Source organism: Coloeus monedula (assembly GCF_965178545.1).
Source record: "Coloeus monedula genome assembly, chromosome: 25".
Lineage (NCBI taxonomy): Eukaryota > Metazoa > Chordata > Aves > Passeriformes > Corvidae > Coloeus > Coloeus monedula.
Window position 1 is genome coordinate 926,397 of NC_138805.1, and position 1,128,021 is coordinate 2,054,417.

General features: G+C 51.1%; 33 protein-coding genes across 59 annotated transcripts; 17 read left to right on the forward strand and 16 right to left on the reverse strand.

Annotated features, from left to right (window-relative positions):
- Positions 1–198,692: 198,692 nt before the first annotated feature.
- KIRREL3 (kirre like nephrin family adhesion molecule 3) lies at positions 198,693–543,024 on the forward strand (the record flags this gene model as incomplete). Its single annotated transcript, XM_082296886.1, has 17 exons — positions 198,693–198,753; positions 421,653–421,730; positions 448,479–448,628; positions 450,493–450,642; positions 487,824–487,981; positions 491,453–491,603; positions 496,743–496,848; positions 519,015–519,163; positions 519,490–519,617; positions 521,890–522,016; positions 527,341–527,441; positions 527,520–527,718; positions 528,793–528,828; positions 531,588–531,695; positions 535,307–535,416; positions 541,539–541,625; positions 542,581–543,024. 17 exons carry the CDS (start codon positions 198,693–198,695, stop codon positions 543,022–543,024), a joined length of 2,343 nt encoding a protein of 780 aa, XP_082153012.1.
- Positions 543,025–544,748: 1,724 nt separating this feature from the next.
- Positions 544,749–548,672, reverse strand: ST3GAL4 (ST3 beta-galactoside alpha-2,3-sialyltransferase 4; the record flags this gene model as incomplete). Its single annotated transcript, XM_082296996.1, has 11 exons — positions 544,749–544,835; positions 545,231–545,374; positions 545,470–545,613; positions 545,711–545,900; positions 545,979–546,074; positions 546,303–546,363; positions 546,723–546,820; positions 546,928–547,011; positions 547,530–547,611; positions 548,117–548,186; positions 548,640–548,672. 11 exons carry the CDS (start codon positions 548,670–548,672, stop codon positions 544,749–544,751), a joined length of 1,089 nt encoding a protein of 362 aa, XP_082153122.1.
- A 17,550-nt stretch (positions 548,673–566,222) lies between these two features.
- On the reverse strand, positions 566,223–582,917 carry DCPS (decapping enzyme, scavenger; the record flags this gene model as incomplete). Its single annotated transcript, XM_082296899.1, has 6 exons — positions 566,223–566,628; positions 567,429–567,539; positions 570,708–570,821; positions 573,366–573,511; positions 581,490–581,658; positions 582,750–582,917. 6 exons carry the CDS (start codon positions 582,915–582,917, stop codon positions 566,362–566,364), a joined length of 975 nt encoding a protein of 324 aa, XP_082153025.1. The 3' UTR covers positions 566,223–566,361.
- A 210-nt stretch (positions 582,918–583,127) lies between these two features.
- Positions 583,128–587,552, reverse strand: TIRAP (TIR domain containing adaptor protein). Of its 5 annotated transcripts, none has more exons than XM_082296903.1 (7): positions 587,415–587,524; positions 585,570–585,634; positions 585,340–585,423; positions 584,796–584,896; positions 584,552–584,606; positions 583,689–584,297; positions 583,128–583,539 (listed from the first exon to the last, which is right to left on the reverse strand). In XM_082296903.1, exons 5-7 carry the CDS (start codon positions 584,556–584,558, stop codon positions 583,496–583,498), a joined length of 660 nt encoding a protein of 219 aa, XP_082153029.1. In that variant the 5' UTR covers positions 584,559–584,606; positions 584,796–584,896; positions 585,340–585,423; positions 585,570–585,634; positions 587,415–587,524; the 3' UTR covers positions 583,128–583,495. The 5 variants fall into 5 exon arrangements, with proteins under 5 accessions (XP_082153029.1, XP_082153028.1, XP_082153030.1 ...); XM_082296902.1 differs by having other exon boundaries at positions 585,570–585,806; positions 587,415–587,448; XM_082296904.1 differs by lacking the exon at positions 585,570–585,634 and having other exon boundaries at positions 584,829–584,896; positions 587,415–587,552.
- Positions 587,553–587,716: 164 nt separating this feature from the next.
- Positions 587,717–598,142, forward strand: FAM118B (family with sequence similarity 118 member B). The gene is made up of 9 exons (XM_082296897.1): positions 587,717–587,786; positions 588,162–588,193; positions 591,923–592,000; positions 593,970–594,222; positions 595,020–595,247; positions 596,402–596,530; positions 596,812–597,097; positions 597,567–597,626; positions 597,715–598,142. The coding sequence occupies exons 3-9, from the start codon at positions 591,930–591,932 to the stop codon at positions 597,726–597,728; spliced, it is 1,041 nt and encodes a 346-aa protein (XP_082153023.1). The 5' UTR covers positions 587,717–587,786; positions 588,162–588,193; positions 591,923–591,929; the 3' UTR covers positions 597,729–598,142.
- Positions 598,143–598,256: 114 nt separating this feature from the next.
- Positions 598,257–604,546, reverse strand: SRPRA (SRP receptor subunit alpha). Its single transcript, XM_082296887.1, has 14 exons — positions 604,385–604,546; positions 603,547–603,630; positions 602,578–602,741; positions 602,322–602,482; positions 602,047–602,200; positions 601,444–601,594; positions 601,177–601,283; positions 600,872–600,990; positions 600,506–600,592; positions 600,245–600,417; positions 599,941–600,154; positions 599,701–599,864; positions 599,480–599,578; positions 598,257–599,260 (listed from the first exon to the last, which is right to left on the reverse strand). The coding sequence occupies exons 1-14, from the start codon at positions 604,502–604,504 to the stop codon at positions 599,132–599,134; spliced, it is 1,926 nt and encodes a 641-aa protein (XP_082153013.1). The 5' UTR covers positions 604,505–604,546; the 3' UTR covers positions 598,257–599,131.
- A 209-nt stretch (positions 604,547–604,755) lies between these two features.
- Positions 604,756–608,803, forward strand: FOXRED1 (FAD dependent oxidoreductase domain containing 1). Of its 2 annotated transcripts, XM_082296888.1 has the most exons (10): positions 604,756–604,873; positions 605,568–605,812; positions 605,896–606,006; positions 606,088–606,206; positions 606,298–606,392; positions 606,546–606,647; positions 606,725–606,792; positions 606,875–607,023; positions 607,762–607,891; positions 608,348–608,803. In XM_082296888.1, the coding sequence occupies exons 2-10, from the start codon at positions 605,591–605,593 to the stop codon at positions 608,705–608,707; spliced, it is 1,356 nt and encodes a 451-aa protein (XP_082153014.1). In that variant the 5' UTR covers positions 604,756–604,873; positions 605,568–605,590; the 3' UTR covers positions 608,708–608,803. The 2 variants fall into 2 exon arrangements, with proteins under 2 accessions (XP_082153014.1, XP_082153015.1); XM_082296889.1 differs by lacking the exon at positions 605,896–606,006.
- Positions 608,804–611,916: 3,113 nt separating this feature from the next.
- EI24 (EI24 autophagy associated transmembrane protein) lies at positions 611,917–619,652 on the forward strand. Its single transcript, XM_082296898.1, has 11 exons — positions 611,917–612,043; positions 612,943–613,090; positions 614,560–614,705; positions 615,940–616,000; positions 616,631–616,697; positions 617,127–617,251; positions 617,473–617,592; positions 617,676–617,787; positions 618,539–618,650; positions 618,748–618,822; positions 618,946–619,652. The coding sequence occupies exons 2-11, from the start codon at positions 613,049–613,051 to the stop codon at positions 619,106–619,108; spliced, it is 1,023 nt and encodes a 340-aa protein (XP_082153024.1). The 5' UTR covers positions 611,917–612,043; positions 612,943–613,048; the 3' UTR covers positions 619,109–619,652.
- Positions 619,653–620,007: 355 nt separating this feature from the next.
- STT3A (STT3 oligosaccharyltransferase complex catalytic subunit A) lies at positions 620,008–628,259 on the forward strand. 6 transcript variants are annotated; one of them, XM_082296881.1, is made up of 19 exons: positions 620,008–620,080; positions 621,043–621,223; positions 621,343–621,468; positions 621,566–621,626; positions 622,082–622,203; positions 622,383–622,528; positions 622,754–622,844; positions 623,471–623,577; positions 623,962–624,126; positions 624,654–624,834; positions 625,292–625,447; positions 625,599–625,690; positions 626,285–626,440; positions 626,546–626,734; positions 626,809–626,925; positions 627,007–627,109; positions 627,438–627,626; positions 627,740–627,855; positions 627,937–628,259. In XM_082296881.1, the coding sequence occupies exons 3-19, from the start codon at positions 621,381–621,383 to the stop codon at positions 627,973–627,975; spliced, it is 2,118 nt and encodes a 705-aa protein (XP_082153007.1). In that variant the 5' UTR covers positions 620,008–620,080; positions 621,043–621,223; positions 621,343–621,380; the 3' UTR covers positions 627,976–628,259. The 6 variants fall into 6 exon arrangements, with proteins under 6 accessions (XP_082153007.1, XP_082153006.1, XP_082153011.1 ...); XM_082296880.1 differs by having other exon boundaries at positions 621,043–621,210; XM_082296885.1 differs by having other exon boundaries at positions 620,027–620,080; positions 621,126–621,210.
- A 246-nt stretch (positions 628,260–628,505) lies between these two features.
- CHEK1 (checkpoint kinase 1) lies at positions 628,506–634,244 on the forward strand (the record flags this gene model as incomplete). Of its 2 annotated transcripts, XM_082297082.1 has the most annotated exons (12): positions 628,506–628,570; positions 629,179–629,402; positions 629,508–629,572; positions 629,696–629,765; positions 630,287–630,475; positions 631,236–631,340; positions 631,424–631,519; positions 631,591–631,699; positions 631,903–632,080; positions 633,624–633,755; positions 633,840–633,941; positions 634,111–634,244. In XM_082297082.1, the coding sequence occupies 12 exons, from the start codon at positions 628,506–628,508 to the stop codon at positions 634,204–634,206; spliced, it is 1,431 nt and encodes a 476-aa protein (XP_082153208.1). The 2 variants fall into 2 exon arrangements, with proteins under 2 accessions (XP_082153208.1, XP_082153209.1); XM_082297083.1 differs by lacking the exon at positions 633,840–633,941 and having other exon boundaries at positions 634,111–634,206.
- Positions 634,245–648,760: 14,516 nt separating this feature from the next.
- Positions 648,761–701,225, forward strand: CDON (cell adhesion associated, oncogene regulated). Of its 2 annotated transcripts, none has more exons than XM_082296840.1 (20): positions 648,761–648,897; positions 667,788–667,924; positions 669,953–670,225; positions 671,719–671,865; positions 672,158–672,301; positions 673,050–673,337; positions 674,162–674,431; positions 675,349–675,687; positions 679,290–679,582; positions 681,267–681,441; positions 683,225–683,353; positions 684,654–684,860; positions 685,497–685,678; positions 686,867–686,972; positions 690,199–690,321; positions 691,754–691,981; positions 692,993–693,267; positions 695,575–695,654; positions 700,079–700,335; positions 700,877–701,225. In XM_082296840.1, exons 2-20 carry the CDS (start codon positions 667,849–667,851, stop codon positions 701,041–701,043), a joined length of 3,759 nt encoding a protein of 1,252 aa, XP_082152966.1. In that variant the 5' UTR covers positions 648,761–648,897; positions 667,788–667,848; the 3' UTR covers positions 701,044–701,225. The 2 variants fall into 2 exon arrangements, with proteins under 2 accessions (XP_082152966.1, XP_082152967.1); XM_082296841.1 differs by lacking the exon at positions 648,761–648,897 and adding an exon at positions 657,042–657,152.
- A 1,859-nt stretch (positions 701,226–703,084) lies between these two features.
- Positions 703,085–708,135, reverse strand: VSIG10L2 (V-set and immunoglobulin domain containing 10 like 2; the record flags this gene model as incomplete). The annotated part of the gene is given in 12 exon segments (XM_082296997.1): positions 703,085–703,161; positions 703,255–703,427; positions 703,500–703,524; positions 703,608–703,730; positions 703,932–704,234; positions 704,326–704,695; positions 704,698–704,963; positions 705,240–705,515; positions 705,666–705,941; positions 706,427–706,711; positions 707,478–707,831; positions 708,060–708,135. Coding segments are annotated over 12 exon segments (2,604 nt in total).
- A 927-nt stretch (positions 708,136–709,062) lies between these two features.
- Positions 709,063–714,145, reverse strand: DDX25 (DEAD-box helicase 25). 2 transcript variants are annotated; one of them, XM_082296950.1, is made up of 11 exons: positions 714,056–714,145; positions 713,483–713,618; positions 713,304–713,396; positions 713,107–713,209; positions 712,379–712,493; positions 711,860–712,037; positions 711,361–711,598; positions 710,978–711,140; positions 710,661–710,849; positions 709,900–710,386; positions 709,063–709,553 (listed from the first exon to the last, which is right to left on the reverse strand). In XM_082296950.1, the coding sequence occupies exons 2-10, from the start codon at positions 713,593–713,595 to the stop codon at positions 710,265–710,267; spliced, it is 1,314 nt and encodes a 437-aa protein (XP_082153076.1). In that variant the 5' UTR covers positions 713,596–713,618; positions 714,056–714,145; the 3' UTR covers positions 709,063–709,553; positions 709,900–710,264. The 2 variants fall into 2 exon arrangements, with proteins under 2 accessions (XP_082153076.1, XP_082153075.1); XM_082296949.1 differs by having other exon boundaries at positions 709,848–710,386.
- Positions 714,146–714,335: 190 nt separating this feature from the next.
- PUS3 (pseudouridine synthase 3) lies at positions 714,336–720,423 on the forward strand (the record flags this gene model as incomplete). 2 transcript variants are annotated; one of them, XM_082296923.1, is made up of 5 exons in its annotated part: positions 714,336–714,392; positions 717,065–717,498; positions 718,555–719,105; positions 719,432–719,622; positions 720,143–720,423. In XM_082296923.1, exons 2-5 carry the CDS (start codon positions 717,112–717,114, stop codon positions 720,421–720,423), a joined length of 1,410 nt encoding a protein of 469 aa, XP_082153049.1. In that variant the 5' UTR covers positions 714,336–714,392; positions 717,065–717,111. The 2 variants fall into 2 exon arrangements, with proteins under 2 accessions (XP_082153049.1, XP_082153050.1); XM_082296924.1 differs by lacking the exon at positions 714,336–714,392 and adding an exon at positions 715,811–715,920.
- HYLS1 (HYLS1 centriolar and ciliogenesis associated) lies at positions 715,117–720,712 on the reverse strand. Of its 2 annotated transcripts, none has more exons than XM_082296925.1 (2): positions 720,672–720,712; positions 715,117–716,149 (listed from the first exon to the last, which is right to left on the reverse strand). In XM_082296925.1, exon 2 carries the CDS (start codon positions 716,123–716,125, stop codon positions 715,358–715,360), a length of 768 nt encoding a protein of 255 aa, XP_082153051.1. In that variant the 5' UTR covers positions 716,126–716,149; positions 720,672–720,712; the 3' UTR covers positions 715,117–715,357. The 2 variants fall into 2 exon arrangements, with proteins under 2 accessions (XP_082153051.1, XP_082153052.1); XM_082296926.1 differs by lacking the exon at positions 720,672–720,712 and adding an exon at positions 717,334–717,413.
- Positions 720,713–720,864: 152 nt separating this feature from the next.
- RPUSD4 (RNA pseudouridine synthase D4) lies at positions 720,865–724,103 on the forward strand. The gene is made up of 7 exons (XM_082296981.1): positions 720,865–721,035; positions 722,043–722,208; positions 722,417–722,618; positions 722,835–722,928; positions 723,020–723,170; positions 723,444–723,541; positions 723,681–724,103. Exons 1-7 carry the CDS (start codon positions 720,877–720,879, stop codon positions 723,864–723,866), a joined length of 1,056 nt encoding a protein of 351 aa, XP_082153107.1. The 5' UTR covers positions 720,865–720,876; the 3' UTR covers positions 723,867–724,103.
- Positions 724,104–725,190: 1,087 nt separating this feature from the next.
- Positions 725,191–728,176, forward strand: PANX3 (pannexin 3; the record flags this gene model as incomplete). The annotated part of the gene is made up of 5 exons (XM_082296933.1): positions 725,191–725,371; positions 726,039–726,181; positions 726,282–726,496; positions 726,630–727,294; positions 728,115–728,176. The coding sequence occupies 5 exons, from the start codon at positions 725,191–725,193 to the stop codon at positions 728,174–728,176; spliced, it is 1,266 nt and encodes a 421-aa protein (XP_082153059.1).
- Positions 728,177–728,498: 322 nt separating this feature from the next.
- SIAE (sialic acid acetylesterase) lies at positions 728,499–734,020 on the reverse strand. Of its 2 annotated transcripts, none has more exons than XM_082297105.1 (10): positions 733,899–734,020; positions 732,293–732,457; positions 731,087–731,250; positions 730,865–731,003; positions 730,596–730,779; positions 730,199–730,308; positions 729,981–730,114; positions 729,615–729,769; positions 729,341–729,536; positions 728,499–729,264 (listed from the first exon to the last, which is right to left on the reverse strand). In XM_082297105.1, the coding sequence occupies exons 1-10, from the start codon at positions 733,948–733,950 to the stop codon at positions 728,983–728,985; spliced, it is 1,581 nt and encodes a 526-aa protein (XP_082153231.1). In that variant the 5' UTR covers positions 733,951–734,020; the 3' UTR covers positions 728,499–728,982. The 2 variants fall into 2 exon arrangements, with proteins under 2 accessions (XP_082153231.1, XP_082153232.1); XM_082297106.1 differs by lacking the exon at positions 733,899–734,020 and adding an exon at positions 733,297–733,769.
- A 115-nt stretch (positions 734,021–734,135) lies between these two features.
- Positions 734,136–735,334, forward strand: SPA17 (sperm autoantigenic protein 17; the record flags this gene model as incomplete). The annotated part of the gene is made up of 4 exons (XM_082297058.1): positions 734,136–734,172; positions 734,517–734,690; positions 735,053–735,123; positions 735,260–735,334. Exons 2-4 carry the CDS (start codon positions 734,537–734,539, stop codon positions 735,332–735,334), a joined length of 300 nt encoding a protein of 99 aa, XP_082153184.1. The 5' UTR covers positions 734,136–734,172; positions 734,517–734,536.
- Positions 735,335–738,666: 3,332 nt separating this feature from the next.
- On the forward strand, positions 738,667–743,123 carry NRGN (neurogranin). Its single transcript, XM_082296993.1, has 3 exons — positions 738,667–738,739; positions 741,092–741,298; positions 743,101–743,123. Exons 1-2 carry the CDS (start codon positions 738,725–738,727, stop codon positions 741,296–741,298), a joined length of 222 nt encoding a protein of 73 aa, XP_082153119.1. The 5' UTR covers positions 738,667–738,724; the 3' UTR covers positions 743,101–743,123.
- An 879-nt stretch (positions 743,124–744,002) lies between these two features.
- Positions 744,003–752,975, reverse strand: ESAM (endothelial cell adhesion molecule). Its single transcript, XM_082296939.1, has 7 exons — positions 752,902–752,975; positions 747,372–747,526; positions 745,905–746,118; positions 745,651–745,806; positions 745,351–745,473; positions 745,115–745,253; positions 744,003–744,735 (listed from the first exon to the last, which is right to left on the reverse strand). The coding sequence occupies exons 1-7, from the start codon at positions 752,945–752,947 to the stop codon at positions 744,387–744,389; spliced, it is 1,182 nt and encodes a 393-aa protein (XP_082153065.1). The 5' UTR covers positions 752,948–752,975; the 3' UTR covers positions 744,003–744,386.
- Positions 752,976–754,607: 1,632 nt separating this feature from the next.
- On the reverse strand, positions 754,608–776,087 carry MSANTD2 (Myb/SANT DNA binding domain containing 2; the record flags this gene model as incomplete). The annotated part of the gene is given in 6 exon segments (XM_082297098.1): positions 754,608–756,176; positions 762,783–762,843; positions 764,515–764,773; positions 765,371–765,376; positions 765,379–765,417; positions 775,608–776,087. Coding segments are annotated over 6 exon segments (1,698 nt in total). The 3' UTR covers positions 754,608–755,323.
- Positions 776,088–783,971: 7,884 nt separating this feature from the next.
- Positions 783,972–795,038, forward strand: ROBO3 (roundabout guidance receptor 3; the record flags this gene model as incomplete). The annotated part of the gene is made up of 26 exons (XM_082296998.1): positions 783,972–784,119; positions 785,807–786,133; positions 786,849–787,006; positions 787,517–787,637; positions 787,712–787,850; positions 788,397–788,524; positions 788,605–788,729; positions 789,130–789,301; positions 789,392–789,603; positions 789,793–789,874; positions 789,959–790,127; positions 790,214–790,380; positions 790,610–790,734; positions 790,815–791,034; positions 791,115–791,227; positions 791,330–791,501; positions 791,625–791,810; positions 791,890–791,913; positions 791,983–792,016; positions 792,097–792,200; positions 792,281–792,490; positions 792,580–792,730; positions 792,798–792,965; positions 794,298–794,404; positions 794,485–794,562; positions 794,824–795,038. 26 exons carry the CDS (start codon positions 783,972–783,974, stop codon positions 795,036–795,038), a joined length of 3,855 nt encoding a protein of 1,284 aa, XP_082153124.1.
- Positions 795,039–795,124: 86 nt separating this feature from the next.
- Positions 795,125–803,139, reverse strand: ROBO4 (roundabout guidance receptor 4). The gene is given in 20 exon segments (XM_082297061.1): positions 795,125–796,479; positions 796,574–796,711; positions 796,829–797,149; positions 797,152–797,366; positions 797,457–797,609; positions 797,697–797,849; positions 797,937–798,521; positions 798,606–798,897; positions 798,980–799,156; positions 799,515–799,702; positions 799,785–799,935; positions 800,015–800,186; positions 800,773–800,894; positions 800,970–801,189; positions 801,284–801,396; positions 802,114–802,241; positions 802,316–802,454; positions 802,532–802,810; positions 802,900–802,944; positions 803,066–803,139. Coding segments are annotated over 20 exon segments (3,801 nt in total). The 5' UTR covers positions 803,130–803,139; the 3' UTR covers positions 795,125–796,333.
- A 1,936-nt stretch (positions 803,140–805,075) lies between these two features.
- HEPACAM (hepatic and glial cell adhesion molecule) lies at positions 805,076–809,673 on the reverse strand (the record flags this gene model as incomplete). Its single annotated transcript, XM_082296954.1, has 7 exons — positions 805,076–805,363; positions 805,456–805,526; positions 805,613–805,686; positions 806,329–806,422; positions 806,530–806,811; positions 807,031–807,372; positions 809,589–809,673. The coding sequence occupies 7 exons, from the start codon at positions 809,671–809,673 to the stop codon at positions 805,076–805,078; spliced, it is 1,236 nt and encodes a 411-aa protein (XP_082153080.1).
- Positions 809,674–810,986: 1,313 nt separating this feature from the next.
- On the forward strand, positions 810,987–824,886 carry CCDC15 (coiled-coil domain containing 15). Its single transcript, XM_082297049.1, has 11 exons — positions 810,987–811,008; positions 811,532–811,729; positions 813,359–813,508; positions 814,321–814,464; positions 815,183–815,266; positions 818,519–818,680; positions 819,726–819,845; positions 821,513–821,616; positions 823,500–823,670; positions 823,742–823,890; positions 824,575–824,886. Exons 2-11 carry the CDS (start codon positions 811,559–811,561, stop codon positions 824,679–824,681), a joined length of 1,362 nt encoding a protein of 453 aa, XP_082153175.1. The 5' UTR covers positions 810,987–811,008; positions 811,532–811,558; the 3' UTR covers positions 824,682–824,886.
- A 1,358-nt stretch (positions 824,887–826,244) lies between these two features.
- On the forward strand, positions 826,245–835,849 carry SLC37A2 (solute carrier family 37 member 2). 3 transcript variants are annotated; one of them, XM_082296828.1, is made up of 18 exons: positions 826,245–826,370; positions 828,334–828,415; positions 828,524–828,611; positions 828,998–829,076; positions 829,268–829,403; positions 829,810–829,886; positions 829,980–830,146; positions 830,523–830,560; positions 830,785–830,964; positions 831,095–831,185; positions 831,268–831,330; positions 831,815–831,900; positions 832,698–832,746; positions 833,025–833,098; positions 833,594–833,672; positions 833,765–833,862; positions 834,186–834,250; positions 835,614–835,849. In XM_082296828.1, exons 1-18 carry the CDS (start codon positions 826,312–826,314, stop codon positions 835,627–835,629), a joined length of 1,527 nt encoding a protein of 508 aa, XP_082152954.1. In that variant the 5' UTR covers positions 826,245–826,311; the 3' UTR covers positions 835,630–835,849. The 3 variants fall into 3 exon arrangements, with proteins under 3 accessions (XP_082152954.1, XP_082152953.1, XP_082152952.1); XM_082296827.1 differs by lacking the exon at positions 835,614–835,849 and adding an exon at positions 834,527–834,612; XM_082296826.1 differs by lacking the exon at positions 835,614–835,849 and having other exon boundaries at positions 834,186–834,625.
- Positions 835,850–841,204: 5,355 nt separating this feature from the next.
- On the reverse strand, positions 841,205–843,990 carry TMEM218 (transmembrane protein 218). The gene is made up of 3 exons (XM_082296929.1): positions 843,884–843,990; positions 843,393–843,495; positions 841,205–841,689 (listed from the first exon to the last, which is right to left on the reverse strand). Exons 1-3 carry the CDS (start codon positions 843,985–843,987, stop codon positions 841,555–841,557), a joined length of 342 nt encoding a protein of 113 aa, XP_082153055.1. The 5' UTR covers positions 843,988–843,990; the 3' UTR covers positions 841,205–841,554.
- Positions 843,991–855,388: 11,398 nt separating this feature from the next.
- Positions 855,389–941,147, forward strand: PKNOX2 (PBX/knotted 1 homeobox 2). Of its 8 annotated transcripts, none has more exons than XR_014227088.1 (15): positions 855,389–855,461; positions 894,693–894,754; positions 903,290–903,441; positions 903,764–903,839; positions 912,529–912,637; positions 918,953–919,092; positions 923,613–923,784; positions 927,008–927,196; positions 933,745–933,877; positions 933,955–934,052; positions 936,187–936,306; positions 938,032–938,108; positions 938,614–938,792; positions 938,876–939,299; positions 939,562–939,699. XR_014227088.1 is itself a non-coding variant. In XM_082297072.1 (15 exons), exons 6-15 carry the CDS (start codon positions 912,554–912,556, stop codon positions 939,807–939,809), a joined length of 1,440 nt encoding a protein of 479 aa, XP_082153198.1. In that variant the 5' UTR covers positions 855,407–855,461; positions 894,693–894,754; positions 899,017–899,133; positions 903,290–903,441; positions 903,764–903,839; positions 912,529–912,553; the 3' UTR covers positions 939,810–941,147. The 8 variants fall into 8 exon arrangements, 7 of the variants coding, with proteins under 7 accessions (XP_082153194.1, XP_082153196.1, XP_082153195.1 ...); XM_082297072.1 differs by lacking the exon at positions 938,876–939,299 and adding an exon at positions 899,017–899,133 and having other exon boundaries at positions 855,407–855,461; positions 939,562–941,147; XM_082297074.1 differs by lacking the exons at positions 855,389–855,461; positions 938,876–939,299 and adding exons at positions 896,140–896,224; positions 899,017–899,133 and having other exon boundaries at positions 939,562–941,147.
- Positions 941,148–942,341: 1,194 nt separating this feature from the next.
- Positions 942,342–952,188, reverse strand: FEZ1 (fasciculation and elongation protein zeta 1; the record flags this gene model as incomplete). The annotated part of the gene is made up of 9 exons (XM_082296956.1): positions 942,342–942,407; positions 944,018–944,083; positions 944,572–944,647; positions 945,043–945,123; positions 945,532–945,803; positions 947,022–947,238; positions 948,023–948,118; positions 949,258–949,354; positions 951,914–952,188. 9 exons carry the CDS (start codon positions 952,186–952,188, stop codon positions 942,391–942,393), a joined length of 1,197 nt encoding a protein of 398 aa, XP_082153082.1. The 3' UTR covers positions 942,342–942,390.
- Positions 952,189–995,734: 43,546 nt separating this feature from the next.
- Positions 995,735–1,032,507, reverse strand: ZBTB44 (zinc finger and BTB domain containing 44). Of its 2 annotated transcripts, none has more exons than XM_082297040.1 (6): positions 1,032,382–1,032,507; positions 1,013,573–1,014,642; positions 1,009,877–1,009,961; positions 1,007,034–1,007,197; positions 1,002,939–1,003,239; positions 995,735–1,001,597 (listed from the first exon to the last, which is right to left on the reverse strand). In XM_082297040.1, exons 2-6 carry the CDS (start codon positions 1,014,588–1,014,590, stop codon positions 1,001,315–1,001,317), a joined length of 1,851 nt encoding a protein of 616 aa, XP_082153166.1. In that variant the 5' UTR covers positions 1,014,591–1,014,642; positions 1,032,382–1,032,507; the 3' UTR covers positions 995,735–1,001,314. The 2 variants fall into 2 exon arrangements, with proteins under 2 accessions (XP_082153166.1, XP_082153167.1); XM_082297041.1 differs by having other exon boundaries at positions 1,001,454–1,001,597; positions 1,003,156–1,003,239.
- An 8,611-nt stretch (positions 1,032,508–1,041,118) lies between these two features.
- On the reverse strand, positions 1,041,119–1,054,363 carry ADAMTS8 (ADAM metallopeptidase with thrombospondin type 1 motif 8; the record flags this gene model as incomplete). The annotated part of the gene is made up of 9 exons (XM_082296937.1): positions 1,041,119–1,041,851; positions 1,043,270–1,043,445; positions 1,043,563–1,043,735; positions 1,044,049–1,044,232; positions 1,044,335–1,044,633; positions 1,044,832–1,044,999; positions 1,045,860–1,045,992; positions 1,046,239–1,046,478; positions 1,053,770–1,054,363. 9 exons carry the CDS (start codon positions 1,054,361–1,054,363, stop codon positions 1,041,119–1,041,121), a joined length of 2,700 nt encoding a protein of 899 aa, XP_082153063.1.
- An 8,801-nt stretch (positions 1,054,364–1,063,164) lies between these two features.
- Positions 1,063,165–1,072,948, forward strand: ADAMTS15 (ADAM metallopeptidase with thrombospondin type 1 motif 15; the record flags this gene model as incomplete). The annotated part of the gene is made up of 8 exons (XM_082297078.1): positions 1,063,165–1,064,079; positions 1,068,284–1,068,416; positions 1,068,955–1,069,122; positions 1,069,518–1,069,801; positions 1,070,397–1,070,574; positions 1,070,671–1,070,852; positions 1,071,449–1,071,624; positions 1,072,054–1,072,948. The coding sequence occupies 8 exons, from the start codon at positions 1,063,165–1,063,167 to the stop codon at positions 1,072,832–1,072,834; spliced, it is 2,817 nt and encodes a 938-aa protein (XP_082153204.1). The 3' UTR covers positions 1,072,835–1,072,948.
- Between the last annotated feature and the right edge of the window lie 55,073 nt (positions 1,072,949–1,128,021).

Consider the following 1,128,021-nt stretch of genomic DNA (forward strand, 5'->3'; position numbering starts at 1 on the left):
AGCTGAAGATGTCCCAGCTCAGCATTTCATGTTCGTTTCCAGCCCAGACAATCCCATTTTTCCAGGATTCCGTGGCCATGCAGGGGGGTGGGTGATGGTGCTGCATTTCCAGGTGAATTCCCAGGATAATTCCCAGGATGGCAGGAACTGGGGGATGCAGCAGAAGACACCCAGATGTTTATGGATTTTCCCATTTCTGGAGGACACGGCAGGAGGTGGGGAGGGGAGGCTGAGCAAAATGGAAGAGGGGATACAGGAGCTGGGATCCTGGGAAGCAGGAGCTGGAGCAGGAGGGGGATTGCCAACAGCCCCACTTTTTGGGATAAAGCATTCCTGCTTCCTGCTGGCTGGAACTGGGGGCTGAGTCAGAATTCCAGCGCTGAGTGTGAGGATGGAGCTGCTGTCCTGCACCTCCTCCCTGGGTGTGGGAATGTGGGAGGCTCCCAGCTGGGACCTGCTCCCTGCAGGGCCCTGGGATTCCTGCTGGGATCTGCGGCACAGCGAGAAGCTCAGAAGTTGGATAAAAATGGGAAAAAATGTATGGATTTCTCCATTTTCAGGAGAATTCTCCCCATCTGCCCCCACAGCTGGACGCAGCCCGGGCTCTGGGGTGGGGCACAGGCTGACATGAAAACAAACGAGTTTTTTCCTTTTCCCCCCTATTTTTCCAAGGAAACGCTGCCCGGCTCAGCTGTGCCTCTGGCTCAGCATCTCCACAGGAGCAGAGACTTTTTGGGAAAAGAGCCCAAATCCAGAGGTTGCCAGGATCTCTGTGGTGCTCCCAGTCTCACCTGCTCAAATTTTGAAACGATCCAAGGGTTTCTTTAAGGAGGTGATCCTCAGGAATGGGGTCTGTAGATAAGATTATTTGTTCTTTATTTATTATTTATTAATATTTCTTTAATATATATTCATTCAATATATATTTTATACATACATAAATATTCCTATTAAAGAAAATTTATAATTATTGAATATATATTTATTCAATATATATCCAATACTTATTCAATATCTAAAACCACTTTTGAATAAATATTGAATAAATTTTTACATATAAAAATCCATTTTTATATTTATAGAAAAAGATACATATATATTGTATCCATAGTATATAATTTACATTATATAACTAATTATTATTTATTATTAATCTTATTTATTATTTATTCTATACATTAATTATTATATATTTTATATATATATAATATATATACTCTATTATTATATAGTATAAATATATAATATATATTTGTACTATATCATCTATATTTACATTTATGTTTATATTTATATTTATTTTTATGTATATGTATATGTATATGTATATTTATATGTATATTTATATGTATATTTATATTTCTTTTTCTATTTCTATTTCTATTCCTATTTATATTTATATTTATATTTATATTTATATTTATATTTATATTTATATTTATGTTTCTATCTATATCTATATCTCTATCTATATCTATAATAATATTTATATCATATATATTTATATATTAAAATATTCCCATTAAGGAAAATTTGTAATTATTACATATTCTATTATATTCCTATTATTTATATATGATATGATATTTATAATTCTATATGATATACAATACATATAACGCACATTATACCCAATATACAGAATATGTATAATATATTTATGTAAATGAGGAACTGGGGCAGGGTTTTCCCCGTCTCTCCGTCATTCCAGAGGGATGGTGGTGGTCCCTTCCCGGGGCTCCGGGGGCACAGGGAGGGAGCAGCCGTGCTGTTATTTTTGGATTGCATTACACAGCTCCCAGATGGAAAACCTCCCTCCCGGGGGGCAATAAAATGGATTAAAAAAGGGAAAAAAAAACCGAAAAAAGAAAGGTCCTGACCCCATCAGAGAAGCAGGAACAGCATTTCTTGGGGAGCAAATCCTTTTATGAGGTGGGCAAGAGGAAATTTGGAGCGGGGGGGGGAGGAGTGAGAGGGAAAATGGGGATCAAACGCACCAAAATTCCATTCATTTGGAGCCTGGGGAATTTTACAGGAGCCTGTGGAGGGGATATAATTCCACCAGGCTTCGTTAATAAACCACTTTTCCATGTGAAAACGGGCAAAGAGGGGATCCAGGCAAAGTGCCCAGGATGCTCCAGCCCTTCCCTGCCTGGAAAACAGGAGAGAAAAGTGAGGGCTCTTTGCATTTTTGTTGGTATTAAGTGGAATTGGGCCCAAAAATCTCCTTCTGAGATCTTTAAAACATTTCCTTATGGAGGGGAAGGACTCGTGGCGGATCACAATAAAAATGAACGGATCCGTGGAAAATCGGGATTTTACAAAATGCAAATTGTCCGTGGGAGCGGATGCTTCCTTCCCAGCCTTCCCATAAAAGGAAAGCTGGAAAATTGGAATATTTCTGATCCTGGAGGTTCCTAAAGAAGCCCCTGGGTTGGGAGGGAAAGGGAATGGTGAGGAAGGGGAGAATTTATTTTCCTCTGAAATTCCTGCTGCTGCTGGGCATCCTCTGAATTCCGCCAAGGGGCAGAAGGGACCTGCTGGGGATGCCTAAAAATATCGTTTATTAAACAGATCCTTCAGGATTTATTTATCCAGAATTTATTGGGATATTTGAACAGGCAGGGCAGCTTCTCCTCTTAATGGGCAAAACACGCCTTTCCATGGGAAAATCTCCTCTGCCTCCAGAAAAGGGGGAGTCTCTCCAAACAAGGGGTTGGAGCTGGACTTGACCTTTCCAGCACGATTCCCTCCGCTGACTCCGGCAGTCCAGGTTTCCCTGGACACAGGATTATTTTCTTACTGGTTTATCACCAGCCCCTGGTTTATTCTGCCAAGAAACGAGCTCCAGAAATCCTCCAATAAATGTGGAATATTGGAGCTGGCCAGGGTTTCCCAAGTCCTGTGCTGTGCCTCAGTTTCCCTATTTTTCCAAACAGGGGTTTTCTTTGCTGCCCTCCTCTGAAGAAATGATGTCATTCTGCAAAGAGATAAAATCCTCCAAAATAAACTTTATTCCAGCCTCTGGGCCAGGAGCTTTGGAGTTTTCACTTCCAACCTCCTCTTCCAGTGGATTTCCAGTGATCTCTGAGTTTTTATGGGATGATCACGGAATCACAGCATCATTTAGGCTGGAAAAGGCCTTGAAGATCATCAAGTCCAACCATTAGGATTCGCTAAGGAGCAAATCTGGAGGACTTGGAGCTCATAAATCACTTTCCCCTCCAGCTGCATCATCCCAGAGGTTTCTCCACCCTCGGGAGCTGGAGCAGCAACACCAACCCAGGTTCTCCACTTTCAACAGGAGTCGGAGCCCCAGTCCAACCCCTCCCTCTGTACTGACCCCTGTGGTTCCACCTCCTGTGCTTCCTCCTCCTGGAATGAGAGAAAAAGAGGAAAAGAGGGGAAGGGAAAGGCTCAGCTGCATGAACTGCTCAGGCCAAGGAGCATCTGGAGCTGGTTTTAGGTCCAGATTGGAGCGAACTCTGAGCAGACAAAGTCTGCTTAAACCCAGACTTCCATCACTGCAAACTGAAACTTTGCTGCATCTTCAGGAGTCAATAAAGGACCATGTTTCAGATCGTATTTGTGTCATATTTTATATCTTCAGGAGCCAACAAACCCCCCACGTTTCAGACCGTGTTTGTATCATATTTCACCCATCACAGGGTGCTCGGTTGCTACGCAACCTTTATCTTGATCTCGAGAGTTTCACTCCACTCCTGGGCAAAGCAGCTGCAAACCAAACCCCGAAAAACTCAAAAAAACCCACATTTGTGCCTTTAAACCAGGAGCTGCTACCGAGCTGACCCGTGGCAGAAGTGAGAGGGCAGTTCTGCCACATCCACCCAAAGCCGGTGTCACCTGGGGCTCTGAGTCACCGCTGTTTGCTCGGGGTTTTGGGTGCCCTTGGCAACACTCAGAGCTCAGCACGGCAGGACCCGCAGAAATCTCTCCTCTGCATCTGCAGCGTTTGCTTTTTGGAGAGGTGCAGCAGAGAGAGAGGTTTGGAACCGCTCACGTGGCCGGGTGCATCTCACCCTAAAACCTCCTGGGCCTCTCTGACAACGCGGCCAAATATGGCCCGAAATGTGGGGCCTTTATTGGCTCCTGAAGATGCAAAAAGTGATACAAATATGATATAAAATGTGGGGCTTTTATTGGCTCCTGATGATGCAAAAAGTGATACAAATATGATATAAAATGTGGGGCTTTTATTGGCTCCTGAAGATACAAAAAATGATACAAATATGATATAAAATGTTGGGCCTTTATTGACTCCTGACAATGCAAAAAGTGATACAAATATGATATAAAATGTGGGGATTTTATTGGCTCCTGATGATGCAAAAAATGATACAAATAGGATATAAAATGTGGGGCATTTATTGACTCCTGACAATGCAAAAAGTGATACAAATAGGATATAAAATGTGGGGCTTTTACTGACTCCTGACAATGCAAACTCTGAGATAAATATGATATGAAATTTGTGTCCTTTATTGGCTCCTGAAGATGTGAAATACGATATGAACGTGACACCAAATGTAGGTTCTTTGTTCACTCCTGAAGGCGCAGCAAAGTTTCGGTTTGCAGTGATGAAAGTCTGGGTTTAAGCAGACTTTGTTCAAAGTTTGCTCCAATCTGAACCTAAAACCAGCTCCAGATGCTCCTTGGCCTGAGCAGCTTCATGCAGCTGAGCCCTTCCCTTCCCCTCTTTTCCTCTTTTTCTCTCCTGCTCTCATTTTCCCCCGTCACCAGCCCCTGCCAGCTGCTTTTGGGGTGGCAGGTCCCAGGCGTGGCCAGTCCCTATTTCAGTCCCAGGGCACCCAACGGCTCTTTGGGCGTGGGGGTTTCAGGGGCACCACCCAAAATCTCCTGGGCCTGGGCCCTGAACTCTCCTGTGGTGGCATCTGTGATGGGACCCGCACTGGAGTGAGGGTGATGCTCTGAAATCACCTGGAATCATGGAATTATGGCATCCCAGAATGCTTAGGGCTGGGAGAGACTTTAAATATCATCCCTGACAATGGCAGGGACAAATTCCACCCTCCCAGGTTGCTCCAAGCCCCGTCCAGCCTGGCCTGGGACACTTCCAGGCATCCATCCAACCTCACCCCCCTCATCCCACGGAAACCCCAATGCTTTGAACCCCACTGTCTTTCCAATATCTGGGTTTTATTGCTTTATTATCATTTCATTTCTGTCCTCATGGTGAACAAATTCCTTTTTTTTGTTGTTGTATTTTAAATTCTCCCCCATTCTGCAAATATTTACCCAGAGCCCTCATCCCAAACCGTGGAAGGGCAGAAGGGGCTGGAGGGAGCTGTGGGAAAGGGACATGGAATCAGGAGAGCTCGAGGTTCGGTGCCCTCTGGGGGGATTTTTGCTTCCCTGGCCTTTTCCCACCCTGCACAGCAAAACAAATCCACGCACTCCCAGGAGATCTCCTTAATTAGGGAGGGAAATCCTCGGGAGGCTCATGCAGGCCTGGGGAAGGTGGGGACAAGAGGAGTTTGAAGGTGACACCACTCCTGATGTTGCCCTCATGGGCTCCTGTGACTCCAACGGGATGGGATGGGATGGGATCGTCTCCTGTGGGAATATCCATGTTAACCCTTTCCCTGCCACTGCTCGAGAGCCCTGGCTGCCACTGGGATGCTCCCAACATTCCCTTTGCCTCAGCAGATGCCAAAAACCCTTTGCAAATCCACTGTGGGGAGTGCCAGGAACAGATCCACAGCTCCAGCCTTGAGTTTCCTTCCAGGCTTTACTCTGATTGAAGGAATTTTTGCCCTCCTGAGCGTGGACGAATATTCACCAAGGAATATTCCCTGGAAAATGAAGGATGCTGGCCGAAGACATTATTTATGGGGAAAATCCAACAATTCTTGTCTCTGCAAGATGATCAGTTATAGATCGACCTGCAGGGGGTTGTGGCTGCTTTTCCAAGGGGATTTGCGTGTCCTGGCGGGATGGGGATGGACAATGACCCCCTCAGAGCCGGGATCTGCAGGACCAGGCCGGCAAATCCCGTCAGCTGCGCTCCAGCCGCTGCTGGAGGCCCCGCCAGGGCTGGGCTCCTGTTTATTGGCAGGGTCCTGACCCTGCCCCGTTTATTTTCCCACCGGGATCTGGGCATGGAAAGGGGATTTGTAATGTGACACTCACAATAGCACAGCCAGGACAGGCGGGACAGGGCTCCCACACGGCTCCCACACGGCCCAGCTGCTCCCCAGCATGGAGACTGTGGCCACGGGAGATGCTCTGATCAGGAAAAGAGGGGGATTCCCCCTCACTTTTGCTTCCAATCCCGTTTTTTATTGGATTTTAGAAGAGAGGAAGCTCCTGGACACCAGGGATGGAAGGTTAAAGAAGGGTGGCTGCTCCGTGCTGAGGCACATCCAAAAATCAGTGACAAAAAGGAGTTTCCCGGAGGGTTTCCCTCAGCTTGGTGGGAGAGTTCGGGAGGGTTTTAATCTCCAAACACGTTGCTCTTCCCTCCCCATGGATTGCAGGATAAAGGAGGGAAAAAATGAGAAGAAACTACCAAATTGTGGGTTTGCATCCCCATTCCAGACCCGAGGACTCAGAGTGAAGAAAGCAAATCCTGGGAATGTCAGAGGGAAAGGAGAGGGATGGGAAGGGCGGGGAACATGCCCCCATGTCATGGGTCCAGCTCTGTTTATGTCCCAGCAAGTCCTGGGACATCCCATACCCCCGGCAGCACTTCCTCACCTGTCAGGATGGGAACCTGGGTCAAAGGTTCTCAACCCCATTCCAGATTCCCCGTCCAGCCAAACCCTCTCACCCTCAGTTTCCCCGGGAAAGCCCCGTGTGTGGCTGTGTGGATCCCATCATCTCCATGACACAATTCCCTCACCTTCCATACTGCCCAGGAGATGCTGGACCATGCAAAACTCAATGCCCTGGATGCTTTTTCTGCCCTTTTCCTGCCCCAGTTTAAAACTGAAGCCTTTCTGTGTGCACTGAGTTCGCCTCATCCCACCCCGCTTTTCCCTGCTCCGGTTTGGAGAGGATCTCAAAGTTCCTGGGTTTTTTGTGCACCCCCTGGGGATGGGCAGGGATTTTCCAAGCCCCCAAGATGTCCCAGGTCAGGTTTTTGGGATGGAATGAGGTCTGGAAACCTCCTCAATTAAAAGGAAAAGAAGTTGAGATTCATCTGTAATGATGGGATTTGGGGCTTTTGGGAGAAATGTGAGGAGTGGGAGCCTCAGGAACAGCTCAGGGGACCTGGCACTGGTGGGAACATCCAGCAGGGTGACAGATTTGGAGAGAATTCCCTCAGCTTTTACAGCTCAAACCAGCTTCCAGCACTCACTGGAACGAAGCCAGAGGGGCTTTGCTTAGATTTGAATCCCAGCTAAGAGGTGCTTCTCAAATCCAGCCCTTCCCCATCCCAGATTTGCAGGGGGCCGTACGATCTGCGGCGATGCCCCGCAGCCCCATCCCGCGGCTTTGGGGCCCTGGATGCCCCCAGATTCCCACCCTGTTCCTCCTTCTCTCGGCGCCATCCCGTGGCAATTGGGACAGAGCTGCTTCGTCCTTTGGGATTGGGGTCAGGGCCCCTCCTCCCGCTGCTCCTGCCTCCTTTGGGAAGCTTTGGGATGCTGAAAGTGGGAAAGCCAAACCCCAAATGATGAAGAGCCTTGGGGAAAAGGGAAACTCCAGCTCTCCTGGCCCACGGGATCCCAGGAAGATGTTTCCAGGTGACCCACGAGGTTAAACTGCGGTGCACCTGGAATCTGGGGTGGAAACACTGATTTTTGGGAAGCACCTCTTTTGTTCTCGCCCACCTCCACCCACCTGTAGACAAATTCTGGAGAAAACTAAATTCCCACTTGGATAACTCCTTAAAATCCTGGGGTGGCTGAGTTTTCCCTGCAGTTTCATGTCCAGATCAGGGCATTCCCTCTTCACCACCTGCCCAGCCCTCACTGCTTTTAGGGCATCCTAAACAGCAAAAAAGGGGCAGTTTCCACCACCCTGTGCTGGATTTTTTTCCTTCCAGGGTTGTTTTCCATTAAATTAAAACAACCCAACCCCCTTCCTGTAAAGATGCATCCCTTAAATCCAGAGTTTGCCAATGATCCTGATTTAGGAGCGCCAGGAATCAGGAATAAGGCTGCAGCTCTTAGAAGAGCTCGTGGAAGAGCAAAAATGCTTTTTACTTTTTTTTTTTTTTTTAATGAAACCTTTAAAATCTTCAGGAAAAAAGCCCCAAAAAATTGTTTTCCTTAAAAATTCAGAACTGAAGAGATCAGCGATGATTTTTCAGACCTCAGTGATGGATTTCTGCGCTCCTCTCAGGAAATCCCAAATGAAGGAACATAATTCATCCAGGGCAGAAAGGGCAACTGGGAAAGGTGAAAACTGCTGGAAAATTTCCATTTCCAGGCCTTTGGACCTCCCCCATGCCTGTATTTCTTATAAATCCTAGGAAAGGACTTCCATTTATCCCCAAAAAAGGTCTAGGGATGCACTTCCTTGTGCTGGGACATGCTCCAGGCACGGAGCCTCTGCTGTCCAGCGAAAGCAGCAGCTCCGTAGCACCCAAAATTCCCCGGTGAAGACAGAGCTGGGTGGTGGCAATGCTTGTAAGGGAAGGAGGTTTTCACACGGAAAATGGGATTTCTGTTGGATCCGAGGGAGAGCGGGGCTGGCTGAGGGGTTGGAGGGGAGGAAGGGGATTTGCTGTGGGTCTGCAAGGCATCAGGGGGATGCAGAGAGGGCTCCTGGGGGTGATGGATTGTTCGGGGCTGGATGCAGGGTGATGGATGGAGGCGGCCCAGGAGGCTGGGAATGTTTTGGGAGTGTTTTCATCCCAACCCCTGCACTCTCCATAACCCAGGAATGAGCTCCTGTTCCCCTGTGGACAGGGAGATCCAGGGAAGCACCAGGAGAGGGGAGGTGGGAGCTGCCATCCCTCTGCAATAACAAGTGGGGAAGACCCTCCATTAATTCCCAAAAAAAGGTAAATTAGTGGATCCCACCGTCTATTCCCTTCCCAGACTTTCCTCCCACCTCCTCCAGGATAATTTTATTGGTTGCAAAATGAAGCAGAAAAAGCCCAATTCCGTCATTTCCTATTATTCCCAAATAAAAACCAAATGTTGGGCCCAGAGTTCAGATCAGGGGAAAATCCACAAATCTCTTGGCCGTCTGGGATCTTTTGTTTATCGCTGCTCTTAATCCCATTTTTTTGGTCTCCCGGGCTGAGGGAAGATAAATGAGGTGCGTCAGGAGCTCACCTGATTAACTTGGCCCATTCCATGGGGTTATTCTTCTCCAAGGCCGGGCTGGAAAGGGAACAGCAGGAATTCGGGAGTGCAGAGTCCCAGTCCCATGAAGGCAGAAGAAAAGGGCTTTGGGTTGGTCTTTTTTCTGCCCAGGACACTCTGCAGGGAGGATGTCAGCAAAAAACCTCTGGATAAAGTCTTTTTTCCCTGGATTTTCACTGCAGGTCAGATTTGGCCTTGTGCTGCCGCCCCCTCATTCCCCCCAAAAAACAGCAGCTTTTCCCACAAATGTCCATGAAATCTGTGCTGGAGGCAGAGATCACCCATTGCAATGCCACATCCACCCTGTTTCCTCTGCTTTTTCTGAGCTCAGATGGAAAAACAGGGAATTTTGCCATGCTTCATGGGATGGGAAGGGGGTTCTGTGGGAGACAGAGAGATGGAGACCTGGCATTCCTGGAAAAGTCCTAAAACCCATCCCAAAATCCTTTCCTGATCCAAACAGAGCTGTGGGGATCACACAGTAACTGCCTCCCATCCCAGCTAAAGAAATCCCCAAATTTTCCCCAGAGCTGAGGCAGCCAGGACTTCTCCTTATATTTTTTCCATGTAGAACCCAAGGCTTAATCCCAAATTTTATCCCCCCTCCCTGGGGCAGCTCTGCTCTCTTTGTTTTAATCACTTTATCTCGCCAGGTCCCTGGAAAAAGCCTCCCTCCCTTCCCATCTGCTTTGGGTTGGGATCCCGTCTGCCAGGAGGGCTCCGGGATGGCCCCGGGAGTGCCGGGAGCCCGGAGCTGCTGGCCGGGATCAGCCCCTCGGCTGCCCCCTCCCACATCTGCTTCCCTGGGAAAAGCCGGGATTTGGGACAAAACCCACCCTGCGCCTGCTCTGGGGCAGCCGGGTTAAAAATTCCCACTCCAGCAGGATTTCCCCTTTATTTAACAGCAATCCAGGTCTTTTTAGTCCAGCTAAGAAAGGGTTGAGATTCCCCAAAAATTCAGCTTTTCTCCAGAGCTGGTCCTTGGGCTGTGTGGTGGATGAGCGATGCTCGTGTCCGTGCAGGATTTGTGCCTTTGGAATTCCTTAGGGACAATCAATCCCACACCTTTGGGCTGCCTTTAGTTCCTGCCCCATGTCCCAACAACCCTTCAAGCTCAGCGGGGAGCTGAGACCTGACGTGCCAAAGGCACCCTCCCACCTCCTCCCTGGAAATCTTTTCCAGGCCTGGCACAAGAGGGAGACAAAAAGCCAAGAGCAGCCACAGATTTGGGTTGGAGACCTGTTTTTTTTTTGGGGGGGGGGGGGGGGGGGGAAGGGAAAATGTTGCATTTCTGTGATGAGAAGCACAGGGTTTAGCCCTTCTTGTGTTGGGGGTTGAGCAGGGAAATGGACCCAAACAGGCCCTGGAATTCAATGCTCATTTTCCACTGATAGATTGAAGTGGAATTTTGTCTCTTGGTGAATTAAATCCCTTTCCTGAGCGGCCCAGGAATCTGATCCAACAGGCAGAGCTGCAAAAGGCAGGCGGCTGTGCCACGGTTGCATTCCTTGATCCTGTCCTGCATCCCGGGATTTCAGGAGCCCAAACCCAGCCTGGATCCCGCCTCATTCCAGCAGCAGCGCATCCAAAAGCACCGAGATCCCGTGTCCCTCCCTGATCCCGTCTCCCTCAAGCGCTGAGAGCTGGAGAGAGCACAAAAGAGCCTTTAAAGCTCTCAAGACGACTCAAAGTGTGGCTGCAACGAGCTGTGAAATCTCTGGGCAGAGCCAGGGCTGGGAAAAAGCAGGGGAAAATCTCTTCCAGAGGTTCCAAAGGGCCAAAACCTGAATTTCATGGCAAGAAAAGAGCAGAGAGTAATTCCACTGCAGGAAAACTCTTCCTTTCCCCCTCCACAAGTGGGATTAAGCCCCGGAGAAAACTTCTGGAGGGGCTGATTGCTAAAATTAGCCCGGACAAAGTTTGGGAGGTGGAGGAAGGAGAAGCGTCCATGCTGCTGGAAGAGGCTGAGGTGCCCTTGGGCTTCGTGTGCGGGGTCCAAGCAGGGCTTGAGCCACTTGGGTTGGCAAATTCAGCTTTTTTTTGCCCCAAAATTGGAATGCTGGCAGACACCCAGTCCTACCGTGCCTGTGATCTAGCTGGGAAAATTACTGTGGATATGAAACGCTGCCCTTGGTTTCAACTTGCTGACACCGTGAAGATGGTTTTAATTAAAACTCGTTAACAGCAACCTGTTCCTGCAAATGAGTGTGGCTAACCCAATTATGGAGCCGGTTCCTTGGAGATGCTGCTCTCCCCAGAAGCCCAGCCTGGACACGGGTGTAAATCCTCACTCTGCTCCTATTGCCAGCGCTGCAGAGGGTGAAAATCCTGAAAGGAAAGTGTAAAATTTGGGGCGTTGCATGACTTTGGAGTGCAGGAGCACAGGCAAGGAGGATGCTGTCACATCCCAAGAACAATCGTCTCCATGGGACCACTTCTCCTGGGAGCTCTGTGCTCTGTGCACAGCAGCAGTTTGAGCTCTGCCGCAGTTTGAGGGGTGAAATGGATATTTTGGGACAAAACATCAGCTTGTCTCTTGGGTATGAGCTGGAGCCTTGAGCTCAGCTCTGGGGTATAGACGGAATTCCCTCTGTACAAAGGTTTCCTCTGAGACAGGGGGGATGCAGGCAGGAACATCACACCTGCCCTGGGGAAAGGGAAACCCCGCCGAGCTGGAGAAAGAGCCCAGCACAGCGTCGGCTACACCCACCGGGGAGCAGGTCCCGAGAGCTGGCTCTGGGGCCCGAGCATCCTCAGCATCCTCAGCATCCTCAGCATCCCCACTGCCAGGTTTTTCGGGTGCCTCGCGCCGGAGCTTTGGGCAAGGAGCAGGAATTATGAGCGGTCCCTTCCCCCGCTCCCCTCGCCCCCGCGGCTCCATCCCCCACAGGCAGCTGGTTCCCATTACCAGGAGGCTGACAAGGTGCAGGGCTGGCGCGGAGCCTCCTTGGCAGGGAGCTGTGACGAGAGGCAGAGGCCGGCCGGGTGTCTCTGATGGGTTTCCGGGGCTGTTATCGGCCCGGCGCGACCCCTCCCGTCTGCGCCCGTGCCGGGGGGACCGCGGGGCTGCAGCGGCTCTGGCCTCGCTCGCGAACGGGGACGGGACATCCCCAAACGCCGTCTCCTCTCGGTTCACTCCCGTGCTGAGCGTTTCACCTGTCTGCAGGAAACATATCCCTGCTGCACCCGGTCTGGATAAACTTCCAGCCTTTTATCTGGCGGCAGCAGAAATACCCCAGCTGTGTGCTGGGAGGAATAATCTCCGCAGGCCTTCCTCCATCCCGGCGTTTCTTGTTGTGCCAAGATCCCGGTGCCCTGCCCTTCCCCTTGGCACAGCTTTCCCACCCGCTGCCCTGCTTTGGGCGGGATGGTTTTTCCCAACAGGGCACCCATTCATGCAGGAGGTCAGCCAAGGCTTGAGGGTTAAATGTATTTATTCAATAAAGCAAATAAATAGCTGCCCCAACTCCTGCGTGTCCACAGCTTCTCCTGCACCTCCCTGGATGAAAGCAGCCCCAGGGCCTCAAACACGACCAGCACTTCCATGCCCCCAGACAAATTAATCACCTCCTTCCCAGGCAGACACATTAAACATAATTTTCCAGCTCTGCCCAGGCACTGCGAGGCGCGCTGGAAGCCGCGGCGGCTGGAGAACGCCCCGTGCCGCGGGGGAGAAGGAATCACCGGGGGGTCTGGGGCAGCAAATGCGATTCGTCTTCCCTCTGTTGTCCTTTTTTTTTGTCTTTCCCTCTGTTGCTTTGCTTTAGCTGCGTTTGTGGGATGAGCTCATCCTGTGGGATGGCTCCGGGATGGGTCAGATTTGGGGATCGTGAGACAGAATGGGATCGTCCTCCCCGACCTGGCTCGGCAGGGACCTGCAGCCTCCCTTTCCCCCTCCAGCTGAGATCACGGCGGTTTGGTCTCCCTAGAAACTCCTTTGATTTTTCCAAGCACAGCTTATCCATTTCAATTGTCCTTCATTAGGCAGTAATCAGGTAATTTCCTCCCCTTTAACTCCGGCCCCAGCAGCTCCCGATGCTGTGCGTTCCCGTCGCCAGCCGCAGTAGGGGGAGATGCCATCCTTCTCCAAATGCTCTCCTTCCCCATCATTCCATCCTTCCCCATCATTCCATCCTTCTCCAAATGCTCTCCTTCCCCATCATTCCATCCTTCTCCATCATTCCATCCTTCCCCATCATTCCATCCTTCCTCATCATTCCATCCTTCCCCATCATTCCATCCTTCCTCATCATTCCATCCTTCCCCATCATTCCATCCTTCTCCATCATTCCATCCTTCCCCATCATTCCATCCTTCCTCATCATTCCATCCTTCCCCATCATTCCATCCTTCTCCATCATTCCATCCTTCCCCATCATTCCATCCTTCTCCAAATGCTATCCTTCCCCATCATTCCATCCTTCCCCATCATTCCATCCTTCCCCATCATTCCATCCTTCTCCAAGTGCCCTCCTTCTCCAGCTGCCATCCTTCCCTGATTGCCATCCATCCTTCTCCAGCATCTTTTAATCTCTGACCACCCTGCCAAGACCCTGCTCTCTCTTCCAGCACTCGACCTGGTGAGGCAGGGGCAGATTTTGGGGAGCAGAGGGGTTGCTGGGCTCAGCAATGGATGAATTAATGCCATAGAATCCCAGAATCCCAGACTGGCTTGGCTTGGAAGGCTCCTTAGAGCCCATCTCATTCCATGTCCCTGCCATGGGCAGGGACACCTTCCACTGTCCCATTTGCTCCAAGCCCTCTCCAGCCTGGCCTTGAACATTTCCAGGGATGAGGCAGCCACAGCTTCTCTGGGTACCCCGTGCCAGGGCCTCGCCACCCTGTCCTGCTCCCCCCAGCCTCCCACACTCATCTCCATTTCAATCCCATTTGCATTTTTCCAATCAAGGCCGCCGCTCCTGTCCTGTGTCACACCAGCCACACCCCACTGCCACACTGCTGGCATCCTCCAGGGCCAGGCAACACCTGCGTGTGTGGGAGAGGGAGGAGAGCTCCTGCAACAAGCTCCAGGCTAATTTTTTCCAAATTTGTCTCCATTTTTACATGGATCCTGCCTCAAATTTACATGGATGCTCCTCTGGAGCCTTCCTGGAAACTGACCTCCAGAGCCTCCTCCATCAGCAGCACAAACTCCTGGGCTGCTGGAGCCAAAAGCATCTTCTCCCACCTCTCACCCCAAAAACATTCCTGGAGTCCAGCACCAAGGAGAACAAGAATTTGGGGGCCAATCACCTCTTTGTGAGAATGGTTACTTTTGGACATTTTTTGCCAAATTTGTCCAAAATTTTAGGTTCAATATGAGCTGGTGAACAGTTCCCTTCTTGCACCTCCTCCAAATCTGCTGTATTTTAGCAAATTTTAGGGAAGACAGCGCATTAAATTCCTGCCTGGAAGGATAAAGTCCAAGGGCAGCATCTGAATGGGGCCTTTGGCGCTGAACCCTCTTTGTGTGGCTGCTGTGACCCAGCAATGTCCTGGGGGTGGTTTCACACCAGGGTTTGTCCAGTGCTGGGTTTAGCTGGGGGGTCAGGGGTGGATTTTATCCCAGGTGTTTGTTATCAGCTTATCAATAAAAGGGAGAGTTAACCCTGTTAGAATGGGCTGAGCGTCTCCATCTTCCCCACAGCAAGGCAGAAAGATCGGTTTAAGTGTTTGGGGTCTGGCCGAGGGCAGACAGATGGAAAATCCCAGTCCAGGGTAAATTTGTCCCCTGCAGGAGGTGAGTGAGATGCTGTGCTGCCCTCAGCCTGTCCCTGCATGCTGTGCTGGGGCGCACTGCGAGGTGGGAGCTCCTTCACCCTTAAAACTGTTCCCAAGGCCTGGAAAGCGTCGCTCTGTCTGGATCCAGAGTGGTCCTGAAGGTAGGGATGTGTAGGAATTCCCTCTGGAAGGTGCTTGTCCTGCTTTGGGTGTTACCAACAGCAGCCGATGCTCCAGCAGGTGCTCGGGGCCAATTCAGTGTCCTCTGTGTTCTGTACCTGTATTTTTAATGTATTTTTTTCCCCAAGACACCACTTCTTCCCAAAGCAGCACCACTTCCCAGTGCTCCCTTTGCAGTAGCATCATCCCAATAATCCCCTCACGGATGCGCAGTGTGCTGAGCCCTCACTGATTGCAGGGGAGTGGAGGATGCGCTGGGCTCCCAGGATGACATAGGATTTGGTTTTTAGGGAAAACCCCCACTATTCTGTGAGCAGTTTGACTGCAGCTGTGGTCTCAGGTTGGCAAAGCACTTGAGGATGAAAGGAGTGATGGAAGTGTCAAATATTATCCTAAAGAGCTCCGTGAAAACTCCTGGATGTTTTAGGAGCGCTGCCAGGTGAGGAGCTGAACAAAGCCAAGCTCTTCCAGAGGATTTATTTTTGGAGGCTTAGCATTGTTTAAAGAGGTCAGAGCAGATAACGGGGCTGGGAGCGCACAGCCCTGATTCCCATCCCCTCACGGCAGGAGCGGGGCAAAGCTGGGACCCCCAGAAGGCAACAGGAGCAAATCTGGGATCTCTCTAGGACGTTCCTGTGCACAAGCACAGCAGGTCTGGCACTGCCCAGAACCTGCAGCTCCAAGGCTCTGAGATGCTCTGGAGTGGCTCAGGAGCCCCCAGCCTGCTCGTGGTGGTCCCTTGGACCGCCTCATAAAGAGATGGGGACAGGACAGGGAAGGGCTCCCCATGGACAGAGGGCAGGGATAGATGGGATATTGGGAAGAAATTCTTCCCTGGGAGGGTGGGGAGGGTCTGGGATGGAATTTCCAGAGCAGCTGTGGCTGCCTCTGCATCCCTGGCAGTGCCCAAGGCCAGGCTGGACAGGGCTTGGAGAAACCTGGGATAGTGGGAGGTGTCCCTGCCCATGGCAGGGGTGGCACTGGTTGAGCTTTAGGGTCCCTTCCAAACCAAACCATCCTGGGATTCTGGGATTCCCTGATCTCCTGACACTGAGGTGCAGAGATGGACTTTGGGGGACTCAGAGGACGTGAAGCCCCTGAGCCAGGCTGGGGTCGAAGCTCCCTCCTGTCACCAACTGATCCCAGTCAGGACACCACAAACCTGGGATTGAACATCTCGCCAGTGGGATCACAGGGAGAACAGGAAATGAGCCAAATTAGATGGAAGACGAGTCTGCAAATCCCATCTGGGGAATGATTTTATTGGTGCTTTGCACTCCTGTGGGACACTTCTGACGGGCAGTGCTGGGACACTGCTCCATCCCGGCACTGCCATGCGGGCACCGCACGGTCCGAGGGAAGGGGATGCAGGAGAACCTCATTTCCAGCACCACAGTGCTGTTGATCTGGGCTGCACGAGAAAAAATCAAGACATTTCTCACTGCAGTGCTGAAATTCTGATACAGCTGCTCTTCTCTTCCTTGCAGATCAAGCAGGAGATTTTGGTCTCTCCTGTCAGAGCCCTTGTCCTGCTATTGCTCTTTGCTTGTATCAGCACAATGATGAGAAGCCAAATCCCTGCTCTCCCTGCCCTGGGTGACAGAAACACAAATGGAACGAGCAGGACACAACTTCCTGCCCTGATCTCACATTTGGTTCATTCCTCCTGCCTTTCTCTGGGTTTCCTTGACAGAGGGAATGAATATTTCCTTACATTCCTTCTGCTGTTCACTTCTCCTGCAAGTCCCCACAGAAGCCTGGCCAAAACAGAGAGGAGGAATGCAAAGAACTGTGGATGGATCCCGTTAATCCCAGAACTTCCAGACCACCCAACAATATAGAAACCAGATGGGGCTCGATGGTGAGTTCACCTTTCCCACCCTGTTTGAGGTCCTGCTGTCCCCACCAGGCCCTTTGGTGCTCTCTGAGCTTTGGCAGAGCTGGGATCCCATGGAGACATCCCAGAGCTTTGCCATGCAATGCCCAGGGCATGTTTAGAAGCCTCTGGAGGAGCCATCTCAACCCAGCACCCGTTCTTCTGACATTTGGAGCGCAGGGTGATCCTCCTGCCGAGAACCAGATGAGACCCAGCCAAGGAGGTGATGGTGTGAAGCCAGGCTGGGATGAGCTGGTCCCACAAGGAGGTGATGGTGTGAAGCCAGGCTGGGATGAGTTGATCCCATCTCTAAGAAAATAAAAGACAAAGTCTTGGCATATCCGTGCCTGAGTGGAAACCAGACTGTTTTTCCCATTCCTGTGTTGGAGGGAGTCAAAGCCAGGCTAAGAGAGGGCGAGAGCTCTGGGAATGGCTTCGTTGGTGTATTCAGGTTCACGTGGTGAGATCCAGGGATCCAGAGCCTCAGATAGCGGTTATAGGGCTTGGATTTCCTCCTGCTGCAACCCCATCCAGAGCTCAGGTTGAACACCTGGGAAGGGCAGGACTCAAGGAACAGCTCGGAAGTTCTCTGCAGGACGCAGACACTGACAGGCAGTGGAGAACACCCAGGATTTTCCAAAGCATTTCCCACCATCCAGACCCCAGCAGCTCCTCCCCTGTCACCCACCATGAGCTCCCCACCCCCTTTGCAGCCCCCTGGAGCTGCTGGAGCCCCGTTTCCCTCTGGGTGCAAAGAGGGGGAGAGAATTTGACTTGCAAATCTCGTTTCGGTTCCTTGTTGAGAACTGAGCATCTCAGCAGCGCCGTTTCACTGGTGCTCCTCCAGCATCCTCCATCCCCTTGTGCCCAAAGAGGTGCCACCAGGATTTGGGGATGCAGCAGAGACACCTGGATTGCAATGCCATGAATGGATCCACTTCAGTGGCCTCAGTCTCCAAATATCCACGACAAACATTCTTATTCCCACCTGCTCCACAGCTCAATCTCAACATATTCCCCTTTAATGAGCTTTTTTAGGAGAAAAATCCACACCCACCTTTGGGACTGAGCAACCTGGATGGGTTTTTCAAAAATTTTTACATGTGGCATCTTTTTATGTAAAAAAATACCCCAAGCGCTGTCAGAGAGTGGCAGTTTTGTCACAACTGAAACCATTTGCAGGAAAGGGCTCTCAGATGAGTTTCCTGTTTCAAAAAGAAAACAAAAAAACACTCTTTGAATGTCCTGAGATTGTCGAAAACATCCTGTTTTGACATTCAAAGAAAATTTGTGTTTTGGCTGGCAACAAGTTTGTTAAAGAATAAGGATTTTCAGAAAGAATGGGGGAAAACACTGCCACCACCCCAGAGTGTGCTTCAGGGATCTGGGTGAGGCCAGTTCCAATTCCAAGCCTGGGGGATTTGGATTTCTGGGTGTTGAAATGGAGCTGCTGGCTTTGGGAAGCAACCAGGTGTATGGTGGATCAAAATACAGGAAAAACTTCCAGCCTGGCTGGGTCACGTGTGTGGTTGACCATTGATACTCCAGGGATCCAGGTTTATGCGGGAAAAACCCAATAATAACATCATCTACTCCCTGCAGGTCCTGGTGAGCAGAGGGAGCCGGCTTTATCCTTGGAAAGCGATGGAATATTGATTTTAAGGAAATAGGAAGGAGCAGGTTTGGAGGGATTGAACACCGGGCTGCCCAAGCTGCCAGTGCTTTTCCTCCTGGGAGCAGCTCTGGGATGCTCCAGCCCCAGGTGCCTTTGGATCGCTGGGAACACGCCAGGATTTTCCACCCACCTCAAATCTGGGTGCTCCCGGCTGCCATTCCAAACCTGGATGTCAGCGATGTGATCCCAAGGCAGCTGAGCCCGAGGTGTTTGCAGCCATCCCTGGATTTTGGGCCAAGGCACAAGAGTGAAAGCAGCCGCAAGGAGCCAAGGGAAGTTCAGGCCAGGTCAAAGCAAAGGGATTTGGTGCCAAATTAATTTATTTTCGGAAGAAGCAAATGGTTCTTTTGACATTCAAGTGGAGTTTTTTGGGTGAGGAGTAAACCCTGCTGTGCTGGCTGCTTTTAAAACTAAAATATCCATAAAAATTTTATAAAAACCCTACACCAAACATTCTTCTGGGCAATGACAAGGAGGAGAATGGTTTGTCTGGACATTTTTGCCAAATTTGTTCAAAATTTTAGGTTCAATCTGAGCTGGTGAGCAGTTTCCTTCTTGCACCTCCTCCAAATCTGCCACGTTTTAGCAAATTTGAGCACAGCAAACCTTCAGATGGGAGATTATCCCCATAGCACTGACCCTGAGAGGTTTTAAAAGCCTTTGTGGCTCTTAGGGATTCTTGGTAGAAATGGGATGCGAAGAGTTGCTGGATCCAATGATTTATAAACCCTGACACTCTAAATTCATTAGGCACCAGTGGACAAAATGCAAATCCAGGAGCAGGGAAGGAGAACACGGCACTAAGCGGATTCCAGATGATGGATATCCGAGTTCCCACGTGATGAAAGAGCCAAGCTATGCAAGGTGTCTGCAGTCACAAACCAAAGTCTATTAAAGCTCCTTGTTCTGGGGAGTATCGAGCAAAGCTCGGGAGAAAAATTGGATAAAATAAATGTTTTTGATTTCCTAATGTGTTTTGAGCTCAGGCCAAGGGCTCAGCTGGTTTTCCTGGGAATTACACTTGGCTGTGTGCAGGGAAACAGCTCTTTAGCCTGGAACAATCTCTGGAGCTGCTGAAATGCATCCCAGCTGGGGGATGTCACCCCCGCCTCAGCAAAACCACCCCTCTCTGCAGATGGAAACGGGACCGGGCTGGGAGCGCTCCACATTCAGCACCAGCCCTAAAAGTGTGGGGTTGGTGCTGCTTAAAGCCAAAAGTCCCCTCAGTGGGAGAGGTGCTGCTACAGCTTGTAAGGGCTGAGCAGCCTGGGAGCACCTTCCTGTGCCCTGGAAGTGACAGGATGGGACCAGGAGATGCTGTGGGACAAACCTGCAGGGGTTGCTGGAAAATGGGCCCAAACCAGCTGGGTTTGGGCACCCTGGGGTGAATGTTGGTATCTGTGCCCCTTGGGGTGCCAGCTTTCTGCAATATTGCACCTCATGTCTCACCTCTTCCACGTTTTCCTCCGGAAGCTTTGTTCTTCCCTCTCATTTCTTTTATTTTCCTCACTTTTCCCCTTTTTCCAACATTTCCTGCTTGTAAATGAGAGCAAGAAGGAGTTTTTGGGGAGAGCAGGGATCATATGGACATTTTTGGGCTCTGATAGAGCATGGAGGTGCTGGCAGCTCTGTCAAAGCCCGGCTGATGGCTTTGTGATGTGGGCTCTGGAATGTCCCATCTGGGAGAGAGCCGGGGCCAAGCTCACCCACTCACATATTTTTCCAGGGATGTGTTCCTGCACATATGTTCAGGGACAGGAGAAACCTGTTAAAGAGATAACCCCAGCACATCCCAGCTCCATCCTGCTCCCAGGCCTGCTCCGGATCCTTCTGCTGCTCCCAGCTCCGGCCGCGGACACCGACCGAGAAGGAAAAGCTCTCCCTGGAGCCCGGCCTGGGATAACACCACACCAGAGTCCTGGAGGGGCAGGAGGGCTCCACGCTGGGAGCAGCAGGTTGGTGAGGGCTGGGAATGCCATCTCAGAGCTGTCTCTGTGCCCAGTTCTTGGCAGTACAGGCTGGATCCTGCCCTCTTGGATGGAATTTGCAGGATTTGTCCCCCTGTCCTTGAGGAAATGCCCTCTGAGATAGAGGAGAGGCAGGGAAGGGCTCACAGCAGTGCCACACTCTGCTTTTCAGGGGGAAAAATGGTCCTTTGGTGGGCTCAGGGACATGAGATGAGCTTGAATAACAAAGAGGATATTAACTATCTATTAATTATCTATTAATTATCTATTAATTATCTCTCAGCCCAGCATCTCCCAGGTCTGGACTAAAAGCTTCCCACCAGAAATCCTGGGCAAACAGGAATGAGAAGCAACACAATTCCCCCAAAGCCTTGGGAAGCCCTCCGTTTCCTTGAGCTCCTCAGCTGAGATGGATAAATCCCAATTCCCAGCAGCCTTTTGCCCCTCCATCCCTCAGTTTGTCGGTGTAGGGAATACCTGAGGACGTGGTAACAGCCTGGAATATTTAACCAAGAGGAGGGGAAGAATCAGGGTCTTCTGAGAGCATCTGCTGCGGCATTGGAGGAACAGCCCAGGCAGGGCTGACACCTCTGATTTTTGAGGCAAAGACCTGCCATGGGTATTTCCCTCCTTGCACATGGATATTTTCCCATGGATATTTTCCCATTTGCACACCTTTTGTGCTCATCTGCCACCCCTGGGTGACCCAGGTGGTGTTTTCTGACAGATTTCATGAGTTTAGGAGTTTTAGGTTCAGAGTTAAAGTCTTCAGGAGACCCAAAACTTTGAGTTGAGTTGAGTTGAGCTGAGCTGAGTTCCCAGCGAGGCAGGAAAGATGCCAGGAATTCTTCAGCACATGGATCACATTGGGGGCTTCATCCTCCTCCCAGCCCCAGCAGTTGAGGTGGTGGCACCTGCCTTGGTCCTATCCCAGAGGAATTGTCCTCAATGCAGGACATGGGAATGGCCTGGAAATGGCCCTTAGATGGCTTTGAGGGGATGCAAGTTCTCCCTGCTGGATAGTCCAGGTGGAGCTGGGAACAAGGGCTTGGCGAGGAGTTTTATCAGCTCTCCTCATCCCAGCTGCCAGACTGCTCTGAGGTCAGGGAATTAGAGATGGATGTTCAAGGAGGATCTTTGCTTCCCTCACTCTGCTATGATGGAAAAATGTTCCTGTTCATCCGTTTCATTTTCCACCAGGGATAGCCCGGCTGGCCTGGAGCTGGCAGCGACCTCCCCTCGGAGTGCCAAGACTCTTTTGCACACAGGCAATAAAATAAATCACTGGAGGTACTCGCAGTGCAACTCGTTCTCCCTCACACCTCAGCACCAGGAGCCTGCAGCCAAAATCCCGAGGCCGTGGGAGGCTCAGCCATGGGCTGGGTGGGGGATTTGTGCCTCCAAGGGGAGGGGCTTTATAACTCCTTTGCTACAAACCCCCTGTGCTCCTCCCCTGCTCTTGACTGATGTTAAATCACCCTGAGCTGAGCGTGCTGAGGGGCTGGGGAAGGTGAAGGTGATGTTACAAGCGGGAGGTTGCTTGGGAAAGATGCTTGGATAACGTCCTCAGGACTAAATTCCAAGCCAGCTTTAGGGATGCATTTGAACTCCAGACTGAGCCTAAAGAGGATAATACCAGGCACATACCCAGGCCTGGCTTCTCCCTCCCTCCATGGGCAGCCCTCAGGGAGCCATCTCAAGGTGCTTGGCCAAAATTTGCTGGTGGGAATCCAAACCAGCGCCTTTCCAGAGTTACAAACCCTGGGCTTGTCAGGGATGATAAGGGCAGAGGTTTCCAAGTGCTTCCAAGTGCTCCTGATGCTCGGGGGCCCCCCCTTCATCCAGGAACACCCAGGAAGGTCAGGGCAGAGACACTGAGGGAGCAGAGCTGGTCCCTTCCCAAAGTTAGTTCGGATCCCATTTATTGGCTCCCATTTGTTGGCAGTTGGGTTGGAAAGCAGCAGGCAGGGCAGGTTTGCTGTTTGCTTGCTCTGAGACCTCCCACCCTGCAGCCTGGCCCGCTGTCCCCAAGGGATGCTCCAGGCCCCTCGGGGAAGGAGCACAAACCCAGCATTGTGAGTATTGGGGCTCACAAACCCAGCTCAGGAGCTGAACTGAGGGCCAGCACTGACAGGTCACCTCAGGGCACGTCCTCACGCACTTCCATCAATGAGCAGAGGAGCAAATTCCCCGTGGGGCCTGGCAGTGCTGCCAGGGCTCCCAGGACTTGATGCCCTGGCATTATGTGGCTGCAGTGGAAAATGACTCCCAGTTTTCCCGAAATCATTTCTTTGGTCCTGATGGCTCAGAGGATACAAGCAGCCAGGAGCTGTGGTGGGGTGCTGAGTGCCGCCCTTGCTGCCGTGGGCAAACCCAACGTGCAATAAACTGATCCTGGTCCACACACCAGTTCTGAGAGCTCCTGATTTCCCACATCAGCACCAGATACTCTCCCATTTTCCCACCACATCACATTTGAACTTCTTCCCTTCACACAGCGGGAGGTCCCTGCGCCCCTGCACTAAGCCAGCTCGCCGGGGCTCAGCACAGCCCATCCACCTTTGCACCCCAGATATCTCCTTGGCTTGTTTTGCAAATCCATCAATCCTGACGTCCCAGAGCACTGCTGCAAACTGCACTCCTCTGGAAGAGGAGCAAGAGCATCCATTAATGAAATGTTCTCCAGGCTTTTCTGGCAGCATGCAGAGGAGTCAGCCGGACATTCCCACACCTTGTGCTGCGCAGGGCAGGCTTTCCTTGGAGCCAGGCGGTGTCCTTGGATATGCAGATGTTCTGGAGCTAATTAACTGTGCTAATTAATGTGCAGGGAGCAACTGCAGCTCTGGCATTTGTTCCCTTCTCCACCTTTCCGTGCTGGGCTCCCCGGGTTGGGTGCTGGCACCCGGCGTTCCCTGGGTGCACGTGGAAGACGTGCAGGGATGTGCTTTGATGTCTGCAGCATTCACCATCATCTGCTTTCTGCTCAGCTTGTCCTCCACGCTCAGGGGGGCTGGATTCAGGGATACTCCTGCCTGATACCAATTTCTGCCGGCTTTGTGCCACATCTGGGAATTCCCCACGTGCACAGGAGGGCAGGACACTGTTAATTGGACAGTGCACGTTGTATTAATTACTGGTGGTTAATAACAACCTCCTGCCCCCGGTATTTATAGAATAATAAAAGCTGTCCAGGACACTGCCCTCACATCTGCTGCAACTGGCGAACACATTTTCCTTTTCCTCCCTTTCCTGAGCGTGCTGATGGCTTTCAGATTTCCAGGGGGACAACGGGAGATCTCTGGCTCATGGACACATTGCTGGTGGCTCCAGAGTGAAGGGGGCGCTGGCATTTGCACTTCAAACAGGCCTGAACTCCTCTATCCCTCCCTTTGCCCATGGTGGCATCACGGCTCTGGGATGAAAAGCTGGGATTTTGGTGTGTTTTGCTGACTCAGCTGTTTACAGACAGTGCAACCCCAGTTTGGAAACTTTCCCCTGTGGAGTTGCAAAGAATAAAAGCATCCCTGAATCCCTGGATCCCAGTATCCATCAGTACTTCCAATGCCCATGAGAGGCATGCTGAGACCATCTCTGCAGGGGATGGAGATGGGTGGGTGGGGTCTACACAGAATCATGGATTAGTTTGGGTTGGAAGGGACCTTAAAGCTCATCCAGTGCCACCCCTGCCATGGGCAGGGACACCTCCCACTGTCCCAGGCTGCTCCAAGCTCCATCCAACTTGGCCTTGGGCACTGCCAGGGATCCAGGGGCAGCCCCAGCTGCTCTGGGCACCCTGTGCCAGGGCCTGCTCACCCTCCCAGGGAACAATTCCTTCCCAATATCCCATCCAGCCCTGCCCTCTGGCACTGGGAAGCCATTCCCTGTGTCCTGTCCCTCCATGCCTTGTCCCCAGTCCCTCTCCAGCTCTCCTGGAGCCCCTTTAGGCCCTGCAAGGGGCTCTGAGCTCTCCCTGGAGCCTTCTCCTCTCCAGGTGAGCACCCCCAGCTCTCCCAGCCTGGCTCCAGAGCAGAGGGGCTCCAATACAAGGCAGAAAATGCCCTTTCCCTCTGTAAGGAAGACTTGGGAGGAGAAGTGCTTCCAGGAGGGGCCAAAAGGGAGTGTTCCATTATTTAGGAGAGAGTTTCTTGCTTGTCAGGGACTCTGCTCTAACTTCCAAGGGTTGGGAAGTAGAATTCGGGGTGCTGCAGGTAACTCAACTCAACTCAACTCAACTCAACTCAACTCAACTCAACTCAAAGTTTTGGGTCTCCTGAAGGCTTTAACTCTGAACCTAAAACTCCCCAAGCTCCTAAACTCATGAAATCTGTCAGAAAACACCACCTGGGTCACCCAGGGGTGGCAGACAAGCTGATGCTGCTCTGAGATCTCCGAGGGAGGTTCTCAGGTAGGACCTGAAGGATCCTGCCCTGCCAGAGGATGGGAACAGAGCCAGGACAGGCTGCTGAGCTCGGACATCTCTCCTGCTCCAAAAGAGGGGCTGGAGAAGGACCTGTCATGGGAGAACTCCAATGCCCCCTGCCATTCTGGAAACCAGCTGTTGCAGAGCCAGGTGGGCTCCTGGAGTGGATTCCTGGCTGGAACAACTTGAAACCTCCCTTTAAATCAACAACGAGGTGCTTCTCGTGTGCCCAACACACTGCTCCCCTCCTGGGCTGGGCTCTCAAGCTCTTGGCAAACCCCAAATGAGTCGGCATTTCTGTGCCAACAGCAGGCTGGGGAAAGATGCTCCAGGGATGCTGAGGTGGCGTCCTTACCCTAAATGAGTAGGGACCACTTATGGGAATGTCAGCGCAGGGAATAGGATGACATCAGGTGTAATATTGCAGAAACTCTGGGCCAGTTTTGGCCTGAGGTTGACGTGATCCTGCAGAAATCCCAAGGAAATGGCAGTTCCTGGGGCAGTGCCTTCCTCCAGTCTTGATGGATCAGAGAGCCTGAGCTGCCGAGCTCCAGGCCCAGGCTCCCAAAGAACCTGAAAGAAGCGGAGTTGGAGGACAATGGTGCAAATACAAGATCACAGAAACACTGTGCATCCTGAGCACAGGGATCATCCAGTGCAGCCCCTGGCCCTGCACAGCCACCCCAACAACCCCACCCCGGGCATCCCTGGCAGCGCTGTCCAAACGCTCCTGGAGCTCTGGCAGCCTCGGGGCCGTGCCCATTCCCTGGGGAACCTGGGCAGTGCCCAGCACTCTCTGGGGGAAGAACCTTTTCCCTAAATCCAACCTTTTACTTGACTGTACCTCTGAAGGACTTAGTTGTCCAAAGGGCTGCTCTTCTCTAAAGCTTTGGGGAAAACCCTGCCGTGGGATTTGGTTTCGTACTTGTAGGGGCAGCACAGAATAAGTTAAGGATGGAGAATCCATAAAGAGGCAGCAAAACTCCTCATTTCCCAGGAAACTGTCCACGCTGCTCCACACACATCGCTGGGGGATGATCCTGCTGCTCTTCCCCTCTCCCTTTCCTCACACAAGCGCTGCTCTCCGGGATGGAGCCCCAGGCTGTGTCCGTGTCAGCCTGGAGGAAGTGATATCATCCCGCAGGAATTACAGGGCGACGGTGGCGCTGAGGGTGCCCCTCACCATCATCCTGGGCACTGGGCCAGGTCCCCTCCATGCCATCAAAGCCTCTCTGTCCTGCTGCCAGCAGGGAGGGGGTGAGGTCACTCTGCCACCAAAGCAGGAGCCACGGAAAAGTTGCGTGTTTCCATGATCCTCTTGTCTCCCTGTGGAATTCCATCTGTTCCCTGCAAAACACTTCCCATGGCCATTCAGAGGGTCTCACTGCTGGAGAAGTGGCCAGGAGCAGCCTCCCTCTTGGTGCCTGGAAGCACAAATGTTCCCTACATTTCCATTGCAAAGGGAAGTGTCCAGATGGAGCAAAAAGGCCTCTGGAAATGTAACACAGCCCAGTGGTGCCAGAGGCTGTGTGAGGACCCTCCTGTGCCTTGTCCTGGCAAGATCTCCATGGCAGGAATCTCTTGGGCTTGAAGCCCACGATGTGTTGAAGTGTTGAAGGAGGTGCTCAGATCCTTGACCACATTTCCCAGAGAAGCTGTGGCTACCCCATCCCTGGGAGTGTCTAAGGCCGGGTTGGACACGGCTTGGAGCAACCTGCAACAGTGAAAGTTGTCCCTGCCCCTGGAATGAGGAGGTCTTTAAGGTCCTTTCCATGGCAAACCGTTCCAGGATTCAGTGATGATCTCCCACATTCGTGTCCCACGCCCTGGTGAGCAGCAGGGTGAGGCTTGTGTGGGGCATCCCGGAGCACTCTCCTCCAACCGTGGACCTTCAGGGCTTTTCCTGTCTGAATTCCCCTTTCATCTGCTCCCCTCCCCGGTGCCTTTCCCCCACACACACTTGTCACCACCCCTTCTCCCAGCTCGGAGACATCTGCTCTGCCCGTGTCCTCTGGAAATGCCGAGGGGAGGGAGAGCTCCTCGGGAGCAATGTCACAGTCCTCGCTGCCTTGAAACAATAACTTCTGGAAACATCTGAAACGCACATAATTCTCCTTTTCAAGGGCCCTATCGGAGCAGCTCCCAAATGCTTGGCTCAGGCTTCAAAGTTGGCGTTTAGCTATAAATAAATAGCATTTCATTAAAAAAAATAAAGGGGAGAAATTAGCCAAAAAAACTTCGACAAGCAGAAGCTTAACCAATGCCAGATAATGGGGCAATATGGACTTTTATTTTTATCCACATGGGTCCATGTGCTCTTTATCTCCCACTGTAATTTATCCTTATAAATGAGGCTCATGATATTAAAATAACATTACAGCCTTTACCTACCACAGTGAGAGGCAGCCGAGCCTCATCAAGGGCTGCGAGATCCTCAGATGAAAGGGACAAGGACCTTGACCTATTGCTGATCGTTAAATGCGTGCCAGGGCTTTGCTGAGCAGGGAGAACGGATTTAAAGATGAACCTTAATTGCTCCTTAATTGGCAGATTTGTCCCTAATTGGCAGATTTGTACCCATTAGGCTGGTGCTGGGGAAGGAGAGTCCACAGTTCCCGCTAATGTCTGTCCTGAAGCCGAGTTTATCATTCCAGGACAACCTTTTAGTCCCTTTTTCTCCTCAAAGAGTGGCCCCTTTGCTTCTCCCCACCCCAAAGGCTTCCCAGGATTCCTCCACCTTCTCCTGTATCCTTTAATGATGCTGATCCAGGATCCTGAATCACCACAGGGTGATGGAAAAATTTATCAAGTACCTGCTGTCCCTAAATGATGATCCAAACTCTCCGGCTGGGAATTACCCTCCCCACCCATCCCAGGGTCCAGGACAACCCTCCTGGGTCTTCCAGCAGAAACTTTGGGGGCTTTTAGCAGAAATCTCTCAGAGTTGGGTCTCTGTTCACAGAAGCCGATGCTGCTGGGTCAGAAAAATAGTGCAAGGGGTGCAAATCAACCCCCAGAGCTATAACCTGACTCTGCCACCAGAATTTTCCTTCCTGTATCTTTCTGGATGTTGGGGGCTGTGCTCTCCTCATGACCAAGGGGTTTCTTGACTCGTTATCTGCTTCTCCGTGTGTGGCACCAGCAGCATTTGGGTTTTCTGCTCTGTACACCCGCTGAATGTGCTGCTGCTTTCTCCAAATTTCCTGCAGCTTGAACATTCCCCAAGGTCTTTGAAGCACAGGAGCACTCATTTCCAACTATTTCCAACACACATGTGTTGATTCACAATTTTGCCCTCTCAACCATCTTTCTGATGCCTTTGTTCAAAATGCATCTCTGATACTTTAACTCTTATCCATCAACAGTGAGAATTCAGAATCAAATCTAGAATGGATTTTTCATGGATGGATTTAAACTGGACCCAGTTGGTCACAGCAGAGGAGATGCTCCTTTTGCTGGAAATGCACCTTCTCAAGGAGCCGTGTTTTTCCACGGCATGTCCAGCCCCAGGAGACACCACACTTATCTCCCTTTCCATGTGGTTATTGCTGCACAGTGCCCTGTGAGCCTCCTGTTTCCAGCTCAGCTTCTGATCTCTTCCAAACTTTTGGGAACCACAGGGATTTTAACCCTTTCCAGATGCCCATGTGAAACGCATCCACCACTTTCTCCCAAGCTGGCTCCTGAGGAAAGGTATCAGCAACTCCTAACTGCAAACACAGCCTGGGATATTCGTATCCAAACAACGAAGGTGTAAAGGGCGTTTGTTGGAAGATGGGCTCTCTGCAAACCTGCCCTGCCTAAAATAGGTGCCCTCTTTACCTTTCTTCCTCTTATCCCCCAAAGTTTCCAGCATTCTGGTGCAGGAAAAGCTAAGCAGGGACTCTGTGGTGTGACTCTCAAAGTGGCATCAAATGGTGCTTGAGAGAAGAGCCCCGGAGGAAGAGCAAGAGTGTCACCAGACAGGGGATTTCCAGTGACTCATCTGTGTCAGAAACGCTGAGGATGTTGAGGAAAGGGGAGCCTGAGTGTGCAGGGCTGGGTTTTACCTGCAGCCACCTGCTTATCACACAGGCCTGGCAGCCAGGGTAGAGGTTTTTGGTTTTTCTCTGAAAAAAAGTGGCTTTTCGTCAAGCGCACCACGGACGTGGCTGTGAAAGCCCCGGCTGCTGTGCAACACACCCAGCCAAAAGTGACTCCTGATGTCCCAGAACTCTGAGCTTTGCCTCTCCGTAAACCTCTGCATCCTGCACACCCCGAAGGAGAAAAAAACTGGGTCAAGACGGGCCAGGAAATAATCTGCATTTCCTGCTGGGCACAGCCAGCACTTTTCACCTTCTCTTTGCCCCTCGAGCCTCCTGTTCCACAAAGCAATCGCTTTTCTTTACCAGGAAAATTCAGTTCTCTCATTTAATTCAATTAGAGCTGCCTTTGACCGTGGCCTTCAGACCTGCAAGATGAGGGCCACATGCCGGGGGAGCTCCCAAGCCTGGCGGCTCCCCTGGCTCCTCAGGGGCTTGGGACAGACACAGGATTAGCAGCTGAGAAAGCGTCACCCACCCGGAGCGCACCGAGATAAGAGATAAAAACGCGCCTGCCTTGGGTCTGTGCTCTGCTGGCGGAGCTGATAAACGCGCGTGTGTGCACGGCAGTCTGCCAGCGCCACCTCTCGGTCCGGGAGCGGGGGATGTGCTCACCCCACTGCCCCGGGCATCTCCATCCCACAGCCTCGGGCATCTCCATCCCACAGCCTCGGGCATCTCCATCCCACTGCCTCGGGCATCTCCATCCCACTGCAATGGGTGTCTCCATCCCACCACCATGGACATCTCCATCCCAACACCATGAGCATTCCAATCTCACCACCACGGGCATTTCCATCCCACTGCCCTGGCATCTGCATCCCACCACAATGGTCATCTCTATCCCACCACCTTGGCAATCTCCCTCCCACTGTCTTGAGCATCCCAAGACTGCCATCCTGGGTGTCTCCCTCCCTCCACCACGATCATCCCAATCCCTCCACCACGATCATCCCAATCCCACCACCCTGGGTATCCCAATCCCTCCACCATGATCATCCCAATCCCTCCACCACGATCATCCCAATCCCTCCACCATGAGCATTCCAATCCCACCACCACAGACATCCCAGCCCCACCATCACATGGGTGCTCCCCACCTCCCTCCTCCGGGTGGTTTTCTCGGTGGGTTCAGGCTCAGGGTAGGATAACAATACCCGAGGTCTGCAAAGCATTAACGGAGGATCCTGTCAGCTCCATGAGCTCATCGGGGGAGCAGCCAGACGCATTTGTTACTGGGAGAAATTCCCGCTGCCCTGACCTGCTCCGAACCTGCTCCGTCTTTATTGGTATCTCTCAGCACCTTCCGGATCCGTTTGGAATCGCTGCCTAATTCCTCTCCTTGACCACCTTCTCCCCGCATCCTCAGCAGCTGCTGCAGGACCTGGCATGTCAGGGAGGAAGGGTATTTTTTCCCTAAACAATCTGTTCTCTCTTGAATCCACAACATTATGAAATAACAGTAGTTTCCAAGAATATTTGTTCTCCTTGTCATCTCCATCACACCACCACGTGGAGATTTTGGCAAAAAATGAAGATTTATGGGGTTTTGCTTGTTTCTTTGGAGGAGAATACCCAGTGAAAGCTGAGGCCGGGCTGCTGTAGGAAACCAGGAATGTCTGGGCACTGCGAGGCTCTGCCTGGCAGCACTGGGATATGGGCAGAGCTGTTTTCTTGGGAAAAATGAGCAAAATCCCTCTGGTGCAGAGACCCAAAAAGACACCCAAGCTGGATCTCTTGCTGCCGTTGAATCCGTGAGCTTGTGAACTTCTCCTGCCCACCATGGGGATGCTCCCTCTGGAAGCTCTCAGGACTCCCTTTAGGCTTTGGGAGAGGAAGACTCTTGACTCCCTATAGACACCAGGAAAGGAATAAAAACTGGGATCCCTCCAAATTTTAGAAGATAAAGGAGGTGCTTGAAGCTCTTGGAGTGCAGCGATGGCAGATATGGAAGAAGGATGCAAAACTCACTGAGTGATGTGAAACTACGGGGGAAATAACAGGAAAGCAAAACCATAGAATAAACTTGTCAAGCTGTGCTGAAACAGGGAAACGTCTCACTTTACCCCCAGGTGTTATCCCTAAGAAACCTGCCCAGGTCTGTGATAGGGAAAAGTGCCTTTTCCATCCACGGAATCCGGGAAGAACAGTCCTACAACCACAGACACCATCAAGAACTGAGAGATCCACTAAATCCTGAAGATGGTTTTAGGAATGGATTAATTCCTCAGATTTTGAGTCACCCTTGTCTTTTTAGAGATTTCTTTTCTTCCTTACCCTTTCTCCTTCCTTCATTCCTGCCTTCTGCATTTTTCTTCCCCATTTTTAACAAGGACTGGGCAAAAGGAGGGAAGGGGTAGGGGCTGGTGGGGGTGCAGAGGTGAATTTTCTAATGGATTTGGCTGATGAGAAGGACACCTTGGAGGATCCCTGGGTGGCAATTTAATGGCAATTCCAAAAGTCAATTAAAGCATATTCCAGCTCTTTCACCCATGACTCTTTGAAATGCTTTATGAACTCAGGGTGCTCCAGTTTGGCTTTCATGGCAGGAAAATAACCAAATCCAGGGAGAGCCTCTGGAAATCCAGGCTGTGCTCACTGATGTCCATTTTGGGATCAGTTCTTCCAGCTGCTCAGCCCCACCTGGGGCCTTGGAAAACAACCAAATTAATAAAATTCACAGAAAATAACAATAAAGAACAAAGGAGAAACTCTCTTTTGCCACATTCCCTCCCCTCGTGGGACCTAAAGGATGGGATTCGTTTCAGCAGGACTGGAGGTGTTGGCATTTCCTTGAGGATGCACAAGGAGGGGAAGGAGAAGGCAGCTGGCTCGTGGCTCTCCAGCTTCTCCAATCTGCCACTAAATGAACTTCCAACCAGACTTTGGGATCTCTCGGAGTTTGTAGAGGGATGAGGGGAAAAGGCTTTGGGATCAGGAGCTGAGCCTTCGGCAGTTTCACCTTCCCAAGGGAAGTTGTGACTCCCTCAGTCTGTGCAAAGCTCCAGCTGCTCCCTGGCCTGGTTGGAAAAGTTATGGAACTCTCAAAACTGGGACTGGGATGAGTCAATTCCCCAAAATACCTGGTGGGTTTGGAGTTTTGAGGGCTTAGGGTTTCCTCTTTGGGCTGGGAAATGAGCCATAAACACCCCCACGTGTGTGCACACCAGGAATTCATTAATATACATATATATATATATAAATATGTGTCTATATATATCTATACCACATCTGTGTGTGTAATTCCTGGTTCTTGGAACTGCACCTGAAGAGAGATCCTACTCATCACCATCCTTAAAAATAGTTCATCTCTTCCCAGATCAGGAAAAGGAGACACAGGAGCCATCTGGGATGGTGCAGCAGGAAAGCAATGGCAGATCCCGATGAACTTGGACATCCAAGCTGCCTCCTGGGATCCTAAATGGCTCCACTGGTGTGGAAAATCCACCTGCATAGGGCAATTCCTGCCTCGCTCCACGGAGCAGCCTCACGGAGCACCCCGAGCATGGCTCTGCCTGTCCTGGTGTTCTCCAGGTGCCTCTGGATTTCAAAGGGAGGTTATGACTTTACATGCATTACTTTAATCCACATCTGACCTCCAGAGAGGAATCAGCCGACTCTGGGATACAAAGAATTACAGCTCTCCTGGGATTTTAGCTCTTTTTTTATGAAAAACCCTTGCCAAAATGATTCTCTGGCAGAGAGCGAACTCCTGTGCAAAACACATGTTTGGTGTGAAAGGATTTTTGGCAACTCAGGGTGGATTTGGAAGCCTGTGCTCTCCTTCATTCTTTCCTCTTGGAAAGGGGAACAGGTCCAAGGCTGAGCTCTTGAGCAGCTGCCTTCAGAGTTACAACAGGGAATGTTTTTGACAGGGAGAAGCCATCTGGGTTAAGGAATCCAGAGGGCTGCAGACAGGAATGAAGAGAAAAGGGTTTGGAGCAGGGACCTGGGCTGGGGTAAAATAACACCTGAGGTCAGCGTGAGATCCTGCAGCTCCCAGGAGACCTCAAAGTTATCCATGAGGAACAGAAGATGATTAACAGGTTGGAGAAAGCTGGGAAGCGGAGAGAGCATCCCACCAGGAAAGAAGCCCAGGTTAAAAGCAAAAAGCGAGGGTTCATTTGAGGATGCTCCTGAAGCAATATGCTGTATTTTGGATTGCCAGACCTGCAGAATTTTGCAAGATGGGATTGGGTAACACCACGTTTTTTGAGGATTTTGTGCTACCTTGTCCTGGAGCTCAAGGCCTGAGCCCAGGAATGTTCTCTGGCCAGCAGCTCGTGGCTTGCTGAGATCAGGGTTGCTGGGATCCTCAGGATCTCAGCCGTGCAGCTCCCAAGAATCCTCCTGAATACAGCATATAGCAAAAAAATTGAATTAATTGGAAGATAAATGACTGAGCTGCCTGGAACCAGCTGCAGACACAGCCCTGGGTTCCAAAGTCAGCACTTTCCCCCAGCCTTTATTTCAGGATATTTTTATTTTGTGATGGCACAAATCAACCCTTTTGTTTTTTCCTGGTCACAAAGACAGCATGGATGGATGGGGTGAGATCCAAAAAGTGAGAGAAAGAAATTGTGGAAGGAAAAACCCTCTTGAAGAGCAGAGGAGTTGCAGGAGCTGAGCTCAGCACTGACCTGGAGCACGTAGCTCACCCTTCCTTTGCCTAATTTAGACCCAGCGTGGGTGGATTTGGGGGCATATTTGGATCCCTAATTAAGAGTAATGATGTGAAAGGAAGTGCAAGCATGGTGAAAATGGATCAGAAAAGAATTAATTCATTAATAGGGGTGTTCACAGCACCGGCTTGATGCTATTTTAGTTCCTCCTTGGGCTGGAGTGAAGCCAGGATAACTCAACGGGATGTGCTGGGCAGGGAGCAGACGGTCCCAGTGCTCCTCCAGTGCTGATGTCACTGCACTGGTCGCATTCCCAGGTCATTTTTCCATGCGGATTCAGTTCAACCTCCCGTCCTCAGACCTTCCAGTGAGCACTGGTAGCACAAAAATCAACTTCCTATAGGAAATCCTGGCTCAAAACGGGGGGAAAGCCCAGTCTTGGGACAATTCATCAGCCACAAGTTGGGGCGCATTGGCAGGGTGCTGGGGGATCCGTGCAGGACTAAATCCCGGAGAATCACCGCTCCTAAAGTAATTCTTGATTTGCTGGCTGCTCCTCGCTGGCTGACCTCAGAGCGCAGATAATCTTGCAGGACTCCGGGCGTTTGCAGCCCGTGCATTCCCGTGTAATCGGCTTTGGCATCTCTGATGGGTTTTTTCCCTTTTGGCTTCTCCTTTGGACTCAGACAGAACAGGGTCAGACCAGTCTTGGAGCAGAGGGATGCAGACACCCCTCACTTTAACGCACAGAATTATATCAGCAGTGGCCAGAGGTCACATCCTGCTGTCTTCTGGAGGATAACTCCGTTTCCCTGGATCCGCACAAACCTGGCTCGCCCCGTTCCCCGCAGCAGCGAGGCCGCATGGAGCAACATCTTGGATTAGTTACGAGCTCTTCAGATGAGCTCCAACTCATATTTCATCTGCTTCCCCCCAGCCCGGAGAGCCGAGCCTGTCACCCTCACTGGAGGCTGCAGCCCCCACATGTTTTATTCATTATCTGTTCTCTGCTCCTCACCAAGCACCTGCAACACATTTCAGCTGGGCCCGGATCAGCGGGGCTTCATTAGGCCTGACACTTTCTCCCTGCCTTGGATGATGGAGCTGTGTTTTATCCCTGTGCTTCCAGCCTGGAGCACTGCCTGCAGATCAGCACCTTGGAAGAAGGCAGGCTCCCAAAAGCTCCGGAGTGAGGTGGGGAGAAGGGGATTGAGGAGATTACACAGCCCACATCCCTGCGAGCTGAGGGACATGGAGTTGTTTTAGCCTCGGAGGATCCAGAGGAAAGCTGAGTCCTGCTTTATCCGCATGGGAATGGAGCTTTCCCACAGCCTCCAACAGGGATTCTCCAAGCTGTAGAGAGCAGACAGCCTCTCTGTTATCTTTGATTTGACCAGGAGTTGATACTGGAGCAGAGGTTTTCCAGTTCGATCCCAGGGCTGGGAGGGACTTTTTTCCTTTAGGTTTTTTTTTTTCTTTCTTTCTTTTTGTCTTTCTATTTATTTTATTCTATCTTTTTTCTTTTTTGCTTCCCATCTTTTCCCAAGTTTCTTTCTATTTTTTTCTGGTTTTCCTTTCTTTTTTTTTCTAATTTTTTGATTTTTCTATTTTTGCCTGCTGCAGCCCCAGCCTTCCCCTCTTCCCGACTCTCCTCTCCTGTCCAATGAATATTCATTGGATGCAGAACAGAAAAGCTTCACCAGGAGAGGCAGGGAAGTTGTTTTCCCTGCAAAGCTCAGCAGCTCAGCCTTGGAAATAAGGGAGGAGTAAGTCCCTCCTTGCTCTGAATCAGGCACAGCTGAGGTTGAAGTGTTACTTGCCAAGCTTAAATAACTGAGAAAATTATTTGGGGACGATGTCCAGTGCCAGGACGTCTTGGGAAGACCGGGATTGTTGGACCACAAGTGCCTAAAGTGGCCCATGACCATCGCATTGGTTTTTGGCCATTTTTGCCCTCCCCCCAGCAGCTCACTTAGACCCCACATCTGTCCCACCAGCCTTCCCTGGGGCCTGAACTGCTGCCAGCAATTCCCAAATTCTCCAAGTCTCGGGGTTTTATTCCTCTCCATGATCACATTTAACACTGTGCTGCTCCTTCCTCGCTGCCCCTGCGCCCCAGGAGCCTTCCTGAGGTTGTTTTCCTCTTCATTATCCACACACGGCTGTTTCCCCAAGTCTTTCATCACTTGTCTTCCATTTCTTCCCGAGATTCCTGACACGTGCCATAAAAATGCCGGTTAAATATTCATGAGGAAAGGCTGCTCCGGGATCACGGCAATGCCGCTGATGAGATGTCCTGCAATGTAATTAAAAGATAGCGCCAGGAATGTTGTGAGGAACTCTTTAAAAGGGGTCTGGGAGATGCAAACTCCGATTTCCAAAGCTCTCCCTGTTTAAGGTGACAGCAGTTCCTTGTTAAACAGTGGGAAAAGGTGGCCCTGAGAGAGAAGAGTCGGTGGCAAAGCAGAGCCGGGGATTTACTCAGTGCTAACACAGAAGTGAGCTCAGAAATATTAAAGAGTCACTTTTCTTTTTGAATTAATCCAAAGAATTACAATATCCCACAGGCAAAGGGCTTTGTCTGGGCAAAAGGACTGAGGGATGCAGGAGGTTGTGTCCCCAGCCCAGGAGCTTCCATGGGTTTTTCATGCAGGACCATTTCCTTCTCCATTTTCAGCCCTCTGTGGTGACTTTTACAAGTGGTTCCTGCTCCTTGCTGGGGGAAGTTATGGATGGAAGGGGAAAAAGCTCTGGAATAATCTCTTTGGATATCAGTGTCACCAATTATTCAGTATTCTGGACACAAACAGCTCTGGAGAGAAGCTGTTGCTGACACAAAATCCCCTTTCCTGTGCCTTTTCCAGCCAGGAAAGGGACATTCCAGGGAAAAAAGCTCCACTTTGGCATTGCCAACAGTGCCTTAATGTCTTTCCTGAGGCTGCCAGGAAAAATCGATGGTGATCTGTTGGCTGAGGAAATCAGGGCAAGGATTTATCCATGGCAAGGATTTATCCACGGCGAGGATTTATCCATGGCGAGGATTTATCCATGGTGAGGATTTATCCATGGCAGGGGTGTATCCATGGCAGGGGTTTATCCTTGGCAGGGGTTTGTCCATGGCACACATTTGTCCATGGGAAGGATTCATCCATTCTCCGGCACAGAGGGACTATGAAAGGCCAAAACTTTCTCCTCTCCACCTCGGCCAACCACCACCCCAAATTCCAAATGAATGGGAGAAGAAGGGCACGGCAGGAGCCGATCCCATCCCTCTTCCAGCTGGGCTGGCGCAGCGCAGGTTTTGGTGGGAATCGGTGGATTTTCGAGGCGGAGAGGAACGGGAAGAGCCTTCCTTTCATCGCTGCCCTGCCTCGCTGCTCAGGAACACGCCCTGCACACGCGGCGCTCCCATGGTGCGGCTCCGGCGCTGTTTTCCAGGCACTGCTTCCCTGCCCTTTCCTGCCATTGTCCTGCTGGCCCCGAGCAGATGAAATCCGTGCCCCAAAAAGGCCTTTTCCTCCCCCTGTCCCCTCATTGTTCTCCAAAGCCATGGGCAGGACGGGATCTCGGGCTTGGGTAAAGAATTCCTGCCGGTCCCTGCAGCATCTTCAGCACCCGACCCGGGACTGGAGACGCTGCGGGATTTGGTTTTCCAGTTCGATCCCAGGGCTGGGAGGGACTTTTTTTTCTTTAGGATTTTTTTTTTCTTTCTTTTTGTCTTTCTATTTATTTTATTCTATCTTTTTTCTTTTTTGCTTCCCATCTTTTCCCAAGTTTCTTTCTATTTTTTTCTGGTTTTCCTTTTTTTTCTAATTGTTTGATTTTTCTATTTTTTCTTTTCCTCTATATTTTCCTACTTTTTTCTATTTTTATTTCTTTTTCTCTTATTTTCATTTTTTCTTTCCATTTTCTTTCCACTTGTCTTTTTTTCCAATTTTTTTCCATTCTTTTTCTCATTTTTTTTTCTTTCCATTTTGATCCCTATTTTCTTTCTATTTTTCCTTTCCATTTTTCTCCTTCCCTTTCATCTTCTTTTTTCTCCCTTTCCTTTTTCTTTAATGTGTTCTTTCTTTTCTGTTTTTTCCTTCTATTTTCCCTTCCAATATTTTTATTTCCATCTAATTTTTCTATTTGTTTTCTTTTGCCTTTCTTTTTTCCTTGTTATCTTTTTTTTTTAACCCCCCGTTTGGTTTTTTTTTTTCCTCTCCTACTTTCCCCCCCTATTTTTCCCCTGTAAAAAGTGATCCCACCCTTCACATACCCCCTGGGAACCCTTTGTCCCGCAGAGCCCTTTGATGGGGACGATGCCGAGGGTTTATGGTGACTTGGAGAGGGGATTTTACATCCATTAGGGTTTTCCTCTGGAAAACACCCCCCTAAAGGTCTGAGAGCTCACTGTGGGTTAATATCAGTGCCATGGGGAAACAGAGTTTTGTTTTCCAAGGCTTTGGGATCACACAGGCAGAGGGATGAAGAGTTTATTTATAGGGCTGTTTCCCACTGGCGTTGGATGGGATGATGGAATGGCATTTCCAGAGATACATAGATTTCAAAAAATCACTTTTCACCCTAAAAAACAGGAGGCAGGTGAAGGTTTGGGTCTGGAATGTTGTTCTCCCTGTTCCTCCTGGTCTGGATCTCCTGTGCCCCACCACAATCCAGCAAGCTGGAATTTCCTTCAAGAGATGATGGAAAACAAACCCCAAATTCAAAACTGCCCCATCCCAGGACCCCCAGAACCCATTTTACAACTGTTTCTTCCACCCTCTGTGCAGGCAGGGAGTGGTGCTGGAAAGTTTTCATTCCCAAAGCCTGGAGTTGGGATGTGGAACAGAAAAATGTCGCAGCACCAAGGGTCTGTCCCTGGTGTCACCCGGCCCCGTGACCATCAGCAGGGAGGAGCCCTTGGGTGTCTTGGACCAAAGGGATTGGGGCTGGCCCTGCTGTTCCTCCCCAAATCACTCTCCAAAATCCCTGGATCTCCCCGCAGAGGGCCATGGGAGGAGTTTCAGCTTGGGTAAATTAAATTAGGATGGGAAAATGGATCTCTGAGTTAAAAATCTCCTTCTCTTCCCTATTTCATGCCTCACCAGCCTCTCACCCTCCTGAGGGAAGCCTCTCCAGCCTCATCCTTCCCCTCCATTTGAGCAGCATCCCACATTCCTCAGCTGAGGCCTGAGAGCCCTCTGAAGGTCCTGCTGTTCTCCACAGAGGACTTGGAGCCTCCCCACCTCGGGGAATAATTTATCCCCCCCAAAAAAGCCTCACAGAAAAACCTGGATGCATCACTCTTCCAAGGGGCCCTGTGGTACAAACCCAGTTGGGAACTACAATTCCAGCCCCATGGGAAAGCTCAGAATTTGTTGCAGCCTTGCCCTGGAGAAGGGGAAGAAGATCCAAACAGCTTTTTGTGGAGCCAAGGGTCCTTCTTTCCCTCTGGAATCACCGAGCTGCCTCCAGCGGAGTTGATCTTCAGGGCTGCTCTTGCCGTGGGCAGAGCGCGGCGAGCAGGGCACAGAGAGCATCTTCCTCAAGAAACTCCAAATCCTCCTTGCCCTTCTTTCCCAGAAAGTTTTGCCTTCTCCGGTACCTGTCCAAATCCCTGGGAATTCTACAACCAGGGGAATTTCCTTTCTCCCAAGACAAAGCGTCCAACCTCCCCCTCCGGCTGCCGCGTTAACCCCAGTGCCCAATGAACCCCTCTCTTCCCCAGGCCGTGGGTAAATCCCCACATCCAACACTCCCTGGAGCACTTCCAGGGCTGGACAGCCCTCCCCAGGTTCATTTTTCCAAGGGGTAAGCTGATATTCCCGCATAAAACGCACAGCTGCAGGGAAAATGCCAGCAGTGTGGGTGAGTTATGGTCCCGCAGCAGCGATCACTTGAGCCCTAATGCTACAAGCACCTCCAGGTTTTCCTGACTGAAGTTCCTCCAAATTGCTTCCATATGATTCCTTTCCCTTTATTTCTTTATTTATCCCTATCCCTCTGTTGTTCGTCCTGCCACGTTCGATGCTTCAAAAACAAAAAGTAAGCAGGGAAATGAGTTTATCTCCTAAAAATTGCTGATATTATTGAAGAATTATTTTATTTGAGCCAGAGTTGATGCCCGTTCACGGGTGGGTTTTTGCATGGAGTTGTTCCCACATGGAAAGGGGATTGGTCTCAACGCTAAGCCAAGGGAAATATAGAATATTCCATAGAATTCTTGAATGGTTTGAGTTGGAAGGAACCTCAGAAACTGTCTTGTTCCAACCTAACTTCAGGGACACCTTCCACTGTCCCAGGCTGCTCCAAGCCCTGTCCAGCCTGGCCTTGGGCACTGCCAGGGATCCAGGGGCAGCCACAGCTGCTCTGGGCACCCTGTGCCAGGGCCTGCCCACCCTCCCAGGGAACAATTCCTGCCCAATATCCCATCCAGCCCTGCCCTCTGGCACTGGGAAGCCATTCCCTGGGTCCTGTCCCTCCAGCCCTTGTCCCCAGTCCCTCTGCAGCTCTCCTGGAGCCCCTTTAGGCCCTGCAAGGGGCTCTGAGCTCTCCCTGGAGCCTTCTCCTCTCCAGGTGAGCACCCCCAGCTCTCCCGGCCTGGCTCCAGAGGAGAGGGGCTCCAGCCCTGGAGCATCCCTGTGGACTCTCTGGATTTGCTCCAGCAGCTCCACGTCCTTCTGATGTTGCGTTCCCCTGAGCTGGAGGCAGCTCTGCAGGTGGAGTCTCACCTGAGCAGAGTCAAGGGGGATAAATTCAGGAGTTTTCCCCCACAAATCCATGGGCTGCAGTTGCCCCCTCCTGCCCAGCCCCATCCCTTCAGCAGAACCTCTCTTTATCCCCTTTCGGTGCCTTCCAGCTCAGTTTTCCCTCAAAGTTGTCCCTTTTCCCCCCAAGGTAATTCCATGCTCTTCATCTGCCCCTGCAGCTCCAGCTGGGCTGTTCCTGCCTCCAGCAGCCCTGCACGTACCCAGGCTACTGGAAACAGGGGAAAAAACACCCCAGTGAGAGGGGGAAAAAGGACTTTGGGGGAGGAAAGCTTGTGCATCATGTGGGGAAAGAGGGCTACAGATCCCTGGAGGATTTGTAGCCATTTCTAATCCACAAAGGTATCTCCAAACCCACAATGGAATAGAGAATCCCGTGAGTACAGCCAGGAACAGGGTGCCAGGCACTGGTATTTCCCCTCTCAACATCCAAATCTGATTCATAGAGGCATCAGCTCTGAGTAAAATCCCTGGGACATCAAACTTGGACATCTCAGCCCGAACCTTGGCGCCCAAAAGCCATCTGAACACCAACGCAAGCCCCACCAAAGATACAATTTTGCATCCAGGCTTTCCCACACCCAGCCATGTGTCTCCCAGCAGAGTCTTGATTCCGATTTTCTGTCTTTTCAAACAGCAGGGTATGAATGAAATTTCAAAAAAAACCCATTTTTGAAGGGTTTTTTCTTTCCTGGGAATGCAGGAGAGTGAAGCTGTGCTGGTCCTTGCAGCTCTGAGCTGGGGGTCGCTCTCGGGAAGCCCGTGCACTACCCAGCTGTAAAATGGGGATATCACGTTGCAAATGAGAAAAAAATAAAAGGTTTTTTTAGGCAAACAGGGCCTCGTTAAGGTTCCTGGAGAGGTCTGAGTTCAACCCCCAGCACAGCCCCGGGGAGAGGCAGGAGGGCAGAGCAGAGCCTTGAAATAAAGCAGGAGGTGCTGGGTGAGGGATCTCGGATTTCCAGCCGGGGTTTTTTACAGCCAGGGCTCAGGGCTTTCCAGTAGAGCCCCAAAGCAGCCAAATTAATCAGGCTAATGAAGAACCCTGGGCTGCTGGAGGCTTTGGCTGTGCATCACCCCTTAATTAGGGCTAAATCCCTGATTCTGGTCATGCAGAGGTGCAGCTCCTGCGGAACGTGATTAACCTCAGCAGCAGTGGGGGAGAGAGCACAGCACAGCCAGAGCTGAGCGAGTTTTGGCTCTGGCTGGAGTTCAGCTCAGGTCAGGCTGCGCTGGGGACTGGACTGGGGCTGATATTCACCCCCTCCAAGCAGAGCTAGGACAGGTAAAAGCATTTGGCTGCTGGGAGGAGATTCCAGCATTCCCAGGGGTGTTGGAATCACGGCCATCTGCATTTGAGGACTGGAAATAGACTGGGTGTTAGCAGCAAAATGGGGTTGATTGTTCCTAAACCACACAAAATTTAGATGAATGAATGAATTCCAAGCCTGTGTCAAAGCGCTTTCCCCTGGGTGAGAGGGTGGCTGTGCATGCCATGGAAATGCTGATTTTTGGAGGGCAAGGTTGGGGTGGGAACTGCAAAAGGCATTTGGGAACCGAGGCAGGCAGTTTGTCATGGTTCAGTATTAACCAAAGCCATCCCATCACCAAATGGATTTGGCCACCAGGGCCGGTTTTTCACCACCTGTGCCTGTGTCACTTTGAGCTGTAATCCTGTCCCCAAAGGTGGCTCCGTGGAGGTGTCCTGTAGGGTGTACTAGTTTGAAAACAAACCAGTGGGAGGCACCAAGTCAGAATAACAATTAAATGGGAAAATTAAAGAAAATGAAAAAAAAAAAAAAAAACCAAACCACTGGTTCAAACTGACAAAGTCAAGATACAACCTGACACCCTGTTGTAGCAGTCTGGTAGAATGGTGGCTGCAGTCCTCTGAAGCGGTGATCCTGTAGTAAAGGGGTCTGCTCTTCCTCAGAAAGTCCAGTGTGGCTGTGTAGCTCCTGTCCTCTGGAAATCCAGTGGGAAGGGTTGTCTCTGGTGTTCAGAGTCCCAGACTATATCCACGATGGGATGCTTGGTTCTTCCTTCTGGGTGGAGCATCTCACAATGGGGTAATGAGTCATGAGGCCAAGTGTTGATTAGGCTCATTAACAGAAGATGGTCCGGAGGGAGTTATCTGGGAGTCAGCGGCAGGACAATGATGGGCCATTAACAGAAAGATAGTCTGGGGGGAGGAGGCAAGGAAACACTGCCCCACCTGATTTCAACAGCTCCTGAGGATGGTGATAGAATACACTGCAACCCAGGACACAGGGAAATGTGCCTGAGGTTATCAATCCGTGTGACTGGATTTGGATATATTCATGTCCTCATCACTGTGCAAAATACTCCCATTTTAACAGAGGAGAACACACAGAACAGTGAATTCTTTTCTCTAGAGGGAACTTGATTTGACCCAAGGGAAGGAGTTACCTGAGCCCAGAACTGCTCTTCCCAATGTTCCCTGTCTGATCCAAGACTGGATTGGGATCAGCTGCACCACCGAGCTCCTCCTCTCCTTCAATGCAGGCTGAGGAGAGCTGCCCTTGGTTTAGACCAGGCTTATCTGCTGGCCTAACCATCGAAGGCTGCATTGGAGAAATTAATTGGACTTTATAATTAGCCAGGAGGAAGTTTACCCCGACCAGTGAACCTCAGCAGAGAGGGAATTCATTAAACGTCTCTGGTTTGCCAAGCACAAGGCTGATTTTGCAAGTCAAAGACGATTTTTGTTTTTAATTGCATTTTCTTTAGTGGTTTTGCCAGGAAAAAATCAGTGCGTGTCCTTTCCAGCAGAGACAGGCACTTGGCCTGCCCAGATTTTGCTTCTTGGCTCTAAATCCAAGAGTTTTACTGATTCCCATGTGACACGATGACATCCAGAGCGAGGAACAGGGAAGCTGGGGTTGATCCTGAGCACTGCTGCCCGCGGGGGTTTGCAGGGAAAGGCAGAACCCTCTGCTTGCAAAGCAGGCAACAGAAAGTGGGATGGTTTTGGCTTTCTCCTGGTCTTTCCCAGGGGTTCCAGATCCCTTTCCAAGGAAGGCTTGGCCCAGGTGATTGGGACCAGGGGCTGCAAGGCCTGAGCTTCCATTTCCCAGCACAAGTCAGCGGTGTCCTGTTCTGGGTGCTGCTTGCTCACCTGCCTCATCCTAAACCTTCCCCCAGGAGCTGCCTCATCCCAAACCAACTCCCAAGAGCTGCCTCATTCCAAACCATCTCCCAGGAGCTGCTTTATCCCAAACCTTCCCCCAGGAGCTGCCTCATCCCAAACCTTCCCCCAGGAGCTGCCTCATTCCAAACCATCTCCCAGGAGCTGCCTCATTCCAAACCTTCCCCCAGGAGCTGCTCTATCCCAAATCATCTCCCAGGAGCTGCTCTATCCCAAATCATCTCCCAGGAGCTGCCTCATCCCAAACCATCTCCCAGGAGCTGCCTCATCCCAAATCATCTCCCAGGAGCTGCTTTATTCCAAACCTTCCCCCAGGAGCTGCTTTATCATCTCATGGAATGGTTTGGGTTGGGAGGAACATTAAAGCCCATCCCATTCCACCCTCTTCCACCTTCCACTAGACCAAGTTGCTCCAAATCCCATCCAACCCAGCCTTCAACATTTCCATGGAGCTTCTTTCCATGTCCCAGGTGCTGGAGCTGGGTCTCTTCTCCTGCTTCTGCATCCTGGTTATTCCCGGCCAGCTCTGCCTAAATCTCCACAGCAGCTGAATCAAGCAAACCCTGCCATCATCATCCTCCCAGAGCTAAGGGCTGCAGATCCACCAGGACATTCCTCTGGCTCCGGGGATGACCTGTGCCAGCCTCCGGGCTGCCTCCTCCTTTGCAGGGATCTTCTCCATCCAGGAGCCGCTGGAAATCCAGTTCCTTGGAGAGGCAGACGGCAACCAGCTGGTCCAAAAGCCTTCTTGAGTGATGGCTTGGACTTACCTGACCCTGTGGGTTCACCAGGTGGGTCTGTGGGGCTTTCCAAGCCAGCAGGATTCCTCCTTTTCCTCCCGGATGCTCCACTTGCTGCTGCTTTGTGCTTCCAGTTCCAGCTCCAGGAATAAACCCAACCAGAGATTGAGAAAAAATTAATTTCATGTTCAATTTCATGTTCCTTTACTCCATTCTGCTGCATTTCTTCTCCAGATCAGTTTTCTAGGTCGGGTCTAAAGCTGGTGGTGGCTTCCTCGGGGGTGCTTTTTCAACAGGGAGCAAAGTTACCTTAAAAATTCCAAACATCTCAGGCTCTCAGGGACACACTGGGGCAGAGGAGCCAGAAATTGAGGGGATCTGAAGGCTTGGCCTCAGGACTGCCATTAAATCTTGTCCTTGGGGGGCTGACCTCGCTGCAGGGACCATTTTCCAGCCCCTCCATCCCTTTTGGGAAGCACCATGGGGGATAAATAATGCACTGCTGGACAGGAGGTCGGGTCAGGTCATCCTGCAGGACCTTCAGGGATGTGTTCCCTGGGCAGCTCCAGCTGGAGCTGAGCCAGAATCAACAAGAGGAGCCCATCCCACCCTCGGTGTGGGATTTCCCCACGCACGGGGGACTTTGGAACACACCCAAGGAGCTTGAGGAGACCTCGATATCCAGGGGCCAAAACAAGCCAAGGGGACAAAGGGTGAAGAGCTTCATCTTTGGGGTCATCACTCCTTCAGCTGTTTGTCGAGGGAATCCCTTTGCAAATCCCATTTTCTCTCCATTCCTGGAGAGAAAAGTGGCTGAATATTCCCATTTTGTTGTATTTTCCCATGAGGAAGGACAAGTGTCAGAGCTGCAGACAGAGCACCAGGACTGGCTTTCTCACAGCATAAAGAGCTCCCAAACCTCTCAGCTGAGCCCAGCAGGGAAAACCCCAACTTCTCATATTTCCTTAAGCCTCTTCCCTTTTGCTGTTTTCCTTGGAAAAATAAAAGAGATGCATCAGTACCCAGGGCCCCGCAGCAGTGAGAGCTCAGCCCTGTCCAAATCAGCCCCAAATGGGATTTTTTTTCTCATGGATTTCTGATGCCAGCTGTTACCCGGGCAGGCTGAGGAGCCAGCGTGCCCCTGCATTCTTTCATCCCATTACTGCCACTCCCAAGCCTTATTTTCCAGATGGAGAAACTGAGGCACCGAGCTCGAGCTGTTTCCAGGTCGATACAGAGGTCTGGCCTCTGATGGGGCTTGTTGGGTTTTCCTGATGAGGATGTGCATTAATTTAGGAATTTAATATTTGGGTTGGATGGAAAGTGGTCCCATTCCCTCATCCCAGCTGTCCTGGGAGAGCCAGCACAGGTCTCAGCATCAGCATCCCATGGGCTGCACGATCCTGAGGCTTTAGGAATGCTCTCCTGGAAGAAAAATGCTCCCACCTGTTCACGGGGATGCTGGAAAATCTCCATTTTCCAAATCAGAAATCAAATAAAACCAGCAAATTCTGTCCTGGAAAATACCCATGCTGACCCATGTTGCTCTGGGATAAGGGTGAGATGGAATGCCTGCCTTGGAATGCCTGCTTGGAATACCTTCTTTGGAATAACTGCCTTTATGTGATGGGATTGAAATAAGTCTGTTTAGACAGCGATGCACAAACATGACCTGGGAATGAGGGAAATTCTTGGATGGTTTGATTCCCTGCACTTCAGGGTTTGTCCAAGGAGGATGTGCCTTTAAAACCTGGGAACCCAGAAACTCCCCTGTGCCCCAGGGCAATGAAAAAGAGCTGGAATCCGTTTAAAATCTCCAAACAAACAAACAAAAACTTGGCCAAATCAGTGCCCAGGATTAAAAAAAAAAAAAAATGATGGTATGAAATTATTTGCTGAGTGTGGCTGTGTTGTACCAGATCCCAAATGTGGGGTTTGACTTTAAGGGGTTTCCCACGGGAATTTGGATGGACGTTTTATTCCCTTTGCAGTGAAACACTCGGCTGGGATGGCTTCATTTGACTTATTGTGGGTGTTGGCGGCCAGAAGTTTTAGGATCTTGGAGCAGCTCACCCCCCCCTGGATTCAGCTCACCCCCCCTGGATTCAGCTCATCCCCAAACCTCACAACCCAATTTCCATTTCCAGAGTCACGGGGGATGCGAAAAAGAGGAGGAAATCAAGGATTTGGCTCCTGGGGCTCGCTCCTGGCATCTCCAAGGAGAGGGATCTGGGATGGAGGAGAGGGCTTTGGGATGAGCTTCTCCATCCGAAAGGCTGCACTGCCATCTCCAGGTCTGCCTGCACATCCCGGGAGCCTCGGCTGCAGCTCCAACCCCATCCCCGTCGCTATGGAATTACCCAGCTGGGCTGGCTGGATTGTAGTGCAAGGAAAAGCAGTTAAAGATTTTTGCTGAACAGTATTTTAACAATAATTTAATTTAAAATCCCGCTCTCCTTCTTTTCCCTCTAAGGATTTATCCCTGGGAAAATCTCCAGCCTGGGCATTTTGCTCCAGGACAGATGTGGGTGCTCACAGCGGTGGTGGGATGCAGGGATGCTCCATCAGGCTGCTTCCAGCCCTTTCTGAATCCCCCACATCTTAGGGAAAAGCATCCATTTCTAGGAAAATTGCGCTTTTTTTCTGATTTTCCTTTTTTTCTGCGGGCACAGAGCCCTGGGGGTGGCTGTGTGTTCCTTCTCTGGTGTCACCACCCTCAAATCCAGGTATCCCCCAGTGTCACCTTCCCTGGTCTGCTCCAGACGGCCACCTCTGCTCCAAAAGGGGTCTGGATGTGGCCCCAAAAGCTTTGGATCATCCAGGCACCTCCAGGGCTGCAGCATCCCGGGATACCCATGAGGTGGCACTGGAGCCACAGCCTTGGTGTCGGGAAAAATCGCTTTGGGGATCAGGTCCCAAAAATTTCCTATACTCGAATATCTCACACAGGGCTGGGGTTTCTCGTCTTCTTGGGAACCCGCGTGGAGCAGCTCCTAGAGGGGGAGGATGTTGGAAAGCCCAGGAGCGGAGGCGTGGGGAGTGCCGCAGGTCAGAGCTGCCGGGGAGCTCTTTGGCACTTGGTTTATTCCCCACCTCCGGCCACAGAGCCGATGCAGGAACTGCCAGGCTGAGCCAGAAAACCCCAAACTGCCCCAAAAAGGGGCTTGAGTGCACGGGGCAGGGGCTGGTGGGGGGGGTTGGGCTGGACTTAAGTGCGAATTCGTGCCCATATTAGTGCCTCCCATCCCGTTCCAGAGCCTCTCTCTTCCCAGCAGGTGTCCAAGCGTTTATTCCTCGCTGGTTCCACTCCCCAGCCTCCTGCAGGGCTTTCCCTGCTGTGGACACAGCTGGGATCCCATGGATGTCCCAAAATGATGCCCAGCCCTGCTGGCACCTTGGAATCTCCTGAACTTTTCCACTTGGTCACTGGGGCAGGGTCTGAGGTGGTGATGTGACCCCACGGGTTGTGGTGTGAACATCTCGTCCCTCGGGGTGACTTTGGGGTTCACCTGCAACATTCAGGCCCTGCTCTGAGGCAAATCCTTGGAGATGGAGAGGTTGGATCATCTCACCTGATGGCAGGTGAGCACAGGTTTTGGAGGGATGGGCAGGTCAGCACGGACACCTGGGAATGGCTCTTTGTAGATTCTTAAAAATACCCCATAACCTTCCCCAAAGTTCATTTAATGTCCCCCTGTCCTTCCAAAGGGGCTGGGGCCAAGGCCCTGGAGGGTGACACGGGTGTCCCACTGTCACAGCGGGGTCCCTTTGGCTGTGCTCCACAGGTGCTTTTGTGCTTCCCACAGCATCAAATCCCAGAACTGAGTTGGAAGGACCTTAAAGCTCTTCCTTCCCCACCCCATAACAGGGACACCTTCCACTAGCCCAGGTTGCTCCAAGCCCCATCCAGTCTGGCCTCAGACACTTCCAGGGACTGGGCAGCCCCAGCTTCTCTGGATTAGTGGTGCCAGAGCCTCCCCACCCTGCATCCACGGGGTTGTTTCCCCCAAAATGCACCACAGGAACTTTTGGGAAGAGATTTGGCACCTGGGGGTGTGGATACAAATATGCTGCTAGCAAGAATTTCTCTTGCTTCTTTCCAGTCCCGTGGGATACTTTTCTCTCTCACTGAAGATATCAGCAGAGTTCTATAAGCTATGAACACCTGCGACCTTGCAGAGCTTTGTTTATGGTACAGTAGGAAAATATTTTGACAGTGGATGTTTTAGGATTTTAGCCAATCACCCCAAGGGGTGGCTGATCCTTTGTCCAATTAGACTATGGAGAAAAAAGTCTGGAAAAGAGTTTGTAAAATCATTAAATAAAGGAATCTTGCTGCACAATTCCTACCTGTGGGATCTCTCCTCTCCTCCCCACCACTGTGGGACACCGTGATACGGGGCTATTAAATTTACCAAGCCCTGAGTCCCACCCCAGCTCACATTCCCACGTTCCATCAGCTCCCCATCTCTAATCCAAAGCTCGTTGCTCATGGATCCTGGGAATCTGGCTGTTGGGGCCAAGGAGAGCCTTTCCCAGGTGGTCAGGAGCACCTGGCACATGGATCTCCATGGAGAAGCCTCCCCCAGAGCCAGCAATCCCTGCGTCCTCCCCTCCCCTGCTCTGCATCCCTGCCGACGCTCAGCCACTGGAGCAGTAATGGGATTAACGGACATTTTCCCACCGGAAAGAAACAAATAATGGAAAAAACCCCAATATTGGCACCGAAACACACACATGGATATCAAATTCCCTGGAAAACCCCAGCAGGGAATACCCCCAGCAGGAACTCGCCCCCAGGGACAGAGCCTACGAGATGCTGCCTGTGTGGAGCTCTGCTCTCCACTCACCAGCTCCAAGCGTTCCCACTCCCTGCCTCATTCCCGAGGGAAAACTAATGGAATTCTGTCCGGGCCCCTCCTCCGTGCCCTGTCTGCATCTCAATGCGAGGAACCTGAAATAAAGACATGAAATGCAAACAATAGGGAGGGATTCTTTTTCTTCCCCAAATCCTCCTTGCATCCCTGCATTTGACTCCTGGAATTTTCCTGGGCTGCCTGTTCCATCTGGGGCATAAATACATGGAATAAATACAGAGAATAAATGCATGCAATAAATAGATTTAATAAATACATATAATGCATATAAATGCATGTAATAAATACATAATTATATATAATGAATGCATATAAAATATAACAACACACAATAAATACATAGAATACATATAAAATACATATAACAAATATATAATAATGTGCAATAAATGCATATAGTGGATTAATACAATAAATACAACAATTATAATAAATACTCATAATGAATACATAAAAGAATGCTTATAATAAATACAAAATAATCGATATAATAAATATATCAAGGAGATATTTGGGGCATAAATGCATCACAGTTTTCACTATATATACACACATTATATATTTTCATAAATATACATGTATTATAGAGAGAAAGATACATCCAGGCTGCTCCACAAACGGAAACTCATCAAGCTCTATCTTGAAGATAATGATTTCTATTCTTATTTTTCTTTATCAAGCTCAAGGAAAACAATTAAAACTTCTCCCAAATAATAATGATAAAGAAAAAAACCCCAGACAACAAACCCTGCAAGAAATCCGAGCCCACATTTAATCTGCAGTCTTCAAAAGTTTCTTGGAAAGCTTAATTAAATGGGAATTCATCTGTGCATTGGCTCTGCCTTGTAAAGCCTGATAATGCCGGAGTCTTAATTAAAAAAACGAATGCAGCTTTTGGTTTTTATTCTGCCACTTCAAGGGGAAAAAGCGCCAGGCAGGGCTGTCGATAGAGCTGAGCGACGCCTCGGCCCCACATTGATTTTGTTGCGCTTAAACTCCCAGTGTCAGTTCCGGGGATCATATTAATATTATTTCCAGTTTATTTATTTATTTCGTGGCTCTAAAGGGGCGGGGGGGGAGGAAGCAGGGCCGGAGTTTTGGTGCCTGGAAAGGTTTCATCCCAAATGTTTCATCCTACAGCTGCGGCCCTGGGCTCAGCAGGTCCTGTGGTGAAGGATATTGGCTCCTGCAGCTCCTGCCTGCATTTGGAGTTTCCCAATAACTCTTAAAAGCCATTCCAGGACCAGGATGGGCTCCTTCCCCTGCAAATCAGGGTTATTTTGATGGAAAATTGGAGATTAACGTTCTCCTGACCCACTGGAGGTGTTCCTATCGGGTTGGGAGGGGCTTTTCCCTCTCCCTCCCATCAGCAGCATTTCCCACCACTTATCCCCACATTTCACCAGAGCTGATGGAGCCTGGAAATCACCCCAGGACCTCCTGCCCTGTTCTCTCCAGCCCCTCCAGCTTAGCCCTTTTCCCGACCCATTCTGGGGACAACCTGCCAGGAACCCGAGAATAAAATCCCACCCCAAGCCAAAGAAGTTCCTTCCAGAGCATCTCCTGGGAAAGAACAATGTCCTGCTGCCCAAAAATGCCAGAAAAAGGCCACTCTTCCTAAAGATGCGCCTGTGCTCCAGCCCCTGAGGAAGTTCTGGAGAGTCTTAAGTGGATTTGGTGGGTTTAGATAACATCGAGATAACAACATCAGGGCTCTGGCGGCTTTAGAGCTTCCGGGGAAGGAAAATGTTGACAGGGAGAAAATCAACCTTCTCCTGGAGACATTTTCCCACCTCAATGCCAGCTGGGATGCTGCATTGCTGCACTGCTGCTGGGAGATGGGGTTTTTTGGGAAAAGCTTCATCCGGATGTTTTCCTTTCTCCTTTGTGCCGCATTCCAATGGGGAATATGGAAAAGTTGCACTGACTTTGCTGCTGGATTCGGTCTCCTTCCAGCTCCAGACAGTGATATAAGGATCTCTTTAATGCTAATTAATGCGACGACACAAGGAATTAATTCTGTATTAGGCAAAGCTGTTAATTATCCCCAAATAAAACAAAGGAAAAAAGGGAATCAATGTGGGGAGAAATGACAACCGATCCTTGGCTTCCCTCTCCGCATCCTTCCCAACACCCTGTTCTGGAAAAAGTGGCCTCAGGAACATCTTCTGGGCAGCCCTGAGGGCTCCAGGTTTAACTTGGAAAGAGAAAGAATTCTTCCCTGTCCTTGGAGGGAGCTCCAGGTGCTTGGCCAAGGATGAATGGCATCATCCTCCTTTTATCCACAGGGAAAACGGCAGCAGGGCTTTCCCAGGGAGATTTTCCTTCTCCCAAGGAGGAGGTGGGATTCAGGCTTGGATCAACAACAGACATTGACAAATACAACCCCAAAGCCACGATGGGGAGTTATGGGCCTGAAATTCCCAGTGCTTTGAGATTCCCAGTGCTCTGAGATTCCCATTGCAAAGGGAGCCCGCCAAGGGGGTTACAGGAGCAGAGTCTCCCTTCCCTGTGCCTCAGTTTCCCGTGGCATGCAGTGCCATCACATTCCTGAGACACCTCTTTAGCTTCCCAAAATATTGATTTAAATAACACCAAAGGAATGGTTGTGTCTGGAATGCCCCTGACAGGAGGGTGGTCCACAGGACACAGAATTTGCTTCAGAAAGGAGAAGCAATTCCTTTTTTTTTAGACTCTGCTCCCCCTTTATCCCCTGATATGGATTCGGGAACAATGAGACAACGGAGATTTAAAGGTGGATTTTCCTCCTTTTTGTTGCTAAACTGAACAGGGGTAAAACATATCCATTTGTCCAGGTGTTTGGGAGTCGGTGGCTGCTGGGATTTGTGGATGTGCACACCCTCATGGCTTGTCCAGCCACATTATCCCAAAATTTGGCACAGGGTAGGGTATCAGTAACAAAGCCCTTGATGCTCCGCCCAGGGCTTCTCTCCAATGGGGCATTTTACACTTTGCAGCTCTTCCTCTTTATGGATTCACCTCGTCCAGGCTTTTTCACCGATCTCATGCCCTGGGAAAAGAGCAAAGTGAGCATTTTCCTCCTGGAACACAGGCTTGGATGGATGGCTGCACTCCAGCAACCTTGGAATGACTCCTTGCAAGGAGAGAAGAGAGGAGAGGAGAGGAGAGGAGAGGAGAGGAGAGGAGAGGAGAGGAGAGGAGAGGAGAGGAGAGGAGAGGAGAGGAGAGGAGAGGAGAGGAGAGGAGAGGAGAGGAGAGGAGAGGAGAGGAGAGGAGAGGAGAGGAGAGGAGAGGAGAGGAGAGGAGAGGAGAGGAGAGGAGAGGAGAGGAGAGGAGAGGAGAGGAGAGGAGAGGAGAGGAGAGGAGAGGAGAGGAGAGGAGAGGAGAGGAGAGGAGAGGAGAGGAGAGGAGAGGAGAGGAGAGGAGAGTTCCTGTGATCACTCTGAAACATTCAGGCTTGCAAAGAACAGCAAAAATTCGGGGCTGTGGCTCCCCCTTGGACATTTTTCCTGCTTTTCCTGATGCCAAAGGGTGGGAAAGCAACCTTCAGTTGCTCCATCAGGGTGGGTTTTAAGCAAAACTGGGTTCTAACTCTACCTGGATCTACCTGGAAGGTGCAGAGCAGCTCTGGGCTTATTCTGCTGCCCTGCAGCCCAAATTAATGTGTCCAGAAGGAGCTTTTGATGGACAAGGAGCAGATGGATCCACTTTCCATCCCCATCCAGGATCCTAGCAGGAGACAGGGAGCACCACCAGCCAAAAACAAAGCAGTGGGAATGGGCTGGTTAATGCTGTCCTTAACCACTCCATCCCACCCAAAAACCCAGTAAAACAGGGATGCAGCCAGCCTGTAGGAGGTCAGCTCAACTCCTAAGCTTCTCCAGGCTGCTTTTCCTTCGTCTCCCCTTTTCCTAGCGTGTCTCTCCTGGGATTAGAGCCCTTTAATAGTGTCCTTGCCCGTCTATTTGCTGCAGAGCCGGATGAGTCTCGCTCTCCCTTCTCCCCTTTCAATGCCATTAAGAACATCCCTTGCCAGCTTTTCTCCCACAAAAGGGGCTTTGGAAAAACCATCTCGTGGCTTATTTCGCTGAACTTGTTTTTGCTTCCCCTCTGGCCATGAGGGTGGCTGGGGAATGAAATCCTGCTCTACTTCCAGGGAGGAAAATCTGGAGGGTTTGGGTGCTTCAAGCAGGAGTTGGTGGCTCTGAGGTCAGGAGGATTTGGGGGTGGAGCAGGAAGGGGCTCGGGGCTCTCAGTTAGGATAAGCAGCTTTGGGGAGCCTTAGAGCAGGGAAAATGAAATAGGCCCAAGCTCTCAGACTCGGAATTAGAGAGGGGATAGCAAGGGATGGAGGCAAGGGGGGAATAATGCTCCTCATCCTGGCTGGGTGGGGATAAGGGCATTAATAATGCTCCTTTTGGTCAAAATATGCAGTGAAATTACGGGTAATCCATAAACAAGGAGCTGGGCAGGACAAGCATCCCCCTCTTGTTCTTACAGCTCTTCAACCCCCCTAAAACCAAGCAGCCTTGAAAGGGTTAAAGAGCACCACTGCCAAATTGGCATTAAACTGTGCTAATGGGGGCTAAGTGACTGTTCAGGGGAACAGAGAGGAGAAAAATGATGTGCCGTGTATTTATAAATAATAAAGGCTAATTTATTAATAATTTGGAATTGAACAAAGAGTCTGTGAAGCTCAATTAATTATTACTTGTAAAGTGCTTCAGAGATTACTGGATAAAAGCTGCCACAAAAGTGAAAGGTGTTGGAAGGGAAACAGATCAACATCCAGCAGGAAAAACCCCAGCACCACATGCCAGGGACCTGGTGGGATATCTGCCAGCCCAGGGGGTGTTTAGATCCCCACGGATGGAGGGTTTGGATGTAGGACTGGAATCGTTTCTTCCCAGCCTCACGCACAGGAGGACGGGGAAGCTGTGGGATCCCTCGGGAAGGGCAACTGGTGGGGAGGGATGGACCTTCTGGCATGGGAATGGTGTGGGATCCAGGGGCTGATCCTGCTGGGAACAGGCAGCAGGATGAGGGCTGGGTTCATGCTTCAGCACTGGAGCTCAGGTGAAGTTGAAACCATTACTAAAATTAATGATTTTTTTAGTGAAATGAGGCAAAACTGGAAAATGAGCCGTTCCCAGCCTCCTGCTCCCCATTTCTGCTCCTAAAGAGAAAAAGAGGGAGAGAAAACATTCTGGAATGTTCAAAGCCTACAGAGGGAAGGAACAAATAATTCCCACCTTTTTCTCCCAAGAGCACACTCAGCACTGTCTGGAGCTGATTTCTGGGGAAAACCATTTCTGAGAGCCCAAATCTACTGCCCTGCCCCAATTAGTTCCCTCTTAAGGCTCTAATTTGATTTCTACCCAGAAGAAAGCACAACCCCTGACAGTTAGCAAGACGTTAAATCCATTTCATCCAGCCTTGAGTGAGTTCATCTCATGAAACAGCCCTCACAAAGAACCCCGTGGATGACACTGAGCTGACCTCCCCCTCCCACAGGAGCTTGTGGGGTCCTTCATCGCCCACCAACAGCTTCTGGATGTGCCATCCTGGGATGCAGAGGGGCTGCCAAGGTCTTCCAGGGACACCTCGTCCCCTCTGCCTCTAACCCCTATAATTGCAACTTGCAGTCAGGTTTGAAAATGTGCCTCGAGTTTTATTTAAGCCTGTGCACTTTAAGCCCGGCCTAGTTGCTGGCTGGGACATGGCTTATTAGCCCCTGTGTTGGGGTTTTAGTTTAGTCCTAGTTTTTTTTCCTGTTAAAGGAATTTTTTCCCATATGCATGTTGCTAGGGGACAAATGGCCGTACTTAAGAGAAGACAAAAGACCTGGCTACTCTTTTGTTTTCACCTGGGTGTGGGGTCAGTTCGCTCTTGTCGTTCTCGGAGAGGAGCCTGGTTCTTTTCGGCCGTTTTTCTTTCTGCGGAGAAAGATCCCAGGACCCCCGGCCCACCTTCCCTGCCCTGCCCCGCCTCTGATTGGAGCCTTCGCTGCCTTGTAGACGTGCTCATCGTGCCTGCGTGGACCTCCGGGGGTTCCTCACTTGGATACATCACGTCTGCCACCTGGGATTTGTGCTCATCCCTGCCGGTTCAGCTTGCCGCTCCAGCCTGCCATTCCAGCCTGCTGTTTCCCGAGGCTCCAGCTGGACACCTGGGCCAGCTCTCCGGGGTTTGTGAAGCCTTTGTTCCATCCCTTCCCGGGATCCCGGGATCGGCTGCCCAGGGGTTTGTGAAGCCTTTGTCCCACCCCTTCCCGGGATCCCGGGATCGGCTGCCCAGGGGTTTGTGAAGCCTTTGTTCCATCCCTTCCCGGGATCCCGGGATCGGCTGCCCAGGGGTTTGTGAAGCCTTTGTTCCATCCCTTCCGGGATCCCGGGATCGGCTGCCCAGGGGTTTGTGAAGCCTTTGTTCCATCCCTTCCCGGGATCCCGGGATCGGCTGCCCAGGGGTTTGTGAAGCCTTTGTTCCATCCCTCCCCGGGATCCCGGGATCGGCTGCCCAGGGGTTTGTGAAGCCTTTGTTCCATCCCTCCCCGGGATCCCGGGATCGGCTGCCCAGGGGTTTGTGAAGCCTTTGTCCCATCCTTCCCCGGGATCCCGGGATCGGCTGCCCAGGGGTTTGTGAAGCCTTTGTTCCATCCCTCCCCGGGATCCCGGGATCGGCTGCCCAGGGGTTTGTGAAGCCTTTGTTCCTTCCCTTCCCGGGATCCCAGGCCGCCAGTGCCGCGTGCTCCCCGAGCTCGCTCCGGAGCGCCCCCTGCAGCCGCGGGGGAACCATCGCACCTGCCCTGCTCACCGGGAGCCGCCAGCGCCCCTGCCGGCTGCGAGCGGAACTGCACCCGAGGGGAAAGGGCCCGACAGCCGAGAAGGCTGGGACGGGGTTTGGGATTGTTTGCTGTTACTGCCAGAGTTGTTGTTGTTTTGTTTGAGTGGTTATGCACATATATATACAGTAAAGAACTGTTATTCCTATTTCCCACATCTTTGCCTAAAGGCCCTTGATTTCAAGATATAATAACTCGGAGGAAAAGGGGTTATATCTGCCATTTCAAGGGGGGCTTCTGCCTTCCTTAGCAGACACCTGTCTTTCAAAACCAAGACATCCTGCCTGAAAATTTGTGGGAAAACTGAGCGAGGGAGTTAAAAACTCCAGAGTTATCCCAAAGCGACCCTGCAGATCATCCCTAGGTGTGGGGGAGCAGAAACGAGGTGACCCAGCAGTTTAGGGGCTGCAGGTGGGTTCTGTCCCAAACAGGGTCAGCCCTGAGCTGTCCGTTCCTTCCCAGAAAGGATTGCAGAGGTTTGCAGCCCACCGTCTGGCTCTGCGCTCATTCTCCATCCTCACCGTGCTCTACAGGACCCTTATTTTGCACCTTCTCATTTCTGTTTCAATTAAAACTTTAAAGCACTGCCCATTTCCCTCTGTCCAGCAGCCTCCTCCGGGAATATCCTCTGGAGAAATGAGAATAGCCATGGTTGGATGGAGCACAAGCAACAGCTGTTATGTGTGTTCCTATTACAGCTGGTGATGGGGTCAGTGGCTCTGACCCAGGAAGAGGTGACCAGTCTGGGGAGATGGTCCCAAAAGGAATCGCCTTCCTGAGGCCCGGTGTCTTCCCTCAGCTGCTGGCCAGGAGGGCCTGTGAAGAAGCTGTCAGCTCATGATTCCAGCTCAGCTCTGCAGGGCAGCCTCCAGGCCAGACCAGACCAGAGAGAGACGGGAGGCTCGAGTAGCTGGTTCGGCACGAGGTAGCTTTATTGTCCGTACTCCAGCGAAGGGAAGCTACGGGCGAGCATCTCCGTCTCACAGGGACAGAGGGCTTAGCTTTTATCGGGATACAGGGGATGGGTGAAGGCCAATGGGCTACAAAGGATCTGCATAGGGTCTCCTAAAGGATTGTGGGTCTGTCTTTTCTCGCTGTGACCAAAGAAGTGGTTGCCTTTCCAGGGAGTCCTGCTGGGCGATTACGCAATCTCCTTATCTCAGCAGAGATCCCTCCAGGGAAGGGGCTGGGCATACCCCAAGTGTTACAACTTTGAAATTATCCAGAGCTTAACAGGGAAGGCTTGGAGGAGCTGGGAGGAGCAGAAAGATCTCTGCTCTCTGGGAGAAGCTTTGATTTATGCCAGGGAAAGTTTCTTCAAGCTCCAAGGAACAGGAGAGAGGTGATGCTCTGAAACCTCTCAAAACACCAGGCCCTTTGCCTATGGAAGCTCCCAGTTCATAATCATTGACCAAAACCTTGGGGTTTTACACCAAAAACCCCCAGTGGAAGCTGCCTTGGCCAAAGAAGGGTTGGTTGGCCATCACATCTCTGATTTTTGCTATTCTTGTGCTTTTGCTGCTTGCTGGAGTGGAAGCTGGGGATGGGCTCTGTCTTCTCCCTAACCTTGATTTCTGGACGAAAATAAGTCTGGGCTTTACAACAATCAGAGTTTGAAATGCAGGAAAATCTGTGGAAGTTGATGAAGGCCTTGCAATCCACTGTTGGCAGAAATCCCATTTTTTGTGATAAATGACACCCAAAAGTGTTGAGGGGAGGAAAACAAACACGGTGACCACCCCCCCCCCCCCAACTCCTGGGAGAAAAGCCCAATTTGGCAAAGGCGTCACATTTCCATCTCCTACCCTTCCCATTATCCCAGATTCAAACAAAAAAACACTGCTGGAAAAGAGGATTTTGCAAGAGATTTGATGCCAGCATCCATTTGAATGTGAAATATCCAGGTTGGAATTTGGCTGTTGTTTAAACTCCTGGATTTTCTCCACGTTTCCTCATTTCCCCCGTGCACATTGATGGCTCTGTGACTTCTCCTTCAAGCCTGAACCATCCTGGAGCACTGAGAACCACCCTGGTCTTCAGCTCCTTTGATTTTTTTTCCCTTTTAAATGTTTTTTTAAGTGCCACTGTGTTCTTTTGGAGTCAGATTAACCATGCAATAAATTTGCATAATGTGGATCCATAATGTTTAATCAAAGCCTCGCTGGAAAGCTGTTATTGTCCAGGAGCTCCCATAAATCCTCATGATCACCTCCATGTTAAAGACTAAAGCTGCCCAGGGTGTATTGGGCACTAATCACCTGCAACACTGAATTGAAAGGAAATTTTCCTTTTCCTTTCCCTTCCCATTCTGTGTGGAAACCTAAACCCCTTCAAGCCCCACTGGAAGCGTTTTTAGCACTGGAGGGGAGCGAGTCACACCCAAATTTTTAAATCTTTTTTTGGGGTGTCAGAATTAAGTCTGGACTCATTGAGTTGAAAAGAACTGATCCTTTCGTTTCCCTTCCCATTCTGTGTGGAAACCTAAACCCCTTCAAGCCCCACTGGAGGTGTTTTTAGCACTGGAGGGGAGTGGGTCACCCCCAGCTTTCCAAACCTTTTTGGGGGTGTCAGGATTGAGTTTGGACTGCTCCAAATTTCTTCTCCAGCATCCCAAGGTTCATCCCCACCAGGATGAGCAAGCAGAGGAGGAGCATTCCAGTGTGCCAGGAAGAGATGGAGAGCCGTGTGTCAAAATCGTTTGCACTTGGAAAATTGTAAGACTCAATTAAGTCTTGAGTTTCTTTTTCTTCCCGAGCTTTTAATTTCCTTTAAATGAGTCAGGCAATAAGGCGTGACGGGGAGGCTGGAGAGTCAGGGTGAGCCTGGAGAGCTGATCCAAATCCTTCCCAAAAGGACGTGGCCAGGAAAATCCCTCCCTGGGGCTGCAGGATTGAGGAAACACAGGGATTCCCTTTTAGGGAAATACAGGGATGAGCAGAGAGGGGAATTGCCCCACTGATTCCATCTGCCTGATGTCCTTGTCCTGACAGTCCTGATGGTCATGGAAGGTCTTTCCTAACTGGAATACTCTTGTCCATTGTCACCACTGCTTATCTGCAAGTGCTGTTATCAGCCAGCTGTCCACCAGCCCCACACTGGGGTCTCCCTGAAGATCCCATGGTGAACATCCTCAGGCTGGAATAAAATCCAGAGCGTCCCTTGGCTGCCAACACAGTGGGGAAAGGACTCCAAGTGACGGAGAGGAAAGCAGATTAAATTGGGAAATTGCCTTTGGATGCCTCCAAGAGTGGAATGGGAGTGCAATGGAGATGAAAGGCACACAAGGTTCTGGAGCAGAAGAATTTCCTGCCTTTCAAAGATTCAAATAAAAGGAGTTCAAGAAAATCCAACCCTGGGGTTTCCTAATTCCTGTAGGATACCTGATGATGGGATGAGCTGAGCTGGTCCTTGTGAGCACATTCACCATTCCAAGAGGGCTACAAATAATGGCAACTTCCAGGAGGTGACATCTCCAAGCCTCTTAGGAACCTAATTCCATAACAACATTAATTCAACGTAAAGCCTTCATGAATAGGGATCGGGCTAATGCTGGGTTTGGGAGTTAGGCAGCTTAGTCTTGCCCATCTTCATTTAACTGAGTGCCTGGTTCTGAAAGGCAGCACAGTTCCAGCTTATTTCAGGAATTTCCATGGAAAAAGCCCCTTTTTTGGGGCTTTCTCCCCTCTTGCTGCTGGGGTTAATTGCCCAGCTTAAACCAGCCTAAATTTTTATTTTATTTGGCTTTAGGCTCAAGCCCAGATTGATCATTCAATAAAATGTGGAGAAGAAAATATTCCTTGTTGCCCCCAGCTGTAATCCAAGAAGGATTTGAGCTGGAAGAGCAGTAGATCAACAGTAAATTCAGGGGTTTGGGGGTGGCTTCTGTTCCAGAGATCAAATCCACCTCATTTGGGATCATGACTTGGCAAAAACAGCTTTGTGCCCTTTTATTTGAGGGGATGGAGATTCTCCCATCCTTCTCCTCTGGTGCCAACAAGGCATAGAAGAAACCCTGGAGCACATGAACATCTTCCTGTATCAGGATTTCATCGGCCATCAGCATCCCTTTGGGACAGTCCCAGGCCTCACTGACCAAGCCCTGCTCTCCACAGGAGCACATTTCCATTCCCCATTCCCAGCAAGCAGTAGATGGATCTCTCTGCTTGGGAACCCTCAGGAAACCATCTCAGCTGAAGAGCCACCACCAGGCAGGAAAGGGTCCAAATACCTCAAAAATTGAGCTAATTAACAAGCCCAATCTAAGAGTGTTGTCCCCCATTATTCCCTTCAGTATTTAGGTCGATTTTGAAAAAAGATCCAGATCAATTCTATAGACCAAGGATGACAATCCCCAAAATATTCCTGTGCCTGTTTTGCTTTCACTTTTTAGAGACTGGCAGCTTTTCCTCTTTCACTGCCCTCCCATCGGAGGCACATCTGGACTGAGCATTCCTCAGGCTGCTGCAGTAGCACAAACCTGGGAGGGCAAAGAAAGGAATGGAAAGCACCTGCCCCTGGTTGGAAATACTTTTCCTGCCTCTCTCAGATCCAAAAGGTTTGTTTTGTTCAGCCCCTTCCCTTTCTTTTGCTTTTCAATTATTTGGGCTTGAATTCCCGTGGGATATGGGGGGTCTCAATCCCTGCCTTTGGAAAACGCAAGTGCAACACTCAGGGATGTTCACCTTTTTTTTTCACTTCCTTATCAGAGGTTTGCCACGTCCCAGCCCAGCTGGGGGTAATTCCAGCCAACCTGAGGTGGGGATGAGCATCCATCGATTGCAAGATGCTGCTCATCCCACCTGGGGAATCTTCAAAGGTGTTTTCCCTCACTAAAGGAAAGAGCTGCCTCTTCTCATCTTTGGTTTTCTCCCTTTTACCTCAAAATTGGGGTAACACTGAAAACTGGGGTTTTGTCTCCTGCAATAAACTTCAAGAAGTTCTCCTTAAGCATAGAATTCCACCAGGATATAGAATCCTAGAAGAGTTTGGGTTGGAAGGGACCTTAAACCCATCCAGTGCCACCCCCTGCCATGGACAGGGACACCTTCCACTGTCCCAAATTGCTCCAAGCCCCAATGTCCAGCCTGGCCTTGGACACTGCCAGGGATCCAGGGGCAGCCCCAGCTGCTCTGGGCACCCCGTGCCGGGGCCTGCCCACCCTCCCAGGGAGGAACTTCTTCCCAGGATGCCTCTTAATCCTGCCCTCTGGCAGTGGGAAGCCATTCCCTGGGTCCTGTCCCTCCATGCCTTGTCCCCAGTCCCTCTCCAGCTCTCCTGGAGCCCCTTTAGGTCCTGCAAGGGGCTCTGAGCTCTCCCTGGAGCCTTCTCCTCTCCAGGTGAGCACCCCCAGCTCTCCCAGCCTGGCTCCAGAGGATCATTTCTACCCCAAAGTCAATCCAATCTCCCGGCTGCCGCATGAAAACCAGCATGGACAAACTCCTTGGATCAGATTCCGGTGCCGCTGGTGCCGTGGGCAGCAGCTGGAGGCATTTCAAGGTCACCTCAATGTAAGCAGGAGCATATTTTAGCGCAGAGTTTCCAAGAGACCTCTGATGCTGCCTTAATTACAGAAGCAGGGAAATAATTCCGAGTCAGGAGGCAGGAGCAGGAGAAGATGAACAAGCAGTGATAAGGTTCCACCTCAAACACAGATAACTGCAAAGATTATCCCGGCAGCCCAGCCCGGTCTCAGCGCTGAACTGAAGTCAAACAGACGGCTTAATGCTGGCCCCGAATTAAAAAAATGGTATTTAAGGATTTAAATCTTGAAAGACCTCATTTCCCAGCCGGCCTCCTAATGGAATTCCTGTTAGTTTGGGGAGCAGATCCTGCGCTCAGCACAGCACATCCATCACTGGAGCATTAATGTAAAGCTCTGGAATGCATCCAGAGCCTTTGGATAATGGGCCTGCAATGGAATAATCAGCAATGGGGCCAATTTCTTTCTATAAACAGAAGCTTTTTAGAAGATGGAAAGCAAAGGTCTCCTCTGCCTCACTCTGGACCCTCGGGACTTTTCTGCTTGTCCCTCACCAGCCAGGATTGCTGCTCCAGATCCCGTGTCCATCTCTCTGGAAGGCAGCGTGTTCCCTTTTCTTTAAAACACCATTTTTGGGTAGTTTTTGGTGACTCTTCTCCCTAAGTCTTGGGATGTGTCTTCCCTCCTCCCACGTGACTATTCCAGGTGAGAGTCAGGAGGGTTTGGAGCACCAGGGAATCCCTGGAAAACTTAATCTTGTGAAAGAAAAATGCCTTTTTTTTCTAGGCTGGCTTTAGAATTGAAGAGTTCCTGGAAGCCTGATTTGCAAACCCATCCAAAATTCACCATCTGACCATCCACGGTGCCTCTGGCCTCTGTCTGATTAGGAGGCAAAGATTCAATGTAATAATATCTAATTCCTAGTGCAATATCAATAAGGGAAAGTGCCAGTCAGCGGAGCAATTCCGAGCGTGTGAGCGCGTTCCCCGCTCGGAGCGGGAGCAGCCCTCATGCCCGGCGATGGGGAAGCAGTCAGGTGCTGACGGCATCAGCTCTGACATCATGGGAGAGCAGAGCCCTCAGCCAGGGGCGGGGGGCTCAGCTGGGAACATCCAAAATGTTTCTGGGATGTAATTTAGGGTTATTTAAGCAAATTACATCCCAAAATGCCCCAACCTGAGAGTGAATCTCAACCCATGCTCCTGAGATGCCGCCCAAAATGGGCAGATTTCCTAAACCCGTCCCTTTTCCTGCAAAGACCTGATATCCTGTCCTGCTTTTTGCTGGATCCTCCTCAGCATTGCCCTCTAAACCTGAGCTGGGGAGTTTGGCCAAGGTCAGGGAAGAGGATTTGGGGCACATTTTTGGGAGGCTCCACCTTTCTTTTATCAACATTTCTCTTACTCCTCTTGACTTGCAACAAGAGAGGGATGGAGCTCTATGAGCTCGAACTTAATAAGGTTTCCTCCACGCCTTATCCAGCATCCCAAGACATTTAAAGGATTTAAAGGTACCTGAGTTATGACAGATGAATGGACTTGGGTAAAGAGACCCTCTTCATCTCAAGCAGAAGAAATCCAATATTCTCAGAGGCAAAAGGCTCGCTGAGTTTGATGGATCTAGTTGGATCTGGTGGAGCAAATCCCAGGAGCCTAAAGGTTTAAATGCCTTACAAGTTTAAATATTAAAAAGCATAGATTTATTACACAGAGTGACCTTTAAAACTTGTCTCATTAAACTACATCTCCTGGCCCTTCTGGGCCTCAGTGCCTGCAAAGACAAGGCTGGGAAGTTCAAAGCAATGAGCAAAAATGGTTAAAAATGTCACCATTCTGTGGACTATTCTGTAAAACTTAACTTGAAAAGGGGAAAAAAAAGCCCAGAGTGTCTTAATGTCCCCATGGGCTTCTCCAGCAGCTGGAATATTTTCTGTCTCTGTTATTGTATTTCTCTTTGTGAAACACCCACAATAAAACCATGCAGAAAACATGGACAATTTTGTACTGTCCCTGTTCCTGCAGAATCCCACCCCAGGGATATTTTGGGGCATGGAGCATCCCTCCAAAGCCAGTCTAAATCCCAGGCTGCCATTGTGTCCGTCAGAAAAAACCCTAAACACATTAAAATGCTCAAATTTCTTCTCTCAGACTGTGAAACATGGACACGATGGAGGACGGATCCCTCTCTGGGCGCTCCGTGTGCATCCCTAACGCGAAGCGAAGGGCGCCATCCAATTAGGAACACGCCGGGAGACGGGATGGAATCAGCCACATGGAGGGATGGGATTGCTCCTGCCCCTTCCCATCCTTCCCTCCCCAAATCCCACTGAATTATGCATGCTGTCGGCTTGGATTAGCCCGACATCCCGGACCCTCCATGGAGGAGACGCGCCCGAGGACAGTGGCCGAGTGATGCGCTGTGGCAGGAGTGAGCTGCGGGAAAACCCTCGGGACACCAAAACCTTTGGAAGGGTTTTTTAGGAGGAGTTTCATGGCACATTTCGCTTCCCCTGATGACCTCCCAAACTCCTCAACTTCACAAAAGGCTTTCAGAATGTGGAAGGTTTAGCCAAGATCCCAAACAGGGGGTGTTCCAAGTGCGTCAGGGAGGCTCGGGCAATCCAACAGCCAGAATGGGCTGCCCCAACTTATTTCAACTTCTTTTCCCAACTTGTTATGGGATATTTTCCCTAGGACCAAGGTCTCTCTCCTGACCACAGGGCTGGAACCCACACTTGCATTGGGGTTGTGCCAAGCGGACTCAAGTGCTCAAAAAGGAGAATTTTGCTTCTTTAAGAGGAGTTTGACACAAATTTGTGTGATGGGCGAATTGGGCATTTTACGAGTGAAAAATTGCTTCCAATATCTTCTTCTGCTCTGATAACGTCAAAAAAAAGAGGGAAGTTTAGCACCCTTCAGATATTCCATTAAGTGTGGGATTGAGTTACGCCGTTTGATATTAACACACATTTTTAACACCTGGTGTCTTGTAAGTGCCTGTTTCTAAATTGGAGCTTTTCGGAGTTTCACAAATCTCTGATTTCCCTCTTTCTCACCCTGATTTGGAGCAAAAGCACAGATTTGAGAGGTTGGAATTTCAGACACTCTTGTTTACGGCTGATTTTAAGGAATAGTTTGCAATGCAGATGGAGCAGGCATTGGAAGGGGGAGGATGTTTACTTGCTCTTCTCCTCAGGCCCAGGTAAGTCTGTCACTCTCACTAATTAATCTACAATTAGAAAAAGAGTTCGCACCAAATTTGCCGACTGCATCTTCATTTTTATTTCCTCACCTGCACCCCCAAAAAAAAAAAAAAGATAATCAGGAGCGTAATAAAATAATGTGATAACTTCCTCCAATGCAATTTGCTGCTCTTCCCTGGAAAATCAATCTAATTATAGAGCCAGGATTAAATGAATGTCACAATCACTGCCGAGGCACCTGAGACTCAATGATTTTGAGCATGGAGGGATCATTTTTGCAGCAGGAAAGGGGCCAGTCTCAGCCTGCTTTTGGGACTTGTAATTTGTGTTCCCAAAGTCCTGAAAAAACAGGATTTAAGCCCCGACTGAGGGGGTTGTATCCAGAATACATCAAGGGGAATTTGCATTGGGAATTTTGAGCAAGAACTTGATGGTTTGGAAGTTTCAGTCCTTTTCATGGCCGGGCTTGCAACCGAGAAGCAGAATTTGATGAGTCCATACAATCATGGAATATCCTGAGTGGGAAGGGACCCACCAGGATCATCCAATCCAACTCCTGGACACCCCAACAACCCCACCCTGGGCATCCCTGAGAGCATTGTCCAAACGCTCCTGCAGCTCTGGCAGCCTCGGGGCCGTGCCCATTCCCTGGGGAGCCTGGGCAGTGCCCAGCACCCTCTGGGGGAAGAACCTTTTCCTAATGTCCACCAAATCTCCTGTGGCACAGCTCCAGCTGTTCCCTGGGGTCAAACTCCTTCAAGTCTGGAAGAAAAGATGGAGAAGGGGGAAGAAACCCAAGCCCAAACCCCCCAGCCAAGGAAGCCAGTAATTGTCAAATTATTAATGAAAGGAAATCCTGTTCCCCAAACCCTATTTATCCGAAGAGCCACAGAATTCCCTTTGGCATCTCCATGGGTGAGCAGGTACTGGAAAACCTCCATGAGGATCACACCACTTAAAAACCTGTATTCCAAATGACTTCCACTGACAGCGTGGCTCATATGGACAGCGAAATTCCATTTCCCCCAGGCCCATGGCATCCCTATTAATCAAAGCTGAGTGAGTGCCAACCCTGGGATGTTCCCAGGAAAATGGTACCCACAGGGATGCTTGGCAGGTACCAATGGAAATTCCAGGTGATTCCCACCCCTGGAGCAAAGACAGAGCGTAAACAGCTCCATGCTCACCTTTCCCTGCACCTGGTTTTTCCTGAAGACAGGGGAAGGGAAAGTTTTGGTATTTTTCTCCCCTGGTATCTGTGGGGGGGGGGGGGTTGGGCAGTTATTCCTGCAAAGGGAGGTTTTTGGGACAGGGGAGGGGACAGAGGACAGCGTAGGGCAGGTGGGGGATGTAACCAGGTATGGGGAAAAAAGCCATAAATCCTTTTGCAGCCCGACACTGACATTTTTAGGCACGTGGAGAATTTCAGCTCCAGGATGTTGTTGGAGACTGGAGGGAGGAGTTGGGATTGATGCAGCTGTCCCCAGAATCATTACCAGATCCCAAAATCATCACCAGACCCCAAAATCTGAATTATTCCCCAGGTGTCCCTTGTGTTGGGATCTTGTGGTGTCACATTACAGGTGAGTGTGGATTCTCCAGTGTCTGGTAAGGGTTGAGCTCACATTAAAGACAGATTACATCACATTTTTCCCTGAAATAAGTAGGACCTTTTGGCCAAACCTGGAGAAAAGTGTGTTCAGCACTGAGGCTGCACAAAAAACCCTCTGGAAATGTGGTTTTCCAGGAAACACCCACTCTCCACACATCAGCAGTTGCTGAAAATCTCTGCCTTTCACTGAAACTGAAGCAGGCGTTTTGCTCAAACTGAAATTTTTTCCTATTTCCTTGAGGTCAGGAACCTGGATTTGGGGGGCCTGGAGGGATATGTGCAGCCTGGTGCTGATGTTTGGGAGAGATTCATTCCATCACCTGCACTGAGTATTTCACCAGGTTTCTCAGGAGGGAGCAGCGAGAGCCTCCAGACACCTGTAGGAATTATTTGGGGTCTCAGCCAGCTCTCTGCTGAGGCAGGGAGGCAAGAGCAGCCTGGCTGAATGCCACACCAACATTTTGGGGTGGAGTTCTTGAGTTTTTCTCACTCCACACTGATTTGTCAAACCCTTCTTAAAGCTATTTAACCTTTGTCAGGGCATTTCCTGCAGAACATCTCACTCTGCTGCAGGCACAGCCTGTGGGGTTTAAGCTCTTAAATTAATTCACTTCTTTTTGTGGCCCTGTTTGTGGGAAGGGCTGCCCACCCTGGATTTTATCCGAGCTCCCTCTCAGGCTTTGCTGAGCAATGGATTGCAGCAGCACAAAAAGAGGAGAGGGAAGTTAATTGGGCAGCAAGGACACGAGGCCCTGTTCTGAGGAAGACCTTGACACCTGAAACGGGATTTGTGACCCCTCCAAAACCCTCCCTGTGTGTCATAAACCCCACACAGCCCCAGCTTGGACTGATTTGTATTTCAGCCCCTTGAGCAGTGTAGAGCATCCAATTCCCTGGGAAGGAATTGCAGGAGCTGGTCCTTCAAGTTTCCCCTTTTTCTAGGTAGGGTAAGTCAGTCAGGACTTATTTTTCCAGGTTGCTCCTAAAAATTTGGTTTGTAGAGGTTGTGTGCCAAGAGCTGCAACCTAAATTTTATCCACCCCTCTTAGAGCACCTTACACCCAACTGCTGGCGGATTCCTGGGAGCTGATGAGTTGTTCCAGTCCTTATGGAGACATCCAACAGGTTAAAAAGATCAGGAATAAGGCAAAAAACTTGCCTGGATGTTCTGAATGCATCCCTCTGCCCTTCTGTGCCCGTCTGCTCCCCCAGCTCCGTGTGCCCTTGGCCATGGTGGACACAGGTGATGATTTTCCCCCTTTTCCCCCCTTTTATTCCCTAAGCCAGCGTGTGATGGATTCACTGCTTTCCATTTGTAGCTATGGAAACCATTGATTGCTGCTAATGAAGCCTCCCCAACCTCCCAGCTTGGTTCGCAATCCGTGTTGGATGCACTGGGATATTTTCCAGCAGGATCCCACCCTGTGTTTGCAGTGGGGGCTCTTGTGCAGACTCAGCCCCTCTGGTCCACACACATCCCCCAGTTCTGGATGCCCAGGGCTCTCCAGCATCTTTCCAGGTCCCAAGGTGTTTGCTGAGATGATGGAAATTGGGATGATTTCCACCAAACTCCTCCAGCTTTTGGCAGCAGATTACTTCCTGCAAGGATTGGGGCAAATCCTGCCTGGTTTGGGGACTCTCCTGGCCTGGAAAAATTGATGCACCTCAACAAATACCCACTAAGAGACCAATTAATCCCCAGGAAGAGCCTGCTCTGCTTGGATGGGAATTCTGGGCATGGATTCTGGGCACCTCCATCTCAGCTCCTTCAGGATATTTCTGCCTCTGTGGTTTTCCGCAAAAGCTCCTTCCAAGCCTCAGCTCCCACCTCCCATCTCTCCCCAGCCTTGCCTCCACCAGCCACTCCAATCTGCAGCTGCTCGCTGGATTTTTAGAGATTCTTCTTTATATTTAAAGCAATTTTGAAAAAAAAAAAATTTAAAAAAAGAAGAAGCAAAAACTTTATGGCAATTTGTGCTGCTTTGTAATTAGAGCCAATGATTAGAAAATCTTTCGCTTCGTGATGGAGTTTTCCTTTAAAGAGAAAAAAAAAAAAGAAAAAAACCCCAAAAAGGGAATAGAAAAAGGCCGCCAAAAGAGCTCAAAGACTGGAATTAACCAGATTATATCTCATTACTTCCAAATGGGAAGGAAAGTTACAGCCTATTAGAGCAGTTGCATCTGCAGCTGGGCAGGAAGGGAAGCAAATTCCCTCCACGGAACCAGGCTCGGGCACAGCACTGGGTTGCAATTGGCTTTGGGGGCTGATATTTTTCCAGATTTTCCACTCTTGGAAGGGAATCAAAGACTTTTTACCAATTTATCTCTCTTTTGTTCTCCTGGGCAAAGGCCAGCCCGGTTCCAGGCCCTTTAAAGGCCAGAGCTAATTAAACACCACATCCTCAGCCTGAGCATCTCCCCTCCACAGGGTCGTTCCTGGGTGCTATTCCTGCATCCTGAGGAGGAAAAGGAAGAATTTGGGCAGCTAAATGGGGGTGGTTGAACTGCCCTAAGCTGTTTTGGTGCCAGCTGAATTCCAGAGAAGTTCAGGAAAAGGGGCTCCTGTGCACCCCTGTGGATCCAGGGCCGCTTGGATCCTGCCCTCGCTGCCATTCCTCCTGTGCCAGCAGGAGCCCATCCCAGCCTTAGCAGCAGCTCATCCCAGTGCCAGGGGAGGGCTCCAGTGTTTACTTTTTCCCGGGAGAAGTTGTGAAAGCCTAAAAAAACGGGCTCAGCAAAACGGGGAGGGTTTTGTTCCCTGCTCTGGCGCTGCTCGAGCAGCACTTCAGCACACAAAGGCTTTGGGGGCTTTCATTTCCCAACTGCATCTCAGGGAAGGCTTCTCATTACATGGAAGGCTCCCAGGAGATTTATCCTGATGGAAAAGGGTTTTGGTTGAGGGAAGGAGCAGCAGAGCTCCTTGGAGAGGGGGCTGTGCAGCAGAGACCCACCACAACCATGGCATGCAGGGGAGGTTGGATGAGGCTTGGAACAACCTGGGATAGGGAAAGTGTCCCTGGTGGTGGAACGGGATAAGATTTAAGGTCCCTTCCAATCCACACTATTCTGGGATTCTAGGATTCTGTGGAATCAAATCGTGGCATTCCAGCTGCGAAATCACACACGGTGTGCCACCACTTCCTCATCTCCAGGTTTTGGGGAGTTTTCAGCAGGAAATTTTCTTTTGGGGTGAAACCTGAGCTCTTCTATTTGCTTTTATCCCAAAAGCATCAGGAGGGAGCAGGCTTGGCACGCGTGGAGCTCTCTCCTCCCCAAAGCAAGGCTTGGTACCTCAGCATCCTCTGGGTCTCTGCAGTCCTTGGAGAGAGGACAATGCTGAACTCTGGGAATGATGCACAGCTCCCACCCCACTCTGACCTTGCCAGAGCAATTCGGAGCTGGAGACAAATTCAGGCAGACAGGGAAACTCATTTAATTGGAGCTCAGTGTCTTTATTGGCACCGTCTTCTCCTCCTTTTTCCTCCTCCTAAGGAATTCTTTCATTAGCAAACAACAAAAATAATTTGGGTGCCTGACATCTCCCGAGTGGTGCTGGATTTGCAGCCAGCATTAGCTGGGAGGTTTATCCCAGCCCTTAATAAGCTGGAAGAGGGATGGGTGCATTTTGCCTAAACCAGGGGAGCTGATTGGGACCTAAAAATCTGATTCATCTTCAGAGCAGACACCCATCAGGGACTGGGAAAGAGGAGTTGCAGCCAAGGTCGTGCTGATGAGCTGTGCAGGAAAGCTGTGGGCTGGGAAACTGGGAGAGAAAACAGCTCAGGATGTGCAGGGCTGCCTGGAGCTGGAGAGCTGGGCTGAGCGGGGTTCTGGCTCCTCCGCGTAGGAGGATGCGGCCGATCTCCTGTTAGGGATGCTCCAGGTCAATCCATGACTCCGCTGTGACCCATTCAGCTATTTTTAGTGTTGGGGGGTCTGGAGGGCTGGAATGTTGTTTGGGAAGTGAAGGAGTTACTTGGGGCTGCCTTGGAAACCCTGGGATGAGAGAAGATGGAAAAGCTCCACTTTTCAAGGTGTGACAGATGGGCGAGCAAATGGAACTGCTGAGGATCTCAATGGGTCATGGCAGAAAGGGCAGGTGTTTTCTTTTTGGGGTGATTCCGAGCTGGCTGAGTCTCCCTGGAGATGAATCTCTGTGTTTTAAAGGGTAAAGCTCTCAATAGAGAGAGTGGGATTTGGGGTTATGGTGCTCCTGTCCAGATGAGGGTCATTACAGTCATTTTTAATAAAGATTTATTCTAAGAGAAATAGCACTTATAAAACTTAAATGAGTCCACAGAGCTGCTGGGGAAAGGGACAGGTTCTTTGCCAATTATTTTTCTTCAAAAACACTTCAAAGATTAAAAGGAAAAAAAAAAGAAGAAGAAGTAGAAGGATCAACCCATCCATTCATTTATTTATGAATTAATAACAGCAAGAGAGAAAGGAGCAGTTAACATGCATAGATTTGGAAATCCAGGGGGATTTGGGGATAATGGAACCTGACCTTCTGCCTCCCCGTCCTGGGTTCCAGAGGGGAACTTCTCCACCAGAGCTGAGGAGCTCTGGGGCCGCAGCCCAGCTGTTCTCCAAAGGGCTTCTCTACACACATGGGCCTGGAAACCCTCATGTGGACACTTCTCAGCCCAAAACTCCTTTGGGGTTTTTTTATCCCTTTATTCCTTTTTTTTTTTTTTTTTTTTTTTAACCCAAATCAGAACGAGAAGAATGGCAAACTTTGGTTTTCCTCTACAAAACTCTTCTGCAGTTTGGTCTAGAAAAGCTTTTGTGCTTTAAATTCTCTAATGTTCATTAAACCTCCATGTTCCGACAACAAAAAATCCTGGCATGCAGAGTTCCAAAGCAGCACGGGGAGGTTTTCCCTGTGCCTGGAGCATCTCCTGCAGCAGGTGCTTCCTTTTCTCAGCAGGATTCTCCAAGGAATTCGGTCTTATCCATGCTGGGAGAGGACATGAGGGCTTTGCCGCTCACTAAGGTCTTGTTCCCGGGTTTGTTCCTTACAGCTGGACTTTGCAGCTCAAAGGTAATTCCTAACCCCCTTTTAAGATTATTTTACAGTGTCGAGGATCACCCTGAAACATGAGAAAATGCCACAAAAAAGCAGAGTTTGCACTTAGTTTATCTCATAAATTAAATCAGGTCTGAACTTTGCTGAGACAAATCAGTCTGTGGAACTCGCAAGAAAATAATTAGGAATATTCAATTTATTTTAAACAATAAAAAAAAATTAAAAATCAGAGAGTTTTAAGGGATAAAACCCAAATTGTGCAGGTTTTAATGCTGGAGACTGGGATTTTTGCCATATCACATTTCCATGCCATCAGCTGAAGGAGCTGTTTGTGCTTGAGCTGAGACACGGGTGGATGCTCCTTGCATGGGATGCAAAGGATCATCTGGATCTTTGATGTGCATCCTGACTTCCACAAAGATGCTGAGGAGACCTGCGATCTCACCAAATGAGGGCCAGAAAATCTCACAGGACGTCCTTAGAATGCAGCCAGCTTGGAGCCCACAGCTGCAAACCCTCTCCACGACCCAGGGTTAATTCAGGACAAACTCCTCTAGGACGTCAGGACCCACATGCCTTGAAAGGGAGCTCAGCACCTTGGGCCACTCATTTGCTTTTAATTTTAAGGTAGAGGAAGAAGTTTGAGTGCAAAGGGAAGAGGGGAGGCAGCATTTGATACCTGAGCCTGAATCTCTTGTGTCTCCAACAGGAGATTTCAATACCACTAAATTCCCACTCCCTCTTCTCAATGGCTTTCTCCTCTTCCACGCTGCCATGGATAACTGATTCCCACCGAACCCCTCTTTATTCTCCAAGCAGGACTCATTTCCCACTGCTTTTCCTAGGCCAGAAGGGCAAGGGGAAATAATAAGCACTCAGTGCGCTGTGCTCAAGTTAAGGACCGTGATTATGCTTTTGGAGAGCCGGAGTCAGTATTTTCACGACACTGGAGGTTTATTTTAAGTGCATCTCTTTTGAGGGCACAAATAGGTGTTTGCACTTGGAGGAGGTGGAGAAAAGCAACCAGGGCTGCTTAATCTCCCTGGAAAAATGCTGGGCTGTGGCCTTGTGAGGGCATCCAATTTAAAGCCATGGAGTCCTTGCCGTGGGAGCGTCACTCAAAGCTGAGATTAAAGAATGGCTCAAGATTAGTCAAATAATGGTCAAAATTATTCAAGCTGCTTTTGTAATAACTGTTTATTTCATAAGGCCTGATTTAGTTTGTTAAAATTGGGCTGGGCAGATCTACTCTGGCTTCAGCACCAGCTTGTGTCTGCAAAACCGTGTGAAAAAAAGCGCTAGCAAGAAGGATGTTTCTAAATAAGTAACTTGGCTTCTCAAAGTGACTTTGGAAAGATGGACGGAGCTCACAGGATTCTTGCTCTACATCAGATTTGGGTCTGGCCATCAAGCAGGGCACCAGAAATGGGTGCTGAGGGGCAGATACAGCTCGTTCAGGGCTCAAAAACAAGTTGCTCACGTTCACAGGTCACTTATGGATCTCACCTCCTCAAGGACCTTTTCCTTCATCTTCATCCATCGCCTCTCCCCGGGGCAGAGAGCAGAACCACTTGAGCTGTGCAGCGGCTCATTCCCTCCTGCTTGCCATTAAAATGTCAATATTTGCAGCCCTGCTTGATGACACTCCGAGGTCCCCATGCCACCCAAGCTGGATCAACACGTGCCAATCCCACCCCGCCAGGGTGGGAAGAGGGCGGCAACCTGGCCAGGCTGCACAAAGGCGCCGCAATGAGAATAAATTGCCTTGTCAAAGAGGAGGGCAGCTCTGCTCTTAATGGAAATAATGGTAGATTACACGGGCTTTTGTCACACAATATAATCAAAGACAGGATCAAAGGGAGGGAATATAGCAAATGGTTAGCAGGCAAGACATGCTAATGAGATAAAAATGCTCGCCTTGCCACCTCTCCAAGCTTCAGTCGAAGGATAATTGATACTAAATAATGTAATTTTAAGCTGTGGTGAAATGCACTTAAAACCAGCAGACAAGGCTGTGAAAACGTTTCAGTTTTTCTGTTACTCTGCTGTCATTTCTAGCACTTTTTTCCAACAGCCGTGTGGCTGTTGATTGTGTGTGTGGGAGCTGTAAAAAGGGAGAATAAGTGGAAAAAAGCCAATTTTGGTGAAATATCGGCGCTTTTACACCACTTTTAACTCAGCCCCTGGGCCTGGGGCTTGAGCAGGTCACCTCTGTTGGGCAGGGTTTGGGTTTGGATTTGGGGACAGCCCCTGGTGGCAGCGGCCCTGCTCCCTGCAGAGAGCCCAGGGATGGCAGTGCCACCTCTGCTGGCATCAGGAGCTCTCAGGCAGGAGCAAATTTCGGCTGCTGCTCCCACCTGCCACGGAAAAGCAATTGGAAACTGCCGTGATTTAAATGGGAACCGATGCAGTTTAAAGGATTCTCCAGCAGTAACGCAGTGAAGTGCAAAGGCTTGGAGGGGGTGTCCAAGGCATGGGATTTTGTCCCCTGGAGCCACATTGGCTGAAGCTCCACTGCATCTCAGGCTGCTCCATGTAGCCCCAGGAATTCCTGATCATCTGAAACACTTCTTCCCCTGCAAAACTTCTGTGCTGCCGGCTTTGCGGGAAACTAAAAATGCCACATTAGACAGAGCTTCAACATTTCTAAATGCTTTCCTGTGGCCCTTCCCAGGTGTTTTAGGGCAAACCTAACCCCTGGCACTCTTGGATTTCAGACCTTGTCATCCATGCTGGATTTAGCAGGTCTGTGAAGACACACAATTCCCTTCCTCCTCTGCAGGACTCCTCCACTTTGTGTTTCCCAGCCCACTGTGGGGCATGAAAGATTCATGGAGATCATTGAAGCACCAGCTCCGAGGGCCCTTCAATCACCACCCAACGCACCCAGCTGGCAGCACCGGCTCTCCTGAGAGCATCTGGAGGCTGGAGCAGATGGGAAGATGTTGTAAAGTAATTCCCCAAGATCCAAAGGCAACGAGCAGTGCAGGAAGCAGGATTCTGCCCAGGGACAGCATGACAAGAAACCCAGCTTGGGGCAGAGCTGATCCAAGGAGCCGTTTAAATCCAGCCCGGAAGATCCCATGTGTGGAAAAACTCACTCAGGAATCTCGGGCTTCAAGCAATGACTTCATGTCCCAAAATATGAGCATTACAAGAGGGAAAAGCTGCCAATTAAAAAATAGGGAGCTGTCATCCTGTGAGGAACATCTCTGGAACTGGAAGGGAAATTTCATTCCCTGCCCCCAGCTGACAACCACCAGTCCCCATCCGGCTTTCCTGGGGTGCATCCATATTTTTAACATGTTCCAATTGCAGCAAGGGTCTGAGAGGAGGAAGATCCACGAGTTCTTTGCTGAGTGTGGGTGGAGGAGAGATTTTCTGGGGTCCAATAACAGCTGATCCATGCAAGAGCATTCTTTGCTCTTCCCAAGGTAGGAAGAGCTCAGTGAAAAATGCAAAGAATGCCAACTTAAAAATGAAAATTACTTTGGTCGTTGAGATTTGATTTTTTTTCCCTACTTAAAAGTTCCTTGTGGCAAAATTAATCAAATCAGGACGTTCCCCAGAAACTTTTGGTGTTGTTTATTTATTGCTCGAGTTCGGCTGAGCAGCTTCCCTGCAGAAAGAGAACTGCTCTGTGTCAAGGAAAATAAATAATGAAAAATAAAGGATCTCTCCTCCTGCATTTCCAACCCGCTCTTTGCTGACGGATGCCGCAGGCAATTACTGAGGATAAATTAAGACTAATTATGCCAGATCTCTTCTGAAGGTTCTGAAGAACCTTGGAAGCACTTTTTCACATCAGGATGCCCTGCAGGGTTCAACAGCACAGGAGAGCACATGAGATCCAGGTTCATGAAAGGCATGGCCATGGATTGGGGAGATGAGGGAGGAATAATCCATGGATCCTGCTCAATGGGACCCCCAGAAACACCAGCAAAGCCTGAATCTCAGTGCAGTCTCTCATACAGCCACCAACCCTTTGTCACTTGAAGCTTTCTGACCCCAATGTGCTGAATTCCTCTCCTGACAAGTATTAAAATCCCCCTTTTTCCTCTTTCCCAGCTCCTTGGTGACCATTGCCACATCCTCCTCTCCTTGCCTCCCTCTCCCCTGGTTCTATGTAAACCGTCATTGCTTTTCATGGCCTCTTTTCCTTCTGGTCCAAGGTTTAGGCTACAGCTTGTGTCCCATGAGCTGGAAGACCTTCGGCTCATCCACTTGGATGCAGTCAGTGGCAGAGACTGGCGCAGGTTGTGAAGCCAACCGCTGCTGATGGGGCAGAGCTGATCCAAGAAGTTGTTCATATCCAGTCCAGAAGATCCCACATGTGGAAAAACTCAGGAATCTCAGAAATGGGCCCTAAACAACCTGTCTCCTGCAGGTCCTTGACATCTCCTCTGGAGTTTTGGGGGGAAGGTCAATGAGCAGAGCCGCTGAAAGAATGGAATGGAATGGAACGGAATGGAATGGAATGGAATGGAATGGAATAGAATGGAATGGAATGGCATAGATTGGAATGGAATGGAATGGGCACCTTCTTAAAATGTGGTCTGGTTTTAAGAATTCAAGAGTCAGGTGAGAACGTTTTCCTGTTGGAGCTGCATTTCATAAAATCATGGAATTGGAGAAAGGCTTGGGTTGGAAGGGGCCTTAAAGCCCATCCAATCCCACCTTCCATCACCTTCCACTATCCCAGGCTACTCCAAGCCCCATTCAGCCTGGCCTTGGACACTGCCAGGGATACAGGGGCAACCACAGCTGCTCTGGGCACCCTGTGCCAGGGCCTGCCCACCCTCCCAGGGGAGAATTTCTTCCTAACACCCAACAGCATTCCAATGGTTCATATACCTCCAAAGCCCACTGGGGCATAAAGGAAACAGAGAAAAGTGGGATTTAAGATGGGATGAGCTCTTGTTCTTGACCTGAGCACTGTCAGCTTTAAGCAAGTCAGCGTTAGAATTCCTCATTTCCGGATAACACTTTCTATAGCTGCCTTTGTCCTCTCCAGGAAAAAATGAGGACAAAACACACAGAGGCAAATCCAGTGAGGTTCTTATACTCTGCTTGGATGATCAGTTTGAAGTGTTGGTGCAAATCTGCCCAGGGACAGGACTGTGTCCCTTGAGATGCTTTGGCCAAGGTCTTGCAGCCCCTGAAGTGTCTGTACCTCCCAGCACAGAAGGATTCATTCCCCGGACGTTGATTGTATGGCTGTGGTTGTTATGGGGATGCTGAAGTGATTTCTGACAGTGTCAGAAAGGATCCAAGTGGTTTATTCCATTTATAACCTCGTGCACGTGGATGGTGGGAGCAGTTAAGAAAGCTCAAGTGGGATCCACCAGCAGCCACGTGCTGAGGGTCTCAGCTGTTCTGCTGAGAGCACCGGACCACTTCCAACAGCCTTTTCCCACTCTTACTGAGGGCGAGAGGGTCACAGAGCCTTGGATTCCTCTTCTGGAGGGAAAAAAACATGGAAAAATGGTTCAGCTCAGGCCAGGACAAAGACAAATTGTCACTTCCTGAATTCCCAGTAAATCTGGGGTGAAAGGGATGAACCTTTAAAAAAATTTTTCCTCTGCTTCCATTTCCATGTATCCTGAAGGGAGGTGATAAAGCTGCAAACCAAACAGGCAGAAGCCGCATTTTAATGGTGTAAAAATGTGTCCCTCTGAGGGGGTTGATGTCTTCCTTACACTGCTTTTGTCTGTGAGGCTGTGGTGGAATTCAGGGTGAGTCAGGGTTTGAGATACCCAAGAGGGCATTTCTGAGTAAATCTACTCCTGTCTGGAAGGTAAAAACATCCAGATCTCATTCTCAATGTTTTTATTGGCTTTTATGAGCTGAGCTGGGAGCTGGAGGACAACAGAGGCTGCCCGGGCTCTGCTGAGCTGAGGAAGAGAAGCCGAGGTGACAATTTTATATAACTTGCCTGTGGTCAGGAGCTGAGCCACTGCCAGACGCTGGCTGGGCAAGGTATATTTAGAAATGAGTTAAATAGAGCATTCAGCCACCTGGGATGGGAGCAGCGGCTCCAAGTGCTGCTGGAATCACACACATGGGCTTTCCACAGCCATCATCCCCCGTGGCTCCCTGGGTGGAAAAGGGATGGAGGCACTCGGGGTGTCCTTGCTCCTTGTCTGCTCTCCAGACTCTTCCCAACGCCTCATCCGACTTTATCCTCACATGAAGCAACGCCTCCAGTTTTGACATTGAGGAACTTTCTTTGCAGCATGAGGAGTCCTGGAGGAAATGTTTTCAACCCGTGGGAGTGGAAAAAGGTGATTAAACATAAAAGAAAGATAAAGTGCTGCATCTCAGAGCAGCGATACCTGCACTCGGCCAATGCCTAATGAAGGAATTCGTGCGGAGCCTCCCCGGAGAGGGGCTGAACATCGCTGCTCTTCCAGCCCAACCTTGGAGCCAGCAGCTTTGAATAGCAGCTTTATTCCCTGGAAAGAAGGAATCAAGAGGTTGATGCTGTGAAGTAGGGATGGTTGGGAAAGATCCCGGAGTTGGGGATGACTCAACACTGCTGAAAATTTCCCCTTTCCTTCCCTTGGCTGAATGGGATGGTCCCTAAGCTACACTCGTGTGTTGTTCTCCAGGGCATTTTTTTCCTGCTTTTTGCCCTTTTTGCCTACATTTGGAGGCTTCTGGATGAGCCTGTGTTTATTGACCCAGCTGCTCCCAGCTCCTTTCTCCAGCGCTCCATTAAAGCTGGGTTCACACTTTCTGAAGGTCTCCCTCAAGATTTCTTACTTGTGGAAGCCAAATGATCACAACTGAGACTGTTGAACTTGAGACCACCCTTGATATTTCCTGTTTTATTTAGTGCAGAGCAGCTCTATTTACCAGAGACTTTCCTTTCACACTTGTTTTCCTCTGGCCTGTAGAGTGGGGAGGAAAAACAAGGCTCCTGAATATCCTTCCTTGATCAGTGTATTTCAGGGTTTATTTCATTTCTTTACAAACAAATGTAAGAGAGATGGAATTTTCTGGGGTTTCCCCTTAAAGCAAAAAAGGTCATGTTAATTAACCAGCCTCGTTCTGACAAGCAGTGCTAAGGACTGAGTGAAGAATTTCTCCTGTTCCCGCCTGCAAGTGGGAGTTTGGATGATAAGGCTACTCCAAAGCACATAATTCCATCATTGTAATGTCTTTGGACTGTCATGTAAACTCAATAACGTGTCACTCTCTTCCTTTTTCTGCTGTTAAATTAAATGAACTGGAGTTTGAAAGGGGAAGGTGGGAATTAACTCCTTAAATCCCGAATTCCAATAAGAGACATTCAGAAAAAGCTCCATGGAAATTTTCCCTGCCCTCTAAAACAAAGTGCTGGAAAAGCCACAGCTTCCTTTGTGTTTTTAAACCCTTTTTGTTCTGCTCATTTGAGGAAAGTGTTTCATTTGAAAAACACCTGCCCTCATTCAGAAAGGAATAAATTGGGATAATAAATTCCACTCCCTTGTCATTCATTGAGCTTGGAGCTCTCTGAGATTTTTTTTCTCCTTCCAACTGATATAAAATAGACCAAAAGGGGGCTATTTTAGATCAATAATCTTTTTTTCCCCCTCTCCCTTGATATTCCAGGTCAGCTGGCAAATGGAGAATTGCTCTTTACACAGTTCTAAAGCGCTCCCGTTATCACCCATCGGAGACGGCCACTTGCCCCAGATAAGGGAGCCCTGTCTGAGCCAACGGGCAATAAAGGGAATTGCCTTTGGAATGAGCAGCTGTCAGCTCTGCCCTTGACGGTACCTTCTTCCCTGCTGCATCCCAGTCCTGCCTTTGGAAGCCTTGGCACAGGGATGAGCAGCCCTCTGTCCCTCCCGATTCCCTTCATTCCTGTTTCTTCTGCTCGCTTCCAGCTTGAGCCGTTCCCGCCGCGCTGCTCCGTGTCAGAAATCCATTAAGGAACTTTGCATCTTGATGGGAGATGTGGAAATGCCATCTGCTACCCAACGGCTGCGCTTCCTGCGCTGCCCAAATCCTGCCGAATCCCGCCAATGGCACCGGGAGCGCTCGCGCCGCCGCTCGCATTCCCGTTATTAGCAAATTAAGAGACACTTCCTGCTGTTGATTTCCTCGTCTAAAGGCTGTGCTGGGACAAAAATCCCCCTGTTCCTGGGCCAGGATGTAATTTAGCCGTAGCACTGATCTTTGCTGGGCTGAGACGGGTGTTATTCCACAGCTGCTGTTGTTCTCCACAGCCGTATTCCTAATGCTGGGAAAGGCATTTCCTTATCAAACCGCTTCATTTAAGTCTAATTAGAGAGAGGCCCACGGGTGACTCCGGAATATCCTCCCCTCCAGCGGCGCTCCCTGGAGCACTCCGGGATATGTGCTTGAGGAAATCTGACTGGGGGAAAGCGCTCGGCTCCAGCAGGGAAAGAGCCGCTTTATTTGGGCATTAAATGCAGCCAGGCAGCGATTTCCATGCTGATGGAGAGCATTGGGTGCTGTAAGGAATAGCACTGGAGTCATGATGGGCTTCCCGTGGAGCAGGATATGGCTCGGGGTAATGGCACCAGCATCTGCCTGCTCGGAAAGATCTGAGATCCCGATCAGTGCCAGAATGTGGGAGAGGAGGAGGTGAGCAATTCAGAGCAGGGGTTTGATGGTGTGGGCAGGGATTTGAAGGGCTCCTGCTGCTTTCTCAAGGTGCAAGAAGTTGGAACGGTGCAAGGGGGGAATTTTCAGAGGAGTGGGATTTCAAAGACTTCAAGCACTGGCACAGGTTTCCCAAGGAAGTGTGGGAGTCCCCTTCCCTGGAAGGATCTAAAAGATGTGCAGATGTGGAATTTCGGGACATGGTTTAGTGGTGGCCTTGACAGTGCTGGGTTAAACGTTGGATTTGATGATCTCTGAGGGCTTTTCCAACCCAAATGATTCCATGATTCCAGGATTCCATGATCCTTTTTGTTTGCCGTGCTGATGTTCACCTGGGTAACAGGGAGACAAAGTGACTTTTAGGTAGGGAAAACAATGCCCCCAAAAGTGCTCATGTTTGGCTCTGGAAAAAAATTTAAATCAGTGCATTAAAATCATGGAATCACGGAATTTCCTGAGTTGGGAAGGAACCACAAGGACCATCAAAGTCCAGCTCCTGTCTCTGTCCAGGATAACCCCAAAAATCCCACCCTGCGCCTGACAGCGTTGTCCCAACCTTAGGGACGTTAGAGAACCTTCTTTTGGATCTCCAGGGATAGCAAAGACAGAGGAAGGGCTCCGTGGAATTGGGCACCAACTCGCACCCCAATCTCCCTTCCCTGCTTTTCTGGAGCATCTTTCCCACCTCGATCCCTGTCCATCACTCCTGGGCTCTCCTGCACCGGGGTATTGCTGCAGACAGGTCGCAGAGGGTTTGGAAGGTAAGGGGAGTTGCAGTTACTTATCTGTACCCCCTTCCTCCCCAAAATGGACTGGAAAATGACTTCCACGAGTGCCATGACCAGTGGGAGCAGCTCTCTGGTGCCAGCTGGGAATGCCACTCACATTGGTGGCTTTAGAACAAGAGAAGGGTTTATCTCCCTCAAATCCCATCTGAAATAACCAGGATTTCAGTCGTCTGGCTCCTTGGAAGCTCTGATTTCATCCGGCGGAGGTTTCTGGGATGTGTCCCTGCCAGATCCCAGCACATCCTGGGGACGGAGGGATGCGATTCTCCATCCCCATCCATGCGTGGATCTTGGCAGGGGCTGTCATTGTCCCATCAATGTGATTGGAGAAGGCAGAAAGAAGAAGGGGTTGTTATGAAAAATGACCAGGAACAAGAGTCAGGTTTCCTGAAAACCTGTGACTCCTGTTTCCAATCCTGTCACAAAGCCAGGACTCGGAGGCTCTGCACAAACCATTCACAGCTTCATTTGAGTGTCTCGTTTTCTTGTATTGATCCAGAAGGGTTTGGGAGCTTGGTGAAATCAGTGCTTTTCTGTCAATTGATTCAGCCTCAAAGAAGCTGCCACTTCCAGCATTCCCCAGCACACACAGGAATCCTAAATATTGCTGCTTCAAGGGTTTAGGGGTCTGAAATCCATTTGGATTATTTAGCAGAAGCAAAAGGCTGCCCTGAGTGTGAAGGGACCAGGCAGAGATCACACAGCCCAGCCCAGACAGACACAGGATTTGTCCCTGGACTCACAGCTGAGGTCAAGGGAACCTTGGCCCCCTCCAGAACTGAATTAGCAAAACCAAGAGTGAAATAAAAGGCAGGAGAATAAACCCTGACCCTACTGCCAGCATCGGGCTGTGGGTTACCAGAGGCACGGCTGGGCACAGGACCATCCCAGTACATCCCAGTGTGTGTCTGTGGGAATCCAGACCACTCTGCCTCTGAGGACTCCAGTCCCCTTGGTTATTGCTGGGCTTTTAGCCCAGGCAACGCTCACAAAACCTCCCTCAGGGGCCTCACTGTGCTGGGAATCCATCGGACCCTCACAGCTATTCCCAGTGCTGGTGCCCTGCAGCAGCGTGGAGGGAATTCGGCTCCAAAACATCCTGGGCAGGGAGCCAGGGAGTTCAATCCAAATCCCCCCATCCCTGGCACCCATCTGCCGGGCAAATGCCATGAGGTAAGCACAGCTGGAGGACCCCAATCCCTGCTGATCCCTGCCGGGCTCCCACGGGATGCCTGATGTTGATTGCTCACATGGGCTTCAAATCTTTGAGCTCTCCAGAGGAAAATCTCTCTCCGAGGCTCTTTAAAATCCCAAACATTGCCTCACCCTTGTTGCTGCAGGCAGAGCCCTCCTTTGGCAGGGCTGTCTCCCATCCGCGCTCCCGCTGCCTCCCTGCTGCTCCTGGCTACCGATCCCCGGCCCCTCCAGTGATAATTTCCCGAGGTCGTCAGATCAAGCGAAGCAATTTGGAATAAATTGTGGTCACTTCAGACTTTTGCATTAAACTCTGATCTTTGGGAGCTTCTCTGCACTGGAACTGTCAGCGATGGGCATCCCGAGGGGGTTTGTATTTATTTATATCCAAAGTGCTTCCTTGCGGAGCAACCTGCAGGGGCTGAGGAGATCAGTGGGAAGGAGGGAGAGAGGGGGAAGCAAGGAATGCGTCTTTGGCCTTTCTTTCCTCTCTTAAAACCCAAAGGCAGCTCCAAGCTTAATGACCTCAGTTCGTGCAAGAGGCCAGGAGAAGGTCAGTGCAGGGTCAAATTCAGCAAAAACGACCCTTAAAGGGGATTTTCTGCCTCTAAAACCTGAGGTTCGGACTGTGTGTTACAGCAGGAGGGAGTGGGGATTACTGTAACGAGGGCATGGTCTTTGCTCATCTTGCAGTGTAGAAAACATGGGGAGAACCTCCAAGGACCCCCCAAACCAGGAGATAAAGGAGAAAACACAATCAGACTGCAAAGATGATCTGCTTTCAGCAGCTTTTGTTATTGGCAGTGGAGGGGAGGAGGCTGAAAGTTGTTATTTAGAGATAATTCATTTTAGCATCCTCTGAAATACATTTTTAACTCTGCGTTAAAACTCACATTTTTTGATCAAAAAGCTGAAAAAATCATGGAATCATGGAAAGGTTGGTCTTAAAGATCTTCTAGATCCAACCCCCTACCATGGGCAGGGATAAAAATCACACTTTAGTCCCCCTTTTTTTCCCTGATTTGCAGTACCTTGGATCAGCCCGCAGTGAATCTCCCTCAAAGTTCTGGGAAACTTTAAATATTAATGGAGGAAGGAGTTTGACAGCTCTTGCCCCGGTGGCTGCTGGAGCTGCAGCGTCCCCTCTGTCCCAGGGTGTGTCTGGATGGAAGGGATGATGGAATTAGAGTCCAGCTCCATGACAAGCCCATCTGCTGGCACTGGGCTGACCTACATGAGGTGAAATGAGATGTGCTGGGCTCCATCCAACTCCTGGAGCGGGCACAGTGCCCCACTGCCAGCAGAAAGGAGCACTGTCCAGCCAGAGGGATGGAAAATCCCATCAGGACAGGCATGACAGGCACCTTTTGGGTCCCTATATCCTAATTCAACCCTATTTTGCACACGTGAGTCTGAAAACTCAGGGAAAAAGGAAATAAAAAATAGTCAGGAGATTTATTCCCATTCACCTGAATCCAGGTGCTGTTTATTTTTGCAAAACTCCAAATAGTCTGAATTTGGTGGTGCCTGATCCACGGCTTACACCCCTACAAAAATTTGAAGACCTACAGATGCACTTTTCCTTCCTCACATTCCCAACCCATGCCTATTAGAGCAGATGGAAAGTTTACCCTTCTCAATCTCGTGCTATCTCTGCATGTAAATGAAGAAAATTGAGCTTAAAAACTGTCGAGCCAACACCTTCCCCCAGGATTCAATTGACTTTGAAATTGTTCGCTTCAAAAAACACCCAAACAAACGGGGAAAGATCCCAAAAGGAAGAGAATTAATAAGGGCAGTGTTTTCTAATATGCACACTAAACAAATCCTTCAATCTAAATGAAATCTATATTGCAGGCATTTGCTGGTTTTGAGCTGAGGCTGGGCTGCTCTGGCTCCACATCCATCCGAATTTCATGCTTCCCTTTGAACCTGGCTTATCAGAAACGGTGCCTTTCTTTTTGCCCTGCCTTCCAGAAGGTTTTCGGAATTCAAGTCAAAGCGAGAGCCTACATGGAAAGGAAGAAATTCATTGTCCTGTGTCCTTGTCCCTCCCATGTGTGTTCTGGTCAGGATGGCCCGGATTTGGGTATCACCCTCAGTGGGGACCCACCCTGCCAAAATCTTGCTCTTTTCCATCATCCAGGGGAAGAAATCCTGGTTTGGGGTGTTTTGAAGATCATTATCAGACAAATCTAGTCCCACACTCCCATGGCTGCCAGGGATTTATTCCTGTACCTGTGAAATTCGCATCTGTGACAACAGGTTTCCATCCATTTGGGGCATTTCATCTCTCTCCACAAGGAACTTGATCTTGCATTCGGTAGGGACAAGGTGCCCAGAACACTCATTTTCTAATGGATGTGTGTTTTTACCTCTTCCAGTGCAAAAAATCAAGGTGGTTCCTACTCAAAATGGCTTTTGTTACCTCTGTAGACAATGCAGGAGATCCACACATCCCAACCATCCTCTACATCATCCCTGGTCTGCCAGAGAGGGAATTAGGAAGACAATTCCTGACCTGTTCAGTTCTTTCTGGGACACCTTTTCCACCAGCCGCTGCTCTGCTCAGCAAACCAAGCCTGAGATATTTTCCCGGGGGGTTTTTTTCTCTTCAGTTTTCTGCCATGAAATGCAGCACTTTGGATCAGGGATTTGTAGATGTGGCTCCAGTGAGCACCAAAATTTCACTGTTTTCTGATCCCTGGTGGTGTTTGGAGCAGGCTGCTCTGAGATGGTGCGGATGTCCCATCCCTGGAAGAGTTCAAGGCCAGGCGTGATGTGGTTTGGAGACATCTGGGATAGTGGAAGGTTTCCATGGCAAGGGGTGGAACGAGATGAGCTTTAAGGTCTCTTCCCATCCAGACCATTCCACGACTCTGTGGTTGATGTGTGTGGGATCCCCATGGCAGCATCACAGGCAGGGAAACTGCCAAAATCCATGAAGGACCTTCCAGCCCATCCCCAGATTTGGTCTGAAATTGCCCAAACCTGTTCCCAAATCTGGTGGGAAGCCAGCAGAGCTGGACACTGTGCTAACCACCATGAACAGGAATGAGGGGGGGAAACCCTGCAAAATCCCTGCTGGAGCAGAGCAGGAAACCACAGAGAGGACAATTTTTATTTCCGTTCTCCACGGCTGGCAGGTTCTGAGCATCGCCCGTGTCCTGCAGCCGCGCCCAGGAATTCCAGCCGGAGCAGAGGAGCAGATGGCAGCAGTTGTTCCGCTGGCTGCCTGCACCTGCCAAACGAGCTCCTTTCCCTTCCCTTCCTGAGCCGCAGACACTTCCAAGCGCTCTTGAAAGGTGAAGGAGTTGGAAGTTGGCTGCTCCCTCCCTGTGCCGTGATGGATGTGGATTTAGGGAGAGGCCCTGGAGAAGATCATTGGGGGGGGGAAAGGGTTGGAGGGGTGGAAGAAGAGGTGCCTTGGAGACCTGGACATAAACGCCTCTCCCGTAACAATGTAGAGGAGGGAGGGAAATTCCCACAGCAGTTTTCAAGCCTCCTCTCCTTTGCACCAGAGAGAATTTGGTGGATCTGAGACTGTTTATTCTCCCATAGGCTGAGTTTGCTCGTCCCAGAGGTTGTGGCTTCCCCATGTTATAAAAAATCAAGATCCCAAACCATCACTGGTTATTCCTGCAGATATTTCCATGTACACCCTGGCCCTGCTGAAGCAGGGTTTGTTATCAGCTTAATAGGGCCAAGACTTCAATTCATCCTGGCAATAAACTGCAGAAATATTGGTGCTCCTGCCTTTTCTAATCTAATAATTTTTTTTCCTTCCAGAGGAGGCCATTCCCCAGCCCTGAGATAGTCTCCCGGCCCAGCATGTGGAATTACAGATACTGCCAGTGCCTATTAACTGTACAAATCTTTGCATTGATAAGTGAGGGAGAGATTTATGTCTTGAAATGAGAAATTCTATCCCCAACAACAAAATTGAGCCAGTGGATCAATCCAGATCGAGGAAGTGACTGCTGCAATTGACATTAATTGTTGTCTCTGGCATTTCAGCAGCCTGCCAGGAATGCTGGGTCAGAGGGATGGAGCTTCTCCCTGGCCCTTGGGGGACTTCTGGCCACGGCCAAGCCACTCTGGCAAATTATTGGGGAATATTTACAGAGTTTCCTCGGTGGCACATTCTGGCACCTTGAAGGAGATGAATCAAAAATCTCCTCCCAGGGCTAAATGTGCTTTAAGAGCAGCCTCTCCTTGCATACCAATTGCCTAATAAGCCCCAAACTGGATTTGCTCAGATTAATTCCCATACACTTCATTTACTTGCAGCTTCTTATCCAGCAGCCTTCCATCCGCAGGCAGGATTCCTGTAGATGTGGCCGCTCCTGGGGGCACCATCCTGCCACATCCTTCCCAAGACCCCCAAATTAAAACCCTGAGGCCTTGAACCCCAACATCATTCTCAACCTAAATGTCCACCGGGTGTTTTTAAAGGAGCTTTGCTGCTTTTATTTGCATTTTTTATCCCACAGCCCAGTTCTCGGGATGCCCCTGGGTAACCTGTACAAGCTGGTGGGGGCTGGGGACGTCTTGTAGTCTGAGCTGTTGTCCCCAAGCCATCAAATCCACCTCAACTACTCCTGACAGCTGCTTGTCCAAACCCTTGGATGGAGCCAGCGGCCTCCCCAGGTAACTGTTCCCACATCAAAGCCGAGCTCTGCAGGTCCTCTCTTCCTAATGTGCCCTGGGGGAAATTCTGAGACACCACTAGAAGTTTGTAGCTGTTTAATCTTCATTATGGAGCAGTCCCGAACTGCTGGCTGGGTAAAGGATGAGTCTCCAGAACCAGCTCTGCTGGTCCTGGGAGGTTTGGGAAGTTCTGCAAAGCCCCATCGCCCCCAGGCACTGTTTAGGGCAAAACCTCAGGTTTTGTTAAGGAGGAAATCCATTTTTAAGTCTAAAAGTTGCAGAAAAAAAAGGCCTGGAAAGCTCTATCTCATTCCTAAGAACTCGGAATGAAAATTAACCCAACCCTGCAATTCTCTGCTCAGTGTTTGTGTCACCCAGCACTGGGGCATTTCCCAGGGAGAAACAAGGAGCCTGACCGAGCATCCCTTGGCCATTCAGAAAGGAAACCCACACAAATCAGAAATTCCTTGAATTTCCCTGGGTATTTTTCAGTGACCCAGCAGGATGCAGAGAATCTTCTGGAGCAAACAAGAGGGATTCGCCCTCTCCTTCAGCTCTCCCTGGACAGGTTTGCTCCATTTTGCAAAACCAAATGTTCTTTGCCACAAAATGAAAGGGAATTGTCCCTCTGGAGGCTGGAAGGACTCCAGAGAAGAGCTGTACCACGAGGAAAGCTTTGTGAGCTGCCTCATGAGGGATGAGGTTAAGGGAAGGGGGCAGGGACAGCCCCAAGCTGGAGATCGCTCATTCCTGCTCCAGGCTCTGGCTATAAATAAAGATCAGGAACTAAGACAAATAAAAAAGGAAGAATGAATGGGTTTGCTTCATCAGTGACAGGACAGCTTTACAGAGACACAAGAACAATACAGAAAACAACAAGCCTGGTTTCCTAGAAATGAAGGCTGAGCTAAAGATAAAACAGGTTTGTCCAAATTGTCTCTTTCCTGGCCATTTCCAAGGAGAATTTCTGGGCTTAGGTAAGAAATACAAAGAAAGAAGAGGCTTCAAGGAGGGAATCAGTGGTGTCAGAGGTGTAATGGCCTCTCTGGGGCCTTGCCAGGATTTCCCCTCCCGGGCAGTCTGTTCCAGAGGGCAGCAGGGGTGGGTATGGCCAGGCCAGGATGGGCTCCAGCAGCTGGAATGAATCCAGGCCAGAGCACCCTGCTGCTGTCTGACCATTGATCATATGGAATGGGAAGATATCGAATAAAACAGGTGGGTTTTGTGCCACATTTTGTTCGATCTCAGGAGCCGACTGCTGCCACGGAGCTTCCACTCCCTCCCAGAACGGCCTGGGAAAGGCCTAAAGGCTGTCAGCGGGAAGACATCTGTTATTAGACCCCACATGCTCTGAAAGGGCTTCTGAGGAGAGGTCTGAGGGTTTCATTTTAAAGGGATTTCCAAGGGAAGGCCTCGGTGCAGCCTCAGAGATGGGGTGACTGTGGGACGTTGATAAGGGACATTCACCCTTCCTGTCCCCAGGCCTTTGTCCCCGTTGGCTCTCAGCTTTTCCCTTCCCTCGCACCCATAGACGGTCCCCATTCCTTCCTCCTGCCACAGCCCCAGATCATGGAATCAGGTTGGAAAAAGCCTTTAAGGTCATCCAATCCAACTGTTCCGCCAGAGCTGCCAAGGCACCACTGACCCACATCCCCAGGTGCCACATCCACACTTTTAAGTCCGTGCAGAGACTCCACCCCTGCCTTGTGATGCTGCTGCACATTTGGCATCTTCCAAAGATGTTGTCCTTGTGCTGCAGGTCCCACCCAGCCTGGCAGGGATTGCTGCCACCCTTCAGCAGCCTTGAAACCCCTTTGGTGGCTGCAGCATCCATCACTGCAGATGCCAGCAGGGAGGTTCCCAGCACAGCGCTGGGGACCCGCACGGTGGGATGAGCACTGAAGGAGGCAGGAGGCTCCATCTGCATCCAGGACCATCCCTGAAAGTCAGACACAGAGAGGGGACCTGGAGGTGCCACCTGGCTCTGGTCACCCAGGAAGGCACAGCAAACAGACATCTCATCACCACTTTCTGAATGAGAAAAGCGAATGGAGACAAAATTCTCTTTTCTTTATCCAAAGGGGCTGATGTTTGAGCATTTCCATCCACAACAAAAGCCCAGCAACTGCTGCTCTCCTCATTCAGGGAGATGCTGCTGTGGTTTGGGGGATCTTTGGATGTGTTACTTGTAAATTCTTGTACCTTTCTGGGAAAAAGTGCCTCATCGTTTCTTATCACAAGGTGAAGAGGTCTTTCTCCTAGAACAGAAGCTGAAGGATTCTCAAATTTTGTTGCATTAACTGGACTATAGGCAGAGAAAGGACATTTGATGTTCCAGGTAGATGTCCAAGAAAAATCAAAAGACTCCAATAAAAGAAAATTCAACCAGCTCAGCTTGTCTCTCCCTGCTGTAAAGAGAAGAAGTTCAGCAAAGGTGAACCAACTTTTTTTGCTCCTGGTTTTAAAAATAACCATCTCAACCCAAGCAAATCAGCCATGAGAATCCTTAATTGTTTGGTGCTGTCAGTAATGAACTCAGCCCCTCTTCATGGGGCTTCACTGCCTGTGGGGATGAAACAAAAATATGGGGGCTTGCACCCTCAGCCCGTTGCTGGCATAATTTTGCCTGGTTTGGTTAAAATTTTGGGAGTGATGTGTTCATTTAGAGCTGCTGCTGAATCAGTGCTGGCTTTGCGAGGGGTGTGAGCACAACCAGCCTGTGCTGAGCCTTGTCACCAGCCAAAAATAGGGACACAAGTCGGGAATAAGAGAGCTGGAGCTTCAGTGATCGGGTTGTAGGCAGGAGGTGGGATGTGGAGCGACGTGTCAGCCCAGCCTGAGGAGACTCCTCTGGAATACCCAGAGTGGGACATACGGGTTCTACCCATGGCCCCGGGCCCGGCTGGCACCTTCTCACCTCACCTTACAGAGGAGGCTGTCGGCCCTGCCTGCTGCCTGGAGGTGGCACTGCCTGCTTTCTTCCAGCAGGGAATCCTCCCCCAGCTTCTTTCTCACCTCTCTGTGTGTGGTTGGAATTTTTCCCCCATTCCCCTGGGGACCTCAGAGATAACAAGCGGATGTGAGCGGGAAATCGGTGCCTTCCTTCAGGATGCATTTCCAGGCATGGCTCTCGAGGCTCAGGCACCTGCCCGAGGTCCCTTCACCCTCAGCATTAAGAAGTCAGACTTTGCCCACAGCTGTCTCTAAGTCAAGGGTCCCATAACTTGTGGTGGATGTGGCTCTGACCTACTTCGAGGTCCTTCCACCCCAAACTTTTCCCAAATTCTACAGTAACCTTCAGGGCCAAGTTCTGCACCGTGGTTTGCACGTGGCTCAAGTTCACAGCTTCATGCTAATGAGGGATACTGGAGCCAGAAGATTTCAGTCTTGCTGAATTCCTCACTTTGAAATGACATAAAGTACTCTGGATGTGATAAATGTCACTCCAGCAGTGGTGGATGGACAGACACCGTCCTGCCTCCACAGGCATCTCCTCATCTTCCCAGAGGCCCCCTCCTCCTGTACTCATTTACAAAGAGAGATGAAAACAGTTTTAATGTATCAGACCCTATGAATAATGTACTGGAAAAGCCTCGGTGCAGCTGAGCGTGTTCCATCCCATCAATATGATAAATGCAGGTGCAGTTGTTTTAATTGTCGGGATCATGGTGGAGTGCAAACACATCTGTGCTTCGCCTGGGGGGACATTAATGTTGTCCTGATCCTGACAGACCCTTTCTTTCACACATCACCATCCCACTGCCTGGAGCTGGAGAGCTGGGAATAACCAGGATGTGTTGGGAAGAGTCGGGATGGGTTAGGAACAGCCAGGATGGGTTGGGTCCAGCAAAGGGTGAAGGGACGGACAGCTCTGTTCCCTGTTCTTCCAGGGAAACTGGGAGCTGGGCACTGCCTCATGCCCCAACCCATTTATTGGTGATCCCAAAGCCCAGGAGAGGCTCAGAGCTGGTGTGAGTTGTAGCACAGAGTGTAGGGTTTGCCCAGAAATCTGGTTTGAAGGGTGGCTGTTGTATCCTTCATGTCACCTCAAAGATCTTGGCTTGGCCCTTCCCATTCCTTCTGGAGTGGCACAGGGAAGCTCATCTCCATCTTTGCTCCCATCCTGACTGAGGTGGGAAGGGACTTGGAGGAACCTGGGATGGTAGAAGTTGTCCCTGGCCAAGGTAAGGAAAAGAGATTTGCTTTAAGGTCCCTTTCAACCCGAACCATTTTGCGGTTCTGGGATGCTGGGATATGGTGACATCAGCCCTGTGGTTTGGACCAACAGCGGCCCTGCAGAGAAAAGGGCCACACTGGACATGTCAGATCTGTTCCCACTCTGGACACAGCAGCTCCGTTCCCACTCTGGAATACAACAGCTCCGTTCCCACTCTGGACACAGCAGCTCCGTTCCCACTCTGGAATACGGCAGCTCTGTTCCCACTCTGGAATACGGCAGCTCTGTTCCCACTCTGGACACAACAGCTCCATTCCCACTCTGGAATACGGCAGCTCTGTTCCCACTCTGGAATACAGCAGCTCTGTTCCCACTCTGGAATACAACAGCTCCATTCCCACTCTGGAATACAACAGCTCCATTCCCACTCTGGAATACAACAGCTCCGTTCCCACTCTGGAATACGGCAGCTCTGTTCCCACTCTGGACACAACAGCTCTGTTCCCACTCTGGAATACGGCAGCTCCATTCCCACTCTGGAATACAATAGCTCCATTCCCACTCTGGAATACAACAGCTCTGTTCCCACTCTGGAATACGGCAGCTCCATTCCCACGCCGCTGTGTTTTGCCATTCCGTGGCCGCCGCGGGGCTCAGGCCAGAGGCAGCAGTAAAATATCTCTGTAATAAACGGAACCATTTGGCTCTTGGAGCTGGTGCCAGCTTTTATAACAATTTCCATCTTAAGCTGGCTCAATCCATATTTAATGAAATCTTCTATAAACCCTTTAACAGCCCTCAATTCATTTCGAGTGGTAAATGAGTCAGCACTTCGAAATGATGAGCAGGATTCAGACTCCGCTGCCGTTACTTAAGGAGAAGAAGTGATTCCTTTTTAATGCTTTTTCTCCTAAATAACGCTTCCTTTTCTTTTTTTCCCTCTCTTTTTTTTTTTTTTGGTTGCTGCTGTGATGCTGCTCAATCGAGCTGAGGGCAGGCACAGGGGCACAAATACCCCAGGTCTGGCACCATCCCTCTGACAGACCTGGGCAGCCCAGACTGATCTATCCAACTGTCCCTCATCCAATCTCTTGGCTGGGTCAGCTCCAAACAGGATTCATCTCTCCCTGCCTCAGTTTCCCATTTACTTCGCGCTACCAACCTCCTGTCAGACATTCTGGAAAGCTCTGGAGGGCCATCCCAGCTCTCTGTGCAGCCTGAATTCCTCTAGCACAGAATTTGGAAGCATTCAGGAGGGAGATATCACATCCACCAAGCACAGCCCACCTGAGGAGCAATCATCTGCCCTGCTATTCCCTTTTTCCCTCGGAATCAGACAGCAAAATCCCCCAAAGAGCTGGAGTCTCAGGGAAAGGCAGATACCAGCTGTGTAATCACCACTCCACGGTACCTGCTCATTTGAATAATGAAATGGCATCTTTGTTAAAGGCAAGGAGACTTCCCAGCTGTCTTGTTCTGCAGCTCACCTATAAAAGCCAAGCAAGCTTTGCAAAACATTTCAATTCTCCTGATCACTGTAATTACTGGCCAGGATCCAGCTCTGCTCTCTGCTCGGCTTTGCCAGCAGGTTACACACGAGGGCTGTGGGCACAGGCTCTGAAATAAAGTGAATCATGGCTCGGTTTATTTTTGAAAATGCCTCTATTTTGCGTGATATTGATTTTTTTTTCTCTTATTCCGCACCGCACAAAGCAAGCCCAGCCTGCGTGGGGATGTGTCGGTGCATTTCTGGTTGGGGTGAGCTGAGGCTGAGGATGTGTGTCACTGGCTGTAGCATCAAATAGAGTCAGGAATCTCCACAGTGCCTTTAAATATTGCCTTTAAGTGGCACTGCGTGGGTGATGGTGGCACTAACGCTGTCCTAAGACTGCAGTGGCTCTGCCGTGGGGCACGAGGCTGGGTCGGGTCACCTCAAACATTTCCGTGGCAGGTTTTCCAGCACCCCCCTGGCTCCAGTCATTGAGCATTTCCAATTAACTCTGCATTTCAATGGCCTGAATCCTGCTGAACTCAGAGCAGATGCACGGCAGTCCCTTCTTTATTCTGGCACCGCTGGGAGCCAGCAGCCCCGGGAGCAGCTTTCTGGGCAGGTTTGGGTTAGGGTCTGTGCTTGGGGAGGCTGTGTAAGGGGGTGAAGTGGGCACATTAGGCCTGGCTCAGAGAAGCTGGAATGAAGGGACAGTTTGGGCCCTGATATGTGCTCATCCCAAGTGCCAGGTGAGGTGTGGAGCTGTCTGGGAAGTCAGCACCCCGTGGGACATCTGAAATCATGGAATCATTGAATCATTTGGCTGGAAAAGCTCTCTGAGATCATTGAGTCCAAGGGCTGGCCTGAAATTGTCAAGTCCACCATTAACCCGTGTCCCCAGGTGCCACATCCACACGGTGTTTAAATCCCTCCAGGGACAGGGAATCCACCACAGCCCCGGGCAGCTGTGCCAGGGCTGGACAGCCCTTTTCATGAAGAAATTTTCCTTAGTATCCCACTAAACCTTCCCTGGCCCAGCCTGAGGCCGTTCCCTCTCCTCCTGTCCCTGTTCCCTGGGAGCAGAGCCCGACCCCCCCGGCTGCCCCCTCCTGTCAGGGACTTGTGCAGAGCCACAAGGTCCCCCCTGAGCCTCCTTTGCTCCAGCCTGAGCCCCTTTCCCAGCTCCCTCAGCCTCTCCTGGGGCTCCAGCCCCTTCCCAGCTCCATTCCCTTCTCTGGACATGCTCCAGCCCCTCAATGTCCTTCTTGCAGTGTGGTATGGCTGGAAAAGAAAAGAAAATCCACTTGCTGCCCTCACTGCTTGAAGCATTTTCCTCCAGGAACATCTGGAAGGAGCGATTTCCAGTCAGGATTACAATGGATTCCTGCTGGTGGGCCAGCCCCAGGTGACGTTGTTTCTGACACCCACAGGACACTTTTAATATCCACTGTTGGAAAAGGCTGAAGTGGCCCTGGAGCAGCTGCTACAAAGAGCAACCTCGTTGTCCTTGAAAAGGGAGAGCAATCCTGGGAGAGGGAAGGATCAGAGCCGGGCTCCTCCAGCCCTCCCAGGCAAAGAGCGAGAGGGGACCCGGCTGCTCTCTATAAATATGTCAGGGAAGAGAAACAAAGGAAGGAATAATGGCTGAAGTTAAAGGCCACAATTGAACAGCAGCTAAATTTAGACTGGGAGATAAAGGAAAGGGCCTAAAAGACAAAGCAGTTTGGTTCAGAACCAGCTGAACTCCTTGGAAGACTAAACCTGATCAGCTGGAGGATGGGATGAGGCCGGCCTCATCCCAGTGGTTCCTCCCACAGCTCTTGGTCAAGGCCGAGCCCTGGGAGGTGCCCAGGAGCCATTGGAGCCCCAGCACATTGCAAAGCACCCCAAGGAGCAAAACAGAGCACCCCAAATCCAGCAGGAAATCTTCCAATCCAGATTGCCGCGTTATTCCAAGGTAATTTTTCTGCGTCTGTGTGCCCCTGTTAATGAGAGTGGGAGATGTTAACGCAAGGGCTGGGTTTAAATTGTTAATCCCACCCGAAATCCATCAGTGAGGAGCACGGCTGCCAAAACCAGTTGACTCCCAGATGATCCCATGTATCTTTCATGTGATTCCAGTGACGGCCACCGTGCTGGGATGGGACCTGCCACTCGTTCGGAGCCCGCGGGAGCGTCGGGGAGGGCTTTGTTAAACAAAAGCCATCGCAAGCTGTTTCCTTCTACACACATCACCCAGCCTAAATGGCACTTAATGGAATAATGAACCACGGGAAGACGCAGACAAGGAAACGTCATTAAATCTGCTTAAAAATGGATCAAATGCTGAATCAATTCCCATTAGTGAACGCACGGATATTTCACATATCCTTAGGAGTTTTATTAGGCATTCATGCAGAATCTGAGGTAATGATGGTGATTTCCCCCCAAACTCCTTTCTTTCTAATAAAAACGAGCAGGACCAAGGAGCCAGGACTTTATTCTTTCATGCCTCTTTTTTTTTAAGCATTTTATGAAATATTTAAGCAATGTCTTTTTGCTTCTCATGGTCATGCCCTTATTGTGTCAAGTCAAATTAGTTAAGTATACAAATGAGAGTAAACAAAGGTGACAGATAAATGAAACACGTGGTTCCCAAAGTGTCAGAGGTCCCCTCTGTGTGGTCAGTCCAGAGGTTCCTCGACAGGCTCTTCATGCACAACACTGTGAGAAGTTGAGAGGAAGAAGCTCCAAGCTTCAAACCAAGTTCCTCAAAGCACCAGATGTGTCCCTTCCCTCCCTCCCTCCCTCCCTCCCTCCCTCCCTCCCTCCCTCCCTCCCTCCCTCCCTCCCTCCCTCCCTCCCTTCCCCTTCATTTCCTCTCTCCCTCTCATCCACACTCTCCAATGTCATTTGAACACTGAGTATGCACTGAGCAGAGCCATGAAAACAGTGGAAAACAAATTTCTTTGAATATTCATATTTAATAATATTTGGACAACAGCGGCGTGTAGAAGTTCCTGCAGGATCCGCGCCTCCTGGGAAGAGCTGGAAGAGCACGGCACAGGCAGGATCCGAGCTTGGAGCATGGGCAGTGTCTCCCAGAAAAGTGCAAAGGCTGGAAGAGATAAGGCAGCAGGAACACAGGAGAGTTTGGGCTGGAAATCCATGGCTGTAAGGACCAGATATCCCAGTTTGTGCCGTGCCCAGCACTTCTCCCCCATGAGCTTAGCAAATATCTTTAATTCCTTAAACCCAAACTCTACGTGAAGTTTAATGCATTTTTCCCCTGATTCGTGACCCCAGCGTGGGACATGCCAATCTCCTGTGAGAGACTGAACAAGCTCATAACAAAGGGTGCCTGAGACAGCAAAAACCAAAAAGTGGGGATGTGCAGACAGATGGAAGAGCAGAGAGTCACACGGAGGCAATATTGGCCAACATGTTCACCAGGAGTCAAGGATGGCAGCCAGGGAGCCTCCAGCTGCTGGGCTGCTGTCAGGAGTTTAATAATAACACCAGGCTTGTTTTGCATAACCTGGCTGTGTGCATAATTCATGGATGTAATGAGCTGATCATTAGGAGCAGTCTCAGCTCACCTCCGAGCTGCGTGTGGTCGGAGCGGGATCCAGCAGAGCAGAGCCATTAAAGAGGCATCTGAAACAGGATAATTTATTCTAATTCCAACGACAGCTGCAGCTTGACCGTTTTGTGCTCACTCACCTTGAACAGAGCCAGCCGAGCTCTGCTGCCGTGAATTCTCCCAGAAAACAAACTTTTCCTTCAGATCTTCCCTGCCAGGGATGTTTCAAAACCTCTTCCTGATCACAAAATTCCCGGTTTGTAGTGGGCCAGTTGCGTTTTAGCGGAGGTGGTCCCTTGCTTTGAACCCAAGCTTGGTTTGCTTTGGAACCCAAAATTGCAAATGAAGGATCCCGGCTTTGGAAAATCCAAGTGCAGCATTTGGAATGGAGGATAATGGTTGGTCCATCGGGAGAAGCTCCTGAGGGCCAAGTGATCTTCAGCAGAAGCGTGACAAGAGCTGAACATGAATTAGAAATGTTCAGGTACAAATTAAACAGGAGGGGAATCAAACCTCAGCTCAGCCAACTGCGGAAGGCAGTGAAGACGTCACCACTTCAAGGTGCTGAATCCAGGCACAGACTTTTCCTAAAACTGCTTTTTTTGGGGGAAGTTTGAGCAATCAACAGAGCTTCTGGAAGTCCAGCTGGATGATTTTGTTTCCTTCCAGCTTTAAAATTGACTTTCAGACTCCTTTCTTGTGTATTTTGGGTGCAGAAACATCAAAAGGCCACAGCTCGGTCAGCGGGAGTTGTGCGACTGGCAATTGTAGGTTCCGTAATCACATTTCGGACTCCAATTGATCCTCAGACCGTGAAGAAATTTGCAAAAATTTTCAAACAAGGAATATGGTGGAGACTTCTCCAATCTGTTTGCAGGCATTTTGCAAACAGAAACCCTTGGCAGCACTGGCTGGATATGGAATTCATGCTGGGCTTTATGTGCCAAGCTCTAATTTCTCTCAGCTTCCCTACTCCATGTTCAACAATTTGGGAAAGGCACGGCTGGTTTGCCTCATGTTTCACATGCACTGGAAGAGGCTGCCCAGAGCAGCTGTGGCTGCTCCATCCCTGGCAGTGTCCAAGGCCAGGCTGGACAAGGTTTGGAGCCACCTGGGATAGTAGAAGGTGTCCCTGCACACTTACACCCCAAAGTCCCCAAATTCCTTTCCTCCTTATCTTTTGGATTCATATCAGTGATTTAGTGATGCTCAGGATGTGTGGGAAGGGGGCACATTGAGGAAATCAGGACAAATCTGTCCCCATCCCAAAACATTTGGAGGAAAAAAATCATGCCTGAAGATGTGATTTGCTTTCCATCAAGCCAAAGCTGCTTGCAACATCTCGGGATTATTCTTACACAGGAGGGTTTGGAGCCTGGTGCCTGCAATTCTGGCCCATTTATTCTTCCTTGGGAATGTCCTGGAAAAAATCAGGACCAATCTCACAAAGTCTGGCTGAAGCTGCTTGAAGAAAAGTGGACTTTCCTCATTTTTCAGTGGAAAAACACATTCCTGAAGAAAGGGAAGGAGGAAGAAAGGCAAAGAGCCTTTTTCTAACCCAGCCACTTCTTCTTCCTGGCAGAGGCAGAGTATGATTGATATAAAGAGATCCAGGGCTGATTTTAAGGCATCAGGTAATGGAGAGCTCCCCCAGCTCCTGATAAGACTTTACTCAGCCCCTCATTTGATTCGTGTGTATCTATTTTTCTTCCTCCTGCAAATGGGGACAATTACAGCCCCTATTTCTTGCTGAGCTGTTGCGAGCCCGCAGTTATTAAGGTCTGTAAAACATCTCCAAGCCATTAGAGGATTCTGCTTTTCTACCACTCTGCTCTTACAGCAAATGGTGTTGGCTCCAAAATCTCCTTTGTGTTTAGGGGAAAACAGGGATGTCCAGGCACAGAGGAGCAGCCTGGCAGGTCAGGGGTTTATGTACTGTTCCATAAATCCTTCATTTTGCACAGGCTATTTCATGAGACAATCCCTAGTTTGGGGGTTTTCAGGGGGAAAACGGGCTTTTGCAGCTGCAGATATGGTGGGGTCCCCTTCTCTGAAGTCAGAGAATCATGGAATATCCTGAGTTGGAAGAGATCTACAAGGATCTCCTGGCCCTGCACAGACACCCCAACAATCTCATCCCTGGCAGCGCTGTCCAAACGCTCCTGCAGCTCTGGCAGCCTCGGGGCCGTGCCCATCCCCTGGGGAGCCTGGGCAGTGCCCGGCACCCTCTGGGGAAGAACCTTTTCCCAGAATCCATCCTAAACCTCCCCTGGCACAGCTCCAGGATCCTCAGGTCCTGTCACTGTCCCAGAGAGCAGAGATCAGAGCCGCCCCTCCAGTTCCCTCAGGAGGAGGTTGTAGGTATCGATGGCATTGGATTTCAAAGGACCATCTGAGGTGGAAAGTCTTCTCCACCTTCATTTTTACCTGGAAAACCGCAGTCAGGAGACCCCTGCCCTCCCATCCCAGCTCCATCCCCATCACATTCCCATCTCTGTTGAACCTGTAACTAAAATCAGTCAATCCAGGCAAAGTAAATCCCCGCGATGAATCTCAGCCTGTTCACAAAACCCATCAGGTTGACCCAAAATTCCACGTCGCCCTCCAAAAGAAGACGGTTTGATAGTGAAATAAATCCCTCAGGGCAAGTTGGCTGCTCCAAAGTTTGCCGAGGAAATCCTGGGATGATGCGATTTGTCTGTCAAACGAGAGCAAAAAGGAATAAATATCCTGGGAGCAGAAACATTTATCCTTTCAAAAAGTGACGCCGGATCTGTGATTTATCCGTGCGTGGGTGCAGCTGGGATGGAGGTGAGATAATCCTGAGAAATACCTTTCAAAGAAAAAAAAAATCTGAATAAAGCATCCCATTTTCCCTTCGGAGCTCTCTCTCCATAATTGTGGGATGCTGGGAATCTTCCATGACAACGTTTGCAGCTCCCTATCAGGAGATATTGGTAAACAAAGGGAAAAGAAGGTGAATCATCCTAAAATATCCTCCAGGCTGCTTCCTCCTGATGCTGGGGATTGTTCTTCTGGAGTTTTTGGTCAACCCAGCTTGGGCAACTCCTTGGAAAAGTTTGGAAGCCCTGGAAAATCAAAGGAAAATGTTTTTTCTCATGATGCATTTCAACCCTAAGCACAACAGCGAAGCTTCCCTGCCTTCCTTCACCTCCAGGGGTTTCCAGGGGTCTGAAGGACATCAGTGATCCTGGAACGGCTGTGCTTCAGCTCCTTCTAGGAAAATGCAGATTTTAGGGCTTTTTAAAGAAACCTTTTCAAAGTTGCTCATTTTTAGGACAGGTGAATGGGGGGTGTGGCAGGGGTGGGGAACGGCCTCGGGCGTGGCTGGGACAGAAGCCCTTCCTCCTCTTCCCTGGGGTTTGCTGTGGATTCTCCGTGTGTTTAATTGTGCATCGTCCCCTGTTCTCATCAGACCTTCAAACAGCCTCGAAAATCTCCTCATTCAGGGCTTATTTTGTCCTCGGTAAATTTTGATCTCAGCCAAAGGAGGAAGAGAATGACAGGAAACCCTACACAGGAGCACAGGGATGGACGGGTGGGAGGGCGGGAGGATGGAAAGACGGAAGAATGGAAGGATGGAGGGGAGAAAAGATGGATGGGTGGAAGGATGGGTGGGAGGAAGGATGGATGGGTGGAAGGATGGGTGGGAGGAAGGATGGAGGGGAGGAAGGATGGAGGGGAGGAAGGATGGAAGCATCTCCAGAGCTGTTGTCCAGCAGCCCCCCTGGCTGTGCAGATCCCCTCCTTTGGCTTCATGGCAAACCCATGATATTTGGGAAGCCAAGACCCATGAAAACAGCGTTTCCAAGCCACAGGCCAGCACCTCTGGGAACGAAACTCTTGGGCTGGACCTTGAAGGAGAAAGGGATTTTTTGGTTATTTAGGTTTTTTATTACCCTGTCGCCCTTTGAGCCTTTCCCACCTGCAGGATGCTCATTTTTCCTTGTCATTTCTGCACTTTTGGGGCTTGGCTGAGCGAATTAGGGCCCGTTTGGAGACTTTTTGCTCACAAGCTGCCCTTCCCCTCTCTCCCCAAATCCTCTCCACAGTGAGAGGCAAGGCAAGGGGAACCACAGCTTTGTGACTGATTCTCCTAAGACGCAAGGGAAAACACTGAAAATGCCATTTCAGGATGTATTTCAACCCCAAATACATCAAGAAATTTCCCCCCCATCCTCGCCCAGCTCAGTGCCTTCTCCTTGCACTCCTCTTCACCTTTTCTCCTTAAATAGAAGATTGAGGCTCCCTATCACTAAATTCATAACTGTTTGCCTGGAATTTCCCCCTAGGGAATGTTATTAACAGCAACTTAGTGGCTGATGGATGGCGGCGTTGCCCAGGCTCTGTTTTGCATCCAGGCAGCCGAAGATCCATCACCGAAATTCACGTGGGCAGGCGTGGATTAAATAAACACCCCGAGAAATATTTATTGCAGAGGGGAAATTGGACTGGAGCCTTGTACAGATGTGTATTTATAGTGATTTAATAATCAATTATCGCCCTGGCACTCAATACCCGCCTGATTAAATCTTCGCAGGGAGGCGTCTCGAGAACTTTCGCTTAAAAAGGTGATTTTAATTCTGTTCTGTAATTGTTTTCTGGGCTCTTTGCTGGCTGCCCAGGAGCTGTAGGTACAGGGATGAACTGTGGTGAGGAGCTTTGTGGTTGGGTGTTAATGGAGCCATGAATTGATTTTATTTTCTGCCCTTTATTCCCTTCTCTCCCCGCTCCCCCAAATTTAGACTTTTTTCCCCTCGTAAGGGATAATTCATTCCATGATTGCAAATAGATCACAGTAAACTCGGTGTAATGGAGCAGTAATTACCTAAAAAGTGATGGATTTGGGGGGATTTTGGAGGCTAAACGATCCGAGAGGTACTGTACAAAGCAGGAGCAACTATTTTGATGCTGGTCAGTGCAGTGCTGTGAATTTTCCACCGATTCCTCTTAGAACCAGCTGCCAGTTTAACCTTTCAGAGGCACTCGAGGCTCCCCAGGTCTCCCTCATAGTGTATTTCGTGTATTTTATTAACGCCTCTGGAAACAGACCCTGCTGTGAGAGTAACTCAGCAAACATTGGGTTGATGTTCCAGAGGATCTGCAAACCCAGAATGCCCAGGACATCCTTTAAAAGCTTAGTGGGCAGGCCCCTCTTTCCCAGGGGAATCTCTTCAAGACGAGGGTCAGATCTTGTCCTGGAAGGTTTGGGCATCTCTTGGGTTGGAAATTGGCACAAAAGGGCCTTTTTGGGGAGCAGTTTGCAAAGTTAAGGTGTGGTGGAATGGGATTCCTGTGTTCCTGCTCTGTGCAGCATCCCAGTGCACCCGGGGCAGAGGAAAGCAGGCCTGTGGCCCCCCAAATTCCAGGGTGCAGAATCCCAGGTATCAGGCAGGCGAGTGCGTTTGGGAGAAGCCACTAGTGGGAGCCGTGATCCCACAGAAACCCCACAGACCCCGGGCAGGAACCGTCCCCGGGCTCCGCCTGGGCTTGCTCCTCCCTTACTGCTCTGGGAGTCAGGGAATCAGGGGATCCCGGAGCACCAGAAAGGTTTGGGGTCTCACAAAAGGGATCTTAAATCCATCCAGTCTCACCCCCTGCCATGGGCAGGGACACCTCCCACTGTCCCAGGCTGCTCCCAGTGTCCAACCTGGCCTTGGGCACTGCCAGGGATCCAGGGGCAGCCACAGCTGCTCTGGGCACCCTGTGCCAGGGCCTGCCCACCCTCCCAGGGAACAATTCCTGCCCAATCTCCCATCCAGCCCTGCCCTCTGGCACTGGGAAGCCATTCCCTGTGTCCTGGCCCTCCAGCCCTTGTCCCCAGTCCCTCTCCAGCTCTCCTGGAGCCCCTTTAGGCCCTGCAAGGGGCTCTGAGCTCTCTCTGGAGCCTTCTCCTCTCTGGGTGAGCACCCCCAGCTCTCCCAGCCCAGCTCCATGGGAAAGGGGCTCCAGCCCTTGCAGGATCTTCACCTTTCCTATTGCTCCTGGCTGGCCTCTGCCTGCACTCAAAGTTGGGCTTCCTGCCAGGGGAAAGGGAGGAGGAGGAGGGTGCTGGAGGGATGGAGAGGTCCCCTCTGCCCTTCCCACCCTGATGGAGACCCCAGGGCACCAACTGGGAGCACTTTCCGTCTGTCCCTGGAATAAGGACAAAGTTTGCTGCTCCGCTGGGTTGTTTGGCAGACGGAGGAGGACGCAGGACACAGCCAAGCCTGGGAATTTCATTCACTTCTGGGATGAAGGGAACTTTCAGGAGCATCTCTGGAAGGCTTCATCCGACCGTCTCCTTTATGGCTTTGCTTGAGCTTCCCCCATTCTCCTCCTCTCCTCCTCCAGCCCCAATGCCTTTTCCTACTGCTGCTCCTCTTGGGAGCCAGCTCCTAGCCTGGCAAAGCTGCTTTCCACGGTGTGTTTTGGAGGTTCCTGGCTCAGTGGCTGCCCAAACACCCGGCAGCTGCCCCATCCCAGGGCTGCAGCACAACAAACCTGGGATGAGGAGCTGGGAAATCTGGGATGCCTCCACTTCCAGCCCAGGACGTCCAAAGCATGGCTGAAGAAGCAGCTCCACGTTGTTTGTTCAGACTTTACCGAGTGGCCTTGAGGAGGAAATGAGATCTTATTAGGGACTCTAATAATGCTCCAGATCATCCTCCGTGCGGAGCAGATCCGAAGGATTAGCAAAACAAATGCAGTAATGACTTCTCTGTGAAATTAAAATTTTGTAAGATAATCCAAAGAGGAAATAGAAATTTTATTTCAATTATGCATTAAACTTCCTCAGCTCATTTTGGGTCAGGGTTTGAACGCCAGGGAAAATTTACAGCAGTGCTGGGCCAGAAGGAGCTGAAATCCTCGCGTCTGCTCCGGGATGGAGCCGTCACGGTGCCGGACCCCTGAGCACCCTGCCGTGCTCCCAGACATGCCCGACAGCCCCAAAACTGGCTTTTCCCAATTAAAATCCAGGCTGTGGAGCACGGACATGCTGCATGGCTGAGCTGGTTTGTCCTTAGCAAGAACCGCAGGAATAATTGAAATTCCTGGCGTTGCTCTGAGCTCAGGATTCCCGGACAGAGAAGCTCTTAACAGATGGGCCATCCCTTTTCCTCACTGAGCACAGACCAGAGCACCGTCAGGAGAGTCTGGGGCTGAAATTGGGACTGAGCATCGTTTCTGACTTGATTTTAAAGGCTGAGCTCATGGCAGTGATTTCAGCCCCGCTGGGGTGCCTGGGGACAAAACCGCCTGGACAGGTGCAGTTTGTGTTTTACACAAGATGTTTTCATTAAAACAGAATTCAATCGACAGCTTGGAGTGTCCCAAGAGGGAGGACAAGGATGTGTCACTCCATGGTGGCCCTGAGCAGCTGAGCCAGGCGAGTCTCCGTCACCAAATCCACAAGAAATTGCATCCCAGAGCTCCATCCCAATGGGATGCTGCTCTAAAATGGGGGGAAGCGAGGAGTTGGAGGGGAGACTTGTGACAAGCCACACTTGCTGTCACCAAACAATGCCATGAAAGCCCTGCTGAGGGAGAAGCCTCCAGCAGAGATTTCATCCCACATCCTCACAGCTCCCAGGGATCCCATGAGCTCCTACTCATGCCCAGGAAGGGAAACTGGGTAAATAAATGAAAAAATAAAGCTGGTAATTCATTAGGAGCCACAATCCAGGGAGTGTCACAGCTGGTGAGACACCACAGCTCTGATCAGGAGCCTCCGAAGCGAGGAAATGAGAGGTTAAAGCATTTCCTTGGTTTTGTGAGCTGCCTCAGACAGGGCTCTTATCTTAATTGATACAGCCCCAGCCTTTCTCTGCACGCCTCCGACAACAAGCACGGCTCTTTGTCCTCTCCAGTTATTAAAGACTCCGCTCTGGATCACAGGGATAACCGACAGGCTCGCTGAGGATGCAGCTCTCCAAGCAAAGCCAAAAATCTCCTCTTTTGCAGCTTCTGAGGGCACAGCAGACATTCCAGAATCACAGAATATCCTGAGCTGGGTGGGACCCACCAGGATCGAGTCCAGCTCGCAGCCCCGCACAGAGCACCCCAAGAGTCACCACAGCCCCAAGAGCATTGTCCGGATCTCTGGAATTCCATCAGGCCCAGGGCTCTGATTCCCACTTCCCTGGGATTAAACCCTTCTGTCAGTACTCGAACGCTTTGCTTTTGCCCTCTGGAGCAGAGGCTGGGATCCAACGCCATCCGCAGCCTGGGTGTCGAGGAGGAAATCGGGAAGCCAGGTAGTCTCCCATCCCAGATGGGAATGTGTCCCGGCCATCTGGAAGCAGGTGGCTACGAGCAGGGAGCATATGATGCTCACAAAAGCTTTCTGGGAAATATCTTGGTTTCAGCGTTTTTTTTCTCACGCTGGGGAGATGAAAGCTCCACACAAGCAGTGTTGTACTGGGAGATACTGGGAGCCGGTGACACAGCCCTGCAGAGAGGATGGAGAAGGGATGGTGCCCTTTGTCAGGGTGTGATGGGGATGGATCAGCCTTTCCATCGGGGCTGGAGATGGGAGTTGGACTCCTTAATTTAGCCACTCATTCTTAAAATGCCACGTAGTGTGTCCATGTGTGCCAGGAGTGTGTCCATCTCCTCCAGGAGGTACAGACAAGTCCCTCTGGACAGATCATTCCCCCACCAAATAATTGAATTCCCAGCACTTTCTCCACCATCATCTACTTTTTCCCAAAGTTTTCCACGCTTCCAAGAATAAAATAAATTCCTTCTTTATTTATGTTTATTCTTTATATATTTCCAGGGCGGTGCTGGCAATTTGGGACCCCAAATCTGCTAATTAAGGTGGTGTTTCCCCACCGAAGGGCATTTTCCAGCAGCTTTGGAAGGACATGTGTATCCCTGTATGTGGGACAATGGAAAGGGAATTTCTTCCCAAGGTTTGGTGACACCCAGGAGCTGCTGTGGCTCAAACAGCACAAGGTGAAGATGCTGAGTCAGGGAGGACGATGGTGGGGCTTTGCTTCTGCAGCATCCACATCCCACAGGATCCCTGACAAGCAGCCAACGGGCCCAGGGAGATCAGGATATACCCAGGAATAATAAAAAAATCCATGTGGGATTAAAATAAAATAAAATAAAGAATTTAAAAAATATAAAATAAAATAAAATAAAATAAAATAAAATAAAATAAAATTAAGTAAAATAAAGTAAAAAATAAAAAAATTAAAAATTAAATAAAATATAAAATAAAATAAAATATAAAATAAAATAAAATAAAATAGAAGTAAAATATAAAATAAAATAAAATAAAATATAAAATATAAAATATAAAATATAAAATATAAAATAAAATAAAATATAAAATAAAATATAAAATATAAAATGAAATATTTTAAATTAAAAAGAAAATAATAAAATAATATAAAAATAAAATAAAATACAAAATAAAATTATTTTTAATTTTTAAAATATTTTATTTCAAATAATAAAATATTATAAAAATAAAATAAAAATAAAATAAAATAGAATAGAATAAAATAAAATTAAATAAAATAAAATATTTTTTAAATTAACAAATAAAATAGTAAAATAATATAAAAATAAAATAAAATATAAACTAGAATGCAAAGATTTCCATCAGCCGGGATCTGAGCATGGGATACCCAGCGGAGAAGCCTGTCTGGGACGGGGAACGGCACCGGCAGCCCTTACCAGAGCTACATCCCGAAATGTTCCCGTGACTCCCCAGTGCGCCCCGTCAGCACCCGGCGTGGCACAGAGCCCCTGCTGGTTCCTCCGGGCTGCAGCAGATCCATGATGGAAGCAGCTCCCAGGACGATGACGGCAATGGGCACTCGCAGGCCTCGGGCAGGAGCTGCAGGAATCCCGGCAGAGTCAATTCTCCGGGAGCGCTCCCTGGCAGCCGGACGAGACTGACAGCTGTCAGTGGAGCTGACGTCCCTGCGGTGAGCATGGAGGAGGGCAGCCCATGGATGTCGCGTGTCCAAGGGAGCAAAAATCACTGCAAGGAGCAGACACCACTGGAGCAGCCTGGGGAAGGAAGCAATTCCCTACGGATCTTTATATTCTCGGAGCTCTGCGAGTCTTCTACGTTCTGCCAGGAGGAGAAAATAACCCACTAAACCTAAAAACCCGGTGCAAATGGGGCATGTCAGAGTTATTCCAAGAGCAGTCTGGCTCTTCCCTACACATTTCTATTTTTGATGGCACAAACAGTGGCTCAGGTTGTCTGGGAGGTGTCAGGAGTGATCCAGGATTTTCAGAAGTCCTTACATATCTCCTTTGGTGGGTGGTTGTCATTCCCCACCTCCTCCCTGACCCCTCTGCAGTACTTCTTTCCAAACTTATTCCTGCCAAAGCCACCAACTCTGCTTTTTAATAGAGGCTGGGACTCCTGGGTGACTCCCGGATCAAGGGATTTAAGGCAAACCCCACCAATTTGCACATTGCTTTGACCCTGAGAACTCAGCTCAGGGCTTTTCCCACCTGAAGTTAATTAAAGGGAAAACCGGAGAGCTGGAAATGAGCTGTGAGAAAGGCTGGGCTGAGCTTTCCACGGGAGTGAAAGGGAAAGTGGCCCCGGATTGTTATGATGCACATCCTGGAGTGCCAGAAAGTGCTGCTGGGTGGGGCTGAGCATCCACAGGGAGACAGCAGGGACCCATTCTTGCATCCACAGAGGAATGTATGGACCATGGAATGTTCCCAGCTGGGAAAGCGTTACTTCAGCTTTATCTCCAGGAATCCCTGGCATTGCTGCAGGTTTTGGGGTGGCTCCGTCTCCTTCATTCCTCTTGCTTCCATGGGATGGTACTCTCTGCTCCTGTCTCCTTGACCATCATCACCTTTTCAGGGACTCAGGGATTTGGGATCATCCTGCAGTGAGGCTTTTAATGTTTATACACCAACATTTTCAGCTCCAGCTCTCTCCAAAAAATATCCATAGCACCAAATCCAGATTTCCTCCTCCTTCCCCTGAGTGCTGTGGCTCTGGGCAGGTTTCAGCCTCACATTTTCTTCGGGAGAGGAGGATTTTTTGGGAGTTTCTGGATGTTGTGAACAAGATTATGCCTCATTTTGGATAAAACCCCTGTTTCGGCCGTGGCAGCCCCTCTCCCTGCAGAGCAATGGGAATATTTGGGAATATTTGCACTGATCACAGTGCAACCATTTGAATTCACGTGGAGGCCAAGGTTTTCCAGAGGAGAAGTTTAATTTTAATTAGTGGCCAAGATTGCTCTTTCTCATCTGCCGCCGCTAATCCTCCCCTCCAATTAAAATGGAGTTTTTGCAATGGGAAATTAGAAAAATTACCAACAGTTCCATGGAATGGCAGACTGTGCTTGAGCCCAAGTTGCTGCACATCCCTTTGGGAAGAAAACTGGGATATGGCTGGGTTCACTCATCCCCTTTTCCTTCCGGCTCCAGGTCTGGAGGCTTCCCCACAGTTTGGGTCCAAACACACAAAGCTTAATTGGGTTATCCCAGCTCTTCTCCCCTTTCCAGTGGGGTGGGCCTCTCCCAAGGTTCTGAACCAGAACAAATTTCCTCTTTTCCGAGCGTGATGTCCCTGGGGCGAAGCTCTGCAGCAAATTAGGAATTAACATCTGTTGAGCCGCGTTATCCACCACGCCAATCACGGCTCCGGAACTGCCCGCGACGGCTGCCCTGAAGGATCCCTGTTGTGTGTTTAATAAAACAACCAAACCGGGGCTCAAATTTCCTTGCTCCTATGAAAAATTCATTGCTGCAGTTCCTGGGAAGTGTTGATCCGTCAGATTGCTGCGAGGGAAAAGCCTGAGCCCACGGAGATGCCGGCAGCTCCGTGGTGTTTAGTGGCTCCTGTCCCAGCGCATCCCTAAAAATGGATATTGGGGATGCAAGGGGGAAACTGAGGCAGGGAGGTAGATGCAGACAGAGGATTTGGGGTGGGAAACTCAGGGAAAAGAGCTTCCCTCTTTGCAGCATCACACTGGTGCTCACTGACTTTAAATATTCCCCAATTCCAGAGGCTGCAGCACCAACTCTCCCAAAGTCCTGGGCAACTCCAGCAGGCGATTTCCAGCTCAGCTGCTCAAACGTGCCCCCCCAAAGGCAGCGGCAATTGTGAATTTGATTGTAGCAATTGCAGCTCCTGCTGTGTCTCTTGGTGACATAAATCAGCCGGAGCTGGGGCAGAATCCCAACGCTCCTCTCCGGCACGGAGCCGGCACGGAGCAGCCGAGGGAAGGATTTATCTCCCGACCCAACGCTGTTCCCAGGAGAGCAGCACGAGCAATCCTGCATAACAAACATTCCTGGGCTGTGGGATACAGGGGAAAACACATCTCCTTGCTCCTTCCTGACAAACTCTCTGGGAGAGGCTGATGAGGAGCAAGTTTTCCACCTGAGTTTGTGGTGCTGATGGAGAAATCAAAGTGCTCAGATCCAAAGGTTGGTGCGGCATCAGGACCAGCAAGGATCTGAAATGGAGGGAAGAGCCATAGGAAAGTTTTGTTTCAATTTGTTTTTCTTATGGAGCTTTTTTTCCCAGGTGGGGTTTGCAGGTTCAGCATCACGATCTCCAAATTTTGGCAGGGCAGACTGAGGCACGGGAAGGAAACATTCCATTGCAAGCTCAGGGTGAAATATCCTGAGCTGGACCCACCAGGATCACCCAGTGCAGCTCCTGGCCCTGCACAGACACCCCCAAATCCCACCCTGGGCATCCCTGGCAGCGCTGTCCAAATGCTCCTGCAGCTCTGGCAGCCTTGGGGCTGTGCCCATTGCCTGGGGAGCCTGGGCAGTGCCCAGCAGCCTCTGGGGGAAGAACCTTTTCCCAAAATCCAGCCTAACCCTCCCCTGGATGTGGATGAGCCTCAAGGAGGTGCTGCACAGAGCTCATCCCTCCCAGTCTGGGGGTTTTATCATCCCTTTCACCTTTTTAAATCACTTCTTATGAGAGCACCTGCCTTTGGATGGGCTGGAGCTGTCCTGAGCCCCATCCCTGGAGCTGGCAGCTCCCAAAGAACACAGAAATCCCTGGATGCTCCACAAAAAGACACTGGGCTCTTTGAAACCCCCCTCTCCCATCTGAAATGAAGGGGAATCACAACTGAAGGGGAATCTGAAATGAAGGAGAAGATTCTCAGGGAAGCTTTGCTTCCGTTTGTTCCCATTACAGGGTTTTATTTCAGTTCTGGGTTTGCAGGTGGAGCAACGAGCTCCACTTTTTGTAGGGAAAACTGAGGCACGGGAAGGGAATGGCCCACAGCAAACTCAGGGTGCCTTTGGATGTGGATGAGCATCCAGGAGCTGATTCCAGGAGCTGCATCCCTCCCCTTTTGCCCACCTGGTAATTGCCCATCTGTCTTTGTCATCTTTTTCAGCTCTTTAAACTCTTCTCATCCCACTCTTTAAAGCACTTTATCCCTGGATGGGATGAAGCCACCCTGAGATCCATCCTGGGGTCTGGCAGCTCCTGAAGGACACAGAAATCCCTGGGTGCCCCACAAAAAACCACTGGGCTCTTTGAAATCCCCCTCTGCCATCCTGGCAGCCGAGCAGCCAGCTGGCGTGTTGGGAGGAGAGCTGTGGTTAATAGTAATTAGTGATGTTAATAATTGAACAGGTGATGAACCAGGGTGTGGGGAGACTAAAGCGGAGATTTGCTGAGGGGGTTTAGATGTTTGAGCCCAATTAAGAAGAACAAGAGGAATTAGACAAAATCGAGGCTGAGTTCCCAAATCCTTTAAGCCTTGGCAGGAGACGGGGATGGAATGAGCTTTGTCCGTGCTCTGCTCCATCCTGGTGCTGGATTGAGCAGCTCCCGTTGTGGCCATCGTGGTGCTGATCCAAGGGCCGAAGGACTGGGCAGAGTTCAGCAGCGCCACAGATCAGCAGGATGGGCCACGATTCCCGATGTTCCCATGGATTTGGGGGACATTCCCAGCTCCAGGGGTGTTCATTGTCTCAGCACGTGCAGCCGGAGGGGTCCCCTGCTGCTCCTGCCAAGAGCAGCTCCATAAAACCTCCCTGGGCTCGGCATCTCCACGGCCCCTCCTTCCCAAGCAGCCCTTATCTTCCCGGAGCTGCTTCCTTGGGCGTTGCAAACACCGCCATCCCTTTCTTCCCAAACGCTCCCCAAGGAAGGCTGGCCATTTAATTTCCAAACAAACCCCTTGGATTTTATTTTTTCCTTTTTTCCCCTGCTGCTCCTCAAGTGGTTGTAATAATAATAATAATAATTAATCATAAGCAGAGCTTATTCAGACTCCTCTGAATGGGACAATGGTGACATTGGTTGGCAGCTCTATCGTCCTTCCCAGACAGTGACTCATTAATCCTGGAACAGCAGGAATTGTTTTTAACACCCCAGTTATTATGAACAGGGCAACATCCTTGGGATAAATCCTGTCCTTCTGACCCAAAAAGTGATGGTCTGGGCTTGGGGGTGGTGGGAGGTGCTTGGAGCACCCCATGGGACCAGCATGGATTGGATGTATTTAAAATAAAATAAATTAAACACAACCCCCAGCTTGGAAAACAGAGGGGAGCAGGAGTCTTGGAGCACAACACCCTGGATTTTCAGGGAGGCCCTTCCCACCATGGAGCTTCTCCTTTAAAAATTAATAGTTTATTCCACTTTTTCCCTCTTCCCTCTAATTGACTGGTTGAGTTTTCACTTTTCCTCTCTCAAGTAGAACAATGGGAGGGTTTTGAAGCTGGCAATGCAATAACGCCGGAATCTTCACGTTCCCCATTATGATTCCTCATTAGAAAGTTATTTCCCCATGATTTGAAATATAAATGATGCCTTTGATGTCTGCCTCCTTAAAATGGCTCTTTCTAATTTCCTCCTTATAATTTTTTTTTTGCCCAAAAAGATGCTCTCCCCCCCCTCCCTTTCCCCTCCCCAATCCCCAGCACCGCTTAACTCACCCCCTGTGCTCCGATGCGCCGCTGTAAACACGGCTTGGGCAGAATAAATAAACTGCCTCGAATGGCAAGATTTTGCTTTGAACAAATGGGATAATTGGGGCAGCTGGAAAAAAAAAAGGGAAAAAAGAAAAAAGAAACAGCCTTGGATGCGATTTCTTTTATTATATTTTTTAAAGGAGGGGGAAATAAAGGCTGAGCCTTCCTGCTTTGGAGCGTGGAGCACTGAGCGGTGCGAGCCCAGCTGGGCGGGCACGGCTGCCACCGGTTGTGTCCCCACCACCATCTCCAGCTCCTTCTGCCCTTCCCTTTCCCAATTTTCCTGGCGGGGCGGGACAGGGGCTGCAATGTGCTGGTGGAGGCTCCAGATAAGGCCCTGCCAATTTTGCTGGGAGTTAATTAAAGCCGGTGCTCCTCACGCTGGGGCAGTGCCAGCTCCTGCTGTCGCTCCCTGGGCTTCAAATATTCCCCTTTCCTTGAGCATTGTCCGTAAGGCAGCAGGGACAGAGGGAAGGAGGGATGGGGATATACAGGGAGAGCCTTCTCCCACTGTCATCCCTGGGTGGACGAGCATCCGATATCCCATCAAGATTTCCTTGGCAAAGCCGGTGTCTGCCCACGAGTGCCAGGCTGTGCCTGCCTGATGCCGGCGATAAAACCCTGATGTGGGAATTTAATTAAAAACCATTGTTTCCTTGGCATGGCAGGATCCCACCCTCTGCTTCCAGATGGATCCATGGGAGTGGGTTCAGCGGGGTGTGGGATATCCAGAACGGCGATTCAGGGAGTGCGGGACAGAGTGGGGCAACTGTGGGAGCACATCAGGAAGAGGGGAGAGGAAAAGTGATGCCAGCCCAGGCTGGCAGCATCCCTCAGGATTCTGGGAGACGGGAGATGCTTCCTGAGCAGCAGGAGCAGCCTCATGCCAAGGCAGAGAAGTCAAGGGAAAAGCTGCTCTATCATTTTTAATTTCCTTGGTTTAACCTTTCCCTCTCCAGATCCTCCGGCTGAACTTCCAGAGGTGAAGTGTCCCATTGGTGCTGAGCATCCCAGGAAAGCAGGGAGAGCTTGGGGCCATCCCAGCTGCACAGTCCCACCCCAGATTTATCCAAGGGATGCTGGAAGAAAGTATCTCCCTGAAAAATTAACATCAAGCTGGTGTATTCGTCTACTCTGTAGTATCCTAAAAATCATGGCTGGCTGGGATTCAAACTGTGTCTACCATGGAAAGGGAGCAAGCCCTGGAAAAACCATCTGGCAAAAAGGAGCTTGGAAGCAGAGAACAACTCTGGAAACACCTAAAAACTCATGGGAACCCCCAAATAAACTCATGGGAACCCCCAAATAAACTCATGGGAACCCCCAAGAGAACTCATGGGAACCCCCAAGAGAACTCATGGAAACCCTCAAAAGAACTCATGGAAACCCTCAAATCCAGAATAATTTTGTCCCATCTCATGCAAATCTGGCACCACCACCAAGGACTGAGCACCCCACCAAGTCACTGGATGGTGATGGACATCCAGGAGAGCTTCCCTGCCTTTGTGGCCCATGGATACCTGGAACAAGCTGCAAATTAAGATGGGAATAGACAAGAGTGCATTTCACGTCTACATCAGGCTTGTTTTTACCAGCCCTGCGAGCTGGACGATGATTATTTTATAAAACTAGGATATTAAAGAGAGAATCAGGCTCAGATGAAAAATTCAAGAGCGACTCCGATTTAAGTTTTCATCTCCCAGCGATGTCCAGAGGATGGATGTCTGCAGGAAAAGGACAAACCACGCATTAAAGCGAGAGCCAGATGATAAAAACCTTCACTTAAAATATACATTTCTGCCCCACGCTGTTAATAACATGCGAGATTAATATTTTAAATGGGATGAATTTTAAAAAATGTCATTTCCAAGCCACACTGGAAGTTTTTTGCTGAGATTATGGAATGAGGGGAGGACCCCTCCCCGTATTCACTGCAAGAGCGTGATGTGTATTTTATAGATGTTAAATATAAATATCATATTCCATCCCCTCCTCATCCTCTCCGTGCTTTCCTGTGTCTGTTTGCACTTGGGAGCCAACACTGACATGGCTACTTTCCAATGAGGCTGAGGGATTTGGGCTGGGAAAGTCAAAAGGGCCCTTTCTGCCAGGAAAAATTCCAGCCTCAATGGATGTTCCGCTTCCAAAGGGCATGGGAGCAGCTCGGAGCCAGTGCTGGAGCAGGAGGGAGAAGTCCATAACTCACTGCCGGGCCTGGGATGCATAATTTATGCCCAGCAATTCCCATCAATTGGTTATTAAAAGTGCCCTCCCTGGATTAAGCAGGAACGAGGGAAGAGATAAATCTCGTTCCCAAGGAAACTCACTCCCAATTATGCTCCACAGGGAAAACTTTGCTTAGTTTGCCCATTTTGCAGTCAGAAAGGAGTGTTTTGGTGCAAAGCAGGGCAGCATTCCCATCTGTAACCTCCATGAAGGTCCCTGATCCTCCTGGGCTCTCCAATGACCATGGGAGTGTGGAAATAATCATATCTTTAAAAATAAAGTGGAGCTGGATCCTCCGGCATCCAGGGCATCGTTTTTGTGGAGCTCAAAGAGTCATTTCCCTGGACGGCATCTGGATGAGGCACAAAGAGCATCCTGGCATCACTGAGCCAAACAAAAAGGAAATAATTAGGGAGAAAAGATAATTTCCTGGAGCAAAGCACCCTCAGAGCAGCCATTCTCTCCCTCCTAAATGCCGAGGATTGGAGCTCGAGGTCTCATTGAGATAACGACCATGAGCTGCTGGGGAAACTCTCCGGGGCAGGAGGGAAGATTTGGGAGAATAAAACTGGGAAATAGTCACTTCTGGAAGCTGCAATGCTGGGAGGTGGCTTTGTCAAGGAGAAAGTGCCCTGAATGCCTGGGATGGAAATGGGGGAGTTCAATTGCCTTGCTCCCATCTCTGGGTGATTTTGTGCCAAAACTTTGGGCTTTTTTACCTTCCTGATGTGGCTGTTTGGACAAGATCCACCTTCTCTTGCCCAGGAATGCTCTTTATCCTGCAAGGTCCAGGTGTGCTGGTGCCCTTGGCTGGGTTTTTGGAGGGTGAAGTGGAGGGAAGAGGTCGAATCAACTCCCCTGTATTTACAGCAATGAATAAAAAGCCATAAATGCCCATGATAAATAATAAATACAATTAAAAAGCCCACAGCAGCTGATCTTGCTGCATCCCAGCTCCACTGTTTCCTCATGGAAAGCCACACCCAACAGCCCGAGGTGTAAAAGCTTTGGGTTTCCTAATCCTGGCCTCATGTGGAGTTTATTTCCTTGTGAGATTATGGAATGTTCTTCCTATTTTCAGGCATTCCTTTCTGTTTTCAGGCATTCCATCTTATTTTCAATCATCAATAGATGGCACTCAAGAACTGCTCCTTCCTCCTGTCACCAATCTGGGGATGGTGGAGAGGTGATGGATCAACCAGGGAGCAACTTTGGAAGCCCAAAGGGCCTCCCAGCCCTCCTCACCTGGCTTGAGAAGGCAAAGCCACGAGCTTGGGATATTCCAGGTCTCCAGGCATGACGAGGACTGTTTAAAACAGAATAAAAGCTGCTCAAGGCTTCCCAAGGACACACGTCCGTGCTGGTATTGGGAGAGTCCCACATTCCCATCTCCCCTGCTCCCACTGCAAGGGCAGAAAAATCAGGGAGAGAGGGAGGGCAAAACCCCTCCAACCTCCTCCACCAAATTGCTTTTACTTAACGGCCTCGGTCAGCCTCAAGTAGGTCACAAGGCTGTGTGTGTATCTTCAGAATAAAGTCTTTAATCGGCTGATGGATATGAAAAAATAAATTACAGTGGCAAAATGTAATAAACGTTAAAGGGAAAATGATGAGAGTAATATAAGTACATTGATTTAACTAGGATGATATAGAGGAATTGTCTGCTTTATAGGTCTTTAGATGTCTATTAGCAGCTCTGTATTAAGGAATAGGGCTGTTCTCTTGATATACTTAAGAGCTGTCAGTAATTCCTATTTCACACTCCACTGCTTCAATTCAGAGAGCTCCGTGCAGCCCCAGCGACCCCATCCCGGGCTCGCTGGAGGGTGACCGCCTGCCGAAGGTTTCCTTTGCAGCCTCTGGGCTGTTCAAAGCCCGAGGAGGAGCTCTGTCTGAATGACGCCTTCCCTGAGCCCGGCTCTTCCTCCCCTGCAGGGAACCAGGGCTTGGTTTGGGGGAAAACACCCCCAAAGCTGCACTCTGCAGGATTCAAGGTGTGTTTCTCCTGTGTTTAGGATCATACCCGCATTTAATTTTAATTTTTTATATCTACCTCCATGTGCTTATTTTCACCCAAGGGGTGGGAAATCCATCCTGCTTTTCCTGTTGTCCATTTCTTCCTGCTAACGAGGGTTTCAGCCCAGCTGCCAGGCCAGCCTTAACGAAAATACAGAAATATTTTCCCAAAGCAGGGATGGAGACAGGGAGCCGGGAGCAAATTCACCCTCTGGGTGTGCCTGTCCCATTGGGTTTGTCCTCAACCAGCTCCAGCAGAGACTCTGGCTCTCCATCACCTGAAAGGACACTTTTAATATGGAAAAGATATTTTTATTTAAGAAAAATAGAACCTGGCTGAATTTTCTGGATGGAAGAGAACTCCTGACCATGGCAGCACAGGACCACCCAGATATTTGATGTTCTTCCTTTTCCCTTTACCCCTTAGAGCCCCCAGAGTGGGGAGCAGAGCAGCCCAGCCCAGCAGCCTCCATCACAGAGACACCAGAAAATTCGGCCATGCCACATGGGAATGTCCAGCATCGCACTTTAATGTGGAAAAAAGGTGGATTAGCACAGTATTTTTCCCTTTCCCACCACAGAGCAATAAAAGCCCTCCTTAATCAGAGCTGCAGGGTCCGTGTCCCTGCTCAGGAGAGGGTGGGATGCAGCTGGTGGCAGTGGCTTGGAAAGGATGAGCATTCCAGTGCCACCAGCCACTTTTCCCTCTGTTTGCTGCCCTCCCCCAAAGAAGAGAATCTTTATGGGAATGGAGATTTTCAAAGGGCAAAAAGCAAAAGGGTGGGAGCACAGCGAGGTTTCCAGACACCCAACACAGCCATGGGAGGAAAAAGCGGGGTTTTGGGGAATGTTGCATCTTCATCCCAGCTGAAAGAAGAAGAAAAAACATTTTTTTTTTTAATAATAGCAAAAAATGTGCAATAAATGTATTTTTCTCCAGGGCTTGTAGCTGTAGATGCCATGTGACTCTGACCAGCCTTGGGATGTTCCTGCCGTCCTGCTGGTGGGATGCGCTTCCATGATGTCCAGGAGAGAAAGCCCCGAGTTGTGACAGAGCCCATTCCAGCTGGAAACAAAAGGGTTCAGCCCGCTGAGGGTGGAGCAGGAGGGGTAGGACAGAGTCCAACTCCAAAATCCAAATAAAACACTGAATAAAAGAGAGATAGGATGGCTTTGATCCCAAACTGCCTTTCCTGCTTCTTAGCAAGACAGAAACATTTTGGAAAGTATCAGAAACATGATAGAAAGTTGTTTTCCTTGATATTTCATAACATTTTCCCCTGCAGCGTTTTGGCCGCTTTCTCTTTCTTTTTTTTTATGGCTTACAAGTAAAAGAGGTTTTTATCGAAAATCTGTTTTTCAGGAACAAGAAAATCAATAAAAATGTATCAGTTCATGCTTTTGTTAAAGAACCAGGAAAGGTCCCCCTGTGCAAAAAAGACATCCAAAATGTCTCGTTTGGGTTGGAAAGGGAACTTTTAATGTCTCATTACGAGAGACAGATCCCGCACTTAACACCGAAGATTTTGAATAAGGGTTTGTAAAAATCCCGGTGCCATCGCGAGCGGTTCCTAAACCAAATAAAAGAGGGCAGAGATCATCGAAGAACTGGTTTGCAGTGATTGATTTGGCCAATTCCAGCCCTAACCGAATTCCTGAGGCTTCAATAATCTCTTTAGCATCGTCAGGTCGGGCTGTGCACGCGGCCGAGCCGATGCCGTTCCCTTCCTTCTCTTTATTACCAACCCAAAGCCAGCGATGCAGTGGAATTGATCTGGCGCTTCCCTCTGAATCTCCTGCCCTCCACGTGTGGGTGTTTCACCTTTGGGAAGGACTCCAGAGAGCCGGCAGAGCTCTGCATCCCAGCTGGATCCTTGGGAGCCGTTACAGGGATGCAGAGCTGCACTTTGGCTCTGTAAATCAGCAGCTTTTAACCCCCCTGAGCACAAACAGAGGGAATTTTCCCCATCCCTCAGTCCAAGCCAGGACGCTGAAGGACAAAGGTGACTTCTGTATTTTTAATTTATTAATCTCAGCTGCTCTTTGCTTTTCCTTCACAGGGATTTTCACCTCTACTTTCTTTTTTTATTTTTTCCTTTTTTTTCCTGGCCATGTTCCAGCCCATCCAGGATGTGTTTGATATTGCTGTTCTCATACCAAAGCATGCAACGTGCCCAGATTTCAGTGAATTGTGAAGGAAAGCAGGAGATGCTTTTATCTCTGTGCCTCTTCCCAGGACCGCCCGGAGCCCAGACTTCCCTCTGTCTCAGCCCCGTGATCCAGCCGTGGCCCCAAAGCCTCTCTGCGAGCCCAGGGAGGGGGTGCTGGGATGGGGAAAGCATCACCTCACACCTCTGGAGCTGGGAACAAGCCTTTGCTCCAGCACGGATTTCTGGACAGCCTTCCAAAGGGCAGCAGGCTCGAGCTGTGATCCGGCTCCAAGGGGGGGATGGATAACTCCTGGTGCTCCCATCTCATTCCTGACACTTCCATCTCACCCCTGGGACTTCCAGCTTTACACCTCCTGCCAGCTGCTGGCATCTCCCTCTGGAACTTCCATCTTCTCCCTGGTGCTCCTCTCATCTCACCTCTGCTGTTTGCCTCTCTCTCGGTGTTTCCATCTCCCTCCTGGTGTTTCCATCTCCTCCCTGGAGCTTGGACCTCAGCATTCCTGCTTCCATTTCATCTCCCCATTCCTGTTTCCCTCTCCCCATTCCTGTTTCCCTTTCCCCATTCCTGTTTCCATCTCCCCATTCCTGTTTCCATCTCCCCATTCCTGTTTCCATCTCCCCATTCCCATTTGCATCTCCCCATTCCTGTTTCCCTCTCCCCATTCCTGTTTGCATCTCCCCATTCCTGTTTCCCTCTCCCCATTCCTTTTTGTACTTCACCATTCCTGTTTCCACCCCTGCCAATGCCCCCAGCCCCAAAATACCTCTGGGAGCAGCCAGCCATGAGCTGCTGCCATTGCTCAGCACAGAGTCCCCAGATTTTGGGATTTATGGTTGTTTAAGGAGGTTTGAGCCCCTCCAGGAGCTCCCCTGAGCTCGCCCCTCCTTCTGGAAGCATTCCCATCCAGGAGGAGCTCCATGGGCTCGTCAGGCAGCAGCCAGGAGCCACCTGCCCTACAGCAGCTGGAAAATGGAGCGAGCCGGAGCGAGAGCAGCGCGTGCAGAGGAACATCTCAGCCCTGGAACTGCCAAGCTGCTCACAGAACAGATGGCTCCAGGTTAAATGTGAATTGCAAACCTAAAAAATAAAAATTGTGTTTGTGCCCTTCCCGGCACCTTTATGATATATAAAGATACAGCAAGTGGTTTTATTTCCTTCAGAGGAAACGTGGTTGGGGTTTTTTATTCTTTTATTGGGTTGGGGATTTTTTTTGTCTTGCATTAGGGAAAACAAGGCAGGGGTTTCCTGCCGGGAGCTGGGGGAGCTGAGCTGGATTTGGGGGGTATTTCAGCTCTGGGAAGGGGCAAATCTTACAAAAATGCTAAAGCTGTAATGCAATAAATTGCATGAAACATGGAAATAATACAAGTTGTCCCTACAGATGACCAAGGGAGAGGTGGGACAAGCTCAGACTGGGACTGGAGCAGGGAAAAGCCGTTGGGATCTCCAAGAGAGCTCCCGAAGTCAGTTTGTGCCAGACAAAGGGTAAAAGTGCCCTCTCCTCCTTCAGCTGGGCATCACGGTGGAGTTAAGGTGGCATGTCACAAAAATTATCCCTCCCAGCCACAGAGCTTGTCCCTGGCTCCAATTTATTCTCCTGGAGTGGAATTATCCAGGAAGTCCTTTGGAAGCACTGTGGTTTAATTTGGGCTGGCTTGGAATGAGGCAGCAGAGAGGTAAAACCACCCCTTCAGCCCCACTTTCCCCTTCCCCAGGGCAGATTTATTCCCTGTGACAATCCCTCAATGCTTTATCCCAACAACAGCTTTAAACACAGGTGGGACAATTAAATGGAGAAATAAGATTGTGGTTATTCCATAATTGTTCATTAATGCAACACTCGCTATTCAGACAGAGACAAAAGAGGCTGTGCGTCTTTTTGGAAAATAAATCTCCCACTGCTTATTTTTTCCCCCATGTAGTGAGAAAAAATATATTATTCATATGGAGACAAGGACCAGCTGAAGGACTTGCAGCTGAGGCTGTGGCTGGAGCAGCAGGAGTTGTGCCTGGCAGGTTTGGAGCTGGGAACAGTGCGAGGGAAAATCAGCATTGGGGTAAGCAGGGAGACCAAACCATTGCTGCTCACCCACGTGGCAATTTCCTCCTGCAGCCGGGGAAACGGAGCCTTTCGGCTTGGCTTTGTCAATTAATTCAACTTCTGGTTTACCTTTTGGAGAGAAAGAAAAGGGGGGGAAAAAGCTTTTCAGAGCATTCAAAAATAGCGCAGCAAAATGTTTTGGCATTTGTGAAACAAAGCCTCTCACTTCAGAGGTACCGGCATGAGCAGCTCAGCGTTTTTCAAAGGTTTGCTGCTCTTTAAGTCTTTTTTAACTTCAAATTTTTCATCTCATTAACATAATCCTGAATTCACACTGCTCTGGTCCTCCTCAAACATCATTTCCAGCAGATGCACAAATTGATCACAAAACTCCCTCCAAAGTGTATTGACTTGAGGCCATGGTTTTTCCCTGATTCACACCTTATTCCCGATCTCCCTGCACAGATTCACACCTTATTCCCAATTTTTCCATCAGGAAATCCATCCATGATCTACTGGTGAGCAATGCAGCTCCATGACAAACCCACCTGGGGTTCCCCACATGCCCAAGAGGGTTTGCAGCAGCTCTGAGCAGCTTCCAGCTGTGGGAAGGATGGGACTGAGGTGGGAATACACCCTCCATCACTGACCTCTGCATAGAACTGTGGGTGAGGGGGCTTGGTTTGCTGGGAAAAATTCAGAGGAAGTTCAGCTGGAGTTATGTAACACAGAGACAACGTGTGGTTGCCTCTGTCACAGGTACCAGTATGTACAGGTAGGATCCATCTCCGTCTGGTGGCATCCTCATCGCTTTGTGCTCCTCCCCATTAACTCTGCATCCCCCAAATGCCTCCATGGCCCAGATGAACATCGATGGCCACAGCTGGGTGCTCTCCTTCAAACAACACATTCCCACCCCTTTGCAGCTGGATATAGCTGTGAGACAATGAGCCTGGGTTTAGAAACTTGGAGGTGTCCATAAATCTTCGTTTTGGGTGCGTGGGAATGTGGCTTTGGACATGCACACCCTCAAATCTGGGACTTCAACAAAATGCTTCAGGCAGGGAGGATCTGGGGGATTTCTTCCCTCTCCACTTGGTCAAAGCCAGTTTGTTGTCAGCATAATTCCCTGGATTTCATCTGAAATGTGTTGAACAGACTTCCCCAAGTGGTGGAGACCCTGATTGTGGAGGGATTTAAATGACGTGTAGATGTGGCACTTGGGGACATGGGTTAGAGGTGGCCTTGGCAGCACGGGGTTAATTGCTGGACTTGATCCTGGAGATCTTTCCCAGCCTAATCAATTCTATGATTCTACAAAAAGCCCTCCCAGTGTGGGCAGTGCCAAAGGACTGACTTGAACTGGCTGCCACCAGAGTTGGAATTGGCACAGGGTGATGCTCATCCCTGCCTGGAGCTGTGGGATTTTGCAGTGGGATAGGCAGCTCCCCAGGAGGGTCTTTTGAGGTGTGGGTTCTTCCATAAAAAGCATAGTGGGTCCCACCTGGGTCCTTTGGGATGCCCTGCCCTGGCTGCTGGCATCTGGAGTGTTGTGGAGAAGGGATGCCCCAACTCCATGCCCGTTATGGAAGGTGCTGAGCATCTCATTAGCTCAAGGGCTGGATCCTCATTTCCTCTCCAGCCTCTCCAGGCTGCAGACGCAGCTCCCAGAGCCCTTTTATGTTCAGAGCAGCTCAAGTGCAAATGAGAATCAGGCCCTCCAGTGCCATCTCTTTTCTTCCAAAGAGGAAAAATCTCCTTGACTACAGGGAGTGAAGTGGGTCAGGATGGTTTGGGGTTGACTCAAACCTCCTTGATGCCATGTTGGGTGATGGCTGCCCTTCAGTTGAGAGCCAAAGTGTTTAAGCTGCTTTTGGAGGCAAGGAGAGTTTGCAAACCCAGGCTCAGCATCCGTGCAGGAGAGAACTCGCTCTCCCCATTGCACCAGCATAGGCAGAAGCATTTTCCCAGTTCCCCTGGGAGCAGAGGTCTCCGAGGAGGAGCAGACGAGCAGGCAATGGTCAAGGTCAAGGAGCTCTTGTGGCCTTCACTGCCAGAGGAGTGACACAGCCCAGGCTGCACTGGGTTCTGCTGCACTGATCTCCTGCGTTCCGTGCTCCAGTGCTCCACGAGAGGCCGCAGCGTTTGGAGCGGGGTGACATCGATCTGGGCACGTGGCTGGGGCTCCTGCTGGCAGGGACAGGCAGGTTCTGCAGCGGAAAGGGAGATGGATCCGTCCACAGAGTAAATACCTGGGGATGGTGTTAATTAGTGCAAAAGGAAGGGGAGGGAGGTGATTTGGCTGGGATATACACAAAGATGTTCATCTGCCAGGGAGTGGGTAATGAGGCTGGACCAAGTTAATATCTGGGGCTGGAACGTGTTCAGATGAGGACGTGTCAATGCCTGGAAATGAGGATTTTGGAGACGGGGCTGTCAAAGCTGTCCAGGATCTTCAGAAATCTTTGGTAAGGTCACTCCGACCCCACTGATAACAGTATCGAGGACACCTCCTTCCACAGAGGGTGCCAGTGATGTCCCTGCCCCATGTCCCAGCACTGCCACAGCCCCTCGGTGACTCCAGCCCCCTGACCTGGAGCTGGGATACCAAGGCAGCCTGGATCCCTCATCCCTGCTCCCAAGGCACCCTGGATCCTCCATCCCTGCTCCCAAGGCACCCTGGATCCTCCATCCCTGCTCCCAAGGTAGCCTGGATCCTCCATCCCTGCTCCCAAAGTAGCCTGGATCCTCCATCCCCGCTCCTGACGGAGCCATGGGATGGGATGGGATGGGTTGGGATGGGATGGGATGGGATGGGTTGCATTTGCTGATTCACTGCCTCTCCAGTGACATCAAAGAACCCTCTGAGGAGCTTTTCTTGGCACTTCACCAGAGAAGAGCTCGGCTGTGGCACCTTAAGGACTTCTCAGGTGAGGCGCATCCTCCCCGGAATAAAATCCCGGTTAATGCACAGGTGTGGAAAGAACAAGATTCCTCTTGGCACCACAACTCTCAGCAGCTGATTGCAGCCCGTTCCCAGGAGGAATGCACGGACAGGGAATGCCCGTGCTGTGATACACAACCTATTTACTGACTCCTCCCCATTGCCATGTCACTGGAGCCTCCAGGAGGATCCCTGCAGGGTGAGACGGGGCCCTCCCCACCACAGGCACCGTGCAGGGATCAGTTAAGGGACTTGGCAGGGGTTGCCGTGGATCTCACTCTGATTTCCCAACAGAAATCACCCTAACAACTAACTTCAATCATCACAGGAGAGATCTGGCACCCTCATCCTCCAAGGAGAATGCGCCAGGGGAATCTGAAATTCGGCTTCCTCCCGTTGGAATGGTATCACTTGTGGAACGGCAGCTTCCAGAGCCTGTGGAAGTGGCTCCCCGTGTGCTGCATGCTGCCCACATCCAGCCCTCCCGTTAGCATCATTGCCATTGTAATGGAATAAATCATTCCTTAAGCTTCTCTCTTTCACTGCAAATTGTCCATGAAACACCGGCAATGTCTGCAGAGAGACACCCGGCTTGACAGCCAAAATCAGATCAGTAATCAAATCCCGATCCCAGCCCCTGCTACCTGCTCTGAGTTATTGGGACTATGAGGTGTTGGAAAAAAATCAACAAACTCTGCAGGAAAAAATAAAAAAGGATGTGTAGGAAAGGTTTCTTCCACTTAGAGCTGAGCTGGAAAGATCTGGATGTCTCTCATATTTGTTATTTACTCTTTATTTATAGATATTTGGGCACACCTCACACTCGTCACCTGCACCAGCCAGGCCTTGGATCAAGGAATCCCAGTGGTGACCAGCACAAAACAGATACGGAGCTCAGGGAGCAGGGCCAGCAGGGAGGGAGCACGATGGCAGCTCTTTAGCTTACTCCTAATCCTGGAAAAAACTATATTGTGCAAAAACCCCCCATGTTTTAATGGCTTGCAAAACCTGTCCTGAATAAATTCCTACAATTCCCCAACCTGGATGCCCCATTTGGTGCCTTCTCAGGGCATCAAGGAGTCAAAATCTGTCCTCAGTGACATATTGTCAATGATTTTGGGGTTTTTTTGAGATTTAGCACCTCTTGCCCAGATATCATCATAAAAACTTTGCTCCCCTCTTCCCAGCCCAGCCAGGATGTCGCGGATGAGGGACCCCAGGGATCAGAGCAGCCCCAACTGGATCTGTACCGAGCCTCTGTCTCTGCAGTTGGACTCCTCACAGAGACAGACAAAGCTGAAGGCTCCAAACTGCACTCTCACCTCCTTCTAGGACTTTTTGGCTCAAAATATCCCTGCCTGGAGGAATCAGATGTTGTTCCACAGGCTGAGGATGGGGAGAGGCCAGTGGTCCCTTCCAACCCAAACTTTGTGGCACCCTTGATAGCCCCATTTAATTATTCAGTGGCACCAGAAAATGAGTTTTTCTTCACTTTCAAGTGAGGCTTCCAGGCTTTGTTTGTAAGATGGGCTTTTCCTGCTGTGTTTGTCCCATTCCCCCAGTGCTTTGCTTGGCAGAGCAGCCAGAGCTGCCTGGGCTTGCAGCCTCCACCTTCTCACCGCTCCAAAAAAGCAGCCCCAGCTCCAGAGAAAGCAAATGGGAGGCTGGAATTTATTTTATACCCATTTAATGAAGCGCCAGGGAAGGAGTTGGATGTGCTGGCCCCCGATTCCACATTTGTTTCTCTGCCTGACTGAGCGCCAAAGCCTCGGCAAAGGCTTAGAGAAGTCCTTTCACCACAAAAATTGTGGTTCAGAAGTGGTGGAGGGAGATCAAGCACACACAATTTCTTCTTGCTGGAGAACCAGAGTCACTCGTGGAGAGGTTTGATCCCTGCTCTGGAAGAGATATTTCCACCAGCTGGATCCCTGCTGCCTCCCACCACCTTCCCCACTCTGGCACTTCCCCGAGGATTGTGGCTAAATGGGATTTCAACTCCCCCATCCTTAGCACAGCCTGGTGACAGCTGACCGAGCCTCGGGCTGATTCTTTCTGACTCTTGAAAAACCCTGCTCACATTTACGGATCTCCTTTTTCCAGCCACTGTGGCACTGCCTTGATCCTCTCCCGTTTGCACTTCCTCATTCATCCCGGCTTTCTGCCTTGCTTGGCCAGGACCAGGAGTGTTTTACACACTGCAGTGGACTTGCAGCCCCTTTAACAGGAATAACCCTCGCAGGTATCGCCTGCATCTCGCCCCAGGCTGGCAGGAGGAGGATTTGGCAGCCCCAGGGTCAGCTCACGGCCACTCTGAAGTTGTAGGAGAGTATTTACAGGGACACAGGGAAGAGATTATATCCCAACAGTGGGATAAGGTCTATAAAAGGAGGAACTCTTGACTTGCCCCGTGCAGCACTTACCCAGCTGTAAAAAAATCCTCTTTTCTTCTCTCTGTTGGTAATTAAATCACCATCTTCATGTTCCAAATCCTGGGCTCAGGAAGGCTCAAGCTGTGTCCTGTGAGGAGTTGGGGTGCCAGGGGATTTTGGGATGCTCAGACATCGGAGGGATGCTCTGTGTGCTGATCCTGCAGCTTCATCCCTCCTCCAGCCTCTTCCCTTCGCAACACTCATGGAGCATTTAAATGCCCTTAATGGGACAAAACTGGGGTGCAGGACAGGAATTGGGGTCCCAGTGTTGTCCAGTTGGAGCTCCAGGCTTATATTCCAAGAGCCTGGAGTAACAGGACAAGGGGGAATGGCTTCCAACAGGTTTAGATGGGCTACTGGGAAAGAATTCTTCCCTGCAAGGGTGGAGAGGCCCTGGCACAGGTTGCCCAGGGGAGCTGTGGCTGCCCCATCCCTGGGAGGGATCCAGGTCCTTCCGTGGGTGGTGGCTTCATCCTTCCATGGGAATCCCTTCTCTCCTCTGCCCCCTCCAGCTCCTTCTCAGCTTGGGTAAGCACAGATAGAGACAGAGATGCTACGGATACGGTGGACATGGATATAGACATGGATCAGGACATGGATATGGACATGGATCAGGACATGGATATGGACATGGGTATGGACATGGATATGGACATGGGTATGGACATGGATCAGGACATGGATATGGACATGGGTATGGACATGGATCAGGACATGGATATGGACATGGATATGGACATGGATATGGACATGGATCAGGACATGGATATGGACATGGATATGGACATGGATCAGGACATGGATCAGGACATGGATCAGGACATGGGTATGGACATGGATATGGACATGGATCAGGACATGGATCAGGACATGGATCAGGACATGGGTATGGACATGGATATGACATGGATCAGGACATGGGTATGGACATGGATCAGGACATGGATATGGACATGGATATGGACATGGATCAGGACATGGGTATGGACATGGGTATGGACATGGATCAGGACATGGATATGGACATGGATCAGGACATGGATCAGGACATGGGTATGGACATGGATCAGGACATGGATCAGGACATGGGTATGGACATGGATCAGGACATGGATATGGACATGGATCAGGACATGGATATGGACATGGGTATGGACATGGATCAGGACATGGATCAGGACATGGATAGACATGCTAAGGATATAGATACAGACATCGATTTTAGGGATATGTGTGATGTGGATATGGGTATACAGACAGATACAGGTATAGGTACAGCTCTAGATATGGATTACATGGATATAGGTACAGATTATATGGATATTGATTATATGGACATGGTTATCAATTATATGGATATGGATGGGAATGACATGGATGGAGCAACAGATGCAGATACAGATACAAATAGAGTTGGTATGGATACAGATGATAACAAAATTGATATTGATATTGATATTGATATTAATAATGATATTGGTATTGATAATGATATTGATATTGATAGAGTTGCAATGGTCACAGACACGGACATGGACATGGATGCGCATGCTAAGGATATGGATATAGACAGAGATTTCATGGATATGGATATATAGACAGATATAGGTGTAGCTGGAGGTGCAGATCCTACGGGTATAGATACAGGTCGGATGGATACAGACATAAATTATACGGATATGGATACAAATTTTATGGATATGGATATGAATGGCATGAAATAGCTACAGAAGCAGATGAAGACACAAACACAGATGATACGGAAACAAGTATAGATAAAGATAGAGATAAAAATAAAGATGATAAAGATAATTATAATGATAAAGATAAAGACAAAGATAAAGATAAAAATAAAGATAAAAAAAGAGACAGATACAGACCTAGACCAAGGTATAGATGTATGGATATAGATATGGATATAGGTATGGATATAGATACGGATCCAGGCGTGATGCCATGAGAAAAGGATGTTATTTTGGGCCACTCAGCCCCTGCTCAAGGGGAGAAAACCTCACCCCAAGCCGAGAGTTGAAGGGGAGGGAGGAGGAGGGAAGTGGATCTGTCCCATTGGAAGCTCCTGCAAAAGCCCCTGCTGGGACAAAAGGCATTCGTTACATTAATTGGTGCTGGAGATAGCGCCGAACAAATGAAAGTTATTAAAGGAAGGGAGATGGATGGAGCTCAAGGCATCCGTTTGTTTTGCCAGCGCCAAATTCATTTCCAGAAAAAGCCCTTATCAATTCCCAGGGAATAGTTTGCCCTGTCAGTGCCGAGCGGGTGTTAATGTTCTTTACGGCCCCGTTCGAGCTGCTGCAGTGACACCAATCTAAATAAGGGAGGAAGGAAGGCTTAATCAGCCTGTCACTGACCAGTTATTAACATTTGAGAACAAGGGCATTAAAGGAGAAAATTCTGAGAGGTCAATTTGTACTTGAGGAGAGAAGCCAAAAAGATAAGGAGGAGAGCAGCCACATCCTCCAGGCAGCGGCGACGGGGCTGGCCGTGAGAGCGGGATGGATCCGCCTGCCACAGGGACACCCAGGAGGCACAAAGGACACAGGGATGGCCCAGCCCAGGAGCCTCACAAAGGTGTCCCCCCGGTGAGGGGCTCCAGCTGCAGCCCAGCTCCCCCCATGCCCTTGGCAGAGGTGTCCCCCCTCCCTCCCTCCCTCCCTCCCTCTCTCCGGTGCCTGCACCCCAGAGCGGCTGCGATTGCTCTGACAGCCCCGTGGGATGAAAGCTGTGTGCTTAGATATGGTTTATCCCTTCCAACCCCTGATGATAATCCGGGATTAGTCCTCCCCGGATATGATTACGTTTTGCCCACTCTCTTTGAAATGACTCCATTCTGGCCCTTTTTGCTGCTGCTTGTCCCACCAACCCTCAGGATAACGGCTTGCCAGGCTCTGATTAAGCCCTGCTTGCAGCAAAGTCCCCCCAGGATCCCAAATGACCTGACATGCGTGTCCCTCACGGGCTGCACGGGATCTCATCCCTGCTCCAGAGCTCGGCATCCTCCTCCTCCAAACACCCATCACCCTCCTGTCCCCACGGGGACCACGCAGGGCCCTGGTGTGTAATCCATATATTCACCTTCCATAATAGGAAAGCTGCAATGGTGCCTCTGGCCCTCGCTTCCCCCGGCAGCTGGATCTGTGGAGAAACATCACCCAGGCTCTGCTGGGGAGCACGGAGCCGTCTGGGAAACTGGAGCGGCTGCTCCACATTGGGTTTAGTCTCTCTCTGCATTGCTGGGCCATCAAAGGAGCTGTGTGGCAACTCTCTGGCTGTTTGCAGGAGCAGCAGCAGAGCCAGCAGCCGTCCCTCAAATTATTTCTCCAGGGGGAAGGAAAAGGGAGAGAAATAAAAAATTCAAAATAAAAAAAAAAGGAAAATCAAATTTGCGGCAGTGGAGTGAGGAGGGGCAGCATTTCTAGTGGGATCTTTTTATTTTAAGAGAGGAGATTGGAATGGAATGGAATGGAATGGAATGGAATGGAATGGAATGGAATGGAATGGAATATATTGGATGAGCTGGACTGGGTTGGAAGGGACCTCCAAAGATCATCCACTCCACACCCTCTGCAATCAGCAGGGACGTCCCTTTTGTTTTGTGTCCAAGCTCAGTGCTCCCAGGGAAGCTGATTTGCAGGTGTCTGGACTCTGAAATGCCTCGGGATGCTCCTTAGGATGGCAGTGCCTCTGGATAATGTCAGCCGTACCATAACAACCACTGGAAGGGACTCTTGGTGGGGCAGAGATTCGGGATGCAGCATTTCCATCGTGGAGCTGCCTTCAGCCCCTGGCTGTGTGACACTGACCAGTTCTTGCCACGTACAGACCTGAATCCATGTGATTTGGGGGTTCCAAAGGGAGGAGGGATGAACCCAGGATCAGGCAGTGGATGAGACACAGCCAGCATATTCCAGCCTTTGGGATAGTGGCTTGTCCTCCTCGTTTATCCCACTTTTCCTTCCTCCCAATGGGGTCCACACAGCCAGGACCCACTCCAAGTCCTGCTGGAAGGCTTTACTGTGTTTCACACCATTTTGCCAGGATATCCCTCTTTCCCCCTTCTCCCATTATCCCAGAGGCCCAGCCCATAATAACTGACTCAGCACCACTAACAAAGGAAAAATCATTAAATCCGGGGAGGTACAAAGGACACCTGTTAATTTTGATGGAATTTTTTGCTGGGGACGTGGCTGCAGCCTCCAACCCCTCTGATCCCAGCCTTGGCACAGCCCTGACATCCCTGGATGGGGTTTGGGGACCAAATGAGGCTATTTAGTCGTTAGCGTCTCACAGGAGGGGGAAAACATAACACCGAGCCTCCAGTCCTGGTCCTCGTTTCTCTGATGGCCCCTCTTGGAAGATTTGAATCCATGAAAGATGGTTTTAATACCCACTGTGCCGCAGGGAGATTTGTTTGGTGACAGCTCGTGTTAAAGTCAACCAACCCCAATCCACCCGCTAAATAAACGATGCCGAAAGTTGGGCTCCCCTCGCCGCGCTGGGGAGGGTGGCGGGGGAGATGGATGGGTTTTATTATTGCCATTATGTCAATTATTATTATTATTATTATTATTTATTGGGCAAATGCAAGGCGAAGCAATTCCTTGTGTCGGTCCCAAGGCCCAACTGGCAAGGCTGGCTGGGGATGATGGAGGAGCAGCACAATAACAGCAAATTATAAATCATCGCCTTTTGTTTGCGGCTGAGCGCCGCGAGTCAGGGATGCACCCTCCACCCACTTCCCAAAAAACGGGGGCTGGAGGAAAAGTGGCACAGCACTGATCCCAAATCCAGCAGGGATGGTGTGGCCATCCCACCCCAGCTGCCCCCAGCACACGTGGGGTGGAGGAGCTGGGCTTGCCTGCGATAAGCCGGCCCAAACAGCCACTCAAAGTGTGGAATTTGGCTTCCCTTTCCTCATTAGAGCTGATTACACTAATTGACATGTTTGTTTACAGTGGGATATATTTTGTTGTCCTTTTTCTTCCCCAACTTTGTTATTTTTTGGAGCTAGAATGATGTGGCTGCTGCCAAAGAGTTGGAAAAGGAGCAGATCTCCAGTGAACGGCCACCTCCTCCTGCAAGGCAGGGCTGAGACGAGCGGAGACTTTCATAATAAAGGCCCTCGAACCCAAACCCTTTTATACCAAACACACTTGAACCTTTCAGCTCAGGACCTCTTTTATAAAGTGCCCTGAGCCTGCTTAAAAGGATTAATGACCTCCTGGTCACTCAGCCATGGCTTTCCATGAGGAAGTTTCCCTGTATTCCCTCTTTTCCCCCATGGAATTGCACGTCTTGCTCTCACCCCACCATTAGGTGTGGTTACCCTCTATAAAGCAGAGATGTGGGGCTGCTGGAAGCTGGAGGAATATGGGATATGGTACCTGAACGTGGGATATGGTACCCAAATTTGGGATATGGTACCTGAATTTGGGATATGGTACCCGAATATAGGATATGGTACCCAAATTTGGGATATGGTATCCGAATTTGGGATATGGTACCTGAATGTGGGATATGGTACCTGAATTTGGGATATGGTACCTGAATATAGGATATGGTACCCAAATTTGGGATATGGTACCCGAATTTGGGATATGCTACCCGAATTTGGGATATGCTACCCGAATATAGGATATGGTACCCGAATTTGGGATATGCTACCCGAATTTGGGATATGGTACCCGAATATAGGATATGGTACCCGAATTTGGGATATGGTACCCGAATTTGGGATATGCTACCCGAATTTGGGATATGCTACCCGAATATAGGATATGGTACCCGAATTTGGGATATGCTACCCGAATTTGGGATATGGTACCCGAATATAGGATATGGTACCCGAATTTGGGATATGCTACCCGAGTATAGGATATGGTACCCAGTTTGGGATACGGTACCCAGAGCAGCCCAGAGATGCTTTTCCCATCCCTTGGATTCGGGCTCCTCTGGGCTGGAGCCCCTCAGCCAAAGCAGAGCTGCTGAACAGCTCAGGTTTTCAGCCTCTGCAGCAGTGAGACACCGGCGTTCACACACTTTGATCCTTGAAACTGAAATAAATGATCCCCTTGGATTGAACAGAGACGTGGCAGTGGAGTCCATTTGGAAGCTCTGCCAGCAGGAGCGTGGAAGTGCCCCCAGCCCGCCGGGGCGCGTCGGGAACAGCCACATTACCTCCTCAATCAGCATTAAACTCCTGTTCAGCCTGGCTGGGTTTTGAACATCTCCCATCTAAAGGTCGGGCGAATCATCTGCTGTGGAGGCGCGGAGAGGGAGCAGCGGGGAGGCGGCACGGAGGGAACGAGGGACGCTGTGCCGGCTGTGGAGCATCCTCGGCTCTGTTTCGGGGGCTGGCTCCTGGTGCTCTCTGAGCCCAGGGATTGAAAGGAGCAAGCAAACCCCTGAGGCAGTCCCAAATCCAGCACATTCAGAGTTTTCTCAAAAAAAAAAAGAAATCTTAGAGAAGAGGGCGGTGCAACAGGAACATCACACTGTCTGGGGCAAAAAGTATGATTGAAGTGGAATCTCTTATCTGTACATCTTATAGGTGAAATTTTAAGGCAAAATGGAGCTTATTTTGAGTCAAAAGCTGAAACCTGAAACCTGAAACCACCCAGCAGAAAAGGAGCAGGAGCACAGCCCTGCATCAGCCAGACTCACCCTTCCCTCCGCCTTCCTCCTCCTCCTCCTTCCCTGGGAGCATCCTAAATCCAGCCCCACACCCCCTCTTCCTGCATCAGATACCCCAAAGCCAACCAGACCCCCAAACCCGGCAGCAAACCCGGCAGCAGCCCGCCGCCCTCGCCCCTCATCCCCCCCTCATCACTGCAAAAACTCCAGCGGCTCATTGCAGCCGCATCCCTGCTCCTGCCGGGCGGGTGTGATAACGTGCGGCCCGTTCCCAGATTACCGGGGAAACCATGAGCGAGGCACTTACGGAATTAGGAGCCGGCATTTAATCGCTTTCCTGGTGGCTGAGAGTTATTAAATTCCCCTGAGTTCAGCAACTTCATAGTCCAGCTCTTTTTTTTTTTTTTCCCTGTAAAACTCAGAGCAAAGCTCGGAGCTTTGGTTGGGGTGGTTGGATCCAGCACTGCCTCATCCGTACTCCATCCCTGTGCTCCAAAGAAAGGCCAAGGCCGGGCAGCTTCATTTAGAAACCAGAGGAGGAAAAGCAGAGCAGGAGCCCAGACTAGAAGAACATTAATATTTAATCACAGCAGGGCAGAGGTCACCCAGGCAATCGCTGTTAAATGTTATTGAAACAAAACATTCATATTCCCACTGTAGGGAGAGTTCAGGAGAGCTGCCTTTCCCCAGTCTGCTCTCAGGACTGGCGCCAGGAGTAAATCCAGGAGTGAATCCTCCTGGGAGAACTCATCCCCGTGGAGGGGTGGGATCCCTGAATAAAAGCAGAGGTTCAAAGCTGCCTTTTGCAGGATCCAGTTCTGCATCAGGCATGGCTTTGAGGACTCCTGGATTTCCGGCAGGAAGCTACAAAGGTGCAGAGGAAAAAGGGACAGCCCCAGAGAATCTCAGAATCTCAGGCTGGTTTGGGTTGGAAGGGACCCTAAAGCTCATCCAGTCCCACCCCCTGCCATGGCAGGGACACCTTGCACTGTCCCAGGTGGCCCTGAGTCCCATCCAGCCTGGCCATGGACACTCCCTGGGACTCAGAGTCCCACGGGCTGGACATTTCTATGCCGGGTTCTCGCAGGGGGTTGTTGCACACTGGGGATGTACAGAGGCACAGCGTTCATCCCTCCTCCCGCCCTCTTCCATGCCCTGATGTCCATCTCTTCTTCTGGCTCTCCACAACTCCCTGGCAGAAGGGTGCAGCTGGGGCAGGTCAGGCTCTGCTCCCAAGGAACAAGGGACAGGACAAGAGCAAAGAGCCTCAAGTTGCACCAGGGGAGGTTTAGATTAGATATGAAGGAAAATTGCTTCATGGAAAGGATTGAAACAGGGTTGGAGTCACCATCTGTGGAGGGATTTCAAAGCCATGTGGACATGGCACTTGGGGACACAGGTTAGTGGTGACCTTGGCAGTGATGGGGAATGGTTGGACTTGATCTTTGAGGGCTTTTTCAACCTGAATTACAACATTTTTCTGTTCTATGACTGATGAACCAGGAAGGGCTTTCGTTGCGGTGGTTTAGTTTCCTGCGTTGGTTCAGCAAACCACAACCATCCCAGAGAGCACAGTGGGGCTGCCTGGGGGGAGCGGCTGTCCCGCTCTCCCATAGCCCTTTGGGGTGGCCCTGTGCTCCTGCTCTGGCTAGCTGGGCTCACAACACGGCGACGGTGAAGGAGGAGGCAGAAGGGTCCCTGCACAGCGACCTCAGAGGAACTTCTATTTTACACGATGACCAGCCGGTTCCCCGAGGCAGAGACCACACGGTCAGGGAGCCGGGGATCTTCTCAGGGCGCAGGGCGGTACATGGGCGGGGTTGGGGTACTGGAAGCGATAGGGAGAACCCGAGGGAGTGGCCAGGACTAGGGGCAGGGAAGGGGGGACAATGTGGAAAAGGCAGGCAATTTAATAAGAAAAGGAGTGGGGGAATACAGCGCTACGGGCTTTCTCCACCCAGCTCTGCTGCAAATACCCTCCACCTTCTCTCTTCACTGTCTCCCTATTCAATATAATATTATCATAAAAAAAAAAAAATAATGAAGCCATCCATGACCCTGCTGGGGTTTCACTCCCTCACTGATTTTCGGTGGCAACCTGCCCGCTCTTCCTGAACCTTGGGAAGCCTTGGGAAGCCCCATGGAGATGTTTTGGAAGGAGTTTCCAGGGGTGGCATCCCAACCCACGGTTTGGCACTGTGTCTCCAAACCACTCCGCTCAGAATCCTTCGAGGGGTCAAGCCTGGGGCAGCAGCTCGCCAGCACCTGCTTTGGCAGGTCATTAGCACGTTTGGTGTCTCACTTTCCTCAAAGCGGGATTTCTTCCTGGAGAATTAGCTCCCTTTTCTTGCCCGAACACAGATCATTAGCCGGGCTCTCCAAACGAAGTGCTAACGCTTCCTGTCACCTTCTGCTGCTCGCTCCCCATTCCTCCGAGCTGCTGCAATCAAACCCATGAAAAGCCAATCAATTAAGCCCCAAAGTATCAAGAGCTCATGAGCCGGAGTGAAGAACCCAACACATCATTACAGAGTCTGTGAAATTCCTGCCTGGAGAGCAGACGTGTGGCAAGCAAAGGCACGCTGCAGCCCGAGGTGCTTTTCCTTCCCCACTGCCTCCATCCCGGAGCTCCCACCTGTGTCAAGTCATGCGTGTTTTCTCCAGTGCTTCAGGACCAGGGCAGGACACATCTTCTCCCTGCTGGCATCAGGTGGAGGTTGGATCTTCCATTATGGACACCTTGAGGGTCTGGATGTGCCTCAGATGATTCCACCATTCCCATTTTTTGTGGTTTTTTTTTCCTTTGTAAAGGACTGAAGAGGGTTTTCTTCCTCGTTTTCAGTGGAATCCCCCAAATCCTACAAAACACCCCCCACACCAAAAAACAGCCCCTCCAAACACCTCCAGTCTGAGCCAACCTCTTCCCCTAAAGTTAAACCCAAGCATCTGCATCAAAACACCAAACCCAGAGCTTGCCTGCCCTGAGATTTTAGAACAGAACTCTTGTCTCCATGGAAACCCACACTTTTGAAATTTTTACTCTTTTTTTTCCTTTTTTTTTTTTTTTTTTTTTGCAGTTCAGGAAAGAGCATCAAGGCACGGAGCGATCCAAGGGCTGAGGGGAAAGTGTCTGGCTTAGTCCCGGCATTGCAGGAGGGATGCACCTCATTTTTCTGGAGAAGAGCTCTTCCCATCAGATACATCTCCAAGCTTTTTCCAAGCTGAAGGTTTGGTTAAAGTAAAATTTGTTTTTCCCTAATATATTGGGTGTGGGCTCCCAGAGAACAGGAATCACAGCCGGGCAGTCCCGTGTCAGCACGGGGTAAGCCTGGATTACAGCTCTGGGCCTCCAGACTGACTCCATTCAGGATTTTTGCTCCAATTCCCTCAGGGAGAGGCCAGATTCCCTCCTGAGGGTGGACATCAGGACCCTGGCGAACGTTCTTTTGTGCCCTCAGAGCTGCTCTTAAGGCAAATCTCCCTGGGACTTGGGCAGGGCTGAAAACATCAGGAATGAAGCCAACAGGGATGAAGACAATATTCCTCCTTTCCAAATATTTTTAGTTTCCAGAGCCAGATATCTTTCCAAAGGGCAAAATCCAAATTTTACTTCCAAAGGACATCAGATGCTGGAGCAAGGAGGTGACAGATGAGCTGTGGCTGGTCTCACTCAGCACCCTCCAGTGCACTTCCTCAAGGTCATCCAACTCATCCAGTGTCTCACATCTCCCTCCAAGCATTTGGCACTCGGGAAAAGACTCCCGGATTTTCATCTGGTGATGGAAAGTAACGTTTTTTTAGTAGTAACTTTGCTCATGGGGCTGCACTTCTTCAGGTGAAACCTGGAGTTACAGCTTCTGTGCCTCCTCCAGGGCTCCGTTATGAAGGATGATCCAGTGCCTGGCATCTTTTGGGGCTCTGTCTGGTGCTCTCAGCCAGAAATTTCAATCCATAACACATCCAAGATGATTTGTCCCCTCAGAACCTGTTTTTGAGGCATTATCATTTAAATTATCCCCATCTCTGAGGAGGATTCACTGGTAGAGATTGTGACCTTTGTGATACCATAGGAGAAATTCCGGCAACATCTGTCCCAGCATCTGGAACATCTGGAGCTCTCGAGCATGCTCAGCCTCCTGATGCTTGTGCTCAGTTTGGAGCAGATGTCTTTAATAGACACTCACAAACATCTGGTCCCCAAAGCTCCTGATGTTTTGGAGTCTGAAAGCTGCTCTATATTAATAGCATTATCAATAAGTCTGGAATATTGCTGATTACTGGAATATTCCTAATTACTCCTGATGACCTCCCAAATGACAGCAGTGAAGCTTAAGGTCAGCCACAGAAAAGAAAATGAACAGCAGCTTTTGCCTCTTGAGGGGACAGATGGAAACCACAAAATGCTCTCAGACTTTCCCCAGCAGCCCCAGCACCCTGTGCCCAGCCAGGCTCTGCTCCACCTGCACAAAATGTTCTGGAGAGTCTCCTCCTCCCACTGATTTAAGGAGTTTGCCATGGCCCTTTCCTGGCAAGGGATATTTACAGGTGAAAATGCAGGGGGCTGTTTAGGTAAGTGGTATTTATAAGTACATCTGCAGGGAAATGTTTACAGGCAAGGTACTCACGGGTAATTATAGATCAATACTTCAAAGCAGAGTAAATAGAGAGGTAAAGGACCTCTGCTGGGGTGCCACAAATAAATATTTAGATATAACAGATGCACAGAAGTATGTGCAGGCTATGTGGATGAGATAAAGATTGGAATTTAGCTGGAGCCCTTTTCCCAGGAGGCGAGGCTGTGCCATTAGCGGCGCATCCATAACTCAGCACCAGCAGCGCATCCGAGCAGCGCTATCGGATCAGCCCCATGCTCCATCAAACCTGGCGCCCAACACAGCTCCAGCAAAGATGTGAGCACAGAGCTGAAGGTCAAAGAAGTCTCTTTTTCCTGTTTAAGGAGGCCTGATGCCTCCCCATCCCACACCCCAGCACACGACCTGGGACTGGAGCCAGGTTATGCCTTTCCAGCTCCCTCTGACTTGCAGGATCCAAATCTCCCTTGACAATCACGCATCGGTTTGTGTTTGACAAAGTTCAGCCAAGCAACGAGCAGCCTGGAAGGCCCTGAGATCCCGCCGAAATCCCCATCCAATTTATCAAGTCAAAAATTCAGCCGGGTGGGAGCTAAGTGGGATGAAGCTCTGATCAAGGCGAGAGATTAGGGCAGAGCCGGTTACACAAATCACAGCTCTGACTGGGAGGGGGAACAGCAGGGCCAAGGGGAGCTTCTCCAGAGCTGGGCAGAGCTGCAGATAAGGGCCTGGTGTTGGTAAATAAAACTGCTGGGGAATCGCATGTCTGATCAGTGTCCGCTGCCGTCAGGCTGGCGGGAGCTGGCAGCTTTGTTTCCAGGCTTTTCCCCCGGAATACTAAGGGCATTTGGAAAGGCAAGAACAAAGCGACAACTTTATTTGAGAGCAAAACAAAAGCAAACAAATGCATACCCAGAAGACCGAGCGTTGAAAGGGAGAGAGAGAGGGCTTGGGCACCACCTGAGGCAGCCCTTGGACACCTCATGACTGTTAAAAAGTTTCCTGAGGAGCAAAGGCTTTTTGTTGGTTGGTTTGTTTGTTTGTTTGCAGGGAGAAAACAAAGTGAAAGGATTGCTGATGCCTTTGGTGGTAAATGAAGACAAATATCTCTCCATCGTGGAGATTGCCAGCATGGAAAAAGCTCTGCTTGCATCATTTTGGGAAGAGGCTGAGCAATGCTTTCGGGGTCCTCAGGCTGATTTTTCAAAGACGAGCTCCTGCACCCCAAAGCCCAGGGGGATCTACACCCTGCAGCTCTCGGGAAGCTGGGTGCTGGCACGTGTCCCCTCAGGAGAGACGTCCCTTCTTGTTCCACAGATGTCAAGAGCCTCGGAGAACCCTCCTCCCCTTCTGCTTTCACAGCCTCAATATTTTGGAAAAAATTGCAGCTTCTCACTTAACTTTGCTCTGTGGCTGCCTTCAAACTATTTGTTCCCATTCTGCCTTTCTCTGAGGGCTTAAAGAGCCTTTTAGTACCTGGTATTTTCTCCCTGTGAAGCTACTTAGACATGATAATCAAGTCACCTCTCTGTCTCCTTTTTAATAAAGCAATTTTTTTTGCCAGCCCTTGAATTATTTTCCGTGGCTCTTTCTCAGCCTCGCCTTTACTGGCAGAGCTCAATGAGGGCACAGCCAGCGCCTCTCCTCATCCCCACCCCGCTCCCCACACATCCAGGTCGGGAGGCTGTTGCTCAGCCTCTGGGAGGTTTTATAGTTTCAAACCTCTTGCGAGTCAGATCCCTCAGACAATCCAGCCCATTAAATGGAAAGAAAGACTTTAAATTTACAGCCTCCATCAATGCAGAAAGCCCTCGGCTTCCTGACGGCCACTGCCTGGCCGGCATTAGAACGTAATAGCCTTTTTCTTTATTTTAAAAGCAAGAGATAGTAATTAAAGATTGGATTATGAGCTAGCCAAGCATCACAAAAAAGACACAACTTTATCGTATTACACAGCATCAAAATTAATTAGAAGTGTGTTAATCTCTAATCTAGGAAAATATTGCAGGATCTCTGGCCTCAATATCACATCCCCCATCCAGGGCCTGACAGCCTGGCCCCTTTGAAAGCCTCCCTGCATCATCCCTGCAAAGAAACCTTTGCAAAACTCGTGTAATCAATGTTGCTTTGATTAGTCAGAGCTTGCAGACGCTCTGGCAGCCGCTGCCTTTGTGCTCGGCGCTCCCAGGGACTGGGAGTGAGTCAGGTCCCACTCCTGCCCCGCTGGCAAATCAGCACTGAACAGAGGAAGGGGCCTAAACCAGCACTGATCACTGATCCTTGGGGATCGGGATGGAGAGAGCTCAGCGGGGTGGGGGATCCAGGCAGGGTGCAGCTCTTTCCCAGTGCTTTGCTCCTTTCTGCTTCTGCAGGGCCAAAGTGGCTTTGGCACAGCACTGATGGCGCTGCCAACTTCACCCCATGTTGGCCACAATCTGGGGACTCTCCTGAAGCCAGACCTCGGGTTTATTTGATCTTCCAGCCCCATGTCTTGGTTATCACCACTCCCCAGGAGATGTTACTGTGAGGGTGGGCAGGCCCTGGCACAGGGTGCCCAGAGCAGCTGTGGCTGCCCCTGGATCCCTGGCAGTGCCCAAGGCCAGGTTGGATGGGGCTTGGAGCAGCCTGGGACAGTGGGAGGTGTCCCTGTCCATGGCAGGAGTGGAATGGGATGAGCTTTAAGGTCCCTTCCAGCCCAAACCCTTCTGGGGCTCCATGACTCTCTGCTGAGCAGGGACCTCACCCATGAGTGAGAGCTGCATCCCCCAGATCCCAGGTGTGGGTCCACGTCCCTCCTCTCCAGGTGTGCTGAGCATGGATGCATTACTTGATGCCACTGTGGGTCATTGGACCTGATGATCCCTGTGGGTCCCTTCCAGCTCCAGGTAGTCTCCAATTCCATGACTGAGGGATGCCTGAGGACCACAGGGCTGTATTTCATTCCACGGGGAGCTCTCAGAGCTGCAGAGACATCAGAGCTGAGGCTGAAGTGTCACACAGAGCAGCAAATCAAGGACAGCAGCAACACCACGATTTTAGCAACAGTTATTTCTAAAGAAACCCTTGATTTGAGCAGCCTGGAAAACTTACAGTGGGCACAGGAGGGCTTGGGGTTTGTGGGACTTCAGTTGTTAGGGAAGACTCACTGGGAAAAGGACTGGAAAAGGACTTGTGACAGGGGCTGGAGGGCCAGGAGACAGGGAATGGCTTCCCAGTGCCAGAGGGCAGGGCTGGATGGGATATTGGGCAGGAATTGTTCCCTGGGAGGGTGGGCAGGCCCTGGCACAGGGTGCCCAGAGCAGCTGTGGCTGCCCCTGGATCCCTGGAAATGCTCCAGGCCAGGCTGGATGGAGCCCTGGGATGTCGAAAGTGTCCCTGCCCATGGCAGGGGGTTGGACTTGCTGATCTTTGAGGTTCCTTCCCACCCAAACCTTCTGTGATGGAATGATCCTGGGAAGGGCATGGGCCTCAGTTGCTCTGAGTGAAGCTGTCCAGCAGTGCCCCAAAGCCCCCATTTCAGGCCTCAAACTTCCCTAACAAAGCTGAATTCCCTTTGAGCTTGTCTTAGGTTACAATGTAAGGTGTACCCAAAAGTGTGTATTCTATCACCAGCTGTTAAAACCAGGTGGGGCAGGGTTCTTTGTCTCTTCCATGACACATCCCTGATAACTCCCTCTGGAGGGATACCTTCTGTTGATGAGCCACCCAGCCTCATAAAATTACATCGTCCCACTGTGAGATGCTCCGCCCAGGGGGAGGAACCAAACATTCCTACCTGGATATAATCTGAGGTTTGGAACACCACAGGCAGCTCTTACTTACTGGGTTCCCAGAGGACAGGAGCTACATAACCACCACTGGACCTTCAGAGGAGAGCCAGACCCTTCTACAGGATCACTGCTTCAACAGAACCACATCCACCACCTCAAGAAAACTGCAGCCACCTTTTAATCAGGCTGCTGCCACCACCGTGCCCGCAGGGTGTCCGGTCACATCCTGACTGTCAGGTTAATCCAGTGTTTCTGTAGTATTGCCTTGTTATACTCACTAGTAATGAACTGTTATTCCTATTTCTCGTAACTTTGCCTGAAAGCCCCTTAATTTCAAAATTATAATAATTCAGAGGGAAGGGGGTTACATTTTCCATTCCAAGGGAGGCTCCTGCCTTCCTTAGCAGGAAACCAAGTCAGGGATCACAACCTATATGATGCCTTAAGAGGCCTCCTAGACACAGTGACTGGACAGGAGTAGGGGAATAAAGGCAGGGATTTACTTGAAAGGCTTTCAAAGGTACCCCTGGGGAGCCAGAGGCCACTGCCCAGATGGACCCCAAGGTGGACCCCAGGTCATGAGTTCTTCACACTTTTATAGGTTTGGTTCATTTGCATACCAGGGTTAATTCTCCAATTAAAGCTTCAGTTAATGATGTCGTTTCCCCAAGCTTGCCCCCCCCCCCCCCCCCCTTTAGAGGCTTTGGTTTACACATTTTGGCCTAGGACAGTCTGGGTGTCCCTGGAGAGCAGGCCTGGAGAGGCTTTGTTATGTCTGCCTGGCACGAGAGAGCAGAAGTGAACAGGCTCCAAGAAACTCCAGAGTTACGCACTGGGCAGTGCAGGATCTGAAAAATATGAAAGTTCAAACCTAAGGCATCAATAGAATCCTATATGGTCATCAGCCTTTGGACCCACCCACCAACACTTGTATTCCTCACAAAACCCTGGAAGAAGCAGGGAAATGGTGGTTGCTCAACGCCTTCCATGCAAGAAGGAAAAGAAGCTTTGTGACAGCATTTTCTGCCCTGATCTAAATATTTACATTCTTGAAGTGGAAAGGGGCTGGAGGGGAACCAGTCTGGGAAGGGAGGATCCCTGGGAGATGGGCTGGGAGCCATTATTCAGCAAGGGAAGTGCAAGGTAACGCGATGTGGGGAGACCACTTAAACTGTTCCTGCACTCCAGTGGTTTGTGAATTAATTGCAGCCTGGCAGGAAAACACCCAGGCATCCTGCAGAATAACCTGATGGAAGGAGCTGCTGGTAGCCAGGCAGCAATTAGGAGGGGAAACAAGTCATTAAGCTGCATTAAGCCAGGACTGGGAGGTTTTAATGCAAGGCTAATGCCCAGCTGGGTGAATTTGCGAAGGATTGACTCTTTCCCTGTTCATCTCCCGAAGAGCCTGTCCCAGGCCACCCAGAGCACCGTGCTCCCCATTGTGCTGAGGCAGGATTGCCTCTTGTTTGATGCACAAAGCTTCAGTGCCTGCCAAAAAAATGGGAATAAATCCGATGTCCTGCAGGCTCATTGCTGCCATCGAGACTGATGAGGGCACATCAGCTCCTGGAACTTTATGGAGTCAGGGAGACTCCCTGCACCTCCCCGAGCTGAGGGACAGGGATGGGAGATTGAAAAGACTTAAATTTGTGTCTGCAATTTGGGTATCGCATTCCCTAAACCACAGGGATCAATTTGTTCTATCTCAGGGAGATCACAGGGAATGGCCACACATAAATACAGATGAGAACCTGCACATGGCTCCGCATCCCTCCCTGCTTTCAACTCCCTGCCAGCCTCCTCCTGATCCCAATTCCCGCTCCACGTTGGGTTTAGAGCATAAATATCTCTTTATAAAGTGCAGGACACCCTCCTGCCAGGTGTGGAGATCCCCTGTGGGTGTCACCTGCTGCCACCTGACCTTTACAGAGGAAGAAAATGCAGCTTCACCCTGCTCATCCTCCAACCTGAGCCTGTGGCAGGTTCAGGCCCCATTTTCCATCCTTCAGGGTGCCAGAGACTGGGCTGGGAGCCACTGAGGGGGGCTGAGTGCTGAGGAGCTGGACAATCCTTCCGAAGGGTGGGAGAAAGTCGTGGAGAGCGATGGCGATACCTCTGCACAGCGTCCTGAGAGCTCCCTCAAAGGCGATTCCCAGCTCCATCCCAACTCCATCCCTGCTCCATCCCAGCTCCATCCCAGCTCCATCCCAGCTCCGTCCCTGCTCCATCCCTGCTCCATCCCAGCTCCATCCCAGCTCCATCCCTGCTCCATCCCTGCTCCATCCCTGCTCCATCCCAACTCCATCCCAGCTCCATCCCTGCTCCATCCCAGCTCCATCCCAACTCCATCCCAACTCCATCCCAGCTCCATCCCAGCTCCATCCCTGCTCCATCCCAACTCCATCCCAGCTCCATCCCTGCTCCATCCCAGCTCCATCCCAGCTCCGTCCCTGCTCCATCCCTGCTCCATCCCAGCTCCATCCCTGCTCCATCCCTGCTCCATCCCTGCTCCATCCCAACTCCATCCCAGCTCCATCCCTGCTCCATCCCTGCTCCATCCCAGCTCCATCCCTGCTCCATCCCTGCTCCATCCCAGCTCCATCCCTGCTCCATCCCAACTCCATCCCAGCTCCATCCCTGCTCCATCCCTGCTCCATCCCAGCTCCATCCCTGCTCCATCCCAGCTCCATCCCTGCTCCATCCCAACTCCATCCCTGCTCCATCCCTGCTCCATCCCTGCTCCATCCCAGCTCCATCCCTGCTCCATCCCAACTCCATCCCAGCTCCATCCCTGCTCCATCCCAACTCCATCCCAACTCCATCCCAACTCCATCCCAGCTCCATCCCTGCTCCATCCCTGCTCCATCCCAGCTCCATCCTTGCTCCAATCCCAGTTCCCATCCCAACTCCATCCCAGCTCCATCCCTGCTGTATTTTCTTGCCAACACCGACAACAAACCACACCTGGTGTGAGTGAGGGTTTGCTCCCTGCACAGCTTCGCCAGCTTCTGCCAGCTGGAAGTTGGGTCTCTGTTGGATTTAATAATGTGTTATATCCAATGGATTTTATGATTAATTACCAACAGAACTCCCCCCGAAAGTTACCCATTTCAGACAAAGGAGACTGATTTGATTTGTGATTTTTTTGATAGGTGTTTAGTAAAGTTTTTTCTTTAAAAGACAATTAAAACCCCAGAGGAAAGGGAAAAGTGTTTAAAATCCAAATAAACAGGCTTTCTGTCAAAAATTGCAGCTTCCAAAGGGGGCCAAGGGCTCAGGATCCATCTGCTGAGGGGCCTTGTCAGCAGCCCCCCCAGTAAGGGATCTCTGAGAAAAGCTGAGCTTAATTAGAGCCCTAATTGTTGCTTTCCCCCTTGCACAGATGTTTTCTCTGTAAGTTACTCCTTGTTTCATCCCTGAGCCCAGTGGAAAGAGATGTAAAGCTCCTCTCTGCCTCGGGTGAGTGCAATGGGTGCTGCAGACTTTTGGGAACTCACCAGGGCAAAGCTGCCAAAGGCAGGAGATGATGCTTTGGCTGCTCCAGCAATTTTCTCACCACCCTCCTGAAGTCCATTTTGGGTTTTACAACCTCCAAACTGCACCTTTTGGAGTAAGGCTTGAGCCTCCATGACAGCACCAGGGGGTGGGGAGGGCAGAGGGTGGAATGCAGGAGGCTGGGAATGAAGAGCGATTTACAGAGGTGATCCCATGGAGGAAAGGCTCCTGTTGGGTTCTGCTGACTTCTTACACTGCAGGCAGGTTTGGAGAGGGACTTTTCATAAGAACCTGGAGCGATGGGATGAGGGGGAATGGCCTTAAGCTGAAGGACGTCAGGGTTAGGTGGGATATTGGGAAGAAATTGTTCCCTGGGAGGGTGGGCAGGCCCTGGCACAGGGTGCCCAGAGCAGCTGTGGCTGCCCCTGGATCCCTGGCAGTGTCCAAGGCCAGGCTGGACATTGGGGCTTGGAGCAGCCTGGGACAGTGGAAGGTGTCCCTGCCCATGGCAAGGAGTTGGAATTAGATGAGCTTTAAATTCCCTTCCAAGCGAAACCATTCTGGGATTCCAATTAAAAAAAGCAAGGAATGAAAAACGTTTGCAGTTTGGATGTGCTTGGGAGAGACGAGTTTGTCTTTATTGGCTGCACTCATTAAAGATCCTGGTGAGAGGAGAAATCCTGACATGAGTGATTGGAAACGCGGGTGATGGAAGACCAAAAGGAAAAGGGCTTTTTTTCCCTCCTCTCCCCTGCTGAAGACAGCAGGAATTGGGGAAGGATTGACTTAGCTCTATCCATCAGGAAAAGACTTTCCATCAAAAACTGAGCAAGAAAAATTGCACCTGGGAAGAAACAAGAAGCCTGCAAGGAGAGCAGCAAACTCTCCTCGGAGGTCAACAGAGTCCTTTTGGGAAGGACTCAGCGGGGCAGGAGACCCGGGCAAGGCCTCGAGGAAGGCAAAAAGAACTTAAGAGTTCTAAAAGGACATGAAACAGGTGCAGGAAGATGGGAGGAAAGAGGCCCCCCGGAGCATTTCGGGAAGAGAGATGCTCTCATGCAGGATGAAAGGAGAGGATGCCAGAGCGGTGCCGGAGGCGAGGCCGGGCTCGGAAGCGGGAGAGATGTCTGGCTCAGAGGCTCTTTGAAGATTTTCTGGTCGCTTCGAGCTTGGGAAATGTTGCTGTTGGCTCGATGGGTCTGCCTTTGCCCTGGGAATAACCGCCTTGGGAGATTGCAATGGAAATCTCCTCACTTTAGCTCCAGGCTGGGGTCCCACCACCTGGTTCTGATCAGTCCTGCCTCAGGTGCCCCACAAAGGGTGCAGCTGGATGGGTTTGGGGCCAGGGGAGCTGTGCCACGGCAGAAACCAGTGCAAAGAGCTGACACAGCCCAGCGGGGATGGAAAGGCAGAGCTTTCCCAGGATCCCAGAGGAGACCTGGCAGAATTTGTTGCCAGCCAGGAAAGCGGAGCAAAGCTGGTGGAGTGAGGCTGAATTTGAAGGCAAGGACATGCCCTGCAAGGACAGTGAGATTTGTTACCAGCCCTTTCCATCACTCTCCTGTTCTGTTCTGTCTTTTCTCTGGATTAATCAATTCCTGGGATTAATTGGCTTTGCTCCCACCCAGCTGCACAGTGGGGAAGACACTCGGAGGCTGGAAGGACAAAACCCAACCACATCCAGCCCCAACAGTTCACCCGGCTCAGGTCCCGCTACAGTTCCCACAGAACATTTGCATTATGCAAATTTGGCATATGCAGATCAGCCCTTCCGAAAATAATGTGCAATCAGGCAATTAACAAGTGCCTTGTCTTTAGCTCACAGGTAGGCTCAGTTCCTGAGACTCTTCATCCTGGATTGGCTCTGCAACCTTAATAATGGCATTTTTTAATTCCCCAGCAGCCTTTTTTGGGACAGATTCTCATTTCTTTTCCTGCCCCGAGCCCTCTCTGCCACCCACTGGCTGGTGGAAGGGAGGGTGGCAGAGGGATGCTTTTCTCACAGCGGAGACTGCAGCCATAGATTCCACTTCTATCCAGTAAAATACAGGCATCCAATTAAACCCATAATCCTATAAACCTGCCAGCAATCAAGCACACTTTAAAAAATCAAGCCCGACGGATGCTTTAAATCAATATATCCAAGTAACAACTCGCAGCCTGTAGGATCATCCAACACTGCGTCTTCACTGAAAGAATAAATTTTCCAGCGTTGTTTTTATGGCTTTTTCTCCCTTTTAGCTTCTCCAGAGGAGATTCCTGAGTGATGAGTGACGGTCAAGGACCGAGGGGAATCAGGAGGAGTTCAGGCCATTGCATCCCCTATGACACCACCCCTCCTCAGCTCCTTTTCCCCAGAGATGTCGGGGGGACCGATGGTTTGCCACAGATTGTTATTATCCAGGGTTTTTTCCAGAGAGGGGAAAAAAAACGAGGGTTTAATTTATGAGCAGCTTTCCGATAACAGCCGAGGGCTCTGCCAAATTCCAAAATCTTTTCCAGCAGGTGAGGTACAAAGCAGTTGGCACCGGGAAGGGACAGGGCAGGTGATGGATGCTGAGGAGCATCATCACCACTCATCATCCCAAAGAGAGGAGTCACCGGGTTTGTGGCCGTCCATCAGGCCCCTGTGGATAAATTGTTGTGTTTCTTCTCTTTTTAGGGAGTTTTCACCCCAAAGGCATCCAGCTTGCTGCCCCCTGATTGGTGACACTTCCCTGGGGCTCTGCAGACCTTGTGAGGGGTGTGGGAAAATCATGGAATTATGGAATCAGAGAAACACAGAATCACAGAACCTGGCAATGGGAAAGGTTTTAGTGTCAAATCTGGGTCTTTGGGCTGCCACCACCAAGTTAATGTGGTTCAACAAACCCGGAGGCAGCTCCAGGGTTCACTCCCAGCCCATCCACAGGCTCCAGCTTTTTGGAAAGAAGATACAATTGTGGCTGGGACAATTTTCCAAGAGCCTCTTTGGCTCTGTCTTGATATGATGCACTTTGAACTTGCCCAGAATAACTTGGAAATGATGGTTTCACCTTCACTCCCGAGGTCGCTTGGGCGAGGCTGGCAGGCAGCGATGGGAATCAGGGAGGGCAGGAAGATGGGAGTCAGATGGATTTTCACACCTTCCATTCTCCTGGGAGCTCCACCTGATCCAGCTCACACCCACCAACAGCTTTCCAGTAGGAACAGCCTCTTAGCTGGGAGCTAAACCCCCGTGTGCAGCAGCAGGGAAGTGTCTGAAGCACATCCCAGAGTGCTTTAAACAGTTTTATAGGGGCTGTTTTCTCTGTATCCCCTCACCTGTAAAACCAGGTACTTCCAGCCTCGCACTTGGAATGCAATAAACACACGGAGCCATAAAAAAATCCCTGGAATAGCTTTTCCAGACCTCACAAAGTGGCTGGTGAGGCTCAGAGCCTGCCAGGAAAGCGCTGCTTACCCAGTCGAGGGAGCAGCACGTGCCCAGCCCAGTGGATGGCACAGTCCTTCTTTCTTTTTAAGTCCTTTACGGCAATAAACCGTAAACTTGAAATTAACGATCACTTCATGGAGAGAAAATGCAGCCATTGACCTGGGGCTGAACCTCAGCCGTTCCAGGCGCAGCGTTTGCTGCTGTTCAAACGCTCATTTCCAGGAGTCGCGGAACAGAACCTCGATCTCCTGAATACAAAATGTTCCTGATGCCACCGAGCTGTTTCCTCGCGTTCCCAAAAGTTCATTTTGTGCGGAGCGTCCAAAAAGTTTTCACTCATTGAAGACCAAAAGGCAGCCAAAAAAAAATCTCAGGTGCAGATATCCCTTGTGGCTACAGCTCCAAAATATGTTGAAGCTGGTGAAATAATGATCCGAGTGGGGATCCCGGGATCTGCATCCCAAGACCCACGACCCCAGCATCTCTCTGGTTATAGAAAAAACCATTTTCTCTTCTCACAGGTTATTTGCACCTGGTCAAAGCATCAGCCCAGTGCAGAATCCATGGGAAGTTATTCCCATATTTACCCCAGATCCCAGGTTAGAGAGGCTGAATCCCACCTCCCACCTTCCCCTGTAAAGCACTGTATTCCCAGTAGGCACCATGACCATGATCCCCCTCATCTGCTGTTTAATTGACTGCAGGCCTGGAGTGAACAGGGAAAAAAACCCACGAAACTGTCATTTTTGGAGCCCTGTCTCCTCTCTTGGCTAATAGGATTAGACAAAAATGTTTTAAATCAAAATCCCAAAGCTTGGTGCTGGTTTTCAAATGAGGCTGAGGCTTTCTGGTGGGGCTTTTTTTTGATCTTTCTGCTGAATGTTGACTCCAAGTCGGAGTCCCAAAACTCTTTGGGGGTTTTCAGCAGCTTGAAGTCAGATTGTTTGGAAAAAGCAGGGTCTTGGGGTCAGAAAAATCCATGGTTTTCAATCTCAGCAGCCAGGAAAAGCTTCCCAGGAGCTGGAGAGGCAGTTTGAGCACAGCAGGGTTTGGGGACAACACTGAGCTGCTCCTGTCAGTCCCAGGGGATGCACCTGGCAAAAGGAAAAGATGCTAAAATATTGACCAGAGTGCAGAGAAAGGCCCAGAAATAACCTGAGGGCCAGGAAAAATGCCTTACAGTGGGAGACTTAAAGAGCTTCACCTCTTTATCTTATCAGGAAGAAGAATGAGAGTGATTTGATTACAGCACAGGAGCACCTTCTAGGGGAGAAAACACCGGGCACGGCCAAACCTCTTTAATCCATCAGCCAAAGGCAGGACGAGAAGTAAAAGCTGGAAGCAGAAGCCAAATCCATTCGAACTCAAAATTAGACAGTGGATTTTTATTTCGTTTTAATTTCCCCCCCCCCTCAGCAAGATGGATTCAGATTGTTGTAAAACAAATCACCTGTGGAACGGCGCATCCCGCTCGGAGCAGGCTCGGAGGGGCTCAGCACAGGCACAACATTGGGGTTTAGCCCAGGGCATCTGGGGGCTCAAATTCTCGGCAGGGCAGGGAAAGGCTGCAGATATTCCCAAGCCCTTCCCATCTCCTCCACCCTTGGATCTCTGGGCTAGACAGCAAAGTTTGCCACTTCCCAGCCCCTCGCTCTCCTCGCAACCCACAGATGCATTTGATCCATGCTGCAAGATAATGATAGAAAATTACAGTGTAATAAGATAATGGGATTTATTTATAGAATTTTCTTTCCAATCACACCCACGTGATCTATGTATCCCCACACACTCACACACGCACACAGGCACTTTCCATGTGTGTGTATTTGCATAAGTGCTTGGCTTTGTGGAAGCAAAATGCCACCTGGGGGATGTCGAGATGCTCCCAAATGGTTCGATCCCAGCGAGAAGGGTGCTGGCACATCACAAATAGTCCCCTCATCATCATAACAATGACACCATATTTCCATCACACTTTTCTCTCAAAGCACTTGACAAAAAAAAAAAAAAAAGAAAGAAAGAAAGAAAAGAAAAAAGAGGGAGCAAAAATATAAAATAAATGTAAACTGCTACCCAAATCCCGGTGTGCAGAGAGGAGAACTGAAATGCAGTGACAGCCTCAACCGGAGACAAATCCTGTCTCCAATAGAAACAAGCCAAGGGAAATTTAAGGAGGCAGCTCATAATTAGCCGGGGATGGTCAGCAGAGCAGGGCTCTTAATGAGCTTTCTCCCCACGAGGCTGTGTCAGGTTGGAGCACACGGAGGTGCAGCAGGTCAGGGGGCTCCAAATCGCAGCAAAGGCAGGCTGAGAGGGATGAAGCAGCACAGTAACTGAGCCGACGATGTGGTGGCTCTGCCACCTCTGCCTGGAGCTTCCCAACCCACAACAACCTGGTTTTACCACTCAGACAAAGCTATGGAGCTCTTAAGCCTTTGGGATTCACGTCCTGGGAGGTTTCATCCTCCTGCCATGGGGTCACTGGGATTTGTTATTGCATTTGTAAATCCCACTGCAATCTGCATCCCTAAATCCAGCTACAGGGAGAGGAAGCTGTTAAAAAAGGTGAATGGGCCAATTACTCCCTGCAAAATAATCCTGTGCCCTAAGAAAGCCTCAGCCATGCACACAGAGGTGTCTGCAGGGAAAGTGATGGCAGAGCTGATCAATCCCACAAAATTATGGAATGGTTTGGGTTGGAAGGGACCTTAAAGCCCATCCAGTGTCACCCCCTGCCATGGGCAGGGACACCTCCCACTAGCCCAGGGTGCTCCCAGCCCTGTCCAACCTGGCCTTGGACACTTCCAGGGATGAGGAGTCCACAACCTCTCTGGACAACTCCACTTCTCCAGCCTGCTCCTACTCTGATCATCCCCATCACGTGCTCACCATGCCAGGGCCACCGACAGCCAGGGCACACTCAGTACCAGCTTTTGGGGTGAAATGTCAACTTTTTTTTAAAGAAAAGACAATTTCAGCACCTCCAGACTCGGCAGCAAACACCTTTTTCCCAAATACTTCACTAAGAGCACCCCAGGATTGTAGCTGCCCATCCACAGGGTGTGATTAACCAGGGGCAGGTGATGGGGGGAGGCAGTGGGTGAGGATCCCTGTCCAGGATCCCTGTTCAGATTCCCTGTTCAGATTCCCTGTCCAGGATCCCTGCTCAGATTCCCTGTTCAGGATCCCTGTCCAGGATCCCTGCTCAGATTCCCTGTTCAGATTCCCTGTTCAGGATCCCTGTTCAGATTCCCTGTCCAGGATCCCTGTTCAGGATCCCTGTTCAGATTCCCTGTTCAGGATCCCTGTCCAGGATCCCTGCTCAGATTCCCTGTCCAGGATCCCTGCTCAGACTCCCTGTCCAGGATCCCTGTCCAGGATCCCATCCTGGCACCCCGGCCCCCACGGTGCCCACGGGCAGGAGGCCGTGGCACACACGTGTCTCTCTCTCCTCGGCTGCAGAGAGGTGCAATTATTTTCCAAGGGCTGCTGAGCATCTCCACCGAGTGGCTTCTCTGGGGAAGATCAAAGCCAAGCTCTGATCAGGAGAGCTGAGCAAGATCCCTGCACGGGGCGGGAGAACAGGGAGCAGAGGAAAAACATAAAGAACAGGGGGATGGCTGGCAGCAAGGGAAAGTTTTCCATTAGTGGGGTTGGATAAACCCTAAACAAACCCCGCTGGAGTTAATGCCTCACCCCTAATGACTCGGTCCAGGTGTGGCTGGGCTGTCACAGCCCCCAGTGGCTTTGGGTGGGACATGTAGGGCTGGCCACCCCCTTGTCCTGCAGCACCCACAGCCCACCCCAGCTTGCCTCTGCCAGTGGGAGGGGGCAACCAAGCCTTCGAGGGATTTTTTTGGAAATGCAAAGGACCAAGAGGACCCAGATCATCTTTTATAGATGCTGTTGCCTCTGGCAGAAAAGCCGAAGCAAATTCCAGCACTTCACTCCTCCTTTGATTTCGGCACTTTCAACCAGGAAGGAGGGAAAGCCCCACACACACCAGACCCCAACCCATCCATCTCACATGGATGCCCCAGGATGTCCCCAGCCCCTCAGTCCGTCCTGCCAACCCCTCAGCAGCAGCAGCCTCATCAACAACACCAAGCTGGGGGCTCTTTCCAGGCTGCGGGGAAGGGAGGGGAGAAGGTGCAGGACTGGTTCCCTCTCCTTCAAACGTAGTTGTGCTCTATATTCAAATGGCAGTTTAATGAGCCTTTCCCTATTTCGAGCAACTTTATCACATCATTAAAGCTCAGAAATGAATAATACATCTAGCGGGGGGTTCTGCTGAACTCCAGACCTGCTGCAGCTTCAAACAGAGATGGAGGAGAGGCAGCTGGAGAGGCCGCAGTGATTCCGGCTTGGATGTGCCAAACCACACCCAGGGGTACCTGAGCTCCTTCCCGGAGTGCCAAACTCCTGCCATTTTACCTCAGTGATGGGCAGGAGCTGCTTGTACCCAAATCATCCCTCCTCCTTCCCCCTCTGGCCCGAAGAAAAAAAGGAATAATGTTTTCAAATCGTTTTAACATGATTTTTAATTATTGCTTCCAGCAAAGTGCTCGGGGGCAAAGAGCTGATCCCAGACCAAGCTCCATGTGTGCCCACATCCCCAGCCTGTCTCACTCTCTTCCCATCCTTTAAAGTGAGGCAAAATGGATGAAAAGGCCTGATCCAGGTCACATCAGACCTCACTGAGCACTGGGCGAGGTCTTGGCCAAACAGTCCCCTTGCCAAAGTGGAATGTTCATTACATCCCCACGGATGGATGGGCAGGGGAAGCTTTGCTGCTCCTGGAGGCAGGATCTGTGCCCAAGCACCCAGGGGTGTCCTGCACCCCAAGGTGGCCTCAACACAGGCTCAGCACCCCAAGGAAAGAAGAAAATCTCATTTATTAAACTGAAAGCTCATTTAAAACAAAAAGAAGTGAAAAAAAAAACAAAACCCAAGAGGCCAAAAGAAACCATCTTCAGCTGAGGATGGGAAGTATATTCTCCCCAGGGGAAAACCAAGCAATTAATGCTGGAAAGATTTGAAGATTTTATGGTTTGGGGCTTTTTTTATAAATTGTCCTAATCAAAACTAGTCCTTATGCATTTTTTGGCCCATTGGTTGTGGGCATTGATTTGTTTTTCTCTTATTCTTTCTGATTGTTGTATTTTGGATGGTGCTTGCTGATGTGAAAAAAAGCCATCTTGTGTTGCCGATAAGGCTGGAGATAACTGCAGAGGTCAGGGAACAGCTGGGGAAAGAGAAAAAAGGAGGGGAAAAAGTTTCAGCATCTCCAGCTCCATCCTCACTCCCCCCACCAAAACCGGCAGAAAAATCACATCCAGTGGCCCAGAATGGTAAATGAGACGGATTTTCCCCAGGGCCAGCCCAGAGGAAGAAAGGAAGGAAACAATTTAACTGTATTTCCTCGTTATCTGATCTCAGTCATCTTAATTTGTGCTCTCTTTGAGGCCTCTCCTTTTTTCCTTTGTTCGTGTGTTCATCTCCTCCTGTCGGGAGTGTTGAGCTGAGTAATGGATGACATTGCAAGAAAATGGGAGGGTTTTGTCCGGCCCAATAACCACTTCCAAGGTCGCACGTGACAGAGGCAGACGCTGCTTTCAAGGTGAGGCAGAAAGGAGGAGAAAAACCCTTCTCGTATCAGATCTTAAGGAAATAAATTTGCCACTGTATTCCCACCATGAGCCAAGAACAGCCTCATCCTTTCCCCTTTCTTCCCCGTTCGAGGATGGCAAAGCCGGTCCTGAGCGACCACCCAAGGGCAAAGAAAAGTAATTGCTGGGTAAGAGAGATCAGACTTTAGGGGAGAATCACAGAATAATGGAAAGGTTTGGGTTGGAAGGGAACTTAAAGTTCATCTCATGCCATGGGATAGCACCTTCTGCTGTCCTAGGCTGCTCCAAGCCCCAATGTCCAACCTGGCCTTGGGCACTGCCAGGGATCCAGGGGCAGCCCCAGCTGCTCTGGGCACCCTGTGCCAGGGCCTGCCCACCCTCCCAGGGAACAATTCCTTCCCCATATCCCATCTAAATCTCTCCTCTTTCAGTTTAAAACCCTTCCCCTTGTCCTTTCCAGGGGAGAGGTTGATGGGAATTGTGTCTGCGCCCTGGCAATGCAGAGGGCACATGGGCTGAAAACAGAAGCAGTGACTCTGGAGAGCTGGAGGAAGGCTCCTTACTTGGTTCGAGGGTTATTTTTTTTCATAGCGTTTCAAAGAAGCAATTTGATAAAATAGCTATTAATTATGCCTGTCTTTGTTTGAGCAATTAAGGGGCTGTTTCACTTCTGGGAGAGCTCAAACGGAGCCTAAATGAGGTCAAAGCAAAGCAAAGCCACCTCAAGCTTAATTACAAAAGCGGTTTGACGCTCTGAGTTTGGCCTCTGGAGCTGGATTTAGTTCCAAGACCAAGGGAGAAGAGGCCTCTGCCTCCCAAACCACTCGGGGAAGCAGCGATGAGGATGCTAACAAACCTTTCAGTGGCAGAAACAACGGGATGGCAGCAGCTGCCCAGGAGGAATCTCAGCCCGACGAAGCCTCAATGCCGGCGCGGGGACAACCTTACGGTGCCAATCCAGAGGGAAACGGAGCCCTGCAGCTCTAATTAAAAGGGCTGCTGTAGCTAATGATCTGCCCAGTGCTAATTAACTTCCAAACGTGGCGGCTCCATCCACTTTGTGCTCTGCTGCTGCGTTTGCTGTTGTTCTCCAGGCTCCTCCTTGGGTTGGCATTTTCTCTGAGCCATTCCCGGGAAGATCTCCCAAGAATGGGTAACTAAATCTTTGCAAACCTCTGAGGTCTCTCCTCCTCCTTCTCCACTCTTCTTACATTTCATTTCATTTTTTCTACTCAAATTTGCCCAATTCTGCTTCCAATCCCCGGAAATTGGTGACTTATAATAGAAGTGTCTTCTCAGCCATATTTATAGCACGGCGCCAGCGTGAGACTCCCAGAAGGTTCAGGTAGCTGGGAAATTCAAATTTAGCTCCGGGAGGCTGCGAGGATGCAGCCATGCCCTTTGGGAGAGCATTTTCCCCACTTTCCCCCCAATCTGAACCTCCCACATGCTGCTTTGATGGGGTGATTTGGATGTGGGATGGGATATGGGCTTTGTGTTGAAAATCAGGTTCCACATCAGAGTCAGGTGTGGAACCATCAGCTTTAAGTGTCAGATTTGGGGTTGTTTTTAATGTGACTGATGTCACAGGCGAGGGGCTTTTGCACGAGGGAGAAAATGGTTTCCCAACCCAAAACCTTGACTGGTGGGGTCCTTTCCTCAACCAATCCCATCATCCAATCCCGCTCTGTGCTCCTGAGAGAAATAGAGTGTTGCGGAAGCGTGACTGGCAGCCAGCCTTTGCCATCTGCTCTGGCCCCTCATTACAGATTCACAACAAACATATGCGACAATTAGATCCACACAAACATCTCGTGGATCATATGCGGTGGGAACACGGGCATATGCTCCCTGCCCAATAAATCCCACATCAGAGCTGGGTCTGCTCCCGGAGAAGACGCTGGGGAAGAGGGATGAGGTGTTCTCCTCACCTCCACTTGTGAGCAGAGGGAAGGTGTGGAAGAGGAATCCAGCCCTGCCACAGGAGGAGGGAAGTAAAGGATGCTGAGGGAGGATGCTTGGAGGTACTTTGGGCTTTACAAGGGGCTGAACCCTTCTGTTGAGTAGTTCCCTGAGGCCAAAGGTCCTGGACTGGGCTCGATGAACCAGAACTGGCACAGAGGTTCAGAGGAGCATCCCAAGGTGGGCACAAGGTCTCTGCATCTCCCCTGTTAGAGAAGCCCCTCTGTGCAAAACCCTCTGGTTGCACGAGTGACTGATGTGATGAAAGCTGCTCTCAGGAGCTGGAATTGAATTGCTGCTTGGACAGAAGCAGCTCCGAGAGACGACGGACGGAAGAACAGTCCCTGACTCCGCAGCTGCTCCTCAGGCAGACGGTGCTGGCACCAATGGTGCCGCTGCTCCACTGTGGGAACGTGCTTGAGGGACAGAACATCTGTGTGGGGCTGGACATCCCTATCCCTTCAAACCCCTTGAAATCCAGCAAAAAGCTGTCATGGATGAGGCAAAAATCGTCCTTGGAGCCTGGAAAGGCACCTGGCAAAGCTCCAACCTCCAGCCTTTGGAAGAAGCCACTTCCCGTTGTTTCACGATGCTCAGTAAATTTTCAAGACATGGAGAAATCCACTTTTGTCCCCATATTTTCCCCTGCAGACCCACTCCTGCTGTCTGCAAAATTGAAGCTCTCCCTGCCTCCTCCTTCCCCTTCCCTCTGATATTCAGGAAGGGGACACACCCCCACAGCACAGGCAGCAGCGTGTCCATAAATATCCCCTTCTCTTTCCCCAAATTTCCATTTCATTTCTCCCATGGCTTTGTTGTAGCAATAAATTGGGAGTGCAACATCTGCACATCAGCTGCTTCCAAGTTTTTGATAAAGCAGGCATCTGATACCTTGTTATTTCAGTTCCCTTCTCCCCCCAAAAAGGGATGAGCCACGAGGTTGCCAGGCCAAAGGGAAGCAATGGAAGGCTCTGAGTTGTTAATTTTCATTACAAGTTTAAATCATCCCATCCCTGGAAGATGTTCCTGGGGTGAATCCAAACCAAAGGCTTTGCTGGGGGTTTTGTTTAGTCAGCAGCTCAATGGAAGGAGAAACAGCTGCTCCAGCCAGGCTGGAAAGATGCTGGATATCCCAAGCCAACAGATAAAAACATCGGTTTTTCAGGAAGAGATTTCCTTCTTTCCTGAAGATGAAAGCATGGAAAAATGAATACGGTTGGTCATGCCCAATCTCAATCTCTATGGAAATCGGGAGAAGGTGAGTTTTAAACTAATGAAGGCACAAAGCTTAAGGATCAAAATAAAAGGGAAGCCTTGGAAAAGGTCCCTCAAGGGTTGGGAGACATTAACAGGGAGCTGGAATTGTTGGAGAGGGCTGTAAGGGAAGCATTAGGGTCTTCCCAGTTGTGAGGGCTTTGCAATTCCAGGCTGGGAAGAGCTTCCATAAGGAAGATGCCTTCATTCACGTGCCCCCCATTACCTCTGCCCCAGACCAAGCCCATCCAAGTGAAGCACATCCACCATCTGCAAGGGATATTTAGGAACGTTTGGAAAATGCCAGCAGACGGGGGGAGGATGCATTTTGTGCCGAGGGGACGGGGAGTCCATCCAGATGTACCCAGAGCGGGCGTTGGGAATTGCATTCGCATTGCACCACCTGGGAATCAGGAGATGCTGACGGGAAAGAAGCGGATGAAGCAGTGCCCTCCCCAGGGCACAAGACTTGGCTGCATGGGAAGCGCAGTGAGGATTTCCTTCTCATTCCCAGCCCTTCTGGTGCTTGCCAGGGAGGGGGGAAAGGCATTTTTTTGGGAATTACACCACACCTCATGTCACAGTGACCAGGCAATGACCAGGGGAAGGGATGGACTTGGCGTGACTGGTTGGGCAACAGAGGTTGGGCAGCAAGAGCAGTGCTGTGGATGCTGCTCCCCAGCTCCCCCAGTTAATAAATTAGCCCAAAATGCTGGAATCAGGTGACCCCAAAGAGCTTTTCCCACACACGTTTTTCCCCTGGGGTTTCATCCTCCTTCGGTGCCAGTGATTGAAACTTTGGGCCCCAACCCAAAGCTGGAAGATCCCTCACTGGAGATCCCTCAGGGCCACACAGGGAGGAGGAAAATTTGCTTTTCAGCCAGAATTTGTTGAAACAACATGATTATTTTTTTTCTTTACACTATCCCAAACTGGGAAAAAACCCAAAATATTTTGTAAAAAATGAAAATAATTTTCTATTCAGTTTTCCTTGTGAAATTTTTCTTTTTTTTCCTAGAAAAAGTTCTTGTTTTTCCACTGTTAAATTCTCTTCCGGAAAAGGTTTTGGTTCCCTGTGAAATGTGGGCATGAACACCATTATTTTTCCGTACAAAAGTGGAAACTGAGGCAAGGGGATGTTTCTCCACCAACCTTTGCAGAGGCTGAGGAGCCTGTGCTGCACCAAGAGCCAGCAGAGCAACAAGCCCGTGATGCTCAAGAGGTTTCAAAGTAATGCAAAATTCTCCTTTTTTGGGATATAACCTCTGTGTGGCACCAAGGGGAAAGCCATGGATATATGGATTAAACACTGGAAAATATTGTGCCCAACCAGCTGCTGATCCCTGGAGACCAGTGCCAAAGCAGGGACAAGAATCCCACTCCCTCCCCACCCTCTTTTCCTCTCCCTTTCCACAGCCCTCAGCCCTCAGCAAACACCATGGTTAAACTTTGCCCAAGGAAACAGCTGAAGAAAGAAAAACAAAGTCACTGGACTCCGAGACAGATCATGGAAAGAGAAGAGATAAACCCTGAGAGTGCAGCTGGCACAGGGAGGAGAAGACAAATACTGAAATAAATATGAAAAGAAGACAAGTTTGGGCTACAGGGAGCGTGTGAGCCAGCGAGAGAGAGAGGAAATGGCACTAAAATAGACGAGCTTTCCTGGAGACAAAGGTAAAATTGGGAAAAATGAGATCTAAACTGAAGGGGGATAAATCATGAGGGCAGCAATGTCTGAAAATTATTGGGAATGAAGCCTTCCCAGCAAGTGAGACATCCCCTGCAAGACACATCTGCTGTGAGCAGCAAACCCAGTTCCAGTGACAAAGCCAAAGCCAGAGGGGAGCGGACAAATTGGGGGGGTGACCCTGACTTGGCTGCATTTCCTGAGGGATTTCTACAGTCATGTTCCCCAGTTTGGGCTTCAGGAAGCTCCTCCTGAGCAGCTTTAGCAGTGCCTCCCTCAAAAAGAAAAATTTGGAAGGAAAACAATACAGGGAACAGGTGTTTTTGTGTAGGGAGATGTGTATCCAAAATACCAGAGGCTCTTCAAAAATAAAGGGCAGAAAGTGGGAAAAGTCTGCTCAGGCTGCAGCTCCCTCCCCTAGAGTAGGGTTCAACCATGAGAGCACAGAACCATATTATCTATGATACATTAAATATTATCATATATATGTCGATGATTATCTAGGTGGGAAAAGACCCTTAACCATTCCCCCAGCACTGCCAAGGTCACCACTACACCACATCCCTAAATGCCACATCCACATGGGATTTTTACATCCCGGGCTGGGAGATGGATCCAACCCTTTTTGCTGAAGGCTTTTAGCAGCAACACTGCATTCTACAGCTTCTTTCCCCACCACCCCCCACCCCAAAAAAAAAAAACCCCAGTTGCTAAACATCCCCTGAAGCGATTAAATCCACCACAGAGACACCAGGGCTGCGAGGAAGAGCTGGGGGGGAGCTCTTCAGCCTCATGACTTCTGAAGACCAGCAGCTTTTTTCCCCTCAGGCTCCTCTTCTGCTCCTTGTCTGGATGACACCTCACAGATAAACAACAGCAGTGATCCTAAATCGAGATCGCAACATGCTTTACACTTCTGCCTTGCACTTGGAGCAGGGAAAGCTCTCTCCAGGCTGCAGGAAGACAGCATGGGAATTTTTTTCCCTCCGTGCCAGGCAAAGCTGTGACATAAAGCCTACAGCTTGTTACAGGCTGGGTTGGTTTTTTTTTTTCCACATCTCCCCCACTTCGCTTTGGCAGACCAAAGGAGTTTTCAGCTGGGAACAGCATGCGGCACGCCAAACACACCCCCAAATTTCAGAAAAGCAGAAATCTGCACACCAACACAAGGAAGCTTGGCAGCTCCCTTTTATCGGGGGGGGGGAGGGGAGGAGGAGTATTAAAAATATTAAAAATCCATAGTTTGCACAGATAAAATGCTCTTTTCCCACAAAAAACAACAACTTTGTGCTTGTTCATAAACCTATTGCAACATCTTGACTCATTTGGCAGCAGTTTGTGGCCAGCATGAGGCTCTTGGTGTGGTTTGTGGTGGAATTATGGAAATGAGTGGGATTTTGAAGTGGATTTGAAGCTGTTCTAGAAGGGGGCAACAGGATTCCCTCAGGGAGAGGTTGTTGTACCCAGAGACTTGGGGACAAGCTCATGGTTGGTGTTCCCTCACCAGGCAGCATCAAGGCTGCTCAGCACCGTGGTTTCCACAACCTCCACAAATTTTCCTGGGGGGTTTTCTCCCCAGCCAGGCACAGAGAGGAAGATACCCAAACCAAAAGAAAGAGGAGCCACAAAAGCTGGTGTCAAAGCTCAGCTCAATCTCCATCCAGCATCTCCCACTGATGTGTCCTCGTGTTTGTGCATCCCACACCTTCTTCCAGCTTTTTACGGCCACATTCCCCCTGCGCTCGCTGCTCTCCCGGCCTTTCCCCTCTCCTCCTCTCTCTGATTTATGTAATTTGAAGTCCTGCTTGGGAGCTGATATTATGACACGTCCAGACTTCAAAATAAACCTCCCTCTTGATACCAGGTTATTTTATTGGGTGCATCAAGGCTGAAAACAACCTCATTCATCTTAAGAAATGTATTTTCCCATTTGCTGTATAAATACATACATGTTTCCCTGCATTATTCACCTGGGCACAGCAGATAGATGAGCAGCAACAAAGGCACCACATTTTTATTTCTCATTCTGTAACAGAAAAGGCACCAGGGAGCTTTGTGGCAGGAGCTCGGCGGTGCGGAGAAATCAGCTGGGGCAAAGGGTGGCGAGAAAATTGAATGCAGAGGAGATATCCCAAAATAGTCCAGGGATGGGGACAAGGTCTGATCTTCAGGGTCCTTGTCCAGGTCAGAGAGATGTCTGGAAACACAGGAATTAGAGGTGGAGAAAAAGCCAAAGAGCAGATGAAAAATAAGACAAGGAGACCACAACAAATCAGCAACGAAGAAGAGGGAGGGATAACAAGAAAGGGGAAAAAATGAATAATTGAAAGTCTGTAATAAACACAGCGTAGAGACAGAAAAAATTCCCGGGTGAAAATGTAATTACTGCCTGTATCAAGAACATCAGCAGTGCAGCCGCTGCACCGGGGCCAGGACCAAAACAAGCCATAAGTCTTGGGAACGCTTGGTTCAGATGTGCCATAGAAATCATCCGTGTCCAGCTCTGGGCACCTTCATTCCCCCACAGCTCCCTGGGGATTCCAGGAAATAAAAAAGAGGAAATTTAACCTTTCTTCAAACCACTTTCAAAGGACTCCAAACCCTGAGGGGTCTTAGCAGCAGTTCCACGGGTCCTGTAGAGCCCAGGTTAGGGGACATGGCTGTACCAACAACCCCAGTGGCCAACAGAGCCAGTGGCCAACAGAGCCAACGGCCAACAGCCGAAACAGCCAACAGCCCTTGACGGCCAACAGATCTGATGGCCAACAGACTCAATGGCCAACAGCCGTAATGGCCTCTTGGCCCTGGTGGTCTGTTGACATGATGACCAAGAGGCCCAATGGCCAACAGCCCAAATGGCCATGAAACCTGAGGGCAAACAGACTCAATGAATAACGGACTCAATGGCAAATAGTCCCGATGACCAACAGTCCCCATGGCCAAAAGACTCAATGATCAACAGCCTCAGCGATCAACAGCCCCAATGGCCAATACCTGGGTACCCCCTCCTAAAATTGTGAATGGTGCAGGATTTCTCCCAGAGCAAAGCTGCCAGCAGCCAGGACTCTGGCTGCCCTTGGAGTGCCAAATGCCGCCTCCAAACTGACGTCAAGCAACTGGGGGGCTGAGTTTGGTTTCCCATGGAAAAGGGCCAGCGTTCACCTGTGGATGCCAGTGGCCAGTCCAGGCAAATGTGGCTGGGAACGGGTTAGTGCTAGGGTTAGGGTTAGGGATAGGATTAGGATAGGGTTAGGGTTAGGGTTAGGGTTAGGGTCAGGGTTAGGGTTAGGGTTAGGTTAGGGTTAGGTTAGGGTTAGAGTTAGGGATAGGATTAGGATTCGGTTAGGGTTAGGGTAAGGGTTAGTGTTAGTGTTAGGATTCGTGTGGCAGCCCCCAACCTAACCCTCACCCATCCCTGATGGCCAAAAACACCAATGGCCAGCAGAGCCCTCCTGGCCAACAGCCCCATTGGCCTAAAGCTCCAATGGCCAATGGCCCCAATGGCCATCAGCCCATTTGGCCAATTGCCAACAGTCCCCAACGCCAATAACCCCAGTTGCCCACAGCTCCAGTAGCTAAAAAGGCCCATGAGCAGCAGAGCAGTGGCCAACAATTCGGGGTTTGCCGAGCTGGCCTGGGGATGCTCTTGGTCAGAACTCATGGATTTCTACTCCTGCCTTGTCATCATGAAGCTGAGAGCACAGGAGAGGAGTTAAACCCCCACTTCCCTTCCTTTGGAGCCCAGGATGACTCGGAGCCTACAGCTGCTATTTTTAAATCACTGCTGGGGATACGCTGTGGATTTCTCTTAATTGGACATCACTGCTGACTGTAATGAGTCCAAAATAAGACTCTCTTTCTCTTCATTAACTTTCTGGATGAGTTTGGAGGTTGATTTCTTTGCACCAACAATTTTCATTCCCCAGTGGCCGCAGTGCTACGATGGGACACCGGATTCTTAAACTCATCCCGAGTAATGGGATATAAAATGGGAAATAAAATCCAGAGAAACTGTGACCTGCGCTGCCTCAGCCTTGTGCAGCCTGAGCACCTCCCTGACTCTGCAAATTCATCATCTTCTGGGAAACTCAACCCATCCCGCAGCTGTCCTGGGCTGGTCCTGCTTTGCCCTCACCCAGACAAGACTCAACTGGGCTCAAACCAGAGCAGGAGGTGTCCGTGCTGCTCTGCCCTCTCCTCACACACCACAATGTGTGCCAATGCTGCTCCTTCCCCACACGCCAGCCCCTCCTGTCCCCAGAAGAACCGAGAACCCCACCCGAGATGCAGATTTAATGTTATCAGGAGATGCAGGGCATGTTTAGCAGGAACTTGAAGGATCATAGCAAGAGGCCTGGATGTAATCCAGGCTGCAGCAGATAAGGAACTGAAAAGCCGCTTCTGCTCCTGCCTCTTTTCCTTTTTCTCTTTTTTTTTTTTCTTTTCTTTCCTTTTTTTTCCTTCAGTGGTTCAAGATTGCAAAGAGGCTGAGAAAGAAGAAAGGGAGACACGGGGCCCGAGCGATAACGGGTGATGGACATGACGCCATCTCCTGCCCGAGAGTACCAGAGATTGCAAAGCATTGAGAAATCAAACTGACAAGTGGGAACACAGGCTCAGCATAAGAAACGGCGGCTTGTTCCGAGCTCCTGCAGGCCTGGAGAGCTTTTCGTTTCTCCTGACGATGGATTAAGTGGATGTTGGCGATAGATAATTTTGAGCTCCTTGTGCAATGTGTTCTGGCTTGTCATATCCTGAGGGAGGCCTGGAGCCACAGAGACAGCACCCAGCGTGAGGCTCGCAGCCACGGAACTCCTCAAACCTGGCAGAGGGATTGGGAAAAGCCAGACCTTGCAAGGCTGGTGACACCAGGGAGCCTTTTTATACCTGGCCAGCCTCAGCCGTGGCTTCTCCATGCTGGGGATGGGTGAGGAACCAGGCCAGGATTCCAGCCGGTTTGGCTGCAGACTTTGACCTTGGCTAAAAAGTGGCTCAGATTCAGTAGAGTCTCCAAGAATTCAGGAGATGGGAACTTTGTCACCCTTGGAGTAGCAATTTCTGGCAGGTTTGGGAAAAGAAGTAGCCCTGAACCCCAAGTTGCTCAGCCATGGGTAGCACTGGAGGTTACAACACAGCCAAAAATGCTCCCTCCCTGCTGCATCCCTTTTGGCTCACCTTTGCCTTAGTTTCCCTCCCACCTCAAGGAAAAATCATTCCTACACCCTGCAGGAATGGTGTGGGGAAAGCTGAATTTCAGGAGGAGAAAAGAGAGGTAAATCCCAATATCAGCACACAAAAAAAACCAGAAAAGCAACCTCCCAGCATGAGGCAGGTGTAATGCTGCCCTGGGGGAAAAACATCCTAATGACAAAAAAATACAGAAATGCAATCCTCCTTCCTAATTATTTTGCAGTCCCATGTGTGCAGCACCAGCTCGGATCCAATGTTGCTCCCAGGAATTTTTTTTTAAGCCTTTCCTACCTCCCCCTTTCCCCCCATCGCTCTGCTCCCCGCGGGCTGAGCTCCGTCCTGTTGCTGAGCGCGGCAGAAGGAGCTGCTCCAAAGGGCAGGGGATGCTCGATGTGCAGATCAGAGCTGGAGGCTCCTTTGAAATTCCCCAGGGCAAAGGAGCGGGGCTGGAACAAGATGCCCCAGCTGAGCCCCTTCCGCTTAAAATTGGCCGAGAAATCCGGCGGCTTTGATGAAAAATGCCTTCCCTTGCCTTTGATGCTCCTGTCCAAACAGCGTGAGGAACCAGGCTGATAGCACGGCTCTCACCTGAGGGAGAGGCAGGGAAAAACATGCCCGGATGGATATTCTGTCCTCTGCTGAACTGGGAGTGAGGAGAGGGAACGTGGAAGTTTTAATTTATAGGTTCTGAGGCAGCCAGTGCTGGGAAGTTCCTATAACCCAAATGAGAAAGAAAGATTGAAGTGGGAGAGCCCCATCAGTGTAAGTAGCAATTGCTCATCCAGGCTCAAAGTTAATATTCCTGGGCCAGAAAACCAGGATTGACGAGAAAATAAAAACATATACAGAGTGATCCCTACACACATCCATAAATGCATCATTTCTCTCAAACCCTTGAGATTTCAGAGCACCAACGTGTTTTGGGGGTTTGTGCTGAGCGTGAGTTTTGGGTTTAGCTGTTTTCTGCCCATTTTCATGGAATAATAGAACACTTTAGATTGGAAAGGACCTTAAATCTCATTTCGTTCCACACTCCTGCTGTGGGCAGGGACACCTTCCACTAGACCGGTCCAAACTGGCTATGAACACTTTTCTCCACTTGTAAGAAAATGGATCAAACCCCACCAGGGCAGAGTTGAAACATCTTCAAATTTTGATTAATCATGAGATCTCCATCTGGGATGCAGAATCATCCCATCCCTGCCTGTGCCACCCAGTCAGACACAGGTCTGCCTGCGATACTGATCTCCAATAAACCCTTGAGCACTGGGAGAGATCCAGAAAGCCGAAAGAAAACGAGTGTTGTGCCAATATGTGGGAAGGATAAACAAGATGACCTGTGTAATTACAGCCCTGTCAGCCTGACATTGATTTTGGGTGAAATAATGGGATGCCTGCTACAGGACTTGTTTAATAAGGAATTAAAGGGAATAACATAAAAGATGACAATCAACAAGGATTTATGGAAAATAAATCTTGTCCAGCTAAGTTGATATCTTTTTTTGATGAGGTTATAAATTTGGGCTGATAAAGGTGACGTTGTCAGCACAACGTACTCGAGCTCCGGCAAGGTTGGGTCCTGCGTGACATCTTGATTAAGAAACTGGGAGGGCAGGAAATCACCGTGGCAGAAATTAGATGGATTAAAAACTGCCTGGTTGACGACTTCCAAAAGGCACCTCTTGGAGTGGGAATCAACGGAGACTTGTGCTCCTGCTGCGTGCCAGGGCCGGCTGGCTCCAGCTGACATTTCTATCGATGACCTGGAAGAAAACATCCCATCACCCCTGACAGAGTCTGCAGCTGACACCGAGATCAGGGCGATGGCAGGGGAGGGAGAGGAAAGGGAAGCGATATCAGAGGCATCTTAATAAAGGGATTCAGCAGCGCCAGAGAAGGGAGAGTCTTCCCTTGGCAGCAGGGATGGGAGAGGGGCTGATGGGCAGCGGGCAAGGATGGGAGGATGAGCACAGGACGGAATCATACCCCACCTGACCCTGCCCTGTGGCAGTGGAAGCCATTCCCCCTTATCCTGTCCCTCCATCCCTTGTCTCCAGTCCCTCTCCAGCTCTCCTGGAGCCCCTTTAGGCCCTGCAAGGGGCTCTGAGCTCTCCCTGGAGCCTTCTCCTCTGCAGGTGAGCACCCCCAGCTCTCCCAGCCTGGCTCCAGAGCAGAGGGGCTCCAGCCCTCGGAGTGTCTCCATGCTTTTCAGGAAGAAAACCCTCTTTTCAGACAGAAACCCCTCTTTTCAATCTTTTTGGTACGAAAAGGTAGAAACTCCGGGGTATTTTGGAGCACATCTGCTTTGGTTCTCCCCTGGGAAAGCCATAAAATACCCTACTCCACTTCCACACTGCTCTTCTCCCTCAACTTCCGCTCATTCCTCGCGCATTTTGCAGGATTTCAAGGAATTGCAGCACTTAGATGCTATTGCAAATCCCACGAGGCACCTGGCTGAACCTTTAGGCTTCCAACTATATTAAAAACGTGTCCTGAAGTGACTTCCCTGAGCCAAGCGCCGCGGGACTGGCTCTGCATCGCGAGGGCTCCAGGCAGCACACATCCAACTCCATGCACCCTCCCTGCTCTCCAGCCCCCACCCTTTTCTCCAGGATTGTGTCTTTCCTTGGGGAAAACAACCCTCTTGCAAGCCCCAGGTACCAGAGCTGCTGAGGCTTTGAAGCTGCCTCGTGTGATTTCTCCCAACACTCACCACACGACACTTCAGGGCTCTCCACAGTGAGCACTTTATTGCTTCCTGAGTGGATGTTTTTTGGCTCCTGCAATCCAATGCCCGAGAATAATGGACAGACTTCAACCAAAGGAATTTAATTCTGCTCCTACTCCTTTCAGATCAGAGCCTGTGTCAGCGGGGTGCTCTTACAACAAGAGACTATTACAGCTTATCCAACACTTGGCAAGTTCTCAATCTGGAGAACTGGTTTGGACTCCAGCGATTGCTGCTCCACAGCGCATCTTAATGGAGAGCCACAGCTGTGCCTGGCACCTGGAGGAGAAGGTCTGAAAGCCTTCGGTACCACAAAAACATGCTGGAAAAACTTTGTGGAGGTCTGGGGTCAGTTTGAATTGGAAAACACACGTCAGGTCCGGCGGTTTGGAGCTACGGAGCTGAGGGAGTCCTTTTCATCCAGCTGTTCCCATCCACAAGAAAAAGCCAGAGGCACCAGAGGTGACTGAAGTTCCCAGGTCAATTGAGCATCATCAGACACTGCACCAGACCCATACTCAGACAAAAACCTCTCCCTTTTTTTTTTCCCCTTATTTTTTTCATTTCAGGAAAGCCCTGGGAACAAACTGACCTGCAGACCAAAGTCCCACCAGCTCACAGCAGCCCTCAAATCCAACGCCCCCACACCTTTTTCCCTCTAATTATTGTTTATATTTCCCTGCTGTGGGCAAGCAGAAGGGAGTGAAGGCCAGAAATGGCTTTCCTGGGCTCCTGCCTTGCCAACACTGCACATCTTCCCTTCGTCTGCCCTGAGCAAGCATCCAGCTCCCTTTAACTGCAGCAAAAGCTCCCCAGGCCCGGCCAGAGAGGTAACCTGAGGATGCTCGGAGTGTCACTGTGGATGACACATGCCTCTCTCTCAGGATGTGGGATAATGAGCTTCTCCGTGGTCTCCCAGGGCAGGAATGTATTTATGGCACAAGGGGAGATTTATAGAGTTTTTCTTTAAAATCTGTCAGCTAATAATAGCTGTGGCTGGGCCGGGTGAGCTGGGCTGGCACACAGGTATAAATCAGGGGTGCTCCCGAGCCCTGCCAGCACTTCCTCCCGTTTGGGCACCAAGGAGATCATATCCTGAGCAAACGTGTGCACCAACGAGAGGAGAATAAGAAATATCCCAGCCAGGTGACCAAAACACTCCCTCATATATCTCAGTGCTCCCCTCGTGCTTCCCTGCCACAGCATCCAGCCCCAAATCAATGTGATCTTGACCTGATGCTGCTTCCCAGGGCAGGGATAGCCTGGGAAGAAGAGGTTATCCATTCTTGGAATCACTCAGTTTTCACCCCCCCAAGCGACCCGTACATCTTGTCCTCCACCAGCGAGAGAAGTTGATGAAATTCTTCCCATTGTCCCCCAGAATCCCTCAGCCTTGAACAGCACCAATGCCCTAAAGAGAATCTTTTCCCAAACAAAATAAATGCACAGTATTTATTTTTTGTCAGTAGGGGTCTGAATAGAATAGCTAACAGGTTCCAGGGGGATGTATCCTGTTAATTCCACTCATGATAAAGGTCTTGTAAAATGCCACTGGTGCCTGGAGCGCTGATGACTTTCCAGGTTTGCTGATTTGTGGACTGTGGGCCAGGCTCCCAGTGGAGCCCATTAGGTGGCCCAGAGACAGGCCCTGGATGCAGAGCCTATATCCACACCAGGCAGAGCTCAAAAGCATTCCTGAGCAATGCCAGGCACCTCCCAGCTCCTACAGCATGGCTGAGGATGGGGGTCGGCTTTGTGAGCAGCTCCTGCCTTTTCTTCTCTTCATGCCACCCTGGGGAAGAGAAGGGGCAGACACTGATCTGTTCCCTCTGGTGCCCAGTGACATGACCTGAGGGAATGGCCTGGGCTTGTGCTTGGGGGGAGGTTATTTTGGATATCAGGAAAAGGTTCTTCCCCCAGAGGGTGCTGGGCACTGCCCAGGCTCCCCAGGGAATGGGCACAGCCCCGAGGCTGCCAGAGCTGCAGGACAACACTCCCAGGAACAGGGTGGGATTGCTGGAGTGTCCTGGGCAGGGCCAGGAGCTGGACTGGATGGTCCTCGTGGGTCCCTTCCAGCTCAGGATATTCCATAATTCTGTGATTCCGTGATTATTTTAGTGGACCTCAAGGTGTGATGCTTTCCTCTGGAGCCAGGCTGGGAGAGCTGGGGGTGCTCACCCAGAGAGGAGAAGGCTCCAGGGAGAGCTCAGAACCCCTTGCAGGGCCTAAAGGGGCTCCAGGAGAGCTGCAGAGGGACTGGGGACAAGGCATGGAGGGCCAGGACACAGGGAATGGCTTCCCAGTGCCAGAGGGCAGGAATGGATGGGAGATTGGGAAGGAATTGTTCCCTGGGAGGGTGGGCAGGCCCTGGCACAGGGTGCCCAGAGCAGCTGTGGCTGCTCCTGGATCCCTGGCAGTGCCCAAGGCCAGGCTGGACAGGGCTTGGAGCCCCCAGGGACAGTGGAAGGTGTCTCTGCCCATGGCAGGGCACTGGAATTGAATGATCTCTAAGGTCCTTTACAACCCAAATTCATCTGGGATTCTGTGACTTACAAATACAAACACAGATTTGCAAATGAGCCTTTTACCCCAAACTCTTGGGCAGCAAAACCTCCCACATGGCACCAGGCAGATGCAATGGGTCACAGGTTCCATCCTCTTCCATTTCCCCTCACTAATTCCATCCACTGGAAGCAAAACCCCAGCAAATGTGGGGAATCTGTTCAGCCACCCAACACCTGGGAGAGGAGAACATCAGCTCCTTTCCAGTCCAAATCAATCCATGATTCTGCTATTTGATGCTGGGGAGGAGGAACCTGGGGATGAGCAGGCTCTGTGTCTTTCCTCAAGTCACCCTCTTGCCATGGGGCATCTCACCCCCTCCTCCTGCCCTTCACCCATTGCCCCCCCAAAACTCCTGCAGCCCTCAGGGCTCTGGTTTCTATTTCCTGCCCAGGTCACGCATTTTGTGCAAGTCCATCTCGAGAGGTCCCCAATGGAATGTCTTCATGTCCATCATGTCCACTCATTTCTGCTCCGGGCAGTTTTATCTCTTCCTGCAGGGCCAGCCCGGGCTCGATGGTGGACTGAGTAATTCAATAGGTTTGCAGATCTGTCTCGAGTCAATTTTAATTCTATTTAAAGGACAGTCGATAGGAGCCTCTCTGGGGGGTTCTGAGCAGGAATTTCATATTGCGCTGAATATGCGCTGAATGCCCCGGCTGGCGGGGAAGGAATTTCAGCTTCAATGAGACAGAAAGGATGGCATGGGAAGCACTCTGAAACCTTCCTCTTTGCTATTTTAGGCTTGGCCTGAGAGCCTCAGAGCAGGCTCAGGAAGGGGCCAGGCAGGAGATGGCTACCAATGTGATTTTTGTGCAATGCTCTGCTCACCTGATGCTCAGGAGGCAAAAATCGTCCCCTTCTTAAACATCAGCAGCCAAAAGTCCCCCCAATGCCAGATTTCCACCACTGTCAACCTGTCCCTGAGGTTTGGGGGAGGTGACATCCAGCAAAAAGGAGATACCCCAAAAAGAGGAGATCTGAGCAGCACTATGTGGCCATTCCAACCTGCTCTACCTCCCCGTTTGCCATAAAACACAGGGCAAAGTCCCAGCTTAATAAAGAAGGAAAGCTTTCAATGCTTCTGCTCCTCTAAAACGTTCCCTTAAGTGCAGGATGAGATGTTCGAGCACTAAGATGCCATTTTTATGCAACTTAATAAAAGGGAAAAATGATATCACCGCTGGAAAAAACAGAATGCATGCGGGGGAATTGGATTGCATCACTTTACCCTCGGATCAATCCCGAGATCACACGGCACAGGCACAGGGGGAGTTCTCAGCACTGCAGGAAAGCTCCAGGAAAGCTTTGCTCAGGCATTTTTAGGGGGGACAAATCCCAAGGACCTAGAGGGAACTATTTCCCCACTGCTCAAAGCAGGAAGAAGTTCCAGTCGAATAAACCAGCGGCTCTAGGAAAATGCTCGTCCAGATGAGGAATGTGGGACAAACCCACTCACCTCACCCCAAGATGATGGCAAACCAGGGGTTAAACCCATCTGGATTTTCCAGGGGGATGGGGGAGGACCCCGTTAATGCTTCCACTGTTTTATGGCACGTCAAGGGATTGGCTCCCATTGTGGGGAGCATCCAGCCCACTGCTCCAAATGAAATTGTCCGTTCCCTGCTGGAGATAATTAACGTATATCAAAGAGGAATTTAGCTGGAGTGGCTATTTCAGTCCCATGCTGTGTTCTCCCTCACTTTGGGTTTGTTTTCAAAATTGCACATAAAGTGCAACTGCGGCACATTTACTTTTCTATTATGCCTCCGAAATTAAGTTAGATGGCCCTAATAATAGCATTGTCTTTAAAATAACGTTGTGTTTAAAGAACAAACTCTCCAATGTCGCCGGCGCAGCAGATTTGTCTTGTGCTTAATTTCCACTTGCTGTTGTATTATTAGACATTAACATGATAGTTTTGTTTAATCTCTGGCTCCGTCGCCCATGGCTGACTCCGAACCGATCGCTCGCCCCTGTTGATGAAAGTCCTAATTCATCCTTGTTAGTGCAATTAGGAGGAAATTGGATCACGGTGCCTCTTCCCACAAAAGGTCTGGGAGAGGGCGAGGCTCTCCCCCAAGAGGTGATGCCGGCAGCAGGCTCTGGGCTGCAGGAGGATTAGGCGGCCCCTGGGAAGGTGATGGCGATAAATGAATTGAAACTCTGGGAAGCTTTGAAGTGGGTTCTGATGGATTTCGTTGCTCTTTTCCCAGCATGGGGTGGGTAGGAATCCATCCCTAACACCCAGCGAAGGTCAGCAGCATTTTGGGGTTGTTTTGAGCACACCTACGCAAAGGCTGGAAGAAATGGGAAAATAACGAGATTTTTCTTTTTCCAAAATCCAGGTCCTCCAAAGCTCTCAGGAAAGTGGCTCTGGTTTCTTTCCAGCATTTTCTCTCCATGGCGAATTTTCTCCCAACCATGAACATGAGCACAGAAGGGAGAAGAAACTCTTCAACCGTACCAAAAACAAGGTGGGTGTTTGCAGAGTGGTTCCCTGGCCTCCACACTTCCACTTTCTCTCCTTTCAAACTTTCCTGGGTTCAGTTAAAATCCCCACACCCAGGACCACATGGACACCTTGGGATTGCTTTGGGTGTTGCTTCCCATGCTGCTCAACCTGCTGCAAAGCCCACTGAAAAAACTAACAGAATCATCAAATCTTGGGAAATTTTGCAAAACCTGAACCCATAATCCTTCATGTTGAGGATATTAACTTTATATCCCAGACTTTTGGTGGGGAAAGAGGGAATTCAAGGTAACCAAGCAGGAATTCCTGTGGCTCTCACCCCACCTGGGCGAGCGCCTTGCTGCGTCTCAGAAAGCGAATTAAGCGAAACCAGACGAACGAACTTTTATTGCTTAATGAAATCAGTTCCTCCTGGGGTACAACCAGCAAAGGCACAAAAGGCTTCATTCCAAAGGAGATTAAATAACTTGGGTTCCTTCCTCGGAAAAGAGGAGGCCGAAGGAGGGTTTGATGAGGTTTACAAACCGGGGATGGGGTAGAGAGGACAAAACGATAATCCTCATTCCTGCAAGTTTCCATTTAAAATGGAATTGGCACTGGATAAAATTAGCAACGGATAGGGTTACAAAAAATAGCTGTTGAATTGTGGAACTCATTTCCAAAAGATTTTTTGGAAATCCAAATTATAGATGGACTGAAAATGAAGGATTGGGCAAACTCAGGGGAAATTATTCATTCCAGTATTCAATGCATGATTTTTTATTCACAGAATAAGCTATTATTTTTAATATTAATTATTATTAGTGTTGTTGTTGTTACCGTATTATTATTTATGTGTAACTTGCAGATGCAATCATGGCATGGGGAGCATTTATTTAGGACTATTTATAGGAGTAATTTATTCAGAACAGTTTTGTATGTACATTAATCAATTTTCTCACCATTGCTTGCAATCACCAAGACCAGATCTGGTCCCTCTGATAAACCCCAGGGGAACATGGAACCAGCACACCTGGACATGCAGGTACAAGGATTCAAAAAAAAAGAATATATTTGGATGATTAAGCCAAGAAATGCTCAGGGCAGGAGACATCTCCATGGAGCAATCACGATGGGGAGGCAAAGCTTGGAGAGCACTTGGATGGTCGTCTCCAAGAAATTGTGTGGCAAAATTGCCCGGAAATAAAACCCTGCTTGGCTTGGGGCAGGAGGGTGAAATTCCCAGCCTGGTTCGTTCGGGACACACCGTGCTCCTGGTGTCCTGCGAGCCACCACCCAGAAAGGGGAGGCTGCTGCACATCCACACGTGCTGCACCTCAAAATGATGATTTTCCTGTTCTTCTCCAAGTCTTTTGGACAGGAAGGGCAGAAGGGGATGCAAACTGAAAAGCAAAGAAGTGGGTTTTGAGGGAGCAGAAACCCTGATTTCCCAGCATGTCACCAACTGGCACATGGCAGGGTTGGGGCATCACGAGGGGCTGTTGGGTCCAGATACCCCTTTTTGGGGTGGTTTTTTAATTTTCCAGCCAGGTTTTCCTTGCGGAGCTCACAGTGTGCCTGGTGAAGCATTAACTGGATTTGATGGGCTGGGGAAAATAGACTTGGACAGTGAAGGGTGGAAGGGAAAGCCCTGTGAACAAATGTCCTGTTGTCACAGTCCTATTAACCTCCCCTCAGTCTAATCCTGTTCTTAATTGACTTTATTCTGATTATAGTCTTGATAGGCCTGTATCAGCCTGGGAAGGCGGGGTGGGAAGTGGCGCTGAGGGATGTAAAAAACACTGAGTGTCTGCAAAACAGAGGAGCAGCAAAATGCATCCCCTGGTGTGCCTGCATGGCTGCCTCCCAGAATGGCACGTGCCACCAAAAGGAAACAGAAACTTCCCAGAAAGGCTAAAAAAGAAACCTCCACCCCAGCAAACCGCAAGCTGCTGTTGTAATAATTAAGAGGCTTTAAACTTTTTGTTTAATACAGACAAAAATCCCATCTGCAGGTAACGGGGAGACAGAGCTCGATGCCTAATCAGCCAAACCCTTGGAAAAGGAACATCCCCCGTCTGTCTGCAATCAGAGCTGGAGCAGAGGCTGCCATTGCTTGAAGTGGCTCTCGGCGAGGGTTCCGTAATTGTCTCGGCGGAAAGCAAGAGTTCCCCCTAGTGCAGAGCAATAAATCAGGGATAATAATAACTCTTTCCAATATAATCCTCAGGCAGCAACAAAATCCAGCGGAGAAGGTGGTACGGAGTCAAAACGTGGCACCTGGATCCCAGGGTTTGTTAGGTCTATAAATACCCCGAGCCCTTCCATGCCCCTGCTCCTGCCATAATATACTGTTATTAGTAGCACTCAGTTAAAGCTTTCCGATTTTTGTAAATCTATTTATTTCCTGACTCCTTCTCGTGCTGTGATGCTTTTCCCACCATCACCCCAAGTATTGGGCCTTGCACAGCTGCTGCTGAACCCCCAGGGCCTCAATGTGTGAGGGAGGGGATGCTGGGGACACCCCAGGGCTGCCCTGGGGGCTGGGAGCCACTTTGGCAAAGCAGAGGCTCATCTCAGCCACTCCAACAGGTCCTTGAGCTGCAGCAGCTTTTCCAGCAAGGCTGGGCTTAGAGCCAAACCCCCTGGGATGGGTTTGAGGATTTGTGTCATCGTGGCAGCCCAGGGGTGACATGGGCTGAGCTGACAGATGCTGTGAGGTCTGAGAGTGCAGCCAGAGAGACAAACCCGGGCTGGGATCATCCCTCAGTGTGGGGAGGAGGAACCCTGCCCCTCTGCCCCACTCAGGTGAGACCCCACCTGAATCCAAATCCAGAGCCCCCAACAGCAGAAGGATGTGAAGCTGCTGGAGAGAGTCCAGAGAGGCTCAGAGCCCCTTGCAGGGCCTAAAGGGGCTCCAGGAGAGCTGCAGAGGGACTGGGGACAAGGCATGGAGGGACAGGACACAGGGAATGGCTTCCCAGTGCCAGAGGGCAGGGCTGGATGGGAGATTGGGCAGGAATTGTTCCCTGGGAGGGTGGGCAGGCCCTGGCACAGGGTGCCCAGAGCAGCTGTGGCTGCCCCTGGATCCCTGGCAGTGCCCAAGGCCAGGCTGGGCATTGGGGCTTGGAGCAGCCTGGGACAGTGGGAGGTGTCCCTGCCCATGGCAGGGGGTGGCACTGGATGAGCTTTAAGATCCCTTCCACCCAAATCATTCCAGGTTTTTGTGATCCTCAGGTCATCTTCTGGACAATTCCTCAAACCAAGACCACCTCCCCAGACATGGCCCACAAATCCCTTCTGAGCAGTGGGATGCTCTGCAGCTCTGGGCTGGAACCCTCTGCCTCCCCACGCTCTGCTCTGCACCCCACAACTCCCAGGTCCCCTTGGCAGGGCTGTGGCCACGCCAGGGGCTGTGTGACATCCCCAGGGCAGCACTTGTGGTTTGATTCCCTTCTTGCCCCTTTACCTCAGCCAGCAGAAAACGCCCAGAGCTGCCATCAATTTCCTTTTCCTTATTTACTGCTCCAAGCCCGCCGGCTCCATTCCCAACCAGCGAACGTGGCCCAGCTGACTCCGGTTCCATGAAGCTGCTCATGAATCACCCGGCACTGAAACGCTGGAGTTTTGTACTTCTGAGCCAAAAAATCCCAGCCTCCTGAGGGTTCACAAATTGCTCATTTGCTCCAGCATTCCCAGCTTGGTGTGTGTTCTCCCCAAACCTCCTGTGATTCCTGCTTGGACAATCGTATCCTGATGCCCTTGTGCAGCTGGATCACAGAGGGGACGCCACGGCGTGAGTGATATCCCTGCCACAGCCCTTTAACCCACGCTCCCCAACAGGAAAGCAATGCTTTCTCCACAGGAGAATGAAAAATAGGGGAATAAAGGCATGGAGAATGAAGGTTGAAGTTTTTCATTTGGAATATTGCAGCTGTGTAAGGATTGATGCAGAATTTGGGAAAAACTGGGGGAGTTGTGAGGTCTTGGGGATCTAAATCAGCCTCTGCAGGAAATAACAGCACTGCGAGAGGAGTGGCAAAGCCACTGGTTCCTGGTGTCTCTTTGCCTTGCTCCTGACAGCAGATCTGGCCTTTTCCTTTGCTCTCCTAAAGGTCACAAAGCATCAGGTCAGGTTTTCAGGAAGACAAGAGTTCAGGCTGGAAAGAATTTCCAAATGGGAGCGGTCCAAGGACAGCGTGTAGGATTCGGGGGAGGTTTCCCGTTGGAGAGATGCTGATGAGGGGAGTCTTGTCTATATACTGAGAGAACAAACATGAGAGCTCAGGAAGGGAAGCTTGAGCTCAGGAGACCCCAAAAGAAGCTTCTCAAGTGTATGTTGTTCCCATAAAATTCCCTCTATATTTTCTGGAAAGCGAACAACTAACCCAAAAAAAAGGCAGTTTTGGCTTGTTTGCAAATTTCCACCATATTAAATGAACAACTTATGAACAGAATGTTTGGGTTTCCTTCTGATTCATAATTCTTTGCAAATAAAAGCTTGGGTTTTTGATGTTTTCTTCCCCTACTCCATCACTTCTAAAAGAAATGGCATAAAAAATAACGATATAAGAGAAAAAATCCCCCTACCACTTACAGAAAATCCATAAGCGACTAAAACTTGATTATTTTTCCCCAAGACATTGTTGCAAAAACTCTTTTGGGCAGCGAGGTGCTCTTTTTTACCTCATTCCTTATCCTAATTTCAGCAAAACAATTCCCAGCCCTTCCTTTTCAGCTGGCCACAGATTGAAGTTGCTCCTGGCATTAGAATTCACAGCAAAGCAGCCCTGAAATCAAACCGTGCTGCTCTGCTCCGGGGTCTCCTTCACCCTCTCAGCATTGCCCACATTGTGTAAATCAATCCTCTCAGCTCCCAGTAAATAGAATTTCAAAACACCAGAATAACTCCCCAAGTTCCTTCTTTTCTTTTGAAAAAAGAAGAAAAATCAGAACCAATAAGAGAATGAATAAGGAAATACAAACTAATCTGGACTTTTCTTTGGAGCTTGCTAGTTTTCTCCTTACCCAGGTGTTGGGTGATTCCCCACATTTGCTGGGGTTTTGCTTCCAGTGGATGGAATTAGTGAGGGGAAATGGAAGAGGATGGAACCTGTGACCCATTGCATCTGCCTGGTGCCATGTGGGAGGTTTTGCTGCCCAAGAGTTTGGGGTAAAAGGCTCATTTGCAAATCTGTGTTTGTATTTGTAAGTCACAGAATCCCAGATGAATTTGGGTTGTAAAGGACCTTAGAGATCATTCAATTCCAGTGCCCTGCCATGGGCAGGGACACCTCCCACTGTCCCAGGGAGCTCCAAGCCCTGTCCAGCCTGGCCTTGGGCACTGCCAGGGATCCAGGGGCAGCCCCAGCTGCTCTGGGCACCCTGTGCCAGGGCCTGCCCACCTTCACAGGGAACAATTCCTGCCCAATATCCCATCCAGCCCTGCCCTCTGGCACTGGGAAGCCATTCCCTGTGTCCTGTCCCTCCATGCCTTGTCCCCAGTCCCTCTGCAGCTCTCCTGGAGCCCCTTTAGGCCCTGCAAGGGGCTCTGAGCTCTCCCTGGAGCCTTCTCCTCTCCAGGTGAGCACCCCCAGCTCTCCCAGCCTGGCTCCAGAGCAGAGGGGCTCCAGCCCTGGAGCATCTCCGTGGCCTCTCTGGACTCTCTCCAGCAGCTCCACGTCCTTCCTGTGCTGGTGGCCCCAGAGCTGGGGTACCGCAGCTATTTGGGGTGACTATTCCCAGCCCGACCTGATGGAGGTGCCCCACCCCAATGGACGAACCCAGACGGATTTGCGGTGTCGGGGTGAGCACATCCCGGCCTCCGCCCCCTCAGCCTTCCCCTTTGTATTTTGGAGGAGGATTTTTGGATTTTGCGAGAGGCTCTTCTTGGCAAGGGAGGGGCTGTCAGAGACAAAGGAGGAAATGATCAAACCCAGAGGCTCCTGCCTCTTGTCTCCTGCACTCGGCCGCTTTCGCAGCGCTGCGGCGGAGCCCGGCTTTAAACAAAAGCTAAACACTGTCAGTGGGGGAGCAGAGCAGGAGCTCTCTGAAATGCAAATGCCTGCTCGAGAGCAGCCAGCTTTGAACGCAGGGATCCTGCTGACTCACGCTTAGGAACTGGGGAGAGATCCTGCTCCCCCACCCCATCCAGCCTCCTCTCCTCCTCTGCGCTGCCCCAGCGCGGGGATGCGGCCGCAGCCCCCGGGTAGGGCAAGTGGACACCACGGACGGAGCGGTGTCCGTGGGGCCAGGATCCACAGCCCAGGGAGGATTCTCCCTGCAGAGCCGCCAGCTGCTCTCCCAGCAAGGCAGGGTCAGCACAATCCGGCAGGGCAGAGGATTTAGCCACGGAGCAGCAGGAATTTAAGCCTTGATACCCCAGGAAGATCTTCAAATCCCTTTCCTCACCTGCAACTCCTTCATTTTCCCTTCCCGTCTCCTGATGCCTTTTCCTGGTCTTAAAATCAAGAGTCAGACACGGTTAGAAGGGGAAAAGGGATTTTACCTTGGTATTTATTTTAAGGATCCTTAGGTGCACACGTCCAGGTCATATGCATCGAGATGCACCCCACCGAGCATATCCCCAAAGATCGGGTATATCATTCTAGGTGTTACTAATTAGCAGGTCTATCAAAGATTCCTCAGTGAGAGGCTCGAGTGAGCTCCCCCCCCCCCCCCTCCCCAAGGAACCTTCCCCTGGATGGTTCTGTCTTGGTTTACAGGATGTGTTCTGGAGAGGACCTTGGGCTCTGGGGCACACTGATCCCTGGCTACGAAGCTTCTAAACTGTTGAGTCTCTCAGCTTGACAAACAAGTCCAAGAATGTAGGCAAAAAGCACTGGGAATACAGAAGTTGTAAAAAGGTATAACAGGGGTATAAAAGAAAAGGCAAAAATTCTTCATGGCATCACTCCCGGTTGTTTCCAAGCTCAGCATCCTTCCAGCTCTTTTGGGATGCATCAGGATCGAGACTACACCAGTTATTTCCATTTGCCAGCAGATCCTGCAGGTTTCCAGGACTGAGGGAACAGGACTTTGGCCTCTGTTTGTACAGCAAGGTGAAGGCTGAGGACAGGGAGGGGAGAGCACATGGAGGAGGGACATGGATCCCTTTCCATAAGGACCCTCATCTTCTCCATCGTGCAGTCCCAAGGATGAGCATGTGAAGCTGGCACCAGAGAGCCACCGAGATCACAGAGGGCAGAACCCAAATCACCGCCTTTTCCTGCCTCGCCTTTTGCTTTTAAATCTCCCTCATTATTTGCAAGAGCAGACCAACAACTTCAGCTGCTTAGACCTGATTCCTGAAGGCATTTCCAGCCCCGTGTCCATGCTTTGAGGGGGCAGGAGGGTCCTTAAGGAGCTGCAGCACCGTGACCCAACACATCTGCAGATGTCTGCAAATGTACCCCTCACTCTGCCTGTGCACATGAGCCCGAGAGGCTGAACACAGGGGTCTGTATTCACCTCCCAACCTTTGTATATTGTTTCATCTATTATATTTATTAATATAAAACCATTAAGACCTGCAGGGTGGCTCAAATCCAATGCAAAAATCTTTTCCTGAGTGATGGGGAGAGCTGTCCAAAGCCCCCAGCTCCTGACACCTGCCCACAGACCCCACTCAGACCTACATGGGGTGAGACACCCCCAAGCCCTCAATTAATGGAGTGAGTGATGCCCATCTCTGCCCACCCCCAGATTAACACCCCGGGATCTGAGCTGCTCCTGGGTGGGGTATCCAAAATCCAAACATGAAATAACAAGCAGATCCCTGATGGAAATACCACGGCTCGCAGCGATGTCGAGCTCCAGGGGCGGAATGGAAAGTCAGATTTTATTTCTAATGCGCTTCTGCTCTAATAACCACTTTTTTTTCCCCTCATTGCTTTTCATCTGAAAACACTGGTGTGCTGCACCAGCAGCAGCTGATCAAGACTTCACACGTCCTGCTCATTATCCCCTGCTTCACACGAGGGGAAACAAGGAGGATTTATAACACCCAATTTTGCAGAAGTGTTGCCCAAAGTGCAATACCCGGCGTGTCTGCCCTGGGGAAGCCGCAGCTGTGCCGGGGCTGAGGCTGCCAGAGGAGACACTTTATAGGGACAGATAAAATCTTTTATTAGACCAGCTGATCCAGCGAGGAGAGCAGACAGGTTTTAGGTGCACAGACCAGGTTGTCTGTACAACACCATGCCCAGCCTGGCTCCACCTCCCCAAACCCCGCAGGGGCAGGAGGTGAACTAAACCAGCCCCCTTGCAAAGGAGTCTGAGCTCCAGCACTGTCAGAGTCCAAAATCCCGCCTAAAGCCTTCTTTGGCACCTCTGGCTCACCAAAATAACCTCTACCACGTGACTTTTGTCATTTTTGCCTGTACCCCAATATTTTTTTGTCCCTGCTGCATCCCTTGTTGGAGAACCCGCGATGGGCAGAGAACAGAGGGACAATTCAGTGTGGGTCCTGCAGCCGCGGGCAATGAAGGCACTGAGGAAATGGTGAGGGTAGGAATTAGGAGTGGGATGGGATTCCTGGAGTGCCACCCACGGGCACATGGTCTGGTGTCCCTGTGGGAGTTTGGGCGGCTGCGGATGGTGCAGAGTGAGATGCACAAGGCTGAAATCATGTTCTTGTGCTTTCGTGCATTTTTCCACTTCCATCACTTCCACCCCTGCCAATTCCCACCCAAAACACCCACAGCCCTGTCCCAGACATACCCCAGACCCACGGTCTCAGAAATAAAGTATGAGCTGCCATGTGGGCTTTAACTCCTCTCCTCTCCTCTCCTCTCCTCTCCTCTCCTCTCCTCTCCTCTCCTCTCCTCTCCTCTCCTCTCCTCTCCTCTCCTCTCCTCTCCTCTCCTCTCCTCTCCTCTCCTCTCCTCTCCTCTCCTCTCCTCTCCTCTCCCCTCCCCTCCCCTCCCCTCCCCTCTCCTCTCCCCTCTCCCCTCTCCTCTCCCCTCCCCTCCCCTCCCCTCCCCTCCCCTCCCCTCCCCTCCCCTCCCCTCTCCTCCCCTCCCCTCCCCTCTCCTCTCCTCTCCTCTCCTCTCCTCTCCTCTCCTCTCCTCTCCTCTCCTCTCCTCTCCTCTCCTCTCCTCATTCCCCCGAGGAACAACCCTTTGCCCTCCCAATTATTTTTAACCACATCACTAAGATTTCTCTTTTACTTTGCGAAAAATCACAAGGGTCGATCCTGCCGGGAATTTGTAGTAATTGTAGTAACCTGATAACAATTTCTAGCAATTAGCACAATACTAATTCACTCATTTACTGAGTAATGTCTCCTCTGTGTTTATGGGGGCTGTGCCGAGTGTAAATATCTTACTCACTGTGGTGGCTAATGAAAATTTAGTAAGATGCTTTTTTTTTTTTTTTTCAAATGTTTATTCATTTTAAGCTATTCTTGGTAATCACGTGTGAATAAGGAGTAATTGCTTGACTTTAGGATGGTAATTAGGAAGCACTAAGTCATTGTTTTCTTCTTGAGAGCGGATGGTTTGTTTAAATGTGCATCTGCTCTCCCAGCACTAATTCAACCTGCCAGCCCCTCATCCTGCTCCTCAGCGCCTGCGGCTGCATCCTGCTCTCTCCGAACAGGAGTTTCCCGGGATTGATGAGCCGGATCAGCCGGGGGTCGCGCAGAGCACAGGCCGAGGTGTCCAAGTGGGAGCAGAACTGCTCGATTCGTGTTGTTGTGACCCTCCCTCGCGTGCCGGTGGCTCCGGGGGCAGGGTGGATCCATCAGCATGCAGGGCAGGATTTGCATCTGCTAATCAGAGCCAGATCCCGGGAAACAACTTCCAATAAAAGAATCCCATTACAAAGCAACCAGCTGTGAAATGCTGTACCTGTGTCGAACCCTCCAAACCTGCAGCCTCCGAGCTCCCCGCCAAGGAGGTGGGAGCGTCTCCTGAGCGTGGAGATAGGGAAGGAAGGGGCAGGGAATGAAATAAAACCGGGATTGATACACACGTGCTCGTCTGGGGAGCCCGCACCGCTCCGTCCTCCCGGGACGGGAGGGATACTCAGGGAAAACTGAAGGAAAACGTAATTTTTTTTCCCCAAAGACCCCCAAATCAGTCAGAAAATATTTGTCCAGCCAGAAAATACTCATCCAGCCAGTAAATACATGTCCCTCCTCAGCACTAGCCACAGGACTGGCACATTCCAGCCTTGCCAAGCCGAGTCACGCCTCAACCAACACCTGGAAGCATCTGGAGGCAGCCCTGCCCTGGAGCTGTACATCCAACCACAGCCCAACCCGGAGGGAAGCGAGGCCAACTGATGGGAATTCAGGGCTGATCCACAGCGTGCCTCGGTTTCCCCGTTTGCACACCAGCCTTAATTGTTCGGTTCTCCTTTGGGAAGACCATCGAGGTCTCCAGGGGAGGGACCAGGCTCCTACATCAGGTGGCTGTGGGGGATGTTGGGCACGGCAGCCGTTTCGAGGCGGTTCAGACACGAGCACTGGACACGATCTTTAAAACACCGAGTGATTTTTAAGTGCTTCTCTGAGAGCATTTACAGGGCCCTGATTTACTGAGTGCTCAGAGCAGCCTTTTCTCGTTGGAAAACACGGCTCGGGATGCAGCCAAGCATCCAGAACACAAGCTTTGCACTGTTTTAATCTCTGCCTTTCTCAGCTCTCCTCTCTTTGAGAAGGGGAATAACCCAGCTCCCCTGGACACATTCCCAAATATTCCCACAGCCACTGCTGTGCAATCCGCACCCACCGCAAAAACGGGCAGGAGCCCATAAAACTCCCATAAAAAGGGAAGGAGGGTCCCGATAGGGAAGATGCGTGCCGATGTCTCCACAAACAATTCCATGGGTGAGGGGATGGGTGTGGACGCCTTTGAAACGGCTCTGAATGTCTCTGCCAAAGGTTTGTTACAGACCCCAGACAGCCTGGCGCCTGACACAAAAATGGGTCTGCACGAGCCTGGACTTCCGACCTTTGGGGTGAAATGCCAGGTTCAAGGGGGGATATGGGGTAGGCGGTTTGGGAAGGCTGCACCTTCCTGGTACCTCAGCAATGGGGAAAGGAAGAGGGCGACGTGAGGCCGGGAGTTTGGGATAAGAGGAGGCTGCGTCTTCCGAAACCTCCAGAGAGAAAACCCCGCGGGCCTGTGCCCCGGTGGACTCTCTCCCTTCATTCGAATAAAGTCGCAGGACTCCTCTGTCTCCTCCATGGACGCTGGCTTTTCCCAGCGGGATCTGCCGCACAGTCCCTCCCTCTCTGTTCCGTCCCAACGTGACAGCAAAGATGGGGAGCAGCCCTGAAGCTGCTGGGAACACCAAACATCAGGAGAAAGCCAAGGGCGTCATCAGAAAGGGTCCCATGGAAGAGGATAAGGAACTGGCCGATGAAGATGATCTGCAGGTGCATCCATGGGGTACGGAGGTTGCTGTGTGGGATTGGAATATGCTCCATACCCTACTGTACCTGCATCACGCATCCCTGGAGGCCGCGGAGGCAAAGGAAGCGTTCAAACACCCTGAGAGCACTCAGGGCCCTGAACCATCTCCTTATCGCCGCTCCCAGCCCCGCCGCCTCGTGTCCCATCCCCCAGCCCCGCTCCTCAAGGTGACCATTGGCATTTTCGCACTCCCACCCCTTTCCAAGCATCCCATTCCTCCTGCAGTGCTCCCGGTGTCTTCGCTTTGCTCGGAGCCGCGTTGCGGCCACGAGCAGCCTCCGACATCACCATGGTGCGACCTGGAAAGGCCAGAGAGTTTCTGCGTCTGTAAAAACCAAAGCATCACCCAGGAATTCCAAACCGGGCAAAGGCGATGACTCCAAAGGTGCCGTTTCCAAGATATTTCAGCGCAAAATTTCCATGGGATTGCCATTGGCAAAACAAAAATGCCCTTTACACCCCTCCATACACTCCTCCTGTTGCGGCCGGTGCTCCGCGGGTGCAAAGGAGCTGCTGCAGGAGGAAGATGCAGATCCAGGGCACCTCGATAAATCCCTGCAGGGCTCACGTCCAGCACGCCTGCTTCCCAGAGATAAAAGGGAAGCGGCGCTTCTCCGAGGCACGGACACCGGGCTAATCTCCTCCTGCGCCGGGGCCGTCACCGTGTCACGGCAAGCAAAGACGGCCGAGGGGACAAGGGAGGGAGGGAGGCGGCAGCCATGGGGCTGTCAGCATCCCAAAATGTTCCAGGGAAATCAGCCCCGAGCAGCTGCTTGAGGAAGGAGCAGCGCCTCGTGTTTATTTTACACAGAAAACTGGAAAGCATTTTTCTATCTTGAAGTGGAAAATTAATCCTGCAGAAGGGCCCTGGGGGGTGGGGATATTATTTAGGTGCTTTGAGATCTATCCTAAGGTGTGATGAGGCTCTGACAGGTCCCACGATGGGAATCCAGGAGGGCAGAGAAGAGCCTGGCAAAATTGCAGATGCTGGAAGAAAATCACTTGAGGGGCCAGAAAAAAAGGGAGCTGTAATGACATCCAAGAGCTTCAGAGGGAGAAGAGGCTGGGCAGGGAAAGAAAGTGAGCAGTCGCCGCAGGACGTTGGTGCCAGACACATTCAGATCAAAATTAGGCTGAATTTTTATCAGGGAGGATGATTAACCCTGGGAATAAATTATCAAGCAAAATGGGAAATGCTCCACCTCTTGATGCGTGTGGATAAAACCCAGGTGCCTTTCGGGAGGATGAGCTTTAATCGAGCCCAAAGAGGCTCCCTCTGCACAGGAGCCGCGAGAGCCAGGCTGGTTCCCGTCGGATCTCAGCAGCACCGCGAGGAGTTCAGACCCTGCCAGTCCATGTAAAACGATCGCTCCCCTCTGCCCCGGGAAAGGACTGACCCATCTGCCTTTGGAGACGGCTGTGAGACACTAAGGAATTGCCAGGTGCCAAATGGGGTTTTTTTTTTCAGTAATAAAAGGGAATTGTCAAGGCCAAATGAGAGACCCCGCCAAGGCCACTGTCGGTCCAGCAGCACAATAAAATCATGGCTCTTATTAAACAACAAATGCAGGAAACTTGCACTTTTATTTTGATTTTTGATTTGTCTTCCCTTCCAAACCTGGGAGTGCTTTCTTTAATCTCATTCCCAGTTTCTAGGCTCTGTTACATTAATATCCCTCAGCTCTGCTGGTGTTTGATGGTAACCTTGGGATGCTCAGATGCCCTTTCAGGGCACCTTGGGAGAACAATGGCAGGGGTGGCAGGTGGGTTGCTATTTCTGCTTGATGACTTCCAGTTTAAATTCCCTACAGAGTGCCCGGATTATTATCCAGGTGCCATTTCAATCCTCAGGAGGACAGGGCACGTGGGCAGCTGTAGGTTGGCTTTGCTGATGTGGCTGGAGCGGGTGGAAACCAGCAAGAGCCCAAAGAAGGGTGGAGAAAAGGGTTGGAAATCGCTGTGCAGAGCTGGATTATGCTCTTCCCAGTACCCTTTCATCCTCAAACGGCAGCACAGCAGCAGGAATGAGCGGAGAGCCTGCCCAACATCCCAGCTCCATCCCGCACCCAGATGAGTCAATGCTGGTGAGCCCAAGAGATGCTCCCACATTGTCATGATCCCTTTGAATTAGGGGCTTGACCTGTTGCCACACCAAATAAATTCCTATCATTTATCTACCTGGCCAGTATTTGAATGTCATTTAGGAAATTTGGGATTTATCAGTCCCCTTCCCACTCCCGTGCTCACAATCCGTTGGGAGTACGTGAAGCAGGTGGGTCCTAACCCAGAAAATCAGTTCCCCACCTAAAAACGGATTTGCTACTTAACCCAAACGAGTCAGGAAGGAGAAAATAAACCCAATAAAACTGAGACAAGGTGGGGCTTTGCCTCTTCAGGCTCCATCTCAGGAAGAATTTGGAGCGTTTCTGATCAAAGGCAGCCCCGCAGGGACCACTCCAGGGGCGCAGTGGGAGCCGTTTCCCGGCTCAGCGCAGGGACGGCTCCCTGGGGACCCCGAGGCAGAGCTTTGAGCAGAGCTTAGAGCCTCTTCCCCTCGCAAAAAGCCTTTCCCAGCGTGAGCTTTGGTCTGCGGCGCAGGAAACACGAGGGATATTTTGGGAGCGGTCTTGTTCTTCTGCCGCCTTTCTTCTCTTGCCTCCTGCTGCTGCCTCACTTGTTTTGATCTCTCTGCTCTCCCTCTGCCTTCATGTCTCTCCTTTGGAGGTGAGATGCAGATCCCTTTTCCCCTGCTGTGGCCACGTCCCAGTCTCCAGATCCAGGAGACGTGTGGCAGTTTGGACCATCCTCCCTAGGGCTTTGCAAGCCATAAAATCTCTGGGATGAGTGACGCAGGAAGGTCAAATATCCAGCACATGCCACCCCCCTCAGCACCCTCTGAATCCATCCGCCCATCCCCAAAATCTTCTGGCATCATTATTTACACAGTTGCTTCCAAGCACTTTGCAAAGGGGTCACAGAGCCCAAAGTGAAGACATAAGAGACAGAGGGCAGGGTTAGATGGGATTTTGGGAAGGAATCCTTCCCTGGGAGGGTGGGCAGGCCCTGGCACAGGGTGCCCAGAGCAGCTGTGGCTGCCCCTGGATCCCTGGCAGTGTCCAAGGCCAGGCTGGACATTGGGGCTTGGAGCAGCCTGGGATAGGGGAGGTGTCCCTGCCCACGGCAGGGGTGGAATGGGATGGGATGGGATGGGATGGGATGGGATGGGATGGGATGGGATGGGATGGGATTTAAAGTCCCTTCCCCCCCAAGCCATTCTGGGGTTCCATAAATACTGGGTTGCAATAATTCTGGGGTGTGAGAATGAGCACTGACTGATAAATACACTCCAGAAAGGGACATCAGTGCCATTCCCTTTGCCTCCCCAGCACAGCTCAGGACAGAGGCAGAAGGTGTGGGGCCCATCCCGGTGCTGGGAGCATCCTCCTGGAGCCCCAGGATCTCATCAGCCACCAGCACAGCTCAAGTGTCACCGGGAGTGGAGCCGTGGGCCCCTCAAGGAGCTGAGCTGTTTACTGGAGCAGTAATGAGATAATCAAGGAATCATTTAGGCTCCTCTGGAGGTGGATAAGTGCCTCTGGCAGATTTTCCCTGCAGCCATTCCACACAGACCCAGTTCAAGGGGTGTCCCAAGCAACGAGGGAGAGGAGGTGTGGAGCCAGTGTTGGGTTTGAGGCACATTTCCCATCCCCAGAGTGAAAAAGGAAACTCGTGGTGTCCTATCCACGTTCCTAACCCCAAACGTGCCATTTTATCCTGCTCATTTCCCTACATGGGATTTGCAGAGCAATGCCCGGCACTGGGGAAACTGAGGCACGGAGGGGGAGGGAATTACACCCAAGAGCCGAGCTGGAATAAACTCCCAGATCTCTTGGGTCTTGTTCACAAGCCGTGACCCCCTCACCATCCCACTCACCCTCTTCCACCTTGTCTTTCCCAAGAGCCGGCCAAATCCCTGCTCCCGGGTAACGCCCACAGCCCCTGCCAGGATTCCCCGCTCAGGATGGAGGAACATCTCCAGGCACATATGGCAGCCTGACTCCTCTGAGCACATTTTTAGGGCAAACTCCTCATCCACCGCTCGCTCGCCTGAAAATAGAAAGCTGAATTTGGGATGAAACGCGTTGCTGTTGGCTGGGGAAGCGGCAGGCGGTTACAGAGGAGGGGCTGCCAGGAATATTTTACACCAAAAAAAAAAAAAAAAAAAGGCAGAAAAGCAAGAAAAAAGGGCTTTTTTTAACAAAGAAAGAGGAGAAAATGTTGTTTATGATTGGGGTTTGGGAGGATCATTTTGGAAAAGCTGTTCCTTTGCATGGAAATGCAGGGAAAAGGGGGGATTTGGGACAGCGGTGGGTGACGTAAAGAGGTGGCACATCCATATGGAAGAAGCAGAGGCAGCTCCATGGTTTTACCTTTCCAGATCATTCCATGTTCAGCCCATCTCCTCTCCAAATCACATCTTCTACCTTTGGGCATTCCCAAAGTCCTGGCCTTGGTGGCAGGTGACCTCAGAGGGTGGCACATCCCCCTTTGCGGATGCCTTTGCCCAACTGGGGCCACGCAGGAGCGGGCTCTGCGTGAGTCACTACAGCAGCTGAGGACTGAGAGAGTATATTTAATACAAAATATGGAAGTTCCCATTTGCATGGAGGATTTCGTGATATTTGTCAACGTTTCAATGAAATTCGTGGCAAAAGCCGGGATTTTTCCGACGCCGCGCAAGGAACGTCTGCCAAGAAAATTCATTTATGCTTGAGCAAAACTTTGCATTTCCTCCCAACCTGGCCCTTCTCACTCATTGTAAATGTGGTGGCAAAGCCTTTTCAGGGTAAAAACAAGGAAAACAGCAAGCTAGACCTTGCCAAAGAGCCATGGGAAGCCATCCGGCTCAGTGTGCTCCGGCCCTGGGCAGCGATACCCCAGGAAGTGAAGGTGATCCACCCTGCAGGTCTGATGTCCCAATGTTTTCCCAAGTCTTGGAGCTCCTGGCACCTTTCTGCATAATTTGCCCCACCCTGAGCACATGGCTGGGCACAAGGGTGATCTAAAAAATGCCCACAAATGTGTCACGACTGCAGAGCTGAGCCAGGCTTTCTTCAGGCAGTGAAAAAAGAGCCAAGGAAAGGGGAAAGAAAGGCTCTGCAAAAAGCCATTTGTCCCCTCGGCTTTATTCCGGCTGCAGAGCCAGAGCAGCTTGTAGCTCCAGAGAACTTTTAATAGAAATCTTCAGAATGAAATGGGCTACAGCTGTTTGCCTTGATAAATATATTTTATGCTACATGCCTCAGCCGCCATCTGTTTGCTGATACGAGCATTTCTGCTCGGCGGCAGCTGAAGGGAAGGCATCAAAGGAATAGCAGGAGCTGGGATTCCTCGCAGGTACAGGGGAAGAGGTGAAGTGGCCCATGCAATGGACTTATTCCGGCAGCTTAATGTGCCAGAGAAGGCACAGGAACAACAGCGAGGGCTGGGCTGGGTGGGGGGAGCTGGGGTTTCCAGGGAATGTGGGCATTCTGCTGGTGTTATCCAAGTGGAAATGCTCTGTCTAACATCACGGGCCGAGGTGTCCAAGGAATTTAGATGAAAAAGATATAGGGAAGGAATTGTTCCCTGTGGGCGTGGGGAGGCCCTGGCACAGGGTGCCCGGAGCAGCTCTGGCTGCCCCTGGATCCCTGGCAATGCCCAAGGCCAGGCTGGATGGAGCTTGGAGAACCCTGGAACAGTGGGAGGTGCCCCTGCCATGGCAGGGGTGGGATGGGATGATCTTCAAGGTCCACCTCCAGCCCAAATCATTCTGCCCTTCTATCACAAAGGTAGTTAAGGCTGGTAGTTAAACCCTTGCCTTGCTGCTCTTGTAAAAATCTCCCTATGTGAGAGCTGGGCTTTGTTTTCCTGCTTCCCGCACTCCCCTCCTCACACCCAGCCCTGGCACCACTCCACTCATGGCAGGTATGTAATAGCCGGTTGTCACTGCCACTCCGTGCCCAGGTGACAGGTGCCCTGGCCAGCAGCAGGGTTATTATGATGATTATCACTATCAGTGCTGTGATTATCAGATTATTTCAAGGTCTGCATGGCTCAGCCGAGGTCAGGGCATAGGAGTGCATAAAAAAAGGGAACCCCACGTCCAGGGGGTTGTGATGAGGGAGCTGGGCAGACAGGCAGGCAGGGGTGAGGTGGCCTGGCTGGTCAGGAGAAGGGGAGCAGGAGGTTGGATTTAATTGGGTTGTGCCCAATTCTGTCAGAGGCTGACATTGCCCATGGAGTGAGGTTGGCAGGAGAATGTGGGTGTGAGCACTGTCTGCTGTGGGTGACTCGGGGACAGGGGCCTGGAGCACTCCAGGGGTCGCATTCCATGGCTATTATGGTCCCTTTATTATATTTATTGCTGGAAAAGTGTCCTTCTCCTCAGCACTGTCTTGTCTGTGCTGTTTGCCAGCACAGCCCGGCTGCAGGAGCAGGAGGAGCCTCTCTGCCCCCAGGAGGGAAAACGCTGCCAGCCCAGATCTCCAGAAAAGATCTCCTGGAGAAAATCCCCCTTTCCCAATGGGCTCTGAAGGGTGGGATGCTGTTCCTTCTCTCCCTGTGGAGTTTGGGCCAAAATCCCCACAACTTGCCTCTGATGCCTCCAGCAGTCGTGGGCACGGAGAAAGCCCTGGGGCAGAGTGGGGCTGGGCTGGGGGAGCCACACTGGGACATGGTCCCTCCTCCGTGTTCCCGGGGCTGGTGCCCACTGGGACATGGGGAGCAGAGCGATGGACAGCTGGTCCATCTGTCCATATCTGTGTCCTCAGCATTCCCACACCATTCCCCCATCCTGCCACTGCCCTGTCCTGCAGCCACCCTGGAACCACGCTGGTCCCTCGCTTTGAGAAGACCACAGACTGGGATTACCATGGGCTGGTAGAAGGGGAGAGGACCTCAGAGCCAGCCCGGGACTGGCTGTCCTCAGCAGGGCTCTGCCCAAAGCCTGTGGGAAAAGTCCCCCAGCACCATCTGGATCAGGGCCTGCCCAGGGCCAGAGCAATTCGTGCCCGTCCTTTGCCGTGTCTGGGAAATGCTGCTTTTGTCCTGTCTTTTCTCCCTCTCCCCACTTCTATTCTTCCACCCAGAAAGCTTCAAGCGTGAAGCACTTTAAAATTCAAGGGAATTCAATACAATGCAGGAGGTTTTATGGTTTTTTGTCTGTTCCTCCTCCTCCCTCATCTCCAGCATGTTTCATTCAGCGTCTCCAGGCCTTTGCTGGGGCAGATAAAGGCTGAGCAAAGGCCTTTTGCAGAGCTGGGCATCCTGATGGTTTAAGAAAATGCCGTGGAGCAGAGAGGAGGAAAGGAAGGCATCTGCTCCAGAGTTTGGGCTCTACATAGCTCCCAAATCAGGGCTGGAAAAACCTGGGGGAACTGCAGGAAAGGACCCCCTTCCTTCCCTTTAGGATCATCCAGCACTGTGTCTGCTCTCCCTGGATCTCAAATCACCCATTTGCCTGGATTTCCTTGACCTCCTCCCTGTCTCAATCCATCAGTTCACACCAAACTAGGGCTGGAGGGGATGATTTGATCATTCAGCATCCCCCACGTGGGTCCCCAAGCCATGGCCCACCCCAGCACCTCCGTGTGAGCCCTCCCCGCCCTGCTCTGACCCGGGAGCTCCTGGCTGGGCTGAGGCGCTTTCATGTCAGCTCCCACTTAGGGCTGTGAGTGATTCCTTTCAGCAACGCCAGGCTCTGAATCACTGGTCTGTGATCCTGTAAAATTAACATGGCCTGCTATAAATAACCGCTCCCTAATGGCCTGTCAGCCCAGGCCTTTTGGACAGGCTCAGCTCATGTGAGCGAAAGCTTTAATGACTGTAATTGAAATTAGATGAAACCCATCAATGTTGGGCTTTCTCTGACCCGTGCTAGAACAAAATCTCTCATGCAGCAGGGAAAAATTCCCCCCTCCAGGACATGCCATGCCTGTCTGTGTCCGGGAACACGCTCTGGAAGAGCAGCACAGAGTGCACTCAGGCTTCTCCCCTTCCATGCAATCCCCGCGGTGATTGCAGCAGAGGGGGATATGGCAGAGGAGCCGGTGGGTCTGGGATGTGCTGATATCCAGGGATGTGCTGTGGGATGCTCAGGACCAAACTTCCAGCCCTGACAGCCGGATATTTAAGAGGAAACACAAGTTATTGCGGCTGATGATGAAACAGAAGCTTCATTTTGCATTTGGCAAAATGCAAAACCGCACAGCAGCACCTGCCACAAGGTGTTTTGACCTCATCCAAATTCCAAGGGAGTTTCAGGTGTTGTCATTCCAGGGTCAGGGCTCGGATGGGATTCCCTTGGCACAAATCTCAGTGTTTTGTTGTCTTGTTTCTTCTCCTCCCATACAGACCCTGAAGGTCCCCAGGCTCCCTGGGGCTGCAAATCCCACACATCCACCCCCAGCTCTCATTGTACCCCCAGGAACGGGATAACAAATCCCCCCGGGCGCCTCATGTGCTGCTTGCACATAACAAAACATCTCCTCTCCGGGGACAAAGGGGTGGCACAGGGCAAATTAGGAGATGCCAAAGTGTCCCCGAAGTGCTGCTTTGCCCACGCCCCCAGTGAGCCTTGGGATGCACAAGGATGTTGGTAATGAGGTAGCTGGGAAGGGAGGATTGCTGTGGGCTTTGGGTTTGCTCCTAAAGGCCAGAAAAGAGGATAAGACAAGAAAATTGACTTTTTTTCAGTCCTAATGGGCCCCAGGAATTTACAGGCACAAAGAGACACCCAGAGAGATGCTGAAGGCTCGGCAGGGAGGCAAACAGGGGGGTTGGAGTCATTGCTGCAGGAGTTCTGCAGCAAAAAGGCCTGGAAAACATTCCCTAACTCCCCCATCCAGGCACCTGTTGTGTTCTCAGGGAAACCAAGGCACGGGAAGTTTGGGCTTCCAGTCCTGCAGCCCAAAAGCACAGGCAGAGAGAGGGGAGGTTTTGGGGAAGCGGAGCTTGGCAGCCTGGCCCCAGATGGTTGATATCTAAGAGGAAATCCAAGCTCTCATGGCTGCAGGTGAAATAAAGGATTGGTTTGGGGTGTGGTCCCAGAAAAAAGAGCAACAGCATCCTCTGGGAGGTGTTGGGTTAGCAAACAGCATCCAAAGAGCCATTTCATCCGGGGCATGGAGATGGGTCAGCTCAGCCCCCAGCCTCGATCCAGACATTTGCTGCTCTCCCCACATTCCCCTTTACTTCAATCCCTGCTTACGAACCTTTCCAGCCTGTGGGAATGAAATTCAGACTTTTGTGTATTTACTAATTGAGGAGATGGATGGCTCAGGGTGGGTTTTTTCCTATTAAACTTTTCCTGCCAAGCAATTTTCTCTGTATGACAAAGATTTTTACTCCACTTGGGCAGTTTTATCTGCTTTTAAACTTGCTACTAATACTTTTCACTGAAAAGATTAAATGGTAAAGAGAGGGCAAGTGTTTCCAAAAGTCACAAAGAAACTCAAACCAGGAAAAATAAAAGTAGCTTAGAGCTGTCAGGGTGAACTGTCTGGTTGGTCTGCAACAAAGCATCATTTGAATTTAGCAGTTGCAGAAGAATTTGAAAGGGATTGGTTTTACATTCGCCATCAGAGACAATGTTTTTATTTCCAAATTGCCAGCAAACCCAAAAAATTTCATTTTCTTCTCTGCCTATTTGTGAGGGAATATTCACTGGGGTATTTGATAGCTGTAATTTACTTTCCAAGCTGTGTAATTAGCCACCTCAATCAAACGGCATCATTTCTATCTGTGCTCGAAGAATAAACTATTCCAGTGCACAACAAACGCCTTTGCCTTGATTTGAGCAAGGGACAGGCTGGAATTTTGCAGCCACTTTTTGCTTTCAGAGATGCTCACACTCGTCACGGGCTCTCAAAGCTTCCTGGGGAAAAAGAGAGGGAAAAATGGGGCTGGATATTGACTCGGAGCTCCTGCTCATCGCCCTGTAGCACAAGCAGCTCGGAGAGGTGGGAGGAAGGATGTGGACACGTGTTGGGGAATGTTTATTCCCTGGACTGCAGATTTGGGGATTCAGGACTGGGAGATGGGGAAGGAGCTTCAGGGTTACCCAGAGCTTTTCCTTTTTACACCCGAAAGCACCAAAAGTAGTGCAGGACAATCTCTTTGTTTTTCTGGTTTTCAGTGGATAAAGTGACCCTTCTTTCCCACAAAGGTGAGGAACTGGAAATCTCCAGCGCCCCATTTCCCCCCACCTCGATGGGCTCGGAGCTGTCTTTCATCTGGGTGTAAAACCCTGCTCGGCCTCACTCCCGAGTCTCAGCTCACCTCATTTGGAATTTTAGGCCGGGCTCAGGTAGGAGCGGGGTAATCTGAATTTACCAGCGGGACTTATCTGGAGAAATCCCTGGAGACTCCCGGGCACCGGGAGCTGCGAGCCGCAGTTACAACCTCCCCCCGTAAAACAGAGAGAGGGAAAAGAGGGAAATCGCCTTGTAAAACCCTCAAGGACTTTTGGCTTTCTTTTTTTTCGCTGGAGCTCTTAAATTCAAGGCTGGCTCTGCAGCCTGTGCAGTCCCGGCCTCGTTTCTGGCAGACTTGAGAGACAGAACTTTTCTTCCCTCTTCTCCTTAGCATAACAATCCCTTGTTAACATAATAAGATTAATTCTTGCGCTGCAATCAGGAAGGCACACTTTCACCGAGCCCTAAATAATATCGTTCCCTCTCCACGTTTATAAAGTAGCAGGGTTTTGTTTTTTCCTTTTCTTTTTTTTCTTTTTTTTTTTCCCCTTGCATTGAAAAAAAAAATGGAAATCTTGTAATCTTGAGATAAATACAACGGTGTGGAAGCTTCCCATTCTCCTCCAATCTGATTGCAGTGGCAGCAAAAGGACATGGGCCTAATTAAAGTGCCAATCAAGCAAAAATGGGATTCATTGTTTTTATACAAATTCTCCCTTTAACCCTTTGCAGCTCGTTCATCCTTTTCTAATGCACTGGTTTTTATCTCCTTAGCAAAAAAAGTCCAAGCCAGGTTTCAGAGCGAGTCTGGGGGATGAAAAATCGCCAAAAATTATATTAAAAGCATAACTGGTGATGAGGACAGTGTCCAGCAGCCTCAGCACATCCTTCCCATCACATTTTCCTGCTGCCATCTCCTCTCCTGCAGCCACAAGAGGAGCTGCGGAGCTCTCGCCTTCCATCCAACATCCCTGTCGAGCTGGGAAAGTTCCGTGGGACCTGGAAAATGTCAGGATCAAATGGTAATTCTTAGCAAGCACTAATGCAGTGCAGTGTTTATCATGCTCAGGCATGCAAACAACACCCCAACCCAGAGTTTCAGTAGGGGATCGGGACAATCTGCCCAGCTCTGAGTATCACCAACCACCTCGGGGCAGGTGGGGGAGGATGAAATCTGGCCCCAGTTCTCCTGTACCACCAGCAAGACAGGGAGACAATCCCCAAACACATCTGGGCACATCTGGGCCGTGGAACAGGAGCTGGGGGTTTTTTAGGCTGGCTGGCGCTGCCTGTGTCTGTTCACAGCACGGAGGCCTCGCGTGGTGCCAATTCCCTCTTGATCCCAGGAAAGACCTCGTGGAGCTTCACCCTGGGGTTCGGGAGCCATCCCTCTTCCACCACCAACTTCTCAGTGGTGCCCCATGGATCCCAGCCTCCAGAGGCAGGCGGAGCACATCCAGCCCATCCATGCACAACATTCCAGCAGGTCCAACTCGGCTGCTTTAACCTTGTGTGGCAGCGGCCGCTGACAGCGGAGCAGGGAAGCAGCAGAATGCAAAGCACGGCATTAAAATAACTTTGCATTAAAAGACCTGCATGAAAGGCAGCAAAAAAGCCTCCAGGGAACAGCCTGGGGACTGATCTGGGGAAGTTAGGAAGGGCCCAACAAGAACCATGTCAGTGATGGGGTTTGGCCACCACTGCACCTTTGATCCATCGAGGGTCCCCAGCGCTGGCTGGGATGGCCCGAGGCTGTGAGCGGAGCAGGGTGGGTGTGGGAAGCATGGCAGGAATTCAGAGATCTTGGAATATCCTGAGTTGGAAAGGGACCCACCAGGATCACCCAGGCCAGCCCCTGGCCCTGCACAGACACCCCAACAACCCCACCCTGGGCATCCCTGGCAGCGCTGTCCAAACGCTCCTGCAGCTCTGGCAGCTTCGGGGCCGTGCCCATTCCCTGGGGAGCCTGGGCAGTGCCCGGCACCCTCTGGGGGAAGAACCTTTCCCTGAGCTCCAGCCGTTCCCTGGGTGCTGTCCCTGTCCCAGGGAGCAGAGGCCGGAGCTGCCCTCAGGAGGAGCTGCAGCCCCGCTGAGCTCTGCCCTCATCCCCTCTGCCCCAGCTGAACAAACCAAGGGCCCTCAGCTGCTCCTCGTGTGGCCCCTCCAGGCCCTTCCCCATCCCCGTGTCCCTCCTTTGGATGCCTTTTTAACAGCTTTAGATCTTTCTCACACTGTGGTGCCCAAAGTGCCCCCAGCGCTGGAGGTGAGGCTGCCCCAGCCCAGAGCAGAGCAGGACAATCCCCCCCTGGCCCGGCCAGGCCTGATGTCCCCAGGACACGGTGGCCCTTTGGGCTGCCAGGGCACTGCTGACTCGTGGCCACCTTGTCCTCATCAGAACTGCCCGGTCCCTTCCCGTGGCGCTGCTCTCCAGCCCCTCACTCCCCAGTCTGTCCCTACATCCAGGTTTGCTCCAGGGGGATTTGACAAGGCCCTGTGTGTTTGCAGGATGCTGCTCCAGCCTCCAGGGCATCCCTTGCAGCAGTGATGCAGCTGGAGAGGCCCTGATTCCATCCCTGCTCCTGACACCCAGCTCCAGCCTTCCCAGCAGCCGCTCCCCCTGGCTCCCCCCAGACAAAGGGAGCTATCCCCACCTGAACCCAAAATGCCATCAACGCTCTTTTCTTTTTTGTTTTAACCCTCAAAGCTTCTCTTTCCCCTCCCCGTGGCTGTTCCCAGGCCCTGCCTCTCGCTGCCCATATTGCTCCCAGACCTGCTGTACAAGAGCTTTATCGAGTGGCACAAGCTGAGGGGCTTTGGCAGCTCTCCACACAGCCGGGAGCAACAGGAGACAAGGAGGGAAAAGAGCCCAGGCTCTCCCCACTGATCCGCTTCCCTGGGTTGTTTCCAAAGAGGATCTGGTGGGAGATGTGGAAAGGGACTGGCACTTTTTGGCTGGGGCTGCTCTGGAAAGCGAGGCAGCCCCAGAGCTGGAACACTCGAATTCCTCTCATGTCCTGGGCAGAGGGGCCGGCGGAATTGGGGAATTTTGGGAGGCAGCTGCCTTCACTCTTGCAGGGAAAAGCAGCTGTGTCTACCTGGGCCAAGTGAAACAGTCTCCCTGTTTTCTGCCCTCTCCAAGAGCACCTCAGGACAGTAGTGACCTCCTGGCAGATCAGCCTCCTGCCCAGATGTCCCCGGATTGCTGGTAGGAAAACCACAGCCCCAAATATCCCCCCAAAACTTCAACCTGGCTTCGCTGCACCCTGCCATCTCCAAGGACATCCTTGGCATCTCCATGACCTCTCAGCCCCAAAAGTGCAGCGAGGTCCTGCAGCGTGGGACAAGGGCTGTGCCTCGCTCCTATTATTGGGAGAGGCAGCTGCTCCTTCCTCCATTCCTTTATTCAATTGTTTTGCTTTCTATTCAGGAGCCAGCCCACGCTTGGAAGCGTTTGTGTTGCAAACAGGTGACAAAGGGGAGCAGTGCTCTGCAGAGGGGAAACTGAGGCACGAGGGAGGCGTTTCCTTAAGGCCACGAAGGGGAAGCTCTGCAGCGGGAGCAGGGAAAACCTCCCAGTCCCAGCTCCGTGTTTTTCCAGCAGGACTCTGCACAGCTTTCACTTGTCATGTGTATTTTTAAATGACAAGAAAAAGATTTTCTAAACCAGGGAAATGTGATTATTTTTCTCTCTCTCTCTCTTCCAGGTGCTTGGCTTAGCGTTGTAATACCACAAGAATGAAATCCATCTGAGTTGCTGTTGTCCTGCTGCTTAAAATCCCATTTTCTGTCAATATTGCTTCATTTTGATCAAGCTGCTTACATGTTTTATATTATTCTCTTTTTTTTTCCCCCTCCATTTTGCTGCAGCATTTCAGAACATTTTGTTTCTTGCACTTCCCAGTAAATACTTCTCGGTAAATAGCCTGGAAGTAAGAGAGGCAAAGGCATGAGAAAGTCTGGGTTTTCACTGCTGTGGTGTTTCACATCTACTGCACTTGTCAATGTAGAATACAAAAAAAAGGGAGGAAAAAACCAGGAACACAGGGATATACCTGGTTTATCCCCCCTGACGTTCCGAAGGAAGGGAGAGGTTGAGCACCTGCTCTTTCCAGCTTCTGGAATTACTCTTTGCCATTAGATACCGCCCAGGGCAGGTGTGTGACCCCAAATTCCATGGGGAGACGTGGCAGTGGCCCCACCCACGCCCCGGTCTGGGAGCAGGGGGTGCAAAGGGACCCCATGTGGGGTTTCCAGCCGCAAACACAACCCAGTCCCACCGCCGGGGCAGAGCCGCCCAACACCAGCTTAATATTCCTCCCCAAAGGCTGTTCCCCCCCAGCTCCGTGATTTTCCCAGCTCTTTAATTGGAATGATTCATTTCCTTCCACAACGCAGAGCAGATTTAAATGAGATATCCGAGAGGAGCAGCTAATAATCAGTGTGCACTCGGTTTGCTCTCCTGAATCAGGTGGAGGGGAGCTGATCTTGCAGGACACCGCTCAGGCTGCAGCAAGCCAAAATTATGTCGGAAAGCTGATTTTTTTTTTCCATGCCCGGTCCTCTAAATCAAATTTGACTACCAATGTAGTCGAAACCACAGAGGTAATCAGTTAATAAAACTTCGCACTTACCTGCTACTTCCACTCAAGGATTTAAAGCCCTTTGCAAAGGTCAGTATTGCAATGATGAGAATTTTCCAGCTGAAATGTTTTCACTGGGAAGGAGAAAGAAGTAGGGGAAAAAAAAAAAAAGGAAGAGAAAAATATTCATGATTCCTGGAAGTTAAAAATTCTGCTGTTTTGGATGCAGGCAAGGAATAATATTTTTTGTGAAAGGAAAAGAAGAAATTGCCATGCAAATGTTAATGGTGTTTTGAAGCTTCACAGGAAAGTCTGACTTGTGTAGCAGCCTTAATATACATTAGTACCTCTCGTCTGCAAGCAAACAACATTTTACAGAATAAACTGAAACACAACAGGGAGAGCCTTGGAATTATTTAGAAATCTAATTCCCGCTGAAATCAGGCACCGAGCAATTTATTCCACGCACATTTAAATCAGTGCTGCTGCCAGAAAAAATACACCCAAAAATGCACCACCTGTAACCTGCCAGGCACGGGGACACCACTGAGGCTGAGGCCACGGCCAGAATCCCTGCCAGGGCTGGAGGTGATGCACCGGTGGAAAATGCACTCCGGGAGTGCCACTGTCCCTTGGAGTGGGCAAATGCAGGGATAGGACAGTTCCAAGCAGCCAGCCCCACTTTTGCCAGGGACACGAGCAGGCAGGGATGGGCAAACCAGCACATGTGGACAAACCCAAATAAGCTTGATTTCCTTAGGGATGCAGGCTAAAAATAATAATAAAAGCTCTTTATTTGCAGGGCGACTCCCCTGCACTGAGAGCGGAGCCTGCGTGCGGTGCTTGTGTTTCAATCAATGAAGCTCAGCTCAGCGCTGCTCCTAAGCCAGGTTTAACCACCTGGCACCAGTTTAGCTTGTTAGCACAAGTGGATTTTGGAAAGTTATCCTTTTTTTAGCCAAACCAGGGCTGGTAGCCATGCTGTAGCCATGGTTTAGCCGTGGTCCTACCAAGGTAAGCAAGAAGCCCCGGAACAGCAGGGAGAGCTGTGCAGCCTTTCTTTCAAACTCACCTTGCAGTAATTAAGAGTCCACAGCTGTAATTACTTTCTCATTTTGGATTAGTAATTGCCTCAGCATCCCCACATGCCCCTCAGACTGGTGATGAGGGAGGCTTTGACAACAGTAGCCACACCAAGTGTGGTGGGAAGCAATGATTTTATTGCTTGCATTTGATTTTCGGGCACCTCTGCTCCGCTCCCAAACTCTAGCTGGATGAAAATGAAATTACAGAAGGGGAAAAAAAACCCACCCTAAAAGGATAAAAAGGGTGATTAAAGGAGAGAAAAGGCCCTTTTGCACCTTGCCCCAACCCTGCAAAATGACAGCGGGAAGTGCTTGCACAAGGACCCCGTTACAAGCAAAACTTTATTTGGGGGGTGGGGGGTGGTTATTTTTATTTTTTACTCCCAGCTCCCATGTGTGCTTTTATGGATGAGTGAAGAGCTCCCCTCCTGGAGAAAATGAGGGTGCAGCTCTGGGGTCTTCCAGAGTCCCCCCTCCCCCATTTCCAGCTCCCTCTGGACTTGTGGGAGGTTGTTGGATGTAATTTATCTCCGGGGGGGGGAACCACATACACACGCTATTCCCCCTCTCTTTTCCCGGGATTTTGGGAATATTCCCCTGTATTTCAGGATGAGGCTCTGGCTGTCCCCCTCTCCTTTCAGGGGAAGGCATGGGCTGCCCCGCAGGGAGGTGAGGAGGGGTTCAGAGCTGCCGTGACCGATGAGCAACCCCCTCCCCCCCCTTAAATTTAGGCGCAAAAGCCGCGCAGGTGTTTGCGCTCCTGCTTCAGCTGCCCCGTTGGGGCGGCGGCAGCGCCGCGAGGGGGGCGAGCATCCCTTCCTCCCGCACAGCTGAGGCGGGAGCTGGAACCCCCCCACCCCACCTTAACCCCCCACCCCTCGGCGCGGAGAGCTTTGGGGAGGGGGGGGGGGTGATGCACAAATGTTCCGCCCCGCGCTGAGCTATCGCCGTCCCCCGGCTGCGCGCAAGTTACTCCCCCTTTCCCCGGCACTTTGCCTCCCTCCCCTTCCCCCCCCGCTCCAAAAGCCGGGCTGCGCCGCCGAGGCTCCGCCAGTGAAGGCAGCGCTGCCGGGGGAGGAGCTGGGGGGGCGGCGATGGAGCCGCGCGAGCGGAGCCGGCGGGCGGCGGCCTGAAGCCCCCGCCGGCAGCGGCAGCGGAGCCCCGACCCCGGCGCCGAGTCCACCCTGAGGAATGAGCGCTTTCCAGGCAGACCTCCTCCTCCTCCTGCTCGGGTGCTTCCTGCTCAGCCACGGTAGGACCCCGGACTTTGCGAGAGGGGCGGACGGGAGGAGCCGGGGGTGGGGGGGGGGGGGTGTCCTCGGCTTGGGGTGGGTGGGTTGCGAGGGGAGAAGGGTGCGGGGCGGAGAGGGAGGATTGCGGAGTTTTCGCCGCCGAGGCAGCTTACCTTTCTTTCCTTAAAAAAAAAAAAGGGAAAATCTTTAGCATGCAAATGAGTGTTTTCTGTTCCAGCCCGGTTAATTGGATCGTGTTTGTGTGCAAACACGGCTTGGCTGAGCAACAGCCCCCCCCCCCTCGCCCCCATCGCCGCCCGGTGCTTCCCCCGGTGCAGGAGGGCGATGGATGCTCAGTTTCGGTGGCAGCGGAGGAGCCGCTCGGGCTGGCGGCAGCGGCTCCAGCTCGGGGACAGGAGCCTGCGGCCGTGGAGCCGGGGTAGGGAGCGATTTGCGCCTGGAGGGGTGCAGGGAAGGAGAGTTGCTTCCCATGCAGCCAGCCGGAGGGAGGTGGGCACCCCGCGGGGGTGTCACCGCCCCATCCCACCTCCCCACAGCACGGGAGCGAAGGCAGGAGCGTGGGAATCCGCAGGAATTCACCCCGCAACTTTACAACCTGCTTGATTCCCATCCAAAAAATCAAAAAAATAAAGAAGGATTTGGGAAGGGGGTGCGTTTTGGGAAGCTGTGTCTGACGTGCTGCTGTGTGCCTGCTCCCTGGACTGTCTGTCACCTGTGGAGGACGCTGAGCTGCAGCCAGACCCCGGCTTCGCCTCTGTGCTGCTCATCCCCTCCCAACGCCGGTGTCAAATCCCATCTGTGTCACGCCGCCGTGGTCCCCACGCCAGCTTTTGTGAGGGTACGGCTTGGGGATGCTTGGGGAAAAAAAGAAAAAAGGGATAAAAAAACCCCAAACCCACGCAGCCCGTCCATCTGTTGATTAAATGAAGGATAAAACTTTTGGAGAGAGTAGTGCTTCTCCACGGGCAGCTGGTTTTTTGCTCAGCCAGACATTATTGCTGAACATCCCCCACCATACGCTGGGTTTCACCCTATTCCCCGAGCAGGGACGCCGTGTTTGTGGTGTCTGTGCTCCTGCTTGTCCTTCCCTCTTCTTTTCCTGGGCTCGGATGCGATGTTGGACTCCTATACTGTCCTCCCTTCCCCTTTTCTCTTCCCCTCGCCCTCTGCTTGTACTAATATTCCTTCGGGGGGAAAGCTGTGTTTGCATTTGCCTTTGCTGCTGCACAAAAGAAACCCACTGTGTCCTCCGTGTGGGTTTCTGGCTGAACAAATCTGAACTCTCGCTGGTACAGCAGGGCAGCGGTGGGGCCGGGCAGAGCAGCGATCTGGGAGCTGCTCCCGGCCTTCCCACATCCCTCCCCGCTCCCACGGATCCGGTCCCTCCCTGCAGGTCAAATGCCAGTTTGCTAGCGGGGCTAGAAGTTTGTGTGCGGGATCCAGCCGGGATTTGTTGGGTTCTCCCCGCTCTCCTTCCTTTTTTTGCAGCCATGATTTCAGTGTGGGTTAATGGACTTTTTAATAGCGCTCGTGTTGGGAAGCCACGGCGGCTCCTCGGCTCTGCTGCCTGAGCTCGGCTGATTTGTCTGCTGCCTGTTCCAGCAGGATCGTGCATCTGGTACCTGCTTATTCATGCCGGCTTCGGAGGCACAGTGAGTGCCTTGCAGAGCATTTTTTCCGCTGTTTTCTCCCACAGGATGAGCCAAGAGCGTTTCTGTGGAGTTGCCGCTCTCCGTACGCGACGAAGGCGCTGTCGGCAGCACCGTGGCTCTTCCCGTTGGGGTGAAACCGTGCAAAGGATCCCTACAGGGACTTAATGCACAGGGTTCCTTCAGCCACATGGCGCTGTGGGGGAGGAAAGGCCTGGCTGGAGGTGCTGAAGCTGATTTTTGCAGCACATGTTGTGTTTGCCTCCCCTTGAGCAGCCGCTGTGGCGTGTCCAGATGTGGTGGCACTCGCTGGCCATGGCAAAGGTGTCCCTAAGCTGTGGGGATGGGCAGGCACAGGGCAGCCCTGCCTCGCTCAGGAGGAGCTGGTGGGCCAAAAGTCGTTTCAAGGGACTTCAGGAGTTTCAGGAGCTCCTTTTTGTGGGCAAGGGGCAGGCAGGGCTGTGTTTCCTTGCCAAAGTGGCTTGAAGGGATTTGCCATAATTAAATTCCCCTGAGCCAAGGACAGCAGGGCTGGAATGATCACCTCTGGTGAAAGCCCCACTTGGGATCCGTGGTCTGGACATTACTTTAAAAAAAAAAAAGTCTCCTAATCCTAAACCTCCCCAAAGGGACGTTTTCCATCACGGGATTTGTACACCTGTGCCCTTGGGTTTGTACTTCATGGGCATCCCGGTGATATCCTGGCATCCTGCTGTTCCTGCAGCCCGTGCAGGCTGGAGCTTGGGCTCCCGATGGAGCTTGCAGGAGGAGGAAGCTGCTTTTTGCTCCTGTCTGGGGCCGTGCTGCACCTGGACAGCCCAGGCATGGCTCAGCCTGCGAGGGAGGAGGATCTGTCCCACAGCTCACTGCTCCAGGGGACCTGGGCACAACAAATTGCCTTCCCTGGAGCATCCTCTGCCTTTTCCCCTTGCAAATGGTCTGAAGCAGCCTGTGCTGGCTCTTTCTGAGAGGGCATAGGTCGCTGCTCCAGGTTTTTCCCTGGTACCACTCACTTTCCACCCCCTCAAAGCTGTCAGGGCCACGCCTTTGGTGGAAGGGAGAGAAAGTCCCAGCACAGTTTGCCTCCTGCGGAGATGGGGATGCGTGGTGCCCCTTGGTGGGAAGGAATTGCTGCTGCCATGGAACTGCTTCTGCCTTGGGAAGAACTCACCCTTCCCTTCCCTGCTCCAGTGCCAACCAAACTGGGGGAGGCTGGAAGCAACTGGGGGAGGCTGGAAGCAACTGGGGAAGGTGTCTTGGCTGTGGGAGGTGGGGTTGTGGGGAGGAGCACCACTGAAGATGCACCCACAGCCACCTCCTCCTCTCACTGGCCTGTACCAGCTGGATTTGGCAGCATCTTAAATTTACCTTGGATGGGAAGATTTCTGCCTGTCTGGGGCTCTCTTTCTAAAGGCATGTTTGCTTTCCCTCAGGGTGATGAATACCGAGTTCTCTGGGTGTTGCAGGGTATGTTTTTCTCCTTCACAGTTCACTTGGTTCCTCCCTGGAAGCAAATGCTTTACAATCTTCTGTCAGAGGGGCCCCTTATCAGCAGCAGTGGCTCAACTTCCCACTGGCTCGGCTGCAGCCCCCAGGTGGAGAAGGGTGAAATTATGCTGATGAGAGAAACCAGGCCAATTCCACCCACCAGCACTGGTTAGGCTCGAGAGATGAGGATTTTCACATCTTGGGGGTGGTTAGTGGGTGATGGGGAGAAAAAATGCAAGGTTTGGGGTGCTGGGATTGTGTGTGCAAGAGCTGGGGCATTTGGGGGGTTTCGATGTCTGACTACCACCAGTCTGTTAGTGAAAAGCCTGGAAATCTGTGGCTGTGATCCCTCTTCCACATTTGCTCCTCCTGCCATGTGGAGAGCAGGGCAGCTTTGCAAGGGAAGTGTATTGGGCTGTTCCCTAAACCTGCAGGTGAGTGTCAGCACCGGGAGCTGCTTGGGAAGCACAAGGAGTGGAAGCACCGGTGAGCTTTAGAAATGATGGCGAGGAAGAGCTCCTGCAGCCCAAGGATGTTCTGCAACCTCAGGATGTTCTGTGAACTGAAAATGGTTGAGTAGAAGACAGAGATGGTTTGGAAAGGTGCTCTGTGAGGTGCTGCTGGTGGAGAGGTGCAGGTTTGGCAGGGGCAGTGCGTTCACAGCTGGGCTGCATGGGAAGGAAAGTGAAATAAGCCTCACGTTAGAGCTGGTGGTGTCCAGTCTGTGCTGTCCCAGAGGAGGAGTGGTGCAGGATTGCCTCCTCCAGCGCGTGTTTTAACACAGTGTAGGTTTCCTGTCTCCCATCTGCACCTCCTGCAGTGAGAGCTTCGTGAGGACCACCGATGACTTTGCTCAAATCAGCTTTTCTTGCAAGGTTTCAGCTCTCAGAAAAGCACTGGAGGGAGGAGCTGGGGTTTTGCTCAGGTGCCCTGTGCCAGAGGGAGGGGAGCAGGGCAGATGTTTCTCCTTGGAGCCAGCGCTGCATCCCCACCAGCCTCCCCCTTCCAAGGTTACGCGGAGGTGCCCGGGCACTTTATGCACAGCACATCTTGGGCTGATGTCGATTATTTCTGTGCTTTCCTGTTGGTTTAGGGGACACCAACTGGAGTCAGAACGTGCCCAGAAATCCCTGACAGGTTCCCAGCACTGCGTGTCACCAGCTCCCAGCCGCTCTGTAGTCGGACTGCAAATGTTGGGATAAAAAAGCTCCGTGCTCTTCTTTCTTTTGTAGCTGTAAATAAAGGGGGGAGAGGCCAATGTGCCCCTTAGGTTGTGAGTTGGCTGAGGATCAAGGGCTTTGAATAAACTGTTTTCTTCCTGTGAGCAGCCTGTGATGGAGAGTGTGGCTGCTCCAAACCTCTGATTTAATGATTGGCTTTGCAAGTTTGTACAGTGCTCTCAGCTCCTCAGTACGCTGGGTGCAGGGGAAATGCTGCTGGAGAACTGGCTTTACATCACTTCAGAATCCTTCCAGTAGGATTAAACAGCTTCTATTTATTTATTTATTTATTTAAAAGCAAATTTATACCAACAATTGCTGAAGGCCCTAATTTATCTTCTGTTCAGGAGCAATACAAGTCTTTCCTTTGGCTTCATTGAGAGCTACCTCTGGACAGAGAGAGCGACACAGCCACAGTCACCGTGTACAACCTTATTTTATAAATCAATAGGTAGTGAAACAAATTGGTTGTAAATCAGTCTCTTATTTGCTGAGATTTAAGGCTTTTGCTGGAGCTGTGAGTTTTTGAGGCGGCCTGCCCTGCCGTCAGGGCTGGCACATGGCCCGGTTCTTGTGAGGATGTGGGAACCCAGTATTAATTTCAAACATGCCAGGAGATGTGCAGGATTTCTTGGCTGGGGAGAAATAAAGTTTAAAACCTGTGCTCGTCTTTCCAGGCAAAGGTTGAGCAGCAGGATCCTGATGCTGCTCAGAACTCGTGGGTTTCCATTCCACCACTTCACTGCACCTCAGGGCACGTCTGTACTCCAGAGCGCTGGAAGGGGGAAGAGCAAAGTATCCATTTCTGAGCTGTGCCTTGTGGTAGGACGGAGAAAATGCTGGGATTTGGTCTTGGAAAAGGTGGCCTAACAGATGTCCTGGTTCAATATGCCCTTTGAGTGTCGCCGAGCCTGTTTATTCGTTGCCTTGCTGGCAAGACCCACACTCAAGTGCTTGCCTTTCCCTGGTGGCAGCAGCAGCCTCCAAAGTGGAGCAGAAGGAGCTGGGGGTCACTTGGCTGTTACACGGCTCTTCCTTTTACTGGGTTGCGTTAAACAGCTTAAAATCTAAATGTGCTTTTAGTGCCTGTGAGCGATGGGCTCTGGGCGTCCTGCCTCGGGTAGTGTCACATGCTGGAGAAGTGGGAGGTGGAACGCTCGCATTGTTAAATTCAGATGCTAACTTGGGGATAAGATCTTGTCTTAATGTGTTCATTCAACGCCCCCACTCGCAACGAAAGCTACAGCAGCTTTTGGTCTGCTGCATTTGGGGTGGAGCAGGATGTAATTGGTTTTTGAGGGCTTTGCCATAACTGCTGCTCATTAACCATTGATGCAGGCAGGTCAGACTTTCAGCTCGGATAATAGATGCTGTCTTTTGTTTCCAATTACTTTGCATTGGGTGGGATTGCCGCGCAGGTTTCGCGTGTGTGTGGTCATGTGGTGGCTGATTCACCTCCTAAGGGCTGCTGGATTTACGGTCTGGGCTCTGGGGTTGTCATTCTCAATATGACACGAGGCAAAGGCAGTGGTGAACCCCCTGCCTGGCTGGGCCGGGTCTGGGCGGATGCGGCAGCACCTAAAGCTGAACATTTCAGGAGCCTTCTGGGTGAGCAACCCCAGCGTTGTGGGAGGGGAAATAGAAACGGAGACAGCGTTCGATAATGTGGCTTTTCTGAGGAGCTCTGCCCAGCAGGACACACACTGCAGGCGAGAAGAGCCCTGCTAATTAAGGGTGAAATATGCACCGATGGTGGGAGGAATGAACTTCCTCAAACTTCCTCATGGATGAGGGGTCAGTCTTTGTGCTGTGGGTCCAGTATGAGCTGGGAGCGAATGGGAGAAGCCACAGGGTTTGGAGTCGCACCCGCATTTTGGGCAGGTTATCGTTAACCTAGTATCACCTAACTTGTTACGAGATCAGGAAGGAAGGGCCTGAATCCCTGTCAGGTGCTTGTCGTCCCGTCCCCCTCCCACCCCGGCATAAATGAGTATTCAAGCAGTCTGCTGCCAGTCAGTGAATGTCAATATTGGATAAGTGTTTCCTTTATATCACTGCAATTTAGCATAAGCTGCTTGGAAACAAATGTCTTCCATAAGCATGAGGTGTTTCAGTAAGTACACAGTCAACATTACTATGAGGATTAAATAAATGTCAGCCCCACTTGTATGCTCAGCAGCGAGTTAAGACAGCCGAACTTGCATAATGGCCAGCACGGCAGGAACAACAGCAGGGATTTTGAGAGTCTCTGGAAAAAGTGGGATGGAAGGAACTGCTGTGGATGGATCCAAAGCCCCTGGATCAGAAGGGGATGTGGAGACAGGTGCAGAATCTCCTCAGGAGGGGCAGCTGATGATGGGAAGAAATCGTTCCCTGTGAGGGTGGTGAGGCCCCGGCACAGAGGAGCTGTGGCTGCCCCATCCCTGCAAGTGTCCAAGGCCAGGTTGGATGGGACCCTGAGCAAGCCAGGATAGTGAATGTCATCCCTGCCTGTGGCAGGGGGGTGGAATGAGATGCATTTTAAGGTCCCTTCCAACCCAAACCATTCTGATTCTATGGGATGGAGTGCAAAGAGATCTGTGGAGCTTCCTTCCGGACTACCAGGGCTGCTCTTTCCTTGGCACTGGCTGCAAACCAAAGATGAAAACATGGTTTGGCCAATATTGGCTGGGTCTGGTGAGGCTGCTGGCTCAGGAGGAGCAGCCCCCTCCTGCAGATCTGCCCAGGCGACCAGTGCTTGGCTGCATCTGCCTCTGCCTTTTCCAGTGCAAACTGGGAGTTGTTTGGCTGCAGCTGGGGAGGCCAAGGATGAGGCTCAGCTGTCACTGCTTTGTGAGGAACCGTAAGCCCTGATTCACCTCCAGCTCAAGGCTTCCCAAAGGCACAGAGATGCAGCCCATGAGGAAAGGGTGACATGGGTCCATGCTGGCAATGCTCTGGGGCCTGCAGGTGCTGGAGGGAGATCATCACCTCTGGCTGCTCTGCCTTCAGGTGTTGGGGGAGAGTTTCTCTCTGCCCAAGGGGAAAAGGCCTCTGGCTTCTGTAAAGGGATTTAAACCCAGCCAGCACAAGGAGATGTTGTTGAGGGAGACAAGGCTTGAATCTTTCCCTCAAGCTGTGTCTGCAGGAGAACCCTGCTCTTTACCACTCCTCACTTTGCATCTTCACCTGTCACCCTGAGATGTCACTTGGTGCTGTCTCGGTCAGCCCATGACAAGTTCTGCCAGCGAGGAGAAGAAACCAGGGAGCGTGGTGGGGGGCTGAGCTGGCTGTGTTTCCATTCCCGACGATGCAGAACTGCTGCTCTCTCCCCAGCTGGCAAGGCGCTGACTGTAGCCACTTGTTCCCAGCTGCACAAAAATAACTGGAGACAAAATCGTTATCACTCAGATGAGCTTTATCAGCTCCTCTGATGTCTGCGGCTGCCTCGGCGCTGCGAGCACTCGTTACCTGCAGAGCGGGTGTTTAATGACCGGCCCTGGCTGCTCCAGGTGACCTGAGCCGAGCATCCCAGCCGTGTCCCAGCAGCCGCAGGTTTCCCGAGGATCTCGCCTCGCTAGGCTGCGCAATTCCAGCGCCGGAGGAACAGCCTGAGGGCACGGGGTCTGTCTCCATAGCCCAGACCGAGGAGGAGAGCGCCGGGGGTGCACAGAGGAAGGAATGCCCGAGTTTCTGGCTGCAAACCGGGTCACCTGGCGGAGTTGCCGCAGGTTTTATCCTCACTGTTCCCGTTCAGCCTGGCGGTGGCAGCAGCCGCGCTCGCATGGAGCCGAGCGCTCCGCTCCACCTGCCAGTGCCACGCTCCTTCGGAAAGGTCCAAGGTGACCCGCTGGGCTCCAGCTCTGCGGGGAGGCTGCGAGCACCGGCGCCTGGGGTTTGGGGATCGGCAGCTGAGGCCTTTCCCTCGGAATGGAGAGGCTGTTTGAGTGCTGGGGTGGGGGAGAAGAGTTGGGGGCCCTCTGAAGTTCCCACCCCTCTCCTGAGGAGCCAGCCCAGTGCGTGGTTGGCCACATGTCCAGGAGGAGCTTGAGGTGACCCTGCCTGGGAGCACATCGTGTGTGAGTGCCACGGGCTGGCTCAACAAGCAGGAAGGCTCAGGGTGTGGGAGGGGGATGTGGGGCTGTGTCTGACCCAACTTTGTGCCCCCCCGGGGTAAATGTTCCCAAGGGGTTCATCACCTCCATGGACAGCTGCACCCCTCCCTGTGGATCCGTGTGCGATAACCTGTGGCAGGGCACGGCTGCCATTCCTGGTCAGCGGTGCTGAGCTGCTCCTCGCTCTCTCCCATGAGCTAATCCCCGGAGTGTGATTCAACACTCGTCTCCTTTCCTTCTGGCTGGGTCTGTAATAAGCCAGGAGTGACAGGGCCACCCCCCACCCTCCACAAGTGCTGGAGAAACAGAACCAACAGATGCTAAAATTAGGCACAGCTGTTTGCAGTGTTTTGTCCTCCCGATCACAGAGTCTGACACTGTCTGTGCTTATTCCTCATCTTGTCCAGACACTGAAAAGGTTTAAGATATCAAAGCTTGGAGTGGCTGTAAATTAACTCCTTCTGTCTAAGCTGAAGCTTGACTTACTGATGGTAGATTTCTTGTGATTGCCTTTATTTGCCCCTCTAATAATGGGACTTGCCAGGTAACAAGACAGGGATCTTCTCTCTGTACCTGGGACACAACACTGCTGGTTTGGCCTGCTCAGGAGCTTCCCCACCAGGGACCAGGGGAACATCTTCAGCCCTGCTGTCCCTCAGCTTTTCTCTGCCTAAACCTTGTTCTGAGTGCAGCTTGGCCAACCTCTGCAGTCCAGCTCAGTCTCTGCATGCCTAAAGTTGTCCCGGTCCAGCCCCACGTCCCAGCCACGGTGATTCCAACCCCACGTCCTGGCTATCGCCATCTGCTCTTGCTTTGGTGAGGGGGAAGATTTTCTGGGTGTTTTTGGTGCGTGCGGGCTTTGTGCTCATGGTTTGGGTGTTGGGGTGGGTGTCACCCCACGGCTGCTGCTCTTTCCCTCCCTGCCGGGTGTGTTTGGCCTGGCAGTGGCTGTAGGGAGCATTTTGGGAGGTGGTGGCTGTCTCTGTCACCTGCCACCCCTTGGAAAACACCCGTTCCCTTCCACTGGGGTGGCAGAGCAGGGGCTCAGTGGCACCAAAGGGGAGCTGTAACACTCTGGAAAGGGCAGCAGGAGGAATTTCATGGCAGAGCAGAAATGTCTTTTCTGTCAAGCCTGGAGCAGTGTAAATGTCCCTCCTGACAGATCTGCGCTGATGGCAGCAGCACAGCTCTTGGGCTGGCTGTGTCGGGGTCTGCATGGGGTTGTGAGTCTGAGGGGTCTTTCCTGTCTCTGTGTCTCTCTCCCGTGGCAGGAGCGCCTGCTGAAGATTCCTCTTGCTCCAGTCATGGTTAAAATGATAATGTTGGTTTAAGATAGACATTTGTGATAAACTGGGGAACACGGCGCCCTTTGAAATCCTCAAAGCTCTCTCTCATCAAGTGGGCTGGCTGGAAAGGCAGCAGCCAGAGCACTCCAGGGTGTTCAGATCGCCACGATTCTGTGCTGACCTGCTCATAAGGCTGCTGTGCTTTGACAGGGCTGCCACCTCTCACCCTGCTCCCCTTCCGACTGCAGCAAGGTGGTGTCTGCTGCACTTGGGTGGCATCTCTGTGCAGCCTCCTTTGACCCCCCAGATTGCCTCTTTGCACTCCTTGTGTGGTGGAAGCAAACCAGGAGGGAAAGTGGTAACCAGGGAAGGCAGGGAGGAGGGGGGGGAAGAGTGAAACCTCTCAAGGAAAAGGACCACGTGCAAATGCCAAGGGGTTGATGTCCCTTGACGATGATGTCTTTGCAAGGGTGGTTGTAGCAAACCTTTCATCCAGCACAGTGATTTTTTTCCTGCAGCAGGGAGGTTCCTCCCCGTGGCTTGGCTTTCTCCCAAGGATAGACAGAAATCTGTGTAGTGCTCTTAACCCCTGCAAGTTTCTGCTGACTCGAGCAGATCAGAGTTGTTGTCCCAGGGGGAGCATCTTGTTCAAAACCAGGAGGAAAAGTTGAACTTTTGAAACTTTTAGGAAAACAGGAAACGGGAAGGAAACTTGTAGGAAGCAGGAAACATCCAAGAGTTAGGGATTGGAGACGTGGAAGTAGACTTGGCAAAATACCGCATTTTGATACCTGAAATTTTAACATGGAGTTTAGGAAAGGGTTTTTGCACAAAGGATGGTGAGTACCCCTGTGGTGGATGAAGGGGAAGCTGTTGTAAAAAAACATTTGTCTGCTGATTGCTGGTCCTTCTCTGGGGCTTGGAAATGGGTCTCAGGTCTCTTCTTGCCTTCGGCCTGGCCAGTGAGCCACTGTGGTGGCTCTCTGAACGTGCCAATTTGTCACAGTATATTGAATTCTAAACCAGTGTTAATCTGATCTGTGTGTCTGTAAAACATCTTGTGTTGGGTTTGATAAAATTAGGTTTTATTGTCTAACACAGTTTGTTTCTCTTGGTCTGGTTGCATGCTTTTATTGCCTGTTCTGCTCTGCACCACGAGGCCATCGTGTGCCAGCATCTGCCTCACTTGCTCGGCTCTGAAAGCACCTTAAAATCAGCCCCTAATTATTGGAAGTATGGAACAACTCTGAGGGTGCCAATGATATCAGTCTGGCACTGGTGCATTGAGCAGGTAAAGAAAGGACCTAAGAGGCAATTGAAGAGACTGATGGGCAGTAATGGGGATAATTGTAATTTTTGTCCTGTGTTTTTAATAAAGTGATTGACGACAGGCACAGCTGGAGCCCCCGTGCGGAGACCAAGAGATGCAGTTAAATTACAGAGGCTTCTTAACTTAATGAGGCCAGGTAATAAAAACGAGGCGTAATGAGCAAGGTATAATAGACCTGTTATGCTTAGAGTGCTCTCGCCGAGGGCTGAGCAGGCAGTGCCTGGGAGTGCTTGGGATGATCTCACTGCAGGAAGGGCTTTCCTCCCTGGGGCAAGATGAGGAGTGGCAGACTCGGGAAGGATATTGGGTGGCCAAGTGCTGACCCGGGACTGAATGAGCAGGTGGAACACCAGACGTGGTTGATTCCCCCCCATGCTTTTGGTTGTGTTTGTGGAGTTTGAGGCAGCTTTGCTCCAGGTTTTATTCACTTCATGTAACCTTGGGGGAGTCCACGTGGCCCTCGTTGCTACACAGATGACGTGGCAAGAGGGCCAGATTTTGTGATGGGAAGGAAAAGTAATGGAAATTTAACAGCCTGGAGGGAGGATGTGCAGGGAAGTGGTGGATGGGCTTGGGGACGTTGGCCAGGGCTGCACCAGGCTCATGTCACACCTTGATCTGGAGCCTTGGCAGGGAGGCTGCAGCAGCTGGATTGGGACCTCTGTGGGGGTGGAGGTGGGGAGAGGATTAGTGTCTGCAGAGCAGTTGGGTGTCTGCTGCTGCTAAATGTGGCTAAACTTGAGCGACTTCTAATCTAATAATGAAAGGAAGAGAAATAAGTGTTCTCAGTGATGCATGCCCCTCACGGTAAGTACTAATTGAAAACAGATATTTACTTTAAAATGAAAATGTAATACGATAATGGTGGGTTGAGAATTTCGCACACGTAGGAGGGAGAGATGAACATGCACAGCCTCCTGTCTGCTCTGCCTGGGCTCGGTGTGTCCCTGGGAGCAGGATCCCCCTGCGGGGAGATCCTGCTGGGCCTGGGAGCCTGGACAAGGGGCCTGGGGCTTGTGGTGGAGCACAACTCAGCCTTCGTCAGCTAAAATCAGGTGCATTGGGGGTCTCTTGAGCTGACCTTGGTCTGCAGAGGACCTTCCAAGCTGGGCTTCGGTCTTTCCTCCCTCACCTCACAGAGCTTTCCCGGCCACATCTCCATGGGAAGGGGCGGTGGGTAGACTGGGGAAGCATCACCTCTCTTGTCACTGGGATGGAGGCAGTGGTGGTGACCCTCTTCTTGATGGTCTCTGCTGCCTGAGACCCCCCTTGCTGCCCTGAGCTGCCTGTCCTGACCCATCTCCCTGGCTTGGTGGGGGGACCTGGCTAACGCTGCCTTTTGGGGGCTGCTGGAGGAGCACTGGGGACACCTTTGCTCCCTTAGGCCGATGTGAACAGGTGCTGATCCCTTGGCCGTGAGTGCTGAGACTATAGCACCTCTCGGTGCCTGTTTGTCCACCCTCCCCTTCTGTCCCCTGAGCCAGTTCCAAACCAGCCGTTGCTCCAGAGCCAGGATGCTTTTCCAATTGTTTGTAGCAAAGCTCAGTGCAGCGTGACCGGTGGCCATTAAAGGATCCTCCCCAACAAGAGCCCCCCCAGCTCTGGAATCTTCTGAGGGAAGTAGCCTGGCCCTAATCCCTTTGTGCAGAGTTCCTGCTTGTTTCTTCCTATGGGTGCGTTTGAGTAATTTGCATTTTGCACTCTGATCGTATGCATAGAATTCAAATTGAAATGGGGCTTGAATACATTTGCATGCTAATGAGGCAGTGGCTTTATTTATTTATTTGGAGCCCTCTCGAGCAGGCAGCCGTGTGCCAGGGAGCAGCTCGTGCAGCTCTTCTGGTGACAGAGCTCCATGGCAGCACGGGGAGCCTCAGTTTTTGTCCCAAGACCCACTTGCCCCCTGTGCGTAAGCAGGTGAGGCTGGTGGGCCCTGCTCCTTGGCTCAACCCTTCTCAACCCGTGTGGCAATCAGCAGTTTCAGCCCCCTTAACCAGCCAGAGATGCCTCTTTAGGTCATCCCAGTGTTAACTGGGTGTGGGTGAAACATTTCTGTGTTAGAGCCGGGTACAGCCAGCACGAGCCACTTGATGGGGACTGCAGAGGTCCATGGGCAGAATAAGCAGAGCGTGTCCCCCTTCTCTCCTTGACTTTGGGGTGCTGCTCAGGGTGCTGCCCACAGCTCCCTGTGTTCCTTCTCTCTGTTACGGGGTGTCCTTATTTCTGGTGTCCTTTGGCACCTGCCTTTGGGATGCTGCACATAAATCCCCAGCTGCCGAGCCCAGCTTCCCCTTGGTGCTGCCCTGCCCCACCCACACTCTGCTCCCTCAGCAGGAGCCTCTCAGCCTCTTGCAGAGCTATAGCGAAGAAAGTTGGGAAATGTTGAGAAGAAGAAGCCAAGGGCTGGGAGAAAACCAGTTCCCAAAACTCCACAGCATTACTGGGGAGGAGAAAGATCCCAAAGCCCAGGGGCTTCACTGAATTGCAGCACCGAGTCCCTTCGTGCTGTCACTCGGTGCCCCAGCAGACACACCCGGAGCACAGCTCGGTGCTCAGCCTTTCCGTGCCAGCTCTCCCTCCCGGATGACTCCTGCTGCAGCTGAGTTCCTTGCTGGCACAGGGAACACCGGCCCAGCCAGGGCTCCTGAAATGGCAGCCGGAATTGGGTCACATCGCACTGCCCCAGGAGAGAGAGTTTCTCTCAGAGCAGTCTGGCTTCCAGTTATTATTTTACAGAGGACATTAGAGGTTGATAAGGGAGCTGTTGTGACTGCCAGTGGGGCTTATTTGGGGCTTACTATGTGCTCCAGTTTGTATTTCAATATAGTCAAAGGTGACTTACAACTTTAATATTAATTTTAAAACTGATTGCTTGAGTTGTTTTTTTATCTACATTAAACCAGATTAATCTCAGCCTTCCTTGATCCTGTTGGTAGCTTTCCTCTCCCTGGCTGGAGCCACACGTGGTCTGTGTTGCACCAACAAAAGCTGAGGAGGAAGATGTTTTTGTGGCGATAAATAATTGTCGCGGGGCTGCTTTTCTTCCAGAGAAATCTCGGCTCTACGAGCTCGACAATGGCATCAGTAGGAGCTCTTGCTTTTGTCCAAGGCTCTCTGCCTGAGCGTGCGGAGCTGAACAACACCTGGCTTTGTGCTTCCCTTAGAAACCTCCTCCTTGCTGTTGTGTCTCTCCCCGGTTTTCCAGGCGCTCCAGAATCCATCTCCCCTGTGCTGCTTTGTGCCGCTGGCATTGCAATTCCTCGCACGCTCGCTGTGCTGCTCGCGGGATGTTTCGTGCCCGAGGTGACAATATTCTGTGGGTTGGGAAGGTGGCCTCAGGTCAGTGGGGGTGTGTGGAGCTGGAGTTAGATCCTTATCCTGCATCTGGCTCCTTGAGAACCCTTTGGGCAAGGCTGGAGGAGCCAACAGCAGCCAGAGGCTGGTGATGTTCTGCCTCTGGGTGCCTAATTCATGGTGGTTTGGGCATTTGCTTGGTACGTTGAGTAAATGTCACATCTTTCAAGGTGACCACTTGGGTATCCAAAACTGAGCTGCTCTTGGCAAAATTCAGCATTAAGCTGGGCTGCCCAAAGTGGAGGCTGGTGCTCTCCAGCAGTTTTCTAGGGAATCCCGGAATGGTTTGATTTGGAAGAGACCTTAAAGCCCATCCAGTTCCACCCTCTGCCACAGGCAGGGACACCTTCCACTAGCCCAGGTTGCTCTGAGCTCCATCCAACCTGGCCCTGACCACTTCCAGGGATGGGGCATCCCAAATGATGTGGCTTAAGTGAATCCCCTTGACTTGACTGTTGAACTTGATGACCTTAAAGGTCTTTCCAACCTTAATGATTCCATGATGCTATGACATCTCCAGGACACTCAGTGACCAGTTGTGCTGCTGTAGATGCATCTCTGAGATGCTGAGATGGATCTCAGACCATCCTTGTTGGTGCTGCCAGTCTGTGGAGCGTTGGTGGGTGGTTGATCTTTGTAGTTGGAAGAAAAGGATTAGAGTCGTGGCCCTGGACACCTGTGGTCATAACCCTTCATGTCCTGAGCATTGTCCAGGCCAGCCTGGTACCAGTGGCACCAGTGAAATCACCCCCAATACTGAGTTTACAGTATTCCCTGTACCTCTGGGAATGATTGCTGCAATCAAATGCTCTGTAAGCAGCCTTTAGTTTTTGCCTGGTTTGTGTGTGGGAAAGCACTTCACTGATGGTCCATGTTCTCCAAAATACCTCCCAAATGCTGCCTGTAGCTTTTCTCCTGCCAGCCTGACAAAGAACTGCTTTTCAGAGCTTGTTACTCCATGCACAGTGCTGTAAATAAACATGCTGGATTGGTGGGCTGGAATTTGAATGAGCTGTGTGGATCTGACAGTGGCGGGTGAGAGGAACTGAGGCACGGAAGGCTCGTGTGACACCCAGGAGAGTTGGTATCACAACCTGGGGGAAAACAGGAGGATTTGTTTGGTAGAGCGGCCCCTGGTTTGTCTGTTCTCAGTAGAGCTGCCCCTGGTTTGTCTGTTCTCCACGCGCTGTTTCAGCCGGAGGGGGGGAACCACCAGGTACTGTGTTGGCTCCGGAGCCAAACGAGATAAGACAGTGATAAGACTGAAGAGCCACTAAAGGCAAGACTTTACTCCCTGCGAGTGAATGCCGAGCAGCAGCCACATAAATCCCATTTGTTTTACATTTCAGAGCTTAATGAGACAGAAATCGCATGGCAATTGTCACATGTGAAGGCAGAGATTGCCGGTTTGCATTTAACTAAAGCAAGCACCGTATGCGGCACCGGCGGCTCCGCGGAGCCGGGATCCTCACTCCTGCTTCCATGGGGAATGCCCTGGAGCTCAGCACCAATCCTGGCTGGAAATAACCCCCCTGGTAGCCACATCATCCTGTTATCCTGGAGGTCCCCAGCCTTCTCCAAAGTACTCGAACATCACGTTTTTTGTGTAGAGAATGGTTTGGGTTGAAAGGGTAATCAAGTCCAGGAACCCAATTCTTCGTGATTTCACCAGGATGTGGGTATTGAAAACCTTCTTTTGGAATGATCTGCAAGAAGTTTAATAAGACTGAGGGGGGTGCTGCAACCCCTGGGGTCAGTCCAGGCTGGGGATGGAGCGATGGAGAGCTGCTCTGGCAGAAGCACCTGGGACATGAGCCAGCCCAGAACCGCCCCTGTGCTGGGCTGAGCCCCCAGCGTGGGCAGCAGGGAGGGGGGGATTCTGCCCCTCTGCCCCGCTCAGCTGAGACCCCACCTGCAGAGCTGCCTCCAGCTCGAGGGTCCCAGCACAGGAAGGACCTGGAGCTGCTGGAGCCAGGCCAGAGGAGGCACCAGGATGATCAGAGGGATGGAGCAGCTCTGCTGGGAGGAAAGGCTGGGAGAGCTGGGGGTGTTCAGCCTGGAGAGGAGAAGCTCTGGGGTGACCTCAGTGTGGCCTTGCAGGGCCTGAAGAGAGTTGACAAGAAAGATGGGGAGAGACTGAGGACGAGGGCCTGAAGTGACAGGACAGGGGAAAATGGCCTTGAGCTGAAGGAGGGTAAATTTAGGTAAAAACTGTTCCCTGTGAGGGTGGGGAGGCCCTGGACTGGATTTCCCAGAGGAGCTGTGGCTGCCCCTGGATCCCTGGCAGTGTCCAAGGCCAGGTTGGACAGGGCATGGAGCAACCTGGGCTAGTGGAAGGTGTCGCTGCCCATGGCAGGGGTGGAATGGGATGATCTCTAAGGTCTCTTCCAACCCAAACCATCCCAGCATTCTGTCCCTTGTCCTCCAAGGGGTGGAAACCCTTCTGGGAATCATCTCCAAGCTGTGTTAACCATCAAGCTTTCCCTGGTTTGTCAGTGCAGGCCTGTAGCTCTTTCAGATGAGTTGAACAATAGAAGGATATTAGTGCCAAAAATGCATTAACTCTGGTACCTTCCTTCATCTCTGATAATTTGTGCCTTCGCTTTCCGGATAATGTTCATAAATTGCTAAAGCAGTACTTTAATATTAACATAAGCTGCAGTCTCTGTGACAACAGTTAGAATGGGCTGTTTGGAGCTCTGAAATTGATTTTTCTGAAAAAAATTTTTCTTTTTGCCCTTGTCTGTCTAAACTGAAAAACTGAAGAGGAAATGCTATACTGGGTTAACAAAAAAAAGACCAAAAATAGTTTTTTTCAGGTCAAATAAAACATTTCATTTGATACGATGTGTGCTTTGTTCAGACTTTAAAAACCTTTTTTTAAAGTAAATTAACTTCAGCGATGTCGTGGGGAAAAAAAAGTCTAAATGTTTCATGCAAAGGAGAAAATGTCTAAACACACCACTTTCAGGTTTGACACCCACTCCTCCCCTTTCAGGCCAAACAGGTCTGATGGGAGTTCGTGAACAGCTTTGCTTGACCCACATCTGTGATGGAATTATTGTGCCAAAGATGCAGGGGGAAGAGTTGATGAGTCATTTTTTTAATGGGTATCTGGGTAGGTGAGAGAAGGACTGAAATTATCCATTTGAAGGAATAATAGGACCCTGGTTAGGTGACTAAATCCTGCTCTTAATCATCCTGGGGGCGGTGAAGAGGGGAAATTGGGGATTGGATCATCCTCATTAGATAAGTTGGGGATGAACAGTATCTTGCAGCTGGCCCAGAGCTCTGCAGGGGGTCAGGCTGGATATCGGGAAAAGGTTCTTCCCCCAGAGGGTGTCAGGCACCAAACAGGGAATGGGCACAGCCCCAAGGCTGCCAGAGCTCCAGGAGCCTTGGGACAACGCTCTCAGGCACAGGGTGGGGTTGTTGGGGTGTCTGGTCAGGGCCAGGAGCTGGACTGGATGACTCTGGTGGTCCCTTCCAAGAGAGGGAACCAAACCCAGCTGACCCAAATCCCTGGGTGTTGAACCCAAGACTTGTGTGATCCTTCCTCATCCCAAGGGGACATGCCAAGTTCCCAAATCCCTGCTGTCGACTGTGTTTCACCATCAGTTCCTTCAAAGTGTTGAGTGTTTCCTGGTGAATCCTTATCAGGGTAACTGGGACCTTCTCAGTGCCAAGGGAAGCTCCCCCTCTCAACCTCCCAACTCCTTTGTTGTAAAGCACTTGGAGAAAATCCTGCTGGGATCTGCTGCCTGTTGCTGGGGTGTCTAAGATGTGAAGTGAGCAAAGGCTAGGTTGGGAAATCATTCAGGTGGGACCTTTGTAGTGGTCCAGGTCTTCTGCTGAACGAGTGCCTTTTTTCTGGGCACGTCCATTTGGATGCAGCTCCTCCAAGTTCGCACGTGGCGCGCTGGGAAGGCTGCGATCTGTTTTAGTGCGGTAATTGAGCAATCGCATTGTTCTGGACATAGCAACTAATGATTTTTTTCTGTATGATAATGCATCTTCATTACTCTGGGGAAATCATTTGCTCCTGTGAAGACAGGCCTCTCATTCCTGGGTTAAGGGGGAAGAGACTAATGGCTTAATTAAAAGGTTGGAGAGAAAAATCTGTCTTAACCCTTTTTTTGTGTGTTTGAAGCGTGCTGTGGGTAGAGAGATGCACATGCAGGCATGGCACAGAGAGTGTTTGGGACCAGTGCATCAAACCAGGGACACAAATTCCAGGAGTTCCATCCATCACCTGCATCTCCCACAAGCCATCTGCCCCCTGGAATAGGCCAGCGAGGGCCTGAGCTGTGTTCAGTTGTGGCCAACGCTGAGGTTTATTCCATGTGAAAGGGGAGCGTTATTTAAAAGTGCACATTTTGCAGGATGTGAACGCAGCTCCCCGTAATCTACAGCCCTCGTGTCCGCTGGGAACGCTCCATTAGCATCTTTCATTCCTGGAGTTGGATGCTTTGCAGCTCCTTTTAGCGGTGATAATCCAGCGAAGGCCCTGTGTTGTTCACACTGCAATATTTATGGAGCCAGCCTACCTTTGAATTTCCATGCTGGCTTTGGCCAAAGGCAGAGATAGAACACAAACATGGCTTTAGTAGCACAGTAGTCCAGGTTTTTCCCCTGCTGGGATGTAGGGCTTTCCAGAGGCCTGTTGGAGCTGATTTGGTATCCTTTTGGGGAAGGAATAGGAAGGGTTGGGTGTGTCTGACAGCGATTGTGCTCTGCCAGCCCCCATCCCAAGGGAAATTGTGGTGCAGAGCCCTTTCCTGAGGACGGGTGAACAGCCATAAGCAGAGGCAACAGGACCAGTGGGTGAACTGCTGGGATTTTCGTGGTGCAGGGGACCTGTATCCTTCCCTCCAAGCCTTTGAACAGAGGAGTGGCAGTGCAGGGCATCTCTTTGTGTATCCCAGAATCATCAAGGCTGGAAAAGATCTTCACGATCACCTAATCCAGCCACCACCCCAGCACCACCATAATCACCCCTAAACCACAACCCCAAGTGCCACATGCAGGCACCTTCTGAACGCTTCCAGAGATGGTGACTTCACCTCCCTGGGCAGCTTCTTCCAACACCTAATGAGAAAAGCCATCCTGCAAACGAGCAGTGCTGTCCCTGGGGTTGTTTTGCTCTCCCTTGCCAGGTGGCTCACACCTCTGAGTGATTTCATGGTGGGATGTGGATGCCAGTAGTTTCCTTACCCATGAGGCTGGATGGAGCCTATGGTCCGGTCCCACAGAGATGGATTTCCCATGTTTGTTTTCATGGCTGCTGCTTGTGGTGCCTTTCCATTTCCCTTTCCATTTCCCTTTCCCTTTCCATTTCCCTTTCCCTTCCCTTCCCCTTTCCCTTTCCCTGCTCTGCCTGCAGTGCTCCCTCCATGCCGTGTTCTCCCGAACTGGAGCGCTCCCTCCTGTACCAGGGAGAGGGCAGGGGGAGCACCATGGGCACATCCAAATGGGGCTCCTGGGGTCGGTGCTTTGGCTCGTTTGGGTGCCCGACTTGGCACGGAAGGACGGGAGCCCCCGCCTCGCGCGTGCCTCTCTCTGCAGCTCTGACTCCCCAGCTCCTCTCTCTTCATTTGACACAATTAAATATTAAAGCCAGTAAACACTTTAGTTCGTCTGCACAGCACTGTCTGCCCAATTATCCTCCTGCAGGGCTGTCAGACTCTGCCAGTTGCTTCCCTGGGTGCTGGCAGCCTTCAGCCTCTCTGCCAGCATCGCTCTGAGGAAAACCCTGCTCTGCAGACCTCCCTTCCCACCTCTCTCTGCAGCTCCTCAGGCCTTGGGGTAACCTCAGATATCCCAAGGCAGTATTGGCCTGCCTGAGTCTTTTCAAAGGGCCAGAAGGAGCTGTTTGTTCTTCTAAAGTTGTTTTGCAGGTATTGACTGGGGAATAAAGGGGGAGTTTAGTGATGGCTGCTTAGAAACCTGTGAACAGAGGTCAGAGCTGTTGTTGTCTGTGAAGTGCGGCGCGGGTTTTTCATCCCCTGAAGCTGCAGAACGGTGCTCCTGCAGTTTGTGTGGGTCTGCAGCACCCCAGAAATACTTCCCTGAGGGTGGGATTTTGCTGCTTCCAAAATACTGGAGTTAAGGTGTTAGCTTCTTCCCTTTAGAACAGTGGCGTGGGGTCTCTCCTCAGCCGCTGCCCCAATACTGAGGATGCCCTTTGGGTGACTTGAACCCTTTTGGTATTTCTTATTTCTGTACAGCCGATGAGATTTTGCTGACAAGTGGAGGGAAATTGCTGCAGCTCTCTCAGCCTCATTCAAGCAGAGCTGGTTTGGGGAGGTTTTTTTGTTGCTGTTGTGTTCTTGCCTTTCAGGGCCTTGACATTCAGTGGAGTCCATTTCCAAGAGGGATAGGACAGCAGGATTTTACCGTGGTTTCAAAAGACATTTTAAGTGGTTGAACTGCTGCCATCACTGAGTTACATGCTTGAATCTGGCCTTGACTGTGCAGGTTGAATTTCTTGCTCTGATTTTCAAGGCAGCTGGCGTTAGCAGCTCGTCCTCTGCCAGACAGATCGCTGGGAGCACCTAATGCGGTTTCTCTTTTCATTTTCTCCACAGCGATGTGCGTTCCCAGACCTTGGCACCTGAGCTGGTCACTGGGAGTATCAGCAGATATCAGGAGGGGTCCCTGACTTGCTCTCGGGCTGAGATAATCAGCGTATGCAGAGTTTCGCCCCAGCACAAAATTCAGATTGGAATTTTTCCTGCTCTCCATTAAAACTTATTACCCACTGGGATTGCTATTGACCAGGCTTCCTCGCCAGTCTGTATTTCCTTCCTGGATCAATAATCTCGGTATTGATTTCAAAATAAGTTGGTATCTTGGAGGTGCAGCGATGCTGGCTCCAGGCAGCTCGGGCTCTGCTGCTCTGGGACATCCCCACTGCAGCTCTCCAGGTTTTATCTGTGGGCTGCCACTTCCACAGTCAGCAGCAGGATTTGGTGTCTGTGTCTCAAACCCCTCCAGAGATGGGACTTCAGCTGATGGGAACAGTCTGGATTTGTTGTCTCAGAAGTGAAACTCTCCTGTCCCATGGTGTGATCCCAGCTCTGCAGGGCCCCAGCTCCTGGGGCTCTGGATCTCCCTTGTGTCCTTTGGGAGGGCTCCAAGCCCTTCACTGTCAGAGGGTGCTGGGTGCAAACTGCAGGGACAGGGAAGGAAAACTTCTCCTTCAGCCTTCCATAAATCTTTCATGGCATCTTCCAGCTCCCCAGGGGGAGGCTTCTGGAAACCTGAGACCTCAGTGCCACCTTCTCCTCCTGAGTCTTTCTGCAATACCCCTCTGCCTGGAGCCATCCTTGGGTAGTTCTTTTTCCCCCAATGGCTCACAGGGCAGAAGCTGCTCCTCTCCATGGAATTGTTCTCAGCTGCCTCTGGTTCTCAGAGCTGTTGAATCTACCAGCAGCCCCTTTGCACACTTTGTCCCCAAGCCCAAGGAGACCTCCTGGAACTCCCTTAATAAAGCACAGATCTCTCCAGGCTTGATGAGCCCATCGTGATGGCTTTTGTCCTGCGTGAGGTGTTTCATAAGAAGCTTTGCTATTCTGTACCACACCAGATCCTGCAGGCTTAGCTGGCTTAGGAGCAGCTGAGGCACCAGGCAGGATCCCTTATGAAATCTGTTGGGAGTAATGAACCACAGATGACTCTGTTTCCTGAATCGATGCGGAGCTGCTGTTTCTAGAAAGCTGCCAACCACACAAGTGTGAGGTTAGCGATGGAAAAGCGCTTCCGTGGGGAAGCTGGGAAAGCTGTTGGTACTGTCAGACGTCTCTGCTTTCCACCCCAGAGGCTTCTGTCTTTCTGTTTTGGACAAAGTGTCTGTTCCTGTTCTCTCCCTTGTTCCTTCCCGATCCTGGGAGGTTTAGTGCAGTTCATGCTTGCAGAGCACTTGGGTAAAGCGTTCTTGAAAAGTGCAAAATATTTATTAGTATTTGCATAGCAGCCCCTGACCTGCTGTGAAGAAGCAGCCCTTCAGCTCTTCTGAGTAAATATACCTTCATTAAATAAAACTCTGCCTGCACTGCCCTGCACCGCTCTGTCTCACCTTCATCTGCTTTTTCATGTGTAAAAAGTCGTAGGAGTATTTGACTTTAATGAATTTTGAGCATGCAAAGTGCCTGCCTGGCCCAACAGTGCAGCTCTTGACCCTGGTGACAGGAATGAACAGCATCCAGGAGGCTGCTGAGGAATCATTTCCTTAAGGAGTCACCAAGCACCCAGTTTGGATGTTGCCTCACGGCTGGAAACCTGCAGAAGTGCAGGTTTAGAGGGGTACAGGGCTGGTTTCCAGCTTGGTTTGCTGGGAAAGTGCATGGATTGAGGCTGGGCAGGGCTCCTTGTGCTGCTCCTGGGGCATCACACCCACCCTTCAAACCTCCTTTAGTGCTGCTGCTGCAGAGCTGCTGGGATTGCAAATGGGATGCTCAGGCTTTAGATGCTCTCGGTGGCCCATAAAATCTTCTTGAGCTTTACATGACGTTAAAGCTTGAAGAGGCACTATTTAAAGCAGAGTGTTTTCACAAGTGCTTGAGGTTGGCTTAATGCTGCTCTTGTTGCAGTTAAGCTCAGTTCAAACAAACTTTGTTCAGCACTGAGCACACTCTGAAATATTCCCCTCTCCCCTCACCCCCCAGAGGAAGGCAGGCAGGCAGATATTTGTATTAGAAGAGTCTCTGGACAGCTCAGAGGCTTCAGCCATTTCCAGGCTGACTGGAAATGGGGAGGACAGAGGGCACTGGCCATGATCCGCCAGCTTTCCAGCCTTGGCGGAAATGGTAAATTAGCTGCTAGGTAGTACTGGGGGCTAAGGGGCTATTTCTGCTTTATAATTCATTGAGCAGCTTGCAGGTTCAGGTGGGCAGCTGCTTTCTCTTCAGCATCTTTCTCAAAAAAAAAGTTGCACAGCTCAACAGATTCCCTCGATAAATTCCTGAAGTGTATCCTCATCCTTCCCTCGTGTCAGCTGACAAATGACTGTTTTGTCTGGCATTCCTTATGGACCTATTTGTTTTTAATACAATGCAGAGAGCAAAGGACCCAGGCAGCACGAACCTCTTGCTTGCAGCTTTGGGGGCTCGTTTTTCATTTGGGAACGGAGGTGCTTTTTTTTTGTGGTTCCTAGTTTTCCTTTGAGGCTTCGCTGCAGATTATAAAATCCAATGTTCAGAAGAGAAGTCCACTGGTTTCCCTCCCCAGTCTCCTCTTGGTCCCCAGTGCCACACTTTCGGGCACTGACTGTGCACCTGTTGGTCTTTGCTTCCCTCTGCTCCGGTGTTTTTATGTGAGAGCCAGACTGGGAGTGTGCTCATAGCTGTTGTACTTGGAGAGTCTTGTGAAGCTTCCCCAAACCCCAGGAGTATGTGAGGGATAGAGAGTAAACACCAGATGCTGCAGTGCCACTGAATAAAGCTGAAAAAGCATAATCCACCCATATGTGCCAGATTCATCCCGTCTATGCTTTGTTCCCTGTGCAGCCTGCTGCTCTTAGAGAATCCTAAAATCCCAGACTGGTTTGGATTGGAAAGGGTCTCAAAGCTCATCTCATTCCTGCCATGGGCAGGGGCACCTTCCAGTAGCCCAGGTTGTTCCAAGTCTCGAGGGCTCTGCGGCAACTTCTTGGTGCCGTGAGGGATTTGTGCTCCTGCTGGATTTCCCATTAATCTGCCAGAGATGGGATTTGCCAAAATACTTGAGCTGAAGCTCAGCTGGCTTGCAATGGGATTAGAGCTCCTGAAGAGGCGAGGAGTTTCTAATGTGGGTGTTGCTGTCACCTCTGTCCTGGAGCTGCCAGGCTGGGGGGCTGCTGGAGTAGTTTGGATCTGGGTCCGTTGTCTTTTTTTGTCCTTGGTGTGTCTTTGTAGTGAACCCCCTTTTAGACAAGATCACTTTGTTTTCTTGCCTGGAGCAGAAGCCACTGTCCTCATCTGCCACATCTCCCACCAGGTTACGACAGCTGAAGAAGAATTAAACACCAGGAGGATTATAAGAAGAAAAAATGTAATTACCTAGGGAGAAATCCACTAGGATTCTGCCGAATATCCCATCTTATAAGGACTTTTGGGGCTTCTTAGCTGTCTGGAAGTTTTGGGATCTGCTAAGACTGTGCTTTGAGAAAAGTAGCCTTAAGCCTGCAGTACTGGGGGGAAAAGGTTGCTGGGCTGGAGGTGATGTCGGGGTCGTTCTGGATTTGGGGATGAAGTTCAGACCCCCACATTTGGGGCAGTGGGAGTGGCTGTGGTGCAGCCTTGGGTGGGTTCCTACAGCAGGGAAATGCTGCCAAGCTGAGGGGTGTGTGTGGCCTAACCCAGTCTGGGGGTGGGAGTCAAATCCAATGGACAATAAAACACCTCCTGGGCTAAGGAAGAGTCAGGCTGTGCCTTTGTGTGTGGCTGGTGGCCCCACAGGCTCTGGTGGCCACAATGGAGGGGTCCAGAATAGAGGTGCAAATCAGGCTCAGCCGTTCCTGACAGAGAAGCCCTCAAGAAGTGCCTTGGGGTAACCAACTGTGGGACAGGTGAGAGAAGAACTGAACACTGTGGTGGACCAACTTTCTCCAAGGTCATCCTCCTCAGGTGCCTCCTTCACCACACAGTTGCCTTCCAGGACCTTGCCATGTGTTCTGCCTGGCTGTGGATGGTGTTGGGTTTCCGTCTCCCTCCCGCTGCTCCCTCCCCCCCGTCCCAGCACCATATGTCATTAAAATGCTCAGACATGTGGAAAGGGCCTTGACAGAGATGCAAGGAGACAGGGGAGACGTGGCCGAGAAGAGACTTTGTCAGATGGAATGATTCTGACATTAGCGACGGTAACCCGGGGAGAAAGATCCAGCCATGGGAGGGGGGAGCGGGCCGGGGACCTGGAGTGACAGGACACGAGGAGAGGCAGGGAAAACCGGAGCAATTTCCAGCTGCAAATGGAGTGGAAAGCAGAGGTGGGCTTGGAGGACTCGAGCATTGTCTTCACAGCAGCACAGGGCAGGCAGTGACCCTGCCTTGCCATCGGTTTGGGCACGTTTAGGTCTGAGACCAGCAGCAGGAGTTTTTTTCCCCTTCCTCCACCCTTTGCCATGCCAGGAGTTTGTTTAGGAACCTTGTCTCACTGAGTGTCCTCCCACAAGCCTGTGGGAAAGATGTTCGCCAGTTCCAGCCTCCACCTGTGCCAGGTGAATGTGGAAAAAGTACTCTGGGAGCATCTGGGGGATGGAGAAAGGTGAGTCTGGTGTGTGCCCACTGCAGTGGGAAGGCTCAGGACTCCCTCTGCTTCCTGCTGTTTGCATGGAACCTCCCGAAGAACCCAAGGCAGCGCTGTTTTGCTGGTTGTTTATCGTGTTTTGAAGGTATTTTTTCCCTGCAGAGAGCACCTCTGAAATTGCTTTGTGATCCTGTAACAAAAACAAACGAAAGGAAGCCTTCCCTGCTCTCATTGATGGGAGGAATCCAAGCATCCATGTAGGTGGCAAGCGTGGGTGCACGGCCCTGAGTATTTGATATTCAGGGCAGGAAGCTGGTGGGGAAAACCCAGCGAAGAATTCCTCATATCGTTAGTGCAAGTGTGGCTGTGGTTCAGCAAAGTCAGACAAATGAAACACTTGGAGCTGGGAGGCGAGAAAAAAGCAATCCCCAAACTCCGTGCAACCTGCAACAAAACCACAACTCCAGTTGTTTGAAGAGGGAGTGCCGGGAGGAATCCCATCTGAGCAGGCAGGGAGCAAAGGAGCCGGCCCCAGGTGACACAGTTCTGTTGGAGGGAACGCTCCTGCACAGCCCTCCTCGCCATCCCCATGCTGTGAGCTTGGGAGAAGGCTGGTTTTATTGATTTATCACCAGCTGGAGGCCACGAGTCCCCAGCCAGGAAGGGTGAGTTCCAGCCGTGCCTCTGTGCCCGGCGTGGAGGGACTGGGAGGCTGCTCATCCTGGCCCTCTCTGGGAAGCTTCTTTTTAAAATTACCCACTCTGATGTCCTCTCAGGTGACTGAATTACAGCGTGTCTGGACATGGGGCATTCCCACTGCTTCCCAAATGGTGTGGTAGCCTCCTGCCTTTATTTTCCCAAGTTTTTACTGTGTTCCTTGAGGGATGTGGTGATCTGCCTTTGGGTGTGAGGACAGGTGCTTGCTCCTGGGCAGCTGCTGCTTTCAGGGAGGCTGAGCAAAGATGCTTCGTATGGTTTTCTCTGGGACCTGGACACAGAATCACGGAATATCCTGAGTGGGAAGGGCCCCACAAGGTTCACCCAGTCCAACCCCTGGCCCTGCAGACACCCCAGCAATCCCACCCTGTCCCTGAGAGCGGTATCTGAATGCTCCTGGAGCTCTGGCAGCCTTGGGGTCGTGCCCATTCCCTGGGGAGCCTGTACCAATTTATGTTTACCAGAACTTCATATTCTTCCTAATTTCTGGCTTGGTGGCTGATTTCTGGGTGCATTTCTCCTCTCCCCAGCCTTCCAGCACCGAGGGCTTTCCTGCCATGAGTCACTCCCCAGACAGGCTGTTACTTCTCTCCAAGTGGCCCATCTAGCACAAACTTTGTACTCTTAAGTGCCAAAGGAAGCGTTCTTGGGGGAGACAAGCTCAATTTGTTTAACACTCTAATTCACTGTTAGAAATCTCTCTCTTTTGTCACAGACAGAGTCACTGGATGCGTCAGCCTTTGATCTCAGCGGCTGATCTCCTTCATGGAAGAAATTTCAGTAGCACTTTAAATTATGTGTCTGAGATACCCATTACCAACGTGTTGCACTCAGATTTAGGGAGACTGTTGAGTAGTAGATAAATAGTACATGAGGCGCCTTTTAAAATACTTTTATCATACCAGTATTTTTCTCCACGAGGTGCTCTTAAGAACTGGGAAACTGCATTTCCTCTCCTGCCATTTTAAAAAATGCTCCACAAGCCTGAGTTTATGGTACTCTGCCTAATTTGATAGATGTTGATAAATGGCATGTCTTATAACAAGTGGCTTTGGGGCTAAGTGTGCTTCGTGGTTGGATTTGAGTTTGCTTCTTGCTCTGCAATTAATTCCTTAGGTGACCTTGAGCATATTGCTTCAAAGCTGTCTCATTTTACTGTCTTATCTCCAAATGAAGTCCCTCCGTTTGGAGAGGGAAGCCTAAATGAAATCTCTCCTGGCAGCTGGGAGCTCACCTGGTTGTGTGCAGCGGGTTGCAGACCGGGGTTGCATTTCACCCTCCGGTGACACGCTGCGCTCTGTTGTGTTACATTGGAGTTAAATCCAGCATTTTGCTCTCATCTGTCAGGCTTCTGCGCTAAGGAGATTCACCTTGTTGCTTTTACACAGCTTCAGGTCCCTCTGCTTCACTTAATGGGATTGTCTGTCCAGGAGACAGCTTGGGGAAATTTAAAGATGTGCTTTCCGCCTCCTGTGTTCTCGCTGTTGCCTGCCTAGGAAAATCTGCCGGAGCAAATCTCACAGGATGCACAGGGAGCGCTCAGGAACACACACCGAGACTTTGAAATTTCCTCTGCAAGTGTCCACCCAAGTGCCAACTGCATTTTAGGCTCAAGCTTTAGGCTGAGAGGTTGGAACTGCTCTGCTTTGTGTGCATAAGCTGGAGGAGAGGTGGGCACCAAGATTACGGAATCAGGGAATCACTCAGCGTTACGAAGCAGTAAAGCTGTGTGAGGTATTAAATGAGGAGCCCTAGAGCTGGGAGAGGCTGTGGCCAATTTGGCAAAGGCTCAGCATTCTGGCTGAGGAAGGGAAAGTTTCGATTAGATGGAAGGAAGGAATCTTTTACTCTGTAGGAGTGGTGAGGCCCTGGCAGATGTTGCCCAGAGAGGTTATGGATTCCTGATCCCTGGAAGTGTCCAAGGCCGGGCTGGACGGTGCTGGGAGCACGCTGGGCTGGTGGAAGCTGTCCCTGCCCATGGCAGGGGGATTGAACTGGATGGGCTTTAATGTCCCTTCCAGGCCAAACCACCTGGGGATTCCGTGAGTCTGTGCACTTGGAGCTGTTTGAGGACTTGCTTTGGGTTTGGGAGCAGCTCCCTCTCCCCGGTGCCCCAGACTTGGAGCTTTAGGGTCTGGTTCCCACTCATGACCTGAGAGAGCAAAGAGCAGCAGCCAATGCTGTGGAACAGCTGCTGCTCCCCTTCCTGCTGTGTCCACACCTCCGCATGGTGCCTGCAGCCATTTAATAACCCACAGCAAAAGGGACTGGGCTCTGCTCCTTGACAAATCCAATGGTGACAACAGAAGGGCAGCACTTTCCAGAGCTAAGAGCCAGGAGCTGTTGTTAATAGCGTAATTTCCAAGCTGGTGTTCTCTTTTGAAATCCTGTGAATGGGATAGGAAGTGTCAAATTTGGAGCTTTTAGCTGCTTGACCTCCAGCTTTGATTTTTGAACAGGCTGTGCTTGTGTTTTGTTAGTGGCCAGCTGCAAAAGAGAGGGATTTGAGGGAGCATTGCCCTACCACAGATCCCTCCCAAAGGGATTTTGGGTCCCAGTGACACTGGCTGCTGTTGTTCCACAGGTGACAAAAGCGTCTCTGAGCAGATGGACTTCAGTGCAATGAGGTAAATTCCAAAGGCAGGCTGTTCTGTTAAACACAAACGTGTGCTCTGAGATGCTGTATTTCTGATCAGAGGAAGGGCCTGTGCTTCTGGAGGCACAGACATGGAGAAAGGGATAAAAAGATTTTCCTTAGGTGGGCATTAAGAGCAAAGACACATCGATTGCTGGAGGCAGCGAGGGCTGGTTCCCACCCACCGGCCTGGGGCCTCTGCTTTTCCATCTTTGCCTCGTGGATGGAGCTTTCCCCTTTTGCAGCACGAGCACAGCAGAGCTTGTTTCCCTTTGAAGTGCTCCGAGAGCTTCAGCAGGAGAAAAAAAACCCCACAGAGGTGCAAGAATCTCTTCCAGTGGATCATTATTTGGTGTGTCTGGAAATACTTCAAGGGGGAATGCAAGGCAGAGCTGGTTGCGGGGCACGCTGGGCGTGCATGTGGGCAGAACACCTGTGAGCAGGGCTGCTCTTCAAAGTTCATTATGGACTTACTGCTGTTCCAGGCAGCTGCCTCAGGGAATGGTTGCTGGAGCTGGGGATGGCTCCAAGACACTGAGCTCTTTTTCAGGGCAGCTGCTGTGCTGTGACAAGAAGTGCTGCACGGTGCAGGTTAGCAGAGGGCCCTGCGAGGCTGCGTAATGAAACACAGAACCTTTCACCCTCAGCCAAAGCTTCTGTAAATTGCAAACGGGGATTAAACTGGGAGCAGGAGTTCAGGGCCCAGCTCCTCGTGGTGTGAGACTCACGGGGAATTTTGCTCCAGCTGAATTGAAAAATCCGTGGCTAAGAAAGCAAGTGTAATGGGCCAAGGGGGCAAGTGTAATGAAACCAAGTGTGACCGTGTTCCCCAGATTAGATCCAGAGCATCTGGTTTGCAGAGAACTCCCCAGCCACGGGTACTCCTTTATTCTTATTAAATAAAGCAGTCATGCTGTATCTGGGAGAACTGCAGAGATGGAGTCCCTGGGAGGGGGGAGCACGGGGGGAGGAGGTCAGAACGGGTTTGTCAGTGCAAACCTCACACCGAGCACGGCAAAGAGACAGGGGGAAGCAGATCACACAGGGAGAATGAGACTGAGCCACAGCCAAGGTGTCAGAGCAGGTTTGTCGCTGCCAGAGCCAACTGGAAGTGAAAGCGTCGCGGGGAACCAGAGGCAGATCGAGCCTGTCAGGGAGGTTTAACTCGTCTGAGGGCTGAGAACACTCCCAGCCCCACTGGACTGGACAGGAGAGCAGGGACAGGCAGGTGCCTCTGGATGCTGGAGGTGCCCGGCTGGGGAAGAGCTGCTGCAGCACATCCAGCCCCTGGCTGGTGTCCGAGGGGACAGGGAATGGTTGTGCCACCCAGAGAGCCTGAGGTCTGCTGGGGAGTTCCTCATGAACATTCAGATCTTGTCTTGAGCTCAGGAGGAGTTGAGGGAAGATTGGTGGCACACGAGGGGCTGGTGGCCCTCTCCAGGTGGAGTTTGGGTGGTGGAGGGGCAGAGCTGTGCCCCACCACGGGGTTTGCCTTCTTCCCCACATCCACTTGCCAGCAAATTCCCTTTTAACATTCCTCGCAGCTCCCTTCCCCGTGACAGCCGGGGGATGCTGCTGTGCTTTATTGCCACCACATTAATGAAAAGGCCATTGTGGCTGAGGCTCCTTTGGTGACTTGGAGATGGATTTCCTCTTAAGGCAAGTAAAATGAGCCATCCTCAGCCCGTGTGGAGATAAGGAATGGTGAAGGATGGTTGGGACTGGAGCATATTTTGCCAGGTGGAGGCCATCCTTCTGCCTGACGAGTTGTTTAAAATCCTGCAGACGGTCCCTTCTTGTCAGGCAGAGCTATGGATGGGGCAGGTGGGGCTTTTTGAGAGTCACTGAATCACTGGAAGGGACCTTAAAGCCCATCCCACCCCTGCCCTCGGCAGGGACACCTCCCACTATCCCAGGCTGCTCCAAGCCCCAATGTCCAGCCTGGCCTTGGGCACTGCCAGGGATCCAGGGGCAGCCACAGCTGCTCTGGGCACCCTGTGCCAGGGCCTCCCCACCCTCCCAGGGAACAATTCCTTCCCAATCTCCCATCCAGCCCTGCCCTCTGGCACTGGGAAGCCATTCCCTGTGTCCTGGCCCTCCATCCCTTGTCCCCAGTCCCTCTCCAGCTCTCCTGGAGGCCTTTAGGCCCTGCAAGAGGCTCTGAGGTCTTAGGGAGCCTTCTCCAGAGCACTGAGGACCACACTAAAGATTGGGAGGAGAAACCCCCTCAGCTGTTGGGGGTCCAGAAGGTCTCCTTGGGATGCCCCAGCTCCTGGAACCTGTGCCCAGGGCTGCATGGTGTCCCCTGTGCAGGCAGAGCTGCTCAGCTGCTCCCAGTGGGAGAGCTCTGGGAGCAGCGGGAGGGAGAACAGGCTGCTGCTCCCCTTCCCAGGGCACTGCCAGGGGTGCAGGGGAGATGCCAGCACGGTGCTGGGAGCACTGGGCTGCTGCCACCCACACCTGCTCCAGAGCCACGGCAGTGACCACACATCCTGATTAAAGCTCTTGTGCCTCTTCCCACCTGGATTTTGGTGCTGCAGCAGCTCTCTGAGCAGAGTTCATGGCAGGTTTTCCTCTCTGACTTTTCCAATCTTCATTTCTTGTCTGCTGGCTCTCCCAACATGTGCCTGAAGCATCACGGACCACTGAGCACAAAATGCTCCTTGGGGATCTCCAGGTGAGGCTTTGCAGGGAAGCAAGAAAGAGACGGGTGGTTTCTGTGAGCAGCACCTCACTCCTTCCTGTAATCCCATGGAGAGCAGCTCCCAGTGATGCCTTAGGTTTGAACTTCTGTATTTTTCAGATCCTGCACTGCCCAGTGTGTAACTCAGGAGTTTCTTGGAGCCTGTTCACTTCTGCTTTCTCGTGCCAGGCAGACATAACAAAGCCTCTCTGGGCCTGCTCTCCAGGGACACCCAGGAGGCCCAAAATGTGTAAACCAAAGCCTCTAAAGGGGGGCAAGCTTGGGGAAACGACATCATTAACTGAAGCTTTAATTGGAGAATTAACCCTGGTATGCAAATGAACCAAACCTATAAAAGTGTGAAGAACTCACGACCTGGGGTCCACCTTGGGGTCCATCTGGGCAGTGGCCTCTGGCTCCCCAGGGGTACCTTTGAAAGCCTTATTCCCTTACTCCTGTCCAGTCTCTGTTTTTAGGTGGCCTCTCAAGGCATCACCAGAACTGCAGGGCAGTGATGCTGAGGCACGGGAGGGGGCAGTCAAGGGAGACTCCGTAAAATTCTGCATTTCCCAGGTTTCAGTGTAAGGTGGCAGATTGCCCAAAGCAGCTGTGGCTGCCTCTGGATCCCTGGAAGTGTCCAAGGCCAGGCTGGACAGGGCTTGGAGCAGCCTGGGATAGTGGAAGGTGTCCCTGGATGAGCTTTAAGGTCCCCCCCAATCCAAACCATTCCCTGATTCTCTGATAGTTTGGCATCCCAGAGCACTCGGATACAGGGCGGAGACTCCGGAAGGACTCAGAGCGGTGCTGAGTCCACCAGAGTTTGGCCTTCCTACTGCATTTGATGCATGTTGTTCATTTTTGCACATTCCTACTGCAGAAGAGCTCAGTTTAAAAAATAAGGAGGGGAAAAGTTTCCTATCTGCTTTAAATTAAAATAAATCCAGAGCAGAGGAGGCCTTTTGTAAGGTCTGCTGAGTTAATGGATTCATAATGACTTTTAAAGCTTCACTTGGGTAAGAAATACTGTTCATTTCATAATTGCATATAAATATACTTTCTCATAATCCAGGACAGCATAGCAAAAGGAAATCTACTAGCTTAATTATAAATCTTTTTATTAGCTGGAACCCTGCTGGAATAAGAAAAAGCACCACATATTGTTTTCATCTAGGAGGAAAAGCATGGGGAAAGGAGGGAGGGGGATGTCTTGGGAATGAGTTATGAGGAATTAAACAGGAAAGAAAACAACTGTGAGTGCTGGGGAGTGGGGGGCAGCAGTGCAGGTACCCAGGGCTTCTGTGAGCACTTTTCCAGTCGATCCCCACCCCAGCTTCCCCAGGAGCCTGGAGCCAGCACAGCAGATCAATTCTATATCCAGTCAGTGGCTTTTCCAACATGTATTTTTTTATCTCTTTGACCTCCCATGACCCGAGCTGAAGCGGATTTGTCTCTCCTTAGCTCCTGTCCACCTTGCTGGCACAGGCAGATTTCTCTTTTGGAGCTGGATGCCGAGGGCTGGAGCAGGAAGCTGAGGTGGAGGGAGGGATCGGGGGCCTGTGGGGTGCTTTGTGCACCCGGGGATGCGCAGAGGCCTCCAGGGACGGGCTTTGGCTGGGAGGTGCCACGAGTGCTGTGCGTGGATGGACCGGGAGCGGAGGGATGCTGGGGATGGCTGGGCCCGCTCCTTTCTCTGGGAAGCAGGAGGGCTGAGTCCAGTTCTCTGGGCGTTTACTGGAGCAGAGCTTCGGGATTGGACCCAGCTCTTCACTCCAGCGGTTCCTGGGCGCTGGGGTGGGAGGTACTGAGGGATTGGGCTGCTGTGCCCAGCCCAGCCCATCCATCACTCCCTGCTCCCCTTCAGGGGAACGCGGCACCCAAGTGTTGCTTTTAAGAACAAAAAAGGAAACTAATTAAGCGCTTAAAGGTTGAGCAGCCCATTTGCACCTGATGGAGACAAATGAGCCTGCGTGCCCGGGAAAGCTGGCACTGCTCTCCTGCTCCCAGGTGGCTGTTTCTGCAATTCTGGGCTGCTGCAAGCCCTGGCAGTGCCAGGCACCTGCTGCCTCCTCTGTCTGCAGAGCTGGGGTGGCTGTGCCGGCCCTGGCATCCACCTGCTCAGGGAATGTGGTGGGAGAGGTCCCTGAGCATCACAAGTCTGCTGAGGGAGCTGGGGGGGCTCAGCCTGGAGAAAAGGAGGCTCAGGGGGGACCTTGTCCCTCTGCACAACTCCCTGACAGGAGAGGCAGCCAGGTGGGGGTCGGGCTCTGCTCTGAACTAATGACAGGATGAGAGGACATCCTTTTAAAGTGCACCAGGGTAGGTCTAGGTTGGACACCAAGACGAATTTCTTTGGAGAAAGGGTGATCAGACACTGAACAGGCTGCCCAGAGAGGTGGTGAAGTGACTGTTCCTGGAGGTGTTTAAGCAAAGAAGGGATGTGACAGTGCCATGGTCTGGCTGACGTGGTGGTGGTGGGTGGTGGTGGGTCACAGGTTGGACTCGCTGATCTCAAAGGTCTTTTCCAACCTCAGTGATTCTGTGCTCTCTGTAAATATTCCCCACTGTGCCCTGACACCCTGCTGTGACAACTTTAATCTTCGTAGCCAAAGCCAAGCCCAAGAGCCTCCTGCTGCTACTCCTTGTCTTGCTCCCCTCCTGAATTTGGGTGCTGGTGTCCTCTGAGTTGTGTCTAAGATTAAATACAACTGCAAAGTGGGAAATCTGAGGGGCTACAAGCAATTTCAGCTGAAAGAATATGTCATATTCTCTATCTCTCTGGATACAACCCAGTTCCTTGAGAGAATTTAAAGTATCAGCAGGGCTGGGCAAATAATTTCCCTGTTGATTTTGCCTTGTGTGTTGAGAAACCAGATGTTAATTTGTTCCTTTTTAGAGGAACCCAGGAATGTTTTATTCAAGCTAAATTGTCAGCAGTTTTGGCCAGATCTTCCCTGGGTCTCATGTGTACTGATGGAGGTGGGAGGGAAAGAGAAAGCCAGAGCCAAACCAGAGAACTGAAGCAAAGCAGAGCAGGACAGTAATATGCTTTAGGATTTCTTTTTCATGTCCTGAAAAGGAAATAGGGAGGGGGGAAAAAAAATAATCTCTTCTCCCACCCTTCCCTCTAGACCATGGAACTAAATCTATAACCATTAGAGAAGCATTTTGACCCAGACATCTTTTTTCTCTCCGCTCCTTCTCTGCATTCAAAAGCCTCCAAAGTGTCAGCATGTTTCCATGCAGGCAAGATGTGCATTGCATCTAAACAACATCATGTCAGTGTGGTGGAGAAAATTCCCACTGAGGGCCCTGCAGGTCAAAGCAAGCTAATGTATGATGCCCTCCCTTGCACTTCTGAGCGTGAGTTGTGCTGATAAGACTCCGTTCTCTCTGTCTATTAAATCTTCTCTCCTGTATAAGCAGTGCAGGCACAGAGTTATTTACTTATTTTTCTGGCCTTCCTCCCCCTGTAAGTTGTCATCCTTGAGCAGGGAGGACCTGCTCAGCCACGGGATGTGGTGGTAGCCATCCTAGTTGGTTTTATTTTATTTTTATTCCATTTTTCCCCGCTCTGTGACACCGGTAACTTGTGTCTGGTTGCTTTATGTGCTGCTGTGACTTAGCTCGGGGGCCTGTCCTCACGGAGCGCTGAGCGGCTCCTCCCATCCCCTCTGTCTCAGGTGTGAGGAGAGCGCTTGGATCCCCCTCGGCTCCTTGGGAAAGTGGCTGTGGGAAGCAGCTGATATTTCACCGCTGTCTGAAGCGCAGGATTTTTTGGGAAGGGTTGGGAATTGTTCCCCTTTACCTCCTCCCTCTCCATTTTGCTCTTGTCCTGTGCTGCCAGGGCACCGAGTCGCTGTTCCTCGTGTTGCTGCTGCTCAGCGCAGGGATTTTGGTGCCCTTTCCTTATTTTCTGAGGCTTTTTTTGTCCCAGCCATGGGGGTACCTGGGCTAATGATGAATGCCCCCTCCATGGATGGCAGTGGAATGCTGCCAGCTCAGCCAAGCCCATTGCACAGGGCTGGCTCACTGACCACGGCTGTGCCAGCTCACTCAGCAAGGAGGGACAGAGGTCAGACTGTGAGAGCTGCTCAGCTGGGTTTTTTTTAGGCAACTGCTGGAGCCTCTTAGAGGAGAGGCCTTGGGGACTCATTATGTGCTGCCAGTGTTGCAGGGAGTGAGTTGGCCGTGGATCTGCTGTTCCGTGTAAACAGGTACACAGGCTGGGCACAGAGGGTCTCCTGTGTCTGTGCAGGAGCAGAAGGATTGGTGGTCACAGGGAGCTTGCAGGGCTTTGGATGGGAAAGGTTAAAAGCAGGAAAAGAAGAGACTCTTCTGTATTGAGGACCTGCTGTTCCCTGGGCAAAGAAGGCGATGACAGTGCAGGTGAGGGGCTTTGAGTGCTCGCACTGTGGGGATAAGGACGTGTCTTTAGGAGTGATGGAGGGAGCTTGTGCCGTGGAGAAAGAGCAAAAGAAACAAGGGAAGACAGCCAGATAGACACCTTTAATCTTTTATATTAACTGAGTCTTTTTGACTGTGGATTTGGGGAAGGCAGCTGGCTCCCTTAGAGCCAGGCTGGCAAATGAAAAAAGGGATGATGGGAGATCTCTGATGCTGAGAGTGGATAGTGCTCGGAGGGGACAGCGCTGGGGAGGGGATGAGCAGTGGGGGGGGGGGGGAAATCACCAACATCTGCTCTCACACTCAGCCTTCACACTGATCCCTCCTCAAATCTGACAATCCGCTCCCCCTAATCCCTAAATCCCACCGATCTGTGCGGCTGCCCGCCTGGACACTTCATCCCTGCAATCTGCCCGCCCCGGCTCCCGTGCTGAGGGAGCAGCTGCTGGGCAGGATGGAACCCAAATGAGACACTGCCCTTGTTGTCAGACACTGATGACTTTCCCCACCTGGCTGAGAGAGGCAGAGACAGGAATTAATCAAACAAGCACCAGCTGCTGTGAGGAACAACTCCCAGCGGGTCCTGAGGCAGTGGGGTTCAGCTGGGTTTGGGGTAGGGAGTAGTGATCCCACAAATCCAGCCTGCTGACTGTGTTCCCGTGGTCTCCCTCTGGGAACCACAAAACCTATCAGTCAAAATACAGGGAAAACCTGGGAGTGCTGCTGTGACTCCCCCCTGCCCTCTGAGTACCTTAAATGTGTGTTCAGGCCCAGAAGTACAAAGACATCTTGGCAGGAGGCTCAGCTGAGAGCAGCCAAGTCTGGGGAGATCTGAGTCAGATTCGAGGACAGGAGTTGTGTGGGATTATCACATCTCTGCCAGTGTTTCATACAGTTGGAAAGGGAAGAAAATGAGGAACAACTCCCTGAGACAGTGGGGTTCAGCTGGTTTTAGGATAGGGAGCAGTCAGCCCAGAGCCTGCTGGCTGTGTTCCTCTGGGATGCACAAAATTTATCAGTAAAAATATAGGGAAACCTTTTTCCTGTGGGGCTGAGGGTCCAAACACTCTGCTGGGGCTTCACCTGTGCAGCTGCTCAGGTCTAGAGCCAGAATTGCATCACTCCATCTTTGCCTTCTCAGTAATGATGTGGTTACTGCTGCTGTGCCTCTTTCAGTGGGCAGTGCTGTTCCTCCCCTGGGAAATGTCACTCTCTGCAAATCCAAACTTTGTGTGGATGCCCAGGGTTTGCAGGCAGCCTTTGCCCTTCTGCACGGGCACATCCCGGGGTGGTGCTGGGGGCTTGGATTCACATCCTGCAGTAGGCTGAGCAGGGCAGTAGTGCAGGTGTCTGGGTAAGAGAGGGACATTCCCTGGAGGAAAGAGGCTTATCCATGTTTGCTGCAGGGCTGGTTCCATCCCAAGCATTATTCCAAGTTCCATCCATTGTGTTATTTTAAGGTTTTAAGCGTTTTTGTTTTCCAAAGCTCACGTGCCAGGCTGTGGCTTCTTTAGGGTCCTTCAGACAGCCCCTAAATAAACCACAGGCTGGTGCAGCAGAGCTCAGGCATGGGCTGATCCCACATAAATATCCCAGTCCCTCTTCTTAAGGAAACAAGAGGTCCTTTGGGAGGAGGGAAGAAGCTCAGCTGTCTCTGCATTGAAACCTGTTGGCATGGAAGAAGTGCCGAGATGCCACCCGTCATCTCTTTAGCACCTTGTCAGTGGCTGAAGCCTCGTGCCCAGCCACAGGGGCTATTAGAGAATAGCTCAGCAGCTATTTTTACACTCCAGCCAGCTCTCTTGGGTGTGATATTTTTCCCTAAGATTTTTCTCCCCCTCTGTCCTCCCAAAATTAGCTGAATTTGTAGTGCTTGACACAAGAGAAGTGATTGGAAAAATACAGCGCAGAGAGGCCTCTTAAACCTTTCCTGACTCCTGGAATCGTGGCCCTGTGCTGAAGAAGAACGTCTGTGCTGTCTCTGGGAGGGAAACTGATGTTTGTTCCCATGGCTTGTGGGCATGTTTATGGTGTTTAGGGCTGGCAGAGGCTCTGCTCTCGGGGAAGCAGGTGGATGTAGCCTGTCTTGTCTCCTCTAAAGGTGTGATCTGGCTCCAGGGAAAGCTTGGTGCGTTCTGGGAGTTCTGTTGAGCCTGTCCAGTGTGACAAGTGCTCCGGAATTGCCTTGGCTCACCAGATGGAGCAGAGCAGGGTTTGCTTGTTGGGGCCACGTCCTCACTGGCTGCTGGGTTTTTTTCTGCATGCACAGTGGGATTTATGTGATTTATGCTGTGGGAGGAGCTGGGAAAAGCCTCCCCCTGAGCTGATGGTCAGTACAGAACATCCTGCACCACAGGTGTCCCGTGGATCCCCGGCTAACAGGGATGTGCCACTAATTACTGTGATTAGTGCTGCCCCACTGCCAAGGTCAGCTCTCAGTTGTAGTTCCAGGCACAGCCCTGCCACTTTAGTGGGAATGATTTAAATGACACTCAAAGGCTGCAGGCAGTTGAATGGAATGGGGAGGGAGAGAAAAAATACGGTGCATGTGTTGCAGACCAGTGCAGAGGCACAAATTGACACCGGAGTGATGATGCTCCTTTGGTCCCTTCCCTTTCTTGGGAAGGAACAGAGGAACAAAAGAGCCTTTAGAGCTGAGGCTGGCCATGCTCAGCTGGCTCTTGGGGTCCTGTGCCGTGCCCCCAGCCCATGGAGAGCCAGGCAGTGAGAGCAGAAACCACCCAGGAATACCAAAAGCCCTGGCTGGATTCCAAAGGAAATACCTCCTGAGGTGGGCGGCAGGAGCTCGGCAGCAAAGCTCACATACAGATGGGTGTTTGCCTCTGGAACCTGGTACCTCACGGGCCCAAAACGTTGGTCAGGACTGAGGTGGCAGCGTCAGAGCCTGGGCTGTGGGTGGCAAAGTGGTGAGTGATCAGCTCTGCCCAGGGCGAGCTGGCTGGGAACGCTCCCATGGCACTCTGCCTGCTGCTCGGAGCTGCCTGTGGAACAGATGAGCACTGTCATTCTTGAGGGCAAGGCAAAACCCTCATGGACCCCAGAATCTTCCCTGAATTCGGCTGCCTGGTTTAAACAAACCTGCTCTGCAGACATTCCTCATCTCTCCTTCCCTGCTCTGGCTCCGCAGCAGCGAGGCCGCAGGTTCTGCCAAGCCTGGGGAAATCTGAGTCGATTTTGGGTGCAGGAGTTGTGTGGAGTGGGATTATCACACCCCTGCCAGTGTCTCTCAGTTGAAAAGGGTACAAGAGGTATATTTTTCTCTCCTCCTTGCCAACAAATTTAAGGCTCCTTCTCGCTCTCTCATGGCTAAATCAGCTGAAGCTTCCTTTTTGTTTAGGTAACCTTCTCTTATATTAAACATATACCCAGCAAGCCAGATTCATTACTTATTAATTTACAAAGTGGTAAATTTCAAAGCTGTCATAATGCTGAAGTCATGTTCGCTTTAGTTATTCTGCATAATTAATTACAAAGTAATAATTTGTACATCATGATATTTTCATTCCAACATGAAAGCGAAAGACTCGGAGCCGTAACAGCCTCAGGCACCAGAGAGGGGCGAAGGAGGTTTCCAGACGTGCCTGGCTGAGGAGAATACCAACTCAGCCTCGCTGGCCACAGCATTTTGGGGAGGTTCTTCTTCTTTCTCGTTGGGGTGACCTCGCCCCTGTGCCTGGAGGAGCTCCCTGAGGACACCGGGCTTGTTCAGCTGGAGGAGATGAGGGCAGAGCCCGAGAGGCAGCTCTGATCTCTGCTCCCTGGGACCAGGGACAGGACCCAGGGAACAGCTGGAGCTGTGTCAGGGAGGTTTAGGTTGGATTTCAGGAAAATATTCTTCCCCCAGAGGGTGCTGGGCACGGCCCAGGCTCCCCAGGGAATGGGCACGGCCCCGAGGCTGCCAGAGCTCCAGGAGGGTTTGGACAGCGCTGCCAGGGATGCCCAGGGTGGGATTTTGGGGTGTCTGTGTCAGGAGTTGGATTGGGTGATCCTGGTGGGTCCCTCCAGCTCAGGAGATTCTGTGATTCTCTGGAAAGGTCACTGGGCAGGAGGGAAGGTTCCTGTTTCCCAAACCTTGTCTTGCACAGTTGGTCTGCACAACCTGGTGCTGAGTCAATGTCACAAAGAGCTTTCTGGTCCTCTCCTCATGGTGATGATGAGCTGAACCTGCTCAGGGGTGCCCGAGCCCCTGCAGTGATGCTGCACCTCTGGGATGTTCTAGAGATGGCAAAGGAGAGCAGAGTGAGGGCTGGAGGGGGTGAACATAGTGCAGAGCACCATCACTCTACGCAGGGTGTTGAAAAATAAATGTTGGCTTGGGAGGGAAGAAAGGCCACTGTTGGAGGAGCTCCACAGGAAACAATCCGCAAGATTGCATTGATTTGTTCTTTTTGATGGCTGTTTTTATAAACAAAAGGAGCGAGGGATTGTGTTTGGAACTCCTAAAGAGCCGAGACAACGGACATGGGCTACAAACACATCTGCAGGGAAGGAGCAGCAGCTTCTCCCCTCTGTACAAAACCCCTCTGAAGTGAGGTTTTCGCTCAGTGTTTCCGTCCGCCCCCGCTGAGGGTGCTCTGAGCCTTCCTTGCTGCCCTTGTGGCTTTCGAGGGGGTTGATCTCATTTCCCAACTTCTCAGCCATGGAATTAAAAACTTCTCATTGAGAGCTGAGAGGACTGGACTCACCCGACCTGTGGAGCTCAGCTTTGGGTAAAACTTCAAGAGATTCCAGCAAAACTCCCCATGAGCTCAGTGGCATTGATTTCCCTCCAGACATAACGAGCCTTAGCAGCTCTGTCAGCTGCACATCTTTGATCTCTGTTTTACTATGAGATTCCTTCTCTCTCCAAAAAGCTCTGGTTTTTGGTTCCCTGTGAATTGATTCCTCTTGTTTTCATGTTTCCCTGGGAAAAGAATGCTGGTTCCTGGCCCAGGTGTTTGTGCCTGGCCCTTGAGAAGAGTCCTGTTGTTGGTCCCTGATCCAGCTCCCCCTCGGAGACCTGGATGTTCTCAAACCTTCCCCTCTTGGTGCTGTTGGTTGGGGATGTCCCCAAGGTGATGCCACCTGAACAGATTTGCCCAGGAGGCTCTGGAGGCCCTTCAGGCCATGGTGAAGGGAGGAGGTGCAAAGGATGACTTGTACCACGAGTGCAGTGAGAATCCCCTGACCCCAGGCGTGGCTGCGGGGGAAGCTGAACGTGCAAGTGGAGAAAACCTTGTGAGTGCTCAAGGACAGCCTGTGCTTGCTTTTAATTGCCTGGCCAAGGGCGATGGATGGATCCCTTTGGACCTGTGGCCTTCACAGAGCTGGCAGGGCCCAGTCTGATGTCACAGTGGACCGTGGGTCACTCACGTTTTATTGCCCGTGTCCACCCTGGCCCCGGTGGGAGCCTCCTGTGCAGCGCTGGAAAGGGTAAGAGCATCAATCTCCCCAGCTGGAACTGGCTCCGCCAGGAGTGTCACTTACCAATCCTACTGCAGGAAAATACCTCCTGTGACAAGTCTAATTCATTAATTGTGGTTGATGATGTCACATGCAATTGGAACAGCGAGGGGCGAAGGGGACGTGAGCAGGGAGCGCTGGGAGGATTTCCCGACTTCCCTGCGCTTCACGTCCTTCAGCACAGCCCGTCCTGACATCCCAGTAGCAGGGAAATGCACCCCAACTCATCCAGCAAAGCCTTTGTAATCCTCTGGAGTCAGGGCTGCGATTTTGATGGAGTCTGCCCACGTTGATTTCCTGGGAAAACAAAAAACAAGATATTGAAAGCAAACAGCTTTCAAAAATTGAGAGGTGTAGCGGTAAACTTGTAATTTGGGAATGGTTGTTACATTCACCACTGCAAAGATCAATCTACAGCCTTTGTGAGCTGGTGATTTTGCCCAGTCTTGAGAACTTATTTTAATCACTTGACGCTAATCTCATTTCCAAGACTGAAAATGGTCCCAAACATTGAAATTATATGTTAATATAGCGAGATTGACAAAAGGAAGCTGCTTGTATCGACTTGGAATTAATGAAGCAATTCAGCGATGAACAATATCGCTGGCAGGAGGTGTTAAGGGGAATTGTTGCAGTTGTTAAATTTTGGCACTGAAAGGTCTCATTGCTCGGAGGAGACGGTCGGATCACAGCGAAATGAAAATTACCTGGGAACTTCAGAGGGTTTTAGTTATTCTGAGTCATTTCACAGTGAGTGCAGCAGAAAACAGGGGAGCGCTGGTGGGGGGCTCCTGGTTATCCACGAGTGCTTTCGTGCACTGGTGAAGGAAGAGTCCTCTCTGCACTTCTGTGGTGGAAATAACACATTCCTCATCTGGGCTGGGCTGGGCCCCACTCCAGGCTCCGAGGATGAGCCCAGTCTTACTCCGTGCTACAACAAAGAGAGCTCTGGGGCAGAAGGGTCCTGACCCTTTGGAGCTGTGAATTTGCAGGTCCTGAGACACAATCACAGAACCTCCTGAGCTGGAAGGGACCCACCAGGATCTGCCAGTCCAACTCCAGGCCCTGCCCGGACACCCCCAAATCCCACCCTGGGCATCCCCGTGAGCCCTGTGCAAACGCTCCTGGAGCTCTGGCAGCCTCAGGGCTGTGCCCATTCCCTGGGGAGCCTGGGCAGTGCCCCACCAGCCTCTGATACCCAACCTAAACCACCCCTGACACAGCTCCAGCCATTCTGGGTCCTGTTGCTGTCCCGGGGAGCAGGGGTCAGAGCTGCCCCTCGGGAAGAGCTGCAGCCCCCACTGAGCTCTGCCCTCATCTCCTCCAGCTGAACAAACCAAGTGCCCTCAGCTGCTCCTCCTACAGCTCTGTTCCCTTCCAGACCCTTCCCCATCCCCATGTCCCTCCTTCGAATGCTCTGTAACAGTTCGACACATCTTGTGTTGAGGTGCCCAAAACTGCCCCAGGACTGGAGCTGAGGCTGCCCCAGCCCAGAGCAGAGCAGGACCATCATCCCCTCCTGACCAGGCCGTGGCTGCTGGGCCTGATGCCCCCAGGACCTCCTGGCAAGTGCCAGCTGTGTGTTCCCAGCACAGGCAGCAGTGACTCCCTGCGTGGTTCTGCAGGATTGTGGAAAGCTTTGCTTTGCTGTGGGTTCCCCTTTTGTGGGACCCCTTTTAACCCCAGTTTGTTTGAGGCTCCTTGCAGCAGCCTGGCTTCCAGCTTTGGCTTTCTGCAAAGTGCTCGTGGTTTGTGTTTCACCTTCCCCAGAGCTCAATTTATGCTGCTTGGTGGTGTCAGCAGAGTGAGAGCGTGGAGGAGCCTGAACCAGCCTTTGATTCCTTGACCGGTGATCCAGCCCAGCCAGGAGACACAGAGCATAAAGCTCCACATCAGGAGAAAAGGAAAACTTGTTAAGAAATAGAGTTTCTGTTCTTTGGAATAAAATTCTCCAGTAAGACTACAGAAAGATGCCAGGATGTGTTGCTGCTGTTAACATCCCGACGCTTTGAACTCGTACATGCAATACTTGAGAGACCAATTTGAAGCAACTGAATTCAAGGCACAGCAAAAACACTTTAGAAGCTGCTCACTGACAGTGATAAACATGTGAAACGGGGAGGGAGGTGCCCAGTGGATTTTGAAGTAGCTGCTGGTGAATCCGTTCCTCCAAGGGAGCCGGAGTTGAAAGTTGGAGCATGTTTACCAATTATTGACTCGCTGATTGATGGCTTAGGAAGATGAACAAGACATGAAAACATCAAGTTTCCCTCCAGATGAGGGAGATTCTGCCAGGGCGGGGAAGGACCATCACAGGCAGCCGTGGTCCTCCCTTTCCTCAGCACCACACCTCGAAATCACATCTGGTTTGGGAGTGTGCCTTCCCTCAGCACAGGGATTGATGTCTGTGGACATCATCATGATTTTTGCTCATCAGTCTTCAACTTCAAATGGATTCCGTGTTCCCTGGTGTTAATCTGTGCTCGGAGGCTTTCCTGGGCTGCAGCAAAGTGCCTGTGCTGCTTCCAGGTGTGCCTACACTTGCAGCCTGTGGTTTTAAGGATAGAAGAGATTATCAAAATGCTCTTTTTTTCTTTATCCCTGCTTTCCTTTGCAGGAGGAGGGGCCAGGGCTGCCTCTCTATCCCACTGGTAGTTTTTCCTGGAGCTCTCTTAGTGACAAACCTTTGTTGAGGTAAAATACAGAGCACTTTGAAATGACAGCCTTTTCTGGTTTGGTACCATGCTGAGGGTCCCAGAGGGCCAGGGGGTCTCTTCTGGTTGGAAATCAAATTCAGGTGGTTTATGTTCACCAAAGTGAAGTTTCCTGTTGGTCTGTCAGGAGTATACTGCAAACAAAGTGTTTATTTTTAAATCTCAAAGTGACTAAAAAATGTAGATAACTTTCTCTTCCTTGCAATAAAGAGTGCTGGGTGTTGAAAATACTTTCATTTCACGAGCTGAAGGTGTTCTCTGAATGTAGCTCAGATTTGCACAACTACTTCAATCCCCTCTCTGCCTTCTTTTTACTTGTCAACCCCCCTCAAAAACCTGAACTCTGAAAATGTCAATTTAGGGAAGCACTGCTTTGAATTTTAGGCTGGAGAAAATTCCAGATCTCCCTGTGGAAGTGTCTGTCAGGATCTTGGTACCCCCCTTCTATCACCGTGCTCTGCCTGTGGCTCTCAAATGTCTCCTCAGTCCCTTGGTTCAAAGCAGCACGACCACATTTTAACGATGGAAGGGAATTTGTCTGAGGTCGTGGAGTGAATCCATGGCTCAGGTGGGACCTCAGTCCAGAGCAGCTGTGTCCAAGCCTTGCCTTTTAACCCTAACCCCATCCCTCTGCCCTGAGAATTAAACTAATTTGGGATCAGAGCTGTAATGTGGGATTAAGGCAGAGTGTAAGGAGTGATTTTTGGTGGAAGGTTTGAGATGGAATCAAAGCCTTCACCTGGGACTTATTACCAGGTGCTGCTGTGCTTCCCGAGTGCCGCAGGGTCTGTGGCCAGGGGCAGCACCTCTGCTCCTGGAAAAATGGATGTTCTGTGCTTTGGCATCCCAGAACTCGTCAGGAGGAGGTCTGGGTGTCCCCAGGATGAAGTGGCCCATGAAATGCAGCTCCACGCCATGGCAGAGGCTCTCCAGGAGGCATTTGGGAGACGAATGGCTTGTGCAGTGTGATTCAAGTGATCCTGGCTGTCCATTCCCAGGCTCCCACAGTGCCCTGGGAAAAGCACATGGGTAATTAATTCCAGCCACCTCCATGTGTCAGAGCCTGCAAAGAGAGGGAAAATATCCTTAAAGCCAGTCCTGGGTGCATAAAAACAGCCTCAGCTTGCTGGGATCAGGCACAGCCATGCAGAAACTGCTTACCCTGTGTGCCAGGGAAATCTGGTGTCTCCTGGATGGATCTGCTCTGGCAGATTTCTGCCAAATCGCTGGCAAAGGGTCTCTCTGGCTGCCTGGAGTTCAGTCCTGGCCCTCTTAGTTCCTGGATTGGTTCAGTGTTCTCTTAACTGAGACCCTCGCAGCTGGCAGGGCTGCCATGGGATGCAGGAGTGCCCTGGCAGAGCTCCCAAGGGCCAGCATCTCCTGGGAGCCATCGGCTGGCCTGTGCTTGAATCCCACTGGCATTTCTGGTGGCACTTCATAGACTTGGCATGCCTGTGAGAGTGCAAAATGATGGGATTGACGAGGGTTAGATTGGATGTGATGGAAAATATCCTCACTGAAGGGGCGGTCAAGCTCTGGAAAAGGCTGCCCAGGGAAGTGGTGGAAAACATTCAGAAATGTGCAGGTGTGGCCCTTGGGGACATGGTTTAGTGGTGGCCTTGGCAGTGCTGGGGGAACGGTTGGATTTGGTGATCTTAGAGGGCTTTTCCAACCTTTTTGTTGGATCTGTTGTAGTCCCGGGGCTGGGTGCTAGCAGACACTGCTGTGGCGGTCCTGTTGCTCCTTGTCAGGGCTGGCTGTGGGCTGGGGAGCTGCTGAGGAGTCATTTTTGAGGAAAGATGTTCTATCTCACATCCACCAGCACATGTGAAATGGCCTTAAATTTATTTCCATAGAACCAAAGAACGATTTGGGTTAGAAGAGACCATAAAAACATCTCGTTCCACCCCCTGCCATGGACACTTTCCGCTACAGGAAGTTTTTCTATTTGGGTTTTTTTGTGCTAAAAAATCAGGGCTGTTAGGGAAAAGCAGGAAAAGCCTTGGCAGAGCGCCAGGGCTGACAGTGAGGATTGGAAATGGACACGGGTGAGCAGTGAGAGTCCAAGGTAAGGACAGGCAGGGGAAAAAGATGTTTCTATTTCCAGGGCCTGCTTGAAACTAATGGAACAGGGAGGGGAGAAACACATTATTTTTCTGCCCTGCAGGAGTTTGAGTGTTTAATAACAACGAGGCACTGAAATCCTCCTGCCAAAGCCCTGAGTGTTGGTGTTCTCAGGCACCTCTGGGTGTGTTTGGAGTACAGAGCATGGAATCACGGGCTGCTTTGGGTTGGGAGGGACCTTGAGGCTCATCTCATCCCACCTCCTGCACCATCCCCTAGCCCAGGCTGCTCCAAGCCCCATCCCACATGGACCATTTCCAGAGCAGTCTCTGTTTTGTGCTGGCCTCCTTTCCTTGCTCAGAAGTCAGTCCTGAGCGATGCTCTGTCCCCCCAGGCAGCCCCAGCACAGACAGCCAGTCTGAGCCCCTGTGGTGCTTTTTTTCCCTCTTACTGCAGTACTCAGCGCCCCAATTCTCTGAGCCCTTTTTGTTGCCTTCATTTTCACTGCAGACACAATAGTGGGCCAAAGGTAAGAGGTAGTGGATGGGAGGTGGAGCTTTTTAGGAGTCCTGGGGATAGAACAGAGCAGTTTATCCTCCCTGGCTTAATAGTTCAGGATTTTGCTGCCTCTGACAAAAGAAAGTCCAGCTTGTCACTGGTTTCCCTCTGATGATTCTGGGGTTTGGTGGGAAAAGCCAATCTTTTCTTTAGTGAAACGCCAACTTTTCAGTCAAAGCCAGGTTTTCAGTAGAAAATGGATGGAAATTGAACATCCCAGTGGAAAACCTGCCTCTGCAGCTCCCTGTCACCACGGCTCGAGCACAGGAGAAGCAGCAGCTGCCCTTCCATGCTCCCTCAGCAGCTCCAGCAGGATCTGTGAGCTCCAGGCAGGCACATCCACATCCAGCATGATCCATGTCTTCGGACAAAGGATGACAAATGCCCCGTGTCCAGCTGTAATAACCTGGGTGCTGCTCAGGGGATTGGGTTTGGGCTGGGTGAGGTGCGAAGCTCTAATTATTTGTCAGATAAGAATCCAAACTTCTCTGCTCGCTGCTTAATTAGGCTGTCCACAAGCTGGGATTAAAGGCTTTGCATTATTGGCTGAAGAAAAATAAAGATGGTTTAACATGATTTCAGCAAGGAACTTCGACAGCATCTGTTACCCTGCCCCAAATGCTGTGTGTGAGTTGAACCCCTGACCCCAAGGCAGTAAGTTAGTGCTTGGAGATGGCTCCTGGACATTTATTCTGAGTGCTCAAGATGATGGCCCTGAACCTGACTGCTGGGGCTGCTTTCTCAGTGTCTGGCTTAATCGGTTTGATAGACTGACTGTCATTTATTTTTATTTATTTGCGTTTAGGAGAGGGGGGATTTGCTGCTTGGGCTCTGTCAGAGAGCTGTGGGCAGTGGCAGAGAACAGCATCTGGACCTCGCAGGCTTAGGGCAGCCTAAAATAGACCAGGGGGTGTTTGGTAGACAGGAGGAGATGAGGAAAAGCAATAAGGGAGGGAGCTTTCCTGTCCCAGCCCAAGCACTGCTGGGTGTTAATGGGGATCATGCAAAGCAGGGAGTTTCATCTGCTTTTGGTGGGGTTTCTGGAGACAGATTCTGCAGAGACAAAGCCTGAGCGATCATCCCCCGAGAGCTGCGGCTTGGAGAACTCCCCTCACCTGAGGTGTAGATGTAGTTGTGTCATCTGGAGTGAAACCAAGCCTCCTGCTGCAGGCAGAGACCCCTCAGCTGTGATAACTGATGGTCCTGCCGTGGGATGGTGGCCTGGGATGGGCACCTGAGGGATTTATGCTGCTGTTCCCAAAAGGCTGCTGTTCATAGAAAGACTGGAGTAGGCTGCGGTTGGATCCTGGAAAGAAATTGTTCCCTGGGAGGGTGGGCAGGCCCTGGCACAGGGTGCCCAGAGCAGCTGGGGCTGCCCCTGGATCCCTGGCAGTGCCCAAGGCCAGGCTGGGCATTGGGGCTTGGAGCAGCCTGGGACAGTGGAAGGTGTCCCTGCCCATGGCCAGAGATGGAACGTGATGAGCTTTAAGGTCCCTTCCAGCACAAGTCTTTATATGATCCTTTACTGGATTTCTAGAACAGGATACTCATGAATGGTTAAGCTGAACTGGACTGAAGTTGTGTTTTTCTTTTTCTCGGTGATTTGCAGGCCACAGTCAGGGCAAGAGGAGAAAAGCCTCGTCTGTAGCACAGCAATAACAACTGGGAAGCAAGTGTCTGGTGATGTTCATCGTGTTACTGGGCTCCTTAAAATACATATGCCTTGAAGTCTGCCAGGCGTTTTGTTCCACAAAGCATATGGTTTAACAGATAAAATGATTTCTGACCTGGAGACCTGAACTGACAACTTTGGAGACAAACAAAAACCAGGATGGCTCCATCTGTCAGGGCTGGTTCACGTCCGTGCTGCCTACTGACATTTATGTGTGTGCATCGGGAAACTGCTTCAGTGCCCCTTCCCCTCCCCTCCCCAGGAGCTGCTCAGTGTCCACCCTCGTGTTCCTGGCTTGCTGCACGAGTTCTCCCCCAGGCCCTGGCCACAACCCCTGCTTGGAAGGGCTTTGCCATCCCTGGGCCTTTGTTTCTTTAGCAGTTCCCTGCTCTGGCAGTGGGTTGGTTGCTGGGTTCAGTCTGACGCTTTGAGCAGGGATTTTCCTCGGCCTTCCCGGGCTCAGGAGCTTGTCACAGGTCAGGTTAGCTCCATCCCCATCCTGATGCCAGGGAGTAATTCCGGGATGTCATTCTAATGGCAAATTCTTCTGGATGACAAAGCTTTGGGTGCCGGCCCTTGTGCTCTGCTTCCATTTCACTTTGTCATGTGTGTGTTTCTAAATCCAAGATCCCCTCTCAGCTTCCTGGCAGAGCTTTTGATAGGACTCTGGGGCCATGTACTTGTAGAGTGAATATCCTAAAAATTTCCCATAATACCCCCTGCAAGTGTCTCAGCCCTTGCAGAGGTGCTTGCTGTGATGTCACTCTTGAGTGCAGGGGCTCAGTGATGGTTTGGAAAGCCACCCCCTGCAGACAACAGTCACCATCAGCCTTGGCACGGTCCCTGCAGCCAGACCAGGGCTGTGGAAGGGAGTGGTAGTGTCCCAAATTGGTGTCCTGTCCCTCCAAGCCCTTGAAAACAGTCTCTCCCCATCTTTCTTTTCAGCCCCTTTAGGCCCTGCAAGGCCACACTGAGGTCACCCCAGAGCTTCTCCTCTCCAGGCTGAACACCCCCAGCTCTCCCAGCCTTTCCTCCCAGCAGAGCTGCTCCAGCCCTCTGATCATCCTGGTGCCTCCTCTGGCCTGGCTCCAGCAGCTCCAGGTCCTTCCTGTGCTGGGACCCTCGAGCTGGAGGCAGCTCTGCAGGTGGGGTCTCAGCTGAGCGGGGCAGAGGGGCAGAATCCCCCCCTCCCTGCTGCCCACGCTGGGGGCTCAGCCCAGCACAGGGGCGGTTCTGGGCCAGGGCCTGTCCAGCTCTCACCCACCAGCACCCCAAGTGCTTCTGCCAGAGCTGCTCCCCATCCCTCCATCCCCAGCCTGGATGGAATTGTAGCTGGGGTGGTGAGGGGTGGGTGCCACCAGCTCTGTGAGGCTTTGGGTGATGAACTTTTCCTCTGTTGCCTTCTAGAATAAACTTTCTTTCTCCTTTCCTCATTATCCTCTCCACATCCCCATTGCCGTGTGCACATCCAGGGGTAGAACAGCTGAGGGGGATTATTTCTGCTCTCACCAGCAAATCCACCCCATCCATCCCTGTGTAGTTATTTAAAGCTGAAACTAAAAAGCCAGCAGTGTCTGAGAACAGAAGCTCTGCTAAGAAGTTTTAAGCAAACATTATTAGATATGACCTCTTATTTATGAGTGACTTTGCAAAGGGAAGTCTGTTACCCTCTCACTGCCTCAGCAAAAGACCTATTTTCCCAGCCATAATATCCCCGCCAGCAATCAGTCTGATTGGAGTTTAGGATGATGCAGTAAATACACCAAAGCTGAATTTAACCAGCAGAGAAGCAAATAATAATAACTCGAGGCCTTTGGCCATAAAAATGCAGACGTTTACCTTGAATGTTGACTCAAGCCATTTCAATTTTGTGCCAAATGAGGCTTGAAATGTATCACCCCGTGTTCAGTGTCCAACCAATAAAAATTGCCTGAAATATTGCACCTTCCTGCTGGCAGTACTGCACAAGTGAAACAACTCTCTCTTGGTCGGGGTCCCCTGGAAGCAAGGCAATAATGAGGGGGTTTGTTTGTTTATTTAGGGATCTCAGAGCAAACTGTGAACATTCACCAACGTTGGGGAGGCTCTTTGCCATCACCTGGGCTGCACTGCACAGTAAAGCTTTGTCTTTCTGCTCCAACATCTCCAAACCTGCAGTTTTAGGTGGAAGGAGCGGGAGATGGTGAAGGAGGAGCACAAATAGGTAAAGGAAAGCAGCCAAAATCTTTATCTCTGCACTTTACTGAGCTTCCTGATTCATTAGCAGGCCTGATTACCCAGTTCCGTGGCTGTAATCCCTAATTAAACAGCACTGCTGACAATGTGTTTGTGCCAAGCTGAACATAAGTGGCCTCTTCTTAATAAATGTGTAAGTCTGATCTCTGTACTGTTAACAGCAAAATGAGAGCCCGAAGTTCTCGGCAAGTGGTAATTGCCAGAGGGACTTGCTCTTATTTTACCCCCTTAAATGCACAGTTGATGACCATTGATGTTCAATATCCTTTAAATTGCAATTCCTTGAATCAAAAGCTTGTTTTTAAAGTGGAGGGGAGGCCTCTGTGTGTGCCCATCAGGCAGCGAGGTGGGAATGAATCCATCTGGAGGAGAGGCCAGGAGCTGGAGGTGCTGTCATTTGTTTTCAGCTCCCGGATTCCCCGCAGCCTTTCCGTGGGGACTGAAGGACGCTCGAGCAGGTGCTGATTCCTGACTGCACTGGAATGTTCTGCTGTCTGGAGAGTGGGTTAAAGATGTTTGAATTTCTGCTCCATTTTTGGGTCTGTGTTTGGTAGCAAAACTATTTAGGGGAAGAAATGAGGATATGTGGTATGGGTGGGTAATTTTTGTGCATTGTTCTACTGCTTTGGCAGCAAATGGCTTTGAAATGGGTGAGACAGGATCTCACCAGCACTGGGAGGGCTCAGACCTGGCTGCAGGAGCCCAGTGTCCATACAGGAATTTTTCTAACCTCTCCTACCACACTGCCTAAAACAAGAACAGCTTCATTAGAGAGAGCTCAAGAGCTTTGCAGCTGCTGTGGGGATGTTTATGGGTGACACAGGACTAAAGCAATGCTGCCTTTTGGTTTCCAAAAGGTGGGATTAGCCTGAAAGCTTTTGGCCATAACTTTTGAGCCTGTGGCTTAGAGAGGCTGAAGGATGAGGGTGCACGTGTGGGTCAAAGCTGCATCCATGTGGAGTGGTGCTTGGGAAACATGCAGGGAGTGCAGCTATCCCTGCCTGGCCACATCTGCTGCTTCCCTCATGCTTTCCAGCTCTTGTCTCTTCAGTGTAAGCTGCCTTTCCCTTGTGAAGCTGTGCTCACGCAGGGCAGGAGCAGAGCCCCTGCGCCGCTGCTCAGGGGCTGGGTGGAGAAGGGGTTTTGCAGAGCAAACAGAGGGCGTTCCTCCCCCTTTGCTGTGACCCTGCTCCTCCAAAGTCACAGGGCTCTTCTTCCTGCCCAGCCCGGGGCAGTGGTTCAGCTGCAGAGGCTGCAGCAGATGGAGAGGCTGCCCCGGCGCTGGAGGCACTGCTATAAATTCCCTGTGCCCTCGGAGCTCGGTGCCACACAGGGAACGTCTCCTTCTGGCCTTTTGCTGTCTCCATGGAAAAACCTGGCCTTTGAGGCCGGGGTGATGCTCTGGGTTTTGCAGCCTGGCTTGGAGAAGGGCCAATACCTGCAGCACAAGGGGCCACCTGAGCCTGTGCCCCCCAAATGCAGACAGGTGCTGTGAGGTGAGATCCCCCTGCCCAGTTGTTGGGCACTGGTTTTCCTAAGGGGTGCAATTCTTTTAAGGAGCCACATGAGCAATCTCAAGCCTCCCCCCATCACCACCTTATCTTTTATATTTTATTTTCCCTGAGCAGATGTGAAGATTGTGCTTTTGTCAGCTTTCCTCATGCTCAAAAAAAGGGAAGAAGTATTTGAAAAGAATATTAAATCCAGGAAGGGTGCACAGAAGGGATGGGAGCAAGTTTTCCTATCGCACATCAGAGCCGAATGTGTCCCACATTCCCCTCCTCGAGGCGGATCCTTTGCCTTGATTTCTTTACCTTTTTCTTTTCTTCTGTCATGACTCCTGGAATAATTAGTTACTAGCAACCGTGTGTGTGTAGTTTTAAAGGCAACTTTTATATCAGCTGCATGGGTTCCTTTGCCACAGCTCTGCAGTGCCTCGTTCCCTTGAAGATATGCAATCAGCACTTCTCCTGAGCCCACTGATATACTTGGCCATCACTTAAATATCATTACAGGAAAGATTTCGACGAGATCACTGCACGTTAGACTTTAAAGTTTGACTTTAAAAGAATGTCTGGGCTTTGCTAAAAGGCATTAGTAATGGGATTCTCTATCTTTGAGCTTAATTTATTCTGAAGAGAAAAAGGCCATTATCTTAAATCTTTTTTTCCCCTTTTCCTCCTCGTACAAAAAAAGAAGAAAGGGAAAAGCAGCCTCTGAAGTCCAGCACTTATGGCAAACCCATTGTTTAATTACTTGCTCTTTTCATCCTTTGGAGGGAGGTGGCAGCCAGCGGTGTTTTGGCGTCATGGCTGCCGTTGCTCCACAAACAATGCCAGGCTCGGGGTATTTTTCAACCCCCAATCCTGGTATTTCTCAGGTTGTTGGTCAACAGCCTACCAACAACCTGCCTCTGAGTTTGTGACAGCCAGACCCTCCTCTGCAGAGCTCTCGTTAGCTGTGCCAAAGAATAGACCAGGAGTGAGTCCATGGATGTGTTTTATGTGCGGACACTGCTGGGAGCGTCTCTTGGCTTCTGGAGGATTTGATTTCCATCAATACCATCAGAGCAGAGAGTCTACAACAACCTCCTGTTATTAGTGCTCAGCCAACCTTGAAAGTTTTGGTGCATCCCAAGCCTGCATTGTGCTCATGCATCAAAATTGAGCAAGAAGCCTTGCCTTGGGTTTAATTCCACCTGAGGATAGGTCTAGCCTTGGGTTACAGCATACAGAACCCATGGATTAGGCCAGAAACAGAACCCAAACAAACCAAAACCCAAATAGCTTTCAGCAGCAGAAGTGTGTTTTTAGCAAAACTGAGGAGCAAAACCCTGGGAAGGGTTCGATTCCAGTTTTTCCAATTCAGAGCCAAATGCAGCTTCCTGGAGCATGGGGCTGGGAGCCTCCATTGCATCAGCGCTCCGAACTTGGAATGCTCTGAACTTGGAATGCGTGTGGGACTGGAGCCGGGAAGAGCAGAGGCTTTGCCCCGGGGCTGTGGGAGGTGTGTTGATTCCAGCTGTCCTGCACTTGGGCTGTGACTTTCCCCTTTCACTGGAATTGGTTTGTGCTCTCTGGGGCCCTCCTGGGTGCAGGCAGGACTCCAACTTGAAGTTGCAGCTGCCGCAGCCGGAGTTATCCCACGAGCTGAGGATCAATTATACATTAGAGACCTGCTAATGATGAGAATTAAATGAGCTTTTGCTGAAGTGTGCCGTGCTTCTGTTCACCTTCATGTGGAGGCTGCTCTGAAGAGCACCAACATCTGCACAAATAATCCATCTTCTGGCAAGCACGTCGATCCCCTGTTTACAGATGGGAGGGCTCTCCTGCTGCCTCTCCTGGGACGGGGAGCTCTGCATGCAGGAGGGAGGGATGTGGTGGTTTTCCATGCCTGGGATATGCACGTCATCACTGGGTCGCCGTTCCAGGGGCATGGAGGCAGCAAGGTTGTTAAACTTCTTTACACTCTTCCCTCCCTCCTGCTTTGAGGGAGTTTCCCATCATGGAAATGCTGGGAGAGCTGGGAGAGCCTGGAGAAGTGAAGGCTCTGGGGAGAGTTTAGAGCCCCTTCCAGGGTTCAGGGCTCAGGCTCAGTCCAGGAGGTCAGGACTTTGCCATGAAGTAGTGGGCTCCCATAGGTACAGGTGTGTCTGGAAGGAGTTGCCAGCTTTTGGCAAAAGTGCAAAATGGTGTTTCTGCTGCACCACTGCCTGCTGAGCCCAGGAACCAGCCTGGATGGTTTGAGCACCTTTTGTGCTGGTATTTGTCTGTTGTTCCTTCAGAGAATCCCAAAATCACTGAGGTTGGAAAAGCCTTCCCAGACCATCGAGTCCAGCCTGTGCCCGATGCCCACCTTGTCCCCAGCCCAGAGCACTCAGTGCCATGTCCAGGCCTTCCTTGGACGCCTCCAGGGATGGGGACTCCAAACCTCCCTGGGCAGCCCCTGCCAAGGCCTGACCACTCCTTGAGTGAAGAAATCCCTCCTGATCTCAAACCTGAACCTTCCCTGGTGCAGCTTGGGGCTGTTCCCTCCTGTCCTGTCCCTGTTCCCTGGGAGCAGAGCCCGACCCCCCCCCGGCTGCCCCCTCCTGTCAGGGAGTTGTGGAGAGCCAGAAGATCCCTCCTGAGCCTCCTTTGCTCCAGCCTGAGCCCCTTTCCCAGCTCCCTCAGCCGCTCCTTCTCATAGGACTGACTCTCCAGACCCTTCCCCAACTTCACTGCCCTTTTTTCTCCAACTTTAGGCTTGGAGCCAAGCCACCTTTGACATTTTCCTTGTCCCAGGCCTGGATGGTTTTTAACGAGGCCCTGACTTTGGCCATGACCCAAGGATGCAGTGAGTCATCCAAGGGTTCCAGTGCTTTGGGTATTTTCTCGTGGGTTTGGTCTTAAGCAAGACTTAAACCTTGGTCTCCTGACTCCAACCTTGGTCTCCTGACTCTAGCAAGTGTCACCAGGCATCTGTAGCATAATCTTTAATTTGTGCAACTTGCAGAGATCGATGCAGGGTCCCCAGGACAGCCCAGGCCGGTGGTTAAAACAGCATCAGTTCAAACTTTCCTTGTCTGAATCCCTGCAATTCCTCTCCTCCCCACAGCACAGCTGTGTGTGACACTTTCCTATTGCAGTGCAGTTCTGCAGGTTAATTTATTTTTTCCAAGGCACTTTGCAAACATTAAATGTTACATAAATCTCGGGTATTATTATCCACGAGATGCATTGATTTGCAGAGTGTGGTCGTATTGTCTGGATTTCTTTTTTCCTTTAAAAATTTCAATCCATTAGAAAGAAGGGGAAGAAGCGGCGGGAGCCCCATAGGTCTTATACGAGACCAAACAGTTCCATAAACACAGAGCTGAAAGTGACTGATCAATGAGGAGGCAAACGGGGCCAATTGTGCATCAGCTGCTGCCTCCAGTTACGGTTTGCACTGGGGACTCTGGGCGTGCTGGGTTCAATGCAGGAGTGTGGGGAGCAGCTCCCACAGCAGGGGGACATTTTCCCCCTTTTCCCTTAATTCCATGCCCCCTGTGTGACTCTGCTGTGCCCGGCTGCCTTCGGTCCAATCCTCCCAGCAGTGGTATTTATGCTCCTGGGGCACTGTTATCTCTCTGGGGACAGGGAAATACACACCAGCATTTTGGGGGTTCTGAAGGCGACCACAGGGAATAAATCACAAGGGAGCAGCGGTGGAGAGCAGGGCTGAGCCTACAGCTCCTCGATGATGCTGTAATTTACTTTATCAGGAACAGCAGGACAGGAGAGATAACTGATGCTTTCTGTTAGGGTAGGGGCTGGCAAACGTGGGGGGTTATTTTTTGGCTGAGTGACACAGTAATGGCAAGCATTGTGTTCTTCTCCATTTTGATTTGGAAAGCTGAGATGGAGTAAACACAGACTATCTGTCTTTTAGGCATGGCAAGGTGTCCCCTCCCCAGCTCTAATCAATCATAACTCACCAAGAGTCATTGATTTACAGACAGCACCAAACCACCTGCTCGCTGCAACCCCAGGTTATTCTCTTTTTTGTGAGAAACTCTGAATTCTGCATTAGTGGGAGGCAGAAAGAGGCAGGACAGTTGTAAACAGGGAGTTGTACCTCCCTTGATCTGCTGTCCTGGCTTGCAGAGCCCAGCTTTGGTATTTCCAACTCACTGCTCACATCTGGGCTGAGACCAAGCAAACTTCTCTCAGTCTGTAAAATCCTGAGTTTTTGAGTGAATGAGCTGGGAATTGCTGATCCTGAGGGAATCTGCTCTTGCCAGTGGTTCCTAGTTTGCTGTTGATGGTTCAAGTGCTGAGTCTTTCTTGGAGCAGAGTCATCTCCATCCTCCTGACCTGTGGATTTTCACTGGAAAAGGGGATGTGTGGTGATTGCACCAGGCTCTCATGTGTGTCTGCCCTGGATTCTCCCATGTGTGGGCAGCACTTGAACTCTGCCGTGGTGTACCAGTTTCCCAGACGTGGAGAAGTGCAGAAGCAATTGCTTTCCAGCAAGCCAAGAAGCTGTGCAGGGTTAGATTTTGTTAACTGGATGGGAATCGTGTTTGCAGAAGTGTTTTTGAGTTTCTGGGCAGATGGACCCGACAGAAGTGCGAAGCGCTGTTGTTTCTCCTCCAGTGACAAGATGTGAATGCTGAAGTTGCACTTGTAAGAAACTTCCCCAAATCTGAAGCGTGCCAAGGTTTCCGAGCTGATCCGCCTCTGCTCTGGAGAAGAGTGGCCCTTGTGAGGCAGTAGATTACAGCAGTGAGTTGTGCTGGGAGCGGGATCTCTCTGCTGCAGAACACACTCCCATTGTCCCAACCACAGTTCGGTATTTGCCATAAGCCACACGCTCTTATGAAAAACCATTTGCAAGATAAGTAAAGGAAAATGTAATCCCTGAGTGGAATGAAAGGTGCTTTGAAATGAATGGGGGATAATCCTTTTGTTGTCTGTTACAAATGCACTTTATTTCTGCATTATCTGAGCATGAGAATAGACTCTCAACCAGCAAATCCACTGCAGCACCCTCTCCTCGGCGCTCAGACCCCAGTGCAGCGACGGAGCCGCCTCTGAACTCCCTCAGCTCGGCGGGTTGCAGAAAGGGCTCTTTTGAATTTCAAAATCCTGCTGGCGTGATTATTTTGGCGTTTGCAGTGTGCAGAGGCTTGGCTTAAGTCACGCTAAAGACGCGGGTTGGGATGCAGGACGTGGTCTGAGGGATTTAGCTGCCTACCTGCCCCTGCCTTCCTGTCCAAACGGGGAGGGAAATCTGCCTAAATTGCTTTTAAAATCATAAAGCCTCTGCTCCAGGGACATGTAGTCAGGGTCAAAGGATTTCTTCCATCTGCTTTCAGTGTGTTTTTCTTTGTTGGCAGATTTCTCTCGGCAGGTCCAAGCCCGTTGATTTATGCAAGGAGATGCTTCCAGATTCTGCTGGACTTGTGACCCCTGTGGGAACAGCCAGGCTGGATCCATCCGGCCACTCCAGCAGAAAGGAACGCTCAGAGCTTAAAGACTGGACACTGCAGAGCCTGGAATGGCAGCAGCTCTTTCCAGCTAATGTTAAAGTGCTTTAGTTACTGCAGGCATTGATTCTGGGGGCCTGGAAAATGCATCCCAGCATGGCTTCTCCTTGGATTTTTAGTGAGTGACCAAAGTTCAGGAGACAAGTCATGATTCATTTATTCACTCTGGTTTTATTGTCTGCCATACCCAGCCTCCAGCCAGCGGTTCAACACTTCTTTATGCTCTTCCCTCCCTCCTGGTTTGATGCACTTTCCCATCATAGAAAAGCTGGGAGAGCCGGGCACTTCAGCCTGGAGAGGAGAAGGCTCCAGGGAGAGCTCAGAGCCCCTTGCAGGGCCTAAAGGGGCTCCAGGAGAGCTGCAGAGGGACTGGGGACAAGGCATGGAGGGACAGGACCCAGGGAATGGCTTCCCAGTGCCAGAGGGCAGGGATGGATGGGATATTGGGAAGGAATTGTTCCCTGGGAGGGTGGGCAGGCCCTGGCACAGGGTGCCCAGAGCAGCTGTGGCTGCCCCTGGATCCCTGGCAGTGCCCAAGGCCAGGCTGGACATTGGGGCTTGGAGCAGCCTGGGACAGTGGGAGGTGTCCCTGCCGAGGGCAGGGCACTGGAATTGAATGAGCTTTAAGGTCCCTTCCCACCCAAACCATTCCAGGATTCTGTTTCCATTCTGTACTGAAGACAGGATGCAGATTTTCTTTTTGGTTTTGCTTCAGGAAGGTCCTTGGAGGTGAGGTCTGTCCTGGACCGAGTTGTTGCACATCTTGCAGGCTGGGCAGTGCCTTTTCCTGGGTGAATTCCCAGCAGCAAAGTGCTCCAAACCATGAGATCCCATCAGGATCCCATCAGAGCCCAGCTGTGCAGGGACATGGTGGCTTTCCCCTGATCAGCAGGCCCCAGGGCTCCCATTATTCCCACCACCTATGGCAGGCATGGTTTTGGTCTTGGAATAACCCAGTTGCTTTTATTAAAACAGTTATAGCTCTCATAATTTTTCTTTGCAAGCAGAGCAGTTAGAAGAGAATAGGAAATTAATTAAAAAGCTAATTATAAAGCCCATGAATGTTGTTTTGAAATTTTTAAATGAATTTACTTCTGCTAAATGCTGTCATTTCCATTTTTTTTTCAGCTCTGGTGGTGGCTGTAGGTTGGGAAACTGAGGGAATCAAAGTGTGGGTTCCTGACGTGGCGTGGTGCTGTGCTGGTTCCTCAGGAGATTAGGACATAGATGATGGAATAGACACAGGAACAGCACTAAGCTGGCTGTAAGCCTGTTGTCTTCCAGCTTTACCCATTACGAGGCACAAAGGAAATTCAGGTTTTCTGCCTCCTGGAGCCTCATGCCATCGTAATCTCAAACTAATCCCTTCAAACAAGCATTCCCCTGCCCTTGGAGCAGGTTTGCCATGGGGTCTTGCTTTCTTGGGAGCCACGAAACGCTGCAATTAATCGGGGTGCTTAGGTGGCTTCTTCAAGACCACATTAGGCTCAGCAGCAATTTAAAGGAAGTGTCCACTGGTAAATGGTGAAAACCACCCAGGGAAAAGCCAGGATGTTCCCATGCATAGCAAACGATTCATTAGCATCCAAGCGATTACGCGGAATACCAAAATGACCTTGCAGTCATTAGGAGCGAGGTATGTTATGACTTAAGTTTAGGGGGACTTGCATTACAATGTAACATCTAATTAGTGTTACCTCTGCTAATTGCTACATATTGCTGAGGTATATAAAAATAAATGCCTGAGCATACCGGGGCCAGCAATGCCGAGGCTGCGCCCGTGTTGGAACAGGGGGAGAAGTTTCCTGCCATAATGAGCAGCAGCAGCTTGGTTCCTCCGCTGGCAGCTTGTTAATGTGGCTCCTGTTGTCTGCTGAATGTAAAGAGGGGTTTTGTGTGGGGATTGTGACTGCTGGGTTCTCCAGTGCCCTTTGTGAGGCGGGTTCCGCTGCTGGAGTCTGGGTGAAACCGCGGGAGAGCTGTGGGGAATTGCAGGGGAATTGCTCCAGCAGCAGTTGGTGGTGGTGGTGGCTCTGCCAGAAGGGTGGTCCTTGCATGGGGCTGCGGTCATGGATTTGGGGTCACAGCCTTCACCCGTGCTGCCAACAATAGATCACGGAATCTTAGAATTGTTCAGGTTGGAAAATATTCCAAGATCAAGTCCAACCATCAATCCAGTGGCACCATCATGGGAGAGACCTCTGCTCCCAGGGGACAAGCACAGGATGAGAGGAAACAGCCTCAGGCTGCACCAAGGGAGGTTCAGGTTGGACATGAGGAGGAATTTCTCCATGGAAGGGGTGGCCAGGCATTGGAAAGAACTGCCCAGGGAGGTTTGGAGTCCCCATCCCTGGAGGTGTCCAAGGAAGGCCTGGAGGTGGCACTCGGTGCTCTGGGCTGGGGACAAGGTGGGGATCAGTCACAGGCTGGACTCGATGATCCTGGAGGCCTTTTCCAACCTTAATAATTCTGTAATTCTCTGTGCACTGAACCATGGCCTCAAGTGCCACCTCCAGCTGTTCTTTGAACACTTCCAGGTTTGGTGACTCCACCACTGCCCTGGGCAGTCTGTGCCGCTGCTTGACAACTCTTTGCATGGAGAAATGTTCCCTAATACCTGATATAAACCTTCCCTGGTGCAACTCATAGAAAGAACATAAAGGGAAGAAATAAAGGGCAAATAAAGAGAAATGCTGAGGCTTTTGTCCCCAGGCACCTGTGAGTCCTCTCGCCAAAGCTAAAACTTTGGAAGATCAGTCTCTGTGGGTAAGAATAACAGATGGGTTGACCAAGGAATAATCTCTGCAGGGGGCTGTGCTCTGGGTATTTCCATGTGTACAGGTGAGCAGTTACTCTCTTTAAAAAAGAGAATAATTTTGTCTTCATCCTGCCTTGCCGATGAGTGGCACACGTACAGGAAGGCAGGCTTGGAGTTCGGGGAGCCGACCAAGGGTGACGGTGTCAGGAGCAGCTTTGCTGTGACCGGGACAGTTTTCTTTCTGCTGTAACTACAAGTAAAGGGGTGGAAAGCCACTGGGAATGTTAAAAACAAAACTGTGCCTGTCTGAATTCCTGGCTTCTGAACACTTTCACTTCTCAGCTTCACAACACCTCCGTTTCCCAGCTGCCTGCGTGAAGTTTTGAGAGGTGTTTTTTTTTTATTGTTTGTTTGTGATTTGTTTTGGTTTTGTTTTACTTTCAACAACCAGATTAGGAGAAATGGATCTGTTGATAATTAAAGCGAAATCTTTGTTCCGTGTGGTCTTTAGTCCTAAGATCATCATCAGAGCCAGACAGTGATATTTTGATATTCTAGACAAATTTTTTTTTGATATCGGGAGGGAAGTTACAAAGCAGGGAAGGGACGGGAGGCCTGGCAGTTTTATAATCGCTCTGTCTAATGTGCAGTATCATGGGACACCTCTCAGATGTCTCCACAGTGGCTTCTGTGTGCTTCAAACACGTGTGCTCTTAACTGCAGAAACCAGCTCCTGAATTAATGACTGCGGCTTCAAAGGACCCTCCCCCTCCCCAAGCTGGAGATCTGAGGGCCATCTCCAAGTGGGTGACATGCCTTTGAAAATTATGCAGCGCAAACAATAAACCTCATTAAAGAAAGTCAGCAAAAGCAGCTCAGCAACCCCAGCGTGGGGAATGGACACAGTGGGGACACGATGCAGGGTCTCTGTCCAGGGCCAGGCAGTAGCCAGAGCTCTGTGTGTGAGGACCAAGGGCATGGGAATCAGGAGTGAAGTGCCAAATCCTGCCCTTGGTCACACCAACCCTCTGCAGAGCTCCAGGCTGGGAAGTGCCCAGTGGGAAAGGACCTGGGAGTGCTGGTCAGCAGTGGCTGGACATGAGCCACGTGTTCCCAGGTGGGCAAGAGGCCAATGGCCCTGGGCTGTGCCAGCCCCAGTGTGGGCACTGGACCAAGGCAGTGATTGTCCCTCAACACTGGGCACTGCTGAGGGACCTCCAATCCTGTGTCCAGTTCTGGGCCCTCACAACAAGAAGGACATTGAGGGGCTGGACCATGTCCAGGGAAGGGTCTGGAGCCCCAGGAGCAGCTGAGGGAGCTGGGAAAGGGGCTCAGGCTGGAGCAAAGGAGGCTCAGGGGGGACCTTGTGGCTCTGCACAAGCCCCTGACAGGAGGGGGCAGCCGGGGGGGTCGGGCTCTGCTGCCAGGGAACAAATGATGAGAGGGAACAGCCTCAGGCTGCACCAGGGGAGGTTTAGATTGGCTGTTGGGGAAAGTCTCTTCGCCCTAAGGGTTGTCAAGCACGCAGACAGGTTGCCCAGTGTCTTGGGACGACTTGATGATGTGTATCCCCTATTGCTGCCCCATGCCCAGAAATTAATTTTGTGCCTTTCTGTGCTTTTAAACTGAGCCTGAGAGGGGGGAGGAAAACCTGAGCAAAACTTCTTCAAAGCAGTTTGCAGCTTGTTCAAGGTCACACAGAGACTGAGACTTTTTTTCCAGCTGTGGCAGCAGAGGGAGAGTGGGGAAAGCACCCTGCTTGCTTTTGGCCAGTTTTTCAGCTCCTTTTTCTTTTCCAGAGAGAGAAGGAGAGTTGAACTTTTGTTTTCCTGGGACTTCATGTTTTTCCCTTTTTTTTTCTCTGCTGGACTGTTTCAACATCAGAATACATTGGGAGGATTTTCCACTGAGTCCTTGGCCCTGGAGGTGGGCCCACCACCCCGTCCCAGCTCCATGGAGGGGGAGAGAGAGATCTACGGAAGGACTCTGAGGTTTTCCCAGGTTTCTCTCAGCAGAATGAGAGGTTTTATTATTTAGCATCATTATCCTTTTCCTGTGTGTTTGGTAAATAAATAGTTTTTATCTCCTTCACTTTCCTTCGAGGAAAATTTATTTTTTCCCGAACCTGGTAGGGGAGGGGTGGTTGTAGCCTGCCTTCTCTCGGAGGATGTATTTCTAAATTTGGCCAAACCAGCACACCCAGGCAGAATCCCCATCCCTGGCAGCGTTCAGAAAACACGTGGCTGTGGCACATGAGGGCACAGTCTGGGGGTGAGCATGGTGCTGGTGTTGAGCTGATGGTTGCTTTTGATGACCTGAAAGCTCTTTTTGAGCCTTAACAATTCAGTGATTCTGTGAGTGCCCATCTCCATGAGGTTGTAGCATTCCCTCCAAGGAGCTGTTGCCACGCAGGAGCCTGGTGGGATGTGGTTCATGGGCAGCTGAAGAGCTTGGATGAGTTTCTTGTCTCCTGAGAAGAGTTGGGCAGGGTGAGGGAAGAGAAGTGCAGGGTGGAGCTGTTCACCTGCGCCTTCTTCATCGTGGGGTTGTGGGGAAGGTTTTTCTAAGCAAAATGAAATCAGTGCCTCGACAGGCAGCAGTTCCACATCGAGCAGAACCTCTGCTGAAGTCTGGTCTGCCTCACAGAGCTCCATCACCATCTCCAAAGAGAACCCACCCTCCCCATCAGGCTTGGGGCCAGCTTGGCTGCCCCAGCACTCTGCCCATTTTGAAATGAGGATTAATGAGTTCTTCCATCTGATACTTGTTTGAGATTTGCCATTTGGGTTCATTTTAAACTAATTTTATTCTCCATGTCACTGGCAATTTATGCAGCAAACGCAATTATTGGAGATGAACGCCTGCCACAGCTGAAGGCTACAAGTGCCACTTCCTTGGATGCGCGAGGAGCAGAGAGCTGGGGATTTGGGGCAGGGGGGGAGGGAGAAGGAATATTAGAAAAATAATCTTTCCCTACAATACTCTCAGAGCTGATACACACACCTTCATAAAAAAGTAATTTAATTTTCCCAGTGCAGCACGAAAAGGAGATCTAATTATCCACTTCTAAATTGCTTCCTTAATTTTTCAAAACATGGCTTTTTGTTTATGCCTCTCCCCGAGCCCTGCTCGGAGCCTGCCGTGGAGCTCACCTCCATCTGGAGGTCAGCGATAAAGCCACCTGGAAAGGAATTTGCTCCTGATAGCAGGTGTTGGAGCTCCCAATGTGCCACGTGGGCCTTTCGTCCCTGCTAACGGGGCTGCTCCCTCTGGGCGACGCTGGGAATTCGGGAGGCAGCCCCGGAGCTTGGCTGGGGACGTGCATCAAACGTGGGTTCTTTTCTCAAGGTTTGCAGGAGTTTTGCTGCCTCAAAGCTCTGCGTTCTGCTGCTTCCTGCGTTTCTGGGTCTCGCTCAGCAGCGTTGCTACGGCCCCACGTCTGTTCTGCATCCATATCAAGGCGTAATCCTCCGGAATGAAATTTCTGGAGTCTCCAAGAGATTCCTGTGGGCGCTGCCCTTTAGGGTGTTTATTTACCTTGTACCTGGACAATACATTCTGCCGGGTCCCCGAAGACCGGTGCTTCTGCAGGAAGCTCTTGTAAAAATCATCAGCTGTGTTTGAGACAAGCGTTTGAAAAACCTCCCGGTTTTGATCATGTTGAATCGTGCACCTCTCCGTGCCTCATGTGTTCTTCCTGTGGATTTCCCTAAAGTTCAGCTCACAGGCTTGCCTTTGGAATGTGAAATGATGTACACACACACCTCGTCTAATATTTATAGGATAAATGCTAAGCTGTACTTCAGTGATTATCAGGAGCTTCTCAAAAACAGGTTTCAGATGTTGGAGCTGACATGACACCTTCAATTATTTACTGGGAACTGGGTTTCAAACTGCTGGCTGTGGTTTGTTCAGGTATTCAGAGGCTCAAAAACTGGAGCTGTTCAGCCTGGAGAAGAGAAGGCTCCAGGGACACCTCGGAGCCCCTTGCAGGGCCTAAAGGGGCTCCAGGAGAGCTGCAGAGGGACTGGGGACAAGGCATGGAGGGACAGGACACAGGGAATGGCTTCCCAGTGCCAGAGGGCAGGGATGGATGGGAGATTGGGCAGGAATTGTTCCCTGGGAGGGTGGGCAGGCCCTGGCACAGGGTGCCCAGAGCAGCTGTGGCTGCCCCTGGATCCCTGGCAGTGCCCAAGGCCAGGTTGGACGGGGCTGGGAGCAGCCTGGGACAGTGGGAGGTGTCCCTGCCCATGGCAGAGCACTGGAATGGGATGAGCTTTAAGATCCCTTCCAAACCCTTCTGGCATTTCATGATTCTATGAAAACAGTTCCAATGTGTGCTGTCCATATTGTAAACTTCCTTTTTGTGTTGCAGCCCACTGTTAAGCTCCCCCTCTCTGTGCTCCCTGCCTTGTTGGATCTGAGTTCTGCACTGAAGGCTCTAGGGATGGGGTTTTTTCCCTGTTGGTCTCACTGGTCCTGGATTAATTTTATTTTTAACCCGATTTTCCCCCACATATTAATGGCAGCATGCAGAGCTTTTCAGGGTATCTTAGAGAATCCCGGAGTGGTTTGGGCTGGAAGTGACCTGAAGGATGATCTAGCTCCAAGCCCCCAATGTGGCTGGTTGTGGCAGGGGATGCACACAGCAGTGTGGGTCAGAATTCCCACTCCTCCAGCCGGACACGAGGGGGTCAGGACAGTGTGGGCCGGAGCTGGCAGCTGCTGGCAGAGCTCTCCCGTGGAGCCTGGCTGTTCAATAATGCTCTAATTAACTACTGCAAACTTCAGAGGACCCAGCTAACTCTAATTGAGAGATCAACAGAGGCTGCAATGAAGTTAGATGTGCATACTAATTACTGAATTATCTAACACCTGCTTTGGAGAGCAGCACCAAAATATAAATACATTTTGCATTGTAAGGGCCTTGCTTTGAGGAAGGCGAGATCTTGCCTTGTCAGAAACATCTCAGATTCCTCACGCTGGCTGCAGCTTCCCAGAGGCTGCAAAAGCTCTCTCCTTTATTTTTAGGCAGGGTAGTGAGGCTGTCATGTTGCAGGCTCAACTTGCAAGGAGCCAATTAAGCAGGACTCCAAACATTAACTCGGATGCTCCCAAGGTGGCAGTGAAGATGATGATGATGCTGATGCTGATGATGATGATGATGATGTCGTCCTTCGCAAGGCCCCAGTGAATTCGTGCAGCACTCCAAGTTTCATGTCAGTGTCCAAATGACACTCAATCTGCTGGCAGCTCCCAAAGCTACTCTCAAAAAAGAGTGAAAAGAAAGAGGATTCATTTTTCAGCTGCTCAGTGGCAAATACAAAGGTTAAGTGTCCTGGGCATTAGCCCAGGGATCCGCCAAAGGGCTGTGGCCAAGTGCTCTTGGAATGGGGAGGAGAAATAAGAGAAGGGAGAGGAAAAGCTGGTTTGGGGTTTTTATTATTATTATTATTATTCTGTTCTGTTGGGTTTTTTTGAATACTCATCTGAGGTGCGATTTCCACATCATCAGCTCAGTCAGCCATCACCAGCAGCCCTCCGAAAGCAATAATTTTCTGCTAAGCAATTTTGTCAGCGTGCTGGAAGGATAAATGAAACCAATGTTTCAGTGCTTTGTCCAGCCTGGAATCAGCACGTGGCACATCTTCCCTCAACAAGTGGTTATTCCCTATTTTCTTTTGTTGAGGATTAAGCTGCTTACCATGGAAAATGTGTGAGCTTTGCTATTTCCTCCCCCTTTTTTCAGTATATTTGCTCAAGTGAGACTCGTTGGCTGTTTTGACGGTTTCAGTAGTGCTGTCTCTGCTTGTTATGGAGCTGGTTGGATGCTTTCCTGCTGACAACTGACTGTTCCATCCCTCCTGAAAGGCAGGAGCTGTCGTGGAGCCCCCTGCTCTCAAAACACTGCTTTTGCTCATGGTTGCTTTGATGTACAAAGCCTTGAAATCCAAGATTATTGACTGTACTGAGCCAGAGCCAGGTAGGGGAGGGGGTCTGCAGAGCAAAGAACCTCCTCTTTGGAGTCCCATCTTGACTCCAGGTTCTCTTGTCGCCCTCTTGGAAAGACACACACAACTTGTCCATCACTGCCTTGTCCCAACACCCCTCTCCCCTTGCTCCTGATCAAACAGCCTCACGTGCACCCCCATGAGGTGTCCGTGCTGTTTTGGGGAAGGGGTTGTTCAAAATTCCCCTCTCGCTCCTCTTGCCCACCACAAACTGGGATTATTGACTGCCTGTGATGCTAAACTTCCCTCAGCCTGCTGCTTACTTGGAAAGTCTTTCTGTAACCGCAGTTGCCAAGCAACTGTCAGCTGTATTTCCAAGATGCTCAGGCCGCCTTCGAGATGTTTGGACCCAAATGCTGCCACTCTGCTCTCCGAGATTTCTGTTTTCCCTGGGCAGGGAGCTTTGGGAAGGCCAGGTAGCGTTCTTCCCATCCTGGCATTATCTTCCCAAATGTTTTCCCAAAGCTCTCTGCCCACTCATCCCAGTGATTATCCTGCCGGTTGCGCTCTGAGGCAGTGCCTGGCTCTCCCTCCAGCATGTGTTTGGACACCTGGCATGGTATTGAGTGTGAGAGAGGGTTGGAAATCCAGGTGTGGCACCTCATGACTAGTAAAAGTATTCCAGTCTTGGTTTTTTCCTTATTATGGAAATAAAAGTGAATTTTTTGTAGGAGCTAAGACAATTAAAAGACAGAAAAGCTGGAGGTGTAGGTTTAGATGAGATATTAGGCAGATGTTTGTTACTATAAGGGTGGTGAGAAACAGTGCCCAGAGTGGTTGTGCACTGCTCATCCCTGGAAGTGTTCAAGGCCAGGTTGAGCAGCCTGGTCTGGTGGAAGGTGCCCATGGCAGGGGGATGGAACGGGGTGGGCTCGAAGGTCCCTTCCCAGCCAGGCATTCCATGATTCTGTGATGGTACCATGGAGCCGGTGCCTGCAGTGCCCTGTGGACGCTGTGGCAGGTGCTCTTGGTGCTGTTGGCTCTCATGGTGCTGTGGGCTCATCTGCCAGGCTCCAATCCTCCATCATCCCCTGGGAATGCAGCTGCTCCAGGTTGTTTTTCCGCAGCAGGAGCCCAGTCACGTCCGTGCCGGTCTGTGCAGAACGAGAGGGACGACGGAAATGAGGAACCCGTCAAACTTTGCCTCCAGAAGTGCTCGTTGGCAGCCTCCCTCTGTCCATGGCCGTGCATGGCTTCGGTCACTTTGGAGCCAGCCTGGTCCGTGTGGGTTAACAGGAGGAACCTCTGTTCCATTAGGTGCATTACAGCCACAAAGCGCCGAGGGAGAGGGAGCTGGTGCCTGTGAGCCGCCCGAGGACCGGGCTGTCACTTGTGCCATCAAGCCTTCCTACTTATTTGCAATTTTATTTTCAGATGTGATTGACATCTGGAGGCTCTGACATTCTCGGCACAAACATACAGCCTGTTATTATGCTTGCATTAACATTTTGATAAACACACAGTGCCGCATTGAAAAAGTAATTACATGTCATCACATCTCTGCCTCATCAAAGAAAACTTTGCTGTGTAATTGCTCCAAGATTTACCCAGGTACAATGTGCTGCTTCCAGTAAAGGCTCCTTTCTCTTGAAGAGCTTACATTTACCTTTTAAGATGCACAATATCTTTTCCCCACGGGGCTTTCTAGGGCTAAAATAAACTCGGCGATATAATTTAGCTTTCCATAAATACATTTGGATATTAGAGCGCGGTACTCTTTGCATAATATTTATTTAATGCTGGATGTAAATATGCTGTGTATTATATGGGCAAAGCTATCAAGGGAAGTTTTTTGCAGACAGGTAGAAATAGCACATTGTTACCCTGGCTCCTGCATTAGCACAAGGGCCCTTTGCACTTGTATTTATATGGGTACTTCTCACAGTGACATCTAATTTTACAATAAAGCGAGCTTAGCTGAAGCGCCTCGCTGCAGATTCTAAAATATTGGCTATTTCCTCGCCTGTAAAGGACTTTTCTGATGGGTCTCTGAAAGAGGTATTATATGGAAGAATACAAATAATTTCAAGAGGGTTTTTTTTTTCCCCTCCTTCCTTCAGAGCCGAGTAAGGAAGAGAAAAACCTCATTGATGTTCCATCAATAAATCTTGTGAGATAGGGGCTGAAAGACCTGAATAAAGGTAGAAGGGAAATGCAGTGTATGACGATAAACCAGGTGAAGTGGTCAATGGGACAATTGCTGGCCATGGAGTGTTTCAGATTCTTTTCTTTAAGGTGCTCCGTGCTGGCCAAGGCACATCCCTCCTGCCTGGGAAACCAGGATAATGCTATCACTGTAATAATAATCAGCCCTTTTCCACTGCTGGCTGATGGGATTTTACCCTTTTTGCTAAAGCAGTGCTCCTTTGCGCTCTGGAATTACAAGTTTTGTTTCATGCCCCACTTTTGCTGGGGCTGAACCCCGATATTTCCTACCAGCAGGTGAAGTGTTGAGTATTTCATCTGAGTGGTTCAGTTCTCATACTACAAGGTTTCTTTGTGGTCTGTGGTTACTGGAGAGATGTGGAGGCTCGTGCATTGCGAAATTGGCCTGGTGCTGCTTCTGGAGTGTGAGAGGAGCCTTTGGGAAGCCTCTTCTCCGTTACTGTAGCAATGAGGAAAATGAGTGAGGAATGGCCTGAGCAGTCACTGCCTCCCATCTTCTGTCCTCTGCCTTCACCAGGGACTCTGTTTCCAAAGGAAAATATTCCCCTCTCTTCTGCAGGAACATGTTTTCTCCACTTTCTCCTACAGATGTGAGAGAAATGATGTCAAGGTGGTCAGGAATCACAGAACTGATAAGATTGGAAAAGACCTTTGAGATCATCAAGTCCAACCATCAGCTGAGCTCCACCATCACGTTCACCACTAACCCACACCCCCAAGTGCCACACCCATGTGTTTTCTGATGGTGACTCCACCACATCCCTGTGCAGTCTCTTCCAGTGCTTGACAATCCTTTCTGTGAAGAAATTTTTCCTAACATCTGATACACACCTCCCCTGGCACAACCTGAGGCCGTTGCCTCTCATCCTCTCAGTCTGAGCCTGTCGCTGCCAGGTGGGACAGGAATTGTGCCAGCCTCAGAGCTGCCACCACCTGAGCACATTGGCTTTTCTGAAAAAACAATCCCCTTTCCTCCCTGGGCCTGCTGCTGGCTCTGGCAGAGGTGCCTGGCATTACAGAAGCAAGGCAGCACCTCGTGGGGCTGGGATCTCCCAAATCCCTGCCCTCTGGGGGATATCCTTTCTCCAGGAGATGCCAGCATGGATGGAGTGTGGATTCCTGCTCAGGAGCAGCTCTTTGGCTGCTGTGTGCCAGCCGGGGAGCTCAGCATCCCTGACCTTGCTGGGAAGGACGGGTGCCACGGGAAGCATTAGGGCCGGCCGGCGCACGATCCCAAGTGTGTTTACTGGTTGGATAATGCCCTGTTAATGTCTATTAATCCTCTCAGGAGCTTGGTATTAGCTCAGTGTTAGCACTAGACTGAGTCACTGCTCTAACAGGATGCGCCCGGGCTGGTGCTGGGAACATCTGTATCTCACATCTGTATTACTGTGATTATAGGCTCGTGGCCTATATACAGTGTCTGTGAAATGAGATCTGGTATTAGACCTCCTGAGCAGCTGGGGGGGTTAATTCCCTCTCCTTCCTGCTAATGAGGGCGGCAAGGGCTGGAGGAGTGGCCCTGGGAGATGCTCAGGGATCGTGTGTTGCCAGGGCTGGGGATGCACTGGACTGGTCCTGGGGGTGGGGGGAGATGCCAGGCTCTGACCTGCTCTGTTGAAGAACAAAAACTGGCTGGGCAAGTGAAATTAAGCCAGAAGTGTTTGGAACACTCTCAGGCACAGGGTGGGATTTTGGGGATTGTCCTGTGCAGGGCCAAGAATTGGACCCAGTGATCCGTGCAGGTCCCTTTCCAGCTCAGGGAGATCTGTGGAAATCTCTGAATTGCAGCACAGGGTGGTCTTTTTGTTGCTGTTTGACCTTCTGCTTTCTTGCCTGTTGTGAGGAACGGCTCCCTGGATTTTATTCTTTTCAATCCCGATGAGCTGGGAGATTCTGCTTTGCCCAAAAGTTTCAAAGTGTGGAGCCCCAAACCCGCAGCTTTGTAGCCATGAGGAGCTGAGAGATTTGATTCTCTCAGGTGAGACCCCACCTGCAGAGCTGCCTCCAGCTCTGGGTCCCTGTACAGGAAGGACGTGGAGCTGCTGGAGAGAGTCCAGAGAAGCCATGGAGATGCTCCAGGGCTGGAGCCCCTCTGCTCTGGAGCCAGGCTGGGAGAGCTGGGGGTGCTCACCCAGAGAGGAGAAGGCTCCAGGGAGAGCTCAGAGCCCCTTGCAGGGCCTAAAGGGGCTCCAGGAGAGCTGCAGAGGGACTGGGGACAAGGCATGGAGGGACAGGACACAGGGAATGGCTTCCCAGTGCCAGAGGGCAGGGTTGGATGGGAGATTGGGAAGGAATTGTTCCCTGGGAGGGTGGGCAGGCCCTGGCACAGGGTGCCCAGAGCAGCTGGGGCTGCCCCTGGATCCCTGGCAGTGCCCAAGGCCAGGCTGGACATTGGGGCTGGGAGCAGCCTGGCACAGTGGGAGCTGTCCCTGAGATGGCAGGGGTGGGACTGGGTGATCTTTAAGGTCCCTTCCCAACCCAAGCCAGTGTCTGATTCTGGGATTCTGGGATTTGGGCAGCAGCAGAGCCTGGCTGTTGTCTTCCAGCAGGAACACATCCACACTGACGTAGGAAGAGCCAGGGAAGTCCCATGTGCCATCCTGGCCTGTCACTGTTTATTGCATTACTTATCCCAAGGAGCTGTTGCAAGTGGCTCACGATTCCTCTTCATCTCTTCCGTCCTTACCTATTTACTTTCAGAACATTTACATTTAAATGTGTGTTTCTGCAGAGGCTTTACAGGAAAGCAATGTTGGACCAAAAAAAAAAAAAAAAAAAAGAGAGACTCTAAAATGCATTTTTCATGCTCCTTCATACTCTATTGATTTTGTTTTTCTCATTTTTTCTTATAAAGAGAAGGTTTTCTAATACATTTTTCAGAAATAAAGGAGTCAGCAGTTCTACCCTCCTAAAGCAATAGTTATTCACCGAGATTACAAACAGAGTTTGGGAGGGAGGGCTATTTATATAAATTTCCCTTTTCAGGAAAACGAGTATGGTGAAAAGCAGGCAGCTCCAGAGCCGTGTGCCCAGGCAGAGAGTTCTGATCCTGAGTTTCTCCCTTGCCTGGACTGTTGGTGTTGGGCAACACTTCACTTCCATGAAATCACAGAATATCCTGAGCTGGGAGGGACCCACCAGGATGATCCACAAGGATCAACTCCTGTCCTGCACAGACACCCCCAAATCCCACCCTGGGCATCCCTGGCAGCACTGTCCAAATGCTCCTGGAGCTCTGGCAGCCTCGGAGCCGTGCCCATTCCCTGGGTATTACTGTAGTAAATATCACCATATCCCACAGCCTTAGGGAGGAGGAGGAGAGAGGATCCAGCAGGCAGGAGTTGAGCAGCAAGATTTCTTTATTCAATTATTTTACAAACTCTTTTCTAGACTTTTTTCTCCATAGTCTATTTGGACAAAGGATCAGCCACCCCTTGGGGTGATTGGCTAAAATCCTAAAACATCCCTTGTCAAAATATTTTCCTACTGTACCATAAACAAAGCTCTGCAAGGTCGCAGGTGTTCATAGCTTATAGAACTCTGCTGATATCTTCTGTGAGAGGGAAAAGTATCCCATGGTTTAGAAGAAGCAGGAAAATTCCTTGCTAACAGCATTTTTGTATCCACACCTGGGGAGCCTGGGCAGTGCCCAGCACCCACTGGGGGAAGAACCTTTCCTGATACCTGAAGGATGTCCCCTGATATCCCAAGCTGTGCCCACATGTAGAGCTGGTGAGGAGGGAGCCGCAGCCGCTCAGCGCTTCCCTCAACAAGCAAAAAATCAGTTTTCTCTTGTCACGAGGCGAGAACTTACTTGTAAGCACTGGATTGCTGCAGTTTGACATCACTGATGTCCAAAATTCCAGCTCCTGGTTGGAAACGGCTGTTTTCAAATGCTGTTTGTGTTGGTTTGTTTGAAGCAGGAAAGGGAGAAAAAACAGGATGACAACAGCATGTCAAAGTTACTGAGAAGAATTGCTGTCACTGCCTTGCCTGCCTAATCTCCCTGGGTTTTTTCCCAGTTAGGGACTGTTTCTGAAATCTTGATAGTATTGGGTGGGGTTTTTGCATTTGTGAGCATCATTATTTTTGCTGCCTCAGAAAAGAAAGTGCCGGGCCCTCTGTGTAGCTGCGTTTTGCTGCAGCCTGCCATTCATCTTGGTTAAACTCCTGGAGCTGGCCAGCAGCTGCCAATGATGGTCAATAATGTGCCCTTTTATACAGAATCTGCCTTCTCACTTTGGTGGAGAACAAATGGGAGTACATCTCCTAAATGACAGAGCTGGGCTCAGAGGCTCAGCTCCCTTCTTTGTGTGTTTGGCTCTGGGAATATTGAGCCGGGGTCAGACGAGGGAGTGCTCTTGTGCTCCCACCTCGGGCACTTGGAAATGAAGAGGTTTAGGCAAATAACACCAATTTTGAATTAAACCTCATGTTCCACCTTCCCCCCACCCCCCCATCTTTATCCTGCTAGTATTATTTTTATTTATGGTGACTTTTGCTTGCTCAGTGCCTCTGGAATGTCCTCCCCCTTGCTCTGAGTCTCTGCAGTCTGTCCCCACTTGCTGCAGATGAGCTCTGCCTTCCTGCTCAGGGTTATTTCCTCCTCCCGCACTCTTGTGGACCGAAATGTCTTTGCCGACTGTGGGAACCTCCCCCTTCTATTTATCCTTGTTCTTTGTAATCTCGTACAATGCAGCTTAATCAACCCACTGGTGCTCAGCTGAATCCTGTCTGGGAGACACAAAGGAATTCTAGAGGTTGAGTGTTGAAAAGCTTTTTCCAGTGTCTGAGTTGCCTCCAGGAGAGCCGATCCTTGTTCAGGGCACTGCTGGGGATCAGCACCCACGTGGGCACAGGGGCTGTGCCAGCCCCTGCTCCTCTGTTTCAGACTTACACCCCTAAAATGTGCCCATCAGGAGGCTGACTGTGACCCAGAGCTCCTGCAGAGCACCAAGGGGGCTTTTTGGGGGAGCAGGAAGGGACCTGTGGGTCCTGGTTGAGGGCAAGGTGGCCACGAGTCAGCAGTGCCCTGGCAGCCCAAAGGGCCACCGTGTCCTGGGGACATCAGGCCTGGCCGGGCCAGGGGGGGATTGTCCTGCTCTGCTCTGGGCTGGGGCAGCCTCACCTCCAGCGCTGGGGGCACTTTGGGCACCACAGTGTGAGAAAGATCTAAAGCTGTTAAAAAAGCGTCCAAAGGAGGGACACAGGGATGGGGAAGGGCCTGGAGGGGCCACACGAGGAGCAGCTGAGGGCCCTTGGTTTGTTCAGCTGGGGCAGAGGGGATGAGGGCAGAGCTCAGCGGGGCTGCAGCTCCTCCTGAGGGCAGCTCCGGCCTCTGCTCCCTGGGACAGGGACAGCACCCAGGGAACAGCTGGAGCTCAGGGAAAGGTTCTGTCCCAGAGGGTGCCGGGCACTGCCCAGGCTCCCCAGGCAATGGGCACGGCCCCGAGGCTGCCAGAGCTCCAGGAGCATTTGGACAGCGCTGCCAGGGATGCCCAGGGTGGGGTTGTTGGGGTGTCTGTGCAGGGCCAGGGGCTGCCCTGGGTGATCCTGTGGGTCCCTTTCCAACTCAAGACATTCTGTGATCTGTGACTCTGTGCCAAAGCTGGTGCCCAGGACTGGCAGAGGAGGCTGGGGCTGGACTCACACCCCGCAGGTGCTGGAGCCATCGCCCTGCTAACGCAGCCCTCGGAGCTGCCTTCCCTCTGTCACTGGGGAAGGGTCCTTTAATTGCACTCCCATCTGCCCTCCCTCCCCTCTCAGTGCTGATCCCAGACCCAGCCACACTCCACAGTAGCTCTCATGGCATGGAGGTGTCCCATGGGAATATCGCCTTCCTACGTCCCATTGGATTCATTAATAACAACATTATGCTACGATGTTTTCCCCTTGTATTATTCTATAGATCATTTTTATTATGTAGATACAAACCCTTTGATATTGTAATTGTGAAGTACACGTTATGAAGACAAATGTGTTTGGCTTAATGAAAATGGATTGCCAATAAAAGCTGAAATAGAGGAAAGCGTTTTATTATTTTTTTTTAGCATTAGCCCTCGTAGAAAGTGTTGTCAGCCTGAGCATGCAGCAGCAAAGAGCCTCGATGCAAAGAGTCTTTTCAGTCTGTTGATAGAGCATTGGCTTCCAGAGTGTTGTGGTTATTTGATTAAAAATAAACCACCTCAGGTGGCTGCACAACTGAGAAAATCAGCGAAAGGATGAAGTGAAGTGTGATGTGTGCACTGCAGAGGTGGAGCTGGATCACTCCCAGAAACCTGGAAATTCTTTTGGAGAAACTCCTGAGTGTGCAGGTCTGTCTGGTGAGGGCAGAGGATAAACTCTGTGGGGCTGGTGAGGTGCTGGATGCCACAAGCTTGGAAGGACTGGTGGTCCTGCAGTCCCAGGAGAATGATGTTCTAGAGGAAGGATGCAATAAATAATTTGCCTGAAATAGAGAGGTCAGGGCATTGTCCAAGACATGAGGAGATCTTTGCTGTGGGCAAACTACAGAGAAAGTGTGGAGTGAAGCCATAAAAGACAAAAACCATTGGTTTTTAGGAGCATGGACCTCTCCAAAACCCTTTATCATCCTTCCAGTGCCTGAAGGAGCTGGCAAGAAAGACAGAGAGAGACTCTTAACAAGGGCTGGAGGGCCAGGACACAGGGAATGGCTTCCCACTGCCAGAGGGCAGGAATGGATGGGATATTGGGCAGGAATTGTTCCCTGGGAGGGTGGGCAGGCCCTGGCACAGGGTGCCCAGAGCAGCTGGGGCTGCCCCTGGATCCCTGGCAGTGCCCAAGGTCTGGTTGGACATTGGGGCTTGGAGCAGCCTGGGACAGTGGAAGGTGTCCCTGCCCATGGCAGGGGGTGGAATGAGGTTGGCTTTAATGTCCTTCCCAGCCCAAAGCATTCCAGGATTTTATCACTGCAGTGCCCAGCAGACCTGTACTGAACTATCCTGCAGTGGGGTGGGGTGGGGCAGGAGCATCCCTGTTCCTCCTGCTTTGCAGACGGAAATGGGAACTCCTGCTGCATTCAGGGAAGGACCCAGGATTTCTGGATGTGAGAGGCCACCTCCCAGCCAGGAGCAGCTGGCACAGGGCAGGAAGGGCTGCACATGGACAGGCAGCTCCAGGCCGGGCTCCGCTCACCTGTGGCTGCCAGGGTGAGCTCACTTGGAGCTGCCAGCCCCGGGAATCGCTGGCGAGCAAGCAGATGGAAGGAGCCCTCTCCCCATCTGACGCCAGCACAGATTTAATCAGCTCACACTTCCCTTTTCCACCTGGCACAGACACCGGGAAATGGATCTTGATTTGCGTCCTGTGAGCTCTCCCCGTAGACTCTTGACATCTTTGTTTTCTTGCGACTTAACAGCAGCAATTGCAGCCCAGCACTTTGCCACCTGTCACAGGGACGAGCCCGGTCCCTCCCTGGCTGTCACTGCTTTGCTTTTTGGTTTTTTGACTCTGCATTTTTTTGGGGGGAGCAAGAGGAGGCAGGATGGAGACACAACAGGATGAGGAAGAGAGCTGGTCCAGTGTTGGGACTGTTGGCTTTTTATGCTGGGTGCCTGGTTCATTTCCACGCTCCCTGTCTTTCTTCCCAGTTTAAAAAAACTATTTAGGCTCAGCTTTGTCCCAAATATTGCTAAAAGTGGGGCTGTTCCAGCCTTGTAGGTGTTGCTGTTGCTTGCAAACTTCTTAATATTTCATGTCTTGCGTTCTTGAAACCCACCTCTTGGAACTGGTTACTGACGTTAAACTGTTTTCAGGAGGCAACAGAAGGGGAAAAAAAATCCCAAATGCCCAGAGGCACTGTATTAAAGCTTAAAAAGATGGGATTTTTTCCTTAGAGATGGGAAAATGAATGAAAGCCCCAGCAAAGGAGTTTTGTTGCGTGGGAAGGATGACCCCAAAGGGGTCCTGCTTTGCTAAGGGTCTTCAAGGAGAGCAGCCTCTGTTATTTGGATGGGGAAACTGAGGCACAAACCCAGGCTGATGGAGGAGGAGAGAAGCCAAGTCTCACCTGCTGCACACAGTGGCCTTTGAACGCAGTGTCTTCCTGTTAGAAAGGAGATTAATTCATATTGCCCAAAAAAATCCACATGTGAAGTGAAGGAGGGGAAAAGTCCCTCCGTGCCTGTGCTGTCAGAGGGATTTGTGTGTCTCAGCAGAGCTGTCAGAGTTAAATCCAAACACAACCATTGGAGCCAAGGAAATTGAGAAGTGAAAAGTATTTTATTAACATTCTGCTATTGATTTCTTAATGGCTTTTCTTCCTGGAAACAGGCAAATATTTACTCTGCTTGGAAAGGTGCTTGGGGCAGGGACTGGCGGTGGGGCGGGGAGTGTGGGGTGCCCCAGAGGTGTCCAAGGCCAAATCCCAACCTGTCACTGCAGAGGAAATGCCCAATGAAGAAAGTACAGCAACTTTGGCAAGGCTGGATTCAGTTTCCACCCTCGTGCACTCCTTCCCCCTGGAACATTTCTGTTATTTTAAGCTTTCAGCGCAGCAAGGGAAGAGAAAGAAAAAAAAGAAGAAAATCACTTCCCACTTGCAAATGATTCTATAAAGCACATCAGTGCTGCAGCATGAGGTGAGGAATCTGAGATAATAACACAAACCTGGAAGGAAACTCATCCGTTCGCTTCGCCTCCACCCCGCTGGTGGCAAAGGGATGCATCAAACTCGGCTCTGCTGGCTCCTGCTTGTTCCACTGAGCAACCCAGTTGCCTGGAAAGCTCAGTACCTTGTTTGCTCTGCTCCTGACTTCTGATTCTTCTCTCTCTCCACCTCATTTTTTTTCAGGACTCTGTTATATGAATATCCTTGGCTTAATTTGCATTGCATTAGAGTAAAACATTTTAAATTTCTTCACAGCAGAAGTAAATCTGACAGACTTTATGAAGCCATTATACCTGCAGGTATTTTATACTTTTAAAATACATTCTTGTCAAGCTATCTTAATTATATTATTATATGTACTTTTGAACTCGGATCCACTCTCGGGTGATACATTATGCTTCTGACAGTGCAGTCCTAAAAAGCTACAATTTATATCAAAGCTTTGTGGCTGAACAAAGATGTATCTATTATGGATTCGGGGGAATTTATTAATTTACTGTTTTGGAACATTTATTCATTGACAAAGCTTGCTGGCTTTAAATTGCCAGCGGGTGATTATTGTGTGCAGCGTTTCCGTGGCTTTGGAGGTGTTGGGATTGCAGCTGAGAATGCAGGAGAGCAGCTGGAGGTACAGAGTGCTGGAGCCTTTGCCTGGCTTTTAGCCGGGGTCAAAGTTTCCAGCATTGCCCATTCCTGTGCCAGTGTCCACTGTATGATCCCCTGTGGGACATCCCCAGTGCTCTGAAGGACCTGCCCTGGCAAACAAGTCTTCAGTGGGTCCTTCAAGAAAACTGTTCGGTGCTGGAAACCGACGGGAGTTCAGAGCATGCAAGTGAAGTTCTTGGCTGCAGCACAAACCCTGTTTGCAGGAGGGATTTTGCTCATAGAAATGAGAGAATTCCAGAATGGTCTGGATTGGAAAGGAGCTTAAAGATCATCTTGTTCCACTCTCTGCCATGGGCCAGGACACCTCCCACTGTCCCAGGCTGCTCCAAGCCCCCTCCAACCTGGCCTTGGACACTGCCAGGGATCCAGGGGCAGCCCCAGCTGCTCTGGGCACCCTGTGCCAGGGCCTGCCCACCCTCCCAGGGAACAATTCCTGCCCAATATCCCATCCAGCCCTGCCCTTGTCCTGTCATTCCAAGCCCTGATAAAGTCCCTCTCCATCTTTCTTGTCAGCCCCTTTAGGCCCTGCAAGGGGCTCTGAGCTCTCCCTGGAGCCTTCTCTTCTCCAGGTGAGCATCCCCAGCTCCCCCAGCCTGGCTCCAGAGCAGAGGGGCTCCAGCCCTTGGCTTTCTCCATGTCATCTCCACAGCTTTCTCTGGACTTTCTCCAACAGAAGAGCAGAGCTGAGGGGGAATCTGTCCCGTTGGCTGGAGTTGTGTTTGGGTGTCCTAAGGTCTGGGCATCAGGAGGGGACACAGGACTGCCCATGGAGTTGCTCATTCCCATGACCACAGGCAGAGACTGTGCCCCTCCCAGGCCTTGGGGTTATCACCCAAAAAAAGGGGTTGGTGGTAAATCTTGATCAGTTTGGGATTTCCTAGTGGAGGGGGTTGAACATTACTCCAAACTCTTGGTGAATGGTTTTGCTGCAAAAGGAAGCCACGTGCTCATCCTGAATTCCATTTTCCAGTAAATCGGCCCATGGATGTGGGAGAGCTTTGCTTGTCCCCGGCAGTGGGGTTGGAATGACATGATCTTTAAAGTCCTTTCCAACCCAAACCACTCTATGACTCTGTTGTTCTATCAAAAAGATGTGAAAAGACCTCCAAGATCATCAAGACCAACATGTGACCAAACACCACCTTGTCACCCAGACCATGGCCCTAACTGGACACCTGCAGGGATGGTGACTCCACCCTGGGCAGCTGTTACAGCAGCCCTAGGGTTCATCACCGTGTCCTGCAGCTGTAGGGAGGAGAAGATGCAGCAGGCAGGAATTGTGCAGCAAGATTCCTTTATTTAATGATTTTACAAACTCTTTTCCAGACTTTTTTCTTCACAGTCTAATTGGACAAAGGATCAGCCACCCCTTGGGGTGATTGGCTAAAATCCTAAAACATCCCTTGTCAAAATACTTTTCTACTGTACCATAACCAAGACTTTTCAAGGCTGCAGGTGGCTTGGTTGTTTACAGAACTCTGGTATCTCTTCTGTGAGAGAGAAAAGTCTCTCGTGGGCTTAGAAAATAGCAAGAAAATCCTCACTAGCAGCATTTTTGCATCTACAGGTAGCCCCTTCCAATGCTGACAACCCTTTCCATGAAAAAGTTCTTCCTGATGCCCAACCTGTGGTCTGCAAAGAGCTGGGCCAGTGACATGGAGAGATGAAAGCCCTCTCCATCCTTCCTCTACAAACCCTTCCCCAAATCCATGCTGGATCCAAGGCCCAGGGCTGGCAGCGCAGCTCTTTGGACTCCCCTGGTCATTCTTCCTCCTGTGTAACAGCGAGAAACAAATGGACCAACAACAGTTCCAAAACTCGTGAAACTGCATCAGCTTTTCCCCTGAGGAGCTCCCATGGATGGGAGGTCTCAGCTGAAGTGGCACCAAGGTGTGGGGAACATCCCCCATCCCCGTTGGGTGCCGGCAGCTCCGGGAGAGCTGGGGCTGGAGACGCAGTGAGCCAGGAGCGTTTATTCCATGAACCTCCTTCTCCAGGGGCTGTTCTCCTCCCGCCGCTCCTCGGATTAAGGAGGCGAGGAGAACTGGAGGAGCAGCATTAGACTTTCTATTCTGACCAATCGCCAAAATCCACTCAGGAAGTTTAATTGCTTCCAGTAAAACTCGTAAATACCGACAGGGCACAGAGCACTTGAGCTGGCAATTTTCTTCACTCTGTCTTAGGATTCAGATAATATTTTTCATTCCCTATTGTTTTTCTAAAGGTTTTGGAAGAGCACTGATTTTTTTTTTTTTTTTTTTTTTGGTAATTTTTTTTCCTCTTCCCTCCCAAAACACGTTCCAGTCAAGTTCGTTGAAATTGTCTTGGTATTATCAGAAAAATCAGTTTGACTGCTTCATCTTGTAAAACTTTCAAAGCTAAAAATTAACTGACATTTCCAAGTGAAATGTCAGTTTGCTCCAAATAAATAAATAAATAAATCCAATGTTTTGACATTTTTAAAGCACTCTTCCTTTGTAAAAGGGAAAGAAGTTCTTTAAATGAAAGTCGTGTCAAAACTGACTTTTTTTCCCCTCCTTTTTTTGCTCAGAGAAGTTTTGACTTTAATGGATTTCTTTGTGTGAGAAGAAATTGAGTGGCTCACCTGTGGGGCCAGGCTGGCCCCAAGAGTGACTGGGGGGGATCCTGTGGGGATCCAGCCAGTGTGGAGAGGCACTGGAGGAAGTCTTGGCTGGGCAACTGGATGGTTCTGCATCCCTGGCTGCATATAAATACACATTTCCCATCCCTGGAAGTGTCCAAGGCCAGGTTGGACAGGGCTTGGAGCAACCTGGGCTAGTGGGAGGTGTCCCTGCCCGTGGCAGGGCATGGAACTGGATGGGCTTTAAGGTCCTTTCCAACTCAAACCATTCTGGGATTCCATGATTTTATATAAATATATATAAATCTTTATTCTGTGCTGTCTTTGCTGCTTGTTTAGAAGTCTTGGGGAAAATTTCCAAAGCAGCTGAGGAGCCCAAGCACTTCCTGTGGTGGCCTGGGACACAGAACCCCAGGAATGTCTCTTCTCTTCCACTGGACTCTGGAAAAGTGGAGATGTCTGATCACAGAATCATTAAGCTTGGAAAAGGCCTCGAAGATCATCAAGTCTGTCCTTTGATGGGACACCCCCATGCCCACTAAGCCGTGTCGTGCAGGGCCACATCTGCTTGTTTTTGTGCACCTCCGGGGATGGGGACTCCGTCACTGCCCTGGACAGCCCCTTCCAATGCCTGACCACTCTTTCAGGGAAGAAATTTTCCCTGATATCCAGCCTGAACCTCCTGTGGTGCAACTTGAGGCTGTTTCCCCTTGTCCTGTCGCTGTTACCTGGAAGAAGAGCCCAACCTGCACCTGGCCACAATTTCCAGGGACTCCCAGGGAGCCAGAAGCTCCCCCAACTTGCTGTTGTTTGGGTCAGCCTTGGAGACAGCAGCAGCTCCCCTCATTTTGTTTTACCTCACCATGTGGCTGTTAACAGGAAGATAAAGAACGGCATCTGAGCCAACAGTTGGTCTCAACTGCAGCTTCCCTGATTTTCACCCCAAGAGCAGCACTGGGACGTGCCTGAGTGTGGGTTTAGTGTTCACCCACCCAGTCCCACTGAACGTGTGGCTGGGAGCTGTACAGGGCTGGGTTTTGTATTCTTTCTACCCTGATTGATGTGCTCCCTGCCTTCAGTGGAAGTGACGTGCCTTGCTGAGGGAAGCAGATCCCGGCGTGTTAATTCGGACACATTCCATGGCTCAGGGGGCTCTGAAAGTGCTGCAGCAGAGCTCAGGTTTAAGGAGGGTGGGCAGAGCTCTCCGACAAACCCAAGGTGGGATCCTCAGCCTGGGGGCTGAGCCAGGGGAGCTGCTCCCTGTGCCCCCAGCGAGGCAGGGAAGTTGGAACAGCTCGGGGCAGGTTGGGAGATGCCTCGTGGAAGAATGGAAACCAAACACTTCTGTAGCTGTTTCTCTTGCTTTCGTGCCAGGGAGTGCCGTTGATGGTGGTAAATCACTGCAGAATGTTGTAAATGATGTGTGGAAGGGAAAAAGGCCAAAAGAATCCCTTCTTCGTGCAGGGAAGTCTTCTGTGTTGGGGACAATTTATGGCAGAGGTTTCCTGTAATGACGGGGCAGGAAAACTTTCTGCTCTAAAGGGGTGAAAAAATGTCCCCTTTGTTTTTATTTCCATCTTATGGGGATTTTTTAATATCTTATTTCCCTGCAAACTACCCTCCCAAAATACTCCTGGGCCTCCCCAGCCAGTACTTGGGTCAGCCACACTTTTCATGCACTATCATAGTTTCACCCCCCCATTTTCCCTGCTGCTGAGGTTTTAGAGAAGTGTCAAAGCCAATTCCATTTTCCCTCTGGTGTTTTGGGAATTTTCTTTGTTTGTTTTGGGTTGATTGAGGTGTTTGGGTGTTTTTGTGTTGGGTTGTTTTATTTGGCAAGGCCATGCAGTTCCCATGCCTGTAACTCCTTCCCTTGTGCCTTTCTGGGGTGGTCTGGAAGCAGCTGAGCAGAGAGAGTGAGAGAAGAGCACCAAGAGCCTTGGACATGCCAAAAACTGCTGCAAAGCAGAGGGGAATCATGTCTGAGCACGGTGGGGAAGGGTCACAGTCCCGTATTTAAATTACAATGGGGATATTTATCTTGAGCATCTGGAAAATCCTTTTCTGTGTGAGGAGAGAGAGCCCTGGAGGGGTTTGGGGCAGCTCAGACACACAGGAGCTGTTTTTATTGGGGGCTCAGCTCCTCCTGGTACTGGAGAAATGCAGTGTAGATACAAAAATGCTGCTAGCGAGGATTTTCTTGCTATTTTCTAAGTCCGTGAGAGACTTTTCTCTCTCACAGAAGATGCAGCAGAGTTCTGTAAACAACCAAGCCACCTGCAACCTTGAAAAGTCTTGTTTATAGTACAGTAGAAAAATATTTGGACAATGGATGTTTTAGGATTTTAGCCAATCACCCCAAGGGGTGGCTGGTCCTTTGTCCAATTAGGCTATGAAGAAAAAAGTCTATAAAAGAGTTTGTAAAATAATTAAATAAATCAATCTTGCTGCACAATTCCTGCCTGCTGGATCTTCTCTCTCCTCCTCCCTACGGCTGCGGGACACCGTGATACACCCTAGGGCCCAGGCCTGTGGTAATAATGCAGAATAAGAAGAGTGGCTTGAGAGGACCTGGAGGGATCACAGAACTGATCCATTTTCCTCCAAGTCCAGAGATTAGGGACCATCTCACTGGAAGGAGGATTGGTTGTGGCAGGTGGAGATGCCCATTTGGGAGGCTGGTGACTGGGTGCTCTTCCACTGTCCCAGGGTGCTCCAAGCCCTGTCCAACCTGGCCTTGGACACTTCCAGGGATCCAGGGGCAGCCACAGCTTCCCTGGACAACCTGTGCCAGTGCCTAATACACACCTGGTGTCTTCATCTCCCACCCTCCCTTGTCTGTCTCCCTCCTTCCAGCAGCCCTTTCCAGCGCTGGCTGGTGCCAGGCAGCATCACCAACCCTTTAGCAGTTGCCTCAGAAGAAAGGAAAGGACTCTGACTATTCCTTGGCATGGGTTCAGACCATCTGAGACCGGCCCAAGTGGGAGCTGAAGCCCAGACATGGCCCCAGGCCCGCGGAGCAGAGCTGCTATTCCGGAAGGCGAGGGAAGGCGAGGCTCTACTGGAGATCTGTCAGGGCAGGCGAGCCAGGAGATGAGAGGTAGTCAATGACATAAGAGATGTCAGGGTTTATTTCCAGTAAGAGCCGGTGAAGCTGGGAAAATTGCTCATTAATGCTTTATTGATATTCATGTTCCTATTGTAGAAGTCTGGGGTGGGAGGTGGAGCGGAGGGGCCGTGCCCCTGTTAATGGGGCCAGGCTGAAAATAGGTTCTTTTATGCCTGGGCAAAGGGGATGCACTGACCACGGGAGGTTTGCCTGTGTCAGTCTCTCCAAATAGAGTCTGGATCAGTGCTGTGGCTGAGCCAAAAGCTTTGGAGGAAAAAACTAATAACTCAGGTCAAACCATGCCAGGAGCGCTGGAGTTCTTGCTTGCTTTTTTTTCACAAAGGAAAATTTAAAGCAGATTCTTGTAAAACTATGCAAAATGTTCATCTGTGGGGCTTGGGACTATTTAACCCTCATGTTTGCTTTAGTGTTCTGTTTTTAGAGTAATTTGAATTTAAAATGCTCTATCAAAAGGAATTTATTTCCAAAATGTCAAATTACTTTATTTCAGAAGTGCTGACAGTAAAATGTTTGGCTTTTAAAAACAAAGCAAACTCCATTAGCAGTTTGGCATTGGTGACACTCACAAATATTTTCTGTTTCTCTGAAAGTCTTTCTTCCATACATTTCCTACATCCTGCCCGGTTTTGTACCCAGGAACCAGGCTGAGCACTGCAGCTCCACAGGGAATGTCCCTTAAACCAGGCAATTCCCAGCATGGTCGCACCTTTTGGGGCTCACTGGAAATGGGATTTCACAGAATCACAGAATTCTAGAATGATTTGGGTTGGAAGGGACCTTAAAACTCTTGTTCCACCCCCTGCCATGGGCAGGGACACTCCCACTATCCCAGGCTGCTCCAAGCCCCATCCAGCCTGGCCTTGGGCACTGCCAGGGATCCAGGGGCAGCCTCAGCTGCTCTGGGCACCCTGTTCTGTGGTTTTCCTGTGTCTGGTGCTCATCCCCTCCACATTTGTCCTCTCAGCCTGCTCAGGCTCCACCTGGAGTGGCCAAATCGCTTCCCCAGCCCTTCCCAGATTGCTCTGGCTTTGCTGGAAGCCTCGTGCCTCACCTGAGCAGGGAATGGAGCAGGAGCCTCCCTGGGGAAAGGCAGTGCAGGAGCAGACCTGCCATAGCCAGTAACTGGGGCAGTCTAGGAGGTGAAACATCTCCTGGCATCCTGTTTGATAAAGCTCTGCCTCTCACCTGCCTGGTGCAGCCTCATTTCCTGGGCTGTGGATCAGCAGGGAGCCCTGTTGGCACATCTCACAGGTCTGCCATGCATAACCCCCATTTTTTTGAGTTTTGGCTTTTTTTTTTTTGTTCTTTTTGCTGTTCCCATGCCTGTTCACGTGTTTGATCACCGCAGGGTTTGTGGAAGGGCAGGATGTAACATCCCAAATGCTGAGCCAGATCCCAGTCTCCTTGCTCTCCTTGCTGAACCACGAACTGCTCCTTTTGGATGTTATTTTAAGCTCAGTACATTCCCTGCTCTCCTGCATCCAGTCTGATCCTTTCTGTCTGCTGGGACGTTGTTTTAATGGAGCACTGGGCATTCCACAGGTGGTAAGAAGCTTATCCGTGTTGTTCCTGGCATATAAAAGCGGAATCACTCTTCTCATTTTATAGGTAGAGAACATTTTCCCTGGTGATATCTCTCTGCTTTCCCGAGGCAGGACGACTTCCCACTGCAGCTCTGCTTCCTGGAGCAATGGCTGGGGAAGGGCTGGGTATTCCCTGCTTGGGAGACACCTGGTGAGGCACCCAGAAGATGGAAAGCTGCTTGCAAATCCCTTCCCCCGTGTGAGAGAAGGGAGTGATGAATGTTTATGGGTGCTGAGATGATGGAAGACGCTCCCGTCAGGGTTATGGCACTGCTGCTCCCAGACCTAAGGCCATGGAAGCAATAACACGCAGGATATCGCTCTCCGTGGTTTTATGGTCCTTTTCATCACCAGAAAGGTGCTTGGTTCAGTTGGAAGTTGATTAAACTTGCAGGGAAGGATCGTGATTTATGCCTGACCAGTCCTCCCAACCACTTTGTAGCCACAGTGTGAATTAAGGCTGATTAAAATCGAGGGAAGGTTCCCTTCTGCCTCATGCCAGGTTTTTGGATTGGGCTGTCAGGAGCATCCGTCCCTGCCTGTGCTCCACCAGGTCCCTGTCTGCCAGGCACTGCTGGGAGAGGAGGGCACGGGCCAAAACACAAGAGCAGGGCACTTATTATTCCAAATGAAAAGCTGCTCTTCTCATCAAAGCTGAAAATTACGGTCTGCAGATAAGTCTGGTGGTGGTTCATGGAATCAATAAACCCCCAGTTTGTTTTGAAAGCCAAGTCGCCGAAATGCCAAAATACATATTTTGCAAATTGCTTAATTTCCATTTGAAAAGATCGAACCTTATTTCTTCTGAAAGCCGAGAGGTGGGGTGGGAGAGACAACACAAACACACAGCAGTTTCAGTCTTCTTTTTCCTGAAAGATCATCATTTGATGGAACCTGAGAGCAGTGGAGAAACTGCCTCCTTTTGTTTTATTTTGCTTTTTAAACAGCCACCATGCAGGGAAGCTGATGGTCTGAGTTATCAGGGAGCCTGGGCTAATTCCAAAGCAGCCATAGCTAATTTTTGGAAGCAACATTTCTGGCGTCTTCCCTTGGCAGCTTCTGCCTTTTGGAGGCGTGATGGTCACCAGGGCTCTCGTGGATGTTCCTTGCTTCCTAAAACCCTTGTTTACACTGGGAATGTAGGACATCAAAGCTCCTGTCGGGGATGCAAGCTCACAGGAACGCTGTGGAATCACTGAGCAGGGGCTGCAGGGGAGCTGCGGGATGGATGAGGACCCAGAATGCTGAGCCTGGAGATTTCCAAGGAGTTTTATCCCGAGCTGAGCACACGGGCAGGCGTCAGGCGCGCACTTGGCGTGGGGGGCCTGTCTCAGCCCAGCTGTGGGAGCCGTGGAGCTGAGCATCCTTCAGCCCCTCCAACGTGTCGATAACATTTACAGCAATTGGCTGCTGACTGCTCAGCAAGGGAGGGAAGGGAGGGAAGGGAGAAGCAGTGCAGGGGGGCAGAGAAGCAGCTGGAAGGATAACTCACCTCAGAGGTGCCCGTGGCATGCACCGCCCTGCTCTGTGCCTCCACACCCAGGGACTTCTCTTTCTTTCCCGTAACCACTTGAAAAATAAAGATGTATGATGCCTACTTGAGCAGAATAGATTGTTTTCGATTGCTATTCATCTATTATTTTAGAAAGTAAAATGAATAAAACTTATGCAGGTCACAGACATTAAAGAGCATTTTTATATCAGTTTGGGAGCGCTTGTCAGCTTTGATTTATTAAGTAACGTTCCCCGACTGGCTACTGGTGTGTGTTGTCAGTCTCTTGATAATGGATAGACCTCACAGCTGAATGCTCTGTGATTAGACTTCTCAACTATATATTTTTAAATAAAGGCATTGCTTTTTTGGGTTTGCTCATTTCCCCCTCTTAGGCAATTTCATTCATCTTCCCTCGCCCTCCCTCTCTCCGCTGTAAATTTGTTGTTGTTGGAAGTTATGAGGATGCTAAATGGGACACATCTTAGAGGGTTTGGGTTGGGATTTTTTTTCTGTTTCCCCCCTCCCAAGCTTGCTTCCAACTTAGCTTGATGGATTAAATGTCATGGGGGAACAAAAGTGGGTAAGAGAAGCTGTAGAGTTTTCCAGAGAGAACACGGCACGTGCTGCTCTCTTACTACAGCTGCCTCAGCATTTTTACTGCCACACTGCTCTTCCTTGGGGCTCAGGGGTGGAATTACCAGGGCTGCACGGAGAGGCGGCTGTGGGAGCCACCACAAAGGGAGAAGGGGCTGAGCAAACCCAACACTGCCAGCTCTGCTCCCTCCTCCATGAGGTTGCTGGGAGTTAATACAGATGTGAAGCCGTGCCCAGCTGACGAGGAGTGACACACAGGGAAGTTCAGAGGCACTCCTGTACCTCCTCTCACCACAACAGTTTGTTTTCCCTTTAGAGGATGGCTCTGTGCTGCCTGGCTGAGCTCAAATCCCACTGCTGGGAGCCTCTCCAAGGGTGGCTCGGGAGCCCCTCGGTCGCCGAGGGCAGGGATTTGCAGTGCTGGCTCTGAGCTGCTGTTACCAGGCACGTGCTGGGATCTTCTCCTGGGAGCAGCAGCAAATGGGACTGAAGATGAGTATCCTGGGCTGAAATCCTCAGCTAGAACTGTAATTACGCTTTCATAAAGAGCTGAGCTGGAACGAGGATGAGATTGTTTCCCCAGGGGCTGTAGGAGCACTGGGACTGACTCATTAGCGTGGAATTGCAACAGCGCAGGTGGGAGGCCACCAAGTGCCTTTGTAAATGAGTCTTGCAGATCCTTCAGGAAGGGCAAAACTCAACAACTTCCCCGGGATGCTGGGATGAGGCAGCAACCTCTGCTTTTGTTATCCAAGGCTTTGGTCTCATACCAAAACTGATCTGTCTAACTCGGGAAAATGCAGAATGCGCAGATAAGAAAAAACATGTTGCACTGATTTCATAAGCCTTTTTACTCTTGTATGACTCTGAAAATTGCTTTTGATTTAAAGGTTAAGATCTGACAAGCCAACAGACCTTGAAGATCTTTTCTTTCCCCTCCTCTTTTCCTGCCCGACTCTTTCAAAACTGGAAAGATGAGAAAATCTGTGTAGGAACATCTGTATGGGGAGGGGGGACAGCAATCCATTTGGGGAGGTGCTTCCTGCTGCCCCTCCACTGCCAGCTGGGGACATGTTGGTCACACAAGGACTTGGTTTCCCCAGGCTGCATCAGCCTCTGGTCCCTCTCACAGCAAGATCCAGGCCCAGTGATGAGGGGGTGAGTGACACCATGGAGGAAGGGTAGGGCGGGTGAGGAAGAGGAGCGCCAGGAAAGGACAGAGCAGGGTTTGGAGCCGCGGTTTTGGAAGGACGGTGACGCGTCCATGGTGATTTGATGTGATGCTTGGCTGCAGGAGGCGCCTCTCGGGAGCCGGGGTGTGCTCCCAGCAGTGTCTTTGCAGTTCATTAAGTGTCTCCTGCTGCTGTTTCTCAGCCTGAAATGGCCTTGGTGGCTTTGCATGTTCCAGTGACAGCGCCATTATCTCCTGATGACACACGCATTCATTATGAGGCCAGATTGTTCATTTACACCTTAAAATGATAATGCCACTGCTCACGTAACAAATCCAACCCCAGTGTGCTCTGGAAAGGCTCATTGGGGGCATTTCTTGGTTTGTCCCTCCTGAGTGTTGTTTTTTAAGCTGTCCTGGGAATGTCATGGACAAATACGTCCCAGTGGGCTCCCTGCTCTCGGGGAGGTGGATTTGCCGTCAGGGAGAGGGATCGGCTGCCCAGGTGTGAAGGGAAGGGTCTGCACTGAGATGGGGCAGCAGGTCGGGGCCAAACTCCCTCTGGGTCAGTGGAGTTGGTGGGGAAGCACCCAGGGAATTCCCCTGATGTGTCCCAACCTTGGCATTGGAGGATGGAGCTCTTGTTGTGGCTCCTGGCACCAGCAGCTGGGTTGGTTGTGCCATCTTTGGCTCCATGAGGAGCTCCCTGCCAGGCTCATCCTGTGGAGAGGGGGTGTCGTGTTTCAGCTGGGAGCAGGGCTGAAATCTCGCAGAGTATTTCCATGACCTGAGGGCCAACAGCTGCAGCCCTTCATTGCTTTAGACACAACATGAATGCAGGAAAACCTCTGTATCCTACAGCAGAATCCACCTAACCAGGTTCTTTATTCCTCTTTTTCTCTTTTTCTTCCTCCAAATAAGAATGTCCACACCTTCTCCAATTTACCCGGTAAAAACCCGGAGCATTTCTCCCTGAGGATGTGTAAAACAATATTCTCCCGTTTCTCTGTGCCAGTGGTGCTTCTCCTCCCAGCTGAACGTCCTCTGCGTGCCCTTCTCCGTCCTGGGAGCCCTGCGGGGAATTCATGGATTATCAGAGGAGTTAGGACTTCCAGGTTAAGGACAGTGAGGGAATAGGACGTGCCAGAGGATGCTACTAAAGGGAAGCTGCTGTCTGGCCCTCCAGCCCTCCTGATTCCCGCACAGCTCCTGCTGGAGCTCCAGATGGGGTTTAATCGGGACCGCCGCGGCGCCGCAGGGTTATTATTAAGAGACATCTAGTTCTGGATGAGAGAAGATTATCCAGGGTTTATTTCCAGCTGATAACACTCTGCCCTTCCATAACACCTTTTATCTGAGGATCTCAGAGCTCTTCACAGACTCGGTTAATTAAACCTCACGTTGCCCCCTGGAGCCGCGGGTGAGACCCGGGCGAGGAGCGCTGGAGCTGCAATTAGGAGGGATGGGCTCTGGCAGGCAGATAAGCCACATGATCTCCTGCCTCGTCTTTGCCGTCTTATTTGCATGTTTATCTCCCCTGTGCAGTTGAGAGCAGCGAACCTGGAGGTTGCACCGCCAGTCCGAAGTTCTCATAAGGTGTCACACCAGGCTGAAAACTTGTGGATCCCCTTTTCCAGCCCCAGAACGTGCTGGATACAGAGGATATGCCAGTGATGCACGATGCTGGCTTTGTCCTCTAAGTCTCCCTTTTCTGCGTTCCCAGTGCTGGTTTTCCGTGGGCTCCACGCCTTGGCTCTGTACGAGTTTCCTTTCTGCCAACCCAACCCAACCTCCAAGTCTTCCTTTGCTAGAAAATAACAACAAAACCCCTCGCAGGCCTCCACAAAAAAGAGAGCTTTTGCTGCCTCTCCCCACAGGGCCAGGTTCCTCAATAGTGATTTCTCTGGAGAATAGCTGGGCCCGAGGTTTCCTTCCCCTCCTCTTTTCTTTTCTTTACTTTCCCCTAACTAAAAATCAGGAAGCTCTGAAATCCTCTTTGAAGTAATGCTGTATGAAGAGGATTTATCCTTGTCCACTTAAATATTCATGACAGCTCGCATTTCTGTTCAAAAAGACACTTGTTTATTTAGATAAGATTTAATTTATTCATAATTTACCTAAATTTGCAGGAGCGTGCATGTACATTTTAGCTTATAAGTAGCGTAATACATAAAACATTATTGAGGCATGCAAATTACACAAATACAGCATTGGAAAGTGCCTGCTTGTTTTAGGCAGATAACTAATTTCTTACCCTGAGTAGAGACACAAACACAATTGCCTGGGCTTGTTGCCTGGGATTTGGCGACTCTGAATTATGCTTCCCTTAATGCAAGAGGCACAGCTTTTGAGCAGGGCCATGCCAAAGCCCACTTTCCTTGGGCTGTGAACCGTAGTAATGCCAAAGCCCTTTGCTGGAATTTTTTTTTTCCAGTCCTCTCCCTGGGGACTCAATTTGGGTTTGTCTCAAATCTCTCAGTTCCTTTTTTTCGCTTGGGATGGAGTTAGAATTTGTAGCAGGGTGTTGTCTCACCAGTACCTGGGGAGGGTGATGGAAGGAGGAGATGTCCCTGTTCCACACCACCCTCTGGCAGTGTGGGATCTGCTTTTCCTGGGATGGACCTCCTTTGAGCGAACAATCAGCCACTTGCCCCTAATTCCTGCACCTCCAGGTGATGCGGCCACTTGTTGCTTTCCTTAGGGCAGAGAAACAAATGGCCCAAAATGTCCTCATAGCCCCCAAATATCCCACTTTTCTACGTGTTTCCAGTTAATAATTCCACAAGTTAGCAACCACACAATGTGTTAGGCCGGGAAAAGCAGGCTGGGCTTCCTCCCAAATCTCCAACCCCCCTGTGCCACAAGACAGCAGCCCAAGGGCTGAGGCTGGAGGCGCAGCAGGAATTTTTGGGCTCTGGATTTGGCAGCTGGGCAACAGGCACTGACTTAGCACCATCAGCACTCTCAGCACTGGTAGAAGTTGTTCCTAACAGGAACAATTCCGGTCAGGAATTAGAGGTTTGCAGTTGTGTATGTGGAATATGGGGTTTGTGTCTGTGAAACCTGTGGGAGACCTCTCAAGGATGTGAGCGCTGGGCAGATCCCGCTGCATGGGGCTGTTACCCACAGCCTGTAATTAAGGCTCGGGGACACCTCCCCTGAGATTCTGCTTGGCCTTGCCTCTGACCGTGCCAGGCTGCAACTGTTGGGGCTGGAATTCCCAGTGCCAGATGTCCTCCCGGGCTCACAGGCTTTGTTTGTTTGTTTGTTCTGAGGGGATGGACGAGGAGGGATGGGGACAGCAGGGCTGGTTGGTGCTTTTGCATTTTCCCAGCTGAAATCAGAGCCAACATTTTCCATCGTTTCCAAGACTGCGTTTAATGGGGAAAATACATTTTTCCCTGGGTTTGCCTGCTGCAAAAATCACTAATGAGTATCTCCAGAGCCTGAGCACTTCAGGGAAGGGACTGGTGCTTTTGGTGGGATCATGAAAATGCCTTATTTTAATCATGGAAAAGCCCTTGCACCTTGGGAAAAAAACCTCTTCCTGGCATTGGGAACAGCCTTGAGTGTGCAGGTGGATAGGGAGGGTAGAAACTGCTGGGGAAATCCCCCCAGGGAGCAGTTCATGCTGGCACTGTCCCGTTGTTCCTCATCCCACAGCCCCGAGGCTGCCAGGTAAACCAGAGCAGGCCCAGCCTTATTTCCATGGTCCTGCTGGGTCATGCAGCGAGGAGAAGGAGGTGGCTCTGCTGCATTTGCTTTATAAGAGAATTTAATTACAGAGGCTTAATTACATAGTCACAGCAAATTTGGTTTTGCAGCAGGTCGTGCCCTCCCCAGGTGGATGGGGCTCACCCAAGGAGCTGAGCTGGTTGTGATGAGCTCCAGGAAAAAACCCTGTCTCAGAGTAATGGGAAGCAAAATAAGACCTAAGGAGAGGTGCTGGTATTAAACACCTGCTGTGAAAGGAGCTCTGCCTCCTGTGTGGGCTGGAGATCCTGGAATGAAGCACAGGGAAGGCTTTAGTGGCCTTAACTTGGCAATGCTTAATTTAGTCAGAGATGGTGTTATCTGACCACAATCTTCCAATTTCTGGATCCGTGTCTGCAGAGAGGTTTCACAGGAGGATCAGAAGTGTTTTTATAGAGCCACAATCCCCATTTTGTCCTTTTTTTGCCTGGCCTTGGCTGGAATTCCTGCATAGGCTGTGCTTTTAAGTGAGAATTTGATGATGGAGTGGGCAGACTCCAAATTCTGACTTTTGTTGGGGCCTGTTGGAGCTGTAGAAATGCAGCGGAATTCTACATGTGGGAGCTAGGCTGGTGGGAATCATGGAATGCCAGAAGGGATTGGGTGGGAAGGCACCCTAAAGCCCATCCTGTTCCACCCCCTGCCATGGGCAGGGACACCTTCCACTGTCCCAGGCTGCTCCAAGCCCTGCCCAACCTGGCCTTGGGCACTGCCAGGGATCCAGGGGCAGCCCCAGCTGCCCTGGGCACCCTGTGCCAGGGCCTGGCACCCTCCCAGGGAACAATTCCTTCCCAAGATTTGGATCTCTCCTGTTTTAGTTTATTTCAGCTTATAGTAATTCTCATATTTATTAATGTCATACAGGTGAGGAAAAACACTCCTCAAAAACCCGTGCTCGAGAAGATGTTGGCCTTCCCCATGATTTTGGAGGGAGCTGAGATGAGGGAGTTTGTGTTTAGGAGTGGGATGTGTGAAAAGTGCCTGAGCAAAAACTTCAGGTTTCAAATCCTTTCACTAAAATAGCTCATAATTGTGTGAGTTTGACCACCTTGATGCCTGCCCTGTGCAGAAAGGGGAGATGCAGTGTTTGGCTATTCCTGAGCACACATTAATTAAGGGAAGAGATGAATATTTACTGACCAGCGCCGAGCAGGGTGTATCGGAGAAGAACGCGGCATCGATCAGAGTGAAAAATAAATAAATAACAGAAATGTCCCCCCCAACACCACCTGTAGATGTATTAGGGAGAAAATATTGAACTGGGCTCTCCTGGCTCCCATGCAATTGATGCAATTTATTTTCAATTTGTCAAACGTGGCACTGGAGCAGCAATTGGTTTTGGTGATTTATTAGGAATTTTCTAACCAGGGCACTCTGTCATTGGAGTTACTTCACTTGTGTTCAAGTAGATTTTTGTCTTTCTGCAAGCTCAAGCTGTGAAGCCAAGAAGGAGAGTTCTTCTGTATTTTCCCCTTTTTTTTTTTTTTTTTTTTTAAAAACCAAAAAGAGAAAACTGAAAGAAACTCAGCCAAAAAGGGAAATGGGGAAAAAGTAGCAGAATTGACATATTTTAAACATCATGACAGGATGGGCTGTTTAAATTGCCTCTGTGAATTGATTTAAAAAGCTGTTGGTAGGCATCTCTATTTCATTAACTGCCTTTCTCCTTCATTTCAGTCACTGGAGTCATTGCTTCTTATTACCTTCCAGGTTCGTGATATCCATCCACATGGTTATTTTAGTTATTACTATCTGTATACAGAAAATATAAGTGGCAATTTTGGGACAGAAGCAGTTTGGGAGGGATGTGGGGATAGGGAAATAAATAATTTGATTTCGGTGTGACACCTGTGATTTAAAGCCATCAGGAGGATTACGGGAGTGTTTGTGCTGGGTGTGCATTTTGGTCAGAACCTGGGGAAAAGCATGGGGGTTTGTGGTGTCAAATCTGGATCTGGGTATGAATAACCAGTAATGACCCCACAGCACATTTTCTCCTGGGAATTAGGTGCCCCAGCATGCTCATGGTGTTTTTCAGCCCTTCTGACAGGAGTTTGGTGAGTCTGAAGTGTATTTTCACTTACCTCCCACTCTGAGGTGGAGCTAGGGGAGCAGGAGAACCCTTTCCTCACCCTTGAGGCCACTGCTGATCCTGTCCCTCAGGGAACATCAATGGTCCCTTTATTTAACAGGTGAAAAGGTGGATGTGGTGCCTGCAGAGGCTGCTGGCGGTCACCAAGGTCTGTGCCAGGAATAGCTGTGGGCGGCGGGGTAAAAAGAGGAAAGCTTTTGGGATGTCCTTCCCAAAGCTTTTCTTCTCAGACCTAAACAACACAGCGAGCTCCAGATTATTTTCACGTTCTCAAAAACGCTGGAGCTTCCAGTCTGTTTTCCCAGAGCTCTGCGGAGTCATTAGCTGCTTACAGCACTTAAAAGAAAATGTGGTGCTTCGGAGACTCCGCTTCTGTTTGCTGTCTTTACCACCAACTAATTGGTTGGATAACGAGCAAATATTTTTCCTCTGTTCCTCAATTTCCAAGCTTTTTGACTTGCAAGCAGGAAGAGCAAAAGCTGCTCGTGGTTGGCAGGCAGTGAGAGGGGAACGAGTTGTGGGGAGGCTGCGGGAGCCACGCTCGGGATGGGATTGCAGGGCCTGGTTCCAGCTGCCCCTGCAGTTTGTGCCTCTTCTCCTGTGCTTGTGCATCCACAGGTCTGGTCTTACTCATCCTTCAAAGCAGGTGGGGAAGGGAAAGGAGGGGAAGGGGGGAAGCTCTGCAGGGCAGGATGACCAATAGTTCCCATTTGGTGGGAACAAAGCATCCAGGAGCCTGGATAGGAGGACTTGAATGATCCTATTATCAGGGTGACTGTGGTGAGGAGGCAGCTGCTGGCTGCATGAACCAGTATTACCTTGATTTAAAGGCCCTGTTTGTGGCTTTAAATGGAATCCTCTGTCCTGGCTGGGTTTGATTCAGCCCCGAACAAAGCAGCGAGCTCCGTGTGCTGCCAGAGGAGGCCGTGCCCATCGCTCACGATGAGGCTCCCCAGAGCTCTGAGGACAGCGAGGGGGAAAGGCAGCAGCCATGGAGAGCGGGGACATGCTGGGTGCCCGAGGATGCTCCAGCAGTAAACAACAAAGCTGCTCATGCGGGTGGCCGTGGGCATGGCTTGCCAAGTGTTCCCAGACTGGAACCTACACCCAGATTTTGGGACTTGGGAGAGGCGACTTTGCCCTGGGGATGAATCACCCAGGAGCATCAGGTGCCAGGGTTTTACCCCCATCCTCTGCTGCTGCTGAAGTGAAGCCACCCCAAAGCACAGCTGAGTCTGAGATGGTGAAGGATCTCAAGGGGCTACCTGAGTGAGGAAACTTGGTTTGTTCAGCTGGAGGAGACTCAGGGCTAGAGGAGACATCACCAGGGGCTGCTGAGGGGCAGCTCCGGCCTCTGCTCTCTGTGACCAGGGACAGGACCTGAGGGAATGGCTGGAGCTGGGCCAGGGCGGGCTCAGGCTGGAGATCAGGGAAAGGTTCTTCCCCCCGAGGGTGCTGGGCACTGCCCAGGCTCCCCAGGGAATGGGCACGGCCCCGAGGCTGCCAGAGCTCCAGGAGCGTTTGGACAGCGCTGCCAGGGATGCCCAGGGTGGGATTTGGGGGTGTCTGTGTCAGGAATTGGACTGGATGATCCTGGTGTGTCCCTTCCAACTCAGGATATTTAGTGAACCCTCCTGGCTGCCTGGAAGTGTTGCTTTGACTCCCTCCTGCCCTTTCAGTACCTTGAATGTGTGTTCCCAGCAGTACAAAGACACCTTGGCAGGAGGCTCAGGCTGAGAGCAGCAGCCTGGTTCCATCTCAGCTGCCCCTCACACCCAGTTTTGGGAATGGGAGAGGAAGAATGATCTGTGCTGGTTTAGCTTTTTCCCACTATCTCCATCTGATCTGTTTGGGATAACCTTGTTTATCCTCTAGTCCGGGCTTTGTGTCTCCATATGAGGGCAATACCAAACTTTGGGAATTGGCAGGACCAGTCTGACACTCTGGGACCACAGAGCTCCCAGCTTGGGGACAGCCAGGTGCTGCCTCTGGCACCTCTCAGATTCACCCCTCAGCCCCAGTTACCTCCACACCGGCCCTTGGGCAGCAGATGTGACCCCATTGTCCCACCACCAGTGGAAGGACCCCACTAACTGTGAGCACATCCCTTGCAGCATCCAATTTCCAAGGCCCATCACTGGGAAACGTTAATGCTGTTTCCTGGGGCACGTGCTGGATAATGGCATTCCCCAACATCTGTTTCCATTTAAAATTCCCAGGCCTTTAATTTTGCACACAACTTTTGGTGCCGGTGCCACCTCGCGCTTCCAGGGTGGCGGAGTGGGAAGTGGCAGTCTCCAGCCCAGACAAAGCACATCCTGAAATTTTATTGATGAAGATTTTCAGCTGCTCCTGGGACTTGGGAACTGCCAGCAAAGGCTGGTGACAGGATTCATTTGGCAAAACATCCCAGTGATAAATATCAAGTGAGAGTAATGAGCAAGCCGTGGTCAGTTCATGAGTGGGTTTTTTCCTGTTGGCTGGGGAATAATTTGGTTTCCAGTGGCAGCAGAATGTGTTATTTCTCCTCTCTCTCCCCCCCAACCTCCTAAAGATGTTGCAGGACTGAGCTCGTAAACCAGCAACTGTTGCAGCCACTCACCTCGTTTGCAAGCCAAGGTTGATCAGCCTTGAAAGGAGAAAGAGCTCGTGGAGCCTGAAAGCTGGGACGTGCTTTGGGCAGAGAGGGAGGGGCTGTGAAGCCAGGCCGGGTTTCTTGTGGGTGAAGGCAGCAGTGAGAGTTATGGTTGATAATCATCCTGCTCCATCTGGGCTGAAAATTTGCTAATTGAGGCAGGACTGTTTCCCAGGGGAGAAATAACCTCCCTGTTCTCAGGGCTTTACTGGGAGGGTCAGGGGTCCCTTAGGGGATGCTCCCTGCCTCATCCTGGGGCTGGTTTAGCTGAAATACTATCAGCTGTTTTCCTTCTATTTTCATCTGTCCCTGGCACTTCCCATCTCCAGCTCGTTACAGGCTTGGCAGGGGGAAGAGAATGGGAAAGAAATCTTTCATTTCCATTTCCAAAGCCGAGGAGCAGGCGCAGAACTGATGATGCTCACAGAGCTGTCTCTGACAGCTCCATGCCAGAGGGAAACCTGGGCTTCCATTTCCAGCCCTGTCCCCCCTGGGCAGAGCTGAGGAGTTCGTGGGGATCAGCAGGGAGAAGGAAAACAATTTGATCAAGGGGCCCTGGAGTCAGGCACATGGAGAAACTGGTCTGGTGGGGTTTTTCAGCTTTCATCAGTGTCAAGTTGGTTTTATTTTTAGAGCAGTGATGATATTAAAAATAAAAGAGGGGGGGGGTGAGTGAAGCACCTACAGGTACATGGGGCAGAGCCCCCATCAGCGTCTCAGCTGGTCCTCCCTGACCAACTCGAAGCTTTTTAGAGCTGATTATTGGGGATTTTACAAGGCAGGTGGGGTCGCAGCTGCAGTACTTTGCTGTGTGCAGCCACTCTTATCTATTGCCTCACCAGCACCCTTGAGTTTTGCAGTCTTTGGGAGTGGAGGAACATTTTGTGTCATGGCCTGTGTGCTGTAGGGGGAAGGGGAATCCCTGGGAGAGCTGCTTCACTCTGCTGGTGCGTGGGGATTGGGCTTGGTGACAGGACAACAATTCCAGTGAGCCCTGGAACTCCCGAGGAGCTGCCTCTGTGTCCTGTCACTGCCTGGGGCCAGCCTTAGGGATTTCTAAGGAAGATTGGAGAAAACCCTGCAGCAGGCAGAGGTGAGGGTCCCCTGCCTGCAGACAGGTGCTGCCCTAACCCCTAATTGCCAAAAACTGCTTCAAGGCCTGAAGCCTGAGGTGTTTATTCTGTCCCAAACTGCTCCTCTCTGTTCAGCACCAACTGCCCTCACTCACCCTCAGCACCCAAACCAACCTTTGGTTCCTTCCAGACCCACCCAGGGTCAGGTCCCTGCTGCCACACACACCAAGAGAAGTGAGCTGGTGTTTGGGGGAGACACATCCCCTTTTGCAGGCAGTGAGTGGGGACTGTCTCCAAACGTGTCCCTCGAGTTTTTGAAACATTTTTCATCTGTGAGAGAAAGGAAGGCAAACCTGTGGGTGGCAGAGCATTGCCTGGAGAAATTCTGCTCTCTTTGGTGTTCACTCAGCCCCAGATTCTTCCCTGCAAATGATGGTCATATGCACATATATGAGACTATTATATATTTATGGTTTTTACCAGCATCATTATTATTGTGTTCTGAACTGCCCTGGCAATGCTACCCTAAATCAGTGCTGAGGGAAGATGAAAGTTCACTGCTTTCTGTGCCAATGAATATGAAAATAGGAGGGGTTCAGACTTCTCTGACATTTTCCTTGTCTTCTGAGCAAAAAAAGTAGCAGGAAAGCAATAAAGTAAGGCTTCCAGCCAGGACTCCAGCTGCCAGGAGAATTATTAGTCTTTTGCAGGCTAGGCTGAGGAAGGGCTTTTTTACATCCCAAGCCAGGCAGGTGAGATGAGACACTGGTGCTTAGTGGTGCAGAGCAGGGCTGCCTTTCACAGGGCAGCAAAGAGGGCAAGTCCTCAGTGATGCCAGCCCCTCCCTGAGCCTCATGTCAGGAAAAACAGTGCACTTCCATGATTTTCCTCTCCCTTGTTGCAGAGCCTGCACTGCAATGAGGCTGTGCAGCGCAGTTGTGACCCTGGGCCGGCAGAAATGCCGGGGTGGTTTAATGAAGACTCCTGAGCAGGGCTTAACAACCCCCACATTAATGCTGGCTCGGAGCCCACAGAGGTGAGTTGGTCCCCTCGAGAGAATGCTGGGTAAAAATTGGCCTGGCCAGCTCTTAGCCAGCCTCAATTAATGGAGATAATGCTCCACTTGCAGTGAGCCACTTCTGCTTTGCTACTTGGAGTGACCTCGCTGAGTTTCATGGCACTGGTTGTGATGGAAACATGCAAGTCCTATGCCAGGAAAGCCCAGGGCTTGGCTGGGAAACAGGAAAGAAGGAGCAGAGCCGTGGCTTTGTGGTCATCCCAGCCAGTCGACAGCGGCAGTGGGCAAGTAGAGGCTCTTCAGTGGAGCCACAGGTGACTTGGGCTGAGCGTAGCAATCAAGAGCTTATTTATCCCAGCTTGGAGTGTCACGCTCTGGTAACCAGGCACTTCTTGTTGCTCATCTCGAAATCCCAATCGAACGCCTTCATTATCACCCAGCAGTGTTTCCTTTGTGGATAACAAGTCATACTGCGAGCATTAATGGAGCGTCGGATGGATTTGTGTTGTGGGATTGTTGTAAGCGCTGATTGAAGTTCTGCCCGTGATTAGGGGGCTTAGTCAGGTGTGAGAGAGGGAGTCTCTGCTGGCTCGTAAGATCTGGGTTTGCAGTGCCTCTCCAGGGGGTGTAATCGGGGTGTTCCTTACAAAGTCAACTTAATGAGTGCCATGCATGAGATCCCAAGTTCCCTTTATCCCGTGTGGCACTCGTCACTGGCGTTGTGTCACCACCCACACAGGAAACTGCTCCAGACACCGCCTGGGATTTTAGCAGCTGTCTGGAGGGGTTGTGGCGGAGCATCGTCCTCCCTGTGGGGTGTGGACCTCGTTCTGCAGAGATGGACACAGAGGAGGGGGAAAGGTCTGAGCTCAGCTTTTCACCCGCTCAAGAACAAGGAAACATTCCAGGGACATGAGAAACGTTCTTTTCTTGTCATGTGGAAGAAACAGGACGTCAGGTGGGGCAGGAGCTTCTTGTCCAGCAGCTGTGGGTGTTGGGAGGCAAAGTTGCTCTGCCCCAGCTGAACACTGTGACATGTTCGTTCCTCGAGGAGATCAGTCATGATTCCTTAATTGGGATGAATGTGGGACTGGGGGAGAGGCTGGTGGCACAATCTATCAATTTTACCAATGAAAAATGATAGGAAGTGGCATCCCCCCATCTGGCAGGCTCCCAGCCTCCTCCACTGCACACCTCATTATCCCGTTCCACTGCTTCATCTCCATAACATTCATCCCTAATGATGGCGGAGGGATATTCATTTTCCGGAGTGTTCTTTGATGATTACCAGCCCAGCCCCGGTTCCCTCTGCAATGGCAACGGGGAATGTTTCCAGTATCACGGCTTGCTCGATCTGGACTGATGGGTACAAAGCTGAGGGTGAAGGATGTCCAGACTTAGGGCCCTGCTTGGTGTTCGTAATATTTCAAATTCAGCCTTTCCATCGGTGTTTCTGGCCAGATTCCCGTTTCCTTAGCTCCAGGAGAAGCTTTAGTAGGAAAAAGATGCTCAGACCTGCCAGGGAGTCGTAGAGCTGAGCTGTGGGTTAGGCAGAGAGCTGGGAGGTGCAATACAGTGGGCAAAGCTGTGGGCAGAGTGCGCTGTAAAACTGCTCCTCACCTCCCCGGGGAGCCTCACGCAGCATCTCAGGGCAGCCCCTGACACTGTGGGGTGTCCTTGTGGATCTCCTTCTCTCCCCAGACTTTCCCATTTGTTCCCCAGGCCCTTCCCATTAGTATGAGCCCCACGGGCTGGACACTGTCCGTGAGTCCCCGGCCAGCGAGAGGTGCCAATCACAGCTCCCGTGTCCACCAACTCAAGTAATCTCTTCGAAGGCTTCTAACAAGTTAATAAGGATTGATCTGCTTCTCATCAGATCATCTTGGCTGTTCTTAATGAACCTGGGCATTTTCAAGCCTTTCTTCCTCCTTATAAATGAGCTTCCAAATAAATACTCTTCTCCCAGTCGATGGGCAGCTGATTCCCTCCACATTCCCCCAGCATTAGGGTTTGGATTGAAGGCGGCACCGCTCCGGCTTTGTGGTGGTCACGTGTGTTGGTTCTGGAGGGAAGCTTAAGTTAAAGCAAATCTTATCTCTGGTTTTAAATAAAGATGGATTTAATTACAATTAACTGTCTCACTGAGTGGTGGTTGGAGAAAGCCGGCTCAGCCCTGATTTTTCTATCTTAGATTCAGTTGTAAGCCCTCAGAAAACACCCAAATTTTAATTCTCTCCTGGACAGGCTAAGCCTTGAATAGTAAAAATAAAGGTGGGAAGAGCAGTTCAAGAGGAGGCCTCAGAGCAATGAAAACTAGTGACTTTTCTGTCCAAAAAAATACTGCCTTAGGCAGCTGGGATAATCCACCCTGCTGTCTGTAGCATCGACAGGAGAGAGTTGTCAGAGTAATGGGGTCTTTGAGAGATCACTGATGGTTCTGGTGTAAATGTCCACCTGCTGCTGGAGCTCTGTGTTCCCTGTCTTACCCGTTTTCAGGGAATCCATGGGACTGAAGTCCTGCCCTGTCATTGCTTCCCCTGTTTGGTAAATCCCTCGTGCACATGTTGCCATCTGGTCCCTAATGCTTTGTGTCAGTTTAAGTTCCCCTAAGCTCTTATTGACCATTTCTTGTGTTATCTGCACATTCCCTAATTCCTCTTCTCCTCTCCCCGGGGATCTGATCCCTGACTTAGGCAAATCCTCATCCTCTTCATTTGTGAACACAGATGCAAAAGTAAATATTGTAAGTGTCAGTGTCAGCTTCTTATCCTCTCCTGCCTCCAATTTCCCTCTGTCAGTCTTATCTGTGCTGGATCCACTTATCTCCTGTGTCTGTATAATGGTCTTTTCCTTCTGTGTTTTTGTAAAAGCCGGGAGATTCTCATTGTTAACTGTCGTTTCTCCTTTAATTATATCCCTGTGTGTTTACCTTCCCCAACCCATGCCCCTGCTTCTAACACATCCCCACTTCTAAGCAGGCGAGTTTTCTTTGTACCTGACTTTGATTAAAGATCGGAACGTCACAAAATCCCATGTTCTGGAAACTCAGAACCCGGGGCTGTTTGAAGCTGAGCCTGAATTCTGTGTGGAGCCAGCGCTGCTGGCTCTGCTCTGGGTGCTGCTGTGACTCCTGGCGTGGGGCACGAGGGAGGTGTGGGACATCACAGAGCCCTCGAGTGATGAACTGGGAGAAATCAAGAGGGGATTTATATCTGTGTGTCTGGGTTTTCCTGTCTGCGAGGTGGGGAGAGTGCTTCCTGCAAAGAGGAGTCGTGTGGGTGAAAGCAGGGCAGAGGCAGGGCTGAGCTGCCCTTTCCCCGGTGATTTTTTATGGATGCAGGAGCATTTTGGGACAGAGCACAGCCAAAGGGCACATGTAGTTTAAGCCAAAGCACAAACATCAAACTCCCCAAGCACTTTGGAGTGTGTTTCACCCACCCTGGTGGGTGCTCCCTGCTTTGTGCTGCCATCAGATCCACCCCAGTCGGGATCTGTGGTGTGATCATGGCTGATGTTATAACCTGGATAAATCGATTTATTTTACCTGTGAGTGCCCCACAATAGTGTTTATTACATAACAATTCCTATCAGGAAAGTGTCTCGGTGTATGATGTACAGCAACACTAAACGCCAGGGTAGCAGGAGGGCCCTGCTTTTTGCAAGCTGCAGCAGTTTGTAATTTCAAGATCAATATGATGATGTGTTTTTTGAATTTTAATGAATAAACCACGCTGGTGTTTGTTGTTTACCTGCTTTCTGATTTTTTAACAAGTGGCTCTAGTGATAATTACCAAAATTCTGTAGTCACAGAAGGAGGGAGGAGGGCGGGGGGGGAACCTGGATCCTTCATAACTCTCCAACTGGGCAATTATCTCCATACTGTATGTGCTGCTTTTCTATAAATGTTGAAATTCAGTAATTACCACTAGAGCCAGCCGTGACATTTCGAAAGCAGATACATAACAAATAGGGATGCCATGGAGTCATTAAAATTCAGATATCAAAACAGCTCTCCCTATTCTTCTTTGCATGAATCCATCTCTTTGTTTCATGAGGAATTCAGTTGCCAATTAAATACCTTTTCTTTCCTTTTTCTTCTTTGTTTTTTTTTGGGGTTTTTTTTCTCCCCATTTTCTTTTTCCTTTTGCAAATGGATTCTAATCTCCATGAAAGGAGCTGAATTGACAGTCGTGACAGTTGGTGCATTAGGAAAAAACATGGACGAGTTTAGTCCTTCCTGAGGAACCCAGCCAGCACCTCCCCGGCTTTGGAAATGGTGAGGTTGTATCAAAAAATCTAGGGAGAGAGGGATGTTTTTCCAAGCAATTCTCCTTTTCTCCTTCTGGCAACATTTTTTCCTGCTCATCCTAAAAGGAAAAGCATCTTTCAAGGTGGCCAATAACTTCGGGAAACCTCCTTTTGCCTGTCCCGCCAGAGCTGTGGTTTCACTGAGGAATAGTTCAGTTATCTCCCAAATTGTTATTCCTGCTGCAGTCTCATAGCACTCCCTGGCATCTGGCAGTCGGAGGGTTTTATTTAGTTGTTTTTTCAGTGGTTTGGGTTTTTTTTTTTTTTTTTTTTTTAACAATGTTGTCTTGTTTACGGCTTTGACTCTTGGAAGACAGGATGTGATGCCTCCCAATCAGTCGCTAATGAAACAGAGGGATTGACAGGCTGGAATTGATCCCTCCTTTGTAATCTGGGAGCAGGCAGGCAGGTCTGTCTGTGAGCCTGTCAGGGGTTGTGTGTAAGACAGGTGTGATGAGGAGCCCGGGCATGGAAAACAAGGAGAACAGCGTCTTCCGAAACCTCACAAGCAGGAAAACCTGTAGGGTTTCAACTCCTCCTCCCTCCCCACATCTGAGTGCTGCTCGTGTGCTTTGCCAGGAATGTCTTTGGAGGCAGCAGGATGGATTTGTTTGGAGAGGGGCTGGCATGTGGAGGGACTCCTGGTCCTTAAGTGTGGGAAAGCGCCACGAGCCTAAACAGTCCCAGGGCCAGAGTCGTGGAATGCTTTGGGTTGGAAGGCACCTTAAAGCTCATCCAGTTCCACCCCCTGCCATGGGCAGGGACACCTTGCACTGTCCCAGGCTGCTCCAAGCACCTGGCACATTTCCAGGGATCCAGGGGCAGCCCCAGCTGCTCTGGGCACCCTGTGCCAGGGCCTGCCCACCCTCCCAGGGAACAATTCCTTCCCAATCTCCCATCCATTCCTGCCCTCTGGCACTGGGAAGCCATTCCCTGTGTCCTGGCTCTTCAGCCCTTGTTAAGAGTCTCTCTCTGTCTTTCTTGTCAGCTCCTTCAGGCACTGGAAGGATGATAAAGGGTTTTGGAGAGGTCCATGCTCCTAAAAACCGGTGGCTTTTGTCTTTTATGGCTTCACTCCACACTTTCTCTGTAGTTTGCCCACAGCAAAGATCTCCTCACGTCTTGGACAATGCCCTGACCTCTCTATTTCAGGCAAATTATTTATTGCATCCTTCCTCTAGAACATCATTCTCCGGGACTGAAAGATCTCCTTTAGCATGGCACTAAAGGAGGAGCTGCAGTAGCCTATACAATTTAAGGAGGCCTCAAGTCCATCCTTTGGTTTTCCAGCAGTGGCCAGCTTTGCTTCTCCTCCACCAGCTCCTCTCTGGGAGCAAAGCCTCGGATGAGCCCACTCAGGGGGAGCTTGGCTGAGGTTTATTCCCGAGCTTGGTGCTTATACATTAAGGTGAATAGGAATAATATTCACTTCAAGAAGAGATGAGGCCCTTGTGTTGACTACATTATCATTTATACGAACAAAAAGAGCTTAAAATGTTAGCATATCCTTTTGAAAACGGAGCTTTGCATCCTATTAAGAGGAAGGAAACAACCTGCGGCGCATTATATTTCCAAGCTCCTGTCAAGAAACACTTACGGCTGTCGCCTGCTTCGGAGCATCCAGCTTGAGGAATAAACTGGGAATAGCTCCCCGAGAGCTGATCCCCCAGCAAAGGGGTGGGAGACGCCGCTCAGTTAAAATCCAGCCAAACGCAAGGCTTGGATCTGCGTCGGACAGAAGCTCAGGGAACGCGGGGGATTGAGAGCTGCAAATGTTTCCTGGTGTGGAGGTGTGGGTAGGAGCACATCTCCCAGCATGGCTGGGAGGGTGGGGGGATTTGGGTGAGGTGCCCCCACTTTGTGGATTTCGGCAGGGTGGTTTTTAGCCTGGCTGGAATAGAGAGGAAAAACAAACTTAATTCCACCCCTGTGATTCGGAAAAAACATTTCAACAACAAGATTGCTTCCTGCTGGTATCAGGTGGCTGGGGGATTTCAAGGGAATGAGCTGGAAGTCTTCATTTCCAGCTGGAGAGAGGTGTGCAATATGTAGCTTGTGGCTCATGCAGGTGTGTCACACCTGAACTTCCCATTGGGATTGTGCCTCCCAGTCCCTAAATCTGCTCCTCCATCCCCTGCACAAGGCAGTCAGTTCTGAGTCTTTGTTTTAAGGAAAAACTGGGAGAAACCCTAAATCCCAAACAGAAAACCTCCAAAAGCCCTTCCCCAAGCAGGGCTTGGCAATTTGCTAATGTGAACCTGTAGCCCCACTGGAGTCTTTGTGGAGCCAAAATCCACCTGGAGGGGAAGAACCAGGATACTGAGGTGCAGAATTGCTTTGTCAGGCTGCTGTCTGGTGCTTGGAGCCTTCTGTAGTTTCATCTTCTGTTGTGGAAGGAAATCCCTCACGTGCCCTTCCCACTCTGCCCTCTCTGCCGAGCTGCACAGGGAGGGTGGATGCTCTTCCTGTGCCCACTCAGGTGCATTTTAGGGCTGGGAGGGGATGTGTTTGGTCTGCTGAGCTGGAGTTCATTTCCCACAGGAGCCCTCCCAGTGCTGTGCTCCCCCAGGAGCTGGAAGGGTGTTTATGACACCCCCATGCCCTGGTTTGGGCACAGGTGGCACAGTCTCTCTCAACATTCCCCACATCCAGCAGCTGGGGTGGGCAAGATCCCAGGAGGGGACTCAGCCAGGCCAGCTGACCCCAACTGACCAGAGGGGTATTCCAGACCCCCAGCTCAGATCAAAAAGCTACGGAAGGGAGGAGGAACGGGGGGCACTCTGTATTTGTCTCGCTGAGCAGCCGCTCCGTGCACTGGTGCGTTAGGAAAAGACATGGATGAGTTTAGTCCTTCCTGAAGAACCCAACCAGCACCTCCACGGCTTTGGAAGTGGTGAGGTTGTATTGAAAATGAAGCCCAGTTTCCCTGGAAGTGGCTGAGCATCCCTCACTGGTGGGAAGAAGAGAATAAACCTTTTTTTTCCTATTTGCTTGTGCACTCAGACTTTGGCTTTTGCTTTAGTAAACTGCCTTATCTCAACCTGTGAGTTGTTTTCCATCTTATTTTATCTCCCCTGTCCAGCTGGGAAGATGGAGCAGTTCTGTGTGCACCTGGTGTCCAGCCAAGGTCAGCCCACCACAGTGGATTGTGAAATCATGGAATCCAGGAATGCTTTGGGTTGGAAGGGACCTTAAAGATCATCTCATGCCATGGGCAGGGACACCTCCCACTGTCCCAGGCTGCTCCAAGGCCCATCCAACCTGGCCTTGGGCACTGCCAGGGATCCAGGGGCAGCCACAGCTGCTCTGGGCACCCTGTGCCAGGGCCTGCCCACCCTCCCAGGGAACAATTCCTGCCCAGTATCCCACCTGACCCTGCCCTCTGGCACTGGGAAGCCATTCCCTGTGTCCTGTCCCTCCATGCCTTGTCCCCAGTCCCTCTCCAGCTCTGCTGGAGCCCCTTTAGGCCCTGCAAGGGGCTCTGAGGTGTCCCTGGAGCTTTCTCCTCTGCAGGTGAACACCGTGAGCTCTCCCAGCCTGTCCCAGCCCCAGCTGTCTCATCCTGAATGGATGTTTCCATTCAAGCCAGGGCTCATCCCAAACATCCTTGCAGAGCAACTTTTCTGAGCTGCAAATCCAGACAAAGCTTTTCGAAAAGACCATTTTTATTTCAGTGAAGGCCCTGTGTGTCCCTGCCTGCTGCTGAGCAGGGCCTGGGCATCTCCGGTTGCTGTAGCACTGCAGGGTGTGTTGGCCAGCAGATCCTGCGTGCAGCAGTGGGCATGGACAGGTCCTTGCAGAGCTCCAGCGTGCACAGGGTGCTGGAGATGAGGCAAGGAATTGGTGACAGACTGGGAGCATCTCTGTGGGGATCCATGTCCCCCGGTCCTGGCCGTGGGCACACATCCCTGCTGGCTCCACGAGGGATCTGGTGAAATGAAGATGTCTCACTGTCCTTTCTCATCAACACTGGTGCATCCAAGATCCCACTGATAGGCAGAGCACTGTTCCCTCACCTGTCCACTTTGATTAATTCGATGCCTCATTCCTGGGCTCTGCGAATTTGTCTTGGTTCTGCTTTTCCCTTGAGGCAGAAGTTTCTCCCCCTCCTTTTAACCATGTTCTGCTACAAAGCCCTACCCAGGCTACATAGAGAGACCTACAGGGGATGATGTGCAAAGCCCCTGTGCATTCCAGAGCACAAAATCCAGCTGTGAATCCTCTTTACAAGCCTCTAGAAAGTGCTGCTAACACCAACGCTCTGGTCAGAGAAGCGGCAAGAGCGCTGCAGCTTCCAGGCACTTCAAACCCGGCGTTGTCAGGAGGGCTCTGGGCTCACACAAAGTACTCCCAGCTTTAACACAGAGCAGGGAATAAAGCTCAGCAACAGTGGAGTCCGCTGGAAAGGTTTCTTGTGTGTGCAGGAAGATAATTTATGGTAATGAGGACAGCACCGAGTTGCTGTAAGTTACAAGAACTTATCACTGCTCTCTGCTGTTGCGGCACATTCCCGGGATTTGGTCTCGCCAAAGCAGTGTGAATAGATTTATTTTGCATTGTTAGACTGTCAAGTCACTGCAGAGCAACAACTTCCAAATGATAACTTCTGCAGCGTGCAGGAGTTGGGAGTTACACGCCTTTAGTCCCCGCAAAGAGCCGGGGTGGGCTGACAGCTGCTCAGCAGGAGCCTCTTCCCAATCCTGCTTCCCGCTCCCTCTCCGTGCTCGGTGCATGTGGTCAGCAGCAACCCCATGAGGCTGCTTTTAAGGATTATATCCATTTATTTCTAGTGGCAGAGCATGCCAGAGCAGCTGAGATGTAACCACGGAGAAGAGGGGAGCACCTTTTGCTGATCCTGCATGCTGATCCCTGGGCTGGGCTGGGGCTGGTTGGGTTTGGAGCAGGGGAGGAGGCCGAGGCAAGAGCCTCCCATGTGGTGGGACACAAGTCCCAGGAGAAGCAGCTGAGGGGACTGGGGTTCTTTATCCTGGAGAAAAGGAGGCTCAGGGGGGACCTTCTGATTCTGCACAGCTCCCTGACAGGAGGGGGCAGCCGGGAGGATGGGACGGGCTCTGCTCCGAGGGAATAAACGACAGGACAAGAGGAAATGGCCTCAGTTGCACCAAGGGACGTTCAGGTTATTAGGAAAAATTTCTTCACAGGAAGAGTGGTTAAGCATTGGAGCAGGGAAGTGGAGGAGTCATCACCCCTAGAAGCGTTCAGGAAAATGAGTGGATGCATCGTTTCAAGATATGGTTTAGTGGGCCTGGAAGTCAGCTTGGTCAAAGGTTGGACTTGATGATCTTGGAGGTCTTTTATGACCTTAATGATTCAATAATTCTGTGATCTCCTTTCCTTGCCTGATGCATCAATGTCTCACTTCCTGGGCTTTGGCTCCTGTTGCTGTCCCTGGTACTGGAGATTGGAGTTTAATGGTGGTGGGGGTGACTTCAGCGTGGAAACCACCAAACTCTGACCCCACAGCCACGGGAGCTGGGGGCTGTGGATGTGGGTGGTGTTCAGTGGTGGCACTGGCCACAGCTGTGGCTGGCACCCTGGAAATGTCCCCATCACAGGATGTCCTGCAGGAGGGTGCGTGGTGCAGCCTTTACGCAAACCCCAAGGGCATGGAGAGCATTCCTGTAGGAGCAGGGGCTCCTCTCGGATGTGGAATAAAAGGGAAAGAGTGACACGAGTCATGGGGGTGAAACACGTAAGGAGACTGGGAGGAGAGCTCAGACTATCACATAATTGCTCTTGAGCTTTCATTTGGTCCTGAAAAGGTAAAAATAACGTCTGGTCCTGCTTGGTTATGACTGAGTTGCCATTTTTTTCCCTTTGCTTTGGCACTTCTGAATATCTACACAAGTTTATTTCTTCTCGTGGTGGGTGTTGCACGCCAGGTCTGGTCTGAACCTTTTTTTTGGATTTCTGCAACTCTTGGGTAATTGGTGTTGCAGTGCCGCCTGCCTCGTGCTAGGGAGGTACAAGCACCAGCTCGGGAATGCAGAGCACCCTGCAATAGCCTTCAGGCTGGAATATTTTGCCATTATTTTTTTAATATTCCACTGGAGTTTGAGACTGTATCAAGAAACTTCTTTTGAAAAAGAAATAAACCCATAAATTATAGCATAGTCTTTGCAGAAAGGCAAAAGGAATACAAGATTGTTTAAACGTATGATTTGCTGACCTTGACAGTTTACTTGTAATGTTATTTAAACATTTGGGTTTGCAGGGCGGGGGTTCTTATTTATTTATTTAATAAGCTGCCAGCTTACAAATTGCAAAACTTTCGCGGCTCCTCTTATCTTCTACAGAACCACTGAGATGGCAAAATATATTCTGTGTCTCAACAATTCCGCCTGCATTTGCATGAGGAAATTGGAAAGCGAGCTGTTTTCCCTCGTCTGCATCACAATACCCCGAGCACAGTGCAATTCACCCTTTAATTTGGGATAGTTAGCGTGGGAGAAGGATGGGCCCAGCAGTTTGACTCCATTCTGTTGCTGATGTTGTCGTCGTAATTAAAATTGATTTATAAGTAAAGGCAACAAAATCTGTGCTTACCTGTTTATTCAGCACCTTGTCAACCTGTGGAGCACAATAGTCGGGGTCACTGAGATCAAATCTACTGCAGAGCTGGAGGAATTTTGCCAAATTGAGTTTGCAGGGTGAGCCTTTAATTAGTGAAACATTTCCAGATGGTTGATGGTGAAAATATCGGACTCAAATTGGGACCAGGACCTCCACTGGCTCTGCAGGAGCATGACCTGGACTCCATCAGGACATCCTTACCTGGATGCACGCACAGGTTTTGTAGGATAAAACATTCCAGGAGTGACTTAATCCTCCTTGCGTTAATTTGGCAGCAGCAGCACATCTCTGCTGATGAGAGCTCAGGGCAGTTAATAAGCCCTTGATTGGATTGAGGAATCTCTGGAATGCAGGGAAAACAGCTGAAATGAGGCTGGGATGGGAGGCAGCCCCTGTGGTTTGTTAGGATTTTGTGTCAGCCTGGTGTTTCTGAGGATGGTTTAATGTTCCAGGTGGAGTCTCCAAGCATGAGCTGCGAGCTGTGTGCTCCCAGATTAGGGGGATTTTAGTCAATGGAAAGAGGTGACCTCAGGGATGATTTGTCTCAACTGAAAATGGGCATTTGAGGAGACCTGCCTGCTAAAAGTGCTCATGCCTCTTCTGTGGCTGTGAAAGAAATCTCAGGTGACGGATTCATCCCTCAGTGTCTGCCTCGAGCTACCTGGCCTGCTTGCTCCAAACAGCATCGAAGCTTTTTGGTGCTTTCTGAGTGTTTTAAGAGGAATTGAATTCCCTGATTTTGGCTGTACGTCACTGGATTTATAATCCTGGAGCTGGAAACAACCTGTTTGGAGTGAGACAGTGCCATTGGAATTATGAAGCTGTTGAGACAACGAGGAGTGTGTTGGACAACTGCTTTGGTCACAAAGGGACTTTGAAAGGCAGATTTAGGCCGATGCCAAATAGGCTTTCAAAATCCCCGTATTTACTCTTCAAAATATGCAGGAGCAGAGATTTTAGGAGTAATCCTTGTACTTCTTCAACACAAAGAAATATTAATATTAGATAGGGACCCTCTGACTTTGTAAAGGGATAAATAAGGGCAGAAGGATTGAATGGTTGGAGAGAACTGTGCAGCAAATGAAAATCCATTTCACTTGCCCTCAACAAGCACAGGCCAAGGTTGGAAAAAGGCTGGAGTTTTGGAATGCTTTAAATAAGGGTCACTGAGGAGGAGCTGGAGGAGATAAGTGTTCACATCCTTAATGGCCGCAGTTACCTCGAGTGTGGGGGGTTTTTTGTGTTCAAGTACTAGGGGTGGCATAGATTGAAAGTTATATTTTGAGGGGTTGAAGTTTATGATGTGAAAGAGAAAAGATACAGCAGTAAAAAATAAAACACTCCTGCAGTGCTGCTGCAGGACTGAGGCTCATAAAAAATACTGATAATCCTTGATAAGAATTCCCTTAAAAAAAGGGCTTTCTCCAACCATAGAGCGGCATCCCTGCCCACGGTGGGGGACTGGAACTGGACCATCTTTAAGGTTCTTTCTGACCCAAAGCACTCTATGATTCTGTGATGCTGCCAGCAGAATGACTGCAAGACATCCATTTTCTGCTTCCATGAAAAAACAACCTTCGGGGATGTCAGGAATGTCGGGAAGTGGTGGGCACCTCCTCCCCTCCATCCCATGGAGCTGGGAGATGCTGCCCACCAGACCCAGCCTGGAAAGGGGAGCTCCCAGTGGAGCTCAGGTGCTGGAAATATCGAGTATTTTTTGCATATCTCGATGTAGTGAGCAATGTTTGCCATTTATGGTATTTCAGGGGAGACCTGACTTTATAAAGAATTCATGAGCTTGGCCTCCTGGAACGCTTTTTTTTTTTTTTTTCCCCTGGTTATTAGGAAATATTCAAATACTGCAAACAAATGTCAGTCTGTAGAATATTCATGAAGTCTCCTGTTCAAGTGGGTCCCCCAAGTCGCTGCTGGCTGGAATACATCAACCTAATGCTGATTGCGTACATTTAGGGTTGAATAAAGATATTCCACTAAATAAGTGTGGAATGGCTTTTTCAAGTTCTGAGACTCTGGGAATTGAAAAGGCTCACACAGGTCCCGGTGCCAGGGAGCTGCTAATGGAGGTTGTTTTTCTGTGTGCTTGGCCATCGCTTGGAATCAAGGGTGGAGTTTATCCCCTCCGGCCCTCTGAAATTCCTGCCCTGAGGTTTTAGCTGGGCTCCTCCCCTCTTTAGTCGAGAGTGGCAATTTCAGCCTGAAATGGGACAAAATGACAACATTTTGAAACCTTGTGAAAACATGATTTAAAACCAAATAAAAAACGCCAAACCCCACCCAGACAAGCCCCTTCCTTCAAATGGTTCTTTCTTTCATTCAGCATATGCAAACTGTGCTCTGATGGTTCTTGCTTACTTTTGAAATAGCATTTAATTCCAAATGAAGTACTTGGGAATTCTTTTACTTACTTTGGTAATACTTTTACAATACCATTTCATTTCGAAAGAACACAGGCCTGATATGAAATTGCCAGAATAGGATATACCACCTTTTTGAAAATGACTTTGTAAATGCTTTTTGGCTTGGTCAAGCTGAAAACAGTTTTGAAAATTAAAAAAAAGATGTTTCAGAAAAAATAATGTTATGAGGTGGTAAAATGCTTAGGGGAAAAAAGGAGAAGTTTAGGGCTTGCTCTACCCAGAATTTTTCTCTCTCTCCTGGGTTTGGATGATGTACAGAGAGGTGAGAGACAGGGACAGCCTGATCCCAGGAGAGCATTAGGAAGGTGGTTTGGTCTGGCCATCAGAGAGGGACTAAAACGCAGTAGCTGGAAGATGAAGCCTCCAAACCAATTCAGGCTAGAGAATAAGCAACACCTTTAACACGAGCCTGATTAGCTCTGGCACAGGGTGCCAGGGGTTACAGCAGATCTTTTGTTACTGGCAGAGTTTCAGTGCAAACCAGATGTTCTGCTCACATCCAGGTGTTGTAGTTCAGCCAGGTGTTGGCAGGGGAAGCCCTCCGGGTTTGGTGTTTTCTCAGGTCCCTTCCACCCCAAACCATTCCTGTTGAGCCCAGAGGTGGAAATCACTCATCCCAGTGGTCCTGCACTCCTCCAGAACCTTTGGGTCCGGTCTCAGGTCGTCCATGGATGCTGCTGCAAAGCCCATGGATTGTAAAAGAGTTTTGTGCTGCCTTCCTGCAGCATCCACTTGCTTCTCAGTGCCCATCTTTAGCATGCAAGCCGCAGGGAGAAATAATTACATTTAATAGAAACGGTGGGCTCCCAATGAAGATGTACAGTGCTGTACACAGCGTGCTCCTAATGAACAGAAATGTCAGGCCAAAATAAGAGATGAGAAGGATTAAATTCTCCAAGGTGGGTTGTGTGATTACCCTGCCTTTGTGAGAGGCTGTCTGGAGCCGCCGTGCTGCAGCTGGAGGCAGGTCTTGGATGGGAAAGACCAACGAGTTGATCAAAAAGAAGGGAAAATGCCACAATGCTTCTGAGAGCTGCTAATTAAAGGGTTTAATCTCAGGTTGTTTGCTGGGAGGCACGAGGAGGGGCTGGGAGGGGAAATGCCTTTGTTTGGCCACCACAGTCCTGAGTGGAGATGGGCAGGACAAGCTCTCCAGGGGCTCAGGTGAGACCTGTGGGTGGTGGGAAGGCAGGGCAGGTCTCCCTTGCTGTACACCCCACCTCCCCTTTTACCACTGCGGCCTCCCTCAGCCGTGGGAGCTCCCTGGAGCCTGCAGTGGGATGGGGGGAAGCTCTTTGCAGTCCCTGTGTTTCCTCCTCCTGCTGGTACTGAAATTCTTCACATAACCACAGCTTATGACCCCGTCCTGCTGAATTTTCATGAGGTGCTTGGCAAGCTGCAGTTCTTCAGCCAGTGTGCCCACTCGGAATAAAATCCAAGAGACCTTAAACCTTGCTCTTAATTTTTCACTCCCTGTTAAAATTGCTACATAAGGATATTTGAAGAAGTCATTGCCCCCTGCGGATATTATCACTTAATCTTTTTTTCCTTCTTAATAAAAGCCTGGCACAAAAGTCACTCGCTGAAAACAACCGCGTCCTGTGCTGCTGGTGCCTCGCTACAGTACTTTTTAAGATCATAGCTCATAACCAGAGGGAGAGGTCTCTGCGGAGGGAGTGAAGAGTAACTTTCTGTTTATAGCCATTTACCTTCAACTGTAATGTATTTAAGAAGGAAAATTGCCACTTAGACTTGCAAAGCAAATTGGCTTGTGCTCAGTAATGGCTTTCTAGTGTCTGTCTAGGAAAGGTCATCCTGGAGACTTCTGCACTGCTCAGTTCGGAGCTGGTGGCTGGAGGGACGTGTGGCATGGCCCCGAGCTGGCGTTTTCTCCAGCTATAAAGACCTCAGCACCACCCCTCTCAAGTCTGCCAGGTTTCTCCATGCTCTCCATCCTGGCTGGGATGCAAAGCTCTCCTTGGTGTCTCCTTATGGGCACAGGAGCCTCCCAGCATGGAACCCCCAGCGCGTGTGAGCTCTGTGTCCCCTCTTCTGCCCCATTTTGCAGAGGGATCAGCCTGCGTGTCCCACTGCAGAAAAGGCCCGTGTTCCATCTTAATGCTATTAACCATCGCCTTGGCAACAAATACAGATGTTGTGTTTGCAGTAGCACCGTTTCACAGGTCCCCGAGGAGTCTTTACCCTTGAGTGCGTTTAGTGATAGCGAAACCTAAGCACACGTAAAACAAGCAGGTTGGAAAAGAGGCACTGGCCTTTCTCACTCCAGTCGGGCTCCGAGTGCAAATTACCAGGTGTGGGAATGCAGCTCAGTGTCAGCCCAGGTGTAAATCTCCCCCACTTATCCATCCCCACAAGTGTAAAGCAGGCAGCGTTACCAGCTCATCCCAGCCGCTGTTGTGGCAAGGCTGGCGCAGCAATTATCTTAATAACTTCAATAGCAACAGCAGTAATGGGAAATGCAGCTCAGTGTGCGTCTGAGGTATTCTCACCTTTATCAGGGATCAGGCTGGGGCAGCAGCAGGAGACGGGAGAGAGGTTTTGTTATCACTGTGTGAAGCAAAACCATCTCGGGTAGTTGTGGTTTGGACTGTGGGCGTCGGCCTCGAAATGCAATCCAGAAATCCCTGCTTGGTGCCACGTGTCTGGTGTTGGACACCTTGGAGAAGAGGCTAAAAGCTCCCTGAGGGCTGGAAGGCAAGGACAGGAGGGTGATGAGGGTGCTCAAACTCAGGCTGTGACAGACCTAATCCTGGGAACAGGGACCGAGTCACGAGGGCAGTGGCAAGAGCTCGGATTTAACAGGAGCCCTTGTGTCAGCACATTATTTGGACAGGAGAAACTTCCAGTGGTCCAGCAATCCACCTGTGCCTCGGGACACAGCAGCCTGCCTCTATTTCTCCCTCATCTTTAAGCTGCTTTGCATCCCCCCAGTCCTTCCCTGAGTTTTCTTCTCATCCCACGCCAGCTACTTAAACCTGATGAAGCAAAAACTGGCATTACCTCACATTTCCATAATTTTCCTTGCAGTGATGCCCTGATTCCACCTGTCCATCTCAGCCCAAACGGCAGCCAAAGTACATTTCCTGCAGCGTGCACTGGCAAACTGTGGGATGGCCCCTTCCTTCTTCCATCAATCCATCCTTCACAGCTCCATAAAATGATCTCCCTGGTCTCTGGAGCCCGTGGCATCATTAAACTTGAGCACAGGCAGACCTGTGCAGCTGAATTTGGGTTGGAAAGGGGAGATTTGTGAATGATCCCTGAAAAACATGGAGGAAATGTCCTTGTCATCGGCCAGAGGAAGGAGTGTCACAGCAGGGGCTGCTCATGGGTCCTGCTAAAGGGATGCCTGGGGCTCGTTACTGTGGATACAAAAATGCTGTTAGCGAGGATTTTCTTGCTATTTTCTAAGTCCGTGAGAGACTTTTCTCTCTCACAGAAGATGCAGCAGAGTTCTGTAAACAACCCAGCCACCTGCAACCTTGAAAAGTCTTGGTTATGGTACAGTAGAAAAATATTTGGACAATGGATGTTTTAGGATTTTAGCCAATCACCCCAAGGGGTGGCTGATCCTTTGTCCAATTAGACTGTGAAGAAAAAAGTCTATAAAAGAGTTCATAAAATAATTAAATAAATCAATCTTGCTGCACAATTCCTTCCTGCTGGATCTTCTCTCCTCCTCCCTATGGCTGCGGGACACGGTGATGTACCCTAGGGCTTAGGGCGTGGTAATACGTTATATAGGGAGTGAATCTGGGAGGTCAAAGTGCGATGGGGGTGTTCGGGGCTTAAGGGAGAAAAGAAGGAATAAAACTTACTGGAATTGTCTTTTGTCTCTGGAGATTCCAGGCACGGCAGGCTCAGAGGGCAAACTTCTCATGGGAGGCATTCCCTGATCCTCCAGCGCAGCGGAGTCTCGGTGTTTGTTCCCCCGGCACATCTCTGTCTGTGACACCGACTGCAAACCAACATCCTGATCTGACTTCTCCGTTTACTGCAGTTAAAGTTTCCTGGGCTCTGTCTCATGACCTGCGCTGGGGTTTTTTGGGAGAGCCTTGCCTTCCCCTTTCCTGGGGCACAGGAACGAGGAACTTGTGCTGAGGGGAGAAGAAGTTTTGTATTTTATGTTTTATATTCTCTACCTCCAGCGAGAGGAGGCATTTCCCTTTACCCAGCCTCTTTTTACATCTTGCTTTTTTGTTGCTGTTATTTTGGGTTTTTTCATGTTCCTTTTTGCCTTTAACAGTGAAGTCTCATCATCCCTTGTCAAGTTTTGTTGAGATTCACCAAGAAATTCAAAAGTACTTAGGAGACACTTGATTGATGGACCAACAAGGCTGTCAAAACAGCTTAAGGAAATGAGGGTGAAACTAAAGATAATAATTAATGAAACGGATAAGAAGGAGAGAGGCTGGAAGGTTTTCCAGCTGCTAGATCCAGTGGGGATCATAAAGGATCCAGCACCTGGAGTAGAGACTGTAGAAAATGAGCTGAGAGGTCTTCTGCTGAGAGCTGGGAGGCAGACAAAGTCTGACATTGTTTTCATCAGCTGCCAAATACATTTTTTAGGGAAAAAAGGCAGAATATTCCCCTAGAAGACACTTTGATTGATGTACCTGGAGAGCTGTTACACCTTGGTTCCCTCTGCAAATGGGTCTTGGCTGCTGGCACCTCTTTTCTGTGATGCAGAGGCTGTCAGAGCTCTTAGGAAGGTGACACAGAGGCTGAGGGAGCCCCAAATCCCCCAGGGATTCATGGAGTAGTGTGGGAGACTGACAGGTACAACCCTGAGGATGGTTAAAAGCAAAGGTGGTTTGATGTCAGATTTTTTCCCCGCCAACTGATTATCTTCTGATCAAGGATGAAGGGCTCTGAGATAGCCAAAGGCAATGCAGGTTGTTCTGGCCCCTGCAAGCCGATGGATCTGAGGTCTGGGGAGACCCCGGGGGGCTGCAGTGGGTCTGAGCAATGCCCCTTCCAGCCAATCCCTTCCTTGACTGGCTGAGCCTCTCCTGCTCCGTGAGGGCTGGGTCTGCCTTGTACAGCTTAAAAGAAACCAGAATATTTTCTCAGCACATGGAAAGATGTGGAGCTGCTGGAGTGAGGCCAGAGAGGCCACAGAGATGCTCCAGGGCTGGAGCCCCTCTGCTCTGGAGCCAGGCTGGGAGAGCTGGGGGTGCTCACCTGGAGAGGAGAAGGCTCCAGGGAGAGCTCAGAGCCCCTTGCAGGGCCTAAAGGGGCTCCAGGAGAGCTGCAGAGGGACTGGGGACAAGGCATGGAGGGACAGGACCCAGGGAATGGCTTCCCAGTGCCAGAGGGCAGGGCTGGATGGGATATTGGGAAGGAATTCTTGGTTGGGAGGGTGGGCAGGCCCTGGCACAGGGTGCCCAGAGCAGCTGTGGCTGCCCCTGGATCCCTGGCAGTGCCCAAGGCCAGGCTGGACATTGGGGCTTGGAGCAGCCTGGGACAGTGGAAGGTGTCCCTGAGATGGAACAGGATGATCTTTAAGGTCCCTTCCCACCCAAACCATTCCAGGATTCTGTGATTTGTGCATGTCCCAAAGGCTGGGAAGTGAGGGGCTCTCATGAGCAAGGACAGAGGTGAAGCAGCAGAGCTCAGGTAAACACGTGAAGGAGTGAGATGGGCTGGCTGGGGATGGCACAGGAAGGTGCCAGAACCAGGACTGTCCTGGTTTGGGGCTCGGATGCACACGTGGGGGTGTTCTGCTCTAGCTGCTTTGGCTTTGCTTTTCCCTGAAACATTGATGAATTCTTTTGGTTTCTGGGAGACCAGATGGGAATCCCAAAGCCTTGGCCAAGTTTTACAGGAGGAGCCTCCTGCCCTGGCTGTGCTGCACAGCCCTGCCTGGTGCTGCCTGACGAGCGTGACAGGGCCTTTACACCCAGCACCTGTGTTTATAAATATGGAGGAATTGTCTCAAGCTGGTCAAAACACAATTATTTCATTTTCTTGCCCATTCAGGATTGTTGTTGTTTAGGAATAAATTGCCGCTGCTGATTTACAGGAGCAACAAGGACAGCATGAAATGGGCTCAGTGAAGTGATTTTGAATTTCCACTACAATTACTCTTCTCTTCAACCATATGATTCCCTTTTGCTCACATGCACCAGCCAGGGCTGGGTTTGTTGTCTCGCTGCTGCCCTGGGAGCTCTGCCTGCCCTCGCTGTGCAGCAGCCCCGGGCTGAGCCTGCACAAACCAACCTGACGTGCTAAATTGCACTTTGCTCGAGGAAGCTGGCACAGAAGGTGCATCCCAAAATCCTCCTGGGCTGGCGCCAGGGGATGGTGATTCTCTGGCTTCAGCAATGAAGTCAAGAGTGAAGACCCTGGATTTGTTATACCGGTGTTGTATCTACTGAGTAAATTCCTCCTCTTCTTATCCCTCAGTATCTCTCCCAGTGTGCCCTGGGTGAGGTCTTCTGGCTCCACACAGAGCTCCTCACCAAGCCCACGTGCTTCTCCTGATGATCCACGGCTTTGCAAGCTCACACAGATGGGTGATGTTTGCGTGTCGTCATTAAAACTCTTTGTGGCCCAAAGGGCCCCAGGGAAGGGGCTGCAGAGTTGGCAGAAATTCATCTCCCAGGGCCTTGTGTGGCCTCCTCCAGCTTGTTCAGTGATCCCAGGGTCACACCTCGACATGGGCTAAAAATTCCGTGTTCAGGTTGGTGAGTGAGGAATCCTCTCAGGGGTCTCAGAGGAAAGGGGCAACTTACGTGAGCAGAGGAATAATTTGTAGGAATTCAGCTTTCCCTGCTGTTTCTTGGATTAGTTTGGTGTTGGAGAAGGGAGCAAGTGTTTGTTCCTTTGCATCTCTTAAGTCTCTCCTTCACCTGTACCAATGAGCTCTGCAGAATCCCAGAATGGTTTGGGTTGGAAGGAAACTTACAGCTCATCCAGTCCCACCCCCTGCCACAGGCAGGGACACCTTCCACTATCCCAGGGTGCTCCAAGCCCCATCCAGCCTGGCCCTGAAGCCCAAAGGTGCTCTCCTGACCCTCCCATGGCACCAGGATGTTTGGATGGCATTGCTAATTCAGGACTATTTTCCCCTCTTGCATTGTTTAATGAAAGGTGTGTGCTGGGGACCTGAAGTTATTAACAAACCCTGAGCTCAGGTAACAGCACGAGCACAAACCCACGCCAACGACGCTGAGCTCTAAATAGTCTAATAAATGTGAACATCTTGGGTAATGTGATTTATTATTGACAGCATGAATAGGAAAATAATAAAACAATATAATGACTCTGCAAGAAAAGTGAGGGGGTTTTATTATTGTTCACCCTTGGAAGGGTATTTACAAGGCAGGAATGAGGTCAGACTTCTAAAGAGAGCCCACGGATGCCAGATCTCAACCTCGTGCATGTGAGGAGATGTAATCCCCTCTTCCCACAAGTTCATTTGCGTGGGGAATTGGGCTCCCCAGTTTCATTAGCACTAATAGACCCTGCCTGTCGCTGAGTGGCTCCGTGAATATTGGACTGCCAGCTGCGATGGGGAGCTGGAGCTGCACACTTTGACAGGGAAGTTGTTTTTCCATGCCTGGCAAAGGGAGCGATGGGGGTTGGGAGTGGGATTTGTTGGTTTAACTCAGGCTAAGAGATGGGACTTGGTGGGGCTGGGGCTGGAAAAGAGGGGTATCCAAAATGCTGCGGTGGTTTTGGTGAGAGGGAAACTGAGGCACAAAGGGTGATGCAGCCAATCTGGGATGGGGCTGTCAGTGGGAACTCGGGCTCCATCCAGGGATGGTCCCTCAGGATACAGCCTGGCATGGGTGTTAGCAGGGCACTGCTGTTGACACTGGCACCCCAACACCCCCTTTTCCTTCCCTGCCAGTTATCCCTGTGAGTTTCCAAGATCCTGCTGTTTTCCCAGGGATAACTGAACCCATCATCTTCCTTTTGTAGTGCCTGGTGCATCCAGAAACTGAGGGAACGGCTGGAGCTGTGGCAGGGGAGGGTTAGGTGGGATATCAGGGAAAGGTTCTTCCCCCAGAGGGTGCCGGGCACTGCCCAGGCTCCCCAGGGAATGGGCACAGCCCCGAGGCTGCCAGAGCTGCAGGAGCATTTGGACAGCGCTGCCAGGGATGCCCAGGGTGGGATTTGGGGGTGTCTGTGCAGGGCCAGGAGCTGCACTGGCAGATCCTGTGGGTCCCTTTCCAACTCAGGATACTCCATGATTCTGTGCTTCCCAACAAATATCCCATCTGTGGTTTTATTTAGCATTCTGTTTCTTGCCCCACACAGCAGCACTTCCCGCAGGCAGGACTAAACATCCCTCATTTTCCTCTTTATTTTATATCAGCTCATCTCCCCTCCAAGCCCAATTGGATTTTTCATTACTGTGGCAGGTTACGATCCTTTGGTTACTTTTCCTGTAATTTTCATGTTTTCCTTTTAATATTTCTCATGAGATTGAAAGCTTGGGATAAGAGGTGGGAAGCTTTCGCTCAGCACGTTAGAGAGGAACCTCTGGAATTTGAATGAGGTGAGAGATGCCGGGGCTGGTGGCTGTGGAGATGAGGGGAGGTGATGGAGCTGAGCTGGGGAAGCTGCAGCACACGAGGAGCATCCACAAAAACACCATTTCTTAAGGGCCAGCAGTGCTAAATCTCTGCACCTCTCCCACAGCTTCTATTGCCATCAGCATCTCCCGTGTTTTTCAGCGGAGTAATTCTTTTAGATTCTTCAAATATAGATAGATTTTTGTGTATAGAGGGGGGTTTTTTTTATTTATATAAATATATATATCTACTGTCAGCTGGCATTACAAAGAGCATAAAGCACTTCTCCAGCTTCTGCATGTTCAGCTGGGCTGGGATCACGTCGCGGGAATGAGAGGAAAAAGGAGCCAAACCCCGGCGTTTCCCCTCAGCGGGGGACACCTGGGGGGTCCTGCTGTTGGAATGGCTGTGGGATGCTGCTGGTAGCTGTGGGATTTCAAGGAATCCCGGATGCTTTGGTAGGGAATGTGTGTACCTGAGCATTTACGGCCCCTTACTTCCCTCTGTATGAGCAAGAAAGCACTCTGGGCTTTTTTCTCGAATTACTTTGCCTGGAGACTGCCAGCTTCTCTGCCTGCATCCCTCTGGGAAGCAGGGGCTTGTGGAACTCCTTTTTATCAGCAAATTAGATAATGGCAATTGTCTTGATGATCTTTAAGGTCCCAGCCCAGCCCATTCCATGGTTCTACGATCTTACTTTGGTGTCATTAAGTGCTGGCAATGACTCTCAGCTCCCTCCCTCTCCCGTGGCAGAGAACATCATTTCACTTGGCTGCAGAGCCCGAGCCACAGAGGGATACGGTGTCGGTCCACAGGAAATCTCAGCCATGGGACCCAGATATTGCATTTAGATGTAGTTGCTTTCATTAACTCCCTATTTTATAGCACTCATCAGTCTTTCTCCCCTGCCAGAAAGTCTCAAATGTACTGAGGAATATTCAGGCCTCTTTTGGCAAGCGTCAGAGATAAGTGGATAATAAAACACACCTTGAAAATATTCTCCATCCTATTATTAGCCACTTTCTTATTATACTTGCAAAGAAAAATTTCCAGTTATAAAGCAGCACACTCCTCTGTATTGTCAGTCCATCGTGCTCAGACACTCGCAGAGAAAGTCTTTCAATAATATTCTCACTATTGTTTGTTGATTGGCTCCATTAATCACTTTTCACAGCCTCAGCTACACATTTCCATGAGCATGCACAGTTTAAACCCTCCTCCCTCCCCGCAGCCTCCTTTTATGCTCCCATGGAACTTTGAGGATGCCTAAACCCCTGCTTCAGCAGGAATGAGAGGAGACAGATCTGCAAAGCTGCCTGCTCTCCTTTTAGTGAGAACAAAAGCTCCCTGGAATAGCAACTGTTATTTACTCATCTCTCATCAGCAGATTTGACCTAATTTTGCTCTTCCCATGCCTTTGTTTCAAACACCTGGTTGCGGCATCGCCGGCGGATCCGGCTCTTTTACCGCGGCTGGATTTACTCGGTGGGGGAGGCCGGCACCTCCTGGAAAAGCTGAGCCTGGTGGCCTGGATGAGCCTTGCAGAACAGCCCCCAGCATTTTGCTTTCAGGAGCCCACGAGAGCCTTTCCTTAGCATCCCGAGGTGCCCACGGTGGGTGCTGTACCTGGTGAGTGCTGGGCAGCAGTGGCTGCTCAGCCTCTGGCACAACTCTTCAAGCTCAGTTTGTCTCAGGTGAGGGCACCTGGCTGCCCATCCGCTCCTAAAAATACACCCAGGCCACGATTGGGAGTGATCCCAGCTCAGGTAAGGGCTGCTGGTGGGCACCCACCACGTCGCGTTTGCAGCAGCCCCCAGGGCAGGAGCTCTGACCTCACCTTGGAAGCTGCCCGGAGGAGCTCAGCCACAGATTTGTCCTGGCTTTCCATTTAAAATAGCCTCCAGCCCTCCTGTGCCAGCGAGGAGGCAGCGGGAAGGGAGATGCACTGATGAGAAATGCAGGGGCCCGAAATTCATTTTTCAAAGATGGCAGCAAAGCCAGTGATTTATCTGCTGTCACCGCGGTCCGAGCAAACCTTCCCCACCAGGTGAGCGATGCAGGAAAGGTAACTCAGCAAACACAAAATACAACAAAGCCCTGTCAGGCTTTTAGATGACTTTTATTTTGAGCCCTGAATGTAATTAACAGCACTGACTTGAGAAAAGTAATGAACTCTCTCCCACGTGCTCTCTGGGATCTCTTAGCCAACTTCCCGTGCTCTTTGCCTCGTGCATTCCCCGTCAGTTTTCCCTCTGTCATCTCTGATTTATTACCTTCAGAGCAGGATCTTCATCCCCAGGGCTCAGCAGCTTGGAGCTGGCTAAGAGAGACCTTCGGTGTCATTGGGACGGAGCCTCTAGCTCAGACAGGGTTACAATTTTTGGAAGTTTTGGGTCCCTTGAGGCACTCGTCCATCCTTTAGGCAGCCTTCTCCAGGGCTGGCTGGCCACAAATGTTTCCAGCAGATGTTTTGGCTCTCTTAGAAAAGTTCTGTGCCATGGAACTCCACCTCTCCCTCCCTTCATCCATTTGGGACCCATGGGACATTCCAGCCAGCACCGCCAGCAATAACCCTGCTTCACCTCCCGTTTGCACGGGGCAGCCAGAGCCCTGCCTGCCCACAGCCAGGGAGCTGGAAAAAGCTTCCCAGGAATCTGGGAAAGCAGCACATCCAGGGTGCAGAGAGGAGACACTGTCCTTCCAAACCACAGGGCTTTAGGTGGTTGTGAAGTGGAGGCTTATAGAGGAGCTGTGCAGATGGGAAGCGGGATGCTCGTGGAGGCTGGGGAGGGACCCGGCTCCACAGTTGGAGTGTGCACCTCAATCTTGTGGTGCAGCCTTTGGGGAGGCTTAATTCTGCCTCACTGGTTTTGGATCTGCAGGGTTTGTGCTAATGGCAAGCTCGGCACAGGCTTTGTCCTCTCTCCCCATGGTCCTTCCAGCAGCATGAAGCTTTCTGCAAGGCATGCCCGGGAATGGCGTGTGCAGGAGGTGAGGGAGGTGAGCCCGGCTGGGAGGAGGTTGGCACATCTAATGCACAGCCCTGGCCAGAAGGGAAGTCCAGGGTGTGACTGTGCTCTTGTCAAGCTGTAGGAAGTGGGGAGAGATCCAGGGTGTTTGGAGGTCATGGCCAGTATAAAATGTTTAAGTATTAAAGGTCTTTTCCAGTTGGTCCCTGCTGCTGAAATTAGGGTCTGACACTCAGAAATCCAGGTTAGTGTCTCCTTTTGGCTGCATCTTCTGTGCCCAGGGAGGTTGTGGAGTCTCTGTCTCTGGAGATACTTAAAACCCCCTTGGGTGTGTTCCTGTGCTACCTGCTCTCTGTGACTCTGCCTTAGCAGGGACGTCGGGCTGGGTGATATCCAGAGATCCTTTCCAACCCCAACTGTTCTGGGATTCTGTGATTCCCAGCGCAATGCAGATAGACCAGCTGAAAGTCTCGCTGGAAAATAAATTATTTAGTGCACCCTCAAATAAAACCAGGGGTCTTTGCTCTCATATCGTTACTGTTTTCTAATAAAGGTGCCAAGAAACAGTTCTGCCTCCGGGGTCACTGCTGGTGCACAGAGATCACTCACTCTCCAGGCAGACTGGGAGGGAGCTGCACGAGCCAGGGCTGCCATCCTCGCTGGGTCATCCCTGGTCAACAGCTTAGCTGGGAAATCAATCAGAAAGCTCAAGATGCTGTCAAATAAGGCTGGTAATTCTCTCCGTTGTACCCAGCAAATAATGGGAGTTTTTATACATCCACGCTGGGCTTTTTCAACCAAAATTGAGAAAGTAATCAACTGCCTGTGTGTGGCTTGAAGGAAACTTCCAGAAGCTGGCTGTGGTCCCTGCTCAAATTTTAGATTATTTTAACCACAGCGCTTTTCCCTCAATCCCTTTTTTTTGACAGGGGGGTGGGAGGGAGGGGGGCACGGTTTTTGGGTGGCTGAGTCGTTCTTGACCTCCTGCCTCGAATTCTCATGGTTTGTTACTGCTTGTCGTTAAAGAGCTGCTGTGCTCTACACCAGAATCGATGCAGTTCAGGCCCAGGGAAATGAATCCTGTAGCCAGTCAATTCTAATCACTTTGGGAGCCTTCTGAGTGCAGAGAAGTTCTATAAATGCAAGCAGGACAGTGAGATGCACGGGCTCTTTCCAAGTGCCCAACAGGCGTGGATGGTGATTGCTATTGAAAACCTTCCACCTGAGGCTTGGCTTCATTACCAAAATTATTTCAGAGGTTCCCCAAGACCTCCTTTCTTCCACCTCAGTGGCAGCACAAGCTGGGGTTGGGCTGGGCTCTTCTAATGCCACAAATTTGGTTATTCCATTTAATTACATCTACTGAGAGGTGCCTGTGAGAGGAACAGGTCCCTGTACACCCTATTTGCCTGGATTTAATGGAAACTATAGTTCTGAGGCCTGATGCTCTCTGATTTCCTCTTTTCTTGCTGTGTTGGGTGCAAAGCCTGTGCTGAAGTTTGGGTTTCTAAAGCAGATTTTGGGCCTTTATTGCCCTACTCAGTCAAAAATCTGGAACAACCCTGCAGTGCCCCATTACCTTTGACATAAAGGGTCTGGAGTGATAGGACAAGAGGGAATGGCTTTAAGATGAAAGAAGGATAGATGGGATTTTGGGAAGAAATTCTTCCTTGTCAGCATGGTGAGGCCCTGGCACAGGGTGCCCAGAGCAGCTGTGGCTGCCCCTGGTTCCCTGGCAATGCCCAAGGCCAGGTTGGAGGGGGTTGGAGCAGCCTGGGGCAGTGGAAGGTGTCCCTGCCCATGGCAGGGGCTTGGAACGAGATGTCCTTTAAGGTCCCTTTCACCCCAAACCATTCCAGGATTCTGTGCTGAAGTTTGGGAGGTACCTGCTAATTTATTAACACTCCACTCACTTTTATTAATGCTCCTAATGTGCCACTGACAGAGCCAGGACTTTGGGAGAGGGGATTGTTTTTATCTAAAGGAAAGGTGATATTTTACTCTGAAAAGCAACACAAACCAGCGCGAGACTCGTGATAAATCATGTGCTCAACATCACCCGGCTGCGACGGAAATTAATGGGAGTTGCAAGGCGAAATTCCCCATCATCTCTTGCAAATCTCGACTGGAGTTTGTGTTCTCAGCCTCGTTGCTGTGTGCAGCCCATGCTCCCACGCTCGTTCTTCATGGAAAAAGGGCCCTCCAGCAGCCTGTAAAGTTTATGACATGACGGAACCAACCGGAGCTAAACTGTGAGCTTTTTGTCACCGCCAAACGCGGCCACTCCGGGGCTCAGCGGGGACCACGGGCTGCGAGGGGGAAGCAGAGAAAAAGCAGCAGAGTCTTCAGTCACTCACAAAATATGCAGAGCTGGTTCAGAGCGAGGCAATAACCCTGGAGTTGCTCTCCCGACTCTAATAACCCAAATGTTCGAGGCACTGGGTTGTAGCTCATCAGGAAGGGAGCTCCTCCAGCTCAGCGTGCTCAGCACCGCGCCGGAGCACCGGCGTTGGGAAAGGTCCTTAATGAAGCATTAATTCATCCAGCAGCGCCTGCCGGGCCTGCTGCTCACAGAGGAGGCCACACGGCGTGTCTCTGCTGGAGGAACTTCTGCTTTTCCTTTGCCTTCTCTTTCTTCCCTTTCAGGAAGGTACCATCTTTGCAGGTAACGAATCAAGCACAGGTGGCAAATCACCAGATCCTGCCATGCCCATGGCTGCTGTAAAAGATTTAAGATGTCAAGTTCTGTGAAACTGCCTGTAATGAACCATCTCCTCATTACCTGCAAGGAACGCGACATGGGAGGCTTCTCCCCCTGGCACACGTGCACACTCCCTCTTCTGGAGTCATCCCACAGTGGCATTGGGGCTTTTAAAACCTCTTTGATTTCTTCTCTCAGAACGCAGCTTCTGCTCAGATTTCTTAAAACTTGAGGAGGACATAGGGGCTCTTAGCCCCAGAAGCACCACATCTCAAAGGCCATGGAGTATTTTCCTGTCTATCGTATTTTCCTGTGGGCTTCTTGAACCCTGGTGGTACAGCAGAGAAAGAAAAGGCCAAGCAAAAATGCCTAGAAGTACAGTGAGGAGAAGTCACAGAATCATTGAATCCTGGAATGATTTGGGTTAGAATGGAACTTAAATATCATCCAGTCCCACCCCCTGTCATGGGTAGGGACACCTTCCACTGTCCCAGCCTGCTCCAAATCCTGTCCAGCCTGGCCTTGGACACTTCCAGGGATCCAGGGGCAGCCACAGCTTCTCTGGGCACCCTGTGCCAGGGCCTGCCCACCCTCCCAACCAAGAATTCCTTCCCAATATCCCACCTGACCCTGCCCTCTGGCAGTGGGAAGCCATTCCCTGTGTCCTGTCCCTCCATTCCTTGTCCACAGTTTCTCTCCATCTTTGTCGGCTCCTTCAGGCCCTGCAAGGCCACAATTCTGTCACCCTGAAGCTTCTCTTCTCCAGGTGAACACCCCCAGCTCTCCCAGCCTTTCCTTCCAGCAGAGTCGCTCCATCCCTCTGATCATCCCGGAGCTTCCTCTGGACTTCCCAGTTTTCTCTTCCCGGGGTTTCTTTTCTCATCTCTCCTCTGTAAGGACACTGTGTACATGTGGTGGAGATCGTTCAGTAAACGGCAGCATATGGGATTAGGATTTCTCCCTTTAATAATGGTTGAGCTGATAGCAGATTGTGTTCTCTTTTTTCTCTCTCCCACAGAAAGTAAGCTGGGGGTTTTTTTAGCATGGGCTTTTCAGCAGGAGCTGTCTGCTTTCCATCAAACATTTGAGCATAGCAAAGAAAGAACATATTGCTAATTTTGGCCAAAATTTGATGGCTTTTAGACCAAGCGTTCCTTGCTCTTCAGACCCACCAGCTTGGAGCATAAAAAGGGGATGTGGTGAAATCCTCAGTGCCTCCATTGTGTTCAGCTGCACTTTCTCATGGAAGTGAATTTCCCAGTTAGCTGTAAACCTCTGTTCCTGCTCCCCTCCATGAATTATCCAGTGCTATTCCAGCGCCTCGTGGCAGAGCACAGCCAGTGAATAGGCACTGTCATGAAACACTCCAGAGCTGTAATTAATAGCTCAACCTGCAGAAAGAGCTTAAATTTAGAGCTGCAAACTCTTGTGATGCTCTGCCTGGAGCAGGGACTTCTCCCCGTGTCTGCTGGGTGACCTGTGCCGTGCAGCTTGGCTTTTCTTCAGGACACGCATTTGTGCCAGCTCACAGCCAGAAAATGGCAAGGAATTCCATTCAGATTCAAGGAATATGGGGACTTTAAAAGGAGCAGCCAGGGAATGTGTTGATGTGATTCCAGGGTAGAAATTAGGAGGATGAGGGGACACAGGGATACAGGACAGTTTTTGCTTTCTTCTGTTGGGAAAATGAGCTGGTTTTCCTCAGAGCTGGGGAGGGGCCGCACTGGGAAGGGCCTGTAGACTCATCAAACACAGCTCTGCTGGGTCAGAGATGTGATGTCTCACCTGTACCAGCCTCATCCTCAGTCCCAGCCCAGGTTCCCACAGAGTGAGGAGATGTCCCTGCTTCTGGCTCTGGCTTTTGCACCATGAGAGCAGCAAGGAGATAAAAAAGCCCACAGTATTTTTGGGAGGTGGCGTGTGGAGCCCAGAGACCCATTCCACCGAAGGAAACAATAAATCCCAGCTCTGGGAGCTTGCTGGAGCATGCCTGGTTTGCTGTCCCCTCCCCACGCTTTGCACTGGCCCCATCCCAGTTATCTGCTCATCCTGAATTGCACAGGAAACATTCATGTGGGAAAATAATCCTTTCACCAGGCCAGCTGAGAAAAACAGCTGTAATTAAAAACAATGATGCACTGGGTTTCAAGCAGTGGTCTTTATTTCCCATCAGGCTGCCAAAGACCAGGCCAATTAATCTGTTACAGGTGGGAGTTTATTTTAATATCGTGTTGAAAGTCAACCAGGCTGTTTGGCTTTGTTTTCCACCATCTGACTTGGTCTTCCTGCCCTCTTGCCTTCATTAGTGGGAGACAGTAAAGAAAATTACAGTCTATCCCACTCAAGGCAGCTGTGCAGGGAGGGTTTTTAAAAGACAGAAGTAAATACCAGTGACCTGGCAATTACTGGAGCATTGTTTATTCCAGTGCTAAATGCAGAAGCCACAAACCTGTTAAACTGTAGGAACATGGAAACCCATTATAAGGAAGATTAAAGCAGCTAGCCTTTGAAATAAGAGTTTGTTTTGCTTCAAGGTGATGCACACAGGATTGTTTCTTCCTTCCTGATGCTTTTAACTCTCCCCTCTGTAGTATCACACACAATTCACACGGAGGGATGCGGATGCGTGATCTGTGGAGGGACATTCCCAGACAATTAGCTTAAAATAACCTTCTCTGGCTGCACCCTCAGCTTGGAATACACTGAACTGAATAATATTACCTGGTTTTACAGAGCAATTCATTAGGTGATGGTGGATCTGGTGGCCAGGAGAGATGGACCAAGGAGCAGGTTGTGTTTTTTCCTCTTGAATTTCCTTCAGCTATGGGAGTAGGAGGTGAATCTTGGAAAACAATGAAGCGGAATTTATTTTGACTTAAGTACCTTTTTAATGCTTAAATGCATGAATTATCTTCCCCGTTAACTGGGGGATTTGAAATATCAGTGAGCATATGCACAGCCTTACCTCGGCTCTTCCCTGGGAAAGGGTAAAGGCAGAAAGGGCCTCGCAGGGAGATGGGGGATGCAGGGATGGCTGCAGCCAGGGGTGCCACGGTGGGAGGCTGGGCAAGGCTGTGGCGTGGTGCCACCGCAATGGGCAGCAGTGCTCGTGCTCTCGGCCTCCCCAGCATCTCTCCACCAGGCTGGGAACCTCTGAGGCTGGGGACATGCCTGGGAAAAGTCACCCCTTCCTCCAGGGCTGCGGACGAGGTGAGGCGGGCGAGCAGCAGCCTTGCTGTCTCCTGCAAGCTCCAGCGGCGTAACTGCAAGGCAAGCTCAGCTGCAGGTTCGAGGGGGCTCGTTTCTGAGAGAGAAAAGCAGCGTTTGGCTCACCCTTACCTTACCTTTGTGCAGAAAGCCTTTCATTCCAGCTCCTGCTAAGGCTTTGTTGCTTTGTCTGCTGGGAGGAAAGGGAGACCTGGGTCCCTCCCTGTGCATCCTCCTTAAAAAGCCCTGCTCCTCCTCCCTGCGAAAGGAGCTGGTTCCCGTGGCCAGAGCTGATCATTTCCCTCTGTTCCCTTTGCTGTGGATGTGCAGCACTCCCGCCTTTCCCTGATCTGGAGACAGCCCAGGAGCATTTCCCCATCCACTCCGCTTTCATTACTCGATTTATCTGTTCGGTGGCTGCAGTGAGAATTAGTTATTAGCAGTGCCCTAATCTTGAGTAGCTCACTTGATTTGACTGGAGTCAGGGCCAGATTTTAATCTTGGTTGTAGTGGTGTAAATCCTCAGTCAGCTTCAGTGGAGTCGACCCAGGCTTTATAACAGTGGGAGCAAGATAAGAGTCCTCTGTGTCCCTTCCTCCACCCGAGCCTTGCAGAGACTAAGTCAATATCTACCCCCACCCTCATAAATCTGTATGAACTTGGCCGGTATTCCCCTAGGGAATGCAAATCAAGATGGGATTTTTTCCCCCTTTCTATCTCAGGAAAATATAAATCTAAGTATTAACTTGAGCTGCCAGCCCAGAGGGTCATAAAACCAGGGAGAATAGTCCTGACATGCCCTGTTAACCGGGAGTACTCCCCAAAAGATAGGAGAAGCTGAGGTTGGAGGGGGAAACAGCTGGCGGTGGTGATAAGGCTCTGCTGGAGCCGGGGGTGTGCAGATGCACCTACTGCTGCTGAGGCTGGCTTTAACCAGCAGGAGGGATGCTTAGATGGGCTCCTCATGCAGGAATCTGCCCATGGGACATGGATGGGCCTCACAGGAGAGGTGTGGGGTAGGATGACACCTCTGGGTGTGGTGGCTTCCAAAGGGAAGTGCTCCAAGGTCTGCTGGAGCCTGGAATAGGATGGGGACAGAGCACCTCGGCCCTCCTGGGAGAGAGGCACCCATCAGCTGGGCAGATCTTTGCCTTGGCTTTCCTCAGGAGTAATTTTCCATCCTGGCTCAGCTGGAAGTCCCAGAGAAGAGCAGGATGCCTTAGGAGGAGAGCTGGAGCAGGGAGGGGGAGAGACCATCCACACCCAAGACTTCCACGGATGGTCCTTCCAGTGAACCACTGCTGTCCTAAAACCCACAACAGCCCTGATCAGCTCCGTTATCCGGTGCTGCCATCCACATTTGGATTTAATAATACAGCAGGAATTTGCATGTCCAGGAAGAGCACTGAGAAGTTCCTTGGTTTGTTTATTAAAGGCCACATTTCTGCCTGGGTCACCAGCTGACAGAGCCCTTGGAAGGTTAAGCTCTTGCATCCCAGTTCATATTTCCTTGCTCCTTATAAAAAAATTACCAATTCATTCAAGTCATGGATTTTTCTGCAGCTAAAGCAGTTTCCCGGAGGAAGTTGTCATGCAGGCTCACAGTTATGGAAATGCCAGAGTTATTTCTGACACCAGTAAATAATAGTTCTCTATGCACTGACACTGTTTTCTTACCTTACCAGGCTGGGGTTCGAGCCGTGATTTAGATGTTTGCAGCTGATTAGCATTTTTGGGACTGTGGTAAGCAATTTGTGCAGTGTGTTTCAATCTTATTTTATGCACAGGAAGGAGGAAAAAAGTGATTAGTGCTCTTTGGAAAGAAATGCCTTCTAAATTGTTCTGATCAAGGTAAATCAGGACATCCCGTGGAATGATCTGGGAGCCAGTCCTCCCCCAAAGCTACTCCCTGCTCACAGGAGGATTAAGACCTTGTGGTTTTGTTTGTTGGGGTTTTTGTGCCATTTCTGCCAGGGAAAGATCTTTCTCCTGCAAAATGTCTTTTCCCGAACCAGGGAAAATAGGATCTCCTGCATCGGGAGATTTCAGTGCATGTAGAGGGCTGAGAAAAGGCTTGGGGAAAGCACTCGTGTCTCTGCCGTGTTCAGATTAAACTGAATCCTGGGCAGAGGAGCTTTGCCCAGGAACACCTGACACAGGTGAGCAGCAGGAGCTGGGGAGCCTGCGCTGTTTGTTTGGTTTCTTTGCCAGTGGATGCCCTTTTATGCCAAGTTTCCCATGGCTGTGCATGGGGATGGTTTGAGTGAGCAGCAAGTGCATCGCCAAGCCTGTCCAACAGGACTTTGACACTTTTGCCACATCTGGACTAGGTTTGTCTAAGCCCTGCTTAAGAACCTGCAGCAGCTGAGACTGTGCAAAGCTATATTTTTATTTTATTTCTTTTTTCAGGAAGCTGTTTCTGATGTCTTTCTTAACTTTTTCTTGCTGCAATTTAAGCTTATTATTTTTCATGTGATCTTCTGTGGACACAGAGAGGAGCTTTCCTCCCTCCTGCCACTGGTTGTTTCTGTGTTGGAAGATTACTCCTGTGGCTCTCCTCAGTCGCCTCTTGTGCAGACAAAACAGCCCCAGTGGCTCACACCTTTTTGGGGTGTTTTCCTGTCCCTGCTGCCACCTGGACCCTCATCCCAGTCCCTTCCATGGGTGGTGCTGCTGTGTTGGAACTGAGCAGAGTGCAGGGATCTTCTGAGTCTCCTACAGATCCTGCTGGGCTTTGGGCAAAGGAAAAGCCAAGGGTTCATGGCAGGGGGAGATACACTGAATCTCTTTCCAGCTGGAGCTGGGAAGCATCCCACGCCCAGGAGATGGCTGTGAGATTCCCCAGGCGCAGTCCCGGGGTGCCCCAAGAGGGACTCTTTATACAGGAGGGTAGTGACAGGACAAGGGGAAGGGTTTCCCACTGACAGGGGCAAGGTTAGGTTGGATAATGCGAAGAAATTCCTCTCTGTGAGGGTGGGCAGGCCCTGGCACAGGGTGCCCAGAGCAGCTGTGGCTGCCCCTGGATCCCTGAGAGTGTTGAAAGCCAGGCTGGACGGGGCTTGGAGCAGCCTGGGACAGTGGGAGGTGTCCCTGCCCATGGCAGGGGTGGCACTGGATGAGCTTTAAGGTCCCTTCCAACCCAAACCATTCCATGATTCCACGGCGCATCCAGCCCTCTCTGAGCTCTCACAGGCATCCCCATGTCAGGGCTGAGTTTGCAGAGGTACCAGAGTTTGGGCTACAGCTGATTCCATTCTTTGCTGGCATCATCAGTGCTCTCAAGATGCTCTTCCAGCACTTCACCCTTGTCACAGTTCAAACACTCCCACGTTTCCCAGCTGAAATTCATTCCCAAGGCAGGCTCACTCCAGCCAGGGGTAACTCACAAACGCCACTGCCATGCTGAAATTAAAGGACAGCGTGGTAATTAATGGCAGGACTCTGCATCCTGGGGCTGTTTGACCCTGCTGAAAGATGGGGATGTAAAATGAACTCAGAGCTCTGGCTAGGGCTCCTCTCTGGCTCTGGGAAGCTCCTCTCCAGCTGGAAAGGAGGAGCTTGGTGGTGATGTTTGAGATGAGAGCTATTCCTGCAGCCTGGCTGTGCTGTGAAGCTCAGCTCCATCCTCTGCCTCCCTCAAAGCACCCCCACTAGCTTTGCTTTTCGTTTTTGAGGCCCCCTGCTCCTTCCCTGAGGCAGTGAAGCTGTGGCTGCTGTGGCTCCCTTGGTGCCGCGGGGGCTCCGTGCCCGGCACCCCTTTGCAATTATCTCCAACCCGACTGCTCACTTCCAGCAGAACTTTAAACATTGTTCCCTTTTATGTAGCACAGCTTTTTAATTTCCCTCCCTAACAGAAGCGATTGTTTATGTTGTAAATGCCACATTAGGCCCTGCGAAATGGAGATGGAATTGATTTTCATTTCGGAGATTTCACAGCTTGCCCCAGAACTTTTCTGCTTGGTTGCCGGTGCTCGGGGAGGCGCGGGGCTCCGGGAGCCGGGAATGGAGTGCGCGGTGTGGGATGTACAAACACGAGAGTCTTCCTCCAAATGTAGGTCATGGAATCATGGAATGGTTTGGGTTGGAAGGGACCTTGAAGCTCATCCCATTCCACCCCCTGCCATGGGCAGGGACACCTTCCACTGTCCCAGGGTGCTCCAAGCCCCGTCCAGCCTGGCCTTGGGCAGTCCCAGGGATCCAGGGGCAGCCACAGCTGCTCTGGGCACCTCACTCTCACAGAGAAGAATTCCTTCCCAATATCCCATCTAAATCCTCTCTTTTTCAGTGGGAAGCCATTCCCCCTTGTCCTGTCCCTGCAGATCTTGATGAGATCCCCCTACTCACCCGGTTCAATCCAGACTGTCACAGCTCCCACGACTCAGTCCAGGAGCTGCCTGGTGATTTCTTTTTTCTTCAGAGGGATGCTTGGATCAAACTCTCCCTTCCCAGCTTTGAGAATTGGATGAGGTGAGCCCAAGTCAGCCCACCCACGTGACATCCAGCTCTTGGCATGTACCAAGGCCTTGCTCCTGGTTGTTCCATGTTCTAATGGGGGAAGGGGGATACTTCTTTTTTAGGTAGGGATGCGATGGAAACTCTGTTTTCCTCTCCCATGCTTGCAGGATCAGGACAAGCTCTGAGGAAAAGGAAGCTGCATGTGTCACCTTCCTGCCAAGAACAGGTGGGATCATCAGTCCCCACTGTCACCGAGGCCATGAACGTACCTCGGAGGATCCTTGGGGATGTAAAAATCCCCCATGTAGGGAGCAGAAGGAGCTCTGCCCAATTTACAGGGCTGCAAGGACATGGTTCCCTGCCCTGTCTTAGCCCAAGCAGTGGGAGTTGTGGAGGTCAGGGGTGTTTTTTGGGAAGTTGGTCCCTACACTGGATGGAAGCTGCTCTCAGCTGCCACAGCTCCTTCTCCTAACGAAGTGCTCGTGTTTGATCACCCTGACCCCGATGGATCCGAGGCAGGAGGGAGCGTGGGGGTCCTCAGTGATATCACAGTGAATCATCCCAGCAACCCAAAGGCTGAAATGTGTTTGCATCGCCCATTTCTCCAGGAATGCTACAGAAATAATCAGCTCATAAATAACGAGGCTTGAGCACGGGAAGTTCATGAACATCAAGGTCTGTTGAACCATTTGATGCCAATAATTCATTATTTTATAGAAGGCAAAGGGAAAAAATGCACAATTTTCCTCCCTATCTCCTTATAAATGAATTTTTAAAAGCTGCAGAATAATCTGTCCTCTTCCCAAAATGCATTTTTGGAGCAGACTTCCTCAATTCCCATGTAAACACAAACTCCCCTCTGGCACTGGAGCAGGATCCGCCGACGTGAGCGCAGAAGGGAGGCAGGAGGATCCGAGTAAGTGGCATGAAGACAATTTGCTTGGACCAGGGAGGAAGATGCACTCTGACAAGGATAGATGGAATGAGGTTGTTGCCAGAGAAAATCTTAAGGAATTGTGAGCCAAGTTGGGGGGAGCCTTGGATGCAGCCAGCATGCAAATCTCCTTGTGTTTTTTGGTTTTGAAGTAGTAGCAGAGCAGGGGAGGGGAGGGAGGGGGGTTAGAAAAATCCAAAGAAGCTTTGTCAAGTCTGACATTCCTTCTGCATCCAAAAGTGGGTATTGATTTTCCACCCGTGACTGCTCTAAATGAGAATTTCTGTGTCGCAGCTCAGGCCCGCGCTCCTTGTGTTCCTTATCTCTTTAAGTATGATTACCTGCACTTCACGGCTTCGCGGGCAACATCGTAATGAACTTTGCCAGCCCAGGCAGCCCCGCGTCGCCGGCGCCTCCGTGTGCGTGAGCAAATGAGTTCCGCCAGTTCCTCCTGCTCTGTCTCTGGGCTACAGGTTTATTGACTTTCCGCTAATTTTCTTGTCAGGATAATTCTCCCAATCAAGATTTAAAACAAACTGGGAGGTTACTAAAGTGCTGGTGGTTCCAGTCCTAAAGCTTTTTGTTTTGGTTGAGAGACCTCTGAGCGTTCGTGTTGTAGGGGGCAGGCGAGGGAAGGGGATGGGGTGAGGGGGTTGTGCTTGATTTTGGTCTGGTACAAAGCTTTTTGCAGAGGGAGTGGGTTGTTTGTTTAGAGCAAATCCCTTCTTCCATGCCAACATCTGCTGCTCTGTATTTGCTCGCAGGGGAAACTATAAAAAAATAGAAAAAGAAAGAAAGAAATAGATTATTCCCACTGCATCAACCTACAGGCATCTGCTGGCTGCAATTTTCTTCAATTTCTCACCGTGAAAAGCAAGAGCGTTCATTTTGTAAGTGCTGCTTTTGTGTGTGACCTATATTTTGAAAACTGATGGGGTCACCACCTCCCTCCTCCCAACCTGTTGAACCAGAGTCTCTGAGATCTGTCCTAGATTGTGTTTATCTCGGGGATTATTTAAAAAGCAAGGTAGCTATTACTAATAAGACAGTGTTGTTCTGGTGAGGTTTGATTTTTGCTTTTTTTTTCCCCCTTCTCCTTTACTCTCCTTTGGAAATGAAAATCCCAGCCTGGCTCCACCTGACCAGGAAAGCATTTCCCTTCCTGTCTCCATCCTTTAGAGCTGATTTAAAAGCACATAATCTTCCTCCACTCATCGTCTCCTGACCCTCTTTGATTCCCCGCCGTGGGTTGCTATTACTCTGGCTGGCAAGAGCAGGGAGATGTCGGGGGCTGTCAGGTACCTTTGAAGACATCCCATTTGTGCATATGGATACACACATTCCAGTGCTCCAGTTGCTTCATGACACCTCTCGTTCCCGTTGGATTGGAGCTTGGAACCGGCGCAGGCAGAGCCAGGTGAGCTGCAGCAGCCCAGATCCGTCTGTGTTCAGCACTTCTTTCACTCTTTATCGACTTTGGGGTCTTTTTTTCCCCCGTCAGAAGTTCCTTTTTTTTTTCCTTCCCCTTTAATCTCACTTTCTATTAAAAGTCTTCCCAGAGCTAATGTAATAAATTTAGATCCAAAGCCAGATGCATAGCAAAACTTTTGGCAGAGAATACTCTATCAGAAGACATTGCAAATGAAATATGCTTCCCCTTGGGGATTATTCTACAGTTTAATTTAATTTGATATTTCAAATTAAATTAATTCAAATGGTTATGCAGTTTCCAGGGAAAACAGACTTCATTTATGATGTTCTGCCACCAAATTGTTTTGCTCCTATCATATATCTTATATTGTTAAGTGGGAATGATAAGTAGTGACAACGTGGATTTTTCATGCCCTTTGTTTTGCAATTCCCATCCTAAAGGGAACAGAAACATCTCCTTGTGCAGGAGTTTCTCTGTGGGGTTATTCCAGCATTTCCACTGAAACCTTACTGTGGCTGAAAATTTGGTTTTCATCAAAAGGTGGTGTAAAAATAAAGAATGTGTTTGCTTTGAGAAGGTTTTGGGTTTGTGGGACTCCTACTTCTTGCCTGGTTTCTATTTACAGGAGAAAAAATAATGGCTTTTTGTTTGGGATTGGGGTTTGATCCACCAGGCTTTATGACACGGGCAGGAAAAAAGTTTGGGCTGCTTTTCTGGCTTATTGGTTTGGGGTTGGTTTGGACACTCTTTGGGATTCAAAAGCACCGTGGGCAGGAAGTTGAGGGAGCTGATTCTGCCCCGCTCAAGTGAGACCCCACCTGCAGAGCTGCCTCCAGCTCGGGGGTCCCAGCACAGGATGGACCTGGAGCTGCTGGAGAGAGTCCAGAGGATGGAGAAATGATTACAGGGATGAAGCACCTCTGCTGCGAGGAAAAGGGGGGAAATCTGGGATTGTTCAGCCTGAGGAAGAGAAGGCTCCAGGGAGACCTAATTGTGGCCTTCCTGGACCTGAAGACAGCCTGAAAGAGAGCTGGAGAGGGACTGGGGACAAGGCATGGAAGGACAGGACCCAGGGAATGGCTTCCCACTGACAGAGGGCAGGGCTGGATGAGAGATTGGGAAGGAATTGTTCCCTGGGAGGGTGGGCAGGCCCTGGCACAGGGTGCCCAGAGCAGCTGGGGCTGCCCCTGGATCCCTGGCAGTGCCCAAGGCCAGGCTGGATGGGCCTTGGGGCACCCTGGGATAGTGGGAGGTGTCCCTGCCCATGGCAGGGGGTGGAATAAGAAAAACTTTAGGATCCCTTCTAACCCAGACCATTCTCTGACTCTCGGGTTTCCAGCAAGAAGTAATTTTCTTTTATCAGGGCAAGTTGGGGAAATTTCTGTACTTCCCAACCAGATCCAGCTTCACCATGGGCAGAATCGAGGGGGTTGTGTGGCACTCGAGGGGGTCCATTCCCTTTCAACCTTCATCAGCAGGGGGGATCTTCCTAAAAACAACCCAAACCCCAAACCTGGATCATTCTGCCTTTAGTGTGCCCCGCATGGAGTGAGATTACTGATGTTGCACCAGCCCTAAACCAGCTTCCCAAGACCTGTGTGGACTCCCACGGGATTCCTTTATCATCATCTTATCCCACTTTTGCCATGAGCGATTGATTTAACATGGCTTTTCTCCACAGGCTCTGATTATCCAGAGTCATCAAGGAACTTGCTCCAAACTCTGAAGTACATTAAGACAAGGTAATTCAGGGAAGTCTTTGCATCTGGAAATCTCTGTGAGCGCTTTCCTATCTGCTGGCCTGTAGAAAAGCCATTATTCTCGACAGGGGAAAAAAATATTGGTAATATCACAAGAGGCTTTGGAAGAGAACATAAAGCTGGTTTCATTTTCCAGTCAGCTGAGATCTAATATTTCCTGTACAAGATGTTGAGATGTTTTAGAAAAAGGAGCAATGTTTATTTGTCTAAAGCACCACACACACACACACACGTTCTATATTGTGCTCGTGGCTTTTTTTCCATTGTGAATGGTTTTGCAGGGAGAAATCTCTTTCCCATCCATCACAGCCAGTAGATTAGAAAAATATAAATATCATCTAAAGAGAATGGAGCTGAGGCTCCTATGGAGTGCACAGGAGAGAAATGACAAATGCAGCATCCCTGGTGGTGGGAAGGCTGGGGGCTGGGTCAGAGATAGCCTTGTTGTCTCCCTGGCTCCTGGGGATTTATTTGCTTACACTCTCCCGGGACAAGGCTCCCCGTGTGATATTTCTTATCAGATACATTTCCTGGGCTGGCCCAAAACCATTTCATTGAGCAATCTGCCATCAGCAAAGGAAGGCTGGTCAAAACATTATTTTTTTTCCCTTAGAAATGCATCCACTGGGGGCTTTTTCTCATTATTTTTCAATTCCTGCAAGGATTTGTTCCAGAGTAGCCCCAAAGCACTCCAGGAAGTGTTGGATTTCGATGCCCCCGTGGTGCTGTTCCCAGCCAGGAGCCTGATGCTCCAAGCTTTTGTCTTTCGAGCCGTGACCATTCCCATACCAGTCTTAGGCAGTGATGGGAGGCAAGTCTGTGCCCTGGAGAGCTCATGGATGGCTGGGTGTGTGTGATGAGGATAAAGCTGCAGTTACAGGGCCAGGGCTTGGTGTTAGAGAGGACCCTCCCTTATCCCTTTGGCCAGCTGGGAGCACTGGAATGTCTGACTGGGCTTTGAAGGTTTCAAGTATTGGGATTTTCATCATTTTCCCTTTTTAAACTCCTCATCCTCCTATTATTATTATTATTATTATTATTATTATTATTATTATTATTTGACAGTGTTTCCTTCCTTGATGCTTCCTTGACAGACAGGAGTTCTTAACCTTGAAGCTCCCAGTGCTCTGGTCTGGTGGTGTGCTTGTGGAAACCCCACTAGAGCTGAAGTGGCTCTTTGGACACAATCAGGGTGATCAGGGAAGGCCCCCCCAGCTGAATTAGCCCAGATTTAACTGGGTGTGGAGAACCCTCCAGCACTGGGTGCTCCATTGTGTCTCGGTGCTTCCTCTCCTCATGCAGAAGCCAAATCCCTCCCAGCACAGATTTTGCTCTTCTCATCTCGGTGATTCACTTTGCAATCCATCTTCCCTTCCCCAAAACCTCTCCATCCCCCAAAACCCACCTGGGGGGTGAGCACGTTCTCCCATGAGCACGAGCAGAGAAATGGGCAGCATGGAACACCCAGGCCGTGGCTGCCTCTTTTGGCTTGGCTTCCTCTCCTTGGAAGCCTTTTCTTTGGAGTGCTGCTGCCAGGACCTGTGGTCCCACGGGCTGTGTTCACAGGGTCAGGCCCTGGGAGGTGATTTCTGTGAGGGCTCCGTGTTGCACAGAGCTCAGGCTGGGAGCAGCTGTGCCCAGCGCCTGCTCAGCCACAGCAGACAGGCACTGGAGATGAAAAGTGCAGACAACTGCAGGCAGATGCTCTGCTGCAGCCAAGCCTCATCCTGTAATCCACTCAGGTGCCTCTCTTCAGAAAGTTTCTCAGAGCACCGTGTGCTCTGTGACAACCCTGCTTTTATTATTTCATTCTTCTCTGCTGCAGCCTTTTGTCTCTCAGCACAGCCACCGTGTCAGAAAGAGAGACTGCCGGAGCCTGATTCTGCTTTGGGCAGCTTTGTGTCCCCCATGTCCCTGAGTGGCATCTGCAAGCAGCCCACAGCGAGCAGCCTCCAGGCCACCATGGACAGAGCAGGGATTTTGGGAGAGCTGATCGTGGAATCATGGAATGGTTTGTGGGGGACCTTAAAGCCCATCCTGTTCCACCCCGGCCATGGGCAGGGACACCTCCCACTATCCCAGGCTGCTCCAAGCCCCAATGTCCAACCCGGCCTTGGGCACTGCCAGGGATCCAGGGGCAGCCCCAGCTGCTCTGGGCACCCTGTGCCAGGGCCTGCCCACCCTCCCAGGGAACAATTCCTGCCCAATCTCCCATCCAGCCCTGCCCTCTGGCACTGGGAAGCCATTCCCTGTGTCCTGGCCCTCCATGCCTTGTCCCCAGTCCCTCTCCAGCTCTGCTGGAGCCCCTTTAGGCCCTGCAAGGGGCTCTGAGCTCTCCCTGGAGCCTTCTCCTCTCTGGGTGAGCACCCCCAGCTCTCCCAGCCTGGCTCCACAGGAGCATTCTCCTGACGGGGCTCTGTCTGGGCATCTGTAGATGGGAAATTTAATCACAAGCTGCAGGATGAGTTTCTCCAGGCCACAGAGATGTGCTGGCTGCACTCAGAGCAAGGAGAGGTTGCCATTGTCTGTAAATCCCCACAGAAAACCTCTGTTAAGGGCTGGGTTTCCCAGGGAAGGCCTCTCTGCTCCTGGGGGTGCCTGGTGTACCTGGGGAAAGGCAGGTGAGGATATTGCCCCCAGATCCCACAGCAGCCCACGGTGCCCTTCTTCCCGTGCCAGTTGTGGTACAGACTGTCCCTGTGGCCCTTGGGGTGAATTTGGGGTGTCACTGGGGTGTCTGCTTTGCTCCAGAGTGAGCTGTGTGCCACGGAGGTTAATGGCCACTGAGGGAAAAGCCTCCAGGAATGCAGAGTGTTTGTCCTGAGTTGAGACCAAGCCAAGGAGAGGCTCTTGTGGACACCCCAGTGCTCCGAGGTGGCTGAGCTGCTCGTGGGGGGCTGTGGGGGCCGGTGTCCCACACACAGCCCTGCCTGGACTGTGACACCTCTCCCTGGCCTGAGGAGCACCATCTCTTTGTGTTAAATACATCAGTGCAGCTAAAACCTGTGATCTAGGAGGCCCTGGCTTCAAAACCTGCTGGGGGTGAGTCTGCTGCCCTTAAGGTGGTTTAGGAGTTATTGATGGAATAACCTTTGGGGACCAAGTCTCGGCTCTCACAGAGGCGAAGGAGAAATCATCGTTTAAACAATCCCCAGGGACTGGAACTGGTGGTGACCCAGAAACAGTTTATTTTTTTTATTGCTTTCCATAGCTTCCCCAGGCTAAAACTGTCTCCAGTAAAGGAAAACCAGGTTGTTACTGGGGGAGTAAGCAAATTAGCAGACGAGGGCAAAAGCTGAGCAGAGTCGAGGACCCGGGAGCTGTGACAGCTGAACAGCACTTGTGCCTTTCTCTCTCCTCTTGCTTTCTGTGCCCCACTGATCTGAAGCCCCTTCACCAAGTAATGCATTTTTTGTTTCATTTTTATACCCTCGTTTCAGTATTTCAGGGTAAAAGCAGGTGATGACTCTTCACTGAATGGCAATTCCACTTTCAGCCTATGGGATGCTTGGTGAAAACCAAACTGATTTCTTAATCAGTTTGTTAATCAGGATGTTTTCAGGAGCTTTATTATTCTTTACCACTTCAGCCACTCTGTGGGTGCTCGCTGGCCAGGCAGATCTCCCAGCCTGCTCCCTGCTGTTTCAGGGAATGTTGGGGGTAGGAGCAGGAGGGGATAAATATATTCTCATTCACTCCTCACTTGACCTGAATAGAGACCACCACCATCTCTGTTATTGCAGGGTTGAATTTGGGGTTGCATTGGCTCAGTCTGTCCCTCAGCCTCCATGCCAAGCCCTTCATGCCTGTTCTGTGGGAGCTGTTCATTCCCCGTGGGATGTTCCAGCTCCCAATCCCACCCCGCCGGTGCCTTGGCCGGCACCAAGGGGTTTGTTCACTTGTTTGCTAATTGGATTTTGCACTGAAGGGAGCTCCAGAGAGTCGCACCTCTGGCCAAAATCAGCGTGGCATTGACCCCGGGCCATCAGTACTAAAAGCACAAGCCGTGCTTGGCGGGCTCCAGGAGATCTCTTGTCATCTCAGATCAGCCCGAGCCCTCACACGCTCCTGAGCACCCGCCACGAGCAGGGAGCAGGACAAAGGCAGTGGTGGCACAGAAGGAGAGAATAAACAAGTCTTTGCCCGTGTTATTGGGTTGCTAATGAGGAGAGACCGCATCAGCCTCCCAGCCATCTAATTTCTCTTGGCTACCATTTCAGCTGGTCAGGAACCACACCAGGAGCAGCATTTGCTGGCATGGATCAGCTCTGTGAGGGGAATATTTCCAACAGGAAAAGGAGCAATTCTCCCTTTTCCCTCTGTCTCTGGTATCAGAAATCTCCTTCAGACTACACATCTTTTGAGAAAGACTAAAGTCCAATCCCGACTGCCCGTCTCAGTCGAGCTCCCTCATTTCCCCCTGTGTGCCTCCAGCAGCATCCCAAGCCTCTGTAGGATGGGAGGCTTTCCATCCTCACCCTGCAGTTCTCATTTCAGGTGCTGCTGCTCAAGCCCAGAGCATTTGGGGGTTACTTTTTTAACCATGACCTCACCTCCATGTAAGCAGAGTTGTCTTGGAATTCAGCCACGGCCCCTTTGGAATTCACCAGTGCCCCTTTCGAAGCTCAGACAGCTCCATCCCTCTGGCAGGAGTTTTCCTCCTCCCTGTGCCACCTGGAAGCACTGGAGTTGTCCCTCTCTCCAAACTGGATGCAGCCCCCACAGCTCCACACGAGCTCCCAGCACTGGTCATGTTGCACTGATATCTCTCGCTCACCCAGCAGTGTCTCGACTCACAAACTAATTAAAGTTCATGTCACACTGGGAAGATGCAAAATGCTCTCTGAGCACTAGATGTTATTATTTTAAGCTTCTCTTCTTTTTCCTGAGGCACAGCAACTCCCTGAATCCCAGCTGGCACACCACATCCAGCCACAAAACACCACTAATTGGGTGTTTCTCCTGTTGACCTCATTTCTCCAGCATACTTTGGCTGGGTTTATTTCCATGGATTTCAGGGGATTTTTTTTTTTTTCCAAGAGGGCCTGGAAACCAGATGAACTTGCTGAGTGTCCTGGACAATCCTGGACAATCCTGGTCATTCCTGTCCTCCAGAGCTTGCCCTGTTTCAAGGTGTGATAGTGCTGCTCTTCCCCCATCATCATCTGTTTTACACATCCAAGGAAATAAGAGGTAGAGAGAGATGGGAAGAAAGAGATCAAGGGCAGGGTGATGACTTTGGAAGAGGTTTCATTTGGAAGAGGTCCCAGACCTTTAGTCTAGGCAGGACCTCCTCTGTTGCTCCTTCCCATCACAAGGCGTTGGCAGGTCTGTCATCCTTAAGAAGTTTTCCTGGGACAGGATTTGGATACTGAAGGGTGGCTTTTGGGCTGAGTGCCCTTGAAAGGAGAAGGTGACTTGTGCTATAAACATCGTGTAGCTCAGCCAGGCTCTGGGACAACTCCTGCCTGATGAATGCTCCAAGTTCATTAACGACCACTTTGTTCAAGTGTCCCCGACCCGGTTCAGCTCCCAAAGAATCGAGGAGCCTCCCATGAATTCCTTAATGGTGTTATTGGGAAGGTGCCTCCTCAGTGTCACCTTGCAGAGGTGGCAGGTGGGAACCTCTCCCTGATGTTCTCCAGGTGGCTTCTTTCCTTCTTTTGGTGTTTGTAAAAAATGATTTGACTCCGTGTGTGGGATTCTGCCCCATCCACCTTCCCTGGCATGAATCCATTGTGCTGTTTCCCCCACACCATTCATTACCTCCTTAAAAACGAATGCAGAGAGAAAACACAATTAGATGTTGCTTTGGTTAAATAATACCTTGGAAAAAACCAGAACAATGGCTTGAAAAATAAGGAAAGAATGAAGATCACACAGTTTGAACTAATGATGGAAATTACCTCTAGTTAAGTTGGATTTTAAATCAGGGGTTTGGGGGATTGTATTTTTTTCTTTTCTTTCCAGTGAATTATGACAAATACAGAGGCCTGCTGGATGGATGATTAGATTTCTTTTTTTTCTCTCTCTCTCTCGCCCATCCACACTGAAAAATGAAATATTTCTGTAATATTAAATCCGTCCGATTGATCAAAGTGTGGTGTCAAAAAATGTTGTAAGGGCTTCTTCTCATCCAACCCCCTCAGCAACTGCAAACCAGGGACCTTTTCAATCCCTTTCTGGAGGCGGCTGGAGGTTACCTCTGCTGAAGGAGTCTGTGCAAGGAATGAGTCTGCATTTCTCCAGCAAATTCCCACAGTAGGGACTTAAAAAGGGCTGCAGATTTGGCGCATGGAACGACAGCACATGTCCTCAGCTTTGGAGGTTTGTCTCCTCAGAGGGCCATAATCTGCCCTAATACAGCCTTCCCCAGTGGGGTGGCCAGAAAAGGGGTGAGAAAGGGAATTTTTTTTCCCCGGTTCAGCTTGACAAGTAACCACTGGGAGATTTATGGGTGTTTCCCCTCCCCTTATGTTTTTCTTTCCCTGCTTACTTTCACTGGAGGACAAGAAAACCAAACAAACCAGAAACCTCAAATATTTGGTCACTGTTTGAGGAAGCAAACACGGAGTGTATCCAAACATTTGGAGAGGTGGGAAGCTGGGGTATTGCACAGCGGGATAAATGCAAAGTGTGTCCAGAAAAGAAAGATTTTTTGGAAAGCTGTCAATGAGGAAAAGCTGAGAGGGTTGGGGGTTGCTTTGTGTAGAAAATAAGGGATGGTTTTCTTAAGTGGATACTGTGGATAAGACTGAACAGTCTTGCAGTGAACAGAGGAGGAGAAATCAGCTTGGTTTCAGCAAGAAAGCTGAAAGAGGAATAAAACCCCCAGTTCTGCTGGGGTGGTGGGGTATGGGACAGGGAACGTGGGGTGTTACGGGCTCACCTTCATTTGGTTGACCTATTCCTGCACTAGGAATAGGTAACAAAATACCTGTGGTTGTTTCCGTGCTCTCATGCAGCCCCTGGAGCTGCATGGAGAGTGACCCAATATTCCCTTTAATTCTCAAAAGCCAATTCTCCACCTTTGGTTCTGCTGTTTTGACGTGAAGCTCTGGTTGTCTTCAAAGAAAACCACGAGGGAGGAAAAGGACCCGTCTGTTGCATCTGTTTGCATATCAGGGAGGGCGTTTGCTCGCTCCAGGAGGACTCATTTATTCCTGTGGCTGCGTGGGGACGTGCCCAGAACTTCCATAAAATGTGTGAGGAGCAGTAAGTGTTGCTTCATCTCCTGGTGAATGAGCAGCAATTTCAGAGAGCAAAGCAAGGATTGAAAGGCTCCTGTTCTCTCACTTCGTGCCTCAGTGTCCCCCAGCTCCTGGATGCGCATGGGAGATCGAAAGGTGGAAATCTCCACTCTCCCACACATCGATCCCTTTGCTTTAGGAGCTCTTTGTGCTATCGACTCACACTCCTGAGGGAAAATAAGCATTTTCCTTAGTTACACAAATGGACACACAGGTGTAAAAGAGATGAAGTCATTTTTCAGAAAGTCACCAGCAGAAATGAGGGAAAGTCAGAGCCCTCCTTCCCTCCACAGCCCCTGGTGAACCTCTGGATAACCCAGAGGAAGGTCTCAAACAGCCCCACGAAATGCAGCAAAGAGATGGATTGCTGCAACTCTGCTGCCTACCAAATTAGAAACAATTTAAGGATTTAAGGATTAAGTACCATTAATTACTGCCCAACAAATGCTGATCTACAATGGAGCACTTGTGGAAATGGAGAGAGAAGTTTCTGCGTGAATACTAAATGGCTTCATTAATGCTCAGTGCAATTTCATTGAGTGATAAATTAATTATCTGATGCTCCAAGAATTACTGAGCAGGACCGTGGGCACGTGTGATGAAGGGACAGCAGGAGCCCAGTGTCCCCTTGCCTGGGCAGAGCAGATCACACAGGTGTGGGACACGCCAGGGCAAGGTAAGGGGAGTAAAGAAAGAAGTAATTGGAGTTCTGAGAGAGGAAAAAACCGAAATGCTGCTCTGCATTTCCTCATCTGGGTTGTCTGATCTGGAAAACGCTGGAGGTTCCGGAGGTCAGGGTGAGTGAGAGCAGGGGGATCAAGGTCATCATTTTCCTGTTGCATCTGGAGATGATGCTTTACCCTCCTGCTGTTGTGCTGCCAGTGGTGGGTTGGTTGGACATCATCCCTGCTCCTTGCATTTCTGTTCCCTCCATCCTTTCTGTTCAGCCATAACCACAGGGCTGACCAGACCTTCCCAGCCACTGATCTCCTTCAGCTCCAGGGCTCGTGCTGGGTGCTCTTCCCATCACGTACCAGGATGAAGGAGGTTGGAGTTTGCATCCTCTTTATCCAACACTTGTGAGGAACTCTTGGAGCATCCCAGCTTCCTTGGCATTGCTCCAGGGCATGTTTACCTGGGCCACTTGGTGCTTCCAAAATCTGGGAGAGCCCCGTCTGGCACGGCAGCCCAGCAAAGCAGTGACAGCTTGAACTGGAGTCTGCTCCCCGGCAGCAGTTTTCCCCCGAAGCAGTGGAGGAGGAGGAGGAGGAGGGAGCAGCATCCAGCCAGGATGTCTGGCAGTGAGTAATTTCAGTTTCTCCTCGGGCTGTCATGCCATGACAGCTGCCTGGGCAGAGCCTCGCCGCCCCCCTTCAGCACATGTTACCTGGAGTTCAGCATCGGGTTTCTGTCCCTCAAGACTTTTTAGCCGCCCGTGCCGTCGCAGCGTTATTGATTGCTCACCCAGCCATGGCTGGAGCTGGATTAGGTGTGAACACAGCACTGCCCCAGCAGGCCCAGAACAGGCCAGGATGCTCAGAGCCTCCTTTTGCAATCGGTCTTTTTTTAGCTCTTTTCTGCGTTGCTCTTTGGCTGCCTCGCTCTGTGCCTCGCTCTTCCCCAGCACTTTTGCAGTGGCTGTAAAAGTTGTGTGATTTCATAGCTCTGAGCAAGTCCCTCCTTGCCTCGAGGTTTGGGTTCCCTCAGCTCATTTGGTTCCCACTCCTGAAGGCAGAGGATGGGAAATTGCAGAGGCAGACTTTGTTCCTCCCTGCCAAGAGGAGGTTGAACAGTGAGGATGTGTTTGTGCCCCTCCATCCCTCTCCATCATTCCTCTCCCAACCCCTGCAAGAAAACTCATATTAGGGTCACCAGCTCTCGACATCATGAGACATTAGGAGTCTTGTCTTGGTGCAGCCTTCAAGACTTAGCACAAATATTCCAGGTCTGCTTTGGCCAAGAGGGATTGCTGTGCAGGGTGCAGGTGGATGTGGAGACTCCCCTCTGCTCTGAAGGGCCCTCCTGGCTCCTGGTCCAGGCCTGGCTCACATTTGGGAGCTCACAAATGAGATGAGCCAAGTTTCTCACGTCCCCTGCCCTGCCCATGGGGACGTGTCCTGGATTGGCCATTACGGACCAGAGCAGGAATATCAAATTACAGCCCTCATGCTCACAGCACACAGGACTCAACCAAAGTTTTCCTAACGTAATGAGCTGGTATAAAAGCAGCCAGAGGGAGACATCCTCGGCTTTATTGGGCTGGCAAAGCCAGGCACAGAGCTGTGCATTCTGGAGTGCCATCTTCTGGCACCTGGAAAGTGAACTCCTCGCATTCCTGTGTGGCTGGAGCAATCTGGTCACGCAGAGCTGTGCCAGGAACAAGGAAAGAAGCAGATTTCCAGGATTTTCCAGTGTATCCTTGAAAGATGCATGGAGTGCAGATGCTTTTTTTTAGCATCCTCCCATCCCTTTGGCTGCCGGGTACCTGCCTGTGCCAGCGCGAGGAGCTGCGCATCTGCACGGAGCCGACACCGGCTCCCCGTGCCAGCTTGGGAAGCATCTGTTTCCTGGTTTATTTATCCCCTCTGCAGTCACCACGGGAGGATAATCTCAGTGACATGCCACATCTTGTTTACAGCCGGCCCCTGAAAAGTTAGAAGTGCAAGTTGTGGGGTGGGGAGGAGGCAGGGGAGGACGCGGAGTCGCACACGCTGGGGACTGAAAGGGGACGTGGGGAGATGTATAAAATATTAAATGACATCGTGGCAAGACACAGACAGGGGAGAACAATAATTAAAGTAAACAGCGCATCAAAACCCTGGCTAAAACTCACATTTGAATTTCAAGGCAACGCAGAAACAGCTCGTGTAGCCGTGTGTAAATGTGTTTCCAGGAGCCTTTTAAGAATATTAACAATGATGGGAGCAGAACAGCAATGATTCAGACTTTATGTTATGTGACAATACAGGAGGCCACCAGACTCCTGCCTGGCTGCTGGCATAAGGAAGCTGATGAGAGCCTGGATCTTGCCAGAAGAGCAGGTTTCTTTCCAGGGAATGAGAGATCCTGAAGTGAGCAAGGATGAAGCCTCTTCTCTTGCCAGGGACGTGCAGGGTTTCCTTCAGCCCCATGGGAGGACTGCACCCCTAAAAATTACGGGACAGGGGCTTCCATGGGTTTGTTCCCTACATTCAGTCCCTTGTTGTGTCCTGCTGTCTGCTTCCCGAGCTTTGTCCTAATTAGTTTTAAACGTTCCTGGTCAGGTTCCTGTGTGTTCTTGCTCGGGATCCTCCAATATGTTGCTGTTTTCTTGACTTTCCATTTGCTTGCAGCCACCAGTTGCTCCTGGTGTTGCCTCCTCCTCCATTCCAGCCTGGAGCACATGGAATCACCACACCTGAGCTCTGAATATAGCAGAGAACGTAACTGGAAAACTCAGGTCAGGCCTGAAGCCGTGCAAGACAAGCTGAGCAGCCCCTTCCCTCCCCGGCTCCGCTCTCCAGCAGCACGTTTGAATTAAGGGCCAGAAATCAGTGTCAGATTTGTCTGGACTGCAGCAATGAGCACCTTTGGGCTATAGAGCAAATCTCTTAATTATTCCCCGTGCCTTTTGCCCTCGTCTGTACAAGGACTACAAAAGCTCTGTCCTTGGGGAGCCAGAATTCTCCTTAGCCCTGATAATACCGTGATTTACGGAGGATTTCCCAACGAGCCTTCAGGGCACAGTGTTACCTAATGGAAGTAATTAAAAAGCATTGGGAAGTGACCCCCTGAAAGCGCAGGCAGCTGCAGATGGAATAAGGGAATTATGAGGCTGCAGAGCAGCAGGAGTCTGTGCCTTCCTCCTGAGCCACAGCGGGATCGTGGGCTCGGAATGGGGCTCGGGGAGGGGATGCCGTGAGGGCCTGAAAAGGAAAGTTTCAGGTGGTTTATTTTTTCCACTTGGCTCTGTATTTTCATGAGGCCTTTTGGATATTTCAAGCATGGGAGGTTCTTCCTGGGGGACTCCATGGAGGTTTAACTTCCCACAAGGTTCAATTTCCCACGAGCTGAAGTTTCCAGACTTTTCTGTTGTCTTGGAGCAGTAGCAAACTCTTCACATCCTTCTGTGCTGCAGCTCCCAAGCTGCTGTTCAAAGGAGAGCATTCACTGTGGAGCTGTGTCAGGAGAGGTTTAGGTGGGCTATCAGGGAAAGGTTCTTCCCCCCGAGGGTGCTGGGCACTGCCCAGGCTCCCCAGGGAATGGGCACGGCCCCGAGGCTGCCAGAGCTCCAGGAGCATTTGGACAGCGCTGCCAGGGATGCCCAGGGTGGGATTTGGGGGTGTCTGTGCAGGGCCAGGGGCTGGCATGGATGATCCTGGTGGGTCCTTTCTAGCTGAGGATATTCTGTGATTCTCTGATTCCATGATTTATATACTTGGGGAAACTGAGGCATGGCATGGGGGGACAAGTCTGAGGGGGACAGTGCCCATTCCCCGGGTCTCCAGACTGAGAAGGGAATCCTGCTGCTCTCTAAGCAGGCAGGAAACAGTGCTGGCAGCTGGGATGAGCCTCAGGACAGCTTTACCCATGAAATATCTGTGTTGCTTCTCCTTCCCAGGGCACTCCATCTCCAGCCCCAGATGGACACCCGTAACAATTTCCAAGCATGATTGTCTTCACAATATTCCAGTCGCTCCTGGGCAATTTGCATCCCAAGTTCACAGGAGGTTGGTCCCACGTCCCAAGGACAAGCACTGCACGGACCAAACACTTCCTTCGCCAAACTCTTTGGCCCTCAGTACAGGAAAGCATAACTTGGTTTTGGCAAAGAGCAGCTCAAAACGTGTTTGGGGGTTTTTTGGTGCCTGGTGAAAATCCAAAACCACTTGAAGCCCTTTCCCAAAGCCATTGTAGGTTTAGGCAGGACAGGATTTCCCTTTTTTCCCCTTGCACCGAGAGTGGCTGAATCTCCTGTCAGGATTTTCCCAGCATGCAGCTGTTGTTGTGACCTAGATGCTTAAGCATTCATTTACTGCTGAAGTTTTGCATTTAGAGGTCTTAAGAGTTCGGATCGTGGGCTGTCTGGAAAGCTCTGAAAGGGAAAAATACCCAGGGCAGCTCACGAGTTGCGAGGGAAAAGCGATTTGACGTTCTTATGCCTCCATTTATTGGCAGCCCACAATGAGATGTAAAGAAATGTCAGAAAATCCCATGTGCACGTTGGTTTGGATGGGGGAAGAATTGCTGTTTGCCTCTGCCCGGAGGCTACGAGTCGCTCTGCTAATGCAGAAGGCACTAAAATGACCCCTTTGTTTTTCCTATGATCACTTCTGATAGCGCGCTCTGCCAGAGATATCATATCTTTGATCTCTCTGTGCTGATGTTAAGTCTCTCTTGAGTTCAGTAGCATCTCCTTGAGATTAATACTTCATGGCATTCTCAGCACCAAGCTGTCCTAACCCATACATCACAGGATGTCACGCTTCGCACTCGCCTCTGCCTCAATGACTTCACGCTGGCACCATAAATAACCCTTGGCCGGCTCCGCTCCCGCCGTCCGCGTGTGCAGAGTTCCACGAGGAATGCGGGAGCTCTCCGGAGGTGAGGAGGGAAGGGATGCTCCTGTGGCCACAGCAGGCACGAGGATGGCCCTGCCTCCCTCCCCGCAGGGAGGAGGGTGCTGGGATCTTGCGAGGGTTGATCCTGATCCGTCTCCGGGCGCAGGGAGGGATCGTGCTCGGCGGTTCCTCTGCGACGCCTTATAGGGAGTGACAAAGCGACGAACCCCAAGGGGACCCATCTGCCAGCCAGCTCCTTCCGCATCTCCTCCGTTAGGCGAGTTAGGAAAATCACTGTCTGCTTCGGATTTTACTTTGGCTCCGGCTTCTTTGCTTCCTGCTTTCTTTTCCAAGGGCTGGGCAAGCAGTGCAGGCTCCTTTAGCAGGACAGGCTGGGTGTAAAAACACCTGCCCCCTGCTTTGGGAGATGTGTGAAATGCTGCCAAAGCCCGGCGCTGTGGCCCTGTGAAAGGCACCAAAATTCAGCCGCAGCTGACTCAGAGCCCTCTGAAAGCCTCTGATCACCCTGATCCCATGGGAGGCTGCGGCTGCAAATCCCCTGCCTTGCCCAGAGCAAAAAAGGAGTTTTAAAGGAATTTAGAACATTACATCCAGCAGATGTTGGGGGTCTTTGAAATGCCCAGTGTTGAGCAGGATCTGGCAATGTGGAGCAGGCTCCAGGCTGCTGAGGCCTTGACGCTCTTGGGATTGAAACAAGGTCATGGCCATGATCCAGACAGGGAGCAGGGGAAGTCCTGGTCTAGGGCATGCTTGAGTATGAGGTTGGGAGATGCCCCCAGGGCATGGAATCTGCTGTGGTCTGAGTGGTTTGGAGTGAAGAGGACTTTGCAAGGTCTTTTTTTTTAATCCAGGGTCCATCACTTCCATCTTGAGTATTGCTCTCAGGCACAGGGTGGGATTCTTGGGGTGTCCTGTGCAGGGTCAGGAGCTGGACTCGATGACCCTGGTGGGTCCCTTCCAACCCAGAATATCCTGTGATTCTATGGTTCCCATGGTTTTGCTGGTGCTGTTGATGTACAAGGTGCTGCTCAGTGACTCTGTTCCAGGGACTGGGGATGTGAGTCTTGTCCAGTGCTGAAAACACCTCGGGCTTCACCTCTTCAGCCTCAGAGACTTTGTGAACTCACAGGTCCACGAGGTCCTCGTTACCTCACACCCCACAGGCTCCCTCCTGGTCTGTGGTGCATGGGGTGAGGAGGGGATGAGCTGCTGCCCTTCCATCCCCAGCCCAGAACAGCGTCTGTGTCATTTCTGCACAGCGTGGGGTTAGTGAGGAAAAACCCTTCCACTCCCTCGGACTGGATTTACAGAAAAAATCAAAAGGAAGAAGGGAGGTCTCCGGGGGAGGAGTGAAAACACCAGCACTCGGCAGGGCTGAGATGAGATGCAGTCCATGACCCTCCTCTTTGTGCCAGACGGGCTCTGCGTCCCCTCAGGGTCTCTCCACAGTGCCAGTTGCAGCTCCCTATGGACAAAGGGGCTCTTCCCTCTCATTTCTGTTATAATCTCCTCTTTTAAAGCACATTTAATCCACCCCAGGAAGTGGTCAAGGCCAGCTTGGATGGGGAAACAACTTGATCTAGTGGGTGACATCTCTGCCCATGGCAGGGGCTTGAGAAGAGATGATCTTCAAGGTCCCTTCCAACCCAAACCATTCTGATTTAAGGCTGGAAGCACCACTTGAGCAGAGCTGAAGGGTGCCTGGCCCAAAGAGCACCCACCAAACAGACAGCAGAAGGGATGCTCACCCAAAAGAGGCACTGAGGGCACACCACGAGGCTTCTTCTCCCCCCAAAGAAGGGATACACGGGGTGGGTTCAGTTTAATCCTGGCTGGATCGGCCATGTCTGTGTTGAAGTCGAGATGTGAAGCAGACTGTGCCGCACCTCTGCTGCTCCCTCTAACAGCAGCCCAAATAATTAGCACTGATAAGCCTGGCCCTAATGACAGCCTGTTGCTAATGGGGTGCAGCAGGCTGGGAGTGCAGGTACTGCATGTGCCTCGCGGGCTGGGTGGCTGCTAATGAGGAGGGACGATGCAATTAGAGAAACCCCCTTTTTTTCTAATTCTCCACCAGTCTCTGGGAAAAAGGGTTTCATTTTTTAAAGTTCTGTCACACCAGGTTAGAGTATTAACAATCACACTTCGCTGCTATCTGTATTTGTTCCATTTGTGGCATTTATGATGGTTATCCACATTAATTATTTCTCTGCTTAAGTCCCTTCTAATTTCAGAGCACTGTTATTTCCAAGAAAGATGGATATTAAATATGCCACACATCAGCGCGGGGTGGCATTACACCGTGCTATTAAGTTCTGATGCGAGGACTTGGCAAAAAATAACTTTGCTATTTGTAATCACCGTGAAGTGTTTTAGTGTTGCAGCTTGGAATAAGAAATAAAGATGATGACAGGAACTGATTTCTTATTAGGACGCGGTGCAGGAGTTTACATAAATCAGGAAGGAAATAACAAGGTAACCCTTGGCTGGCCAGATCCATGTGGGTGCCTGTTGGATGGGCACTGATGGGGAATAGGAGGGTGCAAAGTCTTTGAGGGGACCTCACTGAGGGCTGGAGCACCTCTGCTCTGGAGCCAGGCTGGGAGAACTGGGCGTGCTCACCTGGAGAAGAGAAGGCTCCAGGGAGAGCTCAGAGCCCCATCCAAGAGAGCTGGAGAGGGACTTGGGACAAGGGCTGGAGGGACAGGACACAGGGAATGGCTTCCCAGTGCCAGAGGGCAGGGCTGGATGGGATATTGGGAAGGAATTGTTCCCTGGGAGGGTGGGCAGGCCCTGGCACAGGGTGCCCAGAGCAGCTGTGGCTGCCCCTGGATCCCTGGCAGTGCCCAAGGCCAGGCTGGACAGGGCTTGGAGCAGCCTGGGACAGTGGGAGGTGTCCCTGCCCATGGCAGGGGTGGGACTGGATGAGCTTTAAGGTCCCTTCCCACCCAAACCACTCAAGGATTTTTCAATCTCCAGCCAGCACCAAGGTTCTTTATCCACCCTGGAGAGAAGGTGAGACCCTGGCTGAGTGGAATGAACCTTCACCTCAGAAACGGTGGAGAGACCCATCAGTCCCAGGGAAAGAGCTGATAGCCCCCGGGGGTTTGGAGCTGGTGTGTGATGATGCAAAGATTTAGCAGCATTTTTGCTTGGACAGAAGGGGCCTTTCGCTGGCTCACGGGGCTGTGTTTTGCACACAGAGCCCTCCTGCCCTCCCCGGTGTTATTTCTGGGAATGTTTGGCTCTTTGGAAGCTGCTGCATTCCCATGGCTTGGAGGTGCTCCCCCCTTTCTAACACACGGGGGAAGCCCCAGGACTCGCTGTGGACCATCCTGCGAGGGCCATGCATTCCTGGGAAAGCAAAGCAGAGGGGATTTTACCCATGAGGGCCAAACGGATTCCCCCATCACCCCTGTGTCTCTTAAGGATGTGGTTCCTGTGCCCAACCAGCACGGGGGCACAGCCAGAGCACCGGGGCGGATGCGACTTTTGGTTGGCATTGGACATCCAGGTGCTGCAGCAGCTCTTGCTGGATCATCCCTGTGAATGTGGCTTGATCCACAAGGAGACCCCCTGACACCCTGCCAGGGAGGCAGGAGGGAGGCAAAGCTCCCACATTTTGGGCAGTGGTGATGAGCCCCTGGCTCCAGAGGTGAAGAGCTGAAGCCGATCATCAAAGGGAGGAGGGAACAGGAAGTGTGTGAGGAACTGCTTTGGAGGCTGCCAGAGGTTGGAGCAACAGCTGGGGGTGGGGTTAGGGTTTGCCTTGGGTTGAGCCTAAGGAAGATTCTTTGTGTTTTTCAGCAAACCAGTGATAAAAAAAGAAACAAAGAAAGGTTGAGATCAAATGCAGAGCTTTGCTCAACTCCCAGGTGCAATGTTCCCTCTTAGCAACGAGTGTTTGTGTACAGGTTTCGCTAAGAGAGAGGAATAATTTGAAATTAAAAGTAAACTAAAGGGGGAAAAAGTGTCCCTCTTATTTTTTCTGCAAGTGTCAAAACAAATCTCTCAAATTCCTTGGGGGAGTTGTTTGTTTATTTTTTGACTGCTGTGGTTTTAGCTCCTCAAGCCCCAGAAACTTTGCCAAGGCTTTGGTGAGGCATTCCAGCATCTCCAGAGCTGTCTGTGTGTCAGCTGCATCCACTTGAGAGTCTCAGGTCCAGGGCATGATACCAAGGGATCAAATCCGGGCAGAGGAGCAGCAGCAGTGGGTGCTCAGCAAAGAGCAAACCAGGAGTGTTGGGTGAAGGTCCAGCATCATCCAAGACTGGATGCAGACAAGTCCTTGTGTCCCTCTTTGCTTTGTGTCTCAGCTCCTGCTCAATACGGAAGGATACACCAACCTTTCTCAACTGTTATTGTCTATTAATTAAATGCTAATTAATTATTAAAAGGGTATTTATTGAGATTTAACAAGTCTGCAGCCAGAAAACAAGGAAAAAACCCATTGGTGGCAGGTGTTCCACTGCAGTAATGAGGTTCTTAATAACCAATTGGCATTTGTTTGACTTAGAATAACATTCTTATTAAACCTAAATCAACTCTTTACTTGAGACACTTAATTACATGGGGGTTATTTTTTTTCCTTGCCACCTTTCCTTGGCGTGGTGGGAGTTCCCAGCCCGCATCTCCCGGCACCGACGGGGGAGTCTGTGCCTTAATAAATGTGAAGGGTGGTGGTTATTCATGGAGAGTGGCACTGCTGCAATGATTTCCCTGAGCTCCCATCCCCAGTCGTGCTCACGGGAGCTTCCAGGGCTCATTCTCCTTTCATTAGGAAAGCTGGCATGTGGGAGAGCTGTTTGGGTGGTGCCAGCTCCGTGGCCATCCCAGGGCATCCCAAGAATTCTCCTGCCCTGATTTAGGGATGGAATTACCAGCCTCACCTTTCTCTTGGTTATTTGTTAGAAATCCCATTTAGCACTGGGAAAAGTTGCTGGAAACCCACAGGAGAGGAAATGAAACTCCTTCCAAGCATCTGGGTGACCGTGGTGCCCTGGGGGGAAGAATAGGCTGCACAAAAAGCCACGGGAATCGCTCTGGCTGGAGCTCTGTGTTGCTGATGTGAAGGGGAAAGGCTCCCCACTCCATTATCCAGACATCTTGGTTCCTTCAGGGTCAGCAGTGACTTTTAAAATGTCGTCGTTGGGAACATTTTCGCCTTGGAAGGAGATGGGAAGGCGGGCAGGGGAGCGACTGCTGCCTTTAATCGGGATTTAATTACTTCCCCTTTTAATGTGGCTTTTAAAAAGGAAACAAGGATCCCAACTGGGTGCCCTTGTAGCACAAATAACAACGGGGGGGGAAAAAAGGAGAAGTACCCGACAACAACAAACAATCTGTGCTATTACAGGATCATTATTCTGATATTATTTATTTCAGACTTTTTGATACTCTCCAATGCTTGACTTCACAGGCTCATTTAGTTCCTTTCAAAAGCAAAGCAGTGCTGCAATTTGCCAGGAGAAAATGTGATAAACACTGAGAAGGGGGGAAGGAAATAACTGGGCAACTATAGGGATAAATGTATTTATATTTACAGGCTGGGGAGACGCGTGGGCGTGAGGAGAGCATCATTTGTGGCTTCAGAGCCACAGGACAGGGAGTACCTGAGGGCCTGAGGTTCAAGTGATGGTCGTTCAGTCACCTCCCAAATTTTAAATTGCCTGGGAAGATGGTGGCAGGCAGGAACACTTTCCTCCACTCCCAGACATTTGGAATTGTGTCGCAGTTGGGAGGGACGTGACATTCACAAATAACACACACCAACTCCGTCAGAAGGCAAAAGGACAGAAAAGGCATTTTACTCTACCAAGTCTCCATTTTTACAGTCTCTTGGCACTCGTGCTGTGTCCTCATAGCTTCTACATTAACACCTCTTAACACTTATTTGTAGGTTGCAACCACCACCCCTAAGAAAACAAATCGAAGCTAAAAACAACATCCCTCAGACAGCTGCGTCTTCTCTTCTCTTCTCTTCTCTTCTCTTCTCTTCTCTTCTCTTCTCTTCTCTTCTCTCTTTTTTCGGTTTCTTGCTTCTGTTGATGTTAAGGTTTTCATGGGTGCAAGCTGAATTCTCAAGGGTAAAGAGCAATTGTACTCAAATCAATGTCTGTGAAGGTTTCTGACCAGCTATCAGTTTCCACAGAGTTGTGATACTCCAGCGTTGTCAGGACATGATCTGAGGCACCCTTTGAGAAGTGGCCAAGTCCTGGAAGAGGCTGTCCAGGGCAGTGCTGGAATCACCGTCCCTGGAAGTGTTCAGAAAACACATGGATGTGGTGCTTAGGGACATGGATTTGCAGTGGCCTTGGCAGTGCTGGGTTCAGGGTTGGACTTGACAATCTTGGAGGTCTTTTCCAAGATTAATGACTCTGGGATTGCCAGAAGAGCTGGGCACAGAGCGAGTGGGGCAGGGAATGCTGCAATCCAAATCCCTCCAGCCCCGGGAGAAATATCTCCTGCTTCCCTGGTGTAAAACACACTTGACTTCCCCGTGCCCAGCTCTCTGTGCCAAGGCAATGTGTGGGGCTCTTTCCACAAGGGCCTCTCCAGGAGGCTGGGAACACTCAGGTCCTTTAACCTCCAAGGCTCTTTTGCCTTTCTTAGGCAGCACCCAGAGCCACACACAGGGATCTCTCTGTGAGCTTATCCAAAAACCAAGAGATCCAGGCCTAACCCACCTTCAAACCAAGGAGAGGAATGAGCTGTTTGTTCTCCCTGAATAGTCTTGAGCGTTCCTGAAACTTGGGGAGCTCCTGGGAGTTTGTGTCAGCAGGAGTTAGATCACGGTATCATTAGATCACGAGGCTGTGCCTGGATTATCATCGATAGGCAGTGAGAGCTGCTGCATCCAATTAGTTGTGTGGATTAAGGGAATCCCTTCTGAAGTCTGCTGTCCCAGGGAAAAAAAAAAAAAAAAAGGCAGAAAAAAAGCGTGATTTGGATAAAAAAACCCCAGCTGGAATGTGATGATCTTTAAGGTCCCTTCCAGCCTGAACCATTCTGGGATTCTGTGATAAAAAGTTCTTTACTCAGAGATTGGTGAATAGTTGGTTGCCCAGAGAAGCTGTGGCTGCCCCTGGATCCCTGGAAATGTCCAAGGCCAGGATGGACAGGGCTTGGAGCAACCTGGGACAGTGGGAGGTGTCCCTGCCCATGGCAGGGAGTGGAACTGGATGAGCTTTAAGGTCCGTTTCAACCCAAACCATTCTGGGATTCCATGATCCTGGTGTTTGGGGTAGCGGATGGATAGCTTTGGACATGCCTTATCCCAAAATTCCTCTTGAAAAGGAGTCTGAAAAACCACCCCCACACAAATCCTGCAGCTCATTTGTCATCTAAGTGACCTTGATATTGAAAAATGAGCCTTGATGCTGGGAAATGATGGAAGTGCGTGGACATCATTTAGCTGGAGCTGCCTTGTTCAAACAGGGCAGTGAGGGTTTATTTATAGCTCTATTTTTGATATATTTATTTTTTTTGCAAAGACACATGCTGCCACACCATTTCAAAGGCTCTGTTGGGATGAACATGGCCTTTGTTGGTTTCTCTCTAACTGTGGTGCACCTCAACCCTCCCTGCTGGATTCATTTGAAGTTTCTGGGTTGCAAAGCTGTGTCAAGCCCCTGATTTCCCACCTCACCTGGGTTTCCCATGAGAAGGGGCTGGAGGCAACTCCACAATGCCAAACCTCCCTGGAGAGAGCATCCTCACCTTCTTGTTGTTGGGAAGGGGTGGGAGAAGAAGGTAAAATCAGCCAAGCCATTGCAAAATCACCTTCCTGGCTCTCTCTCACACCTAGAAAGCACCAGCACTCCCAGCTGGGTTTTTATCTTGGCTCACTGAAGAGCCAGTGGTGCCGAGCTGCTGTAGAGTGGCCAAACTTACTGAGAATGAATTAAAAAAGGAGGGTTTCCTAAAGAAAAAAAAATGAAACCCAGCCCTAAAGCAACAGCAAACTGCTGCAAACAAACCAGCCCCTTGAGCCCCTCCCGCTCTGGCAGCAGAACACAGCTCGTAGCCATCATCCGCGTTCTTTACCAGCCTGTGAGAGGGATTTGCTGTCCCCAGAGCCTTGTCTTTGGGACTTGTGTCAGAAACGTCCCTAAATCTTCAAAAAAACCCACCCAGCCCTCGTCTGGCTGCGGGGCTGAGCGCCGGGCTGCTGTCAGGAGCTGTAAAAACCTGCTGATAGACAGATGGAGCGGTGTAATTACACACGGGGAGGGGGACGAGCACGCTGAAATTATTGGTGTGGGCAGACAATTAGAGGCTTTTCCAGAAGATTACCCTCTCCCTCCCATCTGTGCTCCGGGGAGGAGTTTGACGCTGGCGATGCCATTTCTGTCCTCAGCCGTTTGCTGCTTTGCCCGAATCACAGCTCCGCGTTCCTTCGGACATCGCGGCAGCATCCCCTGCTTTTTGGGAGGAGGGAGAGGGGCTGATGGGGCTTTGCTGGGAGTTCAGAGCCCCCCGTCATGGGTGAGGATGCCATGGGATGCATGGCAGGGTTTCCTTGGGAAATCAACCCTCAGGAGGCTGATTTGGGGTAGGTTTGGTGATTTCCGGGTTTCTCCAGCTCACCAGGGACATTTTCAAGCATGTTTAGACTACACCACCTTTAAAAGGTCCCTTCCCACTGCAGCTATTCGATGATTCCATGTGTGCAAGCAGCAGGGAGGGCAGGCAGCTCCAAGGCCAGCAGCAAAGGGAACAGCTAATTACAGCCCCATTTCAACCCAAATCACTATTTTTGTGTTAATTGTGTATTTATTTTCAGTATTTGATGTGCTGAGGAGTCAAACAGGAATTATTTTGGATGCCTCACCACTGGTTTTTTGCTTTATTTTTTTCCTAAGCCCAAGTCAGGACATTTAATTTCAGCACTGAAGGGTTATTTCTCAACAGTTTATTTTTCACATTATGGTCACTTCGGTTTGAAAACATTGCCACTGGCCATTTGTTGAGTTTTCTGAATCAGGAAAATAATAATAGTAATAAAACACAATACTTGGATGATTCACGATGTCAGCTTTTCATTCTCTTGGAAAGAAGATGGTAAATTGGGTGCAAACTTTCTCCCAGCTCCTGTGATAACACTGGGGGTGGTGTTCGTGGTGAACCTGTAACTATTTCCTGATGTCCCACATTGTCCCTGGCTCTTACCAAACTCGTATCAAGGAGTGACAGCAGCTCCTTTGGAATGGAAACCACTCTGACACACAAACCTGGGTATTTATATGTGTGTAATATATTTATTTTCCCTCTTGCCGTGTCTTAAAAGCCCTGTCAGAACCCTTTGCTTCGAAGTCCTCCAGCCAGACTTTGAGGCGATGCGAAGCCTGAGGACTCCTTTGTGTCCTGTAAATCCATATAGATGGGGAAATACAGAAATAAAATAAGGATTCAATAAACAGAATAAGTTGGCATCAAAATAAATGGGCTGCAAGCAAAATATGGGAAGCGAGAGATGGGAAGGGAATGGATTGTTTATGACGAGGTTGGTGTTTGCAGGGTCGGGGCAGCCTTTTGCCCGTCACCCTGAGCTGCTGCTGCAAGGGACCCTCATGTCTCTTTTGCTCCTTCTTTATGGAGCCATGAACCAAAAATGCTACTTTTGGGTGGTTTAGCTGTTTGGAGGTGTTTGAGCTCCTGGAGGTCTGAGTGGCTCTGCCTGGGTGTGTACAGGTACCAAAAATTGATGTCTGTCCATTGCATTCTCCATTTTGTTCTCCAGCTTCCCACAACCTCTCCCATAGGCCCTGCCCTTCTTCAACAGCTCCCCAAAATCTCTTCCGTGGCCCCTGCCCTGCTTCCACGAAGCTCAGCCCCCCCAAACTTCTCCCATCCTCCTTGCCCTGCTTCAAGAGGGCTCAGGCCCCCAAAACCTCGCCATGGTCCCTGCCCTGCTTTGTCAGAGCAATTTAATTTTGTGATTAGATGCAGGGGTGGTGCTGCTCCGTGAGGCTGGAGAGGCAGGCAGGGATGTGTTCACCACTCATTTCCACCACAGCTTATTTCCATATTTTTGTTTCTCTCCTCTTGCCTTCTGTTTTTTTCCCACCCTCCCTGGTTTGCTGATTGTCATTCCCCCCAACTCCCCAAGCAGGAAAAAGATCCCCACAACGTTGCTACTTCCAGTCAGATAAATCTGTGAGATTCCTTGTTTTCTCTTTTCTGAGTATTTTTTCCCTTCCCTCGACCGTGGTTCTGCTCCATCCTCTTCTCTCCCTATTTTTTTCATTCCACCTGAGTGGTGCCAATGTTTAGCAGTCGATACCCTTCACATCATGTCCCATTAGAAGTAGGAAAACGAGAATTTAGGGATAGTCCTGAAATGGGAGGAGGGATTTTCTCTGAGAAAGTTCAACTCACAGCCCAAATTTGAAAGAAGTTTGCCAAACACCTCCCAAGGCAGAGAGATGGATAGGGAACGATCTCTCCCTGCTCCCTAATTTACAGCCCTGACAATACGATGCCGTTAGTGAGCATCCATCTTCGTGTATAAAGGGGGGGAGGAAAAATGAAAATAATAAAAAAAAAAAAATCATTATGTGCCTTTCAGCATTGACCAGCCCGAGGAGACACGAGTTATTCTTAAGAAAGTCATGTATCTTCTTTACTTTGGCATCAACATAAATAAAATTACTTATCTCTCGGCTTTAAATGCTCTGCACCTTTAGCAGGAAATAAATTCTTCTCTCCTGTTCCTTTATGTATTTGTTTCTCGCTCCATCCTTCACCTCTGAATATGAAACTGCAGCTTCCCTCCCTGCTCTGAGCAGGGGGAGGACCCCAGAGTTTCCTCCATCCTTCCCACTCGTGTTTTCTCGGGAAGGACGCACAGTGCCGGAGCGATGTGTGGTCCTTCCCAAATCCAGCCTCACCTTTCCCACCACCGTGAGCCCCACTGGGGCTGGCGGGGCTGTTCACTTCCCCAGATGATGGGTCAGCCCTGAATTCCCGTCATTTGGGTGTTAATTCCTGCCTGGGATGGCAGCTGGTGATGCAGGATTGGGCTGGGGGGACCCTGCTGATGCTGTGGGTGCTCCTGGGCTGCCATCACCACTTTAATCCCAAGGTTTGTGCCATGCCAGGGGTGGCAGTGGAGTGGCACGGGGAGCTGGGAACACACACAAATAGACAGAGCTCATAAACATTTCATCCCTTCTTCCCTCCCTCCTTGGTGCTTGATCTGACACGACCAACTCTGCTTCGCTTTGCTTTCCCTCCTGGATTTAAAATGGAGATAGGACGGTAAAAATAATCATTGTCTTGGAAACTCACGTGAATCCTTGTCATGGTGAAACCATAAAGTCCAAACTGCTGCTTTCGGGTGGGACTAGGTGAAACTGGTTCATGGAATCATAGAATAGTTTGGCTTGGAAGGGACCTGAAAGATCATTTCATTCCAGTCCCTCTTGTTCCCACAAGGAATGGCTCAGCCCTGAACCAAGAGTGGGAAGTGCATCCCCATATCCCATTGGCATCATCCCGTTTAGCAGGCAAAGTAAATCCTACTGGAAACCCCACGTTTTTCTCAGAACAAAGTTCAAGCAGAAAACCCTGAATCCCAGGATGTCTTTTGTCAGGAAGATTTTGCTCTTGCCCTTGGAAATCCAGAGGGGTTTGGGATGAGCAGTTTGTCTCACTTGGAGAACTGCAACAGGAAACAGGCCCCTTACTGGCACTGATTGGTTTGTTTTAAATTTAGAGGCCATCTTTTCCAAAGCCTTCTCTTTCTTTCTCAACCCAAAATAACCTGGCAGCAATGACATTTTAACAGGAAATTAAATGAAAACATTTATTTTGAATTGACATTTTGACTTGAAATGCTGATTTGTTCTGGATTTTTAAGCCAGAGAGCAGCAACACACGGTTGTTGTAAGTGACAAAAAAAGGAAGAATATATCAAAAATAACCACAAACTCTCAGGACACGTCAGGGACAGAGAGGGGACATTTGGCTCCTGGGGAGTTCTGCAGGGAGGGACACAGGAGCCAGACTCAGCTTCTGCACCAAGCCACCTTTGCATCGAATTTGAAACAAGCAAAAAAAGGGCAGTTTTCTGTTTTCATGAGAAAGCCAGAAATTTCCGTGAGGCGCAGAGAGTGGGAATCGATTTTTTCCCATCTGCCGTTCCCCACTGCCGTTGGAGGATGATACTGTTGATGTGTTGAGGTTTTGCCTTCTTTAAATATCACTGGTATTTATTTTCATTACTCGCTCTTAATTCTAACGAAGCTGAAGTCTCCTCTGTGCCCTGGTGGGGAATTTATCCCAAAAAAGCATCTAGAAACGTTCGGTTTCTTGGTCTGCAAACATCCTTTCATCTCTCCAGCATCCCATCTGTCTGTCTAGCTGCTCCTCCACCGCTTCCTTCCTCTTCCCTGTGATCGCAGCCACCACGACCTGTGAAATGAACATTTTCATAAAATCTTCGTTTGCATTTCAAACGAGGCAGAGGCACGGAAACCCACAGGAAAGGAGAAAAAAGCACAAAAACCAACTTTGCTTTCTCGGTTCTTCCTCATTTCTCACATCTGAAGAGATTGTTAAACATGTCTAATGGTAAAATCTCAACTCCTCCCTACGTGCCTCCAAAGGAAATAGTTTTCCTTGGATGTTCTCTTCCCCTCAGCCTCTTCTGGTACACTTTGGGTGGGCTTTTGTGCTATTATGATGAATTTGTGTGATGTTGCCCTCTAATGGTCGATCAACAGGAATTTTAGGAGCCCTGCCCAAGAAATCCTCCTTTATTTTCTTGGGAGAAATGGTGGGAGTTTGGAGATCAAAGCTCTGGGGAGTTTCTCTTTACCCAACAGAGGAGTGGGAAATGCACGTGAAACTCTCGTTGCGTGGCCTCTCCAACTCCCTTGTCACTCATCCCTCTACCCCAGAATGGAAAGAACCAAAATTAGCTATTTAGGAAGGCATTTTTTTCCCCCACAAGCCCCTTCTTGGCTGCCTCCACCCTGCAGGAGATCCTTGAGGACCTCAGCAGATGGCTCCCAGCGCCGCAGCCTTCCGACAGGAGCTCCTCCACTCAGTTCTTCTTTGAACGAGGGAAAACATTTTGACTTGAACTTTCATACATAACGATGAGGGTTGGTTACCCAAATCCACACATTTTCTTTAGTCATTTTCATTTACTACTCTTTTAAATGATTTCACAGCCTTGCAAATCTCCTCGTGACAGCCAGAGCCCAGGCAGGGAAAGGGAGAGAGAGCAGAAAAACCCCCACTAAGCGTTCGTTTCTCACATAATATATTCCAATCCTGTTAGGTCGTGCTGGTGGAGGTAATATTTCTGGCATTCATTTAATGAAATTGACAGTGATGAATGGTTAATTATACAAATTACATTCTTATTAAATCCCCTGGAATCACTGCCATAGAAAGTCTTAGCTATGGACTTCTCGTGCTAGATACTTTTTTTTTTTTAGGAGCATCTTTACTGCCGGCTGCTGCAAAACCGTCTTCCAAAAAACCTTGAAAAGCATTGAAAATCCCCTAGTTAAGTCAATTACTGCAGATAAGTTAATCTTAATGGGATGCTTAAACCCCTGTCCTTGCATGAGTTTAGTTTTCATCCCTCGCTCTCAGCTCTGGAGGCGCTGGAGAGAAAAGTTTTCCGACGATTGTTGTGACAAATGGATTAAGAGTAGATAAACAGGGCTGGATGCAAATTTGCATTCAGACTGGGTTTTTGGCAGAATTTTCTCCCTGAGCTGGCAGTGAAATTTCCCATTTTGGGGTGCAGAGCAGCAGGATGCCTGTGTGTGTCCCACTCACTCGGTCACTGGATGGGGAGGCGATGCCCTGGGAGCTGTGTGCTGGTGATAAAGGATCGTAGAACCACGGGATCATTTCGGTTGGAAGAGCCCTCTGAGATCATCGAGTCCCACCATTAACCCAGCACTGCCGTGTCCACCACTAAACCTTGTCCCCAAGTGCCACATCCACACGGCTTTTGAACATTTCCAGGGAAGTAGCACCAAACTCCTCTTGGCAGCTTGATCCCTCTGTGAGGCGGACAAAACCAGCCACGGACAAACCTGATTTTCCAGGAAGCATTTTTAGGAAGGGAAGGCACCAACCTTTAACCCCTGCTTATTCCCAGGGTGTTAAATCCCACTCCCAAGCCTTCCAAACACATGGAGTGGTTTTAATTGCAGAGCACGGGATGAGCTGGCGTTATTAACCAGGAGTAAATGTAATAAATAGACTGTTCAGTTAAGCAAGTTTTCAGCTTCAGCAGTGAGTGGCCATCTATCTTGCGTGGCTTTCTGCATGCTTCATTACCACATGTAACCACACTGGAAAAATCAGCTTTATCCTTTCTAATTAGATGGTAAGTTCCCTAAGATGTGTGTCAGTGCTGCCAGGCACCTGACTCTCCGCCGCGGCGCCCACTTCCCGCAGCTCCCGGGGAAATTTATTACCCAGCCTCATATTAGACTTAAGTTAACATCACTTAATCTTCTTACTCGACAGAGTTATGTATGAGGCACTCAGGATATATTGGCCAGGATTTAGAGACTCTGAACGGGGGGAGCAGTGCCAGGGGGGTAGAGGTGCATGCGAGGGGGGTGGAGTTCTCTGGAGGTGATCAGGATGCACTTATTTCCCCATGCCCTTATTTCTGCTGATATCCCAAAGGGACAGAGCATCTTCTGCAGCTTCTCCTTATTCTTTAACTACACTTCAGGCTGGTTTTGCCTGGCTCAATCCAGAGAACAGCAGCAATCAGTAACTAAGAAAGAAGCCGTGACCTCTTTGAGGAGGGAGGAGGACGTGTAGTGTTGTTGGGCACAAGCAGAGTGTCGCCAAAAATCAAAAGTCCTCTAATGATGTAGGCTGCAGAACAGTGTTCATCAGGTCCAGAAACTACCACTGCATCACCACCCTCTCACAGCAGCTCTCTGGTCCTGGGCTGGCCCCAAGTGCTTTCAGCCCAGAGAAAAATGGACGTTGTTTCCTTCCTTATTTTCCACCTAATTTTCCAGGGAGGCTGGAGAGGCACAGAGGTTGCAGGGAATTGTCACAACTGAGCAACTTGTTTTGATTTGGATTTGGGGTTTCATCCATCTCCCTCCTCTCTTCTCCCCAGGATCTGTGTCTCCACAGCAAAATGCTGAACCCCTGGTGCCTGCTGGGGCCTGGAATAAGCCAAAGGCAGGAGAAATGATGGAGCTGCCATCACGTCTCCCTCTTTTGACTCAATAAGCTTCATAATCTCTGTATAACCACCTATATCACACCAAGACAGGAGGAGCAGGGGGAACTTTATGAGCTGGTTAGAGCAGGCAACTCCATCACCAGCCATGACTATTATTATAAAATATTCTGGAAGTTAACTCAATAAAAAAACTAATAATGAGAGGAACCATCTCTGCCTTTGTTTATGGCTTCTTTAAGTGTATAAATGAGCACGAGGTGATTAATGAGGGTGATCTGCGAGAGAAAGATTTGCATGCACAGTGCTTGAATTATTTCCTTATTGCATGTGCTTCCCAGCCCCTCTGTTTATTGTGCTGCTCTACGCTGTTTAATACAGAATGACTAAAGTTATGAGATCCTATTTATTCCACCTGACACTGTCCCCTCTGCCAGCTCAGCCCCTGGGACAGATAGCGCATGCACAATGAATTCAGAAAATATATTAAAAAGCAATTATAAACTCCCTGCCTTCGGTGTCCTGGCCTTATTCTTCACAGCGCTCCCTGAGCATTTGCATAATGTCTACAGGCTCTTGTGGAGTTATCAAAACACGAGGAGTCTCTCTCTTATTTTCAAGAACTGATGGATTTAGGAGTTAAAGGTTGCCAAAGGTGCCTTGATACCCTCCTCCTCTGTGCCCTGGTAAATGTTACTGGTGCCAGTAGCTCATTCCCTGCCCCACCAGCCACCTCAGGAGATGGTGGCAGCCGGAATTTTGCCGGCTCAGCGCATGTTTCTTGCATTAAGCAACGTCCTTTGCTCTTCCCATCACGATGGCTCTGATATTAGAATTTCATTATTTTCCTGGGCTGCTTTCCTCACTGCTTTCTGCTTTATAGACTTCTCAAAACCTCTCCAAGGGACAGGGAGAACATCAGACCGAGCCTTTCCTATGTGATGGGTAATTTTTCTTGCCTCTCAGACATTGCAGGGTAAGATCCTGTTGACTGTGAGCTGGATTTCATCATTTCACCCCTCGCTCTTTCTCCAGAGCTCTTCAGACAGGGAGTTCCTAAGCCACGCTGGACGTGCTCTCAGTGCTGGTGTGGCACTGGGAGCACCCTGCACATCCATGGCCCATGGGCTGCCGTGCTGAGGCACGAACCCACCAGTCAAACACCATTCATCCCAGTCAGCCCTGCAAGGGGGACAGGCACCAAAGAGCTGGAAACACAGCTTAGGGGCTTTTTGAAGTTGTAACAGCAGATGTTGTAGTTTCAATGGGATTTCGGGGTTAAAGTGGTGGTGAAACTGGGGGGTTTCACCATTCATAACTGGGGAAAACTGCAGCAAAATCAATGCTACTTGGCCAAGTTGCTCTGGAGAAACTTCTCACCTGGATATCCCACTGGTTTATTATTGATGTCTTCTCTTATGCATAATAAACCACGGGTATGTTGCAAATCCGAAGTGCTGTTGAACCAGCTGGCACCGTGTGTCTCCATCTAATTATACACAGTCCTTTGGGTTTCATTCCAGCTCCGCCATAATTCTCTTCCGCAGGATTTTAACTCACTCCCGGCACAAAACGCTTCATCTCCGTTAAAAGTGAGGGTGCGAGCAAATAAATTAGCATTTCAGGAAGTACTTGAAGGCTTTCACAGCCTGTCTTTCCCCAGAAACTGTTTATCAAGCATCTTAATACCGACCAATTTGTACACCTCAAAAATACATTTATTCTGTAAATTGTTTATAGAAAACCAACAGAAGGAAATGGGCTTTGCTGCTATTGAATTCATTAGTAGCAGACTGGCTGATTGCCTTTATTCCTCCTAACCTATTGTGTATTTGATTTGCTTGGAATATTTTATATACCTCAATGCTGAATGGATTCTGTTGCCGGGGGTTTCAGGGAGTTAAATCAGCTCCAAATTGAGGAATCAGATGGCGCCGCTGCTTTTTGCCCCACACAGTTTTGTTGGAACAGCTAAGGGAAGATGCAGGGTTCCCAGAGCAGCTGCGTCTGCCCCATCCTGAAAGTGTCCAAGGCCAGGCTGGACAGAGCTTGAAGCAACCTGGGGTAGTAGGAGGTGTCCCTGCCCATGGCAGGGGCTGGGATGAGAGGAGCTTTAATGTTCCCTCCAACCCAAACCATTCTGGGATTCTATGACAAGTTGAATTATCTTGTTTATCACCACTGTTCTCTTGCAGTTTTCCCTTTCTGCAAAGCTCCTCTGCATCCCTGTCCCACCCAGAGTCACTGCACGAACACTTGTGGGTGATGCTGCCGTGGGGACAACTCGGGGAGAGGTGGCAGGACCCATTTTTGGTGATGTTTTTTGTCACTGCAGGTTTGACATTCTTCATACCCCTTAGTCCTTCCTGGCTGCTCAGGTTTTTATTTCTCCTTCAGAAGAGGGGAAGGCCCTGAGAAAACACTCCCAAACTGGTGTCTCCTCGTGTCAGGCACATGGGGCTGCTGGGGGAGCAGGCACAGTGGGAAGTTCCAGGTGCTTGGGAGGAGCAGCTCTGTGAGGAGCAGCTTCCCAGGGCTGCATGAGCTGGTCGGAGTCACCCCAAAAAACTGGGTCTGGCATGGAAAACTCACTGAGGAAATGAGGCCGCCCTTGGATTTCGCTGCAGGCTGGCCTGGGGCTCTGCTGAGTGTCCCCAGCCCCTGCCCTGGCTCACACACCTGCGCCCAAAGTGCCACCTGCAGAATGTCTTGGAGCACAGATCCTGGAGGTTTACCCATGTGGTGGGTGCTGCCACAGGATGCTTTGCCCTTCTCTGCCCGAAGTCACCAAATCATCACCTGAAATTCCGTAGTCCCCTTCTCTCCAGAGCTCTCTCCCTGCAAACTGCCTGTTCTGGAGAGCAGATCAAGGTCTGAACGCTGCTCTTGCTGACAGTGCCTGATATTTATAGGACCCAGGCTGTTGATCTGTGCTTGTATTTGCACGTTTCACTGTGTTTAACTCAGTTTTTAACAGGGTTCACCTGCTGGTTTGGGTGCTGTGACCTCCAGGGTATGAGAAGGCTCCCCAAAACTTTCTTGCTGTCTCTGGAGTCTTGCTCTGCTGTCCCTTATTGGGGGATCTAAGGAAGAGGTGAGAGTAACTGAGTTCCTGGGCTGGAAATAAGCCCCAAACCCCACTTTTTTGTGATTCAGTTGGTATTCTGGTCCCTCAAAAGAGTAAGTACAAGATCCACTTTGACCCAGGAGCAGCTACATCCCTCCTGCATGTGGAGCATCTCTGTCCTCACTGCCCTCTCCATGCCATGCGGGACAGGGTTCTATGGGAAACTTTCACCCCTGATCCCACAGCACTGGGCTCGTGTTTGGTCACAGTACTGGGCATCTTCCATCAACCCCTACCTGTTCTGTGTGTGCAGAGGAAGAGGTTTAAGAGGAGATCAGTGGTGCTGAATCTGAGAGGCAAAGGGAGACTTGCACCTCCAGGGCCCCAGAACAAACCCCTGGAAAGTCAATCCATCAATTATTTGCATTTCCCCACTCCCCAGTATCCTTCTCTTCCATTTTCTTGTCCTCCAATGCACTGGGCTTGAATTTGAGTGTGCGAGTGAATAAAAATACGCACGTTTGGCTGCAAAATATGCAATACCACAGGGAATAATGTTGAAGGGAAGCAGGACAGGGGCCCACGTGTTCCTTGGCAGGTACCTCGCAGTTTCCCAAAGCAAAGGGACGAGGTCACCCCCAAAGGTCAGAGATACCATAAAAATAGTTCTTCTCCCCAAAACACTGAGTGGGCCCTCAGTAGAGACTCGTCTTTTGCTGGTGTGGCTTTGGGTTTGGTGGAAGAGAGATGGCCCAGGGAGAGGATGTGCTTTCACTGGGGGGAGGGGGTTGGCTACTGGTCGATGTCGGTGATGCAGTTTGAATGTAAAGGAGCTTCCGTGTTTTCCCAGTCACACAAAATTCCCTATGGACATTTACACAGACTCCCAAATATCGCATCAGCTGAGTGCACACAGCAGTGTGTACCCCTGCCAGCGTCCTTCCTGAGGGTGATCCGGAGCTCCAGGCTCAGATACGATCCTTTGCAACACCTTTTGTGCCCTTTGCATCCAGCAGCGCTAATGGTTGCACTCAATGATCTCAAAGGCTTTTTCCAGCCTAAAAAATTCCATGATCTTCAGCTCCTTGCTAAAGGCCAAGTGGAGAAAGCAGCAGGGAGAGGAGGAAGGAAGCGGCCGGGTCTGGCTGGCTTCAGAAAGAAGAGGAGGGGATGCAGGGGAGCAGGTCAGTGTTGAGAAGGGTGGGAAGCCAGTCTCAGCCAGTCAAAGTTTGCAGGAAAACAAACAAAGCCTTTTGCAGACCCTGAGCTCACAGTGAAGGGAGGCATTTAGCTCCTTGGCAGGGCTCCTTTGGAAGCCTTGGCATGACCCACTTGGGAGAGCAGGAGCCAGCAGGAGGCTTGTCCCCCTCTTGGAATAGAAGTAAATGGCAGAAGGAAAATAAAAACAGAAGAAAGAGGCAACAGTGCTTGGGAGAGAATTTTGACACTGGGAAAGAATATTGGCTTCAAAGGGACTAATCCTGTCTTTCTTCCCCCTCTTCTATCCAAAAAAATCCCCTCATCCCTGCACTGCTCCAGAGGGGGATGTTTGCACCTGCCTGCGGCATTGTTCTGTCTCCATTCCTCCTGCACCTGGGCAAGCAAAAATGCAGGTGTTCTTCTTCACTCAAATCCTGGTCAGTTCTGGGGCTCTGGGGCATTTTCTGGGGGGAGCAGGGAAGTCTGCAAGCAAACCCCTGATCTCCGGCATTGCTCTGAGGTGGGCAGGGCATACCTGGAATGCCACAATCCTGCCCAGCAGGGAGCAGCTGAATGGTGTGGGCATGGGGGCTTTAATTCCACATCCCTTTCTCTTCCCTCTTTGCACACGGGGGAAGGAAGGGAGGCTCAGCAAAGGAAAAGGGTGGATCCACCCCAAAGCTGTGGTCTTGTTTTCCGTCAGAGAGAGACAAAACTTTCTGCTGAGCTCGACTTCAAAGGCAAGCGCCGAGCCTGGAGATATTCATTTCAGAAATTCATGTACAGCTGCATTAGTTCGGGGCTTCACATGTTTTATCCACTTGTCACGATTAGACATTATTATTATTGCTGCAAACAGAGATGGCTGAGAGATAATGATTCTTTATGAGCTTCCCGTCACAATTAATGTGAGCTCCATACTTGTCCATTTACTGAGTTTTAAGCTAATCATTCCTTATATGTGTTTCAAGCCTTTAGTGAAGTACAAATAATTTGAACTAATTAGCTTATTAAAAGAAGGGAATGAAAACAAATGGCACATGAATGAATTGTGGGATTTCGTATGGAATTAATATCTCACTAATACATGTGGATTTGGTAAATTCATTATGCATTCATAATCAGACCTGATGAATCACCTAGCTAATTCAGGAGTAATTAGGCATGAACCACTGACACTTATTTTAAAGTGCGACCAAACTACTTGGCTCCATCCTAAGGACGCAATTACTGTCTCCAAGGCACAGGGAAGCACTGCTGTGTTCCCTGTGAAACCTGACGGGGTGACACAGTGGGACCCTCTGGGATTTGTGGTGGTGCTCTGGGAGGTCAGGTGTGAAGGTGTCCGCACTTCCAGCCTGGCAGCTCACACTGGGAGGTATCCACATCCCCTTTCCTGGAATTAACAGTGCCATTGCTACCCTTGGAACCAGCTCAGTTTTCTCTCCTTGGCAGTTGATGCATCAGCAATCCTTGTAATTATTTATTTTTTGTATTACCCTTATGGCTCATGCAGTACAGCACTTTCCTTGTCCAGCATCCCACGGAAAGCGGGGCTGATCCAGCCCCCTGGCCCAACCAGCCTCAAAGAGGGGATCAGGCACTCAGGGAAGCAGGGATCCACAGAGGTGACGTGGGGACACAGTTCCAGCCAGCCAGCCAGAGGGTTTTGGAGATGTTGAGGCAAAAGGAAGAGCTGGAGGAGCCCCAGCAGAGAGTCACAGTGCGTGGGAGGGGTGGAAGAAAGCACCAAGGGTGTGAGAGGAGTGTGGTGGGAAGCGTGGAATCAGCTGGCATAAGGGATGGGAGGAGTGGCCGTGTCACCAGGAGGGCAGAGCACGATGACCTTTGAGCTGGGATTCAGGCAGAACACGAGCAGGGAGAGTTTGCATTGCAAAGGTCAGAGGAGAGGACTGTGGTGCCCAGGGAGGAAGGCTCAGGGGAGGGTGATGGAGGGGGAGGATGATGCAGGAAGGCTTTGTGGGGAGAGGAGCAGGATCCTGAGGCTGAGGTAACTCTGCATGTGGATTAGGAAACCGTCTGAAAAGCTCTGCAGCAGCTGGGTTGGGTTTGACCTGATGGTGAGGCATCCCCGAGGAGAGGCAGGGTGGCAGCTGGGGCCAGGTGGGAAGCACCCAGCGCTCCCTCTGTGCCAGATATCTTCCCGTCGCGGAACGGAACCTCCGCTGCAGATCCGTGACTCATCTGCCTCCAGGTACCAAATTTGTGTTTGCAGATAAGATTACCCAGGGATTAATTGTAGAGGGAGAAGAGAAATGTAGATTAGTCATCCCTTGAGAACAGACATAGATCAACAGCATTTAGAATTACCTTTAGGTGTTTAACAGCCACGGATCACCAGAGTACCTGAACACCTACCATGTAAAATCAACACTCTCGTTAATTATGAAAAATAATTCATGTCACACCAATCTAAACTCACTAAAATTTCTCCTGCCTTTATCCCAGACGCAGCTGTATCACTGCTGCACTCGCCCCAGGGCCGGCAGAATGTCTCAAATACCGTTTCCTCCTACTCCTTCTCCAGAAAGCCGGGGTGGGAAGGCCTGGCAGCAGCGCATTTCCAGGGCTTAATCCTCCCTTTTGCAGGAGCTGCTGCTGCTGAGAGCCCTGGTGGCTTTCAGATGTCCCCACCCCTGCGTCTCCCTGCAGTCACTTTCTCTCTGTGCCCCCAAGCTGCCCTGGTCCTGCAGCAGTGGGAGGGGCTGGATTTGCCCTGCACTGGGAGTGTGTCCGTAGGTGCTCGATGATTCCCAGCCCCTAGAGATGGACAGAGCTCTGCACCTCCAACATTCCTCCCCTAACAAAATCCAGGGAGAGGGCTGCATGGGTTGAGAGCTTTGGTTCTGCTTCTCAGAGCACGTGCGTGACAATAGGATCTTTCCTTACCTACGAGAAGGAAAACCAAGTGGGAAATCACATTCCAAACCAAGTGGGAAATCACATTCCAGACCAATTGGGAAATCACATTCCATGCACGCCAAGGGCAGGAGCTGCCTGGATCCACCAAGAGGGCTGGACCCCGCTCAGTTCCCGCCGGGTACTTGGCGATGCCGCGCGCGGATCCGAGCGTGGTGCAATCACAAAGAATAAACAGTAGCAATTACTTAATACTTGTGGAGATGGAGTATTGAAAATTAGTGCCAGAGTTAAGCGCTAATAAGACACGTAACACACCGTAAGCCTGCGAATTTTATAGAGTAGGATCAAGAGTAAATAAAATTACAATTTAAACAAAGGCAGATAATTTCATTATCTCGTAGGCACAGCACTAAAATTTGGAGCGATTGGCTAATCAATACGTTATTACACAATGCAACAGTGCGACCTGCCTGGGAGCTGGGAGGAAAGGGATACTCAGGAATCGGAGCAAGTCTCTGGTTGGGGTGGTGGGAGCCGGCACGGCCAGACCCTGGCAGGTCCCTGGGGCTGGGATGTCTGGGAAGCATCGTTAGCATTCCAAGGGTACCAGTGGGAGCAGCGGTAGAAACACAGAATCACTGAGGTTGGAAAACCTCTCTGAGATCATCGAGTCCAACTGTTCCCCAGGCACTGCCAAGGCCACCGCTGTCCCCAAGTGCCACATCTGCAGTTTTTGAACACCTCAAGGGATTGCAATTCCACCATTGCCATGGGCAGCCAGTGCCAGTGCCTGACCAAATTCCAGAGGGCTGGAGTTGCAGAAGGAAGCAGCATTAGGTGCTTTCTCTGCTCCCTTCACGTGGTTTTTTGATTTACAAGTTTTCAGCACTTTGACATTTAAATTTGACATTTAAATTGGACTTTCTGGAAATGAGCAAAATGAGGGAGATAGGCACAGCTCTGAGAGCAGTGAGGAGCTGCCACCTGCAAATCCGTGTGTAAAACCCTTCCCCAGAGCAGCAGCGCAGCCATGGCGTATCCATGCGAAACTGCCCCGGACAGTGCAATGCCAGCCTTCACCATCAGAATGCTCACAGGATTTTTGGAGCTCTCTGGTCTGTCCCCTGTCTCAGATGACCTTCCAGACAAGGGAACAAGTCTTGTTTTCCCTTGCTGTCTCTTTGTATATTAAGCCTTGAGGTCTGTTCTCCATCCCTGCTGTCCTCCAGGCACGACAAGGAAGCGCCACTTCTCAAGGCCATCTGAGCTCACAACCCTTTTGCACCCAGACATTCCAACCCCTGAAGCTCCTGAATATCCCTCTCCACGTGAGACACGCAGACCAGCAGGACGGTGCTGTCCCCTCACGTGCGTCCCCTCGGAGCTGTGCATGATGAGTGTTCCTCCAGCTGGATCCTCAGCTGGCAGGATCTGGCGTTGCCAGGCTGGCGTTGGGGGGCTCGTGCCAAATTCCACCACCTGAGGATTTGGCTGCTGCACGCAGTCAGCTGAGATTTGTGAGGAGCAGTAGCTGCATCCCAGAGGGAAATGCTGGGCTTTGGTTCCACGCCGATGCCAATCTTCTAAGGGAAAGCAGCTCTTCTTTCCAGCCCATTGTATTTCGCTAATTTAATTCCATTCTGTATGTCAAATCACATTATATATTCACACCGACGGAGGATCTGGTTTTTTCTTTATTAAAATTAAGACATTTATTTGTCATTTTTTAACAAAATTGAAAAGGAATCAAAACCTCATTTTCTGGAAAAGCGGCGTTGTTGGCGGGCGTGCGCCGCTGTAGCTGTCTCGCTGTGTGTGGCTTGCCTCTCTCTGCAATTTTTTTCTCCCTTTTCCAAAATCCAGCTCTGGCACACGACTCCCCCACCCCCCACCAGGTCCCACGGGATTTCATACAGCCAAACCCCCCTCCTCTTGGGAGCACATCCCAGTTTGGAAGGACCAGCAGGGAGGGCACTGGGCAGCTGGGGTGCAAATGTTGCCCTCTGGTGCAGGTGGGATGAGATCTCTGATCCTGTGCCCCAGAGGACTCTCACAATGAGGAATCATAGAGTCATGGAACCATGGAGTGGTTTGGGTTGAAAGGGATCCTAAAGCCCATCCAGTTCCAATCCTCCTGCCATGGGCAGGGACACCTCCCACTATCCCAGGCTGCTCCAAGCCCCATCCAACCTGGCCTTGGACACTGCCAGGGATCCAGGGGCAGCCACAGCTGCTCTGGGCACCCTGTGCCAGGGCCTGCCCACCCTCACAGCCAAGAATTTCTTCCAAATATCCAGTCTAAACCTATTCATTCTTGTCCTGTCCCTCCATGCCTTGTCCCCAGTCCTTCTCCAGCTCTCCTGGAGCCCCTTTAGTTCCTGCAAGGGGCTCTGAGCTCTCTCTGGAGCCTTCTCCTCTCCAGGTGAGCACCCCCAGCTCTCCCAGCCCCTGGAGCATCTCTGTGGCCTCCTCTGAAGGCAGGGACAGTGAGCAGAGTGATTAGGAGAGGGGATCCCATGAAAATCCTCCTGCAGCTCTGCCACGGCTGATTCCAGTACCTTGTGCTGGTGCAGTGACAAGATGAACATCCCATTTCTCATGAGGACATGAGACCATCCCATTTAGTTTGCAGTTTGCCCTCCTAGACTTTGCACTTCTGTCTGCACAGAGAATGTTCAAAGCAAGCAATGCGAGCCAGGGAGCCCTTCCAGCCTCTGAGGCACTGAGCTCCTGTATCCCATGGTTGGGAATTGTCCAGGGATTCATTGGACAGGGGCAGGAGATGGGCTGGGTGTGCAAGGAGGTGGTGGTGGGCTCTGAGTTTGGAAAGCCCCTGACTGAAAGGTTCTGGAGTTCAGCCAGACTGAACCATGCTCCTCTCACTCATTCCACCACAGAAGCCTGAGACAGAATGGAAAATGTCCCTCTGTGACCTTGGTGGGGAGGAGATGACCCCTCCAGCTGCTGTAAAATAATTTTAGCAATGTTTCAGGGAGAGGATTATTACTTGACTGAGAAACTCTGGTATTTTGTGGAAAACTCCATTTTCGTGTAAAAGCTGAAGATCGACAGCTGGGGAAATGGAGTGAGAAGTGGCAGTGGCCATCTGAAGTGCACAGGAGTGTTTTCCCTCCGTCTGCCTGCCTGGTGCTTTGTCCCCTTTTTCCCAAGCAGAATGGTCCTCAACAGTGCTGACTTTTTCCCTTTTCTTAAAAACATCATCACTTTACGGTTTTTTTTGAAGGGTGTTAATTCCGCGCCATGGCTGGGGGAGCCCATCCTGTTCTACAAGGTGCTGAGCTCCTCTCTCCACTCTGCCAGCTGAGAGCTGGGTGGTTTGGGTTGTTTCTTGCCTGTTTTGAAGATCTTTGGGGGCAGGTTCTTGGGAACAGCTTGGAAAAACTTTGTTCAGCTCCAGCTGTTGTGGATCTGAGCTGTGGCTTTGTCACTTATCCTCCAGCACAAGGACACAAAACAGAGCAAAGGCGGGAGTGAAGAGCCGTTCCTGCCCTGTCCGTGCACATCCCCACAGCACGGCGGCCGGGAAAGGGCTGGGTGACTTTATGGCATTTTTGGCTAATGAAGCAGAGATCTGCATTGCAGTAATTGCAGGGAGGGGTGAGATCCCAGCAGGGGCTTTGCAGGGAGTGCTGAAGCAGAGGTGGGAGCAGCTCGGGGATGTTTGCTGAGCTGTGCAGGTCACTGTGTGGCACCTGGGCTGGTCCAGTGCCAGCACCGGCAGTTCTGCAGCGGCCGGCGTCACACGGGGCGGGTTTGGGCAGGGCTGGCACTCACAGGTCCCCATGTGGCCTCGTGCCAGCAGATGGGGCCAGTTGTGAGCTCCTCCATCCCACACTGACTCAAAGATGCTCAGCTCAACCTGGCATGACTCCACAGAGCTGGCGCTTGGCTCCCCAAGTCTCTCAGCTGACAAATCTTGATGGCCCCCCAAGGTTTCTTTCCCCCTTGTGTGATGGACAGTGCCAGCAAGGTTGCAACCATTCCCTGGCATTGCCCAGAGGAGCTGTGGCTGCCCCTGGATCCCTGGAAGTGTCCAAGGCCAGGTTGGACGGGGCTTGGAGCCACCTGGGATGGTGGAAGGTGTCCCTGCCCATGGCACTGGATGATCTTTAGGATTGCTTCCAACCCAAACCGCTCTGGATTCACCAGATTTTTCTCCAGCCTTACTGGTGGGTTGGGGACCAGCCCGTTGGCTGTCCCTGCTGGTAAGATGCCACAACCTCTTACAAGATGCTCCAACTTCTTCCAATAAACCACTCATCTTGTTCCCAAAGCTCAGAGCTGGCAGCTGGCACCCCAAGAGAATGGCGAGAAGCTGTGTCAGGTTTGGGTTGGATATTACGGAAAGGTTCTTCCCCCAGAGGGTGTCAGGCACTGAGCAGGGATGTGCCCCAGGGAATGGGCACAGCCCCAGGGCTGCCAGAGCTCCAGGAATGTTTGAACAACGCTCTCAGGGACAGGGATTGTTGGGATGTCTGTGCAGGGCTAGGAGTTGAACTCAATGATCCTTGTGGATCCCTTCCAACTCAGAATTCTTCACGATTCTGTGATTCTACAATTTCTCTTTCTGTAGGAGACTCCAACACAGCACAGTTCACCTGAACACAATAAAAGATGGAATTTCTTGTAAAATCAAATGTTTTCTAGAAGAATATAAAAAAAACCCCAACCCCCCCATTCTTTTCCTGCTGTATCAACATAACCCGATAGCAACCCATTGCTTTGATGAGGTCTGCGTGTTTCCCTTCTGGTTTATGGTATCGTATGATTGTAAAGCTGAAACAATAAAAGCAAATCAAAGCCCTTTGATAGCATGAAAACAAAACGTTTGGGGTTTGGCTAAAATGAATTACATTGCTGGAACTGCACTGAAGTGCTTGGATTTTTAGGACTGTCTTGTGGTGCTTCTGAAAAAAAAGCTTTACATTAAATTTAGGTAAATTTTAAAACAAACCATCATTTCAAAGAAGAAAAAATCATAACGTCGTGCTTTGAGGAGGCAGAGATAAAAACTTCCCAATTTTCCCATAGAAAGAAGAGTATTTCCAATTAGAAGTGTTTCAAGCTGGTTGTCAACGATTTTGGGACATTATCTGACTCTTCAGTTTTCAGCAAATGAGGTTTCTGATTGGAAGGAGCTCACCCATCTGTAGGAGAGTGTCCTATATACAGGACTAATAATGTTGGCATGAATAATTCATCGATCTTTATTACATCGAAAGGTAAGTGTGGAGCGTGATGCACACACAGTCTCATCAAAGAAAGGCATATTCAGTTAAAAATAATCAGTTTGACTGTAGATTTTTAGAGTGTTTGATGGATTAACTCCAGCAAATCAACCTCCAAACTTGACTTTTGTTTGTCTCTCCCCGATCTGTAGGGAGATTATTAATATCATGTAACATTCAGTTAATAGGTCAGATGTGAGACCTTTATTACAGACCGGGGATAAATTGCCTCTCCGGTAGCACATCCCTGACCTTCACAGACTTCGGAGTTCAATATTCAGCCTTCATCCATCCAGCCTTAATTACTGTGTGCACGAGCATTAGCACCACCACGAAAGGGCCAAGTTCATGCAGCCAGGACCCTGCTTTGCATCGTCTCTCTGCCTGGGAAGGACACGGAAATGTCTTTGACAGGGTTAGATGGGCCTCTTCTTCATGTCTAGATTGCCTTTTAGTTGTTTTTCACCCAAAAGTTTGCTCTGGGTTCTGTGGGATTGAGGGACTATGGTACCTTCTGCCTCATTAATAACTGTGAGAGCTTTCTGAATATTAATGATGTTGTTGCACACAGATTTTGCGGGTGCCTTTGCAGGGTGTTCTTACCCGGGACAGGTCCTCGGTGATTGCACAAAACAACTGCAGAAGCAGAGCTGGTTCTCCCAAAATCCCACAGAACAGTGAGGATTTGGTTTGTTCAGGGGAGACATCACCATCTGCAGCTTTCTCCCAAGGGGCAGTGGAGGGGCAAGTGCCAATCCTTTCTCTCTGTGACCAGGGTTAGGGCCCGAGGGAATGGCTGGAGCTCTGCCAGGGCAGGGTCAGGCTGGAGATCAGGGAAAGGTTCTGTCCCAGAGGGTGCTGGGCACTGCCCAGGCTCCCCAGGGAATGGGCACGGCCCCGAGGCTGCCAGAGCTGCAGGAGCGTTTGGACAGCGCTGCCAGGGATGCCCAGGGTGGGATTTGGGGGTGTCTGTGCAGGGCCAGGGGCTGCACTGGGTGATGATCCTGGTGGGTCCCTTCTAGCTGAGGAGATTCTCTGATGCTGTGATTTGCACGGGAGGGCTGTTGGGCTTTTTCTCCTCTTAGGAGCAGCCAAAATGATTTGTGGTGTTGTCTCTAATTGAGGATGGATGAGACCAGGGGTGGTTGTAAGGCACAAAATGTGGGTTTGGAGATGGATTTGATGATCCAACCTGTCCCATCCCTGGTCCAGCTGTGCTAACAAAGGGTGGTGGCAGGTGGCCCCCAAGGAAAAGCTCTGGAAGGTCCTCAAAGAGAACTTCCCTGGAAATGTATTTTTTCAGTTTTACTCAATTCTACTCATTTCGCCGGGGGAAAGTCGATGGCCTTCATTACAAGTCAGAGCAGGTGACATAATTCTCCTTCTGTGCTTTCAAATCTATGAACACACGAACTTAATATTAGCAACACAGATACAAATAGCATTTTAACGCAGTATTTATCACCGTGCTTTCTCAGGAGAAAATCTATCAAAGCTTTAAATCTAAAACTCTCCCATTCTTCTCAAGCAACAAGATCAATTCATTAATATTTGGAAAGCTCTCAGGGTTATTAATCATCTGTTATTATTTTATTTATGTACCTCTTAGTAGGAAAAAGCGGACAAACCAAGGCCAGTCTCACTGATTGCAACTTTTAACTTGGAGGAATGCGATGGAAGAAGGATGGGAACAATTTTATTGGGGAAAAAAAAGTCCTTTGTGCTTGCAATTTGCGTGGCAGAGGTAATAAAAGATGCTGCAAGTCATCTAAAGGCTGAGAAAGGTAGCAGGTTAATTGTCTTATCATTATGAATTCGCTTTGTATCCGTGGCCTTAGCAGAGATCATAATGAATTCATTTAGCATTCACGGGGCCATCGTGGCACCTTCCTTCCATCGGTGTGGGCAAGACAATAAACACCTGTATTGCCCCAGGGTGGCTGTCTGGGAGCTGGTCCGAGCCCAGGCTGGAGTGGATGGAGCAGAGGAGTTATTAAACCGTGCCACAGATCAGCCAGGCAGAGAGGTCAACCCCCTAAATGAGTTTAGCGCCTTCCCTGGGTCTATCGCAGATGAGTACCCACAGCTTGAAAATAAGTTTGTAATTGACTGATCCAGACAGATGAGTTTGGGAAGAGGTGATTGATGTCAGCAATATATCTGAACGCAATCAGCCTGGCCCAGAATACTAATCTGACAGCCTTCAGCAGCTCAGAGCTGCTGCTCAAACACACTTTGGGTAAGTAGATCGTGCCACTCGTGTCCAACCCCAACCATCGCCTTGGGCTTCTGCTTTTCCCTGCCTCGGAAGCAGTGTGGGATCAGGAGTTGCCAAGTCTGTGGTGTTTTATTTGCCTTGAGCTGCCGTTTAGCTCTTCAGGTTCTTGACACCTCCAAGTATTTCAGCACACGTTTACATTTAAGCTCACGTGTACTTGGGCTGATCTTAGTGTAATCTGCCCCAAAATGCCAGGAACAGGGGAGGACTGTGCTAAATCAGTCAAGTTAAGCTCATGCTGGAAAGCTGGAAGCAGTGGGGCCTGCAGCTCAAGAGGTTTACACAGACTTGTGCAGAAGAGCAGCTTCCCACACGCTTGGTCTTGGGAGGCCTTTTGCTGAGCCATGTGCTTAAATGGCAGAGAGACAAATGCCAGGGTTATCACTGAGGTCCTTATCAGTAGCAGGACATGGAACTGTGTCTTGGTACCTGGAGCTGCATCCAACCTGTGGTGGCCAAGCCTCTGGTGCCCAGGTCTTCAGGAGCTGCCACCCTGGCCAGGTCACCAGGTTTGGGAAAAGAAAGCTCTAGGAAATCAAGGTGGGGCAACGAAAGCAAAGCTTCCTGCTCCCTGCGGGCTGGAAGGGGGCAAATGGCCATGGTCGGGTGGATAAGCAGGAAAATCCGCGTTTCACCACTCTTGGTGCAGAGACACCTCAGACAAAATCATGGTTTAGTTGCTTCGCTGGAAGACCAAAATTAACTGCTGGTGATTCTTCACCTTGAGGAGCGGTGTAAGGAGCCTTTTCCCTGGATATTTTCTGGCTCATTAGATTACTGGTGCACTCTGGGGGAGTGTTAATGTTTGAAGGCTGTGCGAGACCCCTGCCGTTCCTTTCTCTGCCAGCTGATGAGCTCGGAGTGGGGGTTGCAGGTGGGGAAGATCAGGGCTCCAGTCTGGCTCCCTTGGATAAAGCACCAAAGGGCTCTCCACAACCACCATGAGGAGATGTGGAGATGCCACAGACGATGTGACATTTCCCTGGACTTGATGTTGTTTGGAAAGCCCTCGTTTGCCTGTGCTGTCCTGCCAAAGACCCGCTGGAGCGGCAGAAAGCAGGGAGGGCCGGGCAGGGATCACTGCAGAGGATCCAGGAACGGGGGTTGGAGCTTCCTCTTCCCCAGCCTGTTGCATCTCTCCTCTCCCTGGCTGGCATTCCTGAGCCATGAGCACTGTCCCTCTGAGCTGCCTCTGTCTGTCCTCACCCTCAAACGCCGCGGTTGTGGCCCTGTTGCCCGCAGTGAGGGCCTCACTGAGCGGCAGCATCGGCGTGGCGGCTGCCAGCGGGGAGGAACAGTTGAATTCCTTCGCCGGCTCCTTCATCGCCAGCCTTCAGCTGGCACAGGCCTCTGATTCGTGTGTGTGGTGATGTCTGTGTTGCTGTTGTCCCATTTCTCCTCCCTCCGGGCCGGGATTGGGGTGGCCCTGGGACAACAGGGACGAGCTGTCAGGTGTTGTTAGATCTGTCCCAGACTTGCACTTTTCCAACTGTGATGTGTTCCATCACCGAGCTGCCTTTCCAGGGAATAATTACCCATCCAGCTGCCAGCAGTATTTTCCTTCCCCTACCCTCCTGCTCCTCCCCAGCTCAGCAGGGACCCCAGGACAGGTCCCTCCTGCCTGTCCTGCCGTCTCCCAGCTCTCTCACGCTCCACAGTGTTTGCCATCAGTCCAAGCCTGTCCTCACCTAAAGGGGCTGGTGCTCCTTTCATCTCTGCATCTCTTTAACTCTTCGTTCTTTTGCCTTGTCTTCCTTGCTGGCAGGATATGAAAAAGCCACAGAAATCGAATTCCATTTAAAGGCATGCACCAAGAGAGGATTTTTTTTAATCCTCCTTCCCCTTCTCTCCTCCTTGAAATGAAGTTTCTTGCACTGCTCATTAGATGATAAGTGAATACAGAAAAACCTTTGAGCGAAGGTAATTCCTGGCGTGTGGAAGAGGGCTCTGGTGCTGGCTCCACATTTATGAATGCAAACGAGTCTGGGCATCCTGTGGGGATGCTTTGTCAGTCCTTTTATCTCTAAAACCAAAGTTCAAACGGACTTCCTGAGTCAAGAACCATAAAATTATTCTCTTGAAAGAATTCTCAAATGCCATCAGTGGAGGGGGGAGACCTTCATTTCCCAGCCTCTGAACTGGTCCGTGCATGTGCGGGGGAAATGAAAGAGCCCTTCATTATCAGGGTGCTATTCAGGCCCGTGCTGCTCTCCTATAATTGATGGAAAATATTCTGCTCCAACAGGGAAGGTCCAAATGGGAATCCCTAATAATAATAATAATAATAATAATAATAATAATAACAACTCAGTGTACTTCAGTCACCCATTTAATCTCCAGACCTCAAAGTGCTTTTGAGACAATTAACCAAGACCCACAGAAATCCTTGTCAAGCCGGGATGTCGTTATCACAACATTTGCCTTCATCACAAATCAAAGGAGTTGTGATTTGAGAGGTGTCCCTCAAGTTGGTGCTTGAAGATGGGGCTTTACCTGAGCACCATCAGCACCACAAATCCATGGAGTGTGGGAACATGGATAACTCTTAATAGATCGATCTGTTGGTGCAAATAGGTTGGAATTCAAGTGAGGGGATGTTTGAGGTGCCGACACAACCCTGGGCAGGGGCTAAAGCTGCCCTGGCCCTGCTGGCCTGGGGTATTTTGAGGAGTGTTTCCAGGATCTGCCAGTAAAGAGCTGCAGATCTGTAGGACTGGGGTACTTGCAGGTGATTTTGGAGCAATTAATCTCTGGAATACCATTCCTGTGCATAGAGATGAGGTTCTTTGGGGCTCAGGCACCCCAAAATCAGTCAGAACTCCTGAATCAGAGGTAAACCCTTTACACAGGCTGCACATTTCAGCTGGGATGGTGTAAGAACATCTGCACAAACATGCTGGAGGCTGGATAGATAAAACAGAGGAGCACAGGGCAGGGAAACGACAGCAGAGAAGGAGAAATACAACTGGTGTGACTGCCAGCACATCTGTCCCAGTTACCTCCCACCAAGGAGACACAACAAGGCCCCAGTGCCAGCACCACCCCTGTCACAAGCCCCTCAGCAAACACTGTCAGCACTCCAGAGGTCTGGATTTCACTGTGGCACAATTAACAGTCCAGTTTACAGGCAGCTTGCTGGATATTCTTTTTTTTGGTGGATTTTAAATTGCATGTCTTTTTTGGTAGCTTTTTCTGCAGAGATAAATTGCTGCAGTGGGCTGGGGAGCAGAACAGCTTCTGATGCCTCTTTAGCTGAGCGTCAGAGTGGCAAAAACATCTTTGCCCACCCAGTTGTGATCTAAATCCCACTGGGGTCAGTACAATTCTCAAGCAGCTCCTGAACAAAGATCACCTGGAGCAGGTGGAAACCTTCCAGAGGCTGAAAGGAGAGCTCAGGCTCTGTTCCCTTTTAGTCTGTGGATATTTTATTGCAGCCAGGGAAGGAGCTTTGGCCATCCAAGACAATGCCAAGGTCTGTGTTGCCTTCACAGCCAGTGTGGAGCAGTACTGGAGGATTCTCCTGTTCCTGTCCAACCCTCCCTCCAGCTGGTTCCTTCCACTACCTCCCAGCACTGCCTAAAGGTGCAGGACCCTATTTAATTAAGTAATGAGAATCGAATGTGATAGCTACAAGCAACAGCTAATTAAAAGGAGGGGAATTGCAAATGAGAAGTGCCATGAATTCACTGAAAATCAATCAAATTAGAGCGTCTCATCATTCCCTCAAACGGGCCTGATCTTCTCCCTCTTTCTTGCCGCTGAGCCCTTTGTACCAGCAGATTTTGGTCGGTGTTAGGGGAAGGTGCTGCAGAAGCACGTGGTGGGAAAAGGCAGCATTTGGGGCTCCAAAGGCACGTGGCCACCCCGGTGCTTCGATCCCCTCTGGAGCACAGCTGGATCTGTGTCTCCTTCCCTCTGCAGGTACTGCCTGACTCCTGGCAGGGCCCTTCTTCCTTTAAATCCTCACCAAGGAGCACAACAGGCAGCACCCACCAGAAGAGGAGGAAGAAAAAATCTCATTTAATCAAAGAGAATATTAAAGCTGAGCTTTTTGTACAGCAACAGGCCTCAGATGGAGAAATCCCGTTCGTTGGCAGGGGGAAGAGCGAGGGAGAGGGAAGGAGATAAAAAAGCATCAGAGTTTTAATTAAAAAGCTGCATCCTGCCTTCGTTTGCAGCTTGTTTCTGGATCCCTTCATTAGGTTTTACCCTTTAAATGCTCGTTATCAAAGCTGTACGAATTCCACTGACTTGGGGCGCGTGTTTGCTTGGAAAAGCCCTTTTTGTCTGCAGGTTGGATTCCTGGTGGGGTAGGGATGGGCCAGCAGCAGGGGGAAGGAGCAGAAATTGTTGTCTCAGGGGGAAGCATCCCACCTCCAGGGATTTTCTTCCACTGGTCTCCAGCCAGGCCATCTCCGTGTGGGGCTGCTCGTGACCTTGCATGAGGCAGAAAGGAGAAGGCAGGTGGGTGATCCTTAAATCCATGTGTGTTGGGAAGAGCTAATTTGGCTGCTGGAGGCTCAGGAGAGCCTGTCAGGGCCTGCAGCTCCCACCACACCTTGTCTGACCCAGCAGGAATATTTCCAGTGGAACTTCAGGTGTGCAGAGTTTTTGCCATGAATATCCCTATCCGTGCTCCTGGAACTGAAGGGTGTTCCATGCCTGATCCCTGCAAGGGGTTTGGCCAGTGCCATGGTCTCCAAACCCTCTTCTTGTCCAAAGTGCCACAGGACCTTTTGAGGCCACTGGTCTGTGCCTTAGTTTCAATTAAAGCACTAATGATCCCTTCCAAACTGGGCTGCTGACCCCCTGCTGTCCTCACCCCAAGGAGACCAGATGCACTTTAGGATGCAGAATTAAAAGAGAGCCTATAATGTGGGTAAAGAATCCCTTAAAAAATCCCTCATTTCCTGCATTTTGCCCTTGTTGGTGCTTTTTCAGGGCTCTGGCTGTGGTGCTGGGCTGGAAAGGAGGACGTGGCAGCTTGAGCTGGGGTCACAGCCGGGCTGTGTCCAAGTCTGGTCTGCAGGAGTGTTAAATGTTTAATCCTAGGAAGAGCCAAGAGGCTGGGACACCTGGGCCTGGCACGCCCGCGTGCCAAGCTGTCTCCCCTAATCATTAGCAGAGCAGCAGCAGTCAGGGTGCACAAGTTCAGTCCCTGCATGTGTCAAGCCCATTTCCCTTTCATGCCTGGTGCTGGGCTCCAAAAACTCGGAGCATCCAATGTGGCAGGTGAGCTTGTGCAAGATTGTCCCTCCTGGAGATGCTTTCTCCATCCCTCGTGCAGGGTCACTGGGGAACCTGAACTCATTTCTGTTTGCAAGGCGTGAATGAATGCTGGGTGCTGCTTTTGTCCTGTTACAACATGAGGATGAGATGGGAAAATTTGCTTCCCTCCTTCCATCCAGCCTTTAGATGAAAATCCCAGCTTGCCACCAGGGTCAAAACCACCATCACCTTACAATCCTGAATTTAGGACCTTTTCTCCTTAAATCAAGCCATCACTACAATGAATTGCCACCTAGCCAGGTGGCCCCGGTCCCTCAGCTGGGTCCCAGTGACAGCTGCTGGGAGCGTGTTCCGCAGCCAACTGCCGGACCTGACAAGATGCGTTAATTGGGATGTGATGTTCCTCGATGTGACACTGCTAAAGCACAGCAGAACTGGCGGCGTCACTCACCACGGGCAGCGGGGGCCGCAACGCCGCCTTTAATTAAAGGCAAGCAGCGCTGACAGCGAGGTGGCCACGCCAGCACAGGGACCCCGCTCGCTCCAGAGAGGGCCTGGCGTGTTCAGGGGTTTTGGCTGTTGTCCTGCTGTCCTCAGGCCGGTCCTGAGGGACCGTCCAGAGGGACCGTCACTGCCTGCAAGCAAACTCAGCCAGCAGTTTCTGCTTTCTGTCTTTCCTGAAGGAAGGGCAAAGCCAGGGCACCAGCTGATAAGGGGCTGTGCTGCTACCCAGATGTGGGGAACTCGTTTAGGTCCAGAGTCTGCTGGGGTGGGTGGGTTTGACTTAAAGCCACTCAGATCCTCTGCTTTCATACAGGCAGTGATTCTGGCTGACCTTGGATCCTCTCCCTTGTGCTGAGGTAGAGCCTGACTGACCTGGAAGTGCCCAGGGAGAAAACCTGAGTTGTAGCCCCAGCAAGGCATCTACTCACAGCTCCTGCCCTCTGCCCTATCCCTCTCTGGCTGTGCAGGATGACCCCAATGTCCTGTTGGGATGGTGGGGTCATGTCCCCCATGGCAGAGAGGATGCCAGGAACCCAAGCCATGAGTGTCCTACAGGGCAGGGGCGTGAGACCTGCAAGGGCCACTGTGCTATGTGGGTTTGGGCTGGGTCACCTCGTTACTCACAACCTCATCAAGATTAATGGGACCAGCAAGGCTCCAAGGGTGACTGAAGCAGCTGATCTTTGGGGAAAGGCGTTGCCTTAGCCGTGGACTGGGGGCACTTTTTACAGATTTCAAGCCAGGTTGGTTCTGACTTTACACCAGAAGTGTCTTTTTTTTTTTTTTTTTCCATAACCACACCCACGTAAACCAGGGAAGGATGTGGCTCCTCCTTGATGCAGCTGTGATACCCTGGGTCTGGTCCTGATGCACTCGTTGTCTCCATGGCTCCTGGTAGCGCGGCGCTGCTGGATCGATGGCAGCTATTTCCCAGAACGCTCTGGACTATGCACACGGGCCCCGTTAGGCAGGTGAATGGTGCAGCTCGCACGTCGTTGTTGCTCTGTAATTGTCACTGCTCTACAAGGAGCTCTGGATGTATCTCGAGTGGAAATAATAACCCCAGTTTTATGGGAATGTGGAAATATATACCCAGCCTGACTCCATACAAGGGCAGAGCCACCTCCCCCATGTACCAGTTGTGATTGCTCTCCCCAGCTCCAAGGGAGCTTTTCTTGAGCACTTGGCATGTTTTCCCATCTCCGTACAACAGGCCTCAGGGAAAAGGCAAAATGTTTTCAGAGTTGTCAGTGCAGCCTCTGCAGGAGGACTCTCTCCACAGTGCACCCTTGCCTTGTCTTCCTGTGTCTGCTGTTGGCTCTCCAGAGCTGTGAGGGCCTGGAATGTGTACTCAGTTCCCAGATGATAATCCATATCTTTAGGGAAGTAAAGACCCCAGAAGAGACCAGTGCCGTGATTGGGTCAGGATCTGTGCACATCCCCAGGGAAACACAGGCTCAATCTTACGGAGTTAATGGTCCTAGTGGAAAACACGGTCGCAGGCGGTGTGGAGATGCTTTCCCAGGGAGATCCGTGGTTAAACCGAGCGTTGGAGCCACGTTTGGAAGCTCCAAGGGGGAGGTTTTTGCCCCATCCTTTGCACTGAACCCTCAGCTCAATCTGTCTTGGCTCAGTGCCCTGCCCTGGGTCCTGTGGGCATCTCTGGGCTCCACTTTCCCTCTGTTAGCCTTGGATTTCCCTGATTACTTGGACTCCTTCCAAAAATACGAGGGGATATTTGGTGCTTTGGACCTCACGTGTCCTTGCTGTATTCCCCCCTGAGCTGCTTCCACCTCGTGGTGTTCCCATCAGCCACTGGAGCATTTTCCCTGGCTCCGTGTCACCTCTCTCCTCCATCCTCCTTCTCACCTTGTCTCATGCCCCCCATGGTGTCATTCTTCCAAACATCACCATTCCCCTCCTCTCTGCTCCAGGATTCATGGGCGAATTTCCATCAGCCAAGAACAGGGGATGGCGGTTGCTTGGATTTCCTTCTTCCATTGCCAATGGATTGAAAATTAAAAAATAAAGGACCCTTGTGTTTTGGGATGGGAAATAAAGTGTTGGGGGGGAGAGAGAAAAAGTATTTCTCAACATAATGAAAACACAAATGGACAAGATAATTATCTTCATAAGGGCTTGGATCCATGACAATACATCTCATTTTATAAAGCCCATTGGAGTTGGAATTTTATGCAAAACGCTAAAAGAAATCTAAAAATATAAGGCAATAGAGGCAAAGCAATGGGGATTATTAAAGGGGGAGGAGTGTTATATTGGAAGCAATAAACCCTGGAAGAACCAGGAAAACAATGTTCTAGTAAAACTGTAATAAATGACTGGGGTTTAATCACTTGGTAAATAACTAAGATATTTCTGCAGGTTTTACACTGTCACTAAAAAAAAGTAATCCCAACCCCTTGTACATTAAGGATTCAGCCAAGATGGTTTTTCTGGAGACAGAATCAAGGAAGAGTGTCATTTCAGCAATTTACTTTTTTAAATAATAGTGTATTATTTTCTGCATGGATCCACTTTTCCAACCTCCCCCTTGCTTTTAAGAGACCATTTACCATTAGTTGGGTTTTTTTCCCATTCCCCACTCAGCGTACTCTTGAGTCTTTGAACACACAAAATTATATTATTCCGAGCAATCTTCCCCACCACAGCAAAAAGCAAACACTTTGGGAAACTCCTGGAGGGTCTCATTTTTAATAATGATCTTTCCTGTGCTTGGACCCTAATTGAGGATATTATATGGGTGGTTTAGGAAATACAAGCACATTTTGTATGGCTTTTTCTTTACCTATTAAATAGCTGGGATCTAAAGAGTTGCTGTTCTTCCACCCCCCGAGTTATGGTGCATTATGTTAAAATGAAAATAGTTTAATTTAATATCCTCTCCTCTTTTCTCAATCACCCCCATGCAGCTGAATGGAACCCAGCTCTCGGTTTAATTTTAAAGGAGGTAGGGGAGGAGGTGCCCAAATCCTGAGCCTGCTCATCATCAGTACCAGCCCAGCTGGTGCCAATCCTGAGCAAAAGCTGCCTGTCCAGGGCAGCAAACAGCACTGGCAGAGGCTGCACAGGGAGCTGATGGAGTCACCATCCAAAACAGGCCAACGTGGCACTTGGTGATGGGGCTCAGTGGCCGTGGTGGTGTTTGGTCAAAGGCTGGACTTGACCTTGGAGGTCTTTTGCAGCTTTGTTGATTCTGTGATTCCAAACACCTCACTCACGGTCTCAGGAGTTCGTGGGGCCCCGATGTGAACCCCTCCCTGGCAGAGGGGACATCACCCCTGAGGCACCAGGGATACATGGGCTGGGGCTGGGGCTTTTGCCTTTGAACATCTCCCATCCCTTCTGGCAGGACCAGTGCCTTTAGGGGCTAAACCTTCATGCTGGAGTCTTTAAATCCCCTGTAATATTCCCTCAGCACTTGAGGCTTTTCCAGGAGAGCTGGGATCAAAGCCCCACCACCACATTTCCTGAGCAATGTATTAGTGCAGGAAAACTGTGATGGAGTGTCATGGTGAGAAACTCGGAGTGCTGGAAAACCAGCCCCTGGCTCACCCCTCTGACTCGTTTGATGTCTCTCAGAGAGCTGATCCCTGTGCTGTGCATGGATTCAATCCTCCTGGATCCGTCAGTGCTCCCAGGACACACACACCAGCTCTACCAGCGTGAATGGGAGTTGCAGTGGGAGAACCCATACAGTGGAGGTTGGTCAATCAGCCAGGAGGTCACCCCAAGTCCTGATGCAAAGCATACGGGGGGGCTCCTTCATAGAATCCTGGGATCTCCTGAGCTGGAAGGGCTCCACAAGCATCATGGAGTCCAATTTCTGGCCTGGCACAGGACAACCCCAAAAATCACATTTGGTGTAAAGCCAAGCAGCTTTTTGCCCCAAACATCCCTTTTGATTTATTATGAAGCGTGGAGCTGCACGCGCCCAACTGTGCCGGGGCTTTGCGGAGGTCGCGGCGGGGGGAGGCTGAATTTAAGACCCAGCATATGTGTGCAGCAGACCCAGCTCCGATGTGGCCCCAGGGAAATTAGTGTCAGGCTAAAGTGGGATTGCAAAATCTTTGAGCGTCTCCACACCTCGATTCCTCTCTGTGCTCAGCCGAGCTGGAGCAGCCCTTGCTGCGTGGCCAGTCTGGGGACAGGCACCCCTCTGTCCTGCCCCAGAGCTGCTCCAGCAGGGAATGTCCACTCTCCAAAGAGGGTTGGAACACCTTTGGTGTGGAGATTGTGTTGAAAGAGAGCTTGTTTGGCTGGAAGTGGCATCATAAAGGGAGATTTATGAATGCCAGGCCTTGTGGTTTTGGCATCATCCTTAAACATTAACCCTGCTGCAGGAAGCTGTTAATCTTGCTGGGTGCTGGGACCTGGGGTGACCTTGGAGGTGGGAGCAGGGACACTTTGGACTTCTCCCTGCTTGTGCCACATCTGTAAAACGAGGCTCCCTTCTGTGCCCATCTGTCCCCAAGGGTCACACCTGCAGGACATAGACGGGGTCCAGCTGCATCTTCCCATGGGTGGATCCCCGTTTCCCCATCAGGAAAAGCCCCATCACCCTGTTTGTACCGATGTCTGAAAATCCCTGGAGCTGTGTAAATAAGAGGGATAAGCAGCATCTTTAAAAGTTCTGGTCTCATGCAGTTGCAGAGTGAAGGCTTTGAAATACAACCCCTTTAAAGCTCGAGGCTCAGAAGGGAAATAGAAAGAAACCACTAAAATTTACTTGTTTTATAAATGCCTGTGATTTCCCTTTTTTTTTTTTTTTTTTTTTAAGCTGGTCCCATGAGGTGAGGACATAAATCATGGCTTTATTTGAACGCTTGGGCTGGGAAATGCAGCTCTTTCTCCTTGGAGCCAGAGAGCGATGGATGCTCTGAGCTTGTAAAGCTCCTTCAAATGGACTTCTCATCTAAGCCAGAGCTGCTCCCAGAGCCCAGCTCCCAGCAGGAGTCTGCCCATTGCCTCAGTTCCCAGTTTCCTTACTTCTCCAGGCAGCTCAACCCTCTCAGTGCCAGCCCCTCCATCTCCAGCAGCAGGACACGCTGTTTCCTGCCTGGATCTTAGTCTGCAAAAAAAGGATCTCTGCCCTAAGTCAAAAACAATTCTTAAAAATAAAATTTAAAGCCCTGAACACAGTTCTATAAAAAATGTTGAATATCAAACCTTCTAGGTTTACTCCCCAGCTGGTTGGCAAGGGAAATAAATATATAAAGGTCTAAATTAAAATTCCAGGGAAGCCATCCAAAATAAATATGCAATATTTTCCTGCAAAGGACTATAATATTATTTTTATTTTTCACTCCCAATATGATCAGACTACTTTACATTTTAATAAATGCATAGTTTTGAAGAGAAAATAGTATTGCTTTGATATGGCAATGATTATTTGATCAAATAAGCTATTAGAAGTTTTTTGGGGCTGCATTATGGGGGGAAATGTTGGCTTCTTTGCAGGATCTGTCTACCTAATAGGCAATGATTGCAAACAAATAGTTATATGCTGGAACAAATGGGGGAAAATTAAGGTTATCTGGCATGGAACAGCACAAAAAATCCAGTAAGATAACAATAAGGGAGTAATGTGTAGCTGAGTGTTTGGGAGATAATTGCATTTCAATTGGCTGATGGCAGAGCAGGTTGAAATATTAAGACAGTGTGGCAGAGGAGGGCTCTGTCCTCTCACTCATGCCACAAAAACATCCTCACCACGTCCTGCTGGGTGCTTCTCCTCCTCCAAAGCTGCTGGAATTCTGGGTGAGTTCTCCTGATGGCAGTGGTTTCATCTTCATCCCAGACTGTCCCGTGTGGTCCCACTCTCTGCTGAGGAGTCGGGGTGGTTTGTGTGGTTTGTGTCATCCCTGAGCCGTGCAGTTCCCAGGGATGCTGAGCCAGGGAGCACCTTGATGTCCCTTGTCAGGCAGGTGATGTGAGACAGGAGCCAAACCCCTGGAGAGCATCCCTTGGAGAGGCCTTGGCCTTGCCGAGGGGCCTGGGCAGGTGCAGGCTGCGGGTTCTGGAGGAATATTGGGTGTGATGGATCTCTGCTGCTTTGGTGAGGAGTGAAAGAATGAGAACAATTGTGGCAATTGCTCCTGGTCTGCTTTGCCAAAGTGTCCCCAGCTCTTGTAAGCAGCTGAGGAAACTGCTGCTCCTCGAGGAAGCCAGGGAAGGGGGAATGGCTGGGATGGAGCCCCAAAACCATTAATACCACATGCACTGACATGCAGAGAGGCAGCCACAGATCATGGAATATCCTGAGCTGGGAGGGACCCACCAGGATCACCCAGTCCCACCCCTGGCCCTGCACAGCCACCCCAACAACCCCACCCTGGGCATCCCTGGCAGCGCTGTCCAAACGCTCCTGCAGCTCTGGCAGCCTCCGGGCTGTGCCCATTCCCTGGGGAGCCTGGGCAGTGCCCAGGTCTGGGAAGATCCAACTTGTCATGGTGTCCCGCAGTAGTGGGGAGGAGAAGAGAGATCCAGCAGGCAGGAATTGTGCAGCAAGATTCCTTTATTTAATGATTTTGCAACTCTTTTATAGAGTTTTTTCTTCATAGTCTAATTGGACAAAGGATCAGCCACCCCTTGGGGTGATTGGCTAAAACTCTAAAACATCCATTGCCAAAATATTTTCCTACTGTACCATAAACAAAGCTCTGCAAGGTCGCAGGTGTTCATAGCTTATAGAACTCTGCTGATATCTTCTGTGAGAGGGAAAAGTATCCCACGGGACTGGAAAGAAGCAAGAGAAATTCTTGCTAGCAGCATATTTGTATCCACACACCTGGCATCTGAGAGCCCAGCACGTGGGGGGGTCACCCCAGGTGGGCTGTAGGGCTGTTCCCCTGCTTTTTGCTGGTCCTGGATGAAAATACCTCACAGAGCACTGTGGGTTTGACAACACTGATTTTTGACTCTCCCCAGCAAACCTGGTGCATCCTCATGCACTTCACTACCAGGCTGAGATTTATCCCACCTAAATTTTGCTGCCCATCTGTCACAGGCAGGATGTGTCACCTGGCAGAGGTACTGATCTGCCTGTGCTGAGGAGAAAGAGCCTGGTCAAGCCCATGAGACAAAAACCTATTCAGCACCTGGAATTACAGGGAGCAAAGCACATCCCCAGAATATTTATTCTGCCACTGGTGCTCATCTTCCCCCCCATCCATCCCCCTCTCACACGCCGTGTGTGAACAGCCTTTTCCGGCACGGCGCAGAGCAATTCTCGCTTTCCCTTTGCAGTCTGCCTTCCATAATCCACTTAGAATTTGCAGCTTTTTTCCCCCTTTGTAAGCCTGCCTTTAAACTCTTGATGTAGCGCTTTTCCCATCTGTTTCTGCCTGTGCATCTTTCCTGTGCGCTGCCTAATGACTTGCTCTCGCTAGGAAGAGGCTGTATATTAATATTATCATTATAATTCTCCTTTCCACCACTTCAGATCTTGTGAGGAATGTAATTGCTAAAGCAGATTTTAAGTTACATCATGATAACCGAGCGAGTTACGGGGGAGGTTAGACTATCACTTTGCTCAGTAGTTTCAATTTCCCTTCAGTGCTGCTTTCTGAAGGACCCCGATGGCACAGTGCAGGCAAATCCCGCACGAGTGGATTCATTATTAATATTGTTGTTAACTGGCATTATTAAGTTGGAGCCTGGCAGTCCCAATTATGGGCTGAGAGCCTTTTGTGCTGGGGGGCCCGTTTCCCATAGAACTCCTCTTCCATCAGCTGCAATTTCTCTATCATCGGCTAATTCTGCATCCCAGAATTTTCTCTTGCTTCAGCCCACGTGTTCCCAGGAGGAGTATTTTCCTCTACCTCATGCCCTGTCCCCAGAGGACCAGAGGATGACGTTCCCATGCCAATAATGCACATTGAGATGTTTATTCCTCTCCACTGAACGGAGTTAACACTCTCTGTGGGTTTAACACCTGCCTAAAATTAATCTTCATTTTGCGTAGGGTGAGGTAACCAAGGGAAGTGGTGAAAGCTTTGCTTTCACCCCCAGAGCAGGTTGGAAGTTAATGGGACATGAACAAGGCAGCACACCCAGAGCAGGGCTTTCCACATCCCAGCCTTCAGTGCCTCTCCGGTGCCGACTGTGTCCTACTGCCTTAGCAGGGCTCCCGTCTTCCCAGCAGGAAAACACATCAGTGACACACGTAACCACGCTGCTGGTGGGCTTGGCCATGACTCTGTAGAGGCTGGGATTAATCTGGAAATGGATGAGGGAAGGGTGCTCTCCTCTGCCCATCTCCTGGTTTAGCCCCAGGCTGCAGTGGCACTAACGAGCTTCCCATGCTGGAAAACCCCGCGTTTTGTGGATTAATGGCTCGAGCCTGCACTGTACTTATTAAGTGGCACAGACTATTTTCATTAGAGATGCTGACACTCTTAAGGCCAGCTGAATGTCTCCTGGAGGTGGTGTGTCCAGCATGAGCTCGGTACAGCATGTCCTCCGGTTTGCCTGAGACATCCAAAATCCATCCATCAGCCCTCGACTCATTTCTGTCCCTTATCCCTCAGCTGCTGAGTTTCATTTGGCCAGTCCTCCTCTCTCCCTCCTCTAATCCAGTTCCAGGGACTCAGGTGGATTGAGAGCTGGGGACTCAGAGACTTTCATTATTCACATTGTGTGCACCTGAAAATTGCGCTGCCTGCTGGCTTCCAAATTGAGTACATTAAATACAATGCATTAAACTGCCGAAATATGGAAATATCCAGGGAGGGCCGATTTAAGACACTCCTGGCCGAGTCCCAGTTTCCGAGAGTCACGAGTTCCATTAGTAGAGGTTGGTGCAGAGCCAGGGAGGAGGGAGGGACGTGGCTGCAGTGGGGTGGAAGAATGGGAGCCAGATGGGGTCCTGGGCAAAGAGGAGATGCTGTTGGGATCCTGGCAAAGAGGAGGAGTCGGGCTGGATTAGAATGCAGCAAAACCCGGGCTTCATCCCCTGCCTGGCCCTGTGTTCTGTCCGCTTCTGTGTAGGGCCTCACCTGTGATGTTGGAGGTGGCTGAGGGGGTCTGAAGGGTGCAAAGTCCCTGTGCAGCAGAGCTGGTGGTGAGGCTGGGCTGGACGTGCAAAAGACCCACTTTTGCCCCCTATTCTGCTTTGGCACCACATTCATTTCATACGTGAGAGGTGGAGCTCCTTGCTCTGTGCTCAGCAAGGGTTGCCCAGCTGAGCAGAGCTCAGGGAGTGCCGAGCTGCCCTTTTGGCCGCTCTCACCCCTGTGAAGGGGTTTCACCATCACAAGCAATTGAATGTTGATAATGTGAGGTTGTTCCTGTTTTTAAGTTGGGGAAAGTGAGGCAATGCAAGGAAAACAGCTCTTTGTCAAAGGTCAAGAGCCTCTGTAGCAGAGCGTGGAGCAAAACCTGGGTGCCTTGCGTTCCCCACATGGAAATCAGGTTGGGCTTTACACCCACCCCAGTTATCTCAGCACTGGTCCCTCTGTTACTTTTATTGGTAAGCCCCTGTCTCTCTGAAACACATACTTCTCCCTTCAAGGTGGCAAAACCAAAACAGGAGCACTGCGATTCAGGTAGGGTGCTCAACCTGCCTTTGGATTTATGTATCCCATCCCACACCTGTTTGTGATGGATCTCTCAGTGCTTTGGGAGCTTCACAGATGGATTTCACAGCCACCACGCACACAGACCCACACCTCTGGAAAGGTTTCCCACACGTTTCCCACAGGATCATGTGGTACAACAGTGCAGCCGAGCAGGCCAGGACACGAGCGTGGTGAAAATATCGAGTTTCAACTGGGCATCTAATTAATCAGGATTGGATTTAGATAGTGTATTTCATCTTCTGTGATTAGAAAAGCCATGCGGGATCTTGGATGACCAATAGTGATCAAGACTTTGATTAAGGTTTCATCTTGAGAGGAGAACCGTTGATAATTCATCTGCCCTGGGCAAGGGGCACAGGCGACTCAGAGGTTTCCAGCAGCACCGACAGATGCTCCTGCTTAAAAAATCATGGCAAACCTCTGTGTGTCGGCCAAACCTCCCTTCTCCTTGTTGGCCTCCACCACAGAGCCCCTAAACAAAGCCAAAAGACCCTTCTGCTTCTAAACTGAGCCTTTTCCCAAGGAAAATAAAACCCTCCCACCCCCAGCACTTCTGGTTTAGGGAGAGGCTGAATCCAAATCCAGATTTTCTCCTCATCACCACATTGTTCCAGTCTTGGGGTTTGTTTTTGAGCCATCTCTGGCTGAGCTGCCAAGTTTCACCTCAGTTAAAGCCAGTCCTGGTCAGCTGTTTCCCATTTCCTGGCTGGAAGTGCATCCCACAGCTCCGCTCCCACTGCCCCCGCTGCCCTGGGCTCCCACCGTAATTGAACACGATATTTGAATGCCAGGCCTGGAAGCTTGGCCTAAGTGATTGTAAACAGGGAGTTTGACATAAAACGAGAGACGGCAAACATAAAATTTTATGGCTTAATCCCAGCAATTAGAGGGGAGCACGGGTACGCTTTGGAGCAAAGGTTCCTGCTCCGTCTCTGCAGAGAGGCTTCTGTGTTTGCAGGCATTCCTGGATGCTCCGCTCCCTGCAGAGCTGTCCCTGCCTCGGGCACGCCTGGCCGGGCCCGAGGGATGCGGGAGCAACGCAGGTGGGCACACCTGGCTGCGTGGGAGGCTGAGCCCGGCTGCCGGGAGCTCGGCAGGAGGAGGGCGGCAGCAGATGCCGCCTGCCAGCCCGAGCAGATGCCTCATTAGCCCAGCTGTGCCGAGGGGCCTGGCGGCCTCTGGCTCCAGATGAAGTTGTTGAGCTCGCCTTGCTCGCCTCCCTTCTCCTCACATCCTTCTCCTCTCTTCCCCACTCCGCTGGTCGTGGCTTGTGCAGCACCTCCTTGCATCCTTCCTCCCCAGTGCCACTGTGTCCCTGGGGCAGCCATCCCGATTTTCCCCCAAGCATCATCCTTTGATGCTCGATGCAAGGAGAAAAGGGCTCGGAGCCAGATCAGTTCGTCCCAGTGCCCAGCACAGAGGGTCCCCAGGGACGCGAGCAGCTTTTGGGCGCGGTGCTGGGGGCCAGGGGCTTTGGCACTGAGGATGTCTCTGTCCTCATTTCACCGGGAGCTGGATGCTCGAGTGAGAGCCATCACTCATCGGCTTAAACAAAGTGTAGAACAAGAGAATTCAATTAACTGCAGCGGGAGTCAACAGCGCGGGGCCGGGAGCGCGGCGCTTCCCGAGCCAGGGGAAATCATCCCACTGCCTGGCGCCAGCCACGGGCTGCCATCCTGGGGGGACAGCGCTGCTGCAGAGAAAAGCGTCCCCCAGAGCATCCCCCGCGGGGAGGAGGCAGCCTTGTCTGTGAGAAGAGCCTGGTTTCTCCACAGCCATCTGTACTCCAGGGACAAAGCACAGGAATGGGCAAGTGTGGCCAGTAGCTTGAGGGTGCAGATTCCATCCCTCTACTCCACTCTCATGAGACCTCACCTGGAATGCTGTATCCAGCTCAGGGGGTCCCAGCACGGCAAGGACACAGATCTGTTCAAATAAGGCCAGAGAGGCCACAGAGATGCTCCAGGTCTGGAGCCCCTGTGCTCTGGAGCCAGGCTGGGAGAGCTGGGGGTGCTCACCTGCAGAGGAGAAGGCTCCAGGGAGAGCTCAGAGCCCCTTGCAGGGCCTAAAGGGGCTCCAGGAGAGCTGGAGAAGGACTGGGGACAGGGGCTGGAGTGACAGGACAAGGGGGAATGGCTTCCCGCTGACAGAAGGCAGGGCTGGATGTTTTTGTTCCCCTTGCTTTGATCACTCTCTGCATCTCTTTACAGACCCCCTCTCTTATCAGAGCCCAGAAATACACAAAGATCCTCCGATTCACATCTCCATCCTCTGCCCATCCTTGTATGGATCCTGCGTTCCCCTGAGCTTCCCTAACAATGCCCCCTCCAATGTACTTGTAATGCTATTCCCGTGTTTCCTGGGGTTTGCTTGTGTCTGACGAGAAGACCTCATCATTCCAGATTTGTCTTGCGTGAACTATCACAGGATTAGCGAACTGGAAATCTTTCCGAGTTTTCTTTCAGAAGCTCGTCCCTCGGGAGCATCGCTTTAGTAAGTGATTTTTCTGTTCTAGCCCAAGGATTGGATCCGCATCCGGTAGCCAAATTGAATTCATTCGGGCAAGGTTAAGAGCCATTTGATACAGTTTTAGATTAGGTGAAGGCAGCCATATATATTTCATATTCTGCACTAACTGCTGCACGGTTTCCAGGGATGGACCAGTGTAGCACTTATTGACTGCTCCCCAGCGATCCCGCTGTTACAAATGGATGTTGCTAAACAGGGAGATGGATCCTAAATCTTTCCCTGCTGAAAGGTAATGGAAATAAAACAGAGCGACAGGCAAAGGGAATGGCTCGACACTTAATAAAAGGTTGGGGTGGCTGTCGGGGTGGCTGTGGGCAGCGGGCAGAGCTTCCCCCTCGGCTGAGGGGGGTCTGTTTGCATTCCTCCCCTTGGCTTGAGCTCCTTCCCAGGCAGAATTGAGTGGGACCATTAGAGAAAAGTATTGCTGCAGTCACCAGCGTGGCACCGAGCACGGCTGCTGTGTTACCGTAGTAACAGGGAGGTGCTCGGATCCTTCCTGCTCCCCTTCCCCGGCTGGCAGGGAGCTGAATTCAGCGACGTGGCCGCGTGCACCGATGCAGCTGAGTTGTGTCAGCCAAGGATAGAGACAAGGTTTGAATAGCAGGACAAATGGGTTTCTCTGTTTCCTTAAGGTGAGCCCATCCACAGCGGTAGCAATGCCTGAAATGCTCATGTGCCATCGCCATCTGCTCCTGCTGGAATGATCTCAAGAGCGGGATCCCCTGGGGCCAGAGCCCTCCTTCCGTGTGCTTGGCCTGTGGCAGGAAAAAAGGGAAAAGAAATTGCTCTGAGGCCTCAGAGAGGCTGCTCAGGCTGTGAGGTACACACGGAGGCCCAGGGAGCTGGGGCAGCATCCCATGGGTCCAGGCACAGCCGTGGAAAGCAGGAAGGGAAATCGCTGCTGTCAGTGCGGAAGAGCTCAAACGCCGTGCACAGCTTTTAGCACAAGCCAGCTGAGAAAGGACTTGGGAAAAGAAGCAAGTTATATTTAGGATAACCAAAAGTCCCTCCTGAAGGATCCTAAGGACAGTCAAGGCCCATAAAATTCTGTTCTTACTCACAAATCTCACCAATACTCCAGAGCATCAGGCCCAGGATGTTTATTGCTTTTCTGAAGGGCCCAGCTCCTGAAGTCATGACATGAAATGAGGGGCTCAGCCTTCCTTGCCTTTTGACTGTTTGATCTTTACAGCAGCAGGGAAAATTTGGAAAACATAACCTTTACATTGTGCAGAGCCAGGGAGCAAATAAAAAGGACATGGAAGTCGTTTGCTATTTATTTCTATTTCTGAAAAATTTCATAGTTTCTTTTTCTTGCTTGTTTATTTTGAAAGCACCTCGGTCTCACACACTTTTTTAAGTGCTTGAAGTGGTTTGGGGGAGTGAAGACGTGTAAATAATGACAGGGTTTGGGCCTTTTTGTGCATCATCTGAGCTGTTCCTTAACCTGCTAGAAACGAGGCAAATGAGAGCCAGGGAATGAAAAGCTGCCTAAGGATGTGACAGGGAAGAGCACAGATCCTCTTCTCCTAGAAGTGTGTTTCCCAGGAGTGGATGGAGCTGGTGGAAGTGAGAATGCTTGACCTGAACCCTTGTGTCACACCGAGAGCACTTCAAAGCAGGAGATAGCACAGAAGAGCTCTTCAGCTTCATGGCACAAGTGGCTCTAGAAATGGTGCTCGGTGTCAATTCTCAGGCTGTGTTGTCCAGAGGACATTTGCCAAGGCTGTTCCGGGTGGTTTCATTAGACACAGTCCCGGGAGTCGTAGACCTGTGACTGTGTGACATCAGCATCGAGACGTCTCCACTTCCCCTCCAGACAAAGCCAGGGATGAGAGGGGCAGGAGGTCACAGCAGGAGGACACAGGGCACTGCCATGAGCGGATGTGACATTTAAGCTCCACTTTATCTGTCTTTTGTCAGTAGAAGCCTCCTCCTCCTCCTCCTCCTCCTCCTCCTCCCCTCCTCCTCCTCCTCCTTCTTCTTTTCCTTCTCCTCCGCCCATGTTCATCACTCAAACTGCCCCTGTGAAATTCAGGGTCTCCTTGATGAGTCTCTGGGGCTGGCATCTCCTTCCCTGTGCTAATCCATGAGGTCTCCTCCCTTGAGGTTTTCCCATCTCATCTGCCCAGCTATAAACGTGGTTCTCCCCATTGTCCCCATTTTTTGACCCTCCTGTTTAAAATGGCTGCAGGACTGGTGGGGAAAATGAGCATTTTTGTTCTTGTTTGAAGCAGAAAAAGCAACCCCTCCTCAAAAAATTGCTCTGCATCATCGCTTGGTTTGTTTTCTTCATAAACCAATTCAAAACTACCAGTTGTTTTCTTTGTTTGTTTGTTTGGGTTAGAAATGAGTGCAAGCCAGGTAAAAATGTTTTAGCTTGAGGGATTTGCCATCCTGAAAAGAAAAAAAAAGCAGAGAAGGAAGTGTGGAGGAAACAAAGCCCAAATAGTGCTGTGAATCCCACCGACCTGGGAATTAAACATCGCTCCTTTTCCAGCGTTTCCTCGGAGAAGCCCAGGCACGGTGAACAGTTTTGACAAATGTGTTTATTTTGTGTGATAGGAATCTCCTAGTCAGTATTAAAAGACAACATTGTGGGGCAGGATGGGGAGGGCAGGTGCACATTCATCCGTCCGGAGAGCAAACGGCGCACGTTAGCATTGACATGGATACAGGCAGAGCCGGGACGTGCTGGGCAGTAGCCGGCGGCCTTTGGCTGAGGGTATTTGATGGCTGTGTATCCAGCAGTGTACATGCAAGGGAGAGCATTTCCCTGTTGGCATCTGCATGGAGAACAGAGATAAATTTGGGATGAAAGATCGCACTCATCACTGCAAGACCCTGAAGGGATGGCCAGGCACGGAGATGGAGAGTGATGGCTCACCAGGCACAGGAGCTGAGCTGGCAGGAGCCTTTCTTCCTCCCGGAGCCGACCTTGGTTCAGGAAAAAGAAAACCACAACGTTTTTGCTGTTCTTCAGAATTCATCCTTTTTTCCAGGGTCCCAATTTCACATCCTTTGGAGGAGGAGGCAGGCTTTGGTGCTGACTCTGGATGTCTCCCTAGGCCAGCTTCAGAGGAGGCTGTGTCATCTCCAACCTTTCAAAGAAGCCACAAGGGCTTAATTAAAACCTAAACTCGCGCACCGCTATTCAGATGAGACCGTCGGCTCCTCTGCTGACGGCAGCTCAAACTTGTCACTTTGCTCGCGCTGCACATCCGTGCTGGAAGGGAGGAAATTTCAGCTGAGAGACAGACCCGGGGCTGGCGTGGGCTGAGCCCCTCTGCCGGAATCCTCCAGCTGGCAGGAGGGGGTCGGGGTGCCGGCAGCATCCCTGTAAGGACAGGGAGCAATCAATCACTGGGACTTCATTAAAAGATGCATGGAAGGCAGCTGCTTGGCAGAGCCGGTGTGCAGAGGTGACACAGACCTGACTCCAGTCACCAGCGCTTGAGGGAGAGGCAAAATCTGCATTTCCTAATCACATCGCTCTGGTCAGAAGTCACTTGTTTTCAGCTCCACTCTGGGCATTTCCATGCTTGGAAGGAAAAGATGTGGTATCAACTATTGCCTCCCATCCCTAAGGAGTCAGCTGGGACATGAAAAGGGGCAGATACAGAGAGAGATGGTTTGGGGGAGTGGGAAACCCACAAGAGTGTGGATTCAGGGAGCGGCTTAAAAGCGGGGTGGAAAATCCAGCCCATCCGTGCAATATCAGTTTGTGGTTCCCAGTAAAAGCAGAAACCAGGTACTGAAAAGGGGCATATGTGTGAGATGTGCTCGTTGCTGCGTGTGGCTGTAGCATTCGTGCCTGTGTGTGCGCTGATAGGGGTGTGCATGGAGGGACCACACCTGTAGGACACACCTGTGTGACACAGGACAGGTGTGCACACCAGGAACACGTGTAGTTGTGTATCTGCATCTAGACAGACCAGGAGAGACCTTAGTGAGGCTCAAGGGACCATGGAGAGTTTGTAGAAATTTTGGTGAGGCTGAAGACACCATGGTGCTGTTGTAGAGACCAGTGAGGTGGTGGAGATGTTGATTAGGCTGTAGAGACTGGTGAGGTTGTAGAGACTGTGGTGAGGTTGTAGAGACTGTGGTGAGGTTGTAGAGGCCATGGAGAGGTTGAAGACACCATGGTGAGGTTGGAGACACCATGGTGAGGTTGCTCCTTAAGGAGCTGCTCCTTGGAGCTTAAGGCCGTTTCCTCTTGTCCTGTCACTTCTTCCCCCAGCACAGAGCCCGACCCCCATCTGGCTGCCCTGTCCTGTCAGGGGGTTGTGGAGACCCAGAAGATCCCCTCTGAGCCTCCCTTTCTCCAGGCTGAGCCCTCCCCACCCCCCCCCCCCCAACCCCCCAGCTCCCTCAGCTGCTCCTGGTGCTCTGGCCCCTTCCCCAGCTCCGTTCCCTGCTCTGTTCGTGGTGTCCTGCTTCTGCCTGGGGTCCTCAGGAGGTGCTGCAGGAGGTGGTTCCACCAAGAGGCCACCAGGCATTTCCACATCCCTCTGATTTCCAGCACTCAGGGCCCCTGTGCCAAGCCAGTCCCACAACCACATGCACAGTAGCTGTAGGAAAGTAATTTCTACCTTACTTGATGCTTGAATGTTGGAAACCAGGTTGGGCCTTGCTCAGGTGCTTCCTGAACAAGCCCAAGGAGGGAGATTGGATATGGGGAAGGAATTGTTCCCTGGGAGGGTGGGCAGGCCCTGGCACAGGGTGCCCAGAGCAGCTGTGGCTGCCCCTGGATCCCTGGCAGTGCCCAAGGCCAGGCTGGACATTGGGGCTTGGAGCAGCCTGGGACAGTGGGAGGTGTCCCTGCCCATGGCAGGGGGTGGGACTGGATGGGCTTTAAGGTCCCTTCCCACCCAAACCATTCTGGGATTCCAGGATATCCAGTGCCACTTCCAGGTGAATGAAATGCTGTGAGGGCACCACACACATCCCAGCCCATCCTGCTGTCACTGATCTCTCTCCGAGGAGATCCCAGCTCTCTCTGCGCTCCATCTGCAGCCTCCAAACAGCCGTTGCAGGGGAGAAAATAAAACACTGAGTTCAAGGGGGAAGGGAAAAATTATTTTTTTTTAAAAATCGGCTCTTCTGGTATCCCATAAATCTCAATTTATTTGTCCTTTTCTTTTTATACAAGCGTGAAGGGAAGCAAAGCCATGAGTGCAGAGCCTCCCCAGGGACCCTGTCAGTGTGGGGGGTGATGTTCAAGGTAAGAAGCCTTCAGCCCTCAGCCACCTGTAGCAAGGGGAAGGGGCTTTGTGGAGTTTAATTCAATTTTTCCCCTCAGGTGTTTCTCTGGTGGGATCATTCACAGGTGATTTTTGCCCCAGGGAACAGGAAGATGCTGGAAGGGGAAGGAGGGGCTGGAGAGCAGAACTGTGGGAAGTGACCTGAGGGTTCTGGTCAAGGGCAAGTTGGACATGAGCCACCGGCGTGTCCTGGCAGCCCAAAGGCCACTGTGTCCTGGGGGTAGGAGGCCAGGGAGGGATTGTCCTGCTCTGCACTGGGGCAGCCTCACCTCTGGTGGTGGGGTCTCATGGCTGCCCTCCCTCAGGGCTGTTGGGCACAGGGGGTGTCTCAGCCCACGTAAAAACACCTCTTCGACCAAACATCTATTTCCTGGTTTGTTGCTGAAGCTGTAATTTTGGCGTTTCAGGTGGGTTGGGATTTTATTTTGCTTCTTGGAGTCGCTGCTCTGTTTTTCCTGAGCTCCCAGCAGGATTTGCTCAGGAGCTTGCCATCGACAGCACCTGGATTTGATGTGCCCGTAGCTGCAGAGAGGTGGGATTGGGGTGCTCCCAGCATCAGGAGGCCTTGGAGGATCCTGACTGTTTAGCAGCCCTTTTCTGCCTGTTTAACATCCTTCCTGCCCCCTCTTCGCACAGAACTTGTATCCACATCTTCATTTTCCCGGACTAGGACGTTCACAACTGGCATGAGGTAGTACAGCAGTAATTACACTCTCCATCGCTTTCCCATCAAGAAATAAATGGAAGAAAACCACATCCCGAGGTAGCAGCACTGACCTTCATTTGGGAAGGTCAGTCACAGTCAGCTGGGCTATAATCCAGCCCTACATTTACCCAAGACCTTGCTGTTCCCTCGAGCTGGCCACGTGCTGAGACGGGGGCAGCTGCCAGTGCTGGGGAGGCTGAAGCACAGGTGCTCTGGGAGGTGTTTTCCGTAGGAAAAGGTGTCTGTGAGGAGGGGCTGGGGGTGGATTTTTGGGGACACTAACGTGTGCTTCGCTCTGTTGGTGGCTTTGAGAGCAGGAAGGTGTTGGGGTCCCGCTGAGGTCAGACACTCAAAGTTCATTAATCCCGTTCTCCTCCATGGCCTGGCAGGGCTGGGACGCTGCCTGGATCTCCCTGAAATGCCACCTTTGCCTACTGATGGTGGATGAACTTCTTTCCAAAGACCTTCCCTGAGGTGTGGTGCCTGATGAGGCTTTAGGAGAACATGGGCTTCCTTCACTCTGTCCTGCGTAGCTCCCAGCGGTGAAACTCTCGTGCCAGGGTTGGCAGCACTGGGATAAAGCTTGGGAAAGGTCAGCATGTCTGTCCCAATCCCTCCAGCCTCTTGGGTGCTGCACCATGTCCTCACCAGTCTCACCAGCCTGCTGCTGGCTGCAGATACGGGAATATTCCAGTTCCTCAGCCCATGGAATGCCAGGGAATGTGGTCACCAGTTTATTCCCCACCCTGTCACCCAGACCATTTAAAGCTTGCTGAGGGAATATCTGTTTCAAGGCCTTCAGGATGCCACAGTGTTGTGTCCTGTAGTCCAGGGAAAACCTTCCCTGCTCTGCTGTGATGCTGTGATGGAGGGAGGTCCGGCATTTCTCGATGTTCCTTAGGGAAGTTACCCTCCCTCCTGTTACAAAGGAACTCTGTCTCCTCTTTCCAACATTATTCCTGTGTTGTGCTGCCCAAGAAGGGGGGGTTGGGGTCTGTGTGGAGTGGACAGCTGCCCTCTGAGCCCAATCCCTTCCTTTGGCTGTGGAAGGGAGGGAGATGTTTCTGCCATTCCCTGGGAGGATGATTATGGAGCGTTGAGATGAAAGACACTGTCTTGATCTGCTGTGAATCCAGCTGCATTCCTGGACCTCAGCTGCCCTCACACAAGGTGCAGGGCAAGAACTGGATCCTGGTGTCTTTATTATCCCTCTAGACTTGCTCTGCACCTCTCACTTGCTGTCTTTGAAAGAGGAGGAGGGGGAAATAGATGGCCATGAGAATTGTGTTCAGCTATTTCATTTAAGTCATAATCATTTCTAATCTCAGCGTGCAGGGACTGCATCACATGGCCCAATCAGTCACTGAGATTGTCCTGCAGCTGCAGTTTAGCCAGGAAAAAAGAAGCTATCCAGAGACACAAATACAGGAAACGAGGGTCTCTGGGGCTGTGCAACTTTGTAATGATGGGACAGCCCTGGTGTCTGAGCACTGGTGGGTTATCCAAACCAGTCCTGTGGGTCAGAGATGCAGCCCTGGGATGGGAATGGAAGAAGGAACACATGGTCTGTGGAGTAATGACTTGCTCCAAGTGTAGATGGAGGAGGTGGGCAGCCTTCTGTCCTCGCTGCAGGCAGGGCTGGCAGTGCAATTCCCTGTGGGATACCTGCAGAACCGTAGAATCCCAGGATGGTTTGGGTTGGAAGAGAACTTAGAGACCATCCCCTTCCACCCCCTGCCATGGCCAGGGCCACCTTCCACCAGACCAGGTTGCTCCAAGACCTGTTCAACCTGGCCTTGGACACTTCCAGGGTTGAGGAGCAGTTTCCTCAGACAGCAAGTGAGTCCCAAACAAGGGTATTTCATCTGGGCAGGTGGCAGGGGGTGACCAGAACTCTGCTCATCTCTTCCCAAGGGAGCCCTGTGGCAGCATCGCTGGGATCCATCCCTCAGCATTCAGGGCTGGGGATATGGGGCCAGCAGGTTTTCCACTTGTGCCATTGAGTCTCTGCGTGTCTGTCAGGTTTTAATACGGATTGTTGTCTGTTTTCCCATGCCAGGAGGGCCGAGTGCCCTTGGTGATGGGATCTGCCTGCCCAAGGAGCGTTCTGGCAGTGGTGTGAGTGCCCTCACATCCTGCAGGACTCTCCTCTGGGAAGTCCCTGAGCAGGCAAAAGGGAAGGACACTATTAGGGAAGTTGGAATCCCTCCAGCATCTGTGATCCTCTCATGTTTGCTCCCTGTGTGTTTGCCAAAAGCACCCTTATTTATTTCATCAGCTAAATGCTGCAAACCAGATGCCTGAGTTCCATCAAGGCATTTAATGATGATGATCACTGCTTCCCCTAATGCAGTGTCTTCTAGCGAGGACGATGCCACAGCAGTGCACAGCTGTTGACCAATGGGGGCCTGTCTGTTTTCTCCAGTATTTTATGGTACTTTTCTATTTTTTCTGCTAGGCCTTCTTTTTTTTCCTGTTTTTCTTTTTTTTCTGCTGACTTGCAGGAGGTTCTGAGGTGGAACGTGGCAGCTGTTTAATGGTGCAGGAGCCTGGCGAGGCAGATGAGCTCAGGGAGCGAGGAGAGCCTCCCGCTCCTCTGTAGTGCTGCAGAAAGCCTCCTGCGTGACAGAAACACGGTCCCTGTGTCCTCCCAGAAGCAGGAAAAGGCTGTGGCTGCTCTTTCCCAGCTAAGCTGGGAGTAAATAACCCAAATGAGTAAATAACACAGCCCAGGCTGCATGAGGAGGCTCTGGCACAGCCAGAAGGGAAGATTGAGCCCAAGGGGTTTGTTTCTGGTGCAGAGTCGTGTTTTTCCTTGGCTGGATGCACCAAGATGAGCTCGAGAGGACACGAGATAGGGCACAGATGTTGGGAAAGGCACACGTTGGGAGTGCTGGGATAACTTGGCACAGGAAAGCTGCTCAGGCCTGTATTTCCCAGGCGTGTGCTTGACTGTTCTGCTGAGCTGCTCCGTTGGTCAGGAATAGGGATGGAGAACCTGCCGGGGACAGGTCAGGCTGCTCCGTTTGATCTTTCACCAGGAACGTGGGAGCAGAATGGTGTCCTTGCATCCCAAGGTGTTCCAGGATGGACGTGCCACAGCTGCTGCGGAGACAGGCAGGGACACTTCCCAAAAGGTGTAAGGAGACCTTTAGGCTGCTGCCATCCTACAGGAACCGTACGTGGCTGTTCAATCCAGCCACGGCATCGCTTTCCTGCTGGGAAGTGCTGTGTAACTTCTGGAGGTGTGTTCTCTTAAGAGACAATTAAGAATTTCAGTGTCGCTTTGATATTTCTTGAACAAAACGTTGACACAACACACCAGGCTATTCGGGTTCGTTTTAACTTGCAGTTTAGGCTTCCAAACAAAAAAAAAAAAAAAAAAGAGGGTATGAAATGAATTAGCAAATTATTTTGATTGCTTTGTTCATTTTTCCAGCGAGAAAGTTACCCACCTGTAAAATACTGACTGGCTGCAGGCAGGAGCAGAATTTATTACCTGAGATAAATGGATCTGGGATAAAAGTCCTCTTTATTTTTTCATTTTAGCTGCAAAGGATGATACGCTTCTGTTCTGCTCTTTGTGCCCGAGATCAAATAAGAAGGAACTTTGCATAGGTATGCCAATGCCTTTCAAGGGGAAGTTTCTCCCCCACCCCAACCTTCCTTTTCCTCCTGGAAGCAGCACCTTGGACTTGAGATGAGAGCAGCGTTTGACGTCCTTTTCACAGTGATGCCGGCGTGACTCTGAATCCCAGAACTGGCGCTCATCCTGCGTTCCATCCTATGTGCACAGGCTCTGATCTCTCTACCTTGGCCTTGTTTTATTCCCTTTTTTCTTCCTTTCTTTGCCCATTTCTTTGGCAAAGAAGGCTTTGTGGGAGAAGCCTCGTTTCATTTCCCCGCAGGTCCCGAGGGGCGGCTGGCGGATCTCATATGCAGGGTGTCAGCTGCGCTAAATGAGCGCGCTCAGATCACTGTAAATCCCTATTTACACATAATAAACACGAGGATATAAAACACAGAGGAAATAATACATTATTGATTACAGCAGTGGCATGTAATGTCCTTTGAAAGGCGGGCGGTGCGTGCCCATCCATCAGCGCTCCGAACACGGATCCTCCCACTCCTTGGGAATTCAGGGCAGGTCAGCTGTGTGTGCCTGGCTCCCTGTGCAGAGAGGATGGGCAGGAATGGGGAAAGGTGGCTTAGAGATGTTTGCAGATAGAACAGCAAAGGGCCTACAAGGAAGAAGTTTTGACAGTGAGGATGGGAGGCCCTGGCACAGGGTGCCCAGAGAAGCTGTGGATCCATCCTGGATCCCTGGAAGTGCCCAAGGCCAGGCTGGAAGGGGCTTGGAGCAACTTGGGATAGTGGGAGGTGTCCCTGCCCATGGCAGGGGTGGTACTGGATGGCTTTAAGGTTTCTTCCAACCCAAACCATGCCATGATATTTCTCTGGCCTGCAGCCCTGTCTGTTGGGCATGATGGAATTTCCCTTTCGGCAAGAAGAAAAAAAACTTCCGACAAGTGCAGCCAGAGCATTCAAATCTCTGTGTCCTTCCCTCTTGGAGCAGACAATATCTCCTGCAAGGAGTGGTTTATGTGCAGGATGCCCTGGTCACATCTATCTGTGAGCAAAATGAAAGCTTGGTACAACACCTGGGGGGTGCAGGGTCAGTTATATTTTGGGATTCGGAAGGATGGCTCACAAGCCCTGACACCACTCTTACGGCTATGGGTAGGATGCACTCTGAAACAAAAAGTGTGGTGGTTTTTTCTCTGTGTGTGACTTTTGGTTAGGTTTTTGTGTTTGTTTTTTTTTTAAAAAATGGTGATGCGACGTGCTCACCACCTGAGGTGCCCTATCAGCATCACTGCCCCGGCACTCGTGTTGCAGTGATGAAGAGCGATGTTTTGATGGCTGCTGAAATTGTAGGTGATGATTCCTTCTTTCTCAACAGCAGGCACCATCCCTCATCTCCCATGCGATTCATGAAATTCATTCCCTTGTTTTATCTCTGGCTGAGGTTGCAGGCGAGTGAGGTCGGTGAGGCTTGACAGGCGTTTGGAATAGGTTTTGTTGGGTTTAAATGAGTTGAGAGTTCAAAGCCGGGCAGGTAATGGAGCGGTTCTGCTCCCCTTGTTCGCTCTGAGGGGATGGCAGACCTTGCTGCTCCTCACAGCACTGGTTCAGAGGCCAAGTGCTCCAGTCAGGAGAATCCTGAGGCACAGCTGTGTTAGAGGGTAGTGCAGGACAAGGGAGAACGGCTTCACACTGATGGGGGGCAGGGTTAGGGTGGATATTGGGAAGAAATCCTTTCCTGGGAGGGTGGGCAGGCCCTGGCACAGAGTGCCCAGAGCAGCTGTGGCTGCCCCTGGATCCCTGGCAGTGTCCAAGGCCAGGTTGGATGGGGCTTGGAGCAGCCTGGGACAGTGGAAAATGTCCTTGAGGATGGAATGCGATGATCTTTAAGGTCCTTTCCAACCCAAACCATTCCATGGCTCTAACAGAAAGAGCACCTTCATGAAACGTGGATAACTTGACTCAGCACATGGGCAAAGCTCCCTGCCCCACAAGCGACCCCGACCTCAGATCCGAGCTGTTCGCTCACTTGTGGGAGCTCGGCAGTGGAAATACATTAAAGTTCCCTTTTCCTGCAGCTTTTTTCCTCCAGGTATTTAATCTTAGTTTACAGATGAAATGTGCAGTGGAGAAAAAGATGCTAATCACACAGTTGCTGCACTCCGCTCCAGCCACTGGAAAATTTATTGCCACGCGTCCTGGATTGGACAGGGCTGGAGCATCACCCCATTAACAGCTTTGGAGCGGCAGCAGAGAGACCCAGCATCACAACAGGGCATGACCCTGAGCCTTTGGGGCCACCAGAGACCTCGCAGGGGTTGGTGGAGAAGAGCTGTACTTCCTAATCTGCTCTTGGCTCAGCTCACAGGCAAGAAAAGTCCAGGCTGGGCTGGAAGCTTCCAGCACTTGGCTGTGAGTGCCACCAGCAGCTTCCCAGTGTTTTATGGCTTTTTGTCAGAGGAGTTTTTATCAACCATTTGTCAACACTTTCAGGCACTGGGTGGGATTCTGGGGGTGTCCTGTGTAGAGCCAGGAGTTCAACTCAATCCTTGTGGGTCCATTCCAACTCAGGATATTCTATAATTTAACTACTCAGCTCTTCCCACTTTTTTTAGCCAGCTGTTGAGATGCCATTATTTCAGTCTTCCGGATACATCGTTATGTACATCCCTAATAGGTCCCTTCCCTGGCTGTAACAGGGCACGTGGCTGTATATGATCAAGTTCTGCCAGGCTTTTATAAACCCAGAGCAGAAGGAGAGGTCAGGAATCAGACCAGAAATGGGATTTCTGCGTCTCCCAAAGAAAGGTGTTTGGCTGCACAGCTTTCTGAGCATCTTGTAATATCAAACTGTCTTGGAAGCGAAGTGGTTTGATTTTTGGCCTGTCTCAGCCCTCAGTGGATTATTGGGCTTGCAGTTCAGAAAGACTCAAACTGCAGCATCAAACTGTGATGCATCTTAAATATATGATTTTCACTTGGCTTTTTGCAAGACCCATGTTTCTTCCTGGCAGGTCCTCCTGCAGCTGCATTTCCCCTCCAGCACCGGCAAGCCCAGCAGAATCTTGGAGCACACAACCATTCCAAAAAGTCCCTCTCCTGTGGCTGTGTTTGCTTATGTCTCTCTTTTTTTTTTTTTAACTAACTTGGACTATTTTCATAAAACCTCCCACCTTGAAGAACCCAAAATTGCTGAGCAAGGAAATAATTGTCAGTGGTGCAAGGAGTGCTCGTGTCTCTCCTGCAGCAATTAGCAAACCTTAACACAGGCTTGGCTCTCTTTCCAATTAAACCCTGGTAAGCTGGAATGCACGATGTGCTAATGAAGCGGGGAGTTTTGGAGCTCCTCTGCTGGCTGTTTGGAGGATATGGGAGCTTCAGGCTGTCTGGCTGAAACGAAGCCATTGAAAGTAATGGGCTGGACAATCTCACCCCATTACTTTTAATGGGATTGAGAGAGTGCACGCGGGAGCAGCGCTGGGGGAAGCAGGGGAGCTGTTTCCACAGATCATCCACGTTATGGCCAATGCTGGGAAAATGCCCCCCTGGCAGCAGGAGCTGTGTGCCGTGATAGGGTTTGGTGGGGGGCAGCAGGGAAGGTGCAGAAAGGCACCAGTGCCACGAGTCAGCCCTGAGCGGGGGCTGATTTTGGTCAGGGCACATCACAAGGAGGGGAACTGCTGGGTGAGGAGATCCCTGCTGCTGCATGGGGAGATCCCTGCTGCTGCATGGGAGAAATCCCTGCTGCTGGATGGGGACATCCCTGCTGCTGGATGGGGACATCCCTGCTGCTGCATGGGAGAAATCCCTGCTGCTGGATGGGGAGATCCCTGCTGCTGGATGTGGGAGATCCCTGCTGCTGCATGGGAGAAATCCCTGCTGCTGGATGGGGAGATCCCTGCAGTGTGTGTGTGCTTTGGTCCCTCCCTCATACCCATCTTCCCTGGTTTACCTTCCTCCCCTGTACCTGTGCTGATTGCACCTGTAGAGGTGGAGGGAAGGTTTAACATGGTGTGAAATACAAGGATTTTAGCTGAGGCTGCTGAGCGTCGCTAGTGAAGCATTTGCAGTGGGAAGATCCAGCTAGTGGGACTGGCTGCAGAAATTGTGAGTTTTCAGGTCAATCAGGAAACTGCAAATGCTCGAAAAGGGGAGAGGGATGGTCATGAGACACGAATATCGCAGGAGGAAAGATTTAGGCCAAATGCTGCAGCCTGAAGTTGTCGTGGATGCTCAGTGCCTGTGGTGTCCCCTCTGGAGCCAGGCAGGAGCTGAAGCAGCCCAGCCTGAGGCCGCTGCTGGGGATGCCTGCATGGCCTGGGTGATGGATTTGCTCCTCGTGGTGGGACTGAGTCTGCTCCCACTGGGACATGGAAGGAACATGGTTGGGACAGGGCAGCAATCAGCCTCCCACAGCCTGAGATTTGCCCACTCACTTTCCTTTCTCCTCCTGCTGAGCGTGGCCAAAGCCCTCCCTGCCGGGGCACTTAAACCTCAATACCTCAATCAAAGCAGAAAGGGACGGAAATGTGGTGATGAGATAATCCCTTAAATCTTATGCCTTTCCCCCCTCCCTGTAACTGGGGCCTTGTTCCTTGGTGGAGGGTTGGGGCCTGTTCTCACGCTGCCCTTTCCATTTAGCACCACAGCTCTTCCAGAAAGTTTGAACGGAAGGGGAGGAGCAGGGACTGCAGCAAGTGCATCTCCAACTGGGATTAACCTGGAATTGCTGCTCCTTGGCCAGCTGCTCATCTGGGATAGTTTGGCGACACCACCACGAGGTTCCCCAAGCTGTTTAGGTACCTCAGCTCCCATTCAAATTCCTGGGAGGCAATTCAAGTTTGGATATCTGAGGAGGAGATGGGGATTAACCTGTGCTGTGGGTCTGCCCTGAGATAACACATTCACGTCACCAATCTCCTTCATCTTGGAGAGGAGACAGCACAGCATGAACTGGTCACAGCAGGTCTCCTGCCCCTTCCCACCTCACAGGCAGGAAGGCAGCTAAAAGAGACAGCTGAGAGTTGCCAAGGAGAGGAAAAATGAAATAGAAGCTGAAGATCAGAAATATTTTTAAAACGCCTCAGATGCGGAAGAATTGCAGCCATGCTGTGAGGTAACCAGCAAATAGAATTTAATTATACGATACACAGGAGTAATGGAGCTTGTGAGGCTGGAGTGTGATTCCCCAGTAATAGGAGGACAGCAGGGATCCCTGCTTGGGCTGTCGTCTGTGCTCATGGGACAGTGCTGCAGGGCTTTCCCTGCCTCCAGAGGGGAGGGAAGGACCACAGCTCCTCTACCTTGGAGGATCTGGGCTCTTCTCGGGGTGTCCAGCACATGGAGCCTTTGGAGCAGCTGGGAACTGGGATTCTCTGGATCGGGGGCACATGGGCTTGAAGGCAGTGACGGAGGTCAGGCAGAGGAAAGCTGTGATCCCAGCACATCTCCGAGGGCAGAAGTGGTTTGTGCTTCCCTGTGCTGCTGCCCATCTTCCCAGACTTGTGAAAAGGGTGGCTTAGGCAGCACCACGTCCAAGGTGGGAGGTGGGAGGAGCCATTGTTGATCCAGAGCGTGGCTATAGATGTGACCTTTACGGTGCTGTGGGTTTATTTTTATTATTTTTCTCTCCGGCTTATCCACAATCTGTCAGAGCAGCGTGGGGACTTCCAGGGTTTATTGCAAAGTGTTTCCATTGCCATGTTCACCTCCCAGCTGAACTTGTTTGGTTTTATTTTGTTGGTTTTTCACCTTTAGGGGGTTTTGTTTGTTTCTTTGTTTTTTACAAGGTGCTCTGTGTAGGGTGTGAGGCAGGGACACTCCCACTTTGTGTGCAGCTCTAGACCTGCATGTAAGTGTGGCTCCCTGAGTGCCAGGGGAGCACAAGAAGTGTTATTTATTCCACGCTGAGATGTTCCCACCAGGCTACAGGATAGTGTCGTGCTGTGTGTGTGGCTGGTGTCGCTCAGATTGGGGTGGGACATGCAGGGGTCCCTCAGCAGGAGCGAGGAACAGCTCTCAGTAAAATGAGAAGCCCCAGCGAAATCAGGCCTTTAGAGAAAACACTGCATTCTTAAGGAATCAAAATACATGGGCTTTGTGTCTTTCTCCCTGTCAGTTTTGTTCTGAGCTGGTTTTAGACCATCTCAGAGTCTCACAATTCCTGCTGGGAAGCCCTCCCAGTTTGTAGGAGCACAGGCACTGGAGATGGAGCAGGACCAGCTCAATCGATCTTCCAAACACCCCTTCTCTTGCAGCCCACCCTGATTCACGCAGACCCCGTGTGCTGCACACCCTGGAGCTTCTCCAGGCTCTGGGCCGTGTCCCCATCAAGGTGTTTTATTTCCCTGGAGAGCTTTGTTCAGTGGACGAGGTGCGGTGGCAAGGTGGGATGGGTTCCATACATGTCCTCCACCCTTTCCTCTCCATGGAGGGTGGGGTCAGGTTTCTGCTGTCTGGAGCTGAATGCGCGGCCCCTGGGTTTGGTGGGGTGGGAGAAGGTGGGTGAAGGAAGTAATGTGGCATCGGTGGCAGGCAGGTCCCTGAGTGGCTGCGAGTCCAGGGCTCAGCTGCCAAGCAGAGAGTGGAGGACAGACGGCCCAGGGCCCAGGGCCCTTGGCTGGAGCACAGGAATTCCTGGAGGAGGTGGAGCAGTCAGACAGGGCAAGAGATGCTGCCTGTTCCCCTCTCCTATCCTCACCATTCATGTCCCGAGGGGGCACGAGGAGCTCCATGGAGCACGTGGATCTATGATGAGGCCAAGACAGATGTGCCCAACACCTGGCTGTCCTGCCGTGTCCCTGGCTGCCCTGCCGTGCCCCTGGCTGCCCTGCCACCTCCCTGGAATCAGCAAATCAGTTCAGATCTCCTCCTGGTGGGATGACGTGGATGGTGATGCATCCTGGTTTCAGGGGCTGACCTGGGGAAACCCCGGGAGAGCCTGGGGAATGCATGGGCAGGTGCCTGCCTGTTGCTTAAATTTCCCTGGAAGGTTTGTTCCAGACCTTCCTGCAGCGGCTCGCTGCATTGGAACTGAACATTGGAAGATTTGGCTGGAGCAGCAGGTACAATGGGCTGGAGTGAAGCTCATTAGTTCCCTGGGAAGCCCTCGAAGTGCAGGTCAGAGCCACCAGCCGGGGAAATTGGTTGAACAATACAGGAATCTCACAAACTGCAGCAAAGCCAGGAGCATCAGAGGGGCTGAGCCAGGCCAGGCTCTCAAAAAATACTCCAAACTTGTGTGAACTGGGGGGAAATGCTGGAGCTACACCTGCATCCCATGAGACTGTGAAAGGAAACAGCAACCCTACAGGAGTGGGGCCTTCAGAAGGGGGGTATGGAGGGAGCAGGTGCCAGCCAAAGGCGCACGGGACTGTTTCTTGGAGTTGGGATCATGGGCAGCCCCACCAGCCTTTTCCGATGCCTGGGGGTGTTTTTTGCCAGATCATGTGGAATTCTCTGTCTCTGTGGGGTACCTGACCCAGGTCTCAGCGGTGCAAACAGGAGTGGGTTTGATATTCAGTAGTAAGGAAAACAGATTGTTTCTACATAACCTTTTATTTGGTTTTCTTTCAAATAAAACCCTGTGTGGAAGTTACGACTTTTACAGTAGGAAATACAGAGAAAATACTTTTTCCTGCACGAGAGATGTAGTTAAGCTGTGGAACTTGCTGCCCCAAGGCCTTAGCAAAGCATTTTGGACCAGTGTTAACACATACCTGAGCACACGAAGCTGGGAAAGCTGTTTGTGTGGGAAGGTTCAGGTACCAACAGCCACCTTATTCTGAGGTGAATTGTTTTTCCCTATTGCAGCTCCATCAGATTCCTTAACTTCAGGAAATAAATAGTCCAAAGAATGACTGGATTGGAGGTTTGTGAAGATTTTTTCTTCTCTTGTCGGATGCTCCCCAAATTGGACATGTTTGTGAGAGGTTCAGAAAAAGTGCATCAGCCATGAAGGGCTGGGGAGGAGAGCAGGGAATACAGAGGGATTCAGTTCTGAACTTTAGGGACCAAAGGCTCTGTGCTGCCACTAGAGAAAAAAAACTCTTCAAAACACTCCAGTGCCGAGTTACAACTTGGAGGTGCCTCTTTTCCCTTCATTAGCCAGGCAACACAGGGATATCATTCTCTTTGCTCAGCAGCACAAACCCCTCTTCTTTCTTTCCCCTTCTGCCAGTTGTGTTTCCTGCTAAGAAGCAACTTTTAATTGTCTGGTACCGGGGCAGAGCTTGTTCCTGGGAAGAGCTGCCTCCTGCGTGTTTCTCTGCTCTTCCTCTTGAAGCTTCCAGTGCTGATGCCTTTCAAGGCACTTGGAGAGCTGGATTCCAGTGTACTCCAGGCATGTGCCTGTCCGAAGTTGTTTGTCCCAGAGAATCTCCTCCTGGGTTATGGAGACTCCGGTTTTCTACGGGGTTGAAAGAGGCACAGCAAAAATTAGCACACCCAAGCTTTCCTGTCTTTTTCCATTATGGTTTTTAACCCAGAAAAATGTTTGAGAGAAGTTTCAAGGATCCTCCAGACCTTCACCCTCCAGCACCAGAAATTCCCAGTAGGGACAACAGCTCTGGCACTGCTTTGTGCTGCTGCTGTTCCCAAATGCAGGTAGGTGCCTCTCCAGTGGTGTTTAAGGCAATTTAGGTCTTAGCAGACATTTTATATGATTTTGGGGAGTTTTCCCTTGCCATGCAAAGTTGATCTGTCCTCTCCGAGGTGGTCTTCACCCTGTACAGCAATAGGAGAGGCGACTGGAATGACAAATTCCAGGCAGGACTGGCTCCTGAGTGGGGACAGTTCTCCACAAGCCCTGCCGGATATCCTTCTCTCTTTCCAGGTCTGTGGGCTGTGGGAGAATAGCCAGTTGTGTTTTCCATCTCGGAGCAATGAGCTGGCAAACATCTTTGCTCCATCTGTTTTCTTTCACTGATGGATTCTTTAAAGTTAGACTGTGGTCCCACAGGGACACACTCAACTAATCCTCCGCTTTTAAGATTTTATTTGGGCAATAAATGGATGACAAGGTGGTTTGCGAGTACATAATACAATAAATGGGTTTATAAATGCAACTTTTTTGCAGAGCACTGTAAAATAAAATACAATACCACTCCGCCATTTAACACTGATCTCTGCTTCATTCATATTTCAAACAGTAATGTGCCCATTTTCTCATCTGGGAAGCCTCTTAGGTTTTTTAATACATTTTTATAAATTAACCAGGCACAGATTTAATAATAATGTGCATTTGTATGGCTTTTTTAATCTCTGAGGATCTTGGATTGCTCTGCACACTTACCAGTGCAATATAGAAATTCCGTGCCGAAGGATCCGTTTGCTCTCTGCCGAACTGCAGCGGGAGTTTGGGTGGCTCAGGAATGCTCGTGGATGCATCGAGGGAGGAGGCTTGATCCCAGCACTCATGGCAGGAGAACGTGGAGGGAAAGGTGCTCCCTGGGTGCCCAGGGCAGAGTCCTCTGAAAAGAGGTCACAGGGATGTTTGGGATGGTTCTGAGCCTGGAAATCAGGATGCAGAAAAACGAAGAAAATGCTCCTTCATGTGTTTCTTCAAACTTTTGGGATGCAGCATCCCTAGACACAGTGAAGCCAGGAGCATGGAAAACCTTGGGATCTTCTGTCTGTGTTGCTGCTTTCTCAAGGCATCCATACACAGCAGGCAACTGGACCCACCAGAACAGGAAACTTCTAAGCAGGAGGATGAGGTTTCTCCATCAAAGTGTGTAATAACCAAAATCTCTTCGATTTGGTGACGTAGGATCTTCTCCTGTCACCTTGCTGGCCAACTTAGGGAGATGTTGAGCTGCTTTCCTTGGAGAATTTCGTGCTCTTTGAAGAGCTCCCAGCTGAGTTCTTTGCTTCTGGGATCCCCAGGTGAGATGAGGCTTTTCCAGCGCTCTGCCTTTCCCAGTTCCCACGTTTCGGTGTCACTGACAGTAGGATATCTGCCACTGAGGTTGCCCATTCCCCATCCCAGAAAGAAAAACTTTCTTGAGGAGTTAAAGAGTTGTAGAGTAGAGTGAAACTCATGGATATAACATGCAATTGGAAGAATTATTTACAGGTAGCAAATTGCCATCACTGTGGAAGGAAAACATGAGAAAATGGAAATGTGTTATTTATGTTAATACAAAGTTTTAAAAATTTAATTTAAGAGACCAGCTGTTTCTGCTTCTCTTATAAGAGTTTAATTGGTATATAATAGCATAGTTAATTAAATACAAATCAATAGCTTAAACCAGCTAATTGATATTTAATATGTATGGGAAAATATAACTTAGTTGTAATATCATTAGCTCGATATTAAATAAGCAATGGAATTGCAATTATGCCTTTACAACGATTATAAAGTTTATCGTTCTTTAATAAACTTGCAATTAGACAGGGTGAGCTGAAAAATTATTAAACAGGTATTATTGGGCTATTAAACATTTATTATCATTCCTGGTGGGATACAGCTACACAATAGTACACATTATGATTATGTTAATAAACCCTTATTACAGCTTTGCAGCTTCAGCCTTTAGTGCACCGGTGATCGGATATTTTGTTCCCTTCCTCAGTGGTGAGCGAAGGAGTTGCCTTCAAATTGAGTGAGGAAATACCATACAATGAAAGAACTGAGGAAAAAGCAGAAGGAATCCGTAGTTTGGGCCAGCACTGAGAGATCTTTCTTCCTAAACGTCTTTCCCCTCCATTTCCCAGGCTGAGGATCCCTTTCTCGAAGACTCCGAGGTTGTGTTTCTTTTGAAGCTTTTGCTTCGTTGTCAGTGTCAATTCATGGTTTGAATTTGCTCCTGCTTTGCCCAGGGAGTGGCTCCACTGCCAGTTTGGGGGTGAATTAATGCAGGTACTTCTGAGAGAGTCAAAACCATGGTTCTGCTGTGTGTTTTCCAACCAGGGTACTTTAGCTCCCACTTTGTCACAGTGCGTGGGATGATCAACTTCAGCTGTAACTACTTTTGCCCTGCTGAGAAATTCAATTGTCAGCACAAGGAATTGGATGGGATTGATTTGGGGGAGATGGGGGCACGCAAGGGTTAAAACATTCTGGTTTCAGTGTGTCTCAGCAGCCCCCTAAAGCCAAGATATTTAAAATGCTGGGTGTCTGCTTAACTATTTTAGCTTTAGGTAGCCACTAAAAGCCAAAATGGTGAGACATCCTTAGGCAGCAGAGTCATCTTGACTTATTTTACCTTTTAAAGGCACTCTCAAGTATTTAAAGGTGCCTTTAGCTATAAAGATTTTTGCGTGTTCTCACAAATTTATGGTATGAATTATTATAATGCAGTGCTTTTGTACAGCTCCTTTCATCATGGGATATCAAAGTGGTTTATAAGTGTTAATTATAGCACCCCTTAGGGAGGCAGACGGGAGACAGGCACCCACACCAGCCTGCTGAGCCAGGCTCCAGAGGGGCAGGAGCCCACATTTCATTGGGATCCTGCTCAGCCTGAGCCCCCCTCCCTCTCTGAGGGCTCAGCTGGGCCTGGGGCCTGTTGGGCAGCACAGCCCTTGCATGGGGCTGGAGCCCCTGCCCATGACCTCTTTTTTGGGAGCTTTTTGCTCACTGCAGTGGGAAGGTGACAGCTGGACGCCTGAGTGGTGGGATTGTTGTCCCAGGACACTGCAGCTCCTGCTGCCCCAAGCTCGGGGGCCACCATCATCAGAAGGACGTGGAGCTGCTGGAGAGAGTCCAGAGAGGCCACAGAGATGCTCCAAGAGCTGGAGCCCCTCTGCTCTGGAGCCAGGCTGGGAGAGCTGGGGGTGCTCACCTGGAGAGGAGAAGGCTCCAGGGAGAGCTCAGAGCCCCTTGCAGGGCCTAAGGGGGCTCCAGCAGAGCTGGAGAGGGACTGGGGACAAGGCATGGAGGGACAGGACACAGGGAATGGCTTCCCAGTGCCAGAGGGCAGGGCTGGATGGGATATTGGGAAGGAATTGTTCCCTGGCAGGGTGGGCAGGCCCTGGCACAGGGTGCCCAGAGCAGCTGTGGCTGCCCCTGGATCCCTGGCAGTGCCCAAGGCCAGGTTGGATGGGGCTTGGAGCAGCCTGGGACAGTGGGAGGTGTCCCTGCCCATGGAAGGGTCCTTAAGGTCTGTTCCCACCCAAACCATTCCATGATCTTGGTGATGTTTGTGCTCGTGGCCTGTGCAGGGTGTGGCACCCCCCTCATTCCAGGTCTGTGTCCAGGAAAACCGAGCCAACATCCACACAGGGGCCCTGCATGCACGTCTGAGTCAGAGCCATGCTGGCTTGCTCAGCTCCGCTGTGGGCTCTGCTGCCTTGTCTGACGCTAATCTAATTGTGTTGTTTTAATTACTTTGATACCTTGGTGCTCGTCAGAGGCTCAATAGCAATCGATGGCGTTTTGTTTTCCTATCAATAAAGACATGAAGGCTCTCACCTGCTTTGCTGGCTCTGCGCAGTCGGGCCCGGAGGCTCCGGGCGGGCTCTGCCAGGCACACGGAGTGTGTGTCCCCACAGGATCCTGCATGGAAACCCCCCCAAGGTCAGCAAGGTCTTCTCGATTCTCGTTATCGGGCAGGGCTGAGGGAGGCAGCCTGAGCTGGGTGTCCCTGCAGTCAGAGGCATCCCACACCCTGCAGGCCGACACCTTCCTGTTTGCGCAGACCATGGTGGAGCACGTTACCTCTGTCCTGCAGAGCAGGAGAACGGGTTCCCACCATCACAGGTTGCTCATTACCCCTTCCTGCTAATTCTTCTGGTGGTTGATTCATCTGCCCTGATCTTTAGACATCTCCACCTGAGTTAGTCACCACCTTTTTTGGCCGATGAGAGAGTTACAAGCAGCCCCAAAGACATCATGAAAGGTGAAGTGAGTCACATTCTGGAGATGCCTGCTTCTCTCCAGGGCATTTCCTCCAGGGCGAGGCAGATTTAGGGGAGCAATTAAATTTCAGCTTACTCTGAGTATCTCAAGAGACTTTCTTTTGTCTGAGCATCACCCTCAGTGGGTTTACATGTGTGATTTGTTTTGGTTAGATGCTGGATCCTCCCTAGTGGGAGCCTTAGGACCAGGAGCCTCCTGCAAGGTGGAGCTCTGTATGATGTTAGAGGAAGTGCTTTAGCTGGGCTGGTGCATACCCTGAGTGCCCTGGAACCAAAAGAAGTCTGGTTTTTTCTAGGTTTAGGCTCAAATTCTGCCTCATACTGTGCACAAGAGGAGGATATAACCACTCTGCTGGGATGCCATGGCAGCGAGCACCGTCAGGGAGGGATTCTCTGTATGTGTGTCTATACCCACGTGGATCTGGGGATCTTCCCCACACATCACATCACATCACATCACATCACATCACACTTCCCTCTTCCTCTGGACACGATCCAGACCCGCAATTCAACCCCGAGTTTGCCTCGTGGCACTGAAAGCCAAGTTTGCCAGGCAACTCCTGCTCCTCTCTCCAGCCACCGCTGCGCTCTCCACCCTCCTGCTCCGCCGCCTTCCCCTCCTGTGCGCGGCACAACTTCCCAGCGCTCCTTCCTCGGCAGAGGGGGCTCTGCAGAGTCCACAGCCACATTAAGTAAACATCAAAGGGGCTTTGATCAGCGGGGCTCTGCAGAGCGCAGAAGCCCCCGAGGAGCTCTGCAGGTCCGCAGGCAGCGCTGGGGACATGGTACCTTAATTTTCTGCACTGTGACACGGGAGAATTTGTTTGAAGAATGAGAGCTCTCTGCCGCTCTGAGATGCGCACGGGGACAGCGCCTGTGCTCGCAGCCTACTTCTGGAAAAAGCCACGCTCAGATCTCTCTGTTTGTTACCAAGAGTCAAAAAGCCCCATTAACAAATCAAGGAATCAAAGGCCTGTGCCTCCTCAGACTCTGGCATTCTCCTGCTCATAGGGTCACTGGCTTGCTTCTAAAGAGCAAGGTTCCTCAGGCCAGAGTTATCTTCCCTCCTGAGGGCCATTTCCCATTTCACTTTGCTGCCCACTAAGGGAGAAAGGGATAAAAGAGTCCTGTTGTTGCAACACGCTGCTGTGGAGGAAGATGCAGCTCATTCCCTCACTTGGAATAGAGGAGTGCTTAAGGACAGGACAGGGAGGGGACAGCCACCCTCCTGTCTCCAGACACACTGGCTTGGGGCCCAGCCAAGCTTAGCTTTGTGAGGCTGACCAAAGACTTCAGCTACATGCCCACCTCACTGGTGCTTTTCCTGAAGGGTGTCTCCAGCAGGATTTGCTCCCTGCAGCATCCCCAGGTTCCTGCTCCTGTCCCCAGCCCAGTCTAACACCGCGCTCTCTTCTCTTGCAGAACTGGGGCTCCCGGGAAGAGGATGCTGCCTAGTACTGGGGTTCATGTACAAGGAGAAGTACCGCAGGATGACTGAAGGTGAGCAGTTCCCTCACCTTCTCTTCTTCTTCCTCTTTAGCAATCTCATTGTGAGGGGCCTCACCTCTAGGGATGTGCTGGGTTCTTGTTCCCACCCAGGAGAAAATTCTACTTCCCCTTTGATCTCTGGAACATCTTAGAGGGTGTGGATGTGGGGAGCCCCCTGTGTGAAGCTGCAAGAGAAGAGCAGGAGCTTCATATTTCCATACATCCAAAATCCACTGTCTTTTCCTACAGAAGGGATTTGTCACATGGGAAGCTCTTGCAGCAATTGCTGCATGTACTCTTTTTATCCTAGTTGGGAGGTAGTGGTTAACCTGACACTTCCAAAATCCCAGTTTCCAGTGCCTTTGAACCTCGCAGAGTCGCCGTTATATTGCTCTTCAAACTTCTTCTAAAATTTCCCTATTTTATATTCCACTCATTCCCCAAGTACTTTATGAGCATTGATTAATCCATAGAAATATCATAAATAATTATGAAGCATAATAACTAAACAAAAACCATTTATGCTCAGAAGAAGTGGCATCCTTGCTTCTGGTAGTTTCTCTTCCGGGAGCCAACCCTGGTGCAGCACCTTCTGATTAATGTTGGATGAGAGAAGGAAGCCCAGAGCCCTGTGAGATGGGAGGGTCTCCAGGATGTGTCACGGAGAGTTTGGCTTCTGTGAGGTCACTCTGGGAATTGGAAACTTGACCCAAGCGTGGATTTAACCGTTTTTAGGGGTTCTGATTGGAAATAGTTGGGACAAAGGGTGTGATCTCTTACCCTACTGCGTTTCCTTTTCTGGGAACATCCAAGGTCAGGCTGGATGGGGCTCTGAGTAACCTGGTCTAGAGGAAGGTGTCCCTGCTCACTGCAGGGGAGTCAGGCTGGGTGACCTTGAAAGGTCCCTTCTGACCCAAATGATTGCATGAGTCTTTTTCCCTGCATGGGATGGGGTTTTGCCAGCAGTTAGCCATGGGGGCATCTGCTCCTGCAGGAAGCCTTTTTCCATGAGAGTAAAAGGCGAGTTTGTTTCCATGGAGTAAAACTCTCGCAGAGGAAGTTTATGGCTCAAATATCTGTTAGAAGATCAAAGGTTCCTTCACGCTCCCAGGAGCCCTGATACTGAGCTGATAACATGGGGAAAGTACTTCACAAGACTTCACCTCATGCTTGTTAATTACCACACGCTCTTTAAACATTGATTAGAGGATGTTTTTAATGGGAAGGGGTCGCCCCATGGGACACGAGTGCTGTGAGAAGGTGCAGCCTCCCTCTCGGTACCTTCCTGTCCCTCAAGCCTCTTGGACAGGCTGCTGGTGGCTGTGCCCAGACCCTGGGGATGCTCACAGGGTGTTGGAGAGCTGGCAGGACCCTGGGCACCCTGCCAATCCTTTGGGATTGCTCTGGTCCCCTGATGGCTTCAGAGCCTGCGTCAGCCTACGAAGTGAGGCCCCTTTTCAGGCTGAGCACGGCTTTGTGTGGAGAGAACAAAGACCCATGAAAGGCCAAAAGTAAAGCTTTTGTGAGGGAAAGGGAACAAAGTGTTCTTGCCTGACGTGCAGCCAGTTTCTGGCCCCTGCAGGCTGCAGGGCCATTATGTTTAAAGGTACAATCTGCCAAAAACAAAAGTCAGGGGGATTTCCATGGCTACAAAGACCACCTAGGACTTGTGTTTTCAGTAGAAGCAGTTCCAGATAGTTGCAGACATCCAGCTTCCCAGGGTTTTGGTGGACTGCCATGCAGATCCACACTGTATGGTGTGTAAGCTGGGGTGGGGTCAGACTTCTGGTCATCTACAGGAATTTCCTGCCCAGGGTGCCTGAGCCGGACTCTTTGGGCCAGTTCCCTTGCCAGGGTGAGGAGAGAGAGCAGCTCCCCTTTTCTATTTGTGCCAAGTGAGAGCTTTTTCTCCTTTCAAAAAGAGTCTAGAGAACAGCCCTGTCAGTAATTACAGGGGAGCTGAAGGAACTGAAAGCACAGGAAGGCAGTGGGGCGGTGGGATAATACGAGGTGTGGGAGGTTTCTTCCATCCTGGAGGAAACAGGTAATTGCAGGGACCATTAGAACCTTCCTGTCATTTACTGGAGACATCTACAATGGCTTGGAGGTAGATAAGCGCAAGAGGAGTTGGAGGCCTTGACAGTGTGGAAGAATCATTTACTGATGGGAAATCATTTCTTAGGTTGGATTTTGGGAGAAGGTTCTTCCCCCAGAGGGTGCTGGGCACTGCCCAGGCTCCCCAGGGAATGGGCACAGCCCCGAGGCTGCCAGAGCTCCAGGAGCATTTGGACAGCGCTGCCAGGGATGCCCAGGGTGGGATTTGGGGTGTCTGTGCAGGGCCAGGAGCTGGGCTGGATGATCCTGGTGGGTTGCTCACACCTCAGGATATTCTGTGATTCTGTGAACATGGCTCTTCTGGCTGTCTCCACAGAGAACATCCAGGCTGGATGCTCACAGACCAGTTTGGGAACCTCTCCCAGCGGGGTGAAAGAGATGTGGGTTAGAGATGCCCAGCAAGGGTCTGTGGTGGCATTATGCTGTTTGTTGACCAGCTGGCAAGGGGTGATGTCCATTAGCACAGCTGGTTGCAGATGTGGCTCTTCCAGCTGAGGTGGGCCCCAGGATGAGGAGCCAAGACCTGTGTCCATGGACGTGCCTCTGCCCATGTCAGTTCCATCAGCTCCTCATCCCAGTCTCTGTGTAGGGATCAGACAGGTCCAGGTGAGGTGTTGGAGCCTCTCCCAGATGTCAAGCACCACGTGATGGGCACAGCAAACCCGATATGGGCACTGTCCTTGCGCTGCTGTGCTGTGTCAGGTGCGACCACTTCTCACTTTGTAAGGGCCTCAGCAGGAAAAGCCTGGATTTGGGGGTGGAATTTGGCTGGGGAGCACAAAGGCACAGCTCCAGCGTGGCTGCTCTGCGCTCATCCCGGCTCTGTGATTGATGATGGGCTCGTCTCGTGCTGGGCCCTTGCTCTGGTGTGCACTGGGAGCTGTGGGGTGGAATGAAGCTGGTGACAGTCATGGACAGAGGGAGAGGAAGAGCTGTCTGCAGTGACGGCCGTGCAATGAAGACACTTTGGAGTTAATCCTCCACCATCTGTCTTCATTCTGCTAATAACCCACTCAATCAGCTGCTGCCTACTGTTTGTTAACATTCAGAAACAGATACATAATCAGGAGGAGCGTGCTGTTAGCTCAGGAGGGGCTGGATTGCTCCTTGGGCATGGCTCTCCCATGGCCACAAGGGTGGAGCAGTGGGAGCCACGGCAGGCTGGATGTCCCCAGGCACCTGCAGTGCAGGACAGGTGGTGCTGGGGCTGGAGGTGGTGCTGGGGCTGGAGGTGGTGCTGGGGCTGGAGGTGGGCTGAGTTACCCTGCTTCTCCCAGGTGATTCGAGGTGATTTTGGAGTAGAAAGATGTTCTCTAGGAGGTGGGTCACCATATTCCCCGAAGAAAAAGGGTTTTGAGCTACGATGAAAATTTGGGCTTGTTTGTCTATTCCCACTTCTCCTTTCTCATGCAGTTCTCTTCCCAAGGGCAGGCAAGGGGTGTGCTGGAATAGCTCTCTCTGCTCACCCATCATGCTTGGTCCTTCCCTGTCCGTGCCTGCCGGTCCCAAGCTGGGCTCGCTCTGCTCTCCCCTGCAGTGGTCCAAGGCAGGAATTCAGATGCTGCTCCTGCAATTTTGCTTCTTCTCTCCTGCCTTTGACTACTTGCCAGATCTAACTCGAGTCATTAGCAAGCGTCACTGCAGCAATTATGGCACTTTTTGGCTGCCATTCATAAAGCTACTAACGGGAACGATTAAGCGCTGAGAGGTGTCAGCCTTCACCTCCACCACCTGTTCCTGCCAGCCACCAGCTGCTGGAAGCTGCCTACAACAACGTCCCCCCACACAGGGCAGCGGGGCAGGGCAGGTCTGACCTCCCCTTCCAGACACTTTGCTGGCTCTCGTGTCCTCACATGTGGAGGGCAGGTGGCATCTCCATGGGATGGACACAGCTCTTGGAGTGTGAAGGCTGGGCTTCATCCTCGTGCCCAGCACGGAGTGGTGAAAGCACGGCTGGGGAAAGGGACAGAAGGATTTGGTGCAGCATCTTCCTGCTGGAGCAGTGAGTGGTTAATGATCTGTGCCCAGGGAAGGACAAACCCCCCTCTTCAGAGGGATGTAAACACTGCCTGCTGTGCCAGGAGAAGGCTGTGCCGCAGTTATCTCCGGCAGCAGCCGCTCTCCGTTTGTGTCGGGGCTGGACTGTGCGTTCAAGGTGCCTCCATTCGCCACACAAAGCACAGCAGAACCAGCAGCCTGTGCTGCAGAGCTGCAGCTCCACATAGCAACGAGTGCTCTCCCTTCTGTGCGAGAGGGAGGGCCTGGCAGATCATCTCTGCTGGGTAAGGGCTGCAGGAATCAGCTCAGGGAAGGGCTGCCCACACCCAAGGTGCCACGACTTTTCTTTAAAAGCCATGTGGGGCTGCTGGGCAGCATCATACTGTAGCGGGGGGGTCGTGGGAGCAGGGGAATCCAGCCAGAGTCACGATACGAACACCGATACGATTTGAGCATCGTGCTCCCCTTTATTATTCCATTACACCAAGTTATACTTTTTCCAAAGTTCACACCCCTTTCCCATGAGAAAGCCTCTAAGCAGCGGGGGAGCTGACCAGTGTGTACCTTTTCCCAAGGCTGTTCAAGGCTGCTGGCTAGCAGGTGCCTTGCAAGCCTGTTTTCAGCCTGAGGCCCCATCAGGGGTACTTCTGCAGCAGCCCTGGGATGCCCAAGCCCTCCTGGGGTATCCTATATACCACAAGGAATCCCTCTACACATACAAACGTTCAGTTTTGGGAGGGTGAAGGGTGAGGCCTTGGAAGTTTTGCAGTCTGAGCTGCAAACTCACCTTGACTCTTCTGTTGTGACAGTTTGGGATCTTATTTAAAGGCACTGGGACTAATGCAAAGCTCTGCTGTCTCTTGTTCACAGAATCCCAAAATGTTAAGGGTTGGAAGGGACCTTAAAAATCATCTGGTCCCAACTTCCCCCTGCCATGGACAGGGACACCACCCACTAGACTCAGGTGCTCAAGGCCTTGTCCAGCCTGGCCTTGGACACCTTGAGGGATGGGGCATCCACAACCTCCCTGGGCAACCCGTGTCAGTATCTCTCCACCCTCACAGTGAAGAATTTCTTCCTGATATCTGGTCGAAATTTCCATTTGTACCCATTCCCCCTTGTCCTGTCACTACAGGTCCTGACAGAGCCCCTCTCCAGCTTCCCTGTGGCTCCTTCAGATACTGGAAGGTGCTGTGATCTTCTCCAGGAAGGTGCTCCCGTCCTCTTATCAACTTCATGGCCTCCTCTGGACTTGCTCCAACAGCAAGTTGCTGGGGGAAGGGGGTGGTCCTGAGCTTCAGGGTGCCTCCAGTCTGCAGCGAGGTTTCGGTGCTGCCAGACGTGGGGAGAGAATTGTGTGTGCATACAAAAGCTGGGTTTATGGCTTGTAATTATCTCATACCCATCCTTAGAATAATTATAGCTCCTCCATTATTAATAACTGGAATTCCAGTCCTTGTCATCGATCACAAAGTGGAGAGGAAGCTCAACCGAGGGTTTGCATAATGTACCTTGGCCTAAATTGAATAATTGGTAAAATGGTGAAAATTGTTCGTTTTCCCCCCATTCCTTGGTGCTGGAATTAGTGAGATATTAGTGCAATTAGCCACTGCTTCCATTTGAGGCTGCAATCATTTGGTTTGTAATTTAGAACAAATGTAAAAGCCCACTTTATGCTTCCGAACGGATTATTTGTCCTGTTTAAAAGTATCTAATGGGGTGGCTGTCATCTAAGCAAGATGCATTTGACCCATTTCAATTTGTTTCCCTTTTAATCTGCTATCTGTTTTCCTGGATCTTTTTTTAATAAAAACATAAAGAAGAAGTGGGCGAGAGAGACCGAAGAGGGAGAGAATAGAGGCGTTATAGATCCGGAGTTTATCATAAGCCAAAGTACCTTGAAATCAAGGTTGTTAAACTGCGGAAAGCAATAAAAAGAAAACACTATTTGGAATCATTTAAAGGGCCGAGTGCCTTGTCAATGAAAGGTTGCTCTATTTGACTGCTTCTTAATAGCTTCTCTGAGGCAATCTGCAGCTCCTGCAGGAACGAGGGCTGCAGCTCCTTCTGCAGCAGCGCTGCTGAGGGGCAGAGTTGGGGTCCCTGGGGAGCTGGGCAGCAGTGCTGAGGTGGGGAAATACAACACCAAGGAGGACAAAGAGGCAAGGAGATGGATTTAAACACCAAACTGGGTTAGAGATTTAAAGCATGTCCTAAATATTGCAATCCTGGATGATGTGGTCGGCACAGAGCGTGGATGCAGCGCTGCATGTGGGGCTGTGGGCAGATCTGTGCCCAGTTCAGTCACAGAATCGTGGAACGGTTTAGCTTGAAGGAACCTTAAAGCTCATCCCGTTCCACTATCCTGGACTATTCCAAAATCCATCCCCTGCCCTGGCAGGGACACTTTTCACTGTCCCAGGCTGCTCCAAGTCCCCTCCAACCTGGCCTTGGGCACTGCCAGGGATCCAGGGGCAGCCACAGCTGCTCTGGGCACCCTGTGCCAGGGCCTCCCCACCCTGCCAGGGAAGGATTCCTTCCCAATATCCCATCCAGCCCTGCCCTCTGGCACTGGGAAGCCATTCCCTGTGTCCTGTCCCTCCATGCCTTGTCCCCAGTCCCTCTGCAGCTCTCCTGGAGCCCCTTTAGGCCCTACAAGGGGCTCTGAGCTCTCCCTGGAGCCTTCTCCTCTCCAGGTGAGCACCCCCAGCTCTCCCAGCCTGGCTCCAGAGCAGAGGGGCTCCAGCTCTTGGAGCATCTCCATGGCCTCTCTGGACTCACTCCAGCAGCTCCATGTGCTTCTGATATCCCACCCCTCTTCATCCATCCCACCATGCCCTCCCATTTCTCCAGTGAAGAACAGAGGGACTCACAGTATTTTTTCCTCACAGAGCCTACGTACCCTTTCTACAGCAGCAGATTTGCAGCCCCTCTCTCTGTCAGGCCCTGTGTTACTGTCTGGAGAGAAACCAGCTGGGGCTCTGGGATGGAGTCCCTGCTCTTTTGGGAAAAAATGGCTTGCTCAGAGAAGCTGGCTGTGCCTCTGTTCCAAATGTCTAAATGTGTCTCTGCTTGACCACCTCTGCTCCCTGCCATAGTTCAGACTGGGTTCAGTGAACCCTTCCTGCCAGGAAAACCTCTGATTAGAGCGTGACACTGAGGCGCAGTGGCATATTTGTGCCACCTATTAACAGCCCAGCAAGGCAGTTGCTGCCTCAGAATTACTTGGATTTATAGGAACACTTAATCTGGATCTTGCAAGTGACTTTTACATCTGCAGCAGCACAGGCTGAGCATGAATCTTCCTCAGCCTCAAGGATAAATAGGACCTGGTCCCTCTTATCCCTGTAAAACGTGACCTTTCTCCTCTACCAGATGCCAACAAGCTCAGTGCTGCTGTAGAAGGTCAAACTTCTCTTGGTTCTCTGGCCTGACAGTGGAAAGGGTCTGTCCTTTGGGGCAGACCTGTGACGTATCCCTTCGTTTAGCTCACACAGTGCTGGCTCTTCTCAGCCTCCTCGTGCACACAGCGGAGCTCAGCAGCCCAGAAACAACTCCAGCACCACCCCAGCATCTTCCCACAGCTTTGCCCTCTGGGCTTTGCACTGGCTGCACCCTGGAAATGGGATTTCTGCCAAGCTCTGCTCCAAGCTACAGGATCCCTGTCACAAACAGCCCCGGGAGCCGCAGCGGTGGCTGATAACTCCGGTATCCGCTCATCTCCAAACTCCCCGCGGGATGTGGTGGGAACTCTGCATTGCTGACTCTGCTGTCACTCCAGTGAAGGTGCCACCCCGTCCGGGGCTCGGCAGCTCTGTGGAGGGGGAGCTGCCCTCACCCAGCGTTGTCTGTGGAGGGGGAGCTGCCCTCACCCAGCGCTGTCTGTGGAGGGGGAGCTGCCCTCACCCAGTGTTGTCACCCGTGTCCCCGCGCAGACACCGTCACAATTGATTAGGGCCAGCAATCTGCATTGAGCCTTTTGTTCTTTATCTGACAAAGGCGTTGGGAAGGAAGAGGAGAGTGGATAGAGCCCCTCCAGAGGAGTTGTTAAGGATGCGTTGTTATCTCAGAGGTCTCGTTGATATTTCTGCGATGCTTTGTGTGTCTTGGAGATGAACAAGGCAGGGATGTAAGGGAAACCTGAGGAAAACCAGTGTAGGAGCTGCCTCTGTCTGGTGTCAGGGGGAAACTGTGCCTGGGTTGGGTCAGCTGGAAAACTGGCTAAGGCAGGACCTCTCTGGCTGTGGGCCGAGTCCTGGCTGGCGCAGCACGCACAATCCCAAGGATGCTGCTGAGGGGAGGATCCCGTGTTATCTGCTGTTCGTTCTCCCCGACTTCCGAAGGACTCTCTGCTCCTTTGGAGAGGGGGAGCAGAGTTCTCTCTGTGATGTTCCAGTTGTCTACAGCGGCTGTAGAGCGGCTGAACAACTCTGCTGGTCATAAATCCGACCCAAAGCTCGGGAGCTTTACGGTAACGATGTTGTTGTAGCAGTTAATGGTCGAAGGGTATCATTTTATCTATTGATTTGAGCAGCAGTCCCCTGTGGAAAGCTATTGCGTGGTCTTAAATAAATGAATACAATCCTTCCTCACTCCCTGCGTACAGGCATCAGACATTTCAGGAGCTGCTTCTCTGGCTGTTCAGCCTGCACGTGTGTACAGGAGAACCTGGATCATGTGGAATCTGTGCCCCATTCCTTTGGAGGGCCCACTAAGAACATTTCAGGAATCTTAGGCTGAAGAGGGACTCTTCACAAGGGCAGGTAGTGGTGGGACAAGGGGGAATGGCCTAAAGGCGAAGGAGGGCAGGGTTAGATGGGATACTGGGAGGAAATTCTTTCCTGTGAGGGTGAGGAGGCCCTGGCACAGATTTCCCAGAGAAGCTGTGGCTGTGCCATCCCTGGCAGTGTCCAAGGCCAGGTTGGATGGGGCTTGGAGCACCTTGGAATAGTGGAAGGTGTCCCTGCCCATGGCAGGGGTGGAACAGGACAGGGTTTAAGGTCCCTCCCAACCCATACCATTCTGGGATTCCATGATTTATATCCATGGATCAACATCTAGGGTGGGATGTATGTGGGATTTATTTCAGCCACTTGAATTCCATCGCCCTTGCCATGCTCCTCAGCTCCTTTCTGGCACTGACATGAGATGTGCACCCAAGGAACATGGCAAGTTGTTGGTAAAAGCTTGTCCTGTGAACTGCCCCTGGAAGCAGGCAGAGAATGAGGCTGTGGACCTCACCTTGCCACAGCTGCCACCTTTTGGTGCTGTGGGCTTTGGGCCAGTTTATTTTTAACAGGAGTTGGGGGGACATGAATGACAGGAGGCCCAAGGCTTCTCTCTGGAGATGGCAGATCCGGCTTTCCCATGTCCACACTGCTCCAGGCTGAGTTCCCCTTGGAGCTGTATCTGCTGATGGTTTCCCCCTCTCTGCAGAGCTGCTGCTGCAGCCTGGGGTCTGTTGTTTAGCTTTCCTCCCTCATGTCCATGGGACCCTGCCAGGGAGGCTGCTGGCAGCAGTGTGATCAGTGATCCCAGTCACACTGCTGACACAGAGTCATGGAATAGTTTAGGTTGGAAAAGACCTCAGAGATCACTGAGTCCAGTCGTTAACCCAGCACTGCCAGGCCACTGCTAAAGGACATGATGGCCACCAGAGCAGAGCCTGGAAGGGCAGGTCTGGCTCTGCCATCAAGCCAGGTGCTGGGGATGCTGTAAATCCCCCTGGCATGGACACGATAGCCTGGCTGTGTGGAAGTCTCCAGCTCTCAAGGTGTCTGGAAGCCATTCAATCCAGATTTTGGTCAGGAAGGGGGCAGGACATCTCTACCCAAGGCTGGAGAAAGGGAGAGCATCATTTCTGACATTTTGGGAGGCACTTGTGGGGCACAGGCACTGCAGTGCACCCATGGCTGCAAGGAGACACCGGGATTGCTCCTGCCTGGTCTGAATCTCCAACCTCCCTCTCCTGGAGGCAGCCACATGCTTTCTGCAGGCAGAGATGGTTTGGAGCTGCCCAGACTGGAGCAATGAAGCAGTACCAAGCTGCTGTCACTTAGAATATCAATTAAAACCACTGCAGCCTTGTAAGTCCCACCCTGAGACACACTCGGGATCGACAAACAGCCGGGCCTGCCACTGAAATGGCTCTCGAGCCAGCAGGAGGAAATTGGCTGTGCAATTGTGAGCAGGAACTGGAGTGCTGGAGCACTTGCAGCCCAACAGGCTGTGGGGTGGGAGCTAAGACAGGTGTGAAGATGGAACGCTCTGGTGTTCCGAGCACTGGGGAGCCTTTGGTGTGCTTGGAAAAGGCTTAAATAACTCATTTTGAAGCTCTATTCCCAGGGTTTCCCTGAGTGTCACATAACACCATCCCTGCAGTCCCAACCTGCAGGATGGAGCTCCTCTCCTACAGGAGCAGAGTGAGGCAGCTCTGTTTCACTGCTGTAATGACAAAATGGGATGAAATTGTGAGTTTCAGGCCAGCAAAAGATCCTGCTTCCATTCCCCAGTGAAGTGGGAATGTGTTGGATTCAAATGAAAGACAATGCCAAGCACCCAGCAACACCATGGCTGTGTTTGAGCTGACTCGGTTTTAAACCCTTCTAAAAGTCCTTTCTTTTCGTAAGGAAATGAGGAAATATGGTTGTGAAGTATCCAGCTGAATGCTGCCAGTCCTGCTTTTCTTGTTTCCCCCCCGAGTTATTCGCGGTATCTGGCCAAACCCTCCCACCTGTGTTCACTCAGAGTGATTGAAGCCCATCAGCAGCCTTCAGGCTGAGGGTGATGAAGATGGAAAGAGTGGGAATGGTCAAAAACCTGCAGGATAGGCAGGGATCATGTGTGAGGGGCAGTGTGAGTGGAATCCCCCCAGCCAGGCTGCCAATTCAAGGATTATTTAATACCCAAGGCTGCCACAAGGAACCTGCAGAGAGCAAAGAACATCAGCCACAAACCTTCCCAGTTCCCTCCAGTGCAGCACCAGTCTCGGGGCCGGTATCTCCGTGTCCTTTTACACCCCGTGTTTGCTCCTGTGGGTATTTACTCCTCTCTAAACGTATTAATGGAGCTAATCTTAAAGCATATCCAGAGATATCACTTGAGATGGATTTTTTTTTTTTTCCCTTTAACGAAGACGAAGCTTTTATATAGACGGGAAAAAGAAGGGAAGTGAAATGTTCAGTGACTAATGATCCTCATCAATATTCATGAGAGTCAGTAGCATTCCGAGATTTAAAATAAAGGGAGAAAGAGAGAAAGGCATTGACTCCTTTAGAAGCCAAATGAAATATTTAGGTTGACCTGGAGATAAGTATGCTGGGTCGTTGTTGCCGTCAGCTCAGACCAGTGTTCAATCCTGGAGCTTTCAAAAGGGGGAGCCGAGCTGCCGGTGGATTTTTAAGGAGATAGGAAAGGGCTGGGTGGGCTCACAGAGCAGCAGAAGCCTTCAGCTGAGGGTCAGCTCCATGCTGGGCCGGGTGCTGTGGCACCTCCCACACGGGGAGGGAACAATCCCTGCCCCAGGAACCTGCCAGGGTATGGAATTGTATCCAGGGAGGTGCCCACAGCCAGGCTGGGATCAGGCGTGGCCTGTCCCAGGTGAGTCCCAGCTCACACCATCCCCCAAAGGGCTCCTGTCCCGGCCATGCCCTGCAGAGAGGCTGCTCTTTGGGATGGGGGATAGCCTCAAGTGCTGGCTTGGAGGGTGTAGTGGACATTGGATCTGAAGGAGCTGCAGGACCAAACTGCCTGGTGAGAGCATCCTTCCTCCAGCTGCAAACAGCTGTGGCTATTGGGGAGCTGATTTGCTGTTGTGGGAGGTGTCTCCTTATCTGTTGTGCTGTCCCTACATGTTTTCCTTCCTTCTCTTCCATCCCTGCCCCCAGAAAATCACCCCAAGTGGACCTAACTTGAAGGCGAAGTTTTAAACCCCTCAAGATACTTGTAAATAGATGGGGGAACCTTAATCCTTCCCCATCTCAGTCTTTTGTCAGCTGGGTGGGAGGAGAAGGAAAAATTCTGCAGAGAAAAAGCTGAAATACAGGTTTGTGAGGATGTAGCTCTGGATGTGCAGCAGCAATGGTGAAGACGGAGAGAATACCAGGATCTTAACAAACAGATTTAACTGCAGACAGCACTCCAGGCCGGGAAGAAAGGCTTCCCCCACCTTCTGCATGTCTCCTCTTCTAAATGTTTTTCCTTTCTGCTTCTGCAAGTTGCCCTTGTCTCCCTCTGCTTCTGAGCCTGCTCCTTTTCACTTCCAAGCCATCCCTCCCCTCCTCCGAGTGACAGCTGTCCCACCCCTGCCGAGGTCGTCTGCCCTTGAGACCATCTTTGGTCTGTGCCCTGATAGAAGGGCCGAGTATTGACTTTGGCTGCGGCTTCATTAAGAGGCAGCCTCATTTGTCAACTTGTTTGTTTCCAGAGCTGCCCGGGAGATGGCAGAGCTCGCATCCCCTCCGAGCCGAGTGTGGCGAGAGTCCGGAATTAACTCCCTTTTCAAGGGTTTCCATCAAGGTCGTTGCAGGTGGCCCTGCACAGTTCTCTCCTCCTCATTAATCGATGTCACTGAGGTTTTAAGCAATGTTAGATCCCGTGGGAGTGTGGATGGGAGACCTGTCCAGGCTCTGGGGGCTGCCAGAACCCGGGGACAGGTGCGTTAGTTCATCCAAGGCACTCCCAGCTGGAAAAGAGCTCTGCTCGTAGGGAAATCAGAGCTGGGGCCTTGGACGAGCTGTCAGTGTGAGATCCTTGCAGGGGGTTCTCTAGGTCTGGCTGAGTAATGACTGCGAGTGATGAAGAAGAATTTCTCTTGTCAGTTGTCACCAGGTCTGCCTGTGATGGCCTCTGGTTCCAGTCCAGAACCCGGTGGTCAGTGAATAAAGCAGTGGTCAGTGTTTGCTTGTAGGGTTTGCCCTCTGCAGGGGTCACGTCCCTGACCTCAGCCGGTGCTGCGTACAGAGATGGCTGGTGATGGACGTGCCCCATGTGAGGGGGACTTGAGGGGAAACAGTTTTTCCCTACAATCACATGAAATGACTGAAACTCCAAACATAGGCACTCTCGGGGTTGTTCAGGGATTTGGAATCGGCTCACACAGTAGCCCTGGGAAGAAGAGAGGATCATGGCAGTGCAGGAAGGGTATCACAGGACCAAAGAGTGATGGAATGGTTTGGGTTGGAAGGGACCTTAAAGCCCATCCAGTTCCAATGCCCTGCCATGGGCAGGGACACCTCCCACTGTCCCAGGCTGCTCCAAGCCCCAATGTCCAGCCTGGCCTTGGGCACTGCCAGGGATCCAGGGGCAGCCCCAGCTGCTCTGGGCACCCTGTGCCAGGGCCTGCCCACCCTCCCAGGGAACAATTCCTGCCCAATATCCCATCCAGCCCTGCCCTCTGGCACTGGGAAGCCATTCCCTGTGTCCTGTCCCTCCATGCCTTGTCCCCAGTCCCTCTGCAGCTCTCCTGGAGCCCCTTTAGGCCCTGCAAGGGGCTCTAAGTTCTCTCCAGAGCCTTCTCTTCTCCAGGCTGGACACCCCCAGCTCTCCCAGCCTGGTGCCAGAGCAGAGGGGCTCCAGCCCTCAGAGCTTTTCCGTGGCCTCCTCTGGACTTGCTCCAGTTGGTTCACGTCCTTCCAGTGATGAAGACCCCACAGCTGGAGGCAGCACTGCCAGTGGGGTCTCGTCTGAGCAGGGCAGAACCCCCTCCCTCCCTCCCTCCCTCCCTCTCTGGCCACACTGTCCCATTGCTCAGAGGCTGGAGCTTTGCTGCTGGGGGCAGATGCTGCAGCACAGGGCATTTCCAGACCTGTCTGACCCCATGCAGAAGGAGGTGATGACAAAAAGCCAAACTTCACTGGGGTCCAGTTCCCTGCAGACCCTTAAGTGTCACTGCCCTCGTGAGGGGGGGATCTCGTGAGGCTGTTTCTGTATTCCTGAGAGGTGCAGCAGCCTGAGCAGGCGGTGTGGGAGCACCAGCCCAGCCCATGTGAAGGAAAGCAGCTCAAAAACCAGCGGTGCCAGAGCTCGGCTGTGCTGCAGGGGTTAAAGCTCTTTAAGCGCTGGGTACTTCCACACTCCTGACAGCATGGAGGGAGCTGAGGGAAAGATGTTCCTGGCTGTTGCCACGGGCATTTTGCTTCAGCAGGTCCCGAGGTGATCAGGCAGCAGTAATTGTGCAGCTCCACGTGGGCTGTGATGGGACTGGCACCGCAGCAGCGCCGGCCCCTGCAGCGGGGGAGCGCGGAGCAAAGCCGGGGAGAACGCTGGCTGTGGTGGCAGGAATGGCCCAGGGATTAGAGAGCAGGTTGTAAGAGAAGAGACTGGAGGAGGTAAATTTATATAGTCTGGAGGAGGCTCAAGGGGAGACACGACCAGAGTCTATAAATACACGCAGAAATAGAAACCAAGGGAGGAAATTATTCAGGAGGAGGGAGGACAAGGAGCAGTGCCTGAAGCAAAGCAAGAAAAGTTTATTCTGGGTCTTGCACGGAGGGAGAACAGCCTTCAGCACCCAGCACCTGGCTGGGATAGGGTCCCAGCACCGCTCCAGCTCTGCCCCCCACCCCTCTGATGCCTCACAAACCCGGATTCTCCCCCTCCTAGCCCAGCTCCACTGCGCTTTACAGCAGCCCCACCTCATTTCTTCCCTGCCAGCCGTCTCACACGGGCGTCTGGCACCCAGCCGCCCCAGCATGCCTTCGAAGGTTTAATGAAACAGATTGAGATGCACTTGGGCTTGTGGCTTGACAACTGGTTCCCCTTGGACAGGAACATTTGCCTTCGCTGGGTGACAATGCTTTGAGTCCGTCGCCTTAGGCACTGTGGCTCATTGCTAGTCATCTCCCCAATGAATAATACACAGGCCTGAATATCTGTCTGCATATATCTTCCTTTTCTCTAGGATAATTTAATGTTATCTTTGGGCCTCCTGCTTCAAAGATGAAGAGATTACTTCAAACCTGCAGCCGGCAACCACAGCCATTGGTTTCAAACGTCATTAAGTTTCATTATAACAAATAAACACTGCAATGACATTTATAAGTTACCAGAGAGCACAGAAACACAAATATGAAGCAGATAAACTGCATTTGATCCAAATAATTACTGCAGGCAATATCGAGCTTAGGCTGAGCTGGCAGGCGGGTGCTGGGTAATTTATAGGAGTCCGTAAGGCACTGTGGTGCACATTGCTCCTTGGAAATGATGAGGATGGTGATGTGTCTCTCTCCAAAGCCTCAAACAGGTTATGTTCCTGCCTCCTTGAAGGCAGGGAGCTTTTCCTCAAGTCAGAAACGGACGTGGCACAGGCAGCTGTTGCTGTTTGGGGACTTTCCTCTCACCATTCCTCAGGATTTCAGCCTGAGAAGGGACCAGCATTTGAAATTTGCTCTGCTTTAAGCTGCAAAAGGGCCTTATTTATTTATTTATTTATGTGTTTATTTTTCCTTAGGGGTGTCTATCCCCACTGTGGATAAGTTCTCAAGAGTGGGGAATCCTTGGGGAGAGATTTTCACTGATTTACTCCAAGAGAGTATAATTCTATACTTAGAGAATAATGGAATATTAGAATACACTGACTTGGAAGGGACCTGCAAGGATCACCGAGTGCAACTCCTGATTACTAATTATGAAGTTCCTTTCATTTTGACTCCTGGCTTACTCTACCAGCGCTTAACCCTGAGCAAGGACTCCTCTACCAGCAAACCAGATGGAAAAGCGTTTCCTCCAGCTGTCCCCCAAAAACCTGAGTGAAACGGGGTTTGTTGCTGTGCTGGTTGTGTGAACTCTCCCAAAGCTTTGCCTCTGCTCTGGGGTGAGAGCACATCATCTCCTAAGTGACCCCAGTGGGGCTTGTCATTCCCGAGTCCTGCAGGCAGCCCTGCTCAGCCCAGGAGGGGGGTCAGACACAGCCGAGCGTATTGATGAGCATCTCTCATTACCTGCTAATTATCACAGCAGGCTGGAATGTGCTAATCTGCTCTTGCACCGGGGTTTTGCGCCAGGCAGCCATTGACTCTGCAGTGGGGACCATTGAGAAGGAGTTGGTGAGAAAACAAACAGCAAAGCCTGTGTTAAATCATCCGAGCCCCCTCCGAGCGATCCCTTCTCCTCCAGCAGGGAAGGGGAGAAGCCACGCGGTCTGTTGGCTTCTCCCAGGGCTGCACCTGGGCTGATAAAGCAGTTGCAGGGCTGTAAATTTTGACTGGGCTCACACTGCCTCTCGTTTTTCATGGGTTTTGGCTTTACTGGGTAAAACCCAGGTAAAAAGCACCAGCAGGTTGTTGTAGGCAGTGGTGCAGGTCACTGGCCTCCTCCATCACGGATAAATGCACTTCTGAGGCGTTTCCCTGGCTCTGTGGAGAGTGTAGCCAAGATTTTCATGGAGGGGAGCTTTTATTAAGCTTCCATGTATAGATTGAGAAGTACGTGAATTTTTAAGCACCTTCCTGGGGTAATGAGATGGGCACGTGCGTGAAACATCTCCTGCTCAGAGATGAGCTGCTCCTGTCTGTTCATCTCAGCATCTCCAACCCCTCCTGCCTTCCCCCGCCACTATTTTTTGTGTGTGTATCGCATATACTTCACTTTAGGCTGTTTTTCAGAATAATTTGTTTTAATTTTAAATATGAATCTTGCATGTGTAAAAAAAAAAAAATGCACATATTTGCAATCACTTCCACTTGTAAAAACCCAAACAAACAATAATTATAGCAGAAACCTGCTAATTCTCACTCCATCTTCAGAGCTGATAATTCACGCGGCAGAACCCCGAGCAATCCCGCCCTGCTCGGGTAAACAGCGGGAGCTGGAGCGAGTCCGCAGCCTGCTCTGCAATATCCCCCAGCTCATCTGGCCAGGGGCTCCCCCAAAAGCCACCCAGGTGATGTTTCATGCACACAGCAGCTTCCCGGCCTTCCAGGGCAATAATAAGATTTATTCTTGCCTTTTCTTCCCTCCATCTGTGAGCTTTGGTGCCACCAAGACGGTTCTTGTTCAGGGAAATGTCTGGTAGGGGAATCTTCTGTGGTGGCACTTCCAACACCTGCAGAGATGGAAACACCCTGTAGAGAGGCTCATTTAACCACTCTTTGGCGAATTCTCCAATCTATACAGTGTCTCACCAATCTGTAGCAAGACTCGTTAGAATTATTTTGAGAAGGAGCAGAATTTTCCGCTCATTTTAATATTACAGAATCCCAGAGCAGTTTGGGTTGGAGGGGATCTTAAAGATCATGCAACCCCCCTGCCATGTGCAGAGAACATAACATTAAATATCTGCATTTTCAGTTCTGAACTGCATCTTCATTCTGATTTCTCTCCGTGCCTCAAAGCATGTGATAACAGATTTTGAAAAACGAGGATGGAAGTGAAACGTGGTGCGACCCAAGGCGAGCTCTTTGCTCTAATTTTCCACCCCGTGAACTGCACAACTTCCAGTTGCTGCTCTTCCTGGGAGCAGAGCCAAACTTTGAAATCTCCCAATCGTTTGTGAAATGGATTATTCATCCTTCTCGTTTTCCTACGGACGAGTGTCCTCTGTGCCCTCTAACTCGAAGATGAGCTGAGATTTAAAGGACTCTTGTTTCAAAAGAGCAGCCCTGATCTGGGAATGAAGGGTGGGCAAAGGGGATGCACTTGGCTTGAATGTAATCCAGGAAAGGGAGGATCACCGGAGAGGTTTCAGAAGGTCACAGGGAATAAAATCCTGAAGAATTTTATCTGGGAGACTTGGAGCAGGCAGGCTGCTGCCCTCTGGTTTGCACATCCACTGTTATTTTTAGAAAGAAAAGTTCCTTTTTCTTCTCTGTGGATTCAAGTGGGAGGTTTTAGGTCCCAGAAGTGTCTGTGCAAGACTCCTGCGGCTGAGGACCTGCCACCCCCTGTCTGGGCTACAAAAAGCAGCTGGGGTTGTCGCAGAGAGAGCTGCTCAGCTGGAATTACTGGAGCAGGAGCATCCCCTGCTCTGCTCTCACCCCTGAGCCCATCAGCCTGGCCCTGGGGGAGCTGTGCCAGGACACTGCACCTTGACAGGAGAAAAAATGGGAATTTCTTATTCTGCCATGGCTTCATGGGCAGCGCCTGTAACAAAATAATTCTTGGAGTCACTGGCAGTGTTCAGTGGAGCCAGGCCTGCAGGTGGATCAATGGGAGGAAATCTATTCCCCTCTGCTCTTGTCTCCACAAGGGAAAATGCTCAGCGCCTGCCCAGGGTTTCCAGTGCCTCTGGAACAGCTGCTGGTGCCACTGCCCTTGTTCCCAGCAAGACGCATCACCCTGTGCCCCGAGCAGCCCTGGCAGAGGCTCAGAGCTTACAGCTGCCCTTGCAGAGGGAGCCAGGGCAGCCCAGGCGTTGTGGTGAGGTGCTGGCCCCAGCCCAGGGTGGGGGGAAGCTCTCCCACCTCTCCCCTCTGCCACAGCTTTACTGACACCACCAGCTTTGCCTCTTGCTGACCCTTCATCTCCTCTGCCACCCCACTGCCACACCTCGCCTGCCTTCCCCCCTCCTCCTGTGCTGACCCCTGGGTAAAACACTGTTTGCCGCCTCTTCTCCAACCCTGCAAAAGTCCTGTGTGCCCCAAAGCCCACGTTCCAGCTCTGGCAGCTTGGCTAATTGGAGGTAATGCTGCGTGCTCAGAGCTCGGGGTTATCTGGGCAGCAGGTACCCGTGAGGCTGTGAGAGAGGAGCGGCCACAGGAGCCATCCACGGAGCCTGGAGCCATCCCTGGAGCCTGAATATTCAGTGTGATCCAGTCCATAAGGTCACTTGAATGCTGCTTTTTGGTGCCTGGATGCAGTACATTAGTTTGTTTCCTATCAGCTCCCAGGAACAGGCATTTAATCTCACAAGAGGTAATTCTCCAGGCTGGCACTGGGAAGAGTTTGCTAATAAATATCCCACAGTAAGGATACTCTTACACCTTTCCCAATTGGCAGCTAATAGCAGAGCAGCTGATGACATTTCAGCCCTTTCTGCATGGCTGATCAAACTCCTGACGGTGACTTTGAAAGCAGTGCTGGGATTTTGTGTGGGTATCAAAGCCAGCAGAACACTCGATAGCTCAGATCTCTTGCCTGTGTGACTAATAGACAAAAAGATCCCTGAAAGGTTTCATATCTTACTCAAAATTTCCCTGTTTCCTGTTTGAAGCTACTTAGTGGACACAGTGGGACGTTGATGGTTCCTCGCAGAGCAGTGCTAGGAAAACATCTGACATCGCTGTGGGATGAGCTCAGCTCACCACGTGGGCTGGCTCAGAGCTGCTCATGGCCAGTAGACAACGCATTCCCAGAGGCCAGGCAGGAGAGCAGGGCACTGGCTTTGCACCTGAAACTCCACTCTGGCAGCTGGCATTAGGACCATTTGGTTTTAAAAAGACTTAAGATCATCGAGTCCAACCCTGAACCCAGCACCCCCAGCATGTTGACCACTAAGCCATGTCCCCAAGTGCCACATCCGCACATCTGTGAACACTCCAGGGATGGGGATCCCACCACTGCCCTGGGCAGCCCCTTGCAATGCTTTGCAACCCTTTCGGTGAAGAATGTTTTCCTAAATTATCCAGCCTAATAGGAGATAATGCAGCAACTTGAGGCTATTTCCTCGTGTCCAGTCCCACATTCCCTGGGAGCAGAGTCTGACCCCCACCTGGCTGCACCCTCCCTCAGGGAGCTGTGAAGAGGCAGAAGGTCCGCCCTGAGCCTCCTTTCCTCCAGGCTCCCTCAGCCTCTCCTGGTGCTCCAGCCCCTTCCCCAGATCATTTCCCTACTTTTCATTGCTTTTCCTGGGGATCACTTTGGCTTTGGTTTCTCCTCAGTGCATCCCACACCTTCCCCTCTGAGCTGGAATCACTGGGGACCCCCAGGCTGTGCTTCCAGGGAAAGTCCTGTCTCCCTGGATGTTTGTGGGTGAGCAAGGCACGAGCTCAGCTCCCTGCTTCCCTCTTGGAGCGGGGACACATCTGCCAGGTCACAGGGCTGGTCGGTGAGAAGCAGCATTCCATACACCTGAGTCATCCCTTCACTGAAGGTGTTGTGCTTTGGTTCCTTTCAAGTCGAATAATTCAGCACTGAGGCCGCGTGAGCCGGACTGACGCAGTCACACTAACAAAGGCCAAACTGACATTTTTGCTCAAAAGGATTTTATTTTCTTTTCTCCCCAAGGAAGCTGAATTTAAAAAATGGAAAGCTTATGTAAGGGCTGAACTCGAGCTACCTCTCTCATTTTTGCCATGAAGCCAGAGGAAGTACCTGACATGGCTGTGGCCACCAGCAGCAAGGGACATCTCCTCACTGAGGACAGCATTGCTGCTGCGATCCCTCTGCTCCTGTCCGGGTAGCCACAGCTCTTCTGCTTCTCCAGTGGTGCAAGAAAAGCTCATCTCTGTCCTTGTCTGGGGAAATCCTTGCCTCTGGGAACATGTTCCATGTGCTCTGTGCTCAGCCAGGCCTTGGGCTCCACCTCAGAGCAGGTCCAGGCATTGTCTCCCACCAGGGAGGGAATTGGGATGCAGGGAATAATGAGCAGCTCTGCCGCCCGCACGGCTCTTCCCCGTGCTTGCCCATGACTGACAATTCCACAGAGCTTTGTAAATAATGTAAAGCTTTTGTCTGCTTGCTTTTCCTACTCATCTGAAAATCAATGCGGGCACGTGTTCTGGAGCACAATGGGCCCTGTGCGGGGGGCTCGGTGTCCTTGGCTCCGGGGAGGGGACCCAAAGGAGCACTGGGAACCAGCCTGTTTGTCACGGGGTGGTGCAGAGCCAGGCCCTGGTCTGCTGGGAAAGTGTGGGCACGGAGCCATCTCTTCTCCATGGCCAAGAGATGGCTGCATCTCCGGGCATCGTGCCATGAGAAACCAGCCCTGAGCTGGGCCGAAATGCCCTGATTTCCATCTGGTGGGAGCTGCTTGGTCTGAAGAGGGACCCTCCTGGGATGCTGGGTAAGATTAGGGTGTCACACAGCAGCCCCTTGATCATCCTCCAAGCTCCAAGCTGAGGGAAGGATCAGCTCTTCCCGCTGAGGGACAAGGAGAAAGTCCCACCGCTCCTGCTCACCAGGCCTTTCATTTTGGAACAGCAATATTTTGACAAGGAGCTCACAGTCCTCCTTCTCCACTTCTGTGCTCTCCTCAACAAAAAGGACTAATTCTTTTCAGAGCACAATGGACATTCAAAGCTTCACTTACATAAAAGCAGCCACGACGTCTCCATTTCTAATGAGTCATTGTTCCCTCGGTGAGTCTCTCGCTTCCTACTACAATACTCACTCCTCTTGGGTAATGAAAATTTAACTTTCTGCTGCTCCCGGTTGCTGGTTTGGGCGCGAGAGGCTGCAAGCTGAAATAATTCAGCCAGGAACTCATGCAAACAGATTTCGGTCTTCAGAGAGCTTAAAAAGCCTGTAGCCAACACTGGCTTCAGTGATGGAAGGGGCTTCAAGGTTCTGCTGCAGCACAGACTGTGGCAGTGTCATTGTGTAGGTGTCTTCCTCTGTTTTCTGGGTTGTAAAACAGGATTTTTGGGCCTTCTCACCATTCGTGGGTGTTGGGACATCTGAAAAGCAATGCCCTGGCACTGGAAGTGTCATTTCCCTTGGAAGTCACAAACAGAAGATTGTCAGCCTTTGTTTGAAAGAACAAGGCAACAAGAGAACCACTGAAAAACAGGAGCCACAGGTGCAAAATCCATTAAGGAAATCTAAAGAGTTCTAAAGTGGTTCTCTCTTTTTTCCTCTTTTTTTCTTCCTTTAGCTTTTACAACACGCTTGTGGCTTCACAAGCATCCTGCCTGGGCTTTTTGAGAGCAGGGTTAATGTTCTTGCCTGCTCGCTCTTCACTGTGGCGCCTTTATTGTCCCCTTTTGTCCCTGCTCTTCGGGATTTCAGTGGCTGCGGACGTGCCCCCCATGAGAGAGACTCCTTGAGGAAAGCAGGAGCTCGGGCACCAGCAAGGGGATCCCACTGGTGCCTGGCAGTTCCTCAGGGAGCGGGGCAAAGCAGGAGGAGATGGGAAGGTTCCAGGATCAAGGGCTCCTCTGACACCAAGCCCTCACCCAGGACAGCAGGCGACCTGCGGTGACAGGGCCCTTCCAGCTGCAGGGCTGCTCCAGCGTGCAGGTGGGACACTGGGGTTGTGCTGGACTGTGGCCAAGTGGCATCATTAGCATCTCGTTTCCATATCTGTTTTTGCTTTTAAAACCAAACCAAAAAAATCAACAATGCATTCAGAGCCCTAATTTTTGCTTCTGCTCAAGGCACTGCTGTGCTGGATGAACAGATCCTCTCCCAGGGGCAGAGTCAGTGCCCAGTGAAATTCCCAGGAAGCCAGGCATCAACTGGGTTGTTTCTTCAAAAATATTCCAAGTCTTTACACTTGAGGGAAGATGGGGTGTGGAAGTAAAACAGGGCTACACTTGGGTTGGGGGCACATGGACACGTTGCTGCATCTCCCTGCTTCGCTGTGCAGCACTTCCCAAACCCAGATGTGGGGATTCTTCGTCCAGCAGGAGGTGACAAGGAGATGGGGGATGAGGGTGCCATGCCTGGACTCTTGGTTGCGCTTGTGTGGTCAGCTGGGTCCAGCTGTGGGGTTCTCAGCACAGGAAGGATGTGGAGCTGCTGGAATGAGGCCAGAGGAGACCATGGAGATGCTCCAGGGCTGGAGCCCCTCTGCTCTGGAGCCAGGCTGGGAGAGCTGGGGGTGCTCACCTGGAGAGGAGAAGGCTCCAGGGAGAGCTCAGAGCCCCTTGCAGGGCCTAAAGGGGCTCCAGCAGAGCTGCAGAGGGACTGGGGACAAGGCATGGAGGGACAGGACACAGGGAATGTCTTCCCAGTGCCAGAGGGCAGGGCTGGATGGGAGATTGGGAAGGAATTGTTCCCTGGGAGGGTGGGGAGGCCCTGGCACAGGGTACCCAGAGCAGCTGGGGCTGCCCCTGGATCCCTGGCAGTTCCCAAGGCCAGGTTGGACATTGGGGCTTGGAGCAGCCTGGGACAGTGGGAGGTGTCCCTGGCCATGGCAGGGGGTGGAATGAGATGAGCTTTTAAGTTCCCACCCAAACCATTCCACAATTCTGTGATGAACTCCTATCTCTGCAGAGATTTGCATCAGCCAGCATTTTTTGTTGAAAACCTATTTAGTGGAAGGGGAGAAATTGGGAAACTCCTGCTTGCCCAACAGGTTGGAGTCAGACCTCCTGCTTTGAAACCAAAGCATCATTTTGTAACAGCATTTTAAACATTCCTGGAAAAATACCCACCTGGCATCTTTCAGCCCATTTTCTTGTAGCTGAAAATGCTCAACCTTTGTAAATCACCCTCTCCCAATCTCCCCATTTTCAGTTATTTTCTGTCAAGTATCTTATCTGCCTTAAAACTTTTCTGCAAATTACTTGTTCCTTTGACATTAAGACATAAGCTGTAACGTGGACGGGCCTCTGATCTTCCAAACCCAGTTAAACCCAGTAATCAGACTTTAAGCTGATTTGAAAGCGGGTTGAGCTCTGCCTTCAGTACTTTTTTCTTCTTTTTTTATCTGTGATTTAGGGAGAGATGATCCTGCTGTGGAGCAGAGACTGGGCCAGGTAATGCTCTTAAGGTCCTTACACCCATCTCTCCTCTCCTGTGACTGAGTGTGAGCTGTTTGAAGCTGAAATGGAGCCTCGGATGAATAAAAAATGGGTTTAAGTGACAATTCTTCACACTGAACAAACACAGGGAAGGGAAAGACAGGAGACATATGCCATGTTTCTGCTCTGATTTTCCGTGGCCATCAGCTCGTCTTCAAAACGAATCAAGAAGTAAGAGAAAAAGGAAAAATAAAATGTAAAAAGAGCTTCATTTCCAGCAGCAATTACCAAACGAAGCCCGTGCTTAATGGGCATTTGCAGAGGGCACAGACACCACTTTGTGCCTCCGCGTTCTCATTAGGGCTCGTGCAGCTCCCAGCTGACAAGCTGATAATTCTCACTGATAAAACAAATCTTTTTGGGTTATTGCTGCCTTCCTGCACTGTCCCTGCTTGCCCAGCTCTGCCTTGAGAATTGTCAGGATTACAGAGTGAGCTGTGAAAACCCAGTTAGCGGGTGGGAAGTATATATTAAAATAAAACAACAAAACAACAAAGCAACAAAACACTCATTTTTTCTGCTTTCTGAGTTTTCTCTCTCATCCCACTTTTCCCTGCTGTCTGAGGACTGCTTGTCCTTTTTGAGTCCAAAAAAAAAAAAAAATACAGAGCTGATTCATATTCCCTTTGAAATCAAATATTTAAATCTTAACTCAGCACGAGGGTTTGTGCTGGAGTGAGGCCACTATGACTTCCAACAAGTGTGTCCCAGCAGGAAAAGCTGGAATGTCCTTGGGAATTAACCTGCCTGGTTGTGCAGGCAGCACCACGCTGAGAGCCACCACTGTGGTCTTTTGGAGGGTCTGTGGTGAAAATCAGAGCTCCTTGGAGATGTGGGGGTGCTGGGAGACCCGGGATCTGTGCAACACCCAGGAATGAGGTGCCCAAGGTGCTCCTGGAGATCTGCAAAAACTTCAGCTGGCCTTTTTACCTTCCTGCATGTAAACCAGCTTGGAATTTAGAAAGGACAGCTCTGCTTTTCCCTGTGCTCCTTTAGGTGGCTAAGAGCAAGCTAAAGCTGTAATAAATTAAATTGAAATATAAGCCCTCATGTGGGGGCACACGTTGGTTCAGCGGCAGGAGTTGGAAAATGATGGAGCTTTGGAGCTTTGCCCTGCAGGAAAGGCCCAGCAGCTCATCTGGAAACAAGTTGGGATGCAAGACCTTGTGTCACACTTAACCTTGGTTCCGGATTAATCATCAGTCAATGATTAAATGGAGTCGGTGTAAATTAGGATTGAATTGATTTGGGGTGGATCACATGGACACTGTCCTGCTTTGACAAATTGGTTTTAAAGAGCAATTTTTCCTCCAGCCCAGTCCCCTTCCATGGACTGAACAGACTCTCAGTGGAGGGGCACGGACTCTGAATTCCTGCCTGGTGCAGGGCCATAATTCCCACCCAGACAGGCTCCTGGTCTTACAAATCCCACAGATAACACAGTGAGGGGCATTTGGTGGTTCTGCCTTTTCCCCAACACCTCTCTTTGCCAGATCTTCTCCTGAATCCAGAGTCAGAGCAAGACCAAGTGGTGGCAGAGCATTTGCGATGCTCTACAACCAACTCACCTGAAGGACTGTACTCACAGGAGCCCAGACACCAGCAGATCTGCCTGAAATGGCCCCACATTTAGGATCTTCCAGCATTAGACTGCGTCTCTGAAAGGGGATTTTTGGGTTGTCCCATGCACTCATTATGGAAAGAAAAAAAACCATCAGGATTTAATACTTTGAATCCCTGGATGTGTCCAAGGCCAGGTTGGATGGGGCTTGGAGCAACCTGGGATAGTGGGAGGTATCCCTGCCCATGGCAGGCAGTGGGATGAGATGGGCTTTAAGATTCTCTGATTTTGTGAATGATTTCCAATCATGGCAAAGCCAAGGGAGAGTGAAAATAAAACGTAGTGCTGAGTAAACTCTGCTGTGGAAGAGGCCACAGTGACTGGAGTACACCCCACGGCAAATGAGAAGCGCCATGTCACTCCTGAGGTGTGAGACATCCCACCACGGCAGGAGATGACGGGGGCTGGGATTTGTTACTGCAGCATTGCGGGTAGGGAGGGGTGAGGAGAGGGATCTGCGAGTTTCACGATGCAGTTTGGGCGAAAGGCAGTGCTGAAGCAGGTCCTTCCTTTCCCCTGCAGATGTGTGGGAAGCTCCCAGCAAATGCCAGGAGGTTACACGGGGGGAGGGAGGGGAACAGCAGCAGCTGGTTGTTTCCCTGCGTGTTTTATAGCAGGTTGTTATCTGTGCATCCTGATTTCGGGGAGCACATGAGGTGGGAGCAAGGCTCACAAGCAGAGGACCAACATCCTTCTTTATTATGTGTAATATAAAATATTGCTGCTGCTGGACATCCTGCTGCTTCTCTGTCTGTGATCATTGTGGCTGAAACGCTACCGCCACAATTTGGAATAAAACAGTTACAGGAAATACCGGTGCCTCTTGGCTGGAGCTTTTTCCTCCCCCAGGGAGCAAAAATATTGTAAATGTTTGTCACTAAGTGCTGTGTCCAGCGCTGGGTCCTCAGCACAGAAAAGATGTGGAACTTCTGGAGTGAGTCCAGAGGAGACCATGGAGATGCTCCAGGGCTGGAGCCCCTCTGCTCTGGAGCCAGGCTGGGAGAGCTGGGGGTGCTCACCTGGAGAGGAGAAGGCTCCAGGGAGAGCTCAGAGCCCCTTGCAGGGCCTAAAGGGGCTCCAGGAGAGCTGCAGAGGGACTGGGGACAAGGCATGGAGGGCCAGGACACAGGGAATGGCTTCCCAGTGCCAGAGGGCAGGGCTGGATGGGATATTGGGCAGGAATTGTTCTCTGTGAACTGGATGAGCTTTATGTCCTTTCCAACCCAAACCATTCCATCATTTTATGGAGCAATCACATAATTAAGCAATCACATAATTAAAAGCTTCAGAGCTCATTTGTGCTGTGCCAGGAGCATCCTGGACTGCTGCATCCCGAGGAACTGCATCGTGCTGAAAACCACTGGAGAACTGACAGCGTCCTGTTCTCTCTTGTTCCCTGTGCAGGCCAGGCGTCCTCGTTCACCCAGCAGCCCCAGGACCAGGTGGTGATCGCGGGGCAGCCGGTGACGCTGCTCTGTGCCATCCCCGAGTACAATGGCATCGTGCTCTGGATCAAGGACGGGCTGGCCCTCGGAGTTGGACGGGATCTCTCGAGTAAGTCAGGACACCACCCTTCATAAATGAGGAGAGCAGGAGCTCTCCTTGCCACAACATTTATTTGGGGAATAATGTTTTCATTTCAACTCCACCTTCCAGCCCACCCAAACATAGGCACTGATGCTTGGAATAAACCAAAACTTGTTTCACTCTGACCTGAAACAAAACTGTTGGCTCCCACAGGTAGCGCCTGACCCTTTGGAAAACCCTGTTTTGATTTCCTTGGAAACAAATGCCGCCTTTCCAAAATGTGGGATGAAATGTTTTGTAAATGTTGAAAGTGCCTGTTTTGATATTCTCAAAAATAAAAGAACCATAGAATATCCTGAGTTTGAAGGGACCCACAAGCCTCTGTTTGCTTTGAACAAGTGCTTGTGGCTTCCTCAAGCTTTAGTTTTGGCAAATTATAGTTTGGTGACCAAATTCGTCAGAACCCACATTCCTTAATCCCACACCCACATCGTGATTGAGGGTTAATTGCAGCTGGTGAAGACAGGTGCAACGCTGGGGAAGTTTAGAGTTTTTTCTGTATATTGCACTGGAAAACGCTAATTTGGAACTGAAATATTTCAAATGATTAAGGAGAGCTGGAAATAGCCTGAGAGGACATGGAGCCCTTCAGGAGCTGTGGTGTCCCCCCAGGCTCTGCAGAGTTTGTACACGTGTGACACTGCTCGCTCCTGGTGACATGAGAGAGTTTTCCCCAAGGCAAGAAGCAGCATTCAGAAACCAGGGGAGGCTCCTTGCTTCCTGGTCTCCAGGGACCCTGCTCTCCCTAAAGTGCAATGCCTGCTTCTTCTTTCCCTCCGTTTTTTATTAATACATATAATTGCTCATTTGCAGCCGTGCCCGAGTGAGCAGCCCCATCTTCGCCTGTTTTTCAAAGCTCTGAGCCACAACTTTTGCATCTATTAGAGAGCTGAGCTTTCCATGCAAGACCTTGCAACACGACTGGGTAACAAGAGCTGCAGTGAAGGAGGGAGCTGATGTGAATGACTTCCACAATTAACCCAGCCGGGGCTGCTGGAAGCCGCAGGAGCTGCCAGCTCGCGTGATACCAGCTCAGCCAGTGTCTAATTAGCACAATGCAAACAAACCCATCATTTGTATTTCTCGCAGTTCAGGAGAGCAAATCCTGCTGTTGGTGACTCGAGAAACAACAAAAGCACAGGGATGTGCCAGTGCTGTGTTACACAGGGCAGTGGGCACCAGTGGGACAGGGGGATGGCACCTTTCCTCCTGTGTGTCCATCCTGTGTGTCCAGCCAGGCTGACCAGGGCTACCCCCAGACCTCTGCCCAAGCTTTACACAGACCTGACCGTGCTTGGATTCCCGGGTGTCACCACAGCTGATTTCGGGAACTGAGGATATTCCATGACAGGCTGCAGAGGAGCAGGAGGTGCTGGGTCTCCAGCTGGAAGGGCTCATTCCTTTTTCTTGCCCAGAGAGGCTGTGAATGCCCCAACCCTGGAAGGGTTCCAAGCCAGGCTGGAGAAGGCCTTGAGCAACCTGATCTAGTGGGAGATGTTCTTGCCCATGGCAGGGGGGGAATGGGTCCAGATGATCTTTAAGGTCAAAACCAAACCTTCCAACACTTAACATTCTATGATCCCATGATTCCTTGGGACTTCAGTTAATGCTCCTTCATCAGCACTTCTTGTTTTGAACCTGTAGAGCAAAACATGCAGTATCTTTCCTGAATTTGGCAGGTTCTTTCTCTCTCTCTCTCCGGGCTGGCTGCCAAGGAGGGGAGGAAGCTCCCTGGACCCTGGGAATTGCTGTGGGGTGCTGGGGCTCTGCTCTCCTCACCCCTGGGCTCGTGACTCCAGCTGCCTCCTGACCCGTGCTTTGCCTTCGGCAGGTTATCCGCGCTATCTGGTCGTAGGAGACCATCTGTCAGGACAGCACCACTTGAAAATCCTGCGAGCTGACCTGCAGGATGACGCCGTGTACGAGTGCCAGGCCATCCAAGCCGCCATTCGATCCAGACCTGCCCGGCTGACTGTCCTCGGTGAGTCCCAGCTCCTCACACACCGCAGGGTATTTCTGGGGGGTTTCACTGCCTTCATGGTCACACTGAGTGGCTTTTGACAAAATGTTTTGCTGCTGGATCGAGAGGAGTGGGAATGAATCTGTGTGAGAGCAGTGGATCTCACTCAATCCTGAGAACAGGAGCAAAGGAAGCTGCCCGGGGAAGCTGCAGTTCTGGGGTGGAGTATGGCAGTTCTAGGAGGAGTAACACAGGCACCGAGGATTTGGCACTTCAGCTCTATGGATTTATGCCTCAGTTCAAGAGATTCTCCATAAATTTAAGGATATAATGAGTGTCAGTGTCATCACTTACACGTTACCCTGCCTACAGGACCGGGACGACTCCACCCCTTGAGGAAAGGCTGGTTTCACACTATTGCAGTATTTAAATTACCTACATACTAATATTTTATCACCCTGAGTTTCTCAGTAATTAATCTTTCCCACGAGCAGCACAGGAGGATATTGCCTGGGATTGCAAACTGGAAGTGGCTCCCAAAATCATGTGAAGGACCTTTTTGTGTGGGAGATGCTGGGGAGCACTGGCAGGGAGGGAGGGCTCTCCCTTCAGGAGTGCTGGGAAAAGGCAGGCATGTCAGCAAGGCTTCCCGGCATGGACGTGGCTTCCGAAAACTTAATGAAAATGGTATTTTTCTTGAAAAGCTTGGACAAAACCCAGTCTGTATTGCTGCTCCCAGATCCATCCTGATTATTCAACCCTCAGAGTGAAACCATTTGCATATTTAAGCTTGTTTAAATTGAAGATTGGATTTCTTTTTTCCTTGTTGTTTTTATTCCTGGTTAGTTTCTAGGGAGAAAAAAAAAAAAAACTTTTAAAAAGATCCAAATCAAGAATTTCAGTACTTTTAGTCAGATCAACATTGATTAGTTTTAAGCAGCCAAAAGAAGTGAATTAAGGTACCAGCTCTGGTTGAAGGTGCACCTCACCGGAGTCTGCACTGTGAAAATGAGTTTAAATTCCTGGTTTGCAATTTCCCCTGCATTTGTTTTCCTCCCTCCACAACCCTACAGCATTCCCCACTCCCAAACTTTCCCAGCTGCCACCCCTTCCTTCCCTGACCCCGACCATAATGACGATTTTCCTTTGATTCCTCCTTCTGCTCAATCAACCCTTGGCAGCAGCTCAGAGCTCTGACATGTGCCCATACGTGAAATAATCCTGGAAATGAATAGGAAAGAGGAACTTTGTCTTGCTCACCGACTACCCCTCCTTTGCCTGGGCTCCCTCCTTCTGTTGTGAAAGCAGAATAAGTTGCTGGAGCCAGACAAAAGAAATAATGCTATTTAATTAGAGCTAAAGATTTCAAAACTAATTTAGTCCCAGGGCGTACGTCAGAGCTGCTGCGAAGCGTTGATTGAGCAGAGAGATGTTTTTATGGATCAAAAGGAAATCGTTATTATCTTAGGGGTTATGGAATGTGTTGAATAGATGGTAGTTAATGTTTATGTGGATATACATGGCAGTTGCTAATTGGTACATTTACCTAAGATGTTCAGCAACTTCTATTTGCAGAGTGTTTTCCTTTTAAGAAAATTAAAGTTACAGTGTGTTCAATTTAGGCCAAATCAATGAGAAAACGTGGGTTTGGAGCCCACTGGCAGCTCATCTTTCACTTTAGGGTTATTTATGCAGATGTTCTGAGGGGGAAATGGGGTCACAGCCCCAAGGCTGCCAGAGCTCCAGGAGCATTTGGGCAACGCTCTCAGGCGCAGGGTGGGATTGTTGGAGTGTCCGTGGACTCAGTGATGCTTGTGGGTCCCTTCCAGCTCAGGAAATTGTGTGATTCTATGACATTTCAGGCTGGTTGGGGAGGTAAGAGTGATGATCCCACCTTTGGAGGTGGTTGGTGATGAGCAGCTCACGCTGTTCCTTTGGGATGGGGTGTCCTGTGAGGCAGAGCTGAGAGGTTCTGGTGGCTGGGGGGCTCTGGTGGCTGGGAGCCCCACATCTGCTGCTGGTTTCCCAGTGAATCAAGGGCTCTTCAGCCAGCTGGGTGTTAGAGGCAGTTCTGGGGAACTCTATCCTGCTCTATCAGTCCCAGCCTCGTCTCTGGAAAAATAACCCTTCTTGGCTTTTTGTATGGGTTGGTGGTGCCTTGTCTGTCCTTGCCAGCTTTTCCACTTCCTTGGTATCAAGAAATCCCCTAATGCCTCCCGATTCAGGCTCCAGCTGCTGTCATTCATGTCTGACAACAGCTTCATGGGGCTGATGCCTCCTACTTCCCTGCTCAGATGCAGAGCTACACCATATTTTAATTAAATATTTAAGGTTTTGTCACATTGTTTTCAAATCTACATGGTTAAATGTAGTGGAACAGATCATTCCATAGCCTTGGAAGTCCAAACACTCAAACAGACGAGCCTATTAATGTCATCAGCATCAGGGAAAATCTTTTCTTCATGAAGTTCCAGGGACAAATATTGCTGGGAAATGTGGTTAATGCATCCCAAAGCTGTAGGGTTCCCCTTCTCCAGGTCTCCCTCACCTTCCCTCCTATCATTGCCCAAACTGTTTGGGGAAGGAGTCACTTCCCAATCTCAGGATATGTGCCCCAAGCAGGGAAGGTTGATAAATCTGATGGGATGGGATTTGGAACATATGGAGGCATCCAGATTTTCTGCAAGCAAAGGATGTCAAGGCAGTTTGGCAGGGGAGCCCAAGCCAGGCAGGATCTGGGAAGCCACTGGAGGGCTATTTGCTACCTGGTACATCTCTAATGGCAGGGCTGCTTAATTTATGATCTATTTAACTAAGCCAGGGTATTAATTAAATAAAGTAAGAGCCTGATTAGGACTTGGAGAAATTTAAAAATAAAATCAGGCAGCAATCGAGCGAAATTGCAAAGCAAACACTTTGGCTGTAACCACTGGAGAGTTCCCTCCGGTCTTCCATCAAAGCTCGGAGCAGGGAGGGCAAATACAAGAGATTATATTGCCAACAGATGTGTGTTGTTAAAATATGCATCTGCCAGCCGTGTAGCTTCAGGAGCCAGAGGGCTCGCTCGTGGATCCTTCTGCACTCGCGGGACCGTGAAGGAATTTGAGGCCCCAGCAGCCGAGCTGGGATTTGCAGACACGTTAATTAGTGTTGAGTTCCCAGATCTCAGAGGCAGCCGAGCGAGGAGAAACTTTGAAGAGAGCTTTGGCTTCCCTGGGAGGGAGTGGGGAGGGAGATGGGAACCCCAGTTCGTGATGCCGACATGGCCACGGTGCAGTGACACCATGGCCTGCAGTGACACCATGGCCTGGGGTGACACCATGGCCTGGGGTGACACCATGGCCTGCAGTGACACCATGGCCTGGGGTGACACCATGGCCTGGGGTGACACCTCTGCCTGCAGTGACACCATGGCCTGCAGTGACACCTCTGCCTGCAGTGACACCATGGCCTGGGGTGACACCTCTGCCTGCAGTGACACCATGGCCTGCAGTGACACCTCTGCCTGCAGTGACACCATGGCCTGGGGTGACACCTCTGCCTGCAGTGACACCATGGCCTGCAGTGACACCTCTGCCTGCAGTGACACCATGGCCTGGGGTGACACCTCTGCCTGCAGTGACACCTCGGCCTGCAGTGGCCAGGACCCGCCGTGCCTGGAGGAAGGAGGAACCAGGACACGGAGACAGATCGAGGATGAGATGTTGGGAAGCTGGATGGCTCCTCTCCTTCATGGCACCTTGGCAGGAGCATCCCGAGCCTGTCCTGGTCCGTCGTCCCCAGTGGGAGATGTGGCACCTCCAGCCCAGCTGTCCCAGGAAGCTCCCAGGTGCCACTTGCCTGGCACAGGGAAAAGGTTGGTCCCAGAGGTGCCAGTGGGAATTTGGCCACAGCCAGGAAAGGGGAATATGAGGGTGTGAAGAAGGAGGCAGGGGAGCTACTTCCAGAGGCTTAAGGTGAATAATTGATAGGCAATTAACTTGTACCTTCACCTTTTATAGTCTAATTCCCTCTCTCCTCCCCACCACAGCCTCTTCTAATATTAACTCTGTCTTCACATGTGTCCCATTAGGAATAAAGCTTTCTTAAATCAACATGAATTATTTAACTCAACAGATTAAGTTAATTTGAAGTGAGAGCTCCTGTCTCTCTTACAATGGCACAAGGCAGGGACAGGAGGAGGGTCACAGGGGTGTCAAGTGCATCCACGTTCAATCACAGCCATTTTCCTCTTTTTATTTCATTTTTTATTTTATTCCAATCCCCTTTCTTGCCAAGTCTTTCCAGTCCTCCCCTGCAGAGCAGAGTAAGCATTTCCATTACCAAAACGATGGTTGGCAGCTTGAGACATCTGCATTTCCCAGCTTTCCAGCTCTTTGGTGGAGTTTGATCAGGAAATAAAGAGGTTATGTCCTGGCTAAGGCCCTTTCTCAACATTTGTTTGTAATGCGGAGCTGCAAGGAGAAAACGTGATGAGGTGATGTTTCAAATCCAGAAACAGTTCAGCTTGGAACCCTTTTTCCACACTTCTTAAGGGAATTCAATTCTCTGAGTGCAAAATTCAGAGCATGTAGTGCTGGGATGTCAATTCAGAACAAAACAAAAAAAAAAAAGAAGTGATGAAAATGTGATCATTTTCTTCCAGACAGTCTCTTCTCCTTGAACAACTTTGGGTCTTCACAAGGCTGCATTTTCTGCTGGGAATATTTTCGGTGGCAAAACAGCAACTGGCTCTACTGGGAATGAAACAGAAACATCAAACAATCGAGCACAAATCCCAAATAACCTAAATATTTGATGTCATGTCTGAGCAGCTTAAGTTTACAGCTCTCTGAGCCTGCTCCTTTCGATAGCAGAGGGTGGCCGGGTTTCCTCCCTCACATTCCTGTGTGGCTCTGGGGTGGGAAGGCTTCTCCGTGGGATTGACCATTCCTGCCAGGCAAACCCGGGGGCTCAGAGGTGAAAGGCAGCCTCTGCCTCGAGCAGTGTAGAGCTGGAAAACGGACCACAGAGAGGGACTGTGTGCTAAAAGCCTGTGTCTTGAGATGGCTGCTCCCAAGGTGGGCTTCACCAGGGTGTTGGGAAGTGCTGCTTTCCCATTCTGGAGGGGTTTGCACTTGTCTGTGAAGAGGAGGAGGAAGAGGTGAAGGAGAAGAGAAGGCAGCATCTGCATCAGCCTTACTTTGAAGCAGACAAGCAAAATGACATCCTTACATCCCCCAGAAGCACATTTGGGCTGGTGGTGGGTGCCAGGATGAAACTCTCCGTGGGACTCACCCACCCACCTCGGGCTCTGCCAGGGTCACAGCAATGGAATAACGACTTTGCAGTCATACAGATATGGGGAGAAGAAAGCTGAGGAAGGGGTTTGTTTCACCTTACAGACATTAAAAATGATACATATCATAGAACCATGGAATGCTTTGGCTTGGAAGGGATATTAAAGATCCTTTAGCTCTGTTTCTCTGCTCCAGGAACAACCTTCCCCTATCCCAGCTTGCTCCAAGCCCCGTCCAACCTGACCTTGGACACTTCCAGGAATCCGGGGGCAACCACAGCTGCTCTGGGCACCCTGTGCCAGGGCCTGCCCACCCTCCCAGGAAAGGATTTCTTCCCAATATCCCATCCAGCCCTACCCTCTGGCAGTGGGAAGCCATCCCCCTTATCCTGTCCCTCCATCCCTTCTCCAAAATCCCTCTCCAGCTCTTCTGGAGCCCCTTTAGGCCCTGCAAGGGGCTCTGAGCTCTCCCTGGAGCCTTCTCCTCTCCAGGTGAGCACCCTCAGCTCTCCCAGCCTGGCTCCAGAGCAGAGGGGCTCCAGCCCTCAGAGCATCTCCATGGCCTCCTCTGGGCCCACCCTGACAGGTCCATGTCCCTCCCCACAGGCCAGGGCTGTATCTGAGCAGGGGCTGGTTTTCAATCACATCGGGGGAAGTTCAGCAGGGCCAGGCCAGCACTAAGCAGGTGCTTCCTCTGCTCCCTCAAACCCTGCTCCAGAGTTATGGGCTCACACAGTTCTTACAGGCTTTGTGTTTTCTTAAAGCCCTGGGCCCTGGGGTTGGCTGATGCTGCCTCTCCCATCAAAGCTTCCCTTCCCCAAGCCCTCAGAGCCACAGCAGCATTCCTGCCTGCACACTGAAGTACCACAGAGCAAATAGGAAGAGACACGGATAGAAATGATTAATGTTGGTGTTCCTGCACCAATCTGTGATTCCTTGTCTCGATGTGGGGAGGGCATCGTGGTTCTGACCCGTGGCTTTATCGAACATGAAGCATTTGGCTTCTCTCTGGAGAGTCTGCTGGGCTGGGCTGACCTGATGGATGCAAAGAACAGAGGGCTGATAAAAACCCTTCCTGATTCTTAGTCATCCCCTCCTCTCTTCCCAGCCCCTCCTCCTGGCTCTGCCACGGCCCTGGCCCCCAGTTACTCCAGGCTGTGATGGCCATGAGGGTGCTGTGAAATGATGTGGGGGTGCTGCGTGTCAGGACCCCTCTGTCCTGCTGTGCTCATCACTCGTGCCTGTGTCTGCAGCCGCTCCTGCTCTGGGCATGACCCCACTGCAATTCCCCCGGTCTGCACAAGCCATCTGGGAGCCAGCAGCTCCCTCCACATCACACCAGCCTTCCCCTCTGCTGCACCCAGCGGCTCCAGCTCCCTGGGATGCCTGTGGACCGCGCACATTATTTTGCTTCACACGCTTTTGAATCGCTGACACCTCTCGTTCTGCACCAGCCAGAACACCCCGCACGTGCAAACCTCGCTTTGCTTTCACTCCCACTCACGATTCTCCCTCTTGCCAATCAAGACCCAACTCCCCCATCTGCATCCTGCCCGCGCTCCTCTGCATCTGCATCTGTGCTCGCAGCAGCCCCTTTTGTGCCTCTCCCAGCTGCGCACAGGGATGCGATGCCGTTCGCAGCGCCGGGAGCTCGGTGGGTTGTTAGTGACCTGACACAAGTATCGACTCCCTCTCCCCTTGTCAGCTGGCAGAGAAGAACGAGGCTCTCGGAGCGTGACATCACCTGAGCGACAGCCCCCGCTCTGCCATCGATCGCCCGGGTGACAAATGAACCGGCGGCTCGGCAGGGCAGGACCAGCCGCGACAGCGGAGGAGCCGCTTTGGGAGAGGCTGCCTGAAGGGATCCCAGCTCTCTGCCCGTGCCCAGCCTGCAGGAATGTGGTTTCCTGGTTCCAAGAGCTTGGCCAGCCCTTTTCGCTTGTCTTGCATTCCCTGCTCTGTGAAGCGTTGCCCAGCCTTGCCCCCACTGTGCCTGAGCGTCTCTGCCATCCATTGGATGGTTCAGGCCTCCCAGCACAGCTCCCAGCATCTCCCAGTTCCCAGCTCAGGCAGCATCTCCCAGCGTGTGGTGGAGGAAGGGTTGGGAACCCAGTGATGGATCTCTCTGTGACACATCCATCACGGTGTGCCCCGCCTGCCGCTTGCTTTGGAGGCCCCTGTCAGGGTGATGGATGCCAGCTTCCCATCCAGCAGGAGGACTGGGATGGGTTTGGAGCTGTGGCATTCATTCCTTTGGGCTCCAACTGGGTTGTAAAACTGGGTAGTTACGTGTCTTAATGACTGACCTGTGGGCGTCCTTGGTAATTAGCAGGACAATAACCTCTCCAGCCTCGGGATATTTCTCACATGCCAGGATGGACAAATGACCCTCTGGAAGGGGCTATTACTCTTTTTTTGACATTAAAGGTGCCTGGTGTGCTCAAATTTACCCCTTCAGGTGACAAAGAGAGGTGGAAAGCATGGGCATGGCATTGGATGACCCACCCAGGACTCTCCAGCCTCCTCCTGCTCCGGGGAATTAGGCTGGTGCTCTCCCCCAGGGGCAGCCACAAAGCCACAATATCGGGTTCCTTTAAACTCAACTCTGACCTCCACAGAGAGAGACAAGGGATTCATGGCAAATTATGGATTTAACACATATGATGAATCCCCATTACAGCATGAAATGAGAAAGGAAAATGTAGCTAAATGGAAGATTTCCCCTGGGCAGCAGGAGGCTGCAGCTCATGAGCAACTGGGGAAAACAGAATGAAAAAAATGGGGAAAAAAATTAGAGAACTAGGATAAAACCTTGTTCTATTAACTAAATATTGCAAAACCTTTGCAAGCCACTGCTTGCAGGTTAGTGGGCTTTAAAGGCCAGGGCTCAGACCCGTGACACATCCAAGATTTCCAACTCCATCCCTTCGGTTGTCATGACAAGGGGAAATGAAGTACTGTTGATGATGGTCCCTTGGGGGCTCAGAACAACTGATCCCTGGTCTCTGGGGCCAGGAGCTGCCCTTCGCTACACTCTCAGTGTAGCCTGACCCTGCATCAGTCACCTCCCTTTGGGAAATGCCAATGTAGCAGGATAAAAAATTTGCACTGCAAAGTGCACTTTTTATCTTTTGCTCCCAAACATGGGGTTTAAGGCCAGGTTGGATGGGGCTTGGAGCAACCTGGTCTGGTGGAAGGTCTCCCTGTCCATGGCAGGGGGTGGAATGAGATGATCTCTAAGGTCCTTTCCAACCCAAACCATTCCGGGATTTTGTGACTCTAGAATAATGCAGCTGGAGACAAATTCCCACAGGGAGAAGCTGTCAGTAGCTGCCATTGGGTGGCTTTGCTGGAAGACAGGCTTTAGCAACAAAATAGGGGAGGAAAATCGGGGAAGGAGCTCCCAGGGTGCTGCCTGCTTGGCTTGTCCTGTGGGCAGAAAGGAATCTGGTCATCTGTGGCCTCAATGGAAACACACCTGGCCTGGGGTCATTTCTGTGGTGCCAAAGCCTCCATGTGAAATCCTCCAGATCCCTCAGGCTCAAATCCCTCCCCTGAAGAACAGGAAAAAAGAGCAGGGTGAGGCAGGAACAGGGGCCTTGGGGTCACAGATATGGTCCCTGCAACAGAGGAGCATCCAGGAGCTTGGTGCAGTCACTTATTGCCGGGGTTGGGCAGCGGCCAAGCAGCAACGCTGCAGAGTTGTGGAGACAAGTGTCTGTAATCCCCACTGAGCCACAACTCATGGAGGAGCTGAACTCTCCTCCCCGTGAGCCCGTGGATCCTCTCCTCGTCCTTAATGGCGATGAGCGCCAGACAGCCCGCGGTGGGTTCAGATAATCCCGGGAGCATCCTCACACCCGAGGTGGCTGTTTCGTATTCAGGTTGTTGCTAGGGAATTCTGCAGAGATTTCTCCTAGTGGGTGAGAAGTGACTTTCAAATCAGTGGCAGCATGAAAAAATCGCGACGGAAAAATAAGAGTCTTTCACGAGATCCCATTTAATTGCTAACGAAGACAAAAATCACAGCTCTCACATTTGGTTCCCCAACAAAACCCAGAGAGCAGCTGCCCCGTATGGATCTGATTCCAACTGGTAAGTTTAAAAGATACAGAAGGTATTTAATGATAATGATAATGATTTACATTTATATAGTGCCTTGTATCCACCGGGATCACAGAGTGCTTTATATATGTATGGATAAAAATATACTGGATAACAAGCACTCCATCCATCACCAAATCACAGCCCCTTCCCTGGCAAAGCTGCAAGCTGTTCAGGAAAGAGTTGCTGCATTTCCAGAGCCGCTCTCCCTCCTCGCTCCTACGGCACTTGGGGTGCTGTAGGGTAATTTTGTAATAAAACCAGGTGATAAAAACACTTTAAAAACAACAATGTCATAAAAAAGGAGAACCCTCAGTGTCATAAAATGGCACGCCGAGGAACAGGAGGGGAAACTAGAGAGGGAAAAGGTTATAATGGCTTTAAAATAAAACAGTAAGTTTGGGTTGGATATTGGTAAGGACTTTTTCCCTGTGAGGGTGCTGAGGCCCTGGCACAGGGTGCCCAGAGAAGCTGTGGCTGCCCCTGGATCCCTGGAAGAGTCCAAGACCAGGCTGGATGGGGCCTGGAGCAGCCTGGGACAGTGGGAGGTGTCCCTGCCCATGGCATGGGAGTGGAACAAGTTGAGCTTTAAGATCCTTTCCAACCCAAACCATTCCATGATTCCACAATAAATAGGGACAGTCGCCAAAAGGAAGATCAGCTGTGGAGGAGAAATGTCCTCCAGCTGCTCTGGGCTAGAAGGTGAAGAGCTTGGCCAGCAGCAACAGCTCCAAAGTGTGAGTGCCATCAGAGCTGGGTAGTCAGGGACCTCCCAAAATTACTTTGGAGGTAGCAACACAAGGAAAACTCCTGATACCTGATGCTCAAATGATGCTGCTTCTCCCATGCTCTGCTTTGTCCTGCTGTGGAGCAGATCTGTTCCCATGGGTTGGGTGCAACCCAGCCAGCTCTGCCCATGGCACTGTGCTTTGGTGCCTGTCCTAGAAGGCATGAAGCCTTCCCAGCCCAAAATCCTCCATCTGAAAGGAGCCACTCAGTCTTGCCCCTTTGGTGGCAACCTCTGGCTCAGCTGGGCCTGGGAGGCAGGCAAGGGGAGGGGAGGACGGAAGGCAGAGAGAAATCAAGGCTCTCAGAGACATTCATTCAAAATTCATAGGCGCAAAATTGCAGTCTGCATGGATTTGTTTCCTTTGGAAAATTACAGGAAGCTACAGGCACCAACAACTGTTATTCAAATAGCCACTTTGGATGATTAGGATGGCAGGAGGCTGTACTTACACATGCAGACCCAATATAATCAGGCACGAGGCAGGGTGGGAAGGCAAGGCCGGGGAAGGGGAGCTGGAGGAGCTCAGAAGCAAAAACAGCAGCAGGGTGGCTCTGTGGGAAGAGCCATGGGGCCAAATCCAGCCCCGCTGCTGGATGCAGCAGGAGCAGCCACTTCACTTCCAGGTTTGGGGTGATAAGGAGGGCACAGAGATGGCAGGTGATTCCTGGGGGAAGTTGCTCAGCCCTCGTGAGTCAGCAGCTGAGGACAGGCAGTGCACAGGGGCAAGCACCCTTCCTGCAGCGAGGGCTTTGCTCTGCCCTGCACATCCATCACAGCCCAGGGATCACCACAGAGTCACAGAACCCCACAATGGTTTGGGTTGGAGATGCACCTTAAAGGCCACCTCCTTCCAACCTTCTGCCATGGGCAGGGACACTTCCCACTATCCCAGGTTGCTCAGGTTCACTCTCCTCATCCCCTGCTCTTCCAGCACAAAAATGCATCATCCCTCCCCTGCCTGTTACAAATCAAGAAAAGTTGTTTTGCCCACCCTGAATTTATTTTAAGAAAAAAAAGAACTTTAAAGCCACACAGACATGAAACCCTGAGCAAGTACTGCTTTGAGGATTGGCCTGTGGGTCAGCAATGAAACGCAGGCAAAACATCTGAACCACGAAGGGTGAAAACTGTATAATAAAAGTAAACAAGCAAAGGAAAAACTCCTGGCTTTGTACCGGGGAGCTGCTTCTTTCCCTTTTAAAATGCTTCTGTGCAGTACCAGAGGTGTCGTGCAGTGCGGAGCAGCCAAGAGCTTCTCATCCTCTGCCAGCAGCGGCTCCCGCTCAGCGCAGCCCTCCCCGCGGATGGACGGGTTCCAGCCGCCTGCCGCGGCTTCGCGGGAGCCTCGAGGTGTGGGGGAATGTTTGCACACAGGCCCTCGAGGCCCATCTGCGGCGGCGGCAGCAGCGGAACACGTGGCTTGGCAGGGTTTGGCTGGAAGCGCCGGCGGGAGCAGCGGGCACAGCATCCAGAGCCTGGATCCCAACCTGCCGGGGCCCTCGGCCTGCTGGACCCGCAGCCCTGCAGGAGCCCTGTCCCCACCTCCTCTCCCTGGCTCCAAGGGGGAATGGCTTCAAACTGAGAGAGATCGGGGCTGGATATTGGGAAGAGATTCTTCCTTGCGAGGATTGCCCAGAGAAGCTGTGCCTGCCTCATCCCTGGAAGTGTCCAAGGCCAGGTTGGATGGGGCTTGGAGCAAGTTGGTCTGGTGGAAGGTGTCCCTGGCCATGCCCAGGATGGGTTTTAAGGTTCCTCTCAACCCACACCAGTCTGGGATTCTGAGATTCTGTGGTCTCTGTGATGTCAGTAATGAGAGAGAACCAAATGGACGATCAAAGCTGTGTTTGTGGTGAAGGTGGATAGGAGGGACAGTGGCAGTGGGATTTTCTGGAGCTTGAGGCTTGGAGCAACCTGGTCTGGTGGAAGGTGTCCCTGCCCATGGCAGGGGGTTGGAACAGGGTGATCTTTAAGGTCCCTTCCAAGCCAAACCATTCTGGGGTTCTCTGATTCTATGGGTTCATGTTCCATCAAGCTCTTTTCCTGGCAAGTCAGCGCTGTTCTAAAGCCCCTGGGGGATGGACAAAGGTGGATGTGGATGTCTTAGAAACGAGGGAGACCTAAAAGGACAGAGCAGGAAGGTCTGGAAGGAGTTGACTTTCAAGCACAGCTCAGAAGGCAGCTTGGACATCCTGCATGCACAAGGAGACCTTCACAGAACCTCTGGACTCTCCTTGAACACAGATTTCCCCCTCCCTGGGGCTTTTTGGGGTGACCTTGAGCGTGTGTTGGCTGGACGAGCTCCTTTGCACATCCAGTCTCTTTCTTGTCTTTACAAGTGCTTCTCTTTTATCTGGTAGTATTTTCCAAAACTTCACAAGCTTTTAGAGGCAAGACTGCTGCTAAGAGGCTGTTGATAAATCTGGAGTAGGCAGCGGGAAGGCTTTAGTGACGTATTCTCCTCCTTTTGACTGGAAAAAGCAGCTTATCTGCTTCGGAGAATACAGGTTCTTACTCTTTATCCACGCTGAAATCTTATCTAAACTGGTTCAGGTAGCAGAGCTGAGAGAAGGAAACAATTAAGCAAGAGACAGGTGATATGCTGACATTATTATTACTTAAATGGCCCAAACCTTTTACCTCGTGTATTTTTTATTATTATTTTACCCTTTTTTTTACTACTGGTGACACATAACAAGGGAGAAATCGGTTTTTCCGGGTTATCTCACCCATCCACACACATGCCACTTCACCCCCCTCCTCCCCACCCAAATATAAATCTCGTTTAACTGGTTCTGTTGGCAAGACAGAGAAATAATTAAGGCGAAGGTGGCTGCAGTGTTGATGTTATTACTGTAATGCAGCAGCCTGTTTAGTTTCTTTGCCAATGAAATGCAACCAGGGGAAAATCAGTTTTAAAGATTACCTCCCAGAGATGCAAATAAAGGAGCGGAAACCATGTAGTCAGGAAGAAATGGTCTCAAACTAGGAAACATTTCAAAGTCGGTGACAGTCTCTTAGGGGCTTTTAAGACCACAATTTACCTTTTGACTGCATTCTATTTTCTCTGAAATCCTTTATTTCCCTCTTATTTATTGACTGGAGAGACAGCACAGAAACGAGAAAGTGATTCTCCAGCCGCTGGTCTTAAAAATCCATAGAAGGAAATTGTTCTCAGGAGTGCGGATTTTTGTTGTTGTCGGGCACTTCTTTTTCCCTCCCTCCTTGTTTTTAGCCCTCTCTGTGAACCAGGGCTTAATTGAATCACTTTGCCGTGGAGGGGCCTCGAACTGGAAGGGATCAAGGTCAGCGGCTCTGTCTGGGAGCGAGAAGCCCTGATTAGAGGCAGGAGCCATGGTGATAATGCAGAGGATGCAGCACATCCCGCTCGCGGCCAGCTCGGGAGGGAGCTGGAGCTGGTGGTCTCTCCATCCACACACAGCAAGAGCAGCTGAAGCACAGCCAGGTGCTCCAGGGGGATTTCCTCTGTTTCAGGGATGGCACTGCGGGTTGGGAAATGGGCACCTCTGTGCTTGGATTAGCATCCCAGTCTTGGATTAACATCCTGCTCTCGGATTGGCATCCTGCTCTCAGTGGAACATCCCACTCTCAGATTGGTATCCCACTCTAAAATCCGCATCCTGCTCTCAGACCGGCATCCTCTCTTGGATTATCATCCCTGGTCTTGGACTAGTGTCCCACTCTAAAATTAACTCTCAGATTAGCATCCTGCTCCTGGTTTAGTATCCCAGATTTAGATTTGCATGCGATTCCCAGAGTAGCATCCCACTCTTGGATTAGCATCCTGCTCTCCAATTACCATCCTGCTCCAGGTTTAGCATCCTGCTCTCAGCCCAGCATCCCTCTGGACACAGTGGCACTGTGAGCCCCGTGCCTCACCTGCTGCCTCCTGCTCCTCTCCTGTGGTTCCCCCCACCACACACACGTGTGGTGCTCACAGGTTCCTGTCTGCGGGTGTTCCCTGCTGGAATGAGACTGAGACGTGCAGAAAAAAACAATCCCCGAGAATTCCCGCAGTGCTGGCCTAGTTAGCCCGTTCCCGGCTGCGAGCTAACGCTGCTGCCCAGGCGTTTCCTCCCTCCTTGGAGGAAATAACTCGATTAAAAAATAGCGCATCAGTTCAGGGTTAGAATTGGTGCAGCCCCATAATTAGAGCCCGGATTTCAGAGATTAAATCCTTTAAGGCCAGCTCTCAGTAGCTGTGTTAATTACTCCTCGCGTCTCGCAGCCCTGTCTTTGCAGAAACGACCACGTCAGGACAGCTCCTGCTCCAGCACTGAGGTTTTCTGCTCGTTGATGCTTTTCTGCTCAGTTCCTGAGGTTGCAGTAAGAAAGATCTGGGCAGGTTGGCAACAAAGTCCTGCCTGTCCGTGCTGCAGAGGCCAAGCTGAGCAACTCCTCCGAAGTACTTTGGGTAGTCCCAGGGCATCAGTCCTCGACAGGCAGCACAAGGATCCACAGCAGGATGGTGTTGGGGTCTGGGTGGTGCCTCTGGAAGAGCTGAAAAAGGGGTTCAGGTCCAAGAAAAGTCCTGGAGCAAGGATTTCTATGTACAGGCTCCTCAGGTCGGGCTGCTCCATTTCCTGGCCCTGTTGGTTTCTGTCTCAGCTCCCCAGACAGCACTTGCAGGCATTTTGCTGTTCAGAGGTACCTTTGACTGGTGCAGAGGCAGCAAGAAGTGTGGGAGAGGAAAATTGCAGAGATTTAAAAAGTTTCCCTGTTGGAATGAAGGATTCTGCTACAACTGAACAGAAAAACAATTGATTTGGTCAGACCTCCACTGGGACAAAACCAGTTCGTTCAATCCCACCCGCCTGGAGAGCTGCCACACCCTGGCTGTGCCTGTGCCCCTTTGCCTCCCTGGACCCGGACGTCTCCCGCGATGTGCTGTGCTGTGTCTCGGTGGCCGAGAGCCCCGGGCTGTCTGCGAGGGTCGGAGCTGTGTCACAGGAAGGTTTGGGGGGGGATTGTGTCCATTAACACAACTGAAAAAACTAAACGGGAGCCATTCCCAGCCGGCTCCCAGCTTTCTGTGTAGCCTCTCCCTTCTTCCCATCTCCCCTAAATCCTTTCTGATTTCTGCTGCTGTCGCAAGACTCCGGGAGGAGCAGCATTTCTGGGATGTGGGTCGAGGCAGCAGGAGCCCTCCCCCAGCGAGCCCCCCGGCACCAGGACACCCCATGGCCCTCCACTTCTCCATTGCTGCGGCGAGAGCACCCTCTCCCGTCTCAGCTCTGCCTCTCTGCCTGTCTCCCTGCTCCCTCCCCTGGCCGACGCCGGGGCCGAGGCTCCATCACATCCCGGGGTGAGGCCATGGGGACAGGGACAGCAGCCCCGTGCCCGCACCCTGTCCCGGCACCAGTGTCACCCGGGGTCCTCCCGACAGCAGCACAGACGGCTGCTGAGGAGGACCGGGGGAATACTGAAGCAAAAAACAATTTCTAGGAGAGGTCTGTTATAATTACTAATTAGATCTGGTTATAATTATCTCTCTTTGCAATCCCATACCTGCCTCAGAATAGCTCCAGTTCCTCCTAACAATTAACGGAGAAAGTCTTTTACGACACACCGGGTGATTACATCGCAATCGCAGCCTCTGTGGCCAACGCTGCCTTATTAAAGAAGGGCTGATATTTACAGAAGAACATTGTGATCAAATTAGACTAAAATTAACTGGAGTAAATGAAGAATAAGAAGGTTTCTTTCATCTGCTTCCCTTTATTTTCTGCCGCAGAGTTGCCTCTGGGTTGGTTTGAATGCTCTGTGTGTTGATTGTGGTGTTTGACTGGGCAAAAAGACACAGAAACTGGCAGCAACTCATTTCTCTGGTTTGCCTCGGAGTGAAATCTGCATTCGCATCTCCTCCCTCATCCACCTCCTCCTGCTCCACAAAAGCTCAGGCTTGAAGCCTGCCAGAGCTCGAGGAGCATTTGGACAAAGCTCCAGGCACAGGGTGGGGCTGTTGGGTGTCTGTGCAGGGCCAGGATCTGGGCTCGATGATCCTTGTGGATCCCTTCCGACTCAGGATATTCTATGAAATTACAGGGCCAGACCCAAACCTGTGGCATTTCAGCCCCCCCCAGCTTTAATGAGCTCTGCCTGTGAGTCTCTGCCATGCCGAGAGCATCCCAAAGTGCTCATCCCACACTTCCTGCTCAGGGCACGGCTTTGCTCAGAGCAATAGCAGAAATGGGGTGGATTTCCCCCAGCGATCCTAAACCCAGCGCTCGCTCACATTTAACACACAGCTTAATGGCTCCAAAACCAAGGCTGGTGCTCAGCATTAGGAACAATCATCCAACAAGGAATTGGGAGATTTTTTTTAGTAGCAATGGGCCAAACAAAATAATCATCAGGTGGTTTGAGGGTTTTTCCTTTATTTTTCAGCACAAAGGGAATTATTGGTGAGCAGAATGTGGTTTCTGGGCGGGTTGGCTCTGTCCGGAGGTCTCCAGAAAATGGTTGATCAAACTTTTGGCAGTGGCAGTGTGGGGTGAGTTCATGGACTGTTGCTTTGCTGCTCCCGAGTAGGAGGCTGAATCATCCTAAAGAACAGTGTAGCAGAGGCTGCTGGAGGCAATGAATAACACAGTCTCTGACCCAAGCCTTTGGATAAATCATCCTTCCAGTTCAAATCCGGGAATCTGACAGGCTTTGCAAATTCCATATTACAGTTGCACCAACTTCTCCACCTTTCCCTGATGGCTTCATCCCCAATCCTCTGATCAAAGCCCCACTGGACATGGGGGCTCTTATTGCATCTTCAGCCACTCCTGGTTTTTCCCTTAATCCAAGAGCTCCACCCAAGTTCTGGTTTAGCCCTCCACCAGCAGTTCCAGCAGACTGAGCCTCCATCCTGGCAGCTCCACTTTGAGCTGGAATTCCCAGCTGGCCTCTAGATGGGCAAACCCAGGCCCTGAGCAGGGACTGGTGGCACTTCTGCAGTGCTAAGGACGCTGTTAATACAGACAGTGCCATCGGCGTGGGAGGGAGATGGACACAGGGCACGCTTCCCGTGGGCTTTGGGGAGATGTTTTGGGAAGATCCAGAGGTTTGGGATGCAAAGTTTATCAGTGAACAGGCCGAGGTGCTCTTTTTCCTCCTTGGTTTCAGTGGAAAACACTCACATGAAGTCGTTGATAAGGTTTTAAGCTTTATCCTCTTTTTTCTTCCATTTCTTTCCTCCAGAAAGAAAAGAAATGACTGAGTTAGAATTAGGTGAATAACCTTCATTTTTCAGGTTTTTTGTCATTGGAAAACTGAAAAATTCCGTCTTGTGTGTGCAGAATGAAATGTTGGAGTTTATTGTTCGTTCTGTGCAGTCGTGGTGATTTCTGATGGGGTTTTGCCTGCTTTTCTCAGTGCCTGCAGAGCTGGCAGCCTGCCCTGCTCGTGGGGTGACAGGGCCACGGGGCTGGTGCTGGCAGTGTCCCATGGGGGCACGTGTGATACCTCGGTGGGTGCCAGGGTGGAGGGACAGGTACCAAGAGACAGGTGGGACAGGCAGAACCCTCTGAGGGTGTTTGTGCTGCTCCCATTCCTGCACCCTACTCATTTCCCCTGTGGGGCTGGCGATGGCTGTGTTAGAGGATTTTCCCCTGCAGGTCCTGCCCTGGGGAATCAGAGAAGGAAAGGGGGTGTTCTTTATTCACATCATACCTGAATATTCACGAGAGCTGTGAATTATCCAGCCACGCCACACGGGCAGGGCTGGGACATCTGCCTGGAGCCCCACCCCGTTCCTCCAGCAGCCTTGCTGCAGTGAAGGGGAAAATTAACAGCACTTCTTGCTTTGGGGACAATTCCTTCATCCAAATCACTTTTGAAATCTGGTGAGTGTTGGGGGTTTTATTTGCAGAGAGCACTCAGGGTTTGTCAGGAGCAGGCAGCCACCTCAAGCGGGTTTCTAAACCCGTTCCACCCATTCGAGGATCCAACGAAGGAGAAAGCAGCCCTGCTCAGGCAGGGCAGAGCCCAACCCCCGTGTCAGGTGTTCCCCCCGCCCTGCTCCTCATCCTGCCTTCGCCTTAGTACAGCACAGCGAAGGGGGAATTGAACTGGTACAAAATGAGCCCAGGGCAGGAGAGGAAGCATCGTTTTCTCCACTGGAATGAGTCATTTTTTCTGAAGTATTCCTGCTCTCCTGACCTCGCAGTGTTGCTGATCCCCAGTCAGGATCTCCAGACGATCTTTGCAGCTCATTGCCAGCTCTAATTGCGCTCTGCTCGGGCCCCAAACATGCACAAGAGCAGAGCAAGGACAGAGGAATTGGTGTGTTAATCCCTGGCTTTGCTAGGGCAACTTGGACACTGCTCTTGGGCAAATGGGAACAGTCATCCCTTTCTCTTCAGGGATGTTGGAGAACAAAATCACCAGAGAAATGACAAACCAATGACTGCCTTGGGTGGCAAATCCCAACGTCGCCCACAGTCCTAACGAGCTCGTGTGAGCCCCCCGAGAGGGGCAGGCAGGACTCAGCACGGCCAGGATGAGCCACAGCCTGGGAAATCGTGGAATGATGCTGGTGGGTGGCACAGTGTGAGGGAGGGACCTGCAGGGACAATTCTGTGTGTGGAGCAAAGCCAGAGGCTCTGAGGATGCTCCTGGTTTTGCGCTGTGAGCTGGCACGGTGCTGGTTCCAGCCCTGGTGTGCAGTGACCAGGGCTCAGGGGGCCACAGGCACTTGCTGGTGTCTCTCCAGCAGGTAAAAGTGGCACCTGTGTCCTCAGCGGGGTCCCAGTATGTTGGTACGTGGGACTGGGACAGAGTCCATCACTTCTGTGCTCTCAGGGGACCCATCTGAACCTGCAGCATGGTCCTGCCCACGGCTCCCCCAGTGTCGTGTTCCTCAAAAACCAGTGCCAGTCCATAATTTCCCACACAGATGAGGCTTTTCCTCCCTTCCATGGCTGCAGATGGTGTGGATGTGCTGGCAGGACCACAGCCAGGACTGTGGCATGTGCCGTGGGTGCTCTCCCAGCAGAGAATGCAGCGGGAGCAGCGACCGCGGAGGCAGCCCCGTGTTGGTGATTACAGTGCACAGCCCAACAAATGCTCCTCAGTGTGCTTTTTCCTCCACCAGCAATCCTCCAAACAAGCTCTGGCACAAGGACGGCCATTTGCAGACATGTATAACCCTTTTTATTTGAGCTGGGTCTGTTTGGGAGCCTGCTGCCGCCAGGCCCTGGGATGAAAGCTGTGGCTGGGAGGCTTAGAAACAGCTGCGCTGCACAAGTGGCACTCCAGAATCAGATGTCAGGTCCCCAAAGCCTTGAGACTGCGGGAAGAAGTGAGGGAATTGCTAGTGAAAATAAAGCTGCTTTGCCTCTGTTATTGGTGGAGCATCCCAGGGTCATGTTCTGAAGCTTTGCAGCGCTGAGGATGAGCAACGTGTTGGTTTTCCCATGATGAAAAGCTCCAGTCCTCCTCGCCTCCGATGGGTTCAGAATCTGGGCTGGAAGAAGAGTGAGAGATGATGTGACAAGCAGGGTACAGCTGCTGTGGATTTGGTGATGCTCACTTTGCTGGCAGATGTTCGCCCCCATCCCTTCTGCTCTGCAGAAGCCGGGCAAGGCTCTCTCAAAACCAACCTGGGAGCTCTCTTGGCAGTGCCATAGGCCCCATTTCTGGGAAGGGGATGACTCCCTAGGTGGACAGCTGTGCCCTGCACCCCCTGACCCCTCTCTGGGGCAGGAAGCAGAGCTCAAGGTGGAAGGACCTTCTTGCTTGAGGTCATTTTGCCCAAACTGCAATGCCCAGCCTGGGAGCAGCCCAGGGCTCCTGCCCAGGGGCGACAAGAGCCTGTGCTGATCAATCCAGCTTTCCCCCTCCTTCCCATCTGTCTTTCCAAGGTCCCCATCCTCTGGTGTCAACACCAGCTTAATGAAAAAGCAGCAGATGTTGCTGTGATTTCAATTTACTCAAGATTTTTACCTAATGCAAATGGTCGTTTGCATCCAGCTGTGGTGAGGCAGCCTGTGCTGAGGCCCCACATCCCTGCCTGCAGATCTCCTACCTGTCCCATCGCTGCCATGGCAGTGACTGACTTCCAAAAATCTTCTCCAGGAGGTCTCCTCCAGGTCCTGGGACCTGGTCTGACCCAGAAGGTGCAACAGGACTTGCAGCAGCTCCTGCTGAGGCAGAGGTGGGATCTGCAGGAGAGCATCGAGCATCGCCATGGCCTGGGTGGAAACATTTCTGGGTGTTTTGGAGGTTTCTCATGAAATGGAGGAATAATTGAGAAGAAGAGTGGTCAATAACGAGTGATTCATCTGCCAGATTGAGCTTTGCTCTCCCCCTCAGGACTGCGGAAGCCAACTGTGATTTCCTGACCTTATCTCCTCTCTGAGTGGGTAAACAACAAACGAGCTCCTCTGTTGCTGCCTGGAGTAGCTGGAAGATAATCACAAGCAGATCTGGTTGGTTTGTTTGTCTGTTTGATGGGAAACAAACATCTTCTCCTCTGCCTTGTATTTTCACCACCCCAGCTCCTGTGTGTGGGCACAGCTCCCACATCGCTGTGGTACCACCAGGTCTGGGACCTCCATCCTCACCCAGAACATGCAATGCCATGGTCACAACACGCCTTGGAGGCTCTCTGTGTGTGGAGAGCACCTGCAGCTCCTCACCCCCACCTGCCCCCCATTCCTGAAGAACTCTGTGCCGTTCCCAGCCCTCAGGGCCAAAGGTCTTCAGCACAGGAGGCACGAGCCCAGGGAAAGCACAAATTCACCTCCCGGTATTCACCTCCTTCCACTTCTCCAAAAAAGCCAGGAAGAGGAGACAGCCATGTGCTTGCAGAGCCAAAGCAGTCATTTGCCTCCTTGTGAGACAGTTTCCAGTTGGTTTTGGTGGTCTGCAGACCGAAAATGGAATGGCATTCCAGTCCAGACATCCCTTCATGGAGACTCCTCCCTCCCTCCTGCCAGAGGAGCTGAGATGGGCACAAGGGGAAGACAAATCTTCTGTCACTGGAAAAAACATCCTGCATTTCCCCCTGGAGCAAAACAGGGGAGGAAGAAGCGTGGTGGGCGTGAAGCCCATCAGAAATCTCAGCCTGATTAGGAACAATGATCCCTGACACGGAGCAGCAATTTGCAGGCACCATTAGCCCACTCCAGAGAGAGGGAGAGGGATGCCAAGAATGTCCTATTTTCCGCACCTCCAGAATGCCACATGACTCGTGGGGGATAAAAATAATTAGCTGGAGCGTCTCAGGGATGATTGACAAGTACCCAGGGGCTGGGAGTTCCCCCGGTGTGCCGTCCTCATCTCCAGCACTGTGAAAAGGGAGAGCTTTGCCAAGAGCCAGCTCTGGATGCTGCAGGATCCGTGGGAGTGGGATGGGCCAAGGGGAACTTGGGGAGTCACTCCAGCCTGCACACAGGACCCTGCTGCATCTTCATCCTGGGGTGCTGCCCCTAAATCTGCTGCTGCCAGGGGGGTTTGGTCACACGTGGACGAGCCAGGCTTTGGCTGTCCCCTCCTGACGCAGGTGGGACTTGGACCCCGCCGTCTCTTCCTCCTTCATCAACCTCTGAGCAGCCTCTCGGCATTTGAATCTTTTGTGGTATTTTTAAATTATTAATTATTATTAATTAAAATTATTATTTATAATTACTCTTGTTAAATGAGTTAAATGTCATGAATAACAGAGGAGGTTCAGGGACAGGGCTGGGAAGTGGCTCCACAGGCTACAGGGATGAGTGAGGAATTCAGGAAGAACCTTTCCATCACTCCCCCACCTCCCAAGCCCACATGCCCAGACAGGACCTCGTCCTTTCCAGCCAGTTTCCCACCAGCCACTGCTTGGATCCTCCTTCTCCCAGCTCTTGGCCTCTTCTTCCTCATTCTGTACTGTTTAACCCACCACTGCCAGGCCTGCATGCCCTGTCTCTCTGGTCAGGCCCAGCTGGGTCACTGGTTTTGCATTGCTCATAGATTCACTGGGAGCTGTCTGTTGTGTGAGTCAAAGCTGGGACAGGGCAGCAAAGGGGTTTATGTTCCTGAAAGCAGCCACAAATTTCACAGGAGCCTTTCCAGAATGAAAGGCTGGGCAGGGGAAAACACAAAACTTGTGTTTTGACATCTTCCAAGCATCTCCTTTTGTGCTAACTCAGCACTTCTTGGTTAAAAAAAAAAAAAAAGCCCCAACTATTCGTGCTGTCTGTGTTGGGAGGAGATCCAAAACAGCTCAGAGCTGGGGGCTGGAGCATCCCACAGGCATCACCTCAGGGCTCCGGAGCAGGGGTCCAGTGCTGGTGTTTATTTGTCTGTTACCTTTTATGGGTTTCTGGTATATAAACTTTGGGATCAGTTTGTGAGTCAAACTGAGCAAGAGCTCCTTGTACACTTGGATAGTGGGAATATTGGGAAAAGGTCCCTCAAAATGGGCTTCCCCATGGGATGGAAAGCTGATACTCCATTAACAACAGCAGCAGCACCTGCCAGCTTGTTCTGTGTCCTCGGAGGCTCCTTTGCTGTGACTGAGCTGGGTCATTTCTGCTTTAGCCTGATAGAGCCAAGCACACCTGGTGAGCAGGAGCCGGGTGTGGTGGGATTGGTGAGCAGGAACCAGGAGCTGGGATGTCATTAGTTCTGTCCTAATTGCTTTGTGCATGTCTCAGTCTAAAGAGGGGAGCAGCCCTGGGGGAGTTGCTGCTTCTCAGCCCATAACACTTCAGAGGTGTTGGATGGAGAGCAATAATGAGAACTGCCAGAAAAGAGAAAAAAAATTTTAAAATCGAGCAAAAAAGTCAGAAGGAAACTCAACTATTTCTGCTGCAGAAGCTCCTGGGAGCCGTCACTCAGACACCTGGTGCTCCCTCCCCTGCTCTTTCCTCACCTCGTCAGGCCAAACCAGCTCAGATTCACCATCACCCTCCAAGAAGAACGAGACCAAAACATTTCATCTATTGACGTGTTGCTGCCTTTTCTTGCTATTGATTCCTTAATTAAAAAAGAATAAAATTCCACCAAAGCAGACATTTCTCCAAAACACTCCATCAGTCAAAATAAAAAAAAAAAAAAAAAAAAGAAGAGGAAACAAAATCAATGTCCTATTAAAAAAAATGAAACACGTTTGGGAGCAGATTTTGGAGCAGCCCCAGCAGTCCCTTTTCTAATGAGTTCTGTTTTCTCTGCCTTCCCATGCTCTCCAGTCCCTTTTCTCTTCACTGTCGTCCTTTCCTCTGGAACTTTTCCCACAAATCCCACCATTTCTGGTAGGGTTGTCACCATCTCTAGAGGGTGAAGCCAAGGGAACCTGCCTGTTTCCCTGCAGGGCCCTGTGCACTGGCACCGTGTCCCTAAGGATGGGTGACACCTCTAGCTTTGCGCTCCTCTCAGAGAAAAACCTTTGGCAAATCATGGAGGCACAGCAAACCCAAAGCCAGTATTCCCAGGATGTCACGGCTTTAAGCAGGATTCCTGCTTTTCCAGCCCCATTTTCCTACCACTGTGCAATTTGCAGGCTCTCTGGGAGTGCTGCATTAATGGCTCTGGCTCCATAGGGATGCCTTCACAGAGGGACTTGACTGTGAACAGCCACCCCAGGGGATTCCCTCCGAGCAGAGGTTTAAAGATTTGGGTAATTTATGTTAAAATGGGGGTGTGTTAATGGTTGAATCAGGATGAATGATCCCAGGAAAGGCTGTGGGACTGGAGGGCAGACAAGGGCGCTTAAAGTGTCTGTGAGGCTGAACCTTTTCCACACGGAGCTGTGCCACTGCCTGATAAGGGATTCAGCCCAAACGCAGACGTGTCAATGCTGGAACATTGGGATTGATCGTGCTCCATCCTGGACGGGCTGGATTTGGTTTCCTTTGAAACATGTGGCCCAGCCACGCTGGAGATAAGGAATTGCCCTGCATTGATCAGACTCGGCTGATGGATGCTGGATTCATCCACAGGGATTTGCTCAGCCCTCACTGCAGAGCGGCTGAAGGTCTGCAGAGCCCGTGACCTCAGCAGCTCAGGGACACATCCCTGGCATCCAGCAAGCTCCCGTGGCATCTGCCACAACATCATCATGGGGTTGTTTAGCCTGGAAGAAAGGAGGCTCAGGGGAGACCTTATCATTCTCAGGTGGATCAGGTGGCGGTCAGGCTTTTCTCCCAGGCAACCACTGACAGAACGAGAGGACGCGGCCTTAACTGCTCCGGGGGAAGTTTAGGTTAGATGTCAGGAAAAAATTCTTCACTGAAAGAGTGATTGGGCACTGGAATCATCTGCCCGGAGAGGTGGTGGAGTCACCATCCCTGGACATGTTTTAAAAAAGCCTGGACATGGCACTCGGTGCCATGGTTTAGTTGATGAGGAGGTTAGGTTAGGGCATAGGTTGGAGTTGATGATCTAAAAGGTTTTTTCCAACCTCGTTCATTCTGTGATTCTGTGATCAGTGGCTTGGTCTGTTTGATCTTTAAATGCTCTGCATGGTGCTTAAAGCAGAGCTGGGGGTTGTTCCTTGTTTGCCAGAGCTGGATGTCCAGTTCCAGTTACACTTTTCCCTGAGGAGACAGTCAGCATGGCATCCCTGGGATTCCCGTGTCCTGAATGAGGGAGAGGGTTTAGGACCCTGTCCGGCACAGCAACGGGAGGATGTTGTGGGGTGGGAGAGGCTGTGGAAGAGGCTCAGGCCAGGTGTGTTGGACAGGGAGTGTTTTTGTCAGGCTGGAGCTGCTGGGCCGGGTGCCACGGGGGGGTTGAGTCCAGCTGTTTGCACGGCCGCGGTGCTGGGGAGAGGGGAGGGAAGCAAGGCACTGACAGATCTGGGACATGGGATTAGGCTCTTTCTAAGGCCTTCCTTTATTATTTCTGATGGTGTCTTACACCTGGGAGGGCTCGGCTGGTGCCCAGATCAAAGGTCCCAGCTCCCAGCCCTTCCCACCTCGGCCATCCCAGTGCCACCACAAAGCAAGAGCAAAGCACTGAATGTCCACGTCCCTGCAGGGCTCCCTGGTGTGAGCTGCCCTTGGTTCCTCTGCAGCAGCGCAGCTGGGGATCTGAGTGGGAATGTCTCCTGGTGGAGGCTGTTGAGAGCATCACTCAACACGCTGCCAAGGAAGGAGGGATGCAAGGACTTCCAGTTGGTGACCTGCAAATGGGAATATTCACAGAATCCAACAATGGTTTGAGTTGGAAGGAACCTTAAAGCTCATCTCAGTCCATCCCTGGACTTCCCTTCCACTGTCCCAGGCTGCTCCCAGCCCTGTCCAACCTGGCCTGGAATGCTCCCAGGGATGGGGCAGCCACAGCTTCTCTGGGCACCCTGTGCCAGGGCCTCCCCACCCTCACAGGGAAGGATTTTTTCCTGTGTTTTCTCCATCCCTGGTTGTCCAGGTTGGACGGGGCTTGGAGCAACCTGGGATAGTGGAAGGTGTCCCTCCCCATAGCAGGGGGTGGAATGGGATGGGATTTACGGTCCCTTCCAACCCAAACCAATCCTGAGATTTTACAAAAGCAAAGGCGTCCTTCTTCCATGAAATGGGAGTGATGCTTCAAGTCGTAGCTCCAAGAAGTGCCAGGGAGATTTTTCCCAGCCTGGCCTAAGGTCTTGTCTTTTCTCACCCTGGAAAAGGGTCAGCACCAGGGCCACGATGGTGAAAATGAGCTCCTGAGCTGGAAACTCACATCTCATTCTGCCTTCTTGTTCCTGAGCACCAGGCAGGAGCCCGGGATCGAGGCTGGAGATGCAGCAAGGCTCAAAATACAAACCTGCCCTCGCTCTCCTCAGCCTGCAGGGAGTTGTGAAGGGCTGTGCCCATCCCTGGCATCTCCCACGCACCGTCTGCCCTGGCTGTAGGCTGAGACAGGGAGTTCTCCTGGTGCTGAACACTGGGAGGTGGTGCCTGCCTTGCTCTCGTGCCCTTCCAGCTCCTTACCTTACACATGGGTTGGTGTGCCAGGCTCCCAGCCAGGCCCATCCCAAGGGAAATGCAGGATTCAGCTCTGCTGAGGCTCCCAGGCCCATAAGGTGCTGTTAGGATAGTAAATACCACAGCTAATTAACAGAAGAGGTGTTGGCTAATGAGCTCAAGGCACGTGCAGCCTCAAAGCAGATCCAGATAATCAAGCCCCAAACCTTAACGACCAGGTCCCAGTCTCCCATGTCATCCCACTGCTCTGCATCCCTGAATTTCCATGGCACCTCCTGGGAGGAGACAGGCAGGATTTCTCCCACCCCATCCTGCAGGAGAGAGGATCTAAGAGCAGCTCTCACCAGAAGGAGGAGGCCAGCTCAGGGGGTTTGCTCCTCTTTTCCTTTTTTTCCTATATTTTAATGAACAGTAATAATGTCCCTGGGTTGTTTTTTTTTTTCTCTCCCTCTCTCTCTCTTTCTTTCTGTTTTTTTAAACAATTTGAAACTATCTGACATACGGGAAAAATAATGAATTCGGGTTTTTGCCTGCACTCTCTGATCTGTCAGTCTGCACCCGGGAGCCGCGCTCAGGAGGAGGAGGAGGCAGGGGTGCTGGCCTACATAGGGGAGATAATGATGTTCCTGCTGATCCCCCTTCCAGGAGAAGGTTCAGGCATGTCCCGCAGCTGAGGCGAGCCAGGGTTTGCCACAGCCTTTTCCTTCAGCTTTGTATTTCTCTTTGTGGGAGGGTGTTCATAGCTACAGGAAAGCGAGATGTGCTTGGAGCATCTCTGCAATCTCATGGGCTCTTCCCTGATTCCCAGGGGCTCAGGGACTGGATCCACCAGGTCCCTGCTGCCTCCAAAGGAGATTAACCCAGGCCTGTGCTCTTTAGTTTAGGCATCAGCCCCAAAAGCATCTCTAACCATCAGCCAGGGTAGGATTAGTGAGGGTGCTGCAGCCTCTGTGGAGTCACTGAATCCCAGAACCATTTTGGCTGGAAAAGAACTCCCAGACCATCGAGTGCAACCTGTGACCAATCTCTCCTTGTCACCCGGCCCAGAGCACTGAGTGCCACATCCAGTTGTTCCTTGGACACCACCAGGGATGGGGACTCCAATACCACCCTGGGCAGCCCCTTCCAGTGCCTGACCCCCTTTCCATGTAGAAATTCCTGCTGATGTCCAACCTGACCCTCCCCTCATGCAGTCTGAGGCTGATTCCTCTTCTCCTGTCCCTTGTTCCCTGGGAGCAGAGCCAGATCTTCACCTGGTTCCCCTCTCCTGGCGGGGAGTTGTCCCCCCCGAGCCTCCTTTTGTCACAGAAAGCTCCATGTGGGACACCCAAACCACAGCCCCCTGCCACCCCTCCAAAGCGGGTGGGGGTTTTGCCGTGCTCCCAGCATGGGACTGGCACAGGTCTCGGTGCAGGGCAGCTGGGCAGAGCTGGGGGCTGGCACAAAAGCAGGGATGGAGGGATAATCCAGCTGGGAGAGCCTGGGATTCAGAACACCTGGTCTATCTGTGCCTCAGTTTCCTCTGTGCCCAGAGGCTGCCCCTGGATCCCTGGCAGTGCCCAAGGCCAGGTCGGATGGCACTTGGAGCAGCCTGGGACAGTGGAAGGTGTCCCTGCCCATGGCAGGGGGTGGCACTGGATGAGCTTTAAGGTCCCTTCCAGCTCAAAGCATTCCACAATTCCATGATTTTATACTGGGAGGGGGATCCCCAGCACAGGGGGGATCCTGTGTGTGACGGGGCTCTTATCAGTAAATTTGATTACATCAGTGGTAACGAGGCCAGGTGGGCCTCATTTTTCCTCCATTCCTCTCCCATCCCTGCTGACACATCTGGGAAGCTTCACCCTGCCTTTCCTCTGTGCTGACAGGCAGAATTGGAACCATTAATCACGGCTGTCCTGGATCACGGACCCACCTCTCTCAGTCGTGGGCAATACTCTTCAGTTTAACAGGCAGCAAAACAGCTCCCTCCGAAATCCTGAGTTAGGGCTTGGCCGTAGCTGTTGACAGGATCCATCCAAAACCACCACCTTGCTGGGGAGAATTGAACGAGGACCTGGCAAATGCAATCTATTCTTTGGCATTGTGTTGCTCCTTCAATTGGGAGAGAAAATTTGAAGTTTTTTACTCTTTGCAGAGTGAGCATTCTGAGTAAACAATCCATACCTGGCCAGCTACCTGCCTGCACAGCAGCTGGCTCTTTGTTAGAGTGGGGAAGGGGGCTGCCAAAACTTCTTTCTCCTCGTACAGAAGGCTTTTCAGTAGAATACAAATGCTCGCTTATCCTATGTCACATCTGCTTGTGTGCTCTCCAAAATGGATGCTGCCCAGAGCCAGCTCTCACAAAGGATTTCAGAACTTTGATGTTTGGTTTAATTCCAATCCGTTGTGAAAAGTGAATATTTAAAACACTCTGTAGCCAAGAATCTGGGAGCAAACCCCTCTTCAGCATGAAAAAGCAAAGAGTATTCCAGTGATATTCCCCAATCTGACCTGGAGAGGGCTTAGATGGAGGAAAATCAGTCCCTCCAGGGCACTGAGTGGGAAAGCAGAGCTGAGCTTTGCTGCAGTGAGATGAAACCATCTCTAGGAATCATTTCTGAATTTAAGAGATCTGCATTCTCCAGCAAGACACTGTTCCACTGGAGAAATCCATCCTGCTGACCCTAGAAATGTGGAGCATGCGAGACTTTCAGCGGCCACATGAAAAAAAGGACAAATCATTAGGAGAAAATAGAATGAAAATGAGTGAATTTTAGGAAATATTGGTGGTTTGTTTTTCATGAGCTCCTTAATGTGAGGAGGGTCCATGAAAGGCTCAGCTGCAGAGACAGGAGGGAAACAGGGATACAGGTGTCTGCTTGGGATGGAGAGGAGGCAGCACTGCTGGCAGCCCCGCGGGCCCCTCCCGCTCACACACACACTGAAGTGCCACAAGACAAATAGGACCAGGAGAGAGATGCACTATTTAAACTTTCATCACTATTTTTCTCCCTGGCTCCCCTTGTTTCTTTTGATTTATTTTTCAGTGTGTTTTCCCCAGGCTGTGCTGTTCGCCTGCATCTCTTTCCTCTCCTTCTTCTCCCGGCAGCAGCCGCGCCGTTCTGGGGCACTGGCAGCTGCCCAGCATTTTTCAGGCTGTCCAGGCTCAGCTCCCGTGGGTCAGCAGGAGGAACAAGGCAGCAGAGCAGCACCAGGCTGGGGAAGATGTGGCCAGGACACGGCAGGGACAACAGGGAACAATGCCATGCCAGTCTCAGCAGGGCCAGAGGCTGGCAGCACACAGGAGGGGGCTGGATGCTTGGAAACAATGCCAGAGCTCACCCCAGAGCCAGCATGGCCTCTGTAAATTGACTGTGGACAACATGGACTGGGTTGTTTTCAGCCTGTCTTGTGGAGGGAAGGTGCAGACAGCTCCAGGGATTGTTTTGCACAATCACAGAATCATGGAATGGTTTGGTTTGAAGGGACCTTAAAGCTCATCTTGTTCCACCCCCACCACGGGCAGGGACACCTTCCACTGTCCCAGGGTGCTCCAAGCCCCATCTGACCTGGCCTTGGGCACTGCCAGGGATCCAGGGGCAGCCACAGCTGCTCTGGGCACCCTGTGCCAGGGCCTGCCCACCCTCCCAGGGAACAATTTCTGCCCAATCTCCCATCCAGCCCTGCCCTCTGGCACTGGGAAGCCATTCCCTGGGTCCTGTCCCTCCATGCCTTGTCCCCAGTCCCTCTGCAGCTCTCCTGGAGCCCCTTTAGGCCCTGCAAGGGGTTCTGAGTTGTCCCTGGAGCTTGTCTTCTCCAGGTGAGCACCAGCAGCTCTGTGTTCTTCCTGTGCTGAGGACCCCAGAGCTGGACTCGGCTCCGTGGATGGGGTCTCACAAGGGCAGAGCAGAAAGGCAGAATCTCCTCCCTCATCTTGCTGCCCACACTGCTGGGGATGAGCCCAGGATACAAAGAAAAGGATAAAAAGAGTGTTCAGCATCCCGCTGAGCAGCTGCAGACAGGAATGGTCTCCAGGTTTCAGATGCAGGATGCAAAGGAAGATCTGATCAGTCATACTTGAAGGGGGAAGAGCACACGCTGGAGTCTGGAGCCCTGTGCTGACCCCGTCTAAACTCAGACCACTCGCTCTGTATTGTTCATTTTTCCTCACCTGCCAAAGCAAAAGGATTGAAATCCTAATTGCATCGGGACGGGGAGAGGTAGAATGGATGCACGTCAAGACAGTGGAGGGGAGGATGCAATTGGCATCCAGGGCTGGGTTCCCTCCAGAGCCCAGGTCACCGAGCCCCACAGTCCTGCCCCAAGTCCCCAGTTGGTGCTGCCCTGAGAAGCTCAGCCCGTGCCAATGCTCAGACAGCAAAATCCCTGCCTTTTAAGTGTTGGACAAAACCTAAGAGTCTGTTTATATCCTTCCTAGCTCTGAAGAACTGTTGGAAATTGGAATCCTAAATGTGTAAAGGCCTGATAAATGGAAAGCTCAACACTCCTGGAGCTGTAAGCTGCTCTACAGTGGTTTAGGCCCTCACGATTTGCAGCCTTCAGGGTTGATAATACAGCGAGACCCTGAGCAGTCTGCTGGAAAACTCTGCCAGAAACACAATCCCTGTAAGGGCATTCTCTTATCCAGTGTAGCAAGCTTCATCCTAAAAGCAGTTTCATGTTCTAGCCCCTTTTCCTCCCCTTGGAAAGCTTTCCTAGACACTTGATGAAACAGAGAACCTTCTTTCTCCCCCAGCACCCAAATATTCCTGCTTTTTCCTTTGTCTTCTCCCAACATTCTCCTGGTTCTTTCACTGTTACTCATCACAGTGAAGCCTCCCAGCCTTCGCTTTGCCAATTAAACAAGCCAACCTCTGCCGATCTTGCCCGGTAGGAGAGCTGCTCTTTTCCTTTGATCAGCTCCACAGAATTCTGCATCCATGAGTGTGGCCAAAACCCCCCAGAATCTCAAAAGCATCGTGCAGAGCAACACCACTAAAGCTCCAAAACGCCCCCAAGGCTGGTGGGGAAAGCAGCCACTGGCTGGGAAGAGGAGGCAGCTCCCTGCAGTTCTCAAGCAGCGAAGAGGATGTTCCGATCCCAAATGAGGCACAGAAATGATGCCACAGCCAATTAACTCTTCATTCTGCTGAATATCATTAGCAAAGAGCTTACTGCCAGAGTCACACCCCCCCCAAAGTCTTGATACATTGACCAGCTTTTGGACCAGGACAGGATAATAGATGCACAGAATATTTGGGGCTGGAAGGGACCTTTAAAGGCTGTCTAGTCCAACCCCCTGCCATTTTTTCTGAGAAGGAGATTTTTCTGAGAACTTTTATGAATTTTTTCTGAGAAGGAAGTTCCAGCAGAGCAGGTAGACTTATAGGAGAACAGAGGATTTGTTTAAGAATCCCCATAAGTTTTTGGTGTGGCAAAAAAATTCATGCCACCCTATAAGTTATTTGCTATAGAATCTGATCAGTTATGGCTGGCAGGGGAGTTAGATTTAAAAATTTAAAATTATGACACTGATGAAGAACATTCCAGCAAACACACAAACCCAGCAGCCAGATTTGAAGGTGAAAAGCAGTGGCTGCTCAGCCCAATTCTTCACACCTTCCACTAGATCAGAGGATCAGGATCTTCCAGGAAGGGTAAGGAGCCCAGAGGGTGCAGTTTGGATGCTGCTTCTTTCACAAGTGCCTTGCCAGCCAGCAAACCTGGACTCTGAATGCCCTGGTGTGGAGCAGAGATGGGATTTGCAAAGGGTTTGTGTTCCAAAACCTCCCCAAGGACAAGCGGCCTGCGCGGGCCAGGGCAGTGCTGGATGCGGTCAGGCCCAGCAGCTGCTGTGTGATGCCTCCTAAGCCTGACTTGTCCACAAGAGCTGAACGTGCCTCCCTGACAAAGCTGCAGCGCCGGGTCTGAATGCACAAACGCTTCAGGCAAAGCTCCCACATCTGCCCTCGCTGCATGGGAGGCTGAGCTGAGCCAGCTGAATCCCTCTGGGCTGGCTCCCCGGGGCTTCCCCTGCTTCCCTGTCTGCAGAGACAAAACACAGGAGCAAAGGCACCCTTGTTCAGCTCGGCTTTGTCATCTCCTCAGGGCCTCGTGTTCCTGCCGAGGGCTCACTGGGAGGCAGCTGTCCCCACTGGGGATGCTCTTGATTCATCACAGAGTCACAGAATGGGGTTGGAAGGGACCCTAAAGCTCATCCAGTGCCACCCACTGCCATGGCAGGGACACCTTCCACTGTCCCAGGTTGCTCCAAGTCCTGTCCAGCCTGGCCTTGGGCACTCCCAGGGATCCAGGGGCAGCCACAGCCCTCCCAGGGAACAATTCCTTCCCAATATCCCATCCAGCCCTGCCCTCTGGCACTGGGAAGCCATTCCCTGTGTCCTGTCCCTCCATGCCTTGTCCCCAGTCCCTCTCCAGCTCTCCTGGAGCCCCTTTAGGCCCTGCAAAGGGCTCTGAGCTCTCCCTGGAGCCTTTTCCTCTCCAGGTTGAACACCCCCAAATGATTTACACTTGTTCTCTCAGCTTTGGGGCCGGGAAGCACCTTCCAGTGTTTTGTGGCACATTGTGATCACCAGGAGCATCCTTTGGTCACTGTTATTTAACTCCCACACGAGCTGGGCCCAGATCCCCAAGTGCCACAGACCCCATGGGGAAGGAGAGCCATGAAGATGAGCAAGGCCTTATCCAAGGGATCTCATTCCACAGGGGGCTCTTGTGCTGAGTCTAACACCAGCTGAACATTCCTTGCAGGTATTTGGCTCAGGGCAACCCTCAGGGGCTGCTCAGTGCCTGCCTCTCCAGCCCAGCAGCTGGGTGGCCCTTGCCCACCAGCAGGTGCTGGGGTTGAATCACTTAACACTGAAGGAGAGGTTGGCCCCAAGAAGAGGAGGTTGGTTACACAAACCCAGCAGCAGTGAGGTACCAGCCACAATAACACAGGAAAACAGCCTTAATTAGGGAAAACGTACTGGTGGCTGCAGGGCTTTTTGCTTCCTCCACTTCCAGGACCTGGCTGCTGGAGGATCCTGTTAGCTCAGTAAATATTGCTAATGACTGAGGCTCTGTTTGCTTGCCACATCCTTGTCCAGCTGCTGGGAGCATTGAGAGACACCCACATCATTCCTGACTCAAAGGCAGTGCTAGCCTGGGGTCTCAGCCCAGCGCTGAAGAATCCTGTGGGGGCTCACTAATTAGTCACGGGGAAGTTGTGCAGTGTGGGACAGTGTGCAGGAAAGCCTCTAACAACTAATTTAAAAAGCTGATGAATGCACCAAGAGCACCATCATGTAATGGTGTTTCTTTATGCTGATGTGCTGTAAGATGCACTTTCCCAGAGGGCAGGGAGCAGAAACCCCAAGCTGTCCTCTCTCATCCAGGCAACCCACATGGAGAATGTATTGAGCCTGTCCAAGGCTGGTTTAAAAATATTCAGTAATCCCTTTACTTTGACAGAAAATGAGGGGTTTGGCAGGGAGAAGTTTGTCAGCATTTCTGTGGAAAGTTTTGTCTGCGGTGAAGAGGGGGACAAGTGTCCAGCTGAGGTCTTGAGGGCAATGTGAGGAACAAGAGATTTTCTGCTGGGGTGATTCACCTCCACCCCGGGAGGTCTCACTCTCATGTCCATTTGGGGATATATATGGAGGCTCCCACCCCATAAAGAGCCACATGTCATGGACTCATGGAATCATTCAGGTTGGAAAAGCCCTCTAAGCCCATCGAGTTCCCCCAGCACTGCCAGCGTGTTCACCACTAACCACGTCCCCAAGTGCCACATCTGGTGATCCCCATCCACCACTCCTTGGGACTCCACCACTGCCTTGGGCAGCCTGTCCCCACCTGACCACCCTTTCAGTGAAGAACTTTTCCCTGATATCCCAACTACACCTCCCCTGGTGCACCTTGAAGCCCTTTCCATCCAGCTCTCTGCTCCTACTCCTGTGGGCTGGAGCCATCCTGGATCCCTTCTCCATCATTTTCATCTTCCCAGGCACATGCGGGTTAACTGCTTTTGCTTTGCTGTCATGAAAAACCCCCCCTGCAGCCCCAAACAACGCTTCCTAATTATATCCCTGGTTTAATCAGGAAGGCTAGCGCTTCCATAGCTACGTGATTAAAAATTAGGAGACCAGATTCTGTAGTGGTGCCTCATAATAACAACCAATCCTGGGAACTCAGTGGATGAATAATGGATCATGGCTCCATGCTACCGGCTTCTTGCTTTCCCTGCTTTCTTCTTCTCCACTTTTTATCTGTCATTCTCCTCCTCCTCCTCCTCCGCGTCCTCTCCCGGGCTGGAGTTGGCGTGGGGAAGGAATACATCCATCCTTCATTTTACAGAAGTTAGTGAGACATCACAGATTCCTCTTCATCAGCCCCTCCACCCCAACCAAATTCCCTCTTAGGGAGCCTGGAGACATCAATAATTCACGGCTACCTGGAGGACTGGGCGATGAAAACCAGTTACTTGGGAAGAGGTAGGGCCCATCCTCTCCTCATCGCCATAAGCAGCTCCTCAAGGCTGGCTGCTGATCCCACGGGGAGCGAAACTGTGAAAAACAAGGATTTCTGGCACAGGGCAGACAAGTGATTCCATGTTTGTTTGCTTTATGTTGTCCTCTATCCCATAATATCCCCTAGTGGGCAGCTAAGGGACACCCTGGATTGCTTTGCTGGGGAGATGTTGCTGCAGGAATACCAGGAAAAAAAGTCAGGAATGCCAAACATCACACCACAAAAGTGCCTTCATTAAATTCCAAGATGGTCTTCAGAGAAAGATTTGTGGGCTGGTTTTTTCCCCACTCTACAAGATGAATTTTCAATATTTTTTACAAGCAGAGGTCAAATTCAATTAATGGATTCAGCGAAGGGAAAAAAAACTATTGAAAAATGCCAGATTTGGTTTTAAACAGCATAAACTCGTCCAATGAAATAAAATAAATAAATATTTTAAATTAAAATTCACACTTCCTTAATAGTTAAATAACATCAGAATGGAGCAGAATTGTTCCCATTTCCACATCTCAGTGACAGGCATTCCAACTAACCCAAACCACAGATTTTTCACTTTCTTTTTCCACTCTTTTAGCCTGGAAGAAGAAGAAAAAAAAAAGAAGTACATTTTGGATCCGTGTAGAAAAGCTTTTTTCCCCCAGTCCTTGAGTTCCACCCACTGAGCTGAAAAATCCCATTACTCCGAGCGCCTGGCAGCCGCGTGTGCGCGCAGCGGGGTGTGCCCGCAGCACATCTGCAAATCCCGGCCTGGGGCAGGCAGCCACCTCTGCCTTGTCAGGGAACAGAATCCCTTCCCAGTCCCCGATCCCAGCCTGGCACTGGAGGAGTTTTTAAATATTCCTCAGCCAATGACAATGTGAGGGCGGCTCAGGAGCAGAGATGGACTTGGGGGTTTCAGAGGGGGCTTAGGCCAATGTTGGCTCTGAGGGGGAGCAAAACCAGCTCCACTTTGGCAGAAAACTGGTGGATTTCACCCAACTGCATCCCCTCTGAAGGATGCTGAGGGTAGGAGGGTTCTGCCACCCGCTTCTGAGCAGGGTGTGAAGGAGCAATTTCCTGTTTCTTGTGATGCCTTTTCCTGGTCTTAAAATCAAGAGTCAGACACAGTTAGAAGGGGAAAAGGGATTTTACCTTGGGATTTATTTTAAGGAACCTTAGGTGCACCATGTCCAGGTGGAATGCACCTCCATGCCCACTGCAATGCCCACCCATAATAGATCAGGTATATCCTTCTAGGTGTTACTAATTAGCAGGTCTATCAAAGATTCCCCAATGAGAGGCTCGAGTGAGCCCCCCTCCCCAAGGAGCCTTCCCCTGGATGGTTCTATCTTGGTTTACAGAATGTGTTCTGGAGAGGACCTTGGGCTCTGGGGCACACTGATCCCTGGCTACGAAGCTTCTAAACTGTTGAGTCTCTCAGCTTGACAAATAAGGCCAAGAATGTAGGCAAAAAATACAGTAAGAATACAGAAGTTATAAAAAGGTATTACAGGGGTGTAAAAGAAAAGGCAAAAAATCATCACAGCATCACTTGGGAACGCCTTCCAATGTGTCCTTCACATTCCGGCTGGCCTCCCACCCCCACATGGGCCCCAGGAGCTCCCAGACAGGCCATGGACGGATGAGCAACACATCTGTCTGTAGCAAGAAGAGCATTTGGCTTCCCAAGGGCCATGGTTGGGAAGAGCTAAGAGCCTTTGGGCAGCAGTTTGGGCTGGAAGGGCTCTCAACGAGGGGGTTGCCAGCAGCTTTCAGTGACAAGGAGGTTCCCTGCTGTTTCCCTGGAATAATGTGAGGCATCCATGGGATTGGCAGTGCTGTTAAAGAGCCGGGGAAAGGGAGGGCTGAGCTTGGTTCTCTCACAGAACAGAAATAAGTGCATTTGTCTTACCTACTCAGGAACTTTTTGTATCTTGATGAAACACCCACTGATGGTCAGTAAGACCAAACTTCTCATGGTTCACCTCTGGAACAGGCTGGAGTCCTCATCCCTGGGGGGATTTAAGAGCTGTGTGGATGTGGCACCTGGGGACATGATATAGTGGTGGGCTTGGCAGTGATGGGGGAATGGCTGGACTTGATCTTAAAGGTCTTTTCCAACCTAGATAATGCCCTGATTCCATGAGGAGCTGGACAGAGCTCCATCTCCAGCACAGGTCCTGGCTGGAGCAGACCCATCAGGGTAGCAGAAATGAAAGCTCCTCCCTGCAGGATTAGAGAGCAGCAGGGATATTTATTTCAAGCAGGGATACTGCTTTCAAATACTCCCAGAGTTTGCAGCTCAGGAACATGCAGGGCTTTGAGGATTTAGTAGCCCTTGATGGATTGATCTACCACAGACCTGATCCCTCATATTCCTGCAAAGCTTGCAGCCACCTGGCCCAAATCCCCTCAGAAACTTCTCCAGTTGCTGCTGCTGGAGTTGAAATCTGGGGCCCAGCTTTCATGGGAGCAGCAAGAGGCAGGTGGCTGTACCCTGGGGACAGTGGCTAGCACTGCCATGGCCATCCCAAAGCGTATGCAAAGCCTGAGAGGTCACAGTCCAGTGACCCCACAGGTGACTCCAGAAATGTGGGTTTCATGCTTCAAATGGCGTTGTCTCCTCTGTGCTCTTTGCTTGCAGTTCCTCCAGATGACCCTGTCATTATGGGGGGGCCCATCATCAGCCTGAGGGCAGGAGACCCCCTGAACCTGACCTGCCATGCTGACAATGCCAAGCCAGCAGCCTCCATCATCTGGATGAGGAGGGGAGAAGTCATCAACGGAGCCACGTATTCCAAGGTGAGGCAGGATGGGGCTGGGACAAGGCCTGTGCTCTTCCCTGACCTCACAAAGGGGTGCCAGGCCTGACACTGCTCTTCACACAACCCCAAAACATCTGGGGCAGCACCCTCAGCTCTGCAGAGCTGGGACTCTCACCCTGCATCCCTCCATAAAGCCTTCCCAGCGGGGAGGCTGGGGGGAAAACAGTCAGGAGGATGCAAGTGAGAAACCACAAACTGTCACCAAAATGGGCTCTGCTCTGAATTTGGCTTTTTGTACCTTCTCACAGCTTGTAATCACCTGGCATGGCCACTTGTCCCCCCTAAATCCCAGCTGGGTGTGGTGTTAATGTTATGTACAGCAAAACTGACCCAGCCTTGGCTGCAGCAGAACCTCTGGATCAAAAGGTGCTTGCAGTGACGTGTGTCCCCTCCTCCAACTGCAATTTTCCATGAAAAAGTGTCAGGATTGTTGGCATTTTTTAATTTAGACAGAAAGCGTTTATTGGGTCATAAAGGAAACCATCAAAGAGCAATCAGCGGCACACTGGGGATGGGCCCCCACATGTTCTCCCCCACATGCTTATGGGCTCCTGATGGCTGGTGAGTGTGGAAGATTTGCTAACACTTGACGTTTTTAATGAAAAATTTCAAAACAGCAAAATTCCAGACCGAAAATGGGTCAGTCTGCAGCCAAAACTTCAAAGGGGGCAGTCAGAGCCATTCCTCGAGCTCCTGAAGATCTTTAATAAACACTTCACCCTCTGCTGCCACTGTGAAGCCGCCATCCAGCCTCATTCCAGCAATATTCTGATTTGCTGGGGAGAGCAGAGGAGGCAGAACACCCTCCCTGCCTCCTCTTCCTCCTCCTCCTCCTTCACCTCCTGGCTGAAGCTGAGCTGCTTCTCTGCAGCCAGGGGTGAGCAGAGGGGAACCTGCCCCATCTCCCTGCGTGCGATGTGAGAGGCAGCACTAATTAGAGCCAGAGAGAGCTGACCTCTCCCTCTCTCAAATCGAGTGGAATTAGTTAAAATCCAGGCCGTTGATGTGCAGTTGTTCATGGCTTATCCCGCTCACCCCCAGCCTTCCCCTCCAGGGCTGCCAGGCCTGGACCTGGGGAGACAACTTTTGAGCCCTGTCCCTTTCAGACACACAGAAGATCCCTTTCCCTGTCCCCCAGAGAAGGGGGAATGCCCTTCCGAAGCAGTTTTGCAGGCTGCAGATCCATGTCCCACAGCACAGAGATTTCCATGGCATTTTAAGCAGCTGGCAGGGGTGGGCTGGGAGGGGAGCCCTGTTCTGTGTGGGGGAAGCATCCTTCCCTCCTCCTGGAGTCAGGAAAACCTCTGTTTCTGAGGCTGAACTTCAGTTTCTCCTGACTTCCTGGAGGTTTCCATGAGGCCCTTTCATATTAAAAAAGAAAATCAGCATTTAGAAAAACTAACAGACGATTTTAGACATTTTTTGAGTGGGAAGTTTGGATTTTTGGTGTCTTAGAAACGTTTCCCTTTTGAGGCTCCCTTTAAAATAGTGCCTCAGTTTGCCTCTTTCTGCTCTTTCAAGAAAACTGAAATCCAACCCAGCTTTCATTTGATCCAGATATTCCAGCCAGCCAAAAGGAAGCCCTCTTTGGGTTACTGACTGTCTGAAACCATTCACTCTGAGTGATAATTTCTTTGTTACTCTGAATTTCCAGTCCACCAACTGATCCATATGCAGCCCCCTGGCAATCCCAGCCAGGCAGTGCAGAACGGCCACGGCTGACTGAAATCCCCCCGATCCCTACTGAAGGGGACAGGGAACATTACAAGATCCTGCAGGATTTGGAGGTTCACCTCAAATAGGGGGGAAATTCTGCACAGACTTAGGGTTCAGCACAAGGCCAGCACCAAAAATGGGGCCGTTCCCCAAGGGAAGGGCACACGGGGTGACAATAAAGGCAGGACAGGGCAGCATCCTGCGTTTGTGTCCAGAGGTGGGAGCAGAGCTGAGAAGGGGCTGGGAGCACCAGGAATGTCTGAGGGAGCTGGGTGGGCTCAGCCTGCAGAAGAAGAGGCTCAGGGGAACCTTCTTGCTGTCCACAACTCCCTGACAGGAGGGGACAGCCAGGTGGGAGTCGGGCTCTGCTCCCAGCGAACAAGAGACAGGATGAAAGGAAATGGCCTCAAACCGTGCCAGGGGATGTTTAGATTGGATATTGGGAAAATTTCTTTACTGAAAAGGTATTCAGCCATTGGAATGGGCTCTCAGCGTGGTGGTGGATTCCCCATCCCTGAAGTGTTCCAAAAACCCGTGGATGTGGTGGAGAGGGACGTGGTTTGATGGGTCAGTGCTGGGTAAATGGATGGACTCGATCTCGGAGGGCTTTTCCAGCCTTAATGGCTCTGGGATTCTGGGCTGATTGTGGTGACAGTTTCTCAGCACCATTCCTTGTCTCGTGTGCTTGAGAGGCACAAACCTGTGTGCATGAATGCTGTGCCACAATGAGCCCAGGGAAAGCATTAGTCTTGGCATCAAAGAATCATTTAGGTTGGAAAAGCTCTCCAAAATCAAGTCCAGCCATTCCCCCAGCACTAGCAGGGCCACCACTAAATTGTGTCCCCAAGTGCCATATGCACACATCTTGCTGACATCTGTTTATCTCCCCATAAAGCCACTCTGAGGAACAAACTTGAAGGATACCAACTTAGAAGGAAAAACTGCCTGGCAGGGTCCAAAATCCAGACTGTTGATAAACCAGAGAGAGAGGTCAGAGGTTGGAGAATGATTGAAAGACTGAAAACCACACAACATCCTGAAAGATCCGAGGGCTCAGTTTATCAAAGTCGGGGTTACAGGGTGACGTGACCTCCTGTAAGAGCTTGCAGAAGGATTAGGGGGTGGTAAGGAAGCGCTCCCAGGCTCCTGTGCTCCCAAAAGAGGCATGGCAGGGCACCAGGGCTGAAGTCAGATAAATCCAGGGAAGAAGCACATTGCCAAGGCTGAGCAGGTAGAGCTGGTTACCACCAGGGTTTGGATCTCTGGCCCCCATCAGTGAAGACCTGAGAGCTGATGATTTACCATGGGCTGGTCCAGAGCCAAGGATCCATGGCCAGGGTCAGTCCATGCTGCTGGCAGCCGGCATCACCCCTCATCCCTATGAGGAGTGCCCAGCAGCTTCATGCACTCACCTGGCAGAGGATGCCAGCGGGGTCACAAAGCCATTTGCCTCTGGCTCCCTCTTACCTGGGATGGTGGGTGACGTATCCCACCGGAGCTTTCCTCCCCAGCCTAGGCACAGCAGGGCTGCAGGGAAGCAGATGGGAGTTAAGAGCCCAATTCCCAGGGAAGTGCAGTGAAATTTGTCTTTGTTATTCTCCTAAGGCTTTTGGCCGACTCCAGCCAGAGGAATTGTTATTTCAGGAAGCTGCTTGGCTGAGAAGCTCCTATTGAGCCTGGGGATGGGGCAAGGGCCCCTCTCCAGCTCCTCATCCCTGTTTCCCCCTCACAGACGCTCCTCCGTGATGGCAAGAGGGAGAGCATCATGAGCACCCTGTTCATTGCCCCCTCGGACATCGAGAACGGGGAGAGCATCGTGTGCCGTGCCACCAACAAAGCCATTCCCAGCGGGAAGGAGACTTCTGTCACCATCGACATCCAGCGTGAGTACACGGCCACCTCTGGCTGCTGGGAGATCCCGGCCTCTCTGCCCTCCAGTCAGGAGCAGCATGCTGGGGCTGGGGTTTTCTCTTTACTGGGATTTACTGGTGTGTCAACGGGGTGAAGTCCCAGCTGGATCTCCCATGTTCCCTGAGCACCCTGGGGCACCGAGGAACGCCACACAACAGGGATATCCTGCTTCCCATGTGTCCATGGATTTGAGCAAAAGCAGCACCAGCTGCCATGCTCTGGGTGGCCCAGCTGTGCCCTGATCCAGGCCCTCGGGGGTCTTTGGAGCAGGGATGGATCCCAGAGGGTTTTGGGTGAGCAAGCAACATCTCTGGGCATGGCCAATAGCAGAGATAAGTCCCATCAGGATTTCTGGTGCTGAATCACGTGTTTCCAGACTTACAGGCAGTTCAGTGGTATGTTTGTTGTGACACCTGATGGGGACAGTGTCCCTCCCATGACACAAAGCCAGAGCCAGTCACCACCTCAGGAGACAGGGCTGTGTTCAGAGCTGTACCATTCACCCTTTACTGTAAATCCACAGAGAAAAATTTGCCATCCTCCAAAATTCACATTTCACAGGCCTCTTCCCTCCTCCTCTGCAGTAGCTGTCGCTCTTGGGCTCCTCCTGACCCCTTCCAGCCAGGCTCCATTCACGCACGCAGTTCCTGCAGCTGTATTTACCCACGACTTGCAAAAGCAGGGTGTTCGATATTAGCATGCCAGCTGCTTTCCAGAGACCAATTAAAACTGGCAAACTCAACTGAACAAACTCGAGCGCAGCAGAAAATTCACCATTTAAGACTTGCAGCTTTTGCTGCCGGAAGATTACCAGGCTCTTGGGTCGCTGGCTGCATGTCCTGACAGAACTGGGTAGATAAAATGAGATAATAGCTTGGGTTATTTCACAGCCAGCAAACAGCTACAATAGCGGGAGACACACTCACACAAACAGCGCAGAGCGGAGCCGTCATTACACTGGGCAGTACAGTGTGGGCTGGAGACGTGAGCTGAATCCCCACAGCCACATGGAATCTGTTTGGGAAAGAGAAAAACCCAGTAAAGAGCACCAATTTCCACTCCGAGCTATTAAATACTCCACGCTGTGAATGTAATAACAATAATATTCTACCCAGCTACTAAAAGTATGTTGTTCTTAATGGGGGCTAATGAGGATATCAATTTCCCGAAGCTGGATGGGTGATGGGGTAGAAAAATACTAAGATGGATTAACCAAGCTGAGGTGGGATGGATTTTGACCCAGATGCACAAGCCTGCCCTAGCTGCACCTAGTCACAGAATCATGGAATTGTGAAGGTTGGAAAAGACCTCTAAGATCATCAGGTTCAACTATGAACCCAGCTTTAGTTCATGAGGTTTCACTCCCAGCCTTGCAGACAACCAGCTGCATTCACTTTGCAAAGAGCTAAAGGTGCTTTTCCTAAGCAAAAAGTATCTGGGCCGCTCGTTTTTCCCTAGGGAATTGTTCTGGGAAGTCCTGCTCGTGGGTCTTATTCCAATATCTAGCACAGAAGCAGCACCTTGGGGAGAGAAAGGAGTGGTTTCTGCAAGAATAAGGAAAATCAGGCAGCAGTTGTTGGCTGTGGAGCTCTTCCCAGCCTGGCACGAGCTGCTGCATCCTCCCGGGCCCTGCACTCTCCACCTCCAGCAGTGGAGGTTGAATTCACACCACAGCAAACACCACCCAGCTGTGTGGTTTGAGAGAAGGCCTTGCAAACTTATCCCAGGGAACCAAAAATAATCCTTCCCAGGAAGCAGCAGCCTGGTAAATCACTCCTACTGCTGTCTTACATTTTCTTTTGCCACTCAAAAGAACATCAGCAATGCTCCCAGGCAGCAGAGAAACGCCGGGATGGGGGTTATTCCCAGGAAGGGTGTGTGCAAGGTGGGAGAGATTATCCTCAGTTGATTTGGGCTCCCATCAATCTCATGCCTGACCATCATAGCAGCAATGAAAGAGCTGAGTCATAAAACCCTCCCCCTTACAAATATATATATAAAAAAGGGGGGGGGGGAATTGGCAGAAAGAGCTGGAAAAAACCCCAGTGCAGGGTCTGTAATGGAAATACTAAGCGGCTCCAGCTGGAACATCTGTTCAATGTGATTTCCGTTCCACCAGCCACATCAAAGTCAGCCTCCTGTGAGTTATGCGTCGAACATCACAAGTGGGATTAAAATCATGTTTAATAGTTTGATATGGCATAAACTATTTATACTGCAGGAGCCCAGTGGCTCCATGGAAATGCACACCCGGCGTGCCGGGATGGGGAGGAGCGGGGTTATTGCTTATCCAAAGCCATTTGCTCCAAGCCTCTGCACACACATGTGCAGTTGCTCATTTTTACACCTTTTTTTTGTCGTGGCAAGAAGGGATTTGGATGTTTTTGCAGGAGGTGGGAGGAGGAGAAGCAAAGTGGAGGGTGATGAGGGGCACATCGCTTCTCTGGAGGGTCTCCTGCTGCGTTTATCCTTGGAGCTTTGCAGTGTTTGATTCCCTTTTGTGCTTCCCCCTGGGGAGTGGAAAGCCCAGGGCTGAAGTGGCATCTTAGCCTGAGCAAAGAGGTTCAGAAGGGTTTGTCCACAGGGGAGAGGAGCACGGAGAGGGATCCGCACCTGGCAGGGCAAGCGCCAGCACAGTGCCCGCAGCCCACAGAGCTCAGCCTGTGGCCATTCCCGAGGTGCTGAGTGGGAACAGTGGGAGCTGAGGGGTTTGCCAAGGTGCCTCCCAGGCTGAGGGGCTGGCAAGGAGTGGTGCTGGTCCTGGTGCCGGTCCCGGTGCTGGTCCCGCTGTGGCGCGGTTCCCGCACGAGCACTCGCACCCTCTCCTCCCGCCGCCTGTGGGCTGGCTCTATCGCATTCCATCATTCAAATTCATTACAAGAAGCCAGGCAGGAATTATAATTGTAACCGAGTGGAATTACATCCTGATGAGTTACAATTTGTGTCTTTTTTCCCTTTAAAATGCCCCGAAACACACTGGCACACACAAGCCCACGCTATCCACAACACCCGCAATACTCGAAAGCCCAATCCCATTTCTGACAGGCGAGATCAAAGACTTTAATTCACTTCCTTTGCTCTTTCTTTTTTTTTTTTTTTTCCTGTCTTTTTAATTTTTTTTATTATTATTATTTTGAGTGCAGGAGGGAGCCGGGCTCATTTTAATACAAAGAGACTCCTCTGTAAATCGTAGGCACAGCTCCTAACCCATCAAACAATGGGGAAGCTCCTAAAGAGAAGTGTGATTCATACTTAACAAAGGAAGGTGATTAGCTGTTGTTGTCTAACAATAGGGAAGTGTCAGGATGCCTGGGAATGAATTAGGAGCCCGCCATACATCTCTGGGCTGCTGTGTCAGGGAAGCTCATTTATATTCCCAAGTGCGCCCATCTTTATTGTCATTTGAATTGCACATTTTAAAATGAAATTAGGGTAAATTGAAAATACCTATAATTTCCCCGTCATAATTTCCCATCAGGAAGGCAGGTGGCTTTGCTCACAACAAAGCCAGGCTCCGGCTGGGTAAATACCGCGGGGCGGAGGAGAAGGAGGCACTGGAGAGCTGCCGGGACTTGGCTTCTCCCCTCCCGCCCAGCCAAGGTCACTGCCGAGGCCACCTCTGAGACCCCGCTTGCGTCCCCAAGCTGCTGACCTTGCCCCTCACAGGGCTGGGATAACACGGGGTTGCTCTGGATGCAGTTCCCACACCAGTACGCCCAGTTGGAGGCCACACCCTCCCGCAAAGGTGCTGAGAGCTGCCAGAGCCAGGTGGCTCCAGCAGGACCCTGACTTGTGTATGGTGGAGGGAGAGGCTGGCAGGGAAACTTCCATCCCTCTTAATCACCAGGACGCTCCTTGGGCTTGGCTGGAGCCACAGCTCCACGGCATCCTCACAGGAACTCGAGCGCTGGGCCGTGTCCAGCCCTGCAGCGCTGACCCCACACCCCAGCCCAGGCCTCCGGGATGCCCCAGCACACGTGAGGCCAAGGGAGGTGCCCTGGACCAGGGTGTGCCAACAGCTTCTCTGCCCACCCGCCCTGTCAGCTGCAGCCTTTCCCCATTTTCCAGCTGGGAAGGACATTGCTGAGGCCCTTGGAAGAGGAGAGAGGCAGCAGGGAAAGTTGAACACGTAACATGTCCTATTTTGGGATGTGTTTGTGCATATGTGCAGCAGACTCCCCCCTCAAGGGCAGGAGAGCCCCTCAGCTGGGTTGATGAGCCCCAACACCCTCTGCCATGGGACAGCTGGTTCTTCAGGCACCGCAAAGACCCTCCACAAGGCCATTTCTTTCTGCTTTTTCCCCTCAAATGAGGTCCCATGCTTAAAACCTAAAGCTGAAGGCCTGACATCAGTCATCGTGAAAAATTAGAGCAACTCTGGATATTCTTCATCTAAACATTTCACCCATTTCCCGCTTGCTTTCATTGGTTCTTTCCTAAATTTTATTTGCAGCTGAAGCATTTAGATGCTTCTCATGTGAAAAGAAGGAGAGAAACTGAGGAGCAGTTGGACGACTGGAGCAGCCTGTGGCACCAGTAAGGCCCTGGCAGAGATGATTAGGCTGATGAAAGAGCAGAAATGCCACTTTAAAGTCAGAGGATAGACAAAAGATCATTGTTACACAGCGAGATATTAAACTGGAGTGTCTCAGAGCAGGCGAGTTTATGTCCTTAAATGAGAATCAGAGCCAGCAGTCACATTTTCCAAGTGAAATGTTACATCAAACGACGTCTGTGGCTCCTCTTCCTGTCTTATGCACTGAAGCCCTTCAAGAGAAGAGCAGCGTTCATGGCATCAGCCTGTCTGACAATCGTTATATGGCTTTAAACTGAAAAATGGCTTTAAACTGGAAAATGGCTTCCCACTGCCAGAGGCAGGGATAGATGAGATTTCAGGAAGAAATTCTTCCCTGTGAGGGTGGTGAGGCCCTGGCACAGGTCGTCTGGAGAAGCTGGAAGTGTCCAAGGCTGGGTGGGACGGGGCTTGGAGCAACCTGGGCTAGTGGAAGGTGTCCCTGACCATGGAAAGGAGTGGAACTGGACAATCTTTAATGTCCCTTCCAACCCAAACCGTGCCTTTGAGTTTCTCATGGGCCTGTCTCTCTTTGCAGACCCCCCACTGGTGAACCTGTCCGTGGAGCCGCAGCCAGTGCTGGAGGACAACACTGTGAAGTTCCACTGCTCTGCCAAGGCCAACCCTGCTGTCACCCAGTACAGGTAAGGTGGCACTCCTGGCACCCCTGACACCTCAGTCCAGCCCTCTGCTGAGACCCTCTCGCCTTCCCTGCAGGTGACCCAAAAGAGCTCAGCCCCTCTGGCTGTGGTTTCTGGTGGCCATTCCACCTCCTCCCGTGTTTCTCACTGCTTGGTGCTCGCTGTGGCTCATCCCCATGGCCTCTGCTGGCCCGCAGCCGAGGGGTGCCATGGCTGGAGCCAGCCCCTTATCCCTGCTGCGGCAGGGTCATCCCAGCACCCCACTCCGGCGGCTCCCTGGTGCCACTCTGGCCTTGATGCCGTTGTTGCACATCGAGAGGCTCCGCTTGCGCCGCTCGCCGGGCGTCTGCCATGTTCTGTGTGCAGCAACTCCTCGGGCAGGGATTCATCTTGGAGCGCATTGAGAGGCCTGGCACGAGCCATCTGTTTGGGGACATCGTGAGCAATGCACACCGAGTGAAAAGTCTATTATGGGAAAATTCCTCTCCTTTTTTTGCACACTCTTTCATGATTTGAACACAGCGGCTTTATCGCCATCTCCATGTAACCCTTAAGCCACCACCATAAAGCCTCTCCATGCCCAGCATGGTGGAGCTGAGCTCAGGAGGGGCCAGAGCAGAGGTGCAGGCGCTGGAGATGTGAGGGGACACAGGGGATGGGATCTCTCTGAGTGGGACATTCTCCCTGAGCGGGTGGGGTCATCACTGCCGGCCATGGTCTGCAGGGCCCCTGCACGGCCACAGTGAGCTCGGAGCAGGGCACGGGTGGTTGAGGAGATTCGGAGCAGGAGGAAATGCGGCGCTCGCTGCTGAGACAGGTCTGGGGTGCAGGTGGTGCATGGGGTCCCTGCCAGCCCCGAGCCTCCCTGGTCCTCTCTTCTCTCTGGTGACCAGGGACAGGACCTGAGAGAACGGCTGGAGCTGTGCCAGGGGAAGTTTAGGTTCTTCCCCCAGAGGGTGCTGGGTACTGCCCAGGCTCCCCAGGGAATGGTCCTGGCCCCAAGGCTGCCAGAGCTGCAGGAGCATTTGGACAGCACTGCCAGGGATGCCCAGGGTGGGGTTGTTGGGGTGCAGGGCCAGGGGTTGAACTCAATGATCCTTGTGGTACCTCCCAGCTCAGGAGATTCTGTGAGTGCTCATCCAGGGATTGACGAGCGGGATTCGGAGCACAGCCAGACCCTGCTCACCGTGTCACCTCCAGCTGGTCACTGCAGGAGGGCAGATGCTCTGCTCTGAGCAGAGTTGCTGCCACGGGCCCTTGGCTGTGAGTGTGAGGGTTCCTGCAGCAGAAAACACCCCTCCTCTCACAGGATATTTTTGTCTAAGCAGACAAAATATGGGTGTGGAAAGCAGGGCAGGCTGTCAGCACACTTTGGGAAAAAAGAGCTTCATGTAACCAGGTACATCCCTGTCCCACCTCATCCGTCAGCCACTCATCCCTCCTGCCTGGAAGGCCTGAATATGCACACACGGGCTCACCTTCCATTCTGGCTCTGCAGAACCATCCATGGATAATAACAGAGGAGGTACCTCCGGGGACAGGTTACCGTGACCCGCCTCCTGTTAGGCTCGTACAGCTTAATTAGTACAATCGAGTTTCCTGATAGGAATGATCCCTTCCAGCTGGATATCAGCACAACAGAGCAGTAATTGTGTTCCTGGTTACACAGAAGAGTTATTAATTCGAGAAGTCAATTAATGTCAAGGATACAAATAGCCCTGGTTTCATATTTACAGCTGGTAGGAAAACAAAGTGCGTGGCAGGCTGGGTGTGAAGGAGCCACGTGGTTCTTACCCCAGGCCTGATTCTGGTACAGTCCAAGGCAAAACAACCATCTCTGCTCAGGGAACCAGACAGTAGCAAGACCCTGTCAAACTTCTACTCCCTCAGCCTGATTCTCAACAAAGAGACCTTCCACATCATCCCTGAACCCGGCTGGGCTGATCCCTTGTGCACTGGAGCAGCCTGGAAAGCTCCAGTCTTGGTTTTCCACTTCCTTGGACGGCAACTTTGGACAAGGGGGAATGGCTTCCCTTGGACAAGGAGGGCAGGGATGGATGGGAGATTGGGAAGGAATTGTTCCCTGGGAGGGTGGGCAGGCCCTGGCACAGGGTGCCCAGAGCAGCTGTGGCTGCCCCTGGATCCCTGGCAGTGTCCAAGGCCAGATGGGACAGGGCTTGGAGCACCCTGGGACAGTGGGAGGTGTCCCTGCCCGTGGCAGGGGTTGGAACTGGATGACCTTTAAGCCCAAACCATTTTGGCATTCTGTGATTCCTCTTGGCTGTTTCCAGCCTTTGGATCCCTGCCCAAGCCAAGCTGGGTTGCTTTTCTCCACCAAGCAGAGGTGGGCCCAACACTCTTCTCCCATCTTTGCTGCCATCTCGGCGCAGGTTTTTGCTGTCCCCACCAGCTGCAAGTGCCACCCTCTGCCCTCTTCCTTCCTTCTCACCCATCCCAAGGCCATGGGTCTTGTCACCCTTCCTGTTCCCTGAGCCTCCATGTTTCTCCTGCAAATGGCTTTGGGATTCATTTCATGATGGATTTTACTCTTAAAACTAACTGCATGTTTTTTCAGGCAATGCTTTCCCATAAAAAGGGTTTTGGAGGGGGTGGGGGGGAAGAGGCGTGACAAATTCAAGAACTTTGGGTTTTTCATGTCTTGAGTTCCCTTAACACATAAACTTCACACGAGGCTTTTTCCCTACCACTGTGACAAGCAAACAGGACTCAGCAGCGCTCGCTGGGGCTTCCTTCTGCTTAATGGCTCTGATTGATGGAGGGGGGATTTGTTTCCCTTCCATAAGATCCCAAAGCTCTTCACTGTGTAGAGGTGGCAGATGTTTCAGCACTGACACTCAGAGTCCTCTGGAGTGGGACATCCGAGCAAGGAGCCTCCCTGCACCTTGGCAGTGGCAAGGAGAGAAGGATGGGATGTGTAAAGTCCCAGGACTGAGATATCTGGAGGTTTGAGAAGGCAGAACATGAGCTTGGTGCCATCCCCAGGGTCACTCAGGACCCCACCACTGGTGAAAATGAACTTATTCTGCCTTCCAAAAAACCCAACAGAAAATGTGATTTTTTTTTTTCTCTTTGGGTGAGGACCCCTCTGTTATATCTCCTGTGTCTTCCCTCACGCTCAAACAGAGATCCCAGATCTTCAGCTGATATTTATTCTTAATCCCCCCCGCAATATGTTTGTCAGCAAATAACTCTGAACACAAAGGAAAAATGTTTAAACAACCTAAACCCCCTTTTGTGGACATAAATCCACAGCCAGCTCTGCAGGGCCATCCCTGCTACCGATCCACCAGCAAGCTGTCACCTTGCTGGAATTTTTGAGGAGCCGTAGCTTTTGCATTGGGTTTGCATCCCGGGTTTTCTGCCTGGGAAAAGCACATGAGGTTGAATATCTCACCACAGATGTTCCCTTGGGAAGCATCCATGAACTGGGATCTTTGTTAGGATGAAGCCACTAAACCACCCCCGTGGTCCTGCCGACCCAAGATTTTAAGCCCAGACCTCTTGTTCTCCAAGTTAGGAGGGCAAGGGAAAAGAAACAAAATTCAACACAATTCCCCAGGAGACAAAAATCCCCCTCTGCCCCTATAGAGAACACAGTTTGGATGAAATTGAGTCAGCTGCTTTTCCCTTAGGAAGTTTTCTTTGTGCTCTCTTATATAATCGCACACAGGTGGATTTTCATGCAAGGAAAATCTGGTTGGAAAAGAAACCTTGGAGCGATTCACTCCCAGAGCCAGGGTGGAAAGTTCCAGCCTGCACCGTGTCTTCTCTTCCGAAGGCAGAGGGTTAATGGCTTTTTCTCAAAACTGACAGATTTTCACTAAATCTTTGGCCTCTGTGGCATTTTCTAAGTCAGAATCCCTCTTCCTTAAAATCTGCTGGCATCTCCTGACATTGGGAAGCAGGCAGGGCTGGGGTAGGTTGTCCTATGCTGGAGGCACAGCTCCTCTGCCCCTTTCCTTAGCTGAGGAGGCTGGAGCTGAAATCCCAGCCCTCCTCCCTCGCTGGCAGCAGCCGTTTCTTGACAAGGAGCAGCTTTTTCCCCAGGGAGGTTTGTTTGCCCACGATGTCACCTGGGCTGTCACTCACTTTTAGGCATGGGACAGACTGGTGGCACCAAAAGCAAGTGGAGGGAGTCAGGCAGAGGCTGGCAAGGTGTCACAGCAATCCTGAGCAGGCGGTCCTGGCACAGGGATGAATTAACCCTCTGGCAGCAGGGGTTTGCTCATTTGGATGTTTTCCCTCCTTCCATATAGAGCAAGCTTTGCACAGACACATCTGACAGCTTCTGTAGGGCCCCATACCCCACCTGGCCTGGCTTTACCCCACCTCTGGCTGGGAGCACGTTCCCTTTGGAGCTGAAGAGCAGCTCAGCCCACCAGAAACCTCCTTGGCATTGCCAGTGCAGCATCCTCCACTTGAAAAAGGGTCAGGGGGACCTGGGCTCCTCAGCAGCACTTCCATGGGTGCGTCCCCATCTGCTTTAGCACCATGGACATGGGGCTGGAAGCCCAAAGAGGCTCCCTGGTGTCCCAAGGGTGGTAGGGGACCATGCTAACCTTTCCTCTCTCCCTGCCTCCAGCCTCTGCCAGCCTCTGCCAGCCCATTTGCTGGTGGAGCATCCCAGTGCCAGGCTGGAGCAGCAAATGGCTCCGGCGGGCAGCTGGCACATGTGGGCACATCCCACCTCAACAACCCGCCTCCCGTGCGCCTCTGCGGCTTCCTGGGCAGCTCTGGGATGGCGAGGAGGGAGTCTGGGAATTTACTGGCTTTCTTTTGCTGCAAGCAAATGGGCAGGAAAGGGAGAGGGAGAGTAATTAGCTGTCGCCATTGTTCTGCCACCTGCGATGGTGGGTAAAATTAATGGAAAGCAACAGAAGTCGGGGCTACGTGAACCGACTCCCAACCAGGCCTCCTCTTTGCTCCCATCAGATCTCTCTATTTGCCAATCTTTCCGTGGCTTTTGATGCCTGTTGTGTGTCTGTGGGGTGTTTTTTTGCTGTTATTATTTATCACTCACAGTAAGAAAGAGAATCTTTAAAGTGGCAGAAGGAAATGGGAAGGTTTAATATTGCAGGAGGCAGAGTCCCTGAGCCTTTCGGGCTCCTCGGCTGATGATTATTTTTGTGGAGCGATGGGGAGTTGGCGCAGGCAGGGCAGTGATACAAATCTCATTCTGTGCATCCACACAGAGCTCTGGCCCCCAGGGCTGGCGGAGACCTTTGCTAATAATGTTATCTTTGGAGGCAGAGGGGGACATGTGGAGCCACCCTCCAGCACCAGCTGCAGTTCTGGGGACCACTGCACTTCCAGAGAAAGGTGTGGGAGTGACAGACAGACACACAGACATAGCTGGGAAGAGGGAGACATCCCTCCCAGCTGCTGCAAGGTGTTAAGTATGGCAGCTGTGAGCAACACACCGCTCTTCAGAGCTGTGGGATGTGGCAGAAGGTGCAGCAAGTGCTGCAGCAGGAGCAGAGGTCAGGAGGAGCTGGGGGGCATTTATTTATTTATTTATTTATTTATTTATTTATTTCTTATGGTGCTGCCCCACTTCTTCCCATCCCACAGCCAGAGGGATCACATCAGGTGCGATCCAAGCAAGTTCCTTGCTGGGATGAAATCCAAGGTGCTGCCTGCCCAAATCCTCCTGCATCAACCGGCCTTGTGAGTGGCAGGTGCAGCCCAGGGTTTGAACCCCACCATCCCCCTGGTGATGCTGTGCCGAGCTCAGAGCCGTCCCACAGCATCCTGCTGTCCTCACCTCCACGTGGTTCCCCCCGAGCACTGTTTGTTTGTTGGCTCAGTGGGCTCCGGCCAGCAGGAAAGCCCTTGCTCAGTAAATACTGTTTTATCTCTGAACAGCAGCTCATCAAATATTAATCCAAACTCAACTGCTTCTTAACGAGGTTTTCTTTAAAGGCATTGGGGCTTGAACACACCTGGTGGGAGGCAGTGTCCTGGCTTGCCCCTGGCTCTGCCCAGGGAAAACGAAGGGACAACAACAGGGAAAAGGTCCCTGGTCCCATTCCTCCAGCCTTCTCCACAGGGTAGGCATTTCCCACGCAGCTTTAGGAAAACAAGTGGGTGAAGAGCCCCAAGTGTCCTCAGTAGATCTGGTGTCTCCAAGGATCGTATGTGCCCAGCTACAGGTTTGGGGTGTTTTGGCTGCTGGCCTTGGGGAAAAAAGTGGCAGATTTTTGTGGGTTCAGGTAGATACAGAAAAATCTCACCTGACATCAAGGAGCTGTGAGAGAGAAAGAGAAAATCACGATGTGCATCAGCTGTGCTCTGGCCTGCCTGCCTTACACTGTGCATCTTGGAGGTGTTCCTCCCACGGAGACACATTCCCACAGTTTGTTTGAACAAACCTAGTGGAGAAGTTTAAACTCCACAGAGCTTTGCTGCTCTTTACCCTTCAAGCCTTGTCTGCACCATTTGGGGACCTGCTGGCATCTCACCAGATTTATTCATGTGATGCCTCATCTCCCGTGGGGAAGTCAAGGTCTCCAAGAGCACGTGCCCCATGTCCTGCTGGAAACGGCTTGGAAGTTTGCTCAGACACTTGAACCAGTTCCCTCATGGCTTGGCATTGCTTTGGTGCCTGGCAAAGAGCCAGCGACTGACTGGGTGGAAAAGCAGCAGAAAGCTGGGAGAGCCTTATGAAAGGGATGCGGAATGGAGGGAAGGAGCAGCTGGGCAGCCCTTGCTTGGCAGAATCGTTGCACTTTCACTGCCCCCAAGAGCGTGGCTGGATGGACCAACTCATTGCCAGGAGCACATCCATCATCAGTCAGTTGTGGGCTCAACACAGACCCAGCTTCTCCAAAACAAATCCCAAGGAAAGAGCCAAGAGACATTCCCTGCCGTCCCTGAGTGGTTGGTTATTGAAGGTCAGCAAGTCATGGAATCACAGAATCAATCAGGTTGGAAAAACGCTTTAAAATCATGGAGTCCAACTGTTACCCCTGCACTTCCAAGGCCACCACTAACCCATGGCCCCAAGTGTTACATCCCACGTCTTTTAAATCCCTCTGGGATGGGAACTCCAACACTGTCCTGGGCAGTCTGTTCCAATGTCTGAACCACATTTTAGTGAAGAAATGTCTCCTAATATCCAATCTAAACTTCTCTTGATGAAATTTGAGGCTGTTTCCACTTGTCCCACACTGCTGATTCACATGGAGAACCCCGGGATTCCCATCCCTGATTCCTCATGCTCACTTCCCAGGGATCAGACCTGTTCAGATGGAGACCCCCATGCCATAGGTCTGCCCCCAGGGATACATCCTTAGCAGGATAGACGGGAAAGTGAAATAAATCTGCCTCCCACATCCAGGCAGTGAGGAGAGCTGGGCTCATAGATGGGTGCACCCTGTTTCATCTGAGCATGAGGAAGCCACATCTGTAACAGAGTCAAGGAATTCAGGTCTCAGCGAAGGAAGAGCCACGGGAATTGTTTGCTGCTGCCAGGTCGGATGAGCAGAAGGAGAAATGGTCTCAGTGGGAGCAAGATGTTTCTGTTCAGTTAGATCTCTGTTGCTCCTTTGCCTGGTCAGTCAAGCTTCTGGATGTGCACAGATCCCTGTTCCTGGGTGAAAGGCCAGGGAAAGGCATACTTGGAGTTTAACGCCCTTTCATGACACCAGAGTTGTCCCTGCCTCTTCCATTCAGCTGAATATAATCACAGATCCGTAGGCTGCAAAGGCCAGAAGGGATTATTGGATCATGGGAAGCCGATACAGAGATTCAGGGCAATGATTTCATTGGCAACTTTAGAGAGAGAAGTGGCAAACGATCCATTTAATGGGCACGCCTGGCACTGCCTCCAGCCAAGCCACAGCAGGAGTTGTTTTCCCTCTTCTGGCACTATAAAACCTGGATATATTTTCATATGCAATTCCGATGGCTTTGAAAAGTGCCTCCCGGGAGCTGGAGCGTTTTTGTGTTCCTTGCTTTCCTCTGCCCGTTCATGGAAGGCTCAGAATAAAAGTGACCAACCCCTCATGCCCTGCATTCCCAGAGCTTCTGACCACCGGGACCACAACCAGACTGGCCCAGTCTCTGCCAAGGAAGGGGGATCTGCTGTATTAACTCTTATTAAATCACAATCACATCTCTGTTAATATTTAAAAGGGACTGTCAAGGGTTTGGAGTGCTGCAGGGCCCCAGTGACTGCAGACGAGGTGTGAAGTCTGTGGGTGCACGGGCACGTTCCTCCACATCCGTTGCACTCCATGTCCCACTCACAGGGAAATTGCCCAGACTGCTCCCCTGGGGACTGCACAGGGACCCTTTCAAGGCTGGGTTGGATGGGGCTTGGAGCAGCTTGGTCTAGTGGAAGGCGTTGGAGTGAGATGAGCTTTAAGGCCCTTTCCCACCCAAACTGTTCTGGGGTTCTGTGATCTGGGGCAGCCCCACAAGAGCTTCTGCACAGTCTCGGGTGTCCCAGCTGCCCAGAAGGCTGCAGGGAGATGAGGTGGGAGGCAGCTCAACAAATGTCTGGTCCAGACCAGAGGCATCTCAGCATCTTCAAATGGAATGGTCACTTTGCTTTGGCTGCCATTTCTTGGCACGCTTTGGACCTTCTCTCCCTGCAACCATCTCCCTCCCCCAGTCCAGCTTGGGAAAGTTCTCATTTATGCCAGTGTGCAGTTTTTGTTGCCTTCCTCCCCCCGCTCCCATCTGCTCCCTCCCTCTCCAATGGCCGGGGCTGCCGTCTGTCCAGCGGCAGGACGCTGTGTGTCCATATGTTGTCCCTCGGCAGGGCTGTCACCTCTCCTGCTGCCTCCCACAGCCAAACTCGGCAGGGTAGGGAAGAGAAGCTGGAGTGGGGAAGGGGCCTGCAGGCATTTCACAGCAGTAACAGAATAAATCTAATTTATAGACATAGCAAAATGCAGCTAAAGCGGGAGTTGAAATAAATGCAAAGCACACCGAGGTCTCAAGTTATCGGCACTGTAACATTTTTCCTGACTATCTCTGTTTTCCTGCCTGGGTTTGTCTTTGTAGCTTCCTCCCAGACAACTGGACCTTTGCTCTGAAGTGAAAATGAAAGCTGGGGGAAGAAAAAAAATAACGGGAAATGAATTCTTCAGATCTCCTTCGTGATGCATCAGCCCCATCTGCCAGCTCCCTGTGACAGGGAGCAGAGCGTGGCTGGGTGGCAGGTGGAGAGACAGGCTTTAAAAAAGGGAAATAAAGCAAACTAAAAGGCACAACTATCCCTGCAGCTGGGAAGTGAGACTGGGCTGCTGGGGGGGCTCTGCCAAGGCACAGAGCTCCAGGTGAGACTGGGAAGAGAGGGTTGGAAGGGCCTTCTTCGCTCACAGAGGTGTGTGGACAGGGAGATTTGTCTTCCCGTTCCCTGGCTTGTCAAGGTAATGGGAACAAGCGGGTGGGAGATGTTTGGAGGCAGCTTGAACTAATTAGGAGAGAGCGTAGAGGAGAGAGAGTCTGATGGAGGGGGGGAGAGGCAGGGGGAAGGAAAACGCTTTGTACTGGTGAGCAGCATCCCCGATGTAGAGATGATGAAAGGTACCCAAGCAAAGAGCGATGGAGCAGCCAGCCCCAACCCGGGCTGGATGGAGCCTCTCCGATGGAGGGGGCTGCCAGAGGGGGTTGGGTGTTCCAGGAGGGCTCACAGAAACGCAGGGTGCCCTGTGGGGGTGCTCATCACCATCCCAGCCAAGCATGAGTTTTCCAAACTCTGCTCCAGCCCTTTCCCAGCGTTAGAGTGAACCTGTCTCCAAAGCAGCATCTCATTTCCAGCAGACCTTGGGGTTGTGGTTGTGTTTTCCCAGCCTTGACAGTCAACCCTCCTTCAAGACTTGCTCCTGGAGCTGGGAACGTGATCTGGAAGGCGGCATCATTGCCTCCTCTGGCCAGACCTCCTCTCTCTTTGCAAGAAGTGGCAGCTTTTTGAGCCTAATTTAGCAGTCTTTAATCTGAGTTATTCCAAACCACACTTGCCACTTCCTTCATGCGTTCCCGCAGGATGATGGGCTGATTTCACAGAACGAAAAGCCTTAAGCAAATCTTGTCACACAAGAAAATTGATTTTTCAAAACTGACTTTTACAAGATTACTGGTGGTTTTTTCCCCCTCATCTTTCTTCTGTATCATTCCTTTCCAGTCTCACGAGGTGGCTTCAGATCTAAGGAAATTAGAGATGCTGTGACTAAATTGAAAATGTAAAAATGGGGAGAAAGAAGGGGAAAAAAGACACCCAGCACCTCCTCTGCTGCTGCCTCTGAAGGATACAGCTGCCTGTGCCTGTGAAGGAGCAGAGCTGCTTCCTTGACCACTGAGCCACTTGACCCCTGCCATAACATTGATGCCACGTCACAACAGAGTCTGTCCAAGGATTATGCCAACACCTCACAGGGACCATCCCCTGATGGGCATTCCTTGGTGATCCCAAGCCAGATCACGAGGTTTTTCTCGTTCTCTCCCTCAATCTATACATACTATTTTGTCTTTTGGAATTAAAAAACCCGTTTCCCCCTGCCGCTCGGTTCAGAGGCATCTCAATGTGTTTTGTTAAAAAAAGAAGACAGTGGAAGAGTTGCCTTGAAGTTGTTTCAGACAGTTTAAAATATGCTAAGCTTTTGTGTTTCTGCCACATAAATAATGAATCCTCTTACAGCTTCTGAGTCAGGGAAGACGTTGATTTAAGAGGCCTTCAGCTCTGTTTGAGGCTTTTCTGCTTTCATGCCAGAAAGGGGAGAATGTGACTGAGGACGAGCAAGGTGTGAAGGATGAAGCAGAGTGTGCAGGGAGGATGTGGGATAGGGACAGAGGTGGCACCCACCACAGCCCTGCAGGAGCTTTTCTAAGGAATTTCACTCCTTGATTCCCTCTTTGCTCCTATATTGCAGGTTTTGGGGGCTAGAGGTGGGTTTAAATGGAGGACAAATCTGCTTCTCTCACTGTCTCTGGGGCAGGGGAGCCTTTCCCCCCCACCTGGCAGTGGGACCTGGCATGGAGTTATCTTGGCACAACTGTTTGGGGTGTACAGCACCTACCCTTGTACAACCCATCCCAGAGAGACCCTAAAGGAATCCTGATCTCACCCAGCATGAGATCGGGGAGTAGCCCTGTTCACTTCAGGTCTCAAAGATACCCTTGGCTTTCTGTGCCACTCCAGAAGCTGCTGGCAAATGCTAAAGCAAAGAGAAAAGGCAGGATATTGTCTCTGGATTGGGAGGTTGTTTGTAAAGCATCAACCAACATTTGTTGCTCGGCTCCACTTTGTTACTGAAGTGGGTAGTGAAGAACTTCATGGTTGTTACTTTTGGATATGTCTTTATTTTGTTTTTGAATGCTGTTCCATGCTGTTTCATACAGCAGTCGATAGATAATCCCAGAGCCCTTTGGGTCAGTCTGCTGTACCAGGACACAGCCACGCTGGGTTGTTTTTCTGTGACAGGGCTGAGAAGGGCAGAGTTGCACCAGGGGTCAAACGGCATTCCAGAGGTTTGGGAGAGAAGAGGGACTTGACCATAATTTTGGGCGTGGATGGATGACTGGATGGATGGATGATGGATGGATGGATGGATGGGGATGGATGGATGGATGGGTGGAGGGATGGATGGGTGGAGGGATGGATGGATGGATGGATGGATGGATGGATGGATGGATGGATGGATGGATGGAGGGATGGATGGATGGATGGATGGATGGATGGATGGATGGATGGATGGATGGATGGGGATGGATGGATGGATGGGTGGAGGGATGGATGGGTGGAGGGATGGATGGATGGATGGATGGATGGATGGATGGGGATGGATGGATGGATGGATGGAGGGATGGATGGATGGATGGATGGATGGATGGATGGATGGATGGAGGGATGGATGGATGGATGGATGGATGGATGGATGGATGGATGGATGGATGGATAAGGATGGATGGATGGATGGGGATGGAGGGATGGATAGATGGATGGATGGATGGATGGATGGATGGATGGATGGATGGATGGACGGACTGATAGATGGCCGAGGGAGCTGGAGTTGTTTCAGCTGGCAAAAAGGAGGCTCAGGAGAGACCTTATTGCTCTCTACAGCTGCCCGAAAGGAGGTTGTAGTGAGGTGGAGGTTGGTTTCTTGTGTCAAGTAACAACTAATGGGATAAGAACAAACAGCCTCATGTTGCACCAGAGGAGGTTTATATTGGATGTTTGGAACGATTTCTTCCCCAGAAAGGCTGAACAGCCCTGGCACAGTCTGGAGTCCCCATCCCTGGAGGAACTGAGAAGGTGTGTAGCTGTAGCACCTGGGGTTAGTGGTGGCCTTGGCAGTGCCAGGTAATGCCTGGACTTGATGATCTCAGAGGTCTTTTCCAAACTGAGAAATTCTGTGGATCCATGGATGAATTTCCTACTGAAAAGATGAACAGATCTTCTGATGAACTCATGACTTTATTCTGCTCCCCTGTGAGCTGCCTGTGTGTTTGCATTAGCACAGAGGGAACACACTTTGTATATTTATTATTCCTCCTCATGACTTGCCAGATCCCCAAGCTGCTCACACTTCAGCCAGTGGAAGCCCAAGTTCCTTATAGAGAAATCCCTGCCTTTGGCATCTTCTGTGAGGAGATTCTCACAAAATGAGGGCTCAGCCCATCTCACCCAGGGTGCCACCTCCAGACTCAGCTGCCTCTGTTGATAATCCTAACATGAACCTGATATCCTGTTGCTAATCCTAATGTGAACCATCTGATCTAGACACAGCTGAGCCCTGAATAATTAACTGTTCTGGCAGGGCAGGCCAGGGAACCTGCCAGGGAAGGAGCTGTGCCTCACACCAACCTGAGGACGTGCCAGGAGTCAGGCAGAGCACAAGGAGCAAGGAACAAGCCCGAGTGATGGAATGGGAACAGTGGCTGTCAGAGGGAAGGAGGGGCTTTAGGGGCACTTCTGGGGCTGGAAAGTCAGACAGAGCCAGCTCAGGCTGGTGAGCATCATTTTTGGTGGCCCAAAGCATTGCCTGGGCTGTTTGACAGGTCCAAGGTTGGCCACCACCCTTGAAGAGTTAATATAAAGTTAACATAGCCCGAGGTCTGTCCCTTCTTGCCATGCCAGAGAGAGGTCAGACCCTCTCATGCTACAGAAATCAAACCACAAAGCCCTTAAAAACATCCCAAACTCAGGACCAGGTCAAAGCCTTGGAGGAGCATTAGGGAGCCAGCCAAAGAAAAGAAGACTCAGACACCCAGCAACTCTCTGTTGCATGAGTTCCATGTGCAGAAAGGCACGAGCCATTCCTGCCTGCTGTGCCCATCATTTCTGCCCTGAAACGTGCGGATTTGGCAGCTCCAGTGATCTGGAACATGAGGTCCCAGCCCAGCACCACTTTGAAGATCCCCAAGCAGCAGATTTCTTATGCTGATGAAGACCTGTGAGTTTCTGTCTCCATTCACCGTTGTCTTTTTCCTGCCAACCCCAAAGGAATTGCACATCGAGGTGTAAAGCTGCAAAGACCTCGAGCACAGGTGGAAAATAAGAACTGGAGTAGAGGGGAAGGCAACTTTGAGCAGCTTCACAGCACTAAGATTCACTTTGCACTGAGGAGGAGGATAAACACGGCAGAGAATTAGCTCTTCAACATGCCAGCATCCATAAATCTGGCTAAAGACATTCTGCTACGGGGGTGGAGTGGGGTGGGAAGACCCCAGAAAGGACTAATCCTGTTAAACGATTTGAGAAAATACAAACCACGTGACGAAATTGGATTACCCAAAATAATAGTTAAGCTATTAGTCATGTCTATTGTGCAGCAGGGTAAGTCAAGATGATGTAGGCAGGAAAAATGAAATGCAGCATCACTGCTGAAGGGGTAAAAACTCCCTGAGGGGAGGTGACACCTCCAAGCTCACCCAGGACTGGGGGGTGACTCACATCCCCAGTATTTCCCCAGGATAAGCAGTTTTGGCAGCTGGCTGTCATAGTCTGAATGGTTTTAAACTTTCTCCACATACATTAAAATCGGGAATTGAATGTTCATAATTTAACTTAGGGGGGGAAAAGTATGAATTTCATATGATTCCATGACTCTGGGGCCAAAGATTCTTCAATCTGAAGTCCTCTCCTTAGAGGGAAAAGGAGTTATTTCGAAAGAGGGTGAATTTGTGAAAAGGGAGGAGCAGAAAAACATCCATAGTGGCAAGAGAAGTGCCAAACAGGGATTAATGGGGACAGGTTTGGTGCCCAGCCCTGTCATGTGATGGTGTGGAGGAGGGGGGATTTTAAACAGCAGGATTAAACCAGCACATCATCTAAAGCGTCTGCATTTTGTTTTGATCTGCCACAAAACCAGCTCGATTTGCAGAAGGAATCACCCAGTCCATGATGTTTGATGCTTTCCCTTTGAAACAGTAACAGGGCCTCTCTGGTTTCCTTCCAGGGGAGGGACGAGGGTCCTCACCAGCCCCTGGTGCAGGGAAGGAGCCGGGGGGTGCGGTGGGATGGGCTTTGGCCAACCCCTCCCTGCTGCTAAATCCAGTGCCCGTAACCCTTCCTGGTCTCCACACGTGGTCCAGCATGGGGTGCACGAGCACCGGGCAGGTTTTATTCCCCACCATCCCTGGCCAAGCCCAGCCCATGGGCTCCGAGGCCTCTCCATGGCTCCGGAGCTCCGTGCAGCACCAGCTGCAGCCCCCGCGGTGCCGGGTCCATTGATTACCTGCACGGCTCATCAGCCCTCTCCAGCTATTCCCCACGGTTGATCAGTCAAGTCATTGACAAGTTAACAGCTTTGTTTACTTCTCCCTCTCGCTTCTGCAGCCAATTTGTTCCGATTGCTGTGCTAAGGAAAAGACTGTTTTGATTGGTTTCTCCCCAAAAATGAACCACGGCGGGTGCGTGGGCTGGTGACATGGCTTTAATTGTGTCATCTGCGAGAGAGAAGCCTCACCCCACTTCTTTCAGGTTCCTTGGGCAGCACGGACCTGACCCCAGGGTGTCCCTGATCATCTCTCCTCCAGGACCCCAGTGGTCTCCTCAGAGCTGAACTCTCATTGAACATGTTCAGGTGTGATCTGGGGAGCTCTAAGCAGCCCCTCATGGATTTTTCCCACCCATGGGACCTGCTGATGGCAAGGAGGAGATGCAAAACCCAGGCACTGCCCTTGAAGAGCACAGCTGATGAGCAATCAGGCTCATCCCATCCTCCTGGCTTGGCAGGAGTGGGAACACCGGTGCCAAGATGAGATGGAAAATCAAGCCAGAATTTTCCTCTGCAGTGAGATGTTATTATTATCATCAAAATTCCAGAGTGTTTAAAAACAATCCAACCCCAGTAGCAGCAACTGGTGCATCATGGTGAGCGCAATCAGACACCAGACATGTCCTTGTCAGGGGTAAAAGTCTGAAAACTGGGAAAAGGTTGCAATCTTTCTCCTTGTTTATTTGTTTGGAGAAAAAAAACTTATGGAGAAAAGGAGGCTCAGGGGGGACCTTCTCCCTCCCCACAAGGCCCTGACAGGAGGGGGCAGCCAGGTGAGGGTCGGGCTCTGCTCCCAGGAAACAGGGACAGAACAAGAGGAAATGGCTTCAAGTTGCCCTAGGGGAAGTTTAGGTTGGATATTAGGGAAAATTTCTTCATGGAAAGAGTTGTCAGGCACTGGCATAGCTGCCCAGGGCAGTGGTGGTGTCACCATCCCTGGAGGTGTTAAAAAAACATGTGGTTGTGGTGTTTAGGGAGAGGGGTCAGCGTGGCCTTGGCAGTGCTGGGTTAGCAGCTGGATCAATGATCTCAGACGTCCTTTCCAACCCAAACAATTCCATGGCTCTATGATCGCACACCCTACTCCCCTTGCTCAAGGGCCGGCCTGACCTCAGCCAGAATCCTCAGAGCTCTTTTCCTCCTTGATGAAACCCAAGCTGGAAGGCCCAGCCTTGTAATTCAGATGGTGGAGAGGTTACCCAGGGCCTGCCCGCTCGTAAATGACCCCACACGCAGAGGGGGAGGCGGAGGCGCCGCGGAGGAACCGCGCGAGGCCCACACGTCTTCATTAGGGAAGGGAGCAGGCGGGAGAAGAGGAGTGACCCCATCCATCACCATTATGAAAATTTACCCGTAATAAAGAAATAATTTGCTCGATGCATCACGCCGGAGCCGTGGGGGGGGTACCGTGACACCGCTCGGGCTGGGAACCTCACTCCATCATTTCTCCCAAGGCTGTCACTAGCAGGAGACACCAGCACCAGCCATGCATTGTCCCTGTCCCCTTTGGACCTCTAAAGGATGCCAGAATGTCATCCTCAAAACACCATCTCCTCCCCGTGGACGATGCCAGGGCTCTGGGCCCTAGGGGCATTTGGGGTGGGGCTCATGGCATCCCACCAGGGACAACTCTCCTGTGAGGGTGAGAGGAGAGGTTTGTCACATCACACACTAGGCAATAAAGCAACAAAACCCATTCTCTGAGCAATTTGTAGCAATTAATAGCCATTCCCAGGAATGAAATGTTAATTAATTCATTCCCTGAGCCATGCATTTATTTAAGGTATTTGTGGGTGTTCTTGGTGCTTTTATTAAGCAATTAAAATGCGTCCAAGAAAATATTTATCCATTTTAAGTAATTCTTAGTAAACACGATTTATATGGCAAGCAACCACTTTATTTTGCATTGTTAATTAAAACCGACGACACACTCCACTTCCCCGGGTTATTCGCCACCAGAGCAGCCACTCTGCCAGGAGCTCTGGTTCAGGGCTGCTGGCAGCTCCAAAATCCTCCCAGGGTGCATTTAAGCAGTGCTTGATGGGGCATTTCAGAGTCCAGAGAGCCCCAGCACCCCCATGTTGTCCCCCAGGAGTTCCAGTGCTGCTGGAAGGAGCCGTGGCCTGATGAAGACCTTTCTAAAGAAGACCTTGTAGAGTCCTACAGCTTTCCCAGGGCTCAGAAATCAATAGTTCATTCCCACACGCTGGGTGGGGAAGGGTTCCAAGCCCTTGTAGGGCAGGCAGGGGGAGGCGGTTGTTCAGGCAAGCGTGGGCAGCGCTCGGGTGGATGAAGTGCGTGTTAGCAACGCTCCTCCAGGACTGACAGCCTGGGGCGTTTGCTGTGCTCTCCCCATGAGCGTGGGGAACTCTTCGGGGCCTCCACCAGCCTGGAAGCGCAGCCAGAAGCAGGATTCATGGGAAAAAGGGGTGGAACTGCCAGGTAAAACCCGTTGTGCAGAAGGAGACACAGCTGAGCCTCCCACTGAGAGCCTGGGAAGGAGCACAGGTGTGTCATCCCAGATTTTGGCAGGTTCCCTTCGGAAACCAGAGCAGAAGAGGAAAAAACACAGAGCCATGAAAACCAAAACAAAGCCCCAGCATTGTTTAGGAGCTGACAAATCCCAAAATGTCCTTTCTTATTTCCTTGTGTGTACTCTTTGCTGGGAAGCAATCGATGGAGTCAGAAAAATGGTGTTTCCCTGAAGAATGTCTCCTTAGAAAAGTCCCTCCCTCCCTCTTCAGTGTTAAAAGGACTCAGTGCAGGTGTTCTATTTTTTGTTCATTCTTTAATCACCGGCTTTTCAGTGCTGACTGTAATAACCCCTTTGAAACTTGGATCAAAATATCTCTTTCCTGGTTGAAATTTGTTTTCTTCCATCACCCGAGCAAATTCAATTTGCAGAAGATACTGAATTGGGAGGCACCTGGAACTCCCTCCAGAGAGGCCAGAGGAAAACAAAAGCACATTAGAAATATGGGAAAAGAAACAACAGAATGAAACCCAGCCCGCAGGGGAAGAAATGCCCACCTGGAGACACAGACTGAGATGGTGCTTGCTGAAGAGAAAGGAAGAAAATGTGCACATCTCTGCCATGGAGCTGGGCTGGGAGAGCTGGGGGTGCTCACCTGGAGAGGAGAAGGATCCAGGGAGAGCTCAGAGCCCCTTGCAGGGCCTAAAGGGGCTCCAGGAGAGCTGCAGAGGGACTGGGGACAAGGCATGGAGGGACAGGACACAGGGAATGGCTTCCCAGTGCCAGAGAGCAGGGCTGGATGGGATATTGGGCAGGAATTGTTCCCTGAGAGGGTGGGCAGGCCCTGGCACAGGGTGCCCAGAGCAGCTGGGGCTGCCCCTGGATCCCTGGCAGTGCCCAAGGCCAGGCTGGACAGGGCTTGGAGCAGCCTGGGACAGTGGGAGGTGTCCCTGCCAATGGGACAAGATGAACTTTGAGGTCCCTTCCAACCCAAACCCTTCTGGGATTATGATTCTGTGATCTGCATTGGTCATACAACATGGCATAGTGGGAGAAGGGATGAATTTGGACCTGGGTACTCCAAAGGTGCCCATCAGTGGTAGAGGGCAGGAACTGAAGACACCTGAGAGGCAGAGGGGCACTGGGATGGATCCCTCAGCATCCCCTCTGCCGTGCTGCCCTTCAGCCTGGAGAGCCCAAGGGAGTCACAGGAACAGTTCCTATGGGCAGGATCCCCACAGGCAGACCCTCACCCCTGTCCCAGCGCAGGAGGAGCCCCCCCTGCCCAGCCCTGTCCCTGCAGCTCCTGCAGATGAGGGTGAAAATGAGCACAGACGGTGACAGGAGAGTTAATGGCCAAGTCATCCGGGGAGACACTAAAGCAGGTAAATTTATGTAGTCTGGAAAAGACCCTGGGTGGCACATTTGCAATCCATAAATACCTTCAAAGGAACAACATAAATGAAAGGAGCTCCTGCTCTCCAGGCTGGCAGGACCAGGAGCACTGGCTGGGAGCCAGGCTTGGTGCAGCACAGCCACGGAGACAGGAGGAAGAAATCACGGAGAGCCACAGCAGTGGAGGTGGTGGATGGGGCTACGGGAGCATCCTCCCGTGTTCTCTGCTCTGCTTTATTCAGATTCTGATTATAAATAATAACCGAATGGTTAACAGGTGAGCAAGGCACATTATGGGCTCGTTAAAGCCCTGAGTAAGTTGCCTTCTGGCTGTCCACGAGCCCATCACAGGAAGCTTTACAAGAGGGTTATCAGCTGCCATTATTAAAAACCAATTTGACATTATAAAAGATCCATACTGCTCGTTCAGTCACATTGATTTAGCCATGTTAAGCCTTGGAAAACTGGAGCAAGATCCTTGATCTCTGCTGAAGCACAAAAAATTGCTGTTTGTGACACATCTCCGCACTCGGGAAATCCAGTTTTGCAGAAGCGATGGGTTTTGAACAAATCCATAAAGCACCGTGCCACGCTTGTTGGGGAGTGTTTTCCAAACAGCTGCGATGTCAAACTGCTCTCGGAAACCTTGTCCTCTGTCTCACAACACCCAGAAGGATCTCACCTGTAGTCTCCCCAGCTCAAACCCACCTCCAGACACTTCTCCGTCTGGTTCCAATTCCCTCCGGGAATGTTGGGGGGATGAGCTGCAGGCAGGTGCAAGGACATGACCCAGGGAGCCCACAGGTCACTTTTATCCTCGTGTTGAAGCCTCCTTCTTGCCCTTTGCACAGCAGAGAAGGTGGATTTGTGCAAAATAACCAGGGAAGTGCCTGGCACAAGAGAAGCTCTGGATTGTCCCAAAGGTTTGGTGCCACACCCTGCCCCACTGACTGCTGAAAGAAATGGCTTCATGTACCTGGTGCCTCCCTTGAGTACCTGAGGAGCAGAACAAGACCCTCCAGAGCTGGGAATCAGCTCATGGCTGGGAATCCCTACAGGGACAAAGTTGTAAAAGGAGCTTAATGGAGCAGAAATATTCCTGACAAAGAGCCTGGGGCATTTCCACGTTCACCAGCTGGAGTTTCCCTGTCCCTGTAGTTTCCTTCCTTCCTTCCTTCCTTCCTTCCTTCCGAATTCCTTCCGAATTCCTTCCGAATTCCTTCCTTCCTTCCTTCCTTCCTTCCTTCCTTCCTTCCTTCCTTCCTTCCTTCCTTCCTTCCTTCCTTCCTTCCTTCCTTCCTTCCTTCCTTCCTTCCTTTCTTCCTTCCTTTCTTCCTTCCTTCCTTCCGAATTCCTTCCGAATTCCTTCCGAATTCCTTCCTTCCTTCCGAATTCCTTCCTTCCGAATTCCTTCCTTCCTTCCTTCCGAATTCCTTCCTTCCTTCCGAATTCCTTCCTTCCTTCCTTCCTTCCTTCCGAATTCCTTCCTTCCTTCCGAATTCCTTCCTTCCTTCCGAATTCCTTCCTTCCTTCCTTCCGAATTCCTTCCTTCCTTCCTTCCGAATTCCTTCCTTCCTTCCTCCTTGCTTTCATTCATCTGCAGTTCCTGAGATGTGAATTCAGGCCTTTTGGGCCAGCAAACCAAAGAGGATACAACAGGAACTTGTCTCCTCTCCATCCCACAAGCTGTGCACAGCTTTGAGGATGAGGTACCAGACCTCTGGCAGATCCTTCCGTCCCTCTCCTGCCCCATCCCCAAGGACCCAGCTGCTGCCCCAGCACTGGCAGATGCTCTCCACGCCGGGCAGCAGCGTTCCTGCGGCAGGGAGGCAGCAGGGCAAGGCAGATCCATCGGGAGGCAGGGAAGCGGGATGCTGAGGTCAGCCTTGCAGGCTGACCCCGAACGAGCCGCTTGGCTTGGGCTGCAATTCCCGCTGGGAGGAGGAAGGCGTCACCAAAGCATCACTGACCGTTCAGCCCCTCAAAGCAGCACCTGGAAGGCTCTGCTTGTGCAGGTTTTCCCATACAGAACCTCCCTCATTAACACACGAAGCGCAGCCCTAGAAATAAAACCGGCATGTCCTGATTAATTATTGGAGGGGGAGGCCAGGGAGGAGGCAGGCAGGGGAGGGAAGCCGAAGTGGCCAGTCAGCATCTGTTGGAAGTGCGAAGATAAATGGAAGGCGAGGGCAGGTCAGTGCATACAAATCACTTCCACCCCCCCGGGAGCACCTCTCAGAGCGCTGTGTCATCTCGGGGCAGCCTGAGCGGGTCACTGGCAGGAGGCCCTGAGGTTCACAGTAGCAGGTGCTCGGGGAATTGGCTCTGGCAGCACTCAGGGTGTTCTCCAGCCTGCCATGGACCAGCATTCCACTCTCTCTCCAGCCCCACTGAGGCTCATCAGTGCCAATGGACCTCCAGCAGGAGCTCCCTGCAGCTCCACTTGTCCTCGGCTGCCTTTGGGGCAGCACTGAAGCAGTGGGGAGCCATGGCAGAGTGACAGGAACGAGCAGAGGGAAGCAGGAGAGCCCTGGGGGACCAGGAGGAGATGCTGCTTGCCTTGACGGGGACAGCTTTCCCAAAACCACCCCCCCCCCCCCCCCCCCACCCGACCCAGTGTGGGAAGCAGCCTCCGCAGCTCCTTCCTCTCTCCGGAGCCCAGCTCCCAATGCCTGCATCTTTCCCAGCCCATCCAGCACAACCAGAGAAGCAGCCCCAAAACAACAAGGCAGAGACTCCTCAGGGAAACCCTCATCCCTCCAATTTACCTGCCAGTTGTTTGGGGAGGATTATTATATGTTTTTTCCCAGGGTTTTTTTCCCTTCCCCAAAGAGCGGCTGGAGTTTCACACCGCCTGACAGCATCTCCCGCCTTTCCCAGCCGCTCCCGAGTGGCAGGTTGCCAGACGGTGCCCCATTAGGTCACATTTGCTCATTGTTTGGCAAACAGGGCTTAATTCAAGTGCTGAGTTGACAGCTTGTTCTCCAAGACAATTTGCAAGTTGCGGTGTTGCAAATGCCAGCTTGGCTTTTCAGGGAACGTTATTTCAGCTGCCTTAAAGGGGTAAAGTTCTCTTTGACTGGGGAAAAAAAAAAAGGAAGAAAAGGGGCAAAGGGGAGGCAGCAGAAAATGGTTTTGGTGGTTTTGATGTGGAAAGACCAGCAGTGTTGTTGGCAAGCATTCAGGACAGGGCTGTCATTCCCCATCAAGTAGAGACCCTCCATGTCCCATTCCTCCCATCACTGAGGTCCTTCACAATCCTAAGGACTGAGGTGTATTCCCAGTGAAACAGGGAAATAGAATTTTGGTTTCATTTGGAAAGGTGTCAGTAGGGGTACATGTACACATCTCTTTGATGGCTCCTCTCCAAAACCTGTGGCTGTAGTCCCTACATCCCCGGGGAAGGGGGTGATGCTGAGAACAACTTCATGTCCCTTCTGAAGTCAAAGGCACCCTGGGCATGCTGCCCCCAGCACTGTGCCAGCCACCCGTGGAGATGGCAAGAGACACAAAGCAGCACCACCACGATGCTCTGTTTTCTTCAACAGGTGGGCGAAAAAAGGCCAGGTTATAAAGGAAGCCTCCGGTGACTTCTACGAAACCATCGTGGACCACACGTTCTTCTTCGAGCCCGTCTCCTGTGAGGTCACCAACGCGCTGGGCAGCACAAACATCAGCAGGACCGTGGATGTCTACTGTGAGTACCCTGTTGGCTCGAGTCTGGCTTCCAGGCTCAGCAGAGCTGCTGAAAATCAGCGGGAAGGAGACACAGCTCAGCCTGACTTGCCCAGGGTGGCAGGACTTGCTGGGCTCTCCTGCAGTGCTCCCGCGGTCGCACCCATGATTTCCTTGCAAGCTCTGGGGTGGTCCCTGGGGAGCTGGTCCCTCTGGAGTTGCAGCAGGCACCTCCCTGAGGCTTTTCTTTATTTGGGGCCCATCGAGATCTACCACTGCTCCCTCTGACCTGTTTGCTTCGAGGCTTTCTGGCTGTCACTGGCAGTAACTCCAGTTTCCTCTGTGCAGTTGGGCCCAGGATGGCGACAGAACCGCAGTCCCTCCTGGTTGACCTGGGCTCGGACGCGGTGTTCAACTGTGCCTGGACTGGGAACCCCTCTCTCACCATCGTCTGGATGAAGAGAGGCTCGGGTGTGGTAAGAGCCGCTGTGGGGCAGGGGGCGGGTCCAGGGCATGGGGTGCTGCAGGACGCTTCCCATGGAGCAGAACCTGTGGGGTCTGGGAGCTCCTGCCTGGATGAATGCTGGCCCCTCGGAATGCAAAGGGATCCTGAGAGTGGGGGGATTTATTTCCATGACAATGGACAGAAGAGTTGAACCAGAGCATCACTTAACACCTCACTGATGGGGAGCAGTTCTGCAATTCACCTGCATGTGGTTCCTTCTGGGATGGTCCTGTGTGGGTGGTCCTTTCTGGGATGGTCCTCCCTGGGATGGACCTTCCTGGGATGGACCTTCATGGGACGAATCTTCCTGGCCCCCAGGTCTGGGATCTCACATGTTCACCCCAGCACTCCCTGCTGTCGACTGCAGCCTGCTCTGGGGAGGAGCTTGGATCTGTCCCAGCAGACTTCTCCACATCTCTTTTGTCCTGAAAATCATAAGGAGCTTTGCCAATCGTAATCGTGGCTCAGTGAGCCCCGGGAGGCAGGAGATTCTCTGATCCCTCTTTACAGACAGGAGGGCTGAGCAAAGCCACAGGAAGAAGCTAAAGGAGGGCTGAGACATGAAACTCATTCGGAAGCATGCACAGTTGAAAAGCATCTCCCAGCTTCACCTGGGCAGATCTGTGGATGAGGAAATGCTGCCATTCCAGCTCAAGGCTGTAATTGGAGAGCTGGACCCCCACAGAGGGGCTGAGTCCTCTCCTCTGCTCCCCGGGGACACTGAGGCATTAACTGCTGGGGTGTTCTTTCGAAACCCCAATGACCTTGGTGAAGGCCATCTCCTGGGAAGAAGTTACAGACTGGGGAGAGCTGATGGCTTGAATCAGCAGAGGAGTCCCAGTGGGTCAGTAACTCCTGGGTGGTTTCCTGTCCCACAGCTGCCATGGCTGTTTCTCCGGGTTTCACACACAGGCGGTTGTTCCGCTGTCTCGAGGTGGCTGCAGGAGCTGGGAACAAGGTCTGCCTCACCCTCCTGCTCCAGCCCCAGCACCCCATCAGGGCTTGCCTTTGCTATCCAGCAATGCCCAGGCACAGCCACCTTCTCCCTTTTTATCTGCCTCCCTCCAGCTGAGTTCTGTCACATTGGAACTTCTTGGAGCAGAGTGAGGGAGATGATTCTGCTCTTCCACTCTGCCCTCATGAGACCCCACCCACAGTGCTGTGTCCAGCTCTGGGGCAGAAGGACGTGAAGCTGCTGGAGCAAGTCCTGAGGAGGTCACAGAGATGCTCCAGGGCTGGAGCCCCTCCACTCCAGGCTGGGAGAGCTGGGGGTGCTCACCTGCAGAGGAGAAGGCTCCAGGGAGAGCTCAGAGCCCCTTGCAGGGCCTAAAGGGGCTCCAGGAGAGCTGGAGAGGGACTGGGGACAAGGCCTGGAGGGACAGGACCCAGGGAATGGCTTCCCAGTGCCAGAGGGCAGGGCTGGATGGGATATTGGGAAGGAATTGTTCCCTGGGAGGGTGGGGATGCCCTGGCACAGGGTGCCCAGAGCAGCTGTGGCTGCCCCTGGATCCCTGGCAGTGTCCAAGGCCAGGTTGGGCAGGGCTTGGAGCACCCTGGGATAGTGGGAGGTGTCCCTATCCCATGGCAGGGGGTGGAATGGGATGGGATTTAAGATCCCTTCCAAACCAAACAATTCCATGATTCTGTGATCTCAGGACAGATCCTCCAGCTGCTGTAACCCAGCAGAGATGGTTATGCAGGTCACCAGAGCCACCTCCACCTTCCCAGAGGGATGCTGGCAGGGGATGCTGCTTTGTACAGCCATCAGCACTCAGCCATCCCAGTGGGATGTGGGATCACAGCTGCTTCTTCCTCAGCCACCTCTCCCACCACTTCTGGGCTTAAAATCCCTGAGTCAATCCCAGCGGCCTCCGCTGTGCCTGCAAATGTGGAGGTGCAAGTGTGGAGTGTGGTTCTCTCTGAGGTTTTTCTGCCTGTGTCACTGCAGCCACCGAAATTTTTTCCTTGTATCTTGAACTTCTTGCAAAACTAGAGTTCATAAAAATTCAAATGAATACCAACAGGATTTCTTATTCCCTCCCAAAAAATGTGGGGCATTTCTTTACTCTTTGGTCAACAGCAGTAAGCAATGTTTCCATGCCATGCCGGACTTTGGGCTCATCCACTTGGCCTTCCCAAGGATCCTCAGGAGCTGGTGACACAGCTCTTGTAACTCAGGTCATTTGGTTTTGCTTGTAATTTCTCATGGCCCACCTGAAAGCCTCCCCCCTCCTCCCTTTCAGGTCCTGAGCAATGAGAACAAGCTGATCCTGAAGTCGGTCCGCCAGGAAGATGCCGGGAAATACGTGTGCCGAGCCGTGGTGCCGCGGGTGGGCGCGGGGGAGCGGGAGGTGACGCTCACCGTCAACGGTACCTCCTGATTCCCTTCCTCCATTCCTTCCAACTTCCCTTCCTCCATTCCTTCCAACTTCCCTTCCTCCATTCCCTCCTGCTTCCCTTCCGCCATTCATTCCCTCCTGCTTCCCTTCCTCCATTCCTTCCAACTTCCCTTCCTCCACTCCCTCCAACTTCCCTTCCACCCTTCATTCCCTCCTGCTTCCCTGCCGCCAGTCCTTCCAACTTCCCTTCCTCCATCCCCTCCTGCTTCCCTTCCACCCTTCATTCCCTCCTGCTTCCCTTCCTCCATTCCTTCCAACTTCCCTTCCACCATTCCCTCCTGCTTCCGTTCCACCATTCCCTCCTTCCTGCCTTGATCCTATTGCTCTGACAGCTCCAGTTCCCAAATTATCACCTCGGATACTTCCTTTTGGAGCAAATCCCACCCCCAGCTGGATCAGGGATCCAGGCAATGGGAGTAAAGTGGATTTTGCATTTTTTTGCCTGGAAATGCACAAGTTAAAGCAAAAAAAAAAAAAAAAGAACATTTGCTCAGCCCCACACAGTTCCTTATTATCAACAGGGGTTTATTGAGTAGTTGGGAGCTGGCAGCTTTAAATCTTTAATAGATTAATCTTGCAAAACCCTCACAAGGTCGGAGAGTGCTGTTGTCTCTGTGGTACAGCTGGAGAGCCGGGAATTGAGTCTGGATCCAAGACCAGCAGCCTAATCACTCTCTCCAACCCACGTGAGGATACCTGTGAGGATTCCTGTGAGGATACTTGTGAGGATTCCTGCCAGGATTCCTGTCAGGATACCTCCATGGCTGCTTAGGGCTCACCCAGCACTGTGTAAGGATGTGCCCTGGACTCACACCCAGAGCTCTGGAGTTTAATGATGCCCTGGCCAGGACCTTGCAGCAGCTGGTAACAAATTTCAGCATAACTATGGCAGGGAAAGAGCCAGGCAGGCTGCAGATGGCATAAACAGAGGATGAATTTTGCATTGTCTCTCACCTGCATGACAAGCTGGCAGGTTTCACTCCCCACTCGCTGTCACAAGAGAAGAACATAAGCAGGAGGCAGCTCAGGCAGCAACAAGCGTTCATTTCAAACACAGATGATGCAGATGGTAGATGCCTCAATTCCCTGGAAACATTCAAGGCCAGGCTGGGCAGGGCTGTGAGCAACCTGATCTAGCTGAAGATGTCCCTGTCGTGGCAAGGGGGTTGGACTGGATGACCTTTAAAGGTCACTTCCCACCCAAACCGTTCCAAGATTCTATAATCCTAGAAAAGGAAGCCAAGGACGACGCAGCAGGGACTGAAAACCAACCACTCCGTCAACTTGGACTCAGCTCCTCAGCGCCTTCATCCTCCTTCCCCAGCAGCTGCTGGGTTTTAATTATAATTAAATGAGCTCATGGAAAACAAAGCAACAAATTAGCACAAAGAACATGCTCCTTCCCTGACACCCACCAGGCACAGGCATGCCCTGAGTGCAGAGCAGATCTCATGCAGGCTCGGGGCGTTCGGAGTGTGCAGCACGGAAAAGCTGCTCTCCAGAGCTTTGCAGCTCATGCCTGGGGAAACTGATGGGGAGCAAATGAAATCCGTGCATGGGGTTCACTGCTCAGCCTTGAGCATCTCCCAGGATCTGACTGCCTGCATATCCCATCCCATGGGATGTGCTGCCAGGGGCTTGGTGCACCCCAAAGGTGACAACACTGAGACAGGTCACCACAGGTGTTGGAGCAAGGGAGAACCCCACACCTCTGGGTCAGGATGGTCTTTTGACCCTCTGAGTGAGGAGAACCGAGCCCCTGAGCAGCATCCCCACATCCAACATGCACCAAGCACCCGGGCTTGGCAGCCTGTCCTGCAGCGGGAGCAGCGTTCCAGCTCCGGAGCACGGCGCAGTGTGTCTAATCCAGCTAATGAATTCTGCTGGAAGCCTGTTCTGATGTAATTCGAGAGAGAAGTTGAATGCCTCATATTTGGAAGTTATTTTCAATCCAGAGGGTGATACAATTGTCTTGGTGTTACCAGATGCCTCCCTCTGCGGGCTGGGATTCGTCACAGAAAAATCAGGCATTGGGAAGTTGTGTTCTGGGCTGGCTGCACAGCCCCTGACCAGGGCACGTGGGCTTTGGGGGGCTGATCCATCCCACTGAGCACAGAGACCCCAACTGAGGGATCAGACCCACTCTGACTCTGTGGTCCCACCAACCCATCCACTCCCATAATTGTCCAAAATCATGGCAGGACAATGTTGGGGTGGGAGAGTATCCTCCTGCCCGCCCCACCCGGCCACACCAGACAGGGCTGGGTTTGCAGAGCAGCCCAATCCCATGCCAGAGCCAAGGCCACCAGCCTGCAAGGAAGCAGATAGGATTCAGAGTCTGGGAAGGAGGATTATGTAAAGCAGCAGCGTTTGGCAGGGCCGGAGCAGCAGAGGCTCGAGGGAAGGGAGGAACTTGGTGCCATCATAAATCAGCAGCAGCTGGATTTACAGCCAAAGCCTCTCGATGCTCCTGACTGCACCCAGCCTGGTCGCAGCTCCCACCCCAGCAGGAGGAGCCCCCCAAGGTCACCTTCACAGGTGGATCACCAGCAGTCCCATCTGTCACTCAATCATCAGGGGCTGCTGAGCAGGGACCACCACCCCTGCCCACCTCGCTCTGCAAGAGAAGGTTTGTTGGAAGTCTGAACGACTGGACGACTCCAGGTGACTAATTCAGGATGTAATTTGCCTGGGATTCACCCCAGCAAGGAAGCCAGGCATGCCCGAGAGCTGGGAGCAGGGCAGGGGCTGACCTGCCACCCCGCTTGGTCAGGAGCACATCACGGTGTCAGGAAGTGCTCAAGGCCAGGCTGGAACAACCTGGTCTGGTGGGAGGTGTCTCTGCCCATGGCAGGGGATCTGGAATGAGATGGGTTTTAAAGTCTTTTCCAACTCAAATCATTCTGTGCTGGTCCTTTGCCATACCAGGCAGAACCAGCCAGCCCAGGACTTCTGCAGGAAGCAAGGAGTTAAACAAAACTCTCTTGCCAAACCACTTTGAATGCTTGGGAGAAAGGTTCAGATGGACTCGAGCAGACTGGAGAAGCCAAGGCCATCCTTTCATTCCTGAAGGCTCCCACCTCAGACTTGTCTTTTGTGTGAGCCACCAGGACCGCACAAATAAATTGGCACTGAGGTGCTAAAAATAACCTCCACCAATAGCTCCATCATTTATATCCATGGCAACATTGCTCAGAGCCTTTTCCCTGCTTGTGGGCTGTCTCACACTCGGTGCTGAATGCCAAGCTGGAGATTGGCAGCTTTCATAAGGAACCAGAGCCTGGTGGAGAATCAAACGCCGGCCCTGAATGCGAAGAGGCTGCAACTTTGTGCTATTATTTCTGGGCATGTTCATCTCACAAATAGTCTTTAGTCATCCACTATTATCATGATGATAAGCCTTCGACTCTGAGCTCCTGAAGCAATAATAAAAGCCAAAGCCGTTGGCATTTGTGCCATTTAAAATCCACTCGCCTTGGGGAAAATGATCCTTTTAATGATTATTAAGCCATTTTTCTCTAGCATCACCCAGTCTTGGAGCACTTCCAGAATTTATAAGTAACACACAGCCATCAAAATGGAAAGGAGATGGTTCTTTCTATTACTGTTTAGGCCTGGCCTGCAGATCCCATCACTGCTCTTGCCTCTGCTGGCCTTGGGATCATCAGGTGAGCAGCAGCATCACTGACCACAGGAGGCTGTGGACCTCCATCAGGCAAAGCAAGGGCTCACCTTCAGAAAGCTGGGCTTTCAGCGATGGATAAATGAGAACTCACACCTTGGGATCGTGCCTAGAACAACATCTTGAGCATTTAGAGAGAAAAACACAACAAAGTGTCTTGTTTTTTTTGCGGCCTTCTTCGATCAAGAAGGGCACAACGGTTTCCACTGCCGTACTGCTACGCCCATTACAGCAAAACAAGTCCTGACCTTCACGCCCAGCTCCTGCTATTCCTGATGTTGATGGCAGCTCCCTTCCAGCAGTAATTTCCTGAGCTGCCAGCACCGTGGTCACTGGGCAGTGAATTGTGCTTCAATGAGCTTGTTTTCCATCCGTCTCCCCTTGGAACAGTGTAAGGAAGCAGGGGCAGGGCTGTGCCTCAGTGGGAAGTGTGTGGGGAGTGCGTGAGTTTGGCGCAGGAAGGGGTCACTGGGATAGTTCCAGAAGGCAGCTGTGTGTCCAAATGCACGAGAGTGAAGGATTTAGCATTTTAGTACATGTTTGTGCTCTCTGGAAATTTATAAATGGCTGATTTGGATGAGAATCAGGCAGGAATACCCAGGCAAATCTTTCTCCCCACTTCACCCCAAATCCATGAGACTTATTTTGAAGGAACACGCCAGGTGCAGGGCAGGGAGGTGGGGGAAATGGGAAAAAATCCACAAGGCTGTATTTACTGATAAACCCAGTGACATACTCCAAACCAGGCGCGACAACCCCGAGTGAACACCCGAAATTCTGGAGCTGGAGCAGGGGGAGTTCTGCCAGCCCCTGCTTCCCCTCTCTCCCTGCCCTGCAGCCCATTTGTTGCTGTTTTCTTTCCTGCCAGCAGCAAGCCACTCATGGAAATGCAAATCTGCTTTAATTAAGGAGGTTAATAAATAGCTATTAGGACCCCAGCTCTTCTGCTGCTCCCCTGGGGTGATCAGGGCTGTTAGAAGAGTGAGGGACACGCTGATCCCACCAAGCCAGGCTGTCCTCTCCCACCCCTTTTCTCCCAGTCACAGGACGTTCACCAAGGCAGGAGAAGGACTTTTGCCATCCCTAGCTGGCTCAGCTGGTGTTTGGCTCAGAGCCTTTCCCACCCCTTCTCACCCAGGCTGGGCTCCTTTCATGACCCAAATGCTGCAGGAGAGCCCAGCTGATGGGTGTCAGGGTTTTTCAGCAGAAACTTCTCCACCACATCTTCCTTAATGCCCTGGAGAGCAATTAGTTTAATGGTTGCTTAATGAATCTGGGAGAGAAGAGGAACATCAGGTAGGATGGGATCCTGCTTTGCTCCTGCAGCAAACAGCCCTTCTCAGAGGCCAGGCTCACCGAGGAGATGGGGGCAGGACCATTTACACCAGGGATGGGGCTACAGAGATGGGGGGACCCTGGTGCTTTGTGGGGGCTTTGCAGAAACCCAGCAGAGCCCAAAGCCTCCATTCAATGTTCTCCATCGCAGGAGGTGATGGGGCTGTTGCTCCATCCCTGCCCCTCAGAGATGGACCCCAATGTCCATCCGGGGCTCCACTAACACCCCCATCCCCACCAGTCCCACGGGGTGCCAGCAGCCTCTCCTGTCTCCACAGGGCCCCCCATTATCTCCAGCACCCAGACCCAGCACGCCCTGCACGGCCAGAAGGGGCAGATCAAGTGCTTCATCCGCAGCACTCCGCCGCCAGACCGAATTGTGAGTAGCACCCCGGGGCACAGCGGGTGCCTGAAACACCTCGGGGTGCCCCGGGCTCACCCCTCTCTCGCTTGGCAGGCTTGGTCCTGGAAGGAGAACGTCCTGGAATCTGGGACCTCCGGGCGCTACACGGTGGAGACGGTGAGCACAGACGAGGGGGTCATCTCCACACTGACCATCAGCAACATTGTCCGGGCTGATTTCCAAACCATCTACAACTGCACCGCCTGGAACAGCTTCGGCTCCGACACGGAGATCATCCGGCTCAAGGAGCAAGGTGGGCACTGCTGGGGAGCTGCTGGGGGCTGGTGGGCAGCGGGAATTAGTGCCTGGCCGGGCTGTGAGAGTGGGGAGATGCTGTGAGAGGCAGGAGGTGCTCAGGAGAGCTCTTGGGATGCCAAAGAGGAAATTAGGAAGGATGGTGACGAGGCTCCAGCTGTGGTAGCTGGAGGATTGCATCCCTAGGGCACATGGTCTTGGCAAAGGGGCAGGAGCAGGGACAAGCCCTGTAAAGTCTCTGCTTGATAAAGTATTCCTGATTTTACCTGTCCTGCTAAAGCTGGAGGGCACGGGCTGGTCCTGCAGCCCTTAGTCCCTGTCCCACAGTACAAGGTGATGTCACTGCCCCAGGCTAAAGGATCATTTATAGTCTTGGAGAAACCAGAGTGGCTGCTCCCAGCAGACCCCGCTGCTCCACGGTGATGGGAGTGAGCAGGAGGAAGGTGTTTGGGCTGGTGGCAACCCTCCATCCTGGCCACCAGCCACAGTGCCATCGTCTCACAGGGCTGGGCTCGAACACCCAGCAATTCCCAGAGGATGGCCAGGGAAATTCCACTCTCAGGGCTCTCCATAGCAAGGGAGGGAGACAGCTTGTGTGAGGAATGCTTAGCTCCTGGAGGAACTCCAGTTCTCCTCTATTTTATTAAATGCCAGGGCAGGCAGGTGGATTGTTCTCATTAAGCCGTGATTTATAGGCAAGGCTGGCGTCCAGATTAAATCAGAGCTAAATGAACCCCTTAAAATTAGCCTTGGGCTTCTTCCAACGCAAACAGAGCCAGTGGTTTCTCCAGGTCGTCTGCCAGTCAGCGGGAGCGCTCGGCGGCGAGCCCGGGTCCCGGCGGAGGGTGGCCGGGCAGCCGAGCCGGCTCCGAGCTCGGATCCAGACATCCCTGCTGGGCCACGCGAGGGGACAGCCCTGCCCGGGCCGGGGGGACAGCGCAGGGTGGCAGAGGCATCCCCTTCACGGGGCCAGCCCCGGAGCAGAGCGGAGCAGAGGGCTGAGCGCTCAGGAAGGCTGCGGTGGGCGCGTGGGCTGTGCAAGGCTGTGGACACTTGCTTTATTTTCAAACAGGTACGGAAATGAAATCAGGAGCTGGTATTCAAGCAGGTACGGAAATCATGAGCTGACGGTGAATGTGGATTGTCCCCAGCCATTACCACACCTGAGGGCCCAGCGTCCTCCTCCCAGCCCGGCAGCTTTCCATAGGGCAGGCAGGGCAGGAAGGGGCGTAGGGAAGCTGCAGGGCGGTGACTGGGGCAGGACTGGGAAGCTGGAGTGGTCCAGCCTCCCCTGTGCCACTGAGCCACTCTGGAAACCAGCACTTCTGTGCCCCAGCTCCCCAGTCGCTGGGGGGGGGATGCTGTTACTCAGCCATGTTTAAAAAGTTGCAGAAGTCCCATGAAGTGCTACTTTGGGACAAAAACAAAGAGGGGAAAGTACACGTTTCCAGGGTCCTTTGCAGACATCAGCTTGGTTCAACATCGTGGGAGAATGCTGGCCAGCATCCATTGGCACCAGAGCAGGTTTGGATGGATCTTGGGGCAGATGCTGCAGGATGTGCTGCCCTTGTGGTTCCTCCTCCTGTGCCCCAGAGAAGGATTCCCGGGAGAGCCAGCAATCTGCCCCTCCTCCGCTCACCCATCCCTACAGGACAGTTTACCATCCCCACCATTCCTGTCCCTGCCCCTCTGCAGTTGCCTTTATCCCAGCCCAGGATAAATTTCCCCACCCCATTCCCTGCCTGATTCTCCATCATCTTCATCCCCATCGCCACCTGCTTCTCCCTGAGCTCTGCACTGCAGACCCCACTCCGCCAAAGCTGAGAGCCAGCCAGCCCTCCCAGGGCCTCCAGGCTCCTTTCTTTCCACCCCCTTGTTCCATATTTCCCTTGGAAGGCCAAAAAATCCCATGAGGAACTGCCACTGTTGGCAGGGGCGCTGCCTAGCAGGCGGCCTCAGAAAATCCCGGTTTCTTCTTGCCATGGCTCAGCTGCTGTGTTGGAGGATGCTGATTTTAGGGTGATTTTAGGATTTTAGGTCCCTGGGGCAGCTGCAGCACCTGTCCCCTGTGCTCCAGCTCGAGGCAGCAGAGCACTGAGGGGATTTGCCTTTTCACCACCTGGGCACTCTCAGAGGTTTGGTGATGGATTGATTCAGTGCCATGTGAGTCATGCCACCAGTGGCCCAGCTTGAGTGACACATGACACATCAAGGGACCAGCAGGAAATCCATGAGCAAGCCACAAATTGGGAAACATCAGTTCTTTTTTGATCAAGAGTGAGCAGAGCCTAAACTCAATCAGCAGCACATTTTTATCACCCTGCAGTTCCCAAATTAGGGCTCAGGACCCAGGAGCTCCACAGCCATGGCTTAAGGGTACCATGAAGTGGATTTAGTGGATGCTGGTGGAATGACAACTGCCCCCAGTCCCACCAGTAAGGGTGTGTGGCCCTTGGGAAGGATGAAAGGCACAGGTGGCATCTGTGGTCTCAGGTCCAGGATGAAATTTGTGCCCAACCCCAGCTCCACACCAGTGGGCAATGGGAGATGGTTCCTGTATCACCCAGTCAGGTGATAATCCCTGGTCTTTGCTTCTCAGCTGGGTCACCCCCTGTGTCCCCAGGCTCCAGCAGCATTCGTGTCCCCCATCTGCACAGATCTCTGAGGAGAACCACCTGTCTGCATCCATGTTCCCATAAATCCATCCCATCCATTTCCAAGGCAAGGGCTCCAAGGAGAAAACACCTTCCAAGAGGTGTCCAGGAAAATTGTGAGGACACACTCACCCAGCTCATCAGGTCATCCTGGACAGGGTTATCCCTCTTCTGGTTCACAAGATCCTACAGGGTGCTTAGAAAGAGAAGGAACGGGGACCTAGAGATGCCTGCAGCTTTAGGTGAGAGGATCTTTGGGATGTAGTTCATCATCCCAGCCAAGGAAGGCGATTTGTGGTAGCCACCGCTGTGGTGTCCTGCAGTGGGAGTGCTGCCCATCACTGCCCCTCCTTAATCCAACCCAAATCTCACTGTAAAGTCAGAGCTGTGCCTGGAGGAACTGGAGAGCCAGAGCAGGGAGATAACGAGGTATTGGGGCTCCAAATCTGACCCTCTCACCATAAATGTGATTTCCCATTCCGCCCTCCCCACACCTCACCAGCTGCTGCCAGGGTCTGCGTAGACAAATCAGCTTTGCTGGCTGAGCCACTGCCCAAAATTCCCACCAGGAACTCGGTGACAGAGCTCTTGTAGGCAGAAGGATGCGAGGATGCACCCCCTGCTCTGCCTCCCACAGACTCTGCCTCCCACAGACTCTGCCCACACATCCCACCCCGCAGTGCTCAGCCCCAGCATGGACCATCCCTCCTGTCCCAGTCTTTGTAGCACCCTCAGGAATTCGGGAAGGAGGACAGTCGATAAGCCACGGGAGAAGGCAGGAAACTGGGATATAAAATAGGCAGGGGCTGTGAATGATGACTTGGGCTAAGTCATCCATCAGCCTGCTCGAATGCCATTTCTCTTAATATTAACACACGGTCTTCTTTCGCACTTCATCCTTTAGAGAAGCTCATTCATTAACCCGCAGGGCACTAACGAGAGCCATTGCTAATCTGCTCCTCTGGCTCCCCCCTCCTCTCCTCCCAGGGTAAACTGAGGCACGGAACGAGCAGGGTTGTACAAATTGCAGTGTCCCACGGGCAGCCTGTGCCGACATCACCATGCAGGGATGGGGGAGCAGGGAAGGAGGCCCCAAAACCCTCCCCAGGCTCATCACTGAGCCTCTTGCCAGTAGCCAGGGGTGGGTCCCTATGGGAAAAGCCTCCTCTGTGACCTTCATCCTGCTTCATGCTTCCTCTCCTTCCTCTTGCAGAGTCGGTGCCCATGGCGGTGATCATCGGAGTGGCCGTGGGGGCTGGTGTGGCGTTCCTGGTGCTGATGGCCACCATCGTTGCCTTCTGCTGTGCCCGCTCCCAGAGGAGTAAGTGTCACCCTGGGCCACTCTGCGTCCCTTTGGAAGGGCTGGGGGGAGAACTCTGGGGAGAGGGTGAATCGAGTGGAGCGGGGAGAAAATAGAGCCTGAATTTACTGACGCCACTTAATTTATTAAATTTACTTGTCATCACAAGCTGCTTCTCATGTTGGCCTACCAACAACAGGCAGGCCTGTGGGAAAAGGAAAGGGTTTATGGAAAACATGCCAGGGTAACTGCTGATCCCTGTTAGCAGCACAGGAGGTGTGCAGGGGACCTCTTAATCCCTCCCTTGGAGAAATCCTGATGTCCAAGAGGGAGAAGCATCCTCGCTGTGCCACATCAGTGCTTAAAAGCCCTCCAGAGTTCTGCTTCTGTTTTAATTCCAGTTTTCCTGACGTGCATATTCCTAGCAGGAATGACAGCCAGCAGAGTGGTTTTTCATGGGACCCATGCATTTTGGAGTCTGGCTGCAGTGGGAATACAAGTCAAAGTGACATCAGAGACGCAGGTAGAGGAGGAGGAGGGGGAAACAGCGTGGGATTGTCTGGCCTCATTAAAAAGACACCAGGAAATTAAAGGAGGATCATTGGCTCCATGAAAAGGCACCAAACCAGGAGGGAGAAGAGTGTGATTGTCTAGAGCATTCCAAGCCTCTGGGGAGAGGAGGAGATCCTTGGCGCTGCTCCCGGCTCGCGAGACGCGTGGTGCGGATTCCGGGATGCCAAACTCTCCACGTGTGTGCCAGAAAACCCAGTTGTTGTTCTTTTATTTTTTTCGCCCCCCCCCTTGATGGTTTACAAAGCCATCAAAGACACCAGGCTGCACCTGGATTCAGTACAGACACACATGGCCCCCCACTGCAGAAATGTGTTTAATTTTCAGCATGATAATGAGGCCTCTCCCTGTTATATCCCATTTTATTTGAACTCTCACAGCCTCCATTAGCAAGAATTAACGAATCAAATGGGGAAAGTCATTTATCTTGCTTTTTGGGGAAGGATTGCTGATGGACAGGACCCAATACCAGGCCAGTTTGATGTCGTGGAGGTCATTTGGCAGCAAGGGACAATGCAAGCACCTGAAGGAAGCAGGACCACACCGTGTTCCCGAGTCCATGGGCTGTTTTTTCCCCATGCCACATCCTTCAGAGAAACAGAGAGCGTGTGGTTCATTATTTCCCTCTCGTTTGATGGAACCAGATGGCGCAGGGCTCTTCACAGGACCCATGATTTCACAGCAATGCCATGACAACAGATCCCAGACGTGGTGAAAACACCGGGATTTAGACCCTCACAAGCTGGAGGTGTGCAAGGATGGGCTGCTCTTCAAGGGGAAAGCCAGGAGGGGACAAGGCCATCCCAGCCAAATGCCTTGTGTGATTTATCCCATTGGTAAATCAGGAAGAAGAGGCATTTTCCTCACCAGGGCTGGGAAGATAGGTTCTGGAGAGAGGGCACTGGGCAGGGTTTGAAGTCCCTTTCTTCCACTGTGCTTCCAGTGCTGTCCTGCTTAGAAAAGGTTTTTGGGACTCAGGCACAGCACAGGCTGCTGGGTCTGGGCATCTTCCCTGCTCTGCTGCTCCCTGGCACTGTGATTCCCTGGGGACAGGTCAGCAGCACGCCCAGGCCAGGGCAGGGGTCCCTGTGCTCCCTACAAGGCTTCTTTGCCATTCCCTTCGGGATCAGAGTAAGCAGATCACCCAAGAGATCAGCAAAGATCCCTGCCCTGATCTCCCTTCCCTCCCCAAAACCTTATGGGAAGGGAAGATCCAGACCCAGCTGGGGACAGCAGCAAATCTGGGGTGCAGGTGGGATTCCCCAGCCTGAGATCCGTGCAGGGGGTGCTGGTGGCACTGAGGCCCCTCATTTCCCCTTCACCTGGCTCCAAAAACCACTGGAAGCTCCCAAAACAGAGTCTCTCCTTGGGTTTGGGGGAACTGGGAGCAGCTGAACCAGACCCCAGGCACACTCAGGGTGCAGAACCCTGCAGGGAAGGACTTGGATGTGCCAGGTGGATGGGCTTCTACCCCAGTTTGGAGGTGCTGATGCCAACCGGATGCTGTGGCCACTGTGTCTGGTGGCAGGAGGGCAGAAGCGTGTGTGATGTGCAGAGTTATTACAGAGATCAGCTCAGGAATGATGGCATCAACAGAGCACTTGGATATCAGGAGAAGGAGCCATTTCCTGCCAGGATGACTGCAGATTCCTCTCCCAAGACAAATACTGGAGCCTTGTGCCATCATTTACAACAGCATCCTGGTGCAGGCTGTTGTGTGGAGGGGACAGAGTGACCCAGTGCAGTCACTCTGGAGAAGGAATCTCCTGACCCAGCCACTGACCACAGCTAACAGCACTGGGGGAGGCAATTCCTGACCATGCTCTGGGAAAATGCAGCAAAAGAGAAAAGGACCAGGTGCAGGCACACCGAGCCTGGAGGCTCTGGAAAAGAAAAAAAATTTACTTTACTGCACATCTGTTGTTGTATCTTCAGTGACTTAACGGCCCAGAGTTATTTAAGGGGGAACACTCCTGGGAGAGGAGCTGCAAGACACTGATTAGCTTCTCCTTGTGATTAAAGACGGAGGCTCCAGCACCAGGAACGTGGTCCCAGCAGGAAAACATTAAAAAAAAAAAGCTGTAGTAACTTCCCAGTGAAAGCCTTTGCTTTGTACCCTGGGACTTGGAGAGGTCTGGGGGCTGCAGGTATCGAGGACAGGGGATGCTGGGAGAGATGAATTCGAGGATGGAGCTTCAAGCTGGTGTCGGTTACATCATTCGGTTTGGTTTAGAGATAAAACTCCCGGGGGCTCCAGTCCTTTCTGGACTGATCCCTGCAATCCTGGCTTGGCTGCATCCGTCAGCTGGAGGTAGATCTGACAAACCGGCGGTTCAAGGCAGGTTTTGGGTCTGGGAGGGCTGGCACAGCCATCCTGGGAGGTGAGAGCCAGATCCGTGGCTGGGGACCGGCTTCAAAGCTGTTGAGGTCTCGCTGCTCAGATTTGCCTCCATCTCTGCTTTTCATCTCAGCTTTGCACCGCCGTTCTGCTCCCGCTGCTCCACGTCTGTGGTTTAATTCTGCTAAAATGACTTGTTCAAAGCACGCCTGACACCTTCAGGGAAGGCAGGGAGTCTCTCCAGGAATGTTTCTCTCTTCTCTCATTGTTGTCTCCAAGCTGCTTGGAGATGGTAAAACCATCCCTGGCTACGTCTGTGCTCATTGCTTGGCCTTTTCCATGTGTTGTCTGCACCCCAGACTGGGGGAAGCTTTTCTCAGGGGTTCCCAGTCCCTGGGCAGAACTGGTCCATCCCTCAGGAGCAGCATTTCCTACGGGTCAGCAGGCTGGACAGTGACCCCACTCCCTGTGGGGAGTCCCTGGGACCAGCTCTGGTCACAGCCCCGTGAGTGTGGCAGAGGCCAACCGAGCTCCCAAAGGAATTCCTGTAGGAGTCTGAGCTGTCCCTACCTCATGGCAATGCAAATATCGCTCCTCCAGCTCTCCAGCGGGCTTGCTAAGCCGGGTTTATTTTCCCTGGCGCTGGCAGGCATCTTGCAGGTCCCTGCAGAAGCTCCACTGCTGCTTCGGACTAACCCCCTTCTCCATCTCCCTCTTTTCCCAGATCTCAAGGGTGTGGTTTCTGCCAAGAACGATATCCGTGTGGAGATCGTGCACAAGGAGCCGGCCTCGGGCAGGGAGGCCGAGGAGCACCCGACCATCAAGCAGCTGATGGTAAGGAATTCCTTCCCCGCCCTAAGCGATTGCTCCGGGCCAAAGTCTGATGGTAACGAGCACGGGCGCTGTCGCTCAGCCCCGTAATAACCACCCAAGGCAAAGATGCCCTTCCAAAGATCCTGTTCTGGAGATCCACATCCTCCTGCCCTAAAAACTCCTCGAGTGAAACTTGGCTGGTGAGGCGGAAGAGTTGGGAGGGGTTGATTGCGGTGGCCCAGCTGCCCGCCGGGCTAATCGCAAAGCAAATTTGCTACCTCACATCTGGAAAGCTGCGGAGGGCAGGGAGACACACAAGGGATGAGCACGAGGTGATAAGGAGCTCACTAACCAGCCAGGTGTGTGCGCAGGGCCAGTCTGCAGCTGGGTCTGTCACAGCCGGGGAGGGGTCACCTGCCCAAGGCCACCTGAGGGGACGGACAGACACGGCCAGGGCAAGAGGTGGATGGCTGAGATCCCAGGAAACTCAGCGTGGACTGTGCATGCTCACCAGCAGCCCGCTGTGGTCACTGTTCTCTCTGTCTCAGCCCCAGTTTGCCTTCGCTTTCACTTGCTGTTGACAAACAGAAGCTGAAAAATGGCAAACGAAGGTGAGCGGCTGTAAAAAAGGAGAGAAATGAGTGGATGGGAAAGGGAGAAGGGGTTGAAGAAGCCAGTGGCTGCTTTCTAGACTGCTGGGTGGCTTTTTCCCCCCTCTAACTCTCCAGTTTTTGGACAGCACTTGTGTGTCCTGCCTGCAAAAGCCATTCCGTGAATCCCTGGTGGGAAGGCAAGACTGAGCATCGTAGGGTGGATGGAATTGCTTGCTGGAATTGTCAGGATTGTCAGAGCATTTAGACAGCCAGGGAGCCTCCAAACAACGAGGAGGAGGAGGTGGAGATCTGGCGACTCATCCCAGGCACCGCAACCCATCCCAAGACCTTTGTTCCCAGTAGGGCTTTGCCCTGAGAAATCTGCAAGTCCACGGTGGGATTTGCAAGGCTGGAAGGGCAGAGGAGGCTGGGATTGGGTTTGGAGCAATCTGCTGGGATGAAGGGGAATGAGAAGCTTCCTCTCCATGGGACCCTGTACATCACCTGTGTGATCAGCAGTTCCGAGCCCAGATCTGGCTCCCACGAGGGCATCTGGGATCATCCCAAATCCCACTCCAGACTGTAGCCACCAGGCTGGAAGCACACCTGAAGCCTCAGCAGAACATTTACCACTGTCAGTGAACAAGGAAGAGAGTGGTCATGGGACAGGGTCTTGGAAGCCATCCTGGGGCCTTTCTTAGATTATATTTGCAGGATTTCACATCAGTGTGTGCCTTGGTGTGGCTGGGAGCAGAGCTGTGCCAGACACGTTGCAATGAGGATCCTGGCAGGGTGGAAATGGTGCAGAAAAAATGACAATATTTGTTTGAGAGCTGGGGAAAAATGCCTTCCAGGGAGAGAGGTCGTGGAGCTCCTGGAGTTATCAGCCAGACTGGTGAGAGGTGGTTTGGTCATGGCACAGAGGAACTGTTTAAGTGCAAACAGGGAAGGCAAAGCTGAGCGCTTTTGGATGTGGCACAACAGAGCCTGGCTGGACTGGAAGAGGGTGATTCTTCCCCTCTCCTGGCCAAATCCAGGCATTTTCCCTGAAAATACAGCAGTTGGAAATGACATCGTTGGATCAGCACCGCTCAGGAGCTGGAAGAGATGGTCTGTGATCTCTGACGCTGATGCTGGGAGGGTTTGGCACCAGCTGGGACATCCTACCTGCAGGGAGAAGGCATCAAAGTCCCCTCCCCTGCCTGGATTGGAGCCTCCCCACCCTCATCTGCCCTCTGCTAGCATGTTCCCAGGAAATACTCCCTGATTCTTTCTCTCCTCAGAGTCCACAGGGACCCCATCTCTTCCTCATCCACCTCCTTGCTGTGTCCAACAGCCGGTGTGGGCATCCTCCTCCGGCCATCAGACACCCAGCCTTGGACACCAAACAGATTCCTGATAAAATGTTCCGACTTTGTCAATGAAGTGAAGGACCAAGTTAAAAACTTCCTCTTGCTGATGAGCAGCAATGAGACCTCTCTGGCAGGAGGAGGAGGGCAGCGCCCAGCACCTCCCTATCCTCACCCCGGGATTTTCCAGCTCTCCCTCCGCCCAGCGCCAGTATTATCCCTCTGCTTCCCCATTTGCCTCCTGTGAGATCTCCGTCCCTTGAGGTGATCTCCTCGCCCTCAGCGGTGTTCAGCACACCCCGCACTTCAGCAGCAGCTGTGGCTGTCGTTGCCATGCCGGGGCCTCGGGATCATTACTGTGGATGTTAGCGAGGAGCAGCCACGCTGGCAAACAGCTCCTCGCTGCTCTCCATCCTAACCCCATCCCGGCCTCTCGGCCGCGCTCCTGAGTGCAGCACAGCCTGACCTGCTCCTGCTGAATTTCAGGATCCTCAGCACCGTGGATGTGCCTTCGCTGCTCGCTTTCCCACCGTGTCCCGCTCTGCCGGAGCATTCCTGGCCGCAGAGCGCCAGCGTGACTCCCGTCCCCCCAAACGCTCTTTTGTCATTCTCCAGCCATCTGTGACCTCGGCGGCTCACCGTGCTTTTCACAAGTCATTATTCATGCATCTATAAATTCATTAACACCTTAGGATACGCGTCACGCTGGCTGATTTGCATATGTTCACATTGCCTCAGCGCCGTGCCCACCCCCTGCTCCGAGAGCTGTTCTGCCAGGCAGTGCCCGCGGGCAGGGAAAAGGCTGCCAGCTCTAGGGCTGGAGGCAAAAGAGCCTGGTGAAGGGTCTGATCCTGGGGAAATAAACCACAACAGCCGCGTTCTCTCTCCTGCGGGATGACGGCAGCTCCGTCGAGCCCGGGCTTAAGGATGGAGATGAAGAGCATCATCAGCTCCGGTCCTCACCATGGCTGGGTTTATTCCTGGCTGATGCCTCCCCACCCGTGAAATGGGGCTGATAATCCCAAAGGAGCCATCCCCACCGCCATGAGCAGCCAGAGAAGATCCCAAAGTGACAGGCAGGCAGGGGCATCCCAGAGATCTCCATCTCTGGATCATCCCTTCCATCGGAGGGGATCCAGTGTGGCCACACAGATCCAGGTATCACCTTTGGTTCATATTTGGAGTGGAACAGCCAAAATAATCCATTCAGTGACAGGTTTATCTTTTCCTGTCTCCTTAAACCCATCCCTCTGCTCCAAGGGCTGTTCCCAGTTTCTTCACGGCCTTCACAGGTGATCAGCACCAGACACCTTTTCCACACAGGGGCTCAGCTCAGATCCCTGTGGAAGAAGCAGAATTTCCATTCTGGGCGAGGCTCATTCCTACCTGCAGCCCAGTGGACACAGCATCCCTCTCGCTGCCTTCCTCCCGTGCCCGCGGGCTGGGACATGATCCCCGTGCCCAGCGGCCACTGCCACCACCACCCTGGGAAGCACCAGCAACCCCGAGCTGGCAGAGCCGGGCCTGGACTGGAGCCAGGCTGCGTCTCCACAACATCCAGCCTCGCCCGGGAGGCGCGGGGAACATCGCTCCCACACAGCCGACCCGTTCCAGCAGCACCAGCCCAGCCAAAAGCAACGTTTTGGGGAGAGGTGGGACAAGAAAGGAGAAGCTGCAGCTTCTCCTGTGGTGGGCAGCCACACCCGCCCCCGTGGGAGCTCACATCACTGGGCGACCGAGATCAGAGCCGGTGTTTGAAGGTGATAAAGCTTCATCCAGCTGGGAATTCCCAGAGGGGTTCTTTATTCATGGCCTTGTTCCCTCCCTGGGAGCAGAGGAAGTCGCTGTTCGAGAATCGGCGTCAGCATCCCTCACCCTGGTAACGTCTGGCCCGCACAAGTGCTGCCGGGTGTCATCCAATTACCCAACCAGCCGGAAATACTGTAATTAAACCTGGAGCGAGGTGGGGGGAGGCACTCGGAGCCCGCCAGGTCTGGAGGATACTCAGGGACCTGAAGCAGCGTTTTAGAAAACATATTGTGTCCACTAATGAAAGCCAAGAATTTAATATCCTGTCGGATTCTCCACCTCAGAGGCCTCATCTGGGGGCGTGAAATGAGGGAGAGCTCCGCGTTTCCAGAGCGGAGCGGGAGGCACGGCGCTGCCTGCTGCTTCCATCCGGTGTTTCCCTGCGCTGAGTGACCCCGAGAAGTCACCGTGCTCTGCAGGGACGCGCTCCCTGCGCGCTGGGAGCCAGCACGGCGGAGCCGAGATGATGCTTCAGCATCTCTCGGGGGTCCCTGCCTTTTGCAGCGGGGGAAACTGAGGCGGCGGCAGGCAGGGGTGCAGGGGTGCAGTTTGTCACATCCCTCGGCCACGCTGATCCAGGAGGGACCGGCGGGGTTTGGGATGGGCAGGACTTTACACCCCACCGTTCTGCGGATGGCGAAGGCTGCTGGCGCCTGGCAGTGCCAAGCAGGATAAAGTCCTGGCGTGAGATTCCCAGGGGTGGGAACGGCGCTGGCAGGAGGGGAGTGGTGGGCACGAGGCTCTAACAGACAGGTGCAAGGTCCGGAGCATGTTGGTGCTGTCACCTGGCTGGAGAAAGCCACTGCTCTGGAAAAAACTCCAGGAATGGCACTGGCATCCATGCCAGGGCACTCAGATATCTCCGGTCTTTTTTTCCATGTATTTCCCTCTCGCCCTTCGTAATCCCCATTAATATTGGTGACGGACTGAACTTGAGTTAATTTCCCTCCCTTTCCGGTGATGACGAAGTGGAAATCACACTAACGAGGATCCCACCGCCCACTAATTAACGGTGTAAGACTTTAATAAAGGTGACGTTAATGACTGGCTCTAATGGGGGAGTTGGAGGTTCAGTGATGTGATGGCGCTTTATGGACCCCAGTGGGGACTCCCTGCAGTCCCCAAATCCGCGGGGCGCAGCCGAATTCAAAGCGTCCTGCCAGCCCCAGGGACAGGCAGGGTACCCACGGGGCTCGAGGAGCATCCCAGTGCCTGGATCATTCGCACCATCCCTTCAAGAGGCAACATGAAACGGCCTAAAACACCCCGTCAAACCCGACATTCATTCCAGGGAGGTTTGGTTCCCACCTCCCTTCTACCCTCTCCATGTCTGCTTTTGTCCTGTCCCCCTGGGTCATCCACGCCAACAACAAAAGCGCCAAATCCAAGAAGAAATGGTTTTTCTTTTTCTTTCCGAGCTCGGACCTGTTAAACCCTTTCGATAGGGTGAACACCCCCAGTCTCTGCCTTCCAGAGAGGCTTTAGAGCATCGAGGGGGTCGCTGGGGCTGGCAGAGCAAAAACAACCCCCTCCACATCCCATTTTAGCTGCACTCGTTTAATCCGCGGCGACATTTGTATTTATCCCGGCAAATCAATGGCTGATCCAGGCTTTCTTTTCCCTAGGAAAACTCAGGTATTTTAATTTATTGCCTTTAACAGCCACATCAAAGGCTTTCGGGAGATGAACAGCAAGTGCCGCGAGGTGAATTTCCACAGCCACTTACCATCTTAAAGAGGAGAGAATTTGGGCAATAAAAGGGGATTTTGGGACTGATGTGAGGCTGTGATGCCAGAGAAGCCGGGCTGGAGGCGTCCGGTGAATACGGGAGAAGCTAAAAAAAGGCGACTGAGAAATTGGTTGATAATTATTCTGCTTCCTGCACAGCCCCGCGTGCTGAAGGAAGGGTAATTAAAGCTGTGGAGTAATTAATGTGCACCTTGCCCCGCCTCTCCCCCCCCCCCGATCACAGCCGGCCTTCAAAGGAAAACTAATGAGGCGGCCAAGTTCAGCTGAGGAGGAAAGGATGAAAAGAAGGGGGGAAAAAAGGAGAATTTGGGGGTGTTGCTTTGGGAAGGTGGGTGCAGCCCCAACCCTCACCACGGTAAATAATTCGTTTTCTGCATCAGCCCGGCCTTTTCTGTCCTAAACAGGGAAAAACAATCTGTAACCTAGGGAATCATGTGGCTTTTGAGCATCTGCCCGGCTCCGCCGCCCTCGGACACCGCTGGGGCACCCCTGGGGAGGCCCTTGAATCCGGCTGGTGGCAACTTCCTCGTGCCGTGGGGCTGATGAGGGATGTGGGGCTCGCCCCACATGGCCTGGGGGTGATGGGACAGCCAGGGGACAGGAGGTGCCTGGGATGCTGACCCCTGTCTGCATCCTTTCTTAGATGGACCGGGGGGAGTTCCAGCAGGATTCGGTGCTGAAGCAGCTCGAGGTGCTCAAGGAGGAGGAGAAGGAGTTCCAAAACCTGAAGGTGAGATGGATCCTGGAGCCTGCCTCTGTCCCCAAACCCACGAAGAGATGGGGTCAGAGCCCCCCAGGTCACTCCTGGCAGAGGGGCTGCACGCCGGGGGTGCTGGGAACCCCTCTCCGTGCCAACCACCGGGCAGAACCAGCTCATGCCTCACCCAGCATTGCTGCTGCCAGGCTGTCTGTCCTCGGGCCATGTCCCCAGTGGTGGTGGCCTGTCCCAGAGGGCTGTCCTAGTGCAAGGACAGAGGCTCTGGTCTGCAGGCACTGTTTGCTGGCCCCAGAAGCTTTTGGGGGTGACACGAAGGTGTAGTGCCAGAACAGTGGGGTGCAAGGGGCACTTGTGTCCCGACCTGGAGGGGGCTGAACAGTGGAAATGAGGACACAAGAGGACATTGCTGGACAGTTCTGCGGTTAAGGGTTAAGGGTGTCCTCCAAAGGGGGGCTGTGAAAATGGGGAAGGGTCTGGAGGGGCCATATGAGGAGCAGCTGAGGTGACTTGGCTTGTTCAGCCTGGAGGAGGCTGAAGGGAGACTCATCAGGGTCTGCAGCTCCTCCTGAGGGGCAGCTCCGATCTCTGCTCTGTGACCAGGGACAAAACCCAGGGAATGGCTGGAGCTGTGTCAGGGGGGTTGGGATGGATCTCAGGGAAAGGTTCTGTCCCAGAGGGTGCTGGGCACTGCCCAGGCTCCCCAGGCAATGGGCACGGCCCCGAGGCTGCCAGAGCTGCAGGAGCATTTGGACAGCACTGCCAGGGATGCCCAGGGTGGGGTTGCTGGGGTGTCTGTGCAGGGCCAGGGGCTGCACTGGGTGATCCTGGTGGGTCCCTTCCCAGCTCAGGATATTGATGATCCTGATAAGTCTCGCATGTCCCGGGTGGATGGGCAGGGTGGGCACCCCAAATGCCACGGTACCCAGGGAGGCCACCACCAACCTGCCCCGCTTCTGCCACTCCCCAGGACCCCACCAACGGCTACTACAGCGTGAACACCTTCAAGGAGCACCACTCCACCCCCACCATCTCGCTGTCGGGCTGCCCGGCTGACCTGCGGCCGGCCGGCAAGCAGCGGGTGCCCACGGGCATGTCCTTCACCAACATCTACAGCACCCTGAGCGGGCAGAGCCGCCTCTACGACTACAGCCAGCGCTTCGTGCTGGGCATGGGCAGCAGCTCCATCGAGCTGTGCGAGCGCGAGTTCCAGCGCGGCTCCATGAGCGACAGCAGCTCCTTCCTCGACACCCAGTGCGACAGCAGCATCAGCAGCAGCGGCAAGCAGGACGGCTACGTGCAGTTCGACAAGGCCAGCAAGGCCTCCGCCTCCTCCTCCCACCACTCCCAGTCGTCTTCCCAAAACTCAGACCCCAGCCGGCCCCTGCAGAGGCGGATGCAGACGCACGTTTGAGCCCCGCCGGGGACGCTCGGGACCCTCCGCGTGGGCGCCGTGGCTCCGTGCTCGGACAGTCGCGCCCGCCGGCGGCGGCGGTGGGAAGAGGCCGGATCCAGCCCCCCCAGAGTGGGGCTGCGGGGCGGGGGACCGGCCGAGCATCCCCCCCCTCCCTGGTACATGCTAAGCACAACCCCGCCGAGGACGCGCTGAGCCCCGGGGAGCCGTCACGCACCCCCGCGCCCCCCCAGCCGCTCGCCTCCGCTTCCCGCTGCCCTCTCCCACCCGGCTCCTTCCCTTCCTTCGTGGTGTTCGGTGTCCATACTTATAGAGTCCGTTTCGGGGGGGGGTCAGGGGGGTCCCGCCATGTGGGACAGGATGGGGGGGACATCGGTGGGACAGGGACCCCCCGGGAAGGGCCTCTCCACGCTGTATCGCGGCACCGCGGTCAATACAAGAGGTGTTTCTCGTGGCACGCCTGGGCTGATGGCCACCCCGCGGGGACATCGGCTTCCCTGCCGCCCTGCCCCGGCACAGGCCTGGCCTGGAGCCTGGGTGTGCCACGGCCGCCTGGGGAAGGCCCTATGGGGGCAGAAATGGCCGGTGGTGGAGGGAAACTGAGACACGGGGCAGCTGGGACCCCACAACCCCAGCGTGGGAGCCAGGAGATGGGGCGTCACAACAGGTAAGGGGATGTGGGGACACGAAGGCATGGGGAGAGGCCACCCTCCCTGCATCTCACAGCCCCGAAACTCCCTCACACCCACCCCCCATCATGCCCCAGGAGCACCCAGCCCATCCCAGCCTCACCAGGACTTTATTGGGTACCAGCATCAGCCCCAACACCCCCATCCATGGATCCCCCCAACACCTGCAGCCCCACGGGGGCAGAGGGGACCCTACACCAGCAGGGAGAAGGCACCAGTCAACCCCTCCGTGGTGGGGGGACATCCCAAATGCCCACCCCCTGGAGCCAAGCACACGCCAGCCCACCCAAGGCCCCTTGTCCCTGACGCCAGTGGCACATGGGCCCTGGGTGAAGGCTCCACCATAAATAAGCATTTAAATTAATTAAATTAATCTGCACCACCAAAGGGCCCTGGCATACCCCAAAACCAAGCACCCCAGGGTGCCCCCGCCCAGGGGGGCTGCGGGGACGAGTCCCTACACCAGCACTAAGGCACAGGACAGGGCCGCCAAGTAAAAAGGAAATTAAAAAAAAAAAGGGGGGGAATTAAATATTTGGGGGGAGGTCCAGGGCAGGCAGGAGGCAATATCAGCCTCCAAAGGCTCCCATTCCCTGGTGGGAGGGGGTCCAGGACCCCCAAAATCAGCCCCTCAGCAGGGCCCTCGTCAGTGTATGAGGGAATTAAGGGAAAGAGAATGTCCAGGGCAAGGGCTCCTGCCCTGACTCACCCCCTCAGGCCCGCTGGGAGGGAGGATCCCCCTACCCTAAAAATCCCCTCCAAGTCCTTGGTAGCTTCAGTGTGTCAGTAGAAAAGGCGCTGGGGCACGGCCCTGCCAGGCTCCCTGCGCCCCACAAGAGCTGCCCCCCCCGGGGACCCGCGGTCCAGCGCGGCCCCAGCCCCGGCCCTGCTCCGACAGTCCCAGGGCACGGTGGCGGCGGCGACAAGGATGCTCTGCCCTCGGTCACTCTGGCCACGCCAGCGCAGTGTCCCCTCACTGCAGGGGACGCTGTCTCCTCATCCCGGGGCCGGTGTCCCTGCGCAGCCCCGCCGCCCTCAGAAGTAGGTGAGGTTCTTGACGAGTCCCAGCTCCAGCATCCGCTTGATGGCCACGGCCTCGTGGGACACGTTGTGCTCCGACATCTGCGGGACAGGGAGCAGGGGGTGAGGCCAGGGTCCGTCGAGGAGGGGCCACACGCTTTGCTTCCACTCCTCCCACCTTGCCCACCCCACCAGCGGGGACTTCAGCCCCCCGAAAGCAGGGACAGAGCCCTCCCCACCCTGTCCATGCGCCCCTCTCCTCACACATAAACTGGGGATGGATCCAACTCTCTGTGCCTCCAAAGACATTTGGCTGCTGAGAGAAGTTGGATGATGACCACCCAAAGGTGGACTTCAACATCCATCATGGGAGTGGAGCGAGAGGGAAGAGCCTCCCACACCATTCAGCATCCTGGCACTGCTCTCCTGGGCTGCCATTCCCCATCCTGGGAGAAAAATGGGGGGAACATGGACAAAATTGTGGGGCAGACACTTACGGCCATGGACTTGAGCGTGATCTGTTCGTAGTAGTGGATGGTTTGCTTCTTGTTGGCCGAATCGGGGTAGCCAAAGCCCGCGATGTGCACCAGGTCACAGAGGTGCAGCGCCAAGGTGATGGCCAGCAGCCCCGTGGTGGGCTTCTGGGGGACAGAGAGCCACAGCCTTCAGGGAACTCCACGGGGACAGGCTGTCCCTCTCAGGGGGTGCAGGGGGATCGGCCATCCCCACCCCTTACCTGCTTGACCTTCCGTGGCTGCTTCATGGGGAGGTTGAGCAGTTTAGCAGCAGTTACTTCCATGTAGTAGGGGTTGAGGACGCGCACTTGCTCCAGGTTGGCGTCCCATATCAACGGGGGCTGTTTCCAAAACCCTTTCCGAACCTGCAAGAGGTCAGATGTCCCCAGGCGTGGGGTGGCAGGACAGTTGGAATCTGGAGCAGCCAGGGAGGGGTTGGACCCGGTTCCCCACCACGCTCACCCTCTTCTTGTCATTGAGGATGGCCTCCATCCACTGGAAGTCCATGGGCTTGAAGGCCACGAGCACCAGCAGCGTGTCGGGGTTGTTATCGGTCCGGGGGTCAAAGTGGGCCGACTCCGGGTAGAAGAGGCGCATGGTGGTCTTGGAGCCCACGTCCTGCTCATAACCATGGACCGGGGCGTTGTTCAGCCTTTGGGACATCACAGGGGTCAGCCCCAGCTGCGGGTGGCACTGGGGAGGGAGCGGTGGGCCAGGCCCAGGGCTGTACCTGATCACGACATCGTAGGTGTTGATGGTGTCCCCCATGGAGCTGTTGCGGAGCCGGTGGCCGTTGCCCACCACCGCACACCTCCGGCACTTGAGGCTGCGAGAGAAAGCCCCGTCTCAACCAGGCCCCTTCCGAAACCGGGGTGATTTTAACCCTCATGTTGTCCAGTCTCCAAACCTCCCCGTGCTCCATCCACCACCCCTGGGGTTGCAGAGGTTCATTTTGCCAAATCCTGGGCCCACAACAGACAAATTCCAACCACGCCCCAAGAGAGCAACGATGAAGAAAAAGAAAGAAAAGCCCCTAAACCCACCCCGGTGTTACCTCCGGATGCTCTCAGGCAGGGAGTAGTGGGTGATGGACAGCAGGCGCAGGAGGACGTCTTCTGCAAAGCAAGGGCAAGGACAAGGTGAGGAAGGCGAGGAAGGCAGCTCCTGCCTGGCACAACACCCTGGGTGCTGCCCAGTCCCTGCCGAATTTGCTCCTGCTGTTAATCCCCAGTTTCAGGCAGATAATCCGTCTCTGGGGCTTAGTAAAATCTGGCCCACCCTAAACTCTTTCAGAGGCATCGTGTGCACCCAGGGTGAGGAGACAGGCACTGCAGAGTCTAAAAACCAAGAAAATAGCTTGGGAATAGTCGCCAGCAAAATCAACCTGCTGCTGTCTTTAGGAAAAGGGAAGTTGAAACCCCAGGAGCAGCAGCGGGACGGACAGACAGAGCCCATGGAGCGCTGCCAGCCTTACCGCTTCCCTTGGTGCCGTAGGGCAGCTCGTAGAGCGATGGCGTCTTCACCCAAAAATAGTCCTTCAGCTGCAAGAAGAGCGGGTGGTCCCTCGTGTAGCTGCCAAGGAGCAAAGGGCCAGTGAGACTGGGATCGGGGATGGCAAAAGGAGCAGGGTTCTGGCTCTGCATCCCCCCCCACTCCCTGCTTCCAGCCCCAAAACTCACTTCCCAATGAGCTGCGCCGCTTTCTTTTCCACCTCCCCCAGGGGACACGTTGTCTTGTTGTTTTCTTGCACAGGGAAATAAAAGCTGTGAAGGAAGAGGTTAATTAAATCAAATGATGCCTGTTCCTCTGCACACCCCTCCTGGCAAAAGGGGCTCCAGCACCCCCAGGCAGCCCCACTGTGGGATTCAAGCTGTGAAAGACTTCCAGCTGGGTTTAAGGCCAGCACTGCCTGGGTATTTATCTGCTGGGTTTGCAGCCTTGTATCAGAAGAGGTCTCTCTTGCTCTGCTCATGAACCTCACCCTCTGCTTTCCCCATCTCCACCAGCATCGCTGGCACTGGGAAGAGAGTGGGGTTTTCCCATCCTCCCAGGCTCAGATAAGCCCCAGCATTTGCAAAAAGCCCCACACGCACTGAGGGGGAGCCTCGTTTGTGTCCCCCATTCTCCAGCAGCAGCCGAGGATGCTGCCACCTCCCCAGCCCTCTGGGATCCAGCCAGACACTGCTTTGGCATTCCCATGTGGGATGGGGAGCAAGGAGCAGCCTCCCAGGAATGAGGGAAAGGGCAGGAGATCCTTTAAACTTGAGTAAGAAGCACTCACAGCTGTGTGTACCTGTCTTCCCGGTAGATCGAGTACCAAACCATCACCAGAAACAGCGCCAGCACCCCGAGGATCTTCCCTCCTGCATGCCCAGAGGGGAGGGGGAGAGAAGAACCACTGTCAGCTGTGGGGTTTGGATAGTTGGATGTGGGGTCCCACAGCATCCCTGGCTAGATCCAGGGTGGCAGACCCTTCTCCTCAGGGAGCAGGGTTGGCTGGCACCACGCCCCAGAGTGGAACAGCTCCAAGATGAGCCAGTTGGTTTTGTCCCAGGTTTAAAAGCACCGTGGCGTTTCTGTTTCCTCCTGCCTGCATCAAAGCTCAGGCAAATATCTCTTTTTTCCATGCGCCTCCACCCCATTTTTATGCCACAAAGTCCAAGGTGTTCCAGGTGCCCAAGCCCAGAGATCAAGGTCCTCAAAACCACCCTCCCTGGCACAACTTTCTCTGGTGATACCCCAATACTCCCTCACTCAACTGGAACCACAGAGAAGCAGCATCCAACCCCCAGATTTCCAAATGCAAATTCCCCAGGCTCCCCATCCCTGCTTGGACAGAGGCAGATGGGACCCCGCCATGGGACTCACGAGACTTGTTGATCATTTTTATCAGCAGGAAAGGGATCAGGCGAGGGCCGGAGCTCTCATCGCTGGTCACCTGCAGCAGGAAAACGGGGAATGGCATCGGATCAGGGCAAAACCCATCGGAGCTGACCCCAAAACCCCATCCAAGAGGCCCCACCCCCTGCTTGCCCATCTGCATTTGCGGGCGAGCAGGTGCAAGGGCTCCCCAAGGGATTTATTTATTTAAATTCACATTTCTTTGCTGCCAAAAGGTTGGTTTACAGAGCTTATCAAAGCCAGGCAAGCGGCCACCTTCCCAAGAAGCTTCAGCCCTACAGGTTAAAGGCCAAAGGGAAAAAAAAGGAATTAGAGAGGAAAAACAAGTCCCCAGTGGGGTTTCAACCACAAAATCCCATGGGGGGAGACTTTAAGCCCATCTTAAGCATCCACTTGGCACCAGCAGGTACGAAGCCCAACGTGCCACCACAAAGCCAGTCAGAAAGGACAGGAGCAGCCGAGCAGGATCAAACCGAAGAGCACCACGTACTTGGGGAACATTCAGCACCTTGGATGTACCCATCCCGGCCCAGGGAAAGGAGGTGCCACAAGCTCAGTGCCCACGCAAACGCTGCCCAGGGAAGCGGGGCCACTTTTTTCCTTCTTCGAAACCTCTCGCTCCTGGAATAAGGAGCAAAGAGCCCTGGTTGGACCCATCCCGGGATCGGCTCATCCCATCCCACCAGGACACGGCAAGGACAGAAAATGAACTTACCAGGTGGGAGAAGCTTTGGGGTAGAGGGGAGGCTTTGCTCCCGGGGTGAATCCTGCTCTAAGCCAGGCTCAGGTTAGGGTTTGGCTTTGCCACGCGGTAGCGGAGCTCATCCGGGATCTGACTGGCCGCTTCTCGGTGTGCTAAATGCTAGCCAAGGGGCTGGGCCATCCAGTCTTTCCATCAGAGCCAGCCCATCACAGTCTCCAGGGATTAGTCACCACCTCATCCCTTCCCTGCCCAAGGAAGTGCCGCTAACAGTCCCAGCACCTGCCAACCCCACAGCCTCACCCAGCCAAGGGACGGCCAAGAACACCAGGTTTGGGGGCAAAAATGTGTCAAGAATGAGGAAGAATGGGACGAAAGATGGTCCCACAAGAGCCAGGCTCTTCCCTTCCCTGTCACCAGCATCTGAAGTTAAAACGGCAGGAGAGCAATTAATTAAAAAGGGAAGGAAGGGCAATTAAAAGGCAATTAAGGACAATTAAACCACACTCAAAGCAACTGGACAGGACACTAGAAAAAGAAAATTGTGTCCATTTGACAGCAGAGGGATGGGGACAGGTGAGGTGGTCCCCTAGGAAAGCACCTCTCTCCCTCTGACCCGCTTCTCCTTCATAAAACATGGATAATTGTGCCTCACCATCACCTGGAGCATCCAAGAAGGGGAAGCAACCCCCCATCCCACTTCACACCCTGGCTCTCATCCTGCATCCATATTTCTGGCTCAACAAGCCCCTCCTGTTTGGGAAGATGAAACCCATAGCTGGATCTTCAAGGGTGGGAGCATCCAGGGAGGAGGCAATGGGAGGGTCTCACCCTTTTACATGTTACAATTGCTTGGAAAAAGTAAAATTAGGGGAAGGTAAAAAGCAGCTTGTTCTTCCTGGGGGGTTTTGTTCTTAGCAAAACTGACCACAAAAGCCCCGAGGGGAAATCCACCGCCACAGCTGGAGGCTGGGGGTGCTCCTGGGGGGCCTGAGTACCCCTGTTCACCCAGGGCTGGGAAACTGCTGGGCATCAGGACCTGGTTTTAGCACCAAATTGACCGCCCAGCTTCATCCTTGGGTGCCAAAACACCCAACCGAGCGCACTGTGCCCCTTCCACCGCTGAAGACACTGGGAAAATCCACTCTGCCCACAATGTTTGCCTTTACATACCAGCTTTTTTAAAATAATATTTTTTGACAGCTTTATGATCTTTTCCCAGGCTTGTACACACAAGCTGGGCCTGATGCAAAACTTATCTCAGGCAAACACAGCAAATAATCCCTGAGGAGATGGAACCTTGTTTAGTGAAGCGTTCAGGGAATGCAGAGCAAAACAGAGCACACCCGGCTGCCCCCGCGCCCGTGGTGCCTCTGGAATGAGTTCAAGCTCCCCACAGCCCTCCCAGATCCACAGCCCAAACCACAGCAGCTGCTGAAAGCAAGAAGGTCTGAACACCCCGAGCCAGGCCCTGTGTCCTCCTCATAGGGCTGCTGGAGGGAGCGATGCCAAAGGGTCCTGCTGGTCCCCACAGCATTCCCGGTCCTGCAGCATCCCTGTCCCATCACAGCATCCTCAGAGCCCCCTCTGAGTGTCCCTGTGCCATCACAGCACCCTCTGAGCCTGCAGCATCCCTGTCCCATCACAGCATCCTCAGAGCCCCCACGACATCCTCAGAGCCCTCCCACAGCATCCCCAGTCCCGCAATATCGTTGTTCCTGCAGCATCCCTGGTCCGTCACAACGTCCTCAGAGTCCCCTCCCACTGGCATCCCCGTCCCACCACAGCATCCTCAGAGCCCCCACAACATCCCCATCCCACCACAGCATCCTCAGAGCTCCCACTAGCATCCCCATCCCACCACAGCATCCTCAGAGCTCCCACTAGCATCCCCATCCCACCACAGCATCCTCAGAGCTCCCACTGGCATCCCCATCCCACCACAGCATCCTCAGAGCCCCCACAACATCCCTGTCCCACCACAGCATCCTCAGAGCCTGTGCAGCATCCCCCAGACCCCCCAACACGGACCCCTCCCCAAACCATGCCCCCTGCATCCCACGGGAGGGGGAGACTCAGCACTCGTTGGGATGAGCCTCCACTCCCCCGGGGTCGGTCCAGGGCATCGCCTGCCCCGCCAAGCCCTGAAGCTGGGGGGAAAGTCCCAGCTGGATTCAGCTCCCCACATCTGGAAGAAGTGTCTGGAAAAGCCCCTCTTTGATGTCGGAGGATGCACCCCCACAGCACCCCCGGCTGCGATTATCGCTGCGCAAAGGATTCAGAAGCCCCACAGCCCATTCCCCCTCTCCCACTCCCTTCCCCACCCTGTGTTCTGGGAAAGCCCCATCCCAGGATGCTGCAGAGGCAGCTCAGCTCCAAGCTTCATGGAGTTTCCTTGTCTACCTCTGACCTGGAGCAGGGTTTTGCCTCCCAGTTTCACCACATCCCCCAGGAGATGCCAGCAGCATCCATCGGGACCAACCCTCCTGCCAGGGGGGGAACTCAGGGAAGTTCATCCCTGTACCTCTATCCATCCATTCCCATCTCCCCCCAGGGCCTCAACAGCTCCAGCATTTCCAGATTTAAGTCATGTCAATCCACAAAGTGGCAGCAAGCATCTGCCAAGCTGCTCCCAGCCAAAAAAGAGGAAAGGAAAAAAAGGAATTTAAAGGCATGGAACAAGCACGGAGGGGGGGAGTGGTTATAAGTTCCCCCACACCATCCCAGCATGGATGGATGGTGATCCCAGGCCATCCTGGCAAAGCATCAAGGACCAGCAGGCCATGCAGCAAAAACTCTTGGTACTTTTGTGTTTCCATGGTAACCTATGGATTGGGAAAAGCATGACACGAGATGAGGACACCTCTCCTATGCTCCCATCGTCCCATCCCACATGCCCACGGGACACAGAGCCACCCACTGCCTGGTCCAGCTTCCCTGGGGAAGAAGGATGCTCACTGAAAAACAAGCATCTCCAACAGTTTATCCAAAAATAAACGCGCCTTTATTTTTAACTGGAGGAGAGTTGGACAGCACCCGAGGAAGGGATGCAGTGGCAGTGGGAACCAAAGGGAGACAGACAGACAGACAGACAGCCAGGACAGCACAGACCCCTCCAGTCCCAGCCAGACCATCTCTCCCGAGCTTTCCAGGCACACGGAGCTCTCGGGGACCAGCAGGGCAGATCCTGCGCTCCCTGGAGGACAACAACCAGGATCGGCCCCCACAGGAGCAGTTTGCAGCCCTGGCATCTTCCAAGCCCCCATCTCATGGGTGTTCCAGGCTGGGATTGCCGGAGGAGCCCAGCAGATGCCGGCCCGGCCGCGCCTGCCCCGGCACAACCATCGCGTGCCGGAGCCTGAGCACAACCTGGGAGGCGGCCGGGGGCGATCCTGCAGGGAAAGGATCCAACTGCAGGCACTGCCTGGGCTTGGCAGAGCATCAAAGCCACCCAAATCCCCAGCCTGGCATCCCAAACCTTCCTCGCCCCGGCTGCTGCGAGCTCCCGGTCCTCAGGGAATTTTTTTCCAAGCTGGGAAGAGAATCCTTGTGGGATCGCAACAACCAAAAGGCAGCAGGGTCTGGATCTGAGGCCCCTCCAAGAGGTGTTGCATGGGATGGGGATGCTGGCAGGGAAACAGGGACACCACAAAGGGACCAGGGATGCTAAAAACCACCGAGCAGAGCAATGTCAAGAGCAGGAGCTGCAGTGCCGTGGGCTGGGGGGATGAAGAGAGTCATGAGGACACAGCACTGCAAAAATCAGCTCCACTGGACATTGGGCACGGCCCCACAGAGGGCGTGGAGCCGGCCCAGCCCATGCAGTGGTAGCCACATTTATCCTATTTTAAGAGCCCTTCGAGTCACTTTAAAGGAATCTTTAAAGGAATCTTAATTGCCTCTTAACTCGGAGAGGCAGTGCTGTTTCCTTAGCCGTGGTATCCCAGGCACACAGTAACCCAGCCAAAGATTTAAGATAGGGGAAAACAACCCCTCGTTGGCATGTGAGTCTTAACAAAACATTTACCCATGACCAGGCTGCAATTTTCAAGGTGGCAACAGCACATGAGCTCAGGTACAACAAGTATTTCCACAGTCACAGGTCCTTGGGACAAATCCAGGCTGCTTCCGCCTTCCCATGGCACTGTTGGTTTTAATGTGCTCCAGAGCGATTCAGACCAGCACTGCCTCCACCCTCTCCTCTCCCCCTATACTTTTTTTAATCCTTGCAGCAGAAAAAACACAGGGATGGGGACACAAATCCCTTCCTACAGCCCCAAAACACCGGCGGTGTGGGTACACCTGATGAGCTCTGGGGTGACCCCGGGCCATCGTGGAGCTACAGTTAAGCTACAATATTAGAGATTATATATTATTATTTTTATTATATAGGTTTAATCACTCTTTTGATATTTAAAACACTAAAATAAAGACCCTTTCTTGCACCTTGCTACACCCTGGAGGTTATGGCCGAGCTGCTGAAGAGAGCAGAGCCACCCACGGGGTGACAAGCCCCTGCTGAGGAGACGAGGGCAGTGCTAATGTGACCTGGGGGATTTCGTCCCCCATCCCCTGACATCGATCCAGCCTCACCCTTCTGCTACCTGCCCCATCCAGCCCCCGTTTGGTGCCACTGTCACCTTGGTGCCGTGTTTACTCTCCGGTATCTCCATCCCCAGGGATCATCCAGGGATGCAGGCAGCAACGGCAAAAGCGGCTATGGCAACACAGCTTTGAACCCGTGTTTTGGGCTAAATCCCCCCAAAAAGCAGCAGAAAAGGGGAAGCAGCGAGCTGGGGGTGCAGGCAGGGTGCTGGCAGCCTCTTCCCGCTCTCCTGGGAGCAGCAGGCGGAACATCCCCAGGGAGCACCACTCTCTTACAGTTCTGGAAGGTAAAAACTAAACCGTGGAGATGCTGTGGCCCATCCCCAGCCCAAACTCAAGCAATGCCCCAGCTCTTTGGGGAAAAGGGGTGGGAAATTAAGGGATATCAAGGAACTCAAGGGCTGAGTTATCCTGCAGGCAGCTCCTGCTCCCAGTGGCTTTTGACTCCAGGGGTCCCCTTTCAGGGGCTCAGAAGCCGCTTGCAGTCACTGCCCCCCTCCCAAGGCTCAGGTGCAACCTTAACTCGTTGGCCCCGTGGTTTCCCTTCCGTTTCCTGTTTTGCACCGGATTCAGAGGAGTGGAACCCCCAGAGCAACGCCACATCCGATCTGGTCAGTCCCAAATCCCGTGCCTTCTTCTCTGCTCTTTTCTCCCATGCACAGAGAGAGATTCCCAGGAAACAACCCAGCCCATCACTCTGCAGCCTCAGCATCACCTCAGTGCTCCGTTAACGCACGCAGGGAGGAGGATTCCCATCTCAGGGAGACCTTTTCCTGCATCCCCAGCAGCGGGAGAGGCTGAAGCCGGTCCTAGCGGGGCGGGGATAAGCTGGCAGCAAGTCACGGCTACTTACGGCCCGTCCTCTTGGTCCAGGCGGAGCAGGCAGGAGCTCGGCGGGATCTACGGGGCCGTCCTCTCTTCCCCTAGGAGAGGGAGAAGGGAGAACATCCTTAGGGCTCCAGCCACCCACATCGGCAGGGCAGCCATCCCCTTCGGAGGATCCGCGGACCCCGATGGATCTCCGCCGAGAGGAGCCAGCCCCGGGGGAGCGGGAGCAGCGCCCCGACGAGCCGGCACACGGCGCACAGATGTCTGAGCTCTCCGAAAAGCCACCCACCTCCGAAAAGCCACCCACCTCCCACCCACCTCGGCCGGCACCGGCAGCCCCAGGGCCGGGCTCGCAGCCGCCCTTAAGGAGGAGGTGGGGCCGATCGGAGCTCAGACCTCGCCGCAGCCTTCCCCACCACCTCTCGGCCTTTCACACCGAAATCCCCTTCCGTGAGTCACTCGGACTTTTAGGAAGACCCCACGAGACGGAGCGGTGCCCTTCCCCAAGGGGAATGGGAACGCAGCTTTCCTGCCCTCCTGCCTAGAGAACACTCTTTATTCCCGCGTCTCTGGCATCTTTTCCCCCCAAACTTTCCAAACTGCACATCCTAGCCCAGCACTGTAATATGCTGATGATTCGGGGGAAGGAAAAGCCCTGCCGAGAAACCACGGCACGCACAGAAACCCTCCTGCCACGCTGCCACTCAGAGAAAGCCTCCCTGCTCTGCATGCCAAGTAATGTTCCCAGATAGGGGAAAACGAGCCAGCCAAGTGGAGCAAGTGGGAGAATGAGGCAGGCAGGTGGAGCGAGCCCGCTGCTACCCCAGTGAGCCCCTGGGCCCCAGCTTTGCTCTTCCCCTGTGCCAGCGGGATGGACGGGGTGTGGTGGGAGTCGCGGCTCTCCCCAGAAAAGCACAGGGGAAGGAATGTCAGCTCATCTCAGTGCAAGAAACGGTGATGCAGGTGAGGAAGACAAGCCTCTCTCAGCTGCTCCTCAAGCCCTGGCAGGGAAGGTGCTTCCAAGGGGAAGCTGTGAAGGGCCGGAGGTTTCCTCACCTCTCTCCATCTCCTCCAGCCAGGAAAAGCAGAGATGAGAGAGGTGTGAGCCTTCCCCACAGCATGCTCCACTCTTAATATCCCATTAATTTAACAGAGGGTTACATCCTTGTCCGAGGGGTGAGGAAGGAAACCACCCAGCAGCCTGAGATGGTTTCTCATGGATACTTTTCGCCAGGGATCACACTTTCTGGACATGCCCTGGGATGACAGGGATGGCTCCACCCCAGTGTCACACCTTCCCCCTCCACCCAAAGAACCTTTGCTTCCTCCTTCCATCACCGTTTGCCTTGGGGAGTGAATAATCCCTACGTCTCAGGGCAATCAGCAGCCAAACCAGATGCATTTGGGGACACAAAATCCACCTTTGGCACCAGGGTCTTTCCAGAAGCCCTGAATCCACCAGAGCATCCGACATTGCTGCCTCTGACAAGGAGCCTTTTCATTTAGAACTGTGAATTATAGGATCCACTAACAAGGTTAAACTCTCCCTGGGGAGCTCCTGCTAAAGTGCTCCATGGCTCGGCATCAGCCCCTGCCCGTGGAAATGAGGATGAGGATGCTCGGAGCTGCCTGGGGGTTCCAGGAGGATCCTGCCGCCCTGGATGAGCAGGAGACCACAATGCCTTAAAGCACATCGGCCAGGCGGGATCCTGGTGGATGCAAGGTCTTGCCCTAAGCTGGTCTTTCCAGATCGACTGGAAGAGCCAGGAGCTGGATTGCTGCCGCTCTTCCCGGGGTTGTTTTCCAGCTGCCTGAGCGGTTTCCCTGCCGTGAGCCGATGCAATCGGTCGTTCCCAGCCCAAGGTCCAGAAAAGTCCCATCACAGCTCCAGCATCCACCAGGTCAGGAGCTGCTGTCTCCAGCACTCGCCGCAGGCAGCTCAACCCATCCGGCAGCCGCTCCCAGCAGGAAATGAACGTCGCGTATCCCAGAGCCCTCAAGAAACCCTAAACAAGCTGGATTTTGCTCCTTTCCTTCTCCAGCTGTGCTGCTGGCCTCAGTTTCCTCTCCTGCCTATCAGTTTAATCACTTAAATAACAATTTCCAAATTTGAGGGGGGAAAAGGCACCTTCTGGCCACTCCCCAGCATCTCCATCCAGGATGCTCATGGCTTTGGGCAAAAGAAAACAAAACCCCAATGGGCACATCCCTTCTGTGTTAAAGACTAAAGCCAGCCAGAATTGGCCTTCCAAGGGGCTCAGCCCCAGTGCAGGAGCATCCCGGCAGGAACGGATATTCCAGAGGCAGGAGGGGACACACACAGGGCAGGGATGAGCCTCTAAATTCCTCCTGTCATCATCCTCCCCATCGAGGACCAAATCCCCCCAGGGCTGTTAAAATAGAGGAGGGGGAGATGGAGACTGAGAGACCTGCAGCGAGGCAGCCGTCCGTCCGTCCGTCCCTCGGTGCTCCATCGCCAGCGCCAGCCTCCCTCGGTTAAAATTACTTCCCGAGGGGGGAGAGAGCAAAAGCCAGGCTGGGAGGGGAATAAAATCCAGGTGAGCTCATCCTCCTCCAGAGAAAACATCTCCAGTTGGCACCAGCGAGGTGTTTCCAAGCCCGGCACATCCCTCACGTCACCCCAGCCGCTACAGCCCCGGGACCAGCAGCTTATTCATTCAGCAAGTATTTAGTGGGAGATAATCCAGCCGCTTCCCAACCTTCCTTTGGCCGGGCCAAAGGTGTAATTCCAGTGTGGGAATTACTCTTTGGGAAGAGGTTTCGCAAATGGTCATCCCAGTGGATGCTCCCTGTCCGAGACAGCACGAAAGAGCCACCACCGGCAGAACCTCCCATCCTCCACCCTGTGTTTCTTTAATTCTATTAATCGTTTATTGAATGTATGAAACTATTTTATTAAAAATGAAATAATTCAATAAATCTATTTCTATCAAACCCCTGAGAATGGGAAGAAAAGCAAAGCTGCCCAGCCAAGCCGGATTATCCAAAGCAGCGACTGACCTAAAAATAAACCACGGCTATTTAAAGATGAGCCTCCTACAATAACCACCCCCCACCCCAAAAAAAATAAAAGGAAAAAATAGACATTTTTCCAAGCTGGGGTGTTGAGCATCACCCACCACACCAAAAAAAAAGCCTATTTTGGGTTCATTTCCTAGCACAAGTCTGCACTTCCAAGAGAACAGCGTCCCCAGACTCAATGCTGCTGATTTCCAGACACCCCATGCAAATAAATAATTAAGATTTAAAGCTGTGTTTGCATAATACAGATAATCTGTCGATTTAACTTGTAAATGCAGCGGGAATTAAGCGGCAATGTTGTTAATTAGGCAGCAAAGGGGCCTGGGAAGCCCCAGCTCCAGGGCAGATGCCCATGGACCACGAGGATGCTGAAGAAGCAGGGGGATGCAGGGCTTTGGCAGCGGGACCAGGTGCTGGGGCGGGTGCCATGGTGCTGGAGCTCCAAAACATTGTGTTCATCCATATTTTAACTGAAAATCCCCCCCAGCCCTTCCCCAGGAGCTGCCCAGCCCTTCCCACCCTGCCTGCACCACCCAAGCCCTCGAGGCCTGCCGTCACCCCACGAGAAAAAATGCAGTGGAAAAGGAGCCCGGGGTGAGATTTCTGAGGACAAATCTCATCTTTTTGTTGCATAAAGAGCCTGCTCTGACAGCCGGGCTCTTGGCAGCCCTCGGCTCCCCCACCCAAAACACCAGACCCCGCCCAGGAGCGAAACCTGTTGAGCCCGAATATGCCCAAACAGACAGTTCTTTGTGATTCTTTTTTTTTTTCCCCTTCTATTTTTTGGTTTGGAAGCAGCACTGGTGATCGCACAGGGATGGGCCCGAGGATTTCCCAGCCCTTGGCACTGCTCCTGACGCCTTGTTCGAAGGCAGCACCACGTTTAACCCCTAATGCCCCTCACTGCCCTTCACTTCTGACACCATCCCACCTCCCACACCCTGGTCCTGTTCTGTCCTGCATCCCCAAAGTCCACTTGCATCCCCCCTCTCTGCATTTTTCTCCCTCATTTCTCTCTTTCCACCTCATTTTTCCCCTCAAGGCTTCGGTGCTTTCCACCATTCCCAACACAGACAGGTCTGATCCATCCTCATGCCACAAAATCCCACCCACACACCACAACCCAGGGTGGTCAGATGAGCCCCACAGCCACAGAGCTTCTGTGCTGGGGGTTTAGTCCTCATCCAGGGGTGTTTTATGATCCACGGCGGGCATGCTGGGCTGGCTGGGTGCACAGAACATCAGCAAAGCCCCAGAGCAGCGTTTAAGACTCCTCAACTCTTGCTCAGCACTCTCCTGCCTCGGTTTCCTGCCATTTCGGGGCTCAGGAAAGCTCTGCCCCATTGGCAACGCGGGCAGGGGGTGCAGCAAGGGAGCCCAAACCCCAAACTCCATCCCAGCTCATTTATCTACATTTTAAAAGAAATTTTAAAACCACCCGATGTCGCAAGCAGCTCAAACCCCGGCGGAGGATCCACCCCGGGGCTCCGGCTTGTGCAACACCGCGGGGTGAGTTCCAACCTCCCGCCGCTGGTATCAAGCTCTGGTTAAAAAATTAAGGCTCGGCTTACTCAGCCTGGCCGGATATCGGGATGTCGAATCCGGCCGGGAAAACTTCGGCGGGCTGGGGGAGACATTTTGCAAGGGGAAGAGCCGGAACAGGAATGGCATCTGGAAGCGATTGAAGGCAAGGAGCCTCTCCCTGGCGCAGCAGGGAATTCCAACGGCGTGAGCTCAGGTTAAAGCCTCCTTCACAGACCCGGGATTAAAGAGAAGAACCAAACTTCAGCACAGATCTGTGTTTTTAAACCTGCAAAACACAATGGAAAGGGAGCCAGCTTCCTGCTTGGTGCTATCCGGACGCGGTTTGGTGATTTAGGGTCGTTCTGGCTTGTAATAAAAAGAAACCAAAACTCCAAAAAGGAGCAGAAATCTCTCCGTGGATTTGTGGATCTAACTTCTGGCGGGGTGTCAGGAGTCCTCCTTCAGCACTACACCATCCATCCCTTGGGATCACTGCATCCCACCTCCGAGCATCCCTTGCCAGCACGGGCTGCATCCCATGATGGTGCCACATCCTGGAGAGCAGCCGCAGCCTGCGCCAGCCCGAAACCGCTCCGTGCTTCTGCCAGCCCGAAGGAAAACCAGGATGGAGAGTGGCTCCTCTGGTTTTTCCGTTCCCTGACAGCCAAATGCCTTTCGCCTTCCTCCAAGGAAACTTTCCAGCCCAACCCCGGTCACATGCAACGGGTCAGCAGCTGGAAAAGCAAGAGATTAGCAAGTACTGGGGTTTTTAGCTCTTCCCTCCCAAGAAGACACAGGGTTTTCCTAGAAAAAGCTCAATGAACACGAGGATCACAGCTGGAGGATGGAGGAGTGTGAAACAAAAGCGAGGGGAACTTAAGAAACACCAAAAAAAAGAGAACCAGAAATTGCAACAAGCAGCATGAAAGCATCAAATCATTTCCTTTCCTCACTCCAAAACCAAAACCACTCATGCAAGTGTCCCTGGTGGCAGCATATAGGGGGGTCCCAGCCTGGAATGGGATCCCAGAGGGATCCCAGTGAATCCAGGATGCCAGCCTCTGCAGGAACAGGACCACATCCCTGCTCCTTACACAGCCATCATGCTACATCTGGAGAAAAAAATGAAAGGGGGAAAGTAACATAAAATAATTTTTTTTTTTTTTTTTTTTTAAAAAGCACAATAGGGAAAGCTGTGGAGAAGCAGATTCCATGCTGCCAGCCTGCATCAGCTCTGGAATATTCGAAGCTAAAGCAATGGGACCATCACTTCATCAAAGAGAACAAGCAGCAGAATACATGGGATTTAGAGATATTGCCAAATAATTAATTAGCAGAATTCAACCTGAGAATTGCTGCCAGCTGAAAACCCCTGAGCACAGGCATGGGGAGGGCACTGGTCTCAGCATTCCCACATCCCGCAGCCTGGCATCCCGCTCTGATGCTGGTTGCAAGAATGGGGATGACACCAGCTATGAAAATACAGGCCTGTAGACATCAGTGCAGCTGCTCCAGAGTCCCAAATGGATGCTTTCCCTCCCGGGTGGATCCTCCAGGAGGATGTTGCAATCCCAGCTGTGGAAGACACCCTACTTGCAGGTCTCCATAGTGGACATCCCTTAAAATCAGTGTCCACAGACAGTTCCTCCTTTCCTATTTACATTTGCAGAGGCATTACTCCTCGGAATTCAGTGCCTGGCTGGAGCAGCTGCTATTAACTCCCTGCCTGAAGCTGGATGAGCAAGCAGCCGTCTAATGATGCAGATAATTATGGACAGGGGTTAGGGAGAGTCCAGCAAAGCATGCTGATCCCATCCTACGGCTCATAGCAACGTGAGGAGTTCATTTAACGTTGGACACATCGTTAGGAGCCAGGGTAGGAAGAGAACATTTAAACCATCAGTTCTATCCCTGATCCAAGGTTCTGGCCTGCCTGGGGTGTCTGTCCCACAGACAAGCCTGCGCAATCCATCACCTGCCTCCAGCAGCATCCAGAGGGAGAGCTCGGCAGAAAAGATGGGGAAGTTCAGCAGAGCTTCTTGAAAAGCTCCACCACAAGACTTTATTCAGTTTATTCATTTCCTGCCGTTTAGGGGCTCAGGGAAGCTGTGCCCCATTGGCAACGCGGGCAGAGGGTGTAGCAAGGGAGCCCAAACCCCAAACTCCATCCCAGCTCATTTATCTACATTTTAAAAGAAAATTAAAATTCTTTTAAGAGATGGACATTGGACTTGCCGAGCAGCCAGCATCAACCCACCAGGCATCACCCTACTGATCCGATGGGAGAGACAGTGTCTGAGCTGAGGAACACAAAAAACACACCCAGAGGAAGAATTTTCTTTTGTTCTCCGCTCCCCAGAACAATAAAACACCACCGGTTCACCCTGCAAAGACCTGACATGAAAAGATCAATGGGAGAAGGTCCAGCTGGTCCTTTTCCTGCTTGTCTCGGGGCAAGCATCCTCTCCTCTCCCTGGAAACAATCCTGTCCCGTGGGAGAAGAGGGCTCCAGGCACACGGAGTGGGACGGGATGGGGTTTATCCTGCACAGACGTGCCCAGATCCCGCTCCCAGCAGCTCTGTCCGCACCAGCATTGGGTGGGGGACGGGCAGGGACCCCTCCTACCCCTTTGGGATTACCAGGCTACCGGAGCACATCCATCAACCGGTCAGAGGATGCTCAAGGACGGGGAAAAAAAAGCTCAGACGACTTTAAAAATCCTCCTCAGCCCGTCGTTCCGCACGGGAGCGATGCCGTCCTGAACCGCACACGGGGCACGTCCTCCCCTCCCAGGGCCTCCGGGAGGATTTTCCCTTCCTTACCCTGGCTCCCGGGCATTCCAATCACCCAGACCCATCGCAACGAGCCCACCCCGAGCCGCGAGGAGATGCCAGACCCTCTCTTCCCGGGGCTCTCGGTTGGGATCTCCTTCCCCGGGAGTGGCACCGGGCAGGAGCGATGCCAAAGGCCGTTTTTTCCCGGCGAGATCAGGGGGTTTGTTTTGCCGGGAATGGGGAGACAGCAGATGGAAGGGCACCGGGAGAGCGAGGGCTTTCCTCTCGCCGCTGCCCACACTCACACTTCAGGCACCGATTAATTGCGTTAATTAGAAAAATAATCATAATAATCATTTTTTTAAACGCACCGAACGTAGAAATAAAGCCACTTTTCTCCCTTCCCGATGTGCCGCGCTCGCCAGGACATCGATGCCAAAGGCGTGGGATGCACCGGTGGGGGTCCGAGCTGGGGTTATCGGGGAGTATCCCCACACCCCCAGTTTGCACCCCCCATGCCAACCCTGCCCGGGAGCTGCCAGGCGGGCAACGCTCCTGCCCTGCCCTGCGCCCCCCCAACCCCTCCAGCCCCCAAAAAACACCGGGGCTTTGCTTCCCACCCCTCTTCTTTCTGCTCAGCACCCCCCGACCCGCAAACCCGCTTTGCACACGCGGGCCCGGGGGACGCGAGGGGGCCGGGGGGACACGGGGGGACCCCCGGGTGCAGACTCACCATGGGGCGGCGCGGGGGGGCCGGGGCGGCCGGAGGATGCGGGGGGTGGGTGCGGGATGCGGGGCCGGCCCGGAGGGGCGGGCGGGGGGCGGACACGCTTGCGCACAGCGCGGGATGGGCGGCGGAGGGAGGAGGAGGAGGAGGAAGAAGGAGGGAGGGGAAGAGCATCCCGGGAGCTGAAGGCACCCGATCCCTCATCCCCGGCACAGGAGGACAACAACGCCCTCCCCGTGCCTTTCGGAGCCCCCAAAATCGTGGCGCTGGGGGTAACCCCCTCCCAAGGCGACCCCGCCAAAATTGGCTCACGGCAAATTGGGGGGGGGGGGGGGGGGTGGGCAAAGCTTGTGCTACTGGAGGTTTACACTGAGCCAGGGGGTTCGCACGGTTCCCCCCTTGAACCCCCATGAGATGATGCTGGAAGCCCCATGACATTATGCTCAAAGCATCGTGAGATGACAAAGGCCCCGGGAATGGCTTTGCTTAAAATCATCAACTAACATTAAGCGTTTTTTCTTTTTCCCGAAAAGAAATTAATCCTCACTACAGGAATGCCCCGTGTCAGGCCACCTCGCTCTCCCACGGGATTCCATTTCCATCCCACCCCACAATACACAAAATCACCAGACAATCTTTTGAAGTTGTTTTTTTTTTTTTATTCCCCTCAGAACTTTTTTTTAATTTCTGCAGTCTCAAACTCATCCCTCCTGCCCGGGGTGAGTTTTGCCAATCCCTGAGACAACATGTCCAGTGCCGATAGTAATCGATAAAATACCTGTGGAGCTGACACATCTGATTTTGCCAAGGGAACTACATCAATATTTGCAGAGAATCCTTCCCTTGTTCCTCATCCTCCTTAGGCTGGGCTTTCCTTGCCATTAAGGAGTGGGGCAGAGTTTTACTCCTGGTGACAGGCGAACTCGTGGTAATTAGGCTTTAATTGCCACGGGCTTGTAGACAATCTGGGATAATTAGTGGGGCCACAGCTCGGCAGGGATTTGCTTGAAGGATATTTTGACCCTTCAGTCTCATGGGTTCCCCTGCTTGGTTTACTGCATCTGAAAATCATAAACGGCATTCAGTGAAGCTCCAGCAATAATAATGCATCCCAAATGTCTATTTCTGCCATGCCCCCCAGACAGAATATTAAAAGAAGCTGCAAAGCTCCACTTCCCAGGATCTTCTCAGTCCCCAGCAGCTGCGTCCTGCTGCTGATGGTGGATGGGCTTGTTTTGGGGTGATGGTCTCCATCCCCAGCATCCCCCCACGGCACAGGGCAACATCAACAGGACTGAGAGCAGAATAAAAGCCCTTGCAGAGACGCAAACCAGGATCAGGGTTCTGCCTTGCCCAGACCTCTGTGCCGAGAGGTCACGGTGCCGTGACTCGAGCATCACCAAGGTTTGCAGAATAAATGGTGATCCTATACCAAGTGTTGGACACCGGCTGTGTCCATTCCACAGGAATCTCAGGACACCTGCTTGCATCCATGGAGCAGCCAGAAGGTACCTGTGTTGCCTTGGGTGGACCCAAAAACCAGCCACGAGCTTCCTGTGGCCACCGCAGCCTCAGCAGACACCAGGGCTTTAAATCCCACCAGAAAATGGGAATATATTTGCTGCTGTAGCAGAGTGCCAGGAGCCTTCTCTGGGTGGTTAGTCACTGCTAATGACTACACCCCGCCCTAATATTTAATTTGCAAAGGATAAATTGCCAGTTGGATTAATTCAGCATGATGAGCGCCGAGTAATTTGGAGAAGAAAAGAGGGGGAAGAAATGCTGGCTGTTTGGGAAGTGAATTTGTAACGAGCTCTGCCATCACCCTTTGGAACTCACACTGATAGAAGGGTTTGGGAAACCTCAGTGCAGGACAGGACCGGTGTCCTGCCCCACTGGGCATGGGCAGAGGCCGTGCCATCCACCACACCACAGCCAAAATGCTCCCAGAAGGGTGACGAGGCCAAAGCAGGAGCCAGGCGAGCAGGATCTATTCAGAAAGGAGGAAGGGGATGTTCTCAGCCGGGCCTGCAGCATCTGCTCCAGAGGGACAAGAATGTGGCCATTCATGCCCAGCACAAGCCGGGTTTGTCCTGGATCACCTCGGGCTCACCCTTCCTCAAGCCACAGCCTGGGAATGCCATCTGGCTTTGCAGGACCTCAGTTAATCCTTTGAAGGCTCCAGATCCATCAGAATGCTTCCCTCTGACCCCTTCTTTTGGGACAGGCAGAGACAGCCTCCATCCCAGGCTCCATGGACCCCCCTGCTCTCCAGTGCAGTCTCCCAGGAAAACGACTCCTCCAGCAGGAGCCAGGCAGATGGTCTGTGGAAGATGTGCTGCTTGCTCGTCTGTCACAGCCTTCAGAGAGTCTATTTTCAAGACTGAGGGTGTTTTTTCAATACCTGAGGACCAGGGAGCCTTCCTGGGAGACAGGATGGGCCTGTCTGTCGTTTAACCATCTCCGTTCCTGGGCTGGCCTGGGTGGAGACATTAAACTGGGATGTTCCCTCACCAAAGGAGACCAAGCTCCCTCTTGGCAGAGAAAATGCTTTGGTGTGGAAAAAAATTCATCCCTGTCTTTTAGCAATTTAAAACCTAGGGAAGGGGAGAGCCCTGGGACAAGCAACCCCCCTGCCCGTGTCAAGATCCTAAAGCTCCCCAAATCAACAGGCCTGAGCTGCTCTGCTCAGGAGGTGGGTGGAGCTGAAGCAAGAGGGAAAGGCTCCCACCGCAGATCATTGCAGCTTTCTTGCTATGGATTGCACTTCTAGACTCCAAGAATAATTTGGAAAATACCTCTTAAGATCATCAAACCCAACTGCTAACCCAGGAAATGGGAATTTCTGCAGAGAAATAAGGGAAGGTGGCTGCACCCAGCTGCTCTGCCTCTCCCTGCTGCTAAAAGGCATCAGGGAGCTGCCTGACCTGAATATTTGTAAATGGGATGAGCTGAGCAGAGCCCCGGGGCAGCTCCAGTGATGCCACTTTGCTCCAGCCAGATCCAGCAGCCTGGAAAAAAAAAAATCAATCACATCTGGGTTTTCCCCCATCAGCAAAAACACCCCTCTTAGAGCTCAGGGTGTGGAAAGGAGCAAAGAACTGGGGTACCAGAGAGATGATTCCTGCAATTACATCCCTGGTTACCAACCAGAAACCAGAGCCCTTTTTGGCACCAAGAACTCATGAAGTTTTCAGAGGCTGGTGCTCAGTGAAGAAGCTGTCAGGGAACCAGTGGCTGGGTGGCCAAGCAAGTTCCCTGCATCCAGAGAAATTGGGTTTTCCACCACAACGGATCACTGAATCCAAGTCCTGGCACTTTTTCGGTCCTGCCACCACCTTGGCAGAAGGAAAAGCACTATTATTTTTTGGGGGGGGGAGGGGGGGGGCTTTAACCCATAATCCTTGCAAAACCTTAAGCAGCCTCTGTCAGAAAGGGGCTGTTTCAGACACAGATGATTAAGGAGCAGCAGAGGGGTGATGGGGGATCGGGCAGCACACAGTGCTTGTCTGCACACAGCCAGACAGGAAGGGCGAGGACTCGGGTTAGTCATTGGAGTTCTTTGGAGACAGGCACCCCTCCCTGCTCAAGAAAGCTGCAATCCCACTCCCAGGGGTAAATCTGGAGGAAATACATGAAGCTTTCTGAAATCAGCAGGGTTTTTTTGGACCTCTCCATCTACCTGCTACCCTGGTTGGGCTGACATGTGGGGACAGGTGGAAAAGATGGATACACACAGCCACTCCTGCCCAAACCCCTCTGCTCACTGCATCCCAAAGGTGCCCAGTCAGAGGTAAAATCCAGCACACTCAAAGGGGTTTATTCAATCCATGTTGTTTTTAATGGACTTGAACAGACAACACGGTTTCCATAGCAAAGGATCATCAGCCCCATCTTGTACAAAAACAGAGTTAAAAAAACATAAAAGGAACACAACCTTAAAAAAAAGCCCGAAAATGGGTATTTATTAGAAAAAAAAAAAAAATTATACAAAAGCACCTCTGTGCCTCCTCACACTTTCCCTGCCTCCTGGAATTTCTTAAACAGGGGTTCGTCAGCCCGCAGGGGGAAGGTCAGAGCCCGTTTCTGGTAGTACGTGGAGTCCATGGCCAGGTTGTCGATGACATCAGCCAGCAGATGGGCTCTCTCCACGGAGCTGCCCGGCGCGTCGTAGCCCAGGGCAGTGAAATGCACGTGCAGGTGGTGGTAGGAGGGCTGGTAGTGCAGGTAGATCCGCAGCTGGGAGCCGGGCACGCCGAAGCGCTTCGCTATGGCCTCCTGTGGAGGGGAAACGGAGAGCTAAGGACTGGCAAAATCTCGGAAGGGATGGAAAAGAACATCCCTGCACGGCAGGAAAGGCACAGGGAAAGGTAAAAGGGATTTCTGCTTCCTCACAGCAAGGGAGAGGGGGAAGTTTGGAAGGCCAGAGCTCTTCCCCACCCTCCATTTCAGCCTCTGCAGGGACAGAGCGAGTCCCCCCAGCTGCCCCACTTTTATCTCTCCACGATGGGATGTCCTATCTACCCATATCATTTTCCCTTTCACCCTTATCACTCCAACTCATTGGAAAAGTATCAGGGATCTGTTACCAGCCAGCGTAATTAAAGCTATAAACAGCAACGGCGAACTCCGGCACGCTGGCTCCGCTCGCTGCAATCCCCCAGCTAATCTCTTAATTAATCTCCCACTTTCCCCAGTGCAATTACTTTCCAAATTCTAACGCAGTGAAGGAAGGAGAAGCTACTGCACATCCATCTCCCAAACACACCCTGTGGAAAAATCACATCAGCCGGTGAGAACAGGCAAGGGGTTGGGATGGGGTTGTTAATACAAGGAGCTCAGTGCTCACGGGAAGTACAGAGCATCCCTAAAGCACCTGGATGTGGCATGATGTGGGGAAGGTGCTGATGGAGAGCAGGAACCAGAGAGGGAAACACAGCCCTCTTTCTTGATTTAGTATCTCCTGATGAGCGGTCCCCCAGGCAGATGCTGTGCCAGAAAACCCAGGGAGTGCCTTTGCAGAGGCAGCCGAGCTCTCCCTGGCCAGGACAGCAGCGTGGGACCGGCCTCACACTCACCTTCCCTTCCTGCAGGATGTTCCTCAGCAGCGGGAGGTGCTCGGCCGTGAGATCCCTCAGAGACTTGATCTCCCGGCGATGCACAAGGGCGATCAGGTACAGGTCATCGAGCTGCAGAGACACAGCATGGGGATGAAAGGGCACAGAAAGAGCACGTGGAGGCAGCAGCACTTTGGACCTGACACACCATTCACAGCTTCCCAGGCTGTTATATAGGGATTCTTGTGCCATACAGGGATGCTTGTCCTCAACACCCACACTGGGCTGAATTTCCCACTGTGGGATGTGCTCACCCACAATATCCCACTGCACCTCAAAGCATCATTGCTGGAGAAACTGGGTTTTGTCCAGAAATGACCAGAACAGCCTCATCCCAATCCATTAACAGTGGGATCACAAATAACTTCTCAGCTTTAGAGGCAGATGGAGTCACCAGCCCTCTCGTACTGTGAGCACCGTGCTCAGTGCTGTCCTTCCACCTTCACACGCCCCTGAGCACCTCAAACATGCCTTCTCTGTGTGACTGAGGCTGGAGACCATGTGCAGGCACCCACTCAGATATGTGGGGTCACCAAAGCCCCAGCCAGGAGCCTGGGGTCTGCCAGCACCCCCCATGCACACCCCACAGGCTTCTCAATGATGGTTGACCTGCAGCATGCTCAGACGAGGATTTACAGTGAACCACAGCTGCCAAAACTGAAAATTTTTCCCATTGATAAGCTCTTTACTTTTCCACTGTGCAAACAGCTGGCCACTTTTGAGTCACATCAGTTCTGTTAATAACAATTTTCAAGACCTAACTGGTCACTGTACAAATCCAGGGCAGTGAAAGTGTGTCCCTTGAGCAGCTCTGAGACAAACCTTTGGCCTCCCCCGAAGCGCTCAGCACGTTCAATGTTTAACAGTATTAAATAATGTTTAACACAAAGTTAAACAAAAAGTTGTGGGTCATCACACTTTAAAAAAATAAAAATAAAAATCCCAGTCTCCTTCAGCTCAGTTAATGACTTTCTAACATAAACATAGGAAAGCAAAGGGTTTGGATATACTGAGACCCAGCTGATCTCTTCAGGGCTGTGAGAAACCCAATGCAGCTCTGTGGAAAGTGATACCTGTGTCAAAGGATGCTCTCAGGACCCTTCACAGGTCTCTTGAAGCACAGAGCTGTTCCTGCACCCAGCCAGCTCATGGTTCCAATTTGATTCCCATGCACAGCTCCAGAAAAAGACGGTGTATCAGCTTGTGCTCTTTGGCTCCGGGCTGGCTGGTGGGAGGAAAAGCAAACAGCTCTTCTCCTTAGAACAACATCTGCATGTTGCTGTTTGAAACAAATAAGCCTGTTGCTAAAATGGCCTGGAATGATGTCATGCCAGGCATTGCTTCAGGCAATGCCTCAGGGCTCCTGCAGATTTGAAACCAACTCAAAAGTTGTGGAAGACAAAAAAACACACAAAAAAATTTAAAAAAAAAAATTAAAAACACCCCAAGAAACCAACTCACACCACTGTCAAGGTTGGGCAGCAGCATGCAGAAGGATGGCAGATTTCACAGTGCTAAAGAGAAAATCTCCCCCTATCCATTAGCCTGAAATAACTGCAGGTGAATTCACAGGATTTGTGGGCCAGGGACTAAAGGAGTGCAAGGCCACACTGCTGAAAGGACTGCTGAGGGAGGGCTCTGAGAGTCCTGCTGGGAGCTGCATCTCACTTCCCTGATTCCATCAGCAGCCTTTCCTGCCAGGTGGGATGTGGCAAAAGGAACTGGTGCTCCTGGGCAGCCCTGGGGCTGTCAGGATCAGCTCTGGCTCAGTGCCACCCACAGCCAAGAAATTCCCTGGCTCAAAGGCAGAGCTAACAACCATTCCTGGGATGCTGTCTCGCCTGCCTGCGAAGGAGATCAGCAGTGCAAAGGGCCCAGATAGCTCCAGGGATGACTGGGGTCCAGACAGCAGCCCAGCAGCTGTGGAGAAGTCCAGAAGATCCTGTTCAGCATTCTAAGAGCCAATGGGAACATGGGGAAACCTCCCCAAAGAACAAATCCTGCTACTGAGGCACCCCCTGACCATGCCAGCTGGGAGATGTGGATGCAGCAGGTCTCTGGAGAAAGCCAAGCACAAATTTTAGCCCATCTACGATTTTAGCCCGATCCCGATGTGAGCTGCAAAGTTTGGTTGCAGCACTCAAGGATTTCCACTGAGGCTTTGCTCACAGCCAGGAAAGGGACAACATACAGCATGTTTTAGGATCCCTAAGTACTGCCCCACTGGGAGAGCAGTGAAGAGGGCACATCCTGCAAGCTGGACACATATCCCCACGCAAAATCTCATCAGGAAGAAGGCTGTGCCTCTGGTGACCAAGTGGAAATTCGAGCTTAGTTACCCCATCACCATTTGACAGGGGATTTCTGGAGTAGCTGACGTGCAAGAAATTCACGGGGAGCAGACACTACCCTGCAGTGACTCCCCGAGGCAACTCAGCTCTGCACCACAAACTGCTGCTCCCTGCACAGACACCCAGGATGGTGCTGCCCACCAGCAGGCTTGTGTTCCCGTTTTCTCAAGTTTTAGTTTCCATTTCTAAGTCTTAATCATGCAGCAACTCTCCCCACATGCCCCCTGCAGAAGCATATGAGGATCAGAAACACAATGGGGACTTTTTTTGACGCCAGCAGCTTCAAGAGAGGGGTGTGTTTATGGAGTTTCACCTCCCCAAATTTACAGCATGAAAGGGAGGCGGAGCCCAAGGAATAATTCTCAATTTAGGAATACAGCCTGGTCTTAAAAATCACTTTCACCAAGTGGCCACTCCCACAAGGGGTAAAGCAGCTGCTCGTGAGCCAACAACCATCTGTTTAACACTGTGGAGGAGAGTTAATTGCAGCAACCAAAGGACAACACAGCTGCCTGGTTTGCACCTCGAGTCAAGGCTTGCAAAAAAAAAAAAAAAAAAAAAAACCAAACCAAACCAAAAAAACAACCCAGACAAGTTCAGCAGAACAAATACGCAGGATTTCAGTTCAAACACTTCCTGACAACATTTGGGCTGATACAGAAAAGTGAAAGTGAACCTAATAAATGCATCTCCGAGAGAACAGCCCGGGTCTGCAGCATCCCCAGTCACCTCATGGTGGCCAAAGGGCCCTGGCAAGTCATCACTAACAGCAGCGAGCACAGAAGGACACAGGCACCTACTCAGACTCTCAAGGTGCTCTTAGGAGTCTGGAAGTGGACATTTCCTCTGGGTTACCTTCAGACAGGCAGCATTAGAGGAGCAAACCAACCTGGTTCTGATTCCACTTTAAATCTGGAACCAGAACAAAGCCATTGGAAGGATCTGGGTTTTCATGGACGATCCGATCAGCCTCAGCTTTTTTCTCCAGGATATTATACACCCACTGAAAGAGAAACACGTGATTTATAAATCAGCAGAGAATAAAAAACCAACATCTCAGATGCATTTAGCCCAAGCTCATGGATTACTGCACATTCTCTGCAACTAGAATATATAAAAAACCCCAATTTTATTTTAAGATGATCAAATAATTTGTAATTAATTAGCCATAAAACACTTCAACAACTAACAAACTCCAGAATATTATGAGCACTTCAGTAAAAAGCAGTGGAACCCAGCTCTTGTGGGGCTCAGCACACTCCTCTTGCAACACCATGGGGCTGTTTACACCTTTTTTACCTCCCAAGCTGCAGCAAAATCTTTACAACCAAGTCTGGGAAGGGAAATTGGCTGATTTTGTTCCTTATTCAAAGAGGAAGGAGCAAAGTTGGATGTGGCTCTGGCTGCTGGCAGCTCACTGCAGGAATACGAAAGGCCTGTGTTTATTTGGGCAATGCATGTCTCTTGGCTCCCTGACTGATTAGAAAACAGCTCACCACTCTTCTTCTTCCATACTTAAGGTTCCAGCCTCCAGCCTGCCTGTAATCCCTGCTCTGGTTATCCCCCCGCGCTCCTCCTGCAAGGCAAAGCACCATTCAGAGAAGAGTTATGGAAATGGAAGACACCAGGGATAAGTGACAGAGTAAGACCAGAGAAAAGCATCTTTGCTCTCCCCTGGCTCCCAGCCTCAGCTCCAGCATCCTTTTTTGCACCTCCAAAATGTGTGTTATGCTCTGGGTTAAGCCCAGCTTAAGTACTGGACTGGCAAGGGAGTCTTCAGCCAGGTTCCTGGAAGGTAACACAAGGCAGCAGGAAATTGCTAAAGCTTGGAAGCTGAAAATGTTTGGAAACATCATTTTCCCCACCAAATATAGGTCTGAAATATTCTGGTTGCCCCAGGTGGGTAGGGAAGGTGCAGCCAATTTCACAAATACACCGAATGAGCTGGGCTGGCAGTGCTGTGCACACCAGAAGCTTCTGGGGAAGTCCATCAAGAGTTTAATTAATCTAATCAACACTTAGGATCAATGTCAACTGACCTGAATATATCTGGAGGGAAAAAACAACTTCTCTTCCCTTGGTCTGGGATTTTTTGCTTAAACTGCTCTTTTCTTCTTAGCATCATCTTAGAGACTGGATTCTTCAAGTGATTCTGGGAAGCACAGCACAACCTCACTCTGCTCTGTAACCCTGTGTGCTGGTTTGGGGGAAACTTCAGCAGGAAGCTCAGCAAAAAATAGACATTTGCCTTTTGCTGGGGTTTTTATGCCTGCTCTGATCACAAGTGCCAAGCCAGCAGTGCCCTAAGTAAGTTCGCTAATCAGATGAGCTGAACTTTAAACCCAAGGCTGCCTCATGATGGGCAGGTCCTTGGCTGACTGCTCCTGCTGCTCCCAGCACAAGCCCAGCAAGCAGAACACATGTCCAGGGACTGGCACCACAATAAAACCATTGTCCTGAAAGCATCCACACTTTGTATCCTCCAGCAGGAAACACAGACGCCTCTGTAGTCCCCCGGTATTTCTGTCACCCTTCACATTTCCCCTTCCACTCAGCAAAACCAGTTGGATAAAGACAAGGAACAGCATTATCTAATCCCAGAGGTCAAGGACTGACCATGCTGACCATGATTCCTCAGCAGACGCTCCTGATGGTCACCAGGAATGTTTCCATGTACTGAAATCAGCTCACAAGCATTTGGGGGAAGAGGCAGAGTGAGAGCTCCTGCAATTCCTGAAGGCAGCTGCTACACCAGGAAACTCAAGAGATTTGGGAGCAAAAGCACAGAGAAAATATTCCATGCAGGCTGTGGCCTGGTGGAAACATGCACATGCCCTTCTCCAGCTAATAAATGCTGCAGTTTAAGGCAGCAGGAAAGATGGGGGAAGAGGGGGGCATCCAAGGCTCCTGGTTAGTTTTGGGAAATTATTCTTAATGGAGAGCCTCAGCAGCCCCAGGATTTGGTTTATTCTCCCTTCTGCAAAGGCTGGCATGAATCAATCCCTACAGACTTGTATTCCTTTGGTCTCTAAAGGAGAAAAGGAGGGGAACAGTCAAAAAAGGATAAAACCAAGGAAAAAGCTGGGGCTGCCTGGGGCAAGTAGGACACAAAGCAACAGTTTCACCACATGGAATATGGACTGAGGAGCTGAACTGCAGGAGGCATGGCAGGAGGAGTTGTGATGCAGGAATCAGTGCTTTTCCATTTCCACAGCAACCCAGAGACTCCTAAGAAGCCCAGTGAACAGCACCAACACCCAGGAAGCCACCCTTGGACAGAAGAAAAAAAGTCAAGAGTTCCTCCAGAAACTTTGGGAAAGGCATCTTGGAGTACAGCTCCAAGGCAAATGTTTTTCTACAAAGATGGAAAAGGATGTCCCAGCCAACCAAGTAGACCATGGAGCTAACAACACAACCAGCAGGGAGATGGGGCAGAACACTCCCAACTCTCCAGCCGGGGCTTCAGAGGAGACTTCTGACAGCACAGTGTTTTGACAGAGGAGACCAAAGACGTCCGTGTCTGCAGGAGAGGGGCTGGTACCCGTACCTGGATGCTGAAGCTCTGGGACTGGATGAAGGGCAGGGTTATGTTCTTGTAATCCTCCCAGGTTTCACGGATAAGGTGCACTTCCTGCCGGAGGTATTTCTGGATGTGTTTCTCCGTGGCAGGGTACACCACCGTGGCTTTGATCTCTAGGAACAAACACATCATCTGAGTTACCACCCACATTGCTTCTTTCAGTCCCCAACAAATCTGTCTGCCCTTCCAAAAAATGCCACACTAAGACATTTCAAAGAGAGGGTGAGGGAGAATGGACATGGAAAGCAAACAAGTGCTTTAACCTCCCGTGCTGCTGCTGCTTTTCTGGAGGAAGAAAAAGCCAACAGCACAGCCATGGCCTGTCTTTCCAGCTCAGGTGGAGGAGTTTGCTGTCTGAGTTTTTCCACACTCGCTCTTTCAGGCCTATTAGCAACATCAGGGCAGAGGTGGGGCTCCCAGGGCAGTGTTCATGTGCAGTCAACAACCAGGACAGAAACACGACCCCAGGGACAGGGACACATCTTCCTCACACTTAAATCCAAAGCTCACAGGACGCACCCAGCTACATCATCCAGCCACAAACCCAGATGAACTCCAAGGAGCAGCTCCTTCCCAGAGCTCAGTCAGAGTGCTTGGCCTCAAGCCCCAAGTGCAGGAGGCAAAGAAGCCAAGGGCACAGGGACAGATCCAGAGCAAACAATGTGAGCTGGTAGGTCAACACAGCTCAGGATGAGCTGAGAGAAGAGGGCTGAGTGACCCCATGCCCACAAAAAGCATTTCACCATTTACCCTGGCAAAAAAAACATTTTCTGTTTGCCTCGAGATCAGAACATTGCCGTGCAATTTCTGTGGCATTAAACAGGATGCAAGTGCTCACCTTGTCAACCTGGCAGCTCTGATGTCAGCAGCAGTAAATCCTACCCACAGGGCTAAAACACTCAGGAAACATCCCTCTTTGGCCAAGACTGGATGTGCAATACAGAGCCTGCCACAACTCCAAGGTGCTCCAAGGGCACAGGAGTGTCTCTGCCTTCCCAGCTGACACAGAGCTGCTATGAACATCAGTGCAGGAAGGAGAAAGTCCCACAAGCCTGGGCAAACCCCAGGCAGACCAGACTGAGGCGAGTGGCCGGGGCACTGCGAACACTGCAGGCTGTGCCCAGGGTCTGTCACAGAAAACCATGGGCTGCACAAGTACCAGGGCACCAAAGTTGTGCTTCAGGTCTTAAGCTTGTATACAGGCTAGCCAGACTCTGAATACAAACACCTATTTGTTCCCAGAGCCAGGATTTAGGATGGTCTCAGTCTTTTTTAGTTTTCTGCTTTCTGTTTTTTTAAGGTCAGCGCTGCACAATCTGAGAGACTCTGCCTTTTCATTCCATGCCAAACCCAGCTTAATGAAATCCACAGGAAAATGCTGGTAACATGAAATATGAAAATGCAAACCGCAAGGGCAGTCTGGTCTGATTCCCACCATACACATGTTCAAACAAGATTGTTTTCCAGGACTCAATTAGCACTTCTATCAGGATGATGTAATACCAAAGAAAAAAAGACAAGGCTGTAGCTCTCCTCACTTAAAAAGATCAGCAAAGCACTGGGGAGAAAACAAAAAAGGCAAAAGATAAAATACCACAGCCAGCCTCAGGCTGAAGCTTCCACAATTTGATTTTATACCCCAAAAATAGAGCAAGGTCTGCAGCAGAAGCCCCTCAGTGCTGGGTGGTGATAACCACAGTGCGTGGGGGTGCAGGGGACCCATAATGGCTTTCCTGGTACCTCCCCAATTTGGGGGTGGCTCCTCATGGTGGGGAGAGAACTCAGGGTGCTTTAAATGAGAGATCATAGAACTCCTTCATGTGCAGCTGCAGCTGAGCAGATGTTTGGAAGAGGAGGCAGGGGAGAGGCTGTGGTTCACTTACGATTATTTCCCTTCTGAAGGTCTCATCAACCCCAAAATGTCCCAGCGATGCTAATTAGCATCAATCACTGCAGCCAGAGAGGCTGTTTGATACCTGCTCAGAGCCTGACAGTCCTTAGGAGCTGCACACAGGATGCAAAGTCACAGCTGAGCCTGGCCTCGGCTGCAGGAAACATCCACAGCGAGACCAGGCTCGCCCTGAAATCTTTCCAGCACTGGCACATGGCCACACTCTGGTTTCCAAGTCTGCTCCTGACAGGCTCTGTGTGCACCAGAGCAGCACGTAGGCCGTGGGGCACCCAAAACCTGCCCTGGCCTGGAAACTGGGGTAAGGAACCGCTGGACACGTGATGTGGGTTTCTAAGCTGGCAGAAGCATCAGGGATTGTCTCTGCTCACATGTGAGTCACAGCAGCCAGGCTGTTCCTGAACGCCAGCCCGAGGCCACCACGGAGCATCTGCGGTTTGTTCTGGAAGACAGGACTGACCATCAACTAACTGGAGGTTATAAAAAGCCAGGAGGTTTAACTAAAGGAAGCTGGATGAGCAGGAGGCAGAGAACATCTGTCCAGGCTGGTCACTCTACGAGGGGCATTTGAGGGGAAGCACCACAGTACTGGGAAAGTGCCCAGGAGAAAAGGAGGCTCAGATTGACCAGACACACACACTTCTCCCCTCTCCTGCTAAAAACAAGAGAGGAAAACACAATCAAAGACACAAGAAAAATCAAACCACCATTTGAGGAACTTAAGGGAAAAAGGGCTGTAAGCTGCTGTTACCAGGAGGCGAGGACAAAACATGAGCAGAGAGAGCTCGTGCATGTAGGAAAGGACACTCTGAGCTCACTAATGATGCCTCATCTCCTTCTGTGCCGCACTGTCCCCAGGCTCTGCCAAAATCCCCCTCCAGCTCAGCACATCAGTGAGGAGAGGCCTCACACTCTCTTCTCCCACCCCACTGCAGCATTAACACCTACTGCCAGACTGTTTTAGACAGATTTAGCCCTGCCAGGGAGCCAGGAGAAGCACACAGGGCAGGCACAACCTATTTCTCCTTTTGGGCAGAGGGGCTTTTTCCTCTTTGCTAGCAGGAAGGTGAACTTTGGTTTACAACCTCCCTAGTCAACCTGACCATCAGGTGCAGGAAAGTGTCAAGGCTGAGGAACAACAGATATGTCAATATTTGCGCTCTTGCAGGTTTCCTTTCCCTCTCCAAGCCTTTTTTGTGCTGGATCCAGCTCTGGGCTGTCTTCCCATCATTAGGTGGGAAGACAGTGCCTTGGACGCAGCCCTAACTAAATATATAATTAAATATACTAACACACAACTCCCCTGCTGCATGAATAGTTCATTTGGTTTTAGACTCACAACTGCACAAGGGTCACATGGGAACAATGGATTCCAACCCAACCCCAGCCAGGTATGCCCATGGCTTTGTCCCAGACAGTTGGGGCTCTCTTTAGTGAATGAATTAAAGCTGCAAAGGATAAAGCCTGCAAGAGCTCACAGTCTCCAAGGGCAGCACATGCCAGGGCAAGCCAAGCATGCTGCCAGGGACTCAGCCAAGGCTGCCTGGCCCCTGGGGCTCATCCCAGAAGGACTTGGGGGGCTCAGTGGACTTTAGCTGCAACAGGAACTGCAAAGAGGAAAGTTGCAGTTTACCACCCCTGCAGAACACAGAGTAAAGCACGACGACACCCCCCACCATCCTCCAAACCACCCCACACGCTCCCACAGCTTCAGGCTCAAGCTTTTTATTTAAGTGCAAATGCAAGAAGTTCTCTTGGCTGGGCAAACCCCAGAGGCAGCCAGAGCACAGAAACACAAGGAGAAGAACCAGCCTTCCCACTGCAGCTCCTGCATGTTTCTCCAGCTCCTCGCTGCCTGAAACCAGACTCTTTTTGAGACATGGATTGCTTCCTGCATGACTGAAAACTTTCCTTCCACACTCTCCCATTTTTCCCACAATTTCTCCACCCCATGTTGGAGCCATGGAGCCAGAGCTTCTCCCATTGTGCTTGTTTTAAGATGTTTCTAATAAGCTTCAGCCTGCAGCCAAGGAGCAAAGACTCCTTAGAGGACTGATAAGAGCCCTTAAATCACACCAGCACAGCTTTGGAGAAGCACAGTCCCACAGCAGCCAGGCATGAAGAGGCTGCTTTTTGCCATAAACATCAAGCTCTCCTTGGCAAATGGGTGTGAGGAACTGGATGTTATCAGGGAACATGGATATTGAACCATCTGCCTTTTGCAATCCAACCTTTGGCAGAAGGAAGATGTTTCCCTTTCTGTAAAATCAGCCTTTGCCCTCCCTGCAGGGGAAAGCCAAGGCTGGAGATTCCTCTCACATCTAGGCTGAAGCTGCCTCTTAAATCAAGACAACATCCAGAAAGTGGCCTTAAAATAAGTTACACATGCTTGCCTCTGCTAGCAGCACAGTCACATCAGCTCTGACACACTACTCCCCACAAATTCACAAAGTCCCCACTCCTTACTCCAGGGGTTTGGGTTGCCCTTCAGAGAAACTCTGATCATTACTGGCTTGTTTGCAAAAGTTATTTCCCATTTTAGCCTTGACAGGTGCATTAAAATCAATGAGATGAGTAAGACTCATCTGGTGCTGCCTTCACTCCGGTGTGCTCCCAAATCTAAAAATCTCGTAACAGTGAAATGTCTTTTCCGAGGTCAAAGCAGAGTCATTTGCTCAAGTAACATGCTTTGGCCTCCCTTTCCCTGTGTCACCACACAAACAAGTCATCATCACACGGGGCCTGTGCCGGTTTGACTGCGCAGAGGGAGCAGCACCCGACTCTCTTCAATGCAGAGGTGGGGAAAGAGCGCAGGAAGTGTCCACTTCCAGCTGTAAGATGGACAATGTAAGATACTCCAGCTGAATGAAGAGCCCCACGGGCTTGGGAGCACAGAGGCAGCATTGAGAAACACGCTCTGGAGGCAGCTCCTCACGGCATCAGCACGAGTCACCCACAGTCACCGCTTCCTCTGTCTCAATGTCTGTCTTACCTCAGGAAGCAAGAGGCTAAGCGTGGCAGGGCTCGACTGCCCACGGTGCTGTGAAATCTCCCAGATGATTTCCTTCACCACTGTCATGGGTTAGCAAGCATAGTCCTGGAAGGGATGTCCTTGCTAAGGGGTGCTTACAGTTTCCTCTGGGAACTGATAGAACCTATCAGCTGGCCAGTTTGAATATGGACAATTCTCTAAGCCACTTAAAGTTGTGAACACCTCTGTGATCCACATTTAAGAATAGGCAAACTCCCCCTCCAAGCTCTCTCTCGTTTCTGGTGCTGGGACAGGTGGCTGCAGGCCCCGTGTGGGGGCCAGCGGGCCCAGCCAGGCCCTGCTTGGGCCAGGCCAGGCCGGGCCACGGCCATCCTGGAGCCATGGACCTGTTCCAGCCATGGAACCCCCCCCACTGCCTTGCCGTGGGCAGCTGGAGCGGCTCGGCTCTCCCTCCTCTCCACTGCGATAAGAAAAATTCAACATTCCAGCTGCAAAGCTGCAAGGCCAAGGTGAGATTAACCCTTTTACTGCTGTGAAGAGCTGAAAACCTCAGGGAAGAGAGAGAGGAGATGCTTAAAGCTGAAATTCTGTTGTGAAGCTATGATATATCAGAGTATCCATTGTAATTTCATGAAGATATGGGGGGTGGAGTGTTCAGCTCATAAGCAAAAGCACCTGCGCTGAGATAGGCAGATGCTGACACAGCTGTAATTCCATGAGAAGTTTGGACAGGGAGAGATGAACCAGATGAGGACTTTTGCTCCAAACGGGAAAGGAGAAAACCTCAGTCCCTAGAGATGAACCAGATGAGGACTTTTGCTCCAAACGGGAAAGGAGAAAACCTCAGTACTTAGAGATGCTTCCAGAGATAGTCTTAACGATAAAGATGATGAAGACCCTTTGCTCCCAGGGAAGGAGAAGGGCCTCTGTTTTTTGTTTCTGAACGGCTCAACCTTAAAATTGTACCCCAAAAAACTTCAAGAGTGGACCCTCGAAAGCAGTTGCGGGAAAAGCTGCAAGTCGGGGGGGGAGGGGAAAGGACTCACACGCAGGCAGAGAGACTCCTCTTCCCAAATGGACTGAACAATATTTGGAAGTGGGCGGCTGGCTCGTTGTGATAATGTTTTCATAGCATGAGCAAGAAGAGACTTCTCTTTCTAAATGGACTAAACAAGGTTATTATGGAAGTGGTAAACAGACTGAACATCTCAAGGGTTGCCTTTTTACATTGTCAGTGGGAGAAGGGAAGAAGGTGGGGGGAGGAGGAGAGTTCTGAAGGTGGTATAATTTTTTTTTTCTCCCCTCTTTTAGGTCTGTTAATAAACTTTATATTCTTTCAAGTTTGGTGCCTGCTTTGCATTTCTCCTAATTCTTATCTCACAGCAGATAAACAGTAATGAGTATTTTGGACCAAACCACTACACTAAATTGGTGTTTCTGCCCGGTTACAAACCGAACCCGCGACAACCACATACCACAGGACTGTTCCATGAACTGCTTAACACCAAAGTCTGGCCTTTTCTACAAGATATTTTACTGTATCTTATACCCAAGAGTAAACTTGCAAGGACCAGGAGATAAAACCCTGTAAGTCCAACCCTGCAACCAAGGGGCCAACAAGACCCTGTGCAAGGGCTCCCTGAGTCTCCACATTATCACTCAACATCCCAGATCAGTCAAACCCTGACTGCAGCTTTACATGCAATTCCTCCTGTTTAGGTTTTTAAGCTACATTCCTCATATCAATTATGTCCTTGGGCCGTGACTCAGCTCCAAAGGGTAATTTCCTTCCTCTCCTGACACACACGGCTGTTTCCCCGGTGCCAGCCCAGCTGCCCACCAGCAGCTCATGCAATGTGCCCGCTGAACAGCTATTTGCTGCTAAGTGCTTCAAAAGAAGAAGCCTCCTTGCTCTCCACTCCAACTTGGGAAGCCTGGACAGCAGCTCCAGGGTCTACAGCCCCCTCCTGATCTCCTGCTTGGGGCTGCTCAGCATCCAGAGCGAGATGAGGGGTGCCAAGGAGAGGGGTGGGAAACAAAGATGCACCACTGGGTAATATCACAGCAAAAAACTTACCTTTTAAAGACGGATTTAAAAGTCATGAAAAAGATAAAGCTTGGCAGGAGAAAGCCAGAGGCTTCTTCCCCATTCAAACACGCAGGAGGGGTTTTGCACCTTGCATAAACCTTAAATAAAATAAGGAATTCTGTTCTCAGAGTAATGTGGAGTCACACAGCGCTGCAGCAAAGTGCTGCAAGGAAGGCAAAGGCTGGCACAGCTGAGCTGGGCACAGCCCAGAGGATTTCAGTCTTGCAATGCCACCTCGTGGGAATCACTGCAACTCCCGCTGGGCTGAAATACAGCAGGTGCCCAAGCAGGAGCTTTCCCAGCTAAGAAAGAGGAGCTTTAATGTCTTCCAACAATGCCCGTGCCCAGTGTTTTCCTCAGACTGAAACTCACTGTAACAACAAAACCTTTAATTTTAAGTCCTTCACAGGAGAAAAGGAATTTTGCACAACTCAAGCTGACAAATCCAGACAGTACTTCCTCCTGCACCCTGGGAACAGAGCTAAAACAAGAGCATTTTTGGGAGGGCACATCAAATATCCTGCAAATTTAACTTGAGACTGCAACAACATCTTACTTAAGGCACTCAGATTAATTTTGACTCTATTAAACCTGTTTGGCTGCTATTGTGTTTATGGAAGCGTTGACATGGAACTTATCACTGCATTTCCACAATTTAAACATATACCAGCATTCATGCGGAATTAATTGTGGAAGGTGGTTCTGCTCCACTCAGGTGAGCCCCCACCTGCAGAGCTGCCTCCAGCTCTGAGGTTCTCAGCACAGGCCTTTCTGCACCTTCACACCAAGGTCATCAAGCCATGGCCATTCAGTGCCTCATCAGCTGAGCCACGTGTCCATGGCATGGGAAAAGGGCATAAACCAGGGCAGCATTGAGAGCCTTGGGATAAAACATTGCCTTCAGTGCAGCAACAACCCACTGACCTCCCCACCTGGGCCAGGTGTGCTGCTGTCACCAAACCACAACCGGGCTGGTGCAGCCAGGTCCAGCAGTGGCACTTGCCCATCTCACTGCATCCTCCCCTCTGGAGTGGGCAGGAACCATATCCTGGCATCCCAGCTGCCCTCCCAGGATCCCTGAGCGGGGCTGAGGGCACTCACCACTCAGCTCTGGGGGAGGGCTCAGGTAGAACGTGCAGTAAATGTCATTGTGCATCTGCAGCTCTGCGTTCATGGGCTTCTTCAGCAGGTCTGGGATCTTCTCCTCCTGGAAAGGAGTCTTTTCTAGGATGACTACAGCATCTGTGCCCTCTCCGGAGAGGCCAATCTTCTGGAAAAGGAATGGATAAAGTCATCAGCAAACACAGATGGGTGCTAGAGGTCAGGGATCATGGCAGACACCTTGTAGCACCCTGGTCCTCATGCCCAAACCCCCTTGCAGGCCAGACACCCTTCCAAAAATAAACTGCACATTTGCCCGGAAGTACAGCAGGAATTTGCTCCCCACCAAGGAACAAAGGTGGTTTTTGGGGGAGCAGGGGATGTGAGCAATGACTCAGCCCACGTGCACCTCCCCGGATGCTCCAGGTTTCCTGCTGACCCACAGCACCAATTTCATCTCTGACACTTCCCAGAAAGAGGGCAGAGGAAGGCATAGGGATTTGCATCATAGTCAAGGAGCAAGTTCTGGGGCAGGAGGCACTTACGGCTGCCCTGCTCCAAGGAACCACAGCCCCTGATCCCGTGGCCTCAGCATGCTGGTTTTGGGCAGTGCTGGGTGTGGAACATCCCCCAACATCACTCCTGTCTGTACAAGACCGAGGTGAGGCCTCACCACACCACTTGCAGAGAGCAACAGGGCTCACCTGGGGCTCCCAACCCTGTCAGGCTCACAGAACAGAGCAGGAGGTCTATACCCAATTCAGCTACTGCAGCAACCCACTGCCTCGAGACCAAAGAAGCAGCCTGGGACTTCCCAATCCTCATCTCCTGCTAGGATGCACATCTTCAGGAGACAGGAGCAGAGGCAGCTGCATGCTTCCCACGCCATGCACAGACAATCCCAAAAGCTATTACAAATATTCCTGTAATGGCTGTTTTACAGTCTCAAAGTCGGAGTGCTGCTGGCAATCCAGTGCCACTCTACCTACCAAGCACGAACAGCTTGCTTGAATTCAAAACCACCAAATTATACGAACAAGAAAGAGGGTTGCAATAAGGTCTCCAGCCGCCTCCTTGGCCTGGTTTGGGCAGCGCCAGGCTGGAAAAGCCGGTCGGGACCCGGCCGGGATGGGATGACCGGAGGGTGACCGGGACCCGCGGCGCCGGGGGGCGTGGCTTGCCCGGAGAGCGGCGCCGGGGGCGGGGCCAAGCCCTCAGCGGCGGAAAATGGCGGCGGGCGCGACCGCCCCCCCCCGGTACCTCCGCGTGCAGGAACACGACTTTGTCCCTCGCCGACTCCCGCAGGACGCGCCGCACCCGCAGGTCCGACAGCGTGAAGGCGGCGGCGGCCCCGCCTGGAGCGGCGGCCCCGCCATTTTTCTCCTCCTCCTCCTCCCGCTTCCTCTTCGGCTGCGGGCCCTCCGCCATGGTTCGCGCCCGCCCCTGCACTGCGCACGCGCGGCGCCTCGGGGAGCGCTGGGGAACCGCGCCCCCTGGCGGCTCGGAGGTCGCGCAGCTCCGCGGCTCCTTCTCCCACAAACCGCCCGAACCGGGATTGAGAACAAACATACGGAAAACCACCAAAATTTAAAACTTCTGCATTTTCGTAGTCGCAACGATTCCATGAAAAGTCATTGCCTGCCTCGTCTTGTCCTGCCCACAGCCCAGCAGGCACCTTGTCAGCTTAGTGGGGATCCCAGAGCCCTCAGGACAGAGAACGCCAGCACAGTAAGGAGCTCTGGTGACCCCGAGACCCACCCGATGTCAGACCTTAGTGTTTGTGTGATGGATGTCCCTATCCCTGCTGAGGAGATTTTGGCCACTGGGACATGGTGGGCTCTGGTCCGCTGTCCCTCATGGAAGTGGGGAACTCCCCATCCTTGGCTCCCAGGTCTGGTCTGAGCAGCTCAGATTTGACCTCGAGGTCCAATGGGACGTGCCAACACCCAGATCCAAAGGCGACAGCTGCATGATGCCCACGGGGATGCATCTGCCTGCTCCCAGCACTACTCCATCCTTTTTGTGGAGCTCCGGCACAGATCCTGGAGGTCTGCAGAGACAGCAGATGAGCTCCATTAGCAACCAATTTAATCAACCAATTTAAATCAACTGTTGAAGTAAATGTATGGAATCTGGTGCCTTCCCATGGTCCTCACCCCAAGAGAGTGACAGTTCACCAGCATCCCACAGGATACTCACAGCGCATGACAGTGTCTCTGATCTGCCTGAAGCTTTTCTCCTTCAGCGCCATGTAGATGTAGTAGATGTTCCGCAGTTCCCTCGGATAATCCTTGCGATCCACGTCCTTCAGCACTGGGATGGTGCGTCCGTTGGCCATCGGAGCCTCAGCCAAGGCCTGGTGCATCTGGTACCTGCACCAGGGGTCCTGCAGGAAGCCGGGGGTTATGAGCATGACCCAGCAGTGGCTGTTCTGCACGGCGTCACACAGCTCTGTCACCATCGCGCTGCCCGCCACCGCATCGCGCAGCTGCAGGAAGCAACGGAAGCTCTCAGGTTGGCCCTCCAGGTAGGACACCAGCTCCTCCACCAGCTCCACGTCCCCCTCACTGTGGCAGATGCAGACGTCATAGCTCTTGTCCCACCGGGGGCTGTCCGAGGCACTGATGTCTGGTGCTGACACAGGCGACAGGGAGATGGAGCTGGTGGGCAAGCTCATGCTGGAAGAGCTGGAGCTCTTGGCAGAGGATGAGGAGGAGGAGGAGGAAGGTGAGGATGAAGCAGAGTGGCTGGACTTGAGGCTTTCCACTGAGCTGGGCTTGGGCTTGTGCAGGAGCCGCCTAAACCAACCTGCAGAGTGAGGCCACAGTGAGTTTTGGGGGGTTCAGCACCCCCTGGACTTCCCAAGCACAGCATCATTCAATCAGCAGGATGCCCCCAGATGGAAAGGAGTGGGTGGGATGTCACCTTGACCCCCAAAACCACCCTGGGTCCCTAAAACCTGAGGTGCCACCAAAAGCCGAATGCTGTGGCATCGTGAGGAGCAGCTCATGGGCACCCTCATGTTCTGTTGGGGAGGGGATGCCATGAGGGAGAGGACTCACCAGCCATAGTGGGCAGCACACTGCTCAGCCACCGACTGCCCCCGGGACACCTCTCCTGAGAGCAGAAAAGAGGGATAAAAAAAACTGAAAGCAAGAACTTCATGGCAGGTCTCAGCCCCAGGAGCTCAGCGTGGTCTATTCCACAGATCTGCACCTCTGGGGTGCTCTCTTACAGCCCCAAAATCACCCCCAGCAGAGTTTTCCGCATCTGCCTTCCCAAAATGTGGTGGGAAGAGACATTTACCTGTTACTGGCTCTCTCCACTGGAGATACACACCTGCAGCAAGCAAGGCCGAGAGATAATGGGGAGGAGAAACCCTCATTCCCATCAGTGGGGAAAGGATCCTGCGGAGAGGAGAAGTGGGAATCAGCTGGGATCACCAGGGATGGACTGGGTGCTGGCAAACCAAAGGCAGCACAGGTGATGAGCTGTGAATCCTTGGTGCTGCATGCCCTGGCATTCCTGTCTGTTCCCTGCCAGCTCACACAATCCCATGCCTCAGCACTGTGCTCCCAGCATGGTTTAGGGCACCCAGACACTTCCTGCAGACACCCAGGAGCAGCAGCATGGGAAACAGCTGCTGTTTTCCACTGCTAGCATCACCCCTTCCGAAATGAAGCCACCCAAGTCATGCTGAAGCCTTTCCCCTACTTCAAAAACAGCACAGGACTGCAGGAAATGCCAGCAAAACCCCGGCACGCCCACGGAAACCATAGTGCCCGACGTCGGCCAAAAGCTCAAGTGTGACTGGAACAATGAGTGTGGACAAAGTTTGGGAGATGCTTACCTGGAATGCAGGAGTCTGGCTCCGGAGCAGGGAATGGGATGCATCAGCCCCTGGGTTTGGCAAAGAAAGATCTTCTGGGATTACCTAGGTGGGAAAGGACAGTGTGTTCACTCTGGAGTCTAATGGGATCTGCAGTGAATGGTGAGGCTGATCCATCCGGGCAGCTTCCACATCCAGGAGTGATTCCCAGTGAAGCTGCCCTGGCGTGGAAATGAGGACGGGGCACCCACCTGCTTCCCCAGGTACAGCTCCCTGAACACACCCAGGTGCCCCCAGCTGCCAGCAGCTCCAGCCTCTGCCAGGAAATGTGAAAGCACAGGCAGGGTAAAGGGGCCAGGACTGCAGGGAGGGGAAGCCAAGTCCTCCCAAGGGCCTCCCTCCCACATCCGCCACACGCCGTCACTGCCCGGGTGTCAGTGCCCAGCCCTCACCAGCACCCGGATCTGTTTCCTTCCCTGGTTTCCTAACTAATACAGACAGGTCCACGTTTGCCACTCACGCTTATTTTATGAGTTACATTTACCAAGCACATCATATTTTCACCCCCAAATCCCTCCTGTATTTCTCCTTTCCCAGGTCTCATTCCTCTGGTGCTGCTGGCAGTGGCCAGCAACTGGCACTGCCTTCATCTCCTCATCATCCTCAACCCTTCCGATGCCTAATTTCCATCAGGGAAAAGTCCCATGTCCTCTGACCCCCAAAAATGTCCCCCCACCCCATTTAACCTCAACACCCCATGCCAGGGCCACTCAAGACACTCCTTCATCAATGCCACCATGACCCAGCTGTGCCCCAGGGCTGACTCCACCTCCTTGCTCAGCACACTGCTGTTTGTTTCCTCACCCCCAAGGACCTTCAAGTCTCCTGGGAAGGAGGGCTGAAGGTCAGGAGATCCCCCAACACCCACCAGCACCTGTCAGGCTTTTGGGGACCCCAACCCACACCACCACTGTGTCCCACAGGTCTTTGAAGAGCTCTGGCTGGACACTGAGTGTTCCCTCCATGCCAGCACCTGGCTGTGGCTTCCACAAGGTATTTCCATGTCTACTCACCTACCACCTTCAGCAAAACAACAGACCAGGGCACAGCAGCACAAAACCACGTGAAATGGGGGAGGCTCGCTGATGGCTTTGACCCCTTGCCATAAACACCTCCCCATCCTCAAGCACTTCCTCAGCCAGTCCATCTATCAGCCCTGGAAGGCACCTTGGGGGTGCAGGAGCAACCAGCCCATCCTCAAACACAGCGCTGAGAACCAGAGGAACCTGGGCAGCCTGTGCCCAAAAATGCAATGAATTCGCTGAGAGACACTGTGCTCCTCCCCACCGCCTGTCACCACCTCGGCTGCCTTTCTCTCCACCAAGCAGGGGACACCAGTTGGCCCCTTGGTGGCCAAATCCCAAAGGAAAAAGCCCAAGGCCGAGTGGTGCTGAGCCCCACAAGGACCCACAGGCTACCACTAGTCATGGGGCCCAGCACCGCTCATCCCACTGGGACCCATTTCGCATTATTCCCCGCCCCGGCACTGCTGCCACCACCCCAAAAACCAACTCCCCGCCCTCGGGCGGGACCCAGAGGAGGGTGAGTCACCCCAGAGCTGCCCCAGAGTGGGGAGCTGAGCAAGGGTGAACTCACAAATCCTAGACACCAAGAAGCAGCACCCTCTAGATCGCCCTCCACCCTACCTCAGCAGTAACAGAATCATTATTAAAGAAGTAATTAAGCAGGTACAGCTCTATTCACAGCGTGCCTTGGCCCACCAGCAGCAGCAGTTTCAGGCTGGTCATCACCAGGAGCCTGTGCTTTATAGGATTGCCTGTGGAATTCAGGAATGGTGAAGACTGGGTGCTGCAAGGCAGGGTCAAACAAAGGTGGCTCGTGTGAGAAAATAAGGCTAATTTTGTCCCTAAAAACACCACGAATGTTTCATGACGGTGTCAGTACAAACAACGCGCAGCTACCCAGAAAACACAGAATAATTTTTCTCCTGGAAAGCTCTAAGTACACCCAAATTCCGCCACACAGGATGCTTGAAGGCATCAGAGCGGCCGTCCAGGCACAGGCACGGTTTGTACCTCACAGGGCTGGAGACACGGTCGCACATACACGAACCCAGGCAGCGGCAGCTGGCGGCAGAGAGGCCCCTGAGGGGTAGAGGGGCACAGGGACACCGCCAGGCCCAGAGCAGCCGCAGCCCGGGCACAAAAGCCCCCTCAGCGCCGCCCCCCAGCCCGCCACTACGCCACGCATGCGCCCGCGCCTTTTATAGCCTCGCAAAGCCCCGCGAGACCACCGCTGCGTTCCCACGCCCGGCCCCGCCTCTTCCGCTGCGAGCCAATGGAAGGGCGGGGCGGGGCCGGGCCAACTCGTCACGTGGCCGGGCGCGAGGCGGCTGCGCGCGGCGCGGCGGCGGCGTCTCCTCAATGGGGCCGCGCGCGCGGCGCCAGGTGCGTGCGGGGCGCGCGGGGGCGGGGGGCGGGCAGGGCGCGGTTGCCATGGAGACGGCGGGGGGGGGAAGCTGTTGCCATAACGACGGCGGCCGCCATAATGGGGGGGGGGATCCTATGGCCTCCGCCCTGAGGGGACGGAGCGGCCTGAGGGGAGCGAAGGAGACCGGCGGGGCCGGGGATGAGGCGGCGGGGCCGGGGGTGACGGGAGAGGGGCCGGGAAGCCTCTGAGAGCAGCGGGCGGCCCGGCTGTGGTTCGCCCCCGCCGCGCCGTCGCCCTCTATAAAAGCTCGTTTTTATGGATGTTTCCCCCTGGGAAGGAGCCTCGGTGTCCTCCCCGCCTGCTGAATCCTCGTGGTGTTGCTTTTCCCGCAGGTTTAGCGAGGAGGGCACAACGGAGAGGACAGGTAAGGGCTCGAGAAATCCCGAAGGTGTGACCCCCCCCTCCCTGCTTCCCTTTCCAGGGTCAGTCCTGGAAAACCAGCGTGGTTCCGTGGGAGTCTGTGGGATACAGAGCTCAGCCGGGCTTTGCTGTGTCACTCTTTCTCCTTTTTCATGGAGCCATTGGGAAGCACGTGGAGAATCACAGCGTTGAATAAAAACCTCTGGTGTGTTTTGACTCACATCCAGGGAGGTCGGATCCCGTGGTTTTGTGTCTTGGATAGGAGTAGGGCTTGTCCTCTGTCCCATTGTCCCTGGAGCCTGTGTGTTTCTAGGATGGGTTTGATTCAGCTCCCAACTGCAGCTCCCACATGGAGGGATAGGCTTGGGAATTGGCCAGGGACAGCTCAACTTTTAGCTGAAACACGATGGCTTTTAAACGATCTTATCCCAGCACCTTAGAGCCGCTGAATTGAAAAAGAAGCTGCGAATTACACCCCTTGGCTGGTGGCAGTCTCAGCACTCAAAGAAGCTAAAAATAATGGATGAGCAGTAGGTTCGTACTTGTTTCTTTTGGGAATTCGTGGAGGCTCTGCTGGAGGAATGCAGTGTGGAGCTGGATCACTTGGCTTTGATTTTAAACATCCAGGTGTAGCTTTAGTTGTGTGTTGGGTGCTGAGCATGGAGATGGTGTCAGCAGCGACTTCTCCATGAGGTGGTGGAGGAGCTGTTCCATTAATGCCCCGTTTTGGCTCTGCAGGTTGGGCTCTGGTGTTGACTGTGTGGCGTGCTTGTGTTTTGCAGAGCCATGGGGAGGTTTTTGTAAATACACACCCTGTGTGAACCTCGGCCCTCATATGACACACGTGGTGTTCAGGTGTTTGCTTTTGCCTGGGATACAGCTTCATATTTCCAACATTTCTGCAGCTGGATATGTCTGTGTCACACAGGAAGTTGCTGTGGTTGGGTTTATCCAGTGCTGGTGACTTGGGCCCGGTTTAAAGCTGAAGTCTGGAAGGCTTTAGGATAAATTAAGGGATTTCTGTGGTGGGGAGGGAAAAGGATAATGCAGCAAACCCACACAGGGACTCTCTTAGTATCCCTGATAAAAGTGATGGGGACAAGGCTGGGACAGGGGAACGAGGCAGCTGAGGCAGGAATCCGTGGAGTGTTGTGTTTACAGTCTTCAACTCCCTGTAGTCCAAATAGCTGGCAAGTTCCCAGTGTCTGAAGAAGGCTGGAGAGACACTTCTTACCTTGTAAGTGCCTGTGGCTGCCTCTCCTCCATGGCACCTGTGTTGCCAGGGGGAACCTGCAGTACCTGGTGTGGTTTTTTCCCTGTGGCAGTGTCATGCTCTGAGGTAATTGCATTTAATTTTGGCTACCTCAGCTGTGCCAGCACGATCCATCCCTCTGGGGAGCAGAACTTCTCTCCAGGACTAAAAACTGGAGGTTTCTATTTCTTGGCTGAATCCCCATGAATTCTTTTTAAGACCAGTAATAACTTCTTTGGATCTAGGCTGTATTTATAATGGGGTTTTTGTTCCTTTATGGCTCTCTGCACTAAATAATAGACCTGAAGGTTGAAAGTCATTATATCAGACAATCTTACCAGGTGATTATAATTCTGAAAGGTGTTTCTTCCTAGGTTTAAATTACTTTTGAAACGTTGTTTAGAGGCACTTAAAATTGATTTGATGGCTCCATTCCTGCTGTTAATAGTGTGGGAATGTGCAGGGTGAGCGAGATGGGGCAGTGGAAGCAAACAGGGGAAGGCCTAGGTGGGAGTTTCAAACAGCCTCAATATTTGAGGCTCAGCTGATGATTCACAACCCAAAGATAATATAAACTTAAATTATATCCAGTTTGGAAATGAGGAAGGATTTACCTTTGGCTGTAGCTCTGGTGCTGCCAAGGGCAGACTCAAACTTCCCTCTGAAACGCTCCAGTTACCCATTGTTAGTGCCTGGCTCATCTAAAGCATCTTTGCACCATTAAATGAAATCTGGCTGGCTTTGTGGAAGCAGCCTGTCCTTCCAGGAAAATCAGCTAATCCAAAAGGAGAAGGATTTCCTTCCTGGGAAGGAAAAGGAGGGGCTTTTCCCCTCTTTATCCTGACCGTGCTTGGCTGCATTCACTCAGCGGGGATTTGATGGTACCACCTGACAGATCCTGTGTCCAGCAGGTCCTCCTGTCTTCCTGAGGGTCACTACTTTGGTCTTTGGAGATTTAACCCCCCGAAATAGTTCACCATGAGGCCTGACAGATTGCAGGTGCTCAGGGGTGATGAGGCTGCAGAGGTTCATTGTCAGAACAGCGTTGAAGTGCTCCCAGGCTCAGTGTGGGTTGGAAAAACACAGGGTAGGTACAATGTGCACAAGGGTGTGTGATGGAGGAGCCCTGCCTGACATGCACAGAGGGGGAAAACTGGGAGATTCCTCACATGCTAAGGGCCTTTCACACTTTTATCCAAAATCTGGGCCCTGCAGTAAGGCCCAGTAAGATAAAAAGGGGATTATTTGAAGTGATGAGCACTGTGTTCAGTGATGTTTCAGGAGGCAGGTGTTGAAAACCAGCTCTCTGAGGTGTTTTACTGTTGTTACAATGATTTATTATTGAGCAGCCTGGTGTGGTGGAAAGTGTCCCTGCCCATGGCAGGGGGTTGGAACGACACAAGCTTTAAGGTCGAGTCCAAGCCAAACCATTCCATAATGCCATTGTATAAAGTTTTCTGAAGGGGTCAGAAAGAAAAGGCTGCACACACGGTGTATCTGAGCATCTGACAGTGTCACTTTGCCCTGTTCTCATCATCCAGCATTGCAAGGTGGTGGTTTCCTAGAATATTGGCTGATTTCTCACACAATCCATGCCAACACTTGCAGCACAGCCTAGGTGTCCTAACTGGAAAGCGCTGCCCTGTGTGACCTGCTTTGCTGCCAGGGAGCAATAGCAGCATCTCCCTCAGATCTCCCTGAGATGGCAAAGCCTGCAAAAACTCTGATTTTGGGTCAGCAGCTCTTCCCCAGCATTTCCTCTGGCCAAAATCCCTGTATCTAACAGAGTTTTTGCTGGACTCTTCATTACAATTGACAAGAAAAAAGCAGAGGAGGGTGAACAGTTCTGTTCATTTTCATTCCCTTTTCTTAGACTTATTTGGGAGAAGCAGAGTGGGAGAGGACTGCGTGCTGGCAGACCTTTTGTGTTTTATGTCACGGGCTGTTGAAAGAGTTCTCAGACTGCACTTCCTTTTCGTGGGCTTTAAGGTCGTTTCCCAGTGCTTGCAGACGCATGGCGGGCTGAAAAACCCTTCTCTCGTCACCAGGGAATGAAATGCTCTCCGTGGATTTTTGGAGCCAACAAAAATCTTTTTGTCTTCCCTCCCACTGTTTCTCAAGCAGCAAGTTTGCTGACAGGCCTTGTCAGGAAGGGGGGAGTGCTGCTCCAAGATCCAGGCTCTCTGGGAAAATGAACGGCTGAGGTGAAACAAAGGGTCTGGCAAAGTGTGTTTTGCTGAGGCAATCACACCTGGGCAAAACAGCCCAGGATTTTACGGTAAAGGAGGTTAAGGAAGTGGATGAGACTGTGGGGCAAAGTTCAGAGACAAAAACATGCAATTCTCAGCCCAAAGGTGATCTTGGAATAATAACAAACCTGGGATTTATCCACCTGTGCAAAGCTGGTTCTGCAAAACCCCGTTGTCCAGGTGGTGTTGTCCATGTGCAGTGACTTTGCTTGCGGTGATTTGTCTGCTATAGAAACTGGATGGCTTCTACGGTGAGCCTGGACAAGGAAACGTTATTGGAAGATGGAATGCCACCTGCAAAAAAGCCCAGGTAAATTTCGTTATACTCCAGTGAATTGCTTCTAACAAGAGCCTTTTCCTTTGCCTTGCATTGTTCTCTAAGGATTGTGACCCTTGGTGACTGCAGCTCTTTCGCTTCCTGATCCGAGAGCCGCGCGCTGGCTTCTGGCCGTGCCCTGGGCTTTGCTGCTGTTAGTGGAACAAAGGCCTTCACGCCCAGAGTGTACTTTTTTGGAGTTTTAACCCTCAGCCAGGGGATGGGGTTGCACTCAAAGCTGTATTTTACTGTCCTGTCTCCATGGTCCTGTCCACTTGCAGCGTCAGGTCGAACATGTTGGTTGTGCTTCTTCGCTTGAGTTGGATGGTGGTTTCCAGGAGGACAGGGAGTTACTCAAATTAATATGATTGAGCTGCATGTGAAGGCTAAATAATTTACTCTGAGGCTCCCTGTGCTTAGAAACAGGTGGTCTTACAGCTCTGGGAGTGGGGACCTGACTGGTGGATAATTCTGTCCATCCGAGACTGGTACCGTGGCTGCTGTGGACTCAAAAGTTCTTGTGAACAAGCAGCTAATTCATCTGGGGAGTTGTCTCCCACTAATTTGACTTTTCTGGAGGGCTGCAGGATAGTTCTGTGTGGTCTCAAGGTTGATCAGTGACCCTGGAATGTGCAGAAAAGAGGCTGGGAGATGATTTTTTCCTTGCTCAGGATATCAGGGCAAAAACAAGTGTGTTTATCAGCAGGGAACAGAATGCCTCTTTCAGAGATGTCACACAGGACATTAAGACTTGGGTATTAGTTGTCATTTTGGATTTCAGTCCCTGGATTTGCAATAGTGTTTTTACACTAGCTCATTAGCACGAGCACTTAATTTATTCCTTACGTGAAGCTTGCAATCCTCAAATTAAACCCTGTTTATCAGCACTAACAGTGCAGCCCTCCTCGAGGAAAGGGTTAACAAGTCTGTTTTCATAGGCAGGAGCTGAGGGAAGGCACAGCTCCATCTGTGTGGTGTTGGTTTCCTCTCCCCTTCTCACTAAATATCACGTGTTTGCTGATAAAGCCCATTTCTTCCATACAAGCTGCTTCCCCAGGCTGCTGCTCCAGTCCTGGGGAGCTGCAGTGGGTCCCTGCTGCAGAAAGCAGCTGGACACCAGGCAAGGCAAGGCAAGGAGCAGCATATGTGTTTGATAAGTGATAAAGGTCATGTTTAAAAGCACTGTGCAGGTATAAAGTCAGGAAAACGTGGAAGAGGGGAGGAGGAATAAGGAGAATCCAGCCCTGCAGCCCTTTCATGTGACTCTGTGTCATCTGGGATCTTCCAAAAGATTGGCCTGGAGCTGACATTGCAGGCATCACAGGGAAGGGATTGCTGGTACAGCTGAGGGGCTTCCTCAGCAAACTGGGGCTGGACCCCTCCAGGGCAGAGCTAGGAGGAAACCTTCCCTTGCTTTCCTCTGTGCTGGGATAAATGGAGCTGTTGTCTCCAGGCCCCTGTTCTGCACCTTGTTTAAACCAGGTTGTATTTCTGACCTGCATGGGATCCAACACACGTTTTGTCTCAGGACATAGAGCATGTGTGTGTCTCATTCTCTAGTGCTCACCACACTTTTCCCATGCCCTCCAGCCTTCCAGGTAACTTTTATTAATAGACTTCCCTTACTCCAGAATTTTAGTGGATTAGCTTTGCTTCAGAAGCACCCCAGGGTATCACTGACTTCCCCAGTAACCATCATGGTAACAGATTCGATTCCCAAAAATGTTGTAATTATGGACCTTGTGTTGGGAGCATTTGTGCTGCTGATCTGTGCAGCTCCCTGCTGTCTTTTAAGGATACCAAGCTGCTTCTCTCATGCTCCATTTATCAGAGAGCCCCAGTGGATATTTGATGCAAAATTTAGGCACGGGGTACCTCCCTCTCCCTCGGTCTGCATGTCCCACCACCCCAGACACCCTTCCACTCATGGTGGTACCAGCTGTGCTCCTTTCTCCTCTTGCAGGAAGCTGTTGCCAAGCCTCAAAACCAAGAAGCCTCGGGAACTTGTTTTGGTGATTGGAACAGGAATTAGTGCTGCAGTTGCTCCCCAGGTCCCAGCACTGAAGTCTTGGAAGGGGCTGATTCAGGCCCTCCTGGATGCTGCTATTGACTTTGATCTCCTGGAAGATGAAGAGAGCAAACGGTTCCAGAAGTGTCTTCATGAAGACAAGAACCTGGTTCATGTTGCCCACGACCTTATCCAGAAGCTGTCTCCGGTCAGTGTGCTTGTACCTGCCCTGAGTGCAGGATTTGGCTTTTGGAAAGAGCCAGATTTGGTTCTCCAGCAACAGTGCCCCCATCCCAACAATTCCTCTATGTACGAGGAACCACAAGTACAGTTACTGTGCCAAGTGCCTGAGACATAACCCTGCTGTGGACATGGGTTTTGGGTGTTTCACTTGGACCAAGATGATCAGAGGGATGGGACACCTTCCTATGAGGAAAGGCTGAGAGAATTGGGATTGTTAAACCTGGAGAAAAGAGCTTCAGGGGTGACCTAGTTGTGGCCTTCCAGTACCTGAAGGGAGCTGACAAGAAGGATGGAGAGAGACTATGGGGAAGGGCCTGGAGTGACAGGACAAGGGGGAATGGCTTCACACTGACAGGGGGCAGGGCTAGATGAGATATTGGGAAGGAATTGTTCCCTGTGAAGGTGGTGAGATTGCCCAGAGAAGCTGTGGATGCCTCATCCCTGGGAGTGTTCCAGGCCAGGCTGGAGGGGTTTGGAGCAACCTGGGATAGTGAAAGGTGTCCCTGCCCATGGCACAGAGTGGGATGAGATGGCACAGAGTGGGCTTTAAGGTTCTTCCCAACCCAAACCAGTCTGGGATTCTGCGATCCTATGACTATGCTGAGGGAGAGCACCCAGCTTGGTGGAGCTCTGTGTTTGCCCTGCAAGGACCCAGAGCTTTGCAGGGTGTTGGGGAAACATGGGTAGTTTTTCATGGAGTCATTTGGCATGGGGCAGCGTTAAGGGGCCGGGCTCTGATCTCGATCTGTCTCCCCTTCTCAGCGCACAAGCAACGTTCGCTCAACCTTTTTCAAGGACTGTTTATACGAGGTGTTTGATGACCTGGAATCCAAAATGGAAGATTCTGGGAAGCAGCTGCTTCAGTCTGTGCTTCACTTGATGGAAAACGGGGCCCTTGTGTTAACCACAAACTTCGATAACCTGCTGGAGCTGTACGCAGCACACCAGGGGAAGCACCTTGAGTCTCTTGACCTGACTGATGAAAAGAAGGTAAAGGATGATTATTTCTTTTGTCAGGAACTGTGGTGGTGCAGGATGTGCTCTCGTGCTGCCTGAGGGCACTGGACTGATTGTCGTGGTTTAACTGGTGGCAGACAAGCTCCAAGCAGAGGCTCTGACTGTTCAGGGCAGCTAGCAGAGGAATGAGGAGGAATGCTCCTTTCTGGAACGCTGGTTTGCTGGCTGCCATCCAGTGCTCAGGAGGAGTCCTTAAGCCTGCTATTCCTTTGATCTCTGTCCTTGAAACTTCTGGCTTGGCCTTGCTTCCCCATAAGGCTCAGGCTGATGTTTCTAACCAATATGGGAAAGTTCATGCAAAATGCAAAGCTGAACTTTCTATTTTTATAGGGTGCTGCAAAATGCTTTTTGTGATGGGTGTTCAGGCCTGCAGCCTTTGAGGCTCCCCTCTTGCCTCGTGTCCTCTTCGTGCAATGGCTGGAGTGGCTCCTGCTGCTGCACTCTCGGAGTTACTCTCTTCATGCAAACATCCCTCCTCCTGCCCCAGTCAGGCTGTGAAACCCTGAGCTCTTTGCACCTGCCCATCTGATCTCTCCATCGTGGGTTTTACTGGTGGGGAGCATTTCATCCTTCTGTTTGCATGTTAAACACAATGTGTGTGTCCTGTGCAGTCCTTGGTCTCTTTTCATTCTCATTTCTGTGCTTCATGTTTCCTGCGTGACCTCTTAATCTACATGGCTGGAAGTACTTACAGTGTTACAAATAAGCATTCTAATTATTGCAAGCTTAAACGAGCTGAGGTCTGCAGGAGTAAACCGAGAGCCTTGGAAGCAGCTGTCTGAAATGGAGGTCAGCTCAGCTGGTGACTCCCTCAGAGCTAATAGGCATGACAAAATAAAACTTGGTAGGCTTGAGAAACATGCTGATGTAGGATTTGTAGTTTTTTCCCCTTCTTCTGGTAAATCTGGCATATTGATTCATTCTCATCACATTCAGCAGTCAGCTGAAGCGTTGACCCAAACGAGCAGCACAGGCTGTGGCTGCAGGCCGTGGTGTAGAGGCTGATGGAGAGAATATGAGGAAGAAGCAGCCTCTTTGGAGTTCTTCCCCAAAACATTACCTTTAGCAGTGCTGTGATAGCCATTGTGATGCACTGACCGACGCTGCTGCGGGTTTGTGTTGTGTAGGTGCTGGAGTGGGCACAAGAGAAGAGGAAGCTCAGTGTCCTGCACATCCACGGCGTCTACACCAACCCCAGCGGCATCGTGCTGCACCCGGCCGGCTACCAGAACGTGCTGCGCAACACCGAGGTCATGGTGAGCCACGCTGGGGGCCCAGGCCTGGGGTAGCTACAGCTCCCACTTGGGTCAGCTGGGCATACATTGAGTTTAGACTGAGCTTCACAGAGGGTGGGGGAGAATAAATTGGTTATGGGAAATAGGAGGGGTGAGTTCCTTAGCCTGCTACGGTGCCAGAACACCTCCCACACTTGCTGAAGGATGGCATTGCTGCAGAGCCTCGGAAGGGATAGGGCAAGCGCTGTCTCCTGTGAGGATGAAGATCACCTTGACCAAGAACATCTTTCCCTTTCTTAAAGCGAGAGATTCAGAAGCTGTATGAAAATAAGTCCTTCCTCTTCTTGGGCTGTGGTTGGACAGTTGATGACACCACGTTTCAGGCCCTGTTTTTAGAGGCTGTCAAGCACAAGTCAGACCTGGAGCACTTCATGCTGGTGCGGAGGGGAGATGTGGATGAGTTCAAGAAGCTCCGTGAGAACATGCTGGACAAAGGGATCAAAGTGATTTCCTACGGAGACGAATACGCCGACTTGCCCGAGTACTTCGAGCGGCTGACGAGCGAGATTGCCATGCGGGGCCGCACAGGTACGGGGCCGGGGGCTGGGGGACACTTGGCTGCCACCACGGAGAGTAGACAGGGTTAGTAGCCCCTGTTCTCCACACTCTATAAAAATTCCTCAAACCTTTTTTTTTTAAGAAAAGCTGGATTTGAGGGTTGCTTCTCTGAAATCGCTGTGTGCTCCAGCAGTTTAAGCAGCTGGGCTGTTTCCCACGCCTGCAAGCTTTTTTTTTTTTATGTGCAGCTGCAGCTGTTTGTTCCCTTTCTAGTGAAGGGGCATTTTAGTCTCGCTGACCTTCATGCTGGTCAGCCTGAGCCAATGCTTTTATACAAGAGGTATCACTAATAAATCATAAAAATGGGGGAAAATTGGGTTCACTGTCCAGAGCCTTGCTGGCAGGTATTCTGAGGCTTAGTCCAGCTGGGAAAGCCTGTGTGAAACCATCACATGGGCAGCTGGCTCTCCACCTGACACTGGTCTCTGCTCTGCCCCAGGTATGCCCAAGGAGGGGCAGCAGCTGAACGGCTCTGCTGCTGCCCATGCTGAGGTAAAAGGTAAGGAAGGCTCTCTGGAGCCGAGAGGCTTCACCCTGTGCAGCTCCTTGGAGTCCCAGGCAGGTTTTCAGCCTTTGCTTCCACGCAGGATGCAGCCCCTGAGCCTCAGCCCTGCCCAGGCCCTGAGCCATGGCAGGGGCAGGCCCAAGCCAGGCCAGCAGCCCTCAGGGAGGCCGGAGCCCATCACTGTCCCACTGCTGTCCAGCACCGAGCCAGGACCCTTTCGGCAGGGAAGAGGCCAGGACAGAGCCTCCACGGATGAACACCTGGTCTAACATTGCATTGTGGTTTTACTGGGGCTGCATGTGCCTGCGGAGCGCAGTGTCCCCACGGGAGCTGCAGCCTCCTCTAACTTCAGACCTAGTGCTTTTATATTCTGTATTTCAATTAAAAAATGAAACTTGAGCTTTTTTTTTTTTTTTTTTTACTGGAAGCTCTAGTTTTCTAGTCCTGTCTTTTTACTGTACAGTATTTTGTATGTTGAAGTTGTATTAAAGGCCTGCTCACTGAACTTCTGGCTGCTGTTATCATTTACAGGCCCTCTCACACCCCACACTGGCAGGAGTTCATCTCTCCCAAACCCAGTAGGAAACAGGTCCTGACTGGAGGCAAGTTATTTATACACAGAGAACAAATTATGAAGTTTATTTTATATAAATTATGTCTCTTAGCAGACAGCATTCAATTTATTGCACTATAGCACATCTGCGATACAGAGCTACAAGACATCGTCAGAGAGGTTTGTATTATTCAGTGTAGCACTTCTGACCGGGATCAAGAGGCACTCGGAGGGGGGAGAAAGGGTGCAGGAAAGCAGCAAGCAGCCACCATTCTCTTCCAGTATTAATGTGGTTTGGTTTTTTTTTTTTCCTTTTTACTAGCAAATAATGCCAAGACCAGCAGGCAGGAGCCAGGTAGGCATGCTGCCTTCCTCCTCTGGACCCGGCTGCCACAGCTCTCCAGCTCCTGCCCAAATATGTGGTGTCTGGGGACCCTGCTCCAGAGTCCGAGTGAGGACAGATATGGGGGACTTTAAGGCAATTCAGCATGTCCCCTCCAGCCCAGCACAGGCCGTCACCTTTTTTTGGTTTATCAGCTTCAGTGGAGCTGCCAGGAGCAGCACCATTAACAGCCAGATCTAACACTGCCCCTAAGCCCAAGTCCCTCCTGCCTCCTCTCTAAGCTGGTCTAAAAATCAAAAGCAGCTCAAAAAAAAGCCTTCAAACCCACCAAAAAGCACAGCAGATCCTGGCACCGCCCACCCCCCGTGCAGCACGAACAATACAAAGCTCTGGATTCGGCCTCCCCGCAAGGGAGCCTGCGTCACTGGACACAGACTGGAGGAATCCAGGGAAGGGCTTTTTGTGGATAAAAGGGGGTTTATCCAAAAAAAGTACTCCTCATACTGCTATTCCTCCATTCTGTTCTGCACTACACGGGAAAGACTAGTCGGTGACAGGGTAAAGCATGTTCTTCTGGGACATCTGCACACAGCGATTTGGTGTTTAGGCCTTCATGAGCGCTGCGACCACGGCCTTGGCGTTAAGGCTTCGCAGATCACAGTAGGTTTGTCCAGTACCAACGAAAACGATGGGCTTGCTCGTGATGTAGGTCATAGAGATGGCGGCTCCCACCTGCCGGGAACAAGCAGCACTGTTACATCCAGTGCTCCCCCTCAGGGAGCTCATCGTTCATTCATCCCCCACGTGTGGAAACCAGACTGCTAAATTTGGGCTCAATGGTTTAACCACAAGAGGAAAGTGCAGGAGTGCCCTGTGTTTGACAATTCCCGTCTCTCCCCTCCAGTCACCATCAGGAAGCTCCGTGCAGAGTCACCTCAGCAGCCTCCTTACCTTGTCATCGATGGTATCGAACTTGGTGAGGACGATGCCATCAATGAGCCGCGGTGTCTGGGCCATGGAGTGATCAGCCAGGGCCTTGTTGAACTTGACCTGAGGGAGAAAAAAGATCCAAGAAATGCACTGGTGGTGCTGCCACCATCCAATTCTCTGGTGAAACCTACAAACGGGTTCTTTCCCGCTCCATCTCTCAGGAACGAAGCCTCCACACTCACCAGCTGATCCACAGCCTCATTTCCCACCAGTGCTTCCCCAACGAACAGGACCAGGTCGGGAGCGTTGACAGCGATGAGTTTGGCCAGAGCGGTCATCAGGGGCGCGTTGTCCTGCATGCGGCCCGCCGTGTCCACCAGCACCACGTCAAAGCCCTGGTTCCGAGCTGGGGCGGCAGGGAGGCAGCGTGAAGGACGGCACTCGCCCAGGACAGCCACGCCCGCCCCCGGCTCTGCACATACCGTAGGAGATGGCCTCCATGGCGATGCCCGCAGCGTCCTTGCCGTAGCCCTTCTCGTAGAGCTGCACCATGGTGCGCCCGCCGTGGCTCTCCGGAGGGTGCAGCGCGTTGAGGCGGCGGGTGTGGGTGCGCAGCTGCTCCACCGCTCCCGCACGGAACGTGTCACACGCGGCGATGAGGACGCTGAAGCCGTTCTCGATGAGCCAGAACGAGATCTGCAGGGGGTAACAGATCAAAAAAGCCCCTTAGGAGCTGCACAGCCTGACCCCACCACCCTGATCCTGTGATCCAGGATCCTGTCCTACCTTGGCCAGGTTGGTGGACTTCCCGACACCGTTGACGCCACAAAAGGTTACAACGTAGGGCCGGCGATGGCGCTGGGCATCCATGACATCGCGGAGGACGTCCACACGGCGCTGGGGCTGCAGGATCTGCACCAGGGCCTCCTGCAGCGCCTGCTTCACCGTCGAGGTTACCGCTGGGAGGAAGGGGATGGAAAGAGGACATGTTACACGTGGGGAATACTCCCGAGCTCCAAACACACAGGATGCCACGTGGACACTTACTGGTGAACGTTCCCATCACCTTCCCTTCCAGTTTCTTGGCCACAGATTCACAGAGCTGCACTGCAATCTCAGCTGCCACGTTTTTAGCTTGGAGAAAGAGCAAGGAGTCAGTGCTGCTGAGAAGGTTACGCACGTCCCCCATCGGCGTCAAGGGAAGGATGGAGTCAGTGTGCAAGATCCCCACCGGACCCGACTGCTACATCCCTTTTGCTGCACCGTCCAGGGATCCCCAGGGGCTAGACAGAAACCCACCACAGTTCCTGTGGGCAGGAACATCCCAAACCACAGGCACTACCCACACTGGGGCCCACCCAGCAGAGCACAGGGAACCGCCACTAATCCCTCACACCACAGATCCAGACGTACCAATCAAGTGATCCTTCATCTTCTCCAGCACGGGGTCCATGTCCTCTCTTGTCAAGCTCTTGGAACCCACCAGGCCCTTCAGCATGCCAAACATGCCCCCCAGGCCACCCTTCTTCACACTGTGGAGAAGCAGAAGAGTTACACTGAGGCTTGAGAGTGAATTGCAAAGGTCGGATGCAGAAGGGCCTGCCCTGAGTGGACAAACACACCAGTTTGTCCATCCTGCATTACTGGTTAGACTGGAACAGGAGTTAAGGAGAGAAATCAAGAACCATGTGACAAGCAGGGGCTGTGGGAGCCTCTACCTGGGTTTCGAAGGGTTCTGGACAACTTTCTCCTCTTCAGCTTCATCATCGCTCTCATACTCCAGGTCATAAAGGCGGCCGGGCTCCCGATTTTTGTCCCCCAGGGCCTGCGAGGGGAAGAAGCAGCTTTATGGGCTGGGTGCTACGATGCCTGTTTCATGTTTCTTCACGATCCATTCTCATCCAGGCACGGAGACTGGGTTCATAATGCCCAGCTGATCCCAGAGAATGCAAGACAGCAAACGGGGCCACCTGAATTTTCCTTACCATGTCGGGGTCAAACTCCTCCACGGGACAAGCCTCCGCGCTGCCGTTGGTAGCAGAATTACTGTAATCGAGTACTTTGGCATTAGAGTTCCCCAGATCCCACACCCGGGGCTTCTTCCCCTTCTCCTTCTGTGCGTCGGGCTTTGGAGATCTGGTGGAACAAAGACCAGAAACGTGTTCAGTGCAGGGAAGCAGCAGCCATCGCCTCCTTAGGAGATGGGAAAAATAAAAGCCTGGATTACCCAAAAAGGCAGAAATTGACTGATCTGATCTCCAGAGTTTATTCATCTGAACTTTAGCCCTGTATGGCACCACCTCCCCTCAAGCCAGGCATGGATGGGCAGCTGCTGTCTGCTCACTAATGACAGGTCTGGACCTCTCCCAGGGTTTCTGGATCTCCCAGCAAAGGGAATCAGGTTCTATTACCCCTCCAGGACCCCCAGGTATCTTCTCCCAGTCTTTTTAGCAAGCAGGGAAATAAAGAAAAGGGAAATAAGGTCCAGGAGCGTAAGGTCTAGCTTCCAGGGGTCACCAAAAGGAGGAGAGATTCTGCCATGGCCTAGCTGGAACCACAGGCAGATTGACTGTGATTTCATCACCCACCTGGACTTCTCCCCAGCTTTCATGTGTCTCCTGAAGAATTCCTCCCGGTTCTTCTGCAGGATTTCATCCTTGGTCAGTTCCTCCTTGTCCCCTGCTGCCGAGAGCTGCTTGTCACCCGCAGATGCTTTACTGGGCGCTGCCACAGCTTCAGTTCCTGACAGGAAGAACCCCAACATAAGCTCAGACCAGCTCCAAGCGGATTGGGAAAGCACAGGCTGCAACACATTGCTCTGGAATATTTATTTCCCTCCCACTTATCTTCCCCATCAACTCACCATCCTTTTTGGAACCTTTGTTCTTCTTGTTTTTGACCTTCTCCTTTGGTTTCTCCCCTCGGGTTTCAATCATACACTTGACAGTCTTCTGGGATTTCAGAGACTGCTCAAACGTCTTCATTACCGTGGGAGCTCGGACTTTGCTGCTTTCCTCTGCATCCCTGCGGGGAGGTGACCCATTAGCCTGGATTTCAGCTCTTCCCCCCTCCCACCTCTGCTCAAAACAGAAATTTAAGACAAAACCCAAGCTCTCTACCGGAGGAGGCGCATGAAGTCATCTTTAAAATCAAAGGTGCCATTTAGGAGGCCCAGGGCGCCCTTCTGCTGGAACTCGTTGCGGTATTTGTCTCGGAACTCCTTATGGACGTCGTCTATCAACTTGTCCACGTAGGTTAGAGTCAGGATCTTCTGGAAGCCCACCTGCCAAGGAGCACGGCCAACAGACACTGCACTTCCAGCTCCTTCCACAGCAGCAAGGAAGCAAAAAAACCTCTTTATTTAATTCAGAGTTCTTTAATGTGGGTGAGCTTCAGCCTGCACTTTCTGCTCCAACTTCCCAGGTTTTTAAAATGCCCCCAAAAAGTTAAAACAGCCCAGAGCTTTGCTTCCACAGGTGACCCCAACGCACACAGGCTGTCTCATGGCAACAAGGACACGTAGGGCAAGGGCAGAAAACCTTTAGCTTATCTGTGGGTCAACAGGGAAGGTTGTAATGGATTTATGGAGATAAGGTGCCAGCAGACTGAAAAGGAGAGCGGTAAATGCTCCTTAAAGTGAAGGGAATGACACATTTCTGGCTTTTTTTCAATAGATCTGGCCAAACTGAAGTTTTACAAGGCTGCAGTTTCTATTTGAGGTTTGATTAGTTTTAATCCTGTTGCAGATGATTAAAATAAGCTGCTACTGCAGCAGCATTCAGCTGATAGACACCCATGTCCCCCTCCTGGGGGAAGCCTGGCTACACTGGGGTCACTGCTCAGCATGCCCCTGAAACCCTCATCACACCCCCTCACCCCCCCAAAATCCCAAGACTGGGGAGCCAAACCAGTCTGGGAGCTGAGGTCCAGCCCTACGCAGTGCAAACAGCTGTTTGCTCAAACCTCAGCACACCGGGAACCATTCCCCCTCTTTTCTGGGACAATCCCCTTCCTTCGGGTTTGGGGGCACATGGGGGGCTAGAGGGACCCTCCTGCCATACCAGGGGTGCCTAGAGGGGGTCACTTACCACAAACACCAGCTCAAACTGGTTATCCAGTTTGTACTTAAGCGTGAGGGCTTCATGGGTGAAGGAGTTGTTGCCACCTCTCTCCTGGGGGAGAGGAGCCGTCAGAATGGGGGTGCCAGCACCACCCATCACCTCCTCATCCCTGTCACCCCCCTTTCCCAAAGTGGTCCGGCATCCCTTACACATGACCCCACACCCTCTGGGCAGGTGCTCCCACCCGTCCTCCCCCAGCTGGGTGATCCCCCCCACCCCCGAGCTGGTCATGCCCCCCCGTCCCCCGTCCCAGGTAGGTAGTGCCACCTTTCTTCCTCCCCCCCCCCCCATCCCAGGCAGGTGGTCCCACCCAAGTCTCTCTGCTCCCCAGGGTGACGGTCCCATCCATAGCCCCAAACGGGTGACCCCACACCCGTCCCCACCCCCAGAGCTGCTCCTGCCTCTGTGTACCCCCAGCAGGTGCTCGCACCTCTGTGCACCCTCCGCCCCCGGTCCCCAGGTAATGGTCCCACTCACGTGTGCCCCCTCCTCACGCAGGGCCTCCCATCCACCTCCCCCCTCACCGGGGCGATACCATTCCCCCAGAGGGGTGCTCGTGCCCTGTTTCCCCCCTCCCCAGGCAGGCGGTCCCAGTCCCCGTTCCCCCGCCAGCTACGTGGGCCCGCCTGATCTCCCATCCCAAGTAGGTGCTCCCATCCCCACCTCCCCCGCCATGCCCCTAGTCTCACCGATTCTCCCTCCCCAGGCAGATGGTTCCCCCCCTCACGGCAGGTGGGCTCGCCCGCTCCCCCCTCACCAGGTATGTGACCCCTACCCAACCCTCCGCCCCCCGGTCCCACCCGACCTGCAGGAGGACGGAGCGGATGAGGGCGTTGACGGGGGCGGTGGCGGCGGGCCCGCGCACGCCCTGGAAGCACCAGAGGACGAGGCCGCCCTTGCTGAAGATGGTGAAGAAGTCGAGCATGGCGGCGGCGCCGGGCCCGGCGGGGCGCACACGTCGCTCTGCCCCGCGCTTCCGCCGGAAGTTCCGCCCCCCCCGCGCCGTTGGCGGGATGGCGGCGGGCGGGCGGGGGGCGGGGCGGAGGCCCGGGCGGGGGGGGCGGAGCTACGGGAGGGGGCGGGGCCATGCTGCGGTGCGGGCGCGCGCTGCGCGTGCCGGGCCGGGGGGCGCTGGGAGCGGGGACCCCGGGGAGGACCCTGGGATGGGGGGGGACCCCGGAACCGGGGGGGATCCCGGGATGGAGGGGGACCCCGGAACCGGGGGGGATCCCGGGAGGGGTCTCGGGCCGCCCCCTCCGCACCGCGGCCCCGCTCAGCTCCGACTTCTTCCGCGGTGAGATCCGGAGGGGTCCCGGGCACCGCAGCGGGGATTTGGGGGACACGGGGAGGGGCACGGGAGGAATGGGGGGCGGGGGGTGTCGGGGTGTGGATCGCTGAGGATCGGGGGGAGATCAAGTAAATTGAGGGGTCCCAGGGAACGGAGGCGTTGCTGGGGTGTAGGAGGATGTACGGCGGGGTCCGGAGTGCTGGGAATGGGGACGGGGTCGAAGGAATGGGGTGTCCCGGGAATGGGGGGCGCTGGGGTGGTTATGGGGTATATGGGAGGGTGCCAGAGGGGCTTGGGGTGATCGCTGGGGACTGCGGGAGATCACAGTGCGCATTGGAGGGGTTGGGGGGAGAATTGGGCGGCTGGTGGTCTCAGAGGAGACTGGGGGATTCCAGACGGCCCAGGGGAGACTGAAGGAAGGGTCCCAGTGGGAACTGGGGGTCCCAAGAGGGCACTGGTGGCGAGACTGGGGGCCCGCGAGGGACTGGTGGGGATCCCAGGGACGTTTTCCCCGTGCCCCAGGAGGAGCCGGGGGGTTCGCAGAGAGGCCGGGGGGGAGTCTGAGGAAGCGGGGCTACCTGGGGAGTGTCCTAGAGTGTCCTAGAGGGGTCCCAAGGGGTGCAGAGGGCACTGGGGTAGGTGGTCCATGGGGGCTGCCAGCTGTGCCCCCCAGGCTCCATTGCCCCCATTGGCCCGGCAGAGCTGGGGCAGACCCTGCAGCGCATGGGACAGACCCTGAGGGATCAGCTGCCGGCCGCGGCGAGCGGAGGACGGGGCTGGATCCCCCCGGGAACCCACCCGGACCCCCGGCCCCCCGACGAGGCCGATGTGGTGGTGGTGGGGGGCGGCGTGGTGGGCTGGTCCGTGGCCTACTGGCTGAAGGTGCTGGAGGGCCGGCGGCGGCGGCACGGAATGAGGGTGCTCGTGGTGGAGCGGGACCCCATGGTGAGACATCCCCTTCCCAGGGCAGGGTACGGCCATGGGAAACCCCCTGAACCATTTTTATTTTTTGGGGTCCTCTCCTTCAGTATTCCAGAGCCTCCACGGTGCTGTCGGTGGGGGGGATCCGGCAGCAGTTTTCCCTCCGGGAAAATATCCAAATGTCCCGTTTCTCTGCCAGCTTCCTCCGCGACATCAATGTATGTGGGGTTGGTTATATGGGCAGGGGGGAATTTGGGGAATCCAGCCCCACTCACCGTGGTCCCCCTATCTCCTTACAGGAGCATCTTGGGGTGCCGAATGAGCCCCCCATCGACATCCAGTTCCAGCCCTCGGGATATCTGTTCCTGGCATCCCCCCAGAGCGCTGCCGCGCTGGAGGCCACCGTCCAGCTCCAGAGGTGGGGGACACACACAGGACCCTCCCGGGGGGGACAGGTTTCAGGGGGTGAGGGTCATCTTGAGCCTCCTCCACATGCTGGCCATCCCCAGGGACGAAGGGGCACAGGTGACCCTGCTGTCCCCCACCCAGCTGAAGGCGAAATTCCCCTGGATAAACACGGAGGATGTGGCTGTGGCATCCTATGGTACGTGGGAGGATGGGGGAGGGCAACACCCTTCCTCATCCCCATGCTTCTGATGCATGCTGGCTTTATTTATGGAAAGGGAGGTCCAGCCCCCCCCAAAGTGCATGTATTCGTGTGTCACGCTGTAGTCCCCCCGCATGTTTCCCTGCCCAGGTCTGGAGGATGAAGGCTGGTTCGACCCCTGGACCCTCCTCAATGCTTTCCGGCGCAAAGCCACATCCCTGGGGGTCCAGAGCTGCTCCGGGGAGGTGCGAGGTGAGGGATGGGGGTGCACAGTGAGGATTCCCTCCTGCCACCCCCAGGACCCCCCACCTGACCCCAAAACCCTCCAGCTTTTGTCACCTCGGCCAACCACATGATGCCACCAGCACTGCCGTCGGCGCGCATCAAATACGTCCACGTGAGTGTCTGTGCCACCCCCCAGCTTCCCAGGAGCGCCCGTGACCCCCTGGCACCTGTGACCCCCGTCTGTGCCCTCCCAGATCTACATGCCAGACAGCCTGGAATACCAGCCGGTCGCCTGTGCCATCGTGGTCAATGCTGCAGGTGCCTGGGCTGGGAAGCTGCTGGAGGCGGACGGGCTGCCCAGGGCGCTGTGCCGGCCCCCCCTGCCCATCCAGCCCAGGAAGAGGTACCGGGGGCTCCCAGCAGGGACAGCCGGGCAGCACCCCTCTGTTGTGGGTCAGCTCCTGGGGTCAGAGTGGGGGCACATCCCAGCAAGTCCTTTTTCAGGGGGGTGATCCCCTTGGTGCTGTTTTGGGGAGCACCCCCCACCCCTGTGTCATCGTGGGTACTTTTATTTTGGGGGGGTGTCATCCTGGCACCCCTCTGTCTAAGAGGGGGTGACGTGAACCCCTGGGTGCTATCTTGGGGGGGATCACAGAATGGGACACACGTCCCAGCACCCACCACCCTCCAGCTTCTGGGGGGGATGGTGAGCTTCCTCAGTCTGTTGTTTGGAAGTGGGGTCTTGCATCCTGGAGCTCCCATTATTCCTCAAGTGCCCCCAGCCCCAGTGTCCCCATTACATCCCCATACTCCCAATCCCAGTGTCCCCATTATCTCCTCAGTGTCACCTATTTCCCCTCAGTGCCCCCAGCCCCAGTATCCACAGTATTCCCCCAGTATTCCCAGTGCCCCCATTATTCCCCCAGTGCCTCCATGACCTTGCCTCCAGCCCAATTATCCCCATTACCCCTCACAGTATTTCAATTATCCCCACACTCCCAGCCCCTCCAGTGTGTCTAGGAGTGACATGACCCCTCCATGTTATTTTTGGGGGGGGTCAAACATCTCCCCATCCCAGCCCCACTGCACCATATTGGGGGACAGGGGGAGCACCCCTCACACTTTTTTGGGGGTTCCCCAGGTATGTGTTCTCCTGGCACTGCCGCAATGGCCCTGGCCTCTCCTGCCCGTTCCTCATCGACACCTCCGGTGCTTATTTCCGTCGGGACGGCTTCGCTGGGAACTACCTGGGCGGGATGAGCCCCTCTGAGGTGAGCCCGCAGGGTCCCCTAATATTACCACAGGCCTGGGCCCTAGGGTGTATCACCGTGTCCCACAGCCATAGGGAGGAGGAGAGAGAAGATCCAGCAGGCAGGAATTGTGCAGCAAGATTGATTTATTTATTTATTTTACAAACTCTTTTATAGACTTTTTTCTTCATAATCTAATTGGACAAAGGACCAGCCACCCCTTGGGGGTGATTGGCCAAAATCCTAAAACATCCATTGGCAAAATATTTTTCTACTGTACTATAAACAAGACTTTTCAAGGTTGCAGGTGGCTGGGTTGTTTACAGAACTGTGCTGCATCTTCTGTGAGAGAGAAAAGTCTCTCACGGACTTAGAAAATAGCAAGAAAATCCTCGCTAACAGCATTTTTGTATCCACACCCTAAGATCATTCACCCCCCTGTTCTTCATCAGACTCCCCGAGTTTATCCTTTCCCAGGAGGAAGAGCCAGATCCCAGCGATCTCTCGGTGGATCATGAGTATTTCCAGGAGCAGGTCTGGCCCCGGCTGGCTCGGCGGGTCCCAGCTTTCGAATCCCTGCGGGTCCAGGGCTCTTGGGCGGGATACTACGACTACAACACCTTTGACCAGAATGCGGTGCTGGGCCCGCACCCCCGGCTGGAAAACCTGTTTCTGGCTGCGGGTTTTAGTGGCCACGGGCTCCAACATTCGCCAGCTGCCGGCAGGGCCGTGGCTGAGCTGGTGATCAAGGGCCGCTACGAGACCCTGGATCTGCGGAGGCTGGGGTGGGACAGGCTGGTGGATGGGGAGCCGCTGGAGGAGCACGGCGTGGTTTGATGGGGGTCGGGAGGGGGGAAACTGAGGCACAGCCATGGACCCCTCCTCCCCAGGCCAGAGGTTGTGCCCTGTAGGAATAAAATGGTTGAATGATGAGTGTGCTGGGGAATTAATGGGGTCCACACCTGCCATGCTCCCTCCAGCAGTGCTACCAGTATCCCCCCCAGTACCCTCAGTTCTAATGTCCCCATTAAGACTCTCCACAGCTTCAGTGTCCTCACTACGCCCTGTTCCATCCCAGTATCCCCATTATGTTCCCATACCCCCAGTCCCGGTGTCCCCAGTATCCCACAATGTTACCTATTGCTTCCCCAGTTCCCCCCAGTCCCAGTGTCCTCACTGTTGCCCGTTCCTCCAGTGCTCCCATTATCCCTCCAATGCCCTCCATTCCCAGTACCCCCATTATGTTCCTGTGCCCCAGGCCCAGTGTCCTTGTTACTCCCCCAGTGTCCCCACTAGCCCCCATTTCCCCCCACACTTCCATTATGATCCAGTGCCCTCAATAGTCCCCCAGTGCCTCCAGCCCCAATATACCCCCAGGGATCCCATTATCCCCACAGTGCCTCCAGCCCCAGTATCCTCAGTATCCCACCACTGTCCTGCAGTGTCCCCATTTCCAGTGCCCCCAGTATCCCCCCAGTGCTCCCATTATCCGCCCCAGTGTCCCCAGTTGCAGTATGCCCATTACCTCATCCAGTGCTCCCATTATCTCCCCAGTGCCCCCAGCCCCAATATACCCCCAGGGATCCCATTATCCCTGCAGTGCCCCCAGCCCCAGTGTTCCCAGTATCCCCCATATCCCCCCAGTATCCCCCAGTGTCCCCAGTATCCCCCCAGTGTCCCCAGTATTCCCAGTATCCCCCAGTATCCCCAGTATTCCCAGTATCCCCCCAGTGTCCCCCAGTATTCCCAGTATTCCCAGTACCCCCCAGTACCCCTCTGTTGGGGTTTTAGTTTAGTCCTAGTTTTTTCCCAAACATATGCATGTTGCTAGGGGACAAATGGCTGTACTTAAGAAAGACGAAAGAGCTGCCCATTGGGGGTGGGGTGGGCCTGGTTACTCCTTTGTTTCACCTGGGTGTGGGGTCAGTTCGCTCTCGGCGTTTGGGGAGAGAAGCTGCAGAGAAAGGAGCTGCTGGTTCTTTTTTCGGCCGTTTTTCTTTTCTGCTGGAAACAGCGCCGGGATCCCAAAGCCGCTTTCCCTGCCCTGCTGGAGGCTGGGCTGTGACCGCCCTGCCCCGCTGCTGCTTCGAGCCTTCGTTATGCTGTAGCCGTGCTCGACCTGCCTGGACCTCCGGGGGGTTCCCCGTTTGGATACATCTCATCTGTCCTCTGGGATCTGTGCTCATCCCTGCTGTTCCAGCCTGCTGTTCCTGAAAGTCCGGGATCAGCTGCCCAGGGGTTTGTGAAGCCTTTGTTCCATCCCTTCCGGGATCCCGGGATCAGCTGCCCAGGGGTTTGTGAAGCCTTTGTTCCATCCCTTCCGGGATCCCGGGATCGGCTGCCCAGGGGTTTGTGAAGCCTTTGTTCCATCCCTTCCCGGGATCGGCTGCCCAGGGGTTTGTGAAGCCTTTGTTCCATCCTTCCCCGGGATCCCGGGATCAGCTGCCCAGGGGTTTGTGAAGCCTTTGTTCCATCCCTTCCCGGGATCCCGGGATCAGCTGCCCAGGGGTTTGTGAAGCCTTTGTTCCTTCCCTTCCCGGGATCCCAGGCCGCCAGTGCCGCGTGCTCCCCGAGCTCGCTCCGTAGCGCCCCCTGCAGCCGCGGGGGAACCATCGCACCTGCCCTGCTCACCGGGAGCCGCCAGCGCCCCTGCCGGCTGCGAGCGGAACTGCACCCGAGGGGAAAGGGCCCGACAGCCGAGAAGGCTGGGACGGGGTTTGGGATTGTTTGCTGTTACTGCCAGAGTTATTGCTGTTTGTTTGACTGGTTATACACATATCGATATATGTATATACAGTAAAGAACTGCTATTCCTATTTCCCACATCTTTGCCTAAAGGCCCTTGATTGGTTATATCTGCCACTTCAAGGGAGGCCTCTGCCTTCCTTAGCAGACACCTGTCTTTCGAAACCAGGACACCCCCAGTATCCCCCAGCATCCCCCAGTATCCCCAGTACCCCCCAGTATCCCCCAGTATCCCCAGTATTCCCAGTATCCCCAGTATCCCCCAGCGTCCCCCAGTATTCCCAGTATCCCCAGTATCCCCCAGTATTCCCAGTATCCCCCAGTATTCCCAGTATCCCCAGTATTCCCAGTATTCCCAGTATCCCCCACTACCCCCCAGTATCCCCAGTATCCTCCAGTATCCCCCAGTATTCCCAGTATCCCCCACTACCCCCCAGTATCCCCAGTATCCCCAGTATTCCCAGTATCCCCAGTATCCCCCAGTATTCCCAGTATTCCCCCAGTGTCCCCAGTATCCCCCAGTATCCTCAGTATTCCCAGTATCCCCAGTATCCCCCAGTATACCCAGTATTCCCCAGTATCCCCCAGTATCCCCAGTATCTCCCGTATCCCCCAGTATCCCCCAGTATCCCCCAGTATCCCCAGTATCCCCCAGCGTCCCCCAGTATTCCCAGTATCCCCCAGTATTCCCCAGTATCCCCAGTATCCCCCAGTATCCCCCCAGTATCCCCCACTACCCCCCAGTATCCCCAGTATTCCCAGTATCCCCCAGTATTCCCAGTATTCCCCCAGTATCCCCCACTACCCCCCAGTATCCCCAGTATTCCCAGTATCCCCAGTATCCCCCAGTATCCCCAGTATCTCCCGTATCTCCCGTATCCTCCAGTATCCCCAGTATTCCCCAGTATCCTCCAGTATCCCCCCGTATTCCCAGTATTCCCCAGTATCCCCCCGTATCCCCAGTATTCCCCAGTATCCTCCAGTAGCCCCCCGTATTCCCAGTATTCCCAGTATTCCCCAGTATTCCCCAGTATCCTCCAGTAGCCCCCAGTATTCCCAGTATCCCCCGTATCCGCCCCGTTCCCTATTCCCTTCCCCGGGTACGCGGCGCCCCCTGGCGGCGGGCGGCAGCAGCGCGCACGCGCAGCAGCGGTGGGGGCGGGGCGGGTTGCGCTGGCGTTTGGCGCATGCGCAGTGGGCGGGGTCCGGTAGTGGGCGGGGTTCGGTGGTGGGCGGGGCTAGGAAGTGGGCGGGGTCCGGCGGGGCGGGGGCGGGGCAGTGGGCGGGGCGAACGCGGTGGGCGGGGCGAGCGGCAGCGGGCGGGGCCGCAGCAGTGCGTGTGCGCGGCGGGCGCGGCGCATGCGCGGTGGGCGCGGCCGGGCCGTGTGAGCCGGGCCCGTCCCGCCGTGCGCCCCCGGCCCGGCCCCGGTGAGTGCGGGGGGACCGGGGGGCGGCACACGGAGAGACCCTCGGGGGGCACTCCCGGGAACCGCGGGCCTCGGGGTAGCCGTGGCGAAACAAACGCCGAGGGGATTCTGGGCACTGCGGGGGCGGCCCTGAGGGAATTTGGGAACGGTCGCCCCTCAAACGCACTGTGTGGGGAGACTGTGGGGACAGCCCTGAGGTAAAGTACGGGCGCCCCTGGATTATGGGGGGTCGCACAGACCCCCGGCAGCCACGAGGGGGTTCCGCCCCTCGCCGTGTGGCTGAGGGTCACCCCCTCAGCTGTCGGGGGGTGCAGACCCCCAGGTCACCCCTCAGCGGTGGGCGGTTCCTGTGGGTGCCTTCCCCCTCAGGGTATTCCGTGACTCGGGTTTTTAGGATGAAGCTGCCTTTGACTAACTCGGTAATAAATCTGGAGCCCATTTCTTGTTCTGCAGCTTAGATCCCGGCAGGGTTTGACTCGGAATAACCAAAACAAACCCATTTTTAAAATGATTTTTGTTTGTGTCCTGCGGCCGCAGCAGCACCACTGCCCTGCCGGGGTTTGTGACTCCAGCCTGCTCCAGGGCTTCTGGGAGCTCTGCCTGGGAGGAATGAGAGGTTTGCATCCTGGTGGGAGCACACGGGTTTTGTTAGCTGGTGATTTTTTTTCTTCCTTGATTTAGATGCTGGGTTTAGTTCTCTGGTGCTTTCCAAGAGCTGTTCCTCTAACCTTGAGCTCTAACCCTGAGCTCGTTAACACTGTGATATGAGCAGGGTGGGTCCATTCCCAGTGTGGGCCGGGACTCCTGTTGGAAATCACCGGAGTGTGATTGAATTTGTCATTCCCCGGTCAGCCCAGTGTCACCAGCTCTGCCATGGCCCTGTGTGTTCTCTCTCCGCAGGCTCCATCCGTTTCCCATCTCTCCAGGATGAGAGAGGCTTGGGCCTGGCTCTCCCCCTCTCCCTGTAGTTGATAGTTTGGGAAGCAGAGGTGATGCTGGAGTCGAGATGGCTGACAGCGTGAGAATCTTCCTTCATGACCTCGTCAGGGTGAGGCTCTGCGTCCTGGGGCTGCTCCTGTTCGCTTTGGGAGCACCCTCCTTCCCATGGCATCAGGGAATTTGAAGGAAAAGGGTCTCCAGGTGTACTTTAACACTGCTGTGTGGTGTGTCTATGTGCAAAGGGCTCGGTGTTTGCTGCTGAACTTCTGATGGATTTCCTTTGGGCACAAATTAATGAAAAATCTCAATAATATTAATAATAATATTAATTATAAAATAACAGTATAGAACAACACACAAAATGTATAATATATTTTAATAGAGAATGCATAATGTGTATAATTTAATAATACTTCTAACAACAATAATAAATGAATGTCTGTGACCACAGCAGCTCTGTCCCAGCAATAAGGTCCCACCCTGTCTTCCTCCATCCAGGGGTAAACACAGGCTAAAAGCCACTCATGCAGTAATTTGTGCTCAGAAATAACTTGGTTTGGAAAAGAAGCAAAGATTTGGTGAAAGCCCTGTGGCTACAACCTAAAAGCAGGAGTTTTGTCATTTCCCAGTGCTCCTACACCATCAGTTGGAAGAGCTGCCTGGGTCAGGGCCCAGCTCTGCTGTTTCAGACATTAATTTGGCATTGACATTTGTCCTCTTTGATCAAGAACTCCATGTGCCCAACTGCCACCAGGGTGGTAACACCGTCCTGGCTCATCCTTATGACCTCTATTTTAAAGGGAAATTGTGATGACACACAATTGATGTTACAGTTATGGGATCATCTGGAGCTGGAAATAATTGAATAGGATCCCAGAATGGGTTGGGTTGGAAGGCACCTTTTAAGTCTTTCTCATTCCATGTCCCTGCCATGGCCAGGGACACCTCCCACTGTCCCAGGTTGCTCCAAGCCCCATCCAGCCTGGCCTTGGGCACTGCCAGGGATGGGGCAGCCACAGCTGCTCTGGGCAAGCCGAGTCCGAGGAGATGGCGCTGCAAATCTTCCAAACGTGGAGTAAGGGAAAACTTCTGGGCACTCCCCTACTAACAGATTTGCAGGGATGTGGCTGGTGGGAGGAAGTTTCTGGGATGAAGACAGATGCTTTTATTTGTGAAGGAATAAGCATCAAACTCATAAAGTGAGACTTTGCACATCCCAAATACTGGTGTAATTCCATTTTATTGGCCTCAGAGAGCTGGCAGGGGATGAGGGGCTTCCTGCCAGACAAGGCTGGGAGAGATCTGACTCTTGATTTCTGCCAGGGTTATAAATAGTGCAGATTGGAAGAGAAATCACACCTTTACAGAAAAAATTAATGCTGGTCCTGGAGACGCTGGAATGTGCAGTGATTTAGGTCACTGGGCCATGGAAGAGAGGTGGTGCTGCTGCTCCTCCAGGCCTTGGCTCCAGCTGAGCCCAAGCAGCCAGGGAGCGAGGCCAGCCATGGCACCAGGAGAGTTTGGATGGCCTGGGTCAGCCACATCCCATTGATTGCTCCTCTCTCCTCATGTCCACAGGGAATTAAGGACTCCATCTGGGGCATCTGCACCATCTCCAAGCTGGACGCCCGGATCCAGCAGAAAAGGGAAGAGCAGAGGCGGAGGAGAGCCAACAGCGCACTCGCCCAGCGGAGGTTTCACATGGAAGAGAAGAAGCAAGAGAAGTGAGTATGGGGCGTGGCCGGTCAGAAATGGGGTAAATGGGGTAATTCTCTTCTCCTCTGATAGTCAGAGCCAATAAATGGGAAACACGTGGCATGGAACTCCCTTTTTCTGCTGCGTAATGGAGCTGGAGCTGTTACCGTGAGATAAGAAGTCAGACCTTTTATGTTGTTTGATAATCAGCTTGAATTACCCCTGAAAGAACCTGGATTTATGGGTTTCTTTTCTTCCTGAATCCTTGTGCTATCTCAGATCCATTGCTGTTGCTGGTAATCGTGGGATCAGGGAAGAAAGAGCAGCTTGGATCCGATGTCCATGTCAGGGCAGATCCAGTGTCTCTTCCCCAGCCCTGCTGTGTTTTGGGGAGTCTGGAACTGCAGAACCTCAGTGGTTCTGGAAATGCCAGAATTATCCCCACGTGGCAGCAAACAGCATCTGTTCCCATATCTGACTCCCAGACCATGCCAGGATGTCTCTGCTGCGCTGATGGCACTGGGCTGGCACCTCACGCAGTGGTTTTGGGCAGTAATGCACATTCGGAGACATATTTACCAATTATTGTGGCTGGCTGGGTGGGAGGCTGGCTGAAAGGTGCAAGAAAAGTCTCCCATGATCCCGATACTCCTCAGGGGTCTCTGCAGCTCCACATCTGGGCTGCCTCTGAAGAAAGGTACAACTTTTTTGGTTTGTTTATATAAATAAACAGCTGGATTTTGCTGGTTTTCTTTATAGCAAAATCCCTCTGGTGTCAAGAGCTGACTGGGGAAGTGCTGCAGAGTCCCACAGAGCTGCTCTTGCATGTCCAGATGGAGACACCAAAACCACCCCAAGCTGAAACAGTCTCTTCCAAGACCAAAAAATGCCCCAAATTTCCAAATTTTATTATGGCAAGAGTTTGGAGAGAATCTCGGAGTCTGAGATCTCCAATACATGCTTAAAAATCTGGAAGAGAGCTTTTCTTTTCTTCTGTTTCAGTGCAGATTTTGGGACTTACTAAAGGTTGAACGAGTCTCCCTGATGTAAGTCTTGTAGAGACTGAACTGGCTGAGACATGGTGTGAATCTGTGCAGGGATTCCTTCCAGGATTTCTGTGTTTGGATAAAATCAGGTGCACCACTGGTGTTGAGCTGGTTCTTGGTGACTTTTCCAAAGCATTCAGAATGTGGGGCAGAAGTTGGCACTCGTGAGGGGACATTTGTCCAGGTGCTGGGACATTAACACGCCTCTCTCCCGCAGTGAACCCCGGATAGTGAGCCGGATATTTCAGTGTTGTGCCTGGAATGGAGGCGTCTTCTGGGTATGTGGGAATTTTTATTATTTATTATGGGTTTTATTTTAAAACCCCGGTGAAAACCCATGTCCTGCTCCAGCCCTCATATGCTGTGAGTGGTGAGCCATCAGCATGGCAGCAGGAATTGCTCAGAGCCACCACATTGCCATCCCAAAGCTGTATTTTGACGGATTCATCTTGGGATACAGGACCATAGACTTACTCAAGAGACCCACACACGAAACCCAAGCTGCTTTTCCAAGTCTTAGAGACTGCTCTCCACCTGAATATTCAATTCCTGCTTTGCTGCAGCCTGGGATACTGCTTTGCCAATTGGATATTGATGTCTTAAAGACACTTCCTCAGCTCTGACTTCCCATGCCTGGTTCATGAGGCTGATCCTTAATGGAGCCAACACTTCATAAATCAAATAACCAAATAAATGGCTTCATTTTCTCCTTACACTGGTGCAGAGTATGAGGGATTGGCATGGATTAAAGTGTTCAGCTGTAAATTGTGGCTGTATTTAAACAAATCTTTGCTCCTCTGTGTTTATGGATCACTGGGGGAGGAGAGGCACATGTGCCTTTGGATCTGTAGCCAGAGGAGTGCAAAATGCCTCACTGAGAACCCTTGTTTGTTTGTTTTTCCCTGCAGCTTAGTCTCTTCTTGTTCTACCGAGTGTTCATCCCCGTCCTTCAGTCGGTCACAGCGCAGATCATCGGTGGGTGCCTTTCCCCTCGGGGTGTTCCAGGATGCTCAGTAGTCCATGGGATGTGTTCAGAGGGTCCCAACACCCTCACGAGCTGAGTCTGTCCCACTGAGCTGTTCCTCACACCTCTGTCTCCTTGTGTTGCTTTCCTCTTCCTCCCAGTCCCAACCAATCCCATCATTAATCGCCCAGTAGAAAACCAGGGGTGGATCACTGCTGACAGCCTGTGCATGTCAGGGATCCAGCCCGGGGGTCTTGCCATTTCAAACACATTTGTCTGTGTGTGTTTGCATTTAAATAAAAATCAAGTGGGTGGAAATGTACTTTTAAAGACACTTAGAGCACTAGAGCCAGGAGGAATTCCCTGACAGCTGTGCCAGGAAGCATTTGGAGGTTCCTACACCAGTTTCTCATGTGTGTCTGTCTGTCTGTCTTCCGAAGGTGACCCTTCCTTACACGGCGACGTCTGGTCCTGGCTGGAGTTCATCCTCACCTCCATTTTCAGCGCTCTCTGGGTCCTGCCCCTCTTTGTGCTCAGTAAGGTGGTCAATGCCATCTGGTTTCAGGTAGGTGACAGGAACCTGGGCCCTGCCTTGAGCAAACGGGGAGTTTCCTCACTGGGTGGGGCTCGATCGGGTGGTGTGGGGGCACAGGAGGAAATCCCACCCCAAAACGGGCTGTGGGCATATTCCTGGAGGGAATAGAAGCATCATCCTAGGTTTAATTTCCCTGAAGCCCCCACTGCTCTGGAGTTCCATTTGCCTCAAGCCCCTGTCTCTGCTTGCAGGACATCGCGGATCTGGCGTTCGAAGTGTCGGGCAGGAAGCCTCACCCCTTCCCCAGCGTCAGCAAAATCATCGCTGACATGCTGTTCAACCTCCTGTTGCAGGCGCTCTTCCTCATCCAGGTGAGATGAGAAACCAAGCCAGGGTGGTTCCCTCCCCCAAATCATGAGCATCCCTCCCTCAATCTGCTCCTTTTCTGTCCCAGGGAATGATCGTGAGCCTGTTCCCCATCGACCTCATTGGGCAGCTGATCAGCCTCCTCCACATGTCGCTGCTCTACTCGCTCTACTGCTTCGAGTACCGCTGGTTTAACAAAGGTGAGGGAGGGCTCCCTGCGTGGAAAGGGGGAATTTACCTGGGTTGCGGGTTTCTCTACTGAAGGAGCATCCAATGGGGTGTCACAGACTCATCTTCCAGCAGTTTTTATATGGAATGAAGGGTAAATGTGAGCCAGCAGTGTGCTCAGGTGGTAAGAAGGCCAGTGGTACCTGGCCTGTACCAGCCCCAGTGTGGCCACAGCTCCAGGGCATTGGTGAGGCACTGGTGAGGCCTCAAGTGCTGTGCCCAGTTCTGGGCCCCTCATGACAAGAAGGACATTGAGGAGCTGAAGCGTGTCCAGAGATGGGCACAGAGCTGGGGAAGGGTCTGGAGCAGCTTGGGGAGCTCATCCTGGAGAAAAGGAGGCTCAGAGGGACCTGGGTCTCCACAACGCCCTGACAGGAGTGGGCAGCCAGGTGGGAGTCAGCTCTGCTCCCATGTAAAAAGTGACAGGATGAGAGGACATGGCCTCAAGTTGTGCCAGGGGAGGGTCAGGTTGGACATCAGGATGAATTTCTTCTCTGAAAGGGTGGTCAGGCATTGGAAGGGGCTGCTCAGGGAGATGGCGTAGTCCCCATCCTTGGAGTTGCTCAGGGGATGACTGGGCGCGGCACTCAGTGCTCTGGTCTATTGATAAGGTGGGGATTGGTCAAAGGAGGTGATCGATCCCAGCCTAAATGGTTCTGTGACTCTCTGGTGAGGGTGTCTCCTCACCACGGGTTCATTCCCATGGGATTTTCCTCTTGGCAGGAATCGAAATGCACCAACGGTTGTCCAACATCGAGAGGAACTGGCCCTACTACTTCGGCTTCGGCTTGCCGCTGGCATTTCTGACAGCCATGCAGTCCTCCTACATCATCAGGTGGGAAAGCCACTCGGGCCCCTCCTCCTCCTGACACCCACCAGACCCCCTGAGTGCCCCTTATTTTATTTTATTTTATTGTATTTTTCCCTTGCAGCGGTTGCCTCTTTTCCATCCTTTTCCCTCTCTTCATCATCAGCGCCAATGAAGCCAGGACCCCCGGCAAAACCTAGTGAGTATCCCTCATTCCCACCTTGGATCCTTGTCCAACATCCCCAGCCTCCCCCAGCGCTCCCCAAAACCCTGCCAGGGGCGTTCCCGGCATCGGGAGCTGATGGATTCTCTTCCCTTTCAGCCACTTCCAGCTCCGTCTCTTCTCCTTGGTGGTTTTCCTCAGCAACAGACTCTTTCACAAGACCGTCTACCTTCAGTCCGCCCTGAGCGGTGCTTCCTCCTCCCCCTCCTCCTCCTCCTCCTCACCCTCTCCTGCCAAACACGCGGCTGCTCCGGGGCACTGAGCTGCCCCCGGGCCCCGGGCAGGGGGGACACCCACGGGCTTCTCTGCGCCCCCGATCTGCAGCGACGGGCAGCACCCAGCCTGACGAGGTGTCACTGTCAGCTCCACGTCTCCCCCTGGAAATTTTTTTGGGGGAAAAAAATCTGGGTTTTTAACACCTTTGTGAGTTTCCAGGAGCCGGGTTGTGCCCTGCGCTTGTTTTATAGTGGACTCTTTTGTACGCCTTTCCCGTGCCATCTCCCTGCCTTGGGCCAGTGGGTCGGAAGCCCCTCCCCCGTTCTGCCGTTGTGTCCCTGCCGTGTCTGCCCCGTGTCCCCCGTCCCGTCCCGCTCCCTCCATCTCCCCTAACTCAGGTCGTGGGAGGGGGCCGGGATTCCCGGGAGCTCCGCCGCCCCCGGGCGCAGCGGCCCCCTCCCCGTGCATGTTCCTGTCGGGTCGGGGAAGGAACCGGTGACGTTCAAAATAACCCTTTGGATATTTTGGGGCTGGTTTATCAACTTTTCTCTAGTATTTTCACACTGAAACATTAAACGGAGAAACCACGATTCTCAGCCGTTCTGCGCCTGCCGCTCTCGTTAGTCCGGGCGGGGGTTCCCCGGGACGGGCTTCCCCCCCCGGCTCCCCGCAGTGGTTCCGCCGCCCACGTGGCCAGCCCGGCCCGCTTCCGCCTCCGCCCACGTGACCCACGCGGCCCCCGCCCCGCCCCTCGGGCGCCGCGAACCCGGACGGACACGTCACGGCTCGTTCGCCCGCGGCTCCGCCCACTTCCCGCTCCGCCAATCGGGAGGCGCCGTGCGCCGCAGGCACCGCCCCGCAGCCGACGAAGAGTTCAGCGCTCCGGCCAATGGGCGCGGGCGCGGCTGGAGTGGCGTGGGGGAGAGCCAATGGGAAGCGGGCGGGGGCGGGGCGCGGGCTGGCGGCGGCCGCGGCAGGGCGGCTGCGCGGGGCGGATGGACGGGGCGGCGGGGCCGCGGTGAGGGACGGCACCGGCACCGGGACCCGACCGGGGCTGAGGGGGCTGGGGGCGGCGCGGTGCCCGGGTTGGGGACTGCCCGGGTATGTGGGGTGCGGGGTCTGCGGAGTGAGGGAGCTGAGGGGTCACGGGGTGCCCGGGCCTCGGAGGGTGCCCAGGCGTGTGGGGAGAGGGAGCCCGGCGGGTTGAGGCGTCCCAAGGGCTGGAGGCTGGGGGTGTTCGCGGGGCGTGGCGGGCAGCACGGGGTGTCGGGAGCGCTCAGTGTCACTGAGAGCTCCTGGGGGGTGGTGGAGGATCCCCCCCGAGGGCGCTGGGGCCCCGGAGCAGCGCCCGGCAGAGCCACTCGTGCCCAGAGGCATCTGCGCTGTGCTCCATTATCGCAGGGGATCCAGGAAACAGCCACCTCGCGGTATTTCTGTAGCAGGCAGTGCCCAGTGTGTGCCAGTCGGAATCACTTTTGGGTACAGGAAGGCTTTTTTAGGCCCGGATTGTTTGGGTTTTAAGTCTCAGCCTGTCCCAAGGCATCCTCCCTGATGTAGCTCAGAGATCAGAGCTGCACATTTACCCACCCGTGCTGGGACTGAACCCGCCCAGAGCAGCGGGAGGGGTTGTCTTGATGGATTGGGCAAGAAATGATTTGAAGAAATCTGAATGTTTTCAAGGTGGAAAGATACTAAAGCTGTGATTCTCCAGTAAGAGTTTCACTTCCTTGGTGTGCAACCCCAGGATTTCTGTGGCTTTTCCTCCCCCTGGTGAGGTTGAATTATACGGCCACGTTGTCTGATGTGGGGAAAACTGATTTACTGTCCTGGCCTGCAGTAACAAACTACTGGGATATATATATTTGACATAAGTAATTCAAAGTGGGAGTAACCAGGAGCTGTTCAGACCTCCTATGTGTGAGAAAAAGCATCCATTTCTTGCATTGTCCATGGGTTATATTTTTTGTGCATTGCTTGCAGGTGATGGTTAAACTCCAGAGAGCATCCAGAGGGAAGGCAGAGGTTTTGCTCAAGTTTACACTGAGGTTTTGTTCTGTGCACAGAGAAACAGGAGTGTCCTCTGCCCCAGAGAAGTTCTGGGCTCTGTAAAGGAAGGAAAACCAGCCAGGATTTGGAGTGACAGCTCAGGTCAGGACAGGAGGTGAGGGGTTTGGGGGGAAGGCTGGGCCAGAGTGGGGGATTCAAAGTCTAAAGGCTCATGAAGCCTTTAAAGATGACGTGGTCTGAGTCGCTCTTTGATACCTTCCTGATTGTGTCCAGGTGTTCAAGGATCCTCAGGCCCTGCATTTGATGTGAAAATGACCAAGCTGGGGTTTCTCCGGCTCTCCTATGAGAAGCAGGACACGCTGCTCAAGCTCCTCATCCTGTCGATGGCAGCTGTCCTGTGTAAGTCTGTGTCCTCAGGGATGGCTCCTGGTGCAGGAAAACCCAGGGTGACTCATGAGCTCTGTGTGTTCACTCTGCCCCTTCTCTGTGTTTGCAGCTTTCTCCACGAGACTTTTTTCTGTCTTAAGATTTGAAAGTGTCATCCATGAGTTTGACCCGTAAGTGTCGTCTTCTCCTTTCCTGGGGGCCCGCTGGGCTTTTCCTCTTCTGGAGCACACAGAATTCAGGCTCAAGTTAATCCCCATTGAGGATGTGGGATTTGGAGGGCACCTTTTAGTACAGCTTGGTTTTCACTTGGTACCCAGAGCTCTTCCTGCAACCCAGATCCAAGAATTACCTGCCATTGCTTTTCTGATGGGAGGTTATTCCTGACCTGGGCACAGCAGGAGAGAGAGCTCCTGGCACAATTTGTGATGTCCCAAGTTTGTTGCTGATTAAATCAGTCCCAAGGGAGACTGTCACCTCTGTAAACGCACTATTAACCCCATTGGGAGGAGGAATGAACCTTTGCAGCTGAGGTTTGGGGCAGTTGAGGGAAACTGGGCCAGTTCCCTGTGCGTGGAACTCATGGGATCAGCCCTCACGGTGCTGTCACACCCTGTCACCCTTGCAGGTATTTCAACTACCGCACCACCCGCTTCCTGGCTGAGGAGGGGTTCTACAAATTCCACAACTGGTTTGACGACCGAGCATGGTACCCCCTGGGCAGGATCATCGGGGGGACCATTTACCCAGGTGAAGCTTTTGCCAAGCTGAAAGGCACATGGTGCAGGGGAGAATTGGGAGAGGGGGTGGAGAGTGCATCCAAGAGTGCCAGCTGGAACAGAGGGCAGCTTGGGGATGCATCCTGGGCAGCAGCTCCTTCCTGGTGAGTCTTCGGAGCACCCTGGTAGCGGTGTCACTTCCATCCCCAGGCCTGATGATCACATCAGCAGCGATTTACCACGTGCTGCACTTCTTCCACATCACCATCGACATCCGTAACGTCTGCGTGTTCCTGGCTCCCCTCTTCTCCTCCTTCACCACCATCGTGACTTACCACCTCACCAAAGAGCTCAAGGTACGGGCGCCATCGGGCTGTGCCCCACAGGCTTTGGCTTTCCAGAGGAGCAGGAGCTCTTTGCCGTTTGGGAGAGCAGCTGGGTCAGAGCTTTGGAGGTGACCGCCACACTCCTCAAAACCCCAACCTTCTGGGAAGTGGGAGATCTGTTTGAAAACTTTGTTTCCATGCTCAGTTTTTATTCCTTTGAGTAATAAAACTCCTAAATCCCAATGTTTTTCCCAGGATGCAGGGGCAGGGCTCCTTGCTGCCGCCATGATCGCTGTTGTGCCTGGATACATCTCTCGATCCGTTGCCGGCTCCTACGATAATGAAGGTGAGTTTGTGACCCTCAGGGAAACCTTTAAGGACTGTTGGGTGCTGGAAGATGCTGCAGGGCACAACAGAGGCCCTGTCCTTTCCTGGTGATCCCTGCTGGGTTTGTGCAGTATAAACCTGACTGATCAGAGATCAGAGGTGGTTCTTGGCCATGCCGTGGAGTAGAGGGAGTGTTTCCCAACTCTGGCAGCGAGTTCATCCCAGTATCCTTGTTTGCCAATCAAAAAGGGTTTTGTTACCTCCCCAAACTCTGCCAGGAACTGGAGCTACTGTGTGGTTCCTCTGTGCTTTTATCCCTGTTCCAGCCATGACGTTGGGACTGGCAAAGGCAGTCCTCTCACTGTCAGTGCCTGGGGCAGAGGAGGATCCAGGTTCCTTTGCTGTAGCTGGGATTTTGGGGGCTGTGTAGGAGTTCTTCCAGCCGGTGTGGCTGGAAGAAGCCACGTGAGCTGTTAGACACAAACCCCGCAGAGTTTCAGTCTAGAAACCAGATATCAAACACTTCTCCCAGGCCTGGCTCTTAGTGTGATGGAGCAGCACAAGCATTTACAAATCTATCTCTAATGGCTTGAGTGCTCTGCCGTGCCCCAGGGGTGACATTAACAGCTCCGGGTCCTTCCGCAGGTATTGCCATATTCTGCATGCTCCTGACCTACTACATGTGGATCAAGGCCGTCAAAACTGGCTCCATCTATTGGGCAGCCATGTGTGCCCTCGCCTATTTCTACATGGTGAGTGTCCCTTCTCCCAGCTCTGGGCTAAACTTGACTCTGAGATCCCTCTGGATACGCTCACCAGGAATCCGTGGCGTGCTGTTGCTGCGTCCATGTGTCCAGAGAGCTAGAACCTCTGTGGAGGTGGATTTGGAATGGGTCCTTTCTTCCCAAAACTAGTGGGTTTTATGTGAAGTTTTCTTAATAGTGTTGAAAAATCCGTATTTCTGGCAGCTGGGATGTACAGGATGCCCTAGGATAGAGCAGATCCCAGCTGGTATTGCTGCCAGGTGAAAATCCTGCCTGCCATCCCAGGAAAGCCAGACTTCTGTGTTTCACCTCAGCTGTACAGCTGTTCAGTCCTGGAACTCGTGGGTGTGTGTCTGCTTTGTGTCCTGGCAGGTCTCCTCGTGGGGCGGCTACGTCTTCCTGATCAACCTCATCCCCTTGCACGTCCTGGTGCTGATGCTCACCGGGCGCTTCTCCCACAGGATCTACGTAGCCTATTGCACAGTCTACTGCTTGGGAACCATCCTCTCCATGCAGATCTCCTTTGTTGGCTTCCAGGTGGGCACCAGGAGGGTTTGCAGACTTGGGGATGGGTTGTAACAGAACAGCAGCGTGCTGGCACCTGGTTTTCCTTCTTGCCTTCATCATTGAGGTTGTAAGTGGGTGCTGACTCCTTGTTCCAGCTCCTGTTATGCTGATTCCTTGCCACCTTTGGCGAAATGAGCCTTTGGAGGTGCTGGATGACTTTCAAAGCTCCTAATGACCTTCCCAGCACTGGTTGTCTTTCATAAAAATATCTTTGGTTTTGGTGAAGGAAACTCTCGTGCCATGTGCATCTTGGTATGGCAGGAAACAGGCTTGCCTGGTTCGTGTTTGCAAGAGAATCCAGTTAATTTTCCACATGGATTCTTATCAGAATCAAAGCGGATGTAGGAAAAGGACTCGTGCCAGCTGTGCCAATCACAGGGAGGGAACATTGGAACATTTCCCTGTGACTGAGATTGTGCCAAGAAGTGATTTGGAAACAAAGCTGGTAACGGCTCTTGTTCGGTTCCATATCTGACCGTGCTCTGCTGCACTCCCAGCCTGTCCTCTCCTCGGAGCACATGGCTGCCCTTGGAGTCTTCGGCTTGTGCCAGATCCACGCCTTCGTGGACTACCTCCGGAGCAAGCTGAACCCCCAGCAGTTCGAAATCCTCTTCAGGAGCGTCATTTCTCTGGTGGGCTTCGTCCTCCTCACCGTCGGCGCCGTGCTGATGCTCACAGGTAGCCCAAGGCTGTGGCCATTACAAGGGTGTTTCACCCTCTTTCCTCACTCCCAAAGGCACGGAATTTGTCCATCCTAACTCTGTGTTACTGTGCGGTGCTTGTGAGTCCCCTCGAAGGGGGAGGTTGGGACTGGCCCGAATTTGTGCATTAGCAAGGAGTATTTAAGCAGCAGCTGTAAGATAGGAGGGGCAGAGACTCTGGGGACACCAGGCTGATGCTGCAGATACTGATTGTTGCTCTGTAGTAGCGAAGAGATGCTAAAAATAGAGGTTGAGCAGGGAGGAGTTTTTTAGGGTGAAAGTGCATTGTATTTCCTTCCCAAAACGGCAGGTTTGAGTAACAGAGATTCTAAATGAGGTCTTATTCAGCCTCACACGTGCTTCCTTGGCAGAGTGCATGGCAGCATTGCCTATTACTCTGCTGGATCAAAGAGGATTTTTCTCCCCTTTCCTAGGGAAAATCTCCCCATGGACGGGGCGTTTCTATTCCCTGCTGGACCCTTCCTACGCCAAGAACAACATCCCCATCATCGCCTCCGTCTCTGAGCACCAGCCCACCACTTGGTCCTCCTACTACTTTGACCTGCAGCTCCTTGTTTTCATGTTCCCAGGTGAGTTGCCAGACCCTGAGTTTGTCACCAGAGGGTTTTCCTGCCTCTTCTGGCTGTGCTGAGCCTGCCAGGGAGTGCTGTGTCCCTCTGTGTCCCTCTGTGCCTGGTTTTATTTCATCTCTGAGCTGAACCTGACCCCTTTTTCTCTCAGTTGGTCTCTACTACTGCTTCAGCAACCTCTCAGACGCTCGTATCTTCATCATCATGTACGGAGTGACCAGCATGTACTTCTCGGCTGTCATGGTGAGGGCTGCACTGCTGCCAAGTGCTCATAACAATTTAATTTGTTTTTCTGAACTTAGTGGTGATTCTTTCACCCTGAGGGCTTTTCTCCCTTCTGTCAGTGTGGGTTTTTTCACCCCTCTCTGCAGTGAGGGAAGGTGAAATTGTGAAACTCACTGGTTTGGGTGTTACTCATGTCCCTGTGGTCAGTCACATCTCCCAGAGCCGAGCTCCCAGTGCAATCCCAAACAAATGCTCTGGGTTTTCAAGCAGGGACTGGTGACAAACAGCTGCTGATGAGCCCATTCCCACTCCTCCTGTGGCACCCTGAACACTAAACATGGTTGAGTTCTGGTGTGGAGGCAGCTGCTAATCCTTGTCTCCACCGAAGGTTGCTGAAGTGACCTCAATTTCCCACATGGGCCACTTTTGAGCACCTCAGGGAATTTCCCTCAGGGGTGTCTGAGATGGTGGCAGCTCCCCACTAAAAAAATCAGCCCTGGGTTTATCACAAGGCTCACATATCCACTGATTTTGAGGTGCTGGATTAGGAATGGCATGAAACTCCCTCTTCTCTGCTGGATTCCTTCTCCAACAGTTCTGCTGTTGCCATAGGTGCGTCTCATGCTGGTGCTGGCTCCGGTGATGTGCATCCTGTCCGGCATCGGGGTCTCTCAGGTGTTGTCCACCTACATGAAGAACCTGGATATCAGCCGGCCAGACAAGAAGAGCAAAAAACAGCAGGACTCCACCTACCCCATCAAAAATGAGGTGAGCACCAAGCTGGCTCGGGAAGATGCCTGGTCCTGGTGGGCTGAGTGCGGTAGGCTGGCGGCCCCATCCCTGCAGTGCTCAGACCCTGGGTTGTCCCCACAGGTTGCCAGCGGCATGATCCTGGTCATGGCGTTCTTCCTGATCACCTACACCTTCCACTCCACCTGGGTGACCAGTGAGGCCTATTCCTCCCCCTCCATCGTTCTGTCCGCCCGTGGCGGGGATGGCAGCAGGATCATCTTCGATGACTTCCGAGAAGCTTACTACTGGCTGCGGCACAACACGCCGGAGGTACGGGGGGTTGGGGCCTTGGGCACCCAGCCTTGCCCACTGAGGCGCTGATGCACGGCCGGTGTTTGGGGCAGGATGCCAAGGTGATGTCCTGGTGGGACTACGGGTACCAGATCACTGCCATGGCCAACCGCACCATCCTGGTGGACAACAACACCTGGAACAACACGCACATCTCCCGCGTCGGCCAGGTGGGTCCTTCCCTCCCCCGCTGCCTTGGCCAGCCTTTCTGGGCACCATGTCAGCACTGCCTAACACCATGTCTGCCCCAGGCCATGGCATCGACCGAGGAGAAAGCCTACGAGATCATGAGGGAGCTGGACGTCAGCTACGTGCTGGTCATCTTTGGCGGCCTCACCGGGTACTCATCCGATGGTAAGATCCCACTGGGAGCCGGGTCACACCCAGCCAGGGGCACTGCTGGCAGAGTCCCACCTCCAGCTGGGGCTGCGGAGTGAAAACGGTGCCAGAGTGCTCCTGTCTGGAGCTGCGTGTGCCTTTGTAGCTCTCCCTCAACTCACCCTTGCTTTTGGCCCCCCACATCACCTCAACTCTCCCTCCTGGCCCCCCAGCTCAACTTGACTCCTCATTCTTTTGCCTCATCCCAACTTCTTGTTCTTTCAGCCCAATTCAACCCTTTGCTCTTGGCCCCCCAGATCAACTCAAGCCCTCTTTCTTTGCCCCCCAACTCTCTGCCTTGCAGACATCAACAAGTTCCTGTGGATGGTGCGGATCGGGGGCAGCACGGACACGGGACGCCACATCAAGGAGCACGACTACTACACCCCCACCGGGGAGTTCCGAGTCGACCGCGAGGGCTCCCCGGTGCTGCTCAACTGCCTCATGTACAAGATGTGCTACTACCGCTTCGGCCAGGTCTACACCGAGGCCAGTGAGTCCCTGAGTCACCCCCGGGGCGTGGCACCGCTTTTGGGGGGCTCCACCACGCCCTGGCATCTCTGGGGCGCGATGCAGCAGCGCTGCCTGTCCTTTGCCCTCTCCTAGAGCGACCGCCAGGCTACGACCGGGTGAGGAACGCCGAAATCGGCAACAAGGACTTTGAGCTGGATGTGCTGGAGGAGGCGTACACCACAGAGCACTGGCTGGTCCGAATATACAAGGTATGGCACCAGAACGAGCCCACACCCCCCAGTTTGGGAAAAAAACATGGAATTCTGCCTAATTCTTCTTTTACTGCCTAGGTGAAAGATTTGGACAACCGTGGGTTGTCAAGGACGTAGAGGAGCCGGCGCCAGCCACGCCGGACACCGCACTGACCCAGCCTTGGCCTGTGCAGCAGAGATTTGGGGGTTTGGTAGGGTTTCGAGGGGGGCTGTTTCGGGTTTGTTTTATACCGTTTGTAAGCGCAGGCAGCGGTGGGAGGACCCTGCCCGCCCCATCCTGCCGGGAGTGATTTTTGTATACACACAGAGCCGTCGCCAAATCAGGAGCTGCGGCTCTCACCGGGGCTGATTGACCAGGAATTGTGAAGAATACAAATAAATACAAATAAATTTGGTGGGGTTTTTCCTCCGAATTCTCTCAGAGGGACGTTGGGGCCGTTTGGCTGCTTTTAATCGCTTGGAATGGGAATGGGGGCGTGGCCCGGTGGGCGTGGCCTGGGCGCGGGCGCGGGAACGCGGGTGGGGGCGTGGCCCGGGCAGTGCGCGCGCAGGGCGGGGCGGGGCTCGCGGCTCTGGCGGGAAAGGGCGGCGTGGCCGGACCGGGACCGGGGGCGAGATCACGGCCCGGAGCGGGCCTGGGGCCGGGGATGGCGGTGCCCTTCGTGGAGGACTGGGACCTGGTGCAGACGCTGGGCGAAGGAGCCTACGGGGAGTGAGTGCGGCGGGGCCGGGGAGGCGGGTCGGGCGGGGTTGCTGCCGGCCGGGTCCGCCCCTTGCACGCCCCTGCCCTGCCCCTTGTGCGGCCCAGGCCCCTGCCCTGCCCCTTGCGCGGCCGCTGTCCCCCCTGGCCCCCGCGTGTGCCACTTGCACACCCGCTGCTTGTCCCTATGTGTGCCCACAGCTTGCCCAATACGCCCTGCTTGCCCATCACACGCCCAGTGTTTGCCCACTCTACGGTCTTTGCATGCCCCGTGTGTGCCCGCTGCTTGCCCATCACGTGCCCCGTGTGTGCCGCTGATGCACGGCCATTGCTTGCCCGTATGCGCCGCCTGTTCGCCCGTCGCATCCCCTTGCACGCCGGTGTGCCCCCGCTCTGTGCCCATCGTGCCCCTGCCTTTGCCAGCCCTCCCTGCCCGCTCCCTGTCTCCAGGGGCGGCATTTCTGCCCATTCCCTGTCCATTCCCTGCCCGTTCCTTGCCTCCAGAGACAGCATTTTCTGCCCCTCCCCTGCCTGCTGCCTGTCTCTGGGGGAAGCATTCCCTGCCCCTTCCCCGCCTGTTCCGTGCCCACGGTGCCCCCGCTGAGCCCTGCCCACCGCAGGGTGCAGCTGGCCGTGAACCGCCGCACTGAGGAGGCCGTGGCCGTGAAAATCGTGGACATGAAGCGCGCGGCCGAGTGTCCGGAGAACATCAAGAAGGAAATCTGCATCAACAAGATGCTGAGCCACGAGAACGTCGTCCGGTTCTACGGACACCGGCGGGAGGGGGCCACGCAGTACCTGTTCCTGGAGTACTGCCGCGGCGGAGAGCTCTTCGACCGCATCGGTGCAGCACGGGGGTACCGGGGCGTTTCGGGGCAATGAGGCACCTTAAATTGTCATCCCCACACGGCTGAAGGTTGCTCTTCCCCTTCTTCTTCGCCACGTGCAGAGCCGGATGTCGGGATGCCAGAGCCGGAGGCGCAGCGGTTCTTCCAGCAGCTGATTGCCGGCGTGGTGAGTGATGGATCACCGGCAGCGCTGGAGGTGGCGATGCCGCTGGTGCCGGTGGCGATTCCTGCATGGCACTGACCCTTCCCGTGGTTGCCGCACGGCGCTGACCCTTCCCCTCATCCCCAGGTGTACCTGCACAGCATTGGCATCACCCACCGCGACCTGAAGCCCGAGAACCTGCTGCTGGACGAGCGAGGTGGGGCGGGCGTGTCCCTCTCCGACCCTCATTAAGTTATCGTTTTTTCGTTTGTATTTTTTTATTTGAGTGTTTAGTTTGAAGTTTTAATTTGGATGCTTTTATTTTGCGTTTGGATTTTTAATTTAGGGGTTTAATTTTATTCTGAATTTAAATTTTACCATGCATTTTTAAAGTTTTAAAAATATTTTCGCTTCATTTCTTAATTTAAGCTTTTATTTGAATTTGAATTTTGCACTTTAATTTGATTTTTTCTTTTAATTTTATTTGTATTTTAATTCGAATTTTAAGTTCGACTATTAAACTTAGGACTTTAAAATCCTAACTTGAATTTTTATCTTAAACTTATTTTCAATTCAAATTTTTATTTAGAAATTTTAAGTTTGAATTTACAATTAAAATTTTTACGCTTTCTACTTAAATTTTAATTTGCGTTTTACATTCATTTAGCTGGGTGCGGGGTAATTTCAACTTCTTGATTTACATTTTTAATTTTGCTTTTGGCTTTCGCTTGGGCCCAGACAACCTGAAGATCTCGGATTTCGGCCTGGCCACGGTGTTCCGGCACAACGGGCGGGAGCGGCTGCTGAACAAAATGTGCGGGACCCTGCCCTACGTGGCCCCGGAGCTGCTGCGGCGCCCGGAATTCCGCGCCGAGCCCGTCGACGTCTGGGCCTGTGGTGTGGTGCTGACAGCCATGCTGGCCGGAGGTGGGGATTTTGGGATGTATGGAATTCACGGGGGGGGGGTGACACGCGGCCAGCGGAATAAGGGAATGCCTCTAGGAGTTGATGGAATGCGTGTGACGTGGGGGAAACGCGGGAGGGGTGCAAAGGATGTGGGGGAGTGCTTATGGAATGTATAGGGGTGTATGGATGGAGTCCATACGGGGCGTCCGTGTGGAATGCAGAGGGTGTAGTATGGAATGTGAAGGGGAAGTGTTTGGGATGAGGAGGGGGGTACACATGGGATGCAGGAGGGGTGCAGGGATGAAATGTATGAGGGGAAGCGCGTGGAGTGCACCGAGGGATGTATGGGATGGGGAAGGAGCACATGTGAGGTGGGAGGGATGTATGGAGTGCAGAGGGGGAGGGATGTGTGAAGCCCAGAGGTGGAAGGTGTGGGATCCATAAGGGACACATGAAGTGCACGGAGGGGGGTGTTCGGAATATCTATAGGGATGTACGGAAGGCACAGAGGGCTGCAGAAGGGGAACGTATGTGATGCTTAAGGGGGATGTGTGAGATGCACGGGGAGGGTATGGGATGCACAGGAGAAGTTTGGGATGCATAGAGAGGTATGGAATGTGTGCGAGAAAACACGGGATGCACAGGGAGGTGTGGGATGCATAGGGAGCACACAGGATCCGTGGCAGGGCAGGGACACCTGGCACACCTCGTCCCTGCAGTGCCACGTGTGTGCCCGGGGGTCGTGGCACCGCGGGGTGACAGCAGCGGGGTGTCCCTGCAGAGCTGCCCTGGGACCAGCCCAGCGACAGCTGCCAGGAGTACAGCGACTGGAAGGAGAGGAAAACCTACCTCCCACCTTGGAAGAAGATCGATTCGGCTCCCTTGGGTAAGCACCCCGCAGCTCCCTAAATATTTATAAACACACAAATACACACACCATATTGTATTCCACCCCCTCGTCTCCCCCAGCGCTGCTGCACAAGATCCTCACGGAGAGCCCCACGGCGAGGATCACCATTCCCGACATCCAGAAGGACCGGTGGTACAGCAGACCCCTCAAAAAGGGTAAGGGGCCGCAGGGGGACGCACTGGTGCCCCCGGATTTGGGGGTTATTGGGTGTCCTGTCCCTTTGCAGAGGCCAAGCGGGCTCGGCTCTCCTCAGGGGGGGTCGCCGACTCCCCTGGAGGCTTCTCCAAGCACATCCGATCCGATACAGACTTCTCACCGGTGAAGGGAGCACTGGGGTGAGCCTTTGCTTCCCTCCACACGGGCTTGCAATTCCTTGCACGCCTCGGGGCTTTCCCGGCATTTCCTCCAGGAGGTGGTTGGGTGGAAACCCTGCACAACCCCTGCGATCGTCTCAAATCCTGCAAAATCCCATGCAGTTCCCACGTGGATTTGGCTCTCTCCAGCACTCCTAACCCTTGTGTCCCCCCTTGCCTTGCAGTGAGGACAAGGCAAGCTATTCCACGTCACAGCCGGAGCCCGGCACGGGCGGGATGCCTTGGGAAAGTGGCGCTGGAAGCATCGACCAGCTGGTGCAGGGCTTCAGCTTCTCGCAGCCCGCCTGCCCCGAGCACATGCTGGTCAACAGCCAACTCCTGGGCACCCCAGGCTCCTCCCAGGTCAGGGGCTGCAGGGGGCACCTGGCACCGCTTGGGATATCGGGATGCTGCCTGGCAGTGTTCGGGATGCGGCCGGGCGAGGTTTATCCTCTTGGGATTCCACCTCGCAGTGTTTGGGGTGCAGCTCGGCATCGTCCATGGTGTCAGGGTGCACCTTGCAGTGGTCGGGGGCTGTCTGTGGTGTTTGGGGTGCAGCTTTGCCTGATGGGGAATGTCAGGGAGCAGCTTGGCAATCTCAGAGGTGTAACTTTTTGTTATTTATCGCCTCGGGTGCAAGCTTGCAGGATTTGGGGCACAGCTTTTCAGTAATTTTAATATCGGGGTGATACTTTGCCGTGGCCTCGGGGTGTTTGGGGGCAGCTTCACATCCCATTTCCAACCCTGGGGCCCAGCGTTGCATTGTATAAACTGGGCTGCAACTTTGCATCATAGATACGACAGTGAGGAGCAACTTTGCCATATTTGAACATCAGGGGGCAACTTGGCAATGTCTGGGGTGTGGCTGGGTGAGGTTTATCATCTTGTGGTGCAACTCTGCAGCATTTGGGGGGCAGCTGCTCATCCTATTTACAACATCAGGATCCAGCATTGCACCTTTTATACTGCTGGGGTGCAACCTTGCCTTAGATAGGTGAGATTAAGAAGCAACTTCTGTCATATTTACAATATCAGGGAGCAACTGTTGGGGCCGTGGCTCTTGAATATTTACCACCTGAGGGTGTGAGGTGCAGGACTGGGGGTGCAGATCTGCAATCCTTGTCGTGCCTGTCACTTTGCCAGGGACTTAAGGGGCAGCTTCACTCCAATTTACAGCATTGGGGTGCAGCTGTGTCAGATATTGGGGTGCAACTTTGCATACCACATTAAAGAGCAGCTTTGCTGTGTGTGGAATATCAGGGGGCAACTTGACAAGGCTGGGATGCAGCTGTGAGTTTTATCATCTCAGGGTGCTGCCTACCAAGATTTGGGGTGCAAACGTGCATCATTTATGGCCTCAGAGTGCACTTTGTGCCGTGCTCTGTGGTGCTTGGGGAGCAACTTTGCGTCTGATTTACACTCTCAGGAAGCAGCTTGGCAGCACTGGGGTGCAGCTGGGCGAGGTTTGTCATCTCGGGGTGCAGCCTTGTGGTATTTGGGGTGCAATTTTGCAGGTTTTTTTGAGTACTAAAATGCAACTTTCCAGTTCCAGGGTACAGCTCTGCAGCATTTGGGGGAAAGTCTGCATCCAATTTACGATACCAGGATCCATGGTTGCACTGTTTATACTCTTGGGGTGCAACTTTGCATCATATACGTGTCATTAAGGAGCATTTTTGCCATATTTATGATACCAGGGGCCAACCTTGCTCTGTTTGGGACGTGGCTGTGCAGCATTCCTGGTGTTTGGGATGCGGTTGTTGGCTTGTGCCATCAGGGGGTGCAGCTTTCCAACATTTCCTCCCCGAAAGCCGGGATTTGTCAGAGCCGGGGCTGGAACTTGGTGGGATTTACGACCTTTTTGGTGGGATTTATGACCTTTGGGACCATTTTTTTGGGGCGGCAGAGCCCGTGGCAGCGGCTGGTGAAGCGGATGACGCGGTTCTTCACCAAGCTGGACGCCGACGGCTCTTACCGCGCGCTGAAGGAGGTGTGTGAGAAGATGGGCTACGGCTGGAAGATGAGCTGCACCAACCAGGTGGGGACTGGGCTGTGAAATCGGGGCTGGGACCCCCTGTGCTGTTCCATCAGCGAATAATTCGAGCTCCCCCTCCCTCTGCAGGTCACCATCTCAACCACGGACAGGAGGAACAACAAACTCATCTTCAAGGTGAACCTGGTGGAGATGGAGAGCAAGATTTTGGTGGATTTTCGCCTCTCCAAGGTGCGCAGGGGGTCAGGGTGGGTGGTGGGGGCTGCATGGCAGGTGCAGGGGGAGGAAGGACAACGTGAAGTGGGTGCAGGACCGTGCAGGGTGGGGGTGACCCTGGGAGGTGGGTGCAGGGGATAGAGGGGTGCAGGGAGATGTAACCCCCCCATCTCTCCCCGCACAGGGCGATGGCCTGGAGTTCAAGAGGCATTTCCTGAAGATCAAGGCCAAGCTCAGCGACATCATCAGCACCCACAAAGTCTGGCTGCCCGGCACCTGAGCCCCTGCACCCCTCCTCCGCCTCTTCCTTCTCCTTCTCCTCTTCCTCCTCCTCCTCCTCCTCTTCCTCCTGGCTGGGCTCTGGCAGCAGCACCCAAGTGCTGTGAACGTGTCCAGCTGCCTGTTTTAGATTTTGAAGGTTCAATAAAGCCCTGGGGGACACAGAGCGAGGCTGGGTGCTGCACAGGGCAGGTTGCAATGGGGTGTTCACTCTGAAACCTACTGATGGCTTTGCTCAGCCAGCGTGAATCCCACTGTGGGATCTCTGCTGAGCCACGCAGCCCTAAACCAGCCCCAGGGTTTAGGAGCTGACCCCCCCGCCCCCCATTCCTGCCCTGTCTCAGGGCAGCGGCTGCCCTCATTTTCCAACCTCTCTAATTGCTTTTCGGAAGGACTAACGAGCCCGAGAGCTGCCAGGGGTTGTTAGCGCTGGAGCGAGAGAGGAGAGCCAGGGATTAACCCCATCCCCCCAAAAAAAGAGCATCCCCCCAAAAAAACCCACCCCAGGGTGCAAACCCTGAGATATCTCCACAATTTCTCCCTAAAGCTGCATCAGTGTTTGATTATAGGGCCAAAAAAATGCACTTTTTACTTGTTTACCCCTTCTTAATTTTTTTACTTTTTTTTTTCCCCAGCTTTTTTGTTTCCCTGGTGGGAACCCCCCTCGGGTGAAGCAATTAGCGGCGATTTTTTAATTGCATATTTATATTGCAGCTGGGGAGCGGGACCCCGGCAGCGGGCGAGGGGAAGGCAGGAAGACGCCGCGCTCCGACCTTGTTTGCTTTTCAGCCGGGATTAAGCGCTTTTAATTGTCCCAGAGATCACAGATTGCGGCCAGGGGGGATAATTAGGCTGAATACAGCGTTTTCTGGTTCATTCCCCCCAGGAATTTATATTTCTAAGGGCATAAAAAAGAAAATCTTTGGGAATGCCTCGGGAATGGAGGGGCATGAGGCTGGACACAACTCGTTGCATGAGTGGGTCTCGCTGTCAAGACAAATGAATTTTTCACCCGTTCCCTGCCATAAACGGGATATTTTGGGGGGTCACGGGCACATCCTCTCCTCTCTAGGATGCTTCAGGGGAGGTTGGGCACCGCTTGCGCTCTGCCGCTCCATTCCCATGGGAATTATTTTCAGCCCTAATTTTTAGGGTTCTTTTGGGTTTTTTGAACTCTGTAGAGAGGGGATTATTTTCCGCTTTCGGGGTCCGTGGGGGAAACTCGGGGGGGATAAAAGGTTTGTGTTCTGATGCGGCCGGGTGAGGAGGGGCTGCGCCGAGCGGGGCCCTGAAAGCGCCCTTTGTGCGGCCCCGCCGGGGACCCGGCGCGCTCGGAGGCACCGGAGCGTGGCAAATCCTAAAACCAACAGCACGGCCAGGGCGGGCAGCCGGGGGCTTCTGCCCCCCCCCCCCCCATCCCAAATTCACAGCGCTCCAGCGGGCACAGGGGGTTCTGTGAGCCCTCGGCCTCCTCACAGCATCCCGGGAGAGGAGTTTGGGGTGTGGTGCTGGATGCAGGATGGAGGATTCAGGGTGCAGGGGTGGGATGTAGGATTTAGGACACAGGTGGAGGATCTAGATGGGGATGGAGGGTTTACGATGTAGATGTTGGTTGTGGGACATAAGATTTGGGATGCAAACGTGGGACATAAGATTTGGGGTATAGACACAGGGTGGAGGATTTAGGATGTAGATGCAGGATGTGAAACAGAATTTAGGATGCAGAAATGGGACTTGGGATTAAGGCTTTTAGGATGAAGATTCAGGATGCAGATGGAGTCGTAGGATTTAGGACACAAGTGCATGTTGCGGGATGCAGATATGGAACACAAGATTTAGGATGTAGATGTGGGACATAGGATTTGGGACATAGGCCCAGGATCTGGGACAGAGAACTTGGGAGGCAGATGTGGGACATAGGGTGTAGATGCAGGATGGAGCATTTAGGATGCAGATGGGGATGTCGGATTTAGGATGAAGAGGCAAGACACAGGATGGAGGATCCAGGATGCAACTGTGGGATAGCAGATTTAGGATGTAGATGTGGGATAGAGGACTTAGGAGGTACATGGAGACCTCCATGTAGGATTTCAGATGTAGATACAGGATGGAGGGTTTAGGATGCAGATATGGAACATAGGATTTAGGACATAGATGCAGGATGGGGGATGGAGGATTTAGATGAGGACACAGGATTTAGTATGTCAGTGCAGGACGCAGGACAGAGAACGTGGGATGCAAATGTGGGACGTAGGATTTGGGATGTAGATGTAGGATTTAGGATGCAGGACTTAGAAAGGAGGTGTGGAATATAGGATTTAGGATGGTGGATACAGAATGCAGGATGGAGAACTTAGAATGCAGATGTGGGACATAGGACTGGGGATGTAAATGGAGGATGGAGGATTTAGGATGCAGGTGGGGGACGTAGGATGTTGGTGCAGGACATGGAATGGAGAAGCCAGGACACAGATCTAGGATGGAGTATTTGGAATGGAAATGGGAACATGGGATTTAGGATATAAACACGGGATGAAGGATTTAGGATGGAGGTGTAAGGCATAAGATTTAGGATGAGGGGATTGAGGATTTAGGATGTAGATGTGGAACACAGGATGGAGGATTCAGGATGCAGATGTGAGACACAGGATTTGGGATGCAGACACAGGGTGCCAGATGTAAGGCACAGAAGAGGGACTGTGGGAGCATTTAGGATGTGAGATGCAGGATTCAGGATGCAGACACAGGATTTAGGAAAAAAAATAGGAATTTAGGAATCAGGTAGAGAATTTAGGATGCAGACACAGGCTCCCAGATGAAGGATGGAGGATTTAGGAGGCAGATGCAGGTTTCCAGGCACAGAACGTGTGACACGGATGCAGGACAGAGGAGAGGGGCTGCAGATGTGGGGTGCAGGACCCAGGACATGGGATGAAAGGGCAGGCACAGAATATGGGATGCAGATACAGAATGTGGGGTACAGAAGCAGAATTTAGGATGCAGAGGCAGGATATAGGACAGGCGATGGGGGAAATGGAATATGAGACACAGATGAAGGACGTGCAGGCCATGGGTTGCAGAAGAGGGATTTGTGGTGCAGAGGAGGGATGCAGGACACAGGAGATGGGATGTGGATGCAGGACACGGAATGCAGAAGTGGGATTTAGGGTGCAGATATGGGATGGAGGTGCAGGACAGGGGATGCTTCAGCACCAGAGCACCACAGCACAGCCCCAGCTCTGTGCAGGGATTTTACAGCACCCCTGGAGATGGGGAGTGCGTGCAAGGAGCCGGGAAACGCAGACTTCCAAGGAAAAAATGACTGCTGTCCAATCCCATACAGACATTCTGCAGCTCGTCCCCCATCTGGGAGGCAGATCCCGGCCCTTTGGCCACATCTGCCCGCCAGATGTGCCGAGGAGGGGAACAGAGCCCCTGTGGATGGGAAACCTCCCCACTCCCCTCTGTGCAGGCCAGGTTGGGAATGCCGCTCTCCCATATCACACCTGCTCCGCAGAAACGCCTGGATGGGACCAGGGAGCAGCGGGAAGGAAGGGTGGGATGGGACCGATCCAGCCTCACAAAGGATTTTCGTTGCAATTCAGATTTTGTTCTGTGGCTGGGGGAGGTGGCAATGAGACACAGCAGCTATAGAGGGCACAGCTCAGTATGGCCCAGTATGGCCCAGTAAGGACCCTGGGCTGAACTTACCCAGGGCCCTGGGTGGGGTGGGGATCCCTGGTGAGGCCAACTGGACTCTCAGGGGTTATTGATGCCCTCGGGATCCTGGCAGCGGGACGGGGATGTGGATGTGGGAGATGGGATGGAGATGAGGGATGGAGATGTGGGATGCAGGAGGTGGGAGGATGTGGAATGCAAAGGCAGAGTTTGGGGTGCAGGAGCAGAACAAGGGATGGTGCAGGGTGCAGGTGGGGGAGGGCAGGATGCAGGTGCAGATGGAGGATGTGGGATGAAGGCTGCACATGCAGGATATGGTGCAGATGCAGGATTTGGGATGTAGATGTGGGATGCAAGAATCAGGATGCAGAAGGAGGATTTGGGATGTAGATGTGGGATGCAAGAATCAGGATGCAGAAGGAGGATTTGGGATGTAGATGTGGGATGCAAGAATCAGGATGCAGAAGGAGGATTTGGGATGTAGATGTGGGATGCAAGAATCAGGATGAAGAAGGAGGATTTGGGATGTAGATGTGGGATGCAAGAATCAGGATGCAGAAGGAGGATTTGGGATGTAGATGTGGGATGCAAGAATCAGGATGCAGAAGGAGGATTTGGGATGTAGATGTGGGATGCAAGAATCAGGATGCAGAAGGAGGATTTGGGATGTAGATGTGGGATGCAAGAATCAGGATGCAGAAGGAGGATTTGGGATGTAGATGTGGGATGCAAGAATCAGGATGCAGAAGCAGGATTTGGGATGTAGATGTGGGATGCAAGAATCAGGATGCAGAAGCAGGATTCGGGATGTAGATGTGGGATACAGGATGCAAGAAGCAGGATTTGGGATGTAGATGTGGGATGCAAGAATCAGGATGCAGAAGCAGGATTTGGGATGTAGCTGTGGGATGCAGGACGCAAGAAGCGGGATGAACAGGGCAGGATGTGGAATGAGAGGTTCAGGTGCAGGGCACGGAATGCAGGGTACAGGGTACAGATCCAGAACTTGGGATGCAGATGTGGGATGCCTGGCGCAGGACCTGGAATGAAGGGTGCAGATGAAGGATTTGGGATGCAGGAGACAGCCAAGGGATGGATGGGGGATGCAAAAGTTGGAGGGTGCAGCTCTGGGATAGAAGAAATGGCATGCAGCACCCAGGCTGCAGGAGTGGGATGCAGGGTGTAGGTGCTGGATTCAGGACGGAGATGTGGGATACCACTGAAGCTCCAGGATGGGGATGCACCACTTCAAGCAGGGAAGAATGGTGGAAGCATTTCCCATCTGATTTTTAGGGACAAATGAGAAAATTTCCCAATAACATCAGCTTTTTGGGGACTGGGAATCCAATAGGATTCCAGAAGCATTTTTATTTACTTAACTGTCCCCATCAGCTCAGTGTCTCCAGGACAGAAATATCCATTTAGAGAAAAAAACCCTAAAGCTGGAGCAATTCCATCCGAAGACTCTCAAATCCAGCCTTTCCCTCCTCTCTCCTTAGCATTTCCCACTGTGGAGGTGCCTGAGGGGCTGGATTTGTTGGATTTTTAACTCAGGAGATGTTTTAGCTCTTGCAAAAGCATCGCAGCAGCCTCGGGAATGCCGCCACATTAATAAAAGCAAAAATGCAGAGGAGTCTGTTAAGGAAACTCCTGCAAAAATCCCTTCCAGAAACATCGTGGGCATCATTAGCTCTTGGTCTGGGCTTTTTCCCCGTTTTATTTCATTGGGAAAATGAGTTTTGGAGGTCATCACATGCCCAGAGGATGGTGTAAGGTGGGTTTTTGCAGCAGGTTTGGCCCCTGGATCCTCCTGTCAGTGTCAGGGAGGGGTTTTGTGGGGAAAAACCTAGAAATTACGGCTTAAAATTGGAATCTGCAGGTTAAAAAACCTACAACAATCACCCTGAACTGGAGGATCGGCACCGTGGATGTAGCCTGGCAGTGGTGCCAGGGACACGGGTGAGGCCCCAGCAGTGCCTCTTGCCTGGCAGGCAGGAGAGGGAGAAAAATGCTTTAAAAAGGTAAAAAAAAAAGCTCCAGAGCAGGAGGCTGAGGTCATTTTCTTGGCGAGGAAGTCGGCTCCTTCCAAATGCCTCCGGGTCGGGTTTAATATCAGCAGAAACATTCTTGGGCAGGGTGGGGAGAAAGCGCTGCTCTCACCATCGAGAGCAGAACCCTCAAACCCCCAAATGCCCTAAAAAAAACCCGCCCAAACACCCTAAAACCTCCAAAAATCAGCTCCCCAACCCCCAGACTCCTCCTTTGGAACCTCTGGGCGTGGAGAAAATGAGCATTGGGGTGGGAGAGGTGTAAAAACAGCTCATGGAGGAGGGGAAAATCCCCCCTGGGAGCAGAGAACTGAATCTTTAAAGCGGCTTTTGAGCATCATTTGGCCACTGCTGGGATTTTTGGGACGTGGAGGGGAGGCAAGTGAGGGGGTCAGGCAGGGAAAATATCATTTTTCCCATCGTCCTGGAGAGTTTTATCATCACTTCAATCCCTCCTTGATTTAGCATCATCTCGCCGGGCTCAGCACCCAGCAACAACCCCCTGGGGCAAAGGGACCTGCGTGCAAGGAATATCCTGCTGGAAAATACATCAAAAAGGAGGAGGAAAATTAAATAGAATTCATCTGCTGTGCTCTGCTCGTGGGGCTGGCTGAGCAGCTCAGGGGCCTGCCAGCACCTTGCGCGAGCCCTCGGCCGCCCTGCAGAGCTGTTGTGGCTTTTCCAGGGATTTTACACATTAGGAGGGGGTGGTTTGACCGTGTTTGTTTTGTTAAACCTCACCAAAACCCAAACCAGAGCTCGGAGGGAGGAGGAGGAGGAGGCGGGAGATGCAGGGAAAGGTTATTAAAAAATAGGGGGAAAACAAAAAAACAGGAGCTGAAGTGGGAAAATTAGCTTGGGATTGCAGCAGTGCAGGGGTGTGACAGTGGCAGGGATGTGGCAGTGGCAGAGATGTGGCAGTGGCAGGGGTGTGGCAGTGGCAGAGATGTGGCAGTGGCAGGGGTGTGGCAGTGGCAGGGGTGAGACAGTGGCAGGGGTGAGACAGTGGCAGGGATGTGGCAGTGGCAGGGGTGTGGCAGTGGCAGGGGTGTGGCAGTGGCAGGGGTGTGGCAGTGGCAGGGGTGTGGCAGGGGTGTGGCAGTGGCAGGGATGCTGTGGGAAGCAGGGATGCTGCACCTTGCTAGGGATGTGCATGCCCCCAAAATCAAGATGGAAAAAGATTTCCCAGGAGAACTGGCAGGACAAGAATCATCAGGAGGGCTCTGATCCCACTGTGAGGGAGGCTGTGAGGCGATGCTCTGGCGTGGAAGGGGATTTTCCTCTGTGCTTGCACATTCCTCCCGTCAGCAATATTTACAAGATGGCACCAGGAGAAATCCCAGGTTGGCTGGAGCAGCTCCCGCTGGGTATCGCCCCGGAGCTGCTGCCCCACAGCCCCTCGCTCCTTCACCCTGGGGCTTTCTCCCCGATCCCTTGGGTTTGTGCTAGCTGCACCCCACAGCTGCAATCCCTCCTCTGCTGAAGTCCTGCTGATGACATTCCAGAGCAGCCCCTCCCAAAATTTTCCCCATCCCAGCACCCAGAGCTTCCCCTTTAGCCTTTCATAGGGACAGGGCTGCTGCAAGGCTGCTCTGGGGTGCAGGGTTTGGGATGGACTCCATGGGGCTGCTCCATCTCCAGGCAGTGCTGGGAAGACTCAGCAGCGATGTCCTCTCCTGGAAAAAGGCCCTGGGAAGTGTTGCAGAGTGCAGAGATGTCTGTGGGATGTGGGGATGCAGCACTCAGGGATGTTTATGGGATGCAGCACTCAGGGATGCTGGCAATGCCCAGGGATGTTTATGGGATGCAGGGATGCAGCACTCGGGGATGCTGGCAATGCCCAGGGATGTTTATGGGATGCAGGGATGCAGCACTCGGGGATGCTGGCAATGCCCAAGGATGTTTATGGGATGCAGGGATGCAGCACTCAGGGATGCTGGCAGCACTCGGGAATGTTTAGGATAAGTGGGATGTCCTCAGCACACAGGGATATTTGTGGCACACAGGGATACTTGCAGCACAGGGGAATGCACGAAGCCACTTTACAGGAACCAGCAACACCTGCAGCAGCTTTTCAGGCCTTCTGTGCCTCAGTTTCCCCTTCCTGAGAGCCAGGCCCGTCGGTTTCTCCAGGCTCAGCCTCACGGGACGCTGCGGCGGGGGAAACCTGGCCGTGCTGCGGCTGCCTGGCTGTCGGCTCCGCGCTTGGCCGGCAGCCAGGGCAGCACTGGGGGCCCGCTGCTCGCCAGATGCGATAAGGAAAGGTTTGGCCGAGGCTGGAAAAAGAGAGAAAAAGAAGAGTAGAGGGGGAAAAAAAAAAAGGGAAAATAAAAAAGCAAAAGCAAAGCAAATTCCTTGGCAAATCAAAGCAAAATGCTTGCACATGGCCTTGCATGCAGCCATCCCTCTTGATAAGGGGCTCTGGGGAGGAGGAGGAGGAGAAGGAGGCAAGCTGACACTGGGAACATGACAGCAATCCTGCTTCCTTGCAAAAAACCTCGGAGATTTCCCACTGCCGGGCAACGAGGAGCCCAGGCCTGGTGTGCCTCAGTTTCCCCACTGCATGCATGCACTGAGGTGTGGCAGAGGGGTTAAAACCGCCTTGGAGGGGTTAAACGGGGCGATTTTCTGCCGGGTTTTATCCAAAACATATGTTTTCGCCACTATTCGAGTTATCTGGGATATTTCCTGCGTGTTTGCTCCTATGGCAACCAGCCCAGCATGAAAGACCTTTTTACTGGGCCCGGGGATAAGGAGCAGCCATATGGTGTCAATTTTGAAGGCGCTCCATCCCCTCCACCCGTCTCCAGTTCTCCCTCCACCACGGTTTTGGCCCCTCCAGAGGTGTCCACCATGAGCCGGGTCCAGCTGGGGTCAGGAATGGGCCCTGTCAGCAAGGTGAGGTTGTGGGTTGGGTTTGGGGAGCTCAGGTAAGGTGGGGATTGGCTGCAGGAGGGTCCTGAGGTCCTGTGGATCCTTCAGGAGACAGGGATGGAGAGAAGGTACCCACAGCACTGATCTGGGATCCAGCAGGAAGATAAGGATGGAGATAAGGTACCCACAATGCTGATCTGGGATCCAGCAGAAAGATAAGGATGGAGATAAGGTACCCACAATGCTGATCTGGGATCCAGGAGGAAGATAAGGATGGAGACAAGGTACCCACAGCACTGATCTGGGATCCAGGAGGAAGATAAGGATGGAGATAATGTACCCACAGCACTGATCTGGGATCCAGGAGGAAGATAAGGATGGAGATAAGGTACCCACAATGCTGATCTGGGATCCAGGAGGAAGACAAGGATGGAGATAAGGTACCCACAGCATTGATTTGGGATCCAGCAGGAAGATAAGGATGGAGATAAGGTACCCACAATGCTGATCTGGGATCCAGGAGGAAAAGATAAGGATGGAGATAAGGTACCCACAGCATTGATCTAGGATTCAGCAGGAAGATAAGGATGGAGATAAGGTACCCACAATGCTGATCTGGGATCCAGCAGGAAGATAAGGATGGAGATAAGGTACCCACAGCATTGATTTGGGATCCAGCAGGAAGATAAGGATGGAGATAAGGTACCCACAGCGCTGATCTGGGATCCAGGAGGAAAAGATAAGGATGGAGACAAGGTACCCACAATGCTGATCTGGGATCCAGGAGGAAGATAAGGATGGAGATAAGGTACCCACAGCACTGATCTGGGATTCAGCAGGAAGATAAGGATGGAGATAAGGTACCCACAGCGCTGATCTGGGATCCAGCAGGAAGATAAGGATGGAGATAAGATACCCACAATGCTGATCTGGGATCCAGGAGGAAGATAAGGATGGAGATAAGATACCCACAATGCTGATCTGGGATCCAGGAGGAAGATAAGGATGGAGACAAGGTACCCACAGCACTGATCTGGGATCCAGGAGGAAGATAAGGATGGAGATAAGGTACCCACAGCGCTGATAGGTACCCACAGCGCTGATCTGGGATCCAGCAGGAAGATAAGGATGGAGATAAGGTACCTGCAACACCGAGGTCCATCCAGAGAGAAGGTTGAGGAGAAGCTGCCTGAACTGTGGGCCCAAGGTCCATCCAGGAGACCGGGTTGGAGACAGCCTCCAGCAAGGCTCATTCCAGCTTGGCCTGGGGCAGGCAGGTGCTGGGGAGGCCACGGAACCTCTTAGCACCCTCAGAACCCTCTGCAGGGGTGCAGGGAGGTCTGTCCCACCCAGCAGTCTGGGTTCTTCTCGGAGATAACCCCAATGCCCTGGGAAATCCAACAATCACTGCACAGGGAGGTTCTTTGCTCCTTCCTAAAGACTGAGGCAATTTTTGAACCAGATGCCAAAGCGGCTCCACGGAGTTAAATGACCAAAATACAGGAAAATGAGGCAAAACCACCCTCTAGTCTGCTGAAAAAAAAAAAAAAAAAAGAAAGATTAAAGTAAAAAAGTATTTCCTAATAATTCTAATTTTCTTTTGTTGCCCCTGGGTGTTTGCTGCAGGGGAGATGATAAAGCTGGGCAGGACCAGGCACGGCGTGGGACAGGGGATTTTGGGAATGATTCACTCCCAAAGCCTCCTGCAGAGGTATTTCTGATGGGAAAAAAAAAAAAAAAAAAAAAAAAAAAAGATGAGCTGGGGCTTTTTGTAAGAAAAAAAGAGATTTTACAGAAGTGACCCTTCCCACCAACCTCACCAATTTTCTTTTTAATAAGGAAAAAGAAGCCTTTCGGCTAAAAAACTCTTTGCTGTGAAAATGTGTGTTTGGGTCAAAAAGCCACTTTCCACTGGGGGTAAAACAAACCAACAAAACCCCCCTGTCCAATGCACAGGTCGGCAACGCTCACAGGGAGTTAGGGCTTCTTTAGAGGCAACATTTCTCCTCCTCTTCCTCCTCTTTTCTACTTCTCCTCCTCTTCCTTTCCTTCTCTTCATTTTCCATTCCTCCTCATCCTTTAGTCCTCCTCCTCTTCCTCCTCTTTTTCCCCTCCTCCTCCTCTTTCCCTCTCCTGTTGTCTCATCTTGTCCCCTCTATCCTCATCATTTTCATCTTGTCTCTTCTCATCTCTTTGTCTTCATCTTCTCTTCCCAGGTGATGTTTCCACGTGTGCTCCACCCCAACACCCCTCCAGCCTTTGTGCCCTGTTCCTGATCCGCTCCCCTGGAGTGGAAATCCTTGAGATTCCCCACTCACACATTGCCTGCCATGCTGCACAGCACATTCAGTAGCTGATGCCACCCAATGCCACCTGAACTGCCAAGGGTGCGGGGCACCAGGCTGGCACCTGCTGTCCCCTTCCCAAAAAGGACCCACAAACCTTCCCTCGATGGAGGTCATTGGATGCTGAAGGGCATTGGGGTGTTGGGCTGGCCCCGTGGAGAGAAATGGGGACTGGGACAAGGGACATAGGACTGGGACAAGGCACCTGCTGGGGTCTGGGCTGGGGTGATGGGACCAGGACAAAGTGACGGGGACTGGGATGTGATGACGGGGACAGGGACAGATGATGGGGACAGGGATGGGATGATAGGACCTGGACAAGGCTCTTGCTGGGGGCAGGAGAATGGGAACGGGAAGGAGGTGCCTGCCAGGGACGGGATGATGAGAACCTGGACAAGGAACCTGCTGAGGAAGTGGAGATGGGATCTGGGATGAGGTACAGGGACAGAAGCAAGGGGACCACGACAAGGAACCCGGTGGAGCCCAGCACGGCGTGACAGCGACCAGACCACGGCGATGGGGAGCATCTCCCAGCCTCAGCCCCTCCACCCTGGCCCTGAGCTCTGCACCCAAACCCGCAGCAGTGGAGGCGAGTACAGGCGTCCCCACCTCGCTCACCCCAAAACCGCTGCGGCGGAGCCGATCGGCTCCCGCGGGGACGGGAGCGCCGAGGGCCGGAGCGCGGGGAGCTGCCGGCTCAATGCCGGGGCCTCACTCCCACGAGCGGATGAAAGGCTCCCTGTCCAAACGGCATTAGACGCGCTGCGAAGGCTCATTCCCGATCGGTCACGCTCCGAGGCGCAGCTGCAAAACCCCCTCCGGGAGCCCGGGATGCTCCGGGGGCTTTGTTCGGAGCAGCCCCGCTTCCCGGGGAACCGTGACAAGACGATGGGATTACGGGGCAGGAGAAATAAAATAAAATAAAACCCAACCTCGCTGGGACCGCGCTGGCTGGGCAGAAAAACAAAGGGGACCCTCAAGTTCCCTCGTGCTTCTGCCTGGAACGATGGCCCCACCTGGGGGGGTGGGTGGGAAGAAGGGGCACGGAGAGGGCTGGAGGGTCCCCAAGAAGGGAGGGTGACTTTTTGGGGGTGCCTTCCCCATTTCTGCTCCCAAATCCTGAGCAGGCAAGGAAAAGGAGGAAAAACTTGCAAGGAAGCAAACCTTATGAGGAGGGGAAACCTTGCATGAAGGAAAACCTTGTGAGGAAGGAAACTTCACAAGGAGGAAAACTTGCGAGGAGATAAAGCCTTGAAAGGAAGGAAACCTCCAAGGGAGAAAACCTTGCAAGGAGGAAAACTCTACATGGAGGATAAAGTTTGGTCGGGGGAAAATACCGCAAAGAAGGAAAATCTTGCAAGGAAATAAAACCTTGCAATGAGGAAAGCCTTAGGCAAGGAATGAGATCTTGCAAAGAAGAAAATACTTGAAGGTGGAAATCATTTCAAGGAAGGAAAAACTTTTGATGTAGGAAAAACCTCGTAGGGAGGAAAATTTTACAAGAAGGAAAAGCTTTGACAAGGAAGGAAATCTTGGAAGAAGGAAAACCTTGAAGGAGAAAAACCTTCCAAGGAAGGAAACCTCACAGGTTTGGGTGAAGCGAGCAGGTTGAAGGCAGCAGTTCCGCACCATCCTTCTGGGAGCAGCCCGATCCTTCCTGGCACAGGGCCCGGCACGGTTTGGCTGAAGTTAATTGGGTTAGTGAGCGGCTAAAGGGCGTAGCTTGTCCGGGCGCCTGCTCCCTAATGAGCATCTCATTTGAATCTATGCAAAATAGCAGGGAGCATGGAGACATGCTAATTAAAGCGATTGCTGTTCGCTAATTAAGCAGCAATTCTCCTGCCCAAGAGGGTATTCTCATGCAAATGCGCTCAAGGAGGGGAAAACATTGCCCCAAAAATTGTACAGGGAGAAATCGCAATTTGGCACCACCCCTGGTCTGCAAAATACCTTCATTATGATCCCCATTTTGAGTATTTTTATCCCAAAAAACCAGACTTGGCCGTCCCTTCTTGTGCTGAGAACAATCCTGAAGTCCTCATCTTTTCCAGTGGCTGCCACAAATCAAGTCATTTAACTCCTCAGCCGTGTCAACCCCGATTTTGTTTTATTTTGGGGTGTTTTCTTCAGATTATGGGATTTTTAATCTTCTGAGGATTTTTCTACTCTTCATTTTGTTTCTTTTTTTTTCCCTTTCACACTTGTGGAAATAATGACGTCCTACAGGAAACCTCCTGAGGGATAAAATTAGGGCTGGTAAACACAGGGTAGTGCAGCATTTTGGTCTCACAGGTTTGTCTGAAAACCAAGAAATTTTATTTCAAGTCTAGTTTTTTGGGGGGGTTTAAAGCTTATTTTTCCTTTATTTTTAAACACAGCAACTGTGTTTCTTTTCAGTCTGCTCCACGTGGTGCTGAAGCCTTTCCAGGTGAAACTTTCCTTGGGATAAATCCCTTTCCAACTACCACGTGTGAATGCGACCAAAATGTAGTAAATTCCCCCCCCCCCCCCCCCCAAAGGCACATTGGGCATATTTTGGGTGTATTTAGGTTATTTTGAAAGGGGTCAATTGTTTGGGCACAGGATGAGCCCTTGATAAAGCCCCTTTTTGCTATTTTTAGCCTGAGTAGGGGCTTCTTAGTGGCGCCATCTGAGGAAAGATGATGCACGGAGCATGTGTGGCGTGTGGGGGCATTTCCCAGCCCTCTGGAAAAAGCGAGAGCCACTCCCTCACTTGAGCGACACTCTGAACATACAACTGCTTGCAGGAGAGTCGGAGTGGGAACCGTGGGCTCTCCGCCGTGGAAATGAGCGGGCCGGGCACGGAATGACCCCTGCACTAGCAGAGGGGGAGGCTCCCGGGAGGCTCCCCAGGTGGCCCGCGGTGCGGGGCTCAGGTGCGCTCGGATGGGTGCACAGCTGTGTGGGTGACTGTCGCACAGGTGTGGTAGGTGGCAAGGTCGTGTGTGTGCAGGAGCGCACGGGTGCGCAGGTGTGCGGCTCTGCGGGTGCCGGCCCATGGCTGCGCGGCTCCACGAGCGCCTGGTGCCGTGGGAGCACAGGGGAGTGGGTGCGCGGCTGCCCGGTCACACGTGGGCACCCCGGCTGGTGGGGTGCCCGGTCCCCAGTCCCCCGTCCCGTGGGTGCGCGGGTGCACCTGCTGCTCGGGTGCGCGGTCCCGGCGTTTCGGGGGTGTGGTCCCGCGGGTCCCGGCTCACACGGATGCCCGGTCCCGGCGTTTCGGGGGTGTGGTCCCGCGGGTCCCGGCGGTTCGGGGGTGCGGTCCCGTGGGTCCCGGCGGCTCGGGAGCGCGGTCTCTCGGCAGCGCAAGGATCCCGCGGCGCCCCGCGCGCACGTGCATCCCCTCCACCCCTGCCCTTCCCCTTAAAGGGCCCGCAGCTCCCTGCTCGCCGCACCCTCGGGCCGCGCTCACCGCCGTCCGCTCCCTCCCCTCCTCGGGCGGTGGGTCCGCCCGCGGGGCACTCGTTCTTCCCCCCCCCAGGCCGCCGTTGGTTCGCTCCGCGGGGCGGGGCGGGGCTGCGGCACCTCCCCCGACACGGGGCGCCGGTGGGAGCGGGGCGGGGAGCGGAGCGCAGGGGGGAGATAAGCGGCGCCGAGCGGCCGGGCGGCGCTGGATGGAGGCTCCCGCCCGCCGGGACGCCTGCCCCAGCCTGGAATGTCCTGGCGAGCCGCCGCCGAGCGGCACCGGCACCAGGACCGGGACCAGGGAGGGGGTGCGGCGGAGAGGTAACGCGCGCGCTTCCCGCCGCCGGCGCGCGCTGAGGGGGGCGCGGGCGGGCGCGCGCCGGGAGGGGCGAGCGCGGCTCCTCCGTGAGGGGCGAGCGCGGCCCGGGGCGGCCGCAGGTGGCGGCTCCTGTCAGCCCCGGGGCTCGCCCCCGCCGTCGGGCTCCGCGCCCCGTGCCCTCGGTTCGCGGGGCTGAGCCGGTGCACAGCGCTCCGGGGAGCGGGACGAGCCCTCCCGAGCTGCCCGGCGCTGATTTATGGTCTAATTTCGCAGGGAACGCTCCTCCGCTCCTCTCTATTTGTCATTTAAACGCTGCTCTGCTTGAAGGAGGTGCCGTAGGGGGATAGGTTTGGGGTCGCGTCCAGCCTCTTAACCGCCTTAAAATGGTTAATCTGAATGCTTTTAACCTGTAAGGTCACTTTTCTCTGCAATTAGAGCGGTGGAAAGTCAGTCCCTAAGGCAGGAGGTGGTGTGTGATGCCTGAGGACTCTGGCTGTAAAGCATCCTGACATCTTATCTCTGTTATTATTGTTTTTATTGCATTAAGCTGCCTACCTTCTTAAAGCCACGCGATTCTTGAATTTTAAATTACTTTCCCTTGCTTTGTCTGTCTCTTTGCCAAAAACAAATATAAATTATACAGTTCCTGACTTCTAATGGAAGAACTTTCCAGTCGTCTATCCCATGCTCCCAATACTGATGTTTTTTAAACCAAGAGGGACGTGTTTTTCAGCTGTGACACAGTGTCGGGCAGAAAACAGGCAATGTTTATTTTGCTCCTGCCTCGTAACTGTGTAAAGGCTTGGTGAAAGAGTAAATGTGATGGCTTTATGTAGCTTTTTCTTTTTAATTATTATTTTACTGCTTTTCCCCAACTGCTTTGCTGCCTCTGGGAAGGAGTAGTCGCACCGAGCCTGAGGCTGTAAAGCTGTCAGCTCTGAAGGGCTGTTTACTCAGTGAGTTGTATCTTTCACACATGCACCAGAAATACAATTTACCAACCCAAACACCAACCACGGTCACCGAGGTTGCCGGGAGCGTGGAAGCTTTGGTTCTCCGGGGTTTTATCCTTTGTGGCCCAGCGTTTTCCTAGAACAAAGCAGGTAATTCTGGGGTGCTGGCGCTCCCAGCTGAGCTGTGTGGAGCCCCTTTGCTTTTTTCCTCATCTCCCATGACTTGGGTGTTTTGACAGTTGCAATTTATGGGATGTACAGCCTGCCCGTAGCTGCTTTAAGGAGAAAAAGTGCTTTTGTGGTAGCGGTTGCTGAGGGCGATGGCCAGCTCCTTCTATATTCCAAAAATTCGCAGTGGATGTTTACCGGCACAATCTCTTAACGCTTTTCTGTTGAACTCGATATTATTTGCCTTAATTAGAGCCAGAACGCTTTTGTTCCACCAAATTAAAATAGGTGTTGAGAGTGAGAGTCAAACGCATTGAAACCAAACCCTGCTTTTTCAAAGCAGCTGCAAGCCTGTCTTGTGGGGAGGACTTGGTAATGCAGTGATTAAAAAGAAATAAATATTTTTCACCTGTATTCCCCTTTCCATAAGAAGAGGGAAGCCTCTGACTGGCTTGGTCTGCATCCCAGAAAATCCACAGGCTTGTGGGGAGACCCATGAGTGTTGCTCAAAGCTATTGGAAGCTGGCTCAGATAGAAGGTGGGATCCACTGAGTCACCTACCATGTTAAAAGGTATTTTTTTTCCCTCCTCAAGGGGTAGGAAGTGAGATGGGAACTGCTGTGGTGTGGAGGGATTAGTAACTCACCCGAGGATGAGCGCCGTGGCTTTGTCGCCTGGATTAATGTGATTTACACCCTTAAGCTGCTCCGGGTGCTCGTAAACAGCAGTGCCCGTGTGTGCAAGGTGAAGTGTGGGCGGGCAAGCTCGGCTACACCACGGGAAGTAGCTTGAGGGGTTGTTTTTTGCCATCCTTCATGCAGTCTTGGTGATTTTTAATCTGTTTTCTCTGGTGGGACAGCAGCTCTGCTGCCTTTGCCACCAAACCCCCGGGATGGTGGCACTGGGGTTTTGGCCAGCCCCCCTGTGTGCCCCCTCTGCTGGATCACTGGGCTGCTCTGGGGCTAGAGTTTTTGGGTTTTACCCCAAAACTGAGGAGTGAGGGGAAAAAAAGCCGTGCAAGGAAAGGTCTGACCGTGCTGGGCAAATCCCACCAGTGCTTTCATTATCTCAAGGTGTGCTGTAAGCCCATAAACGAGGCTCCTGCTTACTTTGGCTTGCTGGTGTGCCAGAGGAATAAGGCAGCTGTGCTCCGACTTCAGGTGATGTCACTTGAGGATTTTAACTGTCAGAGCTTAAAAATACCCTGGCTTGTTTAAAGACTGCTTCTGCAGATGTGGAATTGGGGAAGCAAAGCAATGGATTGTGAGTGCACAGCCACACCAGGGTTCAGCATCTCATAAATCCCTCTCTGCCTGTCCCATAGCAGAGCTGCTCTGCCCAATGAGGCCTCGGGCGTACCATGAGCAGGGCATTAATTGGTGGGTGCTCAAGATAAGGCACTACCATGAAGTGCAAGACCAACAAAGTCTCAGTGCCAGAAACTAACTGGGAAGCGTGTGATGATTAAATTATTTTGGGAATAAAGCTGTTTTCTGATGTGATGGTACAGTCAGCAGCACCTTCTCCCATGTGGTTGTTGGTGTGACTGGGTGTGTACAGGACCAACTGCTGTGATTTCAGGTTGTTTGCTGGGCTGGGTGTGAGGAGCTGTGGGTCAGGGGCTGATCTCTGAGCGTTTGTATGTGCACACAGAATGAGCTGTATTGAAAAGGTTCCCTGCAGGTCATGTGAGCTGTTTCCTAGTTCTGTGTGTAAAAAGGCATTGAACTTCACCTGGATTTCCCGTATCACCCACCAAACCTGCTCTTCACACCTTCTCCGAGAGCTCCTTTACCTCCTCTTTCTGGCAGGCCTTTTAACCTGTGATGGAAAACCTCCTGCTCTGCATCTTCCTTGTTCCCATGTCCACAGTTGTGACTCTTGAGGGGTTTCATTGCAGTGCTGTGGTCTTGGCACACAGTCCCATGCAAAACAACATGGAAATGTGGTGAACCTGTTGGTGAGCTTCCACGAGGCTTTGAAGCCTGTGGTTTAGTACCAGAAGCCCTGAGACTGAGTGGGTCTTCACCCACAAACCTGCTGGGGTTGGGTATCTCGGGTAATGTTTTCTATGGAATCACTTTAATGGGAAAGCTGCTGGACGTCTTTTGTTAGGCAACATCTCATTTGTAGAAATTGATACTGTAAACTTGTCCTTTGTATGTAGAGTCAGGTTTTTGTCTCCTGCTTTGCTTATGAGCTGCTGACTAGTGAGTGGCTCCCTTGAGCTGAGTCCTGCCCCTTCCTCCTCACTGCAGTGGTTTGCTGTCAGTTCTCTGGTTTTCAGTGTTTCAGTGGGCTGGGGAGCTTCAGAACCAGTTGCTATCTGCAGCTAGGGTGAGACTGAGCTAAAAACCTTGTTTCAAGTGGAAGTGGTCAAATTTCCTCCTTAAATGGGAATTTACAGCTTGCCTTGCAATCCTGACTCTTAAAGCCAGTACATGGGCACCAAACTGTGTTCTCTGTCCACTGTTTTTGCCATTTTGACCTATTTTGTTAGCAGGTGGGCCTTTCCTACTTACTTTCTGCTCTCCTGGAGGCCGCCCTGAGCAAACCCTGCTATTGTGTGTCCCCTTATCCTGCATCATTTGCTCTGGGATGGTGTTTGTCTTTGGCAAAGTCAGCAAAAACCTCTTTGCTGTATTACTTCGGCTGGTGGGAGGTCTCCAGCTATGCTGGCCCCAGAATTTCTAGACTAGATAGTTTCCTCTGTGCGTGTGTATGTATGTTCACTTTTTTCAGTTGTGTGTTCTTCCAGTAATTTCCTTGGTAGATGGCTCAGTACAACTTCCAGGGCTGACCGTGTCAGAGTTTTCCACTTACATTCCCCAGCTCCCTTCTCCCTTTCTGGTGGGGATGATGATTCTCCAGTGACAGTGATCACTTCAGGGGAAATGCTTGTTCAGCCTGGTGAGGGATTGAGCCTTTTACATTCAGACCACCTGCCATTTCCATTAAGCCCCTACTCGTTCTTTCTGTGTGAGAAATATCTGCTGTCTTTCAGCAGGAGGGAAAACAATCATGTAAGGTGGGTTGTTTTTCCGTTTTCCATACCTCCGAGATGTCTCGGAGCTCTTCTAGCCAGGTGGGACTCTATTTTTTTTTTTTTTTCTTTTTCCCCCCTTTTTTCCCCCCTCCCCAGCTCCTTGGGCGCAGTTTCACGTTACAGCTCCATCCGAGGACTCGCTGCTGCAGGAGGTGGCAGGTACATTCCTGCCTCTTCCCCGCTGCGGGAATCCAGCAGTGGAGCAGCCGCAGGGGAGTGACTCCAGCTAACCCTTCAGAAAAAAAAAGTACCCAAGCCCCAAACTTTCCTGGATCTTGCTCCGCAGTTAGAGTTGCTAAATCTTCCACTTGGATGACTGGGAAGGCCCTGGGGGGCTGGTGGGGGGATGGCCCCTTTTGGCAGCAGTGGCTTCTAAATTGGCTTTGCTGTCTCCTGATCCTGTGCGCTCGCTCTGCTGCTGAGCCGGGGTGGGTGCCTTGCAGAGAGGGAGGGGTTCTGGCCAGCCCCCTCCATCTCCTGCCTCTGGAAATGCCCGGTTGAACCAGTCCAGCTCACAGAAACAGCACAGGTAAGGGATAAAATCATTCCCTGAAGCCTGGAGTGAGCAAGACTAGCTTAGCTGGGATATTGCCATCAGCTTGGCAGCAGGGGCGAGCTGGGGAAGGAGGAGGCCATCCCCAGCTCCATGTGGCTGAGCTGAGAGGTGAGACCACACCCTCGGCCTCACCTGTCTCTCTGATCACGCCTTTGATTTATACCCTGGGTTCTGCTGTTTAGCTTTCCCTACAGACTCCAACCATTGAATCTGATAATGAACCAAGTGGTTGAGTCTTATTTGTTTAATTCAAAGAGAAGTTTAATGTTTCCTACCTTGCAGTGTGCAGAGACTTTGCCTCGCAGCCCGTGGTTTTCCTTGCAGTGAACCTATAAAATGCCAAGACAAGGACTAAAAGGCTTGAGGCCGTCATTGAAACAGTCTTGGCAAAAAGGCTGGGCACCACAGTTTTACATTTTTGGAGGGGTTTTGAGAGTGTTTTGTCTCTGCAAACGTGTTTGAGGGTTGCATTGCATGTGAAGTATTCCCTGCCAGCTCGCCTTCTGTGTGCTGGTGAGCCCCTGGTATCGTGGGCTGCCAGCTCCAGCCAGAGGGGAGCTTCTCAGCCCACCTTAATCTTAGGTGAAGAGCAGACAGATCCTGAATGTCTCTGTAATTGCTCCCTGGCATCTGCTGAAGCACCGAAGTACAGACAAGCTGGAGATGTCCAACCTCCTGGAATTGCTGTTGTATTTTCTGTAGGCACCTTGTGCCCAAGTGCAGCCTGCTCTAGCTGGAGATGCTCCTGCCGGGGGATGGCATTAGGGGGTTTTGTTTCCAAAGAAACCATTTATCTGGGTAAAAGGCCTCACTCTAAAGAATCTTGCAAGAAATTAATCTTTTTTCCATGCAAGTTTGGAAGGTAACGACCCAGGTGACTGTTCTTCTGGGGAGCAACAACAGTGGAAGGGGACAGTTCATGTGGCCCCTTCTGAAACAAACAGTGATTGTTTGGAGTTGAAATTCCCTGCTTGCTTCCAGATCAATCCACTTGAAGTTACTGTAGTCAGGTGGTATGTTTTCAGTTTTTAATTTCTTCTTTCTTTTTTTTCTTCTTCCTGCTTGTTGTTAGTTGAGAGCTGATAGATCGGCCCAAATAAGGCCATGAGAAAGGCTGACCATTTCCAGGAGGATCCACAGACAGTCAGTGCATGACTTGTTGCCTTTATCTCTGAGATCAGGAGATTCCTTTGCAGTGATGGATTAATCCACCCTTGAGTGAATAATATAACTGAGAACAAGTAGGAGCCAGCGCTCCAAGCAGATGATTTGTTCAGTACGTGTGTGCCTCCCCTCCCCCTCTGAAAAGTGTCTTTCTTCACCGTTTCATTCAGCCTGTTGAAACCTCACAGCAACCTGTGTCTGCGCCAGCCCCCGGCCCAGCGGAGGGCGAGGATGGGGCTGTGCCAAAGGCCTCTGCTCCCAGGTGCAGGAGAAGATAAACCACAGTCCCACTGAGTGTAGGATGGAGAGAAGGTGCCTGTGGGCTGCTGGGGCTGTGATGTCACCTGTCTGCTCTGGCCATGACATCACCTGTCTGTGCATTCTCCTCACCGCAGGTGAGAGTGTTGATGCTGGCACCTGCCCGGGGTGAGCTTGCCCAGCTCCGGTCCCTCAGCAGCAGTGACTGTACCCCAACACGAGGCAGCGGGCTCTGTGTCCAGGAGAAGTTGTGCAAAGGAGCTGGAATATTTGGGTTGGCGGAGTGAACTCACTGGGCACGAGGGGATGGCAGCGGGTGGCTTTGAACAGAAATTTGGTATTTGGGAAGATGGTTCTTCTGTTGTGCCAGGGCACATCTGCAGGTGGTAACTCATCAGCAGAGCCACGGCTTCTGGAGCTACTCGGGGGTATCCTGGAGCTGGACACTGAAGGCCTCCGGTGACACATGGGCAGTCCTTGTTAGCACACCTCCTGCAGCATACAAGGCTGGAAGGGAGTTGTGCAGCTACAGCAATGGAATTCACGTAGTGAGATCTGTTATCATCCCTATGGATATCCTGGAATAACTCTTTGGCAGCTCATAAGCTGGGTCTTGTTGCTTTAACATCTTGGAATCCATCATAGTCTGCTCCTGTTGATAGGCTCAAGGAGGGTGTGAGATGCCTGGGGCATCCTCCTCCTGCTCAGCAACCTCCCCAGGCAGTCAGTGTCTTACTGAGAAAAGCTGCAATAGCTCAAAGTCAAGTTGGTGGAAGTCCCCAGCTTTGGCTTTCCTTGTGCCATGAGTGCCAGTACCCTTGCCTTGATCCCATGGTCTTGGGGTGTAGGATTGGAAGCACTGGTGGCAGCTTTCAGCTGCGTTTCAGAGAGTTTCTGTGCTGTGTGGGGTGAAGATAACACACTTAAAATGTCATTCTCCCTTTAGAGAACGGGCTTTGCTGCTGTTGGCTGTACATAATTTCTGGGAGCTGAGGAGTTTTGCTGTGTAATGTTCCAACTCCATGTAGATTAAATATATTGTGGAGTCAAAATAAACAATAGCATGTGGTTTTCCTTTGTTCACCCCCCCCTTCCCCACAATGAGAGTTCACAAAAGTTCTTGAATTAGGGCTCTGCGTGCCATACGCTTGAGCGTAGGCTCAGATTTTCATAAAGCTTCCTGAGGGCTGTTACTGCTGGGGAGCGTTTTCACCTTTGGGATAGCCTTGGAAAGCTCTTTGTTTCTCAGAAGCTTGTTCCGAAGGTGTGTTTTAGTGTAGCACTCAAATACTTGTTGCCTTAAATGCTTTTCAGTGACAGTGTATCACAGCTTGATGGAGATTTGAGACTCCTCTAATAAGATGCAAGAGAAGGAGGAAAACCCCGAGGGTTTTTTGGAACAGAAGATGTTTTCTGTTCCTGCCACTAATCTCTGTTGCAGAATGAAATAGGAATGTGTACTTTAAATCTCTGTCAGGGTGTAGAAGGAAGCTGGCAACGGATGTAATCAAAAATGTTATTATCAAAACTCTCTAAGTATGTTGAAATTTCAAACTTAATGATATCATTTTAAATTCAGCTATTCAGACTGAGGCATGGTTTTGGGGTGCAGATTGCACTTCCAAATTGTGCATTGGGATGGACCAGAGAGGAGTTTGGCGCAGACTGTAGATGGGTACTGCAGTGGTGTGGCTGGAGTCTTCAGCGCTGTGATCTCCAGTGACTGGGGTGGCAGCATTAAATTGAGGTGTGGTTTTCTAGATTACGGACTTGGTGGCTGAGCACTTAAAAAAAGGTCCAGTTTCCAAGTTAGCATTTTTCCTAGTCAGTGTGTTTGTTGTGGCTTGTACGTAACCAGCACACATAGAAAGTGTACATGTTTGGAGTTTGTCTAGAACAGCTCTGGGCACAGAGAACACAAGGAACCAACACCAGGTCTGATGTGCAGCAGCAAAGACTCTACCCAGTGTGAGAGGAGACAGAAAGCTTCCAGCCTTATACTTGGAGTAAGGGAACTGCGAGTAACCTTCACCCTTCTGACCCTTCGTCCTCAAGTGGAGAGGCTGCAGGTTGAGGATGTAGAAGAAGCTCAAGTCCTTCTCTGAGCCAAAGGTGTGAAGCTGTTTATTTTCACTGGGGCAATGTATATATTGCAGGGGGCAGATGCTCGCCTGCTTAACCCAAGCACTCGCTGCTTATCTGGGCTCTGGCAAGTGTACAAGTGTTGTCCCTTCTAATCCCCCAACATTAAACAGTCCAGGCACCTTTCCCTGGCTGAGCCTGGGACTGCTTTAAAAACACACAGAGAAGCCAACAAAAAAGAAACGTTTGCTTTCTTTGCCAAGTTTAAATGAAGACTAATGCCGTAGTGCTGCTTAATCTTGTTTTTCTTGCTATCTGATGGATGCTAACGTGGGATGGAATCAATCCCGGCAGCCGGTTATCTTTGCAGGGCCCCCATGTTGCTGAGCTCGGCATTAAAGTCTCGTGGGGGAGTTGATGTGCTATGAAGAGTCTGGAACTTTCTTGCTATGTGGTGAAGCTGTGGCATCCATCTTCCTTTGGGAAGGTGTCTCCAGGAATTGCCAGTCTGCTGTTGGACGTCCGAACAGAAATCCCGTTGGGCAAAGCAGGATGTGTCTGTGCAAGTGAGAACAGGGCACAGTCAGGTGAACCTGGCGGAAATTTCTCCCTGGTCCCAGTGATGAAACTTAACTCCTTTCCTATCAGTTGCTCATGTTTGAACTGGTTCTGCTGGGAACAGCTGCCATGGCCCTGATTTGCAGGAGGGGGTTTGGGCTCTGACTCACCACCCAACGCTGTGACGGTGCTGCCCTGAGTGTCCCCAGTCCTGGGCAGGGGTCCCTGCTGCTGGCAGGGCTGATCTTGGCTGCAGGGAGTGAAGCAGGAGGGCTGGAGGAGCCAAACCCTCAGGCTAGAGCTTCATGATGACTGCTGCCTCCCTCGCTTGGATCAACGCTCTCCTTCGGCTCTGCTGGCGTGAGGAAGGAGGCGGGAAGCTTCGCCCGGTGCTCTGTTGCGCAACACCACTGAGCAAAGCCAACCCAAAGCCTCCCTCTCTTTCCCCCATGTTCCACTACCCCTCTCCTTGCCTGGGAGCCAGGTTGGTTTGTTGTAGCAAACTTGGCCTGACCAAGACAATTTTTTCATTTACTTTTCTGCCTAGCTGCTGCTTTTATCTGGGCCTGAGGCAAAGGGGCTCGTTTTGCTAAGCAATATTGTCAGTTTTGTCAGGATTCCTTCCCTCGAGGTGAAGAAGTGCAGAAGTGTGTGTTTGCTGGAGAGCTCGGACTTCAATTTTGAAACCAGGTTTGGTCTTTTGAGCATGGGGGAAGGGAGGGGAGGAGTGCAGTAAAACTGAATTACTGTAAGGCTGGAGGATGGATTGTGTGAAGGCTTGTTTTAATCGGGGGAGGAAAGGCCAGGGTCTTTCCTGCTCTCTCCCTCAGCTGTCCCTGGTTAGCTGGTTTGCTTTTTAATAAGCATTGTTCTGCCTGGAGCCTGGGTCCAGCAGCAGGGAGTGTTGGCATTACCTGTGACAGTGTGTGGACAGCTGTAACAGGAGGGGAAGCAGTGCCTTGGAGTGCAGGGCAGCACTTTTGTTTAGAGAACAGAGTCCAAATGGGTCTGTTGCTCCAATCTGTGTACAATTCCAGCCATCCGCAGGCACGGTGAATTCTAAGGTGACTAACAACTGTGCTGTAACACAGGCTTGGCTCTCCTGTTCCAGTGCACCTCCCATATCCTGCAGCCATGAGTTCACAGGCTCCTAATTGCCTATGATGTAAGACAGCAGTAGATGAGGTTGCTATAAATTCTGGCTGCAGGTGTGGATTTAATGGCTGTGCTTCCCTTTAAGGGCTCATGGATAGCATGGATCCCTGCAAGTTACAACAGACCAAGTTGGACTCAGGCTAGCACAGCTAAAAGAACCCATTTGTCTGTGCTTTTCAGAGCTGTTGCTTGCCAGAGGCTACCAAAGGACGAGGTGTCAGTGTTCATCTGGAATTGCCTCAGGAATGAGCTTGCTGTCCTCTAATAGAGCTCAGCCATGGTTCCAATTCTTTCCATCAACATTCTCTTATGGCTGAACTGCCCAGGTGTGAGAGTGCCGCTGGAAGTGGACCTTTAGGCAGCCTGCGTGGACACAAGCACCTTTGTCTGAGAGTCTGACAGGTTTTTCTGATGATGAGAACAAGCCTGTGGTTCTAGTCCTTTTTATTTTTTTTATTCATGCTGGATTCTGGTTTTAGAAACCATAGACAAATTATAATTATGGGTGATGGTCCTTGGCATGCAAAATGCAAACTTTTTGGAGGGAAAAAAACATCCCTTGAGGCAGTACTCCAGCTTGCTGTGGTGTGTGCACCTGTAGCTCATATAATTAGGATGGTGAGTTCCCTAGCTCCCTTGAGAAAATGGGCATGGCTCATTTGGAGTTTGGTTTTGTATATTTTTTCTTCATTTTTGCACACATTCTTGCAGTCCAGGGCTTATTAAACATACCAGGGTGGTGCTTCATGAATTGATCTGAGGCCTCATGCTGTTGAAGTGCTAAGTTCCTGTTCTTGGATGTCCATTCCCAGCCCCTCCTTTGGGCTGGTGCTCCAGGACTGCATGGGGAGCTGAAACTGCTCCCTCACCCAGGTGAAAACTGAACCTCATTTTTCCTCTGGCTGAGTTTTCAGCTGGATCTGCCAGCAGATCTGACTCACTTGCTGGCCGCAGGATCCCTGGTGCAGATAGGAGAATGCAAGCCAGGTCCTGAAGGAAGGTGTTGCTGCCCTCCTCGGCAGCAGCCCGTCTTTAAATTGGCTGAAAAACTGGTTGCGAAATCTCACTGTTGCTAAAAACCAGAGCTGAAGAAGTAAAGCAGGCGCCTCCTTCCGAGGCTGAGGCCAGCCCTGAGGAAGGAGCAGGGAGGGGGTGTTGGCCGAAGGACCCTTGGAGACGTGGCTGAAGGCAGCAGAGCTCTCTCGGGTGTCCCTTCAGTGGTACGGCACAGGTGTTGAGCTAAATGTGGGGAAGAAAATGGAAATATGAGGCAAAGTAGTGCCTAAGCAGGAAAGATCAAGGCAGGGGACGTCTGGGGGGCCTCGAAGAGCAAAGGGTGAGAATTTTGTATGTATTTGGCCTACTGTGATGGAACTGTTAAACTAATGATACCCTTAGCTCCCTTGGGGGCTGAAAGCCCTGATTTAGGCATTTAAGCGTAATTGCAGCCCAGCAGAACTGTGTATCAGGCTAATGCTCTGTTCTCTCGCTTCCCCCGGGGCCAGAGGAGGCAGGAGCCATTCCCACTTCATTAGTGTGGCAGCAGGGGGACTGTCTCAGCTCTTTTGCTGAAGTTAATAATAAAATCAAACTAATTGTTATGCCTGTTTGTGGAGAAGAAAGTGTGGCTTCTGGGATGATTTATTTATTTTTCTCCTGGTGCCTGTCTCGCTGTGACCGGTGTTGGAATGGCAGGATGGGAACCCCAGCTCTCCCCCCTCGGAGCACAGATGTGTCTCGGGAGCAGAGTCGTGACTCGGGAGTGTTTTCATCTGTGTGTGCCGAGGCCCAGTACACAAACTGTTAAATTTCCTCCCCTCAGCTCCCAAATCCATTCCTCCTGTCCATGCCAAAGCATGCGTTCTTCTATCAAGACCATATGTACGCCAAGACCAAGGTTCTAAAGTCAAGGTGTTTTTGAAATATTGGAGTGCAAATTAAGTATCTGAGTAATCTTAACTGTCTTCTAAAAAAAAAAAAAAAACTTCTCTATCAGCCTCATATATAACTCAAAAGATTAATGGAAGGCTAAACTTTGATCCAAGTCCAACAGCTGATACCAACCATGAGACTTTCCAGGCCTGAAAGCAAAATAGAAAAATCCAATAAAAAAGACCTCCTTCTCCATCTTTGACGCACACAGCCTCTTGGCCATGGTTTGAGCTAATACTGCTATTTTTTCTTCAGTTGCTTAACCTCTTCTTGTGTCACCTTTGTCCTATGTCACTGGACCTTACCTAGAGCAGTTTGAGTAAATTAGTGACATTATTTAGGGTGTTTTGTAGCTTTGTAGGAAACACATCTACCTGGTTATTGAGGAAGGCCATCAGGATGTGGGATCCCCTGTCCTCTCTGGGTCTCAGTCACTGTCTCATTTGCTCAGCATTGTTTGTTTTTCCTGCCATCTGCCACCCGAGCAAATACTTGCTCTGTATTTTGACAAAAATATCAACTTTGGGGTCTTTAAGGTCCCTTCTAATCCAAGCCATTCTATGAAAAGTGACATGCCATTAGAAATTGCTGCACAATTCATAAGGGACTTTAGTCCGCCAAAATTGCTCTTTGGATTCATCACTGATTCATGGGGGGGTTTAAATGGTGTGAAGCAAGAAAAAAGGTCCATGTGAGGCTGCCTATAAAAATATACGTTACCTAAAAAGAAGTAAAAATACCAATTGAATCCTTAGGTGGGAATCTGCATAGGAAGCACTTGGATGTGGGTGCCAGGCATGGGTATGGGCAGAAATGTTGGAGGTATTACTGAAATCCAAGCTGGGGATTGCAAAGTTTGAGCAACTGTAATTTCTCTCCTTTATTCAGGAGATCCTTATCCTTCTGATAAGGATCTGGAGGGTGCACCTTCATTTGTTTAAAATGTAGTAAATAAATATGAACAGAACATCAAAGGATGCTTTTTCTTGTAATTTTTAACTGCCTTTCCACTCAGTGTTTTCTGTGGATCCCTTGGCATCCGTTTCATTGTTTTCTGACCTGTTTGTGTCTCTCACGCTTGGTTTATAGGGTTACTGTCAGCAAACTGACTTTTCTGGGTTTTCCCTTTCACGTGTTTTTTTGGGGGGATTGAGAAAATCCCAGGCGTATGGGACTGTGCGGCAGAGTTCCGTGTGTTTCCTAAAAGCACATGCAAAATCCCTTTGAAGAACGTAATTTTATTGCTTACACTCACGAAATCCTCTCTTTGGTGATGCCATAATTCCAACACAAATGCTTAATTACGGCATTTTTTACAAAATCCCCAACCCTTCTGTAGCTGCCTGGCTCCTTATCTCCAGCCCTCGGCTTCCTGTGATTTAGTAACACAAAAACTGCAGCTCCAGTGCTCGAGGTGGAGAAGAGTAAAACGGGAGCACTTGAATGTTTTTTGCCCAAGCTGTGATTACAGCCCGGCGTTTCCCGGTGCTCGAGCCTTCTCTTCGGAGTGTAATTAGGAACACATTGATTCTTATTGCAGCTGGCAGCTGCTCGCTATTGCCTTTTTCAGCTTCTGACCCCCATAGTCCCGCTGACCTTTCCTGGGGTTAGTCGTAGGCCCTTTTCATTGTGATGGGCTCGAAGTGGCTCATGTGGAGTTGATTATTTCCTTGCTTGTCTGGCCTTTTTGGTGCCATAACTCCAAGTCACTTCCATTTTTTTCCCCTGCTTTTGGCTGACCACAGTGAAAGGAAATGCTTTTGCTGGCGACAGGATCGGTTTGCACGCTTGACTGACTCGATTGAGACCCTGAAAGGGGGGGAAGGGGGAGGGTAATGAACACTGTAGGTGCTGCATTTGCTTTTTAAAGGTTGATGTTAATGATTGAGTGGTCATTAAGCATTCATAAAAATGAGGCTTCGGCCGGCTCCGTTGCCTTTTGGCACTCTGAGCCCCGCGGGTTGGCATTGGGAATGCGTCTGCCGCATCCCGCCTGGCAGCGGTGGCTTTAGGGTGGCTTTAGGAGCAGCGCGGTGAGCGTTCACCGCTGGCAACTGCGCGGCACTGCCGAGATGTCCCGGCCCCGAAACACCGGCAATAAACCGGGGAGGTCAGTCCGAGAAGCCGCGGGCAAGCTGCCGTGGCTCCCGGGCTGGACCCCGCTCCTCCCAGCCCAGAAAGCTAATGAAGTCTATGTGCCAGCTGTTACACTCATTTTGCCAGACCCCAGGAGGACAGCATGAAGACAGTCAGTGATCAAAGGCTTTGGAGATCACTGAGGAGCCGAGCGGCAGGAATGTCTGATTGCTTTCTCTTGGAATGCCACAGGCTTCAATACCTCCTTTTTTTCTTTTTTTCTTTTTTTTCTTTTTTTTTTTTTTTTTTTTTAAGGTGTCTTGGTGTGAGATTTAATGATCTAACTCAGCTTGCTCACACTGAAGCCAGAGTATTTTAGCTAATTCAAGGGGGTTCATTTGCTCTAGATTTAGGTGGTTTGAAAATTTGTGGGTTTTGTTGTACAGATGGCAAGTTAAAATGAAATTTTCTTGGTAATTCTAATAAATGACCTAGGGAAAAAACCAATTTGCTGTGCTTCGGGTGTTAAATCACATATGACATTATGAAGTGAGGTGGGATGAATCAATTTTGAGTTGCTGCTGTTTAGGAAAAATGGGAAATCTGTATATCCAAAGCTGGTATACTCCAGAGGGCTGTCACGATGCAGCTGGTGGGCAGTGCTGCCTCTGAGGCAGCGGTGCTCAGTCACTTTTTCCTTGGGCTTCTCAGCAAAGGCTGTCAGCTCCTGGAGGTGGAGTGGGCAACCTGAATAACTCCCTCTGTTCCTGAGCATGCTGTTTCCTTCCTCCTCCTTTTGCTCTACCCAGCGTTTATGGGACCTGGAGCGTTTGGGTAGTGCAGAAACCCTTCCTCGTTTAGCTGTTCCTCGTGGAACAGCTCGCTGAAGGTTGGGAGAGTGTTGGAGCAGGGAGAGATGGAGTGGGAGTGCAGAAACAGACTGAGGTGTGGGGTGGTGGCTGTTGGGAAGGCAGGTCCTGGTATTGTCCTGCCAGCTGGTCTGAGATGGCAGGAAGATGATTCAGGGAGCTAAACCAAAATGGGGATGAGATAATGCTCTTTTCATAGTGGCTCTGCCCTCAGCTGCAAGGGTGGAGAGGAGAAGTTCACGGTCCAGTAAATAAGTGGGGCAGGATCTCAGCTGTGTTTGGAAGGACACTGGAGCTTGACACCATGGGAATGCATGGAAAACAGCATTTTGTCATCTTTTAGAGTGTGAAACCTTATTTGGGGGTAAACATGGGTAGGAGTGAGTTAATTTGGTGAGGGTTAAGTTACAGTGCCAGGACCAGACTTGTGGAGCTGTACATTGAAAACCACTGGTTTCTGGAGAAACAGTGACAAGCATGAAGCTTTGGGAAGAGACAAGAGGGTCACTGCCAGGGCTGCAGAAATCCCAGCTGGTCTGGTGCCTGTGTCTTCCCATCTTGGCTCAGTAGGGTGCTTCAGTAAGCCCACAGGCTCCCTGGTCCGGGATGGCCTGTGTCCATCCTGGTCAGGTCTCCAGGCCGTGACAGCCATGTGACCGTGTGCCAGCTGCCCTGCAGCACCCTGTGTGCCAGGCTGGTGTGCCAGTCTGGCACTGGGGACAGCCCTCCTCCTGTGCTGGGAAACCTCTGGTGCTCTTAAGGAAAGTTAAACCATCCCTTCCCCTCTGTTTGGAGTTAGTGTAGATGGTTTATTTTCTTGCCTGCGCATGGCATTCCAGAGGTTGCAGGGCTGAAACTGGGAGCTGCTGGACGCCTGTCCCCACAGCTCTGTGCTGAGGGGTTCCTTTCATAAAGGGTCAGTGACAAATGAGGCACACAGCTAGAATTATATCGTGTGCAGAAATACTTCATCTTGCTAATTACATCCAGAAGTGCCAGGCACACGTTTGTGGGCGCCCCTGTGTGTGCAGCATGCTTCCGAGGGGCAGGCATCCATTGCAATGGTCGGGATGACCCCTCCTCCTGACACCATTCCGTTATCTTCCTTGTTTCCCTTGATCCAGGAGCAATAACCTACTTTAGAGCTGACAAGGAGGTCAAGTGCTGCACGAAGATAACTAGAGGATGACTTTAGGTGAAGAGGTCTGGGTGGAAGTGGGAGAAATGTGGCCTTTGCCATGCTGTGCCTTTCTGCCGGGCTGGAGAAATGGCCGGTGAAAGTGAAAAGTGCATTTTCCTGATCCACAAAAACCACGTCTATCTCTATTCAACCTTGTATATTATTTATATTAATAACTCCTCTTTTAGTTTAAAATGCTCAGACAGTGACACCTCTTACTCCAAAATAACTTTGACTATTTGATCCACAAGTGGTGGAGATTCATCCTCCCAGTCGAGGAACAGTGGGCAGAGTTGTTCTGGGCAGAGCTCATCTTGGAGTCTAGGACACTAAAATGGAGCCACATCTAAACAAGGTGCACCTCTTTCAGATCCCAGCCGGTCCCCAGTGACTGGTACTTGCTGTCAAAATGGGAGCTCAGGGTTATTGAAAAGATGGCAAAGGGGAAGGGTCGTGTTTTTCCATCCCTAGGGCTTTTTTAAGACAATATTAAAGAGGCAAAGTTTCTCCACAGGATTTCTAAAGACCAAAAAACTACAAGCTGTGGTCTCGCCCTCTTCTCTGTATTTAGTAAGGGGCTTCTGGAGTGTCACCATCTGCAGGAGAAAAAGAAAGAAGCATTTTTGGGTTATGTTGTGTTGCTGGGTCTTATCTTCCCCTGTGTTCCGAAATCTACCAGTGAGCAAGATGTCTCTGCCATCCCTTCAGAAGCAGGTGTTGGAGAAACTTCATTCAGATGCCCGAGTGTTGATGGCTGAACAATCCTACTCCAGTTAAAGCCAATGTTTTTCCTTTTTTCCCCCCCAGTCAAAGAACTTTGGTCTTTGTGGCTCGCTGTGTGTACTCACTGCTTTGCAGTTGATCTTACCACTCCACAAGCCTGCAAAAGCCAAACTGGTAGGTCAAAAGAGGAGTAGCTGTTGACACTGGCAGCGAGGAACATGTAAGGAGAAAGATAAACAGAGGGAAATCAGAGCCTGGATAAAGTAGATCTCCAAAGATAAAGTTTAGTTAAAGATAATGAGCTGGCCTTGTTTAAAAAGACAGCTGCAAAATAACCCAGTAGCTCCATGTGCTGGGGTTAAAGTTGACCCAGAATATACGTTTCATTGCTTTTGATAAATAAATAGTGGAGGGAAGATTTGGCAAAAAGCAACATTGCCCCCAGCCCTCTTCAGCAAAGTGTTTGATGTTAACAAGTTCTCTGGGTGTTTACTTTGTCCTCTGCGCGCGCTGGTGGAGCAGCGCTCCTGCCCTTGAACCGAGGGAGAATTCAAATAAACCAACCCCTTCGGCACAGCTGGGCTCTTCTGCCATCTGTGGCTTCCCAAAACAGCCCTGGCTCGCCTTGGGAACCAGCCTGGGCCACAGGATTGCTGGGTCTTCTTAACAGCTGAAATAAATTTGCTGGATCAGATAAAACTGCCCAAAAACGGGAGCAGAACTTGACAGCGTTTCTTGCTGCCCTCTCAAGCTGTCAGTGTAACCCAGAGTGCAGTTTGCAGGCAGAAGTGGCAGTGAACAAACAGCTCCATAAATCCAGAGTGATTCTTTAATTACAACTGGAGGCTTTTCCTGATGCTTAATTTGCATATATATTTTACCATGATGCTGCGATGATAAAGTAAGGTTATTTTTAAATAAACCACAGGAATAATTTTGCCGTTGATGTCCGGATCCAGCTTCTTGGAAAGCAAGTGGCTCTGTGAACACTCAATAAACTGAGACTTTCTCCTACCAACCATGTGTATTGCTGCACTTGCTTCTGTGCTCAAGTAAAACTCCCAGTTATTGTGTGTGTGTTGGATACGTGTTTATATACACAGCTGATAGATGAGATGTTTAAACTGTATGTTGAGTGTTATCAGCAGTGGAATGGTATGGCTGGGCTGATAAATGAAGTAACTGTGCTAAATGAGCTCAGATCTTATCCATCATAGCATTACACAAGGCCAATAGGACATTTACATGAACGGCAGCTGTAGATTTATTGTTTTCTTGGAGAAACCAGTGTTTGATTGAGACTCAGAGTGTCAGAAATACCATTCCTGAGACTCACCTCGTGCAAGTCTGGTTGCTGGTTCCATGATTTAGTTTGTATTTTGCTGGTTTAACAATTTATTGTAGAGTCGTTTAGGTTGGAAAAGACCTCTGGGATCATAGTTAGTGTTTTGCTGGTTTAATGATGTAGTTTTTATTTTTGATGATGAAAGTGAGATCTTACGTAGCTGAATGGTCATGTGTGATATGGCCAAGGAAAGGCCTGCCCTCTCTAGAAGCAGCCATGGAGATAAAAGTGGATCTAATGGGTGCCCCAACAGGATAGAGGAGAAAGCACCATTTGTTTGGGAATATAAATTGAGAACAAGACTAATACTGGTGGTTTTTTCATTGCTATGGTTTGCCTGTAAAGCCCAGCAGAAGGAGCCAGCAGATGACAGGTCTCAGTGAGCAGGTTTGGAGCAATTGTGAGCGGTAGCGGCATAGCAGCAGTAGATTCATAGAAACTTGTAAAACAAGTGCGGCCTGATGATAGATGGTCAAATGATTATTGTTTGCAAACAGTATTATCTCCAATAGATAAGCTGTTTACTTTGGACTCCAGCTCCTCTGGGTGGAACAGAGTCTAATTTATCAAGGCAGAGTGGTTCAATGCGGATGCCTCATGCCCCAGCTGTGGAAAAACTCTTACATTAAGATTAGTACTTGGAACCACAGTGAAGTTCAGCTCTAACTCACTTTTACAGATGGTTTCTATATTGCAAAGAATATTGGCTGTTTCCTGGTTGTGCCTTTTTTTTTTATTTTTTTAAAAACCCCAAACACTTTGTTGTAAGAGAGTTAAAAGATGAACTCCTGAAACTCACAGTAGACATGTGCCTGTTTGTTTTGTAGCTGTTTCCGTGCCTCGTCTTAGTCTGGAGCTTTGGGCTTTCAATTTGGATAATCTGGCGCTATGCATCCAGCCCCCGGGCGCTTCCAGGCACTGCTCCTCATCGCTGCCACCGGCCTTGTCACTGCCACCAGCACAGGTAAGGCCTCACCCAAGCTGGGGGACTTGGAGGTTTTGGGGTTGAACCCAGACTTTGGAACAAACAACACTTGGGAGTGCATTTCAAAGTGGCCAACTTTATTGGATATTGTCAATAATCTGCTTTTAAGGAAGCATGGAGCACTGAAACCCAGCCTTACACTCGATACATGACTTTGCTTGTGTCTGGCTCAAAACAAGTGCCAGAACATGGAAAACTCTGGGCTACGTGGGTTTGTTCCTTGGGATCTCCATGGATTCAGCTGGATGCTGATTCTGCTGCATACAGTGCATCTTGTGTTCCCAGGGGTCGGGAGGGGTTTGGATTTGTAGGGGGAGAGGGGAATCAGCCCTTTGAAATGCGAAAGCTGATGCGTGGCTGCAGTTGGAAGAACTCTGGTGTTAAAAAAAGAAGAGGGATGGTTTTAATTGACACATCTGCTCTGTGTAGTCAGCTTGTCTTAACGTAACCACACAAAAAAGAAGCTTTTACTACTTTTAGCACTTCATAGCCAATCGTTATAAGCAAATGGGATAAATTTTATTTTTCAAGCAGTCATAGGAGATAAATTCCAGCTGCAGGGTCACTGCTACCAATTTTGCCTTTTACGCGAAGCACAGTGTTGGTGTCAGAAGTGAGGGCAGGGGCGAAGATGAAAGTAGCAGTATGATTTCATAGCAATTGGTGGCGAGCAAACTGAAAGGTCAGTGCTTCCCTCTATCCCTGGAAATTCAAACTGAAGTAATGGGAAAAACAGTTTTCTAACTAAAAGCTAAAAATGGACATCTGGAGTCCTGCAAAATGCTTGGATACCATTTTTATGGATTTCATCTTTTTTTGTTAAGTGAAGCCACACTTTAATTTCCAGTTTTATTTTATGTTTATGCAGATAGTTTATGGTTCAGTTAAAAATGTGCAGTTTCTCATCTGAAACTCATAACCAGAGCTGGGATGGACTGACTTGAGAAGAAAAGCATGAACCCAGGGCCCCACCTATAAGAAAACTGTCTCTGACTTGGATGTCATTTAATATCATCTTGACCCGTACTATCTGGAATTCCTTAGATCCTTTACAAACTAGAAGTTGTTTTTCCCTGCCAATGTGTCTATTTTTAATTGAGTTTTTTCTCCTAATTTGTATTACTAACCAATTAAGTGTTACTGGTGTTAATTGCCTTTTGCTTGCTCCCTTCATGCAAAATCTTTAGTGGAGAATTCAACAGAAAACAAATGGAAATACTTCCCAGTGTTTCATTGGCCAGAATAGGAAAAAATCTCGTCCAACAAGCAGGAATTTTCTTCTGGCAAATAAATGGATTCTCATAACCAAGTTCTGTGGGATTGAACCTTTTATTTATTAGCAGCTCTTCCTGTTTCTGTTCATCTTTACTCAGTAAAGATAATGGATGCCCAATTCATCATCCTTGTCCTGATGAAGTCCATGTATTTGGAATTAGCAAGAGCCTTTGCTGTTCATCCAGCTTTTTTTATCCGGCTATTTTTAATTAGTTCTGCAGACTCGGAGACGGTTCTGTGTAAATACCTGGCAGGCTCCTGCCATTTCTAGCATTTTACAAGTCACGTCCGGGCCTGCTTCATATGGGACAGATCAGCTACAGCTGTGTGTTCCTGTGCTCCGTCTCTTCAGGTGACGGGTGCTGTTTTCCTCCGCATAAATCCAGTGGGATTGCAGTTTTTGCCAGCCTGGCAAGTGTGACACCTCTGCCTTGTGCACACTTGGGGATGTGCCTCCCCCTTACTGCACCTACATCTGGTTAATTGCTGTTACCCCCTTTTGTGGGCTTTGAATCTTGACGTTTTCCCAGTGTTTGAGAGCGAGCAGGAATCTCTCCTGAGTTCTTCTTGCCAAGGAAAAGGCAACACTTGCTTGAATATCACTTGCAACTTGGAGTTTAGAGACCCTTTACGTGGTGAGCCTGTCATACCAGTCAGCACATTGTTAACCTTATCACCTGTGTCCATGCAAAATTCTGGTCTCTAACTCAATATATATTTTTTTCCTTTTAGATTTAACTCCCCGTTTTATTTCTGAGCCCTCATCTACTGTCCAGAAGTCTGGTGAGCCCGTCCAGCTCCGCTGCTCTACCGAGCCCTCCACAGCTCACCTTTCTTGGCTGTTTAATGGGGAGCCTCTGGACAGCAGGATGGGAGAAGTGGAAATCCAGTCAGGATCTTTGACAATCATGTCCCTGAGCCCGGCGACGTGCGGGCGCTATCAGTGCGTGGCCAGCAGCAGCGTGGGCGCCGTGCTGAGCCGGCCTGCCACGGTGTCCATGGGCAGTAAGTTCATTTGCACTTCTGTTCTTTGCTCCTTGCCAATTCCTTCTTGGAGTTTTAGAAAACACCTAGACCAAAATGTTTTGGGGTGGTTTTTTTCCTCAGCCAGTACGTAGAATATGATGGATTATACACTTCTTGCCTTTTTTATAATGCTATCATCTGAGACCTGTCAGGTGATGCAGCCCTGGAACACATTCCCCAGAAAGCTTGTGGATCCCCATCCCTGGAGGCTTTTAAAGCCTCATCTAGACCAAACCATACCTGATGGATTTAGTGTTGGTGTCAGCCTCATTTTGAGTTGAAGGACCTCAAGGGTCTCTTTAAGCAGACATAAATATTATTCAATGAAATAACATTAATTTCAATGAATGGGCCTGAAAATACAAGATTCCCAAATGCTTCCCTTCACAAAGGATGTTGAAAGAGCAGCTGAGCTGCCATGCCATTGCAGAAGCATGCTTGAGAGTTGAGGAGAAATCCGTGGGAATTGTTGCCTGGGGAATAAGTGGGAGCTGCAGATTTTAATTTTCATGTGATTTGATCAAACCAGTGTTGATGTTCTTCAGGTGAGGACAAGTCTTCTCTCCTCTTAGGGACAGTTTCCCTTCTCTTAGTTGTACTGGTTCTTCTGATCAATCTTTGCCTTGATGCTTGATCTGTAAGTTATTTGACCTCAAGGGACTTTGGAAGAGGAAGGACAATGTTTTCCACATGGAAAGGATGATGTGATACTGAGAATGGGAGTACAATATTCCTGCAGGAGCATGATTTGTCTGTTTGGGATCTCTGGGCTGTCTGAATCGGGTCTTTGTCAAGCAGGGTTTGAGTGATTTCTCTGGAAGGGTACCTCATCTATGGAGCATGTCCAAAATCCCCTTGAGAGGAAAGTCTCTTAAAAGTGTTTTGGTAAAGTACTGACCCATGGCCAGCCCCTCTCAAGAGAGCTCCAAGGGTGGCCAACATAGGAAAACTTCACAACCTCAAAGAAGTTTGAACATGGAGGGAGTAGAAGAGCAGCTTTCACACTTCCCTCCTCCCTTGGAGGTTTGGGAAGCACACGGGAAGGTGCTGGGAGCTCTCTGCCTGCCTCAGGGCACTGCTGTGTTCATTATCAGCCCAGAAAGACAATTCCACGTTTTTATGGGCAGTGTGAATTGTCTTCTGTAGTGCCTGCAGAACCCGTGAGGAGTCCTGCAGCCTTTCCAGTGTCTCTGCTGGCTTTTCTGGGAGCAGTTGGGAGGGGATGTAGGAATTATTTTTTCTCCTCACTGTTCCCGTGTAAAAGCTTTTTGTAGTAAGGAAGTGTATAAGGAAGGTTTATGCTATTATGGGCTGCAGGATAGACCAGGCCTGTTGATATGAATATCCAAAAGCTGCTCCAGAGAAGACAATCAGCATGAAACCAACTGTATTGTGAACACGAATACTGAGCTTACTGCCCTCCCCCTCTCCCAAGCCGTGGCTGCTCTTACCCTGTTCCCAACTCTCTGCAGGTTTAGCTGACTTCGATGCTTTGGTGACGGCTGCTGTTGCAGCAGAGGAGGGAGGCACAGCTCTCATCAGGTGCAAGGTGCCAGAAAGTCACCCCAAAGCACAGGTTCGCTTCCAAGTGCGGGGGAAGTGGCTGGAACAATCAACAGGTGAGGTGTTTTGTGCAATATAAGTATCCAACAGCAGCTTGCCTGGAGTTGTTTTTTTTTTTAAACCTAAAGGAAAAAAATCCTCTGGAAACTTGCAGAACTTTCTGTGCAATTCACTTTATCTAAACCTACCCTTGGAAATGAATCTCCTTTGCATGGTGATTTCTTTGTGATCCTATATTTAGAATAAACAGGTATAGCTGACAAATTAATTAAAAAAATACAGAAAAGGAAGGCATCTTTTGAAACTAAATTAAATTTAATCTTCTTTTCACCTTCCCCACTTGTTTAGACAACTACCTAATTCTTCCATCTGGAAACCTGCAAATTTTGAATGTATCTTCAGAAGACAAAGGATCCTACAAGTGTGCAGCATACAACCCAGTTACTCACGATCTCAGAGTAGAACTCACTGGACAGAAGCTTACAGTCACACGTGAGTACTCAGTTCAGCTTTCCAGAATTAACACAGCTCAAACAGAGTAAATAACGTCCCTAAGGTTTTTAGCAATGGCATATCAGTGCCTCCAACACCATGTTATGTAAGATCTCGCCTGCATTCTTTGCCCATTCAATTCTTATTTCCCTCACTGTGGAGGAGCAGCGTGACTGCTTTTCAAATCCCAGAAAGTCACCCTTGGGAAGGGAATACTACTTCTGTCCTCAAATCTGTTTTGGAGCAGGACTTCTGGAAGACAGTGTTATAACATCGTGCTCAGTCCTGAGTGCACTGTTTGACACTGCAAGACATGGAGGAGGACAGAGAATGGGATGGGAGGGTGTGGGTTAAAAGCTTGGTTGGTTCCTCCTGCAAGGAAAGGCTGAGAGAATTAAGATTGTTAGAAGACAGATAGAAGATAGAAGGTTTAGGGGTGACCTCACTGTGACCTTCCAGTACCTGAAGGGAGCCTACAAGAAAAACAGAGAGTGAGGGCCTGGAGTGACAGGACAAGGGAGCATGGCACTGAGAGTAGGCTTAGAGTAGATACTGGGAAGAAATTCTTTCCTGTGAGGGTGGTGAGGCCCTGTGATGCTCTCTGCCCGGAGAAGCTGTGGCTGTCCCGTCCCTGGAAGTGTTCAAGGCCAGGTTGGACAGGGTTTGGAACAACCCAGTCTAGTGGAAGGTGACCAGAAGCCCAAACCATTCTGTGATGCTATTCTACGGTTCATCTCCTTTCCTCCAGGCCCTTCTTCAGGTGGCTCCCACATCCTTCACCCGCTGGTTCCCCAGAGCCTGGCAGTGCCCCGGCACAGCGCCCTGACCCTGGAGTGTGTGGTCAGTGGGTCGGCTCCAGCCCCCATCCGCTGGGTGAAAGACGGCCGGGACGCGCTGAGGCGAGGCAGGTGGAAGCTGCTGCACTCTCACCTGGTGACGGAGCGGCTCGAGGCGTCGGATGCTGGGAATTACTCCTGCGTGGTGGGAAGTGACTCTGGAGCAGTGAAATACGTTAACTATTCGCTTACTGTACTTGGTAAGAAGTAAAGACATTTTCACATCCAGGCAACAAACGTTGCCTTCATCTACCTGCTAGTTTTGGCATCTGCTTCCAAACAGCCTCACATTCTTTCTCAGCCATAAGCATATTAAAATAAAGAATACAGATCTGCTTATAATGACCATAACCCATCATTTCTCCCATGTTAAAATCCATAATTATTTATCTCTTCTAACCATTTGCAGTCTGAAATAATGAAACAGTGAAGAATAACAAACTCCAAGGGAAGAACTGATTCATTTATTTTCATACAGAGTGCCAGTGTCAGTAATGTGCCAGGGACCAGATTTGCTTCTTTTGAGGTTGCATGTGAACAAAAAGCTGATGAGGGGTGGTGATATGTTTGGATGAGAACATAAACAAAAGCAAAAGAAACATAATCATATATTTGGCCTCTTTTGTTTGGCTCCTGGTTGTTCCTCATCTCCCCTTTCTGTTGTAGCAGATTTTCCTCATATTTGTGGTTTTTTGCATTCGTGACAGATTTTGTTTGGGTTTTAAAATGTGTATGTTGGAGTTACTCAGAAAACAGGGTGTCGATGCACAACACACCTTTTTTGGGGGAATGTCACTGATGAATTGTTTTGAAAATAGGAGTGTTTTATTTACAAGATGAATGCAAACATGTGGCTGTTGGAATAAAAGGGAGAAACCATTCAAATAAGCCCATGTGTGGGAAAAGCAGCTTCAGGCTGTGCAGTTTGTGGTACTTGCTCAGCCTTTGGATGTGATAAGCCTGTGTAATGTTTCACAGCAGTTTTTTCAGGACTTAGTCTAAGTAAAATCCTTTCCCTTTCCAGAACCTCCCTCACTCTCCAGGGGACTGCAGGACGAAACCGTGGCCGCCGGAGCCACCGTCCATTTCTGGTGTGACATTCATGGCAATCCTGCTCCAACCCTCACCTGGCTCCACAATGCAGCTCCTCTCCATCCCTCCCCACGACATTTGCCCACAGGAAACCATCTGCAGATCTGCGGGGTCACCCTGGAGGACTCTGGCTTGTACCAGTGTGTGGCAAACAATGGAATTGGGTTTGTGCAGTCCACGGGGAGACTCCGTGTCCAGCCAGGTGGGAGCACTTGCAGCTCTCAAGAACTCATATTAAGCATTTATACTTTAAGCTTTATTCTGTTGTGGGTTTTTTTCCCCCTAGATTATGAATTAATTTGTTTCTGACCACTAATCTTACAAAGAAGGTGCTTTCAGCTGGATTTCAAGAGATGTAGGGATTTCTGGGCTGGTGTGGCTACTTGATACTTAAAACCTGGATTATCAGCCACAATCAAATCAGCTTATGATTGGATTTGATGCAGTTTATGCTTAAATAGAATCAGGATCCTGTTGTGTTGGATGAGCTGGTTCTCCAAGCAGTATTGGCTGCTGAGTAGTTAAGCCTGTTCCATAATCAAGTTCACACAACAATCATCAGGTTTGGGGTTAATGCACACTTCCCCTCTATCAGATTGGCAGGATCAGGTACCAGTAGTCTTTTTTGATCTCTTTTCAGTCTAAGATACCTTCTAATACCCAGAGAAGTTGATTTCTGCTAGCATAAGGATGTTGGCAAGACTGTTGCTGTCCCTTTTCTCTTCCTGTCATGCGTAGCTGAAGCTTTGAACGTCTCTGGACCAGTTATGGTTGGTGTGAGCTGTGCAGTGCCTCGCTGAGCAGAGATTTTGTGGCCAGCTTGTGTGTAGAGTGGACTAAGCCAGTCTTGCCTGCGCTGTGTTCCTCTCTGACAGTCAAGTCTGTGTCATTTAGGGAATTTAAAGTGTGGTTTGAGTGTAGGTTTTTATCAGCCTTCTCTAAGGAGGAGTCTGTGCTGATCTCTTCAGTCTGGAAGGGAAGTCTGGAGATGCTGTGTAGAGAAGAAATAATTGTTAAAATGGTTGAAAAGAACCACGTGTGATTTTTAAAATCATATTGACTGGCATTAAGTGCCATTTCCCTTAGCTGAATTCGTTCTTTGGTTGTATTTCCCCCCAGGCAAAGACTCTGTCCCCATCATCATCTCTTCCCCAGTGAACACCACCGTGGTGGCTGGCAGGGACGTGACCCTGTCCTGCAATGCCACCGGCCTGCCCGCACCTCTGATCCGCTGGTACGACAGCAGAGGCCTTGTGCTCAGCCACCCCACTCAGGTGCTTCACCCCAAACCTCAGAGGCCTCCCCCAGCAGGGGCTGAGCCCTCCTGCCTGTCGGTGCCCCGGGTGGGCTGGGGCTCCCTGCGCCTGAGGAACGTGACCCCTGAGCGTGCCGGGGAGTTCCGCTGCGAAGCCATCAACGAGCACGGCTCTGCCCTCTCCACTGCCTTCCTGACAGTCGGTAAGCTGAAGCCCCAAACTGCCCTCTTGGCTCCCTGATTTAGGTGAGAAATGCCTCAAAATAAGAAATGAGTGGCAGGTGGGTGGGGTGGAGTCTCAGGGAAAGGAAGCAGAGAAGTCTTAGTTGTCTTCATGGACCAGTTCCTCCCTCCCACCTTGGGCAAAGGAGAAATGCTGTGTGCATGGCATGGAATTAGCATCCTATATGTGATAAAAACTATCTGAGGGTGGTATTTTTTATTTATTTCTTGAAATTGCTACTAGGAAAAGACAGTACTTACACTAAAGCAAGATGGGAAAGAGCCTTTCCTCACATTGCAATATTATGTGACATTAATAACAGGTTTGAGCTCCCCCAAGTTCCCTTCACAAGAATTGAGATACAGATTTTTAGTTACATGAAGTTACTTAAGTTTCTCAGCTCTTTCAGCACCTTGCCTTAGTTAATTTAGCTGAATGCCAGGGAGATTTCTGGTCAGTGGGATTTAATATGTGGCCCCATATTTAAAGTTCTTTGGTTAGAGTTTAAAACTCCTGTAAATAACATGAAAAGATGCTTAAAGGTTCACTTAGGGGATAAAAAGAAAGAAGAAACCTCAAGAAAGTGATCCCATCATGTAGTTTTATAAATCAGTTATTTTTGGACCTTGCTGAGTGGAAACACGAAACTAAATATCATCCCAGAATTCAGCCTGTGTTAAAGAGAAAAATCCCACTGCTTTGCCTCAGAATTTTATGGCAGCGAGTTCAATTTTAATGCTTTGTTTATTAACTTTTATCGGTTTCTAATACGTTGTACTGGCTGCTGATTATGGTGCAGAGGGTGGTTAAGGCATTTGGTTTTGATATAAAAGTCCCTGAGGAATTTCTGGGAGCTGTTAGGGGTTTAGAACAGCTCCCAGCCATGCCAAAGACATGCTCAGACACTCAGCTGTTTAACGAAGAATTCCTGCCAGGTAACACTTCCAAAGCACCTGAATGACTTCAGCTGGGATTCCAGTGCATTTCTTTGGTAGAAGGATCAGGTTAAACACCTCTCAGCCTCAGTACCTGGTCCTGTAATTTGCCTTGTCCCAGCACACAGTAAGAGAGCCCACTTGGCTGAAAAATGTATCTTTTTTTTTTCCTTCTGCTGGACCTGTTCCAGGCTGTGATTCATTGCATGGTCTTAGAGCAGGCAGGACAACTTCAGCTGCCATCATAGTGAGAAACCACCAAAATGTAAAATGATGCCTTGGGATCCTGTACCCATGGCTCTCCCTTTTTTGAGTCTTTTTTAGACAGTTGTGGGGCTAGCCTCTATGGCAGGAGCTTCCCAGAGCTACTGAACACAAGGTTAAATCTCCAAAATAATGCATCTAATGGAAATGACAGAGAAAAATACAATGCAGGCAGTCTGAGTAGCAGGAGAGGGAGTGAAAAACACAAGAAGGAACGTTTAGTCTGCGCAGGTGGGTGTTCCAGGGGCTAACGGGCTGAAGTTGCTCCTGCAGGAACCTTAGAGAAGCTTTGAGAAGTCCTAAGGTGATTTGAAACACTTCCCAGGTGTGGGTGACCTCACTGATGTGCTGCCTTCAGGTTTCCAGAGGGCTTTCCCAGCCTGTGCTGAGGTATTTGGAGAGCTGGCGAGCAGGGAGGATCGTCTGGCCTGGTGGAAGGTGTCCGTGCCCATGGCACTGGAGTGGAACTGGATGGCCTTTAAGGTCCCTTCCAACCCAAATCATTCTAAGATTCTATGAATACATTCTTTTAATGCCCAGATTTGGGACATTCAGTCCTTCTCTGGTTGCTGGTGGGGTCAGGATTTTGGGCGCATGCAGCCTTTGGCCTGACCCAGCTCAGTGCTACTGGTGTTCCCAGTGGGATTGGGAAGCCGAGGAAGAAAAATCTCCATGGCTAAGGGGAAAGGGATGGCACTGAGAGCAGCAGCCAAAAAAAGTTGCATAATGACACGGCAGCAGAGAGAAGGCTGATGTGCTGGGTTATATGGGTAGTAATTATAGCAGAAACTTTGCAAAAAGAGCTTAGATCTGAATTACTTAATGGGAATTGTTACCCAGGGGTTGTTTTCCAAAGCAAAAATACAACAACCCGGCAGTTGTTGACGACTCCCCTCCCGCAGCAATAAACACAGCGCTGGCTGTGGGTCTGCTGTCACCAGCTGAAACCACAACTCATTCTCCACTCCAAGAGTCCATGTCCCCAGTGCCAGCAGGCGTCAAACCAAACCGTGCCCACCCACACCCTCGGGGTCCACCACGGTGCTGAGGGCCTTCCACCTCCTCCCATTTGTTTCCAATATCAGGCCCTTCCTGCTGCTCCTCTGACAGCAGAGATACCCTTTAGTTCGGGGATTGTTCTGGGAGTGTCTGGCATTTTAAGACCATCTGGCTTTGGGGACATCCTCCCCGTGTTTTTCCCTTCTTCCTGTCACTGAATTTTGTGGCATTGCTAAATAAATGAGAAGAAACAAACAAGGAATGCTCGCCGGGAGCGTGTCTTCAATTTGAAAAGAGAACTTTCCTTCCCAGCTTTTTAAAAAGTGGCCAAAAATAGCAGCCACACTTGCTGCTGGTATTTTAATGGAGGTTTGAAGGAATCTGAGTCAGCCAGGCTAACACTGCCTAGGCTTTACATTACCAAGGAATTTGTTTGTTTTGTAAACCAAGTTCCCTTCATTCCCTTCCCCTTCCAGACCCCGGCACGTAACATAAACCTACACAAATCTGAAAGGACGGACAGGGCTCCGAACATCTGGCTGTCCCGCTGCTGCCGTGTGCAGCCTTGAGGAGCTGAGCTGCTTCCCAAACCTTCTTTGCTTTAAGTACTGACGTTTTCTTGTCCTGGATAATCTCAGATGTCCAACCTGCCATCCTTTTCCTGCCTGGAATTCTGATGAGCCCTGCATCAGCCAAACAGGGCTTTTTTTAAATCTTGTGGCCTCTTTTAGACTACTGATACAGTATAGATTTTTTTTTTCGTACCAGCAAAAGTAAATAGGATGGAGGAGGCTGGAAAAGGATTTCTAGAAATGCGCTGGTATTAAATTGCATGTAGATCTTCCTGTAAACTGAGTTTATTCTCAGCATAAATTTTCAAATGAAGTAGTTGAGTTGTGCAGCTTTCAAAGCTTCTCCAAATTACAGCTAAAACCTCAGAAACTGGTGTAGGAGAATGTCCTCTTGTGTGCACGCCAGTGCAGGCCATGAAAAGTTCCTTGTACAACAGCGTACAAATTACTCTGTTTGTCTCACAGATTTAGCTATATACTTATATATTTCTTTTAACATGCATTGCCATGACTTAATTTAGTGGAGATACAGTCAAACTGTGCCTGTAGACCTTGAGTTTCAGGTTTTCACTCTTTGCTACTGTGAAAAAAAAACCAAACCAAATAAAAACAAACCAAACCCCACTGCTGTGCCCTGAAAAAACACCCAGGCCACAGCTTGGCACCAGGCTCAGATCTGTGTGGGCACCTCTGGACCTGGCGTTTTGCAGCAGGGCTTGTTTGGAAATGTCACTCTGAAGTGATTTAGCGTCCCCTCGGCACGGGGTGAACGTACGTCATCGTGGGGATGTAACCAGACCCTCCCTTTGCAGTTCCTCCAGCAACTGGCACGAGAGCAGGAGAAACAGCTCCTCTGGAGCTTGCCCAGAGCGACGAGAGCGGCGGTGATTTTGGTGCAGAAATGGCGTTTTCAAGCTCACCTCCAACAAAATCGCCTCTGGATGCAGCCACGATGGAAAAAGCATCGAGCGCGGCTGCCCCGCCCGAGGCCCCCATCATCCTGAGCCCCCCGCAGACGCCGAAGCCGGACACCTACAGCCTGGTGTGGCGGCCGGGCCGCGCCGGGGGCCTGCCCATCAACGCCTACTTTGTCAAATACCGCAAGGTACCGTCCCCAGTGCCCCGGGCGGGGACACGGCGCAGTTCCTCTGGGTTTCTCAAGGAACCAGCAGTGCTGGTGTTAACCGGGACGTGGGCTCAGGCCAGAGAGAGCAAATGTGTCGTTGAAGCACAATGTTCCTGTGCCCACACAGCTTGTTTGAGGGCTGGCTGAGGTTGTCGCAAATACACTGGTCTGTCTAGTTTTAAGTGAGATTTATCCAGGATTTTCTGTCCTTTACGGTGTCATTATGGGGGATGGGGCTCCAGGGCATGTTGTGTGCAACGTCAGCGGGGTTAGAAATGCATTTATGTGAGCAAGCTTGAATCTGTGTGTGAGAGCAGAAGGGAAGCTGGGTTTTACCTTAGTACGTCACTGAGTTTGCTGCTCTGCATCCCAAAGGGACTCAATTAAACTGAATTTATCAAATATGAAAGTGAACTAGAATTTGCGGGGCAGTACCTACTATGGCATTAAAAATGGTGTGTCAACACCGAGCTCTTTTGCTAACATCCCATGCTGGGATTGCTGGGGCCTCTTGTGCAGAGCCAGGATTTGGACTCCATGATCCTTGTAGACCACTTTCAGCTCAGGAGATTCTGTGAGTCTAAAATCAGAACCAAGCAATGCCTGCATCTGTTCTTCCAAGCAAACCAGTTTTCTGCCTGGCAAAGCTGTTTGATTTCTTTTTCATAAGCTTTTTAATCCTCTACATCCTGATCTTGTCTTAGCCTGGAGGGAATGCTTAGATTTTTGACCTGTTGGTTCCTGAAAACCAGGTGCCAGAGTTTGTTGGTGATAATTTTTCATCCAAAGGCAGTTGGTTCACATAAGCCCTGGAAGCTCTGAATGCTTTTTTGACCTTTTTGATGCTCTCCCTTCTCTCACACCAATCCTTTCCACATTAAATGTGCTCACTCATGCGTTTCTCGGCAGTGAATTTATCCTGGTTTTTAGGGTGGTGCTCTCTTTGTGTCATTAAATTATTTTATTGATTTCCCTCTTTTAATAGAGGAAAAAAAAAGATGGGGGAATAAAAGCCTTGGAGTGGTTTTGCTGTAGAAGAAAATAGTTGAACAAAGACCTCTGGCATAACCTTTGATAATCCACAGCGTTTAGATCTGCCTCCAATGTTTTATTAAAGTCTTATATTGTTTAGTAGTTTATTTTTGGTGGAATCTTTGTCTTTTCCTTTGGGATTTGGGGTAATGTTTTCCTGCAAAGGTCAAGCATTAAGAGACTACCCAGAATGTCTTTCTTTTCTTTAACAGAGCTGGTGGTTTCACTGCTAAGTTAAAAAGTGATTTTGTTTTTAAAAAAAGGAAACATGCATTGATAAACCCAAATCTTTGGTCTCCCTGACTTTTTTTCCCAGCCTTAAGGAATAACTAAGACATACTTTTTGCCAATAAATATTTTTAAATGCTGAAGTACAGGGAAAGCTGGGCTAGTACAGGCAAAATCTCCTTCTCATTAGGGTCCAGCCCTTTAGTAGCACACAGCTGAAGGCTGGCTGAAAATCATTCGGCCTCTTGAGTGAAAATGAAAAAAAAAAGTCAAAACCAAGTGCGTGTGTGGAGAGAGAGAGAGAAGAGTTTATCCAAGGAGTGCTGTGAAAGTGGGTGCAAAGCGTGAGCAGTCCCTGGCTCCCGGTGCTCCCGCGCTGACCGGTTTCTCCCTGTGTGCGCAGCTGGAGGACGGCGTGAGCGCGGCGGGCGGCTGGCACACGGTGCGGGTGCCCGGCAGCGAGAACGAGCTGCGCCTCACCGAGCTGGAGCCCTCCAGCCTCTACGAAGTGCTGATGGTGGCCAGGAGCGCCGCCGGCGAGGGCCAGCCGGCCATGCTGACGTTCCGCACCAGCAAGGGTAGGTGCAGCACAATGTGCCCTGTGTCCTGGCCTTCCAGAGACATTTATTTAATGACATCAGTCGTTTAATGGCATCTGCTAAGCCATATGTGAAATATTCCGCAGTTTATTTGCTAAGGAACAGCCTCTAATAGCTAAAATTGCTGTAGGGCAAACTTCCCTGAGCGTGAGGCTGTTGGTAAGTAGAAGCTATTAAAAGCTTAATAATATTATTTTTGGGGTGATTGTTAAGATTTGTACTGGGAGGTTCCTCTTGCTTTAAGGAGCAAAGTCAGGGGCAGCCTGTCCCTGTTGAGGTTTTTCAGAGAATCACAGAAGAAACTCTGCACCATCGAATTTTCATGTATCAACAAAGCTGCTCCTGGTTTGCTTTGCAGACGCCTCAGTGACAATCTCTGCTCACCACGAGCCAGATGTTCTGATAGTTGTGTGCAGACAGCAACAAGCACTACATTTCTAATTAGAGCATTTTTTCTTTCAAGCTTGGACGCTGGTGCCTGTGCTCTTTAGCACACAAACAAGTAGATATTTTTCATACTACTGTCCAAGAATGGCTTTTATGTGACAGAGGGCAGGGTTAGATGGGATATTTGGAATAAATTCTTCCCGGTGAGAGTGGTGAGGCCCTGGCACAGGGTGCCCAGAGAAGTTGCAGCTGCCCCATCACTGGAAACGTCCAAGGCCAGGTTGGATGGGGCTTGGAGCAACCTGGGATCGTGGAAGGTGTCCCTGCCCATGGGGGTGGAACAACATGAGCTTAAAGGTCTCTTCCAGCTCAAACCCTTCTGGAATTCTGTGAAGGACAGGATAGCTTAAAATTTTATTAAGACTTACACAAAGAAACCTCTAACACAGGAGTTCTTCTCCTGCTCCCCTTTCATAGGCTGTGTCCTACCATGAGGCCAAACACCATTCTGAGGGGCCACAGTCATCCCCAGCCTGTTCTGAGCTGTCCTCTTCCTTGCACAGACCCTTGGAGAAGGAGCCTGAGGAGTTGTCTCCATAGAAAACCCCACACTTACTTGATTTTTTGCCCTACACCTACTCCCTTTATCATCACAGGCTGCACATTCTTCCACCCCACCTTTCTCCATGAGTCAGGTTACCCCACGGTATTGTATCAAACTGTGGCAAAATCCCATTCCACCCATACTTTTCCATAAAAGACATCCTGGTGTTCATGCTCATGTTCCTCCTACTACCAATCCTCCCAGCTCACTGGGGGACTGAGGAAACTTCACACCAGCAAAGCCACTTGTCACAGCCCATCATATTAAACCCAGATGATGCTTCTTGTTCACTGTCCTGTGCTCAATCCCTGGCAAACTTGGAGGAGTCAGTACTGCTACCCCTACTGCCACAGGTCAAAAGCCCTCTCAGCCTGGTGTGCAGGCTCCAGCTGCTTCCACAGCACTTTTACTCCTTCTCTAGACAGGGATTTCAGGTGATGTTGGAGGATTTCAGGGATTTCATCACCTGGTGGTGTTGTGATGAGTGGGCTTGGCAGCACAGGCAGGAGCTGGTGGCATCTCCACTAAGCGCTGTGGATGTCAGTACTGCAAATGGACAGTCACTCACCCACAGCAGAGGCCCTGGGCTGGTGTGGAAAATCTCACTTGCTCTCTGAGAGAACCTCCCTGATTGCTATCCTGACTGTTCAGCTTGGGATGTGGAGCCAGGGCAGCACTGTAGCGAGTAGAGTGAGCATATAGTGAGCATTGACAAACAGCATTTCCTTATACAGGCCCTACACTGATGTACTGTCTGTCAAATCTTCTTAGAAAGAACATCATCCTCGAAGAACACACAGGCTCCATCTCCACCTGCAGGAATCCCTAAACATCCCATTGTTCCTGAAGGCACAAATAATTTCGGTGTCATCCTTCCGGACCTGTCTCGCCACAGTGGAGGTAGGAGCATGGATGGTTTGTGATTCGGGTGCTAAAAGTTGTATTGCAAAGAGCTGCATCTGAGTTAACCTGTGTTCATGACAGCTCCAGGTGCTTGTATTGCCTCCTCTATTTCCTGTTTATTCTGAGGCTGCTCTGTTACACAGGATATTTCCAAGGATGCTGCTGCCTGCATGGGTGGCTCTCAAAAAAACAAGAGAATTTTCACTTACAACCCATGTTCTTGCTGCATGTTTTTAAACCTGCGGTTTCTTTTTGCTAAATACCCTGTTTTTCCTTCCACTGAGAAAGAGCCAGGGGAAGAGGGGGAAATGGGAAATGGCTGTGTCAGAGCTTTAAGTTCTCAAAAGCGCATGGTGTCTGTTCTGAATGTCCTCCCGTGGCTTCCCAGGGATAGGCTTATTTCTGATGGTGAGGAGATACAAGCGCTTCCCAGTAGGTGTGACATTTGGCCTGGTTTCTAGTGAAAAGAGCACGTTTATAGTCCTTTTTCTCACCCCCCCCCGCCCCCCAGCCTTTGAACTCCTTGGTCTGGTTCAGGCAGATTTACTCAGGGGCTGAGATCTCAAAGGTATCTGAAATTTGGGGTAAAGCCAAAGGTGAGTGGAGAGGTTTAATAACACAGGCGAGGAGCCGAGCGTTGCGTGCTTGTGGCAGCACTGAGTGTCAGAGGAGCCTTACTCGTGCCTGGCTGCAAATGCTCAGCTGCTTCATGCCCCAGAGCTGCCAACCTGCTGCTCCTTGCTCCACTCCTCAGCGCCAGCTCCATGTTCATGAATCCAGGCTGGTTTAGTAAAGCCTCACAGCTCTTACAACCAGATTTACTAACGCCCCTCTTTCCCTTCTCTCTGTCCCGCTGCTGCCTGTAACTTCAGTGAGTTCCGTAAGTATATCCTGGTGCATGCTTTGTTCACTCTTCCTTCTCATTTCTCCAGCACTGGTTAATGTGGATGGGTTGAAGTTTCATTGGGTCTGGGGGAGTTTTGAGGGCTTGAAAATAATAGCCATGTTTTTCCTGTTCACTTAGTGTATGTGTCTGTTTCCATGTAGAAGTGGTTGGAACAGTGCAATGCCATATAATTTTTTAATATTGTATCGATAAGATAATCAATTCCTCTGTTGTCTGCTCATCATCCATCCTTTCCAGCAGAGTAAGGGCAGTGGTGATTTCAGGAGGATTTAAGATTCTCCTTGCTAATACGGGAAATCCAACGTAATCAGCAACGAGTCTAATCTGTTGTTCCCGGAAATTAAGTTTCGGCTGACTCTAATCCTCTTGTAACCAAATTTCCCATTTCAGTTCCAGAAGCTCCCGACCGACCCACGATATCCACGGCATCGGAATCATCCGTCTACGTCACGTGGATCCCCCGTGCCAACGGGGGCTCCCCCATCACTGCCTTCAAAGTGGAGTACAAACGCCTGGGCCGCAACAGCGACTGGCTCGTCGCAGCTGGCAACATCTCTCCTTCCAAGCTGTCTGTGGAAGTTCGGAACTTGGAGCCAGGTATTAGAAATGGTCTTTCATTACTGCAGCTCCTCGTTTTTTTCATTTTAACTTCTGCTTGGATTACCCCATTTCTGCTCGATTAGGTTTGGGTTTTGTGTATGGCCTAGGAGCTTGTTACATGAATTCAAGTTGATTTCTGGCTTTCCAAGTGGAAAAAACCCCACCATAATTTAATACTTGTTCATGTGGAGAGGAGGGTTGTGTATCACTGCTATTTTTAACTTAATTGTCCTTCTAGTGAACACTCAGAATGTGGAGAAAAATGCATTAATGGAAAAACATCTGTCCTGACTTCTTCCAGTGTCCAACCCTGAAAACTCAGGCAGAAAGCACAAGAGAAAAGGGAGTGGATAGGGATCCTTTGAAGCATCTTCTCAGTGCCCACCAGTTTAGGGACTTCCTGACTGATGGAGGCATCTCTATCTGTGTGTACAATACCCTTTGGATTTTCCTTGAGTGACTTCTAGAAGCTGTTTACATCTCCACATCAATCTGTGGCAAGGCCTCCTCTGCTTTTTCTAACTGGATGTTGTGCAAAAAGTACTTCCTAATCCGTTTAGTCTCTCCTTGAATCCTCTTTCTAGCACTTGTTTTGCTACGAGGGCTTCTTTCTTCCACTCTTTCCCTTAAAAGGAGAAATGTATAGGTTCCGAGTGATCGCAGTGAACAACTACGGGGAGAGCCCCCGGAGCGCCGCGTCGCGCCCGTACCAAGTGGCCGGATTCACCAGCCGCTTCTCCAGCCGGCCCATCGCCGGGCCGCACATCGCCTACACCGAAGCCATCAGCGACACCCAGATCATGCTGAAGTGGACGGTGGGTATAACAGTCTCCCGTTCTTCTCTTCCCTGTACAATTTGTACTGCTGGGGCTGCTCAAAGTGGAGCATTAGGAGCTGTTTGCAGAGTGGTGAGTGGTGGTTTTCCTTCCCCTGAGTCCTGGATGTGATCGTGTTCCTAGGATGGGGCTGAGACACTTCATGTCCATATGGTAGAACTGGGGGACTTAGTGGGGCATGTGCCTCTCGAGCCCTTTGCCCACATTTTCAGACCCTTTTTCCCACTCGGAGGCAGCCCTGTCAGTTGTCTGTTGCCTTTTGCACCATCTCCCAGCTTCCCTCCACCCCACTCCCCTTCTGGTTCCCTGGGGACCCCACACACCTCTCCTCGGGTTACGCCAGATGTGCCCAACCGGCAGCTCCAGTGAGGGGCTGCAGCCGCCCCAGTCCACCTGCTCTGGCACAGACATATCAGAGGCACCAGTGGGCTTAACTCTGTCCCAAGCCCCGTTCATGCCATGAGTTGTGAGTTGGCTCCGTTTCCTGCAATTCCTGCTGCTTTTGTCAATCCAGGCTGGGGTGGCTGCGAGTGTGTTTCAAACCCGCCGTCTTCCCTCACATCCAGTGGAGGTTTCATGTTAGAGAAACATTTTCCTTTCCCCTGTTACCTCGTCTATTGTAAACAAGTACTTTAAAGTCCTTATTGAAACCCACAGAAATTCTTTGCTCTTGTTTTGAAATCTAACCCCCTGGTATACTTTGGAGGATTTAATGTGTAGAGTTCCCAGTGTTAGTTTGCTCTGCTAGCTCAGCCTTAAGAGATGTTAAGGATAATAAACTTAAAATAACCTCTAGTTCCTCAGGAGGCTGCATAACTTAAAGTAAAAGATTCTGAGCTGATTTTTAGAGTGACCTTAACTCTTTCTGAAGAGTTTTATGGTTTTAACTTTTCCATTTCCATTAATCATGCAGATTTTCAGGCTGTGCATGGTCAAACCCTAACTGAGGGTTTGGGAAGTGATGTGGGAGGAAAGTGTCAGCCCAAGCTCAGTCTCTTGTCCCCATCCCACTCTCTGGCTACTCCAAGGAGTTCAGTCACCTTTGCTTGCACAACCTTATTAAAAATATTCATATCTCCAGAGCATGACATACTCGGTGATGACAACTCAGCAGGACTCAGTTAAATTTTTTCTCCTCTCATGCAGTCTTTTAAAATTCTTTTGCAGTACATCACATCGAGCAACAACAACACGCCCATCCAAGGATTTTACATCTATTACCGGCCTACGGACAGTGACAACGACAGCGACTACAAGCGGGATATTGTGGACGGTACGGTGCCGGGCACGCGTGCTTGGAGCGCTGCTCCATGGGGAAGGACACCCTGTAGCCATGTTGGCTGTGTTTATATGAAATCTAAACTGCTTTTCCCAAGCAAAGTCTTGACAATATATCTCACGGGAGGAGCTATCTCAACCACCTAACGTCGGGTTTGGCCCACACGTGAGCTGGTTTCTTCCTGCTGAAGCCTCTTTGACGTGGAAGCTTGAGAACTAAATGCTAGGTTTAGGTCTGGCTTGTTAGACAGCTGCAAATCCTTAATGAAGGTCTATTTAAACTGGTGTAGCTTCAAGTTGTATAAAGAGAAAGCAGTGTAAATGAGGTTTAACCCAGGATAAAAACATCTGGGTTACAGACTGTATTAACAACTAGCTGGCTTTTAAAATCATTTACCCCAGCATGGACTTTCTAAGCTGGTCGTACCTCGTGTGTAATTGCCCTTCTCTCCTCTTACTTTGCCTAATCACTTCTCCTGCTATAAGGAAGTTGCTTTTAGCCTCAAGTGCTGTAGCACTCTGCAAATGCAGGTATGTTTGTGCTTCATTCTACCTTTTAATCAAGTTATTTTTTTCCCCTGTGCACATTAGATCATCTTTTTCCTGGAAGAAGTTATTAGATAATGTCTATATTAGTCCAGAAGTGGAAAACCCTTTTAAAAATATATTATTTAATGTCCTTATTGCTCGGGCTGAGCAAATGCAGTGATCTCATTCTGGCTCGATGACGTTAATTATTTTTTTCCCCCTCATTTATTCAGTTACAAGAGGAATGGGCCTTTATTTTGAAAATTTTCCCCTGCCAGACAATACTGCACATAGTACTTTGATGCATGACATAAGCTTTTGCACACTATAAAGCTATTAAAGATCCAGAGTTTGAGCTCAGAGGCTTTAAAGAACCTTGTGCAGGCTGCACCTTCATCTGCAAATGTATTTTAGCCTTTGCTAGACAGAACTTGTGTGTTTATAAATCTTATACACTGAGCAGTTAGTTGTTTAAGTGGGCTCCACTGTGCTGTGAAATTAGCTTGTTTCGGGTTTTTTTTCCGAGCGTGTGTGTATTGAACTCTTTGTGGCAGTCTGAAACCATTAGCAGCTGCTCCGCTCTGCCAGAGCCTGCAACAGAAATCAGTTGGTGGAAAGATTTAAACTTCAACTTCTCTTTACTGTGCTCCCCTAAATTAGCTTTTCAGGAGGGGGAAAAAAAAGGAGAGAGAACTATTTTCAATTAAGTTGTGATTGGAAGCACTTGATGTGAAATATGTAGAGGAACATGTGACTTAAGGTATTTTTGCCATAAATCACTTGTTCTTCCCTTTTTCCCCCCTCTGTTACCTTTGAATTAATCTGGTTTTTGACAGGGAATTTTATCTTGAAATGACTGCATGAGTTGTGGAAAAAGTGTTGTGATGCCTGTGCTAGCTAAGTGCTTGCCGCAGGCTTTCCTCACCGCTTCCTGTTAAGTCTTGTCTTTCGAGACATTCAAAACTCTGCAGAAACCTTTTTTTTTTCCCCTTATAAATGCCGCTACAGGCAAAATCAGATTTTATTTGAAGGAAAAAACAAGCAAAAAGCTTGACTCTGATGGCTCCTCCGTATCTCTCAGCCGCTTTAAGCAAAAGCAAAAAAATCACCCCTGTCCTGCATTTGTCTGTTTCTGGTCTGAATTTCTCTGTTTCGAGGATCGTGGAGATTGAATTTTAAATGTAAATGCAGTCTGATGTCAGTTGTTTAAATGTTTTCCCTTGCTAATGGTGCACGAAGAGGACAGTTAAAGTGCCTGTACTGATTCCAGTTCCACTAATGGTTTGAAGCGGAAACCTAAAACCTGGTGTAGTAATTACCGAAAGGAATGCTTGGGGGTGGGGGCGCCGGGAAAAGCGAGTCTGAATCTTGGGAAAACGTGCGATTTAGGGAAAGGCGGTTCCAGCTTCAGCCAGGGCTTGTCCACCCTCACTGGGACGTGCAGCAGGCCAGAGCTGGACACGAACTGTGCGGGGCAGCCCCTTGTCCGGAGGGGCCCTCCTGGGTATCCCCCACCCTACTGGGGCCGGGCAGAGGGTCTGGAGCTGGGCTGGGTCCCGGAGGAGTTTGAGCAGCGTCACGGTGACAGCCCCTGCCGGCCGAGCACGCCCGAGTCTTTTTATTAATGCTTAAATCAGTAGGTGGTAGACAGTTCCTTAGAAACAGTGGAAACAGTTCAAGGTGGTATTTTCCAAGAGGGATTAAGAGCACTCAAACAGTTAATTAAACTCCTTAAAAAAAAAAAAAAGAAAAAAAAAGGTCGCTGTTTAGTAAAATTTGTCACAAGCCCGTGAAAGTAAAAACTGGGAATGATTTATCCTGAAGTGCTCAGTACTTCAGGAGGGTGTCTAAATGAAATGCTGGCCAGAGGCCAGAGATGACAAAACCGTCCTATTAGAGAAGATTGCTTGGCTCGGGCTCGAGCTCCACAGGGGCAGTGGCACCGGGACAGCCTTCGTTCCCAGGATGGTTCATAAAATGCACGTTCAATTATTTGCGGTTTCGGCCAAAGTGAGCAACCCAGACGTGTCCTTCCTGCAGGACACCGATGGCTGCAGTGGTACCTCGCACCTCGAGGGCAGCAGAGAAGGTCTGCTCACAGCCAAGTTCTTCCCTTGGCCCAAGCTTCCTGTGCCACTTTTCCTTGTTATTTGCCCAGTGTACTGTAAACAGTCAGCATAATCCACCCTAAACCCATCCCTTTGGCAGTTCCATGTTTAGGGTGCACAGAAAGCCCCCTAACCAACAGGGCTGTTGTTGAGTTTAAAGGCCCTTGTGTGGGCACTCAGATGTCTGGGTTTTGAGTTTAGTGAGTTCTGGCTTTTGTAGAGAAAGACTTTCTTAAAAAAGTTAGTTGAAAGTACTGAAAAAAACCTCCGTTTAATTCATCAAAATGTCCTTCTAATAATCAATTTCACAAGATAACACAAGTCTTAGAGAGTCATGGAATAATCTGGGTTGGAAGGGACCTTAAAGATCATCTAGTTCCAACCCTCTGCCATGAGCAGGGGTGCCACTCGTGGACCATGGTTTCAGCTAAGTCCATAAACTGTTACTAAAGATTTTTGTGCTAGCAAGACAAGCTGCAGTGCCCCTGCATTTGGTAGGGAAGGACCCTGCGATGCACTCATCCATAATTCTGGCTCCTGTGAGTAAATGAACCGCAGTCGATTTACTTTTTCTCCCCACAACAGGTACAAAGCAGTGGCACCTGATAAATCACCTGCAGCCTGAAACTTCTTATGACATTAAGATGCAGTGCTATAACGAGGGAGGGGAGAGCGAGTACAGCAACGTGATGATCTGCGAGACCAAAGGTGAGGCTGCGGGGCCGAGCCGAGGTGGCGTTTGGGATGTGAAAGATCCACGGGGGGGGAACTTTTTGTGCAGCACAAAAGTCAGCTGCAAGGATGACCATAATTTTCTGGAATGTTTCGGAGGATTGTTTTGTCTTCCGAAGCTGGGATTGTTTTGAACATATGGAAAGTGATCCGTTGCACTCCCGAGGCTCTCAGCAGAGCTCTGCAGCTTTGCCTGCCCTCAGAGATAGTGCTGCTGCCTCTGCGGTGCTGATGGCCTCTGCTTGGGAGACAACCCTGTGCCTGAAGATGACAGAATTGATTTGTATGTCTGTTTTATGTCTTCAGGGCTCTGTGACACGTTGTATAAGTGCAGACCACAGCAATTGATGGCTGTGTTGGCTGCCTCCATCCCTAATCCTGCATGCCTCTGGCACAAAGTTTGTACTGTTCTCGGGAAGTGTCAGATATGGCAGTCACATTTATTTTGCGAAGAATTCCTGTCTCCTTTAATCTCTAAAACCAAGTAAGGCTGTAAAGGGAAAATGCAGACAGTAAACTTCAAATGCAGTGCTATGAAAAAATGTTTGAAAAAAAAAAAAAGAAAAAAGCCCTCTGGGAACGGAAGCATCAAAATTCAGCGAAGTGAGTAGTGAAACCTTTGAAGGAAGGAGTAGGAGCTGCAGGGCTTCAAGGCTGCACACACAGTTGGTCTCCCTCCTGCAAGGAATATAACTTTCTTCTCTAATTTTAAAATGGGCGAGATGTAATCTGTCATTCACACTGCCTCTTCCGTAAAATTTATCTCCCCCAGGCTTGTAAGGGTGATCCAGCTTATCCAACATACCTACATGGAGGTGCTTGTGTCTCTCTGATCAGCTTCACTCCTAAGCCAGGCACCTCTTTTAGGTCTTTAGTGTCAAATGGAATAAATCTGAACTGGGGTGTACTGGAAACTAATGTAAATGCAATTCCTGGGTTAAGCTAGCATCTCATTTTCAGTGATTTTCTGTTCGTCTCTTGGTTGATCTTCAACTGTGTGGTTTGGAAAGTGGGTTAGCAGGGTTCACATCAGATAAGAGTAGGTCACCTGGCAGCGCCTGGGCGAGAGAAATGTGTGTTGTGGTTTTCCCTGACCTCAGAAGTGGAAAGATTTACGCTCTTTCAAGTTGAGAGTTTGAGCAGTTGCAGCCATGGGTACCTCGAGCGGCTCGTTAAAGTTCCAGTGACCTCAAAGAGCGGGTGAGGATAATCACCATTTTCCAAGGCAAATAGTTATTACCCAATAGGAGTTGGCATTCTCATTGTAGGCTTTAATATTGACTTGGAAGCTTTCTTTGTGAGGCATTGGGACTCAGACTCAGCAGTAATTATTTTCATTTCATAGTGAAAAAACACCTTTAAAAAATGCATTTAGAGGATATACACGTACTTGTCTCTGCCCATCCAGTGAAACGCACGCCGGGAGCATCTGAATATCCAGTGAAGGACCTGAGCACGCCACCGAACCCCCCCGAGCGGGCCGGGGGCAGCGGGGCCGTGCCCGCCAGCGGCCCCGTGCGCAGCAGCGACATGCTGTACCTGATCGTGGGCTGCGTCCTGGGGGTCATGGTCCTCATCCTCATCGTCTTCATTGCCATGTGCCTGTGGAAGAACCGCCAGCAGAACGCCCTGCAGAGTGAGTGGGGGCTGGTTCCCTTTCCAGAGTAAAACTAGGAACGTCTATGCTGCGTTTTATGGATGGAAAGCAGTTTCCTGTTAGGAGCCAGCTGGCGTTTCTGTAGAGACTTGTACTTCCAGGTGTGCCTTAGGTGCAAACTTAGGTTTTTAAGAGCAACAATGTCTCCATTTCTTCACACTGATGCTCCCTGTCCTGATGTGTCCCTGGAGGATTGTGCTGCAATTTCACCCAGAGGGTGGTGTGGGAAAGGCCTGGACAAAGTTTCTGCGGTTTGTGTCTAAGCTCCTGCATAGGTCTCTGATGATCGCAGAGGCAGAATAATCGTAAGCACTTGTTGAAATGTGGAGAATTAAACCCTGGATCTCTCTCTTTCTTGAGTGCATCTGGAAAGAAAGAGAACTTGCAGCTCTAGGACAAGTCCCTTGTTACCTCTTAGTCCCTGCACAATGAGATGGTATTGAATGGCCAAGTCTTCCAGAGGTGTTGATAAGGAAAACCCCTTCATTAGAGAGCTGGAGCCTGGAGCAGGAGCTTTGCAAGGTGCTCGGTACCCTCCAGCAACCTGGAGCCAGCAGAATCTCTGCACTGGCCTTCTCTGCTCCTTGTACATAAATCAGCCTTGCTCTTGCCACAGACTGTGGTGATTTTTAAATGCCCTTAATCTCCTACAGAGAGAAATGAAACAAAACTTCTTGCAAGATCAGATAGTGTCTTCAGCTGCAGCCCAGAGAGATCTTCTGGAAGCAGCTTATAGCAGATATGGCAGAGGGGCTGTTGGTTTTAGGATGCTCTTGTAGTGATTGACATCAGCCAAGCCCTTCCAGACCAACATTTCTGGTCTGCTCTCCAGGCTGTGACTGTTTTCCATGTCTACATTTGTGTGCTAAGCACTTGGATATCAGAGTTCACAAAAGCTGGAGAAAGAAAAAAGAAGTTTACTTTTTAGGGATGCTCGTTTAGCTTCTCATTTAGCAATAAAAGTGCTCTCAGCAGTAATGTCTTTTGCAGAATACGACCCTCCTGGCTATCTCTACCAAGGGGCAGATCTCAACGGGCAAATGATTGAGTACACGACCTTACCGGGGACGAGCCGGGTCAATGGCAGCATCCACGGAAACTTCCTCAGCAATGGCCTCAGCAATGGCTGTCCCCACGTCCATCATAAAGTTGCCAATGGTGTCAATGGGATCCTGAGCGGAGGAGGAGCAGGACGGTACCCAGGGCACACCAATTCCCTGTCCAGAACACACGTGGACTACGAACATCCCCATCACCTCGTGAATGTAAGGTCCTACACCGGGTGGGAGGCTCAGCCCAGACCCTGGGGTTTATTCAGGGGCTGTGGAAGCAGACTTAATTTGGGTGGGGGAATACTCATCCATTGATACCAGCCAGTTCCACTGAATTCCTTATCCCAGAGGAAGCAACTGGGCTGATATTTGTGATACAAACATCATGGTTTTCATTTGAGAATATCAGATGACGGCAAGAATTCCACTTACTCTGGGAAATCTGCCTCTACCCTCCTCCTAACAGCATGTAAGCTCTGAGAATGCCTCAGTGCTGGGCTGAGATACTTTACTTGTACATATGGTATTTCTCAATCTCCAAGTTAAATACATTTAATTATAGCTGCTTATTCTGCAGCTTTATGGATCACCCGTTTTTCCCCCACCTGTTTCAGATCTGTAACTCTGAGCAATGCTATTAATTATGGCAAAGCACGAATGGCGCAGGAGGTTCCGTGGAATGAAGTGCCCCATACATCTTGAGCTGCAGCAGTGCAATAACGCTGCTTTTTTTTTCAGTCTCCTGTTTGTGACTGTTGAGACAGGCTCGGTTTTTGTTTTGAAATTGAAAATAAAATTAAAAACTAATTTCAGTCTGCGATCCAGCCTTTGTATGCTGTGGAAAAATACTTCATTTGCTGAAACGTGTCCTGTTTCCAAGAGAGAATAATGATTTCATTATTGTCTATGGAAACAGATGGCTTGCATTCAAACTTACTAAACTTACTCAAAACTGTGAACATTGCCCAGGAAAACTGAAAGAAAAAGTTCAAAAGTCTGAATAACCCATGCTGTTTCTGGAGAAAAAAAACGGGTCTATTGTTTGTGTTGGTAATTGAGCACAAGCACTTCATTTTATTGAACAACAAATTAGCACTTGCACAGTAGTTGCCACTTCAGTTCCCTCCAGTCTGAGCCCAGACCAGTCAGTTCTTCACCCCATTCTGTCCTTGGCCTATCCATGTAGCAAGAAGTGCCCACTTTTGGTTGTTTTCAAGAGCAACCAAGACCCAAACTGGAGTTTTTTGACCTGACCAACCTCCCAGTGGGTGAAACTCTCCAGAAGTCTCCAAGCCCTCAGGAAGGGAACATCTGCAGTGCTCAAAAGCTTGCCTGGGAGAAAGCCTGGGAGTTTGCATTGATGTTTTGTCCCTCCTATTTTTATTTTTTGTGGGGGAAAGAAGGAAATACATGTGTGATGACACAGGTCTTGGAGCTCCTCTGTGCCATGAGGTGTCCACCCAACGCCGTTGTCTTGCTGGGAACAGGTGACAGGGTTGAGTTTTTCTTTCCCCACTCCCTGTTGCAGAAAGTTTGAGTCACACGATGTCACACGATCTCTGCCCGTGGAGCAGGGCTGGGACTGGCACGTGGGCGAGGCTACGCAGGGGAACAGGATGTTCTGATCCTCGTTAGGTCGCTCTTTATTGTTTCAATGATTGGGCTAAATGAGGAAGGGAGCAACTGGCCAGGATGGCAATCAAGACTAATCAGGCATTTCCTCAGTGCTCCCTATCCCTCAAAAACTTCAGGATAAGCTCCGTTTTTGCAAAAATAGGGATTGCTAGAAGTTCCCTACCACTTGAACTGCCAAAAGCCAGGTGAGCATTCCCAGCCTGGCTCCCTCCTGGAGGCCGGCGCGGAAGCCTGGCTCTGCAATTGGAGTGGCTCCCGCATCACTGTCTGCCTGGTCCCTAACAATGAGGTATGTGTTAATCTGGGCATTTCAACTGGCTTGTAATGGCCCCGTTAGCCAAAACCAACAACACAAAATCCCTCTCACCCGGAGTCATTGCTGGCTGAGGAATTACCCCATCTGTACAAATATGAAACGGTTCAAAAATCAGTGTAGTGAAGTAAACTGATCTAATCGGAGTAATTACAGGAAAGTGGGATGGGTTTGTGTGTGACATCAGCCCTCCAAATTTAATCTTCTGTCTCCCTAAACAAGCCTTGTGTGCTAATGAACAGCAATTCACTTTCGTGTCTGTCATCAACGTTAAAAATAAATATATTTACAGTGTGTTTATTAAATTAAGCCTCAGCGTATTAAGCTGAAAACAGACCAGGGAAATGACCACATACTTGTCTAAGCTGCAGTTATTTACTTTTCCCTGACACACACACTGGCAAAGCCCTCCCCTGGCCTTTGGACAATCGCTCAGTGTTGCCATGCCACGTACAGCCCGGAGCAGGGCATCGATAACGTGATCGGAGTGGGGAAACTGAGTCAAAGAGCTCCTGGGTGTTCACATAGTGATTTGATTTCTGATTATTTGTTATTAATCCTTCCTGCTGCAGGGTGGTGGGATGTACACGACAGTGCCGCAGGCTGACCCCTCGGAGTGCATCAGCTGCCGGAATTGTCGGAACAATAACAGGTGAGGAATAACCTGCACGAAGGCAGAACCTGCCTGGAGAGCAGCCCTCACTCTCTGTGCTGGGGTGGAGCTGGGGCTGGCAAAAGCTGAGAGCTGGAGTCCTGGCTGACATGAGGAGCTCTGTGGATGACCTGGAGAGCAGTTGAGGATTGTCCATCAGATAGAATAAAACAAGTTGTTAAACCCCCAGAGCTCGCTTTGCTCCTCTGATGCTCTCTAGGCAGGTTGGGCACTGGATTTTAAAAGAGTCCTTATTTCCTGTGTTTTCTTTAGTTTTGAGATAACAGAATCATTCCATATGGAGCTTGTCAAATCGGATTTAATTGTTCTTCCATATTTTACACTTCCTGACATTCCCTTAAGAACGCTGACCAACTCACCCCTTTGCCTTCACATTGCTGTCCTTTGTAAAACATGGGATTTGAAGTTCTTGAGGCCTTCAGGAGGAATTTGACCAGCCATTGTCAGAGTGGGATACATTTTCTTCATGGGAAAAAGGATTCTTGTGTAGAATAAGGGAAAATCTGTCTTCTGCGTTGCAGCTGGGAGTCGAAAACCTAATAAAAATTATTACATTTTTCACTTTTGGAGTTACTATCCTCCTAGGCTTCTGACTAAATCTCTGGTTATTTTAATGATTATAAATAGGACTGAAAGTCAGACAAGCTGGGCTGCTCAGGCTGGTAGGTTGTGGGCTTTTTTTTCAATCATACTTTGATTATTCTGTATTGTTAAAATCTTCAGCTGCCTTTAGGCGTGCATCTGGGTAAGATGAGTTGAAATTAATCATTGAATCGTTGAATATTCTGAGTTGGGCCCACAAGCATCATCGAGTCCAACCCCTGTTGAACAATAAAGCTGTTGTTGAAGGCAGAAAACACATTCACTTTATTTTCATGGGTTTACTTTTTAAAATACCATTTATAATAGGCTTTGAATCCATCTTCCTTCTGTAAATATGTGCATGACAGTGTAATGCTGACAAGCTGCTGCTTGCAGGTGGAGCTGGGCACGCCTTGCCTGGACCAGTGTCCCTGGCAGGTCTCAGGAAAGCCCAGTACGTTCCCTCACAGATCCATGCTGTGCTTTTGAGCAGGCTGTGCAGCAGCTCTCACCAGGATGTCTAAGACTGGTGGTAGTTTGGAGCCTGCCATATGTGTTACACTGTAATTAAGAGCTTGCTTCCAGTTTTAAACACATTTAAATTTTTATTTGCTCTTTTTTTTCCCCTAAGAAAGCAAGGGAAAGAATTCCATCCTTTGCAACTGCACTGCTCCTCCCAGACGGGTCATCAGCAGGGCCTGAACTTTGAGTTTTCACAGCCCCATTCTATATTTGACTGCTTGATAGAGAAACAAGTTGTCCCTTACAGCTGCCTTACCCCGGAGGGGATCATTAACCTCGGTTTGGCAGGAGAGCTGCACAGCCGGGACCGCTCCGTTCCTGTCCTGGCGCTGGGGGAATGGAAAGAGGACATGGGAGAGGGGAGTGGAGAGGACCAGAACGTGCCTCAGCATTACACCAGGGAGCTGGGTGTATGGCCAGGGTGAGGAGGAAGGCCTAGTGGGTTAGTGCAGTCAGCTCAGTAGGTTTTGGCAAGTGGGAATTTGGGGCTGGAGTATTTTCTCTGTGTTGTTCAACCTCATTGCACAGGTGAGGGCTGTCCCCCCAACCCGGTCTCTGTTGGTGGAAAGAGAACCTGTTCCTTGTCCCAGGCTGGGATCATTGTGTGCTGAAATCAGGCAGTTCCCTCTGCACACCCCCTGTGGCAGCAGGGGAAGGGAGGTTCAGGTGGACAAACCTCTGGCAGGGTGAGGTCTCCAGATCAGGAGTGTGGCCTTGGTGCCACAAATTCCTCACTGACCCATTCCCACCAAATGCCTGGAGCTGTTGCTGATTTGGGGTGAGTTTAGCAGTTACGTGAATTGTGACCACGTGCAAATGAATCCTAAAGGTTCAGCATTATTTCGTAGCTGTTTTCAGCAATAGCCATCTCAGAGCAGGTTTTATTATTCCAGTGCTGAAATCCCTGGGTCTTCTGTTTAAATTAGCACTTTATCCCTCATAACTGCTCATGGAGCCTTGCCAGAGGGAGAAGCTGCTGAAAACTGGAGACCTGCTTTGCTATTGTGGACAAAGCCTGTGGTTGACAGGATTGAGAATTGATCTTTTTCCTTCTCTTGTGCCTTTGTGCTAAAGCTCTCAAGATACCTGATGTTTGCAGAGGAATTTACACTTTTGCAGGTCTCTCTCCTTTGCCAACTCACTGTGTTTTGATCAGAAATCTGAAATGCACAATTCAAATGTAGGAGCATCAGTTTGTTTTTCCAGCTTTTTCATCTAAATTATTGGTTTTTTAGATTATAGTTTGGTAGGGTTTCAGTATTGAGAATTGATAGAAAATGTGTTTTCTGCAGCAGGGATTTTACATCGCTCTTCCTGCACACTCTGCTCTGGATATCCCCATGGCTAGTTTCCATCAAAATGTGGTTATTGAAGCTTAAAAGGCTGAACTGCTGTGTTGAAACATCCTTCAAGCCCTTACAATAATACAGAGAACTCCACTGACCTCTGTATCTTTAAGAAGAAACCCCCAGAAACATGCAAACCCGAACATTTAGATGGGTTTCTCTGAGCCCTTTTTTTCTAAATAATAAGTGAGTGCAGTCAAAACCTCTGCGGAGAGAAAGGCAAACTAATAAATGGATTTGTTTGAGGACCAGATGTGTTTCATGTGGATTCTCCAGTGGCTTCAGTGGTATTTTGGTACTTGGAATAATGATTTTGGAGGCAGTTACAGCAGGAGAAGGACAAAATAGGAGAGTGAAGGTTGAAGCTTGGTGCTGCTCCATCCTCATAGCTTTTGTGGGGGGAGCAGGCTCCAGAGGGAACCCATTTGTCCTGTTCTGCCTTTGCAGGTGAAGCATCTGCCGGAGGGGAAACTCACTACAGCTCCTCCTCTGACAAGTTTATTTGTGTTGTTGTTGGACGTTGTTGCTCTTTCAGTTCTGACAATACTGATCCCAGGTTTTGATCAGGTTTCAGGTATGAGGCTCTAGGCAGGGCTGTACGACAGGTCCCTCCAGTGTGATGGTTTCCATTATTGCCATAACTTTTTAAATGGCATAAAAGTGGTTTCTGGGACTTGGGCAGGACTTAACCGAGACTGCCAAGCTTAACATGTCCTGGTTTTAAATCCTTCTGAGCTCAGTGCTGGGCTGCTGTTGAGGTCAGCTCTGCTGGCTGCTGCCCTGGCACTGCTGGTGTCCCCCCAGTCCATCTTTCCTCCGTTTCCAGCAATTTTTCATCCACTCTGCTCAGTTTTGGGCCAGAACCAGTCTGGAGCAGCACACGGCACTACTTGCTGAGCCAGCAGCCGAGCAGGCAGGTCCCAGGGATCAATTTTTGTATTTCCAAATGCCAGCCTTAAGCAGTCCCAGGGATAATGCACAGCAAGTGCTCTGGGCTGATCCCTGTGAGCAAAGCAGGTGAGGGATGGATTTACATCTGGTAGGAAAAAAAGAGAAGGAGGATGCTCAGAGTTGTAGCTGCACCAGCATGTAAAGACCTGAAGCCTGGTTCAGCTTTCATGGGAACATTTTGGGGTGTCACTGGAGGGTGTGAACGCTGTCCATCCTTATTTCCGTGTGTTTATCTGCAGATCCATCTCTGTCCTGCTCCTCATAACAAGGAGCATTTTGGTGCGTAGTTTCTCAAAGTTTGTGCCAGCTGTACAAGTGAACTTTTTACTTTTGGGGTAGTTATGGCTTTCTTATGTAGGAATTGTTTATATAAATGTTCCCTGAGGCCACATTGTTCATGAGGCTGCAAACACTGAGGTGTTTTCCCTCATGCCACAATGTGTCAAAGTCCTGCTCCTTTTTGTTTAAAGCTTAAATACCTCAGCTGTAACAATTGCTTCAGCACTTTAGCTTCAATTCCACAGCTTTGCACAGATATTACAGGGCCACAGTCTGACTTACACAGCAGAAGAGGGGGGTTAAATTTGTTATATTGCATCTATTTTTCTAATTTGCATTCACTCCAATAACACATAGTATTTATTTTCCAACGGACTTAAGTTTGCTTCTTGGGTTTCAAATTTGAGCTCTTTATCTTGGCAGTGAAAACATGTTTTATAGAGTTGCTTTGATGGAGAAATGGACTCACAAGTCAGGTCACTGGGTCTCAATTGATGGGGGAAGGAACTGCGCGTGTTTTGAATGTTTTCAGCTGTCTGCTGGGAGAAAAAAACCCACTCAGTCCTTTTCTTAACGTCAGAATCACTCCACAAATATATTTAAAACTGATTTGACAAATGCTCTGATTGTTGACGTGGTAAAGCACTTAAAAGTTGCATTTTCTCAAGAAAAAGAGAGCGAAGAAGCCACTCTGAGTAACTTTGGCCTCTGTCCCTCCCGCAGGTGTTTCACCAAAACCAACGGCACTTTCGGCAGCAGTGCGCTCCCTGTGGTGCCCCTCAGAGCCCCTTTCCAGCAGGACGGTGTGGAGATGAAGCCCCTGAGCCCCCACGTCATGGTGGCCATGTGCCTGGCCTCGGCCACCCCCGAGTGCAGCGCCCGGCTGGAGGAGGACGGCGGGGAGAGCGCGGAGCAGCCCCCGGCCCAGCACCCCTGCTGTCGGGAAGGCATGAGCCAGCTCTCCGTGGATTGCATGGACGGTGAGGCATCCCTCACCTGGCTGAGAAGCTGGGAATATTCTGTAGGATGCCTGTAGGGAGCTTAATTAATTGTGGAGAAGGTAGTAATTAAACCCTTGTAAGAGCGGGCTTTGAGGAAGGTGAAGCGTCCCGCCTTTCCCATCGTGGAAGGCGGGAGCAGTGCTGCTCCAGTGCCTGGTCCTGTCATGCCCTTGTGATTGATGGCTCTAAAAAGGGCTCATGGAGCACATAAGGAGGCTGTGACTGATGGATGCTGCACTCAGGGCCCGCCCATTGACACACAGGCATTCCAGAGCCATCCTGGAGGCAGGAACAGGCTCAGGGAGGGAGCTGGGCTGAGCTCCTCGGTGTGAGCTGTTCGATACGGGGGCTGTGCTGGGATAGAGCCCTGTGCTTGTGCCTGGCATGGTGGGAATGAGCCTGAGCCCAAAGAGCATCACCCACTGGAATTAAGAGTTTTTGGGGTATGTGGGTCTGTTAAGCTGACAGAAAATCTCCTGAAAAACCCGACACAAGCACCCGTCCTGCTCTTGCTTTGCAGGCGGCAGCTGCGTGCACTCAGAAACATCGAACCACATTTTGAGTTGGAGTCCCCTCATTCTTCAGCCTGTTTCCAAGGACTGTAAGGAAAAACCAGGATGGAGTTCATCCGGAGTCACCCTAAATGGTTCTGGGGACCTTTGTCAGCTCCAGCTGCGGGAAACCTGAGGAAGTGACCGTTGTCCCCACTTAACGCCAGGAACTGCACCGCAGCATCGCTGAAAGGGAGTCATGGGGGGATGTTAATTATAACAGAGAGAGTCACTATTTATTTTTTGTAGTAGTGTCATATGAATGTATCTTGGTTTCAAAATGGTTGCCTTTTTATATTATTTATGCCTTGAAATCCCGTTTTTGTTGGGTTTTTTTTTTTTCTTCCCCCACACACCACGAAACTAGCCTGGTTATGTGTATAAAAAAAGAATTGTAATAATATAAAGAATAAGGATGGGAAATGTGGAGTGTGTTTCCGTGGCAATTTACCAGTGGGACAGGCACTTCCAAGGAGCCCAAGAGAGGGATTTAAGCAGGTCTGAAATGACCAACAGCTGCCACCTTCCTGGCAGCTCAGTGACATGGTACTTCAACCCTCCTTTCCATGAACACCTCCTGGCCTCTTTTGGTTTCCCTGGGAAGATCCCAATGAGGAAATAAGAAGATCAATAAGAAAAACGAGCCTCAGTTGAGTCTCTCCTGTGCAGCTTGAAGCAGAACTTGAGTCAGTGACTGTGTCTTTAGGTGCTCAATAACCCTTAGATCTGCAGAAGTACAGGTGGAAATCCAGCCTGTCTCTCTTTCCCACTCACAGAAGACAAAATCCAGTTCAGCTCTTGGTTTGAGGGATTACTAACAGCTTGGATAGCTCTGAAATGAAACCAGTCATGGCGAAGCAGCTCCCACCAGCCCTGGGCACAGCTGTCAGGAACCCGCCTGTCCCAGACACAGCATGATGGAGGTGCTGCAACCTTAACTGCAGGGCTTGGGTGGGTGTTTCAATTTTTCCTTTCCAAATTTAATCCCAGTAACTAAACCAAACCAGTGCTTACAATGAGCTCTCCCCAAAGCCTTCTCTTCTGTCACATTATTTGTGGTTATATTTATTGTTTTGCCTTTTTTTTCTTTAGGGTTGTGCATCCTCCCAGCTAGAGCTGCCTTATTCCAAAGTTCTCTACACACCATGGACTTCACACCCATGGGCTTTGGCTGCCATGTACCCTGGAACCACCACAGATCTCCCTCCTCCCTTTTTGCTTATCTCGTCCTCACAGCCTGGATTTTCCCTTCACAGGACCTGCTGCAAGGCTTTCCCCTTTTCCAACAGAGATTGGCAGGCGAGTGGTTGCAATTTACCTCTGGCTGTTTCATTTTCCCCAAGCACTGAAATTTAACCATGGTTTTAAACAACCTTGCTTAAATCTCCCCTGTACTGTGGGTGTGTCAGATAAAGATGCTCTGTTTTCCAGAGAAGCTGTAATATCCCTTTGGAATGTTATGTGTTTGGAAATGATGGTTTTGCAGGGGCTTTGGGTAGGGTTTGTATTTCTGGAGGTGGTTCGATAAAGGGATCGATGCTGCTTTGTGGCTGGTGTGGGGATTCATACTCTGGGCACTGATCAAGATTGGCTCATGTCACTTGATTCTTCCCAATGGGTTATTATTAACCAAATACAGGAGGAAATGGCTCAAGGTGCCCTTGTTTCCACACACACCAGAAGATGAGGACTCAGGAAAGCTGGGAGCTGCATGACACTTTCCTTGGACCCTGCTTCCCTTCGTGTTTGCACCAACGCAGGGAAAAACCATCTCCAATCACTATTTGTAACCACCTGCGGTTTGGCCTGAAAGTGGGGAGTTTGGGGTCAAGATGAGGCCCCTTCCCACAAAAAGCTTTGTGGCTGTTTTTGCACTACAGAAAACACAGCACAGTCCCAAAGCAGCATCCCCAGTTGATGCCAGCCCTGGGGCTGAGAGCGGTGCTTTGGCCCTCGGGCTTTTTTTCTGCCATCGGTGAGAAACTATTTATTGTAGCCTAAATATTTATTTTAGCTCCAGCAGTAACTGCAGGCCTGAAGCTGAGCTGGAGGGGCTTTCTCCGGGTGCCACATTTGGAGCCAGCTGCCTCCCAGCCTGCCGCGGCACAGGTGGGTGCTGCCGTCCCGTGGTGTGGAGGAGAGGAGGAAAGGGAAATAAAGAGGAAAAGCCGGAGCGGTCACGGTGTCGCTGTCACGGTGATGGTGACATTAACTGGTGGGTCATCAGTGGTGCTCGGTGCTGCCGAGAGCGGCTCTGCAAGGGATGGGGGAGCCCAGGTGCCACCAGGTCGGTGTTGGCTCAGCAGGGCAGGTGGCTCAGCCCTCAGCTCGCCCCAGGGTGCGGTACCTGCTGCCGTGCTGCGGGCAGAGGGCTCTCCCTGTGCTGGTGCTGCTTCGGTCCCTGCTGCCGTGCTGGGGGCAGACGAGTCTCCCTGTGCTGGCACTGCTTCCTCCTCCCCGGCTGCGGCTGCTTCAGCATCCTCCGCCGTGCCCACAGGCTCCTGGGCGCCAGGACCAGCCCTGGGGACACGCGCGGGGTCTCGCTGGTGCCCGGGCACGGGAGCAGCAGGGCAGAGGGATTTGGGCACTCACGTGCGGAAGAGCAGGTCGTGAAGCCCTGGGGAAACAGATGGGTGTGAGGTGTGGATGTCAGGGGACGAGCTGTGGCCCCCGATGAGCCCCCCCGGCCCCGGCACTCACGTGGGAGGGTTTCCCGGTGGCGGGCGATGCAGTGCACGGCCAGGAGTGATGCTGCGGTGGCCACCAGCATCCCTGCCACCGCCGCCCCCGTCACCGCCGGGTAGGCCTCGAAGGGAGGCTCGGCTGGAAGAGAGCAGAGGGAATATGGCAGGCAGCAGGGACGGGCAGAGCCCAGAAAGGCCAGGGAAGGTGCGAGCCTGTGCCTGAAACCTGCTGACGGCTGCTCACACTCGGGCTCCTCAGCTCCACCAGGACGGAAACGCTGCCCTTCTCCACTCAACCCTTGCTCTGCCCCCACGGAGCAGCAGCCCCTGCCCACTTCACCTGGCGTCTGCACCTCGGAGGGGTGCCCGGCCGTGCGGTGGTTGACGGCCAGGACGCGGAAAGCATAGAGCACCGCGGGGTCCAGCCCCCCCAGGCGCCGGTCGCGGGAGTGCGGCTCGATGTCGCCGGCGGCTGTTTCCCAGGGGTTCGCTGTCTCCCGGAGGGGCTTCTTGGTCTGGCGCCGCTGCACCACGAAGCCGGTGAGGTTGCCGGCGCCCTGCGTCCGCCACTCCAGCCGCACCTCGGTGCGCGCCCGCGTGTAGCGCAGCTTACTGATGGTGACGTTGGGAGGGGCCGGGTACCCTGCGGCGAGATGGCACCCGGCAGGAGGGGCTTGATGCCCCCAGCCCACCCTTGATGTTCCCAGCCCAGCCTTGCCCCTCCCAGGACTCACGGTCCACGCGGAGGCGGACGGGGAGGCTGGCAGTGCCCACGGCATTGGTGGCGGTGCAGCGGTAGATCCCACTGTCCCCCGGCCACTCAGCATCCCGGACGGTGAGGTTGAGCCACGCTTCTCCCTGCTCCAGCCGGTACTTGGCCAGCCCCGGTGTCACCTCCCGCTCCTTGGGGTCGTACCAAGCCACCGTGGCACCGAGATTGGCATTGCTGCCACGCTGCCGGCACGAGAGCTGTGCCTCGCCGCCCTCCAGCACCGCCACCTCGCTCTCCGCCTCCAGCTCGGGGACCTCTACTCGGCGACAAGGGGGGACAGTACCTGTAGGGACGTGCCACCCCACCGCGGCGGGGGCTCTGGGGACGGGTCCAGCTTACCCAGCCGCAGGCGGCACTCGGCGGCAGCGGCCCGCAGCGGGTGGGCGGCCACGCAGACGAACTCCCGGCCCCCCAGGCTGCCGTCGGTGCTCAGCACCAGCACGGCGGTGGAGGGTGCGGGGTCGCCCAAGGCCCGGCCCCCAGTGTCCCGCCAGCGCAGGGTGACGAGCGGCGTGCCCCCCTCCCAGCGGCACCGCAGCATCACGTACTCGTCACCCTTGGTGGCCGCTGCCGCGCAGGTGGGGCTGCCAGACGGGACCCCTGCGGGATGGAGCGGCGTCAGGGTGGGGGGCACTGCCACGCTGCGTCAAAGCACCCCCGGAAAGGAGACACCCCCCTCCCAGGGCGTGGAGGGTTTGGCAATCCTGGCTGTGCCACGGCGTCCCCCGTTTTAGAGCGAGCTGGAGATGCTGCAGGTCCCAGGAAAGGGAGCAGCCCATCCCGTGGTGTGGCCATGGCACCGGGTCATTGCAGCTCTGCTGTGGCACCAGGGGGTCAGAAAGGGGCTGGGGGACAGATGGGCCCATTGTCACTCACACAGGGTGGTCCCACACGCAGCCCCCTGTGGCAGTGCGGGGTGGGAGGCCAGGCAGGAGAAGGAGCTGCCGTTCCTGGTGGCTGCCCCTGACTGGATCCTGGTGGCCATGGAAAAACTGGTCCCCATCAACCCCTCTTCCTCCTCCTCTTCCTCCTGAGGGCCCACCCAGCGCAGCCGGGCCAGGGGGAAGCCCCCCAGCCAGCGGCACCGCAGGGCCACATCCTGCTGGTCACCGGAGGCCAGGGCAGAGCAGCTGGGGCTCCCAGCTGGTGGATCTGCAGGAGACCATCGGCACTGGGGGAGAGTGTGGGTTTCCTGCCAGCCCCACCTCAAACTGCCCCTCACACCCACATCCTCACCAGGGAGCTGCGCTGGTCCATCTCACCCCGTGGGGACCTACCGGCCCCGCCCGGGGGGTTACTTACAGTAGACAGTGAGGACGATGGTGGCCTGGGTGCGGGTCTGGAGGTGGCTGTTCTCGGCCAGGCAGGTGTACGTGCCCGCCTGGGCGCGGGCGATGGCAGTGATGACGTAGGTCTGGCCGATGTGCACCTGGGAACCGTTGTGCAGCCAGACGTAGCGGCTGGGGGGGTTGGAGGAGGCCAGGCAGCTCAGCACCACGTCCTCCCGCTCGCCCGCTGAGAAGCCCCCCTGTTCAGGGGAGAAGGGCTCCACACGGATGGCCGGCTCATCGGGGCCATCTGTGGGGACATGGGGCCCTTCAGACAGGGACATCCCCACAAAGGGGACACAGCCCTCCCTGGGGCTTCCTCCCACTGATGGGAAGCAGGGCAGCAAAGCCCCCTTAGAAAGGGTGCACCATGGGGGCTGCGAGCACACCATGCTGCGCAGTGGCCACAGATGCATCGTGGTGACAGCACACACAGTGGCCATGGTGGCCAGAGAGGCATTATGCTGGTGGGGTGTATGATGGCCATGAACACATCAAAGCAACAACAAGCCATACCATGGTGGCCATAGAGACATAGTGGTGGCCATGGAGGCATCACGGTGGCAGGATACATGATGTCCATGGATGTTCCATGATAGCTATGGACATACCATGGTGGCAGGGTGCTTAGTGGCCATGGACAAACCATGGAGACATTGTGGCGGCCACAGACATGCCATGGATATCACCAGCCCCGAAGATGCCCCGCTAGCTGGTGGCACCCTGGGCACTCACAGACGATGTCCAGGTAGACGGGGTCGCTGGTGTGGTTGTTGACCTCGTTGCTCACGGTGCAGACGTACCAGCCCGTGTGGCTGCGGTTGGCAGGTGTCAGCTGCAGTTCTGCCCTGGAGCCCCCCAGCCCCGCAGGGGTCACTGAGGGACCCCCCCGGGGCTCCTGGTGCTGCCAGGAGAAGCTCAGCGGCTCCGTCCCCTCCCGCACAGTGCACGTCAGGGCCACCGCTGCCCCCTCCGCTGCCGCCGCCGCCGTCGGCCGCACGAAGGGCTTGGAGACGGGCACTGGGGGCACCGAGTGTGAGCGGCCCCCACAGACATCAGAACGCCCCAGGGCCCGCCCATCTCCCACAGATGGATTGTTTGGCTAGTGAGGTGCTATAGCAGCCGGTAGAATGGTTAGTGAGGACACCTACAGGCTGTGGGCAGTACCCATGCTGGGGTAGCTACTGGGACCAGTTTGGCGTGGTGGGATGCTCGGGTGGCCAGGGCAAGGAAATGAGGGTGGCTGGTGGGTTGGTGGCTGGTGGGTTGCTATGTTGGCTAGTAAGGGGCTACACTAGTTGGAGGCAAGGGAGGTTTGCTGGCTAATGGCATGCTGTGCTGGCTAGTGGGGCTCTGGGTTGGCTGATGAGTGCTATGTTGGCTGGTGTTGAGCTGCCTTGTCTGGTAGGATGCCATATTGGCTAGCAGTGTGCTATGCTGGCTAGTAGGATGCTTTCCTGGCTAGTGGCAGACTACATTGGCAAGTAGGGTACTCTGCTAACTAGTGGGGTGCTCTGCTGGTGAATGGGGTGCTGCAGTTGCTAGTGAATCACCATGTTGGCTAGTGGGACTCTGCATTGGCTAGTGGGGCACTACGCTGGCTCGTGCTACGCTTTATTGACTTGTGGAGCCCTTTGTTGGCTAGGGGGGTGTTTTGTTGGCCAGTGGACGACTCTGCTGGCTCCTGGGCAAGGGGCTGGGCCTGACCGCGATCTAGGGCAGTGTGATGCTGGCTGCGGCTGGCCAGCAGGGCCCCCCCTCAGGTTGGCCACAGCCAGGGACTTACCCAGGACCCGCAGGAGGACGGCGGCATAGCCCACACGGAGCCGGCCCCGCTCCGGGAAGAGCCCCTGGCAGAGGAAGCGGCCCTGGGCGGCCACGCGCAGCTCCCGCAGCTCCAGCGTCCCGTTGCGCAGCGTCACCCGGCCCAGCATCCCCGTGCCGGGGGCCACGGCCACCTCCCTGCCCGAGCCCACGGCCACAGCCCGTGGGAGCCCCTCTCCCCGCGGCGTGAAGCTCCAGAAGACCACGGCCGGCGGGGCTGCGGCCACCGGCCCACAGCTCAGCTCCACCGCCCGGCCTCGCACGCCCGTCGCCCGCCACTCCTCGTAGGCCGCCTCGCCGGCCGCCAGCGGCTGCCCTGCCCCGGGCAGCGCGGGTCAGGCCTCGGCTCTCCCCCACCCGGGACACGCGGGGAAGGGTCGGTGCTCGCCTCCCACCCGGGACACGCGGGGAAGGGTCGGTGCTCACACCCCGCACCCGGGACACGCGGGGAAGGGTCGGTGCTCGCCCCGCACCCGGGACACGCGGGGAAGGGTCGGTGCTCACACCCCGCACCCGGGACACGCGGGGAAGGGTCGGTGCTCACCCCCCGCCAGCGCCGGCAGCAGGCACAGGATCCAGGGCCCCCTCCAAGGCGGCGGCGCTGCTCGGCCACGCTCCATGGCGCCATGGCCAGCGCCAGCACACTGAAGCAGGGCTGCGCTCTCTGGCACGACCTCCTCTCCGGTTACCCACAGGTAATTAAGCCTGGCCCTGATTAACTGTTAATTTTTTATCAACCTGACAGCACAGGGGGAACCCGATGCTGCTGCCACTGGGCCCCTGCAATCTCAGGGCTGAGGAGGGGTGCACTTGCTGTGGGAATGGCAGCATCCTCGCATTCCCCCCACGTGGGAATTTAATTCCTGAGTGTTCTCTCCTCCACGCACAATTATTTTGGCTAAAGGAGGGGAAAATAACACTGGCACTCCCCTGTGATCAAAGCTAGGGGGTTTGGAGCTGGGAAAGCCAGGCAAGGAGTGAGGTTTGATATTTCATCTCCCACTGTCTGCCACGCCCCAGACCATCAAACATTCATAGGGGCGGCTGTGCCGTAACGCAATGCCAGGGGGCTGGAGCGAGCCAGGGGGGATTTGGGGGTGCACGTGGTGAGGGGGATCAGAGAACACTCAGCAAAGGCTGGAAAACTACCTGCCATCTCCCATCTCCCTCACTGATCCTTTAATTAGAATTCATTGCTTGTTACCAAAATCACAGTGTTAATACCAAATGTGAGATCCCCACAAAGAGGTTTTGGGGCTTGAAATGCCCCAAAGGGTTAAAGCTGGCAGCAAGGAGCTGCAGAGCCAGGACCAGGCCCCCTCCTGCTACCACCAGGTCCTGCTCCCACTGCCACCTCTGGCTGTGCTCTCATCACGTTTTGGTCACTTTTTGTGCCTGTTCAGGTCAGGTTTGGGAAGAAATTTGGATGAGGAGAGCAGGGGGCAGTAGCCAAGCCGGCAAATGACACCACTGTCAACACTGACCTAATCAAAGCCCTCCTGCAATGTTGATACACTTCAGATGATTTCGTAAAGAAGGAGACACCCTTGTGATTACAAACAATTCCATTTATTAAAGATTAACAAAGGCACAAACACAGCCCTGTCCCTGGAGTCCAACTTCTGTCCTCACACTGCGGGACCCTGAACACTTGGATTTCAGGCCCCTGGGGTCCAACCTCTCTCCCCCACCGATGGGACCCCAAACACTTGGATTTCAGACCCCCGGGGGTCCAACCTCTCTCCTGGACTGCCGGGACTCTGAACACTTGGGTTTCGCCCTGGGATTTGGGATGGCAGCAGTGGATTCCTGCTGCCATCTAGCGAGACGAGGTTCGCTCCAGCCTCTCCTCAGGCAACACAACAAAACTCAACAGCTTCAGGAGGATACAAGAGAACCGGGAAGTCTTCCCCTGTAACTTTTCCTCCTGTTTAGAACTAGAACTTGGATTTGGAAGAACGAATCCCTGCTCCTCATGCAGCTGCAAGCTTCTCCAGCTCGTCCATGTCGTATGGATCCAGCTGCTTGATCGTGGTCTCTGTAGGAAGGAAAGAGCAGTTGTTGGCAGGTGAGCGCAGAGCTCATTCCCTGTGCCACCTGAGTGCCCCATGCCAGCTGGGAAGCTCCCGGAGTGCTCGCTGCAGCATTTCCCTCTGCAGGGAAATCAACTGGGAGGAAGTGCAGGGGGAACTGGATCAGTGGGGAAATCAGCTGGGAGAAAGCGGGAGGGGAACTGTATCAGGGCAGAGCCAAGGCACGGCAGCAAGCGCAAGCAGCAGCCCCACAGCAGCAGCGTGCAGAGCTCAGCCTCTGGATGTGCTCCCGCTCCCACCTCCAGAGCCATGCAGGACAGGGAAGGTTCGTATCCTCAAGTTCATCCTCACACTGGCTCCTTCTGGCCATGGCTGTGGTTGGACTCATCCACATGCCAGTTGTTCCAGGTGCTCATTTCTTCTACTGCAGGGCAACAATCTTTGCCGGACTTTGTGGCCTGTGTCTTCTCTGCCTGGTGTTTGCCTCAGGCTCACCCCACGTTCCAATGACAGGTGGACATTTAAAAGAACCAAGAGGGCTGAGTGGCTCTAAGACTGGAGCTGAGGAAGGGCTTCCTGCCCATCAGAAGGTTTCTATAACCTTCTTTCCTCTAAAAATCACAGGGAAAACAGGCACTGGGATTCAAAATGCCATTGGTGCAGCCACAGCAGCTGGCAAATCCCATGAAAATCCTCTTGATGTTGACAAGTGACAATCAATTTCCACTCAGGAAAGATTTCCACAGCTGCCATCTCCTCTCCGACAGCCAGGGCTCAGCTGAGCCGGGGCACCAGGTGCCCTGGGACAAGGGCTTGAAAGGAAAGGCAGAAAAAATGCCTGAAGGAGGGAAAAAAGAAGGTGCTGAGACATCCTGGGTACTGGTAATGTCCCTTGCAAGCTGCACACAACCTCTAGGGCTGTTTCTTGGGAAATTTGCCTGCTGGGGAGCAAAAATCACCCTAAAAGCTGCATCTGTCGTCTGTTCCCAGTGAGATGAGCCCTGGGGAGAGGAGCAGCCTGACGAGGTCCATTTGTGAATAGAAGAAGAGCTGGAGGGGGATCACAGTCCCAACCCTGCCTCCCAGAGCGGTGGGTCCATGTGGATACTCACGGAAATACTCCTCTATCTTGTGCACGAGCTCCACGGTCTCTCTCTCCACCACACTGAAGGCGATGCCGCGGTGCCCGAAGCGTCCGGCCCTCCCGATGCGGTGCAGGTAGGTCTCGAAATCCGGCTCGCCGTCCTGATCCACGGGGAGGCCGAAGTTCACCACGGTGGTGACCTGCTGTACATCAATCCCTGGAAGGGAGGGAAGGATCCTCTTGGGACACCTTGTCCCACAGGATCCGCTGCTCAAGCCCACAGGGAAGAGCAGCAGGCCTGGCGCATTTTGGGCCATCGGAGGGGTGCTGGGTTTCCCGGGATACCTCTGGCACAGACGTTGGTGGCAATGAGGACCTTCTCCTTGCCCTCACGGAAGCGCTGGATGACGCTGGCCCGCTGGACCACTGTCAGCTCGGCCGTCAGGATGGCCACTTGGTGCCCATCCCGGCTCATCTTCCCCGACAGCCAGTCTGCAAGCCTCCGGGTCTGGACACATGGGGAGAGGCTGAGGCCAACAGTTCCCCCTCCAGAGTCCCCTGCCCCTTTGGAGGGAGCTCATGGCAGTTTTCAACACTCCTCTGGGGTCTGCTCCTTTGTTTTGGGGGTCTTGGGAGGAGCCCACTGTGCCCACACTGTAAAATGACCCATTCCTGCAATTCCCAACAGGAGAGGGGCAGTGCAGGGCTCTCCCAGACAGGGGCCTTACCTGGCAGAAGATCATGACCTGACCAATGGTGAAGCTGCCGTAGAGGTTGCAGAGGGCCCTGTACTGCTCATCTGAGCTCTGGCACACCATGAAGTACTGCCTGATGTTGCTCAGGGTGAGCTCCTCCTCACGGAGCTTGATCACGATGGGGTCGGGGATGATCCGCTCCGCAAAGGCCCGCACAGGTTCCTTGTAAGTGGCTGAGAACAGCAGCACTTGGCAGCTCTTGGGAAGAGCCCTGGGGCAGGGAAAAAGCTCTGTCAGCCCCAGAGAGCAGCTGCTGCCCATTAACCCTAATTTAAGCTGATTTTGTGTTGCCTTCAATGGAAAGGGAAGCCAAGACCACTGACAAGAAAGATGGAGAGGGACTTTTTACAAGACTCTGGAGTGACAGGAAAAGGGCGGAATGGCTTCACACTGAAAGAAAACAGGTTTAGATTATTAGGAAGAAGAGAGGAGAAAGCAGGGAAGCAGGACACCAGCCCTCAGGATTCCTCACCTGTGGATGCGGATGCTCTGACAGGAGAGGCCCTGCGTGTCGATCATGATGTCAGCCTCATCAAGCACGAACAAGGAGATCTTGGTCAGGTCCAGGATGCGTTGTTTGAAGCACCAGTCCAGTGTGGTGCCCGGCGTTCCGATGATGATCTGCTCTTCCAGCACTGTGCCCTTCAGAACTGCAAGGGGGGAAAAGGCATTTGGCTGCCCCCAGGCATGGAGCTCTCTGGTGCTCTGAGTTTTCCCTTGGCTTGCTCAGACTCTGGCTGCTCAGTGATGCCTTCGAGGGCTCATCATGACACTTCCCTACAGCCTTGGGGTGTGGGAACCAGTCCCACATGGGAAAAGGGAGTCTGCAAGCAGCCAGTGATGGTGGAAAAGCCTCCTCAGCAGGAGAGGGGGACAGACATTACTTTATTGCCCTTCATGGAGGTCTGGGTGGTCGCTGGTAGCTCCAGGCTCTAAGAGGGGATCCCTGCGCTCCCTCCCCGTTTCTGGAGCTGTGCTGGGCTGGACTCACCTCGGTTTCCCCGGACAGCGTAGTTCACCTTGATGTCTGTGCAGAATTTCCCAATGGTCCGGACCACCTGCCCGATCTGCAGAGCCAGCTCATAGGTGGGAGCCAGGCAGAGGCACTGGCAGGAGAGCAGAAAGGAGCTGTCAGGTCAGGGATGGGGCACGCTGGGCAGGGACAGCAAGAGCAGCACAACAGCATCCCACAGCACTGAGGCGCAGGGGACAGGGCAGCTGGAGGTTCAAGAGCTGGGCTGTGTTCCCAGCTCCAGCCAAAGCGGCAGAAAGAAGCTGCTGCCTCTATTTTTGAGGAGGAAATTCCTCTCTCAGAAGCGTGGTGCAGCTCGTTCCCATGCCCTAGTTCAGTCACACCACTCATACACAGAAGAGGAGATCTTACATGGCTGGAAACAGCCAACAAACTGGTTCTGCACCCAGAGAGGGGACTGGGAGTACCTGACCACCAGAAACCAGCAGTGTCTGCAGCTGCTCCTCAAAACTTCAATTCCAGGATAGCCTGGATTGATCCACTCTAGCAAGTCAAAGCACCTCCCTGAGGTGGGCACCGTGCTTTTGGTCATACCTGCCACTGTCATGGGCCCTGGTGGTTTATCATCCCACTCCAGCAGGTAAAGTCACACAGGAATGGAGACAAAGCCCAAAGCTCTGCCCCTAGAAGTGTCCTGGGTGCTTGGGTCAACCCCTCCTGCAGCAGCTCTCCCTGTCCTGTGTTACCTGCGGGTATTTCTCGTTGGCACTGGCTCTGCTCAACATGGCCAAGACAAAAGCTGCTGTTTTCCCTGTCCCTGACTGGCTCTGGGCAATCAGATTTTGAGGCCTGCAAGGTAAAAGCAGCTTAATGGAGTGCAGGGGTCGGGGCATTCCTGCTTGGCACCACAGTGCCGAGATGCTGGGGATCTCTGCCTACTCACGGGTATGCCAGCATGAGTGGCAGAGCCTGCTCCTGGATTTTGGATGGTCTGTTGAAGCCCATCATATAAACCCCCTGCAAGAGCTCCTTCTTCCTGTGGAAACAAAGCATCCCAAGTGCCCATGTGAAGGGGGCTGGCGGCACTGGAGCCTGGTGGGGCTGGAGGCTGTGGCAACTCACAGGGGCAGCTCCTCGAAGGTCTTGATGGAAAAGAGTGGGGAGCTGGGGTCCCGCTGCAGGATCTCCACGTGCTGCTGGGACTCCACCAGGGATGTGTGGATCAACTTGTTCATCAGTGAGAGCTCCGCCAGCGGCACTGGGAAAGGCAGCAACTCCGTAAATAAAACAAATGGAATCACAGAATCATTAGGGTTGGAAGGGATCTCTGGAAATGATCCAGTCCAAACCCCCTGCTAAGGCAGGATCAACTGGAGCAGGGACACAGGAACGTGTTCCTGTAGGTCTGGAAGGTCTCTAAAGAGGGAGAATCCAGGACCTCCCTGGGCAGCCTGTCCCAGCGCTCTGCCGCTCTCCATGTCAAGAAGTTCTTCCTCACGCTGAGGTGGAACTTCTTGTGTTTTAGTTTACACCAAAAGCCTTGTAATGAGAACCACCTTCTCTCTCCACCCCCTCCACCGCACGCCGGGGGGCAGCGGCCGCCCCTCCCTCGGGACCCCTCGGGGGTCGCTCCGTGCTCGGCGGGGCTCCGAGCGCGGGCTGACACCGACATCCCCGGCGGCCTCCGGGACCCACCTCTCTCCTCGTCCTCCGCCTCGGCCGGCGGCGCGGGCGGTGCGGGGGGCGCGGGGAGCAGGCCGAGCCCGCGGGCCGTGCCCCGGCCGGGCCGCTCGGGGCAGCGCAGCCCGGGCCAGCGGGCGGCCGAGCGGCGCAGCGCGGCCCCGTGCCAGAGACAGCCCGGGCCGGGGCCGCTGTCGGTGCCCGCCGCGCCGAGCCCGCCGAGCCCGCGCTCCGCCCCCGCCATGGAGCCGTCCCACAGTGCCGGGAGCGCCGGATGGGGCGGGAACATCCGGCACGGGCAGCGGCGGGAGCGGGGACGGCCCGGGGAGCCGGGGGAGCCGAGAGCCTCGCGGTAGGGTGGGCGTTCTTGGGGTGCTGGGCACAGGCACCTCATAAGGGCGGGGAGGGTCCCCTGCTGCACACAGGGACTCCATAGGGTGCCAACACTCGTCCCCATGAGGTTTTGGGAGGTTCCTGGGAGACACAGCCTGCCGCATAGGGCGTTGGGAAGCCCTGGGGAGCTGGGGACAGGACCATGGAGGAGGGAGAGGCCCCTGCTGCAGACAGGGACCCCGCGGGGTTTGAGAGGGGAGGGAAGGGGCCTTGGGTGTTGAAGGAGCAGGGAAACTGTAGGGTTGGGGTGCTGTACCCCATAGGGTTTGGAGAGGGTTTCAAGGGTTCTGGGGGCAAAGACCCCTTCACAGATGGATGGGGATCCACAGGGTGCTGGAGAGCCTGGAAGGTCCCTGGGATGCCAGAACCCCTGCAATGTGGGGTGACAGCCGGGTCCTCAAGCTTGTGTGTCCCCCATCTGGGATCACATTCAGGGAAAGCTGGACACAGGACTCCAGGCTGCAGCTGTCACATGCTTCCCATCATCTCACCCCCTTTTCCAGCCACCCCACTGAGCTTTTGGGGACCCTTTCCTGCACCAGAACTGCAGCCTTTTCAGTCCACTCCCATATCTGGGAAAAAATTAACGCTAATAATAGTAATAACAGTACTTCTAGTGCTAATAATACCTTGCTTCCATCCTAAAGCTCCTCTATTTTAAAGATGAAGTAAAATAAGGCAAAGGGAGCAGAGCTAGGTGATGCAGAGTTAAGTCTGGAATAATGGATGTTGCCTGCAGTGTTTCTAATGAACCCACAGAACAATAAGAAACTTTTACAGATGCTTTATTAAGAAAAAAAGATATTGCCGAGACGTTGTAAAGAAAACCTCCTCCACAGCAAAACTTAACCTGCCTGAAGCGCACTGGGGGATTTTCCAGACTATGGAGGATGTTGAGGAGGAGAAAGCAGCAGGGCTGGGGCTCTAGGAGGAGGTGTACCGGCGGGGGATGAGGCAGCGGGCCAGGTCCCGGCGCACGTTGAAGCGCAGGGACTCGCGCTTCTTCAGCGTGGGCACCACGTACTTGTTGGGGACCATGCGCCTCTGCGGCCGGGGCGGCGGCCCTGGCTGGAGCATCCGCCTCCGCACGGCCCAGCGCAGCTCCTGATGGGAATCCTCCCCGGGAAAGCTGAATCTCTCCCAATCTTTTTTATATTGTCTAAGTTTGGCCGCTGGGTCAGTTCTCTTCATTTTATCAACCTGTGCAACAATGTAGGATGTGGGTGATCCCCCTGGAATGGGGTGCTCGGATATAGTGTCGCTTCCAAAATCCCTGAGGAGAGAGCAGGGTCTGTCCTCAAGGAGCCAGCAATCATCATCATAGTGCAGGTACTCCTCCAAGCAGCCACTGCTGGTCTCTAGCTCCCCTTCGGAGATGGTGTCATCGAAAAAAGTCCTGGAATGCAGCGGGCTTGATGACTCAGCATCGTTATCTGGCTCGATGTTCATCGTCGGTGACTCATCGGAGACCTCCACTCTTCCATCGGGTCTGTGTCTCAGCACCTTCCTCTTCATCACCAGCCTCCTGGTTTCCCTCTCATCCACGGGAAGGGCGTGAAAAACGATGGATGCCTGGGCATAGGGATCATCATGGGAACGTGAGGGCCCCTCGCTGCCTCCCTGCCAGGTGCTCAGCTGGCTCAGATCATTTGCCAGCTGCTCCTCACCCTCTGCTCCTAGCACATTCTCCATGATTCCCACCAAACTGGATGGATTCTGCAGAAAAAGAAACCAGGGTTAATTTATTGCAGCACATTCAGGCTGGCTAAAGATATCAAAAGGGCTCTGAGACTCAAGTTTTTGGTTTCAGGGTGTCGATTTAGGTTGGGGGTGTCCTCAGTGCACTGCTAAACCTCCTGCTGCCAGCAGAAGGCTCTTCCCTACAGTGACACAAACACAACCCCTAAATTCCTGCCAGAAAGGTACACTAGAATTAATTATATGGTAAATTAAGTCCTGATGGAAAAAACACAGGGCAGGTTCCACACACTGGGCAAGAGATTTAATGGTTTTTCCTTGTACCTCTGCTTCTAAACCCACAATATCTAGTCATAATTTAATCAAGAGACATCCAAGAGGGTGTTTTACTTCCAGAGGAGGGAAGGGCTCAGTGCAGTGTGTTTAGATGCTCATTTATGAGTCTGGTGATAGTAAACCTCCAGGCCTGTGACAAAAAGGGATCTAGACACGGATTCCACTCTCAGCACAGGTTTAGGATCTCTTTAGGGGGATTTGAAAAGCCACAAGTGTTGCCGGTGCCGCTGGGAACAGTGGGAGCAGATGGTAGGGTGGGATGAGTGGCAGCCATCAGCACGCTGTCTGCAGCGGGGATGCAGGTGTGAAAGTGAGAAGGGCTCCGTGATGGCTCGCCGGGAACGTGCTGCTGCTGACGGAGCAGATCCCATCAGCTGGGGGAAGAGGAGTGATTGAAGAGTCCAAAAAAGATCTGAGTGAGATGAAGCTGCCCGAGCTAAGCCCCAGTGGCCCTGTCTGTGCTCCCCTGGGAACACTAAGGGGCTCAAACAATATATATACTGTCTCTGTTGGTAACAGTTATTTTGCAGAACAAGCCTAGAGATCTAATAAAAACCACATAAAAATGCAAATGCATAATTTTTTCTTTCCCTGCAGACCCTAAGGATCCACCAGCAACAAACTGACACTCCAAGGTGGCAGCTATGGCTGAGGAGAGCTCAGCTACTGACCATGAGCAGCTCCTGAGGAGGGTGCAGGAGCTGGAAGTGGAGGTGAAGCGGCTGCAGGAGAAGCTCCGGGAGGACAAGGAGGGTGCTGGGAGGAGAGAGGCTCCTCCAGCCCCTGGGAAAGCCAGGAAACGCCAACAACGGCCCTTTGATTTCGGTGCCCACAGCCGCAGACACGTGGCACTGCGCATCGCCTACCTGGGCTGGGGCTACCAGGGCTTTGCCAGCCAGGAGAACACCCCCAACACCATCGAGGAGAAGCTCTTTGAAGCCCTGAAGAAGACGCGGCTGGTGGACGACAGACAGACATCCAACTACCACCGCTGCGGGCGCACGGACAAGGGTGTCAGTGCCTTCGGGCAGGTCAGCATCTCCATGGGAGTTCCTGTGGGTTTTCCTGGGTGGGATGGAGATCTGATGGGATCACAGCTTGAATTTGCTCTTTAAAAGCCATCAGCTCCTAACCCTGGAACTGAACCTGGCAATGGCTTCCTGCATGTGGAATGGTGGTTTCAGACATTTGAAGCCTTTTTAGTGCCATTTTCCCCCCATATCAGTTGAAGTTGTTTTCCAGGACCCTGTTTTGGAAGGATAAAATGTGTTTTAGGCTGCAGATTCTCCAATAGCTTGGTGATGCCCTGCCCTTTGCAGGGCCCTCTCAGCTGATTTAACTTGCCAGCCCTACAAACCCAAAATCCCCAGGAACTGGCTCACTTTCTGCAGCATCAGGCAGCTGAATTCCTGCACAGAAGGGTCTGAGGGGAGCTGCAGCGAGCGGAAGGGAGTGTGGGAGTGGGAGCTGGAGGGAGGGAAGCCGGCTGGCCTGCTCAGTGGGCATGGAGCCATCCGGCTGCCTGAGACATTGGGGAGAGCGCAACCCTGGCGGCTTCACCATAGGGCTGGGTCTCCTTCCTCCCATCCCAGCATAGAAAGCAAAGCTGGCAAAGGTTTAGCTTCAAATGGCTGCTCTGCTCTCCTTCATAGGATGAGCTACACGGAATCAGGGCATTTGGTGCCTTCTCTTGCGCCACTTCAGCACACAGCACCCACGGTGGGAATGAACTTGTTCCCACACCAGGCTTCCCAGTCAGCCAGGCTGTTACTGCCTTCAAGTCATCACCTCCAGCTTGGAAAAAAAAAAAAAGCACATTATAACCCAGTGACTAAAGCTGAAGCCATTCTGAGACCGTGCTACGTAGGCAGCCTGCAACTTTCCCTGTTTTATTAATGGAATCCATGGCATCTGCTCGGGTCCTTAGAGGCACTCGCAGCTCTGCCATGGCAGGATTGCCTGACTGAAGCCACCTTCATCTGTAGGAGATCCTGGATTTATTTCCCAGAGGTGTAGGAAGACTTGGCTCAGCATGCTGCTGCACCCATCCATCCATGCTCTAATCCTGGCTTTCCTCATTTCTGCAGGTGATCTCCCTGGATCTCCGCTCCAGCCTGCCGGAGGGGCAGCAGCTCAACGGCCACATGGGTGAGGGGCAGCAGGAGGAGCTCCGCTACACCCACATCCTGAACAGGGTGCTGCCACCTGACATCCGGGTGCTGGCCTGGGCCCCCGTGGAGCCAGAGTTCAGCGCCCGCTTCAGCTGCCTGAGCCGGACCTACCGGTACTTCTTCCCCTGCGCCCAGCTGGACGTGGCCCTCATGGACACCGCGGCCCAGCGCTACGTGGGCACCCACGACTTCCGCAACCTCTGCAAGATGGACGTGGCCAACGGGGTGCTCAACTTCCAGAGGACGATCCTCAGCGCCAGAGTGACATGGGTGGACAGGGGAGGAGAAGCCGGGCCATGGGATCCCTTCCGGCTGTGCCAGTTCGAGGTGACGGGACAGGCATTCCTGTACCACCAAGTCCGCTGCATGATGGCCGTGCTCTTCCTCATTGGCCAGGGCATGGAGAGCCCGGACATCATTGACGAGCTGCTGAACGTGGAGAAGAACCCCCGGAAACCACAGTACAGGTAGGGACTGGTCTGGAAAACCCAATGGGCTGCTCTTCAGTGCAACAGCTGTGCCTGGAGTGCCGCTGGCAGGCTGTGTCCCTGCCAGCACGTGAAGCAGTCTCACGCGTGGGAAAAGGCTGCCAGTGGCCTCACCGGAATGTATCCACAAGGATCTCTGTTTTCTTGCTCTTGAGCAAAGTTTTGATAGCTGTAGTCCTTGGTATCTGGTGAAAATTAAGTCACTTTTTATTCAGAAAGTAAATTCTGTGAAGGTCAGGGCTCGTTTTGGCAGATCCATTGTTCTTGAGCCTTTTTGAGGTTCTACCTCCTGTCCTTGTCCCCAGCATGGCGGTTGAGTTCCCCCTGGTCCTGTACGACTGCGAGTTCCCAGACCTGCAGTGGCTCTACGACCCAGAGGTGCAGGGCTTCAACGTGACACACTTGCAGCAGCTCTGGGCCAGCCACGCCGTCAAAACCCACGTGCTCCGGGACATGTTGGCAGGGCTGGATGCTGCTCCCATGGCCACCAGAAAAGGTAGAGGGAGTCTGCGGGGAATACCTTGGAATGCACACTGACCGGGCAGGGTTAGTTGGGATATTGGGAATAATTCTTCCCTGTGAGGGTGGGGAGGCCCTGGCACAGGGTGCCCAGAGCAGCTGTGGCAGCCCTGTTTTATTAATGGAATCCATGGCATCTGCTCGGGTCCTCAGAGGCACTCGCAGCTCTGCCATGGCAGGATTGTCTGACTGAAGCCACCTTCATCTGTAGGAGATGCTGGATTTATTTCCCAGAGGTGTAGGAAGACTTGGCTCCCCACATGCTGCTGCGCCCATCCCTGAAGTGTTGAAAGCCAGGCTGGACAGGGCTTGGAGCCACCTGGGATAGTGGAAGGTGTCCCTGCCCATGGCAGGGGGTGGAACGAGATAAGCTTTAAGGCCCGTTCCAACACAACCATTATGGGACTCTGTGAATTACAGGGGATTAACTGATTTAAAAAAAAACAAACGGAAAGAAGGAAGGGGTAATTAAATTGTTTTTTTCCATGATGTCACAGGTCCAGGGAGCCGCCTGGTACCCTGGGGAGAGCTGCAGCCCCCACTCCACAGCCACATCAGCGGCTTCGTGGAAGGGGTCCAAGCCCGCACCTATAAGCCCCTGCTGGCCCGGCCCAGATGCGAGGGGCTGGAGGCCCGGATCGAGCACTTCGTGCGGAGGGGCCGCATCGAGCCGCCCCAAGGGCCGGGGGATTGGGCCGGGGAGCCCCCCGAGGGCAAGCGGGGCAGCAGCGGAGCCCCCGAGCAGCTGCCCAAGAGGATCTGTATGGACACCGAGTGACGGGGCACCTCGGCATGGGAGCAGCTGACGCTTCACCCCTTTTTTTGTATTACTGTTACTGAAAAAAAAAAAAAAGCTTTTTTTTCAGTGCTATTTTTTATAAATCTCAAGAAATCCGGTATAACGGTGTTGTGTTCTGGGGGGAATGGGAGGGGGCTCAGCGCCCTCAGCGCGCAGTGAGGCAGCACTGGGGGGGGGTGGCTGAGGCTATACTGGGCTGGGACCCCCCTTCCCCCGCTCCCCGGTACCTCAGGCCAGGCCCGGCCGCGCCGCTCCCGCTGCTGCGTTGTGCCCCCCAACCGCCGCCGCCGTTTAAACACCCCCGCACGCCACTATTGGCCAGCGCTGCTGTCGCTCAGCTGGCGGCGCCTTTCCATTGGACAGGCGCTCCGTGGTGCCGCACCCGCGGCGCCGCCATTGGCCGGCAGAGGGACGCGGAGAAGGAGGCAGAAGATGGCGGCGGCCGGTGGCGCGGCGAGGCGGTGTTGGCGGAGCGGCGCGGGGCTGGCCCGGGCGGTGCGTGGTGTCTGCGGGAGCGGGCCGGTGACGGCGGCTCTGCGGGCGGAGGAGCTGGCGGAGCGGCTGCGGAGGAGCGAGGAGCAACAGCGAGAGGTGAGCGGAGGTCGGGCTGCTGGGCCCAGGGTCCTCGGACTACAACTCCCGGCGTGCACAGCGCGGGCGGCCATGGGGAGCGGGATTCGCGGGTGAGCGGGATCGGGTGGGATGGGACGAGAAAAAACATCCAGTGCTACCCGCTACCATGGCCAGGGACACCTTCCCCCAGACCAGGTTGCTCCAAGCCCCGTCCAGCCTGGTCTTGGGCACTGCCAGGGATGGGGCAGCCACAGCTTCTCTGGGCACTCTGTGCCAGGGCCTCACCACCCTCACAGGGAAGAATTTATTCCAAATATCCCATCTAACTCTGTCTTTTGTCGGTGTGAGGCCATTCCCCCTTATCCTGTCCCTCCAGCCCTTGTCCCCAGTCCCTCTCCAGCTCTCCTGGAGCCCCTTTAGGCCCTGCAAGGGGCTCTGAGCTCTCCCTGGAGCCTTCTCCTCTCCAGGTGAACACCCCCAGCTCTCCCAGCCTGGCTCCAGAGCACAGGGGCTCCATTCCTCTGATCATCCTGGTGCCTCCTCTGGCCTGGCTCCAGCAGCTCCAGGTCCTTCCTGTGCTGGGACCCTCGAGCTGGAGGCAGCTCTGCAGGTGGGGTCTCAGCTGAGCGGGGCAGAGGGGCAGAATCCCCCCCTCCCTGCTGCCCACGCTGGGGGCTCAGCCCAGCACAGGGGCGGTTCTGGGCCAGGGCCTGTCCAGCTCTCACCCACCAGCACCCCAAGTGCTTCTGCCAGAGCTGCTCCCCATCCCTCCATCCCCAGCCTGGATTGATCCTGGGGGTTACCCCGACCCGGGTGCAGCACCTGCCCTTGGCCTTGTTACGCCTCGTGAGGTTCCCCAAGGCCACTGACTGAGCTTGTCCCAATCCCTCTGGATTCCACGCCGTCCCTCAGTCACGGAGCAGGAGCACATGGGAGGCGAGCAGGCTGCTGCAGGTCACAGTGCAGTTTGTGTGGAAGCCAGGAGCTGTTTGTCCACCACCACTGGTGTCCTGTTGTCTCCTCAGATCCCCAAGGACCCAACACAGCGATGGCTCCGGGAGCTCGCTGCACTGAGCCAGCAGCTGCAGCAGGTTCACCCCAATGTCCTGGCCAAGATCCTTAAGCAGAGAACTCTCTACCAGAATGAGGAGATTGTGGTGATAGACAAACCCTACGGGCTGCCTGTGCATGGTGAGGGGGAGTGGGGAATGGAAACGGTTCCCTGGTGCTGACAGGGATCCTCTGTCTCTGTCCTTCCTGTGCTGGGGTTTCCCTTCCCAGGGAGGGTTCCAGGGGCTTGGTCACTGTCAGATCTCAGCCTTCCCCTCACATTTTGGGGTGATTTAGGGTGCATGGGGAGTACGAGAGTTGAGACTCCTTGCTGCCCTGGGTCACACAGGCGGCCCCGGCATCAAGAACTGCATCGCTGATGTGCTGCCCATTTTGGCCAAGATGCTGGAGAACATGAAAGCTGACCCCCTCCACCTCTGCCACCGCTTGGACAAGGAGACCACGGGTGTGATGGTGCTGGCACGGAGCAAGGAGGCAGCGGAGAAGATCCGTCTGCTCTTCAAAACCCGTCAGGTGGAGAAGATCTACTGGTAGGAAAGGTTTGAGTGAAGAAGGGGCTGTGAAGGTGGTTTAAAAAAGGAGGGGACAATCCCTGGGGTGTGGGGGCTTTGTGGAAGTAGGGGGTGTTGCTTATCTACCTCCTTCAGCACCATTTTATGAGACTGGGTCATGAGAGTGGAGCTGGGGGTGGGGGGGGTTCCCATCCTGTGAGTGACACCCCACAGACCTCTGCTTTCCCTTTCCAGGGCAGTTGTCCTGGGGGACCCGGACCCTGTTGAGGGCATTGTGGAGATCCCCATTGTGGAAAAGGAGGTGCAGAGCCACCAGTCCCACTACAAGGTGAGTCCCGTGTTCCCTCAGCTGCCATTCTGGCCAGGCAACCCCAGCATCCCTCCTGCCTCCCCCAACTCCCCCTCTCTCCACCCTTCAGATGACGCTGGCTCCCAACTACCGCCTGCGTCTGGAGGATGGGAAGGTGATGAAAATCCGCAAGAACCGGAATGCCGAGAGCGCGGTGACTCGGTACTGCCGGCTGGCCAGCGCCTCCGCCTGCTCGCTGCTGGAGCTCCAGCCCATCACCGGTGAGTGAGGCCTGCCGGGGTGTCCCGGGGCTGGATCCACTCTCTGTGCAGTCAGCAGCAGCTCTGGAAGGGGGAACTTACCACTAGACAAGACTGGAATCCTTTTTGGAACAAAGCTCTGGGAATAAGCCGCGCTGGGGCGATGCTTTACTGCCAAGCTGTTTGCTGGCTGCCAGTGATTTTGGCATGGCATTGTCCAGCACTGAGGGTGGTGGGTGCTGAGGCCTGGCACAGCTGGATGTCACCTTTCTCTTCTTCCCCTTTTCTCCTCAGGGGTGAAGCACCAGATCCGGGTTCACCTGGCCTATGGCTTGGGATGTCCCATCCTGGGGGATCACAAATACTCACACTGGAGCAAACTGGCACCCCAGGTAAGGCAGGTCTTGCACTGGGGAGCAGCTGGAGCTGGATACAGCCCCTTGTGTCCCCCAGCTCCTCATGGGCTGGGGATTTCAAGTCTCAGCTGAAAAGCTGCAGTTTTGAAGGGAACATTTTCCATCCTTGCTGCAGAAGCTTCCTGAGCTCACCCTGAGGAGGCTGAAGCTGGAGCAGAGCAAGGCTCGGCACCTGCCCCTGCACCTGCATGCCCACCAGCTCCGCCTGCCCCTGGGCCAGCCCTTAGACTTTGTCTGCAAGCCGCCCCTCTTCTTCCAAAAAACCCTGAGGAAACTAGAGCTGGACATCCCTAAGGACTGACGAGGCAGGACTGGAACGGTGCCGTGTATCTCCGCATCTCCAGCACGTGGCAGCAGCTGTGCCCACCTTGGAGCCGGTGGTGGGGTGAAGCCTGCAGTCTCTGTGCTGGTGCTGATTCAGGGTGGGGGCCTATGTGTGCTTCTGGCCCAGGAAAGCAGCTGGACACACTGAAGAGCCTCTAGACAAACAAGGATGAGTGGAAGTTGGGCTTTGCCTGATCTGTGTTTTGAACTTGTCTCCGGGCAATAAAAGCTCCAGTTTCCTCGAGGGAAGGTGTTGTGTGTCTCTGTGCTCTGGCCATGTGGGACTCAGTCCCTGTGTAGGTTTGACCAGACCTGGGTGCAGCCCCTCCCTGATTTTGGAGCTGTCACTTGTCTCTCCAGAGTTGTTTAGCTCAGATTTGGAGAGTCCTTTCATTGGAAAATCCATCGAAAGTGTAATTTGGCAGTGGCTCTGGGTGTTTTTTGCTCTGCTGAGAGACTGCATGGGGAGTTCCTTGGCTTGGCTGGGCTGAGCAGCTCTGAGACTGCCCCTGCTCCGTGCTGCCAGCAGCGTTGGTGTGGGTTTCTCAGCACTGTGCTGCAGGGGGAAACTGTTCTGTCCCACTGCCCCTTCAATTACCCCATCCCTTATTTCTATTTATTTGGATCTCTTGCTCTTGGGAGCTTTCTTTGGAGTCAGATTCTTCCCCCTGTGCCCTGAGAGGGAGGCAAGAGGAGGGATTGATGATCTGGGGAATTGCAGCTGATGTTCTGCCTCAAAGTTGCCTCATTTGGCGTCTCCTGACCTGTCCCAGGAGCTTGGGGCTCGGCAGCAGGATGTCCTCTGGCCCCTCTGGCTGGTTTGGGTGCTGGAAAGGATTTTCTGTACCCTGTGGGCCCACTGTGTATCTGGCTGGGGCTTCTTGTTGGGGGAGGGCCCAGTACCCTGGCTCCCTGCTGAAAATAGCTGGGACCCCCATGCCCTCGGGCCGCAGCGCCAGGAATCTGTTGGCTGATGAGAGAGGGATGTAAAACCACGGGGAGCCAGGAGTGGCTGTGGCCAGGCAGGAACGCTGCCCTGTAGGAATGTTGTCAGGGAGGAAAGCTGCCTTCCCAGCTCACTGCTGCGGCTGTTAGGGTGGGTTTTTCTGTTTCTATTTGTGAAAAGGCTTCCCCTGTAATTAGGAGGTGATTTAACGCCCTGTCTGAGCTGTCGTTCACAGCACTGGACACAGCGCTTGGGCAGTCTCTCAGCAGGGACACCTCAGACCGGCAAAAGTCATTCCTCAAGCCAGTCACACCTCAGGCAGCCCTCATCAGCATCTCCTTTTCCTCACTTCAAAATGTCCCTCTCACACACGGCTGCTGAGTACATGCTCTCTGATGCTCTGCTCCCAGATCCCAGCAGTTCCCGAGCCAAGGGCTTGCGGCTGGAGCTGCCGAGCGATCGCCTGCTGAAGTTTGTCACCGTGGGGCTGCCCCTCTTCCTCGTCTCGCTGGCTTTCGCCCGGGAGTTCTCTGCTGGTGAGTTGTGGCTTTTCCAATGTGTTCTTCGGGTCGTGGGCAAGCACCAGTGGCGGTTTGGTTGTCGTGGCAAACCCCTCGTATTCTTGATGGTGTCGTGATCTGAAGCAGAACAGCCTGGAAGTCCTGTTTTAGGAGCTGTTCTGCCTCGTGGGTATTTATTGATGGTTTTTAATGGATCATAATTCCATTATGATGGGAGAGCCTGGGAACAGCTGTGTTAACCCCAGGAGCAGCACTGAGTCAATGCCCAGCCACAGCTGTTTGTGCCCTTTGGGTGCCACGGGCTTGTTTCTGAGGAGGAGGGTGCCGGCAGCACAGAGAGATGCGTTGATAGTGCATTGTGACCTCAGGCTAAATCTGGTCTCGGCCAACATCCAGCTGCTGTCCCTGAGGATTTGGTTTTACTCCAGCTTCTGGCTGGTCAGTCTCTAATTCCCTGCCCTGTGTACACACCACGACACACAAAGGGTTTCTGTTTGAGAAGAGATGGAAAAGTCCTTGCTAGAAACACAGCAGCTCCCAAATGACCACGAAAAAGGCTTTTTTTAATTCGAAGCAATGCCTGAGATGTAATTATTCTCCTGTAAGGCATTGGCTTGTGGCAGTGGAATGCTCCTCCACCCTCCATGGCTGAGGTTTGCTCTCCTCCTCCTCCTCACCCCAGGCTCCCAGATCAGCTGCTTCTCTCCCACCAACTTCACGGGGAAGCAGTCCGCCTACACTGACACGGCTTGCTGGGACTCCCTCATCCACCATGGTTTCGACGCCGAGGGACATGCCGTCACCAAGTCCCTCTGGGCTCTCAAGGTAGGGTCAAAATCACGTCTGGGTGCCCCCGTGTCCCATCTGGATGTCCACAGCAAGAGCGATTCCACATCCTCAGTGACTGTTCATCTTCTTTGCCCAGGCCTTCCCCTACTCGCTGCTGGTGGTGGCGGTGCTGATGTACCTGCCGTACCTACTGTGGCGTTACGCCGCTGCCCCCGCCCTGCACTCCGACCTCCTCTTCATCATCGACGAGCTGGATAAATCCTACAACCGCTCCGTGCGCCTGGTGCAGCACATGAAGAAGGTCCAGCAGGCCAGTGCCGAGCCGGAGCGATTCTGGGAGGAGTACGAGAGGTGAGGCCAGGCCAGGTCACCGTGACCCTTGGAATCCCTCCATGTGGCATTGCGGCTGCATCCAGGATGGACTTGGGTGAAATGGTGCAGTTTGGGGGTGGCTCTCACTGCCCCTGTGTTCCTCCACCCCCAGGGCCCGCCGGGAGAGGTATTTCGAGTTCCCGTTGCTGGAGCGGTACCTGAGCTGCAAGCAGCATGCCCATGCCTTGGTGTTCATCTACATCCTGCGGAACCTGCTGCTGCTCCTGTTCCTGGCTGCCACCTGCCTCTACCTGGTCTTTCTGCACCTTAACATCTTCTTCCAGGATGAGTTCAACTGCTCCATCACAACAGGGCTGCTCCAGGCAGAGCCACACATCCCCCCGCTCATCCCTTGCAAGCTGGTCTTCTTCTCCGTGTTCCAGCTCATCAGCCTCTCAGTTGGCAGCGTCTATGTCCTCCTCATCCCCGTTGTCATCTACAATGCCCTGCAGCTCTGCCAGTGGGACAAGGGGCTGCTCTCCGTCTATGAGATGCTGCCTGCCTTCGACCTGCTCTCTCGCAGGATGCTCACCTGCCCCCTCAACGACCTCAACGTCATCCTTCTCTTCCTCCGTGCCAACATCTCCGAGCTGACCTCCTTCAGCCGCCTCAATGCTGTCAGCGCCCTGAGGGAAGCCACTGCCAACAAGGAGGACATCGATACTGTCATCGACTTCATGACGCTGCTGGCTGGGCTGGAGACCACCAAGCCCAAACACCAAGCTTGCACCCCCGAGGCCGAAGGCAGTACAGCCCTCTCCAACGGTGCGGCCCTAGGTAGGCTTTTTGGATAGAGGCAACTTCTTCCCTCTTCTCTTGGCTCCCACACCACCAGATCCCACCCTGGAAATGTGGCTGGACCACCCAAAATCCTTTGCCAAGACCTTAAGGTGTTTGGGGCATAGTTGGGGGTCACTGTGAGGGTTGACAAATCCTGAAAGGGGTTCTGGCATCCACAATGTGATGCTACTGCGATCCAAGGTGTGGGCAGGAGTTGCTATAGGAACAGCAAGCCAAGAGATTGCTGCTTAAATCCAAGCTCTGGGCAAACTGCGGGGCTGGGAGGGTCCCTGTTTTTGGCAGCTCATCCTGCTGGGAGTGGGGTTGGGAGTTTTAAATCCTGGGAGGCTGATGCCAAGGATGCCATGCCTGCCCCCTTCTCCTGTTCACATGGCACTGGTGGGCACAGTGGGGCTGTGTGCAGAGATGGAGCTGGGTTCCAAGATAGAGCCGCGTTCCCAGGGCCTGCACTGCTCCCTCTCCCATATACTTTGGGTTTTGGGGAGCTGGATGCCTCCTTTGGGGTCTCACAGGGACCCCTGGTGCCCATGGCAAGTGGTTTGCAGGCTGTGTGAGACAGCCCGGCCCCACAGGTAGGAGCCGAGAGGCCTGGGCTTCGTTCCTGGCCTTGAACACAGAGTCTGAACTGTGGTTAAAAAAATACACAGACTGAGCTGGATTCTGCATCCTCGTTGCCATGGCAACCCAGGGCCAGCACAGCTGGCTCCTGGGCCAGTTACCCGGTGCTGGCACAAGCCCAGATCCTAGTCTGCCATCGCCCAGCTAATTAACTGCCTGCTCTTCCCCCCTTGTCTAGAACCAAAGCCTGGAGTGGAAACGACGGGAAAAGCCTCACGGGACTCGCTTGGATCTGCCTGACCCAGAAGCAGGCAGCAGGCAGGGATCCTGTGATCCCAGGATCCACTTTTCTGACACAGCTGTGCTGCAGCAGCGGGGCTGAACCCACCTGTGCTTCCTGCACTTGGCCTTTCCCTTCTTATGTACATTTGTCCAGCAAAAAGGGTTAAACAATCCGTGTTTTGTGCAGAACCTCTCAGGTCTCTTATTCTAAGTGCTGGGTGCCACGCTGTGCCTCTTCCACACAAATTTCCCTGCTGTTATGGCAAGAGGTGGAGAACGGAGGATTAGGAATACTCCTCTGAAGGAAAAACCAATCCAGAAATAAAATGAGGTGGTTTATTAACTGTTTATTAAGAGAGGGTGGTGGAAGGCAGTCACAGCCCAGCCTTGGTGTTTAGCTGTGGGTTTTTGGCAGAGCTCCTCTCTCCCTGTCTCCACCCTGCAGCTGGAAGCTGATCCCTGGATCCTGTGAGCACCCTACCCTGGGGATCAGCAGTCTGTGCCCAGAGAAATGGGGTGCCTGGGGGGCCAGGACCAGCTCCATGGGCAAGGGAGCAGCAGTGAGGGGCTCAGCTCCCACTGGTGTGTCTTGCTGCTTACATCATTTTCCATATATTTAATTTGTCCTTACATCATTTTTCATATATTTAATTGTAAATTGGCTTTTTCCCCCTCTCCCGACCCTGTAGCCTTGGCTGGAGTCCAAAGAGGAGCTGAAAAGTTGTTTAATTAATAAGGTAGTAACCAAGCCTCTTCCTGGCTTGGGAAGGGGCAGTGCCAGGAGCCTTGAGTGCTTTGCCAGAGGCCTGAGCTCACTCAACTCCCTAATTTAGGGGGAACCTGGAGGCGGGGAGGAGCAGCAGCTCCCTCCCTCCAGCAGCATTCCCTGCAGGGAGGGTGTCCAGCAGGAAGGGGGGTGCAGGCAGCCCCTGGGGGTTGTAGAGGGGGCAGGCCTGGTACTCACAGGGCCACTCGGCCCAGGCATAGCGCAGGCCCAGCACCAGCGTCCTGCAGCCACTCAGGGCCAGCGTCACCGTGCGGGACCCCACTGCCACCACCGGTGCCGGCAGCCACTGGCACGGGGATGCCTGGCTGGAGCAGCACACCTGGGCAGGGGAGAAACCCCTATCAGTGTTGCCTTCCTTCTCCCAGCTCTCTGGGGAGGATTTCCCACCCCCTCACCTCAAATGCCTGTGCATCCCTCTGACGGCAGATGAGCTCCTGGCTGTAGGTGACGTTCAGCAGCCCCCTGGTCACCTCCAGGATAGCCCGGGTGGGATACGGTCCCTGGAACACGAGGTCCTTGTCCCCGTACGCCACAGCCCTGGCACCCAGCAGCAGCCGGTGTGCCACATTCTGCTTGTCCCGGGGGTGGATACTGCCGAGGAAGAGGAGGAAGATGGGGTTGGTACCCAAAAATTCCATCCCTACACCCTCACCCCAGCCCAGGACTTACCTGCCATAGGGAGAGTGCTCATCGCCCAGATCCATGGCAACGGCCATGAAAGTGCTGGGCATCCTGGCATTGGGAACAACCCCCAGGTCGGCTGTCTGGTGCCAGCGGAGCCGGGCAAAGCTGTCGTCCGCACTCCGACGGCGGTAGGTGGACAGCTGGGAGTCACAGGGAAAATGGGGGAGTGGCTCAGCTTCCCAAAACTGGCCACTGCAGTCCCTGCATGGGATTTTCAGCACGTGGCAAAATGGGTCCATGTGTTTACAGCATCCTCTCCCTGCTGCCAACGTGGAAGTGGCCTCCAGTGTGTGAAGCCCCCCTGGGTATCCCCCTGGGATCGTGGGGGCCCTGCCTCTCACCCTCTCACACCTGCACAAAGCCAAAGGGCAGAAGCTGTTCCGTCTGTCCGGCTGATCCAGTGTGGAACGCCCGGCGCCAGTCGGCGATGAGTGCAGGGAAGGTGCAGTTGTACTGGTCTGTGTGCAGGAGGGTGTTGTCCTCACCTATCCCCCAGAAAGAAGGGCTTATGAGAGCTCAGTGGGACAGCGGGGGCTGCTCCACCCCTGGGGAGAGAAATGGGGGCTCACCCTGGTACCAAGCAACACCCCGCAGGGTCATGTTGAGCAGCGGGTGGATCATGGCGTTCCAGAGCACGGAGGGCGTTTGTGGGCCAGAGAGATGCTGATGTGGGGAGGTGCTGGAAGACAAAGCTAGGCTTAAGGGGGTGCAAAGCACAAGGCAGGCTTCAAGTTAAAGCAAGCACCATGCCAAAGGGAGCTCTGGGGTCCCTCCTCTCCCCCTTTACCCACCCAGATGTGCCTTATGCTCTTGGCATGGGAGGGGATTTTATCCTAAGGGGGCATAAGGATGCACAGAGGGGGCAGTGAGGCTTCGGGAGAGGACGTGGGGTGGGAAGGGATGAGGATACTCCCCAAAAGCAGCATGGTACGGGGCAGGAGGTGTTTCCACAGCACCTTCTCTCACCTCCCCGTGTCCTCCGGGAGCCCACACGCCTGCAGAACCCGGCGGGAGGACCAGGCCTCGATGGGGGTCCCCCCCCAGGCCACCTCCACCAGCCCGATGGGGGAACCCAGAGCCTCATACAGGGAGCGCCCCAACAGCCAGCACACGGCCGAGAAGTAGGTGAAATTCCCGTGGCCCAGGTTTTCTGCTCAAGAAACAGCAGGCTGCAAAGGGAAAAAGTGGGGGAAAAGCCATTTCCAAGCTCTCTTTTGGAGGCCCATTGCACTCACCAGCCGTTGGAACGGACCACGGCAGGTCGATCCGCTCCAGCTCCTCCAGCTCAACGTCGGAGCGGGCAGGCGCCGCAGCAAAGATACGGACGTAGGGATAACGAGATGCCATGGCGAGCTCCTGGCTGGCATTGGCCACCTGAAGAAGGGGCAGGAGCAGGCAAAGCACTTCCCTGCCTGATCCCTACCTGATCCTGCCTGATCTGTGCTGGGGGGCCTTACCTGCAGGACCGTCATTGCCATGTTGCTCTGCCCGCTGCAAAGCCACACATCTCCAAAGTAGATGTCCCGCAGGGTCACGTTCTCCAAGCCCTGCTCAGCTGTCAGTGCATAGGGACCACCCTGATCCACTGGGTCCAGGACAGTTGTCCATGTACCAGAAGGTCCTGGAGGAAGAGGATGATTCTTATCTTCCACCACCATTATGAAGGCTTCAAGACCTTTGCCAGGATGTTGAGTGGGGAACAGGGTAAAGCTTCCCCACCACAAAGACAGGTGGGGGAAATGGATTTTGGAAGATCTCTGCCATCACAGGGACCTTCCTCCTGCAGGAATTAAGGGGTTAAAAAAGAAAATCTGGAAAACAAATGTGTGTCAGAGCAGAAGCTGCTGGGAGGAACTGGGATTACAGGAGCAGCTTGGTGTGTGTGACACTGAGATGTCTCTGGTTAATTTTAGAGGCGCCGAATTGAAGCGTAAAGATATTCTGCTAGAGCTTAAGAGTGGATTTTCTGGCTGGATCCTGCAGATCTCCTGGATCGCTGCTCTCTCACAAGACACCTCCAGGCTCTTCAGGTTATGGAGGTGCCCTTGGCCAGCACTTTCACCCCCCAAAGGTGATGAGCTCCCCCCAACTCTTCAGGTAGTGAGGTAGCTGGGATTTGAGGCACCCCTGAGCTCTCCCAGCCCCAAGGAAGGCTCTGCTTGCACAGGCACCATCCTTTGGGGCTTAAAGATCCCACAGGATCTTTAAGGGGTCATAGATCAAAAAAGAAGCCAGGATTGCTCTGGAAATTCTTCAGACATGGTTTAGACAGGGAAAGAAGCTAAATTCCCCTTCTCCCCTCCACAGCCTCATCGCTCGGCTCAAGCCTGTGCAGTGCCACCCACTCCAGCAGCAGCTCGGCTCCCGCTGGGCGCCCACGGGATCCGCTGCTGGGAACCAAAGTGAGCAAAGGCTGGCGCCGGTGGGGAGGGGAATGGCTGAACCCCCCCAGGTCTCCTGGAGAGGGAAAAGCACGAGCTGGAGATGTCACCACCACCTCTGCAGCCCCAGGGCAGCAGTGTGACAAACCTCAGGGTGGTGACAAACCTCAGGGTGGTGACAAACCCTGTCTCACCCCACCATCAGCTCCGATTTGGGCTCAGACAAGTTCTTTGGCCATCAAAACAATCGGCCTCAGTTTCTAGTGAAGGTCTGGGACTGACCTTTAACCTGTGCTGTTTTCTCCATGATGATGAGGCCACCGGCCCCTGAGAGAATCACGGTGACCACGGCCCCCAGCTCCCCGTGGCCCCACACCACAGCCCCTGACGGCTTCTTCTGCAGCACCATGTGGTCACCATAGTAGGAGGCAAAGCCGAGCCTTCCCCCTGGAATCAGCAAACAGTGCAAACATCAGCTCTGAGAGGAAAACACCCTTTCCATGGCCTCTGATCCCCTCTTAAATACAGATTATGAGATCCCTCTTAATTTACAGCTTTCTGGTCAGCCTTAAGGTGGTTAAAATCCCCACAGAGCTGAGGAAGAGGCAGAATTTAAAGTCCACAAGAGGGAATTTGCCTCCCAAAGCACAGGGAGCATGTTACAGCTTGTATTACATGGATTTGGATACAGACTTTGGTAAAAATTCTTCTGTTAACAGCATGGGAGTGTCTCTCCCAACCCAGCCTTGCTAATAAATGTTCTGATGTATTTTTCCCATGGAAAAAAGTTTGTCAAGGGGTGGGTTGGGAAACATTGGGTGTGCAGCATTGGCAAAGGCACCTTCTGTGGGGACAGAAGCAGAAGGCTCAGCCCTGTCACCCCCAAAAGGCCCATTTTTGCAGTGTGAAAAGAAAATCATGCTTGAAAAGGGGGTCAGGAGCAACATTTGAGGGGTGATCTGAGATCCCCATTGACCAAATCAGAGCTCATGGAGCCTCATCTCCTCTGCAGCTCATCTTAGGCTGGGTTTAAGGAAGGAAAGGAAAGGAACGACGTCCTCAACCCCTCAGGAGTCATCTGCATCGCTGGTCCCACTGCCTCATGCCACGAGGCTCTGGGAGTTATATAAAAAACAAGTCGGAGGAGAAAAAAAAAATTAAAACTGAGACACCAGGGAAGAGTGGAGGCTATAAAAAGCAGCTGGGAGGAGGGAAGGGAGAAGAAGGGAGGAGGGAAGGGAGGAGAGCCCACGAGACACCACTGAGGAGCCGCATGTGGCTCCCACCTTACGTAAAGCATCGTCCCACGGCAGCAGTGCTGGGCCAAGGGCGTTGGGGAGGGGCTGGGGGTGTGAAGGGTATCAAAGTGGGACTCAAGGGGTGCAGAGGGCATCAAACTGGGGCTCTGGGAGTGCAGAGGGCACTGAAGCAGAGCTTGGGGGTGCAAAGAGTGTGAAAGAGGGGTTGGCAGTGACAAGGGCATCAAAACTAGGCTAAGGGGGAAGCCAAAGGCATCACGGTGGGGCTGGGAGAGCACCAAGGGCCCCAAAGTGGGGCTCAGAGTAGTGCCAATGTCATCAAAGACGGTCTGGGGGTTCAAGGGGCATCACAGTGGGGGGTTTGTGGGGGGTGCCAAGAGGGGCACCCTAAAACGCGGGGCTGGGGAGGTGCCAACGCACATAAGAGGCTCGGAAAGGCGCAAAGGGCACCAAATCAGGGCTTGGGGAAGCTTAGGGAATTCCACGGGCATCGGAGCCGGGCTGCTGCCATGCCAAGGGTTCTGACGGTGCCAAGCGCCCCGAAGTGGGTCTGGGGGGGTCTCGGGGCAGGCTGCAGAGGGTGCCCGCGGGGCTGGGGGGTCGGAGGTTGACCTTCCCCAGCCCTTTACCTGCCGCCGCCGGAGCCAGAGCCAGCAGCGCCAGCAGGGCCCACGCCGCCATCCTGAGGGGGACAAGGGGCTGTGAAGGCGCCGGGACCGCCGGTGCCCCCCGATACCCGCCGGTACCCCCGCTACCCCCGGGCCTCCACCGCCCCCGCCCCGCCCCGCGGGCGGGCCCAACGCGCGGGGGCGTGGCCCGTGCACGCGCCGCCGGTGGGGGGGAGGGGGGGCGGTTGCCAAGCGACGGCGTCCGCACCGCGGCCTGAAGCGCCGGCGCGGCCCGGTCCGGGACTGACGGGAGAGGCCGAGGGGAAAAACCGGGAGCGCGGGACCGAGGGTTGCGGGGCTGCGGGGGGGGCGGGGGAGAAGAACCGGGGGACACGGGGGGGAGAACCGGGGGACACGGGGGGGAGGGGACCGGGGCCCCCTCGCTCCCGCTCTCCCCGCCCAGGCCGAGGCCGCGCGCGCGCAGCGAGGGGCGGCGGCGCGCGTGCGCGGAGGGGCAAGGAGCGTGTCGCCCCCTAGCGGCGGCTCTTCGCTCCCGCAGACGTGGGTCCGCGGGTTCGAGTCCCGGCGGTGCGCGGTGGCACCGGGGGCTGTGGGTAATCCCGGGCTGTGCCGCTGCAGGCGGTCCGGGAGAGGTGGCCATGTCCATTGCCTCTGCCAGCATCAACATGAGGGTGCCCGCCGGCTTCCGGAACCTGCTGGAAGGGCTGGCACGGGAAGTGCTGCGGGAGCAGCCCGCCGACGTGGTGGCCTTTGCAGCTCAGTACTTCCAAAAGCTGCTGGAGCAGAGAGAGGGTGAGTGGCCTTGCCCAGCACCCACCCCCACATCGCCATCTCCTGCCCCGCGCTGCATTGCCTGCCCAGCCTGCTCCGTGTGCCCATCACCATGGCGTCAGGCCTGCCCCACATCTCCATTGCCCCATGTGACCCCCATCTACAGCATCAGGTCTCTCCTGTCTGCCCATCACCCAGGGCATCAAACCTGCCCCCTGGGCCCATTGCCCATGGCGTTGTGCCTGTCCCAAATGTCCATCACCTATGGCCATCAAGCCTTCCATTTTTGCCCATCACCCAGGATGTTGTGCCTGTCCCATGTGCCCATAACTTGTGGCACCAGGTGCCCATTGCACGTGGCATCAAGCCTCCTCCTTCCCCAGCTGGTGCCATCGACCCGGTGGCGTGGGGAGCCATGCTGGAGGACGACCGTCTCACCTGGCCCCCTTCCCAGGTACGCTGCCCTCCGCTCCAGGCCCCTCCAGAGAATCTGAGGTGCCAGGAGCTGCACTGGGTCCCTGCTCCCACCCTGTCCCTGCCACCCTCGTGCCACATTGTCTAAATTTTCTTCTTTCCTCCGGGACCTGAAGGAGGCCAAGGACACGGAGGGGGAGCAGGCAGCACCAGGGGAAGCAGGCAGCACGCACAGCTCCGGATCGCCGTGAGTCTGTCCCAAAATGCGTGGAGAGGAGCCGAAGGGGAGCCCGTCCCCATAACCCTCATGAACTGGGACACCTCTCCAGAGACGCAACCGCAGCACTCACCCCAAATCCCCCATTTCCCACTATCCAACCCCAAATCCAAAAAAAACCCCTTGGTCCTCCCCTGGCTCCTGCCCTTTTCCCGTGGGTGGATGCTGCACTTCCATCCCACCCCAGTGGTGCTGTTTTAATGAGGAATTTTATTAACGAGGTCCCCGCCGTTATTAGCACCAATCACCTGAGATTTCTCCCCGAAAAATCCTGGGTTTGGGGCTGAGCTGAGCATGGGATATTTTTAGCCTCTATATTTAGGCCCCTGCATCCCTGGAGGTTGGAAGAAACTTCATAACATCCCAGCGTGAAGGAATGATGTGACATTGCTCCTCTCCTACCCCGCTCCATAAGCTGAGACACCTCCATGGAATTTTGGGGTGCACGCAAGGGCCCCCCCAGTCCTATTCCTACCTGTGAAATTCATATTTTCCCACCCAGCATGTTTTCAAAATCCCCCCCAAAAAGTAACGGGGTTTGCGTTGAAGCCGGCTGCTCTGTTTTTGGAGGGGACTGAACCCCCCCCTTTCCATGCTCACCCCGTTTTTCCCCCCTCTTTCCTGTTTTCCCTCGCCATATGTGGTGCTCGCCCACGGCACGGGGCATGACAGCGGCTCCCCTGGGAAAAACAGGAAGGAGGGATGGGGAAAAAAAAGCTGGCGGGGACCCCGTGCCGGGGCTGATGCCAACCAGCTACGCCTTGACCCCCCCCCAGCACCGCCTCGCCGGCTGCCGGCTCCTGCTTCAGCAGCCGGCAACACTGCCCGCCCAGGGCATCATTCCAGCATCCAATTCCCTTTGCTTTTAAGGATTTTTTCCTTTTTTTTAAAGGATTTTTTAACACCTCTTTGCCACCATCTCAAACCACGACGGCGGGATGTTCTCAGCGGGTCTCGCCAGCTGCACTTCCCGTTCTCCCCTTCCAAAATCTGAGTTATTTCCTTGGAATTCAAATTTTGGAGGTGCTGGAGCACCTGAAAAAGCAACGTCCAGATGAAGGGGTCCAGGGAGGAAAATTGCAGAGCCTGGAACAGGCTCAAAAGCCGCCATTAATGATTAGAAATGTTCTGGCATTTCGCGTCCCTCCTCCGCAGCCGCAGCCTGCGGGAGACGGCGGCGCTCGGCGGCTCTGCCAGGACCGGGGTGCCACGGATGGAGCAGATTTTGGGGACTAACTGAGGGACTAATCCTTATTTTGGGGCTAACTTCCCAGATCCCTGATAGATGAATCACCCCAAAAACCCTTCCCACTTAACTCGCCCAAAACACCCGGTTTTCTCTCATTGGAGCAAGGCAGTGGTGGATCTGGAGGGTCTAAAAACCAGGGAAAAGGATCTCTTCCCGTGAAAAAATCCCAGCAGAGCTGCCAAGGCTTCTCCTGGAAGCTGGAGCAGGGTTTTCTGGAGCAGAGCTATTCCCATCCCCCCCACCCTGCCGTGCTGGTGGGAAGAAGTGACGGTGGAAAAGTGGCTCCAGTCGGGAGAGCGGGCTGCCAGTGGCTGCCAGGAGAGTTTGAGGGATGCTTGAGAGCGTTTCCCAAGAGGGAATTTGGGTGCCTGGCTGCTGCTGGGGCAGGGGTGACCCCCATCAACCTCCAAGTGTGGGTGAAGCACTTGAGGGAGGTGGCAGTGGTGGGATGTGCCTGGGATGGGGAGTGGGATGTGTGGGTATCCTGGGGTGTCAGGGGGTAAGAGGTGCCACCACCTGCACCCAGCTGGAATGGCCTTGGAGAAAGAGATGGAGCTGGGATAGGAATGGGAACAACAAGGATGGAGATACAGAAGGGGACAGGGCCAAGGATAGGGACAGGGATGAGGGTGATGACAGCGATGGGGACAGGGAGAGAGATGGTGAGGCTGAAGCTGGGAATGGGGGCAGGGATTGGCATTGTGAGGAGGATGGGGACAAGAAATGGGTTGGGGATTGTGAGGAGGGTGGTGATAGAGATGGGGACAGGGACAATGGTGAGATGGAGAATGTGGTGGAGGTGATGGGGATGAGGTCAGGTATGAGGACAACAGTGGGGACAGTGCCCATTCCAGTGCCAGAAACAGTGATGCCAGTGGGAGAGGGATGCTAACAGGCATGATGATGATGATGATGGTGGTGGTAGTGGTGGCAAAGAGGAAGGTCAGTGCCACCAGGCCCCCAAGAAGGAGAACCCCTGTGAGCAAACTTGGCCAGGGAGAGCCGGTGGGGCCTGACTGTGCAGGTGGGTCGGGGGGTGCTGGTGCCTGCCTTGGGGGGGCCACGCCGTGTTTTGGGGGCTGGCTGGAGCAGCATCGGCGCAGAGCCCACGGGCGACTTATGCTGTTGCTTAGCAACCCCCAAACCCGGATTAGAGGCGAGCGAGGCAGGCGATGGGGGGGCTGTGGGCTGCAGCCCCCTGCATTGCCCTGGAGGTCCCTCCTCTTTCCTGGGGGGCCCTGGCTCACCCTGCCAGTCCCAGCACCTCGGCGTGGTTCAGGGGCAGGAGCAGGGTCTGCAGGGAGCACCAAGGGCTGTGGAAGTGGCTGGGACTGCAGGTCTGCTTGGAGAACACCCCAAATATGGGGGTTCAGATGCTCCTGTGAGTGGGGAAGGGACCCCCAGACCCCAGAAGTGGAGCCCACTCCTCTGCTTGGAGCCTGCAGTTGGCCACATCACCCCCAGGGTTCTGCGGGTGTTCGGTGGGAAGCAGTGTCCCACCATGCCCACCTTTCCTCACCGTCTTCATCCTCATCATCCTCATCCTCACCCTCCTTCAGGACCAAGTCCTAAGTGGGTCAAGAAGGTTTATTGCGCCCCGTGCAAACCAACCCAGGGGGTAAAACCTGCCTCCAGCATCGCTGTGGGTACTGTACCCCCCCAAAACGAACCCAGTACCCCCATTTATCATAGCCTTGCCCCCCAAAAAACCCTCCACTCCCAGGGCAAGCCTCATCACATCTTGGCTCCCATCCTCTGCATATGATGTTGTGTTCCACGAAACTCTGAAGCGAGCTGCCGGCTCCTTTAAGTGTTAGGAGGGAGTTGGAGGCTGCGAAATAAAATTGGAGGAGGGAAAATAAAAAAAAAAAAATTAAAAAAAAAAAAGAAGAAAAAAAAAGAAGAGGAGAAAGGGAGGAAAAAAAAATAAGGCACCCCTCCTTCCCCCCCAAAAGCCTGGCAGGGGTGTCGGGCTGATAGGCTCGCCCGGAGGAAAGCGCATTACGTAGGCAAGCGGCTCCGCTCAACTTGCCACCTGCGCCGGGAGAGCTGCCGGGGAAGCGAGATCCTGCCGGAGCCCCTCGCCCGCCGCTGGCCGCCCACCCGCCCTCCGCCATGGACTGCTGCAATGTAGGTGCCCCTTCCCCGACCCCCAGCACCCGCTCCTGCCTTTCATCCCTTATTGCTGCTCCGCTCTGGGGGCGGCCGGGGGGTTTTTGGGGTGGTGGAGGCGGGGGGTGCGAGGGGTGCTGCACCCAAGAGCTCAACCAACTCCGCGACCGCCCCCCCCCCGACCCTTCTTCCCCCCAGCCCCCCACCAAATCCCCACTCCTGCTTCGCACCAGTTCGGAATCCATCCCGCCGGGGCCACAGCGTGGCCAGCGTCCTGCACCCCACAGCCCACCGAGGAAAACCCCGCTGGCCTCGAAGCCAGCTTTTATGGAGCTTTTGCTTCCCCCAGCCCCACAATTGCTCTACAGGTGGGATCGGGGGTTGCTTATGGATAAAGGGCTTAATTGGGGTTGCACCTCTCTCTCCTCCCTCCTGGCCACCGGCTGGCTTGGGCGGAAATCCACATCCTTTTCCCCTTTCTCCCTGATCCCCTGACTTTTCCTGCCCCTTTCCCCCTTTTTTCCCCCCTTTCCCCTTTTTAAAATCCCTTTTCTCCACTTTTTTCCCCCTTTTCCCCCTCCTGCTAAGACAGCAGCACAGGGAAAAGCCCCCATCTCTCCTCCTGGGCACCTCCATAGAGGCAAAGCCCACCCTGGATATAGGATTTATCTTGCCTGGATATAGGATTTCTCCCCTATGTGTAGGACTTTTTCCCTCATATGGAGGATTTCTCCTTCTGAATATAGGATTTCTTCCCTAGATACAAGTTTTCATCTCCTGCATAGAGGTTTTCACCCCATGGATATGGTGTTTCTCCGCTGGATATAGGATTTCTCCTGTCGATATAGGATATGGCCCCCTGCATATGGGTTTTCTCCCTTGAATATAGGATGTCTCCCCTGGATATAGGATTTTTTTTTCTCCTGAATATATGTTTTTCCCACCTATATACAGGATCTCTCTACTTGGATATGGGTTTCTGCCACCTGTATGCAGAATTTCTTCCCTGAATATAGGATTTCTCCCCTGGATATAGGAAATGCCCCTGCATATATAGATTTCCTCCACCTGTATATGGTATTTCTCCCCTGGATATAGGATTTCCTCTCCCTTAATATAGGATTTCTCTCTTGGATATAGGATTTCTTGCCTGGATATAGGATATGCCCCTTCATGTATAGGTTTTCTCTCTTGACTATAGGATTCCCTCCTCCAGATATAGTATTTCTCCCCTGGATATAGGTTTCTCCCACCTGTATATAGGATTTCTCCCACCTGTATATAGGATTTCTCCCCTGGATATAGGTTGTTCTCCCCCCACCTCCGCATATATAGGATTTCTCTCCTGAATATAGGCTTTCTTTCATAGATATAGGATTTCCTTCCCCTGGCTATAGGATCTCTCCCCTGGCTATAGGATTTCCAGCCCTGGCTATAACATTTCCACCCTGGACATATCATTTCCACCTTGGACATATCATTTCCACCTTGGACCCATCCTCACCTTTCACAATGGTAAAACAAGCCGAGCAACTTCGTGGAGCCATGGCACGCTCCAACGGGATGAGATTCCTCCCCCCCCCCCCCCCAAATCTACAAATAAGCCCCCCAAAACTCCTTTAAGTCCTTTCAAGTGCTTGTGGGGCAACAAAAAGGCTTCACCCCCACAGCTGCAGGCACTGGATCATCCAATGCCAGCTCATTTCCACCTCATTTCATTTTCCCATATTTTTTTTCTCTGTTGAACTTGGTGCCGAGTTCAACATCTCTGGTGGGATGTGGCAGGAGGGGAATGGGCTGCAGTGATTTGTCCTTGCTGGGGCTTTTCTTCCCTTCTGGCATCACTCCTTTCCCAAATCTCCTGGTGTTTTCAACCAAAGCTCTGAGGAGGGATGCAGGAGGATGCAACAGGCTGCAAGAGAAAGGGAAACTGAGGCATGACCAGCTCATTTTGTGCAGCATGGTCCCCACCTCTGTGCCAAAAATACCCCCCAGAACCCATCCTCTGCTCCCATGGATCCCATGGATTCTCCTCTCCCTGCATCATAACCCTGGCTGGAGTCTGGCTTCCTGCAGCCATGTAGTCCAGGGTGGGATTTAGGGATGAGCAGGAGGTGAAGCATCTTCCCCCACCTGCAGCTTTGATTGCACTTTCCCCAAGACACCTGCAAGGGACCCTGATTTTTAGCAAAACCCCTCATTTTTAGCAAAGGACCCTAACTTTTGACTAGTAAACCTAATTTTTAGCACCCCTCCCCCTAATTTTTAGAACAGGGGCTCATTTAGGACCTTCTTGAATGGATTCATTTGGGGAGGGGGCTGCGCTCTTTGAGGTCCCACCAGCTGTAACCCTGCCGTTGCCACCGCCAGGAGGGAGCCTGCACAAAGCTGGACGAGGACATCCTGGACATCCCTTTGGACGACCCTGATGCCAACGCGGCAGCTGCCAAGATCCAGGCTAGTTTCCGTGGCCATATGACCCGCAAGAAGATCAAAGGGGGTGAGATTGATCGGAAAACCAAGGACGCCGAGTGCGCCAACAGCACCCGCGGCGGCGACCTCCGCAACGGCGATTAGGTACATCCCAAATCCCGCTTCTTCCCCCCAAAACTGGGTCATTTCTACAAGGATGCTGCTCTGAGCGTCCTTTGCTGTGTTGATTTGGGATGGAGCATCCTTCCCCAAGCTGATTTGGGATGGAGCATCCTTCCCTGCAGAGATTTGGGATGGAACGTTCTTCCCCGCGCAGATTTGGGATGGAGCATCCTTCCCCGAACCGATTCGGGATGGAGAAGGGGTTTTTCCTCCCAGGAGATGGAAGCACACAGGCAGGCAGCCCCTGCCTTGCCCTAATTTTGGGTGCGCGCCGTAGTAGTTGGGAAGGATGGGAAGTAGGATGGGAAGGCGCAGCCCTAGATTTGGATTGAATCTCTCCCTTAGCAACACCACCCCGAGCGCCTCGCCTCAGCACATGCTATTTTTAAAAGCCTGTGTCACAGTCTCCTGGCAGGAAAAGGTAAATTTAAAAAGCGCCCACGGTGCCGAGGCCGCGTGGCATTGGAGCCCCGGGTGGTGGCTGCGCCGTACCCGGGCCGTGCCCCCTGCCCCATGCCCCGTGCCGGTGCCGTGAGCGCGGCGTGGCCCCGGATACCGGCAAGGCTGGTTTGGGGTTAGCGGCGGGGAGGGCGTGCTGCCGGCTCGGCCACGTGAGTGTGGCGGGGCTGGTGGAGGTGCAGCCGGGATGAGACTGGGATGCAGCTGGGATAGAACTGGGATGCAGTGAGGATGGAGTAGGAATGCAGTGGGGGTTTAGTGAAGATGCAGAGGGGATGAACTGAAGATGCAGTGGGAATGCGGTGGGGAGGAAGAGAAGGATGCAGTGAGGATGTGGCGGGGATTCAGCAAGGCTGCGACGGGAATGAACTGAGGATGTAGCGGGGATGGAACTGGAACTCAGCTGGGACACAGTGGGGATGAACTGAGAGTACAGTGGGAACAGAACGGAGATGTGGTAGGGAAGCAGAGGGGATGCAGTGAGAATGCACTGAAGATTCAGTGAAAATGCAGTGAGCATGCCCTGACGATGGAGAAGGAATTCAGTGGGGCTGGGATGAGAAGGAACTGAGGATGCAGTGGGGATTTAGTGACGATCCAGTGGGGACAATGTGGGAACACAGTGAGGATGCAGTGGGGCTGCAAAGGGGATGCAGTGAGGATGTGGTGGGGATGAACTGGGGATGCAGTGGGGAAGCAACAGAGATTCGGTGAGGATGTGATGGGAGCAAACTGAAGATGCAGTGAGGAAGCAGCGGGGATTCAATGGGGCTGCAGTGAAGATGGAGCGAGGACGCACTGGGGTTGCAGTGAGGATGTCACAGGGCTGCAGTGGGGAGGCAGCTGCCAAATGCCGGTGCTGTGCAGCTTCTTAGGGCCCAGAGATTCCTTCTGGATGCCTTGTTAGGGGGGCTGAGCAGGTTGACAGCAGCAGAGCCAGGTTCCCCTCCTTCTGCCATGGTGCTCTGCCTAGGGGGGTGCAGGCACGGTAACCCCAGGTTCCTGGGCTGGGTGAAGGCAGAGTGTGGGCAGCAGTGGAGGCAGGACAAGGGTGCAGGCAGGGTGTGGGCAGGCTGCAAGTAGGGCACGGGCAGGGTGTGGGCAGGGGGAGGGCACGGAGAGGGTGCAGGCTGCAGGAGCAGCGTGAGAGCAGGGTGTAGGCAGGGTGCAGAGAGTGGGCAGGGTGCAGGCAGGGTGCAGGAAGGGTGAAGGGTGAAGGGTACAGGCAGGGCACAGGGTGCAGAGAGGAATAAAGGTGCAGGCGGGGCACAGGGCACAGGCGGGGCCAGGCCCAGGCTGACCACTCGCTCTCTCCTTGCTTGCAGGGGCCGCCAGCTGCTCTCCGGAAACCCCTCGCCACCGACCCCCTCCCCGTCGCCACCCGCCGAGGCCCAGGAGCCCCCGCTTCACCCCCCGCCCCCCGCATGCATCCCCCGGGGCCCCCCCACAGCCAGGCCCTGCCCCCGTCCCTGGCTGCCCCCCCCCACCCCAGAGACCCCCCGCCCCAATAAACGCCCCTGCCAGAGCCCCGGCCTGTCCTTGGTGCCTTTTGATGTCACCAGCAGAGCGGTGAGGTCACAGCGGGGCAGCGGTGGGAGGGGTGTGGGGCAGGCGGTGCCCCGCAGGGATGTCCCACCTGTATGTGTGACATCATCGCACAGGCACGTGTGACATCACTGCCAAGCGTGTGACAGCTGGTGTGACATCACGCTGGTGCACAGGGGGTGGCGTGACATCGCTCGTGGGTGGGAGATGACTTATGGGGCGCTCCTGCCAGGAGATGGGCGGTGATGTCACTACCGGACATGTGACGGCTGCTGTGACACCACACAGGTGCGTGTGATGGCTGGAGTGACATCACACTGCTGTGTGTGACGTCACTGCTAGGCATGATTGTGGGTGTGACATCATAGAGGCACGAGTCATGGTAACGGTGACATCATGCAGGCACACATGACATCCCTGACGGACACGTGACCTGCCTGTATGGCATCACACAGGCATCAGTCGGATGTCACACGCTCATGGTGGCATCGTGCCACCCGACACAGGGTGTGACATCACGGCCAGGGGGTGTGACAACACGTGCATCGTGATGTCACCTCACTCTGAGGACCTTGGCTGGTGCACTGTGACATCACCCTGCCCTGTGACATCACCCAGAAGGTCGTGGGACATCCATCCCCACCCCGAAATCCGCACAAACTCACCCAAAGCGCCGGTGCTGGGCAGTGCAGCAGCTTTTAATCAGAAAACCCCTAAAAAAAGTGTGTGTGTGTGTGTGTGTGTGCGTCCCCATCACCCCACCCCCCACTTTTAATGCTCTTTTATGAAAAATCCCTCAGCTCACCTGATATATAGATATAGAAAAAAAAATAATAAGAAGGGGACCCCCTGAGGTGGGGCTGGTTTGGGGGGTGATATTTATGGGGAGACTCAGTCCCTCCAAACCCAGCGAGCCCCTGCACCCATTAAACAGGCCCACGATGAGTCCAGCTGCTCGAGGCATCTGTTAAAAAGAAAAGGAAACCCAAAAAGGGACAAAACCACCCCAGGAAACAGGGAGTGGGGTGGGCTGGCTACGGGCACCCCTGTCTTTTGGGAGGGGTGCTCACACCAAGGAGCCAGCTCGGCTCTGCGCAGGCACCATGACAGGCACAGCACCTGCTCGTGCCAGGCTGGAGGGGGGCAGTGACCCCGGGGTGGCAGCTGGATCCTGGCGGCGCCGGGGGGTCCCGTTAACGGCAGGGGGTGAGGGGTTGGGGGGCCGCCCCCCTCCCCGGGCTGGGGGTCCCCGGTAGCTGCCGGTGGTGGTGAGGATGGAGGCGGTGTCGGAGGGGGGTCTGGCTCCGTAGGGTTGCCGGGTGCCGGCGATGGAGGACAGGGTGCTGGTTTTGGACATGGTGTCTGAAGCTGGGCTCCTTGCCCACGACGGGGTTTTGGGTGCCGTGGCGTCTTCCCTGCCAAGAGGGGAGAGCATCAGAGAGATCAGCTCTGGGAACCCTTCCACTCCCCGCCCTGGCGTGCCCTCCCTGAGCAGTGAGGTTGTGCAGACCTCCTGGACCCCCAAACAGAGGGACAAAAGGAAAGAGGGGAAAACAGAGGTGGAAAATGCCCTCATTAACTCCAAAACCAAATGATGACTGGCCAGAGGTGGAAACTTCCCTCCTGATCGTTACCTCTGGACCCCAGTGATGACTGGCCAGAGATCAAGAACTCTTCCCCACTATCAACTCTGAACGTGAGGAATGACGAGCCAGAGCTGGAAACACCCTCCTCGCCCATTAACCCTGAACCCTAACGATGATTCGAACCCCCTCCACAGGAGGAGTGCCTCACTTGATCTCGTTGGGTCCCTCCTCCTGGCTGTCACGTTTTTTCCTCCTGTAGCTGACGACTTTCTGGGCAAAGAAGATGATGGTGGCAAGGGCACCCAGGGAGCCCAGCACGGCGCCGGCAATGACTGCTTTGGTGCTCGCTGCCAGAGAAAGACAGAGATTCCCTTATTCCCTTATTCCCACAGGGACCTCCTGGGGACTCTGTCCCCCTCCCCAACTCTGTGGACACGTACTCACTTGAGTGTACCTCCAGGACGATGCTGCAGTTCTTAGAACCCGCTTGGTTTTCAGCCCTGCAGACGTAGACCCCCGACATTTCCAGGGAGAGGTTGGTCAGCTTGAGGGTGCCCCTGGCCCGGTCTGCAGGTGAGAAATTCGGGTGCTGCCTCACAGCCACCCCTGCGCCCTCCACCTCCTCGTGCAGGAAGTGGTTGAGGGGATGAAGCCAAAGAATCCCCCAGCTGAACCTTCTCAGGATATTCCAGCCCACCCACGCACCCACCCCAACTCCCCAGCCCCGCACTGATGCCACCTTACCCTGGGCAGGGGGAAAGAAGACCTGCAGGGTGGGGGGCTCGCGCTGCCACTGGTACATGGGCGAGGGCTTCCCCTTCTTGGAGGAGCAGCTCAGGGTCACGTTGGCCCCCACGACGGCGTTGCCGTGCAGCTGGCAGGTGGGGGTGGCCGGCGGCACTGTGGGCACCGATGTTAGTCCCCAGGGGCACCGATGTTAGTCCCCAGGGGCAGCGTGGGGAGGTCCAAGGGAGCTGGGGTGACTGGTGCAGCCTTACCCAGGACAGTGAGGTTGATGATGCCGACGTTCTTTTCCAACCTGATGGTGTCATCCACCACGTTGACAGTGCACATGTACTGACCCGAGTCTTGCTCCCGGGTGTCGTTGATCAAAATCGAGATGTTGTGGGTGACAATGGAGTACAGGAACCCCACGCGGGGCTTCAGATCTGTCTCCTCCACCTTCGGCACCCCGCCCAGGTATGACAGGACCTGCACAGGGAAAAAACCACAGGTTTTCACTTCTGGATGGTGTTGCTGGAGAGAAAAGCCCCCCAAATCCTACATTTTGTAGAGCAGAGGTTGCTGCATAAGCCCCCTCCAGCCTCACCTGGCCTGAGCATCCTGGACATGGGAACTGCAGGCAGCTCCCCACTGCAGGCACAAGTACTGGGCATGGGCACCATGAGCAACTGTCCCATCACGAGCATCTCCCCACCAGGGGCACCACTGTGGGCATTTTCCTATTGTGGGCACCATGAGCATCTTCCAAGGACATCTGTCTATCATGGGTATCTCCCCATCATGAGCATGACAAGCACCTCCCTACTGCAGGCACCCTGTGCGTGCCCCCAGCGTGGGCATCTCCCCTCATGGGCACCTCCCCACCGTGGGCACCTCCTGATCACGAGGACCACAATAACTCCCCACTGTAAGCACTTCCCACTGTGGACACCACAAACACCTCCCTGTATGGGCATCTCCCCATCTTGGATCTCTCCCCATCTTGTGTCTTTCCCTGCTGTGGGCACCACAAGCACCTCCCTACTGCAGGCACTGTGGGCATGACCTCATCGTGGGCATCTACACATCACCATGAGCACCCCCCATCAAGGGGATCCCCCCCATGGTAGGCACCATGAGCTTCCCCTGTCATGGACACCACACCATTATGGGCACTACAAGCAGCTCCCCATTGCAGCACCATGGGTATGTCCCCATCATGGAAACCATGAGCATGTCCTCCATGGTGGTCACCTCCCCATGGTGGGTGCTGTGAGCTTCACCCCATCATGGAGCAACTCTCCACCATGGGCACCACAAGCATGCCCCCACTGCGGGAACCACACGCATCTCCCCATGGGCATGTCCCCACCACGAGCAGCTCCCCATCGTGGGCATCTCCCCATCATGGGCACCATGTCCTTACCACAGACACTTACCCATTGTGGGCCACCATGAGGCTCCCCCCATCATGGGCACTAACCCATTGAGGGCATCTTCCCTGCATGGGCACCATGAGCTTCATCCCATCATGAACATTGCATGGTGGGCACCATGAGTTTCCCTCCATCATGGCCACCTCCCCATCATGGGCATCCTTCCACCATGGGCACCGTGGCCACCACCCCATGATGGGCACCATAATCTTCCCCCCATCATGGGCACCACCAGCACCCCCTCCATGGTCATCTCCTAGCTTGACCCCTCCATCTCCTGTCCTGCAGCCCCTGCCCTCTTCTCACCTGGAAGGGACCAGCATTCTTGTTCAGCATCCAGGTGACGTAGGGCTTGTTCAGGGAGTTGCTGGTGTACCAGGCAGGCAGCACCGCCTGCTGCCCCTCCACGGAGAACACCAAGCTCGTCCCCACATGCACCTCCAGCACGGCCAAGGAGACACCTGCCCATGGGAGAGGGAAGAAACCGGAATGTGACTCAACCCCAGGTGCCACTTCTCCACAAAACCTCACTGATTGTGAGAAAAACCCCATTCCCAAGACAAAAAACAACAATCCCAGGTTATCACCAGGAAGCTGGGCCAGGAGAACATTTTGCGTCCTTCCCTGCCACAAGAAGGGCTTTCCGCCTGCTCTGGAGAATGCAGGACATTGCTGCTCCCTCCCATTCCAGCTTCCGCCCCACACTCAGATTGGGAAATCCCAAGGCCCAAGTCTCCAGCCCAGGAGACCGCTGCCTCCAGCAGGCAGACCCCCCCTTAGCTCAGTATTGGGGTACCCCCAGCCCCCATGATGCTGCACCAGATCCCATGGGATTTATATGTAGGGCTCCCCATATGCACCCCACAAGCCTATCCCCCCTTTTTGCTGCCAGCACTAAACTGGGATAATCCATGAGCGGCCTCCATCTCATTCGACCCCAAATATCCCATCCCAATCTCTCGTCACCACGTGCCCTCCATCCCAGCATCTCCCCAAGCCCCACTGGGAGGAGGTGATGGGGTAGGAGTGGAGAGGACCGGAGAGGGATGCTCAGCTCCTGGGGGAAGATCATTCCCTGGCTTTGCTGTAAGGTTCAGCCACAAAATTAATCGGCTCAGGCAAGGCTGAGTTTGTGCTGGGGTTGGTTTGTTTTTCCCGGGGGAACGTCACCGAGGCCCCGCATCCCAGCGGCTCCATCCCTGCATCTGCCCATCGATCCATGACCCCGGCTGGCCCCGCTCCTGCCAGCGCCCCAGGGATGCTTCAGATTGGGACACAGAGGGAAAAGGATGATGCCACCCCATCATCCCAAATCCTCAGTCTGGGGGAAAAACCCCTGGGTTTGAAGGATTTTAGGAGCTTTCAACGACGTCGCACTTTTCCCTAAGAGCTCAGGGGTTGTAATTGGATTTTTCCAGGGTGGGAAGAGGAAAACAAGGCGCTGGGGGGTATTTTTAGCCTCCTCCCGCATCCGTTCATCCCCCCTCCTGGCAAGGCACTGGTGCCATTTCCGGACGGAGCCTTCCAGCTCCAGGCAGGAAACTCTGCTCCGGCTGATAAGTCTTCTCAGGAATTAAAAAAAAAAAAAAAAAAAAAAAAAAAAAAAAAAAAAAAAAAAATTAAATTTCCTTTCTCTGGTGAAAAACTGGGAGAAAGCAGGCCCAGTCTGGTGAGGATGCGTAAAAATAGCTCACCCGGGCTAAGAACATAAACCTTTAAATCCTGGAGGGTGTGTGGGGGGGGAGATGCTGGAGGCGCCTGCAGGTCCCAGATCATTGATAATATTATTTATTAATTATATAGAGCTGTGGTATCAGATCCAATAGACAGTATGGAAAAATAATGGTAATTATAGTGTGTTTATATGTAATTATACAGATAATTGTATTAAATTTAGAGAGTGGAAAGAAATATGAGATGGCGACTCATTAAATTGGAATTTCCAGAATAAAATAGATCATGGAGAACATATAATTTGTAATAGTTATAAATACAGGTATATTTTTGTAAGAATAGGGATAATAGAGGGGATGTGAGAGTGATAATGGTGCTCAGAATAATGAGAGCAATGATCAAAGTGAGAATAATAATTATAAAAGTGGGAATAATAATGATAAAAGTGATATTAATAATGATAATAATAATAATGGTAATAGTGATTATAATAATTATAACAATGATTCCAATACAATAATGATAACAGTCATAATAATGATAATACTGGTAAAAATAAAAATAATTATATTAATAATTGTGATCAAAATTATACAGTTCACTAATTATGCAGATGGCACAGCCCCTAAACATCCCTGCATTCTCAACAGCTGGGAAAATCCAGATGTTTTCAGCCCAGCTCCTCCATTATTGTAAAATTGTGTTAAATTGGGCTAATCCAGAAGACAATAGATTATATTCAATAATTCTATTGTAATTTATATTAGAAGTATTAGAGATAATAGGTAATAGACCTTATGGAATAATTATAATTGTAATTTAATCAAAAGAACTGTAAGTTATAATAATTATAATATCAATTATAACCGTGATTATAATGATAATAATGGTCATGAAAGAGTGATAACTATAATGACGATGATGATAATAATAATAATAAAAAAAATATTATTCATAATATAGTTCATTAATGATGCAGATGGCATCGATAAGTGACTCCACAGGTTCTACACCCCTGTGCATCCCCAACAGCTGGGAAAATCCAGCTTTTTCATCCCACCTCCTCCATCAGCATGAATTTTTGGGCACAAAAAAGGTGCTGGGCCAAAGGGTGCTGGGGATTCCTGGGGAAGTCCAGGCTCCAGAGAGGGGAAAGATGCTCTGGCACCAGCCAGAGGTTTCCTGTCCTGCCCCAAGGCATTAAAACAGCCTCGTGCGCCTCAAAGCTGCTCCCGGCACTGCAAACCGGGCTGTGTTAACTCTGAAACCTAATGATGGCCCTGTTAATTATGTTAATTGTGCTCTGGGGCTGCAGCTTTGCTCTGCCATCCTTAAACTCCTGTGGTAACAGGAGATCCCAGCTCCATCATCTCCCCTCCAGTGTATCGGGGAGAGGGAGTGAATCCAGATCCGAAAGCTGCTCGCTCCCCAAAATCCCCTTTTTCTCGCAGAATTCACCCAAATTCCCCCTCTCAGACAGATGTGACCCGAGAAAAGGCTGGTGGAGCTCGCACTGGAGCTGCAGGAACGGGTCTGAACCCCCTGGCACAGCCCCGGCTTTGGCCACCTCGACGCTCCAAATCCTCTAATGCTTTAACCAGATCGAAAAAATTAAGCTGCTCACGGTGCTCATACACGTCCGGGGGGGCCTGGGGCTCTCAGCCCCTCCCGCCTGCTCTTTGGGCTCAGAACCTGGATTTTTATCCAGCTGCCCTGAGCTAAACACCTGCCCGGGTGTTTTCCCTCCGCCCCAGCCCATCTGCTGCATTTTTTTTGCATATGGAAAAGCAGAATAGACTTAAATTTACCTTTAAAAATAGCTATAATTTTTTTTCCCCCCGTGGAATAAATATCCTACAATTTAACATTCCAAAGTACTTTTAAATTTTCCTATGACAAAAAAAAAAAAAAAACCTGCTTTAAATTTCCCTTTGAATTTTTTCCCTATGGAAAAAAATCACCTTTAAATCCCTGCAATTTCAACATTAATCCCTGCGCCGATATCAATCACCCCATCCTCATCTAAAATTGCATCATTTCACCCCAATAAAAGCTATTTCCCAGCTCTGGCACCCCAAAAAAGCAAACTCAAAGTCTGAACCCCCAAAAAAGCAAACTCCCCCTCCAGCCCCCTCCCCAAATCTCTAAACCATTAACTGTATGGGGAATTAAATCCCGGAGGCGGTTGGGGTTTGATGACCCCAGTTGATAGGATTAAGGCGCTGGAGTCATGTGAAACCCGGACCCAAATTAAATCCCAAAAGACCAAGCTTGGGATTTAAAATACCCAGCGGGAATCTGGCCGGAAAAGGGACCCTTGAAAAAGCTTGGAAAAAGGTCAAGGAGCATCTCGACGCTGCAACACAGCCAGTCGCCTTCCCTTTTTTTTTTTTTAAGATTATTTTTGGGGGATTTTTTTCTTTTCTTCCCTTAACTTCGACTATTTATAAACGGGCAGATAGGAGATGCCGGGCTGTGGAGCAGTGTCCGTTGGGAAAATCCACAGCGGCATTTCTCACGACCCCGGGGGCGGGGGCGGGGGGGGCAGAAAGTGCCATATCCTCCAGAGAGACCAAATTTGGGGAAAAAAAATTAAATAATGCAATAATCATATGTGACTTTGCTATAGATGGAAACGTGCTTCACCCCTGGTGTGGGACACAGAGGCGGAGATGGGATGGGGATGGGATGGGATGGGCTGGAGATGAGATTGGAGTGGGATTGAGGAAGGGATTGGGGTTGGGATTGGGGATGGGTTGGGATGGGATAGGGACTGGGAAGGGAACAGGGATGGCAAACATCCCTCATTTTGCTTTTCCCCATCATGATCCCATGAGGATCCCACGGGACGAGGAAGGATTGCTTGAAAGCAAAATTAAAGGAAAAACACACATTTGGGGTTCATAAGGGTCTTTTTGCTGCATTTTTGAGCTGTCAGTGCCCATGATGTCACATCCCAGGGCTGAAGTGTGACTTTTTTTGTGGGAATCCATCGTGATTCCGTGCAAAAAACGCCATCGGGATGTGGCGAAGGAGCACTCTGGTGGGATTTAAGGACTGAGTGAGCCCCGTGCCTCATACCAACATCCTTTAACTAACTTTTATCAAGGAAGAAAACCTTCAAGGAGGGACAAGTGGCGGCTCCAGGACCCCCACCCAGTGTTCTGCTGGAAGGAAACGCCGCTGCCATTGTTTCTGGGGCCGTTTCCTTTCTCCAAAGGCCTCTCCTTTGCTGGGAACGCCAAAGGATGTTTCCTTTGGGAACCGTGGCAGTTCCAAAAAAACTCAAATAGGGTGGGAAATCAGGGGTGGAAGAAGGCACAAACCCACAGACAGAGAAGGGTTGAGACCCCTCACCTCAAAACCAGCTGGGACGGCAGTGGAGCACCAGTAAACAAGCGAAAACAAATGGATTTTTCCCTGCCCAATGCCACGCAGGCAGGTGAACTATGGGCTCTCACATCGGAGTCCCTGGCGTGTCCCCATATGGGGGTGCTTTGGGTTTGGGGGTGCCGGAAGCGGCTGTTTGGCACCTCCAAGGTACAAAAGGCTTTTTCCGGGAAGACTCAGATTTTCTCCACTCCGGGCACTCCTAAAAGGGGAGGGGATGGATTCCCCCCACCCCAACCAACCTGCCTGCTGGGGATCGGGACTGGGGGCACAGAGGCAGGTGGGTGCTGTGACCCCAGCCCCCAGTACCCCTAGGTCCTTCCCGGTGCCACCCTAAAACTCCCCAGGATCCTGCCTGCTGGTGCCGGGCTCCCGGGTGTCTTGCTGGGTGCCTCCGGCTGCTCCTACACCCTGCCCGGTGACCCCCTCAGTATCTCCGGGTCCTGCCCGATGCCCTCCCAAAAGCTCTCCCTCGCCCTGCCCGGCGCATCCCGCTTTGCCTGAGTCCTGCCGGGTGCCCCCCCGGTACCACCGCGTCCTGCCCCGTACCCGCCGCGCTTCCTCGCGTCCCGAGCAGTTCCCCCCGATTCCCCCGCGCCTTGCCGGGCGCAGCCGCCGGTACCGCCGGCTCCTGCCCGCTGCACCCCGAAAGCTCTCCCGCGTCCTGCCCGCTATCCCCCGGCTCTCCCGCATCTCGTCGGGTGCCCTCCCGGTGCCCCACCCCGCTGCCCCGCGCCGTCCCCCCGGAGCCCCCCGGGTCCCCGGGGCTCACCCAGCAGCGCCGCCAGCGCCAGCGCCGCCCGTCGCAGCGCGCCCATGGCCGGAGCCGCCGCCGCAGCAGGTGCCGGGGGGGCCCGGGGGCAGCGGGGGCGGGGCCCCGCAGGTGGGGGCGGGACCGATCCCACCACACCCCATGTGGGTGTCCCGTCCCGGGCAGGGACCCTCCCCCCGGGGTCCAACCCAACCCTCCCCCAGGGGTCCGACCCAACCCTCGCCCCGGGGTCCAACCCCTCTCGCCTCTCCAGCCTCCCCCCTCCACAGTTTGCAATTATTAATTAGTTATACGGGTTATTATTGCTTATATTAAGGGTGGGTTCAACGTGGCACCTCAATGTCACATGTCACCCTATCCCCTCCTGGGGGGCACAGGGACCCCCAAACCCTCCCCACTCTCATCCCTCCCACGCTGGCAGGGTGGAATATCTCATCCTGCATCCCTCACCCTCGTGCGGCCCCCTGGCCCCCCCTCCCCCTTCTCGGATAAATGCATCGATCCTGAAAAATAAGCATAATATCAAAAAAACCCGGCAATTTTGACTACCTGGTTTTTGGGAGCCCCGGGTAGATCCTCCCCGGCTCAGCCAGGGTTATCCCGGTCCTCGATCAGAGCAGGGTCAGACCTCGAAGCTCCAGTGGAGATTAGACACTGCTGGAGGAGGAGGAGGAGGTGGTGGAGGCAGAATTAATCCCTTCTCGCCCTCGCCACCCCCCCGTAAATCCAGCCTGGCCGCCAGGATTGCAGGATCTCGGGAGCTAGGAGGCTTTGGGGGATCGACCTGGCTTGATCCCACCAGGATCCCCCCTCTCCCTGACAGCATTCTTACCCTCTGCTACATCACTGCTTCTGACTCGGCAGCAGCTCTTTGGGGCAACTCACCTTGTTCTCCCTCTATTTTGTAGACTGGGAGCAGGGAGGGTGGGTTGGCAACCCATTGGTGACCTCCTCCCCTTCCTCACTCCACCGTCTCAGCGCTCAACCGCATCCAAAGGCGATGCCAACTTCCAGACTGGCAGCGATCCTCACTTCTCCAAGGATTCTGGGAACCTCTGTGGGGAAAGCAACCGCCTCTGGTGGTGCTCACCCCACGTAAAAAAAAAATCAGCAACTCCTTCAATAACGATCCCTGATGGGAACATCCACAGGGAAGAGCTCAGCACCTCCCCAGGTTCCCCGGGAGAAGGATGTGTGGAAGCCTGTACGTGTTTGTTTGATTTTATTAGGACCGACACATTCATCGTATGTCACAACGTCACCGATGGATGAGCTCCAGGAAATAAAAACCCACTGGCCCCGGCGGCTCCGGACCAGGAACACGCTGCAAAGGCATAAATGCGTCCTCCCCCCGCCCCCCTCCCGCTCCCTCCCCCTCCCCACCTTCCCCTTCTCACAGCTTTGATTGTATCCATAAGCAATGGGTCAACAAGAAAACAAAAATAATCGTCATTTTTCCCAGCTGCCAGGTTATTCTCACAGAGAGTTTTGGAACTCGATTTAATAAAATAAAAAATAAAATAAAAAAAAAAAGAAAAAGGAAATCGAAAGGAGAAAAAGAAAAGACGAAAAAAAGGGTAAAAAGTGAAAATAAAAATAATAAAAAAACCAAATTAAAAGAAGTGAAAGAAAAAAAAGGAAAATAACGAAATTTTTTAAAAATTCCAAAAAAGAAAAGATAAAAAAGAAAAGAAAAAAGAGGAATAGAAAAAAAGAAAAATGAGAGAAATCAGAGAAAAATAATGATAAAAAAGGACAAAAGAGAGAAAAATAGGGAAAAACTAAACAGAAAAAAATAAAGAAAAAATAAAAAGGCCAGGAATTATTTTAATGTTAAAAAAATAAAATAAAATAAAAGCAGATATGGCAATGCTACTAAGGATGTGGAATACATCACGGAACCCAAAGTCTTTGCAGGCAACACTGTTTGGAGAGAGGAGAACACTCGATGGTGAAAAAAGTGAAGTTCTAAATTATATACAAGATATCTAAGGGTGGCTTTGAAAAACAGTCCCCGGGCCGGGAGTTGGGGTTTCCCTCGCCGTTATCTATTGCTTATTGAGTCAGATCCATAGTAACACTTAGAGACGGATGCGTCCAAATGAGACACCGTGGAATAAAGGAAAGACCAAACCCTCAGTTTCTGTATGAAAACGCCGTGTGTACGAGCCTGTCCCATGTGGAATGTACCGACAGTCGTCTCGTGGGCCGGGTGCTCCTCCTCGCCACGCTGCTCCGGCGGGGACCCGGCCGGTGCGGCCAGAGAGCCGGGCCCGGCGTGGGGGAAGCGCCCCGCGAGCCTCTGCGCACCCCAAAACGCGCTTCCAGGCGGAAAAGTCCAGCGTGCCCGGATGTGAACGGACAGGATCCGAGTGAGATGGAAAATGGGGCGGAAAGCCCTGATCCTTATGAAGGACGAGGCTCAGTTGTTAAATTTTAAGGGGTACCCGATGGCTTTTTCCAGGCACTCTACCAAAGAGCCGGCAGACAGAAAATCCCTCTCCACTTCCACAAATTTGATGTAGATGGATTTGGGTGAGACACCGGGCTCTACGACGCAGTTCTGAGATAAAAAGGCGTTGATCCCGACCCAATCTTTGCTGAAGGTTTTAGTGTTTGCCTGGAAGTGTAAAAACAGGCACTGCTGGAGAGTCCGAACCTCGGCGATGCCAAGGTAACAGTAGATAATCCGGGCAGATTCCATGTCCACCCGAAGGGAGGCCTGTGGCGAGGGGACCTCGAGTTCCCCTGGAGTCTCATTGCTCGGGTCGGGTGCCTGGTGCTCGGCCAGCGGTGAGGGGAGTTTCTCGTGGCACTCCTCGTATCCAATGGCGTACAGGCCAGGGCTTTTTGGGATCCCTCCTGGTAATAAATACTGCACCACGTTCCCTCCGGTGGGTTTGGAGTGAGCGATGGGAATCCAGTCGATCTCCATGTGCAGCTCCAAGCATCTGGCTTCGCTGATGGTGATCTCCAGGAATTTGTAATAAACGTTCTTCCAGTTCATTTTCTGTACTCGGGTCATGATCACCCGACCCTCCGGTTTTTCCGAGTTGAAATATTCCCGGAGCCGCTTGCCCAGCGGCACCTGGGAGCTGATCTCTGCGTAGTGGTAACGGATATCCTCCTTCCAGCGGGTGTTGTACCCGATGCCAAAAATGGCCAGTTTGTTAGAAAGGTGGAGCCTGGAGAAGTCCGTCCAGCTCTGAAACAGCTCCCACTTCAACTGGACCGACTCCAAGATTTGCATAATGTTCTGCATGACGTCGCGCTTCCTGGAAATTAAGAAACAGAGGGAGAGAAGGATAAGGGCATCAGAGCTGAAAAAACTTTCCCAGCGAATGCATCAACCTTCAGAAAACATTAATCCCAGTCAGCTTTCTTGCCTGATTTTTCTTACTGCTATATACATTGCTGGGGCAGTTTATGGGTTAGAACAACCCCCCTGATGGGGAAATTTTAAATTAATCTTGGCAAAACCAAAACAAACCCAACCCCAACTCCTCCTGATATCAAAGCAACTGCAAGGAAGCATGTATCTGGTCCTGCTGAATAAATACACACTCAACTACTGGGTCATTCTTTACAACCCTGGGCTTCCATGTGCTGCATCCCAAACTCACAACTGCCACTGAAAACACTTCTGCCTCATTGTCATCCCCAAATTAATGCCAGCAAACAGGACTGTAATTGTAAAAACCCCAATGGGAGCCTGAAGCCATTCCCAAGGGCCTGTCCCAGCGCTGGGGTGGAAACACAGCTCAAGTGACCAACCCCCTGGAGCAGAAGATGCTCCCAGACACATCCTGGATGCTGCTGGATGGACAACCCCTCCAGAGAGCCAATGAAGAAATCCCCACGTGCCCAAAGAACTGTTTTCACTCCCAGCAGCGAGTTTCAGAGAGGGGTTTACATCAGGAGAGAGCATCCACGTGCACCTGCAGCGAGCTGGAATGGCTTCCTCCAGGATAAATGTGACCCTTAGGGTGTAATTAGCTGGCAGGGAGAACTCCTAATTTGGGGAGTTATTGTCCTATAATCAAAGCTGTAGGAAGATATTGCAACTCGTTTGCTAACGGGAAACCTCTCTTGGTCCAACAAACGGGATGTAAAAGATCTTTCCATGCAACTCTCCTTCCTTTATCCATTGTGCCACATCTGGAAAGCTGAACTGTAGAGGCCACTGCACTCCCAAGAGGATTTTTTCTCCTTCCACATCCCACCAGGAGGACGTGCTGTACCAGGGGACACAGGTTTTCTTCTGCAGGTTCCTCAGGATCACTTAAACTCCCTAAAACCAGCTCTTCCCAACAGCTTCCCAGTGGAGTCCAGCATCAGACTGGTGAGGGATCTGAAGGCCTCTAAGAGCAGATATGACACCCCACAACCAAGGCTGACTCTGGCAGATGCATTCCTGCCCAACAAATCCCTGTGGGGAACAGGTCTTTTTCCATCATAATGTGTACAAGAGCTCAAAGAAAAGTGAACTGGGAGCTGCAGAGCCTTCCTGTGGTGCTGGAGAGGCCCCACCTCAGAGCCTTTCATCCCAAAAAAACCTGCTTTTACAGGTCTAACCACAACACATGTGATTCTGGGAAGGTTCTGCTACTGCTGGCTGTCCTGCAGGTGATGGAGTGCCTTTGGAGCAGGCTGAGGGCACTGGGCTCAGGACACAGAGCTCTGGTTTGACGTACGACGGTTGGTTGGACACCATCTGCAACCCTCACCTGTGGCGTCCAAGCCCCTCCGAGCACCCAGGTTGGGATAGCTCCCTCCTCACAGCACCAGGACCACATCCATCACTGCCTCATCCATCTCACCTGTCTTGCAGTACCAATCATGCCAGAAGATCCCTAAAAAGACCTTAAAAGGCATTTTGGGAAGTGCATTTCCACCACAATTGGAGTGTAACCGAGTTTCTAGAGCACTGAGGAGGGGCTGGCTGGAGGAGCAGAGCCCTGTCTGTGCCAGGGGTTTTAAAAATGTCAGTTCCATCAGCACCAAAGTTCTGTTTCTTACTGCACGTACTTCCTGAGGAGTCAGTTCCACTGCCCAGAAGCAATGGAGAGAAACCCTGGGCATCCTTGGCAAGACTACCCCAAATCCATTTCCATTTACACTCAAACACTGTGGCAATGCTGATTCAAAGCTTCCCTGAGGTTTTGCCATGCTTGGAAAATATCTTTTTGAGGCTTCTGGAAGTGCAAGTTTACCTTTTGGGCACAAGGGGATAGGACAGACAAGGGGACAGGGCAGTGCTGGAACACAACACTGGCACACATGCTCGACTCCTGACGGCAGCTGAGCTCCAGTTATTCCCTTCCCAAGGCAAAGACAGGAGAGCAGGGCGTGGGCAGGTTTTCATTCAACAGCTGAGGAACAGAGCGAGGAACTGCAAGCAAAGCCCCCACCTTTATTAACTGCACTATAAATACTCTGCTTGGTTTAGCTCGGCACAAGCCAGAGCCGAAGCTCGGCTGCGTCAGTCACTCCGACTGCTCCTGCAGGGAACAGCAACCATTGCAGGAGAGCAGAGCTTCAACAGCAGACAGAGAAGGGCTTTCCACAGGGAACCCACCACTTCCAGCACCAAAGAAAACAGGGAAAGACAAATTTTAAGGAGTTTTGCTTTTCAGGTTTAGCATCTTCTTGCTTATACTTTGGCTTCCCAGGCTCTATCCAGGATCTCGACGACTTAGCCAAGCAGAGGTATCATAAGCAGTAAAAATCACTATTATTTAATTATTTATTAATTTTAAAATGCCATTTTCACTCATTCAGCTATTTAAAATTATTTCTTAAACATGCTTATGTATTTGCTTTATTTATAGTGTTAATAGGATTCATTTTTCAGGAGGAAAATGGGAGCTGAGCAGAAGGTTTAACCTGTCGCATATCTCAGGACAATCTCACTTTTCAGCTGCAGAAGGTGCCCTAGAGCTGGATTTTCCCTCATCATCAAACCATCACCTCCCTGCTTGGAGTCTGGGACCTGCAGTTTCTTCCTCCTTGGAAGCTTTTGCAATTCAAATGAGGAAAGACTTGAGACAAGAGTAGGCGAAAATTTGTTCTAAGGCGCTGTTTCCAAACCAAGCAGACTTCAAAGGGCCCAGAAGAGCTGCTTTCAGTGAAGAGCCACGAGCTTTCTCTAGCTCATCTTCCCAACACCAGCAGTGAATCAAACCACTTCTCCAAGTCTCTAAGTAGTATTTCACTTTTCAAAACAGTTTATTTGAAGGCAACAGCCAAGGGCAGGCAACAGCAGAGCCGACATGGGGAAAGAGCCCTCTGATGGAGGATGGGATGTGGACACAGGTTACCTATTGCCCTTTGCTTCCTATACTGTCAAAAATAAGGTGAAAGGTGGGAAGTCCCTGTATGTCACAGACTCTGAACACTTTGGCCTGGAAGGGACCTTAAAAGTTCATCTCATTCCCATCCCTGCCATGGGCAGGGACACATTCCACTATCCCAGGTTGCTCCAAGCCCTGCCCAGCCTGGTCTTGGACACTTGCAGGGATCCAAGGCCTCCCACCCTCCCAGGGAACAATTCCTTCCCAAGATCCCATCTGTCCCTGCCCTCTGGCACTGGGAAGCCATTCCCCCTTGTCCTGTCCCTCCTGGCCCTTGTCCCAAGGCCCTCTGCAGCTCTCCTGGAGCCCCTTTAGGCCCTGCAAGGGGCTCTGAGCTCTCCCTGGAGCCTTCTCCTCTCTAGGTGAGCACCCCCAGCTCTCCCAGCCTGGCTCCAGAGCAGAGGGGCTCTGGTCTTTGGAGACCTTTACCATGTCCCCCCAGAGGAGCCCATGGCTCTCTCCATGTCACTTGGAGACACATTCCTCAGCGGGGGCAGCTGTGCTGTCCCACATTGTTGGAAGCTCAGAGGAGATGGGATTTCTGCCCTCTGACACCCAGGCAGGTCATACACGTGCTGTAACTAAAAGCTATCTCCACTAAATCCCTGAAGCTGCAAGTGGCCTTTTTTCCTCCCAGCTTTGTAACTTGCTTTTTCCCAGCCCTTTCAGTGTTTTGGAGCTCTGTTACACCTTATCTTCATCCAGCCCTCCTTCACCCCACCACATTTATTAATTGGTCCTTAGGGAGTCTGGTGCAGACATTCCCTATCCCTTGCTTTCTCCTTGGCTCACATCCATTCCTCTCCCCATAGCTACATGAGCTGATGGCAAAAAGCTGCCTGTTATGAGCACAACCAAATACCACAAATATTAACCCAGCACTGCTCAGTGCAGCGAGTTCCTGGAGCCATCGCTGTGTTGGGTCCTTGGGGATCTGAGGAGACAACAGGACACCAGTGGTGGTGGACAAACAGCTCCTGGCTTCCACACAAACTGCACTGTGACCTGCAGCAGCCTGCTCGCCTCCCATGTGCTCCTGCTCCGTGACTGAGGGACGGCGTGGAATCCAGAGGGATTGGGACAAGCTCAGTCAGTGGCCTTGGGGAACCTCACGAGGCGTAACAAGGCCAAGGGCAGGTGCTGCACCCGGGTCGGGGTAACCCCCAGGATCAATCCAGGCTGGGGATGGAGGGATGGGGAGCAGCTCTGGCAGAAGCACTTGGGGTGCTGGTGGGTGAGAGCTGGACAGGCCCTGGCCCAGAACCGCCCCTGTGCTGGGCTGAGCCCCCAGCGTGGGCAGCAGGGAGGGGGGGATTCTGCCCCTCTGCCCCGCTCAGCTGAGACCCCACCTGCAGAGCTGCCTCCAGCTCGAGGGTCCCAGCACAGGAAGGACCTGGAGCTGCTGGAGGCAGGCCAGAGGAGGCACCAGGATGATCAGAGGGATGGAGCCCCTCTGCTCTGGAGCCAGGCTGGGAGAGCTGGGGGTGTTCACCTGGAGAGGAGAAGGCTCCAGGGAGAGCTCAGAGCCCCTTGCAGGGCCTAAAGGGGCTCCAGGAGAGCTGCAGAGGGACTGGGGACAAGGGCCAGGAGGGACAGGACACAGGGAATGGCTTCCCAGTGCCAGAGGGCAGGGCTGGATGGGAGATTGGGAAGGAATTGTTCCCTGGGAGGGTGGGCAGGCCCTGGCACAGGGTGCCCAGAGCAGCTGTGGCTGCCCCTGGATCCCTGGCAGTGTCCAACGCCAGGCTGGACAGGGCTTGGAGCAACCTGGGACAGTGGAAGGTGTCCCCATAATAGGGGGTTGGAATGAGATGAGCTTTAAGGTCCCTTCCAACTCAAACCATTCTAGAATTCTGTTTTTCTATGTCCACAAGCACACCACAAGTTTCACCAGAATTTGAATGATTTATGGAGACAATTTCTGCTGAAAATCTGCCCTTGACCAAGAAGGCAGATGAACCCGACTTTGAACTAGGCTATCTGCATTTTAAAAGGCTGCACAAAGAACTGAAAGAGTTTGGCAACTATTTATCTACTGTGGCTTTTAGATGAAATTCTATTTTTTCAAGATAATAAATAAATACTCAGCTTATCTTTGTATTAGCTATGCATCTTCTGACCGCTTTTAACCTACTGAGTCAGAGTTTACAAGTTCCTTCTCCTCACAGACAAGGGGAAAAGCAGCTTTCAGCAAATCTGTGTGTTGGAAAATGCTCTGTGCTTCCACTCTGCACGCAGGATGAGTTTATCGTCAGCACGCTTCACAAAATGCCCCAGAGTTCAGAGACTCCACTGCATTTTAGAGGGAATTTGGGGGGGGAAATGAGCATAAAACTCTGAAAGGTCTCATTTACCAAAATCTAATTCAGCTGTTCATGTACACTTAAAACCTGGAAGAGATGACTTGTGTGGTCCAAGCCTTCACCTCAGAAAATTCAGCATTATTTGCTATGCAGTTCCTTAAAGGTAAAATTACTCCAGAACAGCACCAAGAAACTGTTCAAAGAGGCAGTAAGAACATTTACACTGAAAAAAGTTACTTTTTTCCAGGTTGTCCCTGAGCTGTTAAACTGAATTTGCTCCACGTGAAGAAAAGTCACCTTTGGCTATGTGAATATCCACCTGAAGTGAGGAGTCTGATGAAGCTACACCACTGCCATGGAAGCTTCTTGTTAATTCTTTTTGCTTTAAAATTATTTTTATTTTCTTAAGTTATTTTATCTTAATTTTATTTCTATTTTTACTTATTTATAATTATTTCAAATTTTTTAGAGGATTTTTTTTTTTCATTGAGTTACAGCACAAAGCCTCTGTTACAGATGACTCATCAGGGATGTTCTGTTGCTGTTCCCAGTGCTGGTGACCTCCTACCCTACAGCAGCTCCTTTTCCACTATGGAAAACCCCTGGTGACACTACAACCCACTGGTGTGGGAGCTCCTGTGTGCAACACACCCCAAAGGGTCTGTGAGGCTGGCTCACTCCCACTGCAGACAGATCCACAACCACCCCTAAAAGCTGGCAGAAAGTAGCCCTGGACAGAGTAAATACAGCACAATTCCTTTCATTTTTGGGAATGCTCTGTGTTATTGTTGGAGAGGAAAGGGAGCTTCGCATGATCAAAGCATTTAAAAGGCTCCAGTGTTTGTTAGATTAAACCCAGCTAAAAGGTTACAAGTAAGGTCTGGAAAGTTATAAAAATGAAAATCAGAGACTCCAAAGCTTTGGTGTGCCTTCCCACCAAAGGAAAGGAGCTTTTCTTGTGGGTTTTGTCTGTGGTTTAAGTCCTCACCATCCACGTAGTAAGTCTCGTTTCCTTTGCTGAATGGCAAAGCCAAGGAGAAACAGAGTTGTGAAGCATTTCAGCTGTTCTGAGGTAATGGGAATAATGCGTAAAGCAGATTCAACTGTATGAATAGTCTTGCACAATGTATTTATAATTATAAACAGAAGTTTCAAATATCCTCCCCTCCTGCACAACATCCCCAGGGAAATACATTCCAGGGTAAAACATTCATAAATTACTTACTGCGTGTCTTCTGAAGATTCCTGTTTTATCTTTAATGTTCTTTTCGTGGTAGGCATTTCATCTGAAAGGTAAAATTCCAACACATAATTAGATTTTAAATAATGTTCTTAGGGCTTTTTTTTTTTTTTTTTTAAAGAGGCTGAAATTAAATAAAAAATAAATCTGAGTTGCTTCGTAAGTCAGGCAGTCTGCTGGAGTTCTGCATGAGACAGCTCCAGCTCTTACACCCTCTGTAATTGATTGGGTTTTTCTTTAACTTGGAAGAGATATGGACAGTTAAAATCTGAATCTCTCTCTGCAAGTGCAAAACCTTTCACGGACAAGTCTCCAACCCCTGCTAAATCACACATCGACAGAATTGCAAACTGCATTGTTTCAAGAAAAAAACCAAGAAAAAGCAATCCTGCTTCCAATAGTACATTTCAAGAGGAAGCAGCAGCAGAGCTGCATCTGTGTCCAATTTAGATGCTGTGTGCCAAGTGCTTTGCTCACAACTTCGGAGCGTGAAGGGCATCGTCAGCCCGAGCACACGCAAATGTCCCCGAAACTGGTGACAAACCAGGAGATCCCAGCTTGACTCACCATAACGAGCCATACCAGACAGAATTAGCCATCATTTACATACGTTTTGTAACGTTTCTTCTCCCCACTGTTTCTCTCCCACATATTTCTGACTTTTAAATCCCCCAGGGAAGAAGTCTGAGGAACTGGAACGCGGTTAACAGCCAACTTGCAAATTTTAACATTAAACTGCGATCTAAGGCTCTTTCAAAGCATCCTGACTCACCAGTCCCCCAAACACAGACGTGTACAGATACCCAACTGCATCTCCTCTCCCTCTTTCATCCTACAAATGGAAGGAAAAAGCCTTTATACAATTCACCTGCTTCACCTGTGATCTGATCAACTTAAAGCTTCTGCTGTGAAAAACCCTGCTCAGGTAAGGGAGGAACAGACACCTGTAAGAGCGGTACCTTGAGAGAAATTTGCCTCAAGAAACCCACTTCTTCCCAGAACTGCTCAGATTGGAGTGTGTTTTCTATCAGGAATGTGGTACCCTGATCTGTTGAACAAAGTTCAGAAATCCACAAGCAACAATTAAACCTCCAAATTAATTAAAATATTGACTTTTAGGCAGAGACAGCAATAATTCAGGCAAGAAAAGCACGTGGAGAAATTTGGTTTCGGTCTCAAACATCCAAGTGTGAGCTTGCTTGCTATTTTTTAATTTTAAAAAGGCCACACCTCTGGATATAAACATATTGATGTGTTTAATACCAATTTATCAGGATATATAAGAAAGAGCAACATTTTTACAGTTGTTGGTGTTGCTAGCAGCAGGCTGAAGTCTTGTTCACAGTTTAAGCACATGGTGTTTGAATGGTAACACCCAGGTACCACTGAAAGGGAATCCCATGAGGGAAAGTAAAGCTGAGAGTGGAAGGAGAGACAGGGAAGGTGTCACCTCCACTGCTCCTGGCCACACAGCCCTTCCTGCCGAGCTCTTCAAACTCCAGTCCTGACCCTAAAGGACTTCAAGAACCGTGGTTTGCTTTTGATTAACTGAGAAATTTCTGTCCCTTTTCTCCCCAAGGATGTGTTTAGCATTGTGAGCACATTCTGTCCGAGAGGTGAAAGTTGGTACTGAGATATGCATGTGTCAGACAGCTACGAGCACAGGTAAAATCCAAGGATGGAGATGTGCCAAGATGGGATTTATGGGATTTCTTACCCAACTCCTGCTCTCCGGTCTGGTAGCAGTGAAGATCCTGACTGTGGTTTCCCCAGTCCTCCTGAGAGTATTCCTCCATCGTGCTGCCATCCGACTCCAGCTCCTGGTACAAGCCGCTGCTGTTGATGAGGACGGGCTGGCAGGGCTGGGAGTCCCATCCTCCCTGCCCAAACACCTGCTCCAGCTGTTCAAACGTGTAGCTGCTTTTCCTCTTCCCAACACCGTGCTCCTTCACGCGGCTGTAGCACCTGCGGAGGGTCTGAGAGAGACCAGCAGGTCAGTCAGGGGTGTGGGGTTGGACGAGCACACAGGCACTCACACACAGTCCCACAGGCAGAGTTTAGGGCTTTGGGGGTTATTTCTGCAGGTCATATTTGCCCTACGCTCATGAGCAATGCTCCCAAATTAATCTACACCCACCAGGAAGCATCATATATATCCGACATTCCCGCTTAGCGTTAACATCTATGACACAGGACAAGTTGTGCAGCAGCTACAGATTCCTCAGATTTAACTTGGGTGATTTATTCTCTTTCCCACTTAAAAAAAAAAAAAAAAAAAAATCCCCGGATCTGCTACGGATGCAGGGAAAAAATAAAATAAAAATACCAAGAGCCCCCCAGTCAGAGACACCAATCAGCCAGGAAAATGCACACCTACTACGAGAAGGAGAAAGCAGAGCTGGTGTTGTGCCCACAGCTTGGAGAGGGGGAAGCAGGGAGGAGAGAGAAAGGAAAACAGAAAGATTTCCCCCAAAGCAAAGACAGTCCAACCTTCCTTACTCTGTTAAGAAGACACAAGGTACAAAATGGATATGCCTAAGCTATTCAGCTAGGAAAATATATATATTACTTACATATTTTTTGCATTCCTTACTAACTCACTCTGTCTCTTGTGAAGCTGCTGAAATTTAAAAGAGGTCAAATCAATAATGCTCCCAGTTCCCAGACTTTGATATCAAGCATCAAGTAAGTAACAGCACTGAGGTGGCTTGGTATGAGCAGCCTCTCAAACAGAGCTGCAGCAGAACCTCCCACACAGATGCCAAAGCCTCACCCACTTTTGGTGATCCCTTTGGCATCCTGCACCAAGGGCTCGGCCACTTCACTGCTGCTGGATAAGCCTATGGTTCCATCCATGTTTTCCCCCTAATCTGGAGCAAAAGACAACTACTTGGGGGTAAAAAAAAACTTTCTACACAACCCTCAGTGTGGCTTTAATTCTACCACTGCTCTAATTTTGAAAGACAATGATATGCCCCAGGTTTGCCGGGTCTTGGGGTTTTTTTCAGATTGGTAAACTGCTAGAAAACATTAATTTTTTTTTTTAAATTAAATTTATCAGATTGCCAAGGTTCTAACTTGAATGGCAAAGCTGTCTCTGGAATTCAAGAGAGGCATTAATTTGGGAAGAACTAGTCCTGTTACCTTGCTTTCTGCAGGAGGACTGTAATGGACACATCATTACAAAAATTACTCGGTGTTTTTTCCCCCCAAAGAAAGGAACTTTTAAAACTCCAGAAAGCTGGAACCTACCTAATGCTCCTCATACACTGGTTTAACAGCATCAGCAGCAAAGGGATACATTTCTAACCAGTTTCCTCCTGAGATTCAGAGCCCTGGGGGCAGAAGCAAAACCGCTAAGCAGCAAGTCAGTATTACCCTGCTGTTTTAAACAAAAACACACGAAAATAACACAAAATAAAAAATAACCCAGATAAACACACAGGCAGCAACAGGCACGAGTTATTCCACGGTTTAAAGTGGAACCCTTCCCACTTTTGCCATAACTACCTCAGGATAAACAGGCAGAACCTCTTTGGATGGACACCAGCATATTTTATATTTCTGTCTGTGAGCAGGGTGGAAAACAAGCTGCTGTGGCAACCTAGAACCAAAACCCAGCCCAGAAACCTGTTGGTATTCACTGGTGCAAAGAGGCTTCCCTCAGACTGGGGTATAGATACATTTGGTTGTTAGAGTTCAGTTTTCTCACTCCAATTTCTCTCCTTTCAGCTCAAATCTCACTGAGCCATAAGGGCAAAGTCATTTCACTCCCAGACTCTTTCTAAAATCCACCCAAGTTAGATTTTTTTAAAATCTATTTCCCAAACTCCAGTTCTTGTATCTGCCCCAGCTTCTCCATAGGAGTTAAAAAACATGGATTTAGAGCCTCCAGCTGAATTTACTAGCAGCCTTCAAGCAAAACAAACTGTTTCCAAAGCATCCCTACTCTTGGCCAAGCCCTCTGGGAATGCCCGACACCATCAGCCACTCTATTTTCACACTCTATTTTCAGCATGTGCTTCAAACACCTCTCCCCACCAGTGGGGTTATGGAGGATCCCACACTGGGTTGTAGCCTAGTAGTAATTAATTATTTCAGTCAGGCTGCAAGCTGGCTTACTTTACTATCAAAATAATTTAGCAGCAAGTCAATGCAGACTAGTAGAAAAACTAAAGGGAGCAACACAGAAAGGGGGATGAAAATAAATGAGCAGTAGTGTCACTGCTCATTACTCTTACAGGTCAAGATACTTTTGGGGTTACTGCCCAGATGCTCACCTGGCTGTGTTACCTCCACTTCTGGAAGCAGATAACCTAAAATTTGAGGGAGAAAATCTCAAGTATAGGGCTTTCCAAAGCACCAAAAAACCTGTGGCCAAGCAGCTGGTGGCTCCTTGGTCTTGTGTGCTGGAGAATCAAGATTCCTGCTAGCTCTTTCTTCTTGGAGGCTCTTCCCAGTGTCTCCAACAGGCAGACCCTACAACTCTTCCTGATGTTCCCTCCAAATACCATAAATCGGCCTTGTTTCATGTAAACCCACAGGCTTCTCTTCTTCAGAGAGCCTGGTAAGACCTAAATAATTGCTCAGACCTCAGGAAATCTGGACATTTTATAATCCTTAACCTTTCTCTCACCATGTTATTCTGATCTCCAAGATCTAAGGTCTGGTTTTTTCTTACGCACCTCCTCTATTCCTGCCGGTGTCCAGCTCAACTCCTGCTCCGTGGTTCCTGAAGTGCACATACAGATATTGATACAGATACAGAAAGCAGGAAATTTAGGACAAGTAACTGAAAACAGACCTGATCACTGCCCAGTGACTGCTCAGACTGGAAGAGACCGAGGCTTTTGCTTATTGTTCTGCAACACTGCCTGCAACACGAACACATATTATCCCCGCTTAATTTATAGTTAGGAAAACCAAAGGAGGAGACAGTCACAAAGCTCAATGTGGATTTTCTCACCATTTCTAACTCACGAGTCCTCATCTCTACAAGTGAAGCCACCGAAGAACCTGGAGCTCTGCAGGAACTGCAGGATGAGGATGAGAAAAACCTTTAGGAAGGCTGCAGATATGGTCCTCCTTCCAGAAAAAAAATGAGGGAGAACCAGACCACAGCAAGCTTTTCATATATAACCTGAGGTCATCCAACACAGGGAATTCCAGATCCCTGATCTGAGACGTGCTCTTACTCAGGGAGAAGCTATGGGCTCTGCAGAGCACTTTGGTGGCCTACGGCTATGTCCACATTCATCTGTTTAAGCTGATTAATTGATAGCAGCCTAAAGGGCTCCTGAATGTCCCAGAGCACCACTCAGCACAACACTCAGCTTCAAAGTTGCTCTTTTACTTAATGGAAAGGAGCTCTCAGCTTTATATCCCAAATTAAGAACAGCATTGTCAAACAGCTCCCTCCCTCATCATCCCAGGATACTCACAGGCAACACAAGATGAAACTACATTGGGACAAAAGAAACAGCTTCTGAAGCCTGGAGTGCTTGTATCCTGATATACCCAAACACATAAGGACTTCCTGAAGAATTTGGCTCCAGTACAGTAAAAAAGTGATGGGAATGCCCTCTTGATTGAGATAAAAACCAGAGCTCTCTTTGGACAACGAAGAAGCAAAGGTACCCGGCAGACACAGGTAGGGACGGATGTCAGTCGAGGCAGGGCAGACACGGGTTTTTGTTAGTGAGAGCCGGAACTGAACAAAAACTCGCAGCCATCACTGCCAATTTCTAAATCACAATTAAATATAATAATAATAATAATAATAAAAAGCTCTTGCCTGGACAGGAATTATTTACAGAAGTGCCACAGCCAATTGTAGAGGTCAGCCCCCATGAGACAGGACTGTGCCAGCAGCCAAGAGCAAATGAAGCTGGACTTTAAGAGGCTGTGTCCCATCAGGGTGAGCAAACCAGTGACGTGTGGTGCCGTGACAAGAGACCCCACAGTGCTGTGTGCTCAAATCGGCTACCTGGGAAGACGCTCCATTGGTTGCTGCTATCAGAATGCTGAGGATACTCAGACCCTTCTCAGGGGTTTGTTGCTAATTGAGCCAGACCCCTAGAGAGGAGACTCCAGCACTGCCTGCAGAAAGGCTGGCAGCTGGGCACCTCTGATTCTCGATGCTTTGAGCTCCTGGTTTTCTTAAACCAGCACTGGATGAAAAGAATAGGAACTTGTTAGAGATTGAGAAGGCAGAGAAGCAAAACCCTCCCCCAGACCCACCAAGCCAACAACTTTGTAAAGAGTTTAGATGTAGTGGATGGTCCTCCAGACAAAGCTCAGCTTGCAGAGGTCACCAAATCACAGAATATCCCGAGTTGGAAGGGACCCACAAGGATCATCCAGTCCAACTCCTGCCCTGCAAAGACACCCCAACAATCCCACCACGTGTCTGAGGGTGTTGCCCAAATGCTCCTGGAGCTCTGGCAGGATCAGGGCCATGACCATTCCCTGGGGAACCTGTGTCTGTACCCAACCACTGTCTGGGGAAAGAACCTTTTCCTGATATCCAGCCTAAATGGACAAGATGCCTGAGTAAGGTTCAACCTGATCCTGGCACGACCTGTTCAAACATTACTTACTTTGGAGCACTGAAGGAGTAGGTTACCTTGCCTTCAGAAACAAGCTCATTCTGAAAATCAAACTTCAAGTTTCATGCATCTACTGTGATTAGGATAAACATCACTACCCCACTCACAGAACCAGACTTTTAAGGAAAACCCAGACTGCAGAAGCCTGGATGAAAAAATTGAAATACCAAAAGTGGTTTGAACCCAAATTTTCAGCACTAGCGGTGAAAGGTTTGGTAACAGGCGAGATCACAGCAGTCCATTGTCTGCTTGGCGCCCAAATTTATACTCTCAGCAAGAGGGAGGTAAGCAGGAATCTGCCCCTGTGACAGCACTTGAAGCAGAGTGCAAGAATCAGGAAGATTTTTAACATCTTCCCAAGTCCTCCACAGTCAGAGATCGCTACAGGAAAAAAATGTGTGTGTTCAATCTAGGATTTAATGTTCACAAATCTCCCTAAATGAGCTTTAATGCTCAAGTTTCACAAATCTGCCCTCCTGCAATGAGTTCCTGACCATCAACTGTTCCTATCTCAACAAGAGAACCTACCAGCTCGCTCCCGGCTCCCTCTGGGAATCACTCTGCACCCATGGAATGAGCAGTGGATGGCCCAAGTACACCAGAAGGATCAGACCAGAGTATTATAAACACACAACACGGCTGCAGAAGCCACTGGATTGTAACGACACTCGTCGTGCATGTGCAAATCAAGCCAGATTCCTACCAGCACAACAGTGCTCTGCAAATGCCCCGGCTGAGAGCGAATCCAAGAGGGTTCATTCCATGTGACACTCATATCCCAGAAATGTTCCTCTGCCACAGCCCCACAAAGGATTGAAACAAATAAATCCGCTCTTTGTCATGGAAGAATTTATTTTTCCCAGCTATAAATGTCAACAGAAGGTTGCTCCCACCTTCTGCATATGAGATCCTCCAGTGAGAAGCTGGGCTGCTGGGAAGGATTCAAGGAATGGCAAGAAACAGCCCAGCCTGGCAAACCTGGCACATCTGAATCTATTTAAGCCGAGGGAAGAATGGGAGGTAACTTGAACACCTGCACACATCACAGCCCAGGGAGTTAATGGGATGGGGAGCTGGGACCGAGATAAACTCAAGATGAAGATAAACCACATTCAAAAGAAACAGAAACTCAGAATCATGGAATGGGGTTGGAAGCTACCTTAAAGGGTCATTCCAACCCTCCTGCCATGGGCAGGGACACCTTCCACTAGACCAGACTGCTCCAAGCCCTGTCCAGCCTGACCTTGGACACTTCCAGGGATCCAGGGGCAGCCACAGCTTCTCTGGGCACCCTGTGCCAAGGCCTCCCCACCCCTACAGGGAAGAATTTTTTCCTGATATCCAATCAAGCCCTGCCCTGTCACTGGGAAGACATTCCCACTTGCTCTGCCACTCCAGGCCCTTGTAGAAAGTCCCTCTCCATCTTTCTTGTCAGCTCAAATCAAAGTTGCTTTGAAGGTGGATGGTTGGCTGGTTGCTATGAAATGCACCAATGCTCCATCATTTGAGATCTCTGAATTACAAAGACACCCACTCCACACGACTTTGGACCCAGGGATGGAATTCTGGCAGAAATCCTGTAACGTCCAGCAGCTCACACTAGATCACAAGCAAGCACTGCTTCTGAGACAGCTTTGTTGGAGCAGCTTTCCTGCCTTAAAAAACAACTCCATGCAAGATTTACAAACAGATTGTTTACATCACAAAGCAGCTGAAACCACAGCCCCCTTACAAACAAGCCCTGCCATCGCCACATTAGTGTTGCTTAAAGCAAGAAATACCAACAGCTCATAGTCAGGTGTAATTTTCCATCCCTTCCCATTTCATGTGGGTTTGTGGCACTCCCAGCTATTCTTTGTGCCTATGTTCTTTCTGAGCACCAAACAAACATCTTCAAGGTATTTATTTTCCTTTTGAAAAACAAATTACTTTTGTGGACAACCACAACCCAGCCAAAACCTCCAGTCACCCATCTGGGGGGAGGAGGAGGTCTCGTACAGAAAACCCAACAACAGCAGAACTGGATTGGCAGTGATACTTGGGAATTCCTGCAGTCAGGAGTTAAGATGCTGGAGCTGCTTCTCTTTGAATCAATGGGTTGGCATTGACTCTGGGAAAGGCAAAATGAAAGCAGAACTCACATTTCTGCAGTAGCTGAAGAAATGACATTTTAAAAATGCCCCCAAATTAGTTTTAACAGCAACTTCTAAGAAGGGATTTGTCTCTGCTGGGGAAAGGCTCTCCAGCTGCGCCTGCAGCCAGAGCATTTCCAGCCCTGAAATGCTCTCTCAGCCCAACTGAGCAATGTGCCATCAGGAGGATGAGTCTTTGATTCCACCCTCCATAAAGATGCAAGCAACAGAAGTGGAAATTCTCCCATGGGTTTAAAAAAAGGCCTAAAATCTGGTATTGAAGAAACAACTGGAGCCCATTATTTCAAGAACATTCATTTAAAACAAAACAAGCCTGAAAACGCCCCTTGACTGCAACACCCGAGCTCACCTGAGCTTTCCCAGAACATCCCCCGTCACTGCAGCCACCTGGGATGGCTGGAAGAGGATGGAATGATGAAGTTCCAGCATACCTATGAAACATATTCCATGTGCCCTGTGGACTGCGGTCTCCAAGCTGTATGGCCTTCACACAACAGCTTCACAGCACAAGGCAAGGGCTCATTTTCCCATGCCCAAATTCCCAGCAAACCTCCTGCTGCCTGGTTGAAACAGCATTGCCCAGTGCAGGACACAGGATCCCAGTAAGGCTGGAAAGGGTTTGGCGAAATACTCCATGACCTGCCTTAAAACCCTGGCTCTAAGGTCAAACCTGAAAACTAAAAAGCTCTCCATGTGCTGCTGTGGGAAGGTGATGAGTTTCAGGACAGACAAACCAGGTTAAATCCGTGCTCAGGAACGTGGGGAATAGGAAAGGGCTGAATGAAAAGAACAGAGAGTGTCACTGAACAAGCAAGGATTAAGGACAGAACGTGACTTGTCGGGATGAGGACGCTGTGGTGCACAAGACAGCTCTTCTGGGAATGCAATAGGCAGGAATCAAGATGTTCCATTCTTCCTACAGCTCCCAACCGCAGAGCTCCCCAAGCCACCTACCTCAGAGTCACCAAGTCGGACTCAAGGTCTCTTTCCAAAGGAAAAGCTGCTGAAATGGTTACATGTGAATCCCTAAATTTAAAACAGACCCTTTCAGAGCGGCTCCAACCTGACAGCGGCCTCGTTCCAGCTGCTGATGTGCAGAAAAGTACATGCAGATGGTGGGAGATGGGCAAAAATTTGCATTGGGACCTTCCTGCACACCCTGTTTGAATTAAGAGAGAATGCATCCATGCCATACAATTGGAAAACCCTCTGCTTACAAGCTGATTTGTTCCTTTCCAGCTCAACTGGCTGTTGAGAGTCAAGATTTGGCTGTGTCCAGGGAACGCAGGTGTTCTGAAGGAAAGCAGTACTGCGTCCTTATCTAAGATTCATTTATAAAACCAGCTGAACCTGGAATGTTTGGAGCACCATTCATTATCCAGCAGCAAAGCCTCATGCTTCTGTCCCCTGATGGGCATTAAGTATCCTACAAAATCCTGGAAACACTGAACATTTTGGGTAATAAATGGAACAATGCAGCTATGTGCTCCTTCATCACCATCTCCCCAGTCCTGTTTTCAGTGTGGAGGATTCTGAAGTGCTTGTTCCCTCCTCTTGTTCCCACAGCACATGACAGTCCTCCTGCTCTGTCTCAGAGAGGAATCCACTCATGACCCCTCCACATCTAGAAGTGACTTCTGTTTGTGGTGGACCATCAAAACGTCAAGCAGCCAATCCTGCCTGGAATCCTACAAAAACTGGGATTTTAGGGTTGGCAACAGCTACCACAACTATCTCCATAACCCCTGTAACAAGGTAAATTCTTGGCACCCAGGAGAACTCCCAGCTTTCAACAAGCACTCATTTCCCAGCAATTCCAGGCCAAAACCCACTGAGAGCCCAAAGGCTTTGGAAAAGCCACATTTTTGCTGCTCCAGATGACTGTGCTGACGAAGGCCCTCACTGGGCATTACAGCGTTGAAGGAGAGCCCATCCCGATGTACTGCAATCTAGATACATCTAACAGGTCTGGCAGGAGCTGCTCTTGGTGATAAATATCAGCCTTGAGCTCTTTTACTGCTGTTTGGTGGGTGGTTTCTTCCAAGTTTGAACATTTCAGGGGCAAAGATGTGCTCAAGCTTCACTTCTGAAGGGAAAGTGGGAGAATCCTCAGCTGCAAGGAGCTCAAACTGCTGGGAGGCACCAAAATGCTCCCACAATCAACTCCATCCAACAGCACTGTCCAAACCCAAAGAGCCAGTTCTGGGCTGTTCTAACAGCAAGATGACTCCTCACAACCTGACAGCATCCCCCAAAATTGGGGCTGGGGGCCTCAGTCACTGCAGTGACTCCCATCACAGCCCAAAACCAATGGACAAAGCCAAACCCCCTCCAGGAATTTTTCCATCATGCATCTGCCTCTGGCAAAGCCCACAAGTTTGCAGAAGAGCTGATTCAAGCAACAAGCACCTTGAAAGCCACCAGGAGAACAAGGGACTCCAGGAGGGTTCACAGTACAGCAACATTCCTCTCCAAAAATATTTGGATGTGCTCAAGGGAAAAAGATCCCTGAGCAGCAAATACACACACGTGAGGAAAACACATTGAGAAACCCAAACTTCTAAAGAATGTGGGATTGTTTTGAGTATCTATTTCCAGGACAGGCTGTTCTAATCAACGGGGATCAAAGTGGGAATCCTGCACTTACTCCCAGGCATTCCTGATGCTGCAGCATCCCTTATTCCATGGATTTTGCAAATTAAAGGCAGCCCAGGTGTACACACCTGGATGGCTGCAGTCCAGCTGGGCTAGCACAGGTGTATTTAAGAGATGGGAAGAGGAAAGGAGAAACAACCACCCCCCTGAGCCCCAGCAATAACAACACGTTCATTTTGCACTCCATCAGCATTTGGGGGGGCTGCAGGAGCCTAATGGGCCAGGAAAGGAGAAATCAGAGCCAGAGGGAGATCAGAGCGTGCAATTCACCCTCCCAAACATCATCCACATTTACAAACTCAAACCCCGCAGCGATTTCCACACCATCCAAATACCTCCTCTCTGTAAAAGCAGGATGCACGCAGTGACTGCTCCCAAACCAGGCACCACACCCAGCCCTTTTTTCCCAGGGAATGATGGAACTGGAAAGACCTCTCTGCCAAATACAGCCCACGGGGCTGCTCATCAGTTACTCAAGAGATCTGTGAAGCCACAGCACGTTCCTGTCAAGCCAGGGAAGCCATCGGATTCTACACAACAACTCCACAGCAAAGGACAGAGCCAGGAGTGCAAGAGCAACCAGTGCCTCCCCTTGTTACTGGGGCAACTGGGAGCCCTGTTTTCCCAACAGGGCTACAGGGAGCAGCCAGTGCCAGCCCCTCATGGACAGAGGATGCTGGAGGACACGTGAGGGGACAGAGTCAACCATGGCACCCACAGCACTCGGGACCAAAGGAGAAAACCCAGGGGATGTGGTGGTCCAAAAACCCAGGGGACGGATCCTGCTGGAGCTGTCCCCATGAGGAGACACAAACAACTGGTATGCTGTGTCCGTCTCCACTCAGAACCAGGGGATGCTGCCACAGCCCACCCACACCAGAGGAACTGAACCCACGGGACGAGTCCCAAAGGTGCTGCTGGAGGCTACGGGTGCAAGGGAGGAACCCAGAGGACATGGCACCCAGGAGACACCACGGGAAGCCAGGCAGCTGAGCCAGGGAATGGGATACCCTGCACCCAGGGCAAGGGCTGGGCTCAGTCCCGGGGACAACCATGCCAAGGCCAGAGAATGCTCCAGAAAACTGCAGCGTGGAGACCCCGAAAGGCCAAGCCCTGGGGACACGGTGACCCCAAACCCAGGGCCAAAGGACAGGCTGAGCCAGGAAGATGCCCACAGCCAGCGCCAAAGGACGCTCAGGACAGATCCTGAAGGCACCGAACTCCCGGGACACGGTGCCCCAGACGCAGCACCAAAGAATGCTCAGGAGAACACCTCTCCGGGAAAGGGACCACACACCGCCCCGGGAGCTGACCCACCCGCGGGCGGGCGGCCGAGCACGGGGAGCCCCGGCCCACCCTCCCGTCCCGGGCCGCGCCGCCGCCCCCCAGGGTACCTTGATGCGCTCCCGGCACTGGGACGGGGTGCGCTCGTAGCCCAGCTCGGCCAGGGCGCGGGAGACGCGCTCGTACATGGCGGGCCCGGGCGCTTTGCTGCCGAACACGGTGCCCGCACCCTCCAGCTGCTGGTACCGCGCCTCCACCAGCCGCTCATTGCCCCACACGGCGATCAGCGCGTTGGTCTCCGCCGGCGTCCAGGACATCCCGCGGCAGGCGGCGGCCGCGGCGGCGGCGGCGGCGCCGCCAGGCGAGAAGGAGACGGAGGGCGAGGCCCCGCCGCGGGCGCCCAGCGCGGCCCCGCCGGCCGCCGGCCCCGCGCCCAGCGGGGAGGCGCCGCTGGGCGTGGAGGGGTCGGACAGGCTGGGGTTGCCGTCGCTGAGCGCGCCCGGTGAGCCCGGCGACAGCACCTCCATCTTGGGGACGCGGAGCGGTGGCTCGGCCGGCGGGAGCTGCGAGGAGCCGCAGGGCGCCGCCATGATGGGGGTGCGCACCGAGCGGGCGGAAGTGACGTGCCGCCCCGGGGGCGGAGCTTCCGGCAGCGCTGGGGCGGGGTGCATAGCGAGGGGGCGGGGCAGGGGGCGTGTCCATGACGCAATAAGGGGCGTGGCCGCAGGGCGCGGCCATGGAAGGAGCGGAGCGCGGCTGCCGGCTGGGGGCGGGGCTTGCCGGAAGGGGCGTGGTCATGGGCGGGGCTGGGCGCGCAGAGGGCGCGGCGATGAATGGGCGTGGTCACGGGGTGGGCGTGGTCACGGGGTGGGCGGGGCTCTGTGATGGGCGGGGCCATCCGGGCAGGGTTCCCGCAGCCCCCTCAGGGCAGGGTCCCCGCAGCCCCTCCCTCCCATCACCCGGATTTGCCTTGGCCTGAGGACCCCGAATGTGGGGCCGAACATCCCAAAGGGGAGGTTTACTCCCCCCCAGCCTTGGCGCTCAGCATTCCCCTCGTACTGGAGCTGAGTTCGCCCCTCCGGGCCAAGCACTTCCCCCCCCCCGGGCTGAGCATCCTCTGTCCCCGGTGTCGAGCACCCCTGAAGTCTGAGCACTCCCGAACGTCCTTATTAGCATCCCCCAGGGACTGAGGCTGAGTTCGGGGGGACAGGGACCCCTCTTTTCCCACCGCTTCCTGTCCCGGCCCTGGTGTCTCCGAAACCCCGGGACCCCAATTAACGGTGACCGTGATTGATGAGCCAGGGCGCAGCTCGCGGGGGGTGGGGGGGACACCCCAGCTGCGCCCCAACTCTTCGTTAAGCCAAGACTAACGAGCAGCGGGGAGATTCCGCCTCTCCAGACCCCCTCAAAAGCCCCCCCCCCCCCATCCAAGGGGGGTGGTTAGAGAGGTCCTATGGGACCCCCGGCCAGGTTGGTTAATTAAACGCTTTAATTAGGGCCGTGTTGGTTAAACAAATGGGGGAGGGAGGGGGGAAGGATGGAAGGGGACATCCCTCTGCCTCTGTCTGTCCCTGCCCCTGCCGTCCCTGCCCGCAGCACAGCGCGAACAGATCAGGAGTGTAATTATACCCCTCTAATTAGCGGGATTAGGGGCTAGCGGCGGCGCGAGGCTGCGGATGTAGGGGGGGGAGCGCTAGCCCCGCACTCCATCCCCCACCCCGACCGCGCGGGGGGCGCGGGGCCGGCGGGCTCTTTGTCACCGGCTGCTGTCCCCAGGGAGCGTTCACAAGGGACTGTGTCCTCAAAGGGATGTCCCCAGCGCTGATGTGTCCCCAAAGGGATGTCCCTGCTGCCACCACGTCCCCGAGGGTGTGATGAGCCAGCGTGCCCCCAAAGGGATGTCCCAATGTCAGTCCTGTGGCATGTCCCCAGATGGGTGCGTCTGCCCCTGGCATGACCCCAGAGGGATGTCCCTGGTGCCACCACATCCCCAAGGGGCTTCCTTCCACCACTGTGCCCTCAAACGGACATACCCCCGGCTGGTGTGTTCCCAGAGGGATGTTCCCAAAGGGATGTTCCCAATGTCAGCCCTGCATCACGTCCCGGAAGGATGTGTCTGCCACCACCACGTCCCAAGACAGAAGTCCCCACTGCTGGTGTGACTCCAAGGGGGTCTCTGCTACCACCGTGTCCCCAAAGGTATGTACCCACTTTCCCTGGAGTGTCCTCAAAGGAATGCCCCCACCCATGTGTCCCCACTGCCACTCCTGTGGCAGTGTCCACAAAGGGATGTCTCCACAGCCAGCCCTGATCCGTGTCCCCAGAGGGCTGCACCCACAGCCGGCCATTCCATTTGTCCTTGGGGACGGGGTCTCCAGAGGGGTGTCCCCACTGCTGGCGTGTCCTCATATTGCCACACCGGCTGCCAGTGTCCCCGCGGCTGCAGACCCCCATCCCCAAGCCCCCCAGAGCTGGCCAGACCACAATTAGAGGCCCGGGGAGGAAGGGCGGGGGGGAGGCGGGCCTGATGCAAATGAGGGTGGCAGTTAATTAGGGCCTGAACACTCATTACGGCCGAGAGCAGCTGATTGCGATGCAGCTCCGAGTCCCGGCAGCGCCATTTGACCGCTCGCTAATGACATGGGGGCGGGGGGACATCATGGGGCCCCCCCAGCCCGTGTCACCCGCATCAGCTCCGCAGTCACTCCTGGAAGGAGCAGGGCCCGCGCTCAGTCCATCCCTGCCATGAGCTGGGACCTTGCTCAGCCACGGCTCATCCCTGCCGCGAGTTGTGGCAGTTCTCAGTCAAGATCGCCCCGTGCAATGAATTGTGGCGGCTCACCTGTGAAATGAGCTGTGCGTGTCCTCAGCCAGGGATCACCCACGCAATGAGTTGTGGCCGTTCGCAACTGAGACTCACCTGTGCAGCGACTTGTGGCCGTTCTCAGACAAGGCTTATCCGTGCGAAGAACTGTGTCTATTTTTCAGCCAAGACTCACCTGTGCAATGAGTTATGGGTGTTCTCAGCCAGGGGTCACCCGCGACATGAGTTGTGGCCGTTCTCAGTCAGGGCTCACCCATGCAATGAGTTGTGGCCGTTCTCAGCTTCTGCGGGTGTGAGGGCGGCAGGACAAGCAGCTTGGGAAGGCAGCGGGGAAACACACCCCTGGTCCCCATCACTCCCCCGCCGTCTCGTTCCAGTCAACCTTCCGATTCAACAGACATAATTAAAAGTCCGCCAAAAAGCCGAGCGGACAAGTCATTAGACCCAGAGCAGTGTGTTCTGCAATTTACTGACCTGCTTGTAATTAACCTCCTGCCGCCAAAATACGCTGCTGAAAAGAAGCATAAACTTATTAGTGGCGACGGTGGCTAATTAAAGCGAAAGATGTAATTATCCTGAGATGTGGCCGCAGGCAGGAAACTGATGAAAGGAGAGAAAAGACGCTCAATGCAATATTCGGAAGGACGCGGGGATGCCGAGCGAGGCAGAGCCCTGCTGTCCCGCGCCGGTGCCCATCAGCATCCTGAGCGCCTGCATCCCGATCCAGCCGCCCTGCCCGCTGCACAAAGGGGACCCAGGCGGGCTAATTCGGCGCGGGGGCAACCGGCACGCCTCCCTCTTTGTCTCCCTTTCACAGCCAATATCCCGACCCCAGATGGGTTAATACATAATGCAGACAAGCAAGTAATTGCTTGCCTTTGTGAGGCCGTCAGCGCTGGGTCCCCGGCCCTCTGATCCCCCATTAGCGGCCATGCAAACAAGCCTTCCACCCAATTAAGCCCAGCTTTGATAAAGCCTTTCCCAATGATGTGGCGGTCCCAAACTAGCGATTCGCACATGAGCCACTACCTGTTAAACCCGGCGTCGGCTTCCTTCGGGGACGAGCATCCCTCGCCTCTCGCCATGACCCAGCTGCCGAGCTCTGCCCGGCTTCCCCTGGCCCTGAAGGGAGGCTCGGCTGATAAATGATCTCGACAAACTCTATATTAAAGAGGTGGAAATGGGATGTTAATATACCCCAAGCCGCTCGTCTCGAGAACACATGGGTTCCGGCTTTCCAAAGATGCTGGTAATGAGGCGGGCTGGGATGCCCGCGAGGAGATCTCGACCCACCGCCTCCTGCGCCTGCCAGGTGTGGAGGACAGACAGCCTGACACCCGTCCTCTGAGGCATCCCCACACTGTTCCGCAGAGGCTCCACGGGTCATCCCCTAAAGCATCTCAATCTGCTCACTGAAAGCATCCCAGCAGCATCCCACAAAGCATGCCAGCGTGCTTTCCTGGAATATCCCAGCTTTGTCTTTTAGCACACCCTGGCATCATCCCCTAAAGCAGTTCAGTGCACTCCCCTAAATCTTCTCAGAGTCATCCCCTAAAGCATCTCACTAAGCTCTCCTAAAGCATCCCAGCATCATCCCCTAAAAAATTCTGGCACCATCCCTAAAGTATCCTGGCATCAACCCCTACAGCATCCCAGTGTCATCCCTAGATCATGCCAGCATATTCCTCCGAAACACCCCAAGGTTATTCCTTCGCACACCCTGGCATTGTCCCCTAAAGCCTCTCACTGTCATCCTCTAAAGCATTCCAGTGTGCTTTCCTAAAGCTTCCCAGGATCATTCCCCTAAAGCATCCCAGCACCATCCCCTACAGCATTCCAACATTATTCCTTGTAGCATTCCAGTGTACTACAATACAGGGTCTTACTATCATCCCCTAATATATCCTGGCATCCCAGACTCATCCTCTAAAGCATCCCAGTGACATTTTCTAAAGCATGCTAGTTTGCTCCCCTACAGCGTCCCAGCATCACACTCTAAAGTCCCTATAAGGTCCCCTGAAATGTGCCAGTATCTCTCCTTAATTCATCCCACCATCCAATATGTTCATCCCAGAGCATTCCTGTATGTTCTCAGAAAAAATCCCGGTGTCATTCCTTAGGGCATGTCAGCATCATCCCCTAAGGATCCCAGTGCACTCCCCTTAAACAGCATTATCCCTGAGTGCATCCTGGCACCATCCCCTACAGCATCCCAGCATTATTCCCTACACCATCCCAGTGTCATTCCCTACAGCTTCCCAGTGTCATCCCCTACACCATCCCAGCGTCATTCCCTACACCATCCCAGCGTCATCCCCTACACCATCCCAGTGTCATCCCCTATACCATCCCAGTGTCATTCCCTACACCATGCCAGTATGCTCCCCAAAACACTCCAGCTCCATGCCCTAAAACATCCTAGCATTATTTGTTAAAGCATCTGAGCATCATCCTTTAAATCATCACAGTATCATCCCCTAAAGCATCCCAGAGTCATTCCCATATGCTCCCCTAAAACATCTCAGCATCTTTCCTTGAAGCATCACACTGTTATTCCTCAAAGAATCCCAGTCTTGTCACTCCCCGAAGTATCCATCATCATCTCCCAAAAGATCCTACTTTCATCCCCTAGAACATCTACTAAGTTCTCCTAAAACATCCCAGCATCATTCCTTAAAGCATCAAAGCACTGTCTTCTCATGCACGCCCCCATCATCCCCTACAGTATCCTAGAATCATTCCCGACAGCATCCCAATGGCATCCCTTAACACATCCCAGTGTCATCACCGACACCATACCAATATCATTCCCTACACCATCCCAGTGTCATCCCTAAACGATTCCAGCTCCATCCCCTCCATCCCCACAACCCCCAGTCTTCACCATTGCTCTTCCCCACCCCCCCCCCCCCCAGCAGCCCCTGTGCTCCCCTTTCCCTCCTCCCCACCCCAAGTGCTGCCACAACCTCTATAAATATTCAAAAAGCTGCATTTTCCGGCCAAGCGCCTGGCTTGGGGTGGGGGGCTCCCAGGGGGAATGTTAATAACGGGGCTGGCAGGGATTCCCCCCTGGCAGCGGGGTGGGGGGACCCAGCCGCTCATTTGCCCGGACAAATATCTTGTCGCTCCTCATTATGGCCAAACTTCGTGCCTCAGTTTCCCCACGCGATGCCGCCCAACGAGGGCTGGGAAAAACCAGGAGGAATAAGGAAGCACCAAAACCAAGGCAGAATAATGAGGATAACAAAGTAGGGAGGAAGCCTCCCCCCACCTAAAAACTTTGAGGGGGGTGATTTGGGCAAAGCCTGGGCAAACAGCCGCTAATCGCCGAATCAAGCAGCAATTAAATGCCGCGGCAGTGAGAATAAATCTGCTAACGAGGAGGCGATGCCCCCGCACTCGCTGTTTGCCCAGCTGATTAACGGGGATGAATCTGAGGGGGATTATCCATCGGGATGAGGCGGCTCCTTTGTCTCCATTCCCCATCACAAGCTCTCTCAGAGGAGGTGTTGGATGCGTGTGTGTCACCCTCGGGAGCCCATCGCTGCAGCCTCAGGCCTCGTAGTGGGATTAATACAGAGGTGCTTTAATCCCTGAGGCTCCCAAAACCTCCAGGATTCCCATTTAAAAGTCTCCCATTTTCCAAGAACTCCATAAAAAGAGGGCCAAAGGCTTTCCGGGGATTAACATCCTTTTCCATCCTGTAGTTCCATGTCGGAGATGTCCCATTCCTCAGGTCAGCTTTTCAGAGGCACCCAAAAGGAGTAGGAGGGGAAACGTAGCAGTTTCAAAGATCCCAGCATTGCCATCAATTCCTGTCCCAGAGAATTATTCGGGTAATAGTTGGATAAACCTGTTATTCCATGGATAATTTGCTTTTTTTTTTTTTTATCCTACCGAGAAATCCCTGTGCTGCCACACTGCCAGCAGGAGAAGCGGAAAAGCTTTGTGCTCCTGCTAAATTAATATTTATTTACTTTCTCCACTCCCGGCTCCAAGGGACAAATGAATAATGCATTGCCCACTGGACACCTGGCAGATTCGGTGGGATATGGAGAGCCCAGAGGAAGCTGGTGAGGCTGAGTGGTCCAGATGTGCACCTGTGTGCAGCCTCAGCACAGCTCTGGGTGTGAAAAAGCCAGCCTGGGCAAGCTCTCCAGATGTGTGCTCACCTTGTGCTTCCAGATGTGCACAAATGGAAACCACCTGGCTCTCCAGATGCGCTGGAGCATTTCTGTGCCTTCAGCCTTGTGCCCAGCTGTGACATCAGGGACCTCTCCAGCTGTTGGTGTGAATGCAGCTGCATCCCCCAGACTGCCCAGCCCTCCCAGATGTGAACATCCTGGCGATCCTTGGCGCCACAGATGTATGTGGAAAAGCCGCCCCCCTCACCAGCTGTGCCCCAAGAATCCTCCAGATGTGAACACCCGTGGGGACCCAGATGTGCAAACGTGTGGGCACATTTCATCTGCTGCAGATGTGAGGCCCCTTCTCCCTCCCAATATCCCAGATGCGCATACCCAGACGCATCCTGGTCCCCCCCCCACTGCCCCTTCTCCTCCCCACCTCCTCTTTTTCCCTGAGCCCCCTCCAGGTTCCCCACACTCCCGACTTCCCCCTTTTCCCCACTTTTACCCTATTCCAAGTGCCACCGTAACAAAATCCCTTAACGACCCCCCCCTACAGCCCCCCCATAATGAACCTCTCTAACGAATTCCCCCAGACGTGACCTCCCTCCCCCCCCCCCCACCGCCAAGGGGGCTCGCTGGAGGAGGCTCATTGCTTTCCACATCAGCCCCAACACATTAATTAAGTGGCCAGTTGCTACTTACGGATTCAATGGCACCACGTGCTGATTCCTTCGTGTCCCCCCCCCCCCGCCCCCCACATATTCAAGGCGGTCCCAGCAACCCCAAAGTGTCCGTGCCCCGACCAGCACAGCCCCGGTGTTTGGGGTGTGTTACCCACTCGAGCAGCCGCATTTCCCCGGCGGGTGCGGGGTGACGCTGCCTTTCAGGGTTCACTGAGGGGGGGGTCCCGGGTGGGGGTTAACAGCAGCTCCATGTGGTGTCACTTAATTTGGGGTGAAGCCAGGGAGCTGCTCTGTCTCTTCCTTCTCCTCCCTCCAGCCCTCGGAGCCCCGTTTTCCTCTGCCTCCTCAAAAGTCACCACAGTTCCCCTCCACCATGAAGCCCTCACCCCGTACGGGACACCCCCCGCCTTCGTCCCCATCCCGCTCCTCAGGGACGGGGAGGGAACACAGGGACACCCCCATTACCCCGCCCCAGCGCCGCCCTGGCCCGTCCCCCACCCGGGGGGCGGTGCCGCAGGCTGAGCCGAGCCGTGGTGAGCCGAGCCGGACTGAGTCGGGCTGGGCTGAGCCGCGCTGGACTGAGCCGCGTCGGGCCGGACTGAGCCGGACTGGGCTGAACCGAGCCGGACTGGGCTGAACCGAGCCGGACTGAGCTGAACTGAGCCGAGCCCAGCCGAGCAGAGCCGAACTGAGCTGAGCCGAACCGAGCTGAGCCGAACCGGGCTGAGCCGGAGCGGGCTGAGCTGAGCCAGTCTTAGCCGAGCCAGTCTTAGCCGTGTCGTGCAGAGCCGAGCCGAGCCAAGCCGATCTCAGCCAAGCCGAGCAGAGCCGGGCAGGATGCTGCGGTACCTGCTGAAGACGCTGCTGCAGATGAACCTGTTCGCCGACTCGCTGGGAGCCGACGGCTCCAACTCCTCCTCGCTCCTGCTCGGCATCAACCGCTCCATCGCCGCGCTCCACCTGCCCGATCTGGCCCCCGGTAACGGTACGTGGTCCCCGGTCTTTCTGTCCCCCTGTCCCGGCGCTCCTGCTCCTGCTCCAGCCGGGATGCTGGAAGTAGCCCGCAGCCCCCCAGCCCCAACAGGGATCCCACCAGCACCGACACTGGACTACCAGCCAGTGTCCCCTTGTCCCCAAACCGGGACCTGCCCCATGTCCCAGCTCCGGAACTGACCCAGTGTTCCCTCACCAGCCCCGCGTCTCCAGTCTGGGACCAGCTCTCTGTCCCCAGACCAGATCCAGGGAGTGATGTGGTGTCCCTAGATAGTCTCCACGACCCCAAACTGAGACCAGCTCGCTGTCTCCAAGTCAGGACTGTCCTGCTGTTCCCAATCCAGTCCTGTGTTCCCAAATCCTGAACCTCGAGCAACCCCTTGTTCCCAAACTGTCCCATGTTCCTACATTTACAGCTGGGACAGATATGGCATCCGCAAATTGTCCCCATGTCCCCAGACCAATCCTCAGACCCCAAACCAGGGGCAACCCAGTGTCCTTAAACAGCCTTCATGTCCCCACACCTATCCCCAGTCTCCAAACCAGGACCAGCCCCATGTCCCAAAACTGTCCCTGTGTGCCCAAACCAACTCCCAGACACAACTAGGAGAGACTCCATGTCTCCAAACCAGTCCTGTTTTCTCCAAGCTGATCCCCAGACTACAAACTGGAACTGGCTCCGTGTTCCCAAACTATCTCTACATTCCTAAACCATCCCAGTGTTCTCCAACCAGCTCCGTGTGCCCTAATCCTCCCCATGTCCCCAAACCAGCCCCATGACCCCTAGCTGGGACAGAGTGGGGGTGAAGGAGGAGTGAGGGAGAGGGTGTCTGCCTGAATTTTGACTCTGTTTTCAGCTTCTCGCCTCTTTTTTAGTCTGAAAATCCCCCTCCAGCTGGCCCTGGGTGGCTAGTGAGGGGAGGGGGTGTTCCCTCTGCATAGTCAGCCGGGCACAGGAAGGGGCCTGCCCTGACCCCCTGCTTGTCCCAATTAGTCACCGGGCCCAGCTGCGGCTCCCCCGGTCCCTGCTGTGCCCCCCGGGGGTACCCAGTGCCCTGCAGCATTGCTTCTATCCCCATGGCAGCCACATCCCATCCCCATGGCAACCCCATGAGCACCCCAAATTGCAGCCCCCTTATGCCCGCAGCCCACCCCAGGATGTGGGGGAACAGGGGAAGGGGATGTGTGCACAGATACCTGTGAGTGAGCATTAATTATGCCAGCATTAATGACCATCCATTAATTCCCATGCCCTAGCAAGGGGATTTTTCTGCAACAGCCCCACAATCCCAGCTTTTTAAAACTTAAACCTGAGCATTTTCAGCAGCCCAGAACTCTGCTACAGAAAATCAGCACTTGGCAGCTGATGGAAAACCGGGGAGAATTTAGCCGCAGCCCCATTTCCACAGGGATGCCCAGTTGGAAACTGGGTGGAAAAGGCCATTACTGGGATCAAAGCTGCTGTGTCACACTGGCCTTGCCTGACACCCTCCCGATCCTGCTCCCCCCCCACCGGCACCCACCCCGGCATGGGCAGAGTGGGCTGGGACCTGGCCACGCTTCATCTCACCTCCTGCCTTCCAAGCAAAGCCGGGTCTGGAGCCAGGAAAGCCCCACACAAGCCAAGGATGCTCAGCCCCCCCAGCCCCCCGTCCCTACCCCTCCTATTTTTCCTGCAGGATCCCACCCTCAGCTGGAGGACACGGCTCCCCGCATCGTGGAGCACCCCACGGATGTCCTGGTGTCTAAGGGGGAACCGGCCACGCTGAGCTGCAAGGCCGAGGGGCGCCCGGCGCCGGTGGTGGAGTGGTACAAGGACGGGGAGCGGGTGGAGACGGACCGGGAGGATCCCCGCTCCCATCGCACCCTCCTCCCGGGGGGATCCCTCTTCTTCCTCCGAATCCTGCACGGGAGGCGGGGAAAGCCCGATGAGGGGGTTTATTTCTGCGTGGCCAGGAATTACCTGGGGGAGGCCACCAGCCGGAATGCTTCCCTGGAGGTGGCCGGTGAGTCCTGGCGGGGTTTGGGGGCGGAACTTGGGGTTCTGGTATCATCCCTGAGCCCAGCCTGCTTCAGTGGCAAGGGCATTTCACATTCCTGGGTTGTTCTGCCAAGGGAAAAGAGGGCAAAAAAAATTAAAATAAGGGGAAATAATTGGAAATAAATAAAGTAAGTGAAAAGAAATGAAAATAAATTCAGAGAAGTGAGAAATACTGGAAATAAGTGAAACTACGTGAAAACAAATGTAAAAAGAAAATAAGTAAAAAGGAATGAAAATAAGAGTAAGGAAGTAAGTGAAAATGGATGTAAATAACAGGAAAGAAATTAAACCATGGAAAAAAGAGAAATTAAATAACGAAAGTGAAAATAATTGAAAGTAAGTGAAAATAAATGAGAAATAAAATAAGTGCAAATGAGTGAGAGAAATGAAAATAATGAAGAACATGAAAACAATTGGAAATAAATGAAAATAAGTGAAAATTACTGAAAAGGAGTGAAAATAAATGAAAACATGGGTAAAAAATTAAAAGAGGCGAATATAATTGGAAACACATGAAAATAAATGAGAACAAATGAAAAGATTTGAAAATATTTGAAAATCAAGTAAAACAGATGAAGATAAATTAAAATCTGTTAAAGCCAATTCAAGCCAAAGCAGATGATGCTCCCCACAGCCCGGGGGCGCAGGGCTGGGGGCCTGAGGCCGCTGTGTCCCCGCAGTGCTGCGGGACGATTTCCGACAGCCCCCCGGGGACGTGGTGGTGGCAGCGGGAGAACCGGCCGTGCTGGAGTGTGTCCCGCCCCGCGGCCATCCCGAGCCCAGCATCTCTTGGAAGAAGAACGGGGTCCGGGTCAGCGACAAGGACGAGCACCTGACGGTGAGGGGTGGGGGGCCAGAACTGGGGTGGAGGTGATGCAGTGGAGATGTGGAATATTACAGGGATACAGGAGGTAATGGGGGTGTGGGGTGTGATGCGGTTGTGGGTGCAGTGAGGATGTGGGGTGCAGTGAGGATCTGGAATGTGATGGGGATACGATGGGAATGTGGGATGTAGCAGAGAGTTGGATGTGTGATGTGATGGATACAGGATGAGTTGGGGATGGGGTATGGATATGGGATGCATCCGAGATTTGGGATGCAATGGAAACATGGGATGTGATGAGAGTGTGGGTGCAATGGGAATGTGCGATGCAACGAGGATATAGGATGTGATGGGGGTGCAGAATGCAGGGGGGATGAGAGATGAAATGAGGGTGTGGGATGTCATGGAGATATGGGATGCAATGGGGTGGAGGATGCAGTGGGGATGTGGGATACAGTGGGGATGTGGGATACAGTGGGGATGTAGGATGTGATAAGGATCTGGGATGAGCTGTACTTCCTGCAGATCCGCGGTGGGAAGCTGATGGTGGCCAGTACTCACAAGAGCGATGCTGGCGTCTATGTCTGTGTGGCCACCAACGTGGTAGGGGAGAGGGACAGCGAGCCGGCCGAGCTGGTTGTCTTTGGTGCGTGGGGATTTAATTTTGGGGGTGTCAGGGAGGTGGGTGCTATCCTGGTGGGACTGACGGCCACCCTGCAGAGCGCCCAGCATTTGGCAAGAGGCCCCACAACCAGGTGGTGCTGGTGGAGGGGACGGCGGAGTTCGCCTGCGAGGCGGTGGGGGATCCGCAGCCGGCGGTGCGCTGGCGCAAGGAGGAGGGTGAAATGCCGCTGGGAAGGTGAGTAGGGGGAGAGGGGGGTGGCTGAGGAGCACCAAGGCCAGCCAGGGTTCTGTGGTGCAGCCGAGCAGCATCAGTGTGTGCCAGCCTGGTGTGCTTGGAGCACCTGCCATCCTCATGGCATCAAGGAATTGCTTCCCATAACCCTGACACATCCTCTGTCCTCTGCACATCCTGCATCCCTATCGCATTCCACATTCCCATCCTGCCACTTCTCCATCACATCCCACATACCCCTTGCAACTCAAATCCTCATTGCATCCTGCATCTTCTTTGCATCCCAAATTCTTATCGCATCCCAAATCCCAATCACATCCCATATCCTCACTGCAACCCACATCGCCATTGCATCCCACATCCCCATCACATTCCACATCTCCACCACGTTCCACATCCCTGCTGCATCTTCCATTTTCCTTGCATCCCAGATTTCCTGTGCAGCCATCACATCCCACATCCTCACTGCATCCCAACCCCATGGCACCTTACGCCCTCCTGGTGCCCCAGCACTCTGCTGGTGCCACAGCCTCGCTGGGTTCCCCCCAGGTGGGAGGTGCTGCCAGACAACACCCTGCGGATCAGCCGGCTGCAGGTGGAGGATGAGGGCACCTACACCTGCGTGGCTGATAACAGCGTGGGCAGGTCGGAGGCGTCGGGCACCCTCACTGTGCACGGTAAGGGGGGCCCTGGGGAGCACCCTTGGGTGCTGGTGGAGTGCCCAGACAAGCCCTTGTCTCTCCCCACACTGCTGCAGTGCCCCCCCAGCTTGTCACTGGGCCCCACGACCAGGCTGTCACCCCCGGCCAGAGCGTGACTTTCCAGTGCCAGAGCAAGGGCAACCCACCACCCGCTGTCTTTTGGCAGAAGGAGGGGAGCCAGGTCTGTCTCCTTCCCTCATCCTTGACCCCACACCCAGTCACAGCCCCATCCTCATCCCAATCCCATCACCATTTCTGTTCCATCTCATCCCCATTATCATCACAATCCCCATCCCAGTTCTACCCCATCCCCATCTCATCCCCATCCCAATCTCATCCCATCTCAACCTCACACCAGTACCAATCCTCATCCCTACCTGTCCTCATCACCATCCCATCACAGTCCCTAGTCCATCCCTGTCCCCATTCCATTCCATTCCATTCCATTCCCATCCCAATCCCCATCCCATCCCCATCCGCAATCTCATTCCCATTCCCACCCCTAACCCTGTCCCCATCTCAGCCCCCACATCCCATCCTCCCCTTGCCTCATCCCCCCCACTAATCCCACTCCCTCTCAGACCCTGCTGTTCCCGGGCCAGCCCTCGATCCCTTCCAGCCGCGTTTGGGTCAGTCCCAGTGGTGCTTTGACCATCGTCAACATCCAGCCCAGTGATGCCGGCCACTACCTGTGCCAGGCTATCAGCGTGGCCGGCAGCGTCCTGGCCAGGGCAGGCCTGGAGGTGACGAGGGGTAAGTCCAGTGCCAGTGAAGAACTGGCATATTCAGTGTATGAGTGACACCCACCCCACCAGCCAGCAATTCCCGTTTTTCTCCCTGTAGCACCCACTGGACTCCAGCCACCGGTGATCAGCCTGCTTCCCGCTAACCGGACAGTGCTGCCAGTGGGGGCCACAGTGCGGCTGCCTTGCGGCGTGGGGGCCCAAGACCCCCCAGGCAGCGTGGGGTGGCTGAAGGATGGCAGTGCCCTGGTAGGTGTCCAGCCCCGTGCCAGCCTGCTGGAGAACGGCACCCTGCAGATCACCGGCCTCCGGGTGAGCCGGCCCCGGCAGGGGCACCCATGGGGGTGCAGCAGGGAGGGAGGGGGCGGTGGGTGCGAGGGGTGCAGCAAAGGGAGGTGGATGCTCAGGGGGGTGGGTACAAAGCGTGGTGGGTGCTCAGGGTGGTGGATGCCGAGGTGATGGGTGCTCAGGGTGATGGGGCAGGAGCTCTTCCCCCTGCAGGTGAGAGACTCCGGGCTCTATGAGTGTGTGGCCACCAGCCCGGCGGGCGAGACACGCTGGGGCAGCTCCTTGGAGGTACAAGGTGGGTCATGGAGATGTCATTGCAGCGGGGCCACCGTGGCACTGGGAACAAAGCCACCCCAGACCTCCATGCATCTCCCTGCAGGTGATGAATCCGACCTCTCCCTGCCTTCCCCTGCACTCGGTCTCCTCCCTGGGCCACCCTCCGCCCCTGTGGTCACCAACGTTACCAAAAGCAGTGTCACCCTGAGCTGGAAAGGGAATGAAGACAGCGGTGCCACCGATGTCACCTCTTACATAGTGGAGGCTTTCAGGTATCACACAAGCCTCTTCTCTGGCTGCAGGGATGATGTGGTGGCCTGATACTACCCTGTCACGAGTCACCCCTGTCCCCTGGCAGCCAGGCAGCGGGTGGCCCATGGCAGACGGTGGCAGCCGATGTGGAGAGTGAGACCCACACAGTGAGCGGCCTCGTCCCCGACTCTGTCTACCTGTTTTTGGTGCGAGCAGTCAATGCCTACGGGCTCAGTGACCCCAGTGGCGTCTCGGAGCCTGTGCGCACCCAAGGTGAGATCCAGCAGTGACATCGGTGGAGGTGTCAGTGAATCCCCCACCCTTGGGCCCATCTCCACTTGGTGACACCAGTGGAGGTGCCCGTGCACCCAAAATCTTTGGGTCCATCCTTGCCCAGTGATGCCAGTGGAGTTTCCCGTGGACCCCCAATGGGTATGTGGCTTCTTCACTTGGTGACACCAGTGGAGATATCCATGGACCCTCCACCCTCTCATGTTTCCAGCAGACACCAACCCCACGCAGCAAGGGCTGGACCCTGAGCAGGTGCAGCAGGAGTTGGCGCAAGTGGCTGTGCACCTGCAGGAACCTGTGGTGCTGCCACTGGGCACTGTCCACCTCTCCTGGACCGTGAGTGCTGAGCCTCGCTACTGGTACAGGGCTCCCAGTGTCAAGCATTCCCCCATGCCACCCTTCCCTCGGGTCCTCAGGTGGAGCGCCAAGCACCCTTCCTTCAGGGCTACCGGGTGCTGTACCGGCGGCGTGGTGGGCACTGGGAGGAGGCGCGGACAGTGTGGGCCCCAGGGGAGCGGGGAGCCCTGCTCACCGAGCTGCGCCGGGGCCAGGACTACGAGGTCAAGGTCCGACCCTATTTTCATCACCTCCATGGTCCCGACAGCGCTGTGCGTGCTCTGCGCACCCCTGAAGCAGGTGAGTGTAGGGATGGAGGGGACAGTGTGGGTCCCCGGGGACAACCTGGAGGTGGTACCCCATGTGTCCTTCACTGGCAGCCCCCAGCGCCCCACCGCGAGCTGTCAGCGTGGCTGGGAATGGTACCAGTGTCCGCATCTCGTGGCAGCCACCACCGCTGGCAGAGCAGAATGGTGTCATCCGTGATTACCGGGTAAGGGTGGACAGCAGCAGGGATGTGGCAGGTCCACTCTTGTCCACCATGTCATGGTGTCCTTATGGGTGTTCCCCATCTTTTCCTCCTGCTCCCCACCAGATTTGGTGCTTGGGCAATGAGAGCCGCTTCCACATCAACCAGAGCGTGGAGGGGACGGTGCTGGCGACAGAGTTGCGGGGACTTGTCCCCGGGGTCCCTTACCGTGCTGAAGTTGCCGCTGCCACCAGTGCAGGTGTGGGTGCCCGCAGCGCCCCTGTTCCCATCCACATTGGTGAGACCCTCATTGTCACAACTTGCACCCATGGGTGGGGCATGATGGGGTCACCCACTACAGTGCTGGGGATGGCTCCTTGGCACCCCGCCGGTGTGTCCCTCTTTCCCGTGTCACTTGCAGCCCCCCTGGTGGAGCAAGATGCGGGGCCAGCAGGTGGGAGCAGCTTGGCTGAGCATTTAGCAGAGGTAGCCAGGCAGCCAGCCTTCATCGCTGGTGTTGGTGGTGCTTGCTGGGTCGTTCTCGCTGCCTTTGCTGCTTGGCTCTACAGCCGCCGCCGGAGGAAGAAGGAGCTCAGCCACTTCACCGGTACAGGGGGGTGCTACCCCTGGGACCTCTCACCCCTCACCCATCACCCATCAGCCACCCACCATCCCTCTCTTTACAGCATCCTTTGCCTACACACCCACCGGTAAGCCCATAGGTGCTGCGGGGTCCCAGTATGGCCTCTCGCTGCCCTCACCCCCATCTCTCTCCACAGTCGCCTTCCCAGCTCCAGTGCGCAGCAGCCCCAGGTAACCCCCCTGGCATCCCCTGCCCTCCCCAGGACCCTCAGGGCTGACCACCAGCATTCCTCCACCCCCTCCCCTTGCAGGGCAGCTGCCGGCGGTGGTTACCCGTGGCTGGTGGATGCGTGGCGTGGTGGCGGCACAGCCAGTGCTGCCGGTTGCTTGGGGACCACTGAGAGATACTACAACGGTGAGGGGCCAGCATGGGGCTGGGTGGCTCTGATTGAGGGGGTCATGACCAACCCTGATGATGCTGGTCACCCTCTGCAGATGCCGGCATCACTCGTTACATCGCCCAGACGGAGCAGTTTGGAGCAGGGGCTGCTGAGGGGCCGGTTTACAGCACCATCGAGGTTGACAGTGAGGAGCTCTGCACCTTCCCCCGTCCCTTCTCACAGTATGGGACCTCCTATCCTGGGGGTGGTTCTCAGCCCATGGATGCTGCAGCCCCCCAGGTGCCCCGTGGCCGGGCTGAGCACGGTAGGGTGGTCGGATGGGTGGGGGCACGCATGGGTGCTCGTGGTGCGGTGCCCTTCCCACAGCCCCCCCAGCATCCCTCCTTGGCACAGGGGCCAAAGCCAAGCTGGGGCAAGCAGTGAAACCACCGGTGGTGAGCTGGACAGAGCTGCTGCCCCCACCACCCTCAGCCAGTGAGCTCAGCCAGTGCACCCAGGAGGAGGAGAAGGAGGAGGAAGAGGAGGATGAAGAGGCAGCCGGAGGGTGAGTGTGGGGACTTGGGGCTGGGTGTGCTGCCCCCAGCACCTACCCTGTGGTTTCCACCCTGCAGGCTGGGGATGGAGGTGTGGTACCCTGGTGAGGACATCCCCTGTGCCACTGCTGCATCCTCACCCACCATCTCCTCTGGCTGCCGTTCCACCGCCACGCTGACACCGTCACCTCGCACCACGGAGGACATCCCTCGCCTCCGCGACTTCGATAACTCCCTCCTGCCCCGGTAGGAGATGGGCCTTGCTTGGTATGGCCGTGCCATTGGGGTCTGGATGTCCCATTGGGGTCCAGATGTCCCATCGAGGTCCAGATGTCCCACCATGGTCTGGGCGTTCCATCGCAATTCAGCCATGTTGTCACTACCCAGCTCTGCCATGCCATCATGGTCCAACAGTGTCATTAGGGTCCAGGTGTCTCATTGGGGTCCAGATGTTCTGTTGGGGTCAAGATGCCCCACCATGGTCCAGATGTTCCATCACAACCCAGCCATTTTGTCACTATTTGGCTCTGCCATGCTCTCATGGTCCAGCCATGCCACTGAGGTCCAGATGTGTCATCCGAGGCCCAGGTGTCCCACTGAGGTCTGGATGTCATGCCCAGTCATGTATTCATGATCCAGTTCCACTGTTCCACCATAGTCTGGCCTTGCCAGTGGACTCTGGATCAGGGCTTGGATGTCCCACCATGGTCTGGGTGTCCCATCACAATCCAGCCACATTACCATGACCTGGTCCTGCTCTGCCACCATGGTCTGGCCATACCATTGGGGTCTGGATGCCCAGGCGTCTCTTTGTGATTCATCCATGGTGTCACCATCCCCCCCTCCTCTCCAGCTGTGCTCTGACTGTGCTGTCATGACACATCCATGACACCGTGGGCTGACTGGGGTGTTGCAATACAGCTGCATCATCACCGGACAGGTGGGCCACCATCATCCAGCTGTGCTGTTGTGACCCAGCTCTGCCATGATCTGCCTGTGCCATCACAATGCTGGCATGTCACTGCATCCAGCTGTGCAGCTGCAGTCTAGATGTCTGGCTGCAATCCAGCTGTGCTATGACCCAGCTGTGCAGCTGCAATCAAGCTGCATGGTTGCAATTCAGTTGTGCCATGACCTAGCTGTGTCATGGTTTAGCTGTGCAGCTGCAATCTGCCAGTGTGCTCGCAATCCAGATGTGTGGTGATCCAGCTGTGCCACTGCAATCCAGCTGTGTGGCTGCAATCCAGCTGAGCAGCCTCTATCCAGTTGTGCTCCAGATGTGCCATTGCAGGCCAGCCATGCTATCACAACCTTGCCAGGCCGTGGTCCCCACCCTAGCTGTGCCATTGCTGCTCCCCTTTGCCAGCCCAGCTGTGTGGCTGTGATCCAGCTGTGGCACTTCTATCCAGCTGTGACGCTTCAGCCCACCTACACCAGTGCCATCCAGCTGTGACAGTAGCACATGGCTTCTCCTGGCTCTGGCACAGCTCTAGAGGGCTTGTGCCAGCACTGTGGTGGCCGCTGAGCCCCCATCCTGCTCCCCCCACCCTGGCTTCACCCCACCCCCCTCTTTGCCAGGAGACCCCCCCATGGCGTCAGCACCCCCTCACAGGCACCCAGTCCCTCGGTGACTCCGGATGCCAGTGAGGGCCATCCACCCCGAGCCCGCTGCCCTCCTGGCACAGGTGAGCCCTGAGGGGCCAGTTTGGGTGGGTGGGAGCCTCACTGGCTATTGGGGGGGCTGACGCTGCCATCCCCCACCCAGGGAAAACCCGCGGGGTGATCTCCAAAAGTCGCCTGAAGCCCAAATGCAGCCGCTACCGCCGGGAAAAGCAGATGGGAGGTGAGTGGGAGGAAAAAATAGGGAGTTCAGGAGGCTCAGGGGAGCTCAGCCCTCTCCTCTCCCTCTGCCGCAGACCTGCCGCCGCCGCCGCTGCCGCCGCCAGGCGAGACCCCCGGCCCCTCTCCGGAGCTGGAGCCAAGCGGGGCTGAGCGCAGGGTCACCCATCGCCCGCCCCGCGGCGGTAAGCCAGAGCCACCCATCGCGCGACAAAAGGGCTGGGGGTGTCACTGCCGAGCCCCAACCTTGTCCCCTCCCCTGCAGATGAGGTCATCCCCTACAGCAAACCCTCCTGCCTGCCCCGCGGGCAGGTGTCTGGCAGCTGCTCCACCACGGGCAGCATCTCGTCCCGCGGCTCCAGCAGCTCCCGCGGCCACGGCTCGGGGCGCAGCCGGACGCCGGGGGACCGCGGCGAAGGGACCGGCCACTGCCGCCGCCCAGGCGCCCCGTTTCCCTGCCCGCCGCAGGAGAAGCGATAAAAAGGGAGGGCGAGTCGGAGACAGAGTTGGGAACATGGGGATGGGAACACAGGGGACGTGGAGGGATGTTCTTTAATTTCTGAGTGGCTCTATGGAAATAGGTTGCACAGAGCTCGCGGCCAGTGGGCATCGGCGTGAGGGGGGACAGGGATGCTTGGGGTGGGGCAAGGGCAGTCACTAGGAATGAGGACCCTGGGGAGGAGCAAGGATGCTCAGGAGGGACAAGGAAGATGCTCAGAGAAGGACACGAACCCTGGGGACAGAAACAGTTCGGATAGATGAGAATGCTGAGGAGGGCTGAGGACGCTGGGGAGGGATGAGGAGGATGCTTAAGTGGGACAAGGATCCTGGAGACAAGGATGGTTGGGAGGAACAAGAATACTGGGAAAGGACAAGGATGTCTTGGAGGGATGAAGTGGTTGAAAAGGATGGGGACAGCTGGGGGGGACAAGGACAAGACAGATGGATGAGGGTGCTGGTGAAGGACAAGGAAGGCTGGGGGACAAGGATGCCTGGAGGGAAGAGGACACACAGGAAGGACAAGGATTCCCAGGGGCTGAGGATTGCTGGGGGGAAGAGGACACTTGGGAAAAACAAGATTGCTTGGGAGGGACAAGGACAGCGGTAAGGGACAAGGAGGATGGTTGCAGGGGGATGAGGACAGTGGGGAAGGACAAGGACACTTGGCATGGGGAACAAAACGACTGGTGAAGGAAGAAGACACTCGGGAGGGCTGAGAACCCTGGGAATGAGGATGATTAGGAGGGACAAGGAGACTCAGAGGGAGCACAAGGCCACTCAGGTGGCTTGGGAAGGATGAGAACACTTGGGAGAGACAGGGGTGATCAAGGTGGGACAAGGATGCTGAGGAAGGACATGAACTATCAGAAAGCACAAGGACAGTTGGAAGGAATGGGAATGATCAGCAGGGATGGGGATGGTCAGGGGGTCAACAACCCCAGGGAAAGACAAGGACACTTAGGGTGGACAACAGTGCCTGGGCTGGACTAGGATAGTTAGTGGGGATGAGGATGCTGGAGAAGGAGGAGGACACTGAGGAAGGACAAGGACACTTAGAGGAGATGCAGACTCTTGGGGAGGATGAGGATGCTAGGGACGAATGAGGAATTTGGGAGGGGGTGGGGACACTGAGGAGGGATGGGGACACTGTGGAAGAAGAAGGACGCTTGGGAAGGACAAGAACGCTGAATAAGGAGGGACACCCACCCACCTTTGTGGCACCCACCCTTTGTGGGTGGCTTTTCCTAGTAAAGAGCCCCTGTTTGGGGAACTGCCTAATAAAGCTGGATTTTAGATGAGCCAAGGGGACTCTGGCCTTGCTGCGTCCTGCGCCCTGGGGACTGCCACGCTCCTGTCCCTCCTGTCCCCAGGTCACCACCTTCCCTGGCCCAGGGGCTGCCAATCCCTGACCCCTGGCCACCTGGAAAGCAAAGGAAACGTTTTCCAACACCCTGCAACAGATGACTCCTCACCACCCCCAGTGGCCACCACCTTGGCACTGGGGCACTACGCACCGTTCTGTGAGCTACCGTTCATGGCTGCCTCTGTCCTGATCCTCTGTGGGACCTCCAGCACTTTCCACCAGTCCCAGGTGGTGGTGGGGACTCTGGGTGGGAAGACCTGCTCCAAGGGTGATGCTGGTGGTGAGGGACCTGCAGGGAAGAAGGCAAGAGATAGTGGCATCGCCATGGTGTCATGATGGAGCTGTCTTCCTCGGGGAGCTGATGATGCTCAGGGTCAGAGAATGGGTCTAGGGACCCTTCACTCACCCCCGTAATCCCCGTCGGTGTCCTCAAGGCTGCAGCAGAGGCCATCGACAGCCACGGCCAGCGCCCGGGCAAAGCTGGCGTCCAGGAGGAAGGAACCGTCACAGGAGCTCACCAAGCTGCAGCGGGCACTGGCAAAGTTGTCCTCTGAGACAGACCCCCAGCCGTTCAGCAGCGACCCTCCTGGCGAGCCCCTCGTTGCTGTACGCTCTTCCTCCTCATCTTCTTCCTCCTCGTCTTCCTCCTCCTCCTCCTCACCTAGCTCAGAGGCTGTTGGCCCATAGATGTAGCCGTAGGTGTGCAGCGGTGAGAAAGACCGTGGTGTGGTCGGTGCCGGGGGTCTGTGGGGAACACAGTGGGGGTACCGCTGGCACCAGGGGATGCTGCCATCACGGGGGTGTGCCAGGGGGATGGGGAATACCTGCAGCAGGTAGTGTCCTGGTCCATCTCCAGGACCTCAGCCACCTGCTGTTGTGTGAGGACTCCGTCGCTGAAGGCTGGCGAGAGGCGCCCGGTGGTTGGGGACGTGTCCTTGGGGTACCTGGTAGCCAGGAATATGTCCCTTGGGTGCCTGGTCTCCAGTGACATGTTCCTGGTGTGGCTGGTGGCTGGGGACATGTCCTTGGGGTACCTGGTGCCCAAGAACATGTCCTTCTGGTGACCAGTGACTGGGGACACCTCTTCGGGATGTCTGGTGGCTGGAGATGCGTCCTTGGGATGCCTGGTGGCTGGCAATGTGTCCTTGGGATGCCTTACTGCTGGTGACACGTTTTCAGGGTACCTGCTGCACAGAGACATGTCCCTTGTGTGCATGGTCACCAGTGATGGATCCCTGGGGCTCCTGGTGGCCTGAGACATGTCCTTAGAGTACCTGGTGCCCAAGAAGTTGTCCCTGCGGTGCTCGGAGACTGGTGACGTCTCCTCAGGGTGCCTGGTGACTGGGGATGTGTCCCTGGGGTGCCCAGTGGCTGGCGATGTGTCCTTGGGATGCCTCAAGGCTGGTGACATGTTTTCAGAGTACCTGCTGCACAGGAACAAGTGCCTTGGGTGCATGGTCACCAGTGATGGCTCCCTGGGGTACCTGTTGGCTGGGGACATGTCCTTGGCATACCTGGAGGCCAGGAACTTGTCCCTGCAATGCCTGGTGGCTGGGGACATCTCCTTGGGGAGCCTTGTGCCTGGGGACATCTCCTGGGGGAGCCTTGTGCCTGGGGACGTGTCCTTTGGGTGTCTGCTGGCTGGGGACATGTCCTTGGGGTGCCTGGTGGACAGTGACATGTCCCTCTGGCACTTGGCCGCTGGTAATGGGTCTCCGGGGCACCTAGTGACCAGGGAGGTGTCCTCAGGGTGCCTGATGGCCAAGACTGTGTCCCTCTGGTGCTTGATTGCTGGTGATGGGTCCTTGTGGTGCCTGGTGGCTGGTGACATGTCCCTGGGGGTCCTGGGGACTGAGGACACATCCTTAGGATGCCTGCTGGCCAGGAACATGTCCTTGGGGTGCTCAGTGACCAAGGACATGTCCCTGGGGTTCCTGGTGGCCGGTGACACATCCCTGGGGTTCTCAGTGACTGGGGATGGGTCCCTGGGGCATTGCATGAGTGGAGATGTGTCCCTGGGGATCCCAGTGACTGGGGACGTGTCCTTGGGATGCCTGGTGACCAGAGATGTGTCCCTGGGGTACATGGAGGCCGGGGACCTGCAGGTGCAAGGGACATGTTGGGTTTTGCAGCAAAGGGTTGGGTTGCAGGGCACCTGTGTGGATGGGGACACCCAGACTCACCGTGTCACTGGCGGGTGCCAGGCATGGGGTGGCCTCGGTGGTGTCACCGGTGACCTGGTTACGCCAGAGGCCAGTGAAGTGCTGCCCCGACATGGTTTTGGAGAGCTGAAGACTGGTAGCTGTGGGTCTGTGCTGTCCATGACGGCAGTGACCGTCTCACCCTCATGTCCCCTTTGCTGAGGCCGCCTGGCTGCCAGACCAAAATCTGTCCCCCACTCGCCTCCACTTCCAGTGACAGGGATGTGGCTGGGGCCAGCTGTGAGTACCGGGGTGCTGTGCACTTGATGAAGCTCTGCGTGGGGAATGACGGACACAGAGCCGTGGGTCATGACCCTGGTGTCCTCCATGTCCCCCCACGTGCCCCCCACACCCACCTCTCTTGCGCACACGCTCCCAAGGTGCTGGGTTTGGGGTGCTGGGTGAGGTGTGCACCCCGGGGTGCCCCCCACCGCAGCACCCCGCGTCCCTGAGGAGCGGTGGGTGCTCCCCACGGAGCCTGCTGTGGTTGGGGGGCGTGGGGGGACCAAGGCTCGGCGGCTCCAAGGAGAGGGCTGGAAGAGTAAGAGAGGTCAGGGCACCCATGGGGCCATGTGTCCCCTGTCCCCTCTGTTCTTGGGTCTGTGTGTCCTCAAGTCCTTGCTGCCTGCAGACAGGCAATGGGGGGCACCATGGTGGGGGTCCCATAGCACTGGGGGTCCCAGGCATAGGGTGGGGATCTTGGGTACACTTTGCTGGTCCCATAGCACTCTCTGAGGGTCCCAGGCCTGGGCTGGGGGTCCTGTTGCAGCAGGTCAGTGTTCCATGGAACTGGCTGGGGATCCAAGGGCATCACATGGGATGGATGGGGGTCCCATGGCAGAGAGTGGGGGCTCTATGGCACCAGGTGGGGGTCCCAACCCTAGTGCTCACTGGAGGGGTGGGGGTCCCATGGCAGTGGGTTGGCATCCCAGTCCCCACGGGGCTCACTGGAGGGGTGGGGGTCCCTGCCATCACTGCCCAGGAGTCGGCTGCTGAGGCTGCTGCTGCTGCTGAGGTTTCGGGGGGCACAGCTGGGTTTCCAGGGCCCACCAAGCCACGGTGAGTCACCAGCCACCAGCCTGCAGGGCAAGAGGTGCTGTCAGTGCATCAACTCCCACCACACCAGGGACCTGATGTGTCTCCCACCCCGTGGCCTCTCACCTGTGGCGAGCTGTGGCGTCCTGGCTGGCACGACGCTGGCAGACAAGGAGGAGGAGGGCGAGTAAGGCCAACCAGAGCATGGAACCAGCGGCTGCGATGACAGCAGGCTGCTGCAGTGCCTGGACCACCCTGCTGCTCCCCGCTCTCAGCCCTACAAGGGTCCCATCGATGTCACTTCATGTCACCACCTTGACCCCCACCCGCACCCCACCTTGCTCTCCGTCTCCTACCCAGGACACCACATGTGGCATTGCTGGGAACCCCCAGCCCTGCGCTGTTGAAAGCTGCCACCTGGACACAGAATTCGGCCCCAGGGTGTGGGAGGAGGGTTTCCAGGCGGTGGGTGGCTCCGTCCACTGTCCTGTTGGTGGGGCGCTGCCAGCCCTCACCCATTGACCAAACCTGGCAGGCACCAAGAGGATGCGTCCCCTTAGATGATTAGCCTTGATGGCCCCCCTTTAATGGACCCCCTGTGGATGGACCCCCTTGGATGCACCCCCTTGGATGGACCCCTTCAGATGAACATCCCTTGATAGACTCCCGTTGATGGATTCCCCTTGGCTAGACTCACTTGGATGGGTCCCCTTAGATGAATATCCTTGATGGACTCCCCTTGGAAGGACCCCTTTGGATGGGCTCCCTTGCATGCCCCTAGGATGGACCTCCTTGGGTGAATACTCCTTGGATGGACCCCATTGATGGATCCCCCTTTGGATGGACTCCCTTGGATGAATCTCCTAGGTTGGACTCCTTTGGATGAACTCCCGTGGGTGCCAATAGACAGATGCCATGGGATGGACCTCCACCTTGGTTGGCCCTCTTGGATGAATCCCCATGTTGAAACCCCTCCTGGATACACTCCTTGGATGGTTCCCCCCTTGGATAGACCCCCACCTTTGACAGGCTCCCTTTTTAGATGGATCCCCTTGGATGGACCCTCTTTGGCCAGAAGACCCCAGCCCTGCCCCCTTGCCCCATTGCCCCAAACCTGGTAGCCACGGATGACACCATTGTGGGCTTCAGGAGGAGGTGGCTCCCAGCTCACGACCACGGTGCCGTTCCCTGTCTCAGCCTGGCTGATGGTGACGTGCTGGGGTGCTGCACTAGGCACTGCCGGGACAGGGATGCTAAGACTCCTGGGACCCCCATCCTCCACCCAGGCATCCCTGGGGACACACAGCATACCTTCCTCAGGTATCCAGAGGTGCCTGCTGTTGCTGTCTGAGCCCTGGGTCCCTCCAGTGTAGGGTCGTACCTTGAACTCGTACTTGTAGCCCCTGCGGAGTGCAGGGATGATGGTGCTGAGCTCCCTGCCTGCGTCGTGTTGGACCCAGGAGGTGGTGACCGGGAATAGGCTGCGGTACAGCACCGTGTAGCCCACAGGCACTGGCACCGGCAGCAGCATCTGAAGGGGATGGGAAGGATTCCAAGTTATGGTGGGACATAGGGCAGTGTCCCATCCCACCCCTCCCCTGGGGGCAGCTGAGCATCACACCAACCTGCCAGCGGAGCTGGACAGCAGCAGTGGGCAGCGCAGTGCCGTTGTCCAGGTGCAGCCGCACAGCCAGCAGGTCCCGTGGTGCAGTCTCCTGCTGGCCCGTTGCCAGCTGGTCTGTGAGGCAGAAGAAGACTAATGGCACCAAGGTCCCCTGACACCTGCCCAGACACCCACCTCAGATACCTGTACATGGAGATGCTGATGTCTACCTGGATGGACCCACTCAAATGGACCCTTTTGGACAGACACCCTTTGATGGGCCTGTCTTGGATGGACATCTCTTTTATGGACCACTCTTGGATGGGCCCCCTTGGATGTGCTGCCCTTGGGGACATGGGGTGGGCCCCCATGATACACCCCTGTGATATATCCCTCTTAGATGGACCCTTTGGATGGATACCTCTAGTTCTATCCCCCTTTAATGTACTTCCACCTTGCACAGACGCCCTTAAATGGATCCTCTTGGAGGAACCAGGTTGGCTGGATCCCCTTTAGGTAGGTGCTCTTGAATGAATCCCCTTCAAGAGGACTCCCACCTCAATGCATTTCCTTAGATGGATCCCCTTACATATACCTTCTTGGATGGAACCCTTGGATGGATCCTGTTGGATGGATGCGTTTAGATGGACCCACCTTTGGAAGTGCCACCTTCGATGGATCCCCTTAAATGGATGGACCTTCCTTTGATGGATGATGGATGCCCTTGGATGGACCCCCATGGACAGACTCCCCTTGGATGACCCCGTTAGATGGGACCCCATTAGATGAATTCCCTTGCATGAACCCCAAGATGCCTGTGATGCCGGAGGCCACGGAGGTCCCACCACTGACCCTCCACATGGAGGAAGGTGGTGGCGGCGGCGGTGCCCAGCTGACTCTGTGCTGTACACACGTACGTGCCGGCATCGGCGGACGTCACGGCATAGAGGCGCAAAGTGTGTTCCCGGTCCACCTCGTGCCTGTGGGTCACCAGCTCTCCATCAGCCTCATCCCCGTGCCAGGGATGGGACACCTCCCCCCTGCCACCACCTACCTGCCCCAGGGCAGGTCACCACGCTCCTTGTGCCACTGCACCTGTGGCGCTGGGTCACCTCGGGTGCTGCAACCCAGCTCCACGGTGCTGCCAGCCACCGCCACGGCGTCACTGGGGTGCCGCACAATGCTTGGCTTCTCTGCAGGGGGACATCAAGGACATGGCACCATGGCTGGGTGTGACGTGCCCACCACCCGGGGGAGACCCTTGGCTTACCCAGCACGGAGACGCGGGCACCCCGGCTCTCCCTCTTGCCTGCCGCATTGGATGCCACACAGATGTAGAGACCGGAGTCGCTCCGCTGCGCTGATGCCACCTGCAACTTCCCCTTGGTGACCATGTACCTCTCACCTACCAAGTCCAAGGTCACCCCGTCCTTCTTCCAGGTAACGTAGGGTTCAGGGTACCCCAAGGGGGGGACACAATCCAGCTCCAATGTTTGCCCCGCTGTGGTCACCAAGTCACCTGGCTGCAGGCGGAAATTGTCCCGCAACACTGCGGTGGGGAGGGCACATTGTGGGTGGGGGGAACAGGCTTTTCTGGGGTCTGCCCACCTGCATCACCCACCCGCCAGGCGTCCTTACCAGCTGGAGTTTGGGGTGCCGTGGCCACGCTGGGGAGGCGGCAGCCTGTGGGGTGACAAGGAGGTGGGGGGATGCCAATGGGTGCCCCAAGTGGGCATGATCTCAGATCCGGGGTGGGGCAGGGGGCAGAGTTAAGTGGATTTTGGCCCCCATGGGCTGCACTCACCTCCGCGGTGCAGGGCGGCAAGGCAGAGCCCCAGGCCCAGTGCTGTCTCCCAGCCGCCCGCCATGCCGGCCCTGGCCAGCCTTCCCGTTTCCTCCCGAGATCCCGGTTCCTCCCTGCCAGCACCGGGGCTGGATCCGGCTCCCGGATGGGGGGGTACAATAGCCGGATGCGGGGGCCGGGAAATGCCGAAGGGGGGGAAGGTGACGGTGAACACAAACAGCTCAGCCATCCTGTGGCAGTGGGAGTGCCCGGCCACGGTGGCACCGGCAGCACCCGGAGACAGTGGAGTGGGGGACACCAGCAGTTAATGAATTTAATTAGTCAGAATAAATTCCCCTCTTCCTTCGCCATGTTCAGAGGAAGACAAATTAAGAAGAAATGGGCTCTCGGACACCATCAATAGGTACCAGAGGGAACAGTCCAAGGTTTCCCAAGCACTTCAAGTGCCAGTTTGAGTGCCAGCCAGGTGCAGTGGGTTTGTGTGGTCTTAGCTGTCAGCCACCTCTCATATGTGTCCCCACACCCTGGGGGGCCCTTGTCCCACAAAGACACCCAAGGGTGCCACCACCAGACGGGTAGTATGTTTAGTTTATTGGTTAGTAGTGCACCCCAAGCACTCCGGGGTGCCCCGGCACCCACCCCAGGTGCCCCAGGGCCCGGCTCGCTTGGCCGGCCTCTCTCTGCTTTTCATCCTAAACCTATTTCCCATGAAGGTTTGGGGAGAGACAGCGTTGTGTGCCCCAAAACCGGGGGATTTTCACAGAAAATCCTACCGTGGTGAAGGGGCAATGCTTGGGCCAGGGCTTCCAGCCCACATTTAGGGGACATTGCAGCTGGGGAGCTGGGCGGCGGGAGGGAGCCCCCTGTTCAGACTGCCTGATGCACGTACGCCCTTGGGCGAGCTTGTGTGCCAGTGCGTGTCCCGCTCCACGCACAGGGGGTGTGCCACGGCAGGCGGGCACCTCTGTCTTGCACACGCGTGTGCACGCACGGTCGCTGGGCGTGCGGTGTGTGTGCTCCCTGCGTGCGTGTGCACGCTCCAAGCATGTTCAGCTGCTCGGTGCTCGCTCTTCCCACGTGCACCACACGCACTCTTTGCACACTCACTGCAGGCTCCATGCGTGCCCTGTGCCAACACTGCAGGTTCACTCTTACGTATGCTCTGAGCACGCTCGGCTGCTCGCTTTGTGCACACTCTTTCACACACACCGTGCACACTCAGCGTGTGCTTTGTGCAAGCACTGCACACACCCTCTCTGCTCACGCTCTTTGCACACTCACCGCAGGCTGCATGCATGTTCCATGCAAATCCTGTGTGCACGCTCACTCCACGTGCTCCCTGCACGCTCTGCATGGACTCTCTGCACACTCTGTGCACGCTCGGAGTGCACACCCAGTGCTGGCACGCTCACAAGGGCCATGCAGGTTCAGTGGACGCTCTGCACACTCCGCACATACTCTGTGCACGCTCTGGGCAGTCTCAGCTGCGCACTCCACGTGCGTTCTCTCCATGGGCTCCACATGTTCTCTTGCATGCTCTGTGCATCCTCTCTTTGCACGCTGCGTGCACACTTGCTGCACACCCTCGTGCCTGCCCCATGCACCCTGCGTGCACACTCCGAGTGCCCTCCTGCACACCCCGTGCGTGCTTTCCCTGTGCAGTGCTTGAACGCCCTCTCTGCACGCTCCATGCACACCCTCTGGCACACTCTCTCCGTGCATTGATTGCATGTTCTCTCTGCACACACGTGTGCTTTCTGAACGCTCCCTGCACACTCATCCCGGCGAGAAAGCCATTAAAGCGATGCCCCAGGAAGATGGGGGACGGAAGAGGGAAGCTCTGGGTGAGATCAATAGGAAATTAGTGACTTTACGCCGAGCAGAATGATGCCCAGTGGTGGGAGCAGGGCTGTGCCGGTGTCCCCGCTTGCTCGGTGGCAGAAGCCTGGCCGTGCTGGTGTCCCTGCTTGCTTGCACGCTGCCACCAAAGCGCGCACAGTCCCCCCCTGCTCAGGCACTGATCTCCACGGCGTTGGCCTCTTCCTGCTCCCGAATTACGTGGACGCCGGCAGTCCGCAGCAGCCGCGGAGCGCCGCGGGAACGTGCCGGCGAACCCGGTGGTGACCGGTGGGTCCGCGTCGAGGCGGGTGAGCGAGCTGGTGAGCGATGGTAACGACGAGTCGAACGCCCCACTGGTCCTGGTGAGCGACCGGCTGCTGGTACTGGTGAGCTGGTGTAACCTGGTTCAACTGTGCCACGGGGCTCAGGTAGCGAATCCTCCTCCGCCTCTGGCGAGTCCTGCCAAAAGCAAAGAGTAGAAAAACATGGGACATGTGTGAGACCCTGTGCTGGGATGCTGCCGGTGTGCTACTGGTGCTACTGGCTCTCACCTTATCTTTAAGGATGTACAAAGCCACTGGGTTCTTGCGCTCGTGCTCACCACTCCGTGGGATGCCTTCAGCTGTGTGGAAGCAAGGTGCTGCTCACCATGCCAGGAGCATTGGTGTTCCCCCAACCCGCCACCACCACGCTGAGGCTGGCACTCACCATCGTGCTTCAGGCGCTCCTCATCCTGCTCAGTGTAGTCAGAGGTTGGTTGTGTCTCCGCTTGTCGCTTCTCCCTGGGAAGGGATAGGGGATGGGGCAGCACTGGCATCATGTTAGAGGCAATGGGGGACTGCCTGTGGCTCATCCAGGGAAGGGTCAAGTACTGCAAGGAGGGAGAGTTGGGATGGGATGGGACGGGAGGGGATGGGAGGGGACAGGACAGGACGGGACGGGATGGGATGGGATGGGACAAGAAGGAATGGGATGGGGTGGGATAGAAAAGGATGCAATGGAACAGAATAGGACAAGATGGCATGGAATGAGATTACATGTGATAGAATGGAATGGAATGGAATGGAATGGAATGGAATGGAATAGAATAGAATAGAATAGAATAGAATAGAATAGAATAGAATGGGACAGGAGAGATGGATCAAGGTGGGATGGGATGGGATGGGATGGGATGGGATGGGATGGGATGGGATGGGATGGCATGGGATGGCATGGGATGGCATGGCATGGGATGGCATGGCATGGCATGGCATGGCATGGCATGGCATGGGGTAGGATGTGTCAAGATGAGATGAGATAGGATGGTATGGGACAGGACAAGATAGGATGGGAAGAGATGAAATGGAACAAAATGGGATGGGACAAGACAGGATGGAACAAGATGGGACAACCCCCTTTGTCTCCCATGTTATCCCCACCCGTACTTCTTGGAGGGTTTCCAGCAGGCACAAACTGTCACCAGGGTGACAAGAAGAAAGATGCCGCCCGTGGACAGGATGATGTAGAGAGAGCTCCGGCCTGGAGGAGAGGAATGAAGGGAGACAACCCCCAAAAAATTTTAGCTGGAAGCATCTGCAAGGGATGGCCAAGCCTGGGAGTGCAGGAGGGGAGAAGGGATGGCTTACGGTAAACAGTGAGCTTCACAGGGACACTGCGGCCATGGCTGATGGGGTTCTCCACCAGGCAACTGTAGACGTCATCGTCAGCCATGAGAACACGGGTGATGGTGAGGATCTTCTGGTCAGGAGAGAGGAGCAGGCGGGAGTCGTTGCTCAGCGGCCGCCCGTCCTTCAGCCAGGTGTAGGTGGGTTTGGTGCCATTCTCGTGTGAGCAGTTGAGGGTGAAGAACTCACTGAGCTCCAGCACCGTTGAGGAGGCCACCAGCACTTGTGGCTTTGAGATGGGAACTGTGGGCAAGTAGGGGAACCATGGTGATGCCATGTCTCAGCGGACAGATGGGCTCAGGGGACAGGAAGAGAGACATCAAAACCCCACCAACTTGGCTGCATAGGGTGGCTGAAACCCCCAAAACCACCTCCCAGTTGGAGAAAGCCCTCCCAAAATGTGGTCAGGGAAGACATCCCATGGATAACCCAGTCTCCACTGGATGTCCTTCTTGCCCTTACTGTCCACGGTGAGGTTGATGGTCTTTTCGCCGGTGAAAGTGTCGTCGGTGATGGACACCTCCACCTCGTAAGCGCCTTCATCAGCCAACTGCAAGGGGCTGATGAGCAGCGAGCCGTTCTCCAACACCCGGATGCGGTCGCGGTAGTCGGGCCGTAGGTTGCCAATGATCTCGGTGCCGATGGACTGGACAACGGTGACAGGTTTGTCCCGCTTCAGCTGCCACTTGACCACTGGCTTGTCAGCGCTGGCGCTGGCATAGCGCACCGACAGCAGCGCCGCTTTGCCTGCCGTGCCACGGACTAGTGGCGTGGGGCTGGTGATGTTCACCCCTGCCAGCAGACCTTGGGGTAGGGAGAGACAGGGGGGTGCCGAGCATGGAGAAAACAGGGAAACCCCAAGCTGGAGTTGTGCTGAGCACCCCCAAGGTGCCCAGCTTGGCTCCATAACATTTGCAAAGACACATGCGTGGCCCCGAAACTGTGTGAGAGGTAGGAGCCCTCCTGCACTCAGATCAATGCAACGTGTTGTAAAAATCAAAGAATCACCCTCGAAATTGCTTTGGGCATGGGAGGTGGGTCAATGCAACCCTCTGCAAAGATGCATTATCACCCCCCAAAGCTGCATTGGGGGTGGGAGTGCTCCTGCAGTCAGGTCAATGCAACCAACCCTTCTCAAAAATGCATGCATCACCCCAAAAATGTGAGGAGGAGGTGTGGATGGCAGACCTGCTGTTGCTGGGTTAATGCAATGCTCCGCAAAAATGCATGTGGTGCCCTCCGAAATGTGCTGGGCTTGGGCAGGGGATCTCCTGCACCTGGGTTAATGCAACCCATTGCAGAAATTCATCTATCACCCCCAAAAATGCAGGGGGAGTGCTCCTGCAGCCAAGTTGATGCAACCATTTGCTAAAATGCACTCATCACTCCCAAGAGTGCGGGGGATGGGAGACAGGTTGAGGCAACCCTTGACGAAGTTGTATCATTGCCCTGCAAAAGCTGCTTGAGGAGCGAGAGACACCAGTGCTCGGATCAGAGCTGTGCAAAGATACCTTAATTCCCCCCAAAATGGTGTGGGGGAATGATTTTGTGTCCCACCCTCATCCCCATTGGATGCTCCTGTCCAGACAAAGCCCCCTCAGACGCAAAACTGCATCACGGGAGTCGGTGCACGTGCATTGCTCCTCATCACTGGTTTCAAGCCAAAAAAGGCAGGGAAAAAGTGTAAAAACATGATTTTTTGGGGGAGGCGGCTCCCCAGAACATTCTCCCTCCCCAAAATACCTTAGCATCCCCCTCTTGACATCCCAGAGATCCCATCCATGTGCCCCCCATACGGATACCATCATCCGACAGCGAACAAACCCCATATTGAAGAGGAGGGCAGAGTGGGAAAACCAGCTGGGCAGGGTGAAGCAGGAGCAAGAAAGGCCTTAAACAAGCCCGGAAAGTCATGGGACCTATTGGTATGCAGCATCCGTCCGTCCGTCCTCCCCGGCAGTGCCGCGCTTGGCCCCACAAACACGCCCCGACTTGCCAAAATTAGGGGATCCCCCCACAGGGAAGGCCAAGGTATGGGATGGGGATGTGGCCTTTAACGCATCCTTGCCCCCTCCCCGTGCATGAAATCGCTGCTCTTTAACTGTTTCTTCCCTTTTTTTCACCCTATTCCTAATTTTTTCTCTGCTCTGGATAAAAGATTTGGGAGTTTGTTAATAAATCAGGGAACGTTCCCTTTTCCTACAGCACCCTCGGCTTAGGGATGGAGATCTCCCGGCCCTTTCAATGGCTTTTGTCAAAAAAAGCCCACAAAAAATCCTCATTTTCACACTATTTTGTGGCACAAATGCCTTTTTTTTTTTTTTTTAAATGCCCTGCAGCATTTTTGGAGTGCCCTGGCCGCAGCCCTGGCCGTTTTTTAGGATCTAAATCAAAGCCGGCGAAGAACCCAGCTGGTTTTGTTTTGCATCCATCCTCCTCATCTGAAGGGAAATGGGGCCTCCCCAAGACTGCATTTGGGTGCAAACTTTGGTAAAATGGAACAAAATTGTTGAAAGTGTTGCCAGACCTGGGATGGGGCAGTTTGGGGCTCATTGAACTCCACAAAGTGAAAATTTAGACAATAAATGATGGAGAAAACCAGGGTTGCAGTGGGATGAGGCAAGCCTAGAAATGGGGTGAAAAATGAGTTTTTAAGGAAAGCCGAAGAATGGGTAGGAGAAAAGATTTGGAGATGGTAAAAAATGAGGAAAAAAGGGGGTTCGGGGAAGAAAAAAAACTGGGGAGAAGCTCAGGGCGGGGACGGTGCCAAATCCTCCCCCACATCAGGACCCGCTTGGCTCCAGAAAAGTGTTTTCCCCAGTTTTCGTTTCCAATTTTACCCCCTTTTTCCCAGCTCCCAAGCAGAGGGTACACGCGACAGCGCGACAACCTTCCCTCCAAACCCCCCCTTAGGGTATCACCACCCTCATCACCCCCCCGGCCCTCATCCTCCATCTGGATACCCCCAAGACCCATGGAAAAAAACGGGAAAACCGTGGAAAAATGGGAAAACTCCCTACCTGCGTGCAGTGCCAGAAGCCAGGTCACCGGCAGCAAGCAGGGGGGAGCGGGGTGGCCCCGCGGGGCAGCCAGCGCTCCCCACATTTCGGGCAGGCTCGCCCCCCGAATCACTCCGCTTCCCCACTCTGGGCACGTCCCTCGGAGCTCCCGGCTTGGCGCTTTGCCCGGCTAATTTATTTTTTTCCCTTCTTTTTTTTTTTTTTTGTTCTTTCCTTTCTCAATAGAGCCCTGTGTCCTGGTGGCTTTCGCCTCCTCGGCGGCCTCGAGCTGACATTTATTTGAGGAAAAACCACTCAGATTTGCAATTTTTCCCCGGTTACAGACCCCCAGTTCCGTGTTTTCCCAGTCCCCGGGACACACTTGAGGTGGGGGACATCACCCCATCGAGCCCAGCTAAGGTTTACCATCCCCTCTGCAGACAATCCAATGGGATTTTGGGCTCTGAACACCCCATTAATCTGGGGTTTTCTTTAGGAGAGGTATTTTGCAGAGCTGAATCCCCACCCCAAAGGAGCTCCCCCCCCGCTTCTTTTTTTTCCTCTTCCCAGGCTTTAAAACGAAGCCCGGTGGCATCCAGGCTTCATTCCAACTCCATGCCAATTAGCGCTAGTTCCCCGGGCATCGCTGAATAGGGCAGCGGGATGTGAGGCAGGATGCCCGGAGCCATTTCCCACCCCCTTCCCGAGCCCTGCCAAGCTCATCACCCCAGTGAGACACCGCCCACCCCCCCGGAGGTTTTCTGGCCCCCCAAAGGGGTCAACGCCTCCAAGCATCCTGTCCCAGAGGGAGGGAGATGCTTTGGAGGAGATGGCACAGGGGAGGGGTTTGGGGGATGCTGCAGAAAGAGGCTTTGAGGGAGTTTTGGGGAAACATTAAGGGCGGCAGACTCGTGAGGCAGATGCTTTGGGGTCACGCTGTAGGGAGGTGCTTTGGGGAGGCCTTTGGGAGGATGCTGTGTGGAGACGGAAGGGGATACTCGGAGGGGGTCAAGGATGCTGTGGGGGACACTATAAGGATATTTAGGAGCAATTTGCAGGCGGATACCGTGTGGGGGGTCCTCCAGGGATGCTCAGGGGGCAGTTTCGGGGATGGGCCGAGGCAGACATCGTTCCCCCACCCCCTTTCCACCAGAGGCGGGACTCGAACCGGCAGCCCCGGAACCCTGCGGGGCTCGGCGGGCCTGGGGGCGGGCTGTAGGTGGTGCTGCAGCGCGGCGGGGCTGGGGCGGGGCAAGGATGGACGTGGCGGATGAGCCCGCGGCGCGTCCGGGGAGTGTCCGGGGCGCGTCCGGGGCGTGTCCGGGGCGCGTCCGGGGCGTGTCCGAGGCGTGTCCGAGGCGGGTCCGAGGCGTGTCCGAGGCGGGTCCGTGCGGCGGAAGTGGCGCCGGGATTCAAAGCTCCGGTGGCGGCGGAAGCGGCGGTTGGTGCGGCCTGAGGGGGCTCGGCGGGGCTCGGGGCGCCAGGCTGTGAGGGGCTCGGGGGGTTATGGGGGATGAAGGTGCAGGGCCCCGCGGAGGCGGCTGGGGGGATACGGGAGGATGGGCCCGAGGCCGTGGCGGGTCGGGGTGTGAGGAGTGCCCGGGGTGGATGGGGAGATGAGGGTACGAGGGCACGGGGAGTGCGGCGCGATGAGGTGCTTGCGGAGGGGGCTGGTTGGGGTGGGGGTTACAGGGAGATTTGACCACGAAGGGGGGAGCTGAAGGTGGGGTGCCGTGGGGTTGGATAACTGGGGGGACAGGGTGTGGTGATGGGGGTGTAGGGGGCACTCAGCCACGAAGGGCTGGGGGTACCCAGTCAGTGTGGGGTGCCCGGGAGCTGGAGAACTGGGAGGGCACTGGGGCGAACCGTGGCTGAGGGGAGGTGGGCGCGGGGGGCACGGGATGGGGCAGGGTGCAGGCTGGGATGCCCCGGGAGATACCCTCACCTCTGCTCCCCTTCCCCAGGACCGGGCCCGCGGTGGTGCTGGCATCATGCCCTCCTCGAAGGAGCAGCGCTGGGGGGCCGGGAAGCCCCCGGGGAAGCACCAGGGGAGACCCCGGCAGCACAGCTGGCGGGTGCTGGCCGAGAGGAGCCAGAGCGTGGCCCCCGTGGCCGTCTGGGTGGAGAATGCGCCGGGACAGCCGGAGCAAAGCCCGGCCTTCGTGAGTGCACCGAGGGCACCATCTGCCAGGGCATCTCTGACCCCTCAACGTGCCAGTAAAACCCCAGGGGGGAACAGAGCCAAAAGCGATCTTTTTCACAGCCTGAAGGCAGCCAGGAACGTGTCTCCTAAAAAGAATAATTAGTTTTAATGTGATTTAGTGGGGTCAGAACTGTGATGCCTGTGTAGTCCGGCCTCCCCTTTGCACAAGCCCACAACATCTCTCCAAGTTGATCACCCTCCAAAAAATTGTATTTTTTTGAGGAGAAATGCATCAGTTATAAACATCAGCCAGGTGGGGAACGCTGCCAGTGCTGCTTCTCGCTTTCCCACTCATCCCTAAAGGATGTCAGGGAGTTGAGATTTTATTCTGTGTTGCTGATTAAAAAAAATAATAAATTGAGTGTTTCAGTGTCAGGAGCCAATCCCCACTGTACCCCATTAGAAACATTAAGGAAATCTTCATGGATGCTTATCTCAGGGTTTTCTACTTTGAGGGTTATTCTAAGAGGACTAAAAGTGCATTAAATATTGGATGATGAGTTCAGTCCCCTGTAATTAATGTCTGAACATTACAGAAGCTCCTGTCCTTCTGAGATGATTTATTTCTATATTGTAATTTAAATCCTGAAAGGTTGAGATAATTTATGGAAATCAATCATCTCCATATTCCACAGAACTTCCATCTTGGCACTGTGAAACTTCTGGGGGAGCTAAACTTTTCATAACAGCTTCAGGGGGCCTGGATGCTCCTAGGTCTCCATCGTGTGAGGCTTCCAGAGGTGAATGAAGCTGCCCAGGGTTATCTGAGCTTATTTAATACACTTTTAATTAATACACAGTAATGCCTCGTGCATCAGAGTTGCTGCTGAGGTTGGGCAATGAGTGAGCTGGCACTGGGCTGTTCCCTGGAGCACTGTCTTGGTTTCATCCATAGCATAGTGTGGATTTCTCCCCATCTTGGAGTTTTCTTGGGCTGTGCTGACCCTGCTGTTCCAAGTTCATCTTTGGCCTCGCCCCTTTCCTCCATCCCTTCAGTCTCTGGTTTCTCTTGCTGTGGTGGCAGCCAGGAGAGCAATGCTGTTTTAATTTAAGCCAAGGTGGTGTTGCAGAGTTGCTTGGCAGAATCACAAGGAGAATAAAATGTGATTTTTGGGGTTTTTCAGGTCATTGCTCTTAATCTTTCACTTCAGATGGTAAAGACATTCCGGAGCAGTGCTGTGCTCTGTGAACTGCTTCCCTGATGTGCTTCCAGCCTTGCAGAACGTTAACAGGGTGAGGGGCTGGCCTGTTCCTTTTGGATCCAGGCTTTGGATGTATGAGCATCCTTTCATGGGAGCAGGAGCTGGGAGCTGCTCCATGAGTGTCCTTTTTCTTCCCTGTGTGTTGCAGAGAGGCAAAGGCAGAGGTGTGCATGCTCCGTATCACTAGCCAGACACAATCCAGCCCATAATAACCCAGTGTCCAAGCTGTTACTCCACATATTTTGAAACAAAACATGAAGTTTGCTCTGGGTGCTGCTTGTCTGCCTGGTCACTCCAGGTGTGGGAAAAAGGGATACAGGGATGCAAACTGCTCTGATGCTACAGCGTAATAAAAACCTGATGAACTCTGCTTCCACCTCTCTCAGGCTTCAGCATTCCGGGTGGAGGAGGAGCTGAAGGAGCAGCAGCGGAAGAAGGCAGCCAGCCTGAGGAGATTCCAGGGCGAGGTGAGGCAGCGGGTGAACCGGCAGGTCAGGATGCGCCGGAGGCAGGAGCTGCAGAAGGCCTTTGAAGCAGTAAGTGAGGCTCTGTCAGGAGAAACTCCTCCAAACCCAACATTAATTGGGAAAAATCCAAACGCTGGAGCTTAAGGCAAGGGGTTAATGAGAAAAAGTGAGAAAATCGGAGGTTTCGGACCCTGTGATGGCAAACAGTGTCCAGGCAGGCTGGGTCAATGCCACACTTTGGCTGGTGTTGGAGGTGCTTTGAAGCCTCCACAGGGAAAGGTTGCTGGGTCCCTCAGGCAACAGCAGAACAGAGTCCTGAAGCTCTCTGCGGAATTGCCTGGAGTTAAAAAAACAGCCAGGCAGGAGCTGGGAGTGATGTGGATGTCTCCTGGCTGCATTTGTCTCCTGACAGCTTTTCTGCTGTCTCTTTTCCCATTCCTTTTCCAGAGCAGCCAAGTAGTTTTCAAGCAACGCTTTCCCTCTGTCTCCACATTCCCTTTTCCCCCATGGGCTTGTTTTGGATTATCCCGTGAATATATTTAATCCTTTCTACTCTCAAACAAGTGCTGGGGAGACTTGCCAGGATCTGACTGTGGCAGAAAAGAGAATGCACTGAGATGTCACCAGCTTTGGCCACCCTTGGGCTGTTTGGGCTGTTTCCATGGCTGACTAGGGATGTCCTCATGTAACTCTGCCAGCTCCAAGTGGGAAGCCCGCAAATACCCTCAGCCCCAAAGAGCCTGATGGTTCTTTGTATTCTCTCAGCACGGAGAGCCAAAACCTCCCTCCCAAGATATTTCACCCAAGGGTGGTGAAATGTTACCACTGTTGACATCTTGCCGGGTCATGGTTGGAGATCCCACATGGCTTTTTCCTGGCAGGCAGAGAGGGAGAGCTGCGTTGCTGTGCAGTACTCGACCCCCTGGAAGAACACGTGCCTGTTCCAGAGTCTCCCTGCTCCCACCATCATTCCAGCCCAGCTGGAAGAGAAGCATGGTGAGCCATTCCAGCAACAAGCTGCCGAGGTGAGCCGTGCCCCTCCTGCCTTTCCATCGCTGCTTCGGCATTTTGGATCCTCAGCGTTTGAAATGAGGAACTGGCAATGTTTGCTTTTTTCTTCTACAGCACATCCCAAATATTTGGGTCTAGATATTGAGTGAAATGTTAGCTCGCGTTGTCACCCTGAATGTTGTGCTGCTCCCAAGAGCATCCAGCTGCGTGGCTCGTGCAGGATGCTGTCGCTGAAGTGGTCTGGCTGCTCGCAGGCGCGGTGTTTTCCCAGCCGTGTCCTGGCGCAGAGGTGGCACTAGGTGGTGCCAGCTCATTGCAGCTTGTCTCGTGCAGACCAAAATCTGGGAAAACCTGCCTTCAGGACTGTTTAAGCTTTTTATTATTTTTTTTAATAGTGATATTTATGGTGCATTTGGTGATTTAGAAAGCCTGTGTGCTCGCCTAGGAGCTGGAGTTATTCCAGTTGAAGTACCTTGGGCTGGAAAATCACTTCTGGGTAGATGCCAAGCAGGAAAATTTGGGATCTGGCATCTCAGCAACATTTTTTGGGAGCAGATGAGTTGCCTGGATCAGGGTTTCAGTACCACGGGGCAGCTCTGAAAGACCCCTGGCTGATTGTGTGTTGGGTCGTGCTGCCTTGGTGGAGCTCCTTGGCTGGAGCAGACTGATTGAGAGATCTCTCCGTGCAGCTGAACTTGTCCTGTCTTTTCTTTGCCTTCCCTCTGGGCACAGCTCAGCAGGGCTGTGAAGCAGGTTCGGCGCAGGCTGGCGTCCCGCAGGACCAGAGCTGTGTTCCCCGGCGCCTGGAGACTGGAGGTGAGCCAGGGCTGCCTGGGGTGAGGGCAGAGAAACCACCCTGCAAACTGCTGAAGGTTTGGCTCTAATATTAGCAAATCCAAAGCATAATTCAGGAAGTTTCCCCAGCAGGAATGAAATAAATTGTGCTTTCCTGACTCACCTCAAGGGTAACCCATTTCGGAGAAGGCAGCAGGATAAAGTGTGTGAAAACATCTCTGAGATGAACTCAAGAATGCAAAAAAGACTTTTAAAGGTTGAGATTGTGATCTGGGTATCTGGGAGGAATGTGATGACCAGCCCTCCCTTCAGGTGCCTTTATTTCTTCAAACCTCAACAACTCTTTCCATTGCTTCAATCCCTTGTTTTGTGTGGGTGGCAAAGATCTGGAGGGTTTTCCTTACCTGGGGCTGGCTTCTGCTATGAATGGTTGGCAGGCAGCTGCTTCCCTTAAATCAGTGCATGGAAGGACGTCAGTCCCACCTTTTGCTCTGCTGAATTTCATTCTGATTTTGCTCCTCCAGTTCTCAAGAACACCTTTGTGTTGTAGCTATTATCCCAGTCTCTATGCCAAGACCTTTCTTAAACTGACGTCCTTTAGAGAACACCAGCAGCAACCCAGCCTGGTGTTTTGTCTTACTGCCTCTGCAGCCAGTTTCCTGCCCATCCTGTACATCTTCATTCCCTTCTCTTTTTCAGGTTCACCAAAGGTGAAGTAGATCTTGGCTGATTATCTAGAAACTACCCTTTATAGAAGGGCTGGTCTGGCTCTTCCTTTTCTGTGTACTCTTGGATTTCTGATGAAGTCAGTCAGCTCTGCAAGTAGGACTCAGAGAAACACAATAATTATGGGTTCAAAAACCTCGTTACCTGTTCCCAGTACCAAACACCCCTCTTGTTTGAGCCCTCAGTGCATTCAGTGAGATGGGCTGATTTATGACCTCACATAAATAATGGAGCCACTGCCCAGGTGAGGCAGAGGCTTACAGGAGATATGTGGGAGTCCTGGGCAAGTCATCCACAGCAGTGAGAAACACTGGGAGGGGTTTGGGGCCATCCTCCCACCCCAGCCTCACTGCAGCTACAGTTAATCTGCATAAGGAAGTTTAACAGCTTCCCTGGGTGATTTATTCTGGGACGAATATATTGATTTATTGCATTGCCCTGTTTTATTACTCCATGATATATGAGGAGAAAAAAGCTCCAATATTAATCTGAATCTCTCCCTGTATGAAGATTTGGCATGTTCCCAGGCTGGCAGGACAGCAGCGTGTTCCCTTCTCTTCAGGTACAAAAGGCTGCCACAGACATAACCATGGACTTAACCCCCTTGGTAGTGCTGCCTCTGCTTTTGTGCTCCCTGGATTTCCTTGTGCTGTGTATTCCAGCCTATTTCTTTGGTTTGAACCCACGGGTTTTTCACCCAGTACTTCCACAGTGCAAGTGGGGTCAGTAGCTTAATCAAGATGCTTCTTTCTTCCTTCATCCAGGCTGATAATGAAATCAAAAGAGCAGAGCCCACCTGGTTCTTACCCTATTTCTGTGCAGTGAACTCCTGAGACCAAATCTGGGCCATGTTTTTAATCAGTTTTGCACATCCCACATCAGACTTCCATCTAACAGGTTTTGCTTTACCCCAGACTTGAATTAGGCCACGTCAAGAGCTCAGCTGAACCCCAGAGTCTTCAGCTGCTCTTTGCCTGAGGCCTCTTCCTTCTGTTGTAGGAGACATTCATCTTGGGCTGACCTGACTCGCTCTTGACAAATTTATGCTGGTTGCTGCTTATCTTGTTTTCTCGTGGCTTACAGGCAGTTTGCAAGGTGATTTCCTCTTGTTTTTTCAAAAGTCACAGTTAAGCTCTTGAGGCTAAAATCTTCTATTTGGTATTTCCTTTCCCCCTTCTTTAAATAAAGAAAGACACTCCTTGTGCCCTTTTCTGATAATCTGGACCTCCATAGGTTTCAGGGAGCTGTTTGCACCTTAGCTGCTGCTCCTGGCAGCTGCCCAGGGCAGGTCCATCCCCCTTAAAAACCTCAGCTTCTAGGAATAGCCTGACTTTTTCTTCCCAGTAATAGTACCAGCGTCTCTCTCCCTGCTGCTGCTAGCTCAAAGCAAGCCTTTGGCTGAAATAGTTTTTTTTTCTTTCAGTCCTGTTTTCTGCATTTTTCTTCTTTTTCCTTTTTCCCTGTAAAGTGTTGCGTTTCCCACAATCAATAATTAATGTTCCTAAAATTGTTGCTCTCTCTCTCCCCTCAAGATTTCTTTTGAGGTCAAAAGCATCCAAAGAGTTAATTGCCTGCTTTCCCAAGCAGATACCGAAATGGTAATTGCCTGGAAATGACCTGTCCGGGGTTCCAGCTCATCCTGTTCCCTGAGTCTTTGTCTTCAGGGTTTGGTGGAACTGCTGTAGCTCCCCAGCATGGCAGCACCCAAATTCCTTTCCCCAAGGTCTCATTCCACAAAGTTGGTGGTGTTTTTCCACAGTTTCGCATCTTTCTACCTTCAGTGCTCCAGAGCAACCTTCCAAAGCAGTAACCCTTCCCCTCTATTCCCTTATCCTCACCGAAGCAGCTATTCTGTCATGTCTGTCATAATGGGGTTGATGGAGTAATTCCTGTGCTTATCAAATAATTCCATGTTCAGACTGACTCCAGGCTGTTCTCTGTCCTTCCCAAACAGCAGCAGAGCCATATCAAGGAGTTCTTGGCATGGTCTGTTCTCCTATGGATCCATCCTTTCCCTCTGTCAGCAGTCCTGCTCTTCCTTTCCCACCATGCTGAAGAAAAAAAAAAAAAAAAGCAAGGGAAAAAAATTTATCCTGGCTTCAAGCTTGCTTCTGGCATTTTGATTCTTTAGTTTGTAGGAAACAATCTGTTGCCTCTCAAAATATTGTGGATTGCCACTGGGGAGCCTGCCCACTTCCCATCTGAAGGAGTGCGCTCTGCACTCGGGTATCGCTCAGAGATCCCAGCTCCTTGCCACTGTGAAACAGTGCCTGGAGAGGTTTTTGCCTTGCCTCCCCTTCACCCCACACGTCTGTCCCTCTGCTTCTGCAGTTGGGAAGAGCGTAGTCGCAGTCACCCTGCTACATTCCTGTTTGCCAGCTCTGGTGCCCCATGGTGCTGCTGAACACATGCCGCTGCCAGATCACATCCAAGTGACAGCACACACAGCCTCATGTTAAAGCTGCTCTGAGGGTGTTCAGCTTTCCCTTGGCACCAAAGCAGCCAGATTTCAATTCCATGTTTACACCCATGTCCTCCCTTCTCCAGAAACCAGAGCCTTGCCTGGCAGCTGCAGTGCCCATGGACAAGAGTGAGGAGCTGCTGCTGGTGGGACACCATGATCTGCCTGCTGAGCTGCTGAAGCAGGGCACGGCCACACATGGCACTGGGCGGGATGATGACTTCTACGTCAAAATTGAATTTAAAAAAGTAAGACTCATTCAAAGTTGGTCTTAAGAGGTTCAGATCGTTATATTTATTTTGGTGTCTGGAAGAGGCTGCTCTTGAAGTTGCTCCCTCAGGCTGGCTTAACTCTTAAGCCTACAGTCCTCCTAGCGGGCTCGGGGGCAGTATTGGAGCTCAGTGAGATTGATGCTGCCATTCCCTGCTTTCAGGTACAGTTGTAGCCTTGAAGGGTTTGATTCCTGCCTGCTTGTGATGCTGGTTGGCAGCTGCCCAGAGGAAAGCTGAAACTGAGGGAGTGCAGTCACATCATACCCAGAGCCATACTCAGACCACACCAAAAGACCTGAGGGTGGAAGAGATCAAATCAGTCAGAAACCTGGAAAAGGGGAAAAAAAAAAGCTTTGTATCAGAGGTGGCTGTGGCAATCCCAGTGCCTGGGGGTGGCAGGCGCTGCCCAGGAGGGGTTGATGTACTTATCCTTTCTCTTTTGTTTTCAGGCAGTTTTTTTGAGCATCTGGGAGGTGAAAACGGTTAATCCAAATTACCTGGGGTGGTTGGCAAAGGCTTTATGGCTGTGGTAGTGTGTGCCCAACCTTGCCTGGGGATTAGTCCAGCTTGGAGCAGAAATACTGGCTGGGCAGATAAGTGAGCAGGGGAGACAGGGGAAGTTTATGATGAGGTTCACACAGAGGTTTTGGGAGCTGTTGGCTGTGGAATTCCCCTTACACTTAGTTATTTGTTTCACACTTCACAAAGTTCATAATAGAAGTTTGGTATGGGGAAATGTGCATCTGTATTTAAAGTAAACCAGAACCCACTTCCAAGGATATCTTTAGAGGTGTTTTGACAAAGCTTTGGTGCTCAGACTCCTATGTCAAGATGTGGCACATCTCTTCTGTTCATGGCCAACTTGTACCCCAGATAAAACCCATTTCACAGGTGGGTCATCCCAGTGAGGTCTGTAGGGATCACACAGAGGCCCTGCCTCCAGTGAAGTGCATGTTGCTGGGGGAAGATGGGGAACTTAACTGCAGCCATGCTGATGCTGCTCCCTTCCATTGTCTCTCAGGTCTGTGATGGGTTGGTGAAGGACTCGAGCCTGCCTGAGCCTCCTGGGAGGCCACACACTGAATACCAGCCTCCCATCAAACTCTGGGCTGGCGTTGACCAAGAGGAAACCAGGAAGCAGGTCTGTCCAGGGGAGCCAAGCCCTTGTGGTTTTGTTTGAAAGGGATTGGGTGTTGGGAATGCTGTTGGCTCAAATAAGAAGCCTCAGAGGAGCTTTGATTTGTGAAACCCCTACTGGGTTTAGTTTGTCAGCTTCGATGGTGTCTCAGCTCTGGGGCAAAGCTACCAGGTTATTTTTTAAAATCTGTCGTGACTAAGTGCAACTGTTACCTACTCCTCCTACAAAATCTGGGATCTCGATAATACCAAAAGTTTGAAGGAGAAACAGGCTCCATTCATTCTACCTGGCAAAACCAAAGGGCGCTTGCTGTAGTTGTAGGGAACCCAAGAAGCTGCCAAAAATGCTTAAAAAAAAACCTAAAAGAAAGAAAGAACAAAGCCAACTTATCTTGTTTAGATACAAGGCTGGAATATAAAGGTTCCTCTGATTTTGGGGATAGCCTCAAGCCCAGCCTGTAGGCCTGATGCCGAGTGGATGATGCCACAGTGAGGGCTTCCAGCCTGTGTCTGGGACAGTTTGGCTCGTGCTTATCTGGGTGATACAGAGTGATGATGTTTGTCTTGGATGCCTAAAGCCAATGACTTTTATTTTCCTGCTTCCTCCTGCCATGAAGAGGAACATCTCCCTCTCCTATCACCTTTTTTGCAGCTTGCAACATGAAACTGAACAATTTGCATGCTTTTCGTTCCTTAAAAGTGTCTTTCAACCAACTGATCCCAAATATGGTTGTGGTTTCTCGACAGTGTGACAACAGCTGGGGCTTCTCAGGCTGCTCCTTCTAACCCTGCCTTTCCCTTTCCCCTTGCTTTTTATCTCTTTGGCTCTGATCCATCCAAGATAACTGGTTTTGCAGCACTCTCCTCTGCCTGGGTTTTTTCCATCCGGTTTTCTTCACTGGCAGCCTGGTGATCTCTCCTTGTCCTCCTCTATCTCCAGCTGTGCTGGGCTCTTTCCACTGAGTGAGGTGGACAAACTCAGCCCAAAGGTTTTGGCATTCATGAGGAAAAAAATCTATGCATTAAACTTTTGGGAGTCATGGAGCTCAAACTATCTTTGTACCCCACAGCAGGAGGGCTTTTGATGTGAGCTTTAGCCAGGAGGTTTCCCTGCCCTTGCAGCATCAGTGGGATCAGCCAAAGCCCAGACACTAAACCCTGAGTATCCATATGGGAGTTCTTCCCTGCAGGGCCCCTGGATTTGTCTCAGCAGTGGTTTTGCCACCTCTGTGGCTCTCCTGCATATAGAGAGTCCAGCTTGGTGGCATACATTCATCTTTTGGAGGAGGTACAGGATTCCAGTGAGCTGCAGGGGAGCACCAGTGTCCAGGTGGATCCAAATTCAAGCGGGCTGAAGTTGGAATTGACTCTTTTCCTCTCAGCAAAGTGAGAGTTTCGGAGTTTGCCAGGTGGCAGAGCTTCCATCTGTAGGAAGTTTCAGTGGTGGGATGCTGGTGCAAAGCTCTCCAATGCTTTGAGATGACTTGGTCTTTCCTACCTCAGTGCCACCTCTCCAGTTTCCCAGTCCTGGGTCATGTGCACTTGGAGATGTTTGAGGGTCTTTTAGGGAAAGAGCAAGATTCCATCCTCTAGAAATTAAGCTGAACACTGATACTGCTCGATATTTATCCCAGACATCCTTCCCAAATGTCCTTCTGTTCTTCTCCGAAGCGGCAGAGCGAATTCCTGCGGTGCCGGCGCCTCTTCATGGCCGTGGAACGGGAGCGAGTGAGGGAACAGCAGCGGCAGCGAGAGAGGCAGCAGAGAGTTGCCCAGTGAGTCTGTGCAGCTGGTGGGGTCACCTCCTCCATCAGGACAGGGTCCTTCAGAAGGTTGAAAAAGTCTTACGAGCTTGTCTGGTGTAAACCAGGCACTGACCTGTAAACCCCCCTGGGGTGGGATTCACACAACCAGCCCCTCAAGAGGGACCCTTGGGCCATGTTGAGTCCTTTAGCACTTCTCTATCTGGTTTTCAAGTCCCTGTGCAGCTTGTTTAGGAGTTGGGAGCCAAAACATGGGGCTGGGAGAGGTGCAACTTCCCAAACCATGACTCTGGGAACCCAAGCCTGTGTTTAGAAACTTTGGGGGGAGGTCACGTTATTATGGTTAAGCTGTGATTATCCCTGGCATTTTTAGTATCAAACCCTTCACCCTCACAGTCATAAAAACTTATACAGTGTAATAAAATGATTTCTAGGCATTTGTTCCAGAGTTGAACACTTGGTATCTATGTGAAAGTATCACTTGTGCTGGGGGTTTCTCAGCTTCTCCCGTGAAGGGGTTCATTAAGGAGGAGCTCTGCAAATTCACAGCAAAATAGGAAAGATCCTCTCATTTTTGTTTTTTCCCCTGGTTTTGAAAGAACTGACCTAAATCTGACCATCCTGGCTCTTCCATGATCAGGCTTTGGGGGAGCAGGACAGGCACCCCAGGGCAGGATTTTCATGGGCATTTTTCTGGGAAAAACTGCTCCTCCAGCCACATCCTGACATTCCAATGGCACTTGGGAGCTTTGGAGAGCTTGTCCTACCCTGGGAATGCTGGCAAGGCTCCAGGGACTTCCTAGTTAGTGTGATACCTTTTTATTATTTTTTTCCCTTGGAGTGTGTGCAGAGGAGAGCTGGGTGAGCTCTTCTAAAGAGAATTGCGGGGTGTAAAGCTGCGAGTTGGCCTTGGGCTCAGTTTCTGGAGCAGATTTATGGTGCTGTACTTAAGGTTCTACATTTCATGTAAAAAACATTGCCAAGTTTATAACTCAACCAGAGAAGTTTGACTTCAGCACTTTCCTTCTGGATGTAAAGATTTGACCCCCTACATGAAGTAAGGTCTGAAATGTCCCGTGGCACTGCCTTCCCCTGGCTTCTTCCCAGCCTTGATTATGGTTTAAATGCCCCCTGGCAAGGAGTGGCCTGGGACACATTGTTGCATTTGGGAATAAAATGTCAGCTACATTGGTGTAAAGTCTTTGTGCTTTGCAATTGCTGCTGCTGCTTGGTGGGAATTACACAACCCAGGTCGCACTGAAGGGCTGGAGGGCTGTGTAGGTGCAAGGGAGATTGAGGAAATAGAGGAAAACTTGGTTAAAAGTACATCTTAAATCCTGTTTTGGAGTAAAGTTGGGATCCTTGGAGTGTCTGTGCTGTATCCAGCCCTGTCACGCTTCCCTGTCCTGGAAGCTGCTTACAGAAGGATCCAAGCTGCCTCAGAAGCAATGGGAAGCTGAGGTGTTGGTCCTTTCTGGTGGGTGTTGAACAGTCCAGCCTACATGCTTGGTTTAAGGACAGAAGTGCAGCTCTGGGGAACTGGAGATGGCAGGAGCACGTGTGGATGTGATGCAGGAAGGAACTAAAAGAGGAGGTCCATGATGGTGAGAAAACAGGCAGGCAGGAAGAGTTTGAGGGCAGGAGAGCATTCACAGGCTGGTGTTGCCATATGGGGGGAAGAATCGAGGCTTGGGAAGCTCTTTTGACCATTTTATGTTTAAAGCAAATATATTTATTTATATTTATTTAATGCTGTGATTAGTACAGAATTCCTTTTGCCTTTGAAAGCAGCTGCATCATCCATATTCCTGTGCCCTGACCTCACAGCTGGGGACCAGCCAGGAATGGAGATTGGGATGGGGAAGCTTGTTCTCTAAGCACGTGTGTTTCTGCAGGATTAAGAAGGAGAAGGAGAATCTGCGCCGGCAAGCGGAGCAGAGGATGCAAGACATGGCTGAGCAGAGAGAACTCTCCCCAGGAGAAGGAACCTGGGAAGCCCTGGCCCAGCTTCAGCTGGAGGAGAGGAGAGTGAGGGACAGAAGGCAGCAGGATAAGGAGCACACAAGGTACAGGCAGTCTGCGCTCCCCGTGCAGAGCCAGGTGTCACTGGCAGAGGTGAATGCTTGATCCCTTGCAGGTATGTGGAAGCTCTGAGAGCCCAGATGAGGGAGAAAATCAAACTCTCTAACATCGACTTGCCCCCGCTCTGTTCCTGTGGGTCCGATTTCTGGGATTCCCACCCGGATACCTGTGCCAATAACTGCGTCTTCTACAAAAACCACAAAGGTAGGAGCGCCTGCTTCCAGAGAGGAGACATCTGGGCCTGATTACACAGGGAGAAATCAAACCAGAATAGGTTTTCCCATGCCCCTGGGCTGCTGTGCAGAGATGCTCCTCCAAATATGCTCTGGAGAGGGCAAGTCAGGGGCTTTGCTGCTTGACCCAGCCTCTGTCCCTTAGGGAGTGTAGTGGCATCCTCAGCAAGGCACCAGCCCCTACAATGTGTTAAATAACACAGCTGTGACACGGCCACGTGTGGCTGGGGACACAACCATGAGGAAAATGCTGCAAAGCATCTCATTAGGAGCACAGAGCCCTCTGCCTTAAATGCTGAATCTTCTGCTGGGAGGATGCCCAAAGGTGTGTGGAAGGGGCCTTCCTTAGGTGATGGAGTGCTCTGACCTTGAGCACAGCTTGGGAATGTAGCTGGCTGGGCAACCGGAAGTCATCCAGGAGGGAAAATGGAGACATTGGGGTTCATAAAATAATCTTTGGCTTGTGTACTGCTTTATAATCGGGAGCGTGCCGAGTGTGCAAACAGGTGTGTGGAAAACTACAGGCATGTCCATTTACCTTAAACCCCAATTGCTGTCTCTCTGCTCTGGTGAAAGGCTAGAGCCAAGCCCAGTTTCGGGCTGTAAGTGCAACTCTGGTGCCCTCACACCGTTTCTGTGTCCCTGTCCTACTCAGCCTACAGCCAGGTGCTGCACTCGGTGATCTCCTCCTGTGCCCATGCAGCCACACGGCCTCTCCGGGACTTGGCTGCTCTCTGTGCCCGCTCGGGGAAGCGTCTGTGACCGAGGCAGCTCCGTATCTCAGCGACTGCTGTGAGTAGGGAGCAGGGCTGTGCCGTGTCCTGCCTGTCCCTCCACACCAGCTGCCAGGACCGTGTCACCTTTGCTCTCCTGGTTTGTGTGCTCCAGTTTGTGCTGTGCCTCTCCCACTCTGCTCCAGGTGTGCAGTTGGGCGATGGTCGAGGTGAAGGAGACGATTGTTCTGTGGGGTTGGTTTATGGCAGGCACTTGCATTCCAGCATTTGACTGTGGAATAAACTGTTTTCAAGGTTTGTTTGTCTCATTTGAAGTGTGAAAGGAGGAGAAATGAGGTGCCAGGGGTCAGTATCTCTTAGGGGAGGATTTCTAACCTTTCCCTACTCCCTTCTCTCCCTTTTCCTAGGGCTTCTGCCAGCCCTTGCCACGTGGATCCCTTTCTAGAACCTCGTTCTTTTCTGTGTGAGGACCTCTTTTCCAGTAACACCAACACAGCTTCCTACCTGACCCATGCTCCCATAGCCTCTACTTTGCTGCAGAAAGGAGCATTTTCCTAGTAAAAAACCCCTGCAGCCCTTTGCAGGTGTGACTGGAGCAAGATGCGTTTTCCCAAAACTGCCTGTGGTGGGGTAACGTGGTCCTGGGCAGAGGTTACTCCATACCCTGTCATTAATATTTACTCCTTGCTGGCTGCCCTCTCCAATATTAACCGTGGCAGGAAGGATGGGTGGCCGAGCGTGCCGGATCATTTCTTTTCCCCGTTCCCATCCCATTGGGCACAAAGCAAACCCACCCCCGGTCCAGAGGTGGCACAGAGCCAGGGCCTGCTCCTCGGTTCCCCCTGGGGAATCATTCACTGAGGGATCCGTGCTGGCTGATGCTGCCGCTTGCGTCACGGGAAGGTGCTGCAGTCCTAATTCAGGGTGTTGGAGTGGGTGCAGAAAGGGCAGGATCTGCCCTGTGATGGGGCAGGGAAGCAAAGGGCTAAAGCTGCAAATGGGTTTTATGTAACTGATTTCACCTCTCGGGCAGATGAGGACAAGCGGTTCTTTGGCAGGACCCCAAGGGCTTGCTCAGGCCCTGGGGACCCGTGTTCCTATCTCTGGAGGGATCCCCAAAGGGGCTGTGGGCTGATTTGGGGCTTAGTTAAAGGAATAAATAAAGCTGCTGCTGCGCCTCATCGTCGATCTGTCCCTAGCAGGATCAACGGGATGCTTTGAAAGGGGTGGGGGGTGAGAGGAGGTCTCCTCAAATCCCTGACAATGACCCCAAAGCATGTCTGGAGTAGTTCAGTGAAGGCTGGTCGAGGGTTGCTGGGAATGGGAGTGGTAAAGTTAAATCCAGTTTTTTCTGCTGGAAAAAGCAGCATCTGGGGAAGCTCACAGAGCCCCGGGGGCGATACAAACCGGGCTGCTCGGTCCCTTCGGGGCTTTGCCGCCTCCCGCTGCCCAGCGCGGCCGTTCTCTCGTTCCAGCCGGATTTGAAGGGGATTTTTGTTTTAGGGGGAGCGAGGACAGCCCGGTTCACCCGTCGCTGTCGGGGCTGTGCCCGGGCAGGGCCGGGGCGGGACCGGGGCCGGCGGGGCGGGAGCGGCGGCCCCGGGGGCGGTGAAAAGGAGCCGGGGGGTGCCCGAGTGCCGCCGCCGCCGCCGCCCGCCATGAGGGCAGCGCTCGCCCCCGGGGTTCGCCTGCTCCGCGCCCTCCCCCGGGACAGCCGGTGAGCGGGATCGGGGAGCGGGATGGGGGGGACGGCAGCGGGATAGGGACCGGCCCTGGACACAGGGACCGGGATCGGGACCGGCTCTAAACAGAGGGATCGGGACTGGTCCTGGACGTAGGGACCGGCACGGGAATCGGGACCGGCTCGGGACAAAGGGACCGGCGCCGGGATCGGGACTGTCATCGGGATCGAGACTGGCACCGGGATAGGGACTGACATCGGGCAGAGAGGGTATCGGCACCGGGATAGGGACAGTCTCTGGAACGGGGCTCACTCTTTCGTGGACCAGCACTGGAATAGAGACTGGCCCTGGACACAGGAGCCGACACCAGGACGGGGACCAGAACCGGTGCAGCGATCAGCCCTGGGTTAGGGAGGAGGGGGTGTCATTCCACTGGAGACTGGCAACCACTGGAAGTGGAATTGGAATAGAGACCGGCCCTGGGCATAGGGACTGGCGCTGGGATGGAGACTGACCCTGGACCAACGGACTGGCACCGGCGTGGGGGCCAGCACTGGGACCAACGCCAGACTGGAGACCACTTGTCTGGGGACTGACACTGGGACGGGAACCAGACTTGGATTGGCAGGTCACTTCTTGTGGGGACCGGCACCAGGATGGGGACAAGACCTGGGGTGGGGACCTGCACAGGATTGGGGGCCACTCACCCAGGGCCCAGCATTGCCCTCAGGCACCGGACCCACTGTGAAATGGGGTCAGCCCGCAACAATTGCAGCTCAGGGCTTTGAACTCGGCCCAGGAGTGGGGGGGAACCCCGAGATGGGCAGCAGCACCCTCCAGCCTCCAGATGTCTCAGGCCCTCAGGCTCAAAATTCAGTGTCATGTGGCCAACACAGAGACCTTGCCGGCCGCCTTCTCTTTTGACGAGGTGATGGGCCTGCTGCTCATTTAATTTCAATTAATATTTGGATTTTTTGGAAGCCCATTGCCAAGCACTCCCCCTGGTTTTCCATCAGCTGGAATTTTCTCTGCCAGAACACATAGAGTAAAAAGAAAAAAAACCAACACCCGAGTGTCTGGCCCAGGCAGGCACTGCACAACAAGTTTATCTTCCCCTTCCCTACCGTGGCCTCTCTGCTCCTGTTGGATCAGCCCTGCAGTCACTAGCAGTGATTTTGGGTGGTTTATTCATTTTTTGGGGTGGGAAGCAGCAGTTTCTCAGCCACAGTGCAGCCTTGGAGCCGGCACCCCAGCACAGGGGGTTGCCCTGGATTTGCAGGGTGCCCGTCATTGCTGCAGCTCCAGGGAGAAGTGAAACTGCAAAGAGAAGCAGGATGGGCCAAAACCACCAAAAAAAAGGTTGTTGTTTTTTTCTAAACTTGGAGCAACCCCGTGACATGTCTGTGTGCTGCAGCTGCCTCTGATCACTTGCATCCTCTGTGCTGCCATAAAACCCTTCCTGAAGGCAGGAGAGCTCCTTCAGAGATGCCCATCTTACTCCAGAAAGCGCTAGATCCTACTTGGGATTCTCCAGGCTTTATCTATCAGCTTTGATGGGAGCAGCATCCGCATTTCCTGAGCCCAGACTCCCCCATTTCCCTGCGTTTAATCCAAGCAAAGAGGAGGAAATGGCTATTTGGTGGAGGAAGGGGAGCTGGTATTGCCTCGGGCATCCCACCTCCTGTGTTTTTTTTTTCCAGCGTATCTTTGATTAACCGGGGGAGTGATGATGAATCAGTGCAGTTTCCACTCATGACACCAGGAAGGCACTTGCTCACCCCGATGTAACTGCTTGAGGAGCTGGAAACTCTGCTTGATGCTCCTCACAAAACTCAGCTGATCTTTTTAAGCCTCGTCCTGGGCTTTGGGGGGGCTGTTCACTTCCTGACCAGCTCAGCTGAGCTGGTTCGGGTCACCAGTCCAGTAGAGGAGTCCTGTTGGGTGCTGAGGCCACCCATCCCTGTTCCACAAACCCTGACTGCTTCCTTCCTCCCACAGCTATCGGGGGCTGACTCTGGTACTGACCTTCCTCTCCTACACCAGCTACCACCTCTCTCGAAAACCCATCAGCATCGTCAAGGTGAGCTCCAGCCTCACCACAGCTGTGGGGACAGGGAACCTGGAGAGGGCACATGAGGGAGGGGGGTGCTGACAGCACCTCGATTTCACCCTGTCTCTCTCTCTGCAGAGCCAGCTGCACCCCAACTGCTCAGCCTTGGGCCTGAACCCCCACAATGACTCCAACAGCAGCACATGGTGCTGCTGGGCCCCCTTTGGTAAGGCTGAGCCCCCCCAAGCACCCCAAAACTCACGCTCACGGCAGCTGAGCTGGGCTCCCCCATTCCCTAAAACCAGGCCATGGCTGGGGTTTGGCAGGGGGCCAGCTGCTCGTTAGGCACCCGGAGGTGATTAAGTGGTGAGTGTCTGTCCTGTGCCCCTGGGCCGAAGGGCAGCATCGGGTGGTGAAATCCAGGACAGGACCAGGTGCCAATGCTGATGGCACCTGGCCATGCTCCCAGAACCCCCCATGGAGATGAGGCTTTTGGGAGTGGGGGACAAGACCAAGCCAGCAGCCATGGGGAGGGGACACAAGGTGGGGGCCAGGCTGAGGTGGCCCTAATAAACCATCTCAATAATAGTAAGCCCCCATCTTGTTTTCCAGATGGGGACAACTACAAGGAGCTTTTTGGGGCGCTGGATAATGCCTTCCTGGTGGCCTACGCCATCGGGATGTTTATCAGGTACCCAGGGCCTCCCTCCACACACCAGTTTGCACCAGTCTGCCGGAAACTGGTTTCCACTGGGATGGGGTCATGCTAATGGGAAAGCAGCCAGGGATCCGCTCAGGATTCGGGTTCTGGCTCAGTGTGATAATGCCCATTGGTGGCATCACCCGTGACAGCTTCTGTTGTGCTCTTCCCTCTCTCTGCAGCGGCATTTTTGGGGAGCGCCTCCCTCTGCGCTATTACCTGTCGGGGGGAATGGTGCTGAGTGGGCTCTTCACTGCACTTTTTGGCCTCGGCTACTTCTGGGACATCCATGTCCTCTGGTACTTCATCGTTGTGCAGGTGTGTTGTGCTGGAGGATATCCAGGCTTTATCACTATCATATCCCAGTTTTTCAGTGGCCTTCAGGGATTAGGGTGGCCCTGTTTCTGAGCAGGGGATCACTGAGCATTTCCATTCCCCGCAAAACCTGGCTGTGCGTGGTGTGGGCGTCGAAACCACTGGGTGTGCCCATCTCCGAGCAGTGCGGGCAGCTGGTTTGGCAACACCAGCCACTCCCAGTTTAGCCATAGGAATGATGCAAATGGCTCCAGGACTGCCCCAGCAGGGAAAAAAACAAACAAACCCAGTGTTTTCTTAACAGCTTTGGAATAGGGGTGGCTATTTTCAAGCCCAGTTGCCCATAACAGTGCAGGGCTCTGTGGCTGTAGTTGGTGCTTGCTGGGTGATGCTCCCCATCTCTTGCCAGGTCTGCAATGGGCTGGTGCAGACGACTGGCTGGCCTGCGGTCGTGGCATGCGTTGGAAACTGGTTTGGGAAAGGAAAGTGAGTTCTTCTCCATGTGTCCCATGCCAGTCCTGGTCCCTGTTGACCCTGGCAGCCCCCCCAGTGACACTGACCCGGCTGTGTCCCCACCAGGAGAGGTTTGATCATGGGCATCTGGAACTCGCACACCTCTGTCGGCAACATCTTGGGGTCGCTCATCGCCGGCGCCTGGGTTTCCTCTGCCTGGGGCCTGTCCTTTGTTGTGCCCGGCATCATCATCACCACTGTGGGCATCATCTGCTTCTTCTTCCTCGTGGAGTGTGAGTGCTGTGATCTGAGGCACAGCAGACAACCGCTGTAATAGATACACTTTTCCACCTTGCCCATCTCGAAGCATTTTTGGCAACCCCAAATACTTATTTTCAACTTATGGCTAGCAGGGATGTGGATCTGACCACCATGGGGATGCTCAGCATCCTCTGGGGTTGTCCAGGCAGGCTCATCCCCTGTACCAGTCACTCCTGAGCCTGTCTTTCTAGGAAATATCTGGGAAGTCCTTTGGGTTTTTACTGGGGAAGAAAGCACCCAGAGATGCAGCGTACACCTGGAGGTTCCCAGCCCCTGCGAGATTCTGGAGGGAGAGCAGGTGGAGTGGGGCTGGTCCAGGCTCTCACAGGGTATTCCTTCTCCCTGCAGATCCTGAAGATGTTGACTGCAGTCCACCTCTGCATCACGTGAGTCGCACGGATTCCCAACGGGCTTGTCCTGGGCTGGGTGTCGCTCAGGGTGCAACTGGGTCATCAGGCTGTAATGGCAGGAATTGGAGCAATGTTCGGTTGTCACAGGGGATGGCTGTTGCTCTTCCACTGTGAGCATCCTCTGGGTCATGCCCCAGATCCAATGTTTCAGCCTCCTCCAGCTGTGACAGCCACTTCTCCTGCTTTTGGCTTTCTTTTAGATGGCCCCTGACGAGGATCCTGGAGGAGTGACCATCAGTGAGAATGATCCTGAAGCAGTCACCTCCAACGAGGGCCCACTCAGCCTCTCAGGCCAGAGCAGTGTGGATCACTCCCCCAGCCCCAAGGAGCCAGCTGAGGAGCCTGAAGCCATCAGCTTCCTTGGGGCACTTCGGATACCTGTGAGTGCTGCAAAGCCAGAGCAGCTCAGATGATCAAAAGGTGTCCACAGGGCAGAAAATGGGCAAAACCCACCATCTGGAGGAGGCTGGGAGAAGGAGGCTCCTCTGATGTCTCCTCCTCTCCTCCCAGGGTGTGGTGGAGTTCTCCCTGTGCCTGCTCTTTGCCAAACTGGTGAGCTACACCTTCCTCTACTGGCTGCCCCTCTACATTGTCAACGTCGGTGAGTTTTAGGGACAGCGAGGTGGGAGCGAGCCTTGCGAAAGAAGCATCTCCTCACTCTTCTCTTCCCTTCTCCCTCATAGCTCATTTCGGTGCCAAGGAAGCCGGGGACCTGTCGACCCTCTTTGATGTTGGGGGTATTTTAGGTTCGTCAACATACCCAGGTGGAGGGGGTGGATCAGGGATGATTTAGGGACAATCCTGGCCTTGACCAGCCTTGGCTGGTCCACCCCTACAGGCAACACCATCTCTTTCCCCAGAGAGGTTTATTCAGTGTTCACAGCACTCAGCAGGCAGCAAACACGCCTCAATTTTATTTTGGCATCCATTTGTTTTGATGACCATCACAGCCTCTTTCCTCAGGTCTCGCTTGCTCAGGCACTTCTTTCCCTACACTTTGCAAGCATGGAAGAGACCAGAGCTGCATGGAAGTGCTGAGAAACCATCTGTAGGGAGGAAGTGGAAGGGATAAATCAAAGCTCTTCACTCTGATATTATTGTGTTTAACCTTGGGGATGTACTGGTCAGAAGATGGGGGATGAAGGAGCATCACGCTGGATTTGGGGCCAAAGCAGGGCAAAGCTCTGCCTTTGGGGTGGTGTGACTGACACCTGTGACTCTTTCTTGTAGGGGGGATCTTTGCTGGCCTCATCTCTGACTACACTGGCGGCAGGGCCACCACGTGCTGCGTGATGCTGGTGGTCGCCGCTCCCATGGTGAGCTGTCACGCGGGCCCCAAACCTGTCACGAGGGGTTGCCGTCCTCCGGCTCCTTTGAGTCACAGCTGCCTTCCTCTTCCCGGGATAAGCTGGTCACACGCTCGGCTGAGATGAGAGCTGGGATTGATTCACGCGCCCAGATGTTCCTGGGAGGGATGTCCAGCTCTCGGGGCTGGGAGGGGATTACAGAGACCATGACAACTAAAAAACCCTGTAGGTTTTTTTTTCCCATCCTGCCATAACTCTGCTCAAAGTCTTGGGGGTCCCACTGAGCCGGTCCAGCTTTTGTCTCTTTGATTTTCATCCCAAAAGCCCCCATGCCAATGGCCTCATGCTCTGCTGGAGCTTGGCCTGGACGTCCTTCCCAAGCACCTGCACAGAGCTCATTTGGCTTTGCTTCCACAACGGGGCTAATTAGCTGTAATCCAATCCTGGCTGGCTCGGGGATGGGAGCCTTGCTGGAGCACGCTGGGAAGCAGAGGGGCTGGGTCACATCCACAGCCCTGATAGCACCATGGGGGCAAATTAGTGTCTGGCTGCAGCCACGGGAGGCAGCAGAGCCTCGGTGGCCATAAATCGTGGCAGCACCTCTGTTTGCCAGCTGCCAGGTATTTCATCGGTGGGATGCAGACGTCAGGGGTGCACTCAGCCCCCCAGCCCAGCTGGTGCTTGGCACCAGCAGTAATTCAGGTCCCCACATTCTCCATTCCATCCCCAGGGTACTGCTGCAAGGAAAAGTCTTGGTAGAACAGCTGGAATAGCCACAACTGCTTCTCCTTGTGTCTCTTTTCCAGCTGTTCCTGTATAACCACGTCGGTCAGAACGGCATTGGCACATCAATAGGTAAGGAGCTCCGTGGTGCAGCCTGCTCCTGTCACTGAAGTGGTGATGGAAGATACTGTGAATTCACCTGCCTGTATTCCTCCTCCTGAGCCAGGCTCCTAGGCTGAATTTGGGGGAGGGTGGTGTTGGATGAGTGTTCACTGCCTGCTGGGTGGGATCTCCATGGGAAAATGAAGATGCACAGGAGATGGATGCGTGACACAGCTGGGGATGATGGATCCAATGTCCTGCTGCTCCCTGCACCTAAAGATTTAATCTCTTCCCGGGTACCTCTGCAGCGATGCTGATCATCTGTGGTGCTCTGGTTAATGGGCCCTACGCGCTCATCACAACAGCGGTGTCGGCAGATTTGGTAAGAGGTGCACCTCAGACCCCGCCACGCTGCCCTTGCACACCCAGAGGCTGTTCCCTCTTTCCCAGAGGGATGTTTTGCTGGGATTTTTGCATTTTACCTTTGTTTTCCAATGCCTCTGAAGCCCAGTGGAGAAGGGCAGAGCTCTCACACCTGGTGCTGCGCTCTGCGCCCTCCCTTAAACACGGGGGTTTTTCCTGTTGCTTTTTCACCTTGGCCACACGACTGTGTTTCAGTTTTGCTGCATCTCCCTCTGAGCACAAGCAGAGTGGAAATATTTGGTGACAAATCCCCTGGGAATTTCTGCCCGCTGTTGGTGATCCAGGTTTTGCCATGGTTTGGCTGCAGGCAGCATTTGAGTTTGGTCTTCCCATCTGTGGCTGGGTCTGACACATGGAAAGTGCTGCCTGGGACATCGGCCTCACTCTGGGACTTGCCAGCTGTGCATCCCAAAGCTGCTTTTGCTCCTTATGTTTTATTCCTCCATCCCTACAGGGAACCCATGAATCTCTCAAAGGAAATGCCAAAGCCCTTTCGACTGTCACGGCCATCATCGACGGCACAGGATCCGTTGGTGTGTATGGCCAGGGGATGCTGGTTCCTGGGTGTCTCGGTGCCCTCTCAAGGAGGGGAACAGGGGCTAATGTGGCTCATGTGCCCTCACAGGTGCTGCACTGGGGCCGCTGCTCGCTGGGCTCATCTCTCCCACGGGCTGGAATAATGTCTTTTACATGTTGATAGCTGCTGATGTCCTGGCTTGTCTGGTAGGTCTCTCCTCAGTAGGACTCCTTTCTCTACCGTGGGGTTTCACACACTCCCTTTTAGCTGCCTGCTCACTTGTGGAGGGTACAGATGGTTCTCAGAAGACATCCAGGCACAGGGCAAACTGCAAAGGCCTGTATCGACTCCAAACCTCTGCCTTCACTTGGCTTTTCCCAACAACGTCCTCCTCGCACAGATTTAGTTCATAGGCTCTTTGCTAGGAAGAGCTGTAGAGTTGATCTCCTGGTGATGGAAATACTCATGCCAAGGCTGGAGGCTGCAGTGCCACCAGCCTTGCAGCGATCCTCCACCCTTCCTCTTGCAGCTCCTTGCTCGTGTGGTGGTCAAAGAGGCCCGTGGCTGGTGTGGCTACATGGCGAGGAAGAGAGGGTACGTAGTTACCAACCTGGGGCAGCCTCTGGTCCCACAATGCCAAAACACGGCGTCATTGCCACTCCAGAAAGATGTTTGTTATCCCTTGCTGTTGCTGCTGCATCTTCACGTGGGCATCGCCCCGGGCTTCGCGAAGCCGTCTGCCTGATGTCTCGCTTCTGTGGCCACAGAGACATTTCCACCCTGAGCCAAGGCAGCACCTGGGGGATTTTAGCCATCTGCACCTCAAAAAACACTTGGGGTGCTAAACACACCGTCCTTGTGTCCTTGTAGCTCTAGTGTGCAGCTAACAGAGTCAGTGATGGATGGGAAGTAGCTCGGTGTAAGTATCTCCACTTGAGCCCTGAGGATTAAATGCAAACACAAGCCTGATTCGTTCTGATTCTGAGTTTCACTTTGCAGGCTCAGCCTAGAAATAGCCACTCCCCCAATCATTTAGGGCCCAGATCAAGATTTGGGAATCAAAGGATCAAATTGCAATGGCTGGGGAAGAGTCCGGGAGGGTGGTGGGGTGGGAAGAAGTGGGGAGAGGGGGATGTGGCTGGGCAGTGCATCCTTGTCTCCGGCTGACTTAGGAGATGTTGGCCCAGATGCCCAATCGATTGGGATTGATTAATGCACTTGAAATGACTGAATTTAAAGGCTTTGCCCACCTGTGCTACTGAGCTTGATTACATACAGCCAGGGCTCACTAATCAAATCTGCAGCCGAATCACTGCAGCGAGTGTATAAATAATCTCCAAATCAGCACTGGCCTGGCTCTGATTGCCACCCACCCTCCATGTGACACCTAGAGGAAGGGGCCACAGCCACTCCTGGCAGTGGGACTGCCACACCCCGACCCCCTGCGAACATTTCGTCCCTTATGTCTTGTGTTTGCAGGTGAAAGACCAATAGTCTGGGCCTCGTGCTGCGGTAAGTGCGGCCCAAATCTCCTTCTCCGGCTGCCGGTGGAGGGCTGTCGGGCTCCGCTCTCTTGTGCCGGGGCTGGTTAGGATGAGGACTGTCCTGGAGGGGTTGATAGCATCTGTGTTTGCACCAAATTCCAGCTGGTTTCTGCTGGGGGAAGCAGCTGGCTCGGTTTGTGGAACTACTGCAATGTCTTTAGGGCTTTGGGGAGCGTCTCTGGAGCAGCTTGCAGAGAAGAGGCACAAATGCCGTAGGATTTTTAGGCATATTTCAGCTTTGGCCAGAGACAAAACAGTGTCTGGATCTCCTCCTTGTGCCTGCTTCTCCTCCTTGTGGTTCAGATGGGGCAGAGCTGTTTTCCCTTCCCATCTCTGGCAGCATCGCCGTGTCCACCATTGATCCCAACGCTGCTCTCCGTGCTCAGCCGCTCGCTTCTCTCCTCTCCCCGCAGGTTTAAGGAGTTTTGACGTGCCCCCTGCGAGCCGCCCCAAGCCCAGAGGGAGGAGAGAGGCTGGGGCACACCGGGAGCGCGTCTGGGCAAAGCTGCAGCCCAGCCTCGGGCACGGCCCCGGGGGCTCACTGCCACCATAGGTTTGCTTCCAACGGAGGCAGGGGCGAGGAGCAGTCAAAGGGCCCTGGCCAAATGGTTTTCGGGGTCAATTCTTCACCATCGGCCATTTTATTAATAAAAACGTGCAAAACCTGTGTGGCCACTCTGTGCCATGTCCTGACTGGGCTCAGCACCCCTCACAGTGATCACACACCCCTCTTCTTGCTTTTCTCCATATGCAGTCTCTTGTTTGTGAGCCTGCCCCATCCAGATGCTTGGTATTCCAGGGTCTGGATCAGGAGGATGATGCCAAATCACTTCAGGCACTGCCTCACCAACAAAGTGCTGCTTATTCTACACAGAGATCATCCCTGGGCTGAGCTCAAATTAAGCTGGGTTTACTCCTTGACTCGTCCCACTGCAAAAAACACCAAACCCAACGTTTTTCCTGATTATTAACATTCCAAAATCACACCATTTAGCTCCAGAAGAGGAACATACATCAACCCCCACACCACGGTGACCTGTCCACACACTGTGGCTGCTCTCGGTCCGGTGCGGGCAGCCAATGATCTTCGTTAGACACTTCCTAATTAGGAGGGGCCCCAGGAGGTGCCGCTGGCTGCCAGCCCTGCAGGCTCCCCGGGCAGGGATGGGCTCAGAGGCCCCCCCAGTGTCACTTGACTGAAGCCAGGGCCAGCTGTGCAGCCAGCTGTGTGCTCCGGGGGGGGTCTGACCTGCAGAGCTTCGACCCCGATATTTTTAGGCCCCAGCATTCTCCCAGTCACTCCCAGTTCTCCCCAGTTGCTTTCAGCATGAGTCCAGTTGCTCACAGCCACTCCCAGTCAATCCCAATATGATTCCAGTCACTCCCAATGTGATCCCAGTCTCTCACAGCATGGACCCAGCTGCTCCCACTGTGACCCCAGTATGATCCCAGTTGCCGCCAGCATGGTTCCAGTTATTCCCAGTTCCTCCCAGTATGGTCCCAGTTGCCCCTCAAATAGTCCCAGTCCCTCCTGACATGGTCCCAGTTACACCCAGTTGCCCCTAGCATGGTCCCAGTTGCCCCCAGCTGTTCCCAGTATGGTTCCAGTCAGCCCCAGTATGGTTACAGACGCTCCCAGTATATCCCAGTTGCCCTCAGCATGCTTGTAGTCATTCCCAGGGACCCCCAGTTGCCCCAGTAACGTTCTAGATACCTCAGAATGATCCCAGTCTTTCCCAGTTACCTCCAGGACGATCCCAGTTTCTGTCAGTTGCCCAAAGTGTGGTCCCAGTTGCTCCCAGTATGATCCCAGTTGCGGTCTCAGTCCCCTCAGCATGGTTCCAGTACCTTCCAGTTGATCCCAGTTGCTCCCAATGTGTCCACATTTTCCTCCCAACATGGGCCCAGCAGCTCTCAGGGATGTGATTCCAGTCCCTCGCCATCCGGGGATCGTGCCTGGGCAGGCTCCGGCTCTGTGCCCAGGGCGGAGCAGTGCCTGGTGCCAGGTGTATGCCTGGGATAAACTGGAGCTCCAATTGACTTCACCTCCTTGGATCTTGACCTGGGGAGAAAACATCTGGGCCTGATGTGATTTTATTAAGTGCTGATTTCATCAGCAAAGGGGAAAAAGGGGGGGTGGGGGGGAAGGAGGAAGCTCGCTAGCTGGTTGGATCAACTCCCTGTAAACCCCTGAAGGTGATGGAGTGGCACAGGGGAACAGGCAGCTTGGAGAGTGGCAGCTGCAAGTTTGAGGTGGCCAAAGAGTGATGGCCTTGAATCCTCTCTGCTCTGACCAGTGGTGCTCAATGGGCCTTGGAAACTCCCTGGTTGCTTGGGAAAAAAAGCAGGAAAAATGATGGAGCAGGCAGAGAAAAACACCATCCCCAACTGCCCTTTTTCCCAGGAAAATATCAATCCTGCTGGGCTAAACCCTGATGGAGCCAGAGGGAGAGGTGTCATGCCAAGGTCTGTCCTCAGCAGAGCCGCAGGGCTGAGCCTGCAGTGTCCCCAGGCCACTGGCTCGTGGCACATGTGGCCTCTGAGGGCACAAGGACCTCGCTCCCAGCAGAGATCCGTGTGCTGGGCTGGGAATGGCTCTTCCAGTGCACGTGTGATGGAGTTTTCACATTGCTTAGTGACCATTCTCTTGTGGGGGGCCTTGAAATACGTGTTCAAGAAAAAAACCCCAGAAGTCCTGACACACATGGGGGCTTTTGGCAACAGCAAGTTGGTTTGGGGCTTTTTTCCCCCGCTTTCTTCCTTATTTTTTTTTTTTTTTTTTTTGCCTTTCCCCCCTCCTGCTTCTTCTTTCAGCTGCTTACAATTTTTCCGGGACAAATTTAGGCCTGGGCCATGTCCCACTTATGTTTGGAAAGTCTGAACAGCCTCGGCTCTGCTGCCAGGAGCGAGGAGAAAGGGCACACAGCCCATGGCAGTTTTAAGCTTAAAATAAAAAGAGCCAAATGCCAAAGAAAACTCCAGATCTCACTGAGCTTTGGAATTGAGGGGTGAGCGGGAAGGCAGAGAGTGGATCCCCTGTGTTTGCCTTAGCCAAAAAACTGTTTAAATGGAGCTGAGATCCTCTGGGAGGAGTCTGGAAGGCAACTTGCCTTGTTCCTCCTCTGCTGGATAAGGGGCCGCTGCTTTTCCTCCACCACGAGCCCCTTGGGCACTGCATGGCAGCGAGGGGCTGTGCGAGCCCTGAGAGCAGGGACACGTGTCCACCTCCGTCCTGTGATGGGACAAATCCACCTGAAATGGGCTCTTTAGGTTTGATTTGGGCTCTTTAGGCTTGGGTTTTTCTCCAGGTGACCTCACAGTCCCCCAGCACAGCAACACCATTCGCCAGGAGGCAGATTGGGAAGAGGTTGCACACACAGATTTTGGAGGAATGCCACTGGTCTGCTGGGAAGGTGAAGAGGTGGCTGGGGCACGGTCTGTAATTACCTATGCAAGGAGCAGCTGGCAAAGGCTGAAGGGCTTTTTAATTAGCAGCCAAAGGCAAATCAGGATCCAACAGCAGGGAAGCTGAAGTCAGCAAAGTCAAGGTGGAAATCTGAGGGCAGTTTTTCCAGTGAGGGTAATTAAGTGCCAGCAGAGAGCAGCGTGAGACATGAGGAATTGCCGTCATCCAAGGACTTTAAATCAAGGAGAGGAGTTTCCCCTGCAGAAACTCGTGCTCCCTCCACGTCTGCTTTGGCACTGCTCCCTGCCTGGCCTCAGGCAGGAGGGAGCAGCTGCCCTCGGGCTGGTGAGCCTGGATCTGGCTGGGCACCGGCATCCTGGTGAAGGAGCATCCCTGCTCATTTCTGACCAGCCAGGCAGAGAATTTAGGGGGGAAAACGGGCTGGTTTTTCGCCTGACCTGAAAGCAGCCGGTCTGCCCTCATCCTGGCACACATGGGATCTTTTAGTGCTGAGATTCAGCCCGATTTTTTGCCTGCATGGGGCTTGCACCTCGGGACACGGCAGATCTGGCTCTCTCATCCTGCAAGAGGAAGGCTGGATAAGTTTGGGCTGGAGCGGGGCTCCTTGACCCAAAGGAGATCCCAAAGAACATCCTCCGAGGTCCCAAAACCCTCACCAGCAACTGAGAGGTTGGGGTTTAAGACAAACCTGCCCTCCTGTGGCACATTAATTCCAAAATAAAGGATCAGACTGCTAGACGGAGGCAGATGTGCCAGCAAGAGGTTATCTTCCAGGAGCTGGAGGTTTGAGATGGGGATGGAAGCAAAAAATCACCATTTGGGGCTGGTTGGGAAGCAGCTCTGGCTCATACCAATTCCTTGACGTGGTCTTTCCTTTTCCAAAAATAAACTGGAACCGTTTGGAAAGCCCCTGTGCGGGGAGGAGCAGAACTCCCCAGAATAAATAAATACAGAGAGCCCAGCTTGAGCTCATCCAGCTGGTTGTTCCCCACTGCCAAGGGTTGAGAAGGATGAGGATGGAGCTTGAAATGTCTTGGTGGGGGTGAGAGCACATGAGGCCCTTTCCTCAGTTAATGGGATTTTTGGGAAAATGCTGAAATGGCCTCCTTGAGCAGGAGCTACCACGTCTCTCTTGCAGCATGGCTTTCTGCTCTCCCCAAAATAACTCCTGCACTATCAGCTTTTGACTCATTTTAGTCACAAACAGTTTAAGGGGTCAGAAAAAGCCCTTATTTGGGTTTAATTACAGTGCAAAATGGGGAGAAGTTTCACGTTTCTGCTTTTAGGGTTGGGTTTTTAGTGCCCCAGCTGCTCTTGCCGTGCTTTCCCTCCCATTCGTTGGACTGAAGCCCTGGTGAAACGCCGCCGTGGCCTCACTGAGGCTCCCCAAACCATCCCACAAAAGTGGGGATAACGACACGGCAGGCACAGAGCTGGAGCTGCCAGACAAACTCCGTGTTCATAAACATTATTAAGATGCTGAATTAAATATGAATTTTGTTTCAGGCGTAACATCAAAATCACCAAGAGACCCCAATGTGCTTGTGTTGCATAAACGCTCGGCGTGCTCCTTAACACAATTTTTCAGCTCCCTTGGACACAGGCATCGGGACGGGAAGGGATTGAGCAGTTTGGAAAGCAGAGATGCCTCTTCTCTGCTTTTTTTGGGACTGTGCTTGCATTTTTTAGCTGACTGAGTTAGTGCTCTGGGGTGCTGGGGCATTTTCTGCTGGGGAAGCATCACCTCCACACCCACTGGCTCTGCCTTATCAATCTTTCATGTCCTGAAAAACTGTTTGGTGACTGACAGCTGTCAGGACAGGGCTGGGAAAAGCCAGTTGGTTCTTTAATTTACTGGCTTCAGTTCAAAATGAAAAAAAAAAAAAAAATCCGTAAAATGAGTAAAATAATAAAAATCTAAGTTTCTGCCTCAAGTTTTTGGCTGTATTGACCCTGACTGCTGCTCTGTTTCAGCAGGGCTGTTCCCCTGGCTTCCCCCAAAAATAGGGACAAAAATGGGATTCAACCCCATAGCAAAACATAGTGTTTTCTCCCCCAGGAGGGAAAAGAGGGACAGGGAAGGCATTGGGGTTGACCAGCAGCTGCAGCAGGATCTGTGCTAGAATCGAGCAATGGTTTGAAGTTTTAGGGTAGCAGCAACTGTGAGCCTTTGGCAGCGCCCAGGGTGACACCTCGGGGTCCTTCCCAGGCAGGGAACACTCAGGTATCAGCAAGGGGTTTTTCCATGGCTGGCAGGACTCGGCACACGGGGGTGAGACACAGCTTTTCCCTCACTCTTGGGAGGGCAGCTTTCCATTTGCTGTTCTGGTATCATTTTGCACATTACTCACTCCCCACTCCAAAGCCCCCGAGTCCAAGGGGCCATCCCAAACAATCCACAGCCACACACTGATGTTTGTTTGGCTTTTTTTTCCTCAAACCCCCACGTCTGCCCCAGAAAAAGGCAGTTCTCATGGGCACTGTCCCCACAGCATGGCCAAATGTGACATCCCTGTAGAATAAATAAAGCCTGAGTCAGGGATTTCTCCAAGAGTTTTATTAAACCACAGTGAAAAAGGAGCAGGAAGGAACAGTCTCTTGTGGGTAACAGTAACAAACCACGTGGGTTCAGTTCAATGCACTGGATCAGGAGCAGCACCAAGTGCCTGCATCTCAGCTCTCCTGTAAACGAGAGCAGGATTCAGAGGTTCACACACCTTTGCAGGTGCAGAGGTTTGAACCCCCTGGGGAAGAACGGGCTCGTGCTCAGACCAAACTTTGCTTCTGTAGATGAAGCAAAGACTTCACTTGCTTTGCTGGCTCTTTCTGAGCTCAGAAAAACCATCGTGGTCACCTCCAGAACAGTCTTGTGGTCTCTGGTTTATTCCCATGAAATCAGGATTTCCTCTGTGCAGAGATTGCTGTCTCTAGCTGCTGTGGAGCGGCTTGGCATACACAGGTTCCATGAGGTGGTAAATCAGGAGCAGGAACAGGCACCCAAGGAAGACCAGGCTCATCACAGCCAGGAGGATGAAGCGGCCAATGAAGAAGGTGTCCACAATCTGCAGGGAAGAGAAACACAAAGATCCCGGCACATCACAGCCCCCATCTGCTCCAGGAGCCTGGAGGGAGCACACCACGTCCTGGAAAAGAGAACCTCTGGGCTCCCCCAGGTTTCCCTCCTTGCTTTCCATCCCCAGCACGAGCACTCTCTGTGGGATGCACGGTGTGCGACAAATGAGCACAAGAATCCCTGCAAAAAGCTACTGGGAATGTTAATATGGAGCAGCACTGCACTGAGCAGAGGGAAGAGACAGGAGTCAAGGCCTGAAGCCGTTCTCCCCAGCCACAAACCTCCAGCCCTGATTGCCTTTTAGAAGGGAGATAGTGAGAAAAGAAAAAAAACCAAAGCCAAAACAAAAAGCTGTGGTAGCTAGGCAAGACACAAAGAGCAGCCCACAGCGAGGAGGCTGCTTATGAAATCCCCCTCTCTGCTCCCAAGACCCCCAGAGCTCCGCTCAGCCCCGGCTCGGCTTTATCCATCGCATTAGCTCAGCCCTGGTGCTGCTGCAGAGAGTCTCTGGTGAGCGAAGCGCCGGCTCCTTCTGCACGTTTCACTTTTTAATTAGCCAATTAGCAGAGTTTTGGTGCAGAAAGCCCAGGTCATGTATTATTGATAGGCAGGGCAGGTCCAGTCCAATTGAAGATCTGTAAAAAAATAAGCTTTCCAATTCCATTTGCCTCCCAGGCAACAAACATGCGCTGGGCTGCCCTTCATCTCACTCCTAACCTTCACACAAGTGGGTCAGATGTGACACAGAGAGAAGAAAAGAACACTGTAAGTATCTTTTAGTAAGGATTTACACAGAACAAGAACCAGAAGAGCAATAATTAACATGCATTAATAATAGAACAGAGGAAATGGCACCTGAAAGGCCACCAAACTTTGTGTATTCAAAGCCCAAAGAGCTCTGGGAGGGCTCAAGGTGGCAGCTCAGACAACCTGATCCAAAAACTGGGGGAGATCCCTGTGCCTGACAATGCAGGTGGCTTCATGCTCGAGCATGGCAATAACCTACAAGAGAGCTAAAGAGCTGTTATTCGACTTTAACCAGAAAACAGAGCTGGGGGAGAAGTGAAAGGCTGCAGAATTGGAAGGAAAACTATAAGGAAAGGGAATGGCAGAGAGGGAGCAGAGGCTGCTGGAGCTGGGAGTGCAATCCCTGCACAGAGCCCCCGGGGCTGGGAGGAGGGCAGCCGAACCTCATGGGTCTGATGAACAGTGTGTAAATCAGCAATTTAGTCAGAGAAATTAATAGTTACCAGCTCCACGAGCAACACGGCCTCTTCCAGCGGGAGAGGTGCCCGAGAACAGCGGCAGGAGAGCAAAAAGCCAGCACGGGGCAATCTCCCGGGCATCGGGGATGGTGCCGGGGCTACCTCTGAGGTGGAAGTCCATTCCCGGGGCCTCAAGGCATCCTTGCGGCCTATCCCTGGGCTAAAGAACCATTCCCAGGAGGGCTTCTCGATGGCCACTGGGGCCCATCCCTGGATCAATGACCCATCTGGGGCCATTCCCAAGGTAAAGGTCCATCCCCAGGGCCTCAGGGCAGCAGCTGGGGCCATGCGTTGGTCTCCAGGGGCAACCCCTGAGTCCTCAGGGCACCCTGGGAGCCAATCCAGGCCCATCCCCGGGGCCTCGGGGGACACCCGGGCACGGCTCCTCCCGCCCCGGGACCGCCCGGCCGCTCATGCCCAGGCTCACCTCCTCAGCGCCGGCCGGGGCCGGACTCTCGCCCTCCCGGGGGAAGAGCAGCAGCGCGGCCGTGAGCGCGGCGGCTCCGAGCAGCACCGGCACCGCGGCGGCCCTGCGGCGACAGCGGAGAGCGGCGGGGCGAGCTCAGCAGCGGCGGGCCCGGCCCGTCCCTGCGATCACCGAGCCCGATCCCGCCCTGTCCCTGCGATCACCGGGCCCGATCCCGCCCTGTCCCCGCGCTCACCGGGCCCGATCCCGTCCTGTCCCTGCGATCACCGGGCCCGATCCCTCCCTGTCCCCGCGCTCACTGGGCCCGATCCCGCCCTGTCCCCGCGCTCACTGGGCCCGATCCCGCCCTGTCCCCGCGCTCACCGGGCCCGATCCCGCCCTGTCCCCGCGCTCACCGGGCCGGATCCCGTCCTGTCCCCGCGCTCACCGGGCCCGATCCCGCCCTGTCCCCGCGCTCACCGGGCCCGATCCCGCCCTGTCCCCGCGCTCACCGGGCGCGGCCGGCGCGGGCCAGCGCCAGCACGAGCAGCAGCGCCACGGCCCAGAGCAGCAGCAGCGCCAGCACCCCCGGCCCCACGCCCAGCGCGCCCGCCATGCCGCGCCGCGCCGCCGCTTCTGCCTAGCAACCGCGCCGCCCCGGCCAATCAGCGCTGCCCCCGGCGCGCCCCGCACTGTCTATTGGCTGAGAGGCGGGGGCTGGGGGCGTGGCCGCCGCTTTCCCTGCCCCGCCTGGCTCTCGCTCGGGGCTTCCTATTGGCTGAGGGGCGAGGGGTGGGCGGGGCTTTCGCGCGCCGCCGGAGGCGGGGGCGCGCCCGGGGGCCCGAGTGCCCCGTCCCGATGCCCGTCCCGGTCCCGGTCCCGATCTCAGCCCCAGCCCGACTGAAACCCGGCCCTACTGAACCGGTCCCTATTGAACCCCGGCCCTCCTGGCGTCATGGAATCCCCAGGATCCCGCTTCAGCCGCTCCCCGTCCCGCGGCTATGGCCCCCGTCCCAGAGCTCGCAGCTGCTCCCGGTGGAACGGGAATTTCCCTCCCCTCCCTGCTCCCGGTGCACACGGATCGGTGCTTCATTACCAGCCAGCTTCTGCCCACCCCGCTGAACACGCTTTCACCCCAAAACCCTAAAACTGAGTTGTCCACGCCCTCAAATATATTTAGGGCCAAAATCAGGCAGATTTCGTTCATACAGTAACGCTGACCCGGGGACTACAGCAGGGTTTTGGAACAGCCATGCTGGGGGTCTGGGGCAGCCAAGACAAGCTATAGAGCTTTGTCAATGCTATAAGCATCTTCTAATAATCAAGACAAGAGGAATTTCCGTTCCAAATAAATATTTCAGCCTGTTTATAAATCCTGTCTCTTCACCATCACATCTTGCCCATCAGACCCAGGCTGGTGTCGTTTGATGGGCGACTTTATCACAGAGTCCCAGAATTATATAATGGTTTGGGTTGGAAAGGTTGGAAAGACGATCTTGTTCCAGCCCCAGGCACTCCGGGCTCAACTACCTGTAAACCTGAAAAAACTGAAACACTGATCTTTTCCCTCTCAACTGCTTGAAGTCTGCAATACTTTGGCTGCATAAAATGTCACCTGAGTGGTGTTTTCTGTCACTTCTTTCAAGGGGAGGAATAAACCAGCGGTTAATTATTCTGCGCAGCATCAACCTGCCTTTCCCTGTGATGAAATCAGAGTCTCCAGCATGACACCAAATGCTTCAGCAAGCAGAACACAAACTGTCTCCGACACCTGCCTTTGCTTGGCATCGAGTGGCAACCGGCTGCCAACATATTAAAAGCGTATGTTTGATAGCAAACTCCTTCCTGCTCTGCTTCGTGTTGTTAATCCCACCAGGCAGGGTTTTTTCCCCTCTGCAGTCCCTGCCTTGTTGATGTCCATCTCTGCCATTCTTTTCCCAGTCCTTGTCTTCTGTTATTCCCTGTGCTTCCTGCTCCTGCTGGCAGAAATTAAAAATTTGCTCCTGTTGTTTGGGAATCTCCCTTTGCTTTTCTCTATTTTCCCATTTCTTTGTATTTTTGGAACCTGGTAGTTTCTAAAACCCCAAATTTCATTTTTACCAAATGGGAAACCCACAGTTGAGAAACTGGAAGAAGATACCTGGGAAAACCAACCTCACTGGTGTGACATTTCCAAGCACAACCTTCACTAGAGATTTCTTCAACCCATCTGCAACAAAGCTCATCATCCTAAACGCATCCCTCTTCTGCATCTCAGCCTCCTCCCAGCGTCAGAAATGCCTTGCTGCGGATTTGCCTTACGGAGTGCTCCGTCAGCCCATCAGTTGAATGCAAAGATCTGATTTTATTGCCAAAGAATCATTTATTGCTGGCCTAAAATAACTTTTTCCTTCCAGCTTTTACCTGCTGGGATTTGGTCCCATTCATTGCTTGTGTCAGAGTTGTGTTGCACCTGGAAAAAAGAAGTAATGGAAAGTGGCAGAAAGGCAATGCTGGGTATAAAAGGTGGACTAAAAATGTGGGAGACCAGCAAATATTGAGGATTTTTGTGTTGTTTGCATGACTCTGGGAGAAGCTTCACATTTGTGGTGGTTTTTTTCCAGGATAACTGTTGTTGTAGGGACATTTGCTGGTGTCACAGATTCAGGTTTCTCCAAGACTTTTGGTTTGCACCATGTGTCATTTGCATCCAAACCCTTGTGGTGGGGACAGGACACATCAAAGTGATGGCAAATTATGTGGTAATGATTAATTCCAACTCCAATGTGTTTGATAACCATAATATTGGTATCATAAAGCCTTTCCTGGAAAGGCTCTCAAGCAATAACCTGCTTTAAATAAGGAGAAGCAGAGTCATACAGATGCTGTTGGATGCTCATGGCCCAGAAAAGCCACTGCAAAGGATTTATTTGGACACAAGTAACTCAGTGTTCCCCAGTGGATGGGAGCTGCTATCCTGCCAAGGAAAAGGAATGATTTGAAGGATGCTTCATCACTGCGGAGAGTTTTTCCCAAGGAAGAGATCAGGGAATTGTGGCATTTCTTGGCAAAAGCACGACAAAGATCCTGAGGCTGGCATTGGGTGAAAGGGGCTTGGCAGAGAGATGCAATTAGTGCTGAGGCTAATTAAATGCTTGGCGCAGGAGGACAGAGAGGTCACCTTCCTTTGAGATAGGATCATATGGATCAAAGCGCTTTTGTAAGACGCTGCTCAAGGAGCAGCCCCCAGAAACAGGGCGGGTTTGGGTGAAGGTGGCCTCTTTTGGGTTAAAACGTGCAAATCCACCCTGCCCAGCTCATCCTGGTGGCCAAAATAGCCAACACGGTCTAGCATCAAATGAAAATAAATGATCAAACTCTTGGTAGTGGAGTTGGAAGCGCCGAGGGAACTGATTTAAAACTGTTTGCGCAGTCGTGAGACTTCCAGTTTTACGGCTGGAGCTCCCCGATGCTCCAATATTAGAATTAAAAAGAAACAGGCGTTGATGCAAGAAAGAAAATATTCTGCTCCTGATTTAAAGACTAGCGAATTGCTAAATATTTTTATTAGTGGCAAATTTGCAGCTTGCTGGAACTAATTTCACGCCCGGCAGATATGGAGCTTAAGCTGGGAATGGCGTTAAATTACTCTCTTGTAAGGGTGTTTAAGCCTTGTGATGGGGATCTGTTGGATGGTGGGAACCTGTCTGGGGACCCCTTTTTTGGGGGGATTCCTCGTGGGTTGGGAGTCTGGAGATGGTGGTTGGGGAAAAGAGCATCAGTAGAAACGTATCATTTTCATCCTTGGTGTGATAGGAGCCACCTGTCCCCCTCATTTGCATAAATTTGCTTATGGGGGTTTGCTGCAAACCAGCATGGCCATGAGGCCCCAAGATCCTTCAGCACACAAAGATGTTATTTATATTTTAGGCATATTTTTGGCATATTTTGGAGATTATTCAGGATATCCAGCGTTTAGTTGATTTTGTTAATTTTAAAATGTATTTAATCAATTATAAAAATGTACTGAATTGGTTTAGAAAAAAAATTATTTAATTTCTTTTAATTGATTTTTTAATTTAGAATATTCCAGGTTTAGTTGATTTAAGAGATGGGTAAAGGTTGAAACCACTGTATCCCTGAGCGCCGCTTGCTCTCTGGACCCATTTTTTCCATGTTTTCTTTGTCAGCCAGATGTTTTACAGCTTGCCAGTGGTTTTCCAGCCCAAATCCCTTCCTCCTCCTTCTGCAAAGTCTCCAAGTCCACCCAGCTTAATGCTGGGGAAAAACCCATCCCATTTCAGCTTGCCCAGATACAAACTGGGACAGGTGCAGGTGTGGGGTCAGAGGACGTAGAGCTTGAGAAAGCAAAGCGAAGGCGTCAAGAGGATCCAATTACTTCTCTAAAAATACTGCCAGGAGGGTGTCAGTGGTAAACAAGAGCTATTTAAATCCCTCAGTCCACTTTCTGTGATGGGAAAAATGAGGTTAAATAATTCTTCCCAACTTACTGGGAGGACACATGGCTGAGAAGCACTGAGTTGTCCTTTTCTGAAGAGACATCCCCCAAAAAAGAAAGTTAAAATAATAGGAGAGGAGTAATGTCTCCAGTGGGGATAGAGCTCTCTCTCACAGGAACCCACTTCAGATTATCTTTTTCTAGCTGATGGCGGAAATCAATTTTAATCATCCTGACAGGAAATGAGGATGTAAGACTTCAAACAGAATAAATCCTGCAACATTCAAAAAATAATAAAATGGAATATGAAGTCACTTTTCAAATGAAAAAGAAAAAATCCCATCCCAGCAAGTGGAAATGCCTCTAAAAGCTACCAAAGGCCCTGGTTGGTAAGAGGAGAGAAATACTGTGGGACAAGACTGACCTCAGCCAAGAAGCACTTGGAGAAGGCGGATGGAGGAAGACAGGGTGTCTCTGTCATCACACTTTAGGGTTCCTCTTATGGTTCCTATCACTCCCAAGTGGGAGGAAGTTGGTAATTTTTTGGTTTTGGTGACTTGTTATATTAAGTGCAACTTCAGTTCAGTCTAGTTAATCTATAGATTGGTGCAAATAAGGTTTTTGAGACTTGGTTCTCTGAAGCTCAAGGAACTGCAGCGATTTCCCTAAAAAGCCTACAAAAAGAAAGTTCCTGTAGTTGTCTCCTGGGGATGTTGTAATATCATCATGCCCACATGGGATGACATATCCCCATGGAGTCAACACGGGTTGATATCGTGGCAAAATCTGTTCCAACCAAGGAGAGGAAGGAGGAGAGCAACTACCTGAGAAGCTTAAATGTGGCTGTAGAGACCTCCATGAGTGCTGCAAGGGATGGAGAAGAGGGAAAGCTAAAGGAAGGAGGAAAAGAATCCATGGAAAATGAGTTTAAGAAGACTGAGGGGAAAAAGAGAGACAAGAACAGGGTCTGGGGAGATGGTAAAAATTAAAATTCGCTTTTATAATGCCATTCTCAAAGGCTCTAAAGCCCAGAGTCAAATGTTTTTCCAAGAAACTTCAATTTCCCATACATTTCCCCCAAAAGTGCTATTTCCCACCAATCTTATCTTTAAAGAGTATCTATTTGGGTCCTCCTTGCATCATCACTTTGGAAACCTTGTGCCTTTACCTGTGTCAACCTCTTCTTCCTTCCACCCCAAGAGCTTCCAGGTGAGGAACCAAGGAGCCATTGAGAATGGAACCCACAACGCTTCATTTTAAGTGGCTCATCACCATTAGTTCTTCGTAATGGCATTAATCACCGGCCACTCATTAGACTTTAATGTGCCCATAACACGTTCATCCGCCGTAATTCCATCGCAGTTGAGCAGTCAATAATGTCTCAAAACTGGGAAGGGCTGAGCGATGGCAGCATCTGCCCACAGTGGGATGTTGGGTGTCTGGAAGCAACCAACAACTGCTGAAACGGCCCAAATTTACTGCTGAGATCCCCAGGACTTTCAGGCAGGTGGGGTTTTTTTTGGCAATCAAGCCTGTTTGCAGTTTCCATTCAGGTTTTATTCCTGGCTCCTTGCAACACCTTTGTTCTCGCCCTTTTTTATTTGACATATATCGATTTTTTTCCCCGCTGTTTCCCAGGCGGCAGCTTGGAAACGATGCGGGTTTTTTTGTTGCTGTTTGTTAAAAAAAATTTAATTTCCTTCCCTATTTGTGTGTGACGGTAGGGAAATTAGTCATGATGGGACCCGGCTGGGCCTAGATCGAAGCATCGTGTGGCTCCTGGGAGTTCACTCCAAAAGTTGCCGTGTTACCCTTAAGCTCACCTCTCCCCGAATCCTGAGCCCATGGGATGTGTTTTTTATATCTCCAAATTAAATTCTGGATTTTCACACACCTCAGGGTTGTCCGTAAAAAGGATGTTCCTGCGTCTCTGACCATCACGGTGTTCAATCAACTCATGGCTTCATCCCACCACCTGTGGGCAACCGAAGCTTGGAGACCACCCTCCTCTCAGGGGCTTCCCTGGGCTGCAGCAACCTCTCAGGTGTTTCTCCTCATTTCCAAACTAATTTTTAAATTGCTGGAGGATGGCAAAAAAGAGAAAAAAGGAGATGAATCCTTCCTGCTGCATTATGACTTTGTGGTCATTCCAAAACCCCACACCCTGTGTTCTGCTAGGGCACCACTTCATTTCAGCCCAGGGGTTTTAGTCTCAGATCTCAGGAGCTTTCCATCCCAAAGGATGGATAAAACGCATTTTGTTTTCCTTTGCCTGCGGAGAAGATAATTATGGAGTGCTTTGGTTTTCTCAGCTCCACTGGCAACTCCCTGAGACAACTCTGGCAGCCAAGGATATGAATCACTGAGATGGTATTTAAGATCCTTCAGGTAACCTGTACAAGAAAAAAAATTAAAAGGTGGCTAATCAAATGGCTTTGAGGGCTGTAAAAAAGCAGAATTCAATCCCTGAGAACTTTCCAAGATGTAATTTCAGAAGACATCAAAGATGACACAAACCTAAGGAAGTAAAACTACTCAAAATTCAAAGTTTATAGTCCATCTGTCTCTTTGCTTCAGGGAGCTGGTATTAAATTTATTGCTAAATAAAACAAATAAGCCTAGGAAAAGTCAGCGTTGAAATCTGCATACTCGTAAGAGAATTAGCAGAGCTCTCTTGTTATGATGGCTGCTTCTCAATTTGCATCTTTAAAGAGTTGTGACCATCTCTCCGCTTCTCTCTCCACCAGCTCCTCGGAAGCCAGGCTGGTGCCGGCGGCTGGCGCTGGCATAGCTTGGTGAGGGTGAAGGTTGAACTCCCATCGTGGGCTGAACCGGAAAGAGGATGGGCAGTGAGTGCCAAAGCCCAGCCAAGGTGAAGAAACATCTCAGGTGGAATCAAAATGTTAAAAGGGCAGGATTCAACATCTCCATGTCGCGTTTGTCGGCTGTCTGGTATCCAACTACTGCAGATATCCAAGGGAAACATAAATTGGAGGGGGGCTCAGCCCATTAACCAGCCCTGGTTTTGTTTTTACAGTATTTGTACAAGGTGTAGTTTAACAATTATTTATAATTTTTGTTTCCCCCCATGGGTATCCCTCCAGCCCATCTCTGCTTTAATCAGCTGATATTGCCTCTGGAAAACAGACTCCAAAGCTTGTCCAGGTGCTGGAGGTAAGTCACTTTAAACATCCAGAACCTTCTTTTTTTTTTTTATTTATTTATCCCTGGAAATGCTTGGGAAAGGATCAGTCAGTCAGATGCTTTCAGTAACTTTGCACAGGAGAGCCTGAAGGAGCAGCAAAAACCAGCCGCAGACTTATTATGCCTTGAAATTAAACATTTAAGAGGAGTAAGTTGGCAGCAGGGATTTTCTAATCAAAATATATATAACCTGCCATTTATCCATCATTTGCCCTCTGGAAGGACCCCAAAATGCTTTCTGGCTCAACAAGCCAGCATTAACCCCCACTCAGCCTGTGTGGGGAGGGGAGAAATCCCATTTTTTAGATGCTTTCCCACTCAATCCCAGCTCCATGGTGGAGGCATCAACTGGGAAAAATCCTTTGTTTTGGCTTTAGCTTTCTTTATTATCAATCCATCAGTGTCTCACAAGAAATAAACTGAATCTTATTTAATCTTGCATAGGAAAACCTCTGGGAGTATAGAGCCATCCTGGCATTGATCACTTATTCTTAATATATCCTCCTTGTCCCTGTGGATTATTGATAAACCCCTTAATTATATTCTCCCATGTATTTATCTATTAGTTCTTGTGAAATTACATGCTGGTATGTGTGTCTGAGATTGTTTAAAATGCACGGTGGCTTCAAAAATGACGTTGTTGTCTTGGTGTTGCAAATCTTTTGGGGTTGGCTCTCTTATTATTCCCAGGAAAATCATGTGCACAGGTAAAAAGAGGAGTTGTCCTGTATGTGAAGTACCAAAGATGGAGGGAAATCAAGATATAGAAATCTTCCATGAGCTAGATAGTTAAAATTAGGGGAATCCTTTAATTTCATCCCACGTTTGATACAAGCATTGTGGGGTTTGGACAGACAATTGGATGGTCCCTATGTTGCTTCTAAGGCTTCTCACTTCTTGAATCTCATTACTGGAGAGGGTTTGGAAAGGTGTAGGAAAATATTAATGTCCTTAAATATCTCCTAAAAACCCAACAAAAATTTTAATGAATGATTTGAGTTATGCATCATCACCAGATCCAAGTGTAGCGCCCGAGCCAGAGGGGCTGGAGGGTACCACTGCCTGAGCTGGGACACTTTGGAGAAACACCCTACCTGAAACAAGTCCTAAATTGTCCTTAGGGATTCCTTTTTAGCATCTTTTAACTCCTGAGGGGGTTGGACACCCTCCCTGTAAGCAATTTGGGAGGGACATTGTACCCCTCCAACCTGCTGCAGTGCTTAAGCTGGGCTCAGCTGCAAGGCCGTGTCCCAAAACCCGGTCTTGTTTTCAATATCTATCATCGAATAATTTGCTTGGTTTTGCTCTTATGCATCTTGCCGAGAATCCCGTCACAGTTTTCTCAGAGAAATCCGACACGAGCAATAATACAATCTTGGAAAGAGAATTGAATTATTTATGGAGGATCAGTCAAATGATGGAGACTAAACCTCTATATTTTATGTAATTTGTTTTCTCCTGAAGCCTGTTATGTAAAAATGTAAATATTGCTGGGTATGTATGTCGCTGCTCTTGCCAAATGTTTAATATTTTATCAAGCCTGCTCTGAGTACTCGTCTCTTTTGGAAAGGCCCCATCCACGTCCTCTGGAATAAGTGCCAGTGAGTTTGTGGCAACTATATATTTACAACACTGACTTCACACGGGCAAAAAAATCTCCCTGAGGTGCGCAAGCTCCAGTCTGGGGCATGGAAATGGCATGACCCCCAGAATCTGGGGGAATTTTAAGTGGAGGGGGTTTAATTTCAGGGAGGTTTTCCAGCAATCTGGATTGGGATAGGGATGGAAAAAGGTGTATGGAGGAGGGTTTCCTGGTTTTGGGGTTTGGACATCCCTTCCAGCTGCAGTCACCGTAGGGTATTCCGGGGTGGGAAGAAGTGAGTTGGTACCGAACTCTTCTCAGTAGGGGTGCAGCCAAGCACCCCCGCTCCTGGAGATCTGGAGGGATGAGACCTGACCAAAAAAATCACTCAGTAATGACCTGTCACAGCAGAAAGATGCTTTATTCTGGGGAAAAGAACTGTGAGATTGAGTGCGGGAGAGTTTTAATTTATCACCAAGCAAATTCCAACAAGGTCCCATGGCTGGTTGATGAAGTGGCCAATCCAACTGGGAAATGTATTTTTTTAACCAGGGATGATAATTAACCTCTGGAAAAACTCTCCAGGGAAGAAGCAGCTTTTGCCTTTGTGAAGGAAAAATCTGGGCCTGGACATTTCCCTTGGCATTTAAAAGTGAGGCTCCAAAACCAGTGGAGGAATTGCTTCGGCGATTGGTAACAAATTGGGGAAGGTAAATGAGGGATGCTCAAGGAGTGAATGTGGGATATTCAAGGATCAAATGTGAGATTCTTGAGGAATGAACTTGGGATGCTCGAGGAGTGAATGTGAGGAGCTTGTTGCTGCTGGCTCCAGAAGAAATATCCCTGCACCGCGAGAACCCTAAAATTTTGAGCACTTGAGTATTTTTGGCAATGATGTAGCTTAAAATACGCCCCACACGTGCCTGCTCTTTTACATCCCTGTTTTCCAAGATGAGATGTGAGAAAGATGAGATGCCAAGTGTGGATGATCCAGTGGTCCTTTGATATCACGATGATGGGTTTTCCATCTGCCTCCCCTTCTCTCTTCCTTTCCAATTCTCCAGTTTCTGCAAAACCCGAAATATTTTCTGTCTGGCATCCCCTGCTGGTTGAAACAACCGGCGACAGCTTTATGGCTCCTCATCTTTGCTCGCTTCTGTGGAATAGTAATAAGGGAGGGGAAAAATGTCCCGTCAGCTGATTTACAAGGCAAGAAATTCCTATAAATCATTCCAACATCTCCAAAGGACTGGGGGGATGCTCTGAGTTCCCGCTGGTTTTCCCAGTGATGCAATGCAGTGATTTTTTTTCTTTTGGAGGGCGGTGGGTGGGATTCATCCCAACCACCCACTGCATCTCTCTGCTATTTTATTGATGGATTCCAAGCGGGAGCCACCAGCCCAAAAGACATCAGTGTATGTTAGAGCCTGCTCCCAATAGGAAGTACAAACAGTGGAACAAACATTTTCTGGAGGGACTTACTTTCGGGATAAACTGGAAGGAGGGATTTAGGAATGCTGATTTGCAAGTGGCCATTTGTTCTGGAAAACTGAAGAGGGAAAATTAAAAGTGTTTCGGGTTCCTGGCCTTAAATTTAATTTGTTTTACCACCTTTCCCATTGCATCCCTGACCCCATGGCTATCCCTTACACACCATTTAGTGCTGCTGGCTCATACATCCCTCTGTAACTCTTTGGAGCCAATTTTAACCTATTCCCTAACCAATTAACCTTAACCTATTCCAAAGGAATTCTGGGGCTGTTTTGAGTGACTCCGCCCCCCACCCAAGATCCTTAGGAAATGGGCAGAAATCCAGCGTTTCTCGTTAAATCCGTTCTTGATAGCATTTTTCATCAGGGAAAGGGTTGGAAAATTGGGAGAAAAAACCTGTGGCCAGACTGATCCAGAAAAAATCCATCCCTGTGGCTTTTGCAATAAAATGTGGGAAAATTTGGCTATAGGACCCAGTGCTCCCAATGAAAGTGATTCCAGGAAAACCTCATCTTCTTTGCGAAAGAGAAGGGCAGTTGATATCTCATGCGGACCAAAATTTGGGTAGGGGGAGCTCGGTCAGAAGCCACTTTCCCCCAAATTAACAATAATTAATAGATACGAGTGTTTTGCCTGGGGGATAATACCACAGGAGGAGTTTTGGGTGGGATTTCACTGGGTGCCCTAAATTTCACGGTTGTGCTGGGGGGTGGGCGGGTTTGGTAACCCCCCCTGGGGGTCTTGATGGAGGGGGCACTGCGGGGGTTGGAGCTGGGGGAGTCCGGGGCCACCGAGGCTGGCTCTGAATCTGTCTGGGATGGCAAAAGCATCCGGGGGGGAGGGGAGGCGGTGGAAATACGGAGGGAGCAGATGCTGCTGGAGGAGAAATACGTGTTGGGGGTTAATATGGATGCGCGGCGGTATATTGGGGAAACAAGGTGGGGGACAGATGCTGCTGGGGAGGCAGATGTGGTGGGGGGAATCTGGTTGCGGGGGTGCAGGTGGTGCAGGTGCACCCCGGCTGAGGGGAGCAGGGGCAAAGGCGGCGATGTCCGGGGGGCACCGGGGGGGTCCGGAGGCAGGCGGGGGGACGGCCGCGTTTTGGGGAGGGGGCGGGGGGGGGCGGGGGCAGGACGGGGGAGCGGGCGCCGGCCAGCAGGGGGCGCTGCCGGGGAGCGGCGAGGGGGCGTGGCCGGAGGCGTGGCCTGGCGGCGGGGCGGGCCCGCGGGGGCGGGGTTTGGCGTCGGGGGCGGGGCCCCGCGGGCGGTGGGCGGGGCCTGTCGGCGGCGGCGCGGCGGGGCCGGGCGGGCGGGCGGGCGGCGAGCGGCGGCCGCGCTGTCAGGCCGGTGTCGGTGTGATGAAGATTGGCGGGCAGGTAGGGCTGTCACTCACGGCGGGGCCGCCGCGCGGGGGCGGGCGGAGCCGCGGAGCCCGGCGGACAAAGCGGCGCGGGCGGCGGGGCACGTGCGGCGACGGCGGGGACACCCCCCCCCCCCCCCACCCCCCATCCCCTCCGGTGTGGGAAGTAACTTGCCGTTCCCGCCGTCTCCCCGGCGGTGCGGGGCCGGGGCAGCGCGGGTGTCCGTCCCCGGTGTCCGGTTCCCCCTCCGGGCTGACCTCCGGCCGGCTGTGCCACTGCGGTTCTCCGCCGTGACCCCCTCGGCCGGGCGCGATAATTTTGGGGGGATGCAGCGATTCGGGCGGGGTGCACCCCCTCCTCCCCATCCCCCGACCGCTTGCAACGATCCCGGGGGGAGGCGTGCAGTGATCTGCGGGTTGCGCACCCCGCCAGCCGCTCACGGACCCCCCAAAGGTTGCGGCCCCCCGAACAAGTTGCAGCCCCCGCTGTGCCCGGTTGCAGAACCCCCCGGGAGGGTCGCGGTGTTTTTTGGGGGGGGGGGGGGGTCGTACCCCACAGTTGGTCGCAGTCTCCCCCCGCCGGTTGCAGCCCCCGCTGCCCGGTTGCAGGGCTTTTAGGGGGGTTGCGACCTCCGGCCGGCTGCGGACCCCCCCAGCCGGTTTCAGATCGCCCCTGCCCCAGCGCTCCCCGTGCCCCCCCGGGGGCTGCAGCCCCCCGCGCTCGCTGCAGTGACCTCGGACCGGCTGCAGACCCCCGAGCACTTGGCGTGCTCCCACCGCGGGACTGCTCCAGCCCCTCCAGCCGCTCCTAGTGCCCTCCCTGGGGGCTGCAGCCCCCCCTTACCAGTTGCGATCCCCCCTGGCTGCCTGCAGCCCCCTCGCAGGGATGGCAGCCCCCCGCAGCTGGCCACGGTTGCCCCGGAGGGGGGGGTGGCAGCCCCCCGCCCCCAGCTGGTCCCAGCCCCCGGGAAGGGCTGTAGCCCCCCAGCTCCTGGCATTTGGGAGCTGGGAAGTTGCCCCCCGTGCAGCCGGGGTGGGGGGCTGCAGCGGGTGCTGGTGGGGGGGTGGGGGAGAAGGCGCTTTATTTGCAGCCTCCCAGCTTTGCAAAGCACCCAGTTAGCTCGGGGTGCCCTCCCAGGACCCCCAGGGCACCCACTGGGGGTGGGGGGGCACCGTGCCACCTCGCAGGGCCTCATGCGGGCTGCATGCCAGTGCCGGAGCGTGGCCCTCGCAGGCGTGCTGCATCCCGCCGCCTCTCCTGGGACAAACCCCTCCGTGCACCCCTCTATCCCCCGTGTGCCGCCTTCTCCTGGCGCACCTCGTTTCCCCCAGAGCACCCCCTTTCCCCTGGAACACTCCACGGGACGCCCTGGCAGCCCCTCTCTCCCCCCCCTTATCCCACAGGGTTGGATGAATACTCCAGAAATCGCTTTTAGTGGCTCTGCAGCAATGCAGGGAGGGCTTCTTAATAGTAATAATAATAATAATAATTATTATTATTATTTTAAATTTATCCTTGAATTTTTTATTGCATTTCCGTCCGTAGGAGGGTGGCTCCGCCGGTGGCATTGTGCAACTCGGGAAGTTTTGCCGAGGGTTTGGGGTGTCCCTCCACTTCATCCCAGTCCTCACCAGGTGTCGAAGCTCAGCTTGGGCTCCGGCTCTTTGTTTGGGCTCTTCCCGGTTTTTCTCGCTCCCAAGGATCTTTTTTCCCACTATCTCGCCGCCCACCGGGTAACGGGAAACCCTAAACCCGGCAGGATATTTTCAAACTCCCAGCCGGGGAGATTAGATTGAGGAAAGGGGGGGGATGGATTATTTTTGGCTGGGATGCAGGACAGCTGTCTGCCGGGGAGAAACAGAAAATAGAAGAGGAAATGGCTTAATTTGGCTTTTTTCAACTTATTTTGCCTTCAAATCCTCAAAAGTTTTGGGGTTAGAGTGGGGAAAAGCAGCGTGTGGCTCAGTGGACCTGGCTTTGGTGAAACTTTTGGACATCATGCCTCCAAAAGTGCTGACTTGACGTGGCTGGGATCATCCCGGTGTAGAAAAGTGGGTGCTCCCTGAAAAAAAACCACCCCAAAACCTTTGGGGTCCGATGTTTCAGGGGCAGTTTCCAGCCTCACGTGGACAGGGGGAGGGGTTTGGGTGAATCAGTTGGATTTTGGGTGATTTAGGTGAAAAAATAGCACGTTGTTTTGGGTTTAAGCCATATGGAGCAGACAGATGATGGGATCAGGATTCCCCCTTATTTTTTTTCCCCTCCTCCCTCCTATTTTATTTAACTCCCTGCACTGAGATTCCTTCGTTAGGAGCAAAAGTTAATTGCTTGAGGCTAATTACTGGAGAGGTTAATAGGGGAGCTGGCAGTGTCAGGAAGAGAAGGAGATGCCGTGTTCCTTAGCATCCCAAAATTGGGCTTTTCAAGGCACTTTGCAGCCCTTGCCCCCCAAAGCTGGCACTGGGGGGTTCCATAAGCCCCTTCATTTTAACCTGAGATCTGTATAACATTAGATATATATTTATATATAACATTAAATGCTCCCTAATATCATGGGGTGAGGGAAAAAACGGGGAGAAAAGTGGTGCTGAGCTTCCCCACTGAGCTTGCAGGAACATATTCCATTTTCCCTCCATCGTTTTTGGGAGGGGGAAATACAGGATATCTCATTTTTTATGGAAATCTCCCTTTCTTTGAGGAAATTGCCTTTTTTTAAAAGTTACTCCATTTTAAGGGAAACATTTCTTTTTTTTAGGAAATAGTGGTTTTTTTTAAAGGAAGTCACCTTTTTTTTTTTTAAGGAAATCTCCTCTTTTTTCCTAAGGTGGTTTTTTTTTAAAGGAAATCTCCTCTTTTGGATTAAATGCATGAAGTTGTACTGGGAGAAGAGTGTTTTACCCCACTGGCACACCAGGAATAACTGTTTTTCCAGCTCGAGGATAAAACAAGACCCTCATGGGGCAGCTTTGGATTTCGGGTGATTTTGGCTTTTCCAGTGAACTTCTGAGTTACTTCTTGTCTTTTTTCCAAGTTGATGGACAGCATCTATAAGTCTCTGAGCGATAATGGGGGGTTTTTTTTGCCCTCCAACAAAACTTAAATATTGGCTTGGTCCTGCTGGGAAGAGCATCCTTCACCCATCCATCCTCATCCGCAGGGATGCGGGGGCCAGACTGCACCTCCGGGTACCATCCGCATCCTGGTTGGGTTTGTGCCATGGATTCTTGGGATGTTTCCTGAAGACACGGAGAAAATTAACCTGGGATGCTGGGACACCCCAATTTGGCAGAATTGATTTTCCTGGGAGCTGCTCTGGCTTGGAGTAATCAGCGAAATGAGTCAGAGCGATGGGATGGGGTGGCTGAGAGTCGATGGGAGGGATGCAAGGAGCAGCATGCCACGCTTCCTAAAGTCGGGAGGAAACTTTTGCCACAATTAGGGATCAATTAAGGGAGATTTGGCATCTGCAGTCTGGGTGGGAAAGCCAGATTGAGCATCAGTGTCATCTTTATTTTAGGTCATGGGTACTGCTGATGCCTCTCAGCATCCTGTCCCCAGTTATTCCTCGTCCTTGTTTCACTCCAGCATGTGGAAAGCTGCTTTTTTTGGGGTGTTAGCGGGATAATTTACTGGATCCAGACAATTCCCAGTTGCATTTAATATCCCGTGCACTGTCGAATAACTTGATTCCCAAATAATTTTCGCCACCACCAAAGAGGGTGTTAACAAATGCCCTCTAATTAGCCCAAAAATAAATTAATTCCCAGCATCATTAGTCAGATCATTAAGATGCTGGCTCCAAATAATAATCCGGAAGGATGGGAATTAATCCTCAATTAAATTTAAACTCAGGTTTATCCCTGCCTCCAGCCTTGGAAGGACCGAGGTGGTGCTCCAGGTAATCCCCATGGGAAAATGGAAAACCAACCCTGGCGGGATGGGATGGAGCCACGATCCTGGCGGGATGGAGCTGTGATCCCAGTGGGATGAGGTTGCCTTTGCCCAGCTGTGGTTTGCAGCTGTATAAATAAGACGGGAATTTGGCCTCAGCGCTTCCCAACTGCTTGATTAGATCCTATTTTTTTGGCTTTTCCTCTTCCAAACAGGAACACAAACCCTGGGTACTCCCAGCTCTGGTTAATTGGTTCAATAGTTGGGTTGCAGAAGACCTTCAAGACCATTGGGTCCAGCTGTGCAATCAACCCCCTAAACCCAAAGCACCATGTCTACAATTAAAAGAAATTGTTATTTACTTATTACTTATTTTTATTTTATTTTAATTTAATTTAAATTTCATGTTATTTCTTATTTTATTTTATGGTTTAGTTTCTTTTAATTTTTGATTATCTGGTTTAGTTTTATTTTTATGCTTATTTTAAAATCTAAAAAAAAAATTTTTTTCTTTCTTTTTTTCTGCTTTGTCACTATTTGTTTTTTTATACTTTGACTTTCATATTCCAGGTCATGCTTCCCCCACCTTCCAGCATCCTGTGCCACCTGTCCCATCCTTCCCATACAAAGTATAATCCAGGCAGGAAAATCCCAAATATCCAGGTAGCCTCACCAAAAGGCCATGACCCCTCAGGTTTAGGGATGCAGCACTGCTGATGCTCCCCAAAAACCAGATTATTTTGGTGCAGGACGAGCAGAAAGTGAAACCCAACTTGTGTTGAGGGGAAAAACATTCTCCACTAATGTTCAATCCGGAGCTTTTGGCTTTAACAAGGTGTTACAAAAACTATGAGAAATGTTATAAGTGAGCCCACAGTTTTTGGCCAGGCTTTCCCTTCCCTGGCTGGGCTGGCTGCCTGGATCCCAGCCAGAAATCTCAGAAAGCCAATTAAAAATAATCCCGATTTTGGACCAATTATGGGAAGCTTCTATTTTATTTCTTCCCCCATTTAGTATTTTTTTGGAGACGTGTTTGGGAGTGGGGTTTCGAGTGGGAAAATCCTGTCATGCCCAGAAGGGAGCAGGAACAACCTCAGTCCCCACAGGAGCTGGGAGCTTCTTCAGTCTTGGGTTAGAGCTTGAACCCCTTGGAATTTTTTCCAAGTCAGGAAAAGCTGATTTTGTTTTCACTTTTCCCCCCTTTTTCCCTAATTTTCCTCCTTTCCCCCTTCCTCCCCCCCACCTTTTTCCCCTTTTCCCCCCCTTTTCTACCTTTTCTCCTTTATTTTTTTTTATATTTTCCTTTGTCTTCTTTTTCCCCATCTTTTTTTTCCTCCCCTTTCTTTTCCCTTTTTTTCCTTATTTCCTTTTTTGCTTCCTATTTTATTTTATTTTTTCCTTTTTTACCTTTTTAAAATCTTTTCCTTTTTCTGTTTTATTTTGCCCTTGATTTTCCTTTTTTTCTTCTCCTCCTTTAAATATTTTTTCTTTTCCCCTTTCCCCCTTTTTTCCTTGTTTTCCTTTTTATTTTTCCTTCTCCCCCCCTAAAAAAAGAGGAATGTTTTTTCCCTTTCCCCCCTGTCTTTCTTTCTTTCTCACTCCTATTTTTTCTCATTTTCTCTTTTCTGCCCTCTTTTATTTTCTTTTTGGCTTTTCCTCTTTCCTTTTCCCTTTTTCTTCTTTTTTTTTTTTACTTTTATTTTTTCCTTTATTATTTTTTGTTTTTCCTCTCCTTTTCCCCCTTTTTTCCCATCGTTTTTGGCAGCCCAGCCCTATCCAAGCAGCAAACCCAACCTGCCCCAGCCCAGGCTCTCTGGGGTTCCCCCCGATGCCACACGCTCTGCCCCCAGCCCAGCAATGAGGCAAAACTTGGCCAAATAATTGAAAAAAAAAGAACAATATCGAATTGTAGCAGTTTCCTTTGCCATTACCAGATCAGCAATGTGTTATGCCCAGGATTATTTGGTGGAGGCAGCACCAGCCTCTCCCAGCTCCATCACTCCCAGGTACGTCGAGGGCACTTTATGGCTTTATAAAGCCCTTAAAATGTTTTTTTTAAACACTACTTGAAGCTTCCAAGGCAAGTTTGAGAATAGCAATTACCAGCTCCTGGATCCCTGGGCGAATTCCCACGGTGATGGTGGATGTAAACCACTTTAGACATTTTTAATGCTCCTGAGCAATAAATTTAAAAGGGAATTTATTGTTCCAAGCTGCTAATTTCTCCATCCGAATGCCCCTGCCTGTTGCCGGTGCTGATGCCGAGGACAGCTGGGAGCCTGGATGGAGATTTTGATGCTATCCCAGAAAGAAAAGTCTTTTGCCTGCTTGATTTTTCTCCTTTTTTCCCTGTTTACTGTTTTTACCCTATTTCCACTCTCTTCCTGCTGCCTCTTTCCAAAGGGAAGGCTCCCAGTGAGTGAGGATGATGAGCTGAGCCCTCTCCGGGTCTTGTATTTTATCATCCCCTTCATCAGCTCATAATAAATAATTATAAATAATTGGCTCAGAGATGGTGGGTGGAGGTCTCCCCTCCAGACCATCCTGCATTCCATGCCCTCCATCCCACCTCTTGCATCTTGCATCCCCTCCCTGACCTTGCTCACCCAATTTAGATAGAATTATTCAAAAAAACCCCCCAAAATCTGGGTTCTGAGGAGATGAACTTTGCTGGAGGAGTTTAAAAAAAGAAGAAATAAATTCTTATTATTTCCTAGCTCAACCCCAAGAAAATCCCATTTCTATAAAATGCCTGCAAAGGTCTTTTAATGCATTTACGTGCAGAAATTGGTCTCTTTATATCTTGGTGCCAGATCCAAGATCTCATAACTCTGGCAATTAGTTAATTGCTCTAAAACAAAAATAATGAAGTGGGGCACTTTGTCAGTGGGGTGGTAAAGAACAAACTTAACTATCATAGAAAAGGAACAATAAAAAAATAAATAGCGATACATGCTCAATAACCAAGAAAAAGTAAATAGTAAATAATTAAAGATAACAATATGAATTTAATACTAAATGGTATCGATGGGTTATTTTCCTGTAGGGTGATGCTGGTGTGATTTTAGTGATGCTCATCCAACTTCAGGGATGCTGGTGCCAGTTTCAGGAATGCCAGTACAATTTTCATAGATGCAGTTTTAGTGATGCTCCTTCAGTTCTAGGGTTGGTGGTGCAACTTCAGGGGTGCTGCTGCAATTTTAGGGATGCTGCTGCAGTTTTAAGGATACTCATCTACCTGTAGTGATGCTGGTCTCATTTTAGGGATGCTGGTCTCATTTTAGGGATGCTGGTCTCATTTTAGGGATGCCAGTGCAGTTTTAGGGATGCTGGTGTGATTTTAGTGATGCCGGTCCAGCTTTAGGGGTAGTGATTCAGTTCTAGGGATGCTTATCCAGTTTTGACGTTGCTCATCCAATTTTAGCAATGCTGGTACAATTTTGTGGGTGCTTATCCAGATTAGGGGCTACTCGTGCAATTCTAGTGATTCTGATGCATTTTTACCAACACTTGTCCATTTCCAGTGATGCTCCTCCAGCTCCTGGCTGTGACTCTCCCAGTCCAGTAACCACCATGGGCATATTCCCCATTCCTGCTATTTTCCCCCATGAAAACCTGACCCCCCCCCCCTGCAGTCCCACTGTCTTAACCATCACTTTTTATCAAGTTGCTTTTCACTCTTTTTGAGCATTTCAGTGTTTTCTCCTCATACCAGGAGCCATCTCTTGTTGTTGGGGAGCTTTTCCTTCTTTCCAACGTGACCTTTGCCATCTTAATCCCACCCTGTACCGTGCTAAATCATTCCTCCTTGCCTAAACAACCTCCAGAAGGTTTTTTTCCCTGTTCCTTCCCTTTTAAATTTAACACCCCAAACAGTGGAGCTGAAGGTCCTGCTGAGAATATTTATGCTAAAACCACCAAATAAAGCTATTTAGTAGCATCTTTAATAGCTGAGTACCTGGCAAGTGGCCAGGGTTATCTCAAGGTAGAGATGGGGGGGGGGGTGTTGTGTTATTTTCCCTGCAACCATTTCTATAGGGATTTGGCTCAACAGGGGAAAAGGCAGAGAAATTCCCAGTGCTGTTATCCCTGCAGGAATTACTGGGAGCGTTTTCACCCAGAATTAATTGTGCTTGGAGAGGGGCTCAGTGCAGCACTGCTCTCACACTGCTGTGATAAGATGGGAAGGGCTCAGGGATTGGGAAGTGGCCGCATTGGCATTCCGGCCTCCGGTTTGGGTGCGCTGAGTGTAAATCTGGGAAGCGATGGGGTGAGACCCGCTACAAAGTGGGATTTGCATAATTCCCTTCGCAAGATTCCCATCACCCAACTGCTCCAGCCCAGCTCTGGCTCGGCCCATCCATCCCACATCCCAGTGCTGCCCTGGGGGGCTGCTCCCCCATCCGAGGGCACCCCATGCCCTGCTCCAGCACCCGGCCGGGGCACACAGCACCCTTGAGCCAAGCAGGCAGAATTCCACCCTTTGTTTCCTGTTCGCCGGCTCGACTTCGGGAGGCTGGAGCGCTCAACAAGCCCCTCTTTGTGCTAATTTAATTAATGGCCGGGGCTGAGGGCAGTGGGGATGAGACACGGTGGCTATAAATACCTGCCTGGGGGGGTGCATGGGGGCCTTCAGCCCAGCGGCAACTGAACGGAGATCTAATTAATTTCAATTTAATTCAAATTGACTCAGAATAAAACCCTATTGATTGATTGATTGATACTAGAAAGCCAAAGGTTGATTGGGTTCTAATAGAAAATTATCGATGGATCAATTTATGATAGGAAGTCATGAGTTGATTTGCTTGTAATAAAAATTTATTGACTGGTTTGGGGTAGAAGATCGTGGGTTGATTGATTAATAATGGGAAATTATTGATTGATTCATTGTAGAAAATAGTGGGTTGATGAACAGTAAAAAATTATGGATTGATATACACTAGAAAATTATTGATTGATGGATTTAGAATAGAAGGTAATGGATTGATGACATTATAACAGAAAATTATTGATTTGTAATAAAAATATTGGTTGATTTATGATAGAAAATTATCAATCAATTGATTGATAAGAGGGAATTACTATGCAGGAGAGCAGTGTGAGTGCTGGACACACATTGTCCTCCCCATCCCAGTTTTGAGGAAGGAGAATCTTGTCCCCTGTGAGCAAAGTGCAGCTGGTGATCAACCTGTTCATGTACTCCTAGAGGAAAATAACTTCTCTGATGCAAACTGAACATCCCAGTAGTGATTTCCAGGGAGAAGCACCCCTTGGATATACGTGCACACGCTCCTGGTGCGCCTCCTGCCAGTGTTCAAGTGCATGAGCTTGGTGGATGCTCCGTTTCCTGGAAAATTCCTTGTCCCTGTGCTGGTTTTTTTTTTGGTTGCAACCCGAATTTCAAACTTTGCATTCCATTTGCAAGCGAGGGAGGGGAATAACACAGAGGTAGCTTCTCTGAAGCTGCAGCAATGGAGTCGAAAAGAAATTTGAAACTTGCTGCTGAGTGAGTTTTAGCTGCCAAAAGTGATGTTGATCTTCCATGGGAGATGCAGATGATTTTTCCAGCTGATAAATGGTAGTTTTCAATGAAGAGATTGGGATATGTTAGTGAACTTTTATGATGTAGTATAGCGTAATTTATAGAAGAATAAATACAATTAATGCAATTAATAGAGATATATATAATACTATAAAATAATACAGTAGGATGTTCTTTTAATGTACAATGAAATTAAGCAGTGATATGGCTGCAAGAATGGGGATAATCCTAAATCAGAGCTTTTTGGCCCCAAACAGCAAAAATCCACATTTGGCTCATTGCATGGTAGGGGGAAAAAAAAATCAGTGAATAACAATTTTCCTCCAAATTCTTGCTATTTTGGCACATAGAGCATCACATCTTTGCTGCTGCCCTGAGTAAGGAACCCTGAGCATGCCACTGGCAGGGACCAAGTGCTAAGTTTTATTTATTTATTTTTAATATCCATGGGAAAACTCCCCAAATACAATATAAACATCCAGCAAATCCCTCTGTGATCCCAAGCCCTGGATCTCAGCTGCATCTTTGTGTCCACTGTACCATTAATTAACAAGATTTCCAAATATTTGCTGAAATCCGAAGTGCTTTTTGCCCCCGGTGTGCATTTATTCTCCTTCCTAGAAATAAAATAAGACAAATCATTAACACCAACGGTTTGGGTGCCTGTTATTACTTTTAACATTTCTATTTCCATTCCCTTTAAGACAGGGTGTAGTCCCCGTTTATTTTAGGGATGCTGGGTCCGTGTCACATGAAACGGAGGGAAATTATTGGTGAAATGATATCCCCAATCTTAAAATAGCTGCGTTCCGGCACGGCCCCGCAATCCCTCGGCGAGGCCGGATCCTGCAACCTGAGCCCCGGCAGCCACGGGGCACGGCCGGGCCAGCGCCTCCCTCGGTTACACCCTGGCGTTATTTATGCGAGCTCCTGCTTTTGCTCTGAGGGCATCAAAACAGCTCGTGCCTGCAGCCCTGGTTTAGTTTTCCATATGAATAGCCCGAATCCTTGCAGGGAAAATCTGGGAGTTGAGTGTATCGGTGTTTGGTGCCTCGTTTTCTCCCTGTGCAACGGGAGCTGGAGCATCCCTGGTCCAGCCTGGGATGATCCCTGGTGCCCCAAGCACTGTTTGCACAGGGAGCTGGAATATCCATGAGCATCCCTGGTCCAGCCTGGGATGATCCCTGGTGCCCCAAGCACTGTTTGCACAGGGAGCTGGAGCATCCCTGAGCATCCCTGTCCAGCCTGGGATGATCCCTGGTGCCCCAAGCACTGTTTGCACAGGGAGCTGGAGCATCCCTGAGCATCCTTGGTCCAGCCTGGGATGATCCCTGTATCCTTGCTTGGTGCCCTGTGCACAGGGAGCTGGAGTATCCCTGAGCATCCCATGTGTAGTCAGGGTGATCCTTGTGTCCTTGCTCACTCTGTGCACAGGGAGCTGGAGCATCCCTGGTCCAGCCTGGCATGATCCTTCATTCCCATCCTCCCCAGCCCTGAGTGGCTCCTCAACCATAGGAGCGTTTTAAAAATAATTATTCCCCCTTGGCATTTTCAGGAGAAAAAAAATGGTGATTCTCCCATAGGAAGAAGCTCTCCAGCCTCCCATGGGGTTTAGCATCACTGGAGGGAGCCACCCCAAGCAGGAGATGGGAGCAGAGCTGTGGGGTGCTGGCACAGCAGCTGGCTTCTCATTCCCAGTAGGATTCGGGGCATTAGTACAAACCACTGGGTTTTACTGGGGTTGTACTGGGTTTTTTTGGCTCCCGAGTGGGGCAGTTTGATTGGCGAACACAGATGGTTTAGATTTTTCCAAGTGTTGGTGATGGCCACTGGCATCTGGATTTGTACAACTTCACAGAAACACTCCACATCCACTTTCAATCCCAGTTTTCCTAGAGTGAAGACCTTCGCTCCTACCCAAATTTATGGCTGAAAGTTTTTCGTGTTGGGGTTTTTTTTCAATCCAAAGGGAATGTTTGGGATGAGTCTTATCTCCATCCCTCTCTGCCAGGAACAGGGATATTTGTGCACTGGATTTTTGTTCCAGGGCAAGCAAAAATCACAAAGTAATTAAATTTCTACTGGGATGAAGCAGGGCCAGGGAAAAAGTTGGATGGGAGAGAGTGAAAATAGGGATTGGGAATCCCATGTTGGTGTCCCACACCAGCATCCCTGTCTTGCTGGGTTAGAGGTTTGGGTGGGTTTATCCCTGCTTTGTGGTGGGGAAATTGTTTTCCTTTTTCTATGGGAAAATAAAAAGAAGAAAGAAAATTGGTTAAAAAAAGAAAGTAAAGAAAGAAAAACAGTAATGAAAAGCAAAAAAATGGGGGAAAGGGAAGGAAATGGAAGTAAAAAGAAAAAAACTTGGTAAAAAAAAGTGGGAAGAAAGAGAAAAAGAAATAAAAAGAAAATGGGAAAATGAAAAAAAAGAAAATAAAAAGGAAACTTGGTTAAAAAGACAATAAAGCAAAATCAGAAAAATGGGGGAAAATAATACAAAAAGAAAATTAAAAGGAAAAGCAAAATTGGTGAAAGAAAATCAATTTGGAAAAAATAAAGTCGAAAAATATTAAAAGAAAATTAGGAAAAAAAAAGAAAAAAGGAAAGCCGAAAAAAAAAAGGTTAAAAGGAGATAAAAAGCAGATATCCCCCAGCTGGAGTCCCAACAAGGTGTTTTTCAGCAGCATTCCTCTCCATCTCTCTGCCTTCTCCCATGGGAATTATCCCCCTCTCCTGCTGCCTGCCACATTCCAGGGCATTGGGAAGAAGCTGCTGCCCTTTCCTCTCCCCTCCGCAGACTGTCCTGCAGCTCAGGCTGCTTGGCTCCTGACGGACGGCCCGGGAGTGACCTCGGGATAGAGCAACCCCCCTTGGTGTTCCCAGATTCTATTAGAGTTCCAAAGCTGGGATTAAGTGGACATGATTTCTTCCCACAGCCCATTAATTTTGGTTTATTGCTGGCCTGATGGCCATTACCCTTTTTTTTCCCCGCCAGCTCCTTCCCCCATTAGGTTTGTACAATTAGCAAAATACGAGCCATTAACGCGGCGTGGGGGTTGCAGATGGGATTTGGGGATGCTCCGGTGCCAGCGAGGCATCCCACAAGCTGCCCCATAGCCCCGCAGGGATGGGCATCGCCTGCTCCTCACGGGATTTTGGGATGCAAAGCCATTCCTGTAGCAGAGGGGTGGATGCAGCAGCCGTGCTGGTGCCCAGTGCTGGGCTTGCCCACGGAGCATCTGAGAGCGAGGCAGGGGCGATGCCATCTCTGTCGTGTCCTTTTGTGTCACCTGCTGCTCATGACCTGGCGAGCAAAGGTGCCATGAGGCACCCGAGACCCCTTCAGGACAGCTGGGGGAAGGATTTCAGCAGAGCACCCGAAGTGGCAGAGGCCATGGGATGGTGCCCTGATTGGCACAGACCCTTACAGGGCACCCTAATTAGCAAAGATGCTCGCAGGGCACAAAAAATAGAGATCCCAACCAGGCACCCAAATGGGAAAGGTCATTGCAGGGCCTTCTAATTAGCAAAAACCCTGGTGTGGCATCTGTGTGGGCAGAGATGGTGGGCAGAGATCGTGGGGTGGGACCTGAGTTAGTGAAGGTGCCCTCGGGGTGTGCAGATGAGCCAAGGTCCTTGCAGGGTACCCAAATGAATGACCTCAGCAGAGTGCCCAAATCAGCAAAGCTCCTTGTGGAGCGCCCTAATTAGCAAAGACCCTGGCATGGCACCCTGATTAACAAAGACCGAGTTGGTACCCCAGTCATCAAGGATGCTTGCAGGGCACCCAAATTAAAGACTCCAGCCAGGCACCTTAATTAGCAAAGATGCTTGTAGGGTACTCAAGTCAGCCAAGGTCTTGATGGAGCACCCTAATTAGCAAAGGTGCTCACAGGGCACCTGCATTAAAGCCTCCCAGCAGTGCACCCACATAGCCAAGGTCCTTGCAGAGCACACAAATTCCAGACCTGTTCTCACTTTAGCGTGGAAATTCCCCAAAACTCATCCAAAAGGCTCCTTTCCATAAGTGTCAAACATCCTGTGCTGCAGGGCTGGTCACTCCAGTCTCATCTGAAAATGGATTTTAGCGTGTCTGATGCCCAAGGTCTGTAATTCCCACCCATGCCTGGTGCCCGTCAATAGCTTGCATTAAAAACAGAACTCTTCAGTAAAACCTGACCTTCTGATGAAACCAGATTTTAAATAAAACCACATTTTTCAAATTTTTTTTGTGTCCCAAGAGTAGGATCTGGTAAGGATCATTAAAGGATAAACCCTTTTTGCCTGACAGAAATTAAGTGGGTTTTGCTCAAAACTTGTCGCAAGTTTGTGGCAGAAATTGGACAACAGTAAGTTGAGCCCAAGATGTAGAAGGAATTGATGGATATTGCAAAAAAATTCAAATAATTGCATTAATTGCAGCCTCTGAATCACTTTTAAGTTAAGGGCAGCACAAATAATAGAATAGTATTAGTATCCATTGTATTAGTAGTATACTATAGTATATTATAATATCCATATATTTATATATTTATAGGGGAGTATGAAAGATAAAATAATGAGGAATATATTTGGGAACAGAAAATATTGGGAAATATTGTATGTATTGAAGAACATTAGATAATAATCCCTGTATGTGTGGGGAAATACAATGTTTTATACATCTCTACGTATATAGATATGGTATATTGGGCAATGTAGTGGAAGAATATATTTGGGAATGTAATATATGGGGAATACATATACTGGGCTCTGCCAGCTCGGATTTAATTGGTATTTCTCAATTACCTGCTCCTCTGTGTGACATCAGGTGGGTCATTCCTTCAGTATCCATCCTCACCCTGCTCCATCATCTCGCTCCGCCTGCATCCCTGGGTAGTTTTCAGTGAGCTCATCTTCGCCCTGCATCTAAAAAACTCCCAGATTTCCCAGTTTTTTGGGTGGTGATGGTTAGGGTTAGGGTCTTTCCTTCCAGATGTTGCTTGGGAACTGATGGTGGTGGGAAACATCACTTTAGGGATGCTCAAACTTGGAGCTGGAGGATGCTGCCAGGGTGAGGTCCCCAGCGGAAGTGAGGTCTGCAGGGATTCCTCTTGAGCGAGAGATATATAAATATAATTATAGCCAGAAAGCCGTGAATGTTCACTGGGCACCAATTTTATGAGGTTTTGGCTTTTTTTCTCCATTTTTTAAGGCATCCTGCAGGACTTTCTGGCAAAGGGAAGGCTTCTCTTGCCCTGAATCGATGCTTTTTATAGGTGGTTCTGTGGTATCCTACTAAAGCAGAAGGTTAAAAGAGCAGTGGGTCCATTCCCACTCCCCTGGCCGGTTGTCATCACCTCCGAGGTTCAGTCCTGGTGAATTCTGAAGTAGCCCAGCTTGTGCTCTCAGCTTTTTTTAGGTTTCCTTGTAGTTCTGAGCTGCCTGAACAATGCCCTCGGCGTTAGAGCAGGTGGAGGCCACGATGCTGCCGGGCATCATTAGGGACCAATGTGAGAACACCCACAGCTTTAGGGTAAAAAACCCTCCTGTAAGAGCTGGAAATAATACCAAAACATCTTAAAATAACTTGAAAAATGACATTTGCATTACTCAGTGCTCAGTGGTGGGATGTGGACACATCATCTGGTGGATACCAGTCTGGTCCCTCTCAAATTTTGGGGGTTGCTTGGGCCTGCGCCTCCGAAATACGGGTTTTTTTTCTATTTTCTGGGGTGAGGAAACTAAAAGCTAATTGCAATTTGCATGATGCAATCAAGGTGAGCTGATGAGATGCTCAAGGGCTTTTCGGCAAGCACAAAGGGGGTGGGGGTGTGGTGTCCCCCCCGTCCTGGAGCAGAGCTGCCTGTTGGAGCACCGCTCTCGATTAATGGCTCTGGTTAATCACCCCCCTGTCCAGAGCAGGATTGTCTTACGGATAATTTCGTTTGCCTAACGAGATTTTCACTAATTAAATCTCCTTTCGGTTGGTGAGGTTCTCCCTGCTGGATAAGGGGAAATGTTTGTGAAGCCAGTGCCGCTCCCGGCTAAATAAACCTTTCCACTTGGCTACTGAAAAATTCCTACTGGGAATGCGGGATGCAAACACTGCTTTGGCAAATTAATTAATTCTTGCAACCCTGAAAATGCTTTTCCATCCCCCAAAAATGTAGAGGAGTTGCTCTCTGCAACCCCTATGTGGTCAGAATTTGGGATACTCATGCATCAAGAAATAGGTGGATTTCTGGTGCTAAGGGCCAAATTCCAGAGGGTTTTGGCTTACCTGGGGTTGGTCGATCAGGAAAAGGCAGAGTGGGGTTTTGAGGCTCTAAAACCCCAGAATCATCATCGGGGTCTTGGGGTGTTGCAGCAAAAGTGGATTTATTGAAGAATAAATTGGATTTTCTCCAAAGAGCCAGAGTGCCAGGATAGCAGAATCCTGCAGAATCAAGAAATTCAGGAAAATGAATTCAGGAAATTCAGGAAGGAAATTTTTGGCAGTTCTGGAAAGTCCCAATCACTCCCAAATTGTGCATCTCTGTGTCAAGGTGTTGGTTTTTCTCCTAAAGATTCCTATTTCCGCCAGCCTCCGTGGGAATCTCTGAGCAAATTCACTTTGGATTAAATAGAATAGAATGGACTAGAATAGATCCTTGTAAATGAGATATTCCCAAATACCTCAAATCCTGTTATTTATCTCACTTGAGATCCAGAATGGAGATGTATTCCATCTCACGTGTTACATTCCACATTTCTCTCCAATGGGAAGTGATCCTTCAGGTTTTGGATTTTTTTTACAGGGTTTCTTTAGGGGCTGAACTGTGGGTTGGGACTTAAAATACATGTATTTTAAGTAAAACAGGGGCTGAACCACGGGTTTTCTATAAATTACATATGGTGCATGTATTTATATAATTATATGAGATGATATCCAAAGTAGTATATAATATATATTATGATATCTATAATATAATACATATAATACATATTATATAATATAATATATATAATATAATATAATATAATATATAATATATTATATATTATATATTATATATTATATACAATATAAATATATAATATATAATTATGTAATATAAATTATGATGTAATAAATATGTGATGTGTTGCAGATTATAATAGATATAAAATAATATATCACAGCTTTAGGATATAATTATTATGTATGAGAATGATGGTAATAGGTAATATAGAATATAAAATATAATAGAGACTGTGTGGAATATATCTCTATTATGTGTAATACAGTATATATTACATATAGGGTAAGCCATGTTATCCCTGTATATTTGTTTTATATAATCATATAGATAACAATTATATAGTGTGTATGTATAAAAATAAACTATTAATTCTATATAACTGCAAAATAGTCCAATTTCCCCCCAATTTTCCAGAGCTTTCCTTACTTTCTTCCCAGCAGGACTCAGCCCGCTGGTACCCACTGTAGCATCCCAGCTGGGTGGTGGAGGCATTTCACAGCTCCTAAATATTTGTGCATATGGCTTTGCAGAATATTTAATAGGATCTAATAAGATTTGTTACTATTCAATAATATGTAATGTATTTTAAATAATTTTACATATTTTAAAATAATTTAATATTATTTAATAGCACATTATTGTGGCGTGAGCATCACCTGTGGCTTATGGAAGGCACCAAGGCTAAAGAAAGTCACAGGGAGAATTGTAATAATCCCTTTGGGAGTAAAATAATTGCTGACTGAGGAGAAATATGGAAAAGTAAAATAAAGTGAAATAAATTAACAAAAAACCTATGTATTAACGAAACATTAACTCCCAACATGAGCTGACTTCCATGAGAGCTGGGAGTGGGGGATGCTCTGCTAAAAAATCCCACTAGAAGGAAAAGAAAAGAAAATAAAAATGTTTTATTTCTGCTCCCATTCTGTGATAATGATCTTAACGGAGTTGGGAACTGGCAAGGAAAAAAACGTGCGTGGTTTTTAAATGAAAGTCGCCTTCGCTCCAGAGGGCCGGGGCAGAGATTTGGACTATTGGACCATTTGGGGGGATATTTTATTAATTATTCAATGTATTTTATTATTTGGGGGACTAATTTCTTATTCTTGAGATGGAGCTTGTTATTTATTTGGGGTTTTTGTTATTTACTCATGGTTATTTTATCATTTATTTCGGGTATTTTATTACTTTGGGGGTATGTTGTTATTTATTTGGAGCGTTTTATTTTTTCTGTATTTTATAATTTATTTGGAGCATTTAAAAATTTTTTTAATTTTAATTTTTAAATTGATTTGGGGGTATTTTGGTATGTTTTGGGATATTTTTGTCATTGGGGGGATAGTTGATGAATTCAGGGGTTATTTTATTATTTGGGTGGGTATTTGATATTTGAGTTGATGCTGCTCAGGGCTTGGGATGCATTGTTGGCTTTTCCCTGCCCCAGCAGGATTGCAGAGACTCTGAGCAGAACAGAAATGATAAGGAGAAATAGAATTCCCCTTGCAGTATTTTGCCTGGATTTGGGGAAACCCTTGCTGTGGTGGGATAGGGATTTATTCCAGCCCTTCGGAACGCTGCCAGCAGCTGGATTTTGCAGCAAATATTGCACGTCCAGAGACTGCGAGCAGAGGGGGGAGAGGTGCTGGGGAGGTTCTGTGTGTGCAGCCACCTGGTCTGAGGCCTTTTTCAGGTGCCAACACCTGACTGAAAGTCCTTTTTTGGCTGTAAACCCTTGTTTAAAGTGGTTTTTTTGGTGCAAAGCCGCTGTTTGAAAGACTTTTTTGGTGCAAACACCCATTTGAAGGACGTTTTTTGACGCAAGGACCGTTCGAAGGACTGTTTTTGATTCAAACCCCCTATTTTAAGGGCTTTTCTGGTGCAAACCCTTTTTTAAGGGAGTTTTTTGGGGGTACAAACCCCTTTTTTACAACCTTTAGTGCAAACACCTGCGTGAAGGACTTCATTTCTGCAAAGCTCTGCTCAAAGGACTTTTTTTTTGCTGAAAACCCCTGCTAAAAGTACATTTTAGGGTGCAAGCCCCTATTTTAAGGACTTTTTTGGCTACACTTCCCTGCTTGAAGGACCTTTTTCCTGCAAACCCTTGCTTGAATGGCTTTTTTTGGGTACAAACCCCCCATGTAAATGTTTCTTTTCTCTGCAAGCTGTTTTGGAGGAGCTGCTAAAGCAACATTGGGTTGGGATGAGAATGGGAATGGAGTGTGGATGGTTTTGCAGGGGACAGGGATTATTTGGTGGAAAAAGACAGGATTTTAGGAGCAAGGAGGGAACTCACCAACAGCTACTTGTGTTGGGTTTTGAGTGTGATTTAACCCTTTTCCCCCGAAATCCATGTCCTTAATGCTTTCTAGTCTTAAGGTCAATGTAAATAAGACAGGTTTTGCAAAAATAATTGTATTTTCCATGTTAAAAAGCCCCCTCTGATGAGGAGAAATTCCCGTTACCCAGTGATGCTCCTCGATGACGTCCTGTGAGCAAAAACCATCTCACATTTAAGCTTTTTCTTGGCTTTAATTCCAGCCTGGAACAGGTGATAGAGGAGCACCACAAGCATCCCTGTGGACAGCATCTCCCATTCCAACCATTTTTTGCTCCTGATAGCTGCGTACAGGTGGGGAAAGTCTTTTTCCTGCTGGTTTTTGAGTAAAAAAACCAAAGTTTTCTCCACTTTCCCCCCACTCCTCCATGCCGAGCGCTCGCCACCCTGCTGTCTGTTTTTCCTCACCGAGGTTCAGTTCTAATTATGTTGATTTTCTCCAGCCCACCCCCCTCCTGGCAAGCTTATTAGGGGGAATATTTTTATTTATTATCATTTCGCCCAACTCCTGCCAGCATTTCCAATTACTCTCGCCGCTTCCTTGTAATTGTCTTTCTGTAATGGCTGCGAAACAATTGCGCTAAATGAGGTGGCTCCGGCAAGATGAGGGTTTCACTTCATTAAAGGCTAATGGATTCCCAGCTCCAGCTCTGTGGGCAAAAGAAAAAAAAAAAAAAAAAGGGAAAAAAAGATTAAAAAAAAAAAAAAAAGAGATTTAAACAACTTCTTTTATCTTACTGGGATAACTTGCCCCAGTGTGCTGGGGTTTGAGTGGGGCTCATGTGCGGGCGGCCCCGATATTTGCAGCATTGCTCAGGTGTTCAGTGGGTTTTCCCCAGGAATCTTTTTGGGGGTTTGGGGGATTTTTAAAAAAGGTTTTTCTCTAAACTGCTGCTGAGTTGAAAAAACTGGCTTCCCCCCCTCTTTTTTTTTTTTTTTTTCCCTATTTCTATACTGATAAGGTATATTGATTGCCATAAATATTATTATAGAAATGTGTGATACAGAGCAATATGATAACGTTGATATATAACCTATAGTAAGTGGATATAATACATAAATATTTATAAATAATTAAATAACTGCTTGGCATAATCCTATATTAGAGAAATGATTAGGATCTATTCACATTGATACATTTATTTATAATGCTCTATATATAGTGATATACTGATTATAGAATATATATTAGATTGCTGTATCATGTTTGATATCCAGTGATGTATTGCAAGGGATTATTATCTTGCTATATATTATGTAGTGCATATTATTTATAATAGCATTAATTAGAAATGCTTTAGATGCAGCTAGACATATCTCTCAGTATAATCTATGTATAATCTATATATTGCTCTAAAATACCCATTTCTGCTGCCAGAAATTGGCCCCACAGGCAGGGGTAGAGACAAATCTTTTGGGGGTTTTGGTTGAATTTTGGAGTTTCGCTGGGTATAAGTTTTGCTCCTCAAGCAGATATTTCAGTGTTATTTTTATTTCTAAAAACCTTTTGGTTTTGAAAGTTCTCCTGTTTTTTCCCATCCTTCCGCTCCCTTTTCCCTTCTTTTGCTGGATGTGGATGTGCTTCAGGTGCTGGGATGGACCTGGGATCCATCATGGTATCATGTGGAGTTGGGTGCCACAGCTCAGGGAAATTCAGATATTAAACAAAGATCAATTCCCCCAAGACCTTTATTTTTGGGTTTTTTGGGTTTTTTATTTTGAAAAGCAAAGTCAAAGCCCTGGCCACTGGATGATGCTCAGGGCCAAAGCACCCTGACACAGCTGTGTGAGCAGGGTTTCATGGCAAAGGAAAATTCAGGTGCTAACTCAGGGAAAAGCCTTCAAAAAAGCAAAATTCACAGTGGGGTGAAGTACTCAGAGCCAGAGCCACCCCCACAATTAGCAGGTGCTTATGTAGATGTCTGAAAATTTGGAAAACGCGGTTGGAATGGCCAGTTTGTTTTCTGAAGTGTCACACCTGCTGCATTCCCAGAAATAGCTATTTTTGGCAGCAAGGCGAACCCCAAAACGGAGGGGAAATGCTTCAGTTGTGGGGATTGCTCGTATGTGGGAGGAGAGAAAGCCAAAAACTTGAGAAAAGTTGGTTTTTTTGGTGGAAGTTTGATAAATAGATAAGAAGCAGCAGCAGCAGAAGGGGTTAATGCTTATGGAAGTCAGATATATAGAATAAATATACAGGTTATAGTACCTCTATTCCAGTGGATCCAGCCACTGGATTTATTATATTGGATATTATATATATATGTATGTTGGATACACATTGAATGTATTGGATGTATTGCATTATATCCATCTATTGGGTATATTATGTTGGATGATTATTTTGATTATCTATATATTTATTTATATATATATGATATGTAGAGAGGATATACATCGAATATATTGTATATATTATGTTATATCCAACCACTGGAAATACATGAATGCACTGGATATTTTTATCCTTATAGCCACACTATTAAATCAATTTAATATTATATCCATTGGAAATATAAAGTATAATATATCCAATGTATTAATCCAATATATACATTTTTTATATATATATATATCCTCTTTCTCTATCCTTTCCCCCCCCAATATCCTCTATCTTTATATGTATAGGGTGGGTATATAAATGTTCTTTTAAAGTATATCTATAAATATATATATATGAAATGATCCAATTATCTTTATCTTGGATGCTGCTCTTCGCATATTCATCATGCTGGAGAACTCCAACTCTTCTGGGTGTTAAACCACTGGAATATGGATTTACACACCAAACCAGGGGAGCAAATCTTGTATTATCTCAGGAAAAGCCCTTTTTTTAATTTAAAAATGCCTCTCAACACCTCTTGACCAGCACTGCATCCTTGACTGAGCATCGTATCCCGCGGTTTCCTGTAGCTCTGCCTTGCACACATCCGGTGTCTCTCCCAAAAGCTGCCTGTGCCCCATGAGGGAAAAAGAAAAAAAAGAAAATAGTAATTTTGGACACAGGAATAAGGGTTTCTCAATGTAAATATGTTGCTCTTGCCTCATAGTAGTGGAAATACTGAGCTACACACCCTTCCAGGAGCCATGAGAAATTCCCACGTGCCACCCACCCACGAGCTGCTCACCCTTACTCCCCCTAAGAGATAAAAGGAGAGAAAATTCGTTTAAAAACCTGCAAAATTTATCTTTTCAAGACTCTCCTGACCTTACCTTCCAGCACTCTGTGTGTGTGTATGTATTTTTCCTTGAAAAACGCTGTTTTTAGGCACCTTCTGAAACTGTCTAAAGGTAGTGACACCCTTTGCAAAACTGGGGTGACTCCTGATGGGGAGACCTCAGGTTTGATTTAATCAACAGGAGCTGCCATATGAGGTTTGGAAAGCAGAAAAGCACCCTAAAATTGGGATGGCAAAAATGAGGGCAATGCCAGTGGTGGCAGCTCGGGCTGGACAATGCTTGAAGCTGAGTGTTTCAGCATCTCATTTGGGGCAAAATCCTGGATTTTTTGCTGAAGCGGCCGCCAGCTGCTGCTGCAGAGCTCCATTAACCCAGCGCCGGGTGCCACCAGGTCTCTGTTTCGGTTACTTGATTGCTCCTGCTAATTTTCACCCTGTCCTTTTGGGGCTCCTCGTCACCTGGCACCCGGCCAGGGTGGACGTGCACCGTTGCCTTCATCCTTATTTTTCGAGCATCCTCATCCTCATTATATTTAACATCTGGGTTTGGGGGTTGCATCCCTTCAAGCTTTCCGTAGTTCCAAAGATTTTAAGGGTATCCATATCTTTCCATGTGCTTTTCCTCCTCTGGGAATGCAAGCACCATCTTAATCATGAGAATAATTCAGGGTATTATTTGGGGTTACTTCGCTGGAGAGCCTTGATGGTGCCAGGCTGGTGCAACCTGACGAGCCAAAATCCTGAATTACTGCAGGCGTGACCTTGCTGGGATGAGTGACCAGACGGCCAGGGATGCTCACTTTCCAAAAAAACCTAGGACAGATTTGATGCAGGGTCTCCTGACGAAGTCAGCACTTCCCAACTTTAATTAGGCGCCCCTCATTAAGCACAAAGCTCGTCTAACTGTGGCCCAAACTTCCCCAGTGCTGGACTGTGACATTACGGCACTTAAATGCGTGGAAAAAGAGGCCGGAGTGGTTGCAGAGCATCACATCTTACCCTGTCAGAGCTGCATCCTTGTTAAAGTAATTAGAAAACCATTTTGCAATTAATTAATTAATACTTTTTTAGGATGCAACATCGAATGGGGCTTTAGCAACACTTAGGTCTTAATTTATCTTCATCCCAGGGCAGAAAAATGCTGTAATGTGGCTTCCGTGTCTTCAAAGCTGAACAGAGGAATTATTTGTTGTCCGGTTTGGAAGCTGGCTGTAATTTGGGTGGGTGGTTGGGGACTGGGTTTTTCCTCCAGCTGTTGCATTGCTATTAGGTTTGAAGGAAATCCACAATTTTTTTCAGCTTTCTTTTTGCTGGTGTTGCTTCTGAGGGTTAAATCTAGTGCAGGTGTGCCAAGGGAGCGGTGAAAAATTTTATGTTTCTAGGAAAAATCACCTGTTTTTTTAAATATTAAAAAAAAAAAAAAAGGCAGTGAACTGAATTTCAAAGCATGAGGCTTTTTAAAAATTCTGTTTTGGAAGTTGGGTGAAGACTGGATTACTCTGCACTTCAGACATCTGGTTTGCCAGTACAGACAGGTGTCAAAAAAACCCCCAAGCTCCAAAAACCACCCAAATATTGAGGTTTTCTGATGAACTCAGGAGTTAGAGTTTTAGGAAGGGTTTGGTTGGTTTGGGGTTGCTGGAAGCCTTAGTTAAAAGCTGAATATCCCTTGAAAAGAAGCATCTCCATTTAACAACCAAACCCTTGGTGCGGGAGTTACTAGCAGTGTGTTTTGCAAGAAATTTTCGATGAAAAGCCATTTTTGAGCAAAATATCACTGAATTGATGTGCTCGAGCTGTGTCATGAGTTAAATGGAAGCAACAAATGATTTTTGCAGAAAAAGCACACCATGGGTAGAAGTAGCCCTTGGGCTTTTGGGGAGCTGGGCTGACTTCCAGGCATGCCTGTACCATGCAGGCAGCGGGATGCAGACAGCCCCAGGCTGCCCTTAGCTCTGGAGCCAGGAGCGGGCTGGACCTTTTGTGATCCAAACTGTGCCAGAAAATGTCTCTGTTTTTCCCAGCTAGTTCAGTCAGGTTAATAAAAAAACCCATTGCTGCCTCGCCGGAGGGGCTGTGGAGCGGTGCAGGACCTTGCCAGGCTGTTGGCAGCCTGGGAGACATCAAAATCAGCGTTTTTTAAAAAGTTGGATGAAAATGGAGAGTTGCTGAGCTTTGCCTTTAGCCAGTGTCTTTGCTTTGGTCCTGGTTAACATCTTCAGCTTGCTCTGCTAGTGGCCTTGGCTGGTTCCAGGCCAGCATCCCTGGATTGATCCCAGCTGACATCCCTGGTTTGGGCCCAGCCAGGGCCTCTGGTTTAATTTTAACTGTCACAGAATCCCAGAGTGGTGTGGGTTGGAAGGAACATTAAAGATCATCCAGTTCCACCTCCCTGCCATGGGCAGGGACACCTTCCACTATCCCAGGTTGCTCCAAGCCCTGTCCAACCTGTCCTGGTACATCCTGTCCAGGGATCCAGGGGCAGCCACAGCCTCTCTGGGCACCCTGTGCCAGGGCCTGCCCACCCTCACAGGGAACAATTCCTTCCCAATATCCCATCTAACCCCGTCCTCTGTCAGTGGGAAGCCATTCCCTGTGTCCTGTCATTCCATCCCTTGTCCCCAGTCCCTCTCCAGCTCTCCTGGAGCCCCTTTAGGCCCTGCAAGGGGCTCTGAGCTCTCCCTGGAGCCTTCTCCTCTCCAGGTGAGCACCCCCAGCTCTCCCAGCCTGGCTCCAGAGCACAGGGGCTCCATCCCTCTGATCATCCTGGTGCCTCCTCTGGCCTGGCTCCAGCAGCTCCAGGTCCTTCCTGTGCTGGGACCCTCGAGCTGGAGGCAGCTCTGCAGGTGGGGTCTCAGCTGAGCGGGGCAGAGGGGCAGAATCCCCCCCTCCCTGCTGCCCACGCTGGGGGCTCAGCCCAGCACAGGGGCGGTTCTGGGCCAGGGCCTGTCCAGCTCTCACCCACCAGCACCCCACGTTCTCCTCTGGGAGAGGACTTTCCCCTTTCCATCCAGTGGGAACTTCATCAGACTGCCACTTCTCGAGCATGATGGATAGTGGCTCGGCCACTTTCTGTGCCATTTCCCTCAGGAAGTGCATCCAGTGGATGCATCTTGCCAGGTTCCATGGATTTCTGCACCTTCAGGTTCCTTGCATGTTCTTGAACCTGATCTGCAGAAGGCAGTGAGCGTCCTTGGTGTGATCTTTGCCAGATCCTTGCTCTGGCCCTTGTGGGCATCCTCATTTTGTATTTAGCTGGAAGTTTTAGTTTGATAAGAGCCAACATCCATGGATTGATTCTTGTATCCTTGAACTAATCCTGCTCAGCATCTTTGCTTTGGTCCTTTCCAGCATCCCTGGCTTGATACCATTTCCATGCTTTGATTTCAAACATCACTTTGCTCCTCATCAGCACCCTCAGTTTAAATTAACACAATTTCCAGGTGATATATGTAAATACATATATATATATATAAATGGGCATTTTTTCTCCCGATTTCCATTTTTTGCAGCAGTTTTTCATGGGAGATCATCCCAGCAAAAGAGTGGTAGCAGTTCCCCAGCTGGTGTTAATGCAGGGGGCCTAGGGGTCATGTATGCAGTGAGACCTGACAAGGTCAAGCCAGGAGTTTGTTTTTCTTAAAAAAAAAAGAGCAAAAAATTACCAACAACTTGTGTTTTACCTATCTGAATAAGAAGTCAGGATGAGCATCCCCAATCCCACATCAGCTCTGCCGTTTTCAGCTCTTGACTGAAAATTCAAGCAGAACTTTGCAAAAAGAGGCTTTTTTTTCCTGGCTTTTTGGGGATGCTCCAGCTTCAGCGTGGGGATGCCAGCACCTCTCTGCTCCCACATCCACAGAAAACTGCGGCAGCCGGTAGCGTACTCGGGTTGTAAAGATAATTAAGTTGCATTTCTGTGCATTGTTTACTGTTCCTCTGATCCAACTGTTCCCCCGAGACTTCAGCTCAGGGCTCGTTTTTGTTTTGCAAACCTCCTCGCGAGTGTGCCCTTCACTCTGCTTTGGGAACGATTTTAATTTTACTATTATTAAACCATCCCAGACGTTGCCTTATTATGTGCCTCGGAGCTGAAATTCCTGAAGGAGGGGGGGATCACGGCTCGCATCTGGGCTTGTTCTGCAGATGTTTGCTCTGCTCTAGAAAGGAGCAGACATTAAAGCCTGACGTTGGAGTGATTTTTGCCCCGGGATGGGTTTGCACAGGTCGGCGCGGGATGGAAATGGCTTTGGCACAAAGAGGAACCCTAAAACTTAATTCATCCTAGGCGGGAGATGGGTGTGAAAAGATCTTGTCTTAGCTTCTTTGGAAAGAAATTTAATAATTTTTATCCTGAAAAAAATAATTTCAAAAGAGAATGATAATTAAAAATTAATTAGAAAAATAAAATGAATAGAAAGGATCTGCACCGCTCACCTGGGGAGCCAAAAACTGGAATTTGGCACGGCTTCACGATCAAACCCTATTTTGCACTTTTTAAACTCTGAGGTGGGATCCCAAGATCCCCCCGGACACCCAGGAGCGCGGTGCAGGGCCTGGACAGCCTGGGCTGCGGGAAGGATGGGTTTTGCCGGATGGCTGCGGGTGTGTTGGCACGTGCAGCTCCGGCTTGGCGTGTGCACTGTGTGTTTGTGTGTGGGTTTGCACACGCGTGTGCCGTGTGCGTTTGCATGTTCTGCGTTTCTGCCTGTCTGCAGGTGTGCACTGGCCTCTTGGGCTCTGCCTGTTCCCACGTGCGTTTCCAGGTGCGCGTTTGCACGCCACGCACATTTCCCAGTTTTCCCCGTGCCGTCGCACGTTTGCAGTGCACAGATATTTGCATATATGCAAACACATCGGCACATAAATCTGCATAGCAAAACGCATCCCTTTTTGCCCTCTAAGAGCCGGCGAAGCGGAGCCATGTGTGCCGAGCTGTCCGCACGCGTGGCCGTTCCCACATACAGCTCTCCTGATTTACACACCCTCAATAACTTTCTTCCCATTATCCCTAACCCATAGACTCTGGGAAGTTTAATTTCTTCTCTCTAGTAATCACCATTAAATAGAAATTGTCTTTTTCTGTGTAAACACGTCATTAGCGAAGCTGCTTTCTGCAGGGTCCAGATTTCATTTTTATTAAAATGAAACATTTTTTCGGCTCCTCACTGTGTCCAGAGATGAAGAGGATAATTTTAACCCGTTGGGTTGGCCACAGATAATTGCACCAGCATTTGATTGGGGCGATTAGGGAAATATCTTCTTTTCATGCAGGATTTGCATTTTTCCCTCTTCCTTCTCCAGAGCAGAATGGTGTTTCCTACCCAGCCAGTTTTAATGATTGTTATCAAGCCTAATAAATAGCTTTTCATTTTCACTTTATTGACTTCTTTTTTAGCTGGGATGGCCTGAAAACCAGGTCCAGGTAAAAACTCAGGGTGGGGAAAGGCACCAAATTTCAGCTCCTTTTTGTGAGATTGATGCTCAGTAAGGGGAATTTTTTTTTTTTTTTTGCCACTAAAAACATCTCTGAAATGATGCAGTTGAGTTTTGTGGGGGGACAGAGGTGGGTCCAATGCCAGGGGTGGCAAACAGCTGTCAGCATCTTCCCTTCTGCAGCTGTGCAAGGGCCACATCCCCCCCAAATCTGTGTTCTGCAGTGCTTTTCCAGTGGTCCCAGTGGGCTGCCTCTGGCTCTCAGCAGGTACTGCTGGGAAAAGTCCTTTTCCCCACTAAATAGCCAAGAAAATACTGAAGCTCACACATACATAAATCCATCTATTTGATACATCTCACATCAGACAAATAATATATGGGAATGATAGATAATATGCATTCAAATAATACATAATATACATTATTCCCATCACCTCACAAATTTATAACCATGCGAGGAAATAATAGAGACTAAATAATTTATTGTTCCCATATTTTATAATAAGCACCATATAATATGATAGAAAATAGATTAATGTATGATCTGTTATTGGAATGATAACTAATACATATTACTCTAATATATTATTTAACCTGTAGTATATATAACATTTATAACATGTAATACTAGAGAACATCTGAACTTCTATAAATCTATAATATAAAACATATATAACATGCTATATGATATAAAATATATAATAAAAGATACATAGTGGCATTAGGTGATGTGGTGGCCTCCCCCCTCTCCCCCTGCCATAATCATAACTTGAATTTCTGCCTGGATTACTAAAAAACCCCAAATTAATTCTGAACTACCATACACAATCCCTTCACTCCCTTTGCCTTTGAAAACCGAGTTCACCCTTCCTGCGCTATGTGGAAAATCATCTTTTTCACGCGTGCGGGCGAAACAGATTCCCCCCAAATCCACCTCTCAGCATCCTCCAGACGCAGAATCCCTGCCGGGACGGGGGTCCAGCCTCTCCCCCTGCCCCTGGCCTGCCGCTGGTTTCCCTTATTTATTTAAAACCCCAGCCCGGAGGAGCGTGGCCAGCGCCGGCCGCTCGCCGCTCCGATGCTGTTTGCACAAGCCCACTGGGGGCCAGCGAGGGATTGTGGGGCGATGGGAAGGCTGCTCTGCGAGGCGGCTTCCAGCCTCTTTTTCCCAAACTGCACCAACGAGCCTGCTTTTTGCTTGCTTTTTTTTCCACCTTTCCTCGCTTTCCTTGCTTTTCCTTGCTCTCCCCCCACACCTTTTCCTTGCTTTTTTTTTTTGTTGTTTTGCTTTTCCTCCCCTTTTTCTTGCTTTGCTTTTGCTTTTTCATGCTTTTTTTTTTTTTTTTTTAAATAGTGTGGAGGCATGCAAACAGCCAGGCCTCCTCTCCCAGCTAGGAATTCGAGGTGAAAAACGCCCTTTTTGGGCCCAGAGGCTTGTTTTTCCCCCAGTTTGTGGGGGTTTGGGGGCATATTGCTGCCAAAGGAAGGCGTCACCTGGGTAAGTAAATCCCCGCGGTTGCTTCTACACCCGATGGAGTGTCCCACTAACATCCACAACACCCCAAAACCAGAGATTTTCTCCAAAATGCAGCAGGACTGTGGCCTGGTCCTCTAGAGAAATGAAATTACTCAGCACCCCCTTGTTTTGGGAGAAAAGACAGTGGAAATAGTTATTTGTGGCATCACCAGGGTGCCACGTTGTCTCTGTCACCTGAAGTTTTGCAGCTGGGACTTGGGGGGAGTCCGAAGCATCAGCCTGAATTGTGCAGGAAACTTAACCCTTGTTACAGAGATGGCTGAAGGGATTCAGTGCTTCCAAAGCTCCAAACACGTGGGATTGTGGTGGAAAAACATCAAACCACCCCATGGCATCCCATGGCAAACCCTTCCAACCCTCAGCACTCCTCTGGTGCCGGTGTAGAGTGAGTTTGTTGTTGTTGCAGTAACTCTGTGGTTTTCTGATGCTGGGAATGGATTCCCTGTTCCATTTTTCCTTTGGAAACTCAAGTTTAATGGTTGGAATCTTCCTGTGTGGTGGGGAATATGGACGTCCCCTTCTAACTCGTGATCCTTTTATTATCACTCAGCTTTTCCTAGGTGACAATCCCTGTGCTTGTGATCCCAGATTTACTCCTTATTAATAAGTAAAACATTATTTATTTTCCTTTGAGTGTGGCTTTTACCTATTTGGGCTGAGCAATTTCACTCAACACCAACTCCAAAAGTTGCTTTAAACCTGTTTGAAGTTCTTGCTGCCACTGGACAGGAGATTCGCTGCCTGAGCATCATTAGCACTGGGGCCTGATTATTATTATTTAATATTCTTAACTGGTTGCAGTGTATTTTGAGCAAATAAAATTAAATCTCAGAAGCATTTTTTTTAAAGATGCAGAAATGGATATTGTATCTATTGGCCCTGGATGATCAACTCATCCCCAATGCTGGGAAGTATCTGTGGGTCCGATTCCAAGGCTGGATGGTGAGAGGTGATTCCACAAGCCAGGACTAATCCTTGTTTTTAATTTGAAAGTTACCAAGATTATTGAATTAGAAAATAATTTCTATTTTAAATTTAATTCTGAATTTAGATTTTTAAGTTTATAAATTTAATCCTGGTGATGCATCCAGCTGCGGGAAAATACTGTAAGGATGTTAAACCCTGGCAGAGGTCTTGAAACTGAGGTTTTTTGCTCCAAAACCCTCAAACCCGCCAAAACACAGATGCAAAAACAGGGATTTAAGGATTGAAATTAGTGTAAGGTTTAATTCTGGTATTTTCAAACTCCAGAGTTTATGTTCCCATGGCAACCGGTATTTTTATCCTCTTGGTTCAGCGCTTGTGAGATGGATCTGTTGGGAAATATTTTCCCTCCTGGGACCCATGAAGATGCTGGGGTTGGGTCAGAAGAAAAACAGAAATAAATCCCCACCAGCCAATAAGAAGCATATGCAGGGATTTGGAGGTTGTCCCTCTCTCAACAAGCCAGACAAACACAATTTTGGGGATACTTCAACCCAACAGTCAATGGCTCCTGGTGCCACTCTCCAAAATACACCAAAACCCCAGAACTTGTGCTGGCAAAATCTCATTTTTCTTTCTCTGTATCGCTGTTAGAGGCTCTGCTTAGGGATGAGTTTTATGGGCTGAGTTGGAATTCCAGGAACTGCAAAAAGTGAGGGAAAATGTCCCAAATTTTAAATGCAGTAACATTATCTAGACCCCAAAAGAGTCTTTTTCTCTGGAAAATTATTTATATTGAGCTGCTTTTGCTCAGTCAGATCTCATAACCACTTATTACCTGACGTTTTTTGCTGGCTTGGTGCATGTTATAACAATTTCTCAAGCATTTCAGATCTGTTATGCATTGTAATTTTATTTTTTTTTCCCCACTGGAGATGAGCTACTTGGTGGAATTCCCCAAAACACAGTGAAAATGGAAAAAAATTGAGATTTTCTGACTTTTCCATAATTGGACTTGTTGGTAGGAACTGATACCTGTGGATTGTTTTGGCAAGATGAGATGGAGCAGGAGAGAGAACTGCAGATTTTAAGATGGAAAGGACCTTAAAACTGTAGGATTTTGCTTCTAAACCCCCAAGTGAGGGGAATTTCACTGAAAAAACAATTCCAGAAGTTTAGTCAAAATCTAAATTGGGTCAAGGTTACTGCGCTCTTCCCTTAGTATTTAAATCCTAGATATTAATTAATTTTTAGTATTTTTTTTCTGTGACCAGGGTGTTTCTAACATCAACTGGCTCCTAACCGTGGGTGAAAACACTGAATTAAGGAAAAATTACAGATTATTGTGCCGTATTTTTTCTCTTGCCTGACTCAAACAATGCTGTTGGCATAGAAACAGCCTTTCGTGGAAAGGTCACCTGTGAGGAGGGTGGTTGAGGTGTAATTCAAGGAGATTACAGGGGATTAGGCTACACTTATATATATATATATATTTTATAGAGATAGGGTGCATGCGTATCCTGGTGTCCATATATTCATGGGCACCTGCATAGCTACATATATAGATATTTATATATGTATTTTTTAAAGGAAATGTGATGAAAGAGCAATATCCAGGAAGGTTTGCTAAATTAAAAAGTCGACGATGAAGGAGGTGGTTTTTTCCCCCTTTTTTTTTTCCCTATGTTTTTTTTTTCCCCCCATTTTTCCCCCTCTCCCCGCCGCATGTGGTGGGGTGATATCAGAACCCAGTGCTGCTCCTCTGTGTTTTTCACTTGGCTTTAATTAAACCTCAGGCAGAGCTGGAAAAATGTGGCGAGACGAGATAATTGCGCTTATTCCCCGCGCGGGGCTGTAGCCCAGGCTTGGAAAAAAAATGAGAAAAATAGAAATTTGGAGGAGATGTAAAGGTGATGGAGGGTGGCCGAGCTGTGCTGTCGAGGATGATGGAGCTGTGAGATTTGGAACAAGAAACTTGGCCAATAATGGTTCCAAAACTACCCGTTTTCATCCCATTTTACAACACTGTGTGTTTACACCCTGCCCCTGGATCCAGGAAAATAAGTAAAATTATATATATATATATTATTTTTTTTACTGTGACTGCCATGGATTGCTTGGCTTCTATTTGCTTTCTTTTCCTATTTTTTTTCCATTAGTTTTTTTTCTGGTAACACATGGGCAAGACAGGAATTTAAAAGGTTAGATCACTGGATAATTGCATTTATATTGGATAAACCCCCCACGCTCTGTGCACGTGCTGCCTGCAGCCGGCATGAGCGTGGCAAAAACCTCCCAGTTCCATTTCCTCTCCAGTTCTGGGGGTAAGGTGTCATCAGTGCAAAATACAGGGAAAATCACCTCAAAATTCAAATCCCCCCCCCCAGTTCTCCTTTTCTAGAAGAGAAAAATCATCATTTTTTTGAGGCTGTTTTCCCCACTATTAAGGAAAATCAGTGCATTGGAAACGGTTCTGTGTGGTGGAAGGAGCTTCCTGCACCCTGGAAATAAGTGGCAAAAAAAGGGTTCAGAGAGCCTACAATATCAAAAATTTCTTTCTCTTCTCTTTCCATTGAGCTATAACAGACCATGGTAGCAAACATTTGGCTCAGATTGCTTTTTGGTGATTACAGCTTGTCAGAAAATATTGTTTGCATCCTAGAGGAAATATTATATTTTAACTTTGTTTTCATTCCAAGAAGTCAAAATATTGATTTTTATATATATATAATACATCTATATCTAAAAATTTTATTCTTCCCATGGTAAAATTCCAAAAGCGTTTTCTGTTTGGACACATGGAAGCAAAAAACTATCGGCACCGTCTGCAGACGTGAAATGTTTTGACATTTTAAAATGTTAGTTTCCAATTGACATTTCAGCATAAAATAGCATTAAAATGGCACTGAGTGAAGCTGTTGATTCAAACCAAAAATTAAATTTCATTGAGGCATTTCAAAACTGAATGTTTTTCTCCATTCTGAGCTAGCACTTTGGGAAAAGGAGCATTTATTGCTGAAGAAATACGACATTTCTCCCCAGTTTTTGGTATTAAATAGTCCTGACCCACTTCGCTGTAGGATGGTGGTCACTGCACTGGACCACTTGCAGCTGCCACTTAGGCAGGGATGAGACAGCAAAGAGGGGATTTTTCCATCTAAATGCAGTTCTGGATAAATCACCACATATTCCTTAGCCAGAAATAAAAAAATCCCCAAATAATTCACATCAACAGGAAAAAAACCCCCAAAACTTGCTTTTATTCCCACATTGGTTGATGGCCAACGGCACTGGAGGTGGGATGTGTCTATTCAGCAGGGAGCAGCTGTGTAGGAGATCAGCCAATAACATCTCATCAGAGAGCTGAAAAGCTGCAGCAACCCTCAAAATTACTCTTATTTCTCTCAGTCCTTGCAGCTCCCATTTCATGGTAAACCAGTGGGGGAAAACACGGAGCACTGAAACAGCAGCCATGGCTGGCACAGGCAGCCTGTGGCAAGTTGATTGTGTGGCGTGTTGACTTTCAGTAGTTCCCAATTTATTAATTAACTCAATTTCTTGTTTGATTTCAGTTAATTGTTTGGCAGGTCATGATTCTGAGCAGGTTTTGGACGTCTTGGAGGATCCTCTGGGGAAAGCAGCCATCGGGGAGGGGAAAGGCAGGGAGGGATTTGCAAGGTGTGGTGGTTTAGGTGTTTCTGGTGTTTAGGTGTTTCCTCTTGATGCCTTTTCTTGGTCTTAAAATCAAGAGTCAAACACGGTTAGAAGGGGAAAAGGGATTTTACCTTGGTATTTATTCTTAAGGATCCTTAGGTGCACACGTCCAGGTCATATGCATCGAGATGCACCCTGCCAAGTCTATCCCTGTGTCTCTGTGTCTCTCTTCTTCCTGTGTCTCCTGTCTCCCCCAACATTGGGTATATCATTATAGGTGTTATTAATTAGCAGATCTATCAAAGATTCCCCAATGAGAGGCTCGAGTGAGCCCCCCTCCCCAAGGAGCCTTCCCTGGATGGTTCTGTCTTGGTTTACAGAATGTGTTCTGCAGAGGACCTTGGGCTCTGGGGCACACTGATCCCTGGCTACGAAGCTTCTAAAATGTTGAGTCTCTCAGCTTGACAAACAAGTCCAAGAATGTAGGCAAAAAGCACTGGGAATACAGAAGTTGTAAAAAGGTATAACGGGGGTATAAAAGAAAAGGCAAAAATCTTCATGGCATCACTCTGATGCTGATGGAGAGGTTGGAGGAAGGTGCTCTCCTTTCACTCATCTCTCTTGGAAGTGGTGGCGAAGAGTCTTGTAGTGGATTGTCAGGGTTTGGGTTGGAATGCCCAAAAGGTGGTGGCCATCTGCAGCTGGGGGAGGTGGAAGAAGGTGTTACTCCTTCTCATGGTTCTTCTTTCATCATCCCAATAAAGAAAAACAAACCCCTCCTGTTTTAGGGTTTATCTTTGGGTCCTCAGGTGGTTCCAATCAGCATCTCAAGTGGAAATCCTCACTTTTTTTCCCTGATAAGCTTTTACCCTCTGACTTTTTCTCACAGACTGCTCCTCCTGGAATAGACCTCGCAGCCTCTCTCCACAAGTTAGAACTAAGAAATATTTAATAAAGAGGCAATTTAAGCTTTGGGGGAAATTCCTTATGAAAAATTGCCATTTCCACTGGGTCACACAATGGCTCTTTAGAAAGATCTCAAGTTTGACCAGAATTGATGGCCAAGGCTACAACTGCAGAGTGTGCTTTCCACCCAACTTGCCAAACGAGGTTATAATTAGTCTCTGGGGATTTCTTGCAATATCTGAAATCACTTAATAGTGGCATTTGATTTTTATGGCAGTCTTTAGGCAGTTGGCTTGAGTCCTGCTTCTACACAGGGTAGTCATCAATGCAGGGCTGGGTCTTCTCTGTAGGATCAACATTTTATTCTTTGCCATTGTAGTCATTAACTCAGGGCTGGGTCTTTGAAGGGTTAATGAGTTACCTGCTGCTGTTGTAGTCATCAGTACAGAGCTGGGGCTTCTCTGAAGGGTCAGTGTTCCTTGTTGATGTTGTTTAATAACAGCTCAAAATGTGTCAGTAAAGGCTTCATAACCACAGTGGCTGCGGGAAGTAGAGCATCTATTTTCAAATTCTTTCCATGATTTGCCCTTTTCTTGCTTCAAATTTGACTAAAAATAAGGAAATTCTCGAATTGCATTGGAAAGAAAGTACTGCAAAATGATGATCTGGGAATGTCTTAATGTTGAATTTTTGGGCATGAACTTTATGGCTTCCGTTCATTTTCTTTCAGTATTAATCGACATGAATTAGCATGTCAGTGGTGTGGGTTGACACAGCACCTGACAGTCCACAGAGTAAATGCCACATCCATGCTTGCTCTTAAACTGCCAGCTTTCATTCTGATGGAGAAAATCCTGCAAACATGCATCTTTCCACGAGAAACATCAGATTTCCTGGAACTGCATTTTCCATGGAAAACCTCTGATTTTTATCAATGTGCACCGAGCACGGCCATGGGTACCAAGGGGTACTGATCACATGCAGCTCAAATCTATCACAGCCTTACTGCAGGCTATTAATAGTTTATTAACTCCATTTAAACTCTGCCTTAATGCTCCTGGTGTGACAAGTGTCTCTGCATAGAAATTATTAAGAAAAGACGGTTTTTAATCGAATTATGGAGCGGTGCTGAGACATGTATGCAACCCACACTGTGCCCTGTCTAGCCACATTTCTACAGATATTCTGTGTATGTTTGCATGCAATATCATATTGATTCTGGGGGGATATGCTCCCTTGTTATGTAGGGATCAAACTATCACTGGAAAAGAAATGCTTCTCGGGAGGTCATTTCCAGCTGAGCCAACCCAAAGCCTGGGGTTTTGCATGAGCAACCAAGAGAGGACTGAATTTCGCCGGGGTGAATATTTGAAGCTGAATGTCTAAGAGTAACTGGTTAGGGGGAGGCCCTGAGTTTTAGAAATCTACTCCCATCACAAGAAAAGAAGAGTTTTTTTGGCCTGTTCCTACCTGTGGGGAGACTCAAAGTTTGAGGAAGGGCGTATGGATGGTGAAAAATTTTGCAGTGCTGGAAGATTTATGCCTCAGAGATGGGAACTTATATTTGCTCTTATTGCTGCTCCCCTCATTTAATCTCAGGCACTCCCTTCCTGCCCAAATACAGAAAAATACTTTTAAAATTCCTTTTCTGCCCCTCTTTTCACTGTGCTGTGATGTTTTTTGTCTCCTGTTGGTCCCTGCATATGGAGAGTCAAGCCGGGACATTAATATTGATGCCGACCTCGGTTATTAGGAGCTGCATTTCCGAGTGTGCCGGCAGCATATAAATACTATTACGGGGTAATTAGCGAGCCTCATACTGAGGTTGGATTGAGCAGGGCTTGGTGTCCTACTTTTGGGATTGGGCTTTGGGTTTTTTTGTATTGGGCTATTGGGGTTTTGCCCCAAGAAGGAGCCAGAGAAATGGAAATCCCAGCTCAGGAGCACCTGGATGCTCAGTGAAACAGAAAGAAGCGAAACAGAGAGGAAAAAAATGGAAGAAAAAATATCTTCCAAGACTTTATCTTTTGGAAAACCTCTTGTATTTGAAATACAAAATAATAATTTTTGAGTTTCCTATTAATTTTCTTTCTTTTTTTTTTTGGTTGTTTCCATCCCTTCTTGCTGGATTTCTAGGTTAGCATTTTCTCTTCCCATGCTGCACTTTAATTTTACTCCTCTGGTGCTATAAAAGTTTGGAAAAGCTTCAGTGTTGCCAAAGGGCAAGTACAACCAGGATTCTCTGGTTGGATGCACCTGAAAGTGCGTACTCCTTGCATTCCTCACTCTCCAGCCCTTTCTGGATACAGGAAACCCTTTTATTTTATTCTCTCCCCCATTCACTTCTCCCCAAAAAATGCAAGAAGGGTTTTTCTATCTAGACGGGGATGGGGAGACATCCCCAGGGTCACCAGATCCTTCCCTTTATCCCATAGTGTGGCTTTGATTGAAACACCATGTGAATAATTTAGGGGTGTTTTGCATCTTTTATACCTCTGAACTTCCACTAAAAGGGGTTTTGAGTTGCTGCTGCTGGCGAAATCGCGTCTGAAGGTGAAAAACCCCTCAATTTTACATGAGCTAAAAGGGCTGTGAATGGGGAGTTGGGCTTTGCCTCTGAAGTCAGGTAGGTGTAACGCATGAATTTCAGGAGTCAGCACAGGAGGAAAGCAGTGGCTCCCTGCTTTGGGGGGTAAATCACTGCAGCTCGCTGGGCCTCGGGGGATCACTGCAGCTTTTGGCATCGCTGCACCTCACTGCACCCAGGGTTGCAACCCTACTTTCTTGCCCCGTGTTACTGTCCCCCTTTTTCTTTTTTAATTGCAGCTCAGTTGCTGGCTTTCCCTCAGCATGGGGGCTTTTTGGGTCAATTCATCCCATTTTCAGACCTCCTCATTGGCTGAGGCTTTTAATAGTTTTGCTAGGAGGGGGCACAGCCTCGTTAGTGGCTTGCCAGCGGGAACGTGCCTGTATCCCCCTGCTTTTGGATGCTCGCAGAGGACTTTGATGGCACTGAACTGAAAGAGAGGAGGTTTAGAAATCAGGAAGAAATTGTTCCCTGTGAGGGTGCTGAGGCCGTGGCACAGGTTGCCCAGAGAAGCTGTGGCTGCCCCATCCCTGGAAGAGCCCAAGAATGGGCTGGACAGGGCTCGGAGCAAGCTGGGATAGTGGAAGGTGTCCCTGCTGATCGCAGGGAATTGGGATGAATGATCTTTAAGATCCCTTCCAACCCAGACCATTCCGGGATTCTCTGATTCTCTGGCTTTTCCTTTCAGGGCTGACTGCCTCCCAGGGCTGCGTGAGCATCAACATGTGGGCTTGACAGGGTGTCTGTGTCAAGCTGCTGGAAAAGATTTAAAATTCCCGAATAATTTCTTTTCCGCGAAACAAATGAATCTTCAGAAGGGCCTTTCCTCACAGTTGCTAAGCCATTTAATTTATCTGAGTCATTTACAATTTGTGATGGGCCTGTTAATAGCCTGATGTGGGGGATCAACATCACTTAGATGTGCGGGTTGTTTTCTTTCTTTTTTTCCCTTTTTCTTTTTTTTTTGGCCTTTTGGGTTTTAATTTCTTGCTGGATTTGCCCCTAGAGGCACAAAGCTGTTTGGGAAACGTCAGCTCTGTCTCCCCAGCCCCTTTGTCATGCTGGTGCAGCTCGGGCTGAAAGCGCAAACCGCAGCCCACCCATGGGGACGTGCTGCCCTGCTACTACTTAACTGCTTCAAAGTACCTGTCTGTGATATGAAACATGCCATAAAATGAATATATTCCAGATGTCCCAGCAAATTCCCCTTAGCTCCACAATCCACCTGAAGGCAGTCGACACAGCAAGGTTCCTTGGTCCCTGCTGCCTCACTCACTGCTGAAAGGAGCGCAGTGGTGGCTCGTTTGGGGTTGCAGTTTGGGAGGTGGCCATTACCAGACCAGGGTAATGCCCCCGGGTCCTGCTCCGTGCAGCGTGGGGTGAAGACTTCAGCCACTGATGGCCCAGGGGGTGATTGCCCTCCATGGGATTGGGGAAGATGGGGTTTGCATCCTTAAGTTTGGGGGGGTCTTTGTTCTGGAGGGGATTTCTCCCTCCTTGGAAGTTCTCCATTCTTGGGGGATCTCCATCCTTGGAGTCTGCAGAATCTCCATCCTCAGGGTTGTGAAGGTACTTGGGTTTTGAGGATCTACATCATCAGGGTTGGTGGATCCCCATCCTCAGGGTTAGGAGCTCTCTCCTTGAACTTTGTGAGTCTCCATCCTTGGGTTTTGGAGATCTCCATTTCCAGGGTTGGGAGATCCCCTTCCTTGTGGCTGGGGGAATTCCCAACCTTAGGGTAAGGTGGATTCTTCCTTGTGTTTTCTGGAGCTCCATCCCTGAGGCTTGAGCATCTTCACCTTCAGAGTTGGGAGTGTGTCTCCATCTTTGGGATACAGGGATCTTCTTCCTTGGGTTTAGAGGAGAATCTTCATCCTTGGGGCTGGCAGATACATCTGGGGTTGGCAGACCTCCATCCTTGAAGGTTCTCCATCTTCAGGGTTGGGTGATCTCCGCCCATGTCTGTCCATGGAAGGAGGACCTCTGTCCTCCCTCCTGGATGAAGCCACGACCCACAACCTCCTCCATACCACAACATGCTCAGGGGCTATGGGGGGTGTCTAGCCAGGCTCACACCCTTGGACAGCTGCTGTTTTGGGATGATTGGAACCTCTGTGAGCAGAGCAGGTTCCCAACCTTCCAGCCAGCTCAGCAAATATGACCTTGATTTATTTAAAAGCTTCAGAGAGAACATGTTGGGGTGTGTGTTTGCTGTTGGATTGGGTATTTCCAGGAGACACAGCCAATAATTTCCTTGGTATGCTCTGTATAGGTCCTGGTTGGCTGGGAGGACCATGGAAAAGCTGGAATAACAACCATGTAGAAGGCAATGAAGTAGGTACAAAAGCTAAAATTACTATTCATCTCTAATACATTGCATGGCACTAATTAATTTTTAAACAGCCTCGCTGGGGACCTCATTGCTAAAACATGATGTTTTCTTCTCTGGAGCTATAACTGTTAACTCCAAACAAAGCAGAAGAAAGTCAGGAAGGATGAGGAGCCGCAGGTCCATTAGACTGCATCCGAGTTGCCTGCTCTGATGGCCAAATCTGAGGGCTGCTGTGCCTGGGGGGATGCTCTATTACACCCCTCTGAAGGGATTTTTTTGGGCTGGGGAGTCAAATCCAGCTCCCTGGGAATGCAGAAGTGTTGTCTGAGCTGCAAGCATGCTGGGAGGAAAGGGAAAACTATTTTTGATTCTGCTCTCACCTGTCTCACTTTACCTGAGTGTGGCTTTCCCTGAATATTTTTAACCGTATTTTATTACTGGTCTCTCAGACTGGGGGATTGTTGTCATTGCACTCACTCACATGTGAGTTATTTAACTCAGTCTTTGTAAGTGTGGAGAAAAGACTTTCCTCAACCTTTTCATTGCTGCTGACATCTAGATCAACACCCAAAGATATTTATTTGACATTTCCCATTTCCAATTAATATCTGAAATATTCCTCCTAAAATGGTCTGAGCTGGTAATGCTTTATCTTCCATTTAATGTTTAATTATTCTTTAATTATTTGGACATTTTTCTCATCACCACTTTGAGTCCACCTATGAATTCCAGCCTTTTGAGTTTCATCATCTCTGAAAGAAGGGAAATTCAGCAAGCTTCTGCTAAGTTTATTTTAAAAAATGTATCAAGTTCAGTAGTTTTACTTACACCTCTCTGTTTACCTTCTTTATTTTAAAATTAGGAAATGTGGTGGCTTGGGGCAAATTTTTTTTTCTGTTCTCTGAGTCTGATGGTACCAGGATCAGGCCTGAGCCAGGCTGGGTGTAAAAAATGACAACTGCACCATTGAAATAGTGGTTTTTTGCTGTTGGAGAGAGGCTTTGCTGTGTGCCAGTAGCAGCCCTGGGGTCACAGAGGGCTGCGACCGAGGGGAGCACAGGACCCCCCCAAACGGGGTGATTTCTGTTTCCATATGGAAAAGGGATGTGGCATCTGGTTTCACTCCCAGCAGCTGGCAGCTTGAAGCCTGTGTTTTGCATGGTGTGGAGTAAAGAGAAAATAAAGTGTCGAATTGTTTGGCATTATCAAGGATTTCTGCTCCCCAGGACTCCTGCATAAAGAGATGGAAATTTTAGCTGCTGGAGCCAAGAAACACACAGAAGTATATGAATTTATTACATTTTATCTCATTCCCTTGCAAACAGCACTGGAAATGTCAAAAGATCATCTATTGTTTCATCGTTTAGAAAGAATTTTTGTTTTCTAGTTGTAATTTCCTTGATGCCTGGCTGTGGGGAAGGAAGAGAAATTGGAGCAGGAGCTGGCAGGGCTGCGGCAGGTTGAACATGCAGGTTTGTCTGGCCATGGAGCTACATGCATTTAAATTTCTCACATCCCAGGTTTTTAATTTAACAAATGTAATTAAGGCTGGGGTAGGTACTCGGATTATTCATTTACTCCAGATGGAAAAAATTAAATTGAATGCAAATTCCGTAATCAGACATGAAGTTGAGGATGTCGGACGTGATGGGGAAGTGTCAGCACATTAATCGGACCGCTTTCCCTAAACAGCACCCAAATCTAAGAGCCAGGGATTATTTGAATAATTGAGGTGGCATTTGATAAGATATCTGATTGCTGATATCTCCTTAAGACGGAGCCCTAATTGTAATTCTCCATCAAGAAGGATTAATGTGTGCAACAGAATGCACTGGGAGTAGTGTGGTGTCAGACTCCCTCCCTTGAGGTTTGGTTTTTTATCAAAGGCTGCCATGCCCAGGGAAGGTGCCAAAGTGATTTATCGCTTCTCCTGTTACTTTATCCATGTGCCAGGAGGTCGTCAGGTAGCACAGCTTGGCACTGGGGATCTGGGCATCCAAGGCTGCCTGAGTCCCACAGCCCCAGAGTTGGGTCTGTATTTTGGAGGTGCCTCCCATGACTGGAGACGGATGCGTCGTTGCATCTTAATGGCCCTTCTTCGTGTCTTCAGGGCACAGTTAGACCCCCTTTTTCTCTGGAAAAAGGAGACAAAATGGAGACACTGCCCCAACTTCAGCAGAAGACCATGTTGGAGGACCGTGACCCCATCCACGACCCCAGTTATCCGATGCTCTTGGAAAACTGTTGGGGGTTGATGGACATTGACTCCCAACTCAGTCTTGGCAGGGATAGAGTTTGCAGAGTCTCAGTCTTCTACTGAGACTGCAAACCAGCTGCCACTCACTTGATCCCCTTTCCTCTCCCCTTCTCCTCCTGGAGAAGAGAACTGGAGGCACAAAAGGCAAAGATCATCATCAAAAAGATGGGTTGAGATAAGAACAATTTACTGGAAACAGGAAAGAGAAAAGAAAACAAACAGTAACAGCAAGAATGTTAATAACAAAAGTGTACCGAAAAAGAGAGCGATTCACATATAAAAATGCTCACCTTGCAGCTAGAGCTGCTCCCTTTGGCTGGGAAGAGAGTCCCTTTCCTGCCCTTCCCCCCAAAATGATGTGAAGTGGTGTAGAATAACCAGGTCCTGGCCCTGACCCCTCCCAGCAACTGCAAAAATTAACCCTCTCATGGCTCGAACCAGGACAGGTACCAAGAGGAATTTCCACTCAATCTGGCAGCAGACACTCGGTCATAATCGTAGAAATATTTTCTTTTGGAGTCTGTTTCACTGCCAGTGCCATTGGCTACTCTTAAAACCAGGCATGGAAGGGTGGGAAGAGGGGTGGGTTTTCCTCCTTGAATCCCACACCCTGAGTGAGATTAGAAAGGATTTAAATTGCTGAAATGACAATTAAAAAAAATATTGATATATCCATGTTGAAGATCCAGTCTTGTAAACAAATTGTCATCATGGTCTTTCCTTCTTCCTTCCTCTATCTAGCAGCAAATGAAAAAAAGAAAGGGAAAAAGATGAAAGAGGGCAAAGGAAGAAAGCTTGAAAGAGTTTGCTGACGGGTTTTTTTGGTCTATTTGAGAGCTTGAATATTTTGAAACAAACTGTAAATGGAAATTCTTCCCTGTGAGGGTGGGCAGGCCCTGGCACAGGATGCCCAGAGAAGCTGTGGCTGCCCCTGGATCCCTGGCAGTGTCCAAGGCCAGGCTGGACGGGGCTTAGAGCAACCTGGGATAGTGGAAGGTGTCCCTGCCTGTGGCAGGGAGTTGGAACAAGATGAGTTTTAAGGTCCCTTCCAACCCAAACCATTCTGGGATTCTCTGATTCTGTGTAATAAAAAACCCCCATGTGTTGGGGAGGAAATAATCCTTAGCCCTTCTGCAGTCAGTGGTTTGCCCAGCAGTGATGAGGATATATTATATTTTTCCTGTCTCTAAAGTAAAATGAAATACAGAGATTTTTCATTTTTTCTTTGTCCTACAATCCCACCTCCTTCTGTGGCCATGTGCCAGTGGCCACCCCGGGTGGATTGGGTGCACGGAGTGATTTTAGCCAAGCTCTGGACAGTGCATTCACAACCAGAAAGGTGCTATTTCCCCTCAAAAAAAAAAACCCCAAACCCCAAAAACCACTAAACCCCCCCAACCAACCAAACAAACTCCCAACTTAAATCACTTGAGATAAGTTGGGTGTTATCTTAAGGTTGCAAATTGCTTGTTTGCTTCTCCAGCTGGAGCTGTTAATTCAGAACAATTAACACACCGTTTAAAACCCAGACAAAGCATATGGAGGCAGTCCTTGGGAAAAGAGCCTGTTTGGGATGGAGTGCCTCAACGTGAAATAGGAAGGATAACTCCAGTTTGTCTTTCCTCTGAGATTCTGGCAGGTGTTGTGGGAAATGACACAAAGACCAGGGAGTTTAGCCCCCCCCAAACCCCAGCTGGATGCTAGGTTGAGTGATGCTCAAAGCAAGAGCCAACTGGGTCAATAGAGCCAAGAAGAAATAAAGTGTTCTTAGGATGAATTTACCACTGAGACAGTGCCTTCACCCTCCTGTTCATCCTTCAGATATTTCTTCTCGATGAAGAAATAATGAATCCTAGAGTCAATCCTAAAATAATGCCTATATTTTTTTATTAGCCCCTTTGCAATGCTATGAAACACCTCCCTAGCTCCATCCTTTAGGCCTTTTGCAGCAGCATTTTGGACACCTGCCATTTATTTTCTCAGGTTCCCTTTTGATTTTTGATGCAGGTGAAGAACAAAAGCCTAAATCTGGAAAGCAACCCTGAAATACAGCAGTTCCACCTTCTTAAAATACTGATGTGAGCTCAACCTGCTTAAAATGTCCCTGGGTCAAGGAGCAAGGAGGTGAGCTCATTGCTTTTCCACGAGGACATAAAGCACTGTTAGAATTTTATGGGATGCTGTAGAAAATACTGCAGCAGTTGTTGCATTGTTGCAGCCCAGTGGTGGCTTTTACAGGATGATCCATCCTTTCTTCCACCCTTGCCTCCTCTTTTCACCACATATGTTCATCCATGACTCTGTGTGTCCATACATCCTTGCATCCATGAATCCATGCATCCTTGCATCCATCCACCCGTCATTTTTGGCCATATACTTCTGACCACAATTGCACACAAATTTTATTAAGGGCAGCCGAGAATCTTTTTTTTTTTCATGTGAAAAAAATCCAAGTATTTTCCTCCGAAACTTTACAGGAATTGGCATGGCTGAACGTGCAGCAGCTTTTTTCATCCCCTACAAATGATGGGAAAATATGCTTTTCCATCCCAAAGTTGGCACTAGGATTCTGGGGTTGGGGACCCCTGTAACATGGGCCCCCCAAAGCCTTCATCTGCCTGAGCTGTGAAAGCCAAGCAGGTCATCTCTAAGAGCTTTTTCTGCAAACCCTTTCCTGTTATTCCCCCATCCGAGGATGGATGTAGGCAGCATCGGCAAATCTGAATAACTAATCAGAGTCCTCATTAACCCCCCACTGAGATGCTCAAACATTCACTTTGCTGTTTGTGAAGCAGGATAAAAAAAAAAAAAAAAAGGAAAAGGGAAAAAACCGTACAAGCCACCCTGCATTAAAATTGATGTGTTATTAATCCCACTGTTCCAGACCTCATGGGTACCGAATTTTCCTCCGTCTCGCCCGAGGCCGAACAGTATGGTGCTGCTTCTGCAGGGCACTTTGCCTTTCCATTATTTATCAGCACAGTGGAGAGAGGCTGCTTTTGTTCCCTGGATCCAGATGTGTTCACATGTGCATGTCTGGGGTGGGGATGTCCAGTATTTCTCTCCATGCCCTGTTTGGATAATGTGAGTCACCTACAGCAGGGCTCCACCAATACTTGTCTCTTCCAACTGTGTTTTGCCTCAAAGCAGCTTTGCTTTTGCACAAATACAAAAATATTTGGGTGTGTGGGCACATCTCAGATCTTTCACTCTCTCAGAGAAAGGGTGGGGTTTGTGCATCACCAGTTTTTCTTCTGGAAATACTGTATTCCTCTTTGCCCCTTTGAGCATCCCCAACACTTGGCCCCAGCCCTTACCCAGATGCTGGAGATGCTACAGAAATTGCACTGTGTGGGGAAAACCCCAACACACCAAAGGTTTTTGTCACAAAAGTCCTCATTGTAGATGGCAGCAGGTGTTGCAAAGGTATATCACGATCATCCCTTGGAGCTCCTTAAAGGGTTAACTGAAATTTGAGCTTTGATTTCTGCATTTGTACTGTTTTTCTCACCTACAGGGTTTTTCTTTGGTTATCCTCACGGGTGTGGAGTTTGGGGCCAGTAGAGCTTGCTGCTGGGCATAGTGTGAGGTATAAAAATAATTCAATAAAACTCAGCATTATTGGGGATTTCACTGTTTGTGGTTTCCCCCTAAGTCAGAGGAGCTGGCATTAAATTTATTAAAACATGGTAGTCACAATTAAACAGCATTGACATGATGAGGTTGGAAGCATTGTGGCCTGCTCACATTGGAAGAAACAAAGTGACATGCTGGGAAGAGCCTTCTTGCTTTAAAATCCTACACTTTGTGCAAAAAATCCTGAATTTTGTTTTGCTAAATGTCAGCTTTATTAGCATTCCCTTACACTTCATTAAATCTTTATTAACAAGGATGCCCTTGGCTTTTTGCACCCGGGGTACAGGCTGCCATCCCAGGATACTGGGCTCCCCTCTCTGCTGTTGGATGCTATTCAGGTCGACTAGATCAGGATTTAGGGCATTTGGGGGGATTGATGACTTGTCAGAAATGGTGTCTCATTCATGACCCTCGGGCAGCTGCTGAATTACAACCATGAGCGCCTGGGACACCATGGATCTTGCTGCCTTGCATTGCCTGTGGTGGAGCATCTTGAAGGAGGCATCTCCTCCATTCCCTTTCGCATCGGGAGGACTTCAAAGGCCTTTGCTAAACTTCAAAGGATGCCTTTTGAAGTTGCTAAAAGTGTGTGCCAGCTCAAAAAGACTCCTTTCTCTCTCTGCAAGGGTGTTCAGGGAGATGTCCCTGGTGGGGTTGGCTCTTGGTGTTCTTCATGATGGGGACAAAAGTGGCATCATTTCTGCAGAAGTTGCAAATGTTTTTGTCCTACATGCATGCAGCATCCAAGACCTCAGGCCTGACCACGTCCAAGGATGAAAATCAGTCTGCCAGTCTATCAGAGCACTTTTAAGTGACAGAGCCTTATTTCTGCCTCTTTTCCCCCAGTCCTCACGTTTTGTTCACACAGCAAGCCCAGATGACAAAAGTCTTTCCTGTGCGATAAAAAAAGTCTTTATAGGGATGAAGGACTGGTGCAAAACATGAGCTTTTTCATCATGATGCCAGGACAAATCCAATGAAAATCAAATCCCAGGTTCACTACAGGTATTTGGCATCAGCCCATTGGTGTTCCTCCAAGGCATGAGCATGAATTCTTTACCAGAAATAACCATTAATATTTCACCTGCTGTTGTGGTGGAAGAGTTCTGGACTCAGGCCCTTCTGAGCACTTAGTGTAACCCAGATTAGGTCTCTCAATCTCTCAGCAGGACCTGCACTGGCCTGAGAAGTCAAGAAGCACCTTTCACCAAGTTTTCCACGGTTGGAGGTTTCTGCCGTGTTTTGCCCCGAGATGACCCCGTTCTTTCCATTTCTCTCCTTGGGCAATGACCTTAGGCCAGGTTTCCAGAGATGGCACTTCCTATGCAAGCTTCCCCATGTAACTCTCTTGGACCCACGTTCCTGGCTGAGATGATGCACGCCTGCTGTGAAGGCCCAGAACCGCAGGTGGTGTTACTGCCTGGGGTTTGGGGTGGAATTAAAGCCAGGGGAAACAGTTCTCATGGATCTCCTATCTGGCCTCACCACACGAGCCGTAGCTCTCTGCTGGTGATGCATCCCTGAGGTGTGTCGTGGGGATCTGAGGAGCGCTCTGGAGGTGCAGGTATCTCAGATGGGTATTGGGCATCTGAGGAGCTCCTTGGAGGTGGTGTGCAACTGGAGGTGCATGTATCAGAGGTGCATTCAAATCAGCAGTTCAGCACATGGAGGTGTACATACCCGTGTCTGTGTTAGGCACAGATCAGCAATCCGAGGAGCTCTGGAACAGGTTACACGTATCAGGGCAGGTATATTGGATGTGTACTGACATCTGAGCAGCTCTCTGAAGGTGACACATATCATGGGACATCTATCAGAGCTCTGAGGAGCTCCCTGAAGATGATGTGTGCCATGTCAGATGATTGTCTGAGATTTGAGGAGCTCCAGCCTGGTGCCATGTATCAGAGCTGTGTATGTCAGGTGTGCCTTGGTGAGGGGCTGTCGAGGGTTGGTTTGTATCGAGGTGATACATCAGTGGTAGACTGGAGATTGGAGGAGCTTGGCAGAGGTTGTGTGTATCGAGGGGCATATATTGGACTACATATATATAATATAAGGGATTTATATATTGGAGATCTGAGGAGCTCTCTACCAGGAGATATATATCAAGGTAGATATATCAGACATATTTTGGAGATCTCGGGTGATGTTTATAGACACACAGGTAATATCTGGAGGTGATGTATGTAGAGGGACGTTCATCAGATGGATATTGAAGGCCTGAGGGGCTCACTAGGGGTGATATATATGGAGAGATGTGGTGAATTTTATCTCTTGTATTCCTTTTTTTGCAGTCAAACACAGAACACCCCTGTGTCGGTGGCTGTGCTGGTCCTTGCTCAGCCCATCTTCGTTTTTCCACTGAAACTGCTGAGATGGGCCTAGAAATCCCAGTCCCATAAAGGCCAGATTCTTGGTAGTTGTAAAAACATGGATGGACTTCTCCTTATTAAACCGTGTCTGGGAGCTCCCCCATTTCTGAGGTAGTGGCTGTTCCCCAGTTCACCCTGTCTGAGCCCAAGTATAAAAACACATTTACACGCAAGCAAGGATTGTAATTAACCAGGGAAATGGCAACATGAAATGGGGGCACAGCCAACAGCAGTGCTGTTTCATTCCTTTTTCTCTTTTCTCTCCTTTTCAGACCCAGATTGTACCAGTAACCCTCAGTGTGATCCCCTGACGAGCTTTTGCCACCGACCAGGAGTCGAAAAGGACGGGGCAGGACTACGTTGACCTCCATCCTCTGTGGACAGACCAACCACAAGCACACCTGCGTTTTCTGGACATATCTCGGTTCGACCTCTAAAAATCTCATTTATTTTTTCTTGTTTTCTGGAGGTGTTCAAACCTGCTGGGGAAAAACCCTGATCTAGCTCAGATATCAGTCCTGCTTTCATCTCCAGGGGATATTCCCACCTACATTTTCCTTGGTTCCTTCTATTTTCACCATCATCCTTCAAAACAAGTGCATTAAGAGCAGACTTGCCCACCATGGCTTCACTGGCACTGCCAGAATACCTTTCCTAGTGCAGACCTTCATCCTTTGCTTAATATTTCACTTTCTCATTTCTTCATTTTCTCTCAGTATTCAAATATTTCATGTTTGCTTTCCCAGGTTGTGATCCCTACCCAGTTTTCAGGGCAGTGGGAGGACACTTCCAGGGCAGTGGCTCCCTGAGCACCCCCTAACAGTAAGGCTGCTTTGCTTTATATTAATTAAGCAATTATATATATTAATTGTGCAATTATGTGCGTTAATTGAGCAGGATGTGGCGAGTCATGACCTTGGAGTGGCTCTATTTGGAGGAATTTCTGCTGTTTTCTGTTGCATTTAAATTGTATCAACCCTTCCCTAAATGCAGTGAGCATTTCAGGAGAGAATTACACTTTTTCTTTTTTTAAGAAATCAGTCTGTGCAGAGAGTCTTGTTTTAAAGCTCAAGTGTTGATAACATATTGTTAAGAGCCCTACAAGGCATAAGCAGCCTGGAGGAAAACACAGATATATTTTTGTGAAAATACTCTGAAATATGGGCTGTTATCACTGCAAAATTTTGGCACAGCCGGCAGTAGGGTGCAGAGAAATGGTCACCAACTAAAAATAAACAAAATGCAGAGCTTAAAATAAGATGTACATGAAACCAAGGGTTTCACAGTCCTTTAGTCAACCCCGATCACTAAAATTAGGGCTTGACAGAGTGACAAATGTACTCGATCCGTGCCAAAACCAGGGCACCCGGCCGGTGACGCAGAAAATAAAACCCTGTTGGCTACAACTTCCCTCCTGTAGGAACAAAGAGAAGTCTTTGGTCACTGAAAATGGGAGTGGCACCTTCAATTTGTGTAAATATTCTGCAAAAGTGCCTGGTTTCTTCTTAAACTGATTACATTAGAGTGGGGGCTTCTCAGGGAAAAACCCAAAACCTTCATTTGGTCCGTGGCGCAGCAGAGCATCTTCTCTTTGAGTCTTTTGTTTTGAGCCTTGCCTCCTCTGAAAGTCCCTTTTAGTAAGAAGCAGCCAATAAGGGGAGGATTATTTCCTCCAGGCTGCCCTTTAAGCCCTGATTCCTGCTGCTGACCTTGCTTCAGCCAAAACAAAAACCACACGATGAAGGAAGTGATGAATATCTCCTCAGTCTGATAAAGTACAGGTTGGGTTCACTTTGAAATTACTTTTCTGGTGAGTGTGGGGGGGATTGGGGTCACCACAATGACCACTTTGTGGGGGGATCCTCCCTGCCTTGATGCCCTGTTTCCAGTCTGTATTTCAAAGTGAGCTGCCCAGTGCTTGCATGAAAGGACTCAGTACCCTGCCGTGTATTTTGTGTGCCTTGGGTGGTTCTCTTTGGAGGAACTGTGGAGAACATGAGCATGTGTCTGTGGAGGACACAAGTGCAGCCTGGCCTGGAAGTATCTCCAGCAAGGAGACCAAACCTGAACTCAGCAAATTGTGCCAGCAAGGTCCAGACACCTTCCTTTAAAGGCACACAAAGATGTGCTGGTGGGTGTCCACCTGATTACCTTCTGGAGCACTGGGCTGGCATCACTCTAAGTGGTTAATGATAGAAATTACCTCTCCTGAAGGCTTCTGAGAAAAACCTTGGTTTTCCGTGGCTTTTTCCACTGTGTGCTGGTCTCCCCAATTTCCAGGCACAAAACTGTTTCTGTTCTCCTCCTCCTGAAGCCCCTCTGACCACAAGATGCACTTCCGAGGCCAGGCCATACCTTTTGTCATTGTGCAAAAAAAGTTGTGAAAAAAATTTAGCCTATCTAAACACTTTCCAGTCCTTTTTTGACCCCAATTTCCTCATTGTGTTGAGTTCAGACCAGGCTGAGATTTACTCCCAGCTACTGTAAAAAATTCACTCTGTCCTGGTTGAAGCCAGGACATTGGTGAAGGACTGAAGCTGTCAGTTTGGACTGGAAAAACTTAAATGATGATTAAATTTTTGCAGAGCAGGACAGTTTTTGAGCATGTTCTTCTCAGATACTCATCCTCAAGCAACAGCGCTGGCATCACCTTTGGTCTTGGAACAGAAATTTTGTAGAATTCACAAATCTTAGAGTTTCCCATCACCTCGTTCACCTCAGACCCACACTTAAACCTCTTCTTCCAGCTCATGTCTCCAAAACTCATCAAATTTTTTGCCATCACCTTTTTTGTCCTCCGAGAAGCTCTTTTTAGCCTGGCAGGGACCTTGGGGATGGAGCCTTCAATACCATCTGTCACAGTATCCTCTGCACAAATGTCCGGCCCACAGCTGCATGAGCGCTTGAGCAACTGCCTCGGGTCGGGCCCAAAGGGTTCCGGTGGATGAGGTGGCATCAGACTTGCAGCCTGTCACTGGTGGGGCTCTGCAGGGCTCTGTCCTCCACCCTGTGCACTTCAACATCTTCATAAATGACTTGGATGCAGGACTGGAAGGGACATTAAGCAAGTTCGCAGGTGATACAAGACTGGGATGAGCTGTTGACTCCATCGAAGGTGGGGAGGCCCTGCAGAGAGACCTTGACAAATTAGAGGACTAGGCCATCACCATGAGGTTCAACAAGGGGAAGTACAGGATTCTGCACCTGGGATGGGGCAACCCTGGAAGTACAGACAGACAAAGGAATGAAATGCTGGAAAGCAGCTCTGCAGAAAGGAACCTGGGGGTCCTGGTTGATGGAAAGTTGAATTTGAGTCAGCAGTGCCCTGGCAACCAGGAGGGACATTCTTGTTTTAGGGGACTTCAGGCCCAGCATCACCAGCTGGGTGAGGGAGGAGATTGTCCTGCTCTGCTCTGCTCTGCTCTGCTCTGCTCTGCTCTGGGGTGGCCTCACCTGCAGTCCTGTGGGCAGTTTTGGGCACAACAGTGTAAGAACAATAGTGGACTGTTAGAGAGCATCCAAGGGAGAGCAACAAACATGGTGAAGGGTCTTGAGGGGAAGCTGCATGAGAACAGCTGAGGGCACTTGGTCTGCTCAGCCTGGAGGAGATGGAGGGGAGACTCATCAGTGTTCAACTTCCTCGTGAGGAGAAGAGGAGGGGCAGACACTGATCTCATCTCTGTGGTGCCCGGTGGCAGGACCCAAAGGAATGGCCTGAAGTGGTGTCAGGGGAGGCTTAGGTTGGATATTAGAGAAAGGTTCTTCACCCAGGGTGTGGTTGGGCACTGACCAGGCTCCCCAGGGCAGTGGTCATGGCCCCAAGGCTACCAGGGCTCAAGAAGCATTTGGACAATACTCTCAGATGTGTGGTGTGACTCTTGGGGATGGTGCTGTGCAGGGCCAGAAGCTGGGCTCGATGATCCTTGTGGGTCCATTCCAACTCAGATTATTCTGTGGTTCTGTGACCTTCTCATTGCCAGTGTGGGTTTGAGATTTGGTGTTTGCATGATGGAAATGTGGGTGCTCAGTGATTCCTGACTCATGGAATTAGCAGGTTGCGATGGAGAATGAAGAGCACAAGGCAAGGTTTGAAAGCATAGGGCAAGACTTTAAACTTTGGACATAAATTATTCAGAGGTAGTTGCTCTCAGAGAAGAACAGTCAGAAAATTCTTCTGCTACCTATTTTTTGCAAGGGAACCAGAAATTTTTTTTTGGGCATTTCATGCCCAGCAAGAGGAAGTCTCTGCATTTTTGGGGTTCCTCAGCTACACTTCACTTCAAAGCTTTTTGATTTGCTGAAAAAAATCACAACTTGCTCTTTTGGGAACTTTTCTTGGGCAGAGGGCTGGGTTGCACAAAATTCAAGTATTGTCAGGTTACTTTGAAGAAGCTTCTTTGATGTTTCCCTGTGCCAGTTTGTTTTGGAAGGTGCTTTAATGGTCTTCCCCTATAAAAATAACACTTTAAAAGGTACGTAGGTATCTCAGCTCTCCACTTAAAAAAATGAGCAAAGTTGTTTAATGCTGCCGTTCAAGGTACATTAACCTTGTCTACTAAAGCTCTGACTGGCTCTTGCAGGTTTTATTCTCATGTTTATGTTGCAGAGATATCCCTGGAGCCTTTCAGAGATGGGTATCTTTGGAGAGGAGAGAAATATTTAGCAGTAATTGTTGTTCTCATCAGAAATCCACTGAAGCAGCTCCATCCTTTCTATGGAGCTGAAGTTGGGAGGAGGATTGGGAAATATTAAATCAATAAATACAAATAACAAATAAATACATGCAAATATTCAACAACAACAAAAAATTACATACCTAGATGAAAATATGAAATAAATAAATGCTCCTTTTCCTGGTGCTCAGGGGTCCATCCAGTGACATTCCAAACCAGTGTTTGGCAAGAGTTTTGTTTGGCATTGTCCAACACGGTGTTTCCCTCTCCCTTTCATCCCAGTGCTTATGTATTGACCAACTGCTTTTTTAGGAGAAAAATAAAAAAGGGATTTGCTCTAGTCTGGAGTTTATTCTACAGAAATATCAAATCACTACCTGCTTTAACCCTTGCTTGTAGCAGAAAGACTCAATTTCTCCTTTTTTTACCAGGCAATAACTAATAATGGGATGCTGGGAAGGGTACAAAGGTCAGCATTTAGTAAATCCAGTGTCTTGGCTGAGAGCACAAGATGTTCCCAGGGCAAGAAAACCTCCTGGGATTGGACTGAGGAAATTTGGCTACCATATATTCTTAACAAATATTACAACTATTTGGTGGCACATTGGTATCTGTTGCACAAATGTTCCTGGTCTCCCCAGATGAGGTGTTACATGAGCTTATTTGGAAGCAACCTTGAACATGGAGGGATGGCCCAGAATGGGTAATGTCTTGAAAAATTGGATTCTTTTCTGGTTTTGACCATTTAGCAGCATTTGGTTTATTTTTAATAAGCTCAGGGTGGCATAAGGGACTTCCTTTAATAGTATGAAAACCTGGTATTCATCTTTCAGGGTAGTGTGTGAATTTTGGTAAAAACAAGCAAAGAAGGTGAAGGTTTGTGGATAGAAATGAGACATTCAAGAGGAGAGGGTCACTCTTAATTTGCTTTATGGCCAATCAAGAGTTGGCATCACCCGCCGAGAGTGAGCCTGTCCTGGCGGTTCCGAGTGAGATGTATCGTCCTCTGGAGGACCCTCTCCCTCCCTCCTCTGCTATATTTCTTCATTTTAACTTAGCTGAATGCATATATCATCAACTTCAGCCTGCACAAGCCCTCTGTGAAGATGGTGACATAAAAAACTCGCAGCTGCTGTGGAGAGAGCGTGACTGACACGGCGGCATTGCAAATCTCACAGCATCCCCGCTTCAGAAAAATCCCCTTTAGAAAAGGCAATCTTCCCTTAATACAGAAAAATGCCTTCTGTGGCTGGAAAAAAACATCCTCAAGTATCTCTAATAATTTTGATGCTTCAGGTGGCGAAGAAGAAATGCCTGAAAAGTTGATTTTCTGATTTCTCGTGTTGAATCCTCTGTTATCAATTGCACGTATTGCTGTGGGGCAGAAGCTTCTCAGTGAGCTAGAAAAAGTGATCCCCATTTTCCCATTGGTTCAGAAACAAGAATTGTGTTTTACAGATTGAATATTAATATTTTGCTTTGAAAATGGTGATGTAGAGTCCATAAAAGGGATCTTTAATTTTTTTTTTTTTGCATTCAGCCCTAATTCTAACTAGCCCTAACCATTCTAATATGGGCTTATGGCTGTTTTATTAATCAAGGAGGTCATATTCACCTGGAGGGTGGTGGGTGACTGACAATACTTTGGTTTTTTAAGTGTTTTAAGGCATCAGTGACCACATGGAAAAAAACCCCCAACTTTTCAACTTAGTCTTTAATTATTTTTGCTTGAAAAAGGATGTAATATATTGCTGGTAAAAACCCCAGCCTATAAATCTGAGAGTCTTTTAGATAGGCACAAGCTCTTTGGGAAATACATTTCCAACGTAATGGCAACATTTCAGTGATAGCTGAAATAATTTTATTTCATAAGGAAATTTAGGATACTTTGATCTCAAGTCGCTGCCAAAATGTGAAGTACTGCTGCTTCCGGAAATGAAAGAGCCTTTATGGGTTTTATTGCTCACCATTTCTTTCTTCTGTGCAAATCCCGCAGGAGTTGGCTGCAATTCCTGCCCTCCTTGATCTCCAGATCCCCAGAACTCACTCCTCACCCAAGATTTGAACATTACCTTGATGTGGGTGGAAGGAGTTGGCAGGGGTTTGGTGATGCTCTGCTCCTTCCTATGTCTGGATGCTCATAGTCAAGAGCTCACACAGACAAATTAATTTCAGGAGTGGGGGAAAGAAAGAAAAGAGAGGGGATTAATGTATAAAATAAAAAATACAAAAAATAAGAAAGGGTTAATGCACATAATAGCAGCTTTCAACCCTTGCCTGTGTTGGCTGCCGATAAATCCCTGGGGCTGACAGCTTTGCACTGTTATCCTGAGATTCATGGCTGGGGCTCCCATGTGAAACACCTGTCCAGCTTTTCCTGTGGGCACCAGACACTTTCCTGGATATTTACAGTGCCTGAGTGCATTTGTTTCCCCCAAGATAAATACACTGCTATTGGCAACAGCTGTCTCCCACTTTTATCCTCTTTTTTTTATTTTTCCCCCCCACATTTGGCTGTGAGTCCTGTTCTCCAAATCAACACCCATAAACCTCAATGAACGGCTCGATTTGAGCAGCTTAGATATTTTTCAGCAATTAAATGGGGCTCTGGGCTGCCACCTTCTGGGAATAGACTCACCCAAAAAGCTCACACCCCACAGTAAATTGCCACGTGCTGGTTGTAGGATCGCTCCTGGCAGGAACAATAGATGCCAAGCAGGGTATTTTTACCAAAATAGCAAGTGTCTTTTTTTTTTAGCTTCCCAGATGTCCAGACTGTCACAGTGCTAAATTCTGCTTTTCCCCAGCTGCAACTGTTTCTGGTGGGGAGGTTTTTCCCTTGGTGTTACCCCCCGAGGACACGGATATTTGTGTGCCCGCAGCTGCAAGCTGAGTTTTGACATTGGACATCAAAGATTTTAAGCTGTGAGTTCACTCAGGAGCAGATAATTTTGCCTCCTGCTATTTTGCTGTTGGGAGGAAAAAGATGAAAAGCATCATTTTAATCCCATAAATGCAATATCCTCGCTGCTAGAGGTCTGTGTCATGCCAGAACCCTGATCTACCTTCACAATGCACAGGATTTTGGGTGTGATTTCTTAGTACTCAGTTCATGGGTTATCCATATTTGTGCAAAGTATAAGAAAGAATAACCTCATTTTTTCATGCAAAATAAAGAGGAGTTGTTGACGCTCATCCCGTGCATGCAGCGCTTGGCTTTCCATTTGGATATGGTGCATTTGTGAACTCAGTGCCTGGAAAAGCCTGAAGCCTCGAGGAGATCAGGATATTGCACCTCTTCCCCCAAATAACCATGGACCTCATAGGGAGGACTCTGTACATTTTTCCCAAAGATTCCCAGATGTGCCTCGGTTTGGACTGAGCTCATCTGTGCCCCCATTCCTCTTCCTTGCACCTTCCTGCCTGTCACCATTTCCTGGTGAAAGCCATGGTGACTCTGCTTTTTGGTTACTGACTCTGTTTTTTGGTTATATTCCCTCACAATGTCAGCAGACTTTACATAACTTTCTGCATTTCTTCATGGGATGGTGCCATGGATGAGAAGCCAGCGGGAAAGCCGGTGCGTCCATGGGCATCACAACAGGGACGTCTCTTGGGGAGATGTCATCCCTTACAAAAAGGAGGCATGGCAAGAAGAAATGCACTTTTAGAGGGCCCAGGAAGATTTCCTGGTGACTTCATGAGTTGGCCCAAAACAGAGCTCTGAGCCACAGAGAGGGCAGGACAGAGTTTTTAAAAGAATTTAGCCGAGATTATTGGCTTTTCTTCTGAAGCAACCACACAGCTGCAGTGAAATAGTGGGAGAGGAGGTATTTTCAGCCCAAGAATTGCTTTTGGGTCACATCTGCCACTGGGTCTATCGTTGGGGACTTCTCCCAGCCAAGTGCTCCACTACAGATTTGTCCCTTCCTGGTGCCCCTCTTTTTTCTCCATCTCCTTAGGACCTGAAGATACAAAAAAAATTAGTTTGTTTTCCTGCCAGAGAACTCGGCATTTTCAGGAAGCAGCAACTTCCAGAGAGGTCGAGGCTGGCATGAGGGCTGTCTCCTTGGTTTATGGGGTGTGCAAAATCCAGGTTTGTTCCCTGGTTCAAATCAAACAAGAGTTTCCACATTTCTGAGCATTCAGTCACCGTGGGATCAGTGACCTCAACACAGGAGTCAGCTGGGTTGGACAGCACAACACAGGAGTTAAAGATGTTGGTGAATCCCCACACTGGATTCTCGATGTCCCTTCTGAACTGGGCGTGCAGAGCTTGAGGATGTGACTGTGTGGTGGCCAAAGGCAAAGAGACACATCGTTTTGGGAGGGTTTAGTGTATAACTGAAGGAAATGGCAAGTTTTGCATTTATGATTCATCTTTCTGCTTCCAAAAAAGAGGAATAACTGGAAGGGGGTTGGAAATCGCCATTTAGGCACCGTGGTTAGTCATGAGGGGTGGAAAGAAAATGCCCTGGCTGCACCAGGGTTCACAAGGGAGAAAATATAATGAGTCTCACTGATGGCAGCCATCATCTCCAAGAGCTCTCCCTTTGCCTGGCTGCTGTCCAGTGAAGATCTCCCTGCCAGTGACCTGCTGCTTCTCTTCACCCTGATGCATTTCTTACCCAAAATCACAAATCACAAAAAATCATCGAAGCATGGTAAGGGTGATCAAATCACCTTGAGTTTCTTCCAGGGGCTGTGTGGGTAGAGCTCAGTGCTTGTGTGAGGAATGTCACCTCTCCTTTCTGCCTTTCTTTTTCTTCCCTTTCTGTGGGATTTTTCTGGGGGGAGAGATCCCTTGTAATCCAGCAGCTTCGTTCTCCTGCCCGCAGGTTCTCGATGTGACTCCCAAGCAGGATGCACCATGTCTCCCCGGCACCAGCTTTGACGATGATGGCCACCCAGACAGTGCCTCCTCCTCCCTACCAAGACACCCCACAGGTGAGTGTCCTCCAGACCCCTCGGGACCCCCAACTCCTTCATTAACTTCTTTGATTTCCTAAATAATGGCCATGACGAAATATTTCACCCCAGAGCATTCATCTCAGAGACTGGCAAAATTGAAATGCTTCCTGTCAGTCTCCAAGACTGAAAGGTTTTGGGTAAAACTGGTTTTTTTCCCCTTTTTGTCTTATTTTGGGGTCTTTGGTTCTTCTTGGAGAGCTGACATGGTGGCAGGATTGCAACCAGCAGGTTAATTAGCTGGAAAGATGAAACATTTGACTGAACCAGGGCAGGTTTAGTCATAGGAATGGCCTTTGATTTATTTCAATGGCATTTTTTAATAACTTGTGGCAGGGGAGAAAAAAGATTTCATCTCCAGTGGTGCTCTAAGTGGTCAAATAACTTTTCCAAGCATCGTTATGGAGTCAAGTTATTATAAGAAGAGGAGTTTGTTCAAGAGAAACTCTTCTGGAGCACCCCAGTGGGCTGGGCCTGGGAGTTGAGGATGGATTTTGGAGGTGGTCCTGCACCTTGAAGCCCATCCCAAGATTTTTTAGGGGTAAATTTGTATCACGTTTCCACTCTTCCAGCTACAATGACTGAACAGGGGTGATCTGTGTTGGCACTGAGCCAGCTCCATGTTCAAAGCAGCTTTTTTTTTTCAGTTCATACGGAAGATTTCCACGTTTTTCCCCATTTGCTGCATCTCTCATCTGCAAAAGCAGAAAAATCTCCCCTCACCACCAAAAAAAAACCCCACAAAAAAGCCCAAACCCCCAAGCCTGCCCTCCGCAAGCTAAAATAAATAAATTGACTTTTCCCCCCCCTTGAAGCCGCCCGTGTCTCCTTTCCACTCATTTCCTTTGGTGGGAAAAGGTCACTTCTCACAAACGACACCTCGGTGGGGCTTTTATGGCTCCTCCAACTTCTGTGTCATCATTTACTCGCTTCGCTGCTCTGCTTCGAGTAGGGCTTTCTTTTCCAAATTTTTTTTTTCCCTTTCTCGCTTACGCAGCGGGGAGCTGCACCACGCTTTAGTCCTAATGGGCAATTTCAGGGACTTCGAAAATAGCCGACATTTGCCGTAGCATCCTTTGGAGACATCCCCTCTACCTTCCCCACCCCTGTCCCTTATCTGCCCCCTCTTCTAATACTCTGAATTTTGGGGACCCTCAGGAGCATTGCTGACCAAATCCTGCCTTTTTTACCTTATCAAGGGGGTTGCTCAAGCATTTCTCTTTCTGTTTAGTGGGTTTGGAGGGAAAGCTGCAGCCAAGAATTGATTTTTTTCTTGGGCTCGTCTGTGACTGCTGTGAACTTTTCACCCGTTAATTTGGGATTTCTAGGGGTTGGAAAAGCAAATTACACAAATTTTTTCTCCCCAAAGATGGGGAAGAAATGGAGGGGACTGGTGATAAGCGAAAATATTATTGATTATCGGAGATACAATGAGTTCCTCCTCATCAAGGGAACCACTTTGGGGAGAAGAGTGCTAAAAAAAGGGATTTGGGGAGCTTTGCATTCGGGTTTTACAGCAGAGGCTGTGCAAGCTGTCAGCCTCACTGTCAGAAACATGCAAAAAAAAGCAAAAATTATGGGAAAAGTTGCCTTTTAGAAGGAAAAAATGCTTCATTCATCACTGGAATCTGTTACAGGAGTGTAACGTGGAGCATCTTTTACACCAAGCATGGCTGCACTCCTTGAGTACTCTACCTGTTGAAAATGAGTCTCCATAAAAACCAGTTTCCTGTAATGAATTAAAGCAAAAAGCTGAGGAAGAGTCTTCAGCCATTTCATTGGCAAAAAGAGGTTGTTTTAAAAATAGGTATTTTTAGCACCAAAAGTGGTGAAAGCAGCTTTGCCCTACCAAAAAATGCTCCTTAGGTGGTCACAACAGGGCCAAAAATAGGGAGGAAGGGAGAATTATTTGTTTATTTATTTGCTTATTTTAAAAACATTTAAGAAAAAGTGTTGCTAAAAAATTGGGTGGAAATGTTAATTTTTCATAAATTTCACCCCGGAAAATGATAAGAAGCATCTTCCCCCGCCCCCCAGGTGGTTACAATAGGGACAAAAATGACAAATAAATAAATAAATAACTTGCTCTATAAATATATATTGAAAAAAAATTAAAGATTGAATGGAGAAGTTGATTTTTTGTAATTTGCAACACAGAAAGCGATAAAAGTATCTTTCCTCCTCTCCTCCTCCCCCTAAAATGTGCTTTCTAGGTGGTTGTAACAGGGACAAAAATAAAAATTTACTAACATAGCTCTATCTTTTTATTTATAAAATCAGTTTTGAAAAAGTCACAGGTTAAAATTTGGGTGGAGATTGGGATTTTTCAGTAGGAGCCACAAACCCCCCCCAGTTCCTGGTGTCCTCAGCAGGTTTTTGGGCTCATGTGTGATGGCAGTGGAGGAATTTCCCAGCAAAACACTAAAGAATGGGGTAAATGATGATTTAGGGGATTTGCTCTCTGCACTTGATGTCTTTGGCCAAAATAAAATCTAAAGAAGGGGGATTATGGCATTGAAACCTGTGGGAAGCCCCCCTGGAGCCCAGGAGCAGCCACCAATATCAGCAGAGACCTTCCAAAAGAAGGGAAAAGCCCAGAAATATCATCCCTGAACCCCAGCAATGTGTTAGATCCAAACCCCCAGATGTCATCCCTGAACCCCCGAAATTTGTAATGTGAGAATTTGTAAATTGGGAATTTGTAATTGGGAATTTGTAATTTGGGAATTGATAATTTGATAATTTGTAGTTTGTGAGTTACATTTCTGAACCCCAGCAATGTGTTAGATCCAAACCCACAAATGTCATCCCCGAACCCCAGAAATTTTTAATTTGGGAATTTGTAATTGGGAATTTGTAATGTGGGAATTTGTAATTGGGAATTTGTAGTTTGTGAATTACATCCCTGAACCCCAGCGATGTGTTAGATCCAAACCCCCAGATGTCATCCCTGAACCCCCGAAATTTGTAATTTGGGAATTTATAATTTGAGAATTTGTAATTGGGAATTTGTAATTGGGAATTTGTAATTGGGAATTTGTAATTTGGGAATTTGTAATTTGGGAATTGATAATTTGATAATTTGTAGTTTGTGAATTACATCCCTGAACCCCAGCAATGTGTTAGATCCAAACCCACAAATGTCATCCCCGAACCCCTGAAATTTGTAATTTGGGAATTTGTAATTGGGAATTTGTAATGTGGGAATTTGTAATGTGGGAATTTGTAATGTGGGAATTGATAATTTGAGAATTTGTAATTTGTGGATTACATTTCTGAACCCCAGCAATGTGCAATACCCAAACCCAGCAATGTCATACACAGCTCAGGCAGCATCGAGCAAGCAGCACCTCAAAAACATCTGCTCAACCCAGGAGCTTTGCAAAAACTCAGGGATTTTGAAATGGTTTTTCACTATTTTTGTATTACTTTTAAAATTTCACTGTTGCTTTCTTTTTTTACAATTTTTTTTTTCATCTTTAAAGCCTTTTGTCATTTTTTCCCATGTTCTACACTTAAAATGTATTTTAAAGGACATTTTTAACATAATTTAAAATTTTTTTCAACATTTTAGCATCTTTTAATGTATTTTCTACATTTGAAAGCATTTTGGTTTCTTACGTAATTGCAAACATATTTTTTACATTTTTCTATGCTTTAAACAAATTTTTAACATATTTATAAAACATTTTTTAATTTATACATCTTTGAACATATTTGTAACATTTTAAAAATTTCCCAGTGTATTTGTAAACACATTCTGAACGTATTTGAAACATATTTTAAAGAATTTTTCACAGTTTACATAATTATTGTCATCATTAGAATTTTTTCTTCACTTTTTTGCTGCTTTTTGAATGTAACTTTTTTGTACTTTTTATTTTCCTTTTTTGTTCACCTTTTTTTTCCCCCCTCCTGCAACTATTTTTGGCCATTTTCCAGGGGAAACAAAACACAAAAAACCAAAACCCACCTGCATTTTTTATCCATGTTTACAAGTTTTATGCCCAAATATTTCCCCCTATTTTCCCCATTTTCCCACTACCAGGAACCTGCTGCCTTTTCCCTCCTTTCTTATCCCCACCTGCTCCCCCAAATGCCATTTTTGGCTCTGTATTTTCCTTCCTCCCTATTCAGCTGCAAATCCCCCCCATCCCAGCATCCTCTCACCTCTTTTTCCATGGACTTGGAATTATTTTTACTTATTTTTTATTCTTTTCTTTAGTCCAAGGTGAGGTAATGGCTTCGGAGCAGCCCCAGAGGAGGCTTTTTTTTTTTTGGGTAATAGCTCAATTAGTTGCAGACTTGGCTGGAAATAGTCAGCTTGGCAGGATGCAAAAAGGGCTTTGGAATCCTGGTAAATAAGTGTGATGAGGGGGGATAAAAAAAAAGGGAAAATGTTGGGGGAAAAAGCCATTTTTCCCTGCATAAATGTAATTTTCCATGGAGATAATAGGGAGAAAAAAGGGGGAAAAGGGAAAGAGGATGAGGAGATATTCAGTGGCATGGCTGGAGCATCCCGAGATCTGTTGGCATCTGGGTTTTAAATGGAAAATGAGGGGGAAGGAAGAGAAATCCAAACTGCTGGGATCAGAAGGGGAAGCGAAGCCCAAATTTCACTCATTTCTTTAGCACCAGGGAAGGGAGGAGGGACAGAAATGGAACCTGTCGGGAGAGTTGGGAGAGTTGGAAATTAAATAGCACCAAGTGAATTTGCAGGTGCTGGAGCCCAACTTTGGAGTTATGAACAATAAAGGAGATTGAAAAGAAAAAGAAGTGGAAAAAAAGCGACAGCAAAAGGTCAGGCCGGAGATATTAAAGGCAAACATTTTAAAAGCAAAAGGTGTCATGATTTTGGTCCAGCTTGGGTTTATAAAGTTTTACATATTTGTGTATAAATATACATATGTATGCATTTACATTAATTAATGACACGATAATTTGTGTATCTGAACATTTTTCTATATTAATAATCACAAATACATTTAGAGGCATGTTAGACAAATAAATAAAAACTACATATAAGCCCATTTCTATATAAACACAGAAATAAATACATTAGTATATCAGACAAATAAATAATATATAGTCTTTATGTCAAAACACAGACAGGAGGAAACATTATATAAATATAGATAATATATAATTATATATAGACATAGAAATAAGTATATTAGACAAATAAATAAATTATATATATCATATTTAGAAAGAGCCAGAGCTTCCTTTTGCTCTATGCCTTGAGGGAGAACTGAACATTTACCAGTAAAAATAGGCAAATACTCATTTTTTGACAAATTTCAACAGCGAAGCAAGCAAACTGACCACTCTGAAATAATTTTCCACTGGGATTTTAGGCTAAAACTGCTGGATTTGGGGTGCTGCTGATGCATTTGAACCCCAAGCGTTTCGAATTCTCCCTGAATTTTTTTTTAATGGAATCTTGTGAGGATAACACGGAGCCCACGTTGGACCTGTCTGAAGGCTGACAGCAAATCATTGGGAGTTTTTTTAATGGAGTTGATGGTTTTATGTGCAAACTGCCCCTGAACAGCTTTTACCCTGTTCCAGAGGGTGGCAGTTTTGGGGTGATGCTGGGAGGACGCTCAGGCATTCTCAGGAGCAATGGCACAGGAACATCTCCCATCTTAAAGATTTATATTTACCTAAAATCACTGCTGTTTTTAAAAGAAACACAATGTTTGTGGCAGGATGATTTATTGCACAGCACATTCCCAGGATGTGTCGACAGCACCGGAGCTAAAGCTGGGTGATTTGGGCTCGGGCACCAAAAAAAGTTTGATTTTTTTTGGCTGTCTTCTCCCAGCTCTGAGATGAGTCATTGCTGGGCTTGGTGAGCTGGAAGAGGCACACCTAATTTTGGGATAAAATTGAAAATGACTGTGTCTAGACTGTAATACCTGCTTTGAAAAAACTCTTGGCAAACCAAAGCGTCGCAGCTGATTTAATCTGGGACTCGTGTGAAACAACCCTTCCTAAATTACCCCACACAATAAAGATGGGGGGACTTTTTTCTCTATTTTCCCCTGGTGAAAAGTGGAAAAAATGGGGAAAAATGTGGTAAAACCCTAAGCCTTCTCTTTCCAGGCAAAGATAAAATACCTGTGCATGTTTTACCTCCCCCAAACCCATCCTGCACAGAGCCCCAACAGAGCGCTGCGTCCCGAACTTCCAAAACTCCATGCAGAAGGCGTGGAAAAGTGCAACAAACCCTATTTTTATTGGATCTGATATTCTTTTCTTCCTCTCTCCTTTATTCCCTGCCCTCCCCAGATGACAGCCACAGCCCAGCAGCCCACCAAAGCCCAGCCTGTGCACCTCACCACGCCAGCGGCGGCTGCCAACACGCCGGTGCCGGCCGCGGGCGGCGACCCCCAGGCGCAGCTGGAGGCCGACAAGAGGGCTGTCTACAGGTGATGCAAGATAATTGCATTCATTAAATGCATTCTAATTAATGGTTTCGTTATTATCGTGCAGGATTGTTGCATCAATTCAGCGATGCATTAATTAATGCATTGGTTACTGGATCGGCTCGTTGATGCATTCGTTGTTATTATGCATTATTAATCTGCTATTCTTCTAATGCATTAATTAACACACAGGAAGGGGGGAATTAGCAATTAGCTCCTTTTTAGCAATAATAACCATTGATTATAACGCATGGTGATGGAGCTCCTTCGTGGACTTTGTTCTGCAGCATGTCTGCCCCTTCAAAATATTCATCCTCTAAGAACTGCCCCAAATTAACCTTTTTGAGGGGCAAAGCTGTGTGATTTGGGGTGAACAAGGAGTAAAGTCCCACATTAACCTGAAATGTGCAGTTTGTGCATCTGTGCAGGATGTGGGCAGTGATGGGCAAGGGATGGATGGCCCCTCCCATCCCTTTTTTGTCAATTTGGGGGTAATAATATATGATATTGTAAAAGATGCAGTAATGTTATTGTATAACTGCTGTAAGTAATATTCTAATGATGTAAACAGTATAATTATATAAGTAATACGTAATTATACAGGTGATATGTGATCATTTACAATATTAGAACATGTAGCAATGATCTAGGAGTAACAGTATTCTAATATATTTAGGATTAAAGTTTAAGGTTAAGGATTAACCTCCTATCAATGACCAGGGCTGTGGGGGCTTGTGAATGAAAAATTGCAGATCAGACTTGAAGGAATTAAAATATTTGTACTCCAAATATTCAAATAGTACAAGGCTGAAAGGTCTGAAAAGGTGGATGAAAGTATGGAATGAACTCACCCTTTCCCAGGAAAACACAAAGGATTATTTGCTGCAGGTCTCCCAAGGATGGAAATCATTTTCTCAAAGCAAAAGAAGCCATTTGAGGACAAAACCACCTTTTTTTTGCCTTTCTGTGAGGAGTTCTGCAGCATTTGTGGGATAAAGGAAAAAAACCAAACCTCACCCTTGGAGTTTTCACAGCCTTGATTGGAAGGTCAAAGACATGCAAAAAACACCTTATGGGAGGTATTCCCCCCAGAAAAGTGGGGGGAAATTTGTTGTCTAGTTCCATGTGTGCACTTACTGCCCAAACCTAGATGCTTATTTTTTGGGTAGTAGCCAAAACAACCCCACAAATATGTTTTTATATAAAATAAGTATACACTACAATATGTTTTGTAATATATTATATATTTACATACAATTATCCCTTTTTTTGCTGAATATTCCCCTATCCAGTGGTTAAAATGGATGATGGATATGTCATTAGGTATCAAATGCACACAAGGATTTTCTTAGCTCTCCTAGGTCCATTTCCCACCACCCCAAACAATGGAATTTTGTTAATTTTCAATAATTGCACCAAAGGCAGAAGGCATCGGCCGTAAGTGTCGGTCGATCAAGCTGGAAGGAAATTGCTGGGAAAGTGTGATGGGAAATATAAAAACCGATGGACAAGTCACCCTGCCGGGTTTTATGCCCTAGCAGGAGGTTTATCACCCGTTAGAAAAAGTAGAAAAAAGGGAAAAAAAGAAATCTTTCCCCACCCTTCTTGGTGTGGGAGCAGCTTGGCAGGGACTGGTCCAGCAGTGGCACTTCTCGTCTGCAATTTTCTCCCAGCTAAAGTGTTTTCGTGACTTTATGCAACAGCGGGGCTGGGACTTCCCAGTGGATTTTGGACCAGAAAAGATGATGCTCCTGAAGGGAAATGATGCTTAAACCACCCGAGCACCACAAATTGGATTTTTCCAAGTGGGAAATGGCTGGATTTCTTTGCGTTAAGTTTGGTGGGGGGCTTTTTGTGTGGCTTTTTTTTGGTGGTGGTTTTTTTTTTCATTTTGTTTTGTTTTGTTTTGGGTTGTTTGGGGTTTTTTTAGGGGAAAAGGGGTGAAAAAAATAAAATTCCTGTTGTGATGTGCCCGCTGTGCTGCTGGCTCAAACCCGGCTGAAGGTGGGAAATTAGGCCATTAGAGGAATTCATTCCTCTTTATTAGCCCGTGTCGAATCCTTTTTATTAGTGGCTGCAAACGACCTCTCTCCTGCAGGAAAATGTCAGGGCTGGTTCAGCCCTTTCATTTGGAGGATTCCCTGGCAAAAAAAAAAAAAAATACAACTAAACAAAGCATGATTTTTTTTTTTTTGCAAAACCATAATCAGCAAAAGCAGATTTTTCTACCCCAAAACTCTCCTTCATGCCACAGGGGTGGTTTTCCACCTCCGTAACACCCACAGTGGGGAAAATCCTGATTCCCCTGTGCATTCTGGATATCCATCTATTCCCCCCCTGCAAATTTCATAGCAAAAAGGGGCTCCCAATTTTTATGGCAAAGCCTCCACCTGCCATGGTGGGCCGTCCTTTCCTCTGTGTGGTGTGGCCACAGAAAGGCTGGCAATTGGAGAAAAAGGTGGTTTGGGATGGGTTTTTTCTCATGCAAAAATTAAACCCCCCCCCCCCAATTCCACAACAATCCAGCATAAATCTCATGGCAAAACCCCAAATTCCAGCACTCCTTGAGACTGCACTCAGAGAGTGCCCTCAGTGCCCTCCCTGAACCCATCCCTGGGGGTCTTAACCCCCTAATTTCCCCTTGTGTTATATTTTATATTTTTTTGTTTAATGTTATTTAATGTTATTTTGTTTGGTATTTTTGTTTATTTTCTTATTTTGTTTCATTTAATTTTATTTTTATTTATCGATAGATTCGATTGGATCGGATTCTACTTCGTTTCTTTTTATTCCCTCTTATATTTTAAATTTTTTATTCCGTTTCGTTTTCAGCTGAAAAGCAAACCATTCTCCCCTCAGCCATGTGCCTCCCCCTCCTACTCCTTGCCAGCCCCAAAAACATTCCTGGGGGCCCATAGCAGCACTGTCCCCATACTGAGGAGCACGGGGTGATGCTGGCAGTGGCCTTAATCCCCCCTTGGTCAATGCAACCCCACAAAGAAAAGGGGCTACAAATTGCTCAGGGGCTGCAATCTGCTTCTCCCCTCCCCAGACCCCCATCCTTGGGGTAATTCCATGCCTCTGCTCCTAATTGATGGAGCGGCTCTGGAAATGGCAGCAGGCACCTGCTGCGGTGCCACCAGTTCATAAGTCCCAATAATTCAACCTGCCGCCTGGAATTTGCCTTTCATATCCCTTGGCTAAGCTCCAGCGGGGCTACTGAAATTATGAAATGATTTCCCCCCCTCGCCGTTCTCTACTCCAGCCTCGGTGAATCTTGCATTAAACCAGGATCAGGACAGATTAAACTATAATATGCTGTGGTATTAGTGGCTGCAAATGAAGACTTAGCCAAGGGGTTTAACCCCTTCGCCTGACTCTGACTCAAAAAGGCTGTAAGGAAGTGATTCATAATCATCTTTTGTGCCATCTTTTGGAGATAAGATGGTGGAGCCAATCCCATTGTGCTCGGATAACTGGAGTGCTGTGGGAGACCATTCCTGCAGGAGCATTTTGCATTTCCACCCGGAAAGACTCCATAAAACACTTCTGATTTTAATTTGCACTGAGCTGGAGAGGCTTATTGAGGCTTGCACTAAGCCGTGGTCTTCATCCCCACAGTGTCCACGTGCTCTGGTGTTGTGTGTGCATTTGCATTTTATATTGCATCAATTTAGCGTCATCATTGGCGAGATTTGTCTATTTCAAGAAGAATTATAAATCTTAGTTTTCAAAATCTCATGGTAAGAAGGAATTGGGATTTGAGCCATCTTTGTGGACTTGTCAGAGGTGCAAAGAGACCTCTTGGTGGAGGAGCAGCCCATAACAAGGTTGGTGCATAGGATGCTGCAGGCAGATAGAAGTCCCCACCACCAACTCCAACCAACAGAGACATTTTGAGGTAAAATATTACCATTGACGAGGAGGTGCTGATGTCCATCCTTGAAAGGAAAAGCCACTTGGACAGCAAATGGCTCCAAGACATCTTGGCTATGTCCAAGACACAGCCTTTTTGCCTATTTAGGAAATGCTTTGGTGCAATGATGGAAAACACCCAGACATTGGAACCAGCCATTGCCTGATGGCGGAGACAGTGAATTTTACAATTTTTAAGCTTTTTTTTTGTTGCTGAAAGAGATCTAGAGGGAGCACTTCCAGTGTGACCAGAGAGTGAGGTTTGCACCACTAGGTTCTTACAGACTGGGAGGAAATGGACGGATGGATGGATGATGGATGGATGGATGGGTGGGTGGATGGATGGATGGGTGGGTGGATGGATGGATGGAGGGATGGATGATGGATGGATGGATGGAGAGATGGATGATGGATGGATGGATGGGTGGGTGGATGGAGGGATGGATGGGTGGGTGGATGGATGGATGGAAGGATGGAGGGATGGATGATGGATGGATGGATGGATGGATGGATGGATGGATGGATGGATGGATAAATGATGTGGGGTAAAGATGGACATGGGACCTAAAATAGTTGGTGTTACGGGTGGTCTCCTTTGTCCTCTGCAGGCACCCGCTGTTCCCACTGCTGACGTTGCTCTTTGAGAAGTGTGAGCAGGCGACGCAGGGCTCTGAGTGCATCACCTCGGCCAGCTTCGATGTCGACATTGAGAACTTTGTCCACCAGCAGGAGCAGGAGCACAAGCCCTTCTTCAGTGATGACCCCGAGCTGGACAACCTGGTACAGGCAGCTGGGGCTTGGCAGATGATTTTTGGGGGGTGTTGAAAAGGTAGGGGGTGAGGAACAAATGACGATCTACCACCATGTCCATGGGCTCTGTAGTGTTGGTCATCTTGGCAATGTTTTCCACAGACCTTGTGAAACCTTCTCCAGGACCTTCTCTGAGACATTTTCCAGAAGATCCCGTGTAAGAACAACCCCTCTGCCCCCTTTTGGCTAATTTTCCCACACAACCTCCATGGGGTCAACGAGGTTCCTGAAAGCAGCCAAGATCTCTGGCTGGTTTGTGCCCCAAAACTTGCAATCTCTGTAGGAATTACTGCTGTTCAGTGCAACATGCACTAGTGTCAGCATTCTCATCTGGCACCATCTGGTTTGAAGTGTCATGGCCAGCTCATGTCCTAGAAGCAGAGCACAAGAATTACTTTTTCCATGAGGTAATGGATATCAACGATTTGGAACACTTGGACCGGTTTTGGTGCATTCTCTGCCACATCAGCTCAAATTTCCTACTCCATCCATTGCTGCTGGAAGGTGCCTCAGAAGACTCTGCTTGGGATTTCTCTTGCGTAGACCTCGGGAAATATCCCCAAATCCCATTATTTTGTCCAGAAAGCATCCAAACGTGGCCTCCATGGCAAACATGTGGGTAGACAAGTTCATGGCACCATTCTGATGCTCAACAAGCGAATTTTCAAGGTCTGAAGAGGCAATTCTGTGCATCTCTGATGATGCAAACAGCAAAACGCCTTCCCTGGGGGTTATGTGTCCCCTGGGAGATGTAGCAGAGGGACTTCCACAGAAAAGAAGCAAAATCAGGCAATTCACAGGTTACTTTTTTTAAGTGTTACAGATATCAAGGAGGTGATTTTGAATGATGACATATCACAAAGGGAAGAACTAGCAAAACTCACCTACGTGCGAGAGCTACTGTTTTTTCTAAAAAAGCAAGAGATGATTTCAAGGTGAAGACAAATGCCACAGGTTTGTGCCTGATTTCAGCTTGTGGAGGAGAATGTTTTAACATCCCTAAGCCAAGAGTCTGCAGAATGCCCTCCAAAAAATTTGCAGGCCATGCAAAGCCCCTTCTGCATATTGCTAAACCCATTTTGCAATAACTTGTAGTCAACAATAGAAATCACTCTGGGACAAGCAATCAAAAAAAAGAACCAAACAACCCAACCAATGTTTTGGATTATTTGTTTTTGGACTGAACAAATGCTGATGTGCACCAACAAACCCCCATTGCATTAAATTGCATAAAAATGGGTGTAATGCTCTATCAGGAGGAGAGAAATGGAGCCAGGTGAAGCGAAAAAAACCCCAAAGATCTAAAATTTTGGGAAAGGAAAACTTATTTCTGTACATATCAAGGTGAAACATCACCAGCAAATAGTGCAGGAAATTCATCCACACTGGCTATGTTTTTTGTGGTTTCTAAAAAAAACCCCACAACACACCAGTCGTGTTTTTTGGATGTATTCTGAAGCAGCTCTTGCTGCCAAGGTGAAATTTGGCCATGGGCAGTTGGATTGATCCCATGTATAACCTTGCAGCACTTGATACATCCCTATTCCTATGTATCTATTGCTAAGTCTTTCTGTAGATCCGTATCTCTGTGTATGTGGGTGTGTCCCAGTTCTAGCACGTAGCTGGATGTATATATTCTATCCAATGCCCAGAACTCCTCCAAAAAAGGAGGAGCCATCCACCTCTGTGTGAGCAACCTGCATCGAGACAGAGGAGATGGGTAATGTGATGCTGGAGAAGCACATTCCTGTTGGTGGGAGGCACTAGTTGAAGGGAATTTTGGCTTTAAAAGTCGTGCAGTGCTCAAAACAGAACATTTCAAGCTGTCCTTGAGCTGATGCTTTCCCCCTATTTACACTGTCCTTTTTTTTGGTGTTGTTAACTTTTGGGTGTTGTGTTTTGGTTTTTTTTTAACGCCACCGGTTTGCCAGAAATTGGTGATGGCAAAGCAGGGCTGAAAAGGCCAGTGGCATTAGCTATCATTAGAATAAGAGTCATGTATTCCTCACTGCCAAGATGCACATAATTAGAAATTAGAAAAAGGTCAGATCTCACCATTATCAACTCAATCAGCTGCCGAGTGCCACACAGTCAATTAATTCAGCATCTGTATTTTTTACAACCCCGCGCACGTACGCCATCGGACTGTAACTCTTTATCCGGACAGATATACGACGCAGCGGAGCAGGGACATAAAATGAGACCCTAAGCAAATGAGCTGAGATAATTGAGAGATTTATTTTTTTACATATATGTGTCAGGTCTTCTTGCCTTTGCCCTTGAATATTGACTTTCATGGCCGGTGAGCCTTGGGAGGATGTGGAAATCCTGGGCACGACACCTCCACCTTGTGCTTTGCCTGCGTCAACTGTGGAGGAGGGAAAAGAAACCCCAGAAAAAAATAGCAAAAAAAAAAAAAAAGAAAAAAAAAAGAAAAAGCTAAATAAAAGATCTTTCCAGCAGCAACCCATCACCCCTGTTGTTCACCAACCAAAAATTCACTTTCTCCATCATGGAGCTGCCACTGGAGTTTGGCCCTGGATTTTTCAGGATGTTTCCCAACCATGGCAACTTGCAGTTTGTAAAGATGACCACTAAAATTTGCAAGTTAAAAACACCCTTTGAAATGCAAAGACGCTTTGTTACATAAAACCAGATTTATTGCCCCGGAGTGAATAGCTGAAATTTTATATATTATGCAAGATTTCAAACAGCGGCTGTAAAACTTAAGGTTTCAGCTCGGTGAGAGGAATGTTTTATGTGTAAATTTTTTAAGGTTTATGGGGTACGTTTTAATGAGGCCCAGGCTTTGCACCGGCAACAGCTCACGGCTGAGTTGCAGCCCCGTAATCTTGTTACAAGAAGTGGCCTCCAGAGAATAACCAAACACTTTTCAACAACGAGGGGTTTGGCTTGTACTTTTTTTTGGGCACGGGGAGCAATTCCCATGAAGGCAATGGTGAATTTGGTGAGTTTGGTGAGTTTTTTCCTCTTGGATTCCAGGGTTATGATTGATGGGCAAGGAAAAGAAATGCAGACATGCAGAGGGACGGGCTTTGGGATGGGTTTTGGGCAAGAATGTTGATTTTTTTGGTGTGTTGAGAAAGGAAATGAATTACATTCTGCTGTAGGGATCAGCTCTACGTTGGATTTTGGGGGAGAATATTGATTTTAACTTTGTGCCCTTGCATAGATGGTGAAGGCGATCCAGGTGCTGCGCATCCACCTCCTGGAGTTGGAGAAGGTCAATGAGTTGTGCAAGGACTTTTGCAACCGTTACATCACCTGCCTCAAAACCAAGATGCACAGCGACAACCTACTCAGGAATGACCTGGGGGGGCCCTACTCCCCCAACCCCTCCTCCATCAGCCTCCACCCCCAGGTAATGCCTTAAAATTCCTCTCTAATCACCACTGTTGCACATTGGCCAGCAGGGAGTTGGGCCAGCAAGGTTTCAGACTTGCTCTGCAGGAGTTGTGGCCTCCTGAAAAGTCATCGGAGTCCATCCTCAAGAATTAAAACAACAAATCCTGTATCTTGCTCATAGAGTGCAATAAATGCTGTTGTGGTGACTTTTTTTTCTTATCTTATATTTTTTATGTCCTTTTTCTCGTGGGTTGGCAGAGCTGCAACCCCAATGTTTGTGGCTCTGCAAAAGAGAGAGTGAAGGACTCCTAAACTGTAAAGCTGCAGCAATTAAATGTGAGGGGAAGGGAGCCATGCAAGTGCATGGGAATATGAACAAGAAAGTTGCATTTTTTTGTGAAGAAATGCTATTTATTGGCAGGAGGGACAGAAACATCAAGATTCTCTTCACTGCTTCTCTTTCCCTTTTTGTTTCAAGGAAGCTCAACAGATTTTTGGGTCTCAGATAACCCTTTCTGGCTTCACTGCTCCTTTTTGTGTCTCAGCAGATCTTGCAGTTCTCTCCCAGCATGATTGACATTCCCTTGACTTCTTCTTTTGCATGATTTGGATTTTAGCTGGGAGAAGAAGACATTTGGTGCCTCAAGCATAGTGGAGGAGTACAAGGAAATGCTGGAGAACTGCAGAAATATCAACTGAATGAGCCAAACCAAGTTGAACCTTGGTGGCTTTTGGGGCAAAATGAGGAACTGGAACTCAATATTGAGAAAAGAAGTTGCCCATGGGTTGGGGTTTTCATGTGCATCTGTAGTGCAGGGAATAAACCTTGGCTGGTTGCACCCCAAAAAACTTGATGCTATATTGTGTTGCCCTAGGGGGTTTCTCTCTCTCAGACATGTGGTTTTTGGGATGGAAAAATGGAATTTAGGGTTGCACAATCCCACCAGAAATAACTGCAGCGAACCCAAAATAACACAGGAAGCTCCTGGGGTTCTCCCTGAAAAGGAGGCAGGTGGTGGGGCCTTCTTAGGGCTTTTGGAGCATTTTAAGGTGGTGGAAAGGAAAAAAAATCCCATTTTTAGTAGCTCAGCTCCAGGTGCTGCTGAGTTTGAAGCTCCAAATGTGATGAGGGAAAAGCCCCCCAGAAAAGTTCCATTTCTTATTTGGGTTCCCTGAAAGCACCAAACCACTTAATCATTGATCTAAGAAACCCCATCCTCACTCTATATCCTAATAATCTCTAGAAATAGATGTATTATCCCTTCGCTGCTTTATGGAAGCATTCCTTATGATCAAAATTAGCAAGACACTTGCATAAAAGAGAACAATAATTGCTCAACGAGCATCTCGTTTGTAATTTATTAGTTTCTATTATTGTGCATTGCCATGGCAACAGCTCACATCCCGGGTGATGAGAGAGATGTTAGATATGAGCCGACAAAGCTCCCGGTCCCAGCAAATGGAGATGCACGTTTTTTATCAGTAATTTTCATGAAAATAATAAGTGAGGGAGTTAATGAGATGGAAAGCCGTCCTGTGGCTATTGTGAATTTTTTTTCCCCCTCCTTCCTTTTTTTTTTTTTTTTTTTTTTTTAAAGTGTTGATCTAATTAGAATGCATCGGTCAGGAAAAGTAATGAGGATTTAGTGTCTCACAAAGAGGTGGGGATCATATCAGAAAATTAGCACAAGTCTTTGGAAAATAATCAAGCCCATGGAGAGGTACCGAGTGCTTCTGATTCCTGGAAACCCAGAGCTGCTGACATTTTCCTTCTGGGCAAGACTTGAAAGTTGAGGAATTCAAGTGAGGATTTGGAGGCAGTTGCTAAATAAATGGGAACACACCCAGGAAAGACCCAACTGGAGGGGAAATGTTCGCTCAGCCATGAAGGGATTTTCAGCAGGTGGAGCTGAAATATTCATGGTGATGGACCATGAAAGAGCCACCATCTCATCTGCTCATGGGATGAGGATGACACACCAGTGACAATACCATGGCAAACATTTTCTGTGTCCAACTAAGCCATGTCAAGTGCCCGAGTACTTCAACTCATTCAGTACACTTGAGTTTGCATGGATAAAGCTTAAAAAAAAAGGGTGGAAATGCTCTATGTCCATCAGTTGAGTTTTGGAGGCTAAGGATGCTCCAGAGAGCTGAAAAATCATAGGATCAGTGTTTCAAAAATGGCAAGTGGGATGATTTCTCTAATTATCAGCCTATTGGTTTCATGCTCAGGGAAGGTGCAAGAGCAAATGGGCCATTAATTTAGGATTTCAAAAAAATCTAAATAATGGAATGTAATTAGTATCAATGAAGGAGGTTTCCCAGCAAATAGGTTTTCTTAGGGTTTGGAAGGAGTGTCAATCATTTTGTGAGGAGATACACCAAGTTTGTCGTGAAAGTGAAATATTTCAGGTTTTGGCAAAGTTTCTTACCACAGAACATGTTTTAAAAATTATGGACACACAATAACAAGGATATCAGCCAAAAGTGGGAAAACAACGCCTGGACCTGTCAAAATTTCATCACAGGACACTCAGTGTTGGATTTCCCTGGTGTATCCATAAAGGATGGTCCTTTACCTGCTGTAATTTCTGCTGTCTAAAACGGACAGTGCAGGAATTTTTGGAGATACGAAATGCCTGAGACGATGGGAAGATGAAAGAACACTCAAACAAGGCGTTTTGACTGAAATCTTCTCATGTTGCCAGGCTGAGAGATGATTCCTGGTGTTGGCCAAGTTTGGTGACAAGTATGGAGTTTTCCCATGTGATGAGTCTCCCCTGAACCTTCATTACCTTACAAGGGTTTCTGTACTCTGTTTTCTCCACTGCTTTCTCATTTTGTGCTTTGCTTTGTCTTGTGACTCAGTCGTAGCCTCTTTGTCCTCCAAGTCCACCAAGCAACTCCCGTTCTAATTTTGTTGGTTGCTTTTCACTTGGCTTCATTCCTCTACCTTGAGTGCTCATTGGGCTCTTTTTAGCCCCCTCCCTTTATTTAATGAATATTTTTTAAGCTTTTTCCGACCAGGATGGAAGAGGGGAGATCCTTATTTCATGGTGGAGAGAGGAACCCAATTTAATGCAATGCTCAACTTCACCTTCGACATCAAAGTGGTCCTCACTGCTCTCCACTTGCAAGAAAAAAACAGTTGCAAAGCCAATCACACTGGGAACCACAGCACTGCCAGGGACATTTAAATGGAATCAAATTTTGTATTTTTCAGCTCTTGTTTCAGATTGGCAGTGTTTAAATGGGCATTTTCAGGACAGCATTTCTTCTCCTCAAATTACTTCTCCACAGAATCACAGAATGGTGTGGGTTGGAAGGGACCTTAAAGCCCATCTTGATCCAACACCCTGCTGTGGGCAGGGCCACCATCCACTAGCCCAGGTTGCTGGTGGCTGGAGGTGGACAGTTGGTTTGGTGGAAGTCAATGCAGCGCTTCTCTGTATAATCTTAATTTATCCAAGTTTGCCCTGTGAACAAGCCTGGATTTCTCTGTTATTTAAAGCCAACTTTTTTCTCATCCCCATCCACCCATCCATTCACGAAGGAGCCTTATGAATCGTCTTACATGAGTCTGAGTTTGGCCAGCTCTTCCTTGGCAAACCCATGGGTTTCTTTTTTTTTCTCCAACTAATTCCGATTTCCCCCGGCACAAGTAATTTTCAGAGTTAGGATGAGACAGATATTTTTACACATTGTGTACCACCCAAAAATGAATGTCTGTGTCACAAAGCACAAGGGGAAGGACAGCAGCTCAAGCAGCACTGAATTTTAGCACTTTCTTACCTTCTGGCACCTGGACATTTGCCTTATTGTAAGAAAGGGTTCTTTTTGTGCAATGTCCCAGGTCTTTTTCTTCATTGAACTGACTTTTATTTTGGAGAAATCATGTTTTGCTATTGATCAGTGCCGAGATGTGAGTCTGCAGAGACACCTAGTGATGCATTTTTTTTCACACTCAGATTTCAAAATTGCCAAAAGCATTGCAACTTGAGGGTGGTGCCTCACCAGCACAGGTTGCCCAGAGAAGCTGTGGCTGCCCCATCCTTGGAAATGTCTAGGATGAGGTTGGACAGGGCTTGGAACAACCTGGGATAGTGGAAGGTGTCCCTGCCCATGGCAGGGGGGTGGAATGAGATGAGCTTTAAGGACCCCTCCAACCCAAACTGTTTTAGGATCCTATGAACTTCCTTGAGTCTCAAAATACAAAATATAAAATATATAAAATATTTTCCACTGCAGCAAAACTACCAAGCCGAATAGAATTTGGCTGACATTTGCAATCTGAGGCAATTGGTATGCAAAATATATTTTTTAAATCTTCTTGGAGATATTGCTCTATATTTATTTGAAGGCAGAGCCTCCACTTCCATTGGGTCACTTTGGTTTCACAGTTCTGTTGCAGAAAGACCATTAATTCCTTTAATAGCTCTTTCTAATAATTACCAGTATTCTGCCTTTTTGGACACCAGTGAGAAGATGTTTTGGGAGAGTTTTCCTCTGCACCACAAAAACAAAGGCAATTTTTTTCATCACAAAATACTGTTGAAAATGGCTTAGGCCACTGTATCTGGAAACAGCAGTTTCTTGTTCCCATTTTCTGATATTCCAAATTGCTTCTTCCCAACGCACTTCCAAAAATGGTGTTCTGGATGCCCTTCTTTAGGAAGAATCATGGAAAAACAAGGCAGGGGAGGAAAACTAGAGGTCTTCAAGCTGCTCCAAACCTCTGGTTGCACCTGGCCATACCTGGCTGCTTTTTGGCATCCTCTTGGACCACACTTGGTTTTTATGAATATTTTCACTGTTTTTATTAGCTGGATGCTTAGCCAGGGCAAAATCCAAGAGTGTGCAAAAGAGACTGATTTTTGCTCTCTATATCCTGAGAAATACTCATTTCTCAAACCGAAAACCACATCCCCCAGAGGATTGGAGGTGGGGAAGGAATACTAAAAAAAAAGTACAAGTATTTTACGGTCATATTTGCATTTTTTAAATTAATTCAGCTATGGAAAGGAATGTCTGGGAAGCGAATGAAAAATTCACAGCAATTGCAGCAAAATTTCCAGGTAACCAAAATAGCAAAAGTAACATGTGGCAGAGGCATTGGGTCCAACATTTTGGACTTGGCATCACAGGAGGGGAAAGTGGAATAAGGGGATTTTAATAGCAAAAGCATGAAATTTATAGAGAATGACAGCACAGGCAAAGCAGTGGTGATTGATGGGGGAAAAGTTGCATGGATGTGATGGGGAGAAGGAGAAAAAAGGAACAGACCTCAGGTTTGCCCCCCCCAACGATGGGAAATGCATTGATGAGGACACAGAGTACCCCAAATCCCCATGGAACAGCACAGCCACGTCTTGGTGCAACATGAATTGATTTGGTGCATTCAGATTCCCATCTCTGTAGTTCTACCCCCTGGAGAAAGGGAGCTGCAGCTTTTTCCAGCCTGATCACATCTGCATGGTTGCCTTTTCCAGTGTCACTGCACATCACTAATCCAGGGAAATTCTCTTTTCTTAACCCAAATAATAGGATTCTTGAAGAAATGCATCAAAACGTAGGAAAAATGCATAAAGAGGTGAAAAAAAGCCCCTTTATTGACATTATGTTCAACACTTGAGAACCAGCTGGACACCAGGAAGTGATGCAGAATGGGAAAGTCAGTAGAAAAGGGAGAAAAAAATCAGTGCAGTTTCATTTCCATTCCAGTTGGGTGAATTAGAGAGATACAGTTACCTTGGGCTTATTTTAAAATGATAATTTTATCAATATTACCAATATTACTTGCAAAATCCTGCCCATGTGGAAGCTTGGGGTACATTGCCCATATTCCCCCCATAGCCTCAATTGTGGCACTCCCCCCCTTCCCAAAATGTCCCATTAAATATTCAAATAGTCATTTAAATATTAAAATAAATAATCAAATAAAAATAATCATCCAATTTGGGGTATTTTGGTGGTTGCTCCAGAGATGGACCTTAAAGTAAAATTACAGCTTTTGGATCAAGAAGTGCCCATTTTTGCAAGAAATTGGCTTAAAGCTGCAAGGAATGGGGGTTATGTTATATTACTATTATTATTATTATTATTATTATTATTATTAACTTCATTATTTTACTCTTATTTTGGCAAAGGGAAACCATGGTGCTCACCTTGAATTTTAGCAAAGGCTGCATCCTCCAGTCCCAGTTAAAGCACCAAAAAAATGGACATTTTTAGAAAGAAGAAGATTAAAGAAATTCCTTTTGGTCCCTCATGATCTTTTTTTTCCCTCTCATTTTTTTTTTTAATGGAAAAGAGTGACTGCACAAAGAAAGCAAGTTTGGGGAAGATGCTAAGTGGGAGCTCTGCAGAGCATAAATCCTTTTTTTCCCATCTTTCTTTGCAATTGCAACGAACTGAAAAATCACATTTTCCTCAATCTTTCGTGTTGAACCACCAAAAAAAAAAAAATTGCAACGGGGCAAATTTATTGTAGGGGGAAAAAAAATAAACCTTCCACGTTCCCACATGCTAAAACTCGTGGGTTTAATATTTTCTTTTCCACAGGAGATGCTGCAGAGCTCTCCAGCAGCGCTGCCGCCCGCGTCGAACCCCCCGCCGGGCATCGTGGTGCCCGCGGCCACGCTGCCACCAGGCAACCTGGCCATGAGCACTGGCAGCAGCTCGCCCGCCGTGCCAGGTAGGGAGCACGGTGGAGGTGGAGGGCAGGAGGAAATGTGGGGGTTTTGGTACCCCCAAATGTCTTCTTTTCCACAGGTGGAGCCTTGTACCAGCCCGTGACAATGGTGACGTCACAGGGCCAGGTCCTCGCCCAAGCCATCACCCCTGGTGCCCTGCAGATCCCCAATGCCCAGGTAAGGCCTGCCCACCTCAAATTTCCACTGTAGCCAAAGCTTTGCAGTGCAGCAGGCAGAATGCCCCCACTTCTCCATAAATCCAACCCTTGGAGTATCTTAAATTTTTAATTAGCAAGAAATGTTGATTAAACCCATCTGCCAGGTGCCTTTGGGGTACCTAACAAATTATAGCAACGACCTCAGAAGTTTTAACGATGCTTATATTATTGTTATAAAATATTACACTATAATAATAATATCATGATTATAATACATAATATTATTTTGTGCAATATCTAACAATATCTGTTATTTATAATGTGGGATGGAACATATGCCATTTTATTCTACATGCTTTATTATATACTGTGTGTTGTACATATTGTCCATTCTAGATTCTATATTAATTGTTCATTATATATAGGACAGGATAAAATTGGGATGGGATGGGATAGGATAGGATAGGACTAGGATGGGATAGGATGGGATGGGATAGGATAGGATAGGATAGGATAGGATAAGATTAGGATAGGATAGGATAGGATAGGATAGGATAGGATAGGATAGGATAAGATTAGGATGGGATAGGATGGGATAGGATAGGATAGGATAGGATAGGATAGGATAGGATAGGATAGGATAGGATAAGATTAGGATGGGATAGGATGGGATAGGATAGGATAGGATAGGATAGGATAGGATAGGATAGGATTAGGATAGGATAAGATTAGGATAGGATAGGGTAGGATAGGATAGGATAGGATAGGATAGGATAGGATAGGATAGGATAGGATAGGATTAGGATTAGGATAGGAGAGGGTAGGATGGGATAGGATGGGATAGGATGGGGTAGGACAGATATTATTGCTGATATATTACAGATCTGGGATCACTGGCATTGCCTGTCCAGTACAGCAATCATGGCACTTGTGGGAAAGGCTCAATTTTAGGTCTTCCTTTCTGAATTTGGGGATATTTTTCAGCCATTTGCTGTGGTTTTATTCCTTTTTTCTCCCTGATATTGCAACGAGTTACACAATGATCCCTGCATTCTTGCAGTAAGACAGTGATTTGGAGCAGAACTGGATTTATTAACACAACTTGTCCATGAGCTCTTCCCAGCCCCTATTCCCCAGGAATTTGGGAAAAAAAATAAACCCCATCAATTTCTGTTACACTGCTTCCTGGGGGCAGAGAAGCAAAAATTCACCCCCATTATTTCTGAAATGCCCCATTTTAATAGCAGGAGCCTCTTATAAAACAATCAATAAACAGCATTTTAGAAAGGGGTGGCACCTCCCTGGCAGATTTTTTTGCCTGTGCAACGCTTTAAAAATTTCTTTCTATAATATCTCTCCATTGCAGGTTTAAATCTTGCAGCAAAACCCTCTGTGGTGGGAAAAACATGTGCACAGGGAATATTGGGGCAGGGAGAGAGCCTGGACAAGCACCTTCGGATGCTCTTCCTGTGCCACTGGCATGATTTATTCAGCTGGAGCCCAGGGGAATCACAGGGACCTGCTGGCCTGATGTTTAATTCATCCAGGAGAAGTGTTTTGATGAAGACTTGGGGGAAAAAAAAAATCCCTTTTTAACTCAAGTGCTTAGATTTCAGTTTGGTTCCTGAATCCTCATTAAAACTTCTCTTGCAGCAAGATGCCTCGTTTTAATTTTGCGGGGGGGGGAGAAAGCAAATTTTGGCTCAATGGGCATCTTCCTCCTTGTGGTGGAAATCAGCTGGGTGAGGAACGAGGGTTTGCAAGGGGTTAGTGAGTGGCAGGGTTTTAACCTGCAGTTGAGAAAATCATCTTTTTATGAGGTTTGGGGGTTTTTTATTTTATTTTTTCAGGTAAAAGTATTTTTCTCCTAAACCACACATTGAGATTGGTCATGGCGTCATCACCACAGTTCCCAACAGTGCCATTACCCCTTGCAAAGCACTGACAAAAAAGTTGAGATAAAAGATACAGATCCTGGGAGAAAATCTGCATTTATGCAGATTTAGTGGAGCAGGAAATGGGTTTTGGATGCTCCTATAAGTGCCAGTCTTTTTGCACTCATCCCACTCCCATTTTGGGTTGCTTTTGCTCATTTTTTGGGTTGCCCATCACCATTTTCAACCAGTTCTCTCCCCCTTCCTTTCCCCTGACAGGTGAACCTGGATCTCACCTCCCTCCTTGATGGTGAGGACAAGAAGTCCAAGAACAAACGAGGTGTCCTGCCCAAACATGCCACCAACATCATGCGCTCATGGCTCTTCCAGCATCTCATGGTGAGCACCACAGCCACCAAAACACCCTGCAAACTGGGAAAAAAAGGACAGAAAGTCCAGAAATCCTCAAATCCACGTGGTGGTTTGTCTGAATTTGTATTTGGAGGTGCAAAGTGGCTTGTATTTTGGGAGTATTTTGGGAATGATCAAAAAATGCAGGTGCGGCAAGAAGAAGCAAACCAATCTAGAAGGCGACTCACAAGGTTTTTTGAAGATGGATAGTTGAGCATTTTTTTGCAGTTAACAGCTCCAAAATACCCTTTTCTAGCAAGCTGGAATGTGAGAGCTGCCTCACAGGTAGGGCTGTAGCACGTCAGCAATCAGTCAAAACACAGAATTGCAAAATCACCCCATTTTGAGGGATTGGAGATGGAAGGTAGAGGGAGCTTAGATGCAACCTGGGTATTTTCATGCGTGAAGAGTTCTCTCTCATCAGCAAGGCTGGGCAAAGGGCAAAATCCAACAATCCCACATTTTTTCCTGCATAATTCAGCCAAGGAATCACTTGGAAACTGGTTGCAAAGACAGAGTGGTGGGAGATCCCCAAGGCATCAGTAATGCAGAAGGTAACAGCTCCAAGGAGCAACTTGTGGAAAAATCAGCCAGGACAGGAAGCAGCAGCAGGTTGGGAACTTCCCAGCCTTTTTTTTTATAGGAAATCCTGGACTTATTGCAATGAGGACAAGAGCATTGCTGTGTTGGGCTGCGATCCCTGGCTGTGCCATGCATCTCCCGTGTTTCTGGAGGGCACAACGGAAGATTTGCAGGCACAAAAATGACTTTGAAGACCAGAAACAGAAAACACTTTTGTGCCAGGTGCCAGAGGAACCTCATAGTTTAAGATTTCCAAAATGGAATTGAAAAATGAAGAGAAATTTTTCTGCTGGATGGTTGGACTTTTGCTCTCAGCCTGCTCCTTGCAGTCAGAAGAAACTTGGGCTTCCCCATGAGATTTCTCCTTCTGGTGTCAGAGATGATGTGGTTTCTAACCAAAAATGCTCATCATTTTATTGGAAGTTTTGGAGCACCAGCAGGAAGAAAGAATGCTGGAAATAATATACCAAAAGAGGGATATTTCTGCCAAAAAAAGTACCATTTTTAACCACTGAGGCCCCAGTGGGAAGTGAGTCTCCAGTGTGTGTTGACTTTGGGTGGTTTTGTCAAGGATATCACACTGTTTTGGGAGCTGACAGCTGAAAACCAAGTCATGGTAACTGTCACTGCCTTGGGGCTCCAAAACATGATGTGTGAGGCTGGTTTGATAATAATTTCATTTCTGGGGTTGAAAAGAGCATTTTAGCACAGCTGGAAGGAGGTTGCTGAAGCTCTGAGCTGGTGGTTTCCCAGTGCAGATATTTCAGGGTGTTTTACTGATGCCTTTATGAGCACTGTGAGTCACGGTGCGTTTTGAAGCCCAAATCCCACGTTTATCAACAACCATCACTGGAAAATTGCTAGAGTTAAAAAAAAGCACAAGAAAATTTTCCTTCAAGGAAAAGGGTTTGATGGAAAGCCTTGGAGAAGCCCTAAGGGCACCTGGGGAAATCCTGATGCTCTTGGATGCCACCCTTCAATCCTGCATTCTGAAAATGCAAGAAGCCACCAAATTTAGGGTGGGGGGAAAAAAAAAAAAAAAAAAAAAGGCAGGTTTTCATGATGTTTTACTCAGGGATGACATCTTGCATGCAGGGATGTAATTTTGCTACTCCATCTCTTTTTTTCCAGCACCCCTACCCCACAGAGGATGAGAAGAGGCAAATCGCTGCCCAAACCAACCTGACCCTCTTGCAAGTCAACAACTGGTGAGCAGATATTGGTGGGCCAAGCAATCATTTTGCTGGCTTTAGGACTTTTTCACCCTATTTTGGTGCTGTATAATGCATTTTGGGGGGGTTACTTGGGTGGTTAAGGCTGATTCTTGGGGTGTGCTGCACAGGGCCAGGAGCTGGACTCAATGATCCTGATGAGTCCTCCCAACTCAGCACATTCTGTGATTTTATGACTCTGTGATTCCTGGGAGACGAGCTCAGTTGTGTTTAATGCCAGCACTGGTTTGCAAGGTCTCAGTGCCCTCTCCTGGTAAATCCAATGTGCAGCATTCTCCCACTCAGCTGGAAAAAATAATGCAGAGCTATAATGTGCCACAAGCAAGTAAAATTTAAAACACCAGCTTTTTGAACCACGAAGCTACTTTCTTAAAGTATTATTATTATATTGCAACTCACTGATTTGCTATCATGTTGTTTTAACTCAGTGGTGGTGTAACAACTCTTAGCCATTCCAATGTTCTCTCTTTTCCATGGAAAGGTTCATAAATGCCCGGCGGCGCATCCTGCAGCCAATGCTCGATGCCAGCAACCCAGATCCAGCCCCCAAAGCCAAGAAAATCAAATCTCAGCACCGGCCCACGCAGCGGTTCTGGCCCAACTCCATCGCCGCCGGGGTCCTGCAGCAGCAGGGTGGCAATTCAGGGACAAATCCTGATGGTAAGGACAAACCCCAGTGGCCCCTGCCCTTCCAGGAAGGAGTGGCCATGCATTAAATTGTGGCCTTAATTGGTAATTTCTAGAGCCCTTTACTGTGCTGTGGGGAAGCACATGAGGTGGCCCATGCAAGAAGGTCCTTCCAGTTGGCCATCGCAAGGCGCTGGCGATGGGGCACTCCCATCCCTTGAGCACAGGAGCAGCCCTCAATGATCACCCACTATGGGGCACGGCTTGGGATATCTCCTGAGGAGCTGGGGAGGGGAGGGGAGACACGAAAAGATGGAGATGAGAAGACAGATGAGACAAAATGGGAAGAAAGAAGACGAAGAGAACAGATGATGGAAATGAAGAGAAGAACAGAGATGATGAAGATCAGATGACAGATGAGATAAGGTGGGAAGATAGATGATGAACAGAGAACAGATGAAGAAGATGAAGAGAGAAGATGAAGAGAAGGTGAAGTGAGCAGAAATGAACATACACCAGACGGGATGAAGAGAATGAAAGGTAGGACTTGAGAGAAGATGAAGAGAAAATCTGCCCAACCAATTTGGGCATCTACTGGCTCAGAAGTAAGGCTTCTTGTTATTTAATGATGCATTAGCTAGAAAAATTAAAGACTGGATCTTGGGGAGTGAGTGGGGTACGTGGGACACCCTATGGCGTGCTCTCCAAGCTTTTCACTTGAGTTATTCTTGGTTTATGCACTTCCTTTGTCCTTCCTGTATTAGCTGGGGAGTCCTTATTTCTGTACTTCTTTTAATTACAGGCTCACTCAGCATGGACAACCTCCAACCCCTCTCATCAGCCACTGCCACCATGGCCATGCAGCAGGCAATGCTGGCAGCCCATGACGACTCCCTTGATGGCACTGAGGAAGAGGAGGAGGATGAGGAAGATGAGGACGAGATGGAGGAGGAGGAGGAAGAGGAGGAAGAGCTGGAGGAAGAGCCTGGTGGCCTCCCAGCAGCACCTGGCGCTGACCTTGGTTTGGACCACAGTGACTCACTGGAATAGCTCCTCCTGCACCCTCCCAAATCATTGACAGCACCAGATACAAAATTCCCCCCAAAATGCAAAAAAAAAAAAAAAAAAAAGAAAAAAAAAAGGCAAGAAGAAATCAGTGAGAAGAAATCAGTGAGAAAAAAGCAAAGTGGCAGCGCTGGCAGAGGCCCCGGCTGCCCACGGGTGCGTGGGGACCACCGTGTCAGCGCTCCGAAGTGAAGGACACACGTTTACAAGGCACATATTGTGGCCAGATTAATCTTTTATTTCAGGTTTTATTTTTCTTTTTCCCTTCATTTTTTGGTAAGCAAAAGCATTTTTAGGGAAAGTTGTTTTCCCCACGTGACGCTTGGATGCTGTTGGGCAAAGGTGGGTTTTCACCGTGGGCCACTGCGTCTGTCCCTTGGATTTCTTGGTGCAAAGAAAAGCCAAACCAACCCCAGGACTTGATGCTTTTTGGATTTTTTTCCCCCAGAAAGGTCATTCACAGGCATATATACTGGCATGGAGGGGGAGAAAAATAATCAGCGAGTGCAAATTCTGCTATATCTGAGGAGGGTTTGGTGCTCGACTCATTGGATTGCCCAAACCTCCCAACTTTGGCCCCGATGCTGCGGCTTTTTGGTGACTCTGGACACAACTTTCTGGAAAAGGGAGGAAATTCCTCCAAATCCTTTAATTTATGTGCTAAAACCTCTGCTGAATCTGGAAAAAAACCAACTCACCCCGTTCTCGTCCTTAAGGGCGGAGACTGGATGCAGAGTTGGGGCAAAGGCTGCCGAGAGGAAAACTTTTCCAAGGCATTTTGGCACAGAGTTAGTTAAAAATGGGGAAAAAAATTGGTTTAAAAAATGGAAGATTTCACCCAAAATTGAAGGGGGATCCCCAAGACTCGCCTGGGTGGAAGGAAACTCAGTATTGTTGCTTGAAAGATCATTTCTCCCTGGTATTGTCCCTCCACATGGGAAAATGGTGGAGCTTTAGCCCCATGGGGGAGGGCAACTGCCAAAAACCCTGTATTTTGGGTTTTTTTATTTTAAATGCTAGCAAAAGGGTGTATTTCGCCTTAAAAAATGTGGCATGGGAGGAAATGCAAAAGAAACCAGGGCAAAAATAAAGGAATTGTCTTCTGCAGGTTCCTGCTCTAAATGTGACATTCTAGGAGAAGGATAATTTTCTTGGTGGCTTTTTGCCCTCATTGTCCTTTTTTTTCCTGGCTCTTGAAGAGTTGATAAAAGAACCCAAACAAGAGCTGGGATAAAAACCACAAGTGATGCAATGGGCAGAAATGCCTATTTTTGGATACTGATCTGGCGTGAATGTAATCTGTAATTTCATAAAGGATTCATTGTAATTTAGTATTAATTCCTGGCCATTTATTATAAAGTGCTACAAGATGAGGGGTCGCACCTGTATTTTCTTGGCAGCTTCTTCCTTTGAGTGGAGAAGACCCAAAATGCAGGAATAACCCCCCAAAATGGGCAAAACTCCTCTCAAAGATGTGATTTACCCCCAAAATGGGTGAATGGACCCAAATTGGTAATTGAGTGATGTGGAGAAAATTAGATTTATACTTCCAAAACTGATGGTCCACCAAAAATGAAACTTTTCCCCCTCAAATAAGCTCCAATGGATTTTACCCACAAATGAATGATACACCCCCCAAACCAGTGATGTGCACCCCAAAATGAGCTGTGTTCTCCAAAAATGAGTGATTCTCCCCCCAAATGAGTGATGTTTCCCCAAACTATTACACACAACCCCAAAATGGGTGATGCTCACCCCAAAATGAGTTATGGTCTCCAAAAGTGAGGGATGCTCCTCAGAATCAAATGATGACCCAAAAGGGGCTAATTTCTCCCTGAAATGAGTTATTCTCCCCCAAAATGAGTGACATGCCCCAAAAGGATGCTGTCTCAAACTGGTGGTGTGACTCTCCTCAAAATAAGTAACTTCCCCTGAATTGACTGAATTTGCCCCAAAATGGACAACAGTCTCCAAAAACAAGCAACAACCCCCAAATTAGGCACTCTTCCCCAAAATGAGAGACAAACACCAAAACAGAGCAATTCTCCCCCAAACTGAAGTGATGGAAGCCCTCCTGTACTCCTAATAAGCCATTCCTTAATAATGGGTTGATTTTCTGGGGGAAAAAAGGTGATGTTTGCACAATTTTTAGCAGAAAATCAGGCTGCAGAAAAGTGAAAAAATGGGAAAAATCCCTGAGAATAGAATTTACATCTGCATTTTTCCCCTCTGATAGTGGCAGCTGCAGCTGCCTCTAAGCAACCCAGCCAGAAGTTTGTGGGTTTTATAGATCCTAGAATATTCTTGAGCACTGCAGCTAAGCGTGTGTTGGGATTTTTTGCTTAAAAACAGCGTTTTCCCATCAAAAAGTTGCAAACCACCGCCACGAGCAAGGGGGGACACAGACACTGGACACCAGTTGCCTAATTAATGTAAGGAATTCTTTATTCCCAGCTGTGCAAAGGGGGAAGTGCGGGGTGGGGCAGCCGCGGGTGGGTGACCCTTTTTCCTCGGGTTTAGCCCCATTTTGGGGGCGCCGGGGTGGGAGTGTGAGGGCAGCACCGCGTCAGGTCGGGCAGAGCACTGCGGAGAGAGAGAGAGAGGCCTGGGGGGCACTGATGACACAGTGAGGCACGAGCGTGCACAGGGATGCACAAATGTGTGTGGGGATGTACTGGGGAAGCAGGAGGATGCACTGGAATGCAGGAGGATGCACAGGGATGTACAGGGATGCAGGAGGATGCACTGGAATGCAGGAGGATGCACAGGGATGTACAGGGATGCAGGAGGATGCACTGGAATGCAGGAGGATGCACAGGGATGTACAGGGATGCAGGAGGATGCACTGGAATGCAGGAGGATGCACTATGATCTGTGAGGATGCACAGGGATGTACAGGGATGCACAGGGATGCACTGTGATCCATGAGGATGCACAGGGATGCACTATGATCTGTGAGGATGCACAGGGATGCACAGGGATGCAGAAGGATGCACTGTGATCCATGAGGATGCACAGGGATGCACTATGATCCATGAGGATGCACAGGGATGCACAAGATGCAGGAGGATGCACTCTGATCCATGGGGATGTACAAGGATGCAGGAGGATGCACTGTGATCCATGAGGATGCACAGGGATGCACAAGGATGCAGGAGGATGCACTGTGATCCATGGGGATGTACAAGGATGCAGGAGGATGCACTGTGATCCATGGGGATGCACAAGGATGCAGGAGGATGCACAAATGTGTACGAGAATGCACAATAATGCACATGCAATGCTGCACGAGGGTGCACGGTGACACACAGGCTGGCACTGGGCTGCACAGGGATGGACAGTGGTGCCCAAGGGTGCCCGGGGGTTGCATAAGGGCACATGAGCTTGCACAGGGACACCTGGGCATGCACAAGGGTTCACCAGTGTGCTCCATGTGCACAAGGGTTCAGGGGCAGAAAGGCTGCATGAGTGTGAACGAGGCACCTGGGCACTCAAGGATGCACAAGCACACAAGTGCTGCACGAGGCTGCACACAGGATGCAGGAGGAACACGGAAGGGATGCACAAGGAATGCACACACAACAGTGCACAGAAAGAGCGTGAAGGACACGTGAGGACTCACGAGGATGCACAAGAGATGGACAAGAGGGGTGTGGGAGATGCACAGGGATGCAGAAGCATGCGCAGGAGATGCAAGGAAGATGGATGGGGATGCCCAAGGGAGGCAGAGGAGGGGTGCCTGGTGGGGTGTGCGGGGTGTGAGAGGATGCACAGAGGGTGAGGAGGCTGTGTGGATGAAGCAGATGGGCCCCAGGATGGGGCAGGAAGCTGCACAGGGACCTCCAGAGGTGCGGCAGGACAGGAGACCTGTACAAAGAATGCCTGAGGGATGTGCAGGAGATGCACCTGGGATTCCTGAAGGGTGTGTGGGGGACGCACAAAGGATGCACCAGGGATGCAGGAGGAATAACACAAGATGGGTCTGGGATTCTCTGAGGATGCATGGAGGGTGCACAGGAGAGGCAAAAGGGATGAATGAGGTTGCAAGAGGGATGGGGAAGGGATGCACAAAGGATGGGAGCGAGAGGCAGGAGGGTGCAGAAGGGATCTGTGGTGGAGGCACAAGAGCTGCAGGGACGCTGCATGAAGGACACACGAAGGGTGCAGGGCGCAGGCAGGAGGGGAGCAGGTACCTTTGAGGATGTAATCCGTGAGCAGAGTGGGCACCTTCTCATTCCCCTCCTTCATGGCAAACAGGACTGCGAGGGGGAATGAAGCTGTGAGCTGGCCCTGCTGCCCCCCAACTGCCCCTTTTTCCCCCCAAACCAGCCCCACAGCTGCCACACAATTCCCCCATACAATTTATGCAGCAGGCCTGGGAACATCCAAACAAAAAGGACTTTCATCCCCACTTAGCCGATCTGTGGCAATGCAGAATGGGTGATATACCCCCAAATCAACACTGATATAAGGAGCATAAACTGAGGGGAGGTGTTGGCTGCAAACCAGCTGTGCTGCAGTGATGCAAACCAGGGATTTTTCCCACCAAGTGGGTTTGTTGCAATGATGATGCAACGTGGGTGGTAGCACCTCAAATGGCCCATACTGCAATGATGCAAGAAATCCCCCAAAGGGCTGTGCTGCAACAATACCCCAAATTGCAGCCAGTGAATCAAAACAAAATGTGCCTTTGTGTCCCCCAAACATCTGATGCTGACCCAAACCAGAAGCTTGAATGAATACTCACTGTTGGTGAGCATCTGCAGGTCCTCAACGGAGGGTGGTGAGCCCTTCTTCTCATAGGGTATCACCGTGTTCAGGTACTGCAAAAACAAGAGCCACCCCAAAAAACCAGCCAGATGGCACAAAACTGCCTGGTTTTTGTATTGCCTTGAGACAAATCACCCCAAATTGGTGCAAAAATAGAGTATTTCTGCAAAATTCCTGCAACTGCATTTAATTTGCAGGTATTTTGGGGAGTACTGAACTAATTGGGTGCTGCAAACTCCATCCAAATTCATCCCTCCTCAGGGATGACTTTTTGGAGTGAAAACAGGTAATTTTTCCAAGAGGGATTAGCAGGGTATAGGGGATAGAGCAGTGCTGGAAAACTAAAAAACATTTTAAAAGGGGCTTGGGGGATGCAAGGGAAGGAAGAGTGCAGGAAGGAGGAATGAAAAGAAACGGATTTGGGCAAATTTTTGGGGGAGAAGGGCACCTGCTTCTCGTTGGTGGTAGGACCAAAAGTCTGGCGCAGGCCGGAGTGCAGGATGCTGGAGATGCCCTCCATGCTGAAGCGCTGGGGGGACACGTGTCACCCTGTCACCTCCCGGGGACAGCGACATCACCCGCGGCACCTCCTCGGGCACCAGTGTCCCCCACAGCTCCCTGACTCCCACATCCACACCCTGCCCATATCCCTGCTCCATATCCCTCCCATCACACTGCCCCATACCCCCACCCCATTTCCCTTTATCCCCCTGCTCCAAGTCCCCTGTCCCACATCCCCCGGCCCTGCTCCATGACCCCTGTCCTGTGTCCTCCTCACCCCCATCCCGTCCCTCTGCCCCATCCTGCACTATCCCCATCTCATCTCAACCCTCATCCCGTTACCCGCCCCCCCAACGTCCCTCTGCCCACATCCCCCATTTCCTCCTTGTCCACCCGAGACACCCCATTCGTGTCCTCGTGGCCACCAGGTGCCCACCTTGCGGGGCATGTGGTTGCCGCGCTCGGAGCGCGCCCCTTGCAGGCTCAGCCCCTTGTCCCTGCGGCGGCGCCGGGCGGCCTCTCGCTGCTCGCGCTGCTCCCCCTGCACGGCCAGCAGCGCCCCGATGAACGCCGTCTTCACCTCCTTCTCGAAGGCCAGCTCGTCCCGCCGCGCCAGCTGCGCCACCAGCTCCGCCGACAGCGCCCGGCTCGCCGCCTCCGCCCGGCCCGCCGCGGCCACCAGCTCCCGCGCCGACAGCTGCCCCAGGCCTGCGCCGCGGCGGGTTAGAGACGGGCTCGTGTCCGAGGGGACATTCCACAACAGGGTGGGTTGGAAGGGACCCTAAAGCCCATCTCGTTCTACCTCCCTGCCATGGGCAACGACCCCTTCCACTGTCCCAGGTGGCTCCAAGCCCCATCCAACCTGGCCTTGGGCACTTCCAGGCACGGGGCAGTCATAGCTGCTCTGGAAACCTTGTGCCAGGGCCTCCCCACCCTCACAGGGAAGTTTCTTCCCAATAGCCAATCTAACCCCGCCCTCTGGCAGTGGGACGCCATTTCCCCTTGTCCTGTCACTCCAGGCCCTTGTCCAAAGTCCCCCTCCAAATCCCTTGGAGCCCCTTTAGGCACTGGAAAGAGCTGTGATGTCTCCCCGGGGCATTCTCTTCTCCAGGCTGAACACCCCCAGCTCTCCCAGCCTGTCACCATAGCAGAGGTGCTCCAACCTTTGGAGCATCTCCGTGGCCTCCTCTGGACTCGGTGCAGCCAGTGCCATGCATGGGGAAACGAGGGAGATGCTTGCTGCAATCAGTGACACCCCCAGTGCAGTCAGTGAAACGCACACTGCAACCATTACAATGCATCTCGTGCTGAGCGAGATGTGCTCTGCATTTTCTGAGACACCAAGAGATAAACCCATTGTGCAATTACTGATATGCTCAGCGCCATAAACGACGTGCCCAGAGCAATTACAGAACTGCCTGGCATGACTGGTGACATGCAAGGTGCACTCAGTGATACTCACAGTGCAATTAGTGACAAGCAGGGTGTGATTAGTGACATGTATGGTGCAACTAGTGACGTGTATGGTGTGATTAGTGACACACATGGTGCAGTTATTGACATGCACGGTGCAATTAGTGACAGGCACATTGAGATTAGTGGCATGGTGAGATTAGTAACCTGCACAGTGTGATAAAGAGCAGAGCAATTAGTGAAATGCCTGGGCTTACTGGTGACACAGCCCATGCCACTAGTGACAAATCTCATGTGCATGGTGCACCCCATGCAGAACACAAAGGCTCCTGGCGAACCCCATGTGCCTTTCCATACCAAAAGCCAGATCCCTGTGTTCTTCACAGTTTTTGCCAAGAGCCCTTCTGGCCAAGTCCCAGAGCAAGCCAGCACTGAGGCCTGGAGAGACTCAGTTGTCCAATTTGGTTGGAATTGTCCCCAAAAAGTGACTGGCCTGGGCTCTGCTGGCCATACCTTCATGGGAGCAGTTGTTGTTGAAGGCAGGGGAGAAAGCATGCAGCTCCCGCAGCACGATGGGCTCCGTGCCCCCGCCACCACCTTTGCCTTCAGCATCAGCCTTGGTTTCTTCCTCCTCCTCCTCTTCCTCCTCCTCCTCTTCTTCCTCCTCACCCTCAGGGTCAGCCTCGGGGTCAGGTGAACTCTGCATGAGCTCCTCCAGCTCCTCGATGACCTGCAGGGCATCAGCATCCTCCATGTGCACCTGCATCCTACCTCCACCCTGCATCCCACACCTGCACCCACACCTGCTCCCTTCATCCTGCACCTGCATCCTGTATCCCCATCCTCCATCTGCAACCTGCTCCCTCCATCCTCCATCCTCCATCCTTCCCCTTCATCCTGTATCTGCATTCTGCTCCCTTCATCCTGTATCCGCACCTGCATTTACATCCATCTGTGCCTTGGGTCCTCTGTTTGCATCCTGCATCTGCATCCCACATTCCCACCTACGTCCAAATCCCACATTCCGTGGACACTTTAGACCTGCATCCACATCTAAATCTGCATCCTGCACCCATCTGCATCCTGCTCTCTGCACCCTCCTCCTCCTGCATTCTGGATCCTGTACTTGCACATGCACCTGCATTCTCTATCCTGCACCCACACCCTGCAGCTGCCTTCACATCCCCCTCCTCACAGCTGCACCCTGCCTCCATACCAGCATCCTGCAGCTGCATCCCACCTCTGCCCCCCACACTTTTATCCTTCCCCCCATGCCACCCATTTTGTTCAGCAGCATCTGCACCCCACGTTCCCATATGCACCCAAATCCCACATTGGCACCCACAACCTACACTTCTGCCTACATCCACATTCCAGGTCCTGCATACCACATCCCAAGATGATGGGATTTGGCTTTTTCTTGTGCTTTCAGATCGTGGTCATGGGGCCAAGGTGGCCAAGCCTGGCTTTTGGACGACAGACAGGGGTCCAGATGCCCGTGGGGCCAGGGGTACCTGCTCAGCTGTCAGCAGCGGCTCCTCATTGATTCCAGAGTCCTGCTCACTCCTCTCAGTGAGCTCCTCCTCCTCTTCCTCCTCCTTTCCGCCGAGCTGCAGGAGACAAAGGCTGGGCAGCCTCAGTGGCACCACAGGCCCGGCCTGATGTGGGCATGGCCCCAGCACGGACACAGACACAGCCCTGGCCCTGGCATGGGGAGAGCCACCAGGGAACCCTGGCTCAGGGGAACAAGCTGCAAGGGGGGTGGCACGGAGACACACTGGATGGGGACATCAAATGGGGAGGGACTGGATGGGGACATGCTGGATTGAGGGTATTGCATGGAGATGCTGGATGGGGAAGCGTTGGATGGGGATGTTGGATGGGGATGTTGGATGGGGCTTTGGACAGGGACACTGGATGGAGACAGTGGGGACAATGAAGAAGAAAGCACTTGAGGGGGAGGTGTTGCCAGAAGATGGATAGAGATGATGGATAGGGAGCTACTGGATGGAGACTTGTTGAACATGGACTAGGAAGAAGACAGGGAGAAGTCCAGGTCTGTCAGATGGAGGTGTTGGATGGAGAGTGGTGTTGGACATGCTTGATGGAGATACCAAGGATGTTGGATGGGGAGGAAAGCGCTGGTGAAGCTGAATGGGAAAGGTCTGATGGAGACACTGGGTGGGGACATGAGATGGGGACATGGCAGAGGGGAACACCAACAGGGAAGGGACGAATGGAGATGCTGGATGGAGATGTTGGACAAGGAGGCATTTTCTTTTTTACCACCTTTCACTATCTTTTTCACCTTTGTAGCAGAAAATAACCTAAGAAAGTTATCTTCTCTTCCCCGTTTAGCAACAAGCCGTTACACCCAAGCGGGTTAAATTCCCTGGATATTGGGACATTTTTACAACCCCAAAAGCAGCTATTGCCAGCACAAACTCACTACAAATGAAAACACATTTTCTACCCCCAAAAACACCCACCCCACCCCTGACATGGGGGGCAAACTGGCAAAGCCCTGATTGTCAAACCAAACAATCTTGCCCGTTTCAGTGTGATTTCACGTTGAAATGTGGGCACTCACTGCACTGGTGCTGCAGCACCCCAAAACTGCTATTTTTGGGTAATCTGCAGTGCCGTGATTGTCGCTGAGCCTTGGGGCTGACTGACAGCTGTCAAGCATTGTCAGGGGATCATGAGGGGACAGGGGGGTTTGTGGGGCTGAGGGGGACCACAGCCCTACCTGGGGGTCGGTGCCATCGAGGGCCTCAGTCCCGGGGAGCAGCCACGGCCGAGGGGAGCTCCGGGGGGCAAAGCCATCGGTGAGAGCATCCCAGACCCTGCAGGGAGGTGGGTGGTGAGTTCTGATCCCAAAATGTTGCATCTCAGAGAGCCATCCCAAAAATGGCATGCCAAGATGCCGCAAAACATCCCAAAATGCAGCCCAGAAACAGCCTGAAATGACCTCCAAAAATCCCGAAACACCACTGAGATGCCTGAAATATCCCAAAACACCCCAAATGATATCCTAGAAAACCCCTTCTCAAAACAGCATCATGAAATACTGCCCTGAAATACCCCAAAGTACCCAAAAATGCTGCCCCGGCACCTGAGATGCCCCCTAAATGTCATTTTGAAATGCTGCTATCAAAACTCCCCCAAAAGGCCACAGCAATGTCCCAAAATGTCTCTAGATGTCCCCAAATGCCACCCAAAACCATCACATGACACCCTGAAGTGGCCCAAAACATTATCTTAAAGCCCCAAAACTCTCTGAAAGGCCCCAAAACACCTAAAAATGCTGCCTTGGAACACTCCAAAATGTCCCCAAACGTTCTTCTGAAATACCCCAAAATAGCCCAAAATACCCCTGAAATACCCCAAAATACCCCAAAATGTCCCAAAGCTCCAAAATGTCACCATGTCATGTTCCAACCACCAAGAAGAAAAATGGTGGGAAATGGAGAAAGAGGAGGAAAAAAAAGAGGAAGAAAGGGAAAGAGGAAAAAATAAGGAATAGGAAAAGGAGGAAAAGGGCAAAAAGAGAGAAAAAGGAAAAATCAGGAGAAAAGGGAAGTAGGGAAAAAGAGAAAATGTAAGTAAAAAAGGGAGAATGAGGGGGAAAATGGGGAAAAGGGCAGGGAAAGTAGAGAAAAGGGAAGAAATGTAGGAGAAAGGAAATGGGAAAAAAGAGCTTAAAAGTGGCAACATTGAGAAAAAGGCCAAAAACGTGGGAAAAGGTCAAAAATGGGGGAAAAGGCACAGATTAGAAATTTTTTCCTCAACTCAGGGAAACCCACCCATTTCCCCACCAGAAATGGTGGGTTCAGTGCAACACGGTGCCACATCCTAATCCTGAAAATCACCCCAAAACCATTTGCCCCCTTTCCAACCCCAAACTGCTCATTGTTGGGATTTATCATATTTCCCTCCTCACCAGGGCTGAATTCCCCTTGGAATTACAGATTTCACAACCTAACACACAAAAATATGGATGGCAAACTCTAATATTCCTATTTTTTAAAAAAGCACAGCAAATTAGTGATTATCCCCCCAAATTTGCTTTTTTTTTCCTCTGCTCTTAAAGGACCAGCACCCCACAGGGGCAGACCAAGACCAGCAATGATTTCTGAGTTAATGATGGCAAGAAATGGTTAACAGCTCTGGAAATCCAGTGCCTGTTAAGGCCATGGCCCCTCCCCCGCCCTGCACACAGGGCTCATTCAAGGAAGAATGAAAAAAAAAAAGCCCTGTTTTGCCCAAAGTGACCCAAAAAAGACACAATAAGTGGCACAAAGCGGCGACAGCGCGGCAGCCCCGGCGCGCAGCCAAGCTGCGTTTTGTTCTGAAAAACCATGAATTCGACCAATTGCAAAAATCAATTCAGCCTCAGTGGGTTTTGGGGGAAAAAAAAAAACAAAACCCCAAACACAAAGCAACAAAACCAACGGATCTGGGGCTGATGGGGTTGAAAGCAACCCCTTTGCTTGGTGAAAATAAGGTTTAGCAATTTCAGCCTGGGGAATGATCCCAATTAAACACACAAAAAATCCACCAGAAATGTGATAGTGTAGAATGATCATGAGGAAAAAGCCCAAGGATTTGCGGGAAAAAACCGGCATTTTGTAACAAAACAAGGTTTTTAATGAAACTGTGGAATTTAACACAAAAGGAACAGTGATAACTGGGGGAATCTAGGGGGGAATTTGACCCTAGGGAATTTGGCCATCCCCTAGCATGGTACAGAGGGGGTGGCTAAACTCAACTTACACTTTACTCAAGGTTTATGCTCCACCCCTGAGGCTTTCCTTGCATAGACAGAGCTGTGGCCCCCTGCAATGTGGCATGGGGCACGCTGCTCTTCCTCCTCATAGGATGCTACTCCGGGCATCTCACACTGCTACTCCAAGGATCCTACACAGCTAATCCAAGGTGCTGTAAGATCACGCCACAGTCCAGGTGCTGATTTGCACATGATGGGTGCTTAGAAGTGTGCAAGGAGGTGCAACAGGCCCCAGAGGGGTGTCAGTAATAAGATACTACACCCCTACTCTGAGGTGCTACACAGTCGTGCTGTAACAGGTGAGCTGGACTGCGTGCTCCGGGAAAGGGGGGTATTTCATGACCATGAAAAGACACACGCAAGGCCTACTTATAGGATCCTACACAGCTACTCAAAGGATACCACACAGCTGTTCCACGCCACTGCATGACTGTGCCGTGATGCAAGGTGGCATGCAGACCCTTACTCACAGGTAGTCCTTACTCATAGGATGCTACAGTGCTACTCCTGACACGGAGCATGACCATGCTGCAATGTTGGGAGTTAGCCTGCACTGTGGGGGGTTTCAGGGGTGTGAAGAGGCACGTGGCCCCAGAAGCAGGGCGGCCTTACTCACTCCTCATCCTGCAGGCGCTCCTCCTCCTCCTGTGCCTGGAGACGCCCCCGCACGGGGGCCAGGCCCTCGGTGGCAGCGTCGTAGTTGCGGAAGCAGACAGTGAGCTTCTCGTCGAACTCCTGCACCAGGTCCTCCATCGACTTGAAGCTCATCATCTCGGCGGAGAAGCTCTCCAGCTCGGCCAGCGCTGGGTCCGCAGGGCGCTGCAGGGTCCCCCCATCGTCCCCAGGCCCCTCCTCGAACTCCTCCTCCAGACTAACCAGGGGCGCCTCCATCCTCCTCAACACCGACGTGCTGCCTTAGCTGCAGGGAGAGGGTGCCCGTGAGGCACCAGGCTACTAACAGGTTACAACACCCACCTCCCCATTCCCTTCGCTGCTGCCGTGCTGACTGAAACCCTACTGCCAGGGCTGTTACACAACCAACAGCATCTCTGTAGCATCCCAGCAGTATCCCATCAGGATGTACTACCTTCATAAGAAATATCCTGATACTGTGGCACTATTCTAGCAGTAATTTACTAGTAGCAACAAAGTGCTGACAGGGGTCCACATAGCTTAGTGCTACCCTGAGAGTATGTAAAAAATATACCACTATTTCTCTGAAGTGGTAGCATCTTAGTCCTATCCTTATACTATATCACTACTAAGCAAGTGGCCTGAAAGTATCAGTAATGTGCTGGCAGTATCCTAGTAGCAGCCATTGAGTAGCTCAGCATTGTCCTGATGTTGTACTAGCACAGGTAGGAATATCCTGATACCATGTCAGGAGCATCCCAAAAGCATCCTGGTGCCCTGATAGTATCTCAGTAGTATATAATGAGTGTCCTATAGGATCTAATAGTGGTGTAATGGGATACAGCTATTATCTTATAGCTATGATCTTCATAGAGTGTTGGTGGCACTTTGGTAGTGCAAAGTAATATCCAGATATTATGTTACTGCCACGTAACTATGCTGAAAGCAACCTGAACATCTCTTGAGGGGAACCGGGTGGTGTGGGAGCTGCTCCAGTGGTACCTTCATAGAAGTGCCTCAGTATCAGCTTTGGAAATATGCTGGAAATATCTTAGTAGCAGCCTGACTAAGTACCTCAGTGGAGTTCTTGCAGCATCCACATAGTACCCAGAGCACCTCGGTGCTCCTCTGAAAGTGCCTTACTACTGCCTGCAGAGTAGCTTGTCCACATTCTAGTAAACTCATGATAGCATCTCAGTAGCATCCCAGCAGTATCCTGAGAGCACCTCAGCTGTGTCTCGATAGTATTTCACTACTCCCTCAGGAGATTACTGAAAATATCCCAGCAGCATCCTAGCAGTAGCCTCATAGGAAGCAAACAGTAACTTAGTAGTAAACCAGGAATAGCCCAGTACAGGCATCAGTACCCCAGCTCATTCCCCCAGCCCTGGTGATGCTTCCCTGGGGAGGGGAGCAGAAACATCAGTTTTGGGGGAAGACCTGGCCTGACCAGGGTTTTGAGTAGCACCTGCACCTATGTGCAGCACGGCCACACACCCCTGTGCATGGGCACCCCACTGGGTGCCCCGAGCCCCCACACGCCTGCAGCACATGCCCTGTGCACGCACACCCTCCACGTGTGCATCTGGAGGTGAGCCCACCCCAGAGCACACACCTGCTGCACGCACGCTGTGGGGCACGTGGGTGCACACACAGACACAGGAGAGTGCCCACGCCTGCTCCATGCCTGGCACACCCTGTGAACACACACCCCGTGCACAGACAGGTGCAAAGCACACACACACAGAGCTGTGCACATGTGCATGAAGTTTTGCAGACAGATGCACGTGTGCTCTGGTGGTGCACGTGTGCTGGGCTGCGTGTGTGCACAGCAAGGCAAGCACACACTGCACACACAACCCCCCCACGTGCCCTGGGCATGCACACCCTGTCCTGTGCAAGTGTGCACGCACACACACCTTTGCAAGCATGCATCCCCACGCAGCGTGCATGTGTGCCCACCTGTGCATGCCTGCATCCCCTCGCACACCCTGTGCACCGTTGTGCACTTGTGCATTCCCACACAAGCACCACGGACCCCACCATGCCCACACCACCCAGCTCCAGGCCCCGCAAACACCAGCATCCCACTGCGTGCACACACCTGCGCACGGGCATGGCTGCACATTGTGCACACACACCTGCACATACACATGCCTGCACATGCGCCCCTGCCGCTTCACACACACACCTTCACAGGCGCACACACATTTGCACACACACATTTGCACGCACAGCGGTGCGCACACATCCCTTGCACGCACACCCACACGGCCCTGCGCGCACACGCACACACACAAACACACACACAAACACACACACACACAGGGCCCTGCGCGCACACGCACACACACAAACACGCACACACACGCACACGCACACAAACACACACGCACACAAACACGCACACAAACACACACGCACACAAACACGCACACACACGCACACGCACACAGGGCCCTGCGCGCACACACACGCACACAAGCACACACGCACACAAACACACACGCACACAAGCACACAAACACACACGCACACGCACACACACACACACAAACACGCACACACACGCACACACACACAAGCACACACGCACGGACACGCCCTCGCCGCGCTCGCCGCCCCTCCCTCCGCCGCTGCCCGCACGCGCACACTCCGCGTCCCCAAGACCCCCAAAACGCCCCCGCAGTGCGCGAGCACATCCCCCCCCCTCCGCACCGCCCCCGCACCGATACGCAGAGGAACCCCCGGCCTCGCTCCCCCGACGCCCTCACTGCTGCACCCCAACTCTCCCCGCAACGTCAGCGCAGCGCCCGCCGCGCCCCCAGACCCGCGGTGCACCCCAAACCCGACTCCCCTCGCCATACGCACGGCCCTGCTGCCCCCCGCCCCCCGCACGCACCCCAGGGGTGCCGCATCCCCCGTGCGACCCCCGCCTGCGCCCCGACATCCGCCCCCCGCCCCGCCTGCAAACACAGCATCGCCCCTCGCTCCCCTCTCACCGCCCGCCACCCCAAACCCCGCACCCTGCATCCCCCACACCCACCCACAGCCCCGCACCCCTCACCGCCCCCAGACCCGCACCCACCCGCAGCCCCGCATCCCTCACAGCCCCCCGGCCCCACACCCACCCGCAGCCCCGCATCCCTCACAGCCCCCCGGCCCCACACCCACCCGCAGCCCCGCACCCCTCACCGCCCCTCGGCCCCGCACCCACCCGCAGCCCCGCACCCCTCACCGCCCCCCGGCCCCGCACCCACCCGCAGCCCCGCATCCTCCGCGCCGCGCCGGGGGGTGCTGAGCGCGCACTGCGCAAGCGCGGGGGAGGACTGGTGACGTCACCGGGAAGGGGGATGCGGATGGTGGTCAAGGGAGGCGTGACGTCATCCCTCATCCGGGGGGGCTCCATCCTTTATTCGATCCCTAAAATCTGTTTGAACCCCCGCCGTGTCCATCCATTCCTTTATGCACGCGGGTCTGCTCCTATCGGTGACACTGAGGGAGCAGAGGAAAACAATAATTGGAACCACGGGAATGACAATAGAAATTTATAGGTAGGAAATACAGAAAAAAAATGACATAAAGGCCAAGTTATATATCCAAAAATTATTTCCTTTCTAAAATTAAACAATTAAAAATGATAAAATAAATTTAAAGGGAATTATAAAATAAGAAGGTCTTTTTCCTCTCAAAAAATAAAATAGTAATCACAAGAAATGAGCAGCTTTTTATAATATTTTTTTTCAGCTTGAATTTTTAAAATTTATTAACAGTTTAAACAATTGCTTTAGAGGAATGTTGTCATGTATGCTGGGTGGTTATTTTCTTTTTGGAATCTGAGTTTAGTTCGTAGCCCAGTGGAACATCTGGGGTTAAGCTCAGTTTCCCAAATTTTGGGTTAAGGGCTTGCCTTGCAGCAGGGGGATGCAGAGGGAGGATGGCCACTGCTGCCTGCACTTGCTGGCTCCCTCTCCATGCTGGTTTTCCATGCAGCAGGACAGGAGAAGGGTTTCTCTGCTGGCACGTGGCTTCAAGTTGTTCATAATAAGGAAAAAACCTCAAAAGAGTCTGTGAAATGGTTGTTATTAAGTTTAATGAAATTTTGCCAAGTCCTGGCTGGAGCTTTGGCACAGTGCTGAAGAAATCCTAGAATCCCAGAATGGTTTGGGCTGGAAAGGACCTTAAAGCTCATTTTTTTCTCAGGGCTTGGACCAGTTTTTGCTCCGAGCCCCATCAAACTTGGACTTGAACACTTCAAGGGGTGGGGAAGTCACAGATTCCATGGGCACCCTGTGCCAGGGCCTCACCACCCTCACAAGGAAGAATTTCTTCCCAATATCCCATCTAACCCTGTCCTTTGTCATTCCCTTTGTCCTGACCCTCCAGGCCCTTGTCCCAAGTCTCTTAGGAGGTCCATGCTATGTTAGCTAAAGAGGCAGGATCAATCCTTCCCACACCTGAACCCACAGTTTGACAATATAATGACGACATTCTGCTCAGGGGACCAAATGAGGAAACGCTTGGCCAAACAAGGAACGATGCTGTCCCGCATTTACATGAATTAAATATTCACATTCCTGACTCAGCATGGCAAGCAGCAAGGCAAGAGGCTACCTTTTTAGGTACCTGATGATTAGGAGGATGGAAAATGGTGCCTTCTGGCACAGAAGAAGGAAAGAAAAAACAAGGGAAAGAGAAGGAAGAAAGAAAGAAAGAAAAGAAGAAAAGAAGAAAACAGAAAAGAAATCCCCGGTGTGGAACTCATGTCAGAAGAATAATAAGGCATCAACTGTTTCACTTAGTGCTTTGTGGGACCAACCACCCCACGTGCAGGGGCACCCACCACCCTTCACAGCTGCTCTGTCATTTTTTCACATATCTTCTCACATTCATCTCTCCTTATTGGTGAAAGTGGAATGGTTAAAACTGAAGGGGAGGTAGCTCATTTTGGAGTCTCTGCCCTGTGTAACTATCTTAAATGCCTGAAACTTCATGGGGAAAGTGTTAAAAAATATCAAAGCTTTGTAAATATGGGTGTGAGGAGTAGAAATAGAGAAAAAACCCCCCATTTTTACTTACATTGAATATATATATAAATATAAATTGATTTCAAACTAAAAAGTTGTATATACTACACAATACAAAGGACTTTATGATATAAGAAACTGAATAGAGAGACAGTTTAGATAACTAAATAAATGTAAGTAGATTTTTAAGTAAAAATAGAGAAGTCCTAAAAGGATCTCAAAGGGCCAAAATACATCAGTCTCACCCAACAGCCTATGTAGATGTGCTATGTAAGTGCTAATATAAGTGTAAATAGATTTAATAGTCAATAGATATGTAAGCATAAATAGATATTCTATACAATAAGAGTAAATAGACAGTCAAAATAGACGAGTGTAAATATATAAACGGGGGGGTGGGGCGGGGAAAATAACAAAACAGTTTTGGGGAAAAACTCCCATTTTGGGGCTCCTGGGAAAGCCAAATTCTTTCCTAGATTTTCACAGCCAGAAAGCAAAACCTCTCCACATTTTCACGCACAAAACCAAAACCAAAAATCACCCGAAGTTGCGGAAAAGCACTGGAAAGCCTCCAAACCGAGTATTTTGGAAAAGGAAACCCCCTCCCTTTTTATATTGCAGAAAAGAAAAAAACACAACCACAACCGAACTCCGCGCTTGGGGGTGAAACGCTGGCACTTTGGGGGCACGGCGGTGGATGATCCCGGGTGGGGCCGTGACCCGGAGCGCGCGTGGGTACCCCTGATGCGTTGTCCTCGGGGCTTATCCTGGGGGGGGAATTGCCGGCCATCCCCACGCACGGCTCCCGGGAACCTCTGTCCGCTCAGAGAGCTTCTCCTCCGTGCCCTTCCCCCGTGCGTGTCCCCTCTGGAGCCCTCGCGTGTCCCCGGTGCGTGTCCCCTCTGGAGCCCCGCCGTGTCCCTCCGTGTCCCGCCGTGTCCCCCGCCCTCCGGGGGCTCCCCCGCAGCGTCCCCCGAGCCCCGCGCCGTTCCCACGCTCGCGGCTGCCACCGGGCGGCCAAAGCGCGGAACTGCAGCTCGGTGCCCCCGCAGTGCTCCCGCCGGCGGGCCCGGCAGCGCGGGGCCCGGCAGCAGCGGCCAAGCCCCGGGAACGGCGTGGCGGAGCCCCGGGATCGGCGTGGCGGAGCCCCGGGAACGGCGTGGCGGAGCCCCGAGAACGGCCTGGCGGCGACGGCGGGTGAGGATCGCGGGCCCGGCGCTGGGGAGACGAGCGGCCCCTCGGCGGTGAGGCGGCGTCTTCGCAGAGCCGCCCGGGCTTGTGAGGCGGCGGCTGCAGCCCGCCCGCCGTGGCTCCCGGCCGGGGCAGGCGGCCGGCACCGGCGGGGGACACTCCCCGGGACAGGCGCCGGGCGCCTCCGCATCTTGCCAGAGCTCCCCTGAGCTGCGGTGGCCCCGTGGCCGCCAGCGCTGTGCGAGACCCGTGTGTGCCTCGGGGCACGGGGAGCGCCGGGCGCTGGGAGCTGCGGGAGGAGAAGGGAGCGCCTGAACTCGTAAAGGCTCCCGGGAGCACCGAAACCAAGAGCTGCGGGCAGTGACGGGCCCGCGGAGCGCTGCTGCCTTTTCTGTGCCCTGGGACGTCCCCATTCCCTCCCCTTTCGCACACCGCTGCATTTTCTCTCTTCTCCCGTGTACCTGCTTTGTCCATTTCACTCTGACCGGCTCCTTGTCCCCATCTTTTAGGTCCTCTCCACAGGGACCAGGGTGATGAGATCTTGCAAACATGAAACAAGACTGGGAATGTGTTTAAACTCAAGCCTTAATACTAAATAATCTCACTTTGGATTCTTATGGCACTTTGCATCAAGAGTTCTATTAAAAATAAGAAACAAAAGAGTCCACTTTCCCCCAGTTTGGCTCCAGGCTCCAGAAGCTTTCACCATGCCACAGCTCAATTCCCACAGCCTTGGGCGTTGGGATGCTGCTGTGCTGGGGTGCTGGTGCTCCAGGGTGCTGGTGGCCACAGGACGATGGGGTGGCAGAATGTGGGTGGCTGCTGGGTTTGTGGGCCGGTGGCCCCGGCCCTTGGCCACTCCCCAGGACACAGAAGGCTGGGCCAGGGAACAAGACGAGTGTGGTGGGGGCTGGCTGCTTCACCTGCAGCACGATCCTCTGTGGCACCTGGACAGGGTGAAAAACAACACAAAAAATGAAAACACGCCCTAAATCTGGTGCTTTTTAACTTGCAAGCTGCTTGAGGTTGGTTTGAATGCGTGAGGAGGACGGGACTCTCTCCCGCCACCAGCACATACAAGGAAGGACAAAAAGGGTCAGATGTGAGGATCTTCGAGGGTTTTCCAAACTTAAGGACTCCAGGATTCGAAAAAGGTGCTGCCCCTCTCAGGGTCTGAACCCCAGAAATGGGCCTGTGTGCCCCAAACCCACAAGTGGGGGGTCTACAGAGGGAGGTGAAGATTGAGCTAAATAAAAAACTCAAGTATTGGGGTCTTTGGCCCTGTTTCTCTTCCCCCTTCCCAGGTGAAAGAACCGAAGGAAAAGAAACAGGACTTAAAATAACAACATAAAAGAAATAAAAAGACACAGGATGAAAAGAATTAGCAAAATTAAAATCCATAGGCATTTAGAGAAATAGAAATAGGGCTAAACTAAAAAATAAAACCGAAACCCAGCACTTCAAACCAGAGAACTACAAAAGCCTGTCCGGCAGACAGCACGGGAGTGGCCCCAGGTGGCCACCACGCAGAGGGGCCGCACTTGCCTGCTGGAGGAACACGACCTGTGGCGCTGGCAGGGCGGTGGCCATCCCCTGCTGTCCCTCCAGCTGAGCGGGCCCGCTGCCCGTCTGGAGGCTGGCGAAGGGCCCGAGGTGCTGCACGAAGGGCTGGGCGCTGCCGGCCGTGCTGAGGGGCGGCTGCCGGCCCAGGGCGGCCTGGCGGAGCTGCGGGCCGCTGCGGGGAGCCGCGGGCCCCGCGGGCTGTGGGGGAGGCTGGAAGCTGCCCGGCTCCCGCTTGGCCTCGGCCTCCAGCAGCTGCTCGGTGATGCCCGCTGCCCACAGGCACTGCTGGAGCAGGTCCCGGGGCGGCCCCGCCGCGGCCCCGCCGCCCCACGGGCAGCCCGCGCCGGCGGCCTCCGGCAGGGCCAGGCCCCTCAGCTCGGCGCTCGGGGAGGGCTCCCAGACCTGGGAAATGCGTCAGAAACACACCGAGGGGGTTGGAAAGGATGCGAGGGCAAGGAAAGGCTCTCCAAGGGGAAATTTAGAAAAGGTCTACCACCCCAGCACCTTCAAAAAAGGCACTGGGTGCATCCTCTGTGATGAGAGAGCAGCACGGTCAGGCTGGAAGAACGAACATTTATTTGGTGCAGAATTAAAAGAAATGTGGGGAAAAAAGAGGGTGCAGTTGATGCCATGAAGATTTTTGCCTTTTCTTTTATACCCCCGTTATACCTTTTTACAACTTCTGTATTCCCAGTGCTTTTTGCCTACATTCTTGGACTTGTTTGTCAAGCTGAGAGACTCAACATTTTAGAAGCTTCGTAGCCAGGGATCAGTGTGCCCCAGAGCCCAAGGTCCTCTCCAGAACACATTCTGTAAACCAAGACAGAACCATCCAGGGGAAGGCTCCTTGGGGAGGGGGGCTCACTTGAGCCTCTCATTGGGGAATCTTTGATAGACCTGCTAATTAATAACACCTATAATGATATACCCAATGTTGGGGGGGAGGGGGACAGAGATAGACTCTGCGGGGTGCATCTCGATGCATATGACCTGGACGTGTACACCTAAGGATCCTTAAAAATAAATACCAAGGTAAAATCCCTTTTCCCCTTCTAACCGTGTATGACTCTTGATTTTAAGACCAGGAAAAGGCATCACAGTGGTGAGGGGCAGCCCCAGGAAGCACCAGGCTCTCCCCAGCAGTGGGGCAGCAGCTCTCCCTGTTCCCAATTTTGGCTTGAACCACCCCAAAATCCCTGCTGGCAGCACTGCATGAGCAGCAGCAGGAACTCAGACCTAAAAAGATTGTGACCTTTGGGGAGGTTTGATGTAAAAATCCAGTTTTAATTTAAAAAAAAAATGTTTGTGTTACAGAAGTTGCGTGGGTTTGGGGAGGGAGCTGAGCTGTCACTCACCTTTCTGGATCCAGGCGAAAAATTGTTCAAGGCCTGAGGATTGCTGCAAAAAACATAAAAAGGTTTAGGGAGGCAGTGACAACACCTAATTAACAAATTAATTTAATAAATGCTACAACTAATGATGGACACACATTAATGGTCCAAGAATGATGTTTTATGACCAATTTAAATGATCAAGTGGGTGCTCAGAGGCCAGTTTTTGCCTCCTGTATCACTCACACCCACTTATTCTCCTTTACCCCCATAATGGTACAAATCAACAATTATCAACAGGTTCATGATCAGAACAAGAAGTGAACCATTTGGCAAAATATTTTTCGGGCAGCAAATGCAGCCCTAAATGCCATAGTTTTGGGTAAAAGAACTGAAAAATGGGATTTATTCCCATTCCATCATTATTCTCTGTACTATTGGGGTGTTTCCAGACCTTTGGAGGATGTTTTCCACCCATTTCAGGACATCTCAGCCCTTTTGGAGGACACCTCAGGTGGGTTTTGGCTCTGGGAGACCCAGCCCAGCACCAGAAAAGCCCTCATGGAGATTGAGGGTGGTGGAATCCCCCTTCCCATCCCAAACTTGTGGGACTTACTAAAGCACATCTGGCATGGCCCAGCTGTTATTGGCATCTCTGTCAACTGCAAAGAACAGAGAGAGAAGGTTGTGTCAGGAGAGCAGGGGGCTGATGATGATGCTGGTGACCAGACCAGCAGACTCCTCAAGAAGGAGGGTCCACTACTCTGAGGGGCATCAACCCACAACCAGGAACCTGGAGAGGTTTCAGAATGGTTCCTCGTCTGTCCACTGGATGGATTTCACTCCAAGTTCTCTCTGCAGGAGCTCACCCAAACCAGCAGGGTTTTGGCTCATTTTCAGCTTACCAAGGGGCACTGGTGACCCTTGCTGGCTGGGCCTGGCATGGGATGGTCCTGGAGATCCTAAACACCTGGAGGACCTGGATCCAGATGCTGGCAAAGCTTGGCAAGAACTCACCTTTAACATCACTTATTTATGCACTTTTATCCCTAAAATTCCACTGTGGCAAAATGGATTTGGAAGGATTTGAGGATTTTGTGACGATAACCTGCAATCAGCACCAGGCCGCCTCCTCCTAAACCCCTTTTGAAGAGCAGATGTGGGAAACTGTGTTTTTGGGGTTGTTCTTTGATGTCTTCCCTCTTTTTCGCAGATCTGGGCTGGATTTGGAGGTGCAGAAATATGAAACTACTAATAAAGATCAAGGAAAACAGGAAAGCAAATGTCCACTACATCACTAAACTCTAAAGATAAAAATACCTTCCACTGTCATCCTCAGAAATGATATTTATGACTATTTCCCCCCTTGTCATGCCCCAGTGGGGGGATATGTGCAGTAAGATGTTTTGCAGCTACCTGGATCTCTGTGAGAGGGGTTGAGTGAGTCAAATCCAGTGATCACAGCGACGAGGGATGGCAGCCCCTGCAAGATGACCTCGGGGGTGCTCGATGGAGGCACAGGAATCACAAGGGCAAAATGCCCTTAAATTAGACCCAAAATATTCCATATTATTTTCAGTGGTTCCAAAGGAGCACAGTTCTCACTAATTAAGGTGCAGGAGTGAACGCCAGGGCCTGAAAATAATCTTTAAAATAACCTTGAAAATAATTCCCTGCAGGGGTCAGAATTCTCCCTGTAAATGTAAATATCTGATATTCCTCAAATAAAAGCGCTTACTTTGATGCGGAGGGATCAGGGACAAAAGGATGCTACGTGGGTGGCACCTGGCCATGGCTGAGGGCAAAATTCCCTTGCTGGCACGTGGTCATTTGGTCATTTCCTCTGCTGGCACCTGGTTATGTCCGAGGGCTGCATTAGCAGGGACTGGGAGGGTCTGAGGGCCAAGTTCTGTTGTTGGCAACCGATCTCGGGACTGAGGTCAACATTCCCTTGTGGGCACCCCGTCGTGTTTGGGGGCCATGCTCTGTTGCCATGGGAGAGGAGCAGGAGTGATGCCGTGTGCCCCAGCTGTGAGCAGGGGAATCGCTAATAAACGGCTTCAAAGCCAATCAGAAGTTGAAGAATAAGAGATTTGATGTGTTTTCCCTGTTGTCAAGGCAGATCAAAACCAAAAGACAACAATAACACCCCATGGAGTGATGAAATGCTGCCTCAAATGGCCCCTTCTCACCCCTTTCTAACCCAAAGAACATTTTGGATCAGTTTCAGTCAAAACAGCAATTCCCTGGAGCCACAGTGAGTGTCCCTCATCTTGCAGCTTCCCTGCAGGGAGGCCGGTGCCCTCCCTCCACCTCCAGCATTCAGGATTTAGTAGCTTTTAATTAATTTTTACCCCTAAAACCACACTTTACAGGGTCACAAGACTATGAAGATTAAGTTATAGGAAGAGTTAAAACTCCTGAGGCAGGAAGTGGAGGAAAAATGTTTTTAACTTCATGGTGTGAGACAAGGTGATGAAAAAATGGGCATTTTTATGATTTTGCTTCATAAGATCTGGATGAAATTGCTTTTTTTTTTTACAAAAATGTGGATTGTCCTGGGCCTCTGCAGAGGACTTTATATTTCTGAAACACTTTAATCCTCATGTCGTTCTATGAGGAATGTCATGAAGCTGAAAACCTGTGAGCTGAGAGACATTTGGGGGTATAAAATAACTTGGAAAAAACGAAATAAATGAAGCCCTTCCAACTGATTTCTGTGGCCAAACCGCACTCACAGGATGATTTCCACCCTGGAGCACTGTCCAAGTGGGATATTTTGGAGTATTTGGTTGTGAGATGAGGAAACAATGGGATTCAGCAAAGGGGTCATGTGGCAATGATGCCAAAATCCTGGATTTGTTGCCATTGGCCTTCCATGGCACTTCACACCTTGTTAAGGTAAAACCTGGTCACTGGAGCGCTTGGGAAACACATTGGGATCCACAGGGAAACATCCTTGGAGAAACCATCTTAATGCAGCTTGTTAATTACCACCCTTAAATCCATCTCCATACAAATAAAGCATTACAACGCTGTTTAATTAGCACAAGCCTGTGAGGGTCAACCCACCAGCGGGAGGCAGACCAAGACTTCTGGAGCAGGATGCATCCCACGTTTGTGATGCTGTGTATCACAAAAGTGTCACACCAGTGGCAGAGATGTGGAACCTGTGACTGGTGATTGTGATCTCACCTGTCCAGTGCTTGGTGTCCTGAGGAGTGGGCCAGCAAAAGCTGGCCATTGGGGTAACTTGGCTCCTTCCCCTGCCTTTTTCCAAGTATTCTTTGTCCTTGACAGCAGCTACAAGCACCAACAAAATGCTTTTGACAGCTGAAGGTGCTTTTCGGGTAACATTTGGGGTGTTTGAAATCATTTTATTGAGCTACAAATATTTTCTTTCCCAACAGGGGATCTTTCTGGAGGAGGTTCTGATATCCTTTGTCATCCAAAGCTTTCACTCCGTACCTGAGAGGAGCAATGGCTACAGCAGGGAATGACTTCTTTGAGTAACATTTTCACCAGCTGGCTTGGACTTTGCCCATGGATGAAGGACATGGCCACTGCTCCATCCCTAAGTGTTGATGCGCTGACAGCCTGGAGTGAATTCTGGGGCATTCCCTGAGAGCAGCCAGGCCCAGGTGTTGCTTGTTTTCATCACATTACAACCAGGAAAAGTGAAGATCTGATAATCCAAGGCTCTAGAGGGAAAGGAAGGTGGCCTGAGGCCCAGAAATCAGTGTGGATTTGTTGGACTTTTGGCAGATTAAACAGGGGAACAGACTGTTTTCCAGAACTGTTTCCCTGTCAGTAGATGTCAATGGGGTGTTAGGCTTCCCTGATGTTTCTGGGTTGGTGATTAGAACTGTTGTCCTTGGTGTCATATAGTGAACTCAGCATTAAAAAAGCTTTCAAGCAACAATATTCACATAAAGAATCACAGAATCAATTAGGTTGGACAAGACCTCTAAGGTCATCCAGTCCAACCTTTGACCAAACACCACCATGTCAAATAGACCATGGCACTAAGCACCACACTCAGTCTTTTCTTAAATACCTTAGGGATGGTGACTCCATCACCTCCCTGGGCAGCCCATTCCAATATCTAATCACTCTTTCTGTGAAGAAATTCCTCCTGATGTCCTACCTGAACCTCCCCTGGCAGAGCTCAAGACTATATATCCTCTTGTCCTATCGGTAGTTGCCTGGGAAAAGAGGCCAATCCCCACCTGGCTACAACCTCCTTTCAGGTAGTCCTAGAAAGTGATAAAGTCACCCCCGAGCCTCCTTTTCTTCAGGATAAAATATCCCAGTTCCCTTAGCTGCTCCTCATAGGATTTACCCTCTAGACCCTTCCCCAGCTTCCCCGCCCTTCTTTGGACATGCTCCAGCACATCAATGTCTTTCCTGACCTGAGGAGCCCCAAACTAGATGCAGCACTCGAGGTGTGTGCCAAGTGCAGAGGGACAATCGCTTCCCTGGTCCTGCTGGCCACACTACTCCTGATACAAGCCAGGATGCTATTGGGCACCTGGACACACGGCTGGCTCACGTTCAGCCACTGTTGACCAGCACCCCCAGATCCTTCTTGCCTGGGCCACTTTCCAACCACTCTGCCCCCAGCCTGGAGCGCTGCATGGGGTTATTGTGACTAAAGTGTAGGACCTGGCACTTGGTGTTGTTGAACCTCATACTGTTGGTCTCATTCCATTGATCCGGCCTGTCCAGATCCCTCTGGACAGAGCCTTCCTATCCTCCGGCAGATCGACACTCACACCAAATTTGGTGTGGTCTGTGAATTTACTGAGGGTACACATGATCACCTCATCAAGATCATCAGTAAAGATATTAAACAGGAACTGGGCCCAACAGTAATCCCTGTGGGACAAAGTGACCAAATGCCAGCTGGATGCAGCCATTCACCACCACTCTCTGGGCCCTGCCTGGCCATTACCCAGGGAAAAGTGCACCTGTCACCCATTGTCTTACCTCTTTTCAAATGTTGTTTGCCTGCAGTCATTGGCAAGGGAATGAATCCACCACAAAAGACCCTTTTTCCCCCAGAGAAGATTTGCATGGACTGGAGGCAAAAACGGAGACCTGGAGCGGGACTTTACAACCTTGGTAGTACTTGCTACCTCAACGTCGTCCTGCAGTGCCTGACATACACACCCCCTCTGGCTAATTATCTGCTCTCTCGTCAGCACAGCCGCTTCTGTGAGTACTTTTAGGAATATCTCCTTTTAAATCTCTTGGGTACATCCCAAGGATTCCCAGAATCTGCAATTGGATTTAGGAGAACAGCAGCCCTTCTTTGTTAGCCCCATGAGCTTATGCTCCTCAGGCACTCAAACTAAAAGCCACCTGTCCTATCAAGGTGCATTCATCTTCAGAAAGGCACCTCTTCCTAGCCCTGGGTCCCTGTCCCTTCAAGTTAAACCCTCTTAGCTTATTGCACAGAAAACTTGTGCCAGTTTAGCCTCCCTACGAAGAACATTTTCTATGCACTAAAGTGTCCCGGGCTTGTCAGGACATTGGCACTTCGGGAGAAGAGGAACAGAGAGTCTTTACAACTTCAAGACCTCCACTAGTTTTTCTACCTGGGGATTGTTTTGCTAACCTAAGAAGCTTCCCTCTTTCCTCAGGTCATCAGCAAGGTTTCTGCATGATGTGCATCATGGAAGCTCACGTTCGGAAGGTCCTGTATTCCTCAGCCAGTGCCATCCGGCCTAGGGCTGTCATCAGGGACCTCAGATGTAAGCAATTTCAGATGCTTCAGCAGGTTCTTTCCTTCTTTGAGGGAAGAACTATTAACTTCTTTCTTAGTCATAGGAGAATTTAAGCCTGACATACCGGGAGATGCCTACGAGTTCTTACGGTGTACTCTCAGTGCCATGCAGAGAGCTTGTCTGAGTGGAAGCAGCGAGTAAGCACAAGAAAATTCCCTTTTCAATGTTCCTTAATCTGTTGGACTCCTTGAAGTACTCCCATCAAGGAAAACCTCTGCCCAGGGCTTTCTAAGCTAAACTCTTGGAGGATGTAACTCTCTGCCTTGCCATTTATTTCCAGCTTGGACATCTCTTCCCAAGGAACTACCATCATCCATCAAATATTTCGGGGCATTCTGAGATCCAGAGGTACGTTTCCACAACTACTGCTCTTCTTGGCATTTTCTGTGCCCTTCTGTCCCCCTGTGACATGCAGCTGGTCCTGTGATGACTGGCGTAGGAGGACCCACGAGCATAAACTGACACCAATTAACTTCCCTCAGCATTTTGATTTTCCTTCCAGTCACATGCCTGAGCTGCAAAACAGTTTCTGATTTCTACATGGCCTTCCTGGATATCCTTTTGAAAATCAAAGTAAGATGTTTGCAATTGTGCTTCGAGAGGTCCCAAGGCCCCTGTAGCTTTTCAGAACCAAAGCATTTGTCTTACAAACCTCTTTTGCGAGCACAAGGGATCTTGGTGGTGAGTAGGAAGTGGAATGGACAGTGTCCTTCTGCAGAGGCCATGGCACTGGTCTGTCTGTGGTGCTGGGTTTAAGTTGAACAAGCAGCATTGTCCCCTCTGCACCCTTGACCTACTCTCCTCCCTCTTCCCTTTGTCCTGCCTCAACACCCGTCTGGCTCCCAGGCTGACGGGTTGGATCAGTTTTCACTGCTGATGCCCCTGCACGCCATCAGTAGCTGAACTGAGCAGTGGCCCTGAGAGGGAGCTCTAGATGGCCCAGGAACCCCTGGAACACAGGGAAATGTTCAGTATCACACCCCTCTTTCTGTCTCCTTACAAACACTGCCTGCGGGGTCCTGGTGGGTCTCCTCAGCATCAGCTGCCTGGGTCTTCCTGTTGGCTCCTGGGAAATGTTCGGGTGAGGGCATTTCCCCCAGCTCAGCAGCTCCTTTCTCACTCCTCCAGGGAGCTTCATCCCTCACCACAGCTCTGGAGGACTTTGTGACACCCAAGCAGCTGGATGGGAAAAAGTGCTTCAAGTGTAGCAAGTAAGAAGATTTCTTACCATATATTAACACCAGATTCTGCATGAGGGGCTGCTGAAATCAAGCAGGATCGGTTTCTCTGAGAGGTTTAATGCACAATAATGAGATACGGCCTTTTTGAATATGGCCTTACGGCCTGGAATAGCCTTGATGTTAGTGCCAGGGTGTGAGAAAGGAAAGGTTGTCTGGCCCTCTTGAGGCAAGGTTGGGTGCATTTCAGCACTCAGCTCTGTGCTTGGGTTCAAGGTGTAAGAAGAAGGTTGCTGCCTCCAAGAGGGTCACAATCCATCATGAGCCCAGGGTCCTCACGGTGTGTCTGGGAAGGGCTGATGAACGGACCAGCAGGAAGATCAGCCAGGTGTGTATGCGGCCGGAGGGCAACTTCCTCTTTGGAGCAGAAGATTCCCCAAAGCAGTGTGCTCTGTCACAAGCTGCTCATGTTGGGCTTTTCGTGTTCCCTTCTGAGGAGAGGAATCTTCCCATGGGAAGACCAGCCTGGACTCTGCTCTGGCAGAGCTGCTTTGGCAGGGAACAGTTTCCTCCCACCCAAACCATGACCTGCTGAAGGCTATTTCATGTGGTAGCTCAGGATCATTTCTGAGCCATCTTGGTTTCTCCATAGGTTGTGGGGTACCCTGAGTTCTTGGATCTTCGGCCGTACATGTCTGACACAGCTGGAGAACCCCTCCTCTACTCCTTGTATGCTGTTGTGGTGCACAGCGGTCACACCTGTCTTGAAGGACACTTTTTCTGCTACATAAAGGTGAAGAGCAACTTCCCTCCTGACAGGGAAAAATGTATGCTGGGAAGACAGACCTGGCAGTGTTACTGGCAGCCAAGGCTTTGGGGGATTTCCTCCTTTGGGACTAGATTGGACTTGTTTTGGTTACTCTTGGTTTGGCAGTTTTCTGTGTAGAAACACTGCTCTTCCTCTCCAGAGATGGGTGCCTTCCTTTACAGGTGAGCAATGGGCAGTGGTACAAGATGAATGATGTGACTGTGGATAGCTGTGGCATCCACACAGTTCTGGGGCAGCAAGCCTATTTGCTGTTCTATGCCAGGTAATAACCAGGGTGACGTGTTCAGAATGTTTCCTTTTCCTGGCTTTGCTGTTTGTCCTCTCATCCTCCTGAGTGTTTCTGCCATGGGAGACAATTCCTCCCTGCATCCTTCAATGCTGTTAATTCTGAACTGTCCCACACCAGTTCTTCTCTCCCCTTGCTGGGCTTTAGGCTGCTGCCCTGTGTAAGCTGCTCCTTGTCTTCTCTCTGAAGCTGGCTTATGCAGAGAAGAGGACATAAAGGGGCCTCCAGGAAAGATGGGGAGGGGCTCTTTATCAGGGAGTGTTGTGACAGGACGAAGGGTAATGATTTCAAAGTGAAAGAGGGAGGATTTAGATTAGATATAAGGAAGGAATTCTTCCCTGTGAGGGTAGCAAGGCTCCAGCCCAGGTTCCCAGAGCAGCTGTGGCTGTCCCTGGATCCCTGGAAGTGTCCAAGGCCAGGTTGGATGGGGCTTGGAGCAACCTGGGGTAGCGGAAGGTGTCCCTGCCCATGGCAGGGGGTTGGAATGAGATGAGCTTTAAGGTCCCTTCCAACCCAACCCATTCTGTGATTCTGTGAAATGGAGGCTGTAGGGGGTATAAAGACAAGGGCTTGCTATGACAGGGACAGACCTGCTAGGAAGACCCCAGGTGTCTGAATTTCCCATTGGTGACCTTGGTTCTCTGTCATAGAAACCTTTCCAAAAAAATGACTGAATTCCAGATGAGTCTGCAAGAAATGCCCTAAACAGAGGTCACTCTTTTTTAATTCAGGTGCTTGGATTTGCAAATGGAAGAAATGGCAGCTTCTTCATCATCCCACTCCTTCCTCAGTCAGGGGGAAGCCAGCAGCGAGGCAGGTTCTGCAGGACCACAGGGTCTGCCTGGTAGGATTAAGGTGATGCACAGCCAGAGGAACAGTGCCAGGGAGAAGGAGAGGAGCAGATCCCCGCAGCGGGGCAATGAACGGCGCAGCTGGTTCATGAACACCCCCAGCTGCAGCAACTCAACAGGGAGGAGGAGGAAGAGAACGAGCACTCCAGGTCATGACAACACTCACAGGGATGCCACAGCTCCAGGGCCCTCCAGCAGGAGCTGCCAGCATGCTCCAGCACACAGGGCTGCTTGGGAACAACCCCTGCCAAGAGAGAGACGGAAGAGCAGGCCCTTGCAGCAGGGTGACAATCTCTGCAGACAGCTTGTGAAGAGCAGGGACTACCACCAGTCAGAAAGGAAAAGGAGGAAACAATCATTTGGCACCAGCAGACCCAAAGCAGAAGACCCAAAGCCATAATTAAAACCCCTTCTTGGCCTTTCATGAATATTTTACAGGATGTTTCCTTCTCTTTAGGTTTTGGGGCAGTTGGTAGAAACATGCAGTGAGGGATGTTGGTGTGATGGGATTTTGAAAGCTGTGGGCTTGCATGTGCCCACCTGGCAATTTCTTTTTTTTTAAATACAAAGTTCAATTCACCCAAAGGAGCACGGACTGCATGAGCCAACAGTGACCAGGACTGAAAGAGGCTGGACAGCTGGGCCCCAGGGTTGCTGCTCAGCAGCACCAAGTCTAGTGTGGAGTCAGGAATAAGCAGTGTCTCCCAGAATCAGCACTGGGACCTATCCTGTTTAACGTTTTCCTTAACTAATGGTCTGGAAGCTGGGGCAGAGGGCACCCCCACCAAGTTGGCAGATAACACCAAACTGGTGGTGCTTAGGCCAGGGGGTCATGCTGCCATCCCAATGGACCTGGGCTGGTGTCGTGGTTTGACACTGGCCAAACACCAGGCACCCACAAAAGCCTCTCACTCGCTCTCCCCTGCCACAGCTGGGCAGAGGACACAAAAATTTAACAAAGGGGTCATGAATTAAAGACCGGGAGAAAACACTCCAAGGGCAGAACAGGCTCAACTTAGAGGTACAAAGTGAATTTATTACTAACAAAGTCAGAGGAGGACAATGAGAAGTAAAATAAGCCCTTAAAAACACCTGTTCTTCTACCAGCCCCTCCCTCCTTCCCACCAACAGGGCAGGGAGACAGGGCATGGGGGTTTTGATCAGCTCATCACATTCGTCTTCCTTTCTCAGGAATATGCAGCACCACATTCTTTCAGTCTCGAAGAGGCAGGATCCACCAGGGAACCCCTACATTACACTCACTGTTCCTACACCAACAGGGCCCGGACACAAAAGCTCTTGGCTTTAACCTGACAATGGTCAGCGCTCAAAAAGCCACCACACAATGGCGCTGTGGACTTGCAAAAAAAGCCAACGCTCCTCGCCTATCTCTAAACCACCGAAGGGCAGAACCCAGTTGAAAACGTTACTGCTCTCAGATGAACTGTCAGGACAGAAAGATTTCACGGACCTTCCCCTTCCAAGTACAAACTCTTATTTGCACCACAGTCAAACGGCAACACGGAATCCTTTTTGCTAATAATTATTTTCATTATCACAGAGTCCAGCTACAAAATCAAAAACATCCAGCAAAAACAGGGCTCACAGAAGTGAGAAAGCTGTTGCTGGCTATAACCTGAACTGCACCACACACCCTGGCATCTGCACTTGCCCTGTCAGCTCTAGGGTATATCATAGATGATATATACCATCATAATCCTTCCATCTCCCAGAGTCAGGAGCCAAAATGAACGGCACCAGGGACTGCTCACACACTAAAGGTACCAGGACAAAAAGCTCACCAGCTTGGCTTTTGCATTCCCACTGTAGCGGTTCAACAGCTCTGACAGACAGAACTGTATACCAGGAAAAGTGAGTAAATTCACCAAGAGCACCCAGTGTGTGGATCCAAGACTGGTTTCTTTGCCAAAGAGAGGAACTGTGAGCTCCATCTCAAAGGAAGTGGGATCCCCTCGTCCCAAACAGCAAATATCCAGGGATTGATCCCATACAAAGGTACCAGAACGCTGGTACTGGGTGTTACCTGCTCTGGGCACTGTACCAGCTGCACACCCAGACTGAGCTGCTTACCTTGCTGAAAATAAATGTACTGCCAGAAATTTCGGAACACCACCTCTGAAAGGCGGAAATGTTTGGCCAAACTGAACTTTTCAGGACACCACCTTCAAAATATGGATACCAGCTCCATAACTGTACAAGTCGAGGGAATGCTCCCACACCAAATATGCCAGGACAGAAAGTTGCTGCTGCCCTTGACCTCCACTAGGCAGCTTCTTGTCTGCACCTGAACCACTGGGGCTATGTGCTTTCCTTCTCATGCGAGAGCATTGTCACCCTCTTTCAGGAGCTTGCCAGCTGCAGGTTGGATACCACCTCCAGTATTGAATACACCCAAGAATTGCTCCTACACAAGAGCTGTCAGGACAAAAATGTCTCGCTGGAGTTGAACTCCTCACGGTGTCCTATAATGTGATCCACCAGCCCTGGGACTGCATCCTTTGCTTCCCAAGAAAAGGCACTCTGGGTCACTTGGCCTTACCTTGCCCTCAGTCCCATTGCCCAGCTTTGCCTAGACTACCATTGCTTTGTCTTCCCTTGCCTACGTCTCCCTTGCCTTCCTTGCAGGCAGAGCCAGGCAGTCAAAGTGTGGACAATTCTGGGCAAGTCAAGGGAGCTGCAGGGAAGGCAAGGCAAGAGCCGTGAGGGGAAAGCAGAGCAAGGAAAGGCAAGAGAATGCCCAGAAACCGTAGGCAAGGCTGAGGCAGAGGAAGGTAGGCCAGGCGAGAGGCCAGGGACAGCTCGGCAAGGAAATGCCAGGCAGGGAAGGGGCAACAAGTCAAGGGAGGGAATGGTTCTACAAGGCAATGCAAGGCAAGAACAGAGGGGTTGGACAAGCAAGGCAAGGCAAAAGAGAGGAAGGCAAGGCATGGCCAGGCCTGGGAAGAAAGGAGCACACAGGTTAAGGCAGGGAAGGGGTGTGAAAGGCAGTTCAAGGAAAGGGGGGGTCCAGCAGGGCAGGGCAAGGCAAGGGGTGGGTTTGCAAGGCAAGGCAAGGTTAGGGGAGGCAAGGAAAAACAAGTCCAAGGAGAGGCCTGCAAGGCAAAGCAAGGCCAGGGAAAAAAAGTAGGAAAGTCACGGTGGGGGATGAGTGGGCATGGCAAAGCAAGGTGACGGAGTGGTAGGAGGGGCAAGGGAGGGACACAGATGTGTCCGTAAGGCAGTGCAAGGTCGGGGCTGACAAGCAGGGCAGGTGAAAGGAGGAGCAGGCAAGGCAAGGCAAGGCTTACGGTTTGGGATTAGGAGGTTACGGTTAGGGTAAGGTAAGGGTTATATTTAGAGTTATGTTTGTGGTGTTAGGGTTAGGCTATGGTTAGTGTTAGGTTCAATTTAGGGTTAGGAGTTAGGGTTAGGGTTTGAGGTAGGGTTATGTAAGGGTTAGGTTAAGGTTCAGCTTTAGTTTTATGGTTTGGATTAGTGTTTAGATTTCGGTTTTGGCTGTAGGGATAATGTTAGGGCTAGGGCTGTCAGCTGTTATTGCTTCTTAGTGTAGGGTTTGTATTTGGGGTTTACTATTTGTTTTGGGCTTAGTGCTTGTGGCCGTTAGGGCTACCCAGTGTTAGTATTTAAGTTTTTTGTTTAAGCCTAGTGTCTAAGGTTAGGTTACATTCAGAGTTACTTTTTGGTTATAGCTAGGGTTAGAGTTTGATCTAGGTTTAGTCTAATGTTTAGGGTTAGGATTAGTTTTAGATAGTGTTAGGGATTAAGTGTTAGGGTTGGAGTTCTTTTTAACCCGAATATCCTGGAGTGCCCTTTCCAGAGTGGAAGTTACACACACGAGTCTGAGGTTACCCTAAATTTCATCTCATATCACACCCAGGGCACATCAGAACAGTCTCTGCATCCAGCATCAGGCCAGGCACTCGTCCGTGCTACACCCAACACCTCTCAGCTCTTTACTATCTCTTCTTTCTCAAACTTCAAGAGGTTTAAGATTCCTCCCAAACCTTCCCACGAGATCCTGTTTCTGCTCACAGGCGTAGGTGTTGCTGAGAAGGATTGTTCAGCAGACACATTTGGAACAGGATCCATCCAGGAGAGGTTATTTCCTGAATGGAAACGAAACTCCTTTATATAGGCTGGATTGGGGAGTCAGTGGCCAAACTGTTCCCTTCTTTCTTATTTTCTTTGGACCTTAAGCATACCCCACATGAGACATCTGGCACAGAGTTTACAGGATACAGTTTGCTTTGGCAGTGGCCAGATTTTGGAGCTCACAGTGTTTAAAAAGGATTTTATGAATTGAAGATCTCACTCTCCTCTGTAATGCTTCAAATTAAGGTTTCCACATATGCCTTTAATAGAGATTCACTAAGACACTTACCGAATGTTAAATCAACATCACTCAGGGAAATAGAACACCCTCACTGAGGATTAACAGCCATACAGTTCAGTCAGGGTACTGCAGCAGTTAAACCTCAAATGCAGCTTCAGTGTCATTTTTAATGACAGTCTATTACTATCAGTCTTTTAATTAAGATAATAATTGTCCTGTTAATGCTAATTAAAAGACTAATGCCTTCACACTCCTGTGGCACCGCTCACCCTAAGGTGCACAGAGCACCAGTTCCCTCCCCGTCTCCAGAGGGACCCAGGTCAGTTCAGAGGACAACCAGAGTTGCTCAGTGTCCACTGCTCCAAATAAGCTCCCAGACAGGTGTGTGAGCAGTGTGATGTGGACTTCAGGAGAGTGAGGGGGTGTGTGCAGAAAAATGGATGTGTTCCTGGAAAATGCTGGGCAAGTTAGTTAATTCAAAGAGGTTTTCCCAGGTAAGCAGGGCAGAGCAGCAAGTCCTGGCCACTTCCCAGCTACAGAGCCAACAAAGTAGGAAGGGGTTGCTGCCCTAACCACACCATCTCCTTACACTCACATGTCATGCCAAGAACACCTCACCAGGACCCTGCTGGGAGGGCTGGGGAAGCCCAGTGCTCTCCTGGGAGGCATTCCAGCCATCCAGGAGCCAGAAGGGAATGGAGGAGACTGGATCACTGCCTACACCACCTCCCAAGCCGATCTGTTTCCCCAGGAGCACCTCAAGCTCCGCAGACTCCCAGCTCCAGACACAGCTGTCCAGCCCCAGGAGCCCAGGCCCTTGTGCAGCAGTCAGGACCAGATTCCACTGCCTGGCTGTTCAGGCTGACCTTCCAACAGGACATGGACCAGATGTTCCAGCCCAGGCTCTGAGGGGGCTCAGCAGCCCGAGCCAGAGCTGTGTTGTAACACTTGGCTGTCTATGCACAGAGTTTCCCCTGCCCCTCATTCCTGGAGTTTTGGTAATGATTATTACTATAAAAGTTGAACAGAAAGAAAGCAACAGTGGATTCCTTGCACCCTCATAATTTTAATTGGATTTATCTTCCTTAAATGGTAAATATAACTGACCTCATTTCAAAAGAGCAAGTTATCCCTCCTCATGGGATAGCCACCTTCCCTGCAGCTCAGGGATTCAGCCTAACACAGCTCCCACTTGTTAGTCTATAAAATAACCCATTGCCAAGCCCTATAGTGGACTGCACATTTAGATTTTGATCAATTGTTAAAGCATCTCTGAAATGTACTCTGTTACAAGGGACATGAGCTTATGTTTTCTTTGAGACACTTCACCTTCCTCCTCCAAGAATTCCTACAGCGTGACTTGCTGCAATCCCTGGCACCCCCTTGCTGCATGGGACTCTAGCATGACTTGCATGAGCCCTTTTTCAGAGCTCAGTTACCTCTCTGAAGCAATGCCAACCAAAGGCAGCACAAAAAACCCCTCAAGAGACTCTTTGTTAACCTGCTCCCCTCTCACTCAAGCTTCCTCTTCTCGCAAAGAAGGAAAAAAGGCATTAAAAGGGGGGAAAAAAAATCAGATTCAATCCAAAAGGTTTGTGGAGACTGACCTCTGTGGTTCAGGTCACTTTCTAACTTGCCATATTGGTTTGATATTAAAAACCAAGACTGAGAGGAAAGGTAGAGCTGGGCTGATCCCTGGGAGTTTTTCTGTGGGAGGTACTGTCTGTACTGACCCCCTGAGCCCGTGGATGGCCTGGCGAAGCGAGAACCCACCCAGACACCCCACAGCACTTGCAAACACAGGGCTGCACCCCCAAATAAGCCCACAGATGGCTTCGTTTCAATCACCTCTTTCCTGTCCTGAAGGATCAGTAAGGAGACAGGAGCACCAAAGGCTCCTGAGACACCCAAGCACACAAATGTCACCCCAGTGTGACAGAGCAGCACATTTGAAATTCAAGGTGCTTGGAGCAGAGTGTGATCTCAGCAGGAGGGAAATGCTGAATCCTGCTCCAAGCCCAAGGCTCCAGAGAAGACATTTGGCAAGACCAGGAAAGGGAGGCAGGTAACCATGACAACCACTCCTTTCTTAGTATCAGACAACAAAAATGACTCCTGAAGACACAGGCCCCACACCACCATGTCTGTTCCCACCTGTCTGGGGAGGACAGAACCAGACTGGGAATGTAACACAGGCTCCCCCCTAATCCAGAGACCCCTGATATCACTCCTCTGCTCAGCACAGACAGGGGAAACCTGCCCAATTTCATAGTCCTAGGTCACAGTCTTCCCTGTTTCACCACTGACATAGATACCAGGCAGTCACCTTCAAGCATTTTGTTTCCAAAAACCTGAGAAAAACAAATGGAAAAGCCGTATGAAAATTAACACGGGTGCTAAGGAACAGCCAAAGCTTAAGGAAATCCACTATTTCATGGCAGAGCTTCATCTTTCTAGAAGAGCAGGAACAATTCTGAAATGTGCAGCTTAACTATCGTTGTTATTCACCGTACACATCAGGTGGGAAGCTTTCATCTCCACTGGGCACCCACATCACTGATTTTATGAGCTGTGCACACACATAAAGTGAGGAATAAAATGTAAATGCTTCAGACCTCGGCATGAACACGTTAATGCTTCAGGCAAAAGGCACTGAACTGAGCAGCCCCCTCACCCTCCCAGCCCACCTCCCTGGCACCTGAAACAGAATCACAGAATATTCTGAGTTGGAAGGGACCCACACACGAGTTCTCACTCCCACCTTTCACTGCCTTCATGCTGCATCTCCCCAGCACTTCGAGCACCTTCTGGTCATGTTGTCCTCTCAAAGTGCTCATCTCAAAGATACAAAACAGAGCTGTTCCCATAAAAGCTTCCATTCCCCAAGACAGACATTTGTGGTTGTTTTCTGCCCCTGCTTTAGGTGAGAAAAAGGCTTTTGGATCCCTGAGCACCCAAGGACGGGATCTAGAAGCCAGTTGTGCTGAAAATGGAAACTAAGGAGTGGGGTGAGACCCTGCATTACTTTTGCAAGTTTCTTACAGCTTGGTCTCTACTCAGGTTTTCTTTTCTGGATGACCTTTGCTGTCTCAAAGTGAGTTATTTTCAAAAAGCTGAAACACACGTACCCTTGCCTGCTCTCCCAGCAGGTCCCAAGGTCTCCACTCCCCAGAGAGTGATCAGACAGAAACACTGCACAGCTTTACGCCCCACCTCAATTCACACAGCATTTGTGCTTGAGCATTTTGTTGTACCACTGACATCCCACCTTGCTTTTCCAGCATGCTGGATCCTCCCAGCTGCCCAGCTTAGTCTCCTGAATCTGAGAAGGAGGATTTTCAGTCAGGCTCTCCAACATCCAACTCCTGCAAAGCCACATTCCCCAGTATAACATCCTTGCCTTTTCCCTCAAGCTTTCACCTTCTCAGGAAGGGCTGGAGAAGCTCCTGGAGCAGAAGGCAAGGTTAGCCAGGTACTTGTGCTTAGCTTCACTGGAAGATTTTGACTGAGCTACCCCCAACCCAAGCCTGACCTTAAGCAAGCCCACCCCAATCAACATCCACCCAATAGAGCTGCTCCATGCCAATAAAACCACCCCATAGAGTTGCTCCCAATTGGGTAGCCAAACTGGGAGTCACAAAACCAGCCCATGAACCTGTATTTTCCTAGCTAGCTAGGATTTTTTTCTTTTCTTTTTTTGGCTAAGGCTCCATTATCCTTGAGCACCTGCTTTTCTGGCTTGAGTTCAGTGCCAGGCACTCTGTGCTGTAAAGGGAACCAGGAGTGTTTCAGATGTCAGTGTCTCCAGCTGCTGTGTTGATTTTGAGGGAACAAATGTGCCCAGTGAAGCAGAGAGGCTGACATAACTCTGTCACTGCTCAGTGCTACACAAAGCACTGAGGTTCAAGGAGTGAGCACACAGAAACCCTATTTGGAAATGTACTGAATTAAACACACAGAGGAAGATGAATGGAAACGAAATGCACAGAATTTCAAAGCTGACATCAAATGAGCCTTGAAGAATGAGCTTTTAATTAAACAATATTGGAGGGCCCTTTTCCGGGGGGGGGGGGGGGGGGGGGGGAGGAAGAGGTGAAAAGAGAAGGGCTTAAAGCTGTTATTTTCTTTAATAGATTTTGTAAAGTGGTTCTTCTCAGGAGACGGAAGTTGCTGAGGGATGAGTTTTGATTTGGGGAACACAGGTACCACCCTGACTTTGGCAAAAGCAGCTTGAAAGAGAGGGGAAAAGGTGCTGCTGGCCTGGGACATAATCTGGATGATCCAGTTCAACCCCTTTCTTTCCCACTATGTATGGAACACTCAGAAACAGTGACTGGGGAGAGCTCAGGGCAGTGTTTTGGACAGGAGGCTCAAAGGTAACTGGTTTGCTTTAACCACAGCATGGGGGTCTCGTGGGGGCTTCTATCCGGAGAGCAGATGCAGATGTGTGGATTGGGAAGTGAAGAGGGAGGAGATAAGGCAGGGACAGGAAAGAGGAAAGGCAATTTTGTTCTACAACTGTATTGTATTTCCAGCCCAAAACTCAAACTACAGTACAATACTTGATTGCACATTTCTCTTCCATGACTTCCAAAATGCTTCTTACCCACGTGCTCTGCAACAGGGAGGGAGGTGCTCTGAGAACACAGGGTCTTAATATTGCCAGGGAGCTCTTCAGATGTTAAAAAATGCTGAAAGGAAAATTTTAATGGATCCCACAAAAAAAAAAAAAAAAAAAAAAAAAAAAGGAAAAAGAAAAAAAAGAAAAAAGAGAAAAAAATCCAAGCCAACAAACAAACGCATGAAACAAAAACCAAAAAAAAAAAACCAATCAGGAAAAAACGCTGCTGGACTAAATAATGAAATGAATTCCTCTAATTACCACAAGATGCTCCCCAAGTCTGACAGTATCTCTTGGAGCAGATGTGTTCAAATAATATTTCCTCATCCTCCAGCCTGCATGGGCAGATTCCAGCACCAGGCACTAATGCTAAAAAGTGCCTAATGAGCATTGACATTTAAGAGCCTGCCTTGGCTTTTGGTGTCTGCATTTTTCCCATCTTCCAGACCAAGTTACAAACGTTTTGCTGGTATTATTCACATCAGAAAGTGCTTGATTTAAATAAAATCCAAACCACTAAAATCTGGATTCAGGAAAGCAGTTGCTAGAAAGGAAGGACTAGAGCCCTTGAAGTTTTTCTGTAGACAGAGTAAGTGCAAAGGGGCAGGTCTGAGCTTTTTCCAGCAGTGACAGCAAACGCTGCCTCCCCTGCTCAGAAGCCCCTGCAGATGTTATTTAGGGATGAAGGATTATACACACTCACACACAGATCCCAAGCAGGTTTTTCTCATGAGTTTCCCTTGTGACCCGCTGGACTCAGCCTGCTGCAGAGCGATGGAGGTTCTTGGAGTGATGTCTTCACTAAACAACAGGCAAGTTGGCAGCTGCAAAAATGCAGAAGATAAAATGATGCCAATTTTTTCTCCACAGTCCTTCCCTTGCTGCTTGGGAATGGACTGTCCAAAGAGCTCAGAGATTTTGAAGCAGACCCAAGGACAAATGTTCTGAATTTTGCCATCTGTTGCCTCCCCTCTATCACTGGTGTTCCATAGCTGCGCCACGAATGTTTGAGAGCATTATGACAGTCTGTAAAGAAAGTCTTCACAGTTTCTTTTCCATTTCCCTCTCCCTTTTCCCTGTTCCCATGTTCAGAGCAACCTCTCCTCTCCTCTCCTCTCCTCTCCTCTCCTCTCCTCTCCTCTCCTCTCCTCTCCTCTCCTCTCCTCTCCTCTCCTCTCCTCTCCTCTCCTCTCCTCTCCTCTCCTCTCCTCTCCTCTCCTCTCCTCTCCTCTCCTCTCCTCTCCTCTCCTCTCCTCTCCTCTCCTCTCCTCTCCTCTTACACTCAGAAAACAACTGCTTTAATTAGCAATGATTGCTTTAAACAGTAAAAAGCCTACTGGAATGAGGGAACTCTGGGAGAATTCTCCTTGGCCTGTGGTAGCCACCTGACCCCTTGCCAGAGCAGTGCCGTGCGTGTCCCTCACAGCACTCGGTGAGGACAGAGATGGGAGAGCTGCTTGGAAGAGCTGAAAAGTAAAAAATGTTACTTGAAACCCTGCCAGTTAATCCTGCACAGGGTGAGGGATGGGTTCCTGACAGCAGGTACCTTCTCTGCTTGTTCTGCACTTGGTTTCACAATCCAAGCTCTTGTCCTCCTCAGGGCCCCTCTCTCTACCCCGACGCTCCATCCTCATTTCTGAACGAGCTCCAGGGTTGATTTCCTGCATGTTTGAATAGGACCAGCTTGACACAGCCTGCCTTAGGATGAAATCACCAACTTGGCTTGCCTTCTGTCTGAAAAACAAATCCTTCTGCAGGGCTTTCATCTAGAAAAAGGAGAAGGATTCTGAAATGCAGGCAGGCCTCTGCCAAGTTCCTGTGAACTGCTGCCTGAGTAAAGCTTATGTTTTCTATGTACTTAGCTTATCTTTAATAAAGGCAACCTACCTGAGATTTTACCCTAAAAATCACCAGTGGATCTCCTGCTGTTCACTCCCTTAGTGGCTCAAAATAAGGAAGTAGAAGCAGAGGGAAGTGAGATACGGGTGCTTGCAGGAACTGGCTGTTTCCAGGGAGAAATGGGAAACCACTGGGAAATCTCATCCCCTATAGGAGCAAAGGCCAGGCAAGCAGAGAAAGGGAGACTAAGACACCAACCTCAGACTGAGAGGACCTTCTTCCATGACCCAAACTCCCCAGGTATTTAGGTTGTTACAGGAATATCAACTTCTGGATACCCGGGCTTTTGTTTTCCTATTACTCTGTAGAAAATGATGATGATGATGATAGTGATGATGATAATTTTGGGGGAGCTGAGAGCTCTGCAGGCACTTTTTTTGTATGCAGGCAGCACCATGCAAGGGCAAAGGGGTCTGACATGCACCAGGGGCCTGCTGCACACCATGGCTCCTGCACTGCTTTTGGGACAGAGTTGTTTCTATGACAGCCCTCAGATCTGCCAAGCAATTGATGGGCTGTTCCAGCTACAGATGGTTGGCAGTATTTGCATCCTAAATGAGTAAGATGCCAAAATGATAAGGTACCAGGTGCATTTGGTTTGCCCCCAACCTTGAAACTAGCCCAAGGCCTGTCTGCCCTTGTCCAGCCCCTCTAGTTTTCTCTCCCAGAACTGAAAATGTGCTCACATGAAAAGGAGTGGAGATGAGCAGTAGAGCAAAGTGCTGGAGATGAGGGATGCAATCAGAGTTTGGGCTCAGTGGGAGAGTTTGGTGCACGGGGGTTCCTCTACTCCAGCCCAGTCCTCCTCATCTCAGGTGATGCTGAGCTGCAAAGCAAGGTACCACAGCCCTACCCTTGCTGTTAGGAAGGTGTTTGCTGGGCACAGGCAAGGCTGGGTTATGTATTTACTCTGCCTTGAGTCCTGCTAACCCTTCTCCTTGCTGGAGAGCTGAGATCTGAAAGCCACCATCTGGTTATCATTGGTACCGGAGCAGCATGTGGCCAGGACACGTGTAACTCACATTTTCCTCTGGACCACACTCAGCCTGCACTTACTTATTGTGGGGGAGGGACTGGAAAAACCATTGACTCACTGGCAGGAACAAAACATTCAAAATCTTGAAAGTGATTCTTTTTAACAAAGCTTTTCTGCTGGTGCAGAGGAAAGGGAACAAGTGTTCACTAGGAAAGTTTGGGGGCTGCATGGAGTTTTCCTTCAGTGAGCAGAAGTGGGAGGGATATACCAAAGGGACAGTTCTTTCTGGCACTGCTGTGATCAGTGCCAGATTTCTGCTCTGGCCTTGCTCTTGTCTGTACCTGGTTGAACCCATACAGAAAAATTTAGAGCCACACGACCTCTGTTCCTCAAGTCCTGTCTGGTTTAGAAATGTCTCCATCAGAAATGAAACCCAGGTGGGGACCCTGTAGCTCAAACCCACCTGTCAGCTTGGACACAGTAGCTCAGACCGAAAGGCACTCTGCAAACAGCTAAAATGCAGGGTGCTGGGAGAGGAGGGGACCAAAGGTTTAACCTGGAGTTCAGGTACAACACACAGCTCTGCTAAACGCTCCCTGGCGTCTTTGCACGTGCTGTTTTGCAGCTTTGTGCCTCAGCTTTCCTACACGAATGGGTCAAAGCCTGCACTGCACATGTCATTCTACAAGTTGATCTACAGAGAAAGAAGAAAAGAAATCAGTAGAGAAACCAATGAAATAAAATGCCTGTGGGCAAAGAGGCCTCAAATGTGGGCAAGGCTCCCCTCTGCCCTGTTCCACAGCTGAATTCAACAGCTGCTCTTGTGTCTGGTTCAGCCAGGCTGAAATGCGTTCAGCTACTTACAAAGCTCCTGCACATCTAAGGAGGCTCTGCTGGGCCTAAGATCTGAGCCAAGCTTAAGCCTGGATTCTGTTGCATCCAGCTCCATTTGCCACAATGGATTCTGCCAAGCTCGCCTGAGCACGGGAAAGATGTCCAGTTCTAATTCTCAGCCCTGCTCTCTTGCCTTTGCACTCTTCCTCCCTCGTTCTTCTGCTGGAAAACACACGAATAATGGAGATTAGCCAGAGCTCAAAGGCCTTTCAACTATTTTCAACAGAGCACGGAACCTCTGCCTCTATTCCTTGCAGGCGTCACACACAGACAATTCTCCCCCACCCCACACACGCTCCCAGACATCTGAGAACAGTGAGTGTCTCACATAACTGCAGAGGGTTCCCGTCCTCAAATCTAACAAACAACGAGATGACTGAACATCTGGAAGGAACAGATGCTTCTCATATCCCTGGATGGCGCAATTCAGCGTGCAGCTGATGCCACCCAGGGCTGTCTACCCCTGGAGAAAGGGAATATGGGCTCCTTGGCAGAGCTGAGCCATGAGTCAGAGCTGCTGGTGCACCGTGATGTCGGTGTGCAGCTGGTGCCTCACTGCAAAGGACAGACTGAACAGCCCCAAACACCCGATGATCTCAAAACACACGGCAAGACAGGGAGGTGTTCACGGCACGTGTGGATAGGAAAGACCTGGAATGACTGGAAGTAAGGCAGGGTGAGGACAGTGCACACAGGCACTACAAAATCAGTGAGTTTAGCCCAACTGCCCCATGGCTCCTCTCCTTAGGAAACCTTATCCCAGCTTACAGCAGGCTGTGCAGCAGAACTGACCTGCTGGTTCAGCCTGGGGAGTTTCCAGCCAGAAAGGACGACACCTTTTGCAGGTAAATAACAGGGACTAAACCCACAATCATCAACTGACAAGAATGACCTCTTTTTGCAGCCACTACTGAAGCAGAAGCCTCTTGTGTCCTGTTGCAGACCCGGAATGGACAGGAACAGAATACACCTGTCCTTCAGCCCCAGTCTCTGAGTGCCTTGATCAGGTATCCTGTTTCTCTGCTGAGCACCCAAGGAAGCAGGAGCAGGTGGATTGTTTTGGCAGTCTGAGGCTGCCAAGCCAAGGCTCTGGGGGAAGGACACTGAAGACAGATCCTGTGCTGTTTTCACAGCCCAGCCTTTCATGGTCTGACTCTTGGAGATGGATGAGTGAGATCATACCTGCCAGGTGAGAAAGGGAAGAGCTGTGCTGGCAAGTCCCACCTACAGCGCTGGGAAAGGGAGATGAGGATGTTGCAAGTTGCCACAGCTTTAGTCTGCACTCAGCTAAGCTGAGCCCTCCAACTCCAAACCCATGAAAGTTTATGGTTGAAATCCTCAAGGTATTAATCTAGTTCTGTCCTTCCAGCACAGTCACTGAGCTGCCAAGCAGCAGCATTGGGTGTTATGCAGAAATAATCCCAGTCTGAGCTTCTTATGGCATCATAAATTGCCTGTGTCGTCAGTCAGCAGAAACCTGAGATGAAATTCTTTCATTTGCAGTTAATTATTTCCAAGCCTTTGCAGCCCTAGCAGAACTGGTGAAAGGTGCTGAACCGACAGCCCTGAAGAAAGAGGCTTTCCATGTGTCCACAGGGATGGGCAGAAGGGAGCCAGGAGCGAGAACTTCAGCCTGCTCTGCCAGTGACCTGCAAGGCTTGGACTGCTCTTCCTTCCTGCTGCTCCACACTGAGCAGCTCTGCTTGCACGGCCCTGGAAAACCGCAGCCCCAGACTTAGGGAGCTTATTCCCAGGGCCAAACCCAACATGACTTTTAGCCTGTGTGTCTGGCAGCCTCGGAGGGTGAAGCAGCCTCCTCCAGCCCCGCTGCTGACGTTTATCATGGCCAGGTGCAAATCTTCTTGCACTGGCCCAGCGCCATGAGACCAGCATGTTTTTCAGAGTTTCGCCCTCCTACCAGACAGTGTTTTTCAATATTTTGCATTAAATCTTCTGCTGTATTTGATTAGCCCGCAGCAGCTGTTTTCCACTCTCACAACAAATCATAAATCTATAAGCTTATGTGTGAGAGACTGTCTGTGCCTGAGAATGCTGGTGTCTGAGAAAGCGCGTGGCTGCACAGCTGTGTGTGAGCCTGCACCTGAACACAGGCTTGGGAGAGACAGCAAAGGCAGAAACCCTGGCATAAGCCAGTTTGGGTCTCTGTCAGAGGCCATTTGATTACACAGGGTGGCTTGTATTTGTGTATGAATGAGTGTAAGGATTCCTGCATGGATACGCAGGAATCTGTGCGATTCCTTATGTGAGTGTTCCACACTGGACACATGAGGACGATGCACCAGTGTGAGCTCAGGTGTGTGCACGTTTCTGTGAAGGAAGGTGAGCTTTAGCACAAACAGGTACAACGCTGGAGACATCAGAACACAGGCAAGAAGTGTAACAAATCCCTGACACACCCATCTCGTCCCCGAAAACACAAGGCCATGTGCAGTCTGGTTTGTGATTGTGCGTACTCAGTCAGGAACTGCTTGTTGTGAAGCCAAGATCTCCTGTCCCATGGCCAATTCAGATAAGGAGAGCAAACGGCTGAAAGAGAAGGGAGGGAAGCTGCTACATACATTTAAAAAAAAAAGGTGTTATTCAAAGACTATAAAAGGCAAAAGTTTGGATGAAGGAGAAGAGAGAGGGTTGCCAAGTCGTTGCAATAAAAAAAAAGGAGGAGGCTGTTGCCAGGTCTTGGCACGTGTGCTTTTACTTGTATAAATCACTCACTCTAGACCTATGGTAGTTCTTGCTGACAAGCTGTCAAGCTCCTTGGCTGGGAGAACAGGGCATGTGCTTTACATGCACTTACAGAATAGTAAACTGTTATTAAAAATGGGAAAAAACCCCAGGCTGATTTACTTGTGGTTTTGCCTGCTCAGCTGTATTATCACAGAAGAAATCCACTCATGCATGGAGCAGTCTGGATCCATGGAAAACTACAGGCTGACCTCCCCGTGGAAGCACTTGACCTCTTAAGGGGAAGGGCACAAACAAAACGTCTCCAAGAACAGAGAGAGTAAGATGAAGAAAGAGGCCGAAGCCACAGCAACGCTGTGTGGATTTCAGACAGCCCAGAGCACCTTGGGATGTGGCTCACCTGTGCTTTGAACCGGGCAGACACCTGTGGGCACCATCCCAGCCTGGTTTGGGAACTGGGGAAAGCTCCTCTGGGCAGGCTGAGATCGGCCTTGGGACCGGGCCTGTCGCTGTGTCAGACCCAGACGGGTTAGCTGGGCTCAGAGCAGGGAAACTGCCTGAAATCCCCTGGCAGCCAAGTCCTGAGCTGCCCGGGGGCCAAGGCAGGAGGAGGAGGAGGAGGAGGCTGGAGTTTGTGCTGATGGTGGGAGACATGAACTTTGTCTGAGCTGCTGGGAGTGCTGGCAAGAATGGGCTTCAGCCAGCAGAAGACAGGAAGGATGGATGTTCAGCTTTGGGGAGGAAAGGAGAATTAAAAGCAGAAAATCCAGCAAAGGATTTAGAGGGATGTCATCCGAAGAGAATAAATAGATAATTGTCTGAGGAAAACCTGACTGGACTGGTTCTCTCTGTGTTGACTTTGCAGCTCAGGACAGCCCCACGGAACCGGCACCCGCCCTGACCCAGCGCTCCGTGGGCCACACCAGGGACCTGTGCCTGTGTGCCCACCCAAACACCCATCCCGACTGTCAGCCTTCCCCAGACAGACTGCTCTGCCACCCCCCAGAGCACACTGACTCATTCTGGACAGCAGTTCAGCATTCCTGGGCTCGGTTCATGCACCAGATTTTTTTTGACTTTTTTTTTGAAACATCCTTGTCGGGACATTGAAACCTACAAGAATAAAAAGTGAAACCCAACACAGATATGAAATTTTATGGTGCCGTTTGTAGCAATACTTCCAAAACTAGCTTTGGCTGGAACACAGAGAGCTGGATTGTGCTGATCCAGGACCCACAAGACACACAAAACATCTGTATTGGAAGAGATGCAGAATTTCTGTACGTCTTTTACTGTATTCCTCACTTTGTAGCCCCACAGCTCTGCTGTAACGTGTTCTGAGCAGTCCCAAGGGCTGGTTCCTCCTCAACAGCACATTTTTGCCACTCCGAGTTTTACTGCTTATTTACTGTAGTTGTATTTGGAGGAAAATGTTTCTAAGACAAAACTATTTTAAAAAATAACTGTCTGCTAACAAACCCCGAATGCAACAACTGCTACAGCCTAAATCTCAAATCAAGAGTTTATTTGAGCCTGCAAGCAGAAAAAATTCCAGTAATAATCCTACCACTAATTCACAGGGAGTACAAGTTCATCAGGACACGGAGTAGGGGTACAACGGAAAAAAAGGGAGAAAATGAGATGTTGGTGTGTATTTGCAAAGGGAGGCTGTGGCCAAATCGAGCACTCAGGGTTTCCAAATCACAGCGGACAGATTTGCTTCCTCAGGCCTTCAGCACAGACCCAGAGCACGGGATGCTTTGCCATGGCCTGTGCTGCTGCTGAGGGCTCAGGGTGGATCCTGTGGAGAAGGTCAGGCTTGTGCAAGGCTCGTGTGGTAAAGCAGGTCAGCGATCCAAGCCCTCCATTCCAGGTTAGAAACCGCACTGATGACTTCAGCACGCAGCTGTCCTGAGAACGGCAGCGCTGCCAGGACATTAATGGATCTAGGGCAGAGCCCAGCCCCGAGCAGGCAGCTGGAGTAACACCCAGCACCTCGCCGTGTTCAAAACAGCTCAGCCAGGCCCTGCAGTGCACGTGGGCACGAGCACAGCCCAGAGTGGCCCAGAGTGGGCTCTGCAGCTACACAGAGGTCAGCACCCAACTGAGGGAGGGGATTCTGCCCCTCTGCCCCGCTCAGCTGAGACCCCACCTGCAGAGCTGCCTCCAGCTCGAGGGTCCCAGCACAGGAAGGACCTGGAGCTGCTGGAGCCAGGCCAGAGGAGGCACCAAATTGATCAGAGGGATGGAGCAGCTTCCCTATGAGGGAAGGCTGAGAAAAGTGGGATTCTTCAGCCCGGAGAAGAGAAGCTTGACCTAACTGTGGCCTTTCAGTACCTAATGGGGCCGACAAGAAAGATGGGGAGAGACTTTTCACAAGGGCCTGGAGTGACAGGACTAGGGAGAATGGCTTCAAACTGATAGAGAATAGATTTAGGTCAGATATATGGAAGAAACTCTTCCCTGTGAGGGTGGTGAGGCCCTGGCACAGGGTGCCCAGAGAAGCTGTGGCTGTCCCTGGATCCCTGGCAGTGTCCAAGGCCAGGTTGGATGGGGCTTGGAGCAACCTGGGATAGTGGGAGGTGTCCCTGCCCATGGCAGGAGGGTTGGAACTGGATGAGCTTTAAGGTCCCTTCCACTGAAACCATTCTGGGATTCTTTCCACGTCATTCAGGGTCACCTGCTCATGTGGGGGTTTGTGCAGCAGGGAACTGTCACTGGACACCATCACAAAACACACAGGCTCTGACTTTTGGGACAATAACTGCACACCCCAGCCCAGCAAACCCAAGACAAACAGCTCAGCAGTTCAGCCCGTAGGTATCTCAGGGAGTTCACTTTGGTCTTCTTTAAAAGGTGTGGCTGTGAATGAGCCATGAGGCACAGGGGATTAAAGGAAGGGGGAGTAAGAGGTTAATTGGATTCTATTTGGAGAGGGATTTAGGTTGGCTGAGTTTTTTCAGTCAGCAGCGCACAGTGGAACATGTCACTTGTAATTGAGCTAATGAAACACCTCTGGAGATAAAAAACCACAAGCTAAATTCAGGCTTGGCTGTAGAGACTTGATATTCATTCACCACAGGGTTATGCAGAGATGGAACTGCTTTGTTTGAAGACAGGGGGCTGGAGAGGTAAGAGCAGAACTGTGTTTACTCTGCAAAATCTGCTTTTTGTCACTCAGGGCTGCTGGACCTTGGGGTAAATACGCAGACTGTTGTGTTATGGACACTCTTCCAGGCCAGGAGCCTACACTGTGCCAATATGCTAATGCAATTTGCTGAGTCCAGCCTCTCTCCTGCTCCAATGGAATTATATTTGTTTTCTATAAATAGGCATTTTGCTTCATGGTTATTGCTGTGGACCTACACATGGCTGAGCTGAAAGGGCTGCCAGTACCTGCCCTTTTCCACGCACCTTTTGGTGACTCCCAGTACAGTCCTTTTGGTTTTCACAAGGGCAATTAAGGGTTTTTTTTTCAGTCCTCAAAACCGTGACAAAAGCACCTCTGCCCCGAAGCCAAACTACCAAACATGACTTGAATGCAAGTAGGGGAGCGTTGCCTTCCTGAGCCAGAGTCCTCTTTGTGAGAGGTTTTAATGATCTGAAATTACCCTGTCTTGCAAGTCAAGAAGAAAACCTTTAAGAGCAAGGTATATCATGTTAAAACATAAAAGGGAGACATTTTCCAGAGGCAATTTCAGAAGCATGGAGGTATTTTGTACAAAACCACAACCTCCATCTTTTCAAAATGAACCACCGACTCTGAATGAAAGTCACTTCCTAAATTAAAAAGTTGCTGTGAAAATTAGTTTCCAATTTTGCAGGTTTTATATTCTTGATTTGGGGATAATTACAATAATCCAGTAATTTCCTTTCCAAGAGACTTTCAGAAAACTAAAACTCCACTTCTTCATTCCCTCTGTTTCCCTTCAGGAGTTTAAAAATAAAGTTTTAATGAGAAAAGTGAATGTGCTTGACACCCCTGATAAAAGAAACCAAAACCAACACAGTAATGAATTTTATGCAGTGGTATAAAAATATCACGGGCATGAGGACCTCAGTTTCTCCACTTCTGTGCCAGTCTCAGAGCACAGGAAACCCTGGAATGATGGGGCTGCACTCTGTGTCAGAGAAAGCCATAACAGCACAAAGCAATAAGAAGAGGAAGTGCAGACTTAAACCTGTGGCCCTGCACAGATCTAGAGGGCAAGGACAGGAGGAGGCTGGTTTTTATATCCTAGTGACACTTGTTCAGCAGGAATTGCCTCTTTCTCTTTGGTTTCTCCTGCTGTGGTTTGATTCTTCCCTCTTCCTGGAGAGGTTTGATTCCTCCTTCTCTGCCTTCAGGCAAGAAGACAGGAAAGAAGCTGCCTGAGCTACCAGCAGGTACCTGGAAAATGGAATGTCTCAGGTTGATTAAGGGATCAAAACATCCGAGGTGCTGAAGGAGGGGAAGACGTGCCCTGGTCGGTGCTGTCACAGCCTTTGTCTCTCCCAACACCCATCTCAGAGCTCTGTGCTGGCCAGCAAACAAAAGAGAGACTTTCTCAGAGCACGGGTCCTGCAAATCCACTCTGGATGGCTGCAGGCTTTCTGGCACCATCACCAGCAACAAAGACAAAACCACTTCGTGCCCAGTTACAGCTCTGCAGCTGATGCAGGGAATTTGCAGAAACGGCAACTGATGGGGGAAAGGCCCCATTGCCACCCGAGTTGAGCTCCCAGTTCTCCAAAGAAAGGAATCCCGTTCCCTCCCCCAGAGCTGCACAGCTCCTACAGTGCTGAGACAAAGGGGGGCAAAGCCAACAGCCAAAAACTACTTAAGACATGGCAGACAGTGACGAGGATCATCTCCATGGAACAGTTTATTGCAGCGAGGCTCGACAGCCTCCCTTGATGAGAGCCATGCTTCAAAGCCAGTCTGCCCTGGATTACAAACTCTATAATATCTGAGGAGCCAAGAGCTTGCAATTTCCCATTAAGTGGTATTAATTGCCCTGGTTATCGTTCTCTGCAGTTTGACCTAACCCACTGATTCCCCTTCCTCTCCTGCTGCAGAACATCCATCACTTTTTAAAGGGTTCCATAAAGCTACAGGGACGGCTCTGGTTTGTGTTAGCTTGATTGCTCTGGACTGTAACAAAGCACCCATCACAGCTGCCCAGCTACACTATAGATCAAGCTCCTCTAATCTTTTCATGTCTCCAGAGGGGAAGGCTAGGCAAATAATCAAGTTTAACCTCCCAGTGCTTTCTTTCTGGCGTGGAGGATGTCAGAGGCCATACGAGCTTTCACTTTTTCCTTGTTCCCTTAGAATCCACAGCAACAGAGAGGAGCAGGAGAGCAGGAAAGGCAAGGAAGAAGAACAGCAACTGGACTTAATTCTTGTCACTGAACAGCCAAGGGCAACATGCAACACTCAGTTCCTGGCCCAAGAAACACAGGTGTGAACAGGTGGCCTTTGGGAACTCAGCAGACAAGGCTGCTGTCGAGATCAGCTTTTCTCCTCAGCAACGAGGCTGCTGGGGATGAGGCCACATGTCCACCACCTGCTTATGGCAAAGCTGGCAGGGAATCCAGCACAAAAGCTCATGGCAGCTGAGCAGACATGGACGGATAGTCAGGGTTTTCTATCCTGCAGGTTTCCCTCAGCGCTGTTCTGACTGAACCTGTTCTGTACAGGGCAGCGAATTGCCAGGATGACTCACACTCACTAGCACACGTTAGTGGGATGTGCAGCAAACCCATCTCGTGTAGGGTCCTCCAAAATCCACTTCCTACTCTCCCTCTGGAAGCAACAAGCTCAGGGCTCTTCTGCTTCCTGCTACTCAGGGTGAAAAAGGTGAGGAGGAGCAAAGAAACAACAGGTTCAATTCCTATTCCCCATCTCTCCCTCGGTGCTTTATTCCCTGAATCAACAGGAGAAATTCACAGAATCACAGAATGATTTGGGTTGGAAGAGACCTTTAAGATCATCTTGTTCCAAGCCCCTGCCCTGGGCAGGGAACCTTGCACTAGACCAGTTCTGGAGAAGCAGAAAATCTGCAATATTTCTTCAGTAGGAGACCTACTCTGGCATGGTTTGATACACCTACCTCACAATGGCAAATTAATTCCAGGAGTTAGGCTCGTGTCTGCACAAACGCATTGCTGTATGAACAGTAATTGCATCCTGCCTCATCAGAGAGATCTCAGGGAATGAGCTTGGAACAGCTCCTGTCAGTGCAGGCAGGGCTCTGACAGCCAGTTACACTCAGGTTTTCCCAGGTTTTCTTTACATGACTCCAAGCCCTATCAAACAGTATTCACCCTAAGGAAGCATTCCTGCCCAGGGTGCCAGATGCTGCCTTCAGCTCCACTCACAAACATCCACACGCCTGGCAGATGGAGAGTGGAGGGGATGATGTGGATGCACACGTGAACGTGGGCCTTCTCCTCCGGCAGCGTGAATCAGCCACGCTGGAATCACAACACGCAGTGACACGCTGTTAAATGGTTTTTAAAAAGGAGACATAAAGGAACTTGAGCAAAATTAAAATATTGAACTAGCTGTCAGATTAAAAAAAAGTGAGCTGTAAGCCTTGGAAGATAAACACAAATTTGCCTGTGACACAAAGAGAATTTTTAAGAGCAGTTTGCTCTGTCTGTTCTTCAAGGAGATTTTTCAGCCTGGGCTTTCACTCACTTTTTCAAAAGAGGCTGACCTGAGCATTTTTTTATTTCTTTCAAGCATAACAATTCAACCCAAAGCCATTTCTTTTTGTCTGGCTCCTTCCTTTCTCTGTATTAATTTCAATTCAATCAACGAGGCAGTTGCATAACTGTTGTTTGTAATTGCTGTCACGCCAACCCTGAAACCGATCACTGCAACACTGAAGTTATATAAAAGGTTTTGTTAGGATTTCTGTTATTTTTCTCCTTTAAATTGTGGGAAGATGAAGTCCTACCCTGGAGAGATGTTTTGGTTTTCTGAGCTCTGTTGTCTATTAGTCTTGTGCTCTGGTGTCTTTTCTCTCCAGTTTTGTTTTACACAGTGCAAGGGTCTGTTTATGCACAGAAACTCTCCAAAACCAGCTCAGTGCGCCCCATCAATACACAGGCTATAAAATAAACTGTGCTGAGTCAGAGAAGCTACTGGCAAAAGTAAAGTTCACAAAATGGGTAAGCTCTTAAGGAGCAATTTAAATTTCTGGAAAGGCAGACTATTTAAATGCTTCAGTGGCTGGGTTTGTAATTTACCTTGTTCTTCCAAAACCAGTGGACTGTTTCCCTGCAATGATGGAGCATCAAACCCTGTGGGATCATTTCTCCTTGTGTGTGTCCCTTCACTCAAACACACAAAAATGATCCTGGAATTGAGAGTCAGCTCCTCCAAACTCCTCACGGTGTCCTTGCTCCTCTTGAGCACTCTTGATTATCCCTTTGACCCAGGGGTGTGCTCACCTGGGAGGGAGACTTCTCCCTGCCCCCAGAGCATCAAAATGACCCATTTTACCACTTGTTTTCTCATTTTGCCATTAGTTTTCTGTCTTTCTGGAGGCACAAATGTCAGGGCCATACTCACAGATCTCTTGGGCCCAAGGTAGTTTGAAAGCCATTCTGCACTGCAGACAGAAATGCTTCAAGCCAACAAATAATTAAGGGCTTTATTTTGACATAAGTGAATTCTACCCAATACTTATTCGATGTTCCTTCACACTTAAAGGCAACTTGTTTGTAGCTGACACTGCTTTTTCTTAGAAAAGTCTAGACAATGTCAGACTATACAAACAGAAAAAACTGAAGAGAAAAATATACTGAAGTACCATCAACGCTCACTCCCTCCTAAAAAAAAAAATAGAAAACCCTTCAAGACCACAAAATATATCTGCTTCCTTCCAGGATCTTGTCCGTAAGTCCTGCCTCCCTGGGGAGGAGAAGCTTGTTTAGAGATGGGCATGGGATGGCAGGAAACCACACCTCTCCTTTCCACTCCAAACTCAAGAGAAGCTTGTAAGGGCTAACGCAGAGAGAAGCAAGGCTCTTGCTGGAGGTCTAAGCTTGTAACCCATCTCATCTGAGAATTAACCAAGAGACAGCAGCACCAGCTGCTCCTGCGGGGAAGCAGCAAGGACAGAGCTGGTCAAGTGATGTTCTCATATGGTCGTTGTTCAAAATTCCTTCTGAATGAGCACCCAGGGATTGCGTGTGCGTGTTCAGGGAACAGGCAGTGCTCTGTGGGAAGAAGCTGCTACCTTCTGAATGATGGGAGCTTTACAAAACACAGATTTCAAGCACCTAGGGAGGCATATGGGAGACTGGGAATGCAGTTCACCCAGATGCAGTGCATGCATTCCTAAAGACACTCCCACAGGAATCCAGTAGTGTTTGAAATGAGAGGGGGGTGTGTGTCAAAGGGCACAGCCACTCACATTAACACACAGCTACGTTGAATTAATTAACTTTATAATTTGGATAGAAGAGTTCAACAGTGAGGTACAGGTTCAAGTGAGATACACAAATAGATACCCTGTGAGTTGCTCTCTTATCTTCACCTGAGACCTTGTGACCGAGACAAAGGCAACTCGTGCTCAGAGGCAATTAACTCAAGCCCTTAGAGTGGTTTTCAAACACACAGATCTCACTCTGGGTGTTTGTGGCCTATTTCTCAAGGATTTGTGAAAGGCAGCTGAGGAAATCAGGGCTACTATCAGTAAATCTGCTATTCAAGCATGCTTGTGTGCTCTGAGAAACTGTTAACAGATCCCAAACTGCACAATGACTGCACCCCAAAGCTCTGGGCTGTAAGGAAGGCTCTACCATGGACACACTTGCCCTGGGTCTCACAGCAATCTCGGCTCTTACAGTGGCAATGTTACCTTAGTACTCTGGAGATGCAGCTTGTGGAAAGCACTTCATGCATAATCCAAGCCAGGTTTCTCTCAGCAGCTTCATTTTCCTGGGGATATCACCCAGGTAGGAATGGTGCAATCAGCCCTGGGAGAACTCTCATCCCTGCTCTGCCACATTCTCGGTAGCTGAGTTTGGTCCCAGCTCAGATGCTCTCCTCTATGCAAAAGAAACAGTCCTTCATTACCGTCAGGAATAAAATACTTAAAGCTCTAAGGAAGCCACACAGAAAGCTTCAATAGCGTGCCCTTGCTTTGTTAAGGATGGCTAAAAGATGTTTCACACTAAACCTAAGGTCGTGCTTTGGAAAAACCTGCTCCAGTCACCAGCCCAGGCCTCGCCATCCATTCAAGGTCTGCCCTGCTCAGCTCTGGGGTGCTGTGTGCATTTACAGTCAGCCACTTTGGGACACTCGGCTGAGCATCACTGCAGACTCCAAATGGAGGCTGGCTTCAAAGAGCCAAAATTTTTGCTTTTATGGGAGACCTTTATCTCTCACACTGCATCCTCTCCAGAGCCCTGACCAGATAAACTCCCTCTTCCAATTATGCTCTTGGTTAAGACACTTGTCCCTACGCATGGTCCTCAGGAAAATGAGAACTTGGGATTAAGAAACTCTCAACCCCTACCCAAGGTCCATCATGGCCAACTACTCTGCACCAGGGAGAGCTTTTCCATTTTGCTTCTCACTCCTGTGTCAGACCCTGAACGCAGTCTGGCAGCTGGGGTATTGATCACTCCAGCCTGCTTGTTATTCAGCTGGTACAGGGCAGAGTCACCACTTCAGCCAAGCAGGTACAAACCTCCCATTTCCCTAAGTTATGTGCTGATCCAGCTGGGACTCCAGCTTACTCAGACAGGTGGGTCTGTAAGAGGAAAATGATTTTAATTGCAAGAGCTGTAGAAACAGCAGAGATGGATTTGAGGTCCCATGACTCTGGGCTGTTTCACGACTGTTTTGAAGCTCACAGCTGCCACTACAGGGACTGTCTGCTGTCCTCTGTACACATCTTCTGCTCTGGCTAATTTGATTACGCTCCCCCTCGGCTTTCCATCAACATCACCCCATGGGAAGTTGGCCCCACCACATTTGCAGAATGAGGTCTAAAGAGAACATGAACAGAAGGCAACATAACATGCAACAGAAAATGAAACAAAAATGTGTACTTTATTCTTAATACTCTTCACTCATGTAACCATTTATTAATGTTAATTTTGTTTTAAACTACCTTTCTCCCAGTGACAGCTTTAGCACCAGTGAGTTCTCCTCATATCAGCTATTTTGGGACTCATTATAAGCAGAAGGTATAAGAGACTGTAGCTCAAGGGACAGAGCTGCACCTTCTTACTGAAGGTCCAAGTTACTCAGTTGTACTGCAACACAAACTGTGGCAGAGTTCAATAACGACACAAAGCAAAGATATACTCCATAAAACATTAATATTTTAATGAAAAATCTTAGCTTCATGTTTCTATCCAAAGACACTCAAAACTAGTTTTTTCTCCCCCCTTAATTTTGACCTATAATGGGACCAGTTTGGAGACTTTTTTTTTTTTTTTTTGTATTTTGGAACATTTTTTTTTAAAGATTAAACAACCAGGCTAGCAAAAAGGTACCCAATACATACTTTTCTTATATCAAACAAGCTAGTATTTCAATACAATGTAACTATACAGAATATATACATTACACGTATGATCACAAAGCAAACACTACAGGCTCAGAACAGATTTGAAAAAACATGATATTCACATTGATTACAATAACTCTAAAAATGATTGTAACGTTGAAACGGCACTTAGTTTACAAAAAAAGTCACAAAAATATATATAGCCACCAAGAACTATGGTTCCTGAAAAATACTAATAGCCAGATAGTATTATATAAAATGTGAAGTGTATTTAAACATCGTATACATTAAAAAACAAAACCAAACCCCAAAACCAATTCTGTTAGGTCAATAAACATGCCAAGTAATCTAGCTGTGGCCAGCATCAACAAGAGAAGCTGTACTGGGGATGAGATGATGACTGGATATACGGCTGGTGACTGGAGACTGGCACAGTTAAGGGGGTTTCACTGTTACAAAAATGCACAAAGAAGCCCAACAATAATTTAATTCACATTTTTTTCCTCCAGCTTCCGCTTTTCCCTCTTCGGGGTTTCACCATAGGGCAGCACCTCGAGTGAAGGCACTGCAGGAACAGAGCAAGGAAGCTGTCCAAGGACTCGGTGTAGCCAGGGTTACAGGTCAGAATATCAAAAGCATGCATCAGCTAAATGAATGGTGAAACAAAATCACTCTTCTGGTGACTTCAGCAACCCTCAGGAAGACTGTAGGTACAGTTGCCACACAGGCTGGCAGCACCAGATTCCACTTTTTTTTTAGTGCAATCAGATTTGTAGCTGAGACCTGTGGGACACGGAGTTACTGCGCTAGCACACACGGAGTGAACAAAAACCCGGAGCAGGAAGTACTGTTGCACTAAAAAAATTCACATTTGTTTCTTTTATGGTACATTTCCTCAACACTTGGAACCCACTCTATTTACCATGTACCTCTGATGTGGCTGAGGTACTGTCTGGCCTTGAACCCTCTTACCTGCCATCACGATGCTATGGGATTTATTATGTCTAGAGTTGGAGATGAGAACCCTCCAAAACTGGATTTCACCTTGTGAGCAAAACTCGAACGTAACCGGCCTGAATGAAAATTAGCTATTTTCCATATTCTGATGGTGTGGAAGTTGCAATGGATGTAGGAGCAGCAGGTGCTCCTCCATCTGAATTCTCTCATCCCTGCAGGGTGCACAAAGCTCCCGTTGGATTTGCATATAAAATGCTTCCTGGTTTCTCTCAGAGAGAGACCAGCACTCATCTCAGCGCTCCCACACCCTGGGCTGCAGGGTGGAACCAGCAACCAAGAAGCGACTGAAGCCCTCATATAAAAACTTTAAACCCTAGCTTAAAAACAATAAAATTTCATCCCGCAGGGGACATATAGGGATCATAGTCTTATAAAATATACTTGACTGCATTGGCAGCTATTACTTTTTTAAAAAGTTTAAATTCACACCTTTTAGACTCAGAATCCTTGTGAACCCAGAACCTTTTTCAATAACCGAGTCTACTGATCTCTCAGTATGAGAGACTTGACCGTGGTCTCTGCGAGCCTGACAACTGAACTCCAGCTGTGGGAAACACCACTTGTGGCTGACTCTGCTTTGAGCATGAGGGCTGAACCAGATCAACCTGGACTCTTGTCAAGCAGAAATAGAAATGCATACTAAAAAATGGATTGGGGGGGGGCGGGGAGAAGAAATGAGAAAATGCATTCCAGAATTCAAAACCCTCTACTAATGTACTGAAAGAAATTTTTGTTTTAGGTTTAATCCCAAGTGTAGTTTAAGGCAAGTTTTTTCTATTTATCTCTCTTGCTTTATTTGGAATCCAAGCACATTAACAACATAAATTGTTTTAAGATGCCTGTGTTTTTACATTTCTCTTGTGAAGAACACCAGCATTTCAAAGAACTGAACATTTCCAACAAGTTGGAGAGGAGAAATAAAATGGTATTTGCATTTAAACTATATTAATTTCTATGGAGAAAAGAGATATTAACGAGAAACAATTACAGACAGGAAAATTAACAAGTAAACTCAACCCTAGACCAACCAACCAACCAAAATCCTCCAAGAACTCTATTGTTCCTCCAGTTGAACCAGATTGAAAAGTGAGAACTAAATTAAGATGTTACCCAGAGATCAGGAGGTTGGAAAGATAATGTGTAACGCACAATGCAATGAATAATGAACCCCAGGCTTTGTCTTGTACCTTGGTGTTAATGATCTTTACTTCTTTTCAAGGAAGAACAGATCAGAGCTATAAAGTCTTTGTAACTTTCCCCCTTCTCTTTGGTATTCTGAAAGCAATTTGCCTTCCGATTCAAAATTTTAAGTCTTAAAAATCCAATATCCAGGTATGTCTATTGAGTATTTGCACTTTCTCAGAGATGAACTCTTTAGGAAAATACTTAAGGGATGACAATGATCAGATTCTAATGATCAAATTATGTCCACCACCCTATGCCTGACCACCTTTGATTATTACATCTCTGCAGTCAGGAACCGTGGTTGTGGGTGAAGCACTTTTCAGAACACGAATCACAAAGGACTCTTATTTACCTGCATAACACGTCAGGAAAAAAAGAAAATACTGTCTTTGAGTTCAGTGTTGTAGCCCTCTAATTCAGGATAAAGCTCAGCAAAAGGCATTGTCTTGTCTCACTGGCTTCTCAGTTGGAGAAATCAGAAGTGGAAGAGAAATGGTCTTTAAATTCAGCTCATCAACAGGCACTGGGCTATTTCACAGTACAGCAGCCCAGAAAAATCATTTCTCCTTCAAGCCCTTTTAAGAAGCCTCACAAAGGTAGATATACAAATCTGAATTGCAGCACAGAACTTTGCAGCATGTTTCTAAAACACCCTTTGGATCTGGTGGAGAAACCTCATTCCAGCAACTTGGAAAGTACTTAAATCCCAACTGTTTTCACTCTATTTAACTAAAATATGTGGGTTTTACCTAAAAAAAGAAAAGTTGCTTAAGTCACTGAAACACTTTAAACTCTTTCCAAAGGTCAATAAACTCTTTTCCTTACAAAAGCTGGCTATTAATAGAAAGAACTCAGACCCAGGGAGTATCAGAGCTGCCTAGGCTGACTGAATACAAATTGATGTGCAATATAATACGACTTTTGTGTCTTCTGTTTCTTCAGGAGCAACCTTTCTCTATTGGTTTCATTTCCCCCTCATGTTTGCATAAAACAAATCTGATCAGAAAACAACAATTTACAAAAAACAAGACTCAAAACTAAGGGAATATATCATGCCTTTGGAATACTGAGATCAAGCAGTACCTACTCACTCAGCACATCATCTGTAGGCCATGGGCATTTGGCACCAAACACTGAGTTAACTTCAGAAGCTGTAAGAAAAATCACAAATCTCCTAATATACTTCCTAATTTAGGTTTGTGTTAGTTTAAAAGCAGTCTACTTTTTTAGTGGGCAGGAGAAGCTGCTCGAAGCTTCTACCGTGCCTGGCACAGAGCCAGTTGTGGCAGGCTCTGACGATGGGCAGGTTGCTAGCTCCATCAGAGCAGTTGGAAACGCCTCTGTGCTGACATATTTAAGAAAGAAAAAAGTGTGGGAAACTCTTTCATCCTCCCCACCAAGGGAGCTGCCAGGGCCCCTCCTGGTGCAGTGGCCAGGCCCTTTCCTGGCGTGGCAGCCGGGGCTGTGCCACCCATGCCAGTGCCGTGAGCGCCCACGCGGCCGAGGCGCTGCGGAGCCGGCGGCCGCTGTGGCTCGTGCGGTGCTGGCAGGGACCACGTGGCCAGTGGCGAGGGGCATGGCGAGCAGCTCCCCAGTGCAGAGCCCGGACAGCATCACCCTCTCGGTGTTGTAGAACTCTATAAAAACTTTTCAACTGACAGAACTTGAGAACAAATGAAACTACGGACACCAAGCCTCTCCCGAGTCAGAGAAAAGGAAAAGACACATGAAGAGACCCAACATGGCAGCACCGAGGTCGGTGAAAAGAGGGAGGGGGAAGAAGTGCTTTGAGCGTTGGAGCTGAGATTCCTCTGCAAGCCGTGGTGAGGACTATGGTACAACAAATTGTTTCCCTGTAATTCATAAAGTGCATGGGGGGATGCAGAGATCCACTCGCAGCCCGTGAGGAAAAGTGCCCACGCCTGAGCGAGTGGATGCTGGAAAGCTGTACCCTAGTGAGGAACTCGAACAGAGAGGGAAGACCATTGCTTCCAGAGATAAAGAGAACCACTGCTTCCAAACTAGAATAGCTTATCCTTAAAAGACTAAACCCCATGAACTAAAATGACTTACTTTCTTCCCAGCCCCTCCTTCTTTCCCACCGACCACGCAAGGAGACAAAACATGGGGTTTTTGGTCAGTCTTTCATTTCCTAGAAATCTTTCTTCAGTACTTAGGGAAAAGAGTTTCTTTCTTCTGCTGTGCCGTGGGATCCTTACCATGGGAGATAGTTCTCTGCAAATTTTCTAGCACGGTCTTAATTTTCACAAATACCAGCCCCCCACCTGACCTGCTGTAATGCAAGTCCCTCCCATGAACATAATCTGGCCATGGTTTAAGAATTTCAGTTTAGGAAAACCTTCATTTTCCTTTGTGGTTCCCCATCTACAGACAGATCCAGTCAGCAGGTATTTGTCAGGCTTGCATGGCTATACACTTTTCCATCATTCCCAATTCCTGGTGCACCTTTAGACTTTCCATGTCTAACCTTAGCTGGGCAGATCTGTTTAGGCTATTTGATCAAGCAGTTTCTAAAAGGACTGGAATAGAAGAAGTAGGAATACCTGGCATTCATCTGGGATGGACAGGGATCATGTGTTTTGAAGAAGTGTGTGACTGTTCCTTTCAAAACCACTCACCATTTCCAAGCACAGGGGCACAGTAAGTGCTTTGAAAAACAGCAGGCACATATAAGAAGTGTCACTTCTTTATGCAGAAGATTAAAGTATCCACTGAAAACTAGTCACAACTGTTCAATCATGATCTCTAATGCATCCTTTTGTTTATCATTGAAAAAGGTTTCCTCTGATTTCTTTCCCTTAACCAGAGGGCCTGCAGAAGCAAGAGAAACTTAATGAGCTGCTCTAACTGTGGAAGAAGGAATAGTTAAAGTGATCTGAATCAGTTGTTCTTCTTTAGAAGTATATCACAGCTTCCATGATGTTCTGACACGATCTTTTTTTGTGCAATCAGTCTTAAATATTTTCACAGAAGTGATCATTCAGTCATGAAAAATAATGTAACATCTGTCGCAGTTTTCAGTTTAAAGCGTAGCTTACAAAGTAATAAGGGGAAAATATCCCCACTTTTTGTTTACAAAAATTAAATTAAAATGTACAGGACCAAACACAGGCACTTCCCAAAGAACAAAAATTAAACCAAACCATGAATTATTCGATAGTAATAGATGACAGCTCCGGTTTCGGAGGGTCACCTGCGGCTCCCTCAGCAGTGGCGTTAGTCTTTGGCTGCTCTGGCACATCTTCTTCCTTCTCTGCCAACCCACCCAGAGACCCCAAGGGGAAAGTGCTTTCACAATTCTGAGTTGACGACACCTGTGAAATGACAGGCATTTGGACAGAAGAGTTGTTTTCAAAGCCATGCTCCCCTAGCTCATACTGCCCGAGGGTCTCCTCTTGTTCCTGGTTTAAGTAGTCCGGTACTAGGAAGTCACTAGAAGAGGGGTAAAGGACAGAAGAAAAATGTCATTTCTCACACCATGGTATCAGCTACATCACACAAACTACACACTGCATTGCACAGAGAACAAAGGTACTCATTTCACATTGCCCAAGACTGTGGCAGTGACACACTCCACTAAGCACCATAACCTGGTTCTCATTTCCACGCAGAGAATTTATTCAATGGCATCTATTTCACATCTGTATTTCCTACACAGCAACTTCTTATTATTAGATTGTATCACCTTGATGAGAATGAAAGTTAATGTCTGGAACACATTTGGCACTGAAAACCTCATTGAAAAAAAGGGAGCACTCAAGCTTTAAAAATAGAGACAAAAAATGAGTTTAGCACTGGCAAAATGTGGCCCTTCCCATGTCTGAGGTACAATATCCCCCAGAGCAGCAGCAGGACTTCCTTTTAATCCTTTCTGGACAACCCTTCTGCTATGTACTCCTAACAGCTGAGGGCTGAGTGGATCCAAAGAAAACCTATCAAATGCTCCAGTTGTATTTTCAGAGCATGAGGACATAATGAAAATAAATTTCTTTGCAAGTTTTCAGCACCAGACATGAAGTTTGTACTTGAGACAAGTATATACATCTATCACATATATGCACGTTTGTATGCTTTGGTTCCACCTGGCAATGTGTCAGTTAAAAGAAATCCTTAAATGACAGCAGCATTCACTGCTCCAACCCAAACTCACAGTCAGCTCTGCTAAACCTCGTGTTTGTCAAATCAGACTGAAGGAATTGTGAGATATGCCAAGTCTTTTGTGCCCTGATAAAAAATGTCCAAGTGGCCCTTACTATTTCCAAACCTATTAGTCGAATCATTTAGTAATGTTATCTAGAGAAGGAAAAAGGAGAAGGTTTGGAGTCATGCAATCTTTCCACAGTGTTAAGCAAGCACTTAAAAGAAGTAGGAAGTCTGTGCCCTATGAAAGTGAACAGGCTACGTACAAGATTTTTGAACAGCAAATCAATATCAAATCACAGATACTGTAGTATAGAACACTATGGCTTCCCACCATTAGCTTGGCCATAGATACTACTGAAAAGAGAAATTAAGTAACCCAGAACCAGCCTCTGCATATCACTGAATTCTTCAGTGGCTTCCTATATAGCTCCCGTGCTGTAAGACAGATCAGATACAACAGAGAGCGGAGCAGGAATCAATCTGACTGGAATTAGCTGGCAGCCTGATGAGAGGCACAGCAGGCTGCCCTGAAAGCAGGAAATGATGATCTAAGAAAAAAAAAAAAAAGAAGAAAAAAAGGCAAAAAAAAAAAAGCAAGTTTCCCTGTTAGGTTTTTGCTGTGCACCTCACCTGCTCTGGAAGTAGTTTGCTAGCTCTGACGCTTCATGGTTCAAGCTCCTCAGGTGAACGATTAAATTTCCAGAGTTGGTGAACATGGCGCCACATGTTTTGCACTCGTAAATCCGAGGCTTGCGGATAATGTGCCGGGAAACGCGCATGTGGTGTTTATATTCCCCGAAGGAAGTGAAAGTGGCACTACATATCTGGCACCGGAAACAGCGTTTACCTTCGTGCTTCAGGCGATGCATCTTGAGCGAGTAAGCTCGGGTGAACTTTTTCCCACAGCGGTCACACTGAAATGGTTTAATGCCTGTGGAAGAGAGAGCGCAAACACGTTCACCTTTTGTAACCACGAGCCGTGAGCAAAATCCTCCCCGAGTGCTACAGCCCAGGGACAGCAGCTGTAGCTGGTCACAGCAAAGCCCTGTTTGAGGAAGAGGTTCTCTGGTTAACTTTAAAACAATTAGAGCGGAGCTGCACTCCCTCAGTAACAACCTCCAGCAAATCTCAGCGCTGTGACCTGTCCCGAGGCTCCTTCCCCACGGTTTGAGCTGAACACAAGCCCCCATGGATTAAAGCATGGTTAAGATCCCGAGGCACAGGCAACAAGGACCTGATGCTGCAGTCATCTCCAATGCCTTTGAACTCCTTTGATCTCGGGAGATTCTTGTGCCAGACTGGTTCCCAACAATGCAATTATCAGCCTACCCTTAATTGCAATGTTTTTTTCTGGCTGCCTTTGGCCTCAGAGAAGTGTTCTGGCAGGGGGACTGTGTGCACACGGATGCCCCTGTAATGCAGCAGGAATGGTGATAAAAGGGAGCAGTGGGAGCCTTTATATTGCGTGGGAACCTTGCTACATGTCGTGGTTTGACACTGGCCCGATGCCAGGCACCCACGAGAGTCACTTGCTCATCCTCCCCTGCCACAGCTGGGCAGAGGAGAGAGGGAAAAAAATTAACGCAGGCTTCATTAGTTGAGATAAGAACCAGGAGAAACACTCCAAGGGCAAAACAGGCTTAACTTAAAGTTATAAAGTGAATTTATTGCTAACAGAATCAGAGGAGAACAATGAGAAATAAAATAAGCCCTAAAAACCTTTTCCCCCCCGCCCCTCCCTCCTTCCCAGAGACAGCACAGGGCATGGGGGGTTTGGTCAGTCCATCATCATGATTTTCTTCTACTGCTCCAAGACAGGAGTCCTTCCCCTGTGAGGCCATGGGGTCCCTCCCATGGGAGACAGTTCTCCGCGAACCTCTCCGACTTGGGCCCACTCTCAGGAGCAGCAGCCACACCGCCCCTGCTGCAGCCTGAGCCCCTCCCACGGGCACACAGCCCCCCAAAACTGCTGCAGTGTGGCTCTCTCTTCCACGGGGTGCAGTGCTCCAAGGCCAGGCTGCTCCAGCCTGGGAGCAGGGCCCCTCTGCAGCGGCTCTGCCCCTGGATCCCAGCCGCCTGCAGGCATCCGCCCGCTCCGGCGTGGGCACCTCCCCCAGGGCTGCGGGTGGATCTCTGCATCCCCCGGGGATCCCCAGGGCTGTGGGTGGATCTCTGCATCCCCCGGGGATCCCCAGGGCTGCGGGTGGATCTCTGCATCCCCCTATGGATCCCCAGGGGCTGCGGGTGGATCTCTGCATCCCCCTATGGATCCCCAGGGCTGCGGGTGGATCTCTGCATCCCCCGGGGATCCCCAGGGCTGCGGGTGGATCTCTGCATCCCCCGGGGATCCCCAGGGGCTGCGGGTGGATCTCTGCATCCCCCGGGGATCCCCAGGGCTGCGGGTGGATCTCTGCATCCCCCGGGGATCCCCAGGGGCTGCGGGTGGATCTCTGCATCCCCCTATGGATCCCCAGGGGCTGCGGGTGGATCTCTGCATCCCCCTATGGATCCCCAGGGGCTGCGGGTGGATCTCTGCATCCCCCTATGGATCCCCAGGGCTGCGGGTGGATCTCTGCATCCCCCGTGGATCCCCAGGGACTGTGGGTGGATCTCTGCATCCCCCTATGGATCCCCAGGGCTGCGGGTGGATCTCTGCATCCCCCATGGATCCCCAGGGCTGCAGGGGCACAGCTGCTCCCCCATGGTCTCACCATGGCCTGCAGAGGAATCTCGGCTCTGGCTCCTGGAGCACCTCCTGCCCCTCCTTCTCCACCGCCCTTGGTGTCTCCCTGTTGTTTTCCCTCACGTGTTCTGACCTCCTCCCCTTTGACTAGAAGCAAAACCTTGTGACTTTGTTTTGAATTTCTTCTTAAATACGTCGTCGCAGAGCCATTACCAGCCTCTCTCATTGGCCCAGGTTTGGCCAGCAGCATGTCCATCTTCAGAGCCATCAGAGATTGGGTCTGCTGGACATGGTGGAAACTTCCAGGAGGTTCTCAAAGGGCCACCTCTGTGCCCCCCCACTACCAAAAACCAGGCCAAGCAAAACCAATACACGATACAAGAATTTTTGGCAACTTTGCATGACAGACAGCTCTCTCAGACAGTTTAGCTTCATGCCTCTCATTTTTTTCTTGTATTAATTCAGAAATTCAGTTCCTAGCTCATTTTTCATTTCTTACCCAAAACCATATGAGCTCTGTAACATGTTGCAGTGGCTGAGTGTGTAATGACACCAACAGAACTATTACAACATAAAAGTCTGAGTCACCAAAACCTTCTGATTTAATAAAAAGTCTGAACTCCAGGAAGTGGGAAAATCCAAACATGAGGCTAAGAATCTGGAATATAGAGCTCTATTCATAATAGGGCTGTCAAGGAATAGAAAAGATTTTTTCAAAAGGCTGAATGTGCATCAGCCCTGGCTGTTAATTCCCCCAGTCTTTCACTCTGCTTTCCTTACTTTCAAAGCAGGAGGTGAACTTTTAATTGAGGGCTTTTAGACAGAGAAAGCTGTAGTTAAGGTTACACTGAAATGCCCTGTTAAGCATTTGAAAACAAGTTAATAAACTGGAATATGGTCTGGTGGAGCTCAAACTTTTCATGCTTTCCTACTGCCCGAGGGCATCTATTTCCTCTGGTAGTTTGAGGGAAATGTCTAGCCATTTTGCTCACGTGAAAACACTTTCAACATTTACAGGCTTTGAGAGTTTTTTTGCGTGGTAATTATTCTAAACCAGCTATTCAAATCTCTCCCAACTTTACCGAGGGGTTGCCAGCTGACAGGTTGGCCAGGGATGCTTTGCTGTCAGATTTTAACAACGGGCTTGGGACCATTTCACACCTGATATGCCCACAGAATTTGCTTTTTAAAGTATTAAACACATATTATTATTTTGCTTGAAAGAATTTGACAAATAATTGCTGACAGTGAAAAAAATAGACCTTGTGCTCTGTCCCAGAATGGTACAGGCTCTGTGTGCAGGTAAGAGTCAGACTCAAACCAGGAGATGCTAAAACATGAGGCTTAGTGCCCAAGTGCAATAACCCTTCAATATTCCCTTTATTCCCTCAAATGTCAATGCTATTGCCAGATAATGCTGACAAGTCTTGAAAAAACCAATAGCAAAGACATTAGGGAGTTCATGCTTGGTTAGAAATCAAAATTAATTTGGGGATCAAGGCCCAGAGGAGGCGTTCACACAAACCTCTGGCTGCTTGTGCTATCTGCAGGAGCAAAATTGATTATCAAACCAACTCAGTTGTCCTGCAATCCCTCCAAAAATTCTGAGATCCAAAGGCATACAACATTCTTCAGTGCAAGGATACAGACAGATAATACTTTCTTATGGTTGCAAGTCTCCTCTAAAACACAGCAAAGAATTACAACATGGCAGAGGAAGAATTTCAATCTACTTCTTTAGTGTCATAAAAGGGCCAAGTATACTTTATTTCATCTCAGATCTTTTTCAGGAAAATGACTTATCCTGATGAGTTCCAGGCAATCAGGTTTTTTCAGTCCATACAAATGCTAATCATCCATGAGCATAAACTATCAGTCAGACTCCAGGGAGCAAAACAAGCATTCAGTGAGAAAAACCTCTACCCAGTCTTTCTAAATCAGCTCTCAAGCACTTGGCAGGTGAGTAAAAAACCTGCATTATTCCAATTGCTGCACAGCGAGGCTGTGGATCAGGAATTCTGGGGAGCAGTGGTGTTTCTTACCTGAGTGGATAAGCATGTGTTGTTTTAGGTTCTGAATGCGAGTGAAGCGGACCCCGCACGTGGGACACTGAAAGGGTCTGTCGGGACCGTTTGGGCTGGGCCTCTCTGTGCTGCTGGTGGAAGGAGCAATGTAGAGTTGGTAGGGATACTGAGCGTTCTCCAGACTACAAAGAAAAAAGGCACTGTTTTACAAACAAGCCAGAGAAATGACTGAAGAAGCCTCGTCCGTGAAAATCTGACCCTTGAGCACTTTTGTGAGAGAAGAAGAGAGAGAGTGGCACGTCACAATTCTGCTGGAATCTCCATTTATTCTGGAAATCTCTGGGTCTGTAGCGACATGTCTGATCTGCACCTGAAGTCTTACAGTCACTGACTCTGCCTATCTGAACAAACCCAGGGAATAAGCTTGGACTCCTGTTTCTTTGGGCAACAGGCCTCAGCACAACTGCAAACTGAACATTATTTTCCAGGCGTGGGCATTTTCTCCAGCATATCGATGACTTGCAATCACTAAACAGTCCCTGAGCAAGAGTTTAAAGAGCTGAGCAAATGAAAAGCAAAGGAGTATTTTGCAGCTTCAGTGATATTTACAAATGAAATTAAAGCAAATTAATTTTTCATCTCAATCCAAGCTCCCTGAACAAATACTAGTATCTATAACTGCATATTTCTAAGTTTAAAATATTAATCTAATGAATCAATACTTGCTCTTTTTCTGATCTAAAGAACTCCATGAGCACAGCTCCAGCGCTATGTTTAAAAAACAGCACACAGACTGCAATAAGGAACAATTTAACTTTCAAAGTAATTTATTTAAAACTGACTAATTGCTCCTTCACAGCCTCTGGCTGCAAACTGTTTAAGGGAACTACAGCGCTCTAATCCAAGTCCTCAGGCAAGGAACTGGCTAAAGGGCACAGTGAAATAAGAACAAATCTTCTGGTACAAACATGGGAACAACAGGATTTGTACTTACCTGGGGTTTCCCTTCCCTGAGCATTAAGATCTATAGTTTTTGGTGAAATAGTCATTTCAGCTTGCTCACAGCCCGCTGAAAGATCACACATCACTGGCAGCAGGGAACTGCTCTGACCCTGACTATTCATTCCATGGCCAGCACATTGCAACTTTAGCTCTACCAAATTGTAATGTCTGAAATGTCCTGAGAAAAGATACAATGATGCCTCCTCACAGTCAGAAAGTTTTCCTAACTGAGGAAATCCTTCTGCTGCTCTGCTTCCACAAGCCCAGAGGGCTGGCTTCAGGGTTATGCTGGATTTGGGGACTTTGCACAAATAATCTTCCTAGACATCGTACAAAAATCCACAGAGCAGATCAGCACAGGAGGGGAAGAATTAGGATCATCTCTTTAAAATCAACACTTACACTGTTTTTACTCCAGAAAAGGATGTCACTACAACTGTGAAGACAAGGGGTATCTGAATTCTGAGTGCAGAATTCTCAGCAGCAAAAGTTCCAGTTGTAAAATTTATCAGGAGAGAGAGCACAAGGTATCTCTTGATACACACAAGATTAAAGAGTTTCCTGTAGGAGTTGAATATCACTCAGTCTGTAAAACCCATAAGGATTTCTGATCTCACATGGCATGGAGGTAAATATTCTTTCCTTCTCTGCATGGAAGAGATCTTTCAGTGGGAATTTTCAGTGTGTTTAAAGAATTTTTTATGTTTTGAGTTTTCGATGCAGTTTGTGCTGAAGCTCTGCAGCTTTATAGGAAATTTCTGAAATAATCCACTGCTGAAAATATGTCTGCCACTTGACTTCAGAATTATAGGTGCAAAAGCCTGGATTAGTTCTACTGCAACATGTGCTCCTACTATTAATTCAACCCTTAAGTGCTGGGTGTTATTTTTATACTCAGGTTTGTTAGCAGATAGGTAAAATCTTCCATGTCATCCAAAAAGTCTTATCTAAGCAGTTATTTTCCCTTTTTAATCCTACAGTGGGACAGATTTTAGATGGAAATGACGGGAAAGATTTTATGAGCTATGAAAGGCAGCTCTTGGTTATTAGCTCTATAGGGAGCTTCTCTTGACACAGTTTCTGGAATAACTTCCAAAGGTTCACACTTCTTCCTCAAACCCACTCGTCTTACAAACCCCTGCAAAAACCAGTTTGGAAAATTGTGCTTAGAGAGGGAATAACTAAGAACTAGAAGTCCAAGCAGTTGTGTGCACCCCTGTATGCCATGTGGGGGTACCTCACTTGGCTCTAACAGAACTACGAGGTCTCTTTGACCAAACAGACACGGTTTAGTTTGGTTTTTTCTGCCAGCCTTCCCTTTTAAGGGATTCCCTTAAAACATCACTCAGCTCAGCTTGGCAAAAGCCTCCTAAATATTTACAGCAAGTGCCACACAGCCCCTTGGTAAGAAGCTACAGGCAGAAAGTTTGGGAGAAGAGATTTAAAGCTGCTCTGCCTGTTCTGTGGCTTGCAGTAGCGAGGTCTGGTGAAGTCAGGGCTAGGTCCTTGTTTTCAGTTTGCTGCTTTTGGGGCTGGGTATCACCTTCAGCATGCATGCTTCACATAGAGGTTTAATTAAAATTTATTAATAAGGAGCGATGATGAAGACACAGCAAAAACATGACTATCTTCACCAGTGCTGCCTGGAAATAGGAAATAAAAAGCAACGAGTAAACAGAGTCTGACTTTCATCACCTACATTCTTCTAAAGCATCTGCCCCTCCAGGCACTGATTGTACTTTGATCAACAGAGAGAGCTAGATGTAGGAACAACTAAACATTGTGGGATTAAGGTTGGGGACGTTAATTACAGCACAGCACTTGCTGCAGAACACTTTGCACACCAGGTTGGTACATACCGATCATCATCGTCTGCATGAGCGTTAGTGCCAGAGGTGCTTTGGAGTGTGGGCAATCCCTCTGTAACCCCCTCATCTATTGAGCCTAGGCAAAGAAAAAAAGGGCAATTTAATGCAAATAACTGTTCAAAAAGGATTGGGGGGCAGGTAAATACACATTAAGCTTGCTTTCCCAAATCTCTGATAGATGCTGCTTCCTGGGTGATAATAAAAGTGCCTTGGGAAAGTAATTTAGAACTCCCAGAAGCAACTTTTTCCAAATCAGCTTCTCTCTGCACAGATTATCCAGTGAATTGACAACTCAATAAAGGGCACATATTTGGTACACCTAGAAAAAGGAAATGTTAAATACAGTCAGTTTTCAAAAGACATCCAGTAGTAGCACTGTAAAGCAGAAATGTTACATTCACCTAAAGGGACTATTCTGTCAATTTTTCAAGACTTCCTGAGCAATCAGGAGTTCAAACCTGCTACACTAAATGGCTTCTGTGTTCCAAATCTTCCATAAATATATTAATTGATAATGTCTTCATTTATCAATAAGCAGCTGAGACAGGAAGAGCCCTCTGGGAAATGAGAAATGCAACACAAAAGAGAGCAAATACCTCTTAGAGAAATGTATAAACAAAAGCACTCCAGAGCTCTGCTCAGTGCACCAGCATTGGGGCAAATGTAGTTCAAGGGGCTTGGGGAACAGAATGCAATGGAAATGCAGCACTAAAACAAACCCACACCTTAATTCACTGATGTGGCTGTTGCCACACCTCTCATCACCTCTGGGAGTTTGGTCAAGCCTCTGATCTCCCCCTCTGAATACGAGGACAGATGGGGAAGGAGATTTCTCTCCCTACCCCTCGAGAACAAACAAAGCACAGGACAGTGCTACGAGCTGCTCTTGCTGCTGTGGTAAAATAATTCTGCTTTCTAAGAGTGGGGTACGTGAGCAATCTGAATTAGGGAACCCTAAAGCTCACCAGGAAAATCAAGTAGCATTAGGTGTACAGTGGCAAGTGTGAGACAAAAGAGAAAACGAAAGAGAAGGAACAAAGATGTGAAAAGTAAAACAGAAAATGTGCATATTCTGTCAAAAAGAATGAGAGATCTGAAGTGAAAGATTCTTGTCTTAATGTGATGCCATGTTATGGGGCCAGTGACGAGGAAAATTGCATCTCTGGCAGCTTCACAATTAGTAAAATCAAAACCTTTGGTTTTGTTAAGAGGTGACAAACTATGCTTGGGAAATTCATCAACTAAGCAATCTATAAAGTTACAAAAGTTGATCCCATTTTGATTTATCCTTCTTTCTTATTAAATATTTAAATGAAAGTCTACTGAAAAACAAGCCTAACTGCTCTTAGGTTTAATTTCATGCCTTCACCTCTGAAATGCCAGAACTGCCAATGAATTATGAGAGTATCTTCTCAGACACAGCTGGTTTTGTACCCATAATGACTTATTTATCAAGTCCCTGCTCCATGTCTTCTTCTGTATTATAAAGTGCTTCCAAATATAATAAATTGCAAATGAACAATTCTTAAATTTCCCAAAGAGTGAATAAGAGCTTTCTGCATATCAGAGAGAGAGGCAAGAATGCTTTTGTAAGTGCACTATAAAACACTGAGATAAATATATGCAATTATATGAGGAAACTATGTTCAGGGAAGAAAAAGCTGTACTTTACCAGATCTTGCTGCCTCCATTTACTGTTCTTACATTACTGCATAAAGTAATGCATCTTTGGGAGGTAAAAAGTGCTTTCTAGCTACAAAGTGTGCTGTATCAAAACTGTGCTAAAAAGCAAGAACACTGTTTCCCTTTACAGCAAAACATGAATAAAACACATTCTGAGGATGGTTATTATGCCAAGACCACTAAATATTAATTCAAACATATTCAAAGACAAAGAGCAGATTTGTATTTTAAAGATTTTGCCCTGGCATATTTTTCTTCTCTCTGCAGCTGTTTTAAGGCAGAACATGCTGTACTAAATGCAATGACAGATATTTAAGTTTAAAAATTATAATTGCTAAAGCCTGAGATTCTCTACCCCATGCACACAAAACTACTCATCTGTAGCCTGGAGTTTATACCTAGTTTGTTCTTTAAGCTGCCTTGGTGTGATATTTATTTATATATTTATGATATATATCACTTGATATGCTATTTTTAACTTTCCCTAATCATTATTGCTACTTGTTCTATTTTGTCTCTGATGATATAATTACTTTGATGAAATAATTTGCATCTTTTATCACATGGCCCTGGCAAACTCTTTCAGTTCTGACTATAACGAGTTAAAAACTGAATCAATCAAAACCTGGTTTTGAACAAGGACCTCTTTTCCTGGTGACTCCCCAGCAAACAAATAGTTACTTTTAGTTTTTAATTTATGCACTATTTTGGCAAACTACATTTAAAGATTTAGAGTTAAACTATAAGATATTAAGTCTGTTTCTCAACAAAGGTAAACATCCTTGTCCCCAATAAAGAAAATATTTTCATTTGGAAAAAGTATTACAACCTAAAACATCAACACGTGAGCTGTAAAAACTGGAGAACAACCCAACAGCAAAGGATGGCATAAATGGGAAACATTTTTATCTCTTTTTAGTGCCTATTACCTGAACAGTTTGACACTGATTGTACATTGCTACCCTGGAAGGTCAGCCTGATCTCACCTCCAGAGAAGGCACAGTGTTGCACTGACCAAAGCAAGCAAATAATGCAGACTACAAGGCTACAGCTAATTACTTTGTTATAGTTATTTATTTAATTAACTGGGGCAGCCTTTCACGTACACGTTATTTGAATGATGCAGAGCAGTACATTTGCCATTCTTATGGTCTTCAAACAGAACAGACTTTATTAAAAATCTTTCAGTAAACAAACTCTGCTGAGCACAGATCAAGCCACTTGAGAGTAAAACAGCTGACTTGGGCAAAATTTTGATAATTAAACTAGAAATACTGCAAAACCTGTATCTTCTGATTTACTAAAAGCCATTCAATGCATTCTGTGCAGAGGAAAAAGCGGATTGTTCCAGTAAACTTTAAGTATTAGCTCTTAATAAAGAACAGCCTCCTATAAGAACCCAAAACGGGTTTCAAATTGTCTTTCATGGAAAAAAGATTTTTCTCAGCAACCAGCAGCATTTGAAGAAGCAACTTGAGAATCAAATCCCAGAGAAATGGAAAGATTCTCAATGTTATGACTGTGTGGTTTTATTTTTGTCTGGGGCATTAAGATGACAGTGTTTCACCACTTATTTTGCAAATCCTCTTACAAAGGCTCTCTGTCACGATTATACAAGATTTGATGTCTGATGCAAAGTACTATTCTAACCCTTTGTGGCTACAGGCACAAGCCTTTCAAATCTGGTGCTGCAGCTCAGATGAGATCGTGCCTTTTGACACTAATGAAAGCAGAATTAAGTTTCCCCAGTCAGGCAACTAGAGGTAAAAAGGAGTTATCAACCTCTGCTGAATAAAGAGGGCTGCCACAGGCTTACCATTCTCAGCTGCCTTCTGCAAAGTTATTTAAAGAATTCCAAGTTTATGTGTAACATTTCATAAATCAGGGAAATAAAAGGGAGTTTCACAAAAGTAAAGCATGAAAACCCACGAGGCAGATTTCCTCCAAGAAAATCACCAGTGCTCATGTGCCTGTTGCTATATGTAACTCCAGAAATGCTCATACCTATAGATGAAGACTGAGGGCTGATCAGGAGATCTTCCTGCACCTGCTCGCTCCCTGGGACCGTCTGCTGGTCACTCAGGGAGCTCTGGGATGCGCTCACAGGCTGTGACACCTCCTCGTGAACCTCCTCGTCACTCAGCCTTTCCACTTTGACACGCACGTCTTCCTCGATCACCAGGGGAGAACTGGCTTTCGTGCTCTCACAAGTCACGTAATCCGTCATTCTCCTGTTGGACTCAGAGGGCCCAGGCATTTCCAAAGTCCTAGAGTTCTCCCCCTGCTTCACCTTTTCTGACTGAAGTCTTCGATCAATTCCAAAAGGAAAAGTCCAGGGAAAAGCTAAGGACGAGTCCACGGGCTGATTTCTGGACTCTGGGTAAGAAGTTGAAGGATTGAGCACTTGGGGGGAACTGGTTTGTGTGTTACACTTGAGGGGGCTCTCAGGAGACATAACGATGTAGCTTTTCCGCTTTCTCCGAGACTCCCGGCAAACGGGAATGGTTCTTTCCACTACACTGCACTCAGAGGAGACGGGAGACAGGCTGCCATCTCGGGAAGTGAAATTGCAGTTTGCACTGTTCTCCTGTCCCGCATCCAGCACCTTCTCCTGCTGGCTGTTGGGTGTATTCCATAAAATGCTGGACTTCATGAACTCTGAGCACGTGCTGGCCACGCTGAACATCTGCATGTAGCTGGCGGCAGCCAGCACATCGATAATGTTTTCTGTGTTAATGGATAGTGTCGCTGTGTAAGCGTATTCCAGGAGAGGGATGAACCCTGTCACCGTCACGTGGTGCAGGTCCAACACGCTCTTGCTCTCATCCTCTGCTTGGCCAACGAGTTTGGAGCGGAAGAAGTCACTGCAGGCTGCCAGAACCACCTTGTGTGCCCTGAAGATCTTGTCCTGGACGCGGATGGTGATGTCACAGAAGTGTCCATCATTCCGGAGCATGTTCAGCTTCCCCAGCATCTCCTGACTGTGAGCAGGGGAGTTATGAGTGAATGTTTTAACACCCATTTTTAGCTGGTTCTCTTAGCGTTCTTCCCACATACGACAGATCAAAGGTATCCTGAAATAAAGAGGAAAACTGTCATCTTCATCTCTGAAAGCAAAAGTCAAGTGGATTCATGATTACAAGACTGTATGAAGAAAATTAATCTGAATTCTCTAAGGCCAGGTTCTTCTAGGACCCAGACTGTGCAAGGGACTAACTCTACAGAAATGCAATGACTTACTTGGAATTTTCATAATCACAGGTTAAACTATTTGCAATCTATCCCCATCATCTTCCATACATCGATGTATCTGTATCTCCCTATACACATGGGGGTATCTCTCTCTCTCTCTCTCTCCACATTCCTGTTACTGCCCGCTCAAAACCAAATTCCCAACACAGTTCAAAAAAATGTTTGTAATACGACAAATACAGCATTTTTGAAACTATTATCTGTGTAGAAACCTGTATTTTTATTTTCTGGGCCCAGAAAACTATTGTTCACTGTTCTTATACCTCACAGATTACCCAATGTGTCTTTTAAGCAGAAAAGTCATCAGCTTGAGTCAACAAGGGTGCAGGAGTAAGCAAATCTCCCAGGGAAGGTATTTAATACCAGAAAAGCCTTAGAGAAACTACAGCATGAATTTTCAGAGACCAGAGTACAAACTAGTAAACATAAAACAACAGTTGCCAATAATTCTGATTTCCTGCTGTAGTGCAGGTATTGATTACCTAAAGCTGCTTTTAACAAATAGTTTTAGACTAGGATGAGAAGTTATTGAAAATTCATTCAAAATCACAGTGCATTATAAATCTGAAAGGAAAGTTTAAGTTTAAATCAAATACACATAAACTGGTTTTATATATGTGATAAATAAAACAAGGAGGGCAACTTCTTTCTTCTGAAAAACACAAACCTGCCTTCTTGGGGACCAGCTCTCTCCATGTGGGAGCAAATGAATGTGTTTTGGGCAAGGTCCTGATGAGAATGGCATGTTTGACCCCTGGATTTCTCAAAAAATTTCAGAAACATTTCACTGTAAAGGGAACATAAACCCCTGTGTTTCACCTCCTTAAGCCCCTTCCAAGCTTCCATGGAAGTTTTCTGTGTTGTACATGCCTCACACAATTAACATGATATAGAATTGCCTCACTGGTTAAACATCAACAACATTATTGGATTTGATTAGTTCCTGGAGTCAGCCAGCTTCTGCACATCATCCTTCTTTCCCTTTCACATAAAAAAACATACCATGCTTGCAAATGGCTCACGTGGAGCTTCGCAGATACAAAGAACAACTTCAAGTGTGGAACAACTTACCCCAAATGTGACATATTGAAACAGCAGCTGTCACAGCCCACCTGGTTCTACAGACATTTACACTTGGCTGCTTCTTGTTCCTGGGTTTTCACTTTTGATACTCAAACCCTTGCAGACAGAGGAAAACTAACTGTTCAAGAGAACAGATTAACTAGCACTTGATAATATATATAAAGTCTGGTGGAAACTATAAGGGCCATTTGGGTTTAAAATGAAATTTCACACTAGTGCAGAGGAAGAAGTTAAGCACAAGCAAAACATTCCCTTCACTGAAAGAAAACGGATCAACCTCAAGAGGCATCTGAATATGCAGACTGTTTGTTCTCCAGCATGAATCAAATGAAAAGCATATTTCATTGATCTCAGACCAAAACACTACAGCAAAATCTTGTAACAGAATATTCAGAAATGGCCTTTGGATACCCTTCCCTCTGAAATCCCAGTCGCTGCAGCAGTTCCTTGGCACATCAGAAGTCCACAAGCACTTCTGTTCAGCAGCTCATACAAGAACAATACATTCACAAGGACAAGCCACGGAATAATTTGGTACTTAGAAATAGTACCAATACATCATTATAAACAAGGAGAAAAATCTCAGAGAAATCCTCCCAGTTCCTACAGGCCCAAAAGACAAAGCCCATTTTCCTCTCTGTTCTTCTGAACAAGCAATGCTCATCCCTCCAGTCCCAAAGTCAGACCTTGATCCTGCTACCCTATTCTAAACCATTCCTTGTCCTGCTCCCCGCTTCCTGCCTCCTCTCCCCTCTTGTGGCTTCCTTTCTCCTTCTCCTTTCCTTTTTTGCTTCCTTGACCTTGATCTGGTTACAGAATTTAAAATAAAATAGCGGAAGTCAGTGATGTGCAATAAATTGATTTAAATTTATTACAGGAGCAGTGTTCCTGCCACGAATGTGGGATATTGCTCTGTTAAATCACTTCTGCAAAATGAGTTTCACCCTCATTGCACTGACACCTCCATTCAAACAAGTGGCTCCTACCCAGGCCTCAGTGTGAACAAGGAGCAGGCACATACATGCTATTTTCAGGAAAATCCAAAGGGTTGGGCTGAGGAGGGGGATCAGTATCAGTTCCTTACAGTTAATGATGTAGTAAAAACATCAAGTATTTTTAGAAGGTAATTTAAACAGTATGAAAATATTTTCCACATGAAAAGACGAGCGTGCTAAAGCACAGCCAGGTTATACAATGGTTCACCTCTCTTTCTAATCTTTCAGTGGCACAGGGCACTTTTACAGCTGCACTCCATTCACAGTGACCTAAGGGAGTAAAGTGCTGCATCATTACAGCTGCACCCTGAGTCCATCATCTCTGTGTCACCGCCACTTCAAAATAACACTTTGCCATGATTTATTTCCCATTCTCAGGCAGTCCCTGACAGCAGCTCTTGGACCATAAGGTGCAGGATGCCACATCCGTAGCGATTCCAGAACCAGAAACCAGAACTAAATATGCCCATGCCCTTGGGAATGCTGGGGTGGGGAGATCAAGGTGCACACCTAAACTAAGTGGTAAGTGGGTTGGAGCCGGAAAAGTTGTTAATTTTGGAGCCACAAACCACCGGGGATTCTCTAAGCAGGGACCAGGGATGGAATCACAGAGAGGGTGGCTTTTCCTTCCCAGCTGCTGAAAGCAGGGCTCCTCTTCCCAATCCCCAGGCACACACTTGTGCCCAGGCCCACAGCACATTTCAAACCTCCAGAGAAACACAGTGAAATTCAAAGACACTTCTACAAGTTTTAAAAATATTCACGGTGGGACACTTCAGTCCATATTTAATGGGCTGCATTTAACTTTGCCACAGACATTTACAATTGGAGAGAATGGTTTTTCCAGCATGCATTCCTGCCCTGGAAACATGTGAGGAATCACCATCACAGCACAGATCCGTGAACAAGGCGAGAACTCAAACACAAGCACTTCAGGGCTTCCAGAGCAAGGACAATTTTGTCCACTATTAGCCAAAAGCAGTCTGAAGGGAAGTGCTACCGTACCAAAGACTCTGTACAATTAATTTGAAAATTAGTTGGGGTTCTTTTTACTCCTAGGAGCACGAATGAACACCTGACCTTTAAGTGGTTTGGAGTAACTCAGCTCATTCTCACTGTTTCAAGGCTACTGAAATGCAATTTTTAGCAACAGCTACCACGTCACATACACTGTTTTGGGATTAAACAGGTGTCAAGTTTCTGAGCTTAGAAAGAGCAAAGATGAAACTGTACACTCTAAGTGTAATGTTATAATGTAATGAAACTGTAAATGGAAAAGAAACTATAATGGAGTTGAAAAATATCGCTTATGTGACCTTGTGTACTTCCATGTACACAAAATTTAGCTCCTTATTCACCTGCTGCCTAATGTTATGGCTCAAATCACTGGGTTTGAAACATGGTATCTATAATAACTTTTTGGAAGCGTCAGTGAATCAAACTCACAGAGCTGTCTGCATTCAGTTTCTCACTTAGTCACATCATTTCAAAACAAAAGTAATTTTTAGCACCACAAAATGACCACCCCACCTTTAACCTCTCTATCCTGACCCGTGGCAATTTACAGCATGAAAACATCAACTTTTTCTGAATACGGAAACCAACAGACTTCATACCACTTTGCAGCCACATAAGTCCTAAAAAGATTAGGAAATTCCCACCCTGGTGCTCACCAAGCCCTCAGATACGTTCATCCAACTGTGAGCCCATGGTGTAAATCCAACCACTGGTTGATTTACTATTATTAATTTTTAATGCAGATCACTCCTTGGGCATTGGTTAGAGCAGCATCCCATCAACAGCAGCAGTCCAGACACAGACAAATCTTCCACAGGGATAAACGTGTGACCTGGATAATTTTATCTCTGTCATCCTCTGCAGTACACAGGTACCAGCACCCCTCCCTCCCTCAAATTAACTGGTTAGTATAATTAAGTACAATTAAGTTCATAATTGAATCAGAACAGCTGTTTCAATCAGAACAAATTTCAAGTTTGCTATTTTTATTTCTATCTAAACACACATCTGTTTCCCAAAAGCAGCTGGCCTAATAAAAGGTACTATCTCCACTATGAATCTTGCCCTGCTTCACTTCACAAACTGCTGGCCACAGCTACTACACCATTCTAATTTCAAATCAATCAACAGCACTTTCTAAACTTTATTTAAAAACATATTTTAGGTCAGCAAACCCAGTCTGACCTCAACCCACTGCCAAGCCTGACAGTATTCATGTAAAAGAAAAGGCAAACACGAGGTTTCTGTGCTCAAGATGATGTCAGTTCGTAGCATTCACTTTGGTGCTCTGGAATCTCTGGAATGCAAACCTGTAACCTTTGGCTACAATGGGTGAATGGACCAGGGAAATGGCCCATTCTGGGAAGTATGCAGGGCTTGAGAACCTCAGTTTCCTCCAGGAGAGCAGACTCCAAACGTGAGTGCACAAAGGAGCCAGTGTTAAGGCAGCTACTGCATAAACACTGTTAATTTAAACCTGAAAGAGATGCCAAGCTCCAGCCTGTACTGGGAGTGAGGTGATGCCATATCCTGCAAAAAACTGGGAGCATTCAGTGCTGGGGCTGACCTGGTCCTTGGTCTCTCAGTTCAGGAACCAGACTCTGACTCTCCAAATCATTTCACTGAAATATCCCAGGACACTGACACTGCTCCTGTATCCCTTTCCTCTCAGCTTCTCAGAAGAGGCCTATTTTCAGGCACTTTCTGTTTTAAAGAGTTTGGAGGTGTTTTGTTCTTGGGCAGGGCTCAAACTGCACATTGAACAGTCCCCTGGGAAGATCTCTGTCTGCCCAGCAAAGAGTGGCTGATGACAGGTTAGTAACTCCAGAGAACTCCACTTGGGAACTGGAATAGAAGAGCAATTTCACCTAACAAACGGAAAGCTTGAAATACTACAACCCACCTATTTGTTGTTAGCAGTTAATGCTCCCTTTCACAGCAGAAGGCATATAAAGAGTGTGTTGTGCTTTCCCAATTTGCTCCAAAAATACTGCATTTGACAGGACCATATATTTTGTAAAGATTGGGGTTTTGGCATACCACTGTTGACAAGCTCATGTGCCAGAGCTTTTGAGGCCACTGACTTCATGACCATTAGTGTCGCTCACAGAGAGCATTTGTTGTGTGCTCTGTACTCACCCCACAGCCTGTTCCTTTGTTCCACGCTTCATTTTTTAAATTTTTTTTTAAAAGGGTACTTTCCAAGGATGCTACAGTGGCAAATTGCTTCAAAACCAGCCACCTCTTCCTCTGAACAACTCTTGGCAAAGAGACTTTCCAAATTCTAGAATTTAGATCTTCCTAAATTTTAGGTATAGCCCACCAGAAGCTGCTGCTGAAGGGTGGCAGGCTGTACTCCAGAACTAGACTTCAGCTCCATAGAGGGAGACTAAAATACTATCAAGGAAGCAGCCATGGTTCAAACTGATCCAGGTCAATGTAAACAACCTACATAATTTTCAGAGGCTCTGAATGTTTATTACTCCCAGAAACTGCATTGTACCAATAAGCTCCTCTCATCCCCGGATTTGAAATGAATTTGTAAGCATTTAGCTAAGTTTCTTGTGAGTGCTGTAAGAGCTGAGGTTTACAAAGTCAATGCATCAAGGCTGCAACTCTTCACAAAAAATTGCTGAAAAGATTTGCACCTCTGGAAATCCTGAGCTGTGACAGGGCCCACCATAATTTTTGGTAGCAACCAAGGTAAACCTCTTCAGGGCAGCAAAGAGATAAGGGCAAAAGCACACTATTTCTTTACTGTAAGTCCTCCAACAGACCAGGTACAGTGTTTATCTGCAAAGGACAAGGCAAAAAGCATCCAACTCCTCTTCCAAACTAATTACTCAGGAAAAAAGCAGGCCCAGTGTCCATGAAATACATGTTTTGTATTCCTAACAGATCTCCTCAGTTTCCTCAAAATTAAACCCTGTAATAACAGAAAACAAAAGCTTTAACTGTACCATGCCACAAGAGGAAAGCAGATGTGTGCGGCCATGGCAAAGCCCCAGCTCGCAGTTACAGCTCTGACTCACACTGTCACTGCCATCGAAAACATTAATCTTTCATGGGGGTAGGAAAAAACTGACTCAGATCATGGAAAAATGCATTTGCATGATGCAAATCTAGTAGGTGTATTTTAATTCTCAGGGCTGGTAGAAGCATAGAGACAAGTAGTGGGGTGCCAAACCCATCAATTTACTCTACAAAATGGTTTTATTGTAAGTCGAGATGGGATGTCAGCTGCAACAGAACACTTCTGAAAGGATAAAATTAGAAAACATTTACATACACATTTTAAGGGAACAGTACCAACAGACTTTCCCCAAGCAGAAGAGCACAGATTATCTTAGACTGGTTTGCATGACTGGAACTTCAGCTGAGTGTTGAATCCAGGAGCTGATACCCCTCCTCTTGGAGGTGCCAAGGCTCCCAGCCACTTATCACCCCTTCAATTTATCACTCAAAACCAGCCACTGGTTTTGGAACAATGCCTTAATCACTGTTAGCTTTTTGAAAAAAGTTAATCTAATTAACTGCTTGATGTATATTCCCATACAAGAGATAGCAAAAAATTCTCCTATTTTGGCATTCTGTTTTAATTCTTACCAGCAGCAAGGTGTAAGATATGGTCAGACACTGCACCACCCTTGCAATCAACTTCTACACCTTCCTAGTACTTCATTTAACTTCCCTTGCCAAAAAATGGACAACACCTTAGCATGTACTTCCTGTTCCTCTGTGGTTTTGCAGAATTTTTGTACTTTAACACCATGGATGCTAAGCACACCATCTGCTGTTAAAGCAATACAGACCAAGAACAAATCAGAAGTATTTGCTTAATTCCAAATATCTCAGTTGTCCTCATTCAAAACTGTAAAACTTGAAAAAAAGGTTTACAGTTTCTAAAGTGAGATGACCAAAGTCTTCCTCATGTCACAAGACTGCCTTAGCATATAAAAGTCAAAAAAACCCCCGAAAGATCTACTGCAATGAAAAAGACGTATATACGTGTCTACTACTTTTAGTTTAGAGTATTAAAACCAACACAAAACACATCCCAGAGCTCTTGTTCCTGTACTGTGAGGTCACAACAAAGAAAAAGCTGAAAACCGTTAGTTAAACCATCATGGTTTTTCAGGAGTTGATGCTTCTACATTTAAGGTGAAGCACAACGTGTCTTAGGGATTTTTGTTTGTTTTCCTGACTAGCCATTTGCATGGAAATTAAGAAGCTGGACGTAAAAATTCAGCAGTTGTGTTCTGACAGTGTGAAAGGAAATATTAGAAAGCCTGTGCTTTCTAATATGCTGATAGGAAGAATTACAGCCTGCAGAGGAGAGCCCAGCACACGGCAGAGGATGGAAATGGTGTGCATCCAAACCAAACCAAACCAAACCAAACCTGTCGATCACAGCGACTTCACAAACCTTCAAAAACCTCCCAGCGATGGAACAGAACAAGGCACAGAACTTACCTATTTGGGCTGATGCATCTTCCAGAGTGTTTCTGCAGCGTGTATCTGTTTGAAACACCCAGGCATGTCCTAGAGTGGACAGAGTGGAGCTCTCCCATCTGGCAGAATTAAGCACTCATCTGCCTGACTGTCATAATTACAGATTCCAAGGCCACACTCATTAACTTCACCAGCAGCCACATACTTGCAGCAGACTCTCATGCAGCTCTGGCTTGTCATTTCCTCATGAAAGTGACACTTCTAGATTTATTCTTGTCCCTTATCAACCCTTATATATGGCCTACAGGAGGGGGCCTGCAAGACTTTCTCCTGTCTGATCTCAAATTGGCAGGAGAGTTTAATCCTACCTCAAGCCTTTCTTTCTAATTTTTATGGCAGGAATTGCACATCAGTTATGTCTCAGGCAAATGAGGGTTCTGGTCTCTGCAGCTGATGGGCTCACAGCTGCCATGAAGCAGGTCTAGAGTGGGAAGCCAATACACAGATAAATGGGGACATTATTAACAGCAGAAATGTCACAGAGCTGGAATTTAAGTCATCCATAGTGAAGTTTCTACTGCTAAATGCTCCTGTTGGCTTCAGGGCAATGGAAATTCATCTGTACAGCTCTGTAAATGGCCATGGCTGAGCACAGACCCTTCTGACTGATGGGAAAAGCTGCGAGTTGGCAACAGCTTGTAATCCAAATGCTTGGGAATCACTGAGAGCCGACCTGGAGCTCTGTACGTAGGCACTGAGTGTGCTGGATTAATGCAGCAAGATTAAAGCATAGCTACAACTCCTGGCCCAGATAAAACTTCCAGATTAAATGTCCCGTTGTAGGTGTGTAGAACATGTTACCACTCCTTTCATTAGAAGTCAGTCTAAAAGTGTTTCCATTAGACACTGCTGTGATTAAACACTGATACTTTAATTCTCAGGGAAAAGGTGTCAGTGTACCAGGAGCAGAGGCAGGACTGTTCAAAGACTGCCTCATTTTGTGGTACACACCTGCAAATAAGCTTGGCAACATTAGCACTACGATAATTTTGTCTCTCAAATATTTAGTGTACAAGGTCTGATTATTAAAAAATATAAGATGTTTTCATCTCTCAAAGATACATGATTGCAGGTGTTTGTGTACAACTGCAGAAATCCAGCCAAAAGAAAACAAACGGAAGAAAAAGAGAATGAAGAATAAGAAAACAAACAGAAATTGGGATAGCACCGGCGTTTACTGAAGTTGAAGTATCTCAAACTGAACTGATAATGTATTTTTCAGAAAAAGAGGAAAGGCCACCTATGATGAGAACTTCATTAGATGTTTGACTAACATGACAGAGAGAGCTATTACTGAAAACACGGAGATGAATGGACAAACTGAAGGTGAAGAGCCAGCTGAAAGAAAGTAATTCACGTACTTGGAATAACAAATTAAAGAATTCACCTATGAAGTGCCATAAGAACTTATTTTAGCAAAGATCTCCAAGACACTGCCTCAAAAAATGCTGATCAAAAGGTTAAGATGCATCGTCAGCATAACACACAAAAACAAATGACTGAGAGCTGGAGCTCCAGGAACAGAACAAAATTCATAGGAAATCCAACAGTATGAACTTAACACTTGACATGATACATCAGGGAGCTAGAATGGACTTGAGCTGTAAACTGGTAGCTAATGAGTTAACAGTGACTTTGGAGTAGGATCTCCATACTATTGAATTAAATTAACAGCTAAGTAAAAGGCACACAGAACACCAGCCTACTGCAATGCTTCATTTTTTGCCAGGTATTTGTCAATATCTACTTTAACCTCCTGATAGATTCTCAAGAAGGGGGGTTTGGTGTATTTTTCTTCTCTGTGCAGCTGTCCCTTAATGTGTCTGTAAAGTAAACTGTGCTTAGATCTTTTCAGAGCATCTTTACCAGGCGACGTTTCACAAGGGACACCGCAGCAGCTAGGACGAGTGCACTGAGCAGCACAACAGCTCCTAATCTCAGCATCTAATTAAAAGCAGAGATTACAATAATCAGGGCAGGACAGTAGTGCCTGCTGTATGTAAACTGATCTGATGCCACAGACTGCTTTTATGCAACAGTAAGATGTTTCTTGAGACCATTTACAGATAGAGAAAGAAGATGTATGTCCTTTTTTACGACTCTCTACCTTTTAACATTCTGTTCTCCAAAACCCATGTGTCATGCAACAGTGGTACTCTGAAATAAGATTTATCTGGGGAGAATTGTCTTGTTTTCCTCAGCCATGACAGTTTTTTGAGGTTTGGTGTGATCATTTGAAGTCGTCTCTTTTGGAGAACAGAATGTTACCATTCACTACTTCAAAGGACCTAGATTTAACTTGTTGCCTTTTTGAAGCTGCAGTGTAGTGTAGAAAGTTTATGTGCCTAATATAGCTTTCACATGGTTGAATAAGCAAACCAGATAAATGCCACCTTCCCCAGCCTCTGCTGCTTTAAACTTTGCATTGTAGGAATCTCACATTAGCATTCCATATAACACATAAAAGCACATTTTCTGACAGCACTTAAAACTGAGGCTCGTTTAACAATATGAGCAGTAACTGTGAAAAGGTCTTGTTCCACACTGAATTTCCTTTATTCTCATAATTAAAATTAATGTGTGAACTTCACTAGTCAGAGTGTTTTGGGATATTTCACAGCAGATTCACTACCCTGTACTTTTGGTTTTCACCAGTTCTCCAAAAAAGCACATGAGCAAACTACTAAATGTGCCATCAACATATGAAATAAATCTCCATTGGTTTTTTTTCTTGGTAGAATAAAAGCAACAAGTGAATTGAGTCCTCATCATATCCTTATGCAGGGAAGCGCCTCAGAATGTAATCAGATTATAGCGAACAGACTGATGTGTTACAGCCCTAAGGCACACATTCAAATTTAACCACGCTTTCCGTGACAGTGTTCGTGCATAATTTTTATGTGATCTCAGTAACTTTTTTATACTTTTGCTCCATGCAAATTCAGGTTAAATTCTTCCCGAATTTCTTAGTGTAGAAAAGCTGTTACATGACCATTTCCCACTCTGTGTAATAAAAAGCGAGGCTTCAGTTTTATAGTCCCTGGTCTTTAACAACAGTACAAAAAAGCCCAATTGAATATTAAATACTTTTAAGTACTGCAAATTGCCAAAAAATGTCCATATATTACTTTCATTTGCACATGGCAGCAACTGCTGCAACCTGCTAATTTAAACTAATTCCAGAAAGCTATTTTTTCTTGTTTTACCATGGCTACCCACAGCATTTGAGCCTTCATTTTCAGAAGCTCTGCAAGCATATTGACACAAAGTCAGGAAAAATATACATGATGAAGACTGCTCAAGCCAGCCTCCCAAATTAGTCACAAAAGCAAAAATTTCCAAGCCCTTTCAGGTGATGGCATGTGGAAGTAATATCAGGAAAAATGGCACACCAAAGCAGTATGGCTCAAGATTTTCTTGGTATCACTCCTCCGCTGAATCCCTGAAAGAGTCAAAAAAGACAAAAATAGCAAAACCCTCCCTATCTGTGGTTCCCCACACATTATTTTTTCCTTTCCTCCAAGGCAAAATCAGGGCCTATCTGGGTGCATGACACCAAGAGCAGCCGAAGTGCAGAGTCCCTCCTCTCCACTATTCCCCAAACCATGCCTCCCACCTCACCGTGTTTCCTCCTGTCCCTTGGAAACGACTCCCTTGTCTCCTCCTTTGACAGATACAAATGACTGGAAGGCATACCACGACCAGTAGGTTTGTGACAACCAAATTTGGCTAAGTGCTAGTTTTCACTAGTTCAGCACAAAGCTTACCTGTCAACTGACTGGTTGTTTGAAATAGTGAGGTTTATTACACAAAATGACAGCTTTTCTCTCTCACTTTTTTTCCAGGAAGCATTACACCCTAATGAAATCTACATTAACTATAACAAACGATTTTTTCTGAAGGGCAATGCAAATCTGAACTCTCCCTGAAGCACACCAGCCCCATTAACACCCCGAGTGCTGGAAGCAACACTGAAGAAAAACCTTTGTAAAGAGCAGAAGGGAGAGATCAAGGCAAAGTCTCACATCCCGTAAGATCCGAGGAGGAGAAAAGGCACTGCTAATCCAGACAGCATGGACTGCTGCCAGCCAGTCAAGGTGTCACAGACATATAAACAACAGCCACCTTCCCAACGGAAGCAGCTATAAAGAATCCTGAACAAGTTCAAGCAAGGCAGGAATGTGGTTGTGTCATCACCCTTTCAGCACTACGTGTACCTTTATTTTCCTAATGACTCATTTATGCAGATAAATGCCTAAAAGGAGTTCTTCTTGGCTCCGAAACCTAAAAGTCCTTGTATTTATCCACAAATCACGTTATCAGGTGAGCAGCAACTCCACAGGCTGTAGCTGTCTGCCCTTGTATGGCCAAAGCTGGCCTGGCAGAACCATATCCATGATTTGTGCTGGGCATAAGGAGAGTTTTGGGGTTTTTTTTTTAACTTTCAGTATCTTTACTAACATTTTACAGAAACTTCTCACAGTAGGTATTTCAAAACAGGGGTATTTATCTGCTTAAAAAAACAAAGACAAGACGTTGAAAGAAAACTGCAGGAACTGTTGGACCACAGAGCTCCAACACTGTCAGTATCTGTCCCTAACACAGAAGTGTCCCTTAACCCACCAGTTATTCCCAAACCCATCAGTAATTTCGAGGACTCTTAGGTCTCCACAGGACATGGCATCTTCATGCTTCCAACGCCTTCCAACAGACTTAACTCTGGCAGGCATCCACCATGACTGTAATTTTTCCATAGTGCTCTCTTGGTAATATCCAAATACAAAATGCCTTATCAACTGCCATCTGTAGCTGTATTTATAAACAAAGATCTTCTTCAGTATCTGTACTTCCACTACAATATCTTTCACTACGATTACTATGTTCACTTGTACTTTGAATATAAAACATTACCCACAGTAAGTGTTTATAACGTTATCACAGATGAGCTACAAAGTATCCCTTAATTAGAAAGCCTATCTCCCTTTATTCAGTCTTCTTGGGTAAAGCAAGCCAGCAAATGGTATGGCCAAATCACCTCAAAACAATACAGCAGAGCTCAAAGGGAAAAAAAAACCCAAAGTGATGTAGAGCTGCCTCTGCAGACAGATGTACTAAACAGACTGGGACAACGCAGCCTGGAAAAGGAAAAGAACCCAAAGAGAGAAAACTGAGAACATGGAAACCTATAAAATCACAAATGAGGTGCTGATGGGAAAAAGATTCTTTACTCTTTCCCATACTACAAAAAGTAGGAGAGACTCAATGAGACCACAGTTTAAAAAGAAGCAAAAAACCCCCAGAAGCCAGGTATTATTTTTGTACAAATTGAGGGATTCATCACAGGGTATTCCATGGAAGCTCCAGGTATAAACTGTTCAAAATGTTTAGGCAAATCCCTCAAGGACAGGTCTGACAGGCACTGCCAGCTCAGACCCTCTTGCTCAGGACACCTCGAAACCCTGGAGTTGGGGATGATGACTGAGCTGTCTGGGGTTGCTCCTCCACTCATCCCTAATGATTTACTTCTGGCCACTGTCACAGACCACATGCTGAGCCCAACACACTTTTTGCAGCCCTTATTATCCCACCCTTTGCGTACTCTGATAAATATATTCACGTGCAATAATTATTTCCCCAGCTCTAAATTGGAACGCATTAAAAACATGCTATTTACAAATAATGCACAGTTTAAGTCACTTCCTTAACCTGATTAAATGGAATGTAAGAATTAAATGAAATGCTGAGCATTTACATTTCCTGTCATCCCATTTTATCAGGTTTGCAGCTCGTTTCCTACCACCACCATTTCATTTCAGCACCTTGCACAAAGCAGTCCTAGACATCTGCTTTCATCCAGAGAAACCATTAGAAGAATCAATTTGCTCTCCAACGCAAGAACAGTGATGGACTCCTATGTTTACTTAGCAATAAGCACACAACTATTTAATTAGATCTAGATGCTGGAAACTGCATCTTTGAGGCAATAGCCGCAGCCACAAAGAATGAAGCGTTTCAATTTGTTATATAAATCAATGTTTTCAGTATTTTTTTTTTCTGCTTGTAACTGCTGACTTCCATATGGGAACAGTGTCACAGGTATAGAGGCACATCTCCCACCCGGTTTGGCTCTTGTACTCTCACACAACACTTCCTCAAAGAAACAAGCAATTAAGTTGCTGCCCCTTCTCAGCCACATGCGATTCCAAGATTGATGTCGTATTTCAAGCGACAGACTGTGAACACGCTCTGCAACCGTGGCATTTAATTTAGAAGTCAGCACTTGACACATTGAAGTATTTGGAATTCCTGAAGTCTGGCTGTCTGCACAGTTGCATAATTTGAGCAGGGATAACCTACTTATAACCGGGAGAGGGAGAAGAATGTCAACAGACAATCCCTTCTACGTCAGGGGACATCTCCTTCCTCGTCACATGCCAGCAAAAGCATCACTGCTTTGTCACAGGTTGGCTTTCTTTTTCTTTAAACTAGGGGATTACAGTTCCTAAAAGGAGTGAAGCTACATATATCACCAGATGCTCTCCTAGGAATACACTCAGATGTTCTCAAAGCTCACAGAAAAACAACTTTACCAGACATAATGGATGTGGCCAGAGAAACACTGATGTGAAATACCCCACACAAGGGTGAAGGACCCAAGACTTGATGCTGGTCACACAAACACCTCACAAGGCACAAGCACCACACATCCATTCAAAGAAAGGCCATAAAGATACAAAACAAGTCACAGGATACAACCAAAACCAATGTCTGGGTGGTTGTTCACCCTCAGACAAGGGGGAAGCTGTATCTGCTTTTGATCCTCTTGGCAAACAGCTGAGCAGACCCTCCAAGCAGCACAATTCCCTACCGACACTGCAGAATGAAACCACCCCTTTGGAAAGTGCCAGAGTTTATGATTAACCTCCTGTTGCAACAAACATGGCAAGGATTCAGTTTCACTCTCTGACTGCTCCTCTTACATACTGCAGAAAGAATACATAAGGACACTCTCTCCCCTCCAAACCTCACAGTCACTGAAGCAGGAATTCCCTCACCCTGTAAACAAAACCAGGGCAAAACCTCCCAAGCATGATCCTCCCTCAGCATCCATGCATCATCCACCTGGGGAGACTAAAGTAGGGCTGGAAATTCCCTTCCCATGGAAAGAGACTGCTTGGAGTGTTTGCACCAATTAAAGCTTCGGATCAAAACCAGCTGTTTAAATAGAAGTAGTCCCAAGGGAGAGGCACTTAGAGCATTGTAACTGGTTCCTGGAATAAACAGTTTGACATCAATGGAGGCATTTACACTGGAAGAGCTGTGTCTGAGCTCCCAGGCTCAGCTTCACCTTCTTAAATAGCTACACTTAAACCCAGGCCAGGTCTCCAGGCTCATCACACCTTGGATCTGCGTCACATGTAGACACCAAGCTGCAGTAAGAGACCTCGAGGGCAGAAGAAAAGCACATTGCACTCCAAATACCCTGAAAGACTCCTGGATGCTGGTCTGCGACCTGCCTGCATAGGAGTCATGGCCACTCAGCATCACCTTGCAGGGTCCACAGAGCAGTGCCACAGGTGTGTCCCACATGTGACAAGTAACACATCACCTCGTCTATGAAAATATCCAGCTCAGAGCCAGGGATCCATTCAGGAGTGAACTGGGTGACCTCTACCTAAGTAAGAGCTGCCATGTGGATACCTGGTGGATACACCCTGAGAATAAATAACATAGAAATTTAAAAAGGGGAAAGGTAAAGCCTCATATCAGGCAGAAGCATAGAAAGAAAGCAGGGGCAAACATGTAACTAGGAACACTGAGAAACTCCCCATGTGGGCATGGCAAACCCAGAATATCAGCTGAGGACAATTATGGAAGTGGAAGACTTCTTGAAATACCACAAAATTGTTTGGGTTTGAAGGGACCTTAAAGATCATGTCCAACTCTCCTGCCACAGGCAGGGACACCTTCCACTGTCCCAGGCTGCTCCAAGCCCTGTCCAATCTGGCCTGCAATGTTCCCAGGGATGGGGCAGCCACAGCTTCTCTGGGCACCCTGTGCCAGGGCCTCACCACCCTCCCAGGGAAAAATTTCTTCCCAATATCCCATCTAACCCTGCCCTCTGGCAGTTTGAAGCCATTCCCCCTTGTCCTGGCACTCCATGGCCTTGTCAAAAGTCTCCGTCCTGCTTTCCTGGAAACCCTTCAGGCACTGGAAGGGGGTGTAAGATCTCAGAAAAAAATCCTGGAGTGGACAAATTATGTATACGGCCAGAAAAAGAGAAAGTGATGGTATTTTAGACCCATGGGATGTGCAGATACCTAGGAAGTACACAGACTACTTAATTGTATTCTGCTGGACTGCTCAGCAAAGGAAACTCCAGAGTCAAAGCAAAAACCAAGCTAGGCTTAACCTGAGAGTCTCACACTGCAGGATCAGCAGGGCCCAGGAAGGACAAGGGTGGAAGTTTCAGCCATGGAAGATTTAATAGCCAAGAAGAGATCAGAGTGGGTACAGGGGTGACCTCTCTGGCACGTGCAGCAGGGAAGTGATGGGAGCAAGCACGGGAACAGCTGCCACTGGGCATCTGTGGGAACATTCAAGACATGAAAGGACACACAGTGGAAACCTCCACATGCATGAGCAGTGCCTGTCTGCAGAAAGGCCGCTGGCCTGCACCTTCCCTGGGGTGTACAAACACACACAATGCGGGATGCACCAGCTTTTGGCAGGAAATCAGTGGGATAACCCTGGTGAGTGTGGAGGAGGAGACAGACATCCCTCATCAGTGGGCAGAACAGGCTCCACAGCACAGGAGATGGGCTGGAGGAGTCATCCCTTAGGATTTGGAGGAGGAGATGTCTTTCTGGGTGGAGAAAAAGTCAGCAGCTTTTTGCAGACAGGTAGGAGCCCCCTGAGGTGTGGGATTTAACAGGCTGTGCTGGTCAAGCACGGAGTTCATTCCATCTGTGCGTGGAAACAGGTACAGCAGATTTTGGGAGGCACTGGTACCCTGTGTGTATTAAATGAGACAACAGGCTTTTAGCAAGCAAGAAGCTGATGATACCCTCCCAGAATCTGCTGAGTATGTTTATATAGGAAAATGACTCTGGAGAGATGGAAGGAGAGCAGGAAAACACGAAGCGGTTCTTGGCAGATGAGCACTATATCACCCTCATGGTGCGTGGACACAGAGACAGCACAGCAGACCCTGGCAGATGGACACTAAGGAACATGCAGAAGGGGCTGTTGTAGGAAAAAAACAAACAACAACAAAGGGACAGCCTAACAGCTAGTGGGAATCCCTCTATTTCCTCCCATAAGCCGGCACTGGATGCAGCAGGTATCCCGTTGGGACGAAGGAAACAACACAACTTTCCCCCCCCCCCCCCCCCCCACCCCTTGAAACTACAGGTTTGCGTGCGTACCCACAGGCTTCGCCAGCCAGTGCGGCTCCCTCGGGGCAGGGGACACCCCCGGAGGGCCGACCACCGGCACAGGGAACACCCCCAAACACGGCGACACGAGGCAGGGGACACCCCTAAACACCGGAACACGGGGCAGAGGACACCCCGAGGGAGGTGACACCCCCAAACACCGGCAAAAGGGACAGGAGACACCCGCGGAGAAAGGTGACACCCTCAAACACCCGCACAGGAGACACCCCTCGCCCCGGGAACCGTCGGTGAGGCGCGGGGGTGACACGGCCCCGCGGGAGGGGGACACACGGGCTGTGCACCACGCAATGGGATCCCCCGGGGGGGTGAGCGCAGCCCCGGGGCCGCGGGGCACGGACGGGAAACGCGGGGCAAGGGACGGGACGGGACTGTAAGGGAGTGGGGAGAGGTGCCGGAGCCAGATCCCTCCCGCCCCCCGCCCCTGAGGGGCACCAGCGGCCGCCGCGCCACCGACCGGCCCCCTCCCGCGCCAGGCCCGGCCGCGCTCCCCGGTTACCTGCGGGCGGTCGGTGAGGCCGGGCCGCTATCTGGGGGCCATGACGGCGGGGCGGGATGACCGGGATGAGCGGGATATTGTCGGGGGGGCGGGGGGGGGGAGCGGAGGCCGCCGCCTCCCCCTCAGGCGGCGCGCGGGAAACTCGGGGGAGGGGGGGAAGGGGGGGGTAAGCGGGGGGCGCGCGACCCCCCCGCGCGAGGGGCGTGAGGGGCGCGCGCGCTGCGCGTGCACGCGGGGGAGGGGGGGGGGGCGCGGGGGGGGGGCAGCGCGCGCCTCCGTCCGAGCTCCCGCGCGCGCGCCGCCCGGGCACTTTGTTTGTGTCCCACAGTGCACCGCGAGCGGCGGCGGGGGCGGGGCCCCGCGCGTGCGCACTGAGCGCCCGGCGGCGCCGAGCGGAGCCGGGCACCCCGCGGAGGGACCGCGCCGGAGAGCCGGGGGGGAAAGGGGTTGTATTGCACCCAACGGCGGCACACGGCGGCCTGCTGCGTCCCGACGGGGCTCCTAGTGAGCCCCAGTGGGGCTAACGGGGTTTAGTGTCCCCCCGCAGGCGGAAAACGGGGCCCTGGTGCCCCGCAATGGGGTAACGGCGGCCTAGTGCCGCCCGACGGAGCCTAGCGCGCCCTGCCGAAGAGGGCACGGAGTCCCCACGAGCCGGGGAGAGAACGGGGTGATAGTGCCCCACACCCCCCCCACACCCGGGGGGAGGCACCGGGGAGTGAGGGGCTCCGGGACGTGCGGGCATCGGGCAGCGGGCAGTGGGCAGTGCCGCCCCTCGGCTGCGCACCCCCGAGCACGGGGTGCCCCGGTGGAGCGGCGTGCTCCAGTGGTGCATCCCCGGGGAGCGGGATGCTGCAGTGCTCGCGTTCTCCTCCACCCCCGGCACGCGGTGCTCCGGCGCGGTGGGATGCTCCGCTCCTGCATCCTCCGGCCGCGGGATGTCCGGCATTGCGTTCTGCCCCGCCCGGGATGTGGGGTACCTGGTGCATGCACCACGCCCCAAAACCCCTCAAACCACCCACCAGTTTGCAACCAGTCTTTAATGAATCTCTAAATAATCCACCCTGATAGTTTGGTCCAAGTATGCACTAATTCGAGTAAACACAGTTTAATCCAACAGGATTAACGCAACCCTTTCCTCCGTGGATTGTTTTATGGCATGGTTTTTTTGTTGGTTTGGATTTGTTGTCTTTGGTGATGAGCACTCGGTAAATTGGAGCAGGAAACAGATTGAAGGGCCACAGTCCAAAAGTGTTAATCAGCAGTGAAAAATTTAACACCCGTCCCTGGAAAAGCCACACTGCTCCATGAGCAAAAAGAAAAAGAGGCCAACCCCTCCCCCCCGTGCTGTTGTGAAAACTCAGGGATCCTTTTAGGTGCTTCCTTGCAAAACTGGGGGGAGAACCAGAGCACAGAGTTGGACTCTGCTTAATTCTCATTTCACTTCCTCTTATATTGGTTTTATATTCCCAAGGCTCTCTCTTGCAATCCTGACAACATGCAGCCTCCCACTGCAATCTACTCCTGTGTAAAGCAGGAGTCAAACAGTGCCAATTTCAGAGCATTACACGTGTGCAGGTGTTGTTTCCACTTTAGAAGACATAATTTTCAAGGAAGTCTGCTCCTGGCTATCCGTGGTAACTCCTGAATCACAGAGGATTACGGAAAAAACCTCAGGCTGCTATCCCTTATCTTCAAAAAGGTCTGAAAAGTCTCGATCAGGGCCTGTTTGATGGTGAAATTGTAGAATGATTTTAGTCAACTGAGAGCCAGTGCTGTTTCCTGTAGATGCAGAATCTGATGTGCCTTTTCTTGTTGACTTCCTAGATGTGTTGTTGCGACTTTAAAATTGCTTTAAAATGCTGATTTGTAACAATTCCATGCATAAAGCGTCAGGTGAGCACAGCAGAGACACTCAGTGCTGTGGGTTGCCACCAATGCTTGTATCCAGCTTGAAACTTGCTCTGAGCAGGTCATGGGCTTTGCACAGGGGGGAAAACAGGTCTAAACTACACAAATTTGTGGCAGGAGGACAGTAGAATTAAGCATGGCCTGTGTCCTCACTGTGCTTCAGAAATGAACATCCTCCAAGTGAAGCATTGAACCAACAGTCTTTAAACCTGCTCCATGCGACCTGGAAATAAGCCATAAAACTTCAAAATAAAGAACTACCTGAACTTTCTTTTTAAAGAATTAATCCAGTGATTAACTACTCACTGCTGTGTGCAGGAAGCTGGCAGGTTTGGGCTACAGAGCACTCTACACATCATCACCATGGAGGGGCACATCAGCCTGGCTCTGACCTCAATTTCTTCTCCCTGCACTGGAAGGGGCTGTTTTATTAACACCATTTTATCAGCCCTCGATACCTGGAGAGGTTCTCCAGTGATTCCCAGAGCTGTGTCATTTGGTGGAAGGAGCTGTACTGATTCACACCTGCTCAGGTTTCCTAAGTGACTGGGTTGTCCTTTATTACTCTGCTTTTTCCATGGAGTTGCAGTTTCTCAGCGAGAGGCATTGCACTGAAATGCCAAATCCTGACTCCTGGTATTTGCCCAGGGATTTGCTCTTACATGCATTTTACAATATTCTGGGATTGATTTGTGGACATAGATGGAGCAACACCAACATAAACCCTGAGTGATTCAGTGATAAAACTGGTCTGTGCATCTGCTGCTCGCTTATAGGGACGTAGAGGGATCTCAGGAGCTCCTGGGTGGAACCACCTGGAACTTGATGGGTATAAAACAGGAGAAAGCTTTCAATGGGATTCCTGTCTGCAGCATGAGGGAAGTGACTGGAGACTCTGCCATCTCCATAAATTAGCCTCCTTTGTCTGTCTAAACAGAAGTCCCGGTTTCCCATACATCCAGAAAACACCCAGGTGTATCTCCCATCCATTCCTGGGATCTGTCCCTTTTTTAAATCCTTGAATCTCTCCCTTGCTTACCCCATTCAAGCACCCAGAAGGTGCAATTTCTGGCTGGAAGCTGGTTTACCCTCTTTTTGCAGCCTGTGGGATGTGTTTTCCTGTGCTCCAGCAGCTCTCGGAGCAGACGTGTGCTCCCAGGAGCCTGCTCCTGGCAGGATTCATCCATTAACAACCAAAGCAAGTGACACCTTCTCTGCACAGCCTTTCTCTCACCTCCCTGACCCAGCAGCTCCTGAGGGAAAACCTCTTTGCTCCCACGCTCAAGGACTTGTTGCCTGCTCCTGAATTTACCACCGGAGTGCAGGAGCTGTTTCCTCTCCATTTTCCTGTCTCTTGTGGTCTCCAGGGCTCAGTTGATCTGCTTTCACTCAATCCTGCTGACTTCTCTCTTTGGAAATCCCTGATTTTCTCCTGACATGGGGAAGATTTGGGGTTTATGTCTTCCCCAGACCTGGAAATGCTTTACCTGGTCCTCAGTGAGTGTAGTCCCGAGGGCTAAAGCAGCCTAGTTGGCAGGAGAGGAGGTTGAAGCAGGAATTTAGGAGAGAAACCTGTTTTCTAAAATGCTCTGAATTACAATAGCCCCTCAGAAATGCAATCACCAAGGAACCAGACCAGTTGCTTGGGCACCTGAGGATGGATTTATCAGGTATCTGTATGGAGAAAGAGGGATGCAACAGAGCAGAGGGGTCATAAGACCAAGATGGATGAGCAGAGCAGAGGATAACGGCAGAAAAGGGACAGTATGGTTCTAGGACATGGCAAGAAGGATGTTTCCATCAGGAATAAGGATGGATTTGTGGCTGAAGCACCAGCTGCTGGTGTGACCCTGCTGGGACATTGTGGTCCCTTCTGTCCAGGGATAATAAATTCAGCCCAGAGCTGAGGAGGGTGTTTTATGAGGTGAGCCTTGCAAAGTGTAGCAAAATAAGGCTGGAAGAGGTATGACTCCTGTCCACAAACACATAGGGAGGGAGGGATGAACCCAGGAGAGAGGAAAAGCGTTGAAATAAAGAACAGTTTTAGCACAAGGACAAGCGGGAGCAGCTATCCAGCAAGAGCTGGGGTTGGAGATCAGGAGAGCCCAGTCCTTGGAGGGAGGAGTTCTTGGGATCAAGGGGCAAACCACCTTTTCAACACATACCTGGTAACGTTCATGCCTGGGGGAGAAGCCTGTGGCATCCTACATCCTTTGAAAGTGCCTTTGAAGAGGAAATATGCCCATAAATCTAAATACCCTGACTGGGGAGCAGCATTATGTGCAGCACAGGCTGGGGAGGTTCAGCCATGGGTTGACCCTAATCATTTCCCCTGGTGGGACTGCAGAAATACATCTCTGCCTGCTGGTCCCCATTCTCTCTATGGTACCATTGTGGTACCAGTGTAAGAAACGTTCCCATAAGGTTTATTTCTGACCACAGAGTTTATTTTCTTATCCCACTATTTTTTTTTTTTAAAGTTAAATTATGATACTTACACTGCTATCATTAATTAAGGGCTTTTCCCCTACCTGGTAGTATCCCAAACCCTTTGGCATTGTTTGAAATTCCAATCATTCAACTCAAACCCAGCGATGGCAACAAAACGAGGAAGTAAAAATGTGGGGGAAAAGCCAGGGCAGGCTTAATGAGCTGAAAGCCAGGGCCTGTCCGTGTGCCAAGGGAAGTCATCTGGAATGAATGTCACACCTGGTTATAAATAGGGTGGCAGGAGTGGCTGTGCCCATTAATGTGGGGACACGTCCCATGGTGGCTTAACCCGTGGCAGGGTGAACATGGGCAGCCTCTGCAGCATCGTTTTCTCACTGCATCAGTGGATGGAAATCCCCAATAAATAGACAATAATAATATAATAGAACGCTGTAATAATAAAATTGTATATATTACATGTATTATGTATTATAATAATGTGGTATAATAATATAATGGTTATAATATAAATAATAGTAACAGCAAATACTACATAGCACATCATAATGTCTGGAAAATAAACCAGAGCTGCTGTTCAACGTCAGGGTGGGCTTTCACCCAGGACAGCTGGCAGGTGTCCAAATTCCCCTGTAGGGAGCCCATGCTTATTCCAAAGAGATGGCTCCAAAATTCCCGTTGCCATATAGCAAATTTAGCCCTCCTGTGTTTCAGAGAACTCCAGCACATCTAGGGAGACAGCACCGAATTCCCACTGCCTGTGGTTATTACACAGTTAAGTGAAGGAGTCCGAATCCCCTCTGGTTAAGTCCTGTTTAGGCTGTCTGTCCTCCTAGTGAACAGCAGAATTATCGATACGTAGGAACAGATTTATATTCTGTATGTATATATAGATATACTGTGTCTGTGTTATGTCTATATAATATATATAATGTATATATAATACACATTCTGTATATATAGATACATTATACGGAATATGACTATTAATTATAATTATTACATATTGTAATAGTTATAAAAGTCTATGACAGTGTGTATATATGTATTATGTATATATAATATATATGACATATAAAAATATATTATCATAGAATAATAGGGTTCTATGATAATATAATTTATATATATCTAATATATGATGTAAATATAGATATATAATAAAATTAGAGTTCTATGATACTATGTGTATATGTATATTATACATATATATTATATATAGCTATATTATTATAGCTATTCTATCTATGTAATAGATCTAATAATATATTATATAATAGATAATATATATTATCATAGGCCCATATAACTCTATAATGATATAAGTATATAATATGCACAGCTAGATATACTGTATATGTATAGGAAGGAGGTAGGTGCTCATAAGGCATCTGCAAAACAGAATTGATTCAAAATTTCTGCAGAATCATTTTGGCTCCATGGATTCTGTCTATTTTCTCATGTAGTATTTCGGTTCAGCTTCTTAAAACTGAACGAGCCATTTATTATCAATAAGATACGGAAAAGAGAGATTTAAAATCTCTCTGGGATGGAGATAATAATAATCCTGAGGAAAGTGCAAATAAAGACAAATGCAGAGAGATAAAAGGCAGGAAATCCTTTATTGAATGGGTAAAGGCAGAGCCACAAACAGACTGTTTTCAAAATTAAAAACAAATACAAACAAGAGGCTAAAAATCAGAAAATTGTATTTTTCCCCCTCTCCTCAAGATGAATTCCAAAGCTTAATTTTGGCCGGATTTGTTATGCTTGCACAGCTTGGTTGGTACACCCGGGAGGAGGGAAACACCAGTCAGATACCAGAGTGGATAAACAATGAGCAAGGACATCCCTTCTCCGACCTCACTGCAGCTTTCAGAGAGGGGATGTGGGAGCAGCATGTTAAAACACAGTCTTTTTAAATCTCTTTTTTCCTTCTTTTTTTTCCCCTTTCCAGACCACTACTGTACAAAACCAAACAGAAATTTATAATAAATACCTAACACAAGAGGCTCAGTACATTGCTACAATCCTTCACTGAAGGGAAACATACATATATATATACATATATATAGCCTAATATATAACCTCTTAGACTTAAATCAGCGTAAAGGCTACTTGTTTTTACAGAAGCCTGGGGCAGGAATTCCACTTGGCATCACTCAGACCCCACACCTCAACAGAGCATCACTGCCTCTGGTTCCTTCCCATCCCAGGGGGATCCCCCACCTTCTTCCTTGCTGGAAAAGCAGCAGGATTTGCCCTCAACAAGGAGTTTTTACATCTAGGAAGCTCCAGCTAAGCAGCTGCGCAGTGATTATAAAAAAAACTGGAAAAGCCCCTTGGCGTGCACGACTCCTGCGTGATAAATACAGACGTTTTCCTTGGCACTGTCTCAGACTGATATTCCTGACCCATCCTAAATGCTGGTGGTGACACTGGAGAGGAAACACATGCTGGCTTTGAGTTAAAACCCTGCCAGACTCAGAGGGGAAAAAGAAAATAACCCTGCAAGGCTACATGACTTTAGCATCCAGCTATTTGTTAGAACTTAAATTCCTGGAGATTAATTAGCAGATGCAGAACATTGCCCAAAGGTAGGTCTGTACCACAGCCCAAACAGCTCTGCATCCAAACGCTGCAGCTGGCCTTTGGTTTTTTCCTCCCTTTCCTAAAAAAAATAAATGAGCCAAGCCCTTAATACCCTCAATCCTGGGCTGTAGCTCCCGTGGTTTTGATAGAATCATGTATGGGAGATGGAACGGGAATATTTCATGTTTTCAGGTAAGTAGTAGGGTTTCTGTCTTCAATAGAGCAGCTCACCTCACCATCCCATTCCAAACCTGTCTGGACAGCGAGTAAAGGGTCTCACACGAGCTTGGCTCGCTCATGCAAAAGGGACAAGGAAAAGGATTCGCTCCATAAATGTGAATGGGGAATCTGAAACATCAAAAATTCCAGCCCTCCTCCCTTTCCTATAAGAAAAAGGCAGATCCCACTGGAAATTCAACATTTTGCTGCCAAAAAGGAAGCCAAGGCAGGGTATGAGAGAGGAGCATGGAGATACTGAATTGCTCATCCAGCAATAGCAAAACCTTTCCAAATTCCATCCCGGCTCCCCAGGCACTGGCTGCTGCCAGCACATGGCCAGAGATTGCTTCGGAAAGGGCAAAGTTCAGCGTCTGAACAGCCATCTGTGCTGGGGCCAGGCAGCAGCTGGGCTGGTGAGAGGGATGTGGCTGCTTCCCACTGGGAAAGAGCAGCTCCAGCCTTGCCAGGCTTGGTTTTGGACTGAGAATTGCTTAAGCAAGGCTGGAGCTGGCACCAGATCTGAGCATCTTCACATATCCCAGGAAAGCAGAGGTGAAGAGCGGCACTGGTCACCTCTGGCATGATCTACAGATCCTGGGCTCATCCCTGCTGCAAGCCAGGCTATTGAATTATCTCCAAAATTAGAGCAGAGCTGAAAAAATGAGCCCACAGGGGACTGAAAGCCAAGGATGGGAAAGGAAACACTGGCACACCAGAGTGCCTGCTCCAGAGGGCATCCCAATACGCATTTCACAGTCAGAGCACTGCAGAATTAGGAATTAATTAATTCTCACAGTGGCCCTGTAAGACAGATCAGGTGTAATTAAGCCTTGGTTTTATAGCTGGGGAAACAGAGGTGTGGGGTAACAGCTCTAGAAATAACTGCAGATGCTAGGGGTGTTTGGAGATAAAGATTTGTTACCTTGTAGATTACAGCAGAAACCACCAGGACCACCTCTCACCTGTCCTCCTGCCTAATTCATACTAGGATCTGGCCCTCAGCTTATTCCTTCTCCCATCCACACGAGCAATTCATCTCCCAAGTTAAACCCACAGCTGATAAAACACTCCTCATGCTCAAGAACACCCACGCTGCTGCAGGGAGGGGATGGCAACCCATTCCATGCCTTTTGTGAAGGGATCCCAGTTTTATCAGCAAAGACACCCACCCCGGACCTCCCTGACCTGCAGCTGGGATGGGGTGATGGCAAAACCAGGCTCCACATTTTCTCCAGTGCCAAACCCCAGCAAACCTTACAAAAGAAACCTGCAACCACATTCAACGACAGCTCTTCGGAAACACCCTACGGATACGCTTATTTTCCCCTTTAAGTTACAACTTGCCTGCGAGCAGCCAGCCAGAAAGAAAAGGAAGAAAGAAAGGAAAAGAAGTGATTCCTCCCTGTTTTGCCGCCGTTATTCTCCCCTCTGAGGTAGACATCGATGCGGTGGGGATGAACCACTGGAAAGTGGTTATTTATCTGGCGAGCAAGCCCACGGCACCCTCGCTGTCCCGCCCCAGGGTGGTGGAAGCCCGTGGCACCCTTGACTCTGAGCACCCCGGCAGGGCTCAGCACTGACGCAGCACGCAGGCCGTGGTGGCCAGCGGTGGCCCTGGCGAGCTGCATTTCTCCGGGGCAGTGATTTTACCGGCGTAGTCAATGCAAGAGGCGTTGCGCGTCCGCACGCCCTCGCCGCACGTTTGGGAGCACGGGGACCAGGGACCCAGGCGCCAGAGAGGGCAGGGCATGTCTCCACAGGGCTTGATGTCCTCAGGCTTGAGGGATCTGTTGCAGGCTGAGGAGGTTTGACCCTCCACATCCCGGCAATCCACCGTCCGCCGCTGCCAGCCGGAGCCACACGTCTTGGAGCACTCAGACCAGTCACCCAGGACCCACTGGGAGGTCAGCATTGGTCGGATGACGTTGACCGACTTCTTCTCTTTGCCCTTCTGCTTGCTGAAAGGGACGTCCTTGGGGATGAAGAAGGTGTACTTGACTTTTGGTGGGAAGACCTCACTGGCAATCGTCAGCAGCTGGACGGTCAGGGGCTCTGGGAGCTGTCGGAAGCTCTGCAGCCTCTCCAGAGTCGTCATGGAGCCGCTGTATTTCAGGATTGTCCCTTTAATGAGGATGTCCTGCTCCATGGCTGAGATGGCAAAGTCTCCGTTCAGCAGGTACTTGCCCTCCAGGGTCTTCAGGGCCAGGTAATTCCCATCGTGCCGGATGCCTCGGTGGCTGCGCTGTTTGATGTCGATGTTGGTGGCTCCGGCGGGGATGGTGACAATGTCATTGTAGCCATATCTGCACACGAAAAAGGGACACGGTTATTTTTCAAGGCTTACTAACCCGTGTCGGGAACAGCACTTGGGATCCTGGCTCTGAAGCCATCTCTGTGTAACCCCGAGTGCTCAAGAGCCAGAAATATTGCAGATGTTCTAGATGAGAGCTCAGCTGGAAGATTTCACTGATTTCCATATGAAAATGAGCGATGCAATCAAATGAACAGCCCTGTGATTACCAGCCTAGGTGGGAAAGCCCCCTCACTCCCTATGTTTGGAGATGGTGAAGTGTTTGGGACTGCAAGCCTGCCACAGGTGATGCTGAAGGATGACATCGTCTGCTGACAGATAATATGGAAATTATACAGAGGTAGCTATAGATACGGATACAGATATAGAACAACAGAATAGGAGGCAGTCTCTGCACCCTCAACTCACTTTTCAAAGGGTTTTGCAGCCACCACTACAATGCAGACGTAATCCCATTGGAGGATACAGAGGGCATTCCCATGCCAGGGAAACATCTTCCTGCAGAGCCAGCCAAGGCCCATCCCTGGAGCACCACAGCTCCCAGGACAGCATGCGGAAGGTTTCACTTGAGCCCTCAGCACTGTGACTCACACTGTGGGGCCAGCAGGATCGTTTTCCATGGATCCCCATGGTGGATGCTGCGGTCAGTAATTAGGTTCAGAGTATTTTGGAAAAATGTCTTTGAGTCAAACTCTGTCCTCCATCACCCTGGCCTCCCTCACTCTGATCTTAATGGGATCTCTTCTTGGCTGTAGCTCCTACGCTAATCTCCCTTTAGTCAACCACAAACAACTCACAGGAGAGTGGAAGCCCCGTTTCAGCTGTTCCCTGGAAGGAAAGCTTTTAGGAAATCTAATTTGACTGTGTGAGTCACCTCGCTGCATGGAATTGGACGGTTGGGCTTTTGTTACGGTTTCCCAACAAAAGCCTTAAACTCTGCTCTCTGGCAAAGCCACGGAGATGTTGGGTGAGGGAAGTGGCTGCCTCAGTGCCCTTATCCCAGGATTCAAACTCACCCCCAAGCCCAGGGAAAAGTTATTCAATATTTACATCACACGTCAGCCCTTGAATATGCGTCCAACTCACTGCACGGGGGTGAAACGTGTTTTGTAAACTTGTTGGGGCAGCAGATTTATTTGTGGTGGTGTACCGAGCCCGTCACATCAGTTATTATTTTAGGAAATAAGCTCTACTTGGCTTGTATAATTCTGCCCCGAAATAAACTGAGCTTAAGCCCCGGAGTCTGGGGAGGAGCCCAGGCTCTTGCAGTGCCAGCCGGCTGAGGATGCTGGCTTGGATCCTTATATATTCCTAGCCTAGAACTTCAGCCATAGAAAAAGGGGAATGAGAGAGGATGCTGGTTTTTCTCCCACAGCCCATCCCTGCAGAACCTTCTCCCTGGCGCCTCACTTGGATCTGTTGAGCGAGCCGGATATTTTCCTGCAAGTGGAGCCATTGCCACCGCACACCCCGCACTTGTCCAGCTTCTTGGAGGACCCAATGACGTGATCACAGCCAGCCTTGATGCACTGCCCGTGGACGCAGATGGAGAGGGTCTCTGGGCCACACAGCGTCCCATCGACCACCTGGGAAAGGGGGATGCAGAGGAGTAATGAGGGGATGAGTTCTGAAATGGGGTAAACAGGAGTGATTCCCATCACCAGGGATCTTACTGTGGTGATTCCCATCACCAGGATTCTTACTTTGGCCTCAAAGACTTTGAATTCGCTCCTCCCTCGGGCTCGGCAGAAGAGTTTGCATCGGTCTCGGGGGGACACTCCCGCATACTTAGGAACCCACTCCAAGTGATTCCCTTCCAGATCCGTGAAGTTGTAGCTGTTGTACTTCTCACACTGCTGCTCCCGAAAGCTTTTCCCTGAAAGGAAAGGTGAAACATGGCCCAAAATCCACGGGAAGCTGGAAGGAGCTGCTGCCCTTAGCCATCACAGAGATGTGGGAGTGAGCTAAGGATAGTGGGAACACACGGTGAGCGTGCAAGCAGAGGAGGAATGTCATGAAGGAGGGATCTCACACACATTCCATCAGCCAGAGAAGGTCACAGCCCCCAGCAGGAAGCTGTTGCTCCCCCCAGATATGAATATTCAAGGATGAGCAGAGCAATCCCTGTAACGCGTTCTGGAGGAGCAGGAGTGGGAGCTGAGCGTGCGGTTGGGAATTGTCATCCTTACCATCCAGCGGGCACTCTTCGGTGTGGCAGGACTGGTACTTGGTTCTCTGGCCCTCACAGTAGCTGCCGCCGTGCCGGGGCTTGGGGCTGTCACAGTGGCGGTGGGAGAACTGGATGCCTCCCCCACAGCTCCGGGAGCAGGAGCCCCAGGCGCTCCACGGGCCCCAGCCGCCGTTCACCGCTGGCTGCAAGAGGCCAGGAGAAGCTGCTAAATCCATCTCTGAGCCTGTCCAGCCCCAGCTGCTCCCTCCCAGAGCATTCCCACCATCCCCCAGCGCCCCCATTACCTGGGGTTTCAGGGCATCCTGCTGCACACAGCGCCCGTCCCAGCACAGCCCCTCGGCTTTGCAGGGGGTTCCATCGGCCCAGGGCAAGCTGCCATTCTTGGTGTGGCAGAGGGGCTCCCCGCTGCCGGTCCTGCACCACAGCTGGGCGCAAATGTCCTCCTCCGTGGTGTTGGGGCAGTGCTGGAAGTCCTTGCCAAAGATCTGCTGGCACTGCTGGTCCAGGCTGTACAGGGCTCTTTGGCCGGGCAGCTCGGCAGGCAGGGAGATGGGCTGGGCTGGGGCATCCAGCAAGCAGTCACCTAGGCAAAGTTCAAGAGTTAGGCTGGAGGTGGATCTATCAGGGCTTGATGCCACTGACTGCACCAAACAGGCACCCCTCTGTCCACGGTCCGGTTTGATTCCCCCTTCACCCCACACACCCCTCCAGACATTGCAAAGAACCGGAGCACTTAAGGAAAAGGCTGTTTTGAGTGATGAGGTAGCTGACTGAGCCTTACCATGCCCTCCGTCCAGGAACTCGGTGAGGTACATGGCGCTGCACGGAGACCAGGGCTGGGTCTTGTTCAAGTGGACGAAGAGCGCGGCCATCACGTGGTGCTCGCCAAGGGGCCCGAAGAGCCGCTCGCAGTTCTTGGAGTCGTCGTGGGGCATGCTGAGCACGTGGCCTGGGGAGGGAGCAGAGAGCATGGCAGAGCTGAGCTCCCCAGCCCAGCTGCTGCTCCTCAGCAGATGGTGCGTGGGAGCATTCGTAAGGTATCAGGCAGCTCCTACTTCTGCAAAAGCTTTTTGCTTCCATAAATCAGAAGGAATAAAAAGCTGCTTTCTCTGTCTCAGTGGTACAGCCTGCTGTGTGCAGGGCAAAGCAGCCCAAACTTGTAGAAACCCGGAATGGTTTGGGACGAAAGGGAATTAAAGCTCATCTTGTTCCACCCCCTGCCAAGGACAGGGACACCTTCCACTATCCCAGGGTGCTCCATGCCCCGTCCAACCTGACCTTGAATGTTCCCATGGATGTGGCAGCCACAGCTTCTCTGGGCAAAAATTAGTTGGTGCAGGAATGGCAAACCAAGGGAGAGACGTGCTTGATCCCATGCCTGAACTCATCACAGCAGGTAAGTCATAGAATCATTAAGGTTGGAAAAGACCTCCACAGTCCTCAAGTCCTACCTGTGACCAATCCCCACCTTGTCAACCACACCAGAGCACTGAGTGCCACGTCCAGGCATTTCTTGAACAACTCCGGGGGTGGGAACTCCACCACCTCCCTGGGCAGCCCCCTTCCAATACTTGACAACCCCTCCAGTGAAGAAATTCTTCATGAATTGGTGCAAATGCACCAATTTACAACAATTTGGGCACTTCTCAGTGTTTCTGCTGGTGCAAACCAGCTTTTGTCAGTGCCAGAAGCTCCCCACGGCTTAGTGGGTGGTCCCCAGACAAGAGATGCTGGTGCTGGGCTGTGCCACAACCCCTCCCAGCAGCAGGTTGGAAGAAGCAGACTTCCCCTTGGGAAGGGACGTGTTACCCAGTTCATGAGCCAGGGTGTAGGCTGCCTGCAGGCCCTCGTCCTCGATCACGGAGCAGCTCTTGTTGCGGTCGCACATGGTGCCGATATCCGCCACTCCCAGCGTGTCGCAGCTCTGGTGTCCGCAGAAATCCTGTTTGTGCCGGGCAGGGGGAGTGGTCAGCAGGGGAAGGGTGTCCCAAATTCAGTCCCAACACCTCTGTGGGCAACCCACCACTGGTCTGCACCCCAGAGGAAACCACCCCCCCAGCTGCTTTGCTGCAAGCTCCATTCTTTGCACGGCAGGGCATCGACCTCCATGGCCAACCCCCCTCTCTCCCTCCATGGATGCTTTGACCCCTTTCCTTTCCACCCCGGAGCATTCCCCAGGGATGCTGACCTGTCTGGTGAGGAGGATGGCAGTGTCGTAGTGCTCTGGGTGCCGGTCGCTCGGGGGGTTGAACCTTTGCTGCCAGCTGCAGAAGTTGCGCAGGGTGAGCCCCCCATTGTCGGACACCTCCGGCCCCGCCGCTGCCTCCTCCACCACCAGCACCTTCACCACCACCAGGTTGATGGAGTTCCTCAGGCTGGGGTGCTTGTAGATGCGAGCTGCCATGGACATCAGGGTCAGGACATGGTTCTGTGGGGGAAGAGATGGTCAGGCAGAGCCTGGGTAAAACCTCTGCTACGGGGCAATTTTTTTTGATTGAAAAGAAGGAATCAGCCTCATTTATGAAGCCCATGACATCTAGACCATGGGCTGATGGAGTCAGCACTGCCTTTCCTGTATGTGATGCTTTACACCTTGTGCTGGTGGACAAGCCCTGCATCCCCTTCTCCAAACGCTGTGTCTCCCCTCCCATGGAGCCTTTGCACCTAGAAATCCCTCTGGAAGAAATTCCTTGGGGAAGACCTCAACATTCTGGAGAGTTCTGTGCATATTCCCAAAGCATTAATCCTGCCCTCACTGCCCCAGGGCAGGAGCCTCATCTTGCTCACACACATCTTGCTGGTGTAAAACCACCCAGTAAAACTTCTGCCTGTGCTGGTCACAGGGTTTGAATCCGACATCCTTGGTGACAAACTGGGACTAAAACACTTTGACAGCCAAGTCTTTGCCCGGCAGCATCCCCTGCTCGGCGATGAGCAGGGATTACTTCATATGTCAAAAGCGCCAGCAATGTTTAGGCTGATGTAAACATCTTATCGGAGCATCAGAATTCCTCCTCTTCTTGGCATCCTCACAGCCCGGAGTCAGGAGAAAAAAATGCAGCTATTACACAATATAGTATTGGGAAAGAGAAAGTGGCTTCTCTCCTCCCCAGACAAATTACACCCTGCAGTCTCAATTCAGAGCCTAATTAAACTGGAAGGACTCGATGGGAACCCTCTCCGACAGCCAAGTTTCACCCAAAATACACTTCCTGGGCAAAGCTGACTCTGTGTGCCCATCCATCACAGGACTGCCAGGACAATGCCATTTTCTGAGACACAAAATGCTGTTTCCTTAGCAAATGAGGGAGATGGTGAGGGAGATACAGCATATTTGCTGCACTGAGAGCCACTTGCCCAAGGCATTTGTGGCTATTTTAAATTATTCTGCCACATTTTATCCCACCACCGGCAGCTCCATGTAAACAGATGTTTTGTTTCAACAAGACATGTCCCAAGTCCTCCCCGGCTCATTATCCAAGGGCAGGCCCCAGCAAGGCTGATGGGAGCAGTGAATAGACTGGTTTATTTAGACTGGCCAGATCTCCACGCCGTGACTCACATCCCAGCCCGGAGCATGCAACTCATGTCATGGAGAAGTCACCACAGAGGCAAGAAATCCAGGCGAGATCCCCACAAGTGTTTGCTCCGTGAAACCTGGGGGGAATTGTTCACCCTGTGGGGAAAGTCCATTGGGAACCTCGCTAAAAATATCACAAAGCCTTCCTAAAATTACACCCCTGAAGATCTAGAAGGATGCTCTGCACTGGAGCTGCCCATCATGGGATCACCCGTCATTCCCAAGGGAATGAATCCAGCCGCATCCTTTTCTGACCCATTAGAGGGTTCTGTCCGTAACAGTAGATTTGACCTGGGAGATCTCAGTTCATACCACAAATCCCCCAGGACACCAACCCTCACATCCTCAGGGGTACATCCAGCCAAAAACCTCTTTCAGCAGCAGGAATAGAGGGACTTGGAAAACATCTGTCCACCTTCCCTGTGTGTGGAAAGGGAAGATGGAAAGCAAACCAAACAAACAGCTATTTAGTGAAGATTAAAAGGTCAAATTCACTTGTTCCACCATCTGGTATCTATTTATACCCATCCCTGGCCCGTGCAGGAGTTGGTTGGGGTTCAGATGGACCCTGACTGCTCTGGGGAGAGCAGCAATCCACCTGCACTGCCTCGGCTTGGCCACGGGCTTGAAGCCATGGCCAAACGCAAATTACAGGATCCTCAGGGCTCGGGAGAGGCCAGCTGAGCACTTTTGGCCAACAACTGGCTGTGGATGGGCTGAGTCCTGCTGGTCCCATCCTCCTTCTGCCTTTGCAAACAGACTCTGGCTTGACCATGCACTCGGGAGGGAATGCTGCTTTCTCCGGGGTTTCCTTCCCAGCACTGAGGCTGAGGATGTGGGTATTGGGATCAGGTGCAGGGCAGGATTTTGGGTTGGTTTTGGGGAGCCCAAGGCTGCAAACAGACTGGTTTCTGCATTCCTGCCAGGCACTGCAGGCACAAGGAATTTTGCTGCCACTTCCAACCAGCATCCTGGGAGATCTGGCAGGATGTCTGGTAAACACAGCTGGAAAGTCGGCCTCTCACCTGCTCTGGGGGGAGAGGACGCCAGTGTGAGCCAGAGAGGGTCATGCAGTATCCCTTCTCTGCCCCATGCACTGCATTTATGCCAAGGCACTATGGAGGGTGATGCCCCCACAAACCTCGTGCCCCTTTTCCCCCCAGCAGCAGTCCTGGGCTTCCTCTGCTCTCAATATCAAATTCCACCCACTTCCCCCTAAAAATGAGGAGGGATGACTTTTGCCTGACACACCTGCACTACAGCAGCCCCGATATCCCTCCTGCCTCAGCATCCCTGTGTCTGGGAGAGCCCTGCCCTGAGCCAGACACTGCCTGCCAGGAGCCTTCCAGCAGCAAACTGCACAGGCAGAGGGACAGGAAAAATAAATATGAATCAGAGCAAGGGGAACTGAAGTGGTTGTCTTTACCCTCATAACACTGAAGGATTTAGGTTTCTGATACAGGCTCTTGCAAAGTCTCTGCGTACATTCCCTTTCATGGGAACCACTCAGAAGCTGAAGGCTGCAAAGATCCCCAAACGCTGGGGTTTATTTTTAATTATTATTTTGATGGGTGAAACTGCTCTTGCCCAGACACTGTTACTGTGGTATGCACCGAATGGTTTAACATTGCTGGACCCACCCAGAACAGAAGGATAGCAGGGAGCACCCACAGAACACCCCAGCACAACTCGCCTCCCTCCAACATGCTCCCCCAACGTGTGGGGAGCAATGTTCAGCCCAGCCTGGGGCTGTAGGAATTGTAGGATCCAATTATTGGTTGGATTTGGTTGGGCTTTTCCCCCTGCTTTCTCCCTAGAAGCCAACATTTCTGCAGAGGAGGGAAAAGACGACAGAAATGCTGAGATTCTGGAGCGCGGACACATGGAAGGCAGCAAACCCAGGGTCAGATGCCAGGACTGTCCAGCTTTTAAAAATCAACTAGTAAAACCATCCCAGGCTGTCCCTTTCCCCCAAAGCACCATCTGTGAGCTCACCCCTGGCTTGGGTGCCCAGGGGCTGCTGGCTGCCCTGCCAGCTACTCCTGTGGTTTCAAGCCCGGGCCAAGAATTCCCTTGCAAAAATGTGGGAGGCAGCCGAGGGAAATGGGGGGCAAGCCAGGGGAGAGGGGGATACCTTGCCAGCCTGCCTGCCCTCCTGCCTTCCTGGCTCTCTGTCCATCCCTGTTCCGTCTGCCACATGATTTTTCCCCCCCTTTCTCTTTTTGCCTCTTTGCCAGGTATTTGGGGCTGAACCACAAAAGCAGCAATCATCCATGTTCAAGGCAGGGGAAACTGAGGCACACCCAGACTGCCCCCACCTCCCCAGAGGCACAGATGGAGTAAAACCCCATCCTGAGAGCATCCCAGAGCAGGAGTGCTACAGTTTGGGAGTCGCTTCAGTGGGAGCCAGCTCCCTTCAGGCTGCACATTTCATTCCGAAGCCCTGAAATGCAGCAGCTGTTGAATGTCCTGGCGTCAGGCAAGTGCACCAGCCAGAGGAATATTTAGGGAGGCTCCCTGGTCCTCCAGCCCCCTGCCCCGAAGTGGATGCAGGCTCAGGGTCACACTCAGAGGACAAATCCCAGAAGAAAAGCTGGCGGATGGCAGCATCATCCTTGCAGGTCCCTCTTTGCAAAGATCCCCTTTAATCCCACTCCAGTTGCCTCTGGGATGGGTTTAGGAGGGGCTGGCTTCTTTTGTCAAGGGATTAAGCAAATATACCCACTCACGCTGCAAAATACCCTAAAGCAAGCCTAAGAGCCGGACATGAGGGGACGGGGGCTCCAGGGTGGCTTTGGATTTACCTCCAGTCGATCTGGGTGTGGGAGAGCCGGCAGCAGGACCCCGGCAATGCCCCGTGCCCTGCACTCCAGCACCTGTCTGGTCTTAGAGGGAAGGGTTTGCAACAGCACTCCTAAAACCTTGTACATCTGCCTGGAAAAAACACAGAAGTCAGCAAGGAATCCCAGCTTTTCCAGACTGATCTGATTCTGCTGTGGTCCTCAGTCATTACCAGCCCCTGGAATCAGGAACGGCAGATTCCTCACTTGCAAGAGGAGAAGGGAAAGGGGATCACAGCCATCGTGCTTGCGGAGGAAAGCCTGGAAATGCGTCTCATCTGCACCCAAGAGACTGGAGAAATCCCACCACAGGAATCCCGTCTGGCTGCCAACTGGCTGGGGATGCTGCAGCTGGGTTTTGGAACCGCCTGGTGCTTTAGGTGTCTTGGCAAACGTTCCTGAGCCATGCAGAGCATCCTTGCAAGTGCAGCCCAGCTGCAGGTGCTTGGCCCTTCTGCACAGCAGCAGGATCAGCCCCATCTCCTGCCTCAGCTCCCCCTACTCAAACCCCCACTTAATTCTGTGAGTGATGCTCACAGTCCCTTTGTTTTCAAGCATTTGGGATCCTCTGCAAGAAAAATGCAAAAACTCGTGTGTCCAGCCTGGAGCCTTGCTCCCATCCCTGTAGGAAGGCTCTTCCCAGTCACTGCAGGTTGGATCCTGCTCCATCCTCACAGGATTTATTGCCCAGCACTGTCCTGCTGCTAATGCCCCCCCAATACCCCATCCCCTGCAATCATCAAGCCCAAACAATGATTAAATCCCCACATTTCAGGTCTAGTTCTGCTCTCCCTTCACCATTCCCTCCTGGTTTACACAAAAGTATTGATGAAGGTAGAATAAGCTCTTATTACCTAAATTAGGGCACCAGCTGAGCTATAAGGCTCAAATTGATTAGAAATAAATCACTAACAGCATTTTCCCACCAAGAGCATGGCATTGATTATAACTCACAACGCTTGAGCGCATCTTAGGGTGACTCTTCTGCTCGAGCTGTTACAACTTATGCAAGAAAATAACTGGGAATACAAACAATGCTGGTGACCTTTACTAAATATTTGGTAATTAAAGTGTGGTTACGGGAAGAAAAGTCATTATATAAATGTGGTTTGTTCTGACTCAACATTTCTACTCCCTGGGCATCTCCCCTAGTCAGCTCTCTAAGATCTCACCAGCACTTGCCACTGCTTTTTTCAACCCACAAAAAAGGTATTTAGGGAGAAACACGATGGCTGTGCTGCTCCCTGCATTTTTGTTCCAGAGAACAAAAGACACAGAAACACAGCAGGTGGCTTTTTGGTTGTTTTCAGCTGCTACACCAGAGCTGGTGGAAGTTTTCTCCCAAATATTTTAACATGCTGTTGCTCTATTCATCCAAAACAAGATCTTTAAAGGTTTCCCTCCCATCCCTGAGAGCTGATGCAAAGATACTGCTCTTGGGGCCAAGGAAATGATGGTAAAATGGGAACCAACCAGGCAGCATCATCCAGCCCAGGGCTGGAACAGCCAAACCAGGGCAGGCTGCCAGTGCTCCAGCCCCTTGGTTATGTGTAGGTGCCGTTTCCTCTCCTGCTGCCTTCACAGATTTACCCACAGGGTTGTTCCTCTTCCTCCAGCTCAGGCTGGGCATTATCAGGATTTCCCCAACCCAAATACATCACCTGATTTCTAGCGATTTAGAGACCCTTGGGTCTTGCTTTAAAACCACCAGGTGCCCAGCTGGGTGCAGAAGGTTCACTGTACTATTTTTCCTGCCCTCCTGGGGAATCAGAGACCAACTTCACACTATAGGGAGGGTAATTCCCACCACCATTTATATGTCTGTTGCTTAAAAATCCAGCTTACTCCACTTCAAATTCTTTTCTGAGTGCTGTGAGCACTCAGGGTATCACCCCTCACTCACTGACCCTCTGCTATCTGCTCCTGGCAACCTGCCTTGGCAGCAAAACCAAGCAAGGGGCAAAACCAGTGATGCTGAGCAGCTGAAATCAGCTGGAGCCCCAAGGTTTAGCATTTCCCAAGGTCCAGCCTGGCCTGAGCAGGGCTGGCATTAAAACACTGCTTTGTTAGGAGCAGAGAAGCCCCTGGGGGAAGGATAAAGTCGGTAGAAGTGGCAAAGCCAGGCTGCCAAAGTGCAGCCCCTGGTTTCAGCTGCTCCCTGCTCTTGAGCTCCAGCTTCAAGAACTCTTCTCCCAGCCCCGAGCCCAAGCAACAGAGAATGAGCAACTTCAGCGCACAGTTATCCCTTGCAAAGACCGCAGAGCACTTCCGAGGGTGCAAACCTGAATTTGGACCTGAACCACCCATCCCTGCAGGGTAGGGGCGGGGAGCTGGCTTTGCCAGAGGCATGAAAAATGACCTGGTGCTGATGAATGAGGCACATCAACAGCCCTGGAGATGGGTGTGGGGGCTGAGGCACCACGGTCTCTGCTCCTGGGGTCTCCCCAAAGCCTGCTCGGGGCAGGGTCTCCGCAGACAGAGTGTTTAAGGAGGGTGAGAATTCCCGGCGCTGGTGGCTGAAGGAAAGAGCTGTTCATCCATCTGCTCAGCTGCTAACAGGTGGCTCAGGAGCGGGACTGCGCATTACTCAGCCCCTGGTTTATTTACTATCTGGCCCCGGCTCCCACCCGGAAGGGAGTTCAGCCCATTGCTTTGCAGCGCGGCTCTTTCCTTGTAGCAGGAAGGGCATTAACCCGCTCTGTTCCCCACCTTTGGGGACACCAGGCTGATGGGACATCACAGTGCCCGGTGTGTGCAGAAACAGGCTCGCCGGGATGGATGCTGGGTCTGGGAAAGGGTCCCCAAACACTGACTGAACCCCACAGATCACACTGCAGCCTTTGCCCGGGGACTTACAGCCCCGACACAGCAAGGGAAGGTGGGGACCAAGGTCCCCCCGCCCCGCCCCTCGCCCGCTCAAAGTTGTCCCTGGTGTCCCGCGGCTGGGGGGACCGGGAGGGCGAGGGGGGACCCGGCAGCGGGCAGGCAAGCGGGAGGACAGGAGGGGACGGAGAGGCAGCAGGGCTGGGGGAGGAGAGGCAACGGGGATGGGGACAGGAGACAGCGGGATGAAGGAGATGAAGGGATGCATGTGTAGGGAGGACGGAGGATGGGGGGATGAAGGCGATAGAGACGCAGCGGGAACGCAGGAGTGAAGATGGGGGGAGGCGGAGAGGCGGCTGGGATGGGGACAGGAAGGATGGAGAGGCTGTGGGGACGAAAGAGCTGCAAACAGGACAGGCGCAAGCGAGGACAGAAGGATGCGGGCAGGGGGGACGGCAGACCCCGCCAGCCCTTACCTCCACGTCCTCCCCGTAGAACCGCACCATGGACGCGTCAGCCACCAGCAGCGTCTCCACGTACCGCGCCTGCGAGACGAACCGCTTGGCCCTGGCGAGCGGCTCCGCGCTGCCGCTGCCGGCGGGACGCGCTCCCGGCGGGGCCGCCCGGCGCCGCAGCCGGTGCAGCCGCCTCCAGGGCGGCCCGGGCGCGGCGAGCCCGAGCGGCTGCAGCTCGTAGGCCGCCCCGTCCAGCAGGAAAGCGGCGCTGAGACCGCCGCCGCCGCAGCTGCTGAGCACGGCGGGGGCGTCGGGGCTCCCCTCGACGGCGCCCGCGTAGAAGCAGCCCCGGCGCGGCGGCGGCGGCGGGCGGCGGCCCCCCAGGCGCTGGAGGCGGAGGCGGGGGGCCAGGAACGCGTTGTCGGGGCGGAGGCGGAGGACGACGGCGCGGCCGAAGGCGGCCAGGCGCAGGGCCAGCTGCCCCGAGGGCGCGGGCAGGCGGGCGGGCAGCACCGGCTGCGCGTCCCGCGGGGGCGGCGGCGGCAGCGCCCACGCGTGGCACAGCAGCAGCAGGTGGAGGGGGGCCCGGCCGCCCAGCAGCACCCGCCGCCCCATCCCGGCACGGCCCCGCACCCCCCGGGCTCTCCCCCGCAGCCTCCGCGCCGGCCGCCGAGCCCGCTGTATTTATACTTTCTCCCCCCGGCTTTGACATAAGAGGTTTATTTTTGATCTCTCGCTGTTCTCCCCACTCCCCTCCCCTGCCAGCCGGAGCCTGGGGGAGGAGGAGAAGTGAAAGAGAGAGAGAGAGAGAGAGAGAGAGAGAGAGAGAGAGAACGCAGCCGAAAAAAAAAAAAAAGGGAAAAAAAACCACGACAAAAAAAAATCCAACTCCCCCCCCAAAAGAAAAAAAAACAGGGAAAAAAAAAAGAAAAAAGAAGAAGATGGAGAAGCAGAGAAGAAAAAAAAAAAAAAAGGAAAAAAAGAAAAAAAAAAAAAGGAAAAAAACCGAAAAACCCCAACCCACTTTTGGATACGATTTGAGGCCAATCAGGCGCCGGCAGCCCCGCCTGCCTCCAAGTGTCAACTCCAGCCTGTTGCTCTCCCTGCATTAACCCCTTCTTCAGCCCCAGCGCTGCCCGCACGGGTCTGGTCCTACCCAGGCTCAGGGGGTCCTGCCCCTGGGAGAGGGGCTCGCACACTTCCCCTCCACCACCATGGAAGGATTTACTCCAGAGGGCTGATTCCCAGCATCCCTTCCCAGCTGGAAAGCACCCGGCCCGTGCCAGCTGGAGAGCATCTCGTTTCAGAAGGTGCCTCGGGAGGTTCCCATGTCCTTCCCTTAGCCAGGGACAGAGAGGGCTTTGGGCCCCAGGGAAAACTCCAACAGGACACACGTACAAGGAGTTTCCATGCTCTGAACCAACAGCTGGATCCACATGGGGTTTCCTCCAGCTGGAATAAGACAACGGGCTAAATCAGACTTCTGGAAAATACCTATGAGAATAATATAATGCAGCCAGCTCCTCCTGTTGCTCTTTTTTTTTTTTTTTTGTTTGTTTCTCTGTGTGTGTTGTGTGACTTCATTTACAAACCCTTCATTCACCCCGTTTCAGACTGAATTCGAATTCCCAACTGAATTCCCTTGCAGTGAGGGAAAATCCTGCAGCAATATAAAAGTCTCAGGCTGTAAATCCAGGTAGCTGCTGTGTGCTCAGCGTGGCAAACACCAGGAGATGGGCAGAAACATTCTGTCCCTGGCTGGGAACCCACTCAGAAGCAGGGAACAACCAGCTGTCACGGAGAAAGGGAAATCACTACGTATATATTACTCCTTCTTTCCTCTTAAGCCCTCCTTCTCCATTAGTTCATGAAATTCCTGGCCTCTGGAGCGTCCTTTGTGCAGCACTGGAACATCCTGGGACATCCTTGCTGCAGTCTGGGGGTGGTGGATTCTATCCTGCTCCATGCCCTGATTGTCTAAACCTTCTACAGGGAGTAGCACTCGCTCAGGACTTCGGCTGTGCTCCTTTAACCTCGCTGTGAGTGCCGGCCCAAGGACCGGCTCCTCCACACCTCAGCCTAATCTTAAAAAGGACTGAATGAGCAAAGCAGCATCTGGCACCTCAGGATTCCTGGGAAGCCAGAGTCCAGCCAGTGCTGAGTAACGAGGCACGGGGTGAGAGGCTGCTCTCCCTTTACTCCAGGATGTATTTACATCTCCCTCTCTATTATTATCTCCACTTAAAAGCCACATCCCTACCTCTACAGTAAACACACAGCAGCTGCCCTGGGGCCAGGGCTCTGGTTACTCCTTTGTAAAGTGTGGGGTTTGCGACCATAGAAGAGGAGGAAATAATAATTAAAAATAATTTTGGATGCTTGTGGTGGACAGCGATACAGTTGTGGAAGGGGACACATCCAATCCAGATGTTGAGTGGACAGAAAACTGCAGGGAGGGAGGAAAGCAAGCCCAGGTACAGCGTAGCTTGGTCTGGGCCACGTCTCCATACCTAAGGTGGTCCTTCAACACCCTGAGCCTTGGCGGGTGCCCTCAGCAGCCCCCTCCTCTCCTGGCAGGGAGCTCAGTCTGCAGCTGGAGCTGCTGCTTTCCACTGACTTGGGTGGGTTTTCCTCCCTCTACAGCTTCGTTTGGCTGGGGACAGTTGGTGTTTCAATACCAGCAGGAAAGCGCAGAGCCAGGACAGGAAGCCAAAAGTGAGCCCTGACTCTGCCTCCTCCAAGCCCAAACCCCACTGAAGGTGCCAACATCTCCCCGGGCTTTGCCTTCCTGCAGGAGGGCAGGCAGGGAGGCGGTGCCCCTGCTCTGAACTAGGACAGGTGAGGCTGCAGGCAACAGGATGTAATTTATTCCCGGCTTTCCGCTCCCGGAGCTGCATCTTTGATCTGGGAGGACGTGCTTGCATCTTAGCTTGGAGGCACCGCTGGTTTTCATTAGCGGCTCGCTCTGCAAACAGTAGCTGGAATTCCTCGTAGCCTCGCCGGGCTCGTTACAAACCAGCCCAAAGACGCGCTGGGAAAGAACAAAACCTCACCTGGCTGCCCCTCTGCACCTCCTCCCAGCGAAGGATGAAGCACCTCGAGACTTTTTTGGGGGTTCTTGCTTCTTAACCCCTCGCGGGATGCGCCGTCACCAAAGCTCGCCCTCCGCTCTCATTTCCAGGGGCTGCCGGAGCATGTGAAAGCCATTAACTCCCCAGTCACTGTGATTTAGAGACCCTTTTGATCAAGCAGCTTGGAAACGTCTGCCCCGCTCCCCTGTGCGTGTCCCCAGCCCTGCGGAGCCAGGCAGCGGGCAGGGCCCTCCTGCCCCCTTCCCGAAGGGCTGCTCCTGCCCCGCGCCCATTTCCCCAGGGATTTTTGGCTACCAGGACGAGCCCCACGTTGCGTTGGCTGTTCCTGCTCTGCAGCAGCAGGATCGCCCCGTTTCGGGGGAGCCTGGGGTGCTTTGCTGTCCCCTCCTTGCTTTGCGAATGGGTTCAACGTCCAAATTTGCAGCTTCAGGCTGAGTTTTAGTTATTCCCTTCTGCCCCCAGCCCAGAGAAAATGCTTGGGACAATTCTTTGAGCTGCTAAAGAAGCAGCGCCAAGCCCCAGAAATGAGACCACTAGATGTCAGTGCTGCCCTATGCTGCGGTGGGAAACCCTAAATCCATCCCTGGAAGTCTGCTGGGAAAGTGAGAGGGAAGGGACAGCCAGCTCAAACCGCACCTGATAGCAAAAGGAATATTTCCAATAGTTTTAATTTAAAGCAATCAGGTGGGCGGAAATCTCTCCCAGAAACGCAGCTGGGCTTTAAATCAGAGTCCTGGCCTGTGTCCTGCCAAGTTGCCTTCAGTGAAACCATCCTGGCTGTGAGGGTTGGTAAGGGGGAGTCAGGGAAATGGTTGTTCCTCTGAGGAAAGGGGAGATCTGGGCTCGATTTGGAGCCAGGGAATGAATTAAGCAGCAAAATGTGCCAGCTGAACCTGTAGTCACTGCCTTGCCCTCCCCTGCCCCCATGGCCACAGCCACGAGAGGGCCCTCCTGCCTTAAAAGTGGCGGTGATTTAGGGTTTGGTGCCTCAAAACCCTGAGTACTCCATAAAAAAAAGTTTTCCTTCCCCTTGGTGCTGTATTTGAACGCCCCCACTGTGCAGCAGCTCATCCCTGGCGATGATTTATCAGCAGCACCAGAGGGCTGGCTGCTGTGAGGCTGATGCTGGGCTAATTCTCCTGGTTAATTCCCCCTAAGCTTGGGAAAGGAAGATTTTTAGGAGTCAGGGAAGGGCAGGGACAGCCGGGCTGGGTCTCGGTTTATCAGCTGATGATGCTGCCTCTGATACATTCGGTGCCCTGGATGCTGGGCACATCAAGAGCCACGCTGTGATTTGATGGTTTAATTTGATTTGATGTGATTTGTAAGGATTCCACTTCTAATTTCTAAACAATCTTTAGATGTTTTTCCCCTATAATTTTCTCTATTTTCCATATTTATTCTCTATTTTTATTTGCATTTTGATCCGTTGCCTTCATTCAATTTCATACTGGGATTTACAGAGCAAGGACGTGGCACCAGAGGGCAGCCTTGCCTCAGGGTGGGTTTGGAGCTCCAGGTGTAAGGGAAGCAGGTTTATGGCTTTCCAAAATCAAGGGCTAAATCCTATTTCCAGCATTCTCTACTTCCTGTCTGGATCTTGGGGCTTCCAAGGTGTCCTGAGACCAGCAGGACAGTGAGAAGATCCTCCAGGGATTGTCTGGTCCTTCCTGAAACTCCAAAGCTGTGTCTGATCTGGGGTTAAACCCCTCCAAGCCCCTCCAAGCCTGCTGCAGGGCTGCTTTTCCTACGGAGCAGCCCCTAAATTCTCTAAACAAATATGGGGTGTTAGAATGAAAATACTCTTTTCTACAAAAAATAATTATAATAATAAAGAAAATCTCCCCTCCTCTCTGGCCCACTCTCTCATGATTTATGGGTTGATGAAAATGAATGAACTTTATAATGGTTTTCCTGAGTGACAAGCACCCTCCAGAGCTGGAATCTCCATCAGCCCAGCTTTATTCCAGATGTTCATCATTTTAACGACCCCTCAGGCTCACCCCGACCTGCAGCTTCACCCCCGCGAAAGCTCGGTGGCTTTGTGCACCTTTGGTGTCTGTGCTCCTGACACAGGCATCCCCTAAAGGGAATTAATCAAGGATGGGCCCTGCCTCAGGTGGGAGCAATGCAGTGCTGGCAGTCCTGGGTCATAAATCTCCAGCTGAAGGTGATAAGAAACACGTGATACCGAATTTGGGGATGTGTGGGACTCTCACCTGGCTCTTCTAAATTTCCACGTTCTGTTTCAAACCACCCTGGAAAAACCTGTGTCCCTCTTCCTCAAACAGGAGAAAGCCTTAAATACCAAGGGCAGTGAAGAGAGGGGGGATTTGAGATGCTTTCAGAGGGCATGAACTCTCAGCAACCCCAGGACCTGCAATACCAGCTGGAAATCAGGCAAAACCAAGAGTTCTGTTGGGTTTTTTTTTCAGCATACCATGATATTCCCATATGGAAGCCCTGCCAGACTCCAGAGGTGACATTATGTGTCAGGACCATGTGGGAAGGCAGCAGGGATGGATGAGGCACAGGGATCCTTCTCCTGTGCACAGGGGGAGCAGGCTGGTTTGATTTTTGTTGTGGGACACACAGATATGTGCTTCAAGACCTTGAATGCAAAGATCCTCCTCTCCCACCGTCCCTGTTGTGCAGGAGAGTGTGGGAAACCCCAGCAGGAGCACCCTGCCCATCTCCTGTCCTATCATCCAGTCAGGATAAAGCTAATTAAATCCAGCGTCTTCCTGGCCCAAGGGTGGGGCAGGTTTTAGGTCACTGAGTCCTCCACATGCTCAGGTTCCTTGCAGTATCTCACCCTCAGTGACCTGACCAAACTCAGCTGGATTTTTTTTCTCCGAGCCTTTCTTTCCTGGAAAACTGACTAACAATGCCCTTTGACTCACCCTCAATCCCTGGAGACAGTCTTCCTTCCTGCCCAGGTCATGGGGAGCTGGGAGAGCACAGCTTGAACTTTTGGGTGAGAGCCCAAACCTCTGATATGCCAACGCTTTAGCCAAAGTCAAGTAAAGGCCTTGAGTGCCAGTTTTCCCTGCCTTAACCACCTTTCCACTCTATCTTTGGCCTAAAATTCTCAGATGGTCTATTTAAAACTATTTATTTGGTGAACTGGAACATCCAAGAGATATGTGAGGTTTGAGGTGGTTATTTTTTTCTGGTTTGTATTTTAAAATGAAAAAATTTGCATCACAGCAATGAATAAAAGACACAAAGTGTCTTTTGCTTCCTGGAGATGCTTGGGATGAAGCAAGAGGAGGGTGGGAGAAAGAGAATCCACGCTGCAGACCAGCTCACACTGATATTTCAAGATCAGAGTGAGCAGTGGATTAAGCCTGAGTGAGATAGGCTTTACCTTAAAGTGGTTTCCAGACAAAAATCAAAGTAGAAACAGAATTCCCCTTATACACCTTAATAGATTGCAATATCTGTAGCTGCCCAGAAAGTTCCAAAGGCATCTTCCATCTCCATTCCCTGCTTTCCTGTGCTCTCCTTCAAGTCACGCATGTTCATCCCATTTCCATCCAATCCAGACAAACTGCAGGGGGTGAGGAGCAGCCAGGCTCAGCCCCAAGCACCTGGAAAGACGTGGAGTGACACCAAGGTGTTACCTCAGACCAGCTCCTACCTGCAGGTGTGGGGAGCAAGGAACTGCTGGTTCGTCCCCAGAGAGAAAAACCACATCCTTGAGCAAGGGGAAAACTAGAAAAGAGTGTTCCTCCTTCTTTTATGGAGTGCCCTGAAACATTCCTGGAGCTGCCTGGAAAGGTGACCAATGTGTGCTCCTGGTACCCCGCAGCTTTCCTGCTCCCCGTGGGCAACGCAGGTGGTTTGGTTGGCAAACAAAGCAACCTGCCTTGGGGTGGGTGATTCGCAGCTGTTCAGAGCGAGGACTGGGGAGGCTGGGACAGAGCAGTCGGCTGATCCATCGCTGAGCTTCCAGCCCGGGGATGCTGGCACACCGTCAGCATCATGGGACACGGCGAGTCCTGTGCCTGGCGGGTGCAGCGGCTCTCAGCCCAGGCACAGCCAAACCACTCGCATTTGCTGCCTGCCTTTCCCCATCAGGAGGCAATCAGATGTTTTCCAGGCTGGAGATAAAGTTCCTGCCAGTTCGGTTTGACTCATCCTCTTGATGAGAGTTCCCAGATGGAGGGGCTGGAGCTCCTGGGGCAGCAGTGACTAACTCTGGCTTGATGACCTCTAGGCTGAGGCAGCTGGTGGCAGCTCTGGGACCTGTGGCACACTGGATGCTGCTGTGGTTTTTGGAGAAGCTCATCCTGCCGAGCAGAGCAAGGGCATAGGAAGGAGAAGTTCCCTCCTGGCACCTCAAGATGCTCAAGTCCCTCTTCCCTCACTCCTCCACTCCCCGTGCTGCCCACTACCAACACCCCTGGGCACGCTGCACTTTGGCCAGCAGACAAAATCCCTGATTCCGTCAGCCCAGTGCAGTCAGTTGGTTTTTGGGGTCACAAGTTCAGCTGCAAGGCACACGACTGAGCAAACCACAGCACGGGGACGCACTGACAGCAAAATGAGCCGGGCTGTGGGCTGAGGGCTGTGGGCTGTGGGCTGTGGGCTCTGTGCCTTAGGCAATTCTGTTTCATAAGTGCACACATTCTTCAGCTGTGCTTGGATTTCAAAGGATTCCAATCTTTTCTGAAATCGCATCAAAGCCAGCTTGTCCATGAGAGGCCTTAATTTTCTCACTAAACCAAACCGTGGTGCTTCTCGGTGCTGATAAATCTGTTCCTCAGCTACAGGTTGTTGCTGAGGATCCTTCACTGCTCTCCTTTCGGCTGTTCTGCCCCCCAAAATCCCATCCACAGTGAGATCTTTCTACCTCCCAAGAGCATTAACTGCCCCAGCGCCCTCCACAGCCTGTTCTGGCGATCCCTGTGTTTGGTGGGCATGGGGAATTCCCACGGACTCCATACAGGGTGTCCTGCAGTCTGGCAGGAGAGGATACTGCAGGTGCTGACACTTATGGAGTGCTGTCTTTGGTGGTCAGGGATGAAGGGAGGCCGAGCTCCACCTCAGAAGCAGAGATCACCTTTGCCCCCCAGCTGGAGCCCCGTGCACTGGAAGCTGGTTTGCTCGGGAGAAGAGGGATCCCCCCAGTGTGAATGCCGGAATTGTTGGGGCAGTGTTTCATTGGGTCTGGAGGTGCATGGAGGGACAGAGCCCAGATCTCAGTGCTAGACACCCCATGGCTGGGAAAAACATTCATCTTCCTGAATAAATCAGGGAACTAAGCCCTCAGCTGCCAAATAGCGGGTTCCCCTCTCCAATGAACTGTCCAAAATACCAGCACAGAGCAGAGCGTGGAGGGCTGGAATAGCTGACCTTTAAAGGTCCCTTCCAACCCAAACTATTCCATGACTCAATGATTCTATGACCTTTTATCTTCCCTGCACACCCCTCCTGTAACCAGAGGCCCCCTCCCCGCGGGGTCACAGAGCTCCATCAGTTTGCTTAGAGCAGGATCCAGAAAAACTGGAGAGTGGCAGGAGGAAGCATCCTTGGGGGGCTGCAGAGTTTCCCTCTTTGCTGCAGGAATGAAAGTGAAGAGGGTCTCCTCCCACTCCATCCCATCCAACACCCCAACCCTATCCTGTCCCACCCCTCACATCCCACCTCAGCCCGTCCCATCCCACCCCTTATCCCACCCCATCTCACCTCACCCCATCCCATCCCACCCTATCCTATTTCCTCAATTGAATCTCACCCCAGTCCCCCACCCCACCTCATTCCATCCCACCCCACCCCATCCCTTGTTCCATACTGTTCCAACCCCTCGCATCCCGTTCCATCCCACACAATCCTATCCCACTCCTCAATCCCATCCATCTCACCCCATCTCATCCCACCCCCTATACCACCCCATCTCAAACCCCCATCCCGTTCCATCCCACCCTATCCCATCCCATCTCATCCCACCCCATCATTCCATCCCCTCCCGTGCTCACCGCGGTGCCGCCCCCCCACCCCGCTCCGCCCCGGGGAGGCGGTGGCAGCCCCGGGCGGAGCGCGGTTCTCTCCCGGCTCCGCTCGCTCCTCCGCCGGCCCCGCTCGGCCCCGCTCGGCTCCGGCCCCCCGGCCCGGAGTGGCTGCGGCGGGGCCAAGCCGCGCCCCGCTCCCGCGCTATAAAAGCGCCGTGCGCCCCGCAAAGCAGGTACCGGCGGGGCCGCTCCGCTCCTCCAGCCTCCGCGGGTCCAGGAGGAGGAGGAAGGGGGGGGCCGGGTCCTGCTTTCTCCCCCCCGCGCCTCCCCCGAACCCCGATGCCGCCGGCCTGAGCCCGCCGAGACGATGCTGCCGCTGCTGCCGCTGCTGCTGCTGGGCGCCCCGGGGCTGAGCCTGACCTCGGGGGGACCCCCGGACCCCGACTCCGCGCTGGTCACTCCCCTGCGCCTGGACCCCGACATCAACGGGCCGGCTTATTTCAGGGGGGGCCCGGCCGAGCCGCCCCGGGGGGGAGAGGCGGTGGTGATCCAGCTCTCGGCTTTCGGGGAGGATTTCTACCTCCACCTCTCCCCCGACGCCCGTTTCATCGCGCCCGCCTTCGCCGCCCACTACCTGGGGGCGGCCGCCCGCCCGCTGCCCGCGCTCCGCCACTGCTTCTACTCGGGGGATGTCAACGCCGACCGCGAGTCCTTCGCCGCCCTCAGCCTGTGCGGGGGGCTCCGGGGGGCTTTCGGCTACCGGGGAGCCGAGTACCTGATCAGCCCGCTGGCGGGGGGGGCGGCCGGGGGACTCCATCGCCTGCAGCGCCGCAGCCCCGAGCGCCCCGTCGGGGCCGAAGCATCCCGCTGCGCCGTGGGCTCCGGGCTCACCCCCGGCGTGCTGCAGGCGCTCGACAAGTACCGGGGGCGTGCGGGGGGGAAAGGCGGTCGGGCCAAACGCTTTGCCTCGGTCCCGCGTTACGTGGAGACCTTGGTGGTGGCCGACGAGTCAATGGTGAAGTTCCACGGGGATGACCTCCAGCACTACCTGCTCACCCTGATGGCCACGGCCGCCCGCCTCTACAAGCACCCCAGCATCCGTAACCCCATCCAGATCTCCGTAGTCAAGTTCCTCCTCATCGGGCAGGATGACAAGGGGCCCAAAGTCACCAGCAACGCTGCCCTCACCCTGCGCAACTTCTGCGCCTGGCAGAAGAAGTGGAACAAGGTCAGCGACAAGCACCCCGAGTACTGGGACACCGCCATCCTCTTCACCAAGCAGGTGGGTGCAGGGGGGACGGCCCGGAGGAGCTGTCCTCCGTGTCATGGAGCCCTGCACTGGGCTAAGGTGTTCTGCCACCTGTGTGCATGGTGGGGGAGGTTGTGCTTGTGGCTGATCCCGCTGTCCCAAGGGAACCTCCACTGTCAGATGCTGGGGTGGGGGGAGCAGAGGCATGGAGCAAGCTGGCTTGAGCCAGCCCTTGCTGTCCCTTGGGCAGGTTTTGGCTATCAGCCTGGAAGAATCCCTGCCGTGGGGTGAATGAGGCCAGGAGGTGCCCAAGGCAGGTTGCCCCACGGGCAGAAACCTGCCGCTCTATCTCCTGCCTCCGTGCAGGAGCCTTGGCAGCAAGTGCCCTGCAGCTCTGGCGTGCACCCTGAGACGAGAGGTCTGAGCCCAGAAGAGGAGGAGCATGGTCCCGCTTCCCCCTCCCCAGCTGGGAAGAGCTCACAGTGCCACCTGCCAAGAAGAAACCTCTCCCTGCTTCCTCTGACTCATGTGCGAGGTCCTCCTGAGAACCTGGACCTCTCGTCAGCACTGGCTGCGCTGCATGGACCCAGTTCAGGGCTGGAAGTGAAGCACCAGAGATTCAGCCAGCGCTACAGCCCTCGAGTGGGGGACAGGGGAGAGCCACTGCCACCACTGCCGTGGGCTGGCTGCATCCCTGCGGTGGGAGAGGGGCTTGGAGCTGCCTTTGGCACGGCTCCGTGGTGATGTGGGGTGTGGGATGAACTCTGCATCCTCCCACCCCCACAAACTGGGTGATACCAAAGCTCCCAGAGCTTCCCCCACTGTTCCTCCTTCCCTATAGTCCTGTCTCAGTGTGGACATCGGTTCAGTGCCTGCATCCCAAAATCACTGATGGGATGGGAGGAGGATGAGCCCAGCTTGGAGAGGACAGTCACGTCTTATCCTGGCTGCTGCAGGCTTTGGCAGCAAAGGCTCCTTGCATTTTCTCCTTCTCCTATCCCTGCCCAGATGTTTTTGGATTAGGGACAGGGCAGGAACTCCCCTCAGTGGCAGGGAGACCATTCCCAAAACATTTTTCCAGGTCAAGCACTTGTGGGTGGGAAGGATATAGTGTCCAGCTCAGTTCAGCTGTCCCTTGCCTGGCTCAGCGAGGGCTGACAATGGCCTGGAGCAGGAATGGTGCTGTGCAGGACGTGTGAGATCTTGTCATGTCCTGTCTGTCTTCTTGTCCCACCCCACCCCGGGCCAGCTGTAAATCCTATGGGAGCACAGACAGGATCGAAGCCCAGGCTGCTGGAGCAGCTCCTGCCTGCACGGGGCTGCTCAAAGAGGAGGACATGCTGACACCTCTGCAGGGACAAGCCAGCTCCACCTCTGGTGGAAACCCAGTGAGGTCACTGGAGCTGCACGTGGGACAGAGTCGGTCCCAGCAATTTAAAAGACGTGGATCACGTCTGGGCTGCATTTTTTACACATTGCTAAACCATCCATTCCTGAAATCCCAAAGCAAGCTCAATGCAAAGGCACACGGTCAGGGAGACATCTGCCTTCCTTGAGTGCATCCATCTGTGGTCCCCTGACACCCCGAAGCTTATCTTCCTGCCAAAAAGCTGTTACATAAGCCCCCGACTTAAATTTCACCTCCAGGCTGGTTGATAGGCAGTTTTCAGTTGTGCTGATGAGTTGCTGACAAATGGGGCTCTCTTACTGCTTGGATTTGCTCCCTCCTGACATCGGTCGTGCTGAATGATGGATTTGCCTTTGGGAAGCTCAGTCCTCACCAGCTCGTGGGTACAGATGCCCCTTCCTACCTGAGCTGCTGCTTGTTGGAGGGTCCTGCAGAGCATCCAGCCTTCAGCTGCACTCCTGCCTCCTGGAAATATCCTTGCACACCACGGCAAAGGGCTTGTCCATTCTTCCCACCCATCCTGGACCTTGATGTCTCACCAGCAAACGTTTGCTGCACATCTTTGCTTTGCTGTGAAACCAAAGGGATGTTGCATGAAGGAACATCTGGCTGCAGCCTAGCGTGTGGCACATGCTGTGGGGGAATTTGGAAACTGTAGCTCAAGCCTCAGCTTTTTGGAATTGCTTTGGATGCACACAGGAAGCCTCCGTGGCAGGGAGAGTGCTTATGACTCTGAGTAGGTGAATTAATGCACGAGCCACAAGGATCCCCCTAACTGAGCTGTGGAACATCTTGAGAAGTTCACAAGGGATGACAAAAAGCCTTGGAAGGCCCCATACAGGAAGGTCAGGCTGGCAGGAAAGTGCTGATGCACTGAGCAGGGTGCCTGCAGCCCCTTGGGGGCCAAGCATCCTCCCTGCATCTGTGCCGGCAGCGGGGGACACCGGTGACAGTGAGCAAAGGCAGAGCCGGCTCCTCGCACGGCGCTTTCCCACCCTGAACCTGTTTCATTTCTCTCTCCTCCCCTCCTGAGCAGGCTCAACAGCTGGCAGGGCTGAAGGAGGTATTTAGGTGCAGGATCAGGGGCTCTCATTAAAGCCCAGAGATGCTGCCTGGCATCCCCAGGCTGTCCTGAGGTGGGGAGTGAGGGAAAACCCCTTGAAGAGCCGCTGGCCGTGTATCCCAGCGAGGTTCAGAGCGAGAAGTGGGTCAGTGTGTCAGTGCAGGTGTTGGGCCGGGAGCCAAAGCTCGCTGTGCTGGCGAGGAAAGAGCTCTTCAAAGAGCAGTGAGCGGGGAGCTGTGAGCTGTGACATTCCTCTCCATGCCCCATCCTCACCTCCAAACCCCCAGCCCTGGGCAGAGCACAGGCAGGGGGGGCCTGGGCAAGCTGCACCCCTGGATTAGCTCAGCGTGGCGGTGGCACTGGCTCTTGGTGGTGTTTTGGGACTGGGACTCTGCACGTGGGCTTGCCAGCACCATGAATCAACCTGTGCCCATCAGTGGTGGCCCTGCCACTGCAACGTGGGGTTGCCACCTCTTCTCCCTGCTGACATCGATGTGTGATGGGATCAGGGTGCAGCAGGGTCCCAGCTGGTGGGGAAAATTGGTGCAGGGCAAAGCACTGAACCCAGTTGTGTGATGGGGTTTTCCACCACCAGTGCAGACCCAGACATTTCTTCACGTCACCTCTCTGGAGATCATGGTCTTGCCTGTTCCTCCACACTCTGTAGCCCCAGGTCTCCTGTTAAAGCCATCTCAGCCCTGGCTGGGGCTCTCTGAAGTCATCAGGACTGTTACTTACCCACGGCTGAACCTGCCTGCGCGGGAATGCCTTCAGCTTGGAAACCTTGCTGGAAATATTGGCACAGCAGCTCCTGCAGGATTTTGAGCAACCCAGGCGCTTTGGCTGGGCGAGTGCTGAGCATGAATCACACTTATTTATAGCATGGGAGTGCCCAGTGAGTCCCTTACTTTTCTTTTCATGTGGAAAACAGCTCCCTGCCCACTGCATGCCTCCCCGGCACCTCTGGGGCAGCACCAAGGGAGGGGATGATGCTCCAGCCCTCCCAAACCAAAACCACATCCCAGCAGGGGAAGGGAGCACCTGGGACAAGGTTATTGCCAGGCTGCAGCACCGCTGTTTCTTAAATGGACTTTTTTTCTTAGCACCAGCACCTGGAGAAGGGCAGATCTGCCTAGGATGAGACCCTTCCCAGCCTCTCTCCTGGCAACATCCATGTAGGATCTGGCTGTCCTCAGTTTGGGGGTGGAAGCCTGGGCTGGTTCCTCCTTTGATCAGCTGGGCTTGGTTGCTCCTTGAAGGATGGCTGCAGAGTGTCTTAGAAAGGCAGGAGCACTTTCTCTAGCCTTGGAAACCTCTGGACCTGGTCCAGGGCTTTCTTGTTCCTTGGAAGAAGCTGAGAAATGAGATTGAGAAGTGGTTCAGCCCTGAGTCCAAGGCCAGATGTGTTCCCATCCACCCACCTGGGTCTAGTCCTTGAGCTCACGCTTAAGAAGAAGGGAACCAGACTGGCTCCTCCATGACAAAACCAGATCCACCCTGGCCGGAGGAGCTGTCTGGGGAGGAAAAGCTGTTGCTGAAGGCAGGGCAGGATGCTACACATATCCCTGGTGCCAGGGTTAAGTGCAAACGCACCGTTGCAGCCTGGCCTGGGTCAGGATTGAGGTTTCCTGCCTCTGTATCCTGGTGTGGTTCCCACCCCTTTGGGCTTTCTTCCCATGTGTGGTACACCAGGGATGAGGTGGGAAAGGGGAACCGTGATGTCTGTGCTGTCCCCAGAACTAACCCCTTCCCTCTGTGACTGGCAGGACCTGTGTGGTGCCACCACCTGTGACACGTTGGGAATGGCAGACGTGGGCACCATGTGCGATCCCAAGCGCAGCTGCTCCGTCATCGAGGACGATGGGCTGCCCTCGGCTTTCACCACCGCCCATGAGCTGGGTAAGGCTCCCAGCTCTCCTCTTCCTCTCAGGGGGAATTCCAGGAGCTGGCAAGGTTCAGAATAGCCCTGGTTCCAGCCTCTGGGAGATGAGACCATAGGCGGTACACGGTGATAGGGAAACTGTGCCTTGGGTACAAGAGTCTCCCTGAGCCAGGTGGGAAAGGGCTGCTGAGGAAGCAAAAGGCTTTGCTCTCATGGTTGCTACCACAGCTGGGTTTCCAGGATTCAGGAGTCCTGAAATAACAGGCAGACGGCACACCTGCCTCTGGGAGGAGAGAGTGGGGCAAGTGCTGAAGTCACCTGTCACCTTCTCTTCACAATTTCCCTTGCCCTTCCTTTCCCGTGTGCTTTCCACGTGCATGAGGCATCCAGGAGACAGCTGGAATGTTTGCTGACTCTTCTGGGCTGTCCACAGCTGCCATGCTTGCAAGGGTCTGCCCCACTCCATGTCTCAGTCTCCCCTGAAAGAAGCTGGGGGGTCCCTGCTCATCGTGCCGTGCTGGGTTATTCATGCTGCCTCCCTTATCCCACCCCCAGGCCACGTGTTCAACATGCCCCACGACAACGTGAAGGCCTGTGAGGAGGTCTTCGGCCGGCTGAAGACCAACCACATGATGTCCCCCACCCTCATCCAGATCGACCGTGCCAACCCCTGGTCAGCCTGCAGCGCTGCCATCATCACCGACTTCCTTGACAGTGGCCACGGTGAGCCCTCCTGTGTCCCTATCCCCTAGGAACAGGTCTGTCCCTGCAGGTGTTTACTGGGAAAAGATGGTTGGCTGTAGAGCGCTTCATCTCCTGGCTCCGTAAACAAATTTAGAGAGAAATGGGAGTTTGGCAGCATTTCTGTAGCATCCAGACTTCCTGGGTGTCCCCAGCAGTGACATCTGCACTCAGGCTGCTGGCACAGCTCTGGCATCCCCAGGAGATGGAATCACCTGTGTCCGGGATACAGCCAAGATCGAGGGCATCCCTGGGGTAGCACCTGGATAGTTTTGGCCCAATCCCTCCCTCATCTCCCTGCAGCGGTGCTTTCCCTCCCCACTCTGCTCCATACAATCCCCCAGGACCTGGTAGACCCCCTCTCCCCACTCCTGCAGGGGACTGTTTGCTGGACCAGCCTGCCAAACCCATCCCGCTGCCCGAAGACCTGCCAGGGACGAGCTACAGCCTGAACCAGCAGTGCGAGCTGGCCTTCGGGGTGGGCTCCAAGCCCTGCCCCTACATGCAGTACTGCGCCAAGCTCTGGTGCACGGGGAAGGCGCGCGGGCAGATCGTCTGCCAGACCCGGCACTTCCCCTGGGCTGACGGCACCGGCTGCGGCGACGGGCGCTTCTGCCTCAAGGGCGCCTGCGTGGAGAGGCACAACGTCAGTAAGTACAGGGTGAGTACCTGTGCCAGGAGCCCCAAAAACATCCTGCAGGGTCGCTCTGAGTGGGTGCTGGTGGAGCTATCCCCAACCTCCTGATGGTGGAGAGCCAGCGTGGGGACACTGATGTGGGAAGAGCTGGTGATCCCTTGGGTATCGTGTATTTCTCAAGGAGTGAGGATGCTGCTCTGCTCCAGCCAGCCCTGGGCAAGTCTCACAGAAATTTGCTGTGTTGGAAGGGATCATTGAGTCCAGCTCCTGTCCCTGCTCAAGACCATTCCCAAGAGTCACACCACATGCCCGAGGGTATTGTCCAAATCCTTCTTGAGCTCTGCCAGGCTTGGGGCTGTGACCACTTCCCTGGGGGGCCTGCTCTGTGCCCAACCACCCTCTGGGAGAAGAAGCTTTTCCTAATATCCAACCTAAGCCTCCCCTGTCACAACTTCAGACCACTCTTTTGGGTCCTGCCACTGGTCACCACATAGAAAAGATCAGTGTCTGCCCCTTGGATTCCCCTCACAAGGAAGGTTTGTGGGCAGTTGGAGGTTTTGCCTGTGAGTTGTGGGGATGGTGAAGGGTGTGCAGTGCCTTATCCCGTCCATCCCTGCAGGTGGACGGTGGCTGGGCCAAGTGGGCGCCTTACGGGCCGTGCTCACGGACGTGCGGCGGTGGGGTGCAGCTGGCCAGGCGGGAATGCAGCGACCCCGTGCCGGCCAACGGGGGCTCCTACTGCGAGGGCATCCGTGTCAAGTACCGCTCCTGCAACCTGGAGCCCTGTGCTGCTGCAGGTAAGGGCTGGAGCTCGGCTTGAGCTGTAACAACCCCCTGAAACTAAAGCTGGAGGTCCAGGCTGGTGCCCAACACCACACCCCTCTTATTTTCAGTGCCAGGGAAGAGCTTCCGTGAGGAACAGTGTGAGGCTTTCAATGGCTACAGTCACAGCACAAACCGCCTCACTGCCTCCGTCTCCTGGGTTCCCAAATACTCCGGTGTCTCGCCCCGGGATAAGTGCAAGCTCATCTGCCGGGCTAACGGCACCGGCTACTTCTATGTGCTGGCACCCAAGGTTGGTGAGAGACCCCCAGGGTTAGTGTCTGGACAGTGGGATGGCTCCAGGCTGCCTGGAAATGAATAGATTTTCATTGTCTGCTGGGTGGATGGTGTTAGATGAGGTGGTAGAGGAGGGGAGTCCACCAGTCTAGTATGAATCAGCTTGGGGCTGGAGTTGGTCCATGGAGGGTCTTCCTCTGGAAGTCCTCATTTTTTACCTCTTGTAAAGGTGCCTCTGGCACACTCCTGTAGTCCTGGGGTAGAGGATGATAGTTATGGTACTGGGGAAGCAATGGGCAGGACAGGGTGGCCGTCCAGACATGGGACCGAGCGGGGTGGTGTCAGCAGAGGCCCCTGTGCAGCTTGTTCCCTGCAATGGAAAGGGCAGGAAATTCTGCAGATGGGAGCAGAAAAGGGATGTAGTCCCATCCATCTCTTCTCAGAGACCCCAAAAATCCTGCCTTCAAAGCAGAACATGAGCGAAGAGCGACATGGTGCTGCTGGCATCTCCTCAGGACCGGTCGGATGGATTGGGGTTGGATGGACACAGCTGGGGGACCTCGGGGGGTGTGAGAGGGAAATGCAGCAGCTTGTTTTGCTCACCTGGTTTAGGTTGTGGATGGCACCCCTTGCTCCCCGGACTCCACTTCAGTCTGCGTCCAGGGCAAATGCATCAAGGCGGGCTGTGATGGGAAGTTGGGCTCCAAGAAGAAGTTCGACAAATGCAGCGTCTGCGGAGGGGACAACAAGAGCTGCAAGAAGGTCTCGGGCTTGTTCACCAAACCCATGTGAGTGTTTGGTCACCATGTATGCTTCCCCTTCTCCCAGCTTTGTGTTTTGGTGTGGGGGATGCAGGAAGGTCGTGGAGATGGTGATGGGATAAATCCAGCCCGAGCAAAATCTGCTGGTGCTCGTGTCCATCACTGCACAGAGACCTGGGCTGGCTCTGAAGGAGAAGCGGGACACATTTAATGTTCTGTTGACTTCTGCTGGTGGAGTGCTGTTGAGCCAGAGGAGCTGAAGCATCTTCCTGTAGCTGGGTGACATCAGCCTAGAAAAACCTCAACACAGGGAGGAGATTCAAAATGATCTTCACAGGACAAAGACAAATGTAGGGGTGGGAGGATCTCAGGGCTGCAGCTGTAGAGGGCTGAAGTAATGCAGTAGCACCATGTCCCTGTGCCTGATGTCCTGCCCTGCCTGCTCTTCTCTTTCAGGCATGGCTACAACTTTGTGGTGGTCATCCCCGCGGGCGCCTCCAACATTGACATCCGGCAGCGGGGCTACAAAGGACTCATCAGCGATGACAACTACCTGGCGCTGAAGAACGCACAGGGCAAGTACCTGCTGAACGGCCACTTCATTGTCTCGGCCGTCGAGAGGGACCTGATGGTGAAGGGCAGCGTCCTGCGGTACAGCGGCACCGGCACTGCCGTCGAGAGCCTCCAAGCCTTCAAGCCCATCCAGGAACCCCTGACTCTGGAGGTGCTCTCCGTGGGAAAGATGACCCCTCCTCGGGTACGCTACTCCTTCTACCTCCCCAAGGAGAGCAAGGAGGAAAAGTCCTCCTACAAGAGGGAGGGCAAGACCCCACCGGACCTCAACAACAGCGTCCTCAGCCTGTCCAACCGCTTGGATGGCGGGAGACCAAGCTACAAGCGCCCCTCCTACAAGTGGGCGGTGGGCGGTTGGGAGGCGTGTTCTGTCACCTGCGGCGATGGCCTGCAGAAGCGCTCGGTGGCTTGTCGCGACTCCTACGGCCAGCCGGCCGCCGAGTGTGACGCGGCGCAGCGCCCCGCCGACGTCCGGCTGTGCGGGGAGCCCTGCCCGGCCTGGGAAGCTGGACCGTGGTCTCCTTGCTCCAAGAGCTGCGGTCGGGGTTTCAAGAGACGGGCGTTGAAGTGCTTGGTCCCTACTGGGCGCCTGCTGCCCCGGGAGAGTTGCAATTTTCGGAGGAAGCCGCAGGAGCTGGATTTCTGCACCTTGAGGCCGTGCTGAGCAGGTCAAGGGGTGTCTGCAAGGAAGGGCGTGGTGTTCCTATGGCTGGGTGCAGCCAAGCAGCCGCCAGAGGTTGGGCGTGGGGGAGATGTCCATAGCACATAGCAAAAGGGGGAAAAATAAGAAAAAATGGGAATAAAAAGGGACCTGGGTGTGGGGACAACCCCATGCTCCTGGGAGAGAGGGCTTTTACCAGCCAGGTCGCTTGGAGACAGAGCGGGAATGAACATCTACCTCGAAGCCACTGAACGACGCGGAAACCACCGGTGGAGGCTGGGAACTGGGGGGACAGATGGAAATGAGGAGGATCATCACTGCCTGTGATGGAGGCAGGGAGATGCCCCTAAATTGCACAGATGAAGCCTCCCCCCACCTTCCCAGGACCAACCCTACCTCCCTTCTCCCTGGACTCCCCCAACACTCATGCTAAACAGGACCAAAAGGATTTACCAATGCAATGACCACCGGTGCGATGAGGCACTGGGACTGATGCCTCCAGGGCTTGCTGGTGGTGATTTTGTTGTCCCAGCAGCATCCCCGGGTCAGGCTGGAAGGTGGTGGCTTTATTTTCATTCTCTCCTCACTTTTATGACCTGACCAGTGTAAATTTTATGGTGCTTAACTCTGTATTTTTTGAACCTCCTTCTTCCCCTCCTGATGGATGTAAACCTTGCATAGCAGGGCTGGTGTTATTCCCAGGGGATCTCACCTGCCTGAGGTTTCCTATGGTGCTTTGGGATGGGGCTGTGTGAACATCTGGACGCTCCTTTACAGCCTGGTCCACCTGAAGCTTTTCAGGGCTCAAAGGGATCACTGTGGACCTGAGGTTTGAGCTGTCATTCCAAAAAAGCAACTAGCAACTGTGCTGTAGCTCCACAGGGTCAGACACAGCCCCCCCAGTCGCTGATACTTCACTCTGCTCTGAAAATGGTGCTCAATGCTTAATGGGACCAGTATGTCATGCCCAGACATCCCATAGTCTCCAGTCTTTAACCAGGTTGGGGTATTTTCCCCTCTGTTTAAAGCCTCCCTGAGATATCCTGAGCTCTATCAGAACTGGGGTGACTTCCCTGGCATCTACTTTTGGGTAGATTAATTCGGGTCTTTGGCTTTCCTGGGGAAGAGGGGCTCAGTGGGGCTCAGGCATGCAGGGAACGAGGGACTATTGAACCTCTTGCTGCTGCAAAGTATCTACAACCAGCTTCCCCCTCCAGTTAGTCTGGGGTTATTCTGCACCTCTGATGGTTTTGTAGTGTCGTGCCCGTTGTGGTCAGAGGCTGTTTTACCTCTCCCAAGCACGATTGAACCCATCATTGAGGTCTCTTGCTCGGATCAAATCATCAGGCAGCACTGAATTTTTTGCTTTCTCACTGATGAAGGTGCCTCTTAATCAATGAGCTGCGACTGTGGGCAGGCCAAAGCTTCTGGGTCAAGCTGCGTGGTTACTGGGATCAGCAGAAAGGTATTTCAGGGATGAGATGCAGATTTTAGGTAGGCAGAAGATTCCGTGTCAGCAAATAGAGGCTTGGAGCCTGCCTTGCTTGTTCAGTCCCTTGGAGGTACAACGTGGAGACTCTGTTGCCCCTTGGGTGGCTCCAGAAGGTGTGGGCAAGGTGAGAATGACAAGGAACGGGACAGGTGCCATGAGGGTTCCCTTGTGGGGTCTTTCCAGCAGCTCTCAAACTCCTGGTGACAATGTTTGTGGGCTCATCCTCCCTGGATTGATGTAATGCCTTTTTCAACACAATAATATTTTAGGTCTCCACGCTGCTCCACAGAGCCAGGAGCAGATGTTGTGGTTGCTCTGCACAGCAGGGAACGGGAGTTAATGTTCTTAGGAAATCCCTTCCAGGTCTCCATTCCCATGAACATACCATCCATTTTCCAAGGGTTTTCCTGCATATCTGAGCCTGCTGCGCTTTCCTCTGGGGACAGAGCTCTGAGGAGCTGCCCTTTAGAGTCTTTCCATCCCACAGCTGGTTTCTAAGCCACCAAGAAATTGTCAGCCTCATTCCTGAGGAGGGGAGGGATTCCTTGTGTGTGGTTCTTTTGCTGAGGGTGCAGCAGAAGGACGGAGATGCCGATGGTACTGGCTGCTTTGTGTATACCATGTATACTGAACATCGATCTCTGCTGTTTGTGCGTCAATAGCAAACCTGAAATAAATCTGTATTTAAAGTTACACCTGGTTCTCGGGGGACACGGTCTTGCAAAAGTTGTTTTGTTGGAGGCTGCAGGGCATTCCTTGTCTTACTGTGATCCTGACCCCTTTATAGTGTCAGCTCCTTAACTAAAGAACAAAACCATCACCTTTAAAAGCCCAACAGGTTTCTTCTGACTTGGTTCTGCTACACGATTGGTTATTGGTAAAAAACAAACCCAGGCTGAAGGAGCTCAGTGGTGAATCAGTCGCTGTGAGCCCCAAGGGAACTGGGGATGTTAAAGGAAAGAGGTTGGTTTTCCTCAGGCTTGAATCAGGATGTTCTTTTGTCAGGGTAACAGGAATATGGAGTTAAAAGGATTGATGTAAGCTGGAACAGCACTCTCACATCCTGGAACAACCCTGTCTGTGTGTTTCTCCTGAAATTCTCAGCACACCCTCCCTGAGTCAGAGCTCTTTCTTCCCTGTTGCACCAGGGCCAACGGTGAGATAAAGCCCTTCCTTTTCCTGGGCCGTGTCAGCTCAGGGATGCCTGATGTCACCCCCTCCAGCTCTCAGCTGAGTGCCTGGGATTTTATTTTCCCCCAGCAAATGCAATTTATTTCCCTGTTATGATGTAATGATTTGGCAAATTTCATGTGTTTTATTGGGGGGGAAAGCTCATTTTGCTTTTCATCATCACAGAATCCCAGAATGGTTTGTGATGGAAAGGACCTTCAAGCTCATCTCATCCCACCCCCTGCCATGGGCAGGGACACCTTCCACTATCCCAGGCTGCTCCATGCCCTGTCCAACCGGGCCTTGGACGCTTCCTGGGATGGGGCAGTCACAGTTTCTCTGTGCCAGGGGTGTGAGAATTTCTCCCTAATGTTCAATCATAAAGAAACGGACACAACTGGGAGCCTTCCCCCTCAGCAGGGATATAAAGGATTTATTGCCTGTGCCTCCCCTCAGAGTAAAATTCACTTTCACCCCAAAATATCCCACACTGCAAAGGCACCAGCTGCAAATGAATTTATTTGGAACAGGGAGGAAGATTTCCACCCGGTATAGCCATAACTTTTGCCTCAAGTATCTGTTCAAGAGCAGAAAATTCAGTTAAAACTATCACCTTGCTCCTCCAGGTGACAGCCCCACACTTTTAACCAGGTGCCCCTAAAGATCACCCAGAGAGATAAAAACCCCACACAATCTCCAAATATTTACTTGGTGAGGAGGAAATAAACCCAGCATCGATGCCAGAAACACCCTCTGGAAGGGAAGGGGGGTGTTGAGGCAGGGAAAGCTGGTGATGGCCTCGTGGGGCAGCAGGAGGGTGACTCAGGGGATGTCCTGCATCAGTAGCAAGGCTCAGGCCACAGGAACAGGCTCCTGGTGCAAGAGCAAGGCCGTGCCCGAGCAGAAGGGATGGCTTTTCCCAGTGCCACGAGATGCTGCCAGTGATGCTTCTCCGGATCCCTCATTTTCCAGCACTAAAAGGTTTTATTGTTTCTTCCCTCACTGAGAATTTGTCATCTCTGGATTCTTGAGTACCTAATAAAGGACTGAACTGGCTGCTTTTCCCTTCAGGGGACACTGATGTGTCTTCACCTGCAGGGAAGTGAAGGTGGAGGATGGTCTGATGGAGCAATAGGCATGAGACTCATCCCCTCAGACCAAGGAATCATGGCCAGGAATCCCCATTTTGGTCCAACTCCATCCCTGGCTGAGCTGGAGAGCTGAAGATGGCTTGGGCAGAGCACTCCAAAGGTCTTTAGGAAGCTAAAACTCAATCCTGCCTCTGGGACCGCCTGCAAATCTGCTTGTTTACATTTGTCCTGTGCTGAAACCCAAGAAGCTTTAAAAAAAGAAATTTAAAAAAAGGGACTACCTGGAGTGCAGTGTGAGGGAGAGAAACCATGGAGGGTGAGGGAAATGCTCCTGCCTCATCTGTTGTTCTGGTGCAGGGCTTCGATGTGGCTGTGGATCAGTTCCCTGGGGCTGGGGTGCTGCCTTGCTATTTTTGTATCTCTATACACACACACACACACATAAATATATATTACTGCCATTACTATTAATAATAATTATAATTACTGGGCTTTGCCAGGAGACAAAAGCAAAACCAGACGTACATTGAACTAATGGACTTAATTGATAACACATGTCCTGCAGAAAACCTCTCCTGGGAGAAGAAATAAACTGGGAAGGGCTCTGCTATGCCTGGGAAAATGGGAATGTTCACTTGAGCTTGGAGATGTAAAACAAAATGCTGCCGTGGAGCCAGGATGTGAGACCCCAGCCCCTCTTCCCGCTTGTCTCTGTCAGCTCCCCCGGCACCGACACCTCGATAATGCGGCTCCAGCTGGTTCTCCCTGAACCTGGCAGGGAAAATCCTGCTCTTCAGGCACAAAAGGCCTTTTCCCCACTCTGAGAATGATCCGAATCCCAGGCCAGGCACTCAGAGGAAGCCTGGGCAGCTTGGGATGGAGACGAGCCCCAGCACGGCTGTGGGAGCTGCTGGGAAGGGATGCCGACCCCCCGGCAATGCCGGCCCTTGCAGCAGACTAAACTTGCCCTGTTGTCCTCCCAGCCAGCAAACTGACACATTCCCACAAGCATTTCTGCTGCTTTGGGTTTATTTCTTTATTTCTTTTTTCTAATATTTTTTTTCTAATTGTACAACACGGTCAGTGCCAAATTTATCTGGCCGACACTAACCTGGCAAGCAGAGCTCATGGATTTATGGCAAGCAAACTCCCACCTCCTTATTGACCAGCGGCAGGAGGAGGATTTTATCTTTTTGGAGGTCTCCATCACATGCTTTCACTCCTATAAAGGCATCATCCTCGAAGAAGCGATGGCAGGAGGAGCAGGACAGGATTTGTCGGCCGAGCACGGCGTCAGCATCTCCGAGGGAATGAGCTGAGTAAATCAGGCAGCTGTTAAAGATTATAATCCTTAACTAGGTAAAACCCTTGGAAATTGCAGCCACAGGGTGAGTGGTGAGAGCTTTCCAGCCAACTCCTGGGGAAGGTGCTGCCTTTGGATTTAGCCTAATTAATATCAAGTTCAGCCAAGCAAGCCTGGGAGGTGGATGGGCTCCCAAATGGTTCTTTAATGTGCCTTGATTATTTTTTAAAGGTTTTTTATTTTCCCCCCACTTGTAAATGAATTTAGCGCCAGTGAAAGGTGTTGGATTGACAGCCCTGGAAATACAAGTCCTCAAGGAACAATGTTTTGGAGTTGTGAAGGGAACAACACTGTGTAATCCAGACGTAAGGGTAATTATTCGCAGTAACAGCTGCTTTTTGCTCTAAATTAAAAAATAGAGACCACAGGGATCCATCAGAGCATCTGAGACATTTTCAGGTGGCTGAAGCTTTGGGCACGGTCAGAGCTGGCTAAACAACACACTGTCCCTGAGCTGCTGAGGCACTCGGGGCCACATTTCAGTATTTAATTGCTATTTTCACTTAAAAAACTGCACATTTTTTTCAGCCCTTAACCACAGTCTTAATGTTGAGCAGGGACCTCAGCACCTCCCTGCTTGATACAGCCTGTAAGCAAAGCTGGAAGCTTCCACTGAGGTTGAATCAAAGCCTTTGGGGTGCACAGAGAGGAGAAAATATCCTGAATATATCCCTCCCCACCTCGCAAAGCAGGGAGGGCTTTTTTGTTAATGTACGCCGTGGCCTTGTCTGCAACTCTGTACCACTCAGAATGTTTTCAAGGGGCAGAGTATAAACATGTCTCCAAACTGTGCTCATTGCAGAGAATCATCATGACAGAGCTAATGAAGGATCTCTGTGTTCTCCATGCCATGTGCTGCCCAGGAGCAGCCCCCTATGCTGTAGAAACCTGGCATGAGAGGTAGGGAAGGACATCTGAACCAGGGATGGAGGGAAAGAAGCAGCAGAATGATGAGGAGCAGACTGAGTCTATTGAAGCATGGTCAATCTGGGCATCTTAAAAAAATCTCAGGGAATTTGGGGATAAAAAACTGATATCCCAATGCTAGATGTTACATGAAATGAGGGACACTAAAGGCCACACTTTCATCCATCTTCGGATACCCCCAGGATTCAGGAGGTGAGATCTGGCGTTTAGGGTCTTACTTGGGGTCGTGCAGGATCATCGTGGCAAGGAATGGCCTTGATTAGAGTTTTCCCAAGCTGCCCATTAACCCCCGGGTTCAGCACTTACTTTGGAGGTGAGGATATATTAGGTGGAAAAACAAACACAGGGGAAAATGGACACTGAAAGACGGGGGAACCTGGGCTGAGCTGCTTGCTCCCAAAGGAAGGAGAAAAAGAGTGAGCAGAGAGAAAAGGAAATGAGGAGAAAGAATAAAAACAAGAGAAACCTCAAGAGGGAGATGCTAATGCAAAGCAGATGTTATCCCACCTGAATCCTGGGGGTTTTGGCTGCTCCACATCCCTGGAGCACCACAGAGCAGCCAGAGCCCCTCAGAGAGTTGGTGCCTGCTGTGCTCCACCATCCCTGGAGGGGCTGCCACAAGGAGATGGGAGAGGAAGGGAAAATCCCTTTCCTGCTGCTCACACTGTGCTTTTTTGGGGTGCATAAAACTGTTTGAAGTGTGTAGTTTTTTGAAAAGAAGGCCTGTGGTTCAGTCCCTTTGAAAGTTTTTTCTGCTTTTGAGGAAGAGAAGGGAAGGGAAAAGAGGTGATGCATCTCCTGTCAGTCCTTAGACCGTGTCCTCAAGAGCTGGGACCTGGCATCTTGAAGAAAATGAGAAGCACAGGATTTTAAAGCAATTAAGATTCTCTTTGTTATAGAAATTCTGTCTCTGTATGAACAAGTCTCCACAATTCCTTCCCTTCCCTTCCCTTCCCTTCCCTTCCCTTCCCTTCCCTTCCCTTCCCTTCCCTTCCCTTCCCTTCCCTTCCCTTCCCTTCCCTTCCCTTCCCTTCCCTTCCCTTCCCTTCCCTTCCCTTCCCTTCCCTTCCCTTCCCTTCCCTTCCCTTCCCTTCCCTTCCCTTCCCTTCCCTTCCCTTCCCTTCCCTTCCCTTCCCTTCCCTTCCCTTCCCTTCCCTTCCCTTCCCTTCCCTTCCCTTCCCTTCCCTTCCCTTCCCTTCCCTTCCCTTCCCTTCCCTTCCCTTCCCTTCCCTTCCCAATTCCTTCCGAATTCCTTCCTTCCCTTCCGAATTCCTTCCGAATTCCTTCCCTTCTGAATTCCTTCCTTCCTGTTTTTAATGCATCCAAGGGATTACTGGCAGTGTTGGTTTTCCAGTCATGACTGATGGTGATGATGTTTCAGGTCCTATTTGGACCTGGAAAAGCCAAGTTTCCTGGAATTAGTGTGTCATGTGAGCTGGAGGCGTCAATGGTTTGTTTCCTCCTAGTAAAGAAAAATCAAAGCCACAAAATTGGTACAAAGTGAGGGGCACGCAAATATTCCCTCTGGAGCTGCCCCTGGGGAAGGCACAGTTGGTCCTTGGTCCCTGGGGCGATGCTGAGCAGAGCATCCCACACAGCTGGGCCCTCAGCCCGGCACGTGCCACACGCCTCCACACCCAGGCCTGGGAATTCCTCACCAAATCCAGCTGGGATTCACTCCTAACAACACCACTGGGGCTATTATATGTATTTTTTGGGGGGGAGGAGTGAGTTTATATGGGAAAAGAATAACCGTGCCCTTGGCTTTGCCCAGACTGCAGGGCTTTGTTCTGCTCCCTGCCAGGGATTCCTCTTGCCTTTTGTTGTTTCCATTGTTTCTGCCTGGTGGGAAGCCAAAAGCACCAGGGAACCTGTTTCTGATTCATCCTCTGTCTCCTTCCCGCTGCTGGAGGATCTCAGCCCTCTCCATGGTGCAGAGATGTGGCTCTGGGAAGGGTTAACTCTTCCAGCCGCCTTTCCACATTTTTCCATTTAATATTGCCTCTGAGGAAACAAACAGAGGCGAATCCCACCCTCTCCCCAGAGACTCTTTCTTGGCTTGTTCCAGAGAACATGTAAATAATAATTATTTGTCCTATATTTTCTTTTTCGGTGCCTCATTTCAGCAGCGTGGGGGACTGAGTAAACGAAACGACAAAACGAACAAGGAAGGCAATAAACCCAAATAAATAACCAACTGATAAAACTGGAGTGAGAAGGAGATAAAAAAAACCCCAACAACATTCCCCTTGTAGTGTGGAGAGGCTGAAAATGTGGGACAGACGGGCAGGGGACGTGGAGCTCCGCTGATGGATGCCAGCAGTGTACTGGGAGAGATACGAACGCAGATGTCTAGGAAAGGGCCTTAAATCCTCCTTACTCTGGGTAGAGAGCCCAAATGTTTGGGGATAAATCCTTCATGGAGCAGCAGTGAGATGCTTCAGTGCCTACATTTGCTCGTATTAAGGTGAAACCCACTTGGGATGGGACCTTCTGGTTTTGCATCCCATGTGCTGCTATTTCCATCCCTTTTTCTCTCCTTTTAGTGTTCCTCATTGTATTTTTAGTCCCCCAAATTGGTTCACCTGTATATCTATATCTCTATCTAAATAGATGGACATACAGATCTATACCTCTTCTCCCCTGACTGTTGGATGTTGTGCCAAACAACCTCTGAAGCCAGATTTAAACCTGAGCTCTTGCTCAAATCTGGGCTGCGCTCAGGACATGGCTGCTCCTGCTGGACAGATTCCAAACCCATTGGAGTTGTGTTAGGGCTCAAGTTTGGATAATGAGCAAAAGACATGTATGGAGTTTTTCACTGGGAAAATGTGTATTTACAAGAAACCACATTGCTCTGCTGGATCAGAGACCATCCAGCTGCGGGGGATGAACAAAACTCCTCTCTTGACCCATCACCTTCGATTTCTGCAGGTGCCTCTTAAAAAAAAGAAATCCTGCAGCACAAAATAAAATTTCCACAGTTATTTTTCCCAAATGGGAAAAAAATATCAAGTTGGTGGGTGCACCCCATGATGTTGAGAAATTCCTGATTCCTTGCCAGGCTGCAGGTCCTGGTTGTGCCTGTGGTGTGCAGGCTGGAAACACCACGTTACATAGTCATCATCATCATCATCATCATCATCATCATCATATCTAATAATGCAACACAGTGATCATAGAAGTAAAGAATTTTCTGAGTTGGAAATGATGACCCACGAGGAGCATCGAGTTCAACTCCTTTGACTGGTACTATTATAATAAATAACATTATATAATACATAACAGATGCAATATACAATGCATAGCATATACAATGTGTAATAATATAGAATAATACAATACAAATAGAGACAATGTCTTGCTCTGGATGCAGCCAGTATTTCCAAGACATTTTCACATCTTACCAAAGAGCAATCCTGTATTTTTCTTTCCTGGAGCAGCGGATTTGTGCCTTTCCCTCTAATCTCTCATCTCCGAACTCCTCGGAGCCGATAATGAAAAACTTCCCGCCGCGTTGGGCCCTCTGCTTTTCCAGATTAAGAAAGGCTCCTCGAGGAAGCCGACAACCATAACAAACCCATTTGCTAAGATAACATTATTCCAGGATGGTGGCTGCTCTCCTACACGTGCCTCAGCTCAGCCCCTGCGGATAATAAACGTCCACGACCAACGAACCCTGCCCGGAGCGTGCCCTGCCAAGGTGATCCCCACCCCAGCACACCCCGTGGGGGATTTGGGCTGAATCAGAGCCAAACAAGGCACGTGGGAGTGAGTTTGGGGATGCTCTGAGCTGCTGCCTCCTGCATCTCACCCACCGGAAAGGACCAGATCCAGAGGCCACAGCACCTCTCCCTCCTGGGTCTCCTTTTCCTTTACGCTCCTGGCACATCCCTGCCTGCTGGCCGCTCACATCTGCCAGGATAGCCCTGCTCTCAGGAGTGTTTGTACAGGCTCCGCAGTCTGCGCTTCCATGTTTACTCACATCGGGCTTGTTTAAAGCCAGCTTGACAGGAAAATGGATGTGTGTGGTTTTTTCATGACCCAGGGCAAGCTGACATTCACCCCTCTTCCCTGAGCCCAGCATTGCCTTGGTGCAGGGACAGCAATCCCAATCCACAGTCCAGGGATTTGGATCTGTGTGCCGGAAAACAGGGAGAGGCAAGAGGAACATGAACAGCGCAGGAGGATTTTGTTGTACGTGGATTTTGCTGTGAAGGAGGGAATGTCCTTCCCAGTCGATGTCACCCCCATTTACGCCAGTTGGTGATGAGACCTCTCCCATTTCAGGGCTGCATGAGACGGAAAACGATGCTTGAGGGCTTGGCTGCTGGGTTAGAAAAGGTGCTCAGCATCCCTTTCCCTTTGGAAAGCAAAGCCCACAAAGCCTCAGAGACGACACTATTCCCCTAGAAAGGTGGAAGTGACAGTGTGAGAAAGACACAGAAGGGAAAGGAACAATTACAAAAACCCTCTAGACTCGCAAAAATTGGGATGCTCCTGCTCAGAGATTAGGAGAGTTTAAAAAAAGCATATTTTCCTAAATTGTGCAAATCACATTTTAACAAATCCTATAAATGCCCAATAGAGAAGGAGAGCAGGTTTGATCGCACCTGATGGCAGCAGGACCGTTTCCCAGCAGGAGGATTTTTTGGGCAGTGGATTGTGGGAACTTAGATGGATTGACCTTGGGCTTACATCGGAGCAGGGGGAAGGGACGTTCCCCAGGGAGGAGGGAAACAGGAGCATCAAAGCAGGGAGAAATTCCTCCTTGTTCGCTGATTTCTTCAGAAATCTAAATATCCCAAACAGCCTGAGGAGACTGCGCAGCAGATGGGATTTGGGCCCTTTGGGGCAGCTTTGTGTTCCTGCCACTAAGCATCCATCATGAGAATCTGATCTTGGGAGGCTGCAAAGCTGCAGGCCCAGGAGGCTTGGGCAGCTTGGGAAACTTCAGAGTTCTGCCTTGCCCTGAACCTTGGACAGGAGCCCAGCTCCCATCCTGCTCCATTTAAGCCGTGCCACTGAGCCCCTTCCCAGCCCTTGTCCCTAAACGTTGCCTTGCTGGGTCCAGCTCTGCAAGACCCCCTTGAGTCCCACACACCAGACCCCAAACATCCAGTGAAAGCCACTTTTGTCCCAAACCCACATCCTTACCCCTTTCCTTCTTCCAAGGACTCTTGCACCCAAGCAGAGTCATCTCTGCTGTCGTCAAAAGCTTTCCCACTGTCCCTTCCTGGCACTGTTGACTTGCTCCAGCCTTTTCTGGATGTCCCTTTCCTGGGGACATCTTGCACTCATCAGTGCAATCCCAGCCCTCCTGCTCATTGCACAACCAGGCTCGAATGCCAGGAGCTGGACAGCATTTCTGCCTGCATTGCTCGGAGTGATCCTTGCAGGGAATTTATTTATCTCCTTTGTGGTCCCTTGTGCAATTTGTGTAAAGTCAGGGGTGCTGGCCTCCAGTAGAACACACAGAAATTACGGGGCTGCTCAGATTTCCCCAGATTTTGACATTTTGAGTTTAGGAGGTGGAAAAGAAGGGTGAATTTTCCATTAAATTTGGGAAATTCATTGGAATTGATTTTACAGATATTCTGTGATCAAAGCACACGATCCAGGATCAAGAGACAGCAAAGCATCCTTGCACACAGCATCTCCTTCACGGCGTCCAAAAAAGTTTTGGGAGAATTAAGTCTGGGGATGAGAATTTTCCAAGCTCTCTGACATTTTGGGGATTGCTGCAACCCCCTAAGCTCTGGCTGGCTCATCCTTTGGGTTTTCCTTTGAAAAAATCCCAGTTTAGCACCTACTTTGCAGAGCTTTGTCTCCTCCCATCTCTCCATAAAGGGGAGCAGGAATCGGGTTGAGCATTTGGTGGGTCCCAAACCCACCCCAAGGGGTCCAGCCAGAAGTGCTGAACCTCTGGAGGTGTGGAACCTCTGGAAGTGCGGGGACCCCCTCGTAAGGGGGTAATTTTGGGTTGTGCTTTAACAAGAGGAGCATTGCCCCTACAGTGGTGCCTCCCCAGAACTCTGCTTTTCACTCTCGAGTGCTTAATGGCTTGTGTTTATGAGAGCTAAAAATATTTACACGGGGAGGAAGGGGCAGGGAGAGGGGACGTTGCTTGAAGATTTTATAGGGCATGTTTGGGAAAGAGGCTTAAATAAAAATAATGTGGTATTAAAGAACAAAAAAACCCAAGCACAACCCAACAACAACCCGGGACAAGGCCCCTGTGTGACCCCAAGGATGATGCTGGAGGATGGAGACTATGGAGATGCAGGAGGCAGGAGCCCAGTCCTTTGGAAACTTTGCCCAAATTTCACGGCCAGGAGGGTTGATGTTGTGACCTGAGCTTTCCCCAGCATTTCACCCGGTCCCAACCTCTCACATTCTGCTACCAGCAGTCCCAGAAGGAGGGAGGTTTGGGGGAGATGCCGACTCTGGCAGGATAAAGGGCTCAGACAAAACCCAAGCGGGGCTGCTGGCGAGGAGCGGGAGGAATTTCGGCACAGGACAGCCTGGATGCCGTCAGGCCGGGCCTCTGCTCCCGCCTTGCACGTTAGAAATATGAAGTGCTAATTCCCTTCTCCCCGGGGGCTGGGCCAGCGTGAGCCAGGGTTATCGGCACGGCCAGGGCATCCCCCGGAAAGGCCACGCAAGGGGGGACGGGCGGGATCCAGACCCAAGGCACGGCCAGTTCAGCTCTTTCGCTTTGTTTTTAAAGAGCATTTTGTTTCCAGGGAGGAATCGATGACGTCCCTCACCCTGAGAAAGGAGCGCCTGTAGCCACCACCATAAACCCCTTCTTGTGCTGCCGACGGCCCCGCGAGGGATCGGTGCGGCGATGCGCCGGCGGGCACAGGCTGTACATTGTGTGAGGCATTCCTGGCGTGGACTGGGGCCTTGTGACACTGCAGAATGTCAGCACAGCCCTCCCTGCTGGCATGAGCCCCTCGGGCAGTCAATGGGATATTGTCCCTAAGAGCTGCGGGTGGCATGGAGCAGCATGGAGTGGTGGCATGGGGGTCAAGGGCATAAAGCCGACACCAAAGTCTTTCACTTGTGCTTTTTAATGCTCTCCATCTGCTCCCATCCCAGCACACCTTGGAGGTTTGAGCAGCAAGCACCAATATTCAATGTTAAAGCCTGACAAGTGTGAACGAGGAGCTCAGGGTACAGGAGGTGTCTCCCAGAGCAGGAATGGGTCTCTCTGGGGTGGCAAATGGCAGCAGGGTCACTGGGAGCTCCCACTGCTGCTCCATCAGGGAAGGAAAAGCACGATGAGACATGCAACATGGTGCTCAAGGACCCCAGGAGCACTGCCAAGCACTTTGCTCTGGACCAGGGCTCATGGATGGTTTGCAGGAAGGCAAATTACTGGGAGCAGCTCTGCATTGGAGTTCAGAGCCCAAATATAGTCTGATCCAAATTTTACTACTTTGCCTTTGTTTCAGCCGTGAGCTGAACCCAAACCAGGCCCGAGGCCATCAGTACTTGCTCAGCAGTGATGCTTGGGATTGGTGGTGCAGGTTTGCACACCAAGGAGACGAGTGAGGGCAGGGTCCCTGCACAGGGTGTGGCAGTTTTAGAGGTGACAGCCTCCCTGGTTATTTCGGAGCCTTGTGCCAGCAGGTTTTGGGATAACCAGAGACAGCAGCTGCATTTGTTGAATTTTCGGTGTTTGGAGCATGGTGAAGTCAACAGAAACCTCCTGCGAGTTCTAACAGGAATGGGGTTGGGGCCGGAAGGAATCTGAAATCTAAACGCCCACAGACCCCATGGACATCTGGACACGGACCTGACTTCTTCCATGGTCCTGAGCCACTGCTGAGGTCACACATTCCTCATGGAATAAGCCCCAAACATCCTTTGATGTTGCAGATGGAGTGAGTTTGTTCAGCAAATCCCTACCTGGGATCCTACCTGGCCTCAGGGAGCGATGGCACCAGGAGACATCTGCTGGCACATCCCACCAGCAGGGACGATGGCACCAAGAAGTATAATTTGATGGCCTCCAAAAGGAGAAATCCTGGGTTGCTGAGGTTGATGAGACCCTCCCCAGTCCCTCACAGCTGAGCTCAGGAGATGTCTGATTAAAGGACAGGGTCCTCAGCAGTTAACCCTGAGAAGGAGAAGGCAGCATCAGTCTCTGTTCCCAAATTCCTACTTCATCCACACGGCATCATTTTCCCCACTTGAATTCCTCATGTCTGCTCAGATCACATCTGACTTCTATCCCCAGCACGTTTGGATGACTGGAAAGGGAAAACAAGAGTTGGGAGGATGGAGATAAGGTTTCTGCTGCTGGAAATCTGTTTATCTCCCTGGTTCTGGGGGTTACCTGCAGCGTGTAAGAAATTCTCCGTGAAAAATCAAGTTTCTCCAAGACTCCCAGGAAAAACCTGCTTTCCTGCCTGTCTCACATTGTATCGATGCTCTGCAGACAAAATCACCCTCTGTGCCCAACACGGATGATTTTTTTCACGTGTCTTGGCCCCACCAAGCGGCCCTGAAGCCTGGCCATAAACAGTGAGTCAGCTAATCCAAACCACACGGCCGTAAAACGCTGGAGGTCAACCCAGTGCACGGTCCCGATCCTGAAAAGCAGAACTGCATCTTTGGCAAAACCAGTAATGAGACTGGGATGGAGAAACAGCCTCCCCTTGGCAGGGCAGCAGAGCCGAGGCCCCAGCAGCAAGTGGGACAGCACCCAGTGCCACCAAGGAGCAGAGCTGGCTCTGGTGGCACCCACCTGGGACACAGTTCCCGGGAAGGTGTTGGCTTCCCCATCTCCCGGACTGCTTTGCTCTGCAGATCCTTCCCACTTCACAGTCTCTGGACCAAATTCTCTGTTACCTTGCTGCCCCATCCCTCTTCCTTTGGGGGTTATTTCCACCCCCAGTTCCCTGCACTTCCCTCTCTTTTGTTTGCCACCTTTCTCTCCTGGGAAGGTCTGGCTGGGACATGCTCACATGAAGTTCAACCCGACCTCCCAGCTGCCAGCTCTGCCTTTGGCCTATTGCTCCAGTTTCATATTTGACTCTAATTCCACAATTTATACAGCAGAAAGCTCTGGGCCAAACTGACTGTCTCGGGAACCTGCCAGAAACCTCAGCTTTTCCTAAGCCTTATAAACATTTCCTGCCCCCATCCCTGCACCTGCTGTCCGTGCTGTGCCTCCAGCCAGGATGCTGGGCCATCCAGGGGAAGGGATGCCCACGGGGTGCCCTGAGCTGCCTGATCTCACTGGCATTGAGACTGGCTGCTCCTCGTGCTGATGGCAAATGAGCTAATGGCACTGCTCCCCTGGGATAACACTGTTTTTCCTGGCAGGTCAGGCACCAGCCCTCTCCAAAAAGTGCATTTCTGCTCAAAGCCCTTTGCAGCTTTTTTATCACGTGGCGCTCCATGGCTGGAGCATCCTTTGGAGGGATGGGTGCCCACGTCCTGTGGTGGTGGCCCCAGAACCCAGGGGGAGGCTGGGGTATTTAGGAGGGGGATTCGTTAGTGACTTTCTCTTCCTGCAATATCTGAGGGTTGTAAAATGCTCCCTCGAGGCTGGAACAGGGAAGAACAAAACAAGCACCTCCTGTGTGCCCTTGGGCATTCCAAGAGGAGGTCATGGGAGCAGGGACAGGAACAGGCATGCAGGTGTCCCAGGCAAAGGGATATCCAGAATCCCCAAGCGGTTTGGGTTGGAAGGGATGTTATAACTCATCTCATTCCTACCCCCCACACCTTCCACTAGACCAGGTTGCTCCAAGCACATCCTGGCCTTGAAAAGGAGAGCACCAGCTTGTAAGCCATGGAAAGAGAAGAAAGGAAAACCTTCAACTCCTGCCTCCAAGGCTGCTTGCTCATCTGAGCCATTGTGCTTCACCCCTCTCCATCTGCACATGAGAAAAACCAAAGCCTCCTCTGCAGCAGATGGAACATCCAGGGCAGATAAAGCCAACGACACGATTAGGGGTTTTATCTTCCCAGGCCAGTGGGAGATTCTTTTGACACTGAACTGCAACGTCCTTTTTTCATGTTATTTTTCCTCCTCCAAATGTTTTCTGACCAAACAAAACCTTTGGGGTGCAAACAAGCAGCAGGGTCAATAAAAAGCTGCTTTTCTGGTTAATACCATGATGTGTTTGAAACAAAGTCAGCACGAAGCAATAAACTGTGCCTCAGCTTGCCCTGGCTCTTTTGGTGCAACAAATGCTTTTTAATCCTCCTTCTGCTGGGAATGGACCAGCTCATCCCAGCCAGGATGCTGCAAATTATTGAGCACCATCTGCTGGCACCTGATTTATGAACTCCATTTATTTGCATGCGACACACGATGTCCTTTTCCTAATGGAGCCAGTTCTGCTTTGCTGAGCAGCCAAACAGCCCCTCTCCATCTGGTCTTGCTCCTCATCCACGCACTGAGGAGGCTTTCTGTGGGTGTTACACGAGGATAACATCTAAAATAAATGTTAAAAGGGGGATGAAAAAAGCATGGTCAGCACGTGGTGCAGAAAGAGTTGCTCTGCAGGAGACTAAGGCAAAGTCTAGCACTGAGGGCGGGAGTTCACCCATAAACCTGACCAAAAGGTGAATGCAGAATTTAAATTCGTTACATTGGTGCTGTCCTTAGCGAGCACGAGGTTGAAAGCAGGAGGTTTTGCAGGTCTGTTGGCAGTGGTCAGGACTCCAGTCACAAAGGACACAAAGCTGTTCCTCCTGTGTAAATCATCTGAATATTTGAGCTTGCTCTGAGGCCTAAACCAATGACTTCAGACTCCAGTTTGCTTCTTGGTAATTCCTCCTGGCAGCTGGCTCCTTCAGTCCCTGGAACAGGCAGGTAGCTCGAGCCTCTGGCGAGTGCTGATTTACGGCTTCAGAGAGGAAATCAGCACAAAAATCATCACAGTGGTGGCTGATATTTTTCCAAGCGGAGCCTTCTCACAGGGAAGGTGAAAGGTCCTGGGACCCAGCACAAGAGCCCTCGTGCTTATTTTGGGAGACAAACCACAGGCTGTTCTCACCAATGTCCTGAGTCCTGCTCACACTGCAAAGGAGTGTCCAAACCAAATCCCTGTGGTGCGGAGGGACGGAGATGCTGGGAAAGGAGCGCAGCTGCTGTGAAGGCAGCTTGTGCTTGCATCAAGCTGGCATTGCACCGCTCTGCCAGCGGGATTTCGGTGTGGAATCTGTAGTAGTGGTGGGCTCAGTGGCTCCATCACAGCCAGGAGCTCTTCACCTGTGTAAATCCATGTGAGATCCAACTTGCTCCCTGTTATCACAGAGGAAACAGAGGGCAGTGATGCTCCTTAGGTGAATTAACAGTGTGATGTTATGGGGGTGATGCTGGAGCAGTGTAAATGAGCCAGGGTCTGTGATTCCCAGCATGGATGTCTCTCCTGTGCACTGTTCTGCTGGCAGTACGGGAATGTGAAATTTTCATGCTTCAAAGCCCCTCTTGCAGTCTGGGCTGTGTGATCTGAGCCAAAGTGCAGCCCTAATCCATCATCCAAAAAAGGGATGTTTGTATATTTATGTAAAATGACAGATTGGAGAGACCCAGCGCTGGAAACCAGATGCTTTCCCAAGAAATTGAAAGGGCTGAGGATTTAGAAATGCAGGAACGCAGAGAGAGCCTGTGACAAAAACATCCCTGCAGCTACTGTCTTAAAAATACCAATCCTGGGCTTTCCACAGGCTGAGGGGCTGGGGATGGCTGCACACCCACGAGCACCACAGGGCACCTCTCACGCAGGAGATGAGGGAGGTGAGATGACCAGGGTCACCCAGCAGGTCCATGCTGGAGTGGAAAGCAGCAGCCAGTCACCCCTCGGGATCAGAGGAGGTTCTCCTTTTGCAGTTCCCAACTATTTCACCATCAATGGGTAAGTCCTTAATGGGGTCAGTAAGCCAGGAAGTTTGAAGGAATTGCAGAAGTGAACATCCACCATCACTGAGAGCTCAGACTCTCTCCAAACAAATATCCATCAGGAGGAGGAGATGTCTGACGGATCGGTTTGTTTCTGTAAACAGTCTCTTCATCCCCCAGGCCCACTGGATCCTCCCCAGTTGGAAATAAAAAGCAAAGGACAGCAGGGTTGAAACCCATCCCGCAGCCCTACCAAGATATGAGAGCACGTGGTGATTTCATTCCTGGCTTGGATTTCTTCTTTTCCTCTTTTTTTTTTTTTATTTTTTTATTTTTTTATTTTTTTAAATTTTTATTTTTAAATTGTTTGGATTTGGCCATAAGCAGGAAAAGCTGCTCTTATTACAGCTGAAAATCTGCTCTGAGCTCTGGTGTCAGGCAGGTGCAAAGGAAACCTCCTGCAGGATCCTAAAATGCTGGGCAGGCCCTGCTGACCTCCAGCATCTCCTGGCACAAGCCAAAGTCCTTCCCACCTATCCCAGGTGGATTAAAATCCATCTGTGTGTTTCTGTAGGGCATGAACCTGCTCCTGGGAGGAGATTTGTCTCCCCAGCCACCCCCTGGGAGCAGAGGTGTCTCCCCAGCACAGTCCCACATGCATGGGGTCTGTTTGGAAAAAGCATTTCCCTTACGGATTCAGCAGAGGATGCTGCTCCGGCCCTTGCTGGTAACAATAATTCCCGAGAGCAGAGAAGGGTGTTAACAGTCCAACAAAGCTGTTAAACTGTGCAGGGGGGGCTGGCACACAGGCTGAGTCTGTAAAAACACAGATCAGCTCCAAGGTGCTACCCAGGAACAGGGAAAATTGCTTTTTTCAGAGTGTTTCGGGAATTTCTCAGCCATCAAGATGGGATCAGCTGCCAGCTCTTGGGTCCTGCTGGTCTATGGGCATGAGGAAACCAGCAGGATTTGTTGCTGAAGACCCTAAGAAGAGGTTTCTTATTCCCTGATGTGTTCCCTGCACAGCCCAGGCTCTGGCTGCTCCCAAAAGCCCGTGCAAACAATCCTGTTCCATTTCACACGCTGTGATCGGCCCTGTGTGTGATGGGGTTGACCACTGGTATGTGTGGCAATGCCAGAAGTAAATGAAACCCTTCCCTGGGGAGAAGGGTCAATTGCTTTTGGCTGCAAAACTTGCAACATTTTCATTCTTTTTCTCCAAAATGTCTCCTTGGAAAACACCTCTGCGTTTTTGTGCAAAGGGAAAATAAGCCCCTGCTTTTGATTGTGCAAGTTTTTAAAAAAAAAAAATAATAAAAAAAAGTCATTTATATCTTTGAAAGCTGGATAATTTTAGCCAAACATGGGGAACAGCATTTGAACAGGATCCATGGCCATTGGAAGGGCTTTAGAGGGTTTGGAGGAGTCTGCTGACAAGGGAGCATTAGCCTGTTGACACCTTTCAGATGCAATGAGCTGAGCTTCCTGCTACAACACAAAACACACTGGGGAGGATGGCAGGCAAGTTTTTGCTGGGATCTGGGGTGCTTCTCCCTTGTCTTTATCAAAAAATAGAGGGTGGAAGAAAGCAATGGCAGGAAAAGAGAGTGTAAAAGATAAAAGGATAGAGAAACCCACTGATTTTTACAGTTTAATTTCCTTCTTTGGGTGGGAGCTGCTTTAATGATATGCACAAGGAGTGAATAATGCTCTCAAATATCCCCAGAGAATGAATAATATGTAATAATATTCCCAGAGTATTTATTTGACTAATTTCCCCCAGTGTTTTTGAACTGAGATCTAACAGCCCTGGATCTTAAAGGGGAGATCTGACTTCCTTGGAAGCGTGGATCAGGCCCCAAACCCGATGAACCCACGTTCAAACATCACCAAAGGGTCAGCTGACGGACATCCAGTAAATTGTTGGGTCACTTTTCCCTGCTGATCCACAAATAAATTACCTGCCAATAAATGGAACCAGAAGTGGCTTGGCCAGGTGTTCCACTGGGGCCCCAGAGAGCTGTGGTGAAGAAAGGGGAAAATGGGGGGGGGGGGGAAGGAAAAAAAAAAGCTAATAAAAAATATAAAATATTAACATCCCCAGCTCATTTGCTGCTCGGTGCCTGCAGCAGCTGTGCCCGTGTCACGGGGCGAGCTGCAATGGCCCAGCTGGGAGGACGTGCCAAAAGCAGGATATGGGAAAAGACTGTTTCTAAACGCAGATGGATTAAACCCTTATTCCCTTTTAAATTACATTTTAATGCACTGGCTTCTCTGGAGGTGTCGGTGGGACTCGCTGGGCTTGAGCAGGTTTGGGATGAGTGTCCCCAGGGAACCTGCTGAACCCAGTCCTCTGTGACTTGGGGAGCCCTGGCAGATCTCTGTGCCCCCAGCCCCCCTTCCCCATCCTGCTGTTATTCCCAAGCCCATCCTCGTGGTCTGCATCACCTCTGGCTGCTCCAGGTCAGCTCCATCTCAGTTTCAGTGCCGAGGGGTCACTGAGCAGCTCCCGGCCTTTGTCCCGCGTTCAGCTCCTGTCTCCTGTTGGAGAAGCACATCTGGAAAGGCTGGGCTTGCTCCCCTTCCAAAACACCTCTTGGAGCATTTGGAGTCCTCAGCAGAGCTTCTCACTGTGAATTATCCATTAATTTAGAGATTTGGTTACTTTGACAGCATAAATCAGGGCTAAATCCAGGCATTCCTGGATTCTGCCCCTCCACCCTGCTGGGACAGCACCCCAGACCCAAACAGTGACACCCAGAGCAAGGTGTCACCCTGGGAATAAAAAGAAACTCCTAAATGTTTCCTGCCCGAGGCAGACAGGCACACAGACAGGTGTGCTGAGCTCTGTGGGTGGAAAGGGGTGCCTGCACATCCCCAGCCTGGCACTTCTTGGGGCTTTTGGTGAGTGGTTTGAGTGGGAAGGGGTGATAAAGGGGCTGTGTGGGGGACCCTGGTGGTGGGAGAGCTGGCAGAGGGACATGGAGGTGGATCAGGCTCCTCACCCAGCAGCCTGTGTGAGAGGGGACAGTCCAAGCGCTCCACAGCCCACCAGAGAGGGCAGATTTACAGATAAGGAAGGGGACTAAAAGAAACTGTTCCGTTTGTTTTGTTTTTCCATCTGGAAAGAGAACGAGAAGGGAACATTCCCATGGTGCAAACACCGTATTTACTTTTTTTTGTTGCTTTTTTCATGTGATTGAGCTGAGCTGTACCAAGCTGCTTCAGCCCCCTGAACACAGGATTTTCTCACTTTTCGGTAAACTGCAGTTACCATGGAGAGGGCTGAGCCAAGCCAAATGCAAAACATTGGAAACTACACCCAAACTCACCGCAGCCATATCAAACAGTTAATTAGAAAGCCCGTCCATGTGTTTCCCATTCCCTGGAATGGTTTGAATCAATGGCCCTGTGATTTATCACCTGTTTTCTGTGTGAGAGGTTCAGCTCTGCTCTTGTGCATGTGCTGGAAAGGGGATTTGTGCTGTACAGTGAAAGAAGGAAGGGAGATATTAAGGACTTTAAAAAAAACCCCAACACAATCATCAAATAACCACTTCTGCCCCTTCCCCCAGTATAAATCTCCCACTGGAATGACACACTTTGGATCTTGATGGGATTTCTAGGCTTTGGCAAGAGGGAAAAAGGAGACAGAGCTTTTGTCTTGCTTTGATTTTGGAGAGTGAGAGATCAGAGGGTGCTGGGCCATTCCCCTTATGCAGGGGTGCCTTATGCTGTGCTCAGATGGAAATTCAGAGCGTGCTTCCCTGGGGCTGCTTCCTTTCGCACTGCCCTGGGTGGAGAAGCAGGAAAGGGGTGGCTGGAGGGGAGGAGGGAGGAGAGAGGGAGAGGAAGAAGAAATCCAAACTTCCCACAAGTTCTCTCGATGTGTGAGGTTGTTCTCCCACTAAGTAGGAACACCTTGACGGTGGCAGAGGTGCTCCAGTGACATGGCTTATGGCTGGAAGGCCACTTGGAGGAGGTCCTGTAGGAAGCAGAATCTGTCCATCCATCCATCCATCCATCCATCCCTCCATCCCTCCATCCCTCTATCCATCCATCCATCCGTCCATTATCTATTCATCCTTCCATCCATCATCCATCCATCCATCCATCCTTTCCTCCATCATCCCACCATCCCGCCATCCATCCATCCATCCATCCATCCATCCATCCATCCATCCATCCCTCCCTCCCTCCCTCCATCCATCCATCCCTCCATCCATCCATCCATCCATCCATCCATCCATCCATCCATCCATCCATCCATCATCCCTCCATCATCCCACCATCCCGCCATCCATCCCTCCATCCATCCATCCATCCATCCATCCATCCATCCATCCATCCATCCATCCATCCCTATCCATCCATCCATCCATCCATTGCCCATCCATGTGCCCAGAGATGTGGATCTTCTCCAGCCTGCCCACATCTGTGACTCCTCCTTCCCTGGGTGCCATCTCCTGCCCATTAATGCATCAGGTCCCTCTGCTGCCCAGGTGCCCCATCGCCACCATGCAAAATGGGTGACCAGCCAAGGGGGTAACAAGCTGATGGAAAAACACCTGGAAAGTTTCACTCCTGAGCCTGATTTGTCCTCCCAACATGTGCTGAGGCAACAGCCCTGCCATATTCCTGCTCCCCCTTCACTGGGCACAGGGGAAAAACACGCCTTGGTCTTCAAAGCAGCGTTGGTTCCTCCTTCCTCCTGCTGGGACAGCCTGAGCATCCAAAAGAGGTCTTGGACGAGATCCCTCTGTGCTTCAGCTCTTTCCAAAGCAAGCTGAGCTGGTTTTATCTCTGCAATCTCCTGAGCTGCCAAGCGGAGCAGTTGCTGTGGCTTCCCAAGGTGGGATGGCCCGGGATGAACGCGGTGTTATCCCGGTCAGCCATCCCCCGCAGCCCTGCTCCGCCGAATCTCCTGGCTGGGATGTGTGGGGCTGCCTGGAAATCCTGCATGTTTATCTAACCCATCCCCCGAAGCAGCTGCTGGCCTGAAAGGTGGCTGCACCTCTCCACATCCACATTCCACCTTCCCTGCCAAGACCAGGGAAGAGAGGGAATAAAAGCTGCTTTCCTTTCATTAAGAGATGATTGGAAAACCTTACAGCTCCCCTGAGCCAAGAGTGAGAGATACCAGCCCCTCTGGGATCAAAAAAGGGTTTTGCTGGGTTTTGGGGGGCTTGGGAGTGAGGGTCACACCTGAGAGAGCTGGAAAGGGAGATCTGTGTAGGATCCCAGAGCGAAGAAAATCTCTGTTCAAGGGGAAACCGAAGCAGGGAAGTACAGTCAAACCCCTGTCTGGCAAACAGGGGTATGTGCCCCATCTCTTCAGATCACACAGAGGTCTGGAGAAGGTCTCCTAAAAGGTCAGATTTGTGCCTCAGTTTCCCCTGTTGCTGCAAAGGAGAGGGATGTGTCAGGGAACACACGGTACTGCCGTGGGAAGGAGGGAAGCAGTGACCTCCTGGGAAATAGCTGGGAGAGCTGGAGAGGCTGTTCTGGTCTGGTCTGTTCTGTTCTCACTGGCACATCGCTGCTTTTATTGCAATCTGCAAGGAAGGAAACTGGCCTCAAGCAACAGGAGAAAAGAGACATTTCCTAGGAATTTCCAAAAGTTTTCCCACCCTGGGAAAAAATGGAAACAGTGAATGTGAGCCCTGAGATTGCTGCACTACCCAAACCCAGGAGACCCCAGCGTGGCCCAGGGCTGAGGTCCTGCAGGAAGCAGGGTACAATCCTGCTGCATTCCATTAGGCTCAATGTACTTCTCAACACCCTCTCCCAGATCTGCTGGAGCTGCTCCTTGGGAAGCTCCTGCACTGGATTTCATTTCAGCCTCGCAGCAGTGACCCTGTGAAACCACAAAGAAACCACCAACACCTCATTTTGGGGCTCTGGGTTGCTCGTCCCAGCCTCAGGCTGTCAGCAGGAGCAAATTCTGCTCTCAGCTCTGGGTCCTGCTGATGAAAATGGACCTGTTTTATACAACAGAGGTGCTGGTGGGACATTTCCCAGGAAAGCTGAGTGAAGAGCAGGTGGTTTCACCAGGAAAAGGGAAGAGGAGCTCTGCTGAAGGCCCTGAAACCTCACAGCAGGAGGGAGGAAAATGGCAGAGATGTTTGCAAGGCAAGAGGGAACGAAGCTTGCAAAGAGCAATGACCTCTGCAAAGTGCTCTGAGGAGAAGCAGCTTGGAAAGCAGGATCACAGCTACAGATGTGTGAGGGATGGATCCAAGATTATTCAGCTGGGATCCAGCTCAAATGGGCGGCTTTTCATCACTGCAATACACTCCCTTCCATGGCAGCCCTCTTCAAACACTGCTCCCATGGTTTAAGGTGTCCCTGCCCATGGCAGGGGGCTGGGCTAGATGGTCCTTAAGGTCCCTTGCAACCCAAACCCTTCTGTGATTCCATGATTCTATGATTAAACCCCATTCTTCCTAACTTTGTTATCCAAATCCAGAGCCAAGTCACAGTTTGGTTGGTTTTATTCTGAAAATAAGGCACTTAGGGGACCCTTTCCCCACTTTGGGAGCTGAAGTTTTTTGTGGGGTTGCATGTACTTCCTTCAGTCTTACCTATTTCAGTGAGCAGGTCTCTGAATCAAAACCAGAGCTCCCAAAACTAGAGGCCTACACACATCCCAGGGGTTCACAGCTGGCAAAGGGGTGTTGGTCACCCCGCAACCTGCAGGAATTAATGGATATGGAGGAGCAGAGCCAAGATCTGCTTTGCAGGCACACAAATGCCTCGTGCAATGGGGAAAAACCCAACTGCTAAAAACCACGAAGAGCCAAACCTGCTTGATCTGCGGGTCCCCGTGTGCCGGTGGAGCGCAGGAAGGCTCTGCAGGTGGGAGTGATGGCAGCAGGTGTTGCTGGCCCAGATTTGTTCCTGGATTTGAACCTCATGATCTCAGCCCCTGCAACAGCTTCAGTTGAGGATAATCACCCAGGTAAGCACAGAGCACATCCCTGCCCTGGGCTGGGGTAGGAGGCACCTTTCTGTGCTTGGAGTCAAGGTTACGCTGCCTTCTCATTTATCAGGAAGATGCTGTGGGGGTTTGCATTTTATTATGTTTAATGGGTTATTATTTTGTTGTTGCTGGCTGTTTGCTTGAGAAATTTCTCCCAGGGGAGCCTTTTTTTGATGGCTCGGTTGCCAGACAGAATGACGTCAGACAGACGCTCGGAGGGATGATGAAAAGGCAGAGCCTTATTTCTTAATAACAGCCTCTGGCAAAACACAGAGCGGAGCTAAACACCCTGGAGAGCACCAGGCCCCGATGCTGACGGGGCACAGGGCAGGGGAGGGAGGAGGAGGAGGCTGCTCTGCCCAGTTTGGACACCAATATCTCCACACCAGCCAGGGGTGCTGCCAGTGTAAGCTCCAAGGGCATGGGGTGACAGAGGGAATGGGTTTTGCCAGAGGGCAGGGATGGATGGGATATTGGGAAGGAATTGTTCCCTGTGAGGTTGGGGAGGGCCTGGCACAGGGTGCCCAGAGAAGCTGTGGCTGCCCCTGGATCCCTGGAAGTGTCCAAGGCCAGGTTGGATGGGGCTTGCAGCAATCTGGTCTGGTGGAAGGCCTATGGCAGGGCTGGGTGAGTTTAAGGTTCCTTTCAACCCAAATCATGCCGTGACTCTGCGATTCTGCCTTTCTTCAAAGAAGAGGAAAAGGAGCAGCAGACGATGCTCATGCCCTCGCCCTATCGTAATTATCCCTTATCACTGCCCACGGAATCTGTGCAAGTCTCCTCCATCCTGGTTTAGCTGAGATTTTCTATGTAATCCTTGGGCCCCATTGCAGTGCTGTTACTGATTTCTCCCTCAAAACCTGGTACCAGCTTAAGAAGATCTGAGCCCGTCTTTGTAACGGGGAAATCCTGTGCCTTGAGCATCTCTCAGCCTCATCCCTTACCCCACCCTGGCGGACAGAGGTTCAGCCAAGGATGTCCTTGCCGAAGGAGCCCTTGTTGGCGTTGCAGGAGCTCACTCCAGGAGCTCACTCCAGTTTCTGGTGGGGGGTGTTTGCTTTGTCTCCCTCAAAAGCCACTTGTCCCTGTTGTGAACGGGACCTTTCCTCCTCAACTCACCCCCTCCTGATGGTCCCTCAGCAAAGCCAAGGTTTGCTGGTGTTCCCAGGTCAGGCCAGAGTGTGAGTGTTACGAAGAATACAACACACGAGGCCTTGCTGACCTGTTTAATTTGAACAATTTCTTTCTTTGGAGCTACTTCCCCAGGGTGTGCCTTCCAGAGGAGCTCTGCGCTGCTTGGGGTGTTTCACAGCTCCTGATTCCATGTTTTCACAGCATTTCTGCTGATTCCTGCTGTTCTCTTCCTCATCTCAGCATCTAAAAGCAAGAGGTTAACGAGATGGTCAGATACTCCCTCTTGGATGTGGGCAGAAGACCAAGAAATAAGTGATCAAAAGTTCACGGTTGCCTCAATACCCGATTGCAGACCCGTTGCAAAAATCCAACAGTTCCCTGTCAGAGCCCCTAAAAAATCTGAAACTAAACTAAAAGCCATCTAAAACTGCAGTTACATCTGGCTTTCAGTTTCTTCTCACTGCCTTCTCCTTTTAAGTTGCTCATAAATTCTTTGGATACAATTCCTTTTGGGCTAAAGTTCCCTAAGTTTGGCCATCCCTCAAAAGTACGTTAAAAAATAAATAGAAAACTTGAGAAAACGGGTTTGGCAGTTGACATAAATTTGTCATACAAAAATCCTGTCCTGCCCTCACTTTCCCCAAACCAGTTTTCCCCCCAGTCAGACAGACTGCATCAGTGTGCAAACTGGAATTTGGTTGGCGAGGCCACGAGACCCTTGGAGGGGCCGGGTGGAAGAGGACTCGGATCTCCATCTTCCCGGCCCCTTCCTCCCGGCACTTCTGCAGAGAAATAGGTCAGATTATTTTCTTTACAGCTCCTTTCCCACAGCTGCTCCCTGCTCCACACCACCATGGGATGCATCACAGCGCCAGGCAGACAGGGTTTGCAGGCTGGGTGAGGAGGGGATGGAGTCTGCAACAATTCTAGGATGGCATCAGCTAGGAAAAACCTCATCCAGGGCTCCCATGGTCATGTATAGTCCCCAAAACCCTTTAATTTCTCTGCTAATATCCTGTTTCCTGAGGTGTTCAAGGTGTTCAAGGAGTTCAAGGCCAGGTGGGATGGGGCTTGGAGCTACCTGGTCTAGTGAAAGGTGTCCCTGCCCTTGGCTGGAATGGGATGGGTGTGGAGCTCCCTTCCAACCTGAACTGTTCTGGGGTTCTCTGCTCCTGGAACATGCCAGATGTTGGCATGGAAAATGCTAAACCCCAGTGTCCTCTGCACACTCCGGGTGGATGTGTGCCCTCACCTTTCTAGGAAGTGGCTGAGGTGGTTTAAGGAAAATACAAAGCTTGTGTGAGTATCATCCAACAGCCTGGCTATTCCGGAGGGCTCTCCCTCCTCTGTTCCCTTGCCACACTCCTATGAGCGGATTTTGTGGGAGACTCCTCAAGAACCACCAGTAAATAAGGCTGTAAAAGAATATTTTCCTTCTCCTCTCTGTTTTTTAAATTATCCAGGAGCTGTGAGAAGCAGCAATGCAGCGCTAGGAAGATCAAAGCAGGGATTTCCTGGGGTGGGAATGCTCCCTTCACCCAGGAGCTGGGGACTCGCCTGGGGAACAGAGAGCTGGTTGTCAGCTCAACACAGGAGATCATTTTCCATTCATTCTCCATCCCCATTGTCTGGATCACAGTGGCCATCCCCAGCCTCGGGCAGGGCGGTGGTACCACGCTCCGGTGGGTGACGAACAAGGGATGCAGTGTGGTCCTTCCTGGGCCAGCGAGGAAGGGGATGCACGCCTTCATTCAGACATACACAGAGGGGTTTGTAGGAATCGGGTGTTTTCTGCTTTTGCTTGTGTTGGTTCTTTCCTCCAGGCTGAATTCCCACTTTTCCAGGCAAGTCTGCAGAACATGGACACCCTGGTTTAACCTGCAACACAGAAAAACAGGAGTTGAATAAGGAAATCCAGCAAAACTCAGACCTTGGAGATTTATTAGATCAAATTTCTCTTCCAGGTTTTTGAGGGACACCTGTAGGATTCAAGACCATATGAATCTTGATTTCTCCAACTGCAGGCAAGTTTGGGACGGGTCCTTAGATAATCTGCATTTAAATGACTTTGCCTCACCTGCACATGCCTTAAAGGAGCTTAAAAATTGTGGGTTTGGAGATGGAGGAGTAAATGTTTTAACCCCTCAAGGGTGCTCTTGGAGCAGGGATCCTGGGTCCACACCCAGAGCTATACTGGTAGTTAAATTAACATCCTTAATGCAGCATTTGCTTTCCTTGTCCCCTTCCAAACCCTTCCTCTAAGATGCAAACCCAACTTCACTGCCCCTGAGCACACAGGGATGGCTTGACCCTGTGATGTTCATCAACTGGATTTGAACAAAAACCCCAAACAATTAAGGGAGAAAAAACCCCAACCAGAGCCCAATTCCAATGCCTGGCATCGCTTTCCCTCCTGCCAAAAATTGTCCATGTCCAGCTGGGATGGACACTGGACTGCAGGCAACCGGGCTCATGTGAAACAGATCATCTTGAGAGGTCCTGGAAGAACTGGCAGGGCTGGAAACATCCCTGGAGAATGCTCTGGAGCGGTGGGAGGATGGGACAGTGAAGGCTTCTTCCGGGAAAGAGCCAGCTGAGATTGTTACAGGCAGCTTGTCATCATTTCCAACAAAAAGTGGCCTTGGAAGGCTGGGGTGGGAGCTGGCCTTCCCTGGAAAGAGGGGTCTGGATGGCTGGACAGCACACGTGCACCCTCCTTGCCTGTGTGAACCCCTTTGCTTTCTTCTCTCCTGCTCACAACTTTCCAAATGAAGTGGGAGGTTTCCACCCCTGCCTGTTCTGGTGCCTGTGGGCTCACACTGTCCTCCAGCTCATGCCCCAAGAGAAGGCAGTCTTTGGCCAAATTACCTGGAAGAACCCCCCAAACCCAGACCTTGCACCCCCACCTGGATGAGCTGGGTGAGTACATGGATCCTCCTAAAATTCACGATTCCTGGAGCTGGCACTGTCCAGAAGCACTGCCCAAGAGCCAGGCTGTGGGTAAGTGCAGCAGTAGTGCCTCATACGTGGCCGCTGCCTTTTGCTGTCCAAGCGCCTTTCCCGCATTATCCACCTCGTTAACGGGTAAGGGAAGGAAGTGGGAAGGGCTTTTCCAGCCGGAGCCACGATGCCAGATGAAGGATGCATGATACATTTCCCTAAACTTCAATTTGGCCCTTTTTCCTCCTGCCAAAACAAGCAAACAAACAAACATCTGAGAGCTCACTGTGGTTTTGGGGGACTGGAAGTCACGGGGGCAATGCTGATTCTCCAAGGTGTCTGCAGGATCACTTTGCAGGGCTGGAGAAGTGCTGGCTCTGATGGAGGAGCACTCCTGATCCAGGTACACAGCTGTCCTTGCCCTGGGGACAATGCTGACAGGACACAGAACAATGGCCTGGGAAGGAGTTGAAAGGTTTTGATCACGGCTGAAGTCAGGAATCAGCAACATTCCTTTCCCTGGAGGTTCCTGTGGCATGGATTAAAAGCAGGACTAAAGTTCAAGCAAAGCGTGAGCCAGCATTGCACAATGCTGGCAAAAGGTCCCGCCATGAGCGCTTTGAGATTGTGGGGAAAAAGCAATTTAATCCATTTTCCAGCTCCTTTCCTACTGCTGTGCCACCCAGATGATCTCCAGGAGGTCCAGGGGGATCTGCTGAGCTTCCTGATGGCAGCCGTGTGATTTGGCAGTCCAAAGGCATGAGGTGATGGAGGGTTTGCTTTCTCTGACAGGCCTGCCTGTCACACGACCTGCCCTGGGGACAGCTTGGAGAAACCAAGGCGAGAGGCTGTTCCCCACAACTCCCCTGTCAGGCCACTTGGGACGGTGGTTTCACTTTGGGACCCTGGATTTAGGAAGAAAAGAAAGGGGCTTGTTTTCAGAGCAATGCAGCACAGAAACAGGGGCCAGGTCTCTTTCCAAATGACCCTACACACCCACCTGCACCTTCCTAACCTCTCACGAGTGCTCGGCCCTGCATCCCCGTCCTGGATTTGTTCCATCCCTCTTTCCATCAGAGATGTGATATCTATTTCCTGAAACAAGTCCAGCTCCCAGCCATCCCGCTGTTCCTAAGGGGAATTTGGGTTTCAGCTGTCCCAGAGATCACTGCCTGCACCTCCTTACAGGGGATGTAAAGCCCACGGTCTCCCTCTGGGAACTTCAGCCTCCTGCAGGGGCACTGAATCCTGAGAAAAGGCTCCCAGATCCACGTGGGCAGCATGTCCCCGGTGGTTTAGGGGAAGAAGGATCCTCATCTGCACAAGCCCCCAGGAGCACCCCACACCTATGCGTGCATAGGCACAAGGAGGGGCCACGGATGAGGGCTCAGGGCTCAGCTCCCCCTCTCTCCCTGCTGCTGGAATCTGTGAGCTCAGCAAGCCGGGAGCTGCCAGCTCCAGGCAGGATGTGGAGCAGCCTGGCACCAGGGCTGGAGGGAGCCAGGGATTTTCAGCCCTGGGCTCTGTGTGATCCGAGCTGTGACACCGATGTCCCCTGTCACATCCCCCTGTGGCAGCGCAGCAGCCCCGAGCTGAAGCATTTCCACGGAATGGCAGGGCTCTCCACCCCATGGAAAAACCATCCCTGGCAGGGGAGGTGATGGAGAAAGTAACATGCCCAACACAGCTGGAATTCAGAAACTCCATCTCTCCCTGCCGAGGCACGAGCCTCTGACACACCAGAGCGCTGGCTTGTGCCTGCTTTCACCACAGCCAGATGAAGTCCAGGAGATAGGCTAGGAAAAATATGGGCTTGGAAAGCGGAGACACGGCTTTGATGTACAACCACCACCCCTCTCCTCTTTGTTATTCCTTCTCCCTCATGCCAAGCTGCTCTAATAGATGCTTTCCCTCTGCCCTACGATTCAGGGGTCCCTGTGCAGATGAATTCATCACTCAGATAACTATCCAGCAGCCACGAGGCACACAACGCCAAGGAAAACACACATCCATCAGCAGATGCGTGGTGAAGCTCCCCCCCCTCTGTGAGGGATTCACCTTGGGGGTTTGACTGCGAGGTGGTGGCTGCAGTAAGGAGAGGTGGGAGGGAATCCAGGACCCACCAAATCCCACAGAGGATGCTGCCAGTGTCCCTGCCAGCGTGATTCACTGGAGAGGAACACAGCCCCCACCTGAGGTGCTCCCAGCCTTTGCCAGCCAAACTCACCTCCTGCAAAGTCTCTGAGGGGAAGGTGTTGGTGCTGCCTGTGCTGGTGGCTGCATCAGGACAGGACAGAGGCCGTCAGCTCACGGCCACCGACCTTCCTGAGCTGTAGAAAAACAAAAATAGCATCTTGTGGTTTAAAATATCCCCCCAAAAAGAAAAATAATTTTAAAAAAGTGAAAGCAACACAAATTCCCATGAAGACACAGCTTCACCACGTCTTCCCTCTTGCCTTCCCACGGAGGCACGGATGGCCCCTGGCTCATCTCCAGCCCCCAGCTGGGCAGCAGCACAGCTTTCCCAACACTGATATGTGTGACACAGGGAGCTGCCTCCCGAGCAGAGGGACACCGGGCAAGACCCTCCCCCCCCTCACCCACCCCAGAACTGCAGGAATTTGTGGCCTGCTGCGCCAAGTGAGATAAAAGATGTGCCAATCCCATCCAGGACTGGGGGGGATGCTGGGACTGCAGAGATGGGGTTTTTTTGGCTAAACTGGGAGAAGGAGTCAGGCTGAGGGATCACAGCCAGCCCAAGGGCAGGCTGGGGTGGGAGGGACTGGGCTGCCCAGTATCAGGCATTAGCAGAGGGAGAATGGCTCTAGAAACCACGACCATGCACGTTTCTCATGGATCCTGACCGTTCCTCCCGGCTGCTCTCATCAGGAACACCTTTAATCTCGATCAATCCATTCTTTCCACAGGCTGTGAGCACACGACATGCCTCAAGGAGGACTCCTCCACCTCCCACCTCATCCCAGTAAAGCCCCTCACGGAGCTGCTCTACCCAGAGCAGGGCTGGAACTTCTCCTGATCTAAGGGTGACCTGTGCCGTGTGCTGCACTGGTTCCTTGCAGGGTTAATCCTCGAGGAACACAACTTGGAGACTCTGTGGGATGTGATGGGAGCTGCTCGGGGCCCTGAGGAGGAGGCCAAAGTCAACAGCGATACTGGGAGAGGAGCTCAGGCACTGGCTGGGAGAACAAGGATCGCATCAGGATGGATCTGAAAACGTGACACATTTGCCTGGAGCTGTCAAGGAAAACAAATTTATGTGGTGTCAGGGTGGTGTCAAAGAAGAGTGAGGGAAACAACAAGAGGGTGTAGCAGGTTCTCTCAATGCTTTGCTCCACTTCAATCCCACCCTTGGGTGGATTTGGGTCTGTTCGGACGGAAGAGCAGAAATTGGAGTGAAGTCAGGATCAAAGCCTTAGGAAGTTGTTGGCACTGACACAGTGCAAGAAATAGATGTATAATACAACATTTTCCTGTCATCCCAGTCCATTTTCCATGTATCTGGTGGGAGCCCTGACTCTTCCCTCCCACCAGCTCCATGAGATACAAGTGCTGTGCCTTTAAGTGCTGATCTAAGGGAAACCTGAGAGCTTGGTGCTGTTCCCATGTGATAGATCACCATGAACAGTCTCTCCTCCATGATATTACGGGCCCCAACCCGTGATCTTGGGAAGAATTCAAAGTCTGGCTTATCAGCAAAAAAATAATCTAGTTAAACTTAAAACAGCAAGACTCAACTCAGGCTAGAGGATGATTTATTAAGAATCGTGGACTTTGGAGACAGAGAGAGGGAAAGGAAGCCACAAACCCCACATACAGCCTGTAAAAGTTCCAGTTTATAATCCAACATGAGTGGCTGGACAGCTCAGGCTGGAAAATCAGCTGGGATTCATCACAAGGTAGAGATGAGACTGTGCTGAGTGCAGGGGCAGAAGCTCGACCATGGGCATGAGGCAGAATCTGATTCCTGCCCCCTCCCTGGGTACCCCCATCTCCTGCACTGCCCAGGCTTGGGGTGACCAGGGAGATGTGGCAGATCTCACCTGATCTGGGCACAGCCTGGCTTCCAGAGGAGCTCACAGCAAACTCCCTTTCAGTCACAAAGAGCTGCATTTTTTCTCTCTGAACCAGGCAGAAATATTTCATTTAATTACCAAATAATTTGTTTAAAACAGGCATCTCTGTTATAAATACATATCTAAATACATACCTGGCAAGTTTTTTTTTACAAGAGCAAGATGAAAAGCTGGAAATAAAGTGAAAAGAATTCATCAGAAACAAGGTGTCATCTTTGCAAAACATTATAATTGGAAATAATCCCTTTTTCCACTAGGAAGCTGTTACATCCCAAATCTTTGGCTCGTCCTTACAGAAAGCACTGCAGGCATTATTAATGATCCCTAAAACCTAACAGTGAAAACATCCAAGCTCACCCCTCCCTTTCTGCAGAAGTATTGTGTTCATTCATACAAGGGGGAAAAACCCACACCCACCAACCTGACAGCATCAGCTGGGATGGAAATATTCAGGAAACAAAGCAGTGAGGCTGGACTTGTTCCCTGTATCGTTCTCATTAAGGCCTTACATTTGAATAAAGACACTGATGCCTTGAGGTGGCCACCTAAAAACAGAGGCTAGATGAAAATAAGAGAATAAAAGTAGGATAATAATTAAAAAAAATATATATAATAAAAAGAGAATAAAAGTGGGCCTTCAAAGGTTCACCCTGGGCAGTGCAAAGGCTCCACCCCAGATGGACCCTGGGTCACGGGTTCCTCACATTTTTATGAGTTTGGTCCATTTGCATATCAGGGTTAATTCTCCAATTATAGCCTCAGTTCCTGATGTAATTACTTCAAGTTTGTCCCTCCTCTTCAGAGGTTTTTAGTTTACACTTTTTAGGGCCTGGTGTCCTTGGAGGGCAAACCTAGCGAGGTTTGTTATGTCTGACCAGCACGAGAGAACAGCAGCTGAGAGGCCACACCAAACTTCAGAGTGACACAGCAGGCAGTGCAGGATTTGAGAAATATAAAAGTTAAAACCTAAGGCATCACCCTGAAAACAGGCAAAAACCTGAGATTCCCTCAAGAGCAAAGTCACAGCTTGGCTTCCAGGTGGGTCCCAGACAGGGAAAATGGATTAACGAAGCCAGAAATTATTAGGGAGAATCCACAGGGGGAACCTTCCCTTCCCTGCTGCCTGCCCCAAAGGGGTTTTGCTGGGGAGGGGGTTACAGGGACTCGTGAGGGGTTCTGTGGGGATGGGAAAGTGTTGGGAGGGCTGTTAAAGGCAGGGCTTTAATTCCCACCAGGGCCCAAACCTGGCAGAGCAGCTGAGCACTGCTGGCATTTAATCCCCCAGATCTGTGCCCTGCAGGACTGTGGGATGGGGACAGATGTGGGTGGCAGGAGGCTGCTCCCAAAAACCTCCCATGCACTGCTCCTGGAGGAGGCAGCTGCTCTTTGGAGAAGCAGTCCTGAGCAACCCCAAACGAGGATGTCGGTCCCCAGTGTTGGAAAGACCCGGATCATTGCAATGAGCAATGGAAAGGCCCTGCATATTAATTCCTGCTGATTTCTCTCTCCTTCTTCTTATCAGGTCAGGAAACCCAAGCTGAGTCTTGGGTTAAATTGAGTTAGACAAATCCTAGATAAAGAAAAACCAGGTTTCTTTTCCCTGGTTTAATACTTATGACCCTGTGGCGGGCAAAATATGCTCCCCCCCTGAAAACCAGGCCTCTTAACCCCCCAAATGCTGATTTGGAACCCCTCCTCATCCCTTCAAATATTAATTTTTGCTTTTTTGGGGGATCTTCATCTTGCTCTGATAAAACACCCACCGCCAAGGCTCACACGGGATTTACATTTGGGAGGGAGGGATTCCAGTCAGCTGAATTCACCAAGGAAATAAGAGCCCACCCAGCCCCAGCATGTGTTCTGTCTCCTGAATTCCCAAATCCCTGCCAGTGGGAAGTGCGAGGTTTCAGCACCACCAGGGGCTCAGCAGCAGGAGCAGAGGGCAGAGGCATCAGTCCCCACATCCTGCGTGGGGCTGACATCAGTTCCTCCTGCTTTTATTGACGTGGTCCCAGCTCTGGCCTGATTTTTTTTTTTTTTTTTAATTACCTCATAATTCCTGCAGCACTCAGAGCTTTTATAAGCCTCCTGCTTTCCTCCAGGTCAAGAATGAGTGGCCCCAGCTGCCCCATTTTTTAATCACCCAATAGCAGCGAGCAGTAAAAGAGGAACGCAGATGCATTTCCTTGAACTGATGAGAGACTCACGGTGGGGTTTAAAGGAGGAAAAATTACTCAAATTTTAAGAAGTTTTGGGGCCTTTCTTGCCCCCTCCATCTCTTGGTGCCAGGAGGTACCCAGAGAGGTGGAGATGCTCTAAAGCCACGGGCATCCTCCACACCCTGAGAGCTCCAGGCTCCCGCTTCGGGGAGGTTTCTGAGTGTGTTTTAGTCAGACACTTTGGAAATGTCTTACAGGAGAGGGTAGGAGTCAGAGGTGAGTTTAGACCTGGAAAGTAGAGGAGGGGGCCTGGTGGGCTGCCTGTGGGTGGTAGGAAGCAGGTGGGGCTTGGCTTGTTTTCTGGCAATTAGGAACAGATCGAAGCTATACGAGAGCAGGGAGAAAGGGCTGGTTTGAGCTGCAGCCAGGCAGGGTTTTTAGGGAAGGTTTCCCATTAAAACACCCACCGTGCAACAAACCCGAGTGCAGCGATGGAGACAATCCCATCCCACACTGGTGATGTTCCCACTGCCCACAGAGAAGCACAGCTCTGCTCTGTGATCTGGCCAAGACACAGACAAGATATTTTCTTCTCCAACCAACCAGGCAGATCCCCCGGGGCCAGGAGCCATCCTCTTCTCAGGGCACAGAAATTCCTCTGCAGCAGACACCCAGCAGGCAGCAGCTCTGAGGAGAAGATTATATTATAATACAATATAAAATATGTTACTGGGTCACTTGGCCCTGTTTGGGTTGGCTGGGGGACACGGGGACAGCACATCTGCCAGCATGGCCCCGTTCACAGCACAGGCACGCTCTGCAGCCCTGGGAAACCACGTCCTCCCCGCAGGGAGAGGGCTGAGGGAGGGGAGGAATCCATGGATCCGTCTGTGTGAGATACTCGAGCTGGTGGTTTCATGCAGCTCGTAAAAGTGACACAGGCTGTGCTGCAGCCCCCACCTGAGGCTCTACAGGGCAGGCAGACCCAAAGGCAGGACAGGAGCTGCTTTTTGGGGAAAAACACAGAGAAGGGCTAAAAGTGACCGTGTTTGGAGAGGGGCAGGAGTCAGAGGGTATTACCTGGTGTGGGGTCTGTGGGGTGGAGCTGGCTCTGGCCCTCAGCAGTCACACGTGGGCCAGCACAGAGACAGACCCTGATCATCGCCGTGTGAAGCCAACGCAACAAAACGCTGCAAACAGCGAGGCAAAGCTGGTGCTGGTTGCAGCATTTTCACACCAACACCAGGAGCCCAGACATGTCACCTCCTGCCATCCTCCCACCCTCTGGGTAGTGCAACCCTGCCACAGAAGCCTTCCCTGTGCCCCAGGTGAGCAGAGGAGAAGGGCAGTGCTCAGGGTGTCCACACTGACCCCATTCCTTCCCCCGGATGGAAGCTGGAGGGAGGATGAGCAACAAAACACCCACTAGAGAGAGACAAGTCCTTCTGACCCACCAGTCAGACCAGTAGCCCAGGCTGGGGAAAAGGGCCAGCCACGTGAATCCTCTGCTGGGGCACTGGAACAGCTGGCAGCAACTGATTGTGTTTGTTCAGATGAGAACAATTTTCCTTTGCTTGTGCTCTTGACAAATTCAACCTGGAGGCCTCCAAGCCTGCCTGCCAACAACAACACCAGGGCAGGATGGGACCGTATCTATTTCCAGCAGAGCTGTCAGCTGCACTGGGGGCTCTGGGGTTCACTGGGCTCTTCAGTCCTACAAGCCTCAAAGGGGAAATGTGAAATCACACACCCTCCAGAGCATTGCCAGACCCCTCCTTCCTTCCTCATCATCCACCTTTGAGAGCTCCCACCCATCCCCAAGGCCACAGGGATGGACAGCAGGGCCTTGGCCAGGGCCAGTGTTTGCCGTGGGGGGAGAGGTGTTAGGATCACACGCACAAATACGCCCAGGCAGGGGTCGCTTGGACGGACCAAGTCTGCTCTTCCCATGAGAAAGTCAGCCTGGAGCTTCCAGTGAGAGCAGCTGCTACAGAAATACCTCCTTATCCCTGGCCAAGCCCTCTGGAGAGGGCCAGAGCTCCTCCCAACCCTGGCATTCCTGGGTACCACGATGAACAGAAATAACACAGGAAACATGGAATAGAATCACAGAATATCCTGAGCTGCAAGGGACCCACAAGGACCATCGAGCTCAGATCTTGGCCCTGCACAGGACAGTTCCAAAAACCCAACCACGTGCCTGAGAGACAGGGACTGAAGCAGAAATGTCCCAAGTGAAATCCTCAAGACGCAGGACATGAGACAGGAGCTGCTTCCCTGCAGACGACTGTATCCATCCCTTTGCACGCTTCCCAGGAGCGCTGTGTGCTGAGAGCATCACTAACCACCCTATCCCCATCCCCACCGTAACCCTATCCCTATCCCTATCCCTATCCTTATCCCCATCCCTATCCCCATCCCTATCCCCATCCCTACCCTATCCCTATCCCTATCCCTATCCCTGTCCCTATCCCTGCCCCTATCCCACTTTTCCCTAGGTCTGAACTTTCAGAGGTATCTGGTGGTACTTTTGTCACGTGCTGAACAATTCCAGCAGCACCTTCAGTGCCGAATAAGAAAATGCGTTTCTGCTTCCGAAACTCACGGAGAAGCTCCGAGACATCCGAGAGTGGATCCAACCACAGCAGGAACAGAAGCCACTGAAATGAAATTAAAAAAGAGAGGCAAATCATGATTTGTGGGTGCCTTGAGATGGAGAAGTGGAGCCCAACTCAGAAAGGAGTGAAAAAATAAGACTTTGTATGAGGTCTAGAGAGAGAACTCCAAGGGGAAAGCTGGACGGTGCTTTTCCAGCTGGATAGAGCTTTACCAGACAGCATTTTGCAGGCCCATTTTGGCTTGATGAAAACCTCTTCAGAGAACACCTCCTCAGGGTTCTGAGAGCGTTGTGCTTCGGGAGGGTCAGTGCCTTGTGCTGTGCCTTACCCCTCTCCTGTACTCAGTTTGACTTGTAAAGGCAAGAGGAGATTTTTCCTCTTGTGGATATTTCTCTGCAGGTGAAATTCCCAATTTCTGTATTTAAAGATGATCCCCACAGTCGGACACGTTTGAATTTTTGGCAGGATGGAAATTCCTTATATCTTTAGCACCCTCTGTGTTCTACTGGTGGGACTGAGGCATTGTGAAGCAGGAGGATCCTCCGGGATCCTCTGGGAACCTCCTGCCTCAGTTTCCCCTCACACAAAGCAAGGATATGTTGGGAAGGGGTGAACACATTCCTGGCACGTGCATTGCTGCAGGGCTAATGGTCCTTGTGGTTTCTCTTTCTGATGGAGATCCAGACGACTCTCAGGCTGCTTGCTCCTGGATCTGGGAATACTGTTGGGAAGCTGGATGGAGCAGAGAGGGTCAGTGGAGGGCTTCCCTCGGTGCTCACAGACAGCCTCTTCCTTCTCACCAGACATCCTGGCTGACGCTCGCCGCTCCTCTGGTGGGAGAAGCGCCAGCTCTGTCTCCTGGCACACGGCGGGGCGGTGATGGAGGGATGGAGGGGAAGCCGGGCTGAGCTGCAGCTCTGCCTCCCAAATTGCATCTCCAGCACGAGGCCGCCCGGACCGCGCCGCTGCCGACAGCTTTATTGCTGCTGAGACAGGCCCGTGGCGAGAGCTGGCCCTGCACCGTCCCTGCTCCACAGCTGCGCAGGCAGGGAGAAGGGTTTTGGAGAAAAGGGGGAGAAATCCCCTGGAAAGCGGTGATGGAAAGTCGGCCACCCTCGGGGAAGTTCCTGCTTGTGCAGAGGAAGGCTGGTGGGAAAAACTGCTGAGATGAGGTTTGTGTAACAGGAAAAAAGGGGAAAAACCCCAGAGGTTTTGCACATCAGCTGCTCTTGGCCCTCCTAACCCTGCCCCAGCTCCTGCCACAGAGCGGGTCTCACCTGCCCCACGCAGAGCCCAGCACTAGCCCAAAGACAGTGCTTGAGAGCCCCAGGCAGCTGGGGGGACATCAATCCCCCCCAGCCCTGCTTGACTCAGGTTCCCCCTTTCCCCAGACCTTGTTCCTGCTGGGATTTGAGCCACACAAAATGCACATTTTAACCTTTTAACAGTGAAAGTGTCACTTCATGAAGGAAAGGTCTGCATGGATGGAGAGAACTACGTCCTGGGCTGGGCTTAGGGGCTTTTTTCCCCTCTTTTTTTCCACATTGTCCACAGCAACTCCTGGGCATCCTCATTGCTCCTGCAACCACCTGCATCCTCCCCAGGCTCCTGGTACCCACCACGCTCCATGCCGTGGTCATTAGGGAGCATTTCAGAGCTCGTTGCCTTGCAGAAGATGCATGAAGCAATGCAGGGCAATATCCCATGGAAAAGGAGAGCGGAAACAGCCGTGCTGGAAGGGATCACGGGGAGAGGGATGGGGAAGGGAGGTGTTGCCCAGCATCCCACCAACATCCACCACTGTGGGGAGGGCAGGCATGGAAGCAGCACCTGGCCATGAGGATATTTGGCTGTGCCACAGCCCAAGGAGCTGCTGGGTGCGATGAAGGCCAGGAATGGGGAAGTTTAGAAGGCGGACTGTGGAAAACTGTCCAGCAGCTCCGCAGACAAAGCCTCCCTCACTCCAAAACAAGCAGCACATGGGGCTGGGGGGCTCCCACACGACATGGGGTGCCAGTGGGACGCTGCGAAGTGAGCTCAGGCCCTTAAGAGCTGCCTGGGCTGCTCCTGGGCCTGCAGTGCTGCTGGAGAAGGGTCCAGTGGGATGTCACCTCTCCCTGGCTGCTGCCCGCAATCTCCGAGCACTGACCCCGTCTCCTCATCCTCCCTCTGTGCTCAGCTCACTTGTGGTGCCCCAGACAGTCCCAGAAATGCCAGTGCCCGCCGTGACCCAGGTGTGGAGGGCAGTGTGGGCGGTGGCCGCGAGCCGGCTGCCCCGCCGTGAGATCTCCCACTGTTCTCCAAAGAATATCCCCTTGTCTTCCCCGCCAGCCCCCTTGGCCAAGGGGCTGGGGGCAGTGGGGCAGGGTGGTGTTGGGGACAAAACCCATCAGTGTGGAGTCCCAGACACAAAAGGGCCACAAAAGGCGTCAGACAGGGCTCCCAGCAGTGGCAGAGTGACGGCTCCGTGCCAGGGCGCTCCGAAGGCAAAGGCTGCTGCCCCTTCCCTGTTAGGGCACTGGGAACACGGGGAACGAGTGGCACACTGGGGACAGGATGAGGGGGTGCCAGGCACTGAGGGGGTCCCACACATCTGCATTTCCTTGGCTCAGCACGGAGCAGCCTGGATGGCAAGGAGCCCTCCTGCTGCATGGCAGCACCTCCTGCTCAGCTGGGGAGGCACCGGGCAGGCACTGGCTTCGAGCAGCATTGAGAGTTTATTTTTCCAGCTAAAATAATTGAATCCAGTGGAAATTCTTTCTTTTTCTCAACCTGTCTTCTGCTGCAAGCAGCCCATCCTGGGGAATGGCTGATGAGCTGGATGGGAACCAGGCTGGATGCCATGGCAAGTGGGCAGGCACAGGAAAAGCCAGCGTTTATGTAATTTATTTTCCTACCAAGCATAGCTGAGCTGCGGGGGGAGGGGGGGGCTTGTTTTCTTCTCCCCATCAGAAACCTAAAGCCCAAAATGACATTTCTACTGGAATTTGTTATTCCTGATGTCACAGCAGGGGGGATATGTTGTACTTGCAGCTTCTTACAACCCCAACAGGCGGCATGGCAAATAATCAGGTCCAGTGATGCAGCGAAATCCACTCACCTGCTCAGGGCTCAGCAAATTCCTCTCCCTGTGAAGATCCTTGTACAGCAAATGCACCAGCTGGGATCCCTGTGGGATGTGGATGGGTTGGATATCGAAGCTGAGCCACTCACTTGTGGTTTTGTCAATATCTCCTGAGCAGCAGAAGTTAATGAGCCTGTGGGGAAAAAAAATAGGTTGAAATGAAATTCTTTATAGCGAGCTAAACGTTACATTGGATAGGACAGTTATTGTGTGTGAAATGCCGGCGTGATTAAATCCATATTTGTAAAGGATTAACTGCTCTAGAACAGCTCCATGTCTGCTCTGAGGTGGCAAAATCTCCCCAAATATGTCTCCAATCATCTGTACAATAACCACGTCAATAAATCAGAATGAAGACACATTGGGGTGAGCGTGGATTCCAGGCTGCACCTGGTGGGTTTGTGCAGAGGGAAGTGGGGAGGGAAAAAAACCCGTCAGGAATGAGAGGTTTGAAGGAAAAACAACTGAGGTTTGTGGAAACCCAGCGGTGTGTGAACACGGAGAGCATCTGATGGAGACACAGGTGCCACTTCCCTGGATCACAGCTGACCACGGGCTGTGATTCCAAGGACGCAGTCCTGCCCAGGCCCGAGCACGCTGCTGCACTTCCCAGCTGTTAAAGCCCCAGGGAGCCAAGAGAGAAACCTTCAGCTCACAGTGAAAGCATAAAATCACCCAGGGCAGGCACTGTGGCTGTTCCAGGACTTCTCCTGCACTGTGTTTGGCGCATTCCTCACCCAGCAGCCCAAGTCCCTGCTCCAGCATTGCTCCTGGGGATGGGTTTGGGGCAGTGGCACCCCACTGTGAGCAGAACACCCGGGTGCAGAGAAGGCATTCAGCAAAAATAAACGCCGAGACAGAGCTTGAAATGTTTATTTTCCAACTCCAGGCCATTCATCCAGTGACACCGCTGTGTTCCAGTGAGTCTCTGTTTACATCAGATGATTAATGAGACACAGATTGTCTTTAACCCTGATGGATGCCACAGTCACCAGGGTATGAATTTGGGCTCCGTGTCCCACTTCTCCTCCCACCTCTGCCTGCAGCCACCACTCCACCCTCATTGACCCTTATTCTTCCCATTTCATGCAACCAAAATCAAGATTTTATTACAGTATTTGTTTTCTGGCCTCTCCATCTGCCCTCAGCAATCACCACTCCTGAGGCTGGAGCCTCTGATAACGTGGGACGGGGTCTGAGCTGCAGGAGAAGTGAAGGGACAGATCCAACAGTAAAAAGGAAGAGAGAAGGGACAAGACAACTTGGGTTTTGCCTGCCCAGATCACGAAAGGGGACAGAGATCTGCCAGGACACCCAGGCTGATGCCGAGTTTGTAGCAACCACCAGACACCAAAACCAGACATAGAAAACCAGCCTAAAGCCAGGGTGATGCCACTTCCAGAGGACACAGGGCTGTCCCTGCCCCAGGAAAGGCACTGCACCTTCAGCATCATCCCCATGTTGCATCCTGCTGGGCCGCTGACCTGCTCAATCCACACACAGCATCCCAGGATGGTTTGGATTGGAATTAAAGCCCATCCAGTGCCACCCCCTGCCGTGGGCAGGGACACCTTCCACCAGCCCAGGCTGCTTCAAGCCTCATCCAACCTGACCTTGGGCACTGCCAGGGATCCAGGGGCAGCCACAGCTTCTCTGGGCACTCTGTGCCGGGGTGTCACCACTCTCACAGGGAAGAATTCCTCCCAATATCCCTCCTGACCCTGCTCTCTGGCAGGGGGAAGCCATTCCCTGTGATCTGGCACTAATGGGATGGCCTGTGTGGCACCAGGGTCACTGGCATCAGGTGGGATTCACGTTTCTCCAAGGAGAAGAGCTTTAAACCAGACTGAAGGAGGAGGGGAGCAGTCCCAGGTTTGCCCATGGCACGCTGTGTCTGACCCCTCAGGGTTAGGAGGGTGTGCTGGAGTTTTACAGTGTGGAGTTTTACAGAGATGAGCCAGAGGTAGCAGGAGCCAACAGGAAACCCCAGAGCAAGACCTCAAAGAATTAAGGGATGTTCCTCTAAGAATGTGACCTCTAAAGGTCCCTTCCAAGCAAACTATTCTGTATTCCTGAATGGGGCTGGATTGAAAGCAGATTGAACGTGTCGCTGCAACAATGCCTCTGCATCCCCCCCGAGCACAGCTCCAGGCAGCAGCAGTGGACACATTTCCCCAGCACTCAAAGCTCAAATTGAAAAGCTGCCATTAACATTAAAAGGAAAAAATGGCTTTTTAAGAACTCCATACGTTTCTGTTTCTTTCCCCTTCCTTTCCTTCTTTCTGATTCACCCTTCTGATATTTTGCTTGGCCTCCAGTCCTAATGCATTCATCCTTCTTAGCACATTTTTGGGCTCTTTCCACCATTGTTCTTGGAAACTTTTTTTTTTTAAGGACATATATTTAGATATACAACCTGGTCTCCTATGTTAAAAAAAATCCTACCTCAGGCTGGAAAGGGAAGAGCATAGAGAAAAGGGGGCTGGGGCTGAGGATGACAGGGTGACAGGGCCTCCAGGTGCCAGCAGGGGAGGTGGCATTGCCACAGGGACATTTGTCTGTGTCTAGCATTTGGTGGCTCTGTCTCCAGCATGGAATGTCTTCCCAAAGCTCTGCTGGCACCAGTGCAGGGGTGGTCACCGCAGCTGCCCCTGCAGCCCCCATCAGGGGAGAAAATGGAGTGACTGCAGCCCCGGGGCTCCTCAGCATCCCTTCACAGCTCACTCCAGCCCTGACCACCAGGCGAAACAGAAGCACACATCCCAAAATCACCTAACATGCTCAAATACATTTGCAGCAAGGTTTTGGGGCTGCAGTAGCCACGGTCACCCCATGCTGGTTCCCTGTTTGAGCAAACTGGGACCATCCAGTTTCCTACAGATACCACCTGGAGCCAGTGGAGCGGGCGGCTTTGGCCAGCCTGGTTTTAATAACCCCTGAGCACTCAGCCCTCACCCAAACCTGTCATTCTGAAAGGCAGCTTGGAGTCCAAGAAGCACTCGCAGGCTTTTCATAAACACACTTTAATAATCTTCATCAAGAATTTTAATACAGAGCGAGCTGCCTGCCAGGAAATGCATTTACACTGTCAGCTGCTGAGAGAAATAGCCCTGCACTGCTGCTCAATACCAGAAACACCCTCCCTCCTCCCAGCCTTTCCTCTCTTCCTCTTTGGATGAAGTGTGCTGCTTTGGAAACTAAAGGGGCTAAAAACCTTGGCAGGGGGCCAGGCAGCTCCCTGGAGCATCCCCTGGATTGGGGCAGCCCCTTTGCCTTGCCCGGTGCCATCCTGCTCCCACCTCCTGCTGAGCTGGACCTCGGCTGGCCTCGTACTTCACCTCTTTTTTTATTTTTGGGGGGTTTTAAGACTGAAACCAGCTTTTTTCCCTCTCCCATTGACCTGCTGAAGGTGCTGCTGTTGGTGATGGTGAGGGAAGGGTGTGTTTTAGGCTATGGGAAGAGCAGGGGTTTGTGAGCTACAGATACAATTACAAAAGCTTTTCTTTCACAGCAAAGATTAACGGGATCAGAACACATTTCCTTGCTGGCTGAGGTATTAAGCAATTAAAGGGATTAAGCGAGGGCTTTGCCATCCTCTGGCGCATCAGGTTTTGGTTTGTGCCAGAGGCAAAATACCCAATTTGATGTAGTCCGAGCCCAGAGGGCTGGAATGGTGGGAATCACATTTTACAGCCTCTTTCCCAACAGCTGAAAACACTCTGGCTGTAACCACCCTCCATATGCTGCTCCCAGACACCCGAACCCCACTAAGCCTGCTCTCCCTAAGGACAGATGGACGGACCCCTCCATGCCCCAAAGCCAAGTGGGACCTGCAGGGAAGGGCCCAGAGACCTGAGAGGGGAAGGGGGAGGTTGGAGAAACACCCCAGGGGGACTCCAGCACCAGCAGCTCCTTCCCCACATTTACTGAACCCTGTATTATGTGCGAGGAGGGTTTTTGAACACCGATTCCTGGCACGTCAAGCAGTTTGTCTAAGTCTGTTCTCAAGCGATTGACAAAAAGGGATGAAAAACCAACCTCGATGCAGTGAAATCAAACGATGAGATGAGAAATGCACGTACCAGACGTCCTCTCTGAACCTCATTTAGCAGAGGTGGGGAATGCCAGCTTTCCACCAGGAATGGCACTGCCACCTCCGCTGCTTCCCTTTCCCTTGTGAAGTTCTTGCCTTATTTATTTGCTTGAGATGAAAAAAGCTGGGGGAAGCTGCCCAGCAGAAATACCGACCGTCTGCCAAGCGTTTTGAAGTCGCAGCACAAATCACCTTTTACAGGCAGGGGTGCTCAGGGGAAGAGGTAGAGAAAAGGTCAGTTCTGCTGGAGGAAACCCCCAAAATGCCTTGAAGAGCTGAAGGGGCTTTTTCTTCACACACAGAGTCCATGGAGGGTCAACGCGCCAGATGGACTGGGGCAAGGAGTGATGGGAAGGATGGATGGGAGGCGCCTATGTGGTTACAGCTCTGGCTCTGTCCCTGCCAGGGCGATTCAGGCTGCAGGGTAGAATCCCAAAATAGTTTGGGTTGGGAGCGACTTTAAAGCCCATCCAGTGCCACCCCCGCCCTGGGCAGGGACACCTCCCACTATCCCAGGTTGCTCCAAGCCCCGTCCAACCTGGCCCTGGACACTTCCAGGGATGGGGCAGTCACAGCTGCTCTGGGCACCCTGTGCCAGGGCCTCCCTACGCCCACAGTAATACAAATAAACCTTAAAATCAGTAAGAATTTAAAAGGCGCAATCCCCAAAACCCTCTCTGGAGCAGACAGGAAGCTTCTGTGACTTTCTCAGTGGTGCCTGAACACAGAGAAATGAATTATTCTCAATAATGTCCTTCTTCAACTCTTCAAGGCATCCACAAAACTGCTCCCATGTTCCTCAGAGTTCCTTTTGCCTGCCCAAGAGATGCTCCAAATCTGGGGCAGCATCCACTTGTCTGCCTCTACTTTCAAACTCGAGGCCGTGGCACAGCAGCAGCAAGATCTGTCAGGAATCGATGCCCCCCAGACCTGGGAGAAAAAGAAACTTCTGAGAACCTTCAGTTGTGCCACAGGAGTGTCAAGGTTGCAGCCAGGAGCTTCCTTGGCACGAGGAGCTACGCGCAGTGTTTCTCCAGGCGATCCTTGCAGTGGCTTCTCCCTGTGCCTGAGGAATCCTAAAAAAAACAAGCCCTGGACCTGCAGACATACAGCCGTGGAGTGGCTATGGGGAAAATGCAGGTATCCAGGTGCCTCCCATCAGGCTGGAAGCAGCAGGCTGCAGTGCCACAGAGCTGCTGCTCCCCGGGGGCTCAGCTTTCCACCGGCCGGAGCGAGATGTTGTACCTTGTTTGTGTTTCTATGGAATTACCCTCCCTGCTGGCTCCCCTCCTGCAGCCCCCACCGGCTACATCTCCACGAGGTTAATTTCGACATGAAAAACAGCCCCCCAGGAGCAACTGTGGCTGATTTAAAATAATAAAAAATGAAAATCTCAGGTTTGATGACTAATCCCGGGAGAACGGTTTAAATTAGTGCTAGCCAATCGGCCACAATGTCATGGGGAAAATTCCTGCTGGACTTCTCTCCTCAGTCCACTCCCTGGCTTCATTTTCCATCCCCAGATCCTTCCAGCCTGCAAACATATACAGTGTTGCCTCGGCAACTTGGGGACGAGATATATGTACATGAAAAAATGAGACAATCTCTTTCCTCTGTGATCGCCTGGAAGGTGGAAAATGGAAACCTATTCTGGTCTTAAAGCTACGTCAGCTGGTACCAGCCACACTCACAGCTCAAAATATGCTCTTAAATATGCCACCTCCAGCTCCCACGTGAAGATAAATACCCCTCCTCTCGTGGAGTACCAGCTCTCATCCCATGGGATGCTCAAGACTCACAGACTCACCAAAAAATGTGCTTTGCCCAAACGTGTTTTCTCCCTAGCGCACATCAGCTGGCTGACTCCTCCAAGGAAGCCCCCTTGCTTCCAGCCCCACCAGCATTTCTTCCAATAAAGTTCCTCATCTGATATTTCATAGATTTCCAGAATGGTTTGGCTTGGAGGGACCTTAAAGATCATCCAGTGGAACACCTTCCACCAGCCCAGGGTGCTCCAAGCCTGGTCCAACCTGGCCTTGGACACTTCCAGGGATCCAGGGGCAGCCACAGCTGCTCTGGGCACCCTGTGCCAGGGCCTGCCCACCCGCAGAGTCAATTTTCCCCACCAAACAAAAGATATTCCCATTAAACCTCACTGTTCCCTGTGCCAGGGGCGTAGCCAGATCCATCCTTACCTCGTTTCACACTGGGACTCTCATTTGCAAAACCAGGACAGCAGCATCACCACCCCCCTGAGCATTCGGAAACATCCCTCAGGAGCAACTCTGAAATGCAAAACTGGGGTAGCAGAGGACAGCCCATCGTTGCTCATGCAGACAAGGTGAAACATGCTTTGCCAAAGTGTGAAAAATATTTATATCCAAATACAAAGTGTCTCTCAAATTTACAGTTCCCTGCACGCTCTGGAACCTGAACTACATTTGTGGGAGTGGCTGTGAAGGTAAACTGATTCCTGCCTTTAAAGTGTGCCCGTGCTGGGGTGCAGAGAAGATGAAGTGAAAAAAAAGGGTGGGAAAATGGGATTTGATCTGCTTTTTAAAGTTTCACTGAAAAGCCTCACAGTCTGTAAGACGCAGGGTGGAGCAGGATTAGGATCATAAATAACTGCAGGGAAGAAAAACGATGCCTTTTCACATGCTGGTAGTGTGTGATCTTTAAAACCAAAGCAAGATAAAAGAAATGTCTTCAAATATTCCCATTTTCCATCCAGAGGGATTGTTTTTAACTTGTTTTACAGGGATCACTTTATTCTGTGGATGCAGTGTGGCCACCTTTGGGCTGGAATGCAGCAGTGCCTGTGCCACGCTGGATCCTGCTGCAGGAGGGATGGATATTTATCCCATTAAAATGATGAGCTGTTGGAGATAACAACCTCTGGAAGGGTAATTAAAAACTGCTTTGGCAGTGAGGCCAGTCTTGAGTAGATGTGAGAATTTTCTACGTTGTGAACTATTCTGGGATGTGGGGATGCTGGATCCTCCCAGCGCTGCTGGTCCCTTTCCTCCTCTATTTTTGACAATTAAGCATCCCAGGTTTCCACCATGACACCTGTTCCACCTCTGAACAAGGCTGAAGATAAAGGCTTGAGATACAAACCATAAATCCTACCCCAAAAGCAAGGGGTTTGCTCGTCCCAGCAGGAGGAATGCCGGAGTCCAGCTGAACCAGCCGCGTCCCGGAGCTTTGGCCATTTTCTCACTGGTGAAGGGCAGAGAAATTCAGGCCTGTTGATCCATGGTTGGGAATACAGACCCAGTAAAAAGGCAGGTGGAACTTGACGTAGTTGGGATGCATTTCCTTAAACTGGAATTTAGGCAGGAATCCAAGACCAACACCCTCCACCTTCCCTCTTGCAAACAGTGCCGAGGGCTCTTTAACAACCACAGTGGCCGAGGCCTGGGTTAATGTCTTATCCATAAGTTATTCAGAATTTCCTTTTAAAGACAAAATACTTGGAATACCACTCTTCCTCTCTTTAAATTACAGTTGTAGCTGTTACAAAAACCCCTCTGCACTATTTCCAAGAGCTGGGAAGTGTCCATTTCTCGGGAGTCCCACCTCAGTTTTATGGGAACTCCAGCGTTTGGGAGTTTATAGTGGCGTTAATACCCACAGAGATAAAAGCAGATCCTTGTTACCATCAAAGCTTGGTGGAGCTGGGAAAAGAGGCTTCCCGGGCTTCTGCTCACGTCCCAGTGTATCCTGTGTGGGTTTTTGGGGCAGGCACATCTCCTGGCCCTTCCATGGGGTGACATCAGGGGTTGTGATGGCCTGGGGGGGCTCTCTGAGGAATATGAGCTGCTCCTGCTGTCCCAGCCCAAAACCTAAGAACCAGCCAGCTGTGATAACCTGATTTTCACACCAGAACAATTCCACAGAATCTCAGAATCCCAGAATGGTTTGGATTGGAAGGGATCTTAAAGATCATTCAGTACCAAGCCTGCCAAGGGCAGGGACACCTCCCACTGTCCCTGGTTACTCATATATGCAGTCAGTGACCCGAATAGATCCTGGTCCCAAACACCTTGGAAAACTGGGAAAGCTTAACCACAGGTCTGGATCCATCCAATGCCTCCAGCCTGCTCAGGGAGTTATGTCCCATGGCAAAGCGTGAATAACTTTTCTCCTTCTTCTTTTTTCGAGTTTTTCAGACTTGTGTTGAAAAAATGAACAGAGAAAAGCCCAAACTATTTTGTTTTCTGGCATCAGAACTCCTCCTGGGAAGCTAATTCTCACGTAATGGATCATTGCTGGGAGATACAGCTTTAGATAGAGACAAATGGAACAGGCAAAGCTCTTCAGTGCCCAGAGCAGACAGGGTTTGGCTGCAATGATGATGAAGGGAATCCTTTGCTGAGGTTGGAGGATGCAGCCTAAAATCACAGCTCTTTTTGGCTCCCAAAGGGAGCCATTTCCCCAAATGCCTCAGAGCCTTTAATCCTAACGGGATTTGGGGCTTAGTTTCTTAAACAATTTGTAAACGTGTCCCAGGAATGATTCTCACATATCGCTGCAAGGCTTTGTGAACTGGTGTGGATTTAAGGCCCACTACCCAGCACCTCCTCCTCCTCTCCTGCAGGAATTATTCCACGTGGCCACACGCAGGTGAGGATTAGGTCTTTCCTTAGATGCTCCCATCCTCTGACATGAGCTGCTAAGGGCTACCAAAATGTTCCAGCCACCACCGAGGAGCTGGAAAGGCCATTGACGGGAGAAGTTTTCCATCCATCCACAGCACAGACATCGGCAGCATTCTTGGAATAGCTCAAAAAATCAGGACTCCAGAGAGATGCCATTAGGAGGGGGAGAAAAATGATGGGGGTTTGCTGTCCTGCACCACACTCAATAATATAAAAAATATATAAACACACACACACACACACACACACACATAAAACAAAGGAGATTCCAGACTCTGGAAAAAGAGCTCAGTAAACCCAGCTCCCCTTTCAGTACTTGGTAAAAACATCAGGCACGAGGTCAGGCAAATTACAGCAAATAAGACTTGACACAAATTCCTGACTGGCTGTTTCTCCCCTAAAAGAGAACCATTTTCTGGTCTTCCTGGTCTTTCTAATCTCATTTGCGTGCAAAGGTAAAACTAACAAGAAATGGATACTCTGCAATGATGATCTCTGTGATTTTTTTGGAGCTCAGCTTAAATGGAATGGGGCAAATGTGGCTGAGAAGGAGTTGCAGAAGACAACCCCTGGGAAGGAAAGAGGGATATTTTATTGCTGGTGTTGCTCTGCAGGTGTGCAGAGAGAGGATTTACAGGCTCTTCCCATTCCACAGAGCACAAACCCTCCCTGTTACAGCCTCAGGTGCACTTGGAGTCACTCAGAATAAACCCCCACCTTGTGCTTTAAGCCTCTGCTTCAGTTATTCCCAAGTCACAGCATCCCTCTGACAAATAGTGGGGGTTAAGAGGGAAAAAGCTGTCTGAGAGCACAGCGTTTCCATGAATTTCCAGGAAAGATCATCAGATATTCACGTTGCTGCCCATTTTTCCTGCACGGGTTTGCCATCTGCAGCAACACCTGTGCATGGCACGTGGATGGGTCTCCTGCATCTCCTCCTCCAGGACAGCATTCCTGAAGACACCCCCCTTCCAGCAGTTTGGGACATTTTGCTGTCACTTTGCTTGTCCTTTTCCACCCTGCTCTGGGCTTGGTTTTCCTGGGATAAGGGATTGCCAGTGGCGCAATGTGAACCTGGCAGGGCTTCCCACCCCATCTTCCTCAACACCCTCAAAGGGAATTTCCAAAGGCTCCCAAAAGAAAAAATACCCACATCACAGCCAGAGCCTTTCTTGAGCTCAGCCATTTCAGCCAGCAAATAAACTCAGAAAAGGGAATATAGAGCAGCTCTTCCAAAGCATTAGCACCAAAAAACCACACTAGGAGTCATTTTCCCTGCTCTATTTTCACATTTCTTGACAGGAATGGCAGCAGCTGCAGTGGAAGTAAAAAGAAAGGCCTGGCCCAGAGCTCTTTGATATGTTGGTAAGTGCTCCTAAACGTCCATTTGCATTTGGATGGAGGATCTGGATCACTTTGTAGTCTGTCAAGGAATGTATTTCAGTTTCGTGAAAAATGTCAGTGAAACAAAAAAAGTGTTTCCTTTGATATTTCTCTTTAAAAGGTTTCAGGCTTCCTTTTGAAAAGGATCTGCCAGAACCTCGCAAGAGGAGAAATATCCAGTTTGGACATTTCTAACAGGAAACTTCCATTTGAAAATAATTTCTCCCTTCCCCCCTTAGGATCCCTCTCATCTCCTCTTCCCCCTCCCTGTGCTTGAATGGCAAATTGTTCCCATCTCCAGTTTAATTCCTTCGTTCCTGCCAGGTGCAGCTTTAGCTATGCTGCAGAACCCAGTGGGTCTAAAGGAAGATCCCACGGTCCACTGCAGATGTTTCACGATTCCATTCAGTGCCAGAGGCACCTGGTGCTTTCCCAAGTCACCTCTTTTTTTTTCTAGGCTGGTAAAGAGTCAGATAATTACAAATCAAAGATGGCACATTCTGGGATAGGGTCAGAATCGACAGAACGTGGTTCTGAGTGAGGGTTAACACGAGGCTGGCGATCATTCACAGTCTGAATTCAGCTAAAAGGAAGCCAATGCTCCTGTCAGGGGGGTGGTGGGGTCCAGCTCTCCCTCCACCTGACTCCTGCCAAGGAGCTGAATATTGGGGTGATCCTGCCTTGCAGAAAATCTCACCCGAGGCTGCTCTATGCAGGACTTCTCTCCAGCTGGCCCGGTTGACTTCCAACAGTCAGGTGTTTTTCCATCTCTGTTGTCCTGTGGAGCCCAAACTCAAATCCTGGCTTTATTATCATGGAATGGTTTGGGTTGGAAGGGACCTTAAAGATCATCCAGTGCCACCCCCTGCCACTGTCCCAGGCTGCTCCAAGCCCCAATGTCCAGCCTGGCCTTGGACACTGCCAGGGATCCAGGGGCAGCCACAGCTGCTCTGGGCACCCTGTGCCAGGGCCTGCCCACCCTCCCAGGGAACAATTCCTGCCCAATATCCCATCCAGCCCTGCCCTCTGGCACTGGGAAGCCATTCCCTGGGTCCTGTCCCTCCAGCCCTTGGAAAAGGGACCCTCCTGCCTGCAAGGGCTTCACCCACACAAGCAGAGAGCTAAAACAGTAAAACACCTTCTCTGCTTCGGAGCTGATCCAGATTTAACCTTATTTTGCTTCACTCCCACAGCCCAGGGATTCCCTCCCTGCACACCTGGCAGGGTCTGGCTCAATTTCCCTCCTCCCAGGCTGCTCCAACACCCGAGCAGAGGACAGAGGTAAAGCAGGAGTGAGACCAGGGCTGTTCCTTGGCTGTGCCACCTCCAGCTGCCCTCCGAGAATCCCAGAGCCCTTCCCTGCAGAGGGCTTTGGGCTCCCACATGAATGCACCCTTTGAGCTGCCGGTATTAAACACACCTCCGGCTCCAAATCACGACACAAATGATTTTTTTTGGATGCCTCGAGCCACCAGTAAAAGTTTCCCTTGTTTTCATCTTCCCAGCCCCAGCAGAATGCTCTTCTCCTGCCAACCTAGCCAGAAAAACAGGAAAGGCCAGAAAAATCACCCAAAATATGGGTGTCACACCACTCACAGACATCCTTCCACACCGGGTTTGCTGCAGCCACTGGAATATCACTGATACCTGGAGACTGAAAGGAGAAATAAAGGCAGGCTGGACTTACCTTGGCTACACCTATGTGCCATTTTTCCCTGGAACATTCTGGAAGATTCATAAATAGCTCAAGTTCAGGCTGGTTTTGCAAATTGTTCCAAAAGGAAGCAATTTTGACAGAATAAAAATAGGCCCCTTGAACTTTTTCACCAGCCTAGGCACTGGGCTGGTTCCTCTCATGCCTATGATTTTCCAGTTCCAAGTAGATTGCCACTTCTAAATTTTCACCTTTTAAATTTAGTTGAAAGAATGGGAATAGAAACGGGAATAAAAATTCCCTATGGACCAAAACAAGTCTTGATTTGATAAGAAACACTTCAGATTTTTTACTAGCTGAGAAAAATCAACAGAATTATTTGGACTGAGCCACAAGCACTTTCTTAATTATTAAGCTTTTAGGAGCTGCTTGTAAACCACAGAAACCATTATTCACACAGGTCAGGCTTTGTGTACCTGACCTGGGAAACCTCGCAGAGGGCGGAATTTAAGACTTCCTGAAAGTTCTGTCAAGCCCAGGTTTTCTGGTGGGTCCTTGCACTTGGGGACAGAGCTTAAACCCCCCTCAAAAAGCTGCAGATGCCACCGGGATTGGGGGGGGTGGGGTTGGTCTGGAAGTGGCTCAGAGCAGAGGTTGATGCTTCATGAGGCGACAGCAGCAGCCCCAGTTTCCAAAGCAATCCTTCAGCTGTTTTCACGTGGGGTTTGGAAATGTGGGGAGAACAGCTGGGCTGGGGCCCGAGGTTTGCCCATCCCAGCTCCGGGTGAGTGGGACACGGCCAGGCCGTCGCTCACCCCTCGTGTCCAAGCCCTGCCTGTGGGAATTGGCAGGGAAAGAGCTGGAGAGGGGAAATTCGGGTGGACAGGAGGCTCTGCAGGGCTGACATCACCCCCCTTCCCCGGGCTGGGGATGATTTAAAGCAGGCGTGGGGCTGGGTGGGCCTGGAGGGAATTTTGGGGGCTGCAGCCTGGAGGAAACCTGCCCAAAATTCCACGCTGGAGGTTGGGGATGAAAAGCTCCAACAGCCTCCAAACCAGCACTAGAGCAAGCAGGGAGCCAGGGAGGCAAATCCTAGAATCCCACAATGGTTTGGGTTAGAAAGGACCTTTCTAGTCCAACCCCCTGCCACGAGCAGCGTGGAAAATGGACCTTCCACTCCATCAGGTTGCTCCAAGCCTCATCCAAAACATTTGGAAACATCCAGAACTCCACTAATTTAAAGGTAGCACCTCTAAGCAGGAGTAATTTTTAATTATTATCATTTTTTTAAACCATTATTGCCTTCAAAGTGGGTTTGCCCAGTCAGAAAAGAAGTTAAAATGTGTAGGTGTGAGTAAGCTGCCTTCCCTTGGAGAAATCAGACAGCAAAGAGTTCATGACTATAATTTGAGAGGAGCTTTTTTTGCTGAACATAATAGGTTTGTGACCTCGGTGGTTTTAAGCAGAGGAAGGAAAAAAAAAATAAAGCAGGAGAAATCTGCAGTTTGGGTCAAAAGTAATTGGCTCTTGGGAGAGTTTTCAGGAAAAAAATCCAAATATAAATAAAACTGGGTCAACTTAATATTTTCACTGATTTAAAACAGCATTCTGTTTCACTTTGATTCATTCTTTTCATTTGGTAGCTTATTCTTTTAATTTAGTAGAACATTTTATTCTCTTAATTTGGTCACTTCTGGAAAATCCTCCATACAAAAAAGAAGGGTCAAAAGGGTTTATTTTGAAAAATGTCAAAGCAAAACATTTCTACATCAAAAAAGAAAAAAAAAACAACAACAAAAAAACCCCAAACCTCTTTCTGGCTGAAATGTACTTGCCAAATGAGCCTGGTATTTGTGAGTCATTTCTCCACCACATTTTTTAGTGAATTTACTATTTGTCAGAAAGAAAAAAGAGAAGTTAAACCTGACTCTAACGAGAGCACGTATATGTTGGGTTCACATAAACAAACTCATGAAGGAAAAAAAGGGATTGGAAAGATCTTCCACTTACTGGGCATTTATTTCAGCATCTGTCCCTGCACAAATTGGGTGTAAAATAGAGGCACACAGATAAAATCCAGACACAGTCACCCCCCTTCTCCCTTCCTACACATATTTCCTCATCAAGGCCTGGGGAGCCACAAGCCAGCCTGCGGAGAAAAGCAATTTAAGTAATATATTCACCAAATACGTTTTAGGTTTATTTCAAATTCAGAGTGGGGCACGGTGAGTGGGATTGTTCAGGAAAAAAACCCACTGGTGGTGCTGACATCTCTCATCCAAGCACGAGCAGGATCTCCATCCATGTTTTTCCCTACTTTCCTTTACGTTGCCCCAAAAGGCCCTTCTGTTTTAGGGAAGCTTTCTCCTCCTGATTTTCAAGATTTCAGTAAAACGAGCACAGGGTGCACGGAGAAGCTGTGGCTGTCCCATCCCT

Excerpts from the sequence above, each read along its gene's own strand:
- SIAE (XM_082297105.1), bottom strand. The coding sequence starts at position 733,950 with ATGGCGGCGTGGGCCCTGCTGGCGCTGCTGGCTCTGGCTCCGGCGGCG. Across the intron at positions 730,115-730,198 it reads GGGTGTTGCTTGGTACCAGG|GTGAGGACAACACCCTCCTG; the intron begins GTGAGCCCCCAT and ends TCTGGGGGATAG. Across the intron at positions 729,770-729,980 it reads TGCCCTTTGGCTTTGTGCAG|CTGTCCACCTACCGCCGTCG; the intron begins GTGTGAGAGGGT and ends TGTGACTCCCAG.
- CCDC15 (XM_082297049.1), top strand. The coding sequence starts at position 811,559 with ATGCCCTCCTCGAAGGAGCAGCGCTGGGGGGCCGGGAAGCCCCCGGGG. Across the intron at positions 811,730-813,358 it reads CGGAGCAAAGCCCGGCCTTC|GCTTCAGCATTCCGGGTGGA; the intron begins GTGAGTGCACCG and ends CACCTCTCTCAG. Across the intron at positions 823,671-823,741 it reads CAGGATAAGGAGCACACAAG|GTATGTGGAAGCTCTGAGAG; the intron begins GTACAGGCAGTC and ends GATCCCTTGCAG.
- EI24 (XM_082296898.1), top strand. The coding sequence starts at position 613,049 with ATGGCTGACAGCGTGAGAATCTTCCTTCATGACCTCGTCAGG. Across the intron at positions 616,001-616,630 it reads GGAATGGAGGCGTCTTCTGG|CTTAGTCTCTTCTTGTTCTA; the intron begins GTATGTGGGAAT and ends TTTTCCCTGCAG. Across the intron at positions 616,698-617,126 it reads GGTCACAGCGCAGATCATCG|GTGACCCTTCCTTACACGGC; the intron begins GTGGGTGCCTTT and ends TGTCTTCCGAAG.
- FOXRED1 (XM_082296888.1), top strand. The coding sequence starts at position 605,591 with ATGGGACAGACCCTGAGGGATCAGCTGCCGGCCGCGGCGAGCGGAGGA. Across the intron at positions 606,007-606,087 it reads GCTTCCTCCGCGACATCAAT|GAGCATCTTGGGGTGCCGAA; the intron begins GTATGTGGGGTT and ends ATCTCCTTACAG. Across the intron at positions 606,207-606,297 it reads GCCACCGTCCAGCTCCAGAG|GGACGAAGGGGCACAGGTGA; the intron begins GTGGGGGACACA and ends GGCCATCCCCAG.
- ZBTB44 (XM_082297040.1), bottom strand. The coding sequence starts at position 1,014,590 with ATGGGTGTTAAAACATTCACTCATAACTCCCCTGCTCACAGTCAGGAG. Across the intron at positions 1,003,240-1,007,033 it reads ACACATGCTTATCCACTCAG|GCATTAAACCATTTCAGTGT; the intron begins GTAAGAAACACC and ends TCTCTTCCACAG. Across the intron at positions 1,001,598-1,002,938 it reads GCAAACTACTTCCAGAGCAG|TGACTTCCTAGTACCGGACT; the intron begins GTGAGGTGCACA and ends CCCCTCTTCTAG.
- RPUSD4 (XM_082296981.1), top strand. The coding sequence starts at position 720,877 with ATGGCGGCGGCCGGTGGCGCGGCGAGGCGGTGTTGGCGGAGCGGCGCG. Across the intron at positions 722,619-722,834 it reads CAGGTGGAGAAGATCTACTG|GGCAGTTGTCCTGGGGGACC; the intron begins GTAGGAAAGGTT and ends TTCCCTTTCCAG. Across the intron at positions 723,542-723,680 it reads GGAGCAAACTGGCACCCCAG|AAGCTTCCTGAGCTCACCCT; the intron begins GTAAGGCAGGTC and ends TCCTTGCTGCAG.
- HYLS1 (XM_082296925.1), bottom strand. The coding sequence starts at position 716,125 with ATGGAGAATGTGCTAGGAGCAGAGGGTGAGGAGCAGCTGGCAAATGAT.
- SLC37A2 (XM_082296826.1), top strand. The coding sequence starts at position 826,312 with ATGAGGGCAGCGCTCGCCCCCGGGGTTCGCCTGCTCCGCGCCCTCCCC. Across the intron at positions 829,887-829,979 it reads AACTGGTTTGGGAAAGGAAA|GAGAGGTTTGATCATGGGCA; the intron begins GTGAGTTCTTCT and ends TGTCCCCACCAG. Across the intron at positions 832,747-833,024 it reads CGGCATTGGCACATCAATAG|CGATGCTGATCATCTGTGGT; the intron begins GTAAGGAGCTCC and ends GTACCTCTGCAG.
- ESAM (XM_082296939.1), bottom strand. The coding sequence starts at position 752,947 with ATGGGCGCGCTGCGACGGGCGGCGCTGGCGCTGGCGGCGCTGCTGG. Across the intron at positions 746,119-747,371 it reads AGAATGCTGGTCCCTTCCAG|GTCCTGTCATACCTGGGCGG; the intron begins GTGAGAAGAGGG and ends TTCCCTGTGCAG. Across the intron at positions 744,736-745,114 it reads GAGGGACCCAACGAGATCAA|GGAAGACGCCACGGCACCCA; the intron begins GTGAGGCACTCC and ends CCCTCTTGGCAG.
- CDON (XM_082296840.1), top strand. The coding sequence starts at position 667,849 with ATGCATCCAGCCCCCGGGCGCTTCCAGGCACTGCTCCTCATCGCTGCC. Across the intron at positions 683,354-684,653 it reads CCTGTCTCGCCACAGTGGAG|TTCCAGAAGCTCCCGACCGA; the intron begins GTAGGAGCATGG and ends TTCCCATTTCAG. Across the intron at positions 700,336-700,876 it reads CTCCGTGGATTGCATGGACG|GCGGCAGCTGCGTGCACTCA; the intron begins GTGAGGCATCCC and ends CTTGCTTTGCAG.
- TIRAP (XM_082296904.1), bottom strand. Across the intron at positions 583,540-583,688 it reads CAGAGACACTGTCATGCGCT|ACCTCCAGGATCTGTGCCGG; the intron begins GTGAGTATCCTG and ends CTGTCTCTGCAG.
- FAM118B (XM_082296897.1), top strand. The coding sequence starts at position 591,930 with ATGGCTTCTACGGTGAGCCTGGACAAGGAAACGTTATTGGAAGATGGA. Across the intron at positions 594,223-595,019 it reads TTATCCAGAAGCTGTCTCCG|CGCACAAGCAACGTTCGCTC; the intron begins GTCAGTGTGCTT and ends TCCCCTTCTCAG. Across the intron at positions 596,531-596,811 it reads TGCGCAACACCGAGGTCATG|CGAGAGATTCAGAAGCTGTA; the intron begins GTGAGCCACGCT and ends CCTTTCTTAAAG.
- DDX25 (XM_082296950.1), bottom strand. The coding sequence starts at position 713,595 with ATGAACAAGTTGATCCACACATCCCTGGTGGAGTCCCAGCAGCACGTG. Across the intron at positions 711,141-711,360 it reads AGGTCATGATCTTCTGCCAG|ACCCGGAGGCTTGCAGACTG; the intron begins GTAAGGCCCCTG and ends CCATGTGTCCAG. Across the intron at positions 710,387-710,660 it reads CAAGATAGAGGAGTATTTCC|GCATTTTTTCTGCCTTTCCT; the intron begins GTGAGTATCCAC and ends TCCCTCCTTCAG.
- PKNOX2 (XM_082297068.1), top strand. The coding sequence starts at position 912,554 with ATGCACCATGTCTCCCCGGCACCAGCTTTGACGATGATGGCCACCCAG. Across the intron at positions 927,197-933,744 it reads CCATCAGCCTCCACCCCCAG|GAGATGCTGCAGAGCTCTCC; the intron begins GTAATGCCTTAA and ends TCTTTTCCACAG. Across the intron at positions 938,109-938,613 it reads CTCTTGCAAGTCAACAACTG|GTTCATAAATGCCCGGCGGC; the intron begins GTGAGCAGATAT and ends TTCCATGGAAAG.
- SRPRA (XM_082296887.1), bottom strand. The coding sequence starts at position 604,504 with ATGCTCGACTTCTTCACCATCTTCAGCAAGGGCGGCCTCGTCCTCTGG. Across the intron at positions 602,742-603,546 it reads AGTTTGAGCTGGTGTTTGTG|GTGGGCTTCCAGAAGATCCT; the intron begins GTAAGTGACCCC and ends GCTCCTTGGCAG. Across the intron at positions 600,418-600,505 it reads GGTGATGGGAACGTTCACCA|CGGTAACCTCGACGGTGAAG; the intron begins GTAAGTGTCCAC and ends CCTTCCTCCCAG.
- STT3A (XM_082296881.1), top strand. The coding sequence starts at position 621,381 with ATGACCAAGCTGGGGTTTCTCCGGCTCTCCTATGAGAAGCAGGACACG. Across the intron at positions 625,448-625,598 it reads CCTTGTTTTCATGTTCCCAG|TTGGTCTCTACTACTGCTTC; the intron begins GTGAGTTGCCAG and ends TTTTTCTCTCAG. Across the intron at positions 627,110-627,437 it reads CACCGGGTACTCATCCGATG|ACATCAACAAGTTCCTGTGG; the intron begins GTAAGATCCCAC and ends TCTGCCTTGCAG.
- TMEM218 (XM_082296929.1), bottom strand. The coding sequence starts at position 843,987 with ATGGCGGGCGCGCTGGGCGTGGGGCCGGGGGTGCTGGCGCTGCTGCTG. Across the intron at positions 843,496-843,883 it reads GCCCGCGCCGGCCGCGCCCG|GGCCGCCGCGGTGCCGGTGC; the intron begins GTGAGCGCGGGG and ends CTGTCGCCGCAG. Across the intron at positions 841,690-843,392 it reads CCCCGGCCGGCGCTGAGGAG|ATTGTGGACACCTTCTTCAT; the intron begins GTGAGCCTGGGC and ends TCTTCCCTGCAG.